Below are 1,065,667 nucleotides of genomic sequence, written 5' to 3' on the forward strand. Positions count from 1 at the left end.
ACATATTCAATTATTTACATAAAAAGCTATAAAATCCTCCACAGATGCACGTAACAAAAATTTATATATATTCGATATTGCGCGTAAGACCGATTTCCTCTATTTTGAGAAAATCGCCCAGTAAAATCCAGACAGCTTTGTTAGTTACGCCGATCAATTTTATCGACCTTGTAAGCGAGCTTTTTTGTTTGACGATATATACTGAGGGTCGGCGAACAAACACTGCTTTCAATAAAAGAACAGTCCAATAAAATGACTCACCTTCTACCGGAAATTGAAAGTAGCGGGTAAAATTCATCAGTTGTAATATATACAAATGTAGGTTTAACATCGATTCTTTGGAAATATCGTGTTATATTTCCTGCGTGATAAAACATTTGTTTGAACATAAATCAACAAGAACGTAGCGTGTCACAGCATGTAAAATATGCTTTTCCAACACTTGATATTCAGATTCGTTGGATGTTCGTCGTCCGTCCGTCAGCTGTCGTCCGTCAACGATTTATTTAAGGAACATTTCCTCCTAAACTACTCTACCAATTTCAACCAAACTTCAAAGAAATGTTTTTCGAATGTAGGTCACGAGACATCCGTGAAGAATTCTGCTTGCAAAATAACTTGACAACAATCAGATGGTGACAATATTTGTACTTTGATGTATGCCGATGATATAGTATTTAAAGTTGATAGCAGAATCAATAAATATTGATAAACTTCAATGATTTATGTAACAGAAATGTCTCCATAAATGTTTCATACCGAGGTTGTGTCTTGATCAAACATTGCCTATGTGTGCTTATCGTGTTATTTAATACACTGATTGTTATAATTTTTTGTTTTGTTATTGAATGAAAACTTGCGGCTAAAATGGCGGCTCAGTGTGCTAGCTAGGTCAACTTTTCGGTTAAACATATTGGGGATGTTCCACACAATGTTTCACCAAACTATACGACTCAGATGTTTAGCCCGTCATAGGCTGTGTAGCGGCAGTGTGGGCCATGTGTGCTTCTCGTGCATCACTACTATGAAGAATAACGCTGTTCGATTCTTTCTTAGAGCCGGGAAGTATGCACCCAACCTGAATATCTCAGGTGAAACTAGTTGGGTTCCGGTTGTTATATGCCAGTGGACTATAGTTGCAAAGTACTGGGCTGGTATATCTAGATCTACTACCAATTCCACTCGACTCTACAAACGGATAGCACAACTCTAAGCATGTTACTCGGAAGCTGAAACAATAATACGTATTAGACCTTCCTGTCGGAAGTAAAAACTGGTATCACTGTGTGTGAGCAAACACCTTAATAAATACTAAATGCGTCAGTATTCAGATTCAACGCTGCCATAGGTCAAAACATAATATTATTATACATACTGAAGAAGAAATGTTAGTAAAATATTAACGTGATTGTACGTATACACACAACACAGCAATCAAATTTATGTTTACATACTGTTAACTAGATCTAATACATGAAAAGGGAAATCCATGTTATTTTATTGTGTAAAGATTTTTTCTACGGCATTATTTTCTGCCGAGCGCATTCTTAGTTACTATTTTATAGATCTATTATATATTTTATTTTATTTATTCTATTTTATATAGAAACGAAACAGACTGTTAGAATTCGTTCAGGGGTTATTAGTTGAACCGTCCGTCGGCACCATGTCGCATTTCTGTAACAGTTGGAATCGGGCCAACTGTCTCGTGCGAACTATTCAATTTATATCGATGACGTCATTATAACTTATTGAGCGGCCCTCGCAAGTGAAAAATCCATACGATACCGCTAACAGGTCGGGCTGGTTTGTGAACGCGCTGCAGTTATTTTGTCGATTTTTACATCGTTTCATGGAAGTAAAGTGTTTTGAACTACATGTACAATATTACAACAGTGCTTATTATGTAGAACATATGGAGTGACAAATTTGATAGCGATTATACATGAAGATCATGTAATTTCCGCGTAAACAATACCAAAACTCTCAGGTAAGCTGTGTATTATGTATGCGTGCTAAAAATAGAACGTACAGTAATTCAATGTATGCTCGCAGCGCAGATAAAGAGTTGACCTAGTTGTTTATTCAGTCGTCCGATACAAGATTTAGTGGTGTAGGATTTTTGTTGATAACATGTTTCAAGGATTTCAATAGCTTATTTTGCTAGAGCAAAGTTTGAATTTGATACCAGACGGGATTGATAAAGAGTGTATTCGATATCGCAATGGAACAGTATTTTGTGTGTTGGAATTTGTTTTGCCGTGTTGTAAGTTGTTAATTGTACAGCGTATTTGAAAGAGTTTTAGAACAATGTTGGTACGCAGTTTATTTAAGATAGGCCGCCAGTACTGAAAACGCTTAGATAATTGTCATGTTTTTCAGCACAAAGAAAGGCTTAATTTAAGGTTAATATCTATTGATATTTTATTCCTGTTATTCTGTATTACTGCAGTACACATAAACTAGGTTTAAGTCGCATGCCCTTGAAAACAGACTGTCATGTTATGACATTATAACATTTGCGCTAAGTTACTTCACAAAAGTAGTTCATGATGTCTTAAATATATTGACGACTTTGTTTTTTGTGTCTTTTCTTCAAGAGTACACTGCTGTTAACAGTCAAGTAAACACAAGGTGAATATGTCTGTATTGTAACCACAATGGGAGGGTACGTATCTGAGGTTGGCCGTAAAGAATAAAGTTACATTTCACTGGTTACAGCCTTCTGTAACCTTTATGTATTGTTGTCTGAAATATGTCATTAATCATCTGACATCACAAAGCGCGACTTAAAAGTAATTTTACAAAGTAGTGTTAAATTTACAAAATGTATACTACAGATTCTTTTTCATTTCATTTTGAAGTACCATTTACCTTTACCAGTTTACTGTGCATTGGAATGTTTAAAGCTGTAAGAGATTTTTTTGCAGTAATTACGTCCCCTGCCAGTACTACGTAAACCATTGTGATTGACAATGCAAGGCACGTTCAGAATTTAGCTAAAATAAAACTTAAATAAAACTTGCCATCCGAAACATCAACAGCTTGCCAGTGAGCTGGAAGAGTGACTTTGAAAAGAAAGACGTGTATATCAGATTTTATATTCAGTTGGTTTTAATATGTTAAAATACATACAGTCCTACATGACAGATGTACACTGATGTATTTGCATTAATGTCAATGTTTTATCCAGTTCATCAGGAAGTTTGTGGAAATATGATAGCGTGTGATTTACGCTGATGACACGCATGCCATAATAAGAGGCGAGACAGTTTTATTACTGATAAACTTGTAAATTTATGATATGATATTGTTTAATTAAATTCTAAAAATTTAAATCCATCTAGTTCATTTAGTTGTATAGGTTGATCCATTTCTGGTTCACGAGCCATCTGGAACAATGGAATGGTCTAGTTTCCTTTATTCTGTAGAGAATTGTAGTTTGTAATAATTGTATATTTATTTAAGATATTAAGTATACTGATCTATAATTTGCATTTTGTAAAAAATCTGTGTTTACTTTTCTTCTAAAACCTCACTATAGACCAGTCTTAACTTTAAAGAAACAGAATTATGCTCTTTTAAGAACTGAATTTGTTTTACAGGGTACAGTTTAAGTCATTCTAAATGACACGATCGGGTCAAATTGTACAAAATTTCTCCAGCCATACGGAGGTTTTGCCTTTAAAGCTATTTGCTATTTACATTGTTTACAGATAGCTCCATTATTGCATAATCATTTCCTCCTGTAAATAAAGGCCTTTTTTAAATGTGAGTGTTTTGTTTGTCAAGGTTTTAACAGTTTATACAAGAGGTAGCTAGTTTAACCTAACAGATTTACCGAATTACGCCTACGTTCTACAAATAGCAGTAACCAACGTTGTGACACAAAGGCAGAAGGTTTTCATTTTTAGACATGACTGTATTTAAGACAGATACATGTGTATGCAAGTAACGTGTTGCAGAAACATATTAGTTTCTCCTTATTTACAATATTTGTAATTTGGGTTGAATGTGAAACAAGTTCTACAACTTCTGTTACCTTATTTCTGATGACTGTCTGTCCCTATGAGGGTATGAGAGAAGTGAAGCCATTTCCTTTGTCTATGGTCAGATCAAAGACGTAACATTTTGTACTCTGGATTTACAAATTTGATGGAATTATGTCTCTTTACTACTTGAAGTATTAAACTTAGAAAAAGAAAAGGAAGTAGAGACAGAAACAAACTACTTCTTTTCACTGTATTTTGTTAGAATTTCTTAAAACAAATGAATATGTCAAATCAAACAAAGACACTTAGACTACCGTATGGGCTATGATGTAACACAGCCTATTTTGATATTCTTTACGTATACATGTACATGAAAACATATAGCGTGCGTAGTTTGAATAATATAGTAAGATTGTCAAGGACAGATTGTATGAGACAAGCTGTAGATAACAGATGAGGATGTGACTGCTTAGGGCAGTATTTAACATATTGTCATCAGGATACTTAAATACCGGTACACTTGTTTACTATCAACTTTTGAGGTTATAATTGCCAGCAATTATATTTTTTAATTATGAGTACTAGATCCTTCCTTGATTGAATTCAAGCCAAATTGACAGTTGAAAATGCGTAAAAGTATACATGTAATAAGACCAATAGCAAAGGTCTGTCATTTTGTTGTTATTATGAGTTTACGTTTGCCCCATATTTTGAGGGAAAAAATTCAAATAACACCAAATCGTAGAATGAAAGGGTTCTTTTGCATGAAAATTGAACAGCATATAAAACATGTATATTACTCTACAAAACAATTGTCAGTTTACTGATATATATGCACCTTTACAAACTCACCATTTTCAAAGAACTGTTACATTTGCAGTAATGTCCCAGTGCTGAAATTTCACATAACAAAGTGGACCACAGTTTTCAGCAGTTGTTCATTTTTATTTCTGTACAAATGGCATTCATTTTTAAAGGGGGACAACCTTTTTGAGAATATTTTAAGTATCCAGTCCTACAGGATAGTATAGAAGGATATGTAATGGACAGGTAGATTGTTGATGAAGATGTTGTTTGTTTACCAGATCAGGCATGTACCAGATATTTCATTGTTTTGATGATATACTCCTAAGCTGGAAATAGAGTCCCTGTCGCCATGGCCCATTGCCTTCATGCTATTTTTAGAAATATACATAATTACTGAAGGTCTATTTAGCACTTTGTTTGGCTCTTTATGTTGTTGGTATTGTCAGCTGATGACATTTTGATATTCAAGAATTAGCTATTTTGTCAGAAAAGTACCCTTTTAGGGCTTCTCAGTTTAGGTACTGTGTAAAGATTCATTTTCCCATCATGCAACTGCTGAAAGCATCCTTTGGTCCTTAATCTTCGTGTCGACTTGCATACCTTTGGTCACCAAACTATAAGTTCCTGTCAAATATTGTATGGTACATGTAGTATAATATCTTTACTTCATTATGACTCATGCAAGATATATAAGGTATGACACTGCTTTATAACCTTCATGTCTCAAAAGATAATTTTCAGTTAATTTGAAAGAAATAACCGTGGTCAGAGTATCTCATCAGTTATAACCTCGGCTAGAACTTGTCAACATTTCGCTGTAACTTACCTTTTCAGAAAGGAGTTCTAAGGAAGTGTACGTCGCAGTTCCTTCAAGAGTTTTTTTCTTTCTTGATGTAGTTGATTCCCAAGGTACTACTTAAGAACTCGGATTTAAGAAGTGATTCAAACGCTGAAAAAAGAGAATGTACTTTTAAGCGATTGTATGCTTCTGTGACAGCTGTTTAAAGACTTTCAGTCAATACTTGTGTGCTGCATTAATTTGCTTGTCATACATAATGTACTAGATCATAACGCATTATCACCATACAATATATATATATGTATATCAAAACTTGTTTTATCATTTGAAGCTTTTTAATTTTACAAAATTCGCCAGTTAATACGTTTGGGCCTCCGTGGCTGAGTGTTTAAGGTCGCTGACATTGAATTACTTGCCCCTCACCAATGTGGGTTTGAGCCTCGCTTGGGATGAAATCATGTGAGGAAGTCATCCAACTGGCTTACAGATGGTCTGTGGTTCTACCCAGGTGCCCTTTTGTTATGAAATAATGCACTGAGGGTCACCTGTGGACTTTTTCCACCATCAGAGCTGGGAAGGTGCCATATGACCTATAATTTTGTTGGTGCAATGTTAAACCCACAAAACACAACTACAAACGAATTAATCATTTATCGATTTCATATAGCTTTTGTATGGACCCTCATTTAAGCATTTGTTGAGTCAGATGATACCTGCATGCACCTAGTCTACAGAGAGTTCCAGTGTATAGATGCAGGAATTGATTTTCCTCTTGAAATTTGTTACATCTCTTGTTAAATTGTATTGATCCATACCGGTATATATTAAGGTAATGAGTCACAGCACATGAGCAATAACTTACTCTAGACTCAACTTTTATGATGCGTTTAAAAAAATGAGTCCAGGAATAAATAAAGGTCTTACTCATCGGCAATCCTATTTTAAGAGCATGCCAGACTCACTCATCTTCACATGCTGGCAGCTCAGTCCGTAGATTCTCAAGTTGATACAAAAGTGTTCCTGAAGACTTTGGTACAGTATATTCCCTAATTAATGCCCTCCACCTCCCACCCCAATATGAATGCAACTCCACCCACATATTTAACCTTTAGTCAAGTGATTCTGCCTTTGTGACCAGTGCAGACCAAGATCAGCCTGCACATCCATGCAGGCTGATCATGGTCTGCACTGTTTGCTATTCAGTCAGTAAATTTTCAGTGAACACCCCTTCGAATAATAAATGGTATTGCCCAAAATGAATGATGGACCAGTCCATTTTAGAAATTTAGCAGGCTAAGGGTTAAAAAAAAAACTATTTTAGGTCATAAGTGAATGTCATCACAACAGTAGTGCTAAAACTGTTAACATTCATTTTTAAAAACTAAACTAAGTAAAAAATAATTTTTGTGAATGCCTTTTTGCAAAGTGTAACAACCCAAGGGTGTTGATAAGAGAATATAATTATGGTAATTGATTAATTCTTTAATTGATGGTATTATCTTTAATAACATTTTGATGCACACAGATGATATTAAAACACTATAGATGTTATGTAATCAGTATCCACAGTCAAAAGGTTGCAAGTTTGATCCATGAGTGAGGCCGTGTTTGATTGAAGACAATATGTCTGTTCAAAGTCAGTAATCATACTCCTGTGTAATCCGTCAGCAGTGGATAGGACAATTTATGGTATCACATAATTATGTTAGATTTTAAAGTTAAATGTTTTAACAAAATTGTGCAAAAGTCAAACCAAGTTAAGAAATTAAAAATATCAGAAATAAAGTAAAGTAGAGATGGGAGCAATATTCATCATTGGAGAAAGTTCTGGGGAACATTAATAATTATATCTCTGTCAATGGTTTACCTCATGAAGACCAAAGGGAAAATAATCTGTAAGTTTATAGATTGGCAGTTGCAGTTGTCTCCCCTGATGCTGATACTCTGCTAAATTTCTATAATGACCTATAATGAACTTGTCCATCTTTAAGTTTTGACAGTACCATAAACTTTTAAAAGCGGTTCTTACAAAAAAAAAAAATATTGACTGAAAGGCAGAATCAGTCGTGTTTAGCATGATAGGGGTTTAAATACATATTGTGCATGACCAAACATCTTTTATACTCAGTTTATTAAATGATACATTTTTGTATTTAATCAGAAAAAGGCCATGCTACATAAGCATCACTGGGCATTTTAACATTTCAGTTTTTATTTTAAATGTTACCTCTTTTTTTTTTATCTCTTTTTAATGTTAAATATGCTGCAACAGATGTTTCATTCATTTCTACGTTAGAGCAATATTTGTTCAGTAAATCTGATTATAAAGTGTGCTGGTAAACTCAACTTTTAACGGTAAAGTGCGCACCTGTAATCAATATTTCAGATGCCTGTTTTATAACCGTACCCGGGATGCGACTCTCATAGGTTTTTTAATACATGGTATTGGAAAAGAATAAAAGGTCGCGCTTCGTTTACTAGTGACTCATGAATATATTTGAGTTCAACAATATCTGAACACGGCTTTAGAAATATATCGTTGTATTGATCCCGTTTGCAAACAATTTTAAAATTACCTTTGTCGCAAGTCAAAGCATAAATAAAGTAGCGGCTGATTTTCATAGCGAGCATTCAGGCATTACGGTTGATAGTAATATAGTTTGGGTTAAAACAGGATACACAGGGAGATTGTGAATTTATAAAATACTTGATGAATTTTTAAAGTGACGCAGGATAGATATAAGACTTGGTTTATCAATAGTTTTATATCGGTTTCGGAAATATGAGATTAAAAGTTTGATTACCGGGTATTTACATTAAATTTTGTACACATTTAGCGTGCGTAGGATATAACGATGTTTAGAGGTTACAAACTGTAAGTTGTTGTTCTTTTTACTAAAACTCATTTCTTGTATTATTGAAATGGTTTAAACTGTGAAATTGTTTTAACATTTAATTGCAGTTGAAGCACACGGGTACTAAACAGTGCCTGCGGTACTGACTGTGCCGACGAGGATTGAAGGCACTTCGCTTCCTGTACCGCAGGTACTTCGTCAATGTTTACAAAACGAGCGAGATTGGTGAGTGATTTTTGTCATTTTTGTCATCTTGTTACTGCATGAACCATTTTTTTCAAAAATCGGGGAATGTAGCGGGGTGTAGATGTATCTTATCTACATATCCGTGCTAAAATTTGTGGCAAAAGATCAATTTCCTAGAAATGTAAGGACAAATAAGTTGGGAATGAAACGTGATCTTTTTCACATCAGTGACTGTTTACACTCGATTTCTTTTCGCTGACCCAAACGATGTCGTCTCTGCCGTCGTAATTTATATTTATAAATGACATGTGATCTGCTAAAATATAAAATGTGTCCAGAAAATTCCGAATTTGAACGTTATGCCAATTTTGAAAAAGTGCCGCAGGCATTTCGACGATGCCGCAGCTCCTTCGAGGTGCCGCAGGCACTTTCAAAAAGTATCGGGACATAAATTTGGCCGAAACTAGACAAGTGGAAGAACAGAGAAACAGAAGGGCGGAAACTAAATGCCCCCATGATACTGTAGTAAATTGACTTTATAGTTGTAAAATAAAAGGGACCAAACCTTTGTAACGCTTTAAATATCAATCCATTATGGTGGTATAGGCTATATACCAATAAAAAATTTCAGATAAAATTCAGCTACTTCAGAACAATTTTGTTACAGTTTCTGGATTTTCACTCCGTCGTAGACCTATTTTCCACAAGATACCCGTACATTTCCTTCAAGAAAACGAAAAGAAAAAGGGATGTTTAATAGTATGCAGTGAAATGCAAGTCAACTGAAGTCAGGTACCCTCATATTGCCGCATTTCAGAAAGCGGTCAGCAGAATAAAAACCCTACTTTGTTTTCACGTAAAACAACTCGAAAACATGCGAGTATTAGCATGAAAAGTGTCCTATTTTACTTAAAATTCATTCCACGAGTGAAGTAATGCTCATTTGGCTCCCGATTTACGCACAAATGCGCGAAAAATGGAAAAATTAGGATCTATTTACTAGAAACTTCTTTCAACTACACCACGGAAGCACATTTTTGACCGAATTACAGCATTATAACCTCTGCCATGAGAAAGGCAGGTTACAATATATAAGCTGTCGCGATACTTCAAGAAATTATCGTGATAAAGCGAAGTTTTCTAATAAGAGTCTCAATAGTCAGAAGTTTCCTGTAAATATTATTGCGATGATTTACATTACAATCTCGATACCATTTGTGTAAGAGCCCATTGTGGACAGCTAACATTTACTAGCTAGACAGTTACATTGTATTTCGGTATAAAATCAGAAACTATATTGATGTTGAAATTTTCTGTAGTTATTTTAATAGCCTAACGTTTCCTGGAAATATTAAGTATATCTACAAAAAAAAAAAATATAGGCCTATATTGTAAAAATGTTTTCAGAAAAATGGAGAACATAATAAGTATAGCTCATAAACGATCAAACGGGAGAATTTTTACATGTACGTAAAAACCCATTCGTTTCCTGCAAACAAAACTTTGAAAAAAAGAATAACATATCGGGCAGCATAGGATGGACAGAGAAGGCAATTTTCAAAAAGCATAATATTTGGGAAATAAACTGACCGGAACAATCGCGTACTAGAGTTTAAGATTACCCGCGAAGATAAACCGATTGCTATACTTTTTATATTTGTGAATATAAAATATAATCGTACGAATGCGAGTTATTTGAGATTTGGTTAGTTATGGGCCAAATTTATCAAACTTTTCGAAGTGCCTGCGGCACCTCGAAGGGGCTGCGGCGTCGTCGAAATGCCTGCGGCACTTTTTCAAAATTGGCATAACGTTCAAATTCGGAATTTTCTGGACACATTTTATGTTTTAGCAGATCACATGTCATTTATAAATATGACTTACGACGGCAGAGACGGCATCGTATTGGTCAGCGAAAAGAAATGAGTCTAAACAGTCACTGATGTGAAAAAAATCACGTTTCATTCCAAACTTATTTGTCCTTACATTTCTAGGAAATTGATCTTTTGCCACAAATTTAAGCATGGATATGTAGATAAGATACATTTACACCCCGCTACATTCCCCGATTTTTGAAAAAATGCTTCATGCAGTTACAAAATAATAAAAATGACAAAAATCACTCACCGATCTCGCTCGTTTTGTAAACATTGACGAAGTACCTGCGGTACAGGAAGCAAGGTGCCTTCAATCCTCGTCGGCACAGGCAGTGCCGCAGGCACTGTTTAGTACCCGTGAAGCACCATATCTGAAAAAAAAAATTTAAGAGTATCAAACTTTCGGTCTCACTGATCAATAAGATTATTTTTGATAGCTCTTTATAAAAATTTCTCCTTTTTTTAAAGAACTTTTTAATAAAGCAGTTTTTATAGGTACGGTATGAGCATTGTCCCTTAAGCCCCTTAAATAAATTCTACGATTGTCTTAATATGCATTAAAGAATTACTTAAATTGCATACATGTATATTTTAAAACAGCATGGTAGTACATATACATGAAAAAAAAATAAAATGCCACATAGAAAATTAAAAACCTTGAATATACCATGTATTAACATTAAACCCCATGTGTAAACCCCCCGCATTATACAAGCTGTTCTATAAATGGTAAATATCTACTTTATGTACAATATACAGTATACTTGATATAGGTAAATATCGACCAGTCAGAATATATCGGTACTTATATGGAATTTTCTATAGATTAGTGTAGGGTATAGTGATTAAAGGCTCACAGCGGTCCTATCTTTTTGTATGTAAAGATAATATCCTTTTTGCAGTTAAGATAAACAAAGAAGTTTAAACTGATAAAGACAAATGATAAAAATACAGAACTGTTAAAGGCACATAATGACTTTGTTTATAATATGGCTGCTGTATTTTTTGTTTTGAACAGAAGATATTTATTTTTTTGCTGAATCTAACTTCTCGTATGTTTGTCAAAGGTTTGAATATCTGAATAATTTTTGGAAATTGTTTTTTATTACCTCCCTTTATAACTCTGATCATACAAGATATGTGCAAGATTTAAAGTAGCAACTTTCTAACCATGTTATTGTGCACACTCCCAATTTGACAGCAGATTTTAAATATATGTGTTGTTAACGTAAAATTGAAAGCCGCATGGGACATTAAAGTTGTATTAACGTTGCATCTTGTGATGTTTAAATATCCTTTGTGGTACGATAAATGGTTTAAATGGTATTCAATGTCAAGTAACTGAAGTATCATTAAAAGTAACTTGGAATAAAACAAAATTTCAAGATTCAAGATGTATTTTGAATCTTGAAAACAAGATCTTTTTATCTTGAGACTTAGTAAATTAAGCACTAAAGGCAATAAACTTTTATAAAATTTCTGGTTTTCTGAGTATATGCGTGATTAAGTGCAAAAACAAACACTCAAGGCTATATATAATTTTGCATTATGTGCTCAAGAAACTGTATCAACTGTTGACACAGAGTTACCTCCCTTAGAATGTCAACGACCATATGTAAACAATCTGTCACAGTTTTCCTCCAAGTTATCATAGTTCAGATATATTTCAGTTGAAACATATGTCGATATATTTTCTTTGTTATCAAATGGTAAAATTGAGTTAAACTACCTGACTTTGACTGACTTTATGAAAGATGTAGAAAACCGATACTACAAAGGGGAAACAAAATGGTACAGCTTTTTTTAACGGTCTACCAGCCTTGCATTATATATGAATTTTATGGCTTAAGGTTGATTTTAGGTCAAGGGCTTTCGGGCTTTGATAGTATATTTTTTGCATATTTCCTAAGTCATTCTCCGTATAAGAATGTAATTGATATTTTTGTTACTCTGAAATAAACATATCTTTAATTACTTTTATTTTTGCCTCATGTATATTACTTTGAGCTTTTTTATATAGAAATTATTACCAGTAAGTGGTTTTTATATGTACTGGAAACGTACTTATTGTTTTGATTTATAACAACAAATACCAGTAGCAGATTAACGCTTGTTTAGCATAATTTTATTTTGGCATATTATTTTTATCATTTCAGAAAAACAAGTTTTGTCAATATGGGTTAGTTTGATTGTTTCAACAAACATATAGAATGAAGAAATATTTACAATACAACTCCACTCACTTCCGTGAAACTCCGTCAGATGTAGGGATCAATCTCCCACACAGACAGACACCAGAAGCACGCCAGAATGAGGCAAGGTGCCCTGTGGTATTGGACCTTTCTGGAAGGCCTAGTGTTAACCCGGTTTCCAAGGTAACGGATCAGAAAGGGGCCAATGAGCAAGAAGCTGCCTTAGACCTGTCCAAATATGGAAGACAAGAGGTACTATTTTTCTTACAACTTCCTGACAATGTGATCTGTGTTAATATGAATTACATGAATATTTTAACAGAATTATGGAGAAGGCTTATGATTTATAAGCTTTACTTTTGGTAGGCCTCTTGAAAATGCAGGACTGATTGTCAATATAAAGAAGCAATGTCGTGATGCTAGGGAGGTAAGAAAACCTTCCAGGCTTCTATATAACCAGGAAAATGTTTGAGGTCTTATTATTGTGGCTGTCAGAAATGTGATAGAGTAAACGGATTTGTTAAATATCAAATAACTATGTCAAGAAGCACTTCTGAATCTATTTTTAAAACTATTTGGTATATGTTGTTTGCTTTTGTTTAGAAAATAACTCGGTTCAAATCACACCTTTCAAATAACTGTCTGTGTAGGTTTGGTTATGTCTCTAAATCAACCAGAAATATTTTCTGAAGTTCAGTTTCTATATCATTTTGTCCAGGGTATTTATTCTAATAACAAAATCCAGTACAAGTTGAATATGTAGGGACAGTCCAGTTCAGTTCAAGATTACAAGGTCAGATAAAAGGCGGCTTAACTTGAAAACATCTTGACAAACCAGAAAGATTGCATTCCAAACACGCAAAACAATTTTTGTTGCGTTTTAAGTTTTACAACATAAAAGGTTTAGAAATTCAAAAAGTGGAAACTAAACACAATCCTGTTCCTGTAGTTAATGATCTTGTTTTGTAAAATAATACACAAAGACAAATGTTTTTGAAGTAACTTTGTTGCTTTTAACTAAAAGAATTCACGATGCAGAACTGATATTAAAATGTTGATACCCTTTGTGTGAAATAATATTATAAATGTAAACTGTATAAAACTGGCCATTGGAATTGGCTGGAATTCTTACTGTCTATTGATATTTGATTTAGTTCTTCATCAAATATAAATATTGTCTTTAAATATTTTAGAAAATGTTTTGTTTTCTTTTCCAGTCACAAGAGGAGGCTTTGGATTTGAGCAAACCAAGTGGAAATAACCAATCGTATCCACCGACACATTCTGTCAACCAATCACGTAGCTCCATACATACACCTCCTGTCACAAGACATTCCAAGTCTCCTGCTAGCCAACCATATAGCTTGTTACAAGCAGCTCTGAATTCAAGCCAACCGAATGCTGGCTTACATACAGTGTTTGACAGGATCTGCCAGTCAACAGCTGCTATGCTGGAGCAAAGGGCAATGATATTTTCTACTGCAGGTAAAAACCATGTGACCATAATTTTACTCTTCTTAACAAAGGTTTTTGTCTTACGCTGTCATGGAAATACCTTCAAGGTGAAATGAGTTTTGATGGGTTGATGCATTCAAAATTTTGCATTTTCCGACCATGATTCATGCACTCCTTATAGCAAGTATTGTAAAATGTTTTTATGACTTAGTCCTTGTGATTAAGGAAAGTGCTTGGATGTATTCTATGAGTTTAAAGTCCTAAAAATGTTGACTTTTGTCTTCTAATTTTGAGTTTCTTTTTTCTTTTGAAAATAGAGCTATTTAAGTGGTAGATCAAGTAGTTCAAGATTTAATTGTCATTTGCCTGTTAAATGTTAAAGGTAGGTAAAGGTAAGCTTTATTTTATGTTGCGTATAATCAGCAAACAGTATGAGCTACAAAGCTCTTGTGCAACAAACTAGGTATCCAATAATAGATACTTACCTGTGCTTATTTACTCCTTACACCTTTAAATACCAAGTCAAGCACAGGAGCAACCATACTTTTTCCGTCTTGGTAGCGCGCCATGGATTGAAGCTCCGACTTCCTGCCTCTAAACAGCCACTCTACGTATCTATTGAGGCGTTAAATGTTACTTGGTTTATTTAAGATTTAAGAATCCCAAATAGCTTCATCCCAATAAAATAAGATCATACAATCTGAAGATTCTTAAAGTATCTGTTTATAACTGATACGAAGTCACACTCAACCAATAGTAATAATTTCAGATATTATTGACATTAATTTCTAGTCAGTCAGAAACCTTTGGGAAATGATCTACATTTAAACTTATTTAAGTTAATTAATGCACTCATCTAAATGCAACAAGATTTAGTTTATCTGTCAGTACATAAAGAAACCATATACATGAATCTATATAAATCAATTAAATCATGTACAAATTTCCAAGAAACATCCAAAATAACCAACCCACCCGCTAGCTCTAGAAGGTCTGGTCTACGAATCGCGGGTCGCAAGTTCGATCCTCGGGCGGGGCATATGTTCTCCGTGATTATTTGATTAACAACATTGTGTCTGAAATCATTAGTCCTCCACCTCTGATACATGTGGGGAAGTTGGCAGTTACTTGCGGAGAACAGGTTTGTACTGGTACAGAATCCAGGTTAGGTTAACTGCCCACCGTTATATGACTGAAATACTGTTGAAAAACGGCGTTAAACCCAAAACAAACAAACAAAACCAAAATAAGCCATGGTAGATACAATGTCACTTGAACAAAATATATACCCCAAGATAAAAAGTATATGGTGGCTTTATTTTGGTCTGTTTACCATCGTGTCCACTCAATATCTTCTAAACAATTGGGAAGATTTTCACCGCAGGGAGGTTTTTCATAAAACTGACATCATTCATTTAAATGTGTGTCATTCAGATAATGTGCAAAGCACAACCCTGATCATAAGGTCCAAGGTCAAGGTCACATTTGGAGGTCAAAGAGAGGTTAACTTCATGTCGATTCCAACTTCAGTATCGTCTTAACTGCTTGAAAGAATTTCATAAAAATAGCATTAATTGTTCATGGCATGAAGACAACATGCAGAGTACATGACCATGGTTCAAGGTCAAGGTGACGCATACAGGTCAAAGGTCAAATGGCTTAAATTTGTTTCATTGAAACAAATAGAATGAATTTCATAAAACTAGCATCAATTGATTACCTCATCCAAATGACATGCAGAGTGCAGAAACCAAGTCAATAGGTCCAAGGTCAAGGTCACTCATATAGGTCAAAGATAAAATAGCTTACCTTTTGTCAGACTGTAACGTTTTAGCCACTTGAAGGATTTTCATAAAACTGTTATCATTTGTTAATGTCATTAAGATGAAATGCAGAGTGCACAACTCAGGCTTAATAATACATAGCACTGTTAATGCATAGACTTTTTTATTAGTGCTGTATACACTTAATCCTGTTAAGTTTATGTTTACATAAACTAGTTAACATGAATTATATATATGATAATTGTTCATATTTCGGAAAAGGAAATTTGAGTCTAGTACTACTGGATATTTTCATGGGTCAAAAAGTTCGAAAACTGCCGATTCCAAATGTTTGCGAGCGGAAATATTCATGTATTTAATTTCTTAAATTCACGGATATTTGAATATTCTATGTCTCAAATTTGTCCATTTATACAGCGTACCTTTAAAGAAGAGTTACTAAGACATGTTGTTGTTGATAGATTGGACATAATAGTCGATCTTTTGAAAAGTTGCTTAAACCTCTCCAAACAGTATTTAGAGTTTTACTGCGTAAATTTCAGTTTGGAATTGTAAAACAATCTATAAGAAGACAAATTAATCTATCGGATCTATGACAAATTTTACCTAAAATTTGTATGAATTGAGAATGTAAAAATTATATATTTTTTGTTTCTGCAGGTATGCCACTGACTGACTATGGAAGGAGCATAAAGCCGTTTTCCTCACTGTCATCAAGGCCTCTTGGAATTACGATGCCTCACATGTCTCACAACTCTGGGGCTGTCATTCAGGGAATACACAAACCAATCGCCATAACGACCCCACAGCCACATAACGCCTCAGTGAACACCAAAAGCCAAAGTGTCAGTGAAGCCACAGTTAGCGTGACAGATGCGAGCCAGTCAATACCTAGCACTAGTAACCAAGGTTACTCTGTTAGCCAATCAAATTACACTTCTGGACTGAACAGTCAGATCAGTAGACAGTTAAACTCGGGGAAAATTGGCAGCGTTGACTCACTTAAATATTCGCCAGACTCGTTAAAAGATCCAGACATGGTTGAACGTTACTTAATTCAGCCCCCTAAAGGCTTGAATCATTTTGTCGGAAAAGTAAATGTGATACCTACCGAAGCTCTGGCTGGATTTTCTTGTAGTCAGTGCTCAAAATCATTTAAAACCAAAGCTGCATTGAAGCTTCACACAACTGTGCATAAAACAGCAGAAGAGAGACAGTACGTGTGCACGATTTGTTCTCGGCGTTTCTTACATCGACACCATCTGGTGGTTCATCAGAGAAAACACAGTGGTGAAAAACCTTTTAAATGTACTGCCTGTTCAAAAACATTTATGGCAATATTTCTACTTCACAAACACCTAAGAAAGCATGCACGTGAAACTGGGCCTGTCTCACAAATATCAACTGAGCAGCTAAAACAACTGCATGATAAAAAACTCCTCCATCTTCCAGCAACGCAGCCGGGTCCTGGCTTAAACACTGGACAAGCCCCATCGGATAGTCCTGTAATAGTTTTAGATGATGATGAAGATGTTGTTAATGCTACTGCTGAAATAAAAGTTAATGAGGAAGAAGGGAAATTGGATAGGAAAAGATATGAGCGAAATAAGAATCAAAGTATTTTGGACATGATAGAAAAAGATCCAAACATGATACTTGAAAAATTAAAGGAAGACTTTATAAAATCCAAATCAGAAACTGAAAATTCAAATGAAGTGAAAGCAGTGAATGAAGAGAAAGTTGAAATGACAAATAACCTCAAGCTTGACAATGAACATACCGTAAAAAACAGTACTGAAAAACCTTCTGAAAATAAAAATATCAATACAGATATTATCAGTGATTCGGAAAATTGTGAAAAACAAAAGTTTCAAGAAGATACTGATTTTTACATTAAGTCTGAAGATGTGAATAGCACATATAATTACATTATTAAAGACAATTATGAAGATATGAATGAAGGCATCACAGAGAAAGAAACTACAAAACAAGAAGAAAGTCAGGATGTCAAAAATGAAATTAATGAAGAGGAAAATTGTAATCTTTTACCTGAGTATGGGTCAGATGATGAAGTCGAACTTGACTTCATTACTGGAGAATTAAAAGTGATTGGGAAAAAATCTATGAATGAGGATAAGTTTGGAGAGGTCAAAAATGAAAATGAAATAGCAGATGATAAAATTGAAAACTTTGAAGTTAAAGAAACAGCTAAAAATATATTGGAAGGAACACATAAAGAATGCTTGGATTCTAAGGGTGATATAAAAGAAATAGCTGATGTTAATGAAACTAAGAGTGAAGATACTGAAATGATTGAAAAGGTGTTGGTTGACAAGGACTCCAAGACTGAAGAAGAGGCCAAGTCAGTCTTTGAACTGGAAAATGTTGAATATAATAAAGAATTAGAAAAGTGGGAGAAGGTCAAAGCAGATTTTGAAAAAGCAACTCGGGGTGACACAGTGGAAGAAAAGCGTTGTGAGAAATCTGATAAAAAGAAAAATGAACATGAAAGTGGAAACATTTTTGAAAAAATCAGTGAAATGAAAGATGGTTTAAAGAAGTCAGAGGAGTTGAAGGAAGAAGCAGAAACTCTCAAAGATGACACAAATGAGGTAAACAGAGATGTTGAAGCTATTCTTGGAGTCATTAAACAAAAGTTATGTGAAGGTGAAGAAAGCTTAGGTAGTTTACCTAAGAAACCGAAACTTGACGAATGTAATGAAATTAAGACAGGTATGAAACTAAGTGTGACTGCTCAGTACAAAAGTGACTGTGCTGAATCACTGAGACAAACTGCTCCAAAGCATGCTAGACATAGAAAAGGGAAGAAAAAAGGGAAAAAGGTCAAGTGTGAAATATGTTCAAGGAGTTTCCATTCTGATCACTATTTAGTGCTACATATGGCCGTCCATAAAAGAAACCCAATGTTACAATCATTAAAGAAAGCAAAGGATTATCAGATGAAAGCAATGGGCTTCTTGAATAAAACAAATGTTACTTGTGAGATTTGTAAGAAAGTTTTTAAATTTCAGAAAAGTTTAAATTCTCATATGCGCGTTCACAGTGAAAAGATGATTCAAACAAAACTTTACCGCAAAGCATTTAGAGACTTCATGGCTGAGGCGGCACCTCACAGTTTGCGGACCACAAGTACTGATAAAGAAAAATCTCACACACAGAATGGTGAATCTGAATCTCAGATGAGACGGTTAAGTGCGGGTGAGCAGATACACAATCGAGAGACAACTGCTTCCGCATCTGTTAAAAGGGTCAGTTGCGATATTGAAATTATGAATACTTTTAAAGATGAACAATTTGATGAACCACCTATTAGAGTGATTATTGGTGATGATAACATTAAACGCTATCTCTGTCATGCATGTGATAATACATATACTACGCGGCAGAAGTTACGGATGCATGCGCTAATTCACAAAGACAATTGCTTTCTTTGTGATGTGTGTGGAAAATCCTTCTTCCGCCATATAACTCTTGAAAAACACATTTCAACACATAGGTTACCGAGACCTCATATTTGTGATGTTTGTAAAAAGTCGTTCATACATAGAAGCAGTTTAATGCGACATAAAGTTATACATGAGAAACCAGCCATACCTAGCATTAAGCAGCAAGTAGCAGACATTAACTTCGAAATGAAAATGTTAGATACATACACAATGCTCAGGCATGAGAGAATGCAGAAAATACAAATGCAGAAAAATCATGATACATCAAAGACGGATCCAGTGTCAGTGAAAACGGATGATAAATATGATCCATTAGATTTAACTGTGCGCGTAAAAATCGAAGATCTTGGTCTACCTCCAGTTTTATCTCCTGTAAGTGCTGGTGTACCGAATGTTACACATACTAGTACATGGAATCTCAGTCCTCCGTTAATAACACATGAAACAAGTAGTGACATCGGTGAACGGACTCCAGAACATACTGATGTGACAAAGAACAATGAAACTGAAAGTAAAACATTGAATTTTGAATCTGTCAGGCCTTTAGGTGGAAGAGAAAACCATAAGAGGCGGACTGAGTCTACATGCAGTGAATCAGATACCGTCGCAGTCGAAGGACACCAGGTTGTCCAGAAAAGGTCGCGAAAAACACGTGTTTATCAGACGTCATGTAGAGTTTGTAAAGAAGTGTTCCCGAATGTAATGCAATTAAAATCTCATATGGTGGTGCATAATACAGTTGAGACACACTTATACGAGTGTCACATCTGCCGGCATAGATTCACACAAAGTTGTAGTCTGCTGCGGCATTTGAAAACAAGTTGTCAAGAAAATCGCATGAAATGTGTGCCATGTGGGAGAACATTCCATCGAAGAAATACGTTTGATCAGCACATGCGTCTTCACCAAGGAGGTCCACCAAACCTTGATGGAAGTTTCTACGACAAACGACTGGATGAGGCTGAAGTGGTCGAAGAACGAGAAAGTGACATCGAAAATAATAATCTTTCAAAAATGGAGGGAGCAGTTATTAACCAGGACACTAATATCACACCACTTAGATTAGAACTTATTAATATTCTGGAAAAAGAAACAACTGACAATGTCACTGTTATCAAGCAAGATGGTATTGATTCAGATTCTGATGCAAGGACTTATCTCTATTCCGAGGGAGAAGTTCATTCTAGATATAATTCTGATTTTTCAGATAATGACTGGTCCCCACCACAGTCACCTAAGAAACCATCTATTCCTCAGGACTTGTCAATAACTAGTGGAAACATGACTTTGAATTTGCTCAGTGCAGTATGTAGTGACATTAGAAATGCCGAAAAAGAACAGGAGTTGAAGAGAAAAGAACTCGAAGAAAAACAGAAAGAACTTGAAACTATTGAAATATTGGCAAACTTAAAAAGAGGTGCCATGCATAAGTCAGTCAGTTCATCTTCTAGTGTTCCAAATGTATATCATGTCGCCTCACCTTTTGTTTCAAACTGTGACAAAGTTGCAGTTCCATCAAATACCCATTCTGAAACTGTTGATGTCTCCCAGTTGGAAAACTCTCAATTTCAATCAAACTTTCAAGGGCAGAATATTGCCTCTGAAAATATAGATAATGGGAATAAAATGAATCCAATGTACAGTTCAGAAAATTTAGATTCAAATATTAGGAGTTCACTTTTTCCACCAGAACCGAAACCATCTACACCTTATATTGCATGCCATTCGCAAAAATTGCCATCAGTTATTGAAGGAAATTCATCATCGACTTCAGAGCCAAAAATTCCTACAGTGGTGCTTGAAGTTACAGCAGAAGCAGAACGAAAGCGACGTCAGCGTGTGGAAAGTACATGGCAGGATAAATCATACAGTGCTTTAAACGCAAGCCCAAATTTAGGGATTTGTGGTCCACATTCAGTATCAGCCATCCCACCTTCGTCAGCTTGGAGTCCACTTTCAGTATCAAGTACCCCTCATTCAGTTGCAAGTGGTCCACATTCAGCACCAGTTTTTCCACATTCATCAGCAATAAATCCAAATTTATCACCTTTTATTCCACATTCAACAGCAAGGGGTCCATATTCTTCGTCAAATAGTCCCCACCAAGCAGTCAGTAGTTCATGTGCAGCACCAGTTGTACAGAATACACCAGGCAGGGTTCCACATTCTACCAGTAGTCCACATCCACCAAGAAAAGATTCACATTCATCAAGGGAGACAACTCTGCATCAAGAAATGTCACAGATGAAGATGCACTATCCTGCTATCCAGGAGCGCTTGTCACTGCTGATGAAAGCTCAGGTTTCTACGTCAGCATCAGGATCTTCCCAGAGTACGTCTGCTCAGAATCCAAAAGCTTTAGACAGAGTGAGTTCTTCATCCAGTACAACTTCAGCGAGGGCCCCTCCTGTAAAAAATTTACAAAACTCAGACAGTGATACACCACAAGACTTATCATTGAAGAAAACATCACAGGAACATCTGTCTGCTCATTCTATGCCAAATTCAAGGTCATTTTATTCAAGGTCACTTTCAACAGATTTGGCAAGGTCATCTCATATTGAAACTAAAAGTTCTCCTGAAACATCTAGAACATTTCCTCCAGATATGCTACTGCATTTGACAAAAGAGAAGAAGTCAAGGTCAGAAAGTTTGAAAACACTTCCCTCAGAAACAGCAAGACCGCTGTCTATAGAAAATAAGCCTAACATTCCAAGGTCAGAGAGTTCAAAGTCCTTGCCAGGAGATGTACCAAGGTCAGTAACTAACGAGGAGAAAAGGTCAGAAAGTGTGCCTGTACAACACCCTCTAGTGCCTATGCTTCAATGTGACCTCTGCAGTCGGGTTCTCTACAATAAAACGGATCTACATCTCCATATGATGGAACATGGAAGGTCTGCAGGTGCTCTGTACAAGATGTTGCATAGCAACAAGGCACTTCTTGAGCAGAAAAGGCCATCTGCTGAAGCTCCTATAGGTAAGTTCAAAACAGCTTCCTTTACATTATTAAAATTAATAAAGAACTTCAGTTTTGAAGTAATTTTCTGTCCAAACATAGATGTCACAGAGATTTTGTTTGTAATTTTTTGTATCAAGGGTATAAGGTTAAAATTAAGTGCCACTTTTAGGAGCCAGTTCTTCCTCAAAGGTTAAGGGCTTTTCAGCAAGAATAATTTGAATAAACTGAATATATATTCTAAAAAAATAAAACTTCCAGCAATGCCAGGTAAAACGTGATTATATGTATGTTATTCAGACTTTACCAAAGCTGGGCCGAGCAATGGTTATGGACAGGCCTCTGAAGAATCTAAAGTCATACCACCTCATTCATTGGACCTTTCATCGAAGAAATCAGAAAACCAACTGAAGGCTTTCAATCTGTCGGCATCACAAACTCCAGAAAACTCACCAGGGACACATTCAGTGCTGTCTGCTCACAAAGTTGCTGAAAAGTTGTCTCCCGTTTCAAGCAGTGACCTAAGCGATTCCCTGCCATCACCATCAACGCCATCAGGGTCGACGTCGTCTGCTGCAAATCTCGACGCACTTCGTCAGGAGTTACGCTTGAAAATATACGCAAGAAGAAGGTCACAGGGACTGGATGACCTGAAGGTGGAATTTAAACCTCCAGAACCAACTGAGGTATGACTCTGTTTGTTTTATTGCGTCTTTATGTTTTGTCAATATGGTCATTATGATTTACAATTCAAAAAGAAGTTTGAAATAATATGGCTTTGAATTACAGACTTGGAAAATCATGCGAGATTTAGAGCTATTAATTTAATGTTTTTAACACTAGTTGAGTTTAATAGACAATCAGTTAGTGAGTTCTTAATGCATTATTTGTAAATCACTTACTGTAATCTGATATACATGTAATCTTTTTGGGTTATTCCTCTTGTGTCAGTCTACAGATTACTAATTTTCATTCTAATATGCTTGTTTCTGTTAAAACACGCTTACGCTAAAATGATGTCACGTTAACGTGCAATGACGTCAATGGTTTTGTTGCAACCAAGAAAGAGCGCTACTTTATTTTTACTAGTGTTTTAGATTAAGGGCATATCAGAATCGAAATAATGTATAGCAAAATCTTGTTTTTACCTAAATTAATACACTCTAAATCGGTTATACGTCATCAGAATAATTCCTTCGGGCTATGCCCTCGTGAAATTCCGCAGACGTATAACCTATAACCTCTTTCCATGTATTGATAACCTTAAAACACGTTTTTTCTATACATTATTTCTTAAGTGAAGTTTATAAATGTTGATTCTGTAATCATACTTATACTATGAAGGTGGGGAACTGATCATCCTGCTTCGTAAATATATTGTATTTACCAGAGGCCATGGTATTTGTCCACCATGGCCCAGTTGTTCGAAACTTTAACCGAGTGTTAAACTAACCGCCAGTTAAATTTCGATTCAAAATATTAATCTTGGTGGAAAACAGCAGGCTAAAGGTTAATCACCTTTTAAAATTTCAAACAACAGAGTCTATATCTGTGATGGTAAAAGTATGAGTTTATTTTCCCGGAAAATCAAGACTGCAGTCTTTGTTTACTGTTCATTGTTATTTAGCAGATGTACATGAAATATAACTTTTGATAGACACTATTTCCTTTGGGATATAAGAAGCTGCATCTGGCAATGCTTTTAACCCTTATCATGCTGGATATGATTGATTCTGCCTTTGCGACCAGTGTAGATCATGCTCAGCCTGCACATTCGTGCAGTCTGATGATGATCTGCACTGTTCGCCATTCAGTCAGTATCTTTTTGGTAAGCACCCCTTTTAACAGTTAATGGTACTGTCCAAATTGAAAGATAGACCAGTCCATTGTAGAAATTTAGCAGGGTAAGGGTTAATTGTAATTATGTGCTCAAAAATATTTGAATTGAAAACTTGACCCGTAATTATACATGACAGATGACAGAATCCGAGAAACTGAAGCTCATGTATCGCCGAGAGTGCAATAGACAGGCTGCACAGAGAAGTCGAATGAGGAAGAAAGATCTGGTGGATAGCCTTCTGGAGGTATGTAAATTATATTGGTATTATTTTGCCCTTACTGGGTGATAATTGGCTTGGCTGTCATACCTCACCTCATGCACCATCATATTTTACCCGTTACGGAGAGATTCAGATTTTAAGGTACATTTTGTGTATACATGCAGGTGTACAAAGGTTTCCTTGATATTTGTCCCTCCAAATTGTGTAATTGATTCAATAAAGATTTAATTAAGACCAGATATATACAGCTGAAAATCAGTATCTCGGATTCCAAGGGATCAAGCGTTTTGCTTCGAGATAATGGAAATTTTACTTTAAACGATATTTTGTGCTTGTGTTTTTGGGACAAGAAATAAAAATGAGCCATGCCATGAGAAAATCAACATAGTGGGTTTGCGACCAGCATGGATCCAGACCAGCCTGCGCATCCGCGCAGTCTACTCAGGATCCATGTTGTTCGCTAAGTTTCTCTAATTACAATAGGCTTTGAAAGCGAACAGCATGGATCCTGACCAGACTGCGCGGATGCGCAGGCTGGTCTGGATCCATGCTGGTCGCAAAGCCACTATGTTGGTTTTCTCATGGCACGGCTCATATCTTTGAGATAGCCGCAATTTTGAGATAAGCGAGCTTGAGATATCGAGTTTCAACTGTATATATACATACACAAAAATACTACAGTAAAAGTCTTTGGATACATAATACAGGATATGCATAGACTGAAAATTTATGTATTGTCAAGAGTATCCATGTGAATAAATCGAGGGTTGAACGGAAAACTATCGTAACTCGAATGCTGAAAAAGTAAGGGAGTTATGGCAGTTTTCCTTTCAGCCATCGGAATATCACCAAGATTATGTTTTGTCAAATTGATTTCAAGACATGTTTGAAATAGTATTTTGACAAAGCATTTTCACTTCAGAAGGAATGTGCTTGTATTAAACTATTTAGCTCTGAAATGTGATGTTAAACTCTAACATTTTGGCATTTAAATATTTCATGAAATATTTGGAGGGATATGTACTTAGTGACTGTATAGATGTAGAGTCTGGAAAGTAAAATGTGTAGTTTTGTATCTAAAGTGTTTGTATTAATAATGTGTGATAGCATTACATCTCTTTGGTTCTTGCATCATTAGCGTAATCCTGCAATACACTCGTCTTTACAATCATCATCACCATCATCATCATCATCATCATCATCATCGTCGTCATTTGCACTGTCGTTGACACATCTTCATCTTGTGCATCACTGATCACTTAATCCCATTCCTTTCCTCGTGAGTTTTGTAAAAAAGACTGTATAGGTAGATTAAAAAAAAACAATGTTGTATGCATTAAAAATGTATTGTGATGTTACAAATAGGAATTTAATGTCATGGAAAAAATGTCGTTTGATTGCATGTTTGTGTAATGATGGTATTACATGTTTGGATTAAGCTGTGTTTTCTGTCTATCTATGTATACTTCATTGTCATGTGAAGGCACCTAACTTCTCCGTAAATATAAACTTGTGATGTCCTTACCCCATCTGAATCATTACTTGTAATGTTATTATCCCATCAGAATTGTTACTTGTAATATCCTTATCCTATCTAAATGATTACTTTTTATGTCCTTATTCTCTCTGAATCATTATTTGTAATGTCCTTATCGCATCTCTTTGTTACTGTTAATGTCCTTAGCCCATCTGAATTGTTACTTTTAATGTCATTATCCCATCAAAATCATTACATGTAATATCCTTATCCCATCTAAATCATTACTTGTAATATCCTTATCCAATCTAAATCATTACTTATAATTTCTTTATCCCATCTAACTTATTACGTGTAATACTGGTACTTTTATCACATCTAAATCATTACATGCAATATCTTTATCCCATCTAAATCATTACTCATAATATCTTTATCACATCTAAGTCATTACTTGTAAAACTTATCCCATCTAAATAATGACTTGTAATATCTTTATCCTGTCTAAATCATTACTTGTAATATCTTTATCCTGTCTAAACCATTACTTGTAAAGTCAGGATACCCAATCAAAATCTTTACTGATCCCATCTAATGTCATCTCATCTGAATCATTTTGTTGTATTTATCCTATATGAATCATTACTTGTAGTGTCCTTATCCCATCATAGTCATTATTTGTAATGTCCTTATCCCATATGAATCATTACTTGTAGTGTCCTGATCCCACCTAAATCATTACTTGTAGTGTCCTTATCCCATCAGGATTGTTACTTGTAGTGTCCTTATCCCATCTAACTCATTACATGTAATACTGGTACTTTTATCACATCTAAATTATTTTGTTTACTTATCCCATATGAGTCATTACATGTAGTTTCCTTATCCCATATGAATCATTACTTGTAGTGTCATTATCCCATCTGAATTGTTACTTGTAGTGTCCTTATCCCATCTGAATTGTTACTTGTAGTGTCCTTATCCCATCTGAATTGTTACTTGTAGTGTCCTATCCCAGCTGAATCATTACTTGTAGTGTCATTATCCCATCTGAATTGTTACTTGTAGTGTTCTTATCCCATATGAATCATTACTTGTAGTGTCCTTATCCCATCTGAATTTTTACTTGTAGTGTCCTATCCCATCTGAATTGTTACTTGTAGTGTCCTTATCCCATCTGAATTGTTACTTGTAGTGTCCTTATCCCATCTGAATTGTTACTTGTAGTGTCCTATCCCATCTGAATTGTTACTTGTAGTGTCCTATCCCATCTCAATCATTACTTGTAGTGTCCTTATCCCATCTGAATTGTTACTTGTAGTGTTCTATCCCATCTCAATCATTACTTGTAGTGTCCTTATCCCATCTGAATTGTTACTTGTAGTGTCCTATCCCATCTGAAGTGTTACTTGTAGTGTTCTATCCCATCTCAATCATTACTTGTAGTGTCCTTATCCCATCTGAATTGTTACTTGTAGTGTCCTTCCCCCCCCCCCCCCCCCCCCCCCCATCTGAATCATTTAGAAGTCATTATATCATCAGCATGATTCCACCTGTCTCATTTCTGCTGAACTTTGAGATTATCCAAACCTTGCATGCCTGTATTTTCACTGTGCTTTTGTGTCAGAAAGTCTTACCAACACATAGCTCTTGTATGAATGAAATATCACAAAGTCTCGTCTCTATACCTGATCACAAAGTTGGTAGCAGTTTTCAGTGATTGTCATAGAGTCTTTTCTTGTGTTACCAGTTTGCTCTTGTAATATTTGTTATAGTGTTTTGCTGGTAAAGACAGCACAAAGTCTTACCTTTTAGTGAGAAGGTCTTACATGTTTACCTGCTATAGTGGTTTATTGAAAATTGCAGTGTCTGTTAGCCAGTTGCTCTGTATATACAGTTGTTACATTCCAACCCTTAAGCTGAAAAATTCTCAGAATCTTTTTTTTTAACACTTTAGTGAAAGTCTTAAGTCAGAAGATTTATCAGTCTTTTCCCCAGAGATTATAAATCAGATTTTTAATTCACTTTTAAAATTGAGGCTGGTATTTGTTAGTGTTCTTCAATAAGCAAAATTGTCTGATTTTTCAGTATAAGAAAAGTTGAAAAATCTGTATTAAATGTTTTGAGACTTTAGTTTTATGAATTTAAGTAAAGTAATAATTAGTACGCCAACTTCCTTGTCATATTTGCTTGATGATGAATTTCTATCTTTTTATTCCTTTTCAAAAGTGGATAAATTCTTAATTTTGTTGGTTTTTATCAGTGGTAAAAGTCAGGTCATGTCTTACATTTTGATTTACCAATTCACTCACTTACTGGAGTCTTTCTTTTGCTCGTAGGATCTCCATAAAGAGGAGGTTGTCCATAGCGATCTCCAACGAAAGATGGAGGCCCTTGTGGCGGAGAAAAATTCTCTTCTCAAAGCTTTCAAGTCTCATACATGTGTAAAAACTTCTAATAAACCATCCGAGACTAATATTCTCTTTGAAGCTCTCCACTGCAAAGAAGTTGTGATAGATAAAGAAACATCTTCCGAGAAAAATACTGCCACTCTGGCTCACTCTCTAAACTTAGAGGATCGTTCTGAGGATGGTGGATCATCAGGCGAGAAAAGTTCTCTTTATAAACACACGGAACCAAATTGTACCGAGAAAAGTTTCAGCATGGGAATTTCATTAAATGAATCGAAAGCTGATTCTAACACACCAGAGGACAAAGGCATTAGTGAAGACAACCTTAGACCTGATCTTAATGATAGATTACATGACAGTGGTTCTGATAAAGATTTAGAATGCAAAGATGAGAGTTTTGAAATTTCTGATGAAACAGATTCTCCAATTTTAAAATTGCTCACTAACAAGAGTGAAGAAAAGCCAAAAGGCGGCTCAGATAATGCATTAATAAAAGATTTGGTGGATAATACATAAAAACACACGTTGAAACATAGGTTATACAAATTCTCCAACAAATTACACTGTGATTACTTCAACAGAAAAAATATCCAATCTGCTGGAATAAGAAAACATGATGATGTGCTAAACCTTTCTTCTTTTCATGGACATATTCTGTCTACTGTATAGCAGATGATGAGCTCACATATATATACACTGTATTTTTGTTAAAGCGACCAGTGTAGCCTGGAACTCCTTCAGTTCTTAGTGTGTATTGTTCTGGTGAAAGTACTCTAGATTTTAAAAAATTGTAAAAGAACATTCATTACCTTCAGTAAATTTTTCAAAACATTTCAAAAGATATAAAAAATTTCATAAATTTCCAAAAGGGAATAAAGAACATAAAATCTGCTATACTGTACAAAAATATAGGGAATGAAAAAACATTTCCTTAAGGCATAGGAGAACCAAAGAGATGTAACACACAAATTTTCATATATTACACAAAAACAGTTGATTTTCTTCTATCTAACAGTATATTATAGATCATATGACGCTTCAAAAATAGTAATATCACTGTATTGTTACATAAATCGTAAATTTTTGTTCCAGAAATTATCAGAAATGCCAAATGTAAATCAGAAAGAGAAAAAAACAGATCCCTGAAAAGAAGAATACATTGAAAGTAGGTGGATGTATTGTTAGCGAGAAAAAGTGCACAACTTAATCTGTCAGTGTAGAGAGACCTGATTACTTAAATTGGTACAATACATTTAGATATTTGAGACCTGATTTCTTAACTTGGTACAATACATTTAGATATTTGAGACCTGATTTCTTAAATTGGTACAATACATTTAGATATTTGAGTCACATTTGCTAGGGTATTTTAAGAGCAAACAGTCTTCCTTGGAGGATGACGGTATTTGCTTTAGTATTGCTACCAGATAACACATTGATATTGGGCTAATGTTGGGCTATTACTGTGACATTCATAAACTCTTTTATTCTAGTGTCAGTTTGAGCACATGATTCTTTGTATACTAAGCAAAGATCCTGGTTACAAAATGTATGACACATGAACATTTGTTGGTACCAATATGTTCTCCAGTTAATGTTGAATTACAACATTTCTTTAGCACAACTATCATGTTTTAACACTGCCATATGCATTCAGTTTGTTTGGACATTTGATACAATTTTTCCATGAAAATGAATCAGTTTTCTTCTCTTTACAATTAAAATTAGGTATCATAAATTAAAGCTGTAAACATTTAAGTATTTGTTAATTTTTTGTAAATCAGAAGATTTTTGTTATAATTGTAAATGTACAAAAATATCTCACTGTAATTCTACACTACTTAATTAAGACATTGAATTATTGCTAGCCTTTGAGATAATGGTACATGAATTTATATTTTTCTTGTCGATCGAGTTTTAATTAACTTGCCATCATGGATACAGTGGAATTTGACATTTACATGACTGCAATGCTGGATATATAAGAAAGTATCTTTTTGATGTGATGCATTATGCTGTTTTTTTGGGTTTTTTTTAAATATTACAGCAAATTGTTCTGAGCAGCCAGTTATATGTAGAATAAATAATGATTCATTTCTACTCCAGAAAGAATGTGAGGCTTTATAATGCAGTTGTAACATTTATTTCTCCACAGTTAGGACAAAATGTTTTTATTACATCAGACTTACATAATACGAAACTGCCAAATGTTATGCGTCAGTAACATTGTTGCTACATATAATTGTTGTATTATATTGTCATTAATAGCTCCATAAAAATTGCAATGGGCATTTTTACATTCATACCATTTTTCCATCTAAAATTTAGAAAAAAATAATTATATGTTTTTTATTACCGTATTCTAGTACAGTAATGACCCTCTTGTCTAGGACTGACAAAGAAAATTTTTAAGTCCAACGTTTTACAAATTATGTTTTACAGTATCTTTAATACTTGACTGCTTCTCAATTAGAATTTTACCAAATCAAAAGAAAGGACTTCAGCAGAAATATTTGTTCAGAAACTTCCTTTCTTGTCGTCAGTTGGATGTAAGGTCTCTTTTGTCACATAGTATTTCAAATAACAGCCAGATATGACCGACATTCTAAAAGTGTAACATTTCTGTTAAGTAATTTAAGACCATTCAAGCATTGTTGTATTTGCTTTAAATAATATATATGCTTATTATAGTAAGTACGGTATCACAATATTTAAGGCAGCAGTTTCATTTTATTGTTTTATATTCAGTTTTTGTGTAAAGGGTCCAAAATATGGGTGGTTATTATTTTGCTGTTATGAATTGTGTATTCAAACATCGACTTTATAACTTGTCTAACTGGTTGACTCAGAGAATGTAACATAGTTGGGGTTTTTTTTTAATTTCCAAAAAGCTTTTAGTTGATGACTTACTGGTATAAAAATATTGAAACGGGTTTCTTTAAAATCATTTTGAAGATTGTTTTATTTTTACGCGAGTTATATTAAAGTGGTTGGATAAGAATGATGCTTATAGAAATGTAAAAAGTGACATAGAGGTCCAATCACAAGTAATATTTTGTAGTTACATCCCTTTTTCAAGTTTGCAGATGGCGTAGCTATAAAAAGGGGAGGTAATTCACTGGAAAGCTGTCGAAAAATGACATTTAAATCATGCAAGAAATTTCATAGAACGAAGTATAGAAATTATTGTATGGACTTCCAGTCATTGCAGGGATTTACAATCATGTTTCTTGACTATTTGAATATCTTTAACGCCAAAATGAAAACTATTTGGGTGTTTACCTAGGTACAAAACTTACACTTTGTTCTGTTCTATGTTTATTTGTTGTTAAAAAGAGTTCCTTACATGTAATTAATGTGCTGAGTATAACATACACAATTTATCATGTAAATATTTCATAGCTATATTATTATTTTTCATTTTATTTGTGTTTTTAAGTGTTTAGTGTTTCATATTGCTATAGTTTTTATAAAAGTTTCATTTTCTATACTATTTTGTTAAGTTGTTGTTGAAAAAGTTACTGATATATACTGCAGTATGATACTGCCAAAATAACTGAAATAAAAAAATAAAACACTCAAGCAATTATAATATTTTGTGTTTTCATTTCATTTTTTTGGGCTGAGGTAGGGGGAGGGGGTTCAAGTTTAGAGTCGCAACAACACAATCATTGGTGACTTTTCCACTTTTTTACAGTGGAGGAAGACCTGAGGTACTGGTTTGAGTCGTAAATTCGGCCAGGTCGTAAATATTCGGCCACCCACTTTAAAGCTTTTTTTCGAGCCAGATGCTTGAGAACGCATCTGTGTCATCACAAGCACTTGCGTTAGCAACAAAGTTGGCAAAAAACAACAAGTTGAGGTGTGTAGAAAAAAAGTTGTCCTTCCCTAAAGTTGTGTACGCTAAATAGCAAATATTTTGTCTCGCGGGTCGCGTGACGTCATTGCATGCGAACGTTTATGCTGAGGCCCGGCAAGGGTTAATTCAAATCTAAACATTATAACACAAAAAGAACAACTAGCTAGCATAAAACACGTTAAAACCAAGAAAATGAATATATTGTCCCTCAACGTCATTGAATTTCCATGTCTACGTTGTTTTTTCACGTTGACGTCATTTCCTTTTGAATTATCCGTTTTGGGGTCGTAATACCTTTATGCTTTGTCACGGAATGCGCATATATAAAAAGGTGTTGTAATAGCACGTGAGCGAGAGATTCTCTTTACTCTCCGGTTGAAACACCCCGAAAAGTGACAAGAACAGCAGTTTTATGCTAGAATGTGTGATAATCAGTGACGTAAAAATTAAACTACGTCATGCTGGTGTGAGAAGGATGACAGGCGCTTTTTAAATCTCTGTTGGCAAATATTTCCCACGAGGTATATGCTATTGAAAATTGATTGCAGTTTGTTGAAAAAAGAACAATTTTGGCTGTAGCATCGATTTATTTCCAAGAAAATGTTGAAAATACTACCAACTTTATGTTTAAAAAGTGGCCGAATATTTACAACCTCTAGAAGGTAAAATGTGGAGGCTAAACCTGTCTTGTTATTTTAAGCGCGGTTGTATTGTTTACCATACTGTAAACGGCCGTTAATGATAACAATCAATGTTGCTTGTATCAAAGCACATATAGTAGACATATGGTAGAAATTTTGTACAAATCAATTGTAAAACGAAAGAAATATTTATGAAAAACCGCAAAAAGTGGCCGAATTTACGACTCGAACCAGTACCCCTAAAGGCATTGTTTCAGACTTGGGCTAGCACATGGGAAGAACCACTGACCTGTAAGCCAGCTGGATGGCTTCCTTACATGAATAATTCACCATAAATGAGGTTTTGAACTCACATTGATAAGGTGCAAGTGGTTCAGTCAGAGGCCACTGAAGCCCCTGAGTTTTCATTTTCTTGTACAGGTCAGTTTCAGGTCATTAGAAGGAACAGTTCAATAAACTTTTTGGGAGTGATGCAAGTGTATTTCCAAATCTGAATATAATCTTTACAATAACTTAAGGAGGAGGTTGTGGGCATGTAGGGAAGCCACGCTGGTGGCTTGTGGAAGGTCAGAGGTTCAACCCAGGTGTTTACCCAGTGTCTGAAAAAATGCCCATAATGGCACTTAGGGTCTTTTTCAGGCATGGGATTTCCAGGACTGGTCCTGATTACAGGCTTTTGACTGCTAGAATTTCCTTATATAACTCTATTGAAAATGGTGATTTCAGACTTGAGAATGTAGATTTTCAGGTTTTTGATTTTTGACTGAATCCCAGGCTTGTCACTAAAGGACCTAAATTATGTTGGTGCAACTTGAAACTGGACGGACTGAAAAAGGCCAAGTGGGATCATCAGCCGCTGTTGTACTTGTTCAGCTCAGCAGAACAGTCCAACACTTGAGGTTCAATATTAGATCCCAGTTGAGGCAAAAGTTCTGGTGATGACTTCAGTTTAAGACTGTGCTCAAGGAAAGTTGATCAAAATATGAGACTGGTCGCCAGTTTGGAAAGACCTCAGGTTTCAGTATCTGATCTCTTGGATGATTATTACTAAACCCAACTCTTCAATGACTCTTAAATGGGCTCAGATATCTTCATCTGAGTCATCTTTGAATTTGAAAAAATTCTCAGTATTTCATGTATTATCAATTTTCAGGAAACTACAAAACTAAGTCAAGCCTAGCAACTGCTCGGTTAAGGTGAAAGCCCTCTTAAAGCGCTGTCATTTAAGGTGGTTCAGCATGTTCTGATCAAAACATTTTCTATAATCTAGAATTTGATTAAACCATAATAAAAAAAGGAAAGGATCTTGTGCTTGATTTTTTGCCACACTGATTTGAAACATGGATCTCAATAAAAAAGTTTTCTTTATGGGAGTCTATTTTGATGACATATTTGACAACAGAAACAAGTCAACAATGTAGATTTAACCTTTGCCCTGCTGGCAGCAAGTGATTCTGCCTTTGCAACCAGTGCAGCCCAAGATCAGCAGTCTGATCATGGTCTGCACTGTTCGCTATTCAGTCAGTAAATTTTTAGTAATGTTTTAAGGATAAATGACATTAGGCTGTCACTTATTTTTTTCGAATGTGCAGAACTACCTTAAGGGGAAAAATAAATTTCCTAATGGTAAGTCTTCTGGGAAATATCTAATTTCTGTTTTAAGGCTTGTTTCCCAGAAAGCTTTAAGGAATCAAATTACTGAATGACAGAAGCCTGCTGTATAGTTTATGAGTGTTGTTACCATATTCTAGGTCTGTAAGCATTCTATATTGGGTCTAAATTTAAATTTACAGGCATTTCAGTACTTAAATCATTTCAAATTTGCATGCACATTAATTCAAATTTAATTTCATATATTTGTTTATTATACATGTACCTAGTATTATATCGCCCCCTTAATGCAAAAAGGTACCAAGTGCCGTCTTTATTCATATGCTCATGGTACCTTTCTGCATTAAGGGGACGATATTATGCTTCAAGTAAGAAAATGCAACAGATTCCAGTTTAGCTTAGAAAACTATCAGCATTACTGTCTGTCTCAACAAAATTCTCTTGCTCAGAATCTTTTTTTAGTGCATTTTATTTCCTAGAAATTCTGTAATCTAGCAATACAGAGCAGTGCATGCTAGGGTTTGTTCATGTTCCTATTCTCTAAGTGCTTTGAAACATCGGTAACCAAGATAAATCCTTCGAATATCAAAGTTCCAATATTTTTTACATAAATGTAAATTTTCTTGTTTGTTGGAATTTAACCCTTAGCCTGATGGCGGCAAGTGGTTTTGCCTTTGCGACCAGTGCAGACCAAGATCAGCCTGCACATTCATGCAGACTGATCATGGTCTGCACTGTTCACTATTCAGTCAGTTAATTTTCAGTTAACACCCCTTCAAAATAAGAAGTGGTTCTGCCCAAACTGAATGACTGACCAGTCCATTTTAGAAAATTAGCAGGGTAAAGGTTAATTTCATGGATTGACTCAACCATAAAATCCATGAAAATTAGTCCCCCGCCAATATTAATGATTTTACAGTATATAAAATGCTTTTCTACATGTTTTCCTCGACAACACGGCACTTTTGATATATAAATACCCCTGAGAATTAAAGCACTTCCTAAATTTGAGAAAATATATAAAATGGGTCTTTAGGCATGACCTATATATAAATACCCGAGAATTAAAGCACGTTCTAATTTCAAGAAACAAAATTAATTGGATCTTCAGGCGTGTCCTTTAAAAGGAAAGCTTCTAGAAACTTTTATCTATAAGGCTCTTATCAAAATAAGCAAAGCACAGACGTTTACATTCTTCCGATAACTACAACATGGAAATTCAATATAATAACTTAGCTCCGGATCAACTTCTATATATAGCAGTAATTTACATGATAAAACGCGCCCTTTGTTGTCTATAATCGATATATATTACTGTTTATACTACATAAGGCATAAGAATTTAAATCTGTCTGAAATGTTTACATTTAACCATACAAGGATAGATAACGCAAACTATGGGTAATAAATTCTTTTGAACAAAATTGCACATACTTCCATGAATTGCAATAACAAGAAAAATACAGAATCTGATGTCAACAAGCGAGTGATGAAAGTAAAAAATATTGAAAAAAACAATAGGAGGCGGAAACAGAAAATGAGAATGTAAGATGAGGTTTTTGTAAATTGATCATTTTAGCTTTCTTGTGGTGGATACCTAAACAAATATAGTGATCTTCTAGATAAAAAAATTATAGCACAGGTCACTTATTTGTGTACTGTAAAATCATTTAATTTCGTGGGCATGAAATTTTGTGGTTTTGGTCAAAACAGCAATTTCGTGGGGATATGAATTCATGGATTTCAATGTTTGAACATAAAATGAATTGGAATTTTACTTGTTCGTTGGTATTAAATTTTGTGGATTGACTCAACCATGAAATCCACAAAAATTAGTCCCCCACAAATATTAATGATTTCACAGTAACTTGTAAAACCTTTGCTATTATATCTTTCTGTTTTGCCATTATATTGCTATTTTACATAAGATATGAAAATCTTCTCAGTTCGCTAAACAAATACGGAGATAATAGATATTAAATCTGCACTTGAAATAAAAGTTTAATATTTATTGTTTGAAAATTCTATAACTGCACTCTACTACAAGTTCAAATTTGTACTTGTACAAAATGGTTCTGGGTGAATTAATTAACACTGGGAGAGTGTGTTTTAGTTTTTTTTATAATAGTTCACAAGCCTGCACTGGTTCGGGGTGATTTTGTACTATCAGATATAATAGTTCACAAACCTGAACTGGTTTAAGGCAATTTATTATTATAATTTAGAAATAATTTATAGCAAAAGAGTGTTTTAACACTATTTATGACGTCATTCTAGCGTAAGCGTGTTTTAACATAAACAAGCATATTAGAATAGTTCACAAGCCTGCACTGGTTCAGATTTGGTATTGATGTAAAAGTTATAGTATGTGTGAGAGTGTGTTACCAGGATATATCAGAGCTAGGGGTACATCAAGGGTATTTTTCTCTGCACATATCGTCGAGGCCGGTAGGCCGAGACAGATATGTGAAGAGAAAAATAACGAGATGTACCCCTAGCTCTGATATATCCTGGTAACACACGAGCACTACATATTATAACTGTTTTATCGCATAGTTTATCATTAAAATTTATATATTATTTTCATTTAAATTTGTTTATTATTATTTTTACTATTTTGATTCCCTTTCTGCGCCTCGCTGACTGAAACACTAAAACTTCTGTTTTAGAAAATGTGTTCCCCAGATAAAAGTACCCAACAAATTTCTGCATTGGTTTTAAATATTTGTATTTCATTGGCTAGACATATTGTAAAACTTGTTGTTTTGTTTGTAAAAAAAAATCAAAGAAAAAGAAACATTTGAGAAATCTCAGAATTTCATATATTTCATGTATTTCTGAATTTGGCAATAACTATCAAGTTCTTGAAATATTCTAGTTTATTTATTCTTTTACTTTATAAATGTAGGTGTTTGTGACAATTCTTTCTCTGTGAACTGTAAATTGGAGCTAAAATCATCTTTTCTTTGAAAGGAAAAAATTATACTCCCTTGATAGGACCTCAATAGAGAAAAAGTGTTCCGATATATATCGGAACAGTTTTACTGTGCTGATATATATCGGAACACTTTTTTTCTTATGAAACTCCATAGAGATTTCCGTGTTGATATATATCGCAACAGTTTTGTAAGATATCAGCACAGTTTTGTAGTAATAATGTGTGTTACTATGTATAACATGCTGCAAAGATCAAAGGAAAATTGCCGCACTATGCGATAAATAATAAGTAACAAACCTATTTGGATGCAAATGTCCTGAGAATGCCTCACAAAATTTAAATAAACAGCAAAACTAGAACAATCTGGTAACTAATCTGTTTCAAACTTTGTATGCATCTTTATGCTTTTGAAATTATATAATGTGCAATCATTTAATTCTGTGGGCATGCAGTCTGGTAGTTTTGGCAAAAATTGCTACATCATATGTATAAAATCTCTAGTATTTTCAATTTTAAAAATAAAAGTGGGATTTTTTTTCTGGGTTTGTTGGGATTAAATTTTGTGAATGAACAAAACCACACAAATCCTTGAAAATAAGTCCCCTACAAATATTAACAAGAGCACAGCCTAAGGGTGCCATCAGTCGTCTGCAAGTGCTGGACAGTATGTTAGGAAAGAGTTACAGTACAGAATTTCTAAGTACAAAAAGGGCGGTAAATCTGACAAAATGCAGGTTAGATTTATGGTTATTGGCCTACATAGTCACCTCATAATGATAATCGGTGCAAAGTTTCAAAGCTGTAGCTCTTACACCGGTCACCATGGCCTAGTGGTTAAGGCGTCCGCCTCAGGATCGGGAGGTCAAAGATTCGAGCACCACTATAATAAACAAGACCATTACCTTTTATAGCTTTTGAGAAAAGGTTGACCTAAACAATTTTTAACCAAGTAACTCAAATTTTCTAAGTACAAAAAGGGCCGTAATTTTGACAAAATGCATATCAGAGTTATGGTTCTTGGCCTACATAGTCCCCTAATGATGATGAACAGATGTGCAAAGTTTGAAAGCTGTAGCCCTTACAGTTTTTTAGAAAAGGTGGACCTAAACAAGTTTTAACAAATGCCAACGATCAAGTGATGACAATACCTCGTAGATTTTTTTCAAAAATCAGACAAGTTGAAAATTCAGCAATAACTGTTTAATAGGAGTTCAATAGTGTCACTGATTTTGACTTTTGTTAAATATGTTTTTAGATTGGCCTTTTTTAGTAAACTCATTTATAGGTTTCATTTTGTCACAGTTGAATAAATTCTTTTAACACATTGCTGAACAAAATGCTTTTTACACTTAACTAAGCATAACTGCTCACTGAAGAGAAAATTACCCATACTGTACGTATCATTTGACCTTGACAAGGCATTTTTTTGTTCTTAAAACTTCAATAAAAACATGTTGATGTATATCTTTACTGAAATTTTGTAAAAATTACAGTTCTCACAAGGTCATTACCCAAATGTTTTTTTTCCCTAATCAACATAATAGATAGTACTGGCTTAGAGACAGATCCACAACAGGACCAGTTTCTGGACAAGTAAAATAAACATGCTTTATTTCAGCATTATTTATAAAACTAGCTTAAAGATGTACGCTAGATTTTTCCCATTAATAGAATTTCTTCAAACTGGATATTGAAGGACAATCGCCTAAGAAACAAAGATATGCATTAAAAGTCATAGGTCACCAGTATTGAAAGAGTTATCTGTCCTTGAAAACAGCATTTTTGTTTACAAAATAATCTTCCATAGCAATAGGACATGTATAGTGCATATTTTCTGACCTGGCGGAGATATTTTTAGCATAGGCTGTAGCATTAAAATCAATAGGTAACTTGGTGCATATCGGATTTATTCGTACGGAATGAAACTAAATCTAATGATGTAGCCGATTACCCTAAACTAAATGATAGAATGGCCCATTTATGACCTTTCTATAAATATCTCAGCCAGGTCAGAAAATATGCACTATACATGGCATTACTCATGCGCAATAATTTTAACTTGCCAAAGAAATGTGGGTATTACATAAGCTGACCCAACATTTTTATTTCAACTATCGGTGTCGCACCTTGGTTAAAGTTTTAGGCATATAGCTTTGAAACTTATTTTTTCTTTTTCAAGGCCAATTATCAACCTCACTGGGTCAAGTCCCATAACTCTGACATGTATTTCGGCCAAATTACGCCACCTTTTGGACTTCAAAACCCTGGTTAAAGTTTTGCATGCAAGTTTCTCCAAAATTAATGGAGCTATTGAATTTGAACTTCTCATGTGTCTTCAAGTTAAGAAAACTAGGTGATAGCAGCAGTCCCTAACTCTGACATGGATTTTGGCCAAATTATACCCCCTTTTGGACCTAGAAAAACCTGGTTAAAGTTTTGCATTCAAGTACATATAGCTGTTATTTAAAAGCAAATAGCTTTGAAACTTATTTTTAGCTTGACTATACGAAGTATAGAGAGCTGTCCTACTCGACCCGGCGTCGGCGTCCTTCCGCGTCCGCACTTGGTTAAAGTTTTGATACACTTTCACTTTATCTCTGTAATTACTTGATGGATTTGTTTCAAACTTAAAAAAATTATTCCTCATCATCACCCTCATCATACGGCACAAGGACCATAACTCTCACACCAATATTTCATGAATTATCACCCCTATTTACTTAGAATTTAGGTTAAAGTTTTGATGCACTTTCACTCTGTCTCAGTTATTACTAAATGGATTTGATTCAAACTTAAATTAGTTGAACATTCCACCTTATCACCCACATCATATGACACAAAGTTCATAACTCTGGTGCCAATATTTCATGAATTATGCCCCCTTTTACTTAGAATTTCAGGTTAACATTTTCATGCACTTTCACTCTTATCTCAGTTATTACCAAATGAATTTTATTCAAACTTAAAATAGTTATTCAACATCATTACTCTCATCATATGACACAAGTGCTATCATTCTTGCACCAGTATTTCATGATTATCCCCCTTTTTACTTAGAATGTCAGGTTTAAGTTTTCATGCACTTTCACTCTATCTCAGTTATAACTAAATGGATTTGATTCAAACTTAAAATAGTTGTTATCTCAGTTATCACTAAATGGATATGATTCAAACTGAAAATATTTGTTCCACCTTATCACCCACATCATATGACTTAAGGTCCATAACTCTGGTACCAATATTTCATGAGTTATGCCCCCTTTTACTTAGAATTTTGGGTTAATTTTGATGCATTTTCACTATATCTCAGTTATTACTAAATGGATTTGATTCAAACTTAAAATAGTTGTTCCACCTTATCACCCACATCACATGACACAAGGTCCATAACTCTGGTACCAATAATTCATGAATTATGCCCCCTTTTACTTAGAATTTCAGGTTTAAGTTTTCATACACTTTCACTCATATCTCAGTTATTACCATATGGATTTAATATAAACTTAAAATAGTTATTCAACATCATCACTCTCATCATATGACACAAGCGCCATAACTTTGGCACCAATATTTCATGATTTATCCCCCCTTTTTACTTAGAATTTCAGGTTTAAGTTTTGATGCACTTTCACTCTATCTCAGTTATTATTAAATGGATTTGATTCAAACTTAAAATAGTTGTTCCACCTTATCACCCACATCATATGACACAAGATCAATAACTCTGGTACCAATAAACGACATTGTGTCTGAAATCATTAGTCCTCCACCTCTGATTCATGTGGGGAAGTTGGCAGTTACTTGTGGAGAACAGATTTGTACTGGTACAGAATCCAGGAACACTGGTTAGGTTAACTGCCCGCCGTTACATGACTGAAATACTGTTGAAAAACGGCGTTAAACCCAAAACAAACAAACAAAATAATTTTGATGCATTTTCACAATTTCTCAGTTATTACTAAATGGATTTGATTCAAACTTGAAGTTGTTATTCCACATCTACACCCACATCATATGACACAAGGTGCAAAATCACTCTTGCACCAATATTTCATGAATTATCCCCCTTTTTGCTTAGAACTATTCTTATTTAATGTTCTTTATCTCTGACAGACTCAAGCTATTGTCCAATATCTTCATTCTTATAGGAGTCATTAAACATTCTAGTTACAGCTCCAGCTTCCTCAGATGTGCCCAGTTTCACTATCCAGCATCGAAATAGTCGAGCACGCTGTCTCCTGTGACAGCTCTTGTTTCTTTTTCTAGACACTGTCACAAGTCCCATAACTTTGACATGCATTATAGCCAAATTATGCCCCCTTTTGGACTTAGAAAATCCTGGTTAAAGTTTTGCATGCGAGTTACTATCTCAAAAACTAATGCAAATATTGAATTGAATTCACACATTTCTTTGAGTTTATAAAACTAGGTCATAGCATTAAGTCCCATAACTCTGACATGTATTTTGCAAAATTATGTCCCCTTCTGAACTTAAAACTTCTGGTTAAAGTTTTGCATGCAAGTGACTATCTCCAAAACTAATGCAGATACTGGATTGAAACTCTATAGATATTTTAATATTTAAGGTAATAAAATTTCCTGCTTCTGGGACAACAATTAGAATAGTCGAGCATTGGCTGTCTTTCAATAGCTCTTTTTTTCTTCTATTTTAATGCAATATCTATTTGAATTATCAAGTATTAATTGGGGCAAGGCAAATTTCAAGTTATAGGGAGCTGGCTTCTGCTGCTACCATTGGTGTTTTCGACAGTTGAGTTACCATTTATATATGTCATGGCATAGAACTTGAACATTAAAATGGAAAGAAAGTGTGTAGTAGAGCATTGGAATGGTATTCTGAGGCCCCGGATTCGAGTCCCGGTCTGGCTGCACATTTTTCTCAAAGTTTGGCATTTGGTGCCCAACATAATTTATATTGATGGAAGGACAAAAAGAGTCAAGCATAAAAATATATTAGTCACTATTCTTTATCCTTCAATTTATTTATTTATTTGGGTTTAACGGCGCACCAACACAGTATAGCTTATATGGCGCCAAACAGGACTATAAATTTTGGTTTCACATGTCATTTACAACTAAATAAAAACATGAGGTATGGAATCAAAATTTGCCTACCTGCTGGAATCACAGAGTTACAGCAAAACCAAGTGTTAAGACCCTATTAGTCGCCTCTTACGATCATGCAAGGGTAAGGCAGTGGTTCCAATTCTTTTCATACACAGATCGTCCCAGAACCACATAGGACTCTTTATCCTTCAAAACAAAATTGTCATTCATCATCTAAATATTTGAACGGATACTGGTTAATCCTACAGAGAAATTTACCACTTGTTATGACCACACTGTAGCCCTAGGAAAACTAAATTTTACATCACTAAGCCGGAGGGGTGATATTTTTCATTTTGAAGCAGGAGCTGAACTTTATTTGGTGTAAGTTTCAATTTGTCAAATGATGTCTAAAACAATAAAGAAAGAAAAACATTTTTAATTTTTTTTTTTATCTAGAAACTGGTTTCCAACCGGTATAAATACATGTGTCGATCAGATATCTTAACGATTTTGCTGAAACCAGTGAGACATTTTGCCATAATTATCAAGCTGCCTTCAGAACTCGAAGCAAGTTCACCAACTTTCCAAATTTCAGACACACCTTATCTAGGGCTAGATATTTTAAATTCAACAATCTAAGTAAAGAATATTATCTTTTGCAATAATGACCTAGACTCTTGTTCCTGCATATACCATTTTGGCGGGGAAAAAAGTAGATAACTCGGTCACGATATTGAATGCTATGGAAGGAGAACACTAATTATAGAAATGTTTATTTATGGTAATTTATGGTTATTGGTAATTCAAATGTTATATTTAGAGCACCAAGGCACTTAAATTACCTTTATTTGCCAATTAAAGCTTATAAATTGTCATATGAAGTTTAAATGGTATAGAAAACATGATCTGACTCTCATAATACCATAAATAGCCCTAGTTTATAACAGGCAAGCCACCTTCAGCACTGTTCTTATTACATCAAATTAATATTCACTTACATTAATGATCGAGTACATTTTTGTAATCCCCTCTCCCCATTTTTCTTTTAGCAAAAAGGTAATTCAGAAAGATGGAATTACAAGTAGTGGAACACTTTAACCCTTATCATGCTGGACATGATTGAGTCTGCCTTTGTGACCAGTGTAGATCATGATCTGCACTGTTCACTATTCAGTCAGTATCGTTTTGGTAAGCACCCCTTTTAACAGTTAGCTGTCCAAATTAAAAGATGGACAAGTTCATTATAGAAAAACAGGGTAAGAGTTAAATAATGCTTACATGAAATATTAAACAATATCAGAACTAACATAAATGGTCCAGTGGTTAGGTCTGAGTTCAAAGCCCGGCTCCTCCAGTGGTCCAGTGGTTAGGTCTGAGTTCAAAGCCCGGCTCCTCCAGTGGTCCAGTGGTTAGGTCTGAGTTCAAAGCCCGGCTCCTCCAGTGGTCCAGTGGTTAGGTCTGAGTTCAAAGCCCGGCTCCAGTGGTCCAGTGGTTAGGTCTGAGTTCAAAGCCCGGCTCCTCCAGTTAAAGTACTGTAAAAGCACATATTTTCACAGGTTCAAAATTTCACGAATTTAAAATTTTGAGAATGTTCGCAAGGTGTAATATGCTCGAAATTGTAAAACATTGTAACATAACTGAATTTTATTATACTAATGGTGAATATTTATGCGAGGATTAATTTTCGCGATTTTTAAAATTTAAACCCTCGCGAAAATTTCTGCTTTTACAGTAACTAATATTTGGATAAAAGTCCCGTGTATGAGTGCTTTACACCTGGCATGCTAAAGAACCAGGGAAGCTTCTGAAACTGAAGGTTCATCTGTATCTTTCATTTTTCTCTAACCAAACATTAAAGCTAGTCTTATGGAGGTGCCGCCTATATGGGCTACGGGCAGCAATTATAAAGAACTCTACACACATTAAATTTTTTCAAAGATTACTTCACAAAAAGCTGTATTTAAAATCTTATTGCAATAACCTATCTTTCAAGTCCACTCCACTTCAAATTCAAATTTTAAACAGGACCTGTATTTACAATCCTTAAAGCATATTTAGATTATGTCAAAGTTTAAATCTCAATAAAGTCTCTGACCATTCCTTCATGTTGATAAAAACCAGGATGCACCACCTCACAAGGATGGTGACCTGATAAAACTTGCACTTACTTTTCTTATATTCCATTTAGGTTTCTTGTTGTTAAACTTTAGTTCAATGGGTAAAAATTGTGGCCAATTGGATAACAATTGCAAAGCTTTTCAGTTTTTCATTTTAGTAGTTATCCTTTAGCCTGCTGGCGTTAAGTGTTTTTGCCTTTGTGACCAGTGCCTACCAAGATCAGCAGGCTGATCATGGTCTGCACTGTTGGTTTTTCAGTCAGTAAATTTTCATTGAACACCCCTTTGAATGATAAATGGTACTGCCCAAATTGAGTGACAGACTAGTCCACTTTAGAAATTTAGCAGGCTAAAGGTTATATAGGGAAAACTGGTCCCTTAAGCTGCCATATTTTAGGGATCAAATAGCCCTTTGCTGGCATGATAGCGGCTTTCTCAAAGATTGCCTCTGTAGAATCGTATCTATTTCTGACCACTTTTTGAGACTAAGTTTTCTGTAGAACAGTGAAAAATGGTTTACTAGAACAATAATGGCACAGGCACCCGTCCTCGTCCACTTTCCATTCATTTTCTGGGTTTGGGACACTCAAAGCCTTGATTAACTAAAACATCTTGCTTTCCATTGTGACCTCGTGCAATTACTGCTTCATTGTACCGGCAGTTATGTATTATATGGAAAAGTGGTCCTTAATTTCTATGTGTAAAGTAGCATTAAGCTATGTTAAACTACATGATCACAGTGATAGTATCAGTGAAATTATTCCGAGCTTCTATGGAGATATTAGATGGGTTTTCATTTTAGTGCCAAGGCAACCAGAAATGCAGGGCCCAGCTTCATTTAGTTTCAGTATTTTTTTAGATTGTCATGTAATATTAATTTCTAAGAAATTTCAACGTTTGTTTGTATTTAAATTTATTTATATTCACCACCTGTAATCCATAAGGGCGATTCCTCCAGAATTTGTAATTTAACCCTTACCCTACTGAATTTCTATAATGAACTTGTCCATCTTTCAATTTGGACAGTACAATTAAAAGGGGTGCTTACAAAAAAGATACTGACTGAATGGCGAACAATGCAGACCACGATCTTGGTCTGCACTGGTCGCAAAGGCAGAATCACTTGCCACCAGCAGGCTAAAGGTTAAGATGGATGATAGTGCAAGATACAGAAGACCCTCTTCATGGTTTATAAATAATTTATTTTAGGTCGATTGTGAGGCAAGTTCTACAACTTAATATATAAATCACTCTCAACACCTCATTCCTGATGGAATCCATCACCACGAGGGTATGAGAGAAGAGGCAAGTTTCCCTTTTTTAAGCTGAGCGCCAAGCAAGGGGGCTACTGGTACCATTTTTCACGTCTTTGGTATGATCGAACCCACGACCTCCCGACTCGAAGCAGATGCTCTACCACTAGGCTATCGAGGCAGTTAGAAGACCCTCTGATTCCAGAAGCTTCCCTGTTTCTTTAGTTGCAGGAGCTGATGCTCAAATAAAAAACCTCTGGCTTTGCAGTCAGACAGTGTTACCACTGGACCTCTGTGTTGACTCTACAAGTTTGAAAGAAATAAGCCCAGAGGTCAAAAGGAAGGTGTTGTTTGAAGCAATGGCTCTGATTCAACAAATAATAGAACATCACATGATACATGAAGACCAATCATTATACCTCACCATAGTCTTGTTCAGGTGAACTAAAAACATTGTACTCAGGTAAAGCCGGCTCGTTTTAAGAATTCCAGGAAAGAGGACAACGAAGTGATTATCAAACTATTTTTTATTTATCAATGTGAGAAAAATCACTGGTATATTGTTAATGAAGACAATGAGTTAATGAAGTTCTATTCATACATACACAAATGATCTATACGCTGTCATATGAAAAGATATGTTAATTCCAAAAAGCTTGTGTATATCAACAAAAAAACCTTTCTACCGATTTGTCATTTCTTCTATTTTTGTGATAACTTTCATTCGTCTTTCAATAGTTGTCTGTGGGTTGAACCAGATTTCAGTCAAGGCCTTTTGACATCCCTATTGGATTTTAAGTTGTATGTACACTGTTGTAACTGTTGTGACCTTAAATAAAATAGCACTTGTTTCCTATCCCTCTACCTACCCACAACAATTGCCGCTATCAAAAATATTTTATCAAAAATATAAAATCAATCTAATTTTCTAGTACGTAAGAAGGGTACCCATCACTTTATTTTGTTGCTTTCAAATCAAACTAATGATACAGATGATAGACCTGACTTACATCTAGCTGTTAATGGCTGAAAAAGTTGATAAACATGGATGCAGGTTAAAAGCTTAGCTCTACATCACTATATACTAAATGTTTGCTAATTAAAAATGTATCAGTGAAAAAATGGCATAAAAAATTCCCCACTTACCAACCCAGCCATTAATGGCATGGGTTGCAGAAGAGAAAACAAAGATATTTCTTAGACTGGCCTTATGCAGACTGGTATCCATCTTCTTCTCTATGTTAATAAGGTCAACCAGTCTAAAATATTTTTTAAAATTAGAGAAAACAATTTCTGCTGTCATCTTAGTAGATACATTCTGATAATTGCTGTGAAAATTCATGACATTTGTGAATTTGATTTGATTAAAAAATCAAATGACTATAAGCGGTGATTGTTTTGGCCTGTTAAGTACCAATTAGTGCTGTCTTAAGTACCAATCAGATTAGCACCAAACAGTGCTGTGTTTAGTACCAAGCTATGTTGTGTCTAGAACCAGAGCTGTGTTAAGTACAAATCAGTGCTGTGTAAACTCAAGGAATGTACAAAAATATTTACCTCTCATGAACAGACTCAATCAAACCAAATGTGCTATTGATTTTTTTGGTCGTGTTATTCTTCTTAAATGATTATATCCAACCTTTGGGTATTCTTTATATGTATATGATTTCCCATGAGGCCATTAAGTAATGAACTTTGACTGAATATATTAAAATTATGCTGATTTTTTTTGCAAAACAATGGGACACATACACTACACATATGCATGAGATACACAAAAATATTCTGAATTGCACGACACAAATACCACAAAGTCACTTGTGGCCACTCAACAATCTGAAACATAGTTACAATTCAAGCAATGGATAAAAAAAAAATACAATATTGTAGACAAATCCGATTTTTTTTTTGTAAATCTGGATTAAAAATTGATTTTTTTTTCCCACAAAACATTTTGATTTTCTTTAAAATCTTATGAAAAGAGAGAAAACTATTCTGATGTTCGAATATGAACTCGGTTCATCAAATCTCACTTTCAAAAGTACAGGCCAAATATCATTCTACTTTTTTTTTGTTTTTGCAAAATTAGGCAAACATTTTTATAGAAAGTTAAGCAAGTACAATATAAAGCATTATGCAAATGTAACTCTTTTTTTTTTTTTGTAAAAAGTGTTAAAAAATGTATACTATTTTGTGACAGATGTATGCTATCTTGATATAAATACATGCTATTGTGTACATGCCAACAAATGTGAACATTCAAAAACACTTTTAAACAGGTTCTTTACAGAAAAACTGCAGATTTTTTTATCACAGATACAGAACAATATTAGGTATAAAAATACAAGCATTACTATCATAATTTATTTTCTTAAAAATGAAAAGCCTCCATATTGAATATAAAGTATTTTATCTTAAATATCATTCAATAACTTTCAAATGCACAAGACTGCAGAAAATACTACGTGTTTACATCCCTTCCTCTCTTGCCTACAACAGTTAAATGTTAGTCAGCACCAGACTGCATAAGTAACAAACAGACAAAATAGTCACTTATTCAGGTGTTGATATGTGTACATTTACATGCAAAAAGGTTCAATTAAACAGAACTTCAAAGAATTAACATCATGTTATTCAGCAGTCCAATTAGTAAATCTTTTCGTCAAGACATCCAGAAAAAATATGGTAAGTGATGTCTTTATTTCCAGCATTCTGAGAATCAAATAAATATCAGTCCGTAGAATGGGTCAAACCAAGGTGCCGGGTGAACTATGCCAGTTATTCAGCAATTTTGTTCTGTTTATCAAATTTTGATTTATATATTAGATCCAAGAGATTTGTGAGAAAAAAAAATCTGAAATCTGAAAATGTGACAGAAAAATGCTTTAAACTATGGAATGTTTGACCTACATAAAAATGAATCAGACAAAATGTTATCTCCTATCAGAGTTTCTAAATGACAATGCAAGCCAAAATAATGATGAAACAAAATTCACATAATGATGTATTACAAAACAATTATATCTAAATTACGCTATCAATTACACTTTTCTGAAACTTTAAAACCCAACACTTCAACTACATAGATCTGCAAATCAAAAATGACAAAATACACAAACTAAACCTGTTGCACAATATCAAAACTCAACCTAAGTCAGTTTTTGTCTTTCTTCTTGACGAAATGAAAATCAAGTAAGATATTATCTTTTAAATCATATAAAAGGAAAATGTGTTCTGTGACTGACTTAAAGGCACTTACCTCCAGATTTTGGCTAAAAAATTATCTTTCTTTCAAATTGAAGTTTGGTCACTATTTTAACAAGAGCACCGCCTTGCGGGTGCTGACGCTCATCTGATTTTTTTTAGTGTAATAGAAATATTGTCCTACCCATGATTTTCTAAGTCTAAAAAGGGCCATCATTCTTGCAAAAAGCAGGATAGAGTTATGTTTCTTGATGTACAGTGTCCACTTATGATGATGAAAAACTGTTGCAAGTTTTAAAGCAATAGCTTTGATAGTTTATGAGAAAAGTTGACTTAAACATAATACTCAACCAAGAAAATGATTTTCTAAGTCCAAAAGGGGCAATAATTATTGCAAAAAGCAGGATGGAGTTATGTTGCTTGCTGTACAGGGTCAGCTTATGATGGTGAACAAGTGTTGCAAGTTTCAAAGCAATAGCTTTGATAGTTTAAGAGAAAAAGTTGACCTAAACATAAAACTTAACCAAGAAATCTGATATTTTCTAAGTCCAAAAGGGGCCATAAATCTTGCAAAAAGCAGGACGGAGTTATGTTTCTTGCTGTACAGGGTCAACTTATGATGGTGAACAAGTGTTGCAAGTTTTAAAGCAATAGCTTTGATAGTTTAGGATAAAAGCTGACCTAAACATAAAACTTAACCAAGAAAACTGATTTTCTAAGTCCAAAAGGGGCAATAAATCTTGCAAAAAGCAAGATGGAGTTATGTTTCTTGATGTACAGGGTCAGCTTATGATGGTGAACAAGTATTCCAAGTTTCAAAGCAATAGCTTTGATAGTTTAGGAGAAAAGTTGACCTAAACATAAAACTTAACCAAGAAATCTGATATTTTCTAAGTACAAAAGGGGCCATAAATCTTGCAAAAAGCAAGATGGAGTTATGTTTCTTGCTATACAGGGTCAGCTTATGATGGTGAACAAGTATTCCAAGTTTCAAAGCAATAGCTTTGATAGTTTAGGAGAAAAGCTGACCTAAACATAAAACTTAACCAGGCAACGCCGACGCAGACGCCGACGCCGACGCCGACAACCGCTCAAGTGATGACAATAACTCATCATTTTTTTTCAAAAAATCAGATGAGCTAAAAATGCCAAATCAGGAAAAAAAAGATGACCGCGTCAGGAATCGAACCCGGACCGCCGCAGCAATAACAAAAGTTTTCCACTGTCATTACCAATAGCACTATGGCGGATTTAGTGATTAATTCGCTTAAATATAGATATTTATAATCGAGACAGTTTACTTCGAGTAAAGCATTACAAACGCTTTTCGATTTTCATTGTAAAAAGTAGTAAAAAAACAACTAATTCTAACATATAGTCTGTCAGTAATTAAGTTTCAAAGCATTCTTAAGAAATATAGCATTAATTTCCAGATATCTAAAAAAAATCTCCTTTTTTTGTTGTCGAACAATCTGGAGGCCAGTGCCTTTAAAATATTGGGAATAAATGAATTTATTTTGGATAAGACTATCTAGAGAACTATCAAAATATGGTTACATAAATCAACGTCAAAAATTAATCAATAAATTTAGTAAAGCTGAAAAGTAATGAAATGAAAAAACAAAATCATACAACAAGATGAAATAAACACAAAATCACAAAAAACATACATGATGAAATAAACAATAACAACAAGGAATATATATAGTTATATTTACACCAGTATTAAGACATGATTCACCCAAAATTTCACTATCAAATTAAATGCACAATAATTTAAAACCAAACTCAAAAACCCAATTTAAACCAAAATGTATTAATCAATTTTCATTAGAGATTTTTTATTCATAAGCTGTAAGTTATCCCGAGTATGTTAGGCATATTAAGATATAATATTTTGAATAGATAAACATATATTCTGTTATTTCTGCTTTCAAAAAGCCTAACAAACTGAACATTGTTCAAGTTATAATCAAGTCCTCCAATCTAAATTTTTAAATATCTTTGACGTAATTTATAAAACATTTCAGGAGATAGTTCTTTCACTGTACAAGAGCTCCACATCGTTGTTATATGTGCATCTCTGATGTTAAATCACATGTTTAATTGTCATCAAATCTTGTGTAAGGGTTGTCTTCCTTGATCAAGCCTGAAAAAATGAAAAGTTTCATACAAAATATTGCAAGCAGTAAAACATAATCTCCAAACAATCTTGCTTGGCCATCATGTAAAAATGATGATATAATAATCCAAGCAACATCTCAGCCTTTCAAATACAAAACAATATAAACTTATTTCATTGTCTTAGCAACAGTCCTATCTTATATATAGGTGACACAATTAAAACTCAACTTTTCAAATATTTTATGTTACCGGTAGATACATGTTTCAGTTCTTAGAGTTAAGATTTCATACTGTTAAATGATAATACTCGCCTCAGCCAATGAAATCAAGGGCAATAACTCTTTAAGTATCACCAAACAGAGTGAAGTAAACTATATGAAATTGCATTTGCTTTGGCATTATGTACACATACTAATTTTATTAAACTTTGTTTACTGTGTTTAATTATTTAGCAAATTTCATAAAAATGGGATGGTGTGTACTACAATTCAGAGACAAAAGACAGAAAAGCAATGAAATCATGTCACACATTACATCAAATTATGGGCTTAAAGGACAATAGCCTTTATAAGCCATTTTCAGTAAGGTATATATTGGAATAAATAGATGGCAGAGATATGGGGGACAGAGAATTCAATATATATTTATCTATGGGTGTTTTTGTAAAGAGGTTTTTTCAACATCTTTTTGCAAATACAAAGATTTTGGGAAACAAAAAAAACATGACTTGTGAAAAATGCCTGCTATCTCTCCTTTAATTTTTAAATATTTAAATCTTTTCTACGTATGCTTAACCTTTAGCCTGTTGCCGGCAAATTATTCTGCCTTTGCGACCAAGTTCATGGTCTGCACTGGTCGCTATTCAGTCAGTAAATTTTCAGTGAACACCCCTTCAAATGATAAATGGTAAAGCCCAAACTGAATGATGGACCAGTCCATTTTAGAAATTTAGCAGGCTCAAGGTTAACACTACACAATGTGTTTATTCTAGCTGAAGCCATGATAAAAGGAACAGATGAGTATATATATATAATACAGGCCAGACAGTAGCTATGGTGGAGAGATGAGGCTAGACAGGAGCTTCGGCAAGGAGACAATTTCAGTACACCACTGCTACTTATACCTCTTGGGCAAGCCTGCATATGGAAGTTAGCAGAAATATATTGATACAAGCTGTTTTTTGACAGAATGGAACTTGATATGCCTAATTCCATTCACAAATTGTCAGTTAGTCCTATAACATTCACGGAATTCTTAACCATTACATTTTGATCTATTTTCAAATAAGTGGCAACCTCGTCAAGAAACCGAGACAGGGAATGAAAGACTTTGTACATATAATATTATACATGGCTTAAAGTCAATTTTTTGTTGTTGATTTTTTTTTTTATTGGGTTTAATGTCGCACAGACACAATTATAGGTCATTTGGCGACTTTCAAGCTTTGATGGTGGAGGAAGACCCCTGGTGCCCCTCCGTGCATTATTTCATCATGAGCGGGCACCTGGGTAGAACCACTGACCTTCCATAAGCCAACTGGATGGCTTCCTCACATGAAGAATTCAAAACCCCTAATAAGGCTCAAACCAACATTGATGCGGGGCAAGAGATTTGAAGTCAGCGACCTTAACCACTCGGCCAAGGAGGCCCCAGCTTAAGTCAAATCATCAAAGAGAACATGACCCCTTAACACCAGTTCTAAATAATACCTCATAAGCAAGACAAATAGGCATGTAAGTCCAATATTAGAACAATGAGAAATTTTATACTTTTGTCTATAATACAGCGCTTTATTTAAGATGGGAAAGGTTATGTAAAATTACATATACGTACACAACACTAGCAGGCTGGCATTTAAACACTGTCTAGCCCTACATACACAAACACATTAAAACTGGAACATTTCTGATAATGTTTCTACTAATAAAATGATCCTCAGTAAAACTAACAAACATAGTCTTCAACAGACACATCTTTTTGGTCAGTACTGCAGGAATAAAGGACAACCTTTCTTTTTCCCCAACCTTACACATTCTATGTAGGTGATTTTTTATTTAAAACGAATATATTTGAGCCGAACCATGAGAAAACCAACATAGTGCATTTGTGACCAACATGGATCCAGACCAGCCTGCGCATCCATGCAGTCTGGTCACGATCCAAGCTGTTCGCTAACGGTTTCTCTAATTGCAATAGGCTTTGAAAGCGAACAGCATGGATCCTGACCAGACTGCATGGATGTGCAGGCTGGTCTGGATCCATGCTGGTCGCAAATGCACTATGTTGGTGTTCTGATGGTGCTGCTCATATGTCAAAATTATTTACTGTAGTAAAAAATCTCCGTAAATAGGTTAGGTTCTCTGGACATTATACTGATAATGCAAGTCTTCCTTTAACAATCTGTTATGTTTTCTTACATTTAATAAACATATTTCTTGAATGTGCCTTAAAGGGATGAAAATGAACAATCTTAATAACCTTGAAAAGTGCGACAAACATTACTTTGCAGGCAGAGAATATAAACTTTTTAAAAAATTTGTTTACATCAAAATGCACTCCAAAACACTTCAAGTCTTCCAATTTTAAAACTGTTTTCAGAGATAGTATAAAATTTCAAACAGAGTTTTATTTCTTCCCAAAACATATAACTAACAAGAGGGCCATGATGGCCCTATATCGCTCACCTGTTATCATTGCACTTGAGGACAAGACGGTCCTCAATAAAAATATTTAAGTCCAAAGGACAGGAACAACAAAGGGAAGAAATTTAACCAAAAAGAAAAAACAATTTTTACAAGGTACAGATATGTCAAAATGAACCTAAAAATTGGAGGTACCATCCATGTTGTACCACAGAAAGGTGGTCTCGGTTTTTCCCTACGGCCAATAATAAAAAAGTTACTAAAAATAAGCTATTTATAGTAAAGTAAAAGGGAAGTAATTAAAAAAAAATACTGTAAGTGAACAAAAGAAGGCTCTGCCAAATAAATCTGTTGACATAATTGAAATTTCAGATCAGTATCTTCATTAGTTACAGAGATAAACCCATTTTAATTTGAAATAAAGGGAGGTAATTTGACATAAAATCAGGCCATAGTTAACTACCCTGATTGTCTCAGTTCAAATAATGACAATAATGAAATTTCAAATAAGTCCTATAAGTACTTACTGATATAAATCCATTTTGATTACAATCAGGGGAGGTAATCAGATATAAAATAACTCTGGAACCTACGATTGGTTCTGATTTGTCATGGAATCTAAGATTTATTGTTGTTGAAGATATTTTGGAAGTTTGTATCAAATAAAACCATAAATGAAGTCTCTATATGGCTGCAAACGCCAAAATAGCCAATTTTGGACCTTTAAGGGGCCATAACTCTGGAACCCATGATGGAAGTTGGCCAGTTCAAGAAAGGAACCAAGACCTTGTGGTGATACAAGTTGTGTGCAAGTTTGGTTAAAATCAAATCATAAATGAAGCTGCTATTGTGCAGACAAGGTCAAAATAGCTAATTTTGGCCCTTTCAGGGGCCATAACTCTGGAACCCATTATGGGATCTAGCTGGTTCAAGAAAGGAACTGAGATCTTATGGTTACACAAGTTTTGTGCAAGTTTGATTAAATTCAAATCATAAATGAAGCTGCTATTGTGCAGACAAGGTCAAAATAGCTAATTTTGGCCCTTTCAGGGGCCATAACTCTAGAACCCATAAAGGAATCTGGCCAGTTCAAGAAAGGAACCAAGATCTTATGGTGATACAAGTTGTGTGCAAGTTTGGTTAAAATAAAATCATAGATGAAGCTGCTATTGTGCAGACAAGGTCAAAATAGCTAATTCTGGCCCTTTCAGGGGCCATAACTCTGGAACCCATAATGGAATCTAGCCAGTTCAAGAAAGGAACCAAGATCTTATGGTGATACAAGTTGTGTGCCAGTTTGGTAAAAATCAAATCATAAATAAAGCTGCTATTGCGCAGACAAGGTCAAAATAGCTAATTTTTGGCCCTTTCAGGGGCCATAACTCTGAAACCCATAATGGGATCTGGCCAGTTCAAGAAAGGAACCGAGATCTTATGGTGATACAAGTTGTGTGCAAGTTTGGTTAAAATAAAATCATAAATGAAACCACTATCGTGCAGACAAGAAATTGTTGACGCACGCACGCACGCACGCACAGACGACGGATGATCACAAAAGCTCACCTTGTCACTATGTGACAGGTGAGCTAATAAAACAGGACAGAATAGCAGTAATTAAAGATGAATATTATTTTCACTAATTTCACGTCTCAATGACTTTAAACATCTTATGACAACACCCTCAATGCAACAATGCAGAAAAATAATAAAAAAAAAAGAAAAAAAAGGTGACAAGCAGTTACTATAAACATCCACGTGAAATAGCCTGTAACATCTAATAATAAAATTCTTATGTTACTGTGGGTGTGGGAAAAATAATGTAAACAAGCTGGCAAATTGTAACTAAATATATTGACAAATCACAAAAATATATATGGCTTAACTGAATCGAAACTGTTGTACAATATTTTTTATTAGTATACAGTTACAACAGTTTTGCCCCGAGCCCTCGTTATGTGCATTAACAGCAACTGAAAATGTATACACAAGCGGCGGAAATAAAACAAAATGCAAACCCTACAGATTAAATCTTCTCTATATTACCTCGTAATCCTTCATGCAATAAAGAAAACACTTGATAGACATTGTGATCAGAGAAAAAGATACAAATTAGAATAATTTTACTATTTAAGTAAATTGTGGAGAGTCCTGTAAGCACTAGAATGATTCTCACAGTCGCTGTGCAGACCTCACTATGCACTAGAATGACTCATTTCTTTCATCATTTACTTTAGCAAGATTGAGACTGGAAATATTTTCCCATAACAGGGTATCATACCTGTAAAATTTACTCAGTTTTAATTCTTTTTCTGAAACTACTCCTTAAAAGATGTTTATTCATCGATTTTAAATGATTTTATGAAATTAAATGCATTTGATACGTTAACATATTTTCTTTATGATATTGACATGTTTCATCAAATAAAGGGAGAAAACTTCCAGTTTAGCTCGTTTCATCTTTTAAACTCCAGATAAAATCCCAGGAGAAACAAGAGCTGTCACTATTGATGACAAATGCCCCTGAAGCATGCCCAAGAATGCTACAGTTGTCTGCACAAAATATGCCCAAATAGGTTAGGTATGAATCATTTTGTGACCTTGACCTGAGAGACCCGGGTCATAAGCATGATATACCTTCTCAAAATGGTTAACATTTGTGTCAAATTATTTTCAAATCCCTTGATAAAAGGCAGTATGGACCAGACTAGAAAAAGACCATGTTAACCTTTGACTTCTAATTGTGACCTTGACCTTGGAGCTAGTGGTTATCATCTCATTATAGGGAATATTTATGCCAAGTAATTTTAAAATTCCTTCATCGACGGCAGAGTTATGGACCGGACAAGAAACAGACCGTGTTAACCTTTAACCTCTATGTGTGACCTTGACCTTAGAGCTAGGGGTCTGGATCTCTCACATGACAAATTGTCTCATTAGGTGGAACATTTATGCCAAGTAAATTCAAAATCCCTTGATGAATGGCAGAGTAATGAACCGGACACCTGTTAACCTTTGACTTCTAAATGTGACCTTGACCGTGGAGCTAGGGGTCTGGGTCTTGTGCATGACACATCAACTCATTATGGTAAACATTTATGTCAAGTTATTTCAAAATCCATTCATGGATGGCAGAGTTATTGACTGGACACGAAACAAACCCTGTTAACCTTTGACCTCTATGTGTGACATTGACCTTGGAGCAAGGGGTCTGGGTCTTGTGCATGACACTTCGTCTCATTATGGTTAACATTTATGCCATGTTATTTCAAAATCCCTTTATGGATGGCAAAGTTACAGCACAGACAAGAATTTACATGGACACATGCACACGCACGGATTTTAATATGCCCACCTTTGGGGGCATAAAAAATTAGTATTGCTATTTTACAGAACAATATTTATCAGAAGATGCTAAAATTAAGAAACCCTGTAATATGTAACTCCTTCCATCCGCCTGTAGTATACAAGCTCTAGGCAAGTATTGTAAAACAAACCAAAATTATTAGGGCCACCAATAAATTTGCAGGTTTCTGAAATCCTGATAATATTCACTTACTAAATAAACTATTCACTTATATATACATTACTTTAAGCTTGCTGGTCAATGGTCAGAGCTACTGCCTTAGGTCCAAAAAAAACATATACCGAGTAAAGACGAGCCAATTAGCACAAACTATGGACCAGCCATTTATACAAAATGTCATGTATATTTTAAAATAAGGAATGACTTCATACTTCTTCAGGCCACAAGTAACCATGCACAATAACTGTTTCTTTACAAATTAATTTATTGAATTAGTAAAATGGCAGATTACACAAATGTACCAAAAATTCTTGTCCTTTGCGAAATTGGAATTTGAAACTATAGACCTACATGTACAAGAATGTTACAAATATTACCCACCATATTTTCTCCTGATTTCATCAGTCTTTTCCTTTCTTTCTGCCCTCCTATAAAAACAACAAAACAGCTTGTGTTACATAATCTTATAAATAATCAAATGTTTTTTCTTGTTCCAATGTTCTCACATAAGAAGGTATACTGCCTTTTGACAATTAAGTCAGCCACCGCTGATTTTAGCAAAGTTAGAACTTCAACAAAGCAACTTCAGCACTAACAATCAAACTGGCCTAAGTTCTGCAATCTCTGATTAAATTAACAGACCAACAGACAACCATCAATTTCTGTGTGATAAAGTATTATTGTATGCTATTTTGACAAGCAAAAAGTTGCTTTTTTATAAAGACCCGAGAGTGTCAAAATAGGATGATGAGAATACAATAACTGAAAGGAAAATTCCAATTTTCATTACAGGTCTTCTTCTATTATATGAGATACTTGTGAATAAAATTAAACATTCTTCTGGATTTAACTGGAAAACATTTTTCTTACACATTTATTTCAATGTACAATGTATCCTAAACCAGGACGAAGAAATGTGTTTTTTTACTTAAGTTATATCTGCAGCAAGGTACCTGCATGGATGTGCAGACTGATCATGATCTACACTGGTCGCAGAGGCAGAATCAATCGTGTCCAGCATGATAAGGGTTAAGGTAGGTGGCTACATAGAACAATGTTTCAATTAAGGAAGTTAACTGACTGACTGCCTAGGGCAAGTGGCTGCTAAGACAAGTTTAAACATCTTTCTTTCTGTCTCACTGACAACACAGCTGCTTAACGGAGGTGGCTGCCTATAACAGGTTGAATATAGAACAGTTTGTCAATTTAGGAAGTTAGATGACTGGCTGCCCAAGGCCATTGGCTGCTTTATACAGGCAGTCGCTAAGACACGTTTAAACATTCTTTCTTTCTTTCTCACTGACAACACAGCTGCTTAACGGAGGTGGCTGCCTATAACAGGTTGAATATAGAACAGTTTGTCAATTTAGGAAGTTAGATGACTGGCTGCCCAAGGCCATTGGCTGCTTTATACAGGCAGTCGCTAAGACATGTTTAAACATTCTTTCTTTCTTTCTCACTGACAACACAGCTGCTTAACGGAGGTGGCTGCCTATAACATGTTGAATATAGAACAGTTTGTCAATTTAGGAAGTTAGATGACTGGCTGCCCAAGGCCATTGGCTGCTTTATACAGGCAGTCGCTAAGACACGTTTAAACATTCTTTCTTTCTTAGTTACATGTTGCTGGTTAACATATCAAATCAAATTGTCACGGTAATAGTATTAACTTTAGGAAGTAACTTCCAAAATCTATTTCAATAGCACAGCTAAATGGTAAAACAGATCAACAGTATATACCTCTCAGCCTGTCCTGCCTTCATTTCAGCCCTCTTTCTGTCATACTTGGCATCTTCCTTAGCGTACCTGCAACATAGACAGGGGAAGTAAATTACAAATTACACACAGTCCAACCTGGTTTGCTCCAACTCGGATAATTCGAACACCATTCTTCGCTCAAACTCATCGTCAAAATTCCTACATGAATATGGTTCCAACTCTCAAACTACCCCTAACTCTAATTTTGCCTGTCCCATCCAGTTCGAGCAAACAAAGTTTGACTGTATATGCACTGAAAATAGTCTTTACAGTTTGATTTGTTTTGAAAGTGTTGTTGTTTCCCTAAATCTGTATACCTTTGCAAGAAGCAAGTTTACCCTTACCATGCTAAATTTCTATAATGAACTTGTCCATCTTTCAATTTGGACAGTACCATTAACTGATAAAAAGGGTGCTTACCAAAAAAGATACTGGCTAATTAGCGAACAGTGCAGATCATGATCAGACTGCACGGATGTGCATGCTGATCATGATCTACACTGGTCGCAAAGGCAGAATAAATCCTCCAGCATGGTAAGGGTTAATGACAACAGCTTACAGGTAAATGTTTTTTATAGACACTGCTACAATTAAATTTCTTTTATAGACTGTCCTGTGAAAATAAAGCACAAATATACCAATATTTATTTTTAAACTTTAAAATCTTGTTATCGCTGCAAACATTCAAACCTTACCATTCTGTAGATCATGCATCTGTTTAAGTATGCATTAAAAATTTGTAAAAGACATTTAACTGTCAGTGTCAGATACTAGCAACACTAACTCTGGACAATGATTGTGTCACTGTAGCTGTAATTATGCTTGTTTCAAATAAGAAAAGAAACAAAACTTGACGAAAATGAACGTGTTTTCAAACAAACACAAATTTAACAATGAATATATTATATTTGGGTCAACTTTTATGACTTCTAAATTCAAAAAAACAAAGTCAAACTAATTCAACTATCTAGATATGTTAAAGAAACTGTTATTATTAGAATAACACTTTCAACTGTCAAGTGCTACTACAAATAATATGGTCCACAAAATTAAATGATTTCTCAGAACCTAATTTTGTGTTATTGGTGCTTACAGCAGTAACAGTAGGTTAATATTGGTACAATAAGTTCATGTCTCAGAAGACTTTTAATCAACTTCTAGCAAAATACAGTGAACACTCATTGAGGAATCATTTTTTTGTGGATTTTGTGGTTATGTCAATCCATGGAATTAAATCTAAATAAATCTATCTTCACAAATTTGTCAACAATTTCATTTTATCTTCACAAATTTGTCAACATGGAAAGTTCCCTTTCATTTTATCTTCACAAATTTGTCAACAATTTCATTTTATCTTTACAAATTTGTCAACAAGGAAAGTTTCCTTTCATTTTATCTTCACATATTTGTCTGCACAAAAGGGCTGTCTTGGGCAAAACCACAATATCTCATGCCCACTACAATAACGGATTTCATATTATTTAATGGGATGCCGAGTTAAGTTTTATGATGGTAGGGTAGTGTTTTTTTCTATACATGTACTTACTTGGCACTCTTGTTACCCTTGCAGCAACAACAACAACAGATGCACACAGTCAGTGCCAGAATGAGGAGACCACCAATCACACTGCATGCTATTATCAGTGCTTCATAATTCACTGGAAAATATCAAGATGCTCATAATAGTTATAAGTTAAAACATTCAAATTTTTTGCAATCTAAATTAAATCACACGGTATGATTTTTACTTTATAAAGAATGAGGCATGTAACGAAACTTAGGCCTTTATAAAAAAGGTATGTCTGGATTGTGTTTGAATATTAAAAAGCGACTGGGAAGAATTTTTGATAATTGGCAAAATACCTCTTGACGGATCAAATCCATGGGGGATTTTCAACTAAAATGGGCACTTGAAAAAATTAACAAGCACATCAGAAACAGTCTGAGTAGCTCTATAAAGATTTTGGAGAGGTTGAACATATGCTAGTAACTGCTCATTCATTTGTTACAATCGCCTAAGTGCCAATGTCATTCTTTAGCGATTACAGATGCTGCAAAATAAAATCTAGACATACATTCCAATTACATTTTATTATCAACAGAACCACTTTTTTGTCAACAAGGGGACACTGTTTCCTTTCTGTTTTCATATTGCAGACAAAACATATAAAATACAGCCACTGTGACCTCTTTACTATCACAAAATATACACATCACCAGTGGAAGTGTTTTTAACCTTATTTGCATGTATCCCTTTACATTAACACGTCAAAGATAATACTTACCGTGAATTGGTCACATGGGGAGCATTTATGCAAACTGTCTAGTAGAGCAAAATCAACTGACAATTATCACAGATTGTTGCAAAAATTAGCAGAAATTTCTTCAAACCTGACTACAAATTCTTGAGAATGACCATCCTAGGCATGCAAAAGTTTGCAGAAAAGCTGCCAAAGGGCACCTGCACATAATATGAAAATTCCAAAGGGCATTTTTTTAAAAGTTAAAGCATGAAGTTAGAAATACACATTATCTTCCCAACCACTCTTTATTTATTACTATGCTGATGCGTCTGATGAGAGATACAACTGTGCTGAAATAAGTTCTTTGAACAGTATTTCAGGTAATGTAGGTCTCTACTCTTAAAATAACATAATTCAATGGATATCTGTTCCCTTATTACCTTCTATGAAATGTCACCTTGAATCATTTTCTGATCAGAAAATAAAGAAACTTCTGAGCCAACGAACAATAACTGGCAGTATTTAAGATTTACCAAGTCAACTTCTTGGCTCTTTCATGTGTTAAAACTCAGAGGCAGAACACATTATCAAATCACTTACCCCAGCATACCGCCCATTTCGCATCAGCAAGACCACACTCAGATGTTGGGATCACATGTTCTTTCAACATACATTTCTTTGATGAAGCACACCAGACACACTGAAACAGAACAGAAATTAATTCAAACAATGCTTAATTAATTTTAATGAAATGTAGGATCTTATCAAGAATAAGCAACCAATGAAATTTTCATGTTAACTACATCCTATGACTGCTTCCTCATCTGCATGAGAATACTCATTCCTACGTCAATCATTTTGGTTAAAGTTAAACTTTTCTTTTAAGATTTAAACATGCAATCTCCGTGTTGAAGGCTAGTAATTGTATTTGTATATCAAGTAAGATGAAACACTCAGAAGACCTTTACCCGATTTTTTTCATTCCCGTATAGCAGGAAATTTGAAATACTTATCAGACCTTTACCTTGAACAGAAGGGGAGTTTACAGCAGACTTACCTGTACAGATCCCACCTTTACACAAACATCACAGCTGGCATTTGCATTCTCACACTCTGTAACAAAAATGTTAGCAATAACTAACCCTTACCCTGCTAAATTTCTATAATAAACTTGTCTATCTTTCAATCTGGTCAGGGCCATTAACCGTTAAAAGGGGTGCTTACCAAAAAAGGTACTGACTGAATAGCAAACAGTGCAGATCTTGATCAGAATGTGCAGTCTGATCATGGTCTACACTGGTCGCAAAGGTAGAATCAATCCTGTCCAGCATGATTAGGGTTAAGTAATGAATAAACTTCTGTCGGTTTAAAACCAAGACATTCATATATATAAGAGTCAATGGTTTGTGTGTTCCTGGCACATTTAGTGACATTCACAATGAAAAAAACACATGATTTTTTAACTAGAAGCTTATACAGGAAATAATTATCACTCAGTATTTGGTATAAAGAATATCAGCAAGGTCACCTAAAAGTAAACAAAAGACAACGCTGGTTAAAATGAAATGACTGGTTCTAATCTTATGCAGGACCTATACACGTATTCCAGAATATATAATTTTTGACTTCTGTGTAAGGTTTCGGTACAACACAGTTTTCTTTTTATAAAGAAACCTTGTTATAGATGTGGAGTAAATGGTACATACTGGTGAATCGTGCACAAAACACATATTTTACCTACAGTAATGTACTATATGATATCAACATGTTTGTCAGCCAATCAGGATGAACATGATCCTTGCAGCTAAGATATACTTTCTACTACTGCAACAAGATTGTTTGTTTGGGTTTAGTGCCATTTTCAACAGTATTTCAGTCATGTTATGACTTACAGTGAACCAGTACCAGTACTAACTTGTTCTTTGCAAGTAAATGCCAACTTCTCCACATGATTCGGAGGTGGGGGCCAAAAAGATTGCTGACACAATGTCTATTAACAAATAGTCATTGAGAACATAAGCCTTGCCACGGGATCAAACTCACAGCCCCACATTCCACAGATCTGCGCCCTCTCTATAAAGCAAAGCGGATGAGCTATTTCAACAAGTAATCGGTTAAATTATTACTTACGTTCTTTAGGTGACAGCTTGGGAGTTGTTACAGGTTTATTTGTTGGAGCTGAAAAAGAAGTGTTAAATTATTATAACTCTCTTATGCCTTTGAAAAATATTGTCATATGCACTCAAAAGATAATTTAATTTATTGTAGTATCTTCTCTGCAAATACTATATATATACAATATTAAATTATCAGTAACATCAAACTATATTCACTACCCAATCTCTAGTAACCGAACTGAGCAGGTACTGAAATCCATTTCACCAGCATTTGAGTGTTTCAGCACAATGTGTTCTGTAGCATAAATAATTTGGGATTCTGGTTTGACCCATTTTAAAGATTTTGATTTTTATACTGCCATGAAAAAGTACATATCATGGGAACATCTGTACTGGTCATAAAGTTTGTCCACTTTCTTACTTGTGCAGTTTCTACCCTATGATCAGCAAACTTGGTCACCATGTTTATGGCCTAATTTCGATAATCTTAACATTTCACATCTTTTTAATTGGGCACTCTGAGCGGCTAAATTATAAAAATGAAAGTATAATAATTGGTTGTTGAGATAATCATCACCTATCCAAATTGTTCTCGAGAATTCCTATGACCAGGTCGAAGACTTCACCTGGATTGAGAGACATTCTCTTGATCTAAACATTGTCCCTCAATCGAAAGACAAAATGTCTTCAGATAGAAAGACTCAAATTAGCTTAAGCAATGAAAATCAATGAAAGAATATTTAAAACTCTCTTTTTAGAATGTGCAAATTTAATTTAAAGATAGAAAATTATCTTTCTTTTATCAAATTTTTCAAAATAAAAACTTTTTGGGAAATCTGTTTAAGCATAAACTTCTATGAAAATGTGTTTCTTGTGAAGTTTACTTGAAATAAGTTGTTTAAATGAATAAATAATTAATGCATCTGTAATGAAATGTTTATTTTAAATTTAATAATAATTTCATGTTTTTTCAACACATAAGCTAAATACAGTCTTTCGATCAAAAGACATTTTGTCTTTCAAAGGAGAGATAATGTTTAGATTGAGAGAATGTCTCTCAACAAGGAGAAGTCTCCGACCTGATGACTAACTACATGACATGGAGTACACACTCGTTTCTACATACTGCCAAGTGTACAAAACAGAACAGGGATGTTCATTCACTCATCTAGAAAGGTATTTATTTTTGGGTGACAATAACAAAATACATACAAAATACATTAAGTTACGTACAATTTTACAAGGAAGGCGTATCAACGGGAAATAATCTTTACCTGTGGTAACGGGGGGTGGTTTGGTTGTTGGATTTTGTGTCGATTTCTTCGTTGTGACCGGATTATCTGTGGTGACACTTGGTGCTTTAGTTGTTGAAGCTGCTAAAACACCATTTACAACGACACAAATAATCGTAATTAAGACAAAATATTTCATTTTGTATCAAAAATTTCTGTCGCAATAAATTTTCTTCCTACTTCCTGTAAACAAAGCTCGTTATATACTGTCCCGTCACGTACCTTTTTCTGTACGTTGACTCAGACTCTCTTGACTATTAGTTACACGACTTGCGTTGAAAAATAAGAAGATTTGAGGCATTTATCGTGTATGTAACTGTCATGGTCTGACCTGCGTTATCTCCCAACACGGTTTCTAAATAAATAAATTAATAAATAATTAGGAATTAGTAACATTTATTTATAACAATTACATATTTATATGTTGTTGGGTTTTGTTTTCTAGTGTTGAGAAATTTTCATTATTCCCAATAAGCTGGACCTCAAAATCAGCAAAGGAGATTGTAATATTTCTTTTCATTATTGGCCTGTTTGGATAAAACAGGCCATATTTGTTACATTTAAACATCTTTTATTATCTTAGGCCCCCAATATTGCTGATTGTGGCTTTAAAACCCTACTTAAGATATTGCTGTTTAATAATCGCACTAGATAATTAGTATGCCTCTTTCTCGTAATTCCTGTTTCCTGTTTCTAATTTTATGTTGTGTTGTGGTAAATCAAATGACAGTTAAACAAAAATAAAAAGAAAATAGTATTACTTGCATTAAAATAGAAATATACACAAAAGAAAATTTTGGCACCAAATTTGCTTATCTAAAATCACTGGGGTAATATATAACCTTCTTACAGAAAACAGAAACCACTTATTATAAAACTTTTTTGTCCGCAAACACAATAATATATCTGTTCTTAATTTTAAAAAAGAACTTTTTCAAAAAAAGCCTTGTTTTTTTCAGAGCTAGTACAAATGATCGCAAGTCTCGGTTCAACAAGAAAGAATCTGACTGTTTCAGAGAGTTAGGGTCCTCCTGTGAAAGCGTGGATTATTCATTTACAACAATCCTTATATTTTTTCTTCATGGGGATTTTTTAAGTTTAGATGATGGAATATCAAACTATTGCAGAAACTCTTTTGAAACTTAAAACTGTTACTGACCAGCACTGAAATGCTGGTTTAGGGGCTCGGAATAACGAGAAAAGGGCATAATGTACGGTAAAACGTTACTGTATATGTTATTAAGAAAAGATGGTCGAAACAAGTTGTTCTTGAAGCAGACCATCATCATCATCATCATCATCATCATTTATAATAACGACAAACGTTCGATATTGATACATTATGGTCATGCGTGGGGGTTAGAGAAAGTAAAATACTGTCAGGTTTTCTAGCTACTTAATCCACCTAGTGCTTCCTAGCAGTTGTGATAAAAAAGGTGCAAAAACCTTACACCTTAAAACCTTACACCTTAAATCTTAAATTCCTTAACTGCAATATATATCTCTAACCCCCACGCATGGCCGTAATGTATCAATATTGAACATTTGTCATTATTATAAATGATGATGATGATGATCTTCAAGAACAACATAAACTACGTTAGTAGGGTTAAAAATAGGATAGAAACAAAAGACTTGTACTGGAATTATGGTGTAAACATTAATGTAGCCAGTGCTGATTTCATAAGGGAGCAGTTTCATGAGGGACCCGCTATCTTTTGAAACGGCAATTCCATCGTGTCAATGTGCGTATTTGCTTATGATCATCAAATTTCCTTTAAATCTGAATTTGACAGGAGCATATATCTGTAGAAAACACACAATCTGACACCTTCATCAAACAAGCGTGTTGGGGCTGTCTAGAGATAATTGATATATTAGTAAATTATTTGTATAATAGGACAATCACAGAGATGACCTAATAAGTAGTTACAGGATGATTTACATTCCAATTTAACTTTTCTGTATGACATCCTACCTCAAAAAATATTCTTAACGTAACTTTGATGAACTCCAAACACAATAAAAACAAGGATAAATATCCAACAGGGAAAGCCACGTTCTCAAAACGCAGCCTCTCCAAACGTAAACCCAGCACGCGGACGTGCACACGACCAACACACACACTCACACAAAGCAAACACACGATAACAAAACGAACAAATAAAGGAACACAGTGGGGCATCGCATCAGAACGGTCAATGGCAAAACCACCACTGGGGAGCTTAAACCGGTTAATGGTGCACCTAACCTCACTCTTACCCACACCATGTCCCAAAGTTACAAGGCCAGTGTAAATAAAAATTATCCCTGCCAGGTGAAACCCTAACTTACGCAAAGGCAACTGAAGGCATGTAAGGTAAAACACAAAAATGCTCATGTATATTTATATAAATGCAATTCTTAAGAACCTAAAACGCATGTACTCAATGCCTTTGCAGAAGACAGAGCAACAAGGGAAACACCCTTAAGGGCTCGACGAAACAGGCCAGAAGACAAATCAAAATAGATCTGACAGTCCTGGTGGGATTTAAGAAATACCTATCATAGAGTCCTCCACCTGTTCCGTAAGACACAATCAAAGAGAAAAGCGTAGCGTCCAACTGTAAAAGGGTTGAACAGCACACAAGCAGTGCGTATCAAAACAGCTTGAGCATAACTTCTTTTAATAAAACGTTTAATAACTTTATAAATACAATTGAAAAATTGCCATGACCCAAAATCTTATGAAGTTTGTAAACCACATCCCCATAAAAACAGGTTTCCCCAATCATATTTGATCGGAACTGTTCACACCTCTAAAGCACTCAAATCAGGACTCAAGCTTGGTTGCACCTCTCCAAAAAAAAAAAAACATGATCCACCAAGACTTTTCTACTAAAGAATCCATTTTTAACGGAGGGTTTCAAGTAGTCTTCAATAAAAATTTAAACCATGACAACCGGGCAACTACTACCCAGGAACATTCTTGAAAGTAAGATGGCAGACATGGCTTCTAGGACCGAGAAACTACTTTCAAATTTCAGTCCCTACAAAGTTGCTGGCGCTGACAAGACAGACCAATTTAAAGATAAAGCATGTTTTTGAGTGTGTTATGAAGTCTGCAGAATCCCGAGGTGTTCGTCAGTGCGAGATGGCAGAAATCAGCCACAATACCATCCCTATCACTGAATAGACAATCCTTTCACTTACAGGTTAATTACAGTTACAATATAAATTAAAGTTTTTTGTCATTACTTGCGCAATTTTCATCTGGAATAATCTGCATCCTGGGCCGTCCTCATACGGAAACAGTTTAACCAGGTCATCTGTCAGACTGAACATGTCTCAGGTAAAACAGTTCACAGAATCTTTTACTTTTACGTAACCTATAAATACATTTTTTTTATCCCTTTGGGGTTAAGATGATTAAAAAAAATAGCGATAAATAACGTCGTTTAGGCTTATGTCATCAGCAGAGGTGAAGCATTGGGTGAAGCTAAAGTGAAGGTAGTGACAGACTGTAAAGAGACTAAGGGTGGTTCCAAAAAAATGAAGCAAAAGTGTGACATAGGGGGTCAAATTTCAATATCAATTTAGTCAATTTATTTTTTTCAAATATGATAATAGATAAACTGAAGTTTTCAAAATAACATGTGTCAATGTTGTCAGTGAAAAGGAACATTTTAACATTTCAGTTCATTTGAAATTTATTTTGTTGTTTTTGATAAAATACATAAACAATTCAAAAGTCATTTACAACATTGTTTACATTCAAACCTTAAATTATTTACTCAGAAATTGAAAGTAAACCATTGAAGTTAAGAAATTTTACAAAAAAGATCACATTCAAGCCAGAATTTTACCCAAAATTTCATATTTTGTGACTTTTTAAAGCAAACATTTTTAAGGATACCACTGAGAGTTTCTGTTACAAGAAATTTCTTTAAGTTACTTCTGTATTTCCTTCAAAATCATAAACTTTAGGCCTTTGTAAATGCATATTTTAAGTATCAAAGATTTGAAACTCTTACTTTGAATTTAAGAAGTGTTTAAAAAACATGTCAAAATTGGCATTGTTGGTTACACTTGGGACAAAATAGAGTCTTCTCTCTATGATGATTTTAAAGTGAAATTGAATTGAAAATTAAGTTCAAAAAACAGGTAAATCCAACTAGTATAAAGTCATTGTTCTTTAACAATCAGGTCTAGTTAGAAAATATTAAAATAGAATGAAAACTTCCTTTCGTTTTTTAAACGAGCAAATGATAAATGATAATAACTTGTTAAAAAATAAGAAAACACAACAAAGGTTAGAAACTTTGGAGCTATTTTGCTCATGTTATCTAACTAGAACACATTTATGGCTATTTAACCCACATGTATGAAAGTTTTGATAGTTTTGGTAACTAAAAAACAAAACATGGTTGAAGGTTACACTTGGGACACATTGCATAAACTTTGTATCAGGCTTTAAAATGTCCAGAAATATTTAATAAGGATGTTTTAAACTTACATTTCAGTATCTAGATAAATATTTTATCACTTTAGTATCTGAATTTTACATTGAATAGTTTATATTATAGTATTTGTGTCATACTTGTTACTGGTCTGATATTTTCATGATTAAAATCAATCAAAAATGTGATTAAATCAGATGTATGAATTTGAACATAACTGTTTACTCTTAAAAACAGTGATCTTAAACATATTAAATCTATATTTACATACTGAAATGGAAAGCATTAATGAAATCTTTTCTGACAACAGATTGTACAATGTGGTTTCACTTGGGACACATATTTAAGTTATATAATTTTGACAGATAAAAATCAACAAGTCTTAGTCTGTAATCACTAGTTCAAATGTTTTTTCCTGACACAATCTGATTTCATTCAAGTTAAATTTCAACTTAAGACCCCTTCCAGGAACTAATTGTGGTGGTTGCAACTTTTGTATGACATCAGTCCGAGGTTGCCATGAAATGTCATCTCTAGCTGGCCATGTGTAAATTCCTTCAGGTCGACTTGACTGTAAATATCTCACTTTAACTTCTTCATTGTCTAATTGAAGAATCTGCAAGTAGCAATATGCATAGTGTACTTATAAGTGGTTTTGAACTGAGCAACAAATTTTGGAATGCAAAATAGAATCTTGCTTCAATAATCAACAAATATATATCGCTAGAAATCCCTGTATATATGAATACTTATTGATAATAAAATGTTATTCTGAAATAGTATTTCTGTTAATTAAGTGTAGATTTATCCCATATCACATACCTTTCCTGTATAAATCTTTTTTTTCTTCCGTTGCTTCAATAAGACAGCTACAAAGTCATCTACTCCAATTCTGAAAATTACATAAGACACAGAGTTTTAAATGATTTAAATATTGACCAAGATTTAAGAAGTACTGTTTGCATTTTTTTTCACTTTTAGGACTTTGTACAAGATATTATAAGTGATAAGAAATACTATTTTTCAAAAGCAATTTTAAAGCTACAGAAGATAGACATGATATTTTAATATACCTCATAGAAGACTCTAGACTGACATAGTGTTGTATGTCTGAAAGGTATCCAAGAACAACTTGGATCATTGAGGGGACTCTTGGTTTCAAAATTACATCACAATTTGTGGCATGTACTATGTGGATGTTGATGTTTAGCATATCACACATGGCTTGAAGGCATACATGGTCTGCGTAAGTTCCATCTAACCGCATAGCTTCAACATAATCAGAAATTGAAGTTGTCATGAATTGTTCCATCTCAATTTTGTCTTGCTGCAATGGAGAAAAGTATACCAGTATATAAAGATAAAATGTTAATATCTACAATAAACGTGTTACAAACAATTAAAAACTAAGCAATAAGTAGCAAAATATAAATGTTTACCTTGAAAACATATTTTCATAGCAAAGGATTTAGGTTTTTGCTTATAAAAGGGCAAATTACCTAACTAAAGGTAAGTAGTAAAATTTTGTGTCCCGAGTGTAACCTCTAGGGGTACATAAAACAAATGCTAAATTTAAGAAGTGCAACTGTTTTAAAAGAGATAAAAACCATGCATTAAACTTCTGACATGCTTTTAGTCACTTTTATGCATGTTTTGTATAGTACTTTATACACTTTAGCCACAAACAAACTGATATAATGAAAAATATAATTTAAATTTCTGAAACACTCACCCTCAGTTGCAAGGAAACACCTTCACACGCACTGATTAAACTCAATAAACACTAATCTATGCAGCAAATCTTAAAGTGTCAAGAATTGAGTATTTCTGGAACTGTTGACACCTGTCAGTCAAAAGTGCCAAATTGGGGTTACACTCGGGACATCACTTATGACAAGTTTTAGCTCAAACAAATAACACAAATTCATTTTCTTTTTCATGGTTAAAAACAATGTGACATAGGTTATTGGAAAATGCACAAAAGTCATTTATTCAGCAAGATTTGTAGGAGTGACACAACATACAACCCATATGGTTACACTCGGGACAACTGTGGGTTAATGTGTGTATGAGGACGTCAAGTTTGGCATGGGGACTAAACTGGCATAATAATACCATTTTTGGAATGCTAAAACAATGTTCATGAAAAAGACATAGTTCATACCACTTAAAGATAATTAAAATACAAATACAAGCTCTTTACTTTCAAAAGGGTGATTTTTTAATGAGTTTTTTTCTTGATGGTCTGTTGCCTAAAGGGCGCCCTGTGACTAGAAAAACAACGAGGTATTTTATAAAAAAAACTAAAATCGACAGCAGATGAATTGTTTTAAAACATGAAATGTTTATCTAACCTGTAGTATTTCTTGGTGCAGAGTTATTCAAAATGAAAAATTACGATCAACTTGAAATGTCACGCAAAAATGGTTACACTCGGGACATTTTTAGCATCTTTATTTCGGATTATTTCAAAACCGCCGCACAAAAGAAAGTGAAACTTTCTACACATTTAATTGATGTAAGAACACACTTAATAGAAGCTGAATGACAGCTTTAAATACTATACCTAAAAAATTACAGCAAATCTAAGAAATGTCTTCATTTTTTTTGGAACCACCCCTAAACACTAAACCAATTTGTTGCCGGCTTATAAGGTTGAATTCGTAAGCTGGTTTAAAGGTATAATTGTATTTGTGATTCCTTTTGTTCAATTTACATCAAAGTTACGTGCTTGCCATTTCAATACGGTACGGGCGAGGTAGTGGTGTTTAGAGCAGCGCATATATCACGTGATCTAGTGCAATACACGGGAAATAAGGGGAGGACAGAACAAAGTTAGTAGACTGTAAGAGAACTCTAGCGATTGCTTACAGATATGGTCTTTTAAATTTGTCATAAACTAGGCCCATTTTAATTCTTGGCCAGCATGAGCCGATTTTGTGACACTTTTTTTTTTGACAAACACAGGAAAGATAACTCTTGCTGACCCTTGATCAGGTCCCAGAAAATGAGAGGTAAACACGGGGGAGGAACTGTTACACAAGACTCGGTTGTGGAGGATATCATGTTACAGGTTTCTCAAATGACGAACATACCATTGATCTAGAAATACAATTTATATTTTTGCAAGAAGAGATGAATCTTTTCAATAAACTACCACCAGCGATTATTATCCTCCAATGCTGTAATGTTATCCAGGAAAACTGTAGCAGCATCATCCTAAATCTGTAACATGATATCCTCCACAACCGAGTCTCGTGTAACAGTTCCTCCCCTATGGTAAACAGGCTGGTAACATTGCCCGATCAGGCTTTCAACAGAAAAACTAGTATTTCTTAAAAAGTAACGAAGATATTTCTTTCAAACTTGATCCATTTATTAAGCGTTACATATGATACAAATTAAAATAAAAATAACTTGGTTGCCTTCAGTGTTAGTGGAATTATTTCCCCTTTTCAGATTTTTATGACGCATAATTTTTGAAGTCCCAAAAAAAATGTTCTAATACTAAGTTTACAACAACAAGGGGTTCAATGGCTTTCTAATGCTCTAAATTATTGCGCTAGTACATGAATGTATACATTTTACTGTGCTTTCACTTAAACATTATCGAAAAATGTTATTGGTAAAAAATAGTTCATACACATGCACTAGAAACAAAGTATTAGCCCTAAATATATAGAGTAAAGGTATTGGCGCACAAGTTTGGAGCAATAGAAAGCCATTGAACCCTTTTCTGTTTTAAACATTGCATTAAAACTTAATTGTTTTGGACTTCAAAAATTATGCATCATAAAAATCTGAAAAAGGGAAGTAATTCTAACAAAACTGAAGGCAACAAAGATATTTCTATCTTACTATGAATCATATGTTATGTTTAATAAATGGACAAAGTTTGAGAGAAATATCTTCATTATATTTTAAGAAATATTAGTTTTTATGCTGAAAGCCCGATCGGGCAATGTTACCAGCCTGGTAAAGGTAAGCTTTATTGAACTTCGCATATAATCCAACATACAACACAAGCTACAAAGCTCTTGTGCAACAAACTAGGTATTCAGTAACAGATACTTACCCACGCTTATTTTACCTCCTGGTACAACCCTTTCAATGCTGAGTGATAAGCAAGGGAGTTACCAGTACCATTTTTCACGTCTTTGGTATGACGCAGCCGAGGATAGAACCCCAGACCTCTCACACTCAAAGCAGCAGACACTCCACCAGTAGGCTATTGAGGCGGTCAGATATGTCACAAACTAGTTAGCTAGAATTAGCTATAAAAAACAATAACAATAATACAAAATATGTCAAAATCAAATGCAAAATGGTCATTACCACATCCCAACGGTTTATAAGATGAAAGACAATTAGAATCTACACTAAATGAAGTTCTTCAATAAGAAGAATATGTGTCACTTGCGAGAATCACTGAGAATCACCGATACTTAGGACTATTTTAGTAATGATTATCACACACATTTGCCACATGTATTGAAATTGAGACTGCATAGATTTCAGTTCTTTGTGTTTGTCTTTTGTCGCATAAACCATTTGGATGGGATAATGACTGTTTTCTATTTGATATTGCCAAATATTGTACTATTGTTATTGGGACTATAGCTATTTGTAGCTAGATTTAGCTATGTAGCTAATCTGTGACTTTTCTGGGACCGTGTTCACACTGAAAATGAGATTCTCGATCGCAGTTACGTTCTAAACCTAGCTAATTTTGTTGCGCATGGTCTTCATGGAAACTTTTGCTATAATTGAGGCATAGATAGAGCATTATGGTTGCACTGAGGTGATTGTGTGTCAGTATTGTCGATTTGGTCAAGTTTTATATCTCAATAAACATTAGTGGGAATAGATTGAAACTCTACACACATTTGTTCAGTATCATGATCTGATATGGAATGTGTAGTTTCAGTAACTGGCTTTTCCTTCTTTACAAAGCTATTACCCCATTTTCAACTTAGCAGTTTTTATGCCCCTTGGTTTTGCTTTTCGCAAAGTTATATCCCTTGTCCGACTTATGGTATTCTCTCATTTAATTTGTTAGTGATAAGACTTTTAAATAGTCAACAGTAGCTGTCCTGTGACAGCTCTTCTTTTTGCATGAACTTGCAAAATCAGTTTAGCGTAATAATGTAAACCTAGTAAACAAACTCACATATATCGATCACTCTCAGCCAATCAAAGTTCACCTTGATCAGCTTGCTTCCTTTACATGCCAACTGGTTCACAGATTCTCATACGAAGCAGCCATAGTTTATGAATTGTTGGTTCTTTCATTATTAACAATAGTATATATATTACATTAAACTTTGGTTAACTATGGTCATAGGTAGTATCATGTTGGACCATGGTCAACCAAAGTTGGATCATGGTAAGATCATGGTAGACATTGCAAAGTAGGGGAGGATTTGGGGTCCTCCTATTTAGAGCTTAATTTGCTGCAGCCTGCTTCAAAGTAGCAAGGACTTCTGACCACTGTAGCAGGGGAAAATCCCCGCCTACTGGACCTTAACCCTTACCCTGCTAAATATCTAAAATGGACCAGTCCATCATTCAATTTGGGCCATACCACTTATTATTCAAAGGGGTGTTCACTGAAAAATTACTGACTGAATAGCGAACAGTGCAGACCATGATCAGACTGCACGGATGTGCAGGCTGATCTTGGTCTGCACTGGTCGCAAAGGCAGAATCACTTGCCGCCAGCAGGCTAAGGGTTAATGAAACCACTGTTAGATAGGGTCATTATAGATGAACCAAGTCTTGATTAACAGTAGTCACCATAATCATTATGATAATGGATCAGGTTCACTTTTCACTATTTGTTTGTTAAAGGTTCTGTTAACAGGAGTTTTACTGTACGTCATGTTTTTTGTACTTGCATGTTTATTTCTTTTATGAACTGATTCCAGATCCTGACATAGATTTTTAACTAGTATGGACATGGAATGGAAAGATGCAGCACCAGCTCTGACAGCAGCAGATGATAAAGCTAAAAGAAAAACAAAGTATAGACGTATACGTTCAAAGGCAAGGGAACATTATTTCCATAGTAACGGCACTGGAAAACCTCCACTTCCTGTACAGTCATGTGGTAAGTCAACTTCCTAGAAAGTCAACCTAGCTAACTCATAAATAATATGTGTGCATTCCTTAGAATGCACTTGTTCTTTTGATGTGTGTAGTGATATTTGTACTTTGACAACTGTTCACCTTTAGTCATTAGCATTTTGTACAATTTCATATCAGTAAAAGTTGAGTGAATATATTGAGGAATAAAGGTGTCAATATTCTTATCAATGATACTTTGAACAACTTTTAAAGCAACATGTCTTTTACCATATATTCTGTTATTTATGCCCCTCACAGGGGGCACTACATTTTTCAAAAGAAGGGCATTTATTTAGGTCCTAAAAGGGAAAAAAAAAGATTTTTTGACATATCCAAAGAGCAAGGAGAGCTATTGTCCTCGTCCTGTGGCATCACCACAGTCTTTGACTCGTTGTACTATCTTGTTGCTGGTATTCACTCATGATCTAAATCAACATTTTTTTTTGGACAGGAATGTGTAACAACCCTTCTTCAATATCTTAGTACCTAAAAAAACTTAAGTTAAAACTTATTACTTTTCATTTCGGTATTTCTGTTTTACATTAATTTATTTTGCATTTGATAAGAGAGTCGCATATTTCAACAATCAAAATCAAAATGTAAGCTTCTTAATTTATTTACAAAAAGTATTTAAATTCCAATCGATTTTGGTTGCACAGGAGGTAATAATAATTTTTAATGAATTTGAGCTAAATATATAATTGTTAATGCAAAACTTTAACAAATTTAATGCAGTAGCTCTTATATCATTCAGTAGGCAATGCATGTTTTTGTTTGTTTTGGGTTTAACACCGTTTTTCAACAGTATTTCAGTCGTGTAACGGCGGGCAGTTAACCTAACTCTGTACCAGTGCAAACCTGTTTTCCGTAAGTAACTGCCTACTTCCCCACATGAATTATCAGAGGTGGAGGACGAAAGATTTCAGACACAATGTCTTTTATCAAATCGTCACGGAAAACATACGCCCCGTCCGGGGATCGAACTCGCGCCCCCGTGATCCATAGACCAACATTCTCCCTACTGAGCTAAGCGAGCAGTGGCAAAGCATGGTTATCAAATTTATACTTATGCTTATATAATGTAATCTATCTAGCTCCAGTGAAAATTTAACTTGTATTAAGCCCTCAGTAGACACAGATAAGTTTAAATGCTCAGTTGCTAAACATTAAAGTTTTGAACAAATCTGTTAATTGGCCAAAATCTGTTTAGCCACCTTTAACAACAATGGTTGTAAAATGGAAAGAAATGGAAAGAATCTGATCAAGTGGCTCAGTGCATCAGAACAGTTTTCCAAGGCTTGATCACCTTTACTTCCTTGTCCAGCTGAAATTTGGAACTCATTATTTTTGTGCCATAATGATTTTATTAAGTTTGCTTGATGGACTTTAATCAGGAAGAAATAGTTCCAACATCTGGAAGTTTTTCTCTCACCTTACTTTGAATTCATGTACATCAATCAATGTAAGAAAAGAAAACACCTACACTCATGAGTTTGGTAATAAACCTGTTCCAGAAATAATTAGATAGACTGTTATACCTGCACAGGTAGTAATTTATTGTCAGGAAAATGTTAAAAATCCAGGAAACTGTAATTACATGGTAATACTTATACATTGTGATAGGTGGTGAGGGGATTATTTTTGAGGCAGTTATTATAATACTGGTAAGAGTGCAGATTCTGGGTGGTTGGGAGAAAAAGATGGCTTCACTTAAATGTTTCACACTCTGATTAGGCTGGGACAGACATAAAGGGAGGGACACCAATTATTAAAGGACTGCAAATATCAAAATATTGAAAACTTCTCAAACTATATACATGATAAAAAAAGGAACATTTTAAAAATGAAAATTTGATTCTGAATAAGAGGGTCAAATACATAAGGCAATGGTTGAAATTATTTGATTAAAACATGTGTAAGTCATAGAACATATAACTTCTGATTACCTCCCTTTATAGTTCTAATAAATGGTACTGCCCACTCAAAATCGACAGTTTATTACTGTGGTAATTCATGGTTTACCATGGTAGGTCATGGTCATTAGACCATGGTTTACCATTGTTTTGTAATTGGCACCACAGTCATAAAAACATGGTATCAGACCATGGTCAAAAACCCTAGTCAACCATGATTTTTCACCATGGTTGACGAAGGTTTTTGATCATGGTCTGATACCATGTTTTTATGACAGTTGTAGACAACCGTGGTTGGGGACCATGGTAGACCATGGTTGTGGACCACAGTCAACCATGGTCTGTGGGGACTATTGACTATCCCAAAAATACTTATAGTAACGAGAAGACAAAATACACTATTTTGATATATTTTAAAATCAGTATATTTGAAATAACGTTTTGCACTTATGATTATAAACATTCTTGTTGAAGGTTTGTTTAAAATATATCAAAATATTTCACCAAGAGAGATAAGTTACTAAATATGAATTTGAAAGGGTCCTATAAAATACATGACTATTGCAGTATATATCTATTTTTACAAGTCAGTCATTTAGTATAGGTTAGTATTTATTAGTAAGCATTTATCAAATTAAATTGGTCTGGCACTTACCGTGACTTACCGGGTTAATAAATGACCAGAAGTAAATGTTGATTTATCAAAATAAATTTCACGATAATTTGAAAAATACTGCAATGCCATTGGACAAAAATAATTTCAAACACTAATTTGTCATAAAATGGCTAAGATGATAACAAATTACAGTCAGGCTGTGAAAGTTTACCTTTGCATCTGTCAAACTATTCTATAACTAGGAAAACTTTTGGAGCCAAAATGCAGTCAGGAGTCTTCAGGGCATTGTGAAACTTGATAAGTGTGAAAATTACTAACATTACCATGGTAGTCCATGGTCAACAGTGGTTGAAAAAAGTTGACTGCAGTAGACCATGGTCAAACTGTTGATCATCTTTTCTGACCATGGTCGACCATGGCCAATCTTATCTCACCATGGTCGACCATGGCCGACTGTGCTCCTGACGGTATTTGATTGTCAACCATGGTCATCATTTCATCTGGTTGCCCAAATTGAATGATACCCCTGTCCATTTTAGAAATTTAGCAGGTAACTAAATGTTGAACAAGTAAAAAACAGCAATAATAACACATTGGTTCCTGAAGTGTGGAAGTGACTGTTGATGAATGGTTATGGTCTGTCCCCCTCTCACCACTCTTTGATAAACATTACAAGGGTCAATACTTTTTCTCATTTAACCTTTAGCAAATGGACTGGTTCATCATTCAATTTGGGTAGTACCATTTATTATTCATGGGGGTGTTCAATGAAAACTTACAGACTGAATAGCGAACAGCTAAAAGTCGAGGAAGTCATAAAATAGCTTGTAGATGGGCCTGGTCCCTCTGTCAGCAGTCATTTACCCAGTTAACTGCAGTTTTACCCAGGAATCCGCAATTTTACCTAGGTACCTGCATGTAACTTACAGGCCAGGAACCAGCCAACTTGGGTCTTCCCTTGCTGTTGATACAAGGATAGAGGTCCTGTAGGAATGGCCATGATTTCAGAACACAGTCTGCTGGAAATGAAACCCTGTTGCAGTTTATATGATATGGACTTACACAAAAAATTATTGACACAGTAGAAACTGTGTCTGACTGTGTTCCTTTATTTGTTTGTTTTGTCCTTGTGTGTGTGTGTGTTCATGTGTGTTGTGTGCGTGTGTGTTGATTGTGTGAGCATTTGGGGAGGCTGCGTTTTTAGAACGTGGCTTTCCCTGTTGGATATTCTTCCTTGTTTGATGATAAAGACAATACAGTTATATAATAAATGAAAGACTCTCTACTGAGTGAAGTACCAGCTTGGGATGGTAAGTTGCAGAAACACCACTGGTATTTTTTGTGGCTTTTGCTGATTTTAATGTTGCACCAATACCATTATAGGTCATATAGGGACTTTCCAGCTTCGATGGTGGAGAAAGACCCCAGGTACCCTGCTGTGCATTATTTCATCACAAGCGCTCACCTGGGTAGAACCAGTGACATTCCGTAAGCCAGCTGGATGGCTTCTTCACATAAAGAATTCAATGCCACGTGTGGGGCTTAAACCCACATCAGTGAGGGGCAAGTGATTTGATGTGAGCAACCTCAACCACTTGGCCGTGGAGGCAAATTGAACCGGTTTATGGTTCCCGCCAAACTTCAACAAATTTATTAACCTTTAGCCTGCTAAATTTCTAAAATGGACTGGTCAGTCATTCAATTCGGGCAATACCATTTATTATTCGAAGGAGAGTTCACTGAAAATTTACTGACTGAATAGCGAACAGTGCAGACTATGATCAGCCTGCATGGACGTGCAGGCTGGTCTTAGTCTGCACTGGTCTTAAAGGCAAAACCAATTGCTACCTGCAGGCTAAAGGTTAAATACCTTGGAATGATCAGTTGCAGAACCACCACTGAGGAGTTTGAACCTGATTGTGGTGCACTACAATCCTTAGTCTAAACCTTGAAGGAATTGACATCAATATTAATGGCTATCTCTTCATTACTGAAGGAGAGAAGTTTTTATTGTCATTTAATACTTGAATAGCTGCAGAAGGAAAAAGAGTTGTCAAAAAATATTTTCATTAGCCTTGAACCTGTTTTTCACTTTTTATTTAATGAACAAAACAGTGTTGTAACAAATTTGGTATGTCTAAAATACACAGAGAGGTGTTTTGTTGGTTAATTTTTAATTAACTAGTTACATCAAAAGACACTTTGGCATATCAGAAGATACCTCAAAGGTTTTTTTTGTGGTTGCTCATTTGAATATGTTGAAAAACTTGATTTTTTGTTAGTTCCTTTAAATGAAAATCAGATAAATTATACTCTTGGAATCAGATTGATTATAATAATTAAGATGTTTTTAAAAGAACAGTTCTGAAACTTTTTCCTGCTGAGGAATATTACCAGAGGGGTGCTGAATTATTGGAAATGAGTTAGAAATGAGATAGTGAATGAAGACAGTGCTTATCTTGAAAATTTTACCTGGAGTGTACAAAGATGTTGGTTGTTACATAATCTGTCTAATTGCATGGAGTACAGATCTGTTTTTTTCTCCTCTGATATAAAAACGATCTGATAAACCAGAGAATGAAAGCTGTGTTTCTATGGATTCTCTTTTCATTCTTTTTCAAAGTTTTAATAGAGGATGTAACTTCTGCTAGTGAAAGATAGGAAAGTAATTATGATTTAATGGAAATTGAATTTACTTGAACAATCATTGTTATTAAAAATTCTTATGTTTTCAGTAAAATATATTCCGTTAATAGGATTTTTGATTTATATGCTCTGTATAAAAGACATTAACTGAGTGTTTCTGTTTAGTGGAATGTCTGCCTCATTTCACCTGACTGGGTAATAGATGTTTTGTCAAATCTCATCAGCAATAACAAAGTGAGAATGCATAAATAACAATATATTATTTTACCGATTTTTAATTTCATGGATTTTGCATGGATGTGCAATATATGAAGAGAAAAGTGTTTTATTGAGGATTATAAGATGTTACCCGTACACTGAAGAACTGTTTAGACGAAAAATGTCCAAGTTCGGTATTCCGATGTTGAAAACAAAAATTTCTGTTGGACAATATCCGGTGCGTAAGTCGAAGTCAAAGATTCCAAGTCGTCCTTCGAGAAAATCTAGTGGGTCAGATAGTGCTTATGCCAGTGATGACCACCAAGGGACTAGAATCATGTACAGGAGACCACCACCAGGTTCAACTTTTATTTTTAGCTCGACTATTCGAAGAATAGTCTAGCTATTCTACTCACCCTGGCGTTGGTGTCGGCGTCGGCGTCAAACCTTGGTTAAGTTTTTGCATGCAAGTACATACAGCCATCAATTAAAGGCATATAGCTTTGAAACTTATTTTTTCTTTTTCTAGGTCAATTACCAACCTCTCTGGGTCAAGTCCCATAACTCTGACATGTATTTTGAGCAAATTATGCCCCCTTTTGGACTTAGAAAATTTTGGTTAAAGTTTTACATGCAAGTTACTGTCTCAAAAACTAATGAAAATATTGATTTGAAACTTCACATGTGTCTTCGGGGTTATAAAACTAGTTGATAGCAGCAAGTCCCATAACTCTGACTTTCATTTTGGCCAAATTATGCCCCCTTTTGGACTTAGAAAATTCTGGTTAAAGTTTTGCGTGCAAGTACATACAGCTATTTCTAAAAGGCATATAGATTTGAAACTTATTTTTTCTTTTTCTAGATCAATTACCAACCTCACTGGGTCAAGACCCATAACTCTGACATGTATTTTGAGCAAATTATGCCCCCTTTTAGACTTAGAAAATTTTGGTTAAAGTTTTACATGCAAGTTATTATCTCCAAAACTAATGCAGATATTGATTTGAAACTTCACATGTGTCTTCAGGGTTATAAAACTAGCTGATAGCAGCAAGTCCCATAATTCTGACCTTCATTTTGGCCAAATTATGCCCCCTTTTGGACTTAGCAAATTCTGGTTAAAGTTTTGCGTGCAAGTACATACAGCTATTACTAAAAGGCATATTATAGATTTGAAACTTATTTTTTCTTTTTAGCTCGACTATTCGAAGAATAGTCTAGCTATTCTACTCACCCTGGCGTCGGCGTCGGCGTCGGCGTCGGCGTCGGCGTCACACCTTGGTTAAGTTTTTGCATGCAAGTACATACAGCTATCATTTAAAGGCATATAGCTTTGAAACTTATTTATTCTTTTTCTAGGTCAATTACCAACCTCACTGGGTCAAGTTCCATAACTCTAACATGTATTTTGAGCAAATTATGCCCCCTTTTGGACTTAGAAAATTCTGGTTAAAGTTTTACATGCAAGTTACTATCTCCAAAACTAATGCAGATATTGAATTGAAACTTCACATGTGTCTTCGGGGTTATAAAACTAGTTGATAGCACCAAGTCCCATAACTCTGACCTTCATTTTGGCCAAATTATGCCCCCTTTTGGACTTAGAAAATTCTGGTTAAAGTTTTGCGTGCAAGTACATACAGCTATTACTAAAAGGCATATAGATTTGAAACTTATTTTTTCTTTTTCTAGATCAATTACCTACCTCACTGGGTCAAGTCCCATAACTCTGACATGTATTTTGGGCAAATTATGCCCCCTTTTGGACTTAGAAAATTCTGGTTAAAGTTTTGCATGCAAGTACATACAGCTATTACTAAAAGGCATACAGATTTGAAACTTATTTTTTCTTTTTCTAGATCAAATACCTACCTCACCCCGACTTCCAAAAAAAAAAAATGGCATTAAATGTACCCAGTGCTAGATATTGATGATGATATTTAACAGACCTTGTATATTGTATGTTAATTTTACTTACTTCTTACTAATTCTTTTGATCACCTAATTTGAATTACTAAGTCCATTTTTAAGTAAATAGCGAAAGTTTGCTCAGGAAAGATCCAACAAAATCAGATCTTGATGTGAAACTGTAAGTTTGTTGATGCATGCCACTCTGACACAAGGACAATTTATGGTGACTTGCTTTTGCCATGTCGTGCCATGTGGCACCTACGCCAGCACAAGGACATGATAAATTTATAAGGGAAAAATTGTTTTGTTGTTACATTCTCATACTGTAATGTTCTCATTCTGTCATCCTGGTGTTGTCTGTCTGGCAGAGGTGTCAGCATGGCAGCCTGACATGGCAGAAACAAGCCCAAATAGCAGCTAGAAGTACCACTTTCAACTTCATTATGTATACATATCTCTGTTGCACCATCGCCAAATATTACAACACAGCAATATTTTACAGGATTTTTCAGTTGTCCTTTTCATATTAGGCATCTAAACAAGTGCTGGTACAATCACTGCACAATACCACCATCTGTTATTTCTACTTTAGTCGAGTCCAGTCTTGCTATTTCCATCTCATCTATTCATCCACTTACAAAGACTCCCCCACAGTTTATTTGTCTTTAGGGACTTGTATAAACAAATGGAAAAGTGTAACATGAACTAATATATGGTGCTAATTAATTACCAGAGCAGATACCTCTTTTGTGACCTACTGTTTATTCTATGATATTGTGGGACTGATGTGTAATTAGTGCCAAGTACTTTCCTAATAGTTCTGTGGCAAGTTTATGTGTGTTTAATATCTTATCAGCAGCTTCTATTGAATGTCTTGTCACTTTCTGAATGATTTGAGCCACACCATGAGAAAACCAGCATAGTGCATTTGCGGCCAGCATGGATCCAGACCAGCCTGCACATCCGCACAGTCTGGTCAGGATCCATACTTTCCACTAACGGTTTCTCTTAATTGCAATAGGCTTTGAAAGCGAACAGCATGGATCCTGACTAGACTGCATGGATGCGCAGGCTGGTCTGGATCCATGGGGGTCGCAAATGCACTATGCTGGTTTTCTTATGGCACAGTTCATTTGCTGTGTTCTCTGTTACTGCTGTATGGTTAGTAATTATCCTATTGTTTTCAGTTAGACCTGTCGTATTATTATTTATTGTCTTGGAGAGTGAGACTAATTTGATTTCCAATCAGATTTCCAAAGGTTCAGTCCCAGTGTTGAACAGGCTGCAATGGAAGTTCAGGGTGTAGTTCCGGTAACCGGCTAGATAATGTTTAATTTTTTTGTTAGCTCGACTATTCGAAGAATAGTCTAGCTATTCTACTCACCCTGGCGTCGGCGTCGGCGTCGGCGTCGGCGTCGGCGTCACACCTTGGTTAAGTTTTTGCATGCAAGTACATACAGCTATCATTTAAAGGCATATAGCTTTGAAACTTATTTATTCTTTTTCTAGGTCAATTACCAACCTCACTGGGTCAAGTTCCATAACTCTAACATGTATTTTGAGCAAATTATGCCCCCTTTTGGACTTAGAAAATTCTGGTTAAAGTTTTACATGCAAGTTACTATCTCCAAAACTAATGCAGGTATTGAATTGAAACTTCACATGTGTCTTCGGGATTATAAAACTAGTTGATAGCACCAAGTCCCATAACTCTGACCTTCATTTTGGGCAAATTATGCCCCCTTTTGGACTTAGAAAATTCTGGTTAAAGTTTTGCGTGCAAGTACATACAGCTATTACTAAAAGGCATATAGATTTGAAACTTATTTTTTCTTTTTCTAGATCAATTACCTACCTCACTGGGTCAAGTCCCATAACTCTGACATGTATTTTGGGCAAATTATGCCCCCTTTTGGACTTAGAAAATTCTGGTTAAAGTTTTGCATGCAAGTACATACAGCTATTACTTAAAGGCATACAGATTTGAAACTTATTTTTTCTTTTTCTAGATCAAATACCTACCTCACTTGGTCAAGTCCCAAAACTCTGACATGTATTTTGGGCAAATTATGCCCCCTTTTGGACTTAGAAAATTCTGGTTAAAGTTTTACATGCAAGTAACTATCTCCAAAACTACTACAGATATTAAATTGAAACTTCACATGTGTCTTTGGGGTTATAAAACTAGTTGATAGCACCAAGTCCCATAACTCTGACATGTTATGCCCCCTTTTGGACTTAGAAAATCCTGGTTAAAGTTTTGCGTGCAAGTACATACAGCTATTACCAAAAGGCATATAGCTTTGAAACTTATTTATTCTTTTTCTAGGTCAATTACCAACCTCACTGGGTCAAGTTCCATAACTCTTAACATGTATTTTGAGCAAATTATGCCCCCTTTTGGACTTAGAAAATTCTGGTTAAAGTTTTACATGCAAGTTACTATCCCCAAAACTAATGCAGATATTGAATTGAAACTTAACATGTTTCTTCGGGGTTATAAAACTAGTTGATAGCAACAAGTCCCATAACTCTGATATGTATTTTGGTCAGATTATGTCCCCTTTCGAACTTAAAACTCTTTTGATATTTAACATTTTGGGTAATAATTTCCTGCTTCTGTGACAATATTTCGAATAGTCGAGCTTGGCTGTCTTACGGACAGCTCTTGTTCTAGATCAATTACTTACCTCACTGGATCAAGTTCCATAACTCTGGCGTGTATTTTGGGCAAATTATGCCCCCTTTTGGACTTTGAAAATTCTGGTTAAAGTTTTACGTGCGAGTTTCTATCTCCAAAACTAACGCAGATATTGAATTGAAACTTCACATGTGCCTTAGGGGTTATAAAACTAGTTGATAGCAGCAAGTCCCATAACTGATATGCATTTTGGTCAAATTATTCCCCCTTTTGAACTTAAAACTCTTTTGATATTTAACCTTTTTAGGTAATATTTTCCTGCCTCTGAGACAATATTTTGAATAGTCGAGCTTGGCTGTCTTACGGACAGCTCTTGTTTACACAGGCAGCAATTATTGTAGCTATTAAATGGTGAAAATGTTGGCAAATCTGATGCTTTAAAGTTTAAGAAAATCCGAAGTTGAAATACCTTTAACATTTATGAGTTTTACCTGTACTCCTTCAAAATTAGTGTACCTTGTTGTGTTCAACTTTGACATTTTGTAATAATGAAACCTGTTTTTTGCTTTTCTTGATCAAAAGACACAAATTATATGATGTCAGCTAAATTTGAAGGTTATTCCAGTATCTTGATCAAAAGACATGGATTGTAGGAAAGTCAGTTGACCTTGAAGGTTATGAACACTGATTACAACAGATAATCTGTAGGAAATTCAGTTGAATTGGATGATTTTGCCAGAATTTTGATCAAAAGGCGAAAATTATAGAAAAGTCAGTTGAATTTGATGATTTTGCCAGAATTTTTATCAAAAGGCATCAGTTAGTCAGAAAGTGAGTTGAATATGAAGGTTATATGCCAGAATTATGATCAAATGGAATAAATTATAGGAAAGTCAATAGAATGTGAAAGTTATGCCAGTATCTTGATCAAAGTACATTATAGTATATATCATAGGTAATTAAGTTGTCAGTATCTTGATCAGAAAGAATTTTAGGTTAAGTCAATTTAATTTAAAGGTTAGTGCAGTATTTTGATCAAAAGACATTACAGGAAAGTGGGTTGGATTTGAAGGTTATGTCAGTATCTTAATCAGGAGATCTAAAATATAGGAAATTTAGTTAAATTTGAAGTTTATGTCAGGAGATCTAAATTATAGGAAATTCAGTTAAATTTGAAGGTTATGTCAGTATCATGAATATCTACAATATAGGAAATTTAGTTAAATTTGAAGGTTATGTCAGTATCTTGAATATCTACAATATAGGAAATTTAGTTAACTTTGAAGGTTATGAACACTGATGGAAATACATGAATTACAGGAGAGTCAATTTTAATTTTAATGTTGTGCTAGTATCTTCATCAAAAGACATTAAAGGAAACTCTGGGGGAATTTGAAGGTTATGAACCACTTATAATCATATGAGAATAAAATATCTCGAACCACTTAGAATCATATGAGACTAAAATATCTTGAACCACTTCAGGGGTGTAAATTTTTTTTTCACACCACTCGCCCTGCAGGACTAGTAGCCAGTAATATCTACTCGCCCTTAGTGAACAGCCACTCGCCCTAATAATTGACACTTTTAATACTGTCACTTTTATGAAAGGAGTATTATGTACAATAGTATTATTTTCCGAAAAATATCTATTTTGAAAAGTGTCTAAAAAATTTGGACACAATAATCATCGTCCATCCACCCGTGTTGAAAAAGATGAAAAAAAAAAAAATGTTAAAGATTATCGGTAATTGTTCAGTTGATAAACTAAGGAATTGACCTTGTTTTCATGATCAATTTACACCCCCTCAAAGAGCTAAATGAAGTGTGTAAGTATCTTGACATCTGAAGTGGAGATCAGAGCGGTATTTTTGCTCGAGATTGTCATGGCATTACGTCATGTTTTCGCGCCATGTGACACATCACTGTCTGATCGTACCGCATCGGTTCTTAAAATTCCTGAGAATAGCAATCAATAAAAAGTTTCTTCTTTAATTTGTTATCAAAAGCGAATGTGCTATATCCCGTATAAAAGGTAAATGTCTCAAACGATAGTTACTATAGTGGAGATATCCTACCTCTGTGACCTATTTGCCCTCAAGGAATTTACATTATTGTTTGACAAAAAAAAAAAAAACAAACAAAAAAAAAACACTTAAATTGTTGGTCAAAAAATACATGTACAAAGATTCATTTAAAATTTATTAAAAACCGCAATGACATCACATTGCCTTATTTTAAAATCGCATTTCTATTTACGTTCACAAGGTCACGTAACATATTCTGCCGCACGAACAGAAATCTGTTTGCCAAAAATCGTTTTACTCCATGTATTGTAATTGCTGCCGCTTTTTCATTATTTAAGATTTTTTTTTTCTGTTTTTTGTTCTTTCTGGTCAAAAGTCTGAATTTTATGCCCAGAGTATTCATCATTCATTTACTTATAGAAAGAAATAAGTAACTAAGATCGCGCTGCTTGAATTTTTACAAATGATTATATGAAAATTCGACCGTTTTTATAGAATTTTGCCTACATTTCTGTCGATATCTTATTAAAATCATTATAGAATTCAAAAAGTATTATTTCTCAAGAGGTGCTGAAAACTTGAAGCGAAAATGTTAAAAAATGAGTGCACTATGCACGGTTTTTGTGTACGTGTCGATGTAAATTAGATATTTAATACGATAGGTCGCACGTGCTTGTGGAATGGAAAATTACCGGCTTGACGTTTTGATATCTTTACGATTCGCGGGTAAATTCCAGTCAATCCAGGTAGCGACTGAACCATCTCAAAGTTTGTTGACGTTTTGGAGTTGTAATTTCTGAATTTTGGTAAAGTAAGGACGTAAAAAACCACTTGCCCGATCGGTCGAGTATACAGCGAGGTCCACTCGTCCTACTCAGACTTTAACTCGCCAATGCGAGCGGGCGAGTGGAATTTTACACCCCTGCACTTATAATCATATGAGACTAAAATATCTTGTGTGCATACAGTGTTGTTATAGGAGCCCATTAAAATTAATAAAGAAGCTAGGAAGTTTCTTTTTTTCTAGCCATTTTTAAAGGTTTTACTTCTATCATAGAATAGAAAATTCTTTTGTGAGTTATGTTTGTTTAATTATTTCTATTGTTATCTCTCCTGGTTCATCATTGAACTCTTACATAGGTTAAACACTTTCTCCATCTGCTGCAAGAATTAATCCCATTAATCCATTAAACCATGTGCAATCCTAGCTACAGCAGATGTTAAAGTCATGGAGTTTACCAGATTAATTGGTTTTTGCCAAAGAAAATATTAGCTACAAAAGCTGCTTTGGACATGTGTGGAATAACATTCTCTTACAGTGGAACCTTTCTTAAACTATACCCTTTATACCTGTCACCTTTCTTATCTGGTACCTCTCTTATTTGAAATGCTTACTATTTGCAACCCTTACATTTCTTATCAGTTTCCTTTCTTATCTGTTACCTGTCTTACCTATAACATATATTATTCATTACCCCTCTTATTGGCTACACTTCTTATTTGATACCCGTCTTATCAGCTACCCATCTTATCTGTTACCATTTTTATCTGCAACCATTCTTACCTATAACCCTTCTTATCTGTTACCCTTCTTTACCTGCTACCCTTCTTATCTGCTACCCTTCTTTATCTGTGATGAAATTTTACCTGTTTTGTATGAAACTAGATCAGAAGTAGTCTTTACAATAGCTGTGTCAAGTGTGAAAAATAGTTATTTAGGTTCATAAAAAAAATGTCATGATCAAAGCAAAAAAACAACAAAAACAACATCACACTAGAAGTTATATTTTTGATGAAATCTGGTTGGAATGCTTGAACTTCTGATATTGGTGGCATTTGCAATAATCTAGTTCATCCTGGCATAAAGTCAAGGCTAAATAGAAGAAAAAACATTTAACTTAACACTTAAAATTCACATTTTTGATTGGATCTTCATAAAACTTTTCTTGTCCATATCAGATATACCGTAGCTTTTGGATCTTCATAAAACTTTCCTTGTCCGTATACCGTAGCTTTGTACTAAACACAGTTACTGTCTTGTTCGTCTATCATACAGTTTGTCATGACATATATTCAAGGTCAAACAGTCCAGGTCGGGTGTGACCACTCCGGGTCATCATGTTTTAGATTAGAAGCTTGATTCATATTATGCCATTTGATTTGAGATAACAAGTTGATTGCTTAAGATAATTTAACCTTTACCTGCAAAATTTCTGTAATGGACTAGTCCATCATTCAATTTGGGCAATACCATTTATTATTTGAAGGGGTGTTCACTGAAAATTTACTGACTGAATGGCAAACAGTGCAAACCATGATACCAGGATACCAACCACTGCATAACAAACACAGTATGGACATGTATAAGAAGGGCTAAAATTTCCTGATTTATGGCCCTTTGTTGATCACGGTCAATCCATAGACTCCTCCTTTTTTCCGGAACATGCATTCTGTTTCTTTAAATTACCCATCTTAATTTTAGATCATGAAATAAAGTTTTGATAAAATACTTTGTCAGATGCGAAAAACATTTACCGTATTTTCCCGTATTAACGCCCCCGGGGGCGTTACATTTTCGAAAGAGGGGGCGTTTATTTGAGGTAAAAAAAATAAAAAACGAAACTTTTTACAAAACTTAAAAACATCGTTCAAACTATCTGTAAAGTGTTTCTGTGTTGTTTAATCCCCCAAAACGTAATTATTTGGCATCCAATTTAATGCAGTGTGTCTTTTATGCATTTAAATACGGTACCTCGTGTATTCCATGTCTGGCTTTTTGACACGCTCGCGACACTACACATTACGTCATGACCCAAACAGCTGTGTACTCCGATAACATTTTCCTTAGTACATGCGGGTAGCTAAAAGCCCAATACACAATGTCAATGGTTTGACACGCTGCTGTGCCTGCTTTTGAATTAAAAGTTCTTAAAACTGCCGAAGAAAAGGGTATATCGTACACACATTGCTGCAAGTTTGTTTAAAGTCGGCAGGAAGCGTGTGCGCGAGTGGTGCAAAAACAAATCAAAAATGTATTTACCGTTTAATTTTCTGTTTGATGATTGGATACGTACCGTACTTAGTACAAATGTTTTGGACTTACGGTACATGGACTGTTTAAAAGTGTGTTTAATTTTCAATACATTGGACTTTTGTACTGTAAATTACTTATTATATGGACTTATAAAAATGAGGTAGGTGATTTTATTTCCCCTCCAAAATGGGCGGGGGGCGTTAATTAGAGGGGGGGCCTTAATTCGGGAAAATACGGTATTCTGAACCTTGGGCAGATTCAAGAAGATCAACATTTTATAAAAGTAGAGAGATATTATCAGCAATCAAACATTGTAATTTATATCAATAACTTCATATGTCATGCACATCAGTTATAGTTAGTTACCTGTGATAAAATATTGTTATTAATACATGTATGTCGACTTTTACCTCGGAAGATAATTAGAAATAGCCACTGTATGACATGACGTTTATTCAGATTTTATCCCTGCATTTGTACAACTTTATTGTGATTTTCTGACAATGTCTTGGTGACTGGCTTGTCTTAAAGTCACTTTGTATGTTTAATGTCCTTTTTAGAGGAGACAGAGGGTTACAAGGAGTTTTATTGATTATTTGAGCCTCATTTGATTGATTTGAGAGACTGCTGAGTTTTATTGATGTACGGCAGTTGTTGTCCTTGTGAAAGGGCTTCATGAAATTGTAACCAATGGGGGATCATGCTGGCCCCTAACTGACCAGGTGTAAATATTAGGGGACATCTTAAACTAGAGGAATGAGAGATAAAATTGAAAACAAATAGGTCATGATTGAAAATGTGAAGTTTATGATTTATGGACATTATTATACTTTTGAAAGTTTTATTTCGTTTGATTTGGATCTTAGGAATGTTTTATGTGTGTTGTTAAAGATTGGGAATATATTCTGGATATTTAATACAGTTTTGTAGAATTAATAGATAGAAATGCCGGCATGGTGCATGATGATATTGTACATGTTGATTATAATAGGAGGTTGTAAAACAGTATGCAATTAAATTCTTGCTATGTGTCGTCATTGGATAACAACTGTCTATGTATGTGTGAAAACAGTGTACATGTGTATATTACATTAATGTAAAACAATGGATGTAAGGGAAATAGAGGAAGATGTACGGAAAATGGATGAAAATAAAACAGTAGAAAATGCAACATGGGGAAAAGAAATTGAGGAAATTGTAGGTAAATTGGAAGAGAAAACTGAAGCTGGTTTAACAGAGATCAAAGGTAAGAAGCTGGTTTCAATTTTCGAACACTTCAGGTGTGAAATGTCTGCTGTTTCATTGACAGTATTTTGAATTTATGATGTTCAACATGCAGTTTCTACTGCTTATCAAAATTTAAAGACATATCGCACAGTTTTTTATATGTATATAGCCAAAAATTTTCCTACAGACAGAATTTCTTTAAACTTTGTGTATTGACTGAGAATCAAGTTTAAAACAGAAGGTAATAAAAATCATAGGTACCGGGGCTTGATCTTGAATTATCTGCCCTTGAAAATAGATTTTTCATTATTTTCCGATTTTAAAGGGGAGATAATTCATGACCGAGGCTGGGTACCTATGATTTGTTTTATTTCATATTTCTGTTTTTGATAGGATTCTCTGTCAGTAAACACAGTTTAAAGAAGAAATTATGTCCGTAAGAAAATTTTGCCCCATGTCGATATTAAGACACTGTGGCAAATGTCCTTAACTATGAACATGACAAAATGATACCGCAAAGTCCTGGTCTTTCCCATGGACCGATTTCTTTAAACTTTGTATACTGACTGCAAATGAAGTCTGAAACAGAAATATAAATTAAAATGCAGTTTCCTTGCCTTGATATTGAATTATCTGCCTTTGAAAATTGGATTTCTTAGTATTTTCAGATTTTCAAGGGCAGATAATTATGTCTCCCACCACATAGTGGTGTGGGAGACATATTGATTTACTCCAGTCTGTGTTTCTGTCTGTGTGTGTGTGTGTCTGTCTGTCACAAAGGTTGTCCGCACTCTAAGTTGAACATTTCTCATCTGATTTTCACCAAACTTTAACAAAATGTGTTTGACCATAAGACCTCGGCCAAGTTCGATAACTAGCCAAATCTGTCCAGGCATATTGGAGTTATGGCCCTTGAATTACCAAAAATCAGCCTTTTTAATCTTGTCCGCACTCTTAAGTCGAACATTTCTCATGCGATCTTCACCAAACTTGAACAAAATGTGTTTGACCATGAGACCTCAGCCAAGTTCGATAACTAGCCAAATCAGTCCAGGCATTTTGGAGTTATGGCCCTTGAATTACCGAAAAATTGGCCTTTTTACTCTTGTCAGCACTCTAAGTCGAACATTTCTCATCCAATCTTCACCAAACTTGAACAAAATGTATTTGACCATGAGACCTCGGCCAAGTTCGATAACTAGCTAAATCGGTCAAGGCATTTTGGAGTTACGGCCCTTCAATTACCAAAAAATCGGCCTTTTTACTCTTGTCTGCTCTCTCAGTCGAACATTTCTCATCCAATTTTCACCAAACTTGAACAAAATGTATTTGGCCATAAGACCTTAGCCAAGTTCGATAACTAGCCAAATCCGCCCAGGCACTTTCAATTTATGGCCCTTGAATTACTGATTGTATCCACTCGTCCAGACCATCTAATTGGATCTACTCGTCTAAACCATCAAGAGAAACTAGACATTTTTGATAGGGGCAGTTGTGGGAGACATGCGCTTTTCTCAAAAGCATCTCTAGTTCAAAATTGCAGTTAGTATACAAAGTTTAAAGAAACTGGTCCATGGGAAAGACCAGGGGTGACTAACTCAAAGGTATCGTTACCCTTAAGATAACCTTAAGACCAACGTAACGTTCCCGTAGCGATTTTTGTGGTTAACTCGAAACTCTCGTTAGATACGATGTGACCCTAAATTGTCTCGTAGCTTAAGGTGAAATCATCGACCCCATATCACCACCGTATCTGCGTGACTCACGAAAAAGGTAAGAAAATTTTATTTTTATTTAATTATTACAAAATATTCCGATAAAATGACATGGTAAAAACCTATTTAGCATATACAGTGTACCATACTTTCCGATTCAAATGTAAATTAAAAGCTTTTGTCCAAGGTGATCGGTTGCAAAAAGTAATATAACTATTTGACCATACATGACTATGCAACAAGTTGGCAAAATGTCAAACACGAAGTTACACAAACGCTCTAATATTTTAGTCATTCGGGTTTCGAGTGTTGAGAAGGCTCGACATTCAGCTTGACACTCATGTTTTGAATAACGAGAATGCTGGACATTCAATTTTCGATTCGTGTTTTAAATGTCGAGCAGGCTCGACCTTCATCTTGTCATTCGTGTTTTGAATGTCGACAAGGCTCGTCATTCAGCTTGTCATTCGTGTTTTTAATGTAGAGAAGGCTCGACAATCAGCTTGTCATTCGTGCTTTAAATGTTGAGAAGGCTCGTCATTCAGCTTGTCATTCGTGTTTTTAATGTAGAGAAGGCTCGACAATCAGCTTGTCATTCGTGCTTTAAATGTCGAGAAGGCACGACATTCAGCTTGTCATTCGGGTCTGGAATGTCGACAAGGCTCGTCATTCAGCTTGTCATTCGTGTTGTTAATGTAGAGAAGGCTTGACAATCAGCTTGTTATTTATGTTTAAATGTCGAGAAGGCACGACATTCAGCTTGTCATTCGGGTTTTGAATGTCGAGAAGGCTCGTCATTCAGCTTGTCATTCGTGTTTTAAATGTCGAGCCTCAGCTTGTAATAGTATACTTGTTTTGAATGTCGACAAGGCTCGTAATTCATTTTGTCATTCGTGTTTTATATGTCGAGCAGGCTTGACATTCGGCTGGGTATTCGGGCTTTGGATGTAAAGCAGGCTCGACATTTAGCTTGTCATTTGGGTTTTAAATGTTGAACAGACTCGACATTCAACTTGTCATTTGTGTTTTAAATGTCGAACAGACTTGACATTCAGCTTGTCAATTTCGAGTTTGGAATGTCCTGAAAGCTCTATAGTCGACATTCCCCTTGAATAGATCGAATGTTGAACTGAGCCAGCTGGACAATTAAATCCCAAACTATTTAGCCGGCTTGATATTTAAGTCGAATGTCGAGCTGACTGTCGAGCTAGGTCAATATTTGGCTCAACATTCAAAACTCGAAAATCTGGCTGAATGCAGAACTGAATGTCGAGCCAGCTGGACATTTATATTTAAAACATCGTTGTTTCTTTAGTGTCATAAGTACATGGGTGTTTTTAACACTTTCAGGTATGGCCAGGTATTTGATGTTTCTGCAGAACAGGCGAAGACGTATCGAGCGTCGTGTATTCCGAGACAGGCAAAATCCGCTGGATTATATGGATGACGAATCGCTGCTTTTAAATTATCGCTTTGATAGACAAACAATTTTCAACTTATGCGCAGAGCTGGAAGACGGCTTAAGAAGACCAACATACAGAAATCAGTCTCTTCCAGTCTCCTTGACTGTTGCTATCGCCTTAGGATATTATGCAAGTGGCAGTTTTCAGTCTGTATTGGGACGTGCCCACGGAGTAACAGCGATGTCCGTTTCTAGGAGTATTCATTCAGTATCTGCTGAACTCTGCCATCTCCATGAACATCATATAACATTTCCCGAAAGGCAACGGGATATTGCTAAAGTCAAGCAAGATTTCTACAACATCAGTGGATTTCCTAACGTGATCGGTGCTGTTGACGGTACACTTGTCCCAGTTATAGCTCCGTCTGTAGACGAACCCCTTTATGTAACAAGAAAGGGCTTTCATGCAATAAATGTACAGGGCATCTGTAATGCTCAGTTTGAATTTCAAAATCTAGTAGTGAGATGGCCTGGTTCCACACATGACGCGTATATATGGAATAACAGCGCCATTTCCAGATTTTTGGCCGCGGCTAACCTAAACAATAGCTGGTTGCTAGGAGATAGCGCATATCCTTTACAAACTTTTCTCTTGACGCCCATTTTAGCTCCAACCACGGTTGCCGAGAGACGATATAATGCTTGCCATAAACGCACAAGATGCATCATTGAACGAACATTTGGCCTGTGGAAAATGCGTTTCAGATGCCTTCACAAGTCGGGCGGTTACCTGATGTACTCTCCGCAACGAAATATAAACATCATATGCGCAACTGGAATATTACACAACATCTGCATCAGAAGAAGAATTCCGATTCCAGCTACCGGAGATGACAATAATGACGACAACGAAGGAGACATGATACAAGACGACGGATATTGTAACGCCCTCCAACAGGACGCAACGGGTCGTCGTGTAAGAGACAGGCTGCTTCAGCACACATTTACTTAAAATTGCTCGACATCAACTTGGATAGAGTTCACACTCCTATAAAACTTTCCGTACAGTATGTTCAAGCATTATTATTTTTATATATTGTTATCGAAGCACGATCAAATTACCATTAAATACAATAAAACCTAGATAATTCGTTACATTGATATTCCCACCAAAGAGATGTTGAAAAAGTAAATGCCTAAAGGCAATATGTCGAGCCCGCGTATTGTCAGTATGTATCATAAAATCATATTTGACCTTTAAATTGCAAGTGTGACATTTGACCTTTTGAATGTTGACAGATTTTGCGCACCACATACCGTCTCATGACGGTGAGCAAAGGTGTCAGGCCATTTGAAAATCAAACATTAAATGACAAAGTAAACTTTTAAAAACTCTAAGTGTGACCTTGACCTTTGAGATAATGACACAGAACAGCCATTGAGGCTACTATGTCGAGGTCACTTAATGGGCTTGACAAAAAAAATGAAATAACAATATCAAGTCCCTTAAAGAATATTTAATAGAACAATAAAAAAATCCATTATGCACATTTTATAACAGCCAATGACCACATTGAAAATGAATCACCAGCAAGATGCCCAGTCTGACCTTGACATTAAACTTAGTGATCCAATTTACAATATGAACAAAAACACTTCATACTCAAGTTTAGGGAACATCCAATAATGGGGTTTTGACATGAAATACGGACAAGATTTACCATCCACAGGAACCTAACATCTTAACATTTGACCTAGTGACCCATAATCATAATACGCATAGCTAAACTTCATTCTTCAAACCAAGTTTGATGAAAATGCAACAAGAGGTTATATAGATGAATCGCATACACGATGAACATAGATCTCCCTATGTTCATACCGGAGTTCTTTGTTTAACATAGATCTTCCTATGTGGATACCGGTCTCTTCCTTAACATAGATCTTCCTATCTGCATATCGGACGTCTTTGTTTAACATAGATCTCCCTGTGTGCATACCGGACGTCTTTGTTTAACATAGATCTCCCTACGTGGATACCGGAGGTCTTGTTTGAGATAGATCTCCCTATGTGCGTACCGGAGGTCTTTGTTTAACATAGATGTCTTTATCGGCTTACTGGACGTTTTTGCTTAACATAGATCTCCCTATGTTCTAACCGGAGGTATTTGTTTAATATAGATCGAAAGAAACAAAAACGAAATAAAAACACGTGTTTTTTTCTTCTTTAGAAAATATAACATGAACAGGTTTTTCACACCCAAACAAAAGGAATCGTGAATACAAAACTTTCTTGTATCCTCAGAATACTAAATGTTCAGTCTTTCATTAAAAATTTCGAACATTTGCCCTTTCTTATGATTCTTGATAAAGGACATGTGTTCAAAAACTGTAACAGAAAAGTGGACATTTATACATATTAACGTTGTAACAAATGAAAAAACCCACATGAAAATGGCTCTTCTTCAGCCAAACACTCATTTTCACAGATAAAACCCATAGAATTATATATATATAAAAAACATATAAAGGCTGTTCTTCTGCCCGAAGGAATCTTTCATCTGTAAAACTTGTTCAAAGTAAACAAATGTAATGCTCATCATTACAGCATCCGTCAGCAAAATATACTTCTCCGCTCAGACATGTAAGTACTGGTGCCTGTTGTATTTAAGAACATCTCTGGGAAATTGATCAACCATATTAATATGGAATCGTACTTGTCCACACAAACTGTTGAGAATAGCAGCCCAGTTTCTAACGTCACTTACATGTATATCCATTTCTACATGAACTATTCTCAGTGTATGGAGTCGTCTACACATGTATCGAAAATCCTCTGCTGAGAGACGTGCACATCCAAAGAATGACATAATTTCCACTCTAGACATGAAATACGTTAGAAATAATTGATGTTCACTGGTAAAATTTATTCCCGATGATTTAAACTCGGAAAGTAGCTTCAATGCTTGTTTTAAATTAATACATAGTTCAGAAATTACTAAGCTCTCAGGTTCGCTCGCATAAATATGCAGACATTTCAGATTTTTCAGCTCATGGAAACACTGTGTATCTCTGACAAGAGATAAATCAACATGTAAGTAATGCAGATTCTTCATATAACCCAATACTCCGCTAAAATCAAGCACTGTTGTAGGTTTTTTAATTCTGGCGAATCTTTGCTGACTCCAGAATGAGCCAGCCCTCGCAATTTCTCGAAACAACCTGCTGACCTTGGAAATCACTGTAATAATGTCATTTATGGAAATGTATGACAAAACCTCCGTCCATAGCCAAAGATACTGAAAATTAAAAAAAAAAGCGCTTTATTCAAAATATCTAATACATTTTAGCTAACATCTACGTATTAGTATCACGTGTGCAAGACATTACTAACTTTGAGACATTAGGCAAAACAGAACCTTGAAGTATTTGCCGTTTTTGTCGTGCGCATGGGATACAAAGTGTATTATGCGTAGGCCTATATTTAGCACGAAATCGCTTATTAAGTTTTTTATAATTCTTTTACTTTTTAATTCGACGTTTAAAGGATTTATTATTTTGATTCTAACATGATCTAACGTTTATGTTGATGGATTACATTCTGTCACTACGTAATAGTAGACGTTACAAGGTCCAAATGACGTCATGTCACGTACATGACATAATTTTTTTAGGCCGGGCGTGCTTTAATGTATAGGATAATGCACGCCAAATTTCTTCTTTGTCTTTATTGAGCAAAATGCGGATCGTGTTAGAATTTTCAGCTGATGACCTTGCGCTAGGAAATGATTTTTTCGATCCTATTCTGTCATTCATTTCGCATGAACACCGAAAGAAAATAGTTTCATTTCTTATATTTACACTACTGTATATTTTCCTTTCATTTGTAAACAAGATAATATTATAAACTGCACATATTTTGCTGCATTTAACATTAATATCAGCTTCTCGGCCATTTCGTTCAACTGCGACATCATCTAAGAAACGTTCTCGACGTCGTCAAAACAGCGGTTGGTTATCACTAAGCAGCGATGACGTAACTTTCGCGCCTTCCCCTTTGCTGTTCATACGAAATGAACGTCAAAAGAATAGGGCGAATGTAAATATAATATACATGTATTAATTGTTGGTACCAAATTGGCAAAATTTAGGTAATTACATTTAACAACAGTAGACGTTATTTTCCTAATCATACATTCCAATCATATAGACATATATACAGAGTGAAAAGTATTTAGAGTGTGACCGTAAAAAGCTCAATATGTGCTACATAGGATTATAATTATTATGCATGTGACGTATTTGAAGCACTACGCAAAAAGCGGGTACTTGGCTTAATGCCATTAAGTTATAACAAGAGCTGTCAGTAGGACAGCTCGCTCGACTATTTTCAGTGCTTGTCAGTGAAACAAAACTTTTGTGTCAGTAAAAACAGAGATGCACGCACAACTTCAACATGAAAAACAAAGCACAAAAAAAAGAGAATAATTTTTCTTAACTCTTTATCAGATGTAGTTGTTGGACTTTCTCAGTGAGTGGCAGTGACCTTACATAATGACCCCAAAGATATGTGTGAAGTTTCATATAAATATCTTTAGTAGTTACGGGCATATGAAACATTAATTTCCATATTTATGCTGCCTGGCCTGTCAAATACTAATATATACAAGAAACATTGCTGTCACATGCAAACATTTGCACTTTCCACCCTTGTTTTAGGACAGTATAGCTGTCGGGGCTTAGAATAATAACAGTTATTAGTCGACCATCTTATTGTACACTAAAAATCATGTTCTTCACATGTTTGTGAAGAATTGCTGTGCGAAAAATGTGATTCTATTATTCACATATATAGAAAATGTGTAAAAATACGATGACATTCTTCACACGTGTGAACTGTGAAAAATATAGTCCAACAAAGGTATACCTTCAAAGACTGAAATATGGAAAAGCTGTGGAATCATTTGGTGTATTCGTGCGCACATGCCCTTCCAGAATTTTTAAAATCTTCTCTTCTACTTCCAATCTCCTCTGCTCTATGCTTAGACGAAACTGCTCAATTTGAAGCCTCTCGCGCTTGAGTTCCAGCTTCTGTTGTTCTATTTTAATAATCTCTTTCTCACCGTTGTCTTCACACGGCGTTGTACTTGCTATTTTTCTCTTCTTAAACGGTACTGTCTCTGGGTTAGCCGTCTGCGCAGGAACATATTCTATGTCTAAAGTCACATAGCAATTCAGATTAGGCGTTTGCGATGTTTCAGGCTCATCTGGTACTTGGATTATTGGAGGCGAGATAGAACGTACGGTATCGACGCCGCCCACAATTCCATCAACAGCAGTCGGTCCGATGATTGAAATAACCTTTTCCTCTAATTCAGTCAGTTTTGGGGACTCGAGCTTGCCGCCACCTGTCTTGTTACAAGCAGTTTTAAATTTTGATGCCTTCACCTTCACTGAAGATGACCAATCTGACCATTTCTTCCTTATTTCATCCATAGTTCTTTCAGTACACGAGACAGCGTTCACTTTTACAACAATTTCGCGCCAGCATTTTCCTTTCTTCTCATTTGTTACCGTATCACTGAATTTTTCAAATAGAATACGTTTATTACAACTTACTTCTTCTGTCAAAACATTAAGTTCCTCTATAGAAAAATTAGCCCTTCGTTTTTTCTTCTGTTGCTCGGCCATCATTCATTGATATGCTCAATCAATTTAAATTGCATAAAAATGTGTAATCCGTAAGCGCGCTGCATAAGGTATACCTTACACAATTAAGGTGTCGTAAACAGGTAACTCGCTACGATGATAGATATGGTGACGTATCAGTTAGTGAAACAACACCAACGTAGCATTACCTTAACTGGCATCGTAAGTTGAAACGTAAATGTTACGATATCGTATGTTCGAGTTAGTCACCCCTGGACTATAGATTTGTTACAAAGGAAGTGGTACAGCAATTTTAGTCTAAGGCGTAAAAAAAAAAATTGTTTGTTTCCGGTATCCCGACCTACCCTAAATTTTTGGCCCGACCCTAAATGTTTTTATGGCCTTGGAGAATTTTTTTTTTTCAACTTTTTAGCAAAAAGTTGCAAAACTGCACTTTTTATGCTTTAAACATGGTCAATGATGTTAGAAATCAACTTACTGATGCTCTAAAGACATAACCCCCTTATTTGTATTCATTTTTATGAAAGTAGGGGGGGCATATAGATTTGCTCTTGTCCGTCCGTCCGTCCTTCCGTCCGTCCTTCCGAAAATGTTGTGTCGCGCGTTGCTCTGAAAGTATTTGACGTAGAGTCACAAAACTTTACAGGAATGTTGGTCAGCATGTGTAGTTGTGCACCTGGGGTTTCGCGTCCGGATTCGTTCAGTCATGTAGAAGTTATGGCCCCTGACTTTGTAAAAATTGGTCATTTTAATGTTGTGTCGCGCCTAGCTCCAAAAGTATATGACCTAGAGTCACAAAACTTTACAGGCATGTTGGTCAGCATGTGTAGTTGTGCACCTGGGGTTTCGTGTCCGGATTAGTAAAAAATTGGTCATTTTAATGTTGTGTCGCGCATAGCTCCAAAAGTATTTGACCTAGAGTCACCAAAGTTTACAGGAATGTTGGTCAGTATGTGCAGTTGTGCACCTGGGGTTTCGCGTCCGGATTCATTTAGTCATGTAGGAGTTATGGCCCCTGACTTAGTAAAAAATTGGTCATTTTAATGTTGTGTTGCGCATAGCTCCGAAAGTATTTGACCTAGAGTCACCAAAGTTTACAGGAATGTTGGTCAGTATGTGCAGTTGTGCACCTGGGGTTTCGCATCCGGGTTCATTCAGTCATGTAGGAGTTATGGCCCCTGACTTAGTAAAAAATTGGTCATTTTAATGTTGTGTCGCGCATAGCTCCAAAAGTATTTGACCTAGAATCACCAAAGTTTACAGGAATGTTGGTCAGCATATGCAGTTGTGCACCTGGGGTTTTGCATCTGGATTCATTCAGTCATGTAGGAGTTATAGCCACTGACTTAGTTAAAAATGGGTCATTTTAATGTTGTGTCATGCGTAGCTCCAAAAGTATTTGACCTTGAGTCACCAAAGTTTACAGGAATGTTGGTCAGCATGTGCAGTTGTGCACCTTGGGTTTCGCATCCGGATTTATTCAGTATTGTAGGAGTTCTGGCCCCTGACCTGGGAAAAAATTGTCATTTTTGGCCCCCGACCTGGGAAAAAATTGTCATTTTAATGTCATGTAGTGGGGGCATCTGTGTCCCATGGACACATTTCTAGTTTGATACAAAAATAATTTCCGAAAAGTCTCACTTAATAAAAAAAAATTCCAGCCTACCCTAATTTTTTTTAGCATGTTACCGGAAACAAAGAATTTTTTTTTTTAGGCCTAAGCATTAATTTCAAACTAAAACTTTCATGAATATAGGACAGTAGTTTTCTTCTGTAATAACTTAGTATTGTAAGTTGCTGACATTGGTTGTTGAAACAGTGAACAGACTTTCCTTGAGAATTGTTAGACACCAGCATTAGCATAATGTTTGATTTTAATTAGGTCCATGCACCTAGATGGGACCCTTGTATATAATAGTGCACTGTAGAATTTTTGTGCAAATGTGGACAGTTTTGAACCTGGTACTCTACATCCAATTGTCATAGCTGTAATTTTGAATACATAGTGAAGTCTAGCTAGGGTATTATCCGAAATCCAAAGAAATTAGTGAGAAGAATGTTTCTGTCTAGAAAAGTATTAATTGCAGGTGTTTGGGATTTCTGGCTATCATTAAATGCAATGATAATTTGACTGTATTGATATTTACCTGCATTGAAATAAATGAAAATACATAATAATATTCATAATTCTGATATTCACACATTTATACACCACCTAAGGCAAAACAAAAACCATTAAGTATGTAGTGATTTAGTATATTAATAGGTAGTGTGACAAGTTAATGTGAAAATAGATATGATTTCAGCTTAAATTGTTTAATGATGCATGTGTTATCAATCACTATTAATGGAGTGATCAGATTAATAGATTTTTTAACTTACCCAAAAATGAACATGGCAATGCAGTAAAATACATGTATGAAGATTGCCTTATAGACCTGCTCCAGTCCTACCTTTTAACCTTAAATTGTCACTGAAAAAGCATGAAATCCTGACTATGAACATTGATGCCTGTCAAAATAGAGTCTATTTTATATAAAATTCTATATAAAATACCTGTAGTTTTACATGCTAAAGTGTGGCGCGTGGCCGTTGACTGTTACCTGTTGTAATCATGGGTTGAATAGCCGCGGAGCAGGGCTTTAAAAATCATGTTTATATATGACCCCACAGTGGTCAAGATTTAGTGTTAGTGATTAAGAGATTATGCTGTCATCTGTGGCTGCAGGCCTGGATCCAGGACCGGTCTAAGGGAGCTTGTGACCCCCCCCCCCCCCCCCCCCACTTCCCCCAGTTGGCTGAGATGTGACCTATACCCATCAAAGATGCACCTTACTGTTTTGGCAATGGAATAATATTTTCTCCATTCTTATTAAATTAAGAACCAGAAACGCACCAGAGCCCCCATTTCATACATGTATTTCAAAATTTTTCTTGAGGGAGAGCCCCTGACCCCCCTCCCCCATCAAGAAGGGAGTAACCCCTCCTTTACCTCAAAATTTAGACCTAAAAATAGGTCCCATTTCATACCTGTATTTCAAAAATTTACAGGGGGAATTCCCCCTGACCACCCTAACATCGGGCAGAGACCCCTTCCATTACCTACCCGCTCTCCTTGGCAGTGACGTCTTCATTCCAGACTGGTGCCCCCCCCCCCCCCCCCAGTCAAATATTTCTGGTTCCGGGCCTGGGCTGAGACCATCAGTTTACATTATCTGTTCCTCTGGCAAAGCAGAGATTTACCTCAGCATCTGAAGAGGGAAATAACTCATTCTAGTTTATTATCTGACAAAGAGAAGTTGTTTCCCTTTAGTAGTGATGAGGAAGTACATTGGCTTTGACTGATAAAGAATCCAGTCTATTTTTATGCTATGTCCAATTAATTGTGTGAGAAATTCCTTGGTAATATTTTTTATCATCATTCTATTTGGCTAAGTCTATAATAGGTTAATTTTGAATTATTTATTTTGTGATTTGCAAGTCACTCTCTAAGGTTTTCAGTGGTGCATGTGGCATTGAATTGAATAATTATTTTATTCACTAGGGGCACTAAATGAGGCACATTGTATATACCGTAACATACCAATGCATCTATCAGTAACTTTGAGACAATGTAACCAGTACAAAAAACACTTTCACTAAGTATGAAGACAGACAGGGAAAAAACACCAAATGCATGGTTTCTTCAGATTTTTGTGTACTTCTGCTTTCCAAAAAAGTTTTTGAAGTATTTCCAAAATCTGTTTTATTGCAAATGAGCCTGTATCACACAGGATACAAGATACAAGATAAAAATCATGAATCTTCATTTTCCTGTAATTTCCAGAAATAAAATGTCTATCATACTTTCCAGTACTAAATCTGTATGAATTTATGTTAAAATAAATGGATTTAACAAGTTGTTGCCGTTTTGGAGTCTATCACCTAACGAGTGAGAGGTTTAAACTTTATTTTATTGATCAAATACTTAAAAATTAAATTGGCAGACATATTTGTTTTTTGCAGTTTATTTCTAGAAAATACTTGGAATTTAATTTTTCCTTCACAGAAATTGATTCTATATTTACTTTGCTGTTCACTAAATTCGAGTGTTTTTTGCAATATAATCATAGTATGAAAATATTAGCAAAGTATTATTGAGGCATAAATGTTCTGTTACGTCAAACATTGGTGATTAAATGGTTGGCGTTCTGCCTTCCTGCATTCAGTATAATTTTAAATGCGACATAATAATGTTTTTTTTTAGCTCGTCTATTCGAAGAATAGGGGAGCTATCCTACTCGCCCCGGCGTCGGCGTTAGCGTGGGTGTCACACAAATGTTAAAGTTTGCGTACCACCCCAAATATTTTCAAAGTCCATTGAGATATTGCTTTCATATTTTGCATACTTATTTACCATCATGACCCCAGTCTGTAAAAAGGAGGAGGCAGCTCTATCAAGCATTTTGACTGAATTATGGCCCCTTTTCGACTTAGAATAAATGTTAAAGTTTGCGTACCACCCAAATTTTTTCAAAGTCCATTGAGGTATTGCTTTCATATTTTGCATACTTGCTTGCCATCATGACCCCAGTCTGTAAAAAGGAGGAGGCAACTCTATCGAGCATTTTGACTGAATTGTGGCCCCTTTTTATGCCCCCGAAGGGAGGCATATAGTTTTTGAACCGTCTGTCGGTCTGTCAGTCTGTCGGTCTGTCAGCATTTTTCGTGTCCGGTCCATATCTTTGTCATCGATGGATGGATTTTCAAATAACTTGGCATGAATGTGTACCACAGTAAGACGACGTGTCGTGCGCAAGACCCAGGTCCGTAGCTCAAAGGTCAAGGTCACACTTAGACATTAAAGGATAGTGCATTGATGGGCGTGTCCGGTCCATATCTTTGTCATCGATGGATGGATTTGCAAATAACTTGGCATGAATGTGTACCACAGTAAGACGACGTGTCGCGCGCAAGACCCAGGTCCGTAGCTCAAAAGGTCAAGGTCACACTTAGACGTTAAAGGTCATTTTTCATGATAGTGCATTGATGGGCTTGTCCGGTCCATATTTTTGTCATTCATGCATGGATTTTAAAATAACTACACATGAATGTGTGACACAGTAAGACGACGTGTCGCGTGCAACACCCAGCTCCGTAGGTCAAAGGTCCTAAACTCTAACATCGGCCATAACTATTCATTTAAAGTGCCATCGGGGGCATGTGTCATCCTATGGAGACAGCTCTTGTTGACTTAGAATATGCTTATTGTAATGTTAGTTTTACTCATTGCTTATATTATACTATCAAGCACTGAGAATAGTCGAGCGCGCTGTCCACTGACAGCTCTTGTTTCTTTTTTAGCTCACCTGAGCACGAAGTGCTCAAAGGAGAGCTTTGTGATCGATCTGTGTCCGTCGTCTGTCGTCGTCCGTCCTCCGTCCGTCATCCGTCAATTTGGAAATGTCTAGGTTTGGAAATGTCTAGGTTTGCAGCTCTCAAATAAGGAAATATCTTGCATCCGAGGGATATACTGACACTTTCAGACAACATCAAAAAGGACCTAATGAATGATTTGACAAAGTTCCAAAAATCTCCATATACCCTTGCTCCGTGAGATTTGTGTTTATTCCGAGTTCAAATATTTTTTCGTAGATGAAAAGCTGACATGTCATGCTAAAGCCCAGGTATTTTCAAATTGTTAGAAAATGCTGAAAATTGACTCCCCATTAGTAAAAAAAAAAGAAGAAGTCCACACGCATACATTTAGATGGGGTGACCCCTGACTATCAACCAATGCAATTGCGACTTTCGTCTTCAAGTTTAGCCTGTCTACTTTTATTTTCTTTAATTACTTACGGAAATAGCTGAAGGTCGAGTGATGTCATTTTCTGTGTTGTAAAAAACATACCTATGCCTGGTGAGATTGCATGAAAATGTGCCCGATGTCCTAAGGATATGCTATAGCCAATGATAATCTTCAGAAATTATCCAGAATAGACTGTTTAGTAATATCTTTTAGAATCAGTCCTTTGGCTAGACTATAATTACAGTAACTTTGAATGATTACTACCATTATATGACTGAACATTTTTGATTTGCAAGAAACTTGAGCATTTCAGTGGCACATAATGCATTATATGAGGCATTTTGCATATAACTTAATATAACAATGCATCTATCAGTACAAAAACACTAGGTATGAAGACAAATGGGGGGGGGGGGGGGGGGGGGGGAATCACCAAATGGTTTCTTCAGATTTTTGTATACTTCTGCTTTCCAAAAAAGTTTTTGAAGCATTTCCAAAATCTGTTTTATTGCAAATGAGCCTCTCTGACACAGGATAAGCGATAGAAATCAGGAATCTTCATTTTCCTGTAATTTCCAGAAATAAAATGTCTATCATACTTTCCAGTACTAAATCTGTATGAATTTACATAAAATAAATGGATTTAATAAGTTGTTGCCGTTTTGGAGTCTATCACCTAACAGTGAGAGGTTTAAACTTTATTTTATTGATCACAACTAAAATAATTGGAATTAAATTTTTCCTTCAAAGAAATTGATTCTATATTTACCTTGCTGATCACTAAATTCGAGTGTTATTTGCAATATAATCATAGTATGAAAATATTAGCAAACTATTATTGAGGCATAAATGTTCTGTTACCTCAAACAGTGGTGATTAAATGTTTGACGTTGATGATTAAATGGTTGGCTTTAGGCCTTTTTATTTCCAGTATAACAAAATACTGAAATATCAATAAAGAAGAAAATGGCTGTACAATTGACACCTGATATTCTGAAAAGTTGATTAAACTGATATAAGAGTGTTAAATTCCCAGCACTTTCAGAGATATCTGTCATATTAGTGTTGTGTTCTCAGGGGTTGTGATATTTTGCCTATTTGTCAAAATTTATTATATTTCTAATCAGTGTACATTCTTTTTCCTTGTGCGTTTATTACATAATAAGAATTATCAACAGCATCAAGAGTAGTAATTTTAGCTCTTCAGCTTCAAAGGACTACAAAACCGCCTCTGTAGCCTAGTGGTAGAGCACCCGCTGCGAGTGCAGGAAGTCTTGATTTTGCTCCCGTAATTCCAAAAACATGAAGAAAGGTACTAGTGTGTATACTTCTTTACTCTAAGCACTCAGTATTACGATGATAGTACCAGAACTGGTCAGCACTATGTCAGTATAGTGTGACTGGTGGGGTATCATGTCACTTGTCTTTGGCGCGATATTTCAGTGAGGCAGCACTATAAAACTTGGCATTGTGCTCACTTCTACAAGTAGACACCATTGTTTGTATGATTGAAAAATTGTTGAAAGAGATGCTTAACAGCAGCATGTGGTCACATACTTACCCAGCTGCAAAAGCTTTTGCACATAACAAATATTTTTGGATTTAGGCAACAGTTTGTCAATTTATATGCTGCAGCTTGTTTGCCAAAAACAGTTTTTGTCACACTTATTATGTCTACCTCATAGGTCTCTTCATAAAGATGGGATATAATAAAGTTCTTATTGTTCTTGACTGTCTGCCTGTCCATCTGTCAATAAAATTTTTTTAAACAACTAGTCATATTTTGTTTCTGTTGCACATCACTGGTAACTACAAAAGCGTCATTTTCAATGTTTTTGCCATTTGGGTTCAGTTATTTTTATGGAGTTGTCCTACTATGATTTTATTTAAGAAACTTTGTCATCACTACTTTTAAGCTGCTTATCATATTTTTGTGAAACACTTTAACAGACAAGTTCAAGGTCATGCACTTCTCGACACTCTTTAAGGATTATCTTATTGGCCAGCACAGTTACCCACCATACACAGCAATCAATCATGCAAGGTCAAAGTCCTACTAAGAGGTCATAGGTCAAAATGACACTTTATAGGGTCATATATTTAACTGTTCCTTAACCCTTATCATGCTGGACACAATTGATTCAGCCTTTGCGACTAGTGTAGATCATGATCAGACTGCACATACATGCAGTCTGATCAAGATCTGCACTGTTCGTCATTCAGTCAGAATCTTTTTGGTAAGCACCTCATTTAACAGAGTTAATAGTACTGTCCAAATTGAAAGATGGACAAGTTCAGTGTAGAAATTTAGCAGGGTAAGGGTAAGGCTAAGTTTAAGAGTATTTTCTTGTTGTTTAATGACCTCAAACTTTGTTTTCCACTAATTATCACAGCACTGATAAAAGAACTTAGTTTCTACTTCCCATTCCCTCCTCATTCTTCTTCTTCCAAGTAACTTCATGCCTCAAAATGTGTATTCTCGAAGTGTGTGTTTTAATGATACATGGGTTGTGGAGGACAAAAAGTAACTAATACTGTGAATGCTGGCTGAGTTTTTTAATCCCCTGCCACAAGTAGTGGGGGGTTATAGGAATGGTCTCAGTCCGTCCTGTATCTCCTAAACCCCTTTAAGGATTTTCATGAAACTTGGGTCAAATGATCACCTCATCAAGATGATGTGCAGAACTTATGAGTCAGCATTGTCAGCTCAAGGTGAAGGTCACAACTCAAGGTCAAAGGTTTGAGCCTTCCATTTTGTGTCTGCTCTGTATCTCCTAAACCCTTGAAGGATTCTCATGAAACTTGGGTCAAATGATCACCTCATCAAGATGATGTGCAGAACTCAGCTCAAGGTCAAGGTCACAACTTGGGGTCAAAGGTTTGAGCTCTGTATCTCCTAAACCCTTGAAGGATTCTCATGAAACTTGGGTCAAATGATCACCTCATCAAGATGATGTGCAGAACTCATGAGTCAGCCATGTTCGCTCAAGGTCAAGGTCAGAACTCAAGGTCAAAGGTTTGAGCATTCTTGACAACGTCAATGCTTCCACCCAATACCATGAACCTTTTCACTATCCATAACAGTGGTGGGGGATATAGCTGTCTTTCAGACTGCTTGTCTAGTTTTATTTCTTTTTGTATGTTGAAAGTTCCTTTTTGGATGTAAAAGTTTCAGTATTCTTTTACAGTTGCACGCATATTGATTACGCCTGTGAGGAAATGATGCATTAAAGCCATGTGTCAAGTCATCATCCAGAAAACTCTCCTGAATCAATTGTCTATACAAATAATGTCCTCTGTTTAAGACAGGCGCCAAAGGTCATTTATTATTTTGATGTATTCTCATGTAATCTAAAATAAAGTGCAAGGAAAGAATCAAAGTATTGAGTGATGTTCGCTTGTCTAAACAAAATTTCCTCCTTTGAAAATGTTTGCAGCCAGATTGCACCATGCAATGTATGAAAAAATGCTAAATTTCTATAATGAACTTGTCCAACTTTCAATTTGGACAGTACAATTAACTGTTAAAAGGGGACCATACAAAAAAAGATACTGACTGAATAATGAATAGAGCATGCTCTGCACTGGTCGCAAAAGCAGAATCAGTTGTGTCCAGCATGTTAATGGTCCTGACACAGTCAAAAACCTTTTAGGAACATTGTTCAAGGGTCACTGTCAAAGATTTACAGTCTTGGGTGTTTCTCTTCTGTGTATTGTTTTGTACATTTTGCTAGGAAATTTGTTTAATGGTTCAACTTCCATATATCTCATTTCTCAAATTCTTCTACTGTACCTTGCATTTTGCTAGGAAATTTGTTAAATGGTTCAACTGACATAGATCCCCTTTCCAAAATTCTTGCAATGTACATTTTATTTTGTTGGGAATTTTTGTAGTCCTGTTTGGCGCCATATAACCTATACTGTGATGGTGCGCCGTAAAACCCAGATAAATAAGTAAATAAATTTACTAAATGGTTCATTTGTCATAGATATCCTTTACTCAAATTGATCAATTTGTTCACTGTGCATTACCATAGTCCTTCTGAAAGGAACTTTGATCAGAGTCGACAGCCATAGGTACCCTTTCTGGAGTTCCACAATTACTTAGGTAAAACATCGCTATTTGACAATGTTGCTAAGGACTTTGATCAGTGGTTCAACTGCCATAACATTGTTTTTTATAGATATCCTTTGTGCAGAAGCCCTTGTAAGAAGCTGGGCTTGCAGACACAGGACTGGTGACAAAAATGTTTTTTGATGGAAGATTTCACATGTAATGGTTTGAAAATGTCTGTATTAAGATTTTATTGATAGAAACTTATATTCTGAAAACAATACCGGCCAGCTCTTGATAAAAGAAATCCCAAATTTTTGTTCAACAATTTGAGCAGAATTTTTATCAAAATATTAAGGCTTTGGTGTTGAGCTTTGGCCCCAAATCTGCCAGAAAGACCAACTGATATCCCAGAATTTAAAACCTGAAATTTCATTAAAATGAAAAGAAAAAACAAAGCTTTTCAGATACTTCAATCTTAAATGGATGTAATCATAAAATGTTATTAAAGATGAGCCCTGTGTAATAGATGTTTTCATTTCTTAGATGATACAGCGTATCTTGCAGTATGTCTATGGTAGGCCAGATTTTATGGTAACTTCTCATCTATACGATGTTATTGATCAAATAATTCAATAGTAGGACAATCTTTCATCTCCTTTGAGCTCTTCATTGCCCAATCATTGCGTATTCTTCTGGAAAATGGTGACAAAAGTGTAATAATCTACGGCACGCTGTTTCTTGTATTTCACAGCTTAACCGGCCAGTATGATAATATCCCTGTAATATTTAGTACTGTAATAATTTTACATCCATTGATCTTAGGCAGGTTTTCATGAAAAAGTGTGATGATGGGTAGTAAAAATATTGCTTTTAGGTCAAATTATGGCGTGTGTAGTTATTCAGTTATTGGAACCCAGGGAATTGAGCCAACTTCAAATGTATATCTATTCTTGTTCATTTCATAGCAGCAAGATACATGCATATGCAAATAATTTTCAAGCAGGCTTTCTTGAAAATCCAGGTTTATTACATTTGGGTATGTTTGGGTTGGCAGCCATCTTGGTGTCAAACATTTGGTATCTGGTCAGTTACTTCAGTACAGATTGACATAAATTATTCATGCAAAACTTGGTGTATAGTAAGCCTATATTGAGATCTTGATTAGATTTTCTTTTGGGCCACTGAGGTCAAGGTCAGTGTTGCTGAAAAGCATCTTTTGTGATTGCCCTGTGGCCATCGTCCGTCTGTCCGTCGTCATCAACAATTTGACTGTTAACACTCTAGAGGTCACAATTTTGGCATAGTCTTAATGAAACTTTGTCAGAATGTTACCCTCAATCAAATCATGGACAAGTGCCATATTGGGTTATCTGGGGTCAAAAACTAGGTCACTAGGTCAAATCAAATCTAAAGCTTGTTAACACACTATAGAGGCCACATTTATGACTGTATCTTCATGAAACTTAGTCAGAATGTTAATCTTGATGATCCTTAGGTCACATTCGATCTTGGTCAGGTGGGGTCAAAAACTAGGTCACCAGGTCAAATCAAAGGAAAACTTGTTAACTCTCTATAAGCCACATTTATGACCGCATCTTAATGAAACATGGTCCGATCTTTAGGTCAAGATAAAATCTGGGTCAGGTGGGGTCAAAAACTAGGTCAAATCAAAAGAAAAGCTTGTTAACACTCTAGAGGCCACATTTATGATCATATCTTAATGAAACTTGGTCAGAATGTTAATCTTGAAGATCTTTAGGTCAAGTTTCAATCTGGGTAAGGTGGGGTCAAAAACTAGGTCACCAAGTCAAATCAAAGGCAAAGCTTGGTAACACTCTAGAGACCTAATTTTAAGTTTGAAACTCATGGGAATTGATCAAAATGTTTGTCTTGATGACCTCTAGGACAGGTTCGAATCTGGGTCATGTGGGGTCAAAACTTAGGTCACCAGGTCAAATCAAAGGAAAAGCTAGTGAACACTCTAGTGACCACATTTATGACATATCTTTATGAAACTTGGTCCGAACATTAACCTTAATGATTTTAAATTTAAGTTCCAATCTGAGTCAGGTGGGGTCAAAAACTAGGTCACCAAGTCAAATCAAAAGTAAAGCTCGTTAACAATCTAGAAGCCCCATTTCTGACTGTATCTTCATGAAACTTAGTCAGAATGTTTATCTTGATGATCTTTAGGTCACATTCGAATCTTGGTCATGTGGGTTAAAAAACTAGGTCACTAGGTCAAATTAAAGGAAAAACTAGTTAACACTCTAGAGGCCAAATTTATGATCATATCTTAATGAAACTTGGTCAGAATGTTAATCTTGATGATCTTTAGGTCAGTTGGTCAGGTGAGCGATACAGGGCTTTCATGACCCTCTTGTTGTTTTTAGCTCGACTATTCGAAGAATAGTCTAGCTATTCTACTCACCCTGGCGTCGGCGTCGGCGTCGGCGTCACACCTTGGTTAAGTTTTTGCATGCAAGTACATACAGCTATCATTTAAAGGCATATAGCTTTGAAACATATTTATTCTTTTTCTAGGTCAATTACCAACCTCACTGGGTCAAGTTCCATAACTCTAACATGTATTTTGAGCAAATTATGCCCCCTTTTGGACTTAGAAAATTCTGGTTAAGGTTTTACATGCAAGTTACTATCTCCAAAACTAATGCAGATATTGAATTGAAACTTCACATGTGTCTTCGGGGTTATAAAACTAGTTGATAGCACCAAGTCCCATAACTCTGACCTTCATTTTGGCCAAATTATGCCCCTTTTGGACTTAGAAAATTCTGGTTAAAGTTTTGCGTGCAAGTACATACAGCTATTACTAAAAGGCATATAGATTTGAAACTTATTTTTTCTTTTTCTAGATCAATTACCTACCTCACTGGGTCAAGTCCAATAACTCTGACATGTATTTTGGCCAAATTATGCCCCCTTTTGGACTCAGAAAATCCTGGTTAAAGTTTTACATGCAAGTAACTCTCTCCAAAACTACTACAGATATTAAATTGAAACTTCACATGTGTCTTCCGGGTTATAAAACTAGTTGATAGCACCAAGTCCCATAACTCTGACATGTATTTTGGGCAAATTATGCCCCCTTTTGGACTTAGAAAATTCTGGTTAAAGTTTTGCGTGCAAGTACATACAGCTATTACCAAAAGGCATATAGCTTTGAAACTTATTTATTCTTTTTCTAGGTCAATTACCAACCTCACTGGGTCAAGTTCCATAACTCTAACATGTATTTTGAGCAAATTATGCCCCCTTTTGGACTTAGAAAATTCTGGTTAAAGTTTTACATGCAAGTTACTATCTCCAGAACTAATGCAGATATTGAATTGAAACTTCACATGTGTCTTCGGGGTTATAAAACTAGTTGATAGAACCAAGTCCCATAACTCTGACCTTCATTTTGGCCAAATTATGCCCCCTTTTGGACTTAGAAAATTCTGGTTAAAGTTTTGCGTGCAAGTACATACAGCTATTACTAAAAGGCATATAGATCTGAAACTTATTTTTTCTTTTTCTAGATCAATTACCTACCTCACTGGGTCAAGTCCAATAACTCTGACATGTATTTTGGCCAAATTATGCCCCCTTTTGGACTCAGAAAATCCTGGTTAAAGTTTTACATGCAAGTAACTCTCTTCAAAACTACTACAGATATTAAATTGAAACTTCACGTGTCTTCCGGGTTATAAAACTAGTTGATAGCACCAAGTCCCATAACTCTGACATGTATTTTGGGCAAATTATGCCCCCTTTTGGACTTAGAAAATCCTGGTTAAAGTTTTGCGTGCAAGTACATACAGCTATTACCAAAAGGCATATAGCTTTGAAACTTATTTATTCTTTTTCTAGGTCAATTACCAACCTCACTGGGTCAAGTTCCATAACTCTTAACATGTATTTTGAGCAAATTATGCCCCCTTTTGGACTTAGAAAATTCTGGTTAAAGTTTTACATGCAAGTTACTATCCCCAAAACTAATGCAGATATTGAATTAAAACTTAACATGTTTCTTTGGGGTTATAAAACTAGTTGATAGCATCAAGTCCCATAACTCTGTTATGTATTTTGGTCAAATTATGTCCCCTTTCGAACTTAAAACTCTTTTGATATTTAACATTTTGGGTAATAATTTCCTGCTTCTGTGACAATATTTCGAATAGTCGAGCTTGGCTGTCTTACGGACAGCTCTTGTTTGTCTTCAAATTTTATACCAATTAAACACAATTGTTACCATTCATGATTTAGTGTCTCATACACGTATTCAAGGTCAAATAGTCATTGTCAGGTGAGCAGCTTGGGGCCATAATGGCCCTCTTGTTATCTTTGTGACCTTATAGTCTAGATATCTTCCAGAGAAAGTTTATATAAGCTGAGTATGTTAGAGGAATGACTCTTGTTATGGAAACATAGGGAATCAATTCTTCCCAGTTCATTAGGGTGAGTGCAACTAACTTATCTAGAGATTGCAGTTTCAATACTAGATGTGGTGAATGTTCCATCTGACAGAAAACAATACATCTGAAGTTCCATATTGTACCCCCAGGATACAAAGAATATGGGGGCTATATTAGAGTTACACGTCTGTCCGTCCATCTGTCCATATTTGTATCCACTCCATAATCTTCTTAACTGATGGGAGGATAATAAAACAAACACCAGTTGTCATGTGTAGACCACACAACCAAGATTATTGGTCCAAGGTCAAAGTCACACTGAGGTCAGAGGTCAAATAACTTAACTTCATGTCTGCTTAAATCTTTATCAGCTGCTTGCAAGATTTTATTTAAACTAACATCAGATGTTTACCTCATCAAGAGATGTGCATAGCACACAATCCAGGTCACAAGGTCAAAGGTCACATTTGGAGGTCAAATATCAAATAGCTGTAATAAGTGTCTCCTCCATATCCTCTTTACCACTAGAAGGATTTTCATAAAACTAACACCAATTGTTAACCTTATCCAGATGTTATGCATCTTGCATAATCCATGTCATTAGGTTCAAGGTCAGGGTCACATTTGATGGACAAAGGACATGAACACAACATTTAGGGTATTACTCACGTTTAGTCATAGCTCTAGTCTTTCACCTTGAATCTGCATTAATCCAAAAGAAAACAGTATGGATGATCCTCTGTGGTCAGTGTGTAGTTATTTTTTTTTGGGGTGGGTGGTGGGGAAGGGGGGAGGGGTTAGTAGGTCAAAGTTCAACATCATATTGGTTTTGTGATTGAAAAGACATTATGATTAATATGTTGAGAGCACCTAGACATGTGCTTGTCAAGACAACTTCCATTAAGCAGCTAGCCAGCTAACCTCCCAAATTTACTTTTTGTACAAAAGCAGTTACCTGTGACAGGTTATCGGTAGTGCAGGGAAGAGGGGAGTGGGGGAGGAAATATAATCATTAACTACAGCATGATATTACAGTTACAGTACTATAAAGTTGGGAATTGCACTGACTGCTACAAGTAGACACTGTGGCTCATTTGACTGAAAAATTGTTACCAAAGATACTAAACCTGAACACACACAGTGGGATCTGATTTCACAAACTGATCATAGAATACAAAAACAATTATTCCCCCATGAATATTGATGATTTTACAGTATATATTGTCTATTTTATTGCCTATAGTAAAATTTTGCCTAGAAGATCATTACTAAATCATATACTGCTAATCATTCTTGGCCACCAAGTAGTCTACAGTTAATGATTTATTGGGAATCAATTGGCTGCAATGATTTCTACAATGATTTCCACAATAGATAATGTAAATCATTTCCTCAAGGAAAGTTTAATGATATTAAAACGCTAGATGATACATGGTATTTCAGTTAGATTTTCAGAGATTTACTAGACAAAAAGGCGGATAAAGTCAGATTTAGGATTATTGACTGTCCAAATCTGTGAAGATTTATCTACAATTGTCTGTCTTAACTGTAGAAAACTCTTTTAAATGTAGAATCTGGTGAAAGAAAGGTGAAATGTTGTTATGAGCAACCAGATTCAGCCATACCTTGTCAAAGGTAGAAGTTTCTAATGAGCAACCAGATTCAGATACATTGTCAAAAATGGAAGTTCTTGTCAAAAATGGAAGTTTGTTTATGATGAGCAGATTCAGGCATTCCTTGTCAAAGATTAAAGTTTGTTATAGCCATACCTGGTCGCCAGATTCAGCCATATCTTGCCAAAGGAGATGTAAGTTTGTTACCAGTTATTCCTTGTCAAAGACGACACTTGTTATGAGCAGTCAGATGGAGCCATACCTGTTCAAAGGTGAAAGCTAAATTCAGCCTTACCTTGTCAAAGATGAAAGCCAGATTCAACCATACCATGTCAAAGATGAAAGCCAGATTCAGCCATTCCTGGTCGAAGATAAAAGCTAGATTCAGCCATACATTGTCAAAGATTAAAGCCAGATTCAGCCATACCTGGTCAAAGATGAAAACTAGATTCAGCCATACCTTGTCAAAGAAGATGGAAGTTTGTTATGAGCAGTCAGATTGAGCCATACCTGGTCAAAGATGAAAGCTAGATTCAGCCTTACCCTGTCAAAGATGGGAGTCAGATTCAACCATACCATGTCAAAGATGAAAGCTAGATTCAGCCTTACCTTGTCAAAGGTGAAAGTCGGATTCAACCATACCATGTCAAAGATTAAAGCCTGATTCAGCCATACCTTGGCAAAGATGAAAGCCAGAATCAGCCTTACCTTGTTAAAGGTGAAAACTAGATTCAGCCATACCTTGTCAAAGATGAAAGCCAGATTCAGCCATACCTTGTCAAAGATGAAAGCCAGATTCAACCATACCATGTCAAAGATGAAAGCTAGATTCAGCCTTACCTTGTCAAAGGTGAAAGTCGGATTCAACCATACCTTGTCAAAGATTAAAACCTGATTCAGCCATACCTTGGCAAAGATGAAAGCCAGAATCAGCCTTACCTTGTTAAAGGTGAAAACTAGATTCAGCCATACCTTGTCAAAGATGAAAGCCAGATTCAGCCGTACCTTGTCAAAGATGAAAGCCAGATTCAGCCATACCTTGTCAAAGATGAAAGCCAGATTCAGCCATACCTTGTCAAAGATGAAAGCTAGATTCAGCCATACCCGGTCAAAGATGAAAGCTAGATTCAGCCATATCTTGCCAAAGAAGGTGGAAGTTTGTTATGAGTAACTAGATCCAGTTATTCCTTGTCAAAGATGAAAGCAGGTTTTGAGCAGTCAGATTGAGCCATACTTGGTCAAAGATGAAAGCAAGATTCAACCATACCTTGCCAAAGATGAAAGCCAGATTGAACCATACCTGGTCAAAGATGAAAGCTAGATTCAGCCTTACCTTGTCAAAGATGAAAGCCCGATTCAACCATACCATGTCAAAGATGAAAGCCTGATTCAGCCATACCTTGTCAAAGAAGATGGAAGTTTGTTATGAGTAACTAGATCCAGTTATTCCTTGTCAAAGATGAAAGCTTGTTTTGAGCAGTCAGATTGAGCCATACTTGGTCAAAGATGAAAGCTAGATTCAGCCATACCTTGTCAAGGATGAAAGCCAGATTGAAACATACCTTGTAAAAGATGAAATCTAGATTCAGCCTTACCTTGTCAAAGATGAAAGCCAGATTCAGCCATACCTGGTCAAAGATTAAAGCCAGATTCAGCCATACCTTGTCAAAGATGATGGAAGTTTGTTATGAGCAACCAGATTCAGCCATACTTGGTCAAAGATGAAAGTGAGATTCAACCATACCTGGTCAAAGATGAAAGCCAGATTCAGCCATACCTGGTCAAAGAAGATGGAAATTGTTATGAACAATCACATTCAGCCATTTCTGGTCAAAGATGGAAGTTTTGTCATAAAATGTTGGAGACAATCTCCAGAATTGTTTGTGATGAATGTTCTCTGTCCAGTTGGAGTAATCTTGTCCAAGTCAATAATTATCTGATTATCTGGCTTGTACAATTGTCCCCAGTAGCCATTCTCTACTGTAGGAACAGGATTGCAGATGGAAATAACTTGATATTCATAGATTATTCTTACCCTACCATGTATAATATAAGCTTCTAAGAAACATATCAATGAAGTGAGTAGAGTGTGTTAAGAACAATAGACATTTTTTTTACTTCTAGCATTTTACACAACTATAATACAATGCATTTGTATGATTGAGGCCATATGTATAAAAAAATATTGGCAAGTTATCATGTCAACTGTATGAATAAAAGGAATGATGAACTTTCAGTGGTTAAGTAGCCTGTACAAAGGTAGTTGTATAAGCTTCCATTTGTCACAACATGTCTCCAGTATGTATGAAAGGAGTTGTAAGTGCACCATATCACCTGTGAAGCTGTGTGTCAGCTGTATGTATAAAAGGAGATGTAAGCTTCCAATAATGAAACAACACATCATCTTGTATAAAGAATTTGTAAGCGTATCATGTCACCTGTGAAGCAACATGTCACCTGTGAAGCAGTATGTCAGCTCTATGTATAAATGGAGTTGTAAGCTTCTAATAATGATGCAACATGTCCCCTGTATGTAAAAAAGAGTTGTAAGCCTCTAATAATGATGCAACATGTTCCCTGTAAGCTTCTAATAATGATGCAATATTTCCTTGTATATATAAATGGAGTTGTAAGTTTCCAATAATGATGCAACATGTCCCCTGTATGTAAAAAAGAGTTGTAAGCCTCTAATAATGATGCAACATGTTCCCTGTATGTATAAATGGAGTTGTAAGCTTCTAATAATGATGCAATATTTCCCTGTATATATAAATGGAGTTGTAAATTTCCAGTAATGATGCAACATGTCCCCTGTATGTAAAAGAGAGTTGTAAGCCTCTAATAAGGATGCAACATGTCCCCTTTATGTATAAAAGGAGTTGTAAGCTTCTAATAATGATGCAATATTTCCCTGCATATATAAATGGAGTTGTAAGCTTCTAATAATAATGCAACATGTTCCCTGTATATATAAATGGAGTTGTAAGCTTCTAATAATGATGCAATATTTCCCTGTATATATAAATGGAGTTGTAAGCTTCTAATAATAATGCAACATGTTCCCTGCATATATAAATGGAGTTGTAAGCTTCTAATAATGATGCAATATTTCCCTGTATATATAAATGGAGTTGTAAGCTTCTAATAATAATGCAACATGTTCCCTGTATATATAAATGGAGTTGTAAGCTTCTAATAATAATGCAACATGTTCCCTGTATATATAAATGGAGTTGTAAGCTTCTAATAATAATGCAACATGTTCCCTGTATATATAAATGGAGTTGTAAGCTTCCAATAATGATGCAACATGTCCCCTGTATGTAAAAAAGAGTTGTAAGCCTCTAATAATGATGCAACATGTTCCCTGTATGTATAAATGGAGTTGTAAGTTTCCAATAATGAAGCAACATGTCCCCTGTATGTAAAAAAGAGTTGTAAGCCTCTAATAATGATGCAACATGTCCCCTGTATGTATAAAAGGTGTTGTAAGCTTCTAATAATGATGCAATATTTCCCTGTATATATAAATGGAGTTGTAAGCTTCCAATGATGATGCAACATGTCCCCTGTATATATAAAAGGAGTGGTAAACCTCTAATAATGATACAACCTGTCCCCATGTCCCCTGTATGTAAAAAGGAGTTGTAAGCCTCTAATAATGATGCAACATTTTCCATGTATGTATAAAAGGAGTTGTAAGCTTCCAGTAATAATACATGTCCCTTGTATATAAAAAGGAGTTGTAAGCCTCTAATATGATGCAACATGTTCCATGTATGTATAAAAGGAGTTGTAAGCTTCCATTTGTGAAGCAACATGTCACCTGTATGTATAAAAGGAGTTGTAAGCTTTCAACAGTTAAAAACCATCACCTGTATGTTTAAAAGGAGTTGTAAGCTTCCAACATTTAAAAAAACCCACATCATCTGTATGTATAAAAGGAGTTGTAAGCTTTCAACATTTAAAAAACACATCACCTGTATGTATAAAAGGAGTTGTAAGCTAACACATCACCTGTATGTATAAAAGGAGTTGTAAGCTTTCAGCATTTAAAAAAACACATCACCTGTATGTATAAAAGGGGTTGTAAGCTTTCAACATTTGAAAAATACATCACCTGTATGTATAAAAGGAGTTGTAAGCTTCCAATGATGAAGTTGCATGTCACCTGTGTATATGTAAGCTTTGAGTGATTCTGGATCATACTGCCCTCTTGTCATTCATTTGCATCTTACGGCTCCAATTGCCAGACAAGTCTGAAAGATAAGTAGACCTTATCAGTAATAACACAAACATTTGCATTGTGCAAATACTGCAGATATTGAACATAGTGTATATATGTATAACTGTGGGAGGATTGGTGTCTGCAATATCTTAGAAACTGTGACAATATTATGGTATATGCTGCTCATGTTGTAATTAATTGATACACACCAAACATTGATGTTGAAGTAGATTCTGTGATGGTAATAATCAACTCTGATCATTAAATGCATTAACAGAATGTTGTTAATGGCACTTTTATTAATGCTGCCGATATTGCATCTAGCATGCATATGTAAGAAATTTATTTATTTTATGCTTTTTGGGTGAAATACTGGAATATGGCAGTGAAATAAAATTTATATTTTCACAGTTTCAAAGCAGTGAAAATATCAATTTTATTTTTCACTGGTATGGAACTACTCAAAGAATATGAGTTATAAGTAATCAGAAATTCTTTGCAAAATGTACATCAGTAAGATTATTAAAAGGTGAATATAAATATCTCTATGAACATTAAGATATAGACTCCACTGTAGTAAAATGTAAAACAAATCTAGAAGCTTCAAAGAACTATTTGGCAATTTTGCAACACAGATATCTTGACGTCAAAACATTTGGAAGCTTCCGTCAGTACCAAAGTTGGGATTTCTTATAGGGTCAGTAGAGTTGTGGTCAGAAAAACTGGTGTCTGCTTGAGAGTTATAGGTAGGTTATGTTAAGACTAAGGTCTTAAGGACTGTGTATGACCTACGCCATCAGGGTTAAGGTCACTGTTTCTAAAACTAGAGAAATAGGTTTGCAGTCTATAGAAAAAGATTTATTTAGACACAATTTTATTTTTTGTAGTCATTTGTGGTGTGAATCACCTAGTTTTCATGGAATTTTCATGTCTTTTATACTTTTCATATGTCATGATTTGTGTATCAAAATGGCAATGCCAGTGTTATTGTTGCGCAATACTTAACCTTTAGCTTGCTGGCAGCCAGTGGTTTTGTCTTTGCAACCAGTGTAGGCATCATGGTCTGCACCGTTCGCTATTCGATCAGTAAATTTTAGTGAACACCCCTTTGAATAATAAGTGGTACTGCTTAAATTGAATGATGGACCAGTCCATTATAGAAATTTAGCAGGGTAAAGGTTAAAGTAGTCAGTTTTGATGTGGGTTTGTTATAATGTTTTGCTTCTAAAACTTCTATGAAATCATTAATATTGGTGGAAGACTAATTTTTGTGGATTTCGTGGTTGAGTCAATCCACGAAATTTAATCCCAATGAACAAGTACAATTGCCATTCACTTTATGTTCAAAAGTTGAAATCCATGATTTCATGAAAATTGCTGTTTTAACCAAAACCACGAAATTTCATGCCCACGAAATTAAATGATTTTACAGTATATGTTTGTAGGTTTGAAAATCATCAGTTCTTATCTAAAACTGAATTTCAAACTGACACTTGGTTGAAATAGTTGAATCATGTTAACCCTTACCTTGCTAAATTTCTATAAAGGACTTGTCCATCTTCCAGTTAGGACAGAACCATTAACCGTTAAAAGGGGTGCCTACCAAAAAGATACTGGCTGAATAGCAAACAGTGCAGATCATGATCAGACTGCATGGATGTGAGACTGATCATGATCTACACTGGTCGCAAAGGCAGAATCAATCGTCCAGCATGGTAAGGGTTAATTTGATTAAAACACTATCCCCATTGAAGTGAAACTCAGGTGAGCGATCTAAGGCCATCATGGCTATTTTGTTTGATAGAAAGTATCATGGTAAAGATATTTTAATATTGTAATGATACATTAATGCTGTAGGGCTGTTTTTCTAGAAACATGCACACAATCTGATTTCCTTGTAACAAACTGAGATAATGAAGTTAGACAGGAAAATGAGTGACAGATAATTGACAGGTTTTTAACAGATCTGCAAATATTAAACAAGATCCTGCTATTGGTGTCTGATAATTACTTTGATAGGGTAAAATGCTGTGGAAAATGCCAGATTTAATGCTTTAATGCTTCGGTGCTATATGGATTTGCTGTCATTTATTGCAAAAAACTCCATCATGGTTGTTCTGGCAATAGTGTATCTGTAATTTATATTATTAAACGTCATATTTAATTATAATTTCATTAAAATGATTAAGAGAATAAATTGCTCCATGATTTGTCTAAGCCACTGTGATCTGAGTTTGGAGACCGCACACTGACTGTCACTGACTCAGTGCAGGGGCCATGTGGCGGAGTAGTAGGGGCTGCTGACTTTGAATCTGTGACTTGCTCCTCACTGATGTGGGTTCGGAAGCTTGCTTGGTGTGCATGATTCTTCATTTGAGGAAGCCGTCCAGCTGGCTTACGGAAGGTCAGTGGCTCTATCCAGGTGATTGCCAATGCCTGAAAATATGCACCTGGGGTCTTTCTCCATTATGAAAAACTAGAAGAGTCCTCATGGTGACATAAACTGTGTCAGTGTGCGTCTAAACCCAACAATTTCAAAATTGAAAAAAAAAGATGATAAATGCATGCTATTGGTTGATTTTAAACTTGAGTTCAGAAACAACAACCAGTCAGAGAACTTGAGCTTAGAGACTGGTCTCCAAACTCGGAAGCTTGCAAGTTCATTCACAAGAGGTGATAGAAATTGTCTATAAGGATCTGTCTGGTAAGTCACTGGCTTCCTTCTTAGTTTTCACGTTATGAGTTACAAGATCTACATTATAAGGAACCAAAGGTGAATTTGTTAGTCTTCAACTTGACATGGGGGCCTCTGTGGCCGAGTGGTTAAGGTTGCTGACTTCAAATCACTTGCCCCTCATCGATGTGGGTTTGAGCCTCACTCGGGGCGTTGAATTCCTCATGTGAGGAAGCCATCCAGCTGGCTTACAGAAGGTCGGTGGTTCTACCCGGGTGCCCGCTCGTGATGAAATAATGCACGGAGGGGCACCTGGGGTCTTCCTCCACCATCAAAGCTGGAAAGTCGCCATATGACCTATCATGTGTCAGTGCGACGTTAAATCCAACAAGGTCAACTTGACATGTTACTGACCATTCTTACCATTACCCTGCTAAATTTCTAAAATGGACTGGTCCATCATTCAATTTGGGCAGTACCACTTATTATTCTAAGGGGTGTTCACTGAATATTTACTGACTGATAGACACTGAACAGTGCAGACCATGATCAGAATGTGTCTGCATTACTTGCAAAGGCAAAATAACACGCCTCCAGCAGACTAAAGCTTAAGACTAAAGGTTAAGCGTATTTGTGTGAAAAATGCCCAATTTAGAATATGTTCTCTCCATTTCAGGTGTCTGTGAATGTGTGCTTGTGTGAGAGGATGATAAAATTAATGTCTTTGGCCCAACTAAAAGCCTCAACAATAATATTTCACTCTAAAAGAGAGAATATTGCAGGTTGTCATTGAATCTGTAAGTGGTTAATAGGATCCAGATTATAGGTACTATTACAGAAAGAGAAACAATTTACCTTATATTCTAAAGTAGATTTTAAACAATGGACTTACATTACCATGGAAACCAATAGAAAATCTTTTTCTATCTTTCATTTGGTATATGAGAATAAATGAAGTCTGTGACAGTTATTAGGTATTTACTAAAGAAGTCTTTGATGTTGTGTTGTTTAAATTTTTCCTGACTTTTAGCTTGACTATTCAAAACATCTACAGCTGTTGCACTCACCTGGCGCTGATATCTGTGTTGGCTTCCTGATTTTAGGTTAAGTATTTGAATGCCAGCTTGTGTATCAGTAACTTCAAGTGGGTTTGATCCCCGGCCACGTAAAAATTGTAGAGTAACTTCCTCGCTGGGCGCTCAGCATTAACAGGATAGTGCTAGGACTGGTCAGCCGGGTGTCAGTATAATGTGTCTGGGTGGGGTATCATGTCAGGTGTCTGTGGTGTGATATTCCAGTAAGGTAGCACTATAAAGTTGGACATTGAGCTCACTGCTACAAGAAGGAACTGTCATTTATATGACTGAAACATGGTTGAAAAAGACGCTAAACCCAAACTCACACAACACAAATGAACTTTAAAAAAAATTAGCGCAGATTAATGTTCTAAATTATGTTTCAAATTTTATTTCTCTTGAAAGAATTCCCTATAAAATAGCTAATAATTCCATCCAGAGCACTGAATGAAAATATCTCTATTGTTAATGAGAAGAAAAAAATTCAGTTTCCTCATGTGACAGTGTGATAGATTCAAATGAATTTTTTGTCAGAGCAGAATAATTAATGAGAAATGTCTGACAGAATGCTGAAAACTGGTCTCAGTTTTCTTAAGAAAAGATATAAAATATTGTTAAAGGGCCAGAAATGAGCTGTATGACTCAGACTTAAGGAATGATCTATAAAATTCAATTACAAAAAAGGGGATGCAGTTCAAATTTATAAGGGACTGGCATAAAAGAAAGCTAGGACTGGAGTCAAATTGTTAAAAGTTCATGTTATGTACGGCCAGTGTTTCTGCATGTCATACCTACATTTAGTTCTTCTCCGCAAGTTATTTACGGTCGTTACTAAAACATGGAACGGTACGGAACGGAATGGAACGGAATAGAACAGAACAGATAAACTTTATCTAAAAACCGGAACAGAAATTATGGAACAGATACATAGATGTTCCGTGTTCCGTGTTTTTCATTCTGTTCCGCATTTTCGGTTCTAAAACTAGCAGAATATGTTCTATTTTTAATTTTTTCGTTGGGAAATTCCGGATATTTTTCGGAAATTCCACAAAAACTTCTAAAAATAGTAGTGTTCCGTATATTTTGTTCCGTATTTTTCTGTTCTAAAAATAGAAATATTTTTAGATTCCTGTTCTGTCAAATATGTACAGTTCCGTGTGCAAAATATGTTCTGTTTTTAGATTTTTCTTTTGGAAAATCCGAAAAAAATAATCTAAAAATAGCAGTGTTCCGTATTTTCAACTACTGTTCCGCTGTAGTCTGTTCAAAAAATAGAACTGTTCCGTATTTTCATCTATGTTCAATGTTAATTTATATCAAATATGACTTTTTTTCTTATTTTGAACTTATTCGGTTATATATAGATCTATATATGTTCCGTTTATTCTAAAATAGAGGTTATGTTCCATATTTTGATACACTGTTCTGTTTTTCTATTCTGTTCCATTTAAAATTATTCCGTAATATATGTTCCGTCTTTTTAATTTCTGTTCCGTATTTTCTAGTGTCCCATTCCTTTCCTTTCCGTGTTTTAGTAATGGGCGTTATTTACAACTTCTCCACATGAAACATGAAGATCTGACATCAGACATTAGAAATTTGCTTTGGGAATCAAACTTTTTGATGTGGATTGGCAATAACTGGAGACCTGGATTGGCAATAACTGAAGACCTGGATAGGCAATAAATGGAGAATTGGCAATAACTGGAGACCTGGATTGGCAGTAACTGGAGACCTGGATAGGCAATAACTGGAGACCTGGATTGGCAATAACTGGAGACCTGGATTGGCAATAACTGGAGACCTGGATTGGCAGTAACTGGAGACCTGGAGACCTGGATAGGCAATAACTGGAGACCTGGATTGGCAGTAACTGGAGACCTGGATAGGCAGTAACTGGAGACCTGGATTGGCAATAACTGGAGACCTGGATAGGCAGTAACTGGAGACATGGATTGGCCATAACTGGAGACCTGGATAGGCAGTAACTGGAGACCTGGATAGGCAGTAACTGGAGACCTGGATTGACAATAACTGGGGACCTGGATTGGCAATAACTGAAGACATGGATAGGCAATAACTGGAGACCTGGATTGACAATAACTGGAAACCTGTATAGGCAATAACTGGAGACCTGGATTGGCAATAACTGGAGACCTGGATTGGCAATAACTGGGGACCTGGATTGGCAATAACTGGAGACCTGGATTGGCAATGACTGGAGACCTGGATTGGCAGTAACTGTAGACCTGGATTGGCAGTAACTGGAGATCTGGATTGGCAATAACTGAAGACCTGGATAGGCAATAACTGGAGACCTGGATTGGCAGTAACTAGAGACCTGGATTGGCAGTAACTGGAGACCTGGATTGGCAGTAACTAGAGACCTGGATTGGCAGTAACTAGAGACCTGGATTGGCAGTAACTGGAGACCTGGATTGGCAGTAACTAGAGACCTGAATTGGCAGTAACTGAAGACCTGGATTGGCAATAACTGAAGATCTGGATTGGCAATAACTGGAGACCTGGATAGGCAATAACTGGAGACCTGGATTGGCAGTAACTAGAGACTTGGATTGGCAGTAACTGGAGACCTGGATTGGCAGTAACTAGAGACCTGGATTGGCAATAACTTAAGACCTGGATTGGCAATAACTGAAGACCTGGATAGGCAATAACTGGAGACCTGGATTGGCAGTAACTAGAGACCTGGATTGGCAGTAACTGGAGACCTGGATTGGCAGTAACTAGAGACCTGGATTGGCAGTAACTGAAGACCTGGATTGGCAATAACTGAAGACCTGGATTGGCAATAACTGGAGACCTGGATAGGCAATAACTGGAGACCTGGATTGACAATAACTGGAAACCTGGATAGGCAATAACTGGAGACCTGGATTGGCAATAACTGGAGACCTGGATTGGCAATAACTGGGGACCTGGATAGGCAATAACTGGAGACTTGGATTGGCAATAGCTGGAGACCTGGATAGGCAATAACTGGGAACCTGGATTGGCAATAACTGGGGACCTGGATTGGCAACAACTGTAGACTTGGATTGGCAGTAACTAGAGACCTGGATTGGCAGTAACTGAAGACCTGGATAGGCAATAACTGGAGACCTGGATAGGCAATAACTGGAGACCTGGATAGGCAATAACTGGAGACCTGGATTGGCAACAACTGTAGACCTGGATTGGCAGTAACTGGAGACCTGGATAGGCAATAACTGAAGACCTGGATTGGCAATAACTGGGGACCTGGATTGGCAGTAACTGGAGACCTGGAATTGCAGTAACTGGAGACTTGGATTGGCAGTAACTGGATACCTGAATATGCAATAACTGGAGACCTTGATTGGCAGTAACTGGAGACCTGGATAGGCAATAACTGAAGACCTGGATTGGCAATAACTGGAGACCTGGATAGGCAATAACTGGAGACCTGGATTGGCAATAACTGGAGACCTGGATAGGCAATAACTGGAGACCTGGATTGGCAATAACTGGGGACCTGGATTGGCAGTAACTGGAGACCTGGATTGGCAGTAACTGGAGACTTGGATTGGCAGTAACTGGAGACCTGGATTGGCAGTAACTGGAGACTTGGATTGGCAGTAACTGGAGACTTGGATTGGCAGTAACTGGAGACCTGGATAGGCAATAACTGGAGACCTGGATTGGCAGTAACTGGAGACCTGGATAGGCAATAACTGGAGACCTTGATAGGCAATAACTGAAGACCTGGATAGGCAATAACTGGAGACCTGGATTGGCAATAACTGGAGACCTGGATTGGCAATAACTAGGGACCTGGATTGGCAGTAACTGAAGACCTGGATAGGCAATAACTGGAGACCTGGATAGGCAATAACTGGAGACCTTGATTGGAAATAACTGGAGACCTGGATTGGCAGTAACTGGAGACCTGGATAGGCAATAACTGGAGACCTGGATAGGCAATAACTGGAGACCTGGATTGGCAATTATAGACCCGGATGGTACGGACTGGATTGGCAGTAATGGAGACCTGGATAGGCAATAATGGAGACCTGGATAGGCAATAACTGGAGACCTGGATAGGCAATAACTGGACCTGGATAGGCATACTGAACTGGGTAGGCAATAAAGACTGATAGCAATTACTGGAGACCTGGATTGGCAGTAACTGGAAACCTGGATAGGCAATAACTGAAGACCTGGATAGGCAATACTGGAGACCTGGATAGGCAATAACTGAAGACCTGGATAGGCAATAACTGGAGACCTGGATAGGCAATAACTGAAGACCTGGATAGGCAATAACTGGAGACCTGGATAGGCAATTACGGAGACTGATGGCAGAACTGGAGCTGGATTGGCATAACTGAAGACCTGGATAGGCAATAACTGAAGACCTGGATAGGCAATAACCGGAGACCTGGATTGGCAATAACTGGGGACCTGGAATGGCAGTAACTGTTGACCTGGATAGGCATTAACTGGAGACCTGGATAGGCAATAAGCGGAGACCTGGATAGGCAATAACTGGAGACCTGGATAGGCAATAACTGGAGACCTGGATTGGCAATTACTGGAGACCTGGATTGGCAGTAACTGGAGACCTGGATTGGCAGTAACTGGAAACCTGGATAGGCAATAACTGAAGACCTGGATAGGCAATACTTGGAGACCTGGATTGGCAATAACTGGAAACCTGGATAGGCAATAACTGGGAACCTGGATTGGCAATAACTGGGAACCTGGATTGGCAATAACTTGGAACCTGGATTGGCAATAACTGGAGACCTGGATTGGCAATAACTGGAGACCTGGATTGGCAATAATTGGAGACCTGGATTGGCAATAACTGGGAACCTGGATTGGCAATTCAGTGCCTTCCCTATGGAAGTAGCTGGTCATACATGTATAAAGAAGTTTATAGAAATTTAAATAGAGATTTTGATTTTAGAAACAACAGTTCGGTAGACGAGTTCAAATATAAGGTCACATTCAGTGTAATGGTAGCTTTAAATGGATGTTTAAAGTCATCGGTAATTTGCTTTCTATTTTTAAAAGATACTTAAGGATAGTATTTCATTTTTAGCTCCTCTGACTTTTTGAAAAAAAGAAGATGAGTTATTGACATTACTTGATCGGCATCAGCATTGGCATTGGATTGGCGTTGCCTGGTTAAGTTTTATGTTTAGGTCAGCTTTTCTCCTAAACTATCAAAGCTATTGCTTTAAAACTTGCAACTCTTGTTCACCATCAATAGCTGACAGCAAGGAACATAACTCCATCCTGCTTTTTACAAGAATTATGGCCCCTTTTGGACTTAGAAAATATCAGAGTTCTTGGTTAATTAAGTTTTGCGTTTAGGTCAACTTTTCTCCTTAACGGTCAAAGCTATTGCTTTAAAACTTTGGAGCAGTTTTTCGCCATTAAAAGTACCGTAACTCTACATTGCTTTTTGCAAGAATTATGGCCCCTTTTGGACTTAGAAATTCATGGGTAGGGCAATATTTCTATTATACAAAGACAAAAAAATCAGATGAGTGTCTGCAACCGCAATTTAAGGAGGTGGTGCTCTTGTTATAGAAAACTTTGGTGGCTGATTTCTGCTAACGTTGTCCTTTTGTTCTTAAAGGCACCACTATTTGCGCATAGTATCTGTTGTTATTCCGTTCTATCTCCCTGAATCATCGTCGTTTCTTGGATTTGCAAGTGAAAACAACAAAAGAAGAAAAAAAAACGAAAAAATGAAATGACAACGAAAAGACAACTTTTTGTTGGCTAAGAGTTGACAGAAGGAAAAGATGACAATGACAGAAATCAGCCATCGTGAAAAACAATAACGGTAATAGAGTTTTCCCTAAAATCCATTCCTAGTTTCGTAATGAACCATTTTATTGTCTTAAAGTGATGCCTTTGTTGTAACTGCTCTTCATGTGGGATTTATTGTGAGCATTTAAAAGTTTTCAGGGCTTGATGCATGTTAGAATCATTTGTCTAAATTAGAATCTAGGAAAATCCAGGAGACTTTTCTGATAAAGTGTGTTTTGATATTAATCTAAAATGTCTACAGTTAAAATCAATGATTTCAAAATGATTAAAGGCAAAGTGAGAAATGATGTTTGCAGAGGGAAATGAATACTACTCGTACTGAAGAAGAAGGAATTATTCGTTTATCAAACTTCTGTAAACAAACTGTTTTTTTCTTCTGATTTGTAAGCAATTGTTCTTGTTCTTTACAAATTTACTAACACCTCTCATCCGGCAGTTCTACCCAAGTGCCTGCTGATGCCTGAAATATTTGTTATAAGTAAAGGGTCGCACGTGGCGTATTACTCCACCAGTAAAGCTGGAAAGTGACCGTGTGACCTGAAGTGTGTTAGCGGGACTTACTATCCACCACAAAAAGACTCCAAAATGATACTGACACTATCAGAACTTTATAATCAACTTACCACTGTTCTCCTCTATATCTGGAATAAGTTCTAATGAATTCGTTTATTCACCTTTTAGGTCAATGATAACTCTAAAATAGCTAATAGCTTCCTCATACAGCTTTTTCTTCCTAACTGAGAAAGAAAACTCAATATCCTCAATATCGTTTTTTAAGACGGCAAACTGTATGTTTCGGAATGCTTGATGGATCAATATTGTTCTTTCAACCTGTATCCATTCCTGAATAGAAGCTTGATGCCTTTGGAATACTGATGGTAAAAATGACAGTGACCGATTTGTACTAATTTAATTAGCTAATTGCATCAAAATTTGCACCATGATACTGATGCATGCTAATTGAGCATAGATTGATGGATGTGTTTGATTTTGAGTAGATTTGGTTCTTTATTTAGAACCAGGGAGGACTTGATTAGAATTGTGATTATCTTTATAACTGTGACTTGGTTTTTGACCAGAACTGGACTGCAGCACAAATCATAGAAAATTGGATAATATTGTTCAGAAAATTGGATTGGGCTGTGGCCGTAAGTGGAGATGTTGTCCATAGAGTACACTTAATAGGCCAGCGGAGCTTAAATCAATGTAATCAATAATGTTTTATGGAGAATAAGGTCAATAGCATAGCTTTAATTACCAAGTAAAAAACAACATTTCATTGAATATAGTACAAGTGATCATTGTGTGTACATTGTGAAAATGGTTGCAGTAGTACAAAGTCAGACTTCCTTTTGTAGTAATGGATCTAAATCGGCCGTTAACGTATGTTATATCGACCATTAATTAAAAGATAAATAGCCAAGCTCAGTATAAGTATGATAGCAGTATTTTCTAGGAACATTCTCTTGTGTTCAAATAATTTCTTCTCATGAAAATCAATACTAAATTTTATATTTACCGCCTCCAATGAAAGGAAATATAGATCCAGTGGAATCACATTTCAATATATAGTGATTGGAATTTTACTGTTAATGCAGAAAATTTCTGGAGTTATGTGTCAGAGGAGTAGTTTGGTAACAGTGGAACGATCAGGCTGTTATGAGTCAGAAACATCGTAGCCCTCGGCCTCTCCGAATTGGAGGTAGGAAAGGTGAGGGCCAGGAAGGTCAAGGTCGCAAAGCAAAGGAACCAAAGGATTGGTACCATTACTGCCTGTATAACTGTGGATATTTTCTCTGGCCAGTCTGTAAGTGTTTCAAGATGTTGTATGGTTATTTTACAGTGTTGTGTGTAGATAGATTTTCTTTAATATTTACATACTCCCTAAAGCCCATTTACTTAGCTCAATATGATGAGCACAGACCCACGGATTCTAGGGTCGTAAGTTTGATTCTCGGGCATGGCGTATGTTCTCTGTGACAATTTGATAAAAGATATTGTGTCTGAAATCATTCGTCCTCCACCTTTGATTTATACATGTGGGGAAGTTGGCAGTTTCTTGCGAAAGATAGGTTTGTACAAGTACAGAATCCAGGAACATTGGTTACTGGTTAGGTTAACTGCCAGCCGTTACATAACTGAAATACTGTTGAAAAACAGCATTATAAACCCAAAGCAAAAAAAAACAAATAATTTTTTTTGAGTTCATACGAAATGAACAACAGAATAGGATCGGCAAATCCATGAAGCGATTCATGTAATTTGCTGGACCTATACTGTCGTTCATTTCACATGAATTCCGAGAAAAAAATCATTTCATATATTTATATTATATTTCCTGTCCATTTGTAAACAATGTTATTTTATAAATTGAACATTTTGTTGCATTTAACATTAAAATCAGCTTCCCAGCTGTCCTGTTCACCAGACGGAACAACGGCAACGTCATCTAAGGAAGGTTCTCTCTGACTATATGCAGACGTCGACAAAACAGTGGCCCGTTGTCACTTAAAGAAGCATTGTCGTAACTTTGGCGCCTTTCCTTTTGCTGTTCATACAAAATGAACACCATAATTTTTATTGTAAAAGAATGGGGGCGAATGTAAATATTTCATGTTTCATGCAATGAGAGAAGAGACTTTCTTTTTATCAAAGTTGTCTGTTTATCTGTCAATCTTTCTTTCGTATTTTTTCCAGTTGGCTCATAGAAGGCCATAAGTTCTACCCAGGAAGGCTACCCAAGGCATTATTTTATCACAGAGGGGCACTTAGGTCTTTCTCCACTATGAAATGCAAGAATATGTTGCAATGTGACCTGTAATTGTGTCTGTGTGCACAGTCCCTACTTGATGTCTCCAGATAATGTTTGGGATATTTTTAGCAGAGTTACAGGCATAGAATGTAATATTAAGTTTTGTTCATTTCTGGACCCACCCCCCCACACCCCCTTACAGCCTTTCTCAGACTTGGCAGGAATAGTCAGGCAGTATGTATCAATTGTACAGGTATCATGATGTCAGCTAAATATGTAGACTAGTGCTAAGATTGTGAACCGCCTCGATAGCCTAGTGGTAGAGCGTATGCTTCGAGTACGGGAGGTCGTGAGTTTGATCCCTGGCCGTGTCGTACCAAAGATGTAAAAAATGGTACCAGTAGCTCCCTTGCTTGGGGCTCAACATTAAACAGGGAAACTGGCCTCTTCTCTCATACCCTCATGGTGATGGATTCCATCAGGAATGAGGTGTCGAGAGTGATTAATATAAGTTGTAAAACTTGCTTCACAATCAACCTAAAATAAATTAGTATAGACTAGTAAGATTGCCTTCCTATAAAGATTTTCTAACAGACAGATATTTGATACTGTAAAATACAAGTTATTGAATTTCATTGTTTCTGATATATCAACTTATTAATGGTTCATTTAGCGGAATTTTATGTTTCTAGGGCTAAATTATATTAAAGAAAGATCTTTTTATGTCTTTAAGTCAGGATATGGACAAAAGTTGGGTTTTAGATGAAAGACTAAACAAGTCTGGTGGCTTTGCCTTTAAGGGTTTTTAGACTTTGCACCACTTTACTCAAAAGTGTAATAAAAAGAGTAAATCATTCCAAACAAGTACAAACAATGATCTCAACACAAGCTGATCTGAGTGGTGTCAACGTATGCTGATCTTGATGGTCTCGACACAAGCATACTTTGATGACCTTAACACAAGCCAGCCTCTATGACCTCGACACAAGCAGATCTCTGCGGTCCCAACACAGACTAATCTCATTAATCTTAACACAAGTTGATCTCAGTGATATCCACACAAGCAGACTTTGATGATCTCTACACGAGCAGATCTCTATGATCTCTACAAAAGCTGATCTCTATGATCTCTACACAAGGTGATCTCCATGATCTCAACACAAACTCATCTTGATGCAAGCTGATCTCGAAAACTGACATTTATCATGTTTATAATACTGTTATAATGCCAAGTCATAAACAAGAATAACACAGGAGTCTAAAAGTTTTTCCCATTAAGTCTGACTATGCAGTTCTTCTTTTGTCTCTGATATTTCAGTATTCACAGTGATTGTCATTCTTCAGGTTTTGCTAGCAGCAATAAGGAAACCACCTGGGTTTTGCTGGTAACGTATTAATCACATTCAGTTGGAAATTATTTACATGTAACAGTAGACATTGTCTGAAGTTGTGATGCATTATAGTATGTATAAATGATAATAGTGTATGTTTATGTCTGGCCTCCAGATATCAACTTTAATTGTGTTTATTTGTGTTACAAGAGAGTCTGTCTCCAATATTTTCTGTCTTTGACATTCCATTGTGGTAGGTTTTTGATATTCCATTGTGATATCTCTTCGACATATTTGACAATCCATTGTGACAGCTAGGCCTTTGACATCCTATTGTGATAGGTCTTTGACCTATATAATGATAGGTCTTTGACATTTCATATTGAAAGATATTTGACATTTTATATTTAAAAGTCTCTGACAATCTGTTGTGACAGGTCTCGACACAAGCATACCTTGATGACCTTAACACAAGTCAGTCTCAATATCCTAGACACAAGCTGATCTCATTAATCTTAACACAAGTTGATCTCAGTGATTTCGACACAAGCAGACTTCGATGATCTCAACACAAGCAGATCTCTATGGTCCCAACACAGGCTAATCTCATTAATCTTAACAAAAGTTGATCTCAATGATTTCGACACAAGCAGAATTCAATGATCTCAACACAAGCAGATATTGATGGTCTCAAAACAGTCTTTTCACAAACTGATCTCAATGATCTTGACACAAGCTGATCTCCATGATCTCAACACAAACTCATTATCTCGAACACTGACATTTATAATACTGTTATAATGCCAAGTCATAAACAAGAATAATACAGGAGTCTAAAAGTTTCTCCCATTAAAGCCCTCTACAGACGGTAGGTTTTTGTTGTACAACACTAATTATCTCAAAGATGTACAATTTTGAAATTGTACATTTTTCACATACAGACAGTATTCCATTCTCATAAAAATCACAGAGATTTACCTAGTAAACATAGTGCATCAGGTACTGAAAAAATTAATAATAAAAATAATATTCACCTTTTTATGTTCCATAAATTTGATTACGTATGACACAAATGAGTCACGTCATGAGAAAACCAACATAGTGGCTTTGCGACCAGCATGGATGCAGACCAGCCTGTGCATCCATGCAGTCTGGTCATGATCAATGATGTTTGCTTTCAAACTCTATTACAATTAAAGAAACCGTTAGGGAACAGCATGGACCAGACTCGGAAACGCACTATGTTGGGTTTCTCATGGCGCGGCTCGAATCATTTAACTTTTCAGCGTCATCCTTTTTCTATTATGCATTAGAAGCCATTTTATATTAAGATTTGTGTTTATTTTTTGGGCAATTGTTTCTGGAATTTCATTCACTTGCCTCTTATCAACTAATTATTTACCAATTTGTTGCTTGTCAACGTGGGTGGTACGTAAGGCAAAACTTACGAAATAGAACATGTCCTAATCTGTAAGTCAAGACTTAAGATTTACGAAATCAAGGAATAGCATCGTACACACGGTAATATTTGGCTGTACATCTTGAATTTAATTGGTGTTGTACAACAAAAACTTACCGTCTGTAGAGGGCTTAAGACTGACTATGCAATTCTTCTTTTGTCTCTGATATTTCAGTATTCACAGTAATTCACAGTAATTGTCATTTTTCAGGTTTTGTTACCAGCAATTAGGAAACCACCTGGGTTTTGTGGGTAAATTAATCACATTCAGTTGGAACTTATTTACATATAACAGTAGACATTGTCTGAAGTTGTGATGCATTATAGTACAGTCTAACCTGTCTTAAGCAGCCAGCCAGGGGAAGCAGACAATTTGGCCGCTTAAGCCAGGTGACCGCTGATCGGAGGTGCAGCCAGTATATGTATTTTTCAGACTTCTGACCAGCTTAGCCTTTAGGCCAATTTCTTTTTCGGTTTTCCAGTATTATTTTACCAGGATACATCGACGTGCATTTGCCTTCGCAATATGAATGGTCTTCTTAGCAATCTAAAACTCTGGCGTTATCTTTTTTTTGCAACAAAAATTGTTATAGACAATTTTTCAATTTCAAAACAAGTTTGTTTTCAATTTTCGCCATTTTGGTAAGGGAAGCTACTCGCCGCACTTACTGTCTATGCTAAAATGTAAGATGCCGTTACTAAGTTTGGGTGGTTTATATTTCGTTCAAACATAATAAATTTCGTATAAATTTAAACGTATTTTGATGAAAGAAATATAAAAAATCACAAATATTATGCTACTTATTAGATATCAAGTATAGGAGTGATCGCCCTGACGTCACGCATCAGCACCTGTTTATCTGGTGGTGGGTAAAACAAAATAGTTTTACATCGTTTGTGTATGGGATCGGAATTTTCAATTTTTAACAACTTCTTCGTTCATTTATGGATTTTAAAAATTCAAAAAGTTTTGAAATGCTTACGATTTTCATATTTTCTTATTCAAATATCTTTTGAAAATGAATAACCGTTTTAAATGACATATGATTTTAATAGCGGCGTAGCGATGCTCCAAACTTTTAGAAATAACACTGTAAGTTAAGCGTTCATAATTAATCCATTTTATTTCGAAATAATGATTAAAAGTTATCAATAAATTGCTTGTTTTATATTCTTTCCATTGATCAAAAAATTATTGATATTATTTGTATTTTAAGAAAGTTTAAGCCGTTAGAAAAACATCACTGTTAACAAAAAAACATGGACGCTCGGCGTCTGCCCACCCGATCTTTGTCTTATCAGTTCTAAAAATAGAATATACAACAGATTTGTGTACAAACACGATCTCTCCTATTATCTTTAACCGAGATCAAACTGTGAACAACAAAATTGACTCGAGGTGACACGCTAATTGCCGATAATTACTGGTCACTTGATCGTAACAAAAAGGGAATAACACCTTTGGTTATCAGTTTTAATTGAGAAGCTCATGCCATTTTGTCGTTCTTGTGGTGAAGTCACACGAAACTTAGCAGTCACGTGTTTCTCAAAAATAGGGTATTTTCAGTGATTATCGCCTAAAAATAATTCGTTTCGGAAGAAACATGGCCGCTAAAAGGGGTCAAATACGGTGGTCGGGAGGCAATTTCGGTGGCCGCTGAATTAAGTGATGAAATAGAGGAAAATCTGTCGGGGGCATCAGAAAATGACCGCTAAACGGAGGTGACTGCTGATCGGAGGTGACCGTTAATGCAGGTTAGACTGTATGTATTAAATGATAATGGTGTATGTTTATGACCAGCCTCCGGATGTCAAATATAATTGTGTTTATTTGTGTTACAGCACAATCTGTCCAATATATTCTGTATTTGACATTCCATTGTGGTAGGTCTTTGATATTCAATTGTGATAATTATGTCTTTGACATATTTGACATTCCATTGTGACAGGCCTTTGACATCTGATTGTGATAAGCTCTTTGACATATATATATAATGATAAATATTTGACATTCCATAGTGGTAAGTCTTTGACATTTCATTGTGATAGGTATTTGACATTTTATATTGAAAAGTCTTTGACAGTCAGGTATTTTACATCCCATAGTTATAGATCTTTGACATTCCATTATGACAGCTCTTTGACTTTCCATTGGGATAGTTCTATGCCGTCCATATTGTGGTAGGTCTTTGATATTTCATTATAGCAGTTATTTGACATTCAACTGTGGTAGGTCTTTGATATTTCATTATAGCAGTTATTTGACATTCCACTGTGGTAGGACTTTGATATTTGATTGTAGCAGTTATTTGACATTCCACTGTGGTAGGACTTGACATCTCATTGTTTCAAGTCTTTGACATTCCATTGGACATAACTTTTAACATCATATTGTAACAGGTTGGTTATTTTGTCTTTGAATGGAAAGGTAAAGTTGTTCTAATGCTAATTTTGTCAGCTGGTCATCATAAATCATTCAGGGAAGTGAAGGAATTTTCAAAACCAGCTTAGCAATGAAAATGTTATGAATATTTTAATTTTTGATCAAAACAGAAGCCATTTTGTTTCCATGGCAACATAAAACAAAGTGATTGATTTTAGATATTTATTTGAACTATGTTTCCATAATTTCTCAGCTTTTCCAACTGGAACAAATGAAATTGTCATGCTTTACATCTGAAACTCAAGAAATTTAAAGTTTTTATCAATTTAAAATGTTATTTGCTGAATAAATCATTCAGTAGTGTGTAAACACACTAAAATAGCTGCCTCTGCAGTTAGCAATTTTCTTAAAGTTCAAAGCTACATCTTTTTAAATAGTGGTCCTTCTGTGCTATGAAAGGATTTTTTACCTTTCATTTCAATGTGATAAGAAATTCCATATCACATTATGAACAAGTATTTATCACTCATTGCTGCAGGTCTTTGATTGGTCCTTGACATTTCATTTTAATGTGACAAGCAATTAAATACCTCTAAAGATACTTTTTCACCTAATTGTGACATCCCATTGTGATAAGTCTTTGACACCCTATTGTGACAGGTCTTTGACATCCCATTGTGACAGGTCTTTGACATCCCATTGTGGCAAGTCTTGGACATTACATTGTGAAAAGTCTTTGACATTATATTGTGACAGGTCTTTGACATGACATTGTGAAATGTCTTTGACATGACATTGTGACACATCTTTTACATCACATTGTGACAGGTCTTTGACATCGCATTGTGACAGGTCTTTGATATTACATTGTGACAGATCTTTGACATTACATTATGACAGGTCTTTGACATTACATTGTGAAAAGTCTTTGACATGACATTGTGACAGGTCTTTGACATCCCATTGTGACAGGTCTTTGACATCCCAGAGAAATTAATGAAAAACCTTGATAGGAAAAGGGAAAACTTTGATGAGAAAAGGGAAAACTTGAAAGGAAAAGTTAAAACCTTGATAGGAAAAGGGAAAATCTTCATAAGAAAAGGGAAAAGCATGATAAGAAAATGGAAAACTTGTTAGGAAAAGGGAAAACCTTGATAGTAAAAGGGAAAACTTTGATAAGCAAAGGGAAAACCATGATAAGAAAATGGATAACTTGATAGGAAAAGGGAAAACTTTGACAAGAAAAGGGAAAACCTTGATACGAAAAGGGAAAGGGAAAACCTTGCTAAGAATATGGAAAAGCTTGATAGGGAAAGGCCGATGAAGCAGTATTAGAAAATGGAACACAGTGTCATTATTGAAAAACACAGTTTGTCTATTGAATGCTGATTTGTACAATAGATAGGTGGACATTTCTCTATAGCAAATTCAATAACACTAAATAAAGATTCAGTGTGCCTTATAGAATAAAAAAGGAGTGAAACAACAACATTTATATTAAGACAAACAATATTCCATTGATCACAAATTTTAAGTGTATAAAATTCAATTTCATATATCACAATTATTTGGCAGGCTTTCATATAACAGTCATCTTCAGTAATTTATACTGAAACACAATGTGATCAAACATTAATTTTACTCATTATCAAACATTTCTTGTCTTGCCAACCATATTTTCATTTGTTTTATCTGCTAAATTTCGATTTTTTTTTATCATATTAAAAGACAAAAATTAGTTGAGCATTAAATGGCTGTACAGTGATATTAATCATTCCTTAGATGATATTTTTGTTTGAGAAATTGAATCAGTATTTTCTACAATTAATTATTACATGTCTCAAATTTCAATTAAATTGCTTGTATCTAAACCAATATATTAGCATGCCTATAATGAGTTTAGACCCTCTCAGCTGCTGACTTTGCATCAATACAGAATCAATATATAACACTGCCGGCTGCTGTCTCTTCTGCTGTATCTAACAGAAACATTGCCTCCTAAATCACTTTGTTTAAGTGATGTTTCCTTAATTTCAGTCACTTAATATCACATTCAGTTTGACTTATAGCAGTGCAGTTGATGCTATGCTTTTAAAGATGTAGACTTATATAAATATTTGATTTTTAGCTTGAATATTTGAAGAATTGGTAGAACTATTGGTGTGTTGGCGTCTGTCTGCATCGGAGTCGTGATTTGGATATGTTTTTGTGTGTATGTTGGCATCTTGGTGACAACACTTGTATTTCACAATCAACTGACTTGCACTGCACAGGTTCCATAACTCTGTTTTGCTTTTTTACAAAATTTTGAGTCATTTTCGTCCAAGCAATTTATGTTAACTTGTTTTTGTATGTAAGCTGATATCTCAGTACCCACTAATTGGAATACTCACTTGTCCACTGTGATGAGCTGAATGAATTGTACAGGTTCCATAACTATTTTGCATTTTTAGCTCGACTATTCGAAGAATAAGTAGAGCTATCCTACTCACCACGGCGTCGGCGTCGGCGTCACACCCTGGTTAAGTTTTTCATACCAGTCCACATTTTGACAAAGTCTTTTGAGATAAAGCTTTGAAACTTTCAACACTTGTTTACCATCACCATGTCCAGTAATAGGCAAGAGTACATAACTCTGTCAAGCATTTTGACTGAATTATGGCCCCTTTTGACTTAGAAATCTTGGTTAAGTTTTTCGTACCAGTTCATATTTTGACAAAGTCTTTTGAGATAAAGCTTTGAAACTTTCAACACTTGTTTACCATCACCATGTCCAGTTGTAGGCAAGAGTACATAACTCCATCAAGCATTTTGGTTGAATTATGGCCCCTTTTTGTCTTAGAAATCTTGGTTAGGTTTTTCGTACCAGTCCACGTTTTGACAAAGTCTTTTGAGATAAAGCTTTGAAACTTTCAACACTTGTTTACCATCACAATGTCCAGTGGTAGGCAAGAGTACATAACTCCATCAAGCATTTTGACTGAATTATGGCCCCTTTTGACTTAGAAATCTTGGTTAAGTTTTTCGTACCAGTTTATATTTTGTGTAAAGTGTTTGACATATGGCTTTGAAACTTTTATATCTTGTTCAGTATAATAGTCTCTATCAATAGGCAAGAGTACGTAACTCTCTCATCTTTTTTGGCTGAATTATGGCCCTTTTTGAACTTGGAAAATCGGTTCTGTTTTGTAAATGTCCATGTTTTGTCAAGACTATTTGACATATGGCTTTTAAACTTTAAACACTTGTTTATCATTATGATTTCCATCTGTAGGCAAGAGTACATAACTCTGACAATTATTTTGACTGAATTATGGCCCTTTCTGGACTTTGAAATTTATTCAGTTTTTCTTACAAGTCAGCGTTTTGTCAAAACTTTTTGAACTGTGGCTTTGAAACTTTTAACACTAGTTTATCAACATGATTTCCATCTGTAGGCAAGAGTACATAACTCTGTCAACTATTTTGACTGAATTATGGCCCTTTTTGGACTTGGAAATTAGTTAAAATTTTCATATAAGTCCATGTTTTGCCTAACATATAACTTAACATATTTGCCATCATGGTCACACATTGCCATTTAGTGCAAGACTAATCGAAATCCACAAATACAGGAACATTTTTTTGTTTAGTCTGAAAATCTATGGAAATATTTAGACCCCATTCTTCAATCAATTCTTCGAATAGTCGAGCGCGCTGTCATCCGACAGCTCTTGTTATAAAATGTTACCGTTTTTTTGGCAAACGCTGTCTAAGAACGAAATTGTTACCTAGGCTGACCCGGCTATGCCATGTGACTGAAGTTTGCAAATCAGACTACTTGATAACCCATTATAGATTATTTATCAAAATAAAAGATCATGACCAGCAGATGACCCCTATTGATTTTAAGGTCAGTAGGTTTAAAGTCAAGTTCACAGTGACCTGGAACAGTTAAACAGTTTTAGGACAATAACTTGAGAACCCTTAGGCCTAGGATCACGAAACTTAATAGGGAGATTTGTCATGACCAGCAAATGACCCCTATTGATTTTAAGGTCTATAGGTCACAGTGACCCAGAACATTGTAACCGTTTCTGGGTGATAACTCAAGAACGCCTAGGTCTAGGATCATGAAATTTGATAGAGAGGTTGATCATGACCAGCAGATGACCACTATTAATTTTGAGATCAGTAGGTTAAAGGTTAAGGTCACAGTGACCAGGAACAGTTAAACCAATTCTGGACAATAACTTCAGAACCCTTCTGCCTAGGATCACAAAACTTGATCGGGAGTTTGGTTATGATCAGTAGATGACCTGTATTGATTTTGGGGTCAGTAGGTCAAAGGGGTCACAGTGACCCAGAACAGTTAAACAGTTTCCGGATGATAACTTGAGAACACTTAGGCCTAGGATTATGAAACTTATTAGGGAGGTTGGTCATGATCAGCAAATGACCTCGATTGATTTTAAGGTCAGTAGGTCAAAGGTCAAGGCCACAGTGACCCAGAACAGTGAAACCATTTCTAGGTAATAACTCCAGAATACCTAGGTCTAGGATCATGAAATTTGATAGAGAGGTTGATCATGACCAGCAGATGACCCCTAATAATTTTGAGATCAGTAGGTTAAAGGTCAAGTTCACAGTGACCTGGAACTGTTAAACCAATTTTGGATGATAACTTGAGAACCCTTTTGCCTAGGATTACAAAACTTGATAGGGAGGTTGGTTATGATCAGCAGATGACCGGTATTGATTTTGAAGTCAGTAGGTCAAAGGTCAAGGTCACAGTGACCCAGAGCAGTTAGTTTCCGGATGATAACTTGAGAACGCTTGGGCCTAGGATCACGAAATTTGATAGGGAGGTTGGTTATGATCAGCAGATGACCGGTATTGATTTTGAAGTCAGTAGGTCAAAGGTCAAGGTCACAGTGACCCAGAGCAGTTAGTTTCCGGATGATAACTTGAGAACGCTTGGGCCTAGGATCACGAAATTTGATAGGGAGGTTTGTCATGACCAGCATGATCCCTATTGATTTTGAGATCAAAGGCCGAGGTAACATTGACCCAGAACAGTACAACTTTTGTGTACAGTGACCAAATAATTTCTGTTCCTTGTACAATTACTGAATGCATCAAGGGGTGTTCTACGAGCTCTTATTTAAAGATATTTCTTGTTACTTTTATATTCATTCAATTTACTTTATTGAGTGGCAAGTCAGTTGAATAGTCGAGTGCTGCTGTCCTCTGACAGCTCTTGTTTTCTTTGCAATTTTACCATGAGTATTAGTGTATGAAGTGTACCATGCCTTCAGAATTTTTTTTTTATCGGATTCCATGTAACATCACCTTTTCCCATCTGAAAAGATACAATAAATATTTTACAAGATGAAATCAATATTACGACATACCAGAATATATTAAAGTATTCAAGACAAATACTACATCTAGAACAAATATAGGACTTTATAGAAAAAGACTGTGGTATAATGTAATATAAATATAACAATATACAACATAAATATTATTCATTGAATGTTGCAACGATTGACACGCCATATTCAATTCCTTTTTTTCTGAATATCTTTTTCTGCCAGGTTAATTCTGCTTCCTGTCAGTCAGGAAAAAAAATGGTAGTTTTCAAAATGGCATTATCACATTTATAGTCAAATAAACAGACTTAATATGGAATGAAAAACTACTTGAAGAGTGAAAAAAGTTATTACTGGAAACAGGGTTAAGAGTAGAAGAGTCTGATTGTGTTCTATAACAAGAACACAGTCATTTACAGTAAAACCCTAATGAAAAAAACGTCAGCCTGTTGTTGTGTAACCCTAATGAAACAAGAACACAGTATGTTACAGTGAAACTGTAATGAAAAAGATCACAGTCTGGTAAAGTTAAACCCCTTATGAAACAAGAAAACAGTCTGTTACAATGAAAACCTAAATCTATAGTCATGTAAGCCCAATGAAACGATGTCAGAGTCTGTTTTAAGTAGTAAAATCCTAATAAAACAAGAACACGTCTGATACAGTGAAACCCTAATGAAACGCGAGCACAGTCTGCTACAAGAACTGAAACCTTTTTACAAGTACTGAGGCCCTGATGAAGCTGTAACACAGTCTGTTACAAGTAATGAAACCCTAAAGAAGAAGACAGAATGGTTTTAATAATTTCCTGTTTTGTTTCAGCTCCCACACAGTCAATTGCCAATGGTGACAGGACAGATCACTCTGATGAAGGAAGTGGTGTAAGGGGAGCTTGTACAAGCACAAGAGAAAGGTCAAGGTCAGTTATTTTAAATCCTATTTGTTGAATTTGTAAATATTGTCAAAAAGTATAACAGCTACCAATTTCATTCTTTACACAATCTCTAAATACCACTATAGATAGATTCCTATTGCAATTGGCAGTCAGTCGTTCAAAGGTCAAGGTCACATGGACTCTTTTTATTTTTTAGCTCATCTTGTTGATCAAAGTTAGCAATGACTGTCAATGTGTGTGTGTCCTCAAAAGTTTTACTGTTTAACTGTCCAATAAGTATATTGCACAATAGCTCAGTCGGGTAGAATGCAGATACCAATAGCAAATCATCAAATGGTTTTGTATGAGTTTGAATCCTCATTATGATTTTTTTCATAATTTGAGCCGTGCCATGGGAAAACCAACATAGTGGCTTTGCGACCAGCATGGATCCAGACTAGCCTGTGCATCCGCGCAGTCTGGTCAGGATCCATGCTGTTCGCATTCAAAGCCTATTACAATTAGAGAAACAGTTAGTGAACAGCATGGATCCTGACCAGACTGCGTGGATGCGCAGGCTGGTCAGGATCCATGCTGGTCGCAAAGCCACTATGTTGGTTTTCTCATGGCGCGGCTCATTTCTTTTTTTTTTTTTGTTTTGTTTTTCCTATCCGTTTTTAATTCTGTTCTCTTTTTGATGGTTTCTATGTGCATAATTTTATGTCTTTTTAAAACATGTTCGTTATTCGCTTTCTATTTATGTGTTTAGCACATGCGTTTTACTAATATCACAGAACTTTTCTCAGCTGCCATATCGGCCACAGATATTTTTTTGTCATTGTGTCATAGTGAAAAAGAAGGAATCTTTTTATGCAAAAATAAAAAGAAAATTAACTGCAAAGAGTTTTGAACCCACAGCAAAAGATCTGATAAACATAATCAGTGTGCTTTACCACTGAGCTGATTTGTAATTGGTATGCAAGCAAGATATATTTACATTTTCACCAGTTACAAAACTGTTGAATTCCCTATGCTATGTTTGTAAACATCACGTTATCTTTGGGGCACATAATATATTTTGCATCTACTTATAAATTATAGCCTTGTTTTGGAGCATTCTTCCGAAAAAATCTGAAAATGCGCGACAGGTTCGTAAGCAGTAGGAAAACATACTTTCGGTTTGAAATAGGCAGAAGGCTTTTGTTTATTTGTTGGTTATTTTTGAACATATTCATGACCATTTGGATCTGATGCAGTGGGTCATATTTTGAGTAAATGTGAAGTCTCAGCTACAAATAATAATTATAATACTCATTCGGGCATTAGTAGTGGACCTTTAAGCTGACAAGCAGATACTATTCAAACTTAGGTAATAGTCACAGATCTTTCTGTCTGGGTTTTGTTGAACATTTGAATAAATTGCTAGTTGATTTAGCTTTTAATACAAAAAGCTTATGTAACTGTGGTGGATTGGTAAAATAGGGATGTCCAAACAGTACCTTGATCTGTAGTGTTCTGTTTATCTTGAGTAGATTTTGTCAGGGGCCTCAGTGGCCGAGTGGTTAAGGTCACTGACTTCAAGTGACTTGCCCTCACCGATATGGGTTAGAGCCTCACTTGGGGCGTTGAATTTTTCATATGAGGAAGCCATCCAACTGGCTTACGGAAAGTTGGTGGTTCTACCCAGGTGCCCGCATGTGATGAGATAATGCATGGAGGAGCATCTGGGGTCTGCTTCCACCATCATAGCTGGAAAGTTGCCATATGACCTATAATTATGTCGGTTTTACATTAAACCCAACAAAACAAAACAAACTTTTAGCGTATACATATACCTGTTTTAAGAGTTATATCTGCTAAAATTGTCATAGTTTTAGATAAATAAAACTGAAAACTTGCTTGAAACAGTGAAATTTTTGATGTATGGAAGGTCAAAGTACCACCATTACATCATTTCTGACATCACAACTAAAGCAAATAGTCCCAACATTGTCTGATGGATTTTAATACAGGATTTTATATTTGTTAGTGAAAAACATGCAGACAGAAAATTCGTAGGTGTCTTATAAAGGTCAAATACTAGAGCCGGATCACTGCTTAACCCTTACCCTGCTAAATTTATATAATGAACTTGTCAATCTTTCAATTTGGACAGTACCATTAACTGTTAAAAGGGGCGCTTACCAAAAAAATGATGACTGAATGGCGAACAGTGCAGATCTTGATCAGACTGCACGGATGTTATTATTATTATTATTATTTACCAGATATTTATAGCGCTCTTTTCATCTATAAAATAAACGTTCAAAAGCCCTGTACAAACTACATATCACAGAATGATATGGACATAATACAACACAAAAAATATATCAACAATAAAAGGTATTTAGCCCGAATCAGGTTTTACTCTACATTTTAATTGTACTATATATTTTAAAGAACAGTAAACAACAGTAAATAATTTCCGTTGCAAAGTCATATAACAGCTTGTTTTCCAGTGCAAAGTTAGTTTCAATAGACCTTGAAGAAAAAGTGTGTTTTTAATGATCTTTTGGAAAGCATCTAAGCTTTTAGCATCCCTAATGGTAGCCGGAAGAGCATTCCATAACTTCGGTGCAACTGATGAAAAACTACGCTCACCGTACCTCACAGTTTTGCTTTTTGGAACAACTAGTTGTTTTGAGTTGTTCTTGGATCTCAAATTTCTTGCTGGCTGATAGAACTGTTCTAGCAAGTCTTTAACATAGATCGGGCTGATCATGATCTACACTGGTCGCAAAGGCAAAATCAGTGTCAAGCATGATAAGGAAAATATTATCCCATAATTAGTCCCCTACCAGTTGAAAACCAGTTTCGGGGACTATAGGAATGCGCTTTTCCGTCCATCCATCATTCTGTCATTCCGTCTGTCTTTCCGAGCTCACATTTGCATACTTAGGTGGCTATAGGAACAATAGGTAACTGTACTTTTTCTTTGATGTCATTCATTCCGTAAGGCTTTTATGTGGCTATTTTTCTCTTACGTGGCTAAAAGAACAATAGAGAGAACAAAAGAGTAGCCACATAAGTATCCATAAGTAGGAACGTCCGTCCGTCCATCCTTCCGTCCATCCGCAATTTCGTGTCCGGTCCATAACTCTGTCATCCATGAAGGGATTTTAATATTACTTGGCACAAATGTTCCCCATGATGAGACGACGTGTCATGCACAAAACCCGGCCCCCTAGCTTAAAGGTCAAGGTCACAATTTGAGGTCAAAGGTCAACAGGGCTTTTTTCCTGTCCGGTCCATAACTCTGCCATTCATGAAGGGATTTTAATATTACTTGGCACAAATGTACCTCATAATAAGACGATGTGTCATGCACAACTTTCAGACCCCTAGCTCAAAGGTCAAGGTCACACTTTGCAGTCAAATGTTAACATGGCATGAGCAGGGTCTGTTTCCTGTCCGGTCCATAACTCTGTCATCCATAAAGGGATTTTAATATTGCTTGGCACAAATGTTCCACATGATGAGACGATGTGTCATGCGCAAAACCCGGACCACTAACTGAAAGGTCAAGGTCACAATTTGAGGTCGAAGGTCAACAGAGCTTTTTTCCTGTCTGGTCCATAACTCTGTCATCCATGAAGTGATTTTAATATTACTTGGCACAAATGTACCTCATAATAAGACGATGTGTCTTGCACAACTTTCAGAGCCCTAGCTCAAAGGTCAAGGTCACACTTGGCAGTCAAATGTTAACATGGCTTGAACAGTGTCTGTTTCGTGTTTGGACCATAACTCTGCCATCCATGAAGGTATTTTAATATTACTTGGCACAAATGTTCCCCATGATGAGATGACATGTCATGCGCAAAACCCTGTCCCCTAGCTCAAAGGTCAAGGTCACAATTGGAGGACAAAGGTCAATAGGTTTTTTTTTCTGTCCGGTCCAGAACTCTGACATCCATCAAGGGATTCTAATATTACTTGGCATAAATGTTCCCCATGATGAAACGACGTGTCATGCACAACACCCAGAACCCTAGCTTAAAGGTCAAGGTCACATTTGGAGATCAAAGGTTAATGGGACATTTTTCCTGTCCGGTGTATAACTTTGTCATGCAAAAAGGATTTGAATATTACTTGGCACAAATGTTCATCACTATGAGAGGGAGTGTCATGCACAAGAACCTGGTCCCTAGGTCAAAGGTCAAGGTGAAACACAGATGCCAAAGGTCAGATACAAGAATGACTTTGTCTGGAGCATTTCTTCTTTATGCATGGAGGGATTTTGATGTAACTTGGCACAGATGTTCACCACCATGAGGCACTCTTGTTTTTTAGAATTATTTCCCTTTGTTTTACTATAAATAGCTTATATTGTAACTTACTTATTACAGGCCACAGGGAAAAATCGAGACCAGTTTTCTATGGTACAACGTGCATGTTACATCCAATTTTTAGGTGTATTTTGACCTATCTTTACCTGGTAGAGAGTTTTTTGTGGACTTATATGGATTTTTTTTTTTATTATAAATAACGTTACCTGTTTGATAATCAGCCAAAAATGCTACATGAAAACAACTAAAGGGTTTTATATATACAAATTTTAATCCAAGATTTTTGTTTATAACATACTGTATATATAGTGCAATATTGTTTATACATCATTGACAGATATCAGTTCTATACATCATTGACAGATATCAGTTCATTATGCTATACTGCAGTATAGAAAATTAGGTGCCTTCCAGTAGGGGACTTTGTATTGCATGGCAATACTTCATTCACTTGTTTCATTTGTATTTTGCATTGTGCTTGCAAGAGCTGCATAATTCTGTCTTCGATTTGTGATACCCAAAGGATTTCCTGTTTTCGTCTATAAACAGATATGGTCTTCCAAGTGTAAACAACAACAGTAAAAGATATTGCTTTGTTGCTGTAGCTTCACACTTTATTTTTCTTTTCCATTTTCTTTGTTTGTTAGGTATATGCATGAGATTAATATGGTGGCCCATGCATCATTTGGTTTCAAAAGCATAATTAAAAAACCATGGAAGGTATTGACATTAAACTTGGCATGTAGGTAGATGGTGATGAGATAATGTGCAGAGCACTTAATTGTGTTGTTAGGTCAAAGGTAAAGATCACAAATTTAGTTCAAGTTTAAGACTAATCTGATTTAATTTTTTGTGTTTGAAGCATTACTTTAACCTTTAGCCTGCTAAATTTCTACAATGGACTGGTCCATTCATTCAATTTTTGGGGTGTAAGCTGAAAATTCACTGACTGAATAGCGAACAGTGCAGACTATGATCAGCCTGTATGGATGTGCTGGCTGATCTTGGCCTGCACTGGTCGCAAAGGCAAAATCACTTGCCGCTAGCAGGCTAAAGGTTAAAACCATTCAAGATATTGACTTCAAACTTGGAATATAGGTAGGTGACAACAAGACAATGTCCAGAGAGCAAGAACTGGTTCAGCAGTACCCAAGTTTAAGGACACAAATTGAGTTCAACGGTCCAATCTGCCCATTGCATTTCATGTCCGCAAAGTACTGACTTGAAACATTGAGTATAGGAAGGTGATAATGAGATAATGCATAGAGGGCAACAACCAACATTATTCCCCCTAACCCCTACTCACCTCCACATAAGTCCTTCAACCCTACCCACCTCCACATTAGTCCTCCCGTCGCTACCCACCTCCACACATTAGTCCTCCCACCGCTACCAACCTCCACACATTAGTCCTCCCGTCCCTACCCACCCCCACATTAGTCCCACTAACCCCTACCCACCTCCACATTAGTCCTTCCAGCAAAAAAAATCACTTTAGTTTCTTGTGTCATTGCTGCTACACAGTGTTCTGTCACAATGAAGATTATACAGTGTTCTGTCACACTGACAACAGTAGAATGTGCTGTCACATTGACAACAGTACAATGTTCTGTCACACTGACAACAGTACAATGTTCTGTCACATTGACAACAGTACAGTGTTCTGTCACACTGACAACAGTACAGTGTTCTGTCACACTGACAACTGTACAATGTTCTGTCACACTGACATTAGTACAATGTTCTGTCACACTGACAACAGTACAGTGTTCTGTCACACTGAACAGAGTGCAGTCTTTTGTCACACTGACAACAGTACAATATTCTGTCACACTGACAACAGTACAGTGTTTTGTCACACTGAACAGAGTGCAGTCTTTTGTCACACTGACAACAGTATAGTATTCTTTCACACTGACAACAGTACATTGTTCTGTCACACTGACAACAATAAAATGTTCTGTCACACTGCCAACAGTACAATGTTCTTTCACACTGACAACAGTACAATGTTCTTTTACACTGACAACAGTACAGAGCTCTGTCACACTGAACAGAGTGCAATCTTCAGTCACACTGACAACAGTACAATGTTCTTTCACACTGACAACAGAACAATGTTCTTTCACACTGACAACAGTACAGTCTTCTGTCACATTGAACACAATACAATGTTCTGTCACACTTAGCTGAGTACAATGTTCTGTCAAACTAACCACAATACATGTCTGCTTTGGAAGGAAAGATTTTACTCTGAATTTCATTTTTCTTTTGAATTGTATTGTAGATCCCGTGAGAGATCACAGGAAAGTGATCGACAGGACAGAGGCAGAGATGATCGGGGTGAGCGAAGTGATCGAGGTGCACGTGAGCCCGTGTATGGTGTTATACAGACACAGCCGAGGTCAACGAGAGGCAAACGACAAGTACCAAGACGGCACACTGTAGGAGGGGCCGCAATGGGAACCAGACATCTGCATGAACAGGTAAGAATATGGCACTGTATTTACTGTTGGTGGTAAGATTAGTTTATACTGTGTTATAGGTACAGGAATGATGTCATAAGGTATTATATGTGAATTGCAATGTATTTAACTGAATATGAATGAAAGGTTTATCATATAGTACCATTATGAAAGAATCAAATACAACATCCTGCCAAACATTATCCAAACAAGAATTGGGTTGTCTATGTTACAACCTAACACAGTTGCCTGAAACTGAGTTAGAAGTAAGCAGGGATCACCATGTTTGCTGCAAGCAGGTGTACCAGTTCTCCCTGCCACAAGGAATGACTGTACCCACTGGTTTCATTCTGCTAGAAAGGGTCAAGTGCAATGCCTGATGCTACAAGCTGAAGATAAGCACAGATTATGTATGATGCTACAAACAAGAATTCATTTTTATGCTACAAACAAGGATTCAGTTTTATGCTACAAACATGGATTCAGTTTTATGCTACAAACAAGGATTCAGTTTTATGCTACAAACAAGGATTCAGCATTATGCTACAAGCAAGGATTCAGTTTTATGCTACAAGCAAGGAACCAATATGATGCTATAAGCAAGGATTCAGTGGGTTGCTACATGCAAGGATTCAGCATTATGCTACAAGCAAGGAACCAGCAAGGATTCAGTACAGTGCTGCAAGCAAGGATTCGATATGACACTTCAGCCAAGAATTCAGTATGATGCTACATTCAAGGATTAGGTATGATGCTTTAAGCAAGGATTCACTGGCCTTTTTCTCTCACAGGTCTGACATTTGGACCCTTTCCCACGTCAAATTTGGCTATGTTTTCCCCGATTCAAAAAAAGAATTGCCAGTGTAGAGCTATACCAGTCATGAAACAGGCTTCCTGTGAAAACTGGGTACAGTAAAACACGGCTCGCTTGAGGTCGCAAGGGGATGAGCAAAATGCTCGAGTTATCCATGGTTTCGAGCGACCCGAATATTGACCAACATAAGATGAAAATTGAAGTTTGTTTTACCAATACCTATTGTCATCGCGACCATTTGCAGAGTAAACGGTGATGCGTAATAGTAACATACTTGTGACATTTAAAAAAAAAAACCTATTAGAAACGTTATCTATGATAGATGTTTCAATACGTAATTTGTAAAAGGGACTTGTGAAGAAACAACTAGGACTATTTATTTTTATTTATCAACAAGTGCATATCAAAGTTGTCTTCTCAATTTTATGAAAAGACTATATTATTTCCTTCATTTGCATGCAAACAATTGCTGATTAAAATACTAAGATCTCATGACAATCTTCTCGATCCCGCAGAAGAGAAGATTTAAGTAATCAGTAATTCATCTCTGATCAATAAAACTTTTCTTTAACCTTTTATCGATAATTATTCTCATTATCAGATCAAATATACCGACAAACAAACATTTAGGATAGTCGTGGAATAGACCACGCAATTCTCACGGTGTGTGAACATTTTTAATTAACCGATATATTCTGACCGCCGAAGGTGTGAAAAATTTCAACACCTCTGCTCGAGTTTGCCAGAAGCAACAAAGAGTAAATTAATACACAGGGACCAGATGTCATGCTTGAGCGATCGAGTACTGATGCTCGACCCAGCCATGGTAATTTCACATAAAAAATAGAAGGAAATTGTCGGGGACCACATGAATTGCTCGAGTGAGCCCGGGTACTTGAGTCATCGATGCTCGAGCGAGCGGTGTTTCACTGTATTAAAGTATGGGCACTGGATTTTAGCATGGTAAGTAACTCATTTGGTATATTTATGCTTTATAAAAGGGAGTTATTGCTACAACAAAAAAAAATGTAGCCTAACAAGAGAATTCACGCAAAGGGTACACAAAATCTTAATAAGGCCTGATTCAGTATGAAGCTACAAGCAATGATTTTGTTTAAAATGTCTGGCCTTGCTGTAACAAGTAAAAGGCAGTACTTTCATTGGTGTTGAAATGTTGTCTGTTTTAAACAAAGAGCTATAAAAATAAATAGATTGGCAACTTGAAAGGCATATAGAGCAAATCTCGCCAACCTCCCGTGACAAAAATACGAGATCTCGTTTACCGAAAGTGGTGCTTTCTCCACGCGCCATTTTGTATGCGGAAGCAATTATTCATCGGTAAAATAATAATCACCGTATGACCACGCTTCTTTCGATGGCAAAAAAAAACGTGAACTTCGTGTCTTAAGACCATTTCACATTAAACTAATTTTGTTTTAGAAGCTAACATGTATTTTAAATGTAGTTTTAAAGGTACAAATTGTAACTCCATGCTCGCCGATGTTTGTTTTAAAGTAAGATAACGCCGAATCACGCTCTGACACGAGCTCACGCAAGATTACAGCCAGTTGCCATTCTGTGTATTTTATACTTCTTTGTTTTAAAGTATGTCAAGATTCATTCACTTAAAAAATGTTGTCTGTTTTAAAGTATGTCAAGATTCATTCACTTACACAAGTAGGTCATTGCTGCAGATAATTTCTGGAAGGACCATTACCAATGTGTGGTATTGTCATCAGTAACTACAGGTCTGCTATCTTCAGTGAGTGATGTTCCTTCACTAATGAGCCAGAAATCTGTGGAGATACTTGAAACCACTTGTTGTATATAAACATTTCTATATCCAACATTTACTGTAACATGTTATTGATTTCATCTGTTATTTATAAGAAAAGTTAGAAAGATCAGCAAGTTTTCATGCAGAAATGTTCCTTACTGTAGAAATGATCCTAGTATTGCAGAAAAGTCCCTACCTTACTGGAGAAATGTTCCTTACTGCAGAAATGATCCTTATTACAGAAAAGTCTCTACCTTACTGGAGAAATGTTTCTTACTGGAGAAATGCTCCTTATTGCAGGAAAGTCCCTACCTTACTGGAGAAATGTTTCTTACTGGAGAAATGCTCCTTATTGCAGAAAAGTCCCTACCTTACTGGAGAAATCTTTCTTACTGCAGAAATGATCCTTATTGCAGAAAAGTCCCTACCTTACTGGAGAAATGTTTCTTATTGCAGAAATGCTCCTTATTGCAGAAAAGTCCCTACCTTACTGGAGAAATGTTTCTTACTGCAGAAATGCTCCTTATTGCAGAAAAGTCACTACCTTACTGGAGAAATGTTTCTTACCGGAGAAATGCTCGTTATTGCAGAAGTCCCTACCTTGCTGGAGAAATGTTTCTTACCGCAGAAATGCTCCTTATTGCAGAAAAGACCCTACCTTGCTGGAGAAATGTTTTTTACCGCAGAAATGCTCCTTATTGCAGAAAAGTCCCTACCTTAATGGAGAAATGTTTTTTACTGCAGAAATGCTCCTTATTGCAGAAAAGTCCCTACCTTAATGGAGAAATGTTCCTAGTATTGCAGAAAAGTCCCTACCTTACTGGAGAAACGTTCCTTACTGCAGAAATGCTCCTAGTATTGCAGAAAAGTCCCTACCTTACTGGAGAAACGTTCCTTACTGCAGAAATGCTCCTAGTATTGCAGAAAAGTCCCTACCTTACTGGAGAAATGTTTCTTAACGCAGAAATGCTCCTTATTGCAGAAAAGTCCCTACCTTACTGGAGAAACGTTCCTTACTGCAGAAATGCTCCTAGTATTGCAGAAAAGTCCCTACCTTACTGGAGAAATGTTTCTTACTGCAGAAATGCTCCTTATTGCAGAAAAGTCCTTACCTTACTGGAGAAATGTTTCTTACTGCAGAAATGCTCCTTATTGCAGAAAAGTCCCTACCTTACTGGAGAAATGTTTCTTACCGCAGAAATGCTCCTAGTATTGCAGAAAAGTCCCTACCTTACTGGAGAAATGTTTTTTACTGCAGAAATGCTCCTTATTGCAGAAAAGTCCCTTACCTTACTGGAGAAATGTTCCTTAATGCAGAAATGTTTCTTAAATACCCCTTAATAAAGAAATGTTCCTTAATACAGAAAAGTTCCTTAAACATCTGTTACTGCAGAAATATTCTGTTCTGCTGTAATCTTACAGTGAATATGATTGTTTTCTAAATACTGAATTTTTGACAATATCATTTTTAGTAGTCCCTTGATACTGTATATATAGAAAGTAGAAGCTCAGGGGAAATAAGAGTAAAATTGTCATCCAGACAGTTCTATGATTTCAACTTTTATCTTTCGACCTAAATGGAGACAGTCCTGTTTTCCTTGTTTTATTCTGTCTACCATATTCCATGTAGATGCCAATCATGTATATATGCATGTATATATACTGTTGTAGGGTTTCTTTGTTGGAAGGCTGCTACCTTTCTGTTGGATCTTTGATCTTGTTTTTTACAACGTCATAACATTATATGTCTTTGCACAAACTGCTGTTGTGTGCAGAAGGGTTGCACAAGCTGATTTATGCTTCATTTGTGGGAGGATTGCACAGGCTATGTACCCTTCTCCCATAACACTTTTACAACCCACCAGTGTTAATTGAACAGTTTTAGCAAACTGTAACATGTAAATGTCATTCAAAAATGATATAACATATAATTATTATTATAACTTTCTGACAATTTTTTGTTTTTTGAGGTACATAAATATTGAATTGACAACATTAATTTTGTATGAGTCAGAAACAAAATATTGTTAGAAAGTGATATGGTTTTTGAAAGATATAAATTTCACATTTATGGCCATTGCTTTTTTTGCTGTACAAAAATGACAAATTTTTGACATAGATGAAATAAATCTGTTTTGTATTTTTTCAAACCTCTGAAAGTTTATTCCTGATGCACTTGTTGACCTTGTCATTAATTTGATGAGAAAAACCAGAATTACAGGTAGTGTAGGAGCAGGGTCTGAAAATGAGGGAGAATTCATTTATAAACAAACAGAAGGAGAAGTCATTAATTAGGAATATGTTAGGATTGTAAAGAAACAATAGAATGGTGTGGAGAGATGGCTGGATAAAGAGGTTGTAGAGAAAATGAATGTGTAAATGTGCAGTTCATTGTTGTAATTGTCGGTAAAATTTTCTAAAAAAAGCCTCCGGTTGTGACTGGAGGTGTAGTTTAAGACAGATGGAATATAAGGGCAGGGATCAACAGGTAAGATTCTTAAAGATGTATTAGACCCAAATTTATATTTGAAAATATGAACAATTATTTCATAGTATCTATGTATGCATAACATTAACATATTTGAATGTATAGACAGAACTTCACAAGGTTAAGTATATGTTATTGCATGCTATTTATCGCCGACTCCTAAAAGCAACAACAATAATTATTTTCCAGGGATTGAAATAAAATTTCTTGTTATTTTGGCTGACAGCTTAATTAACTTTTTATTTTGTAAATACAGTGGAGGAAGGGGCAGTGTTTCTATGGGAGAATGTTACTTTATTTCTCTGTTTCATAAAATTAGTTTCACAAAAGAAACTGATGAGAAAAAGTTCCGTGAAGGAAACTATTCAAATTACGTATTTTGTTCTATGCAAAATAAGTATTTTTATAGCATTTCATTAAAATGTTTCTGCAGTTTCAGACAATTTCTGTTCTCAAAACTGAGAAGGTTTTGACTAATTTGAAGCTTGAGTGGCAAGTGGAAAGATATTGAGTTTTGTTTCATGGCTTTAATAAAATCACTGTCACAGAGGTGATGGAATCATAACTAAATTTTGTGATAATTGAATATTTAATTATTTTACCCAGCATTGCAGGGGAAATTGCAGCGCTTTTTGTTTCATTGAGAGGATATGTCTAGCTGGCAGATGTTACCTTTAACACAAATTATTTCTTTCAAAAATACTTTTTTGATAATGCTATTGAACAAATTCAACGCTACAATTCCATACTAAATATGTGTAAAAAGGTTAAAAGTTGTGGTGTTTGGTAAGATAACTCTTGTTGGTATAAATGCACTTCCTTGTAAAATGGTTTTATGCCTGACAGAGTGGTCTCCCTTGACGAAAAATTACTGGGATTTTACTAAAATTTATCAGATAAATTGATTAATTTCTCAGTCTTTTCTTTTTGGTTTCAGGACATTATACATTTGTATACCCCATAAACTGTATTAAAATAAAGTTTTTGCTCTGCTTTTAACATCTTTGGTACAAAATTTTACATGTAGGTCTGCTTTGTGTTTGTGAATCCATGTTTGAATTATATAAAATCAACATCGATCATATTATATAGATTGATTAAGTTGTAGTGTTGTATGTAAACAAACACGTAACAATTCCGAGTAAATATAGAATGAATGATGCCTGATCAATGGTAATTATTATAGAAAATCATGTTTTATTCAAACGTGGCCCAATATCCTCCAGTCTTTCTCTATATCAGCATTTCCCAGGAGTGAAATTTGTCTCAAATGGTGGTAAATATTCCTTCTCATGTAACTGAATCTATATATTTATGGTAGGATTTTAAATAAGGCAAGAAAATTGGGGAAATTGAATGGTAATTTTGGACCGAGAATTGATTGTTTGGAAGTTGTTTCATTATAAATAGTTTCAAATGTCTATTTATAAATCTGAAAAGAAAAGAGATGAATTTGTCTTGATTAAATTGTAGATGAATTTGTCTTGATTAGATTGTATTTATGGAAGAGCGATATTTTGTCGGAGATGGTTATTGCGACAGTGGTTTTGTTTTTGTGCAATTAAATTATGAACTGGCTGTCCTTGAACAAAAGGCTCTATTGTGTTCAAACTGGTATTTTGATTATGAACATTATATTCAGAGAAAATAAACTGTAGTTAGATATTTTACAAGACAGACTATTAGAGGTCAATGTTTTGGGTATAGAGAGTTTTGCATGTGACTAGACTGTGTATGGATTACCAGAAGCAGAGGATTTGGGAGTACCAGATTTGGCTAAAACAGGTGAACCCTTCTATTTATGATTTTGTCATAATATTATGTAGTAAAAAACACCAATCGCTTGAGGATGTATGAGTTGTCAGTGGTTTCAGGTGACCCAAATATTGACCAGCCTTCTTATAGGAGGAAATGGTGATGTGTTGACATACTTATAATACTAGGACATTTTTGAAAAACATATTACAAGCAGTTACTATGATAGATTTTTCATTCTAACACTTTTAAGATTTTCTTTTATATAAACAAAGAAGGATTTTACCGTGAATTGTCTTGTCGATTAAAACACGTTTCGCAGAATCACCTACTTTTGGTTATTCTGCCTAAGAAAGGATTCCAGATTGGTATCCCTTTCTGGTGTAATTTGAACGTGTTAGAATGGAAATAGATCTTAGCTTTGCGTGCTTTGTTGGCAAATAAAACATGTTTTTGAGTTCAGATACATAGTAATATATTTGTAAATTTTATTAATCAAATCCCGTTTAGTATTATTCTCTTGCTCTTTAATGCTTTACTCCAGCTCGTAATTTTCTTTTAGAAATTAAAATCTCGTAATTATTTTATCACTGATCTTCTCGATCCTGTGTATAGGATCCAGTAAATATATTTGCAACTACAGTACAGTTGTAGTTGCTTAGTTGCTTTAATCTGATGCAAACAATTATTGATCAATTATTGATCATAGAACTATTTGCCATCAATCGAAATATATCAACATGCAAGCAAGCATTTTAGATGATTGGAGAATATATCACACGATTTTCATGGCTTGCAAAACTTAAGAATTAATTGTTTCGACATCTAGGTTTGTGCCTGCCTATAGCAACAAAGAAAAGGGACCAGGGACCAGGTGTCATGCTTGGGTGATCTAGTTTTCGATGACTAACCCCCAGAGCCATGCTAATTTCATATAGAAAATAGAAAGAAAATGGCTGGCACCCAAAGAATGGCACCAGTGAGGACGGGTGCTAGAGTTACCCATAGTTGAGCTAGCGGTGTTTCACAGTATGTCATGACACGTCAAGCGTAGTATTTTCATGATATTAGAAACATTTAGAAATAAAGTACTGTGTGTGCCTGCTTCGCTGAATAGTTTGAGTTATTTTTAGCTCAAGTGAGTTTTTTTGATCGCTCAATGTCTGGTGTCTGTCGTCTGTCATCTGTCATCTGTCAACATTTAGCTTGTGTATGCAATAGAGGCTGTATTTTTCATCTCATCTTCATGAAATTTAGTCGGAATGATTACCTTGATAAAATCTAGGTCAAATTTGAAAATGGGTCATCTGGGGTCAAAAACTAGGTCACTAGGTCAAATCAAAGAAAAACCTTGTGTATGTGATAGAGACTGTATTTTTATGCCCCCGGCATCTACTGATGCGGGAGGCATATAGTGATTGTCCTGTCCATCCGTCCGTACGAGGTTAACCAAATGGGACCATTTCTTCTAGCATCAATACCCCTTACTAGAATGACCTGATACTAATGCAGATGTAACCTTTGACCATTCCTTATCTTCAGACATCACCTGACCTCAGTTTGACCTTGACCTTGACCTCATTTTGGACTTAGGTTGCTTTATATGGGCCATCTCTTGGTTAACCAAATGGGACTGTTTCGTCTAGCATCAATACTGCTTACAAGAATGAATTGATACTAATACAGATGTAACCTGTGACCATTCCTTATCTTCAAACTTCACCTGACCTCAATTTGACCTTGACCTCATTTTGGGGTCAAAAACTAGGTCGCTAGGACAAATCAAAGAAAAATGTTTTGTATGTGATAGAGGCTGTATTTCTCAATTTAGGTTCATGAAATTTGGTCAGAATGATTGCATTGATCAAATCTAGGTTAAGTTAAAATGTAGGTCATTTTGGCTCAAAAACTAGGTCACTACATCAAATGGAAGAAAATACTTGTTTACACTTAAGAGACCACATCTTTGGTCCAATATTAATGAAAATTGGTCAGAATATTTGTTTCTATGAAATCACTAGGTCAAACTTGGTTACACTGTTATGTTTCTCAGGTGAGCGACCTAGGGCCATCTTGGCCCTCTTGTTATTTAAAATTACAATAAAACACCGATCGCAAAAAAGTCACACAGGTACTGGCACAGGTTATTCAGAGTTTCATGCATTCCAAATATAAAACAATATATATAGGAGTCAGTGGTGCAGTGGTTAGCAGGTTGAACTACAATGCCAGCAGTTCGGGTACTATTCCCAGACGTGGCTGTTATCCCAGCTATAGTGTTCAGTGCTTGGTGATTTACTTAAATTGGTTCTATTTCTAGCAGTATCGGCCTAAACTGGAGACTGGGCAGGTAAATATGACAACTGCTAATTTGGGCGTGGCTGGAAATAAGTTGTTTGGGGACTTTTGTCAACTATCTATGTTAATCAAAACCTTTACCTTATATAGAAAGTGGACACAGACTTCATGAATTGGTCAAGTCTGCCCTCTTGGTTGAACCGTTGATGTTTGAGTGAACAATATTTCACTGTACACGCCCAGCAGTAATATTGATCAAATTTCAGAAACTTGGAAATTTCAGTGAGGAATTTAAGACGTCCAGGAGCATTTTCACTTGGAACTTACCATGTGGTCTGTGTTTACTAAAATTCAACAGAACTCCACTAAGTGTTGTTCCAGTTGTACAAGAGTCCATGCTTAGAGCTATGGTAACCAGTTTCTAACATTCAGTGGATGGTAGAAACCCAGGGGCAGTGGTAATAATGTATAATGTAGATTTGATAGATATTTTGTTTAAGAAATGATATATCCCAAACAGTGATTTGTTGTTAAATAAAATCATTGGAGTTTAGATGCCGCATTATCATGAGGGTGCAGAGTGCTTGAAACAGGTTGGTAGTTCTGTTGGGGAGTCAATGCCTGAAAAGATTGAATAACTGGTGAAAGAGGGTTGGTCGTGGGTCTTGTTGTACCATTAGATCTGGAAAATGAGCTTAGATGTAACTTTAAACCCAACAAAATTGCTAGATCTTATGTTTATTAAAGAGAGGAAAATGTTGACAGAGCTGAAAAAATGGGTAAGTAACTCTGAAGTAAAGAGTTTTTCTGCCATTAGGAGTTGTTTCCCTTAGCTTCATCAGTACCAAAAGTAAACTCAGATGATGAGAAACCATACATTATCTAGTAACATGCAGCCCTTCTCCATAAATCTGTACATTCTTTAATCAGTTATAATTAGGCAGGCAGTGGCAAACTGTCAGCTTGTATAACTTTATGTCCTACCTCTGACTGTGGACAAAGAATGGTCACAGCTTGACCAATGGTCCTTTGACAATAAAATTGGATACAAGTTAATTAGTGTTCTTTGTTTAACCACTGTCTAGTTGCCTCTGATTTGTCTTTCTTTCTTGGTTTTTGATTATCGCATTTTCTAGCTTGACTGTTTGAACAATAGGTAGAGCTATTACATTCATTCATTTGTCTGTAAATATTTAGTATTTTAGTTATGCTAGTGGATATGGTGAAATTTCGCACACTTGTTCACTGTGATGATCTGACTTGCAGTGCATAGGTTTCATAACTCTATTGTGCTTTATGAACTTTGGACTTCCGTGTCTAAATATTATTTACACCACATTTTTGGACTCAGCAAAATTATAACTACATCTGTACCTTTTAGACTGAACTCATACAGATTGTATCTAATTCAAATGGAACTTGGTATTCATCATCAACATGAAGTAGATGTGTACATATTATTAAGACTTCCATGTCAGATTTCTTTTTTTAGGAGAGTTCAACACATATTTTATTTTGTAAAATGTTTTAAAGGGTGTGGGGATGTGTCATATAATGTTGACATCATTCTTCTTCACAAAGTTATCCCCCTTTTTAGACTTTGGATATTCATTAATATAACTTCTACTGACAAGTCTTTTGAATAATCAAGCATTTCTGTCCCCTGATAGCTCTTGTTGTATATGAAAATTAAGTTTTTACAGAATAACATTGAAAGTTTGATATTCTCCTTCTGTGCTAGGCGTCAGAATATCATAATGAAAGTGAGCCAGGGATGGGTAGAACCATTGCCACTATATTAAATAATATCACAAAATGTTTTCATATCCAAGGTCCATTTCCTAAATCTTACTAATTTTAAGTTGAAAAAGAATAAGATTTTAGCCCTACTATTCAAAGAATAGGTGGAGCTATTGGACTCTCCTGTGTGTCAGCGTCATGATTGGAGTCCCAACATATGGTTAAGTTTTTGTATGTAAGCTGGTATCTCAGTAACCACTTGTCGGATTAGATTGAAACTCCACACACTTATTCAATGTGATAAACTGACTTATATTGCACAGGTTCAATAACTATATTTTGCTTCTTTTTTAGCTCATCTAATTTTTGAAAAAAAAGATGATGAGTTATTGTCATCACTTGAGCGGTTGTCGGCGTCGGCGTCTGCGTCGGCGTTGCCTGGTTAAGTTTTATGTTTAGGTCAGCTTTTCTCCTAAACTAGCAAAGCTATTGCTTTGAAACTTGGAATACTTGTTCACCATCATAAGGCTGACCCTGTATAGCAAGAAACATAACTCCATCTTGCTTTTTGCAAGATTTATTGCCCCTTTTGTACTTAGAAAATATCAGATTTCTTGGTTAAGTTTTATGTTTAGGTCAACTTTTCTCCTAAACTATCTAAGCTATTGCTTTGAAACTTGGAATACTTGTTCACCATCATAAGCAGACCCTGTACATCAAGAAACATAACTCCATCTTGCTTTTTGCAAGAATAATTGCCCCTTTTGGACTTAGAAAATCAGTTTTCTTGGTTAAGTTTTATGTTTAGGTCAGCTTTTATCCTAAACTATCAAAGATATTGCTTTAAAACTTGCAACACTTGTTCACCATCATAAGCTGATCCTGTACAGCAAGAAACATAACTCCATCCTGCTTTTTGCAAGATTTATGGCCCCTTTTGGACTTAGAAAATATCAGATTTCTTGGTTAAGTTTTATGTTTAGGTCAACTTTTCTCCTGAAGTATCCAAGCTATTGCTTTGAAACTTGGAATACTTGCAGACCCTGTACATCAAGAAACATAACTCCATCTTGCTTTTTGCAAGAATTATTGCCCCTTTTGTACTTAGAAAATCAGTTTTCTTGGTTAAGTTTTATGTTTAGGTCAGCTTTTATCCTCAACTATCAAAGCTATTGCTTTAAAACTTGCAACAGTTTTTCACCATCATAAGTGGACACTGTACATCAAGAAACATAACTCTATCCTGCTTTTTGCAAGAATGATGGCCCTTTTTAGACTTAGAAAATCATGGGTAGGATAATATTTCTATTATACAAAAAAAAAATCAGATGAGCGTCAGCACCCGCAAGGCGGTGCTCTTATTTTTTTTTTTTTTTTTTTACAAAATTAATCCCATTTTTCGCCTTAGCAATTTTTGGTTAAGTTTTTGTATATTAGCTAGTATCTCAGTACTCACTCATTGAAACTTCACACACTTATTCACTGAGATGATATGACATGCAGTGCACAGGTTCCATAACCCTGATTTGCATTTTTACAAAATTATGCCCCTGTTTTGGGTCTTTCATAATCATTCAATTGACATTGCTGTTGAATAGTCAAGTGTTGCTATCCACCGACAGCTCTTGTTAAGTAAGAGCCTGACTCAAGTAGACACCGTCGTTTATATGACTAAAAAAATTTTGAAAAAGATGTTGAACACACACACACACACACACACGTGCACACGCGCGCACGCACACACACACACGCACACAATTAAAAAACCCAATAGTTTAAAGACTATTTTATATGACAGAGGGTGGCATGTTGTGCAATTTCATGCATATAAAATACTACCACATGCATGGGCTCCTGGCCATTTGAAAAGAGGGAACTAACTCTTGCATGTAATATAGTGAAGGGAAGAGGAGGTAAGTTAACTGGGTGAGGACAAGAACAATGCAATCAGTATTGTTTCCACCCTAGTGATAAAACTAATTACTGTAAGGTGATAACTCACACTTTGTTACACATGTTTATTGCAACTCGCCACAATAAAGTCAGCTGTCCAGGAAATTAAAGCAAGTCTGTTTGCTGGCTTATGGCTGTAGCTTCTTCGATCCAGTTTCATTTTCTGATTTGCTTTTTGCCTTTATAGCTCACATAAACATTGGGCAAACCTGTAAAAGCAGGCTATAAACATTGCATCAAATGCATAGGTAGGACAGATATGTCAGCGATAGAGACTGACATACCTGTATATACACAGGAAAGATGTCCGACATCCCTACAAAGGACTGGTGTGGCGTTTTTTATAGACTCGCATACCATTTGACAGACATACCTACAAAGACAGGGCGGCCAACCTAAGTTGCCTTTGGGTGCGTTCACACAGAGAAAATGTCTTGATTCCCTGTGATATTTTGCCTATATTATTTTCCTTCACATCACGTTGGTTGGCTACCCTGAAAGGACTCAGATACGGCATTTGTTTAGACTCTTCTATACAAAGGACTGACTTGGTATGTGAAAAACTTGCATATCTACAAAGAACTGATGAGGCACATAAAGGAGACTGGCGTACTTACAAAGGAAAGATATGGCATGTGTAGAAACTGGCATACCTGGGAAGGACAAAAGTTATTCATTTAGCGTAAGACAAATGGAAAACAGTTTGAACAGAGTCTTTTGTTACTGAGTGAGGATCTATGACCTGTACAAAAAATACCGTATTTTGGTGTGTATTGGTCGCGGTAATGTATAGTCCGCATCTAATTTTTGCTCTGGAAATGGTCGGAAAATTGAACTTCTAGCGTATTAGTCGCAGTTAAATTTCGGATTTTTTCCCCAGCAATATTTAATATTTACCGGCAAAAAAGTTATGGCGGCGGCCATATTGATGCCGTGGACTGAATTATTATCAGAACCTGATTGGTGGAAATCGGACAGTGTTGTTTTCGTTCCCAACCGTTTCGTACCAACAGTAGTAACGGTAACAGATTATATCAAAGAAAAGCGGCTTTTTGACACTAATTGGCAGCAGACGGTTTGCGTTTACATTCTGTTATCATGCAAGTTTAAGTGTGAATTGTTTGCACAGCAATTATAACACCTTTCCGTGTCATGTAATTAACCGCGTTCTTTTGATTCTGAGTAAAAAGATTAACAAAATATCTCTTTTTGGATTTTTTTCTTTTGTTTAAAAATCAAAAGTAAAAAATTATCTTTCAAGTTTTTTAATACGCTAAGACTTAGTATAAACAATGTTTGGAATGGAGGACGGATCTGTCCAGAATTTATCCAACCCGGAGTACATGTCAATGGCGTCCAGTAAAACGAAAGAAGAAACAAACGTGATTCAGTCTGCAAAAACATCTTTGAATTAAAGTCATTCGTAATTTTAATAGTCTGTATGGGTTATTTACGATATATTTTATTGAAAGTAACCGCTATTGGTTGAAAAGCCGCCGATATTGATATTTTTATCCATTTTGTTCGTTCGTAACAGATGCACGTAATTTTGCGAGAGCTACGGTCAGAAAATTGGCCCGAAAAAAAAACTGGTGGCAATGTTCTGTCGTATAGGTCGCAGGAACTTTTTCAGGCAGCAGAATGGGTAGAAAAAGTGCGACCTATACACACTGAAATACGGTACAAATGGTTTGCTTGCCAAAGGACATTATGCTTTCAGTGAAATTAGATAAAGGTATTTTTTTCCAAAAGCTGCCTGCATTTAATCTGAAACAAGTTTATCAGTGAGTTACTGGAGAGCACTATATTTTGTTATTGAACTCCCATTTACTTTGGCATGTTGTGCAATTTCATGCATATAAAATACTACCACATGCATGGGCTCCTGGCCATTTGAAAAGAGGGGAACTAACTTTTGCATGTAATATAGTGAAGGGAAGGGGAGGTAAGATAACCGGGTGAGGACAAGAACAGTGCAATCAGTATTGTTTCCACCCTAGTGATAAAACTAATTACTGTAAGGTGATAACTCACACTTTGTTACACATGTTTATTGCAACTTGCCACAATAAAGTCAGCTGTCCAGGAAATTAAAGCAAGTCTGTTTGCTGGCTTATGGCTGTAGCTTCTTTGATCCAGTTTCATTTTCTGATTTGCTTTTTTACTTTATAGCTCACATAAACATTGGGCAAACCTGTAAAAGCAGGCTATAAATATTGCATCAAATGCATAGGTAGGACAGATATGTCAGCTATAGAGACTGACATACCTGTATACACAGGAAAGATGTCGGACATCCCTACAAAGGACTGGTGTGGCGTTTTTTTTATAGACTCGCATACCATTTGAGATACTGACATACGGACATACCTACAAAGACAGGGTGGCCAACCTAAGTGGCTTTTGGATGCGTTCACACAGAAAGTGTCTTGATTCCCTGTGATATTTTGCCTATATTATTTTCCTTCACGTCACGTTGGTTGGCCACCCTGAAAGGACTGATATGGCATTTGTATAGACTCTTCTACTTACTCTTCTATTTACAAAGAACTGACTTGGTATGTGAAAAACATGCATATCTACAAAGAACTGATGAGGCACATAAAGGAGACTGGCGTACTTACAAAGGAAAGATATGGCATGTGTGGAAACTGGCATACCTGGGAAGGACAAAAGTGATTCATTTAGCATAAGACAAATGGAAAACAGTTTAAACAGAGTCCTTTATTACTGAGTGAGGATCTATGACATGTACAACAGATACAAATGGTTTGCTTGCCAAAGGACATTATGCTTTCAGTGAAATTAGATAAAGGTATTTTTTCCAAAAGCTGCCTGCATTTAATCTGAAACAAGTTTATTAGCGAGTTACTGGAGAGCACTATAGTTTGTTATTGAACTCCCATTTACGTTGGCATGTTGTGCAATTTCATGCATATAAAATACTACCACATGCATGGGCTCCTGGCCATTTGAAAAGAGGGGAACTAACTTTTGCATGTAATATAGTGAAGGGAAGGGGAGGTAAGATAACCGGGTGAGGACAAGAACAGTGCAATCAGTATTGTTTCCACCATAGTGATAAAACTAATTACTGTAAGGTGATAACTCACACTTTGTTACACATTTTTATTGCAACTTGCCACAATAAAGTCAGCTGTCCAGGAAATTAAAGCAAGTCTGTTTGCTGGCTTATGGCTGTAGCTTCTTTGATCCAGTTTCATTTTCTGATTTGCTTTTTTACTTTATAGCTCACATAAACATTGGGTAAACCTGTAAAAGCAGGCTATAAATATTGCATCAAATGCATAGGTAGGACAGATATGTCAGCTATAGAGACTGACATACCTGTATATACACAGGAAAGATGTCGGACATCCCTACAAAGGACTGGTGTGGCGTTTTTTTATAGACTCGCATACCATTTGAGATACTGACATACGGACATACCTACAAAGACAGGGTGGCCAACCTAAGTGGCTTTTGGATGCGTTCACACAGAAAATGTCTTGATTCCCTGTGATATTTTGCCTATATTATTTTCCTTCACGTCACGTTGGTTGGCCACCCTGAAAGAACTGATATGGCATTTGTATAGACTCTTCTACTTACTCTTCTACTTACAAAGAACTGACTTGGTATGTGAAAAACATGCATATCTACAAAGAACTGATGAGGCACATAAAGGAGACTGGCATACTTACAAAGGAAAGATATGGCATGTGTGGAAACTGGCATACCTGGGAAGGACAAAAGTGATTCATTTAGCGTAAGACAAATGGAAAACATTTTAAACAGAGTCCTTTATCACTGAGTGAGGGTCTATGACCTGTACAAAAGATACAAATGGTTTGCTTGCCAAAGGACATTATGCTTTCAGTGAAATTAGATAAAGGTATTTTTTTGCTAAAGCTGCCTGCATTTAATCTGAAACAAGTTTTATTTGTGAGTCACTGGAGAGCACTATATTTTGTTATTGAACTCCCATTTACGTAATGACAAAGGAATACATAGAGTACAAAGTCTGCATCAATACCAATCATCATCCAGAGTGAGGGTAATATACCTGACGGAATGCCTGGGTACAGGGTAATATACCTGATGGAATGCCTGGTACCCTGTGATAAAAAGCTGCAGTGCCCAATAAAACAGCTGCAGTGCCCAGTAAAACAGCTGTAGTGCCCAATAAAACATCTGCAGTGCCCAATAAAACAGCTGTAGTATTTACATGTTAAAGACTTTAAAATTATGTACATGGCTCTGGATGATTAGTAACTGGCTGGCAGGGACCCCCCGAGTGCTGCCCTGAACCCCTCGATGGTATGGCAGTTGGTAACCCTGGGTGGTAGTCGATTCCAGATGCTTATCGTGCATGGAAAGTAGGACATCTGGTAGATGTTGGTTGATGCCCTTATTTGAAAGAAACGGTTGGCACCTCTGGTTCGCTGGTCACTTTGTGTCAGTGGGCTCTCAGGGACTTCTACGATGCCATTGGCGATCTTGAAGAGCATTGACAGCCAGGCTTTGTATCGTCTGTGTTGTAGGGTTTCCAAACCAAGTTCTTGTAGCATTTGGGTTACACAACCAGGTATACATTCTGTGTAACAGTTGGTGACGAAACGTGTGGCTTTCCTCTGTACTTGTTCCAGGGTGTGTATGTCGATAATGAAGGCTGGATCCCAGACTGTGGAGGCGTATTCAGTGGTAGGCCTGATGATGGTAGAGTATAGGCTGTTGATTTGACCTGAGGTGTGCTGTCGCTAAGGTTATGTCTGACGAACTCAAGTGACCTGTTACTTTTGTCAGCAGTAGCATCAATAAGAATGAATTTTTAGCTCAACTGAACCAAAGGTTCAGGGTGAGATTGGAGTATAGATGGATGGTCCAGCTTCCATTATATGCTGTCCATTAATTAATTGCCTACATAAACATCTTCTACTCTAAAGCAACTTGTACTTGGTCTGCAGCATCCTGACAAGGTCTTCGCTCAAGTTTGAAGAATGAAGGCACTTGCTCCTTTTAGGGGCTGAGCAAAACCTTCAATCAGTTTCTTCTAATAAACTGCTTGATTGGTCGGTAGCATTGATTTAAGGTCTTGTCCAAATTTTATTTAATTAGGGATGCTTGGCCTCTTTTAGGGGACATTAGAGTTTATAAAAGAAAAGTGTTTGAAGATTCCTTCTCATTAACCACTTGACGGATTTTCATCAGTTTTTGTCTGTAGTGTTATTTTAAGGTCCTCTACCAATTTTGTTCAAATGAGGGTGTTTGGCTTCCTTTAGGGGCCACTAGAGCTATAAATAGAAAAATCTGTAAATAACTTCTTTTAATGACCCTATCATGGATCTTCATCAAACTTGGTCTGTCGCATCATTATAAGGTTCTCTACAAACTGTTAATTAAATTAGGGTGATTCAAGCCCTTTCATTGCCCACTGGTGCTTAAAATAGAAAAAAAACCTTATAAGACTTTCTCTCATGTACTGTTTGATGAATCTTCATCAAACTTGGTCATTTGCATCACTGTAAGGTCCTATCTTGTATAATTTGTTCAAGTGATGGCACTTGGCATCTTTTAGGGGCTATTAGAGCTAAAATAGAAAAACCTTTAAATTGCTTCTTCTCATGAACTGCTTGATGAATCTTCATCAAACTTGGTCTGTAGCATCATTATAAGGTTCTCAACCTAAGGGACATGCACATATTTTGGGGAATTTCTATCTGGTTATTGTGTTTTGGAGTTTGCCCCTTTTTAGCTCAACTATTCATAGAATAGTAGAGCTATTGGACTCGCCCATGCGTCAGCGTCGGCGTCCGCGTCCGCGTCCGCGTCCCGATTTGGTTAAGTTTTTGTATGTAAGCTGGTATCTCAGCAACCACTTGTGGGAATGGATTGAAACTTCACACACTTATTCACTGTGATAAACTGACTTACATTGCACAGGTTCCATAACTCTGTTTCGCTTTTTTACAAAATTATGCCCCTTTTTTGACTTAGAAATTTTTGGTTAAGGTTTTGTATGTAAGCTGGTATCTCAGTAACCACTTGTGGGAATGGATTGAAACTTCACACACTTATTTACTGTGATAATCTGACTTACATTGCACAGGTTCCATAACTCTATTTTGCCTTTTCACAAAATTATGCCCCTTTTTCAACATAGAAATTTTTGGTTAAGTTTTTGTATGTAAGCTGGTATCTCAGTATCCACTAATGGGAAAGGATTGAAACTTCACACACTAGTTCACTGTCATGATATGACATGCAGTGCAAAGGGTCAATAACTCAACTTTGCATTTTACAAAATTATGCCCCTTTTTCAACTTAGGAGTTTTTGGGTTAAATTCTTATATGTAAGCTGGTATCAGTACCCACTAATGGGAATGGATTGAAACTTCATACACTTGTCCACTGTCATGAGCTGATAAGCACTATGCAGGTTCCATAACCCTATTTTACTTTTTTACTAAATTATGCCCCTTTTTCGACTTTCTTATTCATTCAAGCGACAAGGCTGTTAAATAGTCGAGCGTTGCTGTCCTCCGACAGCTCTTGTTTGACTTTGTACTTTATTCTGTCGAAGATTTTCAGAGAGTATGCATCATTACCTTTAATCTAATACCTTGTTTTATTTTAACTTGTCCGGTTGTGTTACATCAGCTCCTTTTCTATCATGTCCTTTAAGCTGTAGTGAAACATTCTGACCTATAGTTCCCAATATATTCCTGTCCTGTCATCTCTTGACCTGCCTCATTATGCACTTTATTACACATATGTTTTTGTCCTGTCTGTGTCAGGATTGTATGATTTGTTATATCTTGCAAGGGTCATTTTGCAAGGACAACAGTCCTAGTATGGGGTATTCTTCATTATTGAAGCTAAAATGTCACCAGTTGATTCATGTCTTGATAGAAATTTAATTGGACTAAACATTCCACAAAAGCTCTTGACAATGCATTTTTTTCAAGAGCTAAAGAAGTAATGTATTCAAAGCTCTTGACCTCCCACTATCCATTGAAATTAAATAGTAAGGGTAGATTTCTTAGAGGCACAAAGCACAGCAATCATCGCCAGAGGCATACATGGCAGGGTAGACCCATCACAAGTAGAAACTGTAGTGGAAACAATATAAATATATAGCAGATGGGTTGCTTAAAAAATCCAACAATAAATACATTTTGATTATAAAAATCAAAAAATGAGGATGAGGTAGAGAAAGGGTTAGCGGTGTTTGGGGAAGGGAAAAAAAAGCAAGGATATCTATTCAACAGGAAAAGCTATGCTTATTTCAGATAGCTAGGGATATTGACAGATCTCATTTGCTCCACAGTTAAGATGTATTGATTTATATATATTCCTGTTAAACTGTTTTGGCCACTACTTGAAATTGACAAGAAGCTGACAGAGAGAAAATGTGGCAGCTATTAGCGTTCCTGAAGGAGGTCATTGAAGGCTTTAGGGATGACTTAGACTAAATATAAAGAAAGATTTATCCATATATCGTCAAGTAAATCACTGTCACAATTTAAATAACAACAAAAATTGACTTGAGTATCTCAGTTTATTGACCATTGTATGAACTAATAGAAATAAATAATTACAGACCTGGATTTAGACAGATGACCTTGCCTTAGTTAATCGTTTTAGATATTGATTAATCTGTGTGACTAAATTAATATTAAGTAATCGCTTGTCAGTGATTAAGGATATGCATGTATTTATAACACTTTTTTTTATTTACACGAACCTGATGTTATAGCGCCCAGTGCACTTAGCCGAATATTTGCATGCATCTTCAGGTTGAATGGCTCCTACATATTGTAAGATGGCTTTATGATGTTTCTAGATGTTTTTTACTTTCTTTGATATCTTTGATCTGTATTCAAGAATGAAGATGAAATGCAAATATTGTAATTTAGAATTAATCTTTAAGAGGGTTTTAAGAATTAGCTTTTCATCGATCTGTTTTTTGCAGTTTGCATTTGCATTTAATAAGGGGTTTTTATTTTATAAGTTTTCTGTCTTTATATGCATTTTTGCTTTTGTTAACTTCGGAGATGATGATGTTCTGTCAGAACATTCTGGTACATCTGGTAAAGGATTGATTTAATGACAGTATTCTTGAAGAAAAGTCACAGGTAGATAAGTCACTAGAAAAGTCACTAGTAGAAAAGTCAAGTCACTGGCAGAAAAGTCACTTGTGGAAAAGTCACTCGTAGAAAAGTCACTGGTCACTTGTAGAAAAGTCATTACTGGTAGAAAAGTCACTAGAAAAGTCGCTGCTGGTAGAAAAGTCACTAGAAAAGTCACTGGTAGAAACTAGAAAAGTCACTGATAGAAAAGTCACTGGTAGAAAAGTCTCTAAGAAAGTTACTGGTGAAAATCACTGGTTGAAAATTCACTAGAAAAGTCACTGATAGAAAAGTCACTAGAAAAGTCACTGGTAGAAAAGTCTCTTAGAAAGTTACTGGTAGAAAAGTCACTGCTGGTAAAAAAGTCACTGCTGGTAAAAAAGTCACTGATAGAAAAGTCACTAGAAAAGTCACTATTGGTAGAAAAGTCAAGTCACTGGTAGAAAAGTCTCTAAGAAAGTGACTGGTAGGAAAGTCACTAGAAACATCTCTGGTCACTTGTAGAAAAGTTACTGGTTGAAAAGTCACTGGTAGAGAAGTCACTAGAAAAGTCACAGGTAGAAAATTCACCAGAAAAAATCACTGGTCACTTGAAGAAAAGTCACTGTTTGAAAATGGTAAAAAAGTCACTGGTAGAAAAGTCAGTGTAGCAAAGTCAATGATAGCTGAAGTGAGCAGCATTTCACTGTATTTTGTAGACATTGTTTTTGCGAAACACTCTTAAATTTGACTGTTATTGTAAACGGATGGTGGAAGACTTTATTCTAATAATAATAGAACTCATTCATATATTTTTTGTAAACAGATTATTTTGTTGACATTTTCGGGTAAGTAAGTAATCTGATATAGTGAAAACAGGATAATTTGGTTGTACTGACAAATGATATCTGCAAATATCATAAAGAAAAGGTCATTCCAGTGAAAATGTTTTTATACGTCCAAAGGGACGTATTATGACTCTGGTGTCCATCCATCCGTCCGTAAGTAATTTTGTGTCCGTTCTGTAACTCTTGAACCCCTAGAAGGTATTCAAAGAAACTTGACACAAATGTTCACCACATTGAGACAATGTGCAGTGTGCATGTTTTGGATGGCTTGCTTCAAGGTCAAGGTCACACTTAGGGTCAAAGGTTATATGACTTTGTTTCGTGTCCGTTCTATAACTCTTGAACTGCTTGAAGGATTTTAAAGAAACTTGGCACAAATGTTCACCACATTGAGACAACATGCAGAGCGCATGTTTCGGATGGCTTGCTTCAAGGTCAAGGTCACACTTAGCGGACAAAGGTCATACCTTCGGGCGTATATTGCTCCGCATTGCGGTGCTCTTGTTTAGCCTTTGTATACACTACCTTAAAATAAAAAAGGTAAAATTATTTTATCATAAATTTACATAAATTCAGTCACTATTGTTGGAAACCACATAGAAGGATTATAAATCAAAATGATTTTGTTGATATAACTGGGAAACAAATACTGATAATACCAGGTAAACACATGATTGGATCGTTCCATTATATTGTGATGTGTATTGGGTAAACAAGTTTTTTATATGCACTATTTGGTATTTAAAAAATATCTCTGTAGCTGGGACATTTAGACATGGTACTGGAAATAGTTTAGATATTGCTGATAAGAAAATGGAGTAATATTAAATGAAATAATCAGAATTATTAAGATTATTTTCAGTGATAAGTGGAATTACTTTTTCTGTTATCAAGTGTTTCATCAAAGTGGACAATAGAATTATCTCCGGATTGATCTGAGAAACCTGTCAGATTAGGCCATACACTTTTATTGTTGTTTTTTTTTTTTTTTTTTTTTTTTTTTTTTTAGACATTTTGCAGGTTGCTGTGAAACATTGCGCAGTTTGGGAAAAAATGGTATTTCGTCACTGAATATTCCACGCTGATGTTGTTGAAAAATGGTATACACTCAATATGTTATAAATAAGATCGTAGAGTTTGGAAGTGATTTAACCAACATTTTTATTTCCAGCCTACATGTAATAGGCAATTTTTTTCGGTACTTCTGATAATATTATCAAGTCAAATTATGAAGTGACAGATCATTGTTATTTGATGAAAAATATGAAAGGAAAATTGGAATTAAAGAAAAATGAAAGTTAAATGCAATATTAATGTTAATCAGAAAAAAAGAGTAAAGTAGGATGAAATGCAGAGACTATTTAATGAAGTTATTGATGATGGTATTAAAGTCTTTATACAAGGGGATTAAAACTGTAATAAAGATATTTATTGGTTTATCATTTGGCATTTAAATTTTTGAATTTTAAAATAAGGCAAGTATTGTCACTGTACAGTTATTTGTGGACACTACAAAGGAATTAAGAGAATGTTTGACAAGTACATGCTAAAAGGCAGATAACGGTTCTGGCATGTATGTTTTCATATCAGTGTGCTATATTATATCTCATAGTTCTTTAAACTGTTGTGTAGGTTTTTTTCCTGTGAAAGATCTGAAACAGCACTTTGACAAAAGAAGAAAAAATACAACAGAAATCAATAGAACTCGTAGTTAAGTAAGACAGTTTAAGTACATACAAAAAAGTATATATAGGGAACTAAATGGGCATAAGAAGCAGTGTAACAAATATGTCATAGTGAATCTAGATGTGTGTACATAGTGAAAAGGTATTGTTTAAGCTGAAAAAGTATGAGTACATGGGAATTTATATTAAGAAGTTACATTTGTAAATATTAAGTGGAAAAGTAATTTTTAAGGATATGAGTGTCAATATTTGCTGCAAACATTTGGGAAATACTTACAGAAAGGCTGCCTTTATTTGGAAATACTGGTGAAGAATTTTGGACTTGTACATATGGAAATACTGGTGAAGAATTTTAGACTTGTACAGCATACAACAGCTTGGAAGGAACTTTTAATGCTGAAATAACTAGTTTAAAATTTGTAAATCACTGAAAGGAATAATGTCTCTTTGAAAGCTGTGGTCAATTACAAAATGTACCTGTGAAGTTTTTCGTGAGAAAATTGGTTTAATGTTAGGAATACTGCCTTTCTCCCACTGTTCTCAATTAAATAGAACCATTAATAAATCATAGAGCTTTTAGTAAATACAGCGAAATACCATTTAATTGTTCTCTAACTACAGGACAGTGTAATTTTAGAAAAATGAATATCAGATTTTAATGATAAAAAATCCTTCATTTATTACTTATAGCTTCCTGTCAACAAGTGCTTCCTAATTTGACCCTTTGTGGCCCCTAGCTACATCAAAAACAAATAAACTCTTTATCAAGGCCAATCTGCCCAGGGGTCAAAATTAATTAGGGGTTAGAAATGATAAAAAAAGACTGGGTCAGTTTCATATAGGTTAAGGGTTGTTTTATTGCTGAAATTTCACAGATTGTGGTTTTACTGTAGGAACTTTAGGGATTGTCAGTGAGTTTAGAATTTATTTCCCTGGAATTATTCTGAACTATCTTTGAATTTGTAAAAATGAAATTTAAGGGCAGATACGGCATTCAGTTACCAGTAATTTCAAGGCTACTGCAGTGGGCAAAAGTGATTTTTTGTGGATTATTGTGAAAAGAAAATGTACATAAAAACAGTTGTGATTTGTCAAGTTTTTCTTAATAAAGTAAATAAAATTGTGGAGCATAGTAAGGTTAAATCTGGCAAATAGATATAAACACTAACTTCCACTGTGTACAATTTTACACCTACCTGTTACATAAAAGAGCTTTTCATTGATACAGCATTTCATCAATTAACTGGATAATAAATAACTAATTAGTTCTCTTCATGTATAATAAGATAAGTACAGGATGTAACACAGGTATTTTAGGTCGTTTGAAAGGAAGGAAATGTTTACAAATCTGTTAAGAGCTGAGGATACGTAGTTTTTAAAGGAATACTCTGCTATTTTTTGTATTTTACTCATTTAGTTCAAGGAAACAGAAAGAGGCCATTTTGGTGAATCAAATCGTGTTGTGGTAGTCACTATATGACTATATGTGAAGTCGCGAAAACATGTGACAAATCGTCCAGTCAGGAATCAGACCACCAAAACTCAATTTATCTTACCGTGTTTGTTGTAAAAATGAGTAACACCAAGAAAAAAAGTGGAATTGTTTAAAGCAGTTTTCAGGTATTGTTGTATTAACTTGTCAAGATTAGAAAAACATAAATCCATTTTAACTTCTGTTAGTAAAATGTGAAAAATATAGTTTCTAGAATGATTTTAAGGATTTTATTTTTCCATCCACAATTTTACGAATGTATCCCCTAAACACTAAACGTGAAGACCATCTAAGAACCAACTTAACATTTAGTCTGCTAGTGGTAAGTAATTCGGCCTTTGCGACCAATGCAGACCAAGATCAGCCTGAACATCCGTGCAGGCTGATCATGGTCTGCACCCTGGTCTGCACTGTCAGTAAATTTTCTGTAAACAGCCCTTTAAAATCATAAATGATATTGCCCAAACTGATTGATGGACCAGTCCATTTTAGAAATTTAGCAGGCTAAAGGTTGAATTAAATCCTGACATACATTGGATGTTACAAATTTAATTGATTGAAAGAAAAATCTGGGAATATACATTTCATAATTAAGATGTCAGTGAATATTTTATTGTGAACATTAAAAATAGCATATGAAGGTTGCGGAAGCATGCCTTTAATGAAGAACAGTTACTTCCCTTTAACACAAAATTTAAAAGTATGCTATTCAGTCTCTGCCTTTATCTTTTGATATTGTTTATTTATCATTGGCAGTTTTTATAACAATTCAATTTATTGTAAGTTAATATAACAAATAAATTTCTTTACTAAAGACATTAACTGAAGACAGAGAAAAAGTATTATGTTTTGAACATTTACCAACACCTATATATGTATAAGTTAGAAAACATTGAGAAGTAAGCAATAAGGAAAACTGTTGCCATGGGAATGGCTACCATATATCTAAAATAATCCCAATAATTTCATTAATTGCTGTGTAATCTTATTGAACCTGACAGCCATCCTTTTAAGAAACAAATATGGTACAACAGTGATAATTTGAAACCCCACTCCTGTGACTGGAAGCCTTCTAAGTAATATGGGATGATTGAAAAAAAAAACTGACAAGACAAAAATATATACAAGGTCGTATATTGTTTGTATTTATATTGTTGTGTTTCAGACATTCCCTAAATCATATTTACATAAATAATGTTCTTAAAGCTATCCCTGTCCTAAAGGTGGCGTGTAAGTCTAGGAAATTTTATTCTCTAAAAATTTCAAAATTTTGTATCTGTTTTATATTTTATTTAGAAATTAAGTAAAGCTAAGATAAACCTACTTATTTTTTCAAAAAGTGTTTTTAAGTCTTTAACCCTGACCCTGCTAATTTTCTAAAATGGACTGGTCCATCATTCAGTTTGGGCAGTACCATTATTATTCAGAGGGATGTCCACTGAAAATTTACTGACTGAATAACGGACAGTGCAGAACATGATCAGCCTGCACGGATCTTGGTCTGCACTGGTCACAAAGGCAAAATCACTTGCCACCCCCTGTGAAAAAGGTTCATGAACTTCATGAATTTATTCATGAACAAATTCATGAAATAGTTCATGAATAAATATTCATGAGAATCAAAATTTATGTTTCGTGAATTTCGATATTCATGAACTTGTTCATGAATTAAAAATAATACATGAACAAGTTCATGCATATTGAAATTCATGAAACATAAATTTTGATTCTCATGAATATTTATTCATGAATTTTAATTCATGCACTAATTCATGAATATTGAAATTCATAAAACATAAATTTTGATTCTCATGAATATTTATTCATGAACTATTTTTGTAAAAAGAAAAAAAAGTTCATGAACTTATTCATGAACTAGTCAAGGAAACCTGGTAGGAGTGTAACACTATGAAACCTGAGAGATCTGCATGTAATGGAATTCTTTTAACAATTTCGGTAGAGCTTGATACAAGAAAAAATCCTGTAGGTCAATATGTTTTCAGTTAGCCTGGCCAGAGACTGTTTTTTTTTTAGTCTCTGCTGAGTCACTGTGACAGTGACATTTTCTACGCTCGACAAATGACATGTTGAGTAAAACAGTAAACTAGAGTGGGATTGGGAGCATAATAAGAAGTAAACAATGGCTGTATAAAATACAAAACATTAAGTTAAACAATGTATAATTTACTTTAATCTCAAGATTGAAATTCAGATTCTAGCTTTGCTTCAGGGTCGTGAAAACTTGTGACATTTATAAGGATTTTATTTTTTTTAATGAACGATTTATGACAACACCATAATTACTTATTTGATTTTCAGTATACTCATGTTCCTTTTAAACCATTCCTAACTGTAGTATGATAATTATTTTCTTCTTATTTGTTGCACAAACTTCTCAAAAATTGCTGAATCACATGTGCAAAAAATTTCCCAGCATGCAACAAAATAATGGAAACTGATCATGTGACATTATGAATTAAATGTTCATGAACAGTAGTGAAAAGTTCATGAACTTATTCATTTATTGTAAAAGGTAATAAACCTAAGTTTTATGTTTAATGAATGAACAGTTCAGAAACTCCCAATTGGGTTCAAGAACTGGTTACACTGAACTAGAAAAAGGTTTTGAATTTTAGTACTTTTAATGAACCTGTGTTCATGAACAATTTTGGTTCTTACTCTTAGTCTAGACCAACAGTAACTGTTTAGGAACTGGCAAAGTTCTATAAGTTCTTGAACTTTTGCAGTTTTTGAACCAATGTTCAAGAATTATCATTGTTCTAGAATCACAGTCTAAGAACTGTTATGCTGGTTCAAGAACAGTTCTTTAAGTTTTTGAGAAGTTCTTGAATGTTCAAGAACCTAATACAAGTTCTAGAACATTTTTTATGGGTCATAACCCCATAGTTCCTGAATCACAATTTCAATCATTATCTGAATTTCATTTTCAAGTTCATGAATTTCTTAAATTATTTAATGGATTTTCTGAAATGTTCATGAACTACATTTACAAGTTCATGAAATGAAAGTAATATTTTTGAACTTGAGAGTTCATGAATTTAAGTAAGTGAAATTTTCCTTGTAGTTCATGAACTTTTTTGATAATTCTTGAAATAATTCATGAATTCTTACAGATTCATGAATAAATTCATGAAGTTCATGAACCTTTTTCACAAGCGACCAACAGGCTAAAGGTTAAAAAAAAATAAAACAAAACTGCATGCATTGACCACTAGAAGAAATAAATACTAAAACCTGTGAAAAGATCCTTTGGAAACATAGAATGCAGCAACATATAATAGCAGACTCGGTTTGATTGAGTCTGTTTATGAGAGGTCATGAAACATGCAACATCCCTCATGCCCCCTAAACAGAATTCAATTATAGTAAAAATGAATGTTTTCTACCCCTCATAAATTTTTGAAGAAAGGCTTACAGCTAAGGGTGACCCCCCCCCCCCCCTCCCAGTGTACCCAAATGTTTTACTGGATTTTGTAAAGCATTTCCAGCTTGAATTAACCATGTCACAAAATTTAAATATGTTATGCCCTTATATGTGAAGTGACAGAGGGGTATATCACCTTAACCATACAATAAAGGTCATAAAATTGAAACAAACAATTTTCTCAAAAATCTTTGAAATTTTACAGTTGAATTTCTTTGTGTTTTTTTTTGGGGTGGGGGCGGGCACCGCGGTTGGGGGTGGGGGCTTTAGAACAAAAGAAAATCACAGCAGCAGAATGAAACTTATTACAGAATATTAATGTTATATTTACGTCTCATTAACGTAGAACTATCAGATTCTGACCAGAAATGTCTTGAAATTAGATATATATAATATTGATCAATATATAACTACATATGTATTCATGAATTTGGTCATAAACTCCACATGGGGCTTTAACTAGAATATATATCAGATACCGTACTGATTCAGATAATTCACCTTTCATTTTGTGAGATGCTAAATGCAAGCCAGCCATTGGTCAGTTTCAATATTGCTCAACCAACCAGATGCTGTAGCTGTTTTGTGACTCAGTATGCAAGCTTGCCATTGGTCAGTTTCAAAATCATACTCAACCAATGGCAGAATGATGCTATACCAGTTTTGTTACTCTGCTTTCCAAACATTGCGTTACTAATAATAACCTTAGATTATATCCTCTGTTTTTGTTAAAAACAAAATTTGGAAGGTTACATTTAATTTGAAAATTTTCACATAATGTCTGTAACAGATACAGCTTTTATTACTGTAGGTTTTTGTATATCTTTAATACATGAAGAAAACTGTATAGCACTTGCATGTTTTTGTTAAATTATCAAGAGTTTCATGGAAATCTGAAACAGAAGTTAGTAAAATTGAGACAGTTTTAGACCTGTGATTCTTCACGTGACAATAAAACCTTTCCTTTTAATGCATTTACGATTGCGTAAATTGAGTTTGCGAACAACACATTTATTTCCCAATGGAAAAATAACTATATAAGAGAGTTAAATGTTCCTATTTCATAGTTTAAAAGCACTACATATTACGACCTTTTTTCACTTGTTTACTTTTTTCGATAATATCTCCTTTGAAAAGAAAATGAAATACTTTCTTCGTGACCTGAAGATCAAACTATTAAATTGGTTTGAAATCATTAAATGCTTAAATTAAAGTGGAATTATATGCATTTTTAGCTCGACTATTCAAAGAATAAGTAGAGCTATCCTACTCACCACGGCGTCGGCGTCGGTGTCGGCGTCGACGTCACACCCTGGTTAAGTTTTTCGTACCAGTCCACATTTTGACAAAGTCTTTTGAGATAAAGCTTTGAAACTTTCAACACTTGTTTACCATCACCATGTCCAGTTATAGGCAAGAGTACATAACTCTGTCAAGAATTTTGACTGAATTATGGCCCCTTTTGACTTAGAAATCTTGGTTAAGTTTTTCGTACCAGTTCATATTTTGACAAAGTCTTTTGAGATAAAGCTTTGAAACTTTCAACACTTGTTTACCATCACCATGTCCAGTTATAGGCAAGAGTACATAACTCTGTCAAGCATTTTGACTGAATTATGGCCCCTTTTGACTTAGAAATCTTGGTTAGGTTTTTCGTACCAGTTCATATTTTGACAAAGTCTTTTGAGATAAAGCTTTGAAACTTTCAACACTTGTTTACCATCACCATGTCCAGTTGTAGGCAAGAGTACATAACTCCATCAAGCATTTTGGTTGAATTATGGCCCCTTTTTGACTTAGAAATCTTGGTTAAGTTTTTCGTACCAGTCCACATTTTGACAAAGTCTTTTGAGATAAAGCTTTGAAACTTTCAACACTTGTTTACCATCACAATATCCAGTTGTAGGCAAGAGTACATAACTCCATCAAGCATTTTGACTGAATTATGGCCCCTTTTGACTTAGAAATCTTGGTTAAGTTTTTCGTACCAGTTCATATTTTGTGTAAAGTGTTTGACATATGGCTTTGAAACTTTTATATCTTGTTCAGTATAATAGTCTCTATCAGTAGGCAAGAGTACGTAACTCTCTCGTCTTTTTTGGCTGACTTATGGCCCTTTTTGAACTTGGAAACTGGTTCTGTTTTGTAAATGTCCATGTTTTGTCAAGACTATTTGACATATGGCTTTTAAACTTTAAACACCTGTTTATCATTATGATTTCCATCTCTAGGCAAGAGTACATAACTCTGACAACTATTTTGACTGAATTATGGCCCTTTTTGGACTTTCAAATTTGTTCAGTTTTTCTTACAAGTCAGCGTTTTGTCAAAACTATTTGAACTGTGGCTTTGAAACTTTTAACACTAGTTTATCAACATGATTTCCATCTGTAGGCAAGAGTACATAACTCTGTCAACTATTTTGACTGAATTATGGCCCTTTTTGGACTTGGAAATTAGTTAAATTTTTCATATAAGTCCATGTTTTGCCTAACATATAACTTAACATATTTGCCATCATGGTCACACATTGCCATTTAGTGCAAGACTAATCGAAATCCACAAATACAGGAACATTTTTTGTTTAATCCATTTTTTTGTTTAGTCTAAAAATCTATGGAAATATTTTGACCCCATTCTTCAATCAATTCTTTGAATAGTCGAGCGCGCTGTCATCTGACAGCTCTTGTTAAAGTAAAAATCCAGCTGAAATACTGATGTCTGTGTAAAAAGGGTGGAGGAAATTATAGCTTTTAACCCAATATATCAAACTCTTCCTGTTACCAGTACAAAATAATAACTTTCCAAATATGACTTTTCTTATTTTGACTGGGGTAGTCTTTTTAAGAAAAGTCAAACTGCACGCAGGAGTTGCTACCCTTCAACTTCAGAAATCTCTGCCGATAGGTAAGGGAGATAATTGCGTAGAAGATTGACGAAAAGAACTATTATCTTATAAGTCTGATTTCTTTATTTCTAAAGCATCAACTTCAAATATTTATGCGGCATTGTCGTTAATTTAACACATTTAAATGCAGAGCAACCGAAAATTGCTTTTATAAAAAATTTCACCAAAAGCACACTATGTGCGGTAAGATGCGCATAATATCACTTTAAGAATAAAACAGAAGGCCACTAAAATACCTAATGTCTGATTTTTATACTGTAAAAAAAATATAAGGGTACATTTATCACACTAACTACGGTAATATGATATACATTATTATGGTGTTATATTCAGCAGTTTTTATATTTCCTAGCAAGAGTTGAGACTGATTTTCTAGGATATATTCCAGGGATGGTCAAACCCTATTTATTCAGATGGCTGCATTTAGTTGTCAATAAGCTGTGGATTACCCCTCATTATTGCTGTACGAATATATATAATATATAGAACAATGGGGAAAAACCTGTTAATTGATGTTTGTTAGATGTAACAGGGAAAAAAGAAAGTGTGAAAGAATCTTTGTATCTCTAGATACAGAAAATGTTTTCATGGAGTTAGATAGTGATTTTGTTGATTAAATATGCAATGTTAGAATTTTTACATAACAGTTCGGAGGAGTATTTTGGAATTAAAAGGAATTTTCTTCTAGGAGATACATTGGAATGTTTCAAGTATTTCATTAAATTTTAGATGAACATGCACTCTGGTAATAAGTTTTGTAGGGTTTTGAGACTATTATGTAGTGTCAAAGATAAAATCATTCATGTTTTGAAAGGAGCCAAGGATGATAATTTGTAACATTACTTGTGGGACAGGGATGACAACTCTTCTGACATCTAGTTTCCTTATTCAAGCCCATTAGACATAATTATTAGATTATCATCCAAATTTTTCTTAAATGTTGGATTGGGATTTTTTTTTTACTTAACCCTTACCCTGCTTCATTTCTAAAATCAACTGGTTCATTGTTTAGTTTGGGCAGTACCATTCATTATTCAAAGGGGTGTTCACTGAAAATTTACTGACTGAATAGCGAACAGTGCAGACCATGATTAGCCTGCACGGGTTCGCCGCCAGCAGGCTAAAGGTAAAGCATATACAAATATTATTATCTTCTAAAAGAGAGGGAGGGGAGAGGTTGGAAGAGGGATATGGGAAGGGGGAGGGGGAGGGGTGTATGATATTTTTTTTTTTTTTTTTTTTTTACATTTTTATGATTTAATGTAGTGAACTGAGCCAGCCTATATCCTATGTTTAACATCAGTCCTCTTAGAAAATCTCTAAGAATAGACTGGCTTTTGTCTCTATGAAATGGCATTAGATACAAAAAAAAATTTGGAAAAAAATCATAGAAATATCTTAATTATCAGTCTAGTGGCTAGTCTAGCCAAACATGTAAACATGGTCATAAATCAAGGCAATTACTGTGCTATATTGCCGAGATGCTCAGAATTTTCATGAACATAAATTTAAAATAATGAAGCTAAGAAAAAAATTAGTAATTTCAGTAAATAATATAATGCCTTTCATATTTATCCATGAAAGCTTATACAAAATGGTCATTATATCAAGATTTTCTTGACAGAAATTTTGCTACAGTCTTTGCTTTTTTTTCGCTTCCTCTGTAAATTTATAGAGTATATAAACTAAACTGCTAGTATGTTAATTAAACTCATAAATTTTCAAAACAGATAGTGGTTGATATTAGATATAAAATCAAAGGCCTGAATGGCCTGAGTCGGCTAATGATTGATGTACTGACAGTATAGTCTACCAGTTTCAGTTTGTTTTTAGTTTTTTTCTTAAAATTTCATAACACAGCTCGATATTTACCCAAAATATTATATCCGGATACGATTACACTTTTCTCCAGTTTGAACAATATATTTTACAAATTGTGATGATACGAAGACATTTAGCAGCAATTGGCAGTATCTGACATTGAAGTTTACGGTTAAATTACCTCTTATTTAAATCTTTTCATAAAAAAGTTGTTTCGTTTCGCCAAACATGAGTTGAGTCATAGAAACATAGACGATCTACTTTCGATTTCAAAAACTACAAGAAAATACAATTTAATGTTTCGCCGATTTGTTTATTTCTCGAAAAATAAGAATTAAAATCATTTTTAATATCAGTAGTAACTAAACAAACCAGTAAGAGCTTCTTCTTCCGATAATTTATCCGTTTACTGACTGCAAAATTCAACCCACGCAAAGTTTATAGAAATCATACGATGCGTGTTTACGTTCAATGTGGGAGAATTAAGGCTGATTGGCTATGTTACTTAACGCATCCAGACAGATTTTGTTTTTAAAAAAGCATTGTGTGCGTTTCTGTAATTTTATATACGTTTTTGTACGCTTAGAAATTATTAGACATGCGTATTTGCATTATTTCTATACGTAATTTACGCTAATACGCATCATTCTTATCTGGAGCCCTGCTGGAACTATTTTTTGTCTTTCGCTGGATGTTACCCAAGCTTTGTAAGCCTGCGCAATTCTTAAAATGCACATTTATGCTTAATGAGTTACATTCGAGAATTGCACAATTACAAGTCGTAAATATGACAGATTACATCATATATTGGTCATTGCAAAGGGAATTGACGCAACTTAACTTCATTCATGCAGTGAACGGTTTGAAGTTTGAGAAATCTAATGAAACTACATCCCTTCACTGTGTTATTTGGTCCGTTTAGAGAATCGTTGGATAGCAAGGACTCGTCAAAAGGCTTTCAGCCTTTAGCCGACTCAAAAATGATTAGCCAGTATTGTTCAAACAGATATTTTAACATGTATGATATAATAGTGTAGCTGAAATATGAAACTGACACTACTAAGTAGCTCACAAAGCTTGCAAGATGAGCTTAATTTTATTGCGGTAACCCAGTGTCTGTCTTCCATCGTTGTGCATCGTCAACTGTTCATAATTTTTGCCCAATTGTAATGAACTTCTTCAAAATGTTTCCCTCAGTGAATTCTTGGAAACTGGGTCATTTGCAGTCTGAATAACTAGGTCACTTGGTTAACCTTTAGCCTGCTAACGGCAAGTGATTCTGCCTTTGCGACCAGTGTAGACAAGAGCAGCCTGCACATTTGTGCAGGCTGATCATGGTCTGCACTGTTCGCTATTCAGTCAGTAAATTTTCAGTGAACATCCCTTTGAATAATAAGTGGTACTGCCCAAATTGAATGATGGACCAGTCCATTTTAGAAATTTAGTTAAAACTTTTAGAAAATCCTTGTTAACATTCTAAAGGCTACAATTTATAATTAATCTTCGTAAAACTGTCTTTATGAAATCTAGGTCAAGTTTAAAACTGGGATATCTGAGGACAAAAACTAGGTCACTAGGTCAGATCATAGAATTTACATAAACATGGCCGGAATGAATTTAGGCTAAAATAGATACTGGGTTATCAGGGGTAAGAACTTGACCAGGCGAGCGATGCTGGGCCTTTAGGGGTCCGCTTGTAATTTTGACTAAAAGGGAGTTTTTATAGCTGTGAAAAGTTCTTGAAATACATGGCATCATTTTGAATTGCTTTATATAACGCAATGACTTTCCTTCTAAAAGGCTTGCAGATTTTAATAGCATAATATTATAGAAACAAACTTAAATAAACAGGATGGCTCTTAGTGAAAGGTCAGATGGCAGCATTTTATCATGTTTTTTGACAGTTTGAATTGTGCTATTGACATCTGAACATTTGATAATTAGTTTGGCACATGATTTTTTTTGTCATTTATAGATTGTTCAGTATGTTTACATAGTGGCCACAGAGGAAACTTCTTGTTTTTTCTGTCTATTCCCTGAAGATGGAGGAAAATTTAATCCATTGTTGTCATGATTTATGGCAAATAGATGGTGTTACATCTTTGGGAAATAGTAAATATTTTGGAGTAGATTGAAGCAGAAATATTTAGATTGGTAGGTTTGAAAGACTTGCAGGGGTGTTTGATTTAAATTTTAGCCTCAAATGTTTGGCAGAATAAAGTTCCAGGGAGAAAAATCTATACATAAAGTTCAGAGACATGGTTCTGATAAAACAAGGCTTATGATCAGTCTTATTAAAGGAAGAAAGAAGTTGAGAATTTCTGTTTGTTGACCTAATAAAAGGGTTTGTTTTTCTTATCTTTATAGTGCAATTTGAGTATCAGGAAACCAACTATAAATGTCACTAGATTATGAAAGTATCAATCTTATTTGATTAAACAAGTGTCAGTTTATGAAAGAATGATAGAACAAATCAAATTGGATAACATTTTCATAGAAAATGATATTGCAGATGTAAGTGATTAGGATAAAGTAAAAGTGGAATATTTTACCTGTTAAAAATGGGGCAGACGACATCAAGCAGACTTCCTCAACAAAGTGGCATTCATCCTCAACCGCAAAATGATGACAAAACATACATAAATGGTCATGGTCACATTTACTCTTTAGTGAGAGGAGGTGCAGACAGGGACAGCCAGAAATCACAAAAAGTAAAGAAAGTTAAAAAAGAAAAATCAAAAGAAGTAAAAAAAGAAGGTATTAAAGTCAAAAATAAAACTGAAGTTTGTCGAAATATTGCAAGGTATGATTCAACAAAGCATGGTTTGGTTGGAGAGAAAAAACAAAGTAAATGTGAAAAAGATTTGAAACACAAGACAGATAGACAAGAACAAATTAGAGAGTTAGATGAATCAAAAAAGGAAAAGAAAGAAGATGAAAAGAAGGAAAGAAGTATGTTACCACATCAAGCGATTGATACAGTGTTACATGAAAATGATAAAAATGGAAATGTATTAAGGAGAAAAAGGATTGAGAAACAAAATAGTAAAAATAGAAATGGAAATATTGCAAATTTAAATAAACAATTTGAAGATTTTGTTACAAGACTGAGAAAGGAAGCTGGTATGCCACAGATAGCAGATATTCCAAAAACAGAAAAGGTTGGTACCACATATTCAAAACTCTTATTTCACTATACTGGTGTATGTTTACATGTATATTCATATTTTATATATGCACACATTGATTTTGATTTGTTATATAGAGTCAGAGACTGTGTATCATGTATTTCATGCAAAGTTAAAAATCTAAAATTTCCTAAGCTATAATTTAAGCTGGCGGCTTACAGCTGGGGGCTTACACATGAGTTTCTTAGGCTGGGGGCTTACACATGAGTTTCTTAAGCTGGGGGCTTACACATGAGTTTCTTAAGCTTGGGGCTTACACATGAGTTTCTTAAGCTGGGGGCTTACACATGAGTTTCTTAAGCTGGGGGCTTACACATGAGTTTCTTAGGCTGGGGGCTTACACATGAGTTTCTTAAGCTTGGGGCTTACACATGAGTTTCTTAAGCTGGGGGCTTACACATGAGTTTCTTTAGCTGGGGGCTTACACATGAGTTTCTTAAGCTGGGGGCTTACTCATGAGTTTCTTAAGCTGGGGGCTTACACATGAGTTTCTTTAGCTTGGGGCTTACACATGAGTTTCTTAGGCTGGGGGCTTACACATGAGTTTCTTAAGCTGGGGGCTTACAGCTGGGGGCTTACACATGAGTTTCTTTAGCTTGGGGCTTACACATGAGTTTCTTAAGCTGGGGGCTTACAGCTGGGGGCTTACACATGAGTTTCTTTAGCTTGGGGCTTACACATGAGTTTCTTAAGCTGGGGGCTTACACATGTCAGTTTCTTCCTTCCCATATTTTCGCTGTCTCTGTCTCGTGTCATATTAAAAAATTACATTGTATTGTCTTTCATTTAGGTGATTAAAGTCTTATCAACACAGACATAGTGAAACAGAAATTTATTTGTCTGGGCATCGAGATCAATCCATTTTGAAGACTTGAAAATTGCTCATTAATGCCTTGAATTGTGTAGACGCTAAAGGACTTAAAATGGTTTGGGCAATCAATATGATGCATCCTTAGTTGAAAATCTGCCAGCTATATAAAAGGTCCAGAAAGAATGAAAAGAAATTTTGATGAGTATTGAACACAAAAGCTATAAACCTTATATTGAAGACAGTGCAATAAATCATAGTGTGGGATGCATGCCAGCATGATTAGATATTGTCATATATGATCATAAAAAACTGTTGTAACATTGGCAGATAATGAGCAGGGGAGAAGCGGTGTGTGGCCAGGGCTAATTTCATGGTCATACGAAGGTCAAGGAATTGAATTCACACATTTTGTTATGGACTAGACCATGCATGTAATCAACTTCTGGCTCATCTTGGCATTTTAAACAGCATTAGTGAGATGAACACATAAGACATGGATACGAACACGTGGATACTTACCTATTAAAAAATACCAAATCGCGATCTGAAAAACAACAGAAACAACAGCATTAGCGAACCAATCTGAAAGTCTGTTATAAAGAATTATTATTTGATTGATATCTGTCTAACCTGTTTTAAGCAGCCAGCCATTGGAGTGACATGATCTGGCTGTTTTAGGGCAGGTGATTGCTTAAGAAGAGTTGCAATTAGAAGAAAAGGTCAGAAGTTAGGTGATTGACCACATAAGGCAAGCAGCTGCTTAATACAGGTGGTTTCTGAGTTAGGTTTAACTGTAGAGACATTTCATTTCTCATGCTTTCTTTGAGCAAAAATGTAATGACGGTCAAAATTGCAAAGGCAGAAAAACAATATTTTTAAAACTTTCTATCACCTGTAGTGTATCTTTCAGGTATCCTGTCTGATAATGAAACATAAATATCTATAAACCTAATTGATACCTGGCTGTAACTTAGGATTATCTCTTTATTGACCAATAAAAGGGAGATAATAATCTTTGTTCCTCTGAAATTATGACATTTTAGATTACAAAATGTTCTCTTTGTTCTTGTTTTAGAAGAATTTTGTCTGTTGTTTCCAGATTGTTGTAATTATGTTTTATAGGCACAAGGTGGTTTGTGTTTGATCTAGATTTTTGTTCCTGAAAAATATCAAATGATTGTCCAGTATACAGGAAATGAATTCTGTCTGTTCTGTCTGTATTGTAGCTGATACAGTCGTCTGAAAGGAATGATCCCATTGGCTATTTAAAGTATTCTCTTTAATTTCAGTTACTAAGCTCGATAATTCGAAGAATAGGTAGAGCTATTGCACTTGCCCATTTGTCGGCATTTGTGTTGGCATCCCGATTTGGTCAAGATTTTGTATGTAAGCTGGCGCTTACCACTAGTGTGAATGGATTGACACTCCACACACTTTATTCACTGCGATGAACTGACCTGCATTGTACAGGTTCCATAACTCTGTATTGCATTTTTACAAAATGAATTCCCTTTTTTCGACTGATGCTTAGTCAAGCTTTGCTGTCCCTCTGACTGCTCTTGTTTTTAACAGACTGGTGCTTTATTCATTTGATCAAGGGACCAGGTATTTGACCTAGAAACCAAGTGTTTGGTCCGGGGACCAGATGTTGGATCCAGGGACCAAGCAAGGCTAATGTTCTCTAAGATGATTTGGAAGAAGACAGTAGGTCGAAAATCATTCATCCTACACCATTGATTCATGTGGGGAAGTGTTCAGGGGTTAATTTATCTGGAAAAACAACGTTAATACAAATATTATGCTGGACATGATTGAGTCTGCCTTTTTGGCCAGTGTAGATCATGATCAGCCTGCACATCAGTGCAGTCTGATCATGATCTGCACTGGTTGCCTTTCAGTCAGTATCTTTTTGGTAAGCACCCCTATTAACTGTTAATGGTACTGTCCAACTTGAAAGATGGACAAGTTCATTGTAGAAATTTAGCAGGGTGCGGTGGGAGAGGGGGGGGGGGGGTAAGGCTTAAATCATTGGTTAAATTTTCCTTATTCATTAGTATTGAATAACTATTAGAAACTTATCAGCCACTTGAAAGGTTGTTGGCCAGTCCATCCATTTCTGAAATAATGTATACATTGTCAGCTAATTTAGATATGTTTGTCAAATAAAGTATACATTGTCACCTAATCAGACAATGTTTGTTATCAGTGTTTACTGCCCAGCTGAATACCTGTAAATTGAATTTCCATAAATCTAATTTTTAATGTTTGATGCAAAATCCCTGTGTAAATAGTGGGACAATATTTTGTTAAATTTTCCCAAATAGTTATATATTTCATGTTGTGTATGACATGTCTTAGTGGGGATTTAAATATTTGAAATGACATAATTTTGTGGTCAGTTTGATTTTTTTCTGAAGTAAAATTGCTGTTTTTTGTTTGGAAAGACTTTTAGCTACTTTGAAGTGGGATTTTATATTGATAATTATAGGATAAGAGGGGATTTAATTGTAGATTTAGAGTTCAAGGGTTCTGTAAAGGTTGGGATGAATAATTGAAGGCTGGATTAGAGAAGTGTGTCCATTTTTTGCATGTGGTAGGAAAATCTGGTCCTATCCTAAGCCAGTGGTAGTTTTTAATTTTTCAAAAAACTCTTTTAACTTCATAAATTTAGGTTTGAGTTTCAAAGTTGAAACAAATCAAACTGATTGTAAAGTGATAGAAGGTGGATGTGTCAGATTTTCATGAAGAGTGGAAGCTTTAGTTTCAATTTGCTAAGCTTTAGTTTCAATTTGCTTTCAGCTTTTATGGGTTGGGGTATACCCATTTGACTCTTTAAAATATTAACCCTTACCCTGCTAAATTTCTATAATGAACTTGTCCGTCTTTCAATTTGGACAGTACCATTTACTGTTAAAAGGGGTGCATACCAAAACCATACTGACTGAATTGCGAACAGTGCAGACCATGATCAGACTGCACTTATGTGCCGGCTGAACTGGTCGCAAAGGCAGAATCACTTGCCACCAGCAAGCTACCGAGAAAGCTAGTTGCTCATCTCTATAGGTGCATGCAATTAGAATGTAGTGAAATTGAGCCCCAATTCTAGCATACCGGCACAAGTCAGTAGGTAATGAGTATTTATTTGATGTTGATGTAAAAAATGTTTTGACAAGGCAGCTATTTTGCTTCCTGCATTAAAGATAGATGATGGACAGAAGAGATAGACTAACTTGAAAGCAAACTGATTAAGTCTGTGAACTTTTGCACCTACACAAGTTTGAAAAAAACACATTCAGACAGAACTAGATTAAAGGAAATATTGCTGGCTGCATTTGCATGCTGAAAGGAAAACATTTGATGAATGTGCAGACAAGATGTTGTTTGTAGAACAGCAGTGATGAAGATTGACGAGGTGTAACATGTCATTCACTAGTGTTGCTTGTCTGTGATATAGGACATTTTAAAATCTAAAATTTTGAAAAATTATTTTGGTAGTGATTCGGGAGCTGCTGATGTGCTTTTTAGCTCACCTGAGTATGATCAGGGGCCTCCATGGCTGAGTGGTTAAAGTAGCTGACTCTGCATCACTTGCCCCTCAACAATGTGGGTTCGAGCCTCACTCAGGGCATTGAATTCTTCATGTGAGGAAGCCATCCAGCTGGGTTACGGAAGGTTGGTAGTTCCCCTGTGAAATGAAACATTACTGTTCATGACGCTTCATGAATTGTTCGTGAAGATAAAATGGCACAGATTCTTGAAACATTCTTAAATACCGTGTTCACGAACAGTGCATGAAAAGTGAAAGATGACTTCAAGAACCAATGTACATGAACAGTTCATGAACTATTCACTTAATGAATAGTTCTTGATATTTTGTTGAACATGAATAGTTCAAGAACTTCTTGCTATATGTTTTTATTGTGCCATTTTATCTTCACGAACTAGCAGTGAACCGTTCATGAAAATTATTCTTCCTTAGTTCATGAACTACCTGTCATGAGTAGTGCATGAAAGATTCAAGAAAATAACATCATGACTTTAACCTTTTATCATAGACAATTCAAGAACTCTGTGTGATTCTTTAGTAGTTCATGAACTGTTCATTAACACTTTTTAAGGACAGTTCATGTCCAAATATTCATGAACACAAATCAAGAACTGTTGAAGGTTAGTTCATGAACAGTTTTTTAATGGTTTGAAGTGTTCATGATTTCAAGAACTGCATTTTGCAGGGGTAATCTACCCATGTGCCTGCCCATGATGAAGTAATGCACGGAATAGCACCTGGGGTCTTCCTCCACCATCAAAGCTGGGAAGTCGCAATAAAGCTTGTAATTCTGTCGATGCGACGTTAAAAAACGACCCAAAAAACAAAACAAACAAACTGATTTATCAGAAATAACAGAATTTATTACATCTTTTTCCTCATGAAATGCTTAATGTTCTTTACCAAACTTTAAATTGTAGCATCCTGGCAAGGTGCTCTCGGAATATGCTTGAGCAATTCTAGTCCAACTCTCTGGTTAAGATGAATCAGGTGAGTGATTTAGGATCACCAGTTGACTCTCTTGTTATCTGCATGATGAAGAGTAATACATTCAGGCATCTTCTAACACTGATATTGATTCCTTCATAGATAGCTATAAGATGCCTTCATATCAGAAATCAAAATATGGACGCAAAATGTGGACACATTGGTCGAGAGGGCTAAGACGCTTTCCTACGGAGGTGAAGGCCCCTGGTTCGAATCCTGGCTACTCCCACTGCGGTGTGTCCTTGGGCAAGGCACTTTATCATGATTGCCTCAGTCGACCCAGCTGTAAATGGGTACCAGCAAATCGCTGGGGATGAGGTATAATTGGTTTTAACTGTTCTTAATATAGGGTCGCAGAAAAGCTCTACATAGCTTATGTTAATTGTTTCACCAAGCGACGGTAAATAAAACTTACCTTTACCTTTATATTACACAAAAAAAGATGTTTTGACACTTGCACCACTAGCATTCACACTTGAAATTAGACTCACCACTAGATTGATAATAAAGATATGTCTATGATATTTTTGATTTTTTTTTTGTGTCCAATGCCATTTCATAGAGACAAAAGCCATTTTCTAAGAGGACTGATGTTTAAATTAGGATATAGACTGGCTCAGTTCACTGCATTAAATCATAAAAATGTTAAAAAATATATATCATAGTCTAGGAGCTAGTCTAACTTGAAATTAGCATATTTGTTTCCTTCCTAAATGCCTTCATTAATTTAATTCTTTAGTCTTGGAAGGGAGACATCAGATTTGGCTATCAGAATTGATCAAATAAGGATCCATTTCCCTTGTTTGCCCTTATTGCTCATGTATAAAATTACCGGCTTGAAATTGCAGACTGCAAATGGCTTCCAATAATTTTAGCCAAACATTTTGTGTATTTGTGAAGGAAACTGGGGTGTCATGTATAATTTACTTGATTAGCTATGTTAGAAGACAGGCTGGTCATGACAGATGCTGATTTGATGGGTCAGTTATTCTTCCTTGGTAAATTGTTTCAGATAGTTGTTTTTGTCAATTTTAGAGTCCATTCTAATGTAACATTTATATTACTATAGAGCGGTCTTAAGATATATCTTCATATCTTGGGACTCGAAAGTTGTTGATGAGTGGTTCCGAAGTGTCACTTCCAGTCCCTCTCTACTGTGGGTTTAAACCTTACCTTAACTATTCTGTACATTAAGTTAGTTTGACTTACTGCATATTCCAGCATTACATATATCTGCATAATTGTGTAGCATTGTTTCTGTAGAAATATATCTCCGTGTTTTCCAAAAGCAAGGTTTAATGCTATAAAATGACGTTGCTGTTTTCAAATGCAAAATAGATCACTACTGGGAATCTAGTTTTTGTTAGTGTGCACTTTGCCTAATAGCCTGACTGGACCCAAGTGCCTGCCTCTAGAAATTTATACTGTTAGATAATTCTGTTAGATTTGGTAATATCAGAATATCCATTTGGTATGATAAACATATCTGGTCTTCCCTCTGCCATATCTGTATTGATTAACTATTACGCAGTGTGCTGCAATTTGTAGAAATTTAATTGTTACTAAATAAAATGAAAGTTTATGCTTCTAGACAGCTAAAGAAGTCTGCTTAAAATTGTGGAAATTCCAAAGAAAGGACACCCTGCCCTCTAGCCTGGCTCCCTGGCTGCATGGTTATTTTTTATATAAATACTGGAAACATTTTATAAGAAAATTTTAAGCCTCTAAAATAGCACAATTTTATCTGATGGCTGAACCATCCTATGTTTGGAGCCAGGGGCAATAAAAAATGTCAATGTAGAAACAACCTGTTGGAGTTACTTCCCTCTTAATGAAGAAAACTTGATATAAATATGTAAATAAGAACAAACATAGGGACGGGAGCCAATCTACCCGCCCTCCGTAGCACTTGGGTTCATCCTCCACATCATACATGTGATCTAATGTTGTGTAGGGTGTGTTATAGCACTTTATGAAGTATTACTGTGCCTATAGGATTGGTCTGGGTAAGAGGCAGACATCTTGTGTTTGGGGAGGGGTGGGGGGTGGCGGAGGGGCGGGTTACCAGAATGTCTAGGTCACTGGGGTCAGGTATTGTTATAATGTTGGTTATAGTTTTATGACATGGTTCTCTGTTGAACTTACAACTGCCTCTTGTATCATTAAACATTCTTTGAGGGAGGGAGGGGACTACAGCTTTGGTTTAGGAGTCCCAAAGGTGGCGACTTCTCCATCCAGTCCCTAAAATATTTTTGTCAGAGTACCTTTATCTTCTTCTAATATTACTCCATACTGTTTCCTAGTACCACTATAACGCCCTCTCCATTCTGTCTACCCCATACTGCCCCAACCCTATTCTATATGAAATTTTTGTTTTATTTTTTTTCCCCATACGGACTCTTTTCTCTTTCAGTTTCTTTTGTTTCCCCCCCACCCCTACCCATCCCATATTACAAATAGAAGATCCTCAACCCCCAAAACAAAATCTTTACCCTTATGAAAAACCTTTCCTATTGTCAGTGTGTGGACAGTTTATGTCCAGTGTGTTTCCAGTCAATAATACTCTAAAATCCAGTTACTTGCCAGCCTATTTCCAGAGCTGACAATAAACTGATCCAGTGTGTTGCCACTGAATAACCATCATGTGTCCATGTGCTTGTCAGCTGATTTCCAGACCTGAAAACCAGCTGTAAAATTTAACTTCCAGTCTGCTGTCAGTTTATATACAGTTTGTTGTCAGTGATGTTTGTAATGACGTTTTAACAAAATTTCGTTGATTTTTCATATAAAACTATTTGAAGGAGCTAAATTATATAGAGGTATCTGGAAATAAACACTGACAACAATCTGGCAACAAACTGGTATGCAATGTCAATCTGGCAACACACTGGATACACAACTGACAACAAGTGGCTTTTTGGACTTTCCAGTCTGTTGTCCTTGTATTGTCAGTGCACAGCCAGTCAACTGGAAATATTTTTCTGACAACACCCTGGCATATTGCCAGTGTGTTGTCATTGTATTGTCAGTGTATAGTCAGTCACAACATGCCAGGCTCTCTTACATGGACAAGAGAAACACTTCAGCAAACTATCATTATTTAAAGTTTTAACTAAATTCCTTTATGCAGTACAAAGTTATGAGCACTTATACATTAGTGTTTTTTTGTTTTGGGTTTTAACGCCGTTTTTCAACAGTATTTCAGTCATGTAACAGCGGGTATACATTAGTGTGGCAGATGGACTAGTTTTGTTTGTTTGTTTTGGGTTTAATGCTGTTTTTCAACAGTATTTCAGTCATGTAACAGGGGGCAGTTAACCTAACCAGTGTTCCTGAATTCTGTACCAGTATAAACCTGTTCTCTGTAAGTAACTGCCAACTTCCCCACATGAATCAGAGGTGGATGACTAATGATTTCAGACACAATGTCATTTATCAAATAGTCACGGAGAACATAAGCCCCGTCCTAAGATCAAACTCGCGACCCCATGATCCGTAGATCGACGCTCTACCTACTGAGCTAAAGATGGACTAGTAACAGGGTCCACGCTTCTAGGCGACGTGAGCGAAGTGGGCGCTTTTTTTTAGATGACTTCGCTCTGTTTGTACAGAAAAGCGAAAATAAAGTCGCCTAAAATTCGGCGCCCGAGGCTGTTATCATACCTGTGTATATCGCATCGAGCCGCTTCTAATCATCTTCTAATCAGCTTGTAAAAATATTACATAATCAATTAGCGTAAATTGTACCCTTTACGGGTTGTGAACTTCGCCTGTCAACAAAGTATGCTCCGCCTATCTCCGAATATCATTACGATGATTTTTATTGGTCGAAAAGTCGGGAAAGACCAATCAAACGCGGTGAAACAAAATTGCCTATAATTGATTTTGTGCATCACGGATAAAATATTGTGTGCATCACGTGTGAAAACAAACATCAAAAACTGTCAAAAGTTAGGTCGAAAAACAATAACAAAAGTATGTCGGCGCAAGGGACAGTCGCTTATTAAAGGATTATTATTTGGTAAGTAAGGATTAGGCTGTTTGATGTGACCGATAAACAAAAGCTCTGAATAATTGTGGTTCTAAATTTAGCCAGAGTTGTTCATTATGTATGAATTTAATTGCGATTTATTTGTAAATTACAGTAATGGTCGCATCAAGGTGATAATTATGAGAGCTGTCTTGCTTTTCTTGGGGAGAAATTCAGTCATTCTGCTTTATGCATTGATAGAGATCATGTCTTTAGATTCATGGTTAGGCAATACTGGCCCTAAGCCAGGCTATAAACGTAAAGCGGATGATGCTTCCGAGTCCGGTCCGCCAAAGAAAAAATTTTCAAAAGAAGTAAACCAGAATAGTTTTGACTGGTATCAGAAAGATGAGTCTGGCAAATGGCACTGTGTTGTCTGTAGACTTGCCAAGTTTGATAATGCCTATGCTAGGGGTCATGACACACGAGCAAAAACAACAAATCATACTAGACATGCCTGTTGTAAGTATAATCAATGTTTTCTTAGTCTGTTAAAAATTCAAAATGACTAGTTGCTATCTATTTAGTTTTTCTAATTTTGGATTTTTTAATGGTTTTACTGTCACTGAAATTCAGATTTACATGTTGTGGGCCACACTGGGAATACTCAGTTTTTAATGAATACTTATTCAAATGTTAATTTCACTGTGTTTCTCTTTTCAGCCCAAAGCCACTTAACTGCTGTGACAAAGGCAAATCTCGCTGAACAACAGCCAATGAAAAAGGTCATCGAAAAGAAGATTCAGTCAGACAACGATTGCGCATATGGTTACCTCTGGGCTGCCTACAATCTTGCAAAACGCGAACTGCCAAAAGAAGAATTCCCATTCATGTTGGACTTAATAGAAATGGCTGGGAAAGACTTAAAAAGGGACAGTACTGTTCACTACTCCAGTAATCAGAGCATATCAGAATTCCAAAGTGCTATTGCTGACGTAATTTTAGAGGATAAGTTGAGCGAACTGAAAAAGTGTGGAGTTTATTCAATTGTTCTGGATGAAAGCACCGACAATGCTAACAGAAAGAGACTTTTGGTGTATGCCCAGTACTTGTCTAAATCTGAAATTGATACGTGTCTCCTGAACAACATAGAAATAACTGAAGGCAGTGCTACGGCAGATGTGATTGTCAGTAAGATTTTGATGGAACTTCGTGATAAAGGACTTAACTTGGATAATTTAGTGGGTGTTGGGACTGACGGGGCCAGTGTCATGACTGGCAGAAGAAATGGGGTCGTTAAACAGTTACGTGATAAGTGTCCATCTCTTGTTGGAGTACACTGTGCTGCACATCGGTGTGCACTGGCTGCCTCTCAAGCAACTAAGAATATCCAAGAAATGGAATGGTATTCCCGTACAGTTTCAAATGTGTTTAGGTTCTTTAGCAATTCCGCTTTGAGAGAAAACAAACTTAGAGAAATTCAAGAACTTCTGGAGTTACCACAGCTGAAATACGCAGATATCCACTCAGTACGATGGCTTAGTTTGGAAAATGCAGTCAGTATTCTTTACAGGACTTACCCTGCTCTTTGTGCTACTCTTTCCCACATTGGTGCTAGTGGTGATGTTGTCGCAAAATCGTTGTACAATGATGTGTGTCAGTACAAATTCATTGCATTGACCCACCTTCTCATGGACATTCTGCCTTTCGTTGGACGTTTAAGTAAACTATTCCAGTCTGAGAGTTTGGACTTTAGCAAAGTTTCACCAATGGTTGCAAGTACTTGTGATTCTTTGCAAGACTTGTTAGAGTGTGAAGGAGTTTTTGTTGACAAACTGTTTACGTTCACTGTTGAAGAAAGTGGTAGTGTTTTGTACAGACGCCCTAGTGAAGAGTCTGTCAGTAAAACTGTTAATGAAGGGATTAAAAGTAACATTGAGTTTGATGGTTTTGAAACAGATAGTGATGATGCTTCAACTGAGTCAGAGACAGTCGGTGATGTTACACTGAGATATTATCAGCAGCAGAAGGAATCTTTGCCTTCTATTACCAGAAAATATGTGAATGCTATAACGCAAAACCTTGAAAACAGATTTGAACAGAAAGAATTAATGCAGTGTTTGGAAGTGCTTGTTCCCACAAACATTACAAAACAAACATCAATTGGAAGCTACGGTGAAAAGGAATTGCGTATTGTGGCTGAGAATTTCAGCACTCAGACAGCCATAAATGTTGATGACTGCATGTCTGAATACAGACAGTACAAAAGACTTGTTGTAGGCAGTTACAGTAACAAATCTCTAATTGAAATGTATGCCATCCTTGAAAACAAATTTCTGAGGAACTACCAAATATGTTTCTTTTGCTTAAGTGCTGTGCTGTTCTACCTATGTCCTCTGCTCAGTGTGAACGTGGATTTTCCACGCAGAACAGAATCAAAACAAAGCTTAGGACACGCTTAAATAATAGGTGTTTGGTTGACTTGATGCGCATTTCTGAGGATGGACCAGCATTGAAGCAATTTGACTTCTCTAAGGCTGTATGTAAATGGCAGAGTGTAAAGCTTCGTAAACTTTATAGCAAGTGAAACTCTGAAGGTCTATAACCGGTATAGGACGGTCATTATGACCGGCCCTGGTGCCTGTTCACGCCGGTTCAAATAATGTTTTATCATCTGATTTACATGCTTACTGTGTGTGTTTGTATTTGATGCCAAATAATATTATATCATTTGATTTACATGCTCACTATGTGTGTTTGTATTTGATGCATCATCTGATTTACATGCTTACTGTGTGTGTTTGTATTTGATGCCAAATAATATTATATCATTTGATTTATAATAACATGGCCACTGTGTGTGCTTGTATTTGATGCTTGGCATTTTGTACTTGTAAATAAAATATGTATTGATTTGAAATGTTATTCCTTTTTGTCGTACCATCAAAACGGTGATATACAGTGTAATTAATGACTATTTTGACCCGCAGCCTCACTTCTCCCTGTTCTGAAAAAACTTCTCCCTATTTTCACTGGAGGGAGAAGTCACTTCTCCCAATTTTTCTGGGCCAGCTTGAACCCTGTAGTATCCCAATATATCGCTTACTACTCAGTGTTACTAATTTTTTTTATTTCCCCCTAGGAAAATTGTCTTTATTACCATTGTATTGTCATAGCATTGTCAGTGTATGGGAAGTTTGTTTCCAGTTTAGTGTCAGTATATATTTTTTTCTATTTATCCTTATTAATGTTTAATATGAATTTTAATGTGACTTAAAACCTTCATTTGCTTGTGACTCAATTTTAATACCAGTTAAGATTTGCAATATTTCAGTTATCAATAATATAATGTTGAAACCAAAGGAAATTTGACAAAGATTATAGTAAAACTGCAAGTTTAATTTTACAGGGTAGCGAAAATACATGACTTTTAAAATTTCTGTATCTGTTTAGCAAAAATACTTGTTGCGGACAGAATCTGTGTTACAATGAAAACAAGTAACTGTAAAATGATGAAAAAGTACCTTTACAATGTGCCCATCAGTGCTGGAAAACTATTGAAAACTGAAAATAGTTTTGGAGGGAAAAATGCAACACTCGGCCATTTTGATAAGGTGTCTTGTAATATTTGTTTTGCTGTGAAAATTGCTAAGAGGGGTATATTGCCAGTGTATTGCCATTATGTAGCCAGTGCATTGTCAGAATCTGCTCTGAGTAAATTTATATCCAATGTACTGTCAATAGATTGAAACTAATTACACACTTGTTCAATGTCATGACATGACATGTACTAAGCAGGTCCCATAACTATACTTTTTTCCAAAATTAAGCCCCTTTTTCCACATAGCATTGTTTGCTTAAGTTTTTGTATGCAAGCTGGTATCTCAGTACTCATTCAATTCAATTATGAAATTATGTTTTTTATTTCCAGTTTCTTGCCATTTTCCTGCCAGATTTCTTCCAGACACTGGAAACAAGCTGACAATATTGTCAGTGTGTTTCCATGCTGATTGTTATGAGCCAGTTTATTGTCATATAGTTTGCAGATTATTCCCAGAAACTGGAAATAATATGGAAATAGTGTCCATATTATTTTCAGCTAAACTTTTTTTCTTGGAAGTTTGTTCCCATATAGGAGTCAGATTATTTCCAGTTACCTTTTTTTTTTGACAGACTGTTGCCAGATCATTGACAGTTACCTTGCAGCTTAATGCCAGCTTGTTTCCATATTTCATTTTCGTAAGGGTAGTCATTTTAATTTTCAACCACTCTGTTCTGTGAATAGTTGAGCACACCATCTTACCCACAGCTCTTGTTTATCTGTTATTATCTACAAGCTTTTTAACCCTTACCTGCTAAATTTCTAAAATGGACAGGCCGATCATTCAATTGAGGCAGTACCATTTATTATTCGAAGGGGTGTTTGCTGAAAAATTACTGACTGAAGAGCGACCAGTGCAGACCATGATCAGACTGCACGGATGTGCAGGCTGATCTTGGTTTGCACTGGTTGCAAAGGCAGAAATATTCGCCGCCAGCGGGCTAAAGGTTAAAGTCAGAAGTATTTGCCTAAAGTATCTATTTGTATGTTAACAATGACATTGATTGTAGATAAATCACAACATTATACTGTAAGTTTCAGAGAATCCAGGATCTGCAGGGCCATATCAGGTCCGTAGATAATCCAAAATGTGATGATTACAATATGAAAGACATATAAATTCCAATTTCAATTAATTACTGCATTTTTTAAAAAAAAAGTTTTTTAATATTCATTTTTAAGTACCAGGAAACAAATGTTCAAATAATTTAATACAAATAAATGATATATGGATCAATGGTAGCATGTTTTTGTAGGTGAAAAAAGTGAGTGTAAAAATGTTCCCCAAGCCCAATGCTGGAAGAATGAATTAAAATTTTAATCAGTCGATTTTTAATATTTTCTGTGCAATAAACCTATTTCGGCTACTCAAGTCAAGGTCGCTTTTACTAAAAATAAAAAAAAATGATTCTACTCAAAATCTCAAGGAAGGAGTGAGATAATTTCAATGAAACTTGATATGTACATAACTTATGAGGAGAGAAAGGTTAAGTTGTATTTTAAGCCATTTGGGTCAAGGTTAAGGTCACTGTTAAAAAAAAATTGAAAAAAAAAACCAGTTCCTGGGAATCAAATGAAGAAGGAATGACTTGAAAATTGTGGCAAGCCTAAATCAGGGTTTTCCCTCAGAAATTTTGAAAGAGTGTCATCATTTACCCGTCATATTTGTTTTTAGCTCACCAGAGCACGAAGTGCTCAAGGTGAGCTTTTGTGATTTGCCCTGTGTCCATCGTCGTCGTCCGTCGTGAACAATTTGACTGTTAACACTCTAGAGGTCACAATTTTGTCCCAATCTTAATGAAACTTGGTCAGAATGTTAGCATCAATAAAATCTCGGATGAGTTTGATACTAGGTCACCAGGTCAAATCAAAGGGAAAGCTTGTTAACACTCTAGAGGCCACATTTAAGACCATATCTTCGTGAAACATGGTCAGAATGTTTGTCTTGATGACCTCTAGGTCAGGTTCGAATCTGGGTCATGTTGGGTGAAAAACAAGGTTACCCGGTCAAATCAAAGGAAAAGCTTGTTAACACTCCAGAGGCCACATTTATGACCCTATCTTCATGAAACTTGGTCAGAATGTTTATCTTGATGATCTTTAGGCCAAGTTTGAATCTGGGTCATGTGGGATCAAAAACTAGGTCATAGTTCAGATTAAAGGAAAATCTTGTTAACACTCTAGAGAGCACATTTTAAGTTTGAAACTCATGAAAATTAGTCAGAATGTTTATCTTGGTAATTTCCAGGTCAAGTTTGAATTTGGGTCATGTGGGGTCAAAAACTAGGTCACCTGTTCAAATTAAAGGAAAAGCTTGTTATTACTCTAAGAGGCCACATTTATGATCCTACCTTCATGAAACTTGGTCAGAATGTTTATCTTGATGACCACTAGGCCACGTTCAAATCTGGGTCATGTGGGGTCAAAAACTAGGTCACTGTCAAATCAAAGAAAAGCTTGTTATCACTCTTAAGAGGCCATATTTATGACCCTATCTTCATGAAACTTGGTCAGAATGTTTATCTTGATGTTCTTTAGGCAAAGTTTGAATCTGGGTTATGTGGGGTCAAAAACTAGGGCACTAGGTCAGATCAAAGGAAAAGCTTGTTAACACTCTAGGGGCCACATTTTTGAACAGTCTTCATTAAACTTGGTCAGAATGTTTGGTATCATGAAGTCTTGTAAGACTCTGGGTAATATAGGGTCAAAAACTAGGTCACTTGGTAAAATTAAAGGAAAAGCTTGTTTATACTCTAGAGGCCACTTTTTTGCTCCAATCTTCACAAAAATTTATCAGAATGTTTGTTTTCATGAAACCATGGACGAGTTTTAATCTGGGTCATGTGGGGTCAAAAACTAGGTCATTAGGTCAATGAAAGAAAATGCTTGTTTACACTCAGGCCACATTTTTGGTCCAATCTTAATGAAAATTGGTCAGAATATTTTGTCTGCATGAAATTTCGGACAGGTTAAAATTAGGTTCGGTTGGGTAAAAAGCTAGGTTATTAGGCCAAATTGAAGAAAAAAATACTAGAGGCCATATTTTTGCTCCAATCTTGATAAAAACTGGGTCACTAGGCCAAACATGTTTGTTATGGTGTGTTACACTGGTGAGGTACCTAGGGCCATCATGGCCGTCTTGTTTGGGGTCATTTTCGGTTTTAGAGGTTCATTTGTTTTTAATTATTATAAACAGATGAGAAAGGAGGAAAGAGAAATTAATGTAAATAAATGGACTCTGAGTGGCCTGGCACTTTGTGTTTTATGCTTACATGGCAGCCTGGACTTAATTTTATGGTTAATGTTTTCAATACAAAGACTACCATGAATTGTTTGTGAACTGTTTATTAACAAAGTTAAATAATAGTTCAAGCATTATTCATGAACTGTTCATGATATTCTCAACAGGGGAATAAGGTGTGCTAAAACACACATAAAAAAACCTGGAACATGGAAACTTAGTTTTGGATTGTATTAAATTTGGGCCTGTTGGGGTCAAAGTTGACATTACTAACAATGACTTCTTCTCAGTAACTAGAATTTAGGTTAAAACTTTTTAAGTAGTTTGCCTACCAGAATACAAGGGTTGAGATTTCATGTAGGGCTGCAAGGCTGAAGGTCAAGGTCATACTTAAACAGTATCCTGCCAATAATAACTGTAGTTCAGAAACTAAATCTAGCCTGTAGTAAGCTTCCATGAGACCTAGCTTGGTGTAGTTAAATGCTGGGGTCAAGGTTATAGTAGCTAAAAGTAGTTTCAAGCTATTAATGTAAAGATTGGAACTACGTTTTCTCACCAAACTTTTTGTAAAGTAAGCTTTTATGAAAACCTAGCTTTGGATTGTATTTGGGACAGTTAGGGTCAAAGTCAAAAGTCAAATAGCTTCATGGCTTTGCTTTGTTCTTGTCTAATTTTCACATTTATAAACAGATTTCAAAAGCAGTTGTATGTCATTGAAAAACATGAAAAAGATGGCTTGTTTAATTGCGCCGACACACTGGTCATAATCCAGTGCTATATGCAGAAATGTTCCATCAAGTTATATATTGACAGAATTTCCTTACCCTATATATGTACACTGAAAAAGTACAATGTTGGTACCATAGATGTAAATCCTGTCTGATTGAATCCTAAGCTAAGCTTTAGGAAAGGTTTTAAGGTGTCTCATTGTTAATGACGTTTTTGACCAGTTATTATTACATTTTAGAGGCGGTAGGTCTCTCATTTAGTCAATAATGTATTCTGCTGCTTGTAAGCTGAATCTGCCAAGTCTGCAAGATGTAAATCTACTTTAATGTACATTTCTTAAAGGAAATTATCGATGATTGACTGTTTTTGAAATATTTAGCTCCCTTGAAAAAAAAGTTCGTAAAAAATGGTTGCATAAGAAAAGGTAGTTCACATAGTCAGAAAAAATAGTAATGATACACTATAAAGAAATTCCTTTGCATATGTTAAAGGTGGTTAACCCTTAGCTTGCTGGCGGCAAGTGATTCTGCCTTTGCGACCAGTGTAGACCAAGATCAGCCTGCACATCCGAGCAGTGTGATCATGGTCTGCACTGTTCGCTATTCTCTCAGTAAATTTTCAGTGAACACCCCTTCGAATAATAAATAGTATTGCCCAAATTGAATGATGGATCAGTCCATTATAGAAATTTAGCATGGTGAGGGTTAATCAGACTTTGATCAACTAATGGGTTTGTTCAATTTAATAAACTGATCATTTACACTGTGTTACATTGTGTTCACTGAGTTCTTACTACACGAGTATTTTTAGGTTTTGATTTTCTTATCCTGGTTGTCCAACCAAGATAACGTTATTTTAGCATAATTATTAATTAAATAAACTTATTTTGTCTAATGAATAATATGAATATAAGCACTATTGTATTAAAGTTGTCAATGATTTGACAAGTACATATTTTGCCAAAATTAATTAGAAATGCAAGTTTATGAAATTATTATTACCTCCCTTTGTCTATCTCGGTTGTGCAACCAAGATAGATTGAACACAGATGAAAACCAAAGCTACACGCTGTTTTAAAACACAGATGAAAACCAAAGCTACACGCGGTTTTAAAATTTGTCTTTTGTTTCAAGTAGTTGAAATACTCCAACATTTATCAAAAGCAAATGTAAAACTAGGAATTCTTTTGAAATCAAAAGAAACAGACAGCTTTTTTTTTTTTTTATATTAAAGGGAGGTAATTACAAAATTTCATACAATGTAATAAAATACACATTTCCAATAGGGATCTAACTCTATGTTATGTGTATTTTTGTTCCTTAAATAAAACTCTAAACAGAATATATCAAAACTAATAAATGTCATTAAATGTGCTCAAATGTGATTGACCACCTTTAAAGTTACATTATGTAACAACAGTAAAAGAAAGGGATTTTTTTATCAGTAAACATAATTTCACAGCATTGTGAGAAATTCTTGTCTAATTCGCAGCAGATTTTGTTTAAGGAATGACCCTCAAAATGCTAGGGGAGATAATTAGTACTAGGTGAAAAACATCTTATTAGCTCATCTGATTTTTTGAAAAAAAATGATGAGTTATTGTCATCACTTGAGCGGTTGTCGGCGTCGGCGTCGGCGTCGGCGTCGGCGTCGGCGTCTGCGTCGGCGTTGCCTGGTTAAGTTTTATGTTTAGGTCAGCTTTTCTCCTAAACTATCAAAGCTATTGCTTTGAAACTTAAAATACTTGTTCACCATTATAAGCTGACCCTGTATAGCAAGAAACATAACTCCATCTTGCTTTTTGCAAGATTTATGGCCCCTTTTGTACTTAGAAAATATCAGATTTCTTGGTTAAGTTTTATGTTTAGGTCAACTTTTCTCCTAAACTATCAAAGCTTTTGCTTTGAAACTTGGAATACTTGTTCACCATCATAAGCAGACCCTGTACATCAAGAAACATAACTCCATCTTGCTTTTTGCAAGAATTATTGCCCCTTTTGGACTTAGAAAATCAGTTTTCTTGGTTAAGTTTTATGTTTAGGTCAGCTTTTATCCTAAACTATCAAAGCTATTCCTTTAAAACTTGCAACACTTGTTCACCATCATAAGCTGACCCTGTACAGCAAGAAACATAACTCCATCCTGCTTTTTGCAAGATTTATGGCCCCTTTTGGACTTAGAAAATATCAGATTTCTTGGTTAAGTTTTATGTTTAGGTCAACTTTTTCTCTTAAACTATCAAAGCTATTGCTTTAAAACTTGCAACTCTTGTTCACCATCATAAGCTGACCCTGTACATCAAGAAACATAACTCTATCCTGCTTTTTGCAATAAATATTGCCCCTTTTGGACTTAGAAAAATCATTTTCTTGGTTGAATATTATGTTTAAGTCAACTTTTCTCATAAACTATCAAAGCTATTGCTTTAAAACTTGCAACAGTTTTTCACCATCATAAGTGGACACTGTACATCAAGAAACATAACTCTATCCTGCTTTTTGCAAGAGTGATGGCCCTTTTTAGACTTAGAAAATCATGGGTAGGACAATATTTCTATTATACAAAAAAAATCAGATGAGCGTCAGCACCCGCACGGCGGTGCTCTTGTTATAACATCTTCCAGCTCTCTGGAAGCAATTTGCACAATACTGCGCTAGTGTCATCAAAAACACCGTATGTCATACACAACTTACTGGGGGTTAATTGGAAGCAATTGGTCAGGCTGTTGTGCAATACAATACAGTGGACATTCTTGAAGATAGTGGAATTATAGCAGATCAATATTATGTGTTTTCTCAGCATTTTGGTGTGAGACAGAAAATACCTAAACTATTTCTGGAAACTATAGAAACCTCGAATCATAATACATTTATCTTGTGGTCAGATGAGTGTACCAACAGTTTTATGTGTAAATAATTGAGTGCATATATTCTGTTTGAAGATGGGAATGGAATAATTTTTGGAATATTTATAAAGTGTTGTGTGGAAATATATGTTTGCTGTGATAGGTAGATACATGAAAGTGAATTAAGGACAGTCAAATAGCTGAAAATATAGTACCAGTCAAAAAATAAAACATAGTTTTGATAATTCAACATGTTCCAGTAATTTTGTATAGTTTTTATATTGTTACAAAGTACATGAGTTATACCGTGTTCAGACTACGTTTTTAATCCTATATTAACTTGGTTTTTTTTTTTTAAACTCGTTTGCGTCCACACTATATGTGGTTTAAACTGTGAATTATGTAAAGGTCAAGTGGTTTCTGTAAGGTAGCATTAAAACTACCTTTGGAGGTAGTTTTAATACCATATTAAAAAGTAATACTACATTATTTTACAAGTGTGAACGCAAATGTGAGTTATAACTGGCTTTACAATCCCAAATCCACAGATCTTACCTTTTTGCAAAAGAATACCATGTGTTTCTCTTTTGTATCAAACAATTAATGCTATGGCTGGCAAAAGTAATTGGAGTGTTGATGAAACAAAAACATTAAATTGCGATATGGAGTCATGCTGATGCTGATGCTCAAAATGGACTATAGATGGAATGAACAGAAATTCTTAGATGAACACAGAAGTTTAAACATTGATGACTCCTCCTTGTTTCTGTTAGCCTCCTTCTTTGTAACCTATTTTGCTTATTGCAAAATATTTGTTAACTGCCATCATTGCATGTATATATTTAAACCACATTTCTTTGCCTAGTATGGACGCAAACTAGATTATATTTTGATGGGTTTTAAATGTCAAATACCAATTATAGCCAATTAGTGCCTGATAAATAAAACCGATCTGCTAGTGTGAACACGGTATAAAAGTGTGTAGAGAGGATAAAAAGGGGTATTATATGCTGATGTATTCCATACCCTAAGATTTGTATATTAAATTTACAGTTTTACTATATCTTAAAGATGTACTATGCTTATATATTCTGTGATAAGATTTTGGACTAAACTTTGAAAATTCTCATCTGATACATATAACTTGTCTCAATATATAAACTAACTATACATGTAGACTGCTTTATTGTCATATCTAGTAGTAAAAAAGACTTCCAGATTTTGTATGTATAAGTACTGCAACCTAAGACATGGTATTATTTCTGTACACACAGTTTTATTTATTTTGTGCAGATTCAAGTACAAATTTTCAAAATATGAAGTTGGAGTCAGTCTAGCTGTGATGACCTTTGTCCTGCCTTTGTGGTAGAAATAAATTGCAGGATGACATCTAAGCTTTCATAAAGGAACCACTCTATCAAAATCAAAATTTTGTTGAGTCCTTTAAGTTTTGTAGGGTTACTAACCGTAGTTTCTGCCAGGAAACATGTTGTAGCTTTTATATTTGGGAGATTAGGTGTTGAAACTTTTCTTGTGAAAATCTGACCTAAATAATCATAGGCTCTTTCCTTGTCATCTGGTAAATTAATAGTATAGATTTTATAAGAGATATTTCTCTTAAATTTCTTGGATAAAAATTTGTCTGTTGCAGTATTTTAGATGAGAATAGTTTAGATCAGGCAGCTACCTGTAAAAGGCAATATTTCATCCATATATGTGATCTATGACCACTACACAAGAACTTAGTAATTAACCCTTAGCCTGCTGGCGGCAAGTGATTCTGCCTTTGCGACCAGTGCAGACCAAGATCAGCCTGCACATCCATGCAGTCTGATCATGGTCTGCACTGTTCGTTATTCAGTCAGTAAATTTTCAGTGAACACCCCTTCGAATAATAAATAGTATTGCCCAAATTGAATGATGGACCAGTCCATTACAGAAATTTAGCATGGTGAGGGTTAATAACTTGGAAAATAGAATCTCACACTTTCTTGAGAAATTCCTGTCTCATTTGCAGCAGAAGTCTTATCAGGATAGACCCTCAAAAGAGTATCCAGGGGAGATAATTCACTTATGCAGTGTAAGAAATTTGTTTGATTGTATGTAAGTGGTGTTTGGTGCCCCGCTGGGAATCACCATTAGCAATTAGCAGTACCAGAGAACTGTAATAACCTGGTCATTATCTCAGCATTACCACCTTTGTGAGGACATCTGCAACAATATACTAATGGAATCCTCTGGAAGACATATACTATACATATATAAATATATCGTACACGAAATATTGATATGTTTATGGTACCTACTGTCATAATTTTCAGTTATGTTATGATTTACTTTCTGTATTGATTTGGCATTCTGTTTGAGAGAAACTTTCTTGAATCCTCTTCTTGCAGGCTTTACAAAAACCCTATTTTTGCAGCAGTTATATATTTCATCTTCATTACTGCTGTTATGTGAAACCCTTGTATGTTAGATTCTCTTATTGTCTTAACGAAAACAAAGTATATTTATCCTTTTATCAAGTACAGTCAAACTTAGTGTGCGCAAACTCAGATAATTGGAACACAGCCCTTCACTCAAACTTGTCGTCAGGTCCCGGCAAAGCGATAATTTAGGATTGGGCAAACCGCTAAGCTCTTCAAAAATTGTGTACATTTCATTTCAATTTTTTTCATCAGTTGGCCTCGGTATTGTCTTCCCTATGAAATCTCAAGATTTATACAAGTTCTCATCCAGTGAAACAGATATTCAAAATTTTAATTAATTGATACATTACAAATGTTATCTTTTTGTGATTATTTAACTTCTACCGGAAAATTATGTTTTTTTCTCACTTTAAATATGTCCAGAGTTTATCAGAATATATGTTAAACATTTTTATGAATCTAAATTTCACTAACATTAAAATCTCAGTAGCGGTGGGAGGTGAGTAATTGATACTACACATCCATGCAGGCTGATCATGGTCTGCACTGTTCCCTATTCAGTCAGTAAATTTTCAGTGAACACCACTTCAAACAACAAATGCTATTGCCCAAATTGATTGGTGGACCAGACAGTTGTAGAAATTTAGCAGGCTAAAGGTTAATATGCTTACGTGAACTCTGCATCAGATTATTTTTCTTCCCTTAAATAAATTTTTTCTAGTTTGTAGGGAAAAAAAGCACCTTCAAAGCAGACATCGAAAGTTGTATAAGTGCATGGCCGAAGGTCTCTTAGAGAAATATTTGTATAATTGGTGACAGCAGCTTTTTGCGACAGTCTTAGCATTACAATAATTATTACCGGAATGAAATAGCTAGCGGCTGAACCAGGATATGACTTCTCTAGTAAGATAATGTATTTTATTTCTGCAAAAAATGTACTTTCCGAGTTACTGATCATAGATTATAGTCCTTGTAGTGCTGAAATGTCTGTAATCAACACAGTGCCATGCCAATTTAGCTAAACAGGTGTTCTGTCAAATTATATCTTGTACAATGTTACACAGGTGTAATATAGCAGAAAATGCAGTGTATCAAGAAAAGAAGCTGTAAAATATTAAGAATCTGCAGAATGCAGTTGTAGAACTAAATTTAGAAGTGGATTTTATGCAGTGGAATCCTGGAGATACATAATTCCAGGTTTGCAGGAGGAGTTTAATACATAGGAAAAGATTTCTAAGTTAATATACTGACATTATTATGTTAGGAAATGTTAAGCATCTTGTCAGCAAGTTGAGTAACAAGAATACTGCATGTAATATGTGGAGATAAAGATGTTCATGATTGATGTGGAGAAAGGGATGTTTATGAAACATGTGGAGAAAGCAGTGTTTATGATGTATGTGGAGAAAGGGCTGTTTATGATCTGTGTGGAGTAAGGGATGTTCCTGAAGTATGTGGAGTAAAAGTTGTTCATGATGTATTTGGAGAGTAAAGGATGTGGAGAAAAAAGGATGATTGTTCATGATTTATGTGGAGAATTGATGACCTTGATGTATGTGGAGAAAGTGATGATTGTTCATGATTTATGTGGAGAATTGATGATCTTGATGTATGTGGAGAAAGTGATGATTGTTCATGATTTATGTGGAGAATTGATGACCTTGATGTATGTGGAGAAAGTGATGATTGTCCTTGATTTATGTGGAGAAAGTGATGGTCTTGATGATGTATGTGGAGAAAGTGATGATTGTTCATGATGTATTTAGAGTAAAGGATGTCCATGCTATATTTGGGTTAAAATATGTAGTCATGATATATGTGGAGATTGTTCATGATATATTTGGGGTAAAATATGTTCATGATATATGTAAAATAAACTTGTATTCATGATATATGTGTAGAAAGGATAATTGTTCATGTAGAGTAAATAATGTTCATTATGTGTGTTATATGTGTTGAGAATTGTGTCGGTGCGACGTTAAACCCAACAAAATAAATAAATACATGTGTTGAGAAAGGGATTTATCTTTATTTTGTATGCAGAGTAAATAACGTTCATGATGAATGTGGAGAAAAGAAAATTTCACTTAACCCTTAGCCTGCTAAATTTCTATAATGAAAAATTCTATGTATAATTTAAGTTTTCTGAATGCATACACTACTTAATTGCTCCCTAAAGATTTCTTGGTGTGTCTTATTGATTGTTAGTGTAATACAATATTCCATTTGAGATGTTAAATTAGTCGGCCAATTAACTCCCAATTAAGTGATTATAAACTGTAGTTGCTGGCTATTAAAGTGCATTGTGTTTCCTTTGAAGACTGCAACTGTCCTTGATTTATTGTCTTGCCAGGAAATGTCTGTTGGAGGAAGATAGCAGTTTGTTTTGTTTTGTTGGGTTTAAGACTTTTTAATGATTTTCAACAGTGTTTACCTACTGCTTCATCAGACATGCAAACCTACAACCCCTAGACTGGAAGTCTTGTACTGTTACATGTTGAGCTTACTGAGGCTATGCAGAAGTAATAGAAGTGTCTTGGCTAGACTGGTATTAAATGATAGATGTAACAGACTGTTATTGAATCGAACAGACTCATATAAAATCTAACAGGCTGGTATTGAATCTAACAGACTCATATAAAATCCAACAGACTGGTATTAAATCTAACAGACTCGTATAAAATCTAACAGACTGGTATTAAATCTAACAGACTCATATAAAATCTAACAGACTGGTATTGAATCTAACAGACTCATATAAAATCTAACAGACTGGTATTAAATCTGACAGACACATATAAAATCTAACAGACTGGTGGTATTGCATCTAACAGACTCATATAAAATCTAACAGACTGGTGGTGAATGTAACAGATTGATATTGTATCTAAGAGACTGGTGTTGAATATGATATACTGGTATTGAATCTAACAGATTGGTATTGAATCTAACAGACTGGTATTGAATATGATACTGATGCTGAATGCAGCAGACTAGTATATAATCTAACAGACTGTTATTGAATATATCATACTGATCTAAATCTAATCAAAGTGCTATTACATGTGACAGGCAAGTGTACAGAAACTGTCAGTTGAGCATGTAAAAGTTGATTTCCGAGAACAATTTAAGTCAATGTTACATACATTTAACATTATTTATATCAGATTCTTATAAATGAAAACATGAATCATTGAGATAGTTAATGGGGTCTGAAAACTAATTAACTTCCCATACCATATGCATTTTTTTATTTCCTCTGTAATCGAAACAGCATGAAAACTGCTCAATTTAATTTTCATGATGACACTAGAAAAAAAAATCTTTTTCTGTCAACTGGTGTAAAACATATGGTGATTATTGTGATGAAAGCACGAGAAACGCTGATTACCGTTATTTGAAGGCGACTTTGACTCCCTTGTTATTGATTGGTTGTCGTTGGACTTTATAACAATGAGTTTGTTTCGGATCTTGATCTATTCTCGTGTCGGTCGTAAAGTGTTCCTTTTTTGGCAGAAAATGAATAACGAGATAACGCGATAAAGGAATTTTGGGGTGTGTGACAGGGAAGCTATTCAGAACTGGTGGAATCCTTTTTGTATGCAAATTTACATTCCTTTGGGGATGACATCATTGGGTCAACAATTTTTCAGAAGGAATTCTGTTGTTGCTTTTTTTCTCTTGCAGTATCTATAACAATTAGGAAGTCTGCTTCGAGTGCGGGATGAACAGTTGCACGTGCAGTGTGGAATTCTCAACAGAGTGTTAATGTTTTGTTATGTTTTGTGATTAATTTTGCATGGAAAATGTGGGGGAGTTTGTATAATTGTTTACATCAGGAAAAGAAATTGTGCAGAAACTGTTTTTGTACCACAAATGTGTAACTGAAAAACGGAAATTGTTATACACAGAAATGGCTAGGTGTTCTTCTAGAGTGATGAAATACAATTGGCTCAGGTGTTCTGTGAGAGAAAAAAAGTTTGATATTGAAGCGAACCAGATTGTTTCATCCATATAGTAGGTGATATACTTGAGATGTCGAATGTAAATCCGTGTGTTTTTCTGAAGTTTTTGGAATATTCTTACAGCCATGTACACTGTTTAAGTGGATATAGAGTATTGTTCAGAATAAAAGATAAAAATGGGATTGTAGATGGCAGAAGGAGAATATATTTAAATATTATTATATAGTACACTTACTAGCTTTCACTTTTATTCTCTCTTCAAGTTATTGATTGCATGACAGATAATGATATGATGAAGTCAATGATAATGATATGATGAAGTCAGGTGTATGGATTGGTCTCCAGTGTATAAAAGATAATGATAGATGAAGTAAGGTGTATGAAGGATAATGATATGATGATGTCAGGTGTATGGATTGGTCTCCAGTGTATAAAAGATAATGATATGATGAAGTAAGGTGTATAAATGATAATGATATGATGAAGTAAGGTGTATTCAGGATATAGTATAAGATGTCAGATGTTATTCAGGATAAAGATATGTATATAAGTAAGGTTACAAATGATATGATATGATGAAGTAAGGTGTATGAAGGATAATGATACGATGAAGTCAGGTGTATAAATGATATGATATGATGATGTCAGGTGTATAAATGATAATGATCATGATATGATGAAATCAGGTGTATTCAGGATATAGGTATAAAGATGTCAGATGTATTCAGGATAATAATATGATAAAGTCAGGATTACAAAAGATGATGTGATGAAGTCAGGTGTATGAAGATGATGATGTGATGAGGTCAGGTTATAATGAAATATAATGATATGATGTAGTCTGGTATATGAAGGATAATGATATTACTTGAGTCACTCTGTTGATCTGTCTGTCCATTTGCGCAGCTGTCTGACCATCCAACATTTAGCTTTTGCAAATATCTGTCATTTCAGTTCCTAAACTCATATATCTGTCATTTTGGTTGCTAAGTTCATATATCTGTCATTTTGGTTGCTAAGTTCATATGTCTGTCATTTTAGTTCCTAAAATCATATATATGTCATTTTGGTTGCTAAGTTCATATTTCTGTCAGTTTGGTTGCTAAGTTCATAAATCTGTCATTCTGGTTGCTAAGTTCATGTATCTGTATTATCTGTCATTTTGTCATTTTCAGTTGCTAAGTTCATATATCTGTCATTTGGTTGCTAAGTTCATATCATCTGTCAATTTAGTTTGTTGCTAAGTTCAATGTATAGTTAGTTATACCTTTCTTGGTTGCTAAGTTTATATATTTTTAGTCATTACTGGTTGCTAATGTTTAGTTATATATCTGTCATTTTGGTTGCTAAGTTCATATATCTGTCATTTCAGTTTCTAAAATCATATATCTGCCATTTTGGTTGCTAAGATTTCAGTTCCTAAAATCATATATCTGTCATTTTAGGTTCATGTGTCATTTTGGTTGCTAAGTTCATATATCTGTAATTTCAGTTTCATAAAATCATATAACTGTCATTTTGGTTATTAAGTTCATATATCTGTCAATTCAGTTTTCTAAAATCATATAACTGTCATTTTGGTTACTAAGTTCATATATCTGTCATTTTGGTTGCTAAGTTCATGTTTCTGTCATTTCAGTCGTATATCTGTCTTATCAGTTCCTAAAATCATATAACTGTCATTCTGGTTGCTAAGTTTATATATCTTTCATTTTGGTTGCTAAGTTCATATGTCTGTCATTTTGGTTGCTAAGTTCACATATCGGTCATTCCAGTTCCTAAAATCATATACCTGTCATTCTGGTTGCTAAGTTCATATATCTGTCATTCTGGTTGCTAAGTTCACATATCTGTCATTTCAGTTCCTAAAATCATATATCTGTCATTTCGGTTGCTAAAATAATAATATCTGTCATTTCAGTTCCTAAAATCATATATCTGTCATTTTGGTTTCTAAGTTCATGTATCTGTCATTTTGATTGCTAAGTTCATATATCTGTCATTTTGATTGCTAAGTTCATGTATATGTAACTTTTGGTTGCTAAGTTCATGTTTATGTCATTTTGATTGCTAAGTTCATGTATCTGTCATTTTTGTTGCTAAGTTCATATATCTGTCATTTTGATTGCTAAGTTCATATATCTGTCATATTGGTTGCTAAGTTCATATATCTGTCATATTGATTGTTAAGTTCATATATCTGTCATATTGGTTGCTAAGTTCATATATCTGTCATATTGGTTGCTAAGTTCATGTATATGTAATTTTGGTTGCTAAGTTCATATATCTGTCATTTTGGTTGCTAAGTTCATGTATATGTAATTTTGGTTGCTAAGTTCATATATCTGTCATTTTGGTTGCTAAGTTCATGTATATGTAACTTTTGGTTGCTAAGTTCATGTATATGTAACTTTTGGTTGCTAAGTTCATATATCTGTCATTTTGATTGCTAAGTTCATGTATATGTAATTTTGGTTGCTAAGTTCATATATATGTCATTTTGGTGGCTAAGTTCATATATCTGTCATTTTGGTTGCTAAGTTCATACATCTGTCATTTTGATTGCTAAGTTATGTATTTGTTGTAATCATTTTGGATTGCTAAGTTCCATGTATATGTACTTTGTTGTATCATTCTGTCATTTTGGTTGCTAAGTTCATATATCTGTCATTTTGGTGCTAAGTTCATATATCTGTCATTTTGATTGCTAAGTTCATTATATTTAATTTTGGTTGCTAGTTCATATGTGTTGTTGTTGCTAAGTTCATATATCTGTCATTTTGATTGCTAAGTTCATGTATATGTAACTTTTGGTTGCTAAGTTCATATATCTGTCATTTTGATTGCTAAGTTCATATATCTGTCATTTTGGTTGCTAAGTTCATATATCTGTCATTTTGATTGCTAAGTTCATGTATATGTAATTTTGGTTGCTAAGTTCATATATCTGTTGTTTTGGTTGCTAAGTTCATATATCTGTCATTTTGATTGCTAAGTTCATGTATATGTAACTTTTGGTTGCTAAGTTCATGTATCTGTCATTTTGGTTGCTAAGTTCATATATCTGTCATTTTGATTGCTAAGTTCATGTATATGTAACTTCTGGTTGCTAAGTTCATGTATCTGTCATTTTGGTTGCTAAGTTCATATATCTGTCATTTTGGTTGCTAAGTTCATATATCTGTCATTTTGGTTGCTAAGTTTATACATCTGTAGTTTTGGTTGCTAAGTTTATATATGTGTTGTATTTGGTTGTTAGGGTCATAAATCTGTTGTTTTGGTTGCTAAGTTTATATATCTGTCCTTTAGGTTGCTATGGTCATATATATCTGTCATTTTCGTTGCTAAGTTCATATATCTTTATCTGTCATTTCAGTTTCTAGGTATACCAAGTGTTAACAACTGAATTATTTTATTGGTTTCCTTAGTTACAGAATTATTTCTTATAAAAAATCAATGACTTTGACAAATAACATTTTCAGATTTGTGAGATATTTCTTCCGAAAGGTCTGCCTCCTAAATGTGAATATTAGTTGGAGTACTTTGTTTTCTAGCAGCAAATTGTAATATACATAATAGAGACAGCAAATGAATGAAAATGTTTTAAAACATTAGGCACTTTTTCATCTAGTGCTTTTTCCCTTAATATCATTTGCTAAGGGGGTTACTGACAAGTTTTGTTGATTGAATGGTTTGTTATTGATTATGGTTACTGATTATGGTTAATGGGTTTTTAATTGATGAGAGATAGTGGGCAGGAATCTGCATGATAATGGTATCACAAGTGTTTGCTCACATGTTTGCATGCAAGCAGGAGTTATAGCCCCTTGTCTTGGTTTAGACACCTGGTGTAGCTTAATTAAAAAATTGTCTCTTAAGATTTAAGTGAGCAAATTAAATTATAGCCATTGCGCTGTACAATCAGAATTTGAGCATATGAATACAATTGGGAATTTAGGACGCATTTTTGCTGCTAAGTTATGTTGTGAGTTTTTCATCTGAATGTTTCTTTGATTGTAAGTTATAATGTTCAACTGGTGATGTTGACCTTTCATGATGCAAATTTTACCTGGAATTTAATTTCCTTCTATATTTCAAATGCAGTAAACAAAGCAATAGATTATTTTTTTTTTCAATGTAATTTTGCAGGATAAATAATCCAGTGTTAATTTGTGGGAGAATTTTTTTGCAAAATTTATACTAACACCTGAGTTATGAGGTTGGAAATCCTGTTCCATTTTATATTTATGGCCTTGGTGTGTCAAAGATGGGAATAATAACTCTTTAAAAGGAAAGAAATCTTAGTGATTTTCTTGTGAAATGCAGTTCCTTTTTGGAATATGGTATTCATTTATCAGATGACCTTGACGTAATATTACAACCAAGTGATATCTTCTTCACCCTATAGATAAATTAAAATCCAGACAGATAATTAGTAATTTCCTTGACTTGTCAAAATATATTATATTAAATAACGTTTTAATGTTAAAGGCACTAGTCTTCAGATCGTACCGACAACAGAAAGAAAAAAAAAAATCAGTATCAGGAAGTTAATGCTATATTTCTTAAGAAAGCTTCAAAACTTATTTACTGACAGACTATGTGTTATGGAAACATACGAGAATTAGTTGCTTTTACTATTTTTTACAATGAAAATGGAAAAGCATCTGTAACGCTTTTACTCGCGGTAAACTGCCTTAATTATAAATATCTATATTTAACACGTTAAACAGGTAATCCTCCGTGACGGTATTGGTAAGACACGGAAATGTTTTTATTGCCGCAGCAGCCTGAGTTCTATTCCTGACTGAGGGGGTGGGGCAACCTTTTTTTTTCTTGATTTGGCATTTTTAAGATAGTTTAGAAACAAAAACTCATATTCTAATGTTCATAACATGACCATACTTCAATTTTAAAGAAAGATCATTTTTAGCCAAAATCTGGAGGTTAGTGCCTTTAAAATGTTTTTGGCCAAACAGGTAATTATTTACCTGTAGACTGTATTCTGTTGTCTCAATTTACATATTAGACATGTAACATCCCTGTCAATATCTTAAACCTGTATCTGAGATACATTTTCTTATAACTTATCGGTTTTTAATGTCATTTACATACATAATTATATATCAAGTGAAGGATAATTGAAACCGTGTTATTAAGGATTGTTCTATTTGAAAAGAGGATAGCATTTGCATTAATTAAATCGCATTTTGACAGGTTGAAAATCACACCATATGCAAGTAAATAAGATTTATTGTCGGAGTGCACTTAAAGTTCGGAAGAGAATGTTAATTTTCCGAGTGTATAAAAGAAAGAAGTGAAGTTTGATTGTAAACAGTTGAGGATGTATTTTTTGCAGTTAAATGAGTCATATTGTATAGGTGTGACAGCACAAACATTAATTTTCAGTTGATAAAATTGGATTGTTTACTTATAATGGTAAATATATGTTCTTTTTGTTTGTTTATAGGTGTTATCAGTTATGTTAAAGCCAGACTGGGGGATGGTAAAAAGTCAATTGTTGTGTAAAATTTAGATTGTTTTATTTGTGATGGTATGGTATGGTATGGTATAAGACAGGTGCTTGCATATGGTCTAGCTGTGTTTCACCTGAGGGAGGGTTTTTTTCAACTAAATTTTAAGGGTTCTTAAGGTTGGGAAGAGAAATGCAGGGTAAATTGTTTACCTGGCATAATGTTTAACCTTTAGCATGCTAGATAAATTGTCGTCTGCTGGAAATGTCGTCTGCTAAAATTGTAAAGTCCATTCAATTTGCTCCAAAAATGGAAGAAATATTGTCAGAGTAGCAAACAGCTTGGAACCTGATCAGACGCCGATTTAATCGGCGTCTGATCTGGTTCCAAGCTGTTTGCAAAGGCTGTTAAATTCGCCTGCAGCAGGCTAAGAGTTAAGGAGGATTTTAATGGTATTGATGTGTAAATTTTTCAAGAATGTTTTTGTAAGGGGCTACCTTGAAGATTTGGACCCACAACTGCATCTAAAACAGATTCAACATTTTATGCTTATGGTCAGGTTTTGTTTGTCATGTAAAACCCAATAACAATAAAAGACAAAATAACAGGAGGTTTCCTTGAAAATAATAAATGTCATCTCAACTGGACGGATATTGTGATTTGATTTTCGTGGGATCAGTCTTGTAAAATATTGAAGACTTTATTGAATTTATTCTAGAAGTTGTTGTTTGATAGCGTTTTCAAAAGTCGTTCTTGAAGTGGTATTGTGCTTAATCAGCAATATAAGTTTTATTTTTATGGTGTATTTGCATACAAAAGTAATTTGAATTTTGTACTTGCTTTTGGAAGGAATGGAAGATAGCAGATTATTGAAAAGTTTATTTGATCGAAATCGATTGCACCATTGAAATTGCAATATCTTGAGTATTTCTTCGTCTGATCTGAGACATGCGCAATGAAAACTTAAATTAAAGATTGAGATATAACAAGTTTATAAATAAGGAATACTTTTTGTGAGAGAAAATGTGTCTATGGAAGTTATTGTAGTGCAAATTCTTTTTCTGGAGCTAAATGATAAACTGTAATTTGGAAAACTGCTCACATGGTTTTTATATCACAATTTGATACACCACCATGCTTAAACATTATTTGTATGCAAGAACTTGTGTCCAGCTTTGAAGTTTAGGGTAGAAAATATTCATAACCATAAGAATATGTCTTGTTTTTGTTTTTGTAAGCTTACTTATTGTCGCCACTGGTAAGGCTCAAGAAGACTGTCGGTAATGTTTGTCAGACGACAGTGCAAGATACAGAAGATGCTCCAATTCCAGAAGCTTCCCTTGTTCTTTAGCATGCCAGGTGTAAAGCACTTGTACATGGGAATTTTATCCCAATGTTAGTAATTTTTATCTGGAGGAGCGGGGGCTCAAACTTATGACCCCTGGTTTCGTAGTAAAACTGTGTTACCACTGGACGACTGCGTCCGCTCTTAACACTGTATCTTACTAATGAATGACTTTAAATAGAGTGCTATGTGATTACCCACAACAATAAATAAATATTGATATGATTTGATTTGAGTGACGTTCACATTTCTAAGGAAATGGTTGACCTTGACATTCTTAAGGCAATGATTGGCATTGACATTCCTTTGAAAATCTCTGGCCATGACATTCCTTGGGAAATGTCTGACTTTGACATTCATAAGGAAATGTCTGACCTTGACATTCATAAGGAAAATGTCAAACCTAAAATTCCATAAGAAATGACTGGCATTGACATTTCTTAGAAAATGACTGCCCTTGACATTGGAGGGAATGTCATACCTTGATATTCCTTAGAAAGTGACTGGTCTTGACATTCTGTAGGAAATGTCTCACCTTGACATTTCTAGGGAAATGTCTGACCTTGAAATGCTTTAGGGAATGGTAGGCATTGACATTCCTTAGGAAATAACTGATCTTGATATCTGAGAAGAAATGTCAGCTGACCTTACTATTCCTTAGGAAATGACTGACCTTTACAAGAAATGAGTGACCTTGACATTCCATAGAACATGAGTGACCTATACAAGAAAATAGATTATTACTTGCTTGTTTTATGAGTCGGAACTGACCAAAATTAGAATTGCTATGACAATGAAATAATTCTGTATTGAGAAGAAAATTAAATACAACAGTAGGAGTGAAAACCTCAGCAAATTGTTGGGAATTGATTATTCAGGTCTGGAAGAAAATTGTTTTTGCATCGCAGCAGGGCTTCAGCACTATGAGTAATGTCCATTAGACAATCAGCGACTTGATGTTGTTAAGTGAAAGGATTACCTGTTTTGGTGAAAATAGAAGAAAAAATTCAAAATGGATTACTGACTGTTTGACAGTTACGAACATGTGAAAGTGGCTCCCCCTATGCATCGAGGATGCATTTTTTGTAAGATGCGGGATGCCATCTTTGGTTGTATGGGCGGGCAACCGGAAAAATCGGAAGAGTTACGAAGGAAAGGTAGCTCTGAGGAAACTTATGTCTTTGATAAAAAAGGATTAAGAAGTGACCATAGATCTGAGTCATGTAGAAGGTCACCAAGGAGATCAGGGTCAAGGCCACATGTAAAGGAAGGAGTTCTCAGATTGAAACAGGGGACACTTTGCTATAAAGGTCAAGGACACAATAACAGGAAAGGAACTTTTCAGAGACAGCAGAGAACTGGGAGACCACATTTACCCCAGTCTACTCAAGCTAAATATAGACCACATCCTAAAGGTCAAGTTCATTATAGTAACTATGGAAACCATGAGACTGGTCACTGTAATGCACGTTATTGTAAATACTATGAAAAACAATACGAAAGAGACTTGCTCAAACGAAATGTTGAACGACTGCCACTTCTGGAATATACGTACAGACAAGGGAGACCACTGAGAGGAATTTTAAAAAAGCCGCAATTTGTTCGCACGCCGAGAATGGATGAATTAGTGTTTGTGGAGGTAGGCATAAGATAATATATTGCATGCTGCAAGTTGTCAGTGTCTCTTTATCACATTCATTTTTCATGTCTTACGCTTGTCAAGGATTATGAAATGTGAAAAACAAGATGACACACACTGTGACACACACATCACTTTGAGTTTCAGACACATATCATTCCTGTAGTCTTCTTATGGGACACGTTTTACCACTTCCTCTTCCAGCTCCTTTTCCTGTAAACCTCCCTGTAAACCTCCATAAAATGACTTCATACTGCCTATAGTGTGCAACCTACTTTTTTGACCAATCAGAGCCAGTTTTTTTTTAAAAAATGTGGCTTCTTATTCCTGAAGACCAATGTGACTGAAGCAGTAATTTTCGAAGAACAGCTTTACACGCTGAAGAGCATCGACACGACTGACTCTGCAATTCTGATTGGTCAGACATAGATTTCACACCATGTCAGATAGAGTACATGAAGAGAATTCCTCAAGAAAAAGAAACCTCGGTCAGTCACTCCCTATCGGTTTCTTTTTCACGAAGAATTCACTTCATAAACTCTATCTATAACTTAAATGAAGTTCTTTCAGATAAAATATAGTGAAATGAAAAAGGTGAAATATATTTTTACTATAAAATCATAGATTTTTGCAAGGATTTTATTTATGCTATATTGATTTTCAGTGAACACCCCTTTGAATAATAAGTGGTACTGCCCAAATTGGATGATGGACTAGTCCATTTTACAAATTTAGCAGGGTAAGGGTTAAAGTAACTTCAAGCATTCTTTGAATCAGAGAGTCTTCCTTGAAAATATTCATAGTAACATAACACTATAGCAAATTATTGTGTTCCATAGACAGGAAATGATTAAAGCTCTCCAAGATTGTCAGTAGCAAACACAACTTCTTTGTGAAGAGCTAGATTAGCTGTCAGAAGCTCAATTTTCATGACAGACACTTGAAAATATTAGAATTTGCTTCATTGAAATTTAAGGATTTGTCAGATTTTTTACAGACAGTCTGGATACTGTCTATTAAAGTAATGATTCACCCATTTACCATATATGTAAGAACTTCTTGTCAGTATGGCACAGAAGTAATCTGTCAATTTCATAATAACAGCAGACGACATTTTCAAGGTTGTCCCTGATTAGTTTAAACTAATTTATTTTAGCTTGATTATGATGTAGTCTGCTTCCTGGAAAAACTGTGGTACTGGTGTCATCATAGAAGGCGCATTCATGACCCGAGTGGGCCTCGAACCCATGACCACTAGGTTGAGTAGCCAACACCTTAACCATTGGATAGCCGTTCCCCTTTTTAAAGGTGTCTCTGATTACCTGAATAATCTCCAAAAATGGTAGCCTTAAGAATCAGACAAGATAAGAAGAAACTCTGAATTTTCTCAACAAGTATATATGCATGGTTATGAAACTTTGTCAGTGGGGAAATTGATTTATACATTTGTTTTAAGGTTGTCAACATTATATTTCTTTAAATTGACAGTGTTTATGCATTTTAGCGGCCTCTTTAGCTAAATGATTAAGGTGTCAAAAAATGGCTTCAGATTAATTGCTTTTCACCACTGTTGATCTGAAATCTTGCATATATCTAGCTGACTTATGGAAGGTTCATGGTTTTACCTCGGGTTACGGCCCATGAGTGAAACCAGGGTTTGTTTTACCAGGAAGGGAAGGGGCCCAGGCCTGTGATTTGGGGAAAAAATGAGATCGATATTTGGGCAAAGGGGAATAAAAAACCAGATGTAAAGTCAATTTTTTGGGAAAACTGCATGATTTAAAAGAAATTTTCAGAGGGGAAGGGGCCTATCAATGGCCTCTATTATGAAGGAAAAAAAAAAAAAACACCCAGGAAATGATACTAAAGGAGGGGCACTTGGGGTCACCCTGTGTCATCAGGTTTGAGCTCGTTTGACTTTACACTCAAGACAGCCAAGAAACAAGCAAATATGGTGCATACATGTTTTCTGCAGACATCAAAGATGACAGTTATCAAACTTGTTGAAACAATATCAAATTTTTATTGGCAGACATATTTTGTTTTAATGATTCTGTCCTTGAAAAGGAAATTAAATTTTTCACCTATCGCAAGGCTATTGATTTCTCATTTTGCTGGGAAAGAAGCCAGTTTCGTATTTCTAGGAATACCGATATTTGTTGACGGCTTATAATACAGACTGAAATGAATGCCTAGTTTTTTATGCCCCCGAAGGGAGGCATATAGTTTTTGAACCGTCTGTCGGTCTGTCGGTCTGTCCGCAATTTTCGTGTCCGGTCCATATCTTTGTCATCAATGGATGGATTTTCAAATAACTTGGCATGAATGTGTACCACAGTAAGACGACGTGCAGTGCGCAAGACCCAGGTCCGTAGCTCAAAGGTCAAGGTCACACTTAGACGTTAAAGGATAGTGCATTGATGGGCGTGTCCGGTCCATATCTTTGTCATCGATGGATGGATTTTCAAATAACTTGGCATGAATGTGTACCACAGTAAGACGACGTGCAGTGCGCAAGACCCAGGTCCGTAGCTCAAAGGTCAAGGTCACACTTAGACGTTAAAGGATAGTGCATTGATGGGCGTGTCCGGTCCATATCTTTGTCATCTATGGATGGATTTTCAAATAACTTGGCATGAATGTGTACCACAGTAAGACGACGTGCAGTTCGCAAGACCCAGGTCCGTAGCTCAAAGGTCAAGGTCACACTTAGACGTTAAAGGATAGTGCATTGATGGGCGTGTCCGGTCCATATCTTTGTCATCGATGGATGGATTTTCAAATAACTTGGCATGAATGTGTACCACAGTAAGACGACGTGTCACACGCAAGACCCAGGTCCGTAGCTCAAAGGTCAAGGTCACACTTAGACGTTAAAGATCATTTTTCATGATAGTGCATTGATGGGCATGTCCGGTCCGTATCTTTGTCATTCATGCATGGATTTTAAAATAACTATGCATGAATGTGTGACACAGTAAGACGATGTGTCGCGCGCAAGACCCAGCTCCGTAGGTCAAAGGTCCTAAACTCTTAAGATCGGCCATAACTATTCATTCAAAGTGCCATCGGGGGCATGTGTCATCCTACGGAGACAGCTCTTGTTTTTCTGGTCGTAGCTTATTTAGATGTCGTAACTCAGTTTGAGAAATCTTTTGCATTGTTTCATATTGAAACTGGTTCAAAGCAGCGCTTAAATGTTATTATAACATTATATTTCATATCATTATATGTTTTATTGTTACAAATGAATCGTCCTTCTGTAAAATCGTTTAATTTTTTGGGCATGAAATTTTGTGTTTTTGTCTAAACAGCCAATGCTTTTAGGATATGAAATTTGTTGATTTCAACATTTGAATATAACATGAATGGGAATTTTACTTTTTCATTGGGATTTAGTTTCATGGATTTGACTCAACCACGGAATTCACGAAAATTAGTTCCCCACCAATATTAATGAGTTTACAGTACAGTCTTCATACAAGTAAAACAATTTATGTACGACTGAACTTAAAAAAGCTTCAGGTACATATTATGTACAGTGTTTTCGAATTTGATAGAACAGGTAACTGCGACAGAATATTATAACAGTCGTTCACGAAAATTAAATGATTGTAATGGTTGTAATAGAAGGGACTGTTGTTTCTCTGATATTTTAGTGAGTGAAATTTGTATGTTTTGCATGCACATGCCAGCATGGAGAACATAAATAAGGAATATATAATATTTCATACTGGTGTAATAGCCAGACTTTGTTGTAAGTGTAAGAATGAGAGGTTACCTGTTCCCGATTCATTGAATGCATGTATCCTCAATTCACTTAAGAAATAATAAGTTCCCAAGAATGGTTTATCGAAGAATAACCTGTGTTTTGAGTTCTTATGCGTAAGAATATATCACGAAAGCCGTAGGCCTGAGTGATATATCATTTCGCATAAGAACGAAAAACTAGGGTTATTCTATGATAAATCACAATTGGGAACTTGTTATTTCAATTCTAACATGACATACCAGTATCAACAGAGTTAGAAAAAATAGTAACTACTTTTTATGATCATGCTACGCACTTGGATCGGATGACGTCATTGCACGCGAGTGGTTTATTGCAGAATAACCCGAGATAGATTTTGCTCTACATGTATGTAGGTTATTCGCTGGTCATGTTAGAATTAATATTATTTACTTTGTTGTATATTTTCAGGAGACAGAGAGGAGTAAGGAAGCGTTCATGGACATGTTGGCGTCGAGATATCCACAGTACGCTGAGAAAATCAGCTCAACAGCGAGTGAAGACGGTTTCCCAGTACGGGTATGTGTTTTATTGATTAATATATTTGTTTTAAATGATTGACTAAATTTGTTCAAACAAGATCAAGGGAAAATACAACTACTTGAAAGTGACATAAGTATAATTTGAGTGATCTTTCTTTTATATTTACCTTGATTGGCATATCGTTTTTCATTGGATTTGAAGACCCAGTCTTACTGAGAATTCTTTATCTTGGGCAGTTGTTTAATATAAATTGGCTATTGCGTTGAACAATAACTGAAGAAAACAAAAATACATATAGAAATGTCAGTAGATTACCTTTTATGAGCCTTTGTATATACATTGTGCATTACTAATGCATAATGCATTTATTGTAATCTTGAAATTAAAGGTTGACATTTAATGTACAATATTTTTTCTCGTCAAACATCATATATAAAATTCCTTGCATATGAAAGGTAAACATGCAGAATGTAGCAACATCAGAAGAAAAGTGCATGTCAAACAAAGACATTTTGCATTTATCCCATGTGTGTAATGTAATTTTACAATGATAGAAAACACGTAGCAACACGGCAGACTTCAAAGAATTTGAGATGATTGCGTTTTATAAAGAGTCTACAATGTTACATTGAAGCTTGTCACTTTGAATTATTTTATTTGCCGTTTTGTAGTATATTGTATAAATTAAATTAAATTAGCCCGTCCGCTTAGCTCAGTAGGTAAGAGCGTTGGTCTACGGATCGCGGGGTCGCGAGTTCGATCCTCGGGCGGGGCGTATGTTCTCCGTGACTATTTGATAAACGACATTGTGTCTGAAATCATTAGTCCTCCACCTCTGATAATTCATGTGGGGAAGTTGGCAGTTACTTGCGGAGAACAGGTTTGTACTGGTACAGAACCCAGGAACACTGGTTAGGTTAACTGCCCGCCGTTACATGACTGAAATACTGTTGAAAAACGGCGTTAAACCCAAAGCAAACAAACATATAAATTAAATTAGATTGTTTTGAAATCTAGCCAGCTTTAGTATTGTCAGAATTACTAGCTACAGTAAAACCCTGATATACTGGTCTCAGACAATGGGGTTAATGAAGTGATGCTACTGGTTTCATCCAGTATTTCAGATGTACTAGGCAATTAACAAGTAACAGGTTTGTACTGGTACAGAATCCAGGAACACTGGTTAAGTTATATTGCTGAAATACTTAAAAAAAACAGCTCTTATTTCAAAACCAAGAAAAACTTATAAATAAACAACTTCTTCTCATCAGCTGCTTGGTTGATGTTGATCTCAAATCTCTTGCACAACTTCTCTCAACTTAACCAAATTTCGGCTGCCACTGGGATAATTGTTAATATGCACCCCTTCGAAGAAGGAGGGGTATATTGTTTTGCAGATGTCTGTCAGCCGGTCAGTAGGTTACTAGGTCAGTATGTTGGTCGGTATGTAGACCTATGGGTTTCCAGATGATAACTCGAGAACGCTTGGGCCTATGATCATGAAAGTTGAAAGGGAGGTTTGTCATAACGAGCAGGGGTCGCAGAAGACCCCTATTGATTTTGAGATCAGTAGTTCAAAGGTCAAGGTCACAGTGACCTGGAACAGTTAAATGGTTTCGGGATGATAACTCAAGAATCCTTGGGCCTAGGATCATGAAATTTGACAGGGAGGTTGGTCATAACCAGCAGACAACCCCTTTTGATTTTGAGATCAGTAGGTCGAAGGTCAAGATCACAGTGACCTGGAACAGTTAAACTGTTTCTGGACGATAACTTGAGAATGCTTAGGCTTAGGATCACGAAACTCAATGCGGAGGTTGATCATGACCAGCAAATGACCCCTACTGATTTTGAGGTCAGTAGGTCAAATGTCAAGGTCACATTGTTAAACCATTTCTGGATGATAACTGGAAAACGTTTGGGCCTAGGATAACGAAACTTAATAGAGAGGTTGATCATGACCATCAGATGATCCTTATTGATTTTGAGTTCAGTAGGTCAAAGGTCAAGGTCACATTGACCCAGAACAGTAGAACTTTTTTTGGCAAATAACTAGAGTATGCTTTGGTCTTTGGTCTTAGATCACATTTGATACGGAAGTCACCTATGACCCATAATTATTGATTTGAGGTTAGTACGTCAAACGTCCAGTGCACAGTGACCAAATAATTTCTGTTCCTTGTGCAGTTACTGAATGCATCAAGGGGGGCATTTCGTGTTCTACGAGCTCTTGTTTTACATAAAATTATATATGGAAGATTGACTTACGAAAATACAAGGTTTTAAAGGAAGCATTGACTGATTTGATTGATGGTATCCTAAGGTTTGTTCAAGCCAGGATCCTCAGTAAAACCATTTAATTTGGGAGCCTGGCTACAGTTATTTTATTTTTGCTACAGGGGTCTTAGTTTTTACAAGGAGTTACGTATGGAAAATTATTCTCTTATACATGGAGCATATTTAGCCCTTACCCTGCCTGATTTCTATAATGAACTTGTCCATCTTTCAATTTGGACACTACCATTAACTATTACAAGGGGTACTTACGAAAAAAGATACTGACTGAATAGCGAACAGTGCAGATCTTGATCAGACTGCATGGATGTGCAGGCTGATCATGATCTACACTGGTCGCAAAGACAGAATCAATGCTATCCTGCATGATAAGGGTTAGGTAGTGGTCATTCTAATAATTTTGTTCAAGGACCAAAAAAATAGGGGCCGTGATTTACATACATGATTTTCATAAGAATCTTCTTCTCCAAAAATATGACAGCATGTGGACTCCCCTTGTAGTGTAGACACTCATGATGTGGTGTAGACTCCCTGTGTGGTGACTAGACTTACCTGACATGGTGTAGACTCCCCTCGTGGTGTCTCTCCTGATGTGGTGTAGACACTTCTGTCATGGAATAGAGTTTGATGTAGACTCACCTGGCACAGTGTAGACACCCCTTGTTATCATTGGTAAAAAGCTGCAGCTTTACAATTATCAGGATTTCTGTCAGTCAGAAAGATAAATATACTTTATCAATTTAGGGAAAAAATATCACCATTCAATGTGCAGCTGTTGCTGAGTAATACAATTGAACCTACAATAGTCTTTTGCAAGTGTGAAAAGTACATTGACATGATTGTGTGCTTATCTTACAATTAACTACACTTTACCAACAATATCAATAATAATTTACTTAAAGTAATTTCTCATATCTTTGCTATGTTTTATCAGATTGTAAAAGAATACATAAAGGTATACTAATAAGATTATTACATGATTCCATATATAAATTGCCAGTTGATAGTTGGTGCTATTGACTAGTCAGTAGTTCAACAATTAATTTTGCTAGGCCAGTCAGTAGTCAAAACTATTGCCCTTGGTCTTTGTGGGTAGTAGTTTTATACTATTAAATGGCATGCTATTCTATAGGTGTATACTTTAGACATAATGTTGTGTCTCAGCACTGTTGCAACTTTTTTTGCAAATTGTAAGAGAAAATGTTTTGAATATGATTTATCTCCCCATTTTATACTTTTAAAGAATAGCTGAGTCAGCAGATTTTTATGAATTGCCTTCTTAAATGAGATGAAAATAGATAATATGTCATCCTTAAACATTTTCTTACCAAAGACATGTCGCATGTCATGGGCACGTTAGACATTAGTCAGCATGTCGGTGTGTTTAGGAAGTGGTCATTAAAGTTTTACACACCATGCAGGTGTAAATATGTTTTCTTAGATAAGGTTCTGAATTTTATACATAGTTTGCCGGCTGTATTATATCATCAGGGAAAGTTAGAAAATGCATGCATGTGTGTGGTGAAAAATCATGATAAAATTTCTGTAGCAATCTCGGAGAATTTAGATTTAAAAGTTCTAATAGATTATTTTAGCTAAAAACATTGAAAAGCAATATCTGGAATTGAGATATCAGTAAATGACTCTGTCAGACCTGAGCTATATTATGGATTGTCGATGTTTACAAAGGATTTATTTGTATGTAGAAATCACTTTGATTCAGTGTACCATTTTTGACTTCATATTGAAGAGTACATGAATATTATTAATAGATTATTGATATCCATCAAGTTTTTTGCTATGAACAATTATGCAGTATAACTAGACTGATACTGGTGTTACCACATAAATTATTGTGAGCAGTTTGCAATATAGACAAGAATATGATTAGATTATAATAAAAATATACCAGTGTAAATAGGAAAAAAGAAAATATTGTGAATTATGGAGAGAAGTGTTTCAGAACAGGTTGTAGGTACAAAAGTTATGCGGAGGAAAAATACTGATAAGGTATTGTACATGTATATTTCATTTATGTAGATATTCAATTGAAAATTCATTAGATAATATAGTTTTTTGTTCATTTTATATATTTTTTTGTGAAAAAATGTTATTTTTATACACCGGAAAGGACGTACCGTATTTTCCCGAATAGACGCCCCCGGGGGCGTTACATTTTCCAAAGAGGGGGCGTTCATTTGAGGTAAAAAAATAAAAAATAATTTTTTTTACAAAACTTAAAAACATCGTTCAAACCAACTGTAAAGTGTTTCTGTGTTGTTTAATTCCCCCAAAATGTAATTATTTGGCATCCAATTTAATGCAGTGTGTCTTAAAATTATGCATTTAAATACGGTACCTCATGTATTCCGTGACACGCTCGCAACATTACACATTACGCCATCATACCCAAACAGCTGTGTACTCCGATAATATTTTCCTTAGTACATGCGGGCACTGCAATACACAATGTCAGTCGTTTGACACGCTGCTTATGTGCCGGCTTTTAAATTAAAAGTTATTAAAACTGCCGAAGAAAAGGTTAACACTTTGCCGCAAATTTGTTTAAAGTCGACAGGAAGCTTGTGCGCGGGTGGTGCAAAAACAAATCAAAAATGGATTTACTGTTTAATTTTCTATTTGATGATTGGATACGTACCGTACTTAGTATAAACGTTTTGGATTTACGGTACATGTACTGTTTAAAAGTGTGTTTAATTCTTAATACATTGGATACTTAACTGTAAATTACTTATTATGTGGACTTATAAAAATGAGGTGATTTTTTTTCGTTCTTGTTGACTTTTTTTCCCCTCCAAAACGGGTGGGGGGGGGGGCGTTAATTAGAGGGGGGGCCTTAATTCGGGAAAATACGGTATTACGTTATTCGCTGCCATTTAAAGATATCCACTGCCCATCTTTCACTTAGATATTTTGTCTTCAAATGTTGTTACGGTCGCTTAAGCATAGCTTGTAAATCTAAAACCAATCTCTGACAACTGCGTCAGCATGTCCACTCTTTGGCTCAGTGGTTTGAGCATTGGACTTCCATCCTTGGAATCTGATTCGAATTCCGCCTCAGGCACTTGGGATTTTTCATCATAAAATTCTATCCTCTTCAATTTCAGAAATTTTCATGGCACTTTCTATGCCAAAACGGCTTATACATCATCATAAATGATGACTCCTTTGAAGAGGGGAAGTGTTACGGTCACTTAAGCATAACTTGTAAGTTTAAAACCAATCTCTGACAACTGCGTCAGGGAGTCGACTCCTTGGCTCAGTGGTTAGAGCATTGGACTTCCACCTGTGCAACCCGGGTTCGAATCCAGCCTCAGGTACTTGGGATTTTTTATCATAAAATTCTATCCTGTTCAATTTCTGTTACGGTCTTAAGTTGATAATGTAAAAAATCCTCAAGAAATGTAATATATCTTTACTAAATGTATAAATTGATTTTGTTTGTAGAGCTACATTCATAAGTAACGGTTTATTGCTAAAAAATTCCATTTTTTTAGCAGTAGCTGTATTTAGGTATACATGCATGTATTTTGTGTGTACTATTTTATACTTAATGCGTAGTTTACATAAACTATGTGTAGTAATTTTTCATATTTTCAAATATGAAATTTGGGTCTAGTATACCTTTAAAGCCCTGCTCCGCAGCTGTTCAAATTCTATTGTGTGTATGCAACCCATGATTACAATAGGTAACAGTTAACAGCCACCTGCCACACTTTAGCACCCAAAACCACAGGTATTTTATATAGAATTTGATATATAATATACTCTATTTTGACAGGTGTCACTGTTCATAGTCATGATTTTCATGCTTTTTCAGTGACAATTTAAGGTTAAAAGGTAGGACTGGAGCAGGTCTTTAAAGTTTTGAACTCTTCAGATCATGTAAATCTGCAATTGTGAAGCATGTGGAATTGAACTTCTTTTTAAAAACTATTCTAATATGCTTGTCTCTGTTAAAACACTCCTACGTTAGAATGACATCACGTTAACGTGCGATGACGTCAAAGTTTTTGTTGCGACCAAGAGTGCTTCTATATTTTATCTACTGTTTTAGATTAAGGGCATATTAGAATCGAAATGATTTATAGCAACACCATGTTTAACACTATTTATACACTCGGGCGGTAATACCTCGTACAAATAATTTCAAGAGGGCACAGCCCTCGTGAAATTATTATGCCCAACGTACAACCGCCCATCGTGCATAAAAAGTGTTATAACACTCTTTAATAAAAAGCCCATTCTTTGTGACTTAATTGCAGGCTTAATTATTCACATTTTATTTACATTTAAGAGTTAGGTCCATGTTTTGGAGAGAAAAGTTCGAACATCATCAAATCATAGAAAGAAAGCATTGTTTTACATGAAAATTTAACAGCATATAAAACATTTCTATTATTCTACAGAACCATTATCAATTTACTCAATATTTATTGAATTTCGGGAAGGGACTGCATGAAGGGGCCACACTTCTGGACAGTTCAGCGCCTTTAAAAACTCACCATTTTTAAAAAGCTGTTACATGTCTTCGTTTTGATGCATTAGCAGCAACGTACCACTGTTTAAACTTAACATAGCCAGGTAAAACATCGTTTTTGACAATTGTTTACATTTATTTCTTCACAAATGGCATTCTTTTTTAAAGGGGAACAACTCCTTTAGAATATTTTAGGTATCCAACTCTATGGGACAGAACAGTAAAAACATGTATTGGGCAGATAAGTTGTTTACTAAAATTTTCTGTTGTTTTGTGATATACTGCTAAACCTTAATTTAAAGATTGTTACCAATATGTAAAATATGCAGTGACTTTGGTACTGATGTTCAGTACCACTTTAACACACATAGAATAACAATGGCTGCTTTTATTTATGTTACAACCATGCCCACCTTTATCTTTTCTAAGATTAAGTTGCTTTTTTATGGGTAATTGTGTTTTGATAAATGTTGTGGCTTATGAGTAATTATTTTTGATATTTTAGCTGATAAAGTAGCACTGGCATTTTTTTCTTTTTAAATAGAGGAGAGATAAATGAGCATTTTAAGATTAGAAGAAAGAGACTTAAAATTATGTAAAAGCTCGATCAGTTTTACAGGTTATGAATTATTGTATAAATTTGAAACATTTAGAAATGTACTGTTCCTATTTCCAAAATTGTTATTTCATTATGTCTAAGAGCTTGATTGTTGGTTTTTGTCTTGAAAGTCTATAATTGTCTGTCATTTTCATATCTTTTTCACTAAACTGTTTCATGAATTATATTTAAAATTGGCCCACTGCAGCATCTCAGAAAGAACCCGCCCTCAGCCTTTAAAGAAAAAATGAAAAATAAATCTACAGTCACTGTTGCTAACATCATGAGTTTTTCAAAAGAGCTAGCTGTGTTTCCTTCCAAGGTTGAACAGAATTAATGTTCAGCAGTATTCAGACAACAAATTCCTATTCAGAATTGTTTAGGCATTATATTAAGACACATTTCGGAAGTTTTCAGACAGTACAGTGAAACACCGCTCACTCGAGGTCGCAAGGGGATGAGCAAAATGCTCGAGTTATCCATGGTTTCGAGCGACCCAAACATTGACCAACATACGAAGAAAATTGAAGTTTGTTTTACCAATTGTCATCGAGACCGTTTGCAGAGGAAACGGTGATGCGTAATCATAACACACTCGTGACGTTTTCACAAAAACATATTGCAAACGTTATTTATGATAGATCGTAAATGGCACATGTGAAGAAACAGCTAAGACATTTTATTTTCATGTTTGTTTTTTTTTATTTTAAATACTGTAATCGAATTCGCAATTTTCTTCTCCAAATTAAGATCTCATAATTATTGTCTCAATTTTATGAAAAGGCTATCTTATTTCCTTTATTTGCGTGCAAACAACTGTTGATTAAAATATTAAGACCTCATAATTATCTCCTCAATCCGGCAGAAAAAAGTAATAATTAATAACAATTTTGATCAGTAAAATTTTTCTTCCACCTTTCTTCAATAATTAATCTCATTATCAGGTCAAATATACCGGCAAACATACATTTAAGATAGTCGGGGAATAGGCCATGCAATCATCACGGCGTGCGAAAATTTTAAATTAACCGATACATTCTGACCACCGAAGGTGTGAAAAATTTTGACACCTATGCTCGAGTTTGCCCTAAGCAACAAAGAGTAAATTAATACACAGGGACCAGGTATCATGCTCGAGCAATCGAGTTATCGATGCTCGACCCAGCCATGGTTATTTCACATAGAAAATAGAAGGAAATCAGCCGGGACCACATAAATTGCTCGAGCGAGCCCAGGTGCTCGAGTCATCGATGCTCGAGCGAGCAGTGTTTCACTGTATTCAGAAAATAAATTTCACGAAGGCTTTGCTGTAATTAAATAAGCAACGCTATTTGTTGTTGTAAAAGAATGCCAAATTAGCATTTGAGAATACATTTACTAGGAAATTACTGCTATTTCAGGTCCAATACCTTAAATAATGTGATCAATAATTTGTTTTGGTACAGTGAGAAAACCTAGATTTTGCCAGTAATTAAGGTAATTGTAGTTTGAATTTTCCAGAGAATTTCAGAGAAATTTTAAATGGTTGATGTTGCCATGGGGATATTCAGAATAGGATGATTGTTCTACTAGAGGTGTTGGTCATGGTTACTAAAACTGGTCACATGCTTCTGTAGGTCTGTGTCAAAGGTCATGCAGTGTTCTGGTGATGTATGTTTTCAAAATAATGAAATAATTTGCTTGTGTTTGTAGTGTTCCAGGCAAAATGTATAAGTGAAATCTGCAATCAGAAGGGAGGGTCAGTTTAGTGACAAACCGTGGTTTCTTAATGCTGAAGATTCCATTTGTTAGCCTCTCTATCCGACTTGGTCTTTTCGTTGCTCTTTGATTGTTGGTTAGCCTTTGTGTACTCTACAGAAATTTTGAAGATGTGTCTGACTTGCTGTTATTTGAAAAAAGTATGGTTAACACTAAAAATCCAAAACACACATTCTTTAACCAGTTCTCAATTAAAAAATCCAATAGCTCCACCATGCTTCTGTGTGGCCAGAGAGCAGAGGGGGACACACTATTGATGAGTCAGAGATAAGGCATGTACTGATCAATAGTAATTTGACTGACATTCTGGTACTCGGCACTCTCCAGGGAACAAAATAGGGGCCATATTGTCATATCATGTTTCTCTAGTGGAAAATTGGATATCTTTTTAAAACTGGAATTAATGATTTTGTTGTGTCTTGTGATCAATACATACTGTCAAGTGAAACATGTGGTGTAATCAAATTCCTTGACATTACATCAAGATAGGGTAAGAGAAATATTGAAATTTCTTCAGTAAGATTTCAGGATTTATTTTTTTGTAAAGAACAAAGAAACTGAAATTTTTATAGGCTAGAAAGTTGTTGTTCCAATAATTAGACACTGTTTTTGTTGCAGTTTTTTTTTGTTGTTTATGAATTGTTTGAGTGTCAACTTCATGCATACTAAATGATCAACAATAATGTAAGATAAGGCATGGTTTCCATGACAGTATGGTTTTCTGAATTAATTTGTAATGTAGCTTCTAGGCCATTTCAATTTTATTATTATTATTATTATTATTATGTCTCCCACCACACAGTGGTGTTTGAGAGACATATTGATTTACTCCTGTCTGTGTGTGTGTCTGTCACAAAGCTTGTCCGCACTCTTTAAGTCAAACATTTCTCACCCGATCTTCACCAAGCTTGAATAAAATATGTCTGACCATAAGACCTGGGCCATGTTCGATAACTAGCCAAATCGGCCCAGGCACTTCGGAATTATGGCCCTTGAGTTACCGATAAATCCTCAGAGCGCATGCGCTTTCAAAAGCGCATGCACAAGAAGTATAGGGTACATTTTGGGTCCAAGAAAGCGCAGACTGACTTACTATTTAGATGATTTAACCTCTGCGAAATAAAACGTTACTGTTCATGAACAGTGCATGTATAATTAATGAATTGAGTTCATGAACACTTCATGAATTGTTCGTGAAGATAAAATGGCACAAATTCTTTAAACATTCTTAAATACCATGTTCATGAACAGTGCATGAAAAGTGAAAGATGACTTCAAGAACTAATGTACATGAACAGTTCATGAACTATTCACTTCATGAATAGTTCTTGATATTTTGTTGAACATGAATAGTTCATGAAGTTCTTGCTATATGTTTTTATTGTGCCATTTTATCTTCACGAACTAGCAGTGAACCGTTCATGAAAATGATTCTTCCTTAGTTCATGAACTACCTGTCATGAGTAGTGCATGAAAGATTCAAGAAAATAACATCATGACTTTAACCTTTTATCATGGACAATTCAAGAACTCTGTGTGATTCTTTAGTAGTTCATGAACTGTTCATTAACACTTTTTAAGGACAGTTCATGTCCAAAAATTCATGAACACAAATCAAGAACTGTTGAAGGTTAGTTCATGAACAGTTCTTTAATGGTTTGAAGTGTTCATGATTTCAAGAACTGCATTTCGCAGGGGTAGGCAGTTGTGGGAGACATGCGCTTTTCTCAAAAGCATCTCTAGTTATTATTGTTATTATTAATTGTAGTGATCCCTGATGCTTTACAGCTGATAAAATGAGATAAGTGTAGCAAGTTTGATCGCAGTCAATACCCAGTAAGTTCTTTAATTTGTGTGGACAGCATATGACGCATATTTCAGGGGTTAGGGGTTGGAGTGGTGGGGATGGGAATTAACTGGTCTGCTAAATTCCCCAATACGTTTTATTCACCAAAATGTGTCCGTCAGTGTTTGTAGATTTTTTCTTGCATTTGTTAGATCTGAGGAAGATACAAGCCTGTCAGTAGCATGAGTCATTCATATTGTACAGTGCTAACAATTTAGGAAGTCTACATTATTAAGGTGACCTTTTTGGACTCCAAAATAATTACAAATAGAGCAAAACTTATTCCAGCGACAATTTTACCATGCAGAAACACAGTAAATGTGAAAAGCCATTTAATTTAAATATTTTGTTTTAATTTTCAAGTGATTTTCGGAGGGATATCGAAATAGCTATGAAATTTGATGACACTGGCCTGTCAGTCCCTAAGTCTTGCATGACAATAGACAGAGTCTCTGGGTCATGACACTGGCCCTAGTCTCTGGGTCGTGACACCAGCCCATGTCTCTGTGTCATTACTTTGTGTTAAATGTAAAGAAAATTTCGAATAAGAACTGTAAAGAAAGCTTACTATATTGATGTTGACAGTAGTAGATGAAATTGAGATAATGTGTGAATAGAAATCATTGAGAAATTTTTTCTATTGATCTTTGTTACCATAAGACAGGCCTTCAATGCAGTTTATCAAATTATTTATCTCGGAGCAATGTCTCTGTAGTTACAGGTTTGCATGGAATGCAAAAGTTTTTGTGACTAGTTGGGGGTAAAAGTTGAATTTTTGATGGCAAATATATTTGTTTGCTTTGTGCATGGGAAGAAAATATGCTTGTATAACTATTGATTACAAAATGGGGGAAAAAGTAAAACAGCCTATATTTGCTGAATATTGATTCTAACTGTTAAATATGGCCTGGAATAGAAATGCATCAAAGTCTTGGTAAAACAAGTTTGGCAGTAGTGAGACAGTGTGCTGTTGACAAATTAGAGGAAACAAATCTGGGATAATGAAAGGAAAGATTTGCAGACATTAGATTCTATCTTGGATATAAGTTTTTGTGATGATGTAAAAACTATAGGAGAGTGGATTAATTTTCAAACCCGAATTTAAGAGTAAGTTTTGTGCCCTTTTGTTTTTTTATTTGTTAAATCAGCAGTAAATCGGTGCACATGTAAATTTGACCTTTTTTTCAAGGTCAGATTATCATTTAGCAGGTTTAAGTGGTAGGGGACAGTTTCATTTTTTTGGCTCAATGTTGGAGTTTCTGGCTAAAATGAGTAGATTGATTTTATAGGCATTTATATATATTCAGTGGGTTATTTCTGATGATTATTTTACCTTTACCAGGCTGGTAACATTGCCCGATCGGGCTTAAGACATAAAAAGTGATATTTCTTGAAAAATAATAAAGATATTTCTTTCAAACTTGGTCCATTTATTAAGCATAACATATGATGCTTATCAAGATAGAAGTAACTTTGTTGCCTTCAGTTTTGTTAGAATTACTTCCCTTTTTCAGATTTTTATGATGCATAATTTTTGAAGTCCAAAATAGTTATGTTTTAATGCAATGTTTAAAACAGAAAAGGTTCAATGGCTTTCTATTGCTCCAAACTTGTGCGCCAATACCTTTATTCTATATATTTAGGGTTAATACTTCGTTTCTAGTGCAGATGTATGAGCATTTTTTTAAAACTAACATTTCTCTATGATGTTGTAAGTGAAAGCAGAGTAAAATGTAAACATTCATGTACTAGCGCAATAATTTAGAGCATTAGAAAGCCATTGAACCCTTTTTTTGTTTTAAACTTAGCATTAGAACATATTTTTTTGGACTTCAAAGATTATGCATCATAAAAATCTGAAAAGGGGAAATAATCCTACCAAAACTGAAGGCAACCAAGTTATTTTTATTCTAATTTGTATAATTTGTTATGCTTAATAAATGGACCAAGTTTGAAAAAAATAACTTCATAAGTTTTCAAGAAATATTACTTTTTATGTCGTAAGCCCGATCGGGCAATGTTACCAGCCTGTTTACCCTGCTAAATTCCTACAATGAACTTGTCCATCTTTCAAATGAGATGTGAAACCAAAATTTGTAGTCCTGTTTGGCCCCATATAACCTATACTGTGTTGGTGCGCCGTAAAACCCAAATAAATAATTAAATAAATTCAATATGGGCAGTACCATTAACTGTTAAAAGGGGTGCTTACCAAAAAGATGCTGTCGACTGAATGGTGAACAGTACAGAACATTATCAGACTCCACCAGCAAGCTAAGGGTTAAGGTTTCGATGGAGGCCTTGAGAAACAAAAATCAAACAACACCAAATCATAGAAAGAAAGAGTTGTTTGACATGAAAATTGAACAGCATGTAAAACATGTATATTACTTTACGAAACAAGTGTCAGTATACTGATATAAACATTGAATTCCGGAAAAGGGTTGCCTAAAGGGGCTCCACTTCCGGACAGTTAAACGCCTTTAAAAACTCACCATTTTCAAAGAACTGTTACACATGTTTGTTTTGATGCATTTGCAATAGCGTGCGAGTGGTGAAATTTCACGTAACAAGGTGGAACATAGTTTTCAGCAATTGTTTATCTTTGTTTCTTTACAAATGGCATTCATTTTCAAAGGGAGACAACTTTTTCTCAAAGATTACTTAAAATAATCGGAAAAAGTTGTTTCCCTTTGAAAATGAATGCCATTTGTACTTAAAATAATCGGGAACAGTTGTCTCCCTTTGAAAATGAATGCCATTTGTAAAGAAACAAAGATAAACAATTGCTGAAAACTGTGTTCCACCTTGTTATGCGAAATTTCACCACTCACACGCTATTGCAAATGCATCAAAACGAACATGTGTAACAGTTCTTTGAAAATGGTGAGTTTTTAAAGGCATTTAACTGTCCGGAAGTGGAGCCCCTTTTGGCAGCCCTTTTCCGGAATTCAATGTTTATATCAGTATACTGACACTTGTTTCGTAAAGTAATATACATGTTTTACATGCTGTTCAATTTTCATGTCAAACAACTCTTTCTTTCTATGATTTGGTGTTGTTTGATTTTTGTTTCTCAAGGCCTCCATCGAAACCTTAAGAACTATTAATATTTTATGAAAAATTATTGAATGCACAATTTGAATTTCTTTACTCCACACACAAATCCGGGGCGAAAAAAACAGCCAAAACCATATCACTCGATGTGTGTACATTCAGCTCAGAATTGTGAAAAAATTGTATAACAGTTGTTTTGAGACACTTTTACTACTATGTCTGACCTTTTGCCTCAAAATACAAAAATACATATCCAGTTTTGGCTAGTCATTTGCAGGGGATAAGGGTGTTGGCAATTTTGGCCATTTTTGTCTTCAAATTTAGTGTACTGCAACCTATATTTAACCCAGCTGAATGTGCAGACTGAAAATAACTGTTTTAGATCTATATGCAAGACAATGTTGGCTCTGCTTTTCCCATGACAAATCTTCAGATTAGATTTATTTATGAGTTGTCTGTACTGGTAAGATGTATTAACCCGTTAGCCTAGTACTAAATTTCTAAAATGGACTGGTCCATCATTCAGTATGGACAGTACCATTTATTATTCGAAGGGGTGTTCAATGAAAATTTACTGACTGAATAGCGAACAGTGCAGGCCATGATCTTGGTCTGCACTGGTCGCAAAGGCAGCATCACTTGCAGCTAGCAGGCTAAAGGTTAATGTGCTTTTGTGGATTCTTCAAGCCCCAGACTACCAAACTAGTTGCAATTTATCTTTTCAATTCATCTTGCACCAAATGAACAATATATTTAATGCATGAATATATTTATCTGTTTCCAGGGTCGATCACGTGACCCCCGTCGCCGAGCTACTGTTGGATACTCACAGCACAACAGGTCCATGGATTATGAGGGAACGTTGTCCGAGGCAGACGGCCCTACATTCCATCGAGGAGGATTTGTTCGTTCAAGTTTACCCGCAGCTCGCAGTCCACCTTCCATCGATAAACCTCCAGGTGATACTAATAACATTAATTATCCACAGTAATTATAGGCAAAAATAAAATATAAATTTTGTACACTGAATTTAAAAAGAATCACCCATTGAGGCTCAAGCGCTGGCATTGATTCGCTGTAATTATGAAAGTCCACTGGTGGTAGTAGAGAAAGAAATATTGAAAATATGAAAGTCTGAAAATGTCCTTTACTATATATTATAAGCACTGTAAGACAAGTTCATCCATTAGTTATAAACTTGTATTTAGCTAAAGTACTCAAAAATACTATCAATGTGTTGAGCTCGGAGATGCATGAACTAGACAAGGATGGAGACCATCTTTTGTGTTGCATGAACTAGACAAGGATGGAGACCATGTTTGTGTTGCATAAAAGACAAGGATGGAAACCATGTTTGTGTTGCATGAAGTAGACAAGGATGGAAACCATGTTTGTGTTGCATGAAGTAGACAAGGATGGAGACCATGGTCAAGCTGCATGAACTAGAACTAGACAAGGATGGAGACCATGTTTGTATTGCATGAACTAGACAAGGATGCAGAGTGTTGCATGAACTAGACAAGGATTGAGACCATGGTCAAGCTGCATAAACTAGACAAGAATGGAGACCATGTTTGTGTTACATGAACTAGACAAGGATGGAGACCATGTTTGTGTTGCATGAAGTAGACAAGGAGGGAGACCATGATCATGTTGCATGACTAGACAAGGATGGAAACCATGTTTGTGTTGCATGAACTGGACAGGAATGGAGACCATGGTTGAACTGTATGAACTAGACATGGATACCATGGTTGTGTTGCATAAACTAGACAAGGATAGAGACCATGGTCATTTTGCATGAACTAGACAAGTATGGAGTTCACGGTTGTGTTGCATGAACGAGACAAGGATGGAGTCCATTGTTGTGTTGCATGAACAAGACAAGGATAAAGACCATGTTTGTGTTGCATGAACTAGACAAGGATGGAGTCCATTGTTGTGTTGCATGAACAAGACAAGGATGGAGTCCATTGTTGTGTTGCATGAACTAGACAAGGATGGAGTCCATTGTTGTGTTGCATGAACAAGACAAGGATAAAGACCATGTTTGTGTTGCATGATCTAGAGAAGGATGGAGTCCATGGACAAGTTGCATGAACTCTACCAGCATGGATTATATGGTTGTGTTGCATGTACAGGACAAGGATGGAGTCCATGGTTGTGTTGCATAAACTTCTCTCGGTGTCCATGATGAGGATTGAGACCATGCTCAAATGCTGTTTCTAGCAAGATTTAAATGATCGTGGCACTTCAAGGTCCTTAAATGTCTCAAATTAGAACAAATTCTTAAATTTCTAGAATATATTATGTGACTGTGAGCTTTTACAAGGAAGACATTAGACTCTAACAGTTTCTATATTTGTTTTTAATGTCAGTTTTCTCTGCAGTGATGATATATATCACTGTGTTGTTCTATTTTAGAAATAGCATTTATGTCTGGCACCGAAAGCCATATAAATAAGCCACCGCTTTAATCTTGAGCAATATTGCAGCTTTCTCGGAATATTGTCTTAAAGGTGGTCAATCACATTTAATCAACATTTAATGACATTTTTTACTTTTTAGCTCACCTGTCACAAAGTGACAAGGTGAGCTTTTGTGATCGCGCTGTGTCCGTCGTCCGTGCGTGCGTCCGTAAACTTTTCCATGTGACATCTCTAGAGGTCACATTTTTCACGGGATCTTTATGAAAATGGGTCAGAATGTTCATCTTGGTAAATTCTAGGTCAAGTTCGAAACTGGGTCACGTGCCATCAAAAACTAGGTCAGTAGGTCTAAAAATAGAAAAACCTTGTGACCTCTCTAGAGGCCATAATTTTCAATGGATCTTCATGAAAATTGGTCAGAATGTTCACCTTGATGATATCTAGGTCAGATTCGAAACTGGGTCACGTGGGATCAAAAACTAGGTCAGTAGGTCTAAAAATAGAAAAACCTTGTGACTTCTCTAGAGGCCATATTTTTCATGAGATCTTCATGAATATTGGTCAGAATGTTCACCTTGATGATATCTAGGTCAAGTTCGAAACTGGGTCACGTGGGGTCAAAAACTAGGTCATTAGGTCTAAAAATAGAAAAACCTTGTGACCTCTCTAGAGGCCATATTTCTCAATGGATCTTCATGAAAATTGGTCAGAATGTTCACCTTGATGATATCTAGGTCAAGTTCGAAACTGGGTCACGTGGGGTTAAAAACTAGGTCAGTAGATCTAAAAATAGAAAAACCTTGTGACCTCTCTAGAGGCCATATTTTTCATGAGATCTTCATGAATATTGGTCAGAATGTTCACCTTGATGATATCTAGGTCAAGTTCGAAACTGGGTCATGTGGGGTCAAAAAGTAGGTCAGTAGATCTAAAAATAGAAAAACCTTGTGACCTCTCTAGAGGCCATATTTCTCAATGGATCTTCATGAAAATTGGTCAGAATGTTCACCTTGATGATATCTAGGTAAAGTTTTAAACTGGGTCACGTGCGGTCAAAAACTAGGTCAGTAGGTCTAAAAATAGAAAAACCTTGTGACCTCTCTAGAGGCCATATTTTTCAATGGATCTTCATGAAAATTAGTCAGAATGTTTACCTTGATGATATCTAGGTCAAGTTCGAAACTGGATCACGTGGGGTTAAAAACTAGGTCAGTAGATCTAAAAATAGAAAAACCTTGTGACCTCTCTAGAGGCCATATTTTTCATGAGATCTTCATGAATATTGGTCAGAATGTTCACCTTGATGATATCTAGGTCAAGTTTGAAACTGGGTCACGTTGGGTCAGAAACTAGGTCAGTAGGTCAAATAATAGAAAAACCTTGTGACCTCTCTAGAGGCCATATTTTTTAATGGATTTTCATGAAAATTGGTCAGAATTTTTTATCTTGATGATATCTAGGTCACATGTGCTCAAAAACTCGGTCACTATGTCAAATAATAGAAATAATGACGTCATACTCAGTTCAACACTGGGTCATGTGGGGATAGGTGAGCGATTCAGGACCATCATGGTCCTCTTGTTGTATATTCTGGTAGAGAATTATTCAAGGAACAAAAAGACCGATTACATAGAGTTAGATTCCTATTTGAAATGTGTATTTTATTATTTTTATAAAATTTTGTAATTACTCCCCTTTAATATGAAAGTATATAAAAAGCTGGGTATTTCTTTTTATTTCGATACAATGTCTAGTTTTACATTTGCATTTGATAGACATATCAACTATTGAACAATCTGAACCAAAATGCAAGTTTTAAAGCTGTGTGTAGCTTCTGAATTAATTTATTTCCAATTTATCTTGGTTGCGCAACAACCAAGACAGGCAAAGGGAGGTAATAATAATTTTTCAAACTTGCGTTTCTAATGAATTCCATCTAAATACATAATTTTTAATGCAAATATTTTGCAAATATATTACAATATGTCTAATATTTATACATTTCCTTAGGCAAAGTATGTTTATCAAATTTATACTTATGATAAAATAACTCTATCTTGGTTGGGCAACCAGGATAGGAAAATGAAATTTTAAAAATACCTCCAGTGAAAATCTAATTTGTATTAAGTGTTATTGTTTTGTTATTGTGTGAACATAAATGAGTGTAAATGATCAGATGCTAAAGTTTCGAACAAATCCGTTACATGGCCAAAATCTGATTATCCACCTTTAAACCTTGAATCTGTCAAGGTCAAGGTCTTGTTGGATAAGTAGACAGTTTTGTCATATATGCATTTGCTATTGGTGGGAAATTGTGTAAAATTCTTATGAATGTGGAATGGCTACAGATATGGCTTAAAGATGTGATGTCTTTGGACAAATCATGATGAAGAAACATTTTCTTTCTTGTAACCTTTGTATTGATTCTCTGAGCATTCCTTAATGAGCTAGTAAGGTGGGCTATGATTGGCAGATAAATATATACATTGTGACATTAGAAAGGTCTAGGAGAGTATTTTCACAAGTAAGTAAATATTAAAAATAAAGAAATATAAAAAATTTATAAGAAAATTATTAAACAAATAATTCTTTGAATAGGAAATCTATGAAAATAGTTATATTTTAATTTGAAATGTCTTTTCTTAGGGTCCTAAATTTCTCAAGGTGGTCTTTATTTCCTCAAGATGGTCCTTAGTTCCTCTGGATAGCCCATGGTTACTCAAGATTGTCCACAGTTCTTCAGGATAGTCCATAGTTAATCAAGATTGTCCACAGTCCTTCAGGATATTCCATAGTTACTCAAGATTGTCCACAGTCCTTCAGGATAGTCCATAGTTACTCAAGATTGTCCACAGTTCTTCAGGATAGTCCATAGTTAATCAAGATTGTCCACAGTCCTTCAGGATATTCCATAGTTACTCAAGATTGTCCACAGTTCTTCAGGATATTCCATAGTTACTCAAGATTGTCCACAGTCCTTCAGGATAGTCCATAGTTAATCAAGATTGTCCACAGTCCTTCAGGATAGTCCATAGTTACTCAAGGTTGTCCACAGTTTCTCAGGATAGTCCATAGTTACTCAAGATGGTCATTAGTTACTCAAGATGGCCCATAATTTCTCAAAATGGTCATTAGTTACTCAAGCTGGTCTTTAGGCACTCCAGCTTGTCCATAGTTACTCAAAATGGTCCTTTTCAATGTTGCAGCTCTTCCACAAAATAACTGATCATTAACCAAAACACCATGTTTTCTTTATTTGCCACAAGTTAACTTTAAACATGTCTATGCCATAGTTTTTGCGATAAATGAACATATTATGCCTCTGCTACCTAAAAAATGAAAAAGAAGCTCTGAAATTAAAACAGTGTTACAAGGTCTTTCCTGAAGAAGTTTTATAAGTTCTTGTCTGCCGGTCTTTGAATAAATAAACAAGACGATATTGATTTATATTTCAGGTCTGGTATTCCTGATATTCCGTGATGAAACTAAGAAAGCCTTGTTACCCAATGAAATAACACACCTAGATACAGTACGTGCCATGTTTGTTCGCTCGTTCCCTGGTAAACTAACGATGTCATACCTGGAATCACCAAAGAGGAAAATTTACATTCTGGAAGCAAGGACCAATATATACTACCAGTTGGAAGACCTCAGGTACGATCATTACCCTGGTAACATCAATTCAAAGTGTTCTTTCTGCAGTTAAATTCACTGAATTGCATAATGCTTAATGAAATCATAGCAGTCACAAAAGCCCTGTTCACATGTTCAAGATTTGAACACCAGCAAAAGCAAACTATCATGTAAACAAATATTTACCGCATGCAAAATTTGCTTAAGGTGTGCATATTTTGTGCCTAGCTGGACCCTGGTGCAACGCACATTCACATCAGCGCTAATTTTGCTCCATGTGTAGATCAAAGCTAAAAGTACACAATGCGCAGGTTAATTGGAAATTTATTTTTGAATTATTTTTTCAATGTAAAAAGCTAACAAAGAGAAAAAGTGAAAATTGAAAACTCTACAATGAAACATGATATCCTGTTAATGTTAAGTTCCCTTTATTAATAAAAAAAATTCTCAGAATAATTTTGAGATCTAGCTTTACATGAAACAAACATTTTATTGACAACTTTAATATCAGTACCTGTATTATGTGCTTCATTGATGAAAAATATTTACTCCAGCACTAATGAATCTCATAAACCAGATGATGGGAGTATATTTTGCACCCATAATCCTTTACTTCCTTCACAAGTAGAGTCAATTTTTCGCAACCAGTGTAAATATTTTGTCATGTGAACAGGGCTTAAGTGTTAGATTGCAAAAAATACTGACAATGTTGGATAATGTGCCATTGTTCCGCACTAAATGATTCATTATACTGTTGTTTTGGGAAACATGATGTAAAGAATATAGAATTATTTATCAGACATTTAGCAATAAAAAGATATTGTGCATGAAATGCTGGCCTGATTAAAACCCAGAACATTGTATTTTCAAGTGTCAGTACTGGCAAATTGTAAATCACACAAGGTTTTCTCATTTTTCATGGACAATTCTCAAGAAAATCTGAGAATTGGTTCTAACACCTCTATAAGGTATGCATTTCTGTTCCTGCGGGAATGAAAGTGTAAATATGGATTGCGGCTGCATCAGCAGTTAATATTTGTTTCTGCTCAAAACAGTTTTTCCACTGAGTGAACTATTGGAAATCAAATGCAAGTTCGAAGAATGATTGCAATTGTTTTGAGATTGAATACGATTTTGTTTGACAACGAAGAAGCACCAGCCGCCTGTTGAGTGCCCTGGATTATTTCCGCTGGCAAAACAATCGTTGCCGTATAGCTCATATAGAGCTTAGGATTTCATTCAGACATGGTCATAAAAGATGCTATTTCTGTCAGTTTTCTAGAGCGTAAACATGTCTTGCCTGTTTATGGCATGAATATTAAATTCACTGAGCTCTGGAAAGAAACCAGTATATTGTTGAGATAAATTACTTTAGAAATTTTGCTCCACTAAAATGACAAGTGACATGTCTCACAACAGTGACAAGGGCCGATGCATACTTTCTGGCATACAAAATGCATTTTTATACTGCAATACATATGTAGTAGACTTCTTTGCATTTCCACGGAATTGTATTTACAATTTTTCTTTATAGCTAAAGTGGCATTAATTTGGATGCCAGAATGTATAAGTTTGCAACGTTTTAACGATTTTGGATTTTGTAATACTGACGCTATTTCACCAATGAAGCAATTTTTTCGTAAGATATGTAAGAGTCATATCACAGGTGCCAGTCTAAAAATAGACTGTAAAAAATAGACTGTTTTTAGACTGTGTTATAAGTACATAAATCTAGCATATCGTAAATACGGAATTGAATTTAACTAAAGAAGTCAGCTGTAAATGTTTTCTTTAACAGCATCCTGCAAAGGTAGTTAACTTTCATTTGCATTTTGGTAATCAAATTAAGATGATTAGTAAATAAATCTAAAGTTGTAACAAAATAAACCAGTGTATGGAGCCAATAACATCTTATCAAAGACAAGTAAAGCTTCCCTTAATTACCAACAATTAGTTAATTGCCAATTTCAGGAGATGTACTGTTGAATTGTACAAAAGGGATTGTCATTAACTCTTAGCCAGCTAAATTTCTAAAATGGACTGGTCCATCTTTCAATTCGGGCAATACCATTTATTATTCGAAGGGGTGTTCACTGAAAATTTACTGACTAAATAACGAACAGTGCAGACCATGCAGGCTGAGCTTGGTCTGCACTGGCCGCAAAGGCAGAATCACTTGCCGCCAGCAGGCTAAAGGTTAATTGAGATTCGACTTTATCATGTGGACAGGAGGTACAAGCAGACTTGTCATAGTCTCTTCTCATACTTTTAACAGGGTTAACTTCTCTTACTGCCAATAGGGTATTTTACAGTATTGAAAGTTCATTGACTGAAAATGAAAATAATATTATATTAAAATAAACTTATTATCAGACTAGTAGTTGGCCATCTGAGTGTTTTCTTAGGTATATGGGAGCATAAGTCAGGTCATATTTGGTTGGAGAGGTTATGTGACTTGTCTTTAACCTTTAGCATGCTAGATAAATTGTCGTCTGCTGGAAATGTCGTCTGCTAAAATTGTAAAGTTCATTCAGTTTGCTCCAAAATTGGAAGAAATATTGTCAGAGTAGCAAACAGCTTGGAACCTGATCAGACGCTGATTTAATCGGCGTCTGATCTGGTTCCAAGCTGTTTGCAAAGGCTGTTAAATTCGCCTGCAGCAGGCTAAGGGTTAAAGCTTCTAAATTTGACTGTTGCAGATAAACCACATTGTCAAGCTCCTTTTGTGTCCCTTTCTTTTTATGATAAACACAGTAAAAGTATGCGTTATATACCCTAAAGTAGGCGTTAACTCTTGTTTCCATGTTCCGTCTGCTGTTACATCTCATGTGTCAAAGTCGTCTCTCATTAGAAGGTGGCATTTTTTAAGGGATTGTCATGAATGGAGTTATGCCCCTTCTTTACTCTTTTTCCAAAATTATATATGTTACAAGTTTGGAATGTATCAAAATGTCAGTAATATAGACTTATTCATGTGATGTTGTTACATTTTGACCTTTGCAGTTGTTGTCGATAAAAGCTTAAAATGGTTTGTGTGCGTTTTCTGAATGCTGCTTGAAATTCTCATTATCCAGATCTGATCAGAAAATTGAGTGATCTATGAATTATTGAATAGTCCATTATTGGTCTATTAACATGTGATCAACTGTACAGTCATGGTAAACAATGATATTAACAGGTTGACATGTAGTAAATTATAATATACATGTGAACTGTGTAACCACTAAAAATTGAGTCATTTCCTATAAAAGCACTGTTCACCCTCCCCCTCCCCCCACACACACATAAAAAAAAAAAACACACAAAAAAAAACTCTGTATTTTTATTGTGCATTAGTTCAACCTCTTCAGAACAACAGTTTCTGTACATAACTGTGTGCTGATTGTAAAAAAAGTGTATAATGTATTGTAATTAAAGGGGTTGAGAATGTTTGAGAAGGAAAACACAGCAAATTTTCAGCCTACTGGGTAGCAAAATTTTGAGTTTTATTGCATTAATGTGATCTGGTTTAAAAAAAAATGTTTGGCATTTGTATAGGAATTTTATTTACCCAGTTATGCAGGGTTAAATTTCAAGTAATAATTTAATTGAAAATATTCAAAACAGATGCCATGGTTAAAGTGCAATTTAAGATAGCTGATACAGTTAGTGGAAGCTTGCATGAGAAACCTAGATTAATCATCCTATCAGGAGACTGTCTATAAATGACTATAGTGTGACAAGATTCAATGAGCAACTTGCATGCAATGGTACAGACATCAGGAGAAGAATAGATTTCCCATAGGCAATTCATCATAACCAAAGAGTTTACTGTCATTAGAAATGCAATCTGGGGTATTATATGAGTACTTTGTTTTAATTTTGGAGAATTTGGGCTTTTTATCTGGCAGTTTTAATTGATAATTTGTTCTTTGCTGTTTTTGGAAAACCTTTTATGTCTGTTTTGATCTCTTTTCAGGAGGTGCAAACAGCTAAATTATTGATTTCCCTGAATAATTGTTGAAACAAAAAAATAAGGAAAACCAAATTCACAGATAATTTCAAATGATTATGAAGCAACCTTCTGACTGGTTGCTGACTATGGTACTTATGCAGATGGTGATATGGAGTACAGGCGTTTTTATGCACAGATACAAATTTTTGTGCCAATATTTAGTAGACCAGTGACAATATGACTGACTTGTTGTTACAGATGATTGTAGGTTATTAGCATTGTATCGTGGGAAATATGCACGAGTTCTGCAGGGGAAATATTCTTCCGCTAAAGAACGAGTGCATATTTCCTGATGCAAAGATTAATAACCTTTTTATTACATACGTATCGACACGTATAGATGTAATGTAAACATTATGAATATGTTCAATAGCCTGAATAAGATTGACAATACTGAACTAATAAAAGAATTAATGCATCGACTTTCGTCACGTGGCCGATATGAAATTCAGGCGTTATAATTGACGTTTCCAGTTCCATTGTAGCTTAACGGGGAACAGAAAGGAGTACTGTAAAGGAAGAAATTTTTGCGGGGGTTTAATTTTCGCTATATTCGTGAGACCCTACATCTCTCTAAAATTAATCCTTGCATAAATATTCACCATTAGTATAATTCATATTCAAGTAGGATACCATTTTTACAATTTCGCGAATATAAAACAAAGAGAAGGTACTGAAAATTTCAAATTTGCGAAATTTTTACCCAGCACAAGTATATGCTTTAACAGTATGTAATAAAGGATTAATGCCTAAACTGGTTCATTTTTATTCTTCAGGGATATAAAGGATCGCACAGTTCTACGGGTTCATGAATGTGACAGTGAGGAGCCGCAGCGGGTTCAGGAAAAACCCGAGGTCAGAGGTCGCACAATACAAATTCCAGCTGGTTCTCAGGGTTTCTATGGCACTCTTCCATCTTCTGCAATTACTAGTCAGGTAAAACACTAACCGGAAACATTTATAATCTTGAGCCTCTTTCGGTTTTGTCTATATTCTTCTAATCAGCCCGCCTGCTTAGCTTAGTTAGGATAACGTAAATCAGCAGAACATGAAGCCGTGACTGTGATACGTAAAGTGAGGTGTATTGTTCTCCAGGACAATTTGATAAAAGACATTGTTTCTGAAGTCATTTCATCCTCCACCTCTGATTCATGTGGAGAAGTTGGCAGTTACTTGTGCAGACAGGTTAGTAATAATACAGAATCCAGGAACACTGGTTAGGTTGACTGCCTGCCATTGCATAGCTGAAATACTGTTGAAAAAATGGGCAGAAAAGTAAACCAAGGTTTTCTTAATCATATCTGTTACATGTCCCCATTTACAGTTATCTACTTCCATTGCTTTTAAATTTGAACAAAAGGCTTAGAAATTATTTTGGAGACATGCAGTGATACATAGGCTTAGTAAGATTAAAAAGAAATGAAGTTTTATGTTGATCACTGCCAGCCTGTTCTTATGAAATAAATCTCTGCTCACAGAAAAGATTAAAGTGGTGGTATTGTTCATTTTCTCAAGTTATTTTTTTTTTAACTGAATGATTAAAACTGTTTCTTCATTGTGTATTGACGGCCTTAATCCATCAACTATTTACTGTAAAGGATTGACATGAGATGCATATTTTAACAGGAGAAATAAAATGCAGAAGTATTAAATTCTATTAAATTTTGCAGGTCCATCAAAAAGCACAGACACTGCCCTCTCATATGCATCACCCTGTCTACATGTCACATGATGATATTAGCCAATCACCAGCCAGAACTGCTTATGAAAGATCAAGGTCACTGACCCCTGACCCTGTGAGGTCAGCTAATTATGCTCAGAACCCTATTTATGGAAGAATGGGGATCTCACCTGAGAGGCCCCCACCCCCGCAAGATAGAGTTGGACCTCCTGACCGGCCTCTTATATTGCGAACCATTCCAGAGAACAACTTGATGATGAATGGCTTAAAGAATGGGGTAGAATATTACGATTATCCGGATGGATACGGTCGATCGTCGGGAGCACCGTCACCGCGGCAAGCACACAGACCATCACCGAGACAAGCTATGTCCCCTCCTGCAATCCCATCAGTACCAAGAGTTGAGCCAACGCGCAGAGCTTTCTCACCACCGCCAAATCTACAAAACTATGATTACATTCAGGTAAATGTGCGCATAGTTCGTTATTTCTTCCAATATTTCTATAAGCTGGTCAATTGTCAATGTTTAAATTTGTTCTGTGATTATTGGAAAATGTTTTGATTTTAAGCATTGTTATTCTGTTATTGTTTTATGCAAAAATACGGGAAACACAGTTTTATGTCTCCTAGACTCCCTTCAGAATACAGTACATTTTATAATAAACATGGCTGATTATTGAATACAGCACATTAGATATTGCCTGTACGTCTTATTCATAGTTTGATGGTTTTGCAATAAGTATTTCATATAATAGGTAATATATTCAGTGGTAACATCCGTTAATGTTCACCAAGATTTTTGACATTTCAAAAAATCTTGGTCTAACAGAAAATTTAATGGGCGGATTGGCCACCCACCTCCCGCCTTCGTTGTGCAGTTCCTACAATACAGATACAGTCATCACTAGTTTTGAATTTACGCTCAGAAATTTCCAAATATTAGGTAATAATAGTGCCAATTAAAATTTAAAACTTTGTCAACGATATGGCTGAAATAAAACTTGTTGCAAGCAAATTCGAGTTTAGCCCATTAGCTCTCCATGAATGTGAACATACTGTCACCATGTTGTCTATCATGCACCTAATTGTATTCGAAAATGTCAGGAATGGAAACAAAATATTATGGGAGGAATTTCAAAGAAATCTTATAAAAATGGTTTATTTGTTAAGACTAAAAGGAAATGACTGCCATATACTGCAGAAATATTACCATGGCAACTTGGGGTGATCTAGTGTAGAAGAGAAACAACAGCAGACACACGGGTGATGAAAAATATTGTCAGATTTCTTCACAATCGTGCTAAATCAAATTGTTGCCTCAACACAAAATTATTCTATCTCTTCTTTCTATATATGCAGTTACAACATTTTCATGCTGAAGTGTAAAAATATGTGTAAGTTTAAACTAAATAATTTCAGGTTGTACCGAGCAGTCAAGCCGCTCACAGTCAAGGGACGTACATAGTGAAAGGTGCGCGAGCTAATACCATAGTAACCCCACAACGTGCCACAGTTGCCCCGCCAGCAACCACGAAAACCCCATCTTCCCATCAACCCCCACCTGGTCAGTCCCAGCATATTCCCCAGCAGTCATGGCGTAAGTTTTCATTCTTTAATGTGATTGTGATATTAACAGTGAGCAATTTACTCATGTTGGGGAACTAAGTAAAATAGCTAGGAAGACTTACCGAAAAATCATTTTATTTCATGGGCTTGAAATTTTGTGTTTTAGGAATATTTAAATGCATTTCTTAATAGAGAAGTTTTGAGATGGTGAGGCTCATTTGATTAAAAACTGGTAACGACTGAAAGAAAATAAATGCCTTTTTAGAGAGGTATTTTGTGCTGTAGAGTTATTTTAAGCTCACCTGAGCACAAAATGCTCAAGGTGAGCTATTGTGATCACCCTGTGTCCGTCATCTGTCGTCAGCAATTTGACTGTTAACACTAGAGGTCACAATTTTAGCCCAATCTTAATGAAACTTGGTCAGAAAGTTACCCTCAATAAAATCTCAGATGAGTTTGTTAATGGGTAATCTGGGGTTAATAACTAGGTAACACTGTGTTAACAATCTAGAGGCAATTTATGGTGTATTCACAGTACATGTATTTAGTTTTTATATGGTTGTTTGTTATAGGTGAAAGGTCGCCAGTTGGAAGACATTCTTTGCCACTGTCAGCGGTTCCATACAGCGGGTCTGGCACAGTCCATCAGCGGTCTCAGAGCTACCGGGTACCAGCCACATCAGATAGGGAACCGTTACTGGTTACCAGACCTCGCAGTATGACCCCATCCCCTTTAGACCTGCAGGAAGTTGATACTACAAGGTAAAATGTAGTCTTAATTTAGAAACAATAAAGACTTCTAGGAGAGCAATTTTACTTGCTTGAGCATCATCGTTGTTGGGTCAGCACTGTGTTGTTGGTTGGCATCATACCTCGGAGAAAGTTTTACGTGCAAGGTCATGTCTCAGTAACCATTGCATGTACTGGAATGAAACTTCATACAAAGCTTTCTGATCATCAAACCTACGGAAATAAATAAGTTAGAGAACAACCTTGGTTGAAATTAATTCAAGTTATGGCCCTTCTTTGACTTAGAAAGTTTAGTTTAAGTTTTTCATGCAGGTAGATATCATTGCTATGATAAAAACTTGACAAATTAAAATTGAAAAAAAAATGTAATGAAATAACTTGGACATGTAAGTTTTGCCCCATTATAATGAAAATTATGGCCCTTGTTTGACTTAGAAATTGTTGAAAAGAAAAGTCGAGCATCTTGTCCTATAGTTCTGACATGTACAAGTTGTTTCACTAGGGCTGATTAGAAAGCTTTCAATTTCACACTGATACAAATGCTCCTGTGTGAAGATTTCCTTCTTTATTTCAGTAAATGTCTTGAGGTGTCAAAAATTAGAATATTGCAAACTAATCACAACATATCCTTTCCGCAGCCTTAATTTACTAAAACGTATTAGCGTCTGATGGCCCTTTCATGCTTCCGTAGAAACTACATTTATTACACGAAACTTATTTTGAAAATATTTCTGCAATGTCTAGGTCTGCAGCTCTCACATACGGTTATATCTTACATATGAGGCATATACTGACACTCTCAGACAACTTCAAAAATGACATTTTGAGCGATTTGATGAATTTCCAAAATTATCAATGTACCCTTGGTTCGTTACGGACCCCTGTGGGATTTCTGTTTATCCAGAGCTCAAATATTTTTTCATAGATTAAAAGCTGACATGCTGTACTAAAGCCCAGGTAATTTCAATTCGTAATAAAGTGCTAAAAATTGGCTCCCCAATAGCAAAAAGAAAAAAAAAAAAGAAGTCCACGCGCATACATTTAGACGGGGTGACCCCTGCGCGTGACCCCTGACTATCTCTGAATCAAAATGCGGCTTTCGTTTTCAAGTTTAGCATTTCTACTTTCATTTTATTTACTTCCGGGAATAGCTGAAGGACGAGTGACGTCATTTTCTGTGTTGTCAAAAACATATATATGCCTTGCGAGATTGCATAAATATGTGCTGGCCGTCCTAAGGATATAGCTGTACATCGTCAACCATACCTGTTAAAACAAATTTACATATTTTAACTGCGTAAATTTACCTGTAGCAGATGATTTTATTAAGGTCAGTTGGACAGTTTTAACAGAGGCTTAATTGTTAGTTCATCTGATTTTTGAAAAACAATCTACGAGGTATTGTTGTCACTTGATCGTATGCATCGGTGTCAGCATTTGATAACATTTATGTTTAGGTCTGTTTTTCCCCAAACACTATAAGAGCTACAGCTTTGAAACTTTGCACACTTGTTTATCATCATTAGATGAGTAAGTAGACCAAGGACCATAACTCTGATATGCATTTTGTCAGAATTATGGCCCTTTTTGTATTTAGAAAATCTGACCTATAATTCTTTTCTCACATATTGTTCAGCATTGCAGATGAGCGATGGCACCCGCAGTCAGTACTCTTGTTCATGTATAAGGATTAACCGAACTTAGGAACATTTATGTAGTCACCACCTCTCTTTTATTACTTTCCCCAAAACATATTTGTGGAGAAGTTGTACTGATAGTCTAAAAGACATATCATAAAAAGAAACATTAAATACAGATCACTTTTAGATATCTCTAGAATAGAATCTATAGAATCAATGAAATATAAATAAAACATGGAAGAATGAGTATTATTGCAGACATATTTTATATACATACATCTGTCTCCTATTGGTATTTGGATAATTGAATGTCTGTATACCTACTACAGATTGTCAGAGCTTAGACTTGAGAGAAAGACAAATCTTATCTTAAATTTAGGTTTCCAGACTGTTTTAAAAGACAATGATATTGATTTATGGTCCTTAGAGATTTCTGTCGAACTATGTTACCAGTGATAACATTTAGTATTCATATACAAGATTTGTCCGTATATTAGGTTCATATAAGAAGTGCTGACTTTCTGAACAACAGTAACTGTTACAAGTGTCAAATACTTTTGATATAAGAATACAGTTTTCTCACGCTATTACTTTATCATTGAATGCATAGTTTTACCAAAAAAAAATACATTTCAGAGATGTTTTTTAGCTTTTTAAAAGGTGAGTTTTTGTGATCGCCCTGTGTCCGTCCGTCGTCAACAATTTGACTGTTCACACTCTAGAGGTCACAATTTTGGCCCAATCTTAATGAAACTTGGTCAGAATGTTACCCTCAATAAAATCTTGGATGAGTTCGATATTAGGTCATCTGGGGTCAAAAACTAGTTCACCAGGTCAAATCAAAAGAAAAGTTTGTTAACACTGTAGAGGCAACATTAATGACTATATCTTCATGAATCTTAGTCAGAATGTTAATCTTGATGGTCTCAAGGTCCAGTTTGAATCTAGGTCAGGTAGGATCAGAAACTAGGTCACCAGGTCAGATCAAAGGAAAAGCTAGTTGACACTGTAGAGGCCACATTTATGACAATATCTTCATGAAACTTAGTCAGAATGTTGATCTTGATGATCTATAGGTCAAGTTCAGATCTGGGTCAGGTGGGTCAAAAACTAGGTCACTAGGTCAAATCAAAGGAAAAGCTTGTTAACGCTCTAGAGGCCACATTTATGACAATATCTTCATGAAACTTAGTCAGATTGTTGATCTTGATGATCTTTAGGTCAAGATCGAATCTTGGTCTTGTGGGGTCAAAAACTAGGTCACCAGGTCAAATCAAAGGAAAAGCTAGTTAGCACTTTAGAGACCACATTTATGACCGTATCTTAATGAAACTTGGTCAGAATGTTAATCTTGATGATCTTTAGGTCAATAGGTCAGGTGAGCAATACAGGGCCTTCATGGCCCTCTTGTTTCATTCAGTTGATACACATAATCAAAAAAGGTAATACATTACTGCGATTTTGTGGACGACATTTAGCATGTGTTTGGGCACCTTGCAGTCTTGATTCGGACAATAGTTATGCAATCATCATGCAGCGCTGGAGGGCCCTCTAGTGTCAGACATGATAAATGCACAAATGTTTACATTACAGAGACCGAATTGACAAAATGGAGCACCAGTTAGCACACCTTGCAGCCTGGGTCCAGACGGCAGTTGTCCAGTCATCTGGTAGCACGGGAGCACCCTCTAGTGTCAAAAGTACAAGTAGTGTTACATCTGAAACAAGCCCGCTGTTAGATTCCGCTAGTGGTAGTAAGTTATGCAAGTCTGCTTGTCTTTTCTCATTGTTTTGCTATATTAGTGCTTTAGCCCTTAGCCTGCTAAATTTCTAAAATGGACTGGTCCATCTTTCAATTTGGACAGTACCATTAACTGTTAAAAGGGGTGCTTACCAAAAATTTACTGACTGAATAGCGAACAGTGCAGACCATGATCAGACTGCACGGATGTGCAGGCTGATCTTGGTCTGCACTGGTCGCAAAGGCAGAATTACTTGCCGCCAGGAGGCTAAGGGTTAAAAATACATGATAATATGAACCAGTTTAGCACCGTAGCAACAGTGTCAGGTATAAGGTGTGTGCTTTTCGTCTCAAAGGTTGAAAGGCCAAACCCTTCATTCACAAGTGAAAATATTACATCGGGTGTTCACACCGAAAAATACTGAAACAAATCACTGTGATTTGTGATGAAGTGCTCTTGATTGTTTATTCCTTGTGAAAGAAGATAAAACACAGAGCTGTGATTGATTTACAGCAGGCTGTCTAGCGTCCCTAAAATTCCTACTTTTTCCTATTTTTTTTCAATTTGGCTAAAATTCCTATTTTTTTTAAAAAATCAAAGGAAATTCCTAAAAAGGCCCTGTTTTTTCACAAAGATTCCTAATTTTTTAACTTTTTTGCAATGATCAAAAAGAGAAAATGTTTTAAATGTTGTTTAAAAGTTCTAATTCAGAAAAAACAGTTTAGCACAGTTCAAAGCAGTTTACCAGTGGATCCATGGGTTCAGCTTGTTATTGGTTGTGACTAGATGACAGAGATAGGATTTCTGAAGGTAAATTGTGATACTTGAAAGATCTATTTCCCAGTGAAGATTATCTGAGGGATATTTAGTGCTCCTTCACTGGAAGTGTAGCATACACATAGTGCAGAAGTAATACCTAGTTAATAGGTGTATATAGGTGTAGACATAATAAAAAATCAGGTCAGATTCTGATTATTTACTTGGCCTGTTCTTCATAATTATGTAATATGTGATCACAGTTCAGATTTATTCTTTATACATGTATGTATTGTTTGCAAGCTATACAAGTTTCTAGTCAAATATGTAACTGATGCCCATCAACATTTTTATTAAATGTATATTTTTCCCACTGCAATTTTTTGAGCTGTCAATGCTTCAAATTAACAAATTGTTTATTGTGGAATGTGATAGCTGAAAAGGGTGAAGAGGAGACGATTCTTGAGATTTTTCTCACAATCATGCACTGATGTCAACAAATGTATGGCTTGGAAACAGTTTTTGTGAATTTGCTAATTTAATGACCTGTGCTGGTTTTATTTGTATTTTCTAAGTATATCAAGTACCTGATGTCCATGCTGAATGTTGTAAAACTATGTATTTGTTGGTAATAAGTGTGTTATAATTTCTGTACAAATTAATCATAGTTATGAGTTTGTTGAACACTTGTCTTAGTTCACTCTCAATTTGTGTACTCTGATATGCACTGTTGCTGGCAATACACTGTACTCCAGTTGACAGCATTTCTTACTTTTTGGCATTGTTTCTTGTTACAAAAATTAAAGAATAAAAAAATATGGTGTGGATTGTGATGGCTATAAGGGGAGAAGAGGAGGCCATAATTAAACTCTTTACAGTCAGACGTAGTAAGTGTATAGCTAGTGACACTGTGCTATTTTTAGCTCACCATCATCAGATGGTGGGCTATTAAAATCACTCTGCGTCCGTGGTCCGTCCGTCCGTCATTCCGTCCGTCCGTCCGTTAACAATTTCTCGTTATCGCATCTCCTCAGAAACTACTGGGGGGATTTTGACCAAACTTTGTCAGAATGATGTTTTGGTACTCTAGTTGTGTCCCCCTGAAAATCAGACTGGTTCAACAATTTATGAGTGAGTTATGGCCCTTTGTTTATTTCTATAATTTATATAGGGAAAAACTTTGAAAACCTTCTTGTCCAAAACCACAGAGCCTAGGGCTTTGATATTTAGTATGAAGCATCATCTAGTGGTCCTCTACCAAGATGATTCAAATTATTTCTCTGGGGTCAAATATGGCCGCGCCCTGGGGGTCACATGGTTTATATAGACTTATATAAGGAAAAACTTTTAAAATGTTCTTGTCAGTAACTACAACATTCAAACTTGGACCACATGTATATTTTTGAGTGGCAAGATGAACCTTGACATGAGTTGACCTTGATTTTGACATAGTGACCTACTTTCACATTTCTGTAGCTACAGCCTTCAAATTTGGACCACATGCATAATTTTGTGCACTGGAAAAAACTTTGACCTTTATTTTGACCTAGTGACCTACTTTCACATTTTTGAAGGTACAGGCATCAAATTTGGACCATATGCATAGTTTCGTGTTTCAAAATGAAATTTGACATTGATTTTGACCTAGTGACCTTCTTTCACATTTCTCAAGCTACAGCCTTCAAATTTGGACTACATGCATAGTTTTGTGTACCGAAAAAAACTTTGACCTTGACATTGACCTAGTGACCTACTTTCACATTTTTGAAGGTACAGGCTTCAAATTTGGACCACTTGCATAGTTTTGTATTCTGAAATAAAATTTGACCTTGATTTTGATCTAGTGACCTACTTTTACATTTCTCAAGCTACAGCCTTCAAATTTGGACCACTTGCATAGTTATGTGTACTGAAATGACCTTTGACCTTTACATTGACCTAGTGACCTACTTTCACATTTTTGAAGGTACAGTCTTCAAATTTGGACCACATGCATAGTTTTGTATTCCGAAATAAAATTTGACCTTGACATTGACCTAGTGATCTACTTTCACATTTTTGAAGGTACAGGCTTCAAATTTGGACCACATGCATAGATTTGTGTTGTGTACGGAAATGAAATTTGACCTTGAGCTAGTCAATAAGTCTTGAAATTTGGAACACTCAAAAATGGCACATTGGTGGGCGCCAAGATCACTCTGTGATCTCTTGTTAATGTGTACTTTTAGTCAAAGTAGTTAATTCTCATTTCTGTTTATTTCCAGGATACAGCCAACAATAGCTGAAAACAGTGGAAAGCTGGTAGACGTCTTTTCTGTAAATAAAGCACTATTTGTGAGTTACTTTTATGTCAATCACATAAAGGTAAGCACATTACATGGTCTGTAAAGTCCATATTTTAATTTGAAAATTCCTAAATTTAGCCCTAAAATTTACTTAAAATTGTACCAAATTCCTAATTTTAGCCCTATTTTTTTGTACAAATTGCCCTAAAATTAGCCCTAATTTTTTGTCAGGGTATGCTAGACAGCCTGTTACAGTCAAACCGTTTTAACTTGTACATTAGTTAAACTGGATTTATAGCCAGAGCTATTGAGTTATTGTCTCAGTAAAACCAGGGTAGATAACTATTCTCTCCTGATTGACAAGGAAACAGAAGACATTGTTTCCATAGTGATGGAGTTTCAGAAGCATGTTCTGTAAGAGATCTAAATGATTGGAAAACAATTTTGCATTGTATTTATGAAAGTAAGTTTTTGTCGAGATGGTATAGATAGAAGTTTAATTTAGAGAGGAATGTTCTGAGGAACAGGCAAACAAAAACACAATTGAATATTTATTTCATTGTTTTCTGTAATTTTTGGACTAACAGTTTTTACCAGATAATTATCCTTTCCACTTTTCTGGAGTCTGAGTAGCGGGAGGAATAAGCCAGATGTGTTAGCTCATCAGCTAGTAGCTCATATTAGCTTAAAGTGCTCATGGTGAGCTATTGTGATACCTCTTAGGCCATTGTCCATCTTTTTGCAGCAACTGTGAGTGTATTAGGTCCTCTTGTTTTGCACTAATTGGACAAAAACATATATTATATTTATTGATATTTTTAGTCTAAACTGGGATATAAGTATACTTTGCAATCATTAAATTTTGTGATTTTACCAAAATGGCTAATTCTCAGAGATAGGAATTTCTGAGATTTTGAATATAAAAAAGATGGGGTTAGGATTAAATTTTTCAGATTCACTCAGCAACGTAATCAATGAAATATCCCCACAAATATTTATGGTTTCACAGTGTAACGTGATTTTTCACAAGAAAAGATATGTATCAGTCTGTCTGTCTTCTGTTCTCTGTCTTGAAAATGTTAAAGTATATGGTATTGGAAAAGCTATAGTTCTAGACAAAAGGCTTGCTTATGTAAGTGCTACCGCTTATCTTTTCCTCTGAAAGAAACAAATATTTTCATTGGAAACATTTTTACCATGCTATTTAGTATTTGACATGAACACAGACACTTTGGGTAAAGGCAATGTAATGCCAGCTGGCAATGAGATGGACACTTGTCTCCAGGAAAAACATATTGCTTTTCTTTTGTTTGTAGCATATACCATACTAGTACCAAGCTAAAATCGGTATAAATGTTAAAACACTTTTTATGATGATTAAGCAATTGTCATCAATTGCCTAAACTTTGAACCCAAAATGTCTTTGGTCATTAGCATCAAGACTAATTCATCATTATTGTAAGCTATTATCATTATACTTGGTCATCAGGGAACATCACAAGCATCCTCATCATCATTATTATCTTCATTTTAAGCCATTAACATTGTACTTGGTCAATAGAAGATTCTCATCAATCATCATCATAATAATCATCATAATAATCATCATCAACAACAGCACCACCACCACCAACATCATCTTCACAATCTTCCTCACCTCCACCATCATCATTACAACCATCATCATTTCAACCACCACCATCATCATCATCACCACCACCATCATCACCACCACCACCACTATCATCACCACAACCACCATCATCATCATTACCAACACCACCACCATCATAATCACCACCATCATCATCATCACCACCACCATCATCATCACCACCATCATCATTATCCCCACCATCACGCACTACCATCATCATCACAACTGAAACCACCACAGTCATTATCATCATTACCACCACCACCACCATCATCATCTTCACCACCAACACCACCACCTCCACCACCACCACCACCATCATCACCGTCATCATCATCATCATTATATCACCATCATCATTACCGTCATACTAATAAACATCATCGTTATCATCATCAACAACAGCAAAAACATCATTATCTCCATTATCACCATCACTCGAAAAATCATCATCATCATTATTACATCATCAGCAGCAGCAGCAATTACAGCTAGCATCAGTATCCTCCAGCCTGTACATGTTTGTAAAGAGAATGTGAGCTTTGCTAACCATGCTTATCTAACATTATACTTACAGAGCTTGACGCAGAGGTGAGAGGGTACGAGGATATTCCAGGTATGATGCGTGCTGTGCTTGCTGGTGTAATGTGTACAGTGAAACCTGTTTTAAGAGGCCACTTAAGGGAGAGTAAAAAAATGGTCACATAAGACAGGTGGTCTTTCAATACAAGTTCAGTATATGAAATACACTGTAGAGGGACCTAAAATCAGTGGTCTTATAACACAGGTTTTTGCTTAATACAGGTGCTCTCTTAAGCAGGTTTGACTGTATGATATATATTTAGTTTTTTTCACAACATTTCTAGCGTTTTGTTGCTGCTTTTGTTACCTTATAATAAGTTTGTCAAAAAAAAAAAAAGCAGACAAATTTTCCTGTTGAAGTTGTTATTTTTGGTACTCGCAGTGAAAATTATTACAAGACTCCTTATAAATATTGCCAGTTAATAGTTTGTGCAGTTGACTGGTCTATAGTTCAGCACTTGATTTTGCGAGGCTAAAGTCAAAACTTGAAGAAAAATATATGAAATGTTAGTTCTGATGTCATGTAATAAAGCACTAAGTCTTATTGAATGGTTTGCCTGTCAATATTAAAACTATTGACCCCTGGTCCTACAGACCTTTGACCCCTGGTCCTTCAGACCTTTGGCAAAAGTTTTTACTACTGACAGGAAGCTATTTAGTATACTAAATGATATTGGCATTCAGTATTATGCCTCTATGTTGCAGTGTATAAATGCAAGTGTTATGATAGTTAAAAATATTCTTCCCTAATTTAATATAAAGATATATGAATTATGAAAATGCTTAAAATATTTATCAGTGAAAATGCTTAAGAGGTCAGGAGCAGCAGAAATTTAGAAGGGTGTAAAATTTATGAAATGACTTGCAAAATATACGTCCAGCATGAAATAATGAGGCGGCAGTTTTATAGGAAGAGAATATGTGTTTCACTGAATTGTTTTGACTTTGAAAAGTTCACTTGTATAATATATATGCACAGGTTTAACTGATATTGCATCAGACGGCACTCCAACATTGTCTCAGGACATGAAGAACAACATTCTGTCCATCAAACATCAGGCAGACGCACTACGGTCAGATCTAAGGAGTTTACGCCGTCTGCAGCAGATAAACAAGGAGTCCATCTTGGAAACTGTTGATGATGCATGGAGGAAAATCAGGGTAGGCAGAGAAATGCAAAATTTTCTTTATCCATTATATACCATTCATAAAATAAGTCGCACATAAAGGCCTGCTTTTTCATAACAAATCAAAATGGCGACTTTTTAAGTAGTTTTAAAAGTGTATTATGCACTCGCCTTTCCAGAGGTGGCTGCATAAGAGTTAGGTGGAACAGAAATCCGCTTTGTTATATTTAAAAAACTACAAACTTTGTAAAACTGCGGGCAGTAAATATAGTAAAAGGTATGTACAGGATTGGACAGTCATGAATAATGAATACAGATAGATGACGTTTCTACAAACAATTTTTGGCAGTTATTTCATTTTAAAGCCACATGCTGAAAAAATCGTCTTACCGGAAGATTGTTTTATTGCAGGAGGCGCTGTCGTCTGTACCTGGTGCGGAGCATTTATTGATTCGTCAACAACGAAATGAAGTTGATGTGATGTACAAAATCTACCTCGAGGACAAGGCACAGGCAGAAAAGGAACTAGGGTACAACTGAAAACTTTAAAGCTACGCACCCCCAGTTTGGGTGAAATCTTTCGACATGTTCATTTCCACCAAGTTTGGCATAGAATGTATATATTACACTGAAAAATGATAAAGTGGGTGAAAATGAAAGTTAGATATTGGTAAAAATGCATGAAGAATGTAAATTTTCTGCATAATTTCAAAAGCATTGCAGCGGTTTACTACCTTCTGTACAATAATATTTGGTTATTTGTAAGAATATCTTGTAAAAATCATGTCAATAAGTTTGTACCACTTGTCACTTTCAGAGTACATGTACTCACTTTTTATAGATTTTTGAGAGATATTATTTTTTGCCTAAAATGTGTGGGTTAGTCACGTTAAGTTGCGAAATATATAGCCATAGTTGGACATCAGGCTATTTTCAGTAATGAGTTTCTAATTATTTTTTACTATTTATATAGATATGACTTATAAAACATGACAGAATCAAAATTGTCTGGCCATAAATGGATTTTCTCCTACACATAGGTTGAATAATACTTTCTCTCGCTTGTTCTATTTTTGATCATAAGATAATGTCTTTTTTCAGAGATTTGGAGCACGCTGTTGAAGAGTTACGATCAGATGTTTTGTCACGTCAGTGTCGTGTACAGATGTGTGACGTTGAAGGAATGGCACTGGTATTGAGTCATGTGACCAAACAACTTGGCGATCTTAAAGGTAATTAAAGCTCAAGAATCATAAGAATCCACACAGTGGTGTGGGAGACATATGAGCCATGCCATGGGAAAACCAACATAGTGGGTATGCGACCAGCATGGATCCAGACCAGCCTGCGCATCCGCGCAGTCTGGTCAGGATCCATGCTGTTCGCTAATAGTTTCTCAAATTCCAATAGGCTTTAAAAGCGAACAGCATGGAGCCTGACCAGACTGCGCGGATGCGCAGGCTGGTCTGGATCCATGCTGGTCGCATACCCACTATGTTGGTTTTCTCATGGCATGGCTCATATTGATTTACTCCTGTCTGTGTGTCTGTCTGTCTGTCTGTCACAAATCTTGTCCGCACTCTAAGTCGAATATTTCTCATCTGATCTTCACCAAACTTGAACAAAATGTGTTTGCCAATAAGTCCTCGGCCAAGTTCGATAACTAGTCAAATCAGCCCAGGCACTTCGGAATTATGGCCCTTGAATTACCAATAGGCTGCTTACTCCAACACGTGAATTACATGTAGGCTGCCTACTCCAACATGTAAACAGTATATAAAGACAGACTTACTATTCAGATTATTAGACAGTTGTGGGAGACATGCGCTTGTCTCAAAAGCACCTCTAGTTTAGGTTTAAAATTCACTTTAACTAGTTTGTTAAACTATACAAAGTATAAGGTACCCATGCACAGTTTCTGAAATTACTCATTGACTTTACTGTTGAAACAGTTATTTCTCATTATTAACTCTACCCCAATTATATGACAAGGTCTGTAACTCTGGCACAAGTATGTCTTGAATTATGCCTCCTTAGAATTCCAGGTTTAATTATAACACTTACCAGGTTTAAACCTATACATTACATGTGACGCAGAATAAGGTGCTATATGAAAAATTTTCAGATTGTTTCTGCCAGTTACACCCCTTATCACTATCTAGCATCAAAGTTGTTGAGCGTGTTGTCTTCCCTGAGAACTCTTTCTGAAGATCTAATTAAATAAATTACTTCTTTAAGCAAAACATAACATAAAAGACAGATTTCAGATTTATTCTAGTGATAAAATACATTAAGGTACCGGTATGTAGAGTTGTCTCCCTTTTTATGTTATTTTTTTTCAATGGAAAACATACAGGTATGAAATTGTGTACATTAAACTGCATCATGTTTATGTTTTACAGCAAGATTTCCCAAGCTACAGGAGAGGCTGAAGTTTGTGATGGCAGCAGAGATGGAGGTCATTGTCAGGGAAGAGAAGTATGTAAAAATATCTATATTATCAGCATTGTTTACCTCCCTTTTATAGAGTGAGTGAGCATTCTTTGCACTTAGAACATGTTTTTGCTGTGATCCATCGATTAATGCAAGCTTGTTCAGATTTATTTTGAAGAGTGTATTCCCAGAACATTTATTCTGTTGGCAGATCTTCAATGGTCAATGTCTATGCCTTAAGGTAGTTCAGCATATTTGATACACAGGAAGTAATGGCTTAACATAATTTTCGGGAAAACATAGAATAAAACCTGGACACAACATAATTATGGGGATGAAAATCCTTCTATAAATTGTTGGCAATCTGTGTGTAGACTTCTAAAAATGGCAACTTTTTTATGTTTCCAAGATGGAATTATAGTGTTTAAACTTTAAATACAGTTGTTGACAAGTGAAAAAAAGGCCAGATAATGGTTTAATGTAAACATGAAATTTGCAGATTTGCCAGAATTTTGACATAGCCAGAATTTTGAGATATTTGAAATAACCAGAATTTTGAGATATTTGAGATAACAAGAATTTGAGAGATAGAATTTTGAGATATTTGAGATAACCAGAATTTTGAGATATTTGAGATAACCAGAATTTGAGATATTTGAGATAACCAGAATTTTGAGATAACCAGAATTTGAGATATTTGAGATAACCAGAATTTTGAGATAGCCAGAATTTTGAGATAACCAGAATTTGAGATATTTGAGATAACCAGAATTTTGAGATAGCCAGAATTTTAAAATAACCAGAATTTTGAGATAGCCAGAATTTTGAGATAAATGAGTTTGGGATATCAAGTCTCGGAGGTTTATGTTGCTTAATGTTGTTTTTGTTTATTTTTAGATTTTTAAAGGAAGAACCAGAAAAACTGGATAATTCTCTGAAGAAATGTAAAAAACTTACTGGAACTCTCTTCACACTTAAAAGGTTTGAATTAATTCTACTGATACATTAGATATAGTGGTGTACAACCAGTTTAAAGATATAGTGGTGTAGAGCCTGTATAAGATTTAGTGATGTAAAACTATGGCCATTGCTAGTCTGCAACGTATTTCTCAATCATTAAAATATCTTCATTTAAAGAAAATAATTATGCTGTAGGAATTAAAACAGAAAACATTAAGTAACATTTCCTTGTGTTTTTGATAAACTATATTCTTCATTAAGCAACTGTTTTTTCATTATAATAGTTACCCAGTATATGTTAAAAAGAAATCAACTTGTTATAAAACTTTCTGAGACCAGTCTTAGTATGTGACTTGCCCATTGGTCGCTTTAAAGATTGTTAGAAGAAACAACCAATCAGTTGCTAGAGAGTTGGACTGGTTACCAATGCTGGAGAGTTGGACTGGTTACCAGTGCTGGAGAGTTGGAATGGTACCCAAATGCAGCTTAATAAACTAGTCCAGGATCCAGGACAAGAATCTTGGGTCTCCACCTATTACTTTCATACCACATTAACAGATTTACTTAGCCGTTTACACAAAAAATTTCCATTTCTTACTTGGCCGTTGCGAAATTTCTCCTGAAACAGCTCTGCAAAAATGTTAGTCTGTGTAAAGTTGCCATCTTACATATTTTTCTCTGCAGACTGGCTTCTGTTCAGGAACACCGTCCACCTCAGGTTGTAGCACTATCTGCCCAAGCCAAGATACCAACTATGGAGGATAAGAAAGCAGTGTTACAGAATATCCAGGCCATGATACCCGATCATGAGGCCAGACTCCATGGTATAGAGGTAAGAAAATGTTACTACGATTCTAGAATGGAGACCAGACTCGGTTCATACAGGGAGTTAATTTTACTCTAATCATGAGGGCATCACTTTCCCCTCATTGATAAGAGTTTGAGCCTCGCTTTTGGTGTAGAATTCTCCATGTGGGTAAGCCATTTAGCTGGCTTATGGAAGGTCGCTGGTTCTAACCAGATGCCCGCTCGTGATGAAATAAATGCCTGAAGGGGCACCTGTGGTCTTTCTTCACCATGAAAAAATGGAAAGTAGTCATATGACTATTATTGTGTCTGTGTGATGTTAAACCCAACAAAAAAAAAAATCATGAGGCCAGACTCCATGGTATAAAGAAAGCTGATGTTACTATAGTACCAGGTCTTGAGGCCAGAATCCATGTAAAGGAGAGCCAGTGTTACAGAATATACAAGCAGTGGTGTCATAAGGCTTAAGTCCAATATCATTTCTTTAATTGATTTTGTATAACGTTCAAGTCTTGAGTTACAAATACATGGATAAGGTAGCTTCTAAGCCTATAATATCAAATAAACACATGAAATTGAGTGCTGCATGATTAGTTTTAACCCTCAAAACTGATGCCGAAGTTTTTTTTCCATGTATTACAGGCAGCTGAAGCTGCTCGCCAAATCAAGAAGAAGATTACAACACAGCAGGAATCACTGAGATTTGGTAAATCTTTAGAACTTGCAAGTAAAGCTTTGAAACCATATGGTGCTGCCCCCACGTCTCAACCCGGGGGATCATCCACTGCTGTCTCGCATCAGGCATCTAACGGAGATGCACATTCTTCATCACCATCACAGTCGGTTGCTGATACGTCATCTGTTATATCGTTTGTTATGCCTATATCTACGTCCACACCCAAAAGTGCTAGTCAACAATCTACCTCAAACACAGAAACTAGTGCAACATCCCCTTCGATGTCGTATCCAGTAATGTCTCTAATTAGAGCTGTCTCCCCTAGAACAGAACAGTCTCAGTCAAAAGGTCAAGGTGGTGGTGATATGAGAAAGGTCAAAGTTCATGAATATAAAGGTCAAGATGAGGAAGGCAGAAAGAAAGAGAAGGGAAGTGATGGCAGAAGCGGAAGGAGTGTTGATTTCAGGTCAGAGCCTGCTGTTCTTCCAGTGTCGTCCTGTGAGACGGCTGCTCAGAAAAGAAGTGGCAAAAAGTCAGAAAAGTCTTCTGCTGTTAAATCGTCAGAGAAACCCAAAACTACTGAAATAAATAATCAAAAGTCTGCTGCTAGAGCAGCATTTTTTAGTTCATTGTCATCACCACAGACACCAACAACAGCAACCACTCCAACATCGTCTGTATCATTGTCAATTGATTCACCTACAGAAGTATATTCAAAGATCTCTCCAGGTGTTAATGTGTCACCAATAAAAAGCATTCCATCATTAGTACGTAGTTCTGCTGTGACCATGCCATCTGCTTCTCTCAGTGCATCAGTCAGTCAGTCACATGCTTCTGCAACAAAACCATCAAGCCTTCCAGTCAGTGGATCATCAGTTGTGTCGTCACAGAGATTTAGCCCCGCCTCGCCATCAAATTCCTCACAACAGACCACCTCACGACCAAGAACATCATTCACTGCCATTCCAAAGCCATATTCCCCGACAAAGTCAACACCAAGTCCGCTAACACCGGAATCGCCAAGGTACCGTATCCCTCCTAGTCAACAAACAATCATTTATTCTCAGCCAGGAAGCGGAAGCAGTAGAAGAACTCAAACTTCACAACTAAAGCAGCCAAAAGATATATCTGCTCGCCCTAAGAAAGTACCCCCACCTCCACCTCCTAGGAAAAGCAGCCGGGTACCAGGCCATGCGGTTTTGGCGGTAAATGCAGCAACAGTGAATGGGCAATTAACTAAATCAAAACATACTGATTCAAAAAATTTAGAAGAAACCAGTAAAGATCGTTCAGACATTATAAAACCACCTAAACAATTTGCTAACATTGAATTGGACACTAAAGTGGAACGGAAATCAAGTGTCGGATCACTAAAACAATTTACAACTCCATTGCTAGAGAGTAAAAGAGATAAATCATTAGAAAAAGAAAAGAGTTTAGATAAAGATCAGAAACCACCAGAAATGGTGGGTAAGAAATTTTCCGTATCAAATTTAGACACGGATGACAAATCTACGAAAAGTATTGAAAAAGACCTTGACCTTAGTAAGGAAGATCAAAATGGTAACCATGATTTAGAAGAAAGTTCAAGAAAAATCATTGATGGAAAAGTTACAAACATTAGTGCAGAAAAGAGTAGCGAAACAATGCGAGATGGGAGCATAGAAAGTACAAGTAGTTCTAGTAGTTTAGATTCTCAACTGGAAGCAGTCTGGGTCAAACAGAAATATGAATTAGCAGATACAAGCTCTTCAGTGACACAGTCTAGTCAGGATACAATAGAAGATTCATCTGTGTCAGAGGAAAAAGATAAGTCAAGTGAAAATGTAACTTTTAAAAAGCCAAAACCTCCTCCGCCTGAAAGAAGGTCAAGTTTGACCTCAAAATCGAGAACCGAAGCAGACGACGCAGCAGACGGAAAAGATTCCAAAGGCAGCATTGATAGATTAGTTTGATGTTTAGTTGTGTTGTTAACCATGTTTTGTCATAAATCTTATATCATATAATATTATTTATTTAGCAATATCTCTAACTTTAAATAATAAATTGCTGAAGTAGCAAGGATTGTAGTATGGCCACACATCAAAACCCATTGAAATGTCTGTTTTACTGAAATATGCATAACATAAAACATTTAATTAATTTCTTTGTACCCATTTAAGATATAAAAAGTATTTGTGCTCACTTAATGATTTCGGCATAACCATAGCAATAGTGCATAATTGTTTTCATACATGTATATGGTAAAATAGCTCAACCTTACATTAAATGGATGAAAGCAGAAATATGTTACAATTTTTTTTTCCAGATAGATACACTTACGTTCAATTACATACTTGATAATGTGCATTTGTGTTGGACCATTTTTGCTGTTATTCAAATCATCATACCTCAGTGCAATATTTTTCTTTTACTTGTTATACACTGGACACAAAGAAACAGTTTTTAAGATGTCCTTTTCATTCTGTGAGTTTTTTTCCTCTCTCACTTGAAATAGTCCTTTTGCGTTACAACAAAAAATGTTTTTAATTTAGACTTCTTCAGTTTGCAACTAAAAATATTGAAGTAGAGATTACAGCTGTGCCAGATCATTTATCGAGCATTTTGAGAACAGAAAGAGTTGTACTTTGGCCCAATACTATACTGCAGTTGAGATACTAGAATTATAATGTTCAGGGCCAGTATTCATCAAGTCTGAAAATGTAGAGTTAAAAATGGCAAATTTTCATGTTGTCACAACTTTGTTTGTAGCGCTTATATACTGATGAAATCCTACAGAGCTGTCTGTAGCGACAGAATGAACATTTGTGCAAAGTTTTATTATTCTCTGTGCAAATTCGTCAATTATAGCGCAAAAACAAAATTTAGCATTTTAAAGTCTTAAGTTTCAGACATTAAATGAGCCGCGCCATGGGAAAACCAACATAGTGGGTACGCGACCAGCATGGATCCAGACCAGCCTGCGCATCCGCGCAGTCTGGTCAGGCTCCATGCTGTTCGCTTTTAAAGCCTATTGGAATTGGAGAAACTGTTAGCGAACAGCATGGATCCTGACCAGACTGCGCGGATGCGCAGGCTGGTCTGGATCCATGCTGGTCGCACACCCACTATGTTGGTTTTCTCATGGCACGGCTCAAATATTGATGAATACAAGCACAATGTCATATTGTTGTCTTTATAATTTTAACACTTTAATAGTTCCATCTTAAATGATTAACAAAATTTTCTTTGTGTCTAGAGATCATTTTTTGCATATCACTGAAAAGATTGACATCTGTATCTTAAAGATGCTTTATTTATAAACTAGATTTTTGATTTAGCATTTTTGCTTGTTACTTAAGGATGTGTGATTTTGATGATGTATAAATGATTGAATGATTGATCAATGCCACTGTTGTCATGTTGCAGACATGAAAGAACAGGATAATAGGCTTGTTTTCATTCCCTCCCCATCAGTTGATGAAAAATAGGGAGAATTCCATACCTTATGTTTTTATTTCGATGTAAATGAGATGTGGAACCAAAATTTGTAGTCCTGCCTGGCGCCGTATAACCTATACTGTGTTGGTGTGCCGTAAAACCCAAATAAATAAATAGGGAGAGATTAGATATAAAACTGTCAAAACTGGTTGGAAGGGAAACTATGAAATCAGCCAAAATGTATTTGCAGGGTAAATTATTTGAATTTTCAAAAAAGGATACTAGTAACATAATACATGTATAAGACCTTCTGACGTGACACATGTTTTTTTTACAATTTCTTTCTGCAATAGTGTCAGATAATGGTCAGTTACATGTTAAAATGAAACAAAAGAAAGCACATGAAATATAGTTGTATGCTAGTGCGATGTACTTAATTATGGTACTGAACCCATATCATTAAATTATGCATAATGTGGGGCCATTTTAGGCTTGTATAAGAGTTGTAACATGATATCTTATACATGCAAACTTTGTACGTCCGAACTCGGATAATTCGAGCATTGACCTTTGTTTGAACTTCTCGTCGGGTCCCAGCAAAGTCCCTGTATAATGTATTTTTTTTTGATGGCGTAAACTACTGATAACTGGAATAAATTTTGCCGGACCCATTGAGTTCGAGCCAACGAAGTTTAACTGTATTTCCATTATTAACAAGCCATTTCCTTTCTGTTACAATGGACAAATAGAATGCTTACTGATAATGTGTTGCCAGTCAGTATTATCAGGACACCTGGAGGATAATTTAAAACGAAATTTATAAAATTCAAAAATATGAAAATAATATTGACAGTGAACATTTCTTTTTACAAAGCCTTTTTTTCTGGAAGGTGCTTTTAAGACTAGCAATACGTATGATTATAAACATATGATTATATTTGGACATACCGGTACACAGAAAAGTATGAATAATTCTGTGCAAAGCAAAATTTTGAAAATTTAAAAAGGTGGTCCTTTAAATTTTGACTACATGCATATTTCAGATAGTAAAGTTTTTCGCATTTCGACCAGAAATGAAAAAGGTATAATGTGTACATGTAGGCTTTAATTATGTACTAGCAGGTGTTTAAACAGAATTTAGGCATTAGATGATTGTGTAGAAGTCACTTGTCAATCCTAGTTTTCATGTTAATAAATCTGAATAGATCTATTTCAGGGTGGCCAACCCACGTGACTTTTTTGTATCAATACAGATGGGGAAAACTGTTCAGTTCATGAAACATTTTTGTTTATAATTTCCTTGTTATTTGATGGACTTAAATAAAATGTGTCCAAGGCAGAAAAAAGCAAATGTTTTCTTTGGCTTAAAACATCAGCCACACTTAATCATTACTGTCTTTGAACACTGCCTCACATCCCAGTGTGTACCTACACATTTGGTCTGTAAAAAAAACATTTAGGCGAAGTGTTTGAGAGAATTTCTGGCAGACACCCATTTTCCTGTCTTCAGCCCTATCTGGCAAGTCTGAATCGGGCGAATTTCCCCATCTGTACGATACCAAAAATTTGTGTGGGTTGGCCACCCTGTATTTGAAATTTTGTCAGTTAATTCATTGGAAGAGTTTTAACTCTCGAGGAAATATAACTGTATGTGTATTGCATGCACATACATCCTTCACCTTTAGCCTGCTACATTTCTAAAATGGACTGGTTCATCATTCAATTTGGGCAATACCATTTATTATTCAAAGGCGTGTTCATTGAAAATTTCCTGACTGAATAGCGAACAGTGCAGACCAAGATCAGCCTGCATGGATGTGCAAGCTGATCTTAGTCTACACTGGTCGCAAAGGCAGAATTACCTGCACCAGCAGGCTAAAGGTTTTAAGTTTAAAGATGATATAGAATTCTAGAATGTTGACAAGTTTGTGTTGACTGCTGTATGTTAATGTTATATATGAAAGTTTTGTATATTTATAGTGTATTATATTTATTATATTGCATCCAAATTGTGTTCATTTTAAAATGATGACGTAGCTGAAAGGTATTCCGAAACCAAACCAAGATGCAACAACTCGGACCATCAAATCGTTTAGTTTCTGTGAAACCAGCGAAACACGAGAGAATTTAAGAATTTCTGTATGTAAAGAAAAGACACCATGCTTAAATATGTATAGATGGACTGCTTAGTATCTCGTAAATTATGAAGGAAAGAGAAATGTATAATGTTGAAATATTCATGGTATATAATTATATATAAAGAATATGAAATCTAGAACATTTTAATTTTCCACCCGGTAACTATCAGTCATTTTGAATTACTGATGTTAAAAGAATGAAATAATCATAGGTTGCCATGTAACATTTGGATTTGGCTTCTGTAGTATTTTCTGGTTCTTTTACATGATGTGGGGTGTTTGTTGGGGAGCCGCCTGCTCAGGTTGATTGAGCGCACAGATCTATTGACCGATCCCTCGACGGGGCATACGTTCTCCTTGAATATTTGATACACCACATCGTGTCTGGAGTCATTTCATTCTCCACTTCTGATTCATGGGGAGAAGTTGGCAGTTACTCGAGTGCAGATTAGAACTGGTACACAGGTTAACTGCCCGTTATGTGAACGGTACTGTTGAAAGGGTGAAAATTTGATTTATACAAAAATGTCTATAAACAGGTTTTTATTCCTACGAATACATGTAGTCCATCATGCGTTATTTTAAATTTCCTAGACAGTTATAAAAAATTTTACAGCTGAAATTGTAAACGGGTTGCTGAACAAGTTGATTCGGAGAGTTTGTATGTAATGATGTTACAGAGTTAAGATGAAATTGATATAAAAAGTGGAAGAATTTCAGAAAACCAACAGACATGTTACAAGACTTTGTATGTTACTATTGTTACAGGAAAACAGTCATCAGTATTAAATATATGAAGAAATCAAATTTGACTTTATTAAAACAATACTGATAAAATTTGTTTCGGTGTTGTTTTTTTACTACCAAGTATGCTGTTATTATATGTAATTTGACCCAATATTCCCTGGGATCAAGGAATTACCAATTCCTCCAGTATTGATGTTGTCCATTGCTTGTGGAGAGTTGTGGAAACTCCTATACATGATGACAAAGGTGTAGAATTTCTAAAATACTGTTGAAGAAAGATTCCAGTATAAACTGAAATTGGTGACAATAGTTTAATTGGATTTATTCTTAATGAAACTGAACTCTTACATAAAAGCTTGCCCATGGTGTTCAAAAAAACCTTGAGGCACATAGTTTTGACCTGTCCATACATCCATACTTACCTACTTTTTTTAGCACCTTACAACTTCATCTGAACCATCTATACACCACTCCTGCTGCACATGCACATTTTGTCGGGATTTTCATGTAACCATATTACTCATAACCTGTTGTGTTCTACAGCTTCAATGCAAATGGAACTTTGTACATGTCATCAGCATGCACTGGACATGCCCTTACTATCGGGACTTTCATCTCTTGTAGTCTTTTAAAAGTAATACCCATTTCTTGAAGACAAGAGACCCTCCTGCTTTCACAGTAACTTATTTCCTGTGTCAAAAGAGGGATGCTTAGTCTAGATTTTTTTATGCCCCCACTTTGGGGTGGGGCATATAGATTTGCCCTTGTCGTCCGTCCGAGAATGTCATGTCACGCCTAGCTCCAAAAGTATTTGATGTAGTCACAAAACTTTACAGGAATGTTGGTCAGCATGTGTAGTTGTGCACCTGGGGTTTCACATCCGGATTCATCAAGTCATGTAGGGGTTATGGCCCCTGACTTAGTAAAAAATTGGTCATTTTAATGTTGTGTCGCGCTTAGCTCCAAAAGTATTTGACCTAGAGTCACCAGAGTTTACAGGAATGTTGGTCAGCATGTGCAGTTGTGCACCTGGGGTTTCGCATCCGGATTCATTCAGTCTTGTAGGAGTTATAGCCCCTGACTTAGTTAAAAATTGGTCATTTTAATGTTGTGTCATGCGTAGCTCCAAAAGTATTTGACCTCGAGTCACCAAAGTTTACAGGAATGTTGGTCAGCATGTGCAGTTGTGCACCTGGAGTTTCACGTCCGATTCATTCAGTTATGTAGGATTATGGCCCTTTACTTAGTTAAAAATTGGGTCCCCTTTTAATGTTTGTGTTGTGCGTAGCTCCGAAAGTATTTGACCTAGAGTCACCAAAGTTTACAGGAAGTTGGTCAGCATGTCAGTTGTGCACCTGGGGTTTTCGCGTCTGGATTCCCTTCAGTATTGTAAAGGGGTTAGGCCCCGACCTGGGAAAAAAAATGTCAATTTAATGTCATGTATGGGGGCATCTGTGTCCCATGGACACATTTCTAGTTTTAAATAATTCCGTTATATAGGACAAGGGTCATAATTATACAAAATTTGAAAATCCTCGGGAGTTATCTCCTGTGAACAAATGACTAGACAGATGCTACGCATTTCCCATTTCATGTTTTTTTGTTGGTATACCAAATGGCCAAATTGTTTGGATTATATAAGAGATTAAAATTCACAAATAAATTCAGAACATATATGGGATCTGCAAATTTACAATTCAGAAAGGATTTATACCACCATCCTAAAAAGACTTCATACCAAATGTTGCAGAGCACGTTCATATCGTTGAGGCCACCATATGTGCACAACAAATCCGCAAACCATAAACATTAGGACCGTTTATGCTCAAATTGTAAATAATAAGGCAAAGAATTTTCACTTTGAAACATTTAATAATCTTTTTTTTTTTGTTTTCAACAAAAAACCTGCATACAAATCAATATACAAAATAATGTTACAGGTTTTATCTGTTCCAATTTGCCCTTGCTATTCTAACAGATTCCTTGTACAACTGGATAAAACTTTAGCATATTCTTTTCATTCAACTTTATTCCTATCTATATAACTAAAATGCTGGGCCAACTAATCTAATCTTGGAGAGTGTAATATGTTGTTTTCAAGTGAGGACAAGTCCAAATATTGCATTTATTGCCAAAAGATAGTTAAACAAACTTTTTTTTATTATATACCTATATAAACTCTGTAAAGAAATTCGGCTTGTAATCCGTATTGTACCTTTTGTATTGTATGTTGCCTAACTACTTTCATTAATATGCATGATTTGACACAGTTCTATAAATAGCACACATAAAAAACTTCACTAAGTTCCATTTTAACATTGATAAGCATTGAAGATTTCGTTTAATAACGAAACAACAAACAAAAAGGTGTAGGTATACAATAAGAGGGTCATTATAACAGTAGCTAGATCTGGGACTTTGTATTCGGCTCTCGTGTATTATGCAAGGTCAGATCTCACGAGGCAGATCAAGCTACTGTTATAATAACCCTATTTTATTCTATGCTTATTTTTCTCCAAAGACATGGATAAACAATTAAAAACTGACATGATTCTATCTACATTCCAGTTAACAGAAACAATCGATACTGAAAACATTGTAGCATGCCGGCAACCTTTTTATCGTCTTAAGATAGTGGACCTGTAATAACATTGGGCAAATTATGTATCCCATGTGTGATTTCCACATTTATTTTGTTGTTAATACTGAAAGCCATGCGGGCAATTAGCTGTATTTACGTCTGAAGAATACTGATAATTGCCTAACGAGAACACGTTACCACATGGAAATTTTCAAGTCATTACAGGTCTGCTACCTTAAACAGGAAATATTTACCAAAACTGCAACGTTCAATATTGAATACATGTATATTGTATTGAATACAGATATGTACAGTTCAAGTCACGTTGTGCTAATAAGAATCATTTATCGAGAGAAAAACTTGTATAGAATATAAAATAACAAGCAAAACTAAAATACAATAAGTACTTTTGCAACTTACATATTTTTTGACAAGTCAATCAAATGACCCAACAAAACTACAAATTTTTAACCTGTCATTTGGTATACAACGTTTCAATTTAAAATTCAATAAACTGCTTACATTATTAAAAATTTAGTAAGAACATTCAAATATATACACAATTACTTATAAAGGGCAATTTTTTTGGACAGAAATGTCTTTTTTAAAAACATAAATAAACTCCCAGTATTCTACAAGTACCGGTATATGTGTGCAACCTTTACAAGGAGTTAACTCCCTTGGCAATTATTATTCTATATACACTTTTGTATATTATCCCCCTCTACCGTACATTATGGAAACATTTCATTCAGTTTCAACAAATGAGTTTTGCCATTTCATATATACATATACAGAGCAAACAAACATTCAAGTTAACCACGGACCTGCTGGTCTAGATCTTGTCTAATGTTGTATTAAGCAAACAGCCAAGGGAGAAACACTAATCCGGCTGCTCAAGGAAGGTGGTTGCTTAGGACAAAATGTTGATTTGAGAAATTGGGGAACTGGCTGTTTAAGACAGGTGGCCTGTTTAATACTAAGTTCAACTCTTTAGGTACTCTCATTAAATGGTAATGCTATTAGCTGTTACTTCCACTCTTTCACTTACAAAAGCTCTTGGGTTATGTCTTCATGCCATAGGCTTAATGGCAACAATATAGGCTTAGTCATGCCTATACAAACTTAGTTGTGCCGCTACAGGCTTAGCTGTGCCAAAATAAGCTTAGTTGTGTTAATATAGTCCAATAACCCACCTAATGCAAGCAAGTGCCATTTAAAAAATGTTTGGTATCCTTACGTCTCAACTGTTAACAATAAATTTATAAATTATGAAAATTAAACAGTTACTGACTACATGTCCTACCTGGAAGAAAAGCAGAAACTTCAAAAGTTAGCTACAGTTTAACAAAGCAAGTGCCAGCTGATCAAAGTTAGCTGCAGTTTAACAAAGTTAGTGCCAGTTTATCAAAATCAGTCCAGGTTGATCAAAGCAAGTTGCAGCTAATCAAGTTAGTGCCAGTTGATCAAAACGAGTCCCAGTTGATCAATGTTAGTTCCAGTTGATCCAAGTTTGTCCCAGTTGATTGAAGTTAGTCCTAGCTAATTAAGTTAGTATCACTTGACCAAAAGTAGTCCCAGTTAATCAAGTTAGTCACAGCTAATCAAGTTAGGATCAGCTGACCAGAAGTAGTCCCAGTTAATCAAAGTTAGTCGAAGGTAATTAAGTTACTATCACTTGACCAAAAGTAGTCCCAGTTGATCAATGTTAGTTCCAGCTGATCCAAGTTAGTCCCAGTTGATTGAAGTTAGTCGTAGCTAATAAAGTTATTATCACTTGACCAAAAGTAGTCCCAGTTAATCAAAGTTAGTAGCAGGTTATTAAGTCACTATAACTGACCAAAAGTAGTCCCAGTTAATCAAAGTTAGTCGAAGGTAATCAAGTTACTATCACTTGGCCAAAAGTAGTCTCAGTTAATCAAAGTTAGTAGCAGGTTATTAAGTCACTATAACTGACCAAAAGTAGTCCCAGTTAATCAAAGTTAGTCGAAGGTAATCAAGTTACTATCACTTGGCCAAAAGTAGTCCCAGTTACTCAAAGTAACTCGCAGGTAATCAAGTTAGTATCAGCTGACCAAAAGTAGTCCCAGTTGATCTACGTTAGTTGCAGTTGAAAACAAATACAATTCTCTTCTCTTAAATATTTCACGGCTGTAAGCTGTATTATAACAAGACAAAATGTCATCAATATCACACAACGATAAAGGTGGAATGCATGTATTCAGTGTGATACCTATCGTACAAGCAAGAGGGTCATGATGGCCCTTCATCGCTCACCAGAGTTTCACAACTCAAACAGGTATATCAAGAAATACTTCTGCCAAATTACTTTGGAAAGTGTTATGATTCAGCAATTTTCTTTTTTCTGTGGGTGGGGGATGGGGGTGGGAAGGAGGAAATCCGAAAAGTAACATTCAAAGTACAGTATCATTCAAAATCATTACTATGAAATTAATCTGAAATTTGGTCAGCTGTTTCTGACAAGACTGTTTTACTGATTTCACACTTGATACAGTTAGGGAATTTTTAACAATGCCACTCCCCACTCCCACCCCCAGTGGCCATGCGTTTTGACGAATCAGAATTATCTGAAGAGCTGCGAGCGGCCCACTATGTGCAACTAAATAGAACTGTTTGAACAAGTTTAGGACAGGACGAAAAGTGTGGCTTCATGAAGAGTGTTCACAATTGCTCACCTCAAGCACTTCGTGCTCGGGTAAGCTAAAAACGCAGGACTTTAAAATTACAAAACATTTATTACAGTACTGAGCAATGCAATCGGTATAAAATTTCAGTTTGAACCAATCGCAAAGTACAATGCTACAGTATGTTTTATAATCCAAAGTCAGCATATTTCTAGCACAGAATATCATTTCTTTATCACAGCTAGAAAAACCTCTAAAATCCCATCTGTACTTCTGGGAAAAAAACACACCTCTAACACTTAAAATTCTTAGATCTAGAAGTGAAAAATTTATATCCTAACACTGAAAATTCATCACCAACAATGACCACAATACTGTCAGGATATCTAGTATTATAAAATAATGATATATGAAACAGGGCCGTCTGAGACTGCAGTCCGATAATGTCAAAGATCTCTCGCCGTCTTAGAACTGTCTTCTGTAGCCTGATAGGCGTCTCTTCCTTCGAAACCTCGTAGTAACTGAATACTTCCCTTCAGGCAGCATAACAAAAGCTTTCATGCTAACCTATCATAAATTCAGGTTTTTCAGCTACTTGACTTGCCACATTAAGCAGTCATTACAGTATGGGAGAGACTTTTACACACAATATTCAAATTTTCTATTCTGCTTTCCTCAAAGCAACAGACGTTTGTTGATCTGTTAGTTAATAAAGTGACACATAAGACAGATAGTCCAACAGCCCTGTGTATGTTAGAATACACTGTTAACTAATATACACTGATTTTCTGACTAATATAAACATAAATGTTAAAATGATAACTCTTTCTATGTATGATTATCGAATGCATTCAATATCTGAACAATGAAAACTCTTATTTTAACACATGATTTCTTAATTATTAGTAATTTTTTTTGTTTTTTTTTTCCTAAATCAAATTAATTAAATCCGATCTCTGATGCACACTCATACAGTCTCTGGTTTGCGGACTGAACCATAATATCTGGATATATGTCACATGAACTGGCCAATCAGATGTCCACAGACAACTGGCCAATCACATCATCCCTTTCAGTTCAAGTAGCCAATAAGTCTTGAGCTTTTATTCTCACATGCCAGTTGTATCCCATACAATGTCTGCCATTCAAATTCATTACACAAATCTGAGCCAATCAATTTAAAGTTTACATGATGATGCTGGCAGCCAATCAGATGGTGGGATGACCACTATCCACCAATCAGAAGTTGAAAAGCCAGCCATTAATTTGGATTGGCTTCAGCAGTTGTAAAGTGAGTTTTGATTGGCGACGAGATAGTATCCAACACAATGCTCCTGTCTTGTCATGAAAATGATATCTTCTTCTCCACCTCTGCAATAAAAAGATAATTTTCTGATCTATATGAAAAAATAAAAGAAGATATGAACTTATAGTTAAACCTGTCCATTTTTTTCTGGAAGTACAAATATAGATAGCTCCAATGCTTGCAATTTACAGTACCCTCACAAAATAGTTCCCAAGTGAATGCCAAAACAATTTTCATATCATTCAGGCTCCCCATTGGTTTAGGCATAAAACATAAAAATTGACACAGTGCTATCTTTTAAATGGCCCAACGAAAAAGTGGCAAGAACACTGCTGCAGGTGCCAGCAATTGTCTGCAAGTGCATATAAGGCAATATGCATGTAAAGATGGTTCCTGGCCTTCTATCTTCACCTACTGATGACAACAAATTTGCAGCTTCAAAGTTTACATGTTCAAGAAAAGTGAAGTTAAACAAGAAATATCCAAGAAAATACCTTTTTACAAAATGCAAAGGGGAGTTATCGTTCTTTGCCAATTTAGTAATGGAATGGTAATTAATAAACAACTGTACAATTTCAAAGCTATAGATTTTATAATATTCATGAAAAGTGGACATTAACAAAATATTTGCACAAGAAATTTTTGTCTGATATTCATGACGTTGTTTATTACATATTTGTTGACTTCCTGATGAAGACAAAATAAATTGTCGAAACATTGAATAAAATTGGAGTTTGCCTTGTAATTCTCCTGTTGTTTGAATATTTTCTAAGTAAATAATTCTGACAAAATGCATATGTGAAGATTCAAGGAAGCTATTCTCTTAAAAGTATTAAAAAACAGAACCACTAAAAAAAGTCGACTAGGAAATTTAAATTTACTATTGTACCAAACTGACCATGATTCTGACAAAATGCATGCTAGAGTTATATAGTTCTTGGCCTTCTTTCTCAATAATTGAGCTTTTTCTTCCTAGTTGGTGAGAAATGGCCCTAAACTAAAATCCTAACCAATGTCAACGATCAAACGACTAACTAAAACATTATTTGTTCAGGTAAAAATTATGCAAGGAACTTGACACAGAATGTAAAATGGAAATTATATATACTGCATATCTGGGGTTCTATCCTTGGTTATGAAGATAATTATAATTTACTAGTAACTGTCCTACACACCTCGAGCTGATCAGGGTCAAAAAGGAAATTATATATCATATATATTGTACATCTGGGATTTTTCTGTCCTTGGTTATGAGGACCATCACAATAAACTAGCAATGGTCCCACATACTCCTTGTAGGTTTAGGGTGAATATATATATGAGCCGTGCCATGGGAAAACCAACATAGTGGGTTTGCGACCAGCATGGATCCAGACCAGCCTGCGCATCCGCGCAGTCTGGTCAGGATCCATGCTGTTCGCTAACAGTTTCTCCAATTCCAATAGGCTTTAAAAGCGAACAGCATGGAGCCTGACCAGACTGCGCGGATGCGCAGGCTGGTCTGGATCCATGCTGGTCGCATACCCACTATGTTGGTTTTCTCATGGCACGGCTCATATTTGTCTGGTTACATGTAGATCAATTAAGATGTACTCACTTTTGATTAAGAGTAAAATAACATGCACATAGTCTATGTTAAAGTATCTGTTAATGTATCTGTTGACTTGTCCCTATCACCACTCCTATAACCTACACATACAAATAACTTCATTAAATAAAATCCTAAATACTCAACATTTTCTTTTTTCTTTTCTTTGAAATTCTATTCAAATGGAATACACAATATTCTGATGTTTTCAACAGCTTACAAATTATTTTCTTTTTATTAAAATCAGAGCGATGTAGTTTCCAGACTCCAGCTCGATTCCTGGTCTGTGGGTTAGTGTCCTAATGGCATGAACATGTATTGCACAATTTTTTTGTCAATAACCACCAGAAATAGGTATAGTAAAGGTGGACGACAAAAACTTATTCCTACTTGCGATAAAGAAATACTTGATCACAGACAAAGCAACCATATTTAAGATAAGAAAAAAAACCCCATCAAAATACAAACCATTGCCCATTGGTTTCAGTATCAAGTGGTTGAGAAGGTCGGAGAGGGAGATGATGCCAATGACGTGGTCTTCCTCGTCTACAATCACAAGTCTGTGTACCTCTGCTTTCACGATTTTATCTATGACAACGCTCAGTGAGTCCTTCACGTAACACTTCACTACACCTTCAAACCAACTTGCCTGCAGAAAGTTAATGCAAAATTATCATTCAGGTTTATGTAAAATGCTTGGATAAAACGTGAATTTTCATTTCTAACTTTGTACTGTAGACTACTGCATTCCATTTACATGCCAAATTATTCAGAACAAGTAGGCCCTTAAGGGGAGAAAATTTTGTTTGTTCGTTTAGGGTTAAACACCGTTTTTCAAGAGTATTTCAGTTAATGTAATGTCGAGCTGTTAACCTACCCAGCGTTCCTGGATTCTGTACCAGTACAAACCTGTTTCCCGCATGTAACTGCCAACTTCCCCACATGAATCAGAGGTGGAGGACAAATGGTTTACAGACACAATGTCTTTTAACAAATCCTCATGGAGAACATACGTCCCACCTGGGGATCGAAGATCGTAAATCCGTGCTCTTCCTACTGAGCTAAGCGGGCTGGCTTAAGGGGAGGAAATAAACTGTGTATCTAAATGTTTATGGTCTGTATCTTCAAAAATATCAGTCTCTGGTTTCAATTTTTTATGAAGTCTGTTGTGTTACTCTGTTTACAAATCCAGTGACCTTGAATATATATCTCTACTTCAACATAATTACATTGTAGCACAAACTGCTATTATTGTTGTTTTAAGGCGTATTTTGACAGGAGAGAAAACATGTGTTATCAAGGAGATCATAAGCTGTTATTACACCTTTTTTGCCATTTACACATGTCTTAAAGGAAAAGAAAGCAATAAGATATGAGCCGTGCCATGAGAAAACCAACATAGTGGCTTTGCGACCAGCATGGATCCAGACCAGCCTGCGCATCCGCGCAGTCTGGTCAGGATCCATGCTGTTCGCTTACAAAGCCTATAGCAATTAGAGAAACCGTTAGCGAACAGCATGGATCCTGACCAGACTGCGCGGATGCGCAGGCTGGTCTGGATCCATGCTGGTCGCAAAGCCACTATGTTGGTTTTCCCATGGCACGGCTCATATGTTTATTTCCTGTGATAGCTTATCATTCTGTAGAATCCCTTAGAACACGTTGTTGCCCTTGACCTGATTGGCTTGGATGCCAACCAATCCCTCGAGATAACTGTTGCATATGTCATAACACAAACAAGAGGACCAAGATGGTCCTGAATCGCTCACCTATCCCCACATGACTCAGTGTTGAACTGAGTATGACGTCGTTATTTCTATTATTTGACATAGTGACCTAGTTTTTGAGCACGTGACCTAGATATCATCAAGATAAAAAATTCTGACCAATTTTCATGAAAATCCATCGAAAAATATGGCCTCTAGAGAGGTCACAAGGTTTTTCTATTATTTGACCTAATGACCTAGTTTTTGAAGGCAAGTGACCCACTTTTAAACTTGACCTAGATATCATCAAGATGCACATTCTCACAAATTTTCATGAAGATCTTGTAAAAAATATGGCCTCTAGAGAGGTCACAAGGTTTTTCTATTTTTCGATCTACTGACCTAGTTTTTGACCGCACATGACCCAGTTACGAACCTGACCTAGATATCATCAAACTGAACATTCTCAACAATTTTCATGAAGATCCATTGAGAAATATGGCCTCTAGAGAGGTCACAAGGTTTTTCTATTTTTTGACCTACTGACCTAGTTTTTGACCCCACGTGACCCAGTTTCGAACCTGACCTAGATATCATCAAGGTGAACATTCTGACCAACATTCATGAAGATCTCATGAAAAATATGGCCTCTAGAGAGGTCACAAGGTTTTTCTATTTTTAGATCTACTGACCTAGTTTTTGGTCCCAAGTGACCCAGTATCGAACCTGATCTAGATATCATCAAGGTGAACATTCTGACCAACATTCATGAAGATCTCATGAAAAATATGGCCTCTAGAGAGGTCACAAGGTTTTTCTATTTTTAGATCTACTGACCTAGTTTTTGACCCCACGTGACCCAGTTTCGAAATCAACCTAGATATCATCAAGGTAAACATTCTGACCAATTTTCATGAAGATCCATTGAAAAATATGATCTCTAGAGAGGTCACAAGGTTTTTCTATTTTTCGATCTACTGACCTAGTTTTTGACCGCACGTGACCCAGTTTCGAACTTGACCTAGATATCATCAAGGTGAACATTCTGACCAATTTTCATGTAGATCCATTGAGAAATATGGCCTCTAGAGAGGTCACAAGGTTTTTCTATTTTTAGACCTACTGACCTAGTTTTTGATCCCACATGACCCAGTTTCAAACTTGACCTAGATATCATCAAGGTGAACATTCTGACCAATATTCATGAAGATCTCATGAAAAATATGGCCTCTAGAGAGGTCACAAGGTTTTTCTATTTTTAGATCTACTCACCTAGTTTTTAACCCCACGTGACCCAGTTTCGAACTTGACCTAGATATCATCGAGGTGAACATTCTGAACAATTTTCATGAAGATCCATTGAGAAATATGGCCTCTAGAGAGGTCACAAGGTTTTACTATTTTTAGACCTAATGACCTAGTTTTTGACCCCACGTGACCCAGTTTCGAACTTGACCTAGATATCATCAAGGTGAACATTCTGACCAATATTCATGAAGATCTCATGAAAAATTTGGCCTCTAGAGAGGTCACAAGGTTTTTCTATTTTTAGACCTACTGACCTAGTTTTTGACCCCACGTGACCCAGTTTCGAACTTGACCTAGATATCATCAAGATGAACATTCTGACCAACTTTCATAAAGATCCCATGAAAAATGTGACCTCTAGAGTGGTCACAAGCAAAAGTTTACGGACGCACGGACGGACGACGGACACCGCGCGATCACAAAAGCTCACCTTGTCACTTTGTGACAGGTGAGCTAAAAACACGCATTATCCCTACAATCATACTTTTGCAATGTGGAATAATCTTTAAGAAGCTACAATACATACCCCCATCCTATGCTGTAATGCCTGCTGTATAGTAATATCCAGGTTGTTGTACGTCTTTTCTGCTGCCAAATTCTGAAATTACCCACAATACGTTGTTACGAAATTGAAATTACCCACAATACATTGTTGAAATTGGAATTACTCAAACAGTTGAAATTATCCACGATATATTGTAGAAATTGAAATTATCCACAATACATTGAAGTAACTGAAATTACCCACAATACATTGTAGAAATTGAAATTACCCACAATGCGATGTAGAACTAACAGTTTCAAACTTTCATTTTGAGTTGTACATTTTTCTTCTAGTATTTCAGCAATAAAACTGCTATCAAATGCCCGGTATTATACCAATGCTTTTTTGTTCTAAGCTTCCTCATATGCATCATTCTACTTGCATACTAGTTTATCGTCCGTAACAAAATTTCAAGTACATATGTTCTTTGGAAAAGGATAGATATCCATCTTCTTTCTATGAACAGAGTGTACATCAGACCGATACAAAACTGGTTGCCCCCAGGACTTTAATTAAAACATCTGATCATAATTTTATGTATCAAAAGAAATTTTTTGTTGCTTTCTTAAAAGCAGACACATTTATAATATATTCTGTCAGCTATTTCAACCGCATGTGTGAGTAATTTCTCTGCACTATTTTACCTATCTTAGAATTTCAATAAACCTGCTTCAGTATCTGCATTTAAAACTTCAAAACTGTCATTTGTACATGCAATATAAGTCCAAAATGAAACAATAATATGAATGTTAAATCGACAAAGGATCTTTTTTGGTTTTCAGCATTCTTCAATTATGCACAAATGATTATCAGTTTTTGTTTCATATGGCCTAAAAATCCTTCAGGAATTTGGTTAATTAAATACCAACAATGCTATAATTCTCGAAAGTTCTTGTTTATTTATGAATAAAAGCTCGCAAGGAGTCATTTTGCATTTGTAATTTCTTAAATCTTTTTTTTTCCCATATCCTGCTAAATGTCAAACATTCTGATACGGTTTCATCTAGATCAGTTAGAAAATAAGGCAGGGGTTTCATTAAGTGCCGGGAGACGGGTATTTCCCCCCTGCTAAAGTGGTCTGAACCCTAAACTACTTTACCTGTAGCAAGTAAAGTTCTAAATGGGAGGACCCCCATGAAACCCCTCTACTTCGCAACTTCCACCCTCTACTTCAATAATTATTGAAACCTCTGATAAGGCCTCTAGATTGTTAACCTTGACCCTGCTAAATTTCTAACATGGACTTGTCCATAATTTAATTTGGGCAGTACCATTTCTTATTCAAAGGAGTGTTCACTGAAAATTTACTGTCTGTACAGAGAACAGTTCAGACCATGATCACATACTTGCAGGCTGGTCTTGGTTTGCACTGGTCGCAAAGGAAGAATCACTTGCCGCCAGCAGGCCTAAGGTGGTGCTTATTTGTTCTTTCGGAAATTGGATGAGGAAGACCCTTAACCTAAGGATGTCGCCCCATACCATGACCAATACTAATGAGAAATCTTATGATCAAGTTAGATGATACGGCAAAACTGAGAAGCGTGGCACAAAATTTGAGTGGAAACAAATGGCAATGGTCAAGTAGAATTTGGGGCTTGTTCAAATGCCCTCTTATCCTTTGAATAGCAGAACTAAACACTACCGTGGGTATTTATAAGTGAACAACTTACAATAACATCAAACTTGGCATAGATATCAACAACTTTCCTGTCATCATCAACCACTGGAAGTGCCGATATTCTGTGTTGTACAAACATATTCAGCGCCTCGTACACACTTGTGTCACGCCTTGCCTATAAAACAGATAAACATTGTTTTCTGGTTTAATATCTGACTGACACATTTATAGGTCATATGGTGACTGTCCAGGTTATAGGTGGAGGGATGACCCCAGGTGCCCCTCCATGCATTATTTCAGACACAAGCGGGCACCTGGGTAGAACCACTGATCTTCCGTAAGTTGGCTGGATGGCATCCTCACATGAAAGAATTCTATACCCAAGTTTAGAACCCAGATGGGTGAGGGGTAAGTGATAAAAACACAGCGACCTTAAACACTAAGCCACAGAGGCCCATGGCATAACTTTATAACATCAATAATGTATATCTTAATAGAAGAACATGATACACATTTCAAACCGAAATGAACCTAAGTTAAAACACTAATCATCTGAGTAAGCCTACAAGCAGGATCTCTATAAATGGCCTCTTAACCTTTAGCCTGCTAAATTTCTATGATGGACTGGTCCATCATTCAATTTGGGCAATACCATTTATCATTCGGAGGGAGGTTCACTGAAAATTTACTGACTAAAGCGAACAGTGCAGACCATGATCAGCCTGCACGTGCTGGCTGATCTTGGTCTGCAATGGTCGCAAAGGCAGAATTACTTGCAGCCAGCAGGCTAAAGGTTAACTGATAAACAAAATGACTTGAACCGGTTTGTTTCAGTAAATGGCAAAATACTCAGTAATACAGAAAAACATTTTGCATATAATACAAGCATATAATACAACATAGCTTTAAGGGTAATGAACATCTATTTACAGTAACATACCGTTATAACATTATCGTAAGTTCCAATTTCGAGTTCTCCTATAGATTTTTCCCAGAATGTTGGCTTTGGAAGGTCATTTATCTGTAATAAACGTGAAATATTACTGCAAATAGTCCAATATTATACCAGCATAAATACCTGTTACTATAGATAATTGATATGCAAAATGGACCGACTATTGATTGGTCAGTAAGAAACTCAATAAGCAATCAGTACTACTGATGCGTTCTACTGTATGATACAGTATTAAGTGAGAGTTCTCTCCCTTGACTTACAAACATTACCTTTTTTTAACATATCAAACACCTTCACTGGATTAACAAGTAAAAAATTTGAAAATTAATTCCTTATGTCATGTAATAAAACACTTATTGAATAGATTGCTGGTCAACAGTCAGAGATATTGACCCTCGGTCTTTCAGCAGCAGTTCTGACTATTGACCGGAAAGCCATTCGGTAAGTGCATAATATCAAATGCTCATATTATCATCATGTATCTGGGGGTAAAATTTACCATTTTTTCACTTGCAAAATATCAACTTTACTGGCCATTTTGATCCAACGTTTTTCGATTTAGTTAGGTGGTAGACACTCGAGAGTTTGCGCCTGGACCAGGATTCGAACTCTGGACCTCTGGACTGACAGTCAAGCATGTTACCACTAGACCACCAGGCGACCTAACATGCTCACATAAGGTGCTTTAAGTTTTAATGTATAAAACTGTGAAGTTGTGACTAAGTATTTACTTACATATAAATACAGGAACCTAAGGATTCTCTTGTGTGTAAGAATATAGATGGCGTTGCCAGTAATCTTGTCAATGACTGGTAGACGATGTACGTGATTGTGGATCAAGGTACGTATCGCCTCAAACAGACTTGCATCCGGGTCTATACACACAAATGGTCGCTGCTTGTCCTTCAGTACCTCTGAAATTATAGCAGTCTGCTACAGTAAGTTTTCAAAAACAGAATAAGAACTTTTTTTTTTTCGTTTGACTTAACGTCGCACCAACACAATTATAGGTCAATGGTGAATTTCCAGCGACCCCAGGTGCCCCTCCGTGCATTATTTCATCACGAGTGGGCACCGGCATAGAACCACCAACCTTCTGTAAGCCAGCTGGATGGCTTCCTCACATAAAGAATTCAATGCCCTGAGTGAGGCTCGAACCCAAATCGATGAGGGGAATAAGAACATGTTACTGCTCATATAGAGTGACGTTAAAAATTTCAACAAGAGCACCACCTGCGGGTGCCATCGCTCATCTGCAAGTGCTGGACAATATATAAGAAAAGAGTTATAGTTCACATTTTCTAAGTACAAAAAGGGCCATAATTCATACAAAATGCAGGTTAGAGTTGTGGTTCTTGGCCTACATAATTATCTAACGATGATAAACAAATGAGCAAAGTTTCAAAGCTGTAGCTGTTATAGTTTTTGAGGAAAGGTGGACCTGAACAAAAATTTTAACCAACTGATGACAATACCTTGTAGATTTTTAGGATAATGCAAGATACAGAAGATGCCCAAATTAAGTGTCCCTGGTTCTATAACATGCCAGGTGTAAAGCAACAATACACGGGACTCTTATCCAAATGTTAGTAATTTTAGTTGGAGGAGCGTGGGCAACGAAAACATGACCCCTGGTCTCGTAGTCAAACAGTGTTACCGCTGAACCACTGCGTCTGCTCTTAACTGTTACTTAGCCCTTAGCCTGCTAAATTTCTAAAATGGACTGGTCCATCATTCAATTTGGGCAATACCATTTATTATTTGAAGGGGTGTTCACTGAAAATTTACTGACTGAATAGTGAACAGTGCAGACCATGATCAGCCTGCACGGATGTGCAGGCTGATCTTGGTCTGCACTGGTCACAAAGGCAGAATCACTTGCCACCAGCAGGCTAAAGGTTAACATCCAACGAAATCTATAAACACCAGTTTCAATATGCACATACACTGAAATCTCACACATCTCAAAAATCTTGTAACTACGAAATGCACAGAAGAATTACAGACTATTACAGACAGATTTGGAATTATATTACATGAAATGTAATCTTAAATCTTCTGGGAAAACTGATGACTGCTGAATAAATGAAATATTTTTTTTTCCATTTACACATTGTTATAGGATATGTGGTAACATTTATATAAATATTTTAATAACCTATCATTTTATCCCAGACACAATGATAGATTTTTTCCCCAGACTTTCGCTAGAATTACTTGTAAACTGCCATAATAGAGATTTCTTCTGACTAGATTATTTTCAATTATGTCAAAACAGTAAATGTCTCCAGACAAATAAAGTTTAAATGTGGATTCTCCAGACATGGAAAAACAATTACCTGCTTCAACTGTTTATCGATTTGTGTATTAAGATGAGTATCATTCCAGGCATATCAAATTACTTTAACAATTCAAGACTCCGCAAATAGAATGGAACGGCTTATCTACGTATTTCAATATGGGTAATATAAGTGCATCAATACTGTTGCATTGTTTCGCAAGAATGTTTGTACCAAAAAACTTCATTCGGATTATGTGAACAAGAAATGTTGCCTCTATTTTCATCATTTTTTTTCAAACTTCCTTCACTTTTTTTGGGTTTTTCATTTTTTGCAAATTTCCAACTTCTTTATAGCTGAAACAAATTACCTTATACTGATCATCTTTACACGTCAATTAATTGAATACAATTAGTGTTTTTTATTTGTTTTGAAAAATGCAGAATGCTTATTTAATTTCAGTAAGTTTTTAACATTCAAAAATTATCAACAACAAAAACAAGATGGCCATAGTGTCTCCAAGTCACTTACCTGACCTGGGAGAGGGCCTGATAATATTGCTACAGACCAAGTTTGATAAGGATTCAACAAGCGGTCCATGAGAAGTTGTTTTTATACTGTTACCTCTAGCGGACCCTAAAAGGGGTCAAGTCATATCATTTGAACAAATTCGAGACAGGACCTTGCCAGGATGCTACAGAAAAAGTTTGGAGCAATTCTGACTGATGGTTTTTAAGGGGAAGATATAAATGATGATGGACGGTGTTTGTGAAATCTTCCTATCAATTGTTTGCTATGCTTTTGTTTAAGAAATAACATATCCCAACAGTGACTTCTTCTTAGATAAAATCATCGTTACAAGTTCAGATGTGAAGGAATTCTATCACATGGGCACAGTACGAGCTATATGATAATATGCATCTGAACAACAATGATTTTATTAAAGATAAAATCACTTTCTGAGATATAATATTGAGATTCTAACATGATATCAAGGATTTTTATCAACATCCTTGATGACATCACCAAATATTTTCCTATTCTGTGTGGTTTTCTTCAACTGTGCGCCCCTACAACATTCGACACTAAGACGTAGTAACTGATTCTGTTGCACAACTACACACAGTTTCATTCTTCTTGGTTTAACAGGAAAATAAATTGGGTCCTGTTGAGTTGTAAGATGAACTACATGTACTTCACTGCAAACTTGTAAAAGGAGTATGAACAACAGCCCGTATATCTCAAACAATGCTACACACTGGTTAATTTGTACATACAACAGGGCTCAACAAATTCTTTTAAGGCAATTTGTCCTGCAGGCCGAGCTGCCTAGAATGCTCACTCGTCCTGCAATTCACTAAGCAAAAACGATTTATACAGACAGCGCTTTTTTTAAAGTCCGTTAAAATTGGTATATATCGTAATCTTGTTCATAACTATCAAGTGTGATCATAATGTGATAACGTAATTGAGCTGGACGAATTTTAGAGTGGCGAACAACAAATCAACTATCGTTTAAGACATATTAGCTATCCAGCTTCTGCACCGCTCTATTTCAATTTGATCTATTATAGTATTGGTTAAAAATTGCACTTGTCCTGCTGGACGAGTGCTACAGCATTTTCCACTCGCCCAGGGCCAATTTCTACTCGTATTTACCAGCTGACAAGTGGATTTGTCGAGCCCTGTACAATGACCGGAACATGTATAACAAACTATACACACCTCTCCATTTCTCTATGTTGTGTTCTTCCAGTTCATCCATCTTCACCTGTAATTAGATTAGACGACCGTAGTCACTACAGTACAGAAATCATCATCACATTATAGACTTCCTTATATAGTCAACACTCAATAAATGTCCCTTACAATTTCACAAACATTTCTCAGAAAACATTAGCTCTGTCTAGAATACCAGATTAAGAAAAGACACCCTACCATTACCACACATGGGCTAATGTGTGAACTTTAAGGAAATGAATGTTAATTCTCTCAGTTTTGGCTTAAAGTGAAAATCTTCCATCTGACAATGTTTTCAAAATTTGCTAAACATTATCCAACAATAACTATTCAATGCTTTGGTCAATCAAAAAGGAACATTTATTTTTGTGCAACTTTGCTAATTTGAACTTTATAAACAAGCAGAATAAATTAAAGTTAATGCCTAAACTAGGGTTTTTAAAGCTAAAATCTACAAAGTAAGGTTTTACACACCAATCCCCATATTTCTACTGAAAGTTTATTTTTTAATAGCAGTAAATACCTGAATATCCTTAATGACCAAGACTAATTTACTACTGAACATGCAGGATTCTGATTGACTGATATGTTACCATGGTTACAGTAAAACACCAATCGCTCAAAGATGCAAGGGGACGAACAGAATGCACGAGTTATCCCTGGTTCTGTGTGGCCCAGACAATGACCAACTTCGGTAGGAAATTTAATTCTGTTTACCAGTTTTCATTGGAAGAAATGTTGATATGTAATATCACACCTGTGACATTTCCAAGAAATTTATTACAAATATTATCTATGATAAACGTTTCAATATGCTACCTGTATAAGGTACACGTGCAGGAACAACCAACTTTTTAAACATTTATCAAATCCAATTTTCTGTGCACTTGTGACGTTGTGTGCATTTTTAAGCTTATATATAGTTGCCATTGCTTACCCATACTCTTTTTAGAAGACTGGCAGTAATCTTTAGTGAGAGAACTGTGCAAGATACAGAAGACGCTCAAATTTCATAACTTTACCTGGTTCTTTACATGCCAAGAGCATAAAGCTCCCATACTCGGTATTCTTTTCTGAATGGGGAAGAGCGGGGAATCAAAACTCACAACCCCTGATTGCCCGCACTCCACCGAGCCATGGTAGTTTTGTATAGAAAAATAGGGACCACAATTTGCACCCTGGCTCTAGAGAGCCCGTGCGCTCAAGCCCCTGATACTCGAGCGAGTGATGTTTCAGTGCAACCCCAAAGCAACGTTATTAAGAAGTTGTGTTAATACAAATAGAAAATTAGTAAAAAAAAACCACAGGTTTTAAACTAATGTTTAGCAACAGGGGTAATAAAAAGCTCTAGTTATGTGAAGGGATATAACAAAACTCATGCGCAGTTTCACCCAATGTGTTCTGCAGACAAGCAATTCTGTATTTTTGAACAGTTTAGGGAAACCCATTTTTGTGATGTGACTCGAACAGTCTCTGCTGCTAACCTCACAGATAAATTTTCAGAATTATTGAGCAAAACCTATCAAGGGCCATAACTCTGGCTGAAACAAAACCTCTATGATGAAATAGCACAATAATAAATTCACAGCGCTGGTCTTTGTGAAGATATCACCATCGCTAATTCATCCATCTTTACTGTATTAATACAATCTGGTGAAACATTATCTTATAATTCAGACAGGTTTGTTAATTTCAACAAAAAAGATACAATATTATTCCAGAACAAAGACACTGGACACGGAAAGAAAATATATAACTTACATCGTGTCCTTGCTCTTTATCCTATGATGGATTTAAAATGAAACAGAAGAAAATATGAACGACCCGTAACCATTAACTACCGTTGCAAGCTGAACAGAAACACCATTGTTTTCATGGCTTAATTTTCAAGGAATTTTATCTACTCTTTTTCAATTTGTGTTCTCTTGAAATAAACTTGACCAAAGTTTACAAAGCATAAGTAAATAATACTGTACATAGATTAGAGTTCAACTTGCTGTAAATAAATGAACTGTTAAAAAATATATTGACACAGGGTCACACTAAATTTTATACACTTTCAACAAACCATTAAACAAAAGGGACAAAGTGGCTCACTTCACCTTGACTGTTTGACCTTGAACAACAGTAGCAAGTGTGTTTAGTATAAACTAGTGGCCCCTAAAAGGATCCAAGTGCCAACATTTGGTCAAATTTGGGAGAAAGTCTTGCAATGATGCTACAGACCAAGTTTCATGAAGATATATCAAGCAGTTCATGAGAAGTCATTCAAAGGTTTTCTATTTTTAGCTCTAGGGACCCCTTAAAGGGGCCAAGGGTCCCACTTGAACAAACTTGGGAGAGGACCTTGTAAAGATGCTACAGACCAAGTTTGATGATGATTCAAGCAGTTCATGAAAAGAAGTTGTTAAAGATATTTCTACTTTTAGCTTTAGCGGCCCTTATAGGGGCCAAGGGTCCCATCTGAACAACTTGGGAGTGGACCTTATAAAGATGCTACAGACAGAATTTGATAAAAGATCCATCAAACAGTTAATGAAAACATGTTGTTTCTATTTTTAGCTCTAGCGGTCTTTAAAAATAATTTTTGAAGTGTGGACGATGGATGCTTGACCATCCACCTATACGATCAGCTCACCTTGTACCTTCTGTACAGGTGAGCTTAAAAGTAATCAAATACTTTGTCCAACAAAATGTATTTCACAACACTAGTAAATAAAGAATTTTCTGCATACAATAATTTACTTTGTATAGGATCCACAAAATAACACCAGCAGTTCTTTGATTCTCTGTGTGATTAATGATTTCTCACACCCTGAAACCCGCTACCTGCTCTGCACAGCTGTACTGTGACACTTTTATTCTGTGACTGACAAATACTACCAGAAGCCACTAAAAGCTTGTCACACACAGTATTAGTACATTGTGTTGCTACTTACATTCGGAGACGTATAATATTTGTGCAAGATGGAGATAAAGTCTGTAATTGTCAGCATCCCTGTAAAATGAAAGAATCATGATTACTGCACCAGTGTGCATCAAGTTTAAACCCCATTTAGGTAGCAGATATGTTATATATATATATATATATATATATATATATATATATATATATATATATATATATATATATATAAAATGTTTAAAGCTGTATAATAGGTAATACTATTATTGAATTTGAAAACACTAGCAATTAAGTAGTTTACAGAAGTTTTGTTCTGTATTCAACACAGCTTAATCAAGCACAGGTTGTGCAGGCCAAGTGCAAGTATTGAATCAACTGCAAATATATAGTAATTTTTGCCATCCAGCCGGCTTACAGAGGCCTTCGTGGTTGCTCTACTTGGGTGCCTCCTATACTTGAAACCATGCGTGAAGGGATAGATGTGGGCCTTGCTGTACTGTCAAAAGGTAGTAAAGTTGTTATAGATCTTAATTCTGTATGTGTGACTCAAAACCCCAACATAAACTAAACAAACATGAGGACCATGATCATCCTGAATCGCTCACCCCTTCCCACATGACCCAGTTTTGAGTATGACGTCATTTTTTCTATTATTTGACATAGTGACCTAGTTTTTGAGCTCATGTGACCCAGTTTTGAACTTGATTTAGATATTATCAAGATAAAAATTCTGACCAATTTTCATGAAGATCCATTTAAAAAAATATGGTCTCTAGAGAGGTCACAAGGTTTTTCTATTATTTGACCTGTTGACCTAGTTTTCGAAGGTACGTGACCCTGTTTTGAACTTAACCTAGATATAATCAAGGTGAACATTCTCACTAATTTTCATGAAGATCTCATGAAAAATATGGCCTCTAGAGAGGTCACAAGGTTTTTCTATTTTTATACCTACTGGCCTAGTTTTTGACCGCACGTGACCCAGTTTCGAAACTGACCTAGATATCATCAAGGTGAACATTCAGATCAATTTTCATGAAGATCCATTGAAAAATATGACCTCTAGAGAGGTCAAAAGATTTTAATAATTTTAGATCTACTGACCTAGTTTTTGACCGCAGTTGACCCAGTTTCAAACTTGACCTAGATATCATCAAGATGAACATTCAGACCAACTTTCATACAGATCCCATGAAAAGTATGACCTCTAGAGGGGTCACAATGTTTTTTTATTATTTGACCTACTGACCTTGTTTTTTAAGGCACATGACCAAGTTTCAAACTTGACCTAGATATCATCAACGTGAACATTCTGATCAATTTCTATGGAGATCCATTCACAAGTATGGCCTCTAGAGGTCACAAGGTTTTTCTATTTTTAGACCTACTGACCTAGTTTTTGACCACACATGACCCGGATTCGAACTTGACCTAGATATCATCAAGATGAACATTCAGACTAATTTCCATACAGATCCCATGAAAAATATGGCCTCTAGAGAGCTCACAAGGTTTTTCTATCATTTGACCTACTGACCTGTTTTTTGAAGGCACGTGACCCACTTTCGAACTTGATCTAGATATCATCAAGGTGAACAATCAGACCAATTTTCATACAGATCCCATGAAAAATATGGCCTCTAGAGAGGTCACAAGGTTTTTCTATTATTTGACCTACTGACCTAGTTTTTGACGGCACGTTTCGAACTTGACCTAGATATCATCAAGATAAATATTCTGACCAACTTTCATAATTATTCTGCATTTTTTACCTTCATAGTCCTGTTTAGCACTGCTCCACAGCGGGGCTGCTCTCACACCATTGTATACCAGGGCAAAAAATGCTTTCTTCACCTGAAACAATCAAATACACACTGAATTAGAAAACACATTCAAGATTTATAATGCAATAACTACCCATTCGAACAAACATATTCAGAAAGTTAACATTTTGCGGGAATATATTGCTTTCAGTTCAGAAATATATTGGATGGTCATGTTGTACGGTCATGTTGTACGTATAGGAATTGCTGAATGGAAGAGAGAAACATGTATAGAATAACACATTTTTATCCCTGTTATAACATCTGTAGAAATCCTGAGTTATTGCTTTGTAGTGGTGTTTGGGTGGCTGTGGGGTGGGGTTATGAATCCCAAATAAATCCAAGGTGCTGAAAAACAATCCTGTGTTTTCTGAACTGAGGTCAAATACTTTACTCAAATTTGGACAGAGGGACAAGGGCAAATCTAAGTAACACCCATACCCCTATTCCCAATTTTTTTTTTTTTTTGCGGGGGGGTGCACAAAAAGGTGTCAACAGCATGGAATCTCCTTCTTAGAATGCTTTGAACCAGGCATTTTGTACATTCCTTGAAAAGGTCTTGTAACTTAGATGGTATCTGCCCAAGAAAGGGTGATATTATGCACACCACAGATAAATGACTCCAAAGAACATTCTTACCACAATATTATTAAATTGAGAATGAATGAGAAGAATACATAAACCAGTAACACAAATTTCTCATAAAAACTACTCATATAGTGGTTAACCTTGGCCCAAAATAGACCCCATAGTATTACAGTATTCTGCTTTTAAGAAGTAGCTAGACCAGCATGTGACTTACTAAACTTTCAATCTCACACAAAAATACATCTTCATTAGGCAGGTTCAGCAGTCACAATTAAATCCTCTACAAGTAATAACTAAAGTTCTATTTCTTTTCCAACAGTTTCGTGATCCCCATGAGGAAAAAAGTGAATTTACTGTAAGCAGATTACCACTCCATAAATAGATGAAATTTTCTTTGAAACTGAAGGTTCTTACAGACATCGTGTCAAGTAAGATTCTGAAAATTCCAGGGAAGTTTGGCTGGTATGAGATCTTTTTTTTAACTGGCGGTAATTACCTGTACCCGTAAGGGAAGTAATACAAGTTGGCAATTACAGTAACCAGAATATACGACACAATACAATCAAGTTCATCTTTCTGAGGGAAGTAATGTCTAAACTAGGATCATATTTAGAGGAGACATTGGTTTGTTCCCTACAGGCCTATTCCGTCCAATCCTAACCTATGGGTATTTCGCAAAGTTAATGTTTTTTTGTTTCTTTTACGTATTCTGGATTAAAGATGAGACAGGAAAAATTTGTGACTAAATCCTGTTTTGCACACTATTGTCCCAACTTCAAATATTTCTTATGAAGACTTTCATTCCCAACACAACTCGCCAAGACGTGTTAAACATCTGGGAGATTGTGTTGAGCTGTTTTACAGATCTACCTAATTGGTAACAGTTTACTGACTTCCATGACATCCCATTTCAATGAACCTAAATGACAACTGCCCGATGAGGCACCCAAGTTACCTCAACAACAACTGCCAGATGAGGCAGCCTGAGTTACCTCAACAACAACTGCCTAGGGAGGCACCCGAGCTACCTCAACAACTGCCTAGGGAGGCACCCAAGCTACCTCGACAACTGCCTAGGGAGGCACATGAGCTACCTCAACAACAACTGCCTACAGCAGCACCCGAGCTACCTCAACAACTGCCTAGGAGGCACTTGAGCTACCTCAACAACAAGCTATCTCAACAACAACTGCCTAGGGAGGCAACCTGATCTACCACACTGATTTACCTAAATGACAAGAGATCACAGAGTGATCTTGGCGCCCACCAATGTGCCATTTTTGAGTGTTCCAAATTTCAAGACTTATTGACTAGCTCAAGGTCAAATTTCATTTCCGTACACAACACAAATCTATGCATGTGGTCCAAATTTGAAGCCTGTACCTTCAAAAATGTGAAAGTAGGTCACTAGGTCAATGTCAAGGTCAAAGTTTGTTTCGGTATACAAAACTATGCATGTGGTCCTAAATTTGAAGCCTGTAGCTACAGAAATGTGAAAGTAGGTCACTAGGTCAATCTTAAGGTCAAAGTTCATTTCGGTACATAAAACTATGCAAGTGGTCCAAATTTGAAGGCTGTAGTGTGAGAAATGTTAAAGTAGGTCACCAGGTCAAAATCCAGGTCAAATTTTACTTCGGAATACAAAACTATGCATGTGGTCAAAATTTGAAGCCTGTACCTTCAAAAACGTGAAAGTAGGTCACTAGGTCAATGTAAAGGTCAAAGTTTGTTTCAGTACACAAAACTATGCATGTGGTCCAAATTTAAAGGCTGTAGCTTGAGAAATGTAAAAGTAGGTCACTAGGTCAAAATCAAGGTCAAATTTTATTTCGGAATACAAAACTGTGCATGTGGTCCAAATTTGAAGCCTGTACCTTAAAAATGTGAAAGTAGGTCACTAGGTCGATGTAAAGGTCAAAGGTCATTTCAGTACACAAAACTATGCAAGTGGTCAAAATTTGAAGGCTGTAGCTTGAGAAATGTAAAAGTAGGTCACTAGGTCAAAATCAAGGTCAAATTTTATTTCAGAATACAAAACTATGCAAGTGGTCCAAATTTGAAGCCTGTACCTTCAAAAATGTGAAAGTAGGTCACTAGGTCAATGTCAAGCTCAAAGTTTTTTTCGGTACACAAAACTATGCATGTAGTCCAAATCTGAAGGCTGTAGCTTGAGAAATGTGAAAGTAGGTCACTAGGTCAAAATCAATGTCAAATTTCATTTTGAAACACGAAACTATGCATATGGTCCAAATTTGATGCCTGTACCTTCAAAAATGTGAAAGTAGGTCACTAGGTCAAAATAATGGTCAAAGTTTTTTCCAGTGCACAAAATTATGCATGTGGTCCAAATTTGAAGGCTGTAGCTACAGAAATGTGAAAGTAGGTCACTAGGTCAAAATCAAGGTCAACTCATGTCAAGGTTCATCTTGCCACTCAAAACCATACATGTGGTCCAAGTTTGAATGTTGTAGTTACTGACAAGAACATTTTAAAAGCTTTTCCCTATATAAGTCTATATGAACCATGTGACCCCCGGGGCAGGGCCAAATTTAACCCTAGGAGGATAATTTGAACAAACTTGGTAGAGAACCACTAGATGATGCTACATTACAAGTATCAAAGCCCTAGGCTTTGTGGTTTGGACAAGAAGATTTTCAAAGTTTTTCCCTATATAAGTCTATGTAAACCATATGACCCCCAGGGCGGGGCCATATTTGACCCTAGGGGTATAATTTGAACAATCTTAGTTGAAGACCACTAGATGATGTCACATATAAAATATCAAAGCCCTAGGCCCTGTGGTTTTGGACAAGAGGTTATTCAAAGTTTTTCCCTATATAAGTCTATATCATGGTTCATACACATTCTTTCATACAAAATTCCCTGACATTTCCCTGACTTTTCCCTGAAATGAAAGCATTTTTCCCTGACTTTTTGGTTCGGTACGATACAAACTAAGTCACCTAGTATGACTTTTGTTATCTTAAAATGTGCACATTTAGTGGTTCAATTTTAAATGAAAAATAGAATGTTGGCCTCCACCACCCCTACAGCCAACCCTTACCTCCTTTTTTGACAAACATTTACATTGTTTAATATTTTGTTTGTTTATTCCAAATCAACTGGATATGGAGCTGGTGATTATACAAACACATTGGCAAGCAAAATGACATGAATTATCATGCATTAAAAAGTAATCAAATACACTGTTTCAAACAAACAAATGTTTTTATGTTATGACCAATAGACAATAAAGCAATTACTTTTGGAAACCTGAACATATTTGCTCAGGAGGTAAGGGGTGCAAATCCCTTTCAGTTTCTTCTATATGGAATTTGAAGAATATGTAGAATATAGATATATGCATATAATTAAAATTATGCTATAATTGTTGTAAGTGTGATAGCTTTCATGAAAATGGAAATATTTGAAGAAACTGCCTTAACGTTTACAAATTGTTGCCTAACCAGATCAGAAAATTCCCTGACATTTTCCTGACATTTTCCAAATTTCAAAATTTCCCTGACATTTTGTAAAATTCCCTGACAATTCCCTGACCTTGAAAAAAATAATTTTTCCCTGACTTTTCCCTGACGCGTATGAACCCTGTATATAAACCATGTGACCCCCAGGGCGGGGCCATACTTGACCCCAGAGAAATAATTTGAATCATCTTGGTAGAGGACCACTAGATGATGCTTCATACCAAATATCAAAGCCCTAGGCTCTGTGGTTTTGGACAAGAAGGTTTTCAAAGTTTTTCCCTATATAAATCTATATAAATTATAAAAATAAACAAAGGGCCATAACTCACTCATAAATTGTTGAACCAGTCTGATTTTCAGGGGGACACAACTAGGGTACCAATACATCATTCTGACAAAGTTTGGTCAAAATCCCCCCAGTAGTTTCTGAGGAGATGCGATAACGAGAAATTGTTAACGGACGGACTGACGGACGGACGGAATGACGGACGGACGGACCACGGACGCAGAGTGATTTTAATAGCCCACCATCTGATGATGGTGGGCTAAAAACTGCCTAGAGCGGCATCCTGATCTACCTCAATGACAACTGCATAAAGAGGGAACCATGATACTTGCCTTGTGAAGCACCCTGATCTACCCTGGTGAGGCACCCAGGGTCACACTCAACCAGTAACACATTAAAGTAGCAATATATCCTTGACCTTCAATGTGTCTGAACCCACATTATTCAATTAATGACTGAAAGATGGAGGATATTGACCTCTGTGTGATGTATTCACATACTGATATGCTAATGATGTCAATAGCCCTTGAGAAATTGAAACATATATTTGATATCTTGGGAACATGAAAGATTTGTAAACAACAAGATACTCTATATCAGCAATTTATCATTTGTTTTTCTGGCACACAAAACTTGGCCTGTATTCAATAAATCATCAAGAAGTGGTATAAACACTTCAAGAGATTTTTCTGAACTTTTCTGCATTTATCAAGAGCATGATAAGCATTAATTGAGTGAAACATGCTTTATCTCTATGTATGCTATAAATGCATGCTAATAATTTAAAACTAGTTCTTTAACAGTTTCACTCATATATAGTGACAATATTTTTTTGGTAAAACTACTAAAATGGTAGTTATTTTGATTTGGTGATACAGTCAATATTGCTATGGAGAATCTTTTTTTTTTTGTTGGAGGGGAGAGGGGGAGAGGGTCTGGGGTATGGTGGAGCTATAGCAGCAATGCTTAAATGCAGAGTAGGAATGTTTTAGCATTACTTCTCAATTGGCAGAGTAGCATAATGTTTTAGCAGTACTTCTAAAATGGTAGTGTAGCATTGTTTAAATATTGGTGTATAATTGTTTTAGCAGCAGTGTTGAATTGCTTTCAGTAGTACTATGGCAGTGCAGAATTATGTTTGAGAAGGACCACTAAATTGACAGTGCATCAGATTCATTTTCTGGTAATACTGCCATGTAGAGATTTTGTTCCCTTAGTTCTATCAAACCCTCCATTTTGCTAAACCTGACATAACAACAGTCTGTATATAGCTTAAAGCTGACAGTGTCTAATGGAGGATCAACATTCTCCTTCAACTTTATTACTTTTGCCTAACTGTAACATATCTGTGACAGAACATACTGTTATAAAACTATGTAAAACTGATGCTATTTCAGGTGAAATTACCATTTATTATTTTCATACCTTCGCGTGCAATAAAACAAGTTTTATTGCCAATTCTAATTACATAACATTTATAATATGATACACTGTCTAGATGAAAATCATCTGTTTTCTGACATTTAAAATGTTTAGAAATGGTTATGCAGAGAATCCCTATAGTCTGGCTATTGACTAGATAACAGTTTTTATTTTTTTCTCATTTGCTATTCTTATATATTCAGACTAATCTTTCTTGGCTCTTTGAGAAGAAAGGGACATAATTAAACAAACAAGAGTTATCTCCTGTGAACAAAACATGGGGCCTGAACACAGACTAGGAATCCCAGCTACTTTTTGTAGTATTTCTGGAGTCAGCTAGGGTCAGTGTGTATATCAACAGTTAGCTCTAGGGATCTGGCTAACTAGCTAACTGGGCCTGCACTAAGATTTATGGGTAAGCACACAGTATTTGGGGTTATCGAAATGTTTTCATGCCTGTATTTTTTAAAAGTGTTCAATTTCCATGTAGTAAGAAAATGCAGTCTGGTAAATCCTGAGGAATATATCTTTTTGGAACAAGTTCTGTGAATACTCCATTATTAGTTTTTTTTTCCAGCCAGTTATTTTGTTTACAAGTTTGTTTGTGGTAAATGTTTGTAAAGAAATATCATCTTCTTTTAATGAACAGTGGACAAAAGAACCTGCGACACTTCAGCTTTAGTGTTTTTTTCCTGTTCTAGATGTAAGAAAAACAGATTAAGATGTGATATATCTTGAAACACTTTAATGAAGATCTCAATTCTTAAGTTACAGTAATCAAACTGGGACTTTATGGTTACAAAAGGACATTATATTATCTATGTTTTTGTTGCCTTTGACACAGTTATAGGTCATATCATGGCTTTCCAGCTTTTGATGGCGGGTGAATACCTAAAATACCCCTCAGACTCATTCCAACTGGCACTGGGTAGTACCACCAACCTACAGTAAACCACATGAAGCAATTCTATGTCCCAACCCAGGTCCGGGGGCCTCCGTGGCCGAGTGGTTAAGGTCGCTGACTTCAAATCACTTGCCCCTCATCGATGTGGGTTCGAGCCTCACTCGGGGCGTTGAATTCTTCATGTGAGGAAGCCATCCAGCTGGCTTACGGAAGGTTCTACCAAGGTGCCCGCTCGTGATGAAATAATGCACGGACGGGCACCTGGGGTCTTCCTCCACCATCAAAGCTGGAAAGTCGCCATATGACCTAAAATGTGTCGGTGCGACGTTAAACCCAACCAAAAAAAAAAAAAAAAAAAAAAAAAAAAAAAAAAAAAAAAAAAAACCTAGGTCCAAAACAAGTTCAGTGAGGGGCAAGTGATTAAATATCAGCAAGACATTGAAAGTTGGCCATGGAGGCCCCTTTCACATTAACACTGACTTTTCAAGAAAATATTTCAGTCACCTATAATTATGGTGTGACATGTTTTATTACAAAATTATGAGTAAAATGGGTTATATTTTCGCTGCAGGAGCAAGAAGTATTTTGCCCACTAGAATAACATTGGCTGAGGCACTAAGGTTATAACTGGTACATCAGCATGATGGAGTGAAAGACTAACTTGTCTGGGACCTGGAGGACCGCAATAAATAACCTGATAATGATGATAATGACAGTCAAGTCTGCAGCTGTAGTCATAGATAGTCTACAAGCCTTCCCCACAATATCACCATCTTAAACTGGTTTTATTTAACCTTTAGCCTGCTGGCGGCAACTGATTCTGCCGCGACCTGTGCGGACCAAGAACAGCCTGCATGTCCGTACTGTTTGCTATTCAGTCAGTAAATTTTCAGTGAACTCCACTTTGAATAATAAATGATATTGCCCAAATAAAATGATGGACCAGTCCATTTTAGAAATTTAGCAGGCTAAAAGTTAAATCCATTATCAGTTCTGTAGATCTCAAATCTTTCAAATTTTAGTGGGGAGATTATTCAATAGACCACTTTTAACTATGAAGGTCATTTGTTGTATTGATTTATTCAGAGTCAAAAAAATTCTCATTTTCTTTTTAGTTTAATGTCCTTTCTTCTGGCTGGATGTTATTTTCGTATCAGGTCAAGGAAACTTTATTGAATGTACATGTCATCTCAAGGTTGAGGCATTTTGCATGTGCAAGTGCACACATGGGAATGTCAGAGAACTATTTTATGATGCATGTTCAGCATTATACAGCCAAATTACTCATTTATATGGCGTAACATGACTGTAAAATAAAATAACTATGCTCAAGGGTAAATTATTGTGTAATATTAAGTTATGAATTATTCAATATTTCAAGCTTTTATGGTAACTTTAACTTCTATCATGATTTACTTTCTTCAGCCCTATTCAAGTGCATTTTCATAGAACACTGAACAGGTAAAAAACCTGGCGCTGAATCAACAATTTTACTGAATTTTTGTGTTTTACGGCCTTCAGTTTTGACATAATTACCCCAAAAAACAAGGATGGGCAACAATCAGTCACAAGGAGTATCTGAGGCGGTAGACCCTAACATCTAGTTATTAAGTCATTTTTAGTCCTGAATTTCCTCTGACCAAACTAATGGTCTTCTACAGACCACAGGCAATGATTCCATAATGACTGATGAGTTATTGACTGGAAACCAAATTATTCATGTGCAATTCAATAAACACCCTCTCCTTTGAAAAAGGTGTGAAAAGGGGGTAGGGGATGAGGGGAGAGTGGATGGAAGGGGAAGCCACAGATACATATTAACCTACCTATTCCATAATTTCTGTGTTAATGTCTAAGTAAACAGTGACACAGAAACCTAGAAAATGTACTGTTAATCATATGAGCCATGCCATGGGAAAACCAACATAGTGGGTATGCGACCAGCATGGATCCAGACCAGCCTGCGCATCCGCGCAGTCTGGTCAGGATCCATGCTGTTCGCTAACAGTTTCTCCAATTCCAATAGGCTTTAAAAGCGAACAGCATGGATCCTGACCAGACTGCGCGGATGCGCAGGCTGGTCTGGATCCATGCTGGTCGCATACCCACTATGTTGGTTTTCTCATGGCACGGCTCATATAACAATTCTAAACAGAAATAGTTCTGACATTTACGTGTATATAAATACTTACATTTAACTGTGTGTCAAATATAACAAGCTTAGCGCTAGTTGGTATGATGTCATAACATTTGTGCGCTCTCATGAATTTCGCAAACACAACATCGGAATTCTCATCTGAAACAAAAACATCAGTCTCAATGTATATATTTCTCACGGGAGAAACTAATCTATGTATTTTCTATTTTCTTAAGTAACTTATGTTACTTACTAAATTAATTTGTATAGATTTTGACTATGTACACAACAAACATCTTACATTCTGTATTACAAGGCAAATCTACAGGTTCAACTATTTTGCAACGACCTTGAACAAATCATCATTCTCTTCAGATAAATTAGGACACCAAAATTTAAAGGTCGATTTTCTATTATAAGACATACCTTTATCTTATAAATGATATATTTTCTATAGACTATTGCAAAAAGTAAACTGTTTAAAATTTTGTGAAAACTTTATGTCACATCAGTACTGTGTTTATTTTTGGTGACCTATTTCTTTTACACAATAAACACTGACTTAACCTAAACCAGTCACACTAGAAAATTTATGGTGACAGATAGGAAAGTAGAAATTCAGTAGGAGTTTAGTGTAGAACATACCCAAATCTTCAATTTCCATTCTCTCCATTTCACCATCAAGGTTGAACTGAAATAATAAGTAGGTCAAGGTCAAATACTTGCAGAAATTGGGTCAAGGTCAAACATACCAAAAGTTTGGGACAATATCAAAATTTCCAATAAACTGGGTCAAGAGTAGATACTTCAAAATTCAGGTCAAGTTAACTTACTTCAAGGCTTTGGGTCAAGGTCAAACACCTTAAAATTACATTTCAAGGTTGATTAAGCTTTGTTACTCGTTTTCTCGTTTTGTTTCCTTTAACCCTTTACCACACAGAACAGAAGCCAAAGTAACCTCTTTTACATAACACTGATAAGTGATAATCAATAATCAATAATCGGTATATGGCTGATAAAGGTGACTGTCTTATCTGAACAGAGGTGTTGGCATTATTTTGTGATTACACACACTTATGTTAAAAATGTCATTATTTTAATATTTTCTGTAAGCTTGACATTATTTTTGTCAATATAAAGTTTGTAGCAATTTAAATTCTCTTTCCGATGATACAAAATTTATTGTAGTTTCTCTTTGAGTTTCGAAGATATAAAGTGTTAAAGTACGGGAATATATATTCTTAGGCATAAAATTCTGTTTTGGATTACTTTCACATTGAAATTCATATACAATTTCATTTTGATGTTTGAAAGTTTGATTTATAGTTAATAGACTTATCTTCCGAATCGGAATCGGTAAGTATTTATATAAAAAAACAAGCATCAAACTGAATAACACTACAAAAATAACGGATCATAAAATTTCTGAAAGTGCAAAAAGATCGCTGAGATCGAGACTCGTAACCGACTACAGTATTCTTGTGCTAAAAATTAAAAATTTTAAGATAATATTACGTAATATTTTGATGATCAAACGTCGGTACATCACGGGTGACTTCCGCAGCAATTAACTCTTGGGGTGTCATAAAATATTTGAAAGCCGCGGTCCTTCTGTTTTGATTAATTCCCGTTATGTAAGGCCATAAATTCCAAGCCATCGTATACACAAATTGTTGTTTAGGGGAAATCCGCATGTATCACGCGTGACCTTCATGACCTAACACATTTAACAAGAGATCACAGAGCGATCTTGGCGCCCACCAATGTGCCATTTTTGAGTGTTCAAATTTCAAGACTTAATGACTAGCTCAAGGTCAAATTTCATTTCCGTACACAACACTGTGCATGTGGTCCAAATTCGCAAGCTGTAGCTTGAGAAAAGTGAAAGTAGGTCACTAGGTCAATCTTAAGGTCAAAGTTTATTTCGGTACACAAAACTATGCAAGTGGTCCAAATTTGAAGGCTGTAGCTTGAGAAATGTGAAAGTTGGTCACTAGGTCAAAATCAAGGTCAAATTACACTTCAGAACACAAATCTATGCATGTGGTCCAAATTTAAAGCTTGTACCTTCAAATATGTGAAATTAGGTCACTAGGTCAATGTCAAGGTCAAAGTTTGTTTCGGTACACAATCCTATGCATGTGGTCTAAATTTGAAGCCCGTAGCTAAAGAAATGTGAAAGTGGGTTATTAGGTCAATCTTAAGGTCAAAGTTCATTTCGGTACACAAAACTATGCAAGTGGTCCAAATTTGAAGGCTGTAGCTCGAGAAATGTGAAAGTAGTTCAAAATCAAGGTCAAATTTTATTTCGGAACACAGAACTATGCATGTGGTCCAAATTTGAAGCCTGTACCTTCAAAAATGTGAAAGTAGGTCACTAGGTCAATGTAAAGGTCAAAGTTTGTTTCGGTACACAAAACTATGCACGTGGTCCAAATTTGAAGGCTGTAGCTCGAGAAATGTGAAAGTAGGTCACCAGGTCAAAATCAAGGTCAAATTTCATTTCAGAACACAAAACTATGCATGTGGTCCAAATTTGAAGCCTGTACCTTCAAAAATGTGAAAGTAGGTCACTAGGTCAATGTCAAGGTCAAAGTTTTTTTCAGTGCACAAAACTATGCATGTGGTCCAAATTTGAAGGCTGTAGCTACATAAATGTGGAAGTAGGTCACTAAGTCAAAATCAAGGTCAACTCATGTCAAGGTTCATCTTGCCACTCAAAACCATACATGTGGTCCAAATTTGAATGTTGTATGTTAATGACAAGAAGATTTTCAAAGTTTTTTCCCTATATAAGTCTATGTAAGCCATGTGACCCCCGGGGCGGTGCCATATTTGACCCTAGGGGGATAATTTGAACAATCTTAGTAGAAGACCACTAGATGATGTCACATACAAAATATCAAAGCCCTAGGCCCTGTGGTTTTGAACAAGAAGTTTTTCAAAGTTTTTCCCTATACAAGTCTATATAAACCATGTGACCCCCAGGGCGGGGCCATATTAGACCCCAGGGAAATAATTTGAATAATCTTAGTAGAGGACCACTAGATGATGCTTCATATCAAATATCAAAGCCCTAGGCTCTGTGGTTTTGGACAAGAAGATTTTCAAAGTTTTTCCCTATATAAATCTATGTAAATTATAGAAATAAACAAAGGGCCATAACTCATTCAAAAATTGTTGAACCAGTCTGATTTTCAGGGGGACACAACTAGGGTACCAATACATCATTCTGACAAAGTTTGGTCAAAATCCCCCTGGTAGTTTCTGAGGAGATGCGATAACGAGAAATTGTTAACGGAAGGACGGACGGACGGAAGGACGGACGGACGGACGGAAGGACGACGGACCACAGACGCAGAGTGATTTGAATAGCCCACCATCTGATGATGGTGGGCTAAAAATACTTTGATGTTAAATGGTTGTTATTTTTACAACGAGGAAAGCCCGCGAACCGGCCAGTTGCAAGCAGTTTTCTCAGTAATTTTCCATGACGTAGCGTCGTGCACATGTAGGAAAAAACCCCGGTGTCTTTCTTTGCAAAGTACTCGATAAATTTAAATAGTAACCACATGATCTTGTACGTAAATAATAATGACGAAATCCCATATTTTGAGTTAGTAAACATCCGGAATTTGTTTCTTTAGGAAAAGAACGAAAATAAAGCGATTGATTATGAGACACGGGATAAAACGATTCTGTTCAAATGGCCGTTAATCGGTATAATACGTTTCTATCGGGGAACCGATAGACTCGGGTCAATACGTTTCTGTTCGGTAATCGATAGATACGGTGATAAACGTATCCATGTGGGAAAGGGTTAACCGGCTGTTCACCCCATGTACCGTAGCAATATGTCAAGCCCAATAATGTACCATAAAGACATATTTTTCTTTTCTAAGCTAAAACTTTTTGTTGTCAGCAGAGTAACTGACAATACCTTTTAAGCTTAATGACATTTAAAAACTGCAGGTTACTGAAAGCTTGTCCCCAGGAGAATCATTCATCCTGTGAGGAGATTAATGGACTGTGTTCCACATTGTCAGGTGAAACCATCTATTATAGTCCCTAATTACCCACATCCACATGGAAACACCACAAGGAGGTAAGAAATGTCTAAGATGTCCTCCTATTAATGTATGTTTAAGTACTTTGGTGTTATATATTAGTGCCAGGTTTATGAGTATTTGTGATCAATAATTCACAGGATAAAAATAGTTCCCAAGAACAGTTCATCAAGCCCAGATCAATAACATATCACATTAAATTCAGATCTCAACTGGAATGATTTTGTAATGAAATGGGTTAAGCATCAACATCTGAATAAACAAGAGCTGTCTCCATAGGATGACACATGCCCCCGATGGCACTTTGAATGAATAGTTATGGCCGATGTTAGAGTTTAGGACCTTTGACCTACGGAGCTGGGTCTTGCGCGCGACACGTCGTCTTACTGTGTCACACATTCATGCGTAGTTATTTTAAAATCCATGCATGAATGACAATGATATCGACCGGACACGCCCATCAATGCACTATCATGAAAAATGACCTTTAATGTCTAAGTGTGACCTTGATCTTTGAGCTACGGACCTGGGTCTTGCGTGTGACACGCCGTCTTACTGTGGTACACATTCATGCCAAGTTATTTGAAAATCCATCCATCGATGACAAAGATATGGACCGGACACGCCCATCAATGCACTATCCTTTAACGTCTAAATGTGACCTTGACCTTTGAGCTACGGACCTGGGTCTTGCGCGCGACACGTCGTCTTACTGTGGTACACATTCATGCCAAGTTATTTGAAAATCCATCCATCGATGACAAAGATATGGACCGGACACGCCCATCAATGCACTATCATTTAATGTCTAAGTGTGACCTTGACCTTTGAGCTACGGGCCTGGGTCTTGCGCGCGACACGTCGTCTTACTGTGGTACACATGCATGCCAAGTTATTTGAAAATCCATCCATTGATGACAAAGATATGGACCGGACACGAAAATTGCAGACCGACTGACAGACCGACCGACAGACAGTTCAAAAACTATATGCCTCCCTTCGGGGGCATAAAAATAAGTCTTCACTAGGATTATTTCAAAGGTCAAGTTCATATAAAGGTAATTTGAAGCTATTCTTGAACTGAAAATTTACTTATTAATATACTCTAATAAAATGAAACTAAAGTTTATCCTTTTTCTGTAAGGTAAGGACTCTATGCTGAATGATTATATTTTAATAAGAACTCTACATTACTACACTAAATGATCACGATTACCGGCATTTGACAGTGTAAGATATCTCAGTTATCACGCTAAATGACCATGTTTACTCCCCTTGTCAGTGTAAAAATCCTTAGTAATTACGCTAAATGACCATGTTTACTCCCCTTGTCAGTGTAAAAATCCTTAGTAATTACGCTAAATGACCATGTTTACTCCCCTTGTCAGCGTAAAAACCCTTAGTCATTATGCAAAATGACCATGTTGTCAGTATAAAAACCCTTAGTTATTATGCTAAATGACCATTTTTACTCTCCTTGTCAGTGTAAAAACCCTTAATTATGCTAAATGACCACTTTTTACTCCCCTTGTCAGTGTAAAAACCCTTAGTTATTACGCTAAATAATCAGCCTTACTGGCCCTGACGTAATACCTCTGTTATTATGCTAAAATGACCATTACTTGCCTTGACAGTGTCAGGACTCTGCATAATCTTGCTAAATTATCATGTTTTACTGACACCCTGACAAGTGTTTAAGCTAAATTATTGAATCTTACTAGCATTAGTACTCTCTCAGTTATTAAGCTAAATTCTCTTGTTATACTAACCTTGACAGTGTTAGGACTCTCTGGTCGGTAAATGATCGCGTGTGAGTGATCATTCTGGAAGGGAGATAACCTACTCTGTAACGGTGGTGCCGACTTTGGTTCATTCGACAGCGACGAAGATCGCAGGGGAGACACTGAAAATATAACAAACAAAACATTTAACAACAAATGTGCATGTACAAAATTAACTGTTATATAAGTTTATTTCCAAAAATAGCTGTGCAAAGAATTCGGGCTAAAAATACTACCCACTTGCTACCTAAAGGAGAACAGCTTTCTCTATAATGCAAGACTGTGACAAAAGAAATTAGATGACTCCTGAAAATTTGATTGTTCCACTCTTGTTGGCATCTAAACCAATGCCAGCAGCATACAGAATTTTTATCACCCCCCCCTCCCTACACCCCACTAAAAAAAAAAGGATTTGCTAGTATAAACAAGTTTGAAAGCATCTGTAAGAAAACAGTACCTTTGTCTAGGATTGCTTTATACATCTGGTACATGTATATCTGTATATTATCAATTTTTTCTCATGTTTCTAAAACCACATATACCACAACAGTAGCTCCATTATCAGTCATAATATTTTCAATGTGACATTCATAAATATAATCTTCCCATGTTAAAAGACATGTAATATCCACTTCAAACTTACAACTTATAATTCTGAAAACTTCATAATTTATGATGATCCTACAATGTTTTTTGTTAAAATTAGGTCTCTAGTTATCTGAATAAATTTGCTTCACTCAAAATTCAAGACAACCTTTTTTAACATTCTGTGTGTGTTTGGGTTTAACGTCTTTTTCAACAATTTTTCAGTCATATAAATGATGGTTTTAATATTCTGAATCAAGATGGTGTGACGATCAAAGATCGAAGTAATGACAGGTTATTGATTGTAAATCAATCAGAGGATTTACATACATTTATGCAATATTTGAAAAATGTTTATTCACTTTATAATCTTTACCTTGTCTGATTCTAAAGAACACCTTTTTCACCTCACTTCTAATTTCTGTTACCACTTAATAAATAGATGCAAAGAATAGAAATAATAATTCAAGATTTATTACTTTAACATATGTTAAAGTGTTACTTTAACATATGTGAAAGAGTTATGGTAACACATTAAAAAGGAAATAAACAACAAATAAACTGTTAATTTTCCAATGGGAAGTACATATTTTCCGCCAATTGTGACATACTGTCCTATTTTGTCGTAATATTCAGGCTAAGTTCCAATCTCTAAAAACCCTTACTAGAGCATGTGCCATTCTAGTTGGAGGGTGGCTTTTTTATGCTTATAAGTTATCAAGGTCAGTCGATCTGAATCCCAGCTGAACGGCTATATTAAATAAATATCAAAAACATTTTGTATGGAAAAACATCAAATGTCTAATATAGCACATTTTCATTGGATAGCTGAATCATTCAGTTCCTTTGTGTGAAGCCAGGGGCAATAAAAATGTTAACACAGAAACAACTTGTTGGAGTTATTTCCACAGTTAATGAAGAAAACTTATATATGAGAAATATGACAGAACAAAACAGGGTCTGGAGCCAGTCTAAATCTAGGTTTTTAACCCTTAGCATGCTAGATAAATTGTCGTCTGCTGGAAATGTCATCTGCTAAAATTGTAAAGTTCATTCAATTTGCTCCAAAACTGGAAGAAATATTGTCAGAGTAGCAAACAGCTTGGAACCTGATCAGACGCCGATTTAATCGGCGTCTGATCTGGTTCCAAGCTGTTTGCAAAGGCTGTTAAATTCGCCTGCAGCAGGCTAAGGGTTAAATGCAGTCTGCATAAAGCTAAGTATAGGTTATAGATCATTTAGTTAGATTTAATTTCAAAGGATGATCATAGGCAAATATGCCGATTTCGGCATTTTCTGTTATTTTTGGAAACTTGCAAAAGTCAAGTCCGCATTTAGCTACATGTATGTCTGAAGAATGACAAACTGTGTAACAACAGAACGTAAATAGCCGACAGTCATTACGGGTGCAATATGTTACAGTAAAATGTCATTTACAAAAAACCTCAAGTCACTGCGGCTTATAAGAATAGATTAGTTGCAGCAGCTGCAACTAGAGAAGAACGCTGACAAGCGACTTTACATGGCTGGAAAAAAACCTGGTGCTAACATAACGGATTCGTTTTTAACGAATTTGTCCGATTTCACAGACCATGTCCCAAACAGTTGTTTTGGTAGAAAATGATAAACTTGCACAGCATAATTTATTACATTCATTACGACATTGTAAATTATACGATGAACAGCCTGTAACAATACTTCCATTATATATAATGAAGTAATTAATAGCTGTGCTGCAAAAATATGACATATTTTCAAGACATATGCAATTATTTCTGTTCTCTGTTATTTAAACTATGTCTTCAAATTATTACAGTTAAGGACAGTAGGTAATTAAGATAGGGAGAATAAAAGAGAATAGAGGAGGGTAAATTTGTACAATGAACTTAGGAGTGCTTACCATAAAGATACTGACTGAATGGCGAACAGCGCAGATCATGATCAAACTGCAGGGATGTGCAGGCTGATTATGATCTGCACTGGTCGCAAAGGCAGAATCAAACATGTCCAGCGTGATAAGGGTTAAGAAATAAATCTCCCAAGAGTCCACTGATTTTTTTTTTCATATAAATTTCTGCATTTCACTCTGATTTCTGAATCAATATTTAACCTAGTTTTTGTTTATAATGAGCATGAGCATTCCATGCCATGAAGCAATTGATAAACTGTGGGGAGATATCAGGCAGATCAATATTTAGACAGGAAAAATACAATGTCAATTTCCATCCTACACTTCCAAATCAGGATTAACATTATTCATCTATATTAGTACTTTATTTGCATTGAATTTTACAAAAATGCTGCTTAGTATTTTGCTCAAATATTCTTTTTAGCACTGAATATCAAAATTTTGATAAAACTTTTTGTTTAAAGATACCCAATGCGTATCTTTCACTGAAATACTGTACCTTAAGATATTTACTTCAAGTGTAGAAAGTCCTCATCAAATGTATCTAACTTTAATGCATATCTAGTTTATTACCCTTAACATGCTGGATACAATTAATTCTGCCTTTGCAACCAGTGTAGATCATGATCAGCCTGCACATCTGTGCAGTCTGATCAAGATCTGCACTGTTTGCCATACAGTTTATGGTACTGTCCAAATTCCATGATGGAAAAGTTTATTATAGAAATGTAGCATAAGGGTAAGTGAACTCAACTTTTGCAATATTAAATGTCTTACAATAACAGCTGTTTGTTAAAAAAGCTGGAAGTTTTTTTGCGGTAGTACACATTTATACTGTGTTCAGTTATGGCAGTACACATTTATACTGTGTTCAGTTATGACAGTACACATTTATACTGTGTTCAGTTATGGCAGTACACATTTATACTGTGTTCAGTTATGACAGTACACATTTATACTGTGTTCAGTTATGGCAGTACACATTTATACTGTGTTCAGTTATGACAGTACACATTTATACTGTGTTCAGTTATGGCAGTGCACATTTATACTGTGTTCAGTTATGACATGTACTGAATATGTATTATTCTAAACCTTAGAAGCAGAATTAATTATCATTGTTAATACAGATTAAATTGTTGATTTAATGTTTAAAATTAATGAACTATAATGAAGGTGCAAATATATAATTTGAGTCTAGTATACCTTTAAACAAACCCTTTTTTGATGAGCTATAGGTAACATTAAAATTCTATTTGTCTATGTGGAAGGACTTTGAGGAAAACACATTAAACAAACCATTTTTTGATAAGATAACATTAAAATTCTAGTTGCCCATGTGGAAGGACTTTCAGGAAATGACATATTAAATCATTCTAGAACTGAATTGCTGGCAACAGCATAATTATCTGTTACCAAAATGCATGTTCAGTGGGACGAATTCCAAAATTTAAGAGCATAATGTCAGAATACCATTTTCAGAATCTCTTTAAAAACAACAACAACAAAACCACTGACAGAAAAAGACAATCACTGCAGAAATTTGCCACCAGGCCACTTTCTTCCACACAAACATTGATTCTTGTGAGAGAGTAGTAATTCAATTAATTTGAAGAGACCCTGACTTGTCACTGTTGACACTTTCACCAACAGACAATACATTTCCTTGACAGTTCCACTAGCAAACAATATATTTCCCTTTGTTTATTCAAGATTTATTTGTTTTGAATCGACTTAATGTTTTATTCTGACCACTTTTAATGTTGACTGTTATTGAACTGCACCTGAAGTCCCTTTCTGTCTATTATATAAAGCTTAGTTATAATTTACACCATATTTATCATATCTGATAACTGAAATTTTAAGTAGGCACTTAACACTTTGTATAGCAAAGTATTATATTAACTAACTGACTATAATATTATGTTCTGCTGGTAAAACTTGTGGTCTTCAGCTGGCACAACTTTATGTATTGGCTGACAATATTTTTTTCTGGCAAAGTTGACAATGTATGCTGCCAGCTCATTTGATGTATGGATCATTACTGACAAGGTGTTCTACTGGCAAATCATAAAGAATTCAACTGACAATGTGTTCTGTTGGGTTGTCTTTAACTGGCAATACTATGTATCAACTGACAATGTATTCTGTTGGCAAAACTTGATGTCTTTAACTGCCAATACTATGTATCAACTGACAATATATCGTTTTGACAAAGTCTGAAGACTTCAACTGACAATTATTCTAACAGCAGAACCTGGTGTATACTAACTGACAATTCTGCTGACAAGAAGCCTACAACTGACAATGAGTGCTGCTGACAAAACATGCAATTAAGAATTAAAATGTGGATAAAAACATCACATATGACAGTAACAGAAGTGGAGAACTGGGTAACCTTCAAAAATAGAAGGCAAAGCTATCAATAAATAAAGAAAACCAGTTTAGAAAAAAAAATCTGTCATCCGTAATATGACACTCTGGTAAACAGCATGTTCAGTAAACTTAAAGGTCCATTACTAAGGGAAAGTGAGTTGGCAATTTTTTTCATAGCCAGTGCATAGACTTCTGCAAGACACTAAATAATGAAGATTGGCAGGTCAAAATTTACAGAAGGTCTTTGGAACTCAAAGAAATGTATGTGTATTATGTTGAAATTTCAACGAATCGACAAAGTGACCCCCCAGGTCTTTTTAACTTTCTTCATACTTCATAGAAAAATAATTGTACATATACTGTGATTTATTTCGAATTTCTACATACCAGCTTTCATTTTCCAATAAAATGAAATAGTTTCTGTGCTTTTTAAAAGAAATTAAAATGTTCACTTTCCTTAGTATTGGACCTTTAATACAAAACACAGCCTCAACAACAAATTCAGAACCCACTGTCTTGAAACATTATACTTTCTTAAACATTCTGAAATGTTGTCACACAAACTGATGCATCTTTCAAACAGAAACTGTGCACAAGTGAACAAATGCTGCAACATTTATACTCAAGAGAAATTAAAAAGAGCAATTAATTGTGTTTTCTTAAGGAAGAAACAGATTAGATAGGAAAAAAATCTTTTCACAGTTTGAGACTTGCAGTTTCCCAGTCTAAAACGATTACTATACTGATTTGGCACCTGCTGCCTGCAAGCATTCTCACATCTAATGACACTTCCTGGTATTACTGCTTTCTGCAGCTAATGTTTTCATAGTGACTGATAGCAAGAGCTGCTAATGTCTTTAAAGTAACTGTACTGCGAACTGCTAAAAATACTGAAAGCAAAAGCAACTAATGTCTATAAGTGATTGAAAGCAACTAATGTCTTTAAAGTGATTGAAAGCAAGAGCAGCTTATGTCTTTATAGTGCTGCTAATGTCTTTAAAGTGATTGAAAGCAAAAGCATCTAATGTCTTTAAAGTGATTGAAATGTGAACTGCTAATGGCTTTAAAGTGACTGACAGCTCCCTTGCTACTTCTACAAAACGTTTGAGTAAGTCATGAGATCAGCTATAAGATCTGTTGTTGAATAATCAGCTGATAAATAAACAATACAAACAAATAGAAACACTTGACCTTGATCTTGATAAAGAAAAAATAATTCACATGGTGAAAGTCATGTCATTTAAGTCCATCATATTTTCTCATAAAACAACAAACCAATCAGTTACATTAAGTACTAACCATTCAGGATAACATGTCAGTTGGACATGGTTAATATAAATTAATAAAAATGTTTAATATCTGATATGAGTGAACCAGAGAACCCTTATCAATACAAAATCTAAATTTCATTTACTGACAAATCAATGCAAGAACTTTTTGTTTTCATTGTCCCCAGTAATAATGAAGCTTATCATGTACTATATGTTCTAATCATGGAAAATACCAACAGGAAAAATCAACAAATGAGCCGCGCCATGAGAAAACCAACATAGTGGCTTTGCGACCAGCATGGATCCAGACCAGCCTGCGCATCCGCGCAGTCTGGTCAGGATCCATGCTATTCGCTAATAAAGCCTATGGCAATTGGAGAAACCGTTAGCGAACAGCATGGATCCTGACCAGACTGCGCGGATGCGCAGGCTGGTCTGGATCAATGCTGGTCGCAAAGCCACTATGTTGGTTTTTCCATGGCGCAGCTCAAATTAGATTTCAACTACAAAAGGCAGGGGAAAAATAGTTTCCTAGAGATCCTAACGCCATGCAGATACTGACAACAGTGAGTGACAAAACAGAATCCTTTTTTGTATGCCACAAAAATACTGTCACCAATGATAGACAAAACAAACATCTTCATCGTAGTTCATGCAAATATGAAATTCCTCCATAGTCAATGTTTATGCAAAATATCTGAACTTCAATGCTATGTACTGTCTAGTAGGACAAAAACATATTTTCCTGACCTTGTTCCATAATATCTACATTGCATGTACATTCATGAACCATTGTAGGTTCCTTTTACCAGTTCAAAGCTTAATTTCTGTTCATCATTTTCTTGTAATTCAAACTTTTTGCCAACTAAAATGTTCTGTGCCCATAAAAACCATGACCTTAGAAATGCTTAAAATAATTTTCATCAACAAATTCCAATTATCACCATCATGGAAAATTGTGTTGGAAAGAAAGTGAAAAAATTACTTAATTTTGGGGGAAAATGTGTGACCTGTTTGAAAGATGATAATGAGTTTTGCTGGTATTTTTGTTTTTTCTAAGAAAGCCTAATCAGTTCATGTTGAACAGAAAGGTCTTTTTTGTAATTTGTTAGGTTTAACTTCTCACCAACAAAATTCAAGGTTGTAAGGTGACTTTCCAGCTTTGATAGCTGATGAAGACTCCGTGCACTATTTCATCAGAGCCACCTGCGGGCACCTGGGTAGAATCATCGACCTTCCTTAAGCCTGCTGGATGGATTTCTAACACGAAGAATTTGACGCCCAAAGTGAGGCTCGAACCCACATCAGTGAGGGACAAGGGGTTAGAAGTCAGCAACCTTAACCACTCAGCCACAGAGGCTACCTATTGAAATGTTGTCATTTAGGTCATTCCGAATCAATTTGTGCCATTTTGTGTTGTCATTTAAGTCAATCTGAGCCAATTGGCGAGTCTACTATTCAATGTCCTCATTTAGGTCAATCCGGATTCAGTTTTCGATGGTTAGCATGACTGATCATGGTCATTAAGAGATCTACAGAATTCCTGGATTTGGTGATAATCTCCCCCTTAAGTTCTTTTTAGTAAAAAATCTCTTACATATTTTGCTATTATTGAAGCATTGTGTATATTGTAGATGCTTCAGATATTGTTATTATAGGTACTTATAAAAACCCATATAAAGAATGGAATTCAAAGGAATGCAAGGCTTATTTCAATTATACTTTTTTCTTTAACTGAATAAAGCAAACCATAAAATGCTATAAATTACACAATAGACTGTATTTTGACTGAATGCCAATTAATACAGGTAATTAACTTTCTCTTTAGAAAAACTTATCCATATTATGTTTTACCTTATTTACAGTTTTCAACTGTCAAAACTAGAACTGTCACAGGAGTGACTCATACCCCCACCATACGGTCTTGTCACAGAAGAATGGCAACCATAAGGAATCTTAAAAATACTTTGGAGTACTTCATCCTGGGCTTCCACATATAAGTAATACTAGTATAATACTAGTATAGTAATACTAGTAAATATATTAAATCTCTAATATTAGAGATACACTAAAAGTGAATGCAAAAAAGTGTCTTACCGACCCATGTTACCACGGGAAAATGTTTTTACTTTTTACATAGAACTTATAATAAAAAAGTTAGAAAAATACCTAAAATATTGAAAATCTAAAAATAGGATTTCTAAAAATAGACTAATTCCTGGAATTTATGGGGAAGAAACTCAGTACAAAGGTTAAAAAAAGGTTACTTCCGTTTGGCTCTAAGCCAATCAGAATGAGATATAGTGAAAATAAATAAAAATTAACCTTAAATTCTAGGTAAAAGGGGACACAATTCAAGAAAAATAGTGTCAGAGTTATGCACCTTGTGTCACATGATGTGGGTGATGAGGTGGAACATCTATTTTAAGTCTGAATCAAATCCATTCAGTAGTAATTGAGATATAGTGAAAATACATCAAAATTAACCTTAAATTCTAAGTAAAAAGGGGCATAATTCATGAAAAATAGTGTCAGAGTTATGCACCTTGTGTCACATGATGTGGGTGATGAGGTGGAACATCTATTTTAAGTTTGAATCAAATCCATTTTGTAATAATTGAGATATAGTGAAAATACATCAAAATCAACCTTAAATTTAAAGTAAAAGGGGACATAATTCATAAAAAATTTATGTCAGAGTTAAGCACCTTATGTCACATCATCTGTGTGAAGAGGTGGAACAACTATTTTAAGTTTGAATCAAATCCATTTAGTAATAACTAGGATATAGTGAAAATACAACAAAATTAACCTTAAATTCTAAGTAAAAGGGGACATAATTCATGAAAACTTGGTGTCAGAGTTATGCACCTTGTGTCACATGATGTGGGCACATGATGTGGATGATGAGGTGGAACATCTATTTTAAGTTTGAATCAAATCCATTCAGTAGTAACTGAGATAAAGTGAAAATACATCAAAATCAACCTTAAATTCTAAGTAAAAAGGGGCATAATTCATAAAAAAAATGGTGTCAGAGTTATGCACCTTATGTCACATGATGTGGGTGATGAAGTGGAACATCTGTTTTAAGTTTGAATCAAATCCATTTAGTAATAACTGAGATATAGTGAAAATACAACAAAATTAACCTTAAAGTCTAAGTAAAAGGGGACATAATTCATGAAAACTTGGTGTCAACAGTTATGCACCTTGTGTCACATGATGTGGGTGATAAGGTGGAACATGTATTTTAAGTTTGAATCAAATCCATTTGGTAATAACTGAGATAATAGATTTCGGGACGCGACGGGACGGGACGGGACGCGACAAAACTGACTCCTATATACCCCCCTCAAACATGTTTGGCGGGGGTATAAAAACAGATTTCCAGTACAGCAAAAATATAAGTTATACACACTTTGTACCAATTTGTCTTTCTTTGTACCAATCCAATATGGCCAACTTTTGTAGAGTTAATTCCCTTAGTAATGGTAAAGTCCGAGTATATCCGATTTTGTGCGCATGCGCAATCCTTTTGGCGCCAATCGCCTTTTTTGTAAATTATCTTCCCTTTGCAAGGAGTTACTCCCCTTTGTAACATGTCCGCCGCCATCTTGAAAATCAGGCGATCGTCTAGGTAGGTCGGTGTTGATGTAAACAACACTTCGTACGGCTTATCCTAAGTAATCCGTACCCCACCCACTTATTTTTTAAAGGTGAAGGGTCCAAATTCTTCGACCATTTATAGGGACCGGAAGTCCAAACCGGGTGCAGTTCCAGACTCTAAGGCGTCATACCGGAGGATTCACCGAAGGGTTTTCCCCTAGCCCGTCTCATTTCCGGTAGACCCCTTTCCCTATGTTCAAGCTCAAACCTAACATTTTTATTATTGGTCCGATTTGATAATTCCAACGGATTTCCATAGTAACGTGTGTTGGTAAGACACTTTTTTGGTGTCCGTTTGTGATAGGACCCCCCCCCCCCCTTAACATTTTAGGTATTTCTTCCTCTTCTTTGGCCCCAATTACTAGACTGTCTTATACATGGAAAGTTGGTGTCAGAGTTATGCACTTTTGTCACATGACTTGGTTGATAAGGTTGGAACATCTATTTTAAGCTTGAATCAAATCCATTAACAATAACTGAGATATAGTACAAATGCATGAAAATTAACCTTAAATTCTAAGTAAAAGGGGGCATAATTCATGAAAAGTTGGTCAGAGTTATGCACCTTGTGTCACATGATGTGGTTGATAAGGTGGAACATCTATTTTAAGTTTGATCAAATCCATTTAACAATAACTGAGATATAGTACAAATGCATGAAAATTAACCTTAAATTCTAAGTAAAAGGGGGCATAATTCATGAAAAGTTGGTGTCAGAGTTATGCACCTTGTGTCAGATGATGTGGTTGATAAGGTGGAACATCTGTTTTAAGTTTGAATCAAATCCATATAGTAATAACCAAGATAATAGAGTTCGGGACGCGACCGGACGGGACGGGACGGGACGCGACGGACGCGACAAAACTGACTCCTATATACCCCCCAAACATGTTTGGTGGGGGTATAATGACTACATCAGTTCTACAATTTACTCGTCCCTTTCTTACATGTACATTAATTATGTATTCACTGAACAGTCAAGCAACTAAAAGCTTAAATCCTTCAAGTTCTTATATTGATTCATGTATTTAGTCCTCCTAAGCACATGTTACACAGTGGGGGATCAGACATGGGGGGAATGAACCCAACAATCTCCAACACCTACCATATGGCTACCTGTGACTATTAGGAGCAGCTTGCATTTGGAATAATAATTATTTAAGATTCAGAGGAACATTTCCATACTACTGTTGTGTCCACTATCCAGAAATTTGCAGTACATGTGAAAGTTTTAAAACAATGAAACAATTAATGCAACAATGTAAATACATTCTGTACTTTGAAGACGACATTTATCAAATGACCAGGTGAACAGTTTTCCTTTAACATGGTTAAACCATGTGATAGAACGGGTTCATTATCTGCAATAGATAAGTTTCGAATTTGTACATGATTCAGGCGTCTTTATTATTATACTAATTAAAATCTAAGACACCTGTAATGAATCCATAACACAATCATAATTATATCTAAAACCATCTCGGGTTAGACTTTTTTCAATTACCTGTTTGGATGCAATAAAAATAAAAAATTGTTCCAATTCAAGAATCAGAGGGCCATAAATCACCCTAAATGTTTGCAAATTTAGAACAACAAATATGTATCAGTTTCTCCTCATTTTTCAGTGTATATAACAGCTTGCCAGGAGAATGGCAGTACCATGTATAAAAAAAAAAAAGTTATTGCAAGAACTCCATTAAATGCATGTTAATGACAAAGTAGTAACCAACAAAACGATTCTGAAACTGTGTCTTCTTAATGAAAAGCAGTCCTCAGGAGTATACACTCGATCTTCACAGCGATATGTATTTTATACATACATATCTATTATATAGTATTATCTTATTATTAAATCCACCAGATTTAAATAGCACCCTTTTCATAGTTTCTCAGAGAGGAAAAATACTCGTTTTTACTTACCAAATTTTAGCTTTAAACTCCCGAACTTTCTCTTTTTCCGGAACATATCCAACAGATTTTTATATTTCAATTTTCCATTGTTGAACGGACAACAAATATGAAGAAAGATTTTCCGGCTCCGAAACGATTATTTCTACGATCACCCTCCATCCATCTGTGCATCCATCAACTCCAGAAAACAACAATAATCTACTGTGTAATCAATTAAAGTAACTAAGACAATTTAAAGCCTCGATCTTCTACAACAACTCCCCGAAATCTGTCTTCATTAACCTAAACTTGTCCTCGGAATATTCCTTAAGAAACATCGACTGTTGAGCTCGCTCCAAAAGATTATCCAAAATCTTATCGGGTAAAAAAATCTCCTAGCTCTGCAAATTACAAGATTTTTCCATCTATTTCATAAAACTCTTTAATTAGAAGAAAATATGATCAATAAATAATATTCTTCCTTTTTATCCCGTTTCAAATTCAACCTAATTTCTGACACGACCTTGGAATATATCCTTGTATAGTTTGTTGTTTGGCAACACAATTATTTCTGCAAGAATTTTTTCTGACTCCCTGTGAAGATCAAGAAATCACTCCTTGGGGGGAAAAAAATCCAGATTTACCTCAGCACATATTATCACATTTCTACATACTGTTAATACCTCATGGATAATTATATACTTGTCTAAATGACAAAAAAAAAAAAAAACTTAACTAGAAATACGTGAAATTATGATACCTTAATATAACACAACAAAAGATAATTCTTTCTCAGTAAAAAAAAAAAAGTATTTTGTAAAATGCTCTGCAGCAAAAAAAAAAGGTTATTAAAATTACTTATTAATTAGAACATTTTTAAAGCGGACAGTACGTTAATCAATCATCCATGCAAAACAACATCCAAGGTTAAAATACAAACACTGCTTCAGAACTTATCAGTCACCACACAAAACAAAGTGTATTTTACAAACCAATACTGTAACAACCGCAATTTCCTGGCACTAAATCAAAATTTCATCAATAAAAGTCTCATTTTTTTATTGTTATTTCCTTGTAAACTGTAATGTACTGGAGAAACTATTAGGGAAAAAAGAAGAGATTACAGAAAACTAACAAAAATTAAATAAATTCTAAGTCCTAATAAAATTGTGCGTGTGAGATCTTTCAGACCTACATGGCATAATGTTAACGAACTATATACCTTACAGGTGAAGCTATTATCTAACATATATTATGTATAAATATATATGTCCCCAGGTGGCTGTTTCAACTAATATGTAATATATTTAAAGGTGCAGTTTCAAATTTTAATATTAATGTCTACAGATTTCTCTTCAGTTTGTTTACCTGACATTTGATATGAATATTGCAACAGGGAGATGATGAAAACTGCAAGAAGTAAATGAAAGTTGTAACCTGAGATTAACGCCTCATACCTCATCACTGTTGATTAAACATAATAACACAGAACCATCATTCCACCATGGAATTCATTTTAGTTCAATTGTATCAAAATCTGGAGAGAGGAAAAAAATATAAGGAAACCCTAACACAGTTTGGACTAGAGGTAGAGCAGCTGAAAGGTTGGCTAGTAAGAGTTTACGCTCAAACAGCAGTATTCTTTCCCAGCAATATCTAGTCTTATCTTTTAACAGCAATGTCCCTTCAATAAATTTCACTCTTAAGCTTCATCAGCAATGTCCTTCCTTAGCTCCAACAGCAATCATTGTCTTCTAAGCTCCAACAGCAATGGTCTTTCTAAGCTTTAAAAGCAATGTCTTTTCTTAACTTTAACAAATCAGTTTCAATCACAGTATACTTTCTTAGCTTTATGAAGCAAAGGGACATCATTTCATAAATTTATATTTGAATAGCCCCAGTTTGTATGTTATCTACAGTGCTACAAAACAAAGATTACAAGACCAAATATAGGTCTAAACCTTTAAAGTTGTTTGTCATATAAAGATAGTGGGGACATGACCCTAATAAACAGGTTAACAGCTTGTTAGCCTACAAACATTGCATGTCATACGTCATGTCATCGTTTTGATGTCAGGCAAAGAAGAAATTCTGAGTGTAAATCAAACATTGTCAACTGAAAACTGACATGATGTAAAAACCAGCACCAAACAGAAGTAAACATGCATTAATGGATAAAGTTATCATGATAATATTACATCACAAAAAAGTTTTCCTGTAGTCCAATGGTAAGCCAAAACTGAAGAGTTTCTCTCACGTATGCCTGTTTACTTACGTATGCCTGATAACAACTGTGGTGATAATCAGACTGAAGTCTCATTTTGCTTGATACTGTGACCTTCTTTCAACATTTTTTTTAAAAAAAAAATGTTTGTAAATACAAGAAATCTATAAATCAACTTGCTGGTAGTTTGGTAAAAGCTCTATCAGTCAACAACAATATTTCTGGTGATATGACCTAGTGGCCTAGTTTTTACCAGATAATTTCAATTAAAAAATGAACAGGAATATGCTGCACCAACGAAAATTTTCCAGATATCTGACCTAGTGACCTAGATTGTACCAGATAGGCAACATACAAGGATTTCATGTAATTTGACCCAATGACTACTTTTCACCAGATTACTTCAAATAAACTGGCAATAGTAGTATGCTGCACCAACAAGGATTTCAAGTAAATTGACCTACTGACCTAATTTTTACCAGACTTCAGCAGCTACCAGCTAGCTTCCCAAACAGACTATCTATTCTAACTTGAACTTGTCTTAAGCAGCCAGCTGCTTTAAGCTGCCATAGCTGGTTGCTAAAAAAGGGTCTGACTGTGAGTGAAAATGGCGCCAATTATTATTCTAGACTTTTTTTTTCTGTACAAAGCAGGTTAAATTCTCCAAAACATTTTTTTTCATTCACTCACAATTACTTTCTTATCAAAGTAATTAACTTTGATTAAATCTTGCAACAGTTGATCAAGCAAGAAATCATTACCTACTTTACGTAAATAAATACATTTGTTATTCCGAGGCAATTTACGTTCTTTGCTGTGATCTGAATCGCCACCAAATCAGAGCTTTAAAAGGCAATTTGAAACTAACTTTTTATTCTTGCAAATAAAGAGATAACAGCTTTTTGTTGTTGAATCATAAACATACTTCTGTAACTACAGTATGTTAACAGGAATTAGAACATTATCTCCACACAGCCATCAGACATATATTATTTCAAAACAGAACCATGTTTCTATACACATAATTATATCATGTCAACAAACAGCCATGTTTCTACACATACATAATTATATCATGTCAACATATAACTACATTTCAATGCCACTTTACTCAATGTGACACTTCATCCAACAACGAATAGGTATGTAGACTGCTGCAAAATACAATTATTAAGATACGAGACTGGTGCAATATACATCAGGGTGGCCAACCCATGTGACATTCGAGTACAAAAAATCTTGCACTATTTTCTCCAAATACAAGATTTCATAGATCTTGCACTATTTTCTCCAAATACAAGATTTGCACTATTTTCTCCAAATACAAGATTTCATAGATCTTGCACTATTTTCTCCAAATACAAGATTTTATAGATCTTACACTACATTCTCTAGACCTTACACTCTTCTATCCAAATCTAAGATTTTAAAGATCTTGCATATCACAATCATATAAATTGCTCTTGGCTAAAAAATCTATCAAGTCGTCTCAGTTGATTAGCTAAAGTACCACAAATAATTAATTACTAACAATAACTTTGTTAATTGTAAATCTCATGATGCTAGCAACGTCTGCACTACATTTGAACTTGTAACTTGCATGTCGCAACATTTAGCCTGGCACTCTCTTAAATTCCATCCGCAGCATAAACATTGTATGAGTTGTACCAATTTCATATAATCTTTAATTCATATGTTATTCATGTCATAAAGTCTTGTTCTGCGGTTTACAACAGCTTGTTAGACAATAACTTATATTCATTTTTATCCTGTCACTTGCAGTATTTTCGACCCGATATCAGGGTGCCGTATATCTTTCTTGATATACCGTCAGTTGATCATGTGACCAGTGATATACGGTCAGTTGATCATGTTACCTTATGGTCGATATTGTTGTCATAAGAAATTTTGCAACGAAACCATCATCATTGTGTTGGAAATGTCCGAACTAAGAAAATGAGTGGTCAAATAATGAGTTTTTATTCAAAAACGAAGAAGTTATTGCGATTTTGCCGGTAATCACGTCATTATATAAGTGACGTCATTACGAATATGACGTCATTAAAGCGGTTGTCGCACACTTATTTTTGTAAAATAAATTACCAAATATCGGAAAATGAAGTAATGACAAGATAAATAGAATAATAGGTTAGTGCCTAAGATGGAGAAAGTTTATCTGGCTCGGCTCCGGACGTTATCAGGTTCGCCTTTGGCTCACCCGATAACCTCCTCCGCCTCGCCAGATAAACTTTCTCATCTACGGCACTAACCTATTATTCTCTATTTATTGCATGAATATAAAGCAAATAGCATCAGCCCAAATCAATAAAACTTTCATTTTTGCTTTATACATAGACACACACGTGCTGAAGGGATCTGGTGACTGCCAAGCAAGATATTGGGACAACTGTATTGGACCTGATCAATGTTATACTCCGTTTAATCATCATTTTGAAAACTTGCCACAAAATAACAATACGATGTCTGAAAAATAATTCATACCTCCTTCTCTCTACCCCACCCCCACCGCCGCTGAATCTGGGAATCTTTCTTTCTGGACTGAACGACTTTATGATGACTGAAGAAAAAGTTTCAGGTGATGCTAATTGTTATATTTGCACCAATGCTTACTGATCCTTAAATCAATATTTTTTTTCTTTTTTTTTATTTGGATTTAACATCGCACAGACACATGATAGGTCATATGGCGTCTTTCCAGCTTTAATGGTGGAGGAAGACCCCAGGTGCTCCTCTGTGCATTATTTTATCACGAGTGGGCACCTGGGTAGAACCACCGACCTTCCATAAGCCAGCTGGATGGCTTCCTCACATGAATTCAACTTGCAATCCCCCCTAGCCTGGCTCCCTAACTGCGTGGTTATTTTTTAAAATATACTGCAAACCTTTAATAAGTAAATTTTAAGCCTCTAAAATAGCACATTTTATCTGATGGCTAAACAATACCTATGTTTGGAACCAGGGGCAATAAAAAGCATCAATACAGAAACAACCTGCTGGAGTTACTTCCAATGTTAATGAAGAAAATTTATATATAAGAAATATGACAGAACAAACATAGGGACGGGAGCCAGTCTACACCCACCCCCACTTCCCACCACATTCTGAACTTTACGTCTCAAGTTTACTGTTATTTTTACGCACAAAAAAGAAACATAAGCAACCTACTAAAAAGAGGCAATCATAATGTAAATAATGTATTAGGTTAGTTTTATTCTTCCGGTAGAACAAGAATGATACCCACAGGTAATTACTGTGAAATCATTTAAATTCGCTGGCATGAAATTTCGCGCAAATGTGAAGAAGGACTGTTTCGCACGGGCTTTAATTTGCCCCTTTTTTAATTTTATAAAGGAAACAATATAATCAAATAATAATAATAGCGTGGTCTTAAATTCACGCATCGGTCCTAGCGCGAAATACACGAAAATTCGTCCTACGCGAATAAAAATGATTTCACAGTAACCATATATGGGTCATTACGTTAAAAGATTCATTTACAGTCATCATTAAAGGTCACCGTAAAACCTTGACCTTTGTCCGTATGCACTGGTCACATATGTTTATGAAATGATTTGAACAAATTTAAAGGCAGTCCCTACAAGGATGCTACAGAGTTTAGTGAACATAATGCATTTAATAATAATCTAGTCAATAGTATGACAATCTAGATTGTCTATTTTTAGATCTGTAGTCTAACTTCAGATCAGTTGGCCCTGCATCCAAAGGAAAAGGTAAATTTCCTTATTGTTGCTTTGTGAAACAATGGCCTTTTGAGTGACCCTATTTTAAGACAAGGTGCCATGATAGCCCTATATCGCTCACCAGAGTTGATCTGGCCTTCTGACCTAGTTTTTGATCCAAAATGACCCAGTTTCGAAATTACTCTAAAGATCATCAAGACAAACATTCTGACCAAGTTTCATATAGAGTCACAACTGTTGCCTTTAGAGTGTTCACAAACTTTTCCTTTGATCTGACCATATGACCTAGTTTTTGACCCCAAATGACCCACATTAAAACTGGACCTAGAGATCATCAGGACAACCATTCTGACCAAGTTTCATAAAGACTGAGTCAAAATTGTGGCCTCCAGTGTTCACAAGCTTTTCCTTTGATCTGGCCTACTGACCTAGTTTTTGACTCCACACGACCCAGTTTCGAAACTGACCTAGAGATCATCAAGTCAGACATTCTGACCAAGTTTCATAAAGATTAAGTCAAAATTGTGGCCTCCAGAGTGTTCACAAGCTTTTTCTTTGATCTGGCCTACTGACCTTGTTTTTGACCCCACATGACCCAGTTTCGAACTTGACCTAGAGATCATAAAGATTAACATTCTGACCAAGTTTCATAAATATTGGGTCACAAATGTGGCCTCTAGAGTGTTCACAAGTCAAATGTTGACGGACGCCGGACAATGACCGGTCACAATAGCTCACCTTGAGCACTTTGTGCTCTGGTGAACTAAAAAGTTAACACCAATTACATCTCACGCCAGCACTTTGCTGGTACCCATTTAGAGCTGGGTCCACTGAGGAAATCCGTTTGAAAGAGTCTTCCCTCTCTTCCAATACCTCCTCAGTCCAGAGGAAAACCATTTCAGAGAAAGAGAGAAATGTCCAAAACAGGACCTACACCAACAACTGAAGGTCTGTCAAACAGTTCATCATAGGAAGTTCATCTCACAAAAATGTGATAACAGCAGTGACAGCAGAACTTATCACTTTTTGAGCTGAGGTGACAAGTTCTGTGAGAATTTTTTAAAACCCGAAAGGCCAGAGAATCCACTTGTATAGCTCAGTTAAGACCTAGGCAAATTTAAAGTTTGAACCTGTATGGCTCAGACCAAGTCTGAACCTGTATGGCTCAGTTAAGACCTAAACAGACCAAGTCTAAACCTGTATGGCTCAGTTCAGACCTAAACAGACAAAGTTTGAACCTGTATGCTCAGGAAGGCCTGAACGGAGAGACAGAGTAAAGACAGAGTAACCACATGCAAGTCTCAGTGCTAAGAAAATGTCTTGTTTAGAATGACTTTCAATGTCCTTGGACTACATTAGACACATATGTCTCCACTCTGTTAAATTAATAATTTAATCTCTACTATCTTGATAACCATATAACTGCTTATTTTGTGGTGAACATTTACACATGCGTACCTGCAAATCAAGTGTCTTCGCTAAAAACTCGACACAAGACAACATAATAATTTAACTTCTACTATCTTGTTAACCTGAACTATTTATATTGCAGTGAACATTTACACATGCATACCTGCAAATCACCTAAAAACAGGACACAATACAACATCATTTACTCACTGGACACCAAACTAAACCAAATCAAATGATATTATGCAAAAACTCACCCAAAGAATTGAACCTAAGTCTCAGGCTAAGTTTTCTACGACGTTTCAATATTGTCGACATTTTCTGTACTTTTATCCACCACCACTAGCTGGATCTATGCCTGTTATGAGGTGAAACTCCGCGTCCTGTGCTGCCCAGTCGAATCCAAATCCACCAACACTTTTAACAATTTCCCAGTGATTTAAATCAGGCAGAATGAATCGCCAAAATGTGCTATCTTTCATTGGGTAATGTATATCAAAAAGAGTCAAAAATGCAAACAACATAAACACTGAACTATTCCCTGTTGTTGTGCAAAGTCCTGGCAAAACACGAAGTCCTGGCAAAACTCAGATACAAATTCTCCTAGAATTTTTACTGCAAACCGCCAGATAAACACATCTATTAATCACAAAAGAATATTGCAATTAAGGTTTTGCAAACAACTTATATCTTCTGGCTTCAGAAAACAACCTTGATGAGAAATTGAAAACACCACTACTGGGTCAATCACTGCCTGCAATTGGGCCAATATGTCACTGCAATGTATTAAATAGAGCAGGATATTATATCTGTGTCACATGACCAGCATGCTATTTATAGAACGCATGTGGTTCTGGGTTTTGTTTACAAAAATAATTTCAAGGACAAGTATGAGGCCCCGCTGACGGGAGAAGGGAACGCATCTGCATTTTGAAATTACTACGTAGTTGCAACCTTATACCATCATCAGCTGACAAGTGTTTTATATACAGCTTGGCATGTACAACTGCTCGATATTTCATCCAATAGGCGAATTAATACTGGGCGGCCATGCATCAATCTCATTTTTTTTTCCATGAAGCTTTTAGCATGCTTGTCGGCCTATCAATAATAAATATCTCCCATCAACTTTTTATGCAAAGAACATTTTACAAATGTCTTACTGATTCATGTAAGGGGTCATATAAGAATATTTGTCTATCATGTTATAAAACTTGGTCAGAAAATGATGAATAAATCATGAGCAGAAGTTGAAAAGTTTAAACAGAACCTCCTTTAACATGAATTTTGGTAAATGTACAATATTATAATCTAGAAAATGTAAATTTCTGTACATCAACCTTTAATGTCACAGGTAGTTAGTTTGCCAGGAGTTAATGTATTGATAACCAAAAAATGACCCAGTTTTTCTTTTTGTTGATTTTAAAATCGTTAATGGATATCTCTAGATATGAACCTGAATATGAAGTCACATGGGACCACCACTTCAATGATATTATATATTCGTATATTTGTTTGTGTTTGCGTTTGTGGAGATAGGATCAAGGTTAAACTAGTTTAATGTCTGTTGTATATTGTTGAAATTGATTGCTGCATGTTACATGCATGGTGCATAACTATCATCTGTATGATCATCTGTATAAGCAATTATTTCCTAACTGGGTTAAACAAATTTACAAAACATGGCAGACACTTTCTGAATCCCGGACCTTACACGGTAAACAAACCACATCTGTGCACCTCACACCGCATATATTAACCGACTTTCTATAGTACAACTACAAGAAGCCATATGATACCAATATTAAACTTGGGGCAAACTGAGGTCAACGGATAAATATACCTTTAAGGCACAGTTCTTTTAGTTGGATTATTCAATTTATACAAATTCAGGCTTTAAAGTCGCCCCAAGCATATCACTTGTTGACATCTAGTGACCTAACTTGAACTGATCACTTCAAAACTTAACAAGTTACAAACCTTGAAAAGCTGGGATCAAAAATAAACACAGGCCTGCCGGCACCTTTTGGGCAGTGTCGACCCCTTTTAAGTCAAGACGTGTTTCTATTGCTGCAACTGCTACAGTGAAATTTACTGACAAACAATACTTGTTAATATCATGATTAAAGAGGCTATCTTTCCTTTATACTTATAAAATAAAACTAGATGCCCACGGGCAACATGTCGAGCCCGCCCTTTGACCCATAACTGTGACCTTGACCTGTGAGACAGGGTCAGTATCACTGAGTTAAACATTCATGCAAAGTATAAACAAGATTCCTCAGTGCATTTCAAAGTTATGGGCCAGATAAGATCTGACATGACCTTTGACCTCAAACTGTGACCTTGACCTTTGAGATAGGAACCTAGGGTTTGCGAATGACACTCCGTCTCACTGAGGTAAACATTCATGCCAAATATAAACAAGATTCCTGAATGCATGTCAAAGTTATGGGCCAGACAAGAACTGACATGACCTTTGACCTCCAACTGTGACCTTACCTTTGAGATAGGAATCTGGGGTATGTGCACACACTCCGTCTCACTGAGGTTAACATTCATGCCAAATATAAACAAGATTGCTCCATGCATGTCAAAGTTATGGTCGGACAAACAAATCCAGACAGATGCACACACGCACTGACGCACATACACCGAACAGTCATTTGGACAACTATGTCTTCACATCTGCAAGCGGGCTCGACAAAAAACGTTAAAAGATTGAATCATAAAAAATGCAATTGCCGTTATCTGAATATAACATAACTGGATACAGTTGTATTTCTGTACAACTTAAACTAGAACTGTCACAGGAGTGACTTATACCCCCACCATACGGTGTTGTCACAGAAGAATGGCAACCATTAGAAATCTTAAAAATACTTTGGAGTACTTCATCCTGGGCTTCCACATATAAGTAATACTAGTATAATACTAGTATAGTAATACTAGTAAATATATTAAATCTCTAATATTAGAGATACACTAAAATATACACTAAAAGTGAATACAAAAAAGTGTCTTACCGACCCATGTTACCACAGAAAAATGTTTTTACTTTTTACACAGAACTTATAATAAAAAAGTAAGAAAAATACATCTAAAAATAGGATTTCTAAAAATAGACTTATTCCTGGAATTTAAGGGGAAGAAACTCAGTACAAAAGTTAAAAAAAGGTTACTTCCCTTTGGCACTAAGCCAATCAGAATGAGATACAGCGAAAATACATCAAAATTAACCTTAAATTCTAGGTAAAAGGGGACACAATTCAAGAAAAATTAGTGTCAGAGTTATGCACCTTGTGTCACATGATGTGGGTGATGAGGTGGAACATCTGTTTTAAGACTGAATCAAATCCATTCAGTAGTGACTGAGATATAGTGAAAATGCATCAAAATCAACCTTAAATTCTAAGTAAAAGGGGCATAATTCATGAAAAATTGGTGTCAGAGTTATGCACCTTGTGTCACATGATGTGGGTGATGAGGTGGAACATCTATTTTAAGTTTGAATCAAATCCATTTTGTAATAATTGAGATATAGTGAAAATACATCAAAATCAACCTTAAACTTAAAGTAAAAGGGGACATAATTCATAAAAAATTTATGTTAGAGTTAAGCACCTTATGTTACATCATCAGGGTGATAAGGTGGAACAACTATTTTAAGTTTTAATCAAATCCATTTAGTAATAACTGAAATATAGTGAAAATACAACAAAATTAACCTTAAATTCTAAGTAAAAGGGCACATAATTCATGAAAACTTGGTGTCAGAGTTATGCACCTTGTGTCACATGATGTGGGCACATGATGTGGGCGATGAGGTGGAACATCTATTTTAAGTTTGAATCAAATCTATTCAGTAGTAACTGAGATATAGTGAAAATACCTCAAAATCAACCTTAAATTCTAAGTAAAAAGGGGCATAATTCATAAAAAAAATGGTGTCAGAGTTATGCATCTTGTGTCACATGATGTGGGTGATAAGGTGGAACATCTATTTTAAGTTTGAATCAAATCCATTTAGTAATAACTGAGATATAGCGAAAATACACCAAAATTAACCTTAAATTCTAAGTAAAAGGGGACATAATTCATGAAAACTTGGTGTCAAGAGTTATGCACCTTGTGTCACATGATGAGGGTGATAAGGTGGAACATGTATTTTAAGTTTGAATCAAATCCATTTGGTAATAACTGAGATAATAGATTTCTGGACGCGACTGGACGGGACGGGACGGGACGCGACAAAACTGACTCCTATATACCCCCCTCAAACATGTTTGGTGGGGGTATAAATACTGAAGTAAGCTTCTATGTTCGTAACAAGAAAATGTCAGATAAAATCTTAAGAAACAAGGCCAGAAGAATCAACATGAAAACACTGTTACAAATGTACCATAATAAAACAGTTTAGTAACATATTTTACAAACCATGTATGTTTTAAGCCGAAAGCCTATGTGTCATAGTGTGTCACAGCTTGGAGGCATACAGCTGTACTGCAGGGTGGCAAGCGTTTGGCTCCTTGAGGTCAAAGGTCCAAATCTTGTTATTAGCAGAATGCACAATGAAAAGTAAATCTGGTAAAACTGATAGTAAGGAGCAAGTCTAGTGCTAAATTTTCTAATTTAAAAGTAAACTTGGTGAAGAAAATACCAAGGTCCTTTTTGGGGATAGTCAGCACCTCAGACCTCTTGGTCTGTAGGCGCATACTCTAACCATGTTGCTAAAAGGTTAACCCAACAGCAAGGCCGTTGGATGTAGCCTTTAGACCTACTGTCACAATATTTCCAAGTTTCTCAATGTGCCAAAATCCCTAAGATAATTAGCTTGCAAAAAGGATACAACTCTTCCAAACAAATCAAGAATGAATGAACTGAAATAAGCCTTCTAGAGTTACTTCTCTTAGACTTTTTACACATCCCCTATAACAATAATGGTATATTCCAAATGTATTGGGAAAACCATTTCTATAAATACATGTAGTGAGAAATATGTTGTCATAATTTCTACATGTATGCAAAAGGATGAAGTTTTCTATGTTGTTAGTTTCTGCTCCTTCTGCATCATGGAGTCAGTAAAATGTTTTAAATGTTGGAGTTAAGGTTAATTAGGTACCAGGGGACATAAGGGATGTTACAAATTTCACTGACATTCCTGACACTTTAAACGCCTTAAAAACACCATTATTTGCAATAATGTTCTAGTGCTGAAATTTCACATAACTTGGTGGAATGTAGTTAAAATTCAGCAACTGTTTATTTTATTTCTTTACAAATGGCATTCATTTTTAAAGGGGGCACTATTTCAGAATATTTTAAGTATCCTATAGCAGAAGTGTAATGGTCAGGTAGGTTGTTGGTAAAGATGTTTTTCGTTTATCAAGTATTTCTGTGTTTTGATGATATACTGAACCAATTTAAGTCTGCTAATATTAATTTTGCTTGGTTGCTCTTACCCTTTAGTTTTTTGCTCTCAAAGATACTATTTTGTCCCATATTATTATATAAGTATACTCTTCTAAAGTGAGACGATTACTGAAGATGGTGATGATGATGAGCATGAAATTTTGTGGGTTTTACCAAAGCTAGAAGATTCCTGGATTAATGCAACCAACAAATCCACAAAAATTAGCCCCCAATGAATATTAATGATTTTACAGTATTCTGGAAATATATCATAGGTATTAAAAAGCCCCAAACTTGTAACCCTGAATTTGCAAATGATGATTTTAAAGCGATATAAGACTACATCAATAATGTAATGAAATTAAACAATACAGAAAAATTCACTGAAAATTATGAAAATTTTAGGATCTTTCTTTATAGAAGGACTGTTACCTTAATTCATTGTGATAGAAAAAACACAATGTACACATTCTGTACAAGTTTGATGAAAATCCAATTATAATTGTGTTGGTTTTTTCCCTCAAAGGCAATTTGTCCAAACTTGCAGGTTTTCAGGAAGCTATATTTTTCCATACTGTATTCGAGTCCTGAAAATCCGTATTTTTTTTTCATTTCACATGAGAACTTTTACATTTCCTTACAAAGAGTCATTCAGAGTTACTGCCCTTGTAAATTGCTTTTTCCATCTGCAGTCTGCAGTTAGATGGCGTTGGTGGATGGATGTTGTTTTTTGTGCGTGTCTGTGTGTGGGAGTTGGCCGACAGCAATAACTTTCTTATTTCTGAATAAAACATACATGCGTGAAGACAGAATTTCTTAGTTAGAACATATCCTTTCTGATGACCATGCTTTCGATTCAAAATCAAACGAAAGGTTTTTCTCTAGATGTTCAGAGATGAGAATGCATTGACAACAGTATTACATAATGGACTAATAGCTAAATTGCATGACGATGTCCCTCATTGCAAACTAATTGCTGCTACTTCAGTCACTATCTGGTCATTATGTTCCACGATCTGTTCACAATGGAAGATCTTGAGATATGCTGCAGCAGCGGAATAAATAGAGCAATATCAGACTGTATTAAGGAAATGTCTCCGACAATTCCATGTCTCTAGCGTTTTCCTCTAAATAAATCAATGCTGACTCCCAATAAATAGTAGACACGTGTCCATATAAAGACAATAATACCAATATAGTATTTCACACTCAATATTTCCTGCTAATTCAGAAGTTCAATAACTATTAGTACGGGACTATATAAATCACTTGTCCATAGTTGGTGCTACATGACCAGTCTATATTCAGCACATTTTTACTGGTCAAACAATATCAACTGTAAAATCAATTTCTGATGTCATGTAATAAAACACTTACTGAATGACTTGCCGGCCAATAGTCAAAACTATTCACTGGAACCTAGTTGTTTATTTCATTAACCAGGAATGTGATTAAAAGAAATTTATCTGTATAGTGTTTTTATAATTTACTTTACCACTTTTATGTTATTTACTCTTCTCCTCTCAAATTGTCAAAAGAACTAAGTTTACCATGGGCAAAATGTTTGTATTTAAGTGATACAATAGTTGGCCACAGTAATGTCAAGACACTTTGTGGCCATAGAATCAGGCTTTCTCCAGTAATTGTCAGCCTCAAGGTCATGTGAACTTGACCTTCTGACCTCAGAAACAATTGGTCAGCCTCAAGGTCATGTCAACTTGACCCTCTGATCTCGGAAGGAATTGGTCAGCCTCAAAGTCATGTGAACTTGACCTTCTGACCTCGGAAAGAATTGGTCAGCCTCAAGGTCATATGAACTCAACCATCTGACCTCGGAAACAATTGGCGCCATCTGTTTATCACAGGCCATCCTATGCAGTATGGAGGCTCACATGTTCCTTACTTCTAGCAGTCAATGTGACTTGAAATTAGATGTACCAACTCCAAAAACCTGAAGTACTTGTTATCAAGCGTTTGGTCTTTAATTCCCCCATGTATGGTCATTATAAAGGGTTAAAGAATATTCCAACCAAAAAACATTACATCAGTCTTCTGCATTAATATAAAAGTCAGGTCATGGCCTTGTACTGAAAAAATTTTGGCACAACAACATCCAACATAAAATGCCTTGCCAAGAAATCACAGATTTTTGATTAAAGTTGCAGGAAAATTGGATGATACTGCTATATCTTCTGTAGAAATTCTACAAAATCTAAAAACCAGAGCTTCATGTAAATGAACATGTCCTAGTTGAAAAAGACCCTAAACAGTATAGAATGCAACCTATGTTTACAATATCATATGAACGTCTTTTCTTGTATGTACAAGCAAGATGGCTCATACAAACAAACAATATCAATAGATGCAGCTTGGGACAACATACATGAGCAATATCCAATTTCCCTATTTAGGATATTCAATCACCGAAACATATAGATCTATCTACAGCAGGAGCGGCCTGTGATTTTATCCAGATAATCAATAACGTAAAGTCGGTCATCGCTCACATGGCCAATATTTACTTCCTTACTATCATGTTGACAAAAAAACTTCGTAATGTGTCTTGTCATGTATCTTCAGTATTTTAAACAATTGTATTTACACGATATGTTTTAAACAATGATGAGGTACGCAGGAAAACAGACATGTCAGATGAGAAATATTCTGTAATTTTAGTAATCTAAATAAGACAAATTGTCTTTCTGTCACAATGAAATGACAAAACTACTATGTTGTCACTTCATGCGAATGTTTATGTCAGGGGGAAATATACAGAGTCATTTGTTTTATTTTGGGTTTAGCACAGTTTTTGAACATCAATTCTGTTATGTAACTGTGATACAGTATTTCCGGATTCTGTACCGTACTAATCTAACGTTCTCCACAAGTAACTGTTAACTCTTAGCATGAATCAGAGGTGGAGAATGAATGAGTCGGGATGGCATTATATTGTATTGTATCAAAGGAAAGGATTTTAAGTCATGAAAGTCAAAGTCTTGACAGAGTAACTTTCAAATGACGAAAATTTTCATCTCTTATGCATTTTGGCATCTTAATAATGCTTCGAAAATTGCTTGTCAATTTTAACTTAAATATGCATGAAAAACAATTTCCAATTCAGACAGAACTGTAACATTAGAGTGGTCTTGTGTTCAAATTACTGGCCAAAATCGAATCTGTTAGCTTTTTCACCTAATACTGGATGGAATTGCCTATGATTAGATCAAGAAGTTTTTATAATGATTAACCAAGCAGTTTTTGTACTGAATAATCAAGCAGTTTTTATCTAATTAGGTACTTTTTTGAACTTATCCATCAGGCATTTTTTGTATGTATTAATTAAGCAGTTTTTGTACTGATTTATCAAGCAGTTTTTGTACTGATTAATCAGGCAGTTTTTGTACTGCTTTATCAGACAGTTCTTGTACTGATTAATGAATCAGGCAGTTTTTGTACCAATTTATCAGGCACATATGTACTAATTAATCAAGCAATTTTTGTACCGATTTATCAGGCAGTTTTTGTCCTGATTAATCCAGCAGTTTTTGTATCTATTTATCAGGCAGTTTTTGTACTGATTAATCAGGCAGTTTTTGTACTAACCAATCAGGCAATTTTTATACGTATTAATCAGGCATTTTTTGTACTGTTTAATCTGGGTTTAATTGGGCAGTTTTCGTAGTGATTAATAAGGAAGTTTTTTGTATTGTTTAATCGTGAAGTTTTTGTACTGATTAATTTATGAAAATGATTTCTTAGAAAACTTCTGCTAGGTGCTTGTGTATTTTTTTTTCGACTGTAAAGATTATAAAAGCTGTCTGGTGCTGTAACTTTAATCAAAAATTCTCTGATACTTTTATTTGCATGAGGCAATGCTAGTCTACATAATCAGGATTACCTGATGAATTATCTGGGAATGTTTATCAAAACTTCTTGATAAAATAGAAATGTTTTGTAGTAAGTGTAATTTCTCCAGTAATAACATTGTCTACTGATACAAACTACATGCTTTTTGTGAGGGAATATTTCCATGGAAACAGATCAGGAAAAACTTCAATCTAGTTCTTTAGGATAATCAATCAAAGTTATAACAAGACATGGGGTGTTAAAGCCATTATCCTGATACACAATATACTTTGTAACTTCTTTGTTTTGTTCTGTAAAAACTTCACCACTGTCTAATACCGGTACAAATAAAATGTAACATCACTAAGCACAAAATGTAACGTCACCAAGCAATGAATGTAACATCACCAAGCAATGAATGTAACATCACCAAGCACAAGATGTAACATCACCAAGCACAAAATGTAACATCACCAGCACAAGATGTAACATCACCAAGCACAAAATGTAACATCACCAAGCACAAGCTGTAACATCACCAAGCACAAAATGTAACATCACCAGCACAAGATGTAACATCACCAAGCACAAGATGTAACATCACCAGCACAAGATGTAACATCACCAAGAACAAAAATGTAACATCACCAAGCACAAGATGTAACAACACCAAGCACAAGATGTAACATCACCAAACACAAGACTGTAACATCACCAAACACAAGATGTAACATCACCAAGCACAAGATGTAACATCACCCAGCACAAAATGTAACATCACCAAGCACAAGATGTAACAACACCAAGCACAAGATGTAACATCACCAAGCACAAGATGTAACATCACCAAGCAAAAAATATAACATCAACAAGCACAAGAAGTGGCTAAATACTTCTTTATATCAATGCAGTTAGACACGTTTTGCACTGAAGTGACAATATATATAATTCACCCTATTTATGCAAAAAGGTACCAAGTACTGAAAGTGAAAGAAAGTTATGGTACCTGTTTTTGTATTAACCACTCGAATATTATGTCTAATAGTCTGCTTAATGCTGATTTTTATTCAGACCAGAGCTGTCTGAAAGGCACCTACGTCTCCCCATGACAGCCTGACCCATTTTCAGTCTCAAAATTACTTCGACCTTAACGTTTCCAGACTTGAGGTCACTGTGACCTTTAACTCTGAATTACCGACCACAGGCAATCATCCTATGAAGTTTGACAATTATGAGACCAAATATTCTCCAGTTATTAGTCTATGGACAGACAGACAATAGTAAAAGAATTTAACCACTCTTCCACGAAGGGTGCCATAAAAAATGTACAATGAAGTGACGTCTTGCTGATGAAATACTTCTCTGTTCCCTGTAAGTTAATGAAAATTGTCCCACACTAAATATATGGAGAATACACATCATTTAAATCTGAGCCTCCAGCCAGAAGGATTAACCTGCACCTGAAACCAGGACTTCAAAATTCAACATAGTCATGTCCTCTCAATCCATGGAACAGGGTGTGAACCCTGTACTGACAACTTAAACAAGGGTGTCAACCTTTTAGAGACTAGTCTGTACATTGGTGAACCCTGTACAGACATTCTAAACAAAGGTGTGAACCCTGTACAGACCAATTAAAAGATAACCGAACACTTTGTTAATGTAAATGAGTTTGACCATGATCTATTTGGAGAGATTCAACACCTTACAATAGATTGTACAGGTAAAACACTTTCTTTTGAGAAGAAAAGGGACATAATTATACAAAATTTGAATAGCCTTATGTGAACAAAACACAGGGTCTGAAGACTGACAGAGAAACACATGACAAGGAAATAATGTATGTACAAGACAGGTGAAACTATAAAAGTCTGCAACCATTATAAACAGCAATATCAATTTTCCAGCCAGATTGATCTGCAAGAAATTTTACTCCAATATCTCTCATGAAAAAGCAATATTATTGTCAGACGAAAGATATAATAGAATAAATAACAGCTACAACTCACAAATATCAAATTTTCAACACATACCCTTTAATTTCTCAGAATGGACAAAGTCAGATTGTGTATTGAAGGACTGACTCCCCACCCCTACCTTAGTTACTGTCAAGGAAAAACAACTCTAAATGTTTACACAATTAGTCAACAATGACCACAATCTTAGTTGCAGGTAAGTAATTAGTGCATAGAAAAGGGAATACAAGTTGCATGCTTAAGCCCACGTACAACCATCAAACAATTCTAGCACGACAGTGAAATTATGCATAATACATGAAATGTCATATCCCTCAAAATTATTATCTCTCACTATACAAAAGTCAACCATCCTTGAAGTACACTTCTGAAGCCCAAATGGTTTATCACTGAGAAAATTACCACAGTTTATACTGCCACGTCGGCCCTTTAGGAAACCCACAATTTGTGTTACTATGTAAAAGTAGTAAATGTTTTCATTTCTTTTAGAAGCCAAAGTTTATTTGGTGAAACTTACATCAAAAGGTTTTCTAAGAAACTTTTCAACAAAAAACACGCAATATTGTTGTGAAAATAGTTCCTAAGAACTACTTTAATACTGAACTGAGCTTATGTCATTCCAGCAAATTTATTTTTTGTCTGATTACAAAAATCATGCATATATATATTTAAGGAGCATTTTTGTTTCACTGTTGGTAATGGCCATGCAGCCTATGCCATGATCTTGTTTCTCGTTTTCTTTCCACATACAGCCAGCGTTTGCCAGGTTATGTGAAATAAACTGTCCCATCAAACTATCAAAATCTTATAATACTTACATGTAATTGTATATATCGAGGATTCAATGATGAAATAACACAAAATATGTAAATACTTGTGACAGGAAACATTTCAGAGAAATGTCATTTTTACCTGCTACACTAGACTTCTTCATTTTCTCCATGATTTTACTCTTTAGATATTTTGTTGGCTGCATCCAAGTAATCTACATGCATTTCCTTTTAATTTCCTAAACAAATTTCAATGGTCTTCACCTCTAATCACCAAAATTCTGCCAAAATGTTTGTAATTAAGTTAGGTTCAAGGTCTTATCCAGGAGATTCCCACCCAGAATTCTTTACACAGCCTCACTTTGAATACTTTTAGAATCCTGTTTCTATTTAAAGATACAAATAAATCCTATAAATAGCATAAATGGAAATATCAATGAAGGAATAGTCCATTTTATTTATGGGGTGTACAGAAATGATAGCTGATGTAAACAAATTTACTTACTTATTCGTGGACTTGAAGGGGGACTACAACTTGACTGAAAATAAAAAGAAATGACTGGTAAATAATATTTGAAGGCAATGAAATCTACTGAAGATGAAAAGTAAGTAAACATCATCCTTAGTCTGTTGAGACAATTGCTTTGACATTTCAGAAATACAAGGTTGTAATTGTTACTTACAGCCTTTTTATGACCTATACATTTTTGTAAACTACACTGAATTGAAAGGGCCATAACATGAACATAAAAGCATATATTTTGTGTGACCCTGTTTATCGAGCTAAAAATGACATTTTGTTCATAATATAAGGTCATATTCTGTTACTTACTACCCATTTTTGGTCAGTTTTAGAAATATCTACTGAGAAAAAAGGTCGTATCTGCCACTTACGACCTTTTAAGACTGCACATTATGTAATTTTGGATACAACATTTCCAAAGAAGCAGACACAAACCTTTCATTATTGACGACTGCAAAAAGGCATAATATACAATTTCTTGAATCAACTCGATAAATATATGACAATCGGTACTGTCAGTATCTAAAAGCTTTCTCTATGAAATAACAATAAAGATATGAACAGTCTTGGTGAGAAATCTGTAAAACAAAATAGTTTTTTTCCAGTTTTCTCAGAAGTAGTGTTTTTCACTTAACGGCATTTTATTACTTGGGTGTCTTTTGTAGTCATTAAAATATGCTAATATTCTCTTTTTTTTGTATAGCAGAAAGTTTAATAAGGGTACATCTCAAGATTTTAAGTAACAAATAAAAGAAAGAGGGACATGTCAGCCCAAAATGCTCCCAAGTTGCAAACTAAGAGGCTTTTAATGATGATGTAACAGAGTTATTTATAATACCAGTACAGTAGCAGACTAAGTTTGGAGATTATCTGTCAAATGAAATGGAGAAGTTGTTTTTTCTATTCTATATAACAGACCAAGTTTGGAGATTATCTGTCAAATGAAGTGGAGAAGTTGTTTTTTCTATTCTATATAACAGACTAAGTTTGGTGAACATCTGTCAAGTAGAGTGGAGTTTTTTTTTCTATTCTATATTTATTAAGCATCCCAATGCAGTATACTGGCACGCGAGAAGTCCCCGGACAGCAGTAGTCCCCAGACACGTTCCAGCAACGCTCTATTTTTCGCGACTCATCTACATATTTTTCTGCCTAATCATACAGATATTTGTTTTGGAGAAGTTTATCAAGTTCATTTTTTCACAGGTAATCATATGAATATAATAATCATGGAAATCCTTCCGCTTGGTTACTTGTTTACATTTTCACTGGTGGGGCTTCCGTTTTTATTGCGCATGCGCAAGAAAGGCCTGTCTGGAGGGTTTTAATATTAATGCTACATGTCTTTACTTCATGACTAGCAGACGATACATACACTTTCAACAAGAAAACTTATTTTCTTTGTGACAACAATACTAATATGCCAAAATATTTCACTATTTGTTCGATTAGCCAGTTAATGTCCGTGACTTAAGCATACTTATTCTATTTTCTGTTGTCGCTATTTTCTGTGTGGCTGGGACAAATACATTTGACGCAAACGTTCGATATTTTTACAGTTATATAAAATATAATTTGTCTTTTTCACAATTCCAGCTCAAATGGGCAGTTTCCGATAAATATATTCATGAAAAAATGGCGTCCTGGCATTACTATCGAACATGTTAAAATTTGACGTTCTACAGACCCCTTTTCGGGCCTCGTTAATTCCCCGCGAACGTGACGTCATTTCACAGGAAAACCCCTGAACTGGTAATACCTGAGCTAAGGTTCGTATATATGTTAATCGTTTTTATTCTTGATATTGTTTAAGCTTTTGAGGACGAAATATATGCGATTTCTGTCCGGGGACTACTCGCATGCCAGTACTGTGTAGCAAACCTGAGATGAAAAACTTTACTATATCTGTATATATAATTTTTTTTTTTTTAGCTCTGGTTGATCTTATCCTCAGATTCTGATCCAGACAGGGCAGATAGGTAGCTATGGACCCAATAAATTTTGCCATATCGTCCCCTTAACGCAAAAAGGTACCATCTAACATTTTTGTCAAAAATAGGTTTTTGGCATATATCATTTCAGTTTAATGAAATCTTTATCCTGTGAAAATATCATGACTGTATTTTCTTTCAATCCAAAGATATAAAGTAAAACATAAAGGTACCAAGTGATATTTATCAATTTTCTGCCTGCAAAAAGGAACCAAGTGCTGACTAGATAATGCAAAACGGTACCATATGACACATGGTACCTTTTTGCACAAATGCGTTTTAATAAAAAGTTTAAACCTGTTATGCAACAAGGAACCATATGACGCATGGTCCCTTTTTGCATTTACAATGTGAAGTTGCTTTTTTTTTCAGTAAACATGGAAAATTGTTTACTTGGTACCTTATTGCACTAGAATGAATACACAATTCAGATGCCTGTATGCTTATCAGATATCAAGGTTTTGGCCAGTTTCTTCTTGCAATTAGTGATAATAAGCCGGGGAAAGTGTTAACAACACCAGCTATGGTTATTACTTTTCATATCAGTTTGAGGGTGAAAGCAAGCTTCATGTTTATTCTATATTTATAATGGCTACGTCTGAAAATGTAAGTATAAAGATTTTTTTAAAATTTTATTTTAAACATTTTGATGAAATTATACCGATACATTGGTATTTTTAATCTCAACTGACCCATGTTTGAAATGAAACAAACACAAATTAAATACTAATATAAGATTTATATACTAAATTATGGTACTTAAATTTAATGGCCATCTTTAAAATAAAAAACACAGGTTTAAGATTTAGTTTATTAACAAATAAGTCGGCATTTGTTTGCAGAATAAAGAATCTACATGGTCAGATGATGAATTCTTTAACACACTTACACAAGAAGGTGATACAAGTACTACTTATAAGGACAAAGGAGAAAGCACCACAGATTCGGAAGATATTCCTCTTGCTGATATAAAACAACGTACAAAAAGACCGGTTAAAAGGAAGCTTATATTAAGAAGTGAAAATGAATCTGAAGAGGATGACAGTGTTCCTGATGAGGACTATGTTTCTAGCAAAAAGGACATTAACTCAAGTGATTCTGAGTCTAGTGTATTGTACAGGAAAGTACAAAAGAAGAAACAAAACATAAAAAGTAAGAGGGAAACTGGATGGAAAAGGAGACAAAAGAAAATGAAAATCAGCAAATCACACAAAGTGAAGAGGCCAAACCAAACTTATTTAGCAAAAATGTTGAGAGACAAAATTAAAAAATTGCAAAGCAGACGTAAAAACGTTACTGCATTGTCACCTGATGTAAACAGGGCTAAACAAATAAGCAAATGATTGCATACAATACAGACAATTGTCAGGAAATCACATTTGTCTCGACTAGACACACTTCTAGCAAGCAATGAACTTCGCCGCGCTAGAGCATATGGGGATGGAAACTGCTTTTTTAATTCAGTAAAAATCAGTGGAAATTTTGATGAAAGTGCCCTTTCACTAAGGAAAAGAGTTTGTGAATTTATGGTTGAAAATGCTGACAAATACATGTCATTTTTGGCTAAAAAGGATGGCAATTCTAAAGAGGCACTTCTCAGAGACATTAATTTGTTGAAGACAAATGGTCAATGGAATTTAGATATAGCAGACATTGTTCCACTGGCAGTAGCAAACATTACAGAAAGTACTGTAAGAATATATTCAAGTTCAGTGTCGACCCCCGTCATCGAGATCAAACCTGAGCAGGTAACGAACAAGGACATTTGCTTAGCTTACTTAGCAGTTCGTGGGCAAGAACATTATGATGGAACAAAACCTCTTTCAAATGATGACAATGATCAGGTTGATTTTCCAGAAACAAACAGAAACAATGAAGGGAGTTCACCTCCTATTGAATCAGGTTATGATATCAATCATGACGAGCCACACAGTGCAAATGTGCACACTGATACCACCCCGCACAAACGTGCACTATATAAAAGCCCAGAAAAGAAACATTCAAGCAGGAAGAGAAAAAGAAATACAGAAAGTTGGAAAAGAAACCAGAGAAAAACTTTGAAAAATAAAGGGCAAGAATATTTATCTGCAACTGGAAAGAGAGTTGCAGCGAGAAAGGTTCAGGCTCATAACTGTACAAAATGTCGGTTCAAGTGTGGTGATAAATTTACAGAGGAACAACGGGAGGAAATATTTACATTGTATTATGGTTTGGGAAGTTATGAGCGTCAACGGCAATTTATTTGTGAGATGGTTGAAAGGCACACCCAGTCGAAAAGGAAAGGCAAAGAAAACACTGTCACAGAAGTTCTTTCTAGCGCATAATAACAGAAAAGAACGTGTTTGCAGAGACTTTTTTATCAGAACATTAGATGTAAAGAGGAAAACAATAGACTACACTCTTGCAAGAAAGAAACATGGTGTATTCGCAGAAGGTGATAGGAGAGGGAAATCAAGTTCAGCAAACAAGCTAGATCTTGAAAGAGTCACATTTGTAAAAAAAACACATTGAATCTTTCCCAACAATGGAATCACACTACAAACGTAAATCGTCCAAAAAAGACTACTTATCTCATGAACTAAACATAAAAAAGATGTGGGACTTGTACACCAAAGAATGTGAAAAGAAAGAAACACCTGCTGTGAGCCTTGCCATGTACAGAAAAATATTCTGTGAAAACTATAATATCTCTTTTTACAAACCAAAAAAGGATCAGTGTTCTTTGTGTACACTGTTCGAAAGAAGAAGTCAAGCTGGAACAGTAGATGATTCTTTACAGCAAGAATATGATGGACATCAGAAACAGAAAGAGAGAGAGCACGCGAAGAGAAAAGTAAAGACAAAGACAGGGCGAAGACAGACAAGGGCATTTATGTTGCTACTTTTGACCTCCAGGCTGTTCTTACAACGCCATGTTCTTTGGTCAGCGAACTTTACTATTCAAGGAAACTGTGTTGTTACAGTTTGACCATTTATTCTTTGGGAGACAAACAAGTTGTGTGTCATGTTTGGGATGAGACACAATGCAAAAGGGGATCTTGCGAAATTGTCACATGCCTAATGAAAAACACTTTGTCAGTATGCAAAATGGGAACTGTTAAAGAAGTTGTATATTTTTCAGACTCTTGTGGAGGACAGAACCGAAATCAGTTTGTAACTGCATCATTGCTGTACACATTGTCGCAATGCCCAAACCTGAGAACTATCAGCCACAAATTTTTAGTATCAGGACACTCGCAAATGGAATGCGATTCGGTACATTCAACGATAGAAGGGGCAAAGAAAATTACGCCAGTGTATGTTCCATCACAATGGTGCACGTTAATTTCACTGGCAAGAAAGTCACAGCCTTACATTGCCGTTCCAATGAAATACAACCATGTTGTTGATTTCAAAGCCTTTGTGAAGAAACATTGTCCAAACCTCAAAGTATCAATATTGGGTGGAAGAATCAACTGGTTACAGGTCAAATGGATACAAGTACGAAGAGAGAGCCCAAAATCTGTATTTGTAAATTACAGCTTTGAGCCCGAAAATTTCCAGGAGATTAATGTCGAGAGGACAACTAGGAAAAAGGGGAGATTGTACAAATGGCCCGAAAATGACAAAGATCTAACATTATGTCATATGACTCAAAACTTCCCATCTCAGTGCAGAAGAAAAATGATTTGGTTACTTTATGTTCAAAGGAAATAATACCAGAAGAGTTCCACAGTTACTATGAGAGCTTACCATCAAGCAAAAAGGAAAAGGATTTTGTACCCATGGAGTCAAGTGATGAGGACACAGATATTGAATAAACAATGTGGAGGTTACAAGTCTAATGGAAATTACACTAACATAAAGGAAACCAAGTAAACTTCATAGAATTATAATGTGCAAAGTTATATGCGTTATGTAATAACATTTGGATATAGCATGTCTGTCTATTGTATGCTGAACATGTTTGCAAAATGATTACTGTTCATTTCTTTCATTATAACAGAAAATATTATTGCGTAAACATATATCTTTATGAATAATAAAATATAATAATATCTTAGATATACTTAAATTTATTAATGCATAAAGGTACCATTTGTCATATGGTGCCTTATTGTGATATGTTTTCTGGATCTTTTCAGAACTGTTCAGTGCAAAAAGGGACCATATTTTCATATGGTACCTATTTTGCACTTGAACCTTATTATATTGTATTATGCAAAAAGGAACCATCATACTTAATTAGCTAATTCAGGTTAATTAGTAAATAAAATTGATACATACTTTCTGACAATACACATCAGACACATGCCAACTTATATGTAAAGAGAAAGTAGTGTAGTTTAGAAACCTGATTTGATCTAAGGCTTAGAACTTTAAAATGCGATTTTCTCAAAATAATGAAAATGTCACATGGTACCTTTTTGCATTAAGGGGACGATATTTGAATAATTTTTCTTTGAAGTGCTATGAAGAGCAAAACTTCCATCAACTAATAAATTTAGGCATTCCAACATCACCAAAATATATGTTACAAACAACTTTGTAATTTAACAAGTATAATTACCTAATATTTTGATTGATTTGAATTAGAAACTAGAAAATGCTTTTGTAAAAAAGCACATGTCTCCCCCAATGCAAAGTCCTATAGGCAAGAAGTCAATAGGGGTTAGGAGCGAAAGTTAAAGAGACACTGATGGTTGGCTGCAATACGGATCATCTACTTGGCATGTCCAGTCATCCCACTAAATTTCGACACTCTTGGCCTAGTGGTTCTCAAGTCACTGTTCAGGCTCCTGTGACCTTGACCTTTGATCAAGTGACCTCAAAATAAATAGGGGTCATCTACTCTGCATGTCCAATCATCCTATTAAGTTTCAACATTGTAGGTCAAGTGGTTCTCAAGTTATTTCCAAAAAATGATTTTACATGAATAGGCCACTGTGACCTTGACTTTTAATAGAATGACCCCAAAATCAATAGGGGTCATCTACTCTGCATGTTCAATCATCCTATGAAGTTTCAACATTCTGGGTCAAGTGGTTCTCAAGTTATTGATCGGAACTGGTTATCAATGTTCAGGCCCCTGTGACCTTGACCTTTAACAGAGTGACTCCAAAAACAATAGGGGTCATTTACTCTGCATGAACAATCATCCTATGAAGTTTCAACATTCTGGGTCGAGAGGTTCTCAAGTTATTGATTGGAAATGGTTTTTCATGTTCAGGCCCGTGGCCTTGACCTTTAACAGAGTGACCCTAAAACCGTTAGGGATCATCTACCCTGCATGACCAATCATCCTATGAAGTTTCATCATTCTGGATCAAGTGGTTCTCAAGTTACTGACCGGAAATGGTTTTCAATGTTCAGGCCCCTGTGACCTTGACCTTTCACAGAGTGACCCCAAAATCGTCAGGGGTCATCTTCTCTGCATGACCAATCATCTTATAAAGTTTCAACATTCTGGGTCAAGTGGTTCTCAAGTTACTGACCGGAAATGGTTTTCAATGTTCAGGCCCCTGTGACCTTGACCTTTCACAGAGTGACCCCAAAATCGTTAGGGGTCATCTACTCTGCATGACCAATCATCCTATTAAGTTTCAACATTCTGGGTCAAGTGGTTCTCAAGTTACTGACCGGAAATGGTTTTCAATGTTCAGGCCCCTGTGACCTTGACCTTTAATGGAGTGACCTCAAAATCGATATGGGTCATCTACTTTGCATGACCAATCATCCTATGAAGTTTCAACATTCTGGGTCAAGTGGTTCTCTAGTTATTGATCGGAAATGGTTTTCCATGTTCAGGCCCCTGTGACCTTGACCTTTGATGGAGTGACCCCAAAATCAATAGGGGTCATCTACTCTGCATGACCAATCATCCTATTAAGTTTCAACATTCTGGGTCAAGTGGTTCTCTAGTTATTGATCGGAAATGGTTTTCAATGTTCAGGCCCCTGTGACCTTGACCTTTGACGGAGTGACCCCAAAATCAATAGGGGTCATCTACTCTTCATGACCAATCATCCTATGAAGTTTCAACATTCTGGGTCAAGTGGTTCTCTAGTTATTGATCGGAAATGGTTTTCAATGTTTAGGCCCCTGTGACCCTGACCTTTGACGGAGTGACCCCAAAATCAAAAGGGGTCATCTACTCTGTATGACCAATCATCGTATGAAGTTTCAACATTCTGGGTCAAGTGGTTCTCTAGTTATTGATCGGAAATGGTTTTCAATGTTCAGGCCCCTGTGACCTTGACCTTTGACGGAGTGACCCCAAAAACAACAGGGGTCGTCTACTCCAGCAGCCCTACAACCATATGAAGTTTGAAGGTTCTAGGTCAAATGGTTCTCCAGTTATTGCTCGGAAATGAAGTGTGACCTACGGACGGACAGGGCAAAAACATATGTCTCCTGGAGGAGACATAATTACTTTTGGATTAAAAAGAGTATGTAATAGTCTGGGATAACAGCATTCTATTCTAACATTACAAATGGTGTATTAGTAACAAAGGGGAGTAACTCCGATTATGAGAACCCCCTGCCTGTCTGTGACACTATGCAGAGGTACATGAAAATGGTTCAGTGTGGTTAATGATAATCAATTTTGGGAGTTTGCCTTTAATAGAGAGAATAAATATATTTACCACTGTTAACCCAAATGGACAACTCCAAAGACTGGGAGGAAAAGGAAAGATACAAAGATGCACCAGTTCCATGTTTCTCTGGTTCTTTAGTGTGTAAGGTGTAAAGCACCCATATGAGGGACTTTCATCCCAATGGAGGAGCTGGGGCTCAAACTCAAGACCCTTGGTTTTACGAGTACTGGACACCTACATCCTCCAGTGGTGAGAATTCAGCAATCATAATAAAACGCTCCTTAAAATGGCAAGAAATGCACTGAGTGTAAGAGATTCTAAATCTTTAAAATACTTCCTGTCATACTTCAACAGAACGAGGTAAATTAAAAATTTGAATTGATTATATTCTTACCTGGTGTACAAGAACCTTTTTCTGTCGCATGTGTTTTGAATCTGAGTTTGCACGAGGTCTGTATCGGTTGTGAAACTGATCAACTCCTGTCGGTGGACCTGACTGATGCCGCTGCCTAGAACTTGGAACTTTTAGCTGATCCCCAAGAATTTTTCCCATTAGCGAGTCATCTTGATTTTCAGGGGGTAACGTTACAATATGATCATTATTTTTTAAGGCACTCAGTTGTGATTCATCCATAGACGCATCCATTCTGGCTGCTTGTATAGCTTTTTTATTTGGTTTCTTTATTCCTGATAAATCCGATTTTGAGCGAGGTCTTATTGAGTCAAAGAAGTTTTTAACTTTTGATGAAGTTGATGGGGAATTCCCTTTCACATTTTCTTCCCCAGATTTTTTTCTGGCTTTGTCTTTTGAAAATAGTCCCCTGATACCCGTTGATCCTGATCTAGGTCTGAATTCGCCATCAACATTGTCGACTGACCCGTGATAACCCGGAGATACTGGAGATGAGGGGCTGTGTTCCGACTCCATCAGCGGCATTGCTATTGCGCTCAGATCCTGAAATATATATATATATGTACATGAATAAGACTGAAGCAACTAACTCAAGGGAGACAAATCTGTCAAGCTTCAAGAGTCACTAGAACTGTTGTATCAAAGTTATTTCTATTAAACACATAAAATCAAGGGAGGCAAATCTGTCAAGCTTCAAGAGTCACTGCAATTGTTGCATCAGAGTTATCTCCCATAACACATACAAATCATTTCGTTGCTTAGCCAGGCGTGTACTTCTTTACGCTCAAAGCCTTATATTTATTTTGTGACTGCAAAAAAGAAAAAGTGCTTACAAGTCAAAATCTGCAATAAAACTTGGGTGATTGTACCTTTAATGAGGCCATGCTCACTACCCTCATGAATACCACATTTACAGGTAGAATCTACCTATTTGTAAATGTGTACAATTTCTGATGACTCTGAATTCAATGTACAGTTTAAAAGCTATGAACAACAGCAGCAGCAGCAACAACAACAAAATGAAAATTTCATCATAATGATACATGTATTTGTTCCTTAAAGACCCACCACAACCTAGTGACCTACTTAACCCCAAACATATACCTTAACATCATTCTGATAATAAGAGTACGACACAGTTTAGGCCTTCCTGAATTAATGTTTTTTTCACAACTTCATCTGCAAACTTATTCAGTTAATCTGTTAAATTCAGTATAGTTTTTGAAGACATAGATGAATAATTATCTTATACTGTAGAAACAAAGTATGGTTTTCGATTTATTAAATCCATAAAATACTGTCCATAAGGTGACATTAATTCAATAAAACACATTTGTCTTGGCCTAATACATACCACAGTCAATATGTAACTACATACTAGTATTTCTTACATTTTTACATGCAAATCATGTAAAATTACTATCAAGACCACAGTCAATATGTAACTAAATACTAGTATTTCTTACTTTTTTACATGCAAATCATGTAAAAATTACTATCACAAAGACACAAAAGAATATTACAGTTATTCTTTGGTGGGTCTTTAAACTTTCACCATTTTCCTGCACTGAGAACTGTTGACCTTGGTGTACTTCATTATGATTTCATTATCTCTCTCTGAGGCAGATGGTGTTCTTGAGCAAACTTATAAACAAGGTAATAACTCTTAGTTCAAGGTTGCAAAAACATACACGATTTCTCCATATAGAATGGTACCATAATCCCATTATTAGAGGAATATATTTCACATAAACTGGGTCACATTTTAATTGTTTTTTATTGATCATAAAGGTGTTTATAAGCAAAACAGAGTACATCTGTAAAACAAGTGTTGAATCGATGTTGATTTTCAGAATTATGGAAAAAAGTGGAAAAAAGATCTGAGGCAATTGATTAATAAAAACATTTGCAAAATTTTCATCAAAAGAATAATACTACTAAGTAACAAGAGAATGCTTTCGTTAAAAGTATAGAATTCATTTCAGTGGGACACGATAGAAAAGGCCAGACATTGTGTTGCTATACATATGAGCCGTGCCATGAGAAAACCAACATAGTGGGTTTGCGACCAGCATGGATCCAGACCAGCCTGCGCATCCGCACAGTCTGGTCAGGATCCATGCTGTTCGCTAACAGTTTCTCCAATTATGCTGGTCGCAAACCCACTATGTTGGTTTTCCCATGGCACGGCTCAATTATTGCATAGATCTCAAAGTTTTTCCTTCTATTGTAAATACTGTATAATCATTTTGCAGTCACAACACACTGCAGATAAATGCAGGGTTACTGTACTATGCAGTGGCTGATTTTCATCATCAGGGTAGTATGGTGGCTGATTTGTGCCATGTCAAGTTGTTGTGACAACAACATGACAGGTCAACCTATAAAGGGTGCAAAAACAACATATTTATACCCGCCAACACACACCTCCACAAAACAAACCTGTCAAGTTGGCAACCATTATTAAAAATTTTGTTATTTTGTATAAAATTTGTTGAGCTGTCTTCCCCACTCACATAATGACACTTCCTATGTCGGCTTGGCTACCTTTATTTGTTGGTTATTTCAACCATTTGTTACTTTTTTCGAGTGAAATCTGCTGAGTTTTGTGACAAAGACATGATAGCATGACAATAGGAGAAAAAGTAAATTTTGTGGAGTTTTCACCAACACAAAACCTTGACACAGCAGAAATCTGCAACCATAGGCGAGTTTTAATTAATATATATAATGAGAGACTGAGGCAGATAGGGAATCAGATATGATAACAATTGTCACACTAATGCTAGCAGACAATGTTACATGACAATTGCTTCCCGTCAACTTAATGGGACGCCACAATATCAGATTGTTCATTCTATTCTTTCTTGCTATAGTCTTAATGGACATTTAAAATGACCTAACACTTTATTTCAATTTAGATAACATTAATTTTTTACTGTTATAACAAATAATAAAAAGATATAAGGTATGCTTGTTAATGTTGTTCTACCACTCTAAAATAATGCAACCACTACCATTAAAGAGCAGAGACATTTCCACAGACCTTAACTGTTGTTGTGGTTTTTATCAAACTAAACAAAGAGCCAACAACAACAACATCAACAACAAGTCATTTCATTAACAGCTAGGTTTTTACCATTAGTTCGCACCCGATGGCATAACCCAAAGGTACTATAAAAACTCAAGACTTCTCGGGTGAAAAACAACATAAATACAACAGAAGAAGACTTATAGTTATGTTCAATGAGCACTTAATACATCTGAAATTTACAAGTACGCATTATAAGAATTAGCTTTTCTTGTCCTGGTTGCTCAACCTTCTGCATCAAGATAAATTTTTGCCGAAATAATGATAAATATGTACATATCAATAATATTATGCTGCAACACTAAATAATTTTAAAATTATTTTTGTCAAAATTTTATGAAACACAAATATTCTAACTGTAATTATGAACTTATTTTGTTCCTTTAAGACAAATCTCTAACAGAATATATGAAAATTGTAAAATGTCTTCTATAAAAACAAGAGCTGTCTCCATAGGATGACACATGCCCCCGATGGCACTTTGAATGAATAGTTATGGCCGATGTTAGAGTTTAGGACCTTTGACCTACGGACCTGGGTCTTGCGCGCGACACGTCATCTTACTGTGGTACACATTCATGCCCAATAATTTTAAAATCCATGCATGAATGACAAAGATATGGACCGGACACGCCCATCAAGCACTATTTTAAATATGACTTTACGTCTAAGGTGACCTTGACCTTTGAGCTACGGACCTGGGTCTTGGCGCAACACATCGACTTAGTGTGTTACACATTCATGCCAAGTTATTTGAAAATCCATCCAGGATGACAAAGTATGGACCGACACGAATGCACTATCATGAAAAATGACCTTTAACGTCTAAATGTGACTTGACCTTTGAGCTACGCCCTGGGTCTTGCGCGCGACTGTCGTCTTACTGTGGTACACATTCATGCCAAGCTATTGAAAATCATCCATCGATGACAAAGATATGGACCGACACGAAATTGCGACAGATACAGACGACAGACTGACAGACGGTTCAAAAAACTATATGCCTCCTTTGGAGGGCAATAATAGACTGCAACCCACCTTTAAAAGAGTTTGTAAAGATACTTAATTAGTCAATAATAGGGCTTTATTCATCCACATGTTGTGCACATTCAAGTTAATCCATGCGTAAAGAATTTCATACAACATGCAACCTTTATCTGATCAACAAATACAGCAGATTATCTGCAAACACATTAAGGACTGAAAGTAGGTCAATGAATCTAGGTCAATATCAGAGGTAACTGAACATTTATGATTACACCAAAATAATTTCATTATCAATAAGTAGTTTTACTGGGATTTAGGACTTACCAATTCCTCTGTATAACTTACTATCTCCTACCTACAACTTGCCAATAGTTCTGTTGGACACGGACATACTAACGCTTACCCACAACTTACAAACACTTAATACAATTACTAACTCCTACCTATAACTTAACCAACAATTATGTTGGACATATTTACACCTACCTACAACTTGCGAACTCTTACATTGGACACACTAACTCCTACCTACAACTTACAAACTCTTACACTGGACACACTAACTCCTACCTACAACTTGCAAACTCTTACATTGGACACACTTACTCCTACCTACAACTTACAAACTCTTACATTGGACACACTCACTCCTACCTACAACTTACAAACTCTTACATCGGACACACTCACTCCTACCTACAACTTGCAAACTCTTACATCGGACACACTCACTCCTACCTACAACTTGCAAACTCTTACACTGGACACACTAACTCCTACCTACAACTTACAAACTCTTACACTGGACACACTCACTCCTACCTACAACTTACAAACTCTTACACTGGACACACTCACTCCTACCTACAACTTACAAACTCTTACACTGGACACACACACTCCTACCTACAACTTACAAACTCTTACATGGACACACTCACTCCTACCTACAACTTCAAACTCTTACACTGGACACACTCACTCCTACCTAAACTTACAAACTTTAACACACATACACAACACAAACACATCCTACCTAAACTTAAAACTCTTACATGGACACACTCTCACTACCTCAACTTACAAACTCTTACATTGGACACACTCAACTCCTACCTACAACTTACAAACTTTTACACTGGACACACTAACTCCTACCTACAACTTACAAAGTCTTACATTGGACACAACAACTTACAAACTCTTACATTGCACACACTCACTCCTACCAACAACTTACAAAGTCTTACATTGGACACAACAACTTACAAACTCTTACATTGCACACACTCACTCCTACCAACAACTTACAAAGTCTTACATTGGACACAACAACTTACAAACTCTTACACTGGACACACTAACTTCTACCAAAAACTTACAGACTCTTACATTGCACAAACTCACACCTACCAACAACATACAAACTCTTACATTGGACACAACAACTTACAAACTCTTACACTGGACACACTAACTTCTACCAACAACTTACAGACTCTTACAATGGACACATTTACTCCTACCAACACCTTACAAACTCTTACATTGGATTCAACAACTTACAAACTCTTACACTGGACACACTTACTTCTACCAAGAACTTACAGACTCTTACATTGCCAGGACACACTAACTCCTACCTACAACTTGCAAACTCTTACACTGGACCTCCAACCAACAACTTACAAACTCTTACACTGGACACACTAACTTCTAACAGATTCTTACATTGCACACACTCACTCCTACCAACAACTTACAAAGTCTTACATTGGACACAACAACTTACAAACTCTTACACTGGACACACTAACTTCTACCAACAACTTACAGACTCTTACATTGCACACACTCACTCCTACCAACAACTTACAAACTCTTACATTGGACATAACAACTTACAATCTCTTACACTGGACACACTAACTTCTACCAACAACTTACAGACTTACATTGGACATACTAACTCCTTCATAAAACTTCCAAACTCTTACACTGCACACATTTTACTTTTACCTTCAACTTATAAATTCTTACACTGCACACACTTAACTCCTACCAACAACATTGGACACACTAACTTCTACCAACAACTTACACTCTTACATTGGACATGCTTACTACTACCTGCAACTTAGAAACTCTGACACCTCTCAAAACATTTAAATACAATACCCCATGATATATTTAAACATATTGAAACTATAAAATATTCCACCAATCAATAAACATTATGACAAGTAAATAGCTTCTTTTGATTTACTTCTAATACAACAGACAAATAAATTGCTACCAATTTACTTGGCAAGTGCAAGAATATAAAATTTCATTTAAGTGGTCAGAATTATTGACAACAATGTTTGCAATTATTTCCGTCTCAAACAAATTTCTCTCCAAAGGGATGACATTGATCTAAGGAGGGTATTCTATTTCTTTATCTAATTTCTCAAAGACAATACAATACATTAAATATTTGCTGTTTTTTTTTTTCTTCTGATGGTTAGATTTACTACAATAAGTAACCCTATTTGTGTTAGGGCAACGTGAGGACCTACCAATAGGTTCAAACCCCCAATGTAAAGACCCACCAATAGGTTCAAACCAACAAAGTGAGGAATCACCAACACATGAACCTGTTCGCAAAATTATTTCAACTTTTCAGATAATCAAGGAAAGACAGGCTATTCCCAAACATGCATCAATTTGACATCTGAGTGCCTGACAAGTTAGTTCATTGGGAGGTTTCTGTGGACCTCAAAAAAAAAGCTAGACTTCCCAAACAGCATGTCCTGACAACACTTGAGACCACACATCCCCATATATGGCCCAGAAAGACATGTACCAGACAGTAACAGTTTTGAAGTAAAATCCCTACCTTCAGTGCAAAACTGTCCATGATAATCATGCAGCAGCACATTCGAAGGCAAGTTGCTGAGAGCCTTAAAAACCACAAAAAGTTATTTTAAGGTTAAAATTTAAGGAAGAAACATGACACACTTCCTGTAGTGGCTGAAGTACACTTGAGAGAACTACTTTTGTGCAAATTATGTCAGACAAGTTGTTGCACCAAGTAGAACTGAGAACTGGGTTGTCCCCCTTGCAGAAACATTCTGAACAGCAATATAGGGTTAGATTTTAGTGTGATTTTCAACAGATTTAATATCTTAATCAATTTGTAAGACTACTTTTTTTTAATCAGTCCTTACAATTGCAAGTCATAGTCTCTTTAATTACTTCCCTTTATAGTTATAACATGGTTAACTTCTCTTACTGCCGAGTATAATAATACAACAGATATTAAAACTTTTACATTTTGCAGAATGAAAGTTCGACTAAAAAACAAAAATATAATGAAATAAACTTTTTATCAGATAAGTAGCTTAGTCTAGCTACAAATAAACTGAAACTGTGTCAGATTGTTCACTGCAGACAACAGCTGAATCCAAGAAATTTTAAGTAATGTTTACTTTATTTTTCATAGCGACATTGAAATTTCTGCTGAAAATCCCTTGATGGCAAGTTTTTTTATAGAAAGTTTGTGGGTCTAATAGATTAATCAGAGATATGGATGTACAACAGTCCAGGGATTATCATGTCACACAGGCAATATCACCACTTCCACATACAATGCAATTCACTATAAAAATATCCTTAAAAAATTTGTATATGAAAATTTTGCAATTAAAAAAAAGTAGTTCTTATAAAATACCTCGGTATACTGCGGTGGATCCAACATTTCGCTTTCAGGATATTCTGGAATGGTTAGGTGTAAATCCTGATACCCATTCTTTCCGTTACAGTGTAATCGCTTACGTTTCATCATCGTTGCAGAATTTGAATAAAGTTTAATTATTCGTGATAAAATTCAAAATAACTCCCTTTTTATACTTGTTAAAAATGCTGACACATACAAAGAGAAATGTTTAAACAAACAGACTGGTATCAGTTTCTATACACATTCAGATACTCCCATAGTCCGATATAAAGTAATGATTATCCGCTTAAAATGGATGGTTTAACCTAAATTTCACAATTCTGTGTATAAAAATAGCATCTAAGACGGTGCCAGCCGATACAGACAGGACAACCACTGCTAATTAAGAATTCCAATTTTTCCCTACAAAAAATCCTCACAATTTCTAAAATAATACATCTAATACGTCCAAACAGTAAAATGTTCTATATTCCATCTAAACACTTGAAAATTATCTTGTGACTATACGCCTCCATTTCAATTTCATTAAGAACTTCACTAACAAATCTCTTAAATCTGATAAAAGCATTAAATATTCAGTTATATTACACGCTTGCAAAAGATATATGCCATGGTACAATCACAAATAAATCCAATGCACAATTGTAATTCCCAATGTTTTTTTCTTTGATACTTTTGTGTGCAGAAACCATGTGCTTTGTGACCCTGGAACACAATAAACGCCAGGAGAACATTCACTGCTCTATATAACAGTCTGACTCATGCAATATTTGTAAACATCTCCTTTGAATAACTGTTCAATAACTTTCCCTTTCATTTGTACATCTTTTTTCTGTAGTTTTTAATTAGTAACTGAGAATATAAATTAATAAAGAAAACTGAAATTATCAACTTTTCACCTATCTTTTTCTAAGTACTTTTCACCTACGGGTGAAGACTAAATATAACACTGCATGTTACACACTGTATTAAATCATGGGCTGCCCTTCTTTGCTGCCCTTGGGGTCATTCTACCCTTTCCGTTGGTAAACACATTATAAAGGGGTCAAAAGATCATGGCCATTCATGTCCATCTGTTGTTATCCACATGCGGTTAAGGTCAGGTCAAAGTTCAAGGCTAGGTTTGTTTTTGTAAAAGTCAGGAGTTTAATGTTTTTTAATGTCCTTTTTGTTACATACAGTTTAAGTTGTATTGTGGTAAAACATATATGCCTGGTTGTTTGGCAGATTGGGTTAGGGCTGTTTTGCAATATAATACAAGCTGTGGAGAAAGATTGCACCCTTTCATGCACTTTATGTTGCATTATGCGTATTATGTAAACACGGTGTTCAAATGCAGACGGAATTGATGGTAACATGAATATTAATAAGCCCTGTGTTTTAAGATCTTATTTTTGCATGATCCTGACAATGTGACAATTAATGTAGAAACAGGACCATGTCAATGTGTAGACACGCCACATGAAAAGCTCCAATGTTACATTTACATAATCAGAGAAAAAGTAACAACAAAATAACCCTCACCAAGAGAGAAAATTGTCCCACCTCATGAGATAATGGATCACAGCCATTTCTGTGAATTTAATGCCACTAGCCTGATAATAATATATTTCTACATGTTTCCCCTTTTTTCATAGAGAAAAAAGCCAGCCTATTTTATAGATTTTCACAGAAGGATGATGTTAAAATTATCATGATATTGGACATAGGATATAGACTGGCTCAGTTCACTACATTCAATCTTAAAAATGTAAAAAGATAAATCACAGTCTAGGAGCTAGTCTAGGTACATGAGCTAAATCAAGTCATTTTGCTTGATTATCCCTATCATACTTGCCATCCAGCGGCAGTATGTTCGCCATTTTTGACTGGGCCATAAGATACCCTGAAGATTTTTGTAACAATCCAACAAGTAAAACAACAAGAGGGCCATGAAGGCCCTGTATCGCTCACCTGACCTATTGACCTAAAGATCATCAAGATTAACATTCTGACCAAGTTTCATTAAGATATGGTCATAAATGTGGCCTCTAAAGTGTTAACAAGCTTTTCCTTTGATTTGACCTTGTGACCTAGTTTTTGATCCTACATGACCCAGATTCACACTGGACCTTGAGATCATTAAGATTAACATTCTGACCAAGTTCCATGAAGATACAGTCATAAATGTGGCCTCTAGAATGTTAACAAGCTTTTCCTTTGATTTCACCTAGTGACCTAGTTTTTAACCCCAGATGACCAAATACTAAACTAGTCCAAGATTTTATTGAGGGTAACATTCTGACCAAGTTTCTTTAAGTTTGGGCCAAAATTGTGACCTCTAAGAGTGTTAACAAGCTTTTCCTTTGATTTGACCTGGTGACCTAGTTTTTGAACCTCAGATGACCCAATATTGAACTCGTCCAAGATTTTATTGAGGGTAACATTCTGACCAAGTTTCATTAAGTCTGGGCCAATATTGTGAACTCTAAGAGTCTTAACAGTCAAATTGTTGACAACGGATGACTGACAACGGACGACTGACGGAAACAGGGCAATCACAAAAGCTCACCTATGAGCACTTTGTGCTCAGGTGAGCTAAAAATTCAAAACTATTTTTTATTTTTGCCAAATCAGCAGAATTATACAACTGAAAATACTCTCAACATGATCTTATTCAAAACTAACCATGATATTTTGAAAATTAAGAGTTTGTGTTACCACCCTTGAAGTTCCTTAGAATAATGTATTATACCGTTTATTTTATCTGACATTTTAAGAGAACTCTGTTCCGGAAAAAGGTGGATCAAACAGAAGGAATTGTCCGCAACAGACATTTAAACACGAAACAATACGAGTGTAATATTTCAGTACCACTTAGCTGGCCACTTCTAGACATGTATCAGCTTTTTCGTCTTCAATAAAATATGAAGAAGCTTTTAAACTTTGACATTTTCTTGCAAAACAGTGCTTATCTACCAATCCCACATGCACATAAACAACAATAAAACAAAAGATTTGGAACAATTCATCACAGATGGTAAACTGCTTTCAATTGTTTTGACAATGTTAGGCATAAGGTTGAAAATATTGCATGGAACATAATATTCTAATAACATCAAAATGTGACATAAAATATGATTAGTCAGTTTAAAGGCACTGGCCTCCAGATCCTTTGACAACAAAAAATGTCTGGGTTTTTAGTTTATACATATTAAACTTTATTTAAGGTCGATTGTGAAGAAGTTCTACAACTTATATTAATCATTCTCGGCACCTCATTCCTGATGGAATCCATCGCCACGAGGGTATGAGAGAGCGCCAAGCAAGGGAGCTACTCAGGTACCATTTTTCACGACTTTTGTATGACGTGGCCGGGGATCGAACCCACGACCTCCTGCACTCGAAGCAGACGCTCTACCACTAGGCTATCGAGGCAGTGCACTAGGCTATTCTAGGTTTTAGGAAATTAATGCTATATTTCTTAAGAAAGCATTTAAACTTAATTACTGACAGACTATATGTTGTGGAAACACATGAGAAATAGTTGTTTTTACTAATTTTTACACTGAAAATTGAAAAGTGCTCGAAGTAAACTGTCTTTAATTATAAATATTTATATTTACAATTAACAACTGTCAAACATATATTCTTCCGTCCAGTATTGGTACAGACAGCAGGAAAGTTATTGTCGCAGCGGTGCGGGTTCAATTCCAGAGTTCTTGAATTGTCCATGTTATTTTCTTGAACCTGTCATGCACTATACATGACAGGTGGTTCATGAACTAATGAAGAATTTTGTTCATGAATGGTTCACTGCTAGTGTCTGAAGATAAAATGGCACAATAAAAACCTATAGCAAGAAGTTCATGAACTATTCATGTTCAACAAAATATCAAGAACTATTCATGAAGTGAATAGTTCATGAACTGTTCATGTACATTAGTTCTTGAAGTCATCTTTCACTTTTCATGAACACGGTATTTAAGAATGTTTCAAGAATTTGTGCCATTTTATCTTCAGGAACAATTCATGAAGTTTCATGAACTCCATTCATGAAATATGCATGCATTGTTCATGAACAGTAATGTTTCATTTCGCAGGGGTATAATAATGAGAACATGGGACACAAGTTATTTCCTTAACACACTGATCATCAGATTCAGTTCAAACATCATGAAGTTTATTTCCTTACTTAAGTCAAATATTGTCCATTATTTACTACAGTTGAAGCAGCCACTTGCCTTCAGCAGCCTGATCGAGTCAGCTAACTTCCGTTCTAATTTCAACTTGTATTTAGCACTCACTTAAACAATGCCAGTCATACTCTGACTAACTTACCAAATAGACATCTTGTTCTAATTTTCTATCTATCTTAACAGCCACCTGCCTTAAGCAGTGAGACTGTGTTGCTCCGTGCTGGTTAGCTGGCTGCTAAATGGAGGTTTGACCTGTTCCTTTTAAACTCCTGATACCACTTTGAGGTCACAGTAAGGTCAAGCTATCAAGTTTCTCCTGTTCTATAGAAATTTTTGATCAGATATAATGTAATGATTATGGACTTTTGTGATCCAGATCTTGCAAAACAGATATCATATATCATGTATACTTCCAGAGAGCTACCACAAGTAACAAATAGCAAAAAAATAACCTTGATAACTTCTGTTTTTGTAATATAACACCTCAATAGACTGTATTTAGAAGTGAATGCAAACAAAGAAATAAGAAATATTTGGTGAACAAACAAGAGAGATTTTCAATATGTGAAGATTTTATGCCAACTTGAAACAGTTTATTTTCACTGATCAATGAAAACATTTTACAGGAGACTTAAAGCAAAGCCCAACATCAATATCTATATTTAAAGCATGAAATCAGACCCTTTGCTTTGTAGCAACAGTAATTAAACTCCACTTGGTGAAAAAAAGAATCAGAAGGTTTAACAAACCAGACAATCCCGAAAGTATCGAAAGTATCGTGACAATCTTTCCAAAACAAATTAGAGGCAAATGAAAAAGTTTCTGATTATGGCTGATGATTCTGGTAACTGTGGATGATTCTGGTAAAATTCTAAGAACAGTGAATGATTCTGTTAGTAAGGGATGGGCTGATGATTCTGGTAATGATGTGCACTGTGACTGGGCTGTTTATTCTGGTCACTTATTAATGGGCTGAAGATTCTGGTTATTGCGGATGGGGCTGATGAGTCTACTAACTATATGCCGAGATGATTCTGGTAATGATGGATGGGCTGATGATTCTGGTAACTAAATGGGTTGCAAACTCAGGTAATGATGGGCTGATGATTCTTGTAGCAGTGAATAGGCTGATGATTCTGTTAATGGTGAACAGACTGTTGAGTCTATATAGTAACAACTGAATGAATACCCAATATTAAGCCTCTAACCCAACCTAATTATTTGACCTTGTGAAACAGATTTTGACCCTGTATGATCCAGTTTTTAACCTATCAAGAGATTTTAAAGGCATAAATTATGTCACAAAATTTAATTAAGACTGGGTCAAAACTGTAAGCACTAGAGAACCAATAGTGCAAATGTAAATGACAATGTAGAACTATGGGTGACAGTCTGACACTGGCTGATTACAAAAGCTCATCTTGAGCACTCTGCGCTTACAGGTGAACACTTTTAAAAGGACTGTTATATTAGATTTTGAATTTATTACCTGACTCTTGCTTCGTGTGACTCGTATCTGCGGAATATTCAGCTTTGGAGTATCAAGGGAACCCCTCTTTTCCTTACTCCGATCATGACTTTTACTCAGACTAATTTTGATGAACGGAATACTTAATAGCGGGTTACGAAGAAGATACTTGTCCCTGGAACGATCCAACTGTTTGGACATAAGATCTACGTACATCTCCGACATTTTCACTTTTCTTTTTCACCTATATTCCAGTAAAGTTTTTTTCCTCACTAACTCATTACTAACGTTGTTGTTGTTGTTGTTTGCACCGATATATGCTTTTCTGTCTGGTATGCAGCAGAAATAACTGGCTGCTTAGCACCTAGCATAGCAAGCTCATCAAGACATTTATCTCCATGTTATAATTATGTCAAACTGTTAGCTTCAGAAGTTCTTATATCAGTTAATAGCAGCACCAGTAGTCAAAGAAATTCCAAAAACCATAGGTAAGAATGAGAGTATACATTAATAAGTGCGTAAAACCTGACAGCAATAACTTGACACAAACATTTTGACAACTGGCTTTCAGCAAAATAGTCTGCTTAAACAAAACACAAACATAATCAAAAGTAACGGAAATCAAGAAATGGAAGGGAGACAACTTCCAGCAAAGATTTTTTTACATCCAATTTAATTCCTGTCGTTATACAACCCCAATGAGTCCACCCCTCCCTATGACCTTCAACCTCTTTGTTTTTAAAGCGAAATTATGACAGTTTGAAGAACTGTACCACATCATGCAGCCTTATAAACCACAATGAAGTACACTGAAACAGACCTAGTCTAACTGTGCAGACCCTATGTTTTGTTCACAGGAGATAACTCCGAGGCTATTCGAATTTTGTATCAGTATGTCCCTTTCCTTCTAAAAACACTGAATAATTAGAGACAAGAAAGGCTGGTCAGAATATATGAGTAATGATTGAAAAAAATTAAATACAGATTATCTAGTCAGCAGCAAGACTATGGCACTAACTCTAGCAAAGATTGCTTCAGAAACCGAGGACCCACTTGAGAAATTGTGCTGGTCATTTCCTAACTAGCATCATTACAAGAGCATTCTGTTCATCCCTCAGCATGCTTGACTGACATGCTGGTTCGCTGTATGAAACTTTTTCTCATTTTCTATGTATTTTTACTATCAAATAAGTTCTTGATCAAGCCCCTTTTCCATATAAAAATACTTTAAGATGAGACAAAATTCTTACAATATATGATCAAGGAAGGGTGGGGTACAACTAAAACTTGCAGTACAAAATATATATTGATGATCAATCAAGTAAATATGGGGAGCAGTAGATTCCAATTGTAAGTCAATAACAGAGATATTATCAGCCAGCATATGTCTGAATACAGCAAAAGATCTATTGTAATCACCCTCACAGATACACCTAGATATACCTACTGTCAAGTAAATAACAAATCATAGTCCCCTGAACATCATGTATGAGATTTAGCAGACCTACGCAGGTAATCATTCTGTCTTAGAAACTAAACAGGTATTTATGTGAGACTGACTGAAAAACACCATTCATGTAATGCTAAATTCTTGTTTACAGTTCATTAACCCCCTTCCCAGGACTTGGTGATATTTCCAGGAAACCTGTGTGCCAAGTATGCCATACTTTGTGACAGGTTCTATTTTGAGGAAGAGCAATTAAGGCAGTATAACACTTTCTTAGGAAAGATCTGAGCCATTTCAAGATTATTGACTGCATTATCTAATATCCCTTCTGCAACAGCTAGCCTTTGGTCTGCATCTTGTTCAAGATAAAATGTAAGAAAAATCAGTGTTAAATTACAACAAACTGAAAAATGATAGTAAGAAAAAAAATTACCCCACCCACTATTGATGTAAATTTATGCAATCAACTATAAACATCATGTATACTTCCAGTATATGTACTAAAAGCCAGTTTCCAAAACATTCAACAGAACTGCAAATAGTCATGTACTTATTTAAACCTTATTTAATGAATTTAAACCTTTTTGTTACTAAAAAAACGTGTTAATTAAATGTACTTGTTGCCATAGAGAAGCCGTAAAGCACGTTTCTAATTATCCACAGAAATAGAAGTAAAAACACATGAACAAAATGTCAAATCAGTAAACTGTACGAACACATCCAAGACACCAAACATTTTATATCCGTCAAGCAAAAATGCCGTTGTCGTTGTCGCACATTATGACCACAATAAACAGCGAGTGAGAATGGTTACCTCTGGTATATATCTCCCAAAATGTATGTTTGATTGGTGCAGATCAGTCATAGAACAGTAATTGAAAGAAGAAAGATTAATGAGATAGGTATCACTGTAACCGTGCCAACAACGATGTAACGATGCACAGAACACTATTGCCAGCTCCTTGACTTACCTTAGAGGACAAACCACTATATTATTAGATGCATGATTATACTTATAGGCACTGTGCAGAAAAAATCTGATGCATATTTCACAGCAATTTAAGATCAAACATATCTTTCTTCCCGCTGGAATTCCAACGAAATCTTGATAGATATACATGTTATGTGCACAATTTTTTGTCTACCTAATAGTTGCATTAGTTCAACTAATATGTGTTCCTTTTTCTCAGAAATACTGATAGAGGAATAATTAAATTTCATGGGCATCAAATTTTGTGGATTGGGCCAAAATTAACTCTCGTGGTGATAAGAATTCGTGATTTCAAATTCTGAATGTAAAATGAATGTGAATGGGATTTAGATTCATTGATTCAAACAACCACAAAAACTACAAGAATTAGTCCATTTAAGATATAAATTAGCAGTAAAGGTTAATGATTTTACAGTATATCATAATTATTATAAATCATACTTCTTCATAATTTTAACAGAAATTTAACAGCTTGATACGTTATCATCCTAAAAAACAATCAAAACGGAATAATTAAATATCAATATAAACTGTTTACATATAAACTAGAGCTGTTTTTGAGAAAAGCGCACGTCACCCACAACTGCCTAATCATCTAGATTGGCATTTCTTCTCCATATAATGTATCGAGTCAACCATGCACCAAGACCTGTATCACTGGCATCAGTATATTCAGTAATTCAAGGGCCATAGTTCCGAAATGCCTGGGCTGATTTGGCTATAGTTATCGAACTTGGCCGAGGACTTATTGTCAAACACATTTTGTTCAAGTTTGATGAAGATCGGATGAGAACTGTTCGACTTAAAAGAGTGCAGACAAAATTTGATGACTGACTGACTGACACACTAAATCAATATGTCCCACCACAGTGGTGTGGGAGACCTGACTGGCTCAGACACACACACACACAGGAGTAAATCAATATGTCTCCCACCACAGTAGTGTGGGAGACATAATAAGCATAATAAGGGCTCCAACTTTGCTCTTATATTTCATATATTAGAGACTATCAACCAACCTAAACTACTACGCTTTTCTTCCAAAACAAATCTGCGAAATGATAGTCTTTTCAATTTTCCTGATTTGGAAAACAACTCTGGAACCTGAGTCTGAAGAAAAAGGCACTGGTATTATAATGAAGTTCCTGGCAATTTCCTTACAATTAAACGTCCGCATGACAAACTGGACATCTCTGGGAGAACCAGTTTCATCCTTGATCCAACCATTAAAGGAAGCCGATCTTATTTGATTAAATCATTCAATCAGCGCTGTAAGTTTTCCCTAAGAAACCTCTGGTTTCAGCACTTTATTCTGATAATTCCTGGTGATTTCTGGAGTGTTTATGTCAGAATAAATCTCCAGAGACACTGAGTTAAATATAAAACTGCTCTGTATGAAAAATAGCTCTTAGTACTGGTACTGGAAAGTAAATTGTAATTTGGTGAAAAAATTTGCTGGTTACTGTTAAATCTTATTATTTTTATTTCTCACAGAGGTGACCCCTTGTGAGGTGACCCCTCTTTGTTCATTCTAAAATATAGAAAACCCGAGGTTAGAACCCCCGCATCATAATCCAAAATGGTCAATTTCTAGACTGAGCTCAATTTCAACCAATTGTCCACAAACCAGACTCAGTCACAGTCCTAGATTGTTTCAAATTCTGGACTGTGGGTCTTTTCATTCTTATCTAGAAAAGGCCGATATATATTCAGCCTGCACTTCCCAGTTGAAAAACAAAGTTCTTTTTTCTAAGTTGTGGCACACTGAAAAACTTCCAAAAATGTAAAAAGAATTGTTTTTGTTATTAATTTGGCAAAAAGAAAGAAATGAGGAGTAATGTACTCATCTAGGATTGGGAAAGCAAAAAGAATCTTCTTTCTCTGTTACAGACATCTTTTTCAGAAGAAAAAAGTGTTGGATTTAATAAAATGCTGTTTTCCGAAAATCCGTGTATGAATTTCCCAATTCTGAAGGCCTGGGGGCCCTCTTCCCAATTTCCAGATGAAAACCCCTGGTGACTACATAGAATGCACCACCTTTGCAGCTGTCAGTTTCAGATTCAGCTCCCTATAAACTAAGCTTTTCAACCTGCAGCCTGCCGGCATTTTACTGTAGCCCAGAAAGTTCAAAGCAGGCTGCATGATGGTTGAAACTTGCAGGCAAAATATGAAAACTTCTTAGAATAAAGAACTTCTAAAAAAACAAGCACTCTTAAAGAACGCTGAACTTGCTTTGTTTATTTAACAAACAAACTTCAATCTCAGCTTTGACTTGAATGTTCTTGCATAAACCAGTTTTTATAAGCAAATACTCAAAACTTCCCTGATATTATACATTAAGAAAAGTGGATTCTGTCAAGTGGTGGGGGGGGGGGGGGGGGGGGGGGGGGAGGAGTGGGGGGGCGGGGGGGGGGGGAAGCAATCTAATCAAAGAATATGTACAGTAGAACCTGTGTTATAGACCACCTCTAAAAAGAGACCACCTGGCTCTAAAGACCACATGACATTGTTTTGTTTCCCATTTTAACATTTACAGTGTATCTGAACCTGGGAATAAAGACCACCTCCCAATAAAGACCCCCTGTGAAACAGGTTCATGAACTTCATGAATTTATTCATGAATTTGTAAGAATTCATGAATTATCAAAAAAGTTCATGAATTACAAGGGACAGTTCACTAACTTAATTTCATGAACTCTCAAGTTCAAGAATATTACTTTCATTTCATGAACTTGTAAACGTAGTTCATGAACATTTCTGAAAATCCATTAGATAATTTAAGAAATTCATGAACTTGAAAATGAAATTCAGATAATGACTGAAATTTAATTCTGATTCAGGAACTACAGTGTTATTCCCTGTAAAAAATGTTCTAGAACTAGTATTAAGTTCTTGAACATTCAAGAACTAAATCTGAAGAACTTAAAGAACTGTTCTTGAACCAGCAAAACAGTTCTTAGACTGTGGTTCTAGAACAATGATGGTTCTTGAACACTGGGTCAAAAACTGTAAAAGTTCAAGAATTTATAGAACTTTACCAGTTCCTGAACAGATACTGTTGGTCTAGACTAAGAACCAAAAGTACTAAAATTCAAAACCTTTTTCTAGTTCAGTACCAGTTCTTGAACCCAATTGTGAGTTTCTGAACTGTTCATTCATTAAACATAAGACTTAGGTTTATTACTTTTTACAATAAATGAATAAGTTCATGAATGTTCATGAACAATAAATTCATAATGTCACATGATCAGTTTCCATTATTTTGTTGCATGCTGGGAAATTTTTTGCACATGTGATTCTGCAATTTTTGAGAAGTTTGTGCAGCAAATAAGAAGGAAATATATATCATACTACAGTAAGGAATGGTTTAAAAGGAACATGAGTATACTGAATATCAAATAAGTAATTATGGTGTTGTCATAAATCATTCATTTTAAAAAATATAAAATCCTTTTAAAATGTCACAAGTTTTCACGACCCTGAAGCAAAGCTAGTATCTGAATTTCAATCTTGAGATTAAAGTAAATTATACATTGTTTAACTTAATGTTTTGTATTTTATACAGCAATAATTGTTTACTTCTTATTATGCTCCCAATCCCACTCTAGTTTACTGTTTTACTCAACATGTCATTTGTTGAGGGTGGAAAATGTCATTGTCACAGTGACTCAGCAGAGACTAAAAAAAAACAGTCTCTAGCCACTAACTGAACAACACTTTGACATACAGGAATTTGTCTTGTATCAAGCTCTACTGAAATTGTTCAAAGAATTCCATTACATGCAGATCTCTCAGGTTTCATTATGTTACACTCCTACCAGGTTACCTTGACTAGTTCATGAAACTTGTTTTTTTTTTTTTTTACAAAAACAGTTCATGAATAAATATTCAGGAAAATCAAAGTTGATGCTTCATGAATTTCAATATTCATGAATTAAAATTCACTTTTTAATTCATGAACTAGTTCATGAATATCGAAATTCATGAAACATAAATTTTGATTTTCATGAATATTTATTCATGAACTATTGAATGAATTTGTTCATGAATAAATTCAGCCCGCCCGCTTAGCTCAGTAGGTAAGAGCGTTGGTCTACGGATCTCGGGGTCGCGAGTTCGATCCTCGGGCGGGGCGTATGTTCTCCGTGACTATTTGATAAACGACATTGTGTCTGATATCATTAGTCCTCCACCTCTGATTCATGTGGGGAAGTTGGCAGTTACTTGCGGAGAACAGGCTTGTACTGGTACAGAATCCAGGAACACTGGTTAGGTTAACTGCCCGCCGTTACATGACTGAAATACTGTTGAAAAACGGCGTTAAAACCCAAAACAAAAAACAAGTCATGAATAAATTCATGAAGTTCATGAACCTTTTCCACATTTTGGCTCTCCCAAGGGTGGTCTTTATAGACAGGTTTGACTGTATGTATGCACTCTGGAAAATGAGGAAAAGAACCCTTTTTGTATAAAGAGTTTTAAATTTACATCATTGTTTTAAAAATGTGTGTCTGAAAATTTAGAAGAATATGTAAAGTAGATGTAAATAAGAATTAAACCATATTCTCACTTGAAATTCTTAAAACTTCATTTAACAAAGGGAATTATAAGAATGATTAACTATAAATGCTATGATTAGTAGAATTTGTTCTGCACACTGAAAAAAACCACTAGCAATTGTTTCATATTCTAACACGATCCGATTCATTTTCTTATTAAACAAAGAAGGCAGAAAACAGTGAATAATAATACAACAAATCACTGTTCTGACGTCACAGTTATTAAGTCATGGCGTCAAACGGCATAGCGGCACGCTAGAAAAGAAACCAATTGAAAACGGGCAAATATTTCATGAATGTCGTCAAGGATGTACTTAACAAGAGCTGTCTCCATAGGATGACACATGCCCCCGATGGCACTTTAAATGAATAGTAATGGCCGATGTTCGAGTTTAGGACCTTTGACCTACGGAGCTGGGTCTTGCGCGCGACACGTCGTCTTACTGTGTCACACATTTATGCGTAGTTATTTTAAAATCCATGCATGAATGACAAAGATATGGACCGGACACGCCCATCAATGCACTATCATGAAAAAAGACCTTTAACATCTAAGTGTGACCTTGACCTTTGAGCTACGGACCTGGGTCTTGCGCATGACACGTCGTCTTACTGTGGTACACATTCATGCCAAGTTATTTGAAAATCCTTCCATCGATGACAAAGATATGGAATGGACACGCCCATCAATGCACTATCCCTTAATGTCTAAGTGTGACTTTGACCTTTGAGATACGGACCTGGGTCTTGCACGCGACACGTCGTCTTACTGTGGTACACATTCATGCCAGGTTATTTGAAAATCCATCCATCGATGACAAAGATATGGACCGGACACACCCATCAATGCACTATCCCTTAATGTCTAAGTGTGACCTTGACCTTTGAGGTACGGACCTGGGTCTTGCGCGCGACACGTCGTCTTACTGTGGTACACATTCATGCCAAGTTATTTGAAAATCCATACATCGATGACAAAGATATGGACCGGACACGCCCATCAATGCAATAACCTTTAATATCTAAGTGTGACCTTGACCTTTGAGCTACGGACCTGGGTCTTGCGCGCGACACGTCGTCTTACTGTGGTACACATTCATGCCCAGTTATTTGGAAATCCATCCATTGATGACAAAGATATGGACCGGACACGAAAAATGCGGACAGACCGACAGACCGACAGACTGACAGACCGACAGACAGACGGTTCAAAAACTATATGCCTCCCTTCGGGGGCATAAAAATACTTGTTAACGTGTTAGAATCGAAATAATATATCTCATCTAGTGATTTGCTCTTGAATAAATCATTGTTTGTCTTTCAGATGCGTATTATTATATCACTCGGGCTGCGCCCTAGTGATATAATTCCTTCGCATCTGAACTACAAACAATGATTTATTCAACGACAAATCACTGGATGAGATATATTATTTCTTGAACAAAGCACCAGTTAAAATTTCTGCAATATACTTTAGAAAGTCATATACAGAGCGAATGTAGGACAGGCCACAAGCCAGGAAAACCAGATGTAACTTTTATTGAAAGTCAATACTTCCTTTTCAATATAATGTATCAGGGAACAATGTACAAACTCTCCAGCAAGTACACATTTAGTATACCCAAGATACATAACTGTGATCATATTTCTAGTATTCAATAATTTTAAAAACATCTCATACAGACCAACTGTCATTTCTGTTGTTTTATCTGCAGTTATTTACAGTCAATGAGGTTGCAACAAACTCAGTTAATGCCACATCTGTAGGTGCAATATATATAAGACCCCAGTTAATTCGCAATTTTAAAGTAATTAATTCATGGGCCATAACTCAAGAGCAATTAAGAGTTATCCAGCTGGTTATCAAACTTGTCCGAGATATTATGCCCATTAATATTGCAACCAAGAATGGTTAACACTGGATAAGAACTACTTATAATAGAGAGCAGACTGTCAATTTCCACAATTTTCAGTAATCAAGGGCCACAACTCTTAAGCCCCTGGGATATTCAAGCTGGTTATCTAACTTGCCCAAGATATCATGCCCATAAATATTGTGACCAAGAATGGTGAACATTGCAACAGAGAGCAGACTATCAATTTTCACAATTTTCAGTAATCAAGGGCAATAACTCCTTAGCCTCTGTGTACAACTTAAGTGGATGCTACACCCACAGGCTATCTTATAATATTTCCTGTTTCAAAAGGGCATAAAACCACAAACAGTGAAAACCTAACTTAATGCATTAAGCGCTTATAAAGTAAACACAAATGAGTGTATATGACCAGATATTAAAGTTTCCAACGAATGTGTTACTTGATCAAAATCTGATTAACACCTTTAAAGTTTGTATCAAATTTACACTGCTTGAACAAAATCTGACAAACCACCTTTAAAGTTTGTATCAAATTTACATTGCTTGAACAAAATCTGACAAACCACCTTTAAAGTTTGTATCAAATTTACATTGTATCAAATTTACATTGCTTGAACAAAATCTGACAAACCACCTTTAAAGTTTGTATCAAATTTACATTGTATCAAATTTACATTGCTTGAACAAAATCTGACAAACCACCTTTAAAGTTTGTATCAAATTTACATTGCTTGAACAAAATCTGACAAACCGCACCTTTAAAGTTTGTATCAAATTTACATTGCTTGAACAAAATCTGACAAACCACCTTTAAAGTTTGTATCAAATTTACATTGCTTGAACAAAATCTGACAAACCACCTTTAAAGTTTGTATCAAATTTACATTGCTTGAACAAAATCTGACAAACCACCTTTAAAGTTTGTATCAAATTTACATTACTTGAACAAAATCTGACAAACCACCTTTAAAGTTTGTATCATATTTACATTGCTTGAACAAAATCTGACAAACCACCTTTAAAGTTTGTATCAAATTTACATTACTTGAACAAAATCTGACAAACCGCACCTTTAAAGTTTGTATCAAATTTACATTGCTTGAACAAAATCTGACAAACCACCTTTAAAGTTTGTATCAAATTTACATTGCTTGAACAAAATCTGACAAACCACCTTTAAAGTTTGTATCAAATTTACATTACTTGAACAAAATCTGACAAACCACCTTTAAAGTTTGTATCATATTTACATTGCTTGAACAAAATCTGACAAACCACCTTTAAAGTTTGTATCAAATTTACATTACTTGAACAAAATCTGACAAACCGCACCTTTAAAGTTTGTATCAAATTTACATTGCTTGAACAAAATCTGGCAAACCACCTTTAAAGCAGAAATTGTGCAAAACCTAGTGCACTTATATAGTACCATACTGCCACGGATTTCTGCAAATACTTTCTGCTTAAAACATGATGTAATGCTTCAAGTTTTTTCGCAGCTGGAAACATGTCTGTTATATAAAGAAACAACACTTTTCTGCATAATTCGAGAAGGCGCCATAGCTGTAGAAGCCATCTGCGTAGAAGCGTATCAAAGATTTCCAAGGGAGTCTATAATTTCATTAGAAAGTTATGCTGAAAATATTTTATTACTAACAGTTGGAACTCTATAAATTATCTTTTTGATGTATTATTGGTGTGGCTAATTGTAACTTAAACAGTCAAGACAAAATAAACTGGAAGGATTCCCCTGAGAGATGCACTACAATCTGACATGTTACAGATTAGACGATAAAGTATTCTGATGGCAAGAAATTTTCAATAATATTGCAAAAATCTGAACAGATTTCTCTCTTATATTTGATTAAAGACACTTAATTAACCCAGGATATTAAATATCATTCTATCATACTTAACGAGAGAGCCATATATCATCCCCCTGTATCACCCTTTATATGTACTTCTGCTTGTACAACACCAGTACATTTGATCCTGTTTAAATAACATTGGAGAACATGTGCAGTCACCTTCTAGTTTGGTCCGTGTCTTTAATAGCAATGAATATTGAGATGGTTTCCCAAAGATCTTAAATGTTCTCTACAGTGACACGAAGCGCTTACTGTGACACTGAGAAACACCAGGTGCTGAGAGTGTATTAAGAGGTTACAGTGACACCAAGTATTTACAGTGACATTAACAGTTTACAGTGACACCAACTGCTTACAGTAACATTATAAAGATGTTACAGTGACATCAAGTGCTTAAAGTGACATAAAAAGTTTATAGTGACACCAAGAGTTTAAACTGACACAGAAAGCATACAGTGACATAAAGAACTTACACTGAGCTTACAGTGACATAAAGAGTTGACAGTGACACCAAGTTCACACAATATCATAATAAGTAACAGAGTTTACAGTGGTAACAAGAGGTTACAGTGACATAAATAGTTTACAGAGATATAGAAAAGGTACAGTGACACAAAGAATTTATGGAGACAAAAAGAGGTAACACTGAATTTCCGATCACATAAACAGTTTACAATGGCACCAAGAGCTTACAGAGACAAAAGAACCTACAGCAACATACAGCACTATAGAGACACTATTGTCTTACAGACACACCAAGATATTACATAAATAAAACTGTCTTTAAAGAGACACAAAATCTTACACCATTCAGTCAAACCAAAGTCTTGAAATGATTCAACTGACATCTATATCTTTTATTGACAACATAATTAAGCTAAAAGAACAACCAAGGTCTTACAGATACAATCAGAGCTTTCAGAAAGCCAAGGTCTTACAGACACAATCAGAGCTTTCAGAAAGCCAAGGTCTTATACAGATGCAAGAGCTTTAAGCGACCTAAGGACTAAAACACACAGAGCTTTTAGAAAGCCAAGGTCTTACAGATGCAAGAGCTTTAAGCGACCCAAGGACTAAAACACACAGAGCTTTCAGAAAGACAACACACAGAGCTTTCAGAAAGCCAAGGTCTTACAGATACAAGAGCTTTAAGCGACCCAAGGACTAAAACACACAGAGCTTTCAGAAAGCCAAGGTCTTACAGATGCAAGAGCTTTCAGCGACCCAAGGACTAAAACACACAGAGCTTTCAGAAAGCTAAAAAATATCTTTTTCAGAAGTCTATTGTCGTGTTTAGAGATCTACCCAAGGGTCTTACAGATGCAAGAGCTTTAAGCAACCCAAGGTCTTAACAAGAGATCACAGAGTGATCTTGGCGCCCACCAATGTGCCATTTTTGAGTATTCCAAATTTCAAGACTTACTGACTACCTCAAGGTCAAATTTCATTTCTGTACACAACACTGTGCATGTGGTCCAAATTCGAAAGCTGTAGCTTGACAAATGTGAAAGTAGGTCACTAGGTCAATGTCAAGGTCAAAGTTTGTTTCGGTACACAATCCTATGCATGTGGTCCAAATTTGAAGCCTGTAGCTACAGAAATGTGAAAGTAGGTCACTAGGTCAATCTTAAGGTCAAAGTTCATTTCAGTACACAAAACTATGCAAGTGGTCCAAATTTGAAGGCTGTAGCTTGAGAAATGTAAAAGTAGGTCACTAGGTCAAAATCAAGGTCAAATTCTATTTCGGAATACAAAACTATGCATGTGGTCCAAATTTGAAGCCTGTACCTTAAAAATGTGAAAGTAGGTCACTAGGTCAATGTAAAGGTCAAAGTTCATTTCGGTATACAAACCTATGCATGTGGTCCATATTTGAAGGCTATAGCTTGAGAAATGTAAAAGTAGGTCACTAGGTCAAAATCAAGGTCAAATTTTATTTCGGAATACAAAACTATGCATGTGGTCCAAATTTGAAGCCTGTACCTTAAAAATGTGAAAGTAGGTCACTAGGTCAATGTAAAGGTCAAAGTTCATTTCGGTACACAAAACTATGCAAGTGGTCCAAATTTGAAGGTTGTAGCTTGAGAAATGTAAAAGTAGGTCACTAGGTCAAAATCATGGTCAAATTTTATTTCGGAATACAAAACTATGCATGTGGTCCAAATTTGAAGCCTGTACCTTAAAAATGTGAAAGTAGGTCACTAGGTCAATGTGAAGGTCAAGGTTTTTTTCGGTACACAAAACTATGCATGTGGTCCAAATTTGAAGGCTGTAGCTTGAGAAATGTGAAAGTAGGTCACTAGGTCAAAATCAATGTCAAATTTCATTTTGAAACACGGAACTATGCATATGGTCCAAATTTGAAGCCTGTACCTTCAAAAATGTGAAAGTAGGTCACTAGGTCAAAATCAAGGTCAAAGTTTTTTCCAGTGCACAAAACTATGCATGTGGTCCAAATTTGAAGGCTGTAGCTTGAGAAATGTGAAAGTAGGTCACTAGGTCAAAATCAAGGTCAACTCATGTCAAGGTTCATCTTGCCACTCAAAAATATACATGTGGTCCAAATTTGAAGGCTTCAGCTACAGAAATGTGAAAGTAGGTCACTAGGTCAAAATCAAGGTCAACTCATGTCAGGGGTCATCTTGCCACTCAAAAATATACATGTGGTCCAAATTTGAATGTTGTAGTTATTGACAAGAACATTTTAAAAGCTTTTCCCTATATAAGTCTATATGAACCATGTGACCCCCGGGGCGGGGCCATTTTTGACCCTAGGGCGATAATTTGAACAAACTTGGTAGAGAACCACTAGATGATGCTACATTACAAGTATCATAGCCTTAGGCTTTGTGGTTTGGACAAGAAGATTTTCAAAGTTTTTCTTTATATAAGTCTATGTAAATCATATGACCCCCAGGGCGGGGCCATATTTGACCCTAGGGGTATAATATGAATAATCTTAGTTGAAGACCACTAGATGATGTCACATACAAAATATTAAAGCCCTAGGCCCTGTGGTTTTGGACAAGGGGTTATTAAAAGTTTTTCCCTATATAAGTCATTATAAACTTATGACCCCCAGGGCGGGGCCATATTTGACCCCAGAGAAATAATTTGTATCATCTTGGTAGAGGACCACTAGATGATGCTTCAAACCAAATACCAAAGCCCTAGGCTCTGTGGTTTTGGATAAGAAGGTTTTCCAAGTTTTTCCCTATATAAATCTATGTAAAATATAGAAATAAACAAAGGGCCATAACTCACTCATAAATTGTTGAACCAGTCTGATTTTCAGCGGGACACAACTAGGGTACCAATACATCATTCTGACAAAGTTTGGTCAAAATCCCCCCAGTAGTTTCTGAGGAGATGCGATAACGAGAAATTGTTAACGGACGGACGGACGGACGGAATGACGGACGGACGGACCACGGACGCAGAGTGATTTTAATAGCCCACCATCTGATGATGGTGGGCTAAAAACACAGAGCTTTTAGAAAGCCAAGGTCTTACAGATGCATGAGCTTTAATCAACCCAAAGTCTTAAAACACACAGAGCTTTCAGAAAGCCAAGGTCTTACAGATGCAAGAGCTTTAAGCAACCCAAGGTCTTAAAAAACACAGAGCTTTCAGAAAGCCAAGGTCTTACAGATGCAAGAGCTTTAATCAACCCAAGGTCTTAAAACACACAGAGCTTTCAGAAAGCCAAGGTCTTACAGATGCAAGAGCTTTAATCAACCCAAGGTCTTAAAACACACAGAGCTTTCAGAAAGCCAAGGTCTTACAGATGCAAGAGCTTTAATCAACCCAAGGTCTTAAAACACACAGAGCTTTCAGAAAGCCAAGGTCTTACAGATGCAAGAGCTTTAATCAACCCAAGGTCTTAAAACACACAGAGCTTTTAGATAAACTATGATTTAAGGCATTTGGAATTAGATGTGACACCAGAATTAATTGAGTTACAGTGACATTAAAGAGCTTTCAGGGACACAAACGGCTGATGGAATATTTACACACTGAAGCAGCTTGCTAATTAAGAAATTAACAAATATAGCAGTAATGATCTTGGTTCCAGAATATTGAATATTATTACATTTTGAGACGCATTTGCAGGAGATATATTCAGCTATAAATCATCTAAGACTTCCAAGACAAAAACAAATTTTCCTGTCATTAAGCTTTTCCTAGGAAGAATATTTTCTGATATTAATATAAATTGACAAGGCAGTTTGAGACAGATGCTGAATGTGTGTACAGGAAATGACAGTGCTAGGATGTCTTAAACACGACATCTCCAACAAACATGACATCTCCAACAAACATGACATCTCCAACAAACATGACATCTCCAACAAACACGACATCTCCAACAAACACGACATCTCCGACAAACACCAAACCATTCACAGATCATCATATCACAAGAAAGCAAAAATCAATTGTCTCAGTACCACTGTAATATACATTTTTCTAAAAAATATGGAAATAAATATTTTTTATCTTAGAATTGACCAAGCCAGACAGATCAGTCACTTTAAAATCTGATTTCTAAATAAACAAGGAAAGCAGTTTCTTCAATGTTTAAATCCGATTTATATTACAAAAATGTATATAGTGAAATCAGTACCTTTCTTACACACTATGTCAGATGCCTTTTACTATTTATAGTTTAGCCATAAATGCCGTCTTCAAGGACAGATAACACCCGCCCGCTTAGCTCAGTAGGTATTTAGAGCGTTGGTCTACGGATCACGGGGTCGTGAGTGCGATCCTCGGGCGAGACGTATGTTCTCCGTGACTATTTGATAAAAGACATTGTGTCTGGAATCATTGTTCCTCCACCTCTGATTCATGTGGGGAAGTTGACAGTTACTTGCGGAGTACAGGTTTGTACTGGTACAGAATCCAGGAACACTGGTTAGGTTAACTGCCTGCTGTTACATGACTGAAATACTGTTGAAAAACGGCGTTAAAACCCAAAACAAACAAACATCAAGGACAGATAACTCTTTTTCAATACTGGTGACGTATGATTTTTATTGCATATTTTTGTTTCTTAGACGATTGTCCTTCAATATCCAAAGTTGGAAGAAATTCTATTATTGGGGAAAATTTCGTCCATCTCATATGTATACAGGGAATTCTAGCGTACGCCTTTAAATACAAATTAAGGAACATGAAACTATCTCTTTTTCATGCTGTTTGCACATTATAACACACTACTTTGAAATAACAATAATCCAGAATGGAGGTTATTTACCTTATAAATTCCCTTTTCAATGATAATTTGACCTAAAAAATATCTGAATTCAGCACTATTTTCTGAACTTGTTTTATATGTTTAAATGGGACCAATTTGAAATTTCATGTCAGACTCATTTCAGGCAAAATTATGGTAAAAGTACCTAACAAAGCGGTAGGTGACATAGAAAAAATACCTATTTCCATAATATTCAAATGGACTACCATCCATTATGAAGATTGCTAAGGGAGTAAATGCAGACAAATTATTCCAGACACCCTCGAAAACAGCATGTCTACTGCAAATATCTCTATAGTTCACATCAGTTATTGTTTCAAAATAATTAAAGCTTCGATCGACATTACTGATCAGTTTTTTGAAAATTGTTCTTTAACACGTTACACAGACGTGAGCGATGTATACCAGTTATTGTTCCATAACATATGTTATATAGACATAAGCAAAGTATATGAGTTACTGTTCCATAACACATTACACAGACGTGAGCAAAGTATACCAGTTATTGTTCCATAACATGTTACATAGATGCAAGCAAACTGTATAATAGTTACTGTTCCCTAACACATTACACTGACGTGAGTAAAATATACCTGTTAGTGTTCCACAACAGTTAGATAGACATGAGCGAAGTATAGCAGACACTTTCCATAACACTTACAGTATACCTGACCCGAGTGAAGTATACCAGATACTGTTCCAATTTACTTTTCCTTTTTATGTCAGCAATCCAGATTTCCATCAGCACTTTTCTATCAATGTTCTAGAAAAATTGAGGGGGTGGGAGAGGGCTGGTAGATAGACAATGCCATTTTACTAAAAATTTCAAACAAACAGAAACATTTGGAAACAATGTTTTCCATTTCTTTCAGCTAAACGTGTGAGCGTAAAAAATGCTTAGCGTGCTCTCGTAAAACAAACGCTTAGCGTCCCTCATAAATGCAGCATAGCATTATAGTGTCTCTCGGCGATATCAAGTTGTACTTAATATAGAGGTATTTAGCATTTTTGCTTTCAGACGTGGTCTAAACTGGTAACTTTAGAGTTAAGGTGACAATTAATTGAAATCTTATATAGCAGCTTGTTAATCAAAATTTGCGTAACACTCAGTTTCTGCAATTTGTATAATCAAAATTTTATGACATTTGAAGACTTGATAGCTAAGCAAACAAGAGGACCATGATGGTCCTGAATCGCTCACCTCTTCCCACATGACCCAGTTTTGGGTATGACGTCATTTTTTCTATTATTTGACATAGTGACCTAGTTTTTGAGCTCATGTGACCCAGTTTTGAACTTGACCTAGACATTATTAAGATAAAAATTCTGACCAATTTTCATGAAGATCCATCAAAAAATATATTCTCTAGAAAGGTCACAAGGTTTTTCTATTATTTGACCTATTGACCTAGTTTTCGAAGGTACGTGACCCTGTTTTGAACTTTACCTAGATATCATCAAGGTGAACACTCTCACTAATTTTCATAAAGATCCATTGAAAAATACGGCCTCTAGAGAGGTCACAAGGTTTTTCTATTTTTATACCTACTGGCCTAGTTTTTGACCGCATGTGACCCAGTTTGGAAACTGACCTAGATATCATCAAGTTGAACATTCAGATCAATTTTCATGAAGATCCATTGAAAAATATGGCCTCTAGCGAGGTCAAAAGATTTTAATAATTTTAGACCTACTGACCTAGTTTTGGACCGCAGTTGACCCAATTTCAAACTTGACCTAGATATCATCAAGATGAACATTCAGACCAACTTTCATACAGATCCCATGAAAAGTATGGCCTCTAGACAGGTCACAAGGTTTTTTTATTATTTGACTTACTGACCTAGTTTTTCAAGGTATGTGACCCAGTTTCAAACTTGACCTAGATATCATCAAGGTGAACATTCTGACCAATTTTTATGAAGATCCATTGAAAAATATGGCCTCCAGAGAGGTCACAAGGTTTTTCTATTTTTAGACCTACTGACCTAGTTTTTGACCGCACATGACCCGGTTTCGAACCTGACCTAGATATCATCAAGATGAACATTCAGACCAATTTTCATACAGATCCCATGAAAAATATGGCCTTTAGTGAGGTCACAAGGTTTTTCTATTATTTGACCTACTGACCTAGTTTTTGATGGCACGTGACCCACTTTCGAACTTGACCTAGTTATCATCAAGATGAACATTCAGACCAACTTTCATATAGATCCCATGAAATATATGGCCTCTAGAGAGGTCACAAGGTTTTTCTATTTTTAGACCTACTGACCTAGTTTTTGACCGCAAGTGACCCAGTTTTGAAAAAGACCTAGACATCATTAAGATGAACATTCAGACCAACTTTCATACTGATCCCATGAAAAATATGGTCTTTAGAGAGGTCACAAGGTTTTTCTATTATTTGACCTACTGACCTAGTTTTTGATGGCACATAACCCAGTTTCGAACTTGACCTAGATATCATCAATGTGAACGTTCTGACCAATTTTCATGAAGATCTTGTGAAATATATGGCCTCTAGAGAGGTCACAAGGTTTTTCTATTTTTAAACCAACTGACCTAGTTTTTGATGGCATGTGACCCAGTTTCGAACTTGACCTAGATATCATCAAGATGAACATTCTGACCAACTTTCATAAAGATTCCTTGAAAAATGTGACCTCTAGAGTGGTCACAAGCAAAAGTTTACGGACGCACGCACGCACGGACGGACGACGGACACCACGCGATCACAAAAGCGACAGGTGAGCTAAAAACAAATCTGTGAAAATCACAAAATAAAGGAAAAGAATTTACATAATAACATGTAATTTTCAAATTAGTCCTTGTCAACCAAAAACAAGAGGACCATGATGGTCCTGAATCGCTCACCTCTTCCCACACGATCCAGTTTTGAGAATGACGTCATTTTTTCTGTTATTTGACATAGTGACCTAGTTTTTGAGCTCATGTGACCCAGTTTTGAACTTGACCTAGATATTATCAAGATAAAAATTCTGACCAATTTTCATGAAGATCCATTGAAAAATATGGTCTCTAGAGAGGTCACAAGGTTTTTCTATTATTTGACCTATGGACCTAGTTTTCGAAGATACGTGACCCTGTTTTGAACTTTACCTAGATATCATCAAGGTGAACATTCTCACAAATTTTCATGAAGATCTCGTGAAAAATATGGCCTTTAGAGAGGTCACAAGGTTTTTTCTATTTTTATATCTACTGGCCTAGTTTTTGATCGCACGTGACCCAGTTTTGAAACTGACCTAGATATCATCAAGGTGAACATTCAGATCAATTTTCATGAAGATCCATTGAAAAATATGGCCTCTAGAGAGGTCAAAAGATTTTAATAATTTTAGACCTACTGACCTAGTTTTTGACCGCAGTTGACCCAGTTTCAAACTTGACCAAGATATCATCAAGATGAACATTCAGATCAACTTTTATACAGATCCCATGAAAGGTATGGCCTCTAAAGAGGTCACAAGGTTTTTTATTATCTGACCTACTGACCTAGTTTTTTAAGGCACGTGACCCAGTTTCAAACTTGACCTAGATATCATCAAGGTGAACACTCTGACCAATTTTCATGAAGATCCATTCAAGGGTATGGCCTCTAGAGAGGTCACAAGGTTTTTCTATTTCAAGACCTACTGACCTAGTTTTTGATCGCAGTTGACCCAGTTTCAAACTTGACCTATACATCATCAAGATTAACATTCAGACCAACTTTCATACAGATCCCATGAAAAATATGGCCTCTAGAGAGGTCACGTTTTTTCATTATTTGACCTACTGACCTACTTTTTGAAGGCACGTGACCCACTTTCGAACTTGACCTACATATCATCAAGATGAACATTCTGACCAATTTTTATAGAGATCCATTCATAAGTATGGCCTCTAGAGAGGTCACAAGGTATTTCTATTTTTAGACCTACTGACCTAGTTTTTGACCGCACATGACCCTGTTTCAAACTTGACCTAGATATCATCAAGATGAACATTCAGACCAACTTTCATACAGATCCCATGAAAAATATGGCCATTAGAGAGGTCACAAGGTTTTTCTATTATTTGACCTACTGACCTAGTTTTTGATGGCACGTGACCCACTTTCGAACTTGACCTAGATATCATCAAGATGAACATTCTGACCAATTTTCATACAGATCCCATGAAAAATATGGCCTCTAGAGAGGTCACAAGGTTTTTCTATTATTTGACCTACTGACCTAGTTTTTGATGGCACGTGACCCAGTTTCGAACTTGACCTAGATATCATCAAGATGAACATTCTGACCAATTTTCATGAAGATTTTGTGAAATATATGGCCTCTAGAGAGGTCACAAGGTTTTTCTATTTTTAGACCTACTGACCTAGTTTTTGATGGCACGTGACCCACTTTCGAACTTGACCTAGATATCATCAAGATGAACATTCTGACCAACTTTCATAAAGATCCCACAAAAAATGTGACCTCTAGAGTGGTCACAAGCAAAAGTTTACGGACGGACGGACTAACGCATGGACGGACGGACGACGGACGACGGACGCTGCGTGATCACAAAAGCTCACCTTGTCACTATGTGACAGGTGAGCTAAAAAATATATGGACTTGTCACAGTTCCAAAATGGGTCTATTTTCATGTTTATCTATCAGCAATATTGAAAATATTTCCCAATGACCTATTACTAAGTTATAAATACTGTTATTTATTGACACTGAAAACTTCATAAAGTGCACCCATACATGCAAACAGAACTGGATTATAAAGCATATAAATATATGCAAGAAGTAGATCGACAAGAAAACTGGATGAATAGGAAAAAAACAACATAAATCAGCATAAACATTGCCTCGAAGCAAACTACTGTATCTATGTCTTTACTTATGCAGTAATCACAATAGCTTCTTGCTGAGGCGACAAAATCTATTTTATCATAATTGAAAGCTTTAAAGTTAGAATATATCTATATGCAAGACATTATGCATTAACAAAGTAACTGTCAGGGAAGACCATCAAGGGATTTAATGGTGGTCTATCACCATTACAACATAAGTAATATTTTATGACATTTTTCACCTTTCGTATATTCTGTTAGACATTTATCACACAACAAATAGACCCATTACATATAGTTGGAACCATCTTAGAAATGTGTTCTATTGCTTTTTTTTTTTTTTTTTGTGACTTAAATTTTGTAATTACCCCCCTTTAATATGAAAATATTCAAAAAGCTGAGCAATTCTTAATTTTGATCTCAATATAATTTCTAGTTCTACATTTGCATCTGACAGATATCGTGACAATTCAACAACCTGAACAAACTACATTTAACTTCCAATTGATTTATTTTCAATCTCTATTCCAGTTCTGAAACAAGATTGGCAAAGGGAGGTAATATTAATTTTATAAATCTGTGTCTCCTGCATTCAGGCTAAATGTATAACTGTCAATGCAAATTTTGATAAATATTATACAATAGCTCTTCCGTTCATATCATTCCTGTATCAAATTGCTAAAATACCTTTATTATGTAAGGAAAATCTAATATTTGTTAAGTGCCAAGTTTAAATAATCTAATAATAAAGTTTGGAGCAAATCAAAATACTTGACCAGAATCTGTATAACCTCTTTTATTTAACTGCACTCAAATCATTCAAGTACCTATTAGACTAAGTAAAGACCATGCATACATGCTGCATGAGACAATAGTGTTTCATTAGTGGCCTTTACGGTGGCAATGTCCTGTTATTAGACCAGTCAATTCTCATTAAAGAATGACTGAAAATAATAAAATAAAGGGAGATAAAAAATATGTAAATACAGTGTCCAATTTGAATATCTAGCATAAGTCATGGTCATAACCTGTCAAGTAAATGACAATTAATTGTTTTATGTGACCTCATTAATGCTTGTATGAAATTTACATAATATTTTTGGCATAGCTTTATTTTCTAACACTAATGTAATTAAATTTTTTTTCTATAATCTGTGCTTTGGTTTAATTTCAATAAAAATAAGCAAGTCCACTGTATGCTGACAAAATGCCAGAAATACAATGACTTTTGCATAGAGGCCATAATATTGTAAGTGGCATTTTAAAAATTATTTTTAGCTTATGTGGCAACAAGAGCATTGCAATGCAGAGCAAATTATACGCCCAAAGGTATGACCTTTGACCCCCAAGTGTGATCTTGATGTTGTAGCTAGCCAACCAGAACATGCGCTCTGCACATCGTCTCAATGTGGTGAACATTTGTGCCAAATTTCTTTACAATCCTTCAAGCAGTTCAAGAGTTACAGAGCAGAAACTAAACACACTCATATGACTATTGACCCTAAAGTGTGACCTTAACCTTGAAGCGAGCCATCCAGAACATGCACTCTGCACATCAACTCGATGTGGTGAACATTTGTGTCAAGTTTCTTTGAAATCCTCCAAGGGGGTCAAGAGTTTCAGAGCAGACATAAAACACACTCATATGACATTTGACCCCCAAGTGTGACCTTGACCTTGAAGCGAGCCACCAAGAACATGAGCTCTGCAAGTCATTCTGATGTGGTGAACATTTGTGTCAAGTTTATTTGAAATCCTTATAGGGGTTCAAGAGCTACAGAGCAGACACGAAATTGCTAAAGGACCAACGGACAGACAGGTGGACACTGGAGATATAACATAATACGTCCCTTCAGGTGTATAACAAGTGTAAACAGGTCATTCTGCAACATACCTGAATACGTGAATAATATATGTATGTGTCCTTTCAATTCTGATTCAAACTTCCTGCTTTTTCAAATCATACAAATGTGAAAGGAAAAAGGACAAAAGATAGAAAATAATGTATAGCCACTATTATTATATTTCATTCAACCCCACTGGGCAAAAACTACAGGAAAGAGTATAATTCAACCCCTCTGGGCAGAAACTACATACAAGATTCAACACCAGTATTCAAATTTATTCAGACAATGTCCAACTTAATTTAGGCTAAAGCATCTTGTTGTAAAATTATTTAAAGACCCACCACAACCTAGTGACCTATTTTTCCTCCCACATAAACATGTGAAAATCATTCTTAATACATGCAGCTATATCACAGGATAACACTGGTGGACAATTTAGGCCCTCCCTGTCCCTAAATTAATGTGTTTTTACAACTTCATCTGCAAATTTATTCAGTCAATCTCCTTATAGTATAGTTTTAAAAACATAGATAAATAACAATCTTACCTTGTGGAAACAAGTTTGGTCTAAACTCAACATATTGCATCAAATACTATGCATACTATCATATCCATTCAATACAATACTAAGACACTAAACACACTGACTTGGCCTAATAAATGTCACTCTCAATTTGCAATGAGATACATTGTATTTCTCAATTTATTCATGCAAATGGTGTATAATTATCATCATGGAAATACAAAAGAATACAATTATTCTGTGGTGGGTCTTTAAAACATTGTGTATGACTGAAGATTTCCGATCATCCACCAATATTAACAGTTCTTCCTTTCAAGTGTGTCCAATGGTAAAACAGTGTCTGACTATGAAACAAAGGGTTCAGAGTTCAAGCCCCTGCTCCTTCAACCACAATTAATTACATTGGGAGAAGAGTCCCGTGAATGGGTGCTTTACACCTGGCATGCTAAAAGAACCACGGAAGCAAACAAGAGTGACATGGGACATTAAAGTAGTACGACTATAAAGACAGGAAGAACTTGTATGGCCTTAAAGCAGGAGTGTCTTAACAAATGTGTGCTAGCTACATGTAAATTAGATAACAGATGTGTATCGCTGATTATTAAAAATGATCTTATCAGATCATTTACATTATAATTGAGCCGTGTCATGGGAAAACCAACATAGTGGCTTTGCAACCAGCATGGATCCTGACCAGACTGCGCTGTTTGCTTTCAAAGTCTATAGCAATTAGAGAAACTGTTAGTGAACAGAATGGATCCTGACCAGGCTCAGGCGCAGGCTGGTCTGGATCCATGCTGGTCGCAAAGCCACTATGTTGGTTTTCCCATGACACGGCTCAATTGCGTAGCTTTTAGATGTGTAATTCACCTTTTAATTTGAATCTTATCATTTTTATACCTGTAACATTTTAACATTTATTCTATAACAGCAACCTCCGACTTTAAACTCCTTCGCAACATTGTGTTCAGACTATTTTTATATGTATGCTGTGACATAAAGACAATAATTAACAGTGACACAGTAGACAATTACAACTAATTGCATGTCATTAACGAGATCCCATGACTCATATATCCTGATTATTCTGTAACTTCAATAGAAACATCTTTTTTTTTTTGAAAGGCAGTAATATATTGGATCAGTTTGTTTATATACAAAAGGCTATAATATCAACAATGAGCTGGTAGAACATTGATTAAATAAACTGACAAGATGAAAATAGAAGACAAATTTGCAAGTTGAAAGGAGTAGTGTTTAGAGAACAATTGTTCGCATGTACAATATAATTAGCTATTTTTCATTTACATGACCTAATAATTAGTACAATGACTGTAAAGTTGTTGTTTTCACAACTAGGCAAAACAGAATGTTTTTAAAATCCGGACTTTGTTTATGGCTTATGTATTCAAATGAAACTTAAATCTCCAAACTCTAAAACTGATCATTTCATTATAATGATCTGCAAGAAAATGATAATTTTTATACTTCAATGACAGTATTTACTCCTACTCCCGGGAGCTTCGGTTAGTGCAACTGTCTAGGACTATTTAGTTACCTGGGAAATATATTTTTTGACCAGGGGTTTGTAGGTTGCACGTAATTTAAGAAACGATCATGAATAACAAGAGCTGTCCACAAGACAGCATGCTCAACTTTTCTCAGTGCTTGACTCTGAATTAGAGCTTTGCCAGTAAAAACTTTATAAAACTTTAACCAAAAAATTCTAAGTTAAAAAAGGGCATAACTCTGTCAAAATTCAAATCAGAGTTATGGGGATTGTTTCTCCTTGTGTAGAATTTGATAGTAAAAAACTATTTTAAGTTTCAAGTCAAAAGCTTAAATAGTAACACAGATATTTGACTTTATCAAAAACTTCAACAAAAATTCTAATTAAGTTGAAAAGACTTTAACCAATGGCGATGCTGGGACGAGTGCAATAGCCCTACTCTTTCTCCGAAAAGTCGAGCTAAAAATAAATAAATATATAGACTATGAATTCTATGACATCAGCTACCTCAGCATTTTATAGAATTTGGTTTGGAAGAACAATCAAGAACTGAAAATGCACGAGAAAAACCACAGTGATAGAAAAGTGTAAGCTTTATCTGATGGCCATCAAAACACCCCGAAAACAAGTAATCCAACTTTTTATGGAATGACAACATAGTACCTAATTTGCATTATATCCACCAAAGCGTTGTGAAAAAACACTAAAAGAAAAACTGGATCCTGAGACTTTAATTAAAGCCCTGCTCCACGGCTATTCAAATTCTATTGTGTGTATGCAACCCATGATTACAACAGCAAACAGTTAACGGACTCGTGCCACACTTTGGCATGCAAAACCATAGGTATTTTATATAGAATTTTATATAAAATAGACTATTTTGACAGGCGTCACTGTTCATAGTCAGGATTTTCATGCTTTTTCAGTGACAATTTAAGGTTAAAAGGTAGGACTGGAGCAGGACTTTAAAGGCCAAAATTTAAAGCATAAATCTGATCAGCATGTGCTTCCATGGTGTAGTAAAAAAAGCAACCTCAGATCTCTAAATAATTATTCCATATTCAGCATATTTTTAAACTAGGTGGGGGCCATATTTCACTCTGACCCTGTAGCAGATTACAGTTGTTTTTCATTTCATTACCCAATACTCATTTTTTACCAAATGTCTGGGTCTAGTGGAAACAAGGCAGTCTGAAAGACGCCGCTGTTATGGATAGTGAAAGGGTTGATGGTATTGGGTGCAGAAGCAATGACACTGTTAAGTATGTTCTATTATGAGTACATGTATGACGACATCAATAAATTTGAAAATCCTTCAAGGGGTTTAGGAGATATAGAGCGGACACGAAATGGAAGGCTCAAACCTTCGACCTTGAGTTGTGACCTTGACCTTGAGTCAACACATGGCTGACCCATGAGTTCTGGATATCGTCTCGATAAGGTGATCATTTGACCCAAGTTTCATAAACTTCCTTCAAGGGGTTTAGGAGATACAGAGCGGACACAAAATGGAAGGCTCAAACCTTCAACCTTGAATTGTGACCTTGACCTTGAGTCAACAAGGCTCATGAGTTCTGCACATTGTCTTGATGAGATGATCATTTGACCCAAGTTTCATGAAAATCTTTTAAAGGGTTTAGAAGAAACGGAACGGTCATAAAATGGGAGGCTCAAACCTTTGACCTTGACTTGTGACCTTGACCTTAAACTGACATGGCTGACTCATAAGTTCTGCACATTGTCTTGATGAGGTGATCATTTGAACCAAGTTTCATGAAAATCCTTCAAGGGGTTTAGGATACATTGCGGAAACAAAACGTTACCGACAGGCGGACAGAGACCATTCCTGTAACCCCCCCATCACTCGTGGCGGGGGATTAAAAAGGACTTCGGGTAAGTCTCTATTTTTATGATTTTTTTCTAAGTAATTAAGTAACTGTGACAATACTTAAAAAATTAAAACTAAGAAGATAACGGATGTCATAGGGTTAATGGCCACTAAATCTGCAGATAAGCAAAGAATCAATTTTCCTGTACAGTCAATAAAATTAGACAAAAGAACTTTTATGGAAAGTACAGAACACTGCTGTATGGAGCAATTGCTGTATGTTTATAAATTAGGTTCAGACTGCAATTCAATACTATTATGTAAACTACAAGTATAAATGGGTTTTAGCTCACCTGAATTTTACTTTTTAATTCCCGGGGCTCCCTGTAGGAACTGGATCGTACCCGTCCATACATCTTGTACTGCTATTTGTTTTATATGTTAATATCCTCTAAATACCAGAAAACACATTACGCACAATAATTTCCAGAACTATTCATTCGAAATCTATTCCACTATATACACACCAGAAGCAATTTGCTTTCCGTTATCCGAAAAAAAAAATATTAGCCTTCTACGAGAAACTCAAAAGAACAGAGAATAGTTTGTCTAAATCAATCGCTTATCTTAGGAACAAAAAAATATTAGAACATTTGGTCGCTGTTCCTCTGTATACATTGATTATTTTTCCAAATTGAGAAATTTCTCGTTCTGTTAAATCACATAAAAGAGTAAAATCAACAAGAATTTCGATTTTATTTCAAAATTTTGTCCTCGTTTAAACTTGTATAGCAATTACATATTTATACACCTTCCGATATTAAACATGAAAAGCGTTTACACTTTTGATAAGCGACTTAATACCGTCCCATATGCTATGGTTTAAATGTCATACATTAACATTTATTTTATCACTCGGAAGACTCTTTCAATGGCAACAACGATTTAAACATGGAAAACTAAAGCTCTTTACATTAAAGTCTTTTCACATAGATATTATCAAATGATATAGTGAAATTTGATGAAGTTTACATATTGAAACGAAAGACGTAATTTAGCCCGACTTGGTTATTTTTTCTAGTAGTTTTTTTCACCGTGGAAGGAAATTAAACAGTCCATTAGCAGCTTTAGTCATGGAATAATCCCATTTATAACAGATTTTTTTTATAGAAACTGTCAGGTTTGCTGCAACAAGATAAACTGGCATAATACAATGATGGACCATTTGGTGCCGCACAGATTGTATGATATTCTACAGCAGTCAAGACCGTTGGGTAATTGGAATTCAAATCATTGACTTAAATCTAGGTTCATTCTATACCCCAAATATTTGATAACCTATTCCACTTCTAATTTAAGTATAAATATATTTGAAGGTTTCCATTTTTTTTTCAATTTTCTGGATATTTGATTTTGACTCCCAGCTGAAGATGGATTTAGATAATCACGTTACATCATCGTTAGTTTAAGGTAACAGATGTCGCTTTCCAAAGCTTCTGTAAAATTACTGCATTTTTTTTTCTGGATTCTTCTGGTTTTGTTTGGTTTATCATCACAGGGACACAATTATAGGTCACATGAAGACCTCTTGCTTTTGACGGTGGAGGAAGACAACCAGTTTCCCTACAGGCATTATTTCCAGGCCGAAGTGGGCACCTGGGTATCACCACCGACCCTCGAAAAGCCAGTTGGATGCTTCCTCATATAATTTCCCAGAATTCTACATCCCAAGGGAGGTTTCGAACCCACAGAACTGCGGGTCTTCAAGGGACTTGAAGTCAGCAACCTTATCAATTAGGTCATGGATTCCTCTACTGCTTCATATTGGTTAACATTTTGAAATAGATGAAAGGAAACATTACTTCCTAAAAACAATTTCAAATCTTATTAAGTCTTAAAACTGAGAAATAACTTTTACAGCAAATCAAAGTCAGAACAAACTGCTGAATTTGAAAGAAACTTAATTATTTTCAAGAGCATTGCTTGTCATTTACTTGCTTCAAAAGCTTGTAAACATTGTAAAAACATAAAAATGCAATTATTTACTCCATCCTCCCAAAGAATTCCTCAGCGGCACTGTGTTCCATTTATATAAAAATAATCCAATGTCTTCAAAGGACATGCCTCAGACCAGTAACCTCTACTCTGGTGAACAAAATATCAAACACATATATTTAAGACAACCTCCTCTGAGTATTGCTGACATAAATAGCACAAAATTTGGAACTGTCTGAACTGTTCTGTAAGCTTTTTGTAAACACATTTAAAATTCAGCCTGTCAACAACATTTCTTTCTTGTAATTTAATAAAAGTCCTTCAGTTCTGCTTTTTTCGACTGATTACAACTATGATAAATAACTTCCTGATATTATTTGATATAGTCCTCTGGTTAGACTTTCGTCATTATCAGTACAGTCTCACAGACTGGTGATGTCTCCAGTACAATCTCCAACAACTAGCAATATCACTATTACTTCATGCAGTCAGACCTTCGATACCAATATATCACCAATGCCGTCTCCAAGAAACAATCTTGATATCATCAGTGTGGTCTCCAATTTACAATCTTTATATCACCAGGACAGTCTCACAGTTAGAATTGTGATGTCACCAGTGCAGTCTCCCAGCTACAATCATGATATCACCAGTGCTGTCTCCCAGTTACAACTGTGATATCACCAGTGCTGTCTCCCACTTACAATCATGATATCACTAGCGCTGCAGCTACAATCATGATATCACCAGCGCTGTCTCCCAGCTACAAACATGATATCACTAGCACTGTCTTCCAGTTAGAATCATGATATCATCAGTGCTGTCTTCCAGTTAGAATTGTGATATCACAAGCACTGTCTCCCAATTAGAATTGTGATATCACAAGCGCTGTCTCCCAGTTAGAATCGTGAAATCACAAGCACTGTCTCCTAGTTAGAATCGTGATATCACCAGTGCTGTCTCCCAGCTACAACTGTGATATTACCAGTGCTGTCTCCCAGTTACAATCGTGGTATCAACAGTGCTGTCTCCCAGCTACAATCATGATATTGACAGTGCTGTCTCCATAGCCACAATCCATGTTATACATGTGAACCAGTGCTGTCCAGAATCTGAATCAGCTTTGGATGGATAATACCAGTGCTGTCTCCCAGCTACAATCGTGATATTACCAGTGCTGTCTCCCAGCTACAATCGTGATATTACCAGTGCTGTCTCCACTGCTACAACGTGATATTAATAACAAGCTGTTCATCCCCAGCTACAATCGTGATATTACCAGTGCTGTCCCATCCCCCCAGCTACAACGTGAATAATACCAGTGCTGTTCCTCCAACAGCTCACACAATTAGTTGTCTCCAAGCCATTGGAATCTCATCTCCAGTTAAAATCGTGATATCACAAATACTGTCTGCATGAAGTTAGAACTAGGATATCCCCAGTGCTGTCTGCATGCAGTTAGAACTGTGTTAGCACCAGCACTGTCTGCATGCAGTTAGAACTATGTTATCAACAGCCCTGTCTCCCAGTTAAAATCGTGATATCACCAGCACTGCTTCCCAGCTACAGTCGTGGTATAACCAGCGCTGTCACCCAAGTACAACTGTTATATCACCAGAATTGTCACCCAGTTACAATTGTGATATCACCAGTGCTGCTTCCCAGCTACAATTGTGATATCACCAGTGCTGCTTCCCAGCTACAATTGTGATATCACCAGCGTTGCTTCCCAGCTACAATTGTGATATCACCAGCATTGCTTCCCAGTTACAATCATGATACCACAAGTGCAGTCTCCCAGGAAAAAAATGTGATATCACAAGTACAGACTCCAGTAAAAACCGTGATATCACCAGTACAGACTCCCAGTAAAAACCGTGATATCACCAGTGCAGTCAAACAATGCACTTTTTACATGTATAGATAAACTTATTGAATATTCTATTCAAACTAATAATAAAACAGCTGCCTATAATTAAAGGGAAGAACTGAAGGCTTTTGTACATCATGTAAATTTTTTCTCCTGACACAATCAAAATTACTAATGTTACTAGTTTTACCTTATATTAAATGTTAAGATTGGACTTAACGAAGAAGGAACAATATAATGAAATAAATCGAAACTACTTGTTGATTAAACAAAATAAAATATTTCAAAATTTAGTTAAAATTGCTATTTTAATACAAAATCCAAATTTTATCACATCTTTACATGAAAAAGTGAATAAAGTCCTCTATAATAATTTCCTTATTCAAACAACTTTCATGTTGATCTATATTTACACATGTGTTAAACCTGTTTACCTGTCTAATGTTCAGTATATAGGTATCATTTTTCATATATCTACCATTTTTCTCTTTGATTTACATTGGTTCACTGAACCGTGTCCATATACCTGTTTAAACCAGACAATGTATATATACATGTCACCCTACAGATAATATCATCTTCCTGATTCAACAAACATTTAGGTGACCTACATTTTCCTAACTTAAGTGTGTGCAAAGTGCAGACAAATTACATGTGAATGACCTGGTAAAGGCCTAAAGGCCCAAGGACATGTGCAGTTTAAAAAGAACAGTATAAAAACTGTAAATCCTTTCTTTTTTCCTGACAGGTTATGAAATACCTGTGATGCAAACTTTAATTACACAATCAAGATGGATGTTTAGAATGCAACACAGATGTAAGCCTTTAATGTCAAAAAGTTGCATCAATTTTACAGAATAAGAAAGATACACCTGATCTGTAATATGGTGGAAAAGTATAGACAGGCCTCCTAGCAGGCCTGAACAAAAATAAAGGTTTTTATAAAGGCTCCAATCTATGGAAATAAAGGCCTTTTAGTGTAAAATATTAAAACATAAAGAGTAAATAAAGGCTATTTTTGTCGGAATTCTCGTTGAAAACACATAATATTATAGTATTTACTAAAACATCTACATGTATGTGATCTGGTGAACACAACAGCATTCTGAAAAACTCAGATGAAAGATACACAAGCAGTATCCTAATAACAACACTTAAAAGGGGGGAAGAAATACAGTAGTATAACCAATACTTGCTTTAAACTGGCACGGCAAGCAGTCTGAACAAAAATATAGGTTTTGAGTGAAAATTACAGGCTATTTGGCCGTTTTAAAGGTTTTTTCAGAAGATTTAAAGGTTTTAAAGGTTTGCTCTGAAATTAAAGGTTTTTAAAGGTTTTAAAGGTTTCACTAGGAGGCCTGTATAGATCTACATACATTGCATAGGATCATAGAAATGAGTAAATTCACCCAGCATTGTACCTGTCTGGAAAATTGGATGAAACATTATCAAATTATTTTATGACCCAAAGCACTATTCTTTTAAAAGAAGTAAAAAAGTTTATAATAATATTTACAAAATTGAACACTGGTTAAAGGGAGGCAATCCTGATTCATGGAATGTGGTCAAAATACCCCCGCCCCTGCTCAAATTGACAAAGTTGGACAATACAAATCCCCCACCCACCACTACCAAGTCCCTCCACCAGCCTTTGAATTTTTCAGTTGTATTGAAATTATCATCTTATAAACTGTAATTTTTGGGCCCCCCTTATGTCAATCTTTCTTTTTTTTTATTTTTGAGTTTTTATTCAACCAAAATCAAGAGTGATTTTCTCCACCTTCATAAAATTGAGCAGGCGGGAATTTTGTCCTACATTAAGGAGTCACATACTTAGCGTCATTAAGCAATAGACAGTGCATATTTTCAAACTACTTTACATTTCAAACAAAGATATTGCTTATAACCAGTTAATAAATGTTCAGCATTACATAAAGTATTTTTATTCATACATCATCATTAGTAAACTTCTTGTTTCTACAGTTCATCTCAATTACATCTCCCATAAAAAACCTGATCAATAATCTTGACTGTTAAATGAAACAGTCAAGCTCTTCATTAGTAGTGTATCAAATACATAACTGTTATCAATATAATGAGCTTGGCCACCAAGCCATAATAACTTCGTCACCAATGACCAGTTGCCTAGGTAGCTGGGTACATCAAAGGCTAGATTAATCAACATTGTGAGAAAAAAAAAACACATTTATTCACTGTATACCTCTAACTTGTAAAACTCTAATGAAACTATGGCTACCCATTCTATCATTGTTTTATTATCTAATATCAGATATAATTTTCTTTCTTTTTTTTCAGGCCACAGTCCAGTATTGATTTCGTCTTTACTTCCTGTTTATATCTGGGGTAAAGGTCATTTAACAGCTGATTAAAACTGTACATTTTGATTGGTGGATGAAAAATTCCAAAGGTTTTCGGACTATACTTAGCAAATAATCAAGGCCTAATTTTAAGAGTGGTTTGTTGCCTAATTTATCAAAGTTCAGAGTTCAGATGCGCAGGAATTGAACCACGACGGTGTTAGCCCGAGTGGTTCAATATCTAAGCAGGCCTGAACCATGAACCGTGGTTCGTGCCAGGTCCCTGCAAAATCCCTATATAGTATAATATTGTGCGAATTGGCTCAAACTACCAATAACTCGAACAAATTTTGCCAGTCCCATCGAGTGCGAGCTAACGAAGTTTGACTGTATGTACAGAATCATGTAATTAATTATTGTTATCATTAGAAATATTTAAATGAACTGTCAGGCACGATAACTCAATTTAAGCATGTGAAAAACGAAATGTGCGGTTAGCAGCATAATGCTCTATGCATAAATCTGCGTGAAATAATGTTTGTTCATTTTTATTGCCAGAAGAGAATCTGATATCTAACTGAAGTAAGAGGGAAAACAAATTTACACAAGTCATGAAGTGATATTAACAAATTAATGTAATAATGCATGCGATTTTCCTCCAATAAATTCTTGGGAAGAAAATAACTGGAGTAGCTTGCTGGTCAAAACATTGCCTGTAGGTACATGAGATATCTGAAGATATTGATCTACATACTTAACATGATGACGTCTGCCTTACAGACTCGGGTCAGCTGCTTAAACATTCTGAAGCAAAGCTGACATGGTATTCTCCCTTGGTTACCAGTTGATTTGAGAGAAACAAGGCTGACAGAGTATTCTCCCTTGGTAACGGCCACTGATGTAAGAGAAACATCTGAAACTATACATTGTAAGTTATATCAATTTTCTGTCAAAGAACTCCAGAGAATCTGATATTCTGTCACTGTAAGCAGCACTCAGTTAAAATATCAGTGAGATATCCTTGGCATCTATGATATAAGAAAAATAACCATTTTGTTTTTGTTTTTCCCTTTTTTTCCCCTCCCCAACATAATAAGACTGAATATTTTAAATAAGCAACTCCTAATGGATCATTCAGGAAATATCTCTCTCTCATACTAGGAAATGTTAGATAATTCTGAAGTGTTTATCTTCTGATTGAAGTACTGACATTTCACTATCTGTATATCTTAATTACTGTCCACTTAAGACTACAATAGCTGAGGTATACAGTGACCTGCCAAATTAAAATATGCAGCAACTAGTTTGAAATATGCATGATGAAGACATATATCAAGTTTTATTTTAACTGGATGGTAAAGAGGAGTTGAATACACAGTGTTCTGATGTAATTATTTTATTTCCACTAAAACTCTAGAAAAAAATAGCTGTACACAGAAGTCCCAAAAATATGCATAATTAATCTTGATGATGTACATCTAACTCTAATCCGCAATTTCAAAACAATTGTGTATTCTGGTAGCTATTGAGCTATTTCAGCATTCTTCAAAGGTTAATAAAGCTGTAACACATGCGCCATATCTTTCGGTGACAACTGGAATTAAATTGTACTCTGGAGGAAAATATAAAATCAGAATGGAAATTGCTGACTTTCATAACCGGTCCACTACCTAGACAAAATCAATTCCTACAGCTGTTACATGATGTAAATTCTTGTAATTTTCTCTTGAAAATATATTGTTCAATTCAAAACTGAGAATAAATCAAAGCATTTGTTTTGTTTTGTTGAGTTTAACGTCATACCATCACATCTACAGATCACAGACTTTCCAGCTTTTGATGGCGTAGGAAGACCCAAGGTGCTGAAGACCCCAGGTTCCTCTCCAGGTATTATTTCATCACAGGCAGGCACCTGGGTAGAACCACCGACCATCCATAAGCCAGCTGGATGGCTTCCTCACATGAAGAATTCAACGCCCCGAGCAAGACTCGAACCCACATAATTACAAGATCCTACATTTCCGCTGCAACACTGAAGTACTGTAAGCAAGGTGCATTTTATTTGGCCCATACTATAATACATGTAATATAGAGGTCATATGAATATCATTTTCAAAATATTTTGTTGTTGAATATCATTTTCAAAATATTTTGTTGTTTTCATAATATTGTTATTACTGTTTTGAATACATTTTTAACAAATAGAATTGCTTGATACATATCAGAACTGTATGTTTGTTAACTTTTATTAACTTTTGTAATTATCTCCCTTTAAGGATAATCTTTAAAAATCAAAACTTGTTTCTTATTTCAACATAATCTTATGCTTTACCATCCCACTTGACAGTGATTATACTGAAATGAATATATAACCTGCAGAAACAGTCTGAACTGATGCCAAATATCAAGGCTCTAGCTATTATTGATTCAGAGAAGAAGATTTTCAAACTTTCTTATTGTAAGCTTATAGAATTAAGGTTTAGCAGTATAATACAAAACAACAGAAATTATTAATAAACGAACAACATCTTGACAAACAAGTTATCTGTCCAATACATGTTTTACTGTTCTCTCCCATAGAATTGGATACTTAAAATATTCAAAAGGAGTTGCCCCCCACCCCCACTTTAAAAAAGAATGCCATTTGTAAAGAAATAAATGTAAACAATTGTCAAAAACAATGTTTTACCTAGTTATGTTAAGTTTAAACACTGGTACACTGTTGCAAATGCATCAAAACGAAGACATGTAAAAGCTTTTTAGAAATGGTGAGTTTTTAAAGGCGCTGAACTGTCCAGAAGTGTGGCCCCTTCATGCAGTCCCTTTTTGGAATTCAATACATATGTGTAGACTAACAATGGTTTTGTAGAATAATATACTGGTTTTATATTCTGTTTAATTTTCATGTAAAACAATGCTTTCTTTCTATGACTTGGTGATGTTCAAACTTTTTTCTTTGAAACATGGACCTAACTCTTAAGTACATGTCACACACAGGGGCGTGGCCATTTTTGACCTTAGAGCAATAATTTGGTCAATTATAGTAAGAGTCAAACCCTTATATTACACGCCAAATATCAAAGCTCTAGAAAAAAACATTTTTAAAGTGTGATAGCTGTAAACCTATTTTTATCCAAAGAGACCCATATGTTCAATGAACCAGAACCATTTGAACAACTTTGAACAAGGGCTACCCAGAGATCATTTGTGTAAAGTTTCATCAAAATCCATTCAGTAGTTTTGGAGGAGATATTGTTTAAAGAAACTGTTGATGAAAGGTGACCACGCCCTCTGGCAGCCATTTATTTGTTTTTGTTTGTTTGTTTTGGGTTTAACGCCGTTTTTCAACAGTATTTCAGTCATGTAACAGCGGGCAGTTAACCTAACCAGTGTTCCTGGATTCTGTACCAGTACAAACCTGTTCTCCGCAAGTAACTGCCAACTTCCCCAAATGAATTATCAGAGGTGGAGGACGAATGATGTCAGACACAATGTCTTTTATCAAATCGTCACGGAGAACATACGCCCCGCCTGGGGATCGAAGCAGTGACCCTGCGATCCGTAGACCAACGCTCTCCCTACTGAGCTAAGCGGGCGGGCTGCCATTTATTTGACAAATCAGAAAAATTTGAACAATATCTGTAGAAGGTCACACAAGGACAATTTGTGTGAAATTATTCTAAAATCGAGCTAACAGTTTTATACATGACGATTTTCTAACTTTCTACTTATACCCCCTGGCAGCTATGTTTATTTTAAAATCAGGCTTGCAGTTTCACACAAGAAGATTTTTAAAGTTGCCACTATATACATATAGGGAAATCTGACCACGCTCTCTGGCAGCCATGTTTTTTGACGAATCAAAATAATTTGAACAATCTTGGTAGAGGGTCACAAAAGAACCATTTGTGTAAAATTATTTTAAAATCAGGCTAGCAGTTTCGCACAAGGAGACTTTTAAAGCTTCCACTATATACATGTAGGGAAAAGTGACCACGCCCCCCCAATCTGACTAAAGCACTTGATCTTCTAAACGAAGATCTGAGAACGACCCATTCACATACGTCTTCTGTATATTTTGGATTTCCAGTATCGCTATTTTTATTTTAACCAATCAGACGACTTGTTTGAATGCCAAAGAGTAAGAAAAATATGCTGATATTTCAGGGCTCGAACCCAAAACCCCTCGCTTACAAAGCAAGTGGCCTACCGACTGAGCTAACCGGTCATCTGACACAATACGACATAATAATTGTAAATACCAAAAATCAAGGCTACAGGTAGATTTGCAAAATGTTGTAAGCCAAGCTCTGATTGGCTAGCGGAAGGGTCGTCAGAACGAGGCCATGAATAGGTCGTTTTCAGATCCTATGCGTAGCGTAATAGGATATGTACTTTAGTCAGATTGCCACGCCCCCTGGACCATTTGTGTGAAATTATTTCAAAATCTGACCATTGGTTTAGGAGATGTCGTTTGAAGATTTTGCTATTTTTAGCTCTGGCAATTCTATGTGCAACCAAATGCAACCGTTAGAAAAACTTTGGTAGAGGACCACACATGGAACATCCAGGCCAAGTTTTATCAAAATCCATTCAGTGGTGGAGGAAATGTCGTTTAAACACAATTGTTGATGACGGACGGACGACTTGGTTTAGGAGCGGTCGTTTGAAGATTTTGCTATTTTTAGCTCTGGCAATTCTATGTGCAACCAAATGCAACCGTTAGAAAAACTTTGGTAGAGGACCACACATGGAACATCCAGGCCAAGTTTTATCAAAATCCATTCAGTGGTGGAGGAAATGTCGTTTAAACACAATTGTTGATGACGGACGGACGACTTGACGCACACACACGCACGACAGACAACGGACAGCATGATCACAATAGCTCACCATGAGCACTTTGTGCTCAGGGGAGCTAAAAACATTAAAACTGTCATACTTTGAAAATCTGTTCTTATCTCTGGAAATTGTATTGCACTTCTCAATATTTAGTCCAAATATGTAATATTAATCATTATATACTTACAATATGAAAATTTTTATCTTGGGTTTTTTGATATTTCATCATATTGTTTACTTCAACTTTACAGACACAATATCAAATCTATGCCCTGAAAAAACATGCTTACTATACTTCGGTTTTGATGTCAGCAATGTTTTTGTACTTTTAATAATGGAACAGTCCATTGTTTAGGTAATGTTATTCAGTACCATAGTGGAAGTAAATCATGCTGATTTCCCTATTCGGTAGACCAGTCTATAAATTGAACCCTCAAACATCAAAATCAAACTATACCTGTCTGATATCATTTTAGTGTGAATGTATGGAGGCAGATACAGGTCATGAGTGTATTTCTTGTATGAAAAAGAGTGCTATATAAATGTGGTACAAAATAATAATAATAATAATAATAATATTGTCCTGATTTTCACCTTTGACAAAAAAAAACAAGATGCCTTAGTTTTCATGAAAATATTCATGTGAATGTATGGAGGCAGATATTAAAGGGTCATGAACATATTTTTTATATGAAAAGAGTGCTATATAAATGTGGTATAAAATAATAAGAAGACAAAACAACAAGATACAACAAAGACATGACAAATTCCTGCTGCAACATGACAATCTGAATGTTGAAACACAACTACGACTTATGTTGACTTTTTTTTTTTTCAGATTGTTAATGGGTATTTCTGCTTCCAAACTTCTCCCAGTAATTAAAAGCCACATTACTGAAAGACAGAGAGAAGAAGATCTCCATGCAAAGTTTTTAAACAGTTGTTACATTAAAAACACAGAAATATCTTTTTTTTGTTTCTTTTTTTTTTGTTGTTGTTGTTGTTGGATTTAATGTCACAACGACATAATTATAGGTTAAATGGAGACTTTCCAGCTTTTCAGAACAACAAAAAATAAAAAAACCCAAAATAGCCTCATAGAATAAAACAACATACTACTCCACCTGTATAATAAATATATACTTTAATAAATCAACATATGTTAAGTATGAGGGTGCCATTTTACTAATGCGATAAATACGAAACGGCACCCCATAGTTGCAAGAGGTGTTACAATATAATTTATTATAAAATTGGACTATTAACATGTGAAACATGTGAAGGATAGCAGAATATGGTTGCATACAGCAGTAAAGATGAAACTGCAAGCTTTCTAAATATGTAGCATTATGTGCATGTCATTATGCAACTAAAATATACAGGAGTGTTCATTATTAAAAGCAGCAGTTTCTTTCAAGTGTGTATAGTATTGATAAAAAACAAAGTTTTTTTCAATAGCAGCATATAACAAGTCAAATTATCATACGACTGCCACTGTTCGAAAACCCTTCGGGCTTTGTGACCAGTACGGATCCAGTCTGTGCAATTTGATCATGATCCACAGTTCGCTTATCAGTTGCATGCAAGTGATGAAGCTGATAACAGAACAGTTGGATGCGGGGATTAAACGGAACAGTATGATCCTTGCTGGTCGTAAAGCCCGAATGTTGGTTTTCGCACAACGGCCAAAAAAAAACGAGTCCAGCAAATAACAAGTCATTGTGAAATTAGTCCAGTGAAGAAATATAATGGTGAGAAATGTGTAATCATTCACTTGAAAATTAAAAAAGAATACAGTATAAGGCACACAAGATACTTACAACACTTTTCCCTCGAGGACGCTCGTACTGAAACATATTGTAATACAAGAAGCTGTAGACATTTTATGTAATACCACAAGTCATAGCACCACTAGTCAGTTTGGTAGACCACACTTTTCCTTCCACTAAAATGTTTCTTTGACCATCCATCTAATCCATCTATGCTAATGGCTCTCCCTGAACCTTCAATTCAGGTGAGCTAAAAAATTCTTATCATGACATTTGACCTCAATGACACCTTGACCTTGGACCTAGTGACCAGGTTTGTATACAGTCTGCACATGTCTTGATGAGGTCAACAAATAATGCTATTCTTATAAAATCCTTCCCATAGTATGCAAGATACTGGATCCAACGGCTCGGTCAATTATAATTCCCATCATACTATGATGGTGAACTTTATGTGTAATACTTGACAATCAAATAAAGCTATTTAACCTTTAATCTTCCAGTGTGACCTTGACCTAGTAACTCAAGTTTTGCACTCTTCTTGGTGAGGTAAATATTTGATGCTTGTTTTAAGATAATCCTTCCAGTGGTTTATAAGATAAGAAGCTAAGTTACTAGACATTTAACCTCCAAGTGTGACCTTGACCTTGAGCCTAGAGACCTGGGCCATGCATGATTCTCTTAGTAGTATCATGGTGAACATTCCTTGTTTAGTTATTGAAAATTAATTAGCGAGTCTGAAATATTGACCTCCCAGTGTGACCTTAACCTTGTACTTAGTGAATAGGGTTGAGCACTCAGAACACGATCTTGTTAAGGTTAACAACACAATATGCTTCAGGTTTCAAAAGTATCATTTGATTGTGTAAATTAGTATGATTCAAACACTGTCTTTGAAAGTAGGGGAAACAAGAGCTGTCTCCATAGGATGACACATGCCCCCGATGGCACTTTGAATGAATATATAGTTATGGCCGATGTTAGAGTTTAGGATCTTTGACCTACGGAACTGGGTCTTGCGCGCGACACGTCATCTTAATGTGTCACACATTCATGCGTAGATATTTTAAAATCCATGCATGAATGACAAAGATATGGACCGGACACGCCTATCAATGCACTATCATGAAAAATGACCTTTAACGTCTAAGTGTGACCTTGACCTTTGAGCTACGGACCTGGGTCTTGCGCGCGACACGTCGTCTTACTGTGGTACACATTCATGTCAAGTTATTTGAAAATCCATCCATCGATGACAAAGATATGGACCGGACACGCCCATCAATGCACTATTCTTTAACATCTAAGTGTGACCTTGACCTTTGAGCTACGGACCTGGGTCTTGCGCGCGACACGTCGTCTTACTGTGGTACACATTCATGCCAAGTTATTTGAAAATCCATCCATCGATGACAAAGATATGGACCGGACACGCCCATCAATGCACTATCCTTTAACGTCTAAGTGTGACCTTGACCTTTGAGCTACGGACCTGGGTCTTGCGCGCGACACGTCGTCTTACTGTGGTACACATTCATGCCAAGTTATTTGAAAATCCATCCATCGATGACAAAGATATGGACCGGACATGAAAATTGCGGACAGACTGACAGACCGACAGACGGTTCAAAAACTATATGCCTCCCTTCGGGAGCATAAAAATACAGTCAGTCAATTTCTCTTTTATAACAGTTATTTGCATCAAGCAGTTCAAGAGAAGAAGCTGTTTAAAGGTTTTTCTATCCTTGAAAGGGCCAAACTTAAACTTTGAACAAACCTAATAGAGGAACATGCCAGGATGCTACTGACCAAGTTTGGTGTAATTCTGACCAGTAGTTTCTGAGGTGAAGATGCTTAAGTAAATATGATGACAGCCAGACGTGGTGGATGCTGAACAACCACCTGTACTAACAGCCCACCCCGAACCTTTGGTTCAAGTGAGCTAAAAATCCACATACAAGCATAATGTTTTCTCCATCTTAAAATGCACCAAATGGAAGGCATGCCAGTATGTTTTAATAACATTCCACCAGTGTCTGCTGCATGGAGTTTTCAGTAGCACTTCACATAAATAATGGAACAGGGTCAATAAACATGATATAATAAAGTAACAGGTTAATGCACTCAATACACAATTTCTAATTTATGAAACTTGTTACATTAATTTTTCATGTTACCAGATCATGTCTTGTTTACCATTACAAAGATCAAAGTACTCCACACTGAACCTTACATAAACACCTTCAGGCTACATGAACAAAGAAACTTGTCTCTCCATCTCTAATTAAAACAATTTTCTGCCGATTTTTGAATGAAACCTATGAATATTATACCAGATTTTGTTACATGAAAGCTCTGTGAAGAAATTTTAGGACAAAAATATGAAAAAATGGAAATAGCTTTAAACAGTAGAAAAGTTATAATTAAAAACTGAACCATGATACAAAACTTGAATATTCATTCAAAAAGAAAACCACAAAGATATGTTAAAATACTCACTAATGTGAAGAATATCTCCTTAAAGTCACAGTAGCCCTTGTTTATCTTGGTCTCAGGTAGTTATTAGGTTAATATTTTCCAATATTTCTGACAAAATTAGCCTAAATGGTCAGTCAACAAAGATAAACAAGTAATTTACTTCAATATCCCTCACACTGTAACCTACAGTCAGGTTCAGAAGTTCCAATCCACAATATTTCTGCTACTATAAAATATTAACATCAGCCACTACCAACAACAGCTGAAATATTTAAAACTAATATTTAAACTGATGTGTTGAAATGTTTAAAAAAAAAACACAAAGAAACCTATAAAAAAATTAATGTATTTCATCATCCGTTACAAACTCATTAGAGCATACAAAACTGATTGTGGTTAATTTTTTTTTTTTTTTTTTTTTTGCTTTTAGCTAAAAACACCAGATGATTGTGTTACGTGCCAACTGAAGTCTGTAAAATGACTGCACATTGTATAAAACTTGTATGATTAATCATGCAACTGAACTGACCTGTAGCCATGATCATGGAATCAGTGATGTAAAACATGATAAAGAAAGGATTTTATCTTCTTATCTCCCCTTAATATTTAATCACTGATAAATTAGGAAAAATACCTAAACAAATAAACTGTCCAAAACTGAAAACTGCATTTATTTATGTGATTTCAGTTGAAAGTGGAAGAAATATGTTGCATTAAAGTGATATATTGATTTATTTTATAGACCATGTTGACAGCTGTTTAGCAAACCATCCCACTCAAAATCTATAATTGACTTTTAAATGCTCAGCTGGTTTTTTTGGGGGGCTTGATAAAAACAAACAAGCAAGATTTCTTTGTATTGGGGTGGAATTTGTTCATTCAAACTCAGCAGACTCCAAATATCTCACAATACTACTGCTACTGTAAAATTTTATACCATTTAAGTGAAAATCAGACTACATTTCAATGTTGACAAAAGTTTCAGGGACTATTTGAGGGTGATAATGGCATGAAAAAACATCCTTATTTTACTGACAGTTCTGCAAAAGATCATTTTCTTCAGGGCACTTATCATGTTATACGTATGGGCTCTGATATCAAAGTCCAAAAAAATACTATGAACAACAAGCAAAATATATCACATTATATCCCTTTAATTGCCTTTAAATTTATTTAACCTTTAGCCTGCTGACAGCAAGTGATTCTGCCTTTGCGACCAGTGCAGACCAAGATCAGCCTGCACATCCGTGCAGTCTGATCATGGTCTGCACTGTTCGCTATATATTCAAACAGTAAATTTTCAGTAAACACCCCTTCAAATGATAAATGGTACTGCCCAAATTGAATGATGGACCAGTCCATTATAGCAATCTAGCAGGCTAAAGGTTAAAATTTTCCTATCTGACAGAAGAGTTTTACTTGGTAAATACAGTGTGTGTTTTTTGACAGTTTTTATAGATCAATCTATAATCTCTTGATAAAAAAAGAGAAAAAAATCCTACAAATATTAACAGTTTTTATAGATCAATCTATAATCTCTTGATAAAAAAAGAGAAAAAAATCCTACAAATATTAACAGTTTATAATCAATCTATATCTCTTGATAAAAAAAGAAAAAAAATCTACAAATATTAACAGTTTTAAGATCATCTATAATCTTTTGATAAAAAAAGAGAAAAAATCTCAATATTAACAGTATTTATTTTTGATATTTTCTTAATGTTAAGAAAATGTCACAAAAAATAAAATTTCAATTCAAGGCTACATTAAGAAAATTAAAAAATTTATTTACCCTAAGATCGTGTAAACTAGACGATCGACGTCTCTCCATATGTTTCTTATTCCGAGAACTTTTCCTTCTCATGATGTAATATTTCAATCAACAAAACACTAGCTTCAAAGCTATAAAACAACAGACTGTTGTTGTTACAATATTGACGAGACAATGTTGTCTATATCTGATGCAACGTGAATATATTTAGAAAATGAAAAAAAAAAATTATTATTTTATAAAATCAATATAGAGACCAAAGATATGCACAGATGGCAGATTTATGAGGATAGTCATGCTGTATAGTGGTATATATATCTTTTAATCTAATTTTTATTGCAATATTGTCTATATATAGAATTATCCTTAACAAGTTTGAATTATAGTATACACTCTTGTTCGATCAAGATGATAAGACCTACTTCTTGTAAAAGTGTCATAGCGGCAACTTGTGGTTTTACGTTTTTTGTTGCCCCGTTTAAATATCTAAGGACAGGGAATATTTATGACAATGTTACAGCAACTTAGAGATGGGGAATTTTTCTCAAACATAAATGAAACATGTAAGAGAATGTCACAACAACCTCGTGATGGAAAGGTGACATTTTTTTTTACTCTCCATAATAAAGACTATAAGACTACATTTCAGTGATTATTTTTGGCCATTTTTGGGGCCAAAATTCAGCCCCAATCCCATGTCAAAAAAGTATGTGGTTTTCCCCTATTTCTGAAAAAAAAAATTCCCCTCCAAAAAAAAAATGTTTTGCTTTTTTACATATCCCAAGAAAACCCTTTCTAGATGATGTACATGATAATGTAAACATTTAAAACATGAGACAAATAGCTTATAAATCATTTTCTTTTTTAATGTAACATATTTATGAAAAATATTGCTTTTATCACGATGCAATTTTCCTCATATTTTAGTGGTTACAGCGCAATTTTCCCCTCCTTAAGGCCCCCACCACCATTACCCCAAAACTTAAAACAAGTGGGCCACGATGACCCTAGGTTGCTCACAGAGTAACACACCATAACAAATATGTCTGACCTAGTGACCCAGTTTTTGACACCACATGACCCAGTTTCAAACTCGTCTGAGTTTTCAAGGAGATAACATTCTGACCAAGTTTCATGTGGCCTCTAGTGTTTTTTTCTTCAATTTGGCCTAGAGACCTAGTTTTTTACCCAACCGGACCCAATTTTTAACCTGTCCGAAATTTCAAGGAGACAAATATTCTGACCAATTTTCATTAAGATTGGACCAAAAATGTGGCCTAAGTGTAAACAAGCATTTTCTTTGATTTGACCTAGTGACCTAGTTTTTGACCCCACATGACCCAGATAAGAACTTGTCCATGATTTCAGGAAAACAAACATTCTGACAAAGTTTTGTGAAGATTACAGCAAAAAAGTGGCCTCTAGAGTGAAAACAAGCTTTTCCTTTGATTTTACCAAGTGACCTAGTTTTTGACCCCATATGATCCAAAGTCGAAATCATACAAGACTTCATGATACCAAACATTCTGACCAAGTTTTATGAAGATTGAATCAAAAATGTTTTTTCTTTGATTTGACCTGGTGACCTAGTTTTTGACCCCATGTGACCCAGATTAAAATTTGTCCGAGAATTCATCGAGACAAACATTCTGACCAAGTTTCATGCAAATCAAATGAAAAATGCAGCCCCTATTGCATACACAAGGTTTGTCTTTGATTTGACCAGGTGACCTACCTTTTGACCCCAGATGACCCATATTTGAATCTGACCTAGATTTCATCAAGAAGATCATTCTGATCAAATTTCATGAGTATCCATTGAAAAATGCAGCCCCTATTACCTACTCAGTTTTTCTTTGATTTGACCGCTTGACATAGTTCTTGACCCCAGATGAACCAGATTCCAATTTTACCTAGATTTCATCAGGACAAACATTCTGACCAATTCTCATGAGTTTCAAACTCAAAATGTGGTCTCTAGAGTGTTAACAAGATTTTCCTTTGATCGGACCTAGTGACCTAGTTTTTGACCCTACATGACCCAGATTCACTCTTGGTTTAAAGATCATCAAGATAAACATTCTGACCAAGTTTCATGTAGATAGGGTCATAGAGTGTTAACAAGCTTTCCCTTTGATTTGACTGGGTGACTTAGTTTTTGACCCCACATGACCCAGATTCAAACTTGGCCTAGAGGTCATCAAGATAAAAAGTTCATTAAGACAGGGTCATACATGTGGCCTCTAGTGTGTTAACAAGTTTTTCCTTTAATTTGACTGGGTGACCTAGATTTTGACTCCACATGACCCAGATTTGAACTTGACCTAGAGGTCATGAAGACAAACATTCTGACCAATTCTCATGAATTTCAAACTTAAAATGTGGTCTCTAGACTGTTTTTGATCCCACATGACCCAGATTCAAACTTGGCCTTAAGATTATTAAGATAAACATTGACCAAGTTTCATGAATATAGGGTCATAAATGTGGCCTCTAGAGTGTTAATAAGCTTTTCCTTTGATCTGACCGGGTGACCTAGTTTTTTGATCCTACATGACCTAGATTCGAACTTGGCCTAGAGGTCATCAAGATAAACATTCTGACCAAGTTTCATGAAGATAGGGTCATAAATGTGGCCTCTAGAGTGTTAACAAGATTTTCCTTTGATCTGACCTAGTTTTTGACCCCACATGACCCAGTTTCAAAACTGGCCTAGAGATCATCATGACAAATATTCTGACAAAGTTTCATAATGATTGGGTCATAACTGTGGCCTCTAGAGTGTTAACAAGGCAAATGTTGATGAACGATGGACACCGGACAATGACCAGTCACAATAGCTCAACTTGAGCACTTTGTGCTCTGGTGAGCTAAAAACAACTGTATTTGGATAAGTCTGAATACTCCAGAACATAAATCATTCTAAACCTGATATCAAGCAACTGTTTATAGTTCTTTTGCAAAAAGAATTGGAATCTGACCATGTCATACTAATTGATAACTCTGGAAGTGGCAAGTTACCAGATCAATGTGTTATATTGCAGCTTGTATAGAACAGACATCACTAGACAGCAAGGTGAAATACTGGTCATCAGGATATTATTTCTCTGTAAATATCATAGCATCACATGGCAAAAAAAAACAACACAGCAAGTCTCAGTAAACTAAACAAGGAACTACTTTTTTCAGGCCACAAAGTCAGACATTAAACAAGGAACTACTTTTTTCAGGCTACAGTCAGACAGACAGATGGACAAGCAATGAGCAAAACAAAACACAGCTTTTTCCTTCAAATATGAACAAAAAACAAAAGGGCCAAGATGGCCCTAAATCGCTTACCTGAGTAACACACCTTAACAAGATTTCACAAAAACATTTTGACAAAGTTTTGGGAAGACTGGAGCAAAAAAAGTTGCTTCTCGTGTGTAAACAAGCTTTTCCTTTGATTTGACCTAAGGACCTAGATTTTGATCCCATATGACCCAGATTCGAAATCATCCAGGACTTTATGATGAATATTCTGACCAAGTTTTATGAAGATAGAATCAAAAATGTGGCCCCTGGAGTGTAAACAAGCTTTTTTTTTTATTTGACCTGGTGACCTAGTTTTTGATCCCATGTGACCCAGATAAAAAAATAATCCGAGATTTCATGGAGACAAACATTCTGACCAAGTTTCACACAATCAAATGAAAATGAAAAATGCAGCCCCTATTGAAAACACGAAGTTTTTCTTTGATTTGACCAGGTGACCTAGTTTTTGACCCCACATGACCCAGATTTAAACTTTACATAGAGGTGATCAAGACAAACAATCTGACCAAATCTCATGAGTTTCAAACTTAAACTGTGGACTCTACGAGTGTTAACAAGATTTTCCTTTGAACTGGCCTACTGACCTAGTTTTTGACCCCGCATGACCCAGTTTCGAACTTAACCTAGAGATCATCAAGACAAACATTCTGACAAAGTTTCATAAAGAAAGGATCACAAGTGTTAAAGAGGCAAATGTTGACGGATGGCAGACAATGACCAGTCACAATAGCTCACCTTGAGCACAGCACCTCGTGCTCAGGTGAACTAATAAGCACAGATTTCATTCAAAGGGCAGATAACCAGAAAATGTTAAAAGAAACATTCTAATATGACTAACAATGCTTTAATAATCACAACGATGTTATGCTGACGTCACGTCAACGTGATATTTAGCGTCATGTACGCATCAAGTAATAGCCCTTTCAAATTTCATGAAATATTTTACTTAATAACATGTTTTAAACGAAATGTCACATTGCACAAATGTGTTGATTAATTTACACACATACTGAGTTAGTTATTCGCTTTGCTGAATAAAACGCAATAATTTTCGCCCCAACTGAACTCTGCCGTATAACCATTTCCAGCCCTGGCGTGTATAAACAAAGACCTCCTATTGGCACCATGCTTGCACGAAGTAAAAGTTCCATCATATTTGATTCGTCCTCATGAAATTATTACGCCCGACGTATATCGCCAATTGTGTATAAATAGTGATAAAGCACTGTTTTGCTATAATTTATTTCTTAACTGAACATTGTGATCCTGCCTACAAAGTTTGAGTTACCTATGAAATGACAGAAAGACATTAACACAATCACACCCACCCATCATTATGATCATTATGATGAAAGTTAGAGAGATGCCAACTCAATCACTCAAAAACAACTAGATTATATTCTTTGAAGCAGAAAATATCTTTAAAAGCTTTTTTGCTGTCTTTCATTCAAGCAGGAATAAGTTCTATGTGCCAACATTATTTACTAATCAATGTCTGTTTTGCAGTCTGTCACAAACTTACTGGCCCCCACTTGTGTGTTTGTTTGTCTTTCAAAAAGTACTTGTACGTGCCACTCTGAGCATACCACAAAATGCAAACAGGAATCTTAAGAGAAAGTCTAGCATTTAGGGTAAGCTCTAACTGTCTGCTATATAAACATGTTTATTATTTGACAAGGGTGAACAAATTAGTTATTAAGAACGTCTATATTTTATTCACTAATAGACCCTTCTCAATGCAAACAGGAGGAGGAAAGGGTGTTTATTACAGGGACATTCATATTAGGGGGTCATTGTATTCCGGGTACATATCTGGTAGAACATTATATTATCCTGACAAAAAGTTTCAAGAGTTTTATCTGTACTATCTCGCCAGGCATAGGTATGTTTTTGACATCACAAAAAATGACGTCAGACGACCTTCAACTTTCCCCCCGCTCCCCCACCCTCCCCTCTCTGGAAGTAAAGAAAATGAAAGTACACGGGCTAAACTTGAAAACAAAAGTCGCATTTGCATTGATCTAATTACAGTTCAAGCTCAGGGGTCATCCTGTTGGGGGGTCAATTTGTCAATTTTCAGCACTTTCTTACAATTTGTAAATACCTGGGCTTAGCTTTAAAATATCTGCACTCAAAAAAAAAAACGCAAATCCCACAGGGGTCCGTAATGGAGCAAGCGTACATGAAGATTATTAGAACCTCCGTCAAATTGTTCAAAAGGTCCTTTATGATGTTGTCTAAAAGTGTCAGTATATGCCTCGGATGTCAGATAGTTCCATATTTTAGAGCTGTAGACCTAGACATTTTAAAACTATTTTTCAAAATGAATTTCATGTACTAAATGTTGATTCTACAGAAGCGTAAAAGGGCCACCAGAGGCTAATAAGTTTTATTATGTTACAGGTGCAGAAAGGATATTCTCCTAAAAACTCAGTAGTTAGTATAAAGCTTTTACATTACCATACAATCTTGTACCATTGGTTTCTGTATCTATATCTGTAAAGTACACTTACCTGAAATGAGAAAAATCGAATACATAATAAATAAGACTACAATATGTCATGAAACCTGATGAAACCCAAAGTATGTAATTTAAGATGGATGTCTTTGTAATCAGAACACATTTAATAATGCAACAGGCTACCAGGCATTGCTTCCACTAACTTATAGTGTAATATTTGACGAAGCAAAATAATTATTAAACTCTTCGGTGCATGCAGACAAATAAGTGTCATCTGCGGACCAAAGGAAATCATCCCGTTAAGTTATGTAAATGAACTGAAAGATATTCGTTTTGACAGTGCATGAAATGCACAAAAATGGTCATTTATGGTTCATAAACCTGAAGTCAATGAACTGTTAATGACTGTTCAGTTCATGACTCATTTGCATAACTGAAATTCTGGTTCAGGAACTGTAAGAATTTTTCATGAACAGTTAACAGGTTCATGAACTGATACAGGAACTGATTTATGAACAGTTATCAGGTTCATGAACTGATTTATGAACAGTTAACAGGTTCATGAACTGACTTATTAACATTTATCAAGTTCAGGAACTGATTTATTAACAGTTATCAGGTTCAGGAACTGATATAGGAACTGATCATGAACAGTTATCAGGTACAGGAACTGATACAGGAACAGTTATCAAGTTCAGGAACTGATTTATTTACAGTTATCAGGTTCATGAACTGATACAGGAACTGTTGAGTTATCAGGTTCATGAACTGATTTATTAACAGTTATCAGGTTTAGGAACTGATACAGGAACAGCTATCAGGTTCAGGAACTGATACAGGAACAGTATCAGGTTCATGAACTTATTCATTAACAGTTATCAGGTTCATAAACTCATTTATGAACAGTTTTCAGGTTCAGGAACTGATTAATTTACAGTCATCAGGTTCATGAATTGATACAGGAACTGATTCAACAGTTATCAGATTCAGGAACTTATTCATGAACAGTTATCAGGTTCAGGAATTGATTCATCAACAGTTATCAGGTTCAGGAACTGATTCATCAACAGTTATCAGGTCCAGGAACTGATTCATCATAAAAAGTTACCAGGTTTATGAACTCATTCATGAACTGTTGAGTATTCAGGTTCAGGAACTGATTCATTAACAGTTATCAGGGTCATGAACTGAATCAAGAACCGATTCATGAAGTGTTCCTGATATTTTCAATGAGTTTGGTGACCTGTTAGGTTTGGTCATATGCCAAAGTTCTCCAGTTATTCATCTGGAATCATCTCCAGTCCTATGTCACTGTGACCTTGACCATTTACAAACTGACCTTCACATTAAGGGTCGTCCATATGAAGGCAACATTGACTATTTTGTGCTCAGCTAGGTGAGCAAACATATAATTTCAAGTAAATCAATTTCAATAATGCTTTCGCAATTTCAGTTTAAAACAGACAAAGCAGTAACTTGCACAATTATATGGAAAGAAAAGCATGCTTTCAATATTGCACAGACCCATAAAGGGAGATAATAAAACAATGGATTCAATAATACTTTCTACAATTTTTAACAAAATATTAAATCCTACGACAAATAAATTCTCAGATATTACTAACAAAAAATAGAATTTAACAAGAAATTAATATAATTCATATTCATAACAAAAAAATGTGAAGAACGTTGATTATTGCCCTTTGATTTGCATGTGTTGCCTGTCTAAACAGGAACAGTCTCAGGATCACATTAGTTAACCTTTACCCGGTTAAATTTCTAAAATGAACTGGTCCATCGTTCAATTTGGGCAATATCATTTATTATTCAAAGCGGGGTCCACTGAAAATTAACTGACTGAATAGCGAACAGTGCAGACCATGATTAGTCTGCCTGGATGTGCAGGATAATCTTGGTCTGCACTGGTCGCAAAGACAGAGTAACTAGCTGCCAGCAGGCTTAAGGTTAAGATTTAACCCTTATCATGCTGGACACGATTGATTCTGTCTTTGTGACCAGTGTAGATCTTGACCAGCCTGAACATCCATGCAGTCTGATCAAGATCTGCACTGTTCGCCATTCAGTCAGTATCTTTTTTGGTAAACACCCCTTTAAACAGTTAATGGTACTGTCCAAATTGAAAGATGAACAGAAATTTAGGGTAAGGGTTTTAAAATCATCAACAATGAAAAGTCTCTAAGTTTCGTCACCTCAGTGCAAAAAGTGGATAACTGCATTGACTTAAAGAAGAACTTATTCACTTTTTGCACTAAGGTGATGTATGTAATGCTGCATAAACATTGCTCGACTTGGAATCAATATTTAAATTTCTTATCACAAATGACAGCACTTTCACAGCAGCTTGGAGATTCTTTGTCTAGACCTCTAGTTCCAAAAACCCTTATTTGGTTACAGGAGTCATTAAGCTTTTACACATGTATATAATCCATGTATAAATTTGTGCATGCTTAATCTAATGGTGGGACAACTTTCTGCTGTGACGGATTAGGCAGTGTACGATCAATGACAGTGTGAAGGGAATGGAATAATGATCTGTCTTTATTCTCGGAAAATTTTTGTCATTGTGATGCCATTTCAGAACAAAAAAAAATATTGTCAAGAACAAAGATCATTACAACAAACAGGAAACCATAGAATAAAGTTCTATAACGATAATAATGCAGTGCATGTATGTAACACAGAGACGCACATAAATGAAAATTAGATATAATGTTGTAACACATGAAAATACGAATGATGACAGATGAATGTAAGTATGTAACACAGGATCCATGCAGTTTGATCAAAATCTACACTGTTCGCCATTCAGTCAGTATGTTTTTGGTAAGCACCTCTTTTAACAGTTAATGGTGACTGTCCAAACTGAAAGATGGACAAGTTCATTATAGAAATTTAGCAGGGTAAGGGATAATATACAAGACAACAATCTCATTGGAGACTACCCTTTGTCAATATGATCTCTTAAAGCCATATTTGGAATTAGTATGCCAAAAAAGACAATTTTTCATCAACCGATGACCTTTTGTTTGTAGGACAAATTGTCTGCAGGGATAAATGGAAACTATCTTTGGGCAGTAGAAAATCAATTCTTTCTTGTCTAAATTCCATTCCAGAAAAGTTAATTTTCTGCTTTGCTTTGTTTTTTGCTGTTTTGAGAAAAGGCAAAATTTAATGTTTTTTTTCAAAAGTTTTTATTTCCAGTCTGCAGTAGACTGGGAATGCAATCACTGTTATTCATCAGTTATGTCAATACAATAACAACAGCTGTTTATCTAAAACTGGATAATGCTTTTCTCTGTATTTCAAACCTATTTAAACCTTCAATCTATATTATTTTAGGCAAATGCTACTGATCTTTACCTAATTGTGAGCCACAATAATTGGTCAGAAATTTCCTGAATAAAGTTTCAGTCACACTTGAAACTGCAAATACAATAAAAATGTTGGCACATGTAAATATATACAACTGTGTATTTTTATATGTGCATGTGGAAATATGTACATGCACGCTTATGTGTACGTTCGCATGTATATATACATGGAGGTATAATTTTACTCGTGCATGCATAATTCTTGGCGCTCGTATAAACGTGTGTGCGTACAAATATGCGTGCAAGTGTAAATTTATATGTGCATGAGTAATTATAGGTGGATATATATATACGCATGCAAGCATATATGGAAGTGCACGCATTAATTTATACGTGCACGCACAGTAACAAGTGCACATATATATATACACGCACACATCCATAATAAGTGTGCACCTACATATTTACATCAGCACATATAAAAATATACATGTGGACATATATATTTACGCCTTTACACATATATTTATCTGTGCACATATATTTTGAAATATGCCTGCACACAAAACATACTTTGAACCCAAACGGTACACCATAAATATATAATTTCTTTTTCTTTGGTCAATCACTGATGTTAGTCAATACAAGTCAGTAGAAAAGTCAGAAATAAATCATTATTGAAAGACATTCTGTATATATCATACTAGTCAACTCTGTACCTCCATTCATACAGGGCGATACCTATTTCCAGCATTTTGGGTGAAAACCATTGCTTAACATTATACCAGCAAAATATTACATCATGTCATGTTCTAAAATAGCACATTTGGAAATTACCTCTCCAGTTCTGTGTTCGTCCATCGAACGAAATCCTCGCATCTTCTGAAACAAACTCCGCTTATGTTTTAAACCCTTCTTCTTATGTAATTCCTCCATTTTGTTCAATCACTGCTCAATCACAAATTTCAAAATCCTCAGCAAAAGTGAAAACAAAAATTTCTACTTTCAGAGCATTTTTGCCTTGCAGGAATTTCTCAAAACAAGAAATCACTCAAGAAAAGACAGTGGATTGTAAATTATTAGAAATTACACGCTTAGTTCCAATCCAGAACAACAAAGTCTCCAGTTCCCGTTTTTATTTTGCCCTGATATACAGATGTTCAATTTAATTTGTGCGCACAGAACTGTCTTTTTCCCAATTAATGATACAATAAACAGCTGAAAAAAGTACAGTCAATGAATGCATTTTTAGTGATATATTGCCAAAAACCTTTCAGGAAATGTCAAGGTTATTATTATCAATACTTCAACATCTATTTCTGCATCCTATCGCTATGTTTCAACTCTTCATAAGATACTCTTTCATTTTTCTAGTAAACATTATATTAAGGATATTTTTTAGTTTTAGTACAGTGTGTTCTGCTACAGACTTATTTTAAGGAACAAGAACACCCATTTAAAGATCCCTACTTATTATATCTCTTATGAAATTTTGTAAATATACTCTCCTTTCGCATGAATGCATTCAATCTGTTGACTACTTCTTTTGATTTCAATTTAGCTTCCTGATAAAAAGCTAAAAACTGGTTAGACTCTAAAGAAAGAAAAATCTCAGTTTACTTAGACTGAAAATTAACATCCAAATTTATCTTCAAGGCAATATATAACCAATATGGTAAAATTTCCAGACCACTTCTTGTACATTCTATTACAGCAATGACATCAGCTGACCTTGTTTTTCATTTTTTCCTGGTAAATATTTAATTGGAACTTTGAAGTGCAGAAAATTCTACTCATCTTGAATTAATCAGTACATCTCCTGATACAATAATGAAAAATCAATCTTACAGAAACATAAAATGGTAAAGCTTTTCCATAATTAACATGCTCTCAAGTGATTATTTTCAATCAAACACTTTTTAATCATTGAACTTAAAAGATCTCATTTCCAAACACTTTCACCTACACTGCAATGTATAGTTACTGAGCTGTGTTTCAAAATTCATCCTGGAATCTACATCATATTCTTACATCCAATTATCGACTAATTAAAAGATAATTAATATTAATTAAAATTGGATCTAATCATAATAATCAATATCAAATCAATTTCACACTGCACTTTCACATGCTATGTAACACAGATATAGTTGTGATATATAAATCTATTTATTCTTTGGCTTTAAGTCTGTTTAAGTCTGTTTGGTAAATATTCCAAGTCAACAAAACTGCCAATAACAAATGTTGATTCAGGTGAACATCAAAGTATAACTTCATTAATCATAGCAGCTATCCATAAATATATGAGCCGCACCTTGAGAAAACCAACATAGTGCATTTGCGACCAGCATGGATCCAGACCAGCCTGCATGCACATCCACCAGTCTGGTCAGGATCCATATTGTTCGATCGTTAACGGTTTCTCTAATTGCAATAGGGTTTGAAAGCGAACAGTATGGATCCAATTATAACTTTTCTGCCCTCTGCCCAAACCCTACAGATCAAGTTCCAGCAGAAATCCTTCTATACTCTGTGCTATTATCAGATTGATTCACAAATAATATCATTAACTGCAAAGAAATGAAGTACATAAATAAAGGCAGTTAACTTGGGTGTGACCTTCAACTTTTAGACGGGGTTCTGGGTATTGCAGTCATAACACTTAGTCTTGTGTTGATATTTATGCCAATTAATTTAATTTAACATACATCCATACATAAGAAGTTACAAACCAGAAAAGAAGTTTTGCCTCCAAGCATGACATCGACCTTAAAGCTAGGGGTCTTGGGTTACAATGCCTAGCTGTGCTCACTGTTTGTGCTAAGTGCCCTAAATATCCATCCATACAAAGTTATTGACTGCATGGACAAAAAAATGACTTATTATCTATGGCCTCTAAGTGTGACCTTGACCTTTGAGATAGGGGCCTGAGTCTTACACACAAACAGTTTTGTGTAACAATATTATGGGGATAATTTTTGCCATGTGATTATTAAATTTCTTCAATAATAGCCAAATTATGGACTGGACATGAAACAAATTCTGTTGAATAGTGTGACCTTGACATTGGAGAAAGGGGTCTAGGTTCTACATGTGACACGTTGTCTCATTATTGGGAAATTATACTTTTGCCTAGTAATTTCAAAATCCCTTGATGGATGGCAGAGTATGAAGTGTGATGGAAAGACAGACAGATAGACGGAATCTGCAGCATGCAGCCCATTTCATGTTTGTTTTTTTTTTCTTCGGAAATGGCAGGTGAAACAATAACTGAATAAGTAATGTACATCCGAACAAAAATCTTGTTAAAATTCCAATATATTCTAATTTTATCAATCCAAATAAATTTTTAATCCTGTCAGTTTACTATTAGTCAGAGTATCATGAAATTCTTAAATCCACCTCTCCAAAAATTATCCACAAAGTCATCATGATATCAAATATCAGAATACTCAGTCGAGACTGTTTCATTCATTCACAATACAGAACAATATCCTACTAGTTTCCAGCAATGTTCTGGGGGAAAAACATCATTCCATGCAGATCTCATTTACTTTTGGATCTTTGGGTTCATTTAGATTCTTTATGTTCATTTCTGGCTGCTTTTGCCTCCATCAATGATTCCTATCAGTGTTCCTGTATCATTTACATGATAATATCTTCTATCTACAAGTTAAGACAACACACTTTAAATCATGATTCACAAATATTATTTAGCACTTTTATATTTTAACTGAGAATTATTTTGACTTCCTGTATAATCTATATATAATTATTATGAGCTTTATTACAGATTTGTTTAAATTTCCTGCTGTGATAAGAAGAAAAAATTTTGATAAGATACCTAGAAATCTTCTGGTTACTATGTTTACATTAAAATCATTTATGAAAGTCATGGCTAGTTATAAAACAAACAAAAATATTATAGAACAGTTTCCTTAACTGATTCAATTTTTTGCGAACTGCCCAGTTAATTCCTAGTGGAAGATATTCAACTCTAAGAATTACAATGGGAATTGTCTTTCTGTTTTCTGTAGCTTTATTTACTGTAAAAGCACATATTTTCGCTGGGTCAAAATTTAACAAATTTGAAATTTTGAGTATGTTTGCGAGGTTTAATATTCGCGAAATTGTAAAAATGGTATCCTGTTTGAATCTGAATTATACTAAAATGTTGAATATTTATGCGAGGATTAATTTCCGCGAGATGCAGGGCCTCACGAATATAGCCAAAATTAAACCTTCGTGAAAAATGTCTGCTTTTATTGTATACATTTATATTATTTTGTATGCATAATTTGTTTGCATACTGCACAGGAAAGTGTTAATGCATTATGATTAATTTCCAGCTCGTATTCGCACTTTTGCAATGTATAAAAGAAATAATGCATTGATCATTTTGGTATTATTTACATTTATTTTGTAAAATAGTTGCTAGGTTACTTATCTGAATGGCAAAATTTTACTTCCTGACATACTGTTCATACATAAAATTTTATATGGTATAACAGAGAGCAACATTGGTCAATTTCCCTACCTAAATTTGTACTACCGTATTTTGGTGCGTATAGATCGCACTTTTTCTACCCATTTTGCTGCCTGAAAAAGTTCCTGCGACCTATACGACAGAACATTGCCAGCAGTTTTTTTTTCGGGCCAATTTTCTGACCGTAGCTCTCACAAAATTACGTGCATCTGTTACGAACGAACAAAATGGATAAAAAATATCAATATCTGCGGCTTTTCAACCAATAGCGGTTACTTTCAATAAAATATATTGTAAATAACCCATATAGACTATTAAAATTACGAATGACTTTAATTCAAAGATGTTTTTGCAGACTGAATTACGTTTGTTTCTACTTTCGTTTTACTGGACGCCATTGACATGTACTCCGGGTTGGATAAAATCCGGACAGATCCGTCCTCCATTCCAAACATTGTTTATACTAATTCTTAGCGTATTAAAAAACTTGAAAGATAATTTTTTACTTTCGATTTTTAAATAAAAGAAAAAAATCCAAACAGAGATATTTACTCAGAATCAAAAGAACGCGGTTAATTACATGACACGGAAAGTTATAATTGCTGTGCAAACAATTCACACTTAAACTTGCATAATAACAGAATGTAAACGCAAACCGTCTGCTACCAATTAGTGTTAAAAAGCCGCTTTTCTTTGATGTAGTCTGTTACCGATACTACTGTTGGTAGGAAACGGTTGGGAACGAAAATAACACTGTCCCATTTCCACCAATCAGGTTCTGATAATAATTCAGTCCGAGGCATCAATATGGCCGCCGCCATAACTTTTTTGCCGGTAAATATTAAATACTGCTGGGGAAAAAATCCGAAATTTAACTGCGACTAATACGCTAGAAGTTAAATTTTCCGACCATTTCCAGAGCAAAAATTAGATGCGGACTATACATTACCGCGACCTATACACACCAAAATACGGTATATGTATATAATTATTATTTTTCTAAGTACTCTCGACTGTTATATAATTCATTTATTAATCTTGGACAGTTCTATAATTAACAATTATCAATCAATTAGTACATTACAATTAGTATTTACCATTTTTTTCTAACTCCACAGCACAAAACTGACACCAATGTAAAACATTTTTTTTTTGTTCTATGATTATACTATAACACTGGTTTTATTTGAAATATTGGTTATCTATCACATTTCTTTTATAACAGTTTTCACATATTCATAATAAAGTTAACACCAATCTAAACTCCGTTACAAATAAACATGTGTACATGTGAATGATCATGTATGAAAATATTTTCCTTTCAGGTATTAAAAAAGATATTGTGAAACCATTACTATTAGTTGGTGACTAATTTTCGTGACTTTTGTGGTTGAGTTAAGCCCAAGAATTGAAATACCAACAAATACTATCTGACCAGGGATATCCGACAGTGACGTCATATTGTGTTTACATTCCAGTATTACCTTATATTGTACTGGATTATCATGTTTCTTTACCTATAGCCTGCATGAATACGTGGCCGAGGATTGTAATGGTGCTGTCATAGTAAATGAAAGGTACGTACCATATTCGAAATGGGTCAGCGGAACTTTTCTCCCGCATGGTAATTTTTTTCAATTGTACACCTATCTTAATTTTCTCGTGCTTCACATCTGGTATATTTAATATCATAATAAAATAAATGATTGATAAAAAACATTAAAAAAGCAAGCAAAACAAACAACAACAATAAACATATAAACAAGAGGGCCATGAAGGCTAACCTAACCCTAACCCTAACCCTATTGACCTAAACATCATCAGGATTAACATTCTGACCAAGTTTCATAAAAATATGATCATAAATGTGGTCTCTACTGTTCACTAGCTTTTCCTTTGATTTGACCTGATGACCTAGTTTTTGACCCCACTTGACCCAGATTTGAACTTGACCTAAAATCATCAATGTTAACATTCTGACTAAGTTTCATGAAGATACAGTCATAAATGTGGCCTCTAGAAGGTTAACAAGCTTTTCCTTTCATTTGACCTGGTGATCTGGTTCTTGACCCCACCTGACCCAGATTTAATCTTGACCCAAAGATGATCAAGATTAACATTCTGACCAAGAGTCATTAAGGTATGGTCATAAATGTGGCCTCAAGAGTGTAAACTAGCTTTTCCTTTGATTTGACCTGATGACCTAGTTTTTGACCCCACCTGTCCCAGATTTGAACTTGGCCTAATGATCATCAAGATTAACATTCTGACTAAGTTTCATTAAGATATAGTCATAAATGTGGCCTCTATAGTGTTAACAAGCTTTTCCTTTGATTTGTCCTGGTGACCTAGTTTTACAGGGCTATCACAATAGCTCACCTTGAGCACTTCATGCTCAAGTGAGCTAAAAACAACTTTTTTCCAAACAAGAGATCACAGAGTGATCTTGGCGCCCACCAATGTGCCATTTTTGAGTGTTCCAAATTTCAAAACTTATTGACAAGCTCAAGGTCAAATTTCATTTCCGTACACAACACTGTGCATGTGGTTCAAATTCGAAAGCTGTAGCTTGAGAAATGTGAAAGTAGGTCACTAGATCAATTTCAAGGTCAAAGTTCTTTGTACACAAAACTATGCATCTGCATCAAGTTTAAAGGCTGTAGCTTGAGAAATTTGAAAGTAGGTCACTAGGTCAATCTTAAGGTCAAAGTTTAATTTGGTACACAAAACTATGCAAGTGGTGCAAATTTGAAGCCTGCACCTTCAAAATGTGAAAGTAGGTCACTAGGTCAATGTCAAGGTCAAAGTTTGTTTCGGTACACAATCCTGTGCATGTGGTCTAAATTTGATGCCTGTACCTTCAAAAATGTGAAAGTAGGTCACTAGGTCAATGTAAAGGGCAAAGTTTGTTTCGGTACATAAAACCATGCATGTCGTCCAAATTTGAAGGCTGTAGCTTGAGAAATGTGAAAGTAGGTCACTGGGTCAAAATCAAGGTCTAATTTCATTTCGGAACACAAAAATATGCATGTGGTCCAAATTTGAAGCCTGTACCTTCAAAAATGTGAAAGTAGGTCACTAGGTCAATGTCAAAGTTTTTTCGATACACAAAACTATGCATGTGGTCAAAATTTGAAGGCTGTAGCTTGAGAAATGTGGAAGTAGGTCACTAGGTCAAAATCAAGGTTAAATTTCATTTCCGAACATGAAACTATGCATGTGGTCTAAATTTGAAGCCTGTTCCTACAAAAAATGTGAAAGTAGGTCACTTGGTCAATGTCAAGGTCAAAGTGTTTTCTGGTGCACAAAACTATGCATGTGGTCCAAATTTGAAGGCTGTATAGCTTGAGAAAATGTGAAAGTAGGTCACTAGGTCAAAATCAAGGTCAAATTTCATTTCGAAACCAAAATTATGCATGTGGTCCAAATTTGAAGCCTGTACCTACAAAAAAAATGTGAAAGTAGGTCACCAGGTCAAGGTCAAAGTTTTTTTTCATTACACAAAACTATGCAGATGGTCCAAATTTGAAGGCTGTAGCTTGAGAAATGTGAAAGTAGGTCACTAGGTCAAAATCAATGTCAAATTTCATTTTGAAACACGGAACTATGCATATGGTCCAAATTTGACGCCTGTACCTTCAAAAATGTGAAAGTAGGTCAGTAGGTCAAAGTCAAGGTCAAAGTTTTTTCCGGTGCACAAAACTATGCATATGGTCCAAATTGGAAGGCTGTAGCTACAGAAATGTGAAAGTAGGTCACTAGGTCAAAATCAAGGTCAACTCATGTCAAGGTTCATCTGCATGTGGTCCAAGTTTGAATGTTGTAGTTATTGACAAGAAGATTTTAAAAGCTTTTCCCTATATAAGTCTATATGAAACATGTGACCCCCGGGGCGGGGCCATATTTGACCCTAGGGGGATAATTTTAACAAACTTGATAGAGAACCACTAGATGATGCTACATTACAAATATCAAAGCCCTAGGCTTTGTGGTTTGGACAAGAAGATTTTCAAAGTTTTTCCCTATATAAGTCTATGTAAACCATATGACCCCCTGGGCAGGGCCATATTTGACCCTAGGGGTATAATTTGAACAATCTTAGTCGAAGACCACTAGATGATGTCACATACAAAATATCAAAGCCCTAGGCCCTGTGGTTTTGGACAAGAGGTTTTTCAGTTTTTCCCTATATAAGTCTATATAAACCATGTGACCCCCAGGGCGGGGCCATATTTGACCCCAGAGAAATAATTTTAATCACCTTGGTAGAGGACCACTAGATGATGCTTCATACCAAATATCAAAGCCCTAGGTCCTGTGGTTTTGGACAAGAAGGTTTTAAAAGTTTTTCCCTATATAAATCTATGTAAATTATAGAAATAAACAAAGGGCCATAACTCACTCATAAATTGTTGAACCAGTCTGATTTTCAGGGGGACACAACTAGGGTACCAATACATCATTCTGACAAAGTTTGGTCAAAATCCCCCCAGTAGTTTCTGAGATGTGATAACGAGAAATTGTTAACAGATGGACAGACGGAATGACGGACGGACTGACCACAGACGCAAAGTGATTTTAACAAGAGGGCCATGAAGGCCCTGTATCGCTCACCTGACCTATTGACCTAAAGATCATCAAGATCAACATTCTGACCAAGTTTCATTAAGATATGGTCATAAATGTAGCCTCTAAAGTGTTAACTAGCTTTTCCTTTGATTTGACCCGGTGACCTAGTTTTTGCCCCCACATGACCCAGATTCGAACTTGACCTAAAGATCATCAAGATTAACATTCTGATTAAGTTTCATGAAGATACAGTCATAAATCTGGCCTCTAGAGTCTTAACAAGCTTTTCCTTTGATTTGACCTAGTGACCTAGTTTTTTAACACACCTGACCCAGATTTAAACTTGACCTATAGATCATCAAAATTAACATTCTGACCAAGTTTCATTAAGATATGGTCATAAATGTGGCCTCTAAAGTGTTAACTAACTATTCCTTTTATTTGACCCCCGTGACCTAGTTTTTGACCCGACATGACCCAGATTCGAACTTGACCTAAAGACCATCAAGTTTAACATTCTGACTAAGTTTCATGAAGATATATACAAAAATGTGGCCTCTAGAGTGTTAACAAGCTCTTCCTTTGATATGACCTAGTGACCTAGTTTTTGACTCCATCTGACCCAGATTTAAACTTGACTTAAAGATTATCAAGATTAACATTCTGACCAAGTTTCATTAAGATATGGTCATAAACGTGGCCTCTACAGTGTTAATTAGCTTTTCCTTTGATTTGACCCGGTGACCTAGTTTTTGACCCGACATGACCCAGATTCAAAATTGCCCTAAAGATCATCAAGTTTAACATTCTGACTAAGTTTCATGAAGATATAGTCATAAATGTGGCCTCTAGAGTGTTAACAAGCTTTTCCTTTGATATGACCTAGTGACCTAGTTTTTGACCCCACCTAACCCAGATTTGAACTTGAGCTATAGATCATCAAGATTTGACCAAGTTTCATTAAGGTATGGTCATAAATGTGGCCTCTAGTGTAAACTAGCTTTTCATTTGATTTGGCTTGGTGACCTAGTTTTTTATCCTACATGACCCAGATTCAAACTGGACCTTAAGATCATCAATATTAACAATCTGACCAAGTTTCATGAAGATACAGTCATAAATGCGGCTTCAACAGTGTTAACAAGCTTTTCCTTTGATTTGACCTGGTGACCTAGTTTATGATCCCAGATAACCAAATATCGAACTCGTCCAAGATTTTATTAAGGGTAACATTCTGACCAAGTTTCATTAAGATTGGGCCAAAAATGTGACCTCTAGAGTGTTAACAAGCTTTTTCTTTGATTTGACCTGGTGACCTAGTTTTTGACCCCAGATGACCCAATATCGAACTCGTCCAAGATTTTATTGAGGGTAACATCCTGACCAAGTTTCATTAAGATTGGGCCAAAATTGTGACCTCTAGAGTGTTAACAAGCTTTTCCTTTGATTTGACCTGATGACCTAGTTTTTGACCCCAGATGACTTAATATCGAACTCGTCCAAGATTTTATTGAGGGTAACATTCTGACCAAGTTTCATTAAGATTGGGCCAAAAATGTGACCTCTAGAGTGTTAACAAGCTTTTCCTTTGATTTGACCTGATGACCTAGTTTTTGACCCAGATGACCCAATATCGAACTCGTCCAAGATTTTATTGAGGGTAACATTCTGACCAAGTTTCATTAAGATTGGGTCAAAAATGTGACCTCTAGAGTGTTAACAGTCAAATTGTTGACGACGGACGGACGGACGACGACGGACGCCGGACACAGGGTGATCACTAAAGCTCACCTTTGAGCACTTCGTGCTCAGGTGAGCTAAAAATGAAAGCAAATGTAACAGGTCTTTCCGACTATATTATATACTTTGCTACAAAAAAATATATATAAATGTTCCTCGCCTACTAGCAGTTTCAAAATAGCATTGCCTGCGTGACAAGCAGCCAACACATCCACTGGGCCATACTTTACCTGGAATATTCTCAATTTTAATAATAAGAACATACTAATAAACTTTGATAATGTGGCAGTTGAATCCAATAAGTCCAGGGGTGTTTAAAGATAATCCGTCATAGATTTATTGTAAAGCAAATATTGGATTTACCTGTATTGGAAAATAAACAGTGTCAATTGTATTGAGGTCAACTGCCACATTATCAAAGTTTATTAGTACTTCTATCTATTATAATTAGTTTGTTGACAAAATGATGTCACTGTCAAAAATTATTGGTCACAGGAATTAGTAAGAGGAATTTCCATTCACTTCATGCTTACAATTTAAAATCATCAAATTCTCCCCATGAAATAGCCATAAGGGTTTTAGCCAGAACCACAGAATTAAATTCTTTACATTACGGGTGACATTCTAGGGTGCTGCACTCTGTAACAACATTAAGATTTGTGCGTCATCAAACAAGAAGTGAAGTTATATACAGAAACCAAAGTTTATTATTTACAATGAGTGATATAATCGAAAAGTCCAACATCAATAAAAATCTCCTGCAAGGATACACCATAGTCTAACACAAGAGCACCGCCTTGCGGGTGCTGACGCTCATCTGATTTTTTTTTGTGTAATAGAAATATTGTCCTACCCAATATTTTCTAAGTCTAAAAAGGGGCATCATTCTTGCAAAAAGCAGGATAGAGTTATGTTTCTTGATGGTCAGTGTCCACTTATGATGGTGAAAAACTGTTGCAAGTTTTAAAGCAATAGCTTTGATAGTTTATGAGAAAAGTTGACTTAAACATAATACTCAACCAAGAAAATGATTTTCTAAGTCCAAAAGGGGCAATAATTATTGCAAAAAGCAGGATGGAGTTATGTTGCTTGCTGTACAGGGTCAGCTTATGATGGTGAACAAGAGTTGCAAGTTTCAAAGCAATAGCTTTGATAGTTTAAGAGAAAAAGTTGACCTAAACATAAAACTTAACCAAGAAATCTGATATTTTCTAAGTCCAAAAGGGGCCATAAATCTTGCAAAAAGCAGGATGGAGTTATGTTTCTTGCTGTACAGGGTCAACTTATGATTGTGAACAAGTGTTGCAAGTTTTAAAGCAATAGCTTTGACAGTTTAGGAGAAAAGCTGACCTAAACATAAACTTAACCAAGAAAACTGATTTTCTAAGTCCAAAAGGGGCAATAATTCTTGCAAAAAGCAAGATGGGGTTATGTTTCTTGATGTACAGGGTCTGCTTATGATGGTGAACAAGTATTCCAAGTTTCAAAGCAATAGCTTTGATAGTTTAGGAGAAAAGTTGACCTAAACATAAAACTTAACCAAGAAATCTGATATTTTCTAAGTACAAAAGGGGCCATAAATCTTGCAAAAATCAAGATGGAGTTATGTTTCTTGCTATACAGGGTCAGCTTATGATGGTGAACAAGTATTGCAAGTTTCAAAGCAATAGCTTTGATAGTTTAGGAGAAAAGCTGACCTAAACATAAAACTTAACCAGGCAACGCCGACGCCGACAACCGCTCAAGTGATGACAATAACTCATCATTTTTTTTCAAAAAATCAGATGAGCTAACAAGACATCCCAAAAATAGAAAATATTCAATAACATCAAAGTTCATACTACCAGCAATAAGTTCAATACCCTACTAGGTAAATTAAGAACTCCAAAACATTATTCCCCTAATATTCATATTACACACCCACAAATTGGTCTGAAAATTCATTTGGTGTTCTGTAACATGACACCACATGATATTCCTAAGTAACATAGCTAATGAACAATGTCCCAGGATAGAATAACATATATTTTACATGATCACTTGTCTACCACTTTTTCTAAATTTAGAATAGAATCTATTTGAACCAGTCACATATTGATCCCCAGTACACATTTTGACAAATGCGGAACAAACCGCTGCATCCTGGTTTCTGATTCATTAATCAGCCATTTTTAAAAGTATTTCGGGTATTTATGATAGTAAACTATTAAAACCTTTTAGTACAAAAACATCAACGATCAAGGAAGCGAAATTATAAAGATAAACGTAATACTATGGCAACATCCGTGACATGTAAATATATAACCATGACGAACATGAAAAAATAGATTTTGCTACAGTTAGTTTAAAGAGAATTCCTATAGTTTTTTTCCTTTCAAAGAATTTTTTTAAATTCACATAATATCATATGATAGGAAAATTTGTGCTAAAAACAATGAACAAATAAAAACAATAGGTCACCACACTTGTTTTTGTGAAAAATTGTTTTGAACACACCCACTGTTGCTGAAACTGACAGCGATTTTTCAACATATTTATAATTTTCTGCTTTTTTATAAATACCTACCAAAATATACATCCAGGCAGCACAATACGGTTTTTTCTTTTTACAGATTTTATTATATACTTATTTGATATCATAGTCATATTTGTAATACTCTATCCTTACAATAATGGGTACAAATGAAAAAAAATATTGTTTCATATTTACTTTTGTGAACTTTTTTCAATGAAAAATATCTGTAGTGAAGAATACTTTTTTTAAATTTTGAAAAAACTCTTTCATAGAGTTTTTTCTTTTTCTTCTTGCGTATAGATAATTGTATTGCGAGTATAAAAATGGCTAAAAATGTATGGGTCACCAGGCTAAATTTTATGTTAAGACCGCTAGAATACAACACCTGTTCGGACAGAAATGGCGCGAACCTGGCCAAATTGATTACATGTATGTGTGCTGAAAGTTAAAAAAAAGTTTTAAAAATTCTTAATTCTTTCTATAATTGAATACTAAATAATCTGAAAGGTGATATTGTCTTATCAGTACTAAGTCAATTATCTTACATTATATGAACTTCACTGTATTTGTACTAAAATGCCATGTGAAAACACAACCACAAAAATAGCAAGATACTTGTCAGGCATGATACCTGTCAATACAACATAAACCAGTATCAACATTTGATTATTGATATAACTTATCAAAAATGTTATTTCATTCAAAATTCCTCATATTTAAGATTGTCTGTAACATGTTTCAACAAATGTTGACTTCAGTTCAGTTTTCCTTAGAAAGTGTAGGCTGCGCAGAAAGATGCGCATAAAAAACTATAGGAATTCCCTTTAAGGAAGAGCAATACATTATGAATCTAGAGTTTGCCAATTTACCTAGGGCATGATGATTTCACCGAAGACAACACATGTAAAGCAATCTGTCTTCCACTTGTGTTTCTTGCGAAGAAGTTGTTAGTTAGGCTTAAAATAAAATTAAGTTTGTCTGACCTTTACCTACCGACCCAATAAAATTGCCCCGACTCAAATAATTTTATTGCATTCCAGAGAAAAATAATATTTTTATTTTCTTATCAGAGGGAAAAAACTTATTTTGGTGCTTGAAACTGGCGATTATTTTATTTAACAAATGCATAAATAATTATGGCAAGTGAGAAAGTAACCCGCGGTCAGCTAGCAGAAAATCAATAAAGCGGACTGTTTATTATCTCGTGTATTCCGAACACATGTCAACTATGTGGATATTGTTGCCTAAGGCCATAGGATGCAGACGACAATCAAACCTCTTGTAACCGGAAAGCATATCTGACAAAAAAAACCATAATTTTACAAACCTAGTATCTAATTTACCCGCGAAACGTAAAGATACCAAAACGTCATGCCGGTAATTTTCCATTCCACAAGCACGTGCGACCTATCGTAATATCTAATTTACATCACTCGACGTTACTTTTGTTTACACATACACAAAAAAAACGTGCGTAGAGCATTCATTTTTTGTTATTACCGCTTCAATATTTTTAGCAATACTTAAGAAGTAATATAGTTTGAATTATATAACGATTTTAATAAGATATCGACAGGAATGTAGGTAAAATTCTATAAAAACGGTCAAATTTAAATTAAGTTCTTTGTAAAATTTCAAACAGTGCGATCTTAATTACTTATCTCTTTCTAAGAGTAAATAAATGATACATTCTATGGGCATAAAGTTCAGACTTTTGACCAGAAAGTACAAAAAAAAAAACAGAATAAAAAAAATCTTAAATGATTAAAAAGCGTCAGCAATTTAAATACATGGCGTAAAATGATTTTTGGCAAAACAGATTTATGTTAGTGGGGCAAAATAGCTCACAGAGGTAGGATATCCACAATTATCATTTGACACATTTACCTGTCAATTTATACAGGATATTGAATTCGCTTTAACAAATTGAATTTGCTTTAACAAATAGAAGAAACACTTTGATTGATTAATTTAAAGAACCGAGGCGGTACGATCAAACAGTGATGTGTCACATGGCGCGAAAACATGACGTAATTCCATGACAATCTCGGGCAACTATACCGCTTTGATCTCCACTTCAGATGCCATGATACCTACACACTTCTTTTAGCTCTTTGAGGGGGGTGTTAATTGATGATGAAAACAAGGACAATGACTAAGTTTATCAACAGAATAATTACCGATAATCGTTTACGCTTTTTATTTCGCTTTCAACACTGGGTGGATTATGAATATTGTGTCCATATTTTTGGGACACTTTACAAAATAATCATTAATTTTTTCGGGAAATAAGTCTTTAGAAAGTGAAAATAATTAGTTTTAACACTTTTGGAAAATACGGTAGGGGCTAGACTGTGATTATTAATACTATCGATGCAGTTATTATGGAGAGCAACTAGGTGGTGGAGATTACAAAAATACAGTGAAAGAAAAATGTCTGCTGTGAAAAGGAAATTTAAGAAGAACAAATATGATTACTTACAAGGAAACGTAGTGTACATGAAAATATTATTTGTCTACTATCGGATGTGTTATATTTGAAATTTGCTTGTACATAATACTGCTTTCACAACAGTGAGAGTATTACGGCAATAGACAGGCAAGTGGTGTGTATTTTTTTTACATGTGTACAGCGGGTCTTCCTGACAAAAACATAGATTGCAGTCTATAATTACCGCTAATTTAATTATATGTTAAAATATATTATAAACTGACTTAATTGTTGATTTCAAAATGTCTTAAATCAGAGATCGTTTTGAAATGCATTTGTTTGAAGTGAGATAATACCAGTTTTCGAATTTCAAGAATTTGACAAGAACGGAAATGTGTTGAAATATTACAGGCTAGATAGTTTTATTTAATATTTATTATGCCAGGACAAAGAGCTATAAAAATCTTATACTTCTTTTGCCAGGACAATGGCATAATGGTCTGATGTCGGGAAACCCAATCTTGTTTCTGTTTTTAGTAACATCTGACCAATATGTGCAAGTAGCTTGAAGCTGAAAAATCATCACTTTTGCTTGCAGACTGCCATTACCGTTGTAAAAAAACTTCTAAAACTCATAAAAAGTTATTATCTATTGAATTAAGCATCAAACACTTGAAAATATTTAAAGCTGTAATAGTGTGTTTACATGCCAAATATCGCGTATTTTCACGCTATATTTTTTTGTACTTTTAAGCGCAGATATAGTGAAAACAATCATGAAAAGACTTTTGATATATATATAAAGAAAAAGTATAGACATGAAAGATAATCAAAGACTTGGAGAAGTTTGCCATATGTGCTAATTAAGTCTGTGCCCATATTGTGTGTGCAAAGGCTAAGGGTTTATATATAGACTGGCATCAGTCGTTAGAGTCATTACATGTAAAGCACTTGGCCATAAAATCCTCTCTGATACCACTTTCTCATAAAATTTACAATATCTCTAGCCTCTGTCTCTAACTGTTGAGATAAGCCACAGTAAAAGGGAGCTACTGAAAATTTGATATATATTTTTTAAAAACAAGAGCACCGCCTTGCGGGTGCTGACGCTCATCTGATTTTTTTTGTATAATAGAAATATTGTCCTACCCATGATTTTCTAAGTCTAAAAAGGGCCATCATTCTTGCAAAAAGCAGGATAGAGTTATGTTTCTTGATGTACAGTGTCCACTTATGATGGTGAAAAACTGTTGCAAGTTTTAAAGCAATAGCTTTGATAGTTTATGAGAAAAGTTGACTTAAACATAATACTCAACCAAGAAAATGATTTTCTAAGTCCAAAAGGGGCAATAATTATTGCAAAAAGCAGGATGGAGTTATGTTGCTTGCTGTACAGGGTCAGCTTATGATGGTGAATAAGTGTTGCAAGTTTCAAAGCAATAGCTTTGATAGTTTAAGAGAAAAAAGTTCACCTAAACATAAAACTTAACCAAGAAACTCTGATATTTTCTAAGTCCAAAAGGGGCCATAAATCTTGCAAAAAGCAGGACGGAGTTATGTTTCTTGATGTACAGGGTCAGCTTATGATGGTGAACAAGTGTTGCAAGTTTTAAAGCAAAAGCTTTGATAGTTTAGGATAAAAGCTGACCTAAACATAAAACTTAACCAAGAAAACTGATTTTCTAAGTCCAAAAGGGGCAATAATTCTTGCAAAAAGCAAGATGGAGTTATGTTTCTTGATGTACATGGTCTGCTTATGATGGTGAACAAGTATTCCAAGTTTCAAAGCAATAGCTTTGATAGTTTAGGAGAAAAGTTGACCTAAACATAAAACTTAACCAAGAAATCTGATATTTTCTAAGTACAAAAGGGGCCATAAATCTTGCAAAAAGCAAGATGGAGTTATGTTTCTTGCTATACAGGGTCAGCTTATGATGGTGAACAAGTATTCCAAGTTTCAAAGCAATAGCTTTGATAGTTTAGGAGAAAAGCTGACCTAAACATAAAACTTAACCAGGCAACGCCGACGCCGACGCCGACAACCGCTCAAGTGATGACAATAACTCATCATTTTTTTTCAAAAAATCAGATGAGCTAAAAATGAATAAATAAATGGGAAATGTTTAATCTCAACAGACTGTGTAAGTCTAGTTTATATATTACAAACATACGTTTAACACAGCATCTTCAGAGATTATCTACAAGCAATAGGTATTGATAATAGACTTTATTACTGAGACAACAAACATTTAAAAAAAACACTAAAATATAATAAAATTATTTACCTACCTACCTACCCACTGTAAAAATACTGGGTCGGTAAAGGTCAAACAAACATAATTTTAATTTAGGCCTTATCAGTTACCTGTGGAGAACAAAAATCCTGGTACACTGATTTACAAAGGTTAATAGAGCATAACTGTGCCACACAATACTTTAAACAGACCAATTCAATGAACCTTTCTGTTAATCTGGTTACAAGCCAATAAAAAGGTGATCACACAATGTACTGTGAAATCATTAATAATAATAACTAATTTTCATGGATTTCATGGTTGCGTCCATCAGTGACAACAAGTAAAATTCCAAGTTACTCTATAAGCAAAAGTCGAAATCCACGATTTCATATCCCTTTGAGAAAGATATTTTCATCAAAATCACGAAATCAAATGATTTCTGAGTAATCATCTCCATAACAACAGCAATCCTTTCATTTTGTGTCAGTGATACCTTGGTTGACCATGGTAGGGTTGAGTTGGACCATGGTTAAATAGTGATGGTCAAACCATGGTTCAACAATGGTTGGATACAGTAACCATGGTTGAACATGGTAGGGTCGAGTCGGACCATGGTTAAATGGTGATGGTCAAATCATGGTTTGACAATGGTTGCATACAGTAACCATGGTTGAACATGGTAGGGTCGAGTCTGACCATCGTTAAGAGGTGTTGGTCAAATCATGGTTCGACAACAGTTGGATACAGTAACCATGGTTGAACATGGTAGGGTAGAGTCGGACCATGGTTAAATGGTGATGGTCAAATCACGGTTCGACAATGGTTGGATACAGCAGCCATGGTTGAACATGTAACCATGGCTGAACATGTAACCATGGCACATGGTAGTCCTGGTTCACTTTATGCAGGGGTAATTACAAGAAGCAGGGGTAATTTCTTGTATTATATTACCCTTACCATGCTAAATTTCTATAATGAACTTGTTCATCTTCCAATTTGGTTAGTACCATTAACTGTTAAAAGGGGTGCATACTGAAAAGAAACTGACTGAATAGCGAACAGTGCAGATCATGATCAGACTGCACGGATGTGGTCTACACTGGTTGCAAAGGCAGAATCAATCGTGTCCCACATGGTAACGGTTAAATTACCCTTCACTGCTTTATGCTGTGAATATTATGTGAAAGTTTCATAAGACAATAATTAAGTAAACATGAAATTAATGGTCAGGCTGTTACCATATACATTGAACAAATCTGTTCTTGTCTTCAATTAAATCTAATGTCATGAAATGACTTGCTTTCCGATAAGCAGTTAGATGGCATAGAAAAACAGATACATATGTCAAAAGGAATATTTGCATGTAACAAAACGACATAGAAACCCATGTATGACATATACAGGGTTCATACAGACAAGGCCAAGTCAAATTCAAGGACTTTTCAAGGACTTTTCAAGCACTATGTCTTACAGTTTTCAAGGACTTATTTATAAATAATACTTACACAGATTACCGTGACGAATTGATGCCATTTTAGTCAGGGGAGACAACACTAACAGAAAGTACGAAACATTCGTACCCAAACTTCGCTTTCGTCTCGCTTTTTATTACGGCATTTTCGTAGCTCTGCGCATTGCTCGAAACTTGCGGATTTTATTCTAAAAGATTTACTTTTGATTTTCAGGGAGATTTTAATTGTCTAGCATACGAGAAAATAAGAAATTCAAGTACTTTTCAAGGTCTTTGGGCAATTTTCAAGCACTTTTCAAGACAAATTTTGTTTTCAAGGACTTTTCAAGACTGCCCTTCATTTTCAAGTACTTTTCAAGCCTGTGCGAACCCTGCATATATGAACACCGAGTAATATATGTCACTGAACACAGAAACTAATGTATGAAAAAGAAACACATATATATGATAGTAAATATGACAGTCATACACCCATATATGATAGATAAATTTATGTTTGACAAAAACACAAATGTAATTATTCCATGCAACGCATATGTATATGAGAGATGAATGCACGGAACATATATGTACCTGACTGATGAATGTATGGAACACATGAATATGACATAACACATGTTTATGACAGATGAATGCACAGAACACATATGTACATGACAGATGAATGCACAGAACACATAATTATGTACATGACAGATGAATGAATGGAACATAATGTATATGACAGATAAATGTATGGAACAAATGTATAGGGCAGATAAATGTATAAAATACATGTATATGTCAAATGAAGGCATGGAATACATGTATATGATAGAAGAATGTATGTATGATTATTATGAATATTTGTAAAAGTCGAATTACTGTGAAACTGACCAATTTACACTAAGTTTAGCGAAGCTGATACAATGTTCAATCTCATTTAAGAAAAAAAACCTTTGTGAATGTGATCTCAATGCCAATATTTGGAATTAGTATGTCAAAAAAGACAATTTCTTTTTTAGATGGCATTTTCTTTGTAAGATAAATCCTCTACAAGGTAAAATGGAACTCCAGGATCTTCAAATTCAAAATCATTTTATTCTGGTATGAAGTCAATCAAGCACTGCTTTTTTTTCTCTTTTGCTTTTATTTATTGTTTTGAGAAAAAGAACTGTTTTCATTGGGTAAATTCCAGTTCGTGAGAAAAAGAACTGTTTTCATTGTGTGAATTCCAGTTCGCATTTTTTTAAAGACCTGGAATGCAAACACTAGTATCCCTCTGACTTATTGCAATATACTATCAGCAGCTATAATGCTACACACAATAATTCAATCTTTAAAGACCCACCTCAACCGTGTGCCCTAATTTTACATCCTAAAAATCAATATAATAAAGCTGTAATACAAGATGACAGATGGGTAATATCAGTCCTGCCTGAAAAAATGTGTTTTCACAACTTCACCTGCAAACTTATAATCATCTTCTTTCCAGAATAGCTTTAAAAAATATAGATAAAAAAAAATCTTACTCCGTACAAACAAAGTTAAATCTAAACTTTACCAAATACATCAAGTTCTGTGCATGCTGCTTTATATTAATTCAGTATGAAATACCTTGTATTGGCCTTACATAATTATGTCACTGTCACTTTCTAAATAAATATCTGTATGATGCAAATCATGCATAATTACCATACAATAATAGTTACTTTGTGTTGGGTCTTTAAACCTTTCATTAGGCCATGCTTCTGATCATTTCTTTGTCTAATATTGTGAGCTACAATCAATGGCAGGGGAAGTTTCTAAGAACAAATTTTATGACTTCTATGCTGTCACAGATTATGGTAATTGTGGTCACAAATGGAGAAATAAAGACCATGACAATGAATTATCACTGAAAAACAGCTTAGTGGCTAAGAAATGTTTGTTTGAAAATGTTTTTTAAAGTTAGTATTAATGAACTTTTGTATCATCAATGTAAGGAAAGGTCATTAATTCATAAATGTAATTACAAAATAATTACATCTGTATATCTTTTCTTCAAACTATATGTATGCTGTATATCACAGTACAGGGCGCTAATTGTATGTATGCTGTATATCACAGTACAGGGCACTGATTGTATGTATGCTGTATATCACAGTACAGGGTACTGATTGTATGTATGCTGTATATCACAGTACAGGGCGCTAATTGTATGTATGCTGTATATCACAGTACAGGGCACTAATTGTATGTATGCTGTATATCACAGTACAGGGTACTGATTGTATGTATGCTGTATATCACAGTACAAGGCACTAATTGTTTGTATGCTGTATATCACAATACAGGGCACCAAATGTATGTATGCTGTATATATCACAGTACAGGGCACCAAAAGTATGTATGCTGTATATCATAGTACAGGGCACTAACTGTATGTATGCTGTATATCACAGTACAGGGCACCAAAAGTATGTATGCTGTATATCATAGTACAGGGCACTAACTGTATGCATGCTGTATATCACAGTACAGGGCACCAAAAGTATATATGCTGTATATCATAGTACAGGGCACCAAAAGTATGTATGCTGTATATCACAGTACAGGGCACTAATTGTATGTATGCTGTATATCACAGTACAGGGCACTAATTGTATGTATGCTGTATATCACAGTACAGGGCACCAAAAGTATGTATGCTGTATATCACAGTACAGGGCACTAATTGTATGTATGCTGTATATCACAGTACAGGGCACCAAAAGTATGTATGCTGTATATCACAGTACAGGGCACTAATTGTATGTATGCTGTATATCACAGTACAGGGCACCAAAAGTATGTACGCTGTATATCACAGTACAGGGCACTATTTGTATGTATGCTGTATATCATAGTACAGGGCACCAATTGTATGTATGCTGTATATCAAAGTACAGTGCACCAAAAGTATGTACGCTGTATATCATAGTTCAGGGCACTATTTGTATGTATGCTGTATATCACAGTACAGGGCACCAACTGTATGTATCCTGTATATCACAGTACAGGGCACTAACTGTATGTATGCTGTATTTCACAGTACAGCTAGGGCACCAAATGTATGTATACTGTATATCAAAGTACAGGGCACTATTTGTATGTATGCTGTATATAACAGTACAGGGCACTACCTGTATGTATGCTGTATATCACAGTACAGGGCACTAAATGTATGTACGCTGTATATCACAGTACAGGGCACTAAATGTATGTACGCTGTATATCACAGTACAGGGCACTAAATGTATGTACGCTGTATATCACAGTACAGGTCACTAAATGTATGTATGCTGTATATCACAGTACAGGGCACTAAATGTATGTACGCTGTATATCACAGTACAGGCCACTAAATGTATGTATGCTGTATATCACAGTACAGGGCACTAAATGTATGTACGCCATATATCACAGTACAGGGCACTAAATGTATGTATGCCGTATATCACAGTACAGGGCACCAAATGTATGTATACTGTATATCATCACAGTACAGGGCACTAATTGCACGTATGCTGTATATCACAGTACAGGGCATACAGGGCACTAATTGTATGTACGCATATATCAGAGTACAGGGCACTAATTGTATGTATGCTGTATATCACAGTACAGAGCACTAAACTGGTGGCTATTCCATATATCATAATAATTAATCACCTATCAGAGGAAGACACACTTTGAAGACATACTGTATATCATAGTGTATGGCACTACCTGACACACTCTATATCCAATAATTTAGATCTACAAATAGGTTTTTCTACCTCCTGCCCCAATTTATTCATACAGACAGACAGATAGACACGCCGGATGAAGGATGAAGCTAATGAAGCAAGTCTTCATGTGACACAATATGCAAAATAAGATACCAAATTCCAAAAAAATGCAAATATTATGGAAATTACCTCGCCAGTTCTATGCTCATCCATGGAGCGGAACCCTCGCATTCTCTCGAATAAACTCCGCTTATGCTTCAAACTCCTCTTCTTATGTAATTCTTCCATTTTTTCGTTTGTTCTCCAAACACAGTCTGGTTCTAATTATTCTCAAAGATTTTAAACTCCTTTGTGTAAACCATTCAGCAAGCAGTATAAAATTTCTACTTAAGCACTTTTGCCTTACAGGGAGTAACCAAAACGAGAAATTACCAAGAAGAAAGAGCAGTCTAATTATATAAGGAATTACACACTATCTTCCAAATTCAGAATGGCAGCCTGGAATTCATTTCATTTGTTTTTTCGTTTCTTTTTTAATTTAGTATGTGCCTGACTTTTCTCATTACAGCTGAAAAATGTACAATCAATGGTATGCTGCCAAGAACCTTCCATGAAATGTCAAAGTCACATCACAAAAACTTTCTGCATCCAGTCAAATATGTTTTGTGAAGTCATTTAATTCTGTTGGTACAATGATTTCAAGTCTTTGTCTTAACCTGCTATATTTCTATAATGGACTGGTCCATCTTTCAATTTGGACAGTACCACTTATTACTCAAAGGGGTTTTCACTGAAAATTTACTGACTGAATAGCGAACAGTGTAGACCATGATCAGACTGCACGGATGTGCAGGCTGATCTTGGTCTGCACTGGTCGCAAAGGCAGAATCATCTGCCGCCAGCAGGCTAAGGGTTAATTTGTCTTAAACCACTGTTTCAGCTATTTCATGTGGATTATTATAACTAATTCCCTGGATTTTAACTTCTGAGCATAAAATGAACAAGAATTTCACAAGGGTTTAATTTTCCCAGAATGACTCAACATATTGAATCCCCTATGGAATATTAATTAATCCTTTTTGCAGTATGATTTATATCTTCTTTTGGGGGTAGCATTTTTTCATTTCTTTTTTTTTTTTTAACTTAAAATAATGTTAAAATTTGTTAATTTAAATAATGATAGTTTTCTAATATTTTGTTACGCTTGATTTCATTTTATAAGAATTATAACCGACATTTGAACTTAATAGCAACTCGGCTACTTCAAAGGGAACAAGAGCACCGCCTTGCGGGAGCTGACGCTCATCTGATTTTTTTTGTGTAATAGAAATATTGTCCTACCCATGATTTTCTAAGTCTAAAAAGGGCCATCATTCTTGCAAAAAGCAGGATAGAGTTATGTTTCTTGATGTACAGTGTCCACTTATGATGGTGAAAAACTGTTGCAAGTTTTAAAGCAATAGCTTTGATAGTTATGAGAAAAGTTGACTTAAACATAATACTCAACCAAGAAAATGATTTCTAAGTCCAAAAGGGCAATAATTATTGCAAAAAGCAGGATGGAGTTATGTTGCTTGCTGTACAGGGTCAGCTTATGATGGTGAACAAGTGTTGCAAGTTTCAAAGCAATAGCTTTGATAGTTTAAGAGAAAAAGTTGACCTAAACATAAAACTTAACCAAGAAATCTGATATTTTCTAAGTCCAAAAGGGGCCATAAATCTTGCAAAAAGCAGGACGGAGTTATGTTTCTTGCTATACAGGGTCAGCTTATGATGGTGAACAAGTGTTGCAAGTTTTAAAGCAATAGCTTTGATAGTATAGGATAAAAGCTGACCTAAACATAAAACTTAACCAAGAAAACTGATTTTCTAAGTCCAAAAGGGGCAATAAATCTTGCAAAAAGCAAGATAGAGTTATGTTTCTTGATGTACAGGGTCTGCTTATGATGGTGAACAAGTATTCCAAGTTTCAAAGCAATAGCTTTGATAGTTTAGGAGAAAAGTTGACCTAAACATAAAACTGAACCACGAAATCTGATATTTTCTAAGTACAAAAGGGGCCATAAATCTTGCAAAAAGCAAGATGGAGTTATGTTTCTTGCTATACAGGGTCAGCTTATGATGGTGAACAAGTATTTCAAGTTTCAAAGCAATAGCTTTGATAGTTTAGGAGAAAAGCTGACCTAAACATAAAACTTAACCAGGCAACGCCGACGCCGACGCCGACAACCGCTCAAGTGATGACAATAACTCATCATTTTTTTTCAAAAAATCAGATGAGCTAATAAAACGTTACAATAACCTGTTACATCTACTTCTTAACCCTTAGCCTGCTGCAGGCGAATTTAACAGCCTTTGCAAACAGCTTGGAACCAGATCAGACGCCGATTAAATCAGGTTCCAAGCTGTTTGCTACTCTGACAATATTTCTTCCAATTTTGGAGCAAATTGAATGAACTTTACAATTTTAGCAGACGACATTTTCAGCAGACGACAATTTATCTAGCATGCTAAAGGTTAAATATGTTGAAGTACAGCATACTGAACAAGAGCACTGCAATGCGGAGCAATATATGCCCAAAAGTATGACCTTTGACCCCTAAGGGTGACCTTGACCTTGAAGCGAGCCATCCAAAACATGCCCTCTGCATGTTGTCACCATGTGTTGAACATTTGTGTCAAGTTTCTTCGAAATCCTTCAAGGGGTACAAAGAGTTACAGAGCAGACACGAAATTGCTAACGGACGGACAGTTACCAGCATCATAACATAATATGTCCTTTTGGGCATATAGTAAGCAGTAAATATTTATTCATAATTATCTACAGGGTCAATGGCAATGTAAACAATGCTTGACCAAGTTAATGAAAGTATTTGTAGATGGAACAAATTTTTATTACTTTCCCAGGGCAATTTTGTGCAGAAATCTATGAAACAATTCCCCAGTTGGCATGAAGATTCCTGGTGAGATCAAAGACACTGATATTGATCAGTGTGTATGAACAATAATTAAGCCACCAGGCATCTAGTTTTCCACCATAACAAAGCAGAATAATAATATGAAATAAACTGTTAAGTTCATAAAGTCATAAAGATCATGATTTCCAAATATGGCACTTTTAGTGTAAACAGTATCACATTATTACGCGCACTGAAAATCTGTGATTTAATTTTGATCATGACCTAAAGTTCAAACATAACAACACTCTGATAAAGTTTCATAAAGACCATGTAGAAATTGTAACTTTTATGAGCTGACAAAGTGACCTAAACCTTTTCCCTAGATGACTCACTTTCCACCTAATTTTCATCAAAACAAACAGTCTGACAAGGTGTTAACCAAGTTTTTCTATGGTTTGGCCTGAAGTTCCGTCTTTGACCTTAGATGAACCAATTTCAAATCTGCTTCTATTTAATAAAGAATAACATTCTGACAATGTTTCATAGAGGTCAAAAGTTAACATTTAACCTTTTCTATGATTTCACCTAATGACCTAGTTTATGACCTGGATGACCCAGTTACTAGCATGACCTAGATTTTATAAGACAAACATTCTGATCATGTTTCAAATATATCATTTAGAAAATATGGCTTATCAGTGGTTTTCCATGATTTGGCTCAGTGACCTAGATTTCAACCCCAGATGGCAGTTTCAAAATGACAAAAATTTCATAGAGAACAAACTATCTGACCATGGTTCATATAAATCAAGTAATGAATATGGCCTTTGCTTGTTAAAGGTTTTCACACAATTTAACCTAGTGACCTAATTTTTGACCTTAGATCATCCAATTTCAAATTTGACCTAAATTTCATAAAGCACCCTGACCATGATTCCCTTCTACTCTTTACTAGTTTTTTCTGTTGACCTAGTGACCTAGTTTTCGAATCCAATGACCCAGTTTTAAACTTGACCTGGATTTTATAAAGACAAACAATCTGATCAGGAATCAAAAATACAGCCTCTGGAGTATTAACATTTTTTTTCTATTATCTGACCTAGTGGCCTAGTTTCTGACCCAAGATGACCCAGTTTTAAACTCTTCTAAGATTTTTACTAAGGCAAACATTCTGACCATATTTCATTAAGATATGGCCAAAACTCTGATCTCTTAGTGTTCACAGTAAAAATGTAATCAAAGGATGACAACCATGACTGAAGAAGGCGGTATCACAGTCAACTCACTTGGAGCTCTTTGCCTTCAGGTGAGCTAAAAAATCAGACACCAAAAAACTGTTTAGACCCTATGAAGTAGAAATCAACATAATTAGCCTTCAGCTTGCTGGCGGCAAGTGTTCTGCGTTTGCGACCAGTGCAGACCAACATCAGCCTGCATGTCTGTGCAGGCAGATCATAGTCTGCACTGTTCGCTATTCAGTCAGTAAATTTTCAGTGAATTCCCCTTTGAATAATAAATGGTATTGCCCAAACTGAATGATGGACCAGTCCATTTTAGAAATTTAGCAGGGCAAGGGTTAATCATGCAGGCACATTTAACAACATAATCCTAATTCATCTTTCCTGTCTTATTCCCAAAAATTCCAGAGCACTTTTTGTGAATATGTCATGGCATATTATGATGTGCAGTTCTGGATTTACCAGGTGTCTGGTTTCCTACTTCTCCTAGTAAATAATTAATTGGAGAACTGCATGAATCATCTTCCTAAACCAATCAGTATATCTTCAGATACAATAATGAACAAGGCAGTCTGAAAGAGCTAAATCCCCAGCCACTGCTATGGATAGTGAAAGGGTAAACCTTTGATTTTAGCTGTGACCTTGACCTTGAACTGACATGGCTGACTCATGAATTCTGCACAACGTCTTGATGAGGTGATCATTTTAGCTGTGACCTTGACCCTGAACTGACACGGCTGACTCATGAATTCTGCACAACGTCTTGATGAGGTGATCATTTGACCCAAGTTTCATGAAAATCCTTCAAGGGGTTAGGAGATACAGAGCTGAAACCTTTGACCTTCAGTTGACACCTTGACCTTGAGCTGACACGGCTGACTCATGAGTTTTTGATGAGGTGATCAGTTGACCCAAGTTTGATGAAAATCCTTCAAGGGGTTTAGGAGATCTACAGAGTGGACACCAAATGGAAGGCTCAAACCTTCGACCCTTAGTTGTGACCTTGACCTTGAGCTGGCATTGTTGACTCATAATTTCTGCACATTGTTCTGATGAGGTAAAATTCCTTCAAGGGGTTTAGGAGATATATAGTGGACATGAAATGTAAGGCTCAAACCTTTGACCTTCAGTTGTGACCTTGACCTTGAGCCAACATGGCTGACTCATAAGTTCTGCACATCGCCTTGATGAGGCGATCGTTTGACCCAAGTTTGATGAAAATCCTTCAAGGGGTTTAGGAGATATAGAGCGGACACAAAATGGAAGGCTCAAACCTTTGACCCTAAGTTGTGACCTTGACCTTGAGCCAGCATGACTGACTCATGGGTTCTGCACATCGTCTTGATGAGGTGATCATTTGACCCAAGTTTTATAAAATTCCTTCAAGGGGTTTAAGAGATATAGAGCGGACACAAAATGGAAGGCTCAAACCTTTGTCCTTGAGTTGTGACCTTGACCTTGAGCCGGCATGGCTGACTCACAGGTTCTGCACATTGTCTTGATGAGGTGATCATTTGACCCAAGTTTTATAAAATTCCTTCAAGGGGTTTAAGAGATATAGAGCGGACACAAAATGGCAGGCTCAAACCTTTATCCTTGAGTTGTGACCTTGACCTTGAACCAACAAAGCTGACTCATGGGTTCTGCACATTGTCTTGATAAGGTGATCATTTGACCCAAGTTTCATGAAAATCCTTCAAGGGGTTTAGGAGATATGGACCGGACACGATTTTGTTACGGACGGACGGAAGGATGGACGTTCTTACGAAACGGTATTTATGTGACACCCCCATTGTTCTCTCTATTGTTCTAACAGTCACATCAAAAGAAAAAGGTCACATAAACAGAACGGAATAAATGACATCAAAGAGAAAGTATCGTTAGGCAGTCACTTAACCATCATTTCGCGGGCATGGACGGACGGACGGAAGGACGGATGCAGACCATTCCTATAATCCCTCCGCCACGGCGGGGGATTAACAAGGAGCTGCTTCAATAAATGCTTGATGCCCCCAGTGGCATCCTTGTCTATAGATTTTGCATCTAAGTCCAAAACGAGGTCAAGGTCAAACTGAGGTCAGGTGATGTTTGAAGATGAGGAATGGTCACAGGTTACATCTGCATTAGTATCAAGTCATTCTAGTAAGGGGTATTGATGCTAGATGAAACGGTCCCATTTGGTCAACCTCGTACGGATGGACGGGACAATCACTCTATGCCTCCTGCATCAGTAGATGCTGGGGGCATAAAAATCAATCTTTCACAAACATATAATGGTCTTACATGAAGCTAATTTCAATAATTAACACTTATTACTGAACTTGAAAATTATCTACTGCAAAATCATTTAATTTCGTGAGCTCGAAATTTTGTGGTTTTGGTCTAAAAAGCAGTATTTTGAGGGATTTGAATTCTTGGACTTTAACTTCTGAACATAAAATTAATAGGAATTTTGTTTTGTTCACTTTAAATTTTGTGTTTTAACTCAACCACAAAATCAATGAAAATAAGTCTCCCATGAATATTGATAAGTTTTTAAATTCCAAACCATTTTCACACTGTCCCATCAACAAACAGTCTACTGAAGTGTACACAATAAATTATTTATTCCGAGGTCAAGTTCCAAGTCTCCTTAGTAAATATTCCAAATCAACTATTTCAACACTGTATCATGCCAGTAACAATAGATGACGTAGGTGAAAATCAAAGTATGACCATATGTCACGATCATCATAAAACATAGCTGCCTAGTTGCTGCTTAAAATAAATACATGTTTTTTTCCACCCTTTCACCTTCAGTTAGACAGTGTAATTAATACCCTGTTTACTAACTTGTAAATCGTGACAGAAATCCTAGTACCGTTCAAAGTATTGTATAAGAATTAATTACAAGTATCAATAATTGCAAAAACATGCTATCAGCATTACGTAAAAAAAAATCACTTTTTTCCCTAACTTAACATCTAAGATTCTTGTCACATGAGTATATATAAAACATATGTGAAGTTTCCCCTTGTTCTTGTGCCAAAAATAATAGTACTATGTAGTGTGACTGTGTGTCTCCTGCATAATCCAAGAACCTAGCTGCCATTATTCCCTGCTGTCTGTTTATCAGGTGCTAAGATTCATTCAGGTAATCATTGAATGTAATTAACTCTGACTGATGTGTTTTCAGAAGTCAAGTGTTGTTTTTTATTCACAGCCCTGATGCTGCCATTTTGATTTTTCTTTTTGGCCTTACTTACACTTGATAAATGAGCCGCGCCATGAGAAAACCAACATAATGGCTTTGCGACCAGCATGGATCCAGACCAGCCTGCGCATTCGCGCAGTCTGGTCAGGATCCATGCTGTTCGCTTTCAAAGTCTATTGTAATTAGAGAAACTGTTAGTGAACAGCATGGATCTTGACCAGACTGCGCGGATGCGCAAGCTGGTCTGGATCCATGCTGGTAGCAAAGCCATTATGTTGGTTTTCTCATGGCGCGGCTCAAATATTTCATTCCAATTCCACATTAATTACATAAGTTTTTGCTCATTTTCATTAACAGTTACAATGTTCTGGAATTACATCATTTCATGCAATTCAATTTCATTTTGCATCTTTGGGTTCATTTAGATTCTTTATACTCATTTTCCTTGCATTTTCACCTCTCACATGAAAATATTTTTTATCCAGCCAGGAGTCAACATAACCATTCACAAACAGTACTTTTACACATAATACAGAATTATTTCAACTTTCTGTTCCATTAATGTGAGCAAATACAAAATTGTTCTGATTTTCGTACTTTAGATTAAATGCCTATAGTAATACTTACTTTTATCATTTTATAAAGAAATGAGATTATAGTTGTACAACGTGTCAGCATAAAAAATATTACAGAATTTTTTTTTTAACAGTTTGATTTATTTTAAAATTTTGATTATTAATTTGCCATAAATGTAGATTGGTTCAAATACATGGCCAAGTTACAACTAAACTAATAATTACAACTAATAATATATTCATACATGTGATAAGTTCAGAATCCCAAAACTGGAGGTTTGCCATTTTTCAGCTGGAGTTGGGGTCTCAAAACTGGAGGTTTTTTATCGACATAAATTAAGCGCGCGGACACAAAATTTAGAGACAAAATCCAACATTTTAGGCCACACAATAACGCATAACCCTACACCAGAAGAAACAATCCTCATAACTCTTGATTAGAATTTTGACAGAGTTATGCCACTTTTTAACTTACATTTCTTTGTTTAAGTTTTATGTAATGTCCAATATCTCTGTTACATTCCAAGCTATTGACTATTATGCCCCTTAAATACTGGCAAAGGTTTAATTGCCCCTTTTACTGGCATAGCATTAATTCAGAGTCAGTCACTGAGAAAAGTCGAGCATTGAGCAAAGTTACAGAAGCTCCCTCTCCCTGTCTTGTTCTAACTAAGTAACTTTCTTGACAGGTTAAATTTGTAGAAACAAAGTCTCAATTTAGGGGTGAAATGGTGGTGAACATGCATTAACATTATTCTTATCGAGGACTGAAAAAAAAAAAACGAAGCTCTAAATTGGTCTGAACACAACTCATAAATTAATTCCTAACCCCACCCACTTTCGTATAAAAATGCTGATCATTAATGATTTTGACATGAAAAACAGAAAACTGAAATGCATCAACATGTCTTTACCCTTACCAAAATAATGTAGATTGATATTATCAAATCAGTGAGTGCGTGTTTTCATCCATTTTTCAATGAAATAAGTCCGACTTTATTAGCAAATTAATTTTGTAAACATTGGAAGAAAATGGCGTAACTGCATAAGGGGAAATAACATTCATTTTCTAAAAATAGTAATGGGTTGGTTTTTCCAACAGTTATTTATGTGATTTTATTATTGAACAAAACTTTTCTTTGAATAATCAAAAAATCATTTCAGCTGGGAATTATTTCTTATAACTGGGAGTTTTTTGTTGTTTTTTTTTTTTTGCTTCAAATTGGTAAAAAATGGAGCCTAAATGGCTTTGAAAAAAGAACGATATTCGGCTCTGTGAGACAGGTGGAAAAGGGCTAGCTTGTCTAATCCCTTATCAAAACAAACAATCATGTTACCAAAATTCACCTGTGAAAAACAACTCTTTCCTCCAGCTACATGTGTGTCAAACATGTATAATACACAACAGTCCGTGACACTTTGATTTACTGTGTAAACATACTGACTTTTTTTTTTTTTTTTTTTTTTTGAAAAGCGGGAGAATTATGGTTTTGGTCGGGAGACGGGAGCCAAGGTGAAAAAATCGGGATTTTGAACCTCCCGCGCGGGAGATCACATGTATGATATATTACATAACTCGTGTTTCATTAACTATATTGCGGCTGTTATAATCTGGTTTTTAATTTACTATTATATTCTATAGCTTTCTGCGACTGTTATGTTATTTTGTACAGTCTTTTGTTCAAATAATGCACATTAGAGTATTGGGTGCAAATCATTTGTTTTTCAGCTCATATATTCCTATAAAATATATTTAAACTAGTAAAATCTACAGAATTCTCTCTACCTGTTGTGCACGCATCAATACAATATAGCAGAATGGCATAATGCATTAATGCCCTTATTACTGTATTTTATCACTATTATTCTTAATATGTTCTATAATTATTGATTTATTGATTGATTTATTATCTTGGGATAGTTTTATTTACAATTATCACTAAATTAATACATAACACTGTCATATTTACCATGTTTGTAATTCTACAAGTAAAACTGAAACCTTTTTACGACCACTTATATCAATAATTCATTAATTTTATTCCATGTAATTTTTATCTTAAATCTACAAAATTTCTTGTTTTTATGTTAAACTGTGTAAAGTTTTATCCACATTCATGGCATAAGAAACACAAATCCATACTCCCGTTTTTAAATTTTTACTTCCAATAAACATATGAACATGTACACAAATGAAATAAAAATATTTTTCTTTCAGGTATTAAAACATAAAGCTTTAAGTCACATGGCTTAAAATTAGCACATACTGTAAAGCCTGTAATATTTGTGTATCTTTATTTTTGCAATAGCATAACATTTAATTCCCAATTTACAGTCCTGAAATTCGTACACGTTATAGACCAAAGAACATACAGCATATTAATTAAGCTTACATCAATATTCAAAATGAGGGAACCAATCACAAAGAACAATTAAAAAGGGAAAATAACACTTTATAATTAATTCTCCAGCAAAACTACTACTGTCTACGCTATCTGGAAACACAGACAACCAGAAATAGAAAATATTTAATAACATCAGAGTTCATGCTACCAGCAAATAGTTCAATATCCTTCTAAAAGGTAAACATATATATTGGTCAGAAAATTAACTGATTATTTTGTAACTAATTAATATCAGAACAGAACAGAACAGATATTTCATTAAGTTATAAAATACCTGTAACTTGCTAACAGAAATGAACTACAGATGTATACATAACATATTCTATTAACTTATACAATACAGGTATCTTGTTTATATGAATGAAATGATACACATAATACGATACAATACACATGGTATCACATGACAATACTAAGTAATAAAGCCACAGACAGAACAACATTATATTTTACATGAGTACGTGTGTTTTTACATGATTACCACTTTTTCTAAATTAAAGAGTTATTTTATTGATCTCATATTGATCCCTGCACATATTTGTTAATCATGGTGTTTGATTTTGAAAAAAAAAATAGATCAGATATGTGTAAATGGTAAAACTTGAATACTTTTACAATAATAATCAAGGAAGCAGCTTTAGTAATATATATTCAACTGTGTAAAATTGGGTAACCATGACAGGCCCGGATCCAGAGCCCGGGCGAGGGGGCCCATGCCCCCTCAGTTGGCCGAGAAGTGACTTATATTAATCAAAGAAGCACCCTACTAATTTGGCAAGGAATAATTTTTTTCTCAAAATTTAGGCCCAGAAATGTACCAGAGGCCACCATTTCATACCTGTATTTCAAAATTTTCCAGGGGGAGTCCCCTGACCCCCCAATCAAGAGGGGAGTATCGTACCCCTCCAATACTTCAAAATTTAGATATAAAATACACCAGAGGCCACCATTTTATGCCTGTATTTAAAAAATTTCCTGGAGGAATCCCCCTGACCCCTAAACCCCTACCTAACATGGCCAAAGGCACCCCCTCCAATACCTTGCACCTCGGCGGTGTTCAAGACTGGTGCCCCCCCAGTCAAAAATTTCTGGATCCGGCCCCGCCATGACAAACATTAGATTATGCAACATCTTGCACATTTCTGCGTTAGGTTAGTAAGTAGGATGTGCATCAGAGTACAAATCTTGAAGATCTATAAGGCCAGAGAAATAACCTTCAGTTACCAGTTGCCTTATGGCTGCCAACTACCCGGCAGTTGCCAGTTCTCAATCAAGAAATCAGTAGATAAACAATCAGATTATATTTTGTATACATAAATAAGTGCCACTGTGCAAAAAATCAAAGCTTTTATCAATTTCAGCATTTGTTTACAAGCAGAAGGCTGATCTGGAAGCATGCTGGTTGCAAATCACTAATACTTTGGCTTTTGCACAGTGGTGCACAGGAATGCATAATCTCCTGCGCATAATCCAATACCTCCATAAAAAACTTTCGACAAACAATAAGGCAGAGCAATGTCTGCACTGGCATTGCTCATCATTCTGTCAAATGCTTTAACCCTTATCATGCTGGTCATTGCGACCAGTGCAGATCATGACCAGCCTGCATATCCGTGCAGTCTGATCAAGATCTGCACTGTTTGCCATTCAATGAGTATCTTTTTGGTAAGCACCCCTTTTAACAGTTAATGGTACTGTCCAAATTGAAAAATGGACAAGTTCATTATAGAAATTTAGCATGGTAAGGGTTAAGAGTAATCCAGTGTAAAACTCAACTGAATTATCAACACTAAATTATGTACAGAAAGTTAAAAGACCATTTACCCAACTCATCACTAGTCCTCTATGTTATTACTGTAACACTGCTCATCAGATACTCCTCATAAAATAAACAAATGTGTTTGTAAACACGAAGGGTTCCAAACTGAAGGGGATCCATGCTCAAAAATAATGACAAAATACAATACATATCACATATCCATAGCCCTGACCAACCTATAAACCGGGTTAGTCTATTTTATAAGTACAACAACACTGCTGACCCATATAAACAGGAGTTGATGTGGCATCCAGGCACCCATAAATATCTACCAAATGAAGTAAACAAACTTTGTTCTATAAGTAAGGTTTCAAGGTCAGCGATGTTTTGGTACTTTTAATAATGGAACGGTCCATTATATAGGTAGTGTTTTTCAGTTCAGTACCTAGTGGTTCTTACCTAAATATTTGGCAAGATAAATCATAAATCATGCTGATTTCCCTATCGGCATATATACAAGTCTATTAACTGAACTGTCAACCATCAAAATCAAACTATACAGAGCAACTAGTCAATATGAGCGGAGTGGATAACAACACCACCAAATACAAATTGAGATTTCTCAGCCTCTTCTACTGACATCCTTCTTCATATATGGATTTAGAACAAGTGATAAGTACAGATTTTAAACTAGAGCTATCACTAAAGGTGATGAATGTAGCCCCCCCCCCCCCCCCCCCCCCCCACGCATGCACTGACACAGTACATTTCAATCTAATGCACACAAGAATGCATAATTATGAGGACTGTATGTATTATAGACTATATGTATACAGTATAGTAACAAAAAACAAAGCCCCATAACTCTGCAGAATATTTATCTAAAAGAACGTAACATGCACCATGCACAACTAGGGTTGATACTGATCACTTGTGTGAAGTTTCATTAAATTGTGTGCAAGGGTTCGAAAGATTAGGCGCGCACAAGATTGCATATGCAGACTGTATGTACATAGAATGTTAACAAGAAACAAAGTCCCATAACTATGTAGAATATTTATCTAAAAGAACGTAACATGCACCATGCACAACTAGGGTTGATACTGATCACTTGTGTGAAGTTTCATTAAATTGTGTGCAAGGGTTCAGAAGATTAGGCGCGCACAAGATTGCATATGCAGACTGTATGTACATAGTATATGTTAACGAAAAACAAAGACCCACAACTCAATTTTTTTTTTTTTGAAAGAACCTAACATGCCTCATGCACAACTACTGTTGTTACTGGTCACCTGTGTGAAGTTTCATTAAATTGTGTCAAGGGGATGAGGAGAGATGGTGCACACAAGATTGTGTCTATGTATACATGCAGTACAGTAACAAACAAGAAACGCGGCAATGCCACGAAACCAGGTTTTCAACACTTTTCATAAGAATAAACAAGAGTGCCAGAATGTCACAATATACGCCCGTCACAGCAAATTTCTTTACTCTAGCACCTGTATTTGCAGATGTAATTTTAATTTTGTGGTTGTTTAGTAATCATTGTAATTCTTTTGTTTTTCTAAGTCCACAAAAAAACTCCTTACCAGGTAGAGATACCTTAAAATACACCTAAAATTAGAAAGTAACAACTATGTTGTACCACAGAAAAGTGGTCTTGGTTTTTCCCTACGGTCAATTATAAAAAAAGTTACAATATAAGTTATTTATAGTAACAACTAAGGGAAGTTAATCTTAAACCTAAAAATTGGATGTAACATGCATGTTGTACTACAGAAAAGTGGTTCTGATTTTTCCCTACGTCTAGTAATGAAAAAGTTACAATATAAGCTATTTATAGTAACAACAAAGGGAAGTTATTCTAAAGAAGGGAACTGCCCAAGACACTTCATCTCATGATGGTGTATAATTGTGCCAAGTTACTTCAAAATCCCTCTATGCATGAAGAAGATATGCTCCGGACAAAGTTTTCATTCTTGTATCCTTTGACCTCTAAGTGTGACCTTGACCTTAGACCTAGGGACCTGGTTCTTGCGCAGGACACTCTGTCTCATGATGGTGAACAATTGTGCCAACTTTCATCAAAATCCCTCCATGCATGTAGAAGATATGCTAACCCTAACCCTAACCTAACCCTAACCCTATTTTTAGTAACAATGACCTTGACCTTGATCCCAGAAACCCCAAAATCAATCCCAAGCTACAACTTTATATAAGTTTTCTATACACCAAGTTTCATCATGATAGCTCATTCCTAAGTTAAGTTATTGACCGGAAACCCTTTTTCTATTTTAAGTAACAGTGACCTTGACCTTGATCCCAGAAACCCCAAAATCAATCCCAGCCTTTGTCTTGATATAAGCTACATACATACCAAGTTTTATTCAAATATCTTAACCGAAACAAAAGTTATTGACCGGAAACCCTTTTTCTATTTTAAGTAACAGTGACCTTGACCTTGACCCCAGAAACCCCAAAATCAATCCCAGCCTTTGTCTTGATATAAGCTACATACATACCAAGTTTTATTCAAATATCTTTACCGAAACAGAAGTTATTGACCGGAAACACCAGTTTGACGCCGCCGCCGCCGCCACAGCCGCCGCCTGCCGGCCCGACCGACCAACATCTACCCCAATCTAATAACTCAGGTTTTCGTTGAAAACCTGGTTAAAAACAAAGTGCCATAACTCTGCAAAACATTTTTCTGAAAGAACCTAACATGCCCCATGCACAACTACTGTTGTTACTGATTGCTTGTGTGAAGTTTCATTAAATTGTGTCTAGGGGATCAGGAGAGATGGTGCGCACAAGATTGTGTCTATGTATATAGTATAGTAACAAAAAACAAAGTCCCGTAACTCTGCAATTTTTTTTTTCTGAAGGAACCTAACATGCCCCATGCACAACTACTGTTGTTACTGATCACTTCTGTGAAGTTTCATTAAATTGTGTCAAGGGGATGAGGAGAGACGGTGCGCACAAGATTGTGTCTACGGACGGACAGACAAACAGACAGATGGACAGACAGACAGACAACCTGAAACCAGTATACCCCCCCCCCTTACAACTCTGTTGTTTGGGGGGTACAACAACAGTACTTTGTATGTATTTTTTTCCATACTTTGATAATTTTACGTTGTGCCAATTCAGTTTTATATTTGGCTAGTAGTATTTTATATCTACACTGTATAATTTTAAGCAGGTTAAGCTTAAAACAGGTGGCCACTAATAAAAGGTGTCCATCTGTACAGATTAAACTGTATTAGGAGCAAAATTAAATTAAATGTGCCCACTACATACAACTTGAAAAGACTGATAAAACTTCAAGCTTTAATATATAATTAACTTAGGAAGTCACTGATTCCATTTCTCCAGAGAAGATATTTCTCCAATATTGTTTCTGTTTTTCAAGTAAACAAGTTTTTACAACACTCTGTGCTGTGTCAGGTACAATAAGCTCTCAGATTTCACTGATTAGTTTCAAATTTTTTAAGCACTTTACTATTCCTATTTCATCTGATACACCTCTCTGAGCAACATGTCAACAATATCAGTTTCATCAAAATCTGGTACAGGGGAGACGAGCAGCAACCAAATTGTTCTCTTTGAGTAACTCAGAGTGAGGTCCCCTTACATGCTTTATTTCTTGTAAATGCATATACAGTCAAACCTGTATTAAACAACCAGCCAATGGGGTGATACAATTTGGCTGTTTCAAGCAGGTGGCTTATACTTTAAACAAGTTGAAATTAGAACAAAAAGTCCATTTTTAGCTGACTGCAGGGTGCTTAAGGCAAGTTCATGCTTAAACAGTTTCGACTGAATATTGTATCAAATTTTCAGTAGGCCTGTTGGTAGAAGCACCTATGTAAAAGTTCTGGACATTGCAACAGCCTCATTAAAGGTGTCTTATACATGTAATTAATCAACTAATTATTTAGTATTGATTCCAATACAAGATGTATTCAATGCAACAGATCTCATGGCAACTTTTACCTACACAGAGCATAATCATTTGAACATAATCAAAGCACTTTATTTCAAGGAAGCTACAAACTTAAATTGAACACATGAGAAAAACTGATTTTAGTTTTTTCTTTCTTTTATTTTTCCCTCTGCCAGCTCATGTGTGCGCTGTAGCGTAATTTTTTGTTTAATTCTGAAAAATCCATAAGAAGGTTTTTCTACTTAAAGCTCTGGCAACCTTGTGCCTAGTGTAGGTCTTGTATAATTTTGGAGATGGTCCATATGTAAGGAATTATCACTAGTTTGCGTTTGTTCATGGGAGATTACTCTTGACGCCATTCAAATTTTGTATAATTATGTCCCTTTTCTTAGAGCCAAGAAAGATCAGTCAGAATATACGAGAAATGATTTTAAAAAAAATTCAAAAAAAGATTATCTAGTCCATAGCCAGACTAGAATATGAGAGACTAAGAAGTGGTTGTGTAAATTCTGAATGTATACTGCAAGCTAGCTACAAGCTCTAAAAGCCTTTAGCCTGCCGGCGGCAAGTGATTTTGCCTTTGTGGCCAGTGTAGACAAAGATCAGCCTGCACGTCCGTCAATGCATGCAGTATTCGCTATTCAGTCAGTTTATCATTGAACACCCCTTTGAGTAGTAAGTGGTTCTACCCAAATTAAATGACAGACCAGCCTTTTTTAGAAGTTTTGCAGGGTAAAGCTTAGACTGTCCGAGATTTCTTTCTATAAAAGACAAACATAATCCTGCCTGATAAGTGATTGTTTTTTATATCCAAACTAATCAAATCAGATGCCTTAATGTCCCAAATCAATAACAATTATTCTAGTCAGTGACATGAAGATAGTATAAACTGTCTTCTTATATTCCGTTATTTGTCTCCTGATTGAACTTCACAGCTAATTTATTAGTAATATCTTCACATTCCCTTTCTAAACAAGAGCGCCGCCAAGCGGGGCAATATACGCCCGAAGGGTTACATCAGAGGATGGGAGCAAAATTTAAAACACTTGACTGTTGAAGCCCAAAGGACAGGAACAACAAAAAAGAAGAAATTCCAAAAAAAAAAAATTCTAAGTCCACAAAAAAAATTCTTACCAGTTAAAGTTATGTCAAAATACATCTAAAAATTGGATGAACCATCCATGTTGTGCCACAGAAAAGTGGTCTCGGTTTTTCCCTACGGCCAATAGTAAAAAAGTTTCAAAATAAGCTATTTATAGTAACAAAAAAGGGAAGTAATTCAAAAACAAAAATTATTGTAAGAGAACAAAAAAGGATCTGCAAAATAAAAACGACCACTGCAATGCAGTGCAATATACACAAAGCAAAGTCATATATGGCCTTTGACCCCTAAGTGTGACCTTGACCTTGAAGCGAGTCAACCAAAACATGCGCTCTGCACGTCGCCTCAGTGTGGTGAACATTTGTGCCAAGTTTCTTTGAAATCATTCAAGCAGTTCAAAAGTTACAGAGTGGACACGAAACACACTCATATGACCTTTCACTCCTAAGTGTGACCTTGACCTTAAAGCTAGGTATCCGAAACAAGTGCTCTGCACGTCGTCTCAGTGTGGTGAACATTTGTGCCAAGTTTCTTTGAAATCCTTCAAGAGTTACAGAGCGGACACGAAACGCACTCATGACCTTTGACCCCTAAGTGTGACCTTGACCTTGAAATGACACAACCAAAACATGGGCTCTGCACATCGTCTTGGTGTAGTGAACATTTGTGTCAAGTTTCTTTGAAATCCTTCAAGGGGTTCAAGAGTTACAGAGCGGACACGAAACAGACGGACGGATGGACAGATAGACACCGTGACCATAACATAATACGTCCCTTCAGGCGTATAATAATTAATTTTAGGTTCCAATCTTTGTGTTGACTAATTTAAATGATTTTAAAACTGTCAAGGCCTGAAAACTCAGTACATATTAATTTTAATGGCATATGAATTTTATTTCATGCCCATTAATGTTTTAGCCTGAAAATCTGAAAGGATATAATTTAATGGCAATTAAGTTTCATTTATTGCCTATTATTCCTCTACATGATATTTTAAAGCCGTTAAAATCTTAACAGACCTGTATTAATGGCAATTACTTAATCAGTTAAATACCTGGCCATTAATAAATATTGTTTTAGCAGCTGGCTTTGATACCATGTCATTTTTTAATGGCAAGTTCACAGCCCTTACTTGAGTTTTAACAACCATTTGCCCTGGATTAATTTTAGTAAGCATATTCTGTTTACTCATTTTCAGAACTTTTTCAAAGATACCATTAAATTATAATGGCAATTAAATCTGAAAAACCACTGCTCTGATGGAGCAAATGTGGCAAGCAGTAGAACATTCAAAGTGCTTATGACAACAGAATAAGAAAAGGCTAGAATAAAATTAGGGCCAATTCATCTTTTCAAAAAAAATAGTTTGATTACATTCATGTAAGACAAACAGAAATTCTTTTTAATGGGTTTATAGATTTATGGCCATGCAATAAAATTAAATATAAAGGTTTTACATGGAAATGGTTTATCTAGACTGCTTTTATTTTCTTTACTTCCAACTATTTAATGGCACGGAATGACATAAAACTAAGAACTATCCAGGAAAATAGTTCTTTGATCCAATTTTATGACCAAAGATTGGAAAAGTTCAGGAAATTATAGATACACTGGGATATAATAGCAAATTATACTGAGTGCACAAACTGTCTGATATTGTGATTAATCAATAATTTTGGGAGTTCTTTGGGGACTAATTTTCCAGAATTTTGCAGTCCTTGAAATTCAATCATAATGAACATAAAATTCCCATTTATTTTGTCTTCAGAAGTTGAAATCCATTGATTCATAGGGTCTGAACAAAGACTATACTGTGCCATGTTGACTCTTCAACTTGAAGTATACTGTGGTGGGTGGGGGATAGTCATGTCATGATTTTACTACAGTACAGTTTCTTTCCTGAGACAGTACAGTTTCTTTCCTGAGAAGCAAGCACAAATTATAATTGGGTAAATGACTGTAATTCAGTATTTTCTGTCACACACCTCACAAATTATAACTCGGTTTGATTCAAGTTGTCTCCATAATTAAATATTCTGCATTTAAAGAGGAAAGTTTATCTGCAAGTACATTAAAAGCCATTTATTGCTAAATCAGCAAATAATCAGAAGCAATTTGCAATGATAATGGTGAACCTTTTATTCACTGATCACAATGGTCATCTTATAGGACACAAGGGAAGACAGAAAGAATAAAGTTTCATTCCTGCTCTTCAACAAACAGAAACAACCTTTGTCCCTCATGTCTCATACAAACAATGTCAACTAAGAATATTAAGGTATTTCTGACTAATGTCTTTCAAAGACAATGTAGACAATGGTTTTACATTAGGACATTAAGGAGAAAAACTATATGGCACAAAAATGTCAACATGCAAGAACATTGAAGTCTTTCATGCTAATGTCTTGCAGAGAAAATATGTCAACTTTATATGCATTTGAGGCTTTTTGCTTAATGTCAGGTATAGACAATGTAAACATAATAAACTTTGTCCCTTATGTCTCATATATACAACATTGACTAAGAAAATTAAAGGGTCTTGCAGAGACAATGTCAACTTTATGTACATTACAGATATTTTCCCTGATGTCAGGCACAGAAAATGTCAACAATAGAAACATGTAAGGCTTCCTTCCTGAAGTGCATTAAAGGCTTTCCCCATATTGTCAGGAATAGACATTGTCAACTGTAAGTGCATTAAAGGCTTTCCCCATATTGTCAGGAATAGACATTGTCAACTGTAAGTGCATTAAAGCCTTTTCCCCACATTGTCAGGAATAGACATTATAAACTTTTAGTGCATTAAAGGCTTTCCCCGTATTGTCAGGAATAGACATTGTCAACTGTAAGTGCATTAAAGGCTTTCCCCGTATTGTCAGGAATAGACATTGTCAACTGTAAGTGCATTAAAGGCTTTCCCCGTATTGTCAGGAATAGACATTGTCAACTGTAAGTGCATTAAAGGCTTTCCCCGTATTGTCAGGGACAGACATTGTCAGCTGTAAGTGCATTAAAGGCTTTCCCCGTATTGTCAGGAATAGACATTGTCAGCTGTAAGTGCATTAAAGGCTTTCCTCGTATTGTCAGGAACAAACAATGTCAACTGTTAGTGCATTAAAGGCTTTCCCCGTATTGTCAGGAATAGACATTGTCAACTGTAAGTGCATTAAAGGCTTTCCCCGTATTGTCAGGAATAGACATTGTCAAATGTAAGTGCATTAAAGGCTTTCCCCGTATTGTCAGGAATAGACATTGTCAACTGTAAGTGCATTAAAGGCTTTCCCCTATTGTCAGGAATAGACATTGTCAACTGTAAGTGCATTAAAGGCTTTCCCTGTATTGTCAGGAACAGACAATGTCAACTGTAAGTGCATTAAAGGCTTTCCTCGTATTGTCAGGGACAGACATTGTCAACTGTAAGTGTTTTAAAGGCTTTCCCCTTATTGTCAGGGATAGACATTGTCAACTGTAAGTGCATTAAAGGCTTTCCCCGTATTGTCAGGCACAGACAATGTCAACTTAAGTTCATTAAAGGCTTTTTCCTTAATGTCAGGCACAGACAATGTCAACTTAAGTGCATTAAAAGTTTTTCCTTAATGTCAGGCACAGACAATGTCAACTTAAGTTCATTTAAGGCTTTTTCCTTAATGTCAGGCACAGACAATGTCAACTTAAGTGCATTACAGTCGACATTGTATTAAGAGACCACCCAAGGGACTGCTAAGAAGTGGTCTCTTAATGGAATGGTCTCTGGAATGAATTTCAGTCAGATGAAAAGGAAAGTTAATTTTAACTGTTAATGTAACTGTATTTATTATGAACATACATTTATGGTTTCAAAATCTGTTTTAACATCGTGAACACTTTTCCAAGTCCACAAACCGTGAAATTTATGGCTAGATTGTTTGTCAGTTCGACTGTTATAAAAAGTTACTTGCATTCAGTCACGCGCAAAACGTACTTGCTAATTACACAGATGAAGAAATGCCCGGTAGAATTTTGGTACCCGGTCGCTTAATAGATACTTTTGTCAAATATTTTACCTGTCGGGGGCTACATTAATGTGGTCGCTAGTCGTTTAATAAAAAACTCGTTTAATGGAATGAATTTATATACTGTAAACATTCGGGAGGGATTTTGATTGGCTGTTTAATACAAAAATCGCTTAATAGAGGTGGTCGCAAGTACGATGTCGACTGTAAAAGTTTTTTCCTTAATGTCAGGCACAGGCAAAGTCAACTTAAGTGCATTAAAGGCTTTTTCCTTAATGTCAGGCACAGACAATGTCAAGTTAAGTACATTAAAGACTTTTTCCCTATGTTGGACACAGACAATGTCAACAATTAGAACATTACAAAGGCAGGTCAAAAGAAGGGGAAGCCACCCCTGCATCAACGGCTTTCTGCCTGGTGTGGACACAGGTAATTCTAACAAAAGGAACACAAAATGCTATCTCACTATTGTTTTGAAACTGAAAACTAAGAAAATTTAAGATTTTCTTCTAAATGAATGGCATACACAATGTCAAATATATATGCATTAAAGGCTTTCTCCATTATGTCAAGCACAGACAATGTCAACAACCGGAACGCATAAGGCTTTCTCCCCTAATTGTGTCAACGAAAGGAACAGTCTCCGTAATGTCATGTACAGACAATGTCGACAACAGGAACATATGGTTTCTACCTGTTACAATAGCTGCTTTAGAGAATGTTGACAATAGGCATTTAATAGTTTTCTTCCTTATGTCAGACACAGAGAAAGTCAACAACTGGATTTTATTGTGTTATTTCCTTATGTCTGGCAGACAGGACCTTGACAATAGGAAAATAATGGCTTTCTACCTTATGTCTGGCACTTGGAGAAGATGACAACTGGAATTTAATGGTTTTCTTCCTCATGTCTGGCACAGAGTATGTCATCAATAGGGATTTAAATGCTTTCTTCGTATGTCTGGCACAAAGAATGTTACTTAACAAAAAACGAAACACTGTTTCTGCTTGATCAAACAATTCATAGGCAGATACACATTTTTTGTTGTTGTTTTTTCCGACTCCTTACAAATGGAAGGCATTCCAGACTGGTTTCCCATAAAAACTAATTTGGAAGAAGAAATACTTACAAAATTTTATAAGCAAGATTATAGGATACTTGCCAAATTGATTAATCTATAATACCATTCCACTTTAACTTGACTTTATATTCCTTTATTATATTTTAATGATTTCTGTTAAGTCAAAATGAGTAATTCTGGTCAGTTCAGGTCATTTGCACTCCTCTATTATGTATATAATGATTTCTGTGAAGTGAAAATGTTTAATTACTGGTCAGTTCAGGACTTTGACCGGTAGCTGACATTTTAGGCTAAAGAGATTCTCATCTTGCCTTACAAACAACACAACAGTTCAGTAACATTATGTATTGACTAGGAAAACAATATATTTACATGTATGTATTACAAAATCATTGTACAGACGTGACAAACTTGACAAGATTCGCTGTCACCAGCTTCATTGATGATTCAGACTGTCACAATATAGGCCCATCACTGCAAATTACTTTGAAAATACTCTCCTGAGTAAGCAGATTTAAACTGCCATTTTTTTTTTAATTCTAAGTAATTCAAGGGCACTAACTCCACAGCAATACACACTGCCTTACTGGTTATGGAACTTGACAAAGATTATATTTAAATAAACATTTTAAGCTTGGATAACATTTAAGTTATTAAGCAGACACTGTCAACTTTCCAACTTTAACCCTTACCCTGCTAAATTTATATAATGAACTTGTCCATCTTTTAATTTGGACAGTACCTTTAACCATTAACTGTTAAAAGGGGTGATTACCAAAAATATACTGACTGAATGGCTAACAATGCAGATCTTGATCAGACTGCATGAATGTACTGGCTGATCATGATCTACACTGGTCGCAAAGGCAGAATCAATCGTGTCCAGCATGATAAGGGTTGAAGTATTTCACGGGTCATAACTCAAGAGTGACAGGGACCATCAAACAGTTATTGAAATTGCTCAAAATACTGTGCCCATAAATATTGTAACCATTAAATTTGATAAGAACTACTCAAGTTTAAATGGATATAGCAGACACTGTCATTTTTTTTGCAATTTTAAGTAATTCAAGGACCATTACTACAGAAAGGCTTTGGAGGATCCAGCTGGTAATCAAACATGGCCCAGATATTCTGCCCATAAACATTGTGACTAAGTTTGGTGAACACTGGATAAGGAACTGCTCAAGTTAGAGAGCCAACAACTTTAGTGGAATGCTGTTCGCCAACGTCTGCCTTCTACCACAGGTGTTCCAATAATACCTCCCAATTCACAGGTGTATAAAAATGATGTCCCCTGTGGAAGCCCTAAACTTGATTTCAACTTAAAATCATTTCAACATAACTGATACAGGTTCATTCACCTATTTGGAGAAGTTTAAAACACCTTTGGCATGTGGGTGGAAGGGGGAGACAAAATTGTAATACGTTGCTGCCCCATTTAAGAACTATGTTACAAAAGAACTTCTGAAACACTAATTCCTACAGCTCAGATGACATGTTGACTAGAAATCTATATCCTTCCATCACTCTGATTACAATCTAACTAAGTGTTTGCAATGGACTAATTTAGTTGTTTATTTCCTTTTTTTTACAACATTGTCAAGGTCTCTCTATTATGTCTTAAAATGGAATTCCACACAAAAACAGCCACAATACCTTAAGTTTTGTCCATCCAAATATATATCTCTCTTTCTTCATATTAGATTAAACTTGAAAAAAAAATATCTAAATTTCTTGTATGGCAGTTAAATTATACCATTACAACTTCTCCCCTGGGCACTCTGTAATATATGGGTGGATTAACATATTTTACACACAAAAAAAAAACTTATTGTTCATACATACTTTTTCAGTACCACAGTAAGCAAGTAACTGACAGCTTCCCCACAATAGTAATCATCTCCCCACTACAGGTTTGACTTACAAAGTCTGTTGAGATCAAATAGTCTGTAATAATGTCAGTTCTAAGGGCAGGTATACTGTGACCCCATACAAAGGTCATCTACTTTCAGCATGAAATCCTTTGAACAAGTTTGAACATAATGGTCAAAATATTCTGCAGTAACTGTTTCCAGTCTCAAGGTCACTTTGACCTCGACCTCTGACTATGACCCCCACATGTAAAAGTGTCATGATTCTATTTACAAAGGTATATATCCTGGCTGTAGGAAACATTCTCCTGTTAATGATCATGAATATGACTTTGATCTCAGTGCACAGAGTGAAATAAGTTCTTCAACTTTTTCTACTGCCAGAACAATATCTCCTACTACACCATAAGACTTTAAAGAAACTGAGCCCTTTTCACTTTTTTCAACACTGACCAAATGCAGGAGTTATTCTAAAGAAAAAGAGCTCCATCACATGTTCTTTAAACAATTTCTGTTAATTCCAATAAATTAAATACTGATTTTGTTAAACGTCAAATGGTTATTTTACCATCAATAATATAATAATTAATAGCTTTACATCAATAAACAAACAAGAAGAAAAAAAACACTCTTACCTTGATTTCTTTGAAGGAGAGTGTGGCGCTATGCATGCATGAGCATAGCTCTATTTTCCTTTTCATTTTATGCATCAAAGTATCCTTGAAAAATTCACTGTCACATAAGCATTTTATGCATCAAATATCCTTGAAAAATTCACTGTCACATAAGCATTTTATGCATCAATCATATTAATTTTATCCTTGAAAAATTCACTGTCACATAACCATTTTATGCATCAATTATATTAATTTTATCCTTGAAAAATTCACAGTCACATGAAAATCACTATCACATAATCATTGTATGCATTAAATATCCTTCAAAAATTCACACTCACATAATTATTTTATGCATCAATCATATTTTTATCCTTGAAAAAATCACTGTCACACAATTACCCACTTTACATAATCAAATGAAAATCACTGTAACTTGATTATTTTTTCTTTCAATATCTTCACGAAGACTTGAAGTGTCACATTTAATAATTCTTAGACAAACTTTGAGCACAAGTTTACCATTTTCCAATTGCACAAATGCATGGATGATCATTAATTCTTCCTTATTACCAAACATGAATTGTCTCTATCTCAATGTACATCATATTGTTTTTTTCATTGTGTTCTTAGTCACACACTGCAACACTTTATTGCATGCTTTATAGATAATACTGGTTTACTTTTAGAAATTCCGCTTTTCCACCTCTAATATTCTTCAGAAAACATGCCTGGCGCTTCTGGGAAACAGGCTGTCATTTCTAATGTTTTGTGAGCTATTATGTATCTATTTTTTTGTTCAATGCAAAATATTTACACTCGGCTATGTATTTATTGGCACACTTATACCAAGGATAACCCTACCAAGGACAACCCTATCTACGAAACTGCATGCATGATCTGACTAATCATTCACAAAAAAAACATGAACAAGAGGCCCAAATGGGACAAAGTTGCTCACCTGACAAGGACCTTTACCTTTTAACTTTGTAAGTTTTTATATAAGACAATTTCAAACTTGCAGAGGTACTTATTCATTTCCCCATTGTGTATCAAACATAATATCATAATAAATAATCACTATCTATTTGTTGGTTCAAAGGAAGAAATTGTTTAAAGGTTTTTCTATTTTTAGCATGGCAGGGGTCACACAAACCTGAAGAAGATCCATGCCAGTATAATGCTACAGACAAAGTAAGGTATAATTCTAATGTAAAAATTTTCATACAGGATGACGGAATAATCTGTGTCCAGATCTTAAGTTTTGTTAACAGGAGATGTTACTTCTGAGGCTATTAAAATTTTGTATAATTATGTCCCTTTTATTCTCAAAACATAGTTAATCTGAGAGCTAAGAGGAAATTTGCCAGGATAGTAAAAGCATAAAAGTAGAAAATTAGAAAAAACATATAAACAAAAACAAAAAACATAAAAAAGATTATTTAGTTGATAGCCAGACTAGATGATGGATGTCAGATCATCCCCCTGTACTAACAGTTTACCCTGAATATAACAAATTGTGTTATTCTACAAAAAAATCTGTCAAAATCTGCAACCAAAATATCAAAATAATATTTCAGTTAAAGCTGATATTAATTTTTTCTGAAGGTAAAGATCAAAACTGAATTAACATGACTATTCAATTTTTATTGGATTCAAAGACATGTGTATCTTCAATAAACTAAAATCAGGAACTATTTTTTCAGACTTGTTTCCTGTTCTATTGTAGGTTGTAAAGATCAGTAATTCATTATGATTTTGTGATCCTCATCATACTTTGTTGTTATTAAAACAGAAAGGAATGATATTAAGGTGGGGTTTTTTTGTCCAGAGCTCATGCAAAATGCGTGACCGAATATGACTGATATATTAAGAACAAATTGCTAGCACAACTAATGGATATGCCAGTCATCATTCTATAATTCATTTTGCAGGAACTTCATTTCAAGTTATTTCATAAATGAATTCTAAATGCAAGCAGAGATAATGTAACAAATCTTGTAGTGTAACAAATGTTGTCACTAACTTCCTGTAACGGTTTCTATACATCATATTGAGCATGATTTTATTTTCCCTATATACTGACTATAGCAGCTGTAAAATATTCTTTTAGATTTTCTCCAAGATTATAGGCACATAATTATATGCATTTCTATTGTCTAAATAAACTGAATATTTGACAGTGTAAATGTACTGGTAATGGCTTTACTCCAGCAAGAAAAGTCTATTAAACAGCCTTCATAGAGAAAGTCAATTGAGTTGGGTTTTATGGTGAATCGACACAAAATGGTCATATATCACCGAGAACTACTTTTTTCATAGAGGAAGTCAATTATGTAACAACCTTCATAAAGAAGGTCAATTATGTTACAGCCTTCCTAGAGGAAGTAAATTATGCAACAGTCTTCATAGTGGGAATCAATTATGTAACAGCCTTCATACAGGAAGTAAATTATGTAACAGTCTTCATAGTGGAAGTCAATATTGTAACAGCCTTCATACAGGAAGTCAATATTGTAACAGCTTTCATAGAGGAAGTCAATATTGTAACAGCCTTCATAGAGGAAGTCAATATTGTAACAGCCTTCATAGAGGAAGTCAATATTGTAACAGCCTTCATAGTGGAAGTCAATTATGTAACAGCCTTCATAGAGGAAGTCAATTATGTAACAGCCTTTATAGAGGAAGTCAATATTGTAACAGCCTTCATCGAGGAAGTCAATATTGTAACAGCCTTCATAGTGTAAGTCAATATTGTAACAGCCTTCATAGAGGAAGTCAATTATGTAACAGTCTTCATAGTGGAAGTCAATATTGTAACAGCCTTCATAGAAGAAGTCAATATTGTAACAACTTTCATAGAGGAAGTCAATATTGTAACAGCCTTCATAGTGGAAGTCAATATTGTAACAGCCTTCATACAGGAAGTCAGTTATGTAACAGTCTTCATAGTGAATTATGTAACAGCCTTTATAGAGGAAGTAAATTGTATAATAGCCTTTACAGTGGAAGTTAATTCTGCAATTGCTTTTATACATGAAGTCAATTGTGTAACTGCCTTCACAGAGGAAGTCATTGAAATAACAGCCTTCATAGAGGATGTATATTGTGTAACAACCCTTACAGAGGAAGTCAATTACGTAACACCGTTCACAGAGGAAGTCAATTATGTAACGGCCTTCACAGAGGAAGTCAATTAAGAAATGAAATGATTTTTTTCGGTGTTCATGCGAAATGAACGACAGAATAGTATTGGCAAATCAATGTATCGCTCTAGCGATTCATGTTTAATTTGCCGATCCTATTCTTTTATTCATTTTGCATGAACACTGAAAAAAATACTTTCATTTCTTATATTTACATTATATTTCCTTTCCATTTGTAAACTATACAATATTATGAACTGCATATAATTTGTAGCATTTAGCATTAAAAAAACAGCTTCCCGGCCATTTTGTTCGCCAGACGGAACAACTGCGACGTCATCTAAGGAATGTTCTCCCTGACTATACGCGGACGTTGTCAAAACAGCGGTTGATTATCACTAAGCAGCGATGACGTAACTTTCGCGCCTTTCCTTTTGCTGTTCATACGAAATGAACGTCAAAAGTTTCAATGGAAAAGAATAGGGCGAATGTAAATATTTGTGTAACAGCCTTCTTAGAGGAAGTCATTTATGTAACAGCCTTTATAGAGGATGTATATTGTGTAACAACCCTTACAGAGGTCAATTATGTAACAGCCTTCACAGAGAAAGTCAATTATGTAACAGCCTTTACAGAGAAAGTCATTTATGTAACAGCCTTCACTGAGGAAGTCTTTTATGTAAACAGCCTTCACAGAGCAAGTCAATTATTTAACAGCCTTCACAGAGAAAGTCATTTATGTAACAGCCTTCACAGAGAAAGTCATTTATGTAACAGCCTTCACAGAGAAAGTCATTTATGTAACAGCCTTCACAGAGAAAGTCAATTATGCAACAGCCTTCATTGAGGAAGTCCTTTATGTAAACAGCCTTCATGGAGAAAGTCATTTATGTAACAGCCTTCACAGAGAAAGTCATTTATGTAACAGCCTTCACTGAGGAAGTCCTTTATGTAAACAGCCTTCATAGAGAAAGTCAATTATGTAACAGCCTTCACAGAGAAGGTCATTTATGTAACAGCCTTCACTGAGGAAGTCATTTATGTAAACAGCCTTCATAGAGAAAGTCAATTATGTAACAGCCTTCACAGAGAAAGTCAATTATGTGACAGCCTTCACAGAGAAAGTCATTTATGTAACAGCCTTCACTGAGGAAGTCATTTATGTAAACAGCCTTTACAGAGAAAGTCAATTATGTAACAGCCTTCACTGAGGAAGTCATTTATGTAACAGCCTTCACAGAGAAAGTCATTTATGTAACAGCCTTAACTGAGGAAGTTCTTTATGTAAACAGCCTTCATAGAGAAAGTCAATTATGTAACAGCCTTCACAGAGAAAGTCATTTATGTAACAGCCTTCACTGAGGAAGACATTTATGTAAACAGCCTTCATAGAGAAAGTCAATTATGTAACAGCCTTCACAGAGAAAGTCAATTATGTGACAGCCTTCACAGAGAAAGTCATTTATGTAACAGCCTTCACTGAGGAAGTAATTTTTGTAAACAGCCTTCATAGAGAAAGTCGATTATGTACCCTCCTTCGAAATGGAAGATCATTCTGTAACTGCTTTTTAACAGAGGAAGTCATTTATGTAACTGCCTTCATAGAGGAAATCAATCATGTAACAACCTCTATAGAGGATGTCAATTACGTAACAGCCCTTAAATACAGGAAGTGAATTACAGAAAAAATAGAAAAATTGAAGCTGACCATAAAATATCCTTCAAATGAAAAGCCAATCATGGAACAACCTTCACATAGGAGCAATCATACATATATAGCCTTCCATAATCATATTTTATAAAATGGTTCGAGAGCCGACAAAAGTCAAAACTACATTATAATTCCCTATCAATGAATTCTTTTTCGAATCTCACACTCTTGTAATCCTTGAAAATAATTTAACCCTTGTAATTGCTTGCCTTGTTATTCAAGAAAGCAAACCTATAAATTCAAACGAAATACACCATATAGATCAATCCATAGTTCTAAGTTAAAATAATCACTGCTTCTTGAAATTCCATTAAAATGAAAAATATAATCGCGTGAAGCATTTCATTTAATGTTTTGTTTATATCAAACTTGTTCACATTTAACTCTTATCTCTCAGTTTCACACTTAATCCATGCAGAGCAAACATTTATCAAGAACTATCAGAAGGTATTGGCACTTTTCACACAAAGGCATGTAACCTTATAATCACTTAGCAAATATAACATGCAATATATTAATTTTACTGTCAGTGATTTATGACACACAACGAAAAACAGGAGTGCACTCTCAAAAACAACCATAATCCACCACTGTGGTGTTGGAAAACAAATAAAATCCTTGAAATAAAAAATTATTATAGAAATGAGCCAAAAAGGGAGATAATTCAATAGTTATTAAAGAAAAGCTTACAGCAATTTCAAATTTTTTCCTTTTTGTTGGGACAACTGACTAAAAACAGGAATACAGAGCACCTGACCCAAGATCATTAATGTAAAATTTTTTTGAAAGTTCTACATTATAACTATGCCACTAATTAAGGCAATAATTATGCAAAGCCAGTAGAAATTGTACTTTGGTGCCACTGAACTTGGAATACTAGCATTTCAAAAATAAAAGCCTGGAATAGCATCACTAATAGTGTTTTAATTGGTTATCAAGTAGCTTGTTTAAAATGCCAAGCCCATTATAGCATCATAAATTCACTTAATTCTTCCAGTTAATCAAATTTACATCCTGAACAATACACCAATATGCTTTCAAATATTGAATTAGAAACTCTTTTAAACCTTGTTTCCGCAAACAAAATGAAATTTTGAAGTGGATTCCAAGACAGAACAAAATTTATTAATTATATTCAAAATTTCCTTATTGTATTAAGAGTTTATCTTCTTGTATGTTATTTTGTTTCCGCTGTGTAGGTAGTTTTGATTTCAGCCAACCTATAGTTCATCAAATTAAATGATATACCCTCACTTGAAAAGCAATGGCTTGTGTGCCAGAGCTGCATGACTATTCTATGAGTGAGCTGGGGTCCTAAGTTGTTTTTCTGTAATTTTCTTGGAAATTATAATAATATTTGCATGACTGGCATTGCTCAAAACCCTAGAGAACTCAACAATTTTAATCAAAAGACCTCTACATTTCTCTTGATATCTGAAATTGGTGAAATCTCTACTGGTTGTTGCGATAAAGTCGATAAAGTCGATAAAGTCGGTTGTTGAGGTAAGGTCGTCACAGAGATAAAATTGGCACTTAATTCTTAATTAAACCAATTAAATATTTTCTTTCTTAAAATAAACTTCACCATCAGCTAGAAACATTCAAGGCAGCCTGGAAAACCTGGGATGGGCTCGTGGGATGGGCTCATGGGATGGGATGGGATGGGCTGAAGGTCATGGGATCGTGGGCCCAAGGTCAGAGAAATATATAGTGAGGTGCATGAATTTATAAGTTCAACTGGGCAATTGAGAGGTCAGCTAAGGATAACAGGGACATTGCCTGTAATTACAATTCCCAGAGTGAGACTCACTCTGTATTGGCTGCCAAGAAGGGAAACAAAAAAGAAAATACCAACACTTAGTCCTCTAACTTGTTAGAATGTACTTCTACGGTTCCAATATAAGTGGTATAAGTGATGAAAAATTTATGGACTGTATTTTTTATCATAAGTAAAGCAAAAAAGCAATTATTTTGAACAAAATATAATTATTTATTGTCCACTTGGTGTTAATGTAAACATCATTTTTTATTATTAAAGTAAAAAAAAAAAAAAAAAAAAAAAAAAAAAAAAAGGGCAATTATTTTGAACAAAATATAATCATTTATTGTCCACTTGGTGTTAATGTAAACATCTTTTTTATGACAAGTAGAAATAAAACGCAATTATTTGGAACAAAATATGGGTCATTTATTGTCCACTTTGTGTTAATGTAAACATCAAAGTATATTTCCAATAAATTGAAAATTGCGGCATGTTTGAGAATCTCCCTTTTCATATGTTATAATATTTCTAATATATTAAATTCATTTCTGTCATCTTTTTATATTGAAATTCGTCAATTATTGTTTTCTTTCTATTTTCAGTAACTTTTCTTCAGAACTGATTTTTCATAAGTTCCATTTCATATTTTCTCTCAACAAACTTAATGTTGTAGGTTCATTCTCTGACTTGGGTTAGAGGTCAACTGCTGAATTCATCATTTTTCTCCCTGTGACATATATACATGTAATTCTACCCTTTATCTTCATAATTCTTCATTATACCTAATTGTTTTGTTTTGATAATATTCAAATACATTTCTTCCGCTATATAAGTCTACTTTTATTTCATAAAGGTATCACATATAAATACACATGCAAGAAGTATATATTTTTTAATTTTCATAATACTACTTTAAAATTATTACTGTTCTACATGTTTTTATTTTTCATAATATTACTTTAGAATTATTACTGTTTTATTAAGTGTACTACTGACTGGATCAAGAGAATTAACAACAATAATGATAACAATAATAAGAAAATGTAGTTACTGTTATAAGACATTAACCCATTTTGTTACTCTCGACCAGATCTTATTGACAGTATGGCATGAATTCCCAGAAGTATCATTTATTTTATAGAGAACTGTTCACCTTAAGAAACCTTCGAGAATCTGAGAAAATTTTAGGGGCAAATAAGTTCAGCCCATGTCCTTGAGCCCATCCCATCCCATCCCACGAGCCCATCCCATGAGCCCATCCCAGGTTTTCCAGGATCCCAACATTCAAGCCCTAAAGTATTTAATGTATTTACAATAATTACAAAACTCTCTATCAAATTGTCCTGGGGATTGCACTTACAAATTTGCACATCAGTGTTTTGTTTCTTGCATAGCCTATACCCCAAAAATTGGGAATGCATAAATTGGGAAATATTTAGTCCCATAGGATATAGTAAGGATTACAGTTTAAGCACTCTCTCATACACTTGTATCACATTGTGCAACCTCTTTAACATACTACCATCACAAAATTGTCCATAATTTGGTCAATGTTTGTGCAATTTTTATGAAATTTTATTCAGAATGTAGATTGGGAATTTTTGCACTCACTTTGGGAAAAATACATACTTTTTGGCACTGGGAATTATAGCCAAATAACGGATATAAAAATGACTAAAAAAAAAAACCTGCACATGAACTAGTGGCTTTTTGTGAAGGGTTCTTGGGTTTTGGAAATAAATGTGCTTCCAAACTAGAATGAGCCATCCATTTTAGAGTGACAATTAAGAAACAAGGACAGTCGTAATCAGCAATTTACATAGTTGCTTTCATCTAAAAGAATTACAGGACCTATTGTTAGCACATCAATGTTATAGGGACAATGTGAGAGCTGCACTAAAACTTTAGCCTGAAAATATATGTAAAAAGCACTAAAACTTCATAGAAGAAGTCAATTGTGTAACAGTCTTCATAGAGGAAGTCAGTTGTGTAACAACCTCCATTGAGGAAGTAAATTATGTAACAGCCTTCATAGAGGAATTAATTATGTAACAGCCTTCATACAGGAAGTCAATTGTGTAACAGTCTTCATAGTGGGAATCAATTATGTAACAGCCTTCATAGAGGAAGTAAATTATGAAACAGCCTTCATAGAGGAAGTCAATTGTGTAACAGTCTTCATAGTGGGAATCAATTATGTAACAGCCTTCATAGAGGAAGTCAATTGTGTAGCAGACTTCAAAAAGGTAGTCAATTATGTTAAACCCTTCACAGAGGAAGTCAATTGTGTAATAGCCTTTACAGAGGAGGCAAAGTCTTTAACATCCTTAAAACAAGAGGGCCATGAAGGCCCTGTATCGCTCACCTGACCTATTGACCTAAAGATCATCAAGATTAACATTCTGACCAAGTTTCATTAAGATATGGCATAAATGTGGCCTGTAAAGTGTTAACTAGCTTTTCCCTAGATTTGACCCAGGGACCTAGTTTTTGACCCGACATGACCCAGATACAGTCATAAATCTGGCCTCTACAGTGTTAACAAGCTTTTCCTTTAATTTGACCTGGTGTCCTAGTTTCTGATCCAAGATGACCCAATATCGAACTCGTCCAAGATTTTATTGAGGGTAACATTCTGACTAAGTTTCATTAAGATTGGGCCAAACTTGTGACCTCTAGAGTGTTTACTAGCTTTTCCTTTGATTTGACCCAGTGACCTAGTTTTTGACCCCACATGACCCAGTTTCGAACTTGACCCTAAGATCAACAAGATTAACATTCTGACAAAGTTTCATGAAGATAGTCATAAATGTGACATCTAGAGTGTTAACAAGCTTTTCCTTTGATTTAACCTAGTGACCTAGTTTTTAACTCCACCTGACCCAGATTTGAAATTGACCTATAAATCATCAAGATTAACATTCTGACCAAGTTTCATTAAGATATGGTCATAAATGTGGCCTCTAAAGTGTTAACTAGCTTTTCCTTTGATCTGACCTGGTGACCTAGTTTTTGACCCTACATGACCCAGATTCAAACTGGACCTTGAGATCATCAAGATTAACATTCTGACAAAATTTCATGAAGATACAGTCATAAAAGTGGCCTCTACAGTGTTAACAAGCTTTTCCTTTGATTTGACCTGGTGACCTAGTTTTTGACCCCAGATGACCCAATATTGAACTTGTCCAAGATTTTATTGAGGATAACATTCTGACCAAGTTTCATTAAGTTTGGGCCAAAATTGTGACCTCTAGAGTGTTAACAGTCAAATTGTTGACGACGACGACAGACGGACGACAGACACAGGGCGATCACAAAAGCTCACCTTGAGCACTTTGTGCTCAAGTGAGCTAAAAATTCAAACGAAATACACCATATAGATCAATCCATAGTTCTAAGTTAAAATAATCACTGCTTCTTGAAATTCCATTAAAATGAAAAATATAATCGTGTGACGCATTTCATTTAATCAAACTTGTTCACATTTAACTCTTATCTCTCAGTTTCACACTTAATCCATGCAGAGCACACATTTATCAAGAACTATTAGAATGTATTGGCACTTTTCACACAAAGGCATGTGACCTTATAATCACTTAGCAAATATAACATGCAATATATTCATTTTACTGTCAGTGATTTATGACACACAACGAAACAGGAGTGCACTCTCAAAAACAACCATAATCCACCACTGTGGTGTTGGAAAACAAATAAAATCCTTGAAATTATTATAGAAATGAGCCGCACCATGAGAACAACCAACATAGTGCGTTTGCGACCAGCATCTGTGCAGTCTGGTCAGGATCATGGATATATTTCTTTAATCTATTTATTTGACAAAGTACCTGAGCATCCCTTTTAGTGACTGTCCAAGTTAAAGTACAAAAAGGGAGATAATCCAATAGTTATTAAAGAAAAGCTTACAGCAATTTCAAATTTTTTCCTTTTTGTTGGGACAACTGACTAAAAACAGGAATACAGAGCACCTGACCTAAGATCATTAATGTTGTAAATTTTTTTGGAAAGTCCTTATATGACCCCAAACATTATAACTATGCCACTAATTAACCCTTAGCATGCTAGATAAATTGTCGTCTGCTGGAAATGTCGTCTGCTAAAATTGTAAAGTTCATTCAATTTGCTCCAAAATTGGAAGAAATATTGTCAGAGTAGCAAACAGCTTGGAACCTGATCAGACGCCGATTTAATCGGCGTCTGATCTGGTTCCAAGCTGTTTGCAAAGGCTGTTAAATTCGCCTGCAGCAGGCTAAGAGTTAAGGCAATAATTATGCAAAGTCAATAGAAATTGTACTTTGGTGCCACTGAACTTGGAACACTAGCATTTCAAAAATAAAAGCCTGGCATAGCATCACTAATATCGTTTTAATTGGTTATCAAGTAGCTTGTTTAAAATGCCAAGCCCATTATAGCATCATAAATTCACTTAATTCTTCCAGTTAATCAAATTTACATCCTGAACAATACACCAATATGCTTTCAAATATTAAATTAGAAACTCTTTTAAACATTGTTTCCGCAAACAAAATGAAATTTTGAAGTGGATTCCAAGACAGAACAAAATTTATTAATTATATTCAAAATTTCCTTATTGTATTAAGAGTTTATCTTCTCGTATGTTATTTTGTTTCCGCTGTGTAGGTAGTTATGATTTCAACCAAAGAAGAAAATGGAGCCTTTCATCAAATCAAATGATATACCCTCACTGGAAAAGCAAAAGCTTGTGTGCCAGAGCTGACTGTTCTATGAGTAAGCCTTGGTCCTCAGTAACTTTTGTCTGTTGTTTTTCTGAAATTTTCTTGGCAATGTAATAATATTTGCAACGCTCAAAACCCTAGAGGACTCAACAATTTTAATCATAAGACCTGCTGTTGCATGGAATACATTTCTCTTGATATCTGAAATTGGTAAAATCTCTACGGTTGTTGAGATAAAGTCGGTTGTTGAGATAAGGTCCGCATCGAGATAAAATTGGCACTTCTAATTAAACCAGTTAAATATTTTCTTTCTTAAAATAAACTTCACCATCAGCTAGAAACGTTCAAGTTCTACAGCTACTGAAAATATTGTCAAAATTGTAAGTATTTAATGTATTTACAATATACCTGAATTTTTGTTTACAAAACTCTCTATCAAATCAGTGTTTTGTTTCTTGCATAGCCTTTACCCCCAAAATTGGGAATTTTGACGCGTAAATGTTCCGAATTGGGAAATATTTAGTCCCATAGGATATAGTAAGGATTACAGTTTAAGCTCTCTCTCTCATACACTTGTATCACATTGTGCAACCTCTTTAACATACTACCATTACAAAATTGTCCATAATTTGGTCAATGTTTGTGCAATTTTTATGAAATTTTATTCAGAATGTAGATTGGGAATTTTTGCACTCACTCTGGGAAAAATACATACTTTTTGGCATTGGGAATTATAGCCAAATAACGGATATAAAAACGACCAAAAAAAAACCTGCACATGACCTAGCGGCTTTTTGTGAAGGGTTGCTTGGGTTTCGGAAATAAATGTGCTTCCAAACTAGCATGAGCCATCCATTTTAGAGTGACAATTAAGAAACAAGTACAGTCCTAATTTAAGTGATACCACAGCAATTTACATAGTTGCTTTCATCTAAAAGAATTACAGGACCTATTGTTAGCATGTCAATGTTCAATAGGGACAGTGTGAGAGCTGCACAAAAGCTTTAGCCTGAGAATATAAAAGGAGGACATATGAAATATTGGTACGAGAGTTTAATGGCCCTTACATCATACGATGTGAGTGATGATGAGGAATATCAATTTAAGTCTGAAGCAATTTATTTACCAGAACAAGAGGCCCAAGTGGGCGTAAGTCGCTCACCTGAGGCCGACTTTGACCTAATTAGATCTTGCTTGTGACAAAGTATTAAATCTAAAAAAGAATTTAATTTTTTTTTTAAAAATTTGAATTAAAAAGACTTTTAAAAGTATTTCTATTTTTAGCTCTAGCGGCCCCTAAAAGGGGCCAAGTACCCCCATTTGAACAAACTTGGGAGAGGACCATATAATTATGCTACATAGCAAGTTTGATGAAGATCCATCAAGCAGTTCATGATAAGAAGTTGTTTAAAAGGTATTTCTATTTTTAGCTCTAGCGTGAACAAACCTGGGAGAGGACCATATAATGATGCCACAGACTAAGTTTAATAAAGATCTATCAAGCGGTGCATGGTAAGAAGTTGTTTAAAGGTATTTCTACTTTTAGCTCTAGCGACCCCTTAAAGGGGCCAATGCCCTTATTTGAACAAACTTGGGAGAGGACCATACAATGATGCTTCAGACCAAGTTTGATGAAGATCCATCAAGCAGTTCATGAGAAGAAGTTCTATTTTTAGCCCTAACAGCCCCTAAAAGAGGCCAAATGCCCCCATTTGAACAAACTTGAGAAAGGACCTTATAATGATGCTACAGACCAAGTTTGATGAAAATCCATCAAAGGGTTCATGAGAAGAAGTTGTTTATAACATTTTTTAGTACTTCTATTTTTAGCTCTAAGGTTTTTCTATTTTTAGCTCTAGAGGCCCCTAAAAGGGCCAAGTGCCCCCATTAGAACAAAATTGGGAGAGGACCATATAACAATGCTAAAGACCAAGTTTGATGAAGATCTATCAAGCGGTTCATGAGAAGAAGTTGTTTAAAGGTATTTCTATTTTTAGCTCTAGCGGCCCCTAAAAGGGGCCAAGTGCCCCCATTTGAACAAATTTCATAGAGGACCATATAATCATGCTAAAGACCAAGTTTGATGAAGATCCATCAAGCAGTTCATGAGAAGAATTTGTTTCAAGGTTTTTCTATTTTTAGCTCTAGCGGCCCCTTAGAAAGGGGCCAAGTGCCCCCTTCGAACAAAATTGGGAGAAGACCTTATAGTGATGCTACAGACTAGGTTTGACGAAGATCAATCAAGCAGTTCATGAGAAGAAGTCGTTTAAAGATTTTTCTATTTTTAGCTCTAGCGGCCCCTAAAAGGGGCCAAATGCCCCCATTTGAACAAATTTGATAGAGGGCCTCACCAGGATGCTACAGACCAAATTTGGTGTTATTCTGACCAATAGTTTCAGAGGAGAAGATGTTTAAGTAAAAATGTGCACGATTGATGATGGACGACGGACCATCCACTCTATACTAATAGCTCACACTGAACCTTTGGTTCAGGTGAGCTAAAAAGGGTATCAAAACTTTAATCAAGGTGTGGACATGGACACATATGCCAATGTTTTGGCAAGGACAGTTCTCTGTATACATAATATAGTTGAGTACAATTTGGTGGAAATGCAAAGAAGTGTACAGTGCAAAAAGAAAGTGAACTGAACGCTGGATAGAAAGCAATGAGCCTTGTCACCTTGAATTTGTTCTGAAGTTATTCCACACACATGTGATTCGTGATCTATGTTGTCATGAGGAACAGACTGGCTGTGAATCAGAACCTGAAGTACTGATCGAAAACAGCATTTAATCCTTATCATGCTTGACATGATTGATTCTGCCTTTGCAAACAGTGCAGATCTAGTTTATACATAACTTATTTTAGGTCAATTGTGAAGGAAGTTCTACAACTTATATTAATCACTCTCGACACCTCATTCCTGATGAAATCCATTGCCACGAGGGTATGAGAGAAGAGGCCAAATTCCCTTTTAATGCTGAGTGCCACGCAAGGGAGCTACTGGTACCATTTTTCACGTCTTTGGTATGACGCAGCCGGGGATCGAACCCACGACCTCCTGCACTTGAAGCAGACGCTCTACCACTAGGCTATCGAGGCGGTTCATGCAAATCAGGATTACATTCGTGCAGTCTGATCAAGATCTGCACTGTTCGTCATTCAGTCAGTAAATTTTCAGTGAACACCCCTTTGAACAGTAAGTGGTACTGCCTAAATTGAATGATGGACCAGTCCGTTTTTGAAATTTAGCAGGGTAAGGGAATGCAAGTGCCTGCATCTTAATGTTTCAGCAAGATCAATCAGTTTACACTTAATGCAGAGTAACATCAGGAGCTTTCATGCTGTTTGTTACATATACATTATTTAATTCTATCTAGTACAGATGTAATTTAGATTGTAACAGAGCTGCTGTTTATTTTTTTTAAAGGTGTTAAAGGGAGGTAATTTGAAAACTTACAGGTGTTCTACTATAAATTCTACCTAGCAGTGATACATACAGTGAAGCAGATGTTTTTTTTTTTTTTTTATCTTTTTATAGAATAAATGTTTACAAGTTTAAACAGTAAGTATTAAAGGGAGGTAACTTCAAAACAGGTAACAAAGAGAGATAACTCAGTATTAACTTTTCTACTCAGAGTCAGCAGAAGCTTGGAATGAAGGCCAGACTTTTGTTTGTTTGTTTTGAGTTTAACGCCGTTTTGCCAGACTTTCCTAGAGCCAATTCCTTATATTTCTTTCTTGGCTTAAAACTAAATTGGTTCATATAATTCTCTTTATTTTTGCGTTATACTGCACGTGTCTCTATATTTCAGTTTTCCTCAATGACCTACTACTGAGTGACTTGGCTATGGGTTACAGCAGACGGCACATAATTGCATAAAAGAAAACGAAAACTGATGTTTGTCTCCTCAGTAATCAATTTAACCAAGCTCTCAGACATCTATCAGTATTTGTAACAGAAATATGAGAAAACAAATAAATTCTTTAAATTAGTATATCCCCTGTCAAATATATATTTGTCAGTTCTGTGTTGTCAAGCTTCTGGTCAGATCTATTACAAGAATGATATTTATCGGCTGATGTAAGTTTTTACCTCACCTTTAAGTAATTAAAACTCATTATGTGTTTTCTACAAAACAGGCAAATATCAAATATAGCACCTATATCTAAATATAGTTTAAAATTCTGACATTTTCAATATTTATTTGACAGCATTATCAAGAAAATTTCCTTGAATAGTATTGGCATCTAACCTCTAAAATATAACAAACAAGACCAGCCATTCCAATTATTTTCTTATTCCACAACAGAATATAAAATATCTGCTGAAACATAATTTAATGTGCCATGCTTCCTAAGCAGAGCTTTCTAACTACACTTTATGGCTTTAAAGTTTGTTGTTCCAGGAAAGTCGGTAACTACCAATGACAAAATTCTCATAAAACAAATCAGCTGTTATTATTAACTTGCAACCAAAGTCTTTATATTTTCCTTCACAATGAATAAAGTCACAGGTTTATTTCATAACTTGAATTTCTCTCACTGTAAAATCCTCCTATAAAATATCCCAGAATATTTCATTACATTCTCTCACTTAAAAAACCTGCTATAAAATCTCCTTAAAATATTCCACAACAATATCCTGCTTTTTTTCCATTAAAATATCAAGAGATTTTTCTCAATCACACAATCAGAGAATCTGTAATCGGGTATTATCAGATTTGTTTTACAATTGTTTCACCACTGATATCTTGCTGTTTCTATAGTGATCTCCCCTAACTTCACCACACTATTATATCACTAAAATAATCATTGACTATCACAGTTAATCAAATGAAATCACTTCAATAATATGCACTGATAACACGGGTTGCATAATCCTTTCCATTTCTAAAACAATATATCCAAGTACTTGATCAACTTTATCTCCATTTTTTTTTTTTTTTTTTTTTTTTTTACTGTGGCTTATCTCTGAAGAGCAAGTGCAATAATGTCAGAAAGAAATCAGAAGAAAAAGCTATATCAGAGAGGCTTTTATGGTAGATTGATCTATCTCTGTAAGACTGTTAATGACTGATGTCAATTTAAGGTTTCCTGGAGTTTATTTATCAACATTCAAACTTTCCTGGATAGAAGATAACTTCAGAGCATGCTCAGATATTTTTATATGGCACTCGCAGCTTCATCAGTACCATTTTGATGCTGTCACGCAGTCTGGTCTTCCTAGGGGAAAATGTCAACTGTGAAGTTGTCAGTTGTGATCCCCAGAGTGCAAGACCATTCGTTTTGTGTGCTCAAAGTTTGTCAACATCCTAACATTGTTAAATCATGAACATATTCACCAGGATTGTGTGTTCCAGTTTAATGTCTTTTTCGACAATTTTTCAATCATATAAACGACAGTGTCTACTTGTAGCAGTGATACAAGATACAAGAAACTTTATTTAACGTCGGATACTATATATAACAACAAGAGCTGTCCATAAGACAGCCAAGCTCGACTATTCGAAATATTGTCACAGAAGCTGGAAATTATTACCCAAAATGTTAAATATCAAAAGAGTTTTAAGTTCAAAAGGGGACATATCAGAGTTATGGGACTTGATGCTATCAACTAGTTTTATAACCCCGAAGAAACATGTTAAGTTTCAATTCAATATCTGCATTAGTTTTGGGGATAGTAACTTGCATGTAAAACTTTAACCAGAATTTTCTAAGTCCAAAAGGGGGCATAATTTGCTCAAAATACATGTTAAGAGTTATGGAACTTGACCCAGTGAGGTAGGTAATTGATCTAGAAAAAGAATAAATAAGTTCCAAATCTATATGCCTTTTAGTAATAGCTGTATGTACTTGCACGCAAAACTTTAACCAGAATTTTCTAAGTCCAAAAGGGGGCATAATTTGGCCAAAATACATGCCAGAGTTATGGGACTTGACCCAGTGAGGTAGGTAATTGATCTAGAAAAAGAAAAAATAAGTTTCAAATCTATATGCCTTTTAGTAATAGCTGTATGTACTTGCACGCAAAACTTTAACCAGAATTTTCTAAGTCCAAAAGGGGCATAATTTGGCCAAAATACATGCCAGAGTTATGGGACTTGACCCAGTGAGGTAGGTAATTGATCTAGAAAAAGAAAAAATAAGTTTCAAATCTATATGCCTTTTAGTAATAGCTGTATGTACTTGCACGCAAAACTTTAACCAGAATTTTCTAAGTCCAAAAGGGGGCATAATTTGGCCAAAATGAAGGTCAGAGTTATGGGACTTGGTGCTATCAACTAGTTTTATAACCCCGAAGACACATGTGAAGTTTCAATTCAATATCTGCATTAGTTTTGGAGATAGTAACTTGCATGTAAAACTTTAACCAGAATTTTCTAAGTCCAAAAGGGGGCATAATTTGCTCAAAATACATGTTAGAGTTATGGAACTTGACCCAGTGAGGTTGGTAATTGACCTAGAAAAAGAATAAATAAGTTTCAAAGCTATATGCCTTTAAATGATAGCTGTATGTACTTGCATGCAAAAACTTAACCAAGGTGTGACGCCGACGCCGACGCCGACGCCGACGCCAGGGTGAGTAGAATAGCTAGACTATTCTTTGAATAGTCGAGCTAAAAACATTAGCTTAAAGCTTTTTCCCGACAAACACTGGGCAGACTGCGCACAATGCCCAACTTTATAGTGCTGCCTCATTGGAATATCTCGCCATAGACACGTGACATGATATCCCATCCAGTCACATTATACTGACACCAGGCTGACCAGTCCTAGTACAACCTCTTAATGCTGGGTGCCAAGCGAGGAAGTTACTAGTACCATTTTTTTACATCTTTGGTATGACGCGGCCAGGGATCGAACCCACCACCTCCTGCACTCCATATTCACCAGGATACGTGTTGATTGTTGTGTTGCAAAATGCTTTTGCAGGTGACACTGATATAATATAAGACAACTCCACAACTGTCATGTTGATGTTACACAAAGTTTTCTACATGGCAGTCTGCCCAGTGTACTTTCAGTGACTCCCACATATAGAAAATACAGTGACCGGTCTTGTGGCACCATAATGCTTCAACAAACAATTTCAGAGATTCGCCTACTTTTTGACAAGAATAAGTCAATAATGATACTAATAAACATGTGCTACGTTTTAGAAAAGTCCAGCAATTTTGAAGGAAAAGCGCTTCATGTATTTGTGACCGACTTCAGCTTTCTATAACATTTTGTTCTCTTAACCCTTAGGCTGCTGCAGGCGAATTTAACAGCCTTTGCAAACAGCTTGGAACCAGATCAGACGCCGATTAAATCGGCGTCTGATCAGGTTCCAAGCTGTTTGCTACTCTGACAATATTTCTTCCAATTTTGGAGCAAATTGAATGAACTTTACAATTTTAGCAGACGACATTTCCAGCAGACGACAATTTATCTAGCATGCTAAGGGTGAATTTGGTATGACATTTATTACAACATGAGCTCTAAGTGCACAAGTGACAATGGTCAAGCTTCCAGTATCTCAAATGAAACCACATTCATATTTGATCAGATTTAAGGTAGTTCTGCACGTTTGGATCGAAAAATTTTCTACAATGTAGAATTTGATTAAACCCTGATTTTTCAAAACTTCAGAATATACTTAAAAAATTCAACAAATAAAAATCATAGAGTCGTGTGCTTGATTTTTTGCTAGACTGATTTGAAATATTTGGACCTCACGCATTTTTTCATAATGGGAGTCTATGGGTAAATTACATCTTTCATATCATTTTCGTCAATAGAAATTTTTCTACAATGTAGATTTTAATGAAACTTCTCACAGTCGTAAATAAATATATGGTCTATAATATGGTAAAATAAAATGTATAGGTCCATGTGCTTATTTTTGAGCTATTTGACCAAAACTTAAAGTGAACCGCACATTTCAAGACAATTTAAGACATTTTAAATTATTTAAACGTCACAGATGTTTTGATATCATATATTAACTTTAGAGAAATAGTAACAATGCCATTGAAATACATTTACTCACGGGTTGCCATTAATTCATAAAATGATTTTCATTTCCGTACGCCGAATCCTGGCTTTATTCTACGTTTTCCGGAAAAATGACGTTATGCCATCACTTCTGGTTTATCAAACGTGCAGAACTACCTTAAAGAATAATACTGTATACAAAAATAATTGCAAACAACTTGCAGGGATAAAATATTTGCCTTACAAACAGCTGTTGCAGACTGTGTATTTTTTCTGGGCTTCTTTTGACTTAGAAACCTTTCATGTTTGACTTGAGCTTCTCCTGCCTCAACTAAATCATTCAGGTATTCTTTTCTTTCAGTTTCTCCTTGTTTTTCCTAAAAATAACTTGATATTTATGTATTCAGTTCTGATGAAACATTTTTATAGCTGATATTTTTGTTCTATTAAGAAACTAATACATCACTGGTTACGCTGTAATGTTTCTGACTTCTGGAACAGCAACAATATTTATGTGCCAAGTCTAAGGTAATAATTTCCCAATAACCTACAGCAGCTCAATCATAGTCACACAAAACATAAGTTGTTTACATACATAATGTTTCTACAAATGTTGGGTTTCTATAAATCTTTATAAGAATCTTCCTAAGACAAAGAAACATTTACATAAATCATACTGACTTTCCTGTTAAATAATGGAGAAGCTCCTGTCAGAAACAAATTACAGCAAAATTTAGCATATGTTTTTAAGTAACAGCACATGCTTTCCAACATTTGATATGGATATGGAAAAGCTAGATCAATTTAGCTTGTTCACATAGACAATTTTTCATGTATTTGGTATAACACAATCTGGGTGTAAACCCATGACCTTCTGCACTAAAAAGTCTTGTCAATGGCTGCTCAGCTTCTAGGCTACAGAAGCATTTTATCATGCTGTCAAAACGCTAAAAGAGCAAAGTCTTACATGCTCAGAAAGAATTTGTTAAAATCTTTAATACCAAGTTTTGGAGAAACCCAAGCAGATGTTGACCTAACAAAACGTTTTCTCAAATTACAGGTCAACACACATGGCTAGACCAGAAAGTTCCCATGTAACTGTAAAAGCTGACTGAATCAAGACACTGAATACAACAGAAACCTTTTAACAGAAATGTGTTCAACCATTAAGTTCACTGTCAACACCCATTCCAAGTTTTTAAATACCTGTACATTATTAAGTCATTGGACCAAACATGATTCCACAGCCTATGCTTTCTGTTAGCCAATTCTTCTGGAAATATTCACCACCAAGTAAAACCTCTGTTTAAAACAGACAGAAAATCTTCCGAAAATAGTTTGAAATTGTGGATTTTCACATTGTAAACACACTCAATTCAAAGACATTTATTTGCTTAAGTCTTGAAATGTCAGCCACGATTGATCAAAGGGAAGATAACAAGATTTCGAATCTACAGACAGAGTATGATCCAAGTGGAAGCTGCTACACCTAGAGTCACAACTAAAGTTGATGCTGGTTTACATAGAGACAAACTTTGATCTAAGGGGGATGCTATACCTAGATCATTTTGATCCATGGTAAATGCTGTTACACCTAGAGACAGAGTCTGATATCCAAGGTGGATGCTGCTTTGCCTAAGTTTGATCTAAGGTTGATGCTGCTTTGCCTAAGAGTTTGATCCAAGGCAGATGCTGCTTTGCCTAATAGTTTGATCCAAGGCAGATGCTGCTTTGCCTAAGAGTTTGATCCAAGGAGGATGTTGCTTTGCCTAAGAGTTTGATCCAAGGCAGATGTTGCTTTGCCTAAGAGCTTGATCCAAGGTTGATGCTGTTTTGCCTAAGTTTGATCCAAGGTTGATGCTGCTTTGCCTAAGTGTTTGATCCAAGACAGATGTTGCTTTGCCTAAGAGTTTGATCCAAGGCAGATGTTGCTTTGCCTAATAGTTTGATCCGAGGTTGATGCTGCTTTGCCTAAGAGTTTGATCCAAGGCAGATGCTGCTTTGCCTAATAGTTTGATGTGAGGTTGATGCTGCTTTGCCTAATAGTTTGATCCAAGGAGGATGTTGCTTTGCCTAATAGTTTGATCCAAGGAGGATGTTGCTTTGCCTAAGAGTTTGATCCAAGGTTGATGCTGCTTTGCCTAAGAGTTTGATCCAAGGCAGATGCTGCTTTGCCTAACAGTTTGATCCGAGGTTGATGCTGCTTTGCCTAAGAGTTTGATCCAAGGCAGATGCTGCTTTGCCTAGGAGTTTGATCCAAGGAGGATGTTGCTTTGCCTAAGAGTTTGATCCAAGGCAGATACTGCTTTGCCTAATAGTTTGATCCGAGGTTGATGCTGCTTTGCCTAATAGTTTGATCCAAGGAGGATGCTGCTTTGCCTAATAGTTTGATCCAAACAGGATGCTGCTTTGCCTAATAGTTTGATCCAAACAGGATGCTGCTTTGCCTAATAGTTTGATCCAAGGAGGATGCTGCTTTGCCTAAGACTTTGATCCAAGGCAGATGTTGCTTTGCCTAAGTTTGATCCAAGGAGGATGCTGCTTTGCCTAATAGTTTGATCCAAGGCAGATGCTGCTTTGCCTAATAGTCTGATCCAAGGCAGATGCTGCTTTGCCTAATAGTTTGATCCAAGGCAGATGCTGCTTTGCCTAAGAGTTTGATCCAAGGCAGATGCTGCTTTGCCTAAGAGTTTGATCCAAGGCAGATGCTGCTTTGCCTAATAGTTTGATCCAAGGCAGATGCTGCTTTGCCTAAGAGTTTGATCCAAGGAAGATGCTGCTTTGCCTAATAGTTTGATCCAAGGCAGATGCTGTTTTGCCTAATAGTCTGATCCAAGGCAGATGCTGCTTTGCCTAATAGTTTGATCCAAGGAAGATGCTGCTTTGCCTAATAGTCTGATCCAAGGCAGATGCTGCTTTGCCTAATAGTTTGAGCCAAGGCAGATGCTGCTTAGCCTTATAGTTTGATCCAAGGAAGATGCTGCTTTGCCTAAGAGTTTGATCCAAGGCAGATGCTGCTTTGCCTAATAGTTTGATCCGAGGTTGATGCTGCTTTGCCTAAGAGTTTGATCCAAGGTTGATGCTGCTTTGCCTAATAGTTTGATCCGAGGTTGATGCTGCTTTGCCTAAGAGTTTGATCCAAGGAAGATGCTGCTTTGCCTAAGAGTTTGATCCAAGGAGGATGATGCTTTGCCTAATAGTTTGATCCGAGGTTGATGCTGCTTTGCCTAAGAGTTTGATCCAAGGTTGATGCTGCTTTGCCTAATAGTTTGATCCGAGGTTGATGCTGCTTTGCCTAAGAGTTTGATCCAAGGAAGATACTGCTTTGCCTAAGAGTTTGATCCAAGGAGGAGGATGCTTTGCCTAATAGTTTGATCCGAGGTTGATGCTGCTTTGCCTAATAGTTTGATCCAAGGAAGATGCTGCTTTGCCTAAGAGTTTGATCCAAGGTTGATGCTGCTTTGCCTAATAGTTTGATCCAAGGAAGATGCTGCTTTGCCTAAGAGTTTGATCCAAGGTTGATGCTGCTTTGCCTAATAGTTTGATCCGAGGTTGATGCTGCTTTGCCTAATAGTTTGATCCAAGGAGGATGCTGCTTTGCCTAATAGTTTGATCCAAACAGGATGCTGCTTTGCCTAATAGTTTGATCCGAGGTTGATGCTGCTTTGCCTAAGAGTTTGATCCAAGGTTGATGCTGCTTTGCCTAATAGTTTGATCCGAGGTTGATGCTGCTTTGCCTTATAGTTTGATCCGAGGTTGATGCTGCTTTGCCTAATAGTTTGATCCGAGGTTGATGCTGCTTTGCCTAATAGTTTGATCCAAGGAAGATGCTGCTTTGCCTAAGAGTTTGATCCAAGGTTGATGCTGCTTTGCCTAATAGTTTGATCCGAAGTTGATGTTGCTTTGCTTAATAGTTTGATCCAAGGATGCTGCTTTGCCTTATAGTTTGATCCAAGGAGGATGCTGCTTTGCCTAATAGTTTGATCCAAGGCAGATGCTGCTTTGCCTAGGAGTTTGATCCAAGGATGCTGCTGCTTTGCCTAGGAGTTTTATCCAAGGCAGATACTGCTTTGCCTAATAGTTTGATCCAAGGAAGATGCTGCTTTGCCTAGGAGTTTGGTCCAAGGCAGATGCTTCTTTGCCTATGTTTGATCCAAGGTTGATGATGCTTTGCCTAGGAGTTTGATCCAAGGATGCTGCTGCTTTGCCTATGAGTTTTATCCAAGGTGGGGATGCTGTTTTGCCTAAGAGTTTTATCCAAGATGGATGCTGCTTTTCATTAGAGTTTGATCCAAGGAGGATGCTACTTTGCCTAGGAGTTTGGTCCAAAGAGGAGGATGCTTTACCTAAGAGTTTGATCCAAGGCAGATGCTGCTTTGCCTAAGGGTTTGATCCAAGGCAGATGCTGCTTTGCCTAAGGGTTTGATCCAAGGCAGATGCTGCTTTGCCTATGAGTTTGATCCAAGGAAGATGCTGCTTTGTCTAAGAGTTTGATCCAAGATGGATGCTACTTTACCTGAGAGTTTTATCCAAAGAGGAGGATGCTTTGCCTATGAGTTTGATCCAAGGAAGATGGTGCTTGCCTAAGAGTTTGATCCAAGATGGATGCTACTTTACCTGAGAGTTTTATCCAAGGAGGAGGATGCTTTGCCTAAGAGTTTGATCCAAGATGGATGCTGCTTTGCCCATCAGTTTGATCCAAGAAGGATGCTGCTTTGCCTAAGAGTTTTATCAAAGGAGGATGATGCTTTGCCTAAGAGTTTGATCCAAGATGGATGCTGCTTTACCTGAGAGTTTTATCCAAGGAGGGGGATGCTTTGCCTAAGAGTCTGATCCAAGATGGATGCTGCTTTGCCTAAGAGTTTTATCAAAGGAGGATGATGCTTTGCCTAAGAGTTTGATCCAAAATGGATGCTACTTTACCTGAGAGTTTTATCCAAGGAGGAGGATGCTTTGCCTAAGAGTTTGATCCAAGCTGGATGCTGCTTTGCCTAAGAGTTTTATCAAAGGAGGATGATGCTTTGCCTAAGAGTTTGATCCAAGATGGATGCTGCTTTGCATAAGAGTTTGATGCAAGGAAGATGCTGCTATGCTTAAGAATTTCATCCAAGGTGGATGCTGTTTTGCCTAAGAGTTTTATTCAAAATGGATGCTGTTTTGCCTAAGAGTTTAATGCAAGGTGGATGCGGCTTATAACAAAACAGTTGTCCATGTTGTGTTGAGAATAAGACAATTTTGTGTCTGAAAATTTCAGTCATACCCAACTATTTCTCAGGGGAAGTGCTGCATCCATCAAAGCCATACAATAGAAAGACAAAAGCACTGTATCATTAAAAGATATATCAAGATCTTATCACAATAACAGCAACAAATGAGACATGATAGATCACCTGTGCTTTTATTGAAGATAGAAACACTATTTATCAGTGGAAAACAGAAAGTAAAAAAGTTATAAAGTAAGTGATAAGTATTTATTTATTCTGCTAAACTTTAAATAAATTATGTTTTAAATGAGATGAGAAATACTATGAGCAGTGAAAGATGGTTTCTTTTTAGACAGGTGTTGAATCACATGTAAATTAAAGGACTGAGTGATATATTCTTCACAGTCAAATATAGTACCAATTTTCATCAAAATTATCGATACTAACCAAATTTGGTAAAGCACAGAGTGCAGTCTTCAAGAGGCACATCCACAGATCAAGAGAGAGTATTATAATTCCAAGTACTTGCAATTGGGAGACAGACTACAGTGAGTGAAGAATTCTCAAATTCTTTTCCTCATTTATTCTATGATTTCAGAATTATGCAAAAACAGCAATGATTTATGTCATTTCAATTGGTTCAATCTCTAATTGGATCCTCACATTCCAACATCCAATCTGTTCTGCTCAAATTTAAAGACAAAATGAAATCAATCCAGTGCAAATTAGACTAATAAGAAGACTTTCTCAAAACCATTAAAGGGGACATAATGCAAAGCTTTCCCAAACCAAAATACAAGCATGCAGCAAGCTTGTCAGAAGTTTGCCATAAGTATACGCATGCTTACTGCAATCTTAAACAGACTGCAGTCATGTAATATACTGCTTGCAGATGCTCGCATAGAAATTAAAGGTCCAATACTAAGGAAAGTGAACATTTTAATTTCTTTTAAAAAGCACAGAAACTATTTCATTTTATTGGAAAATGAAAGTTGGTATGTAGAAATTCGAAATAAATTGCAGTATATGTACAATTATTTTTCTATGAAGTATGAAGAAAGTTAAAAAGACCTGGGGGGTCATTCTGTCGATTCATTGAAATTTCAACATATACACATACATTTCTTTGAGTTCCAAAGACCTTCTGTAAATTTTGACCTGCCAATCTTCATTATTTAGTGTCTTGCAGAAGTCTATGCACTGGCTATGAAAAAAATTGCCAACTCACTTTCCCTTAGTAATGGACCTTTAAGTTTGTGGATATTATGAATCTTGCTTCACAAGCTTGCAGAGGGCATCCTGCGATCTAAATACTATTTAAGATTGCGACTAGTTTGCGATCCTGTAACCATTTTAAAAACTCTTTTTAGTTCATTGATACGTATAAAAGGGAGATAATACATTTAACCAATTATTAAATTTTTTATGTCAAAATATGTTGTTTTAAAAAATATTGTTCCTGATTTTTAAGTCTTTATCTACTGGTCACTACAAATATTGTTTCATTGAAAGTGTGAAAGTTTGTGCAGTTTGTCAAATTAAAGGATAATCATAAGTTTTAGACTCACAGGTCATAGTGGTCTATATTCTATGTGGCATTCTATGCTTCATTGTGTCTGAAAGGGCGGATGGACTGTTATTTAACTTAAACACTGACTGACTCACAGGTTATCTAAACAACCTCACAAACCTTGAATAGGTGGACAAAAGATAGTCCTTGATATGCAAGATTGCAAGCTTGTAGGATCATAACAAGGCTGAGCGATCATAACAGGACTGAAAAAGACTCACAAGTGTCTTTTTTCTCCACACTCATATAAGTGTGCCTACGCTTGCAAGATTGCACAAGCTTGCAATCTTGTTATGATTGTGCAAACTTGCAAGGTCGCAATTAAGATTGCTAGGGTTCCAATCGCAAGCATGCGCAACCTTACAAGCTTGCAAGATTTTAAATAGGTTGCAGGAAGTGCGTGAATAATTTTGCGCAAGCTTAAATAATGGTTGCGATGGTTCCAATCGCAATCTTGCTGCATGCTGAAACAAGTTAAAATTGCCGCACACTTGTTAAGCAGCCTTAATGCAAGCTTAATTAAGCTAACTATTTTGGTTTGGAAAACGGTAATGTTGCCGAGGTTCTAGAAGTTAATGAAACAAAATGTTTTTTTAAACAATTTACGAGACAAAGTTCTGCATGCTGTTAAAGTAAAAGTATGTGTCTCCCAAGTTGACATGCAAATGTTTTTTCTTTTTCAATATAATTAAAGTGAAATTCAATATATTTCCAATGTCATTCCATTTACTTTCAAAATAACTTTCCTCCAGTCTTGCGAATTAATATTTTTGAGCAGCAAGTATAAAAACAAGAGGGTCATGATGACCCTGGATCACTCACCTGAGTAATTGGGCCTACAGCCTCAAGAGTATTAACAGGCATTTTCCCAATGCACTTCATGCTCAGGTGAGCTAAAAACTCTAATATGTGATTATCTTTGCTTGCAAACAAACACCTATACTATATTTTTACTTAGGAAACAAAACTGTCAAGTTTTATTATGCTAACAAAATTAACCAAGATACAAACACAGTAAACAAGTCACCAAGGTTACAAAAGCCATATAACAGTATTAGTCTGATCTCCTTCATTAGGACTTCATCCCTCTGAAACAATGTCACTGAGAGAGTAAGAGAAAATACAGTAATGAAATTGACACAAATGGATCAGAAGAAACAAACTGCAGAAGTTCAATCAAGCACTATAAACATTACATTAAAGTGTTATTTTTCTACAGTATTTCAGTTCTATAACAGTGAGCAGTTAACCTTACCATGCAGGTTTTTTCTGGATTCTGTACAGGTACTAACCTGTTCTTCTTACATAACAAACTCATAAAATGTTACAATGCAAATCAACACAAAAAGACTGAAACAAGATACATACAAGCTGTCGCAAAAATTTTAATGCAACTGAATACATTTTGATGCATAAATATCAACAAAGAAGGATTTTGGATTATTTGACCTAGTGACCTAGTTTTTGATGGTAGATTATCCAGTTTCAAACTTGAACTAATATTTATCAAAACAATCATCCCAGTAAAGTTTTTCTGTAGATAAAAAAAAAAAAATGTTGCCTCAGAAGAGATAACACTGATATTGTCACCCAGTTTTTGACTCTAAATGACCTACTTTCACTTTCAGATTTTGCCATCTGAGTTGGGCTTTCTGATTTGGTGCCAAAAATAGATATTTGGAGATAATTACATGATATATTTAGCATCAACACTTCCCATCCTCATTGCAAGTTGAGATTCTTTTGTGGTCAGGTAGTTGAGGCAAACACTTTGACAAAGTTTCAGTAAGATTAGGCAAATACTGTGACCTGCAGAATGTAAACATTAAAGTTTTTGATGGCCATAACATAGGTTTATCACAATAGCCCATATTGAGCACAATAACCTTCTAATTATTACTGAATATTTAAGGATGCATGCAAACCAAAATGATGAACAGTGCACACAGAAAATGTTTCATAAAAAGCGCTTCAAGTATTTTACACACAATTAATGTAGGTAAATGCTTTTTTTTTTTTTTTTTTTTGGGGGGGGGGGGGGGGGGGGGGTTAATGATGCACCAACACAATTATAGGTGATATGGGGACTTTCCAACTTTGATGGTGGAGGAAGACCCCAGGTTATTTCACCATGAAGCAGGCACCTCGGTAGAGCCACCGACCTTCCTTTAGCCAGCTGGATGGCTTCCTCACATGAAGAATTCAATGCCCCAAGTGAGGCTCAGACCCACATCAGTGAGGGGCAAGTGATTTGAAGTCAGCAACCGTAACCACTTGACCACGGAGGCCCCCTGTAGGTAAATGCAGCTGAGTTAAAATGCTTTCAGTAGTTGTGGGATTCTCTTAATTACATGTTGGTTTCTTTACCATGCTGAAGTGTATACTTAAATAATAAATTTCTTCTGGCAGAAACAGTCCTATCTTTCCTGTTCTTCAAGAGCATTTTAATGTCAAATAATTGGCAAGCTATTGACTTCCCTATTTTTCCAGGACAAAAATAAATCAATGAAGACATAGAATGATTGACAACTAATGGTCTTATAGTCTTAATATTTGTCAGATATAGATCATCCTGGGAATATGTCCAAGAAAGATCTAGGAGTAATCTTTGAACTGGGAGACATGAAACAATAAGAAAGTAAATCATCTAATCCCTCACATCAGCACACAGCTTTTCTGGGATATCATATCCTTACAGTCATTATAGATACATTACCTCCGTCCACTCACATTTTTTAAAGCATATACAAGACAGACAGAGGAATGGACTGACATCCAATCTGAGAACTATATGTTACCAAACTGGAGGATCCTAAGCCTTATAGCAAACCCATTTCTGATCTGCCAGCAAATGATCAATTATTGAACAATTTGTCAGCAAATGATCTATCACTACACAATCCATGAGCAACTGATCAATCATTACACAATCCATGAGCAACTGATCAATAACTACACAATCCATGAGCAAATGATCGCTCACTACACAATCCATGGGCAAATGATCAATCACTGCACAATCCATGAGCAACTGATCAATCACTGCACAATCCATGAGCAAATGATCAATCACTACACAATCCATGGGCAAATGATCAATCACTACACAATCCATGAGCAAATGATCAATCACTACACAATCCATGAGCAACTGATCAATCACTGCACAATCCATGAGCAACTGATCAATCACTATACAATCCATGGGTAAACGATCAATCACTGCACAATCCATGGGCAAACGATCAATAACTGCACAATCCATGGGCAAATGATCAATCACTACACAATCCATGGGCAAACGATCAATCACTGCACAATCCATGAGCAAATGATCAATCACTGCACAATCCATGAGCAAATGATCAATCACTACACAATCCATGGGCAAATGATCAATCACATCACAATCCATGAGCAACTGATCAATCACTACACAATCCATGAGCAACTGATCAATCACTGCACAATCTGAGAGCCTATGATAATTCACTGCACAATCTGAAAGCCAATGATAAATCACTGCACAATCCGAAAGCCAATGATAAATCACTGCACAATCCAAAAGCCAATGATAAATCACTGCACAAGCCATTTGCCATTTAGTCCATATTATTTTTTTTTTCTAAATGACCTCAGATTTTGCACATGCAATCTTGTAGAATGGGCCAGTCTTGATATTGTTATGCCAATGTTATTTATATATGAAAATAAATGCTTTTTTCTTCCCATACAAAATATATAATAAATGTAAATGTAAGAATATATTTACACAGAACAAGAATATCTAATGACAAACACTAAAATCCCATGAGGAGCATGTTCCAAGCAAAACAAAATGATCTACAAAGCTGACATTCAGATTTCTTCAGATTATATTACTCCTCTCCATTAAATAAATCTCCAGTAAATATCACAAATATTCCAATCAATGTCAGTGTAAATGTCTGGATTTAGAATAAAAGCAAAGTCTATTGTAATAAAATCAAGACAAGGAAACAATCAATGGTCATTCTTATCTGTAGAATGGAAATGACAGTAATCCGCTGGAGTCTCTGTGATAATCATTTAAAGACTCTTCGACCATTTATGGAAATTTTGTTAATTCTCGCATATTCTTAGATTGTTACAACCATTTTCAGAAGCAAATTGATGCAACCATTTAAAATTTGAATAGCTTCAATATATGAAAAAGTTAGCGGGTCTGGATGTGTATTTATTAAATGCCTATGTGCAACGAACGCATCAAGTTGGGTATGACTGTGACCTTTGACCTTATGCACCCAGAATGAGTAAGGGACATCTTCTAATGACATGAACTTTGATGGCAATGGCCAAGCTGTTATCAAATATCTGATCAGAAATTGTTTCCAGTCCAACAGTAACTGTGACTTGTAACAATGACCTGAAAATAATAGAGGTCAACTGCTGACCAGTGAAATCATCCTATGAGGTTTGACAGTCATAGGTGACCTTGACCTTTGACATACTGGTCCTCTAAACAATAGGATGATGGGCAACCATAAAATTTATGCATCCTCCAGATTACTGATTGGGGAAGAAAATGGTCTACTGGTCAACATGTTACCACCACCATGTCACCTCTTCTCTAAGAACTTCAAACTAGTTGACTGCATGCTGTGCCTAAACTACATTTTGACTAGAAAACCTAAAGCAAACAACATGAAATTGATCAGGAACCAGGCAAAATACACAAGTACAGTCAATACACTCCACAAACAAGGAGCTGCGTTCAATAAACGCTTGATGCCCCCAGTGGCATCCTTGTCAATGCAAAGCAAAGTCTAAAACGAGGTCAAGTTCAAGGTCAAACTGAGGTCAGGTGATGTCTGAAGATGAGGAATGGTCACAGATTACATCTGCATTAGTATCAAGTCATTCTAGTAAGGGGTATTGATGCTAGACGAAACGGTCCCATTTGGTTAACCTCGTACAGACGGACGGACGAACGGATGGACAGGACAATCACTATCTGCCTCCAGCATCAGTAGATGCCAGGGGCATAAAAATCGCCAAAACAGACTTTTCTTTCATTACATCACGCATTACAGCGTTCGACACTAACTTTTTTGCCAGGTATCCCAAAGGAATACCTGCTGGGAAATTTAGGAATCCCTGCTGAAAATTAGGAGTCCCTGATAACAAAATGTGGTTAGAACATGAAAAAACTAAAATCTAACAAACACAACTGTTTACAGTACTACATGTATTTTATTTCCACTTTATTTCCATTTTACATCAATGACAACAATAGCTTGTATGACTTTTGCTGTAAAAGAATAATGTCATTTCTGTCCAAGTCCTCTTCCCCCTCATCTTCACTACCATCGCACTCCTCTGCGATTTGTTGTAGTTCGTCTAAATGTATGCCGCCTAGTTCATTCCCCCTTATAACCCCCTTATTTGTAATCATTTTTTTGACATAAAAAAAAAATTCCGAAAAGTCTCCCTTAAATAAAAAAAATTAAAAAAAAAAAAAAAATGTTCCGACCTACCTACCCTAATTTTTTGAGCATGTTACCAGATACAAAGATTTTTTAGGCCTTATTAATGCAACTCCAACAGACTTTATCTAAAACTAGTACATTGGTCATAACAGATTTTCTTAAACATTTCATATTTTAGTTGTTTTATTTTGCACATTGCCTAAATGTGGGTGGGGTTTAGTGTCTGCATGCTTTTATTATCAGCAAATTCTTCTAAATAAGAGCTGCTTTGGCAACAGTGATCATATTTTTCGTAAATGCAGACGTTTTATTGGCTTTTTATTTTAGTTTGTACTAGAAAAATCTTGTAAGAAATGATAAAAATGTTCGAAAATGTTGGTCTAGAAAATGAGTAACGAAAAACAAAAGTAACAGCTAAAGTTCTTGAAAAGATAACTTTTTAGCTTTATTTTCTCATCATACCACGTATAATTTCTGCTTATTTAATTTGTTTTGCCCAAACAATGCCTTGGCAATGATAATAAATTTGTTATAAACCGTAACGGCCGACCGGCTCATGTAATCGTATTGAGCACACAAAATAATGGTACAAACACGATAATCTAAGGCTGCATTGTTTATCACTTAACTTGTAAACATTGATCAATAAACACCTTTGATAATGACAAGGCCTATTGTACTAAATACAAACTGCGAGATAAGCATGTGTCATTTGGCGCGTAGCGTGACTGACATCTGTCGGTAGCTAATTAACATACGACGCTCCGCCTACTGCCATATTTCCGCTTGTGCCGGCGAACAATATTGAAATTCAATGGGATTTTGATTGACAGGGGGCAGAACTATCGAACTTGGAACACATCTAAGTAAATTTCCGCGAGTCAAGCCGACGCGCGTGCCGTAATTTATGCGGGTAAAATACGAGTTTTTCTCGATTTTCGCGGGTCAAAACGCGGGACCTAGGGTCAACTGAAGCAAAAGACCGATGTTTGATGGAACAAGACTGTGGAATTTCATTTTTTTAGAATCATATTTTATCTGAAAATCAAGAGTCCCGACGGAACACCGAAATTGTGAACTTTAGGATCCCTTGCGGATTTTTGGTGTTCTCGGGATCCCGGGACACCGTTAGTGTCAAAAGCTGCATTAAGTTTAAAAGCACCTATCATGAAGTATCATTTAAATATCACTTTCAGCAATTTCAGCCTCCATTATTGGAGAGCAGCATTAATTTGTCTTCATTCAGAGGTATAATCTAAAGAGGAAATATAGTTATTACCAGAGTGCTAGTATAAGTGCTGTACTGCATAGAGGAACACTAGAGCTGTGAGATATTTTCTCTTCCAACTGAACAATTTCTCACCAATTTTATGGTAATTTGTTACATGGGCACAGATAAAGCCTACTACAGGCATCTACATCTTTCTGATCGATAGTATATCAGATTAGGGAATATACAAGAGGAATTCTGTCTTGTAAACAGACAATTTTTCTGATGACATCAGGACTGGGACTTAAATTTTAAGATGAATTCTGTCTTGAAGGACCGTCAATTAATTCAGTTAATCAAGACTGTGACTATTAAGATGAATTCTGTCTTGTAGGACCGTCAATTAATCAAGACTATGACTATTAATTTGAATTCTGTCTTGAAAGACCGTCATTTAATCAAGACTATTAAGATGAATTCTGTCTTGAAGGACCGTCAATTAATCAAGACTATTAAGATGAATTCTGTCTTGAAGGACCGTCAATTAATCAAGACTATTAAGATGAATTCTGTCTTGAAGGACCGTCAATTAATCAAAACAGCCCCCCTCCACCCTGGGGATTAAGGAAGGACCAGTCAATTAATACCATGACCTAACATGGCCCAGCTCTGATTAAGGAAGGACCAGTCAATTAATACCATGACCTAACATGGCCCAGCTCTGATTAAGGAAGGACCAGTCAATTAATACCATGACCTCACATGGCCCAGCTCTGATTAAGGAAGGTCCAGTCAATTAATACCATGACCTAACATGGCCCAGCTGATTACCTCACAGTACTGAACTTCTAACCAGAATAAACTTTTTCAAATCCAGGATAAATAGATTCGACAAGTCACTGGACCTTTGCTACAAACCAAATTAAGACAGACAAAAACAAGAAGGTGAAAATACAAAGACTACATTGCCTTCTTTTTATACCTGCCTACTTTGAATGTCTAAGAACATCATGCCTCTTTTGTATTCTGCTGATGAGAAGTAGCAGTTACATTTAACGGGTCTACTTTCTGTCCCCCTGAGACTTGATCACATTTTCAGACAAGGAATTAGCAGCTAGAAAATTTACATAAAACTGTATGAACCTGAGACACATACATTGTATTCACAAATGGAGAAATTAATACTGTGCCCGTTAAAAAACAGAAAATTTAGTATCTCAACTCCTTTCTGTACATTTAAAGGTACATGAACTTTCAAAAATTGTCTTTTACTGATCTTTAATTGACCTTGACCTTTGATATACTCACACTCTAAATAATACGACAACAGGCAATCACCCTATGAAATTTTACATAAATTTCACATAGGTCCGAAATATAAAAAAAAAAAACACTTCTTTCATTACATCATATGTAATGTCTAAAAGCACCAATCACATCAGATATCTAAGCCAGCTAAAACAAAATGCTGGAAGTATCATTTAAATATCACTTTCAGCAATTTCAGCCTCCATTATTGGAGAGCAGCATTAATTTGTCTTCATTCAGAGGTATAATCTAAAGAGGAAATACAGTTGTACTGAATAGAGGAACACTAGAGCTGGGAGATATTTTCTCTTCCAATTGAACAATTTCTCACCAATTTTATGGTAATTTGCTATGTGAGCATAGATGCTGTAGGCATGATGGCATCAGACTAGGGGAAATAAAATATAAAGCAGTCAATCTTTCTGAAATAGAAAAAGTGGAAACTCCACAGGTTGCTCAACACGACAGAAATGAAAATGTTTCAGGCTCGCTTTGATTGAACCTCTTCACAAGACGGTAGTGGAACTGGATGCTACCATCCATGCCCTCTAGTCCGTGTTGAGCAGAACAACATTTACACATGCTACAGGGCACTAGATAACTTTTGGGGACAGGTACCCATACCCTCAAGAAGGGGAATTTTTTGTTGTTTCAAGACAAAAGGGGAAGTTTTTAGCTATATATATGTTACTACTTTTCACACTTATTAATACTGTTTTCAATCAGTTTTAACTAATGAACCTATATTGCAGCAGTAACCTTCCTTAGAGGCACTTTAATATAACTTGAAACAGAGTTCATATCTAGTTGTGTCAGACAACCTATTATCAGGGGAATTTTTTTCTGAGAAAGGGGAAAAAAACATATTATATTTTTTATGAGGGGAATGGGGCCCATATTCGGCCCCAAAAATGGCCAAACGAGTGCCCTGTGCTACAAGTACAAAAACAATTTAGAGACATCAAGTCTGGCAAAAGCAACACTTTCCTGCAAGTGAAATTAAGAAACACAGAAACAAGGTGACAAATACAAAGACTTGACTTCTTTTTATGACTTCCTACTTTGCATGTCTAAGAACAGCTTCATTCTATGAGAAGTAGCAATGAAATTTCATGGACTGACTTCTTTTCCCCCTGAGACGTAATCACATTTTCAGACAAGCAATTAGCAGCCAGAAAATTTACATAGACCTGTAAAAACCTGAGACACAAGTTCCCAAATGGAAAAAAACAATACTGTGCCAGTTAAAAACCGTTTGAAAATTCAATTCATATCTCATACTCCTGTACATTTAGATTAGTCTGTATAACAACTGGAAAATCATTGTTTTTTTTTGTTGTTTTTTTTTAAGTTTTTTTTTTTAATTTCCACTTTCTTTCTTTTACTATCTCAGCAAAATTTCATGCTCAATTTTGGCATTTTTGACCATTTCAAGGGCCATAAATCTGAAGATATTGGCCCGAACTGGCTGGTTATAGAACGTAGCCTAGATTTTATAGAGATACACACTTTGTGTAAGTTTGGTTCAGTTCTGATACAAAATACTCTATAATTATTGAGAGGACACCGATTTTTTCCACCCGCCACACCTCCCACCCGCCCGTAAAGGGTGAAAACAAAATACGTCCCATTTTTTCAAATGGGCGTATAAAAATGAATGCAAGTCCAAATATGGAAGCATGCATCTTAAAATTACTCCCAATGATTTTAACAGTAAAAAATAATTTACTGCCAAAATAACCTAAGACAAATGGAATTAAACTCCTACAGAAAAATTGGCAAACATATAAAGTTCTTGAAAATCAACAAAATGACATCTTAATTGACTTCTCTTCAAGAATAAATGTGTAAATGACAACCTCTGATAGGTTTTCCTGATAGACACAGAAAAAAAACATCTTGCGATTAAGGAGCTTTCTATAAAGGAAAAAATATTACACTCCTTAAATGTTAATGGATTAGAAATGAACAAACAAAATATGTTGTTGTTTACATCTTTTTTCTTCTTCTAATTATGAAGTACTTTGAAAACACTCCCAGTGTCCAGCATAGAGCAGTAAAAGATCTTTAAGTTAATATTAGATACACCTAGGCACTGTAGTATTTTATAAATGCACCCAGGCTTGAAATTATTTTTATCATAGATCCACCTAGGCTCTAAATTATTTCACCATATATCCACTTAGCCTCTAAATTATTTTAATCATAGATCCACTTAGGCTCTAAATTACTTCACCATAGATCCACTTAGCCTCTAAATTACTTTAATCATAGATCCACTTAGGCTCTAAATTACTTTAATCCACGCAGGCTCTAAATTACTTTAATCATAGATCCACCCAGGCTCTAAATTACTTTAATCACAGATCAACCTAAGCTTTAAATTATCTTAATGGCTCTAAATTACTTTAATCATAGATCCACCTGGGCACTTTAGTATTTTTATCATAGATCCATCCAGGCTCTTAATTATTTTAATCATAGATCCCACTAGGCTCTAAGTAAAATCAAACATAGATCCACCTAAGAACTGAAGTATTTTAATCAAAGATCCACATTTGCACTAAATTATTTAAAATAATGTTCCACCTAGGCACTGCTATATTTTAATTGTCCTTTGATACTGTCAGAAAATGCTCTTACAAGCATTATACAAAAAATTCTTGGACCAACATATACCCACTAGCCCCTGGTAGACATTTATTCCTGATTAAGCAAAGCCTATGACAAAATAAGCAACCACCCTCTGCTTAAATTTTGGCAGAAAACACTTATACTTTTTGACACCCTAGGGGATGTCACAGAGAACCCTTCTGTGAGAATAACAGGACATATTACAAATTTAACACTGTTAGTGGAATTACAGACCACTTCAAGAGACAGACAAGCTAAGGAAGGATTTAACAAGAATATATCTACAGACAACATGACAAAATATGATCATTTTGTTGAAGAATATTCCATCTGCAAGCAGAGTTATATGTAATTACATCCTGATAGGGTGTCTTTATTCATTCACTCTGTCAATGTTCTATCACAATCATACTATCATACTGTATATCATCACCAATGTGACATTATACTGTCATGGCAATGCCTATACCTATGCGGGAAAAGAACAGTGGCCCTAATAATTGGGACGCCTTAAATTACAAAAGTACATTTTCGAATACTAAGAGATATACAGACAGGGATAGAACAGTGGCCCTAATAATTTGGATGCCTTAAATTACAAAAGTACATCTTCGAATACTAGGAGATATACAGACAGGGATAGAACAGTGGCCCTAATAATTTGGATGCCTTAAATTACAAAAGTACATTTTCGAATACTAAGAGATATACAGACAGGGATAGAACAGTGGCCCTAATAATTGGGATGCCAAAATTTAATTACAAAAGTTTGATTTAGGTTTTACAGCGCACCAACACAGTATAGGTTATATGGCGCCAAACAGGACTACAAACTTTGGTTTCACATCTCATTTACATTGAAATAAAAACATGAGGTATGGAATAAAAATTTGCATACCTGCTGGAATCACAGAGTTACAGCAAAACCAAGTGTTAAGACCCTATTAGTCGCCTCTTATGATCATGCAAGGGTAAGACAGTGGTTCCAATTCTTTTCATACACAGATTGTCCCTGAACCACATGGGGCAAAAGTACATTTTCGAATACTAAGAGATATACAGACAGGGATAGAACAGTGGCCCTAACAATTGGGATGCCTTAAATTACAAAAGTACATCTTCGAATACTAGGAGATATACAGACAGGGACAGAACAGTGGCCCTAACAATTGGGATGCCTTAAATTACAAAAGTGCATCTTCGAATACTAAGAGATCTACAGACAGGGATAGAACAGTGGCCCTAACAATTGGGATGCCTTAAATTACAAAAGTACATCTTCGAATACTAGGAGATCTACAGACAGGGATAGAACAGTGGCCCTAACAATTGGGATGCCTTAAATTACAAAAGTACATCTTCGAATACTAGGAGATATACAGACAGGGATAGAACAGTTGCCCTAATAAATGGGACGCCTTAAATTACAAAAGTACATTTTCGAATACTAAGAGATATACAGACAGGGATAGAACAGTGGCCCTAATAAATGGGACACCTTAAAATCCACAAGTACATTTTCGAATACTAAGAGATATATAGATAGGGATAGAATAGTGCCCCTAATAAATGGGACATCTTAAAATACACAAGTACATTTTCGAATACTAAGAGAGATAAACAGACAGGAATAGAATAGTGCCCCTAATAAATGGGACATCTTAAAATACACAAGTACATTTTCGAATACTAAGAGAGATAAACAGAGTTAGAACAGTCAAGCTCCAATAAATAAAACATCCTAAAATGCATGCACATTTTCAAATTCTAAGACAAAACAGATAGCTATGTTCAATTTATACAGAAACACCAGTAGTTTACGAGATTGATGAAAAAATGTGTTATGCACACAAAACAAACAAACTTAATGCATAAATATTAACCATCATCCTAGCTCTGAGGGCAAAAATGGATGTGAAGAGCTTTTAAGAAGTGAGAAGTCTGTCTATGAGATGGCTCTTCAATATCTGTCTATTTGTATAACCATAAAATACTAATAGCTTTTCATTATGCCTTGATGGATGTAAAACAAGAGAGGAATGGGAATGACATCTTTGCAAATGGATGCTCACAAATAATACCTTAGGAACTTACCAAGCCTAATGACAATTATAAACATCCTTTAGAAGACAAGGAGTGCTAAACCATTCTTGTGTCCAGAGTGTTGAGACTATCATGAATATTGTAAATAGAATAAAATATCAATCTCTGAAGGTCATAAGGGGCTAAATGTTATATTTATCTATGGTTTCCAGGTACCAACACACAAAAATACATGGAAAATGACTGGGGACAACATAAAATTGTTAAGAGTGGTCCTGGGTTCTCGGGAGAATGGTGTAGTGTTACTGTATGTAACATATCCAATTTGTGGTGTATAACTGTATATAACATATCCAATTTCAGAGCCAAAGGGCTGGAAAAACTTGTCTTTAACCTTTAGCCTGCTGGCAGCAAGGGATTCAGCCTTTGCGACCAGTGCAGACCAAGATTAGCCTGCACATCCGTGCAGGCTAATCTTGGTCTGCACTGTTCGCTATTCAGTCAGTAAATTTTCAGTTGACACCCCTTCGTATAATAAATGGGACTGCCCAAATTTATCAGACATGGAGGTTGATGATTTCAGTTATAATGTTTTCATCACCCTTGGATCAAACTTCTCACCTCTCCATTTGTTGTAATGTGCTCTTCCTATTTAGCTTAATAAAGTAGGGTTTGAAATGATTTCAGACACAATGTCTTTTCTCAAATGGTCACAGAGAACATAATTATGACTTGCCCAGACCCTGTTTTGTTTGTTTTGGTTCAACGCCGTTTTTCAACAGTATTTCAGTTACGTAACAGCAGGCAGTAAACCTAACCAGTGTTCCTGGATTCTGTACCAGTACAAACCTGTTCTCCGCAAGCAACTGCCAACTTCCCCACACAAATCAGAGGTGGAGGACGAATGATTTAAGACAAGATGTCTTTTATCAAATCATCATGGAGAACATACACCTTGCAATTTTTTAACAACATTAGTAGTGTTGGCATCTTCTCTAATACATTTATTTATTTATTTGTTGGGTTTAACGTCAACCCTCTTATACATTTACTGGGAATTAAAGGCAAATAACTATGTGAATTTCCTAGTATCAAGTCCATGCACCCACATCACAACGGGATCTTTATTTCAGTGCAGACATCTAACATGGTTAAAACCAAAGTAGAGCAGGATGAGGGCAACCCAAGAATCTTCAATTAGAGGGTGCAGACACCCATATACCCTGACAATATCCTTTATTTACATTCACCATGTATATTCATACCCTGACAATATCCTTTATTTACATTCACCATGTATATTGAACAGTAAGTAAAATAATGTTTATTTTTATATACAAATATACAAAAATACTGGTGCAATAAAGACACCTATTGTTGTAGGCATGCTGTGTGATTGATGTTGTGGTCTGCTAACAGTGACAAGAAAGATAACTGTGTATATGTACAACTGTGAGTTTAGTACAAGTTTGCATTCTTTGAGAGGGAAGAAAGACCACTCTTCCTGCCTTGCAAAGGATAATTTGCAGAGTTACTTTTTCAGTTTTGATAAATTTCAAAACAAAATGAATGTATCCCTTGAAAGCCATAAACACTGTAAAACCCAAGAATATAATGAAAACCAGAGAACAAATAACGTGATTACAAAGAACACTACAAAAACCTTTCAGATGAAATTTAACTCCTGAAAACTTTACCCTGCTAAATTTCTATGACGAACTTGTCCATCTTTCAATTTGGACTGTGCCATTAACTGTTAAAAGAGGTGCTTACCAAAAAGATACTGACTGAATGGCAAACAGTACAGATCATGATCAGACTGCACGGATGTGCAGGCTGATAATGATCTACACTGGTCGCAAAGGCAGAACCAATGGTGTCCAGCATGGTAAGGGTTAACAAGAGGGCCCATATAGTCACTGTTTTGCTCACCTGATCTCGTTTGTCCTCAAATTACAAATCTGACCAGGTTTCAAGAAGATCACGAAAATGTCAGAGGAGTTAAGAAGTTTTTTTTAACCAGACATTGCATCATAGATTTTAGCCCCAAATGACTTACTTTCAAATGCAACACAGAATTCATAGACATTCTGAATATTTCATTTAGACCAATGCAACCCAGAATTCATAGACATTCTGAATATTTCATTTAGACCAGTTTGAAGATGTGGCCTTTGGGAAAAATTTCAAATAGTCCAGCTAACAAGCTGCTTGCTCTTTTATGAATGCAGGGAGGTGGAGCCAAAACACTTCTGTACAGGAAAAACTCCATGTAATTCCAATGACACTGTCAGAGGAAAGATTACAGTCTACAAGATCTTTATTATGAAGATAAAAAAGAAATAATATGTAAATAAATCAGATGCCAAAAAAAGTGACAAACATCTGATTGTAACAAGGCTCTGCTCCTCTGTCTCAGAGAAAAATATAATAATCTACCAACAGATTATATCTCATTTCCCTTGACAGTACATCAACAAATATGACAGATCATAAGCTAAATATAACAGCTTTCTTCTTATCATTTTATGTATTGAAGGATTCATATAGTTCTAAAGCCTTTAACTGATAGCATACATTGTACAAGGAAGGCAAAAACTGTTGGTATGCATTATATATAGATACAGAGTAAAATCATTTAATTTCCTGGACACAAAATTTCATGTTTTTGGGCCAAAACAGCCATTTTTTGGGGATATGAATTCACGGTTTAGAAATTTTGAAAAATTAGCGGAAATTTCACTTCAGCTTTCATTGAAATTTAATTTCTTAGACCGACTCAACAACAAAATCCACAAAAAATTAGTCCCTATCAAAAATAACAAGAGCTGGTAGAACACCAAATGCCCCCCTTGATGCATTCAGTAATTGCACAAGGAACAGAAATTATTTACTCACTGTACATAAAACTCCTACTGTTCTGAGTCAATGTGACCTTGACCTTTGACCTACTGACCTCAAAATTAATAGGGGTCATCTGCTGGTCATGATTAACCTCCCTATCAATTTTCACGATCCTAGGCTCAAGCATTCTCAAGTTATTGTCCGGAAACGGTTTAACTGTTCTTGGTAAATGTGACCTTGACCTCTGGTCTAAAAATAAATAGGGATCATCTGCTGGTCATGACCAACCTCCCTATCAACTTTCATGACCCTAGGCCCAAGCGTTCTCAAGTTATTGTCAAGAAATGGTTTAACTGTTCTGGGTCACTGTGATCTTGACCTTTGACCTCAAAATCATTAGGGGTCACCTGCTGGTCATGATAAACCTCCCTATCAACTTCCATGACCCTAGACCCAAGCATTCTTGAGTTATCATCCGGAAATGGTTTAACTGTTCCGGGTCACTGTGACCTTGAACTTTGACCTACTGATCTCAAAATCAATAGGGATCATCTCCTGGTTATGACCAACATCCCTATCAACTTTCATGATCCTAGGCCCAAGTGTTCTTGAGTTATCATCCGGATATGGGTTGGTCTACACACTTACCGACCGACAGACCGACCAACCGACATCTGCAAAACAATATACCCCTCCTTCTTTGAAGGGGGGCATAAATATTTCGCAGATTATGAATTTCCAAGTGAAGAATACTGTAATGTAATTGGAGAATCCATTACATTGTCTTTCAACATCTCGTATAACTTTATAATAATATCTTGGTTCCATTAGAAGGAGGTAATGGGAGAGTATTAAATTCAATAAAACTGACTGAATTAATGAGAAAATGATCGACCCCATAAGCAACTTACATAATAACGAAGACAATGATAAGAAATGAGAAAATTCTCTTGTGTGTAACTTCTTTGTGCAGTTCATTTTGAACAATACTATCATTGTTTCTACAAAATGCAAACGCCTATTAATATCAAAGTCATGTGCATCACCAGAATGTGTTGCTTTTGAAAATCAGATAATAATGATAAAAAAGTTTTCTTCGTTTTCACTTACGATGTCTGAGCTCTTGTAATATCATGTTTCGGTGATACAATCATTAGGGATTTCAAAGTCTCATTTGAATGTGAACAAACTAGCTTCATTAGTACTGAGTACCCATCTCATATCTGAAAGCAGGAATACACTGCATGGTGTACCTGAAATTAACTGTGACTGTAACCATAGAGTACCAAGAGAAGACCAAGTCACAACAAGAGGGCTATCACACAATTTCTTTTTGGACAATATGATCATTTTGAAAATTCTTTGCAAAGGTTCAACCCCATCAAAACATATTTTGTGTTCAATCATTCAACAAGAGGGCCATAATGGTCCTAAAGACATTCACCTGACCTTGAACCTTACATAATATATCCAACAACTTTATTTAATGACAATGATCAACCATTTCATAAGAAGTCAAGTTTTAGCTCAGACAGCCCCTAAAAGGTCTCTATGGGGAACCATCTGAACAAAGCAGAGAGGTCCATACAACCAAGTTGTTTAAAGATTCATCAACTGGTTCATGAGAAAAAATTGTTAAAGGTTTTCTATTTTCATCTCAAGCAGTCCCTCAAAGAGCCCAAGCAGAACCATTTAAACAAATCTGAGAAAAAAACATACAAGGCTACTACAGACCAAGTTTGGTAATAATCCATCAAGTGGTAAGAAGATGTCTTTTTAGGTGTTTCTATTTTTAGCTCTGGCGACCCCTAAATTTAGGGGCAAAGTGGAACATACGAATAAACTTATAAGAATGCTACAAACCAAGTTTAGTGATGATCCATGATTCAGGTGGTTCATGAGAAGAAGTCTGACATTGAAAGCTTTTCTATTTTTAGCTCTAATGACCTCTGATGATCTATAAAAGTCCAAGCAGAACCATTTGAAAAAAATTGAGAGACTGGTCAATGACTAAGTTTGGTGAAGATTAATCATGCGGCTGATAAGAAGTCACTTAATTTGATGTCGGTTAACAACTGTCACAATGCCCTCACAACAGCTCATCCTGAATCTTTTAAACAAGAGGGCCATGAAGGCCCTTATTGCTCACCTGACCTATTGACCAAAAGATCATCAAGATAGTTTCATTAAGATATGGTCATAAATGTGGCCTCTTAACTGTTAACTAACTTTTTCTTTGATTTGACCCAGATTCTATCTTGACCTAAAGATCATCAAGATTAATATTCTTACTAATTTCATGAAGATAGTCGTAAATGTGGTCTCTACAACGTTAACAAGCTTTTCCTTTCATTTGACCTGGTGACCTAGATTTTGACTTCTCCTGACCCAGATTTGAACTTGACCTAAAGATCATCAAGATTAACATTCTGACCAAGCTTCATTAAGATATGGTCATAAATGTGGCCTCTAGAGTGTTAACTAGCTTTTCCTTTGATTTGACCCAGTGACCTTGTTTTTGACCCTACATGACCCAGATTCAAACTGGACTTTGAGATCATCATGATTAACATTCAGACCACGTTTCATGAAGATACAGTCATAAATGTGGCCTCTACAGTGTTAACAAGCTTTTCCTTTGATTTGACCTGGTGACCTAGTTTTTGACCCCAGATGACCCAATATCGAATTCATCCAAGATTTTATTCAGGGTAACATTCTGACCAAGTTTCATTAAGATTGGGCCAAAATTGTGACCTCTAGAGTGTTAACAAGCTTTCCCTTTGATTTGACCCTGTGACCTAGTTTTGACCCCAGATGACCCAATGTCGAACTCATCCAAGATTTTATTTAGGGCAACATTCTGGCCAAGTTTCATTAAGATTGGGCCAAAATTGTGACCTCTAGTGTTAACAAGCTTTTCCTTTGGTTTGACCTGGTGACCTAGTTTTTGACCCCAGATGACCCAATATTGAACTCGTCCAAGATTTTATTAAGGGTAACATTCTGACCAAGTTTCATTAAGACTGGGTCAAAATTGTGACCTCTAGAGTGTTAACAGTCAAATTGTTGACCATGGACGGACGAACGACTGACGACGACGGACACAGGGTGATCACAAAAGCTCACCTTGAGCACTTCGTGCTCAGGTGAGCTAAAAAAGAAAGGTCATTGATAAAACAAACTGGAGCCCTCTGGAGTTCTACTGACTGACTTTCAGATATCAGTACCAAATAATGTTTTTCTAAGTCCACAAAAAAACTCCTTACCAGGTAGAGATACCTTAAAATACACCTAAAATTAGAAAGTAACAACTATGTTGTACCACAGAAAAGTGGTGTTGGTTTTTCCCTTTGGTCAATTATAAAAAAGTTACAATATAAGTTATTTATAGTAACAACTAAGGGAAGTTAATCTTAAAAAAAAAAAAAAAAAAAAAAAAAAAAAAAAATTATAAGTCCACACAGAAATCCTTACCAGGTAGAGATTGGTCAGAATACACCTCAAAATTGAATGTAACATGCATGTTGTACTACAGAAAAGTGGTCTCGATTTTTCCCTACGTCTAGTAATGAAAAAGTATAAGCTATTTAAAGTAACAACAAAGGGAAGTAATTCTAAAGAAGGGAACTGCGCAAGACACTTCTTCTCATGATGGTGTATAATTGTGCCAAGTTACATCAAAATCCCTCTATGCATGAAGAAGATATGCTCCGGACAAAGTTTTCATTCTTGTATCCTTTGACCTCTGTGACCTTGACCTTAGACCTAGGGACCTGGTTCTTGCGCATGACTCTCCGTCTCATGATGGTGAACAATTGTGCCAACTTTCATCAAAATCCCTCCATGCATGTAGAAGATATGCTAACCCTAACCCTTACCTAACCCTAACCCTATTTTTAGTAACAATGACCTTGACCTTGATCCCAGAAACCCCAAAATCAATCCCAAGCTACAACTTTATATAAGTTTCTATACACCAAGCTTCATCATGATAGCTCATTCCTAAGTTAAGTTATTGACCGGAAACCCTTTTTCTATTTTAAGTAACATGACCTTGACCCCAGAAACCCCAAAATCAATCCCAGCCTTTGTCTTGATATAAGCTACATACATACAAAGTTTTATTCAAATATCTTTACCGAAACAAAAGTTATTGACCGGAAAACACCAGTTTGACGCCGCCGCCGCCCGCCCGCCCAACCAACATCTACCCCAATCTCAACCTGGTTAAAAACGTTATGAGATTCTTCCTTAAACTCTTGCTTGACAAATCCTTCCCTCGTCTCTCACACCCTCATGACAGCAACAGAAGCAAAACATGGCTGTTGCAATTATAGGGAACAATACTTAATACAGCTAATATTCTACATTCTAATATTCCATGCTTAAGCATACTTAAAATGAACAGTCGCAGAAACAACAAAAGCCAATAAAATACTACCGGGTGTGTGTTTGCTTGACAAAACACTCACAATGTTATTTTTTCATTTGCAATGTTTGTCACAAAACAAGAGAGCCATCATAGTCCTAAATAACTCTCCCTGAGTACAAGCAAGATAGCCATCATCACACTATACTTTGACGATGAAAAGAAACCCATCATGAAATAAGTAGAAACAGGAGTTATCATGGCTCTAATCTGCTCACCTGAGTACAATTTTATTTATTTTGTTGGGTTTAACGTCGCACCGACACAATTTTAGGTCATATGGCGACTTTCCAGCTTTAATGGTGGAGGAAGACCCCAGGTGCCCCTCCGTGCACTATTTCATCACGAGCGGGCACCTGGGTAGAACCACCGACCTTCCGTAAGCCAGCTGGGTGGCTTCCTCACGTGAAGAATTCTACGCCCCAAATGAGGTTTCGAACCCACATCGATGAGGGGCAAATAGTTTCAAGTCAACGACTCTAACCACTCGGCCACGGAGGCCCCTCTGAGTACAATGAAGTGAGAATTTATGGTCCTACATAGCTCATGTGAGAACAAACAAGACAGCCATCATGTCTATATTGCTCACCTGAGAACAAACAAGAGTACCATCATAGTTCCATACTACTCATCTGAGTACAAACAAGAGTACCATCATAGTTCTATACTGCTCATCTGAGTACAAACAAGAGAGCCATCATGGTTCTATACTGCTCTCTGAGAACAAACAAGAGTACCATCATAGTTCTATACTGCTCAACTGAGTACAAACAAGAGTACCATTATAGTTCTATACTGCTCATCTGAGTACAAACAAGAGAGCCATCATGGTTCTATACTGCTCTCTGAGTACAAACAAGAGAGCCATCATAGCTCTATATTGCTCACCTGAACACAAATATACCTATTCTGCTCATATGAGTACACACCAAGAGAGCCATCATGACTCTATATGGCTCATCTGAGTACAAACAAGAGAGCTATCATAGCTCTATATGGCTCATCTGAGTACAAACAAGTGAGCCATCATAGCTCTATATTGCTCACCTGAACACAAATATACCTATACTGCTCATATGAGTTCACACCAAGAGAGCCATCATGACTCTATATGGCTCATCTGAGTACAAACTAATGAGCTATCATGATTCTACACTGCTCATCAGAGTACAAACAAGTGAGCTATCATTACTCTATATTGCTCATCTGAGTACAAGCAAGTGAGCCATCATGGTTCAATATTGCTCATCTGAGTACAAACAAGAAAGCCATCATGACTCTATTTGGCTCATCTGAGTACAAACAAGAGAGCCATCATGGTTCAAAATTGCTCATCTGAGTACAAACAAGAGAGCTATCACGGCACTATATTGCTCATCTGAGTACAAACAAGAGAGCCATCATGGTTCTATACTGCTCATCTGAGTACATGGTTCAATACTGCTCATCTGAGTACAAACAAGAGAGCTATCACTGCACTATATTGCTCATCTGAGTACAAACAAGAGTGCCATCATGGTTCTATACTGCTCATCTGAGTACATGGTTCAATATTGCTCATCTGAGTACAAACAAGAGAGCCATCATGGCCCTATATTGCTCATCTGTGTACAAACAAGATAGCCATCATGGCTCTATATGGCTCATCTGAGTACAAACAAGAGAGCCATCATGGCCCTATATTGCTCATCTGAGTACAAACAAGAGAGCCATCATGGTTCAATATGGCTCATCTGAGTACAAACAAGAGAGCCATCATGGCTCTATATTGCTCACCTGAGTACAAACAAGAGAGCCATCATGGTTCAATATGGCTCATCTGAGTACAAACAAGACAGCCATCATGGCTCTATATTGCTCATCTGAGTACAAACAAGACAACCATCATGGCTCTATATTGCTCATCTGAGTACAAACAAGAGAGCCATCATGGCTCTATATGGCTCATCTCAGTACAAACAAGAGAGCCATCATGGCTCTATACTGCTCATCTGAGTACAAACAAGAGTGCCATCATGGTTCTATACTGCTCATCTGAGTACATGGTTCAATACTGCTCATCTCAGTACAAACAAGAGAGACATCATGTTCAATATGGCTCATCTGAGTACAAACAAGAGAGCCATCATGACTCTATATTGCTCATCTGAGTACAAACAAGAGAGCCATCATGGCTCTATATGGCTCATATGAGTACAAACAAGAGAGCCATCATGGTTCTATATGGCTCATCCGAGTACAAACAAGAGAGCCATCATGGTTCTATATGGCTCATCTGGGTGTTCTACTTGTATTATTGTTTACACTATTACAATGAGAAATGAAGATTTTATTACAGCTGTAAAATCAGGTAACTGTCATTCCAGTCTAGAATGTAACTCCTGGCAGCCAGTGTTTAAATGGGCTCTGACACTATCTCAATGAAAAATATATAATATATATTCATATCAAGATATATGTCCACATGTTAAAAAGGACCAACTCTTGTCAAACTGTGTCCTGTTAGATGTTTTCTAACATCTTTAATAATTAGAACTATTCTCGATACCCTTTTTAATCTCATTTAAGGGAAAAATTAACAATACAACATTGTTACAATGTACATATAATGTGATGAATAGAAAAGCAAAATTAAAGAATTAAAGCAACATGATCCCTACTATATACATGACAAAATTTACCTTTCTGTGCAGACACATGGTTCAGATCAAAGATTTATTGAATTTAACATACCAAATTTCGTTCATACAGTTGAAATCAACTTACCTGAAAATAGAAAAGTAAAACAACATGTTTCAATGATTTATTAAAATGTCTTATAACAGGCTTGTTTGATGATTTACAGTTTTAATCTTGTCATAAATAAATCAGTTTCAAACATGTACTGATATCTATTTTAATAGTTTACCAAGGAGCTTCCAGGTGTTTTATTTTGATGTTCCTGGAAAATTAGAAAAGATATTAAATATATCTAAGCAATCTTTTCATCTTCTGTTGGAGAAGATTTAAAGGCTGTGTAGAACAAGTGGCTGTGTTTAAGAATGCAAAAATATGCCCCTAGGTGTATGACCAAAGACGTTGTATTTTGAGGTTTTAAGTTTAAAGGTGAAGATATTATATGAAGGTCAAGGTCATTTATATACAAGAGCACCGCCTTACGTGTGCAGATACTCATCTGATTTTTTTTGTCTCTGCATAATAGAAATATTGTCCTACCCATGATTTTCTAAGTCCAAAAGGGTCCATAATTCTTGCAAAAAGCAATGTAGAGTTACGGTACTTGCTGTACAGAGTCAACTTTTAATGGCGAATAACTGCTCCAAGTTTTAAAGCAATAGTTTTAACTGTTAAGGAAAAAAGTTGACCTTAGTACGCAAAAGTTAACCAAGAAATCTGATATTTCTCTAAGTCCAAAATGGGCCATAATTCTTGCAAAAAGCAGGATGGAGTTATGTTTCATGCTGTACAGAGTCAGCTTTTGATGGTGAACAAGTGTTGCAAGTTCTAAAGCAATAGCTTAGATAGTTTAGGAGAAAAGCTGACCTAAACACAAAACTTAACCAAGAAATCTGATTTTCTAAGTCCAAAAGGGGCAATTATTCTTGCAAAAAGACAGCCTCTCAACTTTTCTCAGTGTTTGACTCTGAATTTAATGGAGCCTTGCCAGAAAAAACTTCATAACACTTTGACCAAAAAATTCTAAGTAAAAAAGGGGCATAACATTGACTTTATCAAAAACTTTAACCAACTGCCAAGCAGATGCTGGGCAAGTGCAACAGCTCTACTTTTTCTTCAAAAAGTCAAGCTAAAATGTCAATCAAAAAACAGATCTGACAACAAACATTCCAATTAGTCAGTTTCTGTCCAATCCATTTATTACAGTCTATGAGAAGAGATTTATTGACATTCTTTACTCTCAAAAGAGGAAATTACAATTATCAATACAGTATCAAATATGGCATGCTTTCTAATTCCTAGAAACATTAAATCCAATCATAGCAATAAGTCTGAAAGGTAAATAGATTCAATTACACATAAAACCAAGCTACGGAGGTAATGAGAAATTGAAGTAACTCTATTTGTCCATTTCGAAGTGCCATGAGCACTTAAATTTCCAGCAGTGTGCTTAGATTTTGCGTCAAAATTCATATTCAGTCACTAGAATTTATGTCACCATTTCAACATGAAGTTATTGTTAGCATAGTGGAGGACTTCCCAACTGTTGAGAAACAATGACAAAAAAAGGTTTCTTAATATTATCATTTCACACAACAGTTAACGTCAAGATTCACAACCCCCCCCCCCCCCCATTTCATGGTATCATGTCACTGTGCACTGGCAAAGAATTTAAAAATAAGCCCTCCCCTCCCCCCCCCCCCCCCCCCCCACCCCTGTGCCAATATTGTGGCAGTCAGAGCATTGAAAATATATTCAACTTTAAATAAGTACCATGAAATAAAAGGGAATGTATTCAAATTATCTGCCTCTAGCACCATTAATTTACCAGGAAATCTGCAGTTTACATCTAATGGTATGATATTTCATCACACTATACTGACAGAATCAGTTCAATGATCATACATTATGAAACTTATGACATCCTATTTTATTACATTTCTTATAATCAATGGCATCATATTTTACTATACTGCATTGACAGTGTCAGTTTAGAATATGCTATTCATGCAGTTATATCAAAATACAATGTCAATATACTTAACAATTGATAGTATCATGTCACAGTGCACTGATAAAGAGTCAGTTTATGAATATGTAACATTTCATTATATCATGTCACAGTGCATTGACAAAGAGTCAGTTTATGAATATGTAACATTTCATTGTATCATGTCACAGTTTATTGACAAAGAGTCAGTTAAGGAATATATGACATCTCATGGTATCATGTCACAGTGCACTGATAAAGAGTCAGTTTATGAAAAAGAGTCAGTTTATGAATATGTAACATTTCACTGTCTCATGTCACAGTTTATTGACAAAGAGTCATTTTAGGAATATGTGACATCTCATTGTATCATGTCACAGTTTATTGACAGTCATTTTAGGAATATGTGACATCTCATTGTATCATGTCACAGTTTATTGACAAAGAGTCAGTTAAGGAATATATGACATCTCATGGTATCATGTCACAGTGCACTGATAAAAGAAAGTCATGTTATGAATATGTAACATCTCATTGTATCATTGCATCATGATTGTATCAGTTGAGGGATATAACACATAACAAAATGAAGCAGTGTCAGTAAACATACACTGTTATTTCAAGGACACACCAATGTTTTCTTATCATTTTGGAACAGTGTTATATCAAAACAGGTGAATGAAGTATTGTCATGCAATAAAAAGTCCTCTACTGGAAGGTAGCTAATTATATCTACAATTATCTGATATCTATCAATGATGAATAAACAATACTGTATGTTATAACACAACACTTGGACAGGCCTCCATCTTAACCTACTTTTGCTGGTAGCCAGCAGGGCTACCAACTTGTGAAATCAAGTAGCCCGACCAGGTTTCTGGTAGTCCCGTTTTGGAAAAGAGAAAAATATATTACAGTCTTCACCTTAATTTTTTTTCAGCAATTGTCCTTTCGGGCAAGTTAGTTAAGAAAACCATTTGCCAGAAAACATTTTTAATTGCCCGAAATCATTTTGTTTATAAATATGATGTATTTTAGTTTATGCTTGATTCAACATTCAGTTATTTAAATGGTAGGCAACAAGCCTACCCACACTATCCATGGGCAGGCTAAGCCAACGTAAGTGGATATCCATGTTGCAATATTCAAGTTTTTTTGCATTATGATCAAGTAAATGTAGCCCATTATCACAGTCCGGGGCGATGTGGACACAATAATCATCATCAACCCACCCGTGTTTAAAGCGAAAAAAAACATTAACAATTATCGGTAATTATTCTGTTGATAAACAAGTAAATGGCCTTGTTTTCATCATCAATTAAAACCCCCTCAAAGAGCTAAAAGAAGTGTGTCGGTATCCTGGCATCTAAAGTGGAGATCAAAGGGGTTTAGTTGCCCGAGATTGTCATGGTATTACGTCATCTTTTCGCGCCATGTGACACATCACTGTCTGATCGTACGGCCTCGGATCTTTAAATTGCTGAGAAGAAATCAGTAAAAAAGTATCTTCTTTAATTTTTTTTCAAAAAAGCGAATGCGCAATATCCCGTATAAACTGACAGATAAATGTGTCAAACGATAATAGTAGATATCCTACCTCTGTGACCTATTTGCCCTCAAGGAATTTACATTATTGTTTGAAAAGAATATCTGACATAGTGTCGAGTCAAAAAAGACATGTACACAGATTCATTTACTTATTAAACTTATTAAAAACCACAGCGACATCATACTGCTTTATTTTAAAACAATCATTGTTTTTATTTACGTTTACGAGGTCCCGTAAGCTATTCATCTGCACTTGCAGAAATCTGTTTGCCAAAAATCGTTTTACTCGATGTATTTAAACTGCTGCGGCTTTTTCATTATTTAAGATTTTTTAATTCTGTTTTTTGTACTTTCTTGTCAAAAAGTCTGAATTTTATGACCATAGTATGTATTATTTATTTACTTTTAGAAATAAATAAATAATTAAGATCGCGCTGTTTGAAATTTTACAAATAGTTGTATGAAACTTCGATCGTTTTTATAGAATTTTGCCTACATTTCTGTCAACATCTTATTAAAATCGTTATAGAATTCAAACTGTATTATTTCTAAAGCGGTGCTGAAAATTTGAAGTGATTATATTAAAAGAGAGGGAAAGATCAAGGTTGACTTTTGACCTTCAAGTGTGGCCTTGACCTCTGAGCTTTGGGTCTGGGTCAGGCGCATGACAAATTGTCTCATTAATTGGAACTGTCTCATTAATGGGAAGATCTGTGTCGTTTAAGCTAGGTGTCTGAAAGTTAAGCATGACATATCGTCTTATTATGGGGTACCTTCATGCCAAGTACTATCAAAAACCCTTGATGAATGACAGAGCTATGGAGTAGTCACGAAATTGTGGATGGACGGATGGTCAGAAAAGTGCAATCCTATATCCTTAGGATGGCCAGCACATTTTTATACAATCTCGCCAGGCATACGACTTTTTTTGACAACACAGAAAATGACATCAGATGACCTTCAGCTTTTCCCAGAAGTAAAGAAAATGAAAATACACAGGCTAAACTTGAAAACGAGTCGCACATTTGCATTGGTCAACAGCCAGAGTTTACCCCATCTAAATGTATGCGCGTGGACTTCCTTCTTTTTTTTTTTTTTTTTTTTTTTTTTTGGGCTAATGAGGAGTCAATTTTCAGCACTTTCTAACGATTTGGAAATACCTGGGCTTTATTTGGAAATACATGGGCTTTAGCATGACATGTCAGCTTTTCATCTATATCGTATATGGAGATTTTTGGAACTTCGTCAAATCGTTCAGAATGTCCTTTTTGATGTTGTCTAGAAGTGTCAGTATATGCCTCGGAAGTCAGATATTTCAGTATTTGAGAGCTGCAGACCTAGACATTTCAGAAATATTTTCAAAAGGAATTTTGTGTAATAAATGTTGATTCTAGGGAAGTGTGAAAGGGCCATCAGAGGCTAATACGTTTTATTACATTACGGGCCGAGGAAAAGATATCCCCAAAAGAAAGGGTCTAATAATGTCAGCCAGGTCAAATTTGGGCTAATAATTTTACCTTTTTGCTAGACCATTTTATATCAACAGCGACAAGAGCTGAAGTAGACATTTCTGTTGTCATCCTCATTAAATTAAAAACCGTAGATGCAAGCACTGATTAGGAGATGTAAGCTATCATCACCTATTGATTTAAATAGCCTAGTATTTTATCTCCCATGTTTATAATATTCCTGTAATTGCAGATCGATTGCAGACTTTGATGTTGTGTTGCTTTCAGAAAATGAACGAAAAACCATTTGTTGTTTGTCAAGTGTCATGTCTCATTTGCGTTGAAACAGTAACATTGTTAATATAGGAGATAATAAAGGTTTGGCCCATTAAAGCTAAATGTCAGTCTGGTGTTTGGTGCATTTGCTGAGAAGCGCGGAGACATCATGTGTAGTAATTTTGATTCAGGAAAATGCCTTGAGTTGACTTGCTTTTGTGCTTCTGTGAAGGGGGTATGAGGACAAAATATCAGTCAAATGTTGATAATTGTCAAGGCGGATGGAAATAATGTGTTATCAGAAAATATCAGTAAATGTCTGTCTGTTGGTGGTGTTAATCGTTGTAATGCACAGCTTCTCATTGAGGTAAACATTCATGCCAAATATAAACAAGATTGGTCCGTGCATGTCAAAGTTATGGTCCAGACAAAATCGAACGGACGCACACACAGACGGATGCACGCACATACACCGAACCGCCAAAAGTGGCGACTTTATCGAGCTCACGGCAAGCGGGCTCGACAAAATGTCAGTAAATGTCTGTCCTGTTGGTGGTGTTTGTTGAGGGGATGGAGAACAGTTACTGTTTGTATTATCAGAAAATGTCGGTGAATGTCAGTCTATTTTGTAGTGTTTGTTGAGGGGAGTGTGGAAATGAATGTGTTGCCAGATTCACCAAATATCAGTATGATGTTGGTGTGTTTGTTGAGGGGGTGAAAATTTGTACATGCGTAGGGTAGAGTTTTGTGTCACATACACTTAAACTGTCCACTTGATGTGTATGTTTGGGGACAGAACTCTACTGCCAGTGTGTTCATTAAGTGTATTTTGGGATAGCTGCCAAACAAACTGAATGTCAGTCTGATTTTTATGTGTAAGGTGTTAGATCACAGTGCTGAGATCACAGTTAAATGTCAGCCTGATTTCTATGTGTAAGGTGATAGATCACAGTGCTGATCGAGATCACAGTTAAATGTCAGCCTGATTTCTATGTGTAAGGTGATAGATCACAGTGCTGATCGAGATCACAGTTAAATGTCAGTCTGATTTTTATGTGTAAGGTGATAGATCACAGTGCTGATCGAGATCACAGTTAAATGTCAGTCTAATTTCTATGTGTAAGGTGATAGATCACAGTGCTGATCGAGATCACAGTTAAATGTCAGTCTATTTTTTGTGTAAGGTGATAGATCACAGCGCTGATCGAGATCACAGTTAAATGTCAGTCTGAATTCTATGTGTAAGGTGATAGATCACAGTGCTGAGATCACAGTTAAATGTCAGCCTGATTTCTATGTGTAAGATGATAGATCACAGTGCTGATCGAGGTCACAGTTAAATGTCAGTCTGCTTTTTATGTGTAAGGTGATAGATCACAGTGCTGATCCAGATGACAGTTAAATGTCAGTCTGATTTTTATGTGTAAGGTGATAGATCACAGTGCTGATCGAGATCACAGTTAAATGTCAGTCTGATTTCTGTGTTAGGTGATAGATCACAGTGCTGATCGAGATCACAGTTAAATGTCAGTCTGATTTTTATGTGTAAGGTGATAGATCACAGTGCTGATCGAGATCACAGTTAAATGTCAGTCTGATTTTTATGTGTAAGGTGATAGATCACAGTGCTGATCGAGATCACAGTTAAATGTCAGCCTGATTTTTATGTGTTATGTGATAGATCACAGTGCTGAGATCACAGTTAAATGTCAGCCTGATTTTTATGTGTTATGTGATAGATCACAGTGCTGATCAAGGTGACAGTTAAATGTCAGCCCAATTTTTATGTGTTATGTGATAGATCACAGTGCTGAGATCACCGTTAAATGTCAGCCTGATTTTTATGTGTTATGTGATAGATCACAGTGCTGAGATCACAGTTAAATGTTTTAGGATTCATGTCAGACTAGTTATAGTAAATTTGCCCTAAAATGGACATCAAACTGAAGAAAAACTTTTATCATTTCTGGGTAAATAAGCTAGTTGAAAATCACTGAGAGTGGAATACCTTTATAATAACCAGAAGTTAAAGGCACTAACCTCCAGATTTGGCTAAAAATAATCTTTCTTTCAAATTGAAGTTTGGTCATATTATGAATATTAGAATATGAATTTTTTTTTTCTAACATATTTTAAAAATTCCAAATCAAGAAAAAAAGATGACTGCATCGGGAATTGAACCAGAGACCCCCGCGGCAATAAAGACATTTTCCCGTCGTAACCAATAGCGCTATTGTGGAAGTAACGAATTATGACTTCAAAATATAGATATTTTTAACAGGTGTAAAGTGTTACAAACGCATTTTTATTTTCTTCATAAAAAGTAGTAAAACAGCAAATTCTCATGTGTTTCTATAACATATAGTTTGTCAGTAATTAAGTTTTAAAGCCTTTTTAAGAAATTTTATTTCCAGATATCTTCAAAAATAAATTCTTTTTGTTGTCGAAGGATCTGAAGGCCAGTCCCTTTAAAGCAGTTGAACATAAAATGATATAAATTGTCATGTCAGCTTTTGGCCATCACTCTTTTTTCTTTGACCTCTTGGCTAGGATTCAGGCATTTTAAGCAAACACCACTGAATGTATTGTAGAGTATAACATCATTTCATGTAAGTATCATCATATTCTGTATTGTTCTATAATGAACTATTAATCATTGCCAATTACAAATGATTGACAGGTGATTAGTTTTCCAACACAGAATTCCTATGTCTGATAGTCTTTTTCCAAGACAGTTTTCCTGGCATCAATAAGTATGTCTGCATTTCACGCTTGATATTAAAAGAATGTTATGTTTCCCTAAACTGATACTGTCAATGCATTTTAATGGTTATATATATAATTAACATTTTCATTGCCATTGCATTTAACAGACACCATCACTAACAAAAAGTGTGTGCAAGTTACAAGAGCTAAATACAATACTAAACAATACATTTTATTAGCATTAAACATAATATACAATGTTTATTGCTATGAAAATAACCTAACATAATACGCAGTAAGAGCAAATGTTCATACATTTCGGAAGATAGTCAAAATGAAGCTGGTGTCTTTCTCAGATACAGGGTACTGAAGAGAGACTTAATTGTACCCTAAATGACTGGCTTAATGATTATAATGGTCCCTTATTTCAAAGTGCTGTTTGCTCAGACCATGGTTCAAGGGTTAAATTCTAATCAGGGTACAAGCACTACATGATATAAGATATTTTACCTACTCAAAATACTGGTTCAAACACACACAAATCAACATTGATCAGTTGCCAGGTATCTGTAGGGAATAACTAATAAATGTTATATATGTACAGTTTTATTGCGGCTTGAACAGGATTATCGGATTCTTAATGAAATTAAACACTTAGAACCTGGGTTCTATATATTTCCAAATCATGATTGTGATAAAAATCAATTGCAGCTTAACTTTTTTTGTATCTAATGAGGACAGTAAGTGTAATTAACACCTTTAGTCGTTTTAATGCAAATTTTATATGAAATTAATGCATATGGGCAACCCATGAATAATTATTTGGTTCCTCTGTTTACGGTGATTGGGAAAAACTTCTCCCCTGCTACTGTGGACTGAAACCCAACCTACTTACCTTGTAATAAGTAAACATATAAACAGAAGGACCCCCACACACCCTCTACTTCACAACTTCCAACTTCTACTAAAATAATTAATAATACTAGTCAAATTTTAACATTCTAACATCAAATTTTACATGACAACAAAGTAAGATAAAGTTCCTTTATTGTAACAAGAGCTTGTACTAGAACATGAAATGCTCCCCTTGATGCATTTAGTAACTGCACAAGGAACAGAAATTTTTTGGTCACTGTCCACTGGACATTTGACGTACTGACCTCAAATAAATAATTATAGGTCATTTACCAGTCATAAGTGACCTCTGTATCAAATGTGATCTTAAACCAAAGCATTTTCTAGTTATTTGGCAAAAAAAGTTCTTCTGTTCTGTGTCAATGTGATCTTGACCTTTGACCTACTGACCTCAAAATCAATAGGGGTCATCTGCTGGTCATGACCAACCTTCCTATCAATTTTGATGATCCTAGGCCAAAGTGTTCTAGAGTTATCATCCGGAAACCATTTTAACTGTTCCAGGTCATTGTGACCTTGACCTTTGACCTACTGACCTCAAAATCAATAGGGGTCATCTGCTCATGATCATAGACTAAAGAGTTCTTGAGTTATCATCCGGAAACCGATTGGTCTACATACCGGTCTAAATGTTTGTTGGTCGGTACGACATACCTACCGACAGACATCTGAAAAACAATATACCCCTCCTTTGAAGAGGGGCATAATAATTGTTTTCTATAAGTTCATTTAGTTTGTTTTACATGTTACATGCTCTAAATAAGTCAGGTCTTTGAAATAAAATCTCGAAATCTTTGTAGTTCAAAATCACAGCAGCTAGTCAGTAACTGGACTCGGTCTCTAACATTGTGTGCTTTTATTCTTTTCATTCTGATAAACGATGGTAATAAATTTAATATTGACTGAGAAAACAGCAATTTATTGTAGGAAGTGTAAATATTTGTATTTAATACTCTATTCCCTCATCAATACAAACTTCCAATCAATTACACTTCAAAACAGTATTGATACCTGACCAAAATCTCTTAAATTCAACACAAATAAATCATTCAATTTCAAAATTAAGTTTTTCATGGTGCAGCCAAAGAATACCGATTTATTTATATTACTTTCGAATTTAGAGAACAAATTGATTTTTGACAGTCATTTTTATCTACTTACTGGCTAACGATAACATAAAATGCTTATTCAACTAAAATGAAGGATGCATATATTAAAGATTAATAGAATCTATTTTTGATAAATTATATGGTAAAAAATATCTTCCGCATTGATTTAGGAAGTTTTAATATCAGGACTCTGTATGTATAGACAGAACAAAGTTAAGCTAACGACTACTTATTTTATTTGGGTTTACTTTTTGACAAATCAGCTTAACTGTTTATTCCTTTTTAGCTCACCTGTCACATAGTGACAAGGTGAGCTTTTGTGATCACCCTTTGTCCGTCGTCTGTGCGTCAACAATTTCTTGTCTGCGCAATAGAGGTTTCATTTATGATTTTATTTTAACCAAACTTGCACACAACTTGTATCACCATAAGATCTCGGTTCCTGTCTTGAACTGGCCAGATCCCATTATGGGTTCCAGAGTTATGGCCCCTGAAATGGCCAAGATTAGCTATTTTGTCTGCAAAATAGCAGCTTCATTTATGATTTTATTTTAACCAAACTTGCATACAACTTGTATCACCATAAGATCTTGGTTCCTTTCTTGAACTGGCCAGATTCCATTATGAAAGGGCCAGAATTATATATTTTGACCTTGTCTGCATAATAGCAGCTTCATTTATGATTTGAATTTAATCAAACTTGCACAAAACTTGTGTCATCATAAGATCTCCGTTCCTTTCTTGAACTGGCCAGATCCCATTATGGGTTCCAGAGTTAAGGCCCCTGAAAGGGCCAGAATTTGCCATTTTGACCTTGTCTGCACAATAGCAGCTTCATTTATGATTTGATTTTAACCAAACTTGCATACAACTTGTATCACAACAAGATCTTGGCTCCTTTCTTGAACTGGCCAGATTCCATTATCGGTTCCAGAGTTATGGCCCCTTAAAGGTCCAAAATTGGCTATTTTGGCTTTAGCAGCCATATAGAGACTTCATTTATGGTTTTATTTGATACAAACTTCCAAAATATCTTCAACAACAATAAATCTTGGATTCCATGATGAATCTGTCAGATCCAATCGTAGGTTCCAGAGTTATTTTATATCTGATTACCTCCCCTGATTGTAATCAAAATGGATTTATATCAGTAAGTACTTATAGGACTTATTTGAAATTTTATTATTGTCATTAGTTGGACTGAGACAATCAGGATAGATAACTATGGACTGATTTTATGTCAAATTACCTCCCTTTATTTCAAATTAAAATGGGTATATCTCCTTAACTAATGAAGATACTGATCTGAAATTTCATTTATGTCAACAGATGAACTTGGACAATCAGTGAAGATACATATTGACTGAAATTATGACAAATTACTTCCCTTTATTTTTTATCTAAATGAATACACCTTAGCAGCTTCTAATGAGATTGGTTTGAAATGTTATTTATGTCTTCCATGGTAAGAAATAGTGATATTAGATAACTCTTGATTGAACATTTATCGATATGAATACTTTACTAATATATTGTTGTATAGGCTTGTACTTTGTATCTTCCACATGCATATACCAATGCATGATTACCTCCCCTGATTTTAATAAAAACGGATTTATCTTGGTAAATATTTATAGAACTCATTTGAAATTTCATTATTGTCTTTAGTTGGACTAAGACAATCAGGGTAGATAGCTATGGACTGATTTTATGTCAAATTACCTCCCTTTGTTTCAAATTAAAATAGGTGTATCTCAGTAACCAATGAAGATACTGATTTGAAATGTCATTTGTGCCATCAGATGAACTCGGACTATCAGGGTAAATAACTTTTTACTGAATTTATGACAAATTACCTCCCTTTATTTTATGTAAACGCATATATATTAGCAGCATCTAATGAGATTGGTTTTTAATATTATCTAAGTCTTCCAGGGTAAGGAGTAGTCATGCTTAGTATAAAAATGCAGCATTTAAGCCTAGGACCCTAAAACTTGGCAGGAAAATTGGCCTTGACCAGGTCAAAAGGGACCGTTACAAGAAAATGTTTATCCTGATGATATTAAATGTTAATATCTATGTCAAAACTTGATCATATCATTTTGAGCAATGGTACTCAGGTGAGCGATACAGGGCCATCATGGCCTTCTTGTTTAGATTTGTTTCCCGTAAGAAATCTTACACTGCAATTTTGGAATTTGGTAAAATATTGCTACAAGACAAAATTAAGCTATCTTTGAAAAAGATTTATACCTGCGAGAAAATGCTAAATTGAAAAACAAGTGCCCGAGTGGAAAAAAAACTTTCTTCCAGATTCAGTTAAAATTAATGCAATATTTCAAAACAATTAGAATTAATTCATTCCAAATATGTTTCATGTAAAGTTAACAGACATGTACAGCATTTTCTATGAAATAAGCTGCTCAAAAAACCTACCTGTGAAATGACCTTGTTTAACATTACACTTACCATGCTACTTTTCAAAATAAAATTCAATTCAGAATAGTATACTTCAAATTATATTAGATACATTTCTGTCCACTTGTACACAGAATGTATTTTCTTACATTTGACATAGTGACCTAGTTTTCTAACAGAGTGACCTGACATGAATATTATAATTATTATAACAGTAGCTCGATCTGGGATGCTGTATGTGGCTTGAGTTGATTTTTGCCAGATCGGATCTCACGAGGCGCGCAAGCGCCGAGTGTAATCCAACCTTGCAAATTCCTTTTTGTTTGTTGTTTTGTTATTGAACGAAATCTTCCATGTTTATATTTAAATGGAAATAAGTGAAGTTTTTATTTGCACTATTTATAGAACTGTGTCAGGTCATGCATATCAATGAACATAGTCTGGCAGCATACAATACAAAAGGTACAATACAGAATTTAAAAGGTACAATTCGGAATTTTTTTCCTGCCTGTTCATATTTAATTGTGAAATACAAGCCGATTTTTTACAGAATTTATATAGGTATATTATAAAGTTCAATATTTATAGTCAATGTAAAATACTTGACTGGTCCAACGTATTTTCGGTAATGCTAGGTATGTTTTCCTTTCTAACTTCTGGGCCACTGCCTGTCAGGTAGCTTCCGGGCCACTGCCGTCAGCCAGCTTACTATTGAGCTGCTGTCAGTCAGCTAACTATTGGTCTACTGTCAGCCAGCTAACTTCTGCAGGACCACTGCCAGTCAGGTAACTTCTGGGCCACTGCTGTCAGCCAGCTAATTATTGGGTTGCTGTCTGCCAGCTAACTATTGGGTCACTGTCAGTCAGCTAACTATTGGGCTGCTGTCAGTCAGCTGACTATTGGGCTGCCAGTCATTTAGCTATTGAGCTGCTGTGAGCCAGCTAACTACTGGGTCACTGTCAGCCAGCTAACTATTGGACTGCTGTCAGTCAGCTTACTTTTGGGCTGCTGTCAGTCAGCTAACTATTGGGCCGCTGTCAGTCAGCTAACTATTGGGTCACCGTCACTCTTTTCTTACATATTGTTCAGCACTTGCAGACGAGTGTCGGCATGCGCAGGCAGTGCTCTTGTTATTTTGAGGAAAGACATTTCCCCCACAATCTGTCAAGACCAATAGAAAAATTGTGACTTTTATGTACTAACTGGCTCAAAGAATTCTTGTATCATAATAATGTGATTAGTCCATTGTTGAATGTTCGGGATGAGTAGGTGAAAGGTCAAGGTCACACTGAACATTTTGATTGGGAAATGGTTTGTTCAGTAACAATGAAATTTATTAGTTACTCCAAAACTTACCAATGTTTGGTTCAAGCTTAAATGACATTTTTTTGTTGAATTACTTATATGAATTAGGCAATGGCCTCGACTCTTTGGTGGATTTTGTGTTTGATCCCACAGACTATTGTTAGATGAACATGTCATTTACAAATAGCTAAATGATAAGGGAATGTTAACTGGCAGTGGTCCTGCAGAAGATAGCTGGCTGACAGCAGCACAATAGTTAGCTCAAATTTTCTAAGTACAAAAAGGGCCATAATTCTGACAAAATGCATATCAGAGTTATGGTTCTTGGCCTATGTAGTCCCCTAATGATGATAAACAAGTGTGCAAAGTTTCAAAGCTGTAGATCTTATAGTTTTTTAGAAAAGGTTGACCTAAACAATAATTTTAACCAACGTCATCGCCAACCCCGACAATCAAGTGAAGACAATACCTCGTAAAAATCAGACAAGCTTAAAATCCAAGAGCGGTATCTTTTTTTTGTCATCAAGTTAACATGGGCATTTTCGATTTTTTTAACGTTGAAAGGAAGATCACAATGAGATCTAAAAGACACAAAAGAGAAGCCTGAATCCTACTCCTACCTTAGGGTTCGCAGGACAGGAACCTCGCCGCTTCTTCTGCTTATGAACAAGCATTAAACGCGTCTCATCTTCCGGATTTCCCGGCACGAAATTCTGCACCTGATCATTATCCGGTATAACCTGCAGTGTCGGTATTATTGTACCGACAGACTTACGCCGAGGCCGAACTTTGTTTAACGCAGATCCAAGTAGATCCATTATGACTTTAGAATAATCCTCTATGTGTCTCTAATCCTTCCGAATTCAATTCCCTTTAATCCAATTAGAATTTAACACTTGCACATTTTTACGTCAGTCTTCCAAACTTCACTTAATCTCACGAAATGCCTAAGTTTTTAAAACCTTCATCACACCAAACTCTACAAAAATAGCAATTAATGTACTTCTATACCCAGTAATATAGGAAACACCATGTGGCACCATTATTTTTTTTTCTTACAAGTTTATTACCAATTACATAACCAAACCAGAACTTATTTCCACAAACATACAAGACACTGCCGAGTTTCAGCCAGTGATATCACCAACCAATTTTATCCCCATTATTAATTTTCATCTCCAGAAAAATAGTTTTTATATTCCAAGATTATTGTATCCAACTGAATTGGCAAAGTAATTTCATTGTGTCTAGATGGACACAGAACAATGTCTGTGGGGAAAATGGTAACAAAACGTATTCCTCCTTTCAGCAGATACATCAGAAATCACAGAATTAGTAAGGCAGCCGTTTCTAACACATGTTGCATGTAAGTAATAATTTTACAGGTAAAAGCGTATATGCTCCTAATTTTGAAGTAGTTTATCTATTAAAGCTAATATATGACCATTTATTTGTAAATTCTGTTCAATTTTATGTATACTGCAAACATACAATGTTTTATTCTGTTTATCAAAGCATATATTTAAGGAATGTATATATTTGCAAATTTATTGTAAAGGTAGCTGGCCAAAATTGATCCTTCAGAATTGATTAAATAGTGTCTTTTATATAATTTTGTGGGAATGTTGTAAAATTTTGAATAAATTAGTTTCAACTTAAAACTTGTCTAATGTGACTTGAAAGGAGATAAAATTTGAATACAAGAATCAAATTTAATCAAAACTAAAAGAAAAAATTTTGATTAAGTCTGCATTTTTAACACGGGTAATGAAATGTGCAACACCCTTAGTGCTCCCTAGCATCAGCTTCAGTGATACCCATTCATAAATTTAACATATTCCATGATGCCAAAGGACCGGACATACAAGTTTCAAGTGACTTTCTTGAACCGCCACAATTTGCAGATGATACCATACTACAGAGTATTTGTTTAAGCTGGTTAACTTTCACCCATGATACAGATGTCCATGTAAAGATATAAGGTTCCAACATGACACAGATGTCAACTAGAGCTATCACTAAATGTGATGAATGTACCCCCCCCCCTCCCCCCCGCATGCACTGACACAGTACATTGCAATTTGACGCGTAATTATGTGGACTGCATGTATATAGACTGTATGTATACAGTATAGTAACAAAAAACAAAGTCCCATAACTATGCAGAATATTTATCTAAAAGAACGTAACATGCACCATGAACAACTAGGGTTGGTACTGATCACTTGTGTGAAGTTTCATTAAATTATGTGCAAGGGTTCGGAGGATTAGGCGCGCACAAGATTGCATATGCAGACTGTATGTTAATAGTATGTTAACAAGAAACAAAGTCCCATAACTCTGCAATTTTGCGTTGAAAGAACCTAACATGCCCCATGCACAACTACTGTTGTTACTGATCACTTGTGTGAAGTTTCGTTAAACTGTGTCAAGGGGATGAGGAGAGATGGTGTGCACAAGATTGTGTCTATGTATATAGTATAGTAACAAAAAACAAAGTCCTGTAACTCTGCAAAAAAAAATTCTAAAAGAACCTAACATGCCCCATGCACAACTACTGTTGTTACTGATCACTTGTGTGAAGTTTCATTAAATTGTGTCAAGGGGATGAGGAGAGATGGTGCGCACAAGATTGTGTCTACAGACGGATGGACAGACGGACGTTCCTACATATGGATATTTATGTGGCTACTCTTTTGTTCTCTCTATTGTTCTTTTAGCCACGTAAGAGAAAAATAGCCACATAGAAGCCTTACGGAATGAATGACATCAAAGAAAAAGTACAGTTATCTATTGTTCCTATAGCCACCTAAGTATGCAAATGTGAGCTCCGACGGACAGACAGACAGACAACCTGAAACCAGTATACACCCCCTTACAATTTTGTTGTTGGGGGGTACAATGAAAAGATTTAAAGTTCAAACATGACACAGATGTCCATGTAAAGGTTTAAGGTTCCAACATGACACAGATGTCCAGTTAAAGGTTTAACATTTCAACATGACACAGATGTTCAAGGTAATGGTTTAGAGTTCCAACATAACACAAACATACCAGTAACATAAAATAGTGAAATTTATTTCATAGTATTATACACAGAATCAACAAATTTCCATTTCCATTATAACACCTGAATTTGTTGTTGCAGAAAGATAATTATAAGCATATGCTTTGCTAAATAAACAAGATACAACAAATCAGAATGCATAAAATTTGCAATAAATTGAAGATAAAACTGTTAATTCTGATGGAATATGACAGAAATAAATGAAACATTGATGACCAAAGGCATGTTGCTCACAAATTAAGATGACAGATAATTACATATATCATACACAAGCCATTTCCTCAGATGGCAAGAAATATCATTTTTCAGTGTGTATTCTTGGACAGTTCATGAACAGTACATGGACTTCCTCATTAAAAAAATTCTTGAAGTTCAATGAGTATTTTTTTTATTAATTTGTTCATGAACTAAGAGAACCAGGAAATTACACTATCCTTGAACAGTTCATGAACAGTACATTAACTTCCTCATTTAAAGTTCTTGAAGTACAAAGAGAAAAATTATTAATTTATTCATGAACTAGGCATGATCAGGAAATTACACTATCCTTGAACAGTTCATCCACAGTACAAAAACTTATTCATTAACAGTTCTTAAAGTACAAAAAGAACAAATTTATTAATCTGTTCATGAACCAAAAGTGACCAGGAACTGATTTTATTCATGAACAGTACATGAACTTATTAATCAATAGTTCCTTAATATATTGTTACACATAAATCATTCATGAACTATTAATGAATAAGTTTGTATACTATTTCTGAATAAAGTTTAAATTGATGAACTGTTCATGAATAGGGTTGTAAACAATTCATGAATAGGTTTAAGTTAATTACTTGTTCATTAATAAGTCTGTGAACTATTCATGAACAAATTTGTTTATGATCTGTCCATGAAAATAGTTCCTTATGTTCTAAAAAGCATATCAAATACCATTTACAGACCCATATCAAATACATCAGCTAATATAATCCCAAATTGATAAAGACAGCATTATTTGTTCACTAATTCAAATGTATTTTCTGGAGAAACACATCACAGAGTACACTTATGTCCAATTCTGGCATTCCAAAGCCTATCTACTTTAATTAATTACCCCCAGGGGCATCCATTGTAGTCAGAAACTGGCATCTCAGTAATGCATTATACTGGATAAATCATCTTTAAAGTAATCTATTTTATTATGTATTTTCTAATGAAATACTGAGAAATACTGTTGAAACTAAGATGTGTGTCCATAGGACACTGGTACAAGTGATGTTTTTTTTTTGTTATAGAAATTTAGCAGGGTAGGGTTAAAAAAGAACCCCATAATCACTGAAATTCTGATTGCAATGTACTGATGTACTGAACTTGTTCTTGTTCAATAACAAAAAAAAACATTGTACAATCTTGAAATATTGTAGCAGACAAACAACATTAATAATTCAACACCTACTCTTGTTACTCCATTTTCAATGTTTTCATGTAACTTTATAATTTGATTATACCATTTGCAGTTCATTTATTATTGAAAACAAGCTCTCTGTAATATCTCTTAACAATGGAAAGTAAAACTAAAAGATACTTTTGTAGAAAAGTGCATGTCTCCCCCAATGCATAGTAGTAATAAGCAAGAAGTCAATAGTGGACAGGAGCTAAAGTCAAAGAGACATTAATGGTTGGCTGCAATAGGGATCATCTACTTGGCATGTCCAATCATCCCATGAAGTTTCAACATTCTGGGCCTAGTGGTTCTCAAGTTATGGATTGGAAACAGTTTTCCATGTTCAGGCCCCTGTGACCTTGACCTTTGATTGAATGACGCCGAGCATGGTTACATAAAAGATTCTGAAGGTCTTTAACACTTTTTACATAAAAGACCCTTGACATCTTTAACACAACCTACAGGATGATGTCTAACAATTTAGCTCATATGGTGACTTATCCACATTTTGATGATGTAACATTTTGATGATGTAACATTTGATGATGTAACATTTTGATGATGTAACATTTTGATGATGTAACATTTTGATGATGTAAAGAATATCCTGGGTTCCCCTCTGGGCATTACTTCAGCCACCTTGGTAGAAACACCAACCTTCAATAAGCCAGATAGATGGCTTCATCACATGAAGAATTCTGCAACCAAAGTTAGGTTTCAAACCCAAATCGGTTTATTATATATATATATATATATATATATATATATATATATATATATAGACACACACACACACACACACCTTTGGAACAACAAAAAATCAAAAAAATGTCGTTGCAGACAGGTCTATATATAAAATGTATTTGGACCTGGCAATATGCAAGTCAAACACCACATATATTTATGCATACAAAGTTGAATGAACAAAATTGTACATAAAGATGACAATTATGAGTTTAAATTTTTTGAACTTGTAAAAATTTTCAAGTGCAAAATGAAGTTAAGTTATAAACCAGCAATAGTGTCACAGTAGTACTTGACCAATTGACATACCGGTACCGTAAAGACAAAGGCATATGCTAGAGTCTGAGACTGTATATAAATTCCCCAAAAAATGCCGTTTTCAAGGGCAGATAACTCTTTTTCAATACTGGTGACCTATGACTTTTATTGCATATCCTTGTTTCTTAGATGATTGTCCTTCAATATCCAAAGTTTGAAGAAATTCTGTTATTGGGAAAATTTTCGCCCATCTCATATTCAGAGACTCTAGCATACGCCTTTAACAAAGCAAGGCCTGTAACTCTGGCGATACAACATGCCAACAAACTATCAATCTACCTATAGATCATAAAACACTGTCGGATTTTATTGTTATTTCAGATATTTTCAGATAGATTTCAAAACCTTTCCAGAAATTCCGAGGAAGTAACTGCTGCCAGTTTGAAATAAATGCAGCCAAATTCCTCAATGTTCATCAGAAAAACCCCAAACATCCTGAACTGGATTGGTTGCCCAGTAATTGCAGAGAATAATTCTATCTCTTTTCTCTTGAGAAGGAACAGTAACGTACAGTTTCTTGGCGTTTTATTGTTCGTAAACTTCAGTCATTACAGTATGACTATATGTAATGATTTTACAGGACCAGTAACAAGAACCTTAGTTGCAGTAACATAGACTATAATTACAGTTTAAAGTAATGTTTTAGCCATATAATATGGTAATGAATTTGATCACTAACAATTAAAAAGAAACACTAAAGTTTAATGATGCATTGTCTAAACATTCATTTCCAAGTGTCAAATATTTACTGGAATTGCCAGAGCTAAGTTCTGTTTCTGGTAGGTTTCCAAGGCAACCAGCTGTAAATTATAGAAGCAACATTTTTATTTGTTGCATGTGTTCCTTAACATTATCAATTGCTTTGCAATATTATTTCCTGCAAGTTCCAGCTAAGATCAAAGTTAGCTCAATTAAAGAGCTATAAATACACTCGATTCTCATAAAAGTCCAGAAATAACCTGTAGAATGAATCAATTTAGCCTTCATATCTCTAACAAGAAAATAATTATATGTCACTGGAGACTGTCTCCTATTCTGACCTTTGACCTTTGATGACTTCTAGCTATGACCTTTCAACTATATATTTTTAACACAAAAGTTATATTTTCTATAACAATTATCATGCTATCTTAACTTTTGGCATTAAATTTTATACATGCAGTGAAGCACTCGGCTCCCTCCAGCATCACTGACTGCTCTTGCTCATCTCGCTAGCAACCTCCAGTAACTGGTGTTTTTTTTATATGATATATACAATTTACATGGATTTCCTGCTTGACTTTTAAAATGTATGATACAATACAACACTATAACATTAAAAAATCTTTAAAATTTATTTAACCATGGACATTATTGCATAAAAAGTCTAAGTTGTAACTCTGTTATGTAATGAAATTTTGACCCTATTCAGCTAAAAATCCTACTGGTGTGCTTCCAAAACTCATTGGCATCAATCAAATACATCATAATGAAATTACATTAAGTTGTATTACATTAAGCACAGAAAGGGAAAATAAATTGAAAACTAGTGGCTGAAAGGTTTTAATGGTAATGAATAATACCCTTATTTTATGTAAATTTTTCTTACTTTCCTAATACCATTTACTTCTGTTTTTGTTTTTGTACGGTTTTAGAATCTAACACACAATTAAGGCCAATCGATGACTTTTTCCAGCTTTCAATTTGAGAAAAAGACTCCAGGCCCACCTTGATGCACTGTTTCTGGTATGGGTATACACGTGGGTAAAACCACCGACTTTCCAAGTGATTCAAAGTCAGTGGCTTTAACCACTCTGCAACAGAGGCCAAAATAATATCCTTTAAAGTTTAATCTATGTTTTTAAATAAATTGCTCCACAGTGTGCCATTCTGGGAAAATGCAAGGCTGCTTGAGAAAGAAATAATACAAAGGGAGACAATTTCATATTTATTCCAAACAAGAGTTATGGCCCATGCATTTCCTCTTTTACCATCAAAGTTTCCTTTGAAAAAGGCCAAGTACAAAAAAATGTGAAAAACAACAAGAGCACCGCCTTGCGGGTGCTGACGCTCATCTGATTTTTTTTGTATAATAGAAATATTGTCCTACCCATGATTTTCTAAGTCTAAAAAGGGCCATCATTCTTGCAAAAAGCAGGATAGAGTTATGTTTCTTGATGTACAGTGTCCACTTATGATGGTGAAAAACTGTTGCAAGTTTTAAAGCAATAGCTTTGATAGTTTATGAGAAAAGTTGACTTAAACATAATCTTCAACCAAGAAAATGATTTTTCTAAGTCCAAAAGGGGCAATAATTATTGCAAAAAGCAGGATGGAGTTATGTTGCTTGCTTTACAGGGTCAGCTTATGATGGTGAACAACAGTTGCAAGTTTTAAAGCAATAGCTTTAATGGTTTAAGAGAAAAAGTTGACCTAAACATAAAACTTAACCAAGAAATCTGATATTTTCTAAGTCCAAAAGGGGCCATCATTCTTGCAAAAAGCAGGATGGAGTTATGTTTCTTGCTGTACAGGGTCCACTTATGATGGTGAAAAACTGTTGCAAGTTTTAAAGCAATAGCTTTGATAGTTTAGGATAAAAGTTGACCTAAACATAAAATTTAACCAAGAAAACTGATTTTCTAAGTCCAAAAGGGGCAATAATTCTTGCAAAAAGCAAGATGGAGTTATGTTTCTTGATGTACAGGGTCTGCTTATGATGGTGACCAAGTATCCCAAGTTTCAAAGCAATAGCTTTGATAGTTTAGGAGAAAAGTTGACCTAAACATAAAACTTAACCAAGAAATCTGATATTTTCTAAGTACAAAAGGGGCCATAAATCTTGCAAAATTCAAGATGGAGTTATGTTTCTTGCTATACAGGGTCAGCTTATGATGGTGAACAAGTATTCCAAGTTTCAAAGCAATAGCTTTGATAGTTTTGGAGAAAAACTGACCTAAACATAAAACTTAACCAAGCAACGCCGACGCAGACGCCGACGCCGACAACCGCTCAAGTGATGACAATAACTCATCATTTTTTTTCAAAAAATCAGATGAGCTAAAAATGGGTGTTTACTTTTTAATGATTTGATGTCCATATGTTCAGATATATTCAGATGTTTTAGTGTTCAAAATAAAATTTCAAAAGGGAGATAATTTTATACATCTTCAAGGAATTGTATCAAAACAACATACATTCCATCAACAAGTGTTAAAATAATTTGTATTAAATGTTCAGTAATGAGAAAAATAAACAAGAGGGCCATGATGGCCCTATTTCGCTCATGTTATCATTGCACTTGAGCTGCTATTGTGCAGACAAGGTCAAAATAGCTAATTTTGGCCCTTTCAGGGGCCATAACTCTGGAATCCATTATGGGATCTGGCCGGTTCAAGAAAGGAACCGAGATCTTATGGTGACACAAGTTTTGTACAAGTTTGATTAAATTCAAATCATAAATGAAGCTGCTATTGTGCTGACAAGGTCAAAATGGCAAATTCTGGCCCTTTCAGGGGCCATCACTCTGGAACCAATAATGAAATCTGGCCAGTTCAAGAAAGGAACCAAGATCTTATGGTGATACAAGTTGTGTGCAAGTTTGGTTAAAATAAAATCATAAATGAAACCACTACCGTGCAGACAAGGTCAAAATAGCTAATTTTGGCCCTAAAAGGGGCCATAACTCTGGAACCTGTAATGGGATCTGGCCAGTTCAAGAAAGAAACCGAGATCTTATGGTGATACAAGTTGTGTGCAAGTTTGGTTAAAATAAAATCATAAATGAAACCACTACCGTGCAGACAAGAAATTGTTGACACACGGACGGACGCACGAGACGGGCGCACGGACGGACGGACGACGGACGAAGGGTGATCACAAAAGCTCACCTTGTCACTATGTGACAGGTGAGCTAAAAACTTAAAAGGAGATTACTTTATAATTATTCATACAGGATTCCTAGTTTCTAATCTTCCTGTCATTGCTATTGTTTGCTATGCCAGGTAACATTAAACTCCATGTTTAACTGTGATTCCTCATCAAAGAATGACCACAGTCGCAAAAAAAGCTGTTAAAAAAAAAACAAACAAAAAACCTGTCAATAGGAGTGTAATAGTTTGTTGTATTCTGGACCAACATTTTACAATAGAACATAATCTGATCTTGGCTCGCTTCCAGACTGTATTGTAACAGTCTTGTTCCACATGCAAAGGATGGTTAAAAATAATCTGTATTCTTAGACTGTTAACCCTTGTTGTGACCAGAAAAATACAAAGAATGTTTACGAATTATACATTCTTATGTGTATATACTTAAATCTTTTAGGTGTTTATCATTTTATAGCGAGATTGCAATCTAGACATCATAAGTTCAATTGTTCGCTGGTTCTAAATCGGTCCTACTGTGCAACATTAAATTTAGTTCTTTTGTGCAAATTTGTTACAAATTTTTTTTTTATTTTGTTGGGTTTAAATTGTCACACCTACACAATAATAGGTCATTTGACAGCTGGTGGAGGAATACCCCAGATCATGGCAGATGCCCATCCGTGCATTATTTCATCTAAAGCAGGCACCAGTGGGTAGAACCACAGATCTTCATAAGCCAGCTGGATGACTTCCTCACATGAAGAATTCAATGCCCTGAGTGAGGCTCAAACCCACATCGGTGAGGGGCAAGTGATTCAAAGTTTATAACAGAATAAAAATAAACGTATGGCTAAGGCACGTCTGTCCATTAGTTAGTCTTGGAATCTGGGGATGGAGTTTTCGTATTGTGGGGAGGAGGGATAGATGGCAGTCTAGCATGCCTGCAGGGGACAGAGCTCCTTTTTTGGCAAGGCAAGACAGCTGATATCTATAGGGATTTCATAAATCATTGAAGTAGAAAGTGGAATTATTATTTATTTATTTGGGTTTTACGGCGCACAAAAACAGTATAGGTTATATAGCCCCAAACAGGACTACAAATTTTGGTTTCACATCTCATTTACATCGAAAGAATGTGGAATTAACATATAGAGATACACTGAGTATAGAGGGTCCATGGTTCTCCCATTCAGAACTTATTTGCAACAGGAAAAGTTGCCAGAGTGTCAAGCCAATATAGCAGGGAGAAATCACTGGTCCCCGGCTCTTAATGAAACCCCTGTATCTAGCCAGGTTTCAGGCCAGTATTGCAGGGGAAATCACTTGTCCCTGGCTCTTCATGAAACTCCCTGTATCTAGCATCACTGGTCCCCGGCTCTAATGAAATCCCCTGTATCTAGCATCACTGTAATATACGTTACACTGATATCAATTTTCAAAATGATTAAAAAAAAATGCTCCTGGTTTTAAAAGCATAATATTGTTATTGTATTGTTATTTTCTTGCTGCAGACTTGATAAATACAACAAGAGCTGTTGCAGGACAAAATGACTCAACGACTCCAAAAAGCCTGCTAAATGAAGGATACAGAAAGTGAAAAAGGGGCACAACTCTGTAAAATTGCAAAAAAAATCAGGGATCACTAGCATTGCATGTCAGATCATCACAGTGAACCAGTGAGAGAATTAAGTTTCAATCCATTTCCACTAACAGATATTAAGACACCAGCTTGTACAAACAACCAACGCATGCTATGTCAAAAAGGTGGCATCATTTTGTAAAAGTATGAAATAGAGTTATGGAACTTGTGTAATGCATGTCAATTCATGAAATTTAACAAGTGCATGAAGTTTTAATCTATTTCCATAAGTGAGTACCCATATACCAGCTTACATAAAAATTTCACCAAATAAGGATGTAAGACAAGGATGTGCTGATGCTGACAATTCTTCAAACAGCTGTCAGAGATAAAAACAAACTCAATACAGAAAGCAGTTGTTTTTGTCAGTGCACAGTGTTGTCATTGTCAGCAACACAGAAAGGCTTGTTTTGAAGGCGTGAAAGAAGCTTCAACATTTCATAATCTTTAAGTAGTCAGGTAACAATGTGCTGTTTTAAAGGGGGGGGTAAGTTTCAACATTTCATAATCTCTAAGTAGTCAGGTACCCATGCAAACCTGCTCACCAAGTATTTAATGTCAGACAGAAGCAAAAACAACTTCATTACTTGGCTAAGATTATAGCAATAAATTACATTGTGTTTATTTTTAGAACATAAAAATGCCAATTTATCCAGGTAATTAAGCTGCCATTAAATATAACCACCTGGATACTTCCTAGAAATTTCTTAAACACCATAGAAATCAGAATTATTAAAGAAACTGCTTCTCAGAATTGTAGTAAAAAATGAAATCACCCCAAAAATTAAAACGAAAAGATTATTTTACGTTGTTTCAAGTTTATGACAGCAAAAGGGATATGCAATGGATGGTAATTTTGGACTGCCGCTGTGTTAAGACTTTGGTTATGGATTATACAGGGAATTATGTATAAAGTATAAATCCCAAACGCGTACCCACAAAAGTAATCTAGTAGCTATCATGTACAATGTATATATTTAACGGCTACTTCCATATTTTGAAAAAAAAATTAAAACAAACAAAGCATAGAAAGAAAGAGCTTTTTACCCAAAATTTGAGCAGCCAAGGTAAAATTCTCACTTTATCCTTGAAAAAGTAGCTTTACCATTAATACAAAGGAAGTATTAGCTTTTAACAACAGCAGAAGAAAAATGCTTGGTAAAATTTTCACTTTATCCATGAAAAAGTAGCTTTACCATTAGAGGAAGTATTAGCTCTTTACAACAGAGGAGGAAAAATGCTTGGTAAAATTTTCAGTTTATTCATGAAAAAGTAGATTTACCATTAGGGGAAGTATTAGCTCTTTACAACAGCAGAGGAAAAATGCTTGGTAAAATTTTCAGTTTATCCATGAAAAAGTAGCTTTACCATTAGAGGAAGTATTAGCTTTTTACAACAGCAGAGGAAAAATGCTTGGTAAAATTTTCACTTTATCCATGAAAAAGTAGCTTTACCATTAGAGGAAGTATTAGCTTTTTACAACAGCAGAGGAAAAATGCTTGGTAAAATTTTCACTTGATCCATGAAAAAGTAGCTTTACCATTAGAGGAAGTATTAGCTTTTTACAATAGCAGAGGAAAAATACTTGGTAAAATTTTCAGTTTATCCATGAAAAAGTAGCTTTACCATTAGGGGAAGTATAAGCTTTTTGCAACAGCAGAGGAAAAATGCTTGGTAAAATTTTCAGTTTATCCATGAAAAAGTAGCTTTACCATTAGGGGAAGTATTAGCTTTTTACAACAGCAGAGGAAAAATGCTTGGTAAAATTTTCACTTTATCCATGAAAAAGTAGTTACCATTAGGGGAAGTATAAGCTTTTAACAACAGCAGAGGAAAAATGCTTGGTAAAATTCTCAGTTTATCCATGAAAAAGTAGCTTTACCATTAGGGGAAGTATAAGCTTTTTACAACAGCAGAGGAAAAATGCTTGGTAAAATTCTCAGTTTATCCATGAAAAAGTAGCTTTACCATTAGAGGAAGTATTAGCTCTTTACAACAGCAGAAGAAAAATGCTTGGTAAAATTCTCAGTTTATCCATGAAAAAGTAGCTTTACCATTAGAGGAAGTATTAGCTCTTTACAACAGCAGAAGAAAAATGCTTGGTAAAATTTTCACTTTATCCTTGAAAAAATGCTTGATAAAATTTTCAGTTTATCCATGAAAAAGCAGCTTTACCATTAGAGGAAGTATTAGCTTTTTACAACAGCAGAGGAAAAATGCTTGGTAAAATTTTCACTTTATCCTTGAAAAAGCAGCTTTACCATTAGGGGAAGTATTAACTTTTTACAACAGCAGAGGAAAAATGCTTGGTAAAATTTTCACTTTATTCATGAAAAAGCAGCTTAACCATTAGAGGAAGTATTAGCTCTTTACAACAGCAGAAGAAAAATGCTTGGTAAAATTTTCAGTTTATTCATGAAAAAGCAGCTTTACCATTAGAGGAAGTATTAGCTCTTTACAACAGCAGAAGAAAAATGCTTGGTAAAATTTTCAGTTTATTCATGAAAAAGCAGCTTTACCATTAGAGGAAGTATTAGCTCTTTACAACAGCAGAAGAAAAATGCTTGGTAAAATTTTCAGTTTACCCATGAAAAAGTAGCTTTACCATTAGAGGAAGTATTAGCTCTTTACAACAGCAGAAGAAAAATGCTTGGTAAAATTTTCACTTTATCCATGAAAAAGTAGCTTTACCATTAGAGGAAGTATTAGCTCTTTACAACAGCAGAAGAAAAATGCTTGGTAAAATTTTCACTTTATCCATGAAAAAGTAGCTTTACCATTAGAGGAAGTATTAGCTCTTTACAACAGCAGAAGAAAAATGCTTGGTAAAATTTTCACTTTATCCATGAAAAAGTAGCTTTACCATTAGAGGAAGTATTAGCTCTTTACAACAGCAGAAGAAAAATGCTTGGTAAAATTTTCACTTTATCCATGAAAAAGTAGCTTTACCATTAGAGGAAGTATTAGCTCTTTACAACAGCAGAAGAAAAATGCTTGGTAAAATTTTCACTTTATCCATGAAAAAGTAGCTTTACCATTACAGGAAGTATTAGCTCTTTACAACAGCAGAAGAAAAATGCTTGGTAAAATTTTCAGTTTACCCATGAAAAAGTAGCTTTACCATTAGAGGAAGTATTAGCTCTTTACAACAGCAGAGGAAAAATGCTTGGTAAAATTTTCAGTTTATCCATGAACAAGAGCTGTCACTAATGGTGACAAATGCCCCCCCCCCCCCCCTCCGCAGCGCCTTGACCTTTAACCTGGTGACCTTGACCTTTGACCTGGTGACCCCAAAGTCAGAAAGAGTCGTGTACTCAATAAGTACTATCAGCATGTGAAGTTTGAAGGTCCTGGGTGCAGTGGTTCGCGAGTAAAGTGCCTTCATGCAAAAAGTTAACATTGTGACGAACGAACGAACGGACGGACAGTTGAAAACTAATATGCCTCCCTTCGGCGGCATAAAAAGTAGCTTTACCGTTAGAGGAAGTATTAGCTTTTTACAACAGCAGAACAAAAATGCTAGGTAAAATTTTCACTTTATGCATGAACAAGAGTGCCAGAATGTCACAATATACGCCCGTCACAGCAAATTTCTTTACACTAGCACCTGTATTTGCAAATGGAATTTTAATTTTGTGGTAGTAATTATTGTAATTCTTTCGTTTTTCTAAATCCACATAAAAACTCCTTACCAGGTAGAGATACCTTAAAATACACCTAAAATTTGAAAGTATCATCTATGTTGTACCACAGAAAAGTGGTCTTGGTTTTTCCCTACGGTCAATTAAAAAAAAGTTACAATATAAGTGATTTATAGTAACAACTAAGGGAAGTCAATCTATTCAAAAAAAAAATCCCCCCAAAAAAATTGTAAGTCCACATAAAAATCCTTACAAGGTAGAGAGAGGTCAAAATAAACTCAGAACTGGATGTAACATGCATGCTGTACTACAGAAAAGTGGTCTCGATTTTTCCCTACGACTAGTAATGAAAAAGTTACAATACAAGCTATTTATATTAACAACAAAGGGAAGAAATTCTAAAGAAGGGACCTGCGCACGACACTTCGTCTCATGATGGTGTACAATTGTGCCAAGTTACATCAAAATCCCTCCATGCATAAAGAAGAAATGCTTCGGACAAAGTCATTTTTGTATCTGACCTTTGGCCTCTAAGTGCGACCTTGACCTTAGACCTAGGGACCTGGTTTTTACGCAAGACATTCCATCTCGTGGTGGTGAACATTTGTGCCAAGCTATATGAAAATCCCTCCATGCATGAAGAAGAAATGCTCCGGACAAAGTTTTCATTCTTGTATCCTTTGACCTCTAAGTGTGACCTTGACCTTAGATCTAGGGACCTGGTTCTTGCACATGACACTCCGTCTCATGATGGTGAACAATTGTGCCAAGTTAAATCAAAATCCCTCCATGCATGAAGAAGATATGCTCCAGACAAAGTCATTCTTGAATTTGACCTTTGATCTCTAAGTGTGACCTGGACCTTAGATCTAGGGACCTGGTTCTTGCGCATGACACTCCGTCTCATGATGGTGAACAACTATGCCAAGTTTCATCAAAATCCCTCCATGCATGAAGAAGATTTGCTCCGGACAGACATTCTTGAATTTGACCTTTGACCTCAAAATGTGACCTTGACCTTAGACCTGGTTCTTGCGCAAGACACTCCGTCTCATGATGGTGAACAACTGTGCCAAGTTTCATCAAAATCCTTCCATGCATGAAGAAGATATGCTCCGGACAAAGTCTGTGGACGCCGCCTGCCCACCAGGGGCGTTCCCATAATACGTCCTGTTTTTCAAATGGGCCTATAAAAAGTAGATTTACCAGATGAAGTATTAATTAAGCTATTTACAACAGCAGAGGGGAACATGCTAGGCAAAATTTTCACTCTATGCATGAAAAAGAAGCTTTACCAATAGATGAAATATTTTTACAACAGCAGAGGAAAGAATCCTTGGTGGTTACTAGAGGAGAAGATGTAAGATCTGATCGATAACACAGTGAATTGTGTGACAATGAGACACCAACGAGACATGTTCATTCCCTCTTCCTTGTCATAGAGATTTTATAAAATGTGGAAGACTAGAAAGTGATTTGAATCTGATCAATAAAATGATGTTACCGGCAAGGTGACATTGATCATGTTTATAATTATCAATTTCTTTTTACTCTATTAGTGTCGAGAAAGACTGAAACTGATAAGAAAAAATAGGCACTATCATATAATGAGTATTATACTGCTGTGACACTCCAATGAGGTTCAAACCCCTGATCTCTGAGCTAAGCTGCCAGCTGCAGGACTACCACGTTGGTGGAGAAACAGTTTCTGCTTGGTTTTCATATACATTATCCTTACATGAAGGACAACTTTAACTTTTTCTAGAGTTCTAAGGCAAATTTTCAACAATGCATGATTTATGTTAGCATAAGTATTCTTGAATTTTCTAACCATTACCACACTCTTGCAAATTTCTATATGGTATTGCCTTTCAATAATAAGCAATCAAAGAGTATTTTTATTTCAAAACTACAGACAGTCCTTGTCTATTAAGAGACCACTTGCATTAATGACAGAGTTGCAGAGGGACACTAAATCCCTCCACTTTTTACTTGGCAACAAAAAACCAAGTCCAAACATTTCCCTGTTGTCAATGTTTTTAAACTGTTTCATGTAATACACAGTGCCCCCACAAATCAGCACTCCAAGATCCTCTAGAGCATATTCAAGTCAGTTATTTCCTATAAGAAGAGATTAGAACTGTGATGTATAATTGGTTCTGTAAAGGCTAAGACTGTTGAGACAAATCATTTCATCAGATATCCAGTGAAGACAGTGACAGCATTTACTTGATCAGATATTCTGATCTTACAGATTTCACCATCTATATAGATATAAAATTTCAACTCTATACAGATTTAGAGATTTTAACTTTACTTATGCCGATCTTAAGTCAACAGAGACATTATTAACTGCACCTTAAAGATCTCAGTAGACACTTTATGACATATTTACTGAATAATAAACCAAAAATATTACAATCGAACTTCTTTCGCTTGAACTCGGATAATTCGAAAACCACCTTCTGCAGGTCCCAGCAAAATAACGTATATTGTTCCAACATTTAAACTACCAACAACTCAAACTAATTTTGTCTGTCCCGTCGAGTTCAAGCTAACAAAATTTGACTGTATATATACCGAAAATTATCTTCCCTGGAAGACAACTGTTCCGTAACTCCATTAGAGATTTCAGAAGAACTGAACCAAAGTCAAATGAGACAAGACAGACGTAATATATCTTATTCCAGTTTTTAGATAGATGTTTCCGAGGCATCTAGACTAAACAAATAACAATGGGTCAACATTTCAAGATGCAGACACAATTCTAAAATGTCATTATACAAGCTTGTAATGACTTTTAAAATACTCTAACTTACTGAACAATCAAGTTGTCAATTTAAACTGATTCAAGGGCCATAACTCTAGCTATATTTATCCTAACTGGCTTCTAATAAAAGTAGACCTGAACTTATAGAGATACAGATTCAATGTAAGTAGTTTGAGATCAAACATAATATTTTCTAGTCATTGAGCAGACATTGTCAGTATTAGTAATTTAGATGAATTCAAGGGCCAAAACTCTGGAGATACTTATCTGATTTGGCTTGTTGTCATTCAAAAACTATACATATCTTATGTTTATAACATTATATGATTACTGACAACAAATAAACATATTGATCTGATTTGACACAGCTTTAAATAATTTTGTATAATTTTGGGTTAGTTCCAAACAGAAAAAAAAGAGATTTTTTAATTGAGCAGAAACTGACAATTTTTACAATTTAACTAAAGTATTTCCAGCGCATTATCTCAAGAGTCACAGAACCTGGTCGAAATATTATACCCAAAACAATTCTGACCAAGTCTGGTAAACACTTGGGATGAGAACTGCTCACAGACTGCCTGTTGCAGGTTATCCCACAATACTGGTGAAGTTATAAAAATTACTGCATCTTACAGATGTACATAACAGACATTTTAAAATAGAGTAAATGCAGACAAATTACTTAATGAACTTCTTTTGCTATTCCACCACCACCAGTAACATATGCTGAGCAGTTCTCCAAATTTGTTGCCAAAATCAATCAACCATGTAAACATCATCTGCCAATTCTTACTAAAATAAACTTGTTTATTATGGCCAATGTGAAACCAAAAATTGCTGGATTCCAACATCACACAGAAGCTTAAGAAACAGGGGACCTTTTTAGTTTGACCCCTGAGCACCAATAAATATATTTCGCTGCTAAACATTAATACAGTTCTGAAATTAGAACTTATTTTCTCTTTTGCATCCCCTCCGTCACTCAATATATTAAATATTTAAATTTACAAATTAAACATTTACTTTCACTTTGCATAAAATGAACATTATCTGCTATGCATTTACTAGAAAGATGCTTTATTTTCGTTTCAGTAAGTATACTGATAAAGGAGAGATATCCATATAAAAGATGTACATTTGTATTTTCATGTATTTTCAGTCACGCCTCATGCACTAAGATATATAAGATTATTATCATGCAAAAAATATTTTTTATGTACAAATGTATGTGTGTGAAGTCTTACTTAATGCAATATATTACTATTGTATGTCTATGAAAGTTTCATATATGAATATATATATATGTACATCATTTAATCATGTACCATTTAGTCGTGTACCATTATAATTATATTGTTCCCTTGTCACCTTGTTTGCCTTTATATCATCTCATTTCTGCTTAGATTTATTGTATTCATACTATACATTGTATGTGTCTGTTCAAATTAGGAGGAATTAAAGAAATCTTATCTTATCTTAAAGGCTCGTAATGCCTTTGTTTAAAATGTGGCTGCCACATTTTCCGCTATGAACATAAAATACATTAATTTCTTGTTAAATCCTATTTCTGATAATTACTTTCCTTACTATTTGTCAAATGTTTCAATATTGCTTAATATACTAGAATGTTTTACTGAATCTATTGTTTGTTATTACCTCCCTTTATAACTCAAACTATAACAGTTCATGTGCAATATTAAAAGTAGTGCTTTTCTAACCATATAAGTATGCATACCATCTATCTTGAAATCTGTTTCATCTGTTTTTAAGATAAAAATTTAGAGCATTATGGACCTTTAAGGTAGTTCTGCACGTTTGATAAACCGGAAGTGATGGCGTAACGTCATTTATCCGGAAAACGTAGAATAAAGCCTGGATTCTGTAAATTTATTACAATGACACTGTTGCTATATTTCTAAAGTCAAAATATGATATTAAAACATATGACACCATTAAAATAATCAAAATAATGTCTTCAAATTAGCGTGAAATGTCCGGTTCACCTTAATCATGGTCAGATATCTCAAAAATAAGCGCACGGACCTATACATTTTATTTCACCAAATTATAGGCCATGTGTTTATTTACAACTGTGAGAAGTTTCATTAAAATCTACATTGTAGAAAAATTTCTGTTCACGAAAATGTTACGAAAGTAATGATTTTCCCATAGACTCCCATTATGAAATATTGCGTGAGGTCCAAATTTTTCAAATCAGTGTAGCAAAGAATCAAGCACACGACCCTATCTTTTTTATTTGCTGAATTTTCTAGGTATGTTCTGAAGTTTTGAAAAATCAGAGTTTAATCAAATTCTACATTGTAGAAAAAATTTATCACAGAGCATTTTTCATTACTTCTTCTGGATTATCGGTATCAAATTTACGGCACTTCTGAAGATTGTGCAAAACTTGTTTTTTTCCTCTTTCTGATTTCATGTAATGTTTGCTTAATGAAAAACTCTTTGATCAAGATAAAAAGGTCTCAGTGTCTCAATCAAAACCATATAAACAACGAGAAAAGCTAAATTATTGCATTGATTCCTATGAGTTGGAAAATGGTTCCATTCCATAATCCATAAAATCATTGGCACTTTCAACACCCTATGGTATAGATCAATGGTTTTTCACAAGGTGTTCCCTATAGAACTATCACCATTTCAATAATAATTTCCCCTAATTTAATACTATCCTTATCCATTATTAACAACACAAAAATATATGCACACCATTTTGTTATATACCGGTATTCCATTTTTTTACTGCGAAAACTGAATTTTCACCAAAATAATAAACCATTTCACATCATTCCATTATCGCTATTCATATATTTTTCACCTGATCTATCAGCAATCAGTATGTTCAACAAGTTAACTTTGCTAATTATTAATCAATTCAAAACATTTATCATTCACAGCACAGTTCCTCTTTTGATTATATAAACACTACATCAATACAGGTATACTGTTGGAATAATCAAAAATTAAAATTCAAGTAACGTAAAGCGTAAAATAATCCTCGTAGCGTAATATACATCAAGATTACAGATTGTTAAACACAAATTTATTTTATTTTTTCCTTTAATCTGCTTGTCGCCAGATTTGATACTGCTATAAGTATAGGAACTCTATATGTGCCCCATACACTATTATACTAAACCTTTAAAACTATTAAACTATAACAATCAATCGTGAACTATAAACTGTGAAGATAGATATAATATGTATATCACAAACTAGAAAGAAAATACAATCGTTCAATTCATCAATATATTGACTTTGGTGCCAGTGCCAAAGAATATATATCATAATTGGATACAGAAAGAACAGGTAAAAATGTACACGTAATTCCCATAAGAATGTTTGCATAACATAGATTCTCCTTAAAGAAACTGCTGTAGTTTAAAGATAAATAAATGTCTAAATAGATAAATAAATAAGGGGAGCGGTGGTCTAGTGGTTAAGGTGTCGGCCGCTCAATCCAGGGGTCATGGGTTCGAGCCCCACAGGGGTCACGACCATGACTTCTCATATGACACCAGTACTGGTTTTTCCAGGAAGCGGACTCGAGAGTGGTTCCAATAAGCTTGCAGCTTTCATCACAATCGAGCTAAAACAAATTAGTATAAACTAAATAAATGTCCTTTTTTTTTATTTTTTCAATTTTATTTTGTTTATTTTTTAGTTTCACTGGGTACGTAGATAAAGAAGCCATCAGTTTTAGTAAATTCAATGATAAGCAAACATTATCAGAGCTATCACCTACATGTGATTCATACTCCCTCTCTTGTTTAGAAAGTTTACAATAGTAATAAATAATATTCACTGTATCTTTTTTAAGAAATACTAACTTAACCTTTTATATTCGATCTGGGAGATAAGTTTTAATTAATTAAAGAAAGAGTTACCGTTACGATAAAATTATAGTCTATCTCTAAGACTTCTGGTTATAATGAAATTAAGTTCTAAGTTCTATCTGGGTTTTTATTTTTATAAAGATAACATAACATTTATCAAAGAAAGACAAATTAATAGGGTTATGACAAAATCATATTTCTATCCTGGAGATAACATTATATTTATTGAAAGATTATGACAACCAGTACCACCAAGGGAAGTAAATGCCAAAGTAACTCTAAAACTGTCTCAACAAAGTTGTCTTTCTTTCATGCAAAACAACACTATCAAAGACATTTGAGCCGTGCCATGAGAAAACCAACATAGTGGGTGTGCGACCAGCATGGATCCAGACCAGCCTGCGCATCCGCGCAGTCTGGTCAGGATCCATGCTGTTCGCTAACAGTTTCTTCAATTCCAATAGGCTTTAAAAGCGAACAGCATGGAGCTTGACCAGACTGCGCGGATGCGCAGGCTGGTCTGGATCCATGCTGGTCGCAAACCCACTATGTTGGTTTTCTCATGGCATGGCTCAATTTTCAAGTTGTTTCACCATGATATGACAAATAAAATCTGTAAAAAGATCCTTAGCATAGAATGCTACCTAGCAGAATAACAGCAAACTCGGTTTAACTGAATCTGTTCATGAGAGGTAATGAAATGTGCAACACATCGCACGCCCACTAAGCACCAGCTTAAGTCGAACTCTATTACACATCTATGATCCCAAAGGACCAGAAAATATAGCAACACTGAATCCAAGTACAAGTAAAAATTGCTAACCCTTACTTAGGTTTAACCATTTGATTATAATAATATTTAATACAGTTCAACCTTATTCACTAATTTTGACACTGCCAAGGGCGCTTCTAATCACCAGCTGTGTACGTGTGCATGTCCTAATAATATGTGCTTAATTGAACCAAATTCTTTCCAACACTAAGAACAGCGGTCAAGTTAAGAATATAATTTTCGAAAAATTTAAAATTTCAAGTGCTGAGCACCTAACTATTGTATCTTGTTTTTTATTTATATAAAATATATATACATAGTTTCACACTTGACCCTCAACATGCAGTTTTCAATTCCCCACGTTACCATTAAACCATTAAATTTTGCAGTGCATGAAATTTCATGGTTTGGGTAAAAATTGTTATTTCATGGGAAAATAAATTCTCAGATTTTATTTTTTTTTGAAGAAATGAAGGGAAATTTTGTTTGTTTATGTGTACTTTCTGACCACGATGGCTTACCCCAACACTTAATTCTCAATCTCTAGTAAAATGTCTCATAACTTATGACTAAAGGGAAGTAATTCCACTGGTTCAGCACTAAACTACTCTTTTTTTATCTGTAAATTAATAAAACGAGTTGAAATTAAAATGGGATCTAAAATGTCTTGGAAAGTTTGGGAGAAAACTGTTAAACTACTTCATGTTAGGAAAGTAATTCTGACATATAACATAAACACATAACTCCATGTGTGGAGACACAACAAGCAAACTCCTGCGATCTATGCCTAATTTACCATCCTCTAAAATTCATAAAAGATATGTCTAGACCTTTGTAAAAGACTTTTGTACCTATTCCTACCAACTGCATAAATTGTCTCCCTTTAACAAAGAGAATAACAGATAATTAACATGGAATATGTACATATGAAATGCCCCTAAGGTACAATTACTACCTAATTACTCTTTCCAGTAAATCAAATTACACCTAGTATCAATTCTCTCATTAATCTTCATTTAGCAGCAAAAATCTCTTACTATACATTAATACATTACCAGTGCTGGGACACATAAAACACAAGCTACATCTCTTGTATTTTACCAAATAGTAGATTTACACTCCCTGTAATTGAGTTAATCAAATTTTATACATAAATTCTTGTCATTGGTTACTTTACTGAAAGTAAATATGTCACAATTATTGCTAAAAGCAATTCTTGACAACTTAATGATGTGTTTGTGGAAATCCTCGGATATTCTAAGAAGTGTTGAGATGTGAGAGAGAGCAAAAAGCTATTATCTACAAATCTTGGTAATCATTGTATAATATAATCATCATCATGATAACATTACAAATAAATAATTATTTCCATAATGGCACTGAACTGCAGAATGTCAATGCCCATAGTGGCCATAACGTCACCTCAGTGCAAAAAGTGGATAACTCCATTGACATAAAGAAGGACTTATTCACTTTTTGCACTAAGGTGACGATATTAAGTTTCTGGTCATTGTGACAAATACTCAGACCTAAGTGTTTGGTCATTAAGACAAATACTCAGCAATAAGTTTCAGGTCATTTTGACAAAATTTACTCAGCCATTATTAAAGTTTCTGGTAAGTTTCTGGTCATTATGACAAGTTTCTGGTCATTTTGGAAAATATGGCCATAAGTTTCTGGTTATTTTGACAAATATGGCCATAAGGTTCTGGTAACATTATGACAAGTTTCTGGTCATTATGACAAATACTCAGACACAAGTTTCTGGTCATTATGACAAATACTCAGACACAAGTTTCTGGTCATTATGACAAATACTCAGCCACAAGTTTCTGGTCATTATGACAAATACTCATACACAAGTTTCTGGTCATTATGACAAATACTCAGACACAAGTTTCTGTTCAATCTAGTCATTTTGATAAATACTCGGACATAGGTAAATTTCTGGTCATTATGACAAATACTCATACATAAGTTTCTGGTCATTATGACAAATACTCAGACACAAGTTTCTGTTCAATCTAGTCATTTTGATAAATACTCAGACAATAGGTAAATTTCTGATCATTATGACAAATACTGGGCCATACTAGTAAGACACAGTATCCAAAATACTGAATTCTAAAATTTATTTAAATACATGAACCATTAAGGCCCTATATCACTCACCACAGTAAATTTACAAAAGACCAAGTTTTCAACAATTGGAGATAACGAACGTTTCATGTATATGGGTAGAAAATGTGACTTAAGGTTATTGTGTATTTCGCATCAGAATGGAGCATGAACTATGTGAGCAAAGTTCATTATGCTAACTAACAATCATGTGACATTTGGTGATTCTAGCTGAAATACATTTGGAATTATAAGCATTTTCAATTCTTTTTTAATACAAGAAACGCGGCAATGCCACGAAACCAGGTTTTATGTTGTACCACAGAAAAGTGGTCTTGATTTTTCTCTACGGTCAATTATAAAAAAAGTTACAATATAAGTTTTTTATAGTAACAACTAAAGGAAGTTAATCTTAAAAAAAAAAAAAAAAATACAAAAAATTTTCTTTAAGTCCACACAGAAATCCTTACCAGGTAGAGATTGGTCAAAATACACCTCAAAATTGGATGTAACATGCATGTTGTACTACAGAGAAGTGGTCTCGATTTTTCCCTACGTCTAGTAATGAAAAAGTTACAATATAAGCTATTTATAGTAACAACAAAGGGAAGTAATTCTAAAGAAGGGAACTGCGCAAGATACTTCGTCTCATGATGGTGTATAATTGTGCCAAGTTACATCAAAATCCCTTTATGCATGAAGAAGATATGCTCCGGACAAAGTTTTCATTCTTGTATCCTTTGACCTCTAAGTGTGACCTTGACCTTAGACCTAGGGACCTGGTTCTTGCGCATGACACTCCGTCTCATGATGGTGAACAATTGTGCCAACTTTCATCAAAATCCCTCCATGCATGTAGAAGATATGCTAACCCTAACCCTAACCTAACCCTAACGCTATTTTTAGTAACAATGACCTTGACCTTGATCCCAGAAACCCCAAAATCAATCCCAAGCTACAACTTTATATAAGTTTTCTTTACACCAAATTTCATCTTGATAGCTCATTCCTAAGTTAAGTTATTGACCGGAAACCCTTTTTCTATTTTAAGTAACAGTGACCTTGACCTTGACCTTGACCCCAGAAACCCCAAAATCAATCCCAGCCTTAGTCTTGATATAAGCTACATACATACTAAGTTTTATTCAAATATCTTTACCGAAACAAAAGTTATTGACCGGAAACCCTTTTTCTATTTTAAGTAACAGTGACCTTGACCTTGACCACAGAAACCCCAAAATCAATCCCAGCTTTTGTCTTGATATAAGCTACAAACATAACAAGTTTTATTCAAATATCTTTACTGAAACAAAAGTTATTGACCGGAAACACCAGTTTGACGCTGCCGCCGCCCACCCGCCCGACCGACATCTACCCCAATCTAATAACTCAGGTTTTCGTTGAAAACCTGGTTAAAAATCAAGAGGGATAATACTAAATGTGAGCAAAGGTCATTGGCTAATTAATAACCATATGTTGTGTGGCGATTCAATCTTAAATATTTTTTTAATTACAAGCATTTCCAAAACCAGACGGACGCACGGACAAACATCACCAAAACAATATCCCTCTGCCTTTTGGAGTGCGATAATTATGCAAAACTTAGAAAATCTGCAATATTTAAAAATGTTCCATGGTGCATCTTTTTGTCAGTCTGAGATTTTAGATTATCAAATTTTTCAAGCTGTCTGAAATTTTAGTTCATCCAAGTTACGGGAGTTATTTCATTCTCTATTTCATTATGGTTTTTGTTGTTTCTCATAATTTGACTTGGCCCAGTGGAAACATTATTCGTGTCTCTAAGTCATTATTATTCATAGAACCAGTCATCACAGCATTGTGCTCTCTCTATTAATTTACTTCTACATTTTTCATTATAAGATTATAGAGAATAGCCAATCCCTCAAAGCTTGTAATTAAACTACTAGGGATTATTGGCAACTTTTTTTCATAAAACAGTCATTTTTTGTCATAACTCTTCAAACTGTTTACAGAAGAGACTTTTTGGTGTGGTGTATCATGTAATACATTGCTTTACCATTTTGATAGAAATGCACCATTTGGGATTGTGTAACATTGCAGGCAAATGTCAGCATCAAAATGCATATTATAGTAGTTGCAGATGTTTTATTAAACCACCATTTTTTTTTCAAACCTGAACACTGCATCAGATGTATTTTTAGCCAACATTTAAGATACCTGGGTCATGTGTTTGAAGTTTCCTCAAGTCAATTTTCATAATGCATTTCAATGGGAAATTCTCAAATTTCATGACATTTTCTATATAGAAACTAGAAATGTGTCCATGGGACACAGATGCCCCCACTACATGACAAAGGACACAATTTTTTTCCTAGGTCAGGGGCCATAACTCCTACAATACTGAATGAATCTGGAGGCGAAACCCCAGGTGCACAACTGCACATGCTGACCAACATTCCTTTAAACTTTGGCGACTCTAGGTCAAATACTTTTGGAGCTACGCACGACACAAAATTAAAATGACTAATTTTTAACTAAGTCAGGGGCCATAACTCCTACAAGACTGAATGAATCCGGACGTGAAACCCCAGGTGCACAACTGCACATGCTGACCAACATTCCTGTAAACTTTGGTGACTCTAGGTCAAATACTTTTGGAGCTACACGCGACACAACATTAAAATGATCAATTTTTAACTAAGTCAGGGGCCATAACTCCTACATGACTGAGTGAATCCGGATGCGAAACCCCAGGTGCACAACTTCACATGCTGACCAACATTCCTTTAAACTTTGGTGACTCTAGGTCAAATACTTTTGGAGCTACGCACGACACAACATTAAAATGACCAATTTTTAACTAAGTCAGGGGCCATAACTCCTACATGACTGAATGAATCCGGACGTGAAACCCCAGGTGCACAACTGCACATGCTGACCAACATTCCTGTAAACTTTGGTGACTCTAGGTCAAATACTTTTAGAGCTACGCGCATCACAACATTAAAATGATCAATTTTTAACTAAGTCAAGGGCCATAACTCCTACATGACTGAGTGAATCCGGATGCGAAACCCCAGGTGCACAACTGCACATGCTGACCAACATTCCAGTAAACTTCGGTGACTCTAGGTCAAATACTTTGGAGCTACGCGCGACACAACATTAAAATGACCAATTTTTAACTAAGTCAAGGGCCATAACTACTACAAAACTGAATGAATCCGGACGCAAAACGCCAGGTGCACAACTACACATGCTGACCAACATTCCTGTTAAGTTTTGTGACTCTAGGTCAAATACTTTTGGAGCTAGGCGCGACACAACACTAAAATGACCAATTTTTACAAAGTCAGGGGCCGTAACTCCTACATGACTGAATGAATCCAGACGTGAAACCCCAGGTGCACAACACATGCTGACCAACATTCCTGTAAAGTTTTGTGACTCTACGTCAAATACTTTAGGAGCTACTGGTGACACAACATTCTTGGACGAACGGACAGGGGCAAAAGTGGGGGCATAAAAAATTCAGAATGTAGTTTTTTTCTTTATAAAAATCAGTAACTGTTTTTAATAATTTAAATAGGAATTTGTGAGCTTTATTCTTATATATATATATATATATATATATATATATATATATATATATATATATTGAATTTTCCGAATAACTGATGTCCTTACACTGCTGAAAGACAAATGCTAACAAAGGCATTATCATGGAATCGTTCCCTACCAAATACAGAATAAATGGAAATGATAAAGGGAGATAAAAAAACCTGTCTCAACCATAAGTAAAGGTTAAAATGCAGTAATTCGGTCAAAAATGTGCTTCCGTGGTGTAATCGAAAGAAGTCCCTAATAAATAGATCCTAATTTTTCCATTTTTCATGCATTTGCGCATAAATCGGGGGCCAAATGGGCATTATTTCACTCGTGGAATGAATTTTACATAAAATAGGACACTTTTCATGCTAATATTCGCATGTTTTCGAGTTGTTTTCTTGAAAACGAAAGTAGGGTGTTTATTCTGCAGACCGCTTTCTGAAATGCGGCAATATGAGGGTACCTGACTTCAGCTGACTTGCATTTCACTGCATACTATTCAACACCCCTTTTTCTTTTCGTTTTCTTGAAGCAAATGTATGGATATCTTGTGGAAAATAGGTCTACCACGGAGTGAAAATCTAGAAACTGTAACATAATTGTTCTGAAGTAGCTGAATTTTATATGAAACAATGAACAATTTCTTTTATTGGTATATAGCCTAAAGACACCATTTAGGGAGGTTTTTGTAAATGTAATATTGTTGCATTCAATAGTGCATTCTCATGCAACGTACAGAAAACTTCCTCCTGAACCATCCAATTAAAAATCTTTCCTGAGACAATCAGCGAGAATTGCAATTACATGACTTGTGCAATTATTTAACTGACACTAGTTTTCTGAAGAAATAAAGATTCCATTAAATAAGAATTTTGAATGAAAGAAGTCAAGGCCTCTTATTACATGTCAAGCAATAAAACCGTGTTGACAAAACTGAGAATTCCCAACAATCCGACATTTTATTACTATGGTAAAACAATTTGTTTAAAGGCCTGTTTTATTGTTTACCTCTAATCACCAGAGAGCTTAATATTATGTATCAATCGATATACACTAAATGAAAACAGGACAAACAAGACCTTCAAACCTGGTTTCGTATCACTTCAAGAAAGTGGCAATGTCTGGCTAGAAACATGAGTTTTTTTGCTTTGTTTTCAACAAAACTTAGAAAAATAATCTGTTTCATTAGCCTTCTTTTAAGTACCACAAAGTAAAACAGCATTTTTATTTTCAGTAGCATGCATGTTCTACAAAGCAGTCGGGCAAAAGCATTCTGAAATAGTAAAGTCATCTACTGACCACATGCAATCATCCTATGAAGTTTGAACATGGTTGGCCTAAGCTTTAAATTTGCGGGCACAGAATTTCGCTATTTTGTCTAAAACAGGTAATTTAACAAATTCATAGATTTCACCCTTGAAACATAAAATAAATTGGAATTTTACTAGTTTGTTGGGACCGACTCAACCAAGAAATGCTGTCCCTCACATAAAATGAATGATTTCACAGGAAACTTAACAGCTATATATATATATCGCAAAATTATAAAATGACTTCACACGCTCACTTAGATTTTCTTAAATTTTAATAGAAAAGTCACAAACTAGTTTCGCCGTGATTATGGCTCATCAGCGTCTAAATATATATATATTAAGCAGTATCGTTTGTGTTTCAGTAAATTCGTACAAATTCAAACTATTGTACAAATCTTCTACATTCTTACACACAATAAACATTCTTCAATTCAATCACGAAACTAGGTCACTGACAGTGATCACAGTTTTGACACCACGAAATCAAAATATTCCATTTAACAAATATATTGTATAAAAAAAAGATCCATGAAGTCACCGAAGCAATTAAAGTCACGAAACAACACAAACTATCTTTTGAAAAGTGTTTTATATAAAGCAATCAATATATACATCCTCTGATAATATCATTTAGCAATATAAACATACATTTTTCATGGAAATAGCACTTGAAACTTTTATCATTTTTATAATTGTTTCCTAAACAACATGTTTGTTTTATATTATGGCAAATATTAGTTTGTTTTCTTTTAAAAGCATACCAAAGAATGTACTTTCTTCAAGATTGTAGAGATAGTGCATGCTTTTTGTGTTATAACATCTACAGATCCCCGTGGGATTGGCTGCTGCCCGAGCCCGGATGGACAAGGGTACCAATGTTTCCTCCGATGGATTCTGAAGATGTTAGAACATGAAATGAAAATGCACAAATGCTAATATAGCATCAAACACATATTTACTAATAAATGAATATACTGTCACTCACCCTCATTAAATTTCCAAGAAATGCACGGGAATGTCTGCATTGTATATTTACTCTGATGTCATTTCCTTAAGAATGATCAGTTTTGGGGCAATAAGTTGTTTACGCTTTGTGCTTACGAAAAATCTACCCTTACCTATTATCTTTTGCCATGGAATGTGCATATACAAAAAAGTGTTTTAACAGCATCTCTATGTTTACACCCATTTTCTTTCCTGTTAAAACATCCCCGAAAAGTGACAAGAAAAGCACTTTCTGGCTAGAATATTGACTGCATTCGCCTTCAATATATTGTAGTGATCGCTGACATTGTTTTCCTATATTAGTTTTGAAGTATAATATTATTATATCTTGGACATTGCTTTACAGTTTGTTGTGTCCTGCCTATTCAAAAAGGACCCACGTATAACCAACAATAATAAATCTGTTGCCACGTAAATATAAATGCCGAGGCCAGAGCCACCAATGAGGGTGCAAAGGGCTAGCAAAGCTCTACCGGTTGTAAGCCGTCTGTGACATGAATGACATCATAAACACAAGCATGGCTACCTCCATTCTTGGCCATTTTCTAACATTTCAAGCGTCCATGTCAAATTCAAAAGTGATCTGATTCAAAAATTCATTCAGCATTATGAACAACTCATGTTTTCATTGTTAGACATATTGCCCCTTTAACTTGGGCCACTCTGACCTTGACCTTTGAGTAAACGACCTCAAAAACAAAGACCTTCCTCAGAGCTACTGGAATTCAGTAAAGTGTAATGTCTAAAAGCTGTAGTTTAATATCATTCTTGCACACCGGACTGGCGTTTCCGGTGACTTAACCCATGCCGGCAAAACCCATCTGGCACCTCGCATGCCAGATGACTCTTGTGCTGTTAGTGACAACTAGTAATTCATGTATTGATCATATACAGTCGACATTGTAATAAGAGACCACTCAAGGGGCTGCTAAGAAGTGGTCTGGAATGGTCTCTTAATGAATTTCAGTGAGATGAAAAGAAAAGTCGTTTAACTGTTAATGTAACTGTATTTATTATGAACATACATGTATACTGTTTAAACATCGTGAACACTTTTCCAAGTCCACAAACCAATTATGGCTAGATTGTGTTTCAGTTCGACTGATACAAAGGTTAATTGCATTCAGTCAAGTGCAAAACGTACTTGCTAATTACACAGATGAAGAAATGCCCAGTAGAATTTTGGTACCCGGTCACTTAATAGATACTTTAGTCGAATATTTTACCTATCGGGACTACATTAATGAGGTCGCTAGTCGTTTAATAAAAACGTCATTTAATGGAATGAATTTATGTATTGAAAACTTTCGGGAGGGATTTAGACTGGTCCTTTAATACAAAAATCACTTAATAGAGGTGGTCGCAAGTACGATGTCAACTGTATTGTTTATGTAAAATACGAAAAAATCAAGTACCTTGATAGTTTCTCTCTGTTCTTTATGTATAAATATTTCTCGATTCAAAAGACGTTATTTTACAGTAAAAACATAACGTTACACGACAAACAATAAAACTAAAATGGAACTTTGTTATTGTGACGTCATGATGTCACGTCTGCTTACGGTATGCAGGAAAACGTAATCTGTCAGAATAAAAAGCTTATATGTATATGATATGCAAGAAAAAATATTAGTCGTGTGTTTAGGAGTCGGTTAGAACTATCTGTCCCTCGGCCACCTGTGCATGGGCAGTAACTCTGCTTGATTCGTAAACACATGACAGAATGATATTATTATACTATTTCAAATTATTGTCTGGAAGGATCGAATAGTCAGAGGAAGTTCTCAAAGAGAAGTTTTAAGTTACACACAGGAAATGATGATACTGTTAATTTCTCCAAGGTATTTCACTACCCTGTATGCACTGTACAGATAATGTCATAACATAATTTGCGGCATTTTTTCAAAGGTAGATCATTCACTGACTACAAAATATCATTTTACTATATTTAAATTATGTCGGAGTTTTCTCCATAAAATTGTTTAATTAAAAAAGATACAAAAGCAGAATATCATGAATATTGGATGAAAAATTTAAAATCTTTTAAGATATTGTAAAATGGATGCTATATGTAACCTAATTGTAACTGACATGATTCATTAAAATAAACTGATGATACTTTGATGACATAAGTGCGCAGTATTCATTATTTTGACAACCATGCAGATCTATGCAGGCCTGAGTTTAGGAAAACACAAAATGTCACATTTCATTTTTCTTTTGAAATAATAACTTAATTCCTACTATGGGTTTACCTTGGTTGTCAAGAAAGTATTCTCCCTGAGGAAAAACCTTACACTGGTTGTCAACAAAGTTTCTAACATTTGCAAACAAGAGCTGCATACATGCCATATTTTCAGACGGTCAGTAAGGGAGATTTGCCTCAACAGGGCTTTTTTTAAGGGAGATTTGGGTAAAAATAAGGGAGACCTATATCTGCTCATTTTTACGTGCTAAATAGCCATTTTCATGAAAAAATCATCAAGTTTTCTATATTGAATTGATGAGTGGAGCCAACAGTTGTGTATATTAGAGTGCATGATTATTACTTACAGCACTTTAATTAATCCAAGGAAATTCAGAATTCCATGAAAGATTGAACCAGGAACTTTGTTTTTAGGTTGAAACCGGGAAGCAGTTGAAACCTATTATAACCGTATTCTGGATACTGCAAAAATCCAATACTGTCAGTTTTCACTGAAGGCAGATTAATCCGCCTTTCTATTTCCACACTACTTTTATTGATTATTTACGAGTATACCAACCGCTTGTCTCTCTACATAATTTCTATGTAAAAGTTCCTGGTCAGGTTTAACAATCATTTCAATGCAAATGATAAAAGAAAATATACCAAATTATACATCTTTGACAAGCTCAGATCACAAGCTTTCTTATGGTGTATAACTTTAGAAAATTGAAAGAGAAACTATGACAAACTGGCAGTTTAAAAATAGCATTTTCTGTAGAATTTTAGCGTAAAGCATTGACCTCCAGACTTTAGCTAAAAAATATGTGTTTCTTTGTCATAATATGAACATCAGAATATGAGTTTTTGTTTCTGAACTATTTTAAAAATGCCAAATCAAGAAACCGCGTCGGGAATCAAACCTGGACCGCCGCGGCAATAAAGACATTTTCCGGCTGTCGTTACCAATAGAGCTATTGAGGCTTTAGTGTTTAATGCATGTTAAATATAGATATTTGTAATCGAGACAGTTTACTCCGAGTAAAGTGTTAGTTAAACTTTATTTCAATAAACTTGACATACATGGTATACAACAATAATTGCATGAAATTAATGAAATGGAAAAGAAGTTATTTAAAACTTATATAAAATCCTCTCCATTTTGGAAATAATTACAATTCATCAAATACCACATTGTCAGGAATCATGGCTAGTGATAACTTTTATGTGGCAAATAAGGATAGTATAACATAATTGCAATGCTATTTGTTTCAATTAAGTTTTGTAAAATAAAACGGAGTGTTGCTTGAACCGATTATGTACTCACGGGGGATGCAAATTAACAGAGCAGGATGTATTAAAACTTTCCGAAATATTAAGACTTTTTGTTGCGAGAATGATACGCTGAACAGCAACGATTACGAGATGAAAGCCTGTCGTTTCCATTGAGAAGATTGTTTACTGACAATAGACATGGAGTATTGGAGAAAAAACTTTTCACGAATTGTTTGATATTTACGACACGGAAGTAGTCTCAGGGTCGCCACAGGTGCAAAGGGTGGATTCAGTTAAAGATCTTTGTTGATATCAGAGTAAAGCGCTATAAACGCTTCTCAATTTTCATCATAAAAAGTAGTAAAAAACAATTTATTCTCATCTGTTTCCGTAACATATACTAGTAGCCTGTCAGTAACAAAGTTTCACAGCATTCTTAAGAAATACAGCATTTATTTTCAGATATCTAAAAAAATTTCTTTTTTGTTGTTGTCTAACGATTTGGAAGCCAGTGCCTTTAACTGTTAAATTTGAATTAAAAAGTAATATATCCCAAACAGTGATTTGTCACTGAATAAAATCATTGTCTGGAGTTTAGATGCGAAGGAATTATATCGCCAGCGAGGGCGCAGCCTATAATAATATGCATCTAAACAACAAACAATGATTTTATTCATTTGCAAATCACTGTTTAAGATATATTATTTCTATTCTAACAAGTTATCGAGGATTATAATGTACGTCCTTGACAATATCCGTTAAGTATGTGCCTGATATGTGTTCATTTCTTTCCCAGTGCGCCGCTATGCCCTCTAACGCTCTGACGTAATAATTATGACGTCAGAAAAATTAATCGTTGACAATTTACTTAAGAAATAATATATCTCATCCAGTGATTTGTCGTTTAATAAATCATTGTTTGGAGTTCAGATGCGAAGGAATTATATCACTCGGGCTGCGCCCTCGTGATATAATAATACGCATCTGAACGACAAACAATGATTTATTCAAGAGCAAATCACTAAATGAGATATATTATTTCGATTCTAACATGTTACCAAGGATTTTTAAGTACATCCTTGACGGCATTCATTAAATATTTGCCCGTTTTCAATCGGTTTCTTTTTCAGCGCACCACTATGCCGTTTAATGTCATGACGTAATAACTGTGACGTCAGAACAGTGATTTGTTGTATAATAATTCACTGTTTTCAGCCTTCTTTGTTTAATAGGAAAATGAATCGGAGTTGTGTTAGAATATCTAATATTTCTGTTATCTATATTCTCTATGAATATTTGTGCTTTTAATGAAACAGTCACTGTATTTCTCATTGGTATAGTAGTCGCAACTTGACCGCGATGGTTGACCTTAGGCTGATTATTCATATCGATTATTTTATTGTAGAAATATGGGGTGCTTAGGGTAGCCGTCAGTTTCAAATTTATGAATGCAAACAGCTGAAGTGTTTTACGTACACTCCTTTTCAATAATAGGTTGTATCTAATTATGTATTATAATACAAAGGTCAACCATCAGGGTCAAGTTGCGTCCACTATATCATTATTGTAAATTTTAATTACGCCGATGTAGAGTTGCCTTACACAACTTGTCAGTGTGTTTCAAGACACTTGATGGTTTTAGTCAGAGCAGAATTTCTAGTATGTTTGAATGTTATACTGTTTCATGAAAGTAACTTGAACTGTTTGCGGGTTTCAACCTTTCTGTGCTGTCAGCGCTTTGATTGCTTTATGTGTTGATGCTTCTGCATCTGGAGAGAGTGATATTTTTGACACGTTTAAAGCATACAATACTCAAAATATTGTGGACATATCATGTCCAAACAGTCTTTTAAGGGCAGTCATTTCTCTTCAGAAATGAAGTTGTTAAAACAAAAAAGAAAGTCGTTCTACTGCTGGATTGTCCATATTTAGATTAAAATTACATGTATTTAAACTGGGGATTCTTCTCCCGTTAATTATTGCAACATGACAAATGGCAGTCTTTGGGCAGTATGAATTGCAATTTCATAAAATTCACTTATCCGAATTCATGTTTGTCCGAAATTCTGTGTAGTCTGACATTAACTCGCCAATTTTTTTTAAATTGCGGTTGATTTTTTTGCATGTTGTGCAAGTATTTAAATTGATAAGCATGAACTCGGTGTTAGCACATACCTGTCTCATCTTCTGATGGCTCGATAAATATAAATATTGAGGTCAGCGAAAACGAAAGTACACTTTGGCAGGTGGCGGTAAAGTGACGTAATTTTAAGACTGGTTTACATATTGTTTTAAAAACTACAGATCAGTGACTTTGATGTTATTGAATCAGTCTAAAATCTTGAATGCACATGTTTACAATAGCATTGCCTACGGGTAAGATTAAATGGTTAATTATTTGCAGATGGTGACAGAAAGTGGAAAGATAATTATGCCTCAGGCGTGTATCTCTCGATAAACAAGCTAGGGATTATAGACAACTATCAAAATTATGTTTGAAGAGTATTTCCGGGCTACTTGATATTGAATTTCAAGTATTTTCTAAAGGTCTACATTTGACCGAGATACAATTTTTCGACAAAGACCTTTTTTCTGAATTTATTTTTTTACGGGAGGTTTTCATGTCCCGGCGGGAGACCGGGAGATATACTGAAAATATGGGAGAAAAAGGCTCCCGGCGGGAGATATATGGCATGTATGGAGCTGTCAGCGGACAGCAACGCTCGACTATTCAACAGCCTTGTCAACTGAATGAATACCAAAGTTGCAAAAAGGGGCATAATTTTGTAAAATGCTAAGTATAATTAAACCTTTGCACTGCATGTCATATCATGACAGTGAACAAGTGTGTGAAGTTTCAATCCATTCCCATTAGATATCAGCTTACATACAAAAACTTACCCAAAAACTGCTACGTTGAAAAAAGGGGCATAATTTTGAAAAAAAAAAGTAGAGTTATGGAACCTGTTTAGTGCATTTCAAATCATGACAATGAATAAGTGTGTGAAGTTTAAATCCATTCCCATTAGTGAGTACTGAGATACCAGCTTACATACAAAACCTTAACCAAAAATTTCTAAGTCGATAAAGGGGCTTAATTTTGTGAAAAAGCAATATAAAGTTATGGAACCTGTCCTATGTAAGTCAGTTTATCACAGTGAATAACTGTGTGAAGTTTCAATCCATTCCCATAAGTGAGTACTGAGATACCAGCTTACATACAAAACCTTAACGAAAAACTGCTAAGTCGAAAAAGGGGCATAATTTTGTAAAAAAGCAAAAGAGTTATGGAACCTGTGCAATGTAAGTCAATAAGTGTGTGAAGTTTCAATCCATTCCTACAAGTGGTTACTGTGATACCAGCTTACATACAAAACCTTAACCAAATCGGGACGCGTACGTGGATGCTGACGATGAGCCAAAGCACTGGCGAGTCCAATAGCTCTATAGTCGAGACAGTTGAAACTTGTTATCTCAAACTTGCTCATTTCAAAATTCTGACTATCTGGAAGACATTTTCAAGTCCCATCCCAAAAACATGTGCACAAACAAAATATCACTTTAAGCTGAATTTCTGTTAAAATGCTAGATCCCTTGGAGTTTTGACTGTATTAACCTTTGTCTGATCACCCCAAAATGAAAGTGGGTCATTTTATTGTCCTCAAATACATATTTCAGGTGTGGTGAAAACATAATTTAGTGAATACAGTTTGGGTTTGAGAGTATACTTGCTAAGTATACTCTCTAAACCAGATTCACAAAATCATCTTCACCCCTGGACTATGCTTAGCACATTCTAGGTATAACAAATATGATTTATCACTTCAATTATTTTTTGCCTTTCTTCTTCTCAATGTTATTCTCCTTTTATGCATTTTCTAATGATACATCCAATGCAGACTCTCTAAATTAAACTATGTATCTTTATAGGTTATTAGATTTGTATCAAGAAATATTCAAGAAAACTGCAGGAGAAATATTGCATGACTTTATCATTGTTTATACAGGAGCGCAATATTATTCTGTAAAAGACTTTGAATGACTGCATATTTCTCGGTGCAAATCAAACAAGAGCTGATTGTAAAACACATATGCCCCCCATGATGGGATGTCCCATTTTCAGTCACATGATCATTTTGGCCTTGACTTTTGTCCTACTAACCCCTGAAACAATAGGGGTCATCTGCTTCATAAGCCAAACCATGCTACCCAAGTTTGAAGGTTCTGGGTCAAGTGGTTCTCAAGGTATTGAGCTGAAACTGTTTTCAAGTTTCAGGCCCCTGTGACCTTGACCTTTGACTGACCAAAAGTAACAAACGGGGTCATCTACTTCATAAGCTCAATCATGCTATCAAGTTTGAAGGTTCTCAAATTACAGTGCAGAAGCTGTTTTCAAGGCTCGGTCACTGTGATTTTACATCAAACTTGCAAAGCAGTTCATAAATCAGCTAGATCTATGCAGTTACTTATTTATAATGAGGGCTGTGAAGGCCACATAATCTCTCATCAGACAGATCGACAGACAGACAGACAACATCACTACAGCTAACTATATTCTCCTTGTTTGTAGTGAGTTTCAAATCAGAACAATTATTTACTGACTTTTTAAAACACACATCCACTCACCTGTGCAGAACTGCTAGATTTCTTGGATTTTTTTTTCCCTCCCAATTTACTCTTAGCCTCGGAGCTGTGATCTGTGACGACAAGTGTGAATACTGGCGCCACCTGTCCATTCTCCTTCGGAATAATGCCCAACGGTAACTCCCTTTTCTTTTTTGAACTCATTATAATCTGTCTAACATTCATTTGATGAAAAATCTATACGTGGGCACTAAATGCATCATTACGTTTTAATATAACACATCAAACACACTCAAATCTTGTCAATTTCCTACGCTTGAATAGTCAAAAATTAAATCCACTATTGAAAATTTTATATCTTGTATATAATATTTTGCAAATATACCCAAGATGAGCCACACAATAATTTGTTTGTTATTGTTCCTGACATTCAGAATTCAAGACAGCCTATCAACATTTCTGCCAATTCTCATTCATGTTATGTTATGTCAACCCCATCTTGTAACAGAGTACCACAGTAACTTCTCTATTATAGATGCCAATATCAATAAAATTCTTGTAAAATCAGACTGGGACTCCTAGATCAAGAAGATTTTAAATGACATTTTGATACTAGGAAATATTTAAAATTTAAAAACCAGTCAGCAAATTTCTACACAGACAGATATATTGGTGGACAGTTCTGGAGAAAAATGGAAATAAATTGTCTTGACAATTCTTGAGAAAAATAGATAACAAGAGGGCCATGATGGCCCTATATCGCTCACCTGTTATCATTGCACTTGAGGACAAGAAGGTCCTCAGAAAAAATATCTAAGTCCAAAGGACAGGAACAACAAAGGGAAGAAATTTAACCAAAAAGAAAAAAAAATTCTAACAAGGTACAGATATGTCAAAATACACCTAAAAATTGGAGGTACCATCCATGTTGTACCACAGAAAAGTGGTCTCGGTTTTTCCCTACGGCCAATAATAAAAAAGTAACTAAAAATAAGCTATTTATAGTAACGTAAAAGGGAAGTAATTAAAAAAAAAATATATTGTAAGTGAACAAAAGAAGGACCTGCCAAATAAATCTGTTGACATAAATGAAATTTCAGATCAGTATCTTCATTAGTTATGGAGATATACCCATTTTAATTTGAAATAAAGGGAGGTACTTTGACATAGAATCAGTTCATAGTTATCTACCCTGATTGTCTCAGTCCAACTAATAACAATAATGAAATTTCAAACAAGTCCTATAAGTACTTACTGATATAAATCCATTTTGATTACAATCAGGGGAGGTAATCAGATATAAAATAACTCTGGAACCTACGATTGGATCTGATTTGTCATGGAATCCAAGATTTATTGTTGTTGAAGATGTTTTGGAAGTTTGTATCAAATGAAACCATAAATGAAGTCTCTTATATGGCTGCAAAAGCCAAAATAGCCAATTTTGGACCTTTAAGGGGCCATAACTCTGGAACCCATGATGGAATCTGGCCAGTTGAAGAAAGGAACCAAGATCTTATGGTGATACAAGTTGTGTGCCAGTTTGGTGAAAATCAAATCATAAACAAGCAAATTCGATGAATTGGTATCCCCCGCCGAAAGGGTTTGTGGTGAGGAATGGCAAAAAGATATATCTGGCAAAAAGTTAAGGATGTTAATAAGAAGCAAATAATTTCATTAGTCAAAATCAATTTAACAGAAAAAAATGTTTAATTAAAGAGTACATAATAAATGTATGATACTTTGATCCTGACTAAAGAATTTATTTTGAATGGGATATGCTTACTGTAATAAGCTTAGCTTTTAAAATTAAATGCAGTTAATTGAAATGTGAGCTTGAAGTTTAACTGGAATGAAATATTGTCTTTGTGTGGTTTGGCACCAGGTGTTGCTGTTTTACATATACATTTGAACTTAAAAGATCAGATGTCCTTAAGAGAACACAGGTAAGACATCTTGAACATGGCTGAGGGCAAGGTTTGTGCAGTCACAACTTAACATGTTGAAGGTCTGAACATATAAAAAAAAAAAAAGGAATGGAAATATATATATCTATATATAGATATATATTTATTTTTTTAGGGGGTGGGGGTGCAGGGGAATGGGAGAGGAAACAAATTTCACATGCTGATTATAAATATTGATTGAAAATTAAAAATGAAAAAAAAAAAAAAAAAAAAAAATAAAGGTGAAGTTAGGGGGAGGATGGTGACATGATATTAGGAAGGTATGAAAAAAAGTTAAAAAACTAAATAGAAATAAAAAAAAAAAACAACAAAATTTGGGAGGGGGGGAGGGAGGGGGGTTGGGAGGGGGTGTGACCAAGGCAAGTGGGAGACCAGGTGTGGGTGCGCAACTTCACATGTTTATAATAAATGTTCACAGAAAAGAATGAAAGAAATTTAATGAAATTCTGCCAAATGTTAAGTTTGTTATGTACAAATATGTGGATTTTTAGACAATTAAAGGGCAATAACTCTGAAGTTACAAAAAGAAATCCGTAAAAATTGTCTGTGCACAACCACATTATAGTGCTCTAAATTCTGTTAAAGTTTCATAGTTCTAGGTCAAATATATCAAAAGTTATGATGCAGAAATTGGCATATCTATAGATCTATAGTACCCTATATAGTTAACACTAGAAATTTCTAAGGGCCATAACTCTGGTGTTACTTGGGCAATCTGTCTGAAACTTGATGGGCCCCATAACCTCATAGTGGTGAACATGTATATGAAGTTTGTTTGAAAAAAATCTAAAATAAGGAATGATTTTTTTTTTTTTTTTTTGGGGGGGGGGGGGGGGGGGGGGGGGGGGGGTGGGGGGAGGTGTGTGATCAAGGTAAGGGGGTGACCAGGTGTGGGTAAACAACTTCACATGTTAACAATAAATGTTCATGGAAAAGAATGAAAGAAATTTAATGAAATTCTACCAAATGGTAAGTTTGTTATGTACAAATATGTGGATTTTTATACAATTAAAGGGCAATAACTCTTAATTTACAAATAAATCCAAATGAAATTGTGTGTACACAACCACATTATGGTGATCTAAATTCTGTTTAAGTTTCATAGTTCTAGGTGAAATATATCAAAAGTAATGATGCAGATTATTGCCATATTTATAGTACCCTATATAGTTAACACTAGAAACTTCTAAGGGCCATAACTCTGGTGTTACTTGGGCAATCTGACTGAAACTTGACGGGCCGCAAGAACTCATTGTGGTGAACATGTATATGAAGTTTTAAATAAATATTCCCAACCATTTCCTAGATATGGCTCCGGATGGACGGACGGACGGAAAGACGGAAGGACGGATGGACAGACGGACGGACAACGCCAAAACTATATCCCTCCGACTTTTGTCGGGGGATAACAAAGCTGCTATTGTGCAGACAAGGTCAAAATAGCTAATTTTGGCCTTTTCAGGGGCCATAACTCTGGAACCCATAATGGGATCTGGCCAGTTCAAGATAGGAACCGTGATCTTATGGTGATACAAGTTTTGTGCAAGTTTGGTTAAAATAAAATCATAAATGGAACCACTATCATGCAGACAAGAAATTGTTGACGTACGGACGCAAGGACGCACGGACGGACTGACGATGGACGAAGGGTGATCACAAACGCTCACCTTGTCACTATGTGACAGGTGAGCTAAAAACTGAGTAGCAATACATCTAATGATCAGACTGCTTAAAATGTTGTCCAAGATATAATTCAAATTTAACAATTCAAACTGTCTTAATTACAAACAAATCAAGATTTAAAGACAGACAGATTCTTTGTAATCCTCCATTTCTGAAGAGCATAAAACTCTGGAGACTGACTCTACAACAACAGACCATGGCCCATGCCTCATAATTCATGTTTAGCACACATCCTAACTGAATTTAGAGATCTGCAAGTGCTTCTTACTTAAGATACTTTTTCTGTTGATAAATGTTATATGTTAAGGTATTGGACCAATAATAATGACAATCCACAAATTTCCAAGTAATTATGTATTCTTCTTAGGCATTTAGGTATTCACCAGATGCAAACTCAAGGCAAACTAAGAAAGCAAATAATGCCTAAAGGCCATATGGCCTTAGGAAAGTACATAATTATTGAGACTACATAATTTGCCGCCAGTTACTACGGGTCCCATACTTCAATGCTTTCTTTCCACTCGTACACCATAAGTTGGAAGGAAAACAGGGTACTTTCCACTAGTTGAAAGGAAAACAGGGTACTAAAATTCCACTCATACACCACAATTTGAAAGGAAAACAGGATTCTCCTCGCTCATACACCGGAAGTTGAAGGCAGATCATTACCAAATCAAATGTAAGCCTCCGCTGGTCTAGTCACAAGTAGTCTAAATATAAATAGTGCTAATCTTTCTCCCTTTCCTCACGCCCTTTCTCAATAGCATCGTGTTTTCTTTTACTCTACCGCGTTTCAGTATGTATCACTTAGCATTTTATTGAACTCCATGTTTGCTAATATTTGGGAAATAATTTTCTTAATCAAGCAATACTAAGGGAATATTTTCACATCTTTAAGACCTCTCTTCATGCAAGCATTTAATGCTTAGGAATCAAAACAATATCAAGCTATTTCCACTCAATGGAGATGTCGAGATGATGTAAAACTTCTTCCACTTGTTTGAATTTAGGGCAAATATGGCGTTGGCTAAACATTCAACAGTTTAAACTCCCTTTTATTTTCCTAGAGTTTAAAATAACTAATCACACTCTGATACCATCACACAAGTGATTAAAGCATCAAAAATAGGCCGGCTGCATTAAATCACAATTATTCTTTGAAGAAATCCCAGAAATCTTCAGACATAGCATGACACTTGACTATTAAAAACTGGCAAATAAATCTTAAAGTACATAAAACCCATAATCTGAAACCAAAACAAGACACTGAAGTCATTTTTGTCTCTGAAACATGTCCAAAGTTGTGTACGGAATCTAAACATTGGCTGAAAAACTGTTACTCAGATCCCTGTTCTCATTTCAAAGTCCTCTCTTCAAACTTTTTGCCCATATCGCCATGTACTTAAGAATGAATTACATTTCTGATGTTTGCTATCATATTTCTTAAATGTGCTTTCATATTTCTGAGGTACGCTATTTCATTTCTTATGTGTGCTTTCACATTTCTTATTTCTGAACTACTAGCCCTTATCAGGCTGAATACAACTGATTCTGCCCTTGCGACCAGTGCAGATCATGATCAGCCTGCATATCCATGCACTCTAATCATGATCTGCACTGTTCACCATTCAGTCAGTACTTTTTGGTATGCAGCCCTTTTTAACAGTTAATGGTACTGTCCAAACTGAAAGGTGGACAATTCATTGGGTAAGGACTGCTATTTGAAAGTTTGTAGTATTTCAAGTTGTTTAAAACTTTCTGTTCTGGAATAAAAGTGGTGTAAACTTAATTTTGTGGTTGTTTTAAAGGGGGAATTCTACTTTATGCAATGCTGACAACAACTCAAAACATTTATGACATTCTAACCTAAACATTTACTTTCCAAATCATAATGGTGACTATAAACATGCAATTCACAAGAAAGCAATAACTAGGGAGATATCAATTAATATGTAATGTCAACAACTATGGAGAAATCAATGACTATGTAATGCCAACAACTACGGAGAAATCAATGACTATGTAATGTCAACAACTACGGAGAAATCAATGACTATGTAATGTCAACAACTACGGAGAAATAAATTACTATGTAATGTCAACAACTACGGAGAAATCAATGACTATGTAAAGTCAACGACTACGGAGAAGTCAATTACTATGTAATGTCAACAACTACAGAGAAATCAATGATTATGTCAAGTCAACAACTACAGAGTAATCAATTATTATGCTATGTCAACGACTACGGAGAAATCAATTACTATGTGAAGTCAATGACTACGGAGAAATCAATTAATGTAATTTGTAAAGTAAATGTCAAAAACAACTACGGAGAAATCAATAACTATGTAACGTCAACGACTACGGAGAAGTCAATTACTATGTCAAGTCAACAACTACAGAGTAATCAATTACTATGCTATGTCAACGACTACGGAGAAATCAATTACTATGTGAAGTCAATGACTACGGAGAAATCAATTACTATGTCAAGTCAACAACTACGGAGAAAACAATTACTATGTGAAGACAACAACTACGGAGAAATAAATTACTACGTAACGTCAACGACTACGGAGAAGTCAATTACTATGTCAAGTCAACAACTACAGAGTCATCAATTACTATGTAATGTCAATGACTACGGAGAAATCAATTAATGTAATTTGGAAAGTAAATGTCAACAACTACGGAGAAATCAATTACTATGTAATGTCAACGACTACGGAGTAATCAATTACTATGTGAAGTCAATGACTACGGAGAAAACAATTACTATGTGAAGACAACGACTACAGAGAAATCAATTACTATGTAATGTCCACGACTACAGAGAAATCAATGACTATGAAAAGTCAATGATTACGGAGAAATCAATTACTATGTCAAGTCAACAACTATGGAGAAATCAATTACTATGTCAAGTCAACAACTATGGAGAAATCAATTACTATGTAATGTCAACGACTACGGAGAAGTCAATTACTATGTCAAGTCAACAACTAGGAGAAATCAATTACTATGTGAAGTCAACGACTTCAGAGAAATCAATGACTATGTGAAGTCAACAACTACGGAGAAATCAATAACTATGTAATGTTAACGACTACGGAGAAATCAATAACTATGTAATGACTACGGAGAAATCAATTACTATGTAATGACTACAGAGAAATCCAATTACTATGTAAATATCAAAGACTACGGAAAAAATCAATTACTCTGTAAAGTCAATGACTATGGAGAAAAATGACTATGGAGAAATCGATAACTATGTAATGTTAATGACTTATGGGAGGGATCAACCAGTATGGAGATGTCAATGCTTAGGGAGACAGGCATAGCTTGACATGACACTGGTCTGTGCAGAGTTTGTAAGTGCATATCAGGGGAGAACATCAAAAATCTTTAGCAATGGTAGTGTATCAACTCCCAAATTAAGGTAAAGGACAATACTAAGAAAATCAAACTCTTAAAGGGAAGCCGTAAAAAAAGTTTCTGTCTCGTCAGCCCTATTCTGATATGATTTCCGGAGGAAAAAGCAATTGTACAGAATTCTGATGAAATATTCCGAAAATTAATTTCCTTTTAAAATTCTAAAAAATAACCTAAATATCCTCTATAATTCCATGTCTTCTCAATGCTGAAATTATTTCCTGGCATGCAAATATAACGATTCTGAGATAAAATGACAGGACTTTGAAATAAAATTAAATGAATATCTAACTCCATAAAGTAATCAGTCTTTGCAATTTATAAGGAATTTCACCTCTCCCAGCCAAAGATAGTTCAACTGTTGTTGTTTACATATTTTTGCTAGAGAAATAGCCACTAAGAACAAGACTGCTGCCACCCTCCTCCTCCCCCAAAAAGACCCCGATTATAACCATCCTCATACCCAATTAAACTACATTATAGCAACTATGTATTTACAATGCAATTAAATGAAAGGACTATCACGTTTTTTTCCAAATGGCCTGCCATATAAAGAAAAACATAAATTTGTGATTTAAAGTTACTGCAGAATCCATCTATTATGCCTGACATGCAGACAAATTGGTATCACGAAACAGAAATCGACAAAATACAAGAGGGTCATTGGTAGAGGACTACCAAAGGAATATCCAGACCAAGTTTCATCAAAATTCATTCAATGCTTTTGGATTATGTAGAAAGCAAAGTAATGTACAGGATTATTCTCCACTGTGTCTTCAATCTATGTACCAATTAAGGTTCATGAAAATATCTCTTTACTTTTTAACCTATCCACGGACCTAACTTGTGACATATTTTTTAATACTTTTTGCCAAAGCAATTCCAACTTTTGTATAATAATACTAATCCCTCTATCCATGAACCAATTCATTTCATAACAAAGTATTAAGTTTACTGTTTAACCCTTATAATGCTGGACATGACTGATTCTGCATTAAAGCACCATGGTAGATCATGATCAGCCTGCACATCCATGCAGTCTGATCATAATCTGCGCTGTTTGCCATTCAGTCAGTATCTTTTTGGTAAACACCCCTTTTAACAGCTAATGGTACTGTCCAAATTGAAAGATGGACAAGCTCATTATAGAAATTTAGCAGGGTAAAGGTTAAGTGTATATACTGCAGATTAGGCAGTGCTGACAACGCTTTTGTTTTCAACGACTTTCATGAATGTTAAATCACAGGAAAATTCTAAATATTTATGGGTTACAGATTTGTATCAAGAAATATGCACGAGCTCTGCAGCGGAAATATTTATAAGCGCAACATTATTCCGCGAATGAATGAGTGCATATTTTCTCGATGCAACTGTAAAAATCTTTTTATTTCAAATGCATCTACGCTTAATTATAATATTATATAAATGATACAAATTTGTTACTATTAGCCTGAGTGAAATTGAAAATGTTGTTAATCTAAAAACTTGTAAATGCTTCGACATACATGAAACTGACGTGTAATTTGAATGTCAATATATGGAAAAATATTGACGTTTCAGGTTCCATTAGTATTTAATCTGCATCACGTTTTAAAGCACCCAAGTTTCATGAATTCTTAACATCGCCAATAAGGCTCCCTGAAAAAAAAAAGCAAATGTGAAAATTACACAATGTAACTATGAGTAATCAAAGTTTTAAGTAGTTTTTCTATTTTCTTGAATTCCCATTTCACAATTTCTGAAACCAAACAAAATTCCACTAATGAGAGTTAATTGCAAAAGTTTAAAGCTTGTTGTAAAACAACATGTCTTTGGAGACACTTAAATTAACTCAAATAGCTAGATTCTCAAATTACCAAATTAAAATGGAAGAGGACTGCGCAATTTTTCAGACGAAAAATTTCATTCTTTATTGGATTTACAAAGGCATGCAGGGTTTATTCTAAGACAAAATTTTGTAAGCTATTTCTTTATCCTTTATCCTTATTGCACCAAAATCTTTGAACTTTAAGCACCACTTGATGTTTAAAGAAGGGGAATCTCTTAAATGCAACAAAGACATTTTAAATGTCTCATTATGGGTTGAATATTTTTGCAAGGTACTGTGAAATCATTATTGTTCGTGGTGGATTAATTTTCATGGATGAGCTCAACCACGAATTTAAGTCCCAATGAACAAATTGTGCCCACGATAATTTTAATTGTACGCAAAGTTGCCAAAAAACACACCATAGCCGTTCAATCTGATCCATAGTTGTATGCATGCGGCAGTACTAACCTGCAGCTTTCGTATAGTTCATGAATGATAAACATATTAGGCATGTGTGGAAACAAAACTGACTATTTTATTTAGAAATGTACCCATGGTTTGTTTATGACATGCTTGTCAAAGTAAAAGTAGATACTAAAAATAGCAGTTTGACGTAGCGTCACGTGCCAACAGCACTATAATACGGCTGTTATTTGATTTTTTCGGCCCCGCTATGAAATGTTTGTATGTTAACCTTTATTTTTGTAGTAAGATTCTACGACTTTGGAGATATTCTAATTGCTAGATTTGCGTCTGATGCATTAATACTTAATTCACATTACATGTTTCTCTGCAGGAAATAACACATGCACAAGTTGCTTGTAGTTTTATCGAGTAGATGCAGACGTGCAATTCATTTTGCAAAAAAGTAAAGAAAAAAAAGAACCGGACCAGTTTATAATAGATTGTGTAAGGATTACTAGGGTTATACTAGTACTATGGAATAAAAACAACATTATTTAAATCTATAATAGTTTGTTTTAATTTGCAGTACAATAACTAGTTCTTGTTTAAAACACGATCAAATGATCAATGATCAACTTGTATATTTGTTTCGATTATGAATGCTAATTGTGCAAAGTGCTACGGTTTTGACACTTTTTAATTGGCGCCGACTTTTCTTAATATTGAATATTTCACAGTTTCGAAACATTTTGCAAATTAGGGGTCGTATAATTATAGATAATGCGACCTTTAATTGGCACAATCTCCCGCGACGTAGATTGCAATTTCGGTAACCATGGTAGCGCTGTTTGACACGTGTAGGTTGCACATGTAAGGACAGAAGTGCTAGTAGATCTATTCCTTTGGAAATCATATATATATATATATATATATATCTTTTTTACAAAAATTGAAAATCCACGAATTTACTTCCCCATGAAACAGCTGTTTTGGGCAAAACCACGAAATTTCGTGCCGACGAAATTAAATGATTTCACAGCAATTTGAATTTCTATTCAAGCTTTAAAAGGTTACAGAGCCAACAAGAAAAATAACATCAAATCTTTCTTTTAAAATGTGATTTTGATGTAAAATGTTGGAGTATGGGTCTTGACCCTGATACTGATCTTATTATGGTGAATGTTTGTACTATTTGTGACCCTGACCTTTGAGCTAGGGGTCTGGATTTGTATGCAACGTTAACACATTGTTTTGTTAAGGCTGTTTCAAAATTTGACAATTCCCAATATGCATTAACACTAGATCCCCCTGCATTTTTTAATGGCAGGTGTTCAGGTAGTTCTGCTTGTTTGTTTCAAAATTTAGATTTTGATTTTTGCATATTATAACATATCAAGAAAATTTGGCAAATAAGGAATAATTTGGAACAAGAGCTGTCACTAATGGTGACAAATGCTCCCGCAGCACCTTGACCTTTGACCTGGTGACCCCAAAGTCAGAAGGGGTGGTGTACTCAATAAGTACTATCAGCATATGAAGTTTGAAGGTCCTGGGTGCTGTGGTTCGCGAGTAAAGTGCCTTCATGCAAAAAGTTAACGTTGGCACCTGTGACCTTGACCTCTGACCTGGTGACCCCAAAGTCAGCAGGGGTGTTGTACTCAATAAGTACTATCACCATGTGAAGTTTGAAGGTCCTGGGTGCAGTGGTTCGCGAGTAAAGTGCCTTCATGCAAAAAGTTAACGTTGGCCCCTTTGACCTGTTGACCCCAAGTCAGCAGGGGTGTTGTACTCAATAAGTACTATCAGCATGTGAAGTTTGAAGGTCCTGGGTGCAGTGGTTTTGCGAGTAAAGTGCCTTCACGCAAAAAGTTAACGTTTGCCCGTGACCTTGATCTTTGACCTGGTGACCCCAAAGTCAGTAGGGGTGTTGTACTCAATAAGTACTATCAGCATGTGAAGTTTGAAGGTCCTGGGTGCCGTGGTTCGTGAGTAAAGTGCCTTCATGCAAAAAGTTAACGTTGTGACGAACGAACGAATGAACGAACAAACAAACGGACGGAATGAAAACTAATATGACTCCCTTTGGGGGCATAAAAATATTTTATGTGTCAATATTTTTGTTATTATGGTTCACCTTGGAAAGTATGTAACAATTTTTACATGTTAATATTTATTCATAGGAGATCTTCATTTCTGAATACTGTGTTCAAACCTAAAAAATTCAATGTTATCAATTTAGGTAACATCAAACATTTGTTTGTAAGCTTTTTATAGACGCCACCAGAAACCAATAATGGGCGTCACTGTTAGTCTAAATTTTTAGCTGGAAGACAGTGCAAGATACAGAAGATGCTCCAGTCTAGAAGCTTCACCAGGACTAGTCTTTACCATGCCAGGTGTAAAGCTATCCCAACGTTACTAATTTTACCCGGAGAAGAGGGAGCTCGAATTCACATCCTCTTGTTTCAGAGAAAATGTTATCAATGGACCAATATGTGCACTCTGCTGACATGTAGAACTATCTTAATTAACAGAATTTATACAGTGTTACTGTATTTGCTTCTTTTCCAGTGCTCCCTTGAGTACAATTCACAATACAGTCTTTATGTGATATTAACTTAATTTCCATATACATGAGATAACTGCAAGATAATTTCATTACAATTGAAGCTAGTGGCTTATTTGTGCATCATCAATCATCATCAACAGCTGATAAAATGTTCAAACACATTAATTGATACTTTCAGCTAAATGTACTTCAGCTATATTGCAAGAACTGAATGTATCATTTCATTACTTCACACTAAATTACAGAAATACCTGTACCAAAAGACCACCTCTAAACTGGGGCCACCTCACTTTTTAGACCACCTCTAAACTGGGGCCACCTCACTCTAAAGACCACCTCTAAACTGGGGCCATCTCACTCTTAAGACCACCTCTAAACTGGGGCCACCTCACTCTTAAGACCACCTCTAAACTGGGGCCATCTCATTCCTAAGACCACCTCCAGACTGGGGCCACCTCACTTTTAAGACCACAGCTTTTGCAGTGTATTTAAACCTGTGACAAAAGACCAACTATTATTAAAGAACACCTGGACATTCAGACCACCTGTCAATCACCCATATATTGACTCCACATAACGACCACCTGTACATTAAGACAACCTGTCAATAAAGATCACCTGTGCATTAAGACATTCTGTCAACAAAGATCACCTGTACATTAAGATCACCTGTCAATAAAGACAACCTGTACATTAAGACAACCTGTGCATTAAGACATTCTGTCAATAAAGATCATCTGTACATTAAGATCACATGTCAATAAAGACCACCCGTATATTAAGATCACCTGTCAATTAAGACCACCTTTTCATCAAGACAACCTGTCAATAAAGACCACGTTTACATAAAGACTACCTGTCAATAAAGATCACTTACACATTAAGACAACCTGTCAATAAAGATCACCTATACATTAAGAATGCCAGTCAATAGAGATCACCTGTAAATTATGACAGCCTGTCAATAAAGATCACCTATTCATTAAGAATGCCAGTCAATAGAGATCACCTGTAAATTATGACCTCCTGTCAATAAAGACCACCTGTACATCAAGACCATATTTACATTAAGACTGCTTGTCAATAAAGATCACCTGTACATAAAGAGTACCTGTCAATAAAGATCACCTGTACATTAAGAGTACCTGTCAATAAAGACCATTTGTACATTAAGACTACCTGTCAATAAAGATCACCTTTACATTAAGACTACCTGTCAATACATACCATCTGTACATTAAGACTACCTGTCAATAAAGATCACCTGTACATTAAGACTACCTGTCAATAAAGACTATTTGTACATTAAGACTTCCTGTCATTAAGATCACCTGTACTTTAAGACTACCTGTCAATAAAGATCACCTTTACATTAAGATTACCAGTCCTGTCAACAAAGACTGTTTGTACATTAAGACTACCTGTCAATAAAGATCACCTTTACATTAAGTCTACCTGTCAATAAAGATCATATGTACATTAAGAATACCTGTCAATAAAGATCACCTACAAACATTAAGATCACCTGTCAATTAAGACCACTTCTTGGCTTTCCTAAAAGGTGGTCTTCATATACAAATTTGAGTTACATAATATGAAAGTTGTAATACTCCTGGATTTAAAACCATGGGCGGATCCAGCTCCCACTCCCCCTAGAATTTTCAAACTTAATGGTGAAAACTTTAAACAGTTTAACAAACAGTACAAAAATCGTATTATAACGTACTGCGTAAATCAGGAAACCTTCATTAAGCCCTCTACAGACGGTAGGTTTTTGTTGTACAACACCAATTAAATTCAAGATGTACAGCCAAATATTATCCTGTGTATGATGCTATTCCTTGATTTCGTAAATCTTAAGTCTTGACTCACACATTAGGACATGTTCTATTTCGTAAGTTTTGCCTTACATACCACCCACGTTGACAAGCAACAAATTGGTAAATAATTAGTTGATAAGAGGCAAGTGAATGAAATTCCAGAAACAACTGCCCAAAAAATAAACACAAATCTGAATATAAAATGGCTTCTAATGCATAATGGAAAAAGGATGACACTGAAAAGTTAAATGATTTGAGCCGCGCCATGAGAAAACCAACATAGTGCGTTTCCGACCAGCATCCGCGCAGTCTGGTCCATGCTGTGGCTAATGGTTTCTCTAATTGCAATAGACTTTGAAAGCAAACATCATTGATCCTGACCAGACTGCGCGGATGCATATGCAAGCTGGTCTGCATCAATGCTGCTGGTCGCAAAGCCACTATGTTGGTTTTCTCATGGCGTGGCTCATTTGTGTCATGCGTAATCAAAATCAGGGGACATAAAAAGATGAATACTATTTTTTATTATTAATGGTTACATTCTTTTCAGTACCTGATGCACTATGTTTACTAGGTAAATCTCTGTGATTTATATGGGAATGGAATACTGTCTGTATGTGAAAAATGTACAGTTTCAAAATTGTACATCTTTGAGATAATTAGTGTTGTACAACAAAAACCTACCGTCTGTAGAGGGCTTTACAAGACCTTTTACAACATAGAGGAAACTCCCTGGAAAAGATTCCTACCTTTTGAAACATGAATCTTTTTGAGATCAAACGGCAAACATAAACATCGAAAATTGCAATACATTATTTATATTATATTTTTAATATTAAACCCTTTAGAACTCGGTGAGTCTTTGGCAGGAGGCTTAAATCAATGCCAATAATGAATTTTTCATCCTTATTCATCCATACCTCCCACTATGCTTGTTTTCATATCATGGGAACATAATTTTGTAAAATAATATTGGATTTCTAATTTTTGCGAAGTGATGATTACATTTTTGATGGGATTCTGATTCTTGTTTTTCTTACTATAAAACGCTAAACATTTTCCTGGGGAAGCCCCCATACCCCCACCAGCAGGAGGGGGGCACCCCCTCCCACACCTACCCCCATCTGGATCCCTCCTGGAAAAATATCCTGGATCCACCCCTGAAAACAAATATGAGGTGACAAGGCACTGTGAAAAAAATTACCTAGATAAATTTCTAATTGATTTCTTTATGATCGACAATTCAGTTCACCATAATGAATGCAAATATAACAGGGGTATAAGAAAAACTGAAAACTTATCAGTTATATATTTATCTGAAAGTCAAGATTTTATGGTAAATTGACAAATTCTAAATGCTTTTCTAATTTTACTGTTTGGGTGTTAAAAACAGTTCAATTAGCTTTTCTTACTTACTTTTACTTTCTTTTATCACAAAATTTGATCCATTCAATATATTGTTCCCTAATTATTCCAAAGCCCCTGTTTAACAGAGGGAACTTTGATGCACATTATTTTTTGTTTTATTTTTGATACAGACTTTCAACCTGACCAAGCATTTTACAATTATATATCTTCATCATGAAATTACGGAATGGCTACCAAACAAGGCAACATTACTATAAAAACATCTATGACACTGTAAATAAAATAACCTTCCTTCATACATGATAGTACTGTTTGCATCAACTACAGTCTGTAACAAAAACTGTTAGTTATAAAAAAATTATCCATTTTAGAAATCTCTTTAAATGATAACTTAAATTTTCCTCTCTCCAACATTATAAATTTTCTTTGTTTTATGCAAAATAATCCACAAAGCAATCAAAAATTAATTTTCAGTTATAATAAAAAACTTCTAATGAATCATAAAAAATTGTTCAATTAACATATTACAAGAAAAAACTTTAAGCAGAAATAAAAAAAAAAAAAAAACACTTTCAATTCAATTTGTATCAATTTTTCTCCAGAACTTTGTAATTATTTTCCTTTGCAGTGAACACACTTCCCTTACGAAAATGAAATATGGAAACAAGCTGGCATTAAGCTGCAAGGTAACTGTCAATGATCTGGCAACAGTCTGTCAAAAAAAAAAGGTAACTGGAAATAATCTGACTCCTATATGGGAACAAACTTCCAAGAAAAAAAGTTTAGCTGAAAATAATATGGACACTATTTCCATATTATTTCCAGTTTCTGGGAATAATCTGCAAACTATATGACAATAAACTGGCTCATAACAATCAGCATGTAAACACACTGACAATATTGTCAGCTTGTTTCCAGTGTCTGGAAGAAATCTGGCAGGAAAATGGCAAGAAACTGGAAATAAAAAACATAATTTCTATAATCGAATTGAATGAGTACTGAGATACCAGCTTGCATACAAAAACTTAAGCAAAAAATGCTGTGTGGAAAAAGGGGCTTAATTTTGGAAAAAAGTATAGTTATGGGACCTGCTTAGTACATGTCAGGTTATGACATTGAACAAGTGTGTAATTAGTTTCAATCTATAATTTTGTAAAAAAAAAAAAAAGAAAAAAAAAAAAAGAAAACATAGGGGCATGTTCAATAACTTCTATTCTTTGAATAATCGAGATAAAAATTACATAAGTGACAATATTGTATGGATTTTCTGTCTGTCTCACAGTACATTGGATATAAATTTACTCAGAGCAGATTCTGACAATGCACTGGCTACACAATGGCAATACACTGGCAATATACCCATCTTAGCAATTTTCACAGCAAAACAAATATTACAAGACACCTTATCAAAATGACCGAGTGTTGCATTTTTCCCTCCAAAACTATTTTCAGTTTTCAATAGTTTTCCAGCATTGATGGGCACATTGTAAAGGTACTTTTTCATCATTTTACAGTTACTTGTTTTCATTGTAACACAGATTCTGTCCACAACAAGTATTTTTGCTAAACAGATACAGAAATTTTAAAAGTCATGTATTTTCGCTACCCTGTAAAATTAAACTTGCAGATTTACCATAATCTTTGTCAAATTTCCTTTGGTTTCAATATTATATTATTCATAACTGAAATATTGCAAATCTTAATTGGTATTAAAATTGAGTCACAAGCAAATGAAGGTTTTAAGTCACATTAAAATTCGTATTAAACATTAATAAGGATAAATAGAAAAAAATATATACTGACACTAAACTGGAAACAAACTTCCCATACACTGACAATGCTATGACAATACAATGGTAATAAAGACAATTTTCCAAGGGGGAAATAAAAAAAATTAGTAACACTGAGTAGTAAGCGATATATTGGGATACTAGTCCATCTTTAGCTCAGTAGGTAGAGCGTCGATCTACGGATCATGGGGTCGCAAGTTCGATCTTAGGACGGGGCTTATGTTCTCCGTGACTATTTGATAAATGACATTGTGTCTGAAATCATTAGTCATCCACCTCTGATTCATGTGGGGAAGTTGGCAGTTACTTACAAAGAACAGGTTTATACTGGTACAGAATTCAGGAACACTGGTTAGGTTAACTGCCCCCTGTTACATGACTGAAATACTGTTGAAAATTAGCATTAAACCCAAAACAAACAAACAAAACTAGTCCATCTGCTACACTAATGTATACCCGCTGTTATATGACTGAAATACTGTTGAAAAATGGCGTTAAAACCCAAAACAAAAAAACACTAATGTATAAGTGCTCATAACTTTGTACTGCATAAAGGAATTTAGTTAAAACTTTAAATAATCAAGTTTGCTAAAGTGTTTCTCTTGTCCATGTAAGAGAGCCTGGCATGTTGTGACTGACTATACACTGACAATACAATGACAACACACTGGCAATATGCCAGTGTGTTGTCAGAAAAATATTTCCAGTTGACTGGCTGTGCACTGACAATACAAGGACAACAGACTGGAAAGTCCAAAAAGCCGCTTGTTGTCAGTTGTGTATCCAGTGTGTTGCCAGATTGACATTGCATACCAGTTTGTTGCCAGATTGTTGTCAGTGTTTATTTCCAGATACCTCTATATAATTTAGCTCCTTCAAATAGTTTTATATGAAAAATCAATGAAATTTTGTTAAAACGTCATTACAAACATCACTGACAACAAACTGTATATGAACTGACAGCAGACTGGAAGTTAAATTTTACAGCTGGTTTTCAGGTGGAAATCAGCTGACAAGCACATGGACACATGATGGTTTTTCAGTGGCAACACACTGGATCAGTTTATTGTCAGCTCTGGAAATAGGCTGGCAAGTAACTGGATTTTAGAGTATTATTGACTGGAAACACACTGGACATAAACTGACCACACACTGACAATAGGGAAGCTTTTTCATAAGGGTTCTAAAAAATCCCATTCCAAATCATTTTAAACTGAAAATCTTAAAAGTTTTCCACCAATAAACATCTGACAAAAATAAATTCAAATCCAAACAAAGCACATCTTTTAGAGTTTCACTCTCTCATGAGATTTGAAACCAAGAAAACTTCTTGTGAAAACTTTAAACATTAAACCTAAATCACAAAAACCTTTTATTTCCACACGATCTATCAATTCAACACAATCTTGTTCTACATTTTGGTATATTTTTTATATAATCCAGATTTAGCAATTGTATATATACTTTCACTTTATAGGTTATTGTTTGACGGTCATTTTACAATCGTAATATTTTACAAAATTAACCTAATACAATAATCCCCATATAAGAAAACAATCAATACGGTGATTAGACGTAATATTTACAAAACTGCCATAGAATGATCGACTCAGCTATTTTTCCCTGTGCAGACCTGATAATAAAATTCTACACACATATGCAACGGGAATTGTCACAAGTCTTATCTATAGACGAATGCTTAACGTCCCCCGAACTGATTGACAACAAAAAGCTATGTTTTTCCTCGAGTGCTTTTTTATACTGCAACATGAGGAATTACAAATTTGAGAGGAATTGTCTGAATGAGCTGACAACAAAACATCTCTTCCTGAACTGCTGTTTATGGAAATTGTGGATAGCACGTAGGTGGGTATAATGTTTATATGGCAGTTGAACCCACAACAGCTTTTTAAATATCAATTGTAAACATATTATATTTTCTCATAGAATCTTCCTGAACAGAAGTGTTTTCTTGACAAAATCCACTGAATGGTTTCCTTATTAACCTACAATATACAATTACTTCAGCAGAAAAATATAATTATATAAATCATTTTTACTACTTTTTTTTTATTTTTCATACAAATATTCATAATAATTGCTGCTGTCATATAATCACCATAACAACCAGATGTACATTGCCAACAAAATCTAAGACAGTGACCTTGACCTACTTTTCAATACAAATTACCATTTCATGATCGTGAATTTTATTAAGTCAGTTATAAACCAAGAGCTGTCGGACGACAGCGCGCTCGACTATTCGAAGAATTGATTGAAGAATGTGGTCAAAATATTTCCATAGATTTTCAGACCAAAAAAAAAATGGATTAAACAAAAAATGTTCCAGTATTTGTGGATTTCAATTAGTCTTGCATTAAATGGCAATGTGTCACCATGATGGCAAATATGTTAAGTTATATGTTAGGCAAAATATGGACTTGTATGAAAAATTTAACTAATTTCCAAGTCCAAAAAGGGCCATAATTCAGTCAAAATAGTTGACAGAGTTATGCTCTCTTGCCTACAGATGGAAATCATGTTGATAAAATAGTGTTAAAAGTTTCAAAGCCACAGTTCAAATAGTTTTGACAAAATGCTGACTTGTAAGAAAAACTGAACAAATTTCAAAGTCCAAAAAGGGCCATAATTCAGCCAAAATAGATGTGTTTTAAGTGTAAAAGCCATATGTCAAATAGTCTTGACAAAACATGGACATATACAAAACAGAACCAATTTCAAAGTTCAAAAAGGGCCATAATTCAGCCAAAAAAGATGACAGAGTTATGTATTCTTGCCTATTAATAGAGACTATTATACTGAACAAGATATAAAAGTTTCAAAGCCATATGTCAAACACTTTACACAAAATATAAACTGGTACGAAAAACTTAACCAAGATTTCTAAGTCAAAAGGGGCCATAATTCAGTCAAAATGCTTGATGGAGTTATGTACTCTTGCCTACAACTGAACATGGTGAAGGTAAACAAGTGTTGAAAGTTTCAAAACTTTATCTCAAAAGACTTTGTCAAAATGTAGACTGGTACGAAAAACTTAACCAAGATTTCCAAGTCAAAAAGGGGCAATAATTCCACCAAAATGCTTGATGGAGTTATGTACTCTTGCCTACAACTGAACATGGTGATGGTAAACAAGTGTTGAAAGTTTCAAAGCTTTAGCTCAAAAGACTTCGTCAAAATATGAACTAGTACGAAAAACTTAACCAAGATTTCAAAGTCAGAAGGGGCCATAATTCAGTCAAAATGCTCGACAAAGTTATGTACTCTTGCCTATAACTGGACATGGTGATGGTAAACAAGTGTTGAAAGTTGCAAAGCTTAATCTCAAAGGACTTTGTCAAAATGTGGACTGGTACGAAAAACTTAACCGGAGTGTGACGCCGACACCGTGCTGAGTAGGATAGCACTACTTATTCTTCGAATAGTCGAGCTAAAAAAAACCTTCGAGAATGAGTTACATCTATGTCTTTAACTTTTGTTAAATCTTTGCACAACTCAGATCCCATTCTGTGACCTTGGTTCATGCTGTTGTATGACCTTGACCTTTAAAAACTTGTAATATTCAGCATGACCATAATTTATGTCTGTCACAGCTATACTGAACAATATGCTCCAGCTGCAGATAATGATGAAGTGGGCAGACGATGGAGTATTTTCCTGTAGCATAACTTGATATTTGACTCTGATACACTCAATCACACCTCCTTTTATTTATTTTCAGTTTATTTCAAACTCCATTTGATTGTTTTGAATTAAGTTAACAATTTTTCGATCATAACTTTATCACTTTGCATATGATAAACTGCTCATGGCTAAGATTTTCTTGTGAAGTTTTCCCTCTGATATACTAAACTGCTCATGGCTAAACTTTACTAGTGAAGTTTTCCCTCAGATACACTAAACTGCTCATGGCTAAGATTTACTACCGAAGCTTTCCCTCAGATACACTAAACTGCTCATGGGTAAAATTTACTAGTGAAGCTTTCCCTCAGATACACTAAACTGCTCATGGCTAAAATTTACTAGTGAAGTTTTCCCTCAGATATACTAAACTGCTCATGGCTAAGATTTTCTTGTGAAGTTTTCCCTCGGATATACTAAACTGCTCATGGGTAAAATTTACTAGTGAAGTTTTCCCTCGGATATACTAAACTGCTCAGGGCTAAAATTTACTAGTGAAGTTTTCCCTCGGATATACTAAACTGCTCATGGCTAAGATTTTCTAGTGAAGTTTTCACTCCGATATACTAAACTTCTCATGGCTAAGATTTACTAGTGGAGTTTTCAATCGGATATACTAAACTGCTCAGGGCTAAAATTTACTAGTGAAGTTTTCCCTCAGATATACTAAACTGCTCATGGCTAAAATTTACTAGTGAAGTTTTCCCTCGGATATACTAAACTGCTCAGGGCTAAAATTTACTAGTGAAGTTTTTCCTCGGATATACTAAACTGCTCATGGCTAAGATTTACTTGAGAAATTTTCCCTCGGATATACTAAACTGCTCATGGCTAAGATTTACTAGTGAAGTTTTCACTCGGATATACTAAACTGCTCATGGCTAAGATTTACTTGTGAAGTTTTCCCTCGGAAATACTAAACTGCTCATGGCTAAGATTTACTTGTGAAGTTTTCCCTCGGATATACTAAACTGCTCATGGCTAAGATTTTCTAGTGAAGTTTTCACTCCGATATACTAAACTTCTCATGGCTAAGATTTACTAGTGGAGTTTTCAATCGGATATACTAAACTGCTCATGGCTAAGATTTACTAGTGAAGTTTTCACTCAGATATACTAAACTGCTCATGGCTAAGATTTACTTGTGAAGTTTTCCCTCAGATACACTAACTTGCCCACAGTGAAGAGACTGAGACTCCAATTCTTCCGGAAAATCAGTACATTTTCAAAGTATCATTTTTGTTGTTATTTTTCTGCTTTGGGGTTAGCACCATTTTTCAACAGTACTTCAGCTATGTAACAAAGGACTATTACCCTGACAAGTGTTTCTCAATTCTGTACCAGTACTAACCAGTTCTTTGACAGTAACTGCTTGTAAACTTCTCTACAAGAATCAGAGGTGGAAGACAAATGATTTCAAACACAATGTCTTTGATAATATCATCATGGAGATCGAACATACACTTGCCAGGAATCCAACTTGTGACCCCAATTTCTGCCAATCTGCACTCTTCCTATTAAGCTAAGCAGGCGGGAAAGTACAATTTAAGTGCAATTTTGGTGCCATAAAGAAAACCATAAATAGGTATTTGGGAGTATATATGTGAATACAATATATATTAACATTTAGCCTGCTGGTGGCGAATATTTCTGCCTTTGCGATCAGTGCAGACCAAGATCAGCCCTGTTCGCTATTCAGTCAGTAAATTTTCAGTGAATACTTCTTTGAATAATAAATGGTACTGCCAAAATTGAATGATGGACCTGTCTATTTTAGAAATTTAGCAGGGTAAGGATTAAAGACTGATGTCCATAAGGGAATAGCTAGGAAATTTATCAGACACGCTTTATATCAAACAAACACAATGTCAACATTTTCTTACAAAATTTACATTTGGGCTAACATATAATTTAGATATCTTTTTTTCCACAATTTCATTACTTTAAACATTATCCCGACAAAATTCTTCTCCCATAAATACTTACAATTTTGCATCCTAAAACTACAATCACCATCCCAATTCAATAAAGTGTTTACAAATTGAAAGATAAAATGTCAAGAAGAAAGAATTCTCCAAGACTTCAATCCACAAAGTATAAATCATCTTAAGAAAATGTGGCAGTTCAGCCAAAATATACAAACAGTTTATTATTTATAATTCATATGAATAAACTCATCTTTTGTTGCTGTAATTATCTGCAAAAAAAATTTGAATGTTAATATTTTCTTGGTAAGTAACTGGCTTGCTCATATTAAAGATATATTAGACCCAAATTCATACCTGAAAAGCCAACTTCATATTTGAAAATATGAACTGTAATTTCATTGTATCTAAGTAATTAACAAATTTATGTGCGTGTCAGGTTTTAAAAATATACACATCTAAAGCATGTATAGCCAAGCACCGTGGAAATGTGTATTCACACTTAAAAAAACTTCCAGTTTTTTTTTTAAATCAAATGACTGTTATGTATACATGGCATTTAATTGTGAATGTAGCCCTACTAACACTGTTAATTTATATATTTAGTACTTAAATTCATTTTGTGAGGATTTTCTACATTTAAAGTTAGTATCTAAAAATAAACACTTTTAATGAGAGACAAGCATAGGATATCTTTAAGTAATAAACACTCTTATATTTATCTGCTAAACTGCCATGTTTTCCTTAATCACTGTAGTAGAGATGGAACCTTTTAGAAATAACAACAAACAAGAGCTGTCACAGGAGACAGGTGCTATTTTGATGCAGGATAGTGAAACTGGGCACATCTGATTTGTTTGTTTGTTTTGGGTTTAACGCCATTTTTCAACAGTATTTCAGTCATGTAACGGCGGGCAGTTAACCTAACCAGTGTTCCTGGATTCTGTACCAGTACAAACCTGTTCTCCGCAAGTAACTGCCAATTTCCCCACATGAATGATCAGAGGTGGAGGACTAATGATTTCAGACACAACGTTGTTTATGAAATAGTCATGGAGAACATAAGCCCTGCCCGAGGATCGAACTCGCGACCCCGCGATCCGTAGACCAACGCTCTTACCTACTGAGCTAAGCGGGCGGGCTTGGGGCACATCTGAGGAAACTGGAGCTGTCACTGGTGTGTATAATGACTCCATTGGTGGATGAAGATATTGAACAATAACTTGAGTCTGTGTCAAAAATATTAAGTAGTAAGAGAGGTAAAGATGAAGTGTATCAAAACACTATATAAATATAATCTAAGCAAAAAGGGGGCATAATTCATAAAATATTGGTGCAAAAGTTATGCACCTTGTGTCATATGATGTGATGTGATATGGGTGATGGTGTGGAACAACTACTTCAAGTTTGAATCAAATCCATTTCATAATAACTGAGATATTGTAACAAGAGCTGTCACAGGAGACAGCACGCTTGACTATTTCGATGCTGGATAGTGAAACTGGGCACATCTGAGGAAGCTGGAGCTGTCACTAGAGTGTTTAATGACTCCAGTAAGAATAAAGATATTGGATTATAGCTTGAGTCTGTGTCAAAAGTATTAAGTAATAAGAGAGATGAAGAACATAAAATAAGTATAATTCTAAGCAAGAAGGGGGATAATTCATGAAATATTGGTAAAAGAGTGATGATTGCACCTTGTGTCATAATATTATGATGTGAGTGTAGATGTGGAATAACAACTTCAAGTTTGAATCAAATCCATTTAGTAATAACTGAGATAGAGTGAAAATGCATCAAAATTAACCTGAAAGTCTTAAGTAAAAGGGGGCATAATTCATGAAATATTGGTACCAGAGTTATGGACCTTTTGTCATATGATGTGGGTGATAAGGTGGAACAAGTATTTTAAGTTTGAATCAAATCCATTTAGTAATAACTGAGATAGAGTGAAAGTGCATCAAAACTTAAACCTGAAATATAAAGTAAAAAGGGGGGATAATTCATGAAATACAAGTGCAAGAGTTATAGCCCTTGTGTCATATGATGTGACCAATGATGCTGAATAACTTTTTTAAGTTTGAATCAAATCCATTTAGTAATAACTGAGATAGAGTGAAAATGCATCAAAGTTTTAACCTGAAATTCTAAGTTAAAAGGGGTCATAATTCATGAAATATTGGTACCAGAGTATGGACCTTGTGTCATATGATGTGAGTGATAAGGTGGAACAACTATTTTAAGTTTGAATCAAATCCATTTAGTAATAACTGAGATAGAGTGAAAAGTGCATCAACACTTTAACCTGAAATTCAAAGTAAAAAGGGGGATAATTCAAGAAATATTGGTGCAAGAGTTATGTCCCTTGTGTCATATGATGTGAGTGATGATGTTGAATAACTATTCTAAGTTGGAATCAAATCCATTTAGTAATAACTGAGATAAGAGTGAAAGTGCATGAAAACTTTAACCTGAAATTCTAAGTAAAAGGGGGCATAATTCATGAAATATTGGTACCAGGGTTATGGACCTTGTATCATATGATGTGGGTGATAAGGTGAAACAAATATTTTAAGTTTAAACCAAATCCATTTAGTAATAACTGAGACAGAGTGAAAGTGCATCAAAACTTTAACGTGAAATTCTAAGTAAACAGGGGGCATAATTCATGAAATATTGGTACCAGAGTATGGACCTTGTGTCATATGATGTGAGTGATAAGGTGGAACAACTATTTTAAGTTTGAATCAAATCCATTTAGTAATAACTGAGATAGAGTGAAAAGTGCATAAACACTTTAACCTGAAATTCAAAGTAAAAAGGGGGGATAATTCATGAAATATTGCTGCAAGAGTTATGTCCCTTGTGTCATATGATCTGAGTGATGATGTTGAATAACTGAAATTCTAAGTAAAAAGGGGAGATAATTCATGAAATATTGGTGTAAGAGTTATGGCCCTCGTTCCATATGATGTGGTTGATGATGAGGAATAACTATTTTTATAAGTTTGAAACAAATCCATCAAGTAATTACAGAGATAAAGTGAAAGTGCATCAAAACTTTAACAAAAGTGCGGACGCGGAAGGACGCCGACGCCGGGTCGAGTAGGACAGCTCTCCATAGTTCATATAGTCGAGTTAAAAATGCATCAAAATTAACCTTAAATTCTAAGTAAAAGGGGGCATACTTCATGAAAAATTGGTGCCAGAGTTATGCGCCTTGTGTCATATGATGTGGGTGATAAGGTGGAACAACTATTTTAAGTTTGAATCAAATCCATTTAGTAATAACTGAGATAGAGTGAAAGTGTATCACAACTTTAACCTGAAAATTCTAAGTAAAAAGCGGGGATAATTCATGAAATATTGGTGCCAGAGTTATGGGCCTTGTATCATATGATGTGGAACAACTACTTTCAGTCTGAATCAAATCCATTTAGGAATAACTGAGATAGAGTGGAAGTGCATCAAAACTTTAACTTGAAATTCTAAGTAAAATTGGGAAATATTCATGAAATATTGGTGTGAGAGTTATGGCCCTTGTGCCATATGATGTGGGTGATGATGACGAATAACCACTTTAAGTTTAAAGCAAATCCATCAAGTAATTACAGAGATAAGGAAAAAAAAAAAGTGTAAAAAAACTTTAACCAAGGCGGGGACGTGGAAAGACCCTGACGCAGACGTGGGGGTGAGTAGAATAGCTCTCCATATACTACGTATAGTTGAGCTAAAAACTGAAGCACATACTGCCGGGCCAGTATTCATAGAAATTTTGACTTTAAATTAAGCTTTTAAGCCCTAAAAATTTGAATTGCCCTTACTTCCTTTATAATAAACCTACATTACTGAAACTTTGCACCGAGGCTGAGCCTTTTGTTGTAGTATATATATATGCGTAATTCATGCAAAGTTTCATTCAAATCCATAAAAGAATTACAAATAGAGGGCAAAAGGTAATTTTGCATTTTGAAGTCTTAGCTTTTCATTTAAAGTGTTGATGAATACAGACCCACATCTCATGATAGCAAGATGTTAACATATTACATCATGCAGTAAATGCATGTATTTTTGACAAATGACAATGGTGAATTTGTTAAGGCATTCTCAGTTTATTCACATGAGAGCATCTGCATTTGATTATAACAGGAGTTTCCGTCTGCAATGCATTTACAGGAAATTCTGAAACTGCAGTTCCGCAATGAAATTCCAATTGCCTCGGTCAATATGCAAATTACGTATAATTGTGATCACAACGTGCATGCCATAAAAAGTGGAAAAATTTGTTGTGGCGCAATTTTTGGTATAGCTGTGGTGCGGCCAGCAGATAAATATCTATTTTTCTATCACTGTGATTTTCTTTTGCACCTGATTATTCTCGGAGAGCAAATTGCATAAAATGATGAGGGATTGTAATGTCATAAAAGTCGTAATATAATTATAGTAATTATGTATATTTTTCAAGTACCATTTCTGTATTTCAATTAACATGAGATGACATTTAGTTCTTAAATTGATGGCATGATTGGCATAATTCTTAAAGGCATAGATCTTGAAGAGGGCTGTATGTTGGGAAACACATCTAGGGTTTCAAATATTTCGCCCTCTTAACTAAATAGTCACACAAGAGACTTTACTTTGCCATGTAGGACTATATTTTTATACCCCTGAAGGTGGGCATATTAAAATCGCACTGCCCGTGCGTCTGTCCACCAATGTGTCCGTATAAATTCTTGTCCGGGCTGTAGAAGTCAAAGGTTAACAGGGTCTGTTTCTTGTCCAGCTCATAACTCTGCCATTCTTCAATATAAATTCTTGTCCGGGCTGTAACTCTGCCATCCATAAAGTGATCTTGAAGTAACTTGGCATAAATGTTTCCCATAATGAGACGACGTGTCATACACAAGATCAAGACCCCTAGCTCTAAGGTCATGGTCATACTTAGAGGTTAAAGGTTAACAGGGTCTGTTTCGTGTCCGGTCCATAACTCTGCCATTCATAAAGGGATTTTGAAATTACTTGGCATAAATGTTCCCTATAATGTGGTGACGTGTCAAGCGCAAGATACAGACCCCTAGCTCCAAGGCCAAGCAAGGTCACACTTAAAAGTCAAAGGTTAACATGGTCTGTTTCTTGTCTCATCCATAACTCTGCCATTCATAAAGGGATTTTAAAATTTCTTGGCATAAATGTTCCCACAAATGTGTTTATTTCTCATGTGCAGACAACTTGGGCACGCTTCAGGGACATTTGTCACTTACAGTGACATTAAGGTATTCATTGAGGTTGAAAGCATACATTTTTTCTTCTGCTGATGGCATTGGTTTTACAGTAGTGCCAATTGTTGTAAATGTTAAAACCATGGTTGACAATTATCAACTTAGGTCATATGACTGTTGGTTAACCTACTACCAGTTTTGCTTTTCACACAGGTTCAAGATCGACGTATGCCATCTGTATCTGATGCCCACATAATGTGGAAAATATTATCACATAAATGCAAGAATTACATTCAAAGACAAACTATTGATGAAAATGATTTTCATTCAACTTATTTATTTATTCATAATATCAATGCACATGATTTTGTTTAATTAGGCATATAACTGTAATTATTTATAACATAGGAAATACAATTTAAAAGTTGTGTTTCTTTAATAAAAGTACAAACTACCAATGTGATTACATTGATTATTCACTTTTTATATGAATTTTATACTTCCATTTTCATGTTAAATAAAGGATTATCACAATTATTGTATTGTCAAGTTACTATGCTGTTGTGTTGCATTATGCCATGTTGCAGTGTTGTGTTATGTTGCTATGTTGTGCTTCTGTGTTATGTTGCTATGTTGTGTTCCTGTGTTATGTTGCTATGTTGTGCTGCTGTGCCATGTTGTGTTGCTTTGTTATGTTGCTATGTTGTGCTGCTGTGCCATGTTGCTATGTTGTGTTGCTGTGTTATGTTGCTATGTTGTGCTGCTGTGCCATGTTGTGTTGCTTTGTTATGTTGCTATGTTGTGCTGCTGTGCCATGTTGCTATGTTGTGTTGCAGTGTTATGTTACTATGTTGTGCTACTGTGCCATGTTGCTATGTTGTGTTGCTGTGTTATGTTGCTATGTTGTGCTGCTGTGCCATGTTGTGTTGCTTTGTTATGTTACTATGTTGTGCTACTGTGCCATGTTGCTATGTTGTGTTGCAGTGTTATGTTACTATGTTGTGCTACTGTGCCATGTTGCTATGTTGTGCTGCTGTGTTATGTTGTGCTGATATGCCTTGTTGTGTTTATAAGCCATGTAGTGTTGCTACACCATATTGCTAAAATATAGTTCAGTTTTGAGGTCAGCAATGTTTTTGTACTTTTATTCAGTAAGATGGTGGTTCATACATAAATAAGGCAAAGTAAATCATGCTGAGTTCCCCAAACAGCAGACAAGTCTATATTATTAAATTAAACTCTCAAACGTCAAAATCAAAACTATACTAAGCTGCCAGTGACAGCACTCAGTAACAACAACAAACTGGACAAAAGGGTGCAAGAAAGTCATATTACTTCAATATACAACTGTTATTACCTTACTCTATTTTCTTTCTTTAGCTGTTAATATCTGTATTAGCTATTGTCTTGAGACAATGTATATTGCTTTCATAGTTACTTTATGACACTAATCTGTGAATTATTTAGCACATAAAAATTATTACAACATAACTTACTGCAACATAACACATAACAGATTGTACAACTATAATATATCTCAAAGACTTTCACATAATATTTGTTCAGGGAATTCAATAACTTTCAGTTCTCCTGGAAAATAGAGATATAATATCCATATTTCATTTGATTCTGTTTCATAACTCATTAATCCAGGACCTGTCTGACCACTTTCTAACTAATCTGTATCAATTTGATTCTGTTTCATAACTCATTAATCCAGGACCTGTCTGACCACTTTCTAACTAATCTGTATCAATTTGATTCTGTTTCATAACTCATTAATCCAGGACCTGTCTGACCACTTTCTAACTAATATGTGTCAATCTGATTCTGTTTCATACTCATTAATCGAGGACCTGCCTGACCACTTTCTAACTAATCTGTGTCAATTTGATTCTGTTTCATACTCATTAATCCAGGACCTGCCTGACCACTTTCTAACTAATCTGTGTCAGTCTGATTCTGTTTCATACTCATTAATCCAGGACCTGCCTGACCACTTTCTAACTAATCTGTGTCAATCTGATTCTGTTTCATACTCATTAATCCAGGACCTGCCTGACCACTTTCTAACTAATATGTGTCAATCTGATTCTGTTTCATACTCATTAATCCAGGACCTGCCTGACCACTTTCTAACTAATCTGTGTCAATTTGATTCTGTTTCATACTCATTAATCCAGGACCTGCCTGGCCACTTTTAACTAATCTGTGTCAATCTGATTCTGTTTCATAACTCATTAATCGAGGACCTGTCTGACCACTTTCTAACTAATCTGTCAATTTGTTTTAGTTTCATAACTCATTAATCCAAGACCAGTCTGACCAGTTTCTAACTAATCTGTGTCAATTTGATTTTGTTTCATAACTCATTAATCCAAGACCAGTCTGACCACTTTCTAACTTATCTGTGTCAATTTGATTCTGTTTCATAACTCATTAATCCAAGACCAGTCTGACCACTTTCTAACTAATCTGTGTCAATTTGATTCTGTTTCATAACTCATTAATCCAAGACCAGTCTGACCACTTTCTAACTAATCTGTGTCAATTTGATTCTGTTTCATAACTCATTAATCCAAGACCAGTCTGACCACTTTCTAACTAATCTGTGTCAATTTGATTCTGTTTCATAACTCATTAATCCAAGACCAGTCTGACCACTTTCTAACTAACCTGTGTCAATTTGATTCTGTTTTATAACTCATTAATCCAGGACCTGCCTGGCCACTTTCTAACTAATCTGTGTCAATTTGATTCTGTTTCATAACTCATTAATCCAGGACCAGTCTGACCACTTTCTAACTAGTATGTGTCAATCTGATTCTGTTTCATACTCATTAATCCAGGACCTGCCTGACCACTTTCTAACTAATCTGTGTCAATCTGATTCTGTTTCATACTCATTAATCCAGGACCTGCCTGACCACTTTCTAACTAATATGTGTCAATCTGATTCTGTTTCATACTCATTAATCGAGGACCTGCCTGACCACTTTCTAACTAATCTGTGTCAATTTGATTCTGTTTCATACTCATTAATGGAGGACCTGCCGGCCACTTTTAACTAATCTGTGTCAATCTGATCCTGTTTCATAACTCATTAATCGAGGACCTGCCTGACCACTTTCTAACTAATCTGTGTCAATCTGATTCTGTTTCATACTCATTAATCCAGGACCTGCCTGACCACTTTCTAACTAATCTGTGTCAATCTGATTCTGTTTCATACTCATTAATCCAGGACCTGCCTGACCACTTTCTAACTAATCTGTGTCAATCTGATTCTGTTTCATACTCATTAATCGAGGACCTGCCTGACCACTTTCTAACTAATCTGTGTCAATCTGATTCTGTTTCATAACTCATTAATCCAGGACCTGCCTGACCACTTTCTAACTAATCTGTGTCAATTTGATTCTGTTTCATAACTCATTAATCCAAGACCAGTCTGACCACTTTCTAACTAGTATGTGTTAATTTGATTCTGTTTCATAACTCATTAATCCAGGGCCTCTCTTACCACTTTCAAACTAATCTGTGTCAAGTTTATTCTGTTTCATAACTCATTAATCAAGGACCTGTCTGACCATGAGTGCTCCAGTGCAAGCAAGTGTTCACTGAGTGTCAGTTCTTATTTTAAGAGCATGGATGGCAAAAAATGCTTTTTTTTTTAAAACATGCTGAAATTGTAAGAAATGTGTTTTATAGTCATCACTTTTATGCAGTATGTGTTAAAATGCTACAAAATATTCGCTAACCTTCGGCAGGGGCAGGGCAGAGAACAGTGGGGTGGGTGGGGGTTCCTGACCCAAAGTGTCTGTGGCTAAAATAGTAAGCTTCCAGTCACAGCACCCAGTAACAACATCAAACATGACAAAGGGTGCAAGAAAGTCATATTACTTCAATACACAACTGTTATTACCTTACTCTATTTTCTTTCTTTAGTTGTTATATCTGTATTAGCTATTGTCTTGAGACAATGTATATTGCTTTCATGGTTACTTTATGACACTAATCTGTGAATTATTTAGCACATAAAAATTACTACATGATTTACTGCAACATAATACCTAATAGATTGTACCACTATAATATATCTCTCAGACTTTCACATAATATTTGTTCGGGGAATACCACAATTCAATAAATTTCAGCATTTCTCCTGGAAAATGGAGATATAATATACATATTTCATAATAGAGGTACAGCATGGATACCCACAGCCAAGCTGTTAGAAGTCCTGAATAACCTTTGACTTTTGTGAAATACTGCTATATATAGGGATTGAATCTTCACATTTTTTGTGAGTATTTTCAAATCATTTTATGTCAATTTGACTCTGTTTCTTAACTAATTAATCCAGGACTTTTCTGACCACTTATTAACTAATCTGTGTCTATCTGACTCTGTGTCTGAACAAATTACCAAGAACCTGTCTTTCTAATTAATTTATGTCAATTTGACATTGTTTCTTAACTCATTAATCAAAGACTTTTCTGACCAATTTCTAATTAACACATTTGATTCTGTTTCTTAACTCATTTATATTGAACCTCTCTTACCACCTTCTAATTAATCTATGTCAATCTGACTCTTTAATCCAGGACCTTTATTAATTTATGTCAATTTGACCTGACCCTGTTTCTTAACTCATTAATCATGGACCTTTACAAATATAATTATGTCAATTGGACTTTCTAACTACTCTATGTCAATTTGATTGTTTTAATAACTCATTTATCCAGGACCTTCTGACCACTTTCTTACTAATCTATGTCAATTTGACTCTTGTTTCTTAACTTAATTAATCCATGACTTTTCTGACCACTTTTTAACTAATCTCTGTTAATTTGATTCTGTTTCTTAACTCATTAAATCCAAGACCTTCTGACCACTTTCTAATTAATCTATGTAAATTTGACTCTAATAATTAACTCCTTAATCCAGGACCATTCTGGCCACTTTCTAATAAATCTACATCAATGTTTCTTCAACACGTCATTAATCAGAACATTTCTGGCCACTTTCTAATCAATCTACATCAATGTTTCTTCAACACGTCATTAATCAGAACATTTCTGGCCACTTTCTAATAAATCTACATCAATGTTTCTTCAACACGTCATTAATCAGAACATTTCTGACCACTTTCTAATCAATCTACATCAATGTTTCTTCAACACGTCATTAATCAGAACATTTCTGGCCACTTTCTAATCAATCTACATCAATGTTTCTTCAACACGTCATTAATCAGAAAATAAATCTACATCAATGTTTCTTCAACACGTCATTAATCAGAACATTTCTGACCACTTTCTAATCAATCTGCTTCAATTAACTCAATAATCCAGGACTTTTATGACCACTTTCACTTAAGTTTATGTCAGCCCGCCCGCTTATCTCAGTAGGTAGAGCATTGGTTTACGGATCACAGGGTCGTGAGTTCGATCCTCGGATGCGGCATATGTTCTCCGTGACTATTTGATAAACGACATTGTGTCTGAAATCATTAGTCCTCCACCTCTCATTCATGTGGGGAAGTTGGCAGTTACTTGTGGAGAACAGGTTTGTACTGGTACAGAATCAAGGAACACTGGTTAGGTTAACTGCCCGTTGTTACATGACTGAAATACTGTTGAAAAATGGCGTTAAACTCAAAACAAACAAACAGAAGTTTATGTCAGTGTGGTTCCCTTTATCCATATAATTAATTCAGGGCCAGACTCTGAAATATATCAGTAATACAAAGCCTTTATGACTCTCCTTTTTTTCTTTATGGATGTGGTTGACAGAAATGTATTTAAAAGCCTGAGGTTCCACAGTTTTGTTCTACAACTGGACATGGCTCCCAAATGTAATATTTTATTGTATTGCTGGCAATCCTAACCCAATAATAAAGAACACTGTCTAGAAATTAGACTGCTGAAAATGTCTACAGAGACCTCTATCTGTGATGTAAAACTAAACAAGCTTGCCACTGATCTACATTCTTAAATCTTACAAAATATTCATTGTTTGCCTTTTATGTCACCACAGTATTACAGTTGAATTGAATTTTTAGATTTGGAATCATCACAGTAATGCTAGTAATCAGCAGAGTCAGGATGTAAAATTCATCTCTGGAGTCAGAAAAACAGAACTTTATAATGATGGTAGAAACAACCAAGACTTCATATATACCAAATCATCAGCAGGAACCCTGTGACAAAAGCAGAAACTGTCAGGGCTCATTATTTAACAATCTGCACAAAGGCTGTGTTACCGACAGAAACCGTCTAGGCCCAATATTTAGCAAATCATCAGCAAGAACTTTGTTATACCAGTAGAAACAGCCAGAGCCCAATATCTAACAAATCATCAGCAGAAACCCAGTGATACCAGCAAAAACAGCCAGGGCCCATTATTTAGCAAATCATCAGCAAGAACTTTGTTATACCAGTAGAAACAACCAGGGCCCAATATCTAACAAATCATCAGCAGGAACTCTGCAATACCAGTAGAAACATTTAACAAATCATCTGCAGGAACTCTGTTATACCAGCAGAAACATCTAACAAATCATCAGCAGGAACTCCGTTATACCAGTAGAAACAGCCAGGGACCAATATTTAGCAAATCATCAGCAGGAACTCTATAATACCAGTAGAAACATCTAACAAATCATCAGCAGGAACTTTGTTATACCAGTAGAAACATCTAACAAATCATCAGAAAGAACTTTGTTATACCAGTAGGAACATCTAACAAATCATCAGCAGTAACTCTGTTATACCAGTAGAAACAGCCGGGGACCAATATTTAGCAATTTATCAGCAGGAACTCTGTAACACCAGTAGAAACATCTAACAGATCATCAGCAGGAACTCTGTTATACTAGTAGAAACAGCCAGGGACCAATATTTAGCAAATCATCAGCAGGAACTCTGTAATACCAGTAGAAACATCTAACAAATCATCAGCAGAACTCTGTAATACCAGTAGAAACATCTAACAAATCATCAGCAAGAACTCTTGTTATACCAGTAGAAACATCTAATAAATCATCAGCAGGAACTCTGTAATACCAGTAGAAATATCTAACAAATCATCAGCAGGAACTCTGTTATACTAGTAGAAACAGCCAGGGACCAATATTTAGCAAATCATCAGCAGGAACTCTATAATACCAGTAGAAACATCTAAAAAATCATCAGAAGGAACTCTGTAATACCAGTAGAAACATCTAATAAATCATCAGCAGGAACTCTGTTATACTAGTAGAAACAGCTAGGGACCAGTATTTAGCAAATCAGCAGCAGGAGCTCTTTTATACCAGTAAAAACATCTAACAAATCATCAGCAGGAACAGCTGAAATTTAGAAATGGTACAGGAACAGGATTTAATGCCTAACCCAATCATGAGCAAGCCTTCATCGGAGACAGTGGACATCTGAGAAGCGATAAAATAAAATCACTTCTTTTCTCGCTTAATTTGCTAAAAGCATACAGTTAAGAACACCAGATAAGGAACACATCTTAAATGGTACTTTACGTCAATTATGCTGAATGATTGTTCTAAGTACATGTAAACATGTAGAATAATTCAAGTAAATAAAGACATTGCTGCTGTCTGGGGCTTAACGAATGTGAAGATGAAACCTTTCAAATATATACAAATTGAAAGCTTCTTCTCAGACATTGGCACTTAAATTCCTCAATCTTAATGGAACAATCAGAAACAAGAGCTGTCTCCATAGGATGACACATGCCCCCGATGGCACTTTGAATGAATAGTTATGGCCGATGTTAGAGTTTAGGACCTTTGACCTACGGAGCTGGGTCTTGCGCACGACACATCGTCTTACTGTGTCACACATTCATGCGTAGCTATTTTAAAATCCATGCATGAATGACAATGACATGGACCGGACACGCCCATCAATGCACTATCATGAAAAATGACCTTTAATGTTAAGTGGACCTTTTACCTTTGAGCACGACCTGGGTCTTGCGTCGACACGTCGTCTTACTGTGGTACACATTCATGCCAAGTTATTTGAAAATCCATCCATCGATGACAAAGATATGGACTGGACACGCCCATCAATGCACTATCCTTTAATGTCTAAGTGTGACCTTGACCTTTGAGCTACAGACCTGGGTCTTGCGCGCGACAGGTCATCTTACTGTGGTACACATTCACGCCAAGTTATTTGAAAATCCATCCATCAATGACAAAGATATGGTCCGGACACACCCATCAATGCACTATCCTTTAACGTCTAAGTGTGACCTTGACCTTAAAGCTACGGACCTGGGTCTTGCGCGCGACATGTCGTCTTACTGTGGTACACATTCATGCCAAGTTATTTAAAAATCCATCTATCGATGACAAAGACATGGACCGGACATGCCCATCAATGCACTATCCATTAATGTCTAAGTGTGACCTTGACCTTTGAGCTACGGACCTGGGTCTTGCGCGCGACACGGTGTCTTACTGTGGTACACACTCATGCCAAGTTATTTGAAAATCCATCCATCGATGACAAAGATATGGACCGGACACGAAAATTGCAGACAGACTGACAGACCGACAGACCGACCGACCGACAGACGGTTCAAAAACTATATGCCTCCCTTCGGGGGCATAAAAAACAAGCATTTTATAACTTTTCCTGAAAGTACCACAAGAAGTGTGCCAATACTGGTACAGTCAACCTTGCTTAAGAGACCACCTGTATTAAGCAAAAACCTGTGTTATAAGACCATTAATTTTAGGTCCCTCTGTAGTGCATTTCATATAGGTTGAACCTGTATTAAACGACCACCTGTCATATGACACCATTCTTTTGTTCTCCCGTAAGTGGTCTCTTAAAACAGGTTTCACTGTATAGTCAAGCCTGCAATAAAGAAACCGGCCAAGGGAATGACACAATCTGGCTGCTTAAGACAAGCTGAAATTAGAACGACAAGCAAATATGTGAAGTTTAAGCTCACTGGTTTCTTAACCCTTACCCTGCTAAATTTCTATAATGAACTTGTCCATCTTTCAATTTGGACAGAACCATTAACTGTTAAAAGGGGTGCTTACCAAAACATACTGGCTGAATAGCAAACAGTGCAGATCAGGATCAGACTGCACGGATGTGCAGGCTGATCATGATCTACACTGGTCACAAAGGTAGAATCAATCATGTTCAGCATTGTAAGGGTTAGGGGAAGTATACCGTCCATCTGCATTGTCACAGCACTTGACATACGACTTCACAACAATAAACAAGAAACAACACAACAGAGTATTTCTTGTCTTTACCACAATATATCATGTCATATGCATCAGTAACTGTGAGAAAATGATTCAGATATCACTAAAGAAACATCTATGTGTACTTTGAACAACAGTAGTCAGCCATAATGCCATCATGTGACGTCACAACACTAATTTCGCAGTAAAGGCCAAGAATTGTGGCAATCAAACTATCATAGGTTAAAGAATACTAAATATTATTCAAACACTGAAAAGCTATCTAAGTCAAACTAACGAGAACACTCAAAAGTCATTAAACGCCAATTTAAACATTTTATATTGACTGTTCACATTGGCACTATCGAAAATATACTCCTCTGGGCAGTGGACACACCAGAAATTTTGCAAGTAAACCACAAGGTCGCAGGCGTGGTCATAATGTATCGGAGCTTAAGTACTGTATCATTACTGAATATTTTCTACCCGATACTTATTTAACATGTTCCAATTCACTGTTCAGTATCGTGGGTGTATTTTGAGGTGATGGTCGCATGGCCCCCATCCCCTCCTCCCCCTTACAATCCGTCGAGTTAAGACATTTTGATGTTTCACCTAATATTAATGTTTCATTCATTTTTGTCTAGCTGGTGGATGTTACGTAAAATCTGGTGTTCTCTAACCTATGGGCAGGACTTAATTTCCATAATTAATGAGGACAAATGCCGAACGACTGGTAGACGAACTTGTAAACATTGCAAATATTTGCTTAATTAATGGATTTTTTTTAATTTTTAAAACAGACATGTGAAAAAAATGCGATTTAAATAAATATTGACATATTTAGCAAGGTAACTGCAGGTAAGAACGTTTTTTGCTAGCATGCGTAAAATAGGTCAGGAACTTTGACATGTAAACACCACGTAGGTGGCGCAACTCAAATACCGTGAAATTAGTGATGATGCGAGATTAGTGATGGCGAGTATATGTGTTTATAGACAATGATTAAAATATGTGAAGTTACCTGACTGGCTATAGAAGGGGAGTGACTGTTTTTTACAGGTGGCCACTAAAGCAGGTTTAACTGTATATAAAACGTACATCAATAACCAAAATAACTAGAACTGTCACAGGAGTGACTCATACCCCCACCATACCGTCTTGTCACAGAAGAATGGCAACCATAAGGAATCTTAAAAATACTTTGGAGTACTTCTTCCTGGGCTTCCCCATATAAGTAATACTAGTATAATACTACAGTGCATTCGCGATGCTACGAATCGCAATTTAACGGAATACCGGTATACTACAAAAAGGTGTTGTGGTCCTGGCTGATTTCCTTCTTATTCCTATGTAACAAAGTCGCGGTTTTACGAAAATGCAATTTTACGAAAAATGCGCTCCTACGAATGTATTGTTATGCCTTAAAGCCTGTTTTCAACTTGATTTAGTTGCGATTTTACGAATGTATCCTCTAAGTTTTCACACCTTCATAACGGCGTGAAAATGCTTTAGAGCTGAAAGTGTCACCATCCTTTAGCTGGGCGTAAACAGTGATTAAAGTGTGAAAACTTAGTAATTAAATTTGAAACACATATGCTGTACACTATGACACTAGTTACTAGTTTGTTTTTTCTCCTATAATTATCCGATCGGATGGCATACAAGTCAGACTTGCTTCAATATCTATACGTCCCAAACAAGCACTGCAAAAAGAAAATAAAACAATATTTAATCTATTTTCTTAGATGCTACTGAAATACGGCCCCTGATCGTCTGTATATTGTCGTTTTATTATACCATACAATTCAATAAAGGGTAGTTGAGGGTATCGGAATATGCAATTGCGGTCTCTCGTGCGACAATGTACCCTGTATATGTTTTTTTGTACAGTGAATAAAAAGTGAAGAAAAAAAGAACCCGTTCTATATTCTACATACCATCTGAGTTCAGATTCGAATAAGATTTGTAGGAAGAGATGTACATATAAAATTGGTATGCATGTACATTTTTGTACTTTGATACGAAAGTCACATGTTTAAATATCACGGGTTACGACATGTAGATATTAAGATACTGTATATCGAAATTTGCAATGCTATGCTTGAACGAAAATGCGATATTACAAAAAAAACGGCCGGTCCCTTGGCTATTCATAGGATTGCGATTGTAACTGTAGTATAGTAATACATAAATATATTAAATCTCTAATATTGAGATACACTAAAAGTGAATACAAAAAGTGTTTACCCACCATGTTACCACGGAAAAAATGTTTTTACTTTTTACATAGGACTTATATAATCAAAAGTTAGAAAAATACCAAAATATTGAAATCTAAAATAGGATTTCTAAAAAAGATTTAATTCCTACTTATGATGGGAACAAGTGTTGCAAGTTTCAAAGCAATAGCTTTGATAGTTTAAGAGAAAAAGTTGACCTAAACATAAAACTTAACCAAGAAATCTGATATTTTCTAAGTCCAAAAGGGGCCATAAATCTTGCAAAAAGCAGGACGGAGTTATGTTTCTTGCTATACAGGGTCAACTTATGATGGTGAACAAGTGTTGCAAGTTTTAAAGAATAGCTTTGATAGTTTAGGATAAAAGCTGACCTAAACATAAAACTTAACTAAGAAAACTGATTTTCTAAGTCCAAAAGGGGCAATAAATCTTGCAAAAGCAAATGGAGTTTATGTTTCTTGATGTACAGGGTCTGCTTATGATGGTGAACAAGTATTCCAAGTTTCAAAGCAATAGCTTTGATAGTTAGGAGAAAAGTTGACCTAAACATAAAACTTAACCAAGAATCTGATATTTTCTAATACAAAGGGGCCATAAATCTTGCAAAAAGCAAGATGGAGTTATGTTTCTTGCTATACAGGGTCAGCTTATGATGGTGAACAAGTATTCCAAGTTTCAAAGCAATAGCTTTGATAGTTAGGAGAAAAGCTGACCTAAACATAAAACTTAACCCAGCAACGCCGACGCGACGCCGACAACCGCTCAAGTGATGACAATAACTCATCATTTTTTTTCAAAAAATCAGATGAGCTAAAAAGGTTACTTCCCTTTGGCTCTAAGCCAATCATCAATTTAAAGTAAAAGGGGGCATGATTCTTAAACAAGAGGGCCATGAAGGCCCTGTATCGCTCACCTGACCTATTGACCTAAAGATCATCAAGATCAACATTCTGACCAAGTTTCATTAAGATATGGTCATAAATGTAGCCTCTAAAGTGTTAACTAGCTTTTCCTTGATTTGACCACTGTGACCTAGTTTTTGCCCCACATGACCCAGATTCGAACTTGACCTAAAGATCATCAAGATTAACATTCTGATTAAGTTTCATGAAGATACAGTCATAAATTGGCCTCTAGAGTCTTAACAAGCTTTTCCTTTGATTGACCTAGTTACCTAGTTTTTTTAAACACCTGACCAGATTTAAACTTGACCTATAGATCATCAAGATTAACATTCTGACAAGTTTCATTAGATATGGTCATAAATGTGGCCTCTAAAGTGTTACTACTATTCTTTTATTTGACCCCCGTGACCTAGTTTTGACCCGACATGACCCAATTCGAACTTGACCTAAAGACCATCAAGTTTAACATTCTGACTAAGTTTTCATGAAGATATATACAAAAATGGGCCTCTAGAGTGTTAACAAGCTTTTCCTTTGATATGACAGTAGTGACCTATTTTTACTCCATCTGACCAGATTTAAACTTGACCTAAAGATTTCAAGATTAACATTCTGACCAAGTTTCATTAAGATATGGTCATAAACGTGGCCTCTACAGTGTTAATTAGCTTTTCCTTGATTTGACCGGTGACCAGTTTTTGACCCGACATGACCCAGATTCAAAATTGCCCTAAAGATCATCAAGTTTAACATTCTGACAAAGTTTCATGAAGTATAGTCATAAATGTGGCCTCTAGAGTGTTAACAAGCTTTTCCTTTGATATGACTAGTGACTAGTTTTTGACCCCACCTAACCCAGATTTGAACTTGAGCTATAGATCATCAAGATTTGACCAAGTTTCATTAAGGTATGGTCATAAATGTGGCCTCTAGTGTAAACTAGCTTTTCATTTGATTTGGCTTGGTGACCTAGTTTTTTATCCTACATGACCCAGATTCAAACTGGACCTTAAGATCATCATATTAACAATCTGACCAAGTTTCATGAAGATACAGTCATAAATGCGCTTCAACAGTGTTAACAAGCTTTTCCTTTGATCGACCTGGTGACTAGTTTATGATCCCAGATAACCAATACGAACTCGTCAAGATTTTATTGAGGGTAACATCCTGACCAAGTTTCATTAAGATTGGGCCAAAATTGTGACCTCTAGAGTGTTACAAGCTTTTCCTTTGATTTGACCTGATGACCTAGTTTTTGACCCAGATGACTTAATTATCGAATCGTCAAGATTTTATTGAGGGTAACATTTGACCAAGTTTCATTAAGATTGGGCCAAAAATGTGACTCTAGAGTGTTAACAAGCTTTTCTTTGATTGACTGATGACCTAGTTTTTGACCCAGATGACCCAATATCGAACTCGTCCAAGATTTTATTGAGGGTAACATTCTGACCAAGTTTCATTAAGATTGGGTCAAAAATGTGACCTCTAGAGTGTTAACAGTCAAATTGTTGACGACGGACGGACGGACGGACGGACGACGGACGACGCCGGACGCCGGACACAGGGTGATCACTAAAGCTCACCTTTGAGCACTTCGTGCTCAGGTGAGCTAAAAATTTATGTCAGAGTTAAGCACCTTATGTCACATCATCTGGGTGATGAGGTGGAACAACTATTTTAAGTTTGAATCAAATCCATTTAGTAATAACTGAGATGTAGTGAAAATACAACAAAATTAACCTTAAATTCTAGGTAAAAGGGGACACAATTCAAGAAAAATAGTGTCAGAGTTATGCACCTTGTGTCACATGATGTGGGTGATGAGGTGGAACATCTATTTTAAGTCTGAATCAAATCCATTCAGTAGTAATTGAGATATAGTGAAAATACATCAAAATTAACCTTAAATTCTAAGTAAAAAGGGGCATAATTCATGAAATATTGGTGTCAGAGTTATGCACCTTGTGTCACATGATGTGGGTGATGAGGTGGAACATCTATTTTAAGTTTGAATCAAATCCATTTTGTAATAATTGAGATATAGTGAAAATACATCAAAATCAACCTTAAATTTAAAGTAAAAGGGGGCATGATTCTTAAAAAATTTATGTCAGAGTTAAGCACCTTATGTCACATCATCTGGGTGATGAGGTGGAACAACTATTTTAAGTTTGAATCAAATCCATTTAGTAATAACTGAGATATAGTGAAAATACAACAAAATTAACCTTAAATTCTAAGTAAAAGGGGACATAATTCATGAAAAACTTGGTGTCAGAGTTATGCACCTTGTGTCACATGATGTGGGCACATGATGTGGGTGATGAGGTGGAACATCTATTTTAAGTTTGAATCAAATCCATTCAGTAGTAACTGAGATAAAGTGAAAATACATCAAAATCAACCTTAAATTCTAAGTAAAAAGGGGCATAATTCATAAAACAAGAGCTGTCCGTAAGACAGCCAAGCTCGACTATTCGAAATATTGTCACAGAAGCAGGAAATTATTACCCAAAATGTTAAATATCAAAAGAGTTTTAAGTTCGAAACTGGACATAATTTGACCAAAATGCATATCAGAGTTATGGGACTTGATGCTATCAACTAGTTTAATAACCCCGAAGAAACATGTTAAGTTTCAATTCCATATCTGCATTAGTATTGGAGATAGTAACTTGCATGTAAAACTTTAACCAGAATTTTCTAAGTCCAAAAGGGGGCATAATTTGCTCAAAATACATGTTAAGAGTTATGGAACTTGACCCAGTGAGGTTGGTAACTGACCCAGAAAAAGAATAAATAAGTTTCAAAGCTATATGCCTTTTGGTAATAGCTGTATGTACTTGCACGCAAAACTTTAACCAGGATTTTCTAAGTCCAAAAGGGGGCATAATTTGCCCAAAATACATGTCAGAGTTATGGGACTTGATTCTATCAACTAGTTTTATAACCCCGAAGACACATGTGAAGTTTCAATTTAATATCTGCATTAGTTTTGGAGATAGTAACTTGCATGTAAAACTTTAACCAGGATTTTCTAAGTCCAAAAGGGGGCATAATTTGCTCAAAATACATGTCAGAGTTATGGGACTTGACCCAGTGAGGTAGGTAATTGATCTAGAAAAAGAAAAAATAAGTTTCAAATCAATATGCCTTTTAGTAATAGCTGTATGTACTTGCACGCAAAACTTTAACCAGAATTTTCTAAGTTCGAAAGGGGGCATAATTTGGCCAAAATACATGTCAGAGTTATGGGACTTGACCCAGTGAGGTAGATAATTGATCTAGAAAAAGAAAAAATAAGTTTCAAATCTATATGCCTTTCAGTAATAGCTGTATGTACTTGCACGCAAAACTTTAACCAAAATTTTCTAAGTACAAAAGGGGGCATAATTTGGCCAAAATGAAGGTCAGAGTTATGGGACTTGGTGCTATCAACTAGTTTTATAACCCCGAAGACACATGTGAAGTTTCAATTCAATATCTGCATTAGTTTTGGAGATAGTAACTTGCATGTAAAACTTTAACCAGAATTTTCTAAGTCCAAAAGGGGGCATAATTTGCTCAAAATACATGTTAGAGTTATGGAACTTGACCCAGTGAGGTTGGTAATTGACCTAGAAAAAGAATAAATAAGTTTCAAAGCTATATGCCTTTAAATGATAGCTGTAACTTGCATGCAAAAACTTAACCAAGGAGTGACGCCGACGCCAGGGTGAGTAGAATAGCTAGACTATTCTTCGAATAGTCGAGCTAAAAAATGGTGTCAGAGTTATGCACCTTATGTCACATGATGTGGGTGATGAGGTGGAACATCTATTTTAAGTTTGAATCAAATCCATTTAGTAATAACTGAGATATAGAGAAAATACAACAAAATTAACCTTAAATTCTAAGTAAAAGGGGACATAATTCATGAAAACTTGGTGTCAAGAGTTATGCACCTTGTGTCACATGATGTGGGTGATAAGGTGGAACATGTATTTTAAGTTTGAATCAAATCCATTTGGTAATAACTGAGATAATAGATTTCGGGACGCGACGGGACGGGTCAGGACGGGACGCGACAAAACTGACTCCTATATACCCCCCTCAAACATGTTTGGTGGGGGTATAACAACAAAATAGAACAATTCTGCCTTTGCGACCAGTTCAGACCAAGATCAGCCTGCACATTCATGGTCTAAACTGTTACAGTCAGTAAATTTTCATTGAACAACCCTTTGAATAAATAGTACTGCCCAAATTGAATGATGGACCATTCCATTTCAGAAATTTAGCAGGGTAAAGGGTAATTATTGCAGGATAAAGGCTAAAGACACCATACATACATATATTGATAAATGGCATACATATATTGATAAATGTCTAAGCTTCATTTCATACTGCATTTTCTCTCACTGTCATCTACGAATATATAAACATGTGAAAAACACAGTCATATATTAAAACACACACTTTATGAAAATCAACAAAGGGCCGTAACTCCTGTAAACATAAATCAGCCCCAATATACTATTACAGCACAGCTTCATCAAAATATTCCGAAACTGTCAGGAAATATATCCTTAATTGATATATAAATGTTGATCCATAGAATTCTTGTATTGCCTCAGGTATGTAAAGGGTAATAATATTTTCAAGTTGGCTGAAAATGAAAAAAGCAATATAATTAACTCAGTCTTGTCTACTGGGTATATAGACTGAAAGATTTTGTTTCCAAGAAATACTTAAGTTACAGCATTAGCTGATGTCTCCACCTTCGACTTGTATCAATAATGCAAAACCTGTCTTTATATGCCAATTTAGTAATTCCCAGCTGCTCACTATATCATATTCATCCTACAAATGACATGGTGACTATAAACTAACTTATCTGTATCAATAAAGTCTCCAGGAAGGGATTCTAGAAGCAAAGAAAACAACCAAACAAAGTAATATCACAGTATGATAATCAGTCTGTCCCAGAAAGGTAACAAAAACTGCACAACCCCTTATGCCCCCTTGGCAACTGCATAAGCAAAACTGTTATTATACCCCTTTCATATGGATCCATTATAGGTCAGGGTTGAGCCCAGAAATCTTGACAATGAGGTTATGGGTTCAAACTTTCATACTGGATCAACCGTGGGTCAAGGTATGAGCCCAGAAAACCTAACAATGAGGTCATCGTCTAAGATCCTATCCTAAGCAGTACCTCAAAAAAGTTTGTACGAAGTATCTGTGATGTATACAAATGTTAAGTTTCTTATAATTCACCTTAGTAAATAGGAACAATTCACAGATAAAATTTAAGTTTGTTAAATTGGTACTGGAAAAATTGTTACATATTCAGCATGCACAAATATTTGACCTTTAGTGATAGCCTTGAACTTCTGACCTCTAGTTATAGCCTTGGCCTTTTGACCTTTAGTGTTAGCCTTGACCTAAATCTGAGGCAATTGGGAAGGTTTCAATTTAAACATGTCTTGATAAGTGAACCACTCGAATAAAGTTTCCACAATATAAACTGACTTGACAAAGAATAAAAGGCTCAAAGTTTGAACTCCTGTTGTGTCCTTGACCTCTGGCAAGCACAACTGCTACATGGGTTCTATTATTCCTCTTTATATGTTGAACACTCATCTAAAGTTCCATAAAAATCCTTAAAAGGTAGAAATGATCCAGAAACAAAACCAGAAGCTTGAAGTGTGACCTCTTGTTATGCCCTTGACATTAGGGCATTGCAATGAAACATGGGCTCTGCACACCATCTTGATTACAGGAACATTTGACACATGTTTCTATGGGTTTAAAAGATATGGACAAAACATGAAATCTGACACAAGTGTTTAAACTGTAACCTTCACCTTGACCCATAATACATATTGAACATGGAAAGATGATAATCATTTTAAACAGAAACATTCATTAACAAGCTGCTTCATGACTTTTTGTCTGAAAACCAGAATTCTCTGAAAATGTTTGACCAACTGTTATTTAATCTCCACTCAAGAAGGAAGAAAACACTAGATCATACACTGACAAGTTGGATAAACAGGCAATAAAAGGGGAGCCATTAACATCATCATTGTCTGTGAAATACCAAAGGTGTATCATTAGTAAACATACTTGACTGATCACATTTTCTACATCAAGGTCATAAACAACTGAAGCTCTGTCATGATGCATCACAAAACTTTTTAGGGATGTGTTATTCATTAACACCAACTACTGTGTAAATAATTTTTTTTTCTGACATAAAACATGTCAACATTTAATGACACTTGCTGCCTGAAAATTACTATAAAGTTGGAAAAAGGGGCTAACTTAAAAAAAAAAATCTGCATCAAAACTCTACATAATGAGCACATGTCTATACTTTATGTTGATAATGTATACCAAGTTTCATTTGAATCTAATGTAAACTATTTCAGAAGATGTACTTGCAATATAATAAGTCCAAACAAGAGGAATCATTCATCTGAGGAAAACCTTGACGTTTAGATCTTGCCTCTGACCCAATCTGGTGAACCTCAATTAAGCATCTTTTCAATTTTTTAAAAGTGTCCTTATTTTTCTTTACTGTGGCAGATCGTATAATGCTGCCAAGTGAAAACCTTTTAAATAAATGTGAAACTGGTCCATACAAGAATGCTACAGAGACCAAGTTTGATGATGATCCATCAATTGGTTCATGTGAAGAAGTCACTTAAAGTTTCGTTTTTTTTTTTTATTTTTAGTTCTTATGGCCCCAAAAAGGAGTTTTAAGCAATTAAAGGGCAATAACTTTGAAGTGATCATGATCTTGAACTAGTGTTTACTGCTTCCCCAGAAAAGAAGGCATTTTTAGAGTTACAGGATTCTGTGTTACTATAATTATACAAAGGTATAGACTAAATTATTAATGTGTACTTGTAATCTTAAAATAACATCATTATCATATACTTTGTATTTCCTGTCTTCACTTTCAGAAAATGCAAATTCTATGTTCTCAAATTTCAAAACGAGTTTCCCATAGAAACTAAATGGCATGTATTCTTTTCAGCTATACCTACCATTATCATAGCAAATTTTATGTTTAATCATAATTACAGTTTTGAAACTTTCATCAAACACTTTATTTTTTTGTTTATTTTCATTTGATGGGTTGATATAAGCACGTACAATGGGGAGATGGAATGGGAAATGGGGTGGTCGAGGAAAGAATGGGGAAGAAGGAAAATAGAATGGGGTCTCAGCTGGAAGTTGAATGATGAGATAGACAGGGGAATGGACTGTGGAATGAAAATGGGGAGTTGGAAGTGAAATGGGGAGATGGAATGGATATTGTGGAAATGGAAAGGGAAATGAGAAAATAGAAGAGGAAATGGAGAAGCTGGCTGGGGGAATGGAAATATGTAGAGACCGTACCATAGCTCTTCGCATTCTTCAATTTTTCAAAAAAAGTGGTTTTTACAAGAGCACCGGTTACGATTGAAAATGTAAACAACCGACTCTATAAATTATTTGAATGAATGAATGAATGATCGTCGATCTTAGTCATAAAACTGATTGACAGTGAATGCAAATGACTCCATGTGTTGCAGAAAGGTATTTAGTTTGTAACTGTAATTTCCTATCAATTGATATCCTGTCAAAATTGGTAAAATAATTATTGCTTATCTTAGAACAAAGCCCACTGTCTTTGCCGTTCGCCAGCTGCTAAAAAGGCAAATATATATGATTCAGTGTAAGTTATATTTCACTGGTACTACCAGTTAGTAACTTCATACTCTAAAAAACACGTCAGAGAAATTTGGGCAGTTTTGACCGATTTAAACGTTTGCAGCATTAGATTATATTTTTTCTTTACACGAAAACTGCCGTTAGGTAACGAAGCAAATACGCCGTTAATCCGGAGTCGGCCGATTATTTGTTATTGTCAAAAAACTGTTCCAGTTCACTTAGTGTAATCGGTGCACTTAAACTGCCTGGCTATAGCTACTGCTGTTATAGAGAAGTGGTAGAGTGTCTGCCTTAGGTGTGAGAGGTCCTGGGTTCGAGTCCCAGTTAGAGCTTAACAATTTTCATTCTGCTACAGCATCTTTTGCTGTTAAAGGACTGTTCCAGTTGTTCTATATTTTAGGCACACAGTATCACGGATCATTATTTAGAAATCCAGATCACAGTTGAATGTTAAATCAAATGCACCCAAGTACAAAATATTTGCTATATTATGTCCCTTTGATGTTTCTGCTCTCCAGGTCCAAGAAGAGTTACATTTCCTTGATCACAAAATTTTCTTTTACATGAAAATATTAAATGCTCATAACTCTACGCTTCTGGTTAAAATATTGTTAATATATCTATTTTTGAGAAATATATGTACATGTGTCTTCATTTCAAACCCTTTTCACTTCATACCTATGTTTTGAAAAACTTAGGTACTATCTCTAAAATATGCGAGAGGAAATTGGGAGATGCATGAGCTTATGGGAAGGCAGAAGAGGGAAAGGTGGAGATAGAAGGGAGATGACAGGGATAATTTGGAAAGATGGGAGGTTGATGAGGGAAATAGAAGTGGGACTGGGGAGAAATGAAAAGGGAATGTGGAGGTGAAAGGGAAATGCAGATGGATGGAAGAATGAGCGTGGTGGGGAGATGAAAGGTGGAATTGGGAGACAGGTAGATAGAAGTGGTAGATGAAAGGAAGAAATTGGAGGAAGGTTGGGGAGGAAAAAAAGGAAATTGCAGCAATTGATTGGGTAACAGGGAGATGGAACAAGGAGATGGAATCGGAAATTAGTAGTTGTAAAACCTTCAATCATTAGGGAACAAATCTAGACAATAACAAAACCATAGTCATTAATGAGACAAGATAATTATCTCAGCCTTTTATTTCCTTGTAGACAATATGGATTGTAATCTGTACTAATCTAGCAGCAACAGTTTGCAATTGTTTAAACAAAAAAACCCAAACAAACAAAAAACACATCAACTTAATTAGGTTATGTGTTTCTAGGAAACAAGAAATAATATTACAATGGATCTTCGATTTTTCCAATTTCACCCATACTTGCTGTTCCAAGATGCAGCTTAAATTACATGCAACAATGAACATTTTCTGCACATGGGTAATCAGAACCAACATTCCTCCCAAAAGTTCATTATGAAAGTTTAATGACATCTTTTAGTGTGCCATCACAGTGACAACGTCCTTATGAGGCTGGATGTGGCACATTAAAAAATAAATCATTTAGTAAATACTAAGCAATGCTTGGCACTTCAGATAAGAAATTATCCATTTTTTCAACCTGGTTCATTTCAGGAACTTAAGAGTAATAAATACATGTAGAAAAGAACTGATCCCCAGTTAAGTGGCTTCCTTACATAACAGTATTCTCTGGCCAAAGCAAGGTTGTGAACCCACAGCGGTGATTTGATGTGAACAGCCATAAGCCTGTAAAGAGAATTATCATGCCTAACCATTAAACATTATGACCAGATATTATAGGATAAAACTTTGTCATTTTTAGGGGTTTTTAACAGAAGAATCCACAACACACTTTTATATATGCTTGTTCTGTGGCAAAGCTGAAGAATATAATGGCGTCATAAAGGATAATTCAAAAGAAAATGACATTAATGTGATCAGACAATGCTGACATTCCTGCCCATTTCAAGGACATATAAAGACTTTGATGGACAATATATTTGTTTTTTAGCTTTATACACATTTTATGATACAATATAGCATTTGCACATGTTCACTTCAAGTTATAACATCTGCAGAACCCCTCAGGATATGTTGGTATCCTGGCCCTTTCGAGCTTCGACACCAACCGTTCCTTCACGATACTGCAGAATGATGCTATAAGATGGAAAAACATATGTTATCCCTATATATTTACATTTGCCCTATTCTTTTCTATTGAAATTTACAACGTTCATTTCGTATAAACATAAAAAGAAAAGGCACGAAAGTTATGTCACTGCTGCTTAGTGACAACCAGTCTTTGTTTTGACGACGACCGCATATAGTCAGGGAAAACGTTTCTTTAATGACAGCCCAGTTGTTCCATCTGTTGAACAGAATGACCAGGAAGCTGATTTTAATGTTAAATAAAACAAAATGTGTGCAATTTATTAATATAATCTTGTTAACAAATGGAAAGGAAAATAATGTAAATATAAGAAATTTTATGAAACTTTATTTTTTAGTGTTCATGTGAAATGAACGCCAGAATAGGACCGGCAATCCCATAAAAAATATTTCATTTCTTAAATAATCACATGTTTAGTTTTCAATACTTGTCCCACAAGCTGACAGGTCAGCTCCTTCAGCGATACTCTTTTACACTAAAGGAAACAGTCATTAACATAATGAAACAGACCAGTAATAGTAACTTAATGAGAATTTTATTACTTTTAATGCTATACATGTGTAGTCAGTCCGGGGCTAAAACCCTCGCTTACAGGGCGAGTACTCTACCAATCGTACTAAACAGTTGCACATGTGTATGCCCTTTGTGTACCAGTCTGTGATGTGTATGCCCTTTGTGTACCAGTCTGCGATGTGTATGCCCTTTCCGTACCTGTCTGCAATGTGTATGCCTTTTGTGTACCAGTCTGTGATGTGTATGCCCTTTCCGTACCTGTCTGCAATGTGTATGCCCTTTGTGAACCAGCCTGAGGTGTGTATGCCCTATGTGTACCAGTCTGAGATGAGTCTGACATGTCTATGTTGTCTGTGTACCAGTCTAAGATGCGTTAGCCCTTTGTATACCAGTCTGAGATGTGAATGCCCTTGTGTACCGGTGTGTCAAGTTATCATTTGATATGTGCATGCCCTCTGTTTACCTGCTCTCATCTTGACTGTTCTTTCGTATCTGTATCTCATTTCCGATAATATCTTGATACTCCAGATAAGATTAGTTTTAACAGTATAGGAATACCTACTTTCTTTTATTAGACTAAGGGCATGAAATCCAACTTCTCTGAAATCTGTTCTAGCCAGAGTTATAGAAAATCTATCAATAATTCTCCCAGATTTAAGAGATGAATCAGCATCATTCACATAAATGCATTACATAGATAACCAGGGAAAAATATAATAACATTAAACCCTACCAAAATAAATATAATATTCCACATGTACAATTTATGTTTTCCAAGAGATTCAGAAATGCTTGTAACAAAGATAATATCTGAGCATTGGGTAAGTGGGCTAATTATGTTTGAAGAGTTATTTTGTCTTCTCCCTCCACTTCTGTCTAGCTCACATAATGTCTGATTTTGTAGAGGGAAACTTGAAGACTAGCAGAGTACATCATCATCAAACAACAGTGTACAGTATCATCAAACAAAACATGGACAAAGTTTCATGATCACTCTGTCCAAAGACTTACCAGCTTATCAATTCAAATCATAGCAACTTATAAGCCAAACTAGGAGTTATTTGAATTGTGTACTCTGTATATTATTATAAGAATCTGTCACTGATTGCTGGTAAAGATGGGAATATCCTGCACTCGGGTAAGGAGCCAAGTTACCGCCTTAACAGTTACCCGAGTGCCGTATATTCCCATCTTTACCCCCTGCCAGTGATTGATTCTTTTTCTTGCATGCCTTATTCTTCAATTTGTAGAAGATATAGAGAAAAATGAAGGTTTTTCTTTAAGGCGCTATTCTGTTATAACAGCGTATGAATTTACGAATTCATTCATAAATTATTGCATGCGAGTCAGTTTTTTTAGCACCGGAAAAGTTGTACGTCTTTGTTTAAAACCTGCTGAAATACTTTATTCTATATTTATCAAAAAATACATAAATGTCGTATACTTAGTTGAAAAACAACAAGTTAGTGTCTGACGTAAAACCAGTTCCTGAAATAGTTAATCATCAAAAATGTGTCATTTGCATTAGCCAGCCATAACATTGTTTACCATAATTCTCTAATAATTATCATTTGCAAAACTGCTCATATCAGTTATCAAGCAAAACTACTGATACCAGTTCTCAAATAGCGTCATAATTTACACCTTTTGCTGTATGACAAACTTCTAACTTTACTGGAAAAGCAATAACTACAAGTTTGACGCAAGTTCTAATAATATAACATTTGACTGCTATATATCCCACGTAAACAACTGAAACTCATGTCTCAAATCAAGAATTAAGTACTTTTTATTTTTGTATGCATGTTGATTCACATTATTTCTTGAATTGCGCATTTTGCAAATTTAATTGCGTATTTACGCAACTATATACCTAATTTGGTTCTGTCAAATGGCTATAAATATGGGTTAAGGTTTATCAATGGTTTTAGACTTAAGGGTTTATCAAATGGATGAAACTACAGCCATTTATTTTTCCTATACGGCTGTTACATGGACTATAGGGTTATCAAAGTGGTCATAAGAACGAATTTTAACACCGATGTTGTACCAATATAAACCTAGATATCATTTGACTCTTTTTTTTATGGTAAAGGAAGTTTAGAAGACAAACTTTGGGTATAAGATATACTTCTAGTCACCAAAGAAATTTAAGGTAGCTCTGCTCATTTGGAACAAGGAATTTTCGTTTAAACGAAATAAAAAAAGTCTCACATTACCTAAGTGGAAAAAAAGTGCGTAACATGTCACTTTAGGGGCACCATAGAAATAAAATGTATGTGCTGTTTTTTTTTTTTACATATTTGCCATTTATCAAAGAGACAAACACATTTCAAGCTCGGACTTTAAGACAATATTTAAACTGAACTTTTTTAACATTTTATTAAATTTACTGAAGGGTTGCCATTAATTCATAAAATGATTTTCATTTCCATATGTAGAGTCCAGGCTTTATTCTACACTCATCCTGAATGAATTATGCCATTACTGCTGGTTTTAACCTTTAGCCTGCTGGCGGCGAGTTATTCTGCCTTTGCGACCAGTGCTGACCAAGATCAGCCTGCACATCCGTGCAGTCTGATCATGATCTGCACTGTTCGCTATTCAGTCAGGAAGTTTCCAGCAAACACCCCTTCGAATAATAAATGGTATTGCCAAAACTGAATGATGGACCAGTTCATTTTAGAAATTTAGCAGGCTAAGGGTTAATATCAAACATGCGTAACTACCTTAATGGAAAAGTAAATTAATGACAAGTTTTATGAAAACTTACCAAAGGACTTGGAATCTTCAGTTTTAGCTTCTGCTTCATCTGTAAAGCCTTCGAGGGACTTGTGATGTCATCTGTTAATTCCATGGTTAACAAGGTAAAAACTACTTATTGCAAATTCGCTTGAATGTGACACACTTTAATTCCAAATTCACTAGAATACAGACTGACCATTTGAAAGAAAATCCAGAGTTCAAAATAATGATATAATCCTAGTATAGCCAGTATGGGTTTTCATAAATAACAAATAGTGTGTTTTGCAAACAAAATGTAAATCCAGAAAAACAACAAATGGGTTACTAAAGGTCACTAAAGCAGTTAACATCACAAACCGTAGGTGGTAAAAGTCATTTATTCACTAAATCAGGCAGCCTGTATATATAACAGCTTCTGGCAAAATAAGACGCATCTAATGTAATATACTTAATTAAGTTAAAAGTGGTTGTATTTTGAAACGAAGTCATTTAACTTTTTGCTTATTTTATCAAATTAAATCAATCCAACATATGTAAATAAATTTTTTATATTTTACAGTAAGTGATATCACAGCTCAGCTGTTACATTGAGAAAATGTAACACACTTTTACCTCAACAAAATGTAACGCACTTAACCAATTACCATAATTTTGTTGATTTATATAATGCACATGATTCAGCAAACTGGAGCTGTAACTACTGTTAGCATAAAGTAAATCCTTGCAAACTTCTTGTTTTATGTAATGCTAGAATAAGTTTGCAAAATGTCAATTCAAATTAGCATTTCAAATGAAGTTTCAAAATACAATTGTGTGTTTTACAGCTCAACATTTTCATGAACTTGTATCAAGTTTATTTTACTGTCAACTCTATTGCGTATACCAATAAAACAGCTGTTTAATTACATCTTTTTCACATAACTTAAAAGCCTACTTATATAACAATTTAATTTTATAATCATAAATTAAATACTTCACTTGGAAGGTTAATTCACTATAAGTATTAAGGTGAAAATATTCAATTCTTCCATTTTAACTTTTTTTTTTTTTCGAAATATCATAAATTAAATACTTCACTTAGAAAGTTAATTCACTTTAAGTATTTAGGAGAAAATATCCAATTCTTCCTTCTTTAATTTTTTTTTTTTTTTTAAATCCAGACATACTATATCATTACCGGCTAACTTCCTGTGCATCTATAATTTATCTACCTATACTCCCATTTCTCACAGGTATGTATGTCACTCACTGGGACAGTGTACTGCATATATTAAGTGTGCATCTCGAAAAAAAATGTCATTAATCAAACATGCAGTAAAACGTTTTAATTATGGAACAGTAAATCCATGATAATTACTATTGTTCCATGAGATTTTCTTAGTGTCTGAATGAATGAATGAATGAGTTGGGTTTTACAGCGAACCGACACAAAAAGGTCACATATCGCCGAGGCTTTCTCAGTGTCTGAAATGATGCTTCGTTTTAAAGGCACATTAGACCTAAATCTCATACCCTAATCCTGACCCTACATGGAAAAAGTCCTTACAATGATGATACAGACCAAGGTGGATGAAGATCCATCCAATAATCCGTGATATAAGTGGCAGCAACTTCCCTACCCTTATTCCTAAAAACGACCACTTGGAAAAAAATCCAGTAATTTTACTCTGAAAAATATCAATTATCAATGCCAAAAAAAACCTTGAAATAACAAGAAAATTTGCTTGTCCTAACACTGTCACCTGTAGCTATGCCAACTGTGAAAATTGATACAGTGACTTAATTACAACTGAAATGAACAAATACCCATTTTTTTATATATCTTTCATTAGATTTTCTGCATTTTAAACCTTTTCCATACAACTTAGAACAACATCACTGTTACACACAGCATTATTTTCCCTGGTTTTATTCTTATACATAGTCATACTGCTGATTTAGATGGCCTACTATTATATCATCATATCATATCCTTATTATCTTTATGTAAGTTAGGTTAAGAACTTATTGACCTGTAGTAACATTATTTCATCTATTCTATATATTCACTGACAGGACATATAAGGGGGCAATGACCGTGGAGGAAGGGTTACAGAGATATAGTGTATGGAAACACTTTTACAACCTCCGATAAAGGGTCATGATGCCTTTGTTTAAAATGTGGCTGCCATATTTTTCATTTTGAACATATACATTTTCTTTTTTTAAGTTTAATCCCATTTTTTTAAATTTGTTTTCTCATATATTTGTCATAGGTTTGAATATTTGATTACACAGTAAAAAGTATTACTGAATCCATTGTTTTGATTACCTCCCTTTACGGCTCTGACACTGTGTATGTTCATGTGTAATATTGAAAGAAGTGTTTTCCTAAAAAAAAATTTTTTTTTTTCTATTTGGAAAGCTGCTTTATCTGTCTTACGACCACAGTAGCCAACCATATTCCAAGTGGCTTAACCTATGTTTAAAGATTCACATAATCTGCAAAGATTCACATAATTGTATGTGCAAAGATTCACATAATCGTATGTGTAAAGATTCACATAATCGTTTGTTACCTATGTGTACAGATTCATAGTCGTGTGTTATCTATGTATAAAGATTACACACATAGTCGTGTGCTTAGTATGATCTATGTATAAAGATTACATGTTAAGCAACAATTAACACTTCAAAGTAATTAGATGTTGTTTTTTTTTCTAAAAATCTTCTTTAAAAACCTTGAATATATTGGTCGAAATTTCCTGTACCATGTCTGCAAAGCTGTCTATATTTATAGCACCTGATTTACATACATCTGCATGATCATGAATGTGTTTATCATAAATTTCCGTTACACAATCATGACATTCCTATAGTCTACATCATATGAGAAAATAAATTAACTTGAGACGGTACCTTAGGGCTATGTCTTCATTGACAACAAAAATAAATTCAGTGCAAAACTAAAGCACATATCGCTCATCTCATGATAACAATATTTTTAAATAGCACCATGCGGTAAATGCAAGAAATTTGGACAGCGGCACTAGCTCCCTTGTTTTGGCAATTCTGCTAAAGAAATGTGACACATCATTTCTTTTTAGCTAATATTAACATTGTCATTATTCTATTGCACTGAACTGCAAAAAATCATGGTAAATACCATTTCAAATACCTTGTCAATATGCATATAACATAATTTTGTTAACACAAGGTGCGTGTCATAAAAAGTGGTGTACAATTTTTAGTATGTGTTGGTGTGACTATCAGATCGAGGGTTCAACGCAATAAGGGCATATCTACATATAGTTATTATATTTATATGTAGATACCCCCTAATTGCGTTGAACCCTCGAGATGGAATATACATTTTTCATTGCGAATTGTGCATTTTTCCCTACATAAAATATGTTTAATATATACACATTTTTCATTAGGAACTAGAGCTATTACTACAGGTGATGAATGTACCCCCCGCATGCACTGACACAGTACATTGCAATTTGATGCACACAAGACTGCATAATTATGTGGACTGTATGTGTATAGACTGTATGTATATAGTATAGTAACAAAAAACTAAGTCCCATAACTCTGCAGAATATTTATCTAAAAGAAAGTAACATGCACCATGCTAAACTAGGGTTGGTACTGATCGCTTGTGTGAAGTCTTATTAAATTGTGTGCAAGGGTTTGGAAGATTAGGCCACACACAAGATTGCATAATGCAGACTGTATATAGTATGTAAACAAAAAACAAAGTCTCATAACTGTGCAGAATATTTTTCTGAAAGAACCTAACATGCACAATGCACAGCAAGGGTTACTAGTGATCACTTGTGTTAAGTTTCATCAAATAGCCTGCGTAGGAGATTAGGCACGCACAAGTTTGCATATGTAGACTCTATGTATAATAGTATAGTAACAAAAATCAAAGTCCCGTAACTCTTAAAGAACCTAACATGCCTCATGCACAACTACTGTTGTTACTGACCAATTGTGTGAAGTTTCATATAATTGTGTCAAGAGGATGAAGAGAGAAGATTGTGTCTATGTATATAGTACAGTCACAAAAAAAAACAGTCTTTGAAAATTACAGTAGTTTTTTGTTTGAATGATAACCAAAAAATCTTGAAGCTAATAGACTTTTTTTTTGGGAAAAACATCCGGATCTATAAATACTTTGTCCAAATAAGTAGTCTTAAAAGAGTTACCTTTCCCTGGTTTCACAGTAGCAGCATAGTGAGTGAATCAGAAATACTTCCTACTTTTTATACCAATATAATATTCAAACCTTTGACAAATAGATAAGACGGGGTGATTGGTATCACCAATGGATGCTCCCCGAAATTACTGTAGCAAAAGGGATGTAATTCAAAAATGAGACCACCTAGAGTTATAGTTCCTTGTCACTGCACACCCTCTCACAGACCTCTATCAAGATGTAAAGTATCAAGGTAATACCTTGTATAGTATTCGAGTTATGCCCTAGGCAAGGTTTTCAAAAACATAATAAACAAAGTTATTATGAGCCTTTAAACTATAAAACAGGCTTCTATTAAGATTAATTTACCTGTGCTGACTGCCAGACCACCTGTCAACAAAGACCACTTTCTTTTGCATTTCTCAAGGGTGGTCTTTTCAGATAGGTTTAACAGTTATATCCATTTATGAATTTCATAATTACACATAAAATTATTATGTATCATTAATTTGCATATTTTCTTTTCACTTTATTAAAAATTTTGTAATTAATAAATACTACAGTATAATAAATGTTTATTTCTTTATTTATTTAAATGATTAATGCATATATTATATACAGATATCTGTTTATCATACTTACTACATAAAAAATTAAAGTGAAGCATCATTTAAACATATAGGAAAGCTGCCTATAAATTTTACTTTTTTCGACATTATATATATTTTAAGTTTTTTATCTTTATTTTTCAATGCGAATTTCACATTATACTCCTGTTTTTTTTAAAAGATGTATTCTAAAAATAATAAATGAGGATTGAATAGAACACTGTTGTAACTCATATTAAAAAAAGAAGGAATTATGCCAGTTTTCCGTTCAATCCTTCAACTGCACCATTTTGCCAAGCAGCTCGATAAAATGATTGATACATCCAGTTTTTCTGTAAAGCTAACAACTCATCACAAACAATCCTCACAGAACAAACTGATAATCCTTGCACAGTCTATTATACATGAAGTGCAAAACAAACTTTATAAAACCAACTTATGAACTTTTATCTCACAACAATTAGAGCTGAAAATATTACCAAGGTCATAGTCATCATCGTTTGACAATCTTGTGGACATATTTTGATTGATAACACCTCTACTGTACATCAAATGTTTCATTTCTTACAATCTTACAGCAGTGATATACTACTATTCTTACTGTAACCTTAAACTAAGTTTAACAGTTACTGTAAACTAAGTTCAAATCAGTTTAAGATCATAGATTCAAATTAAGCTCCAAAATATTTGAAGCAAGAATGAATATTATACTGCACCCTGCACTTCTGTCATTGTAATCTATTAATATGTGTGATCTGCACTTTCCTCTCATTGCAATCTATCAATATGTGTGCTCTGCACTTTCCCCTCATTGCAATCTATTAATATGTGTGCTCTGCACCTTTCCCTCAGTGCAATCTATCAATATGTGTGCTCTGCACTTTCCCCTCATTTCAATCTATCAATATGTGAGCTCTGCACTTTCCTCCCATTGTCATTTATCAATATTTGTGTTCTGCAATTTCCTCTCATTGCAATCTATCAATAATTGTGCTCAACACTTTCCTCTCATTGCAATCTATCAATATATGTGTGCTCTGCACTTTCCTCTCATTGCAATTTATTACAATGTGAGCTCTGCACTTTCCTCTCATTGCAATTTACCAGTATGTGAGCTCTGCACTTTCCTCTCATTGCAATTTATTACAATGTGAGGTCTGCACTTTCCTCTCATTGAAATTTATTACAATGTGAGCTCTGCACTTTCCTCTCATTGCAATTTATCAGTATGTGTGTGCTCTGCACTTTCTTCTCATTGCAATTTATCAGCATGTGAGCTCTGCACTTTCCTCTCATTGCAATTTATTACAATGTGTGCTCTGCACTTTCCTCTCATTGCAATTTATTACAATGTATGCTCTACACTTTCCTCTTATTGCAATTTATTATAATGTGAGCTTTGCACTTTCCTTGCATTGCAATTTATCAGTATGTGAGTGCTGCACTTTCCTCTCATTGCAATTTATTGCAATGTATGCTCTGCACTTTCCTCTCATTGCAATCTATCAATACATGTGTGCTCTGCACTTTCCTCTCATTGCAGTTTATCAGTATGTGAGCTCTGCACTTTCCTCTCATTGCAATTTATTACAATGTGAGCTCTGCACTTTCCTCTCATTGCAATCTATCAATATGTGTGCTCTGCACTTTCCTCTCATTGCAGTTTATCAGTATGTGAGCTCTGCACTTTCCTCTCATTGCAATTTATTACAATGTGTGCTCTGCACTTTTCTCTCATTGCTATTTATTACAATGTGAGCTCTGCACTTTCCTCTCATAGCAATTTATCAATATGTGAGCTCTGCACTTTCCTCTCATTGCAATTTATTACGATGTGAGCTCTGCACTTTCCTCTCATTGCAATCTATCAATATGTGTGCTGTGTGCTCTGCACTTTCCTCTCATTGCAGTTTATCAGTATGTGAGCTCTGCACTTTCCTCTCATTGCAATTTATTACAATGTGAGCTCTGCACTTTCCTCTCATTGCAATCTATCAATATGTGTGCTCTGCACTTTCCTCTCATTGCAGTTTATCAGTATGTGAGCTCTGCACTTTCCTCTCATTGCAATTTATTACAATGTGTGCTCTGCACTTTTCTCTCATTGCTATTTATCACAATGTGTGCTCTACACTTTCCTCTAATTGCAATTTATCAGTATGTGAGCTCTGCACTTTCCTCTCATTGCAATTTATTACAATGTGAGCTCTACACTTTCCTCTCATGGCAATTTATTACAATGTGAGCTCTGCACTTTCCTCTCATGGCAATTTATTACAATGTGAGCTCTGCACTTTCCTCTCATTGCAATTTATCAGTATGTGAGCTCTGCACTTTCCTCTCATTGCATCCTATTAAAATGGGACAGGAGGGACAAACATCAGGACAGACATCAAATCATTATCCCTCCTCCTTCAGAGATGTTGATTTTTCAAGATTCCTTATATTGCCAAGCTTCCACCATTTTGATAACTAATCTTCAGGTGTAATAGATACAAAGAAACCAGTTAAAAACCCATCTGTTACAAAGTTTTACAGTTAACATGGAGAACAATTACAAACATTTGCACACCATACGGCAATAATTTAATAATTTCAAAACCTTCATTCACTGCAGACCTCATTAAATTATGTTACTTGAGTTCAAACAAGAGGGCCATGGTGGCCCAATATCGCTCACCAGAGTTGATCTGACTTCCTGACCTAGTTTTTGAACCCACATTACCCAGTTTCAAACTTGACCTAGAGATCATCAAGACAAACATTCTGACCAAGTTTCATAAAGATTGGGTCATAACTGTGGCCTCTAGAATGTTAACAGTTTTTCCTTTGATTTGACCCAGTGACCTAGTTTTAGACTCCATATGACCTAGATTCGAACATGACATAGAGATCATCAAGACAAACATTCTGACAAGTTCTCATGAATTTCAAACTTTAACTGTGGACTCTTGAGTGTTAACAAGATTTTCCTTTGATCTACTGACCTAGTTTTTGACCCTAGTTGTTGATCAGCTGATGACCGAATATTCGAATATTCGTTCGAATTGTTGACCGAATATTCGAATACCTAAAATGCTATTCGTTGCCATCCTCATTCTGACCAATACTCATGAATTTCAAACTTAAACTGTGGACTCTAAAAGTGTTCACAAGATTTTCCTTTGATCTGGCCTACTGACCTAGTTTTTGACCCTATATGACCCAGTTTCAAACTCGACCTAGAGATCATCTATACAAACATTCTAAGTTTCATAAAAATTGGGTTACAACTGTGGCCTCTAGAGTATTAACCAGTTTTTCCTTTGATTTGACTGGGTGACCTAGTTTTTGACCCCATGTGACCCTGATTCAAATCTGACTTAGTGGTCATCCAGACAAACATTCTGACTAATTCTACTGAGTTTCAAACTTAAACCGTGGACTCTTAGAGTGTTAACAAGGTTTTCCTTTGATCTGGCCTACTGACCTAGTTTTTGACCCGAATGACCTAGTTTCAAATCAGACTTAGAGATCACCTATACAAACATTCTAAGTTTCATAAAGATTGGGTTACAACTGTGGCCTCTAGAGTGTTTACAAGCTTTTCCTTTGATTTGACTGAATGACCTAGTTTTCGACCCAACATGACCCAGATTCGAACCTCACCTAGAGGTCATCAAGACAAACATTCTGACCTATTCTCACGAGTTTCAAACTTAAACTGTGGACTCTAGTGTTTACAATATTTTCCTTTGATCTGGCCTACTGACCTAGTTTTTGACCCCATATGACCCAGTTTCAAAATTGACCTAAAGATCATCAAGACAAACATTCTGATTAAGTTTCATAAAGATTGGGTCACAACTGTGGCCTCTAGTGTTAACAAGCTTTTCCTCTGATTCGACCAGGTGACCTTGTTTTTGACCCAAAATGACCCAGTTTGGAACTTGTCCTAGAGATCATCAAGACAAACATTCTAACCAAGTTTCATAAAGATTGGGTCCCAAATGTGGCCTCTAAAGTGTTAATAAGGCAAATGTTGACAGACAATGGATGACGCACGACATACAACAACAGACGCCGGACAAAGACCAGTCACAATAAAAAGAAAACAATGCAAAACAAAACATACTGGTAACACCTTTATGTATTTGCAGTTGCAATTACTTTAGGCCACTGTTTACAAACACCACTGCTAATAAAAATCAGTTTCAGTAGAAGATTTCTTTTATGTGAAATAGTGACCCTGTTTTTGACCATAGATCGCCCAATTTTCACCTATATTTTGATTAAAAAATATTCTGACAAGAGTCTAAGTAGAACAGAAAGAAAATTTTGATCTCTAGAATTTTTAAAAGATTGTGATGATTTGACCTAGTGACCTGGCTTTTTTTACTAGATAAGTACTCGACCAGTTCAAGATTTTATTAAGGCAATCTTTCTCTTTTAATTTTTATTCCTAAAGTTGTGAATATAGCCAGTCTATATCCTAGGCCAAATCACATGATAATATTAGAATAAGTTCCCCGAGAAAATCTGTAAAACAGACTGACATTAATTTTGTCACTATCACATATTAAAAAGGAAAAACATAAAAATTAAAAATTTTGTGACAAAATCTTTATTAACAGTCTAGTGGCTAGTCTAATTCTAACCATGAATCATCAGTATTAGATCAAAACTGTGCCCTTCAGAGTATTCACATTACAACTGTTGACAACCACATGCAAGACAACAATTATAACACACAAGGGATGCATCGGATCACAATCATAGATCACCTTGATCACTTGGTGTTCAGGTGATCATGGCTCACCTTGATCACTTGGTGTTCAGGTGATCTAAAGATAGAAGAGGACATTTTGATTGTAATACACCATTAAGTGTGACCAAGACACACACAACTAATGTATCATGCAAAACCAAAATATGTTTTTTAATGGCACTGATTGTGAAATATTCACGTTAAAAGTTTACTCAAATTTGATCTGAGTGGAACTGAACTTGAACAAAGTAACAATAACTGAGAGTGGAACTGAACTTCTACGAAGTAACAATAACTGAGAATGGAGATGAACTTCTACAAAGTCACAATAACTGAGAGTGAAACTTAACTTAAACAAAGTCAAAATAACTGAGAGTGCAATTGAACTGAGTGGAACTGAACTTCTACAAATTCACAATAACTGAGAGTGAAACTTAACTTGAACAAAGTCACAATTACTGAGAGTGGAACTGAGCTTCTAAAATATAACTGAGCTTTAACTAGAACTTCTACAAAGTAACAATAACTGAGAATGGAATAGAACTTCTACAAAATCACAATAACTGAGAGGGAAACTGAACTTCAACAAAAACAAAATAACTGAGACAGGACCTAAACTTTAACTAGAACGTGTCTGTAGGACACAGGGTGTGCCCCCCACTGGTACATTTGTCACAAATATGGGGAAATAATTCAAATGTTTGCAGTCTTAATGGGGTATAGCCTCAACAAACATTTTATGAAAAGGATTCGTTATTCTAGGCCATATACTTTTTGAGCTATGAGCATCACAAACAAAAAATCCACTATTTTGGCTATTTCAAGGGCCATAACTTTGTAATAAATGCCAAGATTCTAAGGAAGAATGCCAAGTGTGCAAGGACACATCATGATAAAGACACAAGCAAGGTTTCATAAATTCACATCAAATACGTTTTGAGCTAGGCACATAATTAAGTGAAAATGTGCACTTTTTTACTATTTCAGGGGCCATAACTTTAAAAATAGGGGGTGGAGCCAGCCAAAAAATAAGAGGTGTGTAAGTTTATATCATGATAAAGACTTATGCAAGTTTTCAACATTTACATTAAATACTTTTTGAACTAGGTGCATCACAAGGTGAAAGTGCATTTTTGACTACTCAGGGGCCATAACTCTGAAAATAGGGGGCGAGCCAAAATGAAAAATAGGAGGTGCACAAGTTCATATCATGATTAAGACTCATGCAAGGTTTCATGAATCTATATCAAATACTTTTGAGCTAGGCATGTCACAAGGTGAAAATGTGCATTTTTGACTATTTCAGGTGCCATAACTCTGAAAATAGGGGGCGGAGCCAGACGAAAAATAGGTGAAAGTGCATTTTTGACTACTCAGGGGCCATAACTCTGAAAATAGGGGGCGAACCAAAATGAAAAATAGGAGGTGCACAAGTTCATATCATGATAAAGACTCATGCAAGGTTTCATCAATTTATATCAAATACTTTTTGAGCTAGGTGCGTCAAGAACTTCGGACTGACGGATGCACAGACAAGACCAAATCTATATGCCCCCACCACTCATGGAGGGGGGGGGGGCACAACAAATGCACAATAACTCAGAGTGGAACTGAACTTTAACAAAGTCGCAATAACTGACAGTGGAACCGAGCTTCTAAAATGTCACAATAAGTGAGAGTGGAACTGAGCTTTAACAAAGTAACAATAACCGAGTGTGAAACTGAACTTCAACAAAGTCACAATAACTGAGAGTGGTGCTGAGCTTTAACAAAGTAACAATAACTGAGAGTGGAACTGAACTTGAACAAAGTCACAATAACTGAGAGTGAAACTGAACTTACACAAAGCAACAATAACTGAGAGTGGAACTGGGCTTCTAAAATGTCAGAATAACTGAGAATGGAACTGAACTTCTAAAATTGTCACAATAACTGAGTGGAACTGAGCTTTAACTAGAACTTGAACAAAGTCACAATAACTGACAGTGAAACTGAACTTGAACAAAGTAACAATAACTGAGAGAGAAACTGAACTTCTACAAAGTCACAATAACTGAGAGATAAACTGAACTTCTACAAATACACAATGACACAACTTGAACAAAGTCACAATAACTAACAGTGGAACTGAACTTCTGCAAAGTCACAGTAACTGAGAATGGAACTGAACTTCTACAATGTCACAATAACTGAGAGTGGAACAGAGCTTCTAAAATGTAACAATAACTGAGAATGGAACTGAACTTCTACAAAGTAACAGTAACTGAGAATGGAATAGAACTTTTACAAAATCACAATAACTGAGAGTGAAACTGAACTTGAACAAAGTCATAACTGAGAATGGAACTGAGCTTTAACTAGAACTTGAACAAAGCCAAATAACTGAGAGTGGAACGGAGCTTCTAAAATGTCACAATAACTGAGAGTAGAACTGACCTTCAACAAAGTAACAATAACTGAGAGTGAAGCTGAACTTGAACAAAGTCACAATAACTGAGAGTGAAACTGACTTTGAACGAAGTCAAAATAACTGGAACTGAGCTTCTAAAATGCCACAATAACTGAGAGTGGAATGAGCTTTAACTAGAACTTGAACAAAGTCACAATAACTGAGATTGGAAAAGAACTTACACAAAGTCACAATAACTGAGAATGGAACTGAGCTTTTAACTAGAACTTAACAAAGTCACAATAACTGAGAGTGAAACTGAACTTACACAAAGTCACAATAACTGAGAGTGGAAATGAACTTCTACAAAGTCCAAATTACTGAGAATGGAACTGAACTACAAAGTCACAATAACTGAGAGTGAAACTGAACTTACACAAAGTAACAATAACTGAGAGTGGAACTCAATTTATACAAAGTCACAATAACTGAGAGTGGAACTGAACTTCTACAAAATCACAAAAACTGAGAGTGAAACTGAACTTGAACAAAGTCACAATAACTGAGAATGAAACTGAACTTTAACAAAGTCACAATAATTGAGAGTGAAACTGAACTCCTACAAAGTAACAATAATTGAGAGTGAAACTAATCTTTAAGAAAGTAACAATAACTGAGAGTGAAACTGAACTTCTACAAAGTCACAATAACTGAGAGTGAAACTGAACGTCTACAAAGTAACAATAACTGAGAGTGAAACTGAACTGTAACAAAGTCACAATAACTGAGAGTGGAATTGAACTTCTACAAAGTAACAATAACTGAGAGTGAAACTGAACTGTCACAAAGTCACAATAACTGAGAGTGGAATATAACTTCTACAAAGTCACAATAACTGAGAGTGAAACTGAACTGTCACAAAGTCACAATAACTGAGAGTGGAATATAACTTCTACAAAGTCACAATAACTGAGAGTGAAACTGAACTGTAACAAAGTCACAATAACTGAGAGTGGAATTGAACTTCTACAAAGTCACAATAACTGAGAGTGGAATTGAACTTCTACAAAGTAACAATAACTGAGAGTGAAACTGAACTTACACAAAGTAACAGTAACTGAGAGTGAAACTGAATTTACACAAAGTCACAATAACTGAGAGTCGAAACTGAACTTCTACAAAGTCGCAATAACTGAGAGTAAAAATGAACTTTAACAAAGTAACAATAACTGAGAGTGAATCTGAACTTCTCAAAAGTAACAATAACAGAGAGTGAAACTGAACTTGAACAAAGTGACAATAACTGAGAATGGAACTAAACTTCTACAAAGTAACAATAACTAAGAGTGAAACTGAACTTTAACAAAGTAACAATAACTGAGAGTGGAACTGAACCTCTACAATATCACAATAACTGATATTGGAACGAACTTCTACAAAGTCAAAATAACTGAAAATGAAACTGAACTTAATTAAAGTCACAATAACTGAGAGTGGAAATAATCTTAAACAAAGAGCCAATAACTCCGAGTGGAACTGAACTTCAACAGAGTCAGAATAAATAAGAGTGGAACTGAACCATTATAAAGTCAACATAACTGAGAATGAGACTGAAATTCTACAAAGTCAAAATAATTGAGGAGAGTGGAACTTAACTTTATCAAAGTCACAATAACTTAGAGTGGAACTGAATTTCAACAGTCAGAATAAATGAGAGTGGAAATGAACTTTGTAAAAGTCAGAATAATTAAGAGTGGATCTGAACTTTAAGAAGGTCAAAATAACTGAGATTAGAACTTAATTTCTACAAACCATTTCGATAAAATGCAAAATAAAAGAAACTGTCGGAGGCGGGAATGGAATCAAGGCCGCCTCTGCAATAAGAACTATTCTACCTCTTAGCTGAGGCCAACACACCACGGAGGAACTCATTCTTATCAACTGTTTAATATGAATTATCATAATTAAGGCAGTTTACCTCCGGTACCCCGTTACAAACACTTTTCAATTTAAATGAAAAAGAATAGTAAACACGGAGCTGCGTTCAATAAACGCTTGATGCCCCAGGTGGCATCCTTGTTGATAGATTTTGCACCAAAACGAGGTCAAGGTCAAGGTCAAGGTCAAACTGAGGTCAGGTGATGTCTGAATATGAGGAATGGTCACAGGTTACATCTGCATTAGTATCAAGTCATTCTAGTAAGGGGTATTGATGCTAGACGAAACAGTCCCATTTGGTTAACCAAGAGATGGCCCATATAAAGCAACCTAAGTCCAAAATGAGGTCAAGGTCAAGGTCAAACTGAGGTCAGGTGATGTCTGAAGATGAGGAATGGTCACAGGTTACATCTGCATTAGTATCAAGTCATTCTAGTAAGGGGTATTGATGCTAGACGAAACGGTCCCATTTGGTTAACCTCGTACCGATGGACGAACGAACAGACGGACAGGACAATCACTATATGCCTCCCGCATCAGTAGATGCCGGGGCATAAAAACAACTAATTCTCTTGTTTCTATAACATACAAACAGTCAGTAACTAAGTTTCAAAACCTTCTTAAGAAATATAGCAATAGTTCCCCGGGTATCTTAATATTTTCTTCTTTTTTGTTGTCGAATGATCTGAAGGTCAGTGCCTTTAAACACTAAGAGAAACATTTACAAAAGTTTTGCATTTAGCAAACAAAACCTGGATACTCTAGACATATTTTCATCACCAAGAGTAACCATGTCTAAATACGGCTTATCTGGCACTGATCAATGATTCTGTTACAGAAATTCTAATTACTTTTCAAATTCTACTTCCAAAATCAATTAGTACAGGAAATATGATAAAAATACATTAATCAGCGTGTTATTTTATCTTACCCATAGGCATTTAACAGATATTCAAAAATCAAAAGTATTTTAATTAACCAAGGTCAGTGCGAGTAAATTCCAAATGATTGGGATCTGTACTACAACCTGTAGAAGTAGAAATGTATAATATTTGTATTTTGGAAGAAGAATATATATGCCAATGTTTTAACCAGCAAGTAAGATATTATTACACTGGAACTTCTTTTTCTCAAACTCAGATAATTTAAACACTACCCTTCACTTGAACTCATTGTCAGGTCACGGCAAAATACCTATATAATACATATTGTTCAGAGGCTCCAACTACCGATAACTCGAACAAATTTCGTCAGTCCCATGAAGTTTGACAGAACGAAGTTCGACTGTGGTTCTATTCTTGAAAGAAAAAAGAATATGTTTTTTTTTTTTTTCCAGATAAATATGCTTGTTTCTTTTGTAGGATTTGAACACACAATGTAATACCTATGTTGTTACGGCATCCCCCTAACTTGCTTATGACCAACTACTCAGACACAATCATTATGGTTTCTAAGTAGGCATTGTCTCCCCTGATCTTGAAAACCTAAGTAAAAGATGTTGGTACAAATACTAGCAAAGACATTAATTTTACAGTTATCTGGTGGAATAGAAAATTACCACAGAACATGCACTGGGTCTACCTTCACCAGATATTTGTTTGTATGATGTTAAACCCACCAAAAACACTTTCCAGTAAATACTTGGCATTGAAAGTGTTTTGTTATTTAGACTGGTTTATGTAAAACACTCTAAATCTGGGGCTGTTGTTCTACAATCACAATCATTTTTTCTTTTCTCCTTTTCAGCATAATAACAATTAATTGCTGCTTCTTAAGGTTGTGCAAGCCAACACACATGGTAGGTTGGTGCAAGCCAAACATTCATGGCAAGATGGTGCAAGCCAACACTTGAGGTAGGTTGGTGCAAGCCAACACTTGAGGTAGGTTGGTGCAAGCCAACACTTATGGTAGGTTGGTGCAAGCAAACACTTAAGGCAGGTTGGTGCAAGCAAACATTCAAGGCAGGTTGGTGCAAGCAAGCCAACACTGAAGGTAGGTTGATGCAAGACAACACTGAAGGTAGGTTGGTACAAGCCAACACTGAAGGTAGGTTGGTGCAAGCAAGCCAACACTGAAGGTAGGCTGGTGCAAGCCAACACTGAAGGTAGGCTGGTGCAAGCCAACACTGAAGGTAGGCTGGTGCAAGCCAACACTGAAGGTAGGTTGGTGCAAGCAAGCCAACACTGAAGGTAGGTTGGTGCAAGCCAACACTGAAGGTAGGCTGGTGCAAGCCAACACTGAAGGTAGGCTGGTGCAAGCCAACACTGAAGGTAGGTTGGTGCAAGCCAACACTGAAGGTAGGCTGGTGCAAGCCAACACTGAAGGTAGGCTGGTGCAAGCCAACACTGAAGGTAGGTTGGTGCAAGCCAGCACTGAATGATGCACCTGCACTTTCTAAGTAACAAACATATATCAGAAATGAACAAACCTGCCCCTAGAACAAGAATGACTGTGCACTCTGTACATTGTCCTAATGATGTTTACAATTGATGCTAATTTTATGAAAATATTCTTTAAGAAAATACGTAGTGGAAATGATGGATGGACAGGCGGACCTGGGTACATGTGTGACTCCAACACAGCCCCAAGTATGCGCATGTCCGCTTCATGTTGATGATGTACATTGTTTCGTTTGTCAACATTTCCTCCAGTAGTGACAAATCTCTGTCAAAAGTTCCCTCAGGTAGAAACAAAGCCTGTGTCATTAATTCTTTAAAGTAGTAACCAAAACCTTTGTCAGAAGTTTTCTCAGGTACGACAAATCCAAAAGGTAATGAAATACCTTTGTCAAAAGTTCCCTTAGGCAGTGACAATTCTCTGTCGGAACTTCCCTCAGATAGAGATTTAACTCTGTGCTAAAGTTCCCTCAAAACCTATGTCAGAAGTTCCTTAGGTGAATGGTTAAATCACCAGCAAACTGTCTTGATCTTTTTGTTGTTGTACCTATGGGTTACTTTCTACCTTAATGTACCATTTCTTCTCCACATCAATTTCTTTTTTTTACCATCAACTTTTTTTGTATCTTAGCATCTGTTTATTACTTGCCAATTGATCTGAGTTAATTTCATCACCTTGCAGCATATGTTTAGTGTTTTGCAGTAAAAATACCTGTGCACTATTACCTTTCTGTAATAAGGCCATCCCAAACTGGATCAATGTTTAGTGCCCTAGGGCTGCCAGGTTTTTGGCAATCTGATTGAAAAACAAGAATAATGTCAACCTTGTATGACATCTGCCCCCTGAAAATGCTTGAATGAACAATATCATAAGGTCAAACAAGAGCGCCGCCTATGGGTGCAATCGCTCGTCGGCAAGTTTAGTAACTTGCATGCAAAACTTTAACCAAAGTTTTATGTTCAAAAGGGGACATAATTTGACCAAAATGCATGTCAGAGTTATGGGACTTGATGCAATCAACTAGTTTTATAACCCCAAAGGCACATGTAAGTTTTACATTTTTTTATCTGCATTTGTTCTGCAGATAGTAACTTGCACGCAAAACTTTAACCAGAATTTTCTAAGTCTAAAAGGGGGCATAATTTGCTCAAAATACATGTCAGAGTTATGGGACTTGACCCAGTGAGGTTGGTAATTGACCTAGAAAAAGAAAATATAAGTTTCAAAGCTATATGCCTTTAAATGATAGCCATATGTTCTTGCTTGCAAAAAAACTTCAACCAAGGTGTGACGCCAACGCCAGGGTGAGTAGAATAGCTAGACTCCTCTTCGAATAGTCAAGCTAAAATTTAAACCAAGAAACTCAAATTTTCTAGGGCCATAATTCTGGCAAAATGCATAACAAGGTTAAATATTACATACTAACAAATAAATCCAATATAAATATGTAATGCCACTAAAAAAAACTGTGTTTTTTTATAAATGGCTGTCAATAGACTCAACAGAGAAAGTATGTTTTCGGTGATGATATGATAGAAGACTGTGTGTCTGCAGTCATTCCTCTTCAATCTCAAGTGGAGAAGTTGGTAGTCACTAGCTGAGAACAAGCTAGTACTTGAAAACAATCCAGAAACACTGGCTAGCTTAACCCCTCCCCACCATTACATAATTGAGATACTGTGGAACAAGAGCACCGCCTTGCGGGTGCTGACGCTCATCTGATTTTTTTTGTGTAATAGAAATATTGTCCTACCCATGATTTTCTAAGTCTAAAAAGGGCCATCATTCTTGCAAAAAGCAGGATAGAGTTATGTTTCTTGATGTACAGTGTCCACTTATGATGGTGAAAAACTGTTGCAAGTTTTAAAGCAATAGCTTTGATAGTTTATGAGAAAAGTTGACTTAAACATAATACTCAACCAAGAAAATGATTTTCTAAGTCCAAAAGGGGCAATAATTATTGCAAAAAGCAGGATGGAGTTATGTTGCTTGCTGTACAGGGTCAGCTTATGATGGTGAACAAGTGTTGCAAGTTTCAAAGCAATAGCTTTGATAGTTTAAGAGAAATAGTTGACCTAAACATAAAACTTAACCAAGAAATCTGATATTTTCTAAGTCCAAAAGGGGCCATAAATCTTGCAAAAAGCAGGACGGAGTTATGTTTCTTGCTATACAGGGTCAACTTATGATGGTGAACAAGTGTTGCAAGTTTTAAAGCAATAGCTTTGATAGTTTAGGATAAAAGATGACCTAAACATAAAACTTAACCAAGAAAACTGATTTTCTAAGTCCAAAAGGGGCAATAAATCTTGCAAAAAGCAAGATGGAGTTATGTTTCTTGATGTACAGGGTCTGCTTATGATGGTGAACAAGTATTCCAAGTTTCAAAGCAATAGCTTTGATAGTTTAGGGAAAAAGTTGACCTAAACATAAAACTTAACCAAGAAATCTGATATTTTCTAAGTACAAAAGGGGCCATAAATCTTGCAAAAAGCAAGGTGGAGTTATGTTTCTTGCTATACAGGGTCAGCTTATGATGGTGAACAAGTATTCCAAGTTTCAAAGCAATAGCTTTGATAGTTTAGGAGAAAAGCTGACCTAAACATAAAACTTAACCAGGCAACGCCGACGCCGACGCCGACGCCGACAACCGCTCAAGTGATGACAATAACTCATCATTTTTTTTCAAAAAATCAGATGAGCTAAAAATGACCCTAAACCCAGAACAAACAAACAAACAGAAACACATTAAATTCATAAATTTTAAACCAAGTTAAATATATTTGATGAGGATTCAATTCTGAAAAATTTATTATCTCAAAAAAACACTATGCTAGACATCTGTGACTAGTAAGAAATGAATGTTCCAACAAGAGGCTAATTTTTAATGCAGTTTTTATACAGGTTTTAGTCTGCCAAGATAAGACACACTTCTGACATGTTTTTATCCATCTAAGGGGTAATAAATATATGTACAAATGTTTCAGATAAGCTTAATCCCCTATATTGACAGGAACTAAACTTTTAAAAAATCATCAATTTATCTCACTCACATTCTGAGATAAAAAGTATATCTTTAAAAAACAAAGAAATGTAAGGCGTAAAAAAAAATTGTTTGTTTACCCTAACATGCTCAAAACAGGAGCTGTCACAGGAGACAGCGCGCTCGGCTATTTCAATGCTGGATAGTGAAACTAGGCACATCTCAGGAAAGTGGAGCTGTCACTGGAGTGTTTAATGACTCCAATGGTGGAAGAAGATATTGCACAATAGCTCGAGTCTGTGTCAAAAATATTAAGTAATAAGACAGGTAAAGATAAAGTGAATTAAAACACTATATAAGTATAATTCTAAGCAAAAAATTCAATAACTGTGATAGTGTGAACATGCATCAAAATTAACCTTACATTCTAAGTAAAAGGTGGCATAATTCATGAAAAATTGGTGCCAGAGTTTTGCACCTTGTGTCATATGATGTGGGTGATAAGGTAGAACAACTATTTTAAGTTTGAATCAAATCCATTTAGTAATAACTGAGATAGAGTGAAAGTGTATCAAAACTTTAACCTGAAGGGGAGGGGGGATAATTCATTAAATATTGGTACCAGAGTTATGGGCCTTGTGTCATATGATGTGGAAGATGATATGGAACAACTACGTTCAGTTTCAATCAAATCCATGTAGGAATAACTGAGATCGAGTGAAAGTGCATCAATACTTTAACCTGAAATTCTAAGTAACAAGAGGGCCATGAAGGCCCTGTATCACTCACCTGACCGATTGACCTTGAGATCATCAAGATTGACATTCTGACCAAGTTTCATTAAGATATAGTCATAAATGTGGCCTCTAGAGTGTTAACTAGCTTTTCCTTTGATTTGACCTGGTGACCTAGTTTTTGACCCCACATGAACCCAGATTAAAACTTGACCTAAAGATTATCAAGGTTAACATTCTGACCAAGATTCATGAAGATACAGTCATAAATATGACCTCTAGAGTGTTAACAAGCTTTTCCTTTGATTTGACCTGGTGACCTAGTTTTTGACCCCACATGACCAAGATTTAAACTTGACCTAAAGATCATCAACATTAACATTCTGACCAAGTTTCATTAAGATAGGGTCATAAATATGGCTTACACAGTGTTAACTAGCTTTTCCTTTGATTTGACCTGGTGACCTAGTATTTGACCCCACCTGACCCAGATTTAACGTTGGCCTAAAGATCATCAAGATTAACATTCTGACCAAGTTTCATTAAGATATGGTCATTAATGTGGCCTCTAAAGTGCTAACTAACTTTTCCTTTGATTTGACCCGGTGACCTAGTTTTTGACCCCACATGACCCAGATTCGAACTTGACATAAAGATCATCAAGATTAACATTCTGACTAAGTTTCATGAAAATAAAGTAATACCGTAGATACCCGTGTATAATGCGCACCCGTGTATAATGCGCACCCCCGATCTTAGTCCAAAATCCTGGGGGAAAAAAAAAAAAAAAAAAAAAAAAAAAAAAAAAAAAAAATTTGGTCAATTTTGAGGTGGATGGAAAACGAAAGTAGAGTTTACATCGACACCGGTAATAAATTTTATCTCCACGGCGGAGAGCAGCATCGGTCTCACGGTACTACGATTTTTGTTTTCTCGAAAATAAAACCGTAAATTATTGTTAATTTGTTGTTTTACCTGTTTTTAATTCACTATTTTTGAATAATAAATAGCAGCTGATTCAATATTTCGGAATGGTATCTTTCAAAATGACATGAGCTTCTCAATTTAAACTGATAACAAAAGGTGTGATAGTCTTTTTGTCACGATCATAAAGCCAGTAATTACCGCAATCAACGTGTCACCTCGTGTCAATTATGTTGTCACAGTTTGATCTCGGTTACAGATAATTCCGATCTTTAATTAGTAACATAATTTTTGTGATTTATAACATTTCTTTCGTCAAAATACTTTTAAATTTTATGAAATTAATTTTGTTTGAAAGAAAATAAACAATTCGATCTTTTACGGAACGTAACGGCAATCTTAGATTTAGCGGAGACAGTAAGCGCGGGAGTAGTTTCCCTTTACCAAAATGGCGAACATCGGTAACAAACTTGTTTGAAGTTGGAAAATTGTCATACCTGTGTATTATGCGCACTCCACGATTCGGGGTGGTCCCGGGGTCAAAAAACTGCGCATTAATACATGGTATCTACGTAAAAAGTGGCCTCTAGAGTGTTAACAAGCTTTTCCTTTGATCTGACCAAGTTACCTAGTTTTTGACCCCACCTGACCCAAATTTGATCTTGATCTAAAGATCATCAAGATTAACATTCTGACCAAGTTTTATTAAGATATGGTCATAAATGTGACCTCTAGGTTGTTAACAAGCTTTTCCTTTGATTTGACCTGGTGACCTAGTTTTTGATCCTACATGACCCAGATTCAAACTGGACCTAAAGATTATCAAGATTAACATTCTGACCAAGTTTCATAAAGATAGAGTCATAAATGTGGCCTCTACAGTGTTAACAAGCTTTTCCTCTGATCTGACCTGGTGACCTAGTTTTTGAACCCAGATGACCCAATATCAAACTCGTCCAAAATTTTATTGAGGGTAACATTCTGATCAAGTTTCATTAAGATTGGGCCAAAATTGTGACCTCTAGAGTGTTAACAAGCTTTTCCTTTGGTTTGACCTGGTAACCTATTTTTTTAACCCAGATGACCCAATATCGAACTCGTCCAAGATTTTATTGAGGGTAACATTCTGACCAAGTTTCATTAAGATTGGGCCAAAATTGTGACCTCCAGAGTGTTAACAAGCTTTTCCTCTGATTTGACCTGGTGACCTAGTTTTTGATCCCAGATGACCCAATATCGAACTCGTCCAAGATTTTATTGAGGGTAACATTCTGACCAAGTTTCATTAAGATTGGGCCAAAATTGTGACCTCCTGAGTGTTAACCTTTAGCCTGCTAAATTTCTATAATTGACTGGTCCATCATTCAATTTGGGCAGTACCATTTATTATTTGAAGGGGTGTTTATTGAAAATTTAGTGACTGAATAGCGAACAGTGCAGACCATGATCAGACTGCACGGATGTGCAGGCTGATCTTGGTCTGCACTTGTCGCAAAGGAAGAATCACTTGCCTCCAGTAGGCTGAAGGTTAACAAGCTTTTCCTTTGATTTGACCTGGTGACCTAGTTTTTGATCCCAGATGACCCAATATCGAACTCGTCCAAGATTTTATTGAGGGTAACATTCTGATCAAGTTTCATTAAGATTGGGCCAAAATTGTGACCTCTAAAGTGTTAACAGTCAAATTGTTGACAATGACGGACGACAGACGACGGACACAGGGCGATCACAAAAGCTAACCTTGAGCACTTCGTGCTCAGGTGAGCTAAAAAGGGGGGATAATTCATGAAATATTGGTGTGAGAGTTATGGTCCTAGTGCCATATGATCTGGGTGATGGGTGAGGAATAAATATTTTAAGTTTAAAGCAAATCCATCAAGTAATTACAGAGATAAGGTGATGCCACTATATCACTCACTTGTTAAACTTGGATTTGGAATCACCAAGATAAACATTCTGACCAAGTTTCATGAAGATATGGTCATAAATGTGGCCTCTACAGTGTTAACAAGATTTTCCTTTGGTTTGACCTGGTGACCTAGTTTTTGACCCCACATGATCCAGTATCAAACTTGGCCTAGAGATCATCAAGGTAAACATTCTGTGCAAGTTTGTATCAAATCAGAGCATAAATGTAACCTCTATATGGCTGAAACGGCCAAAATAGAAAATTTTGCCACATTCAGGGGCAGTAATTCTAGAACCAATAATGGAATCTAGCCGGTTTTCGAAAGGAACCGAGATATTATTGTGACTTAAGTTGTAAGTAAGTGTGGTAAAAATCGAATGTAAAATGTCACTTCTATCGTGATCACAAGGTAAAAATAAACAAATTTTGGCTCTTTCTGGGGTCAATTATTGGATCTGATGGATTCACCATGGAATCCAAGATATATTGTTGCTAAAAACATTTTACAAGTTTGTATAAATCAAACCATAAATGAACTCTCTATATGGCTGCAAAAGCCAAAATAGCAAAGTTTGGCCCTTTAAGGGTCCATAACTCTGGAACCCATGATGGGATCTGGCCAGTTTTCGAAAGGAATCGAGATATTATGCCAATACAAGTTGTGTGCAAGTTTGATTAAAATCCATTGCAAAATGTGGTCTCTATCTTGTTCACAAGCCAAAATAGCAAATTTTGGCCCTTCAAGGGGCCATAACTCTGGAACCCATGATGGGATCTGGCCAGTTTTCGAAAGGAACAGAGAAATTGTGAACGGACTGATGACGGACAAAATGCACTCACAAAAGCTCACTCTGTCACTATGTGTAGTAGAGCTAAAAATTAGGGTAGGTAGGTCAGAAAATTATTTTTTTTTTAATTTTTCTTTAATAAATGGGACTTTTCGAAAACTATTTTCATGTCAAAAAATGAATACAAATAAGGGGGTTATGTCTTTAGAATATTGGTTAGTTGATTTCTATCATCACTGACCACGTTTAAAGCATAAAAAGTGCAGTTTTACAACTTTTTATTAACAAGAGGGTCATGGTGACCCTATATCGCTCACCTGTTCAACTTGGCCCTAGAATCATCAAAATAAATATTCTGACCAAGTTTCATGAAGACAGAGTAATAAATGTGGTCTCTACAGTGTTAACATGCTTTTCCTTTGATTTGAGCCGGTGACCTAGTTTTTGACCCCACAAGACCCAGTTTCAAATCTGGCCTAGGAATCACCAAGATAAACATTCTAAGTTTCATGAAGATAGGGTCATAAATGTGGCCTCAAGAGTGTTAAAGCTTTTCCTTTGATTTGACTGGGTGACCTAGTTTTTCACCCCATATGACCTAGTTTTGAACCTGGCCTAGAAACCATCAATATAAACATTCTGACCAAGTTTCATGGAGATGGTTCATAAATGTGACCTCAAAGGTGTTAACAAGTTTTTCCTTTCATTTGACCTGGTGACCTAGTTTTTGACCCGACATGAGCCAGTTTCGATCCAGGCCTAGAGATCATCAGGATAAACATTCTGTGCAAGTTTGTATCAAATCAAAGCTTACTAAAAAACCTCTATATGGCTGAATGAGCTAAAATAAAAAATTTTGCCCCTTTCAGGGGCAGTTACTCTAGAACTCATGATGAAATCTAGCCAGTTTTTGAAAGGAACCTAGATCTTATTGTGATTTAAGTTGTGTGAAAGTGTGGTTAAAATCAAATATCAAATGTCACTTCTATCATGTTCATAAGGTAAAAATTAACAAATTTTATGCTCTTTCAGGGGTCAATCAGGGGCCGTAACTCTGGAACCTATCATTGGATCTGATAGATTCATCACGGAATCCAAGATTTATTGTTGATAAAGATATTTTGCAAGTTTGTTTCAAATCAAACCATAAATGAAGTCTCTATATGGCTGCAAAAGCCAAAATAGCAAATTTTGATTAAAGTTGATTGCAAAATGTGGTCTCTACAGTGTTCACAAGCCAAAAATAGCAAATTTTGGCCCTTTAAGGGGCCATAACTCTGGAACCCATGATGAGATCTGGCCAGTTTTCGAAAGGAACCGAGATATTATGCTAATACAAGTTGTGTGCAAGTTTGATTAAAACTGTTTGCAAAATGTGGTCTCTATTGTGTTCACAAGAAATTGTGGACAAACAACGGACGGATGACGAACAAAAGGTGATCACAAAAGCTCACCTTATCACTACGTGAGAGATGAGCTAAAAAGTTGAAAAAATTCTCCAACACCATGAAACATTTAGGGTCGGGCCTACTGGAAACAAAACATTTTTTTTTACGCCTAAACTGTGTTAAATATTATGTACATATCTATACATATTTGACAGAAAGCTCTCTAAAATAATTTCAATCAACACAGATTCCACCAACACAGGCTTTAAGTTACTTTAAGTTACAGCCTACTGTGAACAGAGACTTCACTAGCACAGAACTAACAGATTTCACCAGACTTAAAGAAAACTGAGACTGTTTTAAAAACTACCCATATAAGGTGTATTGTCATTAGTATGGTCAGTTGGCAAAATAAAATTTATATTACCCTAAAACTGCAAAAAGTAGCTCCTTATTGATACGGCATTTTCATTTTTCATTCTAACACGACCAGCAAATAACCTATGTACATGTAGAGCAAAATCTATCTCGGGTTATTCTGCAATATACCACTCGCGTGCAATGACGTCATCGGATCCAGGTGCGTAGTACGGTCATAAAAAGTAGTTACCACATTTTTCTAACATTTTTGATACTAGTATATCGTGTTAGAATCGAAATAATAAGTTCCTAAGTGTGATTTATCGTAGAATAACCCGAGATTTTCGTTCTAATGCGAAACAATATATCACTCAGGCCTACGGCCTTCGTGATATATTCTTACGCATAAGAACTTAAACCTCAGGTTATTCTACGATAAACCACTTTTGGGAACTTATTTCTTAATTTGACTTTTTCCCTGTTGTTCTGCCGGTTAAGGCAGCTTTCCTCTTTTGGTTTTGTTTACAATGTAAAGTGTTAATCGCACACGTACCAGTATTAATCCCCGACAGTGACATCCTGAATCTTGATGCATATATCTTACATAAATATCCTTCATGGCAAGTGAGAGATGCTGTTTCAGGATTTTATACACTCACAGACACAATGTCCATAAACAAGAGGACCATGATGGTCCTGAATCGCTCACCTCTTCCCACATAACCCAGTTTTGAGTATGACATCGTTTTTTCTATTATTTGACATAGTGACCTAGTTTTTGAGTTCATATGACCCAGTTTTGAACTTGACCTAGATATTATCAAGATAAAAATGCTGACCAATTTTCATGAAAATCCATTGAAAAATATGGTCTCTAGAGAGGTCACAAGGTTTTTCCATTATCTGACCTATTGACCTAGTTTCCGAAGGCACGTGACACTGTTTTGAACTTTACCTAGATATCATCAGGGTGAACATTCTCACTAATTTTCATGAAGATCTCATGAAAAATATGGCCTCTAGAGAGGTCAAAAGGTTTTTCTATTTTTATACCTACTGGCCTGGTTTTTGACTGTACGTGACCCAGTTTCTAAACTGACCTAGATATCATCAAGGTGAACATTCAGATCAATTTTTAGGAAGATCCATTGAAAAATATGGCCTCTAGAGAGGTCATAAGATTTTTCTAATTTTAGACCTACTGACACAGTTTTTGACCGCAGTTGACCCAATTTCAAACTTGACCTAGATATCATCTAGATAAACATTCAGACCAACTTTCATACAGATCCCATGAAAAGTATGGCCTATAGAGAGGTCACAAGGTTTTTTTATTATTTGACCTACTGACCTAGTTTTTTAAGGCACGTGAGCCATTTCAAGCTTGACCTAGATATCAAGGTGAACATTCTGACCAATTTTCATGAAGATCTATTCAAGGGTATGGCCTCTAGAGAGGTCACAAGGTTTTTCTATTTCAAGACCTACTGACCTAGTTTTTGATCGCAGTTGACCCAGTTTTAAACTTGACCTATATATCATCAAGATCATCATTCAGACAGACTTTCATACAGATCCCATGAAAAATATGGCCTCTAGAGAGGTCACAATGTTTTTTCAATATTTGACCTACTGACTTCTTTTTTGATGGCACATGACCCACTTTCAAACTTGACCTAGATATCATCAAGATGAACATTCTGACCAATTTTTATGGAGATCAATTCACAAGTATGGCCTCTAGAGAGGTCAAAATGTTTTTCTATTTTTAGACCTACTGACCTAGTTTTTGACCACACATGACCCTATTTTGAACTTGACCTAGATATCATCAAGATGAACATTCAGACCAACTTTCATACAGATCCCATGAAAAATATGGCCTTTCGAGAGGTTATAAGGTTTTTCTATTATTTGACCTACTGACATAGTTTTTGAGGGCACGTGATCCACTTTCGAACTTGACCTAGATATCATCAAGATGAACATTCAGACCAACTTTCATACAGATCCCATGAAAAATATGGCCTCTAGAGAGGTCACAAGGTTTTTCTATTATTTGACCTACTGACCTAGTTTTTCAAGGCACATGACCCACTTTTGAACTTGACCTAGATATCATCAAGGTGAACATTCTGACCAATTTTCATGCAGATCTCATGAAATATATGGCCTCTAGAGAGGTCACAAGATTTTTCTATTTTTAGACCTACTGACCTAGTTTTTGACCACACGTGACCCAGTTTCGAACTTGACCTAGATATCATCAAGATGAACATTCAGACCAACTTTCATACAGATCCCATGAAAAATATGGCCTTTAGAGAGGTCACAAGGTTTTTCTATTATTTGACCTACTGACCTAGTTTTTTAAGGCACATGACCCAGTTTCGAACTTGACCTAGATATCATCAAGATGAACGTTCTGACCAATTTTCAAGAAGATCTTGTGAAATATATGGCCTCTAGAGAGGTCACAAGGTTTTTCTATTTTTAGACCTACTGACCTAGGTTTTGAAGGCACGTGACCCAGTTTCGATCTTGACCTAGATATCATCAAGGTGAACATTCTGACCAATTTTCATGAAGATCTTGTGAAATATATGGCCTCTAGAGAGGTCACAAGGTTTTTCTATTTTTAGACCTACTGACCTAGTTTTTTAGGGCACGTGACCCAGTTTCAAACTTGACCTAGATATCATCAAGGTGAACATTCTGACCAACTTTCATAAAGATCCCACAAAAAATGTGACCTCTAGAGTGGTCACAAGCAAAAGTTTACGGACGCACGGACGGACTAACGGACGGACGACGGACACCGCGCGATCACAAAAGCTCACCTTGTCACTTTGTGACAGGTGAGCTAAAAATTACCGATGTTTGACAGTTTATAACTAATAAAACTTATATAGAGGTATTACAACATTCAATATTTCTAACAATTTTTTTTTTCAAAACAATATATAGGCAGAAGACAGTTTTAATAAACCTTTAGCCTGCTAGTGGCAAGTGATTTTGCCTTTGCGACCAGTGCAGACCAAGATCAGCCTGCATATGCATGCCTGCAAAGTTCGCTATTCAGTCAGTAAATTTTCAGTGAACAGCCCTTCACTGGTAACAAGGCAGTCTGAAAGACAGCTATATCACCCGCCATTGTTATGGATAGTGAAAGGGTTTATGGTATTGGGGGGAACCATTAAACAATCGAGTTGTGACCTTGACCTTAAGCTGGCAGGGTGAATTTTGAATTCTGCACATCGTCTTGATAAATGGAATATTACAGCCAAGTCAAATTACAATCCTTCAAGGGGTTAAGGAGAAACAGAGCAGACATAAAATGGAATGCTCAAACCTTTGACCTTGAGATGTGACCTTGACCTTGAGCCAAAAAGGCTGACTCATGAGTTCAGAGGGGACATAAAATGGAAGGCTCAAACATTTGACGCAGAGTTGTGACCTTGACCTTGAAGTCAACATGGCTGACTCATGAGTTTTGCACATCGTCTTGATGAGGTGATCATTTGACCAAAGTTTCATGATTATCCTTCAATGGGTTTAGGAGATAAAGAGCGTACACAAAATGGAAGGCTCAAACCTTTTACCTTGACTTGTGACCTTGACCTTTAGCCAACATGGCTGACTCATAAGACCTGCACATTGTCTTGATAAGGTGATCATTTGACCCAAGTTTCAAGATTATCTTTCAATGGGTTTAGGAGATATAGAGCAGACACAAAATTGAAGGCTCAACCTTTGACCTAGAGTTGTGACCTTAACCTTGAGCCAACATGGCTCACTCATAAGTTCTGCACATCGTCTTGATAAGGTGATCATTTGACGGAAGTACGGAGACCATTCCTATAACCCCCACCACTCCACTCGTGGCAGGGGATTAATAAATGGTACTGCTCAAATTGAATAATGGACAAGTGCATATTAAAAATTTAGCAGGGTAAAGGTTAATTTATCTAAACATGACAAAGAAGTTACACATCCAATGGACTAATTTCTCAAATTATTTCCTAATCAGACGATGTTGGTAGCCACTTACCTTGTTATTAGGATTATAGATAGCCTTCACTCCTTCATACACGGTCTGTAGATCGTGTCTATGATACGACGTCATATCCGGCTCATCATTATCAAGCAACGGACTATATTCTCGCTGCTCTTTATGTTTTTTGTGGAACATATGAGGAAAGTGTAGATGCCCTGCTCTCTCGTGGTGTGGAGGGTACGAGGAAGACAAATTGGCTGGAATCAAATCCTCCAACTTCTCCCCAAAATATCCAATCTCCTCCTCGGTCATTTTAACTGTAACTGAAAGAATATGTAAAATGGTTAACTAACATAGCGAGGGTTGAATTAATAAATGTAGTAACTCCCTACATTGTGTTCAGAATGAGTTGCTACAGTATTGCGTTTATGTGTTTTAAAGGCACAATGTCAATAATATAAATTATTACATACTCATTTATAAAATCTGTTAAGTTTCAATGGAACCTGAAACGTCAATATTTTTTCATACTGACGTTTACATTTCATATGGGGTGTGTGATGTCATTTGTGACGTCAATTTCATGTATGTCGTCAGGCTTAAAAGTTCTTAAGCGACAATATTTTCAATTTTACTCTGGCTTAAGAACAAATTTTTATTGTTTATAAAACAATAACTGTAAGTACAGATGCGTATGTAATAACAAGAGGGCCATGATGGCCCTATTAGTCTGCCTATATATCCAGAAAAGTGGCCTAGAAATTGCCTTTGATGGCATTTTTTGTTAATGCCCGACAGCCATGTTCATTGTTAACTTTATAAAAATTTGAAAAGTTTCAGGGGGGCTGTCGCCTTCTAAGGGTCATAGTAAGGTCACAGCACAAGGTCAAAGGTCAATAAGTGCATATTTGTTATAAACGTCAGATTTTCGCCATTTTTGCTACCTTTTAATATAAACTTGTAATTTTTCGGTGATAATTATGAATTTTAGAAGTAAATAAGTTACTTCGTGTAGATTTATTGCATTTGAGACTGGCAAAATTCAAAACGACTAGAGTTATTTCTATAGAATGAGCTTAATTTTTCGTACGCTCTGATATTTTGTTCATTTATAAAAGCTATCTTTTCATGTTTGATATTCTAAAACTTCCATTTTCAGGCTAACACTTTTTAAAAAAGGCTATTTGATTGCCTATTTGATTGTCTGTATGAACAGTACAGGTAGAAAAATTCTATGGCGCATATTATAAGACTGGTACAGTTAAACTTCGTTTGCTCGAATTAGGATTATTCGCGTACTACTCTTGGCTCGAACTCATTGTCAGGTCTATATAATGTGTACTTCACGTTGGCCTGTACTACTGATATCTCGAACACATTTTGCTTGTCCCTTCGAGCACTAGCGAACATAGTTTGACTGTAATAACTATTGACAGATCTAAAGATTCTTTCTGAAGCATAGAACTCAAGGACGTAAAATAGCAAACTCAGTTTGATTAAGTCTGTTTGTGAGATAGTATGAAATGTGCAAATTCTCTCAAGCATTACCTAAAATGGTCTATCCTGTCAATTAAAAATCTATTCCAGTGGTTTACGCATGTGATGTAGTAATTTCAGGAAAGCGTGGGCATTTAGAAATACCATCTATGTACAAAAAGTAAGCGATATCAAAGGTTGAATATAGATATTAGATAACCGCAAATGTTATGTTGTTTTTATTTTCATTTCATTAGCATCATGAAAATGGTACTCATCATATTTTTGAATCAGCTAAAAAATATTTCTTTGCACATTAACATTAGGCTATTATAAGGACTGATAACCGCTCTTCAAGTGTTTTCAATATCTACAATTTTGTAACGACCAGTGTTTGTTTATGTTGGTTCTATCAATGTCACACTCAAAAAGGCTTAATAATTGTCAGTGAATTTGAAAGTATATCGAATATTATTAGTATTATCTTTATGACTGTGAATATAGGGGTAAGCATGTTTGTTTGCCTGTTACACCGCCTTTAGATTTCAGAGTATTTGATTGGTGATAGAACCGGGTAGAGCAAACTTACCAATGTATCACAAAGGAATCTGATGTTATAAAATGAAACAAATGGGAGCACAAGCTATAGACGTCTTAGCCTGACATATTCAATCGATAGTATTTGTTTATTATAAATCCATCGTTTTGAATTTCAAATCTCTTCTTCATGCTCAGTCTTCTCATCATGAAGAAAGTTATTTTTACACATTGTATATCTCTAAGTTACTATCGAACGGCCATAATTCATCATTTTGATTAGCTGAACCATCATCTGTCAGTAATCATGAAGATATCGAAAGGTATATTTTCAATATTTCACTGAATCTGCCTAAATGTTACTATTATAATAAATCTAAAGCAGCCTTTCTGATGTTTTTTATATCTTTATTTTTACATTTTAATTTGTAAAACATATGAATGATTAATGTTTCAGTGTCAAGATACTAGCTTTCTTTTCACAATGTAATCAAAGACATCCTGTCTGAAACCAAGTGTCAGAAGTGTAAATTGTTATGATCTGATTCGTTTTCAACTGTTGTTTTGAACAGAAAGTGAGCGTGTGGAAGCAAAGCCAAAAATTATAAGATTCAAAAAAGAAATAGCGTGCTGAATTTTTAGAATAAAATAATGCAAATATCGCATTAAGAGCTTCGTTGATAGTTCTTGAAATGTTCTACTTTATTAAATTACAAATACATAAAACATGATGATAAATGTCTGACTGTTAGTAAAAAAGGAAACAAATTACAGCAAATCAAAGACATGGTGTATAGAGTAACTAGTTGAATTCCTACAGATCTGTTCTGTTTTGTTTATTACCGTACATGTTCTGTGTATTGTGACCTATATTTCAGTTATTCCTCTAAAATGGTCCTATTTAACAATCACCGCGTGGATAAATTAACATAAATATATATCATATTATAATGAATTATCACCAGTATTGAAATGATTATTTTAGAAGCTGGAGAAGCATTCCATATATGTAAATGTTACTTTCAACAGTACCTCAATCATGTAACGGCGGTCAATTAACCTAATCAGTGTTTCTGGAGTCTCTACAAGTATTAGCCTTTTCCCCGCAAGTAACTGCCAACTTTTCCATATGATTCAGAAGTGGAGGACGCAGTTACTCCTTACAATGTCTATTATTAAATTATCATGGAGAACATACACCTCTCCTTGGGATCAAACTTACGACCCACGATCCTTAGATCTGCGCTCTCCTTATTGAGCTAAAATACTTGGTTGTATTCATGACAGTAAAGTGATTTTAACTGTTTATGTGAGAATTTTATATATATATTTATATATAATTCATTTTCGTTGTAGTCTTCCTCCTCAAAACCAACCACATTTTTCTTTTCCCACACATTTATCAAAAGGTGTACAGTATGTAAATAATCTTTTGATAGTCAGTTCAAAGCTTAAATTCAAATTTTATTGCTAACTGACTTTTGTTTTTATCTTTGCCAAATTTTGACAGATTTGAATGAAAATTGGACACATTGTTTAATGACCAGTTCAGTTAAATAAACGTTACAGCGATATCAACTGTGCGTACATTCATTGAGCCATATGACAGTTCAAATAAGGTAACCTAAAAATAAAACGTCACAGAATGTTACCCTTACGGTTAAATGAATATAATTCAGGCTATGATCGTTTTTATGTTTTATTATAATAAAATAATCATTAAACATTGTGTAGAACATCATTCAAATCTGTCAAAATTTGGCGACAAAAGAAAAAAAAAACAGGTGTGGAGTTAGAAAAGTTGTTGAGTTTATTATTAATAAATGCACTATTTTGCTTCCTTTAGTACCTTAGAAGTCATTTTCAAAAGTTCATTTTTGACCTTGACATGTCTGTGACCTTGAAATTACATTAAAATAACCCTTGGATACGACAGTACCAAAAATATTTTTGCAGTTGATCTACATATTAGATTGGCAAACATGTCAAGTATAACACACTTTGCCATCGTTTGCCACTTTTCCTAGATATATATTATTCTATATATAATATATATATATATATATTATGCATATATATTTTTAATATTATCATCAGTTTTATTTACAAAATACTAAAGAGCGTTGAAAAACAATATTTAAACCAATTTAGATGTTTTATAAAAATAAAACGAGTGAACAGCGGTATAGTTTATCTGTAAATGCACTCATTTGACCTTTGACCCCATTATACTGTAATGAGGAACCCCATAAGGCGACAGCCCCTTTTAAATTTAATGTTTGATCCTAAGGAACACTTTTATAATAATATCCGAGCATTAACAAAAAATGCCATCATAAGTCACATTTTCCTCAGATATTGGCAGACTATATATCGCTCACCTGAGTACCATTGCTCTTAATGATTATATCAAGTTTTGAAATAGATCACATAGGCATACACATTTTAAAAATATCATCAGGTTAAATATTTTCTTGTAACAGTCCCTTTTGACCTATGGGTCACATACTAGTCAGGGCCAATCTCCATACCAAGGTAGAGGATCCTAGGCTCAAATGCTGCATTTCTGTACTAGCATGACTATTCCTTACCCTGGAAGACTTAAATACCATTTAAAACCAATCTCATTAGAAGCTGCTAATGTATATTCATTTACATAAAAAAATAAAGGGAGGTAATTTGTCATCAATCCAGTCAATATGTATCTAAACTGATTGTCCAAGTCCATGTGATGGCATAAATGAAATTTCAGATCAGTATCTTCATTAGTTATGGAGATATACCCATTTTAATTTGAAACAAAGCAAAGTAATTTGACATAAAATCAGTCCATATTCATCTACCCTGATTGTCTCAGTCCAACTAATGACAATTATGAAATTTCAAATGACTCCAATAAATACTGAGATAAATCCATTTTTATTAAAATCAGGGGAGGTAATCATGCATTGGTATATGCATGTAAAAGATACAGAGTACAAGCCTTTACAACAATATATTAGAAAAGTAAGTAAAAGTAGATATTTCTTACCATGGAAGACATAAATAACGGTCCAAACCGATCTCATTAGAAGCTGCTAGGTATATTCATTTACATACAAAAATAAAGGGAGGTAATTTGTCATCAACTGAGTCAATATGTATCTTCACTGATTGTCCAAGTCCATCTGATGGCATAAATAAAATTTCAGATCAGTATCTTCATTAGTTACGGAGATATACCCATTTAAATTGGAAATAAAGGGAGGTAATTTGACATAAAATCAGTCCATAGTTACCTACCCTGATTGTCCGAGTCCAACTAATGGCAATAATGAAATTTCAAATGAGTCCTATAAGTACTTACTGATATAAATCCATTTTGATTAAAATCAGGGGAGGTAATCAGATATAAAATAACTCCAGAATCTATAGCTGAATCTGACAGATTCATCATGGAATCCAAGATTTATTGTTGTTGAAGATATTTTGTATCAAATCAAACCATAAATGAAGTCTCTACATGGCTGCAAAAGCCAAAATAGCAAATTTTGGACCTTTAAGGGGCCATAAATCTGGAACCCATGATGGGATCTGGCCAGTTTTTGAAAAGAACCGAGATATTATGCCAATACAAGTTGTGTGCAAGTTTGATTAAAGGTGATTGCAAAATGTTGTCTCTATCGTGTTCACATGCAAAAAATAGCAAATTTTGGCCCTTTAAGGGGCCATAACTCTGGAACCCATGATGAGATCTGGCCAGTTTTCGAAAGGAACCGAGATATTATGCCAATACAAGTTGTGTGCAAGTTTGATTAAAGTTGATTGCAAAATGTTATAACTCTGGAACCCATGATGAGATCTGGCCAGTTTTTGAAAGGAACCAAGATATTATGCCAATACAAGTTGTGTGCAAGTTTGATTAAAGTTGATCACAAAATGTGGTCTCATCATGTTCACAAGCCAAAAATGGCAAATTCTGGCCCTCTAATGGGCCATAACTCTGGAACCCATGAAAAAGATTAATACATTGCATCAAGAAATATGCACTCGTTCTTTCGCGGAATAATATTGCACTCCTTAGTAAAGTCGCGCAATATTTCAGCTGCAGAACTCATGCATATTTCTTGATACAAATCTAATAACCTTTAAATGTGACAGGCAATCAAACTCCAAGGAAAGGCACTCAAATTCAAAAGATAGGCAGTACTACTCATGACCCATTGCTAGGCAGTCATACACAGAACCCAAGGCTAGTCCACGGTTTAGCCAGGATTTTGTTCTGGAAATATACCTTTTAGTGATTTATCGCAATACACATATAATTCATTTCAGTAAATTTGAGACGATAGATTATTTATACAAATGACATGAAAGAGTTTTTGAAAATGTAAAAAATTTATATTTATTTAAGGTAGCTTAGGCAGATACAAAAATAAGGAATCAATGCAATACATTTAATATTTTCTACTTGATTTCTTTTTTTTGAAGCTGGGGATAAAAGCAACAAAAATATCTTGTGAAAATTTCTTGCTGGAATTAAGTCTGTATCCTTTCAAAACATAGCAGTTTTGTTGGGAAACAATGCCACCTTATTTGATCCTTGTAGCATCAAGCAAAGATTCCATCCCTTTTAACAGTTAATGGTACTGTCTAAATTGAAAGATGGACAAGTTCATTATAGAAACTAGAGGTGCTTTTGAGAAAAGCGCATGTCTCCCACAACTGCCTAATCATCTGAATAGTATGTCTGTCTTTATATACTGTTTACGTTTTGGAGTAAGCGGCCTGTTGGTAATTCACTTGTTGGAGTAACCGGCCTATTGGTAATTATGTTCAAGGGCCATAATTCCGAAGTGCTTGGGCAGATCTGGCTAGTTATCGAACTTGGCCGAGGACTTATTTGCAAACACATTTTGTTCAAGTTTGGTGAAGACTGGATTAGAAATGTTCGACTTAAGAGTGCGGACAAAATTTGTGACAGACAGACTGACAAACACACACACACAGAGACAGGATTAAATCAATATGTCTCCCATACCACTGGGTAAAACCAAACGTTAATACTTAGGTTCCTCTGACTGGTAGTCATACACAGAATGCAAAGTTAATATTTCAGTCACACTGACTGGTAGTTATATATAAAACCAAAAGTTAATACTTAGGTCCCTCTGACTGGTAGTCATACACAGAATGCAAAGTTAATACTTAAAGTCACACTGACTGGTAGTCATACACAGGAGGGTCATGATGACCCTGAATCGCTCACCTGAGTATACTGAACCACATGTTTCAAATGGCAAACTGATGCTAAATTATTAGAAAGTAGATAAGTAGGTCACATTTATGGTCACTGAAAGACAGTTTGAAGATTGGTGTGCAAAACTGTACATGTCATCCAAATTTCAAGGCTGGATCTTAAACCAGAGTGGTCACAAGCAAAAGTTTACGCACGAACACATGGACGACGTAGACCTACTGACCTAGTTTTTGACCGCAGTTGACCCAGTTTCAAAATTGACCTAGATATCATCAATATGAATATTCAGACCAACTTTCATACAGATCCCATGAAAAATATCGCCTCCAGAGAGGTCACAAGGTTTTTCTATTATTTGACCTACTGACCTATTTTTAAAGGCAGGTGACCCAGTTTCGAACTTGAACTTGATATCATCAAAGTGAACATTCTGACCAATTTTCATGAAGATCCATTGAAAAATATGGCCTCTAGGGAGGTCACAAGGTTTTTCTATTTTTAGACCTACTGACCTAGTTTTTGACCGCAGTTGGCCCTGTTTCGAATTTGACCTAGTAATCATCAAGATGAATATTCAGACCAACTTTCATACAGATCCCATGAAAAATATCGCCTCTAGAGAGGTCACAAGGTTTTTCTATTATTTGACCTAATGACCTAGTTTTTAAAGGCATGTGACCCAGTTTCGAATTTGAACTAGATATCATCAAGGTGAACATTCTGACCAATTTTCATGAAGATCCATTGAAAAGTATGGACTCTAGAGAGGTCATAAGGTTTCTCTATTTTTAGACTTACTGACCTAGGTTTTGACCGCACATGACCCAGTTCGGAACTTGATCTAGATATCATCATGGTAAACATTCTAATTTTTATGAAAATCCATTGAAAAATATGGCCTCTAGGGAGGTCACAGGGATTTTCTATTTTTAGACCTACTGACCTAGTTTTGGACCACACGTGACCCAGTTTCGAACTTGACCTAGATATCATCAAGGTGAACATTCTGACCAATCTTCATGAACATCCATTGAAAATTATGGCCTCTAGGGAGGTCACAAGGATTTTCTATTTTTAGACCTACTGACCTAGTTTTGGACAGCACATGACTCAGTTTCGAACTTGACCTAGATTTCATCAAGATGAACATTCTGACCAACTTTCATAAAGATCCCATGAAAAATGTGACCTCCAGAGTGGTCACAAGCAAAAGTTTACGCACGCATGCACGGACGATGGACGCTGCACGATCACAAAAACTCACCTTGTCACTTTGTGACAGGTGAGCTAATAAAACCAAAAAATAATACTTAGGTCCCTCTGACTGGTCGTCATACACAGAATGCAAAGTTAGTACTTAAAGTCACACTGACTGGTAGTTATACATAAAATCAAAAGTTAATACTTGGGTCCCTCTGACTGTTAGTCATAACAGAATGCAAAGTTTAATACTTAAAGTCACACTGACTGGTAGTCATACATAAAACAAAAGTAAATACTCAAGTACCAGTGACTGGTAGTCATACAAAGAACCCAAAGTTAATAATTTGGTCCCATCGACTGGTAGTCTTACATAGAACCCAAAGTTAATAATTTGGTCCCACCGACTGGTAGTCATACATAGAACTCAAAATTTATAATTTGGTCCCACTGACTGGTAGTCATACACAGAACCTTAAGTTAATACTTAGGTCCTAATGACTGGTAGTCATACACAGAACACAAAGAAAATACTTAGGTCCCACTGACTGGTAGTTACACACAGAACCCAAACTGACTTGTAATCACACACAGAACCCAAAGTTAATAATTTAGTCCCACTGTCTGGTAGTCATACACAGAACCCAAACTATATACTTAGGTCCCACTCACTGGTAGTCATACACAGAACCCAAACTATATACTAAGGTCCCACTGACTGGTAGTCATACACAGAACCCAAAGTTAATACTTAGGTCCCACTGACTGGTAGTCATATACAGAACCCAAAGTAATACTTTTGAACAACTGACTGGTAGTCATACATAGAACCCAAAATCAATAATTAGGATCCAAGGACTGGTAGTCTTGCTCCAGACAGAACCAGGGATTGATAGCCATTCCATTCAAGCACTTCCGAAAAGAAGTACTGCACTCCAGAAAATATCTACTGCCGATTCCTAGAGTTCTCACATGTTTTCTATTCTCTGTAAGTAATTGACAAAATGAGTATTCCCAATGGAAACATGCATTGTAGATTGCACTATATTCAGGATGGTTTCATTTTCTCTAACATTCGCAAGAAATGCCACGCGCGAACTCAAGATTATTTTGAATATTAACTCTTATCATGCTGGACAGTATTGATTCCGCCTTTATCCTGAACATCAGTGCGATCTGATCAAGATCTGCACTGTCAGTATCTTTTTGGTAAGCAATGTGCAGGCTGATCATGATCTACACTATGTCAGTATCTTTTTGGTAAGCAATGTGCAGGCTGATCATGATCTACACTATGTCAGTATTATTTTGGTAAGCACCCCTTTTTACAGTTAATGGTACAGTCCAAATTGAAAGATGGACAAGTTCATTATAGAAATTTAGCAGGTTACAGGTCAATCTGCATCATGTCATAAAAAAACAAGAAACGCGGCAATGCCACGATACCAGGTTTTCAACACCTTTCATAAGAACAAGAGGGCCAAGATGGCCCTAGGTCGCTCACCTAAGAAACACTCCATAACAGTGTAAAACAGGTTTGACCTAGTGATTTCATGGAAACAAATATTCTGACCAATTTTCATTAAGATTGGACCAAAAAATTGGTCTCTTGCGATAAAACAAGCATTTTCTTAGATATGACCTAGTTTTTGACCCTAGATGACCCATGTTCAAACTCGACCTAGATTTTATCAAGGCAATCATTCTGACCAAAATTCATGAAGATCAACTGAAAAATACAGCCTCTATCACATACAGAAGTTTTTTCTTTGATTTGACCAAGTGACCTAGTTTTTGACCTCAGATGACCCATATTCAAATTCGGCCTAGATTTCATTAAGGCAATCAACCTGATCAAATTTCATAAAAATCAATTGAAAAAAACAGTCTCTATCGCATACACAAGATTTTTCTTTAATTTGACCTAGTGACCTAGTTTTTGACCTCAGATAACCCATATTCAAAATCGACCTAGATTTCATCAAGGCAATCACTCTGACCAAATTTCATGAAGATCAATTGAAAAATACATCCTCTATTGCATACACAATGTTTTTCTTCGATTTGACCTAGTGACCTAGTTTTTGACCCCAGGTGACCCATTTTCGAATTCGACCTAGATTTTATCAAGGTAATCATTCTGGCTAAATTTCATGAAGATCAGTTGAAAAATACAGCCTCTATTGCATACACAAGGTTTTTCTTTGATTTGACCTAGTGACCTAGTTTATGACCCCAGATGACCCATTTTCGAACTTGGTCTAAATTTCATCAAGGTAATCATTCTGACCAAAATTCATGAAGATCAATTGAAAAATACAGCCTCTATCGCATACACAAGGTTTTTATGTGATATGACCTAGTGACCTAGTTTTTGACCCCAGATGACCCATTTTCGAACTCCGCCTAGATTTCATCAAGGATATCATTCTGACCAAAATCCATGAAGATCAATTGAAAAATACCGCCTCTTTTTTTTTTTTGTTTTGGGTTTAACGCCGTTTTTCAACAGTATTTCAGTCATGTAACGGCGGGCAGTTAACCTAACCAGTGTTCCTGGGTTCTGTACCAGTACAAACCTGTTCTCCGCAAGTAACTGCCAACTTCCCCACATGAATTATCAGAGGTGGAGGCCTAATGATTTCAGACACAATGTCGTTTATCAAATAGTCACGGAGAACATACGCCCCGCCCGAGGATCGAACTCGTGACCCCACGATCCGTAGACCAACGCTCTTACCTACTGAGCTAAGCGGGCGGGCTAATACCGCCTCTATCGCATACACAAGGTTTTTCTTTGATTTGACCTAGTGACCTAGTTTTTGACCCAAGATGACCCATTTTCGAACTCGGCCTTTATTTCATCAAGGCAATCATTCTGACCAAAATTCATGAAGATCAATTGAAAAATACAGCCTCTATCGCATACACAAGGTTTTTCTTTGATTTGACCTAGTGACCTAGTTTTTTACCCGAGATGACCCATTTTCGAACTCGGCCTAGATTTCATCAAGGTTATCATTCTGACCAATATTCATTAAGAAGAATTGAAAAATACAGCCTCTATCGCATACACAAGGTTTTTCTTTGAGTTGACCTAGTGACCTAGTTCTTGACCCCAGATGACCCATTTTCGAACTCGGCCTAGATTTCATCAAGGTTATCATTCTGACCAATATTCATGAAGATTAATTGAAAAATACCGCCTCTATCGCATACACAAGATTTTTCTTTGATTTGACCTAGTGACCTAGTTTTTGACCCGAGATGACCCATTTTCGAACTCAGCCTAGATTTCATCAAAGTTATCATTCTGACCAATATTCATGAAAATTAAATGAAAAATACAGCCTCTATCCCATACACAAGGTTTTTCTTTGATTTGACCTAGTGACCTAGTTTTTGACCCGAGATGACCCATTTTCGAACTCGGCCTAAATTTCATCAAAGTTATCATTCTGACCAATATTCATGAAGATTAAATGAAAAATACAGCCTCTATCGCATACACAAGGTTTTTCTTTAATTTGACCTAGTGACCTAGTTTTTGACCCGAAATGACCCATTTTCGAACTCGGCCTAGATTTCATCAAGGTTATCATTCTGACCAATATTCATGAAGATTAATTGAAAAATACAGCCTCTATCGCATACACAAGCTAAATGTTGACAGACGACGGACGACAGACGACGGACGACGGACGCCGGACATCAAGCGATCAGAAAAACTCACCTGAGCATTGCTCAGGTGAGCTAATAAACAAGAGTGCCAGAATGTCACAATATACGCCCGTCACAGCAAATTTCTTTACTCTAGCACCTGTATTTGCAGATGTAATTTTAATTTTGTGGTTGTTTAGTAATCATTGTAATTCTTTTGTTTTTCTAAGTCCACAAAAAAACTCCTTACCAGGTAGAGATACCTTAAAATACACCTAAAATTAGAAAGTAACAACTATGTTGTACCACAGAAAAGTGGTCTTGGTTTTTCCCTACGGTCAATTATAAAAAAGTTACAATATAAGTTATTTAAAGTAACAACTAAGGGAAGTTAATCTTAAAAAAAAAAAAAAAAAAAAAAAAAAAAAAAAAAAAAAAAAAAAAAAAATTGTAAGTCCACACAGAAATCCTTACCAGGTAGAGATTGGTCAAAATACACCTCAAAATTGGATGTAACATGCATGTTGTACTACAGAAAAGTGGTCTCGATTTTTCCCTACGTCTAGTAATGAAAAAGTTACAATATAAGCTATTTATAGTAACAACAAAGGGAAGTAATTCTAAAGAAGGGAACTGCGCAAGACACTTCGTCTCATGATGGTGTATAATTGTGCCAAGTTACATCAAAATCCCTCTATGCATGAAGAAGATATGCTCCGGACAAAGTTTTCATTCTTGTATCCTTTGACCTCTAAGTGTGACCTTGACCTTAGACCTAGGGACCTGGTTCTTGTGCAAGGCACTCCGTCTCATGATGGTGAACAATTGTGCCAACTTTCATCAAAATCCCTCCATGCATGTAGAAGATATGCTAACCCTAACCCTAACCTAACCCTAACCCTATTTTTAGTAACAATGACCTTGACCTTGATCCCAGAAACCCCAAAATCAATCCCAAGCTACAACTTTATATAAGTTTTCTATACACCAAGTTTCATCATGATAGCTCATTCCTAAGTTAAGTTATTGACCGGAAACCCTTTTTCTATTTTAAGTAACAGTGACCTTGACCTTGACCCCAGAAACCCCAAAATCAATCCCAGCCTTTGTCTTGATATAAGCTACATACATACCAAGTTTTATTCAAATATCTTTACCGAAACAAAAGTTATTGACCGGAAACCCTTTTTCTATTTTAAGTAACAGTGACCTTGACCCCAGAAACCCCAAAATCAATCCCAGCCTTTGTCTTGATATAAGCTACAAACATACCAAGTTTTATTCAAATATCTTTACCGAAACAAAAGTTATTGACCGGAAACACAAGTTTGACGCCGCCACCGCCGCCCGCCCGACCAACATCTACCCCAATCTAATAACTATCTACTCATGTTTTGTAAATTCTTTACACCACACAGGCCCAGATCCAGAAATATTTGATTGGGAGAGGGTGGGGAGAAGGAGCACCAGTTTAGATCCAAGGCATTACATGCGAGGTGCAGAGCGCTGAGTTGGGAAAGTTACGGGTACGGGAGAGGTTAATGCCCCTCCTGTTACTGGGGTCAGGGGGTTCTCCCCTGGATATTTTCTATGTATGAAATGGTGGCCTCTGGTTCTTTTTGGGTCTAAATTTTGAGAGCAACTTTAATGAGTATAGGTCACTTTTCAGCTGACAGGGTGGGGTGGCACAGGCCCCTCCTAGGTCAGCCTGGGATCTAGGCCTACCAAAAATGAGGCTGCCAACCATGAAATTGCTAAAGTCTATGCAAAAATTATGCAGTCTATAGTAGTAAATCCAAGTCATTAAAAACTGGTTTGTTATTCTTTAAAACCCTTAGCCTGCTGGGCGGCAAGTGATTCTGGCTTTGCGACCAGTGCAGACCCTGCAGCCTGCACATCTGTACCTTTAATATTTAATGGTATTGTCCAAATTCAAGTTCATTATAGAAATTTAGCAGGGTAAATGTTAAATCTGGAAAGGAGTGTTCAAGAGGTAGTTGGATCGGTTTGATAAACTTTGATAATGATAAAAACTTGATGTTTAAAGGATTTATTTCATCAAAATAAATATCTGATTACTTACCCTGACTGACAATGTTAGCTATTTTAAGTAATCCAGAGCACATGTACTTATTAAATATATAATAATAAGTATATTTCTACCTTTGCTTAAATCCTAAAATGTATAGATTTCAAGTAGGTCTTCCTACAGTACTAGTTAACAAACGGTGACATCCTGATGTATTAAATTAAAACAGTATTATATAATTACTCATCAACAAAAATAAGATCTGAGACTAAACCGTAAATCACAAATCACAGCACTATTCTACAACATAATTCCAGTAAGAATTTCTACTACATAAACACATAAAAAATTTGCACACATATCATCATTGCCTATTATCAAGCTGCGCTATCAATCACATTTTCACTTTTTGCTTTAAATAATTAAGTTATACTGCAGGCAAATATATCTGTAAATAAAAATCGTAATAGATAACATTACAAATAAAATTGCTTGCCATACTGTGCCTAATAAATGCACCAGGATAAGTTTTTTAACTTTACAGTGATTTTTTTAAGACTATTGAAATGTTTCTGTCAGTAAAAAATCATATATAAAGTGCTTACCATATTGTGTCTAATAAATGCACCTGGGAGTACAATTTGTTTATGATACGGTAATTTTTACCAAGACTATTGAAATGTTTCAGTAAACAAAAATCACATAATAAATTGTATACCATACTGTGTCTAATAAATGTACCTGGGACAACAATTTGTTTATGGTATTATTTAACAAGATTTTTGAAATGTTTCTATAAATAAAAATCACATAATTATAACTTAAAAAATAAAATTGCTTACAATATTGTCTGTAACAAATGCACCTGGACACCAATATGTTTACGGTACTTTTTAACCAGACTATTGCCTAGCAATAAATGTCCTCCATGAGTAATTGTTTACGATTTACCTTGTACAATTGTATAAATATGTATGACAGACTATGTGAGTCGTGTATGACTGTATGCAAGTAGCATTCCTTTTAAAGGTGGTCAATCACAACATTTTGTGAAATTTTTCACATTTCGTATATTCTGCAAGAATATAAAGACCCATTACATAGAGTTAGATCCAATTAGAAACATATTTTTATTGATTTTTATAAAAAAAAATTACCACATTAATATGAAAATATGTAGAAAGCTGAGTTTTTGTAAATATAATATCTAGTTTTACCCTGGCATTTCATAGATATTGGTATATTTCCACAATCTGAACCAAAAAGCCAAGTTTTGTATTTCAACTATGTGAGGTAATATTTCATTTAAACTAGCATTTCTAATGAACTTCAGCAAAATAATGTAGTTCTTAATGCAAATTTTAGACAAATATAATAAAATAGGTTATATCGTTCCTTAAAGGACAATTTGTGTGAAATTATTTTAAAATCAGGCTAACAGTTTTATACAAGAAATTTTTAAAGTTTCCACAAAGTTTCTACTATATACATATGCGGAAAAGTGACCATGCCCTCCCTCCCCCACCACCTCCCCACCCTCCCTACACCTGGCAGCCATGTCTTCTGACGAATCGGAATAATTTGAACAATCTTGGTAGAGGGTCACACAAGATCCATTTGTGTAAAATTATTTTAAAATCGGGCTTAAAACAGTTTTACACAAGATTTTATATTATACATATAGGGAAAAGTGATCACGCCCTTTGGCGGCCATGTTTTTTGACGAATCAAATAAATTAGACAATCTTGGTAGAGGGTCAAACAAGGACCATTTGTGTTAAATTTACACTTCTAGTATGTCATACTTTCTCTGATCTATCTGAAAACATGACATGTTTTATTCAGACGGTTTATGTTCTTGCAGAAGACACAGGAACTCATTTTGTTAATGGTGTTAGTCATGTGTTATCTAACTTTGACTGTCACAGCCAGTTTTGGGGGAATGGTGGCGTAAGGAGGGGAAAATTGCGCGGTAACCACTAAAATTGAGGAAAAATTGCATCATGCAGGCCTATTATGGTCTGCACTGTTCAATATTCAGTCAGTAAATTTTCAGTGAACACCCCTTTGAATAACAAGAGCACCGCCTTGCGGGTGCTGACGCTCATCTGATTTTTTTTTGTGTAATAGAAATATTGTCCTACCCATGATTTTCTAAGTCTAAAAAGGGCCATCATTCTTGCAAAAAGCAGGATAGAGTTATGTTTCTTGATGTTCAGTGTCCACTTATGATGGTGAAAAACTGTTGCAAGTTTTAAAGCAATAGCTTTGATAGTTTATGAGAAAAGTTGACTTAAACATAATACTCAACCAAGAAAATGATTTTCTAAGTCCAAAAGGGGCAATAATTATTGCAAAAAGCAGGATGGAGTTATGTTGCTTGCTGTACAGGGTCAGCTTATGATGGTGAACAAGTGTTGCAAGTTTCAAAGCAATAGCTTTGATAGTTTAAGAGAAAAAGTTGACCTAAACATAAAACTTAACCAAGAAATCTGATATTTTCTAAGTCCAAAAGGGGCCATAAATCTTGCAAAAAGCAGGATGGAGTTATGTTTCTTGCTGTACAGGGTCAACTTATGATGGTGAACAAGTGTTGCAAGTTTTAAAGCAATAGCTTTGACAGTTTAGGAGAAAAGCTGACCTAAACATAAAACTTAACCAAGAAAACTGATTTTCTAAGTCCAAAAGGGGCAATAATTCTTGCAAAAAGCAAGATGGAGTTATGTTTCTTGATGTACAGGGTCTGCTTATGATGGTGAACAAGTATTCCAAGTTTCAAAGCAATAGCTTTGATAGTTTAGGAGAAAAGTTGACCTAAACATAAAACTTAACCAAGAAATCTGATATTTTCTAAGTACAAAAGGGGCCATAAATCTTGCAAAAATCAAGATGGAGTTATGTTACTTGCTATACAGGGTCAGCTTATGATGGTGAACAAGTATTCCAAGTTTCAAAGCAATAGCTTTGATAGTTTAGGAGAAAAGCTGACCTAAACATAAAACTTAACCAGGCAACGCCGACGCCGACGCCGACGCCGACAACCGCTCAAGTGATGACAATAACTCATCATTTTTTTTCAAAAAATCAGATGAGCTAACAAGAGCTATGCATTCAGTAACTGCACAAGGGACAGAAACTAGAAGATATAAAAAGCGCATGTCTCCCCCAATGCATCTATATATATATAATAGTAATAGGCAAGAAATCAACAGGGGACAGGAGACAAAGTAAAAAGACACTGATAGTGCGGGGCTGGGGGGAGGGGATGGAGTGGGGGATCGATAAGCAGTCTGCCTAGAGAACCTAAAAACAACATCTAGTGTCAATATTGATATACGATACTGCCACAAAATAACTGAGATGACATAACATACCATTGAAAAAGTTCGATTTTTTTCTCTCAAAAGTTCAAATTTTTTACACTCAGAGAAATGTTACTTTTATGATATATAAACTATAAGATATCATGGAAGTTTTGTAACAATCCACCAATAAAGCCAAAATTGAAATTTAAAAACTTCTTGGTGAATTAATCCTATCAAGATTTAAAGGTATGTTTAAAAGATGTAAAACTGAAGTTCAATGTTTAGCAAGATGTTTTGAAACATTAAGGTCCTTTTACCAACACTGGACTTCTTTAGAAAGATGGATAACATGAATGGAATTATCATATATTAACCCTTACCCTGCTAAATTTCTATAATGAACTTGTCCATCTTTCAATTTGGAAAGTACCCATTAACTGTTAAAAGGGATGCTTTCCAAAAAGATACTGGCTGAATGGCAAACAGTGCAGATCTTGATCAGACTGCACACGGATGTGCAGGCTGATCATGATCTACACTGGTCGCAAAGGCAGAAACAATCCTTTCCAGCATGATAAGGGTTAAAAATGAAATTAAGCAAACTGTAGTAAGTATAATTATAATCATTCATTATTTCTCTCAAAACATGCCATTATCTATTTAGGTACATTATACTATAACTATTTTTGAAATAAAATATTTTAAATAAAAAATATATTTTCCCTACCTACCTACCTACCCAAACCTCATTGGCATGGGTTGCGGGAGTGAAAACAAAGATAATTTTAAGTCAGACCTGATGGGAAACAATCTTAAGCCAGTACTGTTAAAATCTGTTTTACATTCAGTTTTCATTATTTTGAAGGAAATATTTGATTTATGGTCAACAGAAATGATCAATACTCTGACTAATGGAGAAAAGAGAGTGCCAGTGTTAATACAGTACAATAATAAAATATTTTTTAAATGCTTTCAAACCAACAGGATTGCCCTTATCAAATATAACAAAACACTTATCAGAAAAGATATGGTACTTGAATGTAACAAAACAACCATCCCTATACATAGGATGACCCTGAATCACACCTTTTTTTCTCTCTAGTTACAATAATAGAAATATATATATATGAGCCGTGCCATGGGAAAACCAACATAGTGGCTTTGCGACCAGCATGGATCCAGACCAGCCTGCACATCCGCGCAGTCTGGTCAGGATCCATGCTGTTCGCTAACAGTTTCTCTAGTAGTAGCAATAGGCTTTGAAAGCGAACAGCATGGATCTTGACCAGACTGCGCGGATGCGCAGGCTGGTCTGGATCCATGCTTGTCGCAAAGCCACTATGTTGGTTTTCCCATGGCACGTCTTATATATATATATACATTCACAATAAGTAAATGGTGTTATTATACAAAAAGACAACCTTAATGATAGTAAGTGAGGTGATAACATAAAACTGTCGCCTTGATTAATACAGATGAACTTCTCCCCCATTGAACAATGCTTAACATGATACTCTTTAACCTTCAGTTAATTAATTATTCTCACCTATTTTGCTATTGTTTTTGTTTCTGTGCTATACTTAAATGGAGTAAGTTCATTAAAACTTATTCAATGTCTTCTAGTTTTCCTGGTATGGCTCTAAAATGTATTTATGGGTTATTATTTGAATAAAACTTGAGAGGCCCCTGAGCACACAAGGTTGCTACAGACTAAATTTGGTAAAGATCCATCATATGATTTATGAAAAAAGAGGACATTTTAAGATGTTCTTTTTGCTCTGGCAGCCCCTAAAAGGGGTTAAGCTGAACAATCTAAACAATGTCGACGGATGCCACAGACCAAGTTTGGGGTAGATATACTGAGACTTTCATATGAAGAAACTATTTGAACCTTTTTAATATTTTTAGCTCAGGTGCCCTGTAAAAGGGGTCAAAAAATACCATTTGAATGAACCTGAGAAAGGTCCAGAACCCAATTTGTTGTATGTCCATCAAGCAGTTCATGAGAGGTTGTTTGAAGTTTTTTGTTTTGCATTTTTAGACCGGACAGCCACTGAAAGGAGTCAAGCTAAACTATCTTGATACATACGAGAAAGGTCCAAACAAGGTTGTTATAGACAAAGTTTGGTGAAAATCCATTACATAGTTCATGTCAACCTGTTTAAAGGCCATTTACGCTCCATGCAAGAAGGTTACAGTCCAAGTTTTTTTTAGCTCTTGCAGAACCATTTGAACATATCTGGAAGAGGTCTTAAAAAGGATGCCACAGACCAATTTTTTTTTAAGATACATCAGGTTGTTCATGAGAAGAAGTTGTTTAAAGTTCTTTTTATTCCATTTTTAGATTAGGCGACCCTATTACAGGTCAAGCTGAACATCTGAAGAAGCTAGAGAGGAGTCTGTATAAGTGCTACAAACCAAGTTTGGTGAACACCCAACAAGTGACAAGTGGTTCGTAAGAAGAAATTTTTCAAATATTTTTGCTAATTTTAAGCTCAGGCAGTATCTAAAAGGGCCTAAACAAAACCATTTTAAAAACTTGAGAAGTTGAGAGAGGTCAATACAAGGATGCTACAGAACAAGTTTGGTCGAGATTCATTATCTGATTCACTAGAGTAGTTTTGGTTCAAAGTTGTTTTTTTTTCTACTTCTACCTCTGGCTGCCTCTAAAAAGGGCCGAGCAGAACCCTTTGAACAAAAGTGAGAGAGGTCCATATAATGACTCTACTAACCCAGTTTGTTCAAGCTCCATCGAAAATGCATGAGAAGTAGTTCAAAGGTTTCTCTTTTTTTAGTCCCTAAATCAAAGCACTTAGAGGACTGATGTGGGCAGGCGTTTACAGTTTCTGATAATGGGTATGAACAGTTACTTTGAGTTTGGCGGGTCTAGTTAAATTACTTTTGATTAATAAGCATTTTCAATCTTTTTTTTACCAAATATAAGTGGGAAACTCTGCTTTAACTCAGTTAAGGGGGAAAAAACAATATATGAGCAAAGCTCATGTGCATATTGATAATTTTGTGAGGTTTGGTTATTCTTGCTCAAAATCTTTTTTGAATTATAAGAATTTTCATTCTTTTTTAACAAATCAATGGGAAAACACTGCTTTTACTGGAACAAGGGGGATAACAGTAAATGTGAGCGAAGGTCATGCACTAATTGATAATTATGTGATGTTTGGAGATTCTAATTATAACAAGAGCTCTAAACACGAAATGCCCCCTTGATGCATTCAGTAACTGCACAAGGAACAGAAATTATTTGGTTACTGTGCACTGGACATTTGATGAATTGACCTCAAATAAATAATTATGGGTCATTTACCAGTCATAAGTGACCTCCGTATCAAATGTGATCTTAGATCTAAGCATTTTCTAGTTATCTGGCAAAAAAGTTCTATTGTTCCAGGTCACTGTGACCTTGACCTTTGACCTACTGATCTCAAAATCAATAGGAGTCATCTGCTTATCATGACAAACCTCCCGATCAACATTCATGATCCTAGGCCCAAGCGTTCTTGAGTTATCATCCGGAAACTGATTGGTCTACAGACCAACCAACCGCCATCTTCAAACAATAATATTTACAACATACCTCTCCTCCTTTTAAGGGGGGTAATTAATTTTCAAACTAGAAGATGCTTTTGTGGAAAAGCCCTTGTCTCCCACAATGCATAGTAGTAATAGGCAAGAAGTCAATAGGGGATAGGAGTGAAAGTCAAAGAGACACTTATGGTTGGCTGCAACAGGGATCATCTACTTACATGTTCAATCATCCTATGAAGTTTCAACATTCTGGGTCAAGTGGTTCTCAAGTAAACCATTTTCAATGTACGGGCCCCTGTGACCTTGACCTTTGATAGAGTGACCCCAAAATCAATAGGGGTCATCTACTCTGCATGTCCAACCATCCAATGAAGTTTCAACATTCTGGGCCAAGTGGTTTTCAAGTTACTGACCGGAAAGAGTTTTTCCATGTCAGGCCTCTGTGACCTTGACCTTAGCTCAAGTGACCCCAGAAACAATAAGGGTCATCTACTCTGTAATTCCTATCATTGTATGACATTTGAAGGTTCTAGGTCAAATGATTCTAAAGTAATTGGATGGAAACTGTTTTCCATGTGCTGGTCCCATGGCAATTATTTTCCTAAGCCGTGCCAATAAAAATTATTTACGTAAATATTATAAAAGGATGGTATCTTTCTCTATGAAAAATAAATAAAAAAATACATCTACTATTGATTCAATGCAATATATGGCTCAAAAACCTAAAGGAAGTAATGCGTTGGCCACCAACAAAACAAGAGGGCCATGATGGCCCTATATCGCTCACCTGTTATCATTGCACTTGAGGACAAGAAGGTCCTCAGAAAAAATAGGACAAGGAACAACAAAGGGAAGAAATTTAACCAAAAACAAGAAAAAAATCTTACAAAGTATAGATATGTTAAAATACACCTAAAAATTGGAGGTACCATCCATGCTGTACCAGAGAAAACTGGTCTCGTGTTTTCCCTACGGCCAATAATAAAAAAGTAAAATAAAATAAGCTATTTATAGTAACGTAAAAGGGAAGTAATTAAAAAAAAATAAATATTGTAAGTGGACAAAAGAAGGATCTACCAAATAAATCTGTTGACATAAATGAAATCTCAGATCAGTATCTTCATTAGTTATGGATATATAACAATTTTAATTTGAAATAAAGGGAGGTAATTTGACATAAAATCAGTCCATAGTTATCTACCCTGATTGTCTCAGTCCAACTAATAACAATAATGAAATTTTAAATAAGTCCTGCAGGCGTCCGCTGCCTATCGCATTTGGAGCCACTGGCTCCAACTTTGACTAAAGTGGCTCCAAAAAATCTTGAGTGGCGAAACATTATGGCTCCACATATATTTTCATTTTTTCCCCACGTTGTTATTGTGTATTTGATCCGGAAGTGTGATTCCCGTTTCGCGCCTCTCGGATATTCTCCCGGGTAGATAAAACCGATAGCAAGTAATCAGCTGATGCATGTTTTGACAGGTGTGTATATTACATAATGTTGTGACGTGTGTGCCAGTTAACTGGAGCGGGGAAGACGGATGCGATCAATTAAAGAAAGCACGTTTTCAATGGATATGTTTGAAGTATCCGCTGATGTTTATTTTAATTGATCCAATTATCGATGACCAAACCAATTTTATTGATCAATGAGCGGCAACCCATTTGTTTTGAATGGCTGTTTCCACGCTGTTTTCCCGACGATTTTTTCGGGTCATTATGAGATTAACTTAATCAGATAATATTTACAGTAATTGCGATAATTATCCCACATTTTTAAATAATTTCCAGGGCTTTTTCACCCTATCTCACGGCCCCATTCCCAATGCCAAATATGCTCTATTTTTCCCAATCTGGAGCAAAAAATTCCCAATCCAATGAAAAATTTCCCAACTGAAATCAGTTACTTTCTGTTTTTTTTTCAATAATAACTCTTGCACAATTAGTCTTGTTTGCCAAGTAAATCAAACAAAATGTTGGAAAAACCAACTTGTTTCTATTTTTAGTAACATGGCCGTCTGCAACCTCGGCAAAAAATAATTACAAGATTTTGCAGAAGAAATGTATGATATGTATGCAAAAACCTCTCAAAATGCATAAAAACACAAATATTAATTGAATAAAGTACCCAAAACATGTTGACAGGTAGTTCTTATACCATTAAAATCAATTGTCACATATTTTCGTGACCCAGTTTTTACACTCGAAAATACCGCACTTTGCCATTCTACATTTTGGATAATTTCAGTTATAACTTTGGTGAAAACAAACTGTAAACAAAAATTTTAGCATGACAAATAAAGAGTTACTGTATTTTTAGGCAATATTGGAACACAATCCTGAAAAAAAAAATCAAAATTTCACAAGGGGATACTGTCTACCAGTAAAATTTGAAACTGAAGATTTAAACTAATATATATTAATTAAAAACTCACTTAATTTGTCAGTATATTTTCCCAAATTTGACAATTTACTGCGTTAAAAATTCCCAAAATGACCAGGGGCCTTTTTCCTAAAACCCCCTGAAAAAGCCCTAATTTCAAACTTTTCTTTCAATTTCCGCAGTATTTTGTAATTTCAGCAAGACACCTCGTGTCAGTTTTGTTGTTCACAGTTTGATCTCGGTTGGAGTTGATACTCGATATTTAATTACTTAGTATCGTAATATCTATGATTTTTATATTTCTTTCAGCAAAATAATGTTAAATTTACATGAAATTAAAATTGTATAAGGAAAAAATCAACAACAAACAAACACTCTATCTTTTACGGAATGTAACGTTCATATTAAATTTTAGCGTGGACAATTAGCGCGGAGAGTAGTTTCCCTTTACCAAAATGGCGAAAATCGTAAATAAACTTATTTTGAAGTTGAAAAATTGTGTATACCTGTGACTACTACGCCCTCACGATTCGGGGGTGGTCCCGGAGGTCATAAATCAGCACATTTTACATGAGTATCAACGGTATGTTCAGTAATATGATGAAATTATAATGACATTTATTGAAAATGTATTCAGATTTGCACTAAAAGAAACTTGCTATGAATTCAAATGAAAAACAAAGACACAGAACATTATTCCTGTTTGTTTATATAACATGCATTATGATTAATAAATACCTACTGTCTGATTTATGATTGCAGTCATTATTTTTGTCTTGCAAGTTTTCTTTATTAGAAATATCATAAAATGTTAGGTTCTGCATCAAGATTGTATTGCACACCATGTAGTAAACAATGCAGTAACTTACAAAAGAGACATTTATGACCAGAAAACCTTGGAAATATACCTTTTGTTTGTTGTAGACAAAGGTGTGCAACGCGCAAAATGCACCTTGTCCCATTTTTAACAATACCCTGCCCTTTTAAAGAGCTCTCGAAAAGTCCCTATAAATGCACATCTTTCTGTTAAAAGAGTCTGTTGATAGTTGAAAGTTGATATATGATGAATATGAGATTGTGTTGTTAATAAGCATGCTTATTTAATTTTGTATCAACATTGATAAAAAGACTTAAAATTGTTATTTATTTATTTGTTACAAGAAAATATAAAACACAAAAGATATTACATTAATACATAGTAAGTGTAACAAGTATTATGTTGTTTATTTTATACACATATCCCTTCTTTATGCATACAAAACAGACCACGGCTTCAAAAAAATGGATTGGCTCCAAAGTGGCTCTAAAATTTTGAAAGTGGCTAAACTGGTGGCTCCAACTTTTAAAATCCCAGCGGACGCCCTGGTCCTGTAAGTACTTACTGATATAAATCCATTTGATTACAATCAGGGGAGGTAATCAGATATTAAAATAACTCTGGAACCCATGATTGGATCTGATTTGTCATGGAATCCAAGATTTATTGTTGTTGAAGATATTTTGGAAGTTTGTATCAAATAAAACCATAAATGAAGTCTCTATATGGCTGCAAAAGCCAAAATAGTCAATTTTGGAACTTCAAGGGGCCATAACTCTGGAACCCATGATGATCTGGCCAGTTGAAGAAAGGAAGCAAGATCTTGTGGTGATACAAGTTGTGTGCAAGTTTGGTTAAAATCAAATCATAAATGAAGCTGCTATTGTGCAGACAAGGTCAAAATAGCTAATTTTGGCCCTTTCAGGGGCCATAAATCTGGAACCCATTACGGGATCTGGCCGGTTCAAGAAACGAACCGAGATCTTATGGTGACACAAGTTTTGTGCAAGTTTGATTAAATTCAAATCATAAATGAAGCTGCTATTGTGCAGAGGTCAAAATAACTAATTCTGGCCCTTTCAGGGGCCATAACTCTGGAACCCATAATGGGATCTGGTCAGTTCAAGAAAGGAACCGTGATCTTATGGTAATACAAGTTGTGTGCAAGTTTGGTTAAAATAAAATCATAAATGAAACCACTATCGTGCAGACAAGGAATTGTTGACGCACGGACGGATGGACGGACGGACTGATGACGGACGAAGGGTGATCACAAAAGCTCACCTTGTCACTATGTGGCAGGTGAGCTATAAAGAATGTATAAGTTTTGAAACAAAGTAAAATTACATTCTTAGGAGATATTCATGGTAAGTCTAGCCTTTGCAAGTTATTAGCTCACCTGTCACATAGTGACAAGGTGAGCTTTTGTGATCACCCTTCGTCCGTCGTCAGTCCGTGCGTGCGTCCGTCCGTGCGTAAACAATTTCTTGTCTGCACGATAGTGGTTTCATTTATGATTTTATTTTAACCAAACTTGCACACAACTTGTATCACAATAAGATCTCGGTTCCTTTCTTGAACTGGCCAGATCCCATTATGGGTTCCAGAGTTATGGCCTCTGAAAGGGCCGAAATTAGCTATTTTGACCTTGTCTGCACAATAGCAGCTTTATATATGATTTGATTTTTACCAAACTGGCACACAACTTGTATCACCATAAGATCTTGGTTACTTTCTTGAACTGGCCAGATTCCTTTATGCGTTCCGGAGTTATGGCCCCTGAAAGGGCCAAAATTAGCTATTTTGACCTTGTCTGCACAATAGCAGCTTCATTTATGATTTGAATTTAATCAAACTTGCACAAAACTTGTGTCACCATAAGATCTCGGTTCCTTTTTTGAACCGGCCAGATCCTGTAATGGGTTCCAGAGTTATGGCCCCTGAAAGGGCCAAAATTAGCTATTTTGACCTTGTTTGCACAATAGCAGCTTCATTTATGATTTGATTTTAATCAAACTTGCACACAACTTGTACCACCACAAGATCTTGATTCCTTTTTTGAACTGGCCAGATTCCATCATGGGTTCCAGCGTTATGGCCCCTTAAAGGTCCAAAATTGGCTATTTTGTCTTTTGCAGCCATATAGAGACTTCATTTATGGTTTTATTTGATACAAACTTCCAAAATATCTTCAACAACAATAAATCTTGGATTCCATGACAAATCAGATCCAATCGTAGGTTCCAGAGTTATTTTATATCTGATTACCTCCCCTGATTGTAATCAAAATGGATTTACATCAGTAAGTACTTATAGGACTTATTTAAAATTTCATTATGTCATTAGTTGGACTGAGCCAATCAGGGTAGATAACTATGGACTGATTTTATGTCAAATTACCTCCCTTTATTTCAAATTAAAATGGGTATATCTCCGTAACTAATGAAGATACTGATCTGAAATTTCATTTATGTCAACAGATTTATTTGGCAGATCCTTCTTTTGTTCACTTACAATAATTTTTTTTTAATTACTTCCCTTTTACGTTACTATAAATAGCTTATTTTTAGTAACGTTTTTATTATTGGCTGTAGGGAAAAACCGAGACCACTTTTCTGTGGTACAACATGGATGGTACCTCCAATTTTGAGGTGTATTTTGACATATCTATACCTTGTAAGATTTTTTCTTTCTTTTTGGTTAAATTTCTTCCCTTTGTTGTTCCTGTCCTTTGGACTTAGATATTTTTTCTGAGGACCTTCTTGTCCTCAAGTGCAATGATAACAGGTGAGTGATATAGGTCCATCATGGCCCTCTTGTTAATATTGTTAATACATAAATGTACATAGTTGTATTCTATTTGGAGAAGCTTCTGATTGACAGTCTCACAGCAATGATCATTTCCAACAAAGAAAAACAATTAAAATGAGCAATTGGCCCGACATTAATCATTATGACTCATGTATTGTCTATCCTCACTGTGACTTACTTTTTGTCAAGAAATTCTTCCCCTGGGCACATTTGTAAGATTAAGCAGAGACAAACTGAATCAGACGTTGTTTGAAAAAGTGTGCCTGTCATAAGTTTTTGATTGTAACACACGTGTAATTATCAGAACTCACTGTAGTACATCCAGGCATTTTTCGGCAAACTACAAAACTCCAAGGTTGCATCATAGGCATTTGACGCATTTGTTTGGTCAATATTGACTCAATAATGATGCTATATATTATAACAAGAGCTCTGCCAAGTGGGGCAATATACACCCAAAGGGTTATATCAGAGGATGGGAGCAAAATTTAAAGAACTTGACTGTTGAAGCCTAAAGGACAGGAACAACAAAGGGAAGAAATTCCAAAAAAAAATTCTAAGTTCACAAAAAAATCCTTACCAGGTACAGAAATGTCAAAATACACCTAAAAATTGGAGGTACCATCCATGTTGTATCACAGAAAAGTGGTTTCGGTTTTTCCCTACGGCCAATAATAAAAAAGTTACAAAATAAGCTATTTATAGTAACATAAAAGGGAAGTAATTCAAAAAAAATTATTGTAAGTGAACAAACAAGATGGTCATGATGACCCTGGATCGCTCACCTGAGTAATTTGAGCTACATGTTTCAAAGATCAAACTGATGATAAAATATTAAGAAAGTCAGTAGGTCACATTCATGGTCAATGATATTCAGTTTTATGATTGGTGTGCAAAACTGTGTCTGTCATCAAAATTTCGAGGCTGTATCTTAAAAAACAAGAGGGCCATGATGGCCCTATATCGCTCACCTGAGTTTAATTGCTTTCTTGAAATAAATTCTTTGCTAAAGCTAAACAAATAACCCCATGAGGTGGGGTCAATTTGACCCCGGAGGTCATGATTTGAACAAATTTTGTAGAAGTCTACTAGGCAATGCTACATATCAAATATCTAAGATCTAGGCCTTCTGGTTTATTTTTAGAAATTTTTTGAAGATTTTCCTATGTAAAATCAAGTGACCCCTGGGGTGGGGTCAATTTTGACCCCGGGGGTCATGATTTGGACAAATTTTGTAGAGGTCCACTAGGCAATGCTACATGTCAAATATCTAAGCTTTAGGCCTTCTGGTTTATTTTTAGAAATTTTTTGAAGATTTTCCTATGTAAAATCAAGTGACCCCTGGGGCAAGGTCAATTTTGACCCCGGGGTCATGATTTGAACAATTTTAGTAGAGGTCCACTAGGCAATGCTACATGTCAAATATCTAAGCTCTAGGGCTTCTGGTTTTTGAGAAGAAGATTTTTTAAGATTTTCCTATGTAAAATCAAGTGACCCCTGGGGCGGGGTCAATTTTGACCCTGGGGTCATGATTTGAACAAACTTGGTAGAGGTCCACTAGGCAATGCTTCACACCAAATATCTAAGCTCTAGGGCTTCTGGTTTTTGAGAAGAAGATTTTTAAAGTTTTTCCTTTTGGTTGCTATGGCAACCAGAATTCTGTATGGAATTCAATTCTTTGAACAATTTTTAAAGAAGACCATCCAAGGAACAACCCTGTGAAGTTTCATCAAAATTGGCCTGTTGGTTTAAGAGGAGATGTTGTTTAAAGGAAAGTGTGGACGGATGGACGGACGACGGACGGACGGACGGACGCCGGACGGTGAGCGATCACAATACCTCACCCTGAGCACTTTGTGCTCAGGTGAGCTAACAAGAAAGTAGGTCAGTACTTTTCCTATATAACTCACATAGTAACTAAGTGACCCCAGGGCGGGGCCTCTTTTAACCCCAGGGGCATAATCTGAACAATTTTGGTAGAGGACTACTAGACAATGCATCATACCAAATATCAAAAGCATAGGTCGTATGGTTTCAGACAAGAAGATTTTTTAAGTTTTTTTCCTATATAAGTCTCTATAAAACTTTGGACCCCCAGGGCAGGGCCTCTTTTCACCCCAGGGAAACAATTTGAACAATTTTGGTAAAGGACCATAAGACAATGCTACAAACCAAATATCAAAGGTCTAAATGTTGTGGTTTCAGACAAGAAGATTTTAAAACTTTTTTTCATATATAAGTCTCGGAGTGAGGCCATATTTGACCCTAGAGGGATAATTTGAATAATCTTGGTAGAGGACCACTAGATGATGCTACATACCAAATATCAAAGCCCTAGGCCGTGTGGTTTTGTACAAGAAGATTTTCAAAGTTTTCCCTATGTAAGTCTATATAAACCATGTGACCCCCCCCGGGGCGGGGTCATATTTAACCCTAGGGGGATAATTTGAATAATTTTGGTAGAGGACCACTAGATGATGCTACATACCAAAAATCAAAGACCTAGGCCATGTGGTTTTCTACAAGAAGATTTTCAAAGTTTCCTATGTAAGTCTATATAAACAATATGAGCCCCGGGGCGGGGCCATATTTGATCCTAGAGGGATAATTTGAACAATTTTGGTAGAGGACCACTGGATGATGCTACATACCAGATATCAAAGCCCTAGGCCCTGTGGTTTTGGATAAGAAGATTTTTAAAGTTTTTTCCTTTCGGTTGCCATGGCAACCAGAGTTCTGCATGGAATTCAATTCTTTGAACAATTTTGAAAGGGGGCCACCCAAGGATCATTCCCGTGAAATTTGGTGTAATTCTGCCCAGTGGTTTTCAAGAAGAGGATTTTTTTAGAAAATGTTGATGGACACACAACGGACGATGCACACCGCACAACGCACAACGGACGACGGACATTGAGTGGTCACAATAGCTCACCATGAGCCTTTGGCTCAGGTGAGCTAAAAAGGGATCTGCCAAATAAAAACAAGAACACTGCAGTGCAGAGCAATATACACATGAAACAGTCATATGACCTTTGACCCCTAAGGGTGACCTTGACCTTGAAGCAAGCCATCCGAAACATGCACTTCGATGTCGTCTCGATGTGGTGTACATTTGTGCTAAGTTTCTTTGAAATCCTTCAAGCGGTTCAAGAGTTACAGAGCGGACACGAAACAAACTCATATGACCTTTGACCCCCAAGTGTGACCTTAACCTTGAACAAAGCCATCCGAAACATGCGCTCTGCACGTTGTTTTGATGTGGTGAACATTTGTGTCGAATTTCTTCGAAATCTTCAAGGGGTTCAAGAGTTACAGAGAGGACACAAAATTGCTAACGGACGGACGGACAGACGGACACCGGGGGTATAACATAATATGTCCCTTTGGGTGTATATTAACATTTATAGGCAGTCCAGGACCCAAAAATAAATCCAGCACCCATTCACTATATATTGATTAAAGATAAACAGTTCGGCAGTGTGCATTTCACGGTGACCTTCGTTTCACGCTCTGTCATTTTTCAACCAAAAACATGGTTTCCTCTTGGTCAATTTCACTTTGCGCCAATAAATTTGCCAATCAGAAAAAGTTTGCGCCAGTGGCTCCAAAGTTGGAGCCAGTTATAGTCTGTGAGAGCTGACATACCACTTTTGTTAGATATAATAACAATAACAGGCATTCAGTAACTAGCACGTATATAGTTATTAAAATTTATTTCAATCATTTAGATACTGGTCAGTTAACTGCGTAGGCGACATCACGCGCGACATTTCTTTCCATTGTTTTAAATTTGCTACAAACAACTTTAACCAACGCCTGCGTAATTATCTAATCAGCTGGGTATTTAAACTCATCAGTTAATCAAATAGTAAAATTAATCGACCCTCAAAATGTCACTAGCTACTAAAAACACTCATCTCAAGTAATAGACAACACTTATGTATAATCGATCATGCGCGACCTATACCTTGCATCGATTTCCAGTACACAGTGTACGAAATTTACGTCTGTGAGAAAGATCAGATCACTGATTTTTTTTTTCGTTGTATTTTTTTGTTGGTGCCACTGAAATTCGCCAATTGAAAATTTTTAGCGCCAGAATTTATTTTTTGTCACATTTGCTGTCATTGGCGACAGACAGCGGAAACCCTGAAAAAAGATATGGCCAAATATCTGCCTATGCCTACAGGTTGCATATAAATATTTCATAATAATTATATTGCTTCAATACTTTGTTTTTAATTTAAGTCCTAGATTTGATTTTCAAAGGTTGAACACCACTAAATCAGGCTGTGTTCTTAGGCCAAAATAAAAAATACGTGTGGTTCAGGGAACCCGACCGACCCTTATTTTACCCGCCGACCCCAACATTTTTTTCCCCGATTTTTTGGGGTACGAATTTTTTTAATATGAAACATTTATGATACCAGTCATTAAAATCGACCGATGTCTTCACTCCAGCATCCATTCTCGCATACCAGAGGTCTACCATGGTTCCCCGGATGAACTCGAGATTTTGATGAACCTCCGATGGATGAGAATGTTCCGCATCTTTATTTGTAAATTTATACGAAGCCATACTTTTCCCGATAAAATTTGCCGCCATCTTGAAAATTGAAAACATACATCGATATGAAAATAACCGATAATTTAGCGATTAAGTTTTCAAAACTTATCGAGTTTTCAATGAATCAATTATAAATGCAAGGCCCTTGTTATGTTTTCATAAATAATTTGTTAAAATGACTTTATAAGGCCGAAATTTAAGTTGAAAGTGCATGGCCGAAAGCGTAACTAAAGGCCGAAATTTCGAGTTGAAATTTACACCAAATACGTTCATTCAAATTGCATATGATTTTATTTATTTTGCATTTTGTAGTTATATTTGTCTAACATTGACCTGAGAGAATAAAAATGAAGAGAATGAAGTTTAAATTACCAAAATAACAAGTTATATTCGAAAAACAATGGACAGCAACATTTGCGGGCACCTGTTATATCTCGGAATTCGGATAACATCTTTTCGGATATGAATGTTTAAGCACACTTTTTCCTGATACGTTTGAGGTTTTTCTAGCGTTTAATTTTGTAGTTTAATAATGAAATGTTATGCAATTATCGCCTTCTGTAGCACAATGGAATATCCTGGTGACTTAAATTCTGTTAGCATGCAGATAAAACTATGACAATAAATGTATTGATTCTGGAAGCATGCGCATTATTGAACTATGTCATCTTGTACTATCCTCATCAAATGTAAAGAATGGTATTGTTGTTGAACTCTTTCGGTATGCAGTGAAAATTGCTAGGAAGAAAATGTTGAAAAAGACTTACTCAGCTTCTTCCAGACTTAAAGAAAAGAGTGCTATACAAGTTAGGTATAATAATAATAATAAACATTCAACTTTATTTATTCAAACGCAACATAATTATGTTTAAGATGACTTTCTCTTCAAATTATTACATTTTTGCTTAAATAATTCTCTGTTTTTAAAAATCTGTTTAAGGACAATCTGATTCATCATTTATTTTTTTATTTAATTCAAAAAAGCAAGCATAGAAGAAAGGAAAATACATGCTACAAGGTTAAAGAGTACAATCTTTAAGTTAAGCAAGTTAAGCAGCACATATGAAAATATGATTTAAAAAAAAGAAAAAAGAAAAAATCCCTACTGACCCCCCTAACTTTTTTAGGCAATGTTCCCTGAACCACTGAACCACACATACCTCTTTTTTGGCCTTATTTCATATAAGATCCACTTACTTTTTTCGACATTTTTTAGACTATCAGATTCTCAGAGACTTATATTCCCACAAGATTTAGCTTAGCATAAGACCCTTCTAGCACATAAGCAATATTCTGTCATTTAAGAAAATCTGACTTAGCATAAAGTAGCTGATGTTTAGATCGCAATACTAAAATCTTTCTGAATTCTGTGCAGAAGTAGCCCATCAGGTTGTTTTCGTCAAATATGCATTTATGAAACGTATGAAAAAAAGATCTTGACAGGTAAAAATAAATGAAAGGACATTTGCAATGCAAGAAGATAACAAACACCACATGACCAGCAACTATTTCATTATGTGATTATTTGGCGGGAGTCTATTTTTAGATCATGCATATAAAATATATAAATCTCTGGTTTACATTAATATCAAATCATTTAAGGCAAGGGTTAATACTCTATATGAATTATATTCCTTCTTGGCCTGCTGTTTCACAACAGATTGATTTAAAGACGCTAGTCCAAAAAATTTGACAGAAGTGATTCCGAGATATTTTCGTGATAGGGCAGAATCCCTCTCTTTACGTCAAAACAAGTAAACACCTTTTTTGTGGTGAAAAAAGATTTAGGTAAAAACATGATCAGGCAATATACTTAAACAATGAAAGCTCAAAACAAAATAAAACTGAATCATTTTATGGTTTAAACATAACAGTAAAACACGTTAATAAAGAGTAAACACTATATGTTTCATTTGGCTACCTCGCTGAATTTACATGTCTGCCATCACACTCTTCCAAAACAGTACAGCTGAACGTGCAGTTATCAATCATGTGACATGAAGCAGAGCCATATAAAATGTAGGGGTGACTATTGAGGCCAATTTTGACTATTGCAATACTATTAATATTGCTGAAAAACTATTGCAATACTATTCTATTGCAGGTTACTATTGCGATACTATTGCAATAGTTATCGCCCACCATGTTTTATACAGTAAAACTACCAACTGGCATTATTACACAGTGTAAGACACGGCACTGTTTATAATTGCTATTAATAGTATTAATAATATACATTGAGATGTTTGTATAACTGAAATGGACAGAAATAAATCTAACATTAAATATTTTTAACGTTTTTTCTATTTCTTGCCTTCCTTGGCTTTGAGACAGTAAGTAAAACAATAAACCTATCCAAGGTATACTCAAACGAATCGGCCATTTTGTTGCGAATGTCAACATGTTTAATAACCCAAAGCATCAAAAAAGACGAAAATTGATGGATCGGACTAAGGTGTACCAGCACTAAATGAAGGGCCCTACTGAACAGGGGTGACTAACTCAAAGGTCCCTTAAGTCCTAAGGTGGTCGTAACGTCTCCTTTTCTTGCTGTAGGTATTTAATTGATTAACTCAATTTCTCGTAAGAACGATATTACCTTAAGTCAATCCCCGTACTTAATAGTAAACATTGATTGCCTTATCTATATCGTAATAGACTGAAATGAAGAGAAATTAGTTTTGTTTCACTCTTTCTAATTAATTTTTCATTATAATCATAGCTTATTCTCATTGCTGTTGTTTTTTAAATCGATTTTAGTGGTAATTTCCTAAAAAATCTGGTTTTTTTCACGTCTGCCTGCAAGGCAAACTATCATTTCAAAAACTATACAAAGTTGCCTCAATACAGGTCTATGAACAATGGATTTTATTTAGTTAAAAAACACATAAGAGATCAGAGGATAATGAAAATTTGAAAGATATTCAAATGACCTCAAACATGCAATGTCCACTTTTTGAATTGTGGTAAAACCTTACGATGTTCATCAAATTTTTTTTTAAATCCCAACGTGTTTAGGGAAATTTACAGTCAATATTATATAAATTGAATAGTTCCGTAATAGTTAGTTATATAATACAGATTACTTTCTTCTGTCCTTATAGATATATTGTACTGTGTGATTATAATGTCAATTTGATTTCGGTAACTCCTACTGTGTCGAGGACCGTTAAGAAAGAAAGTATCAGATCTGGACGTTTCAGTCGTTCAAATTACGATGTTCCACAATTTAAGTATTAGCTAGTTCAGTGTCATGATAAAAGCATTTTTTGTTGCTTATTGCCATAATCTGAACCTGGGATACGTTCAAAATAAATAGTACTGCAATGAATGCAGATTTTTTGTACTCCTAATCTACAGTTTAGTAAATATTTTCACAACTGTCATTCTATATAATAATTTCTATTGTAGACAAGTGCATTTCAAATGTTAACCGTACCTCAAAAAGTGATTCATATCAACAACAAGTTTTAAACCACTATACAAAAAGTGGTGACAGGTGTAACATAATTTGATATCCTTTCATGATCCTTCATGAGGTTCATGACACCGTAGTAAAGAAATTTTAGGTAATCTTCAAAAGATTTACTGGATTAAGTTTCCCGTCAAATTACCTCTCGACCTTATAATTAGGATAAATTTAGAATTTAAACAACACAGCAAAGACTCATAACAGGTCAGCTATGTGTTGAACTAATGAAAATTCTTGTTACACGTTAACACATACCATGCTTCAAAATGTAGCGAGTATTTGTATCCTGATAATAATTTATAATTATCATATTAAAAAAAGTATATTCTGTAGTACAACGTTAAGTATATACAGCCTTGTAAAGTATTATCCAAAGGTCTTGTCTCAAATAAGTTATTATACATGTAAGATACCAGAAAATTTGATCTCTCTTCAGTTTTAAATAAGCCCAGTATTGTAGGTATCAGCCAAGAGAGGGTCAAAGTGTTGCCCATAAATTATATCAAAAACAATATCTTAGAGCTTTCGTTCGGGGGAAAAATAGGTAATACAGTCAGTTTGGAAAGTTTCGTAGATCGGTATTCTTAGCAAGTGGCGCTTAATTTTATACCTGTAGGTGACGCTAAGGCAGGATGTACTGAATACCCTCTATCACAGTGCAAAATTAAATGTGTGCAATAAAGCTCTTTGAATTCTTCATTTTTCATCTTATAATCTCATCCCTTAGCTTTCAATATTTTATTTATTGGGAATTTCTTTTATAAAAAAAAATTTTAATTGTCGAAAAATGAAGATTGCGTTGCGTATATAGATGTAGCTGAAGTGTGCCTGTATGTGCATTATAGATCTACGGAGGTCACGCAGTCGTCTTTTACAAGAAGCCACAAGTTCCTTTCTATACACAGAATGTTTCCGTGGGGTAATTCAACTGACCCATACAAACGGAAGAGGACTCCCTTTTCACATCCTCCGCTGAGTAGCTCGAAGTGGTTGCGCTACGCCCTGACTCCCATATATGTAATAAAAAAGGCCTGTTAAAACCCACCAAATAGCTGTTTCCAAACATTCAGGAAATGCATTTTTTATTCGCGTAACATTCGGATCCGAAATTAAAATGGCACCCTCCCCTCGTCATTTCGTACTTTGGCACTTATAACCGGAGCAATAATTTACGGAACCCTTTGGGAAATTGGGAGGTTAGGGTTGATTACATCCTCCGCCAGAAAAGTTTACATACCAACGTTTTCTGGCTATTTTATCTTCAGTATAAAATTTTTTTTTTTTTCCAAACCTAATCTGATTTCAAAGTTATGGTTAAGATTCAAAATAAACCGATCAGTTTGTTGGTGCCAAAAACAAAATCATTTGAAAAATTAATGATTTATCATTATAGTTTATATGTAATTCATTTTTATCAAAAATATCATTGATTGACAACGGTGCGGTTTATTTTCACTTGTTTTGAAGAATATTAAGCGCGAAGTTGCTGTTGAGCGTCATATGCAGACGATGGTTAATGCCGCGTGGGACATGTGGGATCGTGGTCAATTGATGAAACTTCATTTATGCTGTAATCATTAATTAATATGTATTTGATGTTTTTTTTAACCTAATGAAGTTTTATTTTAATTTTATGTCGCAAACAATTTTTTTAATGGCATTCTTTCGCTTTTATGTGTGATATCTAGTCTTTTTAGCAACATCCTTGTCATTTTTACGAAAGAAGAACTGTTTTCATAGAAAACTAATGTCCTTTTCAGCATGACAGCAACATTAGACGGGAAATTTGATTGTAGGGATAATTGTTTGAACATTTTTTCATTTAATTTTACTCGTATGAGATAAACCAGGAGCTCCATCAAAAGAATAAATTTTACATTCACCTCCCAAAAGTAAGTCCTGGTTGCACCCCGAGACCTCCATCGCAAGAGAGACACATTACAATGAACCATAAATTAATATTAATACCCGGGGTAGACCACGGAGTGGAAAGAGTTTTTTTCTTATAAATAAAAGCAGCGCATCAAGCTGTGTTGTTCTATCATATATCCTATTTACTTAGGGGGACCCCCTCCCCCCCCCTCCCCTACAAACCATCCTAAACTAACCACTGTCGGCGCTTAGCCTTTACCATTCAAATCTACCTAACATATTTATACATATTGTGTATAATTTTGTCTTCTTTTACTAGAAAACACATTAGGGTGCCTATTGTAAGCCATTAATTTCTTACGAATTTTTATTCACTTTTGGCTTATAGGCCCAATGGGCCGGGTGTTTTTTGATATGTCTGAAAAAGGCGATAAATTTAAATTTTATCAACTTAATTATATCCTTTCCGCGGCCGTAACGTAATAAAACGTATTAGCGTCTGATGGCCCTTTCACGCTTCCGTAGAATCAACAATTATTACACGAAATTCATTTTAAAAATATTTCTGAATCGTTAGGTTGCCGCTTTCAAATACGGAAATATCTGACATCGATGAATATATATACTGAAATTTTTAGACAACAGCAAAAGGACCTTTTGAACGATTTCAGGAAGTTCCAAAATTCTCCCTATATCCTTGCTCCGGTTACGGACACCTTTGGGATTTAATAAGTATTTTTAATTGCTTTAGTTAAACAAATCGACACAAAAATGAAGGAAATAATTACAAGTTGTTATATAATTTTTCCTTAAAGATAGGACAATTACAAATGTTGAAAGATTTTCCCCTTTCATTTTTATGCACTTTTCACATTTACGGTATCGCAAGTCAGGCTCAACATACGAGGTTGATAAGGTATGCTTTGAGTTATCGAAATAGCGTTACCTTAGTGTTACCTTAACACTGTCGTAAATAACCTCGTAAATTCAGCGATATCGTAAGTTTCGAGTTAGCCACCCCAGTTTGCTATATCATACAAGTAGCCTACTTTCTCCATGTCCATAGTACTTTTTCTCATTTAAGATTAATAGGTTATTTAAATATATTTAATCAAAGTTTCTAAGAAACTGAATTTATTAATTATCTCCCAGACTTCTCAGTCCTTTATGATAGTTTAATTCCATGAGTGTAATTACTGTAAATTGAAGACGTAAACATTAGTGATGTTCCGATTGTCGCCGACAATCGATTGTCGATCATTTAATGAGCCAAAGTCGCGGACATCGATTATGAACATGCATAATCGATTATTTGACACTTAGGCTAGTTTAAAGCATATTCGGGAGTTACGCATCTTTTTGGTGGTACTTCATATTTAGGTTCATTTCTTTTCCACTCTTCAAAACGAAGGCAAAGCATACTGCGTTCGATCAAAATAATAATGCAATCAAAGCTACATTCCCCAATCCAGGGAATGCTATACCACCAGTGTGGAATTAGTTTGAATTCTACAAGACACGTAAAGGTGCAGCAGCGAAAGAAAATTTAACAAGAGATCACAGAGTGATCTTGGCGCCCACCAATGTGCCATTTTTGAGTGTTCCAAATTTCAAGACTTACTGACTAGCTCAAGGTCAAATTTCATTTCCGTACACAACACTTTGCATGTGGTCCAAATTTGAAAGTTGTAGCTTGAGAAATGTGAAAGTAGGACACTAGATCAATTTCAAGGACGAAATGTTTAAAGTAGGTCACTAGGTCAAAATCAAGGTCAAATTTCACTTCAGAACAAAAATTTGCATGTGGTCCAAAATTAAAACCTGTACCTTCAAAAATGTGAAAGTAGGTCACTAGGTCAATGTCAAAGTTTGTTTCGGTACACAATCCTATGCATGTGGTCTAAATTTGAAGCCTGTAGCTACAGAAATGTGAAAGTAGGTCACTAGGTCAATCTTAAGGTCAAAGTTCATTTCGGTACACAAAATATGCATGTGGTCAAATTTTTAAGACTGTAGCTCGGAAAATGTGAAAGGTCACTAGGTCAAAATCCAAGGTCAAATTTATTTTTGGAACACAGAACTATGCATGTGTTCCAAATTTGAAGCCTGTACCTTCAAAAAAGTGAAAGTAGGTCACTAGGTCAATGTAAAGGTTTAAAGTTTGTTTCGGTACACAAAATATGCATGTGGTCCAAAATTTGAAGGCTGTAGCTTGAGAAATGTGAAAGTAGGTCAGTGGTCAAAATTTAAGGTCAAAAATTTCCCAATCGGAACACAAAACTATGCATGTGGTCCAAATTTGAAGCCTGTACCTTCAAAAATGTGAAAGTAGGTCACTAGGTCAAAGTCAAGGTCAAAGTTTTTTTCAGTGCACAAAACTATGCAAGTGGTCCAAATTTGAAGGCTGTTTGCTACAGAAATGTGAAAGTAGGTCACTAGGTCAATTTAAGGTCAACTCATGTCAAGGTTCATCTTGCCCCTCAAAACCATACATGTGGTCCAAATTTGAATGTTTTAGGTTATTGACAAGAAGATTTTAAAATCTTTTCCCTATATAAGTCTATATGAACCATGTGACCCCCCAGGGCGGGGCCATATTTGACTCTAGGGGGATAATTGAACAAACTTGGTAGAGAACCCTAGATGATGGTACATTAATAATGCCAAAGCCTAGGCTTTGTGGTTTGGACAAGAAAATTTCAACGTTTTTCCCTATGTAAGTCTATGTAAACCATTTTGACCCCCCGGGGGGGAGCCATATTTGACCCTAGGGGGATAATTTGAAAAAATCTTAGTAGAAGACCACTAGATTGATGTCATATACCAAAAAATCAAAGCCCTAGGCCCTGTGGGTTTTTAACAGAGGTTTTTCAAAGTTTTTCCCTATATAAGTCTATATAAACCCTGTGACCCCAGGGCGGGGCCATATTAGACCCAAAGGAAATATTTTGAATATCTTGGTAGAGGACCACTAGATGAGCTTCATACCAAATATCAAAGCCTAGGCTCTGTGGTTTTGGACAAGAAGATTTTCAAAGTTTTTCCCTATATAAATCTATGTAAATTATAGAAATAAACAAAGGGCCATAACTTACTAAAAAATTGTTGAACCAGTCTGATTTTCAGGGGGACACAACTAGGGTACCAATACATCATTCTGACAAAGTTTGGTCAAAATCCCCCAGGTAGTTTCTGAGAAGATGCGATAACGAGAAATTGTTAACGGACGGAAGGACGGACGGACGACGGACCACGGACGCAGAGTGATTTGAATAGCCCACCATCTGATGATGGTGGGCTAAAAATGGGGAATGTTGTTTGCCGATTATGCAGTAAAGACTGCAAATAATGGTACCCCGCCCACTTTCGTAATGTAGGTTGATTTACTTCATAATTTCAATCAGCATTGTGCTTTTAGATATTTTTATATGCAGCTGTAGATGTCTAATTTGATAAAAAAAAAAAAAAAATAGAAATAAAAAAAATGAGAGCATTGAAGTTTGAACCAATAATAAAATGTACAAATAGATGTTTTAGGTCTGACAGCATGGCCGGTTTCTCAGGGACTCCTGATAGTCCCACAGTCGTTTGGGTGCAAATCATATAAATATAACACATTATACCTCAATAAATAAAATATACTTTTTAATTAGCTATATTGATATCTGCATACAAGGGCTAAAACTTCACACACAAATTACATTACTCCTGCTAAATATATGCTAATACAGTTAGTCAAGTGAGCTAATGGTTAATAAGTTATAGAAGGTTCAGTGTGAAATTCTGATTATTTTCCGATTAATCGCTCGAAAGGCATTCTGATTATATCTGATTAATCGATTATCATTATGCTGTCCGATTATCATCACTAGTAAACATTTTCCGAGGTGCAAATGAAAGCTGGCTCTGTTTCTTGGTTTATACATTATTAATTATTTCTGTATTTACTAAAATTTCAAAACTATCAAAACTATCGATTGTAGAAGAAACTATCGGTGATTGTTATTGGATCGTGACTTTTCTATCGATGCATACTATCGTGACACCCAGTATCGCAATGCATCGATATTTCGATGTATCGTTACACCCCTAATAAAATGTGTGTAAACTTTTGGGTGCGTTGATTAAAACAGTGACAAACTCGTGTTCTGACGTTAATTCACATAAACATCAATTGAATGGAAGGAAAAAAATGGATATTCTTTCCAGGTATCTTAAAATTTCACTAATATTTTTGTTTTTTTTAATAATCAAAATGTGATTAAAAAATCGCCTCATAGAATCATCGTGGAAAGTTCACCACAGAAAAGGCCTTTCCTATGTTGTATACGGAGGAGATACTGACCTGTGCAAAAATTATCACAATGTCACTACTCGCATACAATTAGTTGGACTATTAAAGACGCATGAACACACATTGGCATAAAGGCTACAAAAATGTATTTGATATGCAAGAGTCCAAGATGGTAGTGCCCTTTTGGTAATCGGATGCCTTTTGACAGTTACCTTGTATCCCTTACCTGCTCAGTCAAGTGTAAATTGTCAACCATAAGTGTTTAATAAGTAGTAATGTACTACTACTCTTGAATTTTTTTTTTTTTTTTTTTTGGATTTAACGTCGCACAGACACATGATAGGTCATATGGCGACTTTCCAGCTTTAATGGTGGAGGAAGACCCCAGGTGCCCCTCCGTGCATTATTTCATCACGAGCGGGCACCTGGGTAGAACCACCGACTTTCCGTAAGCCAGCTGGATGACTTCCTCACATGAAGAATTCAACGCCCCGAGTGAGGCTCGAACCCACATCGATGAGGGGCAAGTGATTTGAAGTCAGCAACCTTAACCACTCGGCCACGGAGGCCCCTTACGTTGGAAAAGGAAACTGGAAAGGGTTGCTGCAATACTCCTAAGACACTTCCTCCTGTGTCACTCAGTATATCCCAGCCAAAGGTGTACAGCACATGACCATTGGTGAGGACTGAAAAGTTCTATTAATCCTCCAAATGCATAGTATTAGTAAAGGACATCGGACATTATGCTAGGGATTTTGCCCTAAGTTCAATGCTATTTCTTGACTTCAGTAGCTGATAGTTTTATATAACAGCTTCAAAAACTGATAAATAAGTTATATTCCTATCAAACTGTCACAAAAAAGTTTTATTTTATATTCGTTTTCTTGAAATTCGAAACAGTTTGTAACAAAGATTCATATTTTTGAAAAATTTAAAATGTTTATTTTTACTTAAAATAAGCATTGGTATTTAAGGTATGTCTACTATGAAATATTTTAACAAAATAAATAAACTGATACCATGCAGATTATCAGTTTTATTGACACTTTTCAAAATAAACGAAACGGAAAAAATAGAAGTGGAAAAAAACATTTGGTCCCTAACTGTACTTCAGTTATTTCCACCCGAGTGCCCATGATAACACTGATGCACTGATCATATCCTATTGTTTGTTTTCTATACATCTATTGCTATACTGTATTTATACACACGTACAATACTGACCGGGCATTATGTGGAGGATTATTATTGAATACATGCAGTGGTGCAGCTGGCCATACATTGGCGTAGTTGGCCTTTTTCAGTTGAAACGGAGGGGTGCAGGAGACTGCCTATTCCACTGCGGGTTCAGGGATGCCCTACTTTTAGCATTTTATATCAGTGAAACTTCACTAGCTAGTACCAACATTTATATAGATATTCTTGGGGTGTCTGTGTTAGTTCTTTGAGGTCCTTACTAGTATTTCGATTGGCTTCCAAATAAGTTTCAGACGTGTGAGCGAATTGATGTTAATTGTGGGGTGTCATTGTTAGTTATGGGCGAGTCAGTATTAGTTCTATGGGTGTCAGTGTAAGTTCTGGAAGCAATTAGGTTAGTTAATGAGATGGTGTCTGGTGTAGTTTTTGTTAGGGTATAGGATGCTGGATCGAATAAAAGCAAATGTTGCTCTTAAAATGCATTCTAGGTTCGCTTCAACTGTGTCCTACAAAAGGTAAAAAAATTGCACCTAAGTGGCACTATCCCATAGAAGTTCCTCTGTATTTCTTTGTCATGTTTACGTTGGAGGACACATAATTATGTAATATGTCGAAACACTTGCTGGTTCTTGACTTATGACAGAGCAGTTGTCTCAACCTATAACACTCAATCGACGGACCTAGACTGTCAAGAGGTAACAGATCTGTTGAAAATTCATAAGATATACTTATAAGGACTGTCTGCTTTCTAACTTCACTTTCTATGTCCCCTATTTATTTAGTTTAGTGTTTTCTGTGCTTGAAATACTTACAAAAATGAATAAAGCTGTATTTGTGTAAGGTTTAGAAACATGCAATAATGTGTCAAATATTATGTAAAAATTTATTGCTGACACCCTGTACTTAGTTTTTTTCATTTAAACACTTTCCCACCTGACCAAGTGCCATTTTTGCAGCATACGTATATAATAATTATTTACAAAGGCATGTGAACTATTGTTGCGTCACTGGTGGAAAGATTTAAAACGTAAAATGATTTTATGTTCACTTTTAATAGAAAAGAGAATGAGAAATGTCTACAGTCTTCTTTTTTGTTCATAAACTTGTAAAATGAAGTCGCATTTATCAAGAAATGGTCTTCAACTATCATAACTATGCAATTTCAGAAGTCTATCCCTATGTCACATTTTCCTTAATCGGATAGGCAATCTGAATAGGAAAATGTCCGAGGTCCTTTATGTGTTCCAAAACCAAATATTAACTATTTCCATGCATAGTTCTAATCACCTGAAATTGAGCTGATTCTTTATATAACTAACTTTGTAACTGAATTGTGTCACAGTAGCTTGGAAGTCGAACTAATCCGACGCAATCAGTTTGTTTTATATTGTGGAGCGGTGGCTGCAAAATTATGTCAGAAATTAACCCAAATTTATTCACTGACTCAGCGACAGAAACTAAGCTTGTCTAAGTAGCTTGGCAATTTTGTTTACAAAAAAAAAACATAAAAAAATCGATTTATGAAGTACATGCGATCATGAATAATGTATATCTATTTATGTCCCTGATACAATACCTCTCGATTCTTTAATGGAAAACGTGACAGATCTCACTATTTTCATGTATGTTTATTTTGATCGGGGTGGCGGGAGAAGGGAGATAACTTCAGCATGGACACGTGTATTCCCCGGAAAATCCAGAAATTTTACGGCTATTTCCCGGAAATGAGGAAATTGTCATACATTTCTAATTAAACGTTTACATGTAAATATTTTGATATAATATCATTTCTGAACATCTGAGTTTGGTGTTTAAGGAAACAGTATAAAAATAACGACATCTTTTAAGTCTATACAACCGTCAATTAGTCGAAATTTGTCGTATTTTGAAAATCCGGAAATCGCGTATACGACATAACTTCCTTAATTAGTTTAAATAGTAAACAAGTAAAATTTTGATGCAGAGCATCAAATCGTCGGAAAACTGTCGGCTAATATTTTGAAGCTTGAATTGAAAAAAAAAGCTAATAAAGCTATATAACTGCTATGGCGGTGCATTGCATGCCGTTGAAAGACTGAAAAACGTCGTATCCTTGATGAAAGTTACCCAAAATAAATCTTTTTCCTTTGTTTACAAAACCCACGCACCAGCATCCTCACGAAAAAGAACGGAAATCTACGACGGCAAATATTTTTCACATTTTCAAACAATAAATGCAAAAGATTTCTCGTAACCAAAACATTTCAACAAATTATATTGTATATCTTCTAATGAAAGGCCCATGAAAGTTAATGACATTTATTTATAAATTGTGTTACAGACAAGAGACAGTCACAGAATTTGTCCTAAATCTGTGTTACTTCCATTGTCTTGCATGCGCTCATGTAGATCTTTTTTTTTTCGTCTGCAGTAGTACGAGTATATTCTAAATATACGCAGCGTGACGTGGACACAGGTAAAGACTCAGCCAATCATAGCCTGGGAAGCCGTTGATAATATTTGTGGTTTGTCAGAAGAAACAAGACCAATTTTTGATGCATCTTTGTTCCTTAAATGTCTTAGGCATGGAAATATTGAAGTTGTCTATGAAGTAAAATGTTTAGTAGAATAAATGATTATAACATTGCACGGCGCCAACTGCACCACGTAAAATTATGATTGGTGCACGGTGATGTTAAGATTCCGTATCATCAATACTTCAGATTTATACGTCATTTATTTAGGACAGGTGAAATATCAGACAAGTATCCTTCTGCATGCCATACAACATCTTAGGAATTGTTTTACACTGAAACTAGATGGCACTGGACAACATGTCAAGCTCGACAGGTGTTAAAAGGACTAACAGCACCAAGTTTGACCTTTGACCACAAAGTATGACTTTGAGGTAGGGGTCTCTGTAAAGAAATTTAGTTCCATGTTTACCCGAGTTATGCTTTGAACCCATGTGCACAACGGCCAACAAAAACATCATGTACCAAAATGTAGATTTATACCACTGCATCACTGAAAAGAAACAGTAACTGTTATAACTGTTGTGTAAAAATTTTTTATTCAGTTAGCAGACGTCTTGGAATGTGAAATATTACTTGATTATAATTTTTACACAGGTCGAAAAGCTTCTCGATTTAAGGTTTTGAATCATTAATGCCAACTTCTGCTAATTTCGACCAAAAGCTTTAGGGCGGTCATTCAGGAGATTATCTTCAATGGAATATTAGGGCTTTACATCACTATAATTTGTCATACACACAGAGTTAAAAATTGCCATTAAAAATTTGATAAATTGGTGCCTATTTTGCAAGTCACACACAAACTCCTTTCTAGACTGGCATCAGTCGTTAGAGTCATTAAAGTAAAGTTCTTGGCCATAAAATCAATCCTCTTTGATAACACTTTCTGAAAAAATTTACAATATCTCTAACCTCCGACTCTAACTGTTGAGATGAGCCTATAGAGAGAATGGTTTTCTTGAAAATATTAGCATCAGTATGAAGAAAGACTTTATTACAGATAACTTGATCTCAACAGACTTTGTAAGCCTAACTCCTTTCACTCCAACACAATTTCGTAAGCAAAGTTTGACCGTAGTCATATCACGTAGATAAACTGTATGCAGTATACCTTCACTCCAACACAAAGAAAGTTATTCTTCATTTAAATCAAAGTTATCACAATGTCAGGATTTGATGGTGGCCGGTGCGAGGCGTTACCAACGGTTAGGGAGGTAGTGTGCATCACCTGACTATGACTAATCTTTACCATGGAAACTAGCACTTAATTGTTTCCCTATATATTTTCGTGTGTGTATTTTTTGTAGTTCTTCTGTATATTTTTCAATGTATATACATTATATACTTAAGCATGGTGACGTACTATTTACACCTAGATCAAACACACACCACAAGCATTCTGTCTACAAGTATAACTAAATTTGCACCGCTTTTCGTCAAATTTTATCACATGTACGCGGGTATTAAGATATACAAAATATCGCAAGTATTTCAATACTTATGCTCCGCCAGCACAAGCTTCAACCAACAACCATTCAAAACCAAACAATTAATTTGCAAAACTCAGAGCAAAATATATATTCGAACGATACACCACCAAACTGCAGAAAATCAATTTATACTCCTCTAAAACTCAAAAGAACCCATCAACACACAAACTCAAACAACCAACCAAATCATAAACTTCAAATTCACAAAAGAACCAACAATTCCAACCGTCGACAACCAAGTATCAACTTCAAAACAAAACCACAAATAAACAACCAAACAACCAAAATATTCGCCGAGCAAATCAACAATTATGTACAATAAAATGTACGCCACCAATCTCCAACAAATAAATCAAGAAACAAATCTTTTTTTTTTTAAATCGAGCCACCAATTGACTCTAAACAACGTTAACAATACTGCATGTACAACATGCGTCTTTTTCTCGCTAAAGCGCGACCAAAACTGATAAACTCTCATAAAATTGTGTAAAATTCCATGTACCTGTCAACACCTAATTATTTTGCACACTCCTCTCTCTCTCTATACTGCAGTGATTATTTTATTAACTAGGTTTAACAAGCCGTACAATATAGCGTATAGATAAACTTGTTTTCAGCTGCTGCTTAAGCTAGCATACAGTATAAATTTACAACTTCTCGTTTAACGCCGTTTTGCTACAAGCAACAACGAATTATTCTGACAGCCCCCCACTCAAGAAAACACTCAACAGTTTTCCAAATACAAAGAATAATTCGACACTAACCCCTCAGGTATCCAGTCTACTCAGGTAATCTGCACAGACGTTGTCTGTTCCTTTGACAGCCTCGATCCGGAACTTGTAGTTCTGCAAGAACAAGGCCCATCTCATAATGCGACCGCTTTCAACTTTACACTTTTGAATGTAGGTCAAAGGTGCGTGATCAGTTTGCAGTTCAAACTGTTGTCCATACAAGTACTTGTTGAATTTTTTAATTCCAAAAACCATAGCTAGGCATTCCCTCTCTATCACTGAGTAGTTATTCTCCCGTTTCAAAAGCTTCTTGCTTGCATATGCAATAGGAAACAATCCGTCATAAAACCTTTGTAGAAGGGCTGCTCCACCCCAGTATCCGAAGCATCACACTGCAAGACAAACGGTTTGGAGAAGTCTGACAAACGTAATATCGGCGCACGAGTCAATAATTGCTTCAGTGTCCTACTAAAGGCGGTTTCATGGTCTGGCCTCCAGACTATTTTGTTTGGTTGACCTTTCTTCGTAAGGTCTGTCAAAGGAGCGGCGATCTCTGCGAAGGACCCGATGAATTTCCTATAGTATCCCGCCAAACCAAGGAATGACCTAAGTTGCTTCTTAGTTTCTGGTCTCTCAGCACTACGTATCTTGTCCAACTTATCGTCCTCCATTTGCATCATGCCGTCACCTACAACGTGGCCGGTAAACGACATACTACCAAATCCAATCATACATTTTGATGGCTTTACTGTCAGTCTTGATTCCCGTATTCTGGTGAATACATTTCTCAACATCATTACGTGTCTCTTCAAGGTTATAGTGTTTCCAAGGACATCGTCCACATAATTATCTGCATCTTTGATGCCAGCCAACAACTTTCTCATCATTCGATTGAATGTTGCCCCAGAATTTACCATTCCGAACGGCATTTTTCTGAACTGGTAACTGCCTTCTGGAGTAGAGAATGCTGTCAAATGCCTCGACTTTTCTTCTATTGGTATCTGCCAAAAACCTTTGGTCAGGTCAATCTTTGTGAAGTAGTTGTCTTCTCACAACTTTGCCATAATATCCTCTACGTTACCTAGGTTCCGTGTCGAACCTCGTGAAAGAATTAATGCGTCTGAAGTCTATACAAAAGCGGTTTGTATTATCTTTCTCCTTCACAAGAACAACCGGGGTGTTGTAATCTGAATTTGCTGGTTCTATAACTCCAACTTCTCACATATTCTTAACTTAGTCTTCAACGTCTTTTCTCTTTGCGTAAGGTATAGTGTACTGTCTAATAAAATCTGAAAAGTAGATCCATCGGAAGCACCGAAAACAATGCAAACAGTGAAAATTGCAGACTCGGTTTGATTGAGTCTGTTCATGAGCAGCAATGGAAAATGCAACACTACCCACGCCCCCTAGCAACGGCTTAAGCAGTATTCAATCTTCAAATCTAAATGAATTGAAATCAATGATCCCGAAGGACCAGAAAATATAACAACACTGAGATGAAGTCGGGGCGACTTTTTACGGCCGCCACACAGCACTTAACACCCGCTGTTGTGAAGTAAATAAAATCTGGAAAGTAGATCCATCGGAAGCACCGAAAACAATGCAAACAGTGAAAATTGCAGACTCGGTTTGATTGAGTCTGTTCATGAGCAGTAATGGAAAATGCAACACTACCCACGCCCCCTAGCACCGGCTTAAGCAGTATTCAATCTTCAAATCTAAATGAATTGAAATCAATGATCCCGAAGGACCAGAAAATATAACAACACTGAGATGAAGTCGGAACACGTATCGGTGTCTCATCAGTCAAATCAATCTTGTGTTCTTCAAGGTCTGTTGTCCCTGGTACATCAGTGAATATATCTTTAAATTCTTCAAGCAGAGCATACACTTCAGCTTTCTGCTCTCTAGACAACTGCTCATTTACACAAACATCTCTGTACGTCTCTGTACCACTGGTGTTTACTAAGTTCAGTAAACTCTCATCGTCAACTACACCAGTTTCACTTTCAATCTCTGCTTCTATAACTGCTACCCTTGCACAGACATTATCTTCTCTCTCCTCATATTTCTTCAAAAGGTTTATGTGGTAAACACCTACTCTGTCGTCTATCTTCACTTTATAATCAAATTTGTTTACAACTTCAGCTACTTCAAATGGACCCTTCCAATGCAACATGAGTTTGTTGTGAGATGTAGGCAGGAGGGCTAAAACTTTCTCTCCTTGCTCGAGACTTCGTGCTCTTGCCTTGTTATCATAATGATGTTTGTATTCTATTTGTGCATTGCTGAGACTCTCCCTTGCAATTCTGCACGTTTCTTCTAGTCTGTTTCGTAGATCTAGCACGTATTCATACGTGTTCCTGGTTTCTGGAACTTCGCTTTCTGTCCAAATTTCCTTCAGTACTTGCATTGGACTTCTCACTGTTCTACCATATAACAATTCAAATGGAGAAAATCCTGTACTGGCTTGTGGAACTTCCCTGTATGCGAATAATACAGAAGATATATATCGATCCCAGTCTTTGAGTCTCTCTTGGCACATTTACTTTAGCATACTTTTGAGAATTCCATTCATTCTCTCACAAAGGCAATTACATTTCGGGTTGTAAGGTGTCATAAACCTGTTTAAGGGACACGAGCCTGCATACTTCTTCCATAAGTTGCGATGTAAACTGGCTACCTCTGTCGCTTAAAATTTCAGAAGGAAAACCTACTCTCGAGAATATGTCTAACAATGCTTCTGCAACAATTTCTGTCTCTATTCTTGGTAAAGCAACTGCTTCTGGATAACGTGTAGCATAATCAACTACTGTCAAGATGTAACGGTTTCCTTTTTTCTGAAACAGGCGAAATTGGCCCAATTAAATCAACAGCAACCCGTTGAAATGGAGCATCGATGATTGGCATCTCACCAAGAGGTACCTTCTGAACTTTACCCTTCGGTACTGTTTTCTGGCAAATATCGCATGAACGACAAAACCTTGTGACGTCGCTTGATATTCCTGGCCAATGAAAGCTTGACTGTATTCTGTCCACAGTCTTGCGAACTGAAAGATGTCCACCCACTATAGATTCATGTGCTAAAGACATAACACGCTTCTGGTATATCTTCGGGACCACTATCTGCTTGGTTTCTACTTTCTTATCGCCCTTCACTGTCTCAAAGATCCTGTACAATACGTCTTTGCTTATCTCGTATCTGTACTTATTGCCACCTTTTGTCGACTTTTTTCCGAGGGATCTACTTTCCAGATTTTATTTATCTTTCTCTCTTCGGCGTATCTCCATAGCCTGTTCAATGACTTATCCTCTGACTGTGCTTTCTTAAGCAACTCAACCGTTATTTCATCTTCTTTAATTACAGGTACCTTAAGTGGCTTCATAGGCTTCTTCTCCTTCTCTGCTTGTGCCCTTGTGACTACAGCAGCTACATTTGTGTCCGTTGCTTCTACCATACTAGCATCACGACCAACCCATTTGTCATCTGGTTTATCTAGCACGCCACAGATGTTGCCTAAAACCAAATCACAAATTACGGTTTCTAAAACCATGGCCTCTATTTCACCCTTGAAGTATGGTGTGTCAATTCTAATCTGAGCCATAGGGACTAATCTGGCACGTCCATCTATTGCTATCATTACGCAGTTTTTCTTCAACAGTTGATCTTCTGTAACAAACTTCTTTCTAACAACTGCTAACTCACACCCTGTGTCTCTAAGTACTTTAACTTCTTGGTCTCTGACATAACCCTGCTTCAAGTCTAACTGCCTTTCACCTTCTAATGATTCAATAGTAGCTAGCTTGAGCTTCCCCTTTTCTATGCAACCTTCGTATGCAACCTTCGTATGAGCTTTGCGGAGGAAGTGACATGCACATGCCCGATATTTTCTCATTACCTGGTCTACCATCACGCTTATTTTCTGTCGGCCCCATGTGCCAATTCTTTGGTGACGGATCACGCCTATCGCGGTAACTACCGCCATTTTGACCTCTGTACATCATCCCAGCTGCACCATATCGTTTTCTGTTTTGATCACGGCTATCTTTCGCAATGTGACCATCTCTGTTGCAAAGAAAACATGTGACTTTCTTATGCACTGCCTTATCATAGGACGGGGGCTTTGGGCTTGGCGACTGAACTGGGTGTGGTGTGAATTTATTGGAGTTATTATTAAATTTTGGGATTCTTACTGTACATAATCGTACCACCGTGAGCTTCTATGTACTGCTCTGCCAGAGTAGTGACGTCATTGCGGCCTTTAGGTTTCCTTTCTTTAAGGAAAAGCGCTAAGTTTGGTGAACAGGTTCTAGTAAACTGCTCTCTGATAATTAAGTCTTTCAACTTGTCGTAAGTATCTGTGGCCTCCGCCATTTCCGTCCATCTGTTGAAGTATCTATCAAGACGTGCCATGAATTGAAATACCGTCTTCCCTTGCTCTGGTTTACCTTCTCTAAATTTAGCCCGAAAACCTTCTTCCGTAAGCTGGTATCTTTTATGAATGGCTGTTTTTAATGCCTGATAGTCTGACGCTTGTTCTTCTGTATATTTTTCAATGTATATACATTATATACTTAAGCATGGTGACGTACTATTTACACCTAGATCAAACACACACCACAAACATTCTGTCTACAAGTATAACTAAATTTGCACCGCTTTTCGTCAAATTTTATCACATGTACGCGGGTATTATGATATACAAAATATCGCAAGTATTTCAATACTTATGCTCGGCCAGCACAAGTTTCAACCAACAACCATACAAAACCAAACAATTAATCTGCAAAACTCAGAGCAAAATATATATTCGAACGATACACCACCAAACTGCAGAAAATCAATTTATACACCTCTAAAACTCAAAAGAACCCATCAACACACAAATTCAAACAACCAACAAAATCATAAACTTCAAATTCACAAAAGAACCAACAATTCCAACCGTCGACAACCAAGTATCAACTTCAAAACAAAACCACAAATAAACAACCAAACAACCAAAATATTCGCCGAGCAAATCAACAATTATGTACAATAAAATGTACGCCACCAATCTCCAACAAATAGATCAAGAAACAAATCATTCCTTCAAAAATCGAGCCACCAATTGACTCTAAACAACGTTAAAAATACTGCGCGTTCTGTGGATAGAGATCTTAATCAACATTTAGTTAACAGGTGGTCAGCGCGTCTTCGTGAGTTGAGTGAGATTCAGTTTCAAATATTCTGTTACCTTATAAATATATTAACATTTTTCACTAAAGTTAGTGTATGATGTAAAAATATGCAAAATTCACAGAAATAACTATCAAATAAATCAAATAAAGTATTTAAGAAGAGGACCCTTGACAAGTCTACAAGAATGGGGAAAACAATTTAATGTTATAATTATGATTATATACCTGTATCAAAAAATAAATTGAATGATTTAAAAAAAAATCAATTTGATTTCATACCTTCAAATTTTTTCAAATCATTTAGTGAAATGTAACAATCTATACATCATTTTTGAGTATTTACGCATCAAGTAGAATGAAAATCTTTAGTTTGTTTTACCATTTATGAAGTTTAAATGACTGTCAAAATTTAGCATTTTTGCATCAGGAAATCAGTCTATTTAACTAGAAATTGCTTTTGTAAAAAAGCACATGTCTCCCCCAACGCAAAGTCCTATAGGCAAGAAGTCAATAAGGGGCAGGAACGAAAGTCAAAGAGACACTGATGGTTGGCTGCAATAGGGATCATCTACTTGGCATGTCCAGTCATCCCGCTAAATTTCAACACTATTGGCCTAGTAATTCTCAAGTCACTGTTCAGTCTCCTGTGACCTTGACCTTTGATCAAGTGACCTCAAAATAAATAGAGGTCACCTACTCTGCATGTCCAATCATCCTATTAAGTTTCAACATTCTAGGTAAAGTGGTTCTCAAGTTATTCTCCAGAAATGATTTTACATGACCAGGCCCCTGTGACCTTGACCTTTAATAGACTGACCCCAAAATCGATAGGGATCATCTACTCTGCATGTTCAATCATCCTATGAAATTTCAACATTCTGGGTAAAGTGGTTCTCAAGTTATTGATCGGAAATTGTTTTCCATGTTCAGGCTCTTGTGACCTTGACCTTTAACAAGTGACCCCAAAATCGAGAGGGGTCATCTACTCTGCATGTTCAATCATCTTATGAAATTTCAACTTTCTGGATCAAGAAGTTCTGAAGTAATTGATCGGAAATGGTTATCAATGTTCAGGCCCCTGTGACCTTGACCTTTAACGGAGTGATCCCAAAAACAATAGGTGTCATTTATTCTGCATGAACAATCATCCTATGAAGTTTCAACATTCTGGGTCGAGTGGTTCTCAAGTCACTGACCGGAAATGGTTTTCAATGTTCAGGCCCCTGTGACCTTGACCTTTAATGGAGTAACTCCAAATTAATAGGGTCATCTACTTTACATGTACAATCATCCTATGAAGTTTCAACATTCTGGGTCAAGTGGTACTCAAGTTATTTATCGGAAATGGTTTTCAATGTTCAGGCCCCTGTGACCTTGACCTTTGACGGAGTGACCCCAAAAACAATAGGGGTTATCTACTCTACATGACCAATCATCCTATGAAGTTTCAACATTCTGGTCAAGTGGTTCTCTAGTTATTGATCGGAAATGGTTTTCAATGTTCAGGCCCCTGTGACCTTGACCTTTGACGGAGTGACCCCAAAAACAATAGGGATCATCTGCTCTTCATGACCAATCATCCTGTTAAGTTTCAACATTCTGGGTCAAGAGGTTCTCTAGGTATTGATCGGAAATGGTTTTCAATGTTCAGGCCCCTGTGACCTTGACCTTTGACAGAGTGACCCCAAAAAAATAGGTGTCATTTATTCTGCATGAACAATCATCCTATGAAGTTTCAACATTCTGGGTCGAGTGGTTCTCAAGTTACTGACCGGAAATGGTTTTCAATGTTCAGGCCCCTGTGACCTTGACCTTTAACGGAGTGACTCCAAAATCAAAAGGGGTTATCTACTTTGCATGACCAATCATCCTATGAAGTTTCAACATTCTGGGTCAAGTGGTACTCAAGTTATTGATCGGAAATGGTTTTCAATGTTCAGGCCCCTGTGACCTTGACCTTTGACGGAGTGACTCCAAAAACAATAGAGATCATCTACTCTTCATAGTCAATCATCCTGTAAAGTTTCAACATTCTGGGTCAAGTGGTTCTCTAGTTATTGATCGGAAATGGTTTTCAATGTTCAGGCCCCTGTGACCATGACCTTTGAGGGAGTGACCCCAAAATCAATAGGGATCATCTACTCTTCATGATCAATCATCCTGTTAAGTTTCAACATTCTGGGTCAAGTGGTTCTCAAGTTATTGATCGGAAATGGTTTTCAATGTTCAGGCCCCTGTGACCTTGACCTTTGAGGGAGTGACCCCAAAAACAATAGGGGTCGTCTACTCCAGCAGCCCTACACCCTATGAAGTTTGAAGGTTCTAGGTCAAATGGTTCTCCAGTTATTGCTCGGAAATGAAGTGTGACGTACGGACGAACGGACGGCCGGACGGACTGACAGGGCAAAAACAATATGTCTCCCCAGAGGTAGTGGAGGGGGGGGGGGGGGGGGGGGGGGGGGAGAGAGAGAGACATAATTATCTATCTTCCATTACTGTCTAACCCTTTACAGAGACGTACACTTATAAATTACGTGGCGCTAGCTTTACTATTTGTTGTTGTTTAGATCTAAATACTGAATCTGATATAATTTTCTTTGCATTTAAGCTTAAAATATATGAAAATCTTCATTTTTATTAGACTCTTCCACGCGTTTATCCTACATACTAACGACTGACTCTGTAGACGTGTTGAAAAACGTAGGTTCGGGGGTGAGGGTTTCTACACCATTGATGAAATAACACTTCAATTCCAGTTTTCTATGTTAGTTTATTATGAGATGTTTATATAGTCTAAGTGATGGAAATATAGTCATCAAAATTATGATTCTCTCATTCCTCTGATCTAAAGTCACTTATTTTATTATAATTGTAAAATATTACATTTCTTGTTTCTAGATCCTATGATCTGTATTTTCAAAGTCCGAGCCAAAAGTAAAGAATTCCCCTCCCAAGTTCTGACCTTGGTTTATATACAAAAGTATGTACCCTCACATATTTGGAGTGTATCACAGTAATGAAAGACAAAGATTACCTCTAATATATATGAGGATAACTGTTAACTGATGGTACCATCCCAAATACGGAGCCGCCTCTAACTCTAACAAACCAGACATGTTTACAATGGTACGTGATGACAACATACCCTGATAAAATGATACAAAATGATACACACTCCTGTCCCAAGCAATTTATGAGGGTAACTGGTGAATGACAACTCAGGTAGCAGAGGCCAAAGTTTCTCATCAGTAGAATCTATTAGTAAATCAACTTTAATAAGACTAGCTGCTAAATTTACAACACTAGACAGATCACTGTAACAGACTACATTATTATTTGCTATCTCTGAAGCAAAATTAACGATTTTGTGTCACGAGTTCTATGGTACATCGAATACGGAAAATCCGGAATCTCGTGCATGACCACAGTTTTATTATGTTTTTGATTAAATCTAACGACTTTAATATGATATAATTTGTTAGCATCTAAGCCTGAAGTAGAGTGAACAATACTTGGCTAAGACCACTTTAGAGTTAAACCAACTGTCAAAGTTTTTTTTTTATTTGAAACAGTCCGGTAATCACAGATATGCCAGTAATGTTTAAATCAAGCTATCTACACGGTCAGATAATGATAAGGAAAAAAAAACACATACATATAAATATAAAGTTTATTGCACAATAGGTAACATTAAAAAACGACAATTAACATCCTGAACCAAAGAGCTAATCCGCCAGTTGCTATGTTGCAAATAGTTTAAAAATTACTGAAAGTACATTTCTTAGATCTATCGATCATATCAAAATTTCAATAATATTGAATTACGCAAACATATAATTTTCTTCATTTTAATACCAAAGCCCGTTTTCAAAATGTCACAAAATGACACATGAAAGACAGGTTTTTGGAAAATGAACATATACAATTTACAGAAATAAGGAAGTGTTTATTTTGATTTTTTACTAGGAAATGTTTAAATTCCACACATATTTTAAATGCTCTTTTACAAAAGGGCATGACAACGCTATTATTGTGTTTTTGTTGTGATTTTCTTCCCTCATAACGTTTTCCGCTAGTTTGTAAATTCTAGATGTTTAAGTGTATTTTTGTGACTTTTCAAAGATGGGTTAAAGTCATAAAATGAGCGAATTTATATGATAGCATAATTTGATTTTCTTTTTAAATTGTGAAAACTTATCAACGCCAAATTGTTCTAAGCGTAGACTAAATTTGAAAATTGCATGTTCAGTAATTTTTTTATTTACTGGCAAAAGAACTAATAGAGGGTTAGCTTTTTTGTTCAGTATATATTTGTATCATGATGTAAATTCATAAATGATGTATGTTGCAAAATACAATATGACATAATATCAATTACTTCATATTCTGGCAGGCGATTTCCAAGATATAATTAGGCCTATAGACATAAAACAGAGAAAATCTTTAATTTACTCAGTAAAATTTTGATGAATTAGATGAAATTTTGTCTTCTAAACAACGCAATTAAGTGTCACAGCCATGTTTTAATGTGATAATCTCAACAAACCCACAACATTATAATTAGCGCGATTATTTAAGAAATGAAATGATTTTTTTCGGTGTTCATGCGAAATGAACGACAGAATAGGATCGGCAAATCCATGAATCGCATGAACACCGAAAAAATATTTTCATTTCTTATACTTACATTATATTTCCTTTCCATCTGAAACAAGATACTATTATAAATTGCACATATTTTGTGGCATTTAACATTAAAATCAGCTTCCCGGCCATTCTGTTCACCAGATAGAACAACTGCGACGTCATCTAAGGAACGTTCTCCCTGACTATACGCGGACGTCGTCAAAACAGCAGTCGTTTATCACTAAGCAGCGATGACGTAACTTTCGCGCCTTTCCCTTTGCTGTTCATACGAAATGAAAGAATAGGGCGAATGTAAATATTGGATGATTTGCAAGAAGTCCCAATGTTGTTTATACACGTACAAACGCACAAAAATAGCAGTCAGTTATAATATTTACATGTTATAGCTTGCTACAAAAATAAGTGGTTTGTTGTCCATGAGTACCAGAAAATCAAAATAAATGTCTGGATATTGCTCTTCACAATATTTAAATAAAACAGCAAAAATGACCCGCCTACGTTCAATTGTAATTCACCTTCCGATAAAAATACAGTTCCTGGGTTTTATTTAAAATACCGTTAAATCCAGTGAAAAAAAACAACATTTAGATGTATCGATTCAATTTTGATCATTACCATGAGAAAAATTAGTTTTAGCAATAACTGACACTGTTCTTTTGGAAATCTGGTGTCCGATTTGGAAAGAATTTTTCGAACGACGCCAATTTGGTTTATTTTTTTTATTTTTTTTTTGTGTGTGTGTGTGTGTTTTTTTTTATTATTGTAAATAGCGTCAGACTGCGCATGCAATCTCGCGTACAGGACTTTGATATCGTTACGCTATATTTTGTTTTCATGTATAAAAAAATAACCACTTTTTATTCTTTCTACACGAAATATACCGTGAATGTAAATATTTATTATTAAACCACTTAAGTTTACAATTCTGTTGTCATTTAACCATATCGCCAACACTTATTTGTATTTTACATGTACAGTATATTACCGTCTTACCGTTTGGGGTCGTGCATCTTTACATGGCAGTTCTGGCGTTTTGTTAATTTTCGGGAAAGCAGTATATGAATGGTTCCTAACATACATTCGTGCAAATGAGCTCGCTTTTCAGATCTTCCAAACCGAATAGTTTAGACATCAATTTCACAATTTGTCAATAAAAGTTCAGCGAAAAACACCACTAGTCATGAGTCTGTTAGAACCCTTAAAGGCACCCGACCTCCAGATTTTGGCTGTAAATGATCTTTCTTTTAAATTGAAGTTTGGTTATATTATGAACATAAAATATGAGTTTTTGTTTCTAAACTATCTAATAAAATGCCAAATCAAGAATAGAATATGCCCGAGTCGGGAATCGAACCCAGACCACCGCGGCAAAAAAAACTTCCCTGCCGTCTTTACCAATACACCATTATATATTACCATATATAATTAAGGCAGTTTACCTCGAGTAAAGCGTTATAAATGCTTTTCAATTTTCGATGAAAATATAAGTAAAAACAATTAATTCTCATGTTTCCATAACATTTAGTTTGTCAGTAATTAAGTTTCAAAGCCTTCTTAAGAAATATAGCATTAATTTCCTGATACCTAAATAATTTTTCTCTTTTTTTGTTGTACGATCTGGAGGCCAGTGCCTTTAATTCCTTCTACAACAAATATCGTTACTAACGGTACCATTTTTATTTTATTTTTAATTAAAGCAGTCTAAATCAAAGTTTTTCTCCGATTCCTTCCTTACTGAATAGAAAGTGAAATACTTCAAGAATGGGTTAGTTTATTACAAAACTGTGAGACTCTTTTATCGACCACCCTTCAAAGAAATAGAATTCCATTTTTATGTATATGTCATAAATAAAGCAATTGAATCATTTAAACTCTTCGTGTTCCTATATAAGATTTTAAGTTCCTAGGGTGAACAACTGATTACCACAAGTGACCTTCATTTATGAGTTGATAGTTTACAGCAGAAACAAATATATTTCAAGTAATACTAACCCTAACCCTAACCCTAACCCTAACCCGACTTCATCTCCGTGTTGTTATATTTTCTGGTCCTTCGGGATCATTGATTTCAACTTATTTAGATTTGAAGATTGAATACTGCTTAAGCCGGTGCTAGGGGGCGCAGGCAGTGTTGCATTTTCCATTACTGCTCATGAACAGACTCAATCAAACAGAGTCTGCAATTTTCACTATTTGCCTTGTTCTCGGTGCGTCCGAGGGATCTACTTTTCAGATTTTATTTACTTAACAACAGCGGGTGTTAAGTGCTGTGTGGCGGCCGTAAAAAGTCGCACCGACTTCATCTCAGTGTTGTTATATTTTCTGGTCCTTCGGGATCATTGATTTCAACTCATTTAGATTTGAAGATTGAATACTGCTTAAGCCGGTGCTAGGGGGCGTGGGCAGTGTTGCATTTTCCATTACTGCTCATGAACAGACTCAATCAAACCGAGTCTGCAATTTTTACTGTTTGCCTTGTTCTCGGTGCTTCCGAGGGATCTACTTTTCAGATTTTAATTAGATCTTGTATATAGTAAGTACTGTTAGTTCCCGGTAGGAACAGGTAAAAACTATTCCATTGAAATATGAATGTGTTCCTATTTGGAACTAACAAGGACATTTATGTGTATGATGTAACTTTTGTACTTGTTTGGAACAATCTGTTTGTTCTCTCTTGAAACTTACAGTGTCTGTTCCTTTCTGGAATTATAGTGCAACTGGTATATGTTCCTATCTTGAACTAACAATACCTAGATTGCTGTATGTTCCTGTCTTGGAACAAGTGTAGATAATGTGTTTGTTCCTTCCTGGAACTTAGTTGATGGGTTCCTTCTTGGAACTTACAGTGTTAAAGTACAAAATTTAATGCAATTACATGTATAAGTATTTGTTCCTTCGTAAAACACAAGTATTTGAAGCTTGGTGCAGATTTATGTTTCTGCCTAAGAATTAATAACCAATGTCTGACAGGCACTAATGTCTGACAGCAGTGCCTGTACTGTATATTTTATGAAGCTACTGACAAACCAGATAGAATATTAAAACTACCTGCACTAAGGCTACCTGAAAGAGACTGTCAAAGCTACCAGTTAGAAGACCTATATTCATGTATATTCTAAACTACATTGAAATGGCAAATGCAGAAAATTTAATCTCAATTTTAACAATAGCTTTCCTCAAAATATACTGTCTCAGGCAAAACCTTTTGTTAATGTTAAATACTTTGAGCTTTCAGGGTTAGTTTTGTTTGTCTACATGTCATGTTCAAGGTCCATGCTTTTTCCATGGCACACATGTATATAATGGACAAAGTTTTGTTAAAGTTTATCACCCAAGGCTGTATTTAATAAAATTAAGATAGTACTAGACACTCTGAGGTCATTTCTTAACAACTGCACATTTTTATGGTGTTGCTTCGAATGTTTATTTACCCCACCCACTTTTTCCCAGTTTGAGAGTGTTCCACCCTTCCAATATTAATCAGAGAGTACTGATATACTGTCATTTAAATGTTTATTTAGTTTATAATATCTGCTGAAAATAACACCTTCAGGAGTATCTCAACTAATAGGAAATCTTTTAGCTTTTTGGTGAAGTTCGTCCATTGAAAATCAGTAAATTTGATCAGGCCAATTTGTGGCTCTGTGATGAAAAAAGTATTCAATACAATTTAAAATGCAACATGTTGTGTGAATGTCCATTGCATAGTTATTTTATCATGAAAGTTTCATTTTTTTTTTAAAGAATAACGGAAATTGTGTTCCTGGCTGGTCACATCTCAGATTACCCCACCCACTTTAAATGTGAATATCTATAAAAGTAAGTCAAAAGATTTGTTAATGAAACTTAATACATGTAGGTATATTGCCATAAAATATAAATAAAATCAAAAAACATTTTGAGCAGACACCTAACTGGGACCCCCACTTTCTGTTTGAGAAAAATACGAAAATGTATTTTATGAACTTTATCCTTTGTCTCCTCCTTCATGACCACCTAATAGTTATTCAGATTCAGAAAATCAAGTGCTAAGTTGATGGCTGAGAAATACCGTGACTAAATTTATAGCATGGCTGTTCTTTTCAGGAAGTGTTATGGTAAACACATGTCAAATGTTTAATGTTTATCATTCAAATTCATCAAATAAAGGTTTTACATTTAAATGTTTAAATTAATTTTTCTGGCATATGATAGAGGGAAGTATGATAAAATTATATAAAATAAAAAGAAAAGAAGTTCAAAAAATGCCAGTTCACTCTTTAGTGTGTCCTTAAAAAGCATAATAAATAAACGGCTGCATGGAATGTGCCTAATAACCATAAGGACACGCCTTGTTTCATCATGGCAGTAGTGGGTGTACCATATTATGGCCCAAAGCACCAGCTGTATATTAACCTCTTTATTGAGTTAAGAGAGTTTATTCAAGTATATTCTACTGGGCTATAAGTCCATGGTAACACACATATAAATAATATGAACGAACAGTGACAGTATATGGGCACATTTCAAATCTTCTTACAGATTTTATTAGCTATCAATGGCAGCCGTAAAAAGTCTCCCCGTACTTGGATTCAGTGTTGTTATATTGTCTGGTCCTTTGGGATCATGGAGTGCACTCAATGTACATGGGTAATAGAGTTCCACTTAAGCCGGTGCTAGGGTGCGTGAGGGGTGTTGCTCTTTCCACTACCTCTCATAAACAGACTCAATCAAATCGACTCTGCTATTATTTTGCTTGGTTGCATTCTATGCTTCCAAAGGATCTTCATACAGATTTTATTACATTGCACTTTTTGGTTAATTTAATATCTATCTGATACAGAATCAATACACATGTTGGTGTTGAAGTGAGGCCGGATATTTTCTTCCATTCTTATGTAAATTTAGTAAAAAGTAAAGGTAATGGCAAGTTTTATTTACCGTCGCTTTGTGAAATTATGAACATAAGCTCTACAGAGTGACCCTATTTTAAGAACAATGCCAACATGTATCATTTAAAAGGATGACACTCAACATCTGTTGAAAATTATCTAAAATATTTCTATCCATTAAAAACCTTACCCCTAACACAATTAGCGTTATTGTTTTCCAAGGGTCATGCAAAGGGAACAGCATCAAACGTTCTCGTAAAATCTAAGTAGATGCAGTCCAGTTAAGTTACCATGGACTCTTTCAAGTATATCTGCATGTCGTTGCATCATATCTTAAGATAAGATAAAATAATCTTCCTTCGATATATTTTTCTTCAAAATGACACACACCAGATAATGCAATGAAATAAAAAATGATATATAATACGAGTACTAGATTCTTATGTCAAAACCATGCACTAGATCTATATATAACTCTGAGATAATTACCATTAAAACGACCTTAATTTTGGTCCAGATCCTATATTCATCGATATCATTTTGTAATGTTAAGTAGTTGTATATTTTAATGAGTTTTAAAACATGCTTATACAGGGAATAAATAAACTGACAAAAATGTGCCCAGACGGTACTTGGCAGAATTTGTGCGACCAATTATCGCTCATCTAAACATAAACAGTGTCAAAAATAAATTTACAGAAATCCATGAAAATTTATCTGAAAAACTTGTAGATATGCTAGTTTTATCAGAAACCAAGCTTGATGCTTCATACAATGATAACATCTATAATGGATACAAAATGGAAAGAAAAGACAGAAATAAACATGGAGGTGGGCTTATGATATATGTTAGAGATGACCTCCCTTTAAGAAGAAAAAAATTTGAATGCGAACACTTAGAATCTATGTGCTATGAATTGTCTATGTCTAAACGAAAATGGGGAATCTTAGCCGTATATAAACCTCCAATTACCAAAGATAACATTTTTATAGAGAACATCTCTTATTCTTTAGACAAATTATTTTTAAATTATGAGCATATTTTAACTCTAGAAGATATGAATTTCGACCTTAATAAAATAGAAAAATGTAAACCCCTTGCTCATATATGTGACACCTACAACCTAAACAATGTTATCAAAGGTCCGACATGTCAAATGAAAAATTTTGAACCCTCTTGTCTAGATGTAATCATTACAAATAGGCCAAATTTAATATGTAACACCATAAATTTCGACTGTGGACTGAGTGATTGTCACAATGTTATTGCAACCACGATTAGGGAACAATGTAATATCACTCAACCTAAATATGTTAATTTTAGATCATATAAGAACTTTGATCAGCAAGCTTTCAACAGTGATCTTTCCCATGTACCTTTTCATGTGGCCCACACCTTTGACGATATAGATGATATTTAATGGGCAAATGAAATCATGTTAAAAGATACAGTAAATGAGCATGCTCCTATCAAACAAGTCAAAGTCAAGAAACAATCCCCACCCCCCACCCTTTCATGAACGGAGAACTTCGACGAGCTATTTATATTAAAAGACAAATTGAGAAATTCCTTTTTTTAAACGTAAATCAAATCAAAATTGGGAAAAATTCAGAAAACAAAGAAATAAGCTCACAAAACTTAAAAGAAATTCTATGCAGGTATATTTTTCTGAAAGATGTGGTGGGGGTCCCAAATCTAAACATTTCTGGCCAACTATAAAGCCTTTTTTATCAAGTAAAAGTACTGCTAAAAATGATGCTCAGATCATACTGAATGAAAAGGAGACACTCTTAACAGACCAAAAAACTGTTTGCAATGTCCTGAATGACTTTTATGTTGATATAGCTCAAAACATAGGAATTGATAGTAATATTACAGTAGATAGTAAACATCCTAGTGTACAAGCAATTTCTGCCAACAACTCAAATATTAAAACTTTTGACTTTAAACCGGTATCAAACCAAGATGTGCATAAGCTTTTGCATGATGTGGATGGTAAGAAAGCCACAGGCATTGACAATCTACCACTAAAAATAATCAGAGCTGGCGCTGATTTACTTGCAGAACCCATAAAAAGTTTAATAAATAAATGTTTCAAAAATAACAAGTTTTCAGAAACACTAAAAATGGCTCAGATTACCCCTGTTTTTAAAAAAGAAGATCCTTTTGCAAAAGAAAAATTATAGGCCTGCAAGTATTCTGCCAACTTTATCAAAAAATCTTTGAACAATCAATAAATCAACAACTTGTTGCCCACTTTGACAACATCTTTCACAATTTTCTTGCAGCATTTAGAACAAAATTTGGATGTCAAACAACCCTTTTAAGATTAATTGTAGACTGGAAAAGTGCCTTGGACAGACATGAGTATGTAGCAGCAATACTTATGGATCTGTCTAAGGCCTTTCAGAAACAGCGGCAGATCTTATGCACAACTATTTAACAGACAGAAAACAAAGGGTCAAACTTGGAAAAGCATTCAGTGACTGGATGACTATTAATTAAGGGGTCTCCCAAGGGTCAATCTTAGGTCCCCTAATCTTTAATATTTTCATAAATGACATCTTCTATTTTATTAATAAAGCAGCTGTCTATAATCATGCAGATGATAATACTCTATCTCACTGTGAAACAAATATAACTGCTCTCCAATCTGTACTGGAAAATGAAAGCGAAAATATGATTAACTGGTTCGAAAATAATCTCATGCAGGCAAATCCCGATAAATTTCAGGCAATATGCATAGGTAAAAAAACAGCAAATTTATTGACTTCTTTTAAGATAAACAATACAGAAATTACATGTGATGAAAATGTTAAGCTTCTTGGTGTCGAAAATGACTCTTTGTTAAATTTTGACTTACATGTGTCAAACATATGCAAAAAAGCTGCCAAGCAAATAAATATCCTGGCTAGACTGAGTAAATTTTTAAGCCAAAACACTAGATTTTTGATTTATAAATGTCTTGTCCGCTCTAATTTCAATTATTGCCCATAGGTCTGGCATTTTTGCAGTAAACAAAATACTGAAAAACTAGAAAAACTACAACATAGAGCTCTGAAAATTGTCTATCAAGATTATAACTCTTCAAATGAAACTCTGTTAAGTAAGGCAAATATGCCTACATTGCATATAAGACAAATAGCTATTGAAGTATTTAAATTCCTACATAGTATATCACCAAAATATGTACAGGAACTTATAACTGTTAATTCATCAAATTATTCTTTCAGGAACGTTAATACACTTGATGTATCAAGAATTAAAACAGAAACATATCGTAAGAAAAGCTTTAGGTTTGAGGCCACCCAGGTCTGGAATAGTCTACCAAATGAGCTTAGAACGACAACAGATTTTGGCGAGTTCAGGAGACTCATACAGACCTGGAGTGGTTTCAAATGCAAATGCTCAATGTGCATATAGTTGCTTTGTATATGTTGTGCTATTTCTTATTCAGTTGCTTTCTATATTATTTTATGCCGCTTGTTTGCTTCTGTGGCTAATCATTTGCCTATCATTTATGCTTATTCTAGTTCTAAGCTATTGCTTGCTGCCCTTATTTTGTATCGTGCAAACTTTTGTTGTTGTGTTGTTTTTTCCACCTTTTAATTTGTAGTTTTATGCTATGTGACTAAGTATGCATCAGGTTTGCTGCTACAGCGGAACCTCCCTAATCCGAACCCCTCTAATCCGAAAACCTCTCTAAACTGAACGGATTATATTTGGTCCCATTTTTTTTATTCATTCTCTATTGTTAAAATACCCTTGTAATTCGAAACCTCTCTACTCCGAAAACCGAACAAATTTTTGTGATTTTTTATATCTAATTGCATTAAAATCTACTCTTCTAATCCGAACCTTAGTCAATGTTTCTGATGTAAACCTTGCTCATTTTTGACTTGTTTGAGTCAGTTTACAATTTTAACTATTACTTTAAAAAGGAGTCAACAACAATAGGCCCTAACACTGATGATCAAAACTCATACCAGATTTTTGCTTTGTAGATCCATGCAATAAGCACAGGTGTGAAAGAAGCAAGCTCAAGTAGTTTGTTTGAAAAGAAGTTTGGAAGAATAGACATATATACAATAAGTTCTGCCAATGTAAAAGTTCCATATTATTCTGTTTATCCTGTACCTTCCTCAAAACTGTTTGTGCAATTTGTTCATTTAAAGTAGCAAATTTATTCACTGAAAGTGGCACTAAATCGGATCATTATAATAACCGGACAAGTAAAATATTCTCCTTTTAGCTACTTTCTGGGAATGTAGGTATGGTGAAAAAATGTTTACAAGTGATATTGAGTTGAATTAGCATGAAATTTACATTACACCAAAGCAATCTACATGCTGCTTTTAATCTGATTATTTTTATTAGTCTGTACACAAAAAGATAAGTTTACAGATCATGTGTAAAAAAATAGCATAAGGTTTCATTCTAAAATAGAAACCTTTCTAATCCGAAAACCCCTCTAATCCGAACTTTTTTGTTGGTCCGAGCATGGTAGGATTAGACAGGTTCCACTGTACTTGCAAAAATATTTTCATTTATCTTACTTATATTTTCTGATTGACCTTTTAATACAGATAACGGTAATTGTAAGTTTTTTTCCTTAGTTCAGCTTATTTGTTCTTTTATGTGTGTGTGAGGGAAGAGTGCTAATCGGTTCACAGCAAATCTGATTTGAGGTGATACGTGTATTAAGACATTTTTTAACCAGTACACACTTGTGTCTTTTTTTCACTGTCAGCTCTTATTTCTTTGTTTCCTTTTAATCTGTTTTAGACCATTGGTCTTGATCAGCATTGTCCTCTCATCTCTTAATATGTTCTATAAATAGATATTTATTTCCAATCTATGATTTTTGTGAATGTGCTAATGACTTTTAACTAGAATCTTATGCTTATAATTTTGCTTTCTCTCCTTATATAGATTGTTTGTTTGTATGTTAAATGATAGTCTTGTTTTGTCGGAAAATAGCTTGTATTACCCTGTAAACATGAAGTCATTGGGCCAACGACGGAAAACCGTCAAAGGATAATCGTTGTTGGGCCACTGTTGGCCCAACTATGATTAATAAGTATTGTAAATACAGCTGTTGGGCCAACGTTGAACCAACTTTAAATTTCAGTCACAGATATCTCTGCATTGGCCCGATATTGATTTTCAGGGAAAGACTTATACAGAGAAAACATCGTTGGCCCAACGTTGGCCCAACGTTGGTCCATTAGAAGTAATAATACATGTTTATATTTTACGGGTCACTGTTTTATCACAAGCCCCCACAGGTATACACAGGTTGTGTAGGTGTAACAAGCAATATTTAATTAATTATTAAACACTTTTCTGCACCAATTCGTAATCAGTTAAATTTGGGCTAATTAAACTAAAAACTTATCTGCAGCCGTAATGATATTTTGAACTATTTCAAATCTACTACCTTGAAAAAATTGTGAAAAAAGTATTGGAAAAAAAACCTTACTAACTCTATAACAAATATCTAATTTTATACAATCATAAAATGTTTACAATAAATCTGTTGAATATTCCAGAACATGAACTCTCGGTAACCCGAGTTATGTAAGGAATCCCAGAAAATGTGGTTAATTTTACTCTCTAGGCCAGATTTCTAGCTTTATAGACATATGAAGTAAAGGAAACTATTATACATGTGATAGGTCTAAATTTAATAAAAAGCCGGTCTTCCAGCTATAAACTGTAAGTAGACGTGTTTTTTTAAAAATATTTTTTGATAAAGTTGTGGAATCTTATACAGAATTTCTTTTTATATCCTATATGACTTGAACATATGTTAATCTAAAGCTGGCGGATGGCACTTGTGTTGAGTATTAAATTTCTATAAATAAAATAACGCATTTTCTTGTTAATTCTAACATATTTTTCTAGGTTAAATACAGACAAAAATTAATTTCATACATTTTACGCAAGTTTATGTCCAGAGGTTTATGTGCATTTCTTTAGTTATTGTTATCAATTTGACGTAGATGGTTTAATCAATATTATGATTTTTGTTTTTTACAGGGTGCTGTTCAAGGGAGTAATAATAGAGTGCCTAGCACTGTGGTGCACAGGAAAAAATAAAAATATAAAAAGCTGCAACTTAAGTGAGAAAAGAAAACAAACAAACAGAACTTGGATATATAATGAGTTAATATACAGACAGTAATTCATTTTAGTAGGATTTAATTAGTGACTGAAATAAGAAAAATATTTAGATTTATAAAAGACTGGAATCAATATTTTACATGTTGTAGTGATGAAATATTCTGTTATATTTCTTCAGGAAAATTGCAAACAAACTTTAAATAAATGTTAGATTTCTTTTTGTTAAATGTTAACAAAATCACAACTATTTGAAAATAAAACATGTATTAAACAATGCTAGTCTTTTTTCAATTTCGTAATCGTTGGAATAGCGTTGGCATCCATCTTTGGCCAACAAAGAAACAGAGTTGGCCCAACGTTGGACCAACCGTGATAGACAAAAAAATGCTGTTGGCCCAATGGAGGACCAACGATAAGTGTAGGATATCAGTTGTTGGTCCAATGGAGGGCCAACGATGAGTGTAGGATACCAGTCGTCGGGCCAAAGGTGTACCAACCGTTAGGCCAACGTTGCGCCAATTAGCAAAATGGCGTTGGGCCAACGTTGGACCAACCATGATAGACGAAAAAATGCTGTTGGCCCAATGGAGGGCCAACGATGAGTGTAGGATATCAGTTGTTGGCCCAATGGAGGGCCAACGATGAGTGTAGGATACCAGTCGTTGGGCCAACGGTGTACCAACCGTTGGGCCAACGTTGCGCCAATTAGCAAAATGGCGTTGGGCCAACGTCGGAAATCTTCATTGGGCCAACGAAGAGTCTGCCGTTGGCCCAACGTTGGGCCAACGCATGTCTGCTATCTGGGTAGCTAGTGTTAAAATGTTTGTTAAAATCGGCGTTAAATAAAGATTATCTTATCTTATCTTATCTTACTGCATTGTGTACACTATGGTAAAGCTTTCATACTGTCGCACTGACGGAATGAGTGACGTCAAGCGGCGGGTCTGATGACGGTTTTAGGAATAAGGTCAGTAATTCGGTCGAAAATGTGCTTCCGTGGTGTAGTCGAAAGAAGTCCATAATAAATAGATCCTAATTTTCCCATTTTCTGCGTAAATTCGTGTAGAACGAGTGCTTTCATCACACTTTTTCGCTACTAGAATACATTCTGCATGAAATGGGACGGTTTTCATGTTCATACAACCCACATGGCAAGTTTTGCAGATCGAAACCGGAAGTAGGTGTTTATTGCGCGGAGGAGAGCAAATATGCGCCATTTTTAGGGTAGCAGACCACAACTGACTGGCATTTCACTAGGAACTATTCAACCCCCTATTTTCTTTTCATTTTTTCGTTAGTTTGTGATAGAACTTTCATGAAAAATTGGTGTAGGAAAAAGTGATGTTCTCTAAAGATACGTAAAGACGACATGAAGTTGTCGTTTTTTATATGAAACAAAGAAGGATTTGAATTACTGACCTTTAACCTATAAGAGCTGAAATAAGACTATTCTCGAGACACAACGCAATTAGTCTTTATAGCCATAAATCGGTTGTATATGATATAAAAGAGTGTTTCCAGTGCAAAATAATAATGAAATTCGACATTTTTTGAATTTTGACCTTATTTTATGTATATGCGCCTATTTCAGCAGCGATTTCTGGGATTAAAAGGCCAATACTTTGTCTCCAGAATGTCAGAAAATGCACAAAATGCATCCTTCTGGGTCTTATTCATGACGGAATGAATGATATTTCAAAATCCCAGTGAAAAATGATGCAAAAGAGTGGAACTTTTACCAAAATATACAATAAAAGGTCCATAAGTCCAAAATTTTAGCCCTTTAAATGGGTAGGGGGTGGCTTCTATTAAATGTCTATATTTCTCTAAAATCTCGAAATTTCACAATGAAACTTGGCAATATGTTTGGTATTACATCTTTCTTGTGTGAAATTTGATAAGAAACATTTCTTATAGGAATAAGGTCAGTAATTCGGTCGAAAATGTGCTTCCGTGGTGTAGTCGAAAGAAGTCCATAATAAATAGATCCTAATTTTCCCATTTTCTGCGTAAATTCGTGTAGAACGAGTGCTTTCATCACACTTTTTCGCTACTAGAATACATTCTGCATGAAATGGGACGGTTTTCATGTTCATACAACCCACATGGCAAGTTTTGCAGATCGAAACCGGAAGTAGGTGTTTATTGCGCGGAGGAGAGCAAATATGCGCCATTTTTAGGGTTAGCAGACCACAACTGACTGGCATTTCACTAGGAACTATTCAACCCCCTATTTTCTTTTCATTTTTTCGTTAGTTTGTGATAGAACTTTCATGAAAAATTGGTGTAGGAAAAAGTGATGTTCTCTAAAGATACGTAAAGACGACATGAAGTTGTCGTTTTTTATATGAAACAAAGAAGGATTTGAATTACTGACCTTTAACCTATAATTTAGACGGGATTTATTCTTAGTGCAGATCAGTGTACTTTCGTTTTCGGAAAATAAGTATATCTTGGTTTATTTACTGTATATTGCACATATAAGTTCTAATTTTTCAGAACAAAATTGCAATTTTTAAATTTCAAGTTTGTATACAATAATCCAACGCTGAGTTTACTTATCCATACAAATAATCACCACTTTTCGCGATGAAAATATAGGAAAATAATCGGTATTTGGGAATACCGAAAACTACTCCATTACCGAAAACTACCGAAAACCAGTTTTGATTACCGAAAACTACTTATTTTTCTAAAAGTATTATTATTATGATATTAAATTTAATACATACTATTAATATATAATATTTTATTATAACAGGCGAAATTTTGAATTAATTCGTCCATGTTTAAGTGTTTTATCTGACATGATTGATTACGCTTTGAAAATGAAACATTGAGTTACTTCCCTTTCATATATATACTGTACAAAATCAGTTACACTGATTTGTTTTAGAGTTTCCGTAATAAGAATATAAAATTATTAAGTTGATTTTTGAGAAAAATTAATTGTTGTCTTAATAGAAAGTTTGCACTTTTAGTCGAAAAAAAATATCAACGAGTCATTAAAACGGTGAGTTTATTTGTAGAGTGTTTGAAGAAAGAAGTTCAAAGGTAAGTATAAATGTTTTTCATACCTGGTTGAAAATTATTTTTTTGATATATTAACTAATTATTTAATGAGTGCTAATTTTAAATTTAGAGTCTTTTCAGGTTTGCACGTGCATCTTTAATCCATCTGTATGGTGCTTAATACATTCCTGCTCAAGTTCTTTAAGGTGATAACAATATGTCTTTAATCTGAGCTTTCAAACGACACATTAAAGGTAATTATTAAAAACAATATATCTTGAAATTGATTCTTATTGAATCTGCTTCTCTTTAATCTACTTAACATCAGAAGAAACTACATTAAAAAAGTTTTGTCACTCATTTTAATTCTTCATAGCTTGTTGTCTTCTTTGTTTTTAACGTATATTTAAGCTTACGAAAAAGTAGCCTCAGTACCATTGTCTTTGGTTTCATTATGGAATATCCATGCTCTGTCTGTGCTCTTGAGTGCCATGAAGGCATACATTGTTCCAGTTGTCAGAATTGGGTACATAGTGATTGTGCAAATTTAAGTTCTAAGGACTTGAAAACTTGGTCTGCTACTCACTTAAACTTTCTGTGCAAATGTTGTGTTTTCTCTGGATTTAACTACGATGCAAGTGCAGCTTTGTCAAGGTAAATATAACTTCTTTATATTCAGCCGTTATGATTTTAGAATCAACTGTTGATAAACGTAATGATTTTTGGACAATAATGAAGTATTTTCAAAATTAGTATGCATTAAAACAGATACGTATTTCACTGACCAATTATAAAAACTTTCAACAATCTTCAAGAAATCGTTTTGACTGATGTTTTTTTTTAAAATAAAATGTCTTTTCCAATAACCAGCAGGATAGTTAAAAACATTTATCAAGCAATAATTACTTGAATATGCAGGAAATTTGCAACGCTCATAACACGTGCAAAAAGTCTATTTTCCGTCCAGTACGGACATAATATATGCCGTGACCCGTCAAACATGTTATTTGTTATTTAAATCTAATTAATTGATGTACTTTATCTGAAAATGGAGATCATGTTATTCATGTTAATGTTCATATAAAGTCTTTTTAGTACGATTTCGTTTATATAGCTTACCGTCACAGACTGTTATATGGTACTGACCTGTTATATGCTTCAAATTTCACGCGTGTCAGCAGAAATTTCTTCAATTTGTAGCAAATATAAAACGTTTCCTAAAAGCATCAAGTATGCGAGGATAAAATTTAAAAGCTAAATGCAAATATGAAAATATTTTTACCTTGAATATCTAAGCTTTCAGAAAATGTTTGTATGATGAATGGTCTGTGAGTTTTAATTGTTACAAATTCAGTCACATGAGATATTTCTGGATTCAATGAAGTTGCTTATCTCATGTTTTTTAAGTCTCTGGTAATTCTCAATGACAAAATCTAATTACTTCCACAAGCACGTGCAGAGAAGTCAAGTCACATGATTGGTCATATATATTTTCCGTCACGTACGGACTGGTAATATATGCACATATGTGCCGTACGAAAAGGTATAATTGTATAATAATATAATACACTGCAATATAGTATTTGGCTATAACTTATAGCCTTAAAAGTTTACAAATTCTTTTCATGTCTGCTTCCCGTCCGTCATTTAGCAAATGTCCCCATACCGCATTGCACGTCCGTAAAGATGATAAAAATAATGAAATATAAGAAGGAAAGAAATTCAAAGGTTTATACGTTGTTAAAGTTCCTTGTTTTTTTGTGTTTTTGTTTTGACAATATTATTATTTTACGGAACAGTGTCAACGTCATTTTTATTGTTTAAACAACATTACATTTCAATGTTAAGGTGGAATAGCACTTTGTATTTTTACAACCCGCATATGATTTTGGATCCATCAACCACGTCCTTAAACAGACTGTCAATTGGGAAACCAAAAGTCTATCAGAGTTTGTTCGCCTCACAAAGCGAGTTGTCACAGGTCAATATCAGGAGCTTCGAAGTGCCCTTCTCTCAACGGGCAGATATCGCCTGGCGGTAACGCACAAGCACTTCGAGGTCTCCAAGGCAAGTTGGATCGACATGACTGAACAAGAACGGACTAAGCTGTACCGACGCTACAGACAATATGTTGTTAAGGATGACAAACTTGTCACTTCGACTGACGGACGAAGTACTGAAGTTGGCCCAAGGACAGAAGGCAAAGAACCTGGACAACGTAAACGGAAAATTAATGTACGTACGGTGACGGTAACAAAAAAGGCCAAAGGAGATTGAACATGTATGATTTCCATTGTGTCACACACTATGAATATTGTGTAACACCAGATTTTACTCTGCAAACATAAACTGAAAGAAAGAAAAAAAAAGTAACAGATATATATCTATATATGTAAATATTTTGTAAATATGTTTAACACGATGAACATTGTGTCAGACCAGTTTAAAAAAAACACAAAAAAAAACAACATCTTTATATGATAAAACGTGAACATACAGATGTAAAATGTTGTTCTTTTTTATTTCACCAGCCTTCATCAGCCAACACTGTGATTCCGTCTTATTCCCGCCATCTGTCAAATCGTTGGGCAATATTATATGAAAAATACATGAACATATACAATAGATGTAAAATGTTGTCCTCTTTCATTTCATCAAACTTCTAACGTCTTGCAAATTTATCTCCCTCTAATTCCCGCCAATCTGTCAAAAGGAAGGTCAAGGTTTGTGATTATGTACATGTCAATTTAAAATATGCAATCAAATATATGAGATAGCGAATTTGATTGATTAAATGTGAGAACAGCTCAAGAAACATGACACAGTATTAATACTTGTGTACCTGACTAATTATTTATTTTATCTACTTATAATAATCCATTAACATCCGCTGTTCTCTAAAAAACTGGTCTTTAAAAAATCATATGCAATCATAATTTGATAATGTTTAATAATACAATTATTTATAACATTATTTTCAAATAAAACAAACTTGTGACGACAATGACATTTAATACTATTCGATTATTTTATCAAAGGGAAGTAACTCAGTATACAATTATCACTCATTTTAATAAAATCCAAATTAAACCACTTTAAAATTGTCAAATTTCTTCAAAATTTCGTCTGTTAATATATATTATTATATGTTATCAGAATATATTAACTTAAATTCCAAAAAAGTAATACTTTTAGAAATATAAGTAGTTTTCGGTAATCAAAACTGGTTTTCGGTAGTTTTCGGTAATGGGGTAGTTTTCGGTATTCCCAAGTACCCGAAAATAATTTGTAGAAAGAAAGAAAGAAGGGTCAAGGACGTAAATAGTAGACAAAGATAGACCTCTGTTATGTATGAAAATGAGACATTTCCAAGGCTGCAGCACACAATGGAATCACTTTTACTATGTCTGAAACTTAGTCTCGTACATTTTGTTGAGGAAAAAAAGTTCCTGTCCCAGGCTGATGTAGTATCAATGTGCACAGCCATAAATCATATCATATATTTTCTTAAAAAAAGTTTTTTATGCCTCCAAAGGTGGGCATATTAAAATTGCAGTGTCTATCTGTGTGTGTGCGTTTGTCCTTGTATTTGTAAATTCTTGTGCGGGCTTAGCCTTAGTTATTTATGTGGCTTTTAAAATCTGGATGACATATTTCATGACCTGTTATTTTATAGTTGTCACCCCGCTAAGCCTTACACGTATCTGCATTTTGCTGTTAAGAAAACAAAGACTTTAAAAAATCCAAAAAAGTCATAAAATACTAGTCAAACTAAAACTTTAAAAGTACTGGCTCCAATAAACTAAACATTTATATTTATGTAGAAACTTCAAAAGGGTTGAATATAATTCGTAATTTTAAAAAAGAGACTTAAATCTTCGTAAATATGTGTAAACAGGAGCGAGGAGATATCTACCCTGACACTGTTTTCAGTACACAGTTGACTGCCGATGACACTTGATTTCAGAATCAAAACACAAATTATACATTCAAAAAATGTCAGCAAGGCAATTTTATGCTTTAATGTCAACATAAATTCATTATCAGAGATGTAATTTTTACAAATACATTGTACATGTACCAGAAAATGTTCCCAACAAATTTCATTGGGGATTTCCTAACAGAAATATGCAGAATAAGTTTGGACGTGACGGGACAGCAACAGTCAAAAGTTATCACGCTGTTCCAAAATGTCCTATTATTTGGACTAGTCCAGGCTGTAACTCTGCCATTCATCAAGGGATTTTGAAATTACTTGGCATAAATGTTCCCCATAATGAGAGGACATGTCATGTGCAAGACCAAGACCCCTAGCTCCAAGGTCAAGGTCATACTTAGAAGTCAAAGGTTAACATGGTCTGTTTCTTATCTGGTTCATAACTTGCCATTTATCAAGGAATTTGAAAATAATTATGACTCACATCACACAGTGGTGTGGGAGACATATTGATTTAATCCTGTCTGTCTGTGTGTCTGTCACAAAGCTTGTCCGCACTCTAAGTCAAACATTTCTAATCAGATCTTCACCAAACTTGAACAAAATGTGTTTGACCATAAGTCCTCGATAACTAGCCAAATCGGCCCAGACACTTTTGAATTATGGCCCTTGAATTACTGATTGGGACCATTTGTCTAAACCATCCAGACCTCAAGAACATTTCTGATTGGAACCAATCATCCAAACCATCCAAAATTCCCAGACATTACTGATGAGAAACATTCACCCAAACCACCCAAACCACTTTGAATCACTAAATGATTAGGCAGTTGTGGGAGACATGCACTTTTCTCAAAAGCAGCTCTAGTTTGACACAAATGTGAATCATATTGAGAAGATGTGTCGCTGTTATGACCCGGGTCTCTCAGGTCAAGGTCAAGGTCACAAAATGATTCATACCTAAACTATTCTGGCATGTTTTGTGCAGAGAACAGTAGCATTCTTAGACACGCTTCCGGGGCATTTGTCACTAATACTAGTAATAGTGACAGTTGTTGTTTATAGTTTTTTTTTATCATTTTAACTGAATAGTAACATCTTTTATGTTAATGGTTATTGATATTTAATTAAAAGAATATATGTCGGTAAAAAGCTATACATAGCTTATGTTATTTTGTTGAAATCTCTCCGACAATAAATAAATTTTGATTTGATTTGACTTGCGCAGGCAGGTCTGGATCCATGCTGGATCCACGCAGTCTGGTCAGGATCCATGTTTGTCACAAAGCCACTATGTTGGTTTTCTCATGGCGCGGCTCATTTCTCTAGTTTTTAGCTCGGCTATACGAAGTATAAGGAGAGCTATCCTACTCGACCCGGTGTCGGCGTCTTTCTGCGTCCCCACCTTGGTTAAAGTTTCTTTACACTTTCTCTTTTTTCAACTTATCTCTGTAATTACTTGATGGATTTGATTCAAACTTGAAATACTTATTCCTCATCATCATCTACATCATCTGACATAAAATCTGGCACCAATATTTCATGAATTATCCCCCTTTTCACTTAGATTTTCAGGTTAAAGTTTTGATGCACTTTCACTCTATCTCTGTTATTACTGAATGGATTAGATTCAAACTTAAAATAGTTGTTCAACATCATCACCCACATCTTATGACACAAGGTGCATAACTCTGGCACCATTTGTTCATGAATTATTTCCCCTTTTGACTACACTTAAGGCCACAGAGCTTTAACAGAAACCTTTAAACAACTTCTTCTTACGAAGAGCTTGATGGATGTTTGTTAAACTTGGCATGAAGCAAAACCTGTGCAAATGGTTTCGCTCTACTTTCTCTTTCTTGCCAGGGTCCTATGTATTGTATTTTGGAATGAATGTTTTCTTCATGCTAAACAAAATTGCTGATTTCATGATATTGTGTCATGACATATATTTAGGTCAAGAGGTCAAGGTCTGGCCATTTTGACACTCTTATTTGTAATTATTACAGAAGGATTGATAACTGCAATAGTATGTGAAATTAGGTGGTGAAATTCCTGACATTTGTACTAGTACATACTTTTTTAAAAACTCATTATGAAATTTCAGAATTCAGTATTTAGCCAGACAGCCATAAAAATACTTCAAATTTTACAAAAAAATATATTTAAACTTTAAAAGATTATTGAAAATGATTATAGCTGATACAGTTTCAGTCTATACTGTTTTCACAATACTGTGTTCCATAGTATCGTCATAAAACTATGATACTAAAATAAATAGCTTGGCTGGCAGATGTAAATTAATGTTTATTTATTTTTTTTTTAAGTGGGTAGATATGTTCTTATAACAAGTTTTCAGTGAATTACCAAAATATTAGAGTGGAATACATTTGATATTTTCACAGAGAAAAATTCTAATATGATTTTCATTAAAATGGTAAGAAATTATAAAATGGCTAAAATTAATTTAGTCAAAACATGGTATAAAAAGAAAATTTGTTTGTTTTACATGTAAGATAAAATATCTTTTACTCATGAAGACCTTATCTTGCATTTTAACAAGTGGCAATACGGTGTGAATACCACTTTTGAAAATATTGCATGTGGTGTTCACTTGTGAAAGATATTTCAATCTTACACTGAAACAAACAAATATATCCTTCATTACTTTTCTATATACAATGACATTCCTTATACGCGGTTCTATAATTATATACTGTAAAATCATTAATTTTTGTAGAGGACTAATTTTCATGGATTTGGTGATTTAGTCTGCCAGTGAAATTAAATCGTGACAAAATGTAAATTTTGTAGATTTTTATGTTCAGAATTTAAAATCACAATTTGTATAACCGCGAAATGGCCTTTTGGCCCAAACCGCACAATTTCTTGCAACAAAATTAAATGATTTCACAGTAATCTGTTTATTTGCAGAGAAAGTAAAAGCAACAGTTACATATGAGATGGCAGAGGGAGGAGGAACAAGGAGAAGAAGTTTAGGCATGGAAGATGATGAAGATGAAGAGAGAGCAAAAGAAATTGAAGGTCTCCAAAAACGTGGAATATTACCAAGTGATTTTCCCGTTAGAGCCGGAGACTTAGAAACATTTGATGACAATGATATGACCCAGGAAGTGGAAGAGTTACTTTCCCTTGGTGAAATAACGAAGGAAGAGGCAGAGGAATTAACAAATAAGGAAGATTTAGCGCATGAAGTGTGTCTGGATGCATTGTCAGATCCACATGTTGCGGATCATGAACAAATGATGCCGCCATTTGCAAGTGATGGCGTTCCATTGAATTGGTCAAGGGATGTAGGAACAGATAAATTATACAGTTTAGTAAAACTTAAAAAGGGGGAGCCGGAGTTTGACATAATTGCAAAGGAGTTTGAAAGAGTGAATATAAAAATTAAAGGAATAGAACGTATACAAAGTAACAGGTCGTTGAAAAGGTTTCAAGATGAATTGGAAGATGTACATAGACATAGAAACGAAAGTAAGCATGCAATAAATGACTCCTTGTGATTAACCCTTACCCAGCTAAATTTATATAATGAACTTATCCATCTTTCAATTCGGACCGTACCATTAACTGTTAAAAGGGGTGCATACCAAAAAGATACTGACCAAATGGCAAACAGTGCAGATCTTGATCAGACTGCATCATGATCTACACTGGTCGCAAAGGTCGTGTGCAGCATGATAAGGTTAAGGAATATGTTAAGGGTTATCCTAAACAGCAGTTGGAAACATTTATAAAATACCCTGTCTACTAGTTTATTATCTTGTCATGTGACACATCTCAACTTGTTTTTTTAACTCAATATTATCTACTTGTTGTGCCATAATTTACATAAATGATATTTGGTTTTCAAAGTTATTTGATTAGCAATGTATTTTACGCTGACTTTACCTTTTCTATAAATATACCAGTAACTATCAATAACAATTAAGTCAAGATGTTTTGGAAAGTACAGAAAAAAACGCTCTCCTGAAAAATATTAAAATCCCACAATGAATGATTTAATTCTCCTAGACAATATGTAAGTATCCGTCGGTGACAGGAATCTTGGTTATGATCTAGATAACTTTCTCCAATAAGCTTCTTTCCTATTTTTCATAGATCCAGCGAGATAAAGATTTAAGTTTAACCCTTACCCTCTTAATTCCATTACCCTGCTAAATTTCTATAATGAACTTGTCCATCTTTCAGTTTGGAAGATACTGATAGAATGGTGAACAGTGCAGATCATAATCAGACTGCACGGTTGTGTAGGCTGATCATGATCTGCATAGGTCGCAAAGGCAGAATCAGTTGTGTCCAACTTTCTATGATATATAACTATAATCCATGTACAGAAAATCTCTATCTATTGACATCAAGAGCAGCACAGTTTACCTTTACCCTGCTGAATTTCTAAAATTGGCTGGTCCATCATTCAGTTTGGGCAGTGTTTGAAGGGGTGTTCAGTGTTAATTTACTGACTGAATAGCGAACAGTGCAGATCATGATCAGCCTGCACGGACAAGCAGGGGGATCTTGGTCTGCACTGGTCGCAAAGGGATAATCACTTGCTGACAGCAGGCTAAAAGTTTTTCCATATATAAATTATTATTGTATATTTGACATTTCAGCATTCAGTCCCAACATAAGATACTTGTATCATGGAACAAGTGTAGAAAAAGATAGAATCTGTGAGGAAGGACTGGACCAAAGACTGAGCAGGATGGGTTATTTTGGAAAGGGAATTTATTTCAGGTAAAGTTTTACAACAGGAATTAAATCTGTTTTTCCTGTAATTTTATTTTTCTTCCCTGATCAAGTACATTAATTTGTAAGTCCAAATGATATAAATGTAGGTTTTAATTCCCCCATCAGACTTTTTCATAAGATATTCTTCAACGTTGTATGACAATGCCAGAACAGTGTCTTTTAGCCTGCCCAGCTAGTACAATATAGCAGTCTTAAGCCTAACAAACAAAGGTTATGAGGTTTATTTGTTCCTTTATGGAAACAAATTTTACAAAGTTGGGAGAGTTTCTTTTTACTGAGGGGAAGAGACCTTGGCCTGTTATTTTGTTGGGTGGGCAGCAGAGTGGGACTGAGGGGGAAATACTCAGCTCTTGGGCAAAGGCAAATAAAACTACTGCTGCAAAGTCAACTTTGGGGAAAACTGCATGATTTGAAAGAAATTTTCTGAGGAGAAGAGGTCTATAAATTGACCGTACTGTTGAAGAAAATAACCAAGGTTTGTCGTTTCTGCGAGTTATTATGTTTAACCTGTATATTGCTGGTATATTATATTTTAGTGGTGAGATTTATTAACTGTAAATCTACTTCATTACAGTGACAACCCACTTAAATGTGTACACTATTCTGATGACCCTGCTAAAAAGAACCCGGATGAAGCATATATACTCAAGTGTAGAGTAATTCTTGGAGATGCTAAGGTAATATTTCCATGTTAAGGTATAGCAACAAATATTAACATTCTTTTTATAGATATTAGATTTGTTCCATTGAAAATTATGGCATTCATTTTGTATGAACCGCAGAAGGAATGGCGCCAAAGTCATATTATAGCCGCTTAGCATGCGTTTTGACAACACCCACATTTGCCAGGGAGAACATTCTGTAGATGACGTCACATTTGTTTTCTGTCTTGTGAACAGAATGACTGGGAAACAGATTCTTATGTTAAATACAACAAAATATGTATAGTTTATTGAAAAAGTCTTGTTAAGAAATGGAAAGGAAATATAATTCAAATATGAGAAATGGAATTATTTTTTTGGAGTTCATGTAAAAAGAATGAAGAATGAAAGTGCAATCGGAAAAATAACTGTGAATCATTAGCACATAATTCATGGTTAATTTGCCAATCATATTCACACAAACTCTGAAAAAATTAATTTCTTGATAAGGAGTGTGCTTCATTTAGTTTGTACTAATTTATTTTTCAAAACAAGTTCTATGAAATATAATAAGATCTAAAAAAAGATTGTTTGTTTCCAGTAACACGCTTAAAAAAATTAGGGTAGGTAAGTCGGTAAATTTAAAAAAAATTTTTTTTTATTAAGTGGGACTTTTTGGAAATTATTTTTGTGTCAAAAAATGAATACAAATAAGAGGGTTATGCCTTTAGAGCATCAGTAAGTTGATTTTTAACATCACTGATCATGTTTAAAGCATAAAAAGTGCAGTTTTGCAACTTTTTATTAAAAAGTTGAAAAAAAAATTCTCCAAGGTCATAAAAACATTTAGGGTTGGGCCAGAAATTTAGGGTAGGTCAAGATACCAGAAACAAACAATTTTTTTAGGCCTAATCACTCTTGACATCTCATTCTTGATTGTATACTTTGCTGTGAGGGTATGAGAGAAGTCTGTTTAGTATTTGATGCTCAGCACCAGCCAAGGGAGCTACTGGTACCATTTTTCACGTCTTTTGTATGACACAGCCAGGGAACGAACCTATGACCTTCCGCACTTGAAGCGGGTGCTCTATATTGTTGGCTTCTAAAGCATTCATGTCTGTCTCATTTCTGTTATGAAGTATTTAACACGTAATAATAGGGATGCATATGCTCATATATTTTTATTGTTATGTGTACATGTATCTATCTAGGTTTTGCTATGCCAAGGGTTGCTATGATACCACACACTATATACATTATTGCTTGTTATTGAAGGTTTATGCCAAGGGTTGCTATGATACCACACACTATATACATTATTGCTTGTTATTAAAGGTGTATGCCAAGGGTTGCTATGATACCACACACTATATACATTATTGCTTGTTATTGAAGGTGTATGCCAAGGGTTGCTATGATACCACACACTATATACATTATTGCTTGTTATTGAAGGTGTATGCCAAGGGTTGCTATGATACCACACACTATATACATTATTGCTTGTTATTGAAGGTGTATGCCAAGGGTTGCTATGATACCACACTATATACATTATTGCTTGTTATTGAAGGTGTATGCCAAGGGTTGCTATGATACCACACACTATATACATTATTGCTCGTTATTGAAGGTGTATGCCAAGGGTTGCTATGATACCACACACTATATACATTATTGCTCGTTATTGAAGGTGTATGCCAAGGGTTGCTATGATACCACACACTATATACATTATTGCTCGTCATTGAAGGTGTATGCCAAGGGTTGCTATGATACCACACACTATATACATTATTCTGTTATGAAGTATTTCCAATAGGGATGCATATACCAATATATTTTTATTTGTATTGAATGTATCTAGGGTTGCTAAATGATAGTATTATTAGTATTACATACTTGCTCGTATTGAAGGTGTATGCCAAGGGTTGCTATGATACCACACACTATATACATTATTGCTTGTTATTGAAGGTGTATGCCAAGGGTTGCTATGATACCACACACTATATGCATTATTGCTTGTTATTGAAGGTGTATGCCAAGGGTTGCTATGATACCACACACTATATACATTATTGCTTGTTATTAAAGGTGTATGCCAAGGGTTGCTATGATACTACACTAAAAAGGGAACCAGAGAAGGAAGCGAGTTCCAGTGGTTGGAGGTACTATGATTCTGTTGTGGTGAGTGAAAAAAGACTACAGGGCTTTCGTACCAGGAAGTATCATGCTAGGAAATTGTACAAGCTTTTCAGTTTTCAGTTGGTTTATTTCATTTTTTTCAATTCACACTTGAGGTACATATATTTCATTGTTTCAAGTTGTAAAAAATTGCTTATATTTTATTAGTCATAGATCTTCTATACAATGCTACACTGAATCTGAAAAGGAAGCAGTGGTGTTCCCAGTGCAGCTTGAACCTGGAATGGATTGAACTTTTGAACTTTTTCACTGTGATGGACTGACAAAACTTCTCCCACATACTGTTTTTACAAGTAGCACAAAACCTCTCGAATAAATAGTAACAGCTCTACAGCTCAATGAGAGGGGCTTTTGTCTACATAAGGGGTTTTGTCTGCTTTGATTTTTAGAAGGAAGGGTTTTGTTAGCTGTGAAATTTAAGAAGGAGGGGTTTTGTTAAAACAACAAAACAGGCTTTTTCCATTACATCAAAAAATTAGTGGGAGGGTTTTTGCCCTACACTTGTTATAGTGCATTGTAAAATCCCTATAGTAGGTAGGTGTTTTGTTTCACATGACTTTGGAATAAACATAAAAAGTGGTTAGTGCCAGAAGGTGGTAAGTGTCTTCTTTATTTATATGTAATTACAACCTTCTGGCTCTAATGCCACAATTCCTTCCTGTATTTACAGGGTTGCCCGAAAGACTTTAACGAGTTTGTTGTGTATGAGAATAGACGTGCCATGATCGAATACATTATCTCATTTAAAGTGGACAAGAAAATGATGACAGACCTTAGATCTCAGTCTGTGAAAAAAGTATCAACTCAAAATCCTACAACTGCTGGTAAGGATTGTTCATTTTTCACTCCAGTGTTATTTCAAAATATTATTAATACATGTATCTAGTTGTAAGAAATGAACGGAGATTATATTATTGGTTAACCAGTTTTTGTTTTGATTTTATTATGTTACATTTGTCTGTATATCCATCCATCCATCCCTACATCAAGTGTCAGGTCATCTTTGCAATTGTGTACACTTGCATGTGTAATTAAAAATTGTGTCCATCCGATAAGTTTCTTTTGTTTTGTTTAATATTCTGATATCTTTCAGCGTAAGAAGAAAATTTGTTGCAGGCAAAACCCAGTCACTTAGTGCCGATGTCAAGGTCACACTTAAGAGGCCAAATATTTCATATAATTTTCTAATCTTTTAATAATCTATATCTTCTTCATGCATTGATATTTTTCCAAATTACTTGGCATAAACATTCATCGTAACAAAACGATGTGCCCCTAAAATAATTAGATCCTTATCTGAAACGTCAAGTTCAGACTTACAGATCAAAGATTTTACATCATTTTTCCTGTCTGGTTCAACTTTTGTATGCATGGATAAGTACTTAAATAACATTGACCATAACTAGATATAGCAGAAGAGTCAATGTCACACTTAGAAGTCCTGTAGCTAAAAGGTCAAGGTCACACTTAGACAGGGATATAAATTAACACTCGCCCTGTCGCCCAGTGCGACAAGATTTAAAGCTGGTCGAGTCAATCTTCCAAGATAGTCGCCCAGCCTGAGCCGGCGAATGGCTTTGGATTATTCTAATGTCAATATTCTGGGTTTATTAATATGCACAACGTCACTTAAATTGACCAATTAAAATTACTAATATATATTACAACCAATCGGCATAAGCGGATTATTTATTGCGTCACCAACTATGTCAGCGCCCATAGAAATACAGCACTAGAACGTGGAGATTGATTGAAGGCTGTTAAAAAGCCTAGATTGGCCGATCACGGCGACAAAAGGAAATATCAGGATTATGAAAAGTCCTAAAGGCCACAGAGGACTTTTAATGAAAAATGGGCTGTGTTAACAGACCGTGGCTTAGAAACACAGACCATGGCATGGTTTGTACTTTTTGTACAGACGGTGGCTTAAGTAATAATTTTGTGGCGGGTTGCGAGTCCTGTAACTCGACAATGTAACAAAATACTAGAATGCAGATGTCCATAAGCGTGCAGCCTCTATCAGAAATGCCCATTATCAACAAAAACTTTAAATTAAATGCATCTATGTTTGAGAGGCTGCTTCATATGTTTAGAACATGTTATGCACTGGTTGTTAACAACTGTCCCCTTTCAGATTTTGACTGGCTATGTGAGTTTGATGAGTGTTCTGTATTTAAGAAATTGATGTATTTTGGCAGGAATCAAATTACAAGACTTATTATTAAGTATGTAGATCTAAACCACCGTTATATTTTTTCCGCAAATAATAGCTGAGCCCCTAACTTTTAGGCTGGGCCCCTAGAATTTGCCTGTAAGGAGCCCAGATGGCTAATAGGGTCTGAGTGTTAATTTATATCCCTGCTTAGAGGTACAATATTTTACTTTCTTTTTCTTGTCTAGTCTATGACCTTTCATACATGAATGTATATTCAGATAACTTGGCATGGTCATTCACTATAACAGTGCATTATGTCCCATACAAGATTAAGAGCTCTAGCTCAAAGGTCAAGGTCACAGTTAGGTTCAGTCGTAGCCAAAGTGTCAGTTTTTACAGAAAACACCTTTCTATGACCTAACATTGCATTATGAGGCATCCATGTTCTGTTGACACTATAGTTGACTTAATGGTTTGCTTTGTTGCTATGGTAAAAATGCTATGGTAACAAACATTGTTGCTATGGCAACATATGGTAAAAAATATGACAAAAATTGTATTCTGCAATTACATGTACTTAAAAATTACAAGAGATGTTTTCATGTAACTTGATACATTGATAGATTGCAATTATGGAGACTGCGTACACCTTTTTATTTTGTAGCTGTGGCAAATGTGATTGCTAATGCAAGAAATAATCCAAAAAATATGGCAGAAAGTAGATTCTGCAGTAAGATGTACAAAAGTTTTGTCATGAAGTTTGGTACATAGATAGAAGACAATGTGTAGAACAAACACATCATTTTATTTTCTCAGTTTTTTATCCATTCTGTTCATCTATCCATTCTGTTCATCTGTCTGACCTACTGACAGTCACAAATGATGGATTCTATTATAACTATAAGATACAAAAAGATTTTTCATTAAACTTTGGACGTAGATAGAAAGTAATGTATAGAATATACAGACCATCTTATTTTGTCCCTTTATCCATTCATTCATCTGTTCTTCTGTCCATCTCCTAGTTGCAAAAGATAGACCCAGTACATGATTTTTTTCATAAAACCTGACTTACAGATGGTAGGTCTTTTGGAGAGAATACAGGTTCTTCATATAAGTTTCAGTATAAAAATGTGGTTCCTATAACAGTAAATGTGACAAATGCCCTTCCTTGTTGGGGACTGCAGTAGTCTTATTAAAGTTCCTCTTTTAACGAATAGTTTTCCTTTCTTTTCAAATCATTTAAGGAGCAACAGTTAAAAGAAACTCGGGAGCAAAATCCCCGGATGATCATTTTGCAAGGATAGCGGAAGTGAGAGAAGCAGTGAGGAAAAAACGTCTTGAAGAAGCTGGCAAGTCCTACATTCCTCCTTCCCAGGTATTTTTAGATTTTTTTTTTTGTAGGGGGGGGGGGGGGGGGGGGGGGTTGTAATGGTGGGCAGTTAACCCAACCAGTGTTCCATGTTCCAGGGTTCTGTAACAGTACTAACCTGTTCTACACAAATTACTGCCAACTTCTCAGCATGATTCAGAGGTGGAGAATAAAACTCCTGACACATTGTCTATTATCAAATCCTCAAGGAGAGCATTACCTCGCCGTTGGATCTGACTTATGTTCCCATAATCTTTAGAATTGAGCTAAGCGGGTGGATGTTTTACCATATTATAATGGTGTAATTTACATTACATCTTCATATAAATCTTTACTTAAATTAGGAGTTCAGGTTACAGACTTGGAATCAGTTTCCTAACTCTAACCCTAACCCTAACCTGCCCTTGTTAACCCTTACCCTGCTAAATTTCTATAATGAACTTGTCCATCTTTCAATATGGACAGTACCATTAACTGTTAAAAGGGGTGCTAACCAAAAACACACTGACTGAATCAGAATGGTGAACAGTGCAGGTCGTGATCAGACTGCACGGATGTGCAGGCTGATCATGATCTACACAGGTCGCAAAGGCAGAATCAATCATGTCCAGCATGATAAGGGTTAAAAAGCAATGTAGCTGGCTTGAGAAGGGTTATGCTTCTACCAAGATGGACCTGAAATAATTAGAAGAGGGGTACCTGTAGTCTTCCACCATTCAAACTGTAAAGTCACCACATGACCTGAACTGTGTCAGTGTGACTTTGTATATAGGGATAAACCATGATTTTTCGTGTTATAACATCTGCAGAATACCTTGGGATTGGTTGGTGCCTGAGCCTGATAGGGCGAGGGTACCAATGATTCCCTTGGGATTCTGAAGATGTTATGACACGAAATGAACATGTGCTAATGCTATTCTAGCATAAAACACATAAAAACTGATTTGAATACATTACAAGTCACTCAACATCATTAAATTTCCACATAATAGACAGGAATATGTGAGTTGTTTTTTTACGTTGACGTCATTTCCTTTTGAATTATCCATTTTGGGGCCAAATGACGTTTTTGCTTTGCCAGAGAATGTGCATATATAAAAAGGTGTTTTAACAGCATGTTAGCATGAGAATCTCTCTGTTAACACACGTTTTCTCTACTGTTAAAACCCCGAAAAATGACAAGAACAGCAGTTTTATGCTAGAATCCCCAAAAACAAACAATCTTTTTTTATGGTTTTAAAAATTATGTTGGCCATATCATTGAAATAATATTTTTACTACATATTAGATTTTAAAGAAAAATTTGAATCTTTTAAGACTTTCCTGCTCATTTTCATACATCTTTTGTGCAGTAACATAAATAATGAGTAATGATAACTTTTGAGGGAGTGGACGGTAGCTTGCATTTCCACTACCGTCCATGGACACGCTCAATGAAACCGAGCCTGCAACATTTTCGTTTATGTTGTGTTAAGCGACCTTTGGTTTTCCACTTTTTCTATTTTGAAATCAATTTCTATATGCGTACATCTGGCTGCTTGTAATACTTTGATCAATTCTTCTAAACTGCTATTTGTCGGAGGGCTCAGTTCTGAGTATGGTTATATAATGTATCAGTGTATACATTTAATAGATCCTGTTTTTTTTTTTCCTCATATGATTAAATCTTATCTAAATTCCATGTATAGAAATAACGAAGGAATTAATTTTTTTTTTGAGAATTTTCAAACATAATCTTTTCTTGTAAGAGATGTGATTTTGATCTGCTGTTTAAGAATATGCCTTTTCATCGTTTCATCTTTTAATTATTGACCAATTAATTCATGGTGAAAGGTAGTTTAAAGGTTTATGCCTTGGCCAGAGAATAGTTTTAGAAAGAGTGGATATTCTAATGCAAATAATGAAAATGAATTAACCCTTTGCCTGCTGGCGGCAGTAATTCTGCCTTTGCGACCAGTGCAGACCAAGATCAGCCTGCACATCCGTGCAGTCTGATCATGGTCTGCACTGTTCGCTATTCAGTCAGTAAATTTTCAGTAAACACCCCTTCAAAAAATAAATGGTATTGCCCAAATTGAATGATGGACCAGTCCATTTTAGAAATTTAGCAGGCAAAGGGTTAAAAACAGTTTGCATATGACCTAAGAGAGGTTTTATCATATTGATTATGTTCTGTTATATTACAGAAACAACAAGAACATGACAAAGATATGTGGACTAGATTACAGACTCTACATCGACTCAATGAGAAAATGAACTCTCAGGTTTGTTGGTGCCTTATTCTAATATCAAAAACTGATGCACATTTCTGTTAAAACACTGAAATTTGACGTCACATTGACATATTGTTTGGCGCCATATAGGTGCCGAGTGCTAACACATTTGGATAATAATTATAGGTTATTAGCTTTGTATCGAGAAATATGCACGAGTTCTTCAGTGAAAATATTGCGCGACTTTAGGAGCGCAATATTCTTCCGCTGAAGAACGAGTGCATATTTCCCAATGCAAAGATAATAACCTTTTTATTACATACGCATCTACACGTATAAATATTAAGTAAATATCATAAATATGTTCAATAGCCTGAATAGGATTGATAATACAAAACTAAATAGAAAAAAATAGTGCAACAAAACACTGAATTACGTCACGCACCCGATATGAAATTCAGGCGTCAGTGTATGGAAAAATATTGACGTTTCCGGTACCAGTGTAACTTAACGGGAAATAGAAACGAGTATGTAATAATATTTTATACAAAAGATGTTTCAAAATTGAAATGATACAAAAGAACAGTGATATACTTTGAAGTTATTCCACGGGTGTATAAGCTATTTGTATTGTTTCGATATGTTAATAAAATCTGTAAAAAGATCTTTTGGAAGCAAAGAATGCTACCAAGAATAATAATAGCAGACTCGGTTTGATTGTTATGAAATGTGCAACACCTCTCATGTCTCCTAGCACTGGCTTAAGCGGAACTCTATTACACATATGTTGAATGGACTCCATGATCCCAAAGGACCAGAAAATATAACAACACTGAATCTATGTACAAGCAGACTTCTTACAGCCGCCACACGTCACTTAAGATTGCTGTTGTGATAGTTAATAAAATCTGTACATGATCCTTTGGAAACATAGAATGCAACCAAGAAGGATAATAACATGGTTCTACTGTATATTATTTTGCAGATAAATATACTTCATCTTTCAATATAATGTGAATTGGATTTTTTTTGTTCGTTGGAATTTAATGAATGATGCAGTCATAAAATCCATGAATTATAGTTAAGAGTATACTGAAAAATTGAGGGAAAAATACTGGTTGCACTAATTTTCAGGACTTCCTTTAGTTATTGCTTTTGAAGCATATGTTCAGTTGTATAAATTTTATTTCATTTGAATTTGTAAAACATTCAGTATCTTGGTGTTTAAAGTAAAATTTTAAGTATAAATTGCATTCTAATTACTCTTGTCCACCTTACAAAATTATCATTTAAATTGCTGCAAAATCTCACAAGTGCCTCTAATGAAAGAAGTGGTCACAATTTTGAATGCGCTACATGTGTTAAGTACATGTATACAGAAGTTGTATTTAAGACAGAAGTTATATTGTTACAGGGTGACGGAGAACCTGATGAAAATTTGGGCGGAGAGATGTGTGAGCCTGTCCTTGACCTTGCTGAGCCTCCAACAGTCTTCTCAAAGCTACGTCAAACTAATAAAACCAGTAAGACTTCTTTTATATTGTCGACCTTCATTAAGTCAAGGTCATTCATACCACTTGATATTGTCTAGGATTTTTTTTTTGGTTGATCATCCTGAATTCCTAAACAGTAATGAAGTTTATACTTTCAATGCACTGAAGATTCTGTTTGACATACAGTGGAACCTGCCTTAATGGTCACCTATATTAAGCAGCCACTTGCATGAAGCAGCCAGTCAGCTGACTTCCAAATTTTTAGCTCGACTATTTGAAGAATAGTCTAACTATTCTACTCACCCTGGCGTCGGCGTTTGTGTCGGCGTCGGCGTCGGCGTCACACCTTGGTTAAGTTTTTGCATGCAAGTACATACAGCCATCAATTAAAGGCATATAGCTTTGAAACTTATTTTTTCTTTTACTAGGTCAATTACCAACCTCTCTGGGTCAAGTCCCATAACTCTGACATGTATTTTGAGCAAATTATGCCCCCTTTTAGACTTAGAAAATTTTGGTTAAAGTTTTACATGCAAGTTATTATTTCCAAAACTAATGCAGGTATTGATTTGAAACTTCACATGTGTCTTCAGGGTTATAAAACTAGTTGATAGCAGCAAGTCCCATAACTCTGACCTTCATTTTGGCCAAATTATGCCCCCTTTTGGACTTAGCAAATTCTGGTTAAAGTTTTGTGTGCAAGTACATACAGCTATTTCTAAAAGGCATATAGATTTGAAACTTATTTTTTCTTTTTTTAGATCAATTACTAACCTCACTGGATCAAGTCCTATAACTCTGGCATGTATTTTGGGCAAATTATGCCCCCTTTTGGACTTTGAAAATTCTGGTAGAAGTTTTACATGCAAGTTTCTATCTCCAAAACTAATGCAGATATTGAATTGAAACTTCACATGTGCCTTCGGGGTTATAAAACTAGTTGATAGCAGCAAGTCCCATAACTGATATGCATTTTGGTCAAATTATTCCACCTTTTGAACTTAAAACTCTTTTGATATTTAACCTTTTTGGGTAATATTTTCCTGCTTCTGGGACAATATTTCGAATAGTCGAGCTTGGCTGTCTTACGGACAGCTCTTGTTATTTTTGTTCTAATTTTAACTTGTCTTTAGCAGTCACCTGTCTTTAGCAACCAAATTGTGTCATTTCTGAGACTGGCTGCTTTATTCAGGTTGACTGTATTTCAAACACTGTGATTGAAAAGAGATTTCGGCGCCTCCGTGGCTTAGTGGTTAAAGTCACTGACTTCAAATCACTTGCCCCTCACTGATGTGGGTCCGAGCCTCACTCGGGATGTTGAATTCCTCATGTGAGGAAGCCATTCAGCTGGCTTACGGAAGGTCAGTGGTTTTACCAATGTGCCCGCCAGTAATGAAATAATGCACGGAGGAGTACCCGGTACTTGGGTGTCTTCCTCAACCTTCAAAGCTGGTAAGTCAACATATCAACCTCTAACTGGGTCGGTGCAATGTCAAGCGAAACAAATAATAAAGATTTCAGTATCTGTACCAGTGTACTACCTGCATAAAATATATGACCTTGTTGTACCTGTACATAGTGATAAACATCTGCTTGAAACGAAGGTAATATGTGGTTCCGAGATTATAAAACTGAGTTTAGAGTCTGGTTTTAGAATACATCTTTGCCATTGGTCAGTTTTGAGATTAATTTTTGAATTAACCAATCAGATGCTCAAGTTTTGATCTTTATAACCTTTGGCATCCGTAAATATAGGTGGATGAAGACAAAGGAAATGGGTCTTTCAGGTGCCTTTCAACATGAAAATCTACATTTGTTAAGGTATCCGATCCACAAATAGGTAAATTTCGATGCCTGGTGACCCCATGATTTTTTGGTTTCATTGAAGATGTGTCTGCTGAACAAGAATTAATAAATAAGATGACCATAAATAATATGCAAGAATAATTACAGTCCTGTTTTATGACCGCAAAATGATAAATCTTACACTGTAACAACTGGATTTCTGTTGAAGTGTCATTGAAGACTATTAAGTAAAAAAATAAAAATTCTATAACATATTTTTATCATGTAATTTATATTTTCTTTTTCAGTAGATGATATACTTTCAAATGATACCAAAATTATATGAGGTTACCAGGCATCAATATTTGATATATTTATATAGCACTGTTATATAAAACTTGCTTATTTGTGGATCGGATACCTTAAGATAGCAATGTCTGAATGTTTAACATTTCAAGCACGTTGAAATCCTGCTTGTACTGTTTTACATCTTTACCTCACTTATGTTTTACCCAATAGGAGTAACACCAGATTAGCGAAGTTTACGTTATTGACATTATTTATTTTTAGAAGATGTGAAATCGGAAGCTGAACAGTCAGAAGAGGCGGTACAGAAAGTGTTGAAAGGTTGTATAGCTCACTTTCTAGAAGTCACTGACACTGACGACTCTAAACTGGCACGATATTACGTGCAGAAAGCTAACATGGATGTCAATCATGCTATATCATTATACTATGAAGATATAGGATGATACCTTCTTTAGTAAAAGGATTTCTGTGCCAAAATTAAGTGTTAATTTCTCACCATTCCAAGCTGCATTATTTTATACATTTTGAAAAGACTATATTGATATTGATGAACAATCTGTAACCCTTACTCTTCTAAATTTCTATAATGAACTTGTCCATTTTCTTACCATTAACTATTAAAAGGGGTGTGTACAAAAAAGATACTGACTGAATGGCAAACAGTGCAGATCATGATCAGACTGCATGGATATGCAGGCTGATCATGATCTGTATTGGTTGCAAAGGCAGAATCAGTCCTGTCCAGCACGATAATGGTTACCATATAGCAGGTTATTTCTAAAGGTGGGATAATTCTGCATTTCTGCGGTGTCTCGGTATAATCACAAAAATATTTCCAGCAGAATTTTTACCCAGCAAAAATTTAAACCGCAAACAATTTGCATTTTTTATCACTAACGTGTTTCACGCTATTTTACATGAGGTAAACCGAAAGGGATGGTCTAATTATTCAATTATTGGTTATTACCGCCATCATCTATCAATTACCGATAATGGTATAATTGAGTGTGATGGTCAGTCAAAGTCCTAACTGTTAATCCCATAGAAAACTTGTTTTTCCATGTTATAGTAGTTGCTAACATATATTTTTTTTCAATTCACATGAAATTATATCTTACAATGTATTCATTAAAAGCAGAGTTACTTAACAGCAGTTAACGGTAATTCAGTTTATTGTTTTTCACATGCTAGTCATTCTCACGGTGACGCATCATGCGGGGAATTACCTCCTCCTTGGCATCGAAAATACAAATCTCTCTTCTTTTTATGTGAAAACTCAGAAATTCATCTTCCTTTTATATGAAAACGCAGAAATAAAACTTGCATAAATTTATTCCACAATTTTTGGGACCAAAACGCAGATTTTTTTTACCGCAGAAAAAAAACGCTATATGGTAATTTGAATTTTTTGGCTTTTGCCCCTTCTTTCAAGGAACTAATGACATTTGTTTATCACCAAGATACACACATGACAGAAAAAGAAATGAGTGACATTAGTTTATGCCAGTTTGTTTAAGATTGATTGCGAAACAAATTCTGTAACTTATATTGATTACCCTGGACATCTCATTCCTGATGGAATCCATTGCCATGAGCAAATAAGAGAACAGAAGCTATTTATTTTCTTTTTTTCTATCAAGCTACTGGTACCATTTCTTTGTCTTTCTTATGATCAGGCCAGGAAGAGAATCCAGGACCGATCTCTTTCTGTGCTATGTGTGCAAAGCTATCTAGGCACATGCATGAATGATGTTGCTGCCATACAGGATACATAAGTTTCTAGAAGGACAAGAGTTACATACAATTTTTAGCTCGACTATACGAAGTAAAAGGAGAGCTATCCTACTCGCCCCAGCGTCGACGTCGGCGTCTTTCCGCGTCCCCACTTTGGTTAAAGTTTTGGTGCACTTTCTCTTTTTTCAACTTATCTCTGTAATTACTTGATGGATTTGATTCAAACTTGAAATACTTATTCCTCATCATCATCCATATCATCTGACATAAGGGCCTTAACTCTGGTACCAGTATTTCATGAATTATCCCCCCTTTTCACTTAGATTTTCAGGTTAAAGTTTTGATGCACTTTCACTCTATCTCTGTTATTACTGAATGGATTTGATTCAAACTTAAAACAGTTGTTCAGCATCATCACCCACATCATATTACACAAGGTGCATAACTCTGGCACCATTCTTTCATGAATTATTCCCCCTTTTTACTTAGAATTTCAGGTTAAAGTTTTGGTGCACTTTCACTCTACCTCTGTTATTACTGAATGGATTTGATTCAAACTTAAAATAGTTGTTCAGCATCATCACCCACATCATATGACACAAGATGCATAACTCTGGCACAATTTTTCATGAATTATTCCCCTTTTTACTTAGAATTTCAGGTTAAAGTTGTATGCACTTTGACTCTATCTCTGTTATTTATCCCCCCACCAAAGGTGAAGGGGATATTAGAAATGCTCTCCGTCCGTGCGTCCATCCGTCCGTCTGTCCGTCCGTGCGTCCGCAACGATATTTGTCCGGAGCATAACTCCAAAAGTACTTGAGGGATTTTCTTCCAACTTCATACACTGATAGAACACATTGGGAGGAAGTGCAGTGTGCAAGAACAATAACTCTACCTTGCCTATTTTTTGAGTTATTCCCCTTTATCTTATTTTCTTAAAAAAAATTGTCCGGAGCATAACTCCAAAAGTACTGGAGGGATTTTCTTCAAACTTCATACACTGATAGAACACATTGGGAGGAAGTGCAGTGTGCAAGAACAATAACTCTACCTTGCCTATTTTTTGAGTTATTCCCCTTTATCATATTTTCTTAAAACATTTTGTCCGGAGCATAACCCCAAAAGTACTGGAGGGATTTTCTTCAAACTTCATACACTGATAGAACACATTGGGAGGAAGTGCAGTGTGCAAGAACAATAACTCTACCTTGCCTATTTTTTTAGTTATTCCCCTTTATCATATTTTCTTAAAGAACTTTGTCCGGAGCATATCTTCTTCATGCATGGAGGGATTTTGATATATCTTGGCACAAATGTTTACCACCACGATGCGGAGTGTCATACGCAAGAACTAGGTCCCTAGGTCTAAGGTCAAGGTCACACTTAGAGGTCAAAGGATACAAGAATAAAAACCTTGTCCGGAGCATTTCTTCTTCATGCATTGAGGGATTTTGATATAACTTGGCACAAATGTTTACCACCACGAGACGGAGTGTCATGCGCAAGATCCAGGTCACTAGGCCTAAGGTCAAGGTCACACTTAGAGGCCAAAGGTCAGATACAAGAATGACTTTGTCCGAAGCATTTCTTCTTCATGCATGGAGGGATTTTGATGTAACTTGGCACAATTATACACCATCATGAGACGAAGTGTCATGCGCAGTTCCCTTCTTTAGAATTACTTCCCTTTGTTGTTACTTTAAATAGCTTTTATTGTAACTTTTTCATTACTAGTCGTAGGGAAAAATCGAGACCACTTTTCTGTAGTACAACAAACATGCTAAATCCAATTTTGAGGTGTATTTTGACCAGTCTCTTCCTGATAAAGATTTTTGTGTGGACTTGCAATTTTTTTTTTTTTTTTTTTTTTTTTTATAAAGATTAACTTCCCTTAGTTGTTACTATAAATAACTTATATTGTAACATTTTTATAATTGACCCTAGGGAAAAAACAAGACCACTTTTCTGTGGTACAGCATAGATGTTACTCTCCAGTTTTAGGTGTATTTTATTAATTTTATTATATATAAGGTATCTCTACCTAGTAAGGAGTTTTTTTGTGGACTTTAAAAAACAAAAGACTTACAATGATTACTAAACAACCACAAAATTAACATTCCATTTGCAAATACAGCTGCTAGAGTAAAGAAATTTGCTTTGACGGGCATATATTGTGACATTCTGGCACTCTTGTTCCCTGTTAGCTTTCCATTCCTTCTTTTTACAGTAGCCATATAGAAAAACATCATAGTTATACTCTTCATGAAAATTAATAAAATTTAGCAGTAAACCACCTCACTACTGACTTATTCTTTCTTCCACATCTTAAAACCCCTGATGCGGACCACATCCTTCAATTATGATATGCCCAGTGGGGGGATTAGCCATGTCTGACATGGCTCTTGTTACTGAATGGATCTGATTCAAACTTAAACAATTGTTCAACATCATTATCCTTATCATATGACACAAGGTGCATAACTCTGGGACCAATTTTTCATGAATTATTTCCCCTTTTTAGCTCATCTGATTTTTTGAAAAAAAATGATGAGTTATTGTCATCACTTGAGCGGTTGTCGGCGTCGGCGTCGGCGTTGCCTGGTTAAGTTTTATGTTTAGGTCAGCTTTTCTCCTAAACTATCAAAGCTATTGCTTCGAAACTTGGAAGACTTGTTCACCATCATAAGCTGACCCTGTATAGCAAGAAACATAACTCCATCTTGCTTTTTGCAAGATTTATGGCCCCTTTTGTACTTAGAAAATATCAGATTTCTTGGTTAAGTTTTATGTTTAGGTCAACTTTTCTCCTAAACTATCAAAGCTATTGCTTTGAAACTTGGAATACTTGTTCACCATCATAAGCAGACCCTGTACATCAAGAAACATAACTCCATCTTGCTTTTTGCAAGAATTATTGCCCCTTTTGGACTTAGAAAATCAGTTTTCTTGGTTAAGTTTTATGTTTAGGTCAGCTTTTATCCTAAACTATCAAAGCTATTGCTTTAAAACTTGCAACACTTGTTCACCATCATAAGCTGACCCTGTACAGCAAGAAACATAACTCCATCCTGCTTTTTGCAAGATTTATGGCCCCTTTTGGACTAAGAAAATATCAGATTTCTTGGTTAAGTTTTATGTTTAGGTCAACTTTTTCTCTTAAACTGTCAAAGCTATTGCTTTGAAACTTGCAACACTTGTTCACCATCATAAGCTGACCCTGTACAGCAAGCAACATAACTCTATCTTGCTTTTTGCAATAATTATTGCCCCTTTTGGACTTAGAAAATCATTTTCTTGGTTGAGTATTATGTTTAAGGCAACTTTTCTCATAAACTATCAAAGCTATTGCTTTAAAACTTGCAACAGTTTTTCACAATCATAAGTGGACACTGTACATCAAGAAACATAACTCTATCCTGCTTTTTGCAAGAATGATGGCCCTTTTTAGACTTAGAAAATCATGGGTAGGACAATATTACTATTATACAAAAAAAATCAGATGAGCGTCAGCACCCGCAAGGCGGTGCTCTTGTTACTTAGAATTTTCTGTTAAAGTTTTGATTCACTTTCACTCTGTCTCTGTTATTACTGAATGGATTTGATTCAAACTTAAAATAGTTGTTCAACATCATCACCCACACCATATAATGCAAGGTGCATAACTCTGGCACCAATTTTTCATTTATTATTCCCCCTTTTTACTTCGAATTTTCGGTTAAAGTTTTGGTGCACTTTCACTCTGTCTCTGTTATTACTGAATGGATTTGATTCAAACTTAAAATAGTTGTTCAACATCATCACCTACACTATATGACACAAGGTGCATAACTCTGGCACCAGTATTTAATGAATTATGCCCCTTTTTGCTTAAGATATACTTATATAGTGTTTTGATACATTTTATCTTTACCTCTCTTATTACTTTAAGTTGATATTTTTGACATAGACTCAGGCTATTGTGCAATATCTTCATCCACAATTGGGGTCATTAAACACTCCAGTGACAGCTCTAGTTTCCTCAGATGTGCCCAGTTTCACTATCCAGCATCGAAATAGTCGAGCGCGCTGTCTCCTGTGACAGCTCTTGTTGGAAATTCCTTCTTTAATATTATACATTTAATACATTATTTTTGTAATTATCTATGCTGACTGAGCCATTTAGAACAATTTCATTAAATAACTTAAACTTCTTCTTCTTCTTCTTCTTGTTTTACGATAATGGCCTCATTCAATTACTGATACATTTTGGCCATGCGTGGTTAAAAAGTGAACTTTTATTCAATAGCTTTGAAAATAAAAAAATAAGATGTTGCTGTCTGGTAAACTTCTGGTAAGATCTTCAGATAATTTCACTGAAACGTTTCTATTATAACCCTTTACAAAGTTTGAGAAAATTATTTTGGTTTGTCAAAATCATGGCAACTATTTTTTCCTATATTGTTCATGTAAAGCGATTCCTGTATATATAGTAGAAATCAGTCTTGTCAGAAACTGCTAACCCAGTTTCAAAATAGTTTCACAGTTATTTCCCTTACATGACTTATATACCAAACTTGTTCAAGCCCCAGCTGTAACTCAGGTTAGTGAGCTAGGGCCATCATGGCTCTCTTGTTTCATAAGGTTGTACAGTATTAATAGCAGTATTAAGTGAATCAAACAAAGCAAAAAGTATAATTGTTTAATTGTGAGAAAAAAACAACCCAAAACATTACAGCCTTTTAGTTCATTTTTGTTGTTTTGCATTTTGCACTCAGGTTTGTTCAGATGTTGATTCTGTTGCGAGGTACACTTTTGAAAGATTTTACACACTGTTCACTGAAAATGTATTGTAACCATGGAAATAATTTGAAAGATCTCATACACCACTGAAAATGTATTGTAACCATGGAAATAATTTGAAAGATCTCATACACTTTTCACTGAAAATGTACTGTAACAACTGAAATTTTGATGAGGTGGTAATTCTCTTAAAAGTCAACAAGTGAAATGGGAATGTGTTAAGTGAAATGATATATGAACTTGAAACACTGTGATATGGTTCTAAACATTTCTTAAAGTGAAATATCTGCCCTGTTGACTTGTAAAACAAAAACATTACATACATAAAGGGTGTAAAGAAAGTCTGTTCAAGTTCAGCAAAGATCTTAGTTATTTCACTGATATGTAAAAGACAAGTAGAAAAGTCTATACCACTCAACAAAATGATACCTTTGATTATGTTATGAATTTGTTACTGTACATGAGTGGATGAATGTATGACATTTGTTAAAAGTTTTGCCATTTTGTCATGTATTGTTGTCAAAAAGGCAGTTTTCATTAAATTTCATAGGGATGGACCACTTGCAGGCATAGCAACACCAGTCTTACTTTCCAATGCTAGTCTGGTTCACTTTCACATTAGGAACACCAGTCTTACTTTCCAGTGCTAGTCTGGTTCACTTTCACATTAGGAACACCAGTCTTACTTTCCAGTGCTAGTCTGGTTCACTTTCACATTAGGAACACCAGTCTTACTTTCCAGTGCTAGTCTGGTTCACTTTCACATTAGGAACACCAGTCTTACTTTCCAGTGCTAGTCTGGTTCACTTTCACATTAGGAACACAAGTCTTACTTTCCAGTGCTAGTCTGGTTCACTTTCACATTAGGAACACCAGTCTTACTTTCCAGTGCTAGTCTGGTTCACTTTCACATTAGGAACACCAGTCTTACTTTCCAGTGCTAGTCTGGTTCACTTTCACATTAGGAACACCAGTCTTACTTTCCAGTGCTAGTCTGGTTCACTTTCACATTAGGAACACCAGTCTTACTTTCCAGTGCTAGTCTGGTTCACTTTCACATTAGGAACACCAGTCTTACTTTCCAGTACTAGTCTGGTTCACTTTCACATTAGGAACAAATTTTCAGTACACCCTTTAATAATAAACATAGCAGTGTTTAAAGGTTCTTTTTCTTTGTTAGCATGTGTTGGGCTATAAAATGTTAGTGTAATAATTATTTCTGACAGTATATGGTAAGACAATTAAATTTTTCTTTTTTACAATTATTTTGTCTCCCACATATTGTAAGGAAGATTTAGTGCTCTGCATCTGTCTTGTCTGTCTGCCAGCCATTCTGTCACAACATTTCCCAGTTTGATGATTTTCAGCAGAGTAATGGCCCTTGATTTGTCATATTTTACCTTGTCCGGGCAACTGCTCCAATACCATCTACAAACTTTACAAAAGTGATCATTGCGCAGGCTGGTCTGGATCCATGCTCGTCGCAAAGCCAATATGTTAGTTTTCTCATGGTGCGGCTCATATTATCATCACTGATTAAATGCTTTTCAGTAGAATCATGACCCTTGGTGGGAGACATACGTTTTTCTTGAAGAAAACAACCTCTAGCTATGTTTGTTATATATCTGTTTAAAAGTGTGATTTATTGGATGAATACAGTGTTCATGTACTGTATTAAGTATTCATGTTTGTCTATTTTACATTATAAGAAGATAATTTTCAGATATGATATATAAACTTAATAAATGTTCTTCCACAATCGCACTTACTTGATAATCTGCCGATGTTTTAAAACTGCTGAAAGTCCAAAATGGGATTATCTTAGATGTTTTACCATAAATGGTGATGCCCATTTGGGGAGAGAATGGCGATGTCATGATGCCTAAAATGGCAGCCTGTTCATTACATGGATTATCTGCAAACGTTTCTCTCTTTTTTAATCCCCCGCCGTGGCGGAGGGATTATAGGAATGGTCTGCGTCCGTCCTTCCGTCCGTCCGTCCTTCCGTCCGTCCTTCCGTCCGTCCTTCCGTCCGTAACAAATTCGTGTCCGGTCCATATCTCCTAAACCCCTTGAAGGATTTTCATGAAACTTGGGTCAAATGATCACCTCATCAAGACGATGTGCAGAACCCATGAGTCAGCCTTGTCGGTTCAAGGTCAAGGTCATAACTCAAGGTCAAAGGTTTGAGCTTGCCATTTTGTGTCCGCTCTCTATCTCCTAAACCCCTTGAAGGAATTTTATAAAACTTGGGTCAAATGATCACCTCATCAAGACGATGTGCAGAACCCATGAGTCAGCCATGCCGGCTCAAGGTCAAGGTCACAACTCAAGGTCAAAGGTTTGAGCCTTCCATTTTGTGTCCGCTCTATATCTCTTAAACCCCTTGAAGGAATTTTATAAAACTTGGGTCAAATGATCACCTCATCAAGACGATGTGCAGAACCCATGAGTCAGTCATGCCGGCTCAAGGTCAAGGTCACAACTTAGGGTCAAAGGTTTGAACCTTCCATTTTGTGTCCGCTCTATATCTCCTAAACCCCTTGAAGGATTTTCATCAAACTTTGGTCAAACGATCACCTCATCAAGGCGATGTGCAGAACTTATGAGTCAGCCATGTCAGCTCAAGGTCAAGGTCACAACTGAAGGTCAAAGGTTTGAGCCTTCCATTTCGTGTCCACTCTATATCTCCTAAACCCCTTGAAGGAATTTTATAAAACCTGGGTCAAATGATAACCTCATCAAGACGATGTGCAGAAATTATGAGTCAACCATGCCAGCTCAAGGTCAAGGTCACAACTAAGGGTCGAAGGTTTGAGCCTTCCATTTGGTGTCCACTCTGTATCTCCTTAACCCCTTGAAGGATTTTCATCAAACTTTGGTCAAATGATCACCTCATCAAGAACTCATGAGTCAGCCATGTCAACTCAAGGTCAAGGTCACAACTGAAGGTCAAAGGTTTCAGCTCTGTATCTCCTAAACCCCTTGAAGGATTTTCATGAAACTTTGGTCAAATGATCACCTCATCAAGACGTTGTGCAGAATTCATGAGTCAGCCGTGTCAGTTCAAGGTCAAGGTCACAGCTAAAATCAAAGGTTTTACCCTTTCACTATCCATAGCAGTGGCGGGGGATTTAGCTGTCTTTCAGACTGCCTTGTTTTTGTTTGTAGTCCGATTTTTATATTTTTTCGAAAGTGTTAATGTGTCACTTCGCTCTTTCTAATACAAATCTTTGCCAAATGTTGCTTTCTAATACAAATCTTTGCCAACTGTTGCTTTCTAATACAAATCTTTGTTTTCCCATTACGTCACAGGAGGGAAAACCTTCTACTATATTTGGGAAGGCAACTGTAATTTTTATTTGGTTCTTTCATCATTCGTTTTGAACCCCTGGTTCATACTGAGGAGTACTGTTAGTCACTAACAAAAACATTGAAGCTGGTTATGATGCAAAATCACCAGGAACAATCGTCCAAACAACCAAATAAAAGAGCGTGCATATTCTCAACTTGTTTGGCTCCAATCTAGCACAGGAAGCAGTAGTCACAAAGTGCAGAGGACGAATTTCAATGAAAATCTGGCCGCCCGTGTTCACAAAACATTTTCAGTCTCAGCTGAGTTTGATAATGAAATTTTATTTGTTATTTATATCTTAATAGCATGGGTAAAAAGCACTAAATTTTAAGTTAATAACTATTTTCAAGTAGCTGTTTAGTATTGACAGTCAGTTTCAGCTATAATTTAACCTTAAAGGTTTAGTAAAATTGATATTGAAATTTCAAACGCAACCGAAAAATGTTTTGTGAACACGGGGCCAAATCCGCTATTTTGAGTATTCAAAGCACGGGTATATTCCTTATATCTGGTACTCGGCTTTAACTATGTGACTGGGCACAGTTATATTCCTTATACTTAGCACCCGGCTTTCATCAGGTGACTAGTACAGTAAACCGAGTTTACAAATACATGAATATTGTGTATAGGCAGTGTCGTGTTTTCACTCAATTTCGCGTGCATTTAAGCAGATTGGTTGATCCGAGAAATGAACATCAGACAGTAATAAAATTCGAAAAAAATAGCAATAAGATCGAAACACACCAGTATCAAGTGATCAAGAGTGCAAGGCAAGATAAACTAAAAAGTTGTTTCCGATATTTTCGGTGTCGGCAGTATAACATACAAAAAAAATCGCAGCGACCGAATTTTGTTTTGATTTATTAGGATAGATTTTTTTCTGGTGCTCATGCGCTTTCATAAATAACATCAGGAGTCAGCAGGTGAAGTAACTCTATGGATCTGACAGACGGGTAATTTTCACATGGTCTCAACTGTACTATTGAATAGCCAGAAATCAATAGGTGATAAAATACTGTAATTTTATTAATAACAAGAAAAACAAACAACGGAAAGCAAACACGCACACAGATTGAAGGCAGAAGCGTTAGAAGTTCTTAACAACGTGACGTCGTTTGACGTCGATAACGGCGTCCGTCTTTGTGATCTGGAACAGTTACAAACACGACTGAACGAGATTTAATACAATTGACGTAGATTTATTTTGTTCGTACCTTTTATGTTTTGTTTTTTTATTGCAAAAATATTTTTTTTCTTCATTTCTTTTTTTTTCTTTTAAACGACGATATATTTTACATTTTCCTGTTCACGAATCTCCGTTATTTGACGTCGTTACCGTAGTGCTAAATGACGTCCGTTTTGTTTGGGCGAAAGAAGGTTGACAAGGAACAGACGACAAAGGGTCAAGGTTTCTTTCTTGCATATTTCAAATAAAAAATACAAAAAAAATCGTGATCATGGAGTGGGAAGAGTCACCAACAAGCAGTTCCGCATCTGTAGAGAACAAGTATAGCGCGCATTCATGCAATATTTTAAATGAATTACGAAAATCAGGACAACTGACGGACGCCGTGATAAAAGTTGAAAGTCAGGTCTTTCCTATTCACAGAGCTATCTTGTCCGCCTGTAGCCCATACTTTAGGGCATTGTTTACAAATGAAATGTTTGCCACCAATCGCAGAGAAGTGGTAATTCCCGGCGTTAGTGCTGATGTCATGAAAACCATCATTGACTATTCCTATACGCGGCAAGTTGATGTCACTGCTGAAAATGTTGAGCTTTTGCTACCGGCAGCAGACCAGTTCCATGTAAATGGAATAGTCAAAGCTTGTTGCGATTTTCTCGCATCACAGATGGTTGCTGAAAATTGCATAGGAATTTATAAATTCGCAAAGGCCTACTTCTGCCACAATCTGGAACGAATCAGTTTCCGCTACCTTATGCATAATTATTGTAAAGTTTGCACACAGAGTAACGAGTTCCTGCAGCTGAACGCCGAAGAGCTTGCGGAAATGCTCAGCCGAGACGAATTGAACGTGAAGAACGAAGAACTGGTGTTTGACTCTGTGCTAAGGTGGATCGACTACGACCCTGAACGCCGCCGGAACTGCATGGCAAAGCTTCTGCGATCCATCCGACTAGGGCTGCTTTCTACTCAATACTTTGTGGAAAAGGTTTGTTTGAATATATTCTACTATTTTTTTTTTCTTTTATTGTAGCGTAAACATATTAGAACAAACAAAACAGCTACAATATTATTTTGTTGTCTAACACTTCCCCGCCTTTGACTTACAGACTTTCTTCTTTTTAGCTAGCAGAACAGAAACTAATAATCCCTACCGGTTGAAAGCCGGATTCAAAATACATTATTAAGTTAATGGTAGGACATGAATGCAAAAACCATTTTCACATCCCTGTCAGATAACTTCTTATATGGTTCGTTTACTGATATTATTGAAGACGTAACTTCTTTTAACAATGCCAAGAAAAAACACAGGATTTTAGCTGTTGGTGTTTAAAAGGACGGGCTGATACAATAAAAAGAAAAAAAAAACGTTCAGATAGTCACTGTGGAACAAAATGTGTAAACATATATTTTGCAGGTAAAACCACACCCCTACGTGAAGGAATCAGAAAACTGCAAGCCTATTATTATCGAGACCCTGAAGTTCCTCTATGACCTTGACATGGATGGCAAAGAAGAGGTAGGTGTCCGTTTTAAAAACTGTTTTGGAACATATACAAATAAACAGATAGATAAATGAGTGATAGAAAGAAAGAAAGAAAGAATAAATGAATGAAAAGAAAAGAAAAAAGAATTAAAGAATGAATGAATTGATATTAAAAAAAACAGGATATTTTTATTGTACCAACTCGTACAAAATTCACATAAACTCTCTGTTTTCGGTGCATTGAAATTTGCAGTTGATTTTTCAGATCGATCCAGTGAACCAATTAGCTCGTCCCCGTGTCCCACACGAGATATTGTTTGTGGTAGGGGGCTGGAGCGGAGGATCCCCCACTAACATTGTAGAGACATATGACACAAGAGCAGATAAATGGATTATTTGTGAAGCCATGGACACTGGTAAGTTAAAATATTTTTAACTATTCTTTATTCAAGTTAAACTAATCGTGAGCTTTGTTTCTTGCCATGCATAGTTTTAACTTAAAATTTTAGGGCTATGGATTTCATTAATGTTGTATGTTTACTTTTATTGGTAGCTTAACTGTAATGTTCACTGAGAATGAAATTTTATTCACTGAGCGAACACACTTTTGATATATTCATCTAGATACGAGTGGCGTTGCCACGACTGAAAATTTAAGATCCGATGTTCTTTGATCTCATATGCAAGTCAACAAATAAATGTTGTTATTTAATTAGGTTATGTTACAGTGTAAATTGTATTTGGTTGTTGCTGTTTTTCAGAAAGCCCCATTGAAAATTAAGATGCTTACTTTTGTACTGATCTATATCTTCATGTGCTACCTTCTATAAATAAAGATATTATTATTATTATTATCATTATTATTATTAATGTCTTTTCAATGTCTTTACCTAAATTTTGTGTATTTGATAGTTCCCGCTGAAGAATGATGATTTGATATTTCTTACTGCGAAATTACCAAATATATTTTTACTCAAATAATCTCAATATATGTATTAAAATCTCTTCCTGTGTTTTACTGTTATTTTGTCATTGATACACCCCCAGTTGCTGACTAAATATTTACAGGAAAAAATGCTACCAAAATGTTATTTTATAATGATAATAAAATCATTTATTTCAGGACCACGTGCGTATCACGGCACGGCATGTCTCGGCAATGTGATCTACATTATTGGCGGGTTTGATGGAATGGAATATTTTAACTCTGTACGCTGTTTTGATCCCGTTTCTAAAACCTGGGCTGAGGTGGCTCCAATGAATGCTAAGAGGTACATTATATTATATTTCTACATATTTGGTGACAATAATGTTTTTGACACAAGGTAGTGGAGCCTTAATGACTATCGATCTCCTCACAGGGGTTACCTTCACTTGCGTTCATTATTTGATGTGCCGTAAGGGGAAGTAATCGCTGCGGGGAGTTTTGACGTTTTCATTTATGGTGTTTCGGCAATATTAGGACGAAAATTTAGCATACGAAGAATACAAAATCGAACCAAAATTTCCAGTTGTTATTACAGAAGCCATATCTGAGTGAATTTAAAAAAAATCTGTCTTAGATATGAGATACATTTGTAATTTCAACTCCACTTGAGCCATGCATGATAATGAGTTTTCATATGAATAAAAAGAAGTTTTGCTCGCAATATAGACAGCCAGTTACTTAGTATTATTTAATTGTAAGAAAAATACATATGAGATCGAAATGATTTATTCATAGTGTCTCGGCTGTTTCAAAATTATAATTTATTAGATTACTTTGATATTTCAAAGAAAAAGTCATTAAAGGGAATAGCCAGGTTGTTCTTATGTTAATTCCGTCAGCTAGGATTTCTTAAATCATTTAAAGCAGTGAAAGAACTTTCAAAATCGGCTTTAAAATGAGGAAGTTATGAGCATTTAAATATTTGATCAAAATGACTGCCATTTTGTTTCCATGGCAACAAAAAACAAAATGGCGGATTTGTTAAATTTCTAGATACATATATGAACTGTATTTACTTATTTCTGTAAAATAATTTCTCTACTTTTTCCAGTTATACTGAAAAAATTACCATGGTTTACATCTTACAATCAAGAAACATACGAAATTATTCTATTTAAAAGGTTATTTGCTAAATAAAGAATTGACGTCATAAACACACTAAAATGGCTGCCTCCGTGATCAGCAATTTTCTTAAATTTCAAACTGCCATATCTTTTTCAATAGTGGTCCGATTTTAAAAATTCTATTAGTATTAAGAAAGACTTGAGGATAGCTTTCATATAAAACTAACTTATTGTCAGGTTTTCCCTGCCCTTTAAAACACGTTATATTTATTTCGACTATATCCAATTGAAAATACCCGTCGATTCTATACATTAAATATTAATCTTTGTTCTTTCAAAGTCTATAAAACCACTTAATGAGCTACAAAGTTTCAGCTGCTTGCAGTTTTAATCCCTAACATATGTTTTTATTCATTTACTCGTTATTCATCGCAGATGTTATGTAAGCACAGCCACTCTTGACGGCCTTATATATGCTATGGGCGGTTACGACGGGCATAATCGCCAGAACACAGCGGAGAGATACTTCCCACAGAACAACCAGTGGTCACTGATTCAACCAATGACACACCAAAGGAGCGATGCCAGCGCTACATCCCTTAGTGGTACGACCGAGTCATTTATTTCTTACTTGTCCACTTTGATTTATATAAATTAAGGATTTCAACAAATATTTCGAATCTTTATTATTCAACATGAAATTATTTTGTTTGTTTGTTTTGGGTTTAACGCCGTTTTTCAGTGTTCAGTATTTCAGTTATGTAACGGCGGACAGTTAACCTAACCATTACTCCTGGATTCTGTACCAGTACAAACCTGTTGTCCACAAGTAACTACCAACTTCCCCGCATGAGAGGTGGAGGACGACTGATTTCAGACACAATGTCTCTTATCAAACTGCCACAACTTGAAATTCTGTGAAGTGTTTGAATCCACCGTAATGCGAGGTCTTGGTTGTAATTTCAAGTAATCAGCGCTTGCAAGACTGGCATTGTGATATGTGCATTTTCTATCATTTTTGTCTCATTTTTGTCTCTTCTTCATACCTTTACATTGAGAGGGATTAAGAGATTAAAATGAATCAGGATTTATTCGTATAAATGGTATACATGTATTTTTCTTATTTTGTAAGTACATTCTAATGCTATAAACCAACTATCTATTTGACTGCGGGAGAAGTTCTGCTTTGAAGAGTTTCCGGTTTGTAGGATTTTTCGGTTTATAGGGGGTTTCCGGTTGAGGTGTGGGGCTGGGGTGGGGTGTGTGTGTATGTGGGGGGCGGGCTCCTGTTTTGGGGGATTTTCGGTTACTGGGATAATATTTTTTTTAGAAAGGACGTATGCAAGAGTTAAGTTCGTAAGGGTTTCAGCTTTGCGTGGGTGCCGCTTTATAGGGTTCCACCATAAAAACCTAAAAGTAAGTGTGAACACATCATTTAGAAATACGTTTATAATAAAAATACATGTAATAATAATAATGATAATAATAATAAGAAAAAATGGTAATAATTATTGTATTAGTAATAATAAATTTAACGAAGGAACACATCTGAACAAGCCTTGAGGCCCTCAGTAATTACATACATTACACAAAATCATAATAATACGAAAAGAACTTAGCTGCTAGCTTAAAAGGAAATTTGCTCCATTGTAAATATAAGGATTAATCCTTACCCTGCTAAATTTCTGTAATGAACTTGTCCATCTTTCAATTTGGACAGTGCCATTAACTGTTAAAGGGGTGATTACCAAAACGATATAGACTGAATAGCGAACAGTGCAGATCATGATCTACACTGGTCGCAAAGGCAGAACCAATCGTGTCCAGCATGATAAGGGTTAAGAGTATTTTACTGAAGTTTAATTTTGTATGTACTGAGTGGAGCCGTTCCAAGAGCACTTTGAGATACTCGCGAGCTATGCCATTTAGGGTTTTATAATGTTTGTTTTCTTTTTTTCTTTGTTTTGTTTCTTTTTTGGATATAAATCAACACGGTCAGGAAAGGTCACTCAATTGTCCGTATCTAGAATAATTCTAGAAGCCCTCTAACTTATCTTCTGAGGCGGCAATACTACAACTTCCCCAAGTTTCACAACTTTAATCGAAATTAGAAGAAATGTATGCGTTGTAAAATAACGTTTACAGTCGAACTTCGTTCATTCGAACTTGACGAGACCGGCAAAATGTGACCAAGTTAGCGATTGTTCAAATCATATATGTATATGGGACTATTTTTCCAATTTTGCAGGGAGGATATACATTTGCGGAGGCTTCAATGGTCAGGAATGCTTACTGAACGCTGAAGCATATGACCCAAATACCAACCAGTGGACCATGATAGCCCCTATGAGGAACAGACGAAGTGGCGTCGGAGTCATTGCTTACAGGTAAGGACTTTTTCACCGTCTTTCTGGTCTTACTACATTATGGTAGTGGATCCGTTATGACAATCGGCTATTTCCGTGATATTACGTATCCTTCGTATGTGATTTCGGCATCCTTCGGCCATAACAAAAAATTACGATTTTTTCATAACACCGGAGAATGCCGAAATCGCATACCGAGAGATAACGTAAACAAACGGAACTTGCCGATTGTCACTACGTGGCCTCTCCCTTATTGTTTATATTAAAGTAGCTTGGTCGCGACATATATAACAACAAAAAGCATTTTGCTGCTGGCCTCAACTGTCAAAACCGGTATATACAGGTTGTCATAGTTCAAGGGTAATGTAAAATGAAGCCATTTGGACTATCCTTTTTGCGCCAGTATCACAGATGTGAATCATTTGAGAATCAGATTATAATGATACAAATATGGACCATGTGATAAACAAATTTGATGTTTCAGCATTTATTGAATGATGCAATACAATCATCCGCCTCAGGTATATTTTGTATAATCCTCTACAGGGACCACGTATTTGCGTTAGGAGGTTTCAATGGTATCTCCAGGATGAACACAGGAGAGAAGTACAACCCTGTTAAAGACAGCTGGACCAGTCTACCGGAAATGTACAGCCCGAGGTCAAACTTTGCTGTCGAGGTAAGTTTTGACATAATTTCTTTTCTAATTGACGGAGATTAATTTCCATTCCTATAGACAGACTTTTTTCAGTTTAAATTGAGAGACAAAAATGTCCACATATCGACATACATTAATTGACAGGCTATAACATACATTAATTTCCATTCTTATCGAGAGACATCTTGGGTCGTGGGTTCCAGTATTTTGGTAGGGGAAGCAGAATTTCTTGCGGGGCCCGGAGGTATGCCTTTTCGGAAAACATTCGGCTCAAATGGAAAAATCTGACTTATATCTTAGCACATATAGTTTGACACAATGACATCATTAAAATTCCCGGTAATATGGCACACATGATAGCATTTCTATTTAACTGTCGTTCACAAATTTACAAAAAACTACTGATAAAGGGTTTTGCGAACGAAGCGAGCCGAAAATTAAAAAGCCCCAAAAAACTGAGGTCTCAATTTAGGCTATAAAAATATAGGCTTGCCGGATTACAGGGTTGGGGTTCGCTGGGCTCGCCCTCTCCCGGATCCTTCTTTGGAAATTCGTTTTCATTTTAATTGACATACATCAAAATCTAGTGTCGGGAAACATTATTTTGGTTCTATTTTGGTTAGGCACATGCGCCAGTTTCCTTTCCAGGTCGAATATACTGTGCTTTTTGCTATGCTGGCTCATCAAAGACTTCTTCGATTCTTCCATTTAGGGGAAAGGATACTTATACAGACAAACTTCATTCGCTCGAACTCAGTGGGACAGGCCAGATTTGTTCGAGTTATCGGTAATTCGAGCGTTAAAATAATATACAATATATAGGAATATTGCCGGGGCCTGACGATGAATTCGAGCGAATAGTAGTGTTCGAATTATCCCAGTTTGAGCGAACGAAGTTCGACTATACCTGTGTTTCTTCTATATATTTGAATTACTTTTTGTCCACTTAAGGTGCTTGATGACATGATTTTTGCCATTGGTGGATTCAATGGGATGACAACCATTTTCAACGTGGAATGCTATGATGGTACAACAGATGAATGGTAAACATTTACTTATTTCATTACTTATCAATAAAGAAAACTCAATATCACAGTATTAGAATAGCCGGGCGAAACCTATGTTTAAGATTTGAGCGCATTTGGAAATGTTGGTGAACTTGAACGTGACTTTGGCAAATATTCCACGGGAGTAACTTCAGCATGTATCGAAGTTGGACCAATTGCATAGGAGTGAAACCGTAGTTAGGGAGCCAATAGTGGGGGTGCGACCAGCTAAATCTACCCAGATATTCCATAAAAACTCTCGGACAACCATAAAAAATTTAAAAACGTTCTTCACCGTTATTGACAATATATCAGTATAATGTAAATGCCCTCCAAATTGGCCTTTTCTTCCTTTTATCAACTATCTACATTTTATCTGAAAAAAGACCAGTTTTTTTTCGGTAAAATGTTGTTGGGGGATGGGGGATGTGTGTATGTGTGAGTGGGGGTTGCGGAAGGGGCAAACCATACATGACTCCCAAACCTAAAAAAAAACTTGGGTGGTTGGTCCATTTTCTCCCACCCCTGGCCCTTGCCACCCCCACCCAGACCTGCTTCTATGCCTGACTAGTCCCGATATTGTCTGAGAGCCCGTGCAGAACCCTTTGCTGTTTCTGTTTTGTTAATTTAAGTAGTGGAATGTTATAAAATATATTAAATTGACAGATGCCGAATCACGAGTATACTCTTTCAGATTGACGCGATTACTGATGATGATGATGATGATGATGATGATGATGATGTGTAAATATTGAAGCTCTGGTCTAATTACAAGCAAAGAGTTATAAAAATAAATGTATTTTATACAATGTACTTCTTTGTTACAAGGCAATCGGTTAGAAATTTTAATACTTGTATTGGTCAACTTTAGGATTTTGCACAGAAATAAAAAAATGTGCATTTTGGAGACTCAGTTTTATTGATTTAGGACCATCATTCTTATCATTTTTTTAGGTATGACGCCACAGACATGAATTTATACCGAAGTGCCCTGAGCGCATGCGTGGTGACCGGGTTACCGAACGTCTACGACTACCTGCACCGCGACCGAGACAAAGACGTGGTAGAAAAGAAGAGAGCAAGAGCACAGAACAATGCCGAATAAACGTTTTCTCAAAATATTCACAAAAAATACATTTAAAAATTTAATTATATATTTTTATCTAAAACATACCGTTTTATATTTAGGCGAAATACCAGGGTTTTTTTTTTCAAAATAAGTAAAAAAAATCATTTAAAATATTTTCATGTATATTATATTTTTGTTAAGAATCTTTAATGTTTAACTGGAAAATTATAGCAGAAGAGCTTTTAATGTAATAAAGATGAAACTTTATTTGCACTATTTTTTCCTCTGAATCCAGACAAATAATGTAAACATGCTTAAAGTTACTCTCCACCACTTCATAAATTTTTCAAAATATAGCTGATGCACAGCAAATTGTTGCACTCCCCAGCTGTTAAATTTCAAGTGTTTTATATATTTATCAACATTACTTATAAACAATTGAGAAGTATGAACTGTTCGATGAAAATATAGTGACAAGGAAGTGTCAATAAGTCTATTTTGGGTATCAAATTAATGAAACAATTAACGGGACTGGTACTACTTGTGCAATCTTTTCCGTAAGGATGTCTTTATCAATTTTCTATCAAAATGTATGAAAATAAAATTCAAAGTATAGTAAATATAATTTGAATTATACGCCATTCAAAAGAACTCCGATGGAGGTAAAAGTTTCTTGTCTAGTGGCAGGGAGTCCCCACCTGGACTGGATCATATAAGTTGATCACATGTCAGATGACATATATTTACATACCCAGCATTTTAGACCTTTACTTCCGGAAACAATGCTAATACGATTAATCACGTAGCACTGAACACTAGTCGGGATATCAGCCGAGACCGGGAATCGAACACAGATCGCTTGCATGATTGTTAAAACAATTTCAGGACTTCTTAGTTAGAATGAAAATAACATTCACACGCATATCAATAGTTAGTAAACTTTCGACAAAAAAGTTAATATCTTGTAAGCAAGAGTTTGTATTGGAAAATACGTTTTGGCCATACAATTGTGACAGTCTTAGGAAAATGGTGCAGCCTCGACCGGGGTTCGAACCTCGGACCTTCGGCTTTCCGCGCCAACGCTCTACCAATAGAGCTTCACGAGAACCGCTACACAACTGACATCGTAAAATCGTAAAATACATCTTGAAATTTTAAAAGGATTCTACCACCACGTTTGAAGATAAATTAATTTGGCGACATGAAGTCGCAATTCACTAAATTTTTGTTACAGATTTGTGGATCAAACAGTGAATTACTTGACTGGTACAATTACCTCTTGACCTAGTATTGTTTAGTGAAACCAAAATGCATTTTAAAGGAAACTTTAAAGTAGTGTTTAGAAAGTACTTAGTTTGAAGTCTCCTTTCTTGACATTTGTTTAATCTAGCTCTTCAATGTTTTATTTATCTATTTATCAATAAACAATGTCTTGCAAGCTCTGCAAACAGTTCATCACAGAAATAAAAATACATATTTTTTTTCTATCTTGTAGGAGTTTTATATTGTTATCATTTTAGGACGATTTGAGAGAATTTATTTTGCTATCATAGTACGCAGCAGCAAAATACATCATTTACGATTTGACGAGACCAGGCAAGAAGACAAAAATATTATCAAACTAGCCCAGTTCCAGTAGGTTTGTAATACTGCCTAGCACGGATTGTTTCAACGGTTCTGTCTAACAGAATCAAAATCAAACTGTAAAAGGGACGAATGTCAAACATGAGGTGTGTCTAAAAGATCGGGTTATATGGACATTAGTTTGCAGCACAATCTTCAGGGAAATAGGTATATGTGTGCCCTCGCCTTAGTACATCCCCGAAACAATTATATCAGTCTTGTCTTCATTCTATGCAGATCATGTGTATGAAGTTTCAAAAGAAGAAAGAAATACTTTTTAGTGTGTGCAAATTGCGGGGTTGGGTGGGGTATAGGGGCCCCTACCCCCAAAAATGTGTCTTCAATGGTGATTATTTATATGAAGTTTTAAAAAGGAAATCATTTTTTGGGGATAGGGTATGGGTGACCCCCAGTCTCTGTCTACCCAGAAATAAGATGTTATGGACATCTACACTTCATGGTGATCAGATGTATGTAATTTCATGTTAAACAATTTATAAATTATGAAAAAGTTTGCTCAAGAAAACTTGAGGAGGACGGGGTTATGGATGTCCAAAATTCGTACATCTGAGAAATAATAAAAGTCCCGTATATTCATTCTTCATAAGAAATATATGTATGAAGTTTTGATGAATTCCCTTTAAAACTGAAAATGTAGTTTGCTTCACAATGGGAGAATGGGAAGGGGCGTGGTGGGGTCCCTCAAAATTTTGTCCATCCTAGAAAAATAATGTCACCATATTTATAACGTCTTTAAAATGAGCCGCGCCATGAGAAAACCAACATAGTGGCTTTGCGACCAGCATGGATCCAGACCAGCCTGCGCATCCGCGCAGTCTGGTCAGGATCCATGCTGTTCGCTTTCAAAACCTATAGCAATAAGAGAAGCCGTTAGCGAACAGCATGGATCCTGACCAGACTGCGCGGATGCGCAGGCTGGTCTGGATCCATGCTGGTCGCAAAGCCACTATGTTGGTTTTCTCATGGCACGGCTCAAATGTTGACGTAATTTCATGACCATGTGACCAACTAACGAGATTATTCGAATCATGTAGCACCGCCCTCTAAATTATTGCTGTCTAAAGGCAGTGACTGTTCACAACCACTTACTCCTGCGCATTTGTCTACTTGAAATTATGCATGGTACTTGACGGACAATATTTTGATAGTTGATCTGAGCTTAGCAGTCCTAACTAAAACTAAAAAAAGGATGACTTCTTTGACAGGTATGTTTTAATATATATTATACATCTTATCACTAAAGCTTGACTTTTGTTACTTGCATGATGATAATTCTAATTATTTATCTATCAATTTAAACAATTTGATCGGTCTGAAGCAAACCGTCGATTGCGCGTATATCATCATTGTGTCAGTCAGTAATATTCGAAAAACGGCAATAACTTTATTATTTGCGAACGAAACATTTAAGTGTAATAACTCACTTTCTCAGTTAGATCATATGCTATACGATTATCATGGTTTCGATTCAAAATCTAATAAAAAGTTGTTTTCTATTTTTATGCGGAGACTGGAAGAACAAAAACATTAGAAATCATAAAAATTCGGTGCGGAAACAATTAAAATTAGCCTAAGACTATTTTTGCGGTAAACATGTAACCATGATATATTAAGAAACCATTTTTGTCAGTTACGAACAACTTTTAGACCGACTTTTACATCATACGTCTCGCTTATTACCTCGCACAATTAACATTAGCCTAAGCTAGAAGAATAGCAGAATAGCTCCAGCAGAATTGCAAAATAGCAGAATAACTTTAGAAGAATAGCAAAAAAAAAAAAAAACTTCAGCAGAATAGCAAAAAAAGCAGACCAACTCTAGCTATTCTGCTGGAGTTATTCTGTTATTCTGCTGGAGTTAATCTGCTATTCTGCTTTTCTGCTAGAGTTAATCTGCTATTCTGCTTTACTGCTAGAGTTAATCTGCTATTCTGCTTTTCTGCTGGAGTTAATCTGCTATTCTGCTGGAGTTATTCTGTTATTCTGCTGGAGTTAATCGTCTATTCTGCTTTCAAGTTCTGTTAGAGTTAATCTGCTATTCTGCTTTTCTGCTGGAGTTAATCTGCTATTCTGCTGGAGTTATTCTGATATTCTGCTGGAGTTAATCTGCTATTCTGCTGGAATTATTCTGATATTCTGTTGGAGTTATTCTGATATTCTGCTGGAGTTAATCTGCTATTCTGCTTCTCTGCTGGAGTTAATCTGCTATTCTGCTGGAGTGATTCTGATATTTTGCTGGAGTTATTCTGATATTCTGCTAGAGTTAATCTGCTATTCTGCTTTTCTGCTGGAGTTTATCTGCTATTCTGCTGGAGTTATTCTGATATTTTGCTGGAGTTATTCTGATATTCTGCTGGAGTTAATCTGCTCTTCTGCTTTTCTGCTGGAGTTAATCTGCTATTTTGCTGGAGTAATTCTGATATTCTGCTGGAGTTAATCTGCTATTCTGCTTTTCTGCTGGAGTTAATCTGCTATTCTGCTGGAGTTATTCTGTTATTCTGCTGGAGTTAATCTGCTATTCTGCTGGAGTTAATCTGCTATTCTGCTGGAGTTATTCTGATATTCTGCTGGAGTTAATCTGATATTCTGCTGGAGTTAATCTGCTATTCTGCTTTTCTAGTGGAGTTAATCTGCTATTCTGCTGCATTAATACTGCTATTCTCCTATTCTGATCACTTCACAGAGACCTTTTGTATATTCATTTGATTAACATTTAACACGATAAAATCACAATGCTGGTAGTTCCATTTAATTGAGTAATATACTGTGGTCTACATATGTTTTCATAATGGCCTTATGTAAAACAACAGACCGAGCCATTGTCAAAAACCGTCTGTATTGACAATATAATAATAAACCGTCCTTAAAAACATTTTTTTTCAGTTTATACGGCAGATGATATGAACCACGCCATGGGAAAACAAACATAGTGCGTTTGCGACCAGTATGGATCCAGGCCAGCCTGCGCACCCGCGCAGTTTGGTCAGGATCCATGCTGTTCGCTAGCAGTTTCTCTAATTCCAAAGGCTTTGAAAGCATCCGCGCAGTATGGTCAGGATCCATGCTGGTCGCAAACGCACTATGTTGGTTGGCGCGGCTCATATGATATATCGGGAACGTATTTTTCGACATAACATCTAATCTTCCGGGTATTGTTTTCCTGAAAACCTGTTCCTTGATTCCCGTCCTCTCCTGTTTACAGCAAAGTTTTAATGAGGCATACCCTATCACTTGGTGCAACTGAAAACCATCCGAAATTAATTTACTTACATTACATCGAAGGACGCCGACAATTCTTGTTTTTCTGTCACTCTGGTTCTGCGCCATTGCAACACCTACAACGCGCTTATTCGTACGTAGCAGTCGAAAGGGGAAAGGTAGCAAGCTAGCAGGGGAACAGTTGGATAGATATTTAAACGCTTTATCATTCTTACAAAAAACCTTTCAACTATTATCGTTCTTACTAATGTAAAATTTAAATCAGATACATTTCTTCTTCTTGTTGTTCAATAAAAGAGTGGATAGCGATTAATTTTAAAATGTCACTATATTGCTGTGTACATGCCTAAAATGACATTTTTCGATGCAAGTTCTTCTGTGAAATTTCATTTATTTGTTACTTAAGGTTCATTTAGCTAACAATATAGGTTTTCTGTGTCTACTCCTCTCGTTATATGGTATGTCCCTTTAACCTCCGCCCCTGAGTACAACAACTTCTAACTCGGTGAATATGTCGTATTTTATATAATGATTCTACGATGGTAAATTTCAACAACAACACGCGAATATATTTACCTTTTATCAACGTTTCGGCGCTTATGCCTTCATCAGGATAAATACATAACGATTTTATATAGAAGGGTTATAGAAGTTTTGACGCCTTCTCCTGACCACGACCCCCATCATTACAGCAACTTTATACTCGTTGAACATGTGGTATTTTATATTACGATCTCCCTCCCATGGTTATATCAATAAATTACAATATTGTGTTGCATGGTAGACCACCTTTCATCTTTCTTAGTCTACATAGTAAAAGCAGAAAAAAAATGGCAGTAGGAATACTGACTTAATGGTAATATCATATTATGAGTATACCTATATTCTTAATTACTTTCAGGTATATTTATCTGGATATATTTTGGTGGAGTTCGCTCCGAGGTAGCTGACAGAAACTTATGTCCAGAAGTGTGTGAATGTGAAGGTCATGTACTTAGGTGCAACAGAATGGTTCTAAATGAACCTATTCCAGATAGCATAACGGAGGTTCTCTTGACAACATCCGACAATTGGTGGAACACTAAAATGTCCCATTCCTTTCCACATTGGTCAAACGTGATTAAATTAGATATCACACACGAGTATGCAGCGGGCGACACGATTTATTTTCATTTTTTAAACAATTCCCTCAGACCTCTTAAACAGCTCCAGTATCTGGGAATACACGGTTTCGGTTCCAGGTCCGCTTCATATATCGACTATGTTCTACATGCTGGATGTTTTACTGGCCTCGAAAATGTGAAAACTCTTAACCTGTCTGGAAATTCGCATCTAGAGATATATCAAGTTATTGAAGCTTTGAAAGAAGTAAATACTCTGCCTTCCTTAGAGACGATAGACCTGTCGGAGTTTCAGCTCTTGGAAAACGTGCCTATATACAGGAATGAATTTAGCGCACTTGTTTCAGTACTCAAGTCAAGGTCAATTAAAACTATAATAATGGATTACACACATATGGAATTACCTATAGCGGAGCTTAGAAAGTTATGCCAAACACTGGAAAAGTTTAGTTTACGGAAAACTACGATCATTGCAGTATATGAATTCGATCACGTGACATGTGAGAGCTTAAAGGTGTTAGATTTGTCAGAAGCAGCTATTGTACCATACGAAGATTTCATCAGTAGCAGAATGCTGACGTCAGACACCTGGTTCATTGAAATTTTTAATACACATTTTTCTTTTATATGCGGCACTGAAACGTTGTACTACAATGAAGTTTTACCATCGAAGCCGCGACCCCTATCGTTCGAGAATGGCGTTGTCTATAATGCAACGGGGATAAACTGGAGAGTGAAATATATGTATTTCAGAAGGAATTTTATGGAAAACTTCAATGTATCGTTTAAAAATATGCCCCTTATACCTGGTTCAGAATTTGACGTCTCCTTCAATAACATTCATTACATTCACCCGAAATCGCTGGACCCAGGACATTATATCCGCAAAATAAACCTTGCCCATAATCGATTGCATGAAATGGAAAGAAATAATCCGTTAGACTTCAAAATTTTTCTTCATACATTTACAGACTTGGAGGATATAAATTTGGCATACAATCAGATATCTGAACTTTCATCAGGTATGTTTAGCAAAAACACAAAGCTGAAGGAAATCAATGTTGCAGGAAACCGGCTGAAAACTTTATCTATTAAGACAAACTTAATACTCAGTTTGCAATATTTAGACGCCGTAGACAACAACCTTGAAATCATTGATCTTAAGGAAATTTCCGAAATATATCAGAGGCCCTTTGTTGAAGCAATTTTAACAAACGGGGCAAATTTGATCATAAACATTACCGGAAATGAATTAAAATGTACGTGTGAGGATACAAGAGTCATTGAATGGATTCGAGATTCTCCTATTGTCCGAGGAGGAAGGTGTGTTTATGAGGACGAAAAGCTTGACATAAAACGTAATGCCTTTAAGAAAATTACAGACTACTGTAAGAAGAAGAAATTTCAACAGTCACTTATAATCGGAGTATGCATTTCCATAACGCTTTTCTATCTTTCAGCCATTTGCATTGCTTTGGCAGTTCGGTATAAAAAGAAACAACATCTGATTGTAGAATTATTACGTCAGCTGAAAACAAACGACGAACATTTTCTTGCGTTTGTATCCTATTGTTCAGAAGATACGGATTTCGTGATGTCACATCTCGTAAACCAACTGAATGAGGAAATTTGTATCAAGACCAAAGTCCGATGCGATCATATCTGTACCGGAGATCGGTGCTTCCGACCAGGATTTCCGGTAATCAACGAGATTATGACAAAAATGGAGAATTCAGCAGTGATAATTTTTGTTATCTCGCTAGAATTTTGCAACAAAACATGGTGCCACATTGAGATCAAGGAAGCGTATGAATTACAAAAACCCATTATCCTGATTTTCAGAGAAGAAGTTGATTTACAAGACATGCCGAAACTAGTAGAAAAATTATTCCACCAGAACACACGATGCAAATTTGAACGTGATATTGACGGGGCTTGGAGATTGCAACCTTCTTTCCATGTCCTTGCTTCCTCTGTCTTAGAACTGGCTGCTGTTAACAATAAAACCGGCACATCAAAGAACTTCGTCGTGTAGCGGTCTGTAAGTCCCATAAGGCTTGATCTAGATAATAAATAAAACAGCTGTCCAAGTAGATTTTATACAGTATTACATGGTCGGTAAAGCACTACTACCAATACTGCACATTAGTTTTAGTGGAGTTTTCCTAAGAATTGTTGCAATTATACCTCAAATGTATATAAAATATCGAGCATTTGATAATATTGCGTCCTATGCAGCATGTGCATCAAACTTATTTGATTACACTGACGAGTAGTACCTATTTACTACTTGTGTTAGTTTTATCACAGGAACATGGATTTGGTCTAGAATATAACCAAGTTGCTTTTTAGTGATAAAGTATATCATTCTTATGATCACATGGATATAATGTTACTATGAATAGATTGCTTTTTTAGGAATAGACGGCATATTGGATGATCATCACAATTATTACAAATACTTCTGTCTTATCATCGTGACTGCACGGTTAAAGTGGTAGCCACTTTCAGTATAGATCTAGTTAGATTCGTGCACTAAATGAATAATGATTTGAAACAAATTGTGTACAAAAATCTACGTAATCACTTTTTCATGGAAGATATTAACTTCGATGAGGACATGTAAGCAATTTTGGCTGGATGGTTTCTTCGGTTTATGGGCCAGATAGGCAAGGAGCGTTGCGCGCGAGTGAAGGCATTAACTTGCCATTAATTCTTCGCAAGGGAATTTATCTGGTGAAATGTTCCGCTAATGTGCATGCTGTCGGTGTTGATACATGATACGCGAAAGTGATTATGATTTTACTTTCGAATAATTAAGAATTATACAAACTCCTTTTGAACGTTAGGATATGGCATTTAAATCAAAATATTTTCTGCGTGCCAGTTAATTCATTTCATTTATATTGCTTGATTTTGCGTTACTCACGGATACAGCGGTCAAGAATACTTTTTATAAGTGTCACGCCAACCAATACACTAACATACAAAATTATAAAATGTCAATATATTGCTGTTTACGTGTATAAAAGTCATTTTTCGATGAAAGTTCTGTGAAATTTCATGTATTTGTTATTTTAGTTTTTTAAGCTGATAATATAGGTTTTCTGTATCTACTCCCCTCGTTATAAGGTAGCCCCTTTAACCTCCTTCCCTAAGAACAACAACTTCTAACTCGGTAAATATATCGTATTTTATATAAGGATTTTAACGAAGTTTCAATGTCTTCTCTCAGAAACGTTTTAACGCCCTCCCCTGATTTCAGCAATTTCATACTCGGTGAGCATGTGGTATTTTATATTATGCTAGTCTTAGCATTTTCTGTTTTTATACTAATATCAATAAATTCATGGGGTACCAACTTTTAGCTTTCTTAGTATACATTTTTAAGGCAGAAATATTTCGCCAGTTGAAGTAACGTAATGATATGATGTTGTCTATATTCATTTCTTTCAGGTATATTTATCTGGATATTTTTTGGTGGAGTTTGCTCCGAGGTATCTGACAGAATCATGTGCCCAAAAAAGTGTGAATGTGAAGGTCATGTACTTAGGTGCAACAGAATGGTTCTAAATGAATATATACCCGACAACATAACAGAGGTTCTCTTGACAACATCCAACACTTCGTGGAACACTGAAATGTCCTCTACATTTACAAATTGGTCAAACGTCATTAAATTAGATATCACATACGAGTATACAGGGGGCGACATGATTTATTTTCATTTCGCAAACAGTTCCTTCAGACCCTTTAAACAGCTCCAATATCTGGGACTACACGGTTTCGGTTCCAGTCCCGCTTCATATATGTACAAGGTCCAACATGCTAGGTATTTTTCTGGCCTCGAAAATGTGAAAACTTTAAACCTGTCTGGAAATTCGCATCTAGAGATATATCAAGTTATTGAAACTTTAAAAGAAGTAAATATCCTTCCTTCCCTAGAGACGATAGACCTGTCAGAGTTGCAGCTCTTGCTGGTGCCAAGCAAGCCTATATACGGGAATGAATTTAGCGCACTTGTTTCAGTACTTCGTTCAAGGTCAATTAAAACTATAATATTGGATAACACACATATGGAATTTCCTATAGCGGAGCTTAGAAAGTTATGCCAAACACTGGAAAAGTTTAGTTTACGGAAAACTTCTCTCGTTTCAGTATATCAATTTGAGAGCGTGACATGTGAGAGCTTAAAGGTGTTAGATTTATCAGAAGCAGCTATTGTACCATTAGAAGATTTCATCAGGAGCAGAATGCTGACGTCAGACACCTGGTTCATTGAAATTTTTAATACACATTTTTCTTTTATATGCGGCACTGAAACGTTGTACTACAATGAAGTTTTACCATCGAAGCCGCGACCCCTATCGTTTGACAATGGCGTTGTTTTTAATGCAACGGGGATAACCTGGAGAGTGAAATATATGTATTTCAGACGGAATTTTATGGAAAACTTTAATGTATCGTTTAAAAATATGCCCCTTATACCTGGTTCAGAATTTGACGTCTCCTTCAATAACATTCATTACATTCACCCGAAATCGCTGGACCCAGGACATTATATCCGCAAAATAAACCTTGCCCATAATAGACTGCATGAAATGGAAAGAAGTAATCCCTTAGACTTTGAAATTTTTCTTCATACATTTACAGACTTGGAGGATATAAATTTGGCATACAATCAGATATCTAAACTTCCATCAGGTATGTTTAGCAAAAACACAAAGCTGAAGGAAATCAATGTTGCAGGAAACCGTCTGAAAACTTTATCTATTAAGACAAACTTAATACCCAATTTGCAATATTTATATGCAGTTGACAACAACCTTGAAATTTGTTTCCTGAAGGAAATTTCCCAAATTTATCAGAGACCATTTGTTGAAGCAAATTTAATAAACGGGGCAAATTTGATCATAAACATTACCGGAAATGAATTAAAATGTACGTGTGATGATACAAGTGCCATTGAATGGATCCGAGATTCGCCTTTTGTCCGCGGAGGGATGTGTATTTACGAGGATGAAAAGCTTGACATAAAACAAAATGCCTTTGAGAAAATTACAGACTATTGTAAGAAAAAGAAATTTCAACAGTCACTTATAATCGGAGTGTACATTTCCATAACGCTTTTCTATCTTACAGCCATTTGCATTGCTTTAGCAGTTCGGTACAAAAAGAAACAAAACAAAATAGTAGAATTATTACGCCAGTTGAAGACAAACGACGAACATTTTCTTGCGTTTGTATCCTATTGTTCAGAAGATACGGATTTCGTGATGTCACATCTCGTAAACCAACTGAATGAGGAAATTTGTATCAAGACCAAAGTCCGCGGCGATCATATCTGTACCGGAGATCGGTACTTCCGACCAGGATTTCCTGTAATCACGGAGATCATGACAAATATGGAAAATTCATCAGTGATAATTTTTGTTATCTCGTTAGAATTTTGTAACAAACCATGGTGCAATATCGAGATTAAGGAAGCGCAAGAATTACAAAAACCCATTATCCTGATTTTCAGAGAAGAAGTTGATTTACAAGACATGCCGAAACAAGTAGAAAAATTATTCCACCAGAACACACGATGCAAATTTGAACGTGATGTTGACGGGGCTTGGAAGTTGCAACCTTCTTTCCATGTCCTTGCTTCATCTGTCATAGAACTGGCTGCTGTTAACCATAAAACCGGCACTCCGAAGAACTTTGTAGTGTAGCTGTCTGAAAGTCCTATTAGGCTTTTAAGTATATGTTAAAAATAAATGACAGATCTTTTGAAATAGATGTTTAATATCTTACATGGTTAGTAAAGCACTACTTTCAATACTGCACGTGTCTTTACAGTACAGTTGAGGCTTTTAATTGAGTTAATGCGGAAAAAATGTATTCAATTAAACTTCCTATGACGTTTATATATACCGAAGCCTTTATCAAATACATGTATTAGTGAAGACAAGTATTGAAAATAGGATTTAACAAAAGTTAATATATTTTATGTACATGAGTAGTATAAAAGTGGTGGGAGCAGAATCCACAATTCTGGAGCCGGATCCACAATTTTAGAGCCAGATCCACAAGAGCCACCCTCCACAATTGAAGTTAAAATGTAGAACGTTAGCAGACTATCATAATGGGGGACTACTACATAGGATATTTTCGTACTATGAGCAATGGGTTGTTTCCCTTTGCTTATAGATATATTAACCTGGGGGGTGGAGGGTTTACTCAAGTTGAATTTCACCTTTGATGGGACTCGAACTCGGGTGATATATGAGCACTGAATGATGTCTAGAGCGGGCACCTTTTGCTCTGGGATATTACCTTGACCAGCACAAGCTATGGAGTCATACTTTATCTTCTGGAGTATGTCCTTAAATAGGACAGTGTGTGTAGTCTTACATTCATTCAATTGAAATCAGTCAGCATGAATACGTCTGAAAAAGAGGAGCTATTGAAGAAATACTATTACAACGCCAAAAATCCAGCATCTTACAGTGGTGTAGCTAAATTGTTTTATGCACTGAAGAATGATTATCCTGGCGAATTCAGTCTTCAGTTTATTAAAGACTGGTTAGATAAGCAGGACTCTTACTCTCTTCAGAAACAAGTTCCTCATCAAATCAAGAGGGCTCAAGTTCGTGTGAGTCATATAAATGAAATGTGGGATATAGATCTGCTTAGCATGGAGAATTTGTCTAAAGAAAATGATGGCGTGCGCTTTCTACTATTCTGTATTGATGTGTTTTCCAGAAAGCTACGGGTTAAACCTTTAAAAGATAAAACTGCGAAGTCAGTGACAAAAGCGATGAAAGAAATTCTTAAGGATGTGAAACCATTAAAAATTCGTTCAGACAAAGGGTCTGAATTTGTAAATCAATGGTTTAAAAAGCTCATGAAAGAGAAGGATATATATTTTTTTACTACGCAAAATTCACCAAAAGCTAACTTCGTTGAACGCAGTCAGAGAAGCATAAAAACCCGGCTGTACAGAATGATGAGACAAAGACGTTCCTATCACTATATAAGTGATCTGAATAAAATAATAGCCAGCTATAATGACACGCCTCATAGGAGCTTAAACAATTTAACGCCCAATCAAGTCAATAAAGAAAAGAAGCTGATGTGTGGGCTTACATGTACTTGAAAAAAATCTGGTGTTCATAAAAAGGCGAAGCCAGTATACAGATTTAAACAGGTGATCTAGTGCGTATATCTTTTGCTAAGCATCCATTTCGCAGGCCTATCAAGAACAGTATACTGCGGAAGTCTTCAAACTAAGTAGAAGATTTCTACTGCAGGGCATTCCTATGTATAAGTTGAAGGACTTGAATGATGAATCAATCAAGGGTAATTTTTACACGTCCGAATTAACAAAAGTAGACAAAGACATTGACAGTCTATGGTTTATTGAAAAAATATTAAAAACGTAAAAGAAAAAACAAGAAGCTTTATTTTTTCGTGCAGTGGGAGGTTTCCAAAGACATTTAATAGTTGGATTTCTGGCGATGAAGTCAAAGATACCGCAGGAACCTCGGCATAAACACAATGGATCGTTATGTTTATATTAAAGTGATGAAAGTAACGACTACTTTCCAGATAATGAAGTGTTATAATTTAAGATTTTTTTACCAGCTAGAATGTCCTTGCAGGGTATGTGGAAAGTAGCACTCGTGGAATTTCAAGCGAGTCAAGACTCTAAAGCGAAGAGAGTTATAGATGATCAGGCCCTTTACATTTATATAGATATATGTGCTGAAGTGTAGTCCATGGACATAGACTTCCTTTATTGAGACGACTTGAAAAGACAAAAAAATCGTTATGGCAATATCAGATTGATTCACCATTCTACCTTCCTATTAAAAAGAAGGACTTCAAAGAGATCGAAGTGAATATAAAACTGGCGAGTGATAAAACTCCATCAGATTTGATTTCACCTTTGTATATGACACTTCATTTTAAACAGTATCCTTCTTTCAGTGATTATGAATCCTTCTAAACTATATGTACCAAATCCACAAAAGTGGGTCTAATTTTTTGATAAAGTGAGTAAGGGCCTAACATCAGTTAACCAATCAGGAGGCGCCAGACGAGCTCGAGTGATATCAGTGGAGTCTTCAAGTGGGAAACAAAGTACTACTCAATTGCCTATAAAAGTAGTATCACCCTCAGAACAAACTGTACAGCAAGCCAAAAGTGAACTAGAGAGAGAGAATATAAAACCATCTGCTGTAGTGAGAATGATTCAGAAACCAAAAAAACCGTCGACAGCGAAGGACTGCTAAGAAAATCAAAAGATTGGCAGACTACAAACGGGAGGTGCTAAAAAGTGGAAACAGAGGACAAATAAAAAGAAAAATAAGACAAAAAGAGTGGTAGGAAATCTACAACAAAAGAATAAAAAGCACAAAACAAACCGGAAGATTAAAAACTCAACTATCAAAAAGAAGGACATCTTTGGAAATTAAAATTGATAAAAACAGCAGTAAAATAATACAAAAGAATAATGGCAGTGTTTAATCCTGAAAGTTTTCACGAGGGACTTGTGTCAGAACTGGCTTTGTTTGATTTACCCAGTACACAGACTGGTGTCACAGATATCTACTATGAAGAAATTCGACCCATCTCTCAAGTATCAGACGGCATAAGTCCTATTGAGTTTAGAATAAGTGGACAAAACTCTATGGACTATTTAGACATGAAAGGCACACAGCTGCATGTAAAGTTAAGAGTAAAAACGACTGCAAATGCTACCTTAGTGGCTGAAAAAGTAGGACCTGTGAATTTATTTCTCCAGGCCCTGTTTTCATCCACTGAAGTCACCTTACAGAATAAGGCCACAATAACATCAAACTACAATCCCTATAGGGCCTACATTCAAACGATTCTGAATTATGGACAAGATGCCAAGTCCCAGCTTCAGTCTCAACTCTTTTTCATGGACACTGCTGGAACCTATGGTGTCACAAATCCTGGCGGGGCAAATAAAGGTCTTTTTGAAAGGGCTAAACGTATAGCCACTTCGAAAGTATTGGATCTTCAAGGGCCAATATTTCACGATATGTTTTCCATGTCACGCTATATGTTAAATCAAGTGGACGTCAAATTAAAGTTCTACAGAAGTTCACCAGAGTTTTGTTTAATTAGTGATGAAGCATCACCAGCCTTCAAAATAGAGATAGAGGACATTTATATTTTAGCCAAGAAAATACGCGTGAATCCTGCTGTCATTTACGGTCATGCAGAAATTCTAAAAACACAGAATGCAAAATACCCATTCAACAGAGTAGAATGTCGTACTCAAAGCATACCTAGCGGAAGCTCTAGTTTCAACTATGAGAACATGTTCCCAGGTCAAAGACCTAATAAGGTCGTTGTAGGCTTTGTAAATTCAAAAGCTCTGTCTGGTGACTATAAACAAAATCCTTTTAACTTTCTAAACTGTAACATTCGAAGCATATGTCTATACGTGACGGTTTACCAGTCAATGGAGCTCCTCTGAAACTTGACTTCAACTCAACCACTGGCGTGACGGATGTGCGGGCCTATGTAAACGCATTTACATCTACGGGGAAATGGAGAGAGGATGAGGGCAATATGTTGACAAGAGAAGGATTTAGCTCTGGTGTAACACTATTCGTTTTTCAGTTGGAACCAAACTTCTCTCATCACGGGGAGTATTTGACACTAGCAAGACTGGTACTGTGAAATTGGATGTTCAATTTGCTAGCCCCCTTTCAGGTGAGAAAATTATCAAAAACATTATTTATCCACATTGAAAAATAGCTGGTTTTTAAAAAGTTACTAAGTGTAATACTTAAACAGTTATGTTTTTATAAAGATATTACCCTGTCTTATATTTGTTAAAAAAGGAATATTTATTTTTGTATTAATAGATATTGTTTTCATTTATATTTTCCAGACACTATCAGCTGTGTGGTCTTAAGCGAAATTCCTTCCTTTTTTCAAGTGGACTCTTCGAGAGATATTGTATTGGAATAAACATTTTAAAAAAGCAATGGATACATCAGAGCTTCAGTGTTGTATTAGTTGTGATCCTGTTCTAAGTGTAAATGTACTAGGTGTATATGCCGCTGATCAATTACCTGTAGGCTTTTCTACATTACCAACTGCGTTTATAGCTAATAGTGATATACATAGCAGAGAAGGGACACATTGGTCTGCATTTTATATAGACATAAATAGACAAGTGGAATTTTTTGATTCTTATGGTAAAAGTCCAGTCTACAATTCTTCTTATTTTGATAAGTGGATAAAGGACAATGCATCGAGTATAAGATACAATGCCATGCAAATACAAAGCAATTATTCCAATGTTTGTGGACTATATTGTTTATTTTATCTTCGTAATAAATTCAATGGCATGTCATTAACTAATATACTCAACTTTTTACCATACTAATTTTTCTCTTAATGATTATTTTGTATATAATCATATGTCACGCATATATTCAGATTGTTCAAAAAATAATTGTGTGTATAATCAAGTGTGTAAACCTCTAATAAAAACTATATAATTTTAAATGGTTTTTTGTTAATTTATTGTTTATTTAAATCCCATATTTACATAAGCTGTGGAAAAGAAAACAAGAAAAAAGACTATTCATTTTCTATCCTTTTAATATAGGAATAAAGTGTAATCTATTCTTTTACATAAACATATTTTGTATTAGCATACATTCAGTTTATGATATTTTATTTAAATGTCACGGGTGTGACACTACAATCTGCTATAAAAGATCTCTCGTCTTCAAGCAATGTGGGAGTACTTGTCAAATGCTCCAATTTGTATGTCAAAGGTGTGACCTTACAATTGTCTATAAATAAACTTCCTTCTTCTGGTAATATTGAAGGAGTTCTTGCCCTTTCTTCCTCTACCTGTGACTGTCTCAAAGAATAATGACCATAAGCAAGACTGTCTGTAGCATTAAGCAGATACCTTTTGTCATCAAACGAGGACAGTCCAACTTTTTTCATTTCATTACAGTACAACTCGTGATTGTCATTTCTAATTGACGTTATTGTTACAACATTCTGACCTTCTGAAAACAAGATATCTTTATAGTTTGTGAATCTAAGGTCTCTTTTCAAAGTGGCTTTTGCAATTCCTTTTGCCCTTTTCTCTTCTTTGTTATTATCACACTTAAAACTGTACACTTTACTTCTGAGACCAACAAAAGCAGAGATCGGAATTCCAGACATTTCATCCTTCATACTACCCACTTTTTTCTTATTCTCCTCACTATATAGGAAATGATTTTGTGGGTAGTCCGACGTATCAAACAAGTGAATATTTTCTTTCATATACTGGTAAACGTCAAATGATTCCACGTAAAACAAAATAGAATCAGTGTCAGTGAGACACATGGTCATCTGCTCACCAAATGTGTTTTTCAATTTGTTGTAATAGAAGTCATACATGGCCCATTTACTCAAGTCTGCAAAATAGAAAAAAAAATGATACATAAATGTAAACGTTATTTAAACTGGGGAAAAGTGAGCCAAATCGTGTCTAGATTATGTAATTCAAGACGATAAAATATCAAAAACTATTTACCTAATATACACATGCCACTGTAGATTGGTTTATTCATTAACACCCTCACTCTATAAAGTTCAACGGCTGTAAGGTCTTCGTTGAATATTGTTGTAGTTTTATAGGTTGATTTTGAACTCAGTTTCAAAAGACGTCTATCATTATGCACGAGCTCAATGTTTTTATGTTTTCTGACATTTTCCATCGTCTGTTAAAATAGTGGGGAGAAAAAGATAAATAAGAAGCTCGATAGTTATATATTAAGTGTGATAAAAAAAAAAATATTTATTAGCGAAAGTCTGTTTTATATCTATCACCCGCTCTTTGAATATCTAAATATAAACACAATGTTACATGTTGCTACAAACTTTAAATTACTGAGGTAAGATCATTGCACTAATCCCTCATTGTTTTAATCATTCTAGTTAAACACTTAAATTATTTTTTTTTCGAAGAAATGAAAAGACGAATAAATATACAAACCTTGCCAAAACAGCTGTTATTCATGAGCTTGTAGAAGTTCTTGGCAAAGGCAGACATAGCTTTCTTTCTTTGTGCAGTGTTGAAGTCAATGTATGGTCTCATCCAAGCAGATTGCGTAAATTCAAGTACTCTATGAATTTCCATTATCTCCAACCCCAGCTCTAGGTAAAGCTGAAGATTTCTGTAGTGTACCACGTACTTCTCTTTATCTTCTAACGATGTAATCAGTTTTTCAACTTTAACTCTCGGTGGTAATGCTTCATTTTCTGTCTTGTTATGCAGTTTTTTCCATAAGTATTGTGCATATGGGAAAGCATATCATCTGAGATAGCTTTCTTTCCGGTGCTAGTGGATAGTCGTGTGTTTGTCATGAAGTTCAGGGGGATACCTCAAATTGACTTCAATATGTAACCTTTCTCCCCCATCCGCTGGAATATTCCTAATGTCTAATTGATTTATTTCTCGTTTCTTTAAAAATTGAAAATCTGATGTTGGAAGTGGTTGTTGCATGGCGAATCCATACAAATTGCACATATCTAAATATAGAATATGTGATAATTTCTTTTCACTATCATAATCTGAGAGAAGTGGATTATTTGCTTGTTTATATCTATTCGAAATTTGTGATATTCCACCTCGTATGCCCTTTTCAATGAATAGCACTTGATCTATGTCCGTCATCAGCTCTAGTTGCACACCCGTCATCTTCAAACAACTAGCCCAACTTAAGCCGGGACTGGTATAAAAATGGCATGGATCCAAACCATATTGCTCCATACACATACTTCTAAACGTTTCAAATACGCAACACAGAAGTATTACATCACATTTCAAGTAAAGGTCGTGATAAGACCCCATGCTTGTCATTTCAAATGGGCAAACACATCACAGGCGTGCTTGTAATCCTGCTCAGATATATGTTGTTTGGTTAAAGCGTTATAAAATGCTTCTGCTGGTGGTAACAATGTTCATCAATTTACTTTCACGATCCATATAATCATACGGATACACCCCTTTTCGTAATAGCAACTTGACATCATCAGAATTTGGGAATTCCTCAATAAGGTGTTCAAAGGCATCCTGTCCATCACACTTTAAATTTTCCACCAAACTTTGCAATGAAGAGGGTAGAAACTGTAAGCTGTCAATGAATCTCAAGTTACCTAGGGAAAAACTCACATAGTTTTCTGTACTTTGAGCAATACATTTTAGATTTTCCCCCTTAAACTCACCAATACTTTGACAGATGATGTGCGCATCAAACTTCTTCAAGTTGTGAAAAATGACGCACGTATGTTTCGCCTGCTTGCATTTCAAATTGCATTGGTTGTGAGCCATTCCAATAAAGTCTCCGTTAAATGATCTGATGTCTTACTATAGTGGAGTGCACTTTTTCATATGGAGTGAAGTCCTTTTGACATAAACAACACTGCGAAGCGCGACTTATTTCCTCAAAATCGTCACTCGTAAATGATCATTGGTTCTATATTAGAGAGAATATTTTCAATTTCTTTTTGCTCTCGCAGCAAGCTTGTAATAAATTTTGTGAGCATCACTCCCCCTATACACCACCGTTGGTTTAGTAATCTATTGTCCGCACAAACTACCTTGTACGCGAAACCGCAAACTTCAAGTTTTGTGGTAGACGTGGTGCTCGAGTGTGTGTTCTGGAAGACATGTTGAAACCCGTCTATTTAAAGTTTCAAAATCTGCATAAATCGTGAATGAAACTTAAGTTCTTTTTCAAAGTCCTTAAATTCCAGTATAGCACTGTCACCGACTGCAGGTAGTTCCACCTTTGAGCTTCATTTGTACTACAGTATGTGATATGCTTTTGCAGAAACTCATTACGTACAAAACCATGCAAACAGTATGGGCAGAAAAACTTCTTTGGTTATGTGACTTGCTTCTAAAAAGAAAAGATTCAAGTCTCTATGAGACGTAATGAGAGACTTGACCATATTTGATCCATAGCAAATTCACATATGTAATCTACGTGGATTTGATGTGATTTTCAATGGAACAATTTCATTTCTTCAAAAGTGAATACGTTTACTGAAATATGTTCGTTTTGTTTTTCAAATCTATCGATTTGTGCTAAAGATACTGGATACTGTATACCACTCATGTTCAGTTCATTTGTAAAGGGACAATAAGTTTCAACTTTTACAGCATTCCTTTCTGAGGGATGTAAGAAGCTAAAATGCACCACAGGAAACATTCTCATCCTCATTTTCAATATTAAGCAAACTTGAGTTGTAAAGCAACGTCCTAGGTAAAGGTAGATAACTTGAGCCTGATAACGGTCGATACTTGATGGTGTGAATCAAGTTTTAGCACTTTTCTGAGAAACCAGCCAGAGCCATCTCGCATATATTTCTCCAAGCTGGCATACATTTTCTGTAATGCTTCATTTAAATCATGTTCGTTTAAAACCATCCAAAGTCAGTGACATATAAGTTCTACTTCTGAAAAAAGGGGGTGCTCACACTGCTATCTCCCCCTTATCAGTTCGTTCCATTTCCACCTGAACGCATAAGTTCCATTTAATGCCTCCCATACTCGTATTCTAGACTGAAGTAGGTGAGAATTCTGGACCTCACATTTGCAAAAAATGTTAACAAATCATATCTTTCACCACCCCGCTCCTGGGAAGGATAATTCTATTTTGCACTGAATTTTGTAAAGCACTCTCATCTCGCTCATTGTCTGTATTTAATGAGTCTTGATTATCTTTGTTTTCATTAGACAATTCTATGTTTTCATCATTTTCAGACTGATTTGTATTTTGAGTCTCAGCAGTTGATGTGCTTTCAGACTGAGGTGATGCATTTTCAGACGATTTTTATTTTGATTCTCAGCAGCTGATTTGCTTTCAGACTGGGGTGAAGCAGTATCTAATAAAGACTTTTCTATTCCCCTATCTCTACCCCCACTTTGATTGAGTGGATGATTTTCCATGACATGAGCAAACAATGCAGAATACTCCCCAAATTCACTCTCACAGTATCTACAAGTAAACAATGTTTTTGACCTTATTTGAATCTTGTTTATGCACAGTGCGCATATGTCGTTTTAAATTATAAAATTGTTAAACACTTATCACAAATGTACATTTCACGTCTGTTCCCGTATTATTATCTCGTCTGTTCTCATTATGATGTGTGCGCTTGTGACGTTGTAGACTATCTTGTCTTGTAAAATGAGCCACCACATTGCTCACCCTTCACCACAGATCTGTGTGAAATTTCATGTCTGCATAAATTTTTGAGTAATGTGAAACGTTTATTACAAACTTTACAGTGAAACAGTTTTGTTTTTCATTTTTTATTATCACTTGTACAATCCTCATTATCAGTATTGCTGGAGCGTATTTTCTTTTTGTCTTCTGGCTTTCAAAATCATCCTCACTATCATCATCGCCTGTCCTGTTTTGTCTTTCATTGCTTCCCCTTGTTTAATCTAGGAAAGGAAATGAGAAACATAATGTGCATTATTTTCATTTTATGATATTAAAAAAAGTATAAAAGTGTTATGTATAAAAATAAATACAGCTCACTCAATCACACACTTTACTTGGACCCCAGCTACAGTATTTTAAAAACCAGTTTTAATTATTACCCAAAAAAAAAATGTTATCAAAACTGTGCTTACATTTCTTTTTTAAATCGAATAATTTATCCACTTCAGCTTTCTAGATTTGTACGATTTATTTTTCCTTTTAATTTCATCGTTGAAAGGCATTTTTGATAGAGGTTTCTCCACGAATAACTTTGTTTCTACTATTTTTACAGCGTCCTTAGTTTTATCCCCTTCCTTTGCAGAAGTAGGTAAATCTTCTTCCATTTTGAGGGTATTTTCCTTGCTTGTTTCTGGACTTTTTAGATCTGATATACTATCCAACTGCCTTTCACCACCTGTTTGATCATCCTGTGTTTTCTCTTTTATTTGCTTGAGTAGTGACTCATACTTCACTTTAGGTATCAGCAAAAATCTTTGGCCATGACTTAATACACCTTATTTATAATTCGTTTTGATAACTTCAATGGAAACGTTTTATAATATCAAGTGTTTTTTTCAAAATACGCTTTCTTTGCTCGAGTGTTACTCTTTTCGTACAAATCGACGAATGATCGTCTTATGCTTCTCTAGCTTTTTTTGATACTTGGTGATATAGGTCTATTACCCATCATCACATTATACACAATTTGAACAATTGCCTTAATCTGAGAGGGCTCTATCGTGGTTAATACAACCATGCGCTGCTTATGCGTTGATGATAGTAAAATTTCAAGAAATCTCCGTGCTTTTCTTAATCACATTCATGTCTGCCTCTCGGGAAGATATATTAACATTAACTGATGGGGAAGATGTGTGTACGCAGTTTATATTCCACATCAGAATGTGGACTGATATCAATGACAAGATATCCATATTTTTTAGAGCATGCTTTTCTATAGGCACTCATTATTACTGGGGCCTGTCCAAGCTGACGAGCTAATGTTTGTATTTGTAATTCATCCCTTTGGTTTTTAAACAGAATGAAATAGTGTGTGTTTAGGCTTATTGTACGAAATTCCTTTGTACCATTATATAGGTTTTGACACAAAAACCAACAGGTATATCCTAGATGGTGACTATATTGACAAAATATGTCAACAACATCCACACTTTTAACTCCTTTGCTTAGAAGATCATCTAGTAAAAGCATTTTGTTTTGACCTGGGTGTAAATCTGACCAGGTTTAAAGCATTTCAATTGTGGGCAATCCTTCATAAAATTCTATATTTGAAATAGCTTCTTTCATTTGATCATACATAGGCTGGTAAACGCCATAGCAGTAATAAATCATCACTGGTGGTTCTTTAAAAACTCCATTAGCATTTTTAAAAATTTCAAAAACGAAGGAAGTTTTGCCAGCTCCAGAGGGGCCCACAACAAGACACGTTGAAGGGGTTTCAAATTTTATTAAGCTTTCCATACTCATCATCAGTCAACTACTCATTAGCAAATGAAAACCTAAGATATAAACTACGTTGTTATAAAATAGAAAAGTAACAAATAAAATACCTTTATAATTTTTTTTAATATTCCATATAGATATGAAGATACACACAATTAGTCACATTCCTTTTTTTTCCCACATACACTGTTGTAATGATACATATGATATATTAAACAGTCTTGTTATTATATAGAAAAGATCTAAATAGTACAATACAGGTCCTATGAATAACATATATAAAAGATTGTAGGTCCTATAAATGAGCCTATGAATAACATATACAAAACAATATAGGCCTCATAAATGAGCCTATGAAATAACTCAAATAATATGAACACACTTTTTTGGTAGTATCCTTTACCTAAAATTTATTTTCTAAATTGGAGATATCACTTGTCATACGCATCATTTTACGTTTAAAAGAAGGAGTCCTTAGTTCAACTGCACGCCAGTCTTTACATTTAAGTTTCAATTGATACATTGCTATGAGTTCTGGTGAAACGTCCAAACATATCACATTGCGATACCAACGATAAATGAGGTCCTCCTCGTCAATTAATTTTAGTATTTCATCAAAATATAAGTCCAACAACTCTGTTTTCCTTCTTGATAGGCAAGAGTGATTCCTTTGTGACAACAGTCCCTCTTGACATCCAACACATTTTCTTTTAATTACGATGGACGCATTTTTTTAAATTTCCTGTGCATAAAGTACGTTAAAATAAGAGTCCAGTAAACTCACACCATTCCTTTCCATGATTTTACTTCTTTTTTTTTAATTTCTCAACTTTATCTAGTTTACGTATGATTTCGTTGATTAAAACTAAAGCCTTGAGATGACTGTTTACACCCAATAGTATTTGAAAAAGATGTTTCATCAAACAGGTCCTTAGTTGAAGAAGATTGTCCAATCATTTTTAAGTAAACACAGTCACGTGACCATTTTCTATGCTCTTTTAACGCAGTATCAGTACAGTTCCACTGGCATAATTCAAGTCCACACATAAAACATTTCACCAAGTCACTTTGTCCCGTGTAAAATAATCCAGCATATGCTAAATCTTCTTTAGACGGTGTTATCTGTTTGGGCCATGTTAAAAAGGTAGATAGCCTATCGTCATAATATATGTAATTCTTACAACAAGCACGTGTAAGAGCGACACTATCTGAAACATTCATTGCTTTCTCATGAAAGTTTCACATTGAAATAAGAATATGAAGTCCATGCAGTCATATTTTAAGAGCTGTAAAAACTAGAAATAAAAAGTTTTTTAAAGGGCCCATTTCAAACGTTTGCCTCGCTTTTTGCTTTCACTCACTTCACAAACAATGCAAAATGTGTTTTTAACATTTGATCTTTTCATTCTGTTCTAAAAAGATAACAAGTAAGAAATGCTAAATTTTTGAATCGCATAGAAATTGAACAGTTCTATTGGTAAAAACAACGCGTTGGTACCCTTTTCATATAATGACAACAGAACTCTGTCTCCCACGTTTAATATTAATGATACCTTTGATTAAAACGCAAGTATGTTCTTCTTACTACAATCAAAAACTATGTTCTCAAAATCATCATTTACTAGCTTGATTCGTTTCTCGTCAAGTTGCGCTTGTGTCATGTTTTCAAAAAAAGATGTTATTCCAGTTGTGTTTTTTTTTCTTTTTTTTCCAATCAATATGTAATTGTCTTATATTATTTTGTTTTCTTTTCTAAGTCAAACGTCCGTAGGTTCATACAGAAGGTATTTTTCAATAAACAGTTACAACTCCTTAATAGAACCTTCACAACAGTCACATTTCAAATGAAAGTCCCTTCTGATTAATTTTAAAAACGTTTTTGAGTTTTTCAGTATGGTTTATATCTGGAATAGTTTGTGTGTTTTATTACCAGTTTTCCCTTCTTGAAAGCAGCACTGGTGTTGATTGTAGAATAAGCAACAGTAGAGTTGGTTGTAGCAGTTTCGTTGACTTCAACGTCTTTCTTCAATGTGATTCCCTTTTTAAAATATTGCTCAAATTATTTCACTGCCACATGTTTGTTAAGATAACAAGATACATATGGAAAAAAAATACTATAAGTAAACAAAACTTTTATTAAGCATAAAAAGTTGTTTTTAAACTGATTAAGCTTTGTAAAAAGAAAAGAATGTATTGGAGAAAAAAAAACTCTTACCTCTTCAGTTATCACAATTTGTCGTTCCAGCGTGTCAATTGCTCCCTAAGGTTAATGTTTCACTCCACTTTAGCCATAAAGATTTAGTATTTTCTTTTATAAGTTCTCCGTTTTCAAAAACGTTGTCGTTTATGTATATATTTAAATATTGGTCCATTTTTTTCGCTGTTATACTTTTATTGTATCCAAAATTTACTCTTATAGGTTGGTCCATAATTTAAAGAAGTTGCTTTTGTTTAAAAAAAAAATATAGATATTCTAACCTGCATTAACAAGTTCACTTAAAAAGTGTTTTGAGCCGTGGCTCAGTATTTTTCCTTACTCTTTATATACCTTTTTTCACGCCTATGAATTGGCTTAAAGCCAAGTGATTCTAGTTTCAACAAGATGAAGGCAGTTAAAACTGGTTAAATCCAGTTTAATTTTACCTAGTCAGCAATTTTACCTAGAACAGGTTATTTATTAGAACACCATAAATTAAAAAAAGAGAGAAAATTTGACTCATGTGAGCAATCTAGAACAACATTTATCTTTTGTCATCATTATTATATTCGCCATTTTCAGATTTATTACATTTTTTTACAAATTTTTAACACAGCTTTTACTTTAAAGAATGAATATGTTTGAAGAACTTGGGCAGAAAAATGCAATGTTTGTTTGAAGAAAAGAAAATATACTTTATAAATAAGTGTAGTTGTAGAGGACATGTATGTAAAACATGTTTTGAACGCTTAGATAAGTGCCCATTTTGTAGACAAAATTATCATTCGCAGTCTTCTTCCACATGTCTTTCTAATGAAGCAAATGGATATGAATCAGATTTGGCACAAGCTTTGCCATATGGAGCTCATTATATGGTTTTCAATCAAGGTTAAGTGGGGTGAACGCTAAAAGGGCTAAAAAGAACTGGAACTATTGGTTCCACTACTACAATGGACTTGAATAATGCGCCCACATGTTTCTTTTTTGGAAAACCATGATAGCTTTCATATGGTGCTAGGAACGGGTAGATTTGAATGATCCTATTTCTGGGGGAAGTGCCTAGTTTAACCTCATCTCTTCAGACGAACTTGATAACCTTTTTTCCTCTATAACATTGTAAATGATGCAAATCGGGTTAGGAGGGAATTTTCAGAATCGTTCTTGAGGAACGTTATCGAGGTAGAGAGATATATTAGGTACACCGATTTAACATTTTTTAACTGTTTATTATTTAAACCCTTTAGGAGACACATACTAAATAACAGGCATGTTACTAGGTAGCTTAGCCATGCTATGGTACTGAAAACTGATTCAGTGTTTTGAAAATCAGCCAAGTGTTACCATCGATAGTTATACAACTCATGTACAGATGTCATCATTTTGTTCAATTTAACACTTACATGTAACTACAAACTAGTTTATTATTAAATTTATGTTATGTATTATTTAGTTCTATAGGGAACTGTAAGTATTGGTTTTAAGTATACCCTCCCTCCCTCCCAATAAAATATCATTTTGTGGAATTCCATTTTAAACTATTTGAAATGCTCTTGGTATAAACAGGTTGCAACCCTGTTAATATCAAACAAGTTTAAACATGTTTAGGAAAGTATCCATCCTTCGTAATATATTACAGTGTTTTTAAATTACTACTTACTTATTATTTTGTTAACAGCTTATCAACGATGTAACATCATACTACATGTAGCAGTCTACACGCTTTTTTCCCCGGTCATATATATATATATATATATATATATATATATATATATATTGTACTTTCAGTAGTGCAAATATAGAAATCGTGTCAAGTTAATAATAGTATCAAATATTGGACTTTCCTATTTAAATATAGTAACAATCCACGGTTCATAACTCCTCATATCGGTAAACAAGCACGGGTACTAGACATGTACATTTTTACGCAAGTGCCAATTTGATTTATACATAGTAAACTCTTAATAAATATGTAAATAAAGACATTTCACAAGTTAAACTTTCTTTAATATGACTATGAGATACCATTTTAACAAAATATATACTGAAATTTGCATCTACATATTTTGTGTATTTATCATTTATTTATATGACATAGTTGCAAAATTAATTCAGTATTGCTGCAGCGAAAAGCAGTTTACGTAGATAACCAATTAAGAAATGTTTTGATTAAGACCTATCATAATATTTTTATGTATAAATAGAGAACGATAACAAAAACATTATTGGAAAAGTCGATTATGTCTTTATTGCTAATTCAGAGTTTTTTCTATAGTCAGAAATAGTACAACTATTTTGTCACGGATAATGATTTCACTACCCGATTCCCTTAAACGGTTTGTCATTAGTCAAACAGACGTAGCATGATACAGATAAGATTTAACAGACGATAATCTTTTTTTTCCCACTTAAATATAGGTTTAATGTTTTGCTACGGGTAATTGGCCTTATTCACTCGACAATGCGATTAACTAAATAGGCGGGTAGTTTGTAGGATATTTTGTAAACGGGGTAAATAGGTTTCAAAGTGTTATTCTATCTTTCATATTTGACAGGTGGCACGCGCCAGTGTCTTTTATGGTTTAAACATTCAAAATAACAAGACTGGATATAGTTTATGTCAATATATTTACAAGATATTTACAAGACAAACAATACATACGCAAGCTATACAAAAGAGCTTCTGTTTAGTAATCAAAATCTGTATATACATATGTATGTAAAAATCACTGCAGGTCATTAGCTTTCACCCAGCTGTTGAACTTTTTAAGATAATATCTCCATTTTACAAAGTATTGTTTTATACTGTCCTTTGCCTCTAGTTTTGAGAATTTGTTCTATTTTAAATTCCTGGTCTGGATCACAGTCCACTTTCTGTAATTCACTCTGATAAAATGTTCCTTCAGTTTATACATGGGTATGCCCTGTAGTAGAAATGTTCTGCTTAGTTTGAAGACTTCCGCAGTATACTGTTCTTGATAGGCCCTGCGAAATGGATGCTTAGCAAAAGATATACGCACTAGATCACCTGTTTTAAATATGTATACTGGCTTCGCCTTTTTATGAACACCAGATTTTTTCAAGTACATGTAAGCCCACACATCAGCTTCATTTTCTTTATTGACTTGATTGGGCGTTAAATTGTTTAAGCTCCTATGAGGCGTGTCATTATAGCTGGCTATTATTTATTCAGATCACTTATATAGTGATAGGAACGTCTTTGTCATCTATTCTGTACAGCCGGGTTTTATGCTTCTCTGACTGCGTTCAACGAAGTTAGCTTTGGTGAATTTTGCGTAGTAAAAAAATATATATCCTTCTCTTTCATGAGCTTTTTAAACCATTGATTTACAAATTCAGACCCTTGTCTGAACGAATTTTTAATGGTTTCACATCCTTAAGAATTTCTTTCATCGCTTTTGTCACTGACTTCGCAGTTTTATCTTTTAAAGGTTTAACCCGTAGCTTTCTGGAAAACACATCAATACAGAATAGTAGAAAGCGCACGCCATCATTTTCTTTAGACAATTCTCCATGCTAAGCAGATCTATATCCCACCATTCATTTATTGACTCACACGAACTTGAGCCCTCTTGATTTGATGAGGAACTTGTTTCTGAAGAGAGTAAGAGTCCTGCTTATCTAACCAGTCTTTAATAAAACTGAAGACTGATTCGCCAGGATAATCATTCTTCAGTGCATAAAACAATTTAGCTACACCACTGTAAGATGCTGGATTTTTGGCGTTGTAATAGTATTTCTTCAATAGCTCCTCTTTTTCAGACGTATTCATGCTGACTGATTTCAATTGAATGAATGTAAGACTACACACACTGTCCTATTTAAGGACATACTCCAGAAGATAAAGTATGACTCCATAGCTTGTGCTGGTCAAGGTAATATCCCAGAGCAAAAGGTGCCCGCTCTAGACATCATTCAGTGCTCATATATCACCCGAGTTCGAGTCCCATCAAAGGTGAAATTCAACTTGAGTAAACCCTCCACCCCCCAGTTAATATATCTATAAGCAAAGGGAAACAACCCATTGCTCATAGTACGAAAATATCCTATGTAGTAGTCCCCCATTATGATAGTCTGCTAACGTTCTACATTTTAACTTCAATTGTGGAGGGTGGCTCTTGTGGATCTGGCTCTAAAATTGTGGATCCGGCTCCAAAATTGTGGATTCTGCTCCCACCACTTTTATACTACTTACATGTATAACAAACTTGAACCATATTATAAACAAATTATAGAATAAACTCGTTTTGCCAATTCTGAACTACTTACGAGAAGTTTGACTACTAAGATATAATAAAAAATACATTCATTGCATTGTAAACGTAACCCTTATCATTGGGACATGATTTACTTTGCTTTTGCGACCAGTGTAGATCATGATCAGTTGCACATCTGTGTAGTCTGATCACGATCTGCACTGTTCGCTATTCAGTCAGTATCCTTTTTGTTAACACCCCTTTCAATAGTTAATGGTACTGTCCAGATTGAAAGACGGACAAGTTCATTATAGAAATTTAGCAGTGTAAGGTTTAAAAGTTAAGAAGGCAATACGAACGACTTTATATATTGTATTTTAGGAGTCCTGCTAATCATCAGAATATTTAGATATTGGTTTACTCTTATAGGGAACAGTGATTGTGAATGCTACAAAATTTCGCCTTCGTGAAAATACATAATTGTCTCCCTTATCAGTGACGATAAATTTCAATATCGCACTGAAAACACATGTCTTGTATGTATATAATGTAGATATAAACCCTGAATTCAAGGTTTACTTTAGTCCGAAACTTAGTATCATTTTTTCGTGTGTGTGTGCGGGGGTGGATTGGTGGAGGGGGGGGGGGGCTTTACGTCTCACCAACACAATTATAGGTTATATGGCGACTTTACAGATTTTCAAGATGGCTGCCACAAGAGGGTCCTGGCAATTTTGTTGTTTTTCTTTTTATTTGTATGTGCTGTCTAAAGTTCAACTCGAGTAACTTTTTTTTTCAAATTAGTTATCAATTTTGATTTTCAGTTGCTCCTCAAATGCTTAAAAGTACAATGGTTTAGACAAGCGTTCATAAGACAAATTGTTTCCTCTCAAAATCTTAAAATTGTTGGATTGCCGAAGAAAAAGTTCAATGTAATTTTTGTGATATATTTGATAACTAGTTCCATTTCACTTTTTCAAGATGGCTGCCACAAGAGGGTCCTGGCAATTTTGTTGTTTTTATTTTTATTTGTATGTGATGTCTAAAGTTCAACTCGAGTAACTTTTTTTTTCAAATTAATTATCAATTTTGATTTTCAGTTGCTCCTCAAATGCTTAAAAGTACAATGGTTTAGACAAGCGTTCATAAGACAAATTGTTTCCTCTCAAAATCTTAAAATTGTTGGATTGCCGAAGAAAAAGTTCAATGTAATTTTTGTGATATATTTGATAACTAGTTCCATTTCACTTTGGAATGTTTTACGTAAGCTTTATAACAACATGTTCTTTTGGAATAGAAGAGATATGAGCCGTGCCATGAGAAAACCAACATAGTGGGTTTGCGACCAGCATGGATCCAGACCAGCCTGCGCATCCGCGCAGTCTGGTCAGGATCCATGCTGTTCGCTAACGGTTTCTTAATAGCAGTAGGCTTTAAAAGCAAACAGCATGGATCCTGACCAGACTGCGCGGATGCTCAGGCTGGTCTGGAACCATGCTGGTCGCAAAACCCACTATGTTGGTTTTCTCATGGCATGGCTCATATGTATAAATTAAAGACACTATAATTATCAGCTTATTTCCATATTTCCCACCTTCTTTCTACATATAATTAGTTTGACCTTACTATGTGTGTGTCATAGCGATGTATATAAATGTTGTACAATTATATTCTGTTTTTATGTAAAGGTATGTCTTCTCCGCAAATTGTATTAACCGATGATGCATTTAACTCTTACCCTTTGCTAGATTAAGGATGCCACATGACTAAATAGTTCATCAAGAATTGCACTTGTAGTTGGTTTACCTCATTGTATTGTGTCATGGTGACTTGTAAAGATCGTTTCTGTACATATAGCTATCTGAAATAAACACTGTTTTTATGTATGAGAATCAGTTGTAATCCATATTGGTTAACAGATATGTTTCTTGAATTAAAACACCTCATATTTGCCAAAGTTACTTTTGATTGGAAACGGCATTTGTTTAATTTGTTTTGATATTTTAGTTTCCTGCACTTGCGATTAAAATGAAATATGTTTGATGCCTTTTTGTCTTCTATTAAATCTTAGAAGTGACTTTCTAAAGCACAACTCTTACTGGACAGTACAACCTCCTAAAGCATATCTCTTATCACACAGGACTGCGTCTTATAGCGCATCTCTTATCACATATAGCTCTTATAGCACATCTATAATCACAAAGCAATACCTGTTATAGCACATCTCTTATTACACAGCATTACCTGCTCTAGCACATCTCATATCACACAGCGCTACCCCTCATTTAGCACATCTCTTGTCACATAGAGCTACCGCTTACAGGACATATCTGAATATACTGTGCTACCTCTTACAGCTCATCTCTGACCATACAGCACTACCTCTTATAGCACATCTCGTATCACACAGTGCTACCTCTTACATCTCATCTTTGACCAGACAGCACTACCTCTTATAGCACATCTCTTATCACACAGTGCTACCCCTTACAGCTCATCTCTGACCAGACAGCACTACCTCTTATAGCACATCTCTTATCACACAGTGCTACCTCTTACATTTCATCTTTGACCAGACAGCACTACCTCTTATAGCACATCTCTTATCACACAGTGCTACCCCTTACAGCTCATCTCTGACCAGACAGCGCTACCTCTTATAGCACATCTCTTATCACACAGTGCTACCCCTTACAGCTCATCTCTGACCAGACAGCGCTACCTCTTATAGCACATCTCGTATCACACAGTGCTACCTCTAACATTCATCTCTGACCAGACAGCGCTACCTCTTATAGCACATCTCGTATCACACAGTGCTACCTCTTACAGCTCATCTCTGACCAGACAGCACTACCTCTTATAGCACATCTCTTATCACACAGTGCTACATCTTACTACACATTTGTTATCACACAACACTACCTCTTATTGCACATCTTATCTCACTAGAAAACGATATTGACATGGTATTTTATTTTAAGTTTAAGCCATTTTTGACTCCAAAAAGAACTTTAACTTCAATTTTGACTCTATTTGTTGATTGATGGCTAAACGTTTTTCAGGATTTCTTATTTAGAATAGAAATAATATTCTTTTATGAATAATTTGTAAAATTTCAACAAGAACAAAAGAAAACATGTTTTATACGGGAATATACATTTCAGCCATACAATTATAAATGGTATCTTAAAATTGAAAAAAAGGATATTCTACTACAAAATTTAAAGATCATGAGAATGATACGTAAAGTACATCTTAATCTGGCCGAATTGAAACTGAAATTCACTAAAACCCTTATCATCAAACAGAAGAGGCTTGACTGGTTTCAGTTCTTCTTAGACTAGTATTGCTACTCAAACCGAAATACATGTATAGGGACACCTTAATGGAGGGAAGGTACAAAGTATATGTTTTTATTGACATTGATTTCTCTATCAGTTTTCTTTATTCATTAATATACAGTGCTTTACAAGCTCTTCAAATAGTTTATCATAGAAAATAATACGGACTCAACAGATGTGTAACTGAATGTAGAGCATCAAATCTATAAAAATAAGACTGATAAAACCGTCATCGTTTATTTAGTCTTTTCATTCACATATGCACAAGATCACAAAACCAATAATTTTTTTTTCTTCGCAATGATAAGAACGTGATATTGTCTACGCCAATCAAGTGTGTTCCCATAGTAAGACAAGTAGCTGTTGTAAATATGACCGTTTTCTATTTAGTTCACGACCTAAATTAAAGCTTGTGAGTCACAACTTTAAGCTGGACAAATTCTTTTTTATCTAGCAAATTGTTTCAAGTAGACAAACTGGTCATTGGTATTATATCAATATTTACTAGACTTGTGTTAAGTACAATGGGTTTCTTTTTCTTAAAAACTGGAGAAACAAAACAAAAAAGACAAACTGACTTGCTAATGAAATGCTATTGACGCCTTGATGAGAGATGTGAAAATATCTTACGGAACCCTTAAATGATCTGGAAGTCCTGTTCTTAGCCGCGGTCACCCTATGATGACCAGACCTCCATAATTAGAATTCAAACGGTTCTATACCAGCTAGAATGCCCAACAAGACACTCTCGGGAGAGTTCAGATTGAGTCTACAGGTATTCAGTTATGGTCGTTCCATCAAAATGGAATCGTCTTATCCGCGGGCAGTTTTTACTGTGCCAAAACAGTAACGGCTGCTTGGCACGAGATAATAAAAAGCAAAAAGCCAACACACGCAAGCATATTATTAGTGAACGTTCTCAACTATTAGTATATTTCTTTTAGTAATATTAGTCCAAACTTTAGTAAGGTTTGAGAGAACTTACTTTCTGACAGAATAAGGACAAAACTGTTAAAGGGGTGGACATAAAACAGGCGGTGAATCTTAAAAGATTGGGTGACATTGACTTTAAAGTAGAGCTATCACTGAATGTGATTAATACCTCCAAAAACACAGCTTTGTCAGAGGAAAAAGACATTGTTTGGGTATGTTTGCCCCCATCTCTTAAAAACTGTTGAAATAGTTGATGGACATCGATGTTTTGATGCCTCTGCTTTTGTCCACTATAGAAAAATATAACTGCAAAGGAATTTTATGAAAAACTTCAATGTATCATTTAAGAATATGCCCCATATACCTGGATTAGAATTTGATGTCTCCTTCAATAACATTCATTAAATTCATCCGAAGTCACTGGACCCAGGACATTATATCCGCAAAATAAACCTTGCGCATAACAGACTGCATGAAATGGAAAGAAATAACCCGTTAGACTTCAAAATATTTCTTCATACATTTACAGACTTGGAGGATATAAATTCGGCATACAATCAGATATCTGAACTTCCATCGGGTATGTTTAGCAAAAACACAAAGCTGAAGGAAATCAACGTTACCGTAAACTTTATCTATTAAGACAAATTTAATACCCAATTTGCAATATTTAGACGCCGTAGACAACAATCTTGAAACCTTTGATCTTATGGAAATTTCCCAAATTTATCAGAGGCCCATTGTTGAAGCAAATTTAACAAACGGGACACATTTGACCATAAATATTACCGGAAATGAATTAAAATGTACGTGTGATGATACAAGATTCATTGAATGGATCCGAGATTCGCCTATTGTCCGCGGAGGAAGGTGTGTTTATGAGGGTGAAATGCTTGACATAAAACATAATGCCTTTGAGAAAATTACAGACTACTGTAAGGAGAAAAAATTCAACAATCACTTGTAATCGGAGTGTGCATTTCAATAACACTTTTTTATCTTACAGCCATTCGCATTGTTTAAACAGTTCGGTATAAAAAGAAACAAAACAAAATAGTAGAATTATTACGCCAGATGAAGACAAACGACGAACAATTTCTTGCGTTTGTATCCTATTGTTTGGAAGATTCTGATTTCGTGATGTCACATCTCGTAAACCAACTAAACGAAGAAATTTGTATCAAGACCAAAGTCCGCAGTGATCATATCTGTACCGGAGACCGGTACTTCCGGCCAGGATTTCCGGTAATCACGGAGATTATGACGAAAATGGAGATTTCTGCTTTGATTATTTTTGTCATCTCGCTAGAATTCCGTAACAAAATAGCGAAAAGTGGAAACTTCACAGACCATGGTGCCACATCGAGATTAAGGAAGCATATGAAAACCCATATACAAAAACCCATTGTCATGATTTTTAGAGAAGAAGTTGATTTACAAGACATGCCGAAACTAGTAGAAAAATTATTCCACCAGAACACACGATGCCAATTTGAACGTGATGATGAAGGGGCTTAGATATTGCAACCTTCTTTCCGTGTCCTTGCTTCATCTGTCATAGAACTGGCTGCTGTTAACAATAAAACCGGCATTCCGAAGAACTTTGTAGTGTAGCTGTCTGAAAGTCGCATTAGGCTTTTAAGTATATGTTAAAAATAAATGACAGATCTATTCAACTAGATGTTATATATATTATATATATAATTACATGGTTATTTAAGCACTACATTCAATACTGCACATGAATTTATACACTTTATACAGTACAATGGGGCATAAAATTGAGTTAATGAAACAATGTATTCAATTAAACTTTCTACGATGTTGATATATACGGAAGCCTTTTTTTGAAAATAGGATTTAACAAGAAATTAATATATTTTATTTCATAATAAAAATGTGGATCACATTATAAACAAATCATAGTATAAACTCGTTTTACCCATTCTGAAATACTCATGTGTAAATAAAGAAGAATTTCGCCTTCGTGAAAATACTGAATTGTCTCCCTTATCGGTGATATATTTCGATATCACACTGAAAACAAATGTCCTGTATGTATATAATGTAGAAATATATCAGATTTCATGGGTTACTTTAGTCCGACGTATTATTAATTTCGACGGGTTTTCATGCACGATGCCTTGCACAAGATGGTGTTGGCAATTTTGTTGCTTTTCTCAATATTTGTAAACAACGCCTTAAATGCCTTAAATCCAGCTAAAGTAACTGCTTTAGTCAAAGCGAGTATTAATTTTGATTTTCTTTTGCTTCTCAAATGCTACAAAAGACGTGCAACGGTTTAGACAAGCGTTCACAAGACAAGTTGTTTCTTCTCAAAATCTTAAAATTGTGGCATTGCCCAAGAAGCAGTTCATTAGCACATGAAAAATGTTATGTTTTTAATAAATTTGAAGACGAGTTCCATTTTATTCTGAAATGTTTTACGTAAGCTATGTATCAACATATACTTTTGGACTAGAAGGGATTTGTTTAAATTGAATGAACTGATTGAAAATATCAATTTATTCAAGCATTTATGTACGTATGTATAAGTCGTTTTGAAGTTAGAAGCACTATGATTATTAGCATATTACTATGTTTTGTAAAACTCGACCTTCTTTCTACATATAATGAGTATGACCTTGCTATGTGTGTTATAGCGATGTAGTATTATATGTAAATTATGCTTTGACAATTATATTCTGTGATTATGTAAAATTATGCCTTCTTGCATTTTGTATTAACCCATGTTCCGTTAAACCATAGCCCATATTTACTTTAAAGTTCAGGGTTTCGCTAGATTGAGAATACCCCTTATTAAATTTTGTGCTTCTCTTGTACTTGTAGTTGGTTTACATCATTTTATTGTGTCATGTGACTTGCTATGATTGTTTCTGTACATATAGCTTACTGTGTCTGAAATAAAATCTTCTTCTAAAACACAGTTTGTTATGTGTGAGAATCAGTTGCAACTAAAACAGATATTCAAGATGTTTAATGTTTCTATACTTAAACCGCTTACTTGCCTATATAAGTTCCTTACTGTTAATTTTTGTTTCGATATCTTAGTTTCCTATTGCACTTGCGATTAAAATGAAATATGTTTGATGCCTGTTTTGTCTTCTGTTAAATCTAAAGAAGTTATCTTCTACAGCACATCTCTTATCGCACACCGCTATCTCTTACAACACATCTTATCGCAAAGCGCCAACTCTTATAGCACACCTCTTATTACATAGCGCTGCCTCTTACAGAACACATCTTACCATATAGCGCTACCTCATATAGTCCACCTCATATCAAACAGCGCAACCTCTCACAATACCCCTCTTATCTCATAGCGCTACCTCTTAAAGCACATCTCTTATCCAGTAGCGATACCTCTCATAGCACACCTCTTATTAACAGCATTACTTCTGCTACCTTTAATAGCACAACTCTGCTCCAATAGCGCTACTTCTTATAGCATACCTTTTATCGCATAGCGCTACCTCTTAAAGGACACCTCTTACCACCCAACACTACTTCTTGTAGCATATCTCTTATCTCACGACATTACGTGTTATAGCACATCTCGTATCTCACAGCGCTATTTCTTATAGCTCACCTCTTATCACACATAACTACCTCTTATAGCACATGTCTTATCGCACATCACAACCTCTTATAACAAATTGTTATCACACAGCACTACCTCTTATAGCCCTCCCTCCATCACACAACCCTACCTCTTAAAGCAAATCTTTTACACAGCGCTACCTATCATAGCATATCTCTTATCATGAGGCACAACGTGTTACAACACATCTCTTATCACACAGCGCTATTTTTAATAGCACACCTTTTATCACACAGCATTACCTCTTATAGCACATCTCTTATCGTACATCACTACCTCTTATAACACATAATTTATCACACTGCGCTACATCTTATAGCACTCCTGTCATCTCTTATAGCACATCTCTTATAACACACCTCATATCACACAGCGCTATTATCTATAACACATCCCTTATCATATGGCACCACAATTTAAAGCATATCTCTAATCGTAAAATGCTACGCCTCTCTAGCAAATTTCTTGTCACACAGCGCCATGAATAATCTATATATATGTATAATGTCGGCGTAAGATTGGAATAATATTATTGGCCATCTTGTCGACACCAAAGTTTCCTCTCAAAGACGGCGGAAAATAGCAATCCAATCATTTCTACAGTTACACCATTTAACATAAAATGCTCAAGATTCAGCAATCTAACCGCGACAAATATTAACAAATAGTATTTTATTCCTTTTAAAACATTTTGTTTGTTTTAATTGTTTCAAAATGACTTGTGTTCCACATTTTTTTTTCACAATGAAAGAATACAAACCTTGAACGGGGAACAATGTAAACAATAAATAATGGGAAAATTCTTATCTTTATATTTTACGAGACGCCCCTTAATGTCGCACTTAGATAGAATCTATGCATGTCAAGGAGCTATTTAATTTTTTTCTAACATAAACATAAAACAGATATTATGAGGTTGCGGAACAAAAATGGTGAAATGTAGACCATTAACATGAAAGAAAAAAGTTTACTTAAAAGCTATAAACAACTTTCACTCAAGGAGACCTCATCGTGGCTGGTGAAGATATTGCATCTGAACGACTAAACATAAGGGTAGATTTCTCGGAAGAACAGAGCACTGCAAACACAGCCACAGCACATCTGCAAATTAGGCCCACAACAAAAAGAAGCTGTAACGGAAAAATATTATAGACGGGTTGCTTCACAAGCCAACAAGTACATTTTAATCTTATGCAAAATATAGAAAAGGGGGGGCAGAAAGGGGTAGGGAGCAGAAAAGGATGGGATTTAAGGGGAAAGTGGAACAAGGATTAAAATTCAAAGAGGAATGCTGCGTTGCTTAATCACAGTGACCCAACAACGTAAACCACAGCAGCGCAGACACTCACGTACAAAAGACACGCACACGCACACGCACACGCACACGCACCCATCCCCCACACATAACTAACTTACATAATTAAACAAACAAGTAAGATATAACCACACTGTAGAGCAGCGCTCAAGACACACAGGCGCACAATTCATAGCCATCATTTAATTATGTCGGTAAGCTAAGTACCAGTGGTTGTTACTAGCAATGTAATACCACTTTTAAACACTGGGGGCTAAAAGCAACAATTATTAAATCTACACATGACTTCATAAGTGGTGTCCCTTGTTACTGGTTATGATCCAAAGGGAATTAACTAGAGCAGTAATGTTAATGAATAAAAATTCAAGTTGTTTCCCTTTGTAAATGTGGTAAAGTATTTAGAATTATAAGAATATTTTATTCATTCTGCCTTAATTCTTAGCTATTAACTACATGTACTTAAAAGAAAACATGTTTTATCAAATCTAATTACATATACAGTAAAGACTGTCCACGGTGACCAATCTTCGGAGAATTTCAAAAAGGTCACTAGAGACAGGGAGTCACTATGTACAATCTAGCTGTGAAAGGTCTTAATGTCGGACATGTTCTGGCGGAAAAGTCTAACAGCACATTATTATTCCTGATTTCATGCATACCCAGGAAAGATGTACTGGCCACTGTGATGACTCAAATATTGTTGAAAGTAGCATAGAACCCAACATTTGTGGGTTACTGACAAATAATTTGATTAGATCATAATAATTTCTATGCATCCATTTCCTACAGTTAAAAATAGAGCTTAAAGTTGTAATTATGCGACAATTAATAACATCTGCTGGTCGATACTCCCAGTGATGTTTGACACCTTTATGTGTAATGTGTAATTAGAACATTACATGCAAATTGTAAAAGGTTAGTTTGCACAAAGACAATATTGTTTGCAACTGAAATGATGACAGTTTGCACAGCAATGGCCACAAAATACAACAAAAGACCAAGTCTGGTTGTCCTTCGGTATATGGTCATTATAAAGGTCCAAAATAATACTGTTTTGGGGAGAAAACCATGGTCACTGTACACATCAGACAAGGAGTCGCTACAAACAAGCCAATTTTAATGCAAACTTTTTTTGGGAGGAAATTAAAATGTAGACAGATGGTCGCTGAAAACAGGGGGTCACTAAAACAGCCTTTATTGTATATGTAATGTTAAAGAGTCAGAAAAAGGTAAATAGGTAAATAATGTCATTCTGACAGGAACACAGTATTTATCTATATACAGTCAAAAGAAAATATTTCAAGTGCAACATCAGAGGAATGCTGGCATAGCTTTGTCTAAATAGCCAACATCTTTTAAACGGCCTCGGAAAAGTCACTGAGAGTGCTCCCGTCACCCAGCAAAAAGTTACAAATTAACGAAGCACCATCTCGATATCCTCCATGAAATGTCTGGCCAAAATCTCTACCCCTAATCTTGAGAGGTGCTTACCATCGTGTGCCAATACACTTCTTATTTCGCGATGGAACAGATTACTTGTGCTACTAATGTTAACATTTTCGAGTTTTCCAATAAGTGAATTCACTTCACAAACTTTTGAGTTTATCCTTCTATACTTCTTAGGCAAACACTGAGACAGTAGAATTGTAACATCAAGGTATTTTTATTTTACACAAACCATGAGTAGTTTTAGTTTCTCTATACATTCTGAAACTGACATATTTCGACGTTAATACATAATGGTTGGATCACAATCAGGTCTGGAAAATTTTCATTCTTGTCAGGAGTTTCCTTAATGAATTGAACGGCTTGATCAAGTGTTGGTTTAATACTTTTCTTATGTAACTATTCCTGCCAACCATATATCTAGAGCTAAGGTATTTTAAGTTTGAAGTTTCGATGAGGAGCACTTGTTTCGTCTTATATTTGTTATTGCTGGGTTTCGTTTCCACGTTCCATCAATCGTTTTTCTTTTTCTGATGTCAGTTTCCCAGACATTCTTAGGTTTGGTTTTTGAAGGATTTGAGCTTCTCTTAGAATGAGGTTCTTCCATTGAACTAAAATACAGAAGACTAGCATCCTCCCTGCAGCTATGTATCTTTATTCTTATGTTCTCATCCAGAAGTTTCGCTAGCTCTCTTCTAGGTTCGCTGATTAATTCCTTCTTTTCTTTCAACTTCCTGCCTGATTTTATTTCTTTTTTCCCACATATTTGCTTCACGTTCATTGGCTTTTTCTATAGACTTTAGCAGTTTGATTTATTTCGGATTTCGTTTCTTTCTCTAATTCAGCGTTCTTTGCTTGAAGCGTTGGAGCTGTTTTTCAAGGTCTGCTGATTTGTTGTTATATTGTTTGTTTTGTTTTTCGAGATCGGATCTCTTTGACTGCTGTTGCTTATCTGGCTTATCGCTATCAGGTTTTTCATGTTTGCTATTAGACGATATTTCATTTACGCGTTCATTCAAAATTTTCAGTTGATCCATTATTATGATGATACTGTTTTCCAAGGGTTTCAGATTATCGTTGCGATCAGTCTGCTGGACAAGTGTTACTTGTATACCTACACTTTTCACTTCTGTTTGATTCTCTGTTTCCTAATTCTTCGTTTCAGTCTGTGTTTCGGTAATTCGCACGCTTTGAATCTTTGGCATTGATTGTGTTTTGATTGTTCGCAGACTAATACTATGAATTCTTTGTTCTGATTTTCTGTTTAAGTTTCGTTTGTTTGCACATTTGGCTTCTATTTTACTTCCGTGTTTACTGAGGTGGGATTAGATATGGTGCATTTCAATTTGTTTTATCCGTGCTTTCTTTAGGCTGCGTCTCCGGATTATCATATGCACAGATTTTGTTTATGTCAATATCCATTTATCCATTCGCACCGAGCTCTGCAACAGTTTTCACCGTCACAGCATCCAAATATACAGGAATGTCCTCTTTACATACGAACGTATTCTTAGCAAGAAGGAATGCCACCACTTCCTCTAAATTTACAAAACCTGTATAAACTGCATGTCGGAACTTATTAATTGCATCATGAAAATTAGTCCAATGAGTGAAAACACCGACTTGTCGCACCCCCCCCCCCCCCCAGCACACGCTGTTAATTTGTTTCTCTGGTTTCATAGTTGATCGAGTAAAGTTCTCAATTGTACATGTATATTATGTCCATTACATGATTCATTGTCTAGACCATATCATTTTGCAGTTGATGGCCATTATTTCTCGCAAGTCATTTTCATAAGCTGCCATTGTGTAGCATATACTTGATATTGCTTATACTTCTATCAGCATAACCCTTAAGCTAAGTTTCTTACTGAATCACTGGCATGATCTATAATCTTAAAAGTCGTCTGTAGGAAGTCCTGCTGGAAATTCACAACCTAAATCCAACCATTTGAGGTATTTTCGCTCTAACGAAAAGAAACAGCGCTAAACTTTCACTGTAGTTCCATTTCACCATGGCAAACATAGAACACCCACAAATTAAGTCTGTTAACAAACACCAAAACCAACATGGCAGATCAATATACTGTAGGTACACTTGCCTGAATTGACAGCTAGATTACAGGGGGTAGGGTGAAGTAAACGGCAAGCAATAGTTAGTGCATTAATCAAAGAACTACAGTCTAACCTGTCTTGCATGCCAGCAACGGGAGAGACAATAGGCCGCAATAAGCAGTGAACCGCTATCGTAGTGCAGCCAATATCAAGGCTTATTTTTACAGATGACATGCAGTTAATCTCTTGTAGGCCCATTTTGGGGGGGGGGGGGGGGGGGGGTTCCCATTATTATTTTACCAGGATACAATGACGTGCATTTGCCTTCGCAATACGAATGGTCTTCTTAGCAATCTAAAACTTCGGCGTGATTGTTTTACTACAAAAATTGTTACAGACAATTTTCCAACTTCAAAACAAGTTTGTTTACAATTTTCGCCATTTGGTAAGGGAAGCTACTCTCCGCGCTTATTGTCTACGCTAAAATCTACGATTGCCGTTACGTTCGGTAAAAGATGGAGTGGTTTATATTTTTTTTTTCAAACAGAATTAATTTCGTATAAATTTAATAGTATTTTGATGACAGAAGTATGAAAAATCACAAATATTATACTACTAGCTAGTTATCGAGTATTATCTTTAACCGAGGTCAAACTGTGAACAACAAAATTGACCCGAGGTGACACGCTAATTGCCGATAATTACTGGCCATTTGATCATAACAAAAAGGGGATTACACCTTTGGTTATCAGTTTTAATTGAGAAGCTCATGTCATTTTGTCGTTCTTGTGGTGAAGTCACGCGAAACTTAGCAATCACGTGCTTCTCAAAAATCGGGTATCTTCGGCGATTATTGCCTAAAAATAATTGATTTTGGAAGAAAAATGGCCGCTGAAAGGGGTCAAATACGGCGGTCGGGAGGCAATTTTGGTGGCCGCTGGCCGCGGACGGCAGGTGGCCGCTGAATAAAGTGATAAAATATAGGAAAATCCGTCGGGGGCGTCATAAAATGGCCGCTGAACGGAGGTGGCCGCTGATCGGAGGTGACCGTTAGCACAGGTTAGACTGTATATCTTGTGCACAATAACTCAAGAGAACTGCTACATTGATAGCTATAACAGATGACAATGCATTACATTACTGCTAAGCTTTTAACACTCTGGATATTTAAAAATGCTCAGAAAATGAAGAAAACTGTTGTAAAAACAGGCATCAGGATTGCATTTTCAAAATAATTGTGTATAGTTTGTTTCACAATTTTGGTTAGGAACAAGTAAGTAAGTAAGTAAGTTAGTAAGTAAGTAAGTTTTACTAGGCAATTAGTGCACATATTAATCATGGCATAAAAGCAATGTATGATATATAAAATATAAAATGAAAATAACAAAGCAATAGTTAAACTCATAGGGATTTTTGAACCATGATAAATATGCACATCAAATACCAGGGATAACACATAAAAGATAAACACAAAGTTTCCTTTCTTTCCATTGTGGTCCCTGTTATTGGTGGCATGACACAGCCTTAAGTCAAGTTTTCATAGTAATACTGACAAATATTGCACTAACCTATGTGGCAGATATCAAAAAGATCTAATTGAGAATTAAAAAATATTTTCTACTTACAACTAAAATAAATTTTGAATAGCGAAGCATAAAAGACTAGATCCAATGAATTACAAGAATTACTAATAAAAACACAGGAAATGCATAGCTAACTGGACAATAAATGGGCTGGGGCTTTCATGGCCATTCTAAATCAAAAAGGGGAAGTAATAATTCTAAGGTCTTGTGGAATTTTATTCAATAAAGATATACCCAAGAAAGCAAATGACTTTTTCCCAGAACTTCCAACCTTGGGCAATACAAAATGACCTGTGTCACTGAAGATTTGGCCATAATTTAGATCCTGACCGGCATTTGCAAATACTCTTGACCGGGTACCCCTGTTCTGGATAAATTTTAAAGGAACAAAATGATCATGTAAATAATCTGGAGCCAAACCAAAATTAATTATATGAATATGACGTAGTGTTAACTGATGTACCCTCTTTTCTACGGGCAACTAATTCAGGGTTTTGAAATGATCAGAATCAATATTAGCTCTACAGTCTAAACTAAGAATAAAACGAATGAGCTTATTTTGGGTAGATTGAAGTCTTTTTGTCCAATATTTTGTAAAACAAGGGTAGCAAAAAGCACATACATAATCAAAATGACACTGAATCAAAGCCATGACTAGCAATTTTCTGGTGTGCAATGTTAAAAATTTACTTTTGCGAAAGAGAAACTTTAGTTGGGCATTTGCTTTTGTAACAACTGATCTTGCAATGTCCTCACAGGGTAAAAATTGATCCAGAAATGCACCAAGATATTTAACTGAACTTGCAGCCGTAATACTTGTCCCATTACAATTTATATCAAGTGATGACTGATTCCTTAATTTGGGCCTAGATCCAAAAAAAAAAAAAAAAAAAAAAAAGAATGATTCAGTTTTACCTAAATGTAAAGAAAGTTTATTGTCAACAGGCCATTCATTTACAAGTTCTAACTCTTTAGACAAAGTGGTTTGAATCTGAGTTATGTCCTTCCCTGATACAAGAATACCATAATCATCTGCACATAACAAAAGTTTATTTTTTAACAATACCTGACATGTATGGCATGTCAAACGTTGCTAAATTATATATGTATGTTATTATTATTGTATGTCTGTTATTGTTATTCAAAGTCGAGGACATTATTATTATTATTATTATTATTATTATTATACCAGATTTATATAGCGCCCTTTTCATGATCAATTTCACGTTCAAAGGCGCTTTACATAGTTCAAATGCAGCCACAAAGGGTGCATAATTCATCCTCTACTAGTACAGACACAGAGCGATCTGACCAGAGGGACAGAGTGAGGCAAAGCCCCCACGACAGAGAGATCAGAAATCAGATACAGGCTTGTCCGGCTAACTTAGCCTAGCTCGTTTCGAATAGACAGCCTGGTTCTTTAACGTGCCCAGTGTATAGCACTGATACAAGCAAGGATTGCCTGGGTTCCTGACCAGTACACCTCTAGTTGGGTGGGAAACACTGAAAAGCGTTTCTGAAAATTCCCGAGTAGCTGCCGGGGATCGAACCCCCGACCTCAGGATTGGAAGGCCAGTGTGCAAACCACTGAGCTATCCGTCCACATTGTGATGAGTCCCAGTATTTGACGACTACATCCGGTTTGACACATCCCGTTCTAAGCACGGGATTTCAGTATGGACAGTTTCCCATTTCACAGCCTCCCGTAACGGACAGTGCTTACACCTCATTTCAGCATTGCACTCAGCAACCCCCTGACAGTGCCTATACTCAGTTGTACACCCAGCAACCTCCTGTCACGGACAGTGCTTATACTTTGCAGCGCACCCAGCAACCTCCTGTCACGGACAGTGCTTATACTTTGCAGCGCACCCAGCAACCTCCTGTCACGGACAGTGCTTATACTCAGTCGTACACACAGCAACCTCCTGTCACGGACAGGGCTTATACTCAACTGTACGCCCAACAACCTCCTGTCATGGACAGTGTATACACTAATCAGGAGTACACTCATCCAAATCTGGTATACACAGGAATGGCAACATACAGTAGCCATGGCAGTGTTTCCCAGCCTCCTAGGTTTGATCATGGCACTACATATCCTGTCCTGGATTATGGTCGCTCAGGTAGTACCAATCATTCATCTACCGTGACATCTATTCAACAGTCTGTTGCTGAGTCCAGTACCAGTACGACTCAAGGATCAGGTAATAACCCTTTTATGACTTCTGTCTGTACCGAATACTATGGTTGACTGTATCAAAAGCCTTCTGAAGATCCAAGAAAACCGTCCATACCATATTTCCTTTGACTATTTGAAATTTAGCAAAACCTAATAAATGAATAAGACAGATATCTGTACTTAAATAGAAAAATTTGAAACTCCACTCCTAAAACCTCTCCTAAAACCAGACTAAGAACTGTATAAAGCTTTCTTATCATTTAAGGTATTAGATCACTAATAGAGAACCTCCTTTTTGAAGAGTATTCAATTCCTACCATAAATCTACTTTTACTGCAATTCTTAGGGGGGCGTAGGTTCAAGCCCTACTGGGATCAAATTTTTTTTCCTTATTTTCCTTTTTTCTAGTAAGTTTTTACTTCTTTCAAGACTTATTATTGATTTCTTGTACAAAAATGGAAAAAGATGAATCTTATAAGCGATTTCTTGGTGTTCAAAGTGAATTTCCTACTTAAACAGAAGGGGTAGAGTTACACATCTTTAAAAATATTGAGTTACACGCGGTGAAAGTTCTCTATTTTGCTTTCACTCTTAGATTATATATTGTATAAGAAATTGAGATAGGTTTTACGTCTGCCCTAAGGTTATTTTTAAATGGAGTAAGCAAAATTCAAAACAGAAACACAGAATTCGACCTTATTTTTTTAATGTTGAAGTATGAATTTTGTCTCATTAAATCCATTTACTTGAGACACCATAGAAAAAATGATACTGACATTTTTATTTTGTGTTTTATAAATGTTTACCAACAGTTTGATGTTTCTTTTATTAAAATTAATGGTAAAATGAGTTCTCTGCAAACGTTTTGGATAGTGGCCATCACTTTGAAATTTGTCTTTACTGGAGCTTTAGGAGATACCATAAGTTATACAAAATTTATAAAAAAAAACGCCACGGTAAAAGTTGCTTAAAAATTGCAAAATAGTGCGAAACATGGTTACCTTTCAGAATATATCCCGATATTGCCTGAGGGCCCGTGCAGAACCGTGTGCTGTTTCTGTTTGTTAATTTAAGTAGTGGACTGTTTTAAAATAATTATATCAAATTAATAGATCTAGATGCAAAATTATGAGTGTACACTTTCAGAGTGAGGACATTACTGATAATGCTGCTGCTGATGATGATGATGCTGATGATAATGGTGATGATGTGTAAATATTCAAACTCTGGTCTTATTACAAGGCAGTCGTTTAGAAATTTTAATACTTGTATTGGTCAACTTTAGGATTTTGCACAGAAACAAAAAAGGTGCATTTTGGAAACTCAGTTTTATTGATTTAGGACCATCACTCCATTATTTTTTAGGTATGACGCCACAGACATGAATTTATACCGAAGTGCCCTGAGCGCATGCGTGGTGACCGGGTTTCTGAATGTCTACGACTACCTGCACCGCGACCGAGACAAAGACTTGGTAGAAAAGAAAAGAGCGAGAGCACAGAACAATGCCGAATAAACCTTTTCTCAAAATATTCACAAAACATACATTTGAAAATTTAATTATATATTTTAATCTAAAGCATACCATTCTATATTTAGGTGAATATCAGGGATTTTTTTCTAAATAAGTAAAGAAATCATTTTAAATATTTTCATGTATATTATGTTTTTCTAATGAATTATTATTGTTTAACTGGAAAATTATAGCAGAAGTATTTTGTTTTTAATGTAATAAAGATGAAACTAGCTGGACGATTTTTTCCTCTTAATCCAGACAAATAATTTATATTTCTAAAATATATCTAATGCACAGCAAATTTTTGCACTCACCAGCTATCAAATTTCAAGTGTTTTATACTTTTGTCAATCCTTTTCTTAAAAAAAACACTTGAGAAGTATGAACTGTTTGAGAAGTTAGTGAAAAGGAAGAATAAACAAGTCTATTTTTGATATCCAATTAATGAAACAAATTGAACAGATACTGTTTGATCCATGTTTTCCGTAAGGCGGTATTTATTGATCTTCTATTAAAATATATGGAAATGAAGTTTAAAATATAGTAAACACAACTTAAATTATACGCCATTCTAAAGAACTCCCAGGGAGGTAAGAGTTTCTTGTTTAGTCGCAGAAAGTCTCAATCTGGAATGGATAGAACAAATTATTTCCAGTCGATCCCTTGGTAAAAGTCATATATTTACATTCCTAGCATCCAGTGTAGACCGATACTTCCGGAAACAATACTAATATAATTAATCACGTAGCACTGAAGTCTAGTCGGGATATCAGCCGCGACCGGGAATCGAACCCAGATCGCTTGCGTTGTAGTCCAACATTGTACCCAATGAGCCACTGACTTTTCAAAATCTGTTGATTGGTTTTGAATATTTTACTAGAAAATTATATTGACAGTGTATTTTCCTCTTTTAATTTCAGCCATTTTGAAGAATAGCTTAACATTTCAATTTTGATTCTATTTGCTTTTTATTGTTAGAACAATTTCGGGATTCTTAGTTAGAATATAAAAGTAACATTCACAATTAACAGTTTGTAAATTTTTGACAGAAACAAGTTTTAAAACATTCTCGTAAACCAGAGTTTTGTATGGGAAAATACATTTTTGGTCATACATATCAACATCTAAAAAGGACTCTACTGTTACGTTTGAAGATAAATTGATCTGTCAAAATGAAATCGCAATTCATAAAATCCTTGTTACAGATTTTGCGGATCAAACAGTGAGTACTTCACTGGTATAATTACCTCTTAGACTAGTATTGTTAGTGAAACCGAAATGCATGTATAAGGAAATTTTTAATGTAGTGTTTTGAAAGTACATAGTTTAGATAGAGTCTATTAAAGTTTGAACTCCTTTCTTGAGCTCTTCAATGTTCTATTTATTTATTGATAAACAATGTACGTTCTGCAAACAATTCATCACATAAATAAAAATACGTTTTTTTTCTCTCTGGTTGGGGTTTTCGTGAGCATTTTTACTGTGCTAACGTCGTATTCGTGAGCAATATTATTGATACGTAATGCTAAAAAAGCAAAAGCATGGATTACATGTTCAAAGTTCAAAGAGCAAATTATAAGTGAATGCCCGCAGTTTCGTTGTTTGGACGTGTAGCAGCACTTTGTTGTCCTTTTAGTCCGATTTGAGACGGAACTTATTTTGCTATGTAACTTTTTCATAAATACACAAATTAACCATAGATACGTGTTGTCAACATCTTTGCAGAAGACGAAGCAGCAAAAATGCATCATTTAGGGTTTGTTTGACGAAACAAGGAAAGAATACAAAAAAAAAATAATTTCAAAGCAGCCCAGTTCCAGTGGGTCTTTAATACAGACCTATCACTTAATGTGGTTAATACCCCCCAAAAACGGCTTTGTCAGAGGATTCATTGTTTGGGTATTGTTGCCCCAATCCCCAGCCCCAAATTCGTCCAGAAAAAAAACTGTTCAAGTGGTTTGCGCAACAAATAGGGAATAGGTGTATGGGTGTCCCCGCCGTAGTTCATCCCCGAAAAAATATGTCAGTCATATATTCACTCCATGCGGATCATGTGTATGAAATTTCAAAAGAAGAAATAATTACTTTTTGGTGTGTGCAAATTGCGGGGATGGGCGGGGTTTGGGGACCCCACCATTCTCCAACCCCCATAGATGATTCAGATATAGCACCTCCTCCTAAATCAAATAAATAACCAGCCCAACTTCAAACCACTTACCCCATTGCATTTTATCTACTTGACATCATACAACAAAAATTAACACTCAGTCTGGTACTTAACGGATAATATTTTTACAGTTGTTATTTAGATTAGCAGTCTTAGCTTAAACTAGTAAAAAGGATGGTTTTTGTGACAGGTATATTTTAATATATATTATAATGCATAGTATTATCGTATATAAACAAAGCTTGGGTTTTGTTACTTGCATGATGATTACTGGTTAATATCTATCAATTTAAGCAGTTTGATTGGTCTAACCAAAACGTTCATACATCGATGAACCCTTTTCCAGTCGCGTATATCAGCGTTGCGTTTGTACCGAAACCGAGTCAGTAATATTCGAAAAACGGCAATCTGAATGAAACATGTAAGTGTAAGAACTCATTTTCTTAGTTAGATCATGGTCCGATTCAAAATTTGATAAAAGTTGTTTTCAATTTTTTTTATGCTGAGACTCCGAGAACAAAAACATTTAAAAGAATGAAAATTTTCGATGCGGAAACACGTTTACTTGAAACTAAAACGGATTAAGATATTTTTCATATGTTTACGAATGCATTGAAACTAGAAAAGTGATTTAAGGTATTGGACCCGTAATAGAGTACCTCCATTTTGAAGAGTATTCAGTTCCTACCATAAACCTACTTTGACTGCAATTTTCAGGGGGCGTAGGTTCAAGCCCCACTGGGACCAAAATGTTTTTTCATATTTTCCTTTTTTCTAGTAAGTTATGGATGCATTGTATAAAAGTGGAAAATTTTCATTTTATAAGCGATTTCTTGCTGTTCAAAATGAATTTACCTCTAAATCAGAAGGGGTAGAGTTAGACATCTTTAAAAATACTGAGTTACATGCGGTAAAAGTTCTCTATTTTGCCTTCTTTCTTTAGATTACATATTGTGGAAGAAATGCAGGTAGGTTTTACTTCTGCCCCAAGGTTATTTTTGAATGAAGTGAGCAAAATTCAAAACAGACCCACAGGATTCGACCTTAATTTTTCAATGTTGGAGTTAGAATTCTGTCTCATTAAATCTGTTTACTTGAGGCACCCTAGAAAAAAAAATGATATTTACAGTTTTATCTTTTATCAAAATTAATGCTGTAATGAATTCTCTGCAAACGTTTTAGAAAGTGGCCATCACATTGAAATTTGTCTCTACTTGAGCTTGAGGAAATGCCATGAATTATACAAAATTTCCAAAAAACGGCACGGTAAAAGTTGTTTAAAATTTGCAACACAGTGCGAAACATGGTCAACTTCAAGAATATACCAAACAAATGCCATTTTTTAAACATTACTATTAGGGGTCCAATAACTTAATCCTATATTCACTTTTTTTATTCATTTGATTAACATTGAGCACGATAAAATCACAATGCTAGTAATTCCATCTAATCGAGTTATATACTGTAATTTATATATGTTTTCATAATGATTCTATGATATATCCACGGTTTGTCATAATATAACAGATCGAGGTTGTATAACAGGGCCATTGTGAAAACACATCTGTATTGACAATATCGTACAAACGCCGGCGATGAAAACATTTTTATAAGTTTTATAAGCATAAGATATGATACATGTATATCTGGCACGTATTTTCCGCCGCATACGACATACATCTAATCTTCCTGAAAACCCCGATCCTTGATGTCCGTTGAAATATTCAACTAATGTAAAGATACTTAAATGTCTCTGCACAAGAAACAAACTATTTGAGCCATGCCACAAGAAAACCAACATAGTGGGTTTGCGACCAGCATGGATCCAGACCAGCCTGCGCATCCGCGCAGTCTGAAAGCGAACAGCATGGATCCTAACCAGACTGCGCAGATGCGCAGGCTGGTCTGGATCCATGCTGGTCGCAAACCCACTATGTTGGTTTTCTCATGGCGCGGCTCATTTGTCAAACGAATACAACGACACATATTCAATTCCGAACCAGGCCAAGTAATAGACAGACTCTTATTTCGGTGAATATGTCGTACTTTATAATTACCATTCTAACAATGTTAACGCCCTCCCCTTATCACAACAATTTCTAACTCGATGACTATAAGAATCTTTCACTGGTCGCGGGTAAAGATGGGAATATCCGGCACGAGGGTAACTGTTTAGGCGGTAACGAGGCTTCCAGCCGAGTTACCGCCTAAACAGTTACCCGAGTGCCGGATATTCCCATCTTTACCCGCGACCAGTGATTGATTCTTTTTCTTGCATACCGATTTCAAGAAATAATAATAAAAATAAAATCAATCGAACGGCTTTCCTTTTAGAACTATTTCTTATAGCAGTGTATTTAAACAAAGCGCGGGAAACCAACGTCCGTAAACAGGAAAGACGTCATGACGTTTCAAAACAAATAACAATGTTTAGTTCCGGTTTTGTTTTATCAGTTGCAGCGTAACGTTATGAATGTTTGATAAAATAACGTGATTTGAATCGAGAAATATACTATCAGGAACTAATAGGAACAGTCAAGGTATTGAATTTTTATTCCGTTTTTTAAATAAAATATCAATTACTACATAAATCTTCTACATATATGTAGTTCGTAATACGTCATTTACAGCACGAGAGTCATCTTACACCCCGGGGTGTAAGATGGAGTTTTCCAGCACCGGTAAAAATACCGGAAATCCCCGTCTGGTATGCAAGAATATTTGTTTTAACGCCCTCTTCTGAGTACAGCAACTTCTAACTCGGTTAGTATATCTTATTTTATGTTACGTTTCTAAAAGTTTTAACGCCCTCTCCTTATTACAACATCTAACTCGGTGAATATATCGTATTTTATATAACGATTCTGAAAGTTTTAACGCCCTCTCCTAATTACAGAAAAATTTGAACGCCCTCCAATGATTACAGATGCACCTATTCTAAACCTTTTCCGCTTTGATACTAATATTGATAAAGTACAATATTGTGTTGCATGGAGCACCACCTTTCTTAGTCTACGTTTTAAAAGCACAAAAACGCCGGTAGAAGTAACTTAATGCTATGAGTAAATGAGCCGTGCCATGAGAAAACCAACTTAGTGGCTTTGCGACCAGCATGGATCCAGACCAGCCTGCGCATCCGTGCAGTCTGGTCAGGATCCATGCTGTTCGCTTTTAAAGCCTATTGTAATTGGAGAAACTGTTAGCGAACAGCATGGATCCTGACCAGACTGCGCGGATGCGCAGGCTGGTCTGGATCCAAGCTGGTCGCAAACCCACTATGTTGGTTTTCTCGTGGCGCGGCTCAAATGTATACATATATCCTTAATTTCTTTCAGGTATATTTATCTGGATACTTTTTGGTGGAGTTCGCTCCGAGGTTGCTGACAGAACCATGTGTCCAGAAATGTGTGAATGTGAAGGTCATGTACTTAGGTGTAACAGAATGGTTCTAAACGAATCTATACCCGACAACATATCCGAGGTTCACTTGATAACATTCAGCTCTAGCTCGAAGATCAAAATGTCCAGTTTATTTCCATACTGGTCAAACGTCATTAAATTAGATATAACACTTTCTGGTCTCAAATTTTTTCTACATTTCGAAGAAAATTCCCTCAGTCACCTTAAACAGCTCCAATATCTGGGTATACATGGTATCGGACCCGCTAAGTATGTCATTCAGGACAACGTCCTACATCCTGGATGTTTTTCTGGGCTCGACAATGTGAAAACTCTAAACCTCTCCGGAAATTCGCATCTAAATATATCAGAAGTCATTAAGATTTTTACAGAAGTAAATACTTTGCCTTCCCTGGAGACGATAGACCTGTCCGAGTTGCAGCTCTTGACAAACAAGCCTATATACAAGAAGGAATTTAGCGCACTTGTTTCAGTACTTCGTTCAAAGTCGATTAAAACAATAATAATGGATTACACACATGTAGAATTTCCTGTAGCGGACTTTGGAAAGTTATGCCAAACACTGGAAAAGTTTCGTTTACGGAAAACTACTGTCACTGCGGTATATAAATTCAAGCATGTGACATGTGAGAGCTTAAAGGTGCTAGATTTGTCAGGAGCAGCTATTGTACCAATAGATACTTTCATCAGGAGCAGGATTCTGACGTCTGACCGCTGGTTCGTGGATATTTTTAATAAATATTTTTCTTTTATATGCAGCGTAGAAACGGTATACTACGATGGAATTTTACCATCGGAGCCGCTACCGCTATCGTTCGACAATGGCGTTGTTTATAATGCCACGGGGATAAACTGGCGAGTGAAATATATGTATTTCAGACGGAATTTTATGGAAAACTTCAATGTATCGTTTAAGAATATGCCCCTTATACCTGGTTCAGAATTTGACGTCTCCTTTAATAACATTTATTACATTCACCCGAAATCGCTGGACCCAGGACATTATATCCGCAAAATAAACCTTGCCCATAATAGACTGCATGAAATGGAAAGAAAGCATCCCTTAGACTTTGAAATTTTTCTTCATACATTTACAGACTTGGAGGATATAAATTTGGCATACAATCAGATATCTAAACTACCACCGGATATGTTTAGCAAAAACACAAAGCTGAAGGAAATCAATGTTGTCGGAAACCAGCTGAAAACTTTATCTATTAAGACAAACTTAATACCCAATTTGCAATATTTAGGCGCCGTAGACAACAACCTTGAAATCTTAGTTCTTAAGGAAATTTCCCAAGTTCATCAGAGACCCTTTGGTGAAGCCGACTTAACAAACGGGGCAATTTTAATCATAAACATTACCGGAAATGAATTAAAATGTACGTGTGAGGATACAAGAGTCATTGAATGGATCCGAGATTCGCCTATTGTCCGCGGAGGAAAGTGTGTTTACGAGGATGAAAAGCTTGACATAAAACAAAATGCCTTTGAGAAAATTACAGACTATTGTAAGAAGAAGAAATTTCAACAGTCACTTATAATCGGAGTGTGCATTTCCATAACGCTTTTCTATCTTACAGCCATTTGCATTGCTTTAGCAGTTCGGTACAAAAAGAAACAAACTAAAATAGTAGAATTATTACGCCAGCTGAAGACAGACGACGAACATTTTCTTGCGTTTGTATCCTATTGTTCAGAAGATACGGATTTCGTGATGTCACATTTCGTAAACCAACTGAATGAGGAAATTTGTATCAGTACCAAAGTCCGCAGCGATCATATCTGTATCGGAGATAGGTACTTCCGGCCAGGATTTCCAGTAATCACGGAGATTATGACGAAAATGGAGAAGTCAGCAGTGATAATTTTTGTTATCTCCCTAGAATTTTGTAACAAACCATGGTGCCACATTGAGATTAAGGAAGCGTATGAATTACAAAAACCCATTATCCTGATTTTTAGAGAAGAAGTTGATTTACAAGACATGCCGAAACTAGTAGAAAAATTATTCCACCAGAACACACGATGCAAATTTGAACGTGATATTGACGGGGCTTGGAGACTGCAACCTTCTTTCCATGTCCTTGCTTCATCTGTCATAGAACTGGCTGCTATTAACAATAAAACCGACACTCCGAAGAACCTTGTAGTCTAGCGGTCTGAAAGTCCCATTAGGCTTTAAACTTTATGTTAAAAATAAATAGAACAGCTGTCCAAATAGTATGTTAAAATAAATAAAACAGCTGTCCAAATAGTTGATATACATACTTACATGGTTATTAAAGCACTACCTTCAATACTGCGCATGACTTTATACAGTATTGGGGCTATAAATGGAGTTAATTATACAATGTATTCTATTAAACTTCCTACGATGTTGATATATTTGGAAGCCTTTGACAAATATTAGAGAAAACAAGTATTGAAAATAGGATTTAACAAGAAATTAATATACTTTATGTACATGTATAACAAAAACTGAGCCACATTATAAAAAGATCATAGAATAAACTGTTTTACCAAATCTGAACTTCTCATGTAGTTTGGGCATTTATAACGCTACGAACATATTATAACGAGTACATTCTTTGTACTGAAAACGTATCTTAACCCTTTTCATTGGGACAACAGTGTTGATGATGATCAGCTTGCACATCCGTGCAGTCTCATCAAGATCTGCACTGTTCGCTATTCAGTCAGTATCTTTTTGGTTAGCACCCCTTTTAACAATTAATGGTACTGTCGAAATTGAAAGATGAACAAGTTCATTATAGAAATTTAGCAGGGCAAGGGTTAAAAGTTAAGAGGGCAATACGAAACGACTTTATATATGGTATTTTAGGAGGAGTTAGTGCTGCTAATCATCAGACTTTTTAGATATTGGTTACACTTATAAGGAACAGTAATTATAAATGCTACAAAATTTCGCCTTCGTGAAAATACTTAATTGTCTCTCTTATCGGTGACGATATATTTCAATATCACACGGAAAACAAATGTCTTGTATGTATATAATGTAGATATATACCCTTATCAGAATTCAAGGGTTACTTTAGTCCGACACTTACAATCTTGTTTTTTTTTGGGGGGTGGGGGAGGGGTGGGGGGGGGGTGTTAACGTCGCACCGACACAATTATAGGTCATATGGCGACTTTACAGGTTTTCATGATGGCTGCCACAAGAGGGTATTGGCAATTTTGATGCTTTTCTTTTTATTTGTTAACAACGCCTTTTTGATAACAGTTTGAATCATATTCTGACTGTCTAAAGTTCAACTCGAGTAACTTTTTTTTCAAAGCGATTATCAATTTTGATTTTCAGTTGCTTCTCAAATGCTTTAACGTACAACGGTTTAGACAAGCGTTCACAAGACAAATTGTTTCCTCTCAAAATCTTAAAATTGTGGCATTGCCCAAGAAATAGTTCATTAGCACATGAAAAATGTAATGTTTGTGATAAATTTAAAGACTAGTTCCATTTAATTTTGGAATGTTTTACGTAAGCTTTATAACAACATGTGAGCCGTGCCATGGGAAAACCAACATAGTGGGTTTGCGACCAGCATGGATCCAGACCAGACTGCGCATCTGCGCAGTCTGGTCAGGATCCATGCTGTTCGCTTTCAAAGCCTATTGCAATTAGAGAAACTGTTAGCGAACAGCATGGATCCTGACCAGACTGCGCGGATGCGCAGGATGGTCTGGATCCATGCTGTTCGCAAACCCACTATGTTGGTTTTCCCATGGCACGGCCCATGTACTTTTGGATTAGAAGAGATATGTATAAATTAAAGCAACTGATTGAAAGTATAAATGAATATTTGTTTAAGCGTTTGTGTACGCATGTATCTAAATCGTTTTGAAGTTAGAAACACTATAATTATTAACATATTACTATGTTTTATAAAACTCCACCTTCTTTCTACATATAATTAGTATGACCTTACTCTGTGTGTTATAGCGATGTAGTATTACATGTTTATTATATTGTACAATCATATTTGAGCCGTGTCATGAGAAAACCAACATAGTGGCTTTGCGACCAGCATGGATCCAGACCAGCCTGCGCATCCGCGCAGTCTGGTCAGGATCCATGCTGTTCGCTTTCAAAGCCTATTGCAATTAGAGAAACTGTTGCGCAGTCTGGTCTGGATCTATGCTGGTCGCAAAGCAACTATGTTGGTTTTCTCATGGCGCGGCTCATTTTGTGTTGATTTAAGGTAATGAACTAGTTTAACCAAAACAAAACAAAACATAAAAAAGTTATGGGTTTGCTAGATTAAAAAAACACCATAATTAAATATTTTAGCAGAAATATTTTGCTTATACATGCACTTTTGTAGTTGATTTACTTCAACACATTTATTTTACTGTAATTTTTACGTGACTGTTTATGATTGTTTCTGTATATATGGTTTAATGAATCTGAAATAAAGTCGTCTTCTTCTAAAACAGACTGTATTTTTATGTTTGAAAATTAACTGTAATAAAAACAGAAATTCAAGATGGATGACAGATATGTTTCTTGAATTAAAACGCCTTGTATTTGCCTACCTAAGTTTTTATTTAAAGGAAACGGCAGAAGTTAATATCGTTTTGAAATTTTAGTTTCCTACTGCACTAAAATGAACTATGTTTGTCTTCCATTAAATCTAAAGAAGTTATCTTGCGCATCACACCTCTTATCGGACAGAACTACCTCTTAAAGCACATCTCTTATCATATAGAGTTACCTTATATCACATCTCTCATCACAAAGTACCACCTCACACTTCACAACTCTTATCGCACAGCACTACCTTTTATAGCACATCTCTCATCACAAAGCGCCATCTCCCACATCACACCTCTTATCGCACAGCACTACCTCCTATAGCACACCTCTTATCACAAAGCGAACCTCCCACAGCACACTTCTTATCGCAAAACACTACCCCTCTAATGCCACATCTCTTATCTCACAACATTACCTCTTATAGCACACCTCTTATCACACAGTACTAACAGCAGTACCTCTTATAGCATATCACTAAATGTCTTGTCACGCAGTTCTTCTCCGTAAAGCATCCTCTTATCACAAAGCGCTACCTCTTATAACACACCTCTTATCACAAAGCGCTACCTCTTACAGCACACCTCTTATCAAAAAGCACTACCTCTTATTGCTCATCTCTTATCACAAGGCACTACCACTTGTAGCACAGCTCTTATCACATATCCCTACCGCTTATAGTACATCTCTTATTATACTGCGCTACCTCTTATCACAAGGCACTACGACACCGGTTACCACAGAATTCTCAAGATTCAGCAATCTCGTAATAACTCATTCCTTTTATTCTTATGTCTTTAATATATTAGGTTATTTAACATTGTTCTGTACAATACGGAGATATATTTGGATGAGTACCCAGCTGAGAAAACCATATTGGACGAGCCGCTAGGCGAGTCCAATATGGTTTCCCCAGCTGGGTACGAGTCCAAATATATTTCGTATTGTACAGTACAATGTTAAATAACCTTTTTATTCTATATCTATTTTATTTTAGCTTATATTATAAATGATTTACTGAATATTGTATTCAGCCTTTTTACGTATTTTCCAATAATCCTGATTTCAAGACGCATAAATAAGCTCTGTACATAGAGCGCCTACTTCACCCGATTTAAATTCGCACGAGCGTCCTATACGGTAATATATTGTACGGTCACGTGTTGCAAATAAACGTTTACGACTGAATAAATAAAACAGATATAAAATAATATCAAAAATACTAATGTTCTGTATTCATATCCCAACGATACAATACAACCCATCAACTTGGAATACTGTAATAATAACACATACATTGAAAGTTATGACGTTACGCAGGTAAAAAGCGTGAACGTGGAAATGTAAGCAATAAATGACAGGAAAAAAAATCTTATGAAAGTTCTAATTATAATTCACTCATCAGTACCTCACTTAAAATTTTCAAACGTGGCTGGTGAAGATGTAGCATCTGAAAACTTATAACATTCATATCAATTTAAGATGACGGACCCGAAATTACACTCGGTAATTTCCGTGTTATTACGTATTTTCGCTGGGTCATTCGGTATTCTTCGGGCGCAAATATAGATCAACGCGCAGAGGATTTTCGTAAAAACCGAAAATCACATGTGAAGAACACGTAATTTACCGAATGTCATTTCTGGTCCAATACCTTAATTAAAGAATAACGTCAAAAAGTGTTATTTTGAATCCGATTGAATATTGTTGTGAGGAATCGATGAAAACGTGATGCTCTCACTCCTCGCAAATGAAGTAGAATTTTGAAGGGTACGCACACTTAGCATTGGTCCATCGGTAGCCATCAGATGCCGAGAGGACGGCACATTGGTCTTTATCCGGATCTAATGGCCATCCTGGAGCCCAAAACTGATTGGTTGTCGGTAAGGGTTCACTGAGAGATGTTTCCCATTGCGTGATGTTAAAGAAATCAACTGCGTTTATGTTGCTCCCGTCAATCCAATAGTTATCCGTACCCTGGTAACCTGAAAACAGTGCAGCTAAGTACGTTTACTTTATTTTATTCATATGATCCCAAAGACGGAGCATGTCCTAGGTGGTTACACCCGGTTTAATGTGCTTATTTACATATGACATGGGAATGTTATTACGTTTGTTTGCATGTAAGCTTATTTATAGTCGCCACAGGCAACCCATATGGACGTCTCCTTAAGAAGACTGTTAGTAATGTTAGAAGGAAGATAGTGCAAGATACAGAAGACACTCCAAAATTCCAGAGGCTTCCCTGGTTCATTAGCGTACCAGCTGTAAAAAACCCATAATGGGACTCTTAACCCAATATTAGTAATTTTAGTTGGAGGAGCGGAGACTCGATCTCACGACCAATGGTTTCGTAGTCAGACATTGTTACCACTGGATCACTGTGTCACTTCTATTTATCAAGCGAAGTTAGAACCGCTTTAACAAGTGGACCATTTGGTCTTTTTTTAGGGAGTTAAGTCTTAATGTGTGTCTTACAGTGATTCTTAGCCACCCTGTCTCCTTATCTAGTCTAAATAATCTTGTACTTTCTTTTTCTCCAAGTATTCTACATTTGTTCATAAATAATTTGTTTTCATATTTCATCTTTACAATACTCACCTGGACATGTAGTGAACAGATTTACCAGCGTCTGCATTTTCGCCAAGGACAGGACTCGAACTAGCCCGGCACCATCGGCGACACAGTCATCAATTGCTTTGGTTTTTTCCTTCTTACCCCATATTATTCTAAAACAAAGTAATTTTCAATTAATAAAAAGGCAGTTTTTTTTTCTGTAGAAACTAATATTCACACTAAATACAATTTTAATGTTAAAACATAATAGTTCAAGGTTGGCCTGTACCCTATTTTGGTTGGAATTGTTCGCATAATAGTACTCACTGCCGTTACAAACACCACATTGGCCACTATAGCTTTTGTAGCGGTGGGCGATATTTCGCAGAAACGGAGAATTAATTTGGCCAGGTGAATGTAATAAGTAAGTTTTCAAATGAATTTTACCTATTCTTTTCACTTTTAGCTAGAAGCAACAAGTAAAACAGGAGCCCACATATGTACTCTTCCACTCACAAACTTGTTCAGTGTAATTTCTTGCTGCTGATTTTGTAGAATTTCCATTAAAATTGTAGAAGTTTTTACAAAACGACCCCTGATTACGTTTGCGTTATACAGCGTAATTATGACACCATTAAATAACAAAAATTTCCTCGTAATCGGTGAATTGTCATTGCAGGCCTATGAAATAATCGACCAAAAATGATTCCAACGCAGGGGCGGTGGATACAATTGCAACGCAGGGGCTGTGGATACAATTGCAACGAAAGATAATCAATCAGATTTACTTCAATTTTTTATGTTATCATCTACCGTTACTTTATTATTTTCTGCCCAAATATTAAAAGATGTCAAAATTTGACATGTAAAATAATACAATGAGATATTTGATTCGTCAGTGGGCGCTTTAAATGTGAGAAGATACCACTGCATAGACCATTGTGAAAAAAAAAACAACTAATACGCCAAATTTGAAATTTTAGTACCTTACGGTTGTATAATTTTGATGACAAACGCAATAGTGGAACATAACAGGTAAATGAAAAACGACTTGCAATTTTAGCGACGTTTTGCTCCAAAATATTATGATTAAACATGCACGATCCCAGCTCGCGAGAAATTTCCAAAATGCCTTTTAATCACTACCACCCTCCCCAACGACACCACTAACAGGCGGATTCATATAGTTCTGGGTGTTCTAATGCTCAGCATCTAAATTTTTCCCAATTTCTTGTTGACAAGACGTAGCCCCTCTAATGACATTCACCTTCACTCTGCATCGAGCATTTTTCCATTTTTCCAGTTTCGTGCTGATTACTCCAATGACAGAGTCTACCTGTATGTTCATAAAGTTTATTGTCTAGTTTGTTAGTAGTGTCTAAATTAATGCTACAAGGTACTTCTTCGTGTGACTTGTGGAGAAGAGACATCGATGACCCTCCACCCGGTTGATAAACAGGAAATAAAGCATCACTTGTCCGGGATACTGTTTAATTCTTATATATCTATGTCTTTTACCATATTCCATTACCCAGACGCATTTCTGATATGTATAGATATTACATACCTGTATGAAAAGACAGTGTTATCGGACAACAAAACTGCGGTGTATTCAGCAGGTGGCGGTGAAGGTGGACAGGTGAAGTTTGACTGTACTGAAAATAGACACGCCATTTAAATATCGATTCTATATTATTGCTTTTTTAAAATAAAAAGAAAAAGATAGCATTGGCTTTGACCGTTTATCTTAAATGTTAAAAACCTTTGAATGACATGCGTTAAAAATTTAAAAACAGAACAAAATTTAGAATTCATGAGTCAGACTTATCTTTATATATGAGCCGTGCCATGAGAAAACCAACATAGTGGGTGTGCGACCAGCATGGATCCAGACCAGCCTGCGCATCCGCGCAGTCTGGTCAGGATCCATGCTGTTCGCTAACAGTTTCTTCGATTCCAATAGGCTTTAAAGCGAACAGCATGGAGCCTGACCAGACTGCGCGGATGCGCAGGCTGGTCTGGATCCATGCTGGTCGCAAACCCACTATGTTGATTTTCTCATGGCACGGCTCAAATTATATTGATTCAGACTTAACTAAATTGTGAATTCCGGTGATTTAAGAGTTTATTAAGATTTCCTAGGATTTTAACTTACAAAAGTCAAGACTTTCGTAGGTTCTGAATTCCTACTTCTAGTAATAGAAAATCCTGGATCTTCAGACTTACTTAAAAATGAGAATTCAGGAGATCCAATTAATCTTACCCTCATTCATTATGTAATATCTAGTTTGATAGATGTAGGTGAGCGTGTCGTAGTTCTCAAACAAAACGTCATGTAGTTGGCACACTGTATCCTGTTTGTTGTAGAAAAACGATCTGCATTCTACAGCATGGTTGCACTCCATTGCACATTGTGTTATACCCCGGGCTTGCAGTTCGCTCAGAGCACCGGAAGTGCTCCTGTGGTTTGTTATTTGCGTCATCTGCGTTACGAAAACGGAGGAAATCTGGGCTGTTGTGATATTGTCTGTAATAAAAAAGGGAAGTATTGATCAAAATCTTAGTTGCATTAGGTGTTTCAAACTTCTGTCGAACGATATGATAAAGTTTTGCTAATTTCTTAAAAACTGGGCGACAGAATTTTAATAGAATATTCATCCTTTAAGCGAGAATAACTTTTTTTTTATATTATTTTGTGAAATTTGCTTTTGGTGTAAACTTACAAGCATATATGTTTCAAATCGTATCCTTGTCAAATGTAAAATAAATATCTTTTGCAATTAGGTCGACATATATACGTTTTAAATGGAAATTTTCAACACAGCTTTAAACTTAATGCTTGTTTCGCCCAGCTAATTCTAAAAGACAGTTCGGTTATGGCGATATACTTGTTTGTTTTATTGGTTTTGAAATCACACAAACACAGATAAGGGTCATACGGCAACAGTATGCTAATGGAAAAACTAGAATAAACTAGAATAAATCAAAGTTATTGAAGGACTGGTGAGGTGTTTTCTTTTTTTACTGTTTCAACACTACTCGTCGATAGTTGGAATGAAACATAGAATAACTGCATTTACAGTTTCTCTGTCAACAAATCAATGTCATTTGTACGAATTACCTTTTAGAGGACACATTACAAGAAAACAATATATTGAGTTCGAGATAAAGAAAATGTAAAATAGACAGCATCATAATGAAATATCCACAAGCTCACTTTATTAATGTTGTATACTTATTAAATATTTCGCTAGGATAGAAACGCATTTTCAAAAATTAATTAGGTAGGTAGGTAGGTAGAATTACTTGATCACATTTGCTAGCACTTAACTTATTACTGTTTGTAATAACCATTTTATGAATCATAGTTAGCTTACAGATGCCCATGCCTACATAAAACCTAGTCCATATTAGTCAGACTTGGAAAAAAAGTGTACTGAGGAAGATGTATATATGCAGGATAGCCCATAAATGTCTAAGACTTACTCTTAAATTTTTAATAAAAATGATCTAGAAAATCTTAAATTGATATGAAAAGGCTGTTTTAACATCAAAAATCGGTCATAAAAATTGACCCAAACTAGAATACTAGAGCTTATAGTACAATACCGTGTTCAACAAATTGAACAGCAAAATATTTTCTTTTTGTACAAGTAATGCCTAATTCACATTTGACCCGGGCGCCGTGCGATAAATTAGTCTACGATTTTTCTTGCGGTTTTGTTGGGGGGGAGGGCGGGGGGGGGGGGCATTACAGATGGCTACGGGCTTCGGCATATGTGTTCAAATTATATACGAGCATCGTGCCATTTTTTTGTGCAGGCTCTCGGTTGAAGGCCTCGCATGCCATGAATATACTACCACTTTAGATTTCATACAGTTTGCCGGGTTGTAGTGATGAATATAGCCAGTCTATCCCTCTGATCCGTGACATTCCGTGCAAAGCATGGTTGCAAATTATCTAGATACATGTACACTGCTGACTAGTGTACAAAATAAACACACAACAGCTAATGCGGTCTCAATCAAATCGAGTCTGCAATATTCACTATTAGCCTTGTCATCAGTGCTCCCATCTTTTAACGATGTTTCAGCAAATAACTTCTTATTCACACTACAATAGGTGGGCATATTAAAATCGCTTTGTCCGTCTGTCCGACCGTAATTTTGAAAATTCTTGTCCAGGCTGTAACTCTGCCATCCATGAAGGAATTTTGAAATAGTTTGGCATAAACATTAACCTTAATCAGACGACGTTTCATATGTAATACTCAGACCCCCAGCTACATGGTCAATTTCACACTAAGAAGTCAGACGTTAATAGGGTCTGTTTCGTGTCCGGTTCGTAACTTTGCAATTCATCAAGAGGTTTTGAAATTACTTAGCATAAATGTTTATCTTAATGAGACGACGTGTCATGGGCAAGACCCAGTCCCCCTAGCTCCAAGGTCAAGGTCAGACTTAGAGTTCAAATGTTAACAGGATCTGTTTTTGTGTCTGGTCCATATTTCTGCCATCGATGAAGGGATTTTGGAGTACCTTAGCATAAATGGTAACCATAATCAGACTATATGTCATGCGCAAGACCCAGATCCCTTGCTCAAAGGTCAAGGTCATACTTAGAAGTCATAGGTTAAAAGAACATTTTTCGTGTCCAGTATATAACTCTGTTATCCATGAAAGATTTTGAAACAACTTTGCATAAATGTTACCATAATGAGGCAATGTGTTACGCTCAAGACCCAGACCACTAGCTCCAAGATCAAGTTTACACTTAGAAGTCAAGTCAAAGTTTAATAGCGTTTGTTTCATGACCGGTTCGTAGCTCTGTCACTCATCAAGGACTTTCGAAATTAATTGGCATAAATATTCCCCATAACGAAGAAACGTGTCATGCATACAAAAAGACCACTAGCTCTAAGGTCAAGATCACATTTAGAGGAGGTTGACAGTTTACATGGTGTTTTTGTCCGTTCCGTAACTCTTTCTTCCATCGATTAAGAGATTTTAAAATTACATGGCATAAACGTCCCTATATTGAAATGGCGAGTCTTTTTTTTTTATTTAACGTCGCACCGACACATGAAAGGTCATATGGCGACTTTCCAGCTTTAATGGTGGAGGAAGACCCCAGGTGCCTTATTTCATCACGAGCGGGCACCTGGGTAAAACCACCGACCTTCCGTAAGCCAGCTGGATGGCTTCCTGACATGAAGGATTCAACACCTCGAGTGAGGCCTGAACCCACATCGATGAGGGGCAAGTGATTTGAAGTCAGCGACTTTAACCACTCGGCAATAACGTGTCAGACACAAGCCCAAGACCCCTAGCTTCAAGGTAAAAGTCACACTTAGACTTAACATTGTATCTTTCTTGTGCGGTCAATAACTCTGCCATTCATCAGAAATTCTTGTCACAATTCTTCCCTATGATGAGCTGGTGTGTCATGCTCAAAACCCAGACACTAGCTTCAAGGTCAAGGTTACCTTCGGAGAACTTGTTTAATCTGGCCGCAAAATGAGTCATACCTAAACTATTCTGGCATATTTTGCGCAGACAACTGTAGCATTTTTGGGCACACTTCGGGGGCGTTTGTCAATAATAGTGCCAGCTCTTATTTGAGCTTCAATTTTAAATGCTTAGTATATTTTGAGAGTTATACATACTTGAATTTTTTCCTATAAAATGTCAAGGTCAGTAGTGACTATTGTAAAGTTACCTTAAAGACACACCACAAAATAACTGTAATCTTTTGTATTTCCGAGATGGTAATGATACATTTTTTATATGAAGAAATGAGAAATAACAAGTATCTATCATTACAATTTGACAGTAACAGATATAGGGCTAAGACAATGTATTTAATGTCTAAATATATTATTCAATTAATGTAGTAGTATGCACAATTATTTGCACCAAGTTCATGTGAGAGGAAAAAGTAGACCACTAGGTATTGGTGGGTCTTTAACACAATTAATTTCTTGAATACCGATGGATAAAAATAAATGCTATAGCCTATAATTAACGGTTAATGCGAAAACGATAATGTTACACACTGATAGCCACACGAGAACTACATGCAAATATAGACATGCCACAGTCCGGTACTGCAAAATATAAAGTGGTAATATTGGACTGGGAATTCATGTCATGAGAAATCCGGACGGACGCTGCACGGAGATTATACGGAAATCGTGCAATTTCAGTGCAGTTGCCGTGCAGTCTCCGCAAGCTTTCCGCGGAAATCGTACAGCACGCGTACGGCTTCCGTGCAGATGCTGCATTTCTCTGAAGAGACAAATAATGAAATCATGCTGGAGATGGCCAATGAAAAATGTTTAGGCTATATCAAGGCCGCCGCACGGCAATGGTGCGGCCGCTGTGGGGTTGCCGCGCGATGATTGCTCAATATCCGTGCGATTTCATGGGTACTGCATGGGCAGCGAGTGGCAACCTTGCGGCAGCTGATCGAGGGCCGTGCAAAGGTCCCACGAGTGTACAATCTCCGTACGATTTCTTTTAGGCACCATGTCCACGGAAAATCGTGCGTTGGCTGCACGATCAGCGCGCGGCCTCCTAACAATGCCCATGCGTGGATTTTGCAATGCCATCTGCGACATGTCTACGGGCTACGGGCTTACGAATTTTTCAAATTTGTATAACTTTTCGCTAAACAAAATTGTAGAGGCTGCGGAGCCCGTGAAATCGTACGAAAATCGCACTGCCGCCTCCTGCCTCCGCACGTAGGCCGCACGGAAAGGAGGATACGGGCAGACGCACCGCAGGCCAAATGTGAACTAGGCATAAGATATTATTACAAATTTGAATTTTGAGTAATTTTCAATACCTGTAACCATGTTTTCATATGAAAATCTCAGTATAATACATTTTGAAAATTTCAAAACCGAAATTTGTAGACATTTTACTAATCAAATTCCTAAAATGTACGTGTACAAACGAAAAATACCCCAATCAAAATCTGTTTTATAAAGACAGATTCAAGGTTATTAGATATTAAATTCAAGATTTTTCTATTACCTAATACCGGTATATAATTCTTTTAAATGACGAATGGTGCTCTAGCATTTAAAAGATAGCAGCAAAAATACTTGTTACGTAATATCTGAGTATCTTACCTGAAATATAATAAACCCATCATAATTTCTATTTCTTATTTCATTTACAGTTTAATATAATTAAAAAAAAAATCTCACATTTTATTTTTTAACAAATATAAAGCTTACCTTTCAGTAAAAAAGTAATCATCAAGAGAGTAAAACCTGCTCTCAGCCAAAACCTCGCCATGATTAACTATGTGCTCGCAAGCCGTTTAATTCAATTAATTTATTTTTTGTATTTATTTGGGTAGAAATTCGATCTTTAGTCTAGTTTTGACGCAGTACGTATGATATTGATATAGTAAAGCATTCATAAAATTTAACTCGATTGCGTAAGTTTCTCGATATTGTGTTAAAGATTAACAATCTCTACAAAATAACAGTAAATTGAATGTGACCGGAATCGTAACTAATAGGCAAAATTTTCTTCGTTGAAATGTCATGTGTGAGTATATAACATGACATTTACTGTCCATATTCAACATTCGCGTTATAGGTGTGCAAGTTTATTTCTAGTCAGAACAGGTTACGGTTCTCCATCGCATTTCCTACAATGTCTGACTATTATCTAAACTCTTGGTAACTCATATTTTGATGTACTTAAGAAAACAATTGGACAAATAATCAAGATGACACTTTCTCTAAGTAAAGACAATTTCATCTTTGTGTCTGTCTTTTTTCCCCAATAAAAGATCCCATATGTATCTACTTTTGTTTACCTCTGGTCCCTTCTTTCACGCATTCGCATGTCAAAATATGTATAACCTTTAATCACTGTTATGAAAAATAGACGCAAAAAATTTGATAAATTATGATAATTACATCCAGGTATTTAAAAACGTAAATTTACTTTGACATAAAATTTGCCGTAACTGGAAACTACCTGTATACCGAGTCGTCTGCCCGCATTCGGAAAAATCCGGAAAATTCCGAGTCGGCCCGAGTCTTCATTTTAAAAGTAATAGTGATGTTATAAAACAACCAAAGGGTAAGTTAAATAAAATATTTTTTAAAATTATTTTTGCACAGTTGATTCGAGCAATAATTATTCTGTAGAACATCACCGAAGCAAAAACGACTATTTTCACCGATTTTTGTACTTTGAACAATATACAAACAAAACTTACCCTAAATTTTAGCAAAAAATAGACATCTACAATTGACGTCAATGGAAAACAAGGGTGGAACGTTTAAAAGTCCAAAGGGTAAGCGAAAGCGTAAACTTACAACATTTAAAATTATATCATCATTTAGATGAAATATTAAATCAACGAATGCCACCGAAGCAAATTCGTTATTTTAAGCCATTTAAAAGATATAGCGAATAAATCGAAATTATCCTTCTTTATTTGATGTGTCAAAAAATCGATAATACCGATTATTGGAAAAATTGAAAGTTCAATATGTATTATCTAAACTCTCGGTAACTCATAAAAACGTTTTTGGAAATTCTAGTTACTAACTCGAAATTTTGAGATACTAAGCCGAAATTTCGAGTTACGTAAGTCGAAATTTCGAAATAGTAACTCGAAATTTCGAGTTCGTAAGTCAAAATCTGGGGATAGTAAGTCGAAATTTCGAGTTAAGTATCTCGAAATTTTGAGTTAATAAATAAAACGCACCTGGCACTAATGCTCTTCCGTAGATTACCGATATGGACACCTCTTCGAAAATTTGTTGGAGGTGTGGAAGCTAAAACCAACGACCATGAGTTTCACAATGCGCCGTCTTATCGTTGAGCTATTTGTTACACCTTTCAGTTTTATTATTGTCCAGTCTATTTTCAGGTCAAGCGCTGCTATTGATTTTTTCATAGACTTTCAGTATAAAAATGGAGTTTTCACGTACCCTAAAATTGAGAAATGATTATTTGACTAATAAAATGTGATTCTTTCAGTAAGATGACATATCAGACTCAAAAAGTATTAATTTTAGATGGGCTTATCAAATACAACCCCCCCCCCCCCTTTTTTTTCAAACACACCTACCCCCCTTTTGAGACAAATTGCCCACTGTCACCTACTATTCTAAAGAGACAATTTTAAAGATATTCATTCAGTCAGACACTTGTAAAATATTCCAAATTTCACAGAAAACATTGTATTGATTGATTTTGAGAAAAAAAAATATGGTTGTTAACATTAACCTTTTATCCAATCAGCTTACGTCTAACTGACTCTTACGGGGTTCCCAACATTTTTGTTCAACCAATCCAAAAGCCACTTTTCAATAACAACATCTGACCTTCAACGGATCATAACCTGACCGTTATTTTACCGCGATTGTTTGTCTTTAACGCTGTTTTACATTTCATACGGCTATATTGATGAAAACAGTTTCTAAACTCTTTCCGTACAATTACAAATAACATAAATAATCAACATAGTTTCTGTAGTGGTCATGTGCAAATATTTAGATTATAATTTATTATTTATTGAAACATATATTACGTTAGAATGAACGTGGGGCGTTTTTTGTTAAATGCTATTGGCCTTCTAGTAACTATTTGAATAATGCCATAGTGTAAACAAGAAAGTAGCCTTCCAGTAGGTTCATGTTTGTTTATAGACAATGTTATAAGCATGGGGTAATATTATTCTTATAAAAATGATAGAACAGACTTTGGTAAGAAACTGTTGCTCAATAAAAACACTATGTGAACGGCAACAGGATACTGAAATAAATTTGTTTTAAAAACTAAATACGTCCATGTTAAAGCCTTAAATAAACAAGAGCCATGTTAGACATGGCCAATCCCACCGCCGGGTATATTATAATTGAAGGCTAAAGTTCCTGGCAAGTTAGTGTCTGAAAGTATTAATCTTGGGGAAAGCTTTAAGGAACCGTTTAGATGTGGTCCGCATCAGGGGTTTTAAAGATGTGGAAGAAAGAATAAGTCAGTAGTGAGGTGGTTTACTGCTAAATTTTATTAATTTTCATAAACAGTATAGCTATGATGTTTTTCTATATGGCTACCCTTACAGAAGCAAGCCTCTGTGGCGTACATGCTGCGTATTTGCTGTGTATATGCCGCGAACACAGTAGTACGCCAGAGGAGTACATTTTACATACACCGCATGCCGCGTACATGCCGCGTACTATTTCGACGAGTACACAGCATGTACGCAGGAGGTCACTAGTACACTTCAAGTACGCAGCACAGACTCTGAAAATTTAAGGAGTACACTGCATGTACGCAGGAGGGACTTGTACAAGAAAATAGTACACTGCATGTACACCGCAGATACTTTGAAATTTGTGCAGTACACATCATATACGCGGGAAAGACTTGTACAATTTCTTTTGGCATTTATACTTAGTTTTTTTTTTATAAGTTAAAGTCTGAAGTAAACTTCATATACGTGGGAGGGACTTGTTCATTTTCTTTTGGTGTTTATACTTTGAATTTTTTTAGGTAAAAGTCTGAAGTACACTTCATGCAGGAAGGATTTGTACATTTTTTTTTGGAAGCAAGAACTTGATTTCCGAGTAACTTTTATCTTAATAGCATAGAATAGTTCAGATTACCGGTATTCTGAACAATGAAAATTTGCCAAACTATTTGCAATGTTCAAATTTTGTGAAGCTTACATCTTAGTGATTTCTGAGCTGCACCTTGCATGCAGTGTAAAAATATATTCTTTTTCATTTTGAATTAATCCTGGAGCTTTCTAACTTGGATAATTGAAAAGCCTTATTTGAACTTCGTTGCATTACATTTTGTAATACATGAAATAATTACCAAGATAATGCCTCAACAGTGCCCGAATGAGAATAATTAATAGCTCTCACTGTTATTTGAATACTCTTAAGCAAAACACCATTCTATCATGTTTTATAAAGGCTTTAATGCTCATTATGTTAACTCATTAGGGCCTCACCAAATTAAAAAGTTGTTCATCGGATTTGCCGCTCGTATATTTTCAGAACGTTTTTGGCTAATTGCGCTCGCCGCATTGGAAAAAATCAATCCAAAATTTTTTGGTGCGCTACTTTTTACGGACGTAAAAGTGTATAAATGCTTATATAATTCCAGTCCTAGATTGTTCTCAGATGGATTTTAATCAAAATAAATACATACTACGCACACATAGTCTTGATAAATCATAACACTTATATTTAGTTGCATTAAAGTTGTTTCCCCTTGATGCAGTTACGCCATTTTCTTCAAATGTTTACCAAATTACATGCTACAAAAATTGATTTATTTCATTGAAAAGTGGATGAAGAAAAGCATACTAATTTATTTGATAACATCAATCTACATTATTTTGGTAAGGGTAAATACTTATTGATGCATGTCACTTATCTTTTTTCTGTTTTTTTTTTCTGTCCAAATGATCAGCATTTGCATACGAAAGTTGGTGGGGTAAGGAATTTACATTATCACAGCTGTTTCGCCACAAGAGTACACAGCATATATGCAGCAGGAGTACACAGCATGAACGCCGCAGGACTCGGGCCAGGAGTACACAGCATGTACGCCGCAGGAGTACACAGCATGTACGCCGCAGGGGTAGTACACCGCAGGCTCATTTGCACGTGAAAAGTGTATGTGCCGCGTATATGCTGCGTACTATTTCCCGCATACTAAATTCCTCCAGCGTACATCCTGTGTACTATGTAGTCCACAGCATGTACGCAGCAAGTAGTACGCGGAAGAGCTCATTTGCATGTCAAAAGTGTACTACAAACGTACTATCGGTGTATGTGCGGTGTATATCCTGCGTACTATTTAAAGCACTTGATTTCAGTACACATCATGTACGCATCATATACGCTGTATGTACACAGCAAGAGTGCGCAGCAGGCCTTTTTCTTCTGTAAGGGTACTGTAAAAAGAAGGAATGGAAAGCTAACAGGGAACAAGAGTGCCAGAATGTCACAATATATGCCCGTCACAGCAGATTTCTTTACTCTAGCAGCTGTATTTGCAAATGGAATTTTAATTTTGTGGTTGTTTAGTAATCAATGTAAGTCTTTTGTTTTTCTAAGTCCACAAGAAACCTCCTTACCAGGCAGAGATATCTTAAAGTACACCTAAAATTGGAAAGTAACATCTATGTTGTACCACAGAAAAGTAGTCTTGTTTTTTCCCTATGGTCAATTATAAAAATGTTACAATATAAGTTATTTATAGTAACAACTAAGGGAAGTTAATGTTAAAAAAAAAAAAAAAAAAAAAAAAAAAAAAAAAAAAATTTAAGTCCACACAAAAATCTTTACCAGGTTAGAGATTGGTCAAAATACACCTCAAAATTGGATGTAGCATGCATGTTGTACTACAGAAAAGTGGTCTCGATTTTTCCCTACGACTAGTAATGAAAAAGTTACAATAAAAGCTATTTAAAGTAACAACAAAGGGAAGTAATTCTAAAGAAGGGAACTGCGCATGACACTTCATCTCATGATGGTGTATAATTGTGCCAAGTTACATCAAAATCCCTCCATGCATGAAGAAGAAATGCTTCGGACAAAGTCATTATTTATCTGACCTTTGGCCTCTAAGTGTGACCTTGACCTTAGACCTAGGGACCTGGATCTTGCGCATGACACTCTGTCTCGTGGTGGTGAACATTTGTGCCAAGTAATAACAAAATCCCTCTATGCATGAAGAAGATATGCTCCGGACAAATTTTTTTAAGAAAATATGATAAAGGGGAATAACTAAAAAAAAAGGCAAGGCAGAGTTATTGTTCTTGAACACTGCACTTCCTCCCAATGTGTTCTATCAGTGTATGAAGTTTGAAGAAAATCCCTCCAGTACTTTTGGAGTTATGCTCCGGACAAATTTTTTTAAGAAAATAAGATAAAGGGGAATAACTCAAAAAATTGGCAAGGTAGAGTTATTTTCATTTTAGTATCCTTTGACCTCTAAGTGTGACCTTGACCTTAGACCTAGGGACCTGGTTCTTGCGCTTGACACTCCGCCTCTTGGTGGTGAACATTTGTGCCAAGATATATCAAAATCCCTCCATGCATGAAAAAGATATGCTCCGGACAAATTTTTTTAAGAAAATATGATAAAGGGGAATAACTCAAAAAAAAGGCAAGGCAGAGTTATTGTTCTTGAACACTGCACTTCCTCCCAATGTGTCCTATTAGTGTATGAAGTTTGAAGAAAATCCCTTCAGTACTTTTGGAGTTATGCTCCGGACAAATTTTTTTAAGAAAATAAGATAAAGGGGAATAACTCAAAAAATAGGCAAGGTAGAGTTATTGTTCTTGCACACTGCACTTCCTCCCAATGTGTTCTATAAGTGTATGAAGTTTGAAGAAAATCCCTCCAGTACTTTTGGAGTTATGCTCCGGACATTTTTTTAAGAAAATAAGATAAAGGGGAATAACTCAAAAATAGGCAAGGTAGAGTTATTGCTCTTGCACACTGCACTTCCTCCCAATGTGTTCTATCAGTGTATGAAGTTTGAAGAAAATCCCTCCAGTACTTTTGGAGTTATGCTCCGGACAATTTTTTTTAAGAAAATAAGATAAAGGGGAATAACTCAAAAAATAGGCAAGGTAGTGTTATTGTTCTTGCACACTGCACTTCCTCCCAATGTGTTCTATCAGTGTATAAAGTTTGAAGAAAATCTCTCCAGTACTTTTGGAGTTATGCTCCGGACAAAGATCGTTGCGGACGCACGGACGGACGCACAGACGGAGAGCATTTCTAATATCCCCTTCGCCTTTGGCGGGGGGATAAATAAACAGTGATCAACAGGACACTCCCGCATTATCGACAGATCAAGTATGTGAACCTTTTCAACAGAGTGGTGGTTTGATGCACGTGTATATATCAACCTTTACAGATCATGTTGCCTCAGCCGGAATGCTCAAAAGCCACATTTACGGAATAAGACTTGGCATTGTCATAGATGAGGAGAGGAAAATTCTTTATTGAAACGTATTCCTCATTCTTCATACAGTCATACATGCTTACGAATATGTCACGCCATTTCAATATTTATAGGTTATTAGCTTCGTATCGGAAAATATGCACGGGTTCTTCAGCGGAAATATTGCACGACTTTAGGAGCGCAATATTCTTCCGCTGAAGAACGAATGCATATTTTCCGATGCAAAGATAATAACCTTTTTATTACATACGCATCTACACGTATAAATATAACGTAAATATCATAAATTTGTTCAATAGCCTAAAAAGGATTGACAATAATGAACAAAATAGAAAAAAAAATAGTACAACAACACACACTTAATTACGTCACGCACCCGATATGAAATTCAGGCGTCAGTGTATGGAAAAATATTGACGTTTCCGGTACCAGTGTAACTTAACGGGGGATAGAAACGAGTATGTAATATTAAGACTTATTTGTATATACAAATATAGCCCCTTTCCCAAATAACACCGGACAAACATTTCCAGTAAAATGCTTAAACCGGCCAATGCTGAAATAAGTATAATTATCTTTTTTAAATGTTTTACCGAAAGTATCAAAACAAAATACTATGTAACAGTTACACCAAACGGAAGATTTGGATAATGGTATGCTTGTTGACTAATCGGTTCCTTATCCAAAAATTCCGATAATTCGGAGTTTCTTTTACTGCGACTTTTATATTAAGAAATTTAAAGTCATAAGTAAAATGTTACATTTTCTGCCATATGTCAGCCTGCTTTGTAATCTTAGACACGTCTCTACATTTTGTTATCGAAAGACGGATGCAGAAATATAATAAAGACTTCAACCTTTTTATTCACACACTTTTATTGAATTGAACAATAATAACTAATGTTATCCTCTGGAACAGTTTTGTGAAGATATCCTCTTGAACATTTTAGTGAGGAAAATTTTTATGAAGTTACCTTATCCTCTGGAAAATTTTTGCGAGAAATATTTTTGTGAAGTTATCTGATCCTCTGGAACATTTTTGTGTGAGAAACATTTCTGTGAAGTTATTCTCTGAATCATTTTTGTTAGGAATATTTTTGTGAAGTTATCCCATGCAACATTTTTTGTGAAGTTATCTTCCGCAACATTTTTGTGAGGAGCATTTTTGTGAAGTTATCCTCTGGAACATTTTAATAAGTAATAACTTTGTGAAATTATCCCCAGGAACATTTTTGTGAAGAATACGAGGGGCGGTCGGAAAATATCCGGACTTTTCATGCTCCTGTCTTTCCTCGTGCCTCCAGTCTTTCCACGTGCAACTACCTACACATATTATACATGAGTACAAGGAAATTCATTGATGCAAGCATCAAAGACGCCGCTAAGTGTTGTGTCTGAAGTACATTTATTGCAATATGAGAAATCACCTGATCATTACTTTATTAGTCTGACTGGCTACAAGTTATCAACATTAGCACATAAAACAATATAATTATGTTATAAACTGTTTAAAACATGAAGAATTAACATGATAGAAAAGCATTACCATGCAATATAAATCCTCTACTTGCAATGGCATTGCGAGTAGGTGGTCCCTTTACATACAAAGTTAAAGAAACTAAGGTCAGCACCTGTGAAAAGTTCTTATATGCAGGAGCGTGTGTATGAAGTTTCACAGAAGTGCAGTTTGTTGGGGAATGAAAAAATGTTGAAAGATAATTATTTCAAAGTTTTGGTTCACAGAAACTATTAGTTTTATTATCATGTAATGTAATGAGTGTTTTCTATTTACTGATGAAGTTTCATGGACATTAGTCACCTACATTATAGGTTTCAGAGTGCAGATTATACACAGCATTTTACTGTTTCCGTTGCCAAAACAACCAAACATTTTGTCCAAGAAAAGAATGATATAACATGAATAATCTCTATATTGCCCCTATTCACAAAGCATTAATCTTTCTTATATATTTTTGGAATATCATAGAATTCATTTTTTTTTCGGACGAACGATAGACTTGAAGTCCTCGTTGAACCGTAAGGTTACTAGGAATATGTCATTGTCTAGATTCAAATCTAATATTACAAGAAATTTAGCAAGCATAATAACCCACTGCCAAAGTGTAGAAAATATGTCAATGAAAATGTTTTTTTTTAAGTCAGGAATGGACAGATACAAAAACTGTCTATTAAAGTAAAAAAGAAAAGAAAAAAGAAGCAAGTAACAAGATATAATACAACCAGAGCAACTGACTAGTCATATAAAATCAATGAAAATATAAATTCAACAAGGAATTCTATTTTAAAGTCACTGATGCTTTGATAAGTTATGATATTTCTATCTAACCACATTTAAAGAAGTATTAACTTGTCACTGACAAATTCAGCCAAATGCTCTTTAGCCTATTGCACACTTTAATTGAAGTGTATATCTGTAAACAATGAGTATATGACACATAAGCAAAAAAAAACAACAACAAAAACAAAACAACAAAAAAAACAAACAAACAAACAAAAAACAAATAGAAATAGGAATTTGCAAAAATGTGCGCAATCTGCTGAAATTACATCACTGTACCTATCAACAAAGAAAATAAGACAAAAGGTTAAAAATAATTTAACAGCGGCACTTCCTTCGTTCATTTCAACATATATATGCTTATTGATGCCTTTATTTAGTTTGTTAATACGTTTTTTCAAGGAATTTTATGCAGGCAAATTGTAATTTTCCGTGTTTTTATTTTTTAATATTCTCTTCGAAGTTTACTGAAAGGTTATTTGTAAAATACATGAACGCTCCTTTGTCCAGGCGATTCACGCGTTACAGTATGGTATATCTGCGGTGTGTTCTATTTATAGAAAATGAGATAGGTAAGTAGGTCATTCTAAGATCAGAAATAGAAAACTTGACTTACAGAGTAACCTCCCTTATCAATAAATCGGATAAACATTTTGACGAAATTGTAAATAAAAAATATATTTTCTGCTCTACAAATAAGGAGAGGAAAGACAGATAGCATTGTTTTAAATCACATAATAAGTTGCATTACATACATTTTTATGTTTTCTTTTTGCCATTTTTTGTTTATTCAGTAAAATTTATTGTGCAATATCGTTGATCCTTTTACAAACTATTCACTGTGTTCAGTTTATCACTCCGAAACTATTCATTACCATCTTTACAGGGTCCGAAATAAAAGTGTATCCCATATACTCGACGCCGCCTTACGGGCGGCGTCGAAAAAAGTACATTTTATCGCCTATAAATCGGTTAGTTTAGTTTCAATGAGAAGTGCGTATACACGAAGTTTGGAGCATTTAAACAAGGTAGGCGTTAGGGCTAAGTTGGAGGAACAGAGATCTGTAATAAATTTCCTGCTTTTAGAGGGCAGAAAAACTTGCCGCATTTTTTAAAGGTTGCAAAAAAGTTTTTTTCTAAAGCCTGCATATCCTGTGCGACTTTTTATAGCTGGGTATCACAGTTTAGGGAGGGCAGGACAAGCGTGAGGGACAAGCCTTGGCCAGGGAGGCCCGCTGAGGAAGTGACCCCTACAATGGTGGCGAATATATTGTCACAAATTGACATACGGGCCTTATTTTATCTGTATTGTAAATGCAGGTATTGCATCATCTTTTTGTAAATTTTTGAGTAATTGAGGTAAATGTCAGATTTCACGCATGAAATACCTCTCATGTTTTTCTGTATTTCATAACTTAAATTTCCATGTAAATTTCATTAAGTTCTGTTCAGTAATAAGAAAGTTGATATTTTATAAACTTCAGTAATTTATGTTTTTATCCCCAAAACCACTATAATGGGCCTCAAATTGTCAATTTAAATTCGCGCCAAAGTAGTTAGATTTCCCGGCTATATCCTCTGAAGTCAGCTCAGGGATGCAATCACCTACCACCATAGGGAGCCAACACGGAATCAACGTATTCACGGTTTAAAGGGACTGTATTTTGAATTTAGAAATCTGTTTTGTTTGTGCTACTTAAAGTTCACAATTACATTAAAGACCTGTGTCACGTCAGATTAGAATGGAAGTATAAGAACTTTTGTATCTAGAGATACTGAACTTTCTTTTTTTTTCTTTCTTATAATCAGTTTTTTTTCTTTTCATATCATCTATTCATTGTAAAAAATCATCTTATGTAAATAAATTTGTAAATATTGTAAAGGGTGTTGATTTGTTCTGATGGTTGCTGTCGCCGGTACGGCCTTTCCTGTCACATATATAGGTTTTTGTTAACAAAGGCAGCGGTGGTAGCTAATCAATTTAGGATCGGTAAAGCGTCGGCATATCAGATTTTACACGCAAAATTATGTATGAGCAAGGTAAGTGCAAAAGCTGACAGAAGACCAAAATGCATCCAGGGCATGAAAATCCTGACTTTGAACAGTGACGCCTGTCAAAATAGAGTCTATTTTATATAAAATTATATATAAAATACCTGTGGTTTTGCGTGCTAAAGTGTGGCGCGTGGCCGTTAACTGTTACCTATTGTAATCATGGGTTGCATACACACAATAGAATTTGAATAGCCGCGGAGCAGGGCTTTAAAGTTTAAACCTTGATGAAAATACGTTTCACTGGGGATGAAATGTTGGTTCGTTGTGCTGAACTTAAAACAAAAGCTCAGTCAAAGCAGTAGAAACGAGCTTGTTCCTTAACTCCCCAAGACGTTTAAGCTGTCTCCTTTTGTTGGCAAGGTTATGCTGGTTGTTTTTATGTTGTTTGGTATTCACGTGGAATAATACTGGCTCATTTCGTGCCAAAAGGTCAAAGTTTGACTGCTAGATACTACTCGGAAGTAATTTTGAAAAAAGCTCAAAAGAAAAACTGAAAAAAGTTGCATCCCAGGCTAGACCAGGAAAATGTCCTTCTTTTGCATGACAATGCCCTCTCTCATAGGGCCTCATCTTCGGTAGAACTTATCATTTCCTTCAAGTGACAATTGTTGTCCTACCCCCCATACAGCCCAGACGTTCCCGCCTGCGACTTTTACTTGTTTCCAGAACTTAAAAAAGGCTTACTGGAAACAAATATATATGAGACCTGAACGGCTTTGATTTAAGCTGTAAATCGGTACCTCAGCAGTAGATCTACTTCATAGTTTGCAGAGGAAATAAAAAAGCTCCCAAGAAGATGGCAAAAGTGTAAAGACGTAGGTGGGGAATACTTTGGAAAAGGATAAAACGAATTTTTGGGAAATATTAAAAGATTTTTGAGAAAGAGCAAAAGGTCAAGATATTTTCCAACCGTCCCTCGTATTGCTTTGTGAAGTTATCCTGTAGAACATTTTAGAGACGTTATCATCTGAAACATTTTTGTGAAGAATAGTTTTGTGTAGTTATCCTCTGGAACATTTTTATGATTAATATTCTGTAATGTTCTCCTTTGGAACATTTCTGTGAGAATGTTTTGTGAAGTTATTCTTTTCAAGATTTTGAGAGGAACATTTTTTGTGAAGTTATCCTCTGGAGCATTTTTGTGTGAGGAATATTTTTGTAAAGTCATCCTCTGGAACACTTTTGTGAGGAATTTTTTTTTGGGAAGTTATCCTGTGGAACATTTTTGTGAAGTTATCTTCTGGAACATTGTTGTGAGGAATGTTTTGTTAGGAATATTTTTGTGAAGTTATCCTGAAAGATATTAGTGACGTTATCGTCTGAAACATGTTTGTAAAATTATCCTCTCGAACATTTTTGTTAATAGTGACAATCATCTTAAGCTTAATGACCGAAAAACACTGCAGATATCTTACCTTGCGTAGCTAAAGATATTCATTGTATACCAAAATTCCTTTTTTGCAACATTTACCGCTACCAACAGTATTACCATCATTAGAAACCTTTCTTTCAAAATATTTTTATCGCATATTTTCTAAGTCTCAGTGCCACTGTAAGCAGGGTAATTACGCACGGTGACACATATACCAAGTTTCAGTGAAACATTTACACAATAAGTCGAGTTATTACGCTGAAACTGGGCTTCTGTTTTGTTTTTAGCGACCTCAACGTTGACCATAACGAAAAAAAAAGATGTGAACAAACACACACAATTCAAATGAATTTTCTCTGCAAAGCAAAAATAGTAGTTTTGCTTAATACAAGCAAAGAACTATAAAATACATTTTTATAGCTTTTTAATACAAGTAACGGTGGCATATGAACGTGAAAGTGAACACGTTTTAGTCCTATTTGTGCGGTAATGAAAATTCTGTTTTTAATATCAAGAATTTTGACCTTGACCGCAGATAACTTGGATACAGCTACATATTCATCTTCTCTTTAAGTTGATGGCCATAAATGCACAACAAATTCTATTTATACTAATAGTGACCTTGTAACCTTCACAATTGTCGAAGAGAGCCCAATACTAATCCCAGCCTTCCACTCTCAGGGGCGTTCGTGGCCGAGTGGTTAAGGTCACTGACTTTATATCAGTTGCCCCTCACCGATGTGGGCTCTAGCCTCACACAGGGCGTTGAATTCTTCATGTGAGGAAGTCATCATTCTAGCTGGCTTATGGAAGGTCGGTGGTTTTACCCGGGTGCCAGCGCGTGATGAAATAATGCACGGAGGGAGGGGCACCTGGAGTCTTCCTTCGCCATCAAAGCTGGAAAGTCGCCAAATGACCTATAACTGTGTTGTTGCGGCGTTTAACCCAACAAAACAAACAAACTATATACTGTGAAGTTCAAATGTAAACACGAAACAGAAGTATCTCAAATTAGCGGAGCGGATGCATTGTGCAAACACATTTCGATGCATTGTGCAAACACATTTGGATTTTGTCGAAATAATAAGCCACGTCAATTTAAAACTACTTTCTAATATGTATTTAATGTCGGAAAGAAGCTTATAGAAAATTAACATAGATAAGAATTCATAACTGAGAGTAAAGTTTACAGTTTTTGTTTTATTGATAATGAAAGCAGCATTCAATCACGTGATCCTATCCGATGATATCAGTCACTCTGTAAATAGAAGAAAGAATGTTTAACATTTTTGTAAGAATTTCATTTTCAAGTACTGACTGAAATTCCCTTATAATACATTATTTCTTCATTTACATTATCATTTTACATAAAACACAAAATGAGAAATGGTTTACAACATTTTACGAGCGTTCTGGCAAACATTATTTGTTTGTTTTGGGTTTAACGCCGTTTTTCAACAGTATTTCAGTTATGTAACGGCGGGCAGTTAACCTAACCAGTGTTCCTGGATTCTGTACCAGTACAAACCTGTTCTCCGCAAGTAACTGCCAACTTCCCCACATGAATCAGAGGTGGAGGACTAACGATTTCAGACACAGTGTCGTTTATCAAATAGTCACGGAGAACATACGCCCCGCCCGAGGATCGAACTCGCGACCCCGCGATCCGTAGACCGACGCTCTACCTACTGAGCTAAGCGGGCGGGTTCTGGCAAACATTTAAAACCGTGTTTGTTTTTAGATATTTTGATTCGGACAGGGTTCGTTTCGCATAATTTCAGTCAATTATCGAAAGTAAAAGTATAAAACATATTTGAATTACAGTGTCATAAAATCAACTTGCATCATAGAAAACAAATTGAACAGCTTGTGCACCGGAAATCAGAGTGCGTTATTTTTCGCGCAGCACTGACTGGGAATGAATCCGCTTATGCAAAAAAACAAAACAAAACACTCTACATTACGAATGGCATAGCACGTACTCATCAGATTTTTCGCAGATATAATGATGTGGTACATGACACTGTCCATCATTCCATTGACCAGTGGATGGCCAAAGTTCGGCACAATTCTCATTACTCTGGATGTTGTCCGGTTCCCCTGGTGACCAGTTAGAATAGCTGCCGGATTCTATTGGGTTTTTACTCACCATCCATATCCAGCTTCCCTCTTCCATGACGTCAGACAAGCCAATCCAGTAAGCCTCTAAAATAAGAACAATTACAATTCGAACTGTAAACTTTATTTTATGTTTGTAGGTGGCAGCACTTATCAAAAGTACTCCTTTAACTTGCCACTAATTCTTTGCAGTGGAATTGATCTGGTAATGAGACTTGGGAATCTTTCAGACCATGGTTATTCATATTGTTGAAGTATGGCGGAACTTGCTACACGAGTGTGGTTTTGCACAGCTTTCAAATAATTATCCTTGTTGGTGGCAGCACTTATAAAAAGTATTTCTTTAATTGCCACTAATTCCTTGCAGTGGAACCGATCTGGTAATGTGACTTTGGAATCTTTCAGACCATGATTATGCATATTGTTGGAACGTGGCGGAGGGAATACAGACGTGCTTGATTCTCACCTGAAGGCAGATTCAAATATATTTACAGTGTTTATCCATAAGTGTCCTTGTTATGTTTTTTTCTTCAATTTTGTGAATCAGATAATAAGGACAAAATTTCTCTCTTCGAATGAAGACGTACTACTTTCGATGAAAACAAATGTCGTCTGTTCCATGTCAAAATTAAAACAGTTTAATGACTTTTAACCGGTTTAATGAGTTTGATTGGCTATATGACACAAAAACGTAACGTACGGTTAAACACTTTCACTTGCGAAACAAGATATTTATCCTCGTCTGCACCGTCCACCTCAACAAGATTTCCACCCATCCTTTCACACATTATCTGTAATATATATTATGAAAATAGAGGTTTGTTCTTTTAAAACATGATACAATATAGCGGTACACATATAGCAGATATGTACAAAGAGCAACGGCTTATATTGTTTATAAATGATATTAAACTATGATTACCAGAGCCCCAGGCCAGTCTTCCGTATCATGACTAAAGTGGTAACATGTTGGTCCATGTCTCGTCCAACCATTAGGACAAACGCCGCCTGCAATTACAAAGACAAACAAACAGCAAATCTTAACATTTACCCTGCTAAATTTCTAAAATGGTCTGGTCCATCATTCAATTTGGACAGTACCACTTATTGGATATTCACTGAAAATTTACTTACTGAATAGCGAACAGTGCAGAACATGATCAGCCTGCACGGAAAGGCTGATCTTGGTCTGCACTGATCGCAAAGGCAAAACCACGGTTAATGACAAGCCTAGAGTCGACCAAACACTTCATACAGAAAGAAAAAGGACAAAATTATTTTTATCATAGCTCCTATACGTCTTTTCAGCCAGTCTTGCGAAACTGAAACAACGAGTTCTTTTTCATACCTGTCGATGCTTATATTTATTTATCTTGAGTTGATTGTGAAGCAAGTTCTACAACTTATATTAATCACTCTCGACACCTCATTCCTGATGGAATCCAAGACCATGAGGGTATGATAGAAGAGAAGTCAGTGTCCCTTTTAAATGCTGAGCGCCAACAACGGGAGCTACTGGTACCATTTTTCACGTGGCCGGGAATCGAACCCAAGACCTCCCGCACACGAAACTGGGGCTCCACAACTTGGCTATTGGTGCTTTTGATAAGTATGGAAATACCATATCACAGAGTTTATCATTGTCTATATCAGCGATCCAGTTATAACCATTGCCAAAAGAACATTTTGATGCTACACTTTTCAGGTTCTACTTTCATTATATGTATCTGTTTAGTTTTGCAAAACTGTAACTGCTTTTTGATAGACCTTTAAGATTAAGGAAGAGGTGACATTTTTTTTTAATTTTTAATTTAAAGGTAATTGTAACAACGTTTTTTGCAGTAAACTACTGACGCTGTACACAACGAATAGATGTTTATCTGTATGAACCGGTGACTTGAACCGAGTACGTGATTGTATAAAAGACAATCAAAATGCTCTTTTGGCAATAATTATAACTGGATCGCTGATATAGACAATGATAAACTCTGTGATATGGTATTTCCTTACCTATCAAAAGCACCAATAGCCAAGTAGTGGAGCTCCCGTTTCGTGTGCGGGAGGTCTTGGGTTCGATTCCCGACCACGTTGGCGCTCAGCATTTAAAAGGGACACTGACTTCTCTTCTATCATACCCTCGTGGTCTTGGATTCCATCAAGAACTAGAGATGCTTTTGAGAAAAGCGCATGTCTCCCACAACTGCCCCTATGAAAAATGTTAGTTTCTCTAGATGTTTTAGACGAGTGGATCCAATTAGATGGTCTGGATGAGCGGATCCAATCATTAGCTCAAGGGCCATAAATCAAAAGTGCCTGGGCGGATTTGGCTAGTTATCGAACTTGGATAAGGTCTTATGGCCAAACACATTTTGTTCAAGTTTGGTGAAGATCGGATGAGAAATGTTCGACTTAGAGAGCGGACAAGAGTAAACAGACGGATTTTTTCGGTAATTCAAGGGCCGTAACTCTAAAATGCCTGGACTGATTTGGCTAGTTATCGAACTTGGCCGAGGTCTCATGGTCAAACACATTTTGTTCAAGTTTGGTGAAGATCGGATGAGAAATGTTCGACTTAGAGTGTGGACAACATTAAAAAGGTCGATTTTTCGATAATTCAAGGGCCGTAACTCCAAAATACCTAGACGGATTTGGCTAGTTATCGAACTTGGCTGAGGTTTCATGGTCAAACACATTTTGTTCAAGTTTGGTGAAAATCGGATGAGAAATGTTTGATTAAGAGTGCGGACATGAGTAAAAAGGCCAATTTTTCGATAATTTAAGGGCCGTAACTCCAAAATGCCTGGACCGATTGGGCTAGTTATCGAACTTGGCCGAGGTCTCATGGTCAACACATTTTGTTTAAGTTTGGTGAAGATTGGATGAGAAATATTCGAATTAGAGTGCGGACAAGAGTAAAAAGACCGATTTTTGGTAATTCAAGGGTCCTAACTCCAAGACGCCTAGACCGATTTGGCTAGTTATCGAACTTGGCCGAGGTCTTATGGTCAAACACATTTTGTTCAAGTTTGGTGAAAATCGGATGAGAAATGATCGACTTAGAGTGCGGACAAGCTTTGTGACACACACACACACACACACACACACACACACACACACACACACACACACAGACTGGAGTAAATCAATATGTCTTCCACACCACTGTGTGGTGGGAGACATAATGAGGTGTCGAGAGTGATTAATATAAGTTGTAGAACTTGCTTCACAACCAACTCAAGATAAATAAGTATAAGCATCGACAGGTATGAAAAAGAACTCGTTGTTTCAGTTTCGCAACACCTCAAAGTGATTTTCATCAAACGTTTAGATTATACTTGGGATGCAGCTCACAGAACATTACTACATGCCATCTGAACCTCTTTACAGGGAAGGTCCTATACGGACCCTATTTCTATTATTTACATCAAAAAATTACAATCAAGTAATCTTACGAATGACATTCAATGCAGCAGAACTGTATCATCTAACACGCAAAGTGAAGAAATATACACATTGTACAGCGGTCAAGTATATTTCGAGGGGTTAGAGCCAGAAGATTCTAAGTATATATAAATAATGAAGGCACTTACTACCTTCTGTCACTCACCTCTCGATTTAGTAGACTTTCGGATATCAGTATTGTTAAGACCCATATTTTAGCATAAAAAACCACAAATATGACTTACTGACTGACACAAAGGTTAATCCTACAAGATACAATATCACTAAGATGTTCATTGTGTATATATTATACATGTATAAGATAAAGGAAGGCTCGAGTTCCTTATCAAATAATTACTGATATAATGTCTCAGTATTTGACCTGTACTAAAACGTCGTTACTTCACAGGTACTGAAGTGTCAAATAAGTTGGAAACTTCACATATTTATAAAATTCTGACTTTTCTGTATCATGAAAAAATCATTTCTAGTTTAATAGAATATGTAGAAGAAACTACACATGCACGTTTTTCTCATGTAATTTTGTAAGTACTGGTACGGGATAAAGGTCCAATACAAATAGTCACGTTCCAGGAACGCAGCCTCCCAAACAACAATATGAGTATATTTCGATGTGTTGTAATAGACACCTACATAGAAAAATCACAGACGAAGTAAAACAAACAAAAAAACAAGGAAAAACAAACACATGAAAGAACACAGTCTGACACCACCTTAGAACGGTCTTTGGGAAACAATCTTAGAAGAGCTTAAACCGGTAAATGTGAAGCCAATATTAAATCGCCCCTTTTGGATGTACGCACGTACTGAGTGTAAAATATACTGACTAAAGGTTAGGGTTATGTTTAACATAGGTTTAATAGTGTTCATTCAATGCGTGCGTACTCTCAATGCGGGAAATTTAATGCCGATCGTAAATGTGAGCGAACTTTTATCACCACCATGTTTCAACGTTACAGGATAATGTAAATAAAAGTTATCCTTACCAGGGGAATCCCTTATATAGGGGCAATACATGGTATTTTCTGAAACCCCTCGAAAATGAATGGAAATGCCAATAATCTATTCTTTATGATGTAAAACGGTAACAAATGGCCGAAAACGCTTAAATTTCTTGTGTTTTTGAAATTTAGATCGAATTTTCGACCAGGTGGCACTATTTTGGTTTGTTTTAGGACCTAGTAAATGTCTTTTCTCGCATTTTAGCACTTCAGTTGTCTAAATAATATTGAAATTAGCAACTTTCTGAATGAAAATGACAAACATCGTAACGATTAAATGGATGTTAAATGTAAATTCCACGAATAAGGTAAAATAATTTGAAATATTGCCTACACAGGACTAAATTTTGCATATTTTTGGGGATGGGGGTGACCTGTAAAGAATTGTCATTTCTCTACATTTTCTCAATATTTTGCACAAAAACTAAGCAGAATCATTGTAAAATAGGCGTACCTTGAGAATGAATGCAAATTCATGGAAAAATCAAACAAAAATTTTCTCTTATAGGCTGATCACTACCAAATAGAATGTAAGCCTCCGCAGGTCTAGTCACAAGTAGTCCAAATATAAAAAGTACTAATCTTTTTTCCTTTCCTAGTGTATTTTCTCGGCAGCAACGTGCTTACTTTTATCCTACCGCGTTCCAGTATGTATCACTTTGCATTCTGTTGAAATCGGCATGTTCCTATCGCATGCTAGATAAAAAAGGCGGCGTAAGAATTTAATGTCACGAAAAGAGAAATTGAAAGAAGAGAATAGTAGTAAATTCAGCGGGTTGTATTTAACGAACTGTAGTTTTCTTATATAAAAGTTAACACCCACTTTTCTTGTTGGTTTTCTAATGTTATACTTTAACGTTTACCCAGGTCATTATGATATCTAGCATTCCATCTTTCATGTATATTCGTATATTTCAGTTTATACATGAAATACCTTAACCGGTCACACAGGTATACGCGTGACATGTAGTTGACCCGATCAAATGGGCATTGGTCAAACATATATTTAGAAAGAAGTTAATAATAACTATGTCCTCATGTCTAGACAGTCAAAGGTCACATAATTGTTATAAAACCCATAGACCACGGTACTGTGGCGCGCACTGTTAGATAGATACTTGTAGAGTATACACATTATTTTCCAGCCACCAATTCTGCGTCAGGGTGTGCTGTATTGAAAGACATTTTGGGATTATATTACTATTAACTGTTTTATCTATTTTGACTTGTTTATACGTTAATACAGAGAGAGGCTCGCGTGTGAATATTTCTGCATATTCTAGTTAACAATTAATACATTATATAAAGCCGACAGTGTGTTTGTTTATTTTCCATCTCTTCTCGTTTCACATACATATGAGCTCTTGATTACCCACCAAAGACACAACGCGAAGGAACAATATTCTATACGATCACGTAACACCAGCCGTAGGGTAACAAGACTCGTTTTGGTGGCCGTGACCAGGATTACGTAATCATTACAAGAACTGTGATGGACACAAAATTACGTAATTAACAAACAGTTTCATTAGTGTCAGTGATCCGGAGAAATATTGGACTAATTGCGGACCATCTTCGCGTAAGTTAGATTTTTTATTTGCTTGAATTTCTAGAATGGCGCAAGCTAACCAACAAGCACCGTTACAACAGGGTCTAAACGGGATAGAAAATGAAATGCAAACTCTTAATATGATGGGGGCACGGGGAATAGATAGCATCATATCACCTTATGAGGGTGACCCTTCTAAATTCAGGCAGTGGATGAAGGAAATGGACAAGTATGCCATACTTGTCTCCGCAAATCAAGTAAGAAGAAAAATGATTGCTTACCAGAGCAGTAAGGGTGCTGTTTCAGATTTTATTCAAAGGTATCTAGAAACAAACCCTACACATACTTGGGATCAATTAAGAACTGAACTCAGAAATAGATTCAGTGAAATCACTGACCCTCAACACGCATTACGCCTGTTGCGTGATGTGCGGCAAGGCAAACATGAAAATGTTACGGTCTATGCCGAATCCCTATTAGCCCTGGCAAAGGAGGCTTTCACAGGTCAACCAGGTGGTTTAGCAGCGGTAGAAACGCAGCTAATAGGTTTCTTCATTGATGGCCTCGCCCATGACTATCTAAAATTCAAGGTCATGCGCGAAAACCCCCAAACGTTACAGGCAGCCGTACAGTCGGCAAATCAAGAACAAAATTTAAGGAAGAGGTTCTCACTCAGATCTGGAGAGATTATGGTCACTTTGATAGGCGACCCTCACAAACAGCTCAAAGGCATGAGGAGCCTATGGAAATTAGATCATGTACGCCCCACCCGTAGATGTCAGCTATGCAACCGAAAAGGTCACACGGCGAGATATTGTCGTGTACAAAGAGCCCACCTAATACTGTTAATGCAGTACAATACAGGCAAAGGTTAAACAGAAATGCCGACATTGAGTGCTGGCACTGTGGTCAGAAAGGACATATTCGTATAAGGTGCCCTCAGTTACAAAACACAAATAGACACGCACGACAAAAACACCAGCAGCCAAAATACTCACAAATACACAACAAGCAACCTCACATTTAAACTAACACGCTCCTCACGCTTTGAAGCCGGCTTGGGGAGCTCTAGACAACATAAGCAACATAATTCAAAAATTACATATCAAGTTAATATAGCAGGCAATCCAATTCATGTTTAGTTAAGGTAGGCAAAAATAAATACAGAGCTCTAGTAGATAGCGGAAGTGAGGTAACACTTATTCATAAACGAGTTTACGACTCGCTACCTTTTGAAACAAAATTATCTAAAAAGATCAATATTAATTTGCAGTCAGTCAATGGAGGTCAATTAAAAGTTTTTAGGTCAAGTAAATATTCCATTTTACATTGGCGGAACAAAATTAAATCACAATTTCTATGTAGTATCTGATATGACCAAAAATGTTATTTTAGGAAAAGATTGGATGTTTAAATTTGGCGTTCGTATTTACTGCGGACTTACACCGTCTTCGTATAGGTAAAACTTATGTGCCTTTAGAATCTGACATACATATTCATTCGATTGCTAGGTTGCACAAAAAGGTTATATTTAAAGCCACAACTGCATACCAATGTATAGGTAAACTTAATAAAGATCCTAATTTTCCCCCGGCAACATACGAAATTTCACCAGTAACAGAAGGTTTCATAAGCACTGAACCGGGACTTTTGGTAACTACCTGTGTGGTTAATGTCCGTAAAGATAGGAAATTCCCGCTTGTAATTGTAAACAGCACAAACAAGACGATTTGCCTGAAGAAAAATTGTATTGTCGCAAAAGCTGAGAAAGTTAATGAGGTGGATATAATTACATTTGAAAATCAGCAAAATCAATCTTGTGAACCTGACAAAACAAAGTTTATGTCTGAATTCGCTCCGGGCGATATCAACTGTCCAGGTAAATATGCAAAATTGATTGAACCGTTGATAAAACAAAACACTGATTTATTCGCAAAGAGTGATATGGATTTAGGCCAGACTGATTCGGTTACGATGAAAATAGACACTGGTGATGCTAGCCCTATAAAAGCGAAGTCATACTTTACTCCTTTGAAAAATAGACCCATTATTGAAAAAGCAGTTAAGGATATGTTGAAGGCAGGTATTATTGAACGCTCTCGTTCACCTTGGTCTTCAGGAGTCGTTTTAGTCAATAAGAAAGATAATACTAAGCGATTCGTTATAGACTACCGCCCCTTGAATTTTGTCACAAAGAGAAACTCGTGGCCCCTCCCTAGAATAGATGAAATGCTAGCACGACTCGGGAACGGAAAATTCTTTACGACGCTGGACTTGAAAAGTGGTTACTGGCAGGTCATGATGGATCCTAAGGATAAAGAAAAGACAGCATTTCAAACGCCCTTAGGCCTATTTGCCTTCCGTAAAATGCCCTTCGGCCTTTGTAATGCCCCCGGGGTGTTCCAAGAGCTTATGTCAATAGTTCTGCAAGATTGCGAAACATTCGCAATGGCCTATTTAGACGACATAATTATTGTGTCTCCTACACTTGAATCTCATTTAGAACACATAAGCACTGTATTTAATCGCTTAAGGCAGCACAACCTTAAACTTAAGCTAAGCAAGTGCAGCTTTATGCAACCAGAAACAAACTATTTAGGCTTTGTTGTCAGTGAAAAGGGTATAAAACCTGATCCTGAAAAAGTAAAAGTAATACGCAACTTGCCCACACCGGCTTGTGTGCGTGAAGTGAGATCATTCATCGGGATGATAGGTTACTACAGAAGAATGATCCCTGCATTTTCACGCATGGCTGAACCCCTAATTGCACTCACACGCAAATATGCCAGATTTAATTGGACTCCAGAATGTCAACAAAGTTTTCAAGCACTAAAAGATGACCTTACTGCTATTCCACATCTTGCTTACCCTGATGTTACGAAAGGTTACGTAATATATACCGATGCGTCGGATACCAGTATCGGGGCAGTCTTGGTGCAAACTTGTGACCCAGAAGACAGCATTTTGCCAAATGTGCCTTGCGAAAGGCCAATACACTTTTTGTCTCACAAATTAAGCCGCCCTCAGCAGCGATACTCCACGATAGAGAAGGAGGCTCTTGCATTGAAAATTGGGCTTGAATCTTTTGATGGGTACATTAGAAACGCTCCAGTGATTTGCCGGACAGACCATAAACCACTAGTCCATCTACTTAGCTCACCAATGACCAATAAGAAAGTTCAAATGTGGGCGTTAGCTATTTCAGGCTATGATGTGAAAATTGAATACATCAGTGGGCGTGAGAACACATGTGCTGACATGCTATCCCGCATGCCACACCCTCCTCTCAGTCCTGAGGAAGAGGCGGCAATTGACCGCTATGTTGACATTAACGATAATACATTCCAGGTCAATGTTATTAACACCAACTTGATCAATCCAAAGGAATTTGTAAGTTATGTCCCAAATCAGCCCGAGGATGTTGCAAAACCAATTTTAGACCAAACAGACATAGACATGTCGAAAGAGCAATTAAAGGACGAATCGTTCAATCAGATAAGAAAGCAGTTACGAGTTCATGACCCAGCCAAAGCTATGAACAAGTACGTAGTTTTGGATGATATCTTATATTATATCTCTGACCCAGACGGTGAACCCGTCCTCAGGCTATGTGTCCCATCCCACCTGCGAACCGCAGTACTTAAACAATATCACGAGCTAGGTCATCAGGGTGCGGACAAGTGTTACGACGCTATCAAGCGGAAATATTTCTGGTCCAACTTGTACAAACATGTACTTGAATATGTTTCAAAGTGTGTAGTCTGTCAATGAGATCGCAAAGCACACAAAAACCTCCGCTACAGGACACAGAAATACCTAACTACCCCTTTTCTAAAGTCAGTGTAGACATAACCGGCCCACTACCTCAGACGTTGGCTGGAAACAAATATATACTAGCCTTTATTGATTGGTTTACAGGCTATGCCGAAGTGTTCCCAATTAAGAATAAGACTGCAGAAACAGTCGCTCAAATAATTATTGAGGAGATTTTCCCTCGATACGGAGCAATGAAAACACTTCTTAGTGATAACGGAGGAGAATTTGTGAATGAGGTAATGGATTACGTAACTAAGGAATTAAACATACCAAAAATTGAAACAAGTTTTTATTCTCCAAATGCTAATGGTAAGGTTGAAAGATTCAACAGGAGTCTTAAAGATATTCTGTCTAAAACAACAGAACCACAAAACTGGGATGTAGGTCTGCAAGCTGCTGTAGCAAGCTATCGCTTCAGCCCTTGCGAAACTACAGGTTTTTCCCCGTTCTTTCTTATGTATGGTCGTGACCCTCAGTTACCTCTTGACAACTTGCTCCGCCCGCGCAGGCGATACATGGGTGAACAAGAACATAAAATTGCCCTTGAGCAACAAGGATTCAGAGTTACTTATCAAAACATGAAAAAAGGCTAAACGGAAGCAGGCAGAATATGCAAACCGTAATGCCACAGAGGTTACCTTAGATGTTGGCCAGGCAGTATTTCTAAAGAATAATGCCAGGAAAAGCAAACTTGATCATAGGTACACACCATATTATCGCATTGTTGAGAAAAAGACCCCGCTCACTTTTGTGCTAAGGCATGTACTTGATGGTACTAACGTCCATGCTCATGCCCGAAATATAAAAGCGGCCAATATAGATGAATGGGAAGCACCCAAGGTCAACATTGATAAGAGAACTAGGAAATCGACGTACGCAGTACCCCCTTCGGACTCTGAATCCAACTCAGATAGCGACAATTCTAGGTCAGACTCACAAACCGTCCCCAAAAAGGTGACAAATAGGTTACGTCGCGAAAGAACTGATTCGTCTGCTAGCTCTGATAGTGACCCACCACTAGCAGAAATTCAAAGAAAACTACGTAGAAAAAGACTACGGGAACAGTTATCGTCCTCTGATAGCACTGATAGTGAATCCGAGCTAACTAAGCTTAAGAAACAAGTGCAATCTAAACGCAATAAATCAATAACTAATGTCCCGACCGATACACCATACTCTACAGAAAATGAAAACTCTACAAGCGAATCTCCCATGGAAGTTAACATGTTAAATGATCCGGAAATTAAACCTTCACTGTCGCAGTGTAAAACTACTGCTGAAATAAGACAGGTAAAATCGCCTGGAGGTGATATTCAGACAGCTTGTTCAGATTTCACGAACCAGTCACCCGATGTAAATGACAAAAATGCTCAGTTTAAGAACCTACTTAACGCTCTAGCAAAAATGTTGTAGGAAGGCTTCAGATGTAATTTTGTATATATATAAAAATATTATGTTTATGATTTTATTTTCCATTTGACTCACAGGTCAAAGTAAGACAATGGCGTTTATATACATAAGAGTATATAGCCACACTTATTGTAATTTTAGTAGTCAATTTCGACTGCAATGTATAAACTTTATACAGTATTGTAATGACATTATTTACATGAATATACTGCCTTAGGCGAATTAACTTGTCAAGACGGCCGCGGATTGTCATTGATATCTTGACTCAAAATCAACATAGACCAGTTTATGTTAAATTCACTGTATAATGATATCCTTGTGAAACCAATAGCTGACAACACAATTCGTTTGTCGTTTCAGGTCATCATTATGATTATTCAGATATATATTGCACTTTTGCTTGCCATATTTCCCGAAGCCAATACTATCACGTTAAGAGATAACGTGGTGTTTATGAAAAGTAATCAGGTTACTTTCACCCGTAGTGCATGGAAATTAGCATTCACTCTGGACTTAGATCCCTATGACCAATTTATCACTAACATTTCTGAAGATGCTGATAAGATCGAAAGAACTATTAGGCAAACCATATTAAAATATGACGCTATTAAGACAAATCCGAACTTCGTGCTTACACTAAAAAGTTTAGAACAGGAACTGAGTCGACTTAAGTACACTTATTTAAAATTGCGCTCTAAATTCAATAACAACAAATTCATTAGGAATAAGCGATCATTGCTTCCATTTATTGGCTCATTATTTCACGGATTATTTGGCGTGAGTACGGATGATCAAATAAATGCTGTTAGGCGAAATGTTGCAAAACTGGCAGGAACTCAAGAAACAATTCTGCATGTACTCGACGAAAGTTTAACAGTACTCAATGTTACGAAACAAGGTGTGTCTGAAAATCGTGAAACAATTAATCAAATCCTTACATCCATGGAACAGTTACACACAGATTTGTCTAATTTCGAAGAAAATTTCACAAAGAATTAGTTAAATTCACAGAATTTGTACAAACATACCTTCAACTATCAAACCTGATTCAAAACTTCAAGGAACTAATTTCACGTGGCCTTAGCTTGTATGAACACCTTGAAATACAGTTAGATGCCGTTGCACTGTCTCATCTCGCACCAGCAATTATTGAGCAGTTTCTCTCGCATCAATACTATCTGAAATTCGATCTAATTTACCGCAAATGTTACAACTACCGTATGATGAAAACACTCAACTGTGGTCTTATTACCAAAATATGCTCTGTACTGGAATGTTTGTGGCCAAACAAAATAATATTATTTTGCATGTCCCTGTACTTGAACAGTATGAGCGGTTTAACATATATAAAGTGATAAACATGCCCATCGCAATACAAAGTAACAGCTCTCGAACACCAAACACACAAACTCTACTTGCAAAATACCAACTTGAGGGCACAGGAATTGCATTTAATACAGATATGACACGATATGCCGTTCTGACTAACAGTGAACTGGCCAGCTGCTCAAATAAGGCCCTAGGTTATTGCGAGGTAAAGTCCGCCCTGTACTCCATACAAATGTCAAAACAATGTATGGTTCATTTATATTTACAAAACCGTAAGGAGATAAATACTTATTGCAACAGGATAGTCATGCCAAATGTTCGCCTACCACTTGCGACGCAAATAACCCCAGGTATTTGGTTATTTATCACTGACCATGCAGTAAGGTTATCTCTCACTTGTCAAGATGTTAGAGGTGTAACTTCGAGTCCATTGATTCTATCACCGCCCGCGGGCATCACTAAGTTACAACGAGGTTGTATAGCGAAAGGTGATTACCTTACTTTAACGGCTCACTCTAGCTTTGACCTTCACCGACAAATAACAGACGAAACAGTTCGTCTTATAACCTCAAGTTTTAATATCAGTACAGAGATCCTGTGGGGTGATTTTGTAACAAAATTACCAAACTTTACAAAACAGGAACTACCTGAACACCTTAAGAGTCTACCAGAGATTCCAATGCCATCTTAATAAATGAATTAGCAAATTTAAGGGAGGTCGAAATGCCTGAAGAGGGAGGATTACCTTTCTGGGTTTATGTTGCAATAATCTTAGTAGTACTTTTAATTTTGGGGATCAGTATGTTCATATGTTGCAAATTTGTTAACCTTAAGGTACTTAAGGGTTGGCTTCGCCGAAATTCTGGAAGTAAAGGCAATAATAAATCTGACTACATGGTTGCTTGGAAGAAAGCGGATGCTGCCGACCCCTCGGCTAAGGAAAATATCCTGATCTACAATCCAAAGTCGATTGAGGCTTCCGCTCCAACAGTTGGAAATGATTACGTCAAATTGTACCCAGACGTAGAAGAGAAATAATGTCGACATGAATTTATATGACTGATATATTCTGTACATAGTGATATTTGAGTTACAATTGTGATTACGTATATTTTATATGAACTTGTGTTACTGTATGACTTGAACTTTTAACAAGCGGAATGCTTGTACATAATGCAATTGGCATGACATGTAAATAATTTTAGTCAACGACGATGCCTCATTAGTGATGGACACTCTCTCGCAGTTTATCTGTATTTTCACCTAAGTGCGTTTTCTTCCTCCAGTTAACATTTACGACGTCTAAAAGTACGATACATTAGTTATCTGGAATGTGGACAATACTTGTACATTATAGTTACAAATGCAGCAACAGGACTTTAGCTATGCAACGATAACATCTCCAAGCACAACCAAATTACTATTGAACTTCGGTTCAACTTTTATATGATTACTCCATGCAAACATATGTTATAACGACACGTTATAACACCATATTGGTTTATCTACATATTATTCCTAAGGCAATGAGTATCGTAAACCCCTGTGACGGATATATCAGGCGGATATATGGCAGGGTCGACAGAATGTAAGCCCTTAGCCCTTGGTCAAGTTCGAGATCCAACTAGTCACCACTTCTAGGCCACTTCAACTACTCACCACTCCCAAGAAGACCGATGGACACAGATGAAGAAAAATAAATCGCGTGGATTATTTTGTAAAATAAGAAAAAAAAATAACTCGCGTGGATTGTATTTTTATTTAAATACTCTCTCATTTTTGTTGTTAGGTTACCTTAATATTTTTATTAGCTAAGTTAATCAAGCATATTTCAGAACTGATAATTAACCCCCGGCAAAACTTTGTCGAAATATTATTGTCAAATATTCGCATATCGCTTACTTGTAATCTACCTTGTGTGCACTCAGCATAAAATTTATAGTGGACAAATACTTATTTAATTGTTTAAGACATTGGTTTTCCGCTTAATTATTTTTGTTGCCCCTACTCTAGCATTTTAGATTTTTGATCAGATTTTTGATTGCGGTTTTGCATTTAAGTTAAAAGCATTAAATCAATTAAATATGATTTAATCCTTTTTCCTAGAAAGGGGCGAATGTTATACTTTAACGTTTACCCAGGTCATTATGATATCTAGCATTCCATCTTTCATGTATATTCGTATATTTCAGTTTATACATGAAATACCTTAACCGGTCACACAGGTATACGCGTGACATGTAGTTGACCCGATCAAATGGGCATTGGTCAAACATATATTTAGAAAGAAGTTAATAATAACTATGTCCTCATGTCTAGACAGTCAAAGGTCACATAATTGTTATAAAACCCATAGACCACGGTACTGTGGCGCGCACTGTTAGATAGATACTTGTAGAGTATACACATTATTTTCCAGCCACCAATTCTGCGTCAGGGTGTGCTGTATTGAAAGACATTTTGGGATTATATTACTATTAACTGTTTTATCTATTTTGACTTGTATATACGTTAATACAGAGAGAGGCTCGCGTGTGAATATTTCTGCATATTCTAGTTAACAATTAATACATTATATAAAGCCGACAGTGTGTTTGTTTATTTTCCATCTCTTCTCGTTTCACATACATATGAGCTCTTGATTACCCACCAAAGACACAACGCGAAGGAACAATATTCTATACGATCACGTAACACCAGCCGTAGGGTAACACTAAAGTAGTGATCTAGTTCTTTATGGGAATATAAGTCTCTGAAAATCTGATATGCTAGAAAATGTCGAAAACCCGTTATGAAGTGAGTTGATTTTATATGAAATAAAGAACAGCTGGATTTAGTGGTGTTCAGCCTATACCTACTAGTAACAATGGACAAAACATGAATATGTAACAATATAAAACGCTCGTGTCAAATATGTAAATCCATATACGCATGTCCTCAATGCCTTTGCAGAAAGGCCAAGCGGCAACAGGAACACAATTCAGGGTCAGATTAAACATCAAAGCAGCTTAGTCAAAGTGGGTTTAAGAACTGCCAATCTTAGCGCATTCCACTTTATACCGCTAGATACAATCAAAGAAGAAAGCGAAGTGTGCAACTGTAAGAAAGTTGAAAAACAATCATATGGTGTGTCTCGAAATAGCTGATCACTATCTATTTCAAAAAAACGTTTGAAGCCGAGTTTTACCTGACAACACACACATGTGACTCGGCGCAGGGTAGGAATATTTGTTCTCTGAAAAATTTCCTGAACCACTTACCTACATTGGTGAAGAGTTTCATTTGTTTAGAAAATTGAGACTAAATCCAAATTGTAATTATTGGTAAACACTTTGTAGAAACAGATTCATTTGAACGTGATTTATACTTAATGTTACTTAACGCCCCTCAATATTTTTTACATCATCTTTCATATTAAAACCGCTATATTTATAAAGTTTCTCGTATGTTTAGAACAATGTGCTTGAAATAACATATTCAATTTTCAACGAAATTAAAAAAGACTATCATACGTTTCATCCTTTTTGGAACCTCATTCCAATTTTAAAATGTCTCAGATGACTTTCTATAATTAACAAATGAACGAATTTTGTTATAATGCAGGAACACGATGATAAAAGCCAAATGACTTCTTTATTCCGCAATATCTAAGAAGAAAATTAAAAGTGGTTTGATATTTGATGATGTAGGAGAAATAATTACATATTTTTTGCCCAATGTTCTTATTATGACATTTGCGCGTGAATTTAAGGCAAAAATTCATTTGTGTGTATTGAAATCATTAAGAGGTCTTAAAGTAACGGTCATAAAATGATATCAATTTACAAATATATTTTGTTGGAATTGAAATAAGTTTCTTACAACATTAATTTCTAAATGTTGGTGTAATTTCATAAATGTAATATTTATACTAGTTTCAATGACATTGCAGAAAATATCAAAGGGCGATAGAAATTTCGATAATTTATATCCTTTCGGCTACCATAGCAGACTAATACGTACCATAAAAACGGGGGTCGCTATTACCGCTATCATACACCGACTGACTACCTCAGACGCCTAAAACGTACCATCAAAACCAGGGTCCACATTACCGACATCGTACAGCGTAGGACTACCGGAATTTTTTAATTTTTCTTTGTATCTGGGGGGAATTTGAATGCTTTTTATTTATTGCAGAATTTCATCTGAAGTGTAAACTTTCATTTATGTTATTAACAAAACGGTATGAAATCAGTAAAACTAATAAGCTAAATCATTCGTATGACATACTAAATAATATTACGCAACAAATTACAGGTGTCCACTAAATTTAAAAACAAAATCAAACGTCTCGTGCGCAATGATGTTCTAAAATCATTGTCATCGCAATTTGTTGATAAGAAAATCCTTTTCAAGCAATTAAGGGATCATTACTCTCCAAAAATACCCATTAGTTTTGATGGTTGCTCGTCGCGGTAATTACCAAACTCAGTTTTTAAAACTTAATTAATTACTCATTTCTACGCTACTGTATTTAAAGCTATTTTACTACGGCTGCATTATGCGGCTCCGGCATTCTAGAGTCAGAAAACCACGGGTCTGCCACTGATGCGTTTTGTAGACTTTTCACCAATTACTTTCACTGTGGCACCACGGTATTTCTGAACTTTTTCCAGTAAAATACAAAATTTCACTGTGGTAATCAGAAATAGCGTACATTAATACACTACGGCAGTAATATTTTAAATTGTTATTGCACATGGAACATACATATATGCACTGTGGTAATTCTCTACAGAACGCTTCATCGTTTTTACGTCGCAACGGTAATATATATGCACATTCCAGTTGCATACAAGACGTGTGCAAATTTATCCACTATGGAAGTATTGTACTTTTCAAATTTAAAACTCAAACTTTAGGTAAGAATGCATTTAAATTATCCTAAAGTACACACTGGTAATTTTGACTTTGAGCTCCATGCATTATGCATTATAATGCATGGAGACTGTGGAATGCTTTATAAATGGTACAGTATTCAGTATTTCACATGTGCCTTTGTATAGTCATTATATTAATTTATAGTCCGGTTCCGTAGTGTAGGAGATACATTCGTGCACTTGTCATCTCTGAAACCTCTCGCTGACGGAGGGTCGCAGGTTTGAGTTCTGCTACCGACTTTGTGAGAAAGTAGGCAGTTGCTTACGAACTTTGGCGTCTAGTACTGGTCTTTCCAAGGGACGATGGTTAGGTGAACTGGCTGCCTGATATAACTGGAATAATATTGAAAATGGCCATAAATCCAAACAAAAACAAACTCTTTATTTATGTACTCTGATACTTTGGCAAATTGGCAATTGTCTTCAAGATGTAATATCGTCCTTGCGCAGTTTTAGCAATTAATTCTACCTTATCTATGTGTAGACGGAAATACTTTAAATATTAAAGCATAGTAATTATATACATTTGCAACATGGCCTGGCGACATGTGTTTCCACTGGGGTCTAACACTCAATCTCCCAATTATGAGTAAGACGATCTAACCACCGAGCTACGGACACTGCAGAATAAAACCTTTAACACCAGAAAGGAGTCCGATTACCGGAAAGTCCCATAAATTATTCAATTAAAGCAGAACAAAAGATAAGAAATTAAATTTATTTTACGTTTCTTTTGTCAAAAGTCGGTAATATCTCATATTAATTGCATTGAAGCCAGACCATAATATAATCAGATGTTCTTTTATAAGTCTTGTTCCGAAAAGGAACAATCGAATTTCCTAAAAGAAAACGTTCATAATCATTTCAGTCCTAGAATTATTAAAATGGACTGTTTCCAAAACCGTACATGAATGTGCTTTCGGTGAAATGAGGTCTTACAATTCTTCATGATATGATTAAACAATTGATACCTTAATAGTGACTTTAAAGAAAAGTATTTACGGAATACAGCTCGCAAATGGGATACGCTCTAATTTAAATATACATGTAATGCTATTAATAAATTCAGTTATTTTAAAATGTTTGAAAGTCAATAAGGCATGACAAACTAAGAAAAAGACACTTCTAGCTACTATTATAAGTTTTACCGCGAAGTGTCATTCGACATTTTTGAGTTTTGTTTTGGCACTTGCATCATATACGCCACAAAAACAGATTATGAATATGTGTCAATTTAAATAAACCTCAATAACGTATAGTTGACGCGTTTACATGGTCCGATCCGCTGACATAACTGGTAGGTGACTAAAAGTAAAATGCAACCAAAACATGTTCTTTGTATTTACAAACAACCTTATAACAGAAAATAATAAAACAAAATAATAAAATTAACAACTGAATGAAAACACTACAGTACAGGCAATTTCCTATGAACGGGTATGAGCAAGGAAAATCATATATCAAATGCTACACAACCTGAACAACGTATTTTGGACTAAATTTTATGATAGACAGTCTACCTATAGTCCGATCCGGAGAAACAGGTAGGAGACTACAAGTAAAACATTAAAAGCAAACAAAAACATATGACAGAAAAAAACAAAAATTACAATTAAACGAAAGCAAGTTGTAAAAGCTATAACAGATGCGGATCTTGCATTACTTACAAATCATCATAAAAGGTAACATAAAGCATAATAATAAATTGTTTCATTCTAACCCAGTTTAAACGGACTACAGTAAAAATTCAACAAAAAACAGGAATTATATCATGACTTTTAGTGAACTGATTGTGTAACATTTTGTCAACAACTTACGACAATAACCGTCAATCTATATATACATGTATTTTCTGAATAGCCGTCTAAATGCAAGGGGGTTAGGGTAATTAGAATGACGCATAGAAAGATAAAATGTCCAAAATTGAGTCTGATAAACATGTCATCGGTAGAACTGTTTAATCAGTTAGTTATGCGTCTATATTTAATATGCCCGGTTGTATGATTATTATTTTTATACTATATTACAATGTATTAAAATTCACAAGAAGCCAAACTTTATGAAACATGTCATTCTTGAATTTCAAAAACATAACTCTAAACCCCTTTTCCCTTGAGACAGCTCATATTAGAAAAGTATATTGCATGTGCAAATTAATTATCAAAAGATATTATTAGTTATATATAATCGATTTTCTTGATTCTCGATTTCGCTCTTGTTGCCAAGTTTTACGGGCGTTTTCGGATTGCAGGTCTGTATGGACTTGTCCTTAGCCATCCCAGGTTTGGACGCAACATCATGATACGGAAGAAAGCATTCCCTGAAAGTATTATTTAAAAGATCACGGGGATAAACCCTGAAAATAGATGACAAATATTTTTATGTAAGCAAGACATTTTGATTTTCAACTACAATTATTGCAAAACTTATCTTTAACTGGCTTTTGTACTTAAGGGCTGGATTTCTCGAAACAATTTATCCTGTACTAAGAAGATTAACCTGTTATGAGCAGTCGAATATATAATGCAATAACAGACTTTTCCTCTTCTGGCATGCTTAAATGTTCCGAAAAATTTGACCCAGAGGGATAATTTGAGTACATTTTTGGATTTGAGCGACTTGTTGACTCAGACCCAGTTTATATACATCGAGTATAAGAAAGTACGTTCAATTAACATAGCAATGACTAAATAATAATACGAACACTTTAAAACTACTCATAAGATCAATATAACTTTCTAATAAGAAGAATATTGTTATACCTGTGTAAATTGTCTTTACACTGCTTACAACCAAATGATGACGTTGGTGTTGGAGACCACCGGCGGTCTTAAGTTTCTTCATACTGCAAAACTGACAAGCATTTGTTCGCCCTGACATTGAGATAATTTCATGTGAGACTGCAAACTCTCGGCCAATGGTATCAACGACCTGCGTTTGTTTGGGTTTCCTAATTCCTGAACGGTAACCTTCCATACTCTAGCTACCATGTTTCCAATCTGATTTGACGTGTCATATGCTGCCCTTTGTTCAATGCACTAACCGAAACCAGGAATAATGTATTACATTACATTATTCCTGCCGAAACTTCCTTCTGTCGGACTAATTTCTGTGGTTTCAAATCATATGGCCAGAATTTCCTCCCTATGTTAAAAGACCCATAAAGATGGGTTGAGCTGTCAAGGAACGCCTGTGCCAAAGGGATGTGTCTAGAAACACTCCTCTTTGCGAGTATTACTTGCAGCTGCGCGCCTGTACAAGAATTTTAAAAGTAGAATGGACAGGAAAATAAAAACAATACAGTTGATAGTGTTAAAAACAAGAAGGATTTACAGATAAAAGCAGTTTAAAGAAACAGGTCTATCATGTTAAGCATTGTGTGCAAGTTTGGTTACACCCTGCTTAAACTGGTTCAGGGTTGGGACTTGCACAAGTTGTACTGGAAGGAAATTCCAAAGCACTATGGTGGCTGGAAAAAATATACTTATAGTAATTACAGGGAGTGAGGATCTGGGTATAGGAGTGGGGATGCATATGTCTTGTTAGACGGGATGGAGGGGGCGGGGGCTGACATATGGAGGAAGTGGTACAGCAACCAAACCACTCTGAAAATAATTATCACAGTAGACGTTTGCAGGAAGAACGAATTTCAATGTAGTACCGCAGTGTAGATTTACTCGCCCCGTTACTAAGAACTATAGTAGACTTCTTTGAATAACTTGAATTTTAAGGCAAAGTCATAGTGTAGTTATACATATTAAATGAAATTAGGTGCACTTCCACAGTGCTGAGAAAGTTACCTTGTGAAAGGATTATACTAGTAATCAAAACTTATCCTGTAGGCATTATTTATTCCCCCGATTACCACAGTAGTTTAATGCAGGGCATGCGAAACTCAAGGCAGTGCCGCAGCGTATTAATACATATTCACACAAAATAGCATGTACTGCCACAGTGATGCAGTGACCGTTTAAATATGTGACTTTTAATAAATAACATTAACTGTATGTTTTATCTGCATATAAATACCATAGAAGACTATTGTAGGAAACAAGAAATTATAAGTTGTGCCACAGTGTAGTTATAACAATAACCATACAATGGACATAACTACCATAGTGTAGCAACCGTTTTACATGAAAATTACCGCAGCGTAAAAATGTAGTATATTTTTGGTAATTCCTTCTATTTTCAATTGAGAAAAAATACAATTTTTACACAAATACTGCATTATGCGCTATTGAAATGAGCACCCCCATTTTTCTGGTACGTATTAGTCGTCTCCGGTAGCCCGCCTGCAAAACAGTAGTGGTAATGGAGAACCCCAAAAGTATAGTCTGCATTTGGCGGCTCAGGTAGTGCGTCGGTGTACGATAGCGGTAGTCGAAAGGATATATTAAACATTACTTTTGCTACAAGACACCTTTAAAATAAAAATAGTTTCCATTATATAGAATGTGAATATGAGATAGTTTAATATATGTTTTAATATATGTTACGATTAAAGTAATAATTGCTTGGTATTTGAAATTCTAAAGGAAATAGAAAAATAAGCCAGCAGCTATTAACAATAACAAAGTTTCTTTTGAAAACTAACGATTCTAATTCCTTGAAAATGGTAACTAGCCGTAAATTTCAAATATAATTGAGCCGTGCCATGAGAAAACCAACATAGTGGCTTTGCGATCAGCATGGATCCAGACCAGCCAGCGCATCCGCGCAGTCTGGTCAGGCTCCATGCTGTTCGCTAAAGGTTTCTCTAATTCCAATAGGCTTTGAAAGTCAACAGCATGGATCCTGACCAGACTGCGCGGATGCAGAATAGTCCAGATCATGTCCTGGACAAGATTAGATCTCGTATATTCTGTATATCATAATTGGACTTTACGGCCAATTAACATTTTCAAGATATTTGAATTGTTACATAAGTACATGGTAGCACATAAATCATCTCTTTATGTTATTTCTTAAATCCGCAATAAATCCATCAAATGTTTAAAAATTCCAAACTGGTGGTATTTTGTTTTAAAGAAATACAGAATTCTTTTTAATTACATCTTGTTTGTTTAGGTCTCCTCTGTCCTCAGACAGCTTCCTATTTAAATCATCATGGAAGATTCTAGCACTTTCATGTATCATGAAGAACCAGAAAGAAGATTCTGGATAAAAATAGAATAACCCAGATTTTAAAATTATTTTAACATCCTGTTTATCAGTATTTGTGCATATCATAGAATATAAATGACTTTTTTCATATATTTTAATCTTGTATGTGTAAAAAAAATATCTCCCAAAACTTGTACATTATTGTAATCAATACATCTTATGTTAATGTCATTAAGTTTTAAACAAATATTAGTATCCAACATCGAAAACGTAGATATAGTGTTCACCTGTCTATAGTGGTCACTTTCAGCCAGTTCCGTCTGTGACCGACAGTACATGAGGTCTCAAATCAAGAACAGGCTTTACAGTAAGCAATGAGTCATCAATAAAAAAAACAACAATTAAGTGAAGCATAATGGGGGATGACATGTACATAACATATAAAAGAGAAGTTCATTGTATTTTACTTTTTATTTTGCATTTTGGTAGCTATAAATTTATAAATTTCTAATTTCATTCCAGTCGCCAAACAGGTCAAGAAAGCACACAAGATCAGATTACGTAAATAGATCGTTGTCTTTTGTATATCACAGTAGGTCTTCATAACAGATTCATTTTTTCATTGTCCTCTCTTAATAAAGGACCGTTTAAAACACTTCCTTCTTATTATCATTGCAACCGCAGTGGTTACCATAGTAACTATAACGATACAAAATATCACTTCTGTATGGCTCCATTGCACAGATCCAAGAGATGGCTGAAATATAAATTGCAATCTATTAGGTCTATTTTGGATTTTCTAGATATTTTGCATGCCAATGCATCTTTATAATTTGCTTTTAAAGCATAAGAATAAACAAGTTAAAGCATACCAAAAGTTCCTTCTAGGGCATATCTATATAAATATAAAATGACCATCTTGTAAAATTTTGGTTGCAATGTCTGTTTTATACTGCCAAAAAATATCAGGTAAGTATTTACGCTAGTTATTTAAATTGTTAAATCCAACAACAAATTAAATATGTTACCTCTTTCAGTAGAGTAAATACGGCAAAAAGACATTGACCTGGTATTCCATGTGTGAATTTGTTACACATAATTAGAGGGTCGCAATGGGGTTTGTTTTCATATATTAACCATGAATTTGAAGGTAACGATAATATTTGGTTGTTTACATTTAAATTTGCTGATATATGTCTATCTGGTGATCGATCAATTATAAATTTTAAACTCCGGAATCCTCTAGAAAACAAGTACACAACATTCATCAGTAAATAAGGTGCTACCGGAAGTATTACTGTAGCTTTAGTTTTGGATACAGTTCATCCCCATGTTGTAAATTATTTACCTTGGGAGAAAATAAAGTTATCTGTCTGTCTGTCTGTCTGAATGTACATATGTTATGTTCAGGAGGAAATAAAAGAATCAATTAATCATCCTCGGGTTTAGTATTGTGTAACCCATGGAGTCCCCTCAATTGAGAAAGAATAGTTTAACGTCAGAGGTTATTTCTAAGGTCACGGAGTTTAATTGGCCAGCTTGTAATTACAACAGCTTTCGTCATCAGTAGCTCAGTCCAGTGTGACTTATTGAATTAAGATATTCCTTCTCAAGAGAAGGAATAATAATAATAATAAAAAAAAAAACAAAAAAACAAAAAAAAAAAAACAACAACCAAAAAACATCTTTTTGAAAGGAACTGCCAACTACACATTTTAAACATATTTTCAAAATGTTTTTGATAAAAACACAACATATTGCTGACTCTTGCAAACTAACACTTTCAACACAACTGCAATGTATCATGACTGTCTTAGGATAAACAGAATGATCGTGAGGCTTGCTCCTGACATAAAGGCTTAGTTTGATTATCTAGTATAGTAACAAGAGCTGTCACTAATGGTGACAAATGCCGCCGCAGCACCTTGACCTTTGACCTGGTGACCTTGACCTTTGACCTGGTGACCCCAAAGTCAGTAGGTGTGGTGTACTCAATAAGTACTATCAACATGTGAAGTTTGAAGGTCCTGGATGAAGTGGTTCGCGAGTAAAGTGCCTTCATGCAAAAAGTTAACGTTGGCCCCTGTGACCGTGACCTTTGACCTGTTGATCCCAAAGTCAGTAAGAGTGGTGTACTCAGTAAGTACTATCAGCATGTGAAGCTTGAAGGTCCTGGGTGCAGTGGTTCGCGAGTAAAGTGCCTTCATGCAAAAAGTTAACGTTGGCCCCTGTGACTTTGACCTTTGACATGGTGACCCCAAAGTCAGTAGGGGTGGTGTACTTAATAAGTACTAATAGCATGTGAAGTCTGAAGGTCCTGGGTGCAGTGGTTCGCGAGTAAAGTGCCTTCATGCAAAAAGTTAACGCTGTTACGAACGAACGGACAGACGAACTAACGAACGAACGGACGGGCAGTTGGAAACTAATATGCCTCCCTTCGGGGGCATAAAAAGATGGAAGTATTTCTGCACATGTGCGTGATCGAACATAATTAATTTTTCACTACAGAAAAGCAGTCTACTCTCTATTTTTGAAAACTGAACAGGTCACATGACCATCAAACACACTCCAATGACAGCAATAAAGAACAATTTATTCATGTGAAACACTGAAAATGCTTAATTCCACAGCCTCGTCAAGACTTTCTTGTCTATCTCCGCCATTTTGAAACTAGTGTACTTACAATAGTGGATGATCAAACTAGACCTATGGTAGTTTTTCAGATTTTCACACTAAGGTTTTAGCAATATGATTTAAGTATATGTTGCATAATATGAAAAGGAAAAGTACCGTATCTGCTTCTGGCAAGTTCAGAGCTTCAGGACTGACTTGAACACAAGATGATCCATGTCTAACCCATCCGTTAGGACAAACACAAACTGGTGTCAAAAAAAGGAAAGGAAATTTCAAAAATAACAATGAAATGAAATAAAAAGTGACAAAGCCTAGAGCTAGCATGTAATTCTGCAATATATGAAATGATTCAATTTAAGTGACCTTGAAAAGTTTTATAAATGTTAGTTACAATAAAACTTTAAGTACATGTAGTATGCTTTTGAATGAGAACTTAGAAAGAAAATGTCTTAAGATATTCAATCGATATATTTAGCATTGTAGCGGTGATCGAAGTACCAGTCTTTTTCGAGACTAAACCTGTATCTACATACGCGCATTTTTTAGAAATTACAACAAGAAATCTCTTACTGACTGACACGAAAGTAGTTCCGATTATACAAATTAGTTCCACAATGTTCATGTTTAAACTGTGTCACTTCTCCTTATCAACTTATCACTGATAAATGCTCTTTCATTACAAGATTTTGACAATTAAAATGTGACCTGACACACCAGTCACGACATATACAAATGTTATTGAAGATAATAATTCCTTTAAACATTTAATGAATTAAGAAAAAGTTAAATATCATAGTTCAGCAAAGGTTCCAGTTTTCGCTTATTAACTTGTTTTCATTTTTATATTTATGGTTAAACTACAATAGCTAATGCATGTATATGAAACAACCGTGAAACATTTATAGATGTCTAATGTTTTGTCAGTCTGTGTAGTGTTTAAACTTTTTCAAACTGATGTCACCGTCTCTAAGCTGTCTTTGCTTGTCCCTACCTTGAAGCCGAACTGTTTACCAGATATGTAAAAAAGATTTAACTTGAGTGATTCTGGGTTAAAAGACCCTGTTATTTTCCTGTTTTGAACGTTATTTCGTCATCAGCCCTGTCACCTTAAACTTTTTTCCATATTCTGCTTTCTTGAGTTCCTTTTTTGCCTACAGCCCTTCTCTCAATATAAAATGTCGTTAGAGGGTCATGTACTTCAAACTAGTATAATTTGTTTACTTGAAGGTACATAGACAAAGAAACAGGAGATTTTATCAGCTAACATTTAATTACAAGAAGTATTATGATTTGCTACGGTTCCATAAATATGAATCTGTCCTGGTTACAAGGTAAACTTCATCCTTAAGAGTTCATATATCAGCTATAGAAACAATTACTAATGTAGACTTACAAAACCAATAACTAAAACTAGGAGAGTTTCACCATGGCAATTTCTGATTGGCTGAAAACAAGAATAAAAGTGCTCGCGCTCACATTGTTTAAACATATTCCTAGGAAAGGCCTGTCTAGCAGTAAAAATGATAAAAATATTAATATTTATGCTTGTCTTCATGGCATTCTTATACACTGCTATTAAAGGACAAGGTAAATTGCTATCAGTTAAATTGCTCTTTAGTGTTAGATATTGGTAATCATTTTAATGGTATTTTATTTTTTTGTGTTGATTTTTTTTTCATAACTAAAATTCGGATTTTTTTCTCGTTTTTTCTCAACCCAGCCTTGATTTTTTTTTTCGAGTTTTCGTCTTTTCCGTTTACAGCAAGTAACGCTTACCCTCCTAAATTTCTATAACGAACTTGTCCAGCTTTCAATTTGGATAGTTTTATTAACTATTAAAAAGGGTGTTTACCAAAACATACTGACTGTATGGCGAACAGTGCAGATCATGATCTACACAGGTCGCAAAGGCGGAATCAATCGTAGTTAGCACGATAAGTGTTAAATGCTGATACGTGAAGTTGATATACCCCGAGAGTGTTTTATGTCAGCTGCTATAGTGTATTCTTTATAGATGTTGGTTGATATCCCAAAATGGAGAGGTCCGTATGGATACCGGATGTAACCCAGTAAAAAGCTTATGTTGAAAAACTAGAATATTAAGTTTATATTAATGGAACAAGGTTAAATAGAAATGTGCTTAAACGAGCAAATACCAAAGAAAACATTCGAATGTTCCTGTATGTAAAAGATAGAACAAATATAATTGTGATAGATTCTGTAACATTGATGATTTTGTTCATAAAAATGATATTTAAAATATAATCTTACCTAATATTTTTAATGTATATAAAGACTTATGGCATTGTGATGTAAATCGTGATACTGAAGGAAGGAATGTCATATTTTTTTTAGCACACTTGTAAAACCCGAAACCGAAGTATACATATCCGATAACGGCCGGAATCGTAGATATGTATACGAGGTTTCTGGTTTTACAAGTGTGTAAAACAACAACAACAAAAATGACATTTATTACTTTTGTTTCTTTTTATAGTCATTGTTTTCAAATTATTTCAAATCTCTGTACTGGTAGTATAAATAAAAAGTGAAAAAGTAGCCCAACATCGGGAGAAGGACAAAACACTTGGAAAACACTTCTGTTAGCCAATCATATTGAAGGAAACGGTCCAAAAAAGAAACAATGTGGCGTAACTGGTAATAAGCTTAGACTGGACTGTACATTTAAAAACTGATGTTTTAAGTAAAACAGTATTGTAAGATTGTTTGATATAAATCATATTGAGGACTGATAGGTGCACTTGTACGATACAATTGTCTTCCTGTTAGTGAGTTTGTTTTAATTGTACTTCTACATATCGACTTCAAGGGTTTTTTACAATACTAATTGTACAGATTAACCTGTGCCTGTGCATGTTATTTCCTTAAATGTAAATGGCGTAAAGCTTTTTACATGGTTATTGTGTTTGTATGTTAAAATGACAGCTAAGTATAGCTACTTCTAGAGCCGTTATTGAAAGCAGCGCATAAATGAACCTAAACCCAGTCGATTTCCAAGTCTTTCTAAACATCTCGAAAAACTCGTGCCCATTTGTTCCAATTTACACTTACTTCACGATTATAAAACAACGTAAGAAATCTGTAAACCAATGCACTTAAACTCTTTATATCATAGTAATGTATAATTGTTGTCATAAACGTTTTTTTATATATAATTTTACTCCCGTTTTCAACAGTGTTTAGTTATAAACGGGCGGCCAGAAAACATTATTCTCTCTTACCAGGGAGCAGACGACTTTCTAGCTTGGAACAGAGGTATCACGGCAAAAACGATTAGAAACACATTTTTTAAAAATTATCTCACTTTTTTGTGTCCGGAAAATAAGTTCAGAATCTAAAGTTTTGTAGAGATTTCAATGAAGCTTAAAGTTAATGTGTTTTGATATCGAGGTTTTTACAAATCGTAAAGCACTGAAAACCAGTGACAGTGGTGACATTGGTTATATCTTTATAGAGAATAACAGGCTACTGTCTTTTTATATCAATATTATCAGATCGAGGTTGACATAGGCTGGGTGAAAGGGGTGAATAAACCGAACACCTTCCGCCCGTATCTGCCGAGCCTGATAAGATTGATATCAAAAGACAATTGTCTATTATTCTATTTATTGTGAAACTCATATAATCTGCTTCAAACAACATAATATTTTAGGCAAAACTAAAACTGGACTCTGTAATAAAATTCAATCTGGAAGGAAATCGATGTAAAAAAAAAAAATTAAAGACTAGTCCGTCAATATGGGAGAAGCTAATTTTTGATATATATATATAAATACAGACAAGTGCTATTGATCAGGCACTTTGCATAGTAGTTGCATGATAAAATCGTAAATACGTTCTAGTTACTATCTTAATATTGGCTTACGTTTTAAATAACAAATGCATTTTGTCTGTTTTAATTTTGCATAAGTTGAATGACAAAGTACTTTTGAAATTTGTTGCTCTTGAAAATTTCCATTGGAACTAATTTTAGTTCTCACCGCGATATCATTTAACACCTTTCACTACTTCTTCTTCTTCCAATATATGGTCAGGAGTCATTGTCTGACTGTATAGTTGATATGCTATAATATTTTAGAAATGAAATGATTTTTTTAGGTGTTCATGTTAGTGGTTCATGTTTAATTTGCCGATCCTATTCTGTCGTCCATTTCGCATGAACACCGAAAAAATGTTTCATTTCTTATATTTACATTATATTTCCTTTCCATTTGTAAACAAGATTAAATTATAAATTGCACACATTTTGTTGCATTCAACATTAAAATCAGTTTCCCGGCCATTCTGTTCACCAGACGGAAGTACTGCGACGCCATCTAAGGAACGTTCTCCCTGCCTATACGCGGGCGTCGTCAAAACAACGACCCTTTATCTATAAGCAGCGTTGACGTAACTTTCGCGCCTTTCCTTTTGCTGTTCATACGAAATGAACATCAAAATTTCAATGGAAAAGAATAGTGCGAATGTAAATATAAGTCATTATATTCCGCCCTTTGGATTTTTAAGCAAGTTTACATATCCAGTTCAAAAAAATTTAACTTTCATTTTGACAAAAATATTCCCCTTTTAGGCTTAGAAATGTGGTAAAATTGTTGTTTTCTTTGCGTATGTCTGAAACCAGTAAAGATACGGCATTGGGGTTTCACATTAATCTTTGGGATCATGCAGCAAATTTATATATAGGCCTAACAAGTCCCACTAATCCTGAATAATATTTAACAAAATTGTCACCCTTTTCATACACCTTTTAGAACATATACAATTACTTTAAAACCACTGGAGGGAATACAGTGGAAAGTAAAGACTGTTATAGATGAGAGGAATGAATTATAGAGATTAAGAAACTAATTCTCTTCTGATTGATTTAAAATTATCTTTGATTTTTTTTTTCACATTATGAACATTTCTGACAAAATCGTTTACGTCATTGACTTTTGATGCAACGACTTACAGCACTGAAGGGAAAGGAAATGACAAAGATAATAATTCTTTAGCAATGAAGAGAAAGGAAATGGACAAGAATAATAATTATTTCGCAATGAAGGGAAAGGAAATGAACAAGAATGATAATCCTTTTGCAATGAAGAGAAAGGAAATTAACAAGAATGATAATCCTTTTGCAATGAAGAGAAAGGAAATAAACAAGAATAATAATTATTTCGCAATGAAGAAAAGGGAAATGAACAAGAATGATAACCCTTTCGCAATAAAGAGAAAGGAAATAAACAAGAATGATAATCCTTTCGCAATGAAGAGAAAGGAAATAAACAAGAATAATAATTATTTCGCAATGAAGAAAAGGGAAATGAACATGAATGATAATCCTTTCGCAATGAAAAGAAAGGAAATAAACAAGAATGACCATCCTTTCGCATTGAAGAGAAAGGAAATAAACAAGAATAATAATTCTTTTGCATGAAGAGAAAGGAAAAGAACAAAAATAATAATTATTTCGCAATGAAGAAAAGAAAATAAACAAGAATGATAATAGAAATAAACAAGAATATTATTCTTTAGCAATGAAGGGAAAGGAAACGAACAAGAATAACAATTCTTTAGCGAAATTAATAATTGCGATAATTCTATAGCAATAAAGGGAAGTTGATTGAACAAGAATAATAACTACATCTTGTCTATTTTCATAATTGCATCTCTTTTTATTATAGAATTTTCACATTTGAAATATTTAAGACAATGACTTTCAATCCACTGAATGGAGTTTAGTGTAATTTGATACATAGATAGGTTGCAAAGAAAAGTAGTGAAAAGCGTGGGAAGCATAACTCTACCTTGCAAGATTATATAAACATCTTCCTTGTATAGTAGACGCAACTTGACCCCGATGGTTGACCTTTGTATTATAATACATAATTAGATACAACCTATTATTGAAAAGGGGTGTACTTTAACTCTTCAGCTATTTGCATTCATAAATTTAAAATTGACGGCTACACTAAGCACCCCATATTTCTACAATGAAATAATCGATATGAATAATCTGCCTAAGGTCAACCATCGCGGTCAAGTTGCGACTACTATACCATGATTGTTCGCGCTTGACTAAAGGAATTGAATAAAAGCCGTATATAATACAGTGATATATGGTAAAAGAGAGCAACTGAAAGCCTTAATAACAATAACTCCCTGGAAGGGTAACATTTACTATTTGATGGTATTTTAACAAGATATCATGCTTGTTCTGACTTTCTCTGACAATGTAAATTTGATTCGCTTGTAGTGATAACTCTAGTTAAGATCAGTACAACATGTAGAAACATGAGATCAGTTAATTTCTATGTTTCTCGGAAGACTTTTAATTTCTTAGAAATATCCAGACATCGTATATGATATTTCATAAACCATTACATGTGTTTGAAATCTTACCATTTATATAATTGCTTTTAAACAGTAATAGCCATGGTACTTTTGTTATTAAGTCTATAGATAAATTTGAGAGGCAATAAAGGCACTTATTCCTGAAGTTATTGGAGAATTAACTCTCACCAGCTCTATTTTATTTCATTTTCAAAATAAGACATATCACATACTATGTATGAACACCTGACAAAGCTCTGTTACGATGCGTCAATGGGTTCTACCGATTACTTTGTCTTATGTGACCATTTATGAATAGTGACTTTGTGTCAGATTTCCGAATCTGAATTTCACTGTGATATCCTGAATATATACAAGGATCTTCCAAAAGTATTCTTAGACTGGTACCTTATCTTCAAAATAGTCAATGAAGATGTCCTCAGTTTGTATCAATTTGAAGCATATCTATAACGTAACGTAATATTTATTTTAACGTACATAATATTTATTTATTTTATTTCATTTGCTTACAAATATCACTTGTTTATGTATATAGATAATCATGTCAAATTGTTATTCAGAACAATTCTTGCCTTTCTAACTCAAAATACTTAGACTTAAGGAGGTAGGTTACCATTATTGCAGGGGAAATTGAAATCTGTAGAACATATTGAATTCTAACTGTTTCTTGTAGAGCTATATATATATATAGCTGCTAATCGGCGTTTTAGTACGTGTATTGTTCCTATATAGAAATATTTTCATGTTTTAATCACATGACCCGCAACCGACTTTTTATATGAATTACAGAAGGAGAAAATGAGAGTTTCTATATTTTACTCTTTTGTCAATTAAATAGAATTGTAAATAATGGATACTTGTATGGCATTGACTGCAACCTTTGTATTGTGAATGAAAAAAAGGTATGTAGCGGGGCTTGTGTTTCCATGGTAACACAATTTATTCCATTTTTACCAAAAATTTATTGGAATGAAGGTAACTCCCTAGTCCATAGATGGTCTCCCCAACACAGTCATTTATAAATAGTCTGCTTCCGCACGAACAAACCTGGTTTAGAGACTTTATCAAGTACTAAATATCAATTATCCTGTTTCCTTCCAAAAAGCTCTGCTGTGTTGTTATTTCAACAAATGCACCAATGTTATTATCAAATTCAGTTTCAGTACATGGTATATCACATGAATTTCCAACAGAGACAGATTGCTCATGATCTATGACGTCTACACAAGAATGGTCATGTAACACAGACAGATCTAAATTCTCGTAAAACACATTTTCACTTTCAGCATTCTGAATGTTCTGGCGTATACTATGTTTAAAACGCCCATTTTCCATCTCTTTGCCATCTTAAATATTACCGGACCTGCCGCATTTGTAAAAGTAAAAAAATAGAATGGCGTAAACAGATCTATAAATATATTGTACTCTTCGAACACGATTCACAGTTTTAACAGCTATTTGTTTATATTGGAGACGCCGGTGTTCTTGATTGGAGGCATTCCATTCTGTGATCATCGGAATATTCTGCATTCTGCGTCAGTTGTAATTGTATGGGAAACGTTTATTTCCTGTGTAATTTTGTCTTACTTTCCCAAATTTTGATCGTATTTCAGAAAACAAAAAAAAAAAAAATGCTGCGTTTGGAAACCATAAGTAAGATGAGAAATTTATAAAATTAAGGTTAAATACCCACTATTTTAGTCGTTCTATGTAGATTACTCGGTTAAAGAAACCTCGTTCTCGTTCGAGCATGCGCACTATCAAATTCGAAGGTAACCTACCTCCTTAAACCATAAGTTCAAAACTAGTCAACAAAGATGTCCTCAGTTTGTACCATTTTTTGAAACAAAACTGTCCCTATTACGCACTTACGAAATTGTATATCTATTCTAATTTTGCTTAAAATGTGATTTGCATATGCGTGTCAATAAAGAAGACTGATTTTCAGATTGATATACCGAATTATTATAAAATAGATAATGTTTATTTCGCAGATTGTTATAATGGTACCACACGCAGCTACAGTGGAAAGCAAGAACAAACAGAAAGTGGCTATCAGTGCCGGAGTTGGAGTCTACACATAAATGACAATGATTTTTCCGGGGATTTTCCAGAAGATGGTTCCGTTGAAGAAGCAATGAACTATTGCCGGGATCCTGACTCCAGAGGTTATTTTATTATTGTTGTCCTGAAATGCCTTTTAATAAGTTTTGTTTTTATAGAAACATTGTATACTTTTTCGAAGGAATGTTCACAAATCTTTTGTTTTGTTAAGAAGCTACAGTAAATTCCGATACTACTTATAATTATGCTTTTGAAGTGAGATTTTGAGACACACCCCATGTTTGGTTTTCAGTTGGTCTTTGATTAATAATATGTTTAATGGATAGAAATATCCGTCCCGAGGGCACCTGGGCATTGGGCGGTAACGAGGCTTGCAATAAAGAGGGCATTTTGGTAGTTGTCCTGCCTATCAAGTCATTGGTAAATATTTAGTCTCCAATTATAATTGGATTATTGCTGGAGAGAACTTATCTGACTGTAAAAACGTTATATAATGCTCTTTGTACCATATCACACAAAATATGTAAAAACAAGACTTTTTGTTTTCAATATTTACCTTGAAAATTGACATTAAAATGAAATGAATGTCACCAAGCGTTTAACCATACTATTAGTTCATTGTTTTTTTTTATCTGGTGTCATACATAGGCAGATATAAATACCAGATAGGATTATTATTTGTGTGATTGTTTTTATCTCTAGTACTATAGGCTATCTATATATCTTTAGATTACTTTTAATAGTTATTTAACACGACATGAGTATTGTTTTGTTTTATCGTTCCTTTTGTTAATTACCAGCGTCGTTTGTATTAGGGATATTCACCAGGTGGATATGACTTCTTACACTGCTATAACCTTTGAACTTGGTTGGGTTAAGATTGAGGCTTGTTCTAAGGCAGTGCTCCACTATGTTCCTTTGTTTGTTCGTTTTGTCCGTGTGCTTGCTTTGTATGTGTGTTATGTACGTGTGCTTGTGCGTGCGCATGTGCATGTGTGAGTGCGAGTGTGTTGGTCGTATGTGCTGGGAGTTGCAATTTGGGGAGGCTGCGTCTTTGGTATTTATCCTTGTTTTTGATGGTGTTTGAAGAGGTGCTTCTTCACAGTGTTCCTATATTTGTTTGTTTAGTCTATATAACCTGTTTTGGCCATGTCTCTTATCCACTGTCATTTCAGTAAAGCCTCTACTGTTTGGTTCCTTTGCTTGATGCAATATCTTAAAAATTAAACTGGTTGTCACTAAAAATTAGCCTGTCTCTTTATAATAATCATGTGATGATTTTGTCCTCGCTGTCAATATTTTGGCATATTATGTACACACATATAAATTAAACTTTACTGTGCTAAATTTCTAAAAAAGGCTGGTCTATCATTCAGTTTCGGCATTACAATTTATTATTCGAAGGGGTGTTCTCTGAAAATGTACTGACTGAAAAGCGAACAGTGCAGACCATGATCAGCCAGCATACTAAAGATTAATGCAAGATATATTTCAGACAGACAACCCACCTATATAAAATACTCACCTATAAACTTTCCAGATGATTCTAAAAGATAATGTACAGAAAATCAAACTTTAATACTGTAACCACTTTCATTAAAAAAAAAAAAAAAAAAAAAAAAAAAAAACAACAACAAATGTTAAATGCATGGAAAACAAGTATGTTTATAAAAGGGTACCAACCAAATCAACAAGTTCCATCACCTTACATACAGTTCAAACAAACTGTATCAAAGGGATAGTTAACAGCTAGATAATGTTATGTTTTCATGAATCATTTCAGCAATTAACTTCTTTTTTATTAATATATACATATAATATGTAATGGCTACCAACTATTTGTATTTTTCCTATGGGAGTCAATATATCTAGCGGCTGAACTAAAATAGTACTGGTATAGTTCATAGCTGTACTGATAATGTCCATAAGTCTAATGGTATTGTTCATCAATATAATGGCTCTCATTCATTAATATACGGATTTTCTGGAAATAAAAAATATCATGTTTATATACGTATTGACATAAAAGGTTTTCAAATCTTCTTAAATAAGAGAAAATAGGACAGTGTATGAGAACAATGACTGTAATAATGTTTAGATTACTTTCTTACGTGGTCTTTTTTTTTCATAAGTGTTCTTTCTCTAGTAATAAATATATAGTACTGATGATGGAAATTAAAACTAATTACCTTTATTGTTTTGTTTCCTAAAGAAAATTGGAAAATTGACTTCCAGAGATTATTTTGCTGGGTTTAACGTCACACCGACTTTAGGTCAAATGTCCACTTTTCAGCTTTTCGTGGTGGAGAAGGGCTCCAGGTGTCCCTCCTTGCATCATTCCATCACGGGCGGGCACATGAGTAATTGTACACATACATTTTTCTATCTTGCTTAAATGTCCATGGTGCAAGAAATAGTTAAAGCAGCTGACCAACTATAGGACGTGCGTTTTTACATGTTCTAAACAGCACCACTTTCAATAAAGCACATGAACTTATACTGTCAAATCCATAAAGGGAGAAAATAAGAAGAATGGATTCAATAATACGTTCTGCTATGTTAACAAAAATATTCAGTTTTATCACACATATATGAGACAGGGTTTACCAGAATAAGATTTAACAAGAAATTGATATATTATATGTCCGTCATGAAAAGAAATGCAGTAGCAACATTATATCTAAAATCATAATAACAAACATTATTTTTAAAATAACCTTATAAAATAGAAATGAAAGGTCAAAGATACTTAGAAAAAGTTGTTTTCTATACAATTAAACCATTTTGATGATAAAACTCATTAACTTTAATATTGAAAAGTTCATTTTGTAAATAAACGGAAATTTGCAAAATTGTAGCCCCCATATTGGCGGCCATCTTGAAAAGTTGGTTATTCCACCAGCTCAGAAAAGTAAATAAAAGAGCCCTACCTCTTGGACGAATATGACAGTCATTGTTAAACATCGAACTTGATTAAACACATATCAGAACATTGACTCTAAAAACAAAATTTAATCACTAATTGTTGTTTCTGGCTTTTCGTATACTAATAACTAGTTATGCCGATGGTAGATTACAATTTATTAAAAAATCTGAAATATTTTATTTTCATTTCTTTGTTAGATAACACTTTCTGAGTATCGTTTACAAATCCTGTAGTCATTAACACAAAATACGAGTTATATGAGCCAGAATTAATGACTGTGAGTGGTTTAACTTGTAGTTAATTGACTGTCATGGTTACACAAATTTATTTTCTAGCGTATTGATTTTTCAAAGTTAGATAAGCTTGAATGATACCTCAGTCATTCAAATCCCCACATGATGAATAATGATCTTGTGGCTTGGGTACTCTATGCTTCCGGGGGGAAATCTACCCTTACCTTTTATCTTTTTATTTGAGTATGGCAACCCGCGACGTAATTAATCAGCATGGACTGGGAGTCAATTGATGATATATAGCTGTAATTCGGTCAAATATATGCTTCCGTGGTCAAAAACAGATCGTCACCTCAACGCAAGAAGTGGATAACTGCATTGACTTAAAGAAGGACTTATTCACTTTTTGCGCTAAGGTGACGAGATCCTTATTTCTGCATCCTATGCGCAGCAACTCGGGGCCAAAACAGCATTATTTCACTAGTGGAATGTAATACACGTTTCATGTTTATATCGGCATGACTTGAAAGTAGGATGTTTATTCTGTGGACAGCTTTCTGAAATATGGCAGTATAAAGGTACCCGACTTCATTTGACTTTCATTTCACTGCATACTATTGAGCAATCCTTTTCCTTTTCCTTTTCTTGATGTCTTCAGAAAACAGATATATGAGGGAGTAAAAATCTAGAAACAACATCAAAATGGATCTGAAGTGACAGAATTTCATGTTTCTTTTATTTTTTATTAAACCTTGAGTAGACGCTTAAAATCTGCTAGAAAAAAATCATGTTACTTCGGTATTTGATATTTTCTAGATCGAAATATCACCTTTGTATATGTTAACAATCAACATATTTTTATATAAAAGTCAGAATTTTCAAGAAAGAATTCATTCTGTAAATGGTAAAAAAATCTTCACTGTCTATACATGTTGGCATACTTACATTGTTTTCATTTATGATCATCGCCTGCATTGATCGAAGGCAAAACAGAATAATCTGTCGGTTTCTTATTCTTTGAAAGTACTCCAGCCTCGTTTTCTCGTTTAGGACAAATCCATTATTTTAACTGGGGACCATACGCTGCTTTTCATGGAATCGCACTCCGAGTATCATTGAAGGTTCCCTTCCGGTACTTGAAACGTGTGAAAATGTCGTGTTCTGCTCAACCCGGAGCTAGAGGGCGTTGGTGGTAGCTTGCATTTCCACTACCGTCCGTGAACAGGCTCAATCAAACCGAGCCTGCAACATTTTCATTTATGTCGTGTTGGGCGACCTGTGGTTTTCCACTTCTTTCTATTTCACTGACTTAAATCTAGATCGCAAACTAAACATATGTCCGCTTGTAACTATTGGTAACGTAGCTTAGCAACATACATAACTGACCTCCCTTTTATGTAACACTGCTTTTCCTATCTTAAAGTGACAAAGCGTTTGCAATAAAATTTCAAAATGGATTGAGGTCTGCATACATAGGCATAACGTTTATAAATGCGTTTAAAATTTGAGCCGCACCAATATGGTGAAACCAATATAGTGCATCCGCGCAGTCTGGTCAGAATCCATGATGTTCGCTTTCAAAGCCTAAGCGAACAGCATGGATCCTGACCGCTGGTCACAAAGGAACTATGTTGGTTTTCTCATGGTGCGGCCCATTTCTATGAAATTTGTTTTTATTCCTTTCTGGGTTTTCTGAAACGATGTATAATCTTACTATATTTAACAAAAAAGGATGAATTTATACATAATTAAAGATAAAGTCTAAGTAAAATGTATATTTTTATGTTTCCAAGTTGTTGCTCTTTTGTCTTTTACAGATGAACTATGGTGTTATTCAACAAATCCTGATATTAGAATGGAATCGTGCGGTATCCCTCGTTGTAGCACACCAACTGTGCTGGTAAGTGATACTTGATATGAGCCGCGCCATGAGAAAATCAACATAGTGGGTTTGCGACCAGCATGGATCCAGACCAGCCTGCGCATCCGCGCAGTCTGGTCAGGATCCATCCTGTTCGCTAACAGTTTCTCCAATTCCAATAGGCTTTAAAAGCGAACAGCATGGATCCTGACCAGACTGCGCGGATGCGCAGGCTGGTCTGGATCCATGCTGGTCGCAAACCCACTATGTTGGTTTTCTCATGGCACGGCTCAATTATGTGTGTAATAAAAGTACCTTGATCTACAATGATCTTTATCCTTAAGCCTGCTGGCGGCAAGTGATTCTGCCTTTGCGACCAGTGCAGACCAAAATCAGCCTGCACATCTGTGCAGTCTGATGATGGTCTGCACTGTTCGCCATTCAGTCAGTAATTTTTTTTGGTAAGCACCCCTTTTAACAAATAATGGTACTGTCCAAATTGAAAGATGGACAAGTCCATTATATAAATTTAGCAGGGTAAGGGTTCGTGGGATTCAGGCCTGGAAAAACCAATTCCAGCCGAGTAGAAACATTGCCGATAAACCTGCTATTATAATAACTGCTGTTTTATTAAATGAAGTACCAAAAGGTGTTGACTGCTTAAACATGTCATGTATTTTCGTGGTCTAATTTTTTTAACTTTTCATACAAATTTTGTTAATGTGACAACAAGACTGAAGGACTGAATTATTTCTTCAAAGTATGTCGAAAAGTATTGTGTAGGTCTGTATCTCAGCAACTTGGAAAAAAATCCTGACAGCAGAATTCTCTAAATTTTACATGGGGAACTTCAAATTCGTACAAAGAATATATAGATATAAATCATTTTGCAGAAAAGAGAACTCTATTTCTAATTGATACACTTTAAGAGTTTAGCATGTAAAAGTAGAAAAATAAGGTTTAAAACCATTATAATAGATACTTGATTTACCTTTTCAATCAGTTTTGAAAATTTACCACGAAACAAACCCAGTGTACCAACATTAAATGTACGCAGCATAGTTATTTAATACATTTCATAATATTAAAGATACCGTAAGTGTATGTCTTGTTTCGTTATTTTCCTTTGCAACAAAATGTCTGAGGTTCTATGCCTGTTTCAGCCATAATCTCCCCCCCCCCTCTTCTTGGCGGGGTGGGAAGGGGGGGGGGGGGGGGGGGGGGGGGGGGGGAACAACTATGTCACTTATGCCTCAGCGGATCCAGCTGAAAACAGGTATTAGCAATTTCCTGCTGGGGGTAAATGTATATCTAGAGTATCTGATTATAATATGACGGATATCTGATATTCGTCGCTCAACCATAAATATTTTCTGTTCAGTGTCAGATCTGATATTTGCGATGAAAAGCCTATAAACCTGGTTGCAAGTCAGAATTTCCTATACCGACTAAGCTCTGAACATTGTATCGTGGATGTAATAAAGTCTTAAAGAATATCCTTTGGAAACACAAAACGCAGACAAGCAAAGTACTAGCAGACTAGGTTTGATTGAATCTGTTCATTGGAGATAATGTACTGTGCCACACCCCTCAAGTCCCATTGCACTGGCTTAAGCGGAGTTCTATGTATTGCATGAATCAAAAGGGCCAAAAGATATAACTACACTGACTCCACTTATATAACGGCTTAATGGCATACTTTAGTTAATATATACATCACTACATGGGCAGTTAAAAGGGTGTTGATTTAAAATAGCAGCCCATCAGCCAGTAGAAATTTTGCGAGAACAGCAATTAATATTAACACTTGCCCTACGTACATTCCGGGACGAGAATTTCAATTTCGGACTAGCAAAATTTAAAATTGATATAGACACTTCATTCAAGCTGGTAGAAACTTGTGCAGTCCAGATCGAAATAACAGACTATTGTTAGTTTGTTTGTTTGGGTTTAACGCCGTTTTTCAACAGTATTTCAGTCATGTAACGGCGGACAGTTAACCTAACCAGTGTTCCTGGATTCTGTACCAGTACAAACCTGTTCTCCGCAAGTAACTGCCAACTTCCCCACATGAATCAGAGGTGGATGACAAATGATAACAGCGCTACTGGTGGTGCCAGTTTTTATGACAGACGAGAGTATGTATATATACTGAGCTAAGCAGGTTTCTGTTTTCATGATCCCAGATGACCCTTTATAACACTACAGTTATTGTCATTTGCGTATCAAGCATACATTTTTTAAATAATGGACATGGTCTCGGTGATTGAATTGTAAATTATGCTTAATTTTGATTTAGTATACGTCTGGTTTTGACGTCTTGAGATGTCGACCTTCCACAGTGGCAGGATGTACAGCTGAAGAATCTGGATTTTGTCCGGAAGTAGACGACCATGGAAACTGTATCCCGTATAACATGTGCTGCATGAACAGAGGTAAGTTATTGTACTCATACATATCTTGCATTTAAACAGAGCTTTCCGAATGTGTCAAAAACTTTGCAAATGATACATGAATAGAGGCAAGCTATAGCATAATGAACAGGTGCTGCATGGACAAAGGAAGGCTTTAGCGTGTCATGCATATACTGCATGAACAGAGGTAAGATGTATCTTACGCATACATGTATGTGTATTGCATGATCAGAGATATGATTTTGTAATCTATATGTGCGTGTTGCATGTATATATGTTATTCATGAACAGATGTAGCTCTAACTGTTTTTTATTTTATAACTGTTTGCTGCATGAACAGAGGTAAGATTTCCACTTTATACGTGTTTGTTGCATGAACAGAGGTAAGATTTTCATCACTAACTTGAGCTGCATGAACAGAGGTAAGCTTCTGTATCGTGTACATGTGCTACATGAACAGAGGCAGGACTTTGCATCTTATACATAAACTGAGGCATATGATGCAGAAGTAAGCTTTTGTAACTTTTACATGTGTGTTGCATGAACAGAGGTAAGATTTTCATCTTATACATGTACGTGTTGCATGAACAGAGGCAGGCTTTTTTTTTATCTTAAACTATAGAACTGCATGAGCAGATGTAAGCTTTTGTATCTTACACATGTGTTGCAGCAGTAAGTTTTTGCATTTCTGCATATGTCTTTTCCATGAACAGCTAGAGGTACGCCATCAGTATCTTATCTGGCAAATGTGCTGCATAAATATAATACAGGTAAATTACTGGTTTCAAATATACATACAGATAAAACAATGGTCCTTGTTATACGCATCAATAACAAAGGTAACACATAAAAAGAAGAAAAAAAAGGTTATTTTCCTTGTGGCCCTGTTATTGATGGTTTGACAGACGGAGAGGCATGAACCTAATGATTATGACTGGATTTTAAAAATTATTATAAAAACTATTGAAAAAAAAAACGATTGTCAAATGAGCATCGGTGTATTAAGGTACGCTTTAACCTTGAGCCTGCTAAATTTCTAAAATGGACTCGTTCATCATTCAGTTTGGGTAATACCATTTTAACTGGAAATTTACTGACTGAAAAGCGAACAGTTGCAGACCATGATCAGCCTGCACGGACGTTATTAGTTGACGGTCTGAGATCTATCGCGCATTAAAGTTACGTACATACACTTGAATTTTTTTTCTCTCTCCACATTTCTCGGTTTAGTAATGCACTTACAGCACGTGACACAGAAAAGACATATGAAACTATGTTACTTGTACATCTTTATATGATTGTTAGTGAAAAAACGAGTGAGTTTGTTTTAAGTGTGTGGGTGCAAAACAAATTCATCGATACACCCTTGAACTGAACTTGTAGTAAGAACTACAAAGCGTTATGTCATTGACATTGTTACCAGTTGTCTATGTTACAGAATGCTTAGATAAACCCTCGATTGAGGTTAAAGGTCAGTAATTCAAATCCTTCTTTGTTTCATATAAAAAACGACAACTTCATGTCGTCTTTACGTATCTTTAGAGAACATCACTTTTTCCTACACCAATTTTTCATGAAAGTTCTATCACAAATTAACGAAAAAATGAAAAGAAAATAGGGGGTTGAATAGTTCCTAGTGAAATGCCAGTCAGTTGTGGTCTGCTACCCTAAAAATGGCGCATATTTGCTCTCCTCCGCGCAATAAACACCTACTTCCGGTTTCGATCTGCAAAACTTGCCATGTGGGTTGTATGAACATGAAAACCGTCTCATTTCATGCAGAATGTATTCTAGTAGCGAAAAAGTGTGATTAAAGCACTCGTTCTAGACGAATTTGCGCAGAAAATGGGAAAATTAGGATCTATTTGTTATGGACTTCTTAAGCACATTTTCGACCGAATCACTGACCTTATTCCTATAAGAAATGTTTCTTATCAAATTTCACACCATTTTCATCTCTGTTTCCAAGAAAGATGTAATACCAAACCTATTGCCAAGTTTCATTGTGAAATTCCGTGATTTTGGAGAAATATAGACATTTAATAGAAGCCACCCCCTACCCATTTACAGGGCTAAATTTTGGCCTTATGGACCCTTTATTGTATATTTGGGTAAAAGTTTCACCTTTTTTGCATCATTTTTCACTGGGATTCTGAAATATCATTCATTCCGTCATGAAAAAGACCCAGAAGGATGCATTTTGTGCATTTTCTGACATTCTGGAGACAAGGTATTGGCTTTTAAATCCCAGAAATCGCTGCTGAAATAGACGCATCTACATAAAATAAGGTCAAAATTGAAAATTTTTCAAATTTCATTATTATTTTGCATTGGAAACAGTCTTTTATATCATATACAACCGATTTATGGCTATAAAGACTAATTACGATGTGTTTCGAGAATAGTCTCATTTCAGCTCTTATAGGTTAAAGGTCAGTAATTCAAACCCTTCTTTGTTTCATATAAAAAACGACAACTTCATGTCGTCTTTACGTATCTTTAGAGAACATCACTTTTTCCTACACCAATTTTTCATGAAAGTTCTATCACAAATTAACGAAAAAATGAAAAGAAAATAGGGGGTTGAATAGTTCCTAGTGAAATGCCAGTCAGTTGTGGTCTGCTACCCTAAAAATGGCGCATATTTGCTCTCCTCCGCGCAATAAACACCTACTTCCGGTTTCGATCTGCAAAACTTGCCATGTGGGTTGTATGAGCATGAAAACCGTCTCATTTCATGCAGAATGTATTCTAGTAGCGAAAAAGTGTGATTAAAGCACTCGTTCTACACGAATTTGCGCAGAAAATGGGAAAATTAGGATCTATTTATTATGGACTTCTTTCGACTACACCACGGAAGCACATTTTCGACCGAATTACTGACCTTATTCCTTGAATATAGAGGAACTTGGAGGCATACTATGTACAATGAAGAGTGCGTGAACTGGGACTCTGCAATTGACGAAAATTTTACACAAAGTATGGAAGCATTTCATGATGAAACTGTTGCCGATATGGTAAATTATTGTAGAGATCCTTATGATACAGGTAAATCACTGTTTTCATTATAAATGCTTTAAAGTTCGGATGACCATTTCTAATATTTGTTTATTTAAGAATTTTTGGTCTTAGCCTTTAAGCTATAGAAAACTTAAATTATGTACAAAAGATGAACAATTTTAATTTCACTTTTAAATCATATTCTAACACGATTCAATTTGTTTTCCTATTGAACAAAGAAGACTGAAAACTCATAACAATCAGACTTTGATACAATTAACTTTGTTTCATTAAAATCACTGTTTGGGATATGTTATTTTCAAAAATAATCTTACGACCCCTTAAGCAAGACAGAGTTTCTGGTGTTATTCTGCTTTTGGTGAGCTTTTAATAAATCATGCAGCATTCGTGGGTGTTAAAATAAAATACAAAAATGACAAAGTTGCTAACGGAACTTAAGTTTATTTCCAAATAATAATGATTTGGATGATTATTTACTTACATCTGAAAACTAAATATCTAGATTTAAAGTGGAAATATACGCATTTTTCAAGAAAACACCCAGCTGAAATAGATGTGTGTGTAAAAAGGGTGGAGGAAGTTATAGCTTTTAACCCAATATTCCGAACTCTTCCTGTTACCAGTACGAAATTATAATTTTCAAAGTATGATTTTTCTTATTTTGACTGGGGCAGTCTTTTTAAGAAAAGTCAAACTGCGCATGCACGCAGGAGTTGCTTCCCTTCAACTTCGGAAATCTCTACCTGTAGGTAAAAAAGGGAGATCACGGCATAGAAGATTGAAGGAAAGAACAATTATTTTATTTGTCTGATTTCTTTTTGTCTAAAGCATCAGATTAAGTGGTATTATCGTTATTTTAACACATTTAATTGCACAGCAACCGAAAATTGCTTTAATAAAACATTCACCAAAAACACACTATGTGCAGTAAGATTCGCATTGTGCCACTTTAATTTTAGGAGATGTTTTTTGTTTGACAAGAGGAGGAGACACCCAGTCATGTGGTATACCTACCTGTAGGGACCCCTTTTCGCAACACAGTAAGTCATTTTGATATAGCACTTCAAACGAGTGCTTGAACTCCTATAATCCAGGTACTTGTGCTATCAATAGGCTTTATCCTTTACACTGCTAAATTTCTAAAATGGACTGGTCCATCATTCAATTTAGACAATACCATTTATCATTCGAAGGGGTATTCACTGAAAATTTACTGACTAAACAGCGAACAGTGCAGACCATGATCAGACTACACGGAATCCGTGCAGTCTGATCTTGGTCTGCGCTGGTCGCAAATGCAGAATCATTTGCCGACAGCAGGCTAAAGGTTAAGTCGCTTTTTACAACATCAAGGAATATGTAGTCTTGCAAAAGAAATTGTGCAGTGCAGTTTTTCCTTAAGATCTCTGTTGTATTCTTTAAATAATCATACTGTATCATGCTTAGCACCACGTTCTGAAGAGTCTTAGTAGCGTTTACGTCCATATATATGTATGTTTTCTCAATTGGTCATGCTTATTTGCTGCCTAAAAGACACAATTTTAAAACTGCAAATAATTAAATTAATTTCCTTACTAAAAAGTACTACAACATTGGTCTAGGTTATTTTCAAACCATGCATTTTATTTCAACACTTTACGCTAGGACAGTAAAGGACACTGAAACATTATGGAGGTTATGATTAAATTGAGCTGCACCATGAGAAAACCAATCTATGCATTTGCAACCAGCCAGACCAGACTGGGCGTCCGCGCAGTCTGGTCAGGATCCATGCTTTTCGCTAATGGTTTCTCTAATTGCAATAGGCTTTGAAAGCGAACAGCATGAATGCGCAGGCTGGTCTGGATCCATGCTGGTCGCAAATGCACTATGTTTGTTTTCTCATGGTGCGGCTCTAATTATTATTACATATAATTTTATGTACACAAACGAATTTCTGATATCTTACCAGCTTACGATCATGACTGTTACACTATCACTGTGAGAGATAGACAGGATCCCGATCTACCGGCGAAGGCAACAGACAAACAAGTATGCGAGTCTCGCCCAGAACGGTTCTACATAGAAACTTGGAGTGAAGAGTACCCAGGGTGCTATGGATGTGCATGTTGTCAACGGAAAGGTGGGTTGTTTTATTTCAGTGCAACAGTTAGGTTACAAATACCCGAGTAATTGATGGAAATATCCGAAAACGCATTTCTGACACGGTTAAATACATAATGTAATAAGAAGTGGGACGCCAAATACATTGTAATAAAATGAATATGTTTAAATTTTATGAAGTTTGTATGTTTTTTTTTTTTTTGTTTTTTTTTTGGGGTTTTTAATCAAGTAGAACAATTTAGATATATAAAATGATGGCTATTTTTTGTTATAAAGTTTCGTATTAAAACAGGCAAAAGCTTAACTGTGCTAACCCATTTTCAAGCTCATGGGTGCGTGCGTGCGTCCGTCCGTGTGAATATGTGTGTGTTTGTTATTCTGCTCAATAATATAATATATTTAGTATTTAATCTTTATTGAAATTTCAACACGAATACCAAGTACATAAAATCATGAATACTTACAAAACGAAGTATATAAAATAGTATTTTAAGGTTTTGACAGTGCAGATCACACCTGTTTAAATCAGCCATCAGTAAAATTTTCTTCCGTGTTTCTTTTAGTTGAATTTTTACTGAAACATAATATTCTTTGAATAACGTCTTTTTTATTTAGTCTGTTTTGATGGCTCCACTTTGAATTACAACGGGTCTTGGTCAAGAACCTCAAGCGGCCTTTTATGCGAAAGATGGGACGAATTTATATTCTACGGCGATGAAAACCTACCAATTAATATTGAAAATTACTGCAGAGACTGTGAATATAAAGATCAGGTCCCTAGTAACAGCATATCTCCCCTCCCACCACCTGAATATAAATGAAAAGAAGATATATTTGCTCAATTTATAAAATGATACTGAATTATTTTCAAAATACACAGGTGCTCGTCCAGTCTTGGTGCCCATATGGGTCTCCCATTAAAAAAAAGTTAAAAACTACTGTTTTTAATCCTAAAACGAAAAAATAAACCATTTGAAAATATGTTTTCCTATATACTGATACATTGTATCATGTATCAGTATATAGGAAACAATTTTGTTTTTTCAAATGTATCAGTATAAATCTAAATTTTAAAATACATAAAAAATACGTATGTACTGATTGTCTTTGCAGGAGGCAGATCAACAAGAGAAACAATCCTTGTTATAACTTACCTGCTTTCTCTCTATAAGAAATATCAAATTTTGACAGAACAAAACAGAACATAATTTTATTTCAGTAACTTATACATATATAGTATCTCGTTACATACATACAATTTTATATATAATTTTGACACATGTCAAATATATTGTAACTGGTACGGACTAAAAACATGGGTAAAACTTTGGTAAAACCATTGAAGAGACATACAAATAAACATAAAATGGGCTTGTTTTGCTAGTAAAATGATGGATATTCCAATCTTACACATAAATAAACAAATGTCCTCTGTATCTTTTTTGCAGATTTCGAAACCGGAAATATCTGGTGTTTCACAGACGTAAATGGTACGTATGAAGGCTGTGGTCTGTTGCAATGCGTTGACGTTAACAGCACACATTTCCAAGATTTTGGAACTACTTTTTCGAACGATGAAAATTCTACAGCATCATCTGTGTCTTTTACGGCATCATCCGTGTCGTTAAATACAGAGCAAGAAATAACAACAATGCCTTCAAGCGCAGACACAAGACAGTCACTTGTCATCTTACTCCTTGGTTTTGAGTCGATTCAAATTATCATCTTCATGTAAAAAGCACGTATATAATGTAAGTGTTGTTTATTCGTTCATATGAAAATATGGCGAACGAGAAAATATTAAAAGTACATTTGTCAATTCACAGAACGTAGACTTTGTAAATAAATGATACACATATTTGTGATTCCCTTTACTTATAATTGTTTTCTGTTTTGCGGCTATTTTGTTTACATCTTGTTAGCCCACAAGGGCAAAAAAATAACCACCTGTCAGTTGCTACTTAAATACATGGACAAAACGAGTCTTTTTCAAAGCAATTTTTCAAAAAATGATTAATTTCAACCTTCTTTGTTAAACACAACAAGCTTTTATTCATTGTACACCAGGGAACACTTGTCAGGTTCACATAACATTTTATCGGGTGGACATTATCTAAATCTGTTTTGGTAAACAGAACAAACTTGTACTAATTTGACATCAGAAAACATCTGTTAGGATTACAGAACGAGCTTATACTGGCTTGACGTCAGGGAGCATTTGTAAGGTTCATAGAAAAAAAATATATATACGTTTGGACACATCAGGGAACATTTGTTCGGTTCAAATAACTAACGTGTTCTGGTTAAACATTAGGAAACGTGTGTTACGTCTACATAACAGATTTGTACTGGTTGGACATCAGGGAACATATCAGGGAGCACCAGTAAAATTCACAGATTAAACCTGAACTGGTTGGACATCAGGGAACATATCATTCTACAAAACCAAACTGTACAAACGCGTTTACATCAATGGCAAAGTACAGCACTGAACGAGAATTTGTGGCTGGAAGAGTACACATGTAGGTTCCTGTCTCACTTGTTTCTAGCCAAACGTAAAAAAAAAAAAATAAGATAAAACTTAGCCACGACAGCGGAAAAGTGTTAATCTGGCCATATTCATCCGCATTTCTGCGCCAAATCCACCACCGCCGCGGCGTTGGAACCACTCCTTTTGCGAAAGCTATGGACAGCGTGTATAGTTGTTTTATGAATAGAGAAATTCGATGTGTCTTCAAGAGAAAAGGATTTGCAATTGCGATACTGATGAAATCTTTTATTGTTTATAAATCTGTTATGTTGTTATTTTTGGAATTATATAGAAAGTTCAGGAAATTAATTAGTCTCAGTCTGACTTTATCGTAACATATCTGCGTAAAATCTCAAACGTTAATATATGAAATCTAAAATATCTACTTCATATGATATTTATATGAAACTTAGTTTTGTAGTTTGTAGCATCTTCTAGGTCATGTCTGGTCAAAAGACTGAATTTGATATCTGAAATTGTGAGATATTTTTTTCCAAAGTCACTAAATATTCATTACAAAAAATGCTTATTTTCACCCAATTGGAAACTGGCAGGTTCTTGAAAATGTAGCTCTCTGATTGGTCAGAATTTCTGACGTCATGTTAAAATTATGAATGACTGAGTATATAAACGAGAGGTAATGAAAAGTGCAACACCTTCCAGTACCTGCGACATCGAAACATTTTGTTCAGCAGCAACAACAACATTGACAGGACACCGTGCATTGCCAGCTTTCATAGCCAAATTCTCCTGTATGTAAATAATCCAAGCAAAGAACGTAATTTTGAAGCAAAGAATGTAACTATGTTACATGATAGCAGACTAGTGTTGACTGAGTCTGTCCTGATCCTCACGTTCCCTGGGCCGGCTTAGGCGGAAGTATACAAGTATACTATAATTGAGCTAGATAGATGTACAGTTCTTGCTACAAGTTTAGTTCGAGGGCGTATGGCTGAATTCATTTGACACCCAACCACTTATTCACAAACTCGCCCGCTTCTCCATTTACAGTCATATAAAGATGTACACGGTACATAGTGTCTTTTCTGGGCAACGTGCTGTTTGTACATTGCTAAACCGAGATATATAGCCTACCTCTGCTCATACAACAATTTCTGATATGCTATATCTTGACTCTGTTTGTGTAGCATATGCGTGGAAACACTTAAATACCTCTGTTTATGGAAGATATGTATGAGTAAAATAGCTTACCTCTATTCATGCATCATATGTTATGTGGGATACAGTTTCCATAATCGTCTTCTTCCGGACAAAATTCATATTCTTCCGCTGTGCATCCTCCTACTCTGGATGGTCGACATTTCAACACGTGAAATTTTGACGTATACTAAATAGAGTTAAGCATAACATGTGTTTGTTATTTTACTAATAATATTTCATTTAGTTTAAACTGGATGGATTGATGGAACTCAAAGCCCTAATAGATAACCCATATAAATTGCCATGGTGGAGCTCTCTTTGTTATTTTCTACACAAGGAATTTTTTTCTATGGCTTACATATGATCTAATAAATGAAACTAATACAACACGATACAATACATTTCATTATTGTCTCACTTTCATAAATGTCACGTTACACTATAACTGTATGGTAACCATTCTTTACAGAATTATGAGATATTTTTAGTTTTTAAATTTGCTATTAATTAAACAAACTAGTATTGTACAATAATTACATATTACAAAATCAATTAAACAAGTAGTAAGCATTCCTTGTTACTCCCTGTTGATCTCTACTCCTATTGACTAGACTATGAGTTAAAAGCTTAATACCTACTTTGATACTAAGATACATAGTAAAAAGTTACTAAAAACTAAAAGATCGAAAACAACGTTGACATATACAACGTCGTCAAAATGATTCATGTAGGGATAATACACGTTTTTTCGTGTACTAACGTCTGCAGAAGCCCGCGGGATTGTTTGTGACCGAGAGCGAAGGTCGAGGTCACAAACATATCCCAAGGGCTTCTGCAGACGTTAATACACAAAACAAACGTGTATTGTCGCTATTCTTGCATGAAAATCATTACACGACGACTAAATGTATTGTTTTCATATGTGATGACTTTACGATTTCGGTACATTTTTTAATTACCATTTTGTTGTTCTTGGAAACGGTAAACATGTTTTACATATGCATAACCAGGGCCCAGAAGCACATACTGAAGATTAACGTTCGAGTTATTTTGAGTACGGACACATTTGGCGTACGGATGAGTACGAACGTAGTGTCAAGCTTTCAAGCTGTTTATATATATTCTTCGAGAAATTAGATAAAAACATACCGGCTGATACTTACCAAAATCATAAATATGATTCCTAAACACAAACAATCGCACAAGTTACACGCGATTCTTAAACATTCACGGTTATCTACAAAAACTGAAACGACGCTAAGTTCTTAAAGGGTAGTAAACAAGGGAAGAAGTGAGTACGAACATTGTTGGGGGCAGCACATTTGGCGTTGATAACTGATACAACAAAACATTCTATGGTTCAGATTGCATCTTATAATCTACAAAAAGAGGTTATTATGGAAGAAACAAGACGCAGATACCAGATGTCAATCTGCGGAGACACACATGTACGTCCCTGGGAAAGCATTTTAAAAATAAAAATCATGTATTAACATCATGTGAATTGCCTTGTTTGCACACGATTTTTCTCCCGTTAATACATGGGCGGATCCAGTGAAAAAAGTAGTTTTTATGCAAGAATGGCGTTTTGTACGTCCCGTCTTAGATTTTACACAATTATAACCTTTTCTTACTACCTGTATGAAGACCAATATATAGGGCACAATTTCATAGAGTTCAATGTTACTACACAAGCAACGTTTATTCTTTATTATCAAAAATACCTGCACATGCTTATGTATGCTCAGGGATTAGATTTGTTCTGTTAAAACAGCTTAGTGTATAAACAGAAGTCTATAGACTCAGTAGCTGCTTGTACGCTCCCCTCCCCTCCTCTCCCCCACGCCTTCTTTTTACCGGGTGCTTTTGGCGTTCATTTGCATTGCCTTTGATGAAAAAAAGTTCACGCACAAACTTTGTCCTCTTTATTATTATTATTATTATACCACATTTATATAGCACTCTTTTGATACAAAATATGTGCATTCAAAAGTGCTTTACAAAGACATTAAAGAACACATACATACATATATATACATGTAAATACATTGGTAAAAGATTAAAAGGAATAGTGATTAAAACAAGATCATCCTTAACTTTTGCTCAACGTTAAATCGCATTACATACACTATTAGAGAGCAATCCCTTTCTCAACACGAAACAAACCTGTCATGATTTTGTTATTTTTGTTTGTTTGTTCGTTCGTTTTGGGTTCAACGCCATTTTTCAACAGTATTTCAGAGTTTGTAATTTTATATAACATGTGTGAAAGAGATGTGTTTTCAAAGATTTTTAAATGCGGACAGTGAGCTTGAATCTCTGATGCTTGCTGGGAGGGTATTCCAAAGCTTTGGAGCTGCATGCTTGAAACTTCTGTCACCATAATTTACTGTTCGACTCCTCGGAACAACCAAAGACACTGGGCCGTTTGCCGACCTTAAGTCTCTAAGAGGCTTGTACACGTCCAGCATATCGACAATGTACTTGGGAAATTCATTGTGCATGGCTTTGTATGTAAGTGTCAATATTTTGAACTGAATTTGCTGAACCGGAAGCCAATGCAACTCCTTCAAAACTGGTGTGATGTGATTGTATGGCGGACTCTTGGTTATGATGAGGGCCGCTGTGTTTTGTACATATTGATGTTTTTGCAGTGTGTCTTTGGAAATTCCATACAGCAGCGAGTTACAGTAGTCTACCTTCGATGTAACCAGAGAGTTCACAAGAGACTTGGTAACATCAGCTGTGATGTACTGCCTAATGTGGCCTATTTGCCGAAGTTGTGCATAACCTCAGTTTTGTCAGTATTGAGCTTCTGCATGTTCTGATGCATCCAAGAGACTATGTCTTTGAGACAGATCTCAATTCGAGATAGGGCTTCATGTTGGTAGGAAACATTTTTTGACTTAAACGACAAGTATAGTTGTGAGTCATCAGCATAAAAGTGATGATTCAGTCCATGGCTTCTGCAGATTGAACCGACGGGTTTTGTGTACATGATATAGTTTTTCGGACCTAGGACAGATCCTTGTGGTACACTGTATTTCATGTGGACTGGAGTAGACAGTTCGCCATTTACTGAGACTGGATGGTAGTGGTCATTCAGATAAGAAGTCATCCACTCTAGTGGTTTACCAATGATCCCGAAGTCCTTTTCCAAGCGTTTTAGCAACGTTTCATGGTCGATAGTATCAAACGCAGCTGGTTCAGCATTACCAAAATTGTGATTTCGTTTTGATCCAGGGATTGAAGAATGTCATTTTGAACTTTGAGAAGTGCAGTTTCTGTCGAGTGATGCTTTCTGTATGCAGACTGGTGCTGTTCATGTAGGTTCTTCGAAGTCAGGTGGCACTCAATGCGTTTATCTACTACCTTTTCCATCACTTTGGAGACAAAAGGTAGGTTTGATTCAGGCCTGTAGTTCTTTAGTTCATTGGAATCAAGGTCTGTTTTTTTCAAAAGAGGTCTAACATGAGACTTTTTGAATTCTTTTGGAACATAAGCAGTTTCCAGTGATGTGTTGATAATTTTTGTCAAAGCTGGAAGGAGCTCATCAAGGCATGTCTTTAAGAGCCAAGTTGGTATTGGGTCTAATTCACACGACTTACATGGGGATGCCTGAATAATATTCTTCACTTCTTCTGGTGTAGCTGGAGTAAAACTGTTTAGAGTATAAATGTATTTTTGCTCTGTACAGCTGGTGGTCTATTGTCAGTCTTGATTTGCACCATTTCTGTTCCAACTTGCGCCTTAAATGTTTAGCATCATGAAGTTCTTGTGTATACCAGGGACAAGATGGTCTCTGAATGATGGTTTTTGTGCGCAATGGTGCATGTTTATCAATAATTGATGCAAGTTCTTGTGTGTATGTGTTAACTAACTCATCAACATCTGTAATTTGCATGATTGCCTTCAGAAGATCCCATTTGAATGAGTCAACATCAATTGCCCTAAGTTTTCGAAAGGAAACAGTTTTTCTCACTGGTGGAGGTCTGGCAGCATTTGCTTTAAAAGACACTGACTTCATTTACATGCTGTCTCATTCCGTGTGCATCCAAAGTACTTATAAGGTTGGCTGTGTGTCTGTCAGTCGGAATGTCAAAATGAAAGTTTAAATCTCCTACAATGATGATTTGTTTGTAAGAAAATCTAGATAGGAAATTGTGCCATTCATTCTCAAGAAAGTCTCCTGTTTTAAGTCCATTTCCCCGGGATGGTGGTCTGTAAACGACAACTAGACGCAAAATTTATTGTTTGTTTTGGCATTCCGTCTCTATCAAATAGTTTGTACAAAAACATAAAATACTTTTGATCTTTTTGGTTGGGTTTAACGTCGCACCGACACAGTTAAGGTCATATGGCGACTTTCCAGCAGCTTTGATTGTGGAGGGAGACCCCAGGTTCCTCTCCGTGCATTATCTCACCACGGGGAGGCACCTCAGTAGAACCACCGACCTTCCGTAAGCCAGCTGGATTGCTTCCGCACATGAAGAATTCATCCCCCCGAGTAAGGCTGGAACCCACATTGGTGAGGGGCAAGTGATTTGAAGTCAAAAATATACTTTTGAATACGATTTCATCTGAAAGTGAAAATAGAATATCTACTCATCTGCATCCTTATAAATGATATTTTCTCGTTAAAGAAAAGCAAAACATTTAACTGGTTTTTTTTAATTTAGAGGCTGTAAATGGAGTGAAAAGTTTGTTGAAATTTTGAGACATAATTGACAGCATAGTTATCTAAATGTATGCGAAATTTCATTAACGTATAGTCAGAAGTTTCGTTGAAAATCAATATTTACCAATATCATAATAATGAAAAAAGTCATCTACCTCAATATCTATAAATAATACTTGCAAGAAATGATAAAATGATTTTATCATAAACGGTAAACATCTATTAACTTCAATTTTATTGTCTTTCACCAATACTATTAGTATTTTGAAAGATATATTTCCAAAGCTATCGGGTGCATTTAGGAGTTTCAGTTAATGAACAAAAACATTGATTTGATTATCTACCTTCTTTTACACGTCTTTATGTAAACATACCTGTACTACTCTCGCACGGTATTTGTAACAATAACATATTAATTGTTACTATTGAGAAAAGAGGAATCGGGTAGTGAAACCATTATCCGTGACAAAATAGTTGTACTACTTTTGAATCGTATTGACTACAAAGAAAACCCTGATTTACCATAATCGACTTTTCCGATAATGTTTTCGTTATTGTTCTCTATTTATACATTGCCAGTCATGTGATACGAAAGACGATAGCTTGATAAATAACGTACAGGGTCAAGGTAAACACGAATTTATAACTTCGTCCTCTACACGTTTAAATCAGTGTTTCAAAATCAATAGTGGAGTTGAACAAAACATATTAACTAACGCATAAAGATAAAGTGTGATTAGAGTATGGATTTACACAAGTCCTTGATAGAATCTTCAGATTCTGTGAGTGATGAACCGTATCTAAATACAGAAGCTAATGTCTCTGGAGATGCTGACATTTCATTTAATACGGATTTGAGTGGATCACTTGTAAACTCTTCTGACTGTGTTGGATCGGATATGTCGTATTCTATAAATACATCGTCAGATTTTAGCCAGTCGAATTTAAAAACAACAGCTAAAAGAGGTCAGTTAGGTCAATCATTTGTCAACTCTTCAGACGTGGCTGATGATGAATTGAATGCCCCAGTACTAGCCGCTTCAGGTAATACCAGTGATGCCACAAGTACGAGAAGAGAAATCGATATTAAAGCATCTTCATTAACTGAAAAGTGTGCCGAACATGATGACCTAATCAAGATGTTCTGTCGCCAGCATGATGAGGTCTGTTGTAGTGTTTGCATTGCTCTCTATCATAGGTATGTTCACTTTAACAAAACATGCCAATGCTCTAGTGAATCAAGTCTAAAGTAGTGATTGAATTGCATTATATCATATGAACAGAACTTTGCAGGTTAATAGTGAATCAAATCTAAAGTAGTGACTGAATTGCACTGTATCATATCAGCAGAATGTTGCAGGGTAATAGTGAATCAAATCTAAAGTAGTGACTGGATTGCACTGTATCATATAAACAGAACGTTGCAGGGTAATAGTTAATCAAATCTTTAAAAAGAGATTGCATTGAATTACATCATAGGTACGTGAATTTTTAATTCCAACAACCTATTCCAATGTAAAAGTTAATATAACTTCAAGTTATACTCACTAATTGAAACTAATGGCGAACCCCGACCTCCATCATCTCTCTCTCGAACCTTTCTGTAAAAAACTCTTAACCATATATTTATCATATTGTTTACATCTTTTGACAAATATGTTGTTAATGACATAGACTATTAAATTTTGAGCAAAACCAAATTGTGCAAATATATTATTCCATTAATTTTACTACCTCTACCCATTTTCAAAAAGTCTTCAAAATACATATAACAGTAGTGTTTTCAGAAAGTGAGCAAATATCATATTATGGTTACAGAAGAATACATAGTTTCGCATGAAATTAAGTAATTTTTTGAGATTCTGTTCATGAGTGGCAACGGAATTTGCAGCACAATTCATGTTCTATTACTGATAATAAGATTAATCTTTAGTCGAAAAAGAACCAGAAAATGCAAAGTGTATCGTTAGGTCCATTGTGTTTATATTGGATATTTCTCAACCTTATTTCTATCATAAACACTGATCTAAATTCGACGCGATGCAACAAATACTTCTGCGTGAACAGACATATAGGTTTTGTTTGTTTGTCTGTTTTGGGTTAAACACCGTTTTTCAACAGTATTTCAGTCATGGAACGGCCGACAGTTAACCTAACCAGTGTTCCTGGATTCTGTGCCAGTACAAACTTGTTCTTCGCAAGTAACTGCCAACTTGCCCACATGAATTATCGCATCTGGCACATTTTTGTGTGAATTAAGTATGTTAAACATACCCATTCAATTTCAATATTTGTATACTTTATATGCGTTTTCGCCAATTTGGCGTTTTACAAGGAGGGAATGTATTTTCTCAATAACCTTTGATTCTCCATCTAAATTTATGTTTGTTTAGTTATTCCTATTAATTTCTCATTTAAGGCTAGTTCATTATTTGAACTTTGGACCAAACGCCGCTTTTCACTGTTGCTCTCTAATGTATTATTGAAAGATCAATGTACACCGCATAACAAACACATTTGAATTTTTCTAAATTGTAGTTTAGTACTTGAGTTGAAACATGTGCTCAGTTAGACTCGACTCGGAACCAGAGGGCATGGACTGTAACACGATACTTTTTGGCGACCTTTTGGCGACCTATCCACGTTTTCATTTTATTTTACCATCAGATACATGAGCATTGTTTACCAACATGCACTACTAAATTTACGACCCAGTCATTTTCCAAAAATCAAATCTATTTTGTAAATGGATATAGGATCAACAATAAAATAATCGTCATAATATCCATTTGAGCATTAACCTATGTAAAATTCAAAGAAATTCATCGTGTGGATGCTGTCTCATCCACACACACAATTCATGTCCGATGTTCTACCTCTGACAGAATATAACAGGAGTGCGTGCTGTTAGGTTCTAATATAAGCGCAAGGAAAAACGTCTAAACCATTTCAAAAGAAACAATATATATATCATTTCAGAAAATGCGACGATGTATTGCTCATAACGAAACTAAAAAATGATGTGTTAGAAGAAGTTGAACAACAAGAAGTGGCAACTTCATTGGAAAACATCATTGGAGAATTACATGTGGTGAAAGAACAGCGAACAAGGGAACTTAATGAATGTAAAAATGAATTGAAGGATGACTTGGAGGAAATAAAAAAAATCAAGGTAAATTTATAACCTTATAGGCTACGGAATTAAAATAAATCTTTATGAAAGGCACTACTAACATTAGATGAGTATGTGTAGTTTTCGACAAGGAAGTCCACGACCTGAAAAAATGTAAATATCAAATTTACAAATGCACTGTAGAAATTGTGGCATTTTCTGAAGTAAAATTGTCAACAATTAAACTATATGTAATGAATAGTTTGAAAATCTTCCCTGTTAAAAACGACTGGACCAGTTACAAAATAATCTTAGAAAAAGATTTCTTAGGTTTAGAAGCTTTAATTGCTATCTGGGGAAGTGAAGTTTTTGACAAAAACATTTAAATCTTCTTGTTTGAAACTAATGGCCAGATTTATGAAAGTTTGTTGGGTCCCGTTCTGTCAAATATATATGAGCCTTCGCGATTGGTCTAAGACATGTCAGTAGTATACATGTTGAATAAATATTTTTGTTGTACAGATGTTTTCATCAGTTAAAGATTTTTTGATTGTCTCTCAACAAATAAATCCTCGCTTTTTGCCAGTTTGAGGTGTTAAACTTATTTGAACGACGTAGGACCATCGATGACCTCTTACCATTCTTTTCAGGATCAGCTCATCGCCAAAGTAGAAGAGCTTGAAATTGCATCTAAAATTGTTGTAAGAGAACGTAGAAATACCATTTGTTCCGACCTGACAGAGGACATCGCCATGGTGCAAGATATGATTGCAAATACAGAAGCTAGATTAAAGCAAGTTACTCAAAGCAGTCATCGAACCAAACCAACAACGCGTGAATTTGTGAAATGCAAGATATCTCAGAAGTATGTTCAGGAAACTGAAATTGTAGTAGAAGGTATGAAGTGCAAAAAGGCTGATTTCCTAAGATTTCATTTTAATAAAGGTTTGCAGACATGCCTGGATGGCTATAAAACTGTTGGTGACTTACGCATAGTGGAAGCTGGTAACGCAGCTTCAGCATCAGGTATATACAATTTACAAACATGGCGGGATTCCTTGAAGCCAGAAATATTCGACATTTGTATTCTGGATACAAACACTGTTCTTGTTTCAGATATCGCGAATAATAAAGTAAAAAGACTTGATCAGTCATGTAGGATTGTAGATACTCTGTCCATATCTGGGGGACCTTTTGGTATTTGTAACTCGGGGGCAAACGAAGTCGCTGTTACAGTACTAAACGAAATGAGAGTACAATTCGTTAATGTGGCGTCTAATATGAAGCAGACCGGTTCTTTTGGGGTTGATGTAAGGTGTAGAGGTATTTGTCATTCGCGAGGCGAGCTATTTGTTTCTTGTGGCGGTTCTGTCTATTCCGATGATAGAGAAGGTCCTGGTCATATTCGAGTCTACGACAATTCTGGAAAACTAGTACGAACACTTCAGACGGATGATCTGGAACGAAACATATTTGATATTCCACGCCACCTCGTAGCCAGTACTGATGGTGAATGTCTCTATGTTGCAGATAATAGCAAGGGATTGCTTTTGCTGACTAGGGATGGTGCATTAAAAGAAATATTGAATGAGAAAATAGTAAAACAACCTTATGGCGTATGTTTAGGTGAAGAAAATCGGATATTTGCCTGTTCTATTGATAACCATATGGCGGTTCAAATGGATAACCATGGAAAACTCGTGTCAGAACCATTACAACGAACAGACAGGTTATACAAACCTACTGCCATCAAATTTTGCCAAAACACGAAAAGACTTTTTATTGCGGTCAATCCCATAGGAGTAAATCTTGTTGTCTTCAATATAGTGACCGAAACAGAACTTTAATTTAAAACGAAAATATACTACATATATATGCCAAAACATTAAGTTACATTAAATACATTGTCATATGCAAAAACCTGCAGCTGATAAAGTTGCTTAAGTTCTGTCCAGATTTTCTAAGATATTTCAGAAATACATGACCTTTTTCTATCGATTCGCTTTTCTCACTTTTTATGAAATATAGCCGGATTATTTAATTCTATACATGTGTCGTGAGATATTTTTGGAAGGAAAATGTAACAAACCACCTAACTGATTAGGAACGTAAGCTAATTAGATAGAGAGAAAATAAGTAATTGATCATGGTCTGCAATCTTTTTTGTTCAGTCAGTAAATTTTCAGTGAACATCCTATTGAATAATTAGTGGTTTGACCAAATTGATTTATTTCAGAAGTTTATCAGGGTAATGGTTAATAGACGATATCTGTATAATTAACGAAACTTTCTTCTGAAAATATGTTACAGCTGTTACTCAAATTGTGTTGACTTAACTGCACTTGAAAACATTAAAAGTGTTACCGATTCAAGGAGCTAAATATTATGCCTGCTGCGGGCCCTCGGCATGTTTCTACCATTAATAAGTAGAAATGCGTATCACTTTTAATTAACCCACACATTGGTCAGGATTCCTCACCGGATTTCTTTACTTTCTCTTTGTATTTGAGAAAATCAACCTGAAGGTGTTAACCTGATTAGATGAGCATACATTTATTTTAACTGTTCTAGATGAATAATGCCAACCAACTTTTTTAATTACCAACTTTAAGTCAGTGGACCCGGGATGACATTCGTGAATTTCCGTGTGATACCTTAGTCTCGATAGGCAATTCGACATTTTTCGGACATAGATATAGCTCAATGCACACATAGCCTTCCGTAAAATCCGGAGAATGCCAAAATCGCACACGGAGAATATGTATATTCTTATTGCGGGGCCATAACCTGAGCTTGAAAGGACCTTTATAATACATGGGACACTATATTATCAACAGTTTTGGGATAGAATTCCAACACTACAGAAAGCACAAAACAAATACTTGTAAAACCAACAGATTTTATTGTTTTTCTATATACATTTCCAGTGGACAAGTAGAAATGTAACACTCTTAACAGAAACAGTTTGGAGTATATATTAACTAATGGCGAAACAACAATATCTATAAAGCTTGTTATAATAATTACCCCAGATGTTTTTATTCAAAGATAAAGAGTAAGATTGTATATTCAATGGCAAATTGGCGACAAGGTGGGTTCATCTAAAGGAAAGGTAACAGAGGCTTGTTTGGGTATTGTGACGCTTTCGTAAAAGTTTGAAAAATGAAAAAGAATATTTTAGCGGTATCATATATCAAACGTTTTAGACCATGAAAATACATATGAATATTTAATGTAATTTCAAACATCGATACTTTATAAAATGCCGTCACATTTCTCTATCTTGATGTGGAAATATGAAGGTATAAGTGTATTTATAGATCACCCAAACGTTGTACATGTACATGCTCAATCAGATAAAGACAGTATCATTTTTCTTGGTTGCGTTCTATGCCTTAAAATGAAAATGATCTTTTAAAGGCTTGATTACAATAGAATTTAAGCTGGGAATATGCATTATTTTAGCAATGAAATACCTATTTCACTTCAGTTAGATTAATCTTTAGCCTGCCGGCGGCAAGTAATTCGGCCTTTGTGATCAGTGCAGACGAAGATTAGCCTGCACATCTGTGCCGGCTAATCATGGTCTGCACTGTTCGCTTTTCAGTCAGTAAACTTTCAGTCAGTGAACATCCCTCAGAATAATAAATGGTGTTACCCAAACTGAATGATAGACAAGTACATTTTAAAATGAACTTCGACATCATCTTCAACGGTGTTACGTGGTATTGTTATATGAGCGAAGTTTGTCAAAACAAAAACACTATTTTTTAAATGCGTGAAACTATTCCAGATATATAGCTATGAATGAAGCATTCTCCAATATGATACGAATTTTTCAATTAGGTATCACATCCATCACTGGCAATTTACAATGGTGGCTGCAATACCTTAGAGGCATTTGGTGTGCATAGTTGATATAATATATACAAGATACAGCTTACACGACACTGTCGCATTTTTGCATCAAAATATTGTCGTCACATTTTACATATGCCTCCAGGTCACATACGGAATTATAAATCTATACATGTGAAATAAATCTTCATTCCCAGTTCTGTTTCAATATTTTCACGACTCATCACCTTCTGTTAACAGTCGTTGATAGCCTTCTTTTACAACTGCATTGCGACGGTGACGTTTGTAGCACGTAAAGACGACAATGGTGAGAGTCAAAGCAGTAATCATGGTAGCAACACTGATTCCAACCATTGTTCCCATTTCGCTTCCATACAAATACCCCGGAGGTGGCTGAAAGAGATACAAAGTAGAACAACTGCAGTTTTGCCATAAAGCGGCAAGCAAGGGTGGCTCGATCTAAGAGGGAACCGCTCCTTTGCCTCGAAAATCCAGCGAGTTTACATATATTTTTTTCAGCTAGTTTCTTTAGCGTAACTGTATATCAGTGGTACATGTATTTGTATTTTCTAAAGTAGAGGGACTGCACGACACTGAAATTGAGAAAAACTGTCAAAACTGTCATTTTTTAAACGTTCTTGTCAAAACACTGTTATATACATTTCAAATACGCCATTTGGGGCAAAAGACCGAGGGGCCAGAGTATGTCTCCACACCATCTTAAACAGGAATCATGCATCCGCTCCTGGCATGCGATACCACTACTAAATACGTTCGAATGCAAAAATATAAATTAAGTACAAAAAGCAATGTACAACCAAATGCCATTTAATATTATCGGCATATTTTGTATAACATAAAAACTGACTTTGTATTACCTGCAAAAGGGCTTAAATTTACATTCTTACCTGCAAAAGGACCTAACTGATTTATACCCAGAAGGGTGTTGCATCCTTACCTACAAAATAACCTTCGTTCTTACTAGCCAAACGGCTTACGTTCTGATCTGCCTTGCAATTTTATCTGCTAAAGGACCTTCATTCTTACCTGCAGAAGAGCCTTGCATTTAGTTGAATCGTAGTGGCACTCCATGATTAGATCATTTACCACTGAAGTAAACCATGCCCATGGTTTGAAACTGAAGTAAAAAAGAAATGATACCTAAATATGAGCCGCGCCATGAGAAAACCAACATTATGAGTTTGCGACCAGCATGGATCCAGACCAGCCTGCGCATCCGCGCAGTCTGGCCAGGATCCATGCTGTTCGCTTTTAAAGTCTATTGGAATTGGAGAAACTGTTAAAGCCACTATGTTGGTTTTCTCATGGCGCTGCTCATATATATCATCTGATATAGCTTACTTATAATGTCAAGCATAATTCAAATATGTTTTGACTTCTGACGTGAAAATAAATATAAGTTAAAAAAATCATACCTGTGAAAAGTTTCAGTTTCTCGAGGACAAGAATTTTCAACACAAATTAAACCTCTCGTCATCTGAAAGTATATTACATTTTGCGAAATCACTACATTATGACACCTTGTAAGTAGGCATTTGGTTCCAATCAAATTCAGAATAATTACAAGTAAATTGTAATGTAAAAACACCACATATCTAACACTAAACACAAAATAAATAAATCACGTGACTTACATTCGCTTCCGGAGACGTGCACGTGTCATATGACTTTTCTTGGTCTTCCTGAAAAATAAATTAATCTCTCTAAAATGAAAGCGGTCATTCTTTGAACTTAAATTACCAGTACTACATCTATGTTGTATCCAGTATACTGACACAAAAAACGTATACTGGGTAAGAGTTTTTTAAAAAAAACTGCACCTGTAGTTACTTTAATTGAAATTATACTTCGAATTTACAATAAAATCAATGATCTTCAAACCTCTCCTCTCAAAATGTCTGCTAGTGTAACATGTAAAGCAGACAGCACGTGCTTGAAACATGATGTCGTCAGTTCCGCGTTGCGTTTCAGGCCACAAACCAGTTGTAGCACTTCTGATGTAAAAACCATTTGCTGTAAACAAATACAATTCCATCGTTATTGTACACAACAGGGATAGGGTTAGCGTTAGCATTATAAGCTATAAATAGCCTTGTAATTTTGTTTTCAAATTTTAAAAGCTACAGAAGTATAACTGAATCTGAAGGTTACTGGCGTTCGAGAAAATCAACAAAAACTTCAAAAACGGATTCAAGTTGGTCGAAGGACAGCATATTAAGCTCCTTGCCCTCATTCCCCTCCTTGTCGACTAATAAAAAAGTCCGAGAAGTGTTTTGTTAAAGACCCAAGCTGCCCAAAACTGACAAATCAGTCAATTTAGTCAAACTTTTGGGTTCGCTTCGCGCAGAATACTTGGAATCAGTTGTATGCCTTATTATGTCTTATTTTAAAAAAAATATGGACCGTGTGTGTTGGGCCGGAGGACAGCAAAATTATGGAGCTATCAACTTGTCAAAAAATTTCCATGGGGCTTGCTCCCAGATCCCATTAGACATTTTGCTCCTCGTTCCCCTAACCACTCCCTACATAAACCAAAATCCTTGATACAATATTGTACTTGGCCGTTATAAAGCAAACGAAGACCAGGAGAACGACAGGACAAAAAAAAAATGTTTTGGCAGCTGTCAACTGATGAAAATCTATACGCAGACTATTTAAACAATTATATTGCATACAGTGAACACATCCACATTATCCGGTTTTGTTGGATACCCAAGCTGTTGCAAGTAGAAATTGATTTCTTGACACACGATGTTGTTTTGCTTGTATATCAATTATATATTCATGTTATCTTTAGAAATAAACATTCAGGTATTATAATTGTTTGGGTTGTGGCGGTAAAAGTAGTATTCGCTGCAATTAAGAGCAATCTGTGTTTCAAAGACAAAAGTGATTTGTCATTGCTAGTCAATAGATGTGAAAACAATTTGGTGATAAAGTGTTGGCATGTTCATTACAGAACTTGTCCCACAATCGAAAGAAATATAACGATGTTATTCAGATTCTTCTAAAACATAGATCTGCCATAGCTAAGTTAAGAAGTGGTCTCGCCACACTTAGATCTGAGACTGACAGAAGAGAATCTACGCTTATGTCCATTTAGTAAAAGTGATAGTTTTGTTTTGCTGTAATGCATACTAAAGTATTAGAAGTGCACTTATGTTAATGATCATAACACGTTCCTAAATTTAATATTGGTATGTTGCTATGAATATTCATACTGAACCAGTCGGGATCACTTTTAAAACTATCAACCGAATAATTTTTCTAACATGCTTATTAGTTTTCACAGAGGCAACATATGCATAAAGTGAGCTAGGATTTATGATATCAACATCATACAATAAGGTTTTAAAGTAAGCGTTTTAGTTTATGTCACCTAACAATACCCTTTTACTACTTGATAATCTGTCACATCAATTTTACACCTATTTCTTGTTCCTGAGTTAAGTAGACTTTTAGACCAGCTTTTGATTACTGACATTAGCAAAGGAAATTAAGTTTTAAAGTTTCAGTCTCTTACGACTCAGATATATTATCTGACATGTTTGTTATTTATGGTATACATGCTTTATATGAATATGACTAAAATAAAAAAAAAAGAAAACTGTGTACATAACAAATATTTATTCTCACCGGGTACATCGAACAGTTTACAAAGCTGTTCACAACTCTTGAGACGCACGGTTGTACCGTTGGATTACACATACTTGCTGCAATTTCTGAATTCATCACCATGTCGACCCTTTCAGCAATGAGTGAATCCCAGTAGTCATATCTGTCCTGTAAAATATAGTCTTATGACGCCTAATATTTTTGGTACTTTTTACATAAAATTACATACAATGTATTTTGTTTTACAAAAAAATGCATCTTTACTCCGTTTCAATATAGGTCTTATGATAAATTTAATTGCACTTTCCATATGTTTTCTAATAAAACTCCGTTAGAAAATGATATGTATATATTTTTTCACATATGAAAGAGTAATAAAACAAATGTGGAAACAGTGCTGAAACAAACCTTTATGCACCATGAGCCTTTAGAACATCCAACCATTAGAGCCTCCAGCACTGTGTCAGAAAAGAGAACTGAATACAGATCCCAAAATGACACATCAGTCATATCCTCTGGCACCGGACAAAAGTTCTAGAAAAATACACAGGAGGTAAAACACTTAACTTATTATATCAGAATAAAAAGGTATGTACACTTAACGAAACTTCTAAAGCCCCTTCGACATTTCTTGCAATATCTCCATATTACATTAATACAAAAAGTATATTTATGAAATTTGTAATAGATCTATTTTTGAAATGATATTGCTTAAATTATAGATTTCAAAGCAACTAAAAAGTTTTGATTTTCTTTCATTCATTTTAAAACGTCAACCCTATTTTAAAAAGTCCGACACTAATACAGATAAATGTCCTTATTTATCAAACGAACGAATTTCGGTATTGTGCAGAAAGAAAATCATGACAAAAGCAAAATTACTTCTTTCTCCATATCTTGGAAGAAAATTAAAGTTGGCTTGATATTTGATCATATATCAGACATTATTTCATATCTACCACTCAGTCAGATGCTTTTCTGTGATTTTTTACAAAATGTGTTGCGTCGTAAAATGAATAAAATAATATCATTTCATGACTCGATTTTGTTGAAATTTTTACATACTATTTACAACATAATTGTCTAGACTTATGTGGAATTTCATTAATTTACTACTTGTAGTATGAAAGATATTGCAAAACATCATGTGGGCGTTAAAAGTTTCTTTTGGTATATTATTTATTAAATAATTATTGCCTTCGCATTGTTTAGCGTCTGATTTACAACGATTCAGACGCACAAATTTAATCACGAGGGCGAAACACAAATGGTTAAATATCTAAACATTTAAACGACGAACTGTGGTAGATTAGACGATAAATCACTAGAAAGCATTTTTCTATTCAATTCATTCTAATGTTCACAACAAAACACGATAATGAAAATATGATGAACTTGATTCATCCGAGAAGTAACGAAGCGGGCTTCATGCTGCTGTTGACGTAATTATTGACGTCATAATGTTCTTAACAGATTTGTGCTTTAATCGTTGTTTATCGCTGAATTTACAATGCTTGACTTCCTAGCTTCCGTTTTTTGTTTAACTGACAAATAAAGCGATCCATGTTAGAATTGTTAATTAACTTCGGCCTTTTTATGTGTAGAATATGCCACAGCTACTGATATAAAGTTTTATATAAAAAAAGGGATGTGAAGCGCACAAGATAGTATAGCTTTTCTTGTAATATCAATTATACTTTGAACTCAAGTTGTCTTTGACAATTATAAAGGAAATACGTAAACTCGTTTCATTACCAGATTAAAAGACAGGTTACAGAATTAAAAGATTCATTCAAAGATAACGAATGATGTAATTTTACCTGAAAGACAGCGTCCGTATAGCACCTGTCCTCTTCCGTGGGGTAAGGTGTGGACTCTTGTTTCCATGTAGATGTTGAATAGTAAGAAGTTATCCAACTCGGAGTAGTACTGGTAACTTCTTCCGTTGTTGTCGTTGTAACTTTTTGTTGTGACGTCACTTCCTGTTGTTGTGGCGAGGCTGACTGTGAAATATTTGTTAGAAATGATTGCAATGCTTCTTTGGAACTGTCGTTCATTGTTTTGTTTGCTACATCTGTTAAGCTCGTGTTTGTGCCAAAAATGCTCGACAGAAGACCACTTATCACATCTCCAACGGTTTTAGAATCCCCTGTATGGGAATCTGTATGATCTCTCCTAAATCTTTCTAAAATTCCATCGGCTTGGCAAACATAAACCATCAACGCTAAATATATAGCGATATGTCTCAAACTCCTGAAGAACATTTTGAAAATCCCAAACTGCTAATTTTTAAGGATGTAAAATCGAGCTCATTTCAAATAACTGCGCAGTCAGATCGGAATTACTGGGGACATTTATGTCTTATTGATTCAATTTGCTTTTTCCGCACAACAATTACATAGCCCGAAAGCAACAGCTGGTCAAAGATTATAGAAACCGTACCTAAGTAATTGATATATTTTTGTAATTAAGCCTACAAAAGACACAATTAATGAAAAAGTTTGTTTTACCTGCACAGTAACCTCACATATAGTTGGATTGAGTTTACATTCGATCATCAGGTCATCTTGTACAGCGGTAAACCATGTCCATGGTGAAAAACTAAAATGCAAAATATGGAAATTATCTGTAGGTACACAGCCTTAAAGCAGCACGCCTCCAGATTTGGCTAAAATAATTTTTCTTTCAAATTGAAGTTTGGTCTTATTATGAACATTAGAATATGAATTCTTGTTTCTTAAATATTTTAAAAGTTCCAAATCAAGTAAAAAAGATGACCGCGCCGGGAACTGAACCCCGGACCGCCGCGGCAATAAAGACATTTTCCGTCGTCATAACCAATAGCGCTATAGCTGAAGTAATGAATAATGACTTCAAAATATAGATATTTATAATCGAGACAGTTTACATGGAGTAAAAGCTGGACAAAAGCTTTTCGATTTCCATCATAAAAAGTAGTCAAAACAGCAAATTCTCATGTGTTTCCGTAATATAAAGTTTTTCAGTAATTAAGTTTTAAAGCCTTCTTAAGAAATATAGCATTTATTTCAAGATATCTAAAAAAATATTCTTTGTTGTTGTCGAACGATCTGTAGGCATGCTGCTTTAAACTGAAAAACGCATATTACCACAGAGATTTCAAATGCGTTTATCTTCTAAAAACAAAATCTCACCTATGAAATCTCTTCGATTCTTTTGGACAAGCAATTTCAACACAAATCAAACTTTTAGTCATCTGAAATTAGAAAAAAAAAACAACAAATGTTTTTCTCATTTTAACATAATATGAACCAAAACGCGTTTCCGCTTAACTAGATCATGCTCATCTGTATTGACGTCGCTTTATATTTTTCTATTGTCTTGTTGGCAATATACCCAAATTAAATAGTCTTAATCCGCAATATAGAAATGGTATTCGCTTTGAATAACAGTGAAATCCAGGCAATGTCAAGGGACATTTGCAAGAAGTTTAAAAATGGATCCATTCATTAACCTGTTTTAGACTTTATTAAATCTATTGTGCAACTTACATATGCTTCTGGTGACTGGCATGTGTCAGTTTGGTTTTCCTGAAATAAAAACGGGAATAATATCAGCCGGTGTGAATATGCCGTTGTTACGCATTCATGTACCACATATTATGTTTGACGAGTGCTTAAAAATTCATTAAACGGCCATTTTAACATTTTTATTCTTGCAGAGCCTATCTCTCTACATAATGTGGGTTGTTTTCTTTAGAAGTAATAGAAGCACCCATTAATGGACTACGGCAATGTTGAGCTCATACATAAAATTCAATACCATCTGTTCTCCTCCACTATCCATTAATCGTTTAACAAAGCTATATAAAGTTCATCAAACGTTGAACAGCTCGATATCATGCTAATCCTTCAATATTTCTAACGCGAGTACAATTACCTTGAACATCAACATAGATATATGGTCTGTGTGTGTGAAGCATTACCATATAAACGAAGGCCATGCGCATTTATTTGCTTCGCCCTCGCTTAGCATGGTTTTAGATTTTTATAGAGGAGTTATATAAGAGTTTGCGAGATGATAATTTGTCTATTAAGTTGTATTTGAACAAATTATAAAAGGTAATTATGAGCGGAGTGTTTTCTGACAAATCCATGTATTTGGCGTTCCTCCTCATTAAAATTGTACGATACGTTTATCTTACGGGATAAGTGGTGGATCCTCGGATGGTTCATCTGTTAGTGGACCATAAAGCCCACTTAGACTGAACTGTATTGGTATTTGTGTTCTGTTCTGGTTCGTTATTGTTTCCTTTTTTTTGTTTTGCCTTCTTTTATTTAATACTTTGTATGTATATTGAAGATATGCTGATGGATCTTGTTTGATTTATTGCATAATAAAGATTCTTCTTCTTCTGCCTAAATAGAAAATAGTGGCAAACCACAGGTCGCCGACCACGACATTTATAAACGAAAATGTTGCAGGCTTGGTTTAAAGTCACACAGTGTGCACACATGTGGTTCTTAAGGAGTTAGACAAACTTATTGTGGTAAACGTGTCCTGTCTTTTGTTGCCACTGTGTGTTTAATATTCACCAGGTGGGGATAACTTTCAATTATACATTAAACAAAATGAGAATTTAGAGTGAAGTTTGGTGCAACATTAACCGATTTTAAACTGTTAAGACCGACATTTTCGAGGCAGCGCCCAGCTATGCTTTTATATATTGACTTTGTCTTTATTTTACATTTATTTATGCGCATGTCAGTCATGTAAATATCTGTATATCAATTGTTGAAAAAAAACATGATTTATGGGAGGTGGCGGGGGAAGAGGGGCGTTCTCCAGACGTCACTTTTCCTAATGAATCATTGTCCTGCTTTTACAGTATGTTATTATTAGAATTGATTTAAAGCCCTGAAAATATACCACAATTGTCTCTGATTTGAATTTTCCGTATATACCTCGTGTTTAAAAGGTAAGTTTCAGAAAAGATCGGAAGGCTGGCTATTCCAATGGCTTAAAGTCAAGCTACTGTTAATACTAACCGCATTAACGTTATTCCTCAAGATATCAGCTAGAGTAACATGCAAGGCTGATATAACGTGCGTGTAGCAAGTTATGTTAAGATTGGTATCTTCCCTCAGGCCACAGACAAGCTGTAGGGCTTCCATTGTTAACTTCATTCGCTGCAACAAAATCATATGATTATATTCACCTTAATACATACATCCTGTGACGTCCCGTTTCTTTTCCCTCTGAAACAAAGAACACTGATACTTATTATGCAAAACATACACTGACTGTACGTAATTGTACTATTGTTATATCACTCCGGGGTAATTCCTTCATATCTGAAGTCCGAACAGTGATTTTGTTCAAGGACAGACCCTCTTTTCGGGATATATTATTTCTCACTGAGTAAAACAAAACAAGAAATATACCTATGCTGCTTCCAGCTAGTGTACATTTGTCTTGGACATTACCATAGATGTAGCACAACGCCCAGAATTCGAACACGGAGTATATTTAACATACAGTGTTTATTAAAGGATAACACTGATAGTTTTATGTTAGATAAGAATTATACAAATTGGGTGGTTTCAGTTCTTCAATTCACTGCAAGAAAGCTTTTTTGGTGAATGCATATGGCAGCAAATAAAAAAATGCAGCCAATCACGTAAAATCATTAATTTTCGAGGGGATGGGGAGGGTGCTAATTTTCGTTGATTATATGGTTTGCGTTAATCAAAGAGGTTGTGTGACAGTCAAAGCAAATTTTTTACATATTCTCTTTAAACAATTTAAGCCCCCATGAAATGGCCATTTTTACCAAAGCCACTAAACATTTATGGAAAAAAATGATTTCAGAAAATAGAAGAAGTGGAAACTTCACAGGTCGCTCAACACGATAAAAATGAATGTTGCAGGCTCGATTTGATTGAGCCTGTTCATGGACAGTAGTGGAAATACATGCTACCGTCCACGCTCTCTAGCCCCGGGTTGAGCAGAACTCAACATTTACACATGTTACAAGTACCAAACACAATTTAGAGACATCCGCAGATGTGTTCATACGGCGGTGTACATGGAACCTTCAATGATACACTAGTGTGTAATTCCATGAAAAGCTGCGGACGGGCCCTAGTTAAAATAATGGGCTTGCCCTAAACGAGAAAACAATGTGCAGAACTAAACAAAATGGAATTTAGAAAGGGGATCTGAGGTTATGGAGCCTGCATATCACAGAAACTGCCAAAAGACAAAAATAAAAAGCAGGCACCATATCCAAGGGAACTATACAATATCCAGTTTTAATAAAGCGGGAATATTGGGACCACCAAGCCGAAATGTTGAAGCTGAAAAAGTAAACAATACCAATAACACAACAAAAAGTCGTGCTGAACGATCTGAAAAAAATCGAAATATAACAGCCCTGATATAATTTAATTTTATGATTTATGACAGTTTAGTCATAAGCAGATAAAGTGACGATGAAAACATGTAAGATTTGAAAATATAATTTATCGTAGATTTATTAATCCTTTCCTTTAAAATTAAATTTTAGATTTTAGAATTTGTATGTCAAAGTGGTTTTATAAAATATAAATTTTTTAAAACTTTGAATATTTTTGTTTCTCACCGGGTATGAGGAACAGCCGACAAAATTGTTGACCATATTCAGAATACATGACTGCATGTCTGATCTGCACAAATCTATTGCCATCAACGACCTAGAGGCTTCAACAGCCTTTTCCAGTATCAAAGAATCCCATTCTCCAGGACTGTTCTGATGATAAAACCAAAAAATATCCTATCAAATGTCGTATAATTATTTATTTCAATGTTAAGAAAATACAAAGAGAGTACAGCTCATTGTGTCAATTTGGTACGGGCAACCTTGATGTTGGGAAAACAACGTGAAGCCCGACATTTTTGCTTTTTCATGAGGTGGAAATATTCAAGCCTTTATATAAAAATTAAATTACGTTGACCATTTGCAATACATGTTTTATGAATTTGAATTGTCATGCTAAAGGATAACATTTAGATATGATTTAACTAATATCACTAACATCTGTTCTGTAGAATTAGTATAAAATTAATGCGCAATCAAATATCATTTGTATTTCTTAGCAAGAAAATGTGCACACTTATTTTAAAATGAGCAGATTAAATGTTGTCAGTTGGGACACACAATCATCAATTTGTGAATAAGTCGTTATGTATATGAAATATCTTAGTACTGTTTAATTGAAGAAACATTCTTATGCAAAAGAGATGTATAAAAAGGTCAAACATTACGTACAGTGTGTATTGTATTAAATCAAATCAATTCAACAGTTGTAAATTTAACTTGAAAAAAAAATCATGTTTGCAAAGTCATACAAATTTTAGTGAATTCATAGAAAAGGACATTATTGACTACAATGCATAACAAAGACACTATGTTTTACTCAGCTAGGATACCAACCTGTAGGCACCAGGTCCCTCTTGGACATGCAGTCATCAGAGCATCTAGCACTGTGTCCGAAAAGATGAGTGAATACATGTCCGAGAATGATACATCTGCCATAGTGTCCGGCACTACACAATAATACTGGGAATGTACAAAAGAAAACATTATTAACAATTCTGATAAAATATCAATGTGATTCCTAAAAAGATCTAACAATGGAAAATAGAAAACAATACAGCAAGCAAACACAGTCATTTAAAGTACTAGTATGTATCCTCTCCTATAATCCCGTGACCGAATTCAGGCTATGTATGTCCAATTACGTTTTTGGTTTTTCGGTTTTTCTACCTGTCTGTTAGTCTACTCATTTTTAAAGCGAAACCGTCTAAAGTAATAAGATGGACATTTTTTGAAAGCGTAAAATTGTTAAAATGTAAAATGTTTCTTAAAATTATCAGTAATTGTATTTCAAATAAGTTAAATGTTAAATATGTATGTTTTCTATTTGATATTAAATAGTTGCTTAATGTTAACTTTACCCGCAAATGAGTATCATAATAGCATCTGCTAGCTTCTGAAGGTGGCGATGTTGTGGATAATATATCCCATGAAGTGTACAAAGTTGACGTTGGAGCAGTATTTGAAGAGGTGTTTAATTCCGGTAATGATGTTGTATTTGTAGCTGCATTTGTACTACTGTTTAGTGATGCCACTTCTTGTTGTAGAGCTTCGAAGTTAGTTTCTGTGTTATTTTCTGCCATTGTTATACCAGACTGTGTTGCATTTGTTAAAAATGCTTGTCCTGTATCACTAGAGTTGTTCTTGTCGTTCATTGCCGTGTCAGCCACTTCTGTCTCATTTGGACTTGAACCAAAAAGGTTCGACAGAAAGTCACTAAGCATATCTTGGAAAGATCTTGAGCTATCACTAGAGGCGTCTGTGTCTGCTCTTTTAGATGTAACCAGACTTTCATCAGCGCCGCCAAAACGAAACAAAAATAAACAGTAAATAAAACAGCAATAGAACACAATCCGAAAACACATTTTGATTTTAAATACTCTTCATACAGTGTCATTAATTATTCTTCATTTTCGCATATTTTCATATTTTCAAGTACACTGTTTGTAAACTGCGTAAGTGAAAGTAAACTTTCATTGATTCATTGCGTGTTCTTAAAGCAGCTTTAATGTTGTCGATAAAACAAGGTGCCAGATGGCTTTATACATAAACGAAATGGCAAGATGAGTCAATTTCAAACTCTCTGAAAAAAAGATGTTTATATGATAAAAAATGATTGGGTGCCAGCTGCGTGCAGGTTAGATTACACCAATTTAATTTCCGCAATTTAGATAGGGGTATACCCATATATATTATATTTTCAATTAATTCGGTTTGCCGTCTTGTCGTGCTGAGGATTTCAGTGAACGTAATCAATGTATCACCAATATTTTTTTCAGCAGGGATATGGTAATATTTTGCCAAATTTTACTATCGTAATTCAGATGTGGTCTTAGAATTTTAATAGTAATCAATTTTGCGACGCGGTATATCAGAACCTAGTTCCTTTAAGGGTCGCTGTTTACAAAGTTTGCAAGATTTTTGGCTAGGCAATTTCCCTATGGAACAAGTGTATTGTAACTCTATCAAAGCGTTTTATTGAAAGAGGTTATGAGATACACTGCAATTTTTAGTGTTCGACCCCTTTGCAGTTAGATAGTTCGCTTTCCTCTGTGTGCATGATCATAAAGGAGCAGGACTGCATAATAGGACAGTTCCTTTAGTCAAGTTGGACTGAGCTGATATCTGCCGTCTGGTTTGCTTCCTCTCGAAGTTCTATTTTCTGCAAAAGCATAAGGTGCATGTGTACATTTGTATATTGTTGGTTAAGCTTGCCTTTTATAAGATTTACATGAACATTTTTGTGTTTACGTACCATGTCTTTTGTTACCATAACTTGTGTAAAGGGCTCACCTGACGTGGATAACTTTTATTTACGCTGGCATGTGGGTCATAGTGGGTGTTAAGAGGGAGGTTTCGTGCACTTTTATACTGTTCCCCAGTGGTGTTTTAGCAAGTTGCGATTTGCTGTTTTATTAAAACACGGATTAGCGTGTATTAGAGTGGAATGAGAATATAAATACTGAAAATGAAAAGAGAGGAAATGGTGGAAATAAACTCAGTTTTCGAAGTAAAAACTAAATCAAATCATATAGAGAATGCTTTTGCGAAATTCAGCTCCAAATGATATAGATCTAGGCAGAGACAGCGGTGTTACGGTGTGGGATCGAGCCTGTATGGAGAACCTTCAAGACTTAACTACTAATTTTATTCGAAAAACATTTTACTTTCAGATCCTGATACAGTATTTAGCATTTTACATAGGTGTAACATGTAATATCAGCAGTTTGATAAAGCACTTTAGTTATTGATGGAGACTAAATAAATAACTATTTACAATTTTGTGTGCACATGGGCTAGGTACGAATGGGTTTAAATAAGTATTAAGTAATTAGATCTTTATCACCGTGTAAGATCATATTTTAGAAAGGTTTGCATGATATCACTTCTATAATTGTATATTTAGCTGTATCAATTTATGAGAAGTGAAACTACGTTAAACATATCTTATCCTATGTTCTGCTGTTAAAGTTCAAAGTCGCAATTTAATTTCCTCCCAATATTATGACTACTTTGTTTTATATATAACTACAAATTCCTTATTTAAACGTATATTTATAGGTTATTAGCTTTGTATCGGGAAATATGCACGAGTTCTTCAGCGGAGATATTGCGTGACTCTAGGAGCGCAATATTCTTCCAATGAAGAACGAGTGCATATTTCCCGATGCAAAGCTAATAACCTTTTTATTACATACGCATCTACACGTCTAAAAATGTAAATATCATAAATTTGTTCAATAGCTTAAATAGGATTGGCAATACTGAACTGAATAGAAAAAAAATAGTGCAACAACACACACTGAATTACGTCACGCACCCGATATGAAATTCAGCCGTCCGTGTATGGAAAAATATCGACGTTTCCGGTACCAGTGTAACTTAATGGGAAATAGAAACGTGTATGTAATAAATTGCGAATATGCACATTTCCATCCGCCTATCCACAGCAAAATGTGTCCGTTAATTTACTTCCGGAGTTGCTATGTGCGTATGAATTGAACATTTGCCAAGTTTCAAGTTTTTTTTGTTTGTTTTACATTTCAAGTCGTGGCCCATTGCCAAAATAGATAATTTAACTTGTGACTTGGTTAAGTCAGCCATTAAAAACTACGCCGCTATATTTGTACGCTAAATATTAATATTAATATCTATTCTTATTTAGAAAATTGGTGTTTTAGCGGAAAAGTTAAAGGTAAGAGTATTTTAATTTCTTTTAGACTCTTAAGAATTATATTGTAGGCTTGTAGCTAAGACTACACACGTGCCCATCATCAATTTTTGGAAATCAACAGAAGAAAAAACACATTTCTAATATTAAGTTAATGTCTGCCTCTGATTCATGTAGGGATTTTGAAAGTAACTCGAGGAAACGAAGCAGGGGCAAAATATTATGTTTACAAACTTCCGTTCTATAACTAATAGGTGCACCATAAACCGGTTTAAACTCCCCAGTGGTGGTTTTGCCACTGACCGTTCCAAGGCGTTGCCCCACTGTGTTCCTATATTTGTTTGTTTTGTCCTTTGGTGTTTCATTTTCTGTGTTGTGTGCGAGGGTTGTTCGTGTGTGTCTTTGGGGAGGCTGCGTGTTTTGAACGTGGATTTTCCGGTTGGATATTCGTCCTTGTTTTTTAGCTCATAACATACGATTAAGCTAGCAATTCATTTTTTTGAATGACATGCCAATTCTTTTACGGAGATATGGTTTTGTAAGAGAGGTAGATATACGGTTGTATTAATGATCCGTATGAATATCTGTATCTTAAACATTTAATTTACACCTCGTACCCCTTTACTGTTTTATTGATAATATACTGCACGGCAACGAGGTAAACAATTTTTTATGACTTCATTATTCTATTAAAAATACACTAGTCATGGGCTTTAAGATTATGTTTAAATATTTCAGTTTGCGTGTTGTGCTTATTGAATTTTAACAAATTTCAGTATTTTCGCGTATCTCGGCAATTAATGGTTTAGTGTACACAGATCCAACCTTGTAACCACCATGCAAGGCAAGTACAGTTGCGACTGGATGTTATAGTGGTTGTGAAAATTAAAGAGGATACCAGACGATTAACTGCGCCGACGAAAGACACCAGTCATGATAAAAAATAAATAAAGAATTTTCAAGACGTGATGAAGACTAGTACCTGTACATAAGATCTGTTGTGAATAAAGATCAATTCTGTAAAAGATACCAGTCTTGAAGAAAGACGATAAGTTGTTTAAAAAGAGACCGATCGTTTGATTTCAGTCGTGGAAAAATAGCAGTCGCGTAAAATATGCCAGTAGTGAATTAATATCAGCTGCCGTGATGAAAACTTGCAAGCAGGTACTAGACATTTTTAAAAGTGGCATTTTGCCGTTTTTAGAAATCACAGTCAAATTACATCATGATGAACTGTTAGGGAAGGTATCAGACTCCGCTGATTCGGGCTACACTAGATTTGAATCATGTTCAATGTGTAGTAAAAGAAATCTTAAACCAAGGCATTCCGAAAATGAGTGTCCATCGAGAAAATTCTGTTTCTGCAAAAGTAAACAAAGAGAGAAACGGCCATGCCCAAAAGGAATTTGTGATTTCATATACGAAGGAATAATTGAGGGTCACTATGACTTTTCTCCAAATATGAAAAACACAGACATTAGTCAGTGGACAACGAACTACTGGGAGATAGGAGTATGCTACATGAAACGCCACACCATCTCTGCAAGTGATTCAGACGTGATTGATTTGCTTCACCTTATGGCCAATAACAGAATTGTTCTTCAGAAATTACTGCACACATTAAAGCCGGAAAAGGGCATCGAAGTTCAAGACCAACTGACTAACGTCCGTAGCGTGTTTATAAGGAATTAGGAAACTTAGTCGTACAGTATTTCAAGTATAACTTTTGACTACGTTCCTGTATGCGTTAATGTTTCAGTAATTGTGTTAATCTAGACATCGAGGAAACATTAAGGTGTACATTTGTATTTAATGATATTATCTTTTTTCTAGTTTCATGTTTTTAATGTGTATACAGTTTCATGTTAATACTAAGACATGCAGTAAGAGACAACAGTATAGTGAAATTTATATATGTATACAACTCTCACCAAAAAAAAAAATGATAAAATGATTTTATCACAAACGTGAAGTCACTGTTACTAGAATATAACATGACGGGATAAAATAATTAATTGAGTTTATATATAATTGCATTAAAAGTGTATACAGTCCTATACTCCGAAATATTGCAAAACAAATTTGCACACTTCGCTCCACGTTCATGTTCATGCATAGAAATGTAAGCATGTAAACATTAGAATCGAAGATAATGTATTCATATGTTATTTTCTAAAAACGTGTTGAGTAAAAATAGCTTTCGGATAATAATAAGGGGTTAATATACGGCTTAGTTGTGCCTTCTTTCCATAATGACTTGAGGGTCATTATGAAACTAGATGCGCCATTATGGCTAGAAGGCACAACCAGTCGTTTATTGACCTTCTTATTATAATATGCCTTTGGTTAATAATCAACTTGGTCTTTACATTTTACATAGTTTCTACAAACTTATTAGCATCATTTGTACTGATTCTTTTATAAAAAATGCCATCATTTTTTTTTTTTTTTTTTTTGAAAAATTGCAAACAATTTGTCAAATACAAGATTATTGTATAACATCGGAAAATGTTTTAAGTTTAATAAAATAAATTCAGATCCACTATTTAAGCTGAAATTTAGATATAATGTTAATTTTACCATATCACACATCATATATAAGAACTAAAAAAAAACTCTTCAGCATTTACCATGAAATTTGAAATTACAATAAAATGACTTATCACTAAGTTTTTTAACCATAAAGTTACTTCACTCTTCTTATTAACTGGTGTCATACAGGTGCACAGGTTAATGCAGGGAAGGATTATTATTTGTGCCATTGATTGATCTCTAGTACTATGTCTAAGCGTTGTATTTCCACTAACCACACAAAATAATCAAATGCAATCTAGACACATTTTGACAACTGAGATGAAGTTTAAGATATTCAAACTGTTGTCTTAACATTTTTCATATTCGTGTTCTTTAGGTACATTAATGGACCATGTTATGAGATTAACGTTCACAACAGACACTTGCCTAAAAATCACACAAAATGAAAGATAAACAGGGACATTTAAGTTATGAAATTATACAAAGAAAACAAACTTAATATCGGAGGTTTGTAATTTGTTGAATTTATAGTTTGTAGCCCAATAAGCATATATTTATATATCATTATCAAAGAAGTAAGCTTATTTGCCGACAGAAAAAAGCCTAGTTATAAATCAGTTCATTTGATTATTGATCTCGTAAAAGTACGGATTTCATAGATAAGAAAGGGGACCAGGATGTTTTAAAACAGAAACTAGATTGTTATATTGTGCGATAGTGAAAATCAAAGCAAAATAAAAAAAATCTATAAGATAGCTCTTACAGCGAAGAGACTACTACAGCAATTGAAATTAAAAAAACAAGAACTAGAAATCATTGTGATACATTGATGCACTGAATAATAACGAATTGTAATAACTAATATAGAAGGAAATCAAAAAGTATATACTTTGCAAAAGAGAAAATAAAAAAGTCAGGGTAGATTTCTCGGAGGAACATAGCACCCCAAACACAGCCATAGATGCATGCATCACAAAGTGGACCCGCAACAAAAAGGAACTGTAACAGAAAAATGCAGCAGACGGGTTGCTTCATTCAAAAACCCGGTACTACAGGGCATGGACCGTAACATGCAATTTCATTACCGTCCTTGAACAGGCGCAATCAAACCAAGCCTGCAATATCTTCATTCTTGGCGTGTCAGGCAACCTATGGAATTTCCACTTTCCCTACTCGTGTTTTCATACCAGTTGAAAATTAATGGGTACTTTAATTAGAGCCAGTACTTAGCACTCGATTCATTCTTTTTCTTCATTTAAAGTAAATGCAAAGTTAAATTGTTTACATAAGAACTCAAGAAAATGCATTTAAGCATAACATATCAAACAAGCTATTATTGCTTTTTTTATCATTTTCAAGTGGTTTTATGTACAGTTAGCGAACTCTTAAAAATGGGATTATTGGGTTTATGTTATAAAATGAAATAAACTTACGCGTGCAATTTGTTTTGCAGTATTTGGCGTTGTGGGGTGGGTGGGGGTGGGGGTGGGGGCGGGGGCTTGTGGAGAAGGGCTGTAATTTATAGGTAGTAACAACTCTATTTCTTATTTTTGCTTTACTCTTGATTTCATAAACTTAGTGACCTTATTGTAACATTAACTAAGATTTGGACCATGTTATACCGCCAATGCTACTACAGAATGCTACACTGTGTACTTGTGTATTTTAATGTGTATTTTCATACTCTCTATAGTTTATAACCCTAAATTTAAATAAAAATTATACTGACCTTTATATCTTACAGAAAAATGTCAATTCACAAATTATTTGAAACGTTAAAGAAATAAGTCAAACATAATCGATGAAGTATTTGAAGTTTTATTTACGAATTTCACAGATTTATTGTACATATCAGTCAAAACAGAAATAGCAGCGTAAAGTAAAATGATATACATGTATTTCATATTTTATGTCTGGCTGTAACAATTTTGTTTCTTTTTCTAAGAACATAAAAGCATGTAGTAAGATCATAAGATCTCCAGGAAAATGCAATGTGCGTGACATAGAGCTGATGAAAGAAGTCTTGACTTTAATAGGTGATGAACATTCGACAGGTGCAATTGCGAAATTGGAAGAGGTATGGTTTCGGTTCTTTATGCCATGCTTGAATTTATTCATAAAACATGATTTCTATTTTTAACTCGTCTGATTTTTCAAAAAAATCTACAAGCTATTGTCGTCACATGATCGTCGGTGTAGGTTAAAATTTTTGTTAGGTCCACCTTTTTTCAAAATCTACAACTATAGCTTTGAAACTTTGCACACTTACTTATCATCATTAGATGACTATTTAGGCCAAGAATATTATAAATCTACTAGGCATTTTGTCAGAATAATGGTCCTATTCGTGCGTAGAACATTTGATTTTCTTGGGGTTTTGTAGGTCCACTTTTTCCCCATAACTATAACAGCTGCAGCTTTTAAACTTTGCACGGTTGTTTATCATCATTAGATCAGTAAGTAGGCTAAAACCATACCTTTAACATGCATTTTGTCATTTGTCAGAATTATGGCCTTTTTTTTAATTAGAAAATTTGATTTTCTCGGTTAAAATGTTTGTTAAAGCCACCTTTTCCGTAAAACTATAAGAGCTACAGCTTCGAAACTTTGCACATTTGTTTATCATTATTAGCTTAGTATGTAGACTTAAATCCATAACTCTAATATGCATTTTGTTAGAATTATGGCCCTTTTTGTACTTAGAAAATTTGAATTTCTTGGTTAACATTATTGTTTAGGTCCATTTTACTTGAATGCGATTAGATGTTTATCATCATTAGGTGAGTACTTAGGCCAAGAGTCATAAGTCTGATATGCATTTTTTCTGAATTATGGCCCTTTATGTACTTAAACAATTTGAATTTCTTTTTATTTAGGCCCACTTCTTGAATTCTATAAGAGCTATAGCCTTGAAAGTTTGTACACTTGTTTATTATCATTAGATTAGTAAGTAGGTCAAGAACCATAACTCCTTCTTCCATTTTGTCAGATTTATGGGCCTTTTTAACTTAGAAAATCAGTATTTCTTGGTTGTGTTTTTGTTTAAGTTCACATTTCTAGAATACTTTCTATAGGTTTGAAATTTCATACATTTTTGTCCTTAGTTAAGATGAGTAAGAAGGCCAAGAAGTGTGACAGGAAAGGCCGTACCGGCGACAGTAACCATCGGAACAAATCAACACCCTTTACAATATTTACAAATTTATTTACAAAAGATGATTATTAACAATGAATAGATATGAAAAGAAAAAAAAACTGATTATAAGAAAAAAAAAAAAAAAAAGTTCAGTATCTCTAGATACAAAAGTTCTTAAATTCCATTCTAATCTGACGTGACACAGTTCTTTAATTCAATTGTGAACTTTAAGTAGCACAAACAAAACAGATCTCTAAATTCAGTCCCTTTAAACCGTGAATACGTTGATTCCGTGTTGGCTCCCTATGGTGGTAGGTGATTGCATCCCTGAGCTGACTTCAGAGGATAACAAAAATCATCGTCTTTGCGGTTTACGGCACAACCATGGGACGTAAGCTCTGCGCTGGGAATATCACATCCAGGCGAGTGAAGACAAGTGAACCTCGGGCATTGTACTTCCGGGTTATGACATCACCAGGTAAAATCGTCTGGCGGAAGAAGCTAAAATATATAACATATGGTAAGCACCATAGCAAAACAAAAAAGTCAGGGCATAAAACTGCTCCTTTGGGTACACCATACCTCCGTAGGCTCCCATAAATAATACGTGCTACTTATACAAAACATATGTGCTACTAAGTTCAAACGTCACATGATTAAAATACGTCACTTATTACTTCCATTATTACAAAGATTACTTACTTAAAAGATTAAAGTTAAAGTATGAAAAAGATATGAAAAGTTTATGATGAAACATTATAGATACGGACATGATAAACTGCAGCTATTATTTACAACTACAAATTAACAAAATTCAATGTAAATCAAACGTTATATCATAGCTGGCATCCATATAATATCTAATGCCATATACTAAAACGGACATTGTATGTGTATGCAATAGACTGTCACACAATTTCATATCACAATAATATATTACATACATGGTACTAGACTTGCCATATAGATTTATACATAACCATACAATGCAGTAATTGTGTTCCATAATTAACAAAATGTTTGACATAAGTTTTTGAAACAAAGTACTTTATAAATATCATGTTACAAATTTCAGTACAAATTTTACATCTTATATAAATGAAACATTTTAGATTCCTCTTTCGAAATAATTTACAAAAGTCTGAAAAATTTAATAAATCATCCTGACATACCGAAACTAGCTAAAATCATATGCCGAAAAGTAAATGTTACAGAATTCTGTAGAATGAACAAAAATTTACCAAATAAAAATCGTAATGCAAAAATCATACAAAAATCTAACAAATAAATTTCTTACCTCGATCGAGCATAAATTTCTAGCAAGAAAATAATTCAGACATAGATTCGTCTATAAAGTCGTAAGGTGGTGTGCGCATGGCATATCTAGTCCAGTCTATTTAAAGGGTAATGTCCCGCCAAATACTAAATTTCATGGGATTCACGGCTAAGCCGTGGACTCCGACTATTGTCATTTTCACGGGATTCACGATATAGCCGGGGAATCTAACTACTTTGGCGCGAATTTAAATTGACAATTTGAGGCCCATTATAGTGGTTTTGGGGATAAAAACATAAATTACTGAAGTTTATAAAATATCAACTTTCTTATTACTGAACAGAATTTAATGAAATTTACATGGACATATAAGTTATGAAATACAGAAAAACATGAGAGGTATTTCATGCGTGAAATCTGACATTTACCTCAATAACTCAAAAATTTACAAAAAGATGATGCAATACCTGCATTTACAATACAGATAAAATAAGGCCCGTATGTCAATTTGTGACAAGAAGCATAACTCTTTTCTTTCGTATTGTCCAGCACTTACAGATGAGCGATGGCACGCGCAGGCGGTACTCTTGTTTAATTTCTGTTTGAATGGCAGTTTTAAAATAAATGACTGTCTATTACTACTATTATCTTAAAATTTCGTATTTCATGTGATAATCATTAACGAAATTTCGTTGATGTTAGCTGTCCATTATTTCGTATTTCATGTGATGATAGTAAAAATTGTTTACTTTTCTTACAGATTGAAGAAAATCTCCGAAGATCTACGTCAGATCATTCAGGTAGATTTCATATTACTATGTAAAGTTATTCAAGGAAAAAAAACAGGTTTGGAGCAGGAAATACGTCAGGATATGATATATTTTAGGGTTGACTTGGTTTGACTGAGTCTGTTCATGAGATGTAATGGAATGTGCTTCCCCCTCACTTCCCTTAGCACCGGCTTAAGTGGAATTCTCTATTCATTCATTATTACTGATATCTTTTCAAATGTAGAATATATGCTGAGGGTGATGCTATGTTTACGTTTGTTTGAATTGTGTGAAAAGGTAAGGGTAGATTTTCTGGAAGCACAGAGCGCCCCAAACACAGCCGTAGAGCCACGCATCGCAAAGTAGACCCACAACAAAAAGAAGCTGCAACGGAAAAGTATTGAACATTGAATATTGGTTGCTTCCAAAATCTAACAACAGGGATATTTTATCAAATACAAATAAGGGCGGGGGGACTATATTTCAATGACTTAGTAGTCTAAGAAATAACAACATACTACAACGTTTGTCTATCCCGCACCATATCTACCTGCTTTTGTGTGAGCATTTTTATTTTATGTACAAGTACATTCTTCAAAGCAGATGCTTACTCCATTGCTTTTTTACATGATAGCAATAGTCTGAATTTCTGGGACTTTGTATGAGAATAGATGCTTTTCTACATTTTTTAAATTGGAAACTCAAAAGTTAAGTTTGTGGAAGAAATATGGAAACAATTTTTCAGTGTCTGAGTAATCTCAAATGAAGTGACGGTAACTGTCATACTAAACAAATTGTTATGATATATTGGAAACACGTTCACTGAAAATTTTAAAACAAAAAATAAGACAAAACGTTTATTGTACTTTACTTGCAGATGAACTGGCAGGTAGTACAGAAAAGTGGAGCATCGTGTCTGATGTAAAACCCTTGGAAAAAGTACCTGTACCACTGGTGATTGAAAGTTACAACATAGCAGTAGATGAATACATTGAAAAAGCTGATAAAGCATTAAAATGCAAGGGAGCTTGTGACGAACATGTATCTATAACGATTCTTGCTGAACAAAAAGTAGACGTTTGTAAAAAGGTTGGAGGCAAGAATATTAAGAATCAATGTATTTTAAAAACAGTATTTGGAAGAAACATACCGCAGAAATTCATTGTCTCTAAGGCGAAGACCCCCGACAGGGAAAAAAGGAAAGATGCAAAACCTCAATGGGACGAGTATGAATGGCTCATTTATAATATTCTAAAATTCTTTCAACAGAAATCAGATAAGAAAACTGGAAATCAGTCTTTTTACAGTGAGAAAACAAATACATTTTCTAACATTTTCGTTGTTTCTAAGGCATTTTTAAGCAGACTGAACTTATCCCTACAAACACTTGGTAATTATGTCCGAGAGAATGCCCAGTTGCCAAATCAACACAATCTTTTCATTTTTGACTTCCAAGACCCAGAGATCCGACAGGAGTTTAATAGTATTGATGAAATACTACAGATACACACGGTTATGACACTGGTGGGCGGAGAAAAAGAAATGATAGATATAGAACAGTTAGGAATGCCTTCTGTTTTTCTGACCCTGCGTTCAGTCGATGGACTTGTAATAAGTGACACACCTGGGACAATACACTCAAGCGGCTTCTCAAGAACGATGCAGAAAAGTATTCACAAATGTATGAGTAAACTAGGAAAAAACAATCTTTCGAAGTTGACTTTTGATCACGTTTGCCTTGAAGACCCGTCAACGAGGGTCAAGCTATCTTTTATTCCAAGCCTGAAAAGGTTGGTTTTGAAGTCATGTAGATTCACACCTGTCTTGTCTAGTTCAATATTATCAATAGAGATAGAAGAAGAGGAAGGGACGTTGGCATCCTATCTAAACCGACTGAATCTGATATTCCCATTAGCAGTCCAAACATGTCCTAGATTAGAGTATATCGAAACTTCAAAAATTAAGATTGGAAGTAAACAATTCTCCATCAAGTTAGATAAGGAAACCTTGGAAACTGATATGAAAAATTGTTGCAGGAAAACTTTGACTGAATGTAATACGGAGATAGCATTGACAGTACTGGATCATTATATCTCGAAAATACTGGACAACGCAAAGTGCAGCTTCAGAGATTATGAAAATGCCAATGAAGTAGAAAGAAAATCCATTCTTAAAGGAGTGTGTTACGGTCTTAGTAACTCTGATCCCAACTTAAAAGTATACCCAGCCGTTTATTATGGCGAAAAAAGAGAGACTGTGCTAGTTTGTTACATGAGAGAAAATTTTGACGTTGATAACGAATGCGTTTGGGGGCAGAAATTTCGGGGATTTAAGACATATCGAAAAAGTTACGACCATGTCACTACAGAATCATCAGACAGGGATTATCCAGTAACAAACGTAGATGAACTAAAGGAATATTTTGAAAACCACTCCAAAAATGTAGAAGAAACGATACGTGAACATTCAACGGACCTCATGAAAAAGCACAGTAATTTAGAAATGATAGGAATCTGTTTTAAGAACAACAAAGAAGACAAAACGGATTCATCTGGCAAGCCGTGCATTGCGCTATATGTGAGGTTGAAATCCTTTGTTCCATATGGTGAAAGTCTCTTCCCATCAGAATTATCGCATCTTTCAAAAAAAGGAATTGTCTTCAAGACAGATGTAAGGGAAGATTATTTCGTGTCTCTTGCTGATTCTGCAGCACAGAATTCCGATCCCATGATGAAAGCTTCACATTTAGCTATGGGCTGTAGTATCGGCTTAAAAGGAAATGAAATCGCTGCGTCTCTCGGACCATTTGTAGAATTTAAAAGAAACTCTGAAACGGAATTTGGATTTTTGACTGTTTGCCATCTATTCAGCGTACCTAGAAACTATCGAAATGCCATTGGTAAAGAAGTTGTCCAACCTTCCGAATCAGACCTATTCGTTGATCTGAATCAACGAAGTCCCAGGCAAGAAACAAACACAAGTTCAGTTTGCGGGAAAGTAGTTGCTTGCTGTTATGATGATAATGTGGACGCAAGCCTTGTGCGAATCACTGATCGGGCTCCTTACACAGGACTGTTTTGTTATAGAAAAGGAGATCTTCGGTTAGCAGGTAATTTCGAGTCCAAATATAACCTATATAAAGCGTGTCCGTTAATTTAATCTTGTATAGAAAAAATTAAGAATGAAACGATCACATCGTACACTTTGTCATAAATAATTGCCATTTTCATTATTAAAAGAATAAAACAAACGGTTGAGAAAAAAATAAACAAGAGCTCAATAAAGCCAGGCAATATATGCCCGACTTACTAGATCAGAGGCAGAAGAAGTAAACTTTAAAGAACTATTTCTTAGGTGTGTGTGCATGTGTGGGGTGTGGAACGGGGATATAATGCGGCAATTGGAGTTGTAGAGTTGTAGGTTCAGGAGAAAGTGCGGCAGCGGTGATGAAATATTAAGGCACATGAAAGTGAACTGGAGGGTTGTGGGGGATGGTTACTGTGTAGGTGGAGAAGAGTTGGGGGTGGTGGCGAGTATTGTGGATTACTGAACTCCACAAATAACGTTATCACCATCCAGCTGTAAGTTTTAAGTCAATATCTTGAACAGTTTTGATCTTAAATCGTGGAAAATAAATACAAAGGGCACATTTGGACTCAATTTGTGACCTTGACCATTGATCTACTGATCAAGTTCATGTGCTTTATTTATCACGAACGGACGGACGCACGCGCCATCATATAATACGTCCGGGTTTATTTCCAATCAAAACTGGCGCATGAAAGAAATTTCTTTAGAAAAATTAAAGCTTTGTTAATGTTGCAAATTTCACATTAAAACACGCACGTACACAACAGCTGGTCATGTAATGTACGTAATGTAATAGATGTAACGTTAATAGTGAACAGTGAAACATATTTTTATTTTACAGGTTTTTCCAGAGAAGGTAGAATACCAAAATACACGGATGGCTCAATGATAATTGACTTAAACCAATGTAAGGGAAAAACACTTGTCAAATTTGGGAAAAGTACTTATCTCACAAGTGGCAAATGTCTGCTTCAAAATTCGGCTGTAAGAACAGGCGATGCTACTGTCGACGTAACATGTCCAACTTCTGGTGCTGTTCATAGTCATAAAATGTTTAATCAGTTTCAAATCAAAGAAATCAGCTGGACAACTTTTGCTGATCGTGGTGATTCGGGGGCAGGTGTGTTTCTTGTAAATGACGATAAAAGTCTGTCATGTGTTGGCATGGTAGTTGGAAAGACAAAACAAAGTGGCTATTGTGTTGCTACTCCTATAACAGCAATACTTGACAGTCTGTCTAGGGAGTATTGTTGTGATGTAACTCTCAAAGAATTCACTTGAAAATTTATTTACGGATGTGACCATGTAAAGAAAAAAGAAATCTATGTTCTAGATCTAATTGTTATTTTAAAGTATTTGTATTTTGTATCGATAAGGTGGGCCGGTGGTCTAGTGGTAACACGCTTGACTGTCAATCCAGAGGTCCGGGGTTCGAATCCCGGTCCAGGCACTGGAAATTTCTGAGATGCTCTTGAGTGTCTCCCACCTAACTAGAGGCCTGTACTGGTTCTTTCCAGGAAAGACGGCTTCGCGTGTATCGGTGCTATACACCGGAAAGAGCTGGGCTAAGTTAGCCGGACACGTCTGTATCTGAAAAGTTCTCTCTGTCTGTGGGCTTTATCTCACTCTTGACCAGAAAACTAAATACGTAATTCAGAAAAGAGAACAAAGATCCGATAGGAAAACACCTAAAATACTGTATAGATGAAAAAGTTTGCGACGTGGAAAATTCGCGAAAGTATCAGCCAGCTTACATTTCCACGTTCACCAAGACATGTCATTATAGTCAAGTAAAGATAAACAATCTGAGGTTCGAACTTCACTTTTCGACAATTCGTGAAAATTTCTGCCCGCAAAACGTCTTGAATTGGCAAACCGCGAACTTTTGACCCTCGAATATATCCTCCTATACAGTAGTGTAGTTAAGTGTGTATTGATCATAGACATGTACACAAAAATACATAGACAATAATTAAACTAACTTAGATAAATATCACATAGGAACACGTACAGTGGTCTGCCGCCTGGGAACGGTCAGCGGTAAAATCGGGGTGTTCAAAGGCGGCCTATATCTTAGCAGTGGGTCAAGGGTATTCTGATTTCATTGTAGCAGCAGGGGCCAGATCACATTTTGGTTCTAACATACAAGGTTATAAACTAACTAGGATGGCAGTCAGCCATGAAATTGCATTAGCACTTGTAAATTTGAAAGAAGAAAATATTAAATAGTTTATATGTGATACATTACCATACATATGCATGGCATTTTTATCATTAAAAGTTCTTACCCATAAAATATCAAAAGGTAAAAATACACTCTATGACGGCAATGAACCAGCGCCTCGCGTCTCAAAGTAGCCCAGCCACAAATAGAATCTGTAATGGAAAAATGTAGTAAACGGGTTGCTTCAAATATCCATCAAGAAGTGTCCAAAAGGATCCAAAACAAGCAGATATGCAAGAAACAATACCCCACGCAATGAGCGTTATTGTATATGTTGTAACCAACTTGATATTGAAGATGAGTATCATTCTGTGTGTATATGCCCGTGTTATACTGTTATTAGACAAAAATACATTAAGCCTTATTATTGTATTCATCTATCTGTGTTTAAACTTTGAAACTCTGTTAATATAAAGCTATGCAATTATGTCAAGGAAGCATTATGTATTCGTAATGCTATTTTAAACATTATATGTTCATCATCTGTTAGCATATTATATATTTTTCGTTACACATTAGTATCATAAATATGAACATGTACATGTTCATATTTCCTCTATCATATGAATATATACTTTTCATTTGTATGTTACACTATTACCATGTATATACACGTGACATGTTAAAAATGTTTAAAGATGTGTTTAGACAATGTATTGTATGTATAAGTTTTAATAAAAGTCTGTTCTGTTCTGTTCTGTTCTGTTCATTATAAAAACTCAGGAAGATAGTACAAAACTGAAAACTTTTGTTAGTGAAATGTATATTTATTTGTATGTGCATATCCTTTTTGTTTGCTGACGAAAGTTTAGAATATTGTTTATTCTTACTTAGTAAATTACAAACAACTTCAGGGATATACTATTTGATAATGTTTTTTATTATTCAGTTTTATGTTCAATGACTTCAAAAAGTGGAAATATTTATTTGAAGAAAAAAATATAAAAAGTACAAAAAAAAAAATATCACTTATGAATCTTGTTATCATTTGCACGATTAATCAAAATAACTGTTTACTTTCTTACCAGTGATCATCCCAATGTTATATATAAAACATAAAATAGACAATTTTATTATATAATTATTTTTCATGGATTTGCTTAAAGTCCCAATGTGGCTTATACTCGTATAAAAGCAAAAACGTATCATCCAACTCTTGAATAATTACTGACAATAGATAAATAAATGTTGAATTGTTTGATTAACATGGTAAATCTTGGTCTGCACTGGTCGAAAAGACAAAATCACTTGCCGCCGTCTCATTTTATCCATGCAGATTAAGCAATTTAGACTTCAAATGCCCTAACCATGTTTTTTATAGAATACCTAGGCGTAGGTTATAACACGTACAGAGGCATTTTCTTTCTGGTCTGGCGCCAGTGGTATTGACCTGGCACTCATGAATATTCCGTTTATTTTCCGTAAATTAATTATCGGTGACTAAAGCTAAATAGCGGTATAAATATTTTGTATATACATTTATTTATTTATAATTTTCACAATGTCACATGCGGTCGGAACGTCTAGCTTCCAATCGGTATATATTTGGTTAAACTTTTGCGTAGGACTATTCAACAGCCTTGTCAACTGAATGAATACAAAAGTCGAAGAAGGGGCATAATTTTGTTAAAATGGGAAAAAGGGTTATGGAACCTTCACAATGCTTATCAGCTCATGACTGATACTCATGACTGAGTGTATGTAGTTTCAATTCTTTCCCATTAGTGGATACTGAAAAACTAGTTTACATACAAAAACTTTTAAAAACCTAAAACTGCTAAGTTGAAAAAGGGGCATAATTTTGAAAAAATGCAAAATAGAGTTATGGGACCTGCACAGTGCATGTCAAATCATGACAGTGAACCAGTGTATGAAGTTTCAATCCATTCCCATTAGTGAGAACTGAGAAACCAGCTTACATACAAAACCGTAACCAAGAATTTCTATGTCGAAAAAGAGACATAATTTTGTAAAAAAGCAAAATAGAGTTATGGAACCTCTGCAGTGTAGGTCAGCTTATCACAGTGAGTAAATGTGTGAAGTTTTAATCCATTCCCAGAAGTGGTTACTGAGATACCAGCTTACATACAAAACCGTAACCAAACCGGGACGCCGATGCATGGGTGAGTCCAATAGCTCTACTTTTCTTTGAGTAGTCGAGCTAAAAACCGTTAACAAGTTCATATCATCATGTTGTTATAAACTCATTCACCAAAACATGTCCACACACACAAACTGGTCAATGTGTAATGGTATGTAAATGAAAGAAGTCAATGACGGTTATTATCCACTTTCAAAGACAACACATGTAGGGCATTATCCATGGTCATTTTCGGCTATTGTCCATTTTTCACACAAGGATCAATATAAATGGTTTTGACATAAAAACGGCAAACGTAAACAACTTACTCTAAACTATGTCAGATAGTGAAATTGTAGAGCTGTATATACAGTGAATTACAAGCATAAAAAGCAATTCTAAATATGAATTTTCAAACTAAACTTACATGGATTTTGTAAACTATTTAACATATTGTGTATGAGTGATGAAACGATGATCGAGTTAAATCGAATAATCGTCGCCGGCAGCCGCAGGTCGCCGACTATCGATGTTGGAGTTCTGAAATCGATGTCGCTAGCGCTTTTCGCGCAATTGATCCCTTTCCGTTCATTCCATATATCCGTTATTTTCATACATTTCGTTAATTAAACCGCAAGGGACGTCACTCTCACACGTTAAAATGGCAGAAAAAAGTGTCAATGCGGACACCGAAATATTTCCCTTTCCAGGAAAAGTTCGGTCGACTGTGTGGGCTTATTTTGGCTTCGGAAAAACAAAACAAGGACCACCTATTAAAGAAAACCTCAACATGCAATCTGTTATTTGCAAACTCTGCCGAAAATTATATGTGAACAAAGGTATGTTTTCGTACCCAAACTATTCGAACCCTTCGTAATTCGTATGGACTTTGTGAATTATTAAACAATGATCCCGATGTACCTCTCTGTGTCTGTCAATTTGTCAACCTTATTTTGAAATAGTCTTGAACTGTCTTGTTTTATATTTATCTTATCAAGCCAACGAGATTGAGATTAAATTAATCAATTTTATACTTATAGAAATTTATAGTTAAAAGTAAAAATGCCTTCCCTAGATACATTAAATGTATTCACCATGATCACTTGACACTTGTTATTGGTTTAATTTACTTATCAAGAAAAGTATTTACGAGTACAATTTTAATAAACATCACTAGTCCCAAGTAATGATAAAAGCATAGTATATTTTTGTTTTATAGGTAACATTACAAATCTGCAACAACATCTGACAAACATCACAGGCACCAAGTAGATTTACCACCAGAATCGGCTTCAACACCGACCCCCAAGAAGGAGAAAACCACTCAGCCAAAAATTGATTTTCAACTTCGGCCTGTCGGAAATGTCTCTCTTGAGAAGAAACGAAGAAACGGAAGTTAGATGACCATGTTCATAAACTGATTGTGGGGAAAGCTCTGCCACTAAGTCTGGTTGATAGTCCTTTCTTCAAAAACTTTGTAAAGGAGCTTGATCCTAGGTAATTTTTAGAGTGACTTATGCGTTTTTTGTATCATTTGTTACAATATTAAATTAACTAGTTTGACCAATGAATTTTTTTGTAGATAATGAAGGTAATGATCACAAGGTTCTCACTCAACTTCTCAGTAATTTTCAAATGCAAACTTTTTACACTAAAATATTACTTTATCTATTTCTGCTAGTAAAACATTTTCCTACTTTTTTCTTTTTATACTAGGTATAAGCCACCAAGCAGATATGATGTTCAAAAGTCTCTGGATGGAAAAATGCGTCAGATGACTGTCAAGCTACAGAATGAATTGCCACCTGTAGGAGGCCATCTGGCAATAACACATGATGGTTGGACCAGTTGTGCGACTGAGAGTTATGACACTGTAACAGCCCACTTCATCAATAGTAACTGGGAACTTCGCTCAGCTGTACTTCAAACTACTAAAGTTGAGGGCTCTCACACTGGTGAACATATAGCAGAGCGGCTAAAAGGTATAAACAAATCTGAGAAATTCCCAGCTATACTGAATAAAATAAACTTTGGTCAATTTTTCTATTATTATAATTGTTGCAAAAATTCTGCATACATGTAGCCATTTCTTTGATTAATCAGTATAAAGCTGGCTCATAGCTGGTGTTAGGGTCATGAAAGGTGTTGCATATTTCATTACCTCTCATGAACAGAATCAAAGCAAGTCTACTATTATAACTTTTGATTGCATTCAGTGCTTCAAAGGGATCTTTTTACATAAATAAATTGAATAATAGATGGTGATAACTCTTTGCACACAATTTTTGTAAAGCATCTTATAAGACCAATATATGCAATTTTATGCAAATGTAAAATTTGTAAACCTATAACATTGTTTTTGTTACTCTATTTCAGAGATGGTGTCTGATTGGAATATTCCTGTCCCAACTGTGGTAACAGACAATGCTGCAAATGAAAGGAAGGCGATACAATTGTTAGGATGGGAGCGATTTGGCTGTTATGGACATCGGCTGAATTTGGCAGTGAAGCATTCACTGGATGTTCCAGAAGTCTCTCGAATACTTGGGAAATCTCGAAAGATTGTAACCCTTTTCCACCAATCTACAAGTCTCAATGATTGCCTGCTTGACAAGCAGATACTTGTGTACTCTGATACACGGAACCTAATAGGACATAAGTTAATAAATGATGTCCCGACTAGGTGGAACAGTACTTTGGCAATGTTACGACGGCTCTCTGAGCAGATTGCTGCAATTCTAGCCATTGCTAGTGACGATAAGCTGAACATTAATAAAACTACATGCAACAATCTTAGGTCATACTGTCTTACTTTTGAGGAACAAAATATTGTTGAAGGCTTGATCAAGTTGTTGTCACCCTTTGAAAAGGCCACAACAATACTATGCGCTGAAAACAGCCCCACTATGAACAAGGTTCTAGTTAGCATGGCCAAAATCAGAAACATTCTTGAGTTACAAAGTCATTCAGAATCAGCTACCTTAAAAAAAGTTGTTGGAAAACTGCAAGAGCAACTTACAAAGAGAACAGATTATGAAGAAATACCTGTCATGGCTGCCCTCCTGAACCCTGACACAAAGTCTCTGTCTTTTTTACCTGTTCATGAGCAAGAAGCTGGACGTCGTCTTCTTTTGGATAAAGCACTTGGTTTAGTAGACGAGAATGGAAACTTGCAAGTTAAAGTTAAAAAAGAACCTGAACTTGAAGTTTCATCCACCGAAGCTCTTCCAGAGTTACCAAACTTACCAGATAACATTGTTGTTGAACAAGATGACATAGTTACTGAAAATGCATCCACTTCAGGTGATAATAATATTACATCAGACTGTGAACCAGTAGCAAAGAAAATAAAATGCTCTGACATGGATGAGTGGTTTGATGATGTCATGGTCACACGAGTTGAAAAGACACCAGTTTCAGCAGTTATTGAACAAGAAATTGAACGGTACCTTGCCTCAAACAGGGATGCAGATGATTCTAAGTTAAGTCTTCTGCAATGGTGGGAGAAAAACCAGTATGTTTATCCAAGGTTGGCTGTCTTAGCAAAAAAATACCTGGCCATCCCAGCTTCCTCTGTCCCTAGTGAGCGTGTTTTCAGTTTAGCTGGATCTTTGGTTAACAAAAAGAGGTCAAGGTTGAATCCTGATTTGATCAATAAACTTATATTTCTTAAAATGAACATGGACCAATACTGGTAAATTGTAGAATGAGAAGACTATTGTATTGTTACATAAAAGTGTTAACTGTTAATGTGCAAGTTTGCAAGTTTACTGAACTAAATTTTTCTTTGCTAGATGTTAAGATAATAGATGTACTTTGTACTTAAAAAGAACTAAGAATCTACCAATTAAAATTATTTTTGAATATTTCTTGGATTCTGTTGTAAACCTTCTTTCTTTAAAGGACTAACAAAACATGCATGAAATAATCTGAAATGTATTGCCTAAGTGGAATCTATAATAAGAGTATAATTATAGGTAAGTCTGAATGCTTTTACTTTCGATTATATAATCGATTGTGAATCGAAATAGCTGTTCGGATTCGATTCGATTATCGATTTTGTTTTGAAACCGATTTTACAACACTATTGTGTATTGTATTCACAAAAATAAAGTAAAATAATTTGAGTTTCATGGAAACAAATCACCATTCGTTCTTTTGCAACATCTGGTGGTTAAAATCTATTATCAAGCCACAGCAACTTACCGAAAAACCTGAAATTTTCAGAAGCGTTCATCTGTCATTTTGTAGCATTTTGGAATTATCACAGCATTTCGTATTATCCGGATAACAAGGGTGGTGATAGAAGATAAAAATGTCAACTTATCGCGATGAGTGATGAACATGTACTCAGCGTTATCAATTTCATTGGACAATGAATTATACATTGACCACTAGTTACGGTGTAATCTAGTTTTATCATTACGTTATAGTGAAATCCAATTCTATCAGTACGATATTTTCAGTGTAATCATTTTCATCAGTCAGGTAAATGTGGAATGCGCATTACGAATTGTTAACTAGGTAAGTGTTTTTGATATTATATTGTAATTATTTGTTTCGATACAACTTGTAAGAAATGGCATTTGCTACAAAAATTTACAACAAAACGTCCTTATGTCTATTTAACCACAATGAGGTTCATTTATCATAAAGACTCACGTGAGTCCTAGTCATGTTTACCAGACATGTTTTCATAAACTCAATCCTTCTGATTAAAGGTTGCAGTAAGTAACAAAAGCTCAAGAACAGTGATAGGCAGTGTGAGTAATAAAGCTGTACCTATGAAGAACATCTATAAAAATCTAGCCCTCTAAACTGTGTTACAAGGTTTTAGCTGTGTTTAAGCTATAGGTATATTTTGACCAATGAGTATAGAAATAAACTGTTATATTTAAAAACGCCCATTTAAAAGTATTGAAATGATACAGAATTCTGACAGCAGACAGTGTGTGACATTGCGGTTTTCTTTTTAACGTCCCATTGTAGATAAAAACACCTGTAAGACAAAATCCACTGTGCTGAAAATAAATGCAAAATTCCGAACTACAAAGGGACCTAACAAGCGCAACAACAACTTGTTTCTGCAGCTTTAAAACCAGCATTTCCCGCTTCACCAACATCAAGTTCCGGCTTCGTACCTGAAACATCATCAGCGCATTGTCGCTCTAAGCATTACATCGATAATGTCATATCGAGAAAAAAAGTGCAGGAGCGATGTGCGGGCGGCCAAGGTTGACAGGTCACGAGCACATTATTTCCAAACGCATTCTACGTATCAATCCCTCTAGATGTCCTTAATAGAAGGGAACTGTCAGAAAGCTAAATGTATTAGAGCTTTAAAGACCTAGGTTGCAGAAATTTCTCGGATGACTCACACAACAGACTGGAAGATCTAGAACTTGACCAATGCCTTGTGGAGGATCAATGGAGCATTTAAGTACTTGAGGATAAGCCAAACGCATACATCAATGACTGTTCATAAAACTGAAGAACTAAAATGCCCACCTTTTATGACTTCTTTGGGACAAGAAAATTCAAGGTCCGCATCATTCAAGTGCCAGGCTCAGCAAATGGATGGGTTAAAGTCAGTGGTTTAAAAAATGAAAGAAGCATCAAGCATTTCTGTAAACCCATGAAAACGGGTTTTCTACAAATTTATTGATTCTATAGGAAAAATGCCAAGATGTTCAATCGCTGAGTTGAGCAAACCAGTACCGATCTCAATTAGCGATGAAATTTTAGTTAAGTTTAAATATACTTATTTTACATATATCTCGCCACTCATTTTTTGCATCACTCGAAGACTGTTTCCTAACTGCACCAGTACTCGCCTACTTTGCAATGCATGGCTATATGGCTGTGGTTCTGTGCTTCCAGGAAATCTACCCTTACCTTTTATCTTTGGTAAGGCTTAGAATCCCGCTCTTATGGCTATTCTAACTGGACACCTACAGTAATGAAGTTATATCAAGCACATCTAAGTGGAGATCAACAATGACTATTTTATACACTCCTCCCAGCGTTCTGATGGTCAAGAAAGTAATTATTCCAGAGGTGTAAAGAGCTGGTGACATAACACTGCAACAGAAGTTTACAGACCTATTTCAGGTGATATGGGGCCAAGGAGAGGACTCATGCCACAAAAGTCTATATGTACAAGCGAATTGACAGACACCAGTAATATGACAGACAAATATAAATGGGTAAATTTGAAAAATTATGATGTACATTCCAGGAGTAAGAGCGAAATGGGTCCTAAGTACATTTAGATATAGAAGTAGATTATGTTTCTTTTGCTTTAAGCTGTTCTTTAACGAGCACATATGTGAGGACTATACAGACCATAACACTTAAAGTAAAGTGGGACATTCAATACTCAAGATAAAAAATGTCAACTTATCTCGCGATGGGTAATGAAAATGTATTCAGTGTAATCACTTCTTGAATTTTATTGGACAATAAATTATACATTGTCCACTAGTTACGGTGTAATCTAGTTTTGTGAAATCTAATTCTATCAGTAAGATATTGTTCACTTGCTTCGGTGTAATCATTTTTATCAGTGCGGTTAAAGTGAAATTGCGCATTATAAATTGTTGACAAGGTTAGTTTTTATGCCCCGAAGGTGGGCATATTTAAATTGCACTGTCCGTCCGTCCGTGTGTGTGTGTGTGCGTCCGTGTAAATTCTTGTCCAACTTGAAAATAATTTGACACAAATCTTAACCATATTGAGAAGGTGTGTCGCGCTTATGACCCGGATCTCTCAGGTCAAGGTCAATGTCATTAACCCTAACCCTAAACTTAACACAAATGTTCATCGATCTAATCCCAAGGGTTGCTTCGGTGGCATTTGGCATTCTTATTATCTGTTTCGATCATGCTTGTAAAAAATGGAATTTGGTATGAAAGAACAACAATCAATTTACAACAAAACTTCCATATGTCCATTTAACCACAATGAGGTTCGTTTATCATAAAGACTCACGTGAGTCCTAGCGATGTGCGTGTGGCCATGTGGTGCAGTATAGTAGGCCGATCACAAGCACATTATTTCCAAACTCTTCTCCGTGTTCATCCCTCTAGATGTCCGAAAGAGAAGAAAACTGACAGAAAGTTAAATGTAATTCAGCTTAACCCTTCCCCTGCTAAATTCCTAAAATGGACTTGTCCATCTTTTGTTTGTTTGTTTGTTTGTGATTTAACGCCGTTTTCAATAGTATTTTAGTCATGTAACGGCGGGTAGTTAACCTAACCAGTGTTCCTGGATTCTGTACCAGTACAACCTGTTCTCTGCAAGTAACTGCCAACTTCCCCACATGAATTATCAGAGGTGGAGGACGAATGATTTCAGACACAATGTCTTTTATCAAATCGTCACGGAGAACATACACCCCGCCCGGGGATCGAACTCGCGACCCCGCGATCCGTAGACCAACGCTCTCCCTACTGAGCTAAGCGGGCAGGTCTTGTCCATCTTTCAATTTGGACAGTACCATTTATTATTTAAAGGAGTGTTCACTGAAAATTTACTGACTGAATAGCGAACAGTGCAGACTGATCTTGGTCTGCACTGGTCGCAAAGGCAGAATCACTTGTCTCCAGCAGGCTAAAGGATAAAAGACCTGGGTAGCAGAAATATTATCAAATAACTCACACAATCAGCTTGAAGATCTAGAGCTCGGCCAATCCCTTGTGGAGGATCAATAGAGCATTTTAGCACTTAAGAACCGAACGCATACACCAGTGACTTTTGATGGAACTGAAGAACTAAAATGCCTACCTTGCGAAAGAAAATTCAAAGTCTGGACCATTCAAGAGTCAAACTCAGCCGAAGCGTGGGTTAATGTCAGATGATTACAAAAGGAAAAAAATCAAGCATTTCTGTGTATCCATGAAAACGGTTATTTTCCATGTTAATGGATTCTCAAAGGGGAAAATGCCAAGATCTTGAAGCGTTGGGTTGAAAAATCTGATACCGTTCTCAATCAATGATGAAATTTTAGTTCAGTTTAAATTTATTTATTTTACATATATCTCACATCTTATGTTTACTTCGCTCAATGCCTGTTTCCTGGATTGTACAAATACTCGCGTCTTGCTATGTTTTCCGTTAGTTTTTTGCTGTTGTTTTTTTTTTGTTTCAGGCCAACTTTGCGATGCATGGCTCTATGACTGTGTTTGGGATGGTCTGTGCTTCCGTAAAATCTACTCTTACCTTTTATTATTTTTGTTGTTTTGGCAATGGCTCTTATGTCGATTCTAACTGTTTTCCGAATCAGTTATCCGGCGCTCAACACCTGCAATATTGAAGTCATATCAAGCTTATCTATAGTTGTGATCAACATTGACTTAAACATTCTACCTTGTGTTCTGAAGTCAAGAAAGTAATCATCAATCTGTCTAGCTGTAAAGTAGTGATGAAACGATGATCGAGTTAAATCGAATAATCGTCGCCGGCAGCCGCAGGTCGCCGACTATCGATGTTGGAGTTCTGAAATCGATGTCGCTAGCGCTTTTCGCGCAATTGATCCCTTTCCGTTCATTCCATATATCCGTTATTTTCATACATTTCGTTAATTAAACCGCAAGGGACGTCACTCTCACACGTTAAAATGGCAGAAAAAAGTGTCAATGCGGACACCGAAATATTTCCCTTTCCAGGAAAAGTTCGGTCGACTGTGTGGGCTTATTTTGGCTTCGGAAAAACAAAACAAGGACCACCTATTAAAGAAAACCTCAACATGCAATCTGTTATTTGCAAACTCTGCCGAAAATTATATGTGAACAAAGGTATGTTTTCGTACCCAAACTATTCGAACCCTTCGTAATTCGTATGGACTTTGTGAATTATTAAACAATGATCCCGATGTACCTCTCTGTGTCTGTCAATTTGTCAACCTTATTTTGAAATAGTCTTGAACTGTCTTGTTTTATATTTATCTTATCAAGCCAACGAGATTGAGATTAAATTAATCAATTTTATACTTATAGAAATTTATAGTTAAAAGTAAAAATGCCTTCCCTAGATACATTAAATGTATTCACCATGATCACTTGACACTTGTTATTGGTTTAATTTACTTATCAAGAAAAGTATTTACGAGTACAATTTTAATAAACATCACTAGTCCCAAGTAATGATAAAAGCATAGTATATTTTTGTTTTATAGGTAACATTACAAATCTGCAACAACATCTTGACAAACATCACAGGCACCAAGTAGATTTACCACCAGAATCGGCTTCAACACCGACCCCCAAGAAGGAGAAAACCACTCAGCCAAAAATTGATTTTCAACTTCGGCCTGTCGGAAATGTCTCTCTTGAGAAGAAACGGAAGTTAGATGACCATGTTCATAAACTGATTGTGGGGAAAGCTCTGCCACTAAGTCTGGTTGATAGTCCTTTCTTCAAAAACTTTGTAAAGGAGCTTGATCCTAGGTAATTTTTAGAGTGACTTATGCGTTTTTTGTATCATTTGTTACAATATTAAATTAACTAGTTTGACCAATGAATTTTTTTGTAGATAATGAAGGTAATGATCACAAGGTTCTCACTCAACTTCTCAGTAATTTTCAAATGCAAACTTTTTACACTAAAATATTACTTTATCTATTTCTGCTAGTAAAACATTTTCCTACTTTTTTCTTTTTATACTAGGTATAAGCCACCAAGCAGATATGATGTTCAAAAGTCTCTGGATGGAAAAATGCGTCAGATGACTGTCAAGCTACAGAATGAATTGCCACCTGTAGGAGGCCATCTGGCAATAACACATGATGGTTGGACCAGTTGTGCGACTGAGAGTTATGACACTGTAACAGCCCACTTCATCAATAGTAACTGGGAACTTCGCTCAGCTGTACTTCAAACTACTAAAGTTGAGGGCTCTCACACTGGTGAACATATAGCAGAGCGGCTAAAAGGTATAAACAAATCTGAGAAATTCCCAGCTATACTGAATAAATAAACTTTGGTCAATTTTTCTATTATTATAATTGTTGCAAAAATTCTGCATACATGTAGCCATTTCTTTGATTAATCAGTATAAAGCTGGCTCATAGCTGGTGTTAGGGTCATGAAAGGTGTTGCATATTTCATTACCTCTCATGAACAGAATCAAAGCAAGTCTACTATTATAACCTTTGATTGCATTCAGTGCTTCAAAGGGATCTTTTTACATAAATAAATTGAATAATAGATGGTGATAACTCTTTGCACACAATTTTTGTAAAGCATCTTATAAGACCAATATATGCAATTTTATGCAAATGTAAAATTTGTAAACCTATAACATTGTTTTTGTTACTCTATTTCAGAGATGGTGTCTGATTGGAATATTCCTGTCCCAACTGCGGTAACAGACAATGCTGCAAATGAAAGGAAGGCGATACAATTGTTAGGATGGGAGCGATTTGGCTGTTACGGACATCGGCTGAATTTGGCAGTGAAGAATTCACTGGATGTTCCAGAAGTCTCTCGAATACTTGGGAAATCTCGAAAGATTGTAACCCTTTTCCACCAATCTACAAGTCTCAATGATTGCCTGCTTGACAAGCAGATACTTGTGTACTCTGATACACGGAACCTAATAGGACATAAGTTAATAAATGATGTCCCGACTAGGTGGAACAGTACTTTGGCAATGTTACGACGGCTCTCTGAGCAGATTGCTGCAATTCTAGCCATTGCTAGTGACGATAAGCTGAACATTAATAAAACTACATGCAACAATCTTAGGTCATACTGTCTTCTTTTGAGGAACAAAATATTGTTGAAGGCTTGATCAAGTTGTTGTCACCCTTTGAAAAGGCCACAACAATACTATGCGCTGAAAACAGCCCCACTATGAACAAGGTTCTAGTTAGCATGGCCAAAATCAGAAACATTCTGAGTTACAAAGTCATTCAGAATCAGCTACCTTAAAAAAAGTTGTTGGAAAACTGCAAGAGCAACTTACAAAGAGAACAGATTATGAAGAAATACCTGTCATGGCTGCCCTCCTGAACCCTGACACAAAGTCTCTGTCTTTTTTACCTGTTCATGAGCAAGAAGCTGGACGTCGTCTTCTTTTGGATAAAGCACTTGGTTTAGTAGACGAGAATGGAAACTTGCAAGTTAAAGTTAAAAAAAAAACCTGAACTTGAAGTTTCATCCACCGAAGCTCTTCCAGAGTTACCAAACTTACCAGATAACATTGTTGTTGAACAAGATGACATAGTTACTGAAAATGCATCCACTTCAGGTGATAATAATATTACATCAGACTGTGAACCAGTAGCAAAGAAAATAAAATGCTCTGACATGGATGAGTGGTTTGATGATGTCATGGTCACACGAGTTGAAAAGACACCAGTTTCAGCAGTTATTGAACAAGAAATTGAACGGTACCTTGCCTCAAACAGGGATGCAGATGATTCTAAGTTAAGTCTTCTGCAATGGTGGGAGAAAAACCAGTATGTTTATCCAAGGTTGGCTGTCTTAGCAAAAAAATACCTGGCCATCCCAGCTTCCTCTGTCCCTAGTGAGCGTGTTTTCAGTTTAGCTGGATCTTTGGTTAACAAAAAGAGGTCAAGGTTGAATCCTGATTTGATCAATAAACTTATATTTCTTAAAATGAACATGGACCAATACTGGTAAATTGTAGAATGAGAAGACTATTGTATTGTTACATAAAAGTGTTAACTGTTAATGTGCAAGTTTGCAAGTTTACTGAACTAAATTTTTCTTTGCTAGATGTTAAGATAATAGATGTACTTTGTACTTAAAAAGAACTAAGAATCTACCAATTAAAATTATTTTTGAATATTTCTTGGATTCTGTTGTAAACCTTCTTTCTTTAAAGGACTAACAAAACATGCATGAAATAATCTGAAATGTATTGCCTAAGTGGAATCTATAATAAGAGTATAATTATAGGTAAGTCTGAATGCTTTTACTTTCGATTATATAATCGATTGTGAATCGAAATAGCTGTTCGGATTCGATTCGATTATCGATTTTGTTTTGAAACCGATTTTACAACACTACTGTAAAGCCCATGGAGTATAAAACATATATACAGAGGTGTACAAAGCTGGAGGAAAATTACTGCAGCAGAAGTTCACAGACTAATTTCAAGTGGTATGGGGGCAAGGAGAGGTTCGATCAGAACCTAGATATGCATCAATAGTCCATATATATAAGCGTAATGACAGACTTCGGTAATATGACCGACAAAGGGTTAAGCACATGGCGTTTCGGCAAATTTAAAAAAAGGAGCACTTGATAAAGATTCGAAGGACGAGAGCGAAGCGGGTCCCATGTGTATTTATATAAAGAAGCTGCTTAAGCCTTCTTGCTTTAACCTGTTCTTTAACAAGCCACACGCGCGAGGATTATAGACCACAACACATAAAGTAAAGTGGAACATTCTAACGTTTCAAAAACTAATAACTTAGAATGAATCAATTTGATTAACTTATGATAATACTTTTACAACACTTTCACAAACACAATCTTAAAACTTTTTTTTTTACCAATGCAAAGGAAAATGTACACGTTTTATAAACATTCGTGAAGAACAGTCTTTAAAATACGTGTATATAAATGAATCCATATTTACACTATTGGACACTTGCCAATGGTACAAATGCGCATCATATAAGTATTGCATTACCCTGTTTATAATATTTGTTAACTTATACCTGAAATTACGCATTTTTAGCCTATTCCAATGCATACTTAGATCTCGTATGACCATAAAAAGCTGGGGGTTTTCTCAAGCAAATTGTTTATACAAAACTGATCAAAATACAGGGCTGTAGCAAGATGTTATTAGTTAATGAGAGTCACTTTGTAAACTACAAAAAAAATCAAACGGATTTGTCACTTTATTTAATGTGATCTGTACAGAATTAATTCCCTTTTTCTGCATCTGCAAACAAGAGATGCACATATGTTAACTGTGAAAGGATATTTCTAGGCTGACTCCACTAAGTTCCAACACCTATTGAACGCTTAACACACACTCTATATTTCCTGATATATCTGTTAGGTTTTCGGCATTTTCGTCCTTCTCCGGGATGCTTTCGCCTCAAATGAGCGGACGTGTATGGCGTCATGAAACAACTCCGATTTGGATAAATTTGTCCCAAAAGAGGAGCAACTCCTCCGGAAATGGAAAATCAGTACCTATCTGCTGCATCAACCCGTGCTGCCGAGCATCGTTTAGATGTCCTGAATATCCGCTCTCTATATGGCGTATAAAACCAGGTACATCAACAGCAACCTGTGTATAAATACTGAGTGTGAAAACAGCAGTGCCCTCAATAAAAAATGTTCCTGTGGTTTTATTTCTGGCCATTATATCTGATGAGATTCTCCATCTATAGCACTTACAGCTATAGGAACACTTCTACAGCGAAAAAAAGAAATATGTAAGAATCTCCAAGGAGGAGACTTTATTAATTTTACGATCTTATCGGGAACACCCGACTAGATGGACAGATGCTGTTGAAGATGTTCGGCAAAATACCGACCGTTTGTCTGCAGCGTCTCATTAGTTATGAAAGACGGGCTCAGTTAAACAACTTAGGGACAGGATGTCGATAAATTATCAAAATTGATGGCAACACGAGGGAACATAGAAGATCAATATATCAGGTAAAAATGTTAGAAATAAAAATTGATAAGATCATTTCATTATATGGCATAAAGGATAAAAAAATCGTTGTTCGAACTAAACTTTAATCCGGCGTTCTGTCCGGGCCATCATGTCCCGGTGTGTCAAGAGTACAAAACACGAAACAGTGACGATGAAAGTCAAAACGACGGCAGTGAAAAGCGAAATCGTGAAATCACGATGGTGACCGATATTATTCGTTTTGACCATCGTGGTTTCATGTGTTCAACACTTACGAGATATTGCTAATAATATTTCGACTTCAATCATCTCGGGAGTTTGGATTTGTCAATGTAGTTTTTATTCAATGGAGTTAAAGAGAAAAATTAAAATCACGTTGTTTTAAACAGAAAGCAATACATTTAGATTCATTTTGCCGCAAGAAATACATGATGCATGTCTTTTGTTTTGTTTATTCATCTGTATCAGACAACTGGCAAGAAGTGGGGCTTATTCGTGTGACGGAGCGTAGACTCGTAAATCATACTCAACCTAGGCAAGCACTGGCAGAAGACCAGGCTGGACGGCAACTTGTAGATCAAGATGCACATCTGCACGACCAGACCCCGTGGCACTTCCACCGAGGGCTCCCAACCAAGTTGTTGCACTTCCGCCAATAGCCCTCGATCAAGCTGTGGCATGTCCATCTAGAGCTACTGACGAGGTGGTGGCACCACGACTAAGACCTGCTGACCAGCATGGGCCTGTGCAACGTATTGCACATGACCAGCATGGATCGCCACCGCGGCAAGCAGTCGGTCGGGCTGAACGAGCACAGCGTCAAGAAGCCGATCACAATGACATAGCGGCCGGACTTTGTTCCGACGATGGAGTAAACGATGAGCCACCTCGGCGTCGTCGGCGTCTATCTGACTTGATCAGAGAAAACAATGAATTTTATAACAATTTCATGAAAACAAAATGTTCCCAAACTGTTAAGAGAATATGGGGTTTACCTTAATTATTGATGAATAGAAATAAAGCCGTGGCACCAATTTACTTATTTTCAACTATATTATTTTGACCGCCGTTAAACCAAGTTTTATTTCAGTTGGCCTAATGATTTTATTTTAAATACTTTGAGATGCCCCCCTACATAGCAAAATTAATCCGGTGTACAACTCGTCATCTGGATAAACTAGAAATGCCTAAAATGTAAGATTATGAAGGTAAGTTTTATTTGTTTTTCTGTCTGTTTGACTTTAATCTGCAATTTGTAACAGATCAAACTGTCGTTTGTTTTTCTCTTAAACTGAGTAACAGTTATTGTTTTTGAAAATCATTCTGAGTGCTTTATTGAGTATGTCTTAAAATTCCATATAAACAATGATATTATATACGACTATGAGCTAAGCAATAAAGATCATTTTCTCATTTAAGTAACACCCGAAAGTTAAACATAATCTAATTCATCAGAAATGATTACACTAAATACCAATTTATTTTAGTAATTTTGAAATATGTCATTCAGCTATAATTTAATTTCATAGGCATGAAACTTCGTTGTTCTGTCAAAAATGGCTATTTCATGGGGATATGGATTCAATTTGTGCAGTCAAGTTTTGCAGATGAAATAAAGCTTAACTCTGTGGATAGGTCTTATTTAAACTGTTTTGCCCATCAAGTTTAAATCAAGGTACTTGCCATTAACTGGGTTAACCCCTCCAATTTAGAATATTTTCCGCTGTCTGAGCTTCAACATACCGTGTCTTATGGCAAAACGATATGTTTATGACTTCTCTTTTCATATCATATTTTAATCAGAGTTCTTAATACATGTAAGATTTTCATTGAAAGAATTTTTAAAATTTGAATTTCCTTTCCCGGTTGCCCAACCAAGATAGCGCTATTCTAATGAAAAAAATATTTTGCAGAAGAATTGATTTGAATTTTAGCACTGCTGTTTTAAAGTTGTCAAAGGTTTGCATTGACAAGTACATATTTTGCAAAATCAATTAAAAATTAAAGTTTGTAAAATTATTATAACCTCCCTTTGTCTGTCACAGTAAAATAACCATATTAGATTGAATATAGATAAAATCCGAAGCTACATGCTGTTTTTAATATGCTTTTTTATTCAGACAGTTGAATATCTCAATATGTATCAAATGTAGATATAAAACTAGAAATAGAAGTGAAATTAAAAGAAAATGGCCACCTGTATTTAAGGGAGACAGTAACAAAATTTCATAAAAGTTACAAAATATACATTTAAAATAGATATCTAATTCTTTTAATTGACCTTTTTATGCCTTTAAAAATCTCTCTCATGAATATATGAAAACTTAAATATACCTTAAAATGTTTCCCAGATTTGATTTACCACCTTTAAGTTATAATATGAATTTCTCTCTATAGACTTCTCAAGTACTAAATTTAACAAGGTTTGTAGGAATTGTTTCAGGCATTGAGGTTTGTTGTTGTTGGATTTGTTCACTGTTTCACAATTAAAATTTTTGCTATACTGAGTGTAGATTAAGATGTACAATGACGCTCTCCTGAGTGTAGATTAAGATGTAAAATGACACTCTACTGAATGTAGATTAAGATGTAAAATGACGCTCTACTGAGTGAAGATTAAGATGTAAAATGACGCTCTACTGAGTGAAGATTAAGATGTAAAATGACGCTATATTGAGTGTAGATTATGATGAAAAATGACGCTAAACTGAGTTATCTAGTTTGGTTCAGAGCTTTTAGATGGCTCATATTGATATCAACTATTCTTTATTTTCCACCAGCGGGTGAAAAGGAAACATATTTCATAATGGTCTTTGCAACTCGTTTAAGTGAACATTTGATTTGCTAACTGTTTTCCATTGTGGTGCAACAATTACAGATAATATATTGTGAGCTTTTGGTCTGCAGCTTCTTTATAATATAAGCATGAAATAACAGGAGTAATAACACATTATTAATATGAGCACCAGACAGTACTTAAAAATGTTCAAGTTTAATAATATTAATTGTCACCTGTTTTCACGACCTTTGTTCAGTGATGACCAAAAAGTAGAATGCTGCATCACTGGCTGTTACAAATTTATAGTCTCTGAAGTTGCCAGGCCCAGCAAAATAAACCAATCAGAACCCTAACCCTGCATTAATCCAGGGAGTCAGGCAGGAATTTGCAATTCCTGGAAGCAAAGCAGCCATATTGCCAGGACAATGTCATAAAAATCAGATTTTCAACTACAGTTATGGCTATAAAGCAAAATTAACTTTAAAAAAATCAATTAAAACATATTCCTGAATAACAGACACTACTTGCAATAGTTTGTTACTCTTATGAAAGGTTATTAGCAGTTGAAAATTCCTAGTGGACAGGAATTTGAATTTTACTGCCTTGAAAACTTGAAGGTCAAACAGGTGAGATATATTACTCAAAGTTACAGAAAAACAGACAATATAAAAGTGAAATTTACATATTCCTAAGGCAGAATAAAACTTATTCATTCTTTACATACAATAAGTTGTCATCTATAAGTTGTCTCTGACATAAAATTAGGATTTAAATGCAGAAATCAAGGGAGTCAAATCCGTAAGAGCAGTAATAAACTGCCAGGATCTGATTTGAGCTATTCAATTGAGAATTTCAACAAAAAGGTAATATTTTATGTCTGTATATTGTATCCTATAGTTATTAATGTCCTATATATGTCCATTAAGCAAAATATACACAGTCATTTTCTTATAATAAGTGTTTTACTGATGTAAACAGAACAGTTCGAGTCGGAATTCCTGGCAGAGGTAAGTGTGTTTTCAATGTTTATTTCTAATAAATTCTGAATGTAAGTAGTGTTTCAGCAGTATCAGTATTGTAGATTATGACTTTGACCTAGTTAAATTGTTAGTGATTTCCATTCTAAATGTCTCTCTGTGATAAAAGATGGGGGTTGTCTGAAGCATTTATAAAAGTCCGGAAACCCTACTTCCCTTACAATATAGTAGTGAAGATCATTTATTCTACTCGACAGTGATAATATTTATAAACAGTTAAAGATACATCAATGTACTTTAATGACTGAATTTTTCAATTTCAGATAACCGTAAGCAAAGACAATAAATGATGGAAACTCAGAAAGAAGTATTGGATATTGTTAAAACTGGTATTTATGAGTTTATTGAAATAGCTGTGAAGCAGCAACATGACAAGTTGCTAGCTAGAATTCCGGACAGCACCAGTTCAGGGTTTACCAGGCTCGAACCGTGCTTCGAATGCAACCGGGATACTCTAAAACCAAGACATTCCAAAAATACATGTCTGTCACTAAATTATTGTTTTTGCAAAATGAAAGGGGAAGAGAAAAGAGCTTGTCCAAACAGTACATGTGATTATATATACGAGGACATTATTAAGGGCCACATGAAGTTTTCACCAAATGTGAAAAATACAGATATTAGCAAATGGACTCGAAACTACTGGGACATTGCTAAATGTTATATGGAGAAAAGTTCTCAGTCGGCTGAAAGCACAGATATACTGGAACTTCTTCGTCTTATTTCAAATGACAGATTTGTACTGCAGAAACTGCTTCCCAATGAAACAGTAGAATCAGCTAAAACTCAGCAAGAACGGTTGTCCGAAATCCGATATACCGTAGACAAGGTTTGTACAAAAATGCATTTAATTGATAAATCTTTTTTTGCTAAAGCTCCAGATTTTTTTCTGATTTAACGTCGCACCGACAAATGATTGGTCATATGGCGACTGTCCAGCTTTAACGGTGGAGGAAGACCCCAGGTGCCCCTCTGTGCATTATTTCATCACGAGCGGGCACCTTGGTAGAACCACCGACTTTCCGTAAGCCAGCTGGATGGCAACCTCACATGAAGAATTAAACGCCCCGAGTGAGGCTCGAACCCACATCGATGAGGGGCAAGTGATTTGAAGTCAGCGACCTTAACTACTCGGCAACGGAGGCCCCTTTGACACATATGCTTACGGACTTGTCGGACAGACAAAAACGTTTTGTCTAGATATCTAGTCTGTCAAATTCTATAGTAGAATTTAGATATTATTATTATTATTCTCTTGATTTTATAAAGAATAGAAATAACTGTAAGTTAAAACTTATGTGAAATGCTTGCGTTTCATGTTTTGTTTCAATTAGGCACACTATAAAATTATACATATAGCATAGTTTGAATTGTGATGTTTCAATATCAAACAACAGCCCTTCTGTAAACACTCTTTCAGGCCATCAAGACATGTAGACGAATCAAACAATCGGCAGGGATATGTTCAGTGTACGATATAACATTCTTTTGTGTAATTCTTTCAAAAATAGGCGACAGAAAGTCTTAGAAGGCAATACAATCTCTCGATAAGGTAAGATGTCGAAGGAACCACCTTTTCATTACAAATATACCTGAGTTTTAGATATTTAAAGTCGTACTTCCAGTGTTGATAAACGTAGTTAGAACTTAATTTAACGTTTAACATATAAAAAATGAATACTGATATAGAATTCAGCGATGATATACAGTTTGTCAATAATACTCATAAAACTGATTTCGCAATATTTTATATATTTTATATATCGCAATATTTTATATATTGCGACTTAATTATAGTATTTCCTGGTAACTGAGACGTGAAGTATGCGTTAAACAGTAACTACAGTATTTAAGTTGATACTGTTCTAGTTCATTACTTATTTGTTGACTGTAATGACGAATTATAATGACGCTTTCCATTTTTGCAGATAGCGATGGACATTGAACGGAAGGAAAGTCTCTCAACGTCAGGTTGTCTGACTCATTTTACTTCTTTATATTTCTGTCCTACTATCAAATGTAAATAAGAATTTGGTGATATTTCAAACTAAACTGCAGTGTGCCTTAAGAAAAGGTAACTAATAGATGCTGAGTTACTGCACTTCATTTAAAGAAGATATTGCGCAATTTACTTGCCTTTTATTTCCTTAAAATACGTTGATTAAGTTTCATACGTTTTGATCAGACTTATATTTATTTACGTGTATTTCAGAGTTAGAATTAAAGATAAGAAATGCTGTTTATCAACACTTCAAAAGCGCTGAAGATGCAATAATCTGCAGACAAACGGATGCCACCGGAAACGCTTTGAAATCAACATCTCTACAACCGTTGTTTGAACAAAAACTACTAGTCGCAGAAACGGTTCAATCTTATGAAAAGGGACAGTTTCTTGAAAGCAGTATTGTCGATCTACTTTTCGGTAGTAAAAGATACCAAGCCATCTTTGTCAGTACAGAAAATGAAGAGCATATATCAACACACTGGAGTGAAAAAGAATGGTTCATTTACAACGTCCTTAAAAATCATTTCAATGCAGAAAGCAAACAAGAGAATGAAACAGGTTTGTCTGCGAATTTGAAGGAATATCAATACTCTGATGTTATTGTCGTTTCGAACTCAGTGTCACGCAAGATGGATGTGCCCTACAAAACAGTTTGTGAAGGTGTACTAAACGATGTACTCCCAGCACGCAAAAATTGTCTAGTCATTTTAGATTTCTATGACGCAATAGTCAAAGGAGTATTCGAACGCACAAATAAATCACTTAAAAGACACACAATCGTTAAACTGGTCCGAAGTAGGGACATTCACAATCTGAAAGACGAGAGACAATTAGGAACGACATCCGTGAAGGCCAAACCAGTGCATAAACTCACAATAAGAAATGTAAGTGAAGATTTGAAACTTGGGAGAAAAACCACAGGTATAATACAGAAAGTTCTTAACAAATCCGTGCAGAAAATAGGAGACAAAAATATTTCCTCACTTACATTTGAAAGAATTTGTTTTGATGAAATTTCATCAAAAGTCAAGCTCTCCAGCATTTCCCAACTAAAATCTCTAAAATTGATAGGATGCGCCTTTACACCAGTTAACTACAAATGCCTAAAGTCCATAGAATTACTTTCCGATGAGGCAACAATATCTTATTTTTTAGATCAAATGAAATTGATACTGTATCCAGCAATACAAACATGTGTTGGCCTGCAGCATATAACAACATCAGAAATGAAACTTGGTTACAAATCGTTTTGCATAAAGTTGAGTTCAACGGCAATATCAGGTGATGCTGAAAAGTACTTTGGAGTAGCATTGAGAAGTTGTAGTAGAGAAAATGTTTTGGAACTGCTTGATATTGAAACGGCGAAAATTCTGATGGCAGCGGGCTGTGATATTGGCGACTTCGAACTGGCTAATGGAAGAGAAAAAACAATTATTCTTAACAGTATTAAATTTGGTCTGCTTGAATCGGACCCGAATTTGGTACATGTGTACCCGGCAGAATGCCATCTTAAAACCAGAAAGTCAACAAATATTGTCTTTGTATGTTTCATGAAAGAAAACTTTGACATCGGCAACGAATGTGCGTTTAGACAATTCCGTGGCTTCGACACTTTTCTGAGGAGTTACAACAGGGTATCCTCAGAATCATTCCTCGCCGAATCAGCAGCTTTAGAGGTCGAACGCGCCGACGAAGTTATTACGGAACAGATAAAGAAAGATATTGAAGAGACGCTAGCTTTCAATTCAATGGAGCTTATGAACAAGCATAGTAATTTAGAGGTTGTTGGTGTTAGTTTGGGAAAAGCTAGGGATAATACGCTCGATTTATGTGATGGTCCTTACATAGTTTTATATGTAAGACTTAAAGCATTTGTTCCGCATGGTGAAAATCTCTTTCCTACGAAATTAACACATCCTCAAAATCAGACAGTGGAGTTCAAGACAGATGTTAGAGAAGGTTATTATATACCTTTAGCAGATAATGCTTCTAATGATTTTTACCCAGAAATGAAGGTACCAAACTTAGTGATGGGATGCAGTATTGGTTTTCCAAATAACAAATTTGCTGCAACAATCGGACCATTCGTTGAAATTGAATCGGGCAGCGATAAAGCAAAAAAGAAAGAAACAGGATTTATAACCGCTTGTCATCTTTTTACCACGCCGAAGAATGAACAATCCGTGATAGGCACACAAGTAGTTCAACCATCTGATGCTGATAAATTGTGTATTAGTTCCAATGACAAAGTTTGCGGAGAAGTTGTTGCATGTACATATAATGAAGAAACTGACGCAGCACTAGTAAAAATTACCAAACGAAGTCCACGTAAAGGCGCCTTCATCACCTGTCAGAGTCGTGACCTTAAAGAAGCAGGTTAGAATTACAATTTAGTTAAGTGCTGATGGCGGAGGGTCTGCTAGTTAATAACAGACGTTTCCGTTCAAAATGTGAATATGTACGTTTAGTCAGGACCTATTGAGAACGATATACATGAACGACAAACTTGTAAATGACATTCAGTTTTTTAAGTTCTGAAACATCAGACGCTTGCTAATGCAAGCAATATATTAAGGTCTGAAAATCAGACGCTTGCTGAAATAAGAAATGAATTCCCCTGAACGTGCATGTAGCAATAGAAATATGAAATCGAACCCTCTTACTATGAAAACGCCTTTCTCCATTAACATATACTAGTACTAGACTTCTCTAAAAGAATGTTTGATGGTTTTGTTTAAACTGTACTATTTCTTTGTAGTTTTAATCAAAATAAATATTTTATAGGCAATTATCATGTAAACTTTTTGCTGTGTCATTATTTATTGTCCGTCTTTTTCTTCTGCATTATTATTCAGAAATACCAACATCCGCTCTATAAAAGTCTGCCTCTTTATAATATAACTCTGGTTTATTTTGTTATTCTTTATAGGATTTTCTGGTACAATAGAATACAACGATGGGTCCGTATCAAGTTTAAAAGCAGCATTTCGGCGGAATGTTGTGAAAATTGGCAAAACCACGAAACTTACTTTAGGACAGTGTTGTCTTGAAGGAACAGCGATAAGGATTTCCCCGGTATCCATAACTGCAACACACCCTTTAACAGGTACATGGAGTCCAATAATTATGAACAACCTGTTTTTCATCGGTGGATTTGGTAACAAACCTTTTTCTGAATTCGGCGATTCAGGTGCTGGAGTGTTCCTTGTAGGAGAAAATAACAGACTATCTTGTATAGGGATGGTCATTGGCAAATTAACAGACGGTTACTGTTACGCTATCCCAATTCAGAAAATACTTAACAGGTTGTCAAGAACAAGTTATACCAAACTCGACAATTTAAAAGTTACAATGAAAACGTTTGATGATTAAATGAGAGGTGAACATACGTGAACAACTGATATTTGATGTTGTGACTATGCAATGAACTGAGATACTTGCGGTTTTAAGCTCCTATTTAGAAATGTAACAGAAGGCTTGAAACTAATGTGATTTAATTGATACATCAAATAAACAGAAGTTTTAGGGCTAAATTAAAACTGTAAGCAAAGAAATGCATGGGTTTCCAACTTAACCAGTATTTATAAAACTATACTGTTTCAGCAGGAAAAAAAATGTGATAAAATGAGTCTTACATTCGTGTCTTTTCGTACTGAATGAATAATAAAGATGATAAAATGTTCGACGCAGCCTAGCATTTTATTCAAATAGTAAATACAGTATAAAAGAGATAATCCTGTAAACTCCTCTATCTTTTAAATTATTTTTCATACTGTTTTCATATTATAAACCATATTTTCACTAAAAGAATATAATAATATATGGTAGATATTTGGAGTAAACACAAAATGTTAAGCAATTCAAAAAAGGATCAAATTCATACATTATGAAATATAGGCATGAACGTCTCTATAATTATGTTGATGTATACCAAGTAACAATTTAAAGGTCATATTAGAAAAGCATGACTAAAGAAGTACATACAAACTGCCTATACATAAAAGGGACCGTAAATGTGATATGTCTATTCACTTGTCTAGTAATAAAGAATAAATATTATACTACAGCTGTGCTTGTATCGAAGAAAAGGTTATTCTAAACAAAATTCTTTAACCAACAACGGTACAAAATGGGCCACAGTTCTAACAAAATTTACTTTTCAGGGTTTGGTTCTTGAGCTATTACGATTAAGTTTTTACACCATTTTTTCAGGGAGCCTCCAATGTGGCTTCGAGCTTATGTGAGGAAGCCACCCAACTGACTTACGGAAGGTCGGTGGTTCTAGACTACCCAGGTGCCCGCCATTAATGAACTAATGCACGGAGGGTCCCCTGGGTATCTATTTCAATCATCTAAGCTGGAATGTCGCCATATCACATTACAATTGTGTCGGTGGGACGTTAAACCCAACAAAACAAAAGCAAAAAAACCCCTTTTTTTCAAAAAAAAAAAAACATGCAAGATATTGTTCCAGTGTAATGGGGCAGATCTGTTTATAGCTGCATTGAAAGGCAGTTTTATGCTGTCCGTACTGGTTTCTTAACAATGACGAATTCACTTTATAGCCTCTATCCTATAAGGCTTTAATGTTCAAACTATAGTTTTTGAGAAAAGCTGACCATACATCTTTACACACTCTGCTTTAGGGTTTTAGTTTGATGGAGCTGCAATCCTAAAACGTGTCTAAGGAACCAAAATTTCACCAAGAAATTAAGATTCTCCAAGCAAATAAAGTGTCATAGTTTGACTTATTCCTATGTTACATGTACAACCGCTGTCCTCTGTTATTCTTCTTGGGCAACTTAATTGATTAATGGTTAACATTTAAAGGCTACAGCTATCGATGTTTTCAACAAAACAAGAGGGTCTTGATGACCCTATATCGCTCACCTGTGAAACTTGGACTTGGAATCATCAACATAAACATTCTGACCAAGTTGCATGAAGATAGGATCATAAATGTGGCCTCTACAGTGTTAACAAGCTTTTCCTTTGAACTGAGTGGTGACCTAGTTTTTGACCCCCTATTGACCCAGTTTCAAACTTGGCCTAGGAATCATCAAGATAAACATTTTAACCAAGTTTCATGAAGATAGGGTCATAAATGTGGCCTCTACAGTGTTAAGAAGCTTTTCCTTTGATTTGAGTGATGACCTAGTTTTTGACCCCCTTTTGACCCAGTTTCGAACTTGGCCTAGGAATCATCAAGATAAACATTCTTTCCAAGTTTCATGAAGAAAGGGTCATAAATATGGCCTTTAGAGCGTTAAGAAGATTTTCCTGTAATTTGAGGGGCAATTCCGTGGCTTCGACACTTTTCAGAGGAGTTACAACAGGGTATCCTCAGAATCATTCCTCGCCGAATCAGCAGCTTTAGAGGTCGAAGGCGCTGACAAAGTTATTACGGAACAGATAAAAAAAGATATTAAAAAGACGGTAGCTTTCAATTCCAATGAGCTTATGAACAGTCATAGCAATTCAGAGGTTGTTGGTGTTAGTTTGGGAAAAGCTAAGGATAATACTCTCGATTTAAGTAATGGTGCATACATAGTTTTATATGAACGACTTAGAGGATTTGTTCCGCATGGTAAAAATCTGTTTCCTACGAAATTAACCCATCCTCATAATCAGTCCGTGGAGTTTAAAGCAGCATGCCTCTACCATGAATTTTTGTTTCTAAAATACTGTAAAATCTGGGAAATAAGCGTATACGCTTATAATAATTTTAGTGACACTTTTATGCGCCTATTTTTGATATGCGCTTATACTTAAGCCAAAACTATGCGCTAATACTTGATATGCGCTTATAGACAAGTCGTGTGTGCCTATTTTTGATATATTAGGAATATTGACAGTGCTTACCTTGGTTGAGTAAACGAAAATAAAACATGGCCATTGACGTGCGCAGTGGACTACTTCCTTTTATTGCATAGGCCTACAATATTTAAACATAATGAAAACATAATGAACTACATAATGTTTAATCTCTCGGACCATTCAATAATTGTTCAACACTAAGGTTGTAGCATTTTATCCATATTCCTTTAACAGATTTACGAAAGAATGACAAACTGTTATGACAACGCAAACAACTTTTCTGGTATTCAAACTTTTACATTCATTTACTGAAAACATTTTCTATTCAAAAAGCATGATTATCGTAAACGATTATCGTTTTATCAGACAATAGACGTTAACATCTTTTAACACCCATCGGCTATTCAACAAGTAAGAACACTTGTCACCAGTATTTATGATAAACAATTATCACAGTATAATACCGTTAATTACAACTTTTTGCTGCATCTGTTGTTTGTTTACCAGTAATCGGATATGCGCGTACTTTCGAGACAAAGTTATGGTATGGGCATGACATGCGCTTATTATCCCATACGGAATAACGGTAAGGCTGTGTGCGCTTACTTTTGATATGTGCTTATATTCGAATATGCGCTTACTTACCAGATTCTACAGTATTTTAAAAGTTCCAAATCAAGAAAAAATATGACCACGCCGGGAATCGAACCCCGGACCACCGCGGCAATAAAGACATTTTCCCGTCGTCCCAGCGCTATAGCTGAAGTAGTTAATAATGACTTCAATATATAGATATTTATAATCGAGACAGTTTACCTGGAGTAAAAGCGTGACAAACGCTTTTCGATTTTCCTCGTAAAAAGGAGTAAAAACAGCAAATTCTCGTGTGTTTTTGTAACATAACGTTTGTCAGTATTTAAGTTTTAAAGCCGTCTTAAGAAATATAGCATTTATTTCAAGAAATCTAAAAAAAATTGTTGTCAAACGATCTGGAGGCATGCTGCTTTAAGACGGATGTTAGAGAAGGCTATTACATACCTTTGGCAGATAATACATCCTTTTACCCAGAAATGCAGGTACCAAACACAGTGATGGGATGCAGTATTGGTTTTCCAAATAACGATTATGCTGCAACAATCGGACCTTTCGTTGAAATTGAACCGGGCAGCGATGAAACAAAAAAGAAGGAAACGGGATTTATAACCGCTTGTCATCTTTTTAACACGCCGAAGAATGAACAATCCGTGATAGGCACACAAGTAGTTCAACCATCTGATGGTGATGAACCGGTTGTTGATGTTTCAACTGGAAGATTTGAATTGGATATTTCCAATGACAGAGTTTGCGGAGAAGTTGTTGCATGTACATATAATGAAGAAACTGACGCAGCACTAGTAAAAATTACCAAACGAAGTCCGCATGAAGGCGCCTTCATCACCTGTCAGTGCCAGGACCTTAAAGACGCAGGTTAGAATTACAATTTAGTTAAGTGCTCTATGGCGGAGGGTCTGCCGTTTTGGTTCCAAATGTGAATGTGTGCGTTAAATCAACTCCTACAGAGGACGATATACAAGAACGACAAACTTGTAAATGACATACAGTCTTTTAAGTTCTGAAACGTCAGACGCTTGATAACGACATGATGTATTTTAAGTTCTGAAAATCAGGCGCTTTCTGAAGTAAGAAATGAATTTCTATACGTACATGTAGCAATAAAAATACGAAATCGCACCCTCTTACTGTGATAAAATTAACATAAAATAGTCTTCTCTAAAGAATGTTTAATGGATTTATTAAAACTGTACTGAATCTATAGTTTTAATCGATAAAACGATTTTATAGCAATTATCATGTAAACTTAATATTTTCTATGTCATTATGTACTGTCTGGCCTTTTCTTCTACATATACAATTCTGCCTCTTTTTGCTGTAACTCTGGTTTTCTGTTATTCCTTGTAGGATTTTCTGGTACAATAGAATACAACGATGGGTCCGTATCGAGTTTAGAAGCAGCATATCGGCGGAATGTTGTGAAATTTGGCAAAACCACGAAACTTACTTTAGGACTGTGTTGTTTCGAAGGAATGGCGATAAGGATTTCTTCAGACTCGATAAGTAAAACACACCCTTTAACACGTGAACGGAGCTCAATAGTTATTAACAACCTGTTTTTCATCGGTGGATTTGGTAACAAATCTTTTTCTGACGACGGCGATTCAGGTGCTGGGGTGTTCCTTGTAGGAGAAAATAACAGATTACCTTGTATAGGGATGGTCATTGGCAAGACAGCAGACGGTTACTGTATTGCTATTCCAATTCAGAAAATATTTGACAGGTTGTCAGGAACAAATTATACGAACCTCGACAATTTAAAAGTTACAATGAAAACGTTTGATGATTAAATGAGAGGTGAACGTATGTAAAAAACTGATATTTGATGCTGCAGCTATGCAATGAACTGAGTTACTTGTGGTTTCAAGCTCCGATTTAGAAATGTAACACGAGGCTTGAAACTGATGTGATTTAATTGATACATCAAATAACCAGAAGTTTTAGGGCTAAATTAAAACTGTTAGTAAAGAAATGCATGGGTCTTCAACTTAACTAGTGTTTATAAACAACTGTTTCAGCAGAAAGAGATATGTGATAAAATGAGTCTTACATTCATGTCTTTTCGTACTGAATGAATAAAAATGATAAAATGTTCGACACAGCCTAGCATTTTATTCAAATAGTAAATACAGTATAAAAAGATAATCCTGTAAACTCCTCTATCTTTTTAATTATTTTACATACTGTTATTATATTATATACCATATTTTCACTAAAAGAATATAATAATATACGATAGTAATTTGGAGTAAACATAAAATGTTAAGCAATTCAAAAAAGGATCAAAGTTCATACATTATGAAATATAGGCATGAACGTCTCTATATGCTGATGTACACAAAGTAACAATAAAAATGTCATTTTAGAAAAGCATGACTACAAACTGCCTATACATAAAAGGGGTCGTAAATGTGATATGTCTATTCACTTGTCTAATAATAAAGAATAAATATTATACTACAGCTGTGCTTGTATCGAAGAAAAGGTTATTCTAAACAAAATTCTTTAACCAACAACGGTACAAAATGGGCCACAATTCTAACAAAATTCACTTTTCAGGGTTTGGTTCTTGAGCTATTACGATTAAGTTTTTACACCATTTTTTCAGGGGGGCCTCCGATGTGGCTTCGAGCTTCACTCAGGGTGTTGAATTCTTCATGTAAGGAAGCCATCCAGCTGACTTACGGAAGGTCGGTGGTTCTAGACTACCCAGGTGCCCGCCATTAATGAACTAATGCACGGAGAGTCTCCTGGGTATCTTATTCAACCATCTCAGCTGGAATGCCGCCATATCACATATAATTTTGTTGGTGGGACGTTAAACCCAACAAAAACAAAAACAAAAAAAAACCCTATTTTTTCAAAAAATCACATGCAAGATATTGTTCCAGTGTAATGTAGCAGATCTATTTATAGCTGCATTGAAAAGCAGTTTTATGCTCTCCGTACTGGTTTCTTAACAATGACGAATTCAATTTATAGCCTCTATCCTATAAGGCTTTAATGTTCAAATTATAGTTTTTGAGAAAAGCTGACCATACATCTATACACACTTTGCTTTAGGGTTTTAGTTTGATGGAGCTGCAATCTTAAAACGGGTCTAAGGAACCAAAATTTCACCAAGAATATAAGATTGTCCAAGCAAATAAAGTGTCATAGTTTGACTTATTCCTATGTTACATGTACAACCGCTGTCCTCTGTTATTCTTCTTGGACAGCTTAATTGATTAATGGTAAACATTTAAAGGCTACAGCTATCGATGTTTTCAAAAAAACAAGAGGGTCATGATGACCCTATATCGCTCACCTGTAAAACTTGGACTTGGAATCATCAACATAAACATTCTGACCAAGTTTCATGAAGATAGGATCATAAATGTGGCCTCTACAGTGTTAACAAGCTTTTCTTTGAATTGAGTGGTGACCTAATTTTTGACCCCCTGTTGACCCAGTTTCGAACTTTGCTTAGGAATCATCATGAAGAAAGGGTCATAAATATGGCTTTTATAGCGTTAAAAAGCTTTTCCTTTAATTTGAGGGACAATTCTGTGGCTTCGACACTTTTCAGAGGAGTTACAACAGGGTATCCTCAGAATCATTCCTCGCTGAATCTGCAGCTTTAGAGGTCGAAGGCGCTGACAAAGTTATTACGGAACAGATAAAGAAAGATATTGAAGAGACGGTAGCTTTCAATTCCAAGGAGCTTATGAACAAGCATAGCAATTTAGAGGTTGTTGGTGTTAGTTTGGGAAAAGCTAAGGATAATACTCTCGATTTAAGTAATGGTGTATACATAGTTTTGTTAGAGATTCACCTGGAAGGGATTACTTTTATTTACACTGTCCCGTGTCTTTGGAACATGGTGGGGGAAAGAGTAAGGTTGGGTGCGCACCATAAACCGGTTTAAGCTCCCCAGTGGTGTTTTTGCCACTAACCGTTCCAAGGCAGTGCCCCACTGTGTTCCTTTGTTTGTTCGTTTTGTCCTAATGTGTATGTGTGTGTGTGTTTGTGGTGTACGCATCTGCGTGCTGTGGGTTTCGTTTTGGGGAGGCTGCGTTTTTGGTACGTGGCATTCCCTGTTTGATATTTGTCTTTGTTTTTTATATGTACGACTTAGAGAATTTGTTCCGCGTGGTGAAAATCTATTTCCTACGAAATTAACCCATCCTCATAATCAGTCCGTGGAGTTTAAAGCAGCATGCCTCCAGATTTGGCTAAAAAGTAATCTTTCTTTCAAATTGAAGTTTGGTCATATTATGAACATTAGAATATGAATTTTTGTTTCTAAAATATTTTAAAAGTTCCAAATCAAGAAAAGAATCGAACCCCGGACCGCCGCGGCAATAAAGACATTTTCCCGTCGTCTCAGCGCTATAGCTGAAGTAGTGAATAATGACTTCAAAATATAGATATTTATAATCGGGACAGTTTACCTGGAGTAAAAGCGTGACAAACGCCTTCGATTTTCATCGTAAAAAGTAGTAAAAACAGCAAATTAGCAAATTCTCATGTGTTTCCGTAACATAAAGTTTGTCAGTATTTAGGAAATATAGCATTTATTTCAAGATATCTAAAAAAAATATTTTTTTTTGTTGTCGAACGATCTGGAGGCATGCTGCATTAAGACGGATGTTAGAGAAGGCTATTACATACCTTTGGCAGATAATACATCCGGATACTTTTACCCAGAAATGATGGTACCAAAGTTAGTGATGGGATGCAGTATTGGTTTTCCAAATAACGATTATGCGGCAACAATCGGACCTTTCGTCGAAATTGAATCGGGCAATGATGAAGCAAAAAAGAAAGAAACGGGATTTATAACCGCTTGTCATCTTTTTAACACGCCGAAGAATGAACAATCCGTGATAGGCACACAAGTAGTTCAACCATCTGATGGTGACGAACCGGTTGTTGACGTTTCAACTTGAAAATGTGAATTGGGTATTTCCAATGACAAAGTTTGCGGAGAAGTTGTTGCATGTACATATAATGAAGATACTGATGCAGCACTAGTAAAAATTACCAAACGAAGTCTACGTGAAGGCGCCTTCATCATCTGTCAGCGTCGTGACCATGAAGAAGCAGGTTAGAATTACAATTTAGTTAAGTGCTGATGGCGGAGGGTCTGCTAGTTAATAACAGACGTTTCCGTTCAAAATGTGAATAATTATGTACATTTAGTCAGCTCCTATTGAGAACGATATACATGAACGACAATCTTGTAAACGTCATTCAGTCTTTTAAGTTCTGAAACATCAGACGCTTGCTATAATGCAAGCAATATATTAAGGGCTGAAAATCAGACGCTTACTGAAATAAGTAATAAATTCCCCTGAACGTACATGTAGCAATAGAAATATGAAATCGAACCCTCTTACTATATAAAAACGCCTTTCTCCATTAACATATACTAGTACTAGACTTCTCTTAAAGAATGTTTGATGATTTTGTTTAAACTACTATTTCAATGTAGTTTTAATCGATATAAATATTTTATAGGCAATTATCATGTAAACTTAATTTTTCTGTGTCATTATTTATTGTCTGGCTTTTTCTTCAACATTATTGCTTAACTGTTCGGAAATACCCACACCCGCTCTATAAAATTCTGCCTCTTTATAATATAACTCTGGGGGGAGGGGGTGTTATTCTTTGTAGGATTTTCTGGTCAAATAGAATACAATGATTGGTCCGTATCAAGTTTAGAAGCAGCACTTCTGCGGAAAGTTGTGAAAATTGGCAAAAACACGAAACTTACTTTATGACAGTGTTGTGTCGTGGAAGAAACGGTGATAAGGATTTGGACTGATCATTGGCAAGACAACAGACGGTTACAGTATCGCTACCCCAATTCAGAAAATACTTGACAGGTTGTCAAGAAAAAGTGATACCAACCTCGAGAATTTAAAAGTTACAATGAAAACGTTTGATGATAAAATGAGAGGTGAACATACGTAAACAAATGATATTTGATGCTGCGACTATGCAATGAACTGAGATACTTGTGGTTTTAAGCTCCTATTTAGAAATGTAACAGGAGGCTTGAAACTAATGTGATTTAATTGATACATCACATATAAACCAAAAGTTTTAGGGCTAAATTAAAATTGTTAGCAAAGAAATGCATGGATCTTCAATTTAACCAGTGTTAATAAAACTACTGTTTCAGCAGAAAGAGATATGTGATAAAATGAGTCTTACATTCGTGTCCAGGCGCGTAGCTGCTATTACGCAGATATGCAGCTGCGTAGTGAAGATCTGGCAAGTATACACAATTAAACTGGCTGATTTATTTGGTTGCAGCAAGAAGTCTATATCATGCAACGGAGATTGCTTCATGCGCAACCATTGCTTACTTCATGTTTTGTTTGAAGTACAGTAAAATGAAGTAATAGCACACTGGTGTATATAATTAGTTGATTTAACGTGCATTGAAATTCACCAATAATAATTGTCTTTGTAGTTTTATAACAATTTAAGTACAGTCATTATCCTACTATTTGATTGCTTATTTTGTAATAATCCTGACCATGTGAAATATTACATTTATACGCCGTCTATGCTAACAGTTTATAGAGTCAAATTTCTTTACTAATATTATAATACAATGTCAGAAATTGATAAAATCGGCAAAGAGACACTTTCGAGGCTAAAAGCTTTTGAATAGGACAATTTGTATAACACTGCAGACGTAATTTGTCACGCATAATAATTATTACGTTATTTTCAGATATCATAGATATATCTTATAATTGTACTTAAATGTATGAAATTATCAATTATTCCATGGTCACAATGTTGTAGAAAATAAAATATTATAGAAATCAAATAATTACTCCTAGTTAAATCCTACGTTTGACACCGGTACAAGTCATACGATATTACACTATCTTACAACTAATTCACAGTGAGATAAATATGTTTCTTTTCCTTATAATTGGTGATTACAGTTTTTTTAATGGCCTTATAGATAACTAAATTATATGTTCAATGTATTATATTTCAAAAGACCTTAAACAACATTCTAAAAAATTGTCCAATCAATTATTTGTTATGTTACCGTTGAATTATAATTGAGCTGATTGAATTCGCTCGTAGTTACGGTCCTACACATAAGTCAGTATGACTATTTATCAGAATTATTGTTTTGAAATGTTGTTTTCAACCTTTTGGCCCTGAAATAATTCGTATGTAATGGAACAGAAGTAGAATCTCTTGTCATAATCGTAGGGATTGAAATGTAACAGCCAACCATATTTTATCATAGATTCATGTATAGGCGATCTCGCTATATGTTTATATAGCAATTGCTGCGGATCGTGTTAGAATTTAAAAAAAATCGGTTTTTTTCGCACTTCACCATTGTGATCTCGCGCTACTATATCATGAGTAGGTGATACGCGAAGCGCGAAATCATGATGGCAAAGCGCGAGACGACGATGACGAAGCGTAAAATCGAGAATTTGCACATGCGCGAAATCACGATGCAAAGCACGAAATTGCTTAAGTTTCGCGATCTCGCCATTAGCCATGCATCGTTATCTTGCGCTTCGCATATTGTCAGAGAAAGCGATGCATGAAGAAAAAAGCGCGAGGTCACGATAGCGAAACCGCGAAATAACTTAAAAGGTGTAAGAAACATTTTGCAGAATACTGTTTTAAAACAAAAATAAAGATAAGGGAAATACCTATAAAGAAGTTGGCGCAATGGAGACGTCGCTACCGGAATGCTTACATATATAACATGGATCACTAAACCACAGATTGCATGTGAAATATAACGCACATACCTAATAAATTAAAACATTTTATATAAACAATTAACATTTGCTTCAAATACACACTAAAATGCACCATTTGCCGTTCTCACATATAAATAATCAAGGGAAGGATACACCAACCCCCACCCCCATTACGCTTGCGTACTATAAAAAATGCCCTAGCTACGCGCCTGGTGTCTTTTTGTACTGAATGAATAAAAATCATAAACGTTCGACACAGTCTCGCATATGTTATTCGGATAGTAAATACAGTATAAAAAAAATAATCCTGTAAATTTCTCATTGTTTTGAATTATTTTACATATTGTTATTATATGATATACCATATTTTCACTAAAAGAATATCATGATATGCGGTAGTAATTTGAAGTAAACACAAAATGTTATTAAAGCAATTCAAAAAAGGATCAGAGTTCATACATAATAAAAATATAGCCATGAACGTATCTATATGCTGAAGTACACCAAGTAACAATAAAAAAAATCATTTAAGAAAAGCATGACTAAAGGACATACAAATTGCCTATACATAAAATGGATCGTAAATGTGATATGTCTGTTCACTTTTCTAAAACTAAAGAATAAATATTATACTACAGTTGTGCTTGTATCGAAGAAAAGGTTATTCTAAACAACATTCTTTAAGTATACAGAGTTTAAAGAAATTCGGTCCATGGGAAAGACTAGGACTATGCGTTATCATTTTGTCACGTTCATAGTTAATCTCTATATTGACATGGGGCCAAAATTTTCTAACAGAAGGAATTTCTTCTTTTATCTTTTTTTACTGACAGAGAATCATATCAAAAACAGAAATATGAAATAAAACAAACCATAGGAACCCAGCAATGGTCATAAATTATCTGCCCTTGAAAGTCGAAAAATACTGAAAAAGATGTACTTTCAAGGGGAGATAACACAAGATCAAGCTATGATTTTTGATACATATTTCTTGTTTCCAAGCCTGTACACAAAAGTTTAAAGCAATTCTGCCCTTAGGAATTTTTTTGCTCTATATACATATAGGCAACTGTGGCATTTCCCCTAAACCAACAACGGTACAAAATGGGCCACGTACAATTCTAACAAAGTTCACTTTTCAGGGTCTTGGTTCTTGAGCTATTACGATTAAGTTTTTACGCCATTTTTTCAGGGGGCCTCCGACGTGGCTTCGAGCTTCACTCAGAGCGTTGAATTCTTCATGTGAGGAAGCCAACCAGCTGACTTACGGAAGGTCGATGGTTCTAGACTATCGAGGTGCCGCCCTTAATAAACTAATGCAGGAGGGGCCCCTGGGTATCTTCTTCAACCATCTAAGCTGGAATGTCGCCATAGCACATTTAATAGTGTCGGTGGGATGTTAAACCCAACAAAAACAAAAACAAACTATTTTTTCAACTAATCATATGCAAGATATTGTTTCAGTGTAATTGGGCAGATCTATTTATCGCTGCATTGAGAAATAGTTTTATGCTCACAGCACTGGTTTCTCACTAATGACAATATCACTTTATAGCCTTTATCCTATCATGTTCAAACTATATGATTTGAGAAAATACATCTATACAGGCTTTGCTTTAGGTACTAGTTTGTTAGAACTGCAATCTTGAAACGTGTCTAAAGGGAACCAAAATTTAACCAAGAAATTTAGATTCTTGAAACAAATAAACTGCCATAGTTCTGATAAATGTAAGGACCTATTCCTATACATGTACGATCTCTGTCCTCTGTCCTCTGTTATTCTTCTTGGACAAATTATTTAATTAATGGTAAACATTTAAAGGCTACAGTTCTCGATAACAACAAACAAAAAATGGACCTAAAGACTGATATCAAGCAAGCACTTTTTCCTGAATGCATGAGGCGTAAAAAGGGCGTCTCTAGAAACTGCTTACAATACGAGCATGCCCGCTTGAAGCGGAAGGTGTACACACAGTTCTATTTGAATCAGATAAAAACTCTAAACATGGTATTTATGCAGTTCTTATATTGTAAAGCCGAAAAATGGCCTAACAAAGAAATATGAAACTCCCGCCAATATCGAATTTCATTTCAATCGGATGAAAAGCGAAGGAGGAGTTGATGTATAGTTGTAATGTTAAAGTAAAATCGGGAATTAAAACTTGGACTTGCAATTCCCGCATGCGCATGTAATAGTAAAAAACTCAAAATGGGACACAACTCGAGAGACAAACCGACAAAATGTGCTTTATCAAGTGTAGTTGCAATATTGTTAAGTTCAAAACAGGACAGATAATTCATGACAACAGTCGTACAAACAATATGCCCACGTCCATGTGTTTTTGACGTTTCGTTTGAAATTGATTGAAATTGTAGTATGAGATAAGTACATAATTTTAGTATTTGATCAAGAGGGCCATGATGGCCATATATCGCTCACCCGAGTACCATTGCTGATCAAGTTTTGACAAAGATCACATAAGCATACACACTAAATATAATCAGGACAAAAATATTCTCTTGTAACAGTCCCTTTTGATCTATGGGTCACATACAAGTCGGGGCCAATCTCCATATGGAGTATGAGGGTCCTAGGCTAGCATGACTATTTCTTACCCTGGAAGACTTAAATAACATTTAAAACCAATCCCATTAGATGCTGCCAAACTATATTCATTTACATAAAATAAAGGGAGGTAATTTGTCATAAATTCAGTCAAAAGTTATGTACACTGGTTGTCTGAGTCTATCTGATGGAATAAATGACATTTCAAATCAGTATCTTCATGTTTTCTAACTACTTCTCAGATGATATTTAAACATATAATAGCTTTATTTCATATTTACTATGTTTTGTGACATAGTGTTTTCTGAAGATGATTAATTGTCATTCATCAGAACATAAAAGAAGTTGCTTGCTTTTTTTCACAAGACACAACATCATACAGATTGATGCTTTGTATTTGGCAAATGTATATGTTATATGATCTACATACATTTAGAATTTACATCAACGAAAATATCAGTTAAGTCTATACACATTCAGCTGCATATCAGAAATGCAATTAAGCTGAGAAAATATAGTCCATTTCGATGCTTATTCTTTTACTTGATAATAAACTTTAAATTCAGAACAGAAACTTTAACAAAAGTTCTTTTTTCAAAAACAAAATCGTAAATTTATAACATAGTTCACCTTCGGATGATCTGCAGGTAAAGTTTGCAAATGGAAAAAAACATGGTATAGTAAATGTATAACTTTAAAATAAACAACCAATCACAGTATTGTCCAATTAAATCACAGAAACTAAAAAATAGAGAGAAAACCTCAAGTGGTTCAAATGTATTTTCTACTATTTTATCATTTTTAGTTAGAAACATATTTCCTCATGCAATGTCTTGTTACATAAATTTTGATACTTCAACACTAACTTCCAAGGGCTCAGCAATAAGTGAAAACTGAGTTTATTACAGTTTTACATGAATGAAATCGAACTTTAAAGTTATAGTGATTTATGTATATATTTTCCAAATGAAAAATAGATTCCACATGTGTCAGATAGATTCCACATCCATAGTAGCATGTTTGCACGTCTTGCAGACATATGTTGTTCATTTAATCAGTTTTTTCAATGTTCACTTGCTATGAAAGTCACCGGAAAAATGAAACAAAGACGTACTCATTGCAAAAATATTACCTATATCTTTAATGAAGGCATCTTTTATTGATCCCAAAACAAGAATTTCAGAAACTGAAACAATTTATGTTAAGGCATCAAGTCACACATACATTTATACATGCAACCGTGTCTGTTATAAATTTTTAAAAATCTTCTAGGAAAAAATTGTCAAAAATCGGCTAGAAAAAGTACTAACCCAAAAATAATTACATACATTATTTACAATTAAAAACAAGACAGTAGAATTTTTTCCACTTACAGTAGTTTATGCAGGTTTTTTGGTGACTTTGCGGACCTATTTTGTTCCTGTCAATGGGTCATATTTAGACAAAGGTCCACCAGTCTGTTAAATAGGTGTACTGTCAATGGATACATTTCTACTGCCTAATACCTGTAAAATCACATAACAGGAGTCAGTTCAAACAATGAAACACCCAACAAAACAAAGTATCTCTTGTTATAAAACTTTTAGAAAATACTGGACCATCTGTACTCGGTATCTTGACCTCACTTAAAAATTCTCAAAATTACGTCTTCTTAGAAGGCATTTTCAAGTTCAGTTCCAAAAACACTTGCATAAAATATCATTTCAAGTCTAATTTTGGTTATCTCGAAGTAAAACGTTCGTTCCCTTGGAATTCGAGATATCGAGTTTCAAGTTTTAGCAAAACAACCATATACCTTAGAAAAGGTATTATTGTGTCCGTTCTAGACAATGTAAGGATTATTTTAGGTGTTTAATGCAGAATGAAGTGGCTTTCTCAGGGAAATTTTAATAATGGGATATCGTTATCATTTTCATTTAACACTTGTTTCTTTATTTATACTTTAAAATCAAATATTTCTGTTAGGGAAATTTTTACAAATCTTTCTATCAAATACATTCACATGACACATTAGATACTAAATATCAAACAGAGTTTTTATGTATTCTTCTGGCTAATTTTCAGAAGACTTTCTGCTCATATAAATTTTGAAGAACAGGCTGAAATAATGGCTGGGTCAAAGATCTGGGACAGTCTTAGGTAGTTACCATCTTGCATACTTGTTTTAGTTTTATGTTTAACACCATTCTCAATAGCATTTTACTTAAAATATCATACTGATTTACTACCTAGTAAAAATGAAATCATTTTACTTAAATTATCATACTGATTTACTACCTAGTAAAAATGAAATCATTTTACTTAAATTATCACTGATTTACTACCTAGTAAAAATGAAATCAGTTTGTTTCATCCATCCTAAACTTTACAAAACTACAGCAGTCAAAGTACATGCAACAGAAAAAAATACACCCAATTCTAATGAAAACGCCACTGCACAATGACCTTCATTAGTTTGGGGGGTTTATTTCCATCTATAAAAAATGTAACAAACGTCTGGGTAAAAATGATTACGAAAATGTTTGAGATCAACTTGAAAACAGAAAATTAACAAAAATTATTCCCTCATGATTTCTTGTGACTTTACAGTACAGAAATTATGATACAGGAATAACTGACACACCCAAGATAAAATACAAGTAATAATTTCAAAGTTCCATAAGGCTTTTAAATTTATGTAAAAAATGCATAAAGCAGCTGTCCATTTAGATGTAATGCATAATTACACGGTTCGAAAAGCACTACTTTCAATGTTGCACATGAACTTATACAATTACAATTAGCCTGCCCGCTTAGTTCAGAAAGGAGAGCGTTGGTCTACGGATCGCGGGGTCACGAGTTCGATCCCCGGGCGGGGCGTATGTTCTCCATGACGATTTGATAAAGGACATTGAGTCTGAAATCATTTGTCCTCCACCTCTGATAATTCATGTGGGGAAGTTGGCAGTTATTTGCGGAGAACATGTTTGTATTGGTACAGAATCCAGGAACACTGGTTAGCCTAACTGCCCGCCGTTAAATGACTGAAATACTGTTGAAAAACGGCGTTAAACCAAAAAAAACAAAAACAAAAAAAAAATATAAAGGGAGGTAATCATAAACACTGGATTCTACTACAATAATAAATATTCAAACCTTTGGCAAATATCTGTGAAAACAATTACTGAAAATAGAATTTATCAAGAAAAAGACATATTTATGTTCATAGCAAATTAATTTGTCAGTCACATTATAAAAAAGGCGTTATGAGCCTTTAAAAACAAATCAACTTACTGTTGTTTTCAGGTTAGCCAGATCAGTTTCATGGAAGAAATCACTGAAAACAAACAAATATGTAATATATATGAATAAAATTTACGTAGACCAATTTAAAAATGATAACGCTAACAGACAATAATAGTATATATCAAACCGTGTGAAACGTTTCTTATAATTCTGTTTAGGACAAGCACATTATTTTAACTGGGGACCATATACCGCTTTTCATGGAATTACACGCTAGTGTATCATTGAAGATTCCATGTGCACCGCCGTATGAACACATTTGCAGATATCTCTAAATTGTTTTTGTACTTGTAACATGTCTAAATGTTGAGTTCTGCTCAACCCTGGGCTAAAGGGTGTAGACGGTAGCATGCATTTTCACTATCCTCCATAATAGGCTCAATCAGACCAAGCTTGCAACATTTTCACTTTTGTCGTGTTATGCGGCCTGTGGAGTTTCCACTTTTTCTGTTGGATTGGATTACGATCAGACTGGGATGTGTGAAATTATTTAATATTTCATCCTTATTACACTTTTCTTTATACCAATAACACTGAGTCAGAAATTGGGGAAGTTATAAGCACAATACACACAAAATCTTTGCGGTTACAGTCAAAACTGCTATTTTACGGTGACACAAACTTGCGGATTTTCAACTTTTAAACAGGAGATAAATGGGAATTTTATCTATTCCTTGAGATTTAAATTTACAAATCTAACAGAACTGTGAAATCCACACAAAATGAAATTGTAAATTGCATGTGCATTCAATTTTGATATAATCCTCAACATATCTTTGTCCCAGAAACAAGAAGTTGCAAGTAAAAAAAAAAAACAGTACTTTTGAGAAAAAAAAAAAAAAAAAAAAACTGTTTATATTTTTAAATGCAGATTCCGAATAGGTCATAAAAGGTTGTAGGTAACACTTATAACCTTATATTTCAGAAATGTTGCTATATAGTATGCTCAGTATGCTGACATCCATTTATTCCTACTTCTGATCTACAGTATAAAAAGAGATTAACTTACGATGATTTATATTCATTTGGTATCCTTGAGGCTTCTACTGAATAGTCTTGTCTTTCTTTTGCAGCCTGTAACATGCACAAAAGGAATGAAGAAACATAAACAAGCGTATTCATTTGAAACAGCTTAAACATACACCCTGATATTGTTTGAATAAATTCTTTTCAATATGCATCAAAACCATCTGAATCTACGTATGGTATGAATTTTCAATACAGATCCCCAAATCCTACTCTCTCAAAATTGCAAACTCTCTCAAAAGCTGCCAATGTCTAATCCTTATTTTAACACGACCAGCAAATAACCTACATACATGTAGAGCAAAATCTATCTCGGGTTATTCTGCTATAAACCACTCGCGTGCAATGACGTCATCCGATTCAGGTGCGAAGCACAGTCGTAAAAAGCAGTTACCACTTTTTCTTACACTGTTGATACTTGTATGTCGTGTTAGAATCGAAATAATAAGTTCTCAAGTGTGATTTATTGTAGAATAACCCGAGTTTTTCGTTCTTATGCGAAACAATATATCACTCAGGCCTACGACCTTCGTGATATATTCTTACGCATAAGAACTTAAAACTCGGGTTATTCTACGATAAACCACGTTTGGGAACTTATGATTTCTTAAATACAGTCACTCTGCTTAAACATGAAAAAAGTCTTTTCCCATACTCTCAATAACATTTCTAAAACAATGCTTCCATTAAAAAAAGTACACAATATTCTCTTATCATCAAATACTGAAAAATATTTAAACTGGTACTTCATAATTAAAGCCTATAAACTCAAACATAAGAATGTCAAATGGAAAATTCACAGTACCTTCAAAAGTTCATAATTCGATGTTCTGGCAGCAAAATCAGGAAGTCATTCAGTTGTTTTTCCTTCTGTCTGTAGTTCTCTCTAATCTGTAAAATATGAATCTTCTGCATTAACCTTTAGCCTCCTAAATTTCTAAAATGGACCAGTTCATCATTCAATTTAAGCAGTACTATTTATTATTCTAAGGGGTGTTCACTGAAAATTTACCGACTGAATAGTGAACAGTGCAGACTATGATCAGCCTGCACAATCTTGGTCTGAACTGGCAGAATCACTTGCCACCAGCGGGCTAAGGGTTAAGAATATCTAAGTTTTCATTTATTATCTTTCCATTCATTTTATAATGGTTAACATGTTAAACTCAACAAAACAAAATGTCTATAGTAGTATGACAAACCATACCTCTGCATAAAACTCTTGTCCATTGAGCACATCTTGACTCTGCTGGGCCTCCAGGAGTTCCTGCAGAGTTCCGACCGCAATCTCTGCACGATTTTCTATCGCACGTGATATAGCTTCTACCGCCTCCATGTCGGGTGTGGTCGGTCTCACCTTCTCCTGGTCTAACTCAGACAAAATCTCTGTCCAAACTTCACCCATCTAAAATCAGCAGATAAAAAAACTTATACAAAGAGCATTGAGCTGACAGAAGTTATACTAATTAACTTATAAGTTAAAGACATCAAAATAAACATAAAAGAGTAAATGAAGTTATGTTACTGAAGGTCCTTCATAACAACTACTGTACAGTTACTATACACCTGATATTTTGGGTTTTTTTCACAGTTTTCATAATGACTGGTATTACCTGATCTGAAAGTAACATCTATTTCTGTACACTTACCTTAAAGTCAAGGTATGTTTCAATAACTGTCAAAGTAATGTGATCTTCCACTGTCAATCCGGGAAGGTCTGTGAATCCTAAAACATTCACAATATATGTCTGTAATAAAATTCAAGGAAATACCTGTGCAAAAAATACAACAAACAATCTTTTATGATTAAAGCTCTTTGGTTATTAACATTACTGTTTTTCAATCTTTTGAAAGAAAGTCAGGAAATCCTGGCGAGCTGGAGTACTTCAAAATGATATTTTTTGTTTTGTTGGGTTTAACGTCGCATCTGCACAATTATAGGTAATATGGTAACTTTCCAGCTTTGATGGTGGAGGAAGACCCCAGGTGCCCCTCCGTGCATTATTTCATCACAAGGGGGCACCTGGGTAGAACCACTGACCTTTCGTAAACCAGCTGGATGGCTTCCTCACATGAAGAATTGCATGCCCTGAGTGAGGCTCGAACCAAATTGGTTAGGGGCAAGTGATTTGTTGAAGTCAGTCGGCCTCAAATGCCCCTTTCAAGATGATACTACTTATAAAAGTCTCCTCGGCCTTATTGCATGAATGCCATGTCCATCACTTTGTTACAACATTATTCCTACTATTGAAAGCGTGAACTGCAACACAGATTTCTACATGTATATATATATTTTTTTAATTTATTAAGTGTGTCACATATGAAGACACCTGACAGTAGTCAGATATCTCTTTTTTCACTTAACAACTGGGTATCACAAAAGTATGATAAAATATAGGATGCGATCGTATTCTTACCTATTTTACAATAAAGTGAGTAAATTTTGGCCCTCATGTTTTCTGAAACATCTACTATAGCTTGAGACATGCAGTTAGCAGTTAGAGGAATGACCCCTTGGCCCTTTTTACCCATCAATGGTCTTTTCGCATCTGCAAGATAACAATGACAATCAAAAGAAACTTTCTGAGTTTCAATTCAACCGGAAAAATCTTTTTAAAAGAAACTTCAACATTCATTTATTTAGAACTCAAAAGCGATGCGATTTTAAACCTTTACATTGAAGAATATTTTTTTCTGACAGCAAAGTCACAGAATATTATGTAGTATTTGGAAAAATAAAGCTGTCACAGGAGTGACAAATTATACCCTCACACTACGGCCTTGTCACAGAAGTAAGCCAATGTCAAAGTCGAACCTCAAAAACAATAGGGGTCATCTGTGCTGGTCACGATCAGGTGTATGAGAAACAAATATTTGGACAACAGATAAATACTTGACTTGCTGTGCCACTTTTTAACTTAGGAAGTTTTGCATGTAAGTAGATTTCTAAAAACGTTGTAGACTAAATACTTTTATACTTTACACTTGTCTTTGAGACAATTTTAATATCTCTCTTACTGTTATTTTAGCCTAATCATGCCCCTTTTAACATAACAATGCTGTCGAAGTTTTTCATGTAATCATTTTCCTCAGAATATACTTGACCAATGTTTTCAAATTCTACACACATCTTTGGCAACGTGAGATGACCTCACAGAGCACGTTTAATTACCATTTTCAGCCAGGTTCCATATCTCGTGCTTAAAGTTTGAAAATATTCAATTAAGAATACTTTTGCTGAAGCTTTTATATAGAAAACCAGTAATCGATAGAATAGTTTTTAAATAGTCGATCCACAGTCTCATGGCTCATTGTCACAGGAGCAAATTCTTTTTTCAAAATGGCTTTTGTCATTTTTTCCTAAGAAAACATTATAATTGTAATAAACTTAAGTGCATAGGGCTCATGGACCCATACTGTATCCTAGGTACGTTACTGCCACATGTGAGTCGAGCGAGCTGTCATTAGCCAGCTCTTGTTAACAGACTGTAATACGAGGGGCGTTCAATATGTAATGTTACTCCGTATGTAGTTCCGTAACCGCTGGTTATTTTTAGATGCGTTTTTCGGCACATTATAGAGCAATTTATTGGGAACACAATGCTATACCAATTATAAAAAAAGGGAAGTTCAAAATAAAAATATAATCATTTTATTGAGGTGTACTCGGGGTATACTGGACCATATTTATAATTTAGGTTTGTTCTGGGCATCCAGAGTCTCAGAATAATAGAATAACTTGTAAAATCACAAAATTCTATCATTTTTTTCTACGAGGTACAACAATTTTTGATGCATTTGCATTTGTTTTAGACTATTTATTGCAACTTTAATTTTACAACAAAACTAAAAATTCTAAACTCGAGGTTGATTCAATCTGGAATGGGTGTTGAGAGCGATTAATCAAAATTGTACGAACTAGTTTCGCAATCGAGAATTAACATGCTAGTATCAACTTAAAATACAAGAACTTTTTAAACGATGATTATCGCGCCTGACAAAATTGCAGAGGCTTATTACGCTCACCTTATCATTTTTCGCGTAAAAATATACACAACTACATACGGAGTAACATTACATATTGAACCGCCCTTGTAAATGAAGATTTTTATGCCGTCTCACTTTATCCGTGCAGATTAAGCAATTTAGAGTTCAAATGTCCTATTTCTTCCTTTTTTAAAATATTTTCTCTCTCCATAAAATGACTATGGTAACTTACAAGCCTTCAAAAGGGTTATTATATTTTGCTTTCCCTAATAGTGATAGGAAGATGAAAATGTAAACTTATCTTGCGATGAGTAATTATGAACATGTACTCAGTGTAATCACTTCCGGAATTTTATTGGACAATGAATTATACATTGTCCACTGGTTATGTTGTAATCTAGTTTTATCATTACGTTATAAAGTGAACTCCAATTTTATCAGTGCGATATTTTCAGTGCGGTTAATGTTAAACTGCGCTTTACGAATTGTTAATAGGTAAGTGTTTTGATATTATATTGTAATTGTTTGTTACGATACAACTTGTAAGAAATGGTTTTTGTTATGTATGGTGGCATATTTCTGCCACGAGATAGCTAGGTATCGCGATACTTCAAAAAATTATCTTGATAAAGCGAAAATTTCTGAAAAGACTTTCTAAATAGTGAAAGGTCTCCTGGAAATATTATTGCGATAATTTACATTATTTTCTCGATACCTTTTGTGTTAGTGCCCACAACTGCCATTTGTTAGCTGGATAAGCTTTCTCGATACTTTCAGAAATTATCTTGATACGGTCAAACTTGTGCTAGCGACCACCCGTGAATAGCGACCACCTGTCGACAACGACCGGTCTCTGGTTCCCCCATAGAAAAATGCACATAAAAAGGCCGTGAATAGCGACCACCAGGCGGCCGCGACCAGCGACCGGCCGAATTGATTCCCAAGGGTCATATTTGCCCCCCAATAACGACCAAGCTGGACCGCTCCGACTTGAAAATATTTGAAATCGGCCGAATTTTCACGACTTTCGCCTTATAGCAAACATAATAATTACTGCTTGATTGAAAATTTGCAAGTTTGCACCGGCCGAATTAATACATAGAACATAAAGAATGCAAGAAGCAGTAAAAATACTTTTTATCAGCATGATAATGGCTAACTGAGTGACCCTTCCCCCCCCCCCCCCCCCCCACCCCCCGAATAAAGACCACCTGTGAACAAAGACCACTTTTGCTTGTTCCGAAGAGTGGTCTTTGATCACAGGTTTGACTGTATTTCGAACTTTTCTGAAAAGTTTATCTCAATAGCCTAAAGTTTCCTGGAAATAAAAAGCATATCGAGAAAAAAAGTCTAATGCGATAATGTTAACAGAAAAATGCACAACTTTGCTGGAAAGTTTAAAATATTATCGTGATAGCTACCGAGCATCTCGTGGCAGTTCCAAGCATTAACGCGAAATTTTGCACTAAAACATTTTCATGGAAATAAATAAAAATATCTAGAAAATATTATGTATTGCTGAAATGTTTTTAGAAAAAAATGCACACATTTTCTGGAAAGTTTACAAATTATCGTGATAGCTATCTCGTGGCAGAAATATGGCACCATAGTTATGAACTACTAACAAACAATTTACAACAAAACTTCCTTATGTACATTTAACCACAATGAGGTTTATTTATCATAAAGACTCGCGTGAGTCCTAGTCATGTTTACCAAACATGTTTTCATCAACTCAGTCCTTCTGATTAAAGATTGCAGTAAATAACAAAAGCTCAAGAACAGTGTTAGGCAGTGCGAGTAAAGAAGCTATACCTATGAAGGACATCTATAAAAGTTTTAGCTATAGGTGTGTTTACGCTATAGGTATATTTTGACCAATGAGTATAGAAATGAACTGTCAAATTTAAAAAGTATTGAAATGATACAGAACTCTGACAGCAGACAGTGTGTGACATTGCGGTGTTCTTTTAAACGTCCCATTGTAGATAGCAACATATGTAAGACAAAAACCTCTGTGCTGAAAATAAATGCAAAATTCCGAACTACAAAGGGCCCTAACAAGCGCAACAACAACTTGTTTCTGCAGCTCAAAACCGTCATTTTCCCGCATCACCAACACCAAGTTCCGGCTTCGTACCTGAGACATCATCAGCGCATTGTCGCTCCAAGCATTACATCGATAATGTCATATCGAGAACAAAGTGCAGGAGCGATGTGCGGGCGACCAAGGTTGACAATAGAAGGAAACTGTCAGAAAGCTAAATGTATTAGAGCTTTAAAGACCTAGGTTGCAAAAATTTCTCAGATGACTCACACAACAGACTGGAAGATCTAGAACCTGACCAATGCCTTGTGAAGGATCAATTGAGCATATAAGCACTTGAGAAAAAGCCGAACGCATACATCAATGACTGTTCATAGAACTGAAGATCTAAAATGCCCACCTTTCATGACTTCTTTGGGAAAGGAAAATTCAAGGTCCGCATCATTCAAGTGCCAGGCTCAGCAAAAGGATGGGTTAAAGTCAGTGGTTTAAAAAAGAAAAAAGCATCAAGCATTTCTGTAAATCCATAAAAACGTTTTTTCTCCAAATTTATTGATTATAGGGAAAATGCCAAGACGTTGAATCGTTGAGTTTAGCAATCCAGTACCGTTCTCAATCAGCAATGAAATTTTAGTTTAGTTTGAATATATTTATTTTACATATATCTCGCCACTCATTTTCACTTCACTCAAAGACTGTTTCCTAACTGCACAAGTACTCGCCTAATTTGCGATGCATGACTATATGGCCGTGGTTCTATGCTTCCGGGAAATCTATCCTTACCATTTAACTTTTGTAAGGATTAAAATTCCGCTCTTACAGGCTATTATAACTGGACACCTGCAGTATTGAAGTTATATAATGCACATCCAAAGTGGAGATTAACAATGGCTATCTTATACACTCCCCCGAGCGTTCTGATAGTCAAGAAAGTAATCATTCCAGAGATGTACAGAACTGGTGGCATAACAATGCAACAGAAGTTTACAGACCTATTTCAGGTGATATGGGGCCATGGAGAGGACTCATGCCACAATAGTCTATATATACAAGCGAATTGACAGACATCAGTAATATGACAGACAAAGGTAAATGGGAAAATTTGAAAAATTATGGTGTACATTCCAGGAGTAAGAGCGAAATGGGACCCAGGCACATTAAGATATAGAAACTGATTATGTTTCTTTTGCTTTAACCTGTTCTTTAACGAGCACATACGTGAGGACTACAGACCATAACACTTAAAGTAAAGTGGGACATTCAATATTCAAGATAAAAATATTAACTTATCTCGCGATGAGTAATGAAAATGTATTCAGTGTAATCACTTCTTGAATTTTATTGGACAATAAATTATACATTGTCCACTAGTTATGGTGTAATCTAGTTTTGTGAAATCCAATTCTATCAGTAAGATATTGTTCACTTGTTTCGATGTAATCATTTTTATCAGTGCGGTTAAAGTAAAATTGCGCATTATAAATTGTTAACAAAGTTAGTTTTTATGCCCCCATTTTATGCATATTTAAATTGCACTGTCCGTCCGTCCGTGTGTGTGTGCGTCCGCGTAAATCCTTGTCCAACTTGAAAATAATTTGACACAAATCTGAACCATATTGAGAAGGTGTGCCGCGCTTATGACCCGGGTCTCTCAGGTCAAGGTCAAGGTTATTAACCCTAACCCTAAACTTAACAAAAATGTTCATCGGTCTAATCCCAAGGGTTGCTCCGGTGGCATTTGTCACTAATAGTGACAGCTCTTGTTTATATTATATTCTTATTATTTGTTTCGATAAAGCTTGTGAAAAATGGAATTTGGTATGAAAGACCAACAATCAATTTACAACAAAACTTGGCAATTTTCAAATTGTATTTAGTAAAGTAATTAAACGTTTTATGAAAAGAGGTTATGACCCAACTGTTTTGAGACACACCGCATGTTTGGTGTTCAACCCTTTTACAGTTGGACGCTACGCTTTCCTCTTTGATTGTGTCTGACGGATCAGGTGGAAGACTCTATGATTGGTAGTTCTTAAATCCCACCAGGACTGAGCTATTTTGATTTCTGTCTTCTGGCCTGTTCCATCGGGCCCTTAAGGGTGTTTCCCTTGTTGCTCTGTCTTCTGCAAAGGCATTGAGTACATGCGTTTTAGGTTCTTAATGATTGCATTTTTATATTATATCTACAAGAGCATCTTTGGGTTTTACAATACATACCTTCTGTTGCCTTTACGTATGTTAGGGCTTCACCTGGCGGGGATTACTTTTATTTACACTGTCTTGTGACTTTGGAACATGGTGGGGGTAAGAGTTAGGTTAGGTGCACCATAAACCGGTTTAAACTCCCCAGTGGTGGTTTTGCCACTGACCGTTCCAAGGCGGTGCCCCACTGTGTTCCTGTATTTGTTTGTTTCGTCCTTTTGTGTTCATTTTTGTGTATGGTGTGCGAGAGTTGTTCGTGTGTGTCTTTGGGGAGGCTGCGTTTTTTGAACGTGGCTTTCCCTGTTGGATATTCTTCTTTGTTTTTTTTCCATATGTCCATTTAACCACAATGAGGTTCGTTTATCATAAAGACTCACGTGAGTCCTAGCGATGTGCGTGTGGCCGTGTGGTGCAGTATAGTCGACCGATCACAAGCACATTATTTCCAAACTCTTCTCCTTGTTCATCCCTCTAGATATCAGAAAGAGCAGTAAACTGACAGAAAGCTAAATGTAATTCAGCTTAACCCATCCCCTGCTTAATTCCTAAAATGGACTTGTCCATCTTTTGTTTGTTTGTTCGTTTTGGATTTAACGCCGTCTTTCACCAGTATTTTAGTCATCTAACGGCGGGCAGTTAACCTAACCAGTGTTTCTGGATTCTGTACCAGTACAAACCTGTTCTCTGCAAGTAACTGCTAACTTCCCCGCATGAATTATCAGAGCTGGAGGACGAATGATTTCAGACACATTGTCTTTTATCAAATCGTCAAGGAGAGCATACGCCCCGCCCGGGGATCGAACTCGCGACCCCGCGATCCGTAGACCAACGCTCTTCCTACTGAGCTAAGCGGGCAGGTCTTGACCATCTTTGAATTTGGACAGTACCATTTATTATTTGAAATAGTGTTCACTGTAAATGTACTGACTGAATAGCGAGCAGTTCAGACTGATCTTGGTCTGCACTGGTCGCAAAGGCAGAATTACTTGTTCCCAGCAGGCTAAAGGTTAAAAGACCTGGGTAGCAGAAATCTTATCAAATAACTCACACAATCAGCTTGAAGATCTAGAACTCGGCGAGTCCCTTGTGGAGGATCAACAGAGCATTTTAGCACTTAAGAGCCGAACGCATACACCAATGACTGTTGATGGAACTGAAGTACTACAATGCCTACCTTGAGAAAGAATATTCAAAGTCTGCACCATCATTCAAGAGCCAAACTCAGCCGAAGCGTGGGTTAAAGTCAGTGGAAAAGGAAATAAATACAAGCATTTCTGTGTATCCATGGAAACGGTTATTTTCCATGTTAATGGATTCTCAGAGGGAAAATGCCAAGATGTTGAAGCGTTGGGCTGAAGAATCCGATACCGTTCTCAATCAATGATGATATTTTAGTTCAGTTTAAATTTATTGATTTTACATATATCTCACATCTTATCTTAACTTCGCTCGATGTCTGTTTCCTGGATTGTACAAATACTCGTGTCTTGCTATGTTTTCCGTTAGTTTTTTTTTTCTTTCATGCCTACTCTTACCATTTATTATTTTTATTGTTTTGGTAATGGCTCTTATGACGATTCCAACTGTTTTCCGAATCAGTTATCCAGCGCTCGACATCTGCAATATTGAAGTCATATCAAGCATATCTAAAGTTATGATCAACATTGACTTAAACTTTCTACCTTGTCAAGAAAGTAATCATCAATCTGTCTAGCTGTTAAGCCCATGGAGCATACAACATATATATACAGAGGTGTACAGAGCTGGAGGAATAACACTGCAGCAGAAGTTTACAGACCAATTTCACCTGCTATGGGGGCAAAGAGAGGTTCGATCAGAACTTAGATATACCCCAATAGTCCATATATATAAGCGTAATGAAAGACTTCGATAATATGACAGACAAAGGGTTAAGCACATGGCGTTTTGGCAAAATTGAAAAAAAGGAGAACTTTATAAAGTTTTATGGTGTACATTCGAAGGCGAGAGCGAAGTGGGTCCCAAGTGTATTTAGATAAAGAAGCAGCTTATGCCTTGCTTTTACCTGTTCTACGAGCCACACACGCGAGGACTATAGACCATAACACATAAAGTAAAGTGGAACATTCTGACGTTTCAAAAACTGATAATTTAAAAGCAATCAATTTGATTAACTTATGATAATACTTTTACAACACTTTCACAAACACAATCTTGAAACTTATATTTTTACATAAAGATGTACACGTATTTATAATCATTCGTGAAGAATACCCTTTAAAGTATTAATATGAATCAATAGTTACAATATTGGACGTTTGCCAATGTAATATGCTCGTCAACCAAGTATTGTATTAACCTGTTTATAATATCTGTTTAACCGTACCCGATATTATGATAATGTAAGGTTATGAAGGTAAGTTTTATTTATTTTTCTGTCTGTTTGACTTTATTCTTCACTTGGTAACAGTTCAAACTATCGTTTGTTTTTCTCTTAATTTTAGTAACAGTTTTTGTTTTTGAAAATCATTCCGAGTACTTTATTGATTATGTCTGTTCCATATAAACAATATTATACACGACGATGAGCTAAGCAATATAGATCTTTTTCTCATTTAAGGTAGACACACCTGTAACTGACATTAAACTATTTAATCAGAATACCAATTCAATTTACTTTAGTAAACGTTGAAATATGTCATTGAGAAATCATTTTATGTCGTTGGCATGAACATTCGAGGTTTTGTCAAAAACGGTTATTTCATGGGGATATGAATTCAATTTGCGCATTTCAAGTTTTGCAGATATTATGAATGGGAATTTTATATATTCGTTGAGATTTGACTGTGACTCAATGCAGACTTGGAGCGCCGGTATAAATTACAGACTCCGGTACATACCGGATTAACTAAATTTGAACGAAAATATCATAAATGTTTATATTTGGTAACCATGGTGATACTAATCCTAACCTTTAGTCAGTATTTTATGCATATTGTACACTAAATGCATGCGGACATGCAAAAATATGTATATTTTTGCCGTGCGCTACAACTGATAATCACATTCGGGCATGCGCAGAAGACCGCTCCAAGTCTGTAATGAGTTATATCGGTTGAGATTTAGTTTCGTGCATTGTATGTTCTATAGTATGCTAGTCATAGCACATATGTCATACAAGTCGGATATTCTGTGACTTACGTTACAGCTTAACTCTACGGATAGGTCTTATTCAAACTGTCTTGCCCATCAAATTTAAAAAAGGTATTTGCCATTAACTGGCTTAACCCCCTCCAATTTATAATATTTCCGCTGAATGAGCTTCAACGGTAGATTGATATGTATATGACTCCCCCTTTCATATCATACTTTAAAAGTGGTTAATGAGATTTTAATCAGAGTTCTTAATACATGTAAGATTTTCACTGGAAGAATTTTTAAAATTTGAATTTCCTTTCCCGGTTGCCCAACCAAGATAGCGCTATTTTAATAAAGGTATAAATTAAATAAACTTATTTCGCAGAAGGATTGATAAGAATTTTAGCACTGTTGTATTGAAGTTGTCAAAGATTTGCATTGACAAATACATATTTTGCCAAATTAATTAAAAATTAAAGTTTATAAAATTATTATTACCTCCCTTTGTCTGTCACAGTAAAATAACCAAGTTAGATTGAATATAGATAAAATCCGAAGCTACACGACTTTTTTTAATTTGCCTTTTTTATTCAGACAGTTGAATATCTCAATATGTATCAAATGTAGATGTAAAACTAGAAATAATAGTGAAATCAAAAGAAATAGTCCACTTACATAAAGGGAGACAGTAACAAAATTTCATAAAAGTAATAAAATATACATTTGAAATAGATATCTAACTCTTTTAATGGATCTTTTTGTTCCTTCAATAAATCTCTCTAACAGAATATATGAAAACTTAAATATACCTTAAAATATTGCTCACATGTGATTTACCACCTTTAAATTATTATATGAATTTTTCTATTTTTAGACTTCTCAAGTACTAAACACGGTAATCTCACCAAAGTTTCAAGCAGCTGACTTTTAGAAAATGTAGGAAGTGCTTTAGATATTGAGGTTTGTTGTTGTTGAATTTGTTCACTGTTTCACAAGTTTCAGACTTAAACTGGTCTTGGAATTTGAATTTAGGTAAATTATGATAAAAAATGACGCTATTCTGAGTGAAGATTAAGATGTAAAATGCCGCTATACTGAGTGTAGATTATGATGAAAAATAACGCTATACTGAGTGTAGATTAAGATGTAAAATAACGCTATACTGAGTGTAGATTTTAATGTAAAATGACGCTACACTGAGTGTAGATTAAGATGTAAAATAACGCTATACTGAGTATAGATTATGATGTAAAATGACGTTATACTGAGTGTAGATTAAGATGTAATACAACGCTATACTGAGTGTAGATTAAGATGTAAAATGACGCTATACTGAGTGTAGATTAAGATGTAAAATAACGCTATACTGAGTGTAGATTATGATGAAAAATGACGCTATACTGAGTTATCTAGTTTGGTTCAGAGCTTTTAGATTGCTCATATTGTTATCATTATCTATTTTCATCAGCGGGTGAAAAAGAAACATATTTCATAATGGTCTTTGCTACTCGTTTAAGTAAACATTTAATTTGCTAACTGTTTTCCATTATGGTGCAAGAATTATAATTACAGATAATATATATAGTTGTGATAGATCGTTTATTCTACTCGACAGTGATATTGAACAGTTTAAGACACAAACAATGTGCATTAATAACTGAAGTTTATTTCTTATTCCAGGTAATCGAATGCAAAGGCAATAAGAGATGAAAACTCACAAAGAAGTATTGGATATTGTTAAAACTGGTATTCATGAATTTATTGAAATAGCTGTGAAGCAGCAACATGAGCAGTTGTTAGCTAGACTTCCTGACAGCACCAGTTCAGGGTTTACCAGGCTCGAACCATGCTTCGAATGCAACAGAGATAATCTAAAACCAAGACATTCCGAAAATGCATGTCCGTCACTAAATTATTGTTTTTGCAAAAATAAACGGAAAGAGAAAAGAGCTTGTCCAAACAGAACATGTGATTATATATACGAGGGCATTATAGAGGATCATGTGAAGTATTCACCAAATCTAAAAACTACAGATATTAGCCAATGGACTCAAAACTACTGGGATATTGCTAAATGTTATATGGAGCACAGTTCCCAGTCGGCGGAAAGCACAGATATACTGGACCTTCTCCATCTTATTTCAAATAACAGATTTGTAATACAGAAACTGCTTTCAAATGAAACAGTAGAATCAGCGAAAACTCAGAAAGAACGGTTATCCGAAGTCCGAAATATCTTAGACAAGGTGTGTACAAAAGTTTGCATTTGATAGATAAATCTTGGTAATATAAGCCTTGTTTCCTAAAGCTCCAGATTTGATATAATGTTAGCTGTTAGGACAAATCGTGTACTTACATGTTTACGGACTTACCAGTCAGACAAATGTGTTTGTCTAAATAGAAGAAGACCACAGGTGACCCTCCTTGCATTATTTCATCACAGGCGGGCACCTGTGTAGAACCGACGGCCTTCCGTAAGTCAGCTGGATGGCTTCCTAACATGAAGAATTGAACGCCTCTAGTGGGGCTCGAACATATATCGGTGAGAGGCAAATGATTTGAAATCAGCCACCTTAACCACTTTGCCACGGAGGCCCCCTAGTGTTTGTCAATATCAAACAACAGTCCTTGTGTAAACACTGTCTGTATACTCTTCTTTCAGGCCATCAAAATATGTCGAAGACTCAAACGAACGGCAGGGAAATGTTCATCGGACGATTTGAAAAACATCTGCACCATTCTTTCAAAAATAGGCGACCAAAATTCTTCAAAGGCAGTGCAAAATCTACATACGGTAAAATGTCGAAAGAACCAAACATGCTAATCGTTACAAATATAAATGACTTTTTAGATATTTAAAGTCAGCCGGTGCTAGGAGAAGCGAAGGATGTTGCACATTTCATTACCTCTAATGAACATACTCAATCGAACTGTGTGCTTTTTTTTTGCTTGGTTTTGTTCTATACTTCCAAAGGATCTTTTTGCAGATTTTATTCGAATTTTTGATGAATGCAGGCCTAGTCAGAACTTAATTAAAGTACATAATATTACAACAGTTAACATATTATAAAATGAATTTTAATAAAAAAATTAAGCGGTATTATACAACTTATGTGCACGGTGAAAATACCCATAAAATTCAATTTGCAATAGTTCATACAGTGCGAGGTAAATAAGGCAAGTGAAATATGCAATTTTTTCTTATTTTCAGTACTACAGTATTTAAGTTGATACTGTTTAACTTATTAGTTATTCGTTAATTGTAAGGACGAGTTATTATTAAATTATTAAATACGCTTTTTATTTTTGCAGATAGCGCTGGACATTGACATTGAGCGGAAGGAGAGTCTTTCAACGTCAGGTTGTCAGAATTATTTAACTTCCTTATGTTTCCGTTCTACTGTTAAATGCTAATAATAGTGCAGTGATTCAAACCAAACTGCTCTATGCCTTAAGAAACAATTAAGTTACAAGTAGATCTTGAGGTATTGCACTTTATTACAAAAATGGTATTGCACGCTTTACTCGTATGTTATCTGCTTGAAATACGTTGGTTTCGGTCATACTTATATTTATTTACGTGTATTTCAGAGATGAGAGATGCTGTTGATAAACACTTCAAAAGCGCTGAAAATGCACTAAGCTGCAGACAAACGGATGCCACCGAAGACGCCTTGAAATTGACATCTCTGCAACTGTTGTTTAAACAAAAACTACTTGTCGCAGAAACGGTTCAATCTTTTGAAGATGGGCAGTTTGTTGAAAGCAGTATTGTCGATATACTTTTCGGTAGTACAAAACACCAAACCATATTTGTAAGTACAGAAAATGAAGACCAGAGATCAACCCATTGGAGTGAAAAAGAATGGTTTATTTACAACGTTCTTAAATATCATTTCAATGCAAAAAGCGAACAAGAGAAAGATCCAGATTTGTATGCGAATTTGAAAGAAGGATGTGGATACTCTGACATTATTGTTGTTTCCAAGTCAGTGTCAGACAGGATGGCTGTGCCATACAAAACATTTTGTGAAGGCGTACTAAACGATATACTCCCATCACACAAAAATTGTCTAGTTATTTTAGACTTCTGCGACGCAGAAGTCAAAGGAGTATTTAAATGTGCAAAAAAAGCGCTTCAAAGACACACTGTTGTTAAACTGATTCAAAGTAGGGACATTCACAGTCTGAAAAGCAAAAGACAATTAAGTACGACATACGTGAAGGCCGAACCAGTACATGAACTCACTATAAGAAATGTATGTGAAGATTCGAAACTTGGAAAAGAAACTGCAGGTATAATACAGCAAATTCTGTTCAAAACCATGAGGAAAATAGGAGACAAAAATATTTCTTCACTTACGTTTGAAAACATTCGTTTTGACGACATTTCAACAAAAGTCAAGCTCTCCAGCATTTCCCAACTAACATCTCTAAAATTGATAGGATGCGCCTTTACACCAGTGAACTGCAAATACCTAAAATCGATAGATATAATTTCCGATGAGGCAACAATATCTTACTTTTTAGATCAGGTGAAATTGATCCTATATCCAGCGATACAAACATGTCTTGGCCTGCAGAACATAACAACATCAGAAATAAAACTTGGTGACAAATCGTTTTGCATTAAGTTGAGTACAACGGCATTAGAAAGTGGTGCTGAAACGTACTTTGGAGTAACATTGAGGAGTTGTAGTAGAGAAAATGTTTTGGAACTGCTTGATATTGAAACGGCGAAAATACTAATGGCAGCAGGCTGTGATATTGGCGACTTCGAACTGGCTAAAGGAAGAGAAAAAACAATTATTCTTAACAGTATTAAATTTGGTCTGCTTGAGTCGGACCCGAATTTTGTACATGTGTACCCGGCAGAATGCCATCTTAAAACCAGAAAGTCAACAAATATTGTCTTTGTATGTTTCATGAAAGAAAACTTTGACATCGGCAACGAATGTGCGTTTAGGCAATTCCGTGGCTTCGACACTTTCCTGAGGAGTTACAACAGAGTATCCTCAGAATCATTCCTTGCCGAATCAGCAGCTTTAGAGGTCGGAGGCGCCAACGAAGTTATTACGGAACAGATAAAGAAAGATATTGAAGAGACGGTAGCTTTAAATTCCATGGCGCTTATGAACAAGCATAGTAATTTAGAGGTTGTTGGTGTTAGTCTGGGAAAAGCTAGGGATAATACGCTCGATTTATGTGATGGTCCATACATAGTTTTATATGTACGACTTAGAGGATTTGTTCCGCATGGTGAAAATCTGTTTCCTACGAAATTAACACATCCTCTAAATCAGACAGTGGAGTTTAAGACAGATGTTAGAGAAGGCTATTATATACCTTTAGCAGATAATAGAGTTGAGTATCTTCACCCAGAAATGAAGGTACCAAACTTAGTGATGGGATGCAGTATTGGTTTTCCAAATAACGATTATGCTGCAACAATCGGACCTTTCGTTGAAATTGAATCGGGCAATGATGACGCAAAAATGAAAGAAACAGGATTTATAACCGCTTGCCATCTTTTTAACACGCCGAAGAATGAACAATCCGTGATAGGTACACAAGTAGTTCAACCATCTGATGGTGATGAACCGGTTGTTGACGTCTCAACTGGAAAATTTGAATTGGGTATTTCCAGTGACAAAGTTTGCGGAGAAGTTGTTGCATGTACATATAATGAAGAAACTGACGCAGCACTAGTAAAAATTACCAAACGAAGTCCACGTAAAGGCGCCTTCATCACCTGTCAGCGTCGTGACCTTAAAGAAGCAGGTTAGAATTACAATTTAGTTAAGTGCTCTATGGCGGTGGGTCTGTTAGTCAATAACAGACGTTTCCGTTCAAAATATGGATATGTACGTTTAGTCAGCTCCTATTGAGAACGATATAACGACAAACATGTACGTTAATGGCATTCAGTCTTTCAAGTTCTGTAACATCAGACGCTTGTTAATTCAAGCAATATATTTAGGTCTGAAAATCAGACGCTTATTGAAATAAGAAATGAATTCCCCTGAACGAACATGTAGCAATAGAAATATGAAATTGAACCCTCTTACTATGAAAATACTCTTTTCTCCTATAATAGACTTCTTTAAAAGAATGTTTGATGGTTTTGTTTAAACTGTACTATTTCTATGTAGTTTTAATCGATATAAATATTTTATAGGCAATTATCATGTAAACTTATTTTTTTCTGTGTCATTATTTGTTGTCTGGCTTTTTCTTCTACATAATTATACAATTCTGCCTCTTTATGCTGTAACTCTGGTTTTCTGTTATTCGTTGTAGGATTTTCTCGTACAATAGAATACAACGATGGGTCTGTATCAAGTTTAGAAGCAGCATTTCGGCGGAATGTTGTGAAAATTGGCAAAACCACGAAACTTACTTTAGGACAGTGCTGTCTCGAAGAAACGGCGGTAAAGATTTCCTCGGAATCGATAACTGCAACACACCCTTTAACACGTGAACGGAGTTCAATAATTATGAAAAACCTGTTTTTCATCGGTGGATTTGGTAACAAATCTTTTTCTGACGACGGTGATTCAGGTGCTGGGGTGTTCCTTGTAGGGGAAAATAACAGACTATCTTGTATAGGGATGGTCATTGGCAAGACAACAGACGGTTACTGTATTGCTATTCCAATTCAGAAAATACTTGACAGGTTGTCAAGAACAAGTTATACCAACCTCGACAATTTAAAAGTTACAATGAAAACGTTTGATGATTAAATGAGAGGTGAACATACGTAAACGACAGATATTTGACTATGCAATGAACTGAGATACTTGTGGTTTCAAGCTCCTATTTAGAAATGTAACAGGAGGCTTGAAACTAATGTGATTTAATTGATACATCAAATAACCAGAAGTTTTAGGGCTAAATTAAAACTGTAAGCAAAGATCAATGCACGGGTCTTCAACTTAGCCAGTATTTATAAAACTATACTGTTTCAGCAGAAAAAGATATGTGATAAAGTGAGTCTTACATTCGTGTCTTTTTGTACTGAATGAATAAAAATTATAAATGTTCGGCAGTCTCGCATTTTATTCGAATAGTAAATAAGTATAAAAAAGATTGTCCCGTAAACTTCTCAATGTTTTGAATTATTTTACATATTGTTATCATATTATATACCATATTTTCACTAAAAGAATATGATGATATACGGTAGTAATTTGGAGTAAACACAAAATGTTATTAAAGCAATTCAAAAAAGGATCAAAGTTGATACATAATAAAAATATAGGCATGAACGTATCTATATGCTGATGTACACAAAGTAACAATAAAAAATCATTTTAGAAAAGCATGACTAAAGAAGGACATACAAATTGCCTATACATAAAAGGGATCGTAAATGTGATATGTCTGTTCACTTTTCTAATAATAAAGAATAAATATTATACTACAGTTGTGCTTGTATCGAAGAAAAGGTTATTCTAAACAGCATTCTTTAAGGGAAATGGGACAGTTAGTTGCCTATATGTATATAGGCAAAAATTTTCCTACGGACAGAATTTCTTTAAACTTCATGTACTGACTGAGAATTAAGTTTAAAACGGAACTAAAAATCATAGGTACCAAGGCTTGATCTCGAGTTATCTGTCCTTGAAAATCAGAAAATAATATAAAAGAAATCCAGGGCAGATAATTCAAGATCAAGGCAAGAGAGCTGTGCATCTTAATTTTTTTCTGTTTCAGACTTCATTTGCAGTCAATATACAAAGTTTAAAGAAAATCGGTCCATGGGAAAGACTAGGACTATGCGTTATCATTTTGTCATGTTCATAGTTAAGGACATTTGCAACAATCTCTATATTGACATGGGGCCAAAATTTTCTAAAAGAAGTAATTTCTTCTTTTATCTTTTTTTTTACTGACAGAGAATCATATCAAAAACTGAAATATGAAATAAAACAAACCATAGGAACCCAGTAATTGTCATAAATTATCTGCCCTTGAAAGTCGAAAAATACTGAAAAAAATCTACTTTCAAGGGGAGATAACACAATATCAAGCTATGATTTTTGATACATATTTCTTGTTTCCAAGTCAGTACACAAAGTTTAAAGAAATTCTGCCCTTAGGAATTTTTTGCTCTATATACATAGAGGCAACTGTGGCATTTCCCCTTAACCAACAACGGTACAAAATGGGCCACGTACAATTCTAACAAAGTTCACTTGGTTCTTGAGCTATTACGCTTAAGTTTTTACGCCATTTTTTCAGGGGGCCTCCGATGTGGCTTCGAGCTTCACTCAGGGCGTTGAATTCTTCATGTGAGGAAGCCAACCAGCTGACTTACGGAAGGCCGATGGTTCTAGGCTATCGAGGTGCCGCCCTTAATAAACTAATGCAGGAGGGGCCCCTGGGTATCTTCTTCAACCATCTGAGCTGGAATGTCGCCATATCACATATAATAGTGTCGGTGGGACGTTAAACCCAACAAAAACAAAAACAAACTATTTTTTCCACTAATCATATGCAAGATATTGTTTCAGTGTAATTGGGCAGATCTATTTATAGCTGCATTGAGAAATAGTTTTATGCTCATCGCACTGGTTTCTCACTAATGACAATATCACTTTATTGCCTTTATCCTATCATGTTCAAACTATATGATTTGAGAAAATACATCTATACATGCTTTGCTTTAGGGTATTAGTTTGTTAGAACTGCAATTATGAAACGTGTCTAAACATTGATTGTCCAAGTCAATCTAATGGCATAAATGAAATTTCAGATCAGTATCTTCAATAGTTACAGATATATACAAATATTTTTTGTTTGAAATAAAGGGAGGTAATCTGACATAAAATCAGTCCAAAGTTATCTACCCTGGTTGTCTCAGTCCAACTAATGACAATGATGAAATTTCAAATGAGTCCTATAAGTACTTACTGATATAAATTCATTTTGATTAAAATCAGGGAAGGTTATCAGATATAAAATAACTCCTGAACCTATGATTAGTTCTAACACATTCATCATGGAATCCAAGATTTATTGTTGTTGAAGATATTTTGCAGGTTTGTATCAAATCAAACCATGAACGAAGTCTCTATATGGCTGCAAAAGCTGTAATAGCAAATTTTGGACCTTTACGGGGCCATAACTCTGCAACCCATGATGGGGTCTGGCCAGTTTTCGAAAGGAACCGAGATATTATGCCAAAATAAGTTCTGTGCAAGTTTGATTAAAGTTGATTGCGAAATGTTGTCTCTATTGTGTTCACAAGCCAAAAATAGCAAATTTTGGCCCTTTAAGGGGCCATAACTCTAGATCCCATGACGAAATCTGGGCAGTTTTCAAAAGGAACCGAGATATTATGCCAATACAAGTTGTGTGCAAGTTTGATTAAAGTTGATTGCAAAAGGTTGTATCTATCATGTTCACAAGCCAAAATATAACCAATTATGACCCTTTAAGGGGCCATAACTCTGGACCTCATGATGGGATCAGGCCAGTTTTCGAATGGAACCGAGATATTATGCTAATACAAGCTGTGTGCTAGTTTGATTAAAACCAAATACAAAATGTGGTCTTTATCATGTTCACAAGCCAAAATTGGCAAGCCAAAATTGGCCATGATGGTATCTGACCAGTTTTCAAAAGGAACCAAGATATTATGCCCATACAAGTTGTGTGCAAGTTTGATTAAAATCAAATAATAAATGTGGTCTCACTAAATTGTGAACGGACGGACGACAGACGAAGGGCGATCACAACAACTCACCCTGTCACTACGTGACAAGTGAGCTAAAAAGGGACAAAATTCAAAAATAAATAATCGTATAAAACTCAAGTCAAAATGCGCATATCCTCTATAGAGGTTGAGAATTTAAAAAAAATACAAAGTTCCATTTAAATTTGGTAGAAAGCCTAGGAGTTGAGTACATAGATATTCAGGTATAGTTCTTATTCTGTTAAGTCAAAAAGGGGCATAATTCAAGAAAATATGATGGGACACGAAAGTCCCGCCATTAAGTATATATTCACTAGATGCTTTTGATGCAAGCAAAGTTCCATTTGTTGGAAAGGAGTCGAGTATAAAAGAATGACAACCGGTGGGCAAGCAAACAGTTCATTAATAAGCAACGTAAGATCTAAAAATGCATTTCAATTTGCTACTTTTTTAATTTCTCCCTTTGAATCCTAATCTCTGTCTGCATATATACAGTATGGTACTTAATCATGTAATGCAGTCACACCGCCAACATTCGGACTGAGAAGTATAAAATGAATTGACCTTTGTGTGATTAATCAGTAACACGCCAATAAATTGAAACGACCAGACCTGATCACTGTAAACTCTACTTCATTAGAAAATCAAAAGAAAACAAACTTCTGTAATGGACGGAATGTTTAATATATAACATCACATTGTTAAGTACCTTTTGCAATAAACATACAGCATTTTAAACACAATGTATCAAGGTTTATTGTTGAGATAGACAATGATGAAAATATAGCATACAAATCAAAATGTAAAAACATTACAAAACAAAACATTACAATTTTCAACTACGAGTTAAAAACGAATAACTCATTAATGTTCATCGGACACTGAAAAAGTGAACTTTGACTGAACTGTAACCATCTTTCTTGTAAGTAAACTAATGAGGGAAAATTCGAGAACAGCTTCGTTCAATTTCCTGACAACAGTGATATAAAGACTGAATTAAAAACTTTGCTGAATTCATCTATATGCCTATAAATCACATACTCATTTTTTAAATGTTGACATGTTAAGTGATAACATATAACACCTTCAGTGTTAATTCCCTCTGTTTGTACTTGTTTTCCAACTATGGCTCGGGTGAATTTTAAGAATATAAAAGCTATATTTCATATTTACAATGTTTTGTGACATAGTATTTTCTGAAGATGTTTTATGTTATTTCTTTACTATGACACAACATCTTACAGATGCTTTGTGTATTTGGCAACAGTATATGTTATACGATTTACATATATTCTTGTCTTTTTACATCTATGAAAATATCAGTTAAGTCCATACACATTCAGCTGCACATCAGAAATGTAGTTTGCCTATGAAAATATAATCCATTTCAATGTTAATTCTTTTACTTACATCTATAATAAACAGAAACTTTAACAAAAGTCTTTTTTTCAGAATCAAAACATTAGTTTTTCTGTAAAGATTGCAAATGAAAAAAATATATATACTATATTTTGTATATGGTACATGTATAACTGTAAGATAAACAATAAATCACAGTATTTTCAAAGGAAATCACAGAAACTTAAAAATGTAAACAAAACAGCAGCTTGAGTTGTTCAAATATATCCTCTACTATTTTATCATATTTTTATTCAGAAATATATATCCTCATCAAATGTCCTGTTACATCAGAAAAACCCTTGACAACACGCCTTCAAACTTCAAGTGTTAAGCGAAATCTGCAAAGTTCTACATGAAAGAAATCCAACTTTAAATTATAGTTAATTATAAATGTATTTCCCTAATAAAAAACAGATTCCACATTCATGGTAGCATGTTTGTACACCTTGCAGCCATTCATATAATTTTGTTCACTTATTCAGTTTTTTCACTGGTCACAAGCTATGAATACCACCTGAAAAATAAAAAGAAGACATAATATGAAAATAATACCTATATTTCAAATCAGTTCTTATTTACTGAGACCAAACAAAAATGTTAGGAATTTAAACGATTTATGTTAAAGTATCAAGCCACACATACATCTAAGGCCTAAAAAAAATAATTGTTTGTTTCCGGTAACATTCTAAAAAAATTAGGGTAGGTATGTTGGTAATTTTTTTTTTTTTTTTTTTTTTTTTTTATTAAGTGGGACCTTTCGGAAATTATTTTTGTGTCAAGAAACGAATACAAATAAGGGGATTATGCCTTTAGAGCATCAAAAAGTTTATTTCTAACATCACTGACCATGTTTAAAGCATAAAAAGTGCAGTTTTGCTAAAGTTGAAAAAAAAATTCATCAAGGCCATAAAAACATTTAGGGTCGGGCCAAAGATTTAGGGTAGGTCGGGATACCGGAAACAAAGAAATTTTTTTTAGACCTAAACAGGCTGCATATGTTAAAACACTACCAGCCAGGCATGTAATAAAACTGAGTCTAGAAGAAAACACTGAACCAATAAAAAAATCAAAACAAGAGCTCGTAGAACATGAAATGCCCCCTTGATGCATTCAGTAACTGCACAATGAACAGAAATTATTTGGTCACTGTGCACTGGACGTTTGACGTACTGACCTCAAATCAATAATTATGGGTCATTTACCAGTCATAAGTGACCACCGTATCAAATGTGATCTTTGACCAAAGCATTCTCTAGTTATTTGGCAAAAAAGGTTCTACTGTTCTGAGTCAATGTGACCTTGACCTTTGACCTACTGATTTCAAAATCAATTGGGGTCATCTGCTGGTCATGATCAACCTCCCTATTAAATTTCGTGATCCTATGCCCAAGCTTTCTCAAGTTGTCGCCCGGAAACTGGTCACTGAGACCTTGACCTTTGACCTACTGATCTCAAAATCAATAGGGGTCATCTGCTGATCATGATCAACCTCCCTATTAAGTTTCGTGATCCTAGGCCTAAGCGTTCTCAAGCTATCGTCCGCAAACGGTTTAACTGTTCTGGGTCATTGTGACCTTGACCTTTAACCTACTGACCTCAAAATCAATAGGGGTCATCTACTGATCATGATCAACCTCCGTATCAACTTTCATGGTCCTAGGTCCAAGCATTCTCAAGTTATCGTCCAGAAACTGTTTAACTGTTCCGGGTCACTGTGACCTTGATCTTTGATCTACTGATCTCAAAATTAATAGGGGTCATCTGCTGGTCATGACCAACCTCCCTATCAACTTTCATGATCCTAAGCCCAAGCGTTCTTGAGTTATCATCCAGAAACCGATTGGTCTACGGACCGACAGACCCACCGACTGACCAACATCTGCAAAACAATATACCCCTCCTTCTTCGCACAGGGGTATAATAATTTCATGATTTTTTCAGAATTAAAACAAAAACAAAGTTTTCTACTTACAGTAGTCTATGCAGGTTGTTTTGTGACTTTGCGGACCTTTTTCGTTCCTGTCAATGGATCATATTTAGATAGAGGTCCACCAGTCAGTTCAATAGGTGTACTGTCAATGGATACATTTCTACTGCTAAATACCTGTAACACCATACAATACGAGTCAGTATAAACACTGAGACATCCAACACAATGATGTACATGTTGGTATAAAACTCGATATCTCGAACTCACTTATCTCATAATTCCGGGTACCTTGGAGGCATTTTCAAGTCAATTTCCGAAAACACGTGCATAAAATATCATTTTAAGTTGAATTTCAGTTATCTCGAAGTAAACCTTGGAATTTAAGATATCGAGTTTCAACTGTATTTTAGCAAAACAACAGTATACCTTAGAAAAGGTAATATTTTGTCCTTTCTAGACAATGTAAGGACTATTTTAGGTGCACAATGGCTTTCTCAGGGAAATTTTAATAATGGAATATCATTATCAGTTTCATTTAACACTTGTTTCTTTCTTTATCCTTTAAAATCAGATATTTCTTCAGTGTAGAAAATTGAAAATCTTTAGTATTAATTACATTCACGTAACTGAAATCTACAAATGCATCAATTATAAAAATATCAAACAGATATTTTCTTGACTGTTGTATCCGTCTGGCTAATTTTCAGAAGACTCTCTACATATAAAATATGAACCAGATGCTGAAATACTGGTTGGGTCAAAAATCTAAGACAATTTTAAGTAATCATCATATTGATTTACTACCCAAGAAAAATTAAGAAAGTTTGTTTCATCCATCCTAAACTTTACTACAACAGTCACAGTAAAAGCAATGTATATCCAACTCTTATGAAAAAGCCACCACACAATCACATCTCATTAGTTTTCTACAAAATGTAACAAACTTTAGGGAAAATTTGATTGTGAACGAACAAATGTTCAAGATCACCTAGAAAAAATGAAATCAACAAAAATTATACCCTCACCATCAGTTTTGACTTTAAAGTACAGAAATTAGGACACATGAATAACTGATAATTTTCTGGTAAAATACAAGTAACAATCTTAAAAGCAAATCAACTTACTGTTGTTTTCAGGTTAGCCAGATCAGTTTCATGGAAGAAATCACTGAAAAACAAACAAATATGTAATTTATGAATAAAAATTTAAGTAGACCAATTTAAAAATGATAACACTAACAGACAATAACAGTATGGTATCTACCAAATGTTTCTTATTATTCTCTTTAGGGTAAACCCATTATTTTAACTTGGGACCATACGCTGCTTTTCATGGAATTACACAATAGTGTATCATTGAATGTTCCATGTGCACTGCCGTATGAACACATCTGCCGATGTCTCTAAATTGTTTTTGTACTTGAAACATGTGTAAATGTTGAGTTCTGCTCAACCCGGGGCTAAAGGACATGGAGGGTACATGCATTTCCATTACCATCCATGAACAGGCTCAGTCAAACTGAGCCTGCAACATTTTCATTTTTGCCGCGTTGAGCACGCTGTTGAGTTCCCACTTTTTTTGTTGAGTTGGATTACTACCAGACTGAGAAGTGTAAAATTATTTAAGTATTGTTTCATCCTTAAGATTACAGTTTTCTCTACACCAATAACAACACTGAATCAGGAAATGGTGAAATTATAAGCACAACACCCTAAGGGGTCACACACAATTTTTGTGGTTACAGTCAAAACTGCTATTTTGTGGTGCCATAAACTTGTGGATTTTCAAATTTTAAACACAAGATAGATGGAAATTTTATTTATTCCTTGAGAATTAGATTTGCTAATCTAGCACAACTGTGAAATCCACACAAAACAGAATTGTAAATTGCAACTGTATTCAATTTCAGAAAGATCCACCTTGAATACTTATACAGTATGCTGACATCCATTCATTCCTATTTCTGGTCTACAGTATGAAAGAGATTGACTTACGATGATTTGTATTCATTTGGTATCCTTGAGGCCTCTACTGAATATTCTTGTCTTTCTTTTGCAGCCTGCAACATGCACACAGGAAATGTAGAAACATATACAAGCATATTCATTCGAAACTGCGTAAACTTACACTGTGATGTTGTTTCAGTAAATTCTTTTCAATATGCATCAGAACCATTTGAATCTAGGTAATGAATTGTCATTATATAGATCCTCACCCCCTACTCTCCCAAAATTGCAGACTCTCATGAGCTGCCAACATCCAACCCTTAACACAGTCATTCGGCTTAAACATGAAAAAAGTCTTTTCCCATACTCTCAAGGACATTTCTAAACTAATGCTTCCATTAAAAGAGTTCACAATATCCTCTTATCATCAAAATACTGAAAAATATTTAAACTGGTACTTAGTAATTAAAGCCTATAAACTCAAACATAAGAACGTCAAATGGAAAATTCACAGTACCTTCAAAAGTTCATAATTCGATGTTCTGGCAACAAAATCAGAGAAGTCATTCAGTTGTTTTTCTTTCTGTCTGTAGTTCTCTCTAATCTGAAAAATATGAATCTTCTGCATTAAACTTAACCCTGCGCAATTTCTAAAATGGATCGGTCCATCATTCAATTTAAGCAATACCATTTATTATTCTAAGGGGTGTTCACTGAAAATTTACTGACTGAATAGTGAACAGTGCAGACTATGATCTGCCTGCACAATCTTAGTCTGCACAATGAGAATCACTTGCCGCCAGCGGGCCAAAGGTTAAGAATATCTAAATTTTTATCTATTATCTTTACATTCTGTGAAATCATTTTATAATGGTGTTAAACTGAACAAAATAAACTGTCTATAGTAGTATGACAAACCATACCTCAGCATAAAACTCTTGTTCATTGAGCACATCTTGACTCTGCTGGGCCTCCAGGAGTTCCTGCTGAGTTCCAGCCACAATCTCTGCACGATTCTCTATCGCACGTGATATAGCTTCTACCGCTTCCATGTCGGGTGTGGTCGGTCTCACCTTCTCCTGGTCTAACTCAGACAAAATCTCTGTCCAAACTTCACCCATCTAGAACCAGCAGATAGAAAAAACCATGGTAAAAAAACTGTTATACAAAGAACATAGAGCTGACAGAAGTTACTAATGACCTTGTATGTTAAAAGACGTCAAAATAAACACAAAAGTATAAATGAACTTATTTATTTGAAGGTCCTTCATAACAACTAATGAACAGTTTATATACAATTGGTATTTTTTGGGTTTTTTTCATAGTTTTTATAATGACGCATTATCTGATATGAAAGTAACATCTGAGCCATGCCATGAGAAAACCAACATAGTGGGTTTGCGACCAGCATGGATCCAGACCAGCCTGCGCATCCGCGCAGTCTGGTCAGGATCCATGCTGTTCGCTAACAGTTTCTCCAATTCCAATAGGCTTTAAAAGCGAACAGCATGGAGCCTGACCAGACTGCGCGGATGCGCAGGCTGGTCTGGATCCATGCTGGTCGCAAACCCACTATGTTGGTTTTCTCATGGCACGGCTCATTCTATTTTTGTATACTTACCTTAAAGTCAAGGTATTTTTCAATAACAGTCAAAGTAATGTGATCTTCCACTGTCAATCCGGGAAGGTCTGTGAATCCTAAAACATTCAAAATATGTGTTTATAATAAAATTCGAGGATAAAACACTGTGGAAAAACAATTTTGAATGTCACAAACTTTAAATCTTTCTTGGCAATACTGCTTTTAATATTTGATAACCTGTGAAAGCAAAACTGGAGATCTGACAAAACATTTTACATGGTAAACTATACTACTTAAACAGTATTCTCAGCCTTTATGCTTAAACGCAAAGAAAACTATTTATGAGATTATGCTCACTACTTGAAACATTAAAAGCAACAAAGAATTCTACATGTAATATGTATCAATTTATCAAGTTTATCACTTATGAAGACAATTGACAAAGGTCAAATATCTCTTTTTTCACTTGCAGAGTGTCACAAAATTATAGCAAAATACATGACATGGTAATATTCTTACCTATTTTACAATAGAGAGAGTAAATTTTGGCCCTCATGTTTTCTGAAACATCTACTATAGCTTGAGACATGCAGTTAGCAGGTAGAGGAATGACTCCTTGGCCCTCTTGTAATTTACCCATCAATGGTCTTTTCACATCTGAAATATAAAAATGACAATCTTAAGAAACTTTCTGAGTTTCAATTCAGCCAGAAAATCTTTTTTAAAAAAAAATCAACATTCATTTACTAAGAACTCAAAAGCGATGCCATTTTAAACCTTTACATATAAGAAGTTTTTCCTGACTGCACAGTCACAGAACACTGTGTAGCATTTGGGGAAAAAACTTAAATAATCTTGCTCGAAAAATGTAGCAAACTTGTTTTTTTCTGCCAATAGACAAAACGCAGAGCAGAGTCAAAAAGTTACTACTTGAATATCAGCACATACATTGTCCTTATATACTATACAGGACAAAACCTACTTTTTTAAGTACATACCAGAAATGGCGCCATTTTGATCTCGTTTTACACCAATCTCCCTTTCTTCATTTCTCCATATTTCACAGAACAGGTGAGCTGCTGATGAATTATCTAGACCTCTCCATGTCAGCACATGATGCACAGTCTTTGGGTTTTCACACAGGTCTAGCAGGCAACCCAAAATCAGGTTATCCATTCCTTTTGGACATTGCTGAAAATAATGTCATTTAAACTACTTCTTCATAGAATGTAACTAAAAGTGTGAAATGTGCGCATTGATCAGAAATAATGTGATAAATCAAAATTATAATTCCAATATTGTCATCCAATGTAAGACTGAAAAAAGGACTATATTCTTTAAACTCTTCCTTAAGTATCTCTAACCTTTTTTGTTTTGTTTCACTGGGTTTAACATCACATTAACCCAAATATAGGCAGCTTTCAAGCTTTTGATGGTGGAGGAAGACCCCAGGAGCCTCTCTGGGCATTATTTCATACATAACCAGAGAAATGGGTAGAACCACCTACCTTCTAAAAGCCTGCTGAATGGCTTCCTCCCATGGTAGAATTCTACACCCAAGCCAGGTTTTGAACCAAAAGCAATGAGAAGCAAGTGACTAAAGGTCAACAACCTTAATGACTCATCCACAGAGGCCCTCATATTTCTAATCAAGCTAATTCAATTTAAAATCATTAAGTAAATGTGACAATGCAACCAGTATGAACTTGAGATGTCAAAGTATAAATTTTAGGAAAAAACTCAGTAATCAGTCAAATTATATATCTTTGAGATACACTTAAACCATTAATGCACTTACAGGAATAAATCTTTACAATAACAAGAAAAGAATTTAAAAAAAATATATTATAAAACATTTATGGTATCAGTTCACTGCAGTACAAGTATATATTTATTAATATGAAGCTAAGCATCAAGCATGACTGACATACCTGTAGGAGGTCAATCAGCAGGAATACTCCTTCCTTCTCCAGGAAATAATCTTCTGTTGCATAGCAACCAACAATAGCACACCTGTACAAAATACATAGTCATATACATTCATTGTCACCCATACAAGCATTTACTGACATATTCTCATCTGACTAACTTGTTTTTAGGCTGCTTTTTTTTTTATCAGACACAAGCATAAAACTGCACTTGCATCAGGATTTTTTTAAAATTATTTTCAAATAGGATAAATTATTATATCATTAACATTAAATAATACCTAAGTATAGATAAGACACCTTAATTTTAGCTATTTAAATGATGAATTGTGGTTCAGACATACAGGGGTAGAGTACATATTAAACAATTAGATGCTATGGGTGTGAGCCCCAGTGCAAAGCAAAGTTTGAAAAGCAGTTTTCATAATCTCCTACACTGCACCGTTATTAGTTTTGAGGTATGAAAACAGTTACCAATTTAGTCAACATGAGATGAAAGACCTATTTCTAAACTGGTAAAAAAAAAACATTTAAGCATACAAAAGCCTCTATTGTGAAGTTATCAATATTTATGAATGACTAGTTTTCACAGACTTTGTTGTTGAGTGAAATCCATAAAATTAGATCCAAATTGAAAAAGTTCCATTCATTTTATGTTCAAAGGTCAAAATCCATGAAATAACCGTTTTGTTCAAAACAACAAAATTTAGTCCCCAAACAAGAGCTGTCACTATTAGTGACAAATGCCCCCGAAGTGTGCCCAAGAATGCTACAATTGTCTGCTCATGATAAATTAACTCATTTTTGGGAACATTTGTGCCAAGTAATTTTAAAATCCCTTGATAAATAGCAGAAATATGGACTAGACAAGAAACAGACTCTGTTAACCTTTGACTTCTAAGTGTGACCTTGACCTTGGAGCTAGGGGACTGGGTCTTGCACATGACACATCATCTCATTATAGAGAACATTTATGCCAAGTAATTCCAAAATCCCTTGATGAATGGCAGAGTTATGGACCAGACACAAAACAGACCCTGTTAGCCTTTAACCTCTTAAGTGTGACCTTGACCTTAGAGCTAGGGGTCTGGATCTTGCGCATGACATGTCGTCTCATTATGGGGAACATTTATGCCAAGTTATTTCAAGATCCCTTTATGGATGGCAGAGTTACAGCCTTCACAAGAATTTACACAGATGGACAGTGCGATTTTAATATGCCCACCTTTGGGGGGCATAAAAATTAAAGGATTTACTCAGCTATTCTAGTATCTGTGATGAGACTAATGTTTGCTTACCAGACACAATCAATGGCAGTGAGCAGCAGCCGGTGATGTCCGAGACCACTGTTGTTTAATTTTGGATTTGTTTTCAAATAATGTACACACACATTGACGCCTACCTCTCCAAATAATTCCTGAAATTGAATCCATCTTGTTGTATATCTCACATGTGAAGACGTTAGTACAATATTTGTAACATATAGAAATCAAGCTTAGAAGGGTACAGCCGAGTCTGCCTTAAAGGTCACCTGTATTAAGCATCTATTTGCCTTAAGTAGCCAGTGAGCTTTAACTTCCCAAATTAACTTTTTACTCCAATTTCATTTTGTCTTAAGTAGCCGCCTGCCTTAAGCCAAGTATCAAAGACTTATTTTACAATAATAATGTCCTAACAATTTAGCAGTATGATAAGGTAATATTCTACATTAGTTTGTGATCCAAAATATAAATTGTAGATCTATTGTTAATGCGCTATATGACTTGTCTAAACTCAACACCTTTTTACCCAGCTAAGAAGTCAAACATTTTAAAATAAGACAGTGATTTCTGATGTCATGTAATAAGTCACTTATTTAATGTTTTGCCAATCAATAGTCAAAGCTATTGGCCTTCAGTCCTTTGGACCTTGGGCAATACTTTCGACAATTGACTAGCAAACTATTCAATATGTGTACACAACATCCAGTTTATTTACTATTACCGGTACTAACTGTTAGCTAAAATTCTCACCTTTCTGTGCATGTCACCATCACAAAGGCAGGACAATATCATCATCATATCTGACTGCATTTCAACATCAATTGAATCATCTTCTGTGTTACTATTTATAGCATTTGTCAAAATGGCTGAAAGAAATAACAATATCATCATTAATTTATATCTGACTGCATTTCAACATCAATTGCATCATCTTCTGTGTTACTATTTATAGCATTTGTCAAAATGGCTGTAAGAAATAACACTGAATTCTAACAATATTTCAGGAAGTTAAATTAATTATTTCAGGTCATTTTTCAGAGACATGGAAGAGTCAATATTCATCGAAACTTTATAACTTGTAACAAAATACAGTAGCTATGATGCTAAAATTGCAACATGAGCAATAAAAGATAGACACAGAAAGTTTCATTTCCAAAAATCTTGGGGAAATCTTGCTTTATCAATAATATTTCACTTTCAAACAAAGATAGAAAATACAGTACAATTGCGATTCTATGAAAAGCCAAGGGTCCGGCCGTTTTTTTAGTAATATCGCATTTTCGTTCGAGCGTAGCATAGGAAATTTCGCTATACAGCACCTAAATATCTACAGTGTGTAACCCGTGATATTTAAACACGTGATTTTTGTAACGGAGCACATGTATACACATTTTTTATATGTACATCTGGGTTTATTACAAATCTTATTCCAATCTGAACCTGAGATGGTATGTAGAATGTAGAACGGGATGTTTTATTTCTTCACTTTGTATTCACTGTACATAAAACATACCGTATTTTGGTGTGTATAGGTCGCACTTTTTCTACCCATTCTGCTGCCCGAAAAAGTTCCTGCGACCTATACGACAGAACATTGCCAGCAGTTTTTTTTTTTCGGGCCAATTTTCTGACCGTAGCTCTCGCAAAATTACGTGCATCTGTTACGAACGAACAAAATGGATAAAAAATATCAATATCGGCGGCTTTTCAACCAATAGCGGTTACTTTCAATAAAATATATCGTAAATAACCCATACAGACTATTAAAATTACGAATGACTTTAATTCAAAGATGTTTTTGCAGTCTGAATTACGTTTGTTTCTACTTTCGTTTAACTGACGCCATTGACATGTACTCCGGTTGATAAAATCTGGACAGATCCTCCTTCCATTCCAAACATTGATTATACTAATTCTTACGCATTAACAAATTGAAAGTAATTTTTTACTTTTATCTTTAAAATTAAAGAAAAAATATCATCAAAAAAGATGATATTTTGTTAATCTTTTTACTCAAATTAAAAAACCGTTAATTACATACACGAAAGGGTTAATAATTGCTTGGCAAACAATTCACACTTAAACTTGCATAAATACAGGAATGTAAACTGCAAACTCTGGCAATAAAGTGTCAAAAAGCGCTTTTCATTTAATTTACCGAATATTTGTTGTACAAACACGTTTGGAACGAAAATAAAAACTGTACTTCGATTCACCAAGCAGGTTTTGATAATAATTCAGTCGGCGGCATCGAATTGCCGCACCCATATTTTTATTTGCCGGTAATATTAAATATTGCTGGGGAAACAATCCGAAATTTTAACTGCGACTGAATCCTAGAAGTTAAATTTTCCGACCATTTACCTGAGCAAAATGATGCGACTATACATACCGCGACTATCCACATCAAAATACGGTATACATGGTACATTGTTGCACTAGAAAAAATCGCAATTGCATATTCCGATACCCTCATCTACCCTTTAATGAGTTTTTTGTTATAATAAAACAACAATATACAGACGATCAGGACTTAAATATTGTTTTATTTTCTTTATGCAGTGACTGTTTGAGACGTATAGATATCGAAGCAAGTGTGTCTTGTATGCCACCCGATCGGATAGTTATAGGAGAAAAAAATAACCACTAACTTGTGTAATAGTGTACAGCGTAAGCATTTCGAATTTAATTACTAGGTTTTCACAATTTAATCCCTGTTTACGCCCAGCTAAATGATAGTGATACTTTCCACTCCAAAGCATTTTCACGCCGTTATGTTAGGTGTGAAAACTTAGATGATTCGTAAAATCGCAACTAAAACAAGTTGAAAACAGGCTTTAAGGGCATGAGAATACATTCGTAGGAGCGCATTTTTCGTAAAATTGCATTTTCGTAAAACCGCGATTTTGTTACATAGAAATAAGGAGGAAAGCAGCCGGGACCACAACACCTTTTCGCAGTATACCGGTATTTTGTTAAATTGCGATTTGTAGCATCGCGAATGCACTGTATACTGATATTTCTTGTAGAGAAATCATATGCATTGTGCAGAATTATATTTCTGTAGAATAAAAAACAAGAGGACCATGATGGTCCTGAATCACTCACCTGTCCCCACATGACCCAGTTTTGAACTGAGTATGACATCGTTTTTTCTATTATTTGACATAGTGACCTAGTTTTTGAGCTCATGTGACCCAGTTTTGAACTTGACCTTGATATTATCAAGATAAAAATTCTGACCAATTTTCATGAAGATCCATTGAAAAATATGGCCTCTAGAGAGGTCACAAGATTTTTCTATTATTTGACCTAATGACCTAGTTTTTGAAGGCACGTGACCCAGTTTTGAACTTGACCTAGATATCATCAAGGTGAACATTCTCACAAATCTTCATGAAGATCTCATGAAAAATATGGCCTCTAGAGAGGTCACAAGGTTTTTCTATTTTTATATCTACTGACCTAGTTTTTGATCACACGTGACCCAGTTTCCAATTTTACCTAGATATCATCAAGGTGAACACTCCGACCAATTTTTATGAAGATCCATTGAAAAAAATGGCCTCTAGAGAGGTCAAAATGTTTTTCTATTTTAAGACCTACTGACCTAGTTTTTGACCGCAGTTGACACAATTTCGAACTTGATCTAGATATCATCAAGATGAACATTCAGACAAATTTTCATACAGATCCCATGAAAAATATGGCCTCTAGAGAGGTCACAAGGTTTCTTTATTATTTGACCTACTGACCTAGTTTTTGACCGCATGTGACCAAGTTTCGAACTTGATCTAGATATCATCAAGATGAACATTCTGACCAACTTTCATAAAGTTCCCATGAAAAATGTGACCTCTAGAGTGGTCACAAGCAAAAGTTTACAGACACAGGGACTGACGGACGGATGAACAACAGGCGACGGACGCTGCACAATCACAAAAGCTCACCTTGTCACTTTGTGACATGTGAGCTAAAAACGTAACATAATACTGTGCTTTCTGGTGACAAGATCATTAAATCACTTACTTATGATCTGATTAATGGCTCCCTGATCAGCTAGATCCTGCAATGCCAGCTCATCTCCTGTAGATACAACACTGCGCAATACACGGAGACAATATCGCATCTGTGCTCGCTTGTTGCCACGCCCACCAACACCATGTATACTATTACCATGGCCACCAAAATCCTCTGTGGATGAAGTATCATTTTTAGTAAAACAGAACAATGTTATCTTTATGCTGTTGGTTCGTACAGAAATGCCCATCAAAAAATTATTCAAAACAAGGCAAGATAGATACTATAACTGTCAACCTGTGAGAATGTTTTGTTGGTATCTTACAATAACAAGCCAGTCACTATAAAAGTCAAATAAACAAGTCTTTAGGAAACACTGATCATGAATTTACCTAAATTAAGCAGAAACAAAATGTCAATTTAATTTGCTAACTAAACGCTAACCAAAACCAATTATTGAAAAAAGACTATTAAAGTAATTCAACATGTTTCTACCTCTTCATATTATGTTTCAGAGAGTATTCAACCTTCACCAGTCTCTACCAAGTTTTATATAAAATAAATTACGGCTCATACTTAAATATGATTAAGACAAAAAATAACCCCACTCTGCCACATACTATATAATTGTCAGAAATAAATTTCTATGAAAACTAGCACAAAGAGACATGTAAAAGAAAAATCATAAAATGAATACGACTTCGCAAATCATCAAATTAATTAAGGGATTTAACACCGTACTGACTGACAGCTCAATGTCTTCAGATTCTGTGTGTGTAATAAGACCTTTACGTAATATTTATATGTATAAAATTCAAACCTCACATATAAATAACACTTAAGAGCATTTTATATTATAAATGCTTTAAAAATACAAATTCAAAAAGTTCTACTTCGTAATAAAACACCTTGCTAAAACCAAATACCAAACATGTCAACCATTTAAAATAAAAACAAAATAATCTGTATCAAAGATTACCGGTGTCCTCATCACACATATTATAACTGACCACAGAGCTTGTACTCTTACAGGTAAACATTACTGAAAATACAGGTTACTGTTTGAAGTCTTGCTTTTTTATAAGCACAAATATGTTTATTTGCATAAATGTGTTCATATGCATATAAGTGTTTGTTTGTGTTTATTTGCATACATGCATTTATTTGCATAAGTGTGTTCATATGTATAAATGTGCTTTGATGCATACATGCGTTTATTTGCATAAGTGTGTTCATATGTATAAATGTGCTTTGATGCATACATGTGTTTATTTGCATATATGCATTTATTTACATAAATGTATTTATATGCATAAGTGTTTATATGCATAAATGTGTTTTGAATATTTGACTAAAGGTATTTATTTGAATAAAGGTATTCATTTGCATAAAGGTGTTTATTTGCATACAGGTCTTTATATGATTATAGTTTTTTATATGCATTAAAAGACAGTTCATTTGAAAATTTCAGTTAATATTTGGTCAAATCCACTTACAAAGAAATCTGTAAGAAAGCAAATCTAGCTTACTGAATGAAGCAGCTTAAACCTTAAAATATAAGTCTAAGAAAATAGACTGAATTATTGTTTTGCAGCAAGTAGTAACCTACAAGTAAGCCTGGGAAGAGACTGAGTTAAATCTCAAATTAACTCCCTTGTCTTCAAATTAACTCCCTTGTCATCAAGTCTGTAACTCAATGTTCTAGTTGAAAAGTTTTATACCCTATGCAAAAAAGAGAGAACTAAGTACTGTGGTACCTGGTCCGACACACCACTCCAACAACAGCAAAATTCTGGTACTGCCCTGTACAGTCATATAATCCTCTAGCATTTTGGGACACAGCGCGCACAGGCATGACATCGCTTGAAGTTGCAGTTCCTCAAACTGTGCGGGCGTCCATTCCCGAGGGCCTGACTGACTCTCATTGGCTCTTACAAATGAGAACAGAGCCAACATCAGATGACCTTCTGATAAAATCTGAAAGCATGTAGTGGAAATATGTAAATAAAAAATCTTTAAAAAAGTCTGTTATCCTTTTAATTTTATTTTCATTTATAACACTGCTTCATAAAAGATATGGACATGAATATTGTCAACATTTTCTGTTTGAAGAGGACCTCTGATAACTGCATGCTTTAATTCTTTTTTCAGGAACAATCTGTCACTTAAATGTATTCACCAAATTTCTGCTTCACATAGAAACTATTTTCATAGACAGAGGTGATAAGCAAATACTTTCTAAGTCTGAACACCTCAGTATTGATGATATATTATAATTCAAGGTAAAATCCATTAATTTAATACATGTATTAGGTAACTTCACAATATTTTTGAATTTATTCACAAGTCATGGCTCATAATTATGGACATCTGTCTACAAGTACAAAGTATGTAATAAAACATGGCAACAAAACAGAATGACAACGATTCGATTTGCAGAAAGTACATGACACAAGTTGCTATAAGAAAGAAAGACAGACAAAGCCCCTTCCACTGTTTATTGATGAAGAAGACAAAATCCTTCCTGTTATTTTCACATGCAGTACAAAACCTTTTCCATTAACATCTCACTGTGCACAAATCCTCTCCAGTAATATTGAACAGATAGGACAAAACCCTTCCCATGAAAATTAACAGTTCTACAGGTTACAGCATCATGATGTGGGTTTTGTTCTACCGTATTTTGGTGTGTATAGGTCGCACTTTTTCTACCCATTCTGCTGCCGAAAAAGTTCCTGGACCTATACACAAACATGCACATTTTTTTTAATCGGCCAATTTTGCTGACTCAATGCTTCACAAAATTACTTTCTTAACGAAACGAACAAAATGGATAAAAATAATCAATATCCGGCGGCTTTCAACCAATAGCGGTTACTTTCACATTAAAATAATCGTAAAAACCCATACAGACTATAAATAACGAAAGACTTAATTCAAAAGATGTATTGCAAGTCTGAATAACTGTTATCACTTATCTGTTTACTGGACGCCATTGACATGTACTCCGGGTTGGATAAATCTGGACAGATCCGTCCTACCATCCAAACATTGTTTATACTAATTCTTAGCGTATTAAAAAACTGAAAGATAGTTTTTACTTATAATCTTGAAATAAAGAAAAAAATCCAAAAGAGATATTTTGTTAATCTTTATCAGCAATTACAAGAACGCGGTTAATGACATGACACGGAAGGCGTTTAATTGCTGGCAAAACAATTCACACTTAAACTTGCATGATAACAAATGTAAACGCAAACCGTCTGCTGCCAATAGTGTCAAAAAAGCCTGCTTTCTTGATTTATTACCGATACTACTGTTGGTACGAAACGTAGGGACGAAATAACAGTAGTCCGAATTCCACCAATCAGGTCTGATAATAATCATCAAGTCTGCGGCATCAATATGGCGCGCCTATTTTTTTGCCGGGTTAAATATTAATATTGCTGGGGAACAAAATCCGAAAATTAACTGCGACTAATACGCTAGAAGTTAAAGTTCCCGACCTATTTCCAGAGCAAAAATTAGATGCGACTACATTACCGCGACCTATACCACCAAAATTTCGGTTAACCTGTCAAAACCATAAGGTTTTGGCTCTTTGAATTATAAAGAATTCCAAATAAATAAAGTACTTACAGTTAAACTGTTGGATTTCTTACTCAAGGTTACATGACCATCAAACACATTTCTTCAATTCAAATTCGTCAGTTTTTGCATCAGCTTCAAATGTTTCACTAAGGCATTGTGACTTTTTACTATAAGAGAAGAATAAAAATAAATTTTGTTTTTCTGGACTTCATAACTATATACAGTTTCATGTTCTGCAAAGGTTCTGCTTCAAGCAGAGAAGTTCAGGTCTTTTCAGACGTTCAGACCATCCCATGAAAGCCAAGCTAGAAGGTTACACAAAGAATCGGCTCAAACGTAGCAGCTTCATAAATGAGGCAAAGAAACTCAACCGAGAGTTCAAAACTGAGCTGAACATACCAACGACTCCCCTATGTAGTGAAGACATTATAAACCCACTAAAGAATGATCTGTCCTCAGTGACTGTGAGACTTGCTGTACCTCATCTTGACCGCGGGAAGCAAGACGATGAAGGCATTCGGAAGAGCCTCACACTAGCAATGATCAATGAAGACTATCCTCCGGAATCATGGACTCATGTCTATACAGACGGATCAGCCACATGCGCCGTCAAAGATGGAGGAGCAGGAGTTTTCATTCAATACCCATCTGGCAAGAGAGAAACACTACATGCAGCCACAGGAAAACACTGCAGCAATTACAAGGTAGAGACTGAAGCACTCATGAAGGCCATCTCAATGGTTGAAGACTCCGCAGAAGAAAGCTCCTCAGTCGTCTTTCTCACAGATACACTGTCTGTCATGGAAGCTCTGATCAACAATAAAGCTCGGCAGCTAGCCAGGAGAATGCAGAGCCTGAGTATAACCTGCAAAGTAGCACTTCTGTGGATTCCATCCCATTGTGGACTTGCAGGCAATGAAGAGGCAGACAAACTGGCTAAGCTAGGAGCTCAGTCAGAACAACCAACAGAACCTGTGAGTTACAAGGAGAAAGTCACCATCATCAAGGACTAACAAGACCAAGGATGGAGGAAGATGCTTTTCATCTCCTTGATTGGTCTGAACAAGTGATGATGGTCAGGCTCCGCTCAGGGCACAACAAGCTCAATGCTCACATGTACAAGAAATACAGACTGACATCATCGCCAACTTGTCCATGTGGTGAAGAAGATCAGACTGCAGAGCATATACTTCAGAGATGTAAAAGGCATGACCAGGAGCGAGCTTCGACCTGGCCGATAGATACCTCAATCCACCAGAAACTGTATGGAGGCATTGAGGATCTGCGGCAAACCACAAGTTTCATCGAGGCTACTGGTCTGAGAGTGTAGTCACAAACGAAAGAAGAAGAAGAGAAGAAGATGTTCTAGTTAAAGGTATGGATTTCCTTCCTTAGTGGTATAGGTTTAGTAGCGCATCTAAGACATTTTCTTTTTCATAATGTCTGTTGCAGTTATTCTAATCCAACACCAGCCTAAACATTTATCTGCTTCATAAAATGTTGTCAGTTACCATTCAGTTTCTCTATTTATGAAGGAGATGAATACACATGGCTGTATTCCTTTTAAGGTGACTTCATTTTTATTGAGACTTTGTTGTCAAAATTAAGCTCATCTAAAACTGTCTCAGAAATACTTTCTTCTTTAAGTGGCCCTTTCAACTATATGAGCAAAATAGAAGCTTAATATTACGGTACATGTTTTTCAATGAACTATCAAAATATTATATAAGAGTGAAATATATATGGTACTTTCAGTGAAAAATATCAAATATATTTTTCACTAGTAAGGAACTATAAAATAAGTAAATGTAGTTAAAACATGAAATAGAAATAAAATTTATTTTTCTTACAAGTAAGATCAAAATATCTTTCACTCATGAACACCATATCTTACATTTTTCACTCCTGGCTTGTGCCACTTGTGAAAAAGTTGCATCTGGTGTTCTCTCATGAAAGATATTTCAACATTACATTGAAACAAACAAATATCCTCTATATACTATACCTTCTTGGAATGTAGCAAATAAGACTAATTGTTTGGCAAATCCTGTCTCCACGAAGGGGGCCTCGGGACATTTGGAGGCTATGATTGTAGCAAGCACTAGTAAATCGTTCCTCAACTGACGGTCATAGTGGCTGTATCCCTGTGTTAGCTGGTAGATAAATGCATCACGCAGTTGACTGAAACCATTCAAATAGATATTTTTCATTCCAAAATGGGTACATAGGATTTACATTAATATGGCCCACAACTGGAAATTTTGGATGTTAATGAAAATATTATATACAGTATGAAAATTTTAGTCAAGCTATATCAGTCAATGGTGTAAAAAAAAACAACAATATAATTTGGGCCTTAAAAAGACAAACTATTTTACTGGCAGTTATACATTAGAATGTTTGAAAAGTAAAATAAGTTATGATGGACAGCACTTTTTAATGAATTTCAAAAATGCAAATTTGATTTTTGGTGATTTTGTACACAAAATGGTGAAATGTCCGTGAAACAGAGATTTATATCACTGCTTTAAACACTATATATTAGGCAATAAATTTCAACCTTTCAACCCATAATAGCATAAATTAAAGCATCAAAAACAATCTGTATTGAAATTGTTACAGCCAAGCTACTATAAACCATCTAATGGACAAAAAAATACTTCTAGTCTTGCTTACAATCAACACAAATCAAGAAAATCAAGAAAACTATAAAAGCACTGACTAGAGACATTCTCATCGAGTGTAAATTTATCAAAATAAAATTTAAAGCAGTTACCTGACACAAGTAAGGTTGTTTAACTGTGAGGCCAATGTAGCTTGATCGCCTTTCTCTAACAAGTTCCATAGAATCTCTGACGACCGGAACAGCAACTGTCCCGATGGATCAACATCCATCAGACGGGAACATATTCGGTGTGCTGCATCTGCGCGCAGCATCGCCTCACATATCTTTGCTGTAATATCACATTACAATATTAATAGAGGAATCATGATACAAAATAGTAAAGTTTAATAACCATCACGAAAAATTTTAATAACCTCAATCTGAGGTAATTACCATAAACTAATGAATAAACTAAGTGGGGAAAAATTTACTTTACCAATCTACTAAAACAGTCAAAATTAAAGCATATTTCTATGGGAAGGCTAAATGGAAAAACATTTACACATTTTGAAAATGGAATAAAGTCATTAAAGACTTGAAAAAATAACACGTAGAAAGCTTTGCTCTAACCTGACGTTTTTGAGAATTTTTGTAGAACATTAAGGACAGCAAGTTTGACAGGCAGGTCTGTTTCCAGTAATGTTAGAGATTTAACCAGAGTCTCCGATATATCACTATTCTCCACAACTTTCTGGTTGTACTGTAGGGTGGAGGCTTTGTGATCTGTAAATATAATACAATATATATGTATATGACATTTATAGTGGAAGGAGTCAAGAAAATTGATCTACCTGATTGCATTTACCAGATATTTGGTTACTATACAATGTACCTAGGAGTGAATGCGAAAAGTCTTTTGTATTCACCCCTCAATAAAGTTCAATAACATTAAACTTGCACAGAGTGCCTTTTAATATTTGAACTATATGAAATGTCAAAGTCATAAAATATTGAAGTCCGACGTTTATTTATAGAACTACACTCAATACAATACAGTACTACACATCTATATTCAAAACCCACAGTGTTAGTTCTGTAGGAACAGCTGCAGATTATAAACCAAGAGACGGTGAGTTTGATCCCTATGCAAGACCTGTGTTGACCATGACTATGTGGCTGACAGGACAATTGTCTGAAAACAGTCCTCCTCTCTGTCTTGTTGGGAAATTGATGTTCAACTCCAGCAAACAAGTTAGTAATGGTTCAGAATCAAGAAAAAAAAACTGCTTAAGTCAAGCCAATAAAGTTACAAAACTATTGAAAAATGGCATTTATATTCAAACAGAAACTATATTTTAGCAAATCTATCACATGATCGTGAGCAATAATTTTGCAAGGTGTGAAAATTTTTCTGTATCAAATGTCAAAACATCATATTATTAAACCACCAGTTATTTTAAAATTAGTTATCCATAAATAGCTTCCAAACATCACTTCTATCGCATTATTTAAAAGTTTCATTACTATAACAACTTTTCACTATGAAACTTACATTGAACTTCCTGGTTAGCTGGTGTTTCTGAAAAAAAAGCCAGCAGTGTGTCACAGATCTGCTTCCGAACTTCTACAGACGCCACTCTCATCAAGTAACCTGAAAATTAAGAAATTATATTCTATAAAATTACAAACGAAAAAGCAGTATGTTTAACCTTTACCCTGCTTTATTTCTAAAATGGATTGGTCCATCATTCAATTTTGGCAGTACCACTTATTTTTCAAAGGGATGTTCACTAAGAATTTTCTGACTGAATAGCGAATAGTGCAGAGTGACCATGATCAGCCTGCACGGATCTTGGTCTGCACTGGTCGCAGAGGTCAAATCACTTGCCGCCAGCAGGCTAAAGGTTAAGGACAATATATATAAATTCCCCCTCTAGAGTATACATGAATATGACAGAAACTGGCAACATCATTTTCATATGCACATTTCATCAACTTGCTTAATGTTGAAAATAAAATAAAGAAAATTTAAAACAAATTTCCTTTTTCAATTTCTCAGATATTCTGATACATATGTCTTACACTTCCATTTCACTAACTGAAACAACTAAATGTGACATACAGATGCTATTAAACATAACTTTCTTCAGTTTTTGTTTTAAACTAATACATTAACATATTTATAACGGCAGTATAAGCTGCTGTTCAATTTGGAAGGAAAAAAGAAGGGCGGAATTCAATGGAAAAACAATTGGACAGTATTAACAAGCTGGTCATTCCAAACCAAATATTAACTTTTAGCCATTTTTTGAAGAACAATGTAAGGCAAACTTACCAAGTTGGGAAATTGATTCGACAACAATCTGTTCATAAATCAGTTCATCTGAAGATTTCTCCTTCAAGAATGGTAAGCTACAGATTTTAAGTATATCAACTATGAACTGTTCATATCTTGGCTGTTCATTTACACGATCTGCACATACATTCAGAATCTTGAATACCTGTACTAAATCTTTCATAGGCTGAAATGTGGGTTAAGGATCATTTTGAATATTATCTATTTAAAGAAACACAAAATTCCTTAAAATGTGGGTACTGTGAAAGTTAAACCAATGGTACAAACTTACTGACATTGTATTTTCGCAATGTATCCTAATAAATAACCAAATATCTTTGCTGAAGAGAGTAATTTGTTGCGACACTTGTGAAATAATGGAGAAATTCAACATTCTTCTTGCATTTTTACCATTATCTAATATAAATATTAAAATCGCTTCATCAGTTTTCAGTGTCATATTTTGATTCTATGCCAAACTTGGTGGAAAAAAACAACAGATAAAACATTTTCACCCAAATTGCGGGGGAGGAGCTTTACAGTAAAACAGTTACTGAACCAATATAATTTGTTCAAGTGCAAATAAAACAATTTCCCCATTGAATGATTATGTAAAAACAAGCATTGTTCTTTCATGCCATGATAATAAATTTCTGCAGACGCCTATAAGTACTAAAACGTCAAATTTTTCAATATTTTTAGTTTATGAAATGCATTAATAAAGAAATGCAATTAGTAAAGGAATGCACTCAAGTTTCAGGCTTAACATATTTGAGCTTAAACAACATTTGTATATCTGAATTGTAAAATCATTTACTTTTGTGGGCAAGAAATTTTGTGGTTTTGCCAAAACATCTTTTTCATATGTGGAAAAAATTTGATGATTTAAACTATTGATGACAAAATGAATCCATGGGGAATCTCATTTCTTTGATGAAATTCAATTTTGTTGAATGATGCAACCACGAAAAATAGTCCCCTACGAATATTAAAGGTTTCACAGTAAATATTACCGTACTCATTGTACATATAATTATATGTATTAAAGGATACAAATCCTTTCGGATAGTGTCTAAGCAGCCTCTGTAATGCATTCACATGTCTATCGTATAACATGGACTGAAATACAAAAGGAAAACAAAGAGTAGATATATCATATCTAAATACATATAATCTGGTAAAAGGTGATTCTACATCTGGAATGTCTTGTAAACCATGTTTTGTACATATACAGATGTTCAATAAAAAAATTTATTGGTTAATTTCTGTTATATTTCAAAACTGATCGAACTAATTCACACGCTGTTAATTTGGCCGAGTATTAACTGAAAATTAATGATATATTGACATATTTTTCAATGCCACGACATTCATAAATATGAGTGTCAATACACCTTAATGAAATAGTCATGTTAACATAGGTAATACTGATGGATGTCTCACTAAATTTAACAGAGTTTAAAAATGAGTACGAAATAGTATGAATTATATTAATTCTACAACTTCTATTTGTAAATTCCAGTCATTACGGATCTACTCATAAGACATTATGTTAATTTTGATTTTGGGGCGACTTTTCTGTATTTGTTTCAATTCAACAAATTTATGTTGTTACTGTTATGTTTTATCAAGATAAAATTGATAATTTAACATTGTCTAATTTTCGTCAGTATTTCTCACAATTTGACAGAGATATAACAATAAAAACAGTTTGAAGATAAAGAAGCCATTAGTATCATACTGTATATATAATTTTGCACATGCTTTACACACACAAAAGACCCATTTAATGATCAGCAGTTCACTACAGGACATGAAATACTGTCATAAATGGACTCAGCTCACATTGCATAATGGAGAACACACAATTTGATAATTTTGATTAAGGTTGCCAAACTTGAAGGAAGCTAGTATAATTTTGTAAGTTGAAAAAGAAACTTACAGAATGTGGATCTGTCAGCAACTTCACTACTCTGTTTAGGTTCATTGCAACCAGTTTGGATCCCTGAAATATAAAAAGTATGTACAGTATGATCAGTTTTATAATCAACATTATAGTTTAGCTTGTCCAAGCATCCAATCTTCAAATTTTTGTTCCACTAATTTAATATGATCCATGTTACACAGTCCCTACTTAAAGTAGACCATTTAGCTGGCAAATACAGCGGTATCATAACAGTTTTACTTGCTCAACTATATACAGATCATAGATCACTTCTTTAACCTTCCCATATAGGATACAGATCAAATGAAAGTTTGCTGTAATAGACTCTATCTAGAGTCAGCAAAACCAATATGGAACACTGTTATTCTAGGAAATGATTGCTATCAGAGATATAAATAGTAAGTTTAAATTGTTTTCATCCCAAATAACGCCAAAATGAAAAATATATACTTAGTAAAATAAGAGTCCCTTTCAAATAACATATACCAGAGACAAGCAAGAAATTGTAGATTTGAGCCTCCCAGCACTGGGTTGACTATTTAGCATGCTATTCCGTCTCAATTTGCGTGTAACATACACAATACATTTTAACTATCTCAAGAATACATTTAAATACAAAATGAGCCAGACCACAAATCTTTCACACATTCCATTCATGAAAAACTCATCCAGCAATGAGACTCAAAAATACTGCTTTAAAATCTACAGGTAGCCAAAAATATGGCACAGAAATTCTGAATTTACATAGAAACTACAGTGAGACTAATAATATTTGTTAGAACTTGCACACAAATGGTTGCATTTTATTCGTAAAAGCTTTTAAATGAATGTTTAGTCATGACAGTCTCATCGCCAACATCGTTTGAGAATGACATGAATGTCAAATTATGGCGATGTTTAAAAACTTATTCTCAAAAGTGAACAAAGAAATGTATATGGTTTACATGGAAACTGAAAGATGTAGGCAATGGGTGCTATTGGCATGCAAATATTTGGCCATATCTTTTAATTTAAAAAAAATGACAAAGCGTGAAACAAAGGGTGTCATGAAATACATTACTATAGACTTGAATACATTTATTCAGAAGATATGTAGCAAATGGGTGATGGATTAGTTTAGGGGTCCTGGACTGTCTATGGGTGGTGTTTTTTATCATGTATAGCATCACTGTTGACCAAACAAATGTGTTTAATGCCTGCGAATGATATGTATGTAGTGATAGTAGGTTTATAGGCCACTTCCAACAGACTTGCTGAACACACATTGCAGTGTTGGGTTAACCCTTTAGCGACCTGGTTAGAGTGTCCGCCTATGAATCACAAAGTCCGGGGTTCGAGCCCCAGTGGGGACCTTGGAATTTTCTCTCACAGGGTTTATTTTAATGGTGTCAGAAGTGTTTGACGCAATCATGCGTTGGGCATGGAGTATCCTTGCAGCATGTGTTCTCGACAACCTAACAAAAACAGGCATATTTAAAAAATAAATAAGATAAACTCATCTTTCAAATTACCATTTCCTCAAAATTTTACCCCTTCCTGATCATCCTGCTTTAAAAAAATACACGTTTTTATTTTCGTTGAGTTCTTAGTAGCACATTTTATCAGTGACCTACTTTCTAGTTCCAGGAAGCACCTGTCATATATTCCCGAGCTATATTTAGAAACTGATATTTTTACCATTTCTGTTAAAATCACTGTTGTGAAACTGTATCACTGCAAAAAGTATATCATTTGGAAATAGCACCTGTTTTATAAAAATAATTTTTTTCATTATTTTCTTAATATTTCTAAATTAAAACAATGGGTATGCACAAATGACATGGTTGCCCAGCAACTTATCTGATAATTGAAATAATTCGAAAACCCCAAAATAGCTACATATTTTTCAAAACCTACCCATATCAATATCAAAAGGAAATCAGACTGAAACTGTTTATTTTTTCATTTTTAAAATAGCAGACACTATGTTTACACTCTTGTGTATTTACTTGCGAGGATTATGTTGCATGCAAAAATATACAGGCCATTTTCATAATAGCTCGAGAATACATGTATGTCGAGAACACATGACGTCGGGATATCATTCTGGAGAGCTAGTAAGCTCTGAAAAGTAAAGGGGGAAAGCAGGGCTTTTTCACCCTATCTCACGGGGCCGATATTCGGCCCCATTCCCAATGCCAAATATGCTCTATTTTTCCCAATCTGGAGCAAAAAATTCCCAATCCAATGAAAAATTTCCCAACTGAAATCAGTTACTTTCTGTTTTTCAGTAATAATTCTTGCACAATTAGTTTTGTTTGCCAAGTAAATCAAACAAAATGTTGGAAAAACCAACTCGTTTCTATTTTTAGTAACATGACCGTCTGCAACCTCGGCAAAAAATAATTACAAGATTTTGCTGAAGAAATGTATGATTTGTATGCAAAAACCTGTCAAAATGCATAAAAACACAAATATTAATTGAATAAAGTACCGAAAACATGTTGACAGGTAGTTCTTATACCATTAAAATCAATTGTCACATATTTTCGCGACCCAGTTTTTACACTCAAAAATACACACACTTTGCCATTTTACTTTTTGGATAATTTCAGTTATAACTTTGGTGAAAACAAACTGTAAACAAAAATTTTAGCATGACAAATAAAGAGTTACTGTATTTTTAGGCAATATTGGAACACAATCCTGAAAAAAAAATCTCAAAATTTTACAAGGGGGTACACTACCAGTAAAATTTGAAACTGAAGATTTAAACTAATATATATTAATTAAAAACTCATTTAATTTGTCAGTATATTTTCCCAAATTTGACAATTTACCGCGTTAAAAATTCCCAATATGACCAGGGGCCTTTTTCCCAAAACCCCCTGAAAAAGCCCTGGAAAGTGTAGTGATAGTAGGTTTATAGGCCAGGCTGTTGGGTTAACACTTTAGCGACATGGTTAGTCTGCCTAAGAATCACGAGGTCCGGGGTTCAAGCCCCAGTGGGGACCTTGGTATTTTCTCTCACAGGGTTTACTTTATGAACAACCAAAAATTAGGTAGAAATCTTCTACAATAAAATGACACTGATTTATAGCACACCTGTAACGCTCCAATGTCTTCATCAGTGATGACATGTGTCACAACTGGAACTGTTGGCTTGTTTTCCATAATATTAGCAGAAGATGCAAACTTTTCTGTTTGCATTGTCTGTGTTGCCGCCATTTTCGCTTAATTTACCAAACCTTTGTGATTTGAATATTTAGCCACTTGGGCTTGTTAATTTGAAATGTATTTATTGGGAATTTCAATCAAAATAAGACTAAAAGTTGCTGTATTTAAATCAAAATTTTAATTAACCAAATCCAAAAATGACAACATCCGCCATATTTTACGCGTTGCTATGCATTATTGCATTGTGGGAAATAGCTAGGCGGGTTCATTTTTGGTTGGACATGTCTAATACACCGATATTCGCGTTTCAGCATCATCAGCGGCATTAATCGCGGAATAATGATAATAATATAGAGAATAATAGGTTAGTGCCGTAGATGAGAAAGTTTATCTGGCGAGGTGGAGGAGGTTATCGGGTGAGCCGAAGGCGAACCTGATAACGTCCGGAGCCGAGCCGGATAAACTTTCTCCATGTTAGGCACTAACCTATTATTCTATTTATCTTGTCATTACTTCATTTTCCGACATTTGGCAATTTATTTTACAAAAATAAGTGTGCGACAACCGCTTTAATGACGTCATATTCGTAATGACGTCATTTATATAATGACGTGATTACCGGCAAAATCGCAATAACTTTTGAATAAAAACTAGTTCAGACATTTCCAACACAATGATGATGGTTTCGTTGCAAAATTTCTTATGACAACAATATCGATAATAAGGTCACATGATCAACTGACCGTATATCACTGGTCACATGATCAACTAACGGTATATCAAGAAAGAATGCTCGCCCATATGGGAATACCCGGTGGCGAGGGTAAATAAATTCAATCACACACATATCAAGAAAGATATACGGCACCCTGATATCGGGTCGAAAATACTGCAAGTGACAGGATAAAATAATGATATCAGTTAGTCCTTATGTTATTGCTGTTTTATGTTATTATATTAAATTAATTTACACAAAACCCATCTATTGTCAAATTAACCAAAGAAGAACAATAACACTGACTATTTAATATTTAATGCCCTGGTAGAATTTATCCCACCCGTGTAAGTGCTACCATGCATTATTTTACAGTTTTTAAGATAAAATGACGATATGCCGTCACTTCCGGTTAACCAAACTTGCTGAACTACCTTTAGGTTTGGCTGGCTGACTACCTCAGCTGGAAGTGGGTTTCATGGAATCCAGGGTCAGGAAGCTGAAGCAGTCTAAATTAGCGGCTTTCTTTACAGACAACTGGAAAATCCCTTAGGTGTTCCCTAGCTTTTCTATGTTGGGAGTTTGTCTAACTTCTACCAAGTTGATATTCTGAACACTAATTGTGAACTAGGCAGTATTTCGATTCAGTGTTGTTGCGTGACTTGTTACTTAAAATACTTCAGGTAAAAGAAAAAAACAGCATCTATTAACAATAGCAATGTTTATTATAAAGAGTAACAATTCAAATACCTTAAAAATGTTAATAAGCTAACATGCAAGAATAATCCAAACCCTTGTCCCGTCAAATTTAAATCCAATCAGTAAAAAATCTTCTCTTTTTTTTTACAATAGTCCAAACTAAATTACTTTATCCAAAGAATATATATCCTCTCTTCAAAGGCAATTTTTTAAAGGAGTACTGTATGCTAGAATTCGGGACGAAATTTTTCCCAAATACATGTAGTAGAATTTCTTCAAACTTTGAATACTTCAGGATAATCATCTAAGAAACAAAAATATGGATTTGCAATAATAATCATAGGTCACCGGTATTAAAAAAAGAGTTAACTGCCTTGAAAACGTCATTTTCCACAAAAATGCCATTTTCAACGGCAGATAACTCTTTTGCAGTACCGATGACTTATGATTTTTATTGCATTTTTTGTTTCTTAGATGATTGCCCTTCAATATCCAAAGTTTGAATAAATTCAATTATTGGGAAAAATTTCGCCCATCTCATATACAGGGAACTTCAGCGTATGCCTTTAAATCCACAATGTTATTGTAAATCCTTCAAATGTTAAATGTCCAAACTGGTAATATTTTGTTATTAAGAAATGCTGGAAAGATTTTTTATTAAGCTCTTACTATAGGTTCTGCCCTGTCCTCAGACAGTTTATTATTTAAAGTATCCTGAATGTTCCAGAACTTTCATGTTTCACCAAGAATAAAAAGACAATTTTGGAAAAGCCAAGAACAATCCAGACTTTAAAAAATATTGTAACACCCTGTTTATCAGTATTGTGGTAGAACATTCGGGAACACCATATAGAATATAAACAAATTATTGACATAATAATGTCTCAAAACTAGGTCAGTAAACAATGATTTATCAGTAAAGTAAAAAAACAAAGACAAATATCAAACAGGGAATGCCACGCACCAAAAACGCAGCCTCCTCAAAACGAAACCCACAGCACGCAGACGCGTGCACCACACACACACACACACACACACAGCCAACACATTAGGACAAAACGAACAAACAAAGGAACACACACACACACACACACAAAGCCAACACATCAGGATAAAACGAACGAACAAACAAAGGAACACAGTGGGGCACCACCTTGGAACGGTCAGTGGCAAAAACACCACTGGGGAGCTTAAATCGGTTTATGGTGCGCACCCAACCTCACTCTTACCCCCACCATGTTCCTAAGGGAAAATGACATGCATATAACAGTGTATAAACTAAACGAAAATGATCGAAGTGTGACAAAAATATCATTTGTTTCTAATACATGCAAAGGAATAATGGCTATCGTAGAATTAAATTGGCAAAGAAAAGCTAACGGGTGAAGGCCTTGTCCAAATATCAACACTTTCCAAGATATGCGGCAGGATTGATCAATACTCAGCCCTGTTCGACTTCTCGAAAACATTTGACAAAATCGTCTATGAACGTCTTGCAGTCAACTTTAACCACCATGGTATCCGAGACAAGGCTCTGGGGTGGATTAGCGGCTTTTTACAAATTATTCTAGATAGAAAACGTTATCACCAGCATCCGTTACACCGGCACGGCATTGTTCTAAACCTCCTCCTGTTTTTGGTATATATCAACGACCTACCAGAATCAAATACACTATAATTATGCTTCTTTGCTGATGACTGTCCACTTATCGCATCATCAACTAAAAAAGCAGATAATTTGAGATTTCGGCGACCGATATTAATAGTACAATATTATCTGTAAGCGAGGTATTTACAAGAACAATCGCAAAATTGTTGCATATGCTGTTAAATGTCTATGAGCAGATGTTTATGAAAATTGTGACAGATTTATGTCACCAGAAAGCTGAAAATTTTGTCTCTCAAAACACTGCGTTTTTATATAACTACTTGACCAGTAAATTCTTCACTGAAGAAGAAATATCTCATTTAAATACATTAAAGGGAACTCGTCCTAACACATGTGCATACATGCAACTTACGTGTGGTCACGTTTTGAAGTTCTCTGTGCACAAAATTTTGATCCTTAAACATTTTCAATAGTTTAATCATATATTTTGTTAAACACACACAACTGTTCACTTCTTAATTAATAAACGTTATGTGATTTGCCAAATGGTCAAAGACCACCACTTCAAAAAAAGTACTTATTTCGAAAAGCTATGCTCTGAAGACTGTAAGCTGTAGATTTTTTGCAAACTTTTTGGTGGCATATTTCTGTCATGGGATAGCAGGGAAGCTATCATAATAATAATGTAAACTTTTCACGAAATGCGTGCATTTTTCAGAAAACATTTCAGGAATAAATATTTTTTTCTATATATTTTACTTATTTCTTAAAACTATTTTTTCCAAACATATATTTTTTCCATGAAATTTTAAGCTATTGAGATTTTTTTTTCAGAAAACTTCAAAATATCAAGATTGTTTTGAAAGTCTAGTTAATAAATGGCAGTTGTGGGCATTTACGCAAAGCGTATCGAGATAATGATGTTAATTATAGAAATAATAATCCCAGGAAACTACTACGATAATCTTTTCAGAAAACTTCGCTTTATCAAGATAATTATTCTAAGTATCGCGATAGCTAAGTAGCTATCTCGTGGCAGAAATGTACTACCAACCATTCCTGTCTGAAAATTATTTGTTCTAAGTCAAAAATTAAATCGTTGTTATTTGGTATGAAATTACATACTTCTTAACTAAATTTATAAATTATTCTATTCTGCTGGTATTTTTTCTGAACGGAAAAAGAAAGCTCAGTCCCGATAGGATCTAAAACTGCCTGTCATAGAGTCCTCCCACTCTTTAGTCAGACACAATCAAAGAGGAAAGCGTAGCGCCCAACTGGTAAAGGAATGAACACTAAACATAGGGCGTGTCTCAAAATAGTTTGGTCAAAACGTCTTTTCATAAAACGTTTTATAATTTTTACCAGTTGGAAAATTACCATGACCCAAATTCTTACGAGGTATGTAAACCACACCCTCATAAAAAATCATCGAGGTTTGAGATAGCTTCTCGCAGAAGAGTTTTAATATTACTACAAAAGGATCTAAAGTACTAAGACAATACATTCTTACTAGTTAAACCATTTCCAGCAGATGACACCTATTGATTATGAGGTCAGTAGGTCAAAGGGCAAGATCACAGTGACCTGGAACAGTTAAATCGTTTCTGGACAATAACTTGAAAACGCTTGACTCTAGGGTCGCGAAACTTAATAGGGAGGTTGATCATAACCAGCAGATGACCCCTATTGATTTTGAGTGACAACTGTAGTTGTAATTATTATTATTATTATTATTATTATCACTAGCGTCATTTCTCGCATATGCTTCACGTGTATATTTTAAATTTTAGTCATGTAGATATGTTGGGTTTTATATTTTCCCTCTATTTAAAATTACAACTGATCTGAATTACGGCAGTAATTATAAAATTAAGCAAAATATTTATGCAATTTATAATAACGGTACTTGCTGAATAAGTTTATTTGTAATGTATTGATTACGTTCATTGAAATCATCAATATGACACGCTCTGGCAAACCGAATTTACTGAGAAATATATATCCAATAATATGTAGCCTGGGTACATTCCCATCCAAATGGGGAAAATGTACTAATACTAATACCAATACTAAAATTAAAATCATCCTTCTTGACATAAATTTTAGTATGAATAATATTGTCATAAACAGGGTGATAAAATCTCAAAATGAAGCAGTAGTATCTAAATTGTTAGTTTTATTTAACTGAAGCTCCCGCGGATAAAGCCACCGATTGTGCAAAAGCGGATTATCCATATTAAGAATATCATCAAGATAGCGTGATGTATTATTAAATGCAGTATAGTGTCTGCCTATCGGGTGAAAGGCTCAACATGAAATCTCTTTCAACAATATAAAAACTAATCTGCGACAAGGGGTGCATAATTTGTTCCCATGGGAACGCTGAAATTTGTAGCTGCACAACAGTTGCAACTAAATTGATTAACACATCTAAACCAGTATTTGTCTACGTTTTTTCTCTTTTTTTTTTTCTTTTTGTCTTTATGATACAATGTCTACACATCCATTTTGCCCTTTTAACATATGATATTTTAGTATCTGTTTCTTTACTTTGTAATGTTATTGCTTATTTTATACTGCACACATTTAAGACTATTTACAAGTGCTTTTTCTCACTTAATTATCTGACCATTTCTTACTTCTACTCATAGCATTTGGCATTAAACTTATTAGGACCCTTCCATTTTTTTCCAGTTTAAATTCAAATGCATTTAGTGGGGGTAACATGATAACATTTTCATGGCGGTCACTGTACATGTTCACAACTTTAAACCCAAATTAACCACTTCTGATCTCCGCCCTAGCCCCTCTTGGACAACTTTAGTTAGTGTTCTCTAGTAGCTGACTGTGAAAAGCTCACCAAACTTATCGGTAACTTTTAAAATTTTAAATGTTTGAACCATATCTTCTCTTCCAATTCTATACCCTTGGTTGGTTATCCAAGAGCTTTTTACATTGCATTACATGGGAACTGATTTAAATTGCCTATCACGTGCACACTTGTTGATCTTCGCAGTACATCTTTAAACTACTATTTTATCCCTTTTTAGTTTGGGGTTGCAGACGACTGCTCCATATTCCGACTTTCGTCTAACGTGGCTTTCTAACTTCATGAACGTGAATGTCTTATATATCTTATGTGCCAGATTCCTCTAGGATATCATGATTTTTCTATTTATGTGCTCATTATATGTCATTTATTTTCTGATCAAACAAGGATACTTAGATTTCTTTCATTTTTTGCCTGAGATATTTCTGAAATTTCGTTCTTAATGTAATATTTGTCCGGTTCAACCCTTGTCCACAAGAACGAATGTTTGCATTTTCAGCTGTCAGATATTTGGCCATTTACATGAACCAAACATATATTGTTGCATGAGAATTTCGCCTGCATTGTCATTAATTTTTAGCTCAGTTTTTGTGATCGCTCGATGTCCGGCGTCCGTCGTCTGTCTGTCTGTCTGCCGTCTGTCAACATTTAGCTTGTGTATGCGATAGAGGCTGTATTTTTCAGCTGATCTTTACGAAATTTGGTCAGAATGATTACCTTGATGAAGTCTAGGTTGAGTTTGAAAATGGGCCATCTGGGTTCAAAAACTAGGTCACTGGGTCAGATCAAAGAAAAACATTTTGTATGTGATAGAGGCTGCATTTTTCAATAAGTCTTCATGAATTTTGGTCAGAATGATAATCTTGATGAAATCTAATCCGAGTTTGAAAATGGGTCATCTTGGGTCAAAAACTAGGTCACTAGATCAAATCAAAGAAAAACCTTGTGTATGCGATAGAGGCTGTATTTTTCAATTAGTCGTCATGAATTTTGGTCAGAATAATTACCTGGATGAAATCTAGGCCGATTTCGAAAATGGGTCATTGGGGTCAAAAACTAGGTCACCAGGTTAAATTAAAGAAAAAAACTTGTGTATGCGTTAGAGGCTGCATTTTTCAATTGATCTTCATGGAATTTGGTCAGAATGATTGCCTTGATGAAATCTAGGCCGAGTTCAAAAATGGGTCAACTGGGGTCAAAACTAGGCACTAGGTCAAATCAAAGTAAAACCTTGTGTATGCGATAGAGGCTGTATTTTTCAATTGATATTCATGAAATTTAGTCAAAATGATTGCATTGATGAAATCTAGGTCATGTTTAAATATGAGTCATCTTGGGTCAAAAGGTAGGTCATTACGTCAAATCAAAGGAAAACCTTGTGTATGCGATAGAGGCTGTATTTTTCGATTGATCTTCATGAAATTAAGTCAGAATGATTGCCTTGATAAAATCTAGGTCAGTTTTGAATATGGGTCATCTTGAATCAAAATGTAGGTCACTTGGTCAAATCAAAGAAAAAATCTTTTTTATGCGATAGAGGCTGTATTTTTCAATTGATCTTCATGAAATTTAGTCAGAATGATTGCCTTGATGAAATCTAGGTTGAGTTTTACTTTGGGTCATTTGGCTTTAAAAAGAAGGTCACTAGATCAAATCAAAGAAAGACCTTGTGTATGCAATAGAGGCTGCATTTTTCAATTGATCTTCATGAAATTTGGTCAGAATGATTGCTTTGATGAAATTAAGGTCAAGTTCGAATATGGTTTATCTTGGTTCAAAAAGTAGGTCAGTATGTCAAATCAAAGGAAAACCTTGTGTATGCGATAGAGGCTGTATTTTTCAATTGATCTTCCTGAAATTAAGTCAGAATGATTGCCTTGACAACATCTAGGTAGAATTTGAATATGGGTCATCTAGAGTCAAAAAGTAGGTCACTAGTTTAAATCAAATAAAAACCTCGTGTATGTGATAGAGGCTGTATTTTTCAACTGATCTTCTTGAAATTTTGTTAGAATGATAGCGTTGATGAAATCTAGGTTAAGTTTTAATATTGGTCATCTGGGGTCAAAAACTAGGTCACTAGGACAAATCAAGGCAAAACCTTGTGTATGCAATAGGAGCTGCATTTTATACTGGATTTTCATAAAATTTAGTCAGAATGATTGCCTTGATGAAATCTAGGTCAAGTTCGAATATGGGTTGTCTGGGGTCAAAAACTAGGCCACTAGATCAAATCAAAGAAAAACCTTGTGTATGCGATAGAGGCTGTATTTTTCAATTGATCTTCATGAAATTTGGTCAGAATGATAGCCTTGATGAAATCTAGGTCAGGTTCGAATATGGTTCATCTGGGATCAAAAACTAGGTCACTTGGTCAAATCAAAGAAAATACTTGTTTATTCTCAAGGTTTTTGCTCCAATTTTAATTATAATTGGTCAGAATATTTTTTTCCATGAAATCACTAGGTCAAACATGTGTACACTGTTATGGTTTGTTATGGTGTGTTTCTCAGGTAAGCGACCTAGGGCCATCTTGGCCCTCTTGTTTATATAACTTTGTATCATCTGCAAGCAATTATAAGGGGCAATTTAGGATTTCTGGTAGGTCATTTATCAAAATTATTGTTCCTAGTTTGGCCTTCTGCTTAAATTATAAGTACACAGACTAGGAATGCATACCTGCACAGCTTTCAGCATCAGATATCCATGGCATGATATTATATTTCTAGTTTGTTTTCATGAGGTGAGACAGTTTTGGATTTGGATGGGGATGTACCCCAGGCTACATCATATGGGATATATATTAATCAGTTAATTCGGTTTGCAAGAGCGTGTAGTCATGTTGAGGATTTAAATGAACGTAACCAACATATTGCAAACAAGCTTCTTCAACAGGGCTACCGTTATTATAAATTACGTAAATACTTTGCTAAATTTTACTATCGTAATTCAGATTTGGTTTTAAAATACAATAGCAACTTAAATAAAATCTGGAAAGTAGATCCCTCGCAAGCATCGAGAACAAGGCAAGCAGTGAAAATTGCAGACTCGGTTTGATTGAGTCTGTTCATGAGCAGTAATTGAAAATGCAACACTGTCCACGCCTCCTTGCACCTGCTTAAGCAGTATTCAATCTTCAAATTTAAATGAGTTGAAATCAGTGATCCCGAAAGACCAGAAAATAGAAAATACACTAAAGACGGCACTTCTGCGAGGATGTATATCAATACCCGTTTTTGATTGTGTCTGACGGAAGAGGGTGAGGACTCTATGATAAGCAGTTTTTAAATCCTAAGTCTGCAATTTTCACTGTTTGCCTTGTTCTCGATGCTTGCGAGGGATCTACTTTCCAGATTTTATTTAAGTTGCTATTGTATTTTAAAACCAAATCTGAATTACGATAGTAAAATTTAGCAACGTATTTACGTAATTTATAATAACGGTAGCCCTGTTGAAGAAGCTTGTTTGCAATATGTTGGTTACGTTCATTGAAATCCTCAACATGACTACACGCACTTGCAAACCGAATTAACTGATTAATATATATCCCATATGATGTAGCCTGGGACTGAACTGTTTTGATATCTGTCTTCTGGCCTGTTTCGTCGGGCCCTTAAGGGTGTTTCTCTTGTTGCTCTGTCTTCTGAAAAGGCATTGAGTACATACGTTTTTGGTTCTAAAGGTTTGCTTTTTATATATTTATACACGAGCATTTTTGTGTTTTACATGTCATGCCTTTCTGTTTCAATTACGTGTGTTAGAGATTCACCTGGAGGGGGTTACTTTTATTTACACTGTCCCGTGTCTTTGGAACATGGTGGGGGTGAGAGTGAGGTTGGGTGCGCACCATAAACCGGTTTAAGCTCCCCAGTGGTGTTTTTGCCACTGACCGTTCCAAGGCGGTGCCCCACTGTGTTCCTTTGTTTGTTCGTTTTGTCCTCGTGTGTTGGCTTTGTGTGTGTGTGCGTGTATGTGTGAGTGTTTGTGGTGTGCACGTCTGCGTGCTGTACGTTTCGTTTTGGGAAGGCTGCGATTTTTGTACGTGGCATTCCCTGTTTGATACTTGTCTTTGTTTTTTAATGGGGATGCTGTTTACAAACTTCGTAAGATTTTGGGCCATGGCAATTTTCCAATTGTATTTAGTAAAGTCATTAAACGTTTTATTAAAAGAGGTTATGACCCAACTGTTTTGAGACAAACCGCATGTTTGGTGTTCTGTCCTTTTACAGTTTGACGCTATGCTTTTCTGGCGGAACAGGTGGAGGACTCTATGATAGGTAGTTCTTAAATCCCACCAGGACTGAGCTATTTTTATTTCCGTCTTCTTGCCTGTTTCATCGGGCCCTTAATTTTAAGGGTGTTTCCCTTGTTGCTCTGTCTTCTTGCAAAGGCACTGAGTACATGCGTTTTAGGAACTTACTTACATGAGCATTTTTACATGCCTTCCGTTTCCTTTGTGTATGTCAGGGTTTCGCCAGGCGGGGATAACTTTTATTTACATTATCCTGTGACTTTGGAACATTGTGGGGTTAGAGTTAGGTTAGGTGCACCATAAATCGATTCAAGCTCCCCAGTGGCGGATTTGCCACTGACCGTTCCAAGGTGGTGCCCCATTGTGTTCCTTTATTTGTTTTTTTTTTCTTTACAAGCGTGCGTGCGTGCGTGTGTGTGTGCTGGTCGTGTGTGCATTCGCGTGCTGCGTTTACATTTAGGGAGGCTGCGTTTTTAGAATGTTGCTTTCCCTGTTGGATATTCATCCTTGTTTTTTTTTCTACTTATGTAGTTTGGTATGTAAGTTCTTTTCTTAATGTGTAGGCTGCATCAACATTCTTTTGAGTTTTCTTTTTTGCATTATATGGCACTTTGCTTTTATCTGGCTGTCTCTCTGTTTACCTACCTACCTAATTGTTCAAGTGTTATGGACAGGAATGCAATTTTGTATGTTAAAAACATCTCTTTAGGTGATCTATTATTAGTCTACTGTAATATTTTATCTATGAATCTAAGCGTTTAATTATGTGATTCACTTATCCTTTTATAGTTTGAATTTTTGCAGGATATCATGTTTGTCGGAAAATAACTTATATGATTAGCTAATGTTAAAAGTGACATAAAATAGATTATCTTATCTTATCTTTGACGCTTGCTGGGTTTAATTTCATGTCCTCTAGTTCTACCCGTTTATCTGCTGCAGATCATGTTGAAATGTTTTGCAGTCTGAACCATTTTATTCTCATATCGATGGATTAGATGGCCGTAAATATTTTTGAAATAGTCGTCTAAATTTTAATTTCCTTAATACCAGTCTAACAGGTTTCCATTTCCGCCGACTATTCCTTCAAATTACGAGTTTGGGCCAGTGTTTCGTGAGCATACTAATACACTCCTTCAAACATGGCCGACCAAAGAGCAGAATATGTCCAGAGTTCGAGGTTGGCAGAGGAAGCCGAGCGGTATGACGACATGGCTACAAAAATGAAAAAAGTGGTCGAGATGGGTGTGCCGCTGAGTAATGAGGAAAGGAATTTACTCTCGGTGGCATATAAGAACGTGGTGAGCTTTTATTACCATAATATGAATTAAGCCATAGCAGCAAAGCACGCAAAAGAAAATCTGACTTTGTAAAATATTGTTGAAGCAAAAGAAAAGATTCTGTCCCAGTAAAGGATTTAACAGGGGCCTGTAACCAGTTTCTGGCAGTTAACAATTTAGCCCAACTGCAACAACTGCAAGTGCCCACGGCAGGTGTAATATTTACACTGGACATGACTCTGGATATCAGCGGCAACCGGAAATCAAACTGCTGACGTTGTAGTTCAGCATGCAAACCACTGCGCCACTGACTCCCTAATGCTCTTGTAGTAAATAAAAAATTGTTTGCCATTTTCTCAATTTGCTTGCAACCTGGTCCGTTAATTGCCTGAAATTTTATAAGAACTACCACTTCTGTTTGGGGCAACTAGCTGGAATTGTTTCTTGTTTTCTTGAATTCAAAACATTTTTCTACTGATTGATGCATGCTGTGTTTAATTGCATCCTGGTGATATTTAACAGGTCCCAGAAATTCACAAATTAGATAATTTGTGGTTACATTAAATCAAAGGGGTCCGGCACATGAGTGGATTAAGTTTAATGGCTTATATTTGAGTCCTAGAGCAATAATTATGTAAAAAATCATACTAATATAACTACTCCATAGACAAGGGTTTTTACCCCGCTGAAGCTATGTTTTCAACTACTTTTTTTACATGGCCAGGAAAAAAATATTATCAGCTATTTTCCCATTCAAACATTGCATTCAGTTATTCAAATGAATCAACTTTTAAAATTACCTCAACATATTTTCATATATTTATCTGTTTTTCGACAATTCGACATCATACCGAACAATATACAGAGCGAATCCGAAGTCTAACAACATCGCGTAACAATGAATAAAGATATAAGCAGTCAGTAAAATCAACGTTCTGGACCATTTGCGGACAAAACAACCATTGCAATATGAGTTTTAACTAAAAACTACAAACTAACCGCCAAAGTTGTATTTACATAGCACCAATACCGGCCATAATCCTTGTTTCAAACTTTTTCTTTCTAAATAATATCTAACCGCTACCATTTTGCTTCGTACGTCATATGTTTGCACCTACGCGCTCTGATTGGCTCACTATTTTTACCTGACCAATCGGCGACTAATTGTATTACGGGTTTTTCCAAAGTCGCGTGATTTGTAATTTGACAGCTACTTTGATCAAATAAAAATAATAAGGTGTTGGAGACAACCTTGGCTTTACAGGAATTGAATTTTGCTGGTTAGATTATTGTTTTTATTCACCATTTGTATTACAATTGTTGCTTTATCCGCGGAAGGTCTAGAATGTTGTCTTTACTGACTGCGTATAGCTTGATATGTTGTTACGCGATGTTGTTAGACTTTGCATTCGCTCTGTGTATTGTTCGGTATGATGTCGAATTGTCGAAAAACAGATAAATATATGAAAATATGTTGAGGTAATTTTAAAAGTTGATTCATTTGAATAACTGAATGCAATGTTTGAATGGGAAAATAGCTGATAATATTTTTTTTCCTGGCCATGTAAAAAAAGTAGTTGAAAACATAGCTTCAGCGGGGTAAAAACCCTTGTCTATGGAGTAGTTATATTAGTATGATTTTTTACATAATTATTGCTCTAGGACTCAAATATAAGCCATTAAACTTAATCCACTCATGTGCCGGACCCCTTTGCATTAAATATAATGGGGATTTAGAAAGAAGCTTGGTGCTATAGAACCAAGAACAGTAATTAATGCAAAGTAAAATTTGAAATCAAAAGCAAGATGGTCAAAATCGCATCCCAATGGTTTATAAGATGAAAGATAATAACACAAAACCAAGACTTTTGCAGTCACATTTTCAATAAATGCAGCATTAGTTTGTGATAAATCACTGAAGAATGTGTCACTTGTGAGCATCATCATTGCATATGACTAATTTAGTAATGACTTATCACAGAAATATGCAGCATGTATTGAAACTGAAACTGCATAGATCTCCGTTCTTTGTGATTGTCCTTTGTCTTGTAAACCATTTGAGTGGGATAACTAAACCATTGGATGGGATAACTAAACCATTTGGATGGGATAATAACTGGTTTATATTTGATACAGCATCTATTGAACAATTGCTATTGGGTGGGTGGCGGACTGCAGCCCCCATTACTAATTAATTAGTGTTTTCGTCCAGTATTTAAGATGAAAATTTTAGAGTGTGTTATCTAATTTTAAAATGACTTACCTTTCAGCAGTCCGTCAAAGAAATCTAAGCTGAAATTTGCTTCAGTGCTTTCTGCCTTAGTGATATGATTTCATATCCTTCAAGTGCTATCTTTCAGGAATGGGTAGTAGGGATGTAGCTGTGAATAAGTTGAAAATAGGACTGTAAACCATCTTTACAAGTTTCAAAAATGCCAAGAATTATATAGTCATATAGTAGTATGTCAATTTTATAACATTCTTGCAGACCTGTTCTTGTTTCTTACGGATTTCTCCTCGTTGCACTTTCTACCTGAGCATAGGTCACCAAACCAAATTTGCCTTCACCACACTTGTCACGTTAACCAACAAAATCTGCTAACAAACCCTTATTGATAAGCCTTGAGGTACTAATTTTTTGTTTATCTCTACAAAGTTCATAAATATCATCATAGATTAGAGCATGTTTTGACATTGCAACCCTCTAGTACATGTGGATTTATTTACAAAATAAACATGGGAATGCCCACTGACCTACATAAACGTCATCTTCGGGTCACATGATGCAACAAAAATCCTCATTCAGAATGGTGGCTAAGATCTGATTTGGCTTTTTTTCTTCATATTTTCCAGTTAATATTTTTAATATCTGTTGAATATTAACCATAAATACCGCTATGTGTGAGAAGCCCAATTTAGCTTGACCATTCGAAGAATAGTCCAAGCTACATGTATTCTATTCACCCTGGCATCGGCATCGCAACTTAGTTAAGGTTTTGCATGCAAGAACGTTTAGCTATCATTTAAAGGCATATAGCTTTGAAACTATTTTTTTCTCTTTCTAGGTCAATTACTAACCCCACTGGGTCAAGTCCCATAACTTTGACATGTATTTTGGCCAAATTATGCCCCCTTTTGGACTTAGAAAATCCTGATTTAAGTTTTGCATGCAACTTATCTCCAAAAGTAATGCAGATACTGGATTGAAACTCTATAGATATTTAATTTAGGATAATATTCCTGCTTCTGTGACAACAATTTGAATAATCTGAACTATTGTACTCACCCTGGCGTCGGTGTTGATGTTTTCAGTGGAATCATGGCCCTTGACTTGTCAGATTCTTTGATCAGTGCTTTTTCTGATATCACTGGTTGGAATTCAATACTTCACAGGAGTGAGCATTGCCTAGCCTAGTTTTATATATAGTTGGAATGAAGGGTTGTCATTAAAGCAGGAAATACACTGTATGGCACAGTGAATTTCCCTGGAGTTATGGCCTTTATTTTGTGGCATTTTACAATTTCTGCATGGTAAATAGCGGGAGACATATTTTTTCGTGAAAAACAATCTCTAGTTAACATTCAGAGGGCCATATTTCCTTCCTAATCTTTTCAAGACTAGGTCGGAATGTTTGTCCGTCTTAAACCTAGAATGAATTTGTAACTGGGTCACTTGCATTAGTATTTCTTGATATTGTCTCTTGGTATCCTGTAACATCATCCCCCTCCTTACCCCCAACCTAACATTACCCACACATATTTCGTGGAAACTTTTTAAGAAAAGTTAAACCCTTTTCAAAATTATTTCATAGATATTTGCCTTTGTGTCAGCCTCTGCCAAAACAGTTCAGGCAAGCTGTGGGTGGTTTAGGGCTATCCGATGTTGCTAGCTCGCTTATTTCTGTAAAATGATGTCATTTTTCTTGTAAACAGATTATTCATTACCATGAGTCTGTCAGAACAGATGATAAACTACCTTTTGAAACACATTTTAAACTATTTTTAGGTTGGTGCAAAAAGATCGTCATGGAGGGTCATCTCGAGCGTAGAGCAAAAGATGAGCTCAGATGATAAGAAAGAAGATGTAAAGAAGAGGGAATTAGCTCAAGAATATCGTGCAAAGATCGAAGGGGAACTTCGCGAAACTTGTAATGAGGTTTTGAAATTGATCGACGAACACTTGATCAAAAATGTAAAACCAGATGATACAGATAGCAAGGTTTTCTATTTGAAAATGAAGGGAGACTACTATCGTTACCTTGCGGAGGTTTCTCATTCTGGTGATCGTAAAGATGTTATTGCAAATTCCGAGGGTGCGTACAAGGAAGCTTCAGATACCGCTTGTAACCTCAGCACAACACATCCCATTCGGCTTGGCCTTGCTCTCAACTTCTCCGTTTTCTACTATGAGATTTGCAATCAGTCAGATAAAGCTTGCGAACTAGCTAAAAAGGCTTTCGATGATGCGATAGCTGATCTTGACAACTTGAAGGAAGATACGTATAAGGACAGTACACTGATCATGCAGTTACTACGTGATAACCTCACACTGTGGACCTCCGATGCTCAGAATACTGAAGAACCAGACCAGGATGAATAAAAAAATAGACAAAGAACATTTTCAAAAAATATTTTATGTGGGGACAGTGGAAAAAAGTTGTATTTGCTTTATAAATGTGGAAGCAGAAAAAAATTGTTTGCTTTGTCCCTTTGCAATGAGTATTTGCATTCTGTTATTGCCATGGACGGTCTTAAATCATTGGTAAGTATAAAAAGTTCCTGACTAAGTAGAGGTTGTCAAAGTTGAGGAATACATTGATTGTGAAAAGGTAGAAATTAATAATGATGAAATGTTTGATTATCATAGGCTTAAAAAACAGCATGGGATTTTTCAATGTTGAATTTTCATGTTCATATAATTATTTGGGGTATTGTATTGGCTTTATATATAACATTATGGATGTTAATAGCTGTAGAAGTCAGTTGATCTGGGTATTTTAACTTTCTAGAGAGATTTAAGCTATTTATCAGTGTTAAATTATTTCTTCCAGCAATTTTTGTGTATAAAATTCTGATTTTTTTCAACTTTTCATTTCAGTGATAAATTCATTTATAATAATAAATTTGCTTTTTATAAATCAGTCACTTAATGTAGAAAATAGGGTTGAATTTTGATTTTCACAATCACTGTAGAAAGAAACTTACAATAAAAGGTCCTGATCTTGATTTCAAAGTTTGGCATATTTGTTTTGTTCAGTAAATATGAAATTTGTGTCAACTCTGCTTGTATATTTGTGTCTAATATATTTAGCAGTAAAATTTGAAAATGCTGACAGTGTTAACAGTTTAACATACATAAATTAATTCATGTAGAACGTGTGACTTAAACATGCTGATAGTTGCTGAACTTTTTAATTGTATTTGTAACTTGATTTACTTAAATGACAAGATACTTATAGAAACATATAATAGAATGGTGTTTTTTTTTTTTTTTTTTACATACTTCATTTCTGCATCTGATACATGTCTAATTTCTAAAGGTGGTTGATCAGATTTTGATCATGAATTTATTCGTAACTTTCACAAATTACCATTTACATATACTCATACCTGATTGAGCACTTCATATATTAGTAATAAGAGAACAATTTTTATGAACTTACTTTGCATAAGGAATATTGCATAAGGAATGACAGGAACATAAGAGCATTTTCATTACTTTTATCAAAGATATGCATGAAAAAATTATGCAGTGTTATAATTACCTCCCAGTGTTTTTTTTAGGCTTTTTTTTTTTATACATTTCCAAACCAACAAAACTCTAGATGTACATGATAAAGTAAACTGTACCATTTAAAACATGAGACAATGTGTTTTTAAATCATTTTCTTTTTTATTGTAACATATTTATGAAAAACACTGCTTTTATCACGATGCAACTTTTCCCCTATTTTAGTGGTTACGGCGCATTTTTCCCCTCCTTGCGGGCCCCGTCACCATCCCCCAAAGCTTAAAAAAAACACTGCCTCCCTTTCTTTTATTGAAAACAAAATATTTCCGAGTAGTTTTAAAATTTCTCTATTGGGTCAGGGTACTGAAATATCCCAACAGCAGTTAAATTGAAATTTGGAACAGGAAATTTTATCAGACATAGCTATCTTAAAGGGAGGTAATTACAAAAATGGAAATACCCAGTAGCAGTTAAAATGGTATTTTATCGAAACATCTTTTAAAAAAAAAATTTAATCTTAAAGGGAAGTAATAAGAACTGAAATATCCCAAAAGTAATTAAATTGGCATTTGGAACAAGGAATTTTATTGAAATTGAAAGCTATATAAATGTTAATTTTAACGGAAGGTAATTACGAGAAATGAAATATTCCAACAGCAATTAAGTTGAAAATTAGAACAGGGATTTTATTGATTTTTTTTCTTAAAGGGAGGTAATTACAAGAATTGATAAAAAGACAATAAGCAAACATTTCTGACTCATTCTAGTGGACATGTTCCTTCTAAAAATAGTCGCAAAATGTTGCTCAAATATGATTGATCCCCCTTTAGAAAAAATAGTTACGCTTACAGTATAAGGTGGTTGCTGCAGCTTTGTGGTCAAATCACTGCAGATATTGCTGAATAACGCATTTATTGTTTTGGATCAATGTTTTTTGTGGATGTTTAGATATAGTAGTTACTAGCAATACTAAGAAAAAGTGTGTGTGGGTTTTTTTTCACTTGCATAATAATGTTCATGGCACAAAATGGAAATAGTGAAAGTTTGTAAGAAAATCGGTCGCTTTGTAGAAATTCAATATTTATTTTGAAAAATAATTATGCTGACTTTTTTTGTTGCGGTGAATGCAAAAAAATTGTTTTGACACGATCCTAGCACTGCCTGCATGTACAGAAAGTTGGTGCGGAAGCACTTGTGTCAGTATTCTTTTTGGTATACATGATTGTGTGCTAGTGTATTCATTTATAGCATATACTCATATATTTTATTTTAGCATAAATACATACAGTTATTTATTATAGCTATAATTATGAATCTCTTTCTATGATTTCTAGTTGGTATCTTTAGCAATGTCGGGTATTTGTTTGATTTGTCCTGAGTAATATTGATACATTAATTTCTATTTTAAGATGATTTTGAAACAATTTCTTTTCTAATATTCTGAAATTTTGGGCAACTTTATTAATAATAAAAAGAAACTGCAAGTTATCTTATAAAAATAATTTTAAAGCATTTTTTTACTTTATCTATACATCTTGCATAAGTTATCAGTCTTTCAAAGTATTTATTTTCAAGGCAAGAGTTCAGGTTAGGCAGCTAATAACCTTTTTGTTAGTTCTTTATGGTGGAATATTTACTTTGGGTTGATTTTTCTTGATTTAGAATATTTACGAAGTGCTTCAAAATTCATGGAATTTTTTTTTAATGTATTGTAAGAAAGTATATATAATTTTAGCTTGTAATTTTGTTAAATTTAGATGTAGACAAGTTTTGTGTAGTGGTAGTTATTTATGAAATTAGTAATCTGTCGATATAACTATCTAACTATCCTGTATTTATATATGTTCTAAAACTTGCACATGTTAAAGAAAAAGAGACACAAAATTCCTTTTTCTCTACGTACAGGTAGTATTTTTTTCCAGGAAGTTTATATTAACCCAAAAGGGCATATTTGCAAGTTTTTTTTTTTTATAAAAAACCCCATTGATATCATGCGCAAAGAAAATTTTTAAAAAGACATTAATTAAAAATCCGCAATTTGTTTTGATAGTTTTTGACAGTTCTTTTCAGTGGTAATTTCTACAATCTTCCGAATGTTGTTGTTAAATGAATTGTCTCTCATTTAAAGATTATCGAAGGATTTTGTTTTTACTTTTTGATATAGAATCGTTAAACCCGTAGGGGTTTTTGGGGTTAAGTCAACAAAACAATTAAGGTAATTTGGGGGTTTTCCACTTGATGAGGGGAAGCCCCAAAGGTGCCCCTTGCCGTGCATTATTTTATCATGGGTGGACCGGGGTAAAACCCGCCTACCTTCCGAAGCCGCGGGGGGGCTCCTTTACGTGAAAATTCAACCCCCAAGTGGGCCGAACCCACGGGTGAGGGGAAAGGGGATTCAAAGTCAGGCCCTTAACCACTTGGCCCTGGACCCCCCCTGAACCTAGATAATTTTAGAGTTTTGACTGTTCTATTTTTGGGAAAAGGTCATCCGCCATCGTCAGAGCAAAAGTTGACCAAAGGGGTGAAAGGAAAATCTTTTTCCAAAAAAAACTTTGGGGGAAAATATGGAAGAAAAGCATATATTTTTTTTGTAAAACCTCCCGTAATGCGATGTTTGACTTTTCGCTAAAGAAATCGGGTTCTTTTCAGATTTTGTTATTGGAGAAAAAAAATTTTCTTCTCTCATAAATTCGAAAATTTCAAATTTTGATAATAAAAAAGGGCATCTTTTTTGCCTGACCCCCAACTTTTTTTGGTCAATTTTAAAAATTTAAAAACTCGGGGGACCCTTTTTATAAGCAACCCGCCAATAGGGCGTTGTATATAGGGAAAATTTAGGTGTTTTGTAAAACCAAACAAATGACCTATAAATATTTTAAAATTTTTTGCTTTTCTTATTTTTTGGGGCTTAAAACCCCTAAGAAATTAAGTGACATTACTTTTTCTACAGTGATGTATGAAAAACAAAAGGCAAATTTTCACAGTCACACATCGTTCGAACTCGTCTTTCAGTGGATTATATGGACCTCTTTTAGTCAGATAACTCTGTGTTGCAGGGTTAACATCAGTAAAATAATATAGCTGTTTTCTTTACTGTAACAAACATTTTTTTACACCCATTAAATCTTCACCCTGGAGACAGATTTTATCAAAAAAAAATTAAAAAATGATTGATACATAGCCTAGGCTTTGCACATTCCATTCCTTTTATCATGGCCCTGAAATGGGAAGAAAAAACAGGGGAGGGTCAGCAGACTGAGTCAGAAAAAGCTGCCCACCCTTTTTAAAACCATGTTCACCAAATTGGTCAGAATGTTTATGAAAATACTATTTTGGTTAAGTTTAATACCTATCTTGATTGTCCCCAAAGACTAAACCAAATTTATACAGAATGTGTGTTTCTAAAAAAATCTCTAGTATTCCAAAGTTGGGTTTACGGTTCAGGCCTACAGATTGGTATCTACAAGTTAAAGGGCCCATGAATTCATCAAAATTAAGAAAATAGTTTTCCCTCAGTTACTGGAGTATTTTTTTTTTTGTTTATCTCGACCATACTCGTATAGAATGTGTATCTCTATAGATGTTTATAATCTAGTTAAATTTGATACCCAGCCTGTTCGGTTAAGTATCTCCAGAGTAATGCTTCTTGAATTTGTCAAAATTGCTAAAATTGAGCATGTTAGCTCAGTAACGTTATCTTTAAGTTCAAAATTATTTTACTTTGACTGGTATATATATTTGCTCCAGCTTGGCACTCTTGTTCAACTTTTCAATCAAACTAGTTTCCATCACTTACGAGAAAAAATACTAGGAAAATTGGAACAAAATATGGTACAGCATCCCAAGTGCAAGATTATATCCAATGAGGTATATTGCTTTGCTTATTTTGTTCAGTACATGTATTTTCTTTGGGAGAACCGTTTTGCCTCCAGTTGTCAGACTTTATAGGCGCATTGCCTATGGTTAGTAAATCATTGTCCCAGGTTGAGAACCACAGGTTCCCTGAAGTTTCTAGAGTCAGGGGAAGAACCACTGGTTCCCTGAAGTTTCTAGAGTCAGGGGAAGAAGAACCACTGGTTCCCTGAAGTTTCTAGAGTCAGGGGAAGAAGAACCACTGATTCCCTGAAGTTTTTAGAGTCGGGGAAACTTCATACAAATGATCAGTACCAAGCATATTTTAGAATGATATTTAGCTGTGTTATAGCCCTTTATAAAAGCACTGATTCTTGTCTGGTATTCTTTTAAACAACTGAACAGTTCAATATAAAACAATGTCATCTTCTGCATTTTGCAGTGTTTGCTGCAAAATCTTGTCCATATGTGAACTACTGATGGATTGGACACCAGCCAAACTTGGTTTATAATTTCCGTACTAGATCTATTCTAATTTTGTGTACCTGCAGTGTTTTCTAGCTCAGTGACTTGCTGTTTTCATAATTATTGCATACAACATCTTTTAAATAAATGTTGATTTCTGTATTGAAAATTCATGGTCGTGTTAAACATTCTAGATTATACAATGCCCAGCACCTTGCTACAGTATCCTTCTATTGAAATAATTCAAATTAACCTTTAGCCTGTGATTCTGCCTTTGCAACCAGTGCGACCAAGATAAGCCGGGCACATCTATCGGATGATCATGGTCTGCATGTTCGCTATTCAGTCGTAAATTTTCAGTGAAAACCCCTTTTTTGAATATTAAATGGTATTGCCCAAATTGAATGATGGACCAGTCCATTTTAGAAATTTAGTGGGCTAAGGGTTAAGACGCCTGTAGGAAGTTTAAACTAGTATATATTACCAGTTTGTGCAGACTTTATTAAACATCATCTTTGTATCTGTAAATACTATATACATCTTCCGATTTTGATACGTCTGACTGATCTTGTATTCAACAAAAATTACACAAGTGAATAATCAGTGATACTGTACAATAATTAATATTCGTGGGTGACTTATTTTCGTTGAGTGAAGCAAATGTGAAACCATTTAATGCCATAAATTAAAAAATTTTCCTTTTCTTATTAACGCCCGTTTGAAAAACGGGACGTATATGGGAACGCCCCTGGCGGCGGCGGCGTCCACAACCTTGTCCGGAGCATATCTTCTACTATGCATGAAGGATTTAGATGAAACTTGGCACAGTTGTTCACCATCATGAGACGGGTGTCTTGCGAAAAGAACCAGGTTCCCTAAGTCTAAGGTCAAGGTCACACTTGGAGGTCAAAGGTCAAATTCAAGAAGATTTTGTCGGAAGCATATCTTCTTCATGATAGAGGGATTTTGTGAAAGTTGGCCAACAATTGTTCATCATCATGAAAAGGGAGTGTCTAGCCAAGAACAGTCCCTAGGTCTAAGCCCAAGGTACCTTGAGGTCAAAGATTTACAAGAATGAAAACTTTGTCCGGAGCATTTTTTCTTCATGCATAGAGGGATTTGATTAACTTGGCACAAATGTTCCCACCATGAGGCGGAGTTGTCTGCGCAAAAATCCAGGTCTCTAGTCAAAGGGTTTTCAATGGTCACATTTTGAGGTCAAGGATACAAGAATGAAAACCTTGTCCGAGCATTTCTCTTCAGCATAGAGGGATTTTGATATAATTTGGCACAAATGGTTCCCCCACAAGCGTAGTGTCATGTGCAAGAACCAGGTCCCTAGGTCTAAGGTCAAGGCACACTAGAGGCCAAAGGTCAGAACAAGAATAAACGGGCCGAAGCATTTCTTTCTTCATGCAGGGAGGGATTTTGAATGTAATTTTGACACTTATACACCATCATGAGACGAAGTGTCATGCGCATTTCCCCTTTCTTTAGAATTTACTTCCCTTTGTTGTACTATAAATAGTTTTATATTGTAACTTTTTCTGACTAGTCGTAGGGAAAATCGAGAACCACTTTTCTGTAGACACATGCATGCTACACCAATTTTGAGGGTGTATTTGACCAATCTCTACTGGTAAAGATTTTGTGTGGACTTACAATTTTTTTTTTTGATTTTTTTTTTTTTTTTTTTTTTTTTTTTTTTTTTTAAGATTAACTTCCTTAGTTGTTACATAAATAACCTTATATTGTAACTTTTTTAAATTGACCGTAGGGAAAAACCAAACCCACTTTCTTGTTGGTACAACTTTAGATGTTACTTTCCAATTTTAGGTGTATTTTAAGGTATCCTCTCCCGGGTAAGGGAAAGTTTTTTTTGGGGACTTTAGAAAAACAAAACACTTAGTTTTTACTAAACAACCAAAAATTAAAATCCTTTGCAATATCAGGTGTAGAGTAAAGAAATTTGCTGTGACGGGCGTATATTGTGACATTCTTGCACTCTTGTTTTTAATAAATGGAAATCCAGGAAATCTTAACCCTATGAAATAAGTTTGGGGCAAAACCATAAAAAATTTATATCCACAAAATCTAATGATTTGACAGTATTTCATTTAACCCTTACCCTGCTATATTTCTATAATGGACTGGTCCATCTTTCAATTTGGACAGTACCATTTATTATTTAAAGGGGTGTTCACTGAAAATTTACTGACTGAATAGCGAACAGTGCAGACCATGATCAGACTGCACGAATGTGCAGGCTGATCTTGGTCTGCACTGGTCGCAAAGGCAGAATCATCTGCCGCCAGCAGGCTAAGGGTTAACAATGAGCACAATAATATCCATTTGCAGCAGTAACTTCTTTTAGTGCATCACCAAGAGGTCAATGTTGTTTATGTTTCTAAAAAGACTTGCTGTGAAATTTGATTTGGTAAGTTTTGGCTAAAACAGCTATTCCAAAGGGATATTTTGACTTTTAAACAAAAAATTTATGAAAATTTTACTTGTTCATTGGGACTTAATTTTATGAGTTTGCTTAGCCACGAAAGTTTGTTGCCCACAATTATTTATGATTTTACAGTTTAGCTGTCTAGTAGGAAGTTTAAAATAATAAATGCGTAATACACTATCACTATCCATCTCCCAGAGTAAATAGTCCATATCGGACAATGCTTGCTCTAGAAATGAAGGTATCGCTCACCCAGTGTTATTAGTTATATAATGTCAGAAGTATGGAATCATCTTACCGTAGATACCCATGTATAATGCGCACCAGTGTATATGCATCCCCGATTTTAGCCCAAAATCCAAGGGAACAAAGGTTTTTGGTCAATTTTGAGGTAGATTTTTTCAAAACATTGACTATTTCAATGCTTGATATGAAATAGGGCATATCTGTGTTAACTAGAGCTATCTATGCGAATATGAATACCCTGATGTGAATGATGATGAGGGACATGTTCAGTATGTTTGTTGAATCCATTTAGTAATAACAGAGAAAGAGGGGAAGACCATCAAAGCATTAACTAAAATTATCTCTGCCAGAGTAATGCACCTTGTGTCAAAATTATGATGTGGGTGATGATGTGAAACAAATACTTTTCAGTTTGAATCAAATACATTTAGTATTAACAAAGATAAAATGAAAGCATGTAAAAAAATAAGCTGAAATACTAAGTGAATACTATTTAAAGTGAAAAGGGGGCAAAATTCATGAAATATTTGGGAAGGAATAATGGACCTTCTATCATACGATGCCATGCTGCTCTTGCGCTCAGTCAAGCAGAACCACATGAACCAAACTGAGACACGGCCTTACAAGCACGCTACAGACCAAGTATGGTAAAAATTCATCAAGCACTTCACAAGAAGAATTGTATAAAGGTCTTTTTATTTTTAACTCTATTGGCCCCTAAAATCACTCTGACCACCTTTGCTAAATGGTTAACCCAACAGCAAGGCTGTTGGAAGTGGCCTGTAAACCTAAAATCACTACACTTCTCCGCCTTTACTTTTCAGAGCCCACCAGCTCTCCAGAATGACCCTCCATGCTCACCGCATGAGTCCGTCAAACATCCTCATCGTGGTGATGTTCTATCAAGTGGTTCATGATTGAAAGACACTTCAAAATTTTTCTAATTTACTCTGGCAGCCCCTAAAATCAGTGAAGCATAACAATTCGAACATATATAGGAGATCTTATGAGGATGTTACAGACCAAGTTTGGTGAGTATCCATCAAGGGGTTCATTAGAAGTTGTTTAAAGGTTTTGTTCTTACCTCTGGCAGCCCCTAAAAAATCAAGCTGAACCACTGAATAAAATTGAGAGATGACATTATAAGGCTGCTACTGACCAAGTTTGGTGGCGATCCAGCAAGCTGTTCATGGGAAGAAGTTGTTTAAAGATTTTTTCTACTTAAAGCTCTGGCGATCCCCTAAAATCAGTTAAGCGGAATATTATTATTTGAACAAATATAGGAGAGGACTTTAGAGGGATGCTACCTACCAGATTTGGTGGAAATCTATCAAGCAATTCATGAGTAGAAGTAGTCTTTTAAAAATTCTATTTTTAGCTCTTGCATCCCCTATATCTGTCAAGTATAAACATTTGAACAAGTCAAAGAGAGGATAACACAAGGATACTACACACCAAGATTTGTTATAATCCACCAAGTGGTTCATGAGAAGGAGTCTTATAAAGGTTTTTCTTTTTTTAGCTCTAGTGGCCCTAAAATTAATCAAGCGGAACCATTTCAACATATTAGAGTGAGGACCTTACAAGGATGCTACCAAGCAACTTATGTGATAACCTATAGGGCAGTTCATGGGTAGAAGTTTTTCTATTTTTAGCTCTGGCTGCATGCAGTACCGTTTGAAAATTTTTTAGAGGACATTTCAAGGATGCTATAGACCAAATTTGGTGATGATCCATCAAGCAGTTCGTGAGGTTGTTTAAAGGTTTAGCTATTTTTTGCTCTGGCGGCCTAAAAAAATCAAGCGGACTTATTTGAATATTATAGGAGAGGACCTTACAAGGATGTAACAGATCAAGTTTGGTGACATTCCATCCGGCAGTTCATAAGTTGTTTAATGGGTTTTCAATTTTAGCTCTGGTGGACCCTTTAATCACTCAAGCAGAACCATTATGAACAAATTTGCGAAAGGATCTAACAAGGATGCTACAAACAAACTTTGGTGATTATCTATCAAGCGGTTCATGAGAAAAAGTTTTTTGCTCCGGTTGCCCCCGAGATCACTCAAGTTGAACCATTTAAACAAATCTGACAGCAGATGTCACAATGACCCTAAAGACCAAGTTTGGTAATTATCCATCCAGCAATTAATGATGAGGGGTTTAAGGGTTTTTCTATTTTTAGCTCTTGTGGCCCCTTAAATCAGTCAAGCGGAACCATTTGAACAAGGTTAAGAGAAGACCTTACCAGGATGCTGCAGACCAACTTTGGTGATGATCCATAACGCACTTTGAGAAAAATTAGTTAAAAAGTTTTGCTGTTTTTAGCTCTGGATACACCTAAAATCAGTCAAGCAGAACAAGTTAAACAAACAGTGGACGTTACAAGGATGCTACAGACCAAGTTTGGTGGTGATCCACCTAATGGTTCATGAGAAGTTGTTTAAAAACAGCATGCCTCCAGATTGTTCAACAACAAAAAAATAATTTTTTTTTTAGATATCTTGAAATACATGCTTTATTTCTTAAGAAGGCTTTAAAACTTAATTACTGACAAACTTTATGTTACGGAAACACATGAGAATTTGCTGTTTTTACTACTTTTAAAATTTGAAAATCGAAAAGCCTTTGTCACTCTTTTACCCCCGGTAAACTGTCTCGATTATAAATATCTATATAATTATTCACTACTTCAGCTAAAAGCGCTATTGGTTAGATGAGGGAAAATGTCTTTATTGCCGCGGCGGTCCGGGGTTCGTTCCCGACGCGGTCATCTTTTTTTCTTGATTTGGAATTTTTAAAATATTTTAGAAACAAAAATTCATATTCTAATGTTCATAATATGACCAAAACTTCAATTTGAAAAGAAAGATTATTTTTTAGCCAAGTCTGGAGGCATGCTGCTTTAAAGGAGAAAAGCTAACACCAGACGGTGGAAGACAGACACAGGTCCATCACAATAGCTTACCCTGATCCTTGCTAAAAAAATAGAATAGAGTTATGGAACCTATGCAATGCAGGTCAGATCATCACAGTGAATGAGTCTACAAAATTTCAATCCATTCCATTTTGGGTACTGAGATACCAGCTTACATACAGAAGATTAACCAAAGGTTGCTTAGTCGATAAAGTTGCATATTTTTGTAAAAAAGCAAAATAGAGTTATTGAACCTGTGTACTGCAAGACACAGTATAAATGTGTGAAGTTTCATTCCATTCCCACATGTGGTTACTGAGATACCATCTTACATACAAAACCTTAACCATATTAGGACGTCAACACAGACACCGGCAAATAAGCGAGTGCAATAGCTTTCCCTTTTCTTTAGATTATAAGATAGTAGAGCTAAAAATCATAGTCCCAACATGAAAATCAAAGGCCTGAAGGGCCTGAGTCGGCTAATGATTGATGTACTGACAGTATAGTCTACCAGTTTCAGTTTGTTTTTAGTTTTTTTCTTAAAATTTCATAACACAGCTCGATATTTACCCAAAATATTATATCCGGATACGATTACACTTTTCTCCAGTTTCAACAATATATTTTACAAATTGTGATGATACGAAGACATTTAGCGCAATTGGCAGTATCTGACATTGAAGTTTACGGTTAAATTCTTTATTTAAATCTTTTATAAAATAGTTGTTTCGTTTCGTGAAAGCAGCCAAACCCTAGACGATCTACTTTCGATTTTAAAAACTACAAGAAAATACAATTAATGTTTCGCCGATTTGTTTTTTCTCGAAAAAATAAGAATAAAATCATTTTTTTAAAATCAGTAGTAACTAAACAAACCAGTAAGACTTCTTCTTCCAATAATTTTTCCGTTTTACTGACTGCAAAATTCAACCCACGGCAAAGTTTATAGAATCATACGATGCGTGTTTAGTTCAATGTGGGAGAATTAAGGCTGATCGGCTATGTTTCCTAAGCATCCAGAAGATTTCAGATTTTGTTTTTAAAAAGCATGTGTGCGTTTCGTAATTTTATATACGTTTTTATACGCTTAGAAATTATTAGACATGCGTATTGCGTTTTTTTTATACGTAATTTACGCTAATACGCATTTTATCTGGAGCCTGTGGAACTATTTTTTGTCTTTCGTGGATGTTACCAAAGCTTGTAAGGGCCCGCGCACTTCTTAAAAAGCACCCTTTATGCTAAATGAGTTACATTGAGTATTGCACAATTACAAGTCATAAATATGACAGATTACATCGTATGGTCATAGCAAAGGAATTGACACAACTTAACTTCATTCATGCAGTGAACTATTTGAAGTTTGAGAAATCTAATGGAACTACATTCCTTCACGTGTTATTCGGTCCATTTAGAGAATCGCTGAACAGCAAGGACTCATCAAAAGGCTTTCAGCCTTTAGCAGACTCAAAAATCACTTAAAATGCTAACCCTTGTGATCTTGGCGTTTTAGCTAGGAGCCTTAAACTTTAAAGTTTTTATGTGACACATCATCTTGTTCAGGAGAGTGTTTCTGTCGAATTATTTGAAAAGACACCCATGCATTGCAATTATTTACTTGACAAAAATGGTACAGACTGACAAACTTAAAACTAGCTTAAATTTATGGTGTCTAAAAGGCGTTTTTAAGCAGTAGGGGATTAGGATTGGAAGGGCTTTGGCTGGCTTTTTATACTCAAAGGTACAACAGTATTGTATGTATAAACAGAAACTTTATTCCTTAAATACTGTATCAATTCCTCTGTTCATTGTAAGGTGATGAATGAAATTCATGAAAACACAATAAATGTCTATGTTTATGTTGCATTTCTTGTAGCGGAAGTAATTATCGAAGTGCACAGTACATAAATTTCCATGCAGCATCTAAATCATGGAACAAATTTGGCAATACACTTAACAGAAATTCATTAGACAGGTAACACATTATTGTAAATCATATGTCAGACAGGTAACAAAATATAAGCAATCATCTGTCAAATAGGTTTCACAATAATGGCAATCATCTGTCAGACAGATTGCAAAATACAGGCAATCATCTGTCAGACAGATAACACAACAGAAGCAATCATCTGTCTAAAAGGTTACACAATAGATAAAAACATATGTCAGATAAATAGCAAAATATAAGCAATCATCTGTCAGATTGATAGCACAATATAGGCAATTATCTGTTAGACAGATAACACAACAGAAGCAATCATCTGTCTAAAAGGTTACATAATACAGATAAACATCTGTCAGATGGGTAACATAATATAGGCAATCATCTGTCAGACAGGTCACACGATATAAGCACAATATAAGCAATCATCTGTCTTCCACAGTGTCTTTGAATTTGTTCCTCATAGCCAACATAAAGTGTCTCAAGTTGTTTGTTTCATTCAACTGTGTTACAAGATCATCTACACCATCAATTGATGGCTCCGCATCAGTCACTGAAATACATAATTATGTATTTATCTATTATAGTGTTGTTCTCTTTACAGTCATAGCTTCTTTTTAATTACTACATAAAACTCATATTATCATTACTCTAAATGCACTTTTTCTTTTTCTTTGTTTTAGCCTATCCGCTTAGCTCAATAGGGAGAGCGCAGATCTACAGATCTCGGGGTCGGGAGTTCGATCCCCGGGCGAGGCACATGTTCTCCGTGATGATTTGATGAAAGACATTGTGTCTGAAATCATTTGTCTTCCACCTCTGATTCATGTGAGGAAGTTGGCAAGTACATGCGGAAAACAGGTTTGTACTGGTACAGAATCCAGGAACACTGGTTAGGTTAACTGCCTCCCGTTACATGACTGAAATACTGTTGAAAAATGGTGTTAAACCTAAAACAAACAAACAAACTGTTTTTCTTACGAAGTTGTGACTTTAGATCATTTTAATAGAAAACCTAGCATAAATATGGGCCTATATATGAAAATGCAAAAAAAATACCTTCACATGCCCTTTCATGCATATTTTAATTAAGTCATGGGCCATAACTCTGGTCTGGCTGAGTGAAATTTCAAACAAAACCCGAGGGGCATAACTCCACATGATGAATGACAATCCTGTGAGTTTTGATGACTGGGTAAAAATCTAATTGAGGTATGCACAACACAAATTCAGACAGACAGATGGACAAAGGCAACTTAATACCCCCCTTCCCCAATACTAAAAAGTGAATTTTAAAGGTAATTTCTATATGTAGGAACAATACAATGTTACCAAATTAATCTTCTTTTAAATTATGATGTACTCAAATAGATCCATTCATAAACATACCAACGTATTTTCTGCTTGGCCCTTGTATTTGTAGGAAAAAATAAAAAGCCATCAGAGGATCTTTTTCATCTATATGTGTGAAAATCACCTGGATTCTTCCTCCTACAGGTCAAATATACAAAATAAAGGTTAAGCATCACACACACAGTAACACTGATTTAACAGTTTAAAGCGATTTAATTTTCCATATAATTTTGGCAAAACATTTTTTTCTATATGAAGTTGATAATATTATATGTATTTGTCATTACAGAAACTAGAAATAACTGAAATTTAACATCATGTAAAACATTACATCCCATTATCAAAACAGGTGTACAAACAGGATCATAATTCTGATAAAATGCAAGTGAGAGTCATGGTTCTTGGCCTGCACATTTTTTAAATCAGTGTCAGAGAAGCTCAAAAGTAACGGCAAAATGATGAAGTTGTCATCTTATTTCACAAATATTCTTTATTCCCAAAATGATATTCTTTAATTTCTAAAACAATGTTTCAGTAATCTCTTAAGTTTTTACTCACCATGTGTTTTCTTGAAAGTAAGTCCCAGCATACTGCTAAATATATCACTTGCTTTATTCAGGTACTGTAACTCTTGTTTGGCTTGTGTTGGTGCATCTATGTCTGGGAAATGAAAAACTTTCAGATCAGCTGCAGATAACTGTGTACTATTATAGCTAAATTAAAGGTGATATTAACAGTAATTATGTGCTACTGACCAACTACAACTAAAGCTACAGTTTCAGAAATCCCTTGTCTGATACTCATAGACTTAAAATAATTTTGAATGGATGTTTTTTTCTCTCTAAAGGACTGACAACCAAATGCAAGTTGTACACATTACCATTAATCACATTAATGCAGAGAAAGGTATTTAAGATTCTTTGAAAAGCTCACCAAATATTTACCATCTTTATACAGGTCTCTCCTCTGTTATGCGTACGAAAAGTACTAAAGAGACTGTTCAAATGTTAAGCTCAGATTTCTTCAAAACACTGATTTTCTCGGACAGATATTGAATAAAGGATTTCTGGACAAAAATTTGAAAAAGGATAGGAATAATCTTTTTGTATAAATGAAAAACAGCACGATTATTTTGTCCAAAGTTGTTTTTGTATTTAAAATTTCAATACTTGCAATCTTCACTAGTCTTGATTTTTGTATTAACATGTCTTCTCTGTTTGTAAATAAAATAATGTGTGAAATGTAATTGTGAAACTTCCCTGAGGACTGCATTTTTTTGAAACACATGAAATTGCTTGTAATTTATTATAGTAGCAAACTTTTGGCATCAGGGACCAAAAATATAACAAGAGCACTGCCTTGTGGGTGCAGCCGCTCATCTGATTTTTTTTGTCTCTGTATAATAGAAATATTGTCCTACCCATGAATTTCTAAGTTTAAAAGGGGCCATAATTCTTGCAAAAAGCAATGTAGAGTTACAGTACTTTTTGTGCAGAGTAAGCTTTCAATGGCGAATAACTGCTCTGAGTTTTAAAGCAATAGATCTGACCGCTAAGGAGAGAAGTTGACCTAAACACAAAACTTAAACAAGAAATCTGTATTTTTCTAAGTCCAAAAAAGGGCCATGTTCTTGCAAAGCAGGATGGAGTTATGTTCTTGCTGTACGGGTCAGCTACTGATGGTGAACAAGTGTTGGCAAGTTCAAAGCAAATCTTTGATAGTTTAGGAGAAAAGCTGACCCAAACATAAAACTTAAACCAGCCAACGCCTATGAAGTGATGACAATAACTCATTTTTTTTCCAAAAAATCAGATGAGCTAAAAAATTCAAGTTGCACTGGAGAAATTGAAATAAAGTTTTGTCAGAAAAACAGAAAGTTGCAGTGAAAATAATTTAAATTCCATTATTCCAAACGGTGACTTTTTTAAGTTTACAAAAATATATTTTATGTACTTGGAACCTACTTTGTCACTTCAGTTCAGGCTGAACATGGTTATGGGAGTGGTTGTGGGAGTGTATAGATTTTAGTTTGACTTAAGGGTGAGTGTAGGTAACAATGTCATGTTTATCTTGACTTACCTGTCTTAATTTGTTCTATGTCTGTCTTCACAGATTTGTTTTCTGCTTCACATTTAGCCTTTGTCGTATGAAGTTCCTGTGATAAACTGTACAGCTTTTCTAATTCTGTTTTCAGATTTTCCAACTGCACACATTTTTCTTCCAGTTCTAAAGAAACAAAAAAAAACCAGTTATATGTGTTATATTCAGCAGGACAGCTTCATCACATGGGGAATTCTACACAATGTGTATTTTTATGAGTGCTTTTGACATGACTTTATATATAGTAAGTTTGTAAAACTTATGAAAACAGTAAGGGATTGTTCTTAATTGCCGTGGTTTCTGCAAAAAATCTGCGTGGTTTCTGCAAAAAACAATCCTGAATTGCTGTGGTTTCTGCAAACATGAGGACCATGATGGTCCTGAATCGCTCACCTCTTCCCACATGACCCAGTTTTGAGTAATGACTCGTTTTTTTCTATTATCTGCAAAAAGGACCCAGTTTTGAGCTCAGGTGACCCAGTTTGAACTGACAGATATTATCAAGATAAAAATTCTGACCAATTCATGGAAAATTGAAAAATATGGTCCTCTAGGAGGTCACAAGGTTTTTTATTTTTTGACTACTGACCTTAGTTTTCGAAGGGAAAGTGACCCTGTTTTGAACTTGATCTAGATATCTCAAGGTGAATTCTCACTAATTTTCATGAAGACTCATGAAAAATATGGCCTCTAGAGAGGGTCACAAGGTTTTTCTTATTTTTTAATCTACTGGCTAGTTTTTGACCGCATGTGAACCCCTTTCGAAACTGACCTAGATTATCATCAAGATGGAACATTCAGATAAATTTTCATGAAGATCATTGAAAAATATGGCTTCTTAAGAGGTCAAAAGATTTTAATAATTTTAGACCTACTGGACCTAGTTTTTAACCGCAGTTGACCAAGTTTCAAAATTGGATCTAGATATCATCAAGATGAACATTCAGACCAACTTTCATAAAGATCCCATGAAAGTATGGCTCTAAAGAGATCACAAGGTTTTTTTTATTATCTGCCCTACTGACCTAGTTTTTTAAGGCACATGACCCAGTTTCATACTTGACCTAGATATCATCAAGGTGAACATTCTGACCAATTTTTATGGAGATCCATTCACAAGTATGACCTCTAGAGAGGTCACAAGGTTTTTCTATTTTTAGACCTAACGGACATAGTTTTGACCGCCAACATGACCCTGTTTCGAACTTGACCTATGATATCATCAAGATGAACATTCAGACCAACTTTCATACAGAATCTGATGAAAATATTTGGGCCTTTAGAGGAAGGTCAAAAAGGGTTTTTCTATTATATGACCTACTGGGCCTAGTTTTTTGATGGCACGGGACCCACTTCGAATATGACTAGATATCACCAAGGTGGGAAAATCTGACCATTTTTCATGAAGATCTCATGAGTATATGGCCTCTAGAGAGGTCACTAGGTTTTTCTATTTTACCTATGACCTAGTTTTTTACTACGTGACCCAGTTTCGAACTTGACCTAGATATCATCAAAATGAACATTCAGACCAACTTTCATACAGATCCCATCAAAAATATGGCCTTTAGAGAGGTCACAAGGTTTTTCTATTATTTGACCTAATGACCTAGTTTTTGATAACATGTGACCCAGTTTCGAACTTGACCTAGATAAACATCAAGGTGAACGTTCTGACCATTTCATGAAGATCTTGTAAATATATGGCCTCTAGAGAGGTCACAAGGTTTTTTTTTTAGACCTACTGACCTAGTTTTTTGAGGGCACGGACCCAGTTTCGAACTTGACCTAGATATCATCAAGATGAACCCTTCTGCCAAATTTTTATGGAAGACTTGTGAAATATATGGCCCCTAGAGAGGTCACAAGGTTTTTTCTATTTTTAGACCTACTGACCTAGTTTTTAAACGCAGTTGACCCACTTTCAAACTTGACCTAGATATCATCAGGATGAACATTCAGACCAACTTTCGTATAGATCCCATTTAAAGTATGGCCTCTAGAGAAGTCACAAGGTTTTTTTATTATTTGACCTACTTACCTAGTTTTTTAAGGCACATGACCCAGTTTCATACTTGACCTAGATATCATCAAGGTGAACATTCTGACCAATTTTTATGGAGATCCATTCACAAGTATGGCCTCTAGAGAGGTCACAATGTTTTTCTATTTTTAGACCTACTGACCTAGTTTTTGAAGGCACGTAACCCAGTTTCGAACATGACCTAGATGTCATCAAGATGAACATTCTGACCAACTTTCATAAAGATCCCATGAAAAATGTGACCTCTAGAGTGGTCACAAGCAAAAGTTTACTGACGCACGGACGACACCGCGCGATCACAAAAGCTCACCTTGTCACTTTGTGACAGGTGAGCTAAAATCAATCCTGAACTGCACTAGTTTCTTATAAACAATCCCATATTATTGCTCTGGATTATGAAAAACACTCGCCTATAGTCATCAAAGAGCAAAATACACTTGAAACTCAATATTTTGAACTTGCTTATCTAAAGATTTCAGCTATCTTACGAAATTCTTCAAATCCCATCCCGGAAACACATGCACAAAATATCATTTTAAGTCAAATTTCAATTATCTCGAAGTTAAACGATTGATCCCTTTAAATGTGAGATATTGAATTTCAACTGTAGTTTCAATCAGGAAATTGTATTAAAAAATCTGCCACAAAATTTGACAAGTTTCCCTAATTTTTTCCGACTACTTTTATCAGTGACACCCTTCTCTTTCTGTTTTCGGACACAAGCTGCTTGTAATTTTTCTCTTTTTCTGTAAATATACTTTATTATTTACTTGGGTTTTAAGGCAACCCCAAAAGAGTTAGGTTTTATGGCGCAACAGGACACAAATTTGGTTTCACTTCATTTACATCGAATACAAAATGAGGAATGGAAATCAAATTTGATACCTGCTGGAATCACTGGTTTTACAGCAAAACCAAGTGTTAAGACCCTATAGTCGCCTCTTACGATCATGCAAGGGTAAGACAGTGGTTCCAATATTCATACATAGATCGTCCCAGAACCACATGGGGCTCTGTAAATATACAGCATGCAATTTAACCCACGGATGTGCAGGCTGATCATGATCTGCACTGATCGCAAAGGCAGAATCACTTGTGTACTGCATGTAATTTAAAGATATTCAACACCCATTTTCCACTTAAATATTTCATATTTAGATATTCACTTCAAATGTAGAAAATCTTTACCAAATATATTTAACTTTACTACAGATGTAAATAAACTGTGTATGTAGAGCTACATTCATAATCAAATGTCATGTAGCAACCAATTGTTTATAAAACTTCCAATTTTTTAGTGGTAGTACAGTAACACATTTATACTGTTTTCAGCTATACATGTATACAGCATGTATTATTTTTAACTTAACGCATGATTGTAAATACACATAAACTTGTTAATTTTATGTTAACATAAACTATATGTAGTATCTGTTAATGTTTTCAAACATGCAAATCTGGGTCTTGTATATGTTTAAAGTACATCAAACCATGTCCAAATTTGAAATCTTCTCATTTGTAGATCGGCAGTGTTACAAATTTTCATCAAGTTCACCAACAAGCATTCCTAGACATTTGATTAAAATATGTGTTTCATGATTATATTATCAGATGAATAATTTTCAATACATTTTGTTACAGAACTTTGGTCTGAAACAGACTTATTATAAATGTAGTTTATGTACTTTTATATACATGAAAAACTGATACATATTGTCTTTCTATACTATTTCAGAATATTGCATGATCCTTACAGTGAGGTCTGATGATTAAGCGGAAAGTTTTTTTGTTTTGGTTGGATTTAGCGTTGCACCGACACATGATAGGTCATATGGCGACTTTCCAGCTTAAATGGTGGAGGAAGACCCCAGGTGCCCCTCTGTGCATTATTTCATCACGAGCGGGCACCTGGGTAGAACCACCGACCTTCCATAATCCAGCTGGATGGCTTCCTCACATGAAGAATTCAACGCCCGAGTGAGGCTCGAACCCACATCGATGAGGGGCAAGTGATTTGAAGTCAGTGACCTTAACCACTCGGCCACGGAGGCCCCTTAAGCAGAAAGTAGTTAAGATGATAATTATAACTAGTAAAACTGGAAAACATGCCCTAACTTGAAAGCAATTTCGATCCTGGGGCTGGTACAATAGCCCTCTTTATTCCTTGAAGAGTTGAGCTAAAACTGCAAGAGAAAAACTGTAGTATCATGATATGCCTCACCTGAAATTTCTGAAAGTATTGTGGAATGTTTATGACTCTGACTGGCAACAATTTGGTTGATTTCATCTTTCATCCAGAAGGTAGCTTTATCCTGGGTCTGTTTCAGTCTATTTTGCAACATTTCTAACTCATTCTCCAAATCAGCGCCACCTTCCATCTTTACCTGTAATAAGAGAATATAAGGAAAGTATCATTTTAAGTCAGCAAGACAAAAACGAGCTTTTTAACTGACTACGAAAAGCAAGTACACACAGATATATAGCGAAAGTAAAAGAACTATAAATAAAATCTGTTCCTTTAGTACATATTTTAACCTTTAGCCTGCTTAATTTCTAAAATGGACTGGTCCATCATTCAATTTGGGCAATACCATTTATCAGTCATAGGGGTGTTCACTGAATATTTACTGACTTAAAGGCGAAGAGTGCAGACCATGATCAGCAAAACAAAACCAAAGACAACTAGAAATTGCTTTTGTAAAAAAGCGCATGTCTCCCCCAATGCAAAGTCCTATAGGCAAGATCAGAAGTCAATAGGGGTCAGGAGCGAAAGTCAAAGAGACACTGATGGTTGGCTGCAATAGGGATCATCTACTTGGCATGTCCAGTAATCACACTAAGTTTCAACACTCTTGGCCTAGTGGTTCTCAAGTCACTGTTCAGGCTCCTGTGACCTTTGATCAAGTGACCCCAAAATAAATAGGGGTCATCTACTCTGCATGTCCAATCATCCTATTAAGTTTCAACATTCTAGGTCAAGTGGTTCTCAAGTTATTTTCCGGAAATGATTTTACATGACCAGGCCCCTGTGACGACCTTTAATAGACTGACCCAAAAACATATGCCCAAAAATCAATAGGGGTCATCTACCCTGCATGTTCAATCATCCTATGAAGTTTCAACATTCTGGGTCAAGTGGTTCTCAAGTTATTGATCGGAAATTGTTTTCCATGTTCAGGCTCCTGTGACCTTGACCTTTAACAGAGTGACCCCAAAATCGATAGGGGTCATCTACTCTGCATGTTCAATCATCCTATGAAGTTTCAACATTCTGGGTCAAGAGGTTCTCAAGTTATTGATCGGAAATGGTTATCAATGTTCAGGCCCCTGTGACCTTGACCTTTAATGGAGTGACCCCAAAAATCAATAGGGGTCATTTACTCTGCATGAACAATCATCCTATTAAGTTTCAACATTCTGGGTCGAGAGGTTCTCAAGTTATTGATTGGAAACGGTTTTTGATGTTCAGGCTCCTGTGACCTTGACCTTCAACAGAGTGACCCAAAAATCAATAGGGGTCATCTACTCTGCATGACCAATCATCCTAATGAAGTTTCAACATTCTTGGTCAAGCCGTGCTCAAGTTATTGATCTGAAATGGTTTTCCATGTTCAGGCCCCTGTGACCCTGACCTTCGACGAAGTGACCCCAAAATCAATAGGGGTCATCTACTTTGCATGACCAATCATCCTATGAAGTTTCAACATTCTGGGTCAAGTCATTCTCAAGTTATTGATCGGAAATGGTTTTCCATGTTCAGGCCCGTGACCTTGACCTTCAACGGAGTGACCCAAAAACAATAGGGGTCGTCTCCTCCATAAGCCCTACCAACCTATGAAGTTTGAAGGTCCTAGGTCAAATGGTTCTCCAGTTATTGCTCGGAAATGAAGTGTGACGTACGGACGGATGGATGCTTGTGTGGCTACTCTTTTGTTCTCTCTATTGTTCTTTTAGCCACGTAAGAGAAAAATAGTCACATAAAAGCCTTACGGAATGAATGACATCAAAGAAAAAGTACAGTTACCTATTGTTCCTATAGCCACCTAAGTATGCAAATGTGAGCTCGGAAGGACAGACGGATGGATAGGGCAAAAACAGTCTCACCCAGAGGGGGTGAGACATAATTCCAAAGTTGAATGGAAAACTGCTGTATCTCGTATTAAACAAGAGCTCGTAGAACATGAAATGCCCCCCTTGATGCATTCAGTAATTGCACAAGGAACAGAAATTATTTGGTCACAGTGCACTGGATGTTTGACATACTGACCTCAAATCAATAATTATGGGTCATTTAGTAATTACCAATCATAAGTAAACTCTGTATGATTATCAAATGTGATCTTAGACCAAAGTATTCTCCAGTTATTTGGCAAGAAATAGTTCTACTGTTCTGGATCAATGTGATCTTGACCTTTGACCTACTGACCTCAAAATCAATAGGGGTCATCTGCTGGTCATGACCAACCTTCTTTAGTATCAACTTTCAAAATCCTAGGCCCAAGTGATCTTAAGTTATCATCCAGAAACCGTTTAACTGTTCAGGGTCACTGTTACCTTGACCTTTGACCTCAAAATCAATAGGGATCATGTACTGGCCATGATCAACATCCCTATTAAGTTTCGTGATACTAGGCCCAAGCATTCTCAAGATATAGTCTGCAAACTGTTTAATTATTCCAGGTCACTGTGTCCTTGACCTTTGACCTACTGACCTAAACATCAATATGGGTCATCTGCTGGTCCTGACCACCTTCCCTATCAACTTTTATGATCCTAGACCCAAGCGTTCTTGAGTTATCATCTGGAAACCGTTTAACTGTTATGGGTCACTGTGACCTTGATGTATGACCTATTGACCTCAAAATCAATAGGGGTCATCTGCTGGTCATGGCCAACCTCCCTATCAACTTTCCTGATCCTAGGCCCAAGCGTTCTTGAGACGATCATCCAGATACCACTTAACTGTTCTGGGTCACTGTGTCCTTGACCTTTGACCTACTGACCTCAAAATCAATAGTGGTCATCTGCTGGTTATGGCCAACCTCTCTATCAACTTTCATGATCCTAGGCCCAAGCGTTCTTGAGTTATCATCCGGAAACCATTTAACTGTTCTGGGTCACTGTGTCCTTGACCTTTGACCAAAGAGCTATAAAAACAAATAGATTGGCAACTTGAAAGGCATATAGAGCAAATCTCGCCAACCTCCCGTGACAAAAAAAACGAGATCTCGTTTACCGAAAGTGGCACTTTCTCCACGCGCCATTTTGTATGCGAAAGCAATTATTCATCGGTAAAATAATTATCACCGTATGACCACGCTTCTTTCGATGGCAAAAAAAACGTATACTTTGTGTCTTAAGACCATTTCAAATTAAACTAATTTTGTTTTAGAAGCTAACATGTATTTACAATGTAGTTTTAAAGGTACAAATTGTAACTCCATGCTCGCCGATGTTTGTTTTTAGTAAGATAACGCCGAATCACGCCCTGACACGAGCTCACGCGAGATTACAGCCAGTTGCCATTCTGTGTATTTTATACTTCTTTGCTTTGACCTACTAATTTCAAAATCAATAGGGGTCATCTGCTGGTCATGATCAACCTCCCTATCAACTTTCATGATCCTAGGCTAGGCCCAAGCATTCTTGAGTTATCATCCCGAAACCAATTGGTCTATGGACCGACCGACATCTGCAAAACAATATACCCCACCTTCTTCAAAGAGGGGCATTATAAAGGAGTTATGACAGTTTTCTGTTCAGCTTTCAAAATCAGCTGTATTTTACCCAGCATGACAAAAATATTCCCTCATTTGTATCACACAAATTGCAAACTAAAAAATAACCAGACTTTTGCAGAACAACTGAAGTCCTCTACTAGAATACACTTATAGGTGTAGCAAAAAAAATAAAATAATAATAATAAGGCCATGGAGTGAATATTTTGACTGAAATTTAAGCTCTGTGTGACATTATGAGGGGTTAAACTTGATGTCCTGTTTGTTCTCCGTAAGTCGTAACCTGTCAAGATCCTGCTATAAGATCCTTTCTTGGTAAGTATATATTTGTATCTTAGTATTATTGACAGTTATCATCGCCAAATAACTGTTCACCTCTATCTACTGACAGCTAGTTTATAATTATGTAACAAACAAGAAGGCCATAATGGCCCTGTATGCTAAAATACTGTTTTCAATCATTTCTAACTAATGTAACTATATTGCTGCAGTAACCTTCATTTGAGATACTATAATAAAACTTGAGAGTTCATATCTAGTTGTGTCAAACAACATATTATCAGGGAAATTTTCTTCTGAGAAAGGGGGAAAAAACATATTATTTTATTAGGGGAATGGGCCCCAAAAAGGCCAAACGAATGCCCTGTGATCTGATGTATGATATAAAAATTTTAGATTTTTTTCAGTATGTTCAAATAAATTATTGAAAATAGGTTTGCACATAAACGTAAATTTTATTTACTGTCACTTTGTGAAACAATAAACTGTAGAGCTTTTGAGCGACGCTACTTTAAGAACAATTATACTAAAGTACCCGCAGCAACTTGCTAGTACCCATTTACAGCTGGGTCGACTAAGGCAATCATGATAAAGGTCCTTGCCCAAGGACACACTGCATTGGGAGTAGCCAGGAATCGAACCTGGTGCCTTCACCGGGGTCTTTATTATTTTTGTTCATTCCGTATATAGAGGGCACTATTACCGGATAATGCCAAATATTTAATCATTATTAATGTTATTCTTATTATTACTACACCCTCTACGCAACGCTATGCGTCCTA

General features: G+C 35.4%; 27 protein-coding genes and 2 long non-coding RNA genes across 81 annotated transcripts; 18 read left to right on the forward strand and 11 right to left on the reverse strand.

Moving 5' to 3' along the window:
• The first annotated feature begins 1,770 nt into the window (after positions 1–1,770).
• LOC123531403 (uncharacterized) lies at positions 1,771–31,910 on the forward strand. Of its 5 annotated transcripts, none has more exons than XM_053517836.1 (7): positions 1,771–1,990; positions 12,673–12,960; positions 13,926–14,193; positions 16,608–22,391; positions 22,671–23,056; positions 24,347–24,454; positions 28,247–31,910. In XM_053517836.1, exons 2-7 carry the CDS (start codon positions 12,727–12,729, stop codon positions 28,832–28,834), a joined length of 7,368 nt encoding a protein of 2,455 aa, XP_053373811.1. In that variant the 5' UTR covers positions 1,771–1,990; positions 12,673–12,726; the 3' UTR covers positions 28,835–31,910. The 5 variants fall into 5 exon arrangements, with proteins under 5 accessions (XP_053373811.1, XP_045168260.2, XP_053373813.1 ...); XM_045312325.2 differs by having other exon boundaries at positions 29,411–31,910; XM_053517838.1 differs by having other exon boundaries at positions 28,398–28,569.
• A 3,886-nt stretch (positions 31,911–35,796) lies between these two features.
• Positions 35,797–47,750, forward strand: LOC128546682 (uncharacterized). Its single transcript, XR_008366153.1, has 2 exons — positions 35,797–35,974; positions 45,764–47,750. It is a non-coding gene; the product is annotated as an uncharacterized LOC128546682 (long non-coding RNA).
• LOC123532527 (pituitary tumor-transforming gene 1 protein-interacting protein-like) lies at positions 46,320–64,918 on the reverse strand. Of its 2 annotated transcripts, XM_045313985.2 has the most exons (9): positions 64,693–64,918; positions 63,432–63,479; positions 62,359–62,414; positions 61,902–62,001; positions 60,605–60,716; positions 59,041–59,106; positions 57,682–57,728; positions 52,969–53,006; positions 46,320–51,160 (listed from the first exon to the last, which is right to left on the reverse strand). In XM_045313985.2, the coding sequence occupies exons 1-8, from the start codon at positions 64,847–64,849 to the stop codon at positions 52,990–52,992; spliced, it is 603 nt and encodes a 200-aa protein (XP_045169920.2). In that variant the 5' UTR covers positions 64,850–64,918; the 3' UTR covers positions 46,320–51,160; positions 52,969–52,989. The 2 variants fall into 2 exon arrangements, with proteins under 2 accessions (XP_045169920.2, XP_045169919.2); XM_045313984.2 differs by lacking the exon at positions 52,969–53,006 and having other exon boundaries at positions 64,693–64,917.
• A 7,047-nt stretch (positions 64,919–71,965) lies between these two features.
• Positions 71,966–271,771, forward strand: LOC123531178 (SRC kinase signaling inhibitor 1-like). Of its 12 annotated transcripts, XM_053517845.1 has the most exons (20): positions 71,966–71,983; positions 75,077–75,258; positions 144,057–144,153; positions 150,724–150,922; positions 226,009–226,116; positions 240,920–241,094; positions 246,020–246,218; positions 250,968–251,127; positions 251,862–252,335; positions 253,292–253,469; positions 254,011–254,200; positions 257,422–257,582; positions 262,846–262,884; positions 263,830–264,011; positions 264,389–264,507; positions 265,079–265,209; positions 266,380–266,455; positions 267,308–267,391; positions 268,055–268,202; positions 268,820–271,771. In XM_053517845.1, the coding sequence occupies exons 2-20, from the start codon at positions 75,102–75,104 to the stop codon at positions 270,806–270,808; spliced, it is 4,866 nt and encodes a 1,621-aa protein (XP_053373820.1). In that variant the 5' UTR covers positions 71,966–71,983; positions 75,077–75,101; the 3' UTR covers positions 270,809–271,771. The 12 variants fall into 12 exon arrangements, with proteins under 12 accessions (XP_053373820.1, XP_053373819.1, XP_053373822.1 ...); XM_053517844.1 differs by lacking the exons at positions 71,966–71,983; positions 75,077–75,258 and adding an exon at positions 80,666–81,007; XM_053517847.1 differs by lacking the exons at positions 71,966–71,983; positions 75,077–75,258 and adding an exon at positions 90,889–91,507.
• On the reverse strand, positions 99,343–100,476 carry LOC123527389 (myb/SANT-like DNA-binding domain-containing protein 4). Its single transcript, XM_053517852.1, has one exon. It carries the CDS (start codon positions 100,297–100,299, stop codon positions 99,535–99,537), a length of 765 nt encoding a protein of 254 aa, XP_053373827.1. The 5' UTR covers positions 100,300–100,476; the 3' UTR covers positions 99,343–99,534.
• On the forward strand, positions 196,155–199,536 carry LOC123564737 (zinc finger protein 862-like). The gene is made up of 2 exons (XM_053517851.1): positions 196,155–196,590; positions 197,263–199,536. Exon 2 carries the CDS (start codon positions 197,316–197,318, stop codon positions 198,999–199,001), a length of 1,686 nt encoding a protein of 561 aa, XP_053373826.1. The 5' UTR covers positions 196,155–196,590; positions 197,263–197,315; the 3' UTR covers positions 199,002–199,536.
• A 6,074-nt stretch (positions 271,772–277,845) lies between the features above and the next one.
• On the reverse strand, positions 277,846–694,621 carry LOC123532297 (5'-AMP-activated protein kinase subunit gamma-1-like). Of its 29 annotated transcripts, none has more exons than XM_053517853.1 (19): positions 694,510–694,621; positions 650,580–650,848; positions 406,243–406,269; positions 353,373–353,933; positions 344,392–344,425; positions 312,815–312,948; positions 307,624–307,669; positions 307,034–307,137; positions 298,106–298,187; positions 296,368–296,426; positions 295,190–295,210; positions 293,414–293,459; positions 290,145–290,323; positions 289,395–289,475; positions 288,507–288,629; positions 286,819–286,890; positions 283,747–283,927; positions 283,288–283,379; positions 277,846–281,755 (listed from the first exon to the last, which is right to left on the reverse strand). In XM_053517853.1, the coding sequence occupies exons 1-18, from the start codon at positions 694,553–694,555 to the stop codon at positions 283,321–283,323; spliced, it is 2,124 nt and encodes a 707-aa protein (XP_053373828.1). In that variant the 5' UTR covers positions 694,556–694,621; the 3' UTR covers positions 277,846–281,755; positions 283,288–283,320. The 29 variants fall into 29 exon arrangements, with proteins under 29 accessions (XP_053373828.1, XP_053373829.1, XP_053373833.1 ...); XM_053517854.1 differs by lacking the exon at positions 694,510–694,621 and adding an exon at positions 664,721–665,029; XM_053517858.1 differs by lacking the exon at positions 694,510–694,621 and adding an exon at positions 664,801–665,027.
• A 30,271-nt stretch (positions 694,622–724,892) lies between these two features.
• LOC123531352 (uncharacterized) lies at positions 724,893–750,669 on the forward strand. The gene is made up of 10 exons (XM_053518228.1): positions 724,893–724,910; positions 728,377–728,940; positions 730,080–730,203; positions 730,793–730,895; positions 732,957–733,049; positions 733,738–733,891; positions 736,470–736,600; positions 738,781–738,858; positions 740,222–740,330; positions 742,656–750,669. Exons 2-10 carry the CDS (start codon positions 728,406–728,408, stop codon positions 742,835–742,837), a joined length of 1,509 nt encoding a protein of 502 aa, XP_053374203.1. The 5' UTR covers positions 724,893–724,910; positions 728,377–728,405; the 3' UTR covers positions 742,838–750,669.
• A 2,934-nt stretch (positions 750,670–753,603) lies between these two features.
• Positions 753,604–762,395, forward strand: LOC123531769 (kelch-like protein 10). Its single transcript, XM_045313009.2, has 9 exons — positions 753,604–754,439; positions 754,869–754,970; positions 755,203–755,353; positions 756,061–756,208; positions 757,425–757,594; positions 759,238–759,376; positions 759,902–760,034; positions 760,965–761,056; positions 762,014–762,395. Exons 1-9 carry the CDS (start codon positions 753,723–753,725, stop codon positions 762,162–762,164), a joined length of 1,803 nt encoding a protein of 600 aa, XP_045168944.2. The 5' UTR covers positions 753,604–753,722; the 3' UTR covers positions 762,165–762,395.
• Positions 762,396–764,802: 2,407 nt separating this feature from the next.
• Positions 764,803–774,109, forward strand: LOC123531493 (toll-like receptor 4). Of its 4 annotated transcripts, none has more exons than XM_045312510.2 (3): positions 764,803–764,977; positions 767,893–770,149; positions 771,569–771,702. In XM_045312510.2, exons 1-2 carry the CDS (start codon positions 764,962–764,964, stop codon positions 770,145–770,147), a joined length of 2,271 nt encoding a protein of 756 aa, XP_045168445.2. In that variant the 5' UTR covers positions 764,803–764,961; the 3' UTR covers positions 770,148–770,149; positions 771,569–771,702. The 4 variants fall into 4 exon arrangements, with proteins under 4 accessions (XP_045168445.2, XP_045168444.2, XP_053373859.1 ...); XM_045312509.2 differs by having other exon boundaries at positions 764,804–764,977; positions 767,893–770,153; positions 771,569–771,705; XM_053517884.1 differs by lacking the exon at positions 771,569–771,702 and having other exon boundaries at positions 764,804–764,977; positions 767,893–770,981.
• A 2,506-nt stretch (positions 774,110–776,615) lies between these two features.
• LOC128546837 (uncharacterized) lies at positions 776,616–777,611 on the forward strand. The gene has a single exon (XM_053518229.1). It carries the CDS (start codon positions 776,616–776,618, stop codon positions 777,609–777,611), a length of 996 nt encoding a protein of 331 aa, XP_053374204.1.
• A 1,214-nt stretch (positions 777,612–778,825) lies between these two features.
• On the reverse strand, positions 778,826–779,824 carry LOC128546838 (uncharacterized). Its single transcript, XM_053518230.1, has 2 exons — positions 779,688–779,824; positions 778,826–779,568 (listed from the first exon to the last, which is right to left on the reverse strand). Exons 1-2 carry the CDS (start codon positions 779,722–779,724, stop codon positions 778,826–778,828), a joined length of 780 nt encoding a protein of 259 aa, XP_053374205.1. The 5' UTR covers positions 779,725–779,824.
• A 31,923-nt stretch (positions 779,825–811,747) lies between these two features.
• Positions 811,748–817,642, forward strand: LOC123532156 (toll-like receptor 4). The gene is made up of 2 exons (XM_045313520.2): positions 811,748–811,876; positions 815,022–817,642. Exons 1-2 carry the CDS (start codon positions 811,861–811,863, stop codon positions 817,265–817,267), a joined length of 2,262 nt encoding a protein of 753 aa, XP_045169455.2. The 5' UTR covers positions 811,748–811,860; the 3' UTR covers positions 817,268–817,642.
• Positions 817,643–820,677: 3,035 nt separating this feature from the next.
• On the reverse strand, positions 820,678–829,594 carry LOC123532157 (uncharacterized). Its single transcript, XM_045313521.2, has 5 exons — positions 829,465–829,594; positions 824,484–824,747; positions 823,788–823,875; positions 822,266–822,393; positions 820,678–821,649 (listed from the first exon to the last, which is right to left on the reverse strand). Exons 1-5 carry the CDS (start codon positions 829,523–829,525, stop codon positions 821,402–821,404), a joined length of 789 nt encoding a protein of 262 aa, XP_045169456.2. The 5' UTR covers positions 829,526–829,594; the 3' UTR covers positions 820,678–821,401.
• Positions 829,595–843,026: 13,432 nt separating this feature from the next.
• Positions 843,027–847,878, reverse strand: LOC123531180 (perlucin-like protein). The gene is made up of 5 exons (XM_053518348.1): positions 847,726–847,878; positions 844,962–845,047; positions 844,740–844,830; positions 843,904–844,126; positions 843,027–843,179 (listed from the first exon to the last, which is right to left on the reverse strand). The coding sequence occupies exons 1-5, from the start codon at positions 847,793–847,795 to the stop codon at positions 843,158–843,160; spliced, it is 492 nt and encodes a 163-aa protein (XP_053374323.1). The 5' UTR covers positions 847,796–847,878; the 3' UTR covers positions 843,027–843,157.
• A 19,225-nt stretch (positions 847,879–867,103) lies between these two features.
• Positions 867,104–869,912, reverse strand: LOC123531276 (uncharacterized). The gene is made up of 3 exons (XR_006682384.2): positions 869,839–869,912; positions 869,425–869,513; positions 867,104–867,391 (listed from the first exon to the last, which is right to left on the reverse strand). It is a non-coding gene; the product is annotated as an uncharacterized LOC123531276 (long non-coding RNA).
• A 7,344-nt stretch (positions 869,913–877,256) lies between these two features.
• On the forward strand, positions 877,257–892,061 carry LOC123531181 (plasminogen-like). The gene is made up of 8 exons (XM_053518231.1): positions 877,257–877,278; positions 877,620–877,793; positions 882,666–882,748; positions 885,009–885,144; positions 889,104–889,184; positions 890,096–890,266; positions 890,863–891,003; positions 891,696–892,061. The coding sequence occupies exons 1-8, from the start codon at positions 877,257–877,259 to the stop codon at positions 891,980–891,982; spliced, it is 1,095 nt and encodes a 364-aa protein (XP_053374206.1). The 3' UTR covers positions 891,983–892,061.
• Positions 892,062–899,230: 7,169 nt separating this feature from the next.
• Positions 899,231–904,901, forward strand: LOC123531273 (uncharacterized). The gene is made up of 3 exons (XM_045312091.2): positions 899,231–899,814; positions 901,596–901,788; positions 902,379–904,901. The coding sequence occupies exons 1-3, from the start codon at positions 899,360–899,362 to the stop codon at positions 903,573–903,575; spliced, it is 1,845 nt and encodes a 614-aa protein (XP_045168026.2). The 5' UTR covers positions 899,231–899,359; the 3' UTR covers positions 903,576–904,901.
• A 451-nt stretch (positions 904,902–905,352) lies between these two features.
• On the reverse strand, positions 905,353–917,811 carry LOC123531268 (uncharacterized). Its single transcript, XM_053517885.1, has 15 exons — positions 917,200–917,811; positions 916,676–916,801; positions 915,845–915,991; positions 914,250–914,390; positions 912,753–912,791; positions 912,396–912,457; positions 911,733–911,823; positions 911,043–911,225; positions 909,631–909,756; positions 909,244–909,390; positions 907,489–907,620; positions 907,242–907,289; positions 907,023–907,084; positions 906,634–906,724; positions 905,353–905,979 (listed from the first exon to the last, which is right to left on the reverse strand). The coding sequence occupies exons 1-15, from the start codon at positions 917,701–917,703 to the stop codon at positions 905,800–905,802; spliced, it is 2,079 nt and encodes a 692-aa protein (XP_053373860.1). The 5' UTR covers positions 917,704–917,811; the 3' UTR covers positions 905,353–905,799.
• Positions 917,812–919,950: 2,139 nt separating this feature from the next.
• LOC123531272 (uncharacterized) lies at positions 919,951–933,733 on the forward strand. The gene is made up of 5 exons (XM_053517886.1): positions 919,951–920,033; positions 924,490–924,621; positions 927,717–927,756; positions 928,604–930,835; positions 931,658–933,733. Exons 2-5 carry the CDS (start codon positions 924,556–924,558, stop codon positions 932,095–932,097), a joined length of 2,778 nt encoding a protein of 925 aa, XP_053373861.1. The 5' UTR covers positions 919,951–920,033; positions 924,490–924,555; the 3' UTR covers positions 932,098–933,733.
• Positions 933,734–935,781: 2,048 nt separating this feature from the next.
• LOC123564634 (E3 SUMO-protein ligase ZBED1-like) lies at positions 935,782–938,986 on the forward strand. Its single transcript, XM_053518232.1, has 4 exons — positions 935,782–935,959; positions 936,500–936,617; positions 936,837–937,102; positions 937,497–938,986. The coding sequence occupies exons 1-4, from the start codon at positions 935,782–935,784 to the stop codon at positions 938,816–938,818; spliced, it is 1,884 nt and encodes a 627-aa protein (XP_053374207.1). The 3' UTR covers positions 938,819–938,986.
• A 4,751-nt stretch (positions 938,987–943,737) lies between these two features.
• Positions 943,738–945,911, forward strand: LOC128546839 (E3 SUMO-protein ligase ZBED1-like). Its single transcript, XM_053518233.1, has 4 exons — positions 943,738–943,915; positions 944,296–944,566; positions 944,786–945,051; positions 945,445–945,911. The coding sequence occupies exons 1-4, from the start codon at positions 943,738–943,740 to the stop codon at positions 945,909–945,911; spliced, it is 1,182 nt and encodes a 393-aa protein (XP_053374208.1).
• A 2,619-nt stretch (positions 945,912–948,530) lies between these two features.
• Positions 948,531–958,255, forward strand: LOC123531203 (uncharacterized). 3 transcript variants are annotated; one of them, XM_053517892.1, is made up of 6 exons: positions 948,531–952,535; positions 952,829–953,394; positions 953,986–954,117; positions 954,494–954,536; positions 954,778–956,946; positions 957,500–958,255. In XM_053517892.1, exons 4-6 carry the CDS (start codon positions 954,500–954,502, stop codon positions 957,940–957,942), a joined length of 2,649 nt encoding a protein of 882 aa, XP_053373867.1. In that variant the 5' UTR covers positions 948,531–952,535; positions 952,829–953,394; positions 953,986–954,117; positions 954,494–954,499; the 3' UTR covers positions 957,943–958,255. The 3 variants fall into 3 exon arrangements, with proteins under 3 accessions (XP_053373867.1, XP_053373866.1, XP_053373868.1); XM_053517891.1 differs by having other exon boundaries at positions 948,531–949,957; XM_053517893.1 differs by having other exon boundaries at positions 948,531–949,943.
• Positions 958,256–961,466: 3,211 nt separating this feature from the next.
• LOC128546684 (uncharacterized) lies at positions 961,467–963,456 on the forward strand. The gene is made up of 2 exons (XM_053517894.1): positions 961,467–961,854; positions 962,347–963,456. Exons 1-2 carry the CDS (start codon positions 961,479–961,481, stop codon positions 962,787–962,789), a joined length of 819 nt encoding a protein of 272 aa, XP_053373869.1. The 5' UTR covers positions 961,467–961,478; the 3' UTR covers positions 962,790–963,456.
• Positions 963,457–972,712: 9,256 nt separating this feature from the next.
• LOC123532956 (cilia- and flagella-associated protein 69-like) lies at positions 972,713–978,140 on the reverse strand. The gene is made up of 7 exons (XM_053517895.1): positions 978,039–978,140; positions 977,271–977,347; positions 976,829–977,026; positions 976,427–976,512; positions 975,605–975,669; positions 974,584–974,626; positions 972,713–972,815 (listed from the first exon to the last, which is right to left on the reverse strand). Exons 1-4 carry the CDS (start codon positions 978,106–978,108, stop codon positions 976,429–976,431), a joined length of 429 nt encoding a protein of 142 aa, XP_053373870.1. The 5' UTR covers positions 978,109–978,140; the 3' UTR covers positions 972,713–972,815; positions 974,584–974,626; positions 975,605–975,669; positions 976,427–976,428.
• Positions 978,141–979,956: 1,816 nt separating this feature from the next.
• Positions 979,957–994,399, forward strand: LOC123532954 (uncharacterized). 4 transcript variants are annotated; one of them, XM_053517888.1, is made up of 7 exons: positions 979,957–980,103; positions 987,849–988,006; positions 988,655–989,220; positions 989,637–989,768; positions 990,287–990,335; positions 990,566–992,755; positions 993,275–994,399. In XM_053517888.1, the coding sequence occupies exons 3-7, from the start codon at positions 988,681–988,683 to the stop codon at positions 993,715–993,717; spliced, it is 3,354 nt and encodes a 1,117-aa protein (XP_053373863.1). In that variant the 5' UTR covers positions 979,957–980,103; positions 987,849–988,006; positions 988,655–988,680; the 3' UTR covers positions 993,718–994,399. The 4 variants fall into 4 exon arrangements, with proteins under 4 accessions (XP_053373863.1, XP_053373862.1, XP_053373864.1 ...); XM_053517887.1 differs by having other exon boundaries at positions 987,849–987,934; XM_053517889.1 differs by lacking the exon at positions 987,849–988,006 and having other exon boundaries at positions 979,974–980,103.
• Positions 994,400–997,334: 2,935 nt separating this feature from the next.
• On the reverse strand, positions 997,335–1,024,619 carry LOC123532955 (cilia- and flagella-associated protein 69-like). Its single transcript, XM_045314578.2, is given in 23 exon segments — positions 997,335–998,589; positions 1,000,048–1,000,179; positions 1,001,130–1,001,172; positions 1,002,000–1,002,064; positions 1,002,469–1,002,555; positions 1,002,875–1,003,072; positions 1,003,573–1,003,649; positions 1,004,053–1,004,190; positions 1,004,532–1,004,724; positions 1,005,465–1,005,546; positions 1,006,760–1,006,878; positions 1,007,474–1,007,589; positions 1,010,753–1,010,917; positions 1,012,501–1,012,720; positions 1,014,383–1,014,501; positions 1,016,340–1,016,515; positions 1,017,111–1,017,288; positions 1,017,570–1,017,722; positions 1,018,492–1,018,590; positions 1,019,275–1,019,461; positions 1,020,328–1,020,393; positions 1,021,217–1,021,279; positions 1,024,304–1,024,619. Coding segments are annotated over 22 exon segments (2,793 nt in total). The 5' UTR covers positions 1,024,427–1,024,619; the 3' UTR covers positions 997,335–998,589; positions 1,000,048–1,000,053.
• Positions 1,024,620–1,035,526: 10,907 nt separating this feature from the next.
• Positions 1,035,527–1,041,258, forward strand: LOC123532915 (14-3-3-like protein 2). The gene is made up of 2 exons (XM_045314527.2): positions 1,035,527–1,035,784; positions 1,039,770–1,041,258. The coding sequence occupies exons 1-2, from the start codon at positions 1,035,626–1,035,628 to the stop codon at positions 1,040,361–1,040,363; spliced, it is 753 nt and encodes a 250-aa protein (XP_045170462.1). The 5' UTR covers positions 1,035,527–1,035,625; the 3' UTR covers positions 1,040,364–1,041,258.
• Positions 1,041,259–1,053,181: 11,923 nt separating this feature from the next.
• Positions 1,053,182–1,060,433, reverse strand: LOC123531705 (kinetochore protein Spc25-like). The gene is made up of 6 exons (XM_053518234.1): positions 1,060,405–1,060,433; positions 1,059,550–1,059,614; positions 1,056,804–1,056,950; positions 1,055,283–1,055,384; positions 1,054,761–1,054,862; positions 1,053,182–1,053,924 (listed from the first exon to the last, which is right to left on the reverse strand). Exons 1-6 carry the CDS (start codon positions 1,060,431–1,060,433, stop codon positions 1,053,797–1,053,799), a joined length of 573 nt encoding a protein of 190 aa, XP_053374209.1. The 3' UTR covers positions 1,053,182–1,053,796.
• Between the last annotated feature and the right edge of the window lie 5,234 nt (positions 1,060,434–1,065,667).

This window comes from Mercenaria mercenaria, chromosome 11 (assembly GCF_021730395.1).
Source record: "Mercenaria mercenaria strain notata chromosome 11, MADL_Memer_1, whole genome shotgun sequence".
Taxonomy (NCBI): Eukaryota; Metazoa; Mollusca; class Bivalvia; order Venerida; family Veneridae; genus Mercenaria; species Mercenaria mercenaria.

What these genes read in the sequence shown, in the direction of transcription:
- LOC123532954 (XM_053517888.1), top strand. Translation starts at nt 988,681, where the DNA reads ATGAAAACTCACAAAGAAGTATTGGATATTGTTAAAACTGGTATTCAT. An exon ending in TCCGAAATATCTTAGACAAG is followed by an intron (nt 989,221 to 989,636) that starts GTGTGTACAAAA and finishes CTCTTCTTTCAG; the next exon opens with GCCATCAAAATATGTCGAAG. An exon ending in CAGTGCAAAATCTACATACG is followed by an intron (nt 989,769 to 990,286) that starts GTAAAATGTCGA and finishes TTATTTTTGCAG; the next exon opens with ATAGCGCTGGACATTGACAT.
- LOC123532915 (XM_045314527.2), top strand. Translation starts at nt 1,035,626, where the DNA reads ATGGCCGACCAAAGAGCAGAATATGTCCAGAGTTCGAGGTTGGCAGAG. An exon ending in CGGTGGCATATAAGAACGTG is followed by an intron (nt 1,035,785 to 1,039,769) that starts GTGAGCTTTTAT and finishes AACTATTTTTAG; the next exon opens with GTTGGTGCAAAAAGATCGTC.
- LOC123531705 (XM_053518234.1), bottom strand. Translation starts at nt 1,060,433, where the DNA reads ATGCTTGTTGGTGAACTTGATGAAAATTT. An exon ending in GAAGGGTGTCACTGATAAAA is followed by an intron (nt 1,056,951 to 1,059,549) that starts GTAGTCGGAAAA and finishes TTGTTTCTTTAG; the next exon opens with AACTGGAAGAAAAATGTGTG. An exon ending in GCCAAGCAGAAAATACGTTG is followed by an intron (nt 1,053,925 to 1,054,760) that starts GTATGTTTATGA and finishes TATGTATTTCAG; the next exon opens with TGACTGATGCGGAGCCATCA.
- LOC123527389 (XM_053517852.1), bottom strand. Translation starts at nt 100,299, where the DNA reads ATGATGGCCGAGCAACAGAAGAAAAAACGAAGGGCTAATTTTTCTATA.
- LOC123531352 (XM_053518228.1), top strand. Translation starts at nt 728,406, where the DNA reads ATGGCAGAGGGAGGAGGAACAAGGAGAAGAAGTTTAGGCATGGAAGAT. An exon ending in TAATTCTTGGAGATGCTAAG is followed by an intron (nt 730,896 to 732,956) that starts GTAATATTTCCA and finishes TTGTTATTAAAG; the next exon opens with GTGTATGCCAAGGGTTGCTA. An exon ending in TCAAAATCCTACAACTGCTG is followed by an intron (nt 733,892 to 736,469) that starts GTAAGGATTGTT and finishes AAATCATTTAAG; the next exon opens with GAGCAACAGTTAAAAGAAAC.
- LOC123531273 (XM_045312091.2), top strand. Translation starts at nt 899,360, where the DNA reads ATGGATTTACACAAGTCCTTGATAGAATCTTCAGATTCTGTGAGTGAT. An exon ending in TGCATTGCTCTCTATCATAG is followed by an intron (nt 899,815 to 901,595) that starts GTATGTTCACTT and finishes ATATCATTTCAG; the next exon opens with AAAATGCGACGATGTATTGC. An exon ending in AGGAAATAAAAAAAATCAAG is followed by an intron (nt 901,789 to 902,378) that starts GTAAATTTATAA and finishes CATTCTTTTCAG; the next exon opens with GATCAGCTCATCGCCAAAGT.
- LOC123531272 (XM_053517886.1), top strand. Translation starts at nt 924,556, where the DNA reads ATGAAAGAAGTCTTGACTTTAATAGGTGATGAACATTCGACAGGTGCA. An exon ending in CAATTGCGAAATTGGAAGAG is followed by an intron (nt 924,622 to 927,716) that starts GTATGGTTTCGG and finishes CTTTTCTTACAG; the next exon opens with ATTGAAGAAAATCTCCGAAG. An exon ending in AGGAGATCTTCGGTTAGCAG is followed by an intron (nt 930,836 to 931,657) that starts GTAATTTCGAGT and finishes TTTATTTTACAG; the next exon opens with GTTTTTCCAGAGAAGGTAGA.
- LOC123531203 (XM_053517892.1), top strand. Translation starts at nt 954,500, where the DNA reads ATGGACATTGAACGGAAGGAAAGTCTCTCAACGTCAG. An exon ending in GGAAAGTCTCTCAACGTCAG is followed by an intron (nt 954,537 to 954,777) that starts GTTGTCTGACTC and finishes CGTGTATTTCAG; the next exon opens with AGTTAGAATTAAAGATAAGA. An exon ending in TCGTGACCTTAAAGAAGCAG is followed by an intron (nt 956,947 to 957,499) that starts GTTAGAATTACA and finishes TATTCTTTATAG; the next exon opens with GATTTTCTGGTACAATAGAA.
- LOC128546684 (XM_053517894.1), top strand. Translation starts at nt 961,479, where the DNA reads ATGGGATGCAGTATTGGTTTTCCAAATAACGATTATGCTGCAACAATC. An exon ending in CCAGGACCTTAAAGACGCAG is followed by an intron (nt 961,855 to 962,346) that starts GTTAGAATTACA and finishes TATTCCTTGTAG; the next exon opens with GATTTTCTGGTACAATAGAA.
- LOC123532297 (XM_053517853.1), bottom strand. Translation starts at nt 694,555, where the DNA reads ATGAAAATAGTGAGATCTGTCACGTTTTCCATTAAAGAATCGAGAG. An exon ending in CAACATAGAGAAATGGAGAG is followed by an intron (nt 290,324 to 293,413) that starts GTGTGTATAGTT and finishes CTATAATTTCAG; the next exon opens with AGGTACTGAAGGACAAGCAG. An exon ending in CTTACGATAATGTTATAACG is followed by an intron (nt 288,630 to 289,394) that starts GTATGTTACTGT and finishes TCTGTTTTATAG; the next exon opens with GCAAGGCGTGACACAAGTGT.
- LOC123532157 (XM_045313521.2), bottom strand. Translation starts at nt 829,525, where the DNA reads ATGGCGAGGTTTTGGCTGAGAGCAGGTTTTACTCTCTTGATGATTACT. An exon ending in GATTACTTTTTTACTGAAAG is followed by an intron (nt 824,748 to 829,464) that starts GTAAGCTTTATA and finishes TTTTTATTACAG; the next exon opens with ACAATATCACAACAGCCCAG. An exon ending in TCTGTTCACTACATGTCCAG is followed by an intron (nt 821,650 to 822,265) that starts GTGAGTATTGTA and finishes CACTGTTTTCAG; the next exon opens with GTTACCAGGGTACGGATAAC.
- LOC123531769 (XM_045313009.2), top strand. Translation starts at nt 753,723, where the DNA reads ATGGAGTGGGAAGAGTCACCAACAAGCAGTTCCGCATCTGTAGAGAAC. An exon ending in GCTCCAATGAATGCTAAGAG is followed by an intron (nt 756,209 to 757,424) that starts GTACATTATATT and finishes TATTCATCGCAG; the next exon opens with ATGTTATGTAAGCACAGCCA. An exon ending in GGTCAAACTTTGCTGTCGAG is followed by an intron (nt 760,035 to 760,964) that starts GTAAGTTTTGAC and finishes TGTCCACTTAAG; the next exon opens with GTGCTTGATGACATGATTTT.
- LOC123531180 (XM_053518348.1), bottom strand. Translation starts at nt 847,795, where the DNA reads ATGTATAATATATACACAATGAACATCTTAGTGATATTGTATCTTGTA. An exon ending in AAGACTGGCCTGGGGCTCTG is followed by an intron (nt 844,831 to 844,961) that starts GTAATCATAGTT and finishes TATATATTACAG; the next exon opens with ATAATGTGTGAAAGGATGGG. An exon ending in GCAAGTGAAAGTGTTTAACC is followed by an intron (nt 844,127 to 844,739) that starts GTACGTTACGTT and finishes TTCTTATTTTAG; the next exon opens with AGGCTTACTGGATTGGCTTG.
- LOC123531181 (XM_053518231.1), top strand. Translation starts at nt 877,257, where the DNA reads ATGCTGCGTTTGGAAACCATAA. An exon ending in GTAGCACACCAACTGTGCTG is followed by an intron (nt 882,749 to 885,008) that starts GTAAGTGATACT and finishes ATTTTGATTTAG; the next exon opens with TATACGTCTGGTTTTGACGT. An exon ending in CATGTGCTGCATGAACAGAG is followed by an intron (nt 885,145 to 889,103) that starts GTAAGTTATTGT and finishes CTTTAATTTTAG; the next exon opens with GAGATGTTTTTTGTTTGACA.
- LOC123531178 (XM_053517840.1), top strand. Translation starts at nt 186,598, where the DNA reads ATGGGGCAGACGACATCAAGCAGACTTCCTCAACAAAGTGGCATTCAT. An exon ending in CTTCTGCAATTACTAGTCAG is followed by an intron (nt 251,128 to 251,861) that starts GTAAAACACTAA and finishes TAAATTTTGCAG; the next exon opens with GTCCATCAAAAAGCACAGAC. An exon ending in ATGCATGGAGGAAAATCAGG is followed by an intron (nt 264,012 to 264,388) that starts GTAGGCAGAGAA and finishes GTTTTATTGCAG; the next exon opens with GAGGCGCTGTCGTCTGTACC.
- LOC123531268 (XM_053517885.1), bottom strand. Translation starts at nt 917,703, where the DNA reads ATGTGTTTTCGGATTGTGTTCTATTGCTGTTTTATTTACTGTTTATTT. An exon ending in ATTATGATACTCATTTGCGG is followed by an intron (nt 916,802 to 917,199) that starts GTAAAGTTAACA and finishes GTACATTCCCAG; the next exon opens with TATTATTGTGTAGTGCCGGA. An exon ending in GAATCGAAGAGATTTCATAG is followed by an intron (nt 911,824 to 912,395) that starts GTGAGATTTTGT and finishes TTTGCATTTTAG; the next exon opens with TTTTTCACCATGGACATGGT.
- LOC123532527 (XM_045313984.2), bottom strand. Translation starts at nt 64,849, where the DNA reads ATGAAATATTTTGTCTTAATTACGATTATTTGTGTCGTTGTAAATGGT. An exon ending in GAAATGGGCGGTATGCTGGG is followed by an intron (nt 60,717 to 61,901) that starts GTAAGTGATTTG and finishes GATATTTTCCAG; the next exon opens with TGAATTATGAAGCACTGATA. An exon ending in AAGGCAGGACAGGCTGAGAG is followed by an intron (nt 57,729 to 59,040) that starts GTATATACTGTT and finishes TTGTTTTTATAG; the next exon opens with GAGGGCAGAAAGAAAGGAAA.
- LOC128546839 (XM_053518233.1), top strand. Translation starts at nt 943,738, where the DNA reads ATGGCAGAAAAAAGTGTCAATGCGGACACCGAAATATTTCCCTTTCCA. An exon ending in AAAATTATATGTGAACAAAG is followed by an intron (nt 943,916 to 944,295) that starts GTATGTTTTCGT and finishes TTTGTTTTATAG; the next exon opens with GTAACATTACAAATCTGCAA. An exon ending in TATAGCAGAGCGGCTAAAAG is followed by an intron (nt 945,052 to 945,444) that starts GTATAAACAAAT and finishes ACTCTATTTCAG; the next exon opens with AGATGGTGTCTGATTGGAAT.
- LOC123564737 (XM_053517851.1), top strand. Translation starts at nt 197,316, where the DNA reads ATGAAAAAGGTCATCGAAAAGAAGATTCAGTCAGACAACGATTGCGCA.
- LOC128546838 (XM_053518230.1), bottom strand. Translation starts at nt 779,724, where the DNA reads ATGAATAAACCAATCTACAGTGGCATGTGTATATTAG. An exon ending in CAGTGGCATGTGTATATTAG is followed by an intron (nt 779,569 to 779,687) that starts GTAAATAGTTTT and finishes TCTATTTTGCAG; the next exon opens with ACTTGAGTAAATGGGCCATG.
- LOC128546837 (XM_053518229.1), top strand. Translation starts at nt 776,616, where the DNA reads ATGGCAGTGTTTAATCCTGAAAGTTTTCACGAGGGACTTGTGTCAGAA.
- LOC123564634 (XM_053518232.1), top strand. Translation starts at nt 935,782, where the DNA reads ATGGCAGAAAAAAGTGTCAATGCGGACACCGAAATATTTCCCTTTCCA. An exon ending in AAAATTATATGTGAACAAAG is followed by an intron (nt 935,960 to 936,499) that starts GTATGTTTTCGT and finishes TCTCTTGAGAAG; the next exon opens with AAACGAAGAAACGGAAGTTA. An exon ending in TATAGCAGAGCGGCTAAAAG is followed by an intron (nt 937,103 to 937,496) that starts GTATAAACAAAT and finishes ACTCTATTTCAG; the next exon opens with AGATGGTGTCTGATTGGAAT.
- LOC123532956 (XM_053517895.1), bottom strand. Translation starts at nt 978,108, where the DNA reads ATGTCTCAAGCTATAGTAGATGTTTCAGAAAACATGAGGGCCAAAATT. An exon ending in AAACATACCTTGACTTTAAG is followed by an intron (nt 977,027 to 977,270) that starts GTAAGTGTACAG and finishes TGCTGATTTTAG; the next exon opens with ATGGGTGAAGTTTGGACAGA. An exon ending in GACAAGAGTTTTATGCAGAG is followed by an intron (nt 976,513 to 976,828) that starts GTATGGTTTGTC and finishes CATATTTTACAG; the next exon opens with ATTAGAGAGAACTACAGACA.
- LOC123531403 (XM_053517836.1), top strand. Translation starts at nt 12,727, where the DNA reads ATGAAGAAATATTTACAATACAACTCCACTCACTTCCGTGAAACTCCG. An exon ending in AACCTCCAGAACCAACTGAG is followed by an intron (nt 23,057 to 24,346) that starts GTATGACTCTGT and finishes TATACATGACAG; the next exon opens with ATGACAGAATCCGAGAAACT. An exon ending in TGGTGGATAGCCTTCTGGAG is followed by an intron (nt 24,455 to 28,246) that starts GTATGTAAATTA and finishes TTTTGCTCGTAG; the next exon opens with GATCTCCATAAAGAGGAGGT.